At 45.3% G+C, this 1,108,844-nt stretch overlaps 1 protein-coding gene across 1 annotated transcript; it reads right to left on the reverse strand.

Annotated features, from left to right (window-relative positions):
• Positions 1 to 71,017: 71,017 nt before the first annotated feature.
• LOC144822597 (scavenger receptor cysteine-rich domain-containing protein DMBT1-like) lies at positions 71,018 to 825,846 on the reverse strand. Its single transcript, XM_078680324.1, has 16 exons — positions 825,791 to 825,846; positions 819,245 to 819,319; positions 791,275 to 791,595; positions 753,939 to 754,253; positions 684,314 to 684,634; positions 612,030 to 612,062; positions 609,417 to 609,948; positions 455,071 to 455,255; positions 423,079 to 423,399; positions 364,163 to 364,247; positions 355,132 to 355,223; positions 261,495 to 261,815; positions 159,726 to 160,040; positions 144,542 to 144,862; positions 73,872 to 73,904; positions 71,018 to 71,689 (listed from the first exon to the last, which is right to left on the reverse strand). Exons 2-16 carry the CDS (start codon positions 819,309 to 819,311, stop codon positions 71,154 to 71,156), a joined length of 3,798 nt encoding a protein of 1,265 aa, XP_078536450.1. The 5' UTR covers positions 819,312 to 819,319; positions 825,791 to 825,846; the 3' UTR covers positions 71,018 to 71,153.
• Positions 825,847 to 1,108,844: the final 282,998 nt, after the last annotated feature.

Here is a 1,108,844-nt window from a genome sequence, read left to right on the forward strand (position 1 = left end):
ACCTCACAGTAGCTCAGAACAGACTGGAATATAAAAAAGCTCTGAAAAAGCGTAAACAAAGTTTGCAAATCCAAGCCTGGGAGGATCTAAGGGACGCCGCAGAAAGGAAAGATACCTCAAGTTTCTGGAAAGTTATTAACTCCCCTTGTTTTCAGGATCCAGGTGTACCTAAAATAACAAACATCATCCTGCCAGAACAATGGCAGGCTCATTTTCAGAGTCTTTATAATCACACAAAAGACTCCACTCAGGGGGACAATCCAAGGATGATACACCCAGTCAAACTGGTTCTCTCCCTAGAAGAAGTGGAAACAGGTATAGCAGGGTTAAGCAAAAACAAAGCACCCGGCCCGGATGGAATCCCGCCAGAGCTATTCCTGAGTAGACCTGAGCTATGGGCTCCGCTGCTCACTAGGGTCCTGAACGAGGCAATGGTGGCAGGATTGCCTCGTTCCTGGTCGACGGCGACCATAGTCCCGATCTACAAGAAAGGAAATCGTAATGACCCCCAATGTTACCGCCCCATTTCACTCATTGATGTGACTGCGAAAGTATTGGGGCGGGTCATCTTACACCATCTACAAGACTGGGTGGAGGAACATCAGGTATTTTCGGACATCCAATATGGCTTCAGGGAGGGAAGATCCACCACTGACCAATGCTTGAATTTATACCTCCTGACAGCAAAATACATCATCGCTGGGAAGGGGTCCGTCTACATGGGGTTTATGGACCTCTCTGCGGCCTTTGACCGCGTAAACAGAACGAAGCTTTGGTCTCTGTTGATAGAACTAGGTGTGGAACAACCGCTTGTAGATATCCTGCAATCCTTACACTGGAATACATCTGCATGCGTAATATTTAACCAAGAGGGAAACAAGACCGACCCCTTTGCTTGCACCAGTGGAGTAAGGCAAGGTTGCATCCTTGCACCCTTCCTTTTCTCCATATATATCAACTCCCTGGAAAAAGACCTACTGAAACTAAAGGTGGATTCACCTCAAATCGGTCATCGTGCAGTGCCGGTACTACTCTATGCCGATGACGCGGTATTACTAGCTAGAACCCCTTTAGGCCTACAAAAGCTGATTGATGGCTTTGTAGAGTTTATGGGCAAGTTGGACCTAACAACAAATCTGGAAAAATCCTACATCATGTCTCTAGGGCAAAGGAGAAAAGAGAATTTTGCTTATTACATCGGGACACATAAAATCAATCAGGTTAATACATTCTCATACCTGGGGGTATTGTTCGATAGTCACCTTAATTTTAAACCCCTGGCAGAGAAACATGCTACAAAATTGGCGGCGTCAGTAGGAGCCATTATGGGGTATGGACAAAGACTGGGAAGGTGGTCTCCAGTACAAATATTAACCTTATACAGGTCAATTTGCTGTGCGAAGGTAACTTATGGCGCAGAAGTCTGGGGCTTCATAGACAACAAAGCACAGCAAATACAGACAGAAGAAAATAAATTCTTGAGAAGAATCCTGAAAGTGCCCCAGAGTGTTCCCGCCTATATTATACACGAGGAAGTAGGTGAATCTTTTATAGAAGATCAGATTAAACTTAAACCACTCCTGGCATGGGTCAAGATATGGACTAACCCGGAGGCGACCCTAACAAGACAAATCATTCTGGATTGCCTCAAACGCGATAAAGGACACAACATACCCTGGCTGAAGTACATTAAGAAATCATTTGCAGAGATTGATTGTGCAAACTTCTTCAATTCCCCAGAATCCCTAACCGGAGAGAGCAAAACCATGACAAAAACACTTTTTCCAGAACGGTTACGGATAATTAGAGCCAAGAATGAAAGGCTTAAACCCACTGTCTTATTGTACTGTAAACTTTCACCAAAGCAAGGAATGGAGCCATACCTGAGGGTCATGCATAATACCCAGGACCGCTATTACATGACCCGTTTTAGACTTAATATGCTTCACCACCTATTCGCTGTCCCTGCTGGGTTCACTCACACAGTGGAGGAGAAGGGTACCTGCGGCTGCGACAACAGGTCTCCGCAGGATACCCTTCACTTCGTTTTATTGTGCCCATTCTATACAGTGCCAAGATGTAAGTTCCTGGTAGAGATTCTGAAAGAACTAAAGTTTAGACAAGCAAAACAGGCCCTGAAGTTCCTTCAGGAAGCTGAAGACGCTTACACTCTACTCTGTACTATAAACTTTATCCGGCTAGCACTAAGATTACGGAATACCAGAGAATTATGACTCTAACATCGACTGACCCTATGAAAAATGATTTCCTATTCCCCACTGACCCATTGAATGATGAATTATGATTTTAGCTAACTTATCTTTTTTAATGGAAATTGTATTTTATAATATTTTGTGTGTATATTGTGGATGTGCTTTTATGGTGTCTTTTTAAGAACCGAATAAAGATTACAAATTGATACTCTAACTGCGCACCCATGTCTTATTATATGTGTACGTTTATGTCTGTATACTTGCTTAGCAATTAGCAAACCAAAGCTTTTCTTCATCCTATAGTGATTTTGCCAACTGTAAGTCATGTCTGTTTCATCTACCAACATACACTTCTTGCGTCTTTATTTCACTCTTGCAGGTTCCATTTCATATCTGCTTTCTCTCTTCTGTCTTTCTCTTCCTTCCTTGGGTTTTGACCTTTCTCTTTGGGCCAAAACCGAATTTAAAAATGTTTTCCTTTCACCAAAAAGAGAGTCGCTTTATGCCCCACCTCGTGCCACAGACTTACAATAAGCACCAATGAGCACAATTCAGTGTTCGTTTGACAAAGTGTCTTTGATAGGATCACTTTTAGGACATTTACATATTACACAGTAACTACATGGTGATTTGGAAGGTTTTGGACAGTGATCTTAAGGTCCCACAGACCTTGATCCAGGCACATGCTTTAGGCTTACTTTGTCTTAATGGCACAATGTGGAGTGGCTATGTCAGAATCCAGAAACCTCTGCCTCTTTGTTTCTTCTTTCCTCTCTTGCTTCTTCCTGCTCTCTTTTCCCTCTTCGTCTTGACACTGTGAGTGTGACATATTTGCACCCCGGGTTTGGGAACAGTGTCCTCATTGATTTTGGATTATCAGTAGGTGCATGGACACTAGACCATATTTAGCCCCTGGTCCCCCTTTCTTTTGTTTTGAGCGAGAATCCTCTTTCTGTCAGCAATTCTCCGGGATGAGTGACACAACCGGCATATGAAAGGTGGCCCTTTTCACTGCTTAAGCAGGTAAAAGTGGTAGTTGATGTGGTAGATTATTCCATTGTATGGCAATATATTCGAAAACAACCTCACAAAATAACTGGAGCTAAACAGGGGTGTCACATGGCATAGAGGAAGGCCTATCAATAAATTACCCTAAAACTGGAAATAGAAAAGAGACTGCAGTTTTTTTAATTTAAAGATTTATAAAACGCGCAGCTACCCAACAGGGTTTCCCGGCGCCGACAGCGGAACAAGTGAGATCGAAGCTCAGTTGGCATTAGGCCTGGCTAAAAAGAAAAGTCTTGAGCTTTTTACAGAAGGCACAGAGGGATTGACAGTTCCTGAGTTCTAGCAGAAGAGAGTTCCACAATTTTGGTCATAGGAAAGAAAACGAACGGCCACCCATACGGGCCAGGGTTATTCTAAGGGACTGAGAAAAGGAAAAGATTAGCAGATCTTAGATTGCGAGAAGGTCAATAGGGCTTGACAAGATATGGTATGTATGCGGGGGCCATGCCGTGCTGAGCTCTAAACTTGTAGCAGAGAGCCTTAAATTCTATACGCTTGCCAACCCTGAGCCAGTGAAGTTGATAGAGCAAAGGGGAGACAGAGGCTTGGCAAGGCAACCTATAAAGTAGGTGGGCAGCTGCATTCTGAATGAGCTGGAGACGGCGTACAGAGGTCTTGTCCCCACCATGATGCAATACATTACCCTAATCGAGCCTGGAGAAAGACTGCAGGACAGTCCTCAGAGCAGCAGGTGGTATTAGCCAGAGAATTTTCTTTAACCTCTTTAGGACCACAAAGCAGGCCGATGTAACTCCTGAGACCTGAGCAGTGAGAGAGAGCTTGCTATTGATGGAAAATCCCATGTTCTTAACCTTCAGAACCGGGGTGGGTAAAGGTCCCAAAGATACAGGCCAGTGGTTGTCTCCCTAAAGCTCAGGATTGTTCCCCAGGATGAGCACCTCCGTTGTAGAACCATTTAGCCTGAAAGCTTTGCTGGACATCCATAAGGAGATGTTACACAGACCATGTTTAAGTGAAGATGGTTCTTGATGTTGAGCAGATGATAAAGAAAAAATAATCTGCGTATTGTCAACGTATAAAAAGATGGTCAACCTAGATTTTTTCACAATGTCTGCCAAAGGGCAAACGTAAAGTTTAAAAAGTGGAGGGCTCAGGATCGAACCCTGCGGTACTCAAGATGTCAAGGCAACAGAGTTAGATTTCAGGGTGTGAGAAAAGACTTGAAAGGAGTGATCCTCCAAAAAAGAAATCAGTCACTCCAAGGCTACACCTACAATACCAGAGCGTACGCGGCGCTACACTAGAATTGAATGGGATACCGTTTTAAAAGCAGCGCTGAAATGTAAAAGGATGAGCACTGCTTAGCCACCACAATCAAGCTGCTGCCTAAGGTCCTCCATGACCCCCAACAGAGCCTATTCGGTACTGTGACCAGGACGAAAGCCAGACTAAGATGGATGAAATAGCTAATGTTTCGCCAAATGTGCAGAAAGTTGAGAGTTAATGTTTTCCAATATTTAGAAAAAGTGGAGAGTAGAGATATAGGCCTGAAGTTAGACCAGCAGAGGGGATCTAAACCAAGCTGTTTCAACAGCAGAAGCACGAGAGTGTGCTTCCAGCTGTGAGGCAACTGGCCCAGATTTAGGGAGGAATTGAGAAACTGAGCAATCACCTCAAGGGAAGGCTCATCCAGGCATCTGAGCTTGGAAGGAGGGAGAGGATCCAGAGAGGAGCCAGACTTGATGTTTCCAATTAGATTCATCAAAGGAATTCAATCAATTGGGAGCCAAGCCTTAACTTGACAAGATTAATCAGATGCAAAATCAGGGGAACAGTCACAACATGGTCAAAAAGTTGAGTCGTAGTGGGAAAGACGAAAGTTGAAGTTGTCATGAGAATAGGAATACAACTCAAGCTCACGATGAATAGTCACAACTTTATTATGAAAAAACTGTGCGAGTTCATTGCAATGGTTTAATGGAAGGGAGGGGTATGGCAAAAACATATTGGATGCAGAAAGTTCGGACACAACTTTAAATCGGCTTTTTGGGCAGACGTAATGTTATCTGTACAGAAGGATGAACGAGCAGATCTGTAAAGAGCATGATATTTTTTTGTGTGCCTCCAGATAAGTGGTTTTGGCCTCTGGCTCATAATGCTTTCTCCACAGCCTCTCCTAAACTTTAGGGGAAGCACTCTAGATTAGGATTTAGGAGAAAGGAGAAGAATGGAATCGATAGCCTCAGACAACCAGTGATCCACAAGTAGCTTGTCCTAGTCCAGTTGAGATGAAATGGAAGGAACAGTCTACCAAAGCAGCTCATTTAGTACCTTCAGATCAAGTAGAGAGCAGTTCCGAGTTTTCTGTGGCAAGGCGGGAGGGCGAAGCGAATAAGCCAAGGAGAAATCAATAAAGAAAGGAATAGCAAGGTGATCAGACCAGCCGAGCTGAATGGGAGGAGCTGTGGACACAGTAGGAAAATTAAACAAACTAGGGTCCAAAAGATGGCCTGCTACATGGGAAGGTGAGGAATTGATGAGTGAAAGATTCAGAGTCAACAGATTGTCCAAAAGAGTTTGAGCAGATTTATTACTAGGATAATCAAAATGAAAATTCAAGTCCCCACAGAAAATTTGTCACATGAAGAACAAGAGGGGCAAGTTTTTCGGTCAACAGGGAACCCCACTTTTGAGATGGGCCAGGGGGATGGTAAATGAGGGCACCAGAAAAAGTAAGATTTGAAGAGAAAGGGATACAGAAAAGTAGGGGTTCACGGTTGGGAATCGTGAGTGCCTCAATTTTGCAGCTATAGATTCTTTTTTAAATAATTGCAATTCCTCCACCAGTTTTCAGAGGTCTATTTATACCTAATAGAGCAAGATTCTGTGGTAGTGCCGCAATCACATCTGGTCTGGACCTGTCGTGGAGCCAGGTCTGTGTTAAAAAACCACATCCGGATCCATGTCAACTAGGAAGTGAAATGGTACAACTGGTGTTTGTGAAGGGAGCGACAATTGAGACTAAAACAGCGGAAACACCCTAGATGAATGTGAGCCAGAATTGTCAACTCTGGAAAGGTGGGAAGTCTCTCCTCCAAAAGAAGGGTGGGGGCCAGGGCGGGAATAAGTGGGGGAGATATTATCAAATAAACAATGAGACCGGAACCTGATGCTGGCATCAGGGGCAAGAACCTGACAAACATCATTAGGGTGAGTTTAAAACTCCTAAGATCTTGAGAGAAGAAAGTGAGTTGAGGCTGCAAGCAAAAACGAGCAGGGGTTCTGGCCCCTGGTCCAGGCCAGACGCGGAAGGGTGCATACGGGCTAGCCTTAGGCGCAGCCGCCATGGCATGGGTTTAAATAGGAAAAATCCGGATTTGCCTTGAGACGCAAGTCTGGCTGGTTCAGGAATGCCCTCCACCCAATCAGCACACAGCCGTGGTGAAACGGGCGGAACCATGAAGAAAGAAAAATTCCCCAGCGTGTGGAGGTGAGAGCCCATCAAGTAAAAATGCAAAAGTAAACAGTAATTAGCCACTAGTTAAAAAGTTAAAAAGACAACGTCATAAAATCAAACATTGGGATAGCATACAACAACAGCGCAACTGACCTCACTCATGTTATTAGATGCAAAATCCTTTAGGCATAATACAGGAACTGAGAAGCTGCTTGGTTGTTATCCAGGGTTCTAGACTGACCTGTAGAATGTTTCAAATAAACTTTTCTTACATAATTGAAAACATTTAGCAATCCTATTATAGAGAACATACAGAGAAAAATGAATAGATATTTTGTGGCTAACAGTCTTTAAAAGTAAAAGTGTTTTTGAGGCATGCGGTTGAGAATATACATCCCTGTTGGATCAACTGGAAGTTTTGAGTCCACGTTGGACTGTAAGGATCTTTGGTGACTTTTACCCTGTTTCCCTTTGGAATATTCTGTTCTTTTGGACTAATCTAACAAAGAAAGAGGACACAAAATGGTGACTTCAACAGTTACATGGGTAGCTCATATATGATTGGAGCATGTGGCATGGGAGGTACAGGGAAACGAGGATAATGTAGATTGCGTTTTACTTCATTGAGATTGGCTGCTGAAATTAGTAGTAAAGAAATGAGAATCATATTCCTCACCTCCGTGTCCTTAAGAGAATTCTTGATGCGTCGGCTATAATAAATTTCATCCACACTTGCTTTTCATGCTTTATAAATAAATAACCCTCCTTCTCTTTCATTCGGAGACCAGTAACATAAATATGTTTCTCACAAACTCTTTCTGTATAGCTTCTGCCACAATTTTTTATGTATTTTGCATGCCTCAAAAACACTTTTACTTTTCAAGACTGTTAGCCACAAAATATCAGACATAATAACATTGTGAGCTTGGCCCGAAAGCTGTTTGCAAACCAAGTATTTGTTTGCAGGCCATTGCTCCAAGAATTTAAGAACAACATTCACGCCCCAAATGGGTGTATACTTGGGTCTCGGAGGGTTGACCATACGGATACCTTTCATCCATTTGCAGACTAGAGGTTGGTCATCTAATAGTTTACCCTCTACTGTGAGGAGTCCTGCGGAGATTGCTGATCTGAAGTTATGAAGTGTTTGGTATACTAAACCTGAAGATCCAAGTTCTGATAGAAATGATATTACTATACAATGTTGTGCCCCCACGGGATCAACACTCCATGTGTTGCACCAAGCACACCATCTCCTCTGAGATAAAGAATATATTTTATGGGAGTTATCTGGCCAGGCCTGCCTGATGAAGGATGCAGCCTGTAGTGAAATGCATTGGGCATGCCATTTTTGCCTGAAACCATACAAGCCATCCTGCTTGAGTTGACTTGATAGATTCAATGGGTGAGGAATACCTTCCGGGTCTAGGAGGAGATCCGGCTGAACTGGGAGTAGAACTGGAGGCGCACTCGCTAGAGTTAGAGCTACTGGGAACCAAGGTTGCGCTCTGCAGTAAGGTGTCACCAAAATTAATTCTGCTCCTTGTCAACTGATCTCTGACAGAACACAGGGAATCATGAGGAATGGGGGAAAGGCATAGCCTCGGAACTGATCCTAGTCCTGGATAAATTCATCTGTCGCCTGGGCATCTGGATCTGGGCGCAAGCTCAAAAAATGTGTGCGTTGCGGATTGAGTCATGATGCAAACAGATCTATTTCACACGGGCCCCACAATCTGTTCAGAGCTTGTAAAACTGAGCGATTCAGTTTACAGTCACTGAAATATTGTAAGTGTCTGGAGTTCCAGTCGGCTATGGTGTTCCTCTTGCGTGGTAGATGCTCCACTATGAGGGAGATGCGATGATCGAGTCAGAAGGGACAGAAGTCCTTGGCAATGTCGTCATGTTGACGTGGCGGACTGCTGAGATGTTGTCCATTCTCAGTAAGAATTAATAGTCTGTCTTTGTCGGGGAGAGACTTCTGATAGCGAAAGAGCCTGTCAGGAGTTCCAGGCAATTTATGTGGAGCCTGAGCTCCGCCTCCGACCACCAATCCCCTGTTGACATCGTCCTGCACCTCACTCCCCAACTCAACCGGCTGGCATTCAATTTGATCCCTATTTCTAGCGAGGTGCTGAAAATGGCTCGACCATTCTAGGATTCCATGTGGTCCAACCACCATGTTATCTCTGTTCTGGCTTTGCCCATCAGTGGGACTTGTTCTGCGTAAGATAGACCCTTCCATAAGAGTAGGATTTTTAATATCTGAACGGGTTCTGTAATGGAAGGGGCCTGGAAATATGGCTTGCATCAATGAGGCCAGGAGTCTCATGATTCTGGCAATCTACCTCAATGATACAGTCGGTTTGCACAACACAGACCTCAATTCCCTCTTGATATTGCAAGTATTTTGGGTTGGAAGGAGCAATTGTGCTCGGGCTGATTTTATCTGGAAACCCAGAAATGCCATTTGCTGGACTGGCGACAGGACTGACTTCTGGCAGTTGATCAGGAATCCCAGCTTCTGAAGAAGTTGCATAGTCCATGATAGATGAGTGCTGAGTGTCTGAAGGACCTGGGCCATCAACAGGAGGTTGTCTAGTCAATTAGACATACTCAGGCCCTCAGTGCTTCTACGACTGGTCTCATCAATTTAGTGAAACACCACAGGCCTAGGAGAGACCGAATGGAAGGGATTTGAATATCATGCACTGTCCTCGTCATATGAACTGTAGAAACCACCTGTGAGGTGGGAGTATGGGGACGGAGAGGTAGGCATCCTCCAGGATCAGACCAACTCAACAAGAAATAAGACGCATGCTTTTACAAGGTGATTGAGGGTAGATCAGGGGTGTGGGGGGGTTTCCCCCCACAAATACGATTACAAAATTATATATATTTAGAAATATAACGTGATTAAATTCGTAATAGTTAAGTTTCAAATACAGCTAAGGTTGTTGAAGAAATTGGTTTACATTTAATTTACCGGTTTATGTCAGGACATGGCAGTGTTGCTTTGATTTTCTCAATTGTAAATGCTTTCGATTCACGAACAGAATATGATCAGGGTGCTCGTTTTTGTAAACAGATCTTAACTAGTATTTTAGAAAAATAATGGCATAAATTGAAAAAGTGTCATTAAATCAAATTTTTTCGTGGCTTAGGTAGTAGTGGTTTAAAATGTAGTGGTTAAGTAATGGTCGTGGTTTAGCCTTCGTTGTTCCAGAAGTCGTGGTTTAGGCAGTAGTTGTTAAGTCACACAATCTTAGGACTAGTGGTGACCTCTGCCCTTCTTTTCGAACAGAAAGATGGGTCTCATGAACCCTTTGGGGTGTGGAGTTGTCAGGCATATTGCCCCTTTGTCTAGGAGAGTTTGAATTTAAAAACTTGTTGTGTTTGGAAAAAATACATTTGTCTTGGGGGGCCAGACTGAGTTGGAGATTCTTAAAATTCCAGTTTGAAGCCTTGATTGGTCTCCAGCACATATGGGTCCATGGATATGCATTTACAGTTGTGGTGAATAGCGACACTCGTCCTCCCAATATCACTTCTGAGAAGGGAATAACTCATACCAATAGATCTTGTGTCCTTTATTGCATTCTATTGTCCGTGTCCGGATCTGTGGCAGAATCTGGGGTGGCCACCTCTGGGTTGAGTGGGATAGAATGTGGGATCTGGTTGGTCTCCATACAAACCACCTTTGCCATAGGCATAGTAGCTTTGTTAAGAGCTTTGGTGGGTTCCACAGCCTAGCACACTCTCCATGGCACCCTGACAAAAAGGCTTCTCCAGAATACTCTTTTTGGGAAACATCCATAACAACGCGTGCATTACCCCGCACTGCTATTACAACGCTGCTATTAAAGCTGGAGGGCGCTGTAGGATAGGGAACAGTTTAATTTTCTATCCAACACCTTCCCTACTGTCAACGTGGGCTAGAGTTGGAATAGAAAATGAAACTATTCCACTATCCAGCACCCCCCAACGCAAGTCGTTGTAACGACTTGCGTTGTAAAAACTACGTTGTAATGGCACGCGGGGTAAAAGCCCGCGTTGTAATGCCGTACAACCCTCTTTTTAGCGACATTTGGACCTTGTATATAGTTGAGTAGGTGGCACAAAATCTGGACAGTTCCTTAACAAAGGAGCCCCCTAATAATAGGCTGTCGGCCATTGGGCTGGCTTACGAATTGGATAGATCACTGAGTTTAGGATCTATTCTCATCAGGATAGATCTCCGCCGCGGCATAGACATGGTGCTGTTGGCATTTCCTAATATGCAGACTGCTCACTGAGCCCAGCCAATCAGATAGTCAGTACTTACTGGGGAGATGGACTCTTTGACTTAGTATGCTAAGTCTAAGATCTTAGTCAAGATTCCTGTCAGGTCAAGTAGTTTATCTTGGCACATCTGACATGAGCGATCCAGGCCCTTTTTTAGATCCCTTGCGTATTTTTTCATAAAAGTGACCATGATAGGATCTACCTCTGGCGTGTCTGCAACCTTACTCGCCAGTTCTGGGCAGGGGCACTCCATGCGGAGGCATGCATGTACCTCTGTATCAAAGCTTCACCATAAATGGGCATGAAGGTATTCCGCAAACCCTGGAGGGGGAACCCACCCTACCGGAGGCAGCCCACCCTCATGCGACAAACTGGCTGCTTTCTTCACTGAGAAATCAAGGCTTCTCAAAATTAAACTCGCCTCCAAGAAGGCGCTCTGCCATCCTCTGGGTCTGTTCCACCCCTTGACCTTTTAGAAAAACGCAAACCTATCAGTCTGGTCACCAAGAGCAAAGCATCATGGGGCACCTTTACCCCTTTCAGTGAAAAAGGCATCAACAAGATTCTTCAGAATATCAACCCTTCTAACCATTTCAGCGACCCGCTGCCCCCGGCCATCTTCAAAGAAATCAAGAAAGTTCTCATCCCTACCTGGACAAGGATTGTAAATGCTTGACGGTCACAAAGCATGATCCCTGATTGTCTAAAAGCAGCTCAGGTATCACCGATGCTAAAAACAATGAACGCAGATAATGCTGACCTCAATAACTTACGCCCTATCTCCAACATCCCCACCCTAGCCAAACTCCAAGAAAAATGCGTACAAACCCAACTTTGTGCTCACATTGAGAATTTCAAACTCCTGAACCAGCATCAATCTGGCTTTCAGAAGGGGCACAGCACTGAAGCAGACCAAACTACCAAGCCAATTTGTCCACCATAAGCGTGGAAGGGTATACTCAGATGTGAGTCCCTTGCTCATTGCACCATCAGGATTCAAGCAAGCCGGGCCGACGACGCCTGAAATGGCAGAAACCGGTCCCCGGAAGCTTGTTTCCTTCCCAGTATAAGAATTGGCTTGGTAGTTTGGTTTGCCCTGTTCCCATCATGCACTGGGACAGGAACAGACTAATTTGCATATAGCCAAGTTCTGAGCTGGGATGGTGCAGTGAGCTAAAAAACGGTGATGGATCAAGCCCTGATCTTTGGACTGGGTAAGAGTGGTCTGCTTAATTCAGGCACTCTGTTCATCACCACCCCCTTTTCTGAATCAATTTTTCTTGTAAAGCACTAAAATATCCTCCGGGATCCTGTCCGCTCTATATAAAACTTCATAAATAAATAAAAATAAATAAATTGACTCCCTGGGGTGAATTACTTCATTGGGCTCGAATTGGAGCACCCGAGGGGTATTGACTGGAGCCCATTTCCTCTTACTGGGCCTTGTCTTCTCACCCTCATCACTGTCCTCAGTGTTTGAAGAGCAGTCTGAGTCTAGGGCCTCTGCGTACTGTGAGCTGTGAGACTAAGAGGACTCTCCCTGTGGGTTGGCGCTATAATAGTGTTCAGTGTCTCTCTTGTGCCTTAGCTGTTCAAAAGCATCTCCATGTACCTCTGGCTGTACTTTACTCTTGACTTTGCTCTTTTTTGATGGGCCCACCTCATTGTTGGCCTGAGGAAGTTGGGGTTGCCAGCCTTGTTGGCATGCAAACTGAAACAGCTGCCTGTCAAGGGACGCAGTGCCTGTACTAGGGCCTTATTCACAGATTGCTGTACAGCGCAGTCTAGTGCAGCCACAAAATTCAGCTCTAGCTGGGCATCACCTTGTTCATCAGTAGATGTCCTCCTCCACCATATAGGGATCCCATTGTACAATTCTCTCTGCATGCATACTCAATTTACTGGGAGTTAAGAGAGTAAGGGGGAGGTAGAAAACACCCTGTCAGGCCAAGGATTGTGCCTTAATTCAAATGTGAAGGGAGCTGCCTGCACCAAAAAACCCACTCTATTCAGAGCCTATGCAAATGTATAAAGCCCTGCACACACTTGTGAGAAAGGGCTTAGAGGGAGCATTCACCCCTGCCACCACATAAAGAGACGGATCATGTTATATGTATAAAAACCCAGCAAACGCGCTGATCAATATCCCCGAGTGTCGCATTCGATTTCTGCGCATGCGTGTTGTGTTGTCCTTGTTCACAAGTAAAAGATGCTGCACACATCAGCGAGACGTGCGCTGTCCACTACCCGCTCCACTGAGGCAGCAAGCAGCGTAGGAGTCCGACCGCCGTGGGTGTTCACAAAATGAAGGCAGTGACCCAGCGCTGTAGCGCACGCAGTGGGTGATTGGTAACTTTACCACTCCTGCCCTCATAGAACTGCAACACGTAAAAAGCATGACATTCACAGCAAATAGAGGTATGAAATACCTATAATTACGGCATAACAAGCATATAGAAAAGAAACATTCTATGTGATAGAGATATGATATATCTATAATTACGGCAGTACAAGCCTAAATAATTAAACTGCACTAATCTGGCTGCGAAGCAGCAAAGAAAGAGGACACAAAATGGTGACGTCTACAGTTATATGGTTAGCTCATATATAATTGGAGCATGTGACATGGGAGGTACAGGGAAACATGGGTTATGTAGTTTGTGTTTTACTTTATTGTGAATGGCTGCTGAAATTAGTAGTAAAGAAATGAGAAGCATATTACGCAAGATTATTACTCTCTGGTGTATTTAATTTAACACCCCTATTAACATAAAAGTCTCCCCTTGAGTTGTGCTGAAGTGGTCATAATGTAATCCCTAGGTATTGTTGGGTTCTCATGAGTTAGTCTTTTAGTTTCATTGTGATGTGGTGCCTATTGTCCCTGTTCCGGGTGCTCACCTCTCTCTCTTTCCCGTTCCGGTGTCTCCAGCTGACAGGAGCCCTTCCCACTATTATCCTGTCTATCTGCCGTCAGTTCACTCACTAGGTTTTCCCACGCCCTAGCCCTATCAATTTTACCTATCCCTCGACTCGCCTCCTGGAGCAGTAGTCTATCTTCTGCTCCCACCCACTTTTCGTGTTCTTTTTCCCAGGAAGCAATCCGTCCCCCGGTGCCTTCTAATTCCTGGCTATCTCTCTTTTGACCAGAACATAGGCCAGGTCTTCAAACTTCCCATTCCCCTTGTTTTTGGCCGTATGTGGGAACCATCCCAGCAGGAAGTGGTCCGGAGCTTGTGGGAGCTCTTTGACAATGAGATCACCCACCACTTGCCTTATCTCCTCCCAAAGGGATTGTAGTGTGGGGCAGCTCCATAACATATGAATTATATGTGCATCCCTCTCTCCACATCTTGGGCATGCAGCTGTCTCTGTCCCAAAATATCTCCTAATGCGGGAAGGGTGAGGTACACTCTATGCAGCATGTAAAAATTGATTAATTTAAATTGGGCGGGGTGCGCTCTAGGATCTTGTCACACACCACCTCTGGGATCTGCTTCCCCTGGTCTTCTTCCCACTGTAATCGCAAGCACTCTAACGACCTTTGCATGTCTTGCCTGATTACCTTGTAGAGGCAGGAGACTGTCGTGATCCTCCGCGCTGATAGCGCAAAATATCTACATCAGGCTACTACTCGCGGCTCCATGCCTCCTACTCCCCAGTGTTTTCTAATTCTTCCGGTAAGGGCCCCATGCTTCAGGAACTGGCCTCCCAGTAAGACATATGCTGCTTATAATACTTAGAATGGGAGCAGTGTAGAATCTTGGTATATGTCCCCCTTCACTTTCAGGCCTGCCCCTTTCCAGTCCTCCAACCCCGTCCAGTGCTCTCCCTGTGGCTGACAGCTTAGTCCTGTGATGAGTAGGTCCAGGGAGTAGGGAATCTTGGTGCCTACCCGACCACCCCGGTTTCCATTGTGTTTTCCTATGCATTCTGTCGCACCCGTAGCAGGATCATCGCTAGGGCTGTGGCATCCGGTACAGCCGGGTACCGTTCCCTCTCCGGAGTACGTTCCACCAACAGCCATTGGATCACCCAGCCCAACTGGGCACCTATATAATATCAGTCAGGGACGGCTAGGCTTCCCTCCATCCTAGGATGCTTGATTCCGGTCCAGGGAAAACATGGCTTAGCAGTTCGGGCTGGACTGTTCCCATGAGGCACAGGGTCAAGACTGATTTGCATATGGCCATGTCTGAACTGGGGTGGTGAGCAAAATAACGATGGATTAAACACAGATATTTGACTGGGGGTGAATGTTTTGCCATTGTGCAACATTCTGTCCATCAATTGTTGTTTTTGCATTTGTTCCTCCACTGTGGAGAGCTGTAAGGAGGTCAACGGTACTTTTCTGCGTTCTGCTCCCCAGATAAATGACGTGATCAGTGAGTCAAGGTCTTTGAATATTGCTCTTCGGATCCACACCGGGAGATCCCTGAAGTAATACAATAGTCAGGATGTATGACGTTACAACGCATACTTTTACAACGCCTACCTTTACAACGCGGTTTTTACATTGTATACGATTACAACGCATAGTGCTTTTAGGCGCTGGATAGTGATTTATTTAATTTACTATTCCAACTCCGGTCCCCGTGGATAGTAGGGAAGGTGTTGGATAGTATATTAAATACATTCCCTATCCTAGAGCGCCCCCCAGCGCTATGCGTTGTAATGGTTTGCGTTGTAAAAGTTGCGTCGTAATGGTAGTGTGTTGTAAAAGTTTCGTTGTAAAGGATGTTTCCCCAATAGTCACACTAGTGCTACCATCTTTAATATTGCTACCCGTCCAGTTACAGATAACGGCAGCTTTCCCCAGAATTCCATCGCAGACTTCATTGATCTTATCACTCTACTCACGTTACCCTCTAGTAACGCTGCTGAGCTGTGATATATTTTGACTCCAAGGTACCTCAGGCAGCTGGGCTCCCATTTCAATTTCTCTAGTTCAGTGAGAAGTGGCAAAAGGGCATTGTGCATCATAGGATTTCCACCAGTTAACTTTGAGGCCAGATATGGTACCGAACCTGGCTAGCATGCCCCGCGCCCCTCTCAATTCACCTGCTGTGTCACTGAGAAACAGCAAGAGGTTGTCTGCATACAGGGCTATGAAATCTGTTACTGCTCCTGTCCCCAGGCCGTTATAGTCCTGCCCACTCCTTGCCCTGCACTCCAGGGGCATCCCTGCCTCATACCCCTCTCCACCCCCTGTCTGGGTGAGAAGGTCCTCCCTGTGCGCACCTGAGCCGTGGGGGATGTGTACAGTAGTCGCACCCATGCCAGAAAGCTTCCTCCCGTCCCATATTGGTCAGTAATTCGCAGAGGTGGGGCCACTCAAGGCTATCAAAGGCCTTCTCTATGTCTCCCGTGAGCACCGCCGCTTCCTGCCTGTCTTACTGGTTGGAGCCCAAGACAGCTAGGAGTAGTCTGATATTTATGGCCGTATTACACCCCGGGATAAACCCTGATTGGTCTGCGTGGACCAATTTGGGTATGTGGAGAAGGAGCATCGCCAAGACCTTGCTTAGGATTTTGTAATCCATGTTTAGCATGGATAAAGGTCTAGAGCAGTGGTTCCCAAACTGTGCGCCGCGGCACCCCGGTGCGGCGCCATGAGAAGCCAGGGGCGCCGCGGACACGATGTTTGGAAACTGAAGCTGACAAGATCGTGTAAACAGTATGAGTACGAGAATATGCCGGCCCCGCTTTTGACCTGCTAACCTGCCTTCAGTCAGGGTCGGATTTAGAAGGTGGGTTATTCCCTGGTGCCAGATGATAGATTCCTGAGGCCAGATGTAGGATGTTGTTTTTCAGGGATGGGCCACTTAGCACAAACTCTTGGCCGGCCATTGTCATTCTATATAGAAGGACAATGATCGGCTGAGCAGGCACAGCATGCAGGAAGTCTCCTCCAATCCTATGATAAGGGCCCAGCAGGGAGCCCTCTGCCTCTGAACAGGAGCGTTCACAACCCCCGTGACAAAGGCAAGTGCTGGGGGCAATAGAAGGATCACGACGACTAGACAGTGAACAAAATGGTACTGTATATTTAGTTTTTTGTAGACATATCTCCCTAGGTACGGGACTTTGGGCCCAACACTCCTGAAAGAACCGCTGTATTGAGTATATTGGAGTAAGGCACGGCATCCTGGAGAACACAAGCATATAGCGATCCGGGGGGCAGCCTTGGAAGCTGGCAGCGGTCCCCAGGTAGGAACTATAGGAATAAAAAAGCAAGCATTAGCAAAGTCAATAGGGCAGCCTTGCTTTTTGATAAAATCTGCATACGCAGAAGAGCAAGGCCACTGAATTTGCCCTTCAGATGCCCTGACCTGAAGAATCAGTGAGTAATTGCAACAAGGGATCAGTGTGAAAAGGAAGGAAGAGTATGAATTCTATTTTCAGAGTGAATGATTGTTTATTGCACAGCAGTAGATTGAATCACGTATATTAACACTCCCGATTGTTTTCGCACGTGTTGACAATGAGACATGTGAAGATAAAGTAATGTGCCCAGGATCACACAATTTGATGAAGTGGGAAAACACTTTCTAGAAACCAGCTCCCCATAGCCTGCAACTTAAGGCCGGACCACATTTCCAGGAGATACCAAAGGAAAAAGAGGTTGGGTGTCTTTCATTAGGAAATTGTCTGATTTAGAAAAACAGTGATGTTTCCGACCAGACGCAAACACATATGGAGAACATTTCATAGCTCTCAAGATGAATAATGCAAGTTTAGAGGTCTGTCACTCGTTTTACACTGAGAAAATGGTTATTTCAAGCTGCCACTTCATTCTAAAGCATTTCAAGGCAATGTTAACGTCACAGCATCATTTCTACATCGGGGCACCCGTTACATCTTGAGATGTGCAGAGTTACGCAATTTCCTATAAACAAAGTAGACTTTTGGCTTACATTGTTCAAGGCTAAACTGAGTGAGAAAAAGACGTGCTCCAATTGATATAAAAACCTTGAAAGGGAAGTCCTTGGGACATTTTGTACATTCACAACCCAATTAATGTCTGCCTAGTGGCTACACAATAAAGTGAAGATTTGCTGGTTGTCAAATTATTCTAACCAGCTGTCGCCAGCTTTTCTTTTTCTTTTCTAAAACACACACAGTATAAAAATGCAACAAGTGTATGTTTTCAAAACAAAGGGACGCGCAGAACAGCAACATATTTTCAACTTATCTTTGCATTTGTACCTAATGACCTGGTGCAAAGCCAATATAAGCACGGACATCTAACCCTCTGGCACAGAGACATGCCTCAGTCACACATTTTTTGCCCATTAAATACACAAATATCCATGAATTCATCAGGGACAAACCTGTTTGGTAATATCGCAGGGATCACCCTACTAGTGGCAATGTCCACCACTTATTGAACCCCCATGACGAAGGCAAGTGCTGGGGGCTATAGAAGGCGCTCTTCTTTAACCAGGTGATGCATCTTTCTTATGCCCCCCGCCACCACAATACAGTCTGGCCTTTTAATTACCTAGGTGCAGCAAGAGGCCCCCAAGAGTGCGTTTCAAATTGGTAAAGCAGATAAAATGTTTGATCATATACTCCTTTTTGAAAAAAAAAATGCTTTCAGACCAAACAAATAAACTGAAAGTGTTTATACCGTGCAGCTTAATAGTTAAGAAATCACTCAGATTTAAGGTCTTTCTGCCATGTTTTGTTGGCAGGGTTGGACTGGCCAATAGGGCAATCTGCGGTTTGTGGGCCAGTTTGTTGTTCTGATGACCTGTTCTTCTTTGTTGATTTCCCTGATATTACAAAAACATTGCTTGTCGCAAGTGCACATGTATGTGGTCTGCCGTACCCAGGGGACACTAGAATTATGTGATTTTTGAATAATTATGCATTTGCCACATAATCCGTCATCTGCTGCATAATCTGCAGATATATCGTGGAAAAAAGCTTGTAGCTCAAATGGTTCAAAAATAAAAAACGCAGCGTCACACTTGCAGCGTTGTGGAAGACCCTCTGCAAAAGTGAACTGGTCATTTTTCTGTTGCATATTGCTGCATTTGGATATTAAACTGGTACTAATGAGGTGCAACCAATGCTCATGCAGTGTTAAAAAGTGTAAGATTGACTAAATAATGGAATAATATTATTACAAAATGTGCCACATTACTCTGCATAATTTACTATTTCTTGACACATAATTTACTGAACTCTGCTACTTAATTTGGTTCTTCCCTGTCACATAATTCCAGTGGCCCTGGCCATACTTTGCAAAACACCTATGAATGTTTTTCTTTACATATGCAGTCCAGGGTTGCCCGTGGTTCCTTTGAGGGCTTTGTTAATTAGGAAAATCATAGGCACATCATGATCCCGGCTCTCTCTGAATGTCTCCACTCCCCACTATTACCTCTTGTGTAGCCTCTTTTTATCCTCCCATTGTACTCCTTTCCAGAAGAGCCGTCCCTTTCAAAGTCCGTGGACGTACCTTTGAAGACCATGCCTTTATTAAAGAGATGCATGCTATTCTAAATCACTTCTTTTATTGCTGAAATGTAATTATTTCTGTTACTGCAGTGAAAACAATAACAACCTTGCTGACATCTTTAAGATTCTAAAACACCCCAACTCACTTTACTCTTACTTGACTTTCGGAAGACGTCAGGAAGTACTCCCGAGGTCGGGCTCAGCCATTGGATGATGTTACGATTCTTGGACAGCCACCCTCCCTATGCACCATCATCTACTGTTGCAGTTCTATCAGTCAATTGCAGCGGGTGAAGGCTGCTCGTCCGCCGCTCTCCCAGTCTGTGCAGCCACCCTTCAGTTCAGTGGTCCCAGAGGAACCCCCACAGCGCTCCCCCTCCATCAACCCCAGTACCTCATTGTTGGGTCAGGTGCGTCCAGTGTTATTGCAGACCTGCTCGTAGTGGGTCTCAGCCCTCTTCATCTACATGATATCGTCCGCCGTCTGCGGAATTACGTCTGAGAGTGCCACACTCTGCGCCTCTGAGTCACTGGACCCTTTCTCAGAGCCAGAATATGCTGCAGTCTCGCTGCTCCTAGGGGGTGCTGGGCTTCTCCCTGTACCACTGATCAATGACACCATGTGGATCGCGTTTTGGCACGCGTTTCGGCATGCTGTGCCTCTTCTTGCGTGGGGGCTAGAGTCTTTCTCAAGGCTCGCCGGCCTTTGGTGCTGTTCTCTCCCGGTAGGAGCCTCTCTGTCTTTGTACCTCCCAGTAAAAATCTGGGAAGATTCGCACCATTGAATTACCCACCGCTATGTCCCCTTTGAGGCATGCCTGTGCAAGGATGTGGTCTCTGTCCCTGTAATGGAGGAGCTGCGCTATCACCACCCGTACAGGTGGTTTCGCAGGGACTCCATGGACCCTCTCCAGGGCGAAGAAGCTCGATAGGCCGTCTGGCGCTACTCCCTCTCGCAGCCATCTTTCCCGGTAGTCTATCATGTTGCGGCCTTCTATTTTCTGAGTCTTCGGCTCGGAATTCCAATGTGCAAGCGCCGCTAATCATTGCTTCTTTATGACTATGTCCAGCAGAGTCTCGGATAATTGGCCATAGTATGTCTTAACGCGGTCTGCCAAAGTTTTGTGATCTTCTCTGAGCAGGTCCAAATCTAGACCCAGCAAGTCGATTTTGGTTGCCAGGCACTTGCAAGAGGAGGTGATGGCCTGTAGAATGTCCTGCAGCGAAGGATCTCCAGAGTTCTCTGCCTGTGGTTGGCTCTTCCCCCTCCCCTCCATTGATTTTTCGGTTGGGGCCTCTTATCTGTCCTTTTTTGGGGGAATCTTCCCCATCGTGTCCTCTTGATCTGCAGCGCTTCTGGTGCAGCGTGTGCTCATAGGATGCTCCAGGTAGTCCACGTTGCACGAGGGTTCTCTTCTTCTGGTGAGCGCTCTACGTTCTGTTATGTAGTCCGACTCGCACTTAGGCTATTCGCATCTGTTTATGCCTAATGTTCCCGCCACTCTTCACCAGGCCTTTCCAGTGCACTTTATATTCTCAGTGTGGGCCTGAGTCCACTCTCCTCAATGTCTGTCAAGGATCTCCGGATTACGCTGTGTTCTGTCCTTATGCACCATTATGCAATGTTCAGGTTGTCGCTTGCACCACCTCAAGCTCTCAGGCCGCACTCTAGTTAGCTTGCCCGCTTCACTTGCTTCACCCTTCTTCCCCACCTAGGGGGCTCTGCATTCTACCGGCGTGATCCCTGAGGTCACGTGCCCTGGGGGGCTCTCCCCCCTGTTTTTCATATTTAGTCCCTGGCATAGGCGAGCCCTAGGCCGGCTCACCAACTCCGTCAACGCTGCTAGGCCCACTCCACTATAGTAGGCCTCCTTGTTGGTGTGGCTGATCGTCTGCCCTTCTCCCCATGTCTCAATGCCTGAGTTGCTGCTTGTCGCTTACTTGGGGAAGCCTGCCACTTCTCTGGACTCTCATTGCCAGTTGCCTCTGCTGGGGCTCTGGGTGCGCTTCTAGGAGCCTCGCAGGTGCTCACTCCCATAAAACCTTCGGGCCCCCCAGTCTCCAGGATTCTCAGGCCCCTCTGAAGCATGGTCCTGATACCTTGTCTCTGCCGCTATCACCTGGCTTCTCTGGGCCTCCCTCTCCTTCGAGCGCCCACCAAAGTCTCGAGGGCCGCACTCGCTCTGTCGCACTGAATGAGAGGAGCGGCCTCCTCTGCCTCTGTCTCGGTTGTTAGCCGCTGCCCCTGCTGATCGCATCCATACCGCTGCAGCCGCTCACCTCTTGGGGACCAGCTCCACGTTCCCCAGGATTTGCCCTGCTCGCTTTCCCCAGTGATTATCAAGCTCTGTGCTCAGGCCTACAACGTGGGATCCCTAGCAGTTCTGCATCCATCACCACTCCGCTCCTCTGGTGAGGCCCTGGGGAGTCTCCAGGCCCTGTTTCAGGGCTTGTAGCGGGAAAGGAGGGGACACTCTAGGTCTCTGTACACTACCGCTTGGTCAGTGCTGTCGGCTGGGTTTTCCGCTGTGCTCCACAACATCGTCATGGGCCCTGCCATCTAGGCTCACCTCCCGGCTATGGTCAGATTTTGTTATTCCCCCGTTTTAGGTTTTTGGGGCGGGTTTCTCCGTCTCCAACACACTCCTCACCCTCTGTATGATTATGAGAGCGCGCAGCTGAAGCTGTCCCGTTCAGGGGGTCAGTATGGCATTCGATGGCGGCTGGCTGACAGGAGCTTGCACTCTGTGCTGTTTACTAAATCTGCGCCAAGCCACACCCCTCTGGAAAAATAAGATTTATTTTCTTTTCCATTTTTTCTATTTTACCCAAATTAAAGATGCCCTTTTGTAAAACACCCCTAGCAGTGTCTGTGAGATTTGTGGCCTTTTTAATCAAGCCAGTGCATGTCAGAGATTTGTGACATGCTGTGGCACGTGGAAGGGGGCAAGGTTTGCTATGAAAGAAATCCCTTAATTTGTGGAATGAGAGTTTGGGGATGGTTGTGTAAGAAAACTAAATGCATGGGCCAAGTGCCAGAATGAGAGGAAGGAAGGGCTCTTTGTTTATAAATATTGAAAATCAAGTGTAGATTTGTGGCATGTAAGCAGCAAAAAGGCTTGGAAACAGAAGGACATCACCCTTTCTCTAGGACACAAAATCTTTGGGCACAGAAACTCTACGCAGAACAGATGGTACAGGGGCAGTTCATAGGGGCTATGAGTGCTTTTTGACAAGGGTTCAAACCCCAGCTCGGGAAAACCGATTTTTATATTAGTTTCTATTTTTTTTTCTATTTTACCCAAATGAAAGATGCCCTTTTGTAAATCACCCCTAGCAGTGTCTGTGAGATTTGTGGCCTTTTTAGTCAAGCCAGTGCATTTCAAACATTTGTGGCACGTGGAAGGGGGACCAGGTTTGCTATGAAAGAAATCCCTTAATTTGTGGAATGAGACTTTGGGAATGGTTGTGTAAGAAAACTAAATGCATCGGCCAAGTGCCAGAATGAGAGGAAGGAAGGGCTCTTTGTTTATAAATAACGAAAATCAAGTGTAGATGTGTGGCATGTAAGAAGAAAACAGCATGGAAACAGAAGAGCGACATCACCCTTCTATACAAAACAGATGGTACAGTGGTAGTTCACAGGGGCTATGAGTGCTTTTTGACAAGGGTTCAAACCCCACCTCGGGAAATTCTTTTTTTATATTGTTTTTTTTTTTAAACAATTTATTTATTTTAGCAGAGTGAAAGATAGTCCTTTAGAAATCATCAACTGATAATCATGAAAGACCATGTAAAAATCTGTGGCATATGTCACATCAGCTGTGGCATATGCCACATGACAGAGTGACACGTGTCACATGCCTGGAATGGGCTCCAACCCTTATTGCCCCCCGTAAAGAATAAGGATTAAAATAACCCACCAGTCGCTGTCACATTACTTTCACTTATCAATCACTTAATTGAACGCTAAAATGTTCTCTGTTTTTTTCGGCGCCATGTTGAAATGGAGCGCACCTGTTAGAATCGACTGAGTTTTTTCAATAGCATTAATTTACTTGGTGCTTGCTCACATGTTTTATATTTGGAAATGGTTAATAATAACAAAATATTAATTCTTACTGAAGAAGAAATTCTAAAGTCAGAGTCTTTTTTTCTTTCTTTTTGCGTTAATTACATACAAGCCAAATTGTTGTGTGGTCCACCCGTGCCATATCGGAATGCAGCACCGATAATCAAACCAGCTACGTTAATCGCGAATAATATTAGTATGCTATATAAGTGCTCGCATTTTTTATTCTGAATTTATTCCAACTGAAATAATGTTGATTTCTTATCTAAAAACAGTCTCTAACCAAAAGTATTGTCTCTATATATTTTCCCGCAGCGTATTATATAATACTTAAAACCATGTCCAAGATCATTTTTCATTCTAAAAAACATATTTTTATTAGTCGGTGTACTAAGCTGCTTTCTTTTAATTCTCAGGGTTTATGCATATTGTATACAAAGATATTTCCCTCTATTTCTCCTCTTAGGTAAAAGGAGAAAACGAGAAGTGCAACATGGGGCCCATCTTAGAATGATCACATAGGATATTGGGAGGTGTTTCAGATTAGACGAAATGTGATATACACCCGCCATAATGTCACAAATTGAATAGAGGAAAGAAGCGAGAGGACATAAGAGGGCCTTAAATATCACAACATCAATCTTTTTGGGAAGTGGGTACCCAAGCTAATGTCTAACTTTTCTTTGGTGTTAATGGATACCCTCCAGATTTCCCTGGCACAAGGAGTTATTCAGGCCATGGATAAGATTCCTATCATCCTATTGATGTTTGAAGGTCATTTGGGAAACCTGGAGGGTTATCACCAAAGAAAAGTTAGACTTTAGCTTGGACAACAGTATCTGATCTTAATACAAATAGTGAATTTTACCATTTCTTATAGGACATGACTATTGCGATGCTCCAAATGAACTTGAAACATTAATAAAGTGATGGTAATCTCATCCATTGCCTGAATAACTGAAGCGGATCTAATTCAACTATCAGATCATAGATTATGGATGAATTCAATCTATATTTCTCAATAATCTCTTCCTCTGTCTGCCCCAACAATGTAGTGCACCCTCTAAAAATGTGCTCCTGTATCCTCCTTCTTCTCTGGCTGCTACTTGTATCCTCATCCTCCTCGCCATGATGTACAGCGCAGTCATTGTGAAACATTCTGAGGCATTCTGGGCAAGTTTAAATAGTTTTCGGTTGGTTAACACTTGATGTGAATTGGTGCTATTTTGTATCTGCTAAATAGAGAATTCTAGTGTGATCGTAAATTGTGAATAGTGTCACTATTTCATGATCATAAAATTAGTAATTTTACATCAAATTTTGCGATTGTCAATGATGGGATTTGCACTGTTTGCAAACACAAATTAGCTTGATGCATGTGCCCCTTTATCCCTAAGTTAAGAGCAGGTTCTGCTCCGTACTCAGTCTGTATTTGTCTTAATATATCTGGTATTACTGCTAATGATGGCATGCCATGGGTTCTGGAATATATGGTAGCGAAAACTGTAGCCCAAGTGGTACAATCTTCTCTCTGGAGAGCTATCCCCATTAGCAAGAAGACTGTTAGCATTCTGTGTTTTTCTTGAGGGCTGGTGTGTGGAAATACGGCCTCTAGCTGTGTTATTTTTTGAGCTATATAGAAAGGCATTTTGCTCACTTTTAGTGGGCATTTTACCCATAACTGTGTGTAGTGTTTGTGGTGTAATTATAGTTATACAACTCTGAATTTGTCCTGTTGGTGTAGCTCTTGTTGACTGAAGTGTGAGTGTTCTCATCACAAACTGTGCCAGGTTTCTGTAAGGTTTTATTATTTCTTTATGAAGTGGACGTAGGTCTGCCACTGGCATTGAGTCAATGTCTGGATGTGGTGTGTAAGCCACAAGTGTAGTGTGTTTATATAGGGACCTATATCGATACTCCTATTTCTGACCCTTGTCCGGTTAATAAATCACTAGTATCCATACAAAGGCACAGAAACCCGCTTTCAGATTAAGTCATAGCGCATGCTATCACATTAAGCAAGCACTATTCCTCCAGCCCCCTAGAAAGCACACCGAGTTCTCAAAACAAACCAAACCACCAGCAGACCTGGGAAATCCCCCGCAGCTATTGTTTTGATTTCGTTCGAGAAGTCCTGTAAAGAATGTAAGAACGACCAGTTCTTATGACATCCTTACTGACGTTTTATGTCCATCCTTACGTCAAACTCGGCACCGTTCAGGTATAAATATACCGACGCTACCCTAAGCAAAGACACGGTGGTGATGAGCTTGGAGCAGTGCTACTTGCCGGAGAGCCCAGCTGATGCAGGAAGCCCACGGACGCTGCCCCTCCCTTTTGACGCGCTGAGAGAAACGCTGTCTTTTCTCCTGCCGAGAAATCCAGCCTCCGGCGTTTCCGGCTTGCCCTCGCGGGTAACTGGGATACCGAGTCCTGAGAAAGAGATACCAGCCCTCCTGCCTTCTAAATCCCAGGTACTGAACTGACTAACCCCTTACAGAGAATTCTTGAGTCAGACTCTTGGCAAAGCAAACTTAAATTAAACTGCTACTTACTTACTCCCTCCCACGTATTAGGCTTAGGTCAGGTACACCGGGGTAGGCGTAGTTAGAAGCACCAGTTGAGTACGATTAGTCAATGTATACATGTATGTATAACTTTTATCCATTTTAAAGTATCATATGGCTAAGAAACCATATCAATGCTTTTACAGTATTATTTTATAATCCTGCTTTTACTGTATGCACTTTACTTAACTATAAGTATTGCAATCATAGCGATTCATTTCTCTTGTATGAGAAAAGAGACTGATCAATAAATAACACCTTTTTTATTGAACACGCCCGTCTCTTCCTTTTCTCTACAATCTGGTGAAACTAAGTATGCACGTACTGACTGAGTAAAATAATTGTCTTTTGTTTTCACACGACTCTAGAGATATACTCTTGATTAGGGAGAGCAAAGTTGTCATGTTCTATGGTTGTCAGAAACTAAATCCCTTCTTGTCTATCCAGGGAGGTTAAACTCCTCCTTGCCTATTCGAGAAAGTTTCTAGTGAACTCTGAGCTAGCTGGCACACAAAACTTTAAGTCTAATATCGTCAGTAGAAGACCTAGTTAACCTCTGTCCTACGTCTATACTATTGAAGATATTATTCCAATGCGCAGAGCCTATTAGGAACTACACTACATGGCGCCCAACGGTTTGGGAAGGCGATAAATCTAACGCAAGGCATTAGAGTAACTCAGTCGTGCTTTTTCACACAGACCCTTTCTCCCATAAATACTCCAAAGACGTCTGGAGTGGGTCAAAGGTTAAATCCGCCAAACTTAGTAGGAGGAGACTCCTATGTATAGTTTTTGGTTTATTCAACGTTGAAGGATACACTGTTCCAAAATATTGTGCACCTAATCTTTGTTTCCTTGGAAACCTGATCTGCAACAAAAACCCTTCTGTCAGAAAAAAAAAAAAAAAAAATGTCAGAAACTGAAGAAGAGAGGGAGACAGCTAGAATAGCAGCTCGTCTCATAGAGGATGACAATAGTCTCCTGCAGACTGACCCGTACGCAATACTCATCCCGGTCAGCATAAGAAAAACTATAACACTTAAACTTATACAGAATGGACTAACACCAAGAGGTGGTACAGCCATATTCGTAATTGAGGCACATGAATATCGGCAGACAGAGGTATTCTATTCATGGATAAACTTTCCAGCAGCAAACGCTGTAACAAAGGAATTCCACTATTACAAGATAGAGGAACCTCCGGATGAGTACACTCCTTTCGAGGAGGTGGAAATACCACTACAATACCAAGAGCACCTGCTCTGGTTTAAAGGCGCCCTAAAACATAATGATCACATCACCAGGCTCGGTCGGATATATGACGTTACCACGCGTTCTTTTACCACGCAGACCATTACCACGCATTTTTTACAACGCAGGACCCTTTACCACGAATACCTTTACAACGCAATACACTACAACGCAGGTACTATTACAACGCATACCATTACAACGTAAGTATAGGTAAGTAAATAATATGGTAAAATAATGTAATTATTAATAATATTTTTTTTAATTAATAAAATATTATTTTAATATTCAATATTTTAATTATTTATATTAATATTTATTTATTAATTTTTAAATATATATGTTAAAAATACCCCTGTACCCCAAAACCCAAACCCAGCCCTGAAACCTAAAAATACCCCTGAACCCCAAAACCCAAACCCAGCCCTGAAACCTAAAAATACCCCTGTACCCCAAAACCCAAACCCAACCCTGAAACCTAAAAATACCCCTGTACCCCAAAACCCAAACCCAGCCCTGAACCCTAAAAATACCCCTGTACCCCAAAAACTGAAAACTGACCCTGAACCCTAAAAATACCCCTTTACCCAAAAACTGAAAACTGACCCTGAACCCTAAAAATACCCCTTTACCCAAAACTGAAAACTGACCCTGAACCCTAAAAATACCCCTTTACCCAAAAACTGAAAACAAACCCTGAACCCTAAAAATACCCCTTTACCCAAAAACTGAAAACTGACCCTGAACCCTAAAAATACCCATTTACCCAAAACCCAAACCTAAAATATTTTAAATAAAATTATATACTTACCAATACTTACGTTGTAATGGTATGCGTTGTAAAGGTATCTGCGTTGTAAATACCTGCGTTGTAATGGTATGCGTGGTAAAGGGTCCTGCGTTGTAAAAGTTGCGTGGTAAAGGTAGGTCGTGGTAAAAGTTGCGTGGTAAAGGTTGTATACCGGCTCGGTCCACTAGGTAGACCAGGAGCAACGTGGCCGGTTCTAGCGGGATACACACCACATCCAGACATTGAAAAAAATGTCAATACCAGAACTTTTAGCACAGCTAAAACAACTGATTAAAATACACAGACAATTAGTCCAATATGTAATGCGGACTTCAACAGTCCAAACAGCTATTAAAATTCCACAGCTGACCCCTCATCAGGGGAACACAAATAAAATCACACCACAGACCATAAAGTCCTGTCTAGGTAAAGTACCCATTAAAAGGGAACAAATTCCATTCTGGTTAGCACAAGAAATCACTCAAATAGAGGCGGTATTTCCGGATGCCAACCCTGTTGAGAAACACAGATTTCTGACTATCTGTCTTCCAATGGGGATCGCACCACATGTGGAAGACTGTGACACTTGGGGCACAGTTTTTGCTTCCATTTATACAAAAACACATGGTGTTCCATCCATAGCGGTAATACCAGAGGTGCTAAAACAGATTCAAAGTGAATACGGTCCAGGACCTGCTTTAACTCTGGGTATGAAATTACTGAAAGACTTCAAGCAGGTCTCGGCAATATTGCTAGCCAACATAAAGGGGGAAGCAGCAACTGTGGCGATCCGCCAAAGGTTGAAAGAAACAGATATAGCAGACCAACCATTTGAACTTGCCAGAATCATAGAAAAATCCTATGAAGAACTAGGAAGAGATAGTTTGGGTGGGAAACCAGTGAAACCCCAACTAACTGAAAATCCTGAAAGGGTATTTATTAAAAATAATCTAAACACTCCAAAAAAGAGCTGGGATGGAAATAAACAATCCACTCCCAAAGAAAAAAGATTCCAGTCCAGAGGAAGGTCTCCTCGGCGGAGAGAAAGATCTCCGAAACAAGGACACAAGTCTCCCCAGAGGGAGCCCTCTGAGAAAAAATACAACCTTAGAAATAGGGATAATTTGAAGAAACCTGATAGATATCAAGATATTGATACACGTCCCTCTCGATCTTTTCAGACTTCCTCGCAGAAATCGGAAAGAAGAGGACGGTCAGAACACAGGGAAGAGCACATCAAGTCCAAAGACAAAGAACCTGCTCATCAAAGTAAAAAGTTACAATTTCCAAAGAAGAAGGTAGCCAGTATTAAAATAATCAAACATGCCGAGGATACTGAGGACACAACTGAAAAACGGAGAGTGGGCTCAGACAATGCTAGACAGCGCAGCAGAAGTGAGCATAGCTCGCAAGATCCTGATGAATCATCTGGAGACAGTGGACACGAATGAATACATTCAAGTGGAAACTGCAGATACCAGAGTTAGCAAACCTCATAAAATATATGAAATAACATTACGTATAGAGGGAGATAAGACTAGGAAAATAAGGGGTCTATTTTGGGATAATCTCTCCAAAGGTTATGACATCCTTCTAGCTGAAAAAGACTGGCCACCAGAGTTTGTCAGGGAGTGCCCTCATGGCGAAGAAATGATTATGCCTGCCTTCTCAAATCATATTCCAATTCATAAAAAATATACACTTGCAAGAAAGTGGGCAGTAGCCCAAGCTCCTGCATTATATAAAAACCATGTGGGATGGGATGAGGACTCTCCTCCTCACAAAATCCAGTTAAAATCTCAACCAACTGCACAGAGGCAGTACCCAATTAAGCAAGAAGCTAAAAAACAGGTCAGGGAGATCTTAGATCAACTTGAATACCAAGGGGTGATTGAAACTTGCACCTCACAAATGAACAATCCTTTGTTTCCTGTCTCCAAACCAGATGATTCATATCGTCTAGTTTTGGACTACAGACACCTAAACTCATGTTGCAAGACCTTAGCAGTACAAAACTCACACAGTGCAGCACTAATGAATAGCATAGTGCGCAAAAAATACAAAACAACATTAGACATCTCTAATGGATTCTTTTGTCAAAATATAGCACCAGAAAGCAGATATTTGACCGCGTTCTCAATAAACGGCTCGCAGAAAACTTTCTGTCGTTTGCCACAGGGGTTCAAGAACAGCCCAGGATTATTCTCAGCGAGAGTAACAGAGTTACTACAAATATATGATGATGAGGCATTATCTTATGTCGATGACATCTATCTAACAGATGATGACTTGGATACTCACTTGAAAAGAGTGAACACCATAACACTTGGGTTCGCAGCAGAGGGTTACAAATTCAACTTCAAGAAGTCAAGAATTGCCCATCTAACTGTCCTGTTTTTAGGATATGAATTATCAAGTGAAGGCAAAAGCCTGGCTGACAATTTCTTAGAGAAATGTGCTGTAATCCAAGCACCAAGAACGCTGAGAAACTTACAATCAATTCTAGGTTTCCTGAATTTCGGAAGAACTTACATTATAAATTACGCAGAGAGGGTTAAACCTCTCTATGACCTAATAAAACCAGATTTTAAAAGAATCAATTGGACTCAAAAACACACAGAAATTTTGAGATCTTTACAAACGGACATGTTAGTTAAAACAAAACTACAAACAAGCGATAACACACGCAACCTTGTGATTCGAGTCATCCCAGGAAGATGCGGATTCACATACCTAACCTCTAATGAGGGAGAAACGGTACCAATAGCATACAAATCACATTTGTACACAAAAGGTGAAATGAAATTTAGCCCAACGGAAAAAATTCTAACCGCTGTACAGACTGCTGTAGCGAAAGAAAGAGCCCTAGCACAAGGTAAACGAATAATCATCGTTACACCAATACCAGCCCTAGAGGCGGTAACAAAGGCAAGCATTCCGAATGCTAAAGCACTACATCCGAGATGGATACAGTGGGCTAATTCTCTTGCTGCAACAGACGTGGTATACGAATTTGATCCTAATTTAAAAACACAAGAATTTCTCCAATATGAATTTGAATGTCCTCTGCCGACCGAAATCCTGCCTCTTGAACATTACGGATGTATAATATATACGGACGGATCAGCACAACCCGCAGTTGGGGGTAAACATGCTTACAGTGCTGCATGCGCGATTGTTAAAGGTCGCTGGCACGGAGGAAAATTTAGACCACTAGTCACTAAAACGCAATCCCAAGGAGATTGTACAGCTCAGCGAGCTGAACTACTAGCATTTAAGATGGCGCTTGAAAATACCGATCGCGAATTCCCCGCACTCATAGTGTGCGATTCATATTATTGCGTTCAGTCTTACAATGAATACTTGCAGAACTGGGTTCTGAACGGTTTTAAAAATGCAAAAGGTGGCACAATCAAGCATAAAACGCTGTGGGAACAAGTAGTTCTTTTACAAAAAGAACTACAAAAGACTCATGTGATAAATACACTGAGTCATCAACGTGATGGCGTTCACGTTGCAGGGAATTCATTGGCTGATGAGGCCGCGAAGGCAGCCGTGCAAACGGCTTCCGTAGCTGCCATCACCCGGTCAAAAACAAAAATAGACAGCGAAATATTACAAGCTGTCAGCGCTACAGTAAAAGATGCGATAGAAACACTCCCGAAAGGCTTTCCAGTAAAGTACTCATACATAACTGATGCGAATAACGTTCCATTTGCTCGAATCCCTGGAGTGGGGGATAGGGCAATTCCAAACATGGAATATAGGTTAGGACTCATTATAGCGGCACACGAAGGGCTTGCTTCTGTACATGCTGGTGTTTCGGCCACAGTATCATTATTAAAACAGAGATACTGGTGGCCACAAATGAGAAGACAAACCAGGAACTATAAATGTAAATGTGGGATACTTGTAAAGCGCACTGTTACTCTACCCGAGTGTCCTGGCGCTGTAGACCGCTGGGGAACCCGTCCTGGTTTTCCCTGTGAGATGGTCCTTTTCTGGGTATCTCCAGGGTGAAACCAGGCATCCCTGGCGTCTGTGGGGGGCCGTTGTAGAGATGAGGCAAGCTTAATGCCCAGAGTTACCGAGTGTGTTCCCTGGTTAGAGTAGGCACTGAGGCGAGAATTATCGAGTCCGTTGACCCTGGTCCAAGACCATGCCGCGTCAGGAATTGAACCCTGGTCTCGGGCTGTTCTCTGCTTACAGGTCTGCCGCCTCTAACCAGTGAGCCACACCTCTCCACTCCACTATGTTCTAGAATGTGAAATATGTCAACGAATGAAGGTATCAACCGTGAAACGACCAACACAGACGCCCCTTCTAATCTCAGATAAACCATTAGCATGTGTTTACCTGGACCACTGCGGTCCCTTACAAAGGGACTGTAACTATAAATATATCATGGTCGCAGTGGATTCATGCACGAGATTCATTTGGATGTGGCCCCAGCGCTCGGCTGACGCCAGAACTGTTATAAAAGATTTGCGAGTCTTTATCGGCACATACGCAATTGGCATGCTACATTCTGACCAGGGTCCTGCTTTTAGCTCTCCAGCTTATAGGAAGGCCATGACCAGCATGGGCATTGCATTGCGGTACTCTTGTCCCTTTCATCCTGAGGGAAACGGAATTGTGGAAAGAAAAAACCGTGACATAAAGCAATCTATAACGGCAAAGGTATTAGGTTCGGGAGCGGGTCAAACATTTAATAAGTGTCCAACGTAGTCTTAATAATCTGCCAAGAAATTCTCTGAGAGGTCTCAGTCCGTACGAATTATTGTTTGGGACTAGAATGTTAATCCAGGACCTCGATAGTCAAACTTCAGTGGTGAAAGAAAAATGCTTTGATATCAAAGATCGTTTGGCTATTTTACAGGACTTAAATGAAAAAAGAAAAGACCTGAGCAACATAAAATTGAAACAACAGCCAACAACCACTGAAGAGAAACCACCTGTCCCAGCAAGGCCTGTCTGGATTCCAAAAATCGGGGATCTGGTCAGAGAGAAGATCGCGGTAAAGAAGAAATTTGGGCCTTCTTACAGAAAAGCAGTACCTGTCTTGTCTGTCAACGGGACAAGATCAGTAGTATTACCGCCCCTTGCTGGTAAAAAGGAGAACCGAGTTGTATCCATCGACCTGGTTAAACCACAATCATGTGGCCGATAACAAGTAGTAGGCCAAGTGGACTCCCAAGAAGTAGCAGAACACCAAAGTTTGCTACAAATACAGAGGTTCAAACTGAGAGACTAATCACCTTTGATAAACCTACAGTGAATCAACAAGGACTATGCAACAAAGCCATGGAACTAAAACCTCTTGAAACCCAAATCAAATTCTTACATCAAGAAACACCAATCTACAATGATGTAACCACTGACTATGCTAATGAAACAAAGCAAATTCCAAAAGCAAAAAGGAATCCAGAAGCAATTGAAACAATTGACAGAACAGCATCAGGCTACTTCATCAACTTCGATGATTTTTCTGAGGATCCAAGTGAACCTGAGGAACAGCCAACAACAAAAACTTTTAAAGACAAAGCAAAGGAACTTTTTCATCAACTAAAAGAAACCTATCTGATATCTCCATGGATTGAAATTTGGGTGGCACTAGGTGTATTTGTCCTCATACTTTGGCTCATCATGGTACTATGCTTGGGACATTTTATTGAGGGAAAATATGTCACAATGGACACAGCAAGTCAGAAAATCAACTTGGTCCTAAAACCACACAAGTCTTCACACATCGAGAAAAGAGAACTTTCTTCAGTAAACTTCACAGCCAATCCTATACCCGGTGGGGTAGCATGGGACAAAACTGATTACGAAATCTATGGTCCGGTCGAGCTCCTGAAGTATCCTCATCAATTCAAGATTTCATTGAGTGACTTTGTAAAACCAAGCACATTTGCTGATGATTGGGACTTTGAAAGTATTAATGATATGATGTCAGATCTAGTGATGTCAGCTAAATTTACAGAACATGATTATTTACAGGGTTCATCTAATTATGACCAGATGTATTGTTACAACCACTATGGTCACCATTATCTGCATAAATCTGCTCAACCTAGAAATGTTTTTAATTATAACCAATGGGAACATTGTGCTACTCCGCCAAAAGGCAGTTCAAAAACATTTTATGAAAATTTGTCTTATTTCTCAGGGTTCAACACAAGTGATGCAGAAACATTTTATTTCAAATTGTTAAATAGGACAGGAATGAAAAACATGCTTACAAACACAAAATTAATCTATTCAGAGACATTTTTTGAAAAAATGAAAACATTTGGTTTTGATTTCTGGAACAATAATATTGAAACAAAAACAATCTGGGGTACAAAAGATTGGCAAGTGCAAGGTATATAATCATTATTTAGAGCCTGCATGATCCCAGAACAAATTATATTCTTGAATGATACAATTCAACAGAAAACCTGTCTTGGCCTAGCCAAAATTAAAGACTTAAACAAACCGTCTATTCCAAAACCAACACCTGACAGTAATAGCACTACAGATGTTGAGATAGACGTATCCCATATTTTAAACCAAAACAGAACGAATCCTGATTGGAAAAAATGGTTGATCTGGCCCACAGACACAAATAACTGTCAAGATAGATTCCTGAACAAAATACAGGGGTTCCCATTGACCAGGCCAGACCCTAGATACTCCCAGAGACAACATCCAGGGATTGTAACTACTTACAGTGTAGGGAAACTCTGCCTCGAATGGCTACATACATCCACACTATTTGAAATTAAGCAACACTTGACTTTACTTAAAGAAGGTGCTGACTTGCGTGATTTCATTATGGGACCACGCAAACAGCGTCAAAAACGTTTCATAGCGGCCTCTATATTTGCAGCTTACAACGAAGCTTGGAAAGAAACTCAAATTGAGACAGCAGAGAGAATACGGGAAATTGACCGTGTTAATTTGGAAAAATCACTTTCTGTTGTAGACAATGGGTTAATGACTCTGTCTTCCAGAATATATTCACTGGACAGTATTGTATCATCTGCAATCGATATAATAGAGCAAGACTTACTGATGTTGCAACACGGTCAGTCCCAATTACGTTCTATTGTACAGCTTGGCTGGACGTTACAAAATCTGCGTTCAGGCTACATGCCTTGGCGTTTAATCAACACAACGTCATTATTCAGTATCTTTAACCTTACTGATACACAAATCAGCTTGGCACAAAAGGGTGCTGACTATACAATTCTGAGCATTGAAAAACTTGAGAGATTGCCATTGACAATGTCAGAACGACCTGTCATTGAATGGATAATACACGGAATCATAACTATTCCAATAACGACTTTCCAGTTTCGATACTGCCAAAAATATATGCAGGCAGGCCAGTATGAAAGGTTGGGTGAAGTATACATTAAGTCAACATGGAACTTACCTTACACACACACATGTTACAGTAATAAAGGACAGAGTGTATTTCTTAGTGGTAATAATTGTGAAAAATCACTAAGTGGTATACTTCTGTGTCAGGGTATAAGTTTACATGGGGCCTGTGAGGGGACCTCAAATAAACTTTCATGTCACCAGCTCGGCACACCTGCAACGCAAATAGAACCATTCTTTAGAAGACTTTCTAACAGGAGTTACATTCTAATTGTGGATCACAGATGTTGTGGCTTGCTGCCAGGAAAACCTTATCTAGTAAGCGTGAGCTCCATGGTCACTTGTTGTGAGAGAGTATTGTTTCCGAATGACACTCCAGACAGGGAGGGAAAAATCGGGCCCAGTTTGAAAATCTCTTCTATTCGAATTGATACTTTAAGCAGAATTAAGACTGTGCTCCTACAGACGCCAACTCATTTGACGTCATCAAAAGAAACGTATGATCTCCAAGTTGCAAGGACAACGGGTGAGATACATGCATTGTTATCAACAAATTGCCCCCTACACTTCGCAGAAATGCTAAACGAAATCTTAAACATTTCTGATACAAGTGGTATCGCGAGTGTATTTAAGACCGTTTTTTCGGGACTGTTGACACCATTCAAAGCAGTCCTGGGTATTTTTCCTAATTTCGTCCATTCCATCTTTGGCGGACTTCCACTCCTGTTGGGACTAGTAGCAGGCATTTTATTTTTGCTACTCTTGCTTCGTTATGGCAAGCCATGTCACAGACAAGACTCCAGCAACAATGGAAGAAATGATCCTAGCTATAAGCTACCGGGACCGCATAACTAAAGTCCTTGGATTAGCCCGGCTACGAGATCTGAATATGACCTGGTTCTTTCGTTCAGACCCATATGGCAGAATTGTGTTATGCCTGTATTGAGGTGCATGCTATGCAGCGAAGAATGCGTGTTGGACACCTGTCTTACACTACAATCAGAAGTACCATCGGATGCAGATATTTTGTTGGGTCCAGTAAAGGCTCATGCATTGTGCTGTCCCCAGCGGCTACCTATCCTGATGACGGCATTCGTGGAGACTTCACCACTACGATTGAAGGGTAGTGAAGTACAGGATGAAAGCAGCATCAACTAGGTACGACCATCTGTAAGCAGTTCTGATCAAACCATCACTGAAAGCGAACATGCTCATGACTGCATGATAGCGACATTTTCCAACTTGGTCGAACTTTCACCAGAAGCGGTAGACTGTTTTTTCGAGAGTCTGTCTGAAATGATGTTTTCACCAGAACAGAGAGAGTGACTTTAAACGAAATTGCACACAGCGTTCCCTGAACTCTGAATTTGGCCTTCAGCTTTGTGAAAACAAAGCGACTGTGAACTATTTTTTCTCTTCTCCCCTGACAAACTGGAACTTTTTCAAATCCAAAAATATTTCCCTTTTTGCACTTATCTTCTGCTTAAAGTAAAAACTATTCTTAAAGAACAGAGCTTCTATTTTTAGGAACTCTAGAAACATTACATTACCTCAACCTCTAGCTTATTTACAAGTGATTGTATTTATATGTGATGAAGTGGTCTCGCACTTTTTCTTCTGTATCAAGAGCCATTTCATGTGTAATTTTCGGAAATCATTCATGCTGATATAAAATGTGCATCTCTTTTTTGAATGATTATACTGCTTGAATGCATACAGTACCTATACTCATTTCGTGTATTTCGCATAAGCCATTTTTCAAATGCAAAGAAAAAAAAATGTATTTTGGGGTGGTTCGGTATACACATGCACTGTTAGTTATGTTTACTACTGCTTAGGTTAGTAAATATGTACATAAATGCGTGGAGTGGGTGTAGTGTGTTTATATAGGGACCTATATCGATACTCCTATTTCTGACCCTTGTCCGGTTAATAAATCAATAGTATCCATACAAGGGCACAGAAACCCGCTTTCAGATTAAGTCATAGCGCATGCTATCACATTAAGCAAGCACTATTCCTCCAGCCCCCTAGAAAGCACACCGAGTTCTCAAAACAAACCAAACCACCAGCAGACCTGGGAAATCCCCCGCAGCTATTGTTTTGATTTCGTTCGAGAACTCCTGTAAAGAATGTAAGAACGACCAGTTCTTATGACATCCTTACTGACGTTTTATGTCCATCCTTACGTCAAACTCGGCACCTTTCAGGTATAAATATACCGACGCTGCCCTAAGCAAAGACACAGTGGTGATGAGCTTGGAGCAGCGCTACTTGCCGGAGAGCCCAGCTGATGCAGGAAGCCCACGGACGCTGCCCCTCCCTTTTGACACGCTGAGAGAGACGCTGTCTTTTCTCCTGCCGAGAAATCCAGCCTCCGGCGTTTCCGGCTTGCCCTCGCGGGTAACTGGGATACCGAGTCCTGAGAGAGAGATACCAGCCCTCCTGCCTTCTAAATCCCAGATACTGAACTGACTAACCCCTTACAGAGAATTCTTGAGTCAGACTCTTGGCAAAGCAAACTTAACTTAAACTGCTACTTACTTACTCCCTCCCACGTATTAGTCTTAGGTCAGGTACACCGGGGTAGGCGTAGTTAGAAGCACCAGTTGAGTACGATTAGTCAATGTATATATGTATGTATAACTTTTATCCATTTTAAAGTATCATATGGCTAAGAAACCATATCAATGCTTTTACAGTATTATTTTATAATCCTGCTTTTACTGTATGCACTTTACTTAACTATAAGTATTGTAATCATAGCGATTCATTTCTCTTGTATGAGAAAAGAGACTGATCAATAAATAACACCTTTTTTATTGAACACGCCGTCTCTTCTTTTCTCTACAATCTGGTGAAACTAAGTATGCACGTATTGACTGAGTAAAATAGCTGTCTTTTGTTTTCACACAACTCTAGAGATATACTCTTGATTAGGGGGAGCAAAGTTGTCATGTTCTATGGTTGTCAGAAACTAAATCCCTTCTTGTCTATCCAGGGAGGTTAAACTCCTCCTTGCCTATTCGAGAAAGTTTCTAGTGAACTCTGAGCTAGCTGGCACACTAAACTTTAAGTCTAATATCGTCAGTAGAAGACCTAGTTAACCTCTGCCCTAGGTCTATACTATTGAAGATATTATTCCAATGCGCAGAGCCTATTGGGAAAATAGGAACTACACTACACAAGGACAGGCCAAGTGGATCAATCTCTTCAAAGTAGACCCAGTCTTACTTTGTATTTTGTGTGGGGGTGGGAACCAAAAAGCCTTGGCAGCTGGAACCCATAAAGAAGGTCAAGAAAGGTTACGGTTTGGACCAGCAAGTTCCAGAAGACTCACCAAGCACAGGGAAGTCAGGGCAAGCCTGGAGAAATCAGAGAATCCCAAGAAAGGCAGTGTTGACCCTCAAGGGGACCAACAGGCTGGAGGCACAGGAGTCACGAGGGGACCTCAAGCAGTTTCACAAAGCAGCAGCCCATGGAGCACTCGATGTGAGGAGGCTGGAGTTCTTTGTAGGAAATGGTGCTAGAGATTGGGGTTAATTGGAGCCCAATGCACTTGTTTGGTAATTTCCAACAAGCATATGCACTTGTAACAGTACGCAGTGCACAGGGGTATGGGTAATGCAGTCCTCATGAGGGATTCAGACCTTAAACTAGGTGAGAGGGCAGATCAGACCTCAAAGGATTTGAAAACCCACCTTGTGTGTAGCTGGAGCCTTTGTAGCTGTAGGAGCCCAGGAGCAGCAGACCGGTCAGTTAAGATGCGGTGCCTGCGGTTGCAGGGGAGTGACTCCTTCACTCCCAAGGAGATATATTCAGCTGTCCTTTATGCTCTACAGGTCCTGCACGGAGCCTATATGGTGCCCCGGCACAGGCGATGCTTCAGACTGAGAGGGAGATGAAGTCAGCCCCAAACAGAGTCCAGTGAAGTCCAGAGTGTCCAAACGGTCGAAGTGCAGTGGTTTCATGATCAGAATCTTGTCCACGTTGGAACTAGGGTCCTACAGCCAGTTAAGCCCATTTGTGCCCGCAGGAGAGGGTTGGACAGACACAGGGGGACCTCTCAGTGGGGTGTCTGGACAGTGGGTAGGATCCTCCAATGTCCTTTGTCCAGTTTTATGCCAGAGCAGGAGCCAACGGCTCCCAGGACTGGTTTGAACTGGACTAGGCACAGGGAGACCAAATGTGCCCCTCATGCAGACTTTCGGTCCCTGGCAAGTGCACCCACCCAGCCCTAATAAGCTAAATCTTGTCTGGGAGGTGGTCACACCTCCCTGTGACAGGATGCCTATTGTTCTTCCTTCCCCTGCTCGAGCTTGGCTCAGCAGCAGGAGGGCAGAAATGTGTCTCTGGTTCGCAGCAACCATTTTGGACTGCCGGCGACTGGAAGGCTGGTACTGGAAACACCAGGGACCTCACAAAGCTTGTTTCTGAGGGGTTGAATCATACCTCCTTGATATGATTCCACAATGTTTGATACCAAACAGGTATAATTCCACTCTATATGTTGTAAAAGGCCGCAGCACTAACAACCCAGGAGAATGAACTCCGTAGGCTGTAGGGGTGTTCGCTCATGCAGTGACGCACTCTCACTTAGAACCAAGCACCCTGCCTCCAGGATTGTTAAGGTCTGCTATAGGGATGACTGATAGGTTTCAAGTGTAGTGACCTTTATATATAGGAATCCTATACCTTGAGTAAGTAGTGCATGCACCAACTTACTCAGGCTGCAATGGCAGGCCTGTACCTCCATTTTGCATTGCCTCTCATGGGTGGCATAATACATGCTTCAGCCCATATGCTAGGGATTGGCAAGAGTACCCCAGTATCCAATCTTGAGTGTATCTAAGTACATGGCATAACCATTTAGGGAGAAAGCAGTTAGACTAGGGTCCTGATTGGCAGCGTCCCAGTCAGAATAGTCAAAAACTGTATCACATGAAGCAAAAAGTGGGGGTAACCATAAGAAGGAGATCCTCCTTTCCTACACCTGTGCACTCACAATATGCCATAATGGCTCAGATATTGCAGAGTCATATCTGCTAATGCCAATACGTCCACATATGAGGATTAGTTCACCCTGCCTTAGGGCTATATGGCCGGAAGTAGCGGTGACTTACCTACATCTCATGCAGTGTCTGTGGGCATGGCAGACAGGGCTGTGTGCCATGTTGACTCTTAGGATTTCATAATAGAACATAACGTGTATTTTTGAAACCATAGGTATCTTGTCGCTGAATATCAGATGTTTACCGTTACTCAACTCAATGATACCCATTTTATCTGATCTCAGGCTAAGTGGACCCACCGGAATTTGGACCTATGACAATGAGATTGAACACAGGCCCCTGCAGTGGACATATTAGTCCACTGAGTCACCAGACCCATGTTTGTTTTTGAACATTACCGGAATCCTATATTGGAACCATGTAAGTGTGCCCTATGGGATGCAACCAACTATCAATTGGAAGCACGGTTAAAGCTTTTGGACACTCAGCGCCACCAGGAGAGGAGGCGATACCAAAGAAGCACCTAAACCAGTAGAATTTGTCACATAAATACTTAAAAACAAGGCAGTGCACTCGTGAATGAATAAATAGCCAAATAGCATTATACCTTCCCACTTCAAAGGAGTAGCACGCCCACCTAAACACTGCCCAAAGGAATAAACAAACATGAATTACGAAGACATATCAAAATCCACAGAAGCAAGTGCTGATACCTTCGAATTCGCTGATGATGAAGCATCAAGAATTTATGCTTTAATACACATAGAGATAGCACAAACTTCCAACAACCGAACAAAAGAGCAGAACATAAGACAACTACTATATCTGTCGAAACGAGAGATCAATCAAAAACTTCACCTTGTGATATTTGGTGAAATATCACAAAATGCAACGCATACCGAGAGGCCTACGGATTACCTTGAAACCTTCATTATGCAAAAATTCAAAACGATTCCAAGAGCGTTGGTACGCTATACTTAACAAATGCAGCTTAGACCTCATATTACTCATAATCGAGGAGCTATCCAGTATCCTCAATGATCTAACTAAAGAAATAGCAGAAACAACAGAAGAACTAACCAATATGATGTCAGCAGAGGAATAGTCCAAAACGTTAAAAGACATTAACGAACAACTGACTAAACATACCAATGATATAAATGAGAGAAAGATTAGAAAGTTTTGTCGGGATACACTAGACTACAAACTAGGAGAGGTGTATACCTGGGCGGAAGTATACGCCCAAAGAAGGAGGAACCGCCCTTACACCCAACACACAGATACTTCTTCAACTGATAGTGCTACATCAAACAGACCTCGGAATCTTGCCCCTCAAACAGTAGCTCGATCACAAGAGCCTACATCAAACCAAACACAGCCAACCACTTCAGCACAAAGAAGTGAAGATTCCTCTGTTCCTTTTTTAGACCAAGGCCCAGACCAAGACGACCCAGGAGGGGTAAAAGAAAAAGAACACCCACAGACCAGGAGTACGACATTACCAAACAAGCATTTGCAATGCAATAGGTCTCGCAATGGCGAGATTTTGAGCTATTGGCATTGTAAATGACGATACCTTTTGTGTTTAAAAAACCTGCAATAATAAAAGGCACCGTCATTTACAATACCAATAGGGCAAGGTTTCTAAAATGCGCGGCCTATTGGATTGCAAATGCTTGCTGTTTACAAGCGCCCTATGCTCCGCTTTCACGTTAATAGAGGCCACATCCCTTCTTTAGAAGAGCCGAATCTAAAGAAAAGTCAGTGGCTGCTATTAAGGTGAAAGTGCGGTATGGGGCGCTTTTAACCCAAAAAACTGAGTTTGTCAAGTTGAAAAACATATACTTTTTTGTAAAAGCACCCAATGAAAGGGAGCATAGCATGCTGAATGTTGCAAGAAACCATGTAGTGCCTGCAGTAGGAGAAACAATTAAAGAAATAGTGCTTAGAGTAAATAAGACTACTATATAACAACCGAAGTAAAAGGGCCAGTCCTCATGGGACGTTCCAAATGAAGACAAGGCGGTACTAAAGGGGGACTGACAAACCTATTAACGAATCAGAAGCCAGCACTTACGAAGGGCAATGATAAGCCAATGACAAATATGGGCGGAGAGTGGGTGGGCTTATAGTCCATACTCCAATACAATATGGCCTGCAGAGCAGCGCATGCGCTGTCCAGGCTTAACCTAAAAATAATTTTAAACCTTTCTGATAAGGCCTAGATCAAACAGTTCTTCTACTGGTACAACAGTCTGTCTTGCAGATAGCGCCAAGAAGCTTCTTATGAAGCAGCTGTGTGCTGTATAAATGCTACCTGATTAACTGATTTAAGGGCCGGATACTTAAACAATATGACTATGAGTAGATGAACTGTCAAGCTTAAGCAGGCTGTGGAAGGTCACCTAAGGGGTCTTTTACTTGGTGCTCCAGAACAACTAGAGGCGAGGTAATCACAAGGAAAACATCATCACATCTACAGCCCAGACATTGCTCCTCCCAGAGGCGTTGCTGAAAGCGGCAGGTTTTGAGGGTCCCTTGCAGCAGTAAGCTGGTAAAAGGATGTAAAAAGAGATACTAGTGGGACCTACAGGAACCGTAACCGTTTAGTCTCCGAAAATCTCTTGCTTAGGGGGTGCCCAACATTTGTCCATAAGGGCAAAGTCATGCCAAATATTCAGGCTAGTCAAACAAGATACATGTATGCACAGTTAATTTAAACGTGAAATATTTATGTACCGCCAGGGTGTCGTGAAAAGATGGCAGGGCTGTAGCCTTGTGCACCAACACTGGAGACCCCTAGTCTGCAGCATAGGAGTCTGTGGAACATCTAGCGCCGGGAGCATCTGGGTCAAGTACCACAGAGAAGCTCTATTGTAAGACGACGTTACACATAGCGCACGGGCTGTAAAGGAGCGTCCTGAGGGTTTACACAGACACAGAGCCCTGGCGCTGATAGTGCACAGTGACAGCACTTCTTTCTTTTTGACGCATTCACCAGGCACACAAAGAGACTGTTTTCGAGGAGCCATATTTGAGTAACAGACACAGACACACACATACAGACACACACACAGAGAATATGAGGGAATCATAAAACACCAACATCACATCCAGAAGGATTAAGAAACATTAACAACGCATAAGAGCGCACACAAGCATTTTGAGATGTCGGATGCATGAACCCACCCATGCACGCGCACACATACATACAAGACTAGAGACACTGGCAATGCACAGACAGTAAAAAAACGATGACACCCTGGCAATCGTGCACACGCACACACGAGACACCAACAACGTATGCACACCCACATACAAGAAGATTATGAAAGACAATATATGCGAACACACAACATTTTACAAACTTGTAAAGTTTCATAACCCTCCCTAAGAAAATATGGACAAGCAACAACCACCTAGAACTTAAACAATAAAAACATTGTTTCGCCCATAAACTTCACCATGCTACACTCCTGCGGGCTGGCCGACACGTCCCCGCAGGGAATACTCATAAGAGGGCGGCCCCTTAGTGCCACAAGATGGCACACAGGGGGGCCCAGTGTTCCACGAACCTAAGGGGTCCTGGACGTCACTTCCGGCCGTGGTGGGAGGCGGGGAGAGGTATATATTCCTCCCCCGCCCACCTGGCGGCCTCTTTGTCCCCTCACCCTGACGCCATTTGGGCGCCCTCTGGAGTCAGTGTGCTGTTTTTTCCGCCGGGCTAAGGCTTGGCTTCTCTTGCGGTGAGTCGGTTTGTTGAGGGTTTGTGATTTTATGCCGTTTCAGGTGAGGGGACAGTGGGGGTGCAGAGGCGAAGCCTCGGGTCGCGTGCAGTGTGCCCCCGCCCTGCACCCTGGGAGGTAATTGCAGGGCACGTGGGTTCCTTTGCGTATTGATTGGAGTGGGCACTGGTGCTGGATTCCGCGGAGAGGCCATGGATGTTGATATGCGGCTTGCCTCTAAGGAACGAGCGTGTTTGTATTTGTTTCGTTGTGAAGGTGCAGTCAGTACTATGGGAATTTTGTGGGGAAGGCGCTGTCCGGCCATTGCTGGATTGGTGAAGCCTAAGAGGGGGGTTTAGGAGTTCCCCCGATCTTATGCAGGCTCACAAAGTTTTCGTGAGCATGAGAGAAAACTACAGGAGGCCATCACTTAGGCTTACTATATAGCGGTTGCAGGGGTCTCATTTCGGCCGGTTGTTTGACCCTGTGGTCTGGCGGTGGGGGGATAGGTGTAGGCTGGTCTCAGCGGAGGCCCGACTGGGATCGCGCTAGGTTTGGAAAGCGATTAAGTATTTAAGTAATTTCTCGTCAGGGAGGTCGTAGATAAATTATGAGCGATGCGTTTACAGATGGACAGATTTTAACTTTTGCGCTCAAGGTCGTGCATCGTGAGGCTGTTGTGGGGGTTCCTTGGCCATGCACGGGCTGGGCTCATCAACACAGGCCCTCCCCCCACCTTGGCCCCCCATGTGCCTCCTAATAGTCATGTGAGAGTAAGGTCTGCAGCCAGACAATGAGAGAGGCCGGGGGTTAGATTCCCTTGCAGTGTTGAATCACGAAGGAACTATGAAACTAAGTATACCAAGATTGTTCGAGCAGTATGACGCACGCCTTCTGTTTTTTGCTAACGGTGTGGTGTTGATTAGTTTTATAAGCAGTTGGCTTTGTGGTAATTATATGATTTCAGACGACATGTTTTAGGGTTCAACGATATTTAAATAACTAACAGCTGCAGCGTCTGGCAGACTTGGAGATTTTCGGCCTGAATACCGTGCGCGGGAACTTCATGGATGGAATGATTGGATCACTGGCCTCATGGGGCTGGGAAAGCGACTTTTGTATTGCGCGTGGTTTCCAGGGTTGAGGACCACAAATGGTGTGGTTTCAAGGCAGTCATTGACGACTATTTTAGATTAGTTGTGGCTGGAGTGTGGGCCGATATGGGCACTATTCGCATGCTTTAATGCGCAAGTGTCAGTTTCACTGACATCCCCTTAACCTGCTGCTATCTGCATGAGCCTTTTCTTGTTGCTCTCAGCAGAGAGGCCAATGGCTGAATGGGCATGAGGTGGCCGCTTCTCGGCTTTCATTCACGTATAGGTGGTGCATTGCCCCTGCATTACAGGTCCCCCTTCCCACAGGGTCCCTTACAGGTTCCACGGTTTTTCGGTCACATACCTTTCACAGCGCAACCGGGAGATTATACGCTTCTATAAACAACCTCGTGTGCTCTGGGTCGGCCCACTGGTGTTCCTGCGTCTAGCACGGGCAGCGATGATTTTATTAATACAACTTTCACTGACTAATGTATACATTATGTCTCTGTGTATGGTTTCTTATAGGCGAGCCAATTGGCCAACCAAATGCACGTACATTAATCCGCCTCAAATAAATCCACAAGTGCTCGCGCTGTAAATGCTAAACCGTTCCAGGGCAGTCCTCCCGGCTCACCCCCAGCATCGCACCTCCCCCACCCGGGCTCTCACGCGCACCCAGTGCCAGGGAAGCTCTTGCAGCCTGTTGGTTCCCTCAACAACGGAGGGCGCGGCTTCAGAGCAGTGGGGCAGCTCGCATATCTACGCGGCCTGACCGGTGCTCTGCACAGGGCGGACAGCAGGCTCTAAGCCGGGGTGAGATCGGATTTCCTTTGCTGTGATGCTATAATTGGCAACATGGCGGCCCACTGATCTGCTATTGTTCATTCCCTCTCGGGCGAATGATTTAATAAGGGTTTTTTTGGTCAAATTTAACCTACTGCGATTGCACCAGAAGATTGGTTCATATCTAGTTTCGACACGCTTAGTTCGGGGTTCGTGCCAGGTCCAGGGGGCGACAGGGTCCGCACCGCGCTTATGGAGGATGCGCGCGGCCAGCGGTACCGTTTCGTTCCCTCGACTGTACGGCCTGCGAGGGTTCGCCCCGGCAGGCCGTCGCTGTGACTCTGGTGTCTAGTCCTTTGTGCCCCGCGCCCCTCTGTTCTCTGACTACTGTTTTGAGGTGAGTTCACCGATTCTGGGAGATTGGAGTATGGGCATCGCAGGGGCGAGGCTGGCTTTTGAAGCGAGGGTGGTATGAGCGGGTATACAACGTTTACCACGCAATTTTTACAACGCAGTACCATTACCACGCAACTTTTACAACGCATAAACTTTTACAACGCATACCATTACCACGCAGGATTTTACAACGCATATACTTTTACAACGCATACCATTACAACGTAAGTATTGGTAAGTATATAATTATTTTTTAAATGATAAATGTTTGGGTTTTTGGGTAAAGGGGTATTTTTAGGGTTTAGGGTCAGTTTTCAGTTTTTGGGTAAAGGGGCATTTTTAGGGTTCAGGGTCAGTTTTCAGTTTTTGGGAAAAGGGGTATTTTTAGGGTTCAGGGTCAGTTTTCAGTTTTTGGGTAAAGGGGTATTTTTAGGGTTCAGGGTCAGTTTTCAGTTTTTGGGTAAAGGGGTATTTTTAGGGTTCAGGGTCAGTTTTCAGTTTTTGGGTAAAGGGGTATTTTTAGGGTTCAGGGTCAGTTTTCGGTTTTTGGGGTACAGGGGTATTTTAGGGTACAGGGTCAGTTTTTGGGTAAAGGGTATTTTTAGGTTTCAGGGTCAGTTTTGGGTTTTTGGGGTACAGGGGTATTTTTGATAAATTAAATTAAATTACATTTAAAATAAATTAATTAAATAAAATAAAATTAAATTACATTATATTAAAATATTTTTAATTAATTTAAATAAAAAAATTATTATATACTTACCAATACTTACGTTGTAATGGTATGCGTTGTAAAGGTATATGCGTTGTAAAATCCTGCGTGGTAATGGTATGCGTTGTAAAAGTTTATGCGTTGTAAAACTTTCGTTGTAATGGTGTGCGTGGTAAAAGTATGCGTTGTAACGTCATACATCCTATGAGCGGCATGTCTAGATGCATCTCCTGTGTTTCCCCCGCCCTGCCCATTGTTGCATGTGTGGGGGAGTGCTGACCTGCTGGCGAGCAGCTCGTCGATGCTGTTTTCTCTGCAGCGAACATGCAGCGCCAGCTGGGCTATGGTTGGTAGCCACGGACACCGAGCGGGGATCGAAGGGTGGTGTCCACGTGTACCGCTGGCTCTGCGAGTCGCGGATGGTACTGATTGTCACTCGGTCCCTTTGTTTTGCAGGCTGGTGTCATGCATCTTTTGATGCAGCGATCACTCTATCCTTCTGCATTGGTCACGTCGGGGCACTGGTGGGCCGAGTAAGGTTTCCTGTGTGATGGGTAATCACGATAGTGCACAAACTTCTTTTTGGCTACAATTTAATGCATGGGGAAGTTACATAATCGTCAATGTGCGCACGTATATTCTAATTACTTTCTTTAATGGCTGTTTCCGTCACCGGGCAGGATGTATTAGTGGATTAGGCATCCACTAATGGGGGCCCATGTTTGACCTCATGTCAGGGATTCAACTCCCAGCAGGGTCACAACCTTTTGAGTCCCCGTGGTTCTAAGGGTGTAAGTGTCAAAGCTACCTCCAGGAATATGCAATAATTTTTAATCACAGCACGGGGAGTGAGCTTGGTGTGGGATTTAGTGGCCAACCAACGGTGACGATATAGAGCTTTTCCTTCTTTGATTGGTTTGCAGAGTTATTTGTTCGCCCATGGACGGGCCCCGTGGACAATTTGACACTGTTCAAACAATTCAAGAGGTAGCAAACGGTGCATTACAGGAGGAGAGGCCACATGTGTGCAAGTTACAAAAGCGTACAATGTACAAGTAGAGGTATAATACTGCAATAAATGGAGGACACTCAAACACAGGCAATGGTGGCACTTGTGCATGTACCAGAACCAAGCACAATGTAAGAGGTAGCAATAAGTGTGTTACAAGAGAAAAGAGACGTGTGCTTGTTACAAGTGAGTACCAATCACAGGGAGAAGGATAATACTTCATAAATGGCAGACTCTTAGCCACAAGAACACTCCGGGAGGACACTTCCATAGTCAAGGAGAATAGAATGTTATATATTAAAAGGTCTTCCGTCAGATAATAGAGGACATGAATTAAATTGGGAGGTGTCTCTGAAGGAGGAGAACTTGGAGATCAGTTTTGAAGGCCTGGGAGAAGGAGGTGTTTCTGAGAAGAATGGTAAAGGACAAGTTAAGAAGTGACACTATTCCACACACTCCAAACTGCAATGGTCATTATCAGACTTAGTATGTGATTAATTGACAGAGTTTCAAGACACTACACTACTGCATCAGGCGCTGGAGGTACGCAAGTATGTGCCCCACCCCCTCCTTACGAGAATGTACTGTAGGCAAACTAGTTCTCTAACTGACAAAATAGCTCAGCCGCAGGTGTGTGGGGGCATTGAGGGCCCCGTCACTGTCAGGAATTTACAAATTGCATCTACCTATGTTCCAAAAGTGGGGAATGGTGGAAAGACAATTGTAAAGCCTTGTCGGGTAAATATTTGGTACCCGTGTATTTCCAAATAGATTCCTTTCGTTATCATGTAAATAGGTTCAGGTCATAGTGGGTTTAGTTCCTTCCTAAGATGGCCGCCACAATAGCCACTGAAGCCATTCAGAGTTTAGGACGTGAGGGCTAGTTGATGTACGCCTCGCGCAGCGTTCAAACTGCGCACTTCAACTGTTCGGGTTCCTGAAGAAACAGCTAGAGTCAGACGCTCCGTGTCAAGTATTCGTGACAGGAGTTCTTAGAGTTGTTTAGTTAAATTCTCGAGTCCGCTACCCTAGTACCTTGCCAAATGTTACTTTTGAGTGGATTCCTGGAAGTTCGTGAAGTAACGTTCTTCCATCTGCTGCAGTGACTGAGACTTCGTTCGTCTCCTTCTGTCTTCGTCGTGGGAGCCAGTTCCCCCTGCTGAGACTCGACTGAGGTCCCCTTCTCTGAAGGTTCAACAGACTCCATCGACCTCTTGCGGAGCAAGCGAGAGGAACAGTAAGCCAGCGACCGCTTTCCCTTTCCCCCCCATTGTCGGCGAACTGTGTGCTGAACAGCTATTCCCTTCTTGCGCTAAACCTGTTCTTTCCTTTCCCCCTTTTCCTCCCTTGTTCCTTTTTGCGCGCTTCGTTCCATTCTGCATTGGAATCCTTGGATCCGCATGTTCACTGCAAGACATTAACAGCTATAAACAGAACCCCAGTTGGGGGCGTATACAGAGAGCTTACAGGTAAAGAAGGAGTGCGAGAGTATTAGTTCCTGGGTCGTAGATTTTCAGTAAGGAGCATCCAGTAATGTTGGTCTTTGTCCTGCAGGCATGAAGCTCTCTGAATGTACCTACACATCTTATGAAGAGTAGCAATACCTTTGGGAACTACTGGTAGGATAAGAATTAATATTTACATAGAGTGAGAATTTTGGTAGGTGAAGTTGTTGTTTATTCTTTTCCCCCCCTTGATCTGTGCATTAGGCATCTGCAGTAACCGAAGTCCAGGTCAAGAGTGATCTACCCAATCGGTGAAGGTGCCAGAAGCTCTCAAGGTGTCTCTTCTCTGTCCACTTCCCCTTTCCCTGTCACTAGTGCGTTCGCCCATGTGGCGGAGTCACTGGTGGAAGGGTGATCGGGTACAGCATCACTGCCTCTGCGAAGATTGGAGCCTTCTGACAGATTGAAGTGCCCAAGTATTCACTTCGCCCAGGCAGTATGACGGAGGGCTTAAATCTAAAGGAACTGGGAGATATGTTAGTGGGTATCCAGAGAGAGTTAGGAGCGGTAAGAGAGGAAAATAAAAGTTTAAAATTAGAATTGGAGGCTTCTAGACAAGAAAATAGAGTGTTAGCTCAGAAGATGGATGGATTAGTAATGGGAAATCCTGTTCAGGGTCCTTCTTCGTCCCACACCAGTCCTGTAAGTGCAGATCCAAAATCAGTAGCTCAAGTAATACACTCAGTCTCCCCTTTAATTCCTCTAGCAGCTCCCGAGAGATTCTCGGGGGATCCGCAAAAAGCCCAGCTTTTTCTAACTCAATGCTCCCTTCATTTCATGTGCCGCCCAACCCTTTTTCCCGATGCACAATCCAGAGTAGCATTTATTTTGTCCTATCTCAGTGGGGATGCTGCTAATTGGGCAATGCCCTTGGTGAGTGAAGATGACCCAATCCTTTGTGATTTTGTTAAGTTCAAATCTGAGTTCCTCAGAATTTTTGACAGGAGAAGGATTTCTCAGGCCACTGATAATGAGCTGCTTGAACTGCGTCAAGGCTCTAAAGATTTGCTATCATATCTGACGCAGTTTAACAAGTTAATTGTGGAAACCAACTGGCCAGAGGAGAAACGAGCTGCTTTATTTTATCGAGGACTGAAAGATGAGATTAAAGATACCTTAGCTCAAGTTCCAAATCGGCCCACTGAATTGTCTGCGTTGGTGGATTTAGTTTTGGAGTTGGATTTTCGTCATTCAGAGCGTAGAGGAGAAAGAAGAAAAGATTGGAGAGTAAATGTTCCTCGATTTGATCGGGCTCGGTTCGAGAAAGGTTCCGGAGGGAGTAATGAAGCCGAACCCATGCAAATTGGAGCCATCCGTGGGCCATTGAGCAAAGAGGAGAAGGAGGAACGGCGTTTGAAGAAATTGTGTCTTTATTGTGGGACCGCTGGCCACTTTGTAAAGGAATGTCCTAAGCGCCCCAAAATACAGTTTAAGGGAAACGAGAGGGGCCATCAGTAGGCGGAGTCGCTCTGGTGGTGCAGGAGAACAAGACGACTCCGGATTCTCATTTAATCCTAAACACTCTTCAGTCGTGCATCCCACACGTAATCCTTCACATGACCTTAAAATTTCGTGGACGACAGGTTTCTGGGGTGGCTATTATGTTGGACTCTGGGGCCACAGGAAATTTTTGTGATATCAGGTATGCTCGAAGCATGGGAATTCAAGCCATAAAGAAAGAAAGACCAGAGCCAGTGAGAGCGGTAGATGGAACAAATTTATCGTCCGGGCCGATTATCAGTCATACGGAAGAATTGGAGCTGATTCAATCGGATGGGCATCGAGAAGTGATGCAATTCAATCTAATAGACGCCCCTCAGTTCCAATTGATTTTGGGTCTACCTTGGCTGACTCTACACAATCCGACCATTGATTGGACGAATCAAACAGTCAGTATGCAGTCAAGCTTTTGTCTGAAACATTGTTATGGGCCCCAAGAACACTCCGTGGAGAATTCCCTTGCTTCTTTACTATCGTATGGAGGTCAGTCAGTCTGTGTAATTAATGCTGGAGAAATTCCCCCCGAATATCGGGATTTGAAGATGGTTTTTAGTGAACGGGAAGCAGAGGTTTTACCACCGCACCGTTCCTACGATTGTACGATTGATCTGATCCCAGGAGCAGTACTGCCTTGCAGTCGGATTTATGCTCTGACAGAAGCTGAAAATAACCATCTCAAGGAGTATCTGGATCGATATCTGGCCAATGGGTTCATCAGACCCTCGCAGTCCCCGGTATCCTCCCCGTTATTTTTCATTCCAAAGAAGCAAGAAGGCAGTCTGAGAACCTGCATTGATTATCGCGCCTTGAATTTAGTAACAATCAAGAATCGATACCCCTTGCCTTTAATTTCCGTTCTTCTGGATCAACTCAAAGAAGCACAGATTTTTACCAAGCTTGACTTACGAGGGGCGTACCACTTGGTGCGGATGAAAGAGGGGCACGAGTGGAAGACGGCCTTTCGTACCAAATTTGGCCTTTTCGAATATTGCGTGATGCCCTTTGGGCTGTGTAATGCACCTGCTGTGTTCCAGCATTTCATAAATGACATTCTGAGTGATTTGATTGACAAGGTGGCGATAGTTTATCTGGACGATATTTTGATCTACTCCCAGAATACTCGAGACCATCCTAAGCACGTCTGAATGGTGTTGGAGCGTTTAAGAACACATCATTTATATGTAAAATTGGAAAAGTGTGTTTTTCATGCCACTACGGTGGAGTTTCTAGGATTCGTCCTTTCTCCACATGGAATCACCATGGATCAAGGAAAAGTGCAAGCTGTCAAGGATTGGCCAGAACCACGGAGTATCAAGGAGATACAGCGATTTTTGGGATTCGCTAACTTCTATCGGCGCTTCATCCAGAGTTTTTCACACTTGATTGCACCCATCACTCGTTTACTAAAGAAAGGTGTGCAGTTCGAGTGGACCAGAGCAGCTGCTCAGGCTTTTAGCCATCTCAAAGAAAGATTTGTGTCTGCCCCCATTCTTTTGCATGCCAACCCGGAAGAACCCTTCTTTGTAGAAGCAGATGCATCAGATCAGGCAATCGGAGGAGTTCTCTCTCAACGACATTCCCAAACTGGTCAGTTGCATCCGGTAGCATATCGCTCTAGAAAATTAAATCCAGCAGAACTGAATTACACCATTGCAGAAAAGGAATTGCTAGCGGTTAAGGATGCCTTTGAGGACTGGAGGCATTATCTGCTGGGGGCTAAACATACTGTGACTGTGTTTACTGATCACAAGAATCTACAATTCTTGAAATCCGCAAAGACCCTAACACCTCGACAGCTACGCTGGTCCTTGTACTTTGCAGACTTTGATTTTGTCCTCACCTTTCGCCCAGGAACAAAGAATGGAAAGGCGGATGCGCTTTCCCGCTTGGATACAGACGACTGTGAACATCCTGTGGAACCTCAACCGATCATTCCAGAGACTAAAATCATTTGTGCTCTTTCCCTGAGTAACTTTCAAGAAGAGGTGCGGAAAGGATTATCTACAGAAGAAATTCAGAAGTGGGTTCAATTGGGTGAGGGGAGAGAGTTAAACCAATGTTTACCCTACTACAAAGGAGCGTTGTATCTCCCGACAACTACTCTCCAACAAAGGGCCTTGCAAAGCTGTCATGATCATCCTTTGGCCGGTCATAAGGGAGTTTCTAAGACTTTGGATTTAGTTCAGCGCTATTTTTGGTGGCCTGGGTTGTCCTCTCATGTCAAGCAATATGTGCAGTCTTGTGAACTGTGTGCCAGGGGAAAACCTAGTCGGCAGGCTCCACAAGGATTGCTGCAACCCCTTCCTACTCCGACCCATCCATGGCATACGGTCTCAATGGACTTGATTGTAGACTTGCCGGTCAGTAAGGGATTCGATACTATCCTGGTGATTGTGGATACTTTCACCAAGATGAGTCACTTTATTGCCATGTCCGGTACCCCTACTGCTCCTGAGCTAGCACAAGCTTTTAGTGAGAACATTGTAAGACTACATGGGGTTCCCAAGATAGTGGTTTCAGATCGAGGCCCCCAGTTCATCTCCCGTTTCTGGCAAGCCTATCTAAAGGGATTGGGAATTGAGAGAAGGTTGTCTACCAGCTATCACCCTGAGTCGGATGGGCAGACGGAGAGAATTAACCAAGAACTGGAACAGTACCTCCGTTTGTTTCTCCTTGAAAAGGGTGGTGACTGGTCGGATCACTTGTGGATGGCAGAATTCGCTAGTAATAATGCTAAAAGTGTCTCCACAGGTTACTCACCTTTTTATTTGAATTCTGGACGCCACCCTAATCCATTCTGCCCTCAGGAAGAATTAGAAGTCCCTGCAGTGCAGACCTTGTTGACAAATATGTCCACTTTACATAAGTCTGCAGAAGAGAACTTGATAAAAGCTAAACAGGTCTACAAGAAAGGTGCAGATAGACATAGAAAACCCGCTCCGCAATATCAAGTAGGAGATCAGGTGTGGCTCTCTACAAAGAACCTTCAGTTAAAAGGGAATAGAAAATTCCAACCAAGATTTGTGGGTCCCTATCCAATTGAGCGGGTTATGGGTCCGGTGACAGTGAGGTTAAAATTACCAGTTAAATTGGGAATCCATCCAGTCTTCCACGTCTCCTTACTAAAAAAGTCTAAGTCCAACATGAGGTTGGGTAAACCACCTGAACCCCTCATTATTTCTGGTCACCCTGAGTACGAGGTTCATGACATTCTAGACTCCAAAAGCAAGAAAGGTAGGCTATTTTATCTGGTAGATTGGAAGGGGTACGGCCCTGAGGAAAGGTCTTGGGAACCTGCTTCCCAAATTCATGCTCCACGACTCATTAAGAGATTCCATGCACGGCAACCTCTCAAACCTGGACCGATAAATCGGTCTTTGAGAGGGGGTACTGTCAGGAATTTACAAATTGCATCTACCTATGTTCCAAAAGTGGGGAATGGTGGAAAGACAATTGTAAAGCCTTGTCGGGTAAATATTTGGTACCCGTGTATTTCCAAATAGATTCCTTTCGTTATCATGTAAATAGGTTCAGGTCATAGTGGGTTTAGTTCCTTCCTAAGATGGCCGCCACAATAGCCACTGAAGCCATTCAGAGTTTAGGACGTGAGGGCTAGTTGATGTACGCCTCGCGCAGCGTTCAAACTGCGCACTTCAACTGTTCGGGTTCCTGAAGAAACAGCTAGAGTCAGACGCTCCGTGTCAAGTATTCGTGACAGGAGTTCTTAGAGTTGTTTAGTTAAATTCTCGAGTCCGCTACCCTAGTACCTTGCCAAATGTTACTTTTGAGTGGATTCCTGGAAGTTCGTGAAGTAACGTTCTTCCATCTGCTGCAGTGACTGAGACTTCGTTCGTCTCCTTCTGTCTTCGTCGTGGGAGCCAGTTCCCCCTGCTGAGACTCGACTGAGGTCCCCTTCTCTGAAGGTTCAACAGACTCCATCGACCTCTTGCGGAGCAAGCGAGAGGAACAGTAAGCCAGCGACCGCTTTCCCTTTCCCCCCCATTGTCGGCGAACTGTGTGCTGAACAGCTATTCCCTTCTTGCGCTAAACCTGTTCTTTCCTTTCCCCCTTTTCCTCCCTTGTTCCTTTTTGCGCGCTTCGTTCCATTCTGCATTGGAATCCTTGGATCCGCATGTTCACTGCAAGACATTAACAGCTATAAACAGAACCCCAGTTGGGGGCGTATACAGAGAGCTTACAGGTAAAGAAGGAGTGCGAGAGTATTAGTTCCTGGGTCGTAGATTTTCAGTAAGGAGCATCCAGTAATGTTGGTCTTTGTCCTGCAGGCATGAAGCTCTCTGAATGTACCTACACATCTTATGAAGAGTAGCAATACCTTTGGGAACTACTGGTAGGATAAGAATTAATATTTACATAGAGTGAGAATTTTGGTAGGTGAAGTTGTTGTTTATTCTTTTCCCCCCCTTGATCTGTGCATTAGGCATCTGCAGTAACCGAAGTCCAGGTCAAGAGTGATCTACCCAATCGGTGAAGGTGCCAGAAGCTCTCAAGGTGTCTCTTCTCTGTCCACTTCCCCTTTCCCTGTCACTAGTGCGTTCGCCCATGTGGCGGAGTCACTGGTGGAAGGGTGATCGGGTACAGCATCACTGCCTCTGCGAAGATTGGAGCCTTCTGACAGTCTCATTGCGAGCATCCGTATTGATATACGGAGGGGGGCAGGGCTTCTAATGGATGTTTTATGTCTCAAATGCAGGAACCGCGCTGGGGAACAGCCCTACTCACTGTCCACCTGAACTATCAACAGGTATAAGCTGGGGGCAGTGTGCTAGGGTCTGGGACTCCCAGTTCCTCCCCAGGTGTCAGGACTGTCACAGGATACACCCCAGGGAAGTATTACATTCATAGGCAACTGGGGAATCTGAACTTAACAGGTAGCTCCTGTACAATAATTGGATGATTCTCTTGTGAAAAATGGGAGGAACATGGGCCATTGGTTGTTTTACTGGACAATAATTGGCGGTTTTCTGTCGGTACACAGTGGGAGACTGTGGGGAAATCATGCATGCCCTGTGACAAAATTGATACGCGTTTTCTTTTACTCATGTGATGTGTCTGGGCATATCTTGCAGCCCATGTGCAATAAGGGAACATGTTCTTTTGTACAGCAACTGGTGCGCAAGTAAGGGGCTCGGATCCTGGCGCTTGCTAGCTTCTTATTTTGATGCAACTAAGACGCATGGACTAAGCCAGCAGTGGTGCTCCTTTTGTAGTAATTATAGTGAGGCATTGGTATAGTTGGGAACTATCAGGCAATCTTCAGCACATGGCCGGAGCACGCTGGGTAGCCCTGTTGATTAGTTGGGCCTGCATAAGCCACACGTATTCCCTCCTATAATCTGGCCCACGCTGTCACATTCTCTTCAGTCAGATCACTGAATCACAAGTTTCTTATACGCAGGCCCATTGGCACTAAGGTGAGGCGTGAGCAATTTGCACTGTTCTTGAGCCTGCTCTAGCCGCACATACCTCCTACAGTCTGACCCCACCGTGACCTTTCAAGTCTGGCCCCGCGCCGGGTCTGGCTGATACAACAAGCCTCTATCTGGCTCCACTTCTCTGGACACAGGTTGGTGTGTTTGTGGCCAAGTAGGCACCTGGTTGGCTGATTTTACTTGAAGGGTCCCGAGGTGGCAGGAAAAATTTAACTGTCAAAATTCAACAACTAGGGTTGACACGCTTGGAGGGCCCTTGGCTAAGTCCACGGGTAGGCTGTTACCTAGACTGAATTTTATTTGGTAGTTTTTCAGGTACCAAAGTAGGGTTTCCTTTTGCAGTTTCACAGGCCAGGAAGTAAAAGTGAGGAAGTAATAGTTCCCCTAGCTGCACTACATGTATACACAGTTGTATAGGCTGCTTGTTATAAGCTTCATAGGGTCCAACGAAGGACAGGCAAAGGGTGACGATTTGTACAAGTGACAAACATGAGGAGATACTCTACACAGTGTTAAAGGGATGTTGCCTAAGAAAAACTCAAAATGGCCTTATACGCATGATGGAGAAGCTTGCGGCCAGGAAGTGGGCTGTCCAACTAATGAATATGTTATGAGGGCAAGCATGCACCAAGAGATGGATGCTCAAGAGCATCCTAGACAGTCAAAAGACCCAATGGCGTTCCCACCGCTCAAGAAGGGGCAAATATTCGTCTTGTAGTTCCCCTCTTACGTAGAAAGGTACACTGGGACACCCATGCATATGTCGCATATACCTGGGCAAGATAGTCACCAAAAGGTGGGAACGGCCGTGGACATGCCTTGACAGGACAGGGCTAGCCACTCACATTATCTAGTAATTCTCAGGGGTACCCTCTTCAGCAGCACAAAGGGTGCTGAGGCCTAATAGCCCCAGGAAGTCTGTGCGATGGACCCTGGGGTGAGACGGCGCCCCGTCTATCCTACGGGCGGTTGGAAACCTGAACAACCGGGGGTCGCTTGAACGCTCCGCCCCTCGTAGGGGGGGGGGTGAGCAAGAGGGTCGACCGATGGTTCACCAGAAGTGGGAGTGGCTATCCCCTCCCACAACCCCTAAGCACTGATTGGCTAAGGCCACGATGCAAGTCGGCCCATCAGGTGGTAGGCCGCGAGGGGCGGCTTGCTCTTGGATCGTCTGTAAGATAACCCACCTTGTTGGCATTTGTATGCTAATAAACCTGCAGCAATGTATCCCAACTAAAAGTTGTCTTGTCTGCTTATTTATGATACATGAATGTTTCTGCGGGAGGACTGGTGAGTGGGCCGATATTGGCACCATGACTTTGCATACAGTGAATTAAGGATGCTCCCTGAAACACCAGCACAAGAGTAGTGAGATAGTGTCACTCCGGACTGCACGTTTCCACGAACTACTGGTCTGACCTCAGTGTGACGGTGGGTTCCTGCGACAAGACACTGAGTGACCACAATCAGTGGATGGTCTGGCTCTTACTAGCGCATCCTTGCACTACCGACTAGAGTCTCAAGCTGTGCAGCACACAAACCCCATTAACCGCTCGTGAGTGAATGCGTCTATCCTTACAGGACTGCACAAGCGTTATGCTTATGTGCCAAGAAGCTCGTTCAACACGTCTAGACGCAGATTGCATTTCATCCACCTGTTCTATACACGTTTAAGTACATGTAACGCCAGGGCTTTAAGTCGGACAAAAAAAATTGTGGGTCTCTCAAAGGAACGTGGCCGATGTAAGAAAGGCGTGGCTTAAAACACGCAAACTAAAAATCTGTGAGCATATTGTGCCGCCCGACTGGTATTTTGCTGCTTCTGTCATTACATCCAGATATATAATACAATTAACATTACACCTACAAAAAAACAGGGCTATTGGCTTTGCCTTTGGTTGTTAGTTGCATAAGATAAATAAGCAACAACTTTATAATAAAATAATATTGGAAATGCTTCAGTGATGAAATTGTGAGACTGTAAAAGAACTATAACGAGTCTCTTTGAAGTTACATTAAAGGCAGTGAAGGGTAGTACTGCAGCAGAGTTGAGATTTTACTTTCACCCCGAGGGTGAATTCAAAAATGGAGAGTTCGATAGGGACCCGTCTCAGCACCTGCTTTTTGGGACTGCTGGTGCTGAGCACTGGCAGGACCCGGCCCAGTTAAAGCCCTGTCTAACGCCCTTCAACGATGCACCCCGTCGGAGCATTCAGGTTAATTTACGGAGCTACGAGGCGCTATATTCACGAGAAATCTAGAGGAGGTTATCAACAGTGCAAACCGCGCCTTAGGCCTCTTTAAGAGTGGGAGAGCGCTAGATCTAGATCAATAACCACACAATGCGATACAAAACAGACACACACACACTTCATGCGACACCAACAATGCACACACAGACATGGAAACGAGGATTATGGAACGTTGTTAATGCACGCGCACCCAGGATTTTGACATGGGGGGGCACCGATACTTAAGGGTTCTAGCACCTGGTTTACTGCATCAGCATTTACCCATAACAAGAGAGAAACAAACAAAGCGGAGACAGGAGGAATAGAGAAATCCTGTCACAGAGGCGGAAAGCAAGACCAACAAGAAAGACAACATGGCTGGGAGGGTCTGGGGTGGTTCAGACTATGAAGTTTAGTATTCAGCGCCCTGACATTTAGACCAGAAAAACACTCAGTTTTACAAATTAGGCACTGCAAGATAAGTCAGAGTACATGAGCAGGCACACAGCCTGAGGGGTGAAGTCAGAGTACATCATGCACAGGCACACAGCCCGATTTTCCAAGCTTCGTTGTACGCAGCGTATACACCGGCCGCTATGAAATTTTTTTGACGCTGTTTGCGTGGTCCCATTATGAAATCACGCAAGTCAGCACCGTCTTTAAGTAAAGTCAAGTGTTGCTTAATTTCTGCGAGTGTGGATGTCTGTAGCCATTCGAGGCAGAGATTTCCTACACTGTATGTTGTAACTATCCCTGGATGTTGTCTCTGGGAGTATCTAGGGTCTGGCCTGGTCAATTTGAACCCCTGTATTTTATTCAGGAATCTATCTTGACAGTTATTTGTGTCTGTGGGCCAAATCAACCATTTTTTCCAATCAGGATGTGTTCTGTTTTGGTTACAAATATGGGATACCTCTATCCCAACATCTGTAGTGCTATTACTGTCAGGTGTTGGCTTTGGAATAGACGGTTTGTTTAAATCTTTTATTTTGGCTAGGCCAAGACAGGTTGTCTGTTGAATTGTGTCATTCAAGAATATAATTTGTTCTGGGATCATGCAGGCTCTAAATAATGATTCTATACCTTGGACCTGCCAATCTTTGGTACCCCAGATGGTTTTTGTTTCAATGTTGTTTTTCCAAAAATCAAAACCAAATGTAGTCATTTTTTCATAAAATGTTTCTGAATAGATTAATTTAGTGTTTGTCAGCATTGTTTTCATTCCTGTATTATTTAACATTTTAAAATAAAACGTTTTAGCATCACTTGTGTTAAACCCTGAGAAGTATGAGAATTTCTCATAAAATGTTTTCGAACTACCTTTTGGTGGAGTTGCACAATGTTCCCATTGATTATAATTAAAACATTTCTAGGCTGAGCAGATTTATGCAAATAGTGATGTGCAAAGTGGTTGTAGCAATACATTTCTTGATAATTTGATGAACCCTGTAAGTAATCATGTTCTGTAAATTTTGCTGACATTACTAAATCTGACATCATATCATTAATACTTTCAAAGTCCCAATCATCAGAGACTGTGCTCGGTTTTACAAAGTCACTTAATGAAACCTTAAACTGGTGTGGACACTTCAAGAGCTCGACCGGGCCATAGAATTCGTAATCAGTTTTGTCCCAAGCTACCCCACCGGGTATTGGATTTGCTGTGACATTCACGGATGATAGTTCTCTTTTCTCGATGTGAGATGACTTGTGTGGCTTTAGGACCAAATTAATGTTCTGACTTGCTGTGTCCATTGTACTGTATTTTCCCTCAATGAATTTTCCCAAACAAAGTACCATGATGAGCCAAAGCAGGAGGAAAAGTACACCTAACACAATCCAAAATTCAATCGATGGAGAAATCAGATAGGTTTCATTGAGTTGATGAAAGAGTTCTGTTGCTTTGTCTTTAAAAGTATTTGTTGTTGGCTGTTCTTCAGGCTCGCTTGGATCCTCAGAAAAGTCATCGAAATAGATGAAGTAGCCAGATGCAGTTCTGTCAATTGTTGGAATCGCTTCCGGGTTTTCATTTGCTTTTGGAATTTTCTTTGTTTCATTAGCATAGTCTGAGGCTACATCGTTGTAGACAGGTGTTTCTTGACGAACTGTTTTTATTCACTTCAGGTTTATCAAATGTGATTAGTCTCTCAGTTTGAACCTCTTGTATTGTAGCAAGTTTTGGTGTTCTGCTACTTCTTGGGAGTCCACTGAGCTTACTACTTATTATTGGCCACATGATTGTGGTTTTACCAGGTCGATGGATACAACTCGGTTCTTCTTTTTACCAGCAAGGGGCGGTAGTACAACTGATCTTGTTCCGCTGACAGCTAAGACAGGTACTGCTTTTCTGTAAGATGGCCCAAATTCCTTCTTCACCGCGATTTTCTCTCTGACTAGATCCCCAATCTTTGGAATCCAGACAGGCCTTGCTGGGACAGGTGGTTTATCTTCAGTGGTTGTTGGCTGCTGTTTTAGCTTCACGTTGCTCAGGTCTTTTCTTGTTTCATTTAAGTCCTGTAAAATAGCCAAACGGTCTTTGATATCAAAGCATTTTTCTTCTACCACTGAAGTCTGACTATCTAAGTCCTGAATATGCATTCTAGTACTGAACAGTAGTTCGTACGAGCTGAAACCTTTTAGAGAATTTCTTGGCAGATTATTAAGACTACGTTGGACACTTGTTAAATGTTGGACCCACCCATCACCCGAACCTAATACCCTCGCCGTTATAGATTGCTTTATGTCTCGGTTTTTTCTTTCCACAATCCCATTTCCCTCAGGATGGAAGGGGCAAGAGTACCGCAATGCAATGCCCGTGCTGGTCATGGCCTCCTTATAAGCTCGAGAGCTAAAAGCTGGACCCTGGTCAGAATGTAGCATGCCAATTGCGTATGTGCCGATAGAGACTCGCAAATCTTTTATAACAGTTCTGGCGTCAGCCGAGTGCTGGTGTCTACACTTATAAGTGAATCTAGTCTTAAAAATATTAATATTAATGGGACGCATTTTTTCTGGGTGTTTCGTATTGATAGTCCTATGCTATCTAAAAGAAGGGTCCTGGCAATACTCCGGGCAGTTCGCCACTGCGATCTCTGTTGCAGTTTGGACAGCTTATTGCAAATTTGTAGTTTTGCAGGCTCATTCCCGGCCACCAGTATTCTGATTGTAATTCTTTCAGAGATTTCAAGATCCCTCGATGCCCTAGACCTTCTCCCATGTGCTCGTCTGCTATTAATAGGATGCTCCTGTTCGTGTTTGGAATTACTCTATCCCCCACTCCAGGGATTCGAGCAAAAGGAACGGAGTTTGCATCGATTATGTATGTATAATTGAGTGGATAGTTCACGGGTAATGCTGCACAGTCGCCTTTTGAAGACGTTTTTACCGCCAGCATGGTTTCCCCGTCTATGTATTTCTCTGAACCCTTTTTTGTGGCTACGGAAACCGGTTTAGTTGCTTCCGGTGTGGCTGTGTCAGCCAATGAATTCCCTGCAACGTGAATGCCATCACGCTGATGACTCAGTGTATGTATCATGTGAGTCTTTTGTAGTTCTCTCTGCAAAAGAACTACCTGTTCCCAAAGCTTTTTATGCTTTATTGTGGTACCTGTGTCATCTTTGTAACCGTTTTGAACCCAGTTCTGCAAATCATTATTGTAGGATTTGACGCAGGAATGCGAATCGCACACTATTAGTGTCGGGAATTCGCGATCGGCATTTTCATTCATTTGAGTTGAACAGTTTCTGAGTGATTCAGTTTTGGTAATTAACGGTCTGAATTTACCCAAGCGCCAGCGACCTTTAACAATCGCGCACGCTGCGGTGTAGGATTTTTTCTCTACATCGTAGTGTTGTACAAATCTGTCCATGTAGATTACACATTTGTACTGTCTGAGAGGCAGAATTTCGATTTGCAGAGGATATTCTTCTTCATATTCTAGATTTTCTAGTTTTCTCATTTTCGGGTCAAAATAGTATTTCACTTTTTCTGTAGCAAGAGAATTTTCCCATTGTATCCATTTTGGATCTAATGCCATGGTAGTTAAATTGCGTGGGCTTGTTAACGCCTCGAAGGCTGATTCTGCTGTTAAAACAGTTATCCTTTTGCCTTGGGCTCTTTCGTTTGCTACAGCTGTTTGAACCGCATTTACAACATTTTCCGCAAGACTGAATGTTTTTTCAGCTTGTGTGTACAAGTGTGATTTGTAAGCTATTGGTACCTTTTCTCCCTCATTAGAGGTTAGGTACGTGAATCCGCATATTCCTGGGATGACTCGGATTACAAGGTTGTGTGTGTTATCGCGGGTTTGCAATTTTGTTTTAGCTAACATGTCTGCTTGCAATGACCTCAAAATTTCTGTGTGTTTTTAAGTCCAATTGATTGGTTTAAAATCAGGTTTTATTAATTCATAGAGAGGATTAACCCTCTCTGCATAATTTAGAATGTAAGTTCTTCCGAAATTCAGGAAACCTAGTATTGATTGTAAGTTCTTCAGCGTTTTAGGTGCTTGGAGTACAGCGCACTTTTCTAAGAAATTGTCTGCTAGGCTTTTGCCTTCACTTGATAATTCATATCCTAAAAACAGGACAGTTAGATGGGCAATTCGTGACTTTTTAAAGTTGAATTTGTAACCCTCTGCTGCGAAACCAAGTATTATGGTGTTCACTCTTTTCAAGTGAGTATCCAAGTCATCATCTGTCAGATAGATGTCATCGACGTAAGATAATGCTTGTAAATGTAAATGTACAGGAATTTATATAGCGCAAATCACCAAGCGGTTTCTAAGCGCTTGCTTAGGGAACCCGTCCTGGTATTCCCCTGTGAGATAACCCCGGCAGGGTATCCGCAAGGTGAAAGCCAGGCATCCCACCGCGAGGGGCCGTTGTGGAGATTAAGCAAGCTATTGCCCAGAGTCGCAGAGTGTGAACCCGTGAATCGAGTAGGCACCGGAGCGAGAATTGTCAAGTCCATGGACATTTTAGGACTCAAGACCCCGCCGAGCCAGGAATTGAACCCTGGTCCCAGGCTGACCTCTGCTTCCAGGTCTGCCTCCTCTAACCAGTGAGCCACACTTCTCCACAGTGAGCCACACTTCTCCACAGTGAGCCACACTTCATCATCATATATTTGTAGTAACTCTGTTACTCTTGCTGAGAATAATCCTGAGCTATTCTTGAATCCCTGTGGGAGTCGACAGAAATTTTTTCTGCGACCCCATTATTGAGAAAGCGGTCAAATACCTGCTTTCAGGTGCAATGTTTTGACAAAAGAATCCATTAGAGATGTCTAATGTTGTTTTGTATTTTTTGCGCACAATGTTATTCATTAGTGCTGCACTGTGTGAGTTTTGTACTGCAAATGTCTTGCAACATGAGTTAAGGTGTCTGTAGTCCAAAACTAGACGATATGAATCGTCTGGCTTGGAGACAGGAAACAAAGGATTGTTCATTTGTGAGGTGCATGTTTCACTCACCCCCTGGTATTCAAGTTGATCTAAGATCTCCCTGACTTGCTTTTTAGCTTGTTGCTTAATTGGGTACTGCCTTTGTGCAGTGGGTTGACATTTTAACTGGATTTTGTGAGGAGGAGAGTCCTCATCCCATCCTACATGATTTTTATATAATGCAGGAGCTTGGGCTACTGCCCATTTTCTTGCATATGTATATTTTTTATGAATTGGAATATGATTTGAGAAGGCAGGCATAATCATTTCTTCGCCATGAGGGCACTCCCTGACAAACTCTGGTGGCCAGTCTTTTTCAGCTAAAAGGATGTCATAGCCTTTGGAAAGGTTATCCCAAAATAGACCCCATACTTTCCTAATCTTATATCCCTCTATACGTACTGTTATCTTGTATATTTGATGAGGTTCGCTAACTCTGGTATCTGCAGTTTCCACCTGAATGTAATCATTTGTGTCCACTGTCTCCAGATGATTCATCAGGATCTTGCGAGCTATGGTCACTTCTGCTGCGCTGTCTAGCATTGTCTGGGCCCACTCTCCGTTTTTCAGTTGTGTCCTCAGTATCTTCGGCATGTTTAACTATTTTAAGGCTGGCTACCTTCTTTCTTGGAAATTGTAATTTTTTACTTTGATGAGCATGTTCCTTGTCTTTGGACTTGACGTGCTCTTCCCTTTGTTCTGACCGTCCCCTTCTTTCCGATTTCTGCGAGGAAGTCTGAAAAGATCAAGAGGGAGGTGTATCAATGTCTTGATATCTATCAGGTTTCTTCAGATTATCCCTATTTCTAAGGTTGTATTTTTTCTCACAGGGCTCCCTCTGGGGAGTCTTGTGTCCTTGGTCCGGAGATCTTTCTCTCCGCCGATGAGACCTTCCTCTGGACTGGAATCTTTTTTCTTTGGGAGTGGATTGTTTATTTCCATCCCAGCTCTTTTTTGGAGTGTTTAGATTATTTTTAATAAATATCTTTTCAGGATTTTCAGTTAGTTGGGGTTTTACTGGTTTCCCACCCAAACTATCTCTTCCTAGTTCTTCATATGATTTTTCTTTGATTCTGGCAAGTTCAATTGGTTGGTCTGCTATATCTGTCTCTTTTAATTTCTGGCGGATCGCCACAGATGCTGCTTCTCCTTTTATGTTGGCTAATAATATAGCCGAGACCTGCCTGAAGTCTTTCAATAATTTCATACCCAGAGTTAAAGCAGATTCTGCACCGTATTCATTTTGAATCTGTCTTAGCACATCTGGTATTATCGCCATAGACGGAACACCATGTGTTTTTGTGTAAATGGAAGCAAAGACTGTGCCCCAAGTGTCACAGTCCTCCACATGTGGTGAGATCCCCATTGGAAGGCAGATAGTCAGAATTCTGTGTTTCTCAGTAGGGGTAGTATCCGGAAATACTGCGTCTATTTGAGTGATTTTTTGTGCTAACCAGAATGGAATTTGTTCCCGTTTTGCGGGTACTTTACCCAGACATGATTGTATGTTCTGTTGTGTAATTTTGTTTGTGTTCCCCTGATGAGGGGTCAGCTGTGGAATGTTAATAGCTGGTTGGACTGTTGAAGTCCCCATTACATATTGGACTATTTGTCTATGTATTTTAATTAGTACTTTTAGCTGGACTAAAAGTTCTGGTACCGACATTTTTTCGATGTCTGGATGTTGTGTGTAGCTGGCTAGAACCGGCCACGTTGCTCCTGGTCTACATAGTGGACCGAGCCTGGTGATGTGATTATTATGTTTTAGGGCACCTTTAAACCAGAGCAGGTGTTCTTGGTATTTTAATGGGATTTCAACCTCCTCGAAAGGAGTGTATTCATCCGGAGGTTCCTCTATTTTGTAATAGTGGAAGTCGTGTGTTACAGCGTTTGCTGCTGAAAAGTTTATCCATGTGTAGAATACCTCTGTCTGCCGATATTCATGGGCCTCAATTACAAATACGACTATTCCACCTCTCGGTGTTAGTCCATGTTCTATAAGTTTAAGAGTTATAGTTTTTCTTATGTTGGCCGGAATGATTATAGCATCCGGGTCATTGTCTTGGAGACTTGTGTCATCCGCTAGGAGTTGAGCTGCTATTCTAGCTGCCTCCCTTTCTTCTTCACTTTCCCCCATTTTACTGGCAGAAAGGTTTTTGTTTGCAGATCAAGTTTCAAGGAAACAAAGATTAGGTGCACAATATTTTTTGGAACACTGTATCCTTTAACGTTGACTAAACCAAAAACTATACATAGAAATCACTTCCTACTAAGTTCCGGCGGATTTTAACCTTTTACCCACTCCAGATGTCTTTTGGAGTATTTACGGGAAAAGGGGTCTGTGTGAAAAAGCACGACTGAGTTACTCTAACGTCTTGCGTTAGATTTATCGCCTTACCAAACGTTGGGCGCCATGTAGCGTAGTTCCTATATTCCCAATAGGCTCTGCGCATTGGAATAATATATTCAGTAGTGTAGACGTAGGACTGAGGTTAACTAGGTCTCTACTGACTATATTAGACTTAAGGTTTGCCAGCTAGCTCAGAGGTCACTAGAAACTTTCTCGAATGTTCAAGAAGGAATTAACTTTCCTGATTAGACAAGAAGGGATTAGCTTCCGACAACCATATAACATGACAACTTTGCTCCCTCAGAATAAGAGTGTATCTCTAGAGTCGTGTGAAAACAATAGACAGCTATTTCACTCAGTCAAATGTGCGTACTTAGTTTCACCAGTGCAGAGAAAAGAGAGACGGGCGTTTTCAACAAAAGATGTTATTTATTGAGCAGTCTTCTTCCTCATACAAGAGAAATGAATTGCCACAATTGCAATACTCCTAGTCAAGTAAAGTGCGTACAGTAAAAGGAGGATTATAAAATAATACTGTAAAAGCATTGATATGGTTTCTTAGCCATATGATACTTTAAAATACATAAAATATATATACATATATACATTGACTAATGTACTCAACTGGTGATTCTAAATACGCCTACCCCTGTTTACCTGACCTAAGCCTAATACGTGGGAAGGAGTAAATAAGTAGCAGTTTAAGTTAAGTTGGTTTTGCCAAGAATCTTACTCAAGAATTCTCTTTAAGGGTTTAGTCAGCTCCGTACCTGGGTAATTAGAAAGCAGGAGGTCTTGTATCTCTCTCTCAGGACTCGATATCCCAGTAACCCGCAAAGGTATCTGGAAACACCGGAGCTGGATTTCTCGGCAGGAGAAAAGACAGCGTCTCTCTCAGTGCGTCAAAAGGGAGGGGCAGCGTCCTTGGGCTCTCGCATCAGCTGGGCTCTCGGGCAAGTAGATCGCTGCTCCAAAACCACCACCGTGCATTTGCTTAAGGCAACGTTGGTATATTTATACCTGAAAGGTGCTGGGTTTGACTTGAGGCTGGACATAAGACGTCAATAAAGATGTCACTAAGAACTGGCTGTTCTTACAGTGCTTTACAGGAGTTCTAGGATGAAATCAAAACAAAATCAAGGGGGATTTCCCAGGTTGCTGGAGGTTTGGTTTGTTTAGAGAACTCGTTGTGCTTTCTAGGAGGCCGGGGAAGTAGCCTTGCTTAATGTGACAGCATGTGCTACGACTGAATATGGATATGATTACTATGCCGTTGTAGGGATATTATTGATTATAACCGGACAAGGGCATAAAATAGAAATATCGATTTAGGTTCCTAGATAAAAACACAATAAAACGTTTTCAACGCTTTTTCTGTCGTTGTCGATCAAGGCTCTTCTTCAAGCCAGATCCTCATCTATGTCATTGCTTTGGTTCTGTACAAGACTCCGGTCAAGTTCTGGATATCTTGTCAATGGCTGGAGCTTTTAGAGAGACGAAACTGAAAACCAGGCTGGGGCTCGATTTGACGTTGGTGGATTGACTCTTGTTGATGTGTCTGTCACGTTATGGAGCTTGTCTAAAGGTTGCTCCAAACTTTGCCAAACTTCTCAAACTTTTTCCTGAAGTTCTTCTTGTGGGTTCAAAGTGTCCAAAACTCCAATCCAAGGGTCTAGAAGATTAGAGATGGTCCTCAGTGTACCTGTCCAAATCATTAAAACTTCCACTTTAGTCACTCTAGGCTGGAGACGTATTGGTGAAGATAATGCAGGTGAGTTCTGTTAACCTGTTGGTGTCAGGAATTCTACTTCTTAATCCTGTGAAGCCCGGCAAAGTCCTTAGTGCTGTAGTTCCAGATTGTTCATTAATTGCAGTTCTTTGGATCCAATTCAGAGGTCAAGTGGCAGTGTTTCTTCTCCTTGTTCATTCAGGTTGGGAATCTGAGTAGCTTTCCAGCTCTCCCATGTTCATTTAGAGTTCCTGGGTAATAAGAAGGAGTGCACCCCTGACCAATGAGATGTAGGGCACCACCCAGGTGTATGACTACTTCCTCCAAGGTGTAGCACATATCTGACGTAGAAAGCACTATTCTTCCAAAGTACAAAAAGGGAAAACATCTCTCCTGCTAAGCCATCCCACTGAAATAGCTAACATTCCCTTACGCTTCCCTACCGGCCCCTTCACTAATCTAATTCCTGGGGCTCCTGTCTGTCTGGGTTTGTAGAATGTGGGGTGAGCCTGTGCTGCACTAAACTGTCATTCTGCTTTTACAGCCCTTAATGGCTACTCCACCCCTTTGTGCCTTATGCTCTGCAGCTTGCAGTTCTCTTCTCGCAGGAAATACTTTGTCCTTAGTCAGGCCACTTCACACCTCATTAATGCAGCTTTGCTCAGCCTGGCAGAGGCTGGCCAATCAGGAGAGGGCTGCTAGAAGGCTGGATTTTGGCTTACAGAAAACAAAGATCTATAACTTTCTTTCTGTGACAGTTATAATAAATCTAACTTTAGCCCCTGTGTACCGTCGCAGGGACATCGCCGCTAACAAATTTGTTGCAAATATCGGTGAAGCATTATTGCACTGAACTAAGGTAGTGATAGACTGAGTAAGAAAATAGGCCTATTTGCATTTGTTATTTTGTTATAAGGTTTTATTGAGTGCACATATCACCCGGAGAAGTCTCAAAGCGCTGTGGTGGATTCAAATGAAGGTAAAGTTTTGTAGCGTAAGGGGAAGAGAGAACGTTCAGAAGAGCCACGTTTTAAGCTGTTTTCTAAACGGTTTGTGATCAGTGGTTATTCGGAGTTGCATTGGAAGCTCTTTCCAGAAAAGGGGAGCTGAATGGGAAAATAATCTGTAACCATTTCTGGCGGTACGGACCCCGAGAGGGGTAAATAGACGTTTAGTTCCTGAACACAAGTCCTGTGCACACGCTAGGTATACAGTATCTTAGTGATATTCATAGTAAATAAACTGAAACTGATAATGAGACAAGTTGGACAAGTCTGAGGAGTTTCTTTCAAATGAAGTGTATTTAGACCATCCTGATAGGAAGGAGTGGTAACATCAAGTCAAACAACCAGCCAACACGTGTTTCGTCAAGCAGGTGCTGTACCCGTGACTCTTCAGGGCTGGGGTGAAAGAAATGTGGAGAACATGGTATAATCTCAAATAATACACATGAGAATGATTTGTTGTAAGGTGATTATGCGCAGGAAAAACGCCTCACGTGAGTGGTAACCCTATATAGTGAAAAGAAAACTAATAAACACAGTAATAGTGACATCACACAGAATATAAGAGAAAAAATCCTTTGTGACAGTTATTACACTAATAACTTGAAAACCGAGAAAATGCCAGCAGTGGAGCTCTAGGTAGTATACTACAAACTAAATTGGTCATCTACTTTCTTAAGACAACGTACAATGCATAAATCAAAAGACAGGTCAGATTGTGCGGTGACGCGTGAGTGAAGATCAACATCATAAGAGGTAGTCAGACATATCTGAGCCTATGTATGGATGATATGTGTACATACGTAAAAAAGAGATTTTGAAAAGCGGCATTTCAAGCGAGCGGATCCTGTCAAACTCGATTAGGCGGGGTCAGATCAACCAAACCATATCAAAAACAATTGATTGCAGAATCAAACTGAAACAAGGGTGTTCCCTGAGACAGGACCAGATCTGTCCTTTTTATAGAAGGGACACATGAAGCTGCACATATGGACTTATAAGTATAGTCTATGGTTTGGGGTCTCAGGACATGCGGTATAAACATAGTCATTGTTATCAGGGACACTAAACCTGCGAAATACTTATTCTGGATAATAACAAGCTATGCTACATTCACTAATTTCATAATATATCATTTCTGTAGTCCTGTATTCTAAGGACCGCCTCGATCCATGTGGTAAAGTGGCGATACTTTTAACGCTGTTCTTGATAATATGCCCTTTGGTTTGGTAAGGCTTTTACACAGCTTCTAACTTTACTTTGGATTGTGGAGGGGGAGGAAGTGTGGTGTCCTGAATGATTTTACCCTTTACATTCCTTATGTTCTGGAGTGTGTGGTTGGTTGCCAGGCACTCATTTGGAACTACTGGTTTGACAGTTCAGCTGACTCCTTCGCTGGATGGGGTCTCTGTAGCTTCGTGTCCTGAATAAAGCTTCTTTCAACACTACTTTGCTGTCTCCTGCTGTGCTTGCTGACAAGACTTACTTACTTCCACACATTCTCCTTTCAGAAACATGAGGCGCTCATTTAATGTGCTGTTAGAAACAAGTATTTTTCCTTTTTTAATTTAAGATTTACTATTTTCTACAATTATCTTTTGACAATACAATGGTTTTATTTTGTTCAAGCTGGGGACCTCATGCGCACCAACAAATAAAAGAACAATAAAACAACGTATCAAACCCCCGCAGTCTGGTGTCGAGAGATCACTTCAGAGTCACGCGGACTCCGGGCCACAGGCAGATGTAGGGATAGACTTTCTCTTGAAAAGTGGCGGTGTGGGTGTAGATGTGCCGCCTGTTTGTAGCGTCGTAGAAGGACACCAGCCCCTCCTCGTAGTCCACGAAAACCCCCACATTGTTGTATGTGATTTTTCCAAAACCATGCATTGTCTCAGCTTCATCGGTCACGAAAAAAATTGACCCGCCTGCTCTCACAGGCCAGACGCCGTCCTTGGGTGAAGTAACACTAAGGAAATGTCTCTTCACTGATGCGCTGGCGACCCCCAGCTTCCAAGACTCTTCCAGTAAGTACACACTGTCGGGGCCCCCAGTGGGGTCCACCGAGACTTGCCAGTACCACCTCCCCGCATTCACCCCCGTGGACCCCAGCACGCAGCCGTCGGTCTCATGTCTGTCCGGACTTTGGTGGGCATCAGCAACGAGGGGGGCAGAAACTTCCTTCCGGTCACTGCTGATGAGGAGGAACATACCTGCTGTCTTCGGATCCACCGACAGGGGCGCTGCGGAGAGACAGAGAGACAGAATATCATGAGGCCACTCACTCCACTGCTCAACACTTCCCAATAGAGCAGGTATCAATGTGAAAAGAGCCTGACAATGACGTCACCGGAGAACCCCAAACTAACTGATGCCTTCACCTCTAGAGGTGTCACACGGACAGATGAGTGTAGAGCACTGTGCAGCAGGTGCAGTGCCACCAGGACTGGACAACAATGCTCCGGGACTAGTGCCCCGAGAGCAGAGAGTGCAGCTCTCAATGGTGCAGCAGGTGCAGTGAGTGATCAGCTCCTAGCAGCGTCGATTCTCTACCACTATAGTGCTGGAGCCACTACCGAGTGTGTTTGATGCACTTACTACTTCAGGACAAAACTGCAAACAGGTTTTTGCTAGAATCAGAGACAAGATGTGCGGCAGGTTAGTGTGAAGGGTGGTGATGTGTGGGCAGTTGTTCCACACACCTCAGGGTATTGTCACGTCAGGGGGCTCATGAGCTGAGCGGCCACGGGACACCTCAAGCTGATGTACGCAGAGAGACAGATTCATCACACCTTCACACAACGCAGCACAGCAAAGCACATTGTCGTGCTGCATGAAAGGGACTGTGCAGGAATGTGCCATATTTAACATTATATGTCACCCTCCTGTCCTCTGCTTGCGCTGGCGTACAGTGGGCTTCCTTGGGCCAATGCAGGCACCCTTGTGCCATGGTGCAAGTGTGGCTAGGTTGTAGGCAGGATTTCTTTGTGCAGGAAGTGACACCTTCCTGCGCAAAAACAATTCCAAGAGGCGTTTTCCTCTTTTCACGTGTGCTGCAGAAGGCAGGACATATGGAAGGAGGAAAAACGAGGGAATATAACAATAATTCTCCTTGCTATGCCAGCTCTGGGGAGGCGTAAAGTTTGAATATGTGACGTTACATCGTGGTCTTCACACCACAATCCGTTTACAGCGCAGGCATTACAGCGCAAGTCGTAACAACAACTTGCGCTGGGGGGAGCGGGACTTAGGAATTGTATGATTTACTCTTCCAGCTCTACCCTACGTTACAGTAGGTTAGGTGTTGGAATAGTAAATCATACTATTGCTTAGCTTAGAGTGCCATCCAACACAAGTCGTTGTAATGACTTGCGTTGTAATGCCTGCATTATAAATGTAGTGCAGTATGAAGACCGCGATGTAACGGATGTCTCCTGTAAAGTTTTGGGCTCTTCCAGGTTTACATGATTAAGTAATTCTGACGTAGCGATGCATTACTCAAGATTTATGAATCCATTCATGGCCCGGCGAGGCGGCCTTGAGAGACTTCATGAGGCTCATTTTTGGGGTTTTGCTGTTGCATCTCGTTATATGATGCAAGAACGACACAACAAAGCTCGTAAATATGCCCCCTAGTTCTGATGTAAGTAACACTTCTGAAGGCAGACACAGCGGGTATAGTTACTAATATTTTGTGTCACAAAAGTGATGAGAAATGTTTTTTCCCTATTTACTTTCCAGCACAAAACGTGTTTTACGCTGGAAAATCGCTTGATGGTAACGCAAAGCAGTGCACCGCGCCGCTTTTTATTACTTTGCGTCAAGGGGGTGTTCCATGGGTGGGGCATTGGTGTTCCCATGAATCCACTAAAGGTTTCTGACACTTAAACCCTATTAACTATAAAAAGTAGACATGGTGTTGTGTCAAAAAGTAGGCGCTATCATGAGTGAATGCTTTTACTTCTTCTTTCTTTTCGACTTTGCATGTGTGCTGCACTGTACAGACCATGCAAAGTGGGGACAAGTTTAAAGTTAGTCTAAGTGTAGTATTTTGTACTGGAAGGCGATCCTACCCGTGGTGCAAGGCTGCCTGATCGAGCACCAGCACAAGTGAGAGGAGAGGAGAGGGCCATAGTTCTGTAAATATGGCCCTCTCCGGCTCTCAAGACACTCAACTCAGCACAGCCTATTTGACTGCTGCGTTGCGTGAGAATTGAGTAAATATGGGCTGGCGTGTGTTGCTGTGGTGGTGAAGTGGTCACCCAGCCTTCTGGCCTTTAGACAGATCTGTCTAGACATGGAGAGAGTGTCACATATCTCTTCTAAGTATTGTCACACTGGTGACATATGTTTGTGCATACTGTACCAGGCATGGAGCAGACTGAAGATATACATTCCAGGATGCAAAACAGCTTAACAATGTACCTTTGTAGACTGTTGGGTCAAAAACACGACTCTCTGCAAAGAGAAAAGAGAAACATGGTAAAATAGTTTTATAAATTGTTCCTTGGTTATAAGCATTAGTCAGCTGAATTATTATGGTCTCCCACACCACCTCCCTTTAAGGGAGGCACTACGGTATTTATCATGCCTTCCTCTCGTAACTCCCACCTCTCCCTCCCAGTATACTTCTCATGTCCACCTCTTATAACTCTCAGGTCTACCTTTCATCTATAAATCTCATATCTCTCTCTTGTCTACATCTCATTACTCTTATGTCAGCCTTGCATAACTCTTATGTCTACCTGTCATCTGTACCTCTCATGTCTCCCTCTCATCTTTCTCTCATGTCTATCTCGAATTTATACGTCTTGAAACTCTCCTGTCTGCCCCTCCTGTCTATTTCTGAAGAACTTCTGTCAAATACCCCTGAGAGATTGCAAAGTCAGAAAGTGAGAGGCGGCTTGTAAAATTGGCCCCAGGAATACAACTAGTCCCCGTCCTTTAAGCCTCCTGGAGGAGTGCCTGATGCCCAGCACTGTCAGTCCAGGCCTGGGCTCCATGGTGTTGGCTTTCACAGTGGACCAAGGTCCAGCGGTGGATGACCGCAGCCCAATGCAGCGTACAGGGTAACACTACCAGCAACAGACCGGATCCACCAATCAGAGAGGCAGCAGGAAGAGGCCAATCCATCAGACCCTCACAGGAGCATATCCCCCTTCACACTGGCCCAACCTCCCTCCTTGCTTGCTTTTGTGTGTTAAAAGGAGCAGGAGCTCAGACTGGGGCACAGGATTGACCTATCTTTGGAGAACCTGTCACCTCCTGATGACTGATTTGTGCGCTCAGTTTGAGTCCTTGTGGAAATGTGAGGAAATTCCCAGAATCTGTTAGTGTAATTCCTGATAACTGCCACTTGGCAGTGTCATGTACTTCCTATAAACCAATATAGGATCTGCCTGTTTAGGCAACATAGACTGTGGGATCGGTGTCCAGACTGATTCGAGACACCCCCACCGGGTATATGTTAGCCTGTATACCAGCTAGCTCACAGTGCCACTGTAAACTCCTCTTACCAAGGAGAGAATAGTTCTTGGCAACTCTCAGGATTGTGGAAACCGTAAACGACCTTTCACTCAGTCACTTGCGCTCACTTTGCCTCGGAAAAGTACACAAAATAAACCCGTGGGGATGTTTTCAATAAGCATTTATTGAACCAGCGTCATTGTAGTGTAAAACAGGTGTGCTGAAACAACCACAGGAAAGAAACATATATAAACAAAATTAAGCACCAACAGAGTTAATGGATTGTAGACTTCTACCATCATGCTATAATAATTGATATATGCAAGCATATGAATACATGACAATAATAATGCGTACTCCTACGATGCAACCCAAACTAGATGTATCTAAGTGTACTTCACATGTTTGTAGGTCTAGAGCCAAGCATCCCCCTGGGCTGAAGCCAACCCCATTACCTGAAGTGAGAGATTATAGGACCCCATCTTAGTCTGGAGATGGAATCCCCGAGGGGAATGGCAGACCACTGCGAGCTGGAGTGTCTGCGTGCAGGAACTTCAGCATCACACGTAAGTGTGTCAGTATGGAAGTCTTTCTCCTCTGTAACACAACACAATTGGGGTGGGTCCAAGGGGAACTATATTTAGAGACCAAATAAACCAGCCAACACCCCCAAATTAAACTAGTCACAAGCAAATAAAGACTGGTAGCGGTCTGTGTTCAACCCTAAAGATTAGAGCAAAAAATCTGATTGTGAGAAGGCAGGTGTATGTGTGTTAGAACCTAAAAGTGTATGAATAAGAGGAAATGAATCCCATCAGCCCACCCATATGGCGGAGTATCGTCATCTAGGATTAAAGAAGGTCAAGGTCCAGATAAGGAGACACACCTGATTGAATTGTGTGTGTTTATCTCCAATTCTCCAAGACCACCCAAGATGGATCCGACCCAGAGTAGTAAGCGTGGGTATTTATGGTGTAGGAAAACAAATTGCAGTGAAAAAAGTGTGATCAAAATCAGAAATAAGTGCTAGTTAAAATTGGCTACCATGATAAAGGGAAATCTTTATTCGGGGTAAACCATGGTGTCAAGATTAAAAAGAAAGTGTATAACAGTCTGAAATAATGACTGTCCTATATAGTTGGTATCATGGTTGTTGGACAGGCCGCATGGTCGGGCTGTCCCCCCTCCCCGCAACAGGACCCGGACCCTGGCTCTCCCTGAATCCCCAACCAGAGTCCCCGGCGACCCCCCGAAGTACCCTGCAATCCCTCCACCACAAGACACCAGCTCCGGACCCAGCTGGCCCGGGTCACCATCCACACCCCGGCCTCGGCCCAGCTGCCATTTTGGGTACTACAGCACGAGTCCGCGTGGCCTCAACTCGACCCTAACCCTGGGCCCGGCCGGCCCCGACATCGAGGCACCAACCTCCGCCCAGGAGGCAGAGTGACCACTTGGCGAGTCAATGGGAGAAGGAATCGTCAACGGCTCTCCTCCGCCAGGTGTCGATCACCCCGGGCCGCCCTGGGCGCTGGCTCCACCCCCCTGCTGGGTGTCTGGACTCCCTCATCCCGGACCTCCCGGCCCCCAGGCGCGAGGGTCCGGACATCAAAGGGGACCAGACCTATAACTGGGGCAGGGCCAGTCCAGGAAGGCAGTTGTATCCTGGAGTCGAGAGACCCGAGAAGAACTCCTCCGTGACTGGCCTGCTGGCGCTGCCGCGGCCCTCTGCCTCGTGAAACCATCGTCTTGGCCTGCTGGCGCTGCCGCGGCCCTCTGCCTCGTGAAACCATCGTCTTGGCCTGCTGGCGCTGCCGCGGCCCTCTGCCTCGTGAAACCATCGTCTTGGCCTGCTGGCGCTGCCGCGGCCCTCTGCCTCGTGAAACCATCGTCTTGGCCTGCTGGCGCTGCCGCGGCCCGACTCACAGACTCTCCAGCTCAAGGATTGTGAGCTCGCCTCTTGCCACCCCCTGTACCGACCCGGTACCAAGACTGTCCCGCTACCCCCTTTTCCCCTACAGAGACTAGAAGTGAGAGGACCCTTGGGTCCGAGATATCCTGTATCGCTAATATCCTTGCCTTACGAACCTTATATAAAGTATTGAACTCGACCTGGTGTGGTGCCTATTTGTGGGGAGGGAGGTGACTTGTCTGTACGACCGCCGGAGACGGTCCTTCTCGGGGACCTCTCCCTCAGTATTCGGCCGACCCTCAGAGTCCCCGTCTAACATTGGTGGCCAGCGACGGGATCCGAACCTACGCATAAATCGTACAGAAAGTCACTCGCCCCACGACACACAACCACCATGACAACAGAGAGCGGAACAACGGAAAAATTCCAGATGGAAAAATTGGAAGACTACAACCACCGAGAACTGAAGCAGTATTGCATAGAACTTGGCCTTCCAACCACCGGTCTGAGCACAAAGGAAGACTTCAAACGGGCCCTAGAAGCTTGGGCAGAAACGGGTACGGCCGTACCCCGAACACGAACAACCGAGACGAGCCCCGCACCAACTGAAGAAAGAAGAGCGGGTCTCTCCCTGGAAGAGATCCGAGAAAGAGAAAAAAGCAGACTCCACGAATTAGAACTAGCCCGACTTCGCTTGGATGGAGAACTCAAGCTGGCAGAACAAAAAATAACGCTGGAACACTTACGGCTCCGAGAGGAGCGAGAAGAGAAGCAAAAACAGAGAGAGCTAGAGGAAAAGAAACTAGCGTACGAACATGAGCGCAATCTCAAGGAACTGGAAATCCAGAAACAGAATAAAGAACTCGGGTTCCCCGAACGACCGACCCTGCCTGCCTCTACCGAGCCCAAGGTTCACATCCCCAAAGATGTCATCCGGGAATACCACAAGAACGATGATATACAGCAGTGGTTTAAAGCCTATGAGGTGGCCATGACCTCCCACCGGATTCCACGGAGCGACTGGGGAGCCGGATTATGGGGGAGGTTTGTCAACGAAGGGCGGGACGCCCTGCTGCAACTCCCGGACCATCTGATGACATCCTACGACCACATGAAGGCCGCCCTCCTCACTCGATACGGGCTCACACCCGAGATGTACCGCCAGCGGTTCCGCGACTGCAAACGGATTCCGGGTATGACCTGGGTGGAGTATGTGAGCTTCTTTAGTCGAGCCTTCGAAGGGTGGATCAAGGGCAACAAAGTGACCACCTACGAACAACTTTTTGACCTTATCGTATGGGAGCACCTGTCGAACAACTGCTTCGTGGAACTCCGGCAACACCTCTTGGACAGTAAACTAACCGAACCTCGACAACTCGCCGCCGAAGCCGACCGGTGGGAAAGCACCCGAGTTGGCCGGAACGGACCCAGCGAATCATCCAGACCGTACCCAGGGCCCCATCGCCCCCGGGGAGGAGGAGGAGGAGGCCCGGGTCGGGGGAGAGACCCCGGCCCCTTGTCACCCACAAGCAGCCCCTCGACCCCGGTCGGCCGAGGGAGCCCAGCCATCCGGGCCGGTTTCCGAGCCAACGTTATGTGCCACAGATGCCAGCGACCCGGCCACTACGCCAGTGATCCCAACTGCCCAAAGAATCCGAACACTACCCCCCGCCAGGTCACAGCGGCCGCCCTAGGGGAAGAACTAATCCCGGAAGACCAAGAAGAGTACGAGACCGACCCCTCTGAGTGGGCACCAGCCGCCATGGCACTGGTCTGCTTGGGGGAGAGAGAGATGATTCCGCGGGCCCCCCTTCCCGCCAACACGCAGAAGTACAGTCAGTGGGTCAACATTAATGGCCGCCGGGCGGAAGCCCTCCGCGACACCGGGGCCAGTGTAACGGCGGTCCGACGCCACCTTGTCACTCCCGACCAAATCCTGCCGAACATTCTTTGCCCTGTCCGATCAGCAGACAATTCCGAAAGTCTATGCCACATGGCCTGCGTCCCCTTCGAGTGGGGAGGAGTAACAGGGATGTTAAAGGTAACGGTCCGCGATGATGCCCCCGTGGATTGCCTCCTAGGAAACGACCTCGAAAGCTCTCCCTGGGCAGCTGTCGAACGGAGGGAACACCTGGGGATGCTCGGCCTCCCCGAATGGGTCTGCGTCACGACCCGGTCCATGACCGCCCGCGCGGTCCCCAGTCTAGAAGAGCCCGAGTGGCCGGAACCTCCTCCCGCGCTCATCCCAGAGGAGGCCGCCCCAGAAGCCAGTCCCTCGACCCAAACAGAAGAAGGATCCGACCAGCTTCGGGACATCCCTGCCCTGGCACAATGGCGTCAGGAGGGAGGCCCCACTCAGGAACAATTCCGGGCCGAACAGAAAACATGTCCCTCTCTCGAAGGACTCCGGCAGCAAGCCCTGGCCCAGAGCACAGGGGATACCTCGGGGGCCCACTGGATCTATTGGGACCAAGACCTGCTCTACAGCGAGCAGAAAATTGCAGAACTAGGAGCCAGTCGGGTACTGGTGGTGCCCCTTCGCTTCTGAGACTTTCTCCTGAACTTAGCCCACGATGTCCCCCTTGCCGGACACCTGGGACAGGATAAAACCTACGACCGCCTGGTGACCCATTTTTTCTGGCCCCAAATGCGAAAGGATGTCACCAACCACTGCAGGGCCTGCCCCACCTGCCAGGCCAGCGGAAAAAGTGGCCGAAAAATCAAAGCACCTTTACAACCCTTTCCTGTCGTCACCACCCCGTTCGAACGAGTGTGAATAGACATTGTGGGGCCCCTCGACCCCCGAACAGCCCAAGGACACCGGTTCATCCTGGTCCTAGTAGACCACGCCACCCGCTATCCCGAGGCCATCCCTCTTCGGACTGTGACGGCCCCCGTGGTGGGCCGAGCCCTGATGGGGATCTTCTCCCGGGTGGGATTCCCCCGGGAGGTCGTCAGCGACAGGGGCACGAACTTTATCTCCCGATATATGAAGTCTCTCTGGCAACAATGCGGGGTCACCTACAAATTCACGACCCCCTATCACCCGCAAGGAAACGGACTGGTCGAGAGGTTCAACCGCACCCTCAAGGGAATGATTATGGGCCTAAAGGAACCCCTTCGACGCCAGTGGGACGTGCTACTTCCATGCCTCCTGTTTGCCTATCGGGAGGTCCCGCAGAAATCCCTCGGCTTCAGCCCATTTGAACTCCTGTACGGGCACCCCGTCCGGGGCCCCCTCAGCCTCGTCAAGGAAGGTTGGGAGCAGCCTCCCCAGAAAACTCACCCGGACATCTGCAGGTATCTCCTGGCTCTCCGCAACCAGACCCGGCGGTTCCGAGAAACCGCCAAAGCCAATCTCGAGGCCAGTCAGGAGGACATGAAGAGATGGTACGATCAGCACGCATCCTCCATTGAGTTCGAACCGGGACAACGGGTCTGGGTGATGTCCCCGGTTGAACCCTGTGCACTCCAAGACAAATGGTCCGGACCCTTCAAGGTGATCGAGCGCAAGGGGCCCGTCACCTATTTAATCGACATGGAGACCGCCCGGAACCCTCTACGGGTCCTCCATGCCAACAGGCTCAAACCCCACTTTGTGCGATCCGAACTCAGCCTCCTGATGGCTACCGATAACGGGACGGAAGAAGACTCCGAACCCCTTCCGGACTTACTGAGGACCCTCGAGCGGGATGGCTCAGTGGAAGGGGTCCAGCTCTCCGAGGCCCTGTCCCCGGAGCAACGCCAAGTCTGCCAAACCCTCCTGAAGCGGTTCGCCTCCCTGTTCTCCCTCACACCCGGAGTGACCCCCTGGTGCCTTCATGATGTGGACACCGGGGACAGCCCTCCTATTCGACACCGGGCGTACCGCGTACCAGACCGGGTGCGCGCCTGCATCCAGACCGAGGTGTCCAAAATGCTGACCCTAGGAGTGATCGAACCCTCAGACAGCCCCTGGGCAAGCCCAGTCGTCCTGGTTCCCAAGGCGGCCGCCCCGGCGTTGCCCCTGAGCTCCGGTTCTGCGTGGACTATCGGGGGCTGAATGCAGTTACCAGGACCGACGCTCACCCCATCCCCCGGGCAGATGAGCTAATTGACCGGATGGGGGCCGCCCGCTACCTGAGCATCTTCGACCTAACAGCGGGCTACTGGCAGATCGCCCTCACCCCTAGGGCCCAAGAACGTTCCGCCTTCTCTACCCCGGACGGGCACTACCACTTTAAAGTAATGCCCTTCGGCATGAAAAACGCTCCGGCAACGTTCCAACGGCTGGTGAACCAGGTACTGGCGGGCCTGGAAGACTTCAGCGCCGCCTACCTGGACGACATTGCTGTGTACAGCCACCAGTGGACCGACCACCTCCGCCACCTGCGGGAGGTTCTACACGCCCTCCAGCAAGCCGGGCTCACCATCAAGGCCAGCAAGTGCCAGGTTGGCCAAGGGTCCGTGACCTACCTGGGACACCAAGTGGGAAGCGGGCTGGTGGCCCCTCTCCAGCTCAAGATTGCTGCCATCCAGGCCTGGCAACCCCCTACGACCCAAACGGAGGTCCGGGCCTTCCTGGGGCTCACCGGATACTACCGGCGGTTCGTGAAGGACTATGGCAGCATCGTGGGGCCCCTCACAGAGCTCACCTCCAAGAAGAGCCCCAAAACAGTCAACTGGACCCCGGACTGCCAATCGGCCTTCGACAAATTAAAGACCGCCATGTGCACGGCCCCCGTGCTCCAGGCTCCCGACTACAGCCGGGAATTCATTGTGCAGACGGACGCCTCCGATCATGGTGTGGGGGCCGTCCTCTCCCAACTCAACCCCGAAGGGGTCGACCAACCCGTGGCCTTCATCAGCCGACGCCTACTGCCCCGAGAACAGCGCTGGAGCACCATTGAGAGGGAGGCCTTCGCCGTAGTCTGGGCACTCAAGAAGCTCCGGCCCTACCTCTTCGGCACCCACTTCCGGGTGCAAACAGACCACCGACCCCTGCAATGGCTGATGCAAATGCGGGGAGAGAACCCGAAGCTGTTGCGCTGGTCCATCTCCCTGCAGGGGATGGACTTCACGGTGGAACATCGTCCAGGCCAGGACCACGCTAACGCCGACGGCCTGTCACGCTTTTTCCGCCTCAGCGAGGAGAGTCCCCAGGAAGATGGCTGACTCTCCCCGCCTTCAGCTGGGGGGGACGCATGTTGGACAGGCCGCATGGTCGGGCTGTCCCCCCTCCCCGCAACAGGACCCGGACCCTGGCTCTCCCTGAATCCCCAACCAGAGTCCCCGGCGACCCCCCGAAGTACCCTGCAATCCCTCCACCACAAGACACCAGCTCCGGACCCAGCTGGCCCGGTTCACCATCCACACCCCGGCCTCGGCCCAGCCGCCATTTTGGGTACTACAGCACGAGTCCGCGTGGCCTCAACTCGACCCTAACCCTGGGCCCGGCCGGCCCCGACATCAAGGCACCAACCTCCGCCCAGGAGGCAGAGTGACCACTTGGCGAGTCAATGGGAGAAGGAATCGTCAACGGCTCTCCTCCGCCAGGTGTCGATCACCCCGGGCCGCCCTGGGCGCTGGCTCCACCCCCCTGCTGGGTGTCTGGACTCCCTCATCCCGGACCTCCCGGCCCCCAGGCGCGAGGGTCCGGACATCAAAGGGGACCAGACCTATAACTGGGGCAGGGCCAGTCCAGGAAGGCAGTTGTATCCTGGAGTCGAGAGACCCGAGAAGAACTCCTCCGTGACTGGCCTGCTGGCGCTGCCGCGGCCCTCTGCCTCGTGAAACCATCGTCTTGGCCTGCTGGCGCTGCCGCGGCCCTCTGCCTCGTGAAACCATCGTCTTGGCCTGCTGGCGCTGCCGCGGCCCTCTGCCTCGTGAAACCATCGTCTTGGCCTGCTGGCGCTGCCGCGGCCCTCTGCCTCGTGAAACCATCGTCTTGGCCTGCTGGCGCTGCCGCGGCCCTCTGCCTCGTGAAACCATCGTCTTGGCCTGCTGGCGCTGCCGCGGCCCGACTCACAGACTCTCCAGCTCAAGGATTGTGAGCTCGCCTCTTGCCACCCCCTGTACCGACCCGGTACCAAGACTGTCCCGCTACCCCCTTTTCCCCTACAGAGACTAGAAGTGAGAGGACCCTTGGGTCCGAGATATCCTGTATCGCTAATATCCTTGCCTTACGAACCTTATATAAAGTATTGAACTCGACCTGGTGTGGTGCCTATTTGTGGGGAGGGAGGTGACTTGTCTGTACGACCGCCGGAGACGGTCCTTCTCGGGGACCTCTCCCTCAGTATTCGGCCGACCCTCAGAGTCCCCGTCTAACAATGGTCAACATGTTTCTGCCGTGCAGGGGCATCTCCCCTACTAGGCTTTCATCAGGACCAAATGAGGATACACTACTGCAATAACGTACATATGATCGAAGAATCAAAAAGAATTGTTACCAATTGGTCCTCCCCCCGAGCCTCAGGACAAGGCCAGAGGTACCGACGGACAGAGCGGGGCCTCTAATTCCTGAGCCGTGGCTAGGAGAGGTGAGACTTACTCACAAGAATCATTTGGAAAGAATCCTTTGAAAAACTGGAAGTACCGATGCAGTGAGTAACTAGCGGGCGGCACAATACCCATTATTATTATTTGGTATATAGGACAGTCATTATTTCAGACTGTTATACACTTTCTTTTTTTCCTGCCTTCTCACAATCAGGTTTTTTGCTCTAATCTTTAGGGTTGAACACAGACCGCTACCAGTCTTTTTTTTCTTGTGACTAGTCTTTCTCCTCTGCCTGTCCTGGCACAGATTCTGCAGCTCGCTTGGTTTCCGCTGACAGTAATCATTGCGGGCAGATTTACAAGAAAGTGAGGCATCTGTAAAGTGAGGCATCTGTAAAGATGCGTCACTTTCCTTGCGCCACCCTGAGAAACCCTTACACCACCATAGATGCGCCGTATTTACAATATGATGAACCATGTAGCAAGGATAGACAGCTGCATCAGAACTTCTGACCCGTCTGTTGGGGCAAAAGTCACACATTGCTAGAGTCGTGTCACAAGCACTGCACAACTCCAGCAACGCATCTTGAGGCCTATTCCCACTACAATGCATTACTCCTTACGCCTGCTTCAAGCAGGGGTACGGTTTTGACACAGTGGCGTCCTAGAAGTGACACAGTAAAATCTTGTAGATTTCACAGATCCCTTTCATGAGGCTTTCCTTTGTGGGAAGGCCCACCCTGTATACACTATACCTGACGCAGGAATAATGTGAGGCAGACCTTTACAACATGACGCATCTCCCTAGATGCGTCATGTTGTTAATTAGCTGCATTTTTTATGCCAATGCTGCATCACAAAGGTGACGCAACAGCAGTTCAAAAGTATCTCAAGGAGGTTCGAAATCTGCCCCATGGTGTGTACATAGCAAAAAGGTACCTTCAGGAGATTCTCCCTTTATGTGTCATGTTGGCCGAGGATGACGGAAGGGATGGCGCTTATACGTAGTTATTTTGCAGAAGATAGTAATCCTGCTGTGATTCTGAGAATCTTGATGCATAATAAATGAGGTAAAAGGTCAATAATAACACCCGTGGTACAGTGTAATGGTATGGTAAATGTAGGTAAAAGGTTGGGAGAATACTCAGGCTTATATTGGTGTACTCTATGAAACATAACAGCAGGGCATCCAGAAATCATACAGACCCAGTGCCAGACTGTCCTGCGACGCTCAACTCGAGTTGGCTGATGTACCCGCCCTTCGCCCACTCCAGACACTGGACTTCTTCCACACCATCGCTTCTCGCATCACGGCATACCTGCCTTTCCCCATCTTTCACCTATTTTCCTGTTTGAAAAGTCATCACTTCTCAAAAGGCGTGTCGTACCCCCTCGGGTTTTTTACACTTTCCTCATTTCCAAAAGTCGATTTCCGACGCTCAGAGAGCTCCTTCAAGGCATTACTCGCTTCCTTGCCTCACACACAAGAGGCCCCCCACTTCCAGTATTCCCGATATTGACCGCACTTTCCACTATTATACGGAGGCCGTTTCTGATCCCCGATCGGCCTTGTGACTGCACCGTTTGATTGACACTGCCTTACAGCCCTGAAGAGTCACGGGACACCTCCTTCATGTGACGAAACACGTGTCGGCTGGTTGTTTCTTTGTTGTTGCTTGAATAAATACTTTTGAACAAATATTCTGGTGTCGACCACTAGAATTGATACAATACGAGACATTTCCAATAGTGTGATATCCTCATAAAGTGTGCCCAGGACTTTGTTACCATTCCTGGTGTGGGTTTCGCGACTCGCACATTTACGGGGTTTACAGGGTATTTCCCTTGACCTGGTAGCCCGGTGCTCACTCTTAGCATTACATACACATATCAGCCAGAGTGCCAAGCTTCCTGTTTTACTAAAAACCCTACATCCAAAAAATGGTGTGTAAACCACCCGACAACGCGGAGGCTGTGTGGAGCTCCATTATGTTCCTGGATAGATCACAGTTTATGCACACAGACCCTATGAAGACTACACATAGGAAGTCACCTGAGTGGAGCAGAGAGCAGCAGAAACGGTGAGTGCTGGAGCGCCAGGTTGTGGGTTAGCAAGAAAACCAGCAACCCGGGAAAAAGGTGGGCAGTGGCACATTGGGAGACTATGGGGTAGCGGTGTAGCGTAGGGAGTCCGCCAGCCCCCCTGAAATATCTCAGGCAAAGCAACACCCGCAACAGCGTGCACTTCGGGGACAGAGTAGAGAGCGCAGCCGCCATTAGGCGTGGCCGCAGATTGCAAGCCCGGTGAGACCCTGGAGGTGGCCCAACTAGGTTGGGTACAGATTGCACCACACCAGTGTGCCCTGTTCACACTTCCCCCACTTGCCCTTCTTGCTCCGCATGCTTCATCCGTTTGTCTTGTTGTAGGAAACTGACTCTATATGTACTACACCAAAATGAGGTATAGTGTGTATAGAGTCCAGGTGACCCAAGATGTAGGCAGAGGTTAACATTAGATCGAACCTTTCTCTCTATTTGTAGTAGAGTGGTCGAGCATTAAGGCAGTATCAGAGGACAGTGTTAAGCATTTGGTGTACACACTCAGTCAGCAAATTAATTCACACACTCACAAACTAAACTCTAGGCCAATAATTTTTTGAATAAAAAATATACTGTTGTTTTATTTTAAGAACCAAGCAAGCCTGGCACAGGTAAGCAATAAATCCTTTACAGTAATAAGTTGCTGAATGTAGAACGGTTTTAAAATGCAATAGGAATTGTACTTTGTTTGATTTACAGAGGATGCAGTAGGTTGCAATACTTAGCAAATGTAGTACATTGAAATTAATAGGCTTTTTCAGTAAATTACAGGTAAGTCACTTTTTTACCTTACTTTTCTAACTCAGTGCACGATACCTAGATTCAGCACTGGGACATTTCCTGCAAACAGGTAAGTAAATGCGTTTTGGTTGTTTGTGCAATTTGTAAAGAATATTTTTAAATTTCAAAACTCCATACTTGGAAACTTTTTGGGAGAAAAATTGCCAATGTTATCCCATGAGGAAAAACAGGGTATTGGTTCAAAGGTAGGTTATCGACTGTGGGAGTTAAGGTTCTGGGGATAGATTCAGGGGTCCCCCAGGGTCAGGGATGCACTCTCATTACACCCTCAGGGGAACTATCAATCAATCAATCATGGACATTTGTATAGCGCCCTACTCACCCGGTAGGTCTCAAGGCGCTGGGGGGGAGGGGCCCGCTACTGCTCGAAGAGCCAGGTCTTGAGGAGCTTCCTGAAGGAAAGGTGATCCTGGGTCAGCCAGAGGTGGATGGGGAAGGAGTTCCATGTCTTGGCGGTTAGGTAGGAGAAGGATCTTCCCCCGGCGGTGGCTTTGCGAATGCGTGGTACTGCGGCGAGGGCGAGGCTGGTCGATCGAAGCTGGCGAGTTGGCCCGTAGAAGGTCAGGCGGTTGTTGAGGTGCTTGGGACCTAGGTCGTGGAGGGCCTTGTGTGCGTGGGTGAGGAGCCTGAACGTGATCCTCTTGCTGACGGGGAGCCAGTGCAGGTCTCTCAGGTGGCCGGAGATGTGGCTGTGTCGGGGGATGTCCAAGACGAGTCGCGCGGAGGCATTCTGGATGCGCTGGAGTCTTTTCTGAAGTTTGGCTGTGGTTCCGGCGTAGAGGGTGTTTCCGTAGTCCAGTCGGCTGATGACGAGTGCCTGGGTGACCGTCTTCCTGGTTTCGGTGGGGATCCATCGTAAGATCTTACGGAGCATGCGCAGGGTGTTGAAGCATGATGATGAGACGGCGTTGACTTGTCTGATCATCGAGAGGGAGGAGTCCAGAATGAAGCCCAGGTTGCATGCATGGTCCGTTGACTTGGGAGTGGTGCCCAGGGCAGGGGGCCACCAGGAGTCGTCCCAGGCGGAGGGCGATGATCCTAGGATGAGGACTTCCGTCTTGTCTGAGTTCAGTTTCAGGCGGCTGTTCTTCGTCCACTTGGCGACGTCTTCCATCCCTTCGTGCAGGCTGGTTCTGGCGGTGGCGGGGTCGTTGGTGAGGGAGAGGATCAGCTGGGTGTCATCGGCGTAGGAGATGATTTTGAGGTGGTGTTTGCGTGCGATGGCTGCGAGAGGGCTCATGTAGACGTTGAAGAGGGTTGGGCTGAGTGATGATCCTTGTGGTATGCCGCAGATTACTTCGGTGGCTTCGGATCTGAATGGGGGGAGGCGGACTCTCTGGGTTCTTCCGGCGAGGAACGAGATGATCCACTCCAGTGCCTTCCCTTGGACTCCGGTGTTGCTGAGGCGCTGCACTAGGGTGCGGTGGCATACAGTGTCGAACGCTGCAGAGAGGTCCAGGAGGATGAGGGCCGCTGTTTCCCCGTTGTCGAGCTGGGATCTGATGTCGTCAGTGGCTGCGATGAGGGCGGTCTCGGTGCTGTGGTTGACTCGGAAACCGGACTGCGAGGGGTCGAGGGATCCGTTCGACTCGAGGAAGGCGGCAAGCTGTCTGTTGACGGTCTTCTCGATAACTTTGGCAGGAAAAGGGAGGAGCGAGATGGGGCGGTAGTTCTTGAGGTTGGTGGGGTCTGCTGTTGGTTTCTTCAGGAGGGCGCTGAGCTCGGCGTGATTCCAGGTCTCCGGGAAGGAGGCGGTGTTGAAGGAGGTGTTGATGATGTCCCGGAGTTGGGGTGCGATGATGGAGTCGGCCTTGTTGAAGATGTGGTGGGGGCAGGGATCAGTTGGTGATCCAGAGTGGATGGTGTTCATCGTGCGGGTGGTGTCTTCGATGCTGACCGGGGTCCATGCGCAGAGGGTGGTGGGGGGCCGCTGGTTCAGTGGTAGGGTGTGTGGTAGGTGTGCCGAAGCTGTTGTGTATATCGGTGATCTTGCGGTGGAAGAATGAGGCGAGTGAGTCGCAGAGGTCTTGCGAGGGAGTGATGTCGTTGTTTCCGTGCTGGGGTTGGAGAACTCTTTGACGATGCTGAAGAGTTCCTTGCTGTTGTGGGCGTTGTTGTTCAGTCGTTCTGTGAATGCTGTCTTCTTGGTGGTGCGGATCAGCTGGTGGTGTTTGCGGGTGGCGTGCTTGAAGGCAGTCATGTTGTCTGTGGTCGGGTCGTGTCGCCTGGCTTTCTCGAGGGTGCGGCAGTTCTTCTTGGAGTTCTTCAGTTCGTCGGTGAACCAAGAGGCTTTCTTGCTGCCGGGTCTGTTGGTAGGGTTCTTCAGTGGTGTGAGATCATTTGTGCAGTTGGTGAGCCACTGTGTAAGGTTGCTGGCTGCTTCGTTGGGGTCCGTTGTGGTGGCGGGAGGGTTCTGGCGGAGGGAGGTGGTGAGCTGCTCGGTGGTGATCTTGCTCCAGCTCCTGCGAGCAATTAGTTGCAGGTGGTGGTGGGTCATTGTTCTTCTGAAGCTGAAGTGGATGCAGCTGTGGTCAGTCCAGCGGAGTCCGGTGGAGTGGCTGAAGGAGATGTACTTACTGGAGGAGAAGACGGGGTCAAGCGTGTGGCCGGTGTAGTGGGTGGGGGTGTTCACCAGTTGCTTAGTCCGAGGTTGGCGAGGTTGTCCAGCAGGGTGGTGGTGTTGCTGTCCTTGTTGTTCTCCAGGTGGAAGTTGAGGTCCCCTAGGAGGATGTAGTCAGCGGAGGAGAGGGCGTGCGGGCTGATGAAGTCTGCGATGTCTTCGCTGAATTGTGTGCGTGGTCCCGGGGGTCTGTAGATGAGGGTGCCTCTGAGGGTGGTCTTGGGATCGGTGTGTATCTGGAAGTGGAGGTGCTCGGTGGCGGTGAAGGTGTCGTCGTAGTTGGTCGTGATGCGGATGGTGTTCCTGTGGACGATGGCGATGCCTCCTCCAGTCTGGTTGACGCGGTCCTTCCGGGTGATCTTGTATCCGTCCGGGATGGCTATGGCGATGTCAGGCGCTGAGGAGGGGTTCATCCAGGTTTCTGTAAGGAAGGCGACGTCTGGTGATGTTGTGTCGAGCAGGTTCCAGAGTTCGACGGCGTGTCTGTGGACGGAGCGGGTGTTGAGCAGGATGCACTTGAGGTGATTGCTGCTGGTGCTTGGCTTGTCGGGTGCGCTGCAGGTCCGGATGCAGGTGAACTTGCAGGCTTGGCAGGTGAACGGTCCCTGGGTGCATTTCAGGGTGGCTCGGTAGCAGGCGGGGTTCCGGTCGGGGTTGAGTGCGATGAGGGTGGCGGCGTCGTAGGTCCGTCGCGTGGACTGGCCTCCTCGGGGGCAAGGGGTCCTGGTGCTGGGCATGGGGCAGGCGCAGACGGGCTTGCCTTTGACGCGCAATCGGCGCGCCCGCTGCGCGTACGCGCGGACTCCGCCATAAATGGCGAAGTGGGAGGGAGGAGCAGCTGGGAGGCGGTAGCGGGGCGGCGAATGGGGGTACAGAAGGAAAAAGGGGCGGGGCCGCAGGGGCTCAGCGCCGAGGAGCGGGGGGAGAGAAGAGCGGGAAAAACGGGCGAGGGGGCAGGCTAGGAACGGGCTGCCAGGTGCAGAGTGTTGAGGCCCAATGTTATCCTATAGAAGATAATGGGCCTCCGGTTGGTGGCTGCTAGCAAGCAGACCACACGGCTGTGGGAGCAAAGTTCCTAGGATTTAGCTCAGGGTAATTGGGGTTGTAAGTCAGCACAAAATGTGCACCCTCAGCGGCATTGGTGCGGCCAGGTGCAGAGTGCTATTTTGGCACCGGGCTCCCTGTTGTTTGCTACGGAGAGACTCCGGTCGAAAGAAACACTGCCGGGGAAGAAGATCTTCTCGGTGCAACCACCACTTCGAGGGGTAAGTTGGGAGGTCTTGGATTGGCTAGTCACCTTTGGTTGGGGCACACAAGGCAGTGGGGCGTCGGGTGCAGGGGTGCCTTTTGGTGTCGGAAAGTCTTACCCACTGGGGTCTCAAGGCTGGTCTGGTATCTCTGGATCTTGGGTCACGATCGCCGGGGAGACCTCCTTGTTGTGTTTTTCCATTTGAGCTCAGGCCGGGTTTGGCGGGTGCAGAGTGGGCTGGGTTTGCGGTGTCCGCCTGGAGCCAGAGGTTGCAGTTGAACAAATCCGGTGTACGGGGGAGAAGCAGTCTTTGAAAGTGAAGGCAGGCAGGTCCTCTGGGGGTTTTGAGGTTGAAGCTGCAGGACACACCGGGATTTTGCAGGAGCAGGTTTGAGGGGAGATAGGCCTGAAGGGCTGGGGCCAAGTCAGTGGGTATCGTCCTGTTGTTAGCTCTGCACTGCTTTATTTATTTTATTTGCATGTTTGTATGGCGCTGGGAATCGACTCCCGAAGGAGTATCTCCGCGCCTAGGCAGCATCTGAAGACAGCAAACTAGTCCTGATTTATTGAGTAAGCACTAAGGCCAGCTAAAAATTAAATAGGAAGGTTTTAAGTTTTTTCCTAAAAGGGAAATGTTCCCTGCATATTCTAATATCCTTTGGGAGTTGGTTCCACAACTTGGGGCCAGCTACTGATAAAGCCCTTCCACCCTTTCTTGCCTTAAAGGCCCTGGGAACACATACCAATTCCTGATCTCCTGATCTTAGAGATCTAGATGGAACATAAGGGGTGAATTTTTCCGTAAGGTAACTAGGACCTTTTCCAGTGAGGCATTTGTGGATGATACAACAGATCTTAAACATCACCCTCTGCTTCACTGGAAGCCAATGGAGTTTGGTCAGCAACGGTTTTGAGGGAGTACGAGGCGGGGCATTTAAAACCAATCGCGCAGCAGTATTTTGCACCACCTGCAATCTGGCAAAAATCCCCTCATTGGCAGCTAGCATCAACCCATTGCAGTAATCCAGCCTGCTTAGCACCAGTGACTGGACCAACGTTCTCCTGGTTGTATCCGGCAACAGAGGGAATACTCTCCTGAGAAGCCCAATGACATGAAAACATGAGCTTACCACTTGATTTGTTTGTTGTGTTAGGGCAAGCTCATGATCCAATTTCACTCCAAGGTCTTTTACCACCATTTTGGGCTCAGGGACGGGGCCAAGATCTTGAGGCCACCAGTCCGGAGTCCACAGGCGTTTGGCTTCTCCGAAGAGCATAACCTCGGTCTTGGAGACGTTGCACTGAAGGAAGTTAGCTGCCATCCAGCATGCCACCTCCTTCATCCCCCGGGCAAAGGAGTCACGCACTTCAGGAGTCATAGTTTTAAAAGGGAAGAGGAGTTGGGTATCATCCGCGTATGATACTGGAATGAACCCATGGGATCTCATGATGTTAGCTAGGGGTGCCACGTAGATGTTAAATAACGTCGGGCTCAAACAAGAGCCCTGTGGCACCCCCTTCGAGATCGCCACCACCTCAGATTGGTATGGTCCCAGAATGACTCTTTGGGTGCGTTTGATGAAGAAACTCCTTAGCCAGGCCAGGGCCTTGCCTTCCAGACTGATGTCAACTAGTCTGGAGGTCATGATGTCGTGTGACACAGTGTCAAACGCCGCTGACAAATCTAAGAGTACAAGGACAACGGAATAGCCCTTGTCCTGTAGCATCTGAAGATTGTCAGCGACGGACAGCAAGGCGGTCTCAGTACTGTGCCTGGGCCTAAAGCCCGACTGAGAGGGATCAAGCCCACCTGCATGTTCAATGAACTTTGACAAATGCTGATTTACGTATCTCTCAGCGAGCTTCCCCATAAAAGGGAGAAGAGAGATCGGTCTCAGGTTTGTCAAATCGGACCAGGGGATCGAGTTGTTTTTCCGCAAGGGTCTCACAAGGGCCTGTTTCCAATCTAAAGGGACTTCCCCTGAACACAGGGACAGATTGACTACATGTCGCATTCCAGCCCCCAAATCATCCAACAGAAGTGGCATAATACGTGCCGGGATGATGTCTGTGGGGCACCCACTTTTTGTTCGAGCGACAAGAACAGTCAGCTCTTCCATAGAGATGGGGGGGAAAGCGGCAAGCTTCTTAGCCTCATTACATGCAGTTATAGTATAAGGCTGGACTTGATGGTCAATTTTTACTGGATTATTAGGGATGGAATTAGATGTTAGTATCTTAGTGTAGATAGCTTCAATTTTCCTAACAAAGAACTGTGAGATATTATCACAGAGCTCTTGAGATTCGATCCCATCAGTATCACAGGCAGTGGGCTTAGTAAATGTCTGTAAAATTTGATACAGAGTTTTTACGTTAGTACCAGCCTCTGTCAATTGAACTGCTATGTGTTGTTTCCTAGCAGCTCGGATTGCTTTGTGGTAGCATTTAAACAACCTCCTAAAGCTTTCCTTATCCTCTGCCAGATGTGCGACTCTCCATTTTTTCTCTAACTTTCTCATATTTATTTTTAATTGTCTGAGATCCCCCGTGAACCAGACTTCTTGTTTTGGGGCAGGTCGGGGTTTATAGGTTCTAGGCGGGACCACCTGGTTAATAGTAGTTAACGTGGCTTCGTTAAATGCACTTAAAACTGAAGTGACATTATCTCCGCATGTTTCCCATTTTGGTTCGGAGTATTTATCCCTGAAGCCTTCTGGGGTTAGTTTGTTCCAGGGTCTCCTGATCTCAGCCATAGTCCTATGGATGGCTTTGGCTTTGTAGTTGGAACGAGTAAAAAACATTATAACAGAGTGGTCCGTCCAATCAACTTGATTGGGAGTCAGGCAATCAATAGCTCTTGAGTTACAGAGCACTAAATCTAAAGTATGGCCTGCAGAATGGGTAGGCCCCTGATTCTTTTTATTGAGTCCAAGTGTGGACAGGTCTGTTAACACAGTCTGTGCCTCAATGCACGTGGTAATCTCACTGTGGATGTTAAAATCCCCCACCAGGATAAAATCAGAATTGGCTTGCATGTGAGGTGCCAGGATTTCCATTAATTTAATGGAAAAGGACCCACACGGGCCAGGAGGCCGGTACAGAAGTGCACCCTTCCTGGTTTCCCTAGAAGTAGGGTTAATGGAAAAAATCATGAGCTCCATTTCTGGGGTACACACAGTTTCAATGACTATAATCTCCATCTCTTGTTTAAAAACAATAGCTAGCCCTCCTCCCGTTTTAATGGGACGGTCCAGCCTTACTATTTTGTACCCTGCCGGTACTCCCAACGTTATGGCAGGAACTGTGTGAGGCTTAAGCCAGGTCTCAGTTAAGAAACATAGATGAGGTCTCTCTGTTGTTATGAGATCCCAGACCTGTGCTCTTCGGTCCTTCTTCTTATCTTCTTTCTAGTTGTTTCTGGATGTGAGGAAGCAAGGTTCAGGGTGCCCCCTAAATACTAGATTTAGGGGTGTTACAGGTAGGTAGAGGGCAGGGACCAATGGGTCTCTTACCTGGGGTGGGTACATCCCCTATTATGCCATCCTCCAGTGGGAGGGGGCATGAGCCTGCCCCTGGTTGGTTGGGTCCCCCATCCTCAAGATGGTGGGGACTCGGGGTTGTGATTCACCTCCCCAACCTGAGGGGTGGGGTTGGTAGAGGTGGGCACACCTCTCTCCCTCACTTGTTTTCCCCGCTGATTCTCCCACCCAACGTGGGGGTCAGAACCAGTGGGAACTGTGGCTGAAAGCGGAAGGTGGTTTGGGAAAGCTCACAAAGCCGATATGCATTTGTAGCCTCCCCTTCGTGACCCCTGCCCATCCTGGGGAGAAGGCTTGGCACCTCGTCCCAGGATGTGAATTGTTTCAGGCCACCGAGAGCAGTAAGCTATCGACCCAGGGGTCCAGAATCATGTCCGTTGATGGCAGTCTAAGCAGCCACTCAGTCGGGACACTAGAAGTTGGTCGAGTTTCAGGGGGCATCTCTAAGATGCCCTCTATTGTGCATTTTACATTAAATCCCACACTGGCATCAGTGTGGGTTAATGTGCAGAAATGTTTGATAACAAACTTCCCAGTTTTCAGCGTAGCCATTATGATGCTGTGGAGTTCGTAATGACAAGCTCCCAGCACCATGTACTCTTAATGGCAGCACTGAGCTTACACTGTTTAAGAATGGTCTTAGACACTATAGGAGTACAGCGCTCATGCACCAGTAGCCTCACCACTGGCATAGTGCACCCAGCTGGATGGGGGGCTGATCTAGTTCCGGGCAGTGGTTTGTAGGCATGGCATACAGGGATGTGTGCCATGTCGGCTCTTCGCTTTTGGTCTGCACCAAGACACGCAGCCTGCAAAGGCAGTGTGTGAGTGAAAAGGTGCAGGGCCTCTAAGGGTGGCACAATATGTGCTGCAGCCCTTAGGGGCCTTCCCTGTTCACAGTGCCCTGGGTACCAGTGGTATCATTTACCAGGGGCCTACCTGTGGCCAGGGATGCCAATTGGGTTTAGGCTTCAATGCAATTTTAAGGAAGGAACATAGGCCCTGGGTACCTGATTAGCAGGAGCCCAGGGCACACTCAGTCAAAGAACATCAACAATTCAGCAAAATGTGGGGGCATAACGTGCAGAAAGAGGGCACTTTCTCACACTCATTTCCTGTTTAACAGCACCAGGGTTCAGGGCAGCAGAAGGTGGAGGTGGAGGGGAGGGCTCATAGGAACACACAGGGGGGCAGCGGTAGTGCAGAGGGGGCAATCCGCCCATGCCTTGTGATCTACCTGCCCTCCACCATCTTTTTAACTCCCCTCCAATACCAACTCAGACACCACCCTCACTAGCAGACAAGGCCACCTACAAAACGCCTTCAGCTTATTACATCTTTCAACCCCTTCTTAGTCTGTACCTATTACCTGGTGTCCTAGCAGCTCGTGAAAACATCAAAAGGGCGGACATTGGAGCGCACGAGTACAGTGGCCACAAGAAACATAAGAGCATCCCACAGCAAAATCTAAATTTTTCAAACTCTGAGCCAGTTTTCAGCAAGCTTGCTATCTTCCATCTGCTTGCCATCTGGACATCAAGACCCGTGTGAGGTGCAATTTTCCAATCCAACTCTCTCACCAGCTGGAATTCTACTAAATCCATTGTTAAAAACTCACTGCAGTCTCAGCAAACACCCCGGGTGAAGTTAGCTCTTTCAAACTTGAGTCCTGTTGACAGAGCTGCCTAATCGCCTCTCAACTCCACCTCAATTCCACCCACCTCTATCTTTTTCTTGACTGCAAAGAAACCTGACTGCATCTGAGGCTCACTGGGACAAAGGGGCAACTAGGTCCCCTTGGGCATTGGGCTATCAAGGGCACCCAACATCAGAGTGCGCTACCTGAAATCAAAGCTTAGGGCAGAGAGGCACATAGAGAGAGAAGGGTACAGAGGAGTCAGAAACGCACAAGGAGGAACAAGGAGACATGAGGCGAGAGATAATCAATAGGGGAGCTTCATCCAGAGGGAAATGAGATTGGGCAGGGTGAGAGGGTGTCCTCTGCCCAAGACAAAAACAAACAAACACAAAACAGGGTCCTTATCGCCTAGGGTTTTATGGATGAGCCCCACTCTAAAACCAGAGCAGGTGATATTATACGAGGGATGGGCCCCGCCAAGGGGGACAAACAACACGATTCGAGATCTCCCCAGAGCTACCCTCCACTGTTGCAGCCTAAGATTTACACGAAATTCCAGTTTTTAAAAAATGCGGGTGACGCTCTCCTTTCAAGCACAATTGCAGTCCAGGGCCTAAGCATGCCGCTAATGCAACTCAAGCTGCTAAATTGCAGAAATGGCAGCAGCCTTGCCCCTGGCACATGTGCAACATCTGGCCTAGAAATCCAACTTGGGCCCGACGTCTCACAACTACCCTCACTACCTATTGTGACCGCTTCAACATCAGACTCTCAAAATCATGCCATATCTCCACTACAAGACTCCCAGCGTCCTGCTGAACTATACATGACAGAAGCAAGAGCAATCATTTAACAAGGACCAAAAATGGAGATGGCAAAGCCTCTCGGGGGAGTTGGAAGAGGAGACACAGAGCTGCGGAAGGAGGGCAGTCGTAACTCGGAAACGAGGAACAACTGTATTACAGTCAAGGACCGGTCCATAATAGAGTTAGGCACATCTCCCAATTCCATCAACGAAGCAAAGCCCAAACCAACTTCGACACCAGAAGAATCCTATGCTGATCTTCACCCGCCTCTAACATCAATGCCGCCTAGGATAGAATCAGAATTGGGACAAGAGAATAGAGATTCGGAGCAGTACACCAATACCTACACACAACAATCACCAGCGGAGCTCAAGATGGATACTCAAAATCTTTCTACTTTGGAACACCTGGAGGCCGATGGGAACCAGGGGAAGGGGGATCTGCCACTAGAGACTAATCTGGAAAGCCCAACCAAGTATCAGCAAAAATTGGACTCCGAAAGTGCCTGGGCCAGTTTACTCCAAACAGTGCAACTCTTGGTGAAAGCCTTGCAGTACTAGTCAGACAAAATGGATACTCAGCTGACTTACTAAACACGCTGGTTGTTTTCGTAGTGGCTATTGAAGGGAAACTAGGAGCTCAAAACACTCTCTTCCAAAACACATGGGGCAAATCTCAATACAGGGAGTCTAGCTGTGGATGTGGACCAATAGTCGACAAACTATCCTCCCCTCCCCTCAATGCTGAGCAACCTGCGTGCACAAATAAAAGACTCAGCTCAGAGCGCAACTATCCTCAATCTTAACTCAAAGACGTCTCCGTCTATTGACGATCAAGTCGGAACAATGGCATTCGGTGCAGAGAGATCAGTTCAAAGGCCCATCCTTCTTAAATGATCAACAAGAGGCAGAGCCAAAAATGACAGATGCAATAAAGCACAGGCACCGGTAATGGAGCCTGCTCGGGGGCCCGAGTTAGAGTTGGTTGACAAAGCAACAAAATTAAACTCGAATGCAAAACAACAACGTGCCCAAAGGAGGAAGGGTCTGAACCAAAAGCCCATCTCTAATTAGGGGGACTTTACCCGCCTGTTTAGACTGACACTGCTAGTTCCCACGTCTGCCCAAAAGAGGGAAGCCTCCAATTCCAATGAACAGTCATCTATTCTAGGGTCATTACGGCAACTAACGCAGGTTGGAGATAAAGCAAAACATGTCGACAATCATAGCAATCTGGGAAAGGAGGCAGAATCACATCACCAAACGTCATGCAGAACGGAGTCTGAAATATTTACATCACATTGCCACTCTCCCACTCCAATGCCAGCATTGCTAGTCTATCAAGGGGCTAAGATTCCCCAGGCTGGCCTGGCCGCTTCTACTAGCCAGCCCAAACTCCAAACGGAAATGGAACTTCAATCCTCGTCCAATTCCGTCTTATCTTCTACAGAGGACGAACTACCAACAAAATTGATTGCATTAAAACAAGGCTGGTCAAGCACTAAGGCCGTCTCTGCGGAAAAAAAGGAGCACCTGCTCTGCACTGGATCAGCTGCATATAAAACTCAGAGTGACAGGTGCAGGGCAGAAGGTTTGCTAATATCAAATAAACCAGGAATCAATAACCATAGGCATAGTACCAGCCAGCAACCATCCAACCAAGCGAATAACCCAGACGAGTTTGGAAACACCCTGAAGTTCGCACCAGAATATAGATCGAGAAGGCAACACAACATATTCAGTCGAGGCAACATTCTCCACCTATTGTTGCACATGCCAACACTACAGACTTGGATTCAGTGGAGTAGAGTACATTAACCGTTACGACCCCCAGGGGGGTGAGGATACCCTGACGACATGGAGGCAGTCAACTATTGTAGGAAAAAAACTGCTTGAAAGCTAGATCTTCAAAAACTGGGGAATAGGGATCAACCCCAATAACGTACCTGGATATCCTGCTCCACTGGTTCAGGTGCATGCAGATAAAACATCGACAGCCTGGAGAAACACTCCAAGGTTTGTATTGAAAAGGGCAAGAGGGTGCTCTCCGCCTACAAAGAGGCAGCCACAGGAAACATGGACAAAATTCCCCAAAACAGTATAGCAAGGAACTTGTCCCGAAGATCTAAAATGGCCCACGAGGACAATCATCAACCAAGCCAGAAATAATTGACAAAACTGTAGGCAACAACCACTAGCAAGTGAAATCAACAGGCTGTGGATATGCTCATGGAATATCAATGGGCTGTCCAGCAAGATGGCAGATTTGAATTTTATTAAATATCAAATTGCATTTCACATCAACGCACTGCAAAAGACTTGGCTGATTGACCCTCCGCACTTTAAAGGATACTTATGTTTCTTCGCCCCAGCAGTCAAAGGGGCAAGATATGGGCATCTGCACGGAGGGGGCGCAATTTACGGGAACAACACAAGTGCATCTTCAGCGTACCCAGTCAGTTTGATAAGACCAGAATCCATTGCAATAAAAATATCCACTCCTGGGGGCTTCCAAGGAACGGGTGTAAGGACATTGTAATAAAAAACACTTACATACATCTGAACAGGAAAATCAAGGCTGTGAAACAACTGACTAATTTCATAGAGCTATGTATAAGTGAGGTCAACACACAAGACATGATACTCACATGGGACTTTAATTTACATCTAACTGGCTCATCGACTGTGGAGAAAGTATCTATACAAAACCGGTTATGGAACATACCACAATAGGGCAAGAGCTTATCAAAACTGCTTACAAAAACAAGCCAGCGTCTAATAGAGGACCTCGAACACCTCAATTTCAGAGCAGTGAAGGGCAGAAGTACAAGTGACAATCCCCCGCCAATTACACACTATTCACCAACCAAAAGCTCAACACTAGACTGTGGTGTAGTTCCTATATCCCTGATAGGCTCTGCACATTGGAATAATATACACTATAGTTTTGACATAGGACTGAGGTCAGTATGTCTCTATCGAGTACATTAAACTTAATAACTTGTGTGTGCCAGCTAACTCAGAGGTCACTAGAAGCTTTCTCAAATGAACAAGAAGGGATTAGTTTCTGACAACCGCATAAACATGAGAACGTTTTTTCCCTTAGAGTAGGAACAATATCTTCAGAGTCGTGGAAACAATAGATTACAGTTTCACTCAGTCAATCGTACATGCTTCGTTTCTACAGAGATGCACAGAAATAGAGAGACAGGTGTTTCAATAAAAAAGGGGTTTATTGAACAGTCTTATTTCTCATGCAAGAGATATGAACTGCTACAATCGTAAGACAGAATGCAAAGTATAATACGTACTGTGTTAGCAGTAAGATAAAATAATACTGCAATAGCATGGTCTGTAGCTATGACATATATAAAAATACATACATAAATAACACAGGCTAAAATACTCCACTGGTGCTTCTAAAATAATCCTACCACAATGTACCTACCCTAAGTGTAGAATGAGGGAAGAAGCAGGTGCTGTTTTAGCTATGGTTTAGTTTAGTTGTCCCAAGAATTGCTAAACATTTCTCTAAGTTCTAATCAGCTCCATACTAAATAATGATAGAGGTTGGTATGTCTTTCCCAGGACTCGCTCTCTAACACCATGCAAGGGAAGTCAGAAACTCTGGAGCTGGATTCTCGACGAGGAGGATGACAGCCTCTGGTCAGTGTGTCAGTTGGGGACTTGACTTCCTTCGGGACTTGCTGTGGCGAGCCGCGTCGTGCAAGTAGGTAGCCGAACTGCACCATGCTTTGCCATAGCAAGTGAAGGCATATTTATACCTTGAAAGTGTTTCGGAATGCTAGTATTGACGTACAGTCGGAAGGGAAAACAAGTGAACCCTACTTAAAGCGGAACCAGGGGAAGTAAGTATAGCACAAAAACAGTGGTTCCTGTGGAATAGTAATCTGTATACAATTCATTAAAAAGCGAAATCGTGATATAAGGGTCATATTGATGTCACAGAGAGAGGACCAGAAACAACAATGGTTGTTTGACACAGATGTATGTATTGATCATACAATATACAATATAGAAAGTATGTACAGACAAAATTCAATTGTGCAAGGTGTCCCAGTTGAGTGACATAATGTGACAGTATTTTCAAGGTTTCATAATTTTGGCTAGTTGAAAGTGACCACATCTAAAATAAATTACAATATACAGCAGCTATTTGTGATAGTGAGTGCTGTGTGACTGGTTCACTTTCATCAATGTGTCGTCAGCGTTTCAATCCTCTTGAAATGTGGGGTCCCATCAGGACCTATGATAGAGGGGACATCTGGGAAGCAACAAAATAAGTGGAAGGTAAAGTATCGGACCTGTCAGCCAGCACAGCCAATATGGATCAAGATAGAAAAGTTTAAAGGGGTACCAGAATTCCAAATCGTCTAGCTCATGTGAGTGATGCCAACCGTGAAAGTAGTGAGAGAAAGAAAGATAGATACTCACAGGGAGACCCAGCTGTGTTCTGGTGAAGTACAAGGGAAAGCAGCAAAAATTAGAAAACAGTAGGAGATGTCTAAAACCTAAAAATACATGTTGCGATCAGTTTGGACACTTACCCCTATTGAGGGTGTGAGCCAGTGATCACAATGGGGTTAAGAAAGGATTGATAGGTCAGGATGACCTCTGGGGAAAAGAAGGGATACGTGAGAAAATGTGGGGGAATCACACTTTACTGCAAACTAAGTGAGTAGGCCAAGGTGTGCTGCAGCTTACCAGGCAAAGATCACTTGGTGGTGATACAAGAAAGTTGGGCAAGCCAGGATGTGGCCTATTGTCCAATTGTGAGGAAAAATGCCTGAAAGTAAATAATACAAACCATCAGCGATCGTGGGTGTATCTAATCGGTGAGCGCCCGACGTGCACATGGGCTTAAATATTGAAACGGAATCATGCGCAGGCATACCCTAGATTGCGTGTATAGAATGTAGGGAGTGGTCACAAGGAATGGGACTGCAGTTATATACATTACTGAAACTAAAAAACAAATGAGAACTTCTTGATTATATCGAGGAACATTACATCATTTTAGTATTGCATTATTCACATGACAGCGCGCTTGCTCATTTACTGCGTATATAGAATGAAAGAGGTACACGGGGGAGAAACGCTCCCCCATGTACAGATCTACAATGCGCCATATATACATCAATTGAACACCCTTGAATAAGATTTATGGCGACCTCTTGATAGTGTCGAGGTCTGTTTCACCATATCAATATCGCATAATTTACACGTGAGCATGCATGTCACAAATGCAGGTGGTACATTCTGGGAAGACTGCTCTTCCTAGTACAGTTCAACAATGTATATATACACACTATCTATTCATAGCTCAATCACAAGATAGTGGACTTATATAGTGTGGACAGTGAGCGACAAAAGGGGAGGTCAACCGGCAATAGGCTAGTGTCTGGTTGAAAGTACGGAAGATTTCGCAGATCCATTAGCAATGACTTATGGGTGTGCTAAAGGCTCAATATGGAGACAAATCTACTCCACTCCTAAGCCGAGTTGAGACCTTTGTTAATTGAGTCAATTCTGTCTATCCAATGGCACTCCCGTCTTTGTAGAATTTGTTTTATGTCTCCCCCTCTCTCAGGGAGTCTACCAATGTCAATCACCTGCCACCTGATCTCATCTGCTGTGTGATGTTTTTCGTTGAAATGTGTGACCAAGGGAGCGTTCGCAACCGATCGTCTAATATGACTGCGATGCTGACCGATGCGGGCCTTGACAGGTTGCAGTACACAACATCATTGCGTGTATTGCAATTAGAAAAAAATTCAAGGGTGTGAGTACAATTGCCATGTTTGAAGAAGTTGGTATTTTGAGTGTAAGGGCAGACTACACAATTGCCACATTTGTGATGGCCTTTCACATCTGGTGGACCCAATGTTGATTCAAGAGTGTTACTCTTCTTTTTCATTGTTTCAGTGTAAGATCTAACAAGCTGGTCTTTTATGTTTTTGCCTCGCTTGTAGGCAAACATGGGGACCACTATAGCGGGATCAATGCTTCTGATTATGTTCCAATTCTTGGTAATAAGATTGCGAACCTTGTTGGTTTGTACCCCAAAGGTGGTGACAAAAACTATTTTATTGAGTGGTGCTTTAGTTATAGTGGTGAGTAATTCTTCTCTAGGACAGTACCAGGCCTGTTTCATAGATTTTTTGAGAATTCTATTGGGGTAGCCTCTGGATACTAGTTTCGCTTTGAGGATTTCTGCCTCCCGCATATAGTCCTCCTTATGATAGTAGTTCTTACAGACTCTCAGGAACTGTCCAAATGGTAAGCCATCTCTGAGAGCCCGAGGTTGATGGCTCTTATAGACCAATAGTGTGTTCCTTTCAGTCGGTTTCCTGTGGAGTGAGTATTTTGCCTTCTATGTGCTGGATGATGAGGTCTAAACACGCTATGGTGGACTTGCGTAAGGTGGCAGTAAATGTTAAATGTGTCTGGATGTTATTGAGATAAATTATGAAGTCATAGAAATCCTTCTCATTTCTACTCCAAACTAGGAAGATGTTGTCTATATATCTATTCCAGCATTTGATGGAGGAGCGTTGGTGATTCATATTACTAAGGGCATAGGTGCATTCTATGTGATCCATTAAGTTGTTTGCTAGATTTGGTGTGAAAACTGCTCCCATACTTGTGCCAGAGCATTGTTGGTAATATTCGCCTCCTGACACAAAATAGTTGGTTTGCAATGCAACCCTTAGTAATGAGATTATGACAGTGGAGGCCATAAAGGTGACTCCCTGGCTGTCTTGGTTTGTGGAAACAGTACTTGCATACAGCAAGTGACCCTGGATGAAAGAGCCACTAGATATGGAATACCTGGCATCATGCCACAGCAGCTGTGATCATTCAACATTTGGTAACTCCATTTAGAAAGTAGTCCAAAAATTGGATCAATCACGTCAGCTGGTGAATCTTGCAGGTCACAGGATACATTTGTAGTGGAACCATCACAAGCCCCGTGCAGATTAATACCCTGTCAAAGTAGAGAACTGCTTAGTGCGTTTTCACAGTTAGAACCACTAAGAAACACTTCACTTTCCCTACTCTAACATCTGTGTGTGTATGGTAAATTCCAGGATGTATTGATGTATTCTTTACCCAACCTTTCATATTTGTCTCTTGGTATGTGTTTTAGGCAATACTGAAAATGGAAAATTGTTACAGTCAGAGTGATTTTACCATGTATGATCCACTCAGTAGCTGGCTTTTCTGCCACTGTGAATATTAATCTTTCCAGTTTTTCAATGCTCAGCACCATATAATCTGCTCCCCTTTGTGCCAGTTTGATCAGTTTATCAGTGAGGTTGAATTCTGAAAACAGTAACGTAGTATTGATCAAATGCCAAGGCACATAGCCTGCATGCAAGTTTTATAGCATCCAGCCTAATAGCATGATAGAACGTAGTTGAGACTGACCATGTTGCAACATGACCAAGTCTTGTTCCATGATGTGTATGGCAGAGGACACAAAGCTGTCTAATGAACATATGCTGGATGACAGAGTTGTTAACCCATTGTCTACTACAGAGAGGGATTTCTCTAAATTAATACAATCATTTTCTCGTATTCGTTCTGCAGTCTCTGCTTGGTTAATCTTCCATAATTCATTATATGCAGAATATATACCGACATATATGAAAACATTTTGACGCGGTTTTCTTGGTCCCTGCAAGATTTCCCTAAGGTCTGCGCCATCTTTAAGTACAGATAAGTGTTGTTTTACATCTTCAAGTGTGGATTTCTGTAGCCAATCAAGACATAGTTTCCCTACACTGTATGTTGTTACTATCCCAGGATGCTGTCTTTGAACATATCTTGGGTCTGGCCTATTGATAGTGAAACCCTGTGTTTTGTTCAGGAATTGATCTTGACAGTTGTTTGTGTCTGTGGGCCAGAGCAACCATTTTTTCCATTCTGGATCTGAGCTGTTGTGATGCAAAATGTTATGTACGTCAACATCCCCCCGTGTAGTGCTATTACTTGCAGGTGTATTCATGTCCTTGATCGTGGCTAACCCAAGGCAAGACGTTTGTTTGATAGTGTCATACAAAAACATAATTTGCTCAGGGATGATTCAGGCTCTAAAGAAAGCTTCTACCCCCTGCACTTGCCAATCTTTTGTACCCCAGACAGTTTTTGTCTCAATGTTGTCTTTCCAAAAGTCGAAACCCTGTCCAGACAATTGGGCAATAAAGGCTGCAGAATAAATCTGTTTTGTATTTGTTAACATATTTTTTGTTCCTATTTTTTTATCATTTTTAAAGTAAAATGATTCAGCATTCGATCAATTGAACCTTGAAAAATATGGAAACTTCATTGCAAAAGTTTTTGAGCTACCCTTGTGAGGTGTAGGACAATGTTCCCATTGGTTATACATACATACATTTCTAAGTATTGCAGATTTGTGCAAGAAATGATGACCATAATGATTAAAACTATACATTTGTTTATAGTCTGATGAACCATCTCAATATTCATGATTTGTGAATACTGCAGGCATTTCTAGATCTGACATCATATTATTAACAGTCTTGATTTCCCAATCATCAGAAAAGGTACTAGAGGTAATAAAGTTACTTAATGAAATCTTGAATAAGTGTGGAATCTTCAACAGCTCCGACAGGCCAAAAATGTCATATTCAGTTCCGTCCCAAACTATACCCTCTGGTATAGGAATGGCTGTGATGTTCACTGCTGACAAGTCTCTTTGTTCACAATGGGATCATTTGTGTGGCTGGAGAAGTAAGTTCACTTTTTTACTTGCTGTGTCCTTTTGAATATATCTTCCATTTATCAGCATACCCAGAGTTGTTACCAGAGCTAACCAAAGTAGAAAGAAGAATATTCCCAAAACAATCCATAGTTCAATCCGTGCTGAAACCAGATAACTCTTTTTCAGGAAATTAAAAAAGTCTGTTGCTGGTCCTTTGAAAGTTCTTTTTGCTGGCGTCGTTTCAGGTTTGCTGGGATCCTCAGAAAACAGATCAAAATTAATGAAATAGCCAGAGGCAGTTCTGTCAATGGTCGGAATTGCATCAGGATTCGTTGAAATCGCTGGAACCACTTGATCACTTCTTACTTCGTTGTAGATAGGTGAATCAGGACGAACTGTTATTTGGGTCTCAAGAGTAACGAGCTCCATAGCTTTGTTGCTTAGCCCTTCTTTACTCACTGTAGAATCTTCAACGGTGATGTGTCTTTCACTTTGAACCTCTTGGATTGTAGCTAGAGGAGTGTGTCTGCTACACTGTCGGAGTCCACTTGGCCTACTGCTTAGTATCAGCCACATAGCATGGTTTGATCAGGTCAATAGGCACAAACCTTCTCTCCTTTTTACCAGCAAGGGGCGGCAGTCATACTGTTCTTGATCTGTGGATTGCTTGGACAAGCACTGGTTGTCTGTAAGAAGGTCCAAATTCTTGTCCGCGATCTTTTCTCTGACTAGTTCACCAAGCTTTGGGATCCAGACAGGCCTTGCTTGGGCGGTTGTTTTTTTCCCAGTGGTGGTTGGCTTCAGGTACACGTTGATTTGTTTCGATCTTAGTTCATTTAAGTCCTGTAAAACAGCCAAACGATCTTTAAAAACAAATGTCGTATTTTCCACCACTGTTTCATGACAATTAAGATCCGGAACCAACATTCTTGTCCCAAATAGGACCTCATATGGAGTGACACCCCCTAGAGAATTGCTTGGCAAATTGTTAAGACTATGTTGGACCCCATAAAGATGTTTAACCTACCCATCACCGAAACCTAATACCCTAGCTGTTATAGACTGCTTTATGTCCCATTTCTTTCTTTCCACAACAGAATTTCCCTCAGGATGGAATGGAGAAGAATACCGCAACTCAACGCCCAAACTGGTCATGTCTTTGCAAGCTCAAGAGGTAAACGCAGGGCCCTCGTCAGAATGTAGTGTGCCTATTGCGTATGTGCCGATAAAGACTCGCAACTCTTTTATAACAGTTCGAGCGTCAGCTGAGCGCTGAGGCCACATCCAAAGGAACCTTGATTTAGTGTGTGTGGGACTGCATTCGTCCAGAGGGACTCCTGCACGTAGATAGTTTAATGCTGTCTAACAATGGCGCTTTTACCGGGCTGGCTATGCTGTAGTCATGTATCTGGTGGCGTTCTGTGCAGCAATCTCTATTGCAGTTTATGCAGTTAATGACAAAGATGTGAATATGTGCATTCATCCCTGGCCACCAGTATATGAGTATTTGAGTAGTAACTTGTTAGGTAACGCTGCACCGCTGTCTTTGCTTGAAGCATTGACAGCCAGTATTTTTTCACTGTCTATTTGTAGAGTTTTGTAGTCTGTTTTGCAACTGAACTACTTGTTCCCAAAGTGTTTTGTGCTTGATTGCGCCACCTTTTGCATCTTTGAAACCATTTTGAAGCCAATTCCGTAAATATTAATTGTAAGATTGAACACAATAAAAAAGTATTGCACACTATAAGTGTGGGGAATTCGCGATCCTTATTGTCAAGTGCTATTATGAATGTTTGTAGTTCAGCTGTACAATCTTCTAGAGATTGCGTTTTTGTGACAATAGGTCTGAATTTGCCATTGCGCATCGACCTTTAACATTCGTGCATGCAGCACTATAAGCTTGTTTACCCCCCCATAGCGGGTTGTGCTGATCTGTCAGTATAAATTATACATTCATACTGGTCTAGAGGTAGAATTTCAGTAGGCAGAGGACATTCGTGTTCTTATTGCAGGAATGCTTGTGCTTTCAAATAAGGATCAGAAACGTATTCAACATCAGTTGCAGCAAGAGAATTAACCCATTGCATCCATCTTGGATGTAAAGCTTTTGCATTCGGAGTTATGACCATTATGCGTTTTGTCTGTGCTAGGGCTCTTTCTTTTGCTACAGCGGTTTGAACTGCTGTCAGAATTTTTTCCATCAAAGTGAATTTAATTTCTGCTTGCGTGTACAAATTTGATTTGTATGCAATTGGTACTTTTTCACCTTTGTTAAAAGTTAAGTAGGTGAATGCGCATTGACCCGGAATTATTCGGAACACTAAGTTGCGTACGTTTACGTGTGTTTGTAAATGTTTGTTGCTAACATGTCTGTTTGAAGTGAACGCAATATTTCTGTGTGTTCTTTAGCCCAATTTATTGTTTTGAAATCTGGTTTGATTAATTCGTAGAGAGGTTTAACCCTTTCTGTGTTGTTTAGAATGTAAGTTCTACCAAAATTCAGGAAACTTAGAATCGACTAAGTTTTTCAGCGTTTTTGGAGGTTGGAGCATCACGCACTTTTCTAAAAAGTTCGCTGACAGGCTTTTGCCTTCACATGATAGTTCATCTGCTAGAAACTATCCTAGTGGAAGAGGTGTGGCGCCGCGGCTAGGGCGACTGACTCCGGATTCTGGGGATCATGGCTCGATCCCCGGCACCGGCGGCAGATTAGCCCAGCACCATGTGACTCTGGGCAATAGCTTGCTTAATCTTCCCGACGGACCCCAGCGCCTAGAGACCCTAACGGGTGATTGTGTGCTTCACAAATGTGGAATATATTAGAAAAGGGAAGTTGAGATGGGCAATTCTTGATTTTTTTTAATTGAATTTATAACCCTCAGAGGCGAAGCCCAGTATAAGGGTGTTCACCCTGTTCAAGTGCCTGGTCAGGTCATCGTCTGTCAGATAGATATCATCGACATATGACAATGTCTCGTCATCATAAGTTTGTAGTAACTCTGTTACCCTTGCTGAGAATAACCCCAGAATAATCTTGAATCCTTAAGGGAGATGACAGAATTGGCGCAGTGTCCCGAATATGGAGAAAGCGGTCAAATACCTACTTTCAGGTGCAATGTTTTGACAAAAGAAATCATTGGATATGTCCAACGTGGTTTTATATTTTTTACACACAATGTTATTCATTAATGCTGTACTATGTGCATTTTGCACAGCAAATGTTTTACAACAAGGGTTTAAGCCTTTTGGACTCCCCCTTGGTTTTATTATTGATTTCTCCAAGAACTCATATATTTTGCATGAACATAAGTCTCCCTGGCCTGGAAACAAGCATCCTAGGACCGGTTTCGGGGTCCCCCCCCCTCTTCTGCCAGGATAGCTTGATTCCAGTGGCACAGTTCGCCCAGGACCCATGTCTGGGCATATCTGGAGCAGTTATGGCGACAAAGCAAAAGACACTCAATTGATGGACGGAATGCAGAACAAATCAAAACATTCACACCCAATCAAGAGATCTGGGTTAAATCCATCACTCTTTTGCTCACCATGCCACCCCAGTTTAGACCTGGCCATATGCAAACCAGTCCTGACCCTGTGCCTCATGGGAACAGTCCAGCCCAAACTGCCAAGCCAGGTCCTCCCGGGACCGGAAACAAGCATCCTAGGACCGGTTTTGGGGTTTCCCCTCTTCGGCCAGGATAGCTAGGCTGCCTAAAGTCATTAAGCAATTGAATAATTTACTATAAATCGCATTTGAAATGACAGATTAACTGGTTTTTACCAATTTTGTTTTTTAAAGTCGAATTTAATAATGAAAGTTTTTATTGATACATATTGTAGCAATGGTTTTAAGTAACGAGGCTAATAAAAAAAAGATAAACGATGAAGATTAGGCTTTCTTTCAGAGATGGCTAGTAACATGGTATGTTAGCAATTCTGGCCAGTATTCCCACATAGGTTACCAGGTACTGGGCCATACTGGGGAATAACATGTTGGTCCTGGAATTACAGGACTCTGCTGTATAGGATTCTGCACACATTTTGTGACTATAAAGGTGCGCTGAGTCCTGCGAAACAGGCCTCGGTGCTGGTGCTCTGACCCTTAAAACATGTATGTCTGATTGTTTCACCCACAGTCAATTAATCAATCAATCAATCAGGGGTTTGTGAAGTGTACTACTCACCCGTGAGGGTCTGAAGAGGCTGAGAGGATGAGGGGGATTTGAGCAGGTCCATCCCATCGGAAGAGCCAGGTTTTGAGGCTCTTCCTGAATGCTTGCAGTGTGGGGGTTCGTCTGATGCTGATTGGGAGTTCGTTCCAGGTCTTGGCTGCCATGTAGGAGAAGGATCGCCCCAGCTCTGAGGATGTGTGGGATTTTGGCCAGGGCAAGATCAGCAGAGCGAGGGCTTCTCTTGGGTGCTGGAAAGATATTCTTTCATTGAGGTATTGTGGTCTGATGTGGAGGGATTTGTGGGTGTGGGTGTGAGTGAAAAGCTTGAAGGTCACTCTCTTTTCAACGGGGAGCCAGTGAAGTTCTCTTAGGTTCTGGGTGATGTGGTGTTGTCGTGGGATGTCAAGGACCCGTCCAATCTGCGGTGTTCTGGATTGCCTGGAGTTTGAGTGGTAGAGATTAGTTTTTTTCTGGAATATAGGGCATTCCCGTAATCCAGTCTGCTACTTATGAGTGGTGGGTGATGATCTTTCTGGACTCGGGGGGGATCCATTTGAGGGTGTTGCGGAGGATGCAGAGGATATTGAAGCATGCGGAAGATATGCGGTTGATCTGTCGGTTTATGGTGAGAAAGGAGTCGAGTATGCTGCTGATGTAACACGCGTGGTCTATGGGTGTGGAAGGGTTGCCGAGGGTGGTGTCCCAAGCGGAGGGGGTGGATCCAAGGATAGCCTTCTGGATAGGTTTAGGCAGCTATCCAGAAGGCAACGTCTTTCACATCTTCCTGGAAGCTGTGTCTGGTGCTGTAGGGTTCATTGGTGAGGGTGTCTTCTGGATAGCTTTAGGCAGCTATCCAGAAGGCAACGTCTTTCACACCTTCCTGGAAGCTGTGTCTGGTGCTGTAGGGTTCATTGGTGAGGGTGTTGTTGGCATTGGAAACTATGCTGAGGCGGTGTTTTCTGACAATAGTGGCGAGAGGGACCACGTAGATGTTGAAGAGAATGGGGCTGAGTGAAAATCCTTGGGGTAATCTGATCGCTGTGGGTTCAGGGAGGAAGGGCGGGATTCTGATTTTTTGGGTTCAGCGGGTAAGGAAGGAGCCGATCCAGATATTGCTGTGGAATCCGGATTGGGAAGAGTAGAGCATCAAGGTGGCTTCCATGAAGTTAGTGAGTTGGCTGTTGATGATCTTCTCTGTGACTTTGGCTGCAAAGGGGAGGAAAGAGATGGGTCGGTAGTTCTTGAGGTCAGTCAGGTCTGCGCTGAGCTTCTTGAGAAAGGGCTGGACTTCTGTGCTTTTCCAGCCATCTGGGAATGTGCCTGGTTTGAGGGAGCAGTTGATGGTACGTCGTAGTTCGGGTGCTATGGTGGAGGCGGCTCTGTGGAAGATGTGGGGCCTGGCCGGGGTCATCCGGGGCTCATGAGTGTATGCTTTTCATGGTCGTGGCGGTGTCTTCTGTGGTGATAGCGGTCTATGCAGTGATAGTAGACTAGGTTGTGTTGCCGGTTGAAAGAATAGGGTCTGTGCCTGGGTTCTGGTTGTTGAAGTTGCTGTAAAGAGTTCTGATCTTGAGATGAAAGTATGAGCTGAGTTTGTTGCACAGGTCCTTGGAGCGAGGGATTATTCGATGGGGGTGTGGTGAATTCATGTATGATGCTGAAGAGTTCATTAGAGTTACAGGAGTTGGTGAGGATTCTGTTCTGAATGAAGTACTTTTTTGTGGTTCTGATGCATTGGTCGTGTTCTGTCATGGCAGAGCATGCTTCAGGGGTTTTGCTGTTCCTTCAGGTGTTCACGAATCGTCAGCAAGTGCGCTTGGATTCTCTGAGGTCAGTGGTGAATGAGGTGGCCTTTGTGGTTCATTGTCTGTCGGAGTTTTTGAGGGGGCAAGTGTTTCTGCGTAGACAGTGATCTATCTGTGGAGTGTGTTGGCTGCATGGTTGGCGTTGGTTGTGGTGGGAGGAGGAGCGCAGTTGAGGGCAGAATTGAGGTGCTCTTTGGTGATCTTTCAAAAAGGAGAAGTGGTTGCAGTGGTGGTCCGTCCAGAGGGGTTGTACAGTATGGCTGAAGCAAATGTTGTGTCCTCTAGGGAAGATGGGGTTGGGTTGTGTCCTGCCTTGTTGGTGGGGGTGGTGACAAGCTGTCTCAGTCTGATGTTGGCGAGGTTGTCCAGGAGGGCGATGGAGCTGGGTTTGTTGAGGTGGAAAGTCAGGTCTCCAAGGAGTACATAGTCGGTGGATGTGAGGGTGTGGGTGGGATGAGATCTGCGGTGGTGAACATGGCGCATGGTTCGGGAGGTCTGTAGGCAATGGTGCCGCATAGGGTAAATCTGGGGTTGAATTGGATCTTGAAATGGAGATGTTCCATGGGGGACGAGGAGTCGTTTGTGCTGGATGTGTCTGAGGGAGTTTTTGTGTACGATGGCGAGTCCGCCTCAAGGTTGTGTTGGAGGTTCTTCCTCTGGATCTTGTATCTGTTGGGGAGGGTGGTTGTAATATGGGGAGCTAGGGTTGGTCCAAATCTGTGTGAGGAAGGTGATGTTGGGCGAGAGGGTGTTTAGGAGGTCCAGGATTTCTACTACGTGTCTGTGCAGGGAGCTTACATTGAATAGGATTCAGCTTAGGGTTTTGGGTGCACTGGGGTCCAGTGGGTTGGTGGGTTGGAGGTGACAGTGGGGTCCGGAAGATGGTAAAAGTGTGGCAGCTGTATCAGCAGGAGAAGTGGCCTTTGGCGGTGTTTGTGTTGACAGCTGGCAGTTGTTGTTTCTTCTTAGGTTGAATGCATGAACGGTTACTGAGTTGTAGTCGGTGGTTTGCAGATGGGCACAGATGGACACAAATGGGCTTGCTTTTGGTACACCTTCAGAACACCACGGTCACGCCTGTTGCACGCTGCACAGCTGTCAATAAGTAGGGGAAGGGACAGCTGGAAGCAGGAGGAGCGGGAGGGGCTATTGTTCCCACAGTTGGGACCCAGATTATGCAGAGTGTGTCACAACAGTATGTCAAGTCCTCCAGCCATTTTTTCACCTTTGGCTTCATCTTACTGCTCCAATGTAATGATACTCTCCTTTTTGCCATCAATAGGGCTACCACACACAGTTTACGCCTCTGCGCTTTTAGCTGCGGCACTATACCTAGCAAACACATTTTGGCCGTGCATTGCAAAGTTGCCCCAGTATGTCGTTAATGGCGTGTATCACTTGTTCCCAGTACTGCGCCACCGAGCCACAGTTCCACGCTAAATGCATAAAGTCTGCATTGTCTTGTCCACATCTTATGCAGTTGTCCCTTAATCCATACCTGTGCAACCTGTGTGGTGTGTGATACATTTGATGTAGGTATTTATAGTGGATGATTCTTAGATTGCCATTTGGTGTCAGTATACCCGTCAGTAGACAGGAGGTCTCCCATTCCTCTTCTGTGAGTGTATCATCTAATGCCGTGCTCCATTTTTCCCGTGCCCTTACAGTGTTCCCTCCAATGTTTGTTTGCGCGCTGTTGTACAATCTAGATACCAAATGAGAGGCCGAGGGTGTGGTGATTACCAGTTGCAAAAGGGCTAGTGTCTGTGGCTCATCTGGGAATGTAGGGAAATATTCTCTCATCGCCCTTTGTAATCTATAGTAGTTGAAACTAAACAGCAGTGTTGGATTACTGATATAATCTAGTTTGTCTAGCGTTAGGAATTTCCCATCCCTGTATAAATCGCCCAGTCTGTCTATGCCAGCGTGTTTCAGTAGGTCCATTCCGACTTGCTCTTGTGTAACTGACAAGGCCGGGTGGTGTGCTAGCGGGAGTGCAGGTGCGTAGAGTGGCATGCTTTGTGCTACCTTGCCCAATAGTCTCCATGCGTCGATTGTGGTATTGACCGGGTTGATGTCATGTTCATGTAATCTGGGTCTTTTATGCGGCAATATACTCGTCAGCGGGATTGGATCCGCGTCTCCCTTTTCCACCGCTACATGTGTTAGGAAAGGTATCTCGTGGTGCTAGTAATGCGCGAATTGCGCCTGGGCGCAGAGATAATAGAGGTAGATATCTGGGACCTTAAAGCCACCCCTAGCGTACGGAAGTGTCATTGTTTGTAAATCTAACCTGGCTTGTTTCCCTGCCCAGATTAGGGTCAGCATGAGTGATTTGATGTTACGGAACACCTCTGCCGGGGGCTTGATAGGAATGTTGTTGAACAAGTATAGGAACTTAGGGAGCAGTACCATTTTCACAATGGCGAGTCTATCAGCCAGGGACAGCGGCAGTCTAACCCACCTCTTGATCTTGTCTTCTAGTGAGGATATGGCTCTCCCGTAGTTAGTACGGATAACCAGTTCCGGGTCCCTGTGGAACCATATTCCCAAATACCTTGTCGGCTCGTCTTGCCATTCCAGGGGATAGTCCAGTGCAGTTGGTTGGGTACCATCCGTTAATGACAGAATAAGGGACTTGGTCCAATTGATCTGCAGCCCTGAGTACTGGCCGAATTTAATATACTCTCGCAGCAGCGGGTTAAGATGCTGTTCTGGGTTTTTAACATACAGTACCATATCGTCAGCGTATAATGATATGTGTATGGGACGTGTTGGGAGTTGTATGGCCGAGTAGTGATGGTGTTGTCTGATCTTGCAAGCCAATGGCTCAAGTATGAGGGCGAACAGCATAGGTGACAGTGGACATCCTTGCCTGGTACCACGACTAATAGCTATTGGGTCCGAGAGGTGTTTATTTATCCTAATGCGCGCCGTTAAGTTCGTGTATAGCATCGTTATCCAGCCTATAAACAGTGGTGGAAAACCCATTCGTGTAAGTACTGCATGGAGAAAGGGCCAGTCAATCGTATCAAACGCTTTGGCCGCGTCTAGTAAAACTGCCACCGCCCTTATTTCAGGTGCCAGATAGTGCGCCAGGGCAAACAAAGTGCGGGTGTTATGCGTGGTTGATCTGTCCGGATTAAAACCGGATTGGTCAGGTCTAATCATCAGCGGCATGAGAGGTTTCAGTCTGTCAGCCAATATGCTCGCTATTATTTTAGTGTATACATTTATAAGCGAGAGAGGGCGATAGGAATCACACTGTTCCTCATCCTTGCCCGGTTTTAGTAGTGCAACGATGAGCGCTTCTCTCATCGTGGACGGTAATGTTTGTGCTTCGTGAGCCGACACATATAGCCTTACTAGATGTGGAGCAAGTATGTCCGCAAACGTTTTATAAAATTCGATCACGAAACCGTCTAGTCCCGTAGCTTTTCCGTTCGGCAGTCGTCTAATGGTGTCGACGACTTCTTGGACTGTAATGGGGCGAGCGAGGTATTCCCTATGACCGTCAGCCAACCACGCTAGCTCAACATCCGCCATGTAGGCCAGCATTTCTTCTTGCGGTATTAATGGTCGCGCCTCATATAATGTCCCATATGTGCCCATGAACTCTCCTATTATGTTCTTGATATCATGTGTGAGTGTGCCCGCCTTAGTTTTAATTGCTGTGATGTGTTGTGCCGCTCTGCCTGTACATATCTTTTCAGCCAGGGCCCTGCCCGGTCTGCCCCCCTCACCATACCTCCTGGCAGTTGTCCGCTTAAAAATATATTTTAGCTCGTCCTCTGCAAATTTGTGATGTTCTGTCAGAAGTGCCCGTATGTCGCCCAACAGGGCGGTGTCCCCAGTTTGTGTGTATCGCTTTTCCAGCTCTTGTATTGCCTCCTCCCGCATCTTTAATTGCCGGCGTATGTCTTTTAAAATGCCTGAGGTCGTGCTTATGCATACTCCTCTTATTGTTGTTTTGAAAGCTTCCCACAATAGGCACGGATCTTCTGTCGTGGGGGAATTTAGCTCAAAATAATCAGTGATCGCTGATAGGATGGTGTCAACATACAATGGATCTCGTAAGGCTTGTGCGTTAAACCGCCACATGTACGGCGGCGATACATAGTGAGGGATTTGCAACTGTAATAGCACGGGGCTATGATCTGAGAGTGTCCTGGGGAGGTGCCTGATATTTACAACCCACGATAGTGTATCCTGCGTGCCTAACCAGAAGTCCAGCCTGGACCAGCTGCTATGCGTCGCATTAATGTGTGTCGCTACTTGTTCCCCCGGGTGTAATATCCTCCACATGTCCCCCAAGTGTAAGTCATTCATCGCATCAAGCAGCATCGCCCTTGCTTTTACATGTGGTTCCAGTGTGTGTAGTGTTCTGCCGAGCCCGTCCTTCAGCGTGACGTTAAAATCTCCTCCCCAGATTATATTCTCAGCCTGTATATCTGCGAGTGTGTGCCATAAAGTCTCATAGAAGGTGGGGTCATCTATGTTAGGGCCATACACGTTCACTAGTGCGACCTGCTGTTGCCTCACCTTACCCACCACCACTACGTATCTACCCTCAGTGTCTTTATGCGTGTCCGATATCTGAAAGTGCGTCCCTTTCTTTATCAGTATGCTGACGCCTCTTGAGTACGTCGAATAGTTTGAGCTAGTGGTTGACTCCGCCCACCTAGTGCCCAGCGTTGATGTGCCATTGGGTGCCAGATGTGTTTCTTGTAGGAAGGCAACATCTACTTTTGATCTGTCAAAGTACGCAAACATTTGCCATATCTTCTTTGGATTGCCTAGGCCCCTTATGTTCCATGTGATACAGTTTAGTGTATCAGGACGTGTCATTACGGTATGTCTGGCTGTTGATCCTCTGTGTTTGTGCCCTCTATTGCAGCCAGCTCGTAGGCTTTCGGCCCCAGGGTACGTGTGTGCTCAATTTCTCTGGTAATGAGTGTAATCCGAACAACACCGTTGCAGGCAATGAAAGAGGTCGCAATGCCTCTCAGACACAGTGCATTTACTTGAACATTTTCCAACATCCCTCCCCTCCCCCCTCCCACTTCAGCGCCTAAACTTTGCCAAAGCCATCCCCCTAGTAACGTCAAACCAATACCATAACTTGAATTGGGGTACACCCGCCTGGGGGTGTCGCCAGGTGCACACGTTTCCATCCACATGGTGGATGTGGACGGGTGCGCAGGTCTACCTTGTAGTTGTCAATTCTTTTCCCTCCCCTACCCATCGTGTCTCATGCATGTCAATAGAACCCTTCCCTTATCAACAACCTATCTATGTTGAGGACAAATGCATGCAGTGCGCCACGGATCTCCCATGTGGACCCACCCATGCATTCTCCATCTCAGTTCAGGAATGAAGAGGCTCAGTTCCATTAGTGTGCTGCATATGCACCCCAAATAACCCCCCCATAGGTCATCCACGTTTGCCCGGCCCCGATGAGCGCAGGTGTACTCACTGTTCAATACCAGTGTTCATACTCATCGTGTCACATTCGAATAGTCGCGCATGGGCCGCAGTGTAGTCCAGTCTTCTGTAAATTGCCTGCGATCCCACCCGCTGACATCTGCAGCCCGTTTTGCCGTCACCAACTCTGTTGTGTGTCTCTGCCGGTTAGGTCCTCAGTCGTTATCACTCATCCTGTCTTCTCTTTCCCGTTCTTTGCGGCGCTTTCCAAGTTTCTTGATGTATTCCTGTGCAGCTTGCACCGTCGGGAGAATCACAGGTTTGCCCGCAGTAATGATTTTTATTTTCGCAGGGTATAGCATCGCATATTCAACTCCCATCTCCCGGAGTTTCTTTTTGACTGTGGCAAATTCTTTCCACACCATTTGCACTGCCATGGTGTGGTCAGGATAGAACTCCAAGGTGTTGCCTTGATACGTGACTTTGCCTTTCTCCCTAGCGAGTTTGAGTATTGTGTCTCTGTCTCTATAGTTTAGCATGCGGGCAATAATCATCCGAGGTGGGGCACCCGGTTTCGGGATGGGCGCCAACGAGCGGTGCGCACGTTCAACCAGGAACACCTCCGAGAAGCTCCCTGCATCAAATATGTCCTTCAGCATTACCTCCACGTAGGTCTCCATCTTGCCCGTGTTTGTTGTTTCCGGCAGACCCGAAATACGGACGTTATTCCGGCGAGACCTCGCTTCTTGGTCCTCCACCTTCGCCCTTAGAGTTTCCAGGGTCTTTTCAATGCTCCCGCATGCTTTCGTTGTGCTCCTGGACTCATCCTCAACTGTGGAGATCCTTTGTTCGGCCTCCACCAACCATTCTTCATGGAAACGATGGAAGAAACGATCCTAGCTGTACGCTATCGGGGCCGCATAACTAAAGTCCTTGGATTAGCCCGGCTAAGAGATCTGAATATGACCTGGTTTCTTTCATTCAGACCTATCTGGCAGAATTGCATCTTACCTGTGCTTCGATGTATGCTATGCGGAGAAGAATGCATGTTGGACATCTGTCTTACACTACCATCAGCAGTACCAATTGATACAGATACTTTGCTAGGTCCTGTAACGGCTCATGCATCGTGTTGTCCCCAGCGGCTACCCATTCTGATGAAGGCATTCGTTGAGACTTCACCACTACGAGTATGTGGCAGTGAAGTACGAGATGAGAGCAGCATCACCCAGGTACAACCTTCTGTGAGCATTGCTGATCCTGACATCGATGATAGCAATCATTCTCACGACTGCACTGTAACAGCATTTTCAAACTTGGTCGAACTTTCACCTGATGCTGTAGAGCAATTTGTTTGGAGTCTGTCTGAAATGATGTTCTCCCCTGAACAGAAAGAATAACTTTTTAAGCAACAAGCACACAGCGTTCCCTGAACTCTGAATTCGGCCTTCAGCTTTGATAAACAAAAGCTACTGAAAACATTTGGAACAATTTTTTCCCCTGAAAGCAATTTTTTTTTTTTCCCTTCAACAATATTTACCTTTTTTCTGGCACATGTACTCTGCTTAAAGTAGAACTATTCTTAGAGAACAGAGCTTCTATTTTAGGAACTCTAGAGACAATATATTACCTCAGCCTCTAGCACAGTACAGAATCTGTATTATTATGTGATGGAATGGTCTCGACCTTCTTTTCTGTATTCAGAGCCATTTCATGTGTAATTTTCGCAATTCATTCAGCTGATATATATATGCATTTTTAACTGAATGAAACCACTGCTTGATAAGCGTACAGTACCAATGATTTTCGTGTATTTACCATATACCATTTCGAATGCAAATTATGTATTTTGGGGTGGGTAGGAAAACACATGCACCATTATATGTTTATTATTGCTTAAGTTTTAGTAATGAGGGACATTAGATCGTGGAGTGGGTATTGTAGTTCTATCTAGGACCCTAATTCGATATTCCTAATTTATGCCCTTATATGGTTATAATAAATAATATCCTTATAAAGGCATGAGAATCATCTCCATATTTAGTCGTAGCCTATGCAGTCCACATTAAGCAAGGCTACTTCCCCGGACTCCTAGAAAGTACAACGAGTTCTCTAAACAAAACAAACCTCCAGCAACCTGGGAATTCCCCATGGCTTTTGTTTTGATTTGTCTGAGAACTCATGTAGAGCACTGTAAGAACGGCCAGTTCTTAGTGACATCTTTATTGACGTCTTATGTCCAACCTTACGTCAAACCCGGCACCTTTCAGGTATAAATATACCAACGTTGCCTTAAGCAAACACACGGTGGTGGTTTTTTAGCAGAGCAGCTATCTACTTGCCCGAGAGCCCAGCTGATGCGAGAGCCCACGGACGCCGCCCCTCCCTTTTGGCGCACTGAGAGAGACACTGTCTTTTCTCCTGCCGAGAAATCCAGCTACGGTGTTCTCAACCGCCCTCGCGGGTTGCTGGGATATCGAGTCCTGAGAGAGAGAGATACCAGACCTCCTGCTTTCTATTACCCAGGTACGGAGCTGACTAAACCCTTAAAGAGAATTCTTGATTCAGATTCTTGGCAAAACCAACTTAACTTAAAATGCTACTTACTTACTCCTTCCCACGTATTAGGCTTAGGTCAGGTACACGGGGGTAGGCGTATTTAGAAGCACCAGTTGAGTACGTTAGTCAATGTATATATGTATGTATATATTTTATCTATTTTAAAGTATCATATGGCTAAGAAACCATATCAATGCTTTTACAGTATTATTTCATAATACTCCTTTTACTGTACACACTTTACTTTACTATGAGTATTGCAATTGTGGCAATTCCTTTCTCTTGCATGAGAAAGAAGACTGCTCAATAAATAACACCTTTTATTGAAAACGCCCGTTTCTCTATTCTCTGCACTCTGGTGAAACTAAGTACGCACTATTGACTGAGTGAAATAGCTGTCTATTTTTTCACACGACTCTAGAGATACACTCTTATTCTGAGGGAGCAAAGTTGTCATCTTTTATGGTTGTCAGAAGCTAATCCCTTCTTGTCTATCCAGGGAAGTTAAACTTCTCCTTGTTTACTCGAGAAAGTTTCTAGTGACCTCTGAGCTAGCTGGCAAAACTAATTAAGTCTAATATAGTCAGTAGAGACCTCAGTCCTACGTCTAAACTGCTGTTTATATTATTCCAATGCGCAGAGCCTATTGGGAATATAGGAACTACACTACACAGGCACAGCACATACCAGAGTGCTTAGGGGAGACCCGGAGGAGGGGCTAGTGGTGTGCGGTCCATTGCTGTTTTTTCTAAATAAGGGCTCCCTTGAGCCTCCCAAGCTGACGAGCTTCTGAACGACGCACCTGCGTGCTGGGCAATGAGGCCCGTAACGGTTACGAGGCGGCCTTCTCTTCCACCCCTATTGACTTTCTCTACTGATGAGGGAAGATATCCCGAAACCCGGGCCATGTCCCGGGTCTAGAGATCGGGGGAATAACAAGTATCTACTTGCACCAATATAGGTGAACCATTTACGAACTTTCAGTAATTCTTCGAACTTCAGGCACTGCACATACCAGAATGCTTAGGGGAGACCCGGAGGAGGGGCTAGCGGTGTGCGGTCCATTACTGTTTTTTCAACATCTGCATGGAATCCTTGTTCGAGGAAATGCCCCTCTCAAAGCACACACAGCAAACCCAAACTCTCTCTATCTTAATACTAAAAGACCCCTAGAAAGAAAGGAATCATCATAGAAAGCTGCATAAAGAATGGGTCTGAATAAATTATGATCTGTTATATTCCCACGTTAGGCCCATGTAGCAAAGCAGCTTATTTCTTACTTTGTACTAAAATAATATTTCAGCTGTGTACTTTTGCACACCTTTGCATGCACGACAATGTTGGATACATTTCTATGAAAGTACTTTGTTTACACATCTAGTTTTGCACAACATTATCGCACAATGCCTCTTTAAACACTATGTACAAATGTCCTTCTATCTTCATCCACTGGGCGATAGGGCTATCTACATTTTGAGAACATCGCTAACCTACACAAACATCGGAAGGTTGCTTTTTATTATAAATTATGACTAAATTCTGATTCATTGGTAGAAGAGGCACTGAGGGTCCCTGCATGCTAAGACTTCGCCACTCAGCAGTCTGACATCTTCCTTAGGGGGTATCCAATTCATGACCAAGATGGGCTCCTACATTGTCTGTCTACAGGTAATGGGGTTGGCTCGTCCCTTGGGGGAATTCTTGGCTTTGCACCTACATACACTTTAGGTGCACTCTGAGTAGCGTTTTGCATGGTAGAAGTATGCCTGATAACTGCCTTGTTCATATGCCTGCATATGTACACTGTTTTACCATCACGGTAGCACTATATCTAGTATTTACTCTTTTGGTGCTTGTAATCATATTCATCTGCTTCTGTCCACTGATTATTGCAGCACAAATATTCTATAAAAAACAAATGTTGAAAATGTTCCACTGTGTATTCACTGTATATTTCTCTGAGTACAAATATGCTTGAGTGACAGAGCAAAAGGTTCTGATTTGTTTCCACAAAGGGTCAGAATTGTCATGTTCAGTTTCTGCCAGAAACCATTCCCTCCCTGGTAAGGTTAGGCGACTTACAGTGACACTGTGAGGTAGCTGGTCTTTAGGCCAACATATCCTGCGGGGGTGTCCAGAATCAGTCTAGGCACCAAGCCATGCCCCTAGTTTATGTTGCCCAACAAACACACAGATCCTAGGGATTTATATGAACTGCACAACAGATCTGCGAGAAAAATTACAAAAACCACATTTTTAAAGTTAAGACTTTAAATATCAGCTTCCTCCTGGGCACTGCCAAGAATAGACCTAAGCAACTATTTCAGTCAATTAAACAGGCTAACACCCAATATCTCACCCATGCCCTAGGTGGCCTTATGCAACAACGTTGTGAAGTTCTTCAACAAGAAAGTAAAAGACTCCAACACAATAAAGTCGAGGAGACTCTACCATGAAAGGTACTGCATCTGTGGTCCTCTTTCACCTCAGTCTTAGAGGCAGATCTATTGTTGAAAATATCCAAGGTGCAACCCTCATATCATCTATCCGATGCTATTTCTGGCTCCATTAAAAAGCTTCTTGCCAAATACATACTCCTTATGTGGACTTCCCAAGGCAATGCATCCCTCATACATTGTTTGTTTCCAGACAGTCTAAAAGTTTGTCAAACCTCTCGACTTCTTAAAAAACAATCTGTGGATCCCTACAGCTTGAAGAAACTTCAGTTCCGTCTCCACCCTCCCATTCTTAGATTAGATGATTAAAAGCTGCATAGGCTCTCAATTGTCCTCTCACATCCAAGCAAACAACCTCCTTGACACTGTCCATTCTGTTCTCTGTCACAACTACAGCACAGAGACTGTAGTTCAGCATAGTGTGGACGATTCCTTTTGCATCCTGACTTTGAAAGCTCCAGCTTTCCTGTTTTCCTCAACCTCTCTTCTGTATTTGACACAGTCCACCCCTAGGCACCGATATAAACGCTAAAGCATCAAATGGGATTTGAAGGCGTGGAACTTAATGGGTCAACATCCCACCTAATGAACTGCTCCCAAACAGTTAAAAGCATGAACTCTCTTTTGAAGCCAGTTAGCCTGCAGCAAGGCTCGATCATCTTTCCAGCCCTTTTCAATATAAATCTTCAATATATGTCTGTGGATAACCCCCTGTGTTATCCTTGGGACCTCCGGCTCTTCTTCCACTTGTATGCTGATGATACTCCAAATCTACCTAAAGGTCGCATTCCCAGATGACATCACCCTCCCATTGAATACATTGACCAGAATTCAAACATGGATGTCAAATTACCACCTCAAGCGAAGCCCTACAAAGACAGAATTACATCTTATATCTCTGAGAAAATCCTATCATTTGACAAGACTGGATGGAACTCTTCCCTGCCTTGGAGAGCCTTCCTTCAGTATTGAGAAAGCCAAGTCACTGGGATTCACTTTCGACAATCATCTCACCCTCCAAAGTCAATTTGCATCCATGGCCAATAGCATCGGTTTCTAAGTAAGGCTGCCATGGGGACTCAGGCTGGACCTAAAATCAGTTGTTCAGGCATTAGTTATTTCTAAACTTGAGCACACTCCTCTCAGGCTACCCAAAAGTTCTCTTTGTCTGCTAAGAGCAGTCACATGTAATTTAGCCACATCCCTTGAGTGGCTTCTTATTGAGGCGAGACCCCAATATAAACCCTAATTTAAACCCCCCTGCACCACTCCCAAAGCATTGCACTCATACCCTCCCACGTTCTTAACAAACTTAATATTTTGGGTGCCAAAAGGGGTTCAAGAGACGCTCAATCCTTTCTTCTTGAGCCCCCTCCTTTCAATCAAGGTGATTCATGAATCAGCCATTCTCTGAAAACGCCACAAGAATTTGGAATTACCTACCATCCATTTGACCACTTCCATGCGACCTTCAAATAAGACCTCAGAGCTCTTTCTTTGAAAGACACTTGGGATACATTCCTCCTGCCTGCACAAGCTCTCCATGTACGCTTTCATTTGTCTGATGTTGCATCTCAAAGTTACCCATGAACCGTCTGACTGGGAACTTTACATATGTACAGTTTATCCCCCACTTTGTACTAATTTGCTGTTTTCCTTCCTCCTAGGTTGCATCTCGACAAATGCATTATGCTATGTCGTGTGTATCTGTAAAGTGCATATCACCCGCGTGGCTCCTCTGGGACTGGGCAGATGGTGTCCCTATCATGGGTTTAGCATGTATAGTGGTTGTAGCAGCCTCCCATGTTTTGTGAATTCATAGCATGATCAGACCTTCTTATCAGAGTCATTCGAGAGGAGGTGGCTGGTCCACTTGTGTAAACTTCTGCTTCTTTGCTATACCCAGTTCTTTGTGCTAACCTCCCTCACGAGGTCTTGATTTGCATGTTGATGTGTAGCCTGTGTGTTGTATGCATGATGTGAGCGAGTGAGCCGGAGTATTGGACACTAGTGGGATCCATATTGGGTTCCCCTAACCCGGCCTTGCGCAAGATGGAAGTGCTGATTGTGAGCCCAGACAGTGAAAGAGACACTGTATATTGAAATAAGAGTACCAGAGGCCGGGCTCTTTGAAGAGGCTTTTTTTTATTATCAAGTTGTTGTTTCGTTTTTTTTAACACTGTCATTAGTGGATGGTAGGAGTAAATGGTTGGACTGCAGACTATTGTGCAAGCGGGGTAAAGCTTATGTCTTTCCCTGATTACATCTTTATTTGTTCTATTGACAGCTGGTGAAGAGAGGTCACCCCTCTTGTGCCTGTGCAACAGGATGGAGACTGCTGTGAGATGCTTCACTTTACTCTTTGCTAGATAGAAGCCTGGAAAGGGCCCTTCACTTTAAAGAACTACCACCCTAGACTGATTATACAGTTTCAAACTGTGCTTCCACATATCCTGCCTGCCATTTGTATAAAATATCCCTACTAAAGGATTTGTTCCCTATGTCCTGGGTCACTGGAATTATATGATTCTGCGGCCGCAGCATTTTCTACAAAATTTATTTGTTGCCACCTAAACCATAATCTGCCCCATAATCTACAATTGTTAACAAAAAAAAATTTTGTTTACAGATCTAACGGACCAAAAGTTACTAAAATTGCAGATATGTGTTGCTGCACAGTGGAGGGCCCTCTGCGAAGGCTGATTGGTCACCTTTTAGTTGTTTACTATTGTATTTTAATGATCAACCGATGGTAATGAGATGAAACCATTGCCCAGATTATGTTAACACATGTAAAGCCAACAAACTTATGAAGTAATGCTGTGACAAATGTGTCCCCTTTACGTTTCATAATTTGCCATTTCTTGTACAAATCACCCTACCTTGGATTTTAGCTGGACTTGGCGTGAGTGACCGGTGCACCCTTCACTTATTCCTGGACTGGGTGGTGGCACTCTGGCCATATATAGTGCCCCTCTCGACCTGCATCACTTTGTTGCCACTTCTTGAATGGGGAGCAACCTGCCTTGGCCACAGATAATTCCAGGTGTGTGGGGCCCCCAGACACTAGCCTTGGTGGTGCCTCTCGGCCCTGCAGTGAGGGACACTCTCCATGCCCACTCCTCTCTCCTAGAGACCTAAGAGCAGGAGGGCTGCAGGGCATTGAACACACCACCCAGACCATGTCAGTGCTGTTGGAAGCTGATTGGCCCCAGTGGCATCTTGCAATTTAGGTGCTAGAGAGCCTGTTGAATGGGCCTGCTTGTAGAGATATTGCGGATAGCAGTTGCCACAGGATAGGGCCCGACACAGTGGCAGCTCCAAGTAGCAAATGGGTCCTCATTACAAATGATCCAAGAACCCTGCCAACAGCCAGTAACTTCCTGCAGTGCCTCCCGGGACTGATCAATGTTGACTTTGTGGAATATCCTGTGAACGACAAGAAGTAGTTTGGAACTTGCCTCATCTCTCTTGGCTCTTTAGCCTCCTCTGCTGCCCTGCCAATGCCCTCCTCCGTCCACACCAATATTGCAGCTCCCTGGGGGTGGAAGAGTGCTTAAGGGGAGCCTACACTCTTCCACCCTCTCTCTAAACCCTGTGGTCCCCTTTTTAGGTGCAACAGTTTCTGCGGTCTGTCCAACTCATTCACCCCTTAGTTTTTCCCTTTGGCTCAACGTCACTTCTCTGCTGACCACTATCCGGTCTGGAGAGGTCTTCATTGACCAGTCGCCTGCTGCAGATGCATGCCCACTTCCTTCCTTTAGTCCTTTGGTCCTTTGTGATGACCCCCTTGGCCTTCGGTAGCCAACGGGGCAGCTGCTTTTCACAGATGTTGTTTCCCAGACCAAATCAACAATATCTTATGCGGTCTCCTCAAGGAAATCACAGCAGTGGGTCACAGGCTGGAGGTCATGGACGAGAAGATAACTGACTGCACAGCAGAGATGAAATCTTTCTGAGTGGACATTACCGGCTTCCATGATAAGGTGGAGGGAGTGGATCACCACCTGTTCTCCCTGGACTCCAGGATCAATCTCATTCCAGACAGGCACCAGGAACTCAGGGAACTGTGAGATAAGCAAACGCAAAAGAAGGGAGTTTCCTGTGTGGCAGGAGGTGGCACCAGTGAAGTGTGAGTGAAATCTGTTAGATGCTAGTGAGGAGGTGAAATCCCCCCCACCCCCCGGTAGTTAACCCCGGCAGTTAACATGAAGGGAATCCACTGAATGTGAATGCAGTCTTTACCGAACAGTGGTAACAGCACGCACCAGCAGCATGTCATCTTATGGCGCCTCACACTTCTTGGATCAGCTCTACAGCAACAGCCATGCGTCAGATCTCCAGAGGGTGCCTCGGCTACTTGGAAGCACAGGAACAAGCGTTTGCTGGTGTCCCCGCAGTTCAGAAAGTGATAGCGAGCACAGCGCGGCGCTGGCTATAAACAAAGCACCTCGTCCTACCTCAAGTAGGATAAACTCAAAATATAGTGCTTACCATGTAACAACAAAGTAAAGGGGTCAGTAGCCATGGTAGGGTATAAATGAAGACACAGCAGGACCAAGGGGGACTAAAAAGACTATTAAAGAATCTGAATGCAGCATTTACAAAGGACAAACACACAAGCCAATGAAATATAAAGGCGGGGGACTAAGCAAAGCTTCTCTCTGTACTGAACTACCACAGGTCCTATCAGAGCAGCGCTAGAGCGCTGGCTCACACGCAACCTAAAAAACTGGAAGCCAGGATATTTCAGGTTCACTCAATCAATCAGGGAATTGTAAGCGTGCTACTCACCCGTGAGGGTCTCAAGGCACTGAGGGGGGTCCTCAGATCAGTTTAGCCGAACAGCCAAGTCTTGAGGGTCTTCCTGAAGGTGTTCAGGGAGGGGGCGTGTCTGATGTCTGCCGGTAGCTCGTTCCAGGTCTTGGCTGCAATGTGAGAGAAGGATCTTCTGCCTGCTCTAGCTCTGTGGATGCGCTGGGTTTCGTCCAGTGTGAGGTTGGAAGATCGGAGGTTTCTTTTGGGTACTTGGAAGTTGATTCTGTCATTGAGGTATTTGGGTCTGTTGTGTAGGCATTTGTAGGCGTGAGGAGGATTTTGAAAGTGATTGTTTTTCCACGGGGAGCCAGTGGAGACTTCGTATGTGTTGCCTGATATGTTCGTGTCGGGGGATGCCGAGGACGAGTCTGGCTGCGGTGTTCTGTATTGTCTGGAGTTTGCAGTGTAGGGACTTATCGATGCAAACGTAGACTGTGTTTCCATAAGCCAGTCTGCTGTTGACGAGTGCATGGGTGACTGTCTTCCTTTGCTCAGGGGGGATCCACTTGAAGGTCTTGCGGAGGATGAGGAGGGTGTTGAAGCAGCTGGAGGTGACGGCGTTGACCTGTCAGTTCATAGTGAGAGATGAGTTAAGTACTTTGCTAAGGTTCTTGGCATGGCCCGAGGGGGTAGGTGGGCTTCCTAGGGCAGTCGGCCACCAGGTGCTGTCTCATGCAGAAGGGTTGTACCAATGATGAGGACTTCTGCCTTCTCGGCATTGAGCTTCAGACAGATTTTGGTCATCCAGACTGCAACGTCTTGCATTCCTTTCTGGAAGTTGAGTTTGGCAGTGGTGGGGTCTTTGGTGAGGGAAAGGATGAGCTGGGTGTCGTCGGCATAGGATACGATGTTGAGGCCGTGTTGTTGGACGATGGCTGTGAGGGGCCCATGTTGATGTTGAAGATCCGGACATCCCAATAGCTTTACCACCACTGTACCCGATCTATAGAAATGAAAGAGAAGACACCAGAGGAGGGGGTCTGGCCATCATACTCAGAGACACACTTCACTGCGCCAACTTTGAAATAGACACACTCAAGGGAGCAGAAAGTCTAGGATTGTGCATCTCACTAAATGCCTTGGTGTCGTTTTCAGGAAGCCTGATCTATCAGCCAACTTGTATAGCACCATGTTTACTGACTCGCTAGGGGACACCCTAAGTCACCTCCTACTTAGATATGCTAACTTCACATTATTAGGTGATTTTAATCTACACTTAGAAGACAAAAAAGAGCCAGGCATAGAAAACTTCCTTCAAATAACAGAAATGCTAGGGCTAATCCAGATGGTAGATGCTCCTACACATCAAGCCGGCCACTCATTGGATGGGGTCTGCTCTAACTTTACCCTCCTCTCTGCCGCACCCATCCCTCAAATATGGTCAGACCACAATTTTGTGCCCCTCACGTTTAAGATCCCTCCGACAAATCATCGGGACAAACAACCAATTAGCCTGCAGCCCAGGTGTAATTGGACACAACTAGCACACAATCCCAAGCTGTCTACTACTGCACAGGCCCTGGCGCCTACTCTGATAGTGAACACCACAGTAGACTCATGTCTCTTCCATAATTAGATGACTACGGTCAGGGATTAACTCATCTCAAAAGCTAAAACCAGAAAAAAAATGATGAAAAAAAAACATCTCAGCAAACCCCCTGGTTTACACCCACTCTCAAACAAACACACCTCCAATGCAAACAACAAGAGCGGAAATGGGAAAGATGGTATGACGCAGCAGAAAAACAAGCGTACAAAATAGGCAGAAGACTTTACTATACACAGATCAAACTGGCCAAAAAAGAATACTATTCAAACAAAATATTGGAAGCCAATCTTGACCCAAAAATGATTTTTTTGGTCATAAAGTCTATACCAATCTTAAAGCACTTCAAAAAGAAATACCCCCAACCCAGAAGCTATGCGATCAAATATCATTCTTTTTTTAAGAAAAGATTATGAATATTCAAAAGGACTTCACTATGGGCCCAGTCCCGACCAAATACGCCGTCCCGGAGTATGAAACTGAAGCCAACAAATACTCCATATGCTCATTTAAACCAGTGTCAACGGATCAAACTCGAGAAGCAATCCTAGCATGCAAATCAGGCTCTCCCCTGGATGCCTGTCCCCCCATAATCCTCCACCGAATCTTAGACACAATTAACCCAGTCATAAACCAGATTGTCAACTCATCCTTAAGCTCAGGGACCATGCCTAATGACTGGAAACTAGCAATAGTGAAACTCCTGAAAAGGAAGCTAAGTATTGATTCAGCTGTACTCTCTAACCTTCGCCCCATATCATTACTTCCCTCATTAGGCAAAACACAGAAAAATGTGTTCATAAACAATTATCCAATTTATAGAGAGAGCCAACATCCTCTACCCCCAACAATCTGGCTTCCATCCCAAACACTCCATTGAGTCTGCACTTCTGGAAATAACCAACATTTTAAAAATTATAGCAGACAGAGGTAGGAAGGCTGTGTTGATCCTACTAGACCTATCAGCCGCATTTGATACCATATCACACAGCATCCTCCTATCAAAACTCAAATCTAGCCGTATCTCAAACATCACTTCCTTTCCAAGCGCAGACAAACCGTGTCACTGGGAACTTTCTTATCTGTCGAACGGACCATCACAACCAGAGTGTTCAAGAATCCACACTAAGCCCATTGTTGTTCAACATTTATATGACTCCACTTATCTCACTCATCACATCATACGGGATTGAAAAATACTTCATACGCAGACGATACCCAAATTATACTATCTCTGGATCAAAACTCCAATGACGCGGAACTCAACTTTAAAAGATGTTTGACCAAGGTCCTGTGGATGAAGGACAACCACCTTAGGTGCAACACCAACAAGACTGACATCCTACCAATAGAGAAAGAAGTCTCATTTCTACCAAGTGATTGGTGGCCAGAGGGTACTTCATCCCTGCCTGAGACTGTGAAGGTAGCAAGACATCTAGGAGTGCAATTTGACACCACCCTCACCATCCAACCACACACAGTGAAGGTAGCAGGGACCTGCTTCAGCATTATAAGATCCTTGAGAATTTTTGTTGACCTACTCCCACTCGCAGCAAGGAAATCAGTAGCAGTCTCCTTAATCCTTTCACGACTTGACTACTGCAACAGCCTCCTGGCAGGAGCCAGGACAAAACATTAAAAAGACACCAAGTAGTCCAACACGAAGCAGCACAGCTTGCTTTAAAACGTCCTCGTAGGTCTACGCTTCAGCAGCCCTCAACACCCTTCATTGGCTCCCATTACGTAAGAGAATTCTGTTTAAAATCCTTCTAATCACCTTCAGAGCGTCACTCGGATAGGACCAAAATATCTCTCATCTAGATTCACCCCCTACATCACAAACAGAACTCTCAGGTCCTCATCAGCCAACCTGCTCAAACCTCCCAATTTTAGACGCAAAACAAAAGGAGGTAAAACAATAGCAGTATTAGGTTCCAGAAGTTGGAACCTGCTGCCTTTGCAACTGAGAATGCTGAAAACCGACACACAATACAGAAAGGCTCTAAACATTTGGATCTTCGAAGCAACAGGCAAACTTTGCCTCTCTCTCATTTAAGATCCTCAGAGCTTCACCTTACCTCAGTATCAGCGCCAGGAGGCTCCATTTGGAATGACAGTTAGCGCTTTACATATACCGGCTTTCATTTAATTTAATTCAAGAGGGTAGGGCAAAGTGATGAACCCTGTGGGACTCTGTAGGTGATTTTCATGGGTTCAGAGAGGAAGGGTGGGATCCGAGGCTTTGACTTCTTCCAGTGAGGAATGGTCATATCCAGTCCAGGGCTGTTCCTTGTATGCGTAATTAATGTAGTCTGGCTGCTGATAGGTCAAGTAGGATGAGGGCTGTGGAGTGGGATTGGTCCAGGAGGGTGTCGATGTTGGCTGTGCCCACAGCTGACCCCACCGACCTCAAGAACAATTGGCCCATCTCACTCCTCCCCTTCGCAGCCACAGGTAGGGCGGTCTCTGTACTGTGGTTTCTTCGGAATCCGGATTGGGACGGGTCAAGGATGGCGTTCTCTTCAATGAATCATGTCAGTTACCTGTTGACTGTTTTCTCTGCTACTTTGGCTGTGAAGGGGAGGCGTGAGATGGGCCAATTGTTCTTGAGGTCGGTGGGGTCAGCTGTGGGCTTCTTGAGCATTGGGTCTGACTGCGCGCTTCCAGTCATCTGGGAAGGTGCCTGTTTTGAAGGTGGTGTTAATGGTGCTCTGTAATTTGGGTGTGGTGGTGGTCGCGGATCTGTGGTAGATGTGAAGGGGCAGGGGTTGGTGGGGGCCCGAGTGGATACTTTTCATTGTCAAGGCGGTGTCTTCGGCCATGGTCGGTTTCCAGCTGGAGATGGTGAGCTGGCTGGTGTTTCTGGGTGGCGTGGGGCCATTGGTGATGCCTGGTGGATGGTCGATGAAGTTGTTATAGAGGTTTTTGATCTTGAGGTGGAAATAGGTTCCAAGGTTGTCGCAGAGGTCTTGAGATGGGGTGATTTCTGTGGATTCGCTGCGTAGGTTGGTGAATTCTTGAATGACACTGAAAAGTTCCTTGGAGTTGGCCAGGATTTTGTTTTGGAGGAAGTTCCTCTAGGTGGCTCTGATCTGGTTGTGGTAGTATGTCATGGCGTCCTTGTAGGTGGTGTGGTTTTTGGTTATCTTGGTGTTTCTCCAGTTCTTCTGGGGTCTGCCGGTGCGTCTGGCTTCTTGGAGAGTGGTGGTGAACCAGGCGGCTTTCCTGGGGAGTTGTCTGTCGGGGTTGCGTAGCGGGGCGAGCTTGTCTGTGCAGTTGGAGATCCAGGTGTAGAGTTCTTTGGCTGCGTCATTTGCTTTGTTTGCGTTCGGTGCCCAGGTGCGGTTATCTCAGGTGAGGGTGGAGTTAAGTTGCTTGTCGGTAACCTTGCTCTAGTTCCTTCATTGTGGGCGTGGGGTTAGTTTGGGTGCCTTGGGTTTGTTGATGGTGAAGTGTACGCAGTGGTGATCAGTCCATGGAGGCTGCATTATGTGGCTGAACTGGATGCTGTTTCCTGCCGCGAAGATGGGGTAGAGGGTGTGTCCTGCTCTGTGGGTCGGTGTGTTGATAAAGGATAGTGGAGTTGGGGTCGCTGGGGGTGTCGAGGTGGAATTTCAGGTCTCCAATGAGTATGTAGTTAGTTGAGACAATGGCGTGGGGTAAGATGAAGTTGGTGATGGTGGTGGCGAAGGGTGTTTGAGAGTGTCTGTAGACAAGGGTTTCTTGCAGTGTGGCTTTGGGGGTGATCTGGATCTGGAAGTGCTGGTTTTCAATGGTGGGGAAGGTTTTGCTGTAGATGGTGTGGCGTAAGGTGCTCTTGGGATGGCAGTGCTGATGTCGGGGGCGGAGGAAGAATTGGTCCAGGTCTCTGTGAATAAGGCAATGTCGGGCGAGAGAGAGTCGAGTAGGTTCCAGATTTCCATGGCATGTTTGTGTATGGAGCGTACATTGAGGATGATGCATTTTAGGGTGTCACCGATGCTGGCGTCTGCTGTGTTGGAGGCCAGGGTGGCGGTGAGGGTCTGGCAACAGTGGAGGCAGAAGAACTGGCAGTGGGTCATAGTCAGCGAGGCCTGTTGGCATTCTCAAAATCTTCCAGTGCTGAGTTGAGTGTGAGGAGGGTAGTGGTGTTGTAGAGATGGGTAGTGGGAGGTCAAGGGTTCCTGGCGCTGGCTGCGGTCGGGTCGCCGAAGGGCACAGACGATCTTGCCTTTGGCACTCCAGCGGCATGCCGGTGGCATACCCGCTGTGCATGACCACGCAGCAGCCGCAATTAAGTAGGGGAGGTAGGAGAGGCTAGGAGGCGGGAGCAGGGGAATCCGTGGGGGGATTTCCAAGGGGAGGGGCTAGAGGGACAGCAGCGGGGAAAGGAACAGGCAGGCAAGAGAAAATAAAAACAGTGTTGGAATTAGAGCAAGACGCAGATGGTACAGTAACAGTGGCACAACAGGGAAAAATTAAGACCAAAAAAACGGCTGAGAAAGGTTATGGTGGTTGCAGGCAGTCTGGTCCCAGTTGGAGCAGGCAGGAGGCACTGGAGCAGGCTGCAGCCTGGATCCTCCCAAGGAGGAGGTCGGGTCTGGAGGCAAGAGACAACACAGCGGAGCTACAGGGAGAGAGTGGACCTAGACCGAGGACCTAGACCGAGGGTTGTGTTAATTGTTTATGTTGTTTAGGATTATATTGGTTACTTTGTTTGAAGGTGTTGGACTCGGCCCTTTTGGCAGGTTCACCCCTGAACTACTTGCCTTTAATAATGACATGATGTTAGTGATTCATGGACTCTGCGCACTTTAGCACTGTGGCCCAGTGTAAAGTGCGTGCGCTCTCTGAGTGTGTGTGGTGAGTTTGGCCTGCCCTCCCACAGGAATACATGGGGAATGTGTGTGTACATGGTAGTTCCTGATGTGTGAGGAATGCAGGGTCGAGTTTGGTATGTGCGAACTCGTGAGATTAAATGCTGCGCGATGATGTGCGCAGATTTATTGTGCCTAGTGGAGAAGTGCCACTTCTAGAAGTTGGCATGTCTGTGCATTGAATGTGAATTGACTGTCTGGCTTGTGATTGTCTGGAGCTAGCTGGTGTGCCTGGCTCCAGGAGTCAGGATGGGTCTGGCCGGTAGTGAATGGGAGTTCTGCATGTTGATGGCAGGGAGGAGGTTCACCTAGGACTTGAATAGGGCTGGGCCTTCCCTCCACAATGCTGGCTCCACACCCTGTGGTGTGTCTGATGTCTCTGGCCTGTCCTGTGAATAGGGAGAGGGGCTGAGCACAACAAAGTGCTCCAGAACCAGTTGCATCTGGTTCGCCCCTTGCCAGCACCTTTGGAGACAAAGGAATATGTGTATAAAAGAGGGGCTGTGGCCCCATGAAAATGTTCTTGTGCTCAACTCGTATCTACCAGGGGCGTGCTGCTGCTGGGGCCCAGGGGAAGGGTTGCCTCCCTGGGCCCTGCCCAGCCCCTGGATGCTGGAGTAATTTCCTTGTTGGGATCTGTGTTGCTCCATCTTTGCTGCCCAGGACTTCTGGGACCTATTGCCTCCTTTTTGGATTTTACCAAGGCTTGTTACAGCCTTCCTGTGCCTTATTTTGGGAGTGGGCGCTTTGATTTAACCTCCCTGGGAAAGGGAGAGCCTGGGGGCTGAGCAGGGCGGCGCTGCAGCCCCGGACTGAGAGAATCCCCCCTCCTAGGGATCCCCCCCTCCTTTCATACTTTGCAGGTGCCCACCGTGCATTATGGCCGCTACTCGTATATCTTAATTCGAAGGAGCCCACACTGCTTTCTAGCCCGATACTTGGAGGGAGCCTACCCCTCATTTTGCCTTTGTATTTGAATCTGCGCAGGTGCCTAACCCAGCGACTTTTCCAAGATTGCTGCCTCTGATGCGTCCGCGGCCCGCCTGACTGTGGGCGGGGCCACCGGACGGAAGAGGAAGTGCAGCCGGAAGCTGGTGGAAAGGACGGGAGCCTACCCCGCCTCCCCGAGTGGCCACGAGGAGTCCCGGGTCCCGGGAGGGGGCTCTGGTGAAGAACGAGTGCTGCACCAAAGAGCGGGGCTCTCATTACTGAGGGAGAGCCCCGCAGTTGCCAGCCAGCAGCGGTAAACAGCGGAGGGGGTGTGAGGCACATTGCCTTTGCCTGCCCCCATCTCGAGCACAGAAGATGTCCTGCTGCCTGTCCGGAGTAGCCCCGCCGGAGGAGAGCAGCCTGGTAAGTGGAAACGGGCTGGGGGCTCTGTGCATGTGTTAGCGCCAGTGCGCTACACAGTGACAGGGGGGCATTTAGGGTGTCCCCGGATGGCAGTGGGCCGCCCAACGCTTTTACCGAGCCTGAATGGCTCCACCAGTGGCCACCTTTGTTGCAAGGGCCCCGGGGGCCTGTGTTCCCCTAGAGCCCGTGCGTGGCTCCAACCGGGGGCATCTTTATTTCCAGACCAGATGGCTCCCAATGTTACCCAGTATTTTCTGAGCCCGTGGGCTCCAACGATGGCCCCAGTTCTAGGGGGCATGTGTATTTTAAGATCTCTTCCAATTGAGGTTAAATCTTTACCCTCAATTGAACTGTTTAAAAAGGCCCTTAAGACGTGGTACTTTGTCAAAGCCTACCAATGATTGATTGCTGGTTTGATTTGCGAGCTGTATTATTTGAATTAGGCGCCTTGACGCCCATTGGGCAAAGTTTGCGCAGGATAAAACTCAGTTCATTCATTCATAGAGGGCTCCAACGCTGTGCACTCTGTTTTTCTTCAGAGCCTAGGGGGCTCCAACGTTTGGGCGCAGTTTTGTTCTAAAGGGCCAGTGATGCCCATGCTGAAGTTTATTTTCCAGCTGCCCAGCAAGTAGTGGGAAGCTGCACCGTTTAGGCCTTTATTTCACGGGACATGTGCTTTTGGGCTCAGGAGTGAGACGCACTCCTTCGCCCCTAACTTTGCCTACACAGCTGCGCAGCACTTAGTGCCAGCTACAGCGTTTAGGCCCCATTTCATTGTCCTCAGCTGCCCAGCAAGTAGTCGGCAGCTGCAACGTTTAGGTTTTGGAGCAAAGCCGCAACCTTGACCTCCGCTGCTTAGGCAGCAGCCCTGACTCTCTGGACAAAGGGCGCTTGAGCCCCTCCTTCTAGATGGCCAGTTGGCCAGGGGGGATGGTTACTTCGCTAGGGCGCCAGACCCTAATGTGATTTAGGTGCTAATATGATTTATGTGCTAATGCTTTTGGGTGCTAGGAAATGTATTATGTATTGGATGTTTTGCACACCCTGTTTTGATACCTCTAGTTATGGTTTATGCATATGAGGTTATTTTACCTGTTTAGGTTTGTGTTAGGGAGATGATACCTGTGTGATTTACGCCCCTAGTGTAATTTTTACTTAGGTGGTTAGGGTCTAATGTATTTAGACTTGTGGGATATTGTGCCTGTTGTGATTTATATTTCAGGTTGACACTGAGTATAGTGTCTGCCAGTGATTCCTGGCTGTGTTCTAAGTTCATTTATATTCTGATACTATTTCTTTACCAAGTGCTAAGTCTGACATTGGCCCACGTGGTCCTGTCATGTGTAAATAATCCCGTGTAAATATTGCCCGTGCCAGAGGGCACAACGTATATTGTGTGATTACTATCTGATGTGTTTTGAGAATACAAAGGCTATTTTTGCTATAACCTTGTGTGGAGTTCCTTTTGTAGGGGGCCTGGGATGTTGTTGCTGGTGGGTGCGTGCGCAGATGCTTTACACATTGCCTCCGGTATAAGCCTTACTGCTCGTGTCACGTTGCCAATGGGGTGAGCAGGGGTTATTCTTGGCGTGTAACTCCCTTGCCCTGACTAGAGTGGTGGTTTCTGCCTGGCTTTGGCGCAATCCTCAGCCATCCAGAAATCCCATTTCTAACAGAAGGCATGCTTCTTTTTCCATGATTAATACTGTGTAATCGTTATATATCATTTCACATGATATTGAAAGACTTACGGTATTGAAAACATGTCTAGAACTTCTCGTTCTTTGTCAACTCAATTCAAAAGAGCTTTATTCGATATGTACAACAACCATAAAAGCAAAAACAAGATTTGAAACACATGTGTAAAACCATTCCAATGCATAAAAAAGTCCAATTAATTGTCAAGCATGATACCTTTCCTAGCAGCAATTGTTTTTCAATAAAAGAAGCAACATAAAAACATTTGCCAGGATCATCAAGAGTAACCAATAAGTTCATAGGAGAGTGGGTTGTTCTCAAATTGAATTTAAAAAAAAGAGGGTTTAAAAAAAAACAGGGGACTAGGGGATTCATTACTGAATTAGGCTATTTAAAATTTTAATTTCACTTGGCTACCATTCTGAATTTTCATGGTTATTTTCAGATACCCCCAGTTCCCCGTCCTGATGAAGACCCATAGCAGAGGAGCTTACAAACCCTTTTGCACCAGGGTCGATACATTGAAACGTCGATGAACCCCCAAATAGGCCTACATCCTACCTTTATCCCCCATACCGGAATCACAGATGTGGCTACACTGTGACAAAAAATGAGTATTACTGCTGTATAAATTGTACTGTATTTAAAATATAGGGGTAGGCCTGAATTTCAAAAAGGGAGACCATTATCTGTCAAGCATATCTCCGGTTCCCTTCTACACTGCATTGCATTTGAATTATCCCCCTGTGAAATCCATTCTTTTCCTTCTATTCTCTTCACTAGAGCTCAATTTTCTCACACCTTTTTCTTTTTTCTGGATGATAACCCCCAAGTATGTATACAATTGTGTATCATGCGCTTAAACCTTTGATTTGAAAAGATTTGTTAGCTTTGCATTTTACTATGACTAAATAAATGGAATATAATTTGTCATTATCTATTCTATTCTCTACCTAGGAACTCGCATGCAACCCCACTTCTCCGGAAGCTGCCCTGGCTGCCTGTTAAGTTCAGAGTGCAGTTTAAGTGTCTTTGCATGGCTCACAAGGCAATCTTTGGCAAAGCCCCAGAGTACATTAAACAGCGCCTGAGGAAGTACATTCCAGCCAGAACCTTGCGGTCGGGTAAGGCCTTCAATCTGATCCAACCCAGATTTAAGTTAAAATCTAAAGGGGGTAGGGCTCTTTCTGTACTTCTCCCGCAATTGTGGAACGAGCTACCGGCCAGCCTGAAGGAAGACTCGCAGCTACTGTCCTTCAGGAAGAACTTGAAGACTCATCTGTTTAAAAAGTCAACATCTTCGTCTTAACTGGGGCGGACGGCGGAGTGATCTAGGAGACAGCGGGTTATGTTCCTTTCTGTGTGAGCGCTTAGAGACCGGCGGTGATAGGCGCTATACAAAAACTATTTTAAAAAAAAAACTATTATGAAGTGGCCCATAGCCTACCCTTTTCATGTATGCCTTTTTGAATGTCGTTACACGCATATATTTATATAAAGTGATATGCTTAAATAAGATTTGTCTAGAACCACTGTTTTCTTTACCATCCATATCGCACCTTGCACGAAAGATTCTCATACAGCTTTGCTAGGAAGAAAATTATTTGTTTAGGGGCCCCTCGATTGAGCAAGGTAAGCCACAAAATAGAATGGCCAACAAGGTCAAACACACTGCTAAGATCTGCAAAACACAGATATAATCTTCTGTGTTTAGCATGCGTGTATTTTCCGAACAAGAGTTCTAAGTTAATGCATTGCTCGAGGGTTTCCAGTCCTTTACTGAAGCCAGATTTAACTTTTCGAAAATCCTTTTTGGTTGCCCAATATTCAAGTCTCACCAGTAATATTCTGCTCATCACTTTAACTGATGAATCCAGAAACGAATTGGGGCGATAATTTTTAGCTTCAGATTTAATGCCTTCTTTAAAAATAGGGATTGTCACAGATTGACCCCATAGGACTCCTTACATCTATTTCTGTTTTATAAACATCATTGGGGACCCTATCTGGACCTGGTGCTTTACCACCCCTACTTCAGTCAATCCATCATAAACTTTGTCAATGGTAATATCTCGGGCAACACCAGCCATTTACTTCCTACTATACTTAGCGACCTAGATAAATCAGGGTCAGATGGATAGTAATATTAGAAAAGTGTCTCACCCACGTGTCACAATTGAGATGAGAGAGTAATTCAGGGAAGGAATCACTCTTCAAAAACGGTGAGCTAACAGTTTTCCAAAAAACCTTACTGTTCGCTGTATTCGCTGCCATGGAAAACTTGTCCCATGCAAACTCTTGAAGCTTGTTTCTCCTTGCCTAAAGGGCTAATTTATAATTAAGATGGCCGTTTTTAATAATCTCAGTATTTGTAGGTTTACTACTCAAAGCTTGTTTAAGTTGGCTTACGGCCTGGGTACAAGTATGGTCAAACCATCCTCTATTTTGTCTGCTATTTTCCGTGAAGGGTGCAGTCAGTATCCCCTCGATTACAACATTGATTTACAGAAGTTGGTTAACAGCAGGGAGGGATTAACATCCTCGTTGAGGTAATAAGAAATCTCTGTATCACATTTAGTAACAATTTCATGTAAAACTTTTGCTGGCTCCACACCAACCTATTAGTTACATGTCCCATTGGGCCTAATAGGAGCTAAACTAGTAATAATGTCTTGATTTGCTACTGTTTTTAGTTCCCAAACTAAAGTTGACATAGAAATACAGTTGTGGTCACTCAATACCTGCTCAGTGATCCATGGGGCAGAACACAGATAGCTGCTGCTGGGTGAGATAACCTTTTTTATCCAAAAACATTGGAATCAACCAAATGTTTTTATTTTATTTTCTTTTTAGTTCATTTGATTTATTCAGTATTTCTTTTACCAAAACCTAAACATTAATATTTCAAAAACAAATTACTAACAAAATCATTCAAGCTTTCAAACATACTCCACTCATACTATTACAGATAAAATACAGCTGGAATTGTAATGTTCACAGCAAAGCCATATGACGTCTGTTGTCTCTAAGAAGAGATTCGAATTTATTGATTAATCCTTTGATTTGTTCAATCTATTCAATGGCTATCAACAGTCTACGCGTTTCGAACTCAAATTTATTTACAGAGTTCTCATCAGGACGATAGTCTGTAAAAGAGGAGAACACCTTGCTTTAGAAAGATATTCTTTAATAACTCCAAGCTAGGCACTTCAACACTATCCACCTCCTTGTCTTACCTCTTATAAATCAGAGCCTGGGGAGTTGGCAGTATCCCCGACGTAAAATCAATTCTAAGGCAACCAGAGAGAAAGGGAGAGAAAGACAATGCACACCGTCAAAGTCAGCTTATCTCACCACTCTCAGTTCATTCAAACCATCGTGTTCTTGTGGCACTTACTTTTGCGCGGTTAGCAGGGGTCTAGGTCTTGGTACTTTGTGCAGCTTGTAACTGTACCAAAGGAAAAGGAATTCATTGAGTATTGGTTGCTAACACCCCTATGACTCAACCTTTGCAAACACCATTCCTGCAATGTACCTGAATCTTGGCTGCTTACTTCTTGTATCCGGGGTCCAATGCTCCCGCCTGCGTGAGAATGACCAAACGAGGTATGGTTAGTAGCTGTGGAGCACAGCGTTTTTTACGGAAGATATTTTAATCACGCTCCGGTAATTACCTCAACAGGTCGGGCACTGATCGTTCACTCCGTTCTTCCCTTGGTGTAGACGCCGCGTTCAGTGTAGCGTTGACTTCTGGGTTTCCCAGGAATCATGGGAGATGTAGTCATAGGCAAGGATAGTCCCTTAAATCGGCCCGATGTTTTCTGATTTCCCTGTTGTATGGCCGCATATTTCTTTTATTTTTCGTTCTAATCAAGATGATTGAAGTGTGCCACGCTTCATGAGTATATATCTCGTTGTATGTGATCAATAAAGTTTTTTATTTTATTTCACAATAATTTTTGTACTGAAAATCATTAAGCAAGAAAAAAAATCTTGCATTATATCAGATCGTAATCGCGGTATTTATCCTGTTTTTCAATTCGGTCAATGGTGTTGCATTACGTATCGGGTGCCTCATGGTTTTTATAATTCCAGCCTCCTTCATTGTGCTTAATGGGTTCGTCTGAATGCTGTCCCCATGCGTCGACTTCTATTATCCTGCGGTGTTGGTCGAACTCAATGGGTGCATCACAGAACATAGACCTTCTGTTCCGGGGATGCCTCATGTTGCAGGTTGAGGAATAATAAGTGGCACATATCTATGACTCTTTAACCTAATTTGAATAATTTGGTTAGTTCGTTAAGACCCTCTGTTGTAGAATTAAATTTCAAAATCAGCATTGCCTCCCTTCTCGAAAGCTTTACTTCTAGGTCACCTCCTCTTTCGTCATTATCCACTTTTGAGATAACTGTCCAGGTCAACTCTGTTTCTTTATGATTCCTTTCAAGCCAGAGATTGACAAGGGGGGCTGATAATACCTTGTTTTTAATACTCGATTTGTGCTGTTGGATTCTGGTTCGCACCTCTTGGCTGGTTTTACCAATGTAAAGTTGATTGCAGGGACATAATATTCCATATATGACGAACCGGGATTTACAATTCGTGAATGTGTCATGTTTCCATTTTATATTTCTGTGTTCAAACAGATTTCCTTCCTTTGTTGTATCACAACATGAACAATCTCCACATTTGTGGGGTCCTTGAATAGGCGGTAGGCACAACATTGTTCTTAAATCTGGATTTTTACTTTTTTGTGGCAATGCCGCTCTTACCAATTGATTGGCAATGCTGGCGTTCTTTTTGAAAGCAAATAGCGGTTCTTTATTAAATGCTGCATCTAAGTTTCTCAATAAATTCCAGTTTTTTTAAACTAGTTTTTTCAAAAAACTAGTTAAAAAAAACTGGCATTGATTGAGAAACTCAGACGAACCCATTAAGCACAATGAAGGAGGCTAGAATTATAAAAACCATGAGGCACCCGATACGTAATGCAACACCATTGACCGAATTGAAAAACAGGATAAATACCGCGATTACGACCTGATATAATGCAAGATTTTATTTCTCGCTTAATGATTTTCAGTACAAAAAATTGTGAAATAAAATAAAAAACTTTATTGATCACATACAATGAGATATATACTCATGAAGCGTGGCACACTTCAATCATCTTGATTAGAACGAAAAATAAAAGAAATATGCGGCCATACAACAGGGAAATCAGAAAACATCGGGCCGATTTAAGGGACTATCCTTGCCTATGACTACATCTCCCATGATTCCTGGGAAACCCGGAAGTCAACACTACACTGAACGCGGCGTCTACACGGAGGGAAAAACAGAGTGAACGCTCAGTGCCCGGACCTGTTGAGGTAATTACCGGAGCGTGATTAAAATATCTTCCTTAAAAAACGCTGTGCTCCACAGCTACTAACCATACCTCGTTTGGTCATTCTCACGCAGGCGGGAGCATTGGACCCCGGATACTAGAAGTAAGCAGCCAAGATTCAGGTACATTGCATGAATGGTGTTTGCAAAGGTTGAGTCATAGGGGCATTAGCAACCAATACTCAATGAATTCCTTTTCCTTTGGTACAGTTACAGGCTGCACAAAGTACCAAGACCTAGACCCCTGCTAACCGCGCAAAAGTAAGTGCCACAAGAACACGATGGTTTGAATGAACTGAGAGTGGTGAGATAAGCTGACTTTGACGGTGTGCATTGTCTTTCTCTCCCTTTCTCTCTGGTTGCCTTAGAATTGATTTTACGTCGGGGATACTGCCAACTCCCCAGGCTCTGATTTATAAGAGGTAAGACAAGGAGGTGGATAGTGTTGAAGTGCCTAGCTTGGAGTTATTAAAGAATATCTTTCTAAAGCAAGGTGTTCTCCTCTTTTACAGACTTTCGTCCTGATGAGAACTCTGTAAATAAATTCGAGTTCGAAACGCGTAGACTGTTGATAGCCATTGAAAAGATTGAACAAATCAAAGGATTATACAATAAATTTGAATCTCTTCTTAGAGACAACAGACGTCATATGGCTTTGCTGTGAACATTACAATTCCAGCTGTATTTTATCTGTAATAGTATGAGTGGAGTATGTTTGAAAGCTTGAATGATTTTGTTAGTAATTCGTTTTTGAAATATTAATGTTTAGGTTTTGTACATAAGGTCCGAAAAATTGTAAAATGTGTTAAATGAAAATAATAATACGTGGTAAAAGAAATACTGAATAAATCAAATGAACTAAAAAGAAAAGAAAAGAAAAACATTTGGTTTGATTCCAATGTTTTTGGATAAAAAAGGTTGTTGTGTTTAATCGACTAGCACCAGCATCTTCTGTTGTTTATAAGTAGCTTGTGGCTAAGCTGTGCTATTGGGAGCCCAGACCCAGTGGTGGTATTTTGCTGGGTGAGATAGGCATATGATCAATAACAGAAGCAGCATTTCTGCCAAGAAATGTTGGTATAAGACTACCATTGGTAGCCCGCGCACACTGTAGCAATTCAAGGTCATATTTGGCCATCAATAATTTAAGAGCTCCTCCTTAATCGTTGCGTGTGAAATGCATACTTTCATCGTCCTCCCCATACGTGTTCCCATAGACGTTAGTCATCGACAATGGACAGGATTGAATATTAAAATCCCCCACCCAAATTATAACAATATTAGTCTTAATAGTACTTAGCAATTTATCAAGCCAATTGTCTAACTCTAGTACGATAATACTGCGGGTTGAGTAGAACACGTTATTGTAATAATTGACCATGACCACAAACCCATTCTCTATGCAATGTAACCATAAAATCCTACAGTAAATTCCTATAGTGATAGTTCTTTGGACAGTAAAAGCAGATGACTTGTTTGAAATAAGAGTCAAAAGCCCCCCTTTGGCTCTACCAGCCGGCGAGGGCACTGTCTGGATCCAATATGAAGTGAACTGTTCTACATATACCGGATCAGTGCACCAGGTCTCTTGTAGGCAGATTATATCAAGGTCACTAGTAATAAAATCCTGTCATACTGGTGAATCCTGTTTGCACCTTAGGCCTGCAACAGTCCAGGTTATGATAGTGTATCCATTCTCAAGTAATTTCCCCAAATTGACTTCCTTTGTCTAAACTCACAGGTGGAACCTCTATAAAAATAGACTCAGTATCTATGGTGTCAGTAGCTTGAATCGGAGGTTGATCATTTATAAGTAGGCCCCCTGCATCTTTGACATCTACCCACTCTCCAGTAGGATAGGGCTCCGGACTAGGATGGTTAATACCCTTATGACAATCATTTTCTAGGCGAGGACTCAAAGCCTGGTATCTATTTGAAACTGGTAAATCATGGTGGGGTTGGGTTGGCAAAACTGAATTCCTCCTCGGGGGGTTTTGATCATCTTTCCTATGTTGTGTAAACCTTAAGTGCCGATAAAAGAAACCAAGTGGTTGCAATGTCATAATCAAATCAAATTGAGATAAAGGGGGTGCTCTGACAAAGGTGTTTCTAGCCCAATTTGTGGTTTTAAAATAGATGCTAATGGAGTCTCCTTTAAGACACTTCTGTAAGGGGCAAATCCATCCCACTCTTCGTGTCAGGAGAATCTGATAAGCTCCTGTCACCAGAAAGCGTCAATTCTTGTCAAGGCAGCGTACTACTCTGTTCCTTAGGGTGTCATGGCTCTCCATTCGTCCTGGTTGCAGGCGAGGGACATTCACCAGAACAGCAACATCTGGGTAGCATTCAGGGGGCAAGTTGATAGAGGCATCTGCTTTCCTCTCTTGGGTTATATTGTGGCCTGACGTATTATATGTAGCAATTGGATGTTCCGCATCCATCCTATCCCACCTAGCCCCTAGAACTGGTTGGAGTTTATTAATTGAACCCTGCTGTCTTGGTGGAATATGGTTTGCTAATTCATTATTTCCGCTCGAGAACCCTGCGCTTGCCGTGTCATTTTGGCCACCAACAGGTTTTTCACCTGTTCCTTTATTTCTTCCATTAACAATAGGGGAAGTAATCTTAGACACGCGCTCATCTTTCCCTCCCCTGGTTGCGTCCCTCTTTGTCCCAGCACTAGTCTAAGTGTCCCTCAGTAGGCCGCAGATATTGGGGAACTTGGTAGACAGTTTATCAATTGTCTTATGGACCGGGCTAAGCAGCTCCTCAACCTTAGATAAAATTGTAGCTATGATTAGTGTTGTTTGTGAGGCAGGAGTGGTACCTCTATGCTGTCACATATAGGATCTTTAGGGGTCTACATAGGGCCTTTCTTTTCTTTTAGGATTGCCCACCACCGTTTGTCTTGCACCCTCTCTTCCTCTTCGGGGATGGTGATCTGTCAGATGTATGCGGGGGGAGAATCAGGTTGAATGAGCAAGTCATGCTCAGATTCTAATACATTTTCTGGGGGCCTCGGTGTTCCATGGGGCCCTATAGAGGCAGCTTCTGCAGATTGCATAGGATCTCCCTGTAAGAATCTGCTACGGTTGCCTATCTGCTCCCCTACCATCGTGCCAGGGCCCAAGGATAGATGGTGTTCTGTCCTTTCAATTTCATCAGTGATTGCACTAACTGCTCGCACTAAAAATATGTTGATCGTGGTAAGTGGATTGTTACTAAAACATCCTTGACACAATATCCTAAACATCTAACAAAATACGTGGAATGTAGTAGGGGTACTCCGCTCTTCTGGACACGGTTAACTTGCTCCTCAGTACTAGGGTAGATGGAGGCCCTTTTTATATATGACTTAAGCCTCTCACCATTTTACCAGGCAAATGTGTACAGAATGGCACCAAAAACGAGTGGGGCAGAGGGCAGGAGGGCACCAAAAACGAGTGGCATTTGGCGCCGCAGACACGCGGGGTTCGGTTCCTGGCGCACATAGCCATGGTTGCAGCGCACAGAGACCCTCCACTGCCGCACACAGAGGAAAAAAATTAGAGGGAACATTGGTTGTCATGACAGCAGCTTTTTTGATTAATCCAACTCTACTTTTTTAATTCCTTAGTGACTTTCGATGGAGTTGAAGGATTGCTGTGGGCTTCTCTTACCTCTGCACCGCACTCCACTATCCCTCCTGGACATGCAGCTGTTGACTCCCCAGGCAGCGCGTGGACAATCGAAGAGAGACTTTTCTGCTCCTGTGCACTTGACGTCACTCATCCATACGGGCAAAACCCCATTTAAAAATGTATAATAGCTTGTTGGTAAGCTGGATGCTGATCCACAGTTCAGTTGTCTACAGACCACCTGCGCATCCTTCATGTCCCAGTTGTTATTACAGACCGTCCCCCAGCGATTCTCGTGTTTGATCTCCACCCTCCCACTGCACGCGTCTCCGGAATTCACCAACCGGACAGTGTCTGCTCCCCCTGTGAGCAAAGGACCAGAAAAATAATGTAAGGAAATTGATTGCGAAGCAAAGTGACTTATGAGAGAAATGTTCATCAAATACAATTTTTTAACATCTATGCAACGCTACTGTCATCTCCTGTTGCCTACTGTGGCATGTGTGCTACCAGATCACACTCAGTGGCTAGTGCTAATAACCAACTCAGAACTCTTTCAGGATACCTAAATGGCATCAAGATTTGAATATCAACATTTGGGACAAGAGCATCATTTTTTACTGGCCTGGTGACTAATATTCTACACGGCTATAGAAAAGCAAAACATATGTGTGTCCTTTTGGGGGAACAGCTCTTGATGAACCCCCAGATTCACCACCTTCCTACAAACTTGTTTAAGAAAAGCACATCACTCTCTCCCCCATCAGACCTGCCATTAGTTCTAGGTGGATTATTAAACTCCATCTCAGACTGTGAAATCCAGTGTACCTGGGGCCTCAAATAAACACCTTCAGAAATGACAGATCTATGAGGGTTCACCCGCTCAGCATTTATTTAGCGCAGTTGTGCAGTTTTATATGGAGGGAACTGGACCCAATGGTATTGGAGTGCTTTACATGAGCACCAGGTATGTTACACAAGGGTACATTCAGTTTTTTGGGTGGTACAGGGAGATGAAGTGATTTGCCTAGAATCACAGGATGCTGATCCGACACCGTTAATCAAAACTGCTTTTTCCATTTCCAAAGTCGACAGCTCTGGCAGCAGAGATTATATGAGGCATTCTTTTCTGTGCCTGGGAATGATACGACTCACATGGTGGACCAGGACAGGGGAAATAAATAAAAGTTAGCCTGTCTTAAGTAGGATCTGGGGCTGTATAATGGAAAGTGCCCTGGGGGCACAGTGGCAATATGTGCCAGCTTTGGGTGACCCGGGGCACTTTAGTATTACAGAAAGGGCAGCAGACACTTATGCGGACCTCTCTGTAATATAGATAGCGCTGCTGCTAGAGGGTGGGTGTGCCCTCATTTGCATGGGGGCGTGGACCCATGCAAAGGAGGGAATCCCTTTACCTCTCTACCTGTTCAGTATTATAGACGCGGGCTCAGATGCAAAGTAGCTGTCAGGAAGCGCACTGACTAAAATGTGGCACGCTTTCAGCACCCCTCCTGAAAACAGCCACAGCTCACTGCAACCTGCAATAATGCAGCCAAGACACTCTGCAGATCTATATCAAGCCACCCTGGATACATTTACAGTGGTCGCGAAGGCCGTCTGTCTCGCTGGACAGAGACGCTCATATGAAAGCGTCAAGAAGACCTGCCCAACTACAATGAGCTAAAAAGGCATCAAACACTTACCTTACAGGGTGGTATGTTGTAATTGCAGGGTCTGTTCCTCATATATTCTGATGATTAATGGAATGGTGGATTTATAGCTCTTAAGGGAACACATGGCCACATGTGTGCCCCACATTCAAGTAGAGTGTACCCCCTCTGCTCTACCAAAGATGTTCTCTTAAAGCTGCAGTACTATAGTAAGGCCAACAGAGTAAAATGTTGTCTTGGTAAGCTAGCACTAGATTTATTTATACCACCGTGTTACAAAGTCATGTATAAAAGGAGATATTAGGACTCCTCATGTCTGCGTTGTTGACATGTTTCTCTCTATATATACGTTTTGAGAGGGTTTAGGCATTCATCAGAACAGTGGCCCTACTAATCTAAAATACCTAAAACTACCTCTGAGTTGTGTGGTTTTAAGGATATGTGTGGAAAACCATTATATTACACTTTTGTGTCTTTTTGTGAGTTATGCTGTTTAGAGTAAATATTCTTCAAGTTTCAGGAATAACTTGAAAGATTGAAAAACACAAATATTAATCATATTATAATGTAAGCCCCTACGGCCTAAACACCCACTTGACACATGACATACAATGTGGCTGCAAGATGTTGTCGCTTGTCCTTGAATTTGTGGCACTCATTATTCATTGTGATGTAGAAACCAATGGGACATATTTACAAGAAGGTGGCGAAGCGTGTCGTTCAGCCAAGAAGGCTAATGACACGCTGTGTCACTTCAGAAACGCAGGTCTGCATCATATATAACAACAATAAGTGCAGCTCTGTGTTTCCCCCTGTGCTGGCGCTAACTTTAGCTGCCTAGTGCGAACACAGGCACTCTTGCACCATTGTGCAAGGGTGTCTGGGTGCAGGGGAAGATTGTTTCTGTGCAGGAAGGTTGCCCTTCCTGCACAGAAACAATCGTCAAATGCGGTTTTGTAACTTTTATGTGTGCTGCTTAATGATAGAAGTTGCAAAATGCCTTTTTTTAAAGTGATTGTTTATGTGCAGGAAAGGACACCTTCCTGCACATAAACAATCATAGGCAATTTGCTGTTTCTATTTGTGGTGCACAAGGCAGCACACATGCAAAAAGCAAAACCGACGAGAAATAAAGCATTTCTCCTCATTTCGCCAACTTAAGACCAGGTTTTCCCTGGTCTTAATTTTGGTGCTGCCTCCTTTTTAGCCTGCCCTTGTAAATAGGGGAAGCGTCTATGGGTGTTACGGTGGAACGCCCTCAGCAACTCCCATTGCCCTCCCCTTTCACGTTAAGTACATCGTAAAATGGGGCCGTATTTGCAGGGCAGCGTTGTCACAATAAGTGGCTTAACACTGCCTTGTAAATAAGGAATGGCCCCTATCATCATCACAACGGCACTGAAAGGAATAGGGTATTGTAAATATGCCCCAAAGTATCTAATACAATATCTAATGACAAACACTTACTGGCCCTATCATAGTTGTCCAGCTTCTGAGGAGAAGAAAATGCTCCTGGTGGCTGTCCTTAGGACTCTGGAAAAAGGTTGCCCAGAAAATGTTCAGGAAAGAAAAGTAGACATTGGGTATTTGGTTTCCTTTTCGCACACCTCGCTTACAGTTCAGCAGCTCATGAACTCTGCTAGTAGATTATGTTCATAATCAGCTTGGCAAACAATTCATCAAGCAGTGTTCAGTGTGTGATGACGTCAGTGCATGAAACGTCAAATACGTCAGTGAGCGTGTGTATAAAGATGCAACAACACCTGTGATACACATACGTTATGCCACATGTGTCGCTCATTTCTTCTGAGGTGATTGTACTGCAGCTATCTGGCTGCCACTAAGATTCAAATGTTTGTTACTTGTCTCTTAATCTAGAAAAATAGGTTCTGTTGAAAAGGGTCGGCTGTTGTTAGACTCTGCCATGCAGTGTATGCACTACACCTTCATTGTGATTGATTCATTTGCAACATTATCATGCACACAATATGACAAGCTAGTCCTGATAAACTGTTCTAAAGAAGCCGGATTAATCCCCACAGCCAGGGGAGGTCACCTGGACTCTTTTAGTTGGTCAGTTTTCTATGTAAAATAATGTAGTAGATAAAATATTAAAAATAATTTGTAATAAATGTGTATTCTGCTGTCATGGTGAGAGTAGTATGGTTTTAGCTTTGAGAGACAGATAGACCGGTGGGTAGGCGGGCAGGCAGGCAGGTGGATGAATGGATGGATGGGTGGGTGAATGGATGGACGGACGTCTGGGTGGGTGGTTAGATGGATAGTTAGATAGATAGATGGGTGGGAGTTGGCTGGGTGGGTGGACAGACGGACGGACGGACAGAAAGAAAGACAGACAGACAGACAGACAGACAGGCAGACAGACAGACAGATAGATAGATCGATAGATAGATAGATAGATTGATAGATAGATAGAAAGACAGAGATAGAAAGATAGATAGATAGATAGATAGATAGATAGATAGATAGATAGATAGATAGATAGATAGATAGATAGATAGATAGTAGATAGATAGATACATAGACACAATTTGGTCCTCATTCTCTTCTCTGATAATTTTGCATTCCTCATGAAATAATTTGCACCTCCTTATCTCTCAGGATTGTTCTGTATAAATGTTCCCTTTTGTAGGTCTCATAAATATTATTTGTAAAATCATGATAAAAAATATATTTACAAGACTAGTGTGATGTAGAATATATTGTTATCAAGATTCTCGCAGGGATGATATAATATTTATGTGGTGTTTGTAACATAGTTGTTAAAAATATTGTTAAAAGTATTTTTGCTGAAAATATCATTAGAGATCTGGGCCTAAACCCATCATTGTTTTACTCACCATGCCATCCCAGTTTGGATCCAGCATGCAAATCAGTCTTGACCCTGCACCCAGTAGGAACAGTCCAGCCCCAACAGCCAGGCTAGGTCTTTCCTGGACTGCAAACAAGCATTCGATGACCGGTTTCGGACCTTCAGCCCTCATCAGCCAGGTTAGCTTGACTCCAGTGGCATGGAGAGCACAGCACCCACGTCTGGGCATACCCGTCCCACTCGGGGTCACAAATGCAAAAAGAACAATTAATGGACAGAATGCAGAACAATGTCATACATTCATCCCTGTACAGAAATCAGGGCCTAAATCTATCGTTTTTATGCTCACCTGCCATTCCAGTTAAGACCCAGCCATATGTAAATCAGTCTTGACCCTGCGACAATGAGAACAGTCCAGCCTGAACTGCCAGGCCAGGTCCTCCCTGGACTGGAAACATGCATCACAGGACTAGTTTCAGGCTTTCAGCCCTCATCAGCCAGGATAGCTTGACTCAAGTGGCATGGGGAGCACCCGACCCACGTCTGGGCACACCTGTCCCACTCGGGGTGACAAATGCTAAAAGAACAATTGATGGACAAAATGCAGAACAATATCATACATTCACCCCAGTACAGATATCTGGACCTAAATCCATCTTTTTTTGTGCCTACCATGCCAATCCAGTTTGGATCCAGCCATATGCAAATCAGTCTTGACCCTGTGCCCAATGGGAACAGTCCAGCCCGAATGCATCCTAGGACCAGTTTAGGGCTTTCAGCCTTCATCAGCTAGGATAGCTTGACTCCAGTGGCATGGAGAGCACGGAACCCACGTCTGGGCATACCCATCCCACTCGGGGTGACAAATGCAAATAGAACAATTGATGGACAGAATGTAGAACAATGTCATACATTCACCCCAGTACAGAGATCTGGGCCTTTATCCATAGTTTTTTTTTTGCTCACCATGCCATTCCAGTGTGGACCCAGCTTTATGAAAAGCAGTCTTGGCCTTGCGCCCAATGGGAACAGTCCAGCCCGGGCTAGACTGTTCCCACAAGGAATAAGGTCAAGACTGATTTGCATATGGCTGGGTCCGAACTGGGGTGGTGTGGTGAGCAAAAGAATGATGGATTAACCCCAGTTCCTTGTGACTGGGGGTGAATATTTGCATTGTCCAGCATTCATCAATTGTTTCTTTTGCATGTGTCACCCTAAGATGGAAGGTTATGCCCAGACGTGGGCCCCATGCTCACTACACCACTGGATTCAAGCTAGCCTGGATGATGAAGGGTGATGCCCTGAGACCGGTCCCAGGATGCTTGTTTCTGATCCAGGGAGGACCTGGCTTGGCAGTTAGGGCTTGACTGTTCCTACAAGGAAAAGGGTCAAGACTGATTTGCATATGGCTGGGTCAAAACTGGGGTGGCGTGGTGAGCAAAAGAATGATGGAATAAACCCAGATCCTTGTGACTGAGGGTGAATGTTTACATTGGCCAGCATTCCGGAGATCAATTGTTTTTTTTGTGCATAAGAGGGAAGGGTAAGCCCAGACATGGGTCCCGTGCTCACTGACCGTCCTGACTTCTCAGAAGCGGTCGCTCCTCACGCTGCTCCCTGCTCATTCATTCTTTGGTATCGTAGCGCTTTCTGCCAGACTGCTCATTGCCTTTAATTTCATTTGCGCACTGCTGACTGCAATTTACTGTGCCTGATTATATCGTTTTCGTAGCGCTTTACTGCCAGACTGCTTTTAAATAATTATTGAACTGTGCACTGCTCGCTTTGCCTGCCTGAATTATGTGTGCCTGATTGTACCGGTGCCACTGCCCATTTAATAGCAATTTTGCCCCAATCTCGTCCTGTTTCACTTTTGGCTTGCTGCCATTTTGTTGTTTATTGTTGTGCCTCCCAGCCCGGCTCTCCCCCCCGCTCCCGCCTCCCAGCTGCTCCTCCCTCCCACTGTAACTTAAGGCTGTACCCGATCTCTGAAGCGCTGTGATCGTCCTGACTTCTCAGAAGCGGTCGCTCCTCACGCTGCTCCCTGCTCATTCATTCTTTGGTATCGTAGCGCTTTCTGCCAGACTGCTCATTGCCTTTGATTTCATTTGCGCACTACTGACTGCAATTTACTGTGCCTGATTATATTGTTTTCGTAGCGCTTTGCTGCCAGACTGCTTTTAAATAATTATTGAACTGTGCACTGCTCGCTTTGCCTGCCTTAATTATTTGTGCCTGATTGTGCCGGTGCCACTGGCCATTTAATAGCAATTTTGCCCCAATCTCGTCCTGTTTCACTTTTGGCTTGCTGCCATTTTGTTGTTTATTGTTGTGCCTCCCAGCCCGGCTCGCCACCCCGCTCCCGCCTCCCAGCTGCTCCTCCCTCGCTCCGCCCCCCTCCACTTTCCACTTATGACTGATACACCTACGCGCAGCGTCCACGCACAGCGGTCGCGCCCCATGCGCGCCGAAAGCGTGCCAAAGATAAGCCCGTCTACGCCCGTCCGCGCCTGGACCGCGCCCAGCGCCAGACCCGCTGGCCCCCGCAAATTCCACTCCACCCGCATAACGTACGACGCCGCAACCCTCTCAGCACTTAACCCTGGCCGACTCCCAAACTGCTACCAAGCCGCCCCAGGACACACCCATGGATCCTTCACCTGTCACGCCTGCAAGTTCGACTGCATCAGGACCCACACCAAATCCACAGACTCCAAACAGAGCTCCGACACTAACCACCTGAAGTGCATCCTGCTCAACACCCGCTCGGTCCACAGACACGCCATTGAACTTTGGAACCTACTAGACACCACATCGCCGGACGTTGCCTTTCTTACAGAAACCTGGATGAACGCCTCATCAACGCCCGACATCGCCATTGCCATCCCGGACGGCTACAAGATCATCCGAAAGGACCGCATCAACCAAACAGGAGGAGGCATCGCCATCGTCCATAAAAACACCATCCGCATTACGTCCAGTTCCGACGACAACCTCACAACCGCCGAACACCTTCACTTCCAGATTCACACCGACCCTAAAACCACACTAAGAGGCACCCTCATCTATAGACCACCCGGACCCCGCACACAATTCAGCAAAGACATCACTGACTTCATCAGCCCTCACGCCCTCCCCTCCGAGGACTACATTCTACTGGGAGACCTCAACTTCTACCTGGAAAAGAACAACAACAGCAACACCACCACCCTTCTGGACAACCTCGCCAATCTCGGACTCAAACAACTTGTTGACACCCCCACTCACTATGCCGGCCACACGCTCGACCCAATCTTCACCTCCAGCAAGCACATCTCCTTTAATCACACCACAGCTCTCCATTGGACGGACCACAGCTGCGTTCACTTCAACTACAAAAAGACCACGACCCACAACTACCCACAACCAATTCCCCGGAGAAACTGGAACAAAATTACAACCGACCAGCTCTTCACATCGCTTCACCAAAACCCTCCCGCAAAATCATCGGACCCAAACCAAGCAGCCTCCAACCTCACACAATGGATCACCCATTGTGCTGACGAATTAGCACCCTTGAAAAACCATCAAATCAAACAAGGCAGCAAAAAAAACCCTGGTTTAATGATAACCTTAAGAAAGCCAAGATGATCTGTCGCACCCTCGAGAAAGCCTGGCAGAAAAACCCAACCTCTGACAACCTGGCCACCTTCAAGAACGCCACCCGCAAACACCACCAACTGATCCGATCCACCAAGAAATCAGCATTCAAGGATCGACTCGACAACAACGCCCACAACAGCAAGGAACTATTCAACATCGTCAAAGAGTTTACCAACCCCACCGCCGGCACCAACGACATCACTCCCTCCCAAGACCTCTGCGACTCTCTAGCCTCGTTCTTCCACAACAAAATCGCTGACATACATAACAGCTTTGGAGACCAGTCCACCCCACCCACCTCCGAACTAAAACCCCCCTCCAACAACATTTGCGCCTGGAACCCAATCACCACCGAAGACACCATCCGCCTGATGAACACCATCCACTCAGGATCACCAACCAACCCAGGTCCCCACCACATTTTCAACAAAGCAGACTATCTCCGAGACGTCATCAACTGCTCCCTCAACTCTGCTACCTTCCCGGAAAGCTGGAAACATGCCGAACTCAGCGCCCTCTTGAAGAAACCCACAGCAGACCCCACTGAACTTAAGAACTACCACCCCATTTCGCTACTCCCATTCCCTGCCAAAGTCATTGAGAAAGCCGTCAGCAGTCAACTCACCACCTTCCTTGAATCCAACAAATCCCTCAACCCTTCACAGTCCGGTTTCGGAGCCAAACACAGCACCGAGACTGCCCTCATCGCAGCAACAGACCACATTCGAACTCTACTGGACAACGGAGAAACAGCTGCCCTCATCCTACTTGACCTCTCCGCAGCCTTCGACACAGTCTGTCATAGCACCCTTATACAATGCCTCAGCAACATCGGAATACAAGGAAAAGCATTGAACTGGATCATCTCGTTCCTCGCCGGAAGAACCCAGAGAGTCTGCCTCCCCCCTTTTAGATCAGAAGCCACCGAAGTCATCTGCGGCGTACCACAAGGATCTTCACTCAGCCCCACCCTCTTCAACGTATACATGAGTCACCTCGCATCCATCGCGCGCCAACACAACCTCAACATTATCTCCTACGCAGATAACACCCAGCTGATCCTCTCCCTCACCAAAGACCCAAACACCGCCAAAACCAACCTACACGAAGGGATGAAAGAAGTAGCCGAGTGGATGAAGAACAGCCATTTAAAACTGAACTCGGGCAAAATGGAAGTCCTCATCTAAGGATCATCCCCCTCCGCCTGGGACGACTCATGGTGGCCACCGGCCCTGGGAACCGCACCCATACCAACGGACCACGCACGTAACCTGGGCTTCATCCTGGACTCCTCCCTCTCGATGACCAGACAAGTCAACGCCGTCTCATCATCATGCTTCAACATCCTACGTATGCTCAAAAAAATCTTCCGTTGGATCCCCAACAAGAAAGACGGTCACCCATGCACTGGTTACAAGCCATCTGGACTACGGAAATCCCCTTTACGCCGGAACCACAGCCAAACTACAGTAAAAACTCCAACGCATCCAAAACGCCTCAGCCAGACTCATCCTAGACATCCCCCGCCAAGCTCACATTTCAGGTCACCTGAAAGACCTCCACTGGCTCTCCGTCAACAAGAGAATAACGTTCCGCCACCTCACCCACACACACAAAGCCCTCTACGACCTAGGAACCGAATACCTCAACCCGAGCCTGTCCTTTTACACCCCCACCCGCCAACAACGATCGTCCAATCAAGCCCTCGCCGCATTCCCACGTATCCAAAGATCCACGATGGGGGGAAGATCCTTCTCCTACTTAGCGGCCAAGACCTGGAATTCTCTCCCCACCCACCTCCGCCTTACACAGAACCACCTCTCCTTCAGAAAACAACTTAAAACTTGGATATTCGATAAGTAAAGTTCCCCCCCTCCCTCAAGCGCCTTGAGACCCTCTGGGTGAGTAGTGCGCTATACAAATTTAAACTTGACTTGACTTGACTGTACCACTGGATTCAAGCTAGCCTGGCTGATGAAGGGTGATGCCCTGAAACCAGTTCCAGGATGCTTGTTTCCAGTCCAGGGAGGTCCTTTGCTTGGCAGGTCATGCTGGATTCTTCCCACGAGGGACAGGGTCAAGACTGATTTTCATATGGCTGGGTCCAAACTGAGGTGGGTGGTGAGCAAAGGAATGATGGATTACACCCAGATCCTTGTGACTCAGGTGAATGTTTGCATTGTCCAGCATTCGGTCCATCAATTGTTTCTTTTGCATATGTCGCCCTAAGAGGGAAGGGTATGCCCAGACATGGGTCCTGTGCTCACTACAGCACTGGATTCAAGCTAGACTGGCTGTTGAAGGGTGATGCCCTGAAACCAGTCCAAGGATGCTTGTTTACGGTCCAGTGAGGTGCTCGCTTGGCAGCTCGGGCTTGACTGTTCCCACAAGAAACAGGGTGAAGACTGATTTGCATATGGCTGGGTCCAAAATGGGTGGTGTGGTGAGCAAAAGAATTATGCGTTAAACCCAGATCCTTGTGACTGTCATATGTTCCCAGTTGGCCCAAGACCTAGTATCCGCCCTTGGAGCCTTCATATTAATGATTACAAGGCCTGGAAGAGTGTAAATGCAGCCTTGTGCCTCAGGCCAAAACAGACAGGCTTCGGGTAAGTGCCAGTCGAAACTAGACCCCTAACTTTCCAGGATGGTCGCCCACACTGGAACTATTTACTGGTTTACGTGCGGCCTGGTAATAAAGAGATTATTCATGCCCTTGGTCATTACAGTAATGCCGTTTAAGATTGTGAAAGATGGATAAGATGTAAAAAATGGAAGAGTGCAGTTATTTCATAGCCTGCAAGATAACTACATCATTGAAAATATCCAAATATTAAAACATTGTAAAATTTTAAAATATTCAACATCTAAAAAAGACAAATGATTCAAGAAATTCCACTATGAATTAGGTGGTAGCTAATATGGTATGACTATTCCTAGGTAATACTAAGTGACACAAAAAAAACCCTGTGTACATGGCTGATAATGGATATATATAAAAATAGATATAAATGCATAGAAGTGAGGGAAATGAACATAATGTTTTTATTGCGAGTCTGGAATGACCATGCTGAGCATCTCAGGTGGCAGTGTGTCCAAGTGGCCCTGTTAGCTGAATGCGCTACAAGGGATGTCTTCGTTGACGCCTTTCCTATGTGTCTGTAGTCCTTGTCCTCTATTAAACAGGATATTCTCTGAGTTGCTGTTGTTCTCAAGTTGTTCCAGTACAAACTAGTTCAACTCAATGTGTGCGTGCGCATGTCTCATTTGTTGGTTTCTCTTTTGTTATCGTATGTTACTGCAATGTTTGCAGGTTCTGGGATTCACCCTCTTACAAGTCATGTGCACATAGCCGAGTCCACATGGGCACAGAACCAAGTAGATTTCTGTTTCAGAGGTGAACATACTGTGGGTGGTCACTCTCTGAGGGGTTCTGGTCTTCCTTCCATTGGATGTTTCCAACTGTTTTGCGTCTTGTTCTCTGTGGTCCTCGGCCTCTCCTACAAAAGGGAAAACCCTTGTTGTGGAAGCATGGGGGTCTGTAGGGCAAATGATTGTCACCCAAGATGTCATAGTTTGGATCAGTCATTTGTGGTGGGTGCATGTAGTTTGGGGCTCCAACTGGTGGCCCATAGTTGAACCACAGTTGGTCTCTCCAGCCTCTTCTAAAATCTCTGGTGTTTCTTTCTTGTCCCCAAATTTGTGCTTGTATAACTTCCGATTTAGTGGCCAGCTGACCAGTCTGAGGTGCTGGCTTCATCACTGTTAATGTTACTGCCCCCTTCCAGAATGTATTCATCCCTGGTGTACTGATACACTAAAATCCAGGGTGATGTGCATTTCCTACATTGGTTGGAATCACATTGTGTTTCTGAAATACCCCTCACACACCAAAAGGGCCCTTGGTGTCATGCTTCAGCCTAAGGGTCTTCGCACCCCTCTATGGGACGCGGCGTGATGCTACCTGCTTATGGTATCGTATTTTAGATTGAGACAATAGTTTCTCCTACATGTAGCACTCACTACCTGTATAATTTGTATCTAACCATTGATGACATTGTCATACATGATATGTGAGTAGGGTAGGGAACTGAAGAAGCAGCACTCTTCGAAACATGTTGACACACACAGGAGGTCTTGTACAGTGACACAACACACCTCCGTCTCACACCTTTTAAACAATACCGGCACCAGGGAATATTATAGTTTTCTACTCCACATGAGCTAGGTATTTTTTAACATTCACTTATCACTCTCTCCTAACCCTTCCTCTCATTCACTTCCTCAGCACACATAGTGAAAAAGGTCAGTGCTCCCGCGTATTAGCAGGTAGCAGTACGCCGCATCCCGTAGAGGGGTGTGAAGACTCCTATGATGAAGCATGACACCAAGGGCCCTTTTAGTGTGTGAGGGGTATTTAAGAAACACGATGTAGGAAATGCACATCAACCTGGATTTAAGTAATCCTTCAGCGGTGGATCATGTTGTCGAATCCACCCTCGGTGTTCGTGTAGGACACCACCTCTCCACTCCCTCCTTTGTTAATTATAGTATTGATATGCTCCTCTTGCTAAAACCTTTTTCCATCTTTGTTTAGTTTTTCTATTTTTGATGCCTTCAGGTATTCGCTAAATTCATGAATTTATTCATTTCATGTAGTCTCTTATTGTACATACTAGTAGACATATTAACTTTAAGTTTGAGTTCAACCGCTTCTATTTCTATCGTTTGATCCTCTGATAGTCTTGTAGCAGATACAGAAAATGAGCAGAGCCGATGTAGCTTCATCCAGCAAAGACTGAGATTCTCTTGCTGATCTGAGAAAACCCAAATCAAAACCTCCATTCATGAGGGACAGACGAAGGGAGGGAGGGAGGGATGGAGAGAGAGGGAAAGGGTGGAGGGAGGGATGGAGAGAGGGAGGAAAGGGTGGAGGGAGGAATGGAGAGAGGGAGGAAAGGATGGAGGGAGGGATGGAGAGAGGGGGGAAAGGGTGGAGGGAGGGGGGAAAGGGTGGAGGGAGGGATGGAGAGAGGGTGGAACGGGTGGAGGGAGGGATGGAGAGAGGGATGAAAGGGTGGAGGGAGGGATGGAGAGAGGGAGGAAAGGATGGAGGGAGGGATGGAGAGAGGGATGAAAGGGTGGAGGGAGGAATGGAGAGAGGGGGGAAAGGGTGGAGGGAGGGATGGAGAGAGGGAGGAAAGGATGGAGGGAGGGATGGAGAGAGGGGGGAAAGGGTGGAGGGAGGGGGGAAAGGGTGGAGGGAGGAATGGAGAGAGGGGGGAAAGGGTGGAGGGAGGGATGGAGAGAGGGAGGAAAGGATGGAGGGAGGGATGGAGAGAGGGGGGAAAGGGTGGAGGGAGGGATGAAAGGGTGGAGGGAGGGATGGAGAGAGGGAGGAAAGGATGGAGGGAGGGATGGAGAGAGGGGGGAAAGGGTGGAGGGAGGGATGAAAGGGTGGAGGGAGGAATGGAGAGAGGGGGGAAAGGGTGGAGGGAGGAATGGAGAGAGGGGGGAAAGGGTGGAGGGAGGGATGGAGAGAGGGAGGAAAGGATGGAGGGAGGGATGGAGAGAGGGGGGAAAGGGTGGAGGGAGGGATGAAAGGGTGGAGGGAGGAATGGAGAGAGGGGGGAAAGGGTGGAGGGAGGGATGGAGAGAGGGAGGAAAGGATGGAGGGAGGGATGGAGAGAGGGGGGAAAGGGTGGAGGGAGGGATGGAGAGAGGGAGGAAAGGGTGGAGGGAGGAATGGAGAGAGGGGGGAAAGGGTGGAGGGAGGGATGGAGAGAGGGAGGACAGGGTGGAGGGAGGGATGGAAAGAGGGAGGAAAGGGTGGAGGGAGGGATGGAGAGAGGGGGAAAGGGTGGAGGGAGGGATGGAGAGAGGGGGAAAGGGTGGAGGGAGGGATAGAGAGAGGGAGGAAAGGGTGGAGGGAGGGATGGAGAGAGGGGGAAAGGGTGGAGGGAGGGATGGAGAGAGGGGGAAAGGGTGGAGGGAGGGATAGAGAGAGGGAGGAAAGGGTGGAGGGAGGAATGGAGAGAGGGGGGAAAGGGTGGAGGGAGGGATGGAGAGAGGGAGGAAAGGATGGAGGGAGGGATGGAGAGAGGGGGGAAAGGGTGGAGGGAGGGGGGAAAGGGTGGAGGGAGGGATGGAGAGAGGGGGGAAAGGGTGGAGGGAGGGATGGAGAGAGGGAGGACAGGGTGGAGGGAGGGATGGAAAGAGGGAGGAAAGGGTGGAGGGAGGGATGGAGAGAGGGGGAAAGGGTGGAGGGAGGGATGGAGAGAGGGGGAAAGGGTGGAGGGAGGGATGGAGAGAGGGAGGAAAGGATGGAGGGAGGGATGGAGAGAGGGAGGAAAGGGTGGAGGGAGGGATGGAGAGAGGGTGGAAAGGATGGAGGGAGGGATGGAGAGAGGGAGGAAAGGGTGGAGGGAGGGATGGAGAGAGGGATGAAAGGGTGGAGGGAGGGATGGAGAGAGGGATGAAAGGGTGGAGGGAGGGATGGAGAGAGGGATGAAAGGGTGGAGGGAGGGATGGAGAGAGGGATGAAAGGGTGGAGGGAGGGATGGAGAGAGGGATGAAAGGGTGGAGGGAGGGATGGAGAGAGGGAGGAAAGGGAGGAGGGAGGAATGGAGAGAGGGGGAGACAGAGGTAAGGGGACTGAGAGTAGAAGACTAGAGCTCAGGCTAGTGAAGATTATCGGTAAGTAATAGGATCATTTACAAGTGCTTAAAATAAAAAACAAACACCTAAGTAGATGATACAAACTAGACTTAGGCAGGAATAAATCCACGATGTCTGCTTCTAGATGGCTCAACACAAAGCAGGGATCGACTTGTGAAACCCTCCTTCCCCCTAAAGAGTCATAAGCGGAGCAAGAGCACAGGCAGGAAGGAGGTCCTTAAGTCCACCCTCGGCTCCAGAGTGCATAATTATCTTTAATTATTTAATGAAGAGGAATAATGTTTCATCCACCCCACCTGATGAAATGGTTGCTACCAAAGGTCATTTTTTTATTTTGACTGAAGAGATTTATGTCTTCATTATGCGAGGACATTCATTTGTACACACAGGTCACACCTCTTACCTGTACAGGTGAGTCCAGCGTTCCTCCCCGTTGGACAGGTATTGACACTCCAGCCTCGCTGGGCACACTTCCACAGGGCAGACTCATCCCCTTGGCACTGGACATCACTCATCAGAACTGGTGAAGGGCTGACCCCGAATGATGAATTATACTCATAGCTTTGCACAGCTCCACATCCAAGCTGTCTGCAGACCACCGACGCGTCCTCCTGACCCCAGGCGTCATCACAGACGACCCCCCAAACCCCGTGGTGCCTGACCGCCACTCTCCCAGAGCAGAGAGAGGGGCCGTTCACCAACTGGACCTGATCAGGACCTGGGAAGAGATAACAGGGCAATGGGAAGGAATGCAAAGTAAAGGAACCAAGAAAACAGAACATCCTCTTCATCAAAGGGAAGCTTGACAGGTTATATTCAGTAGAGCATGGCAAATGACCTGCTGTGGGAATACATCCTATCAAAATGTGAATATTTTTTTTCTAGTCTGTTCAATGGGATCTAAAGAGAGAGTCCCTGATCGATACATTGGGCGCCTCTTTGGACTCCCCTCCACTGGTCAGAAATTTATCACGGTGGCCACAGTCATACAACCCTTCTGACAGGGACATTTGTCGTTGGTCAGTGATTATTCCCTCTACATTAGAGGTCTTCTAACTTTTTGTATTTCAAATAATTTTTTATTGAAATTTCAAGAAAAGAACAATAAAGAAAAGAACAAATAAAATGGTAAAATGATAAACACAATGGTAAAATGATGATAAACACAAGAATACTGACAAATAATAACAAGCATTTTTCATGCAATAGGTCTTGCAATGACATTATTTTGAGCTATTCACATTGTAAACGGCAATGCCTTTAAAAAAATAAAAGGTATTGCTATTTACAATACCAAAAGCAACACCTATTGCATTACATAACTCGGTGTCCATGAACATGGCGCCGTGCTTATTAAAGTTTAAAAAAAAAAGAGTGTGTTTGGGTGCAGAGCCCTGTGATGACTCACTGGAGAACGAGAATGAGGGCCTTAGTGAGCCAAACAATGTGACTTTAAACATAACATATGACAGAGCATATATTTAGAAAGGCGCTATGTATGTTTACACACTCCTAGTATGGCACAATTAACAGACTCAACTGAACGTTGTGCTCCTCGCATACTACAGCAGAGAGGAACGTGAAAATATTCAAGAGAATGGCATTCTTATGAAGTACAGTGAGAAGAATGCACACTGCCGCCTGAAGGGGGGTGGGGGACCATCCAGTGACTTATGTCTCCATGGGTCTCAAATCCCAACAGTCATGGACCTCAATTCACCAAAAAGCCAGAAATAACGGAAGCGACACCAAATGCCATTTCACCTTTTATTTTATTTTTTATTTTTATTTTTTAAGTTTTCAAAAACCTTTATTCGGGTATCGTCAAACACATACAGCTATCAGCCTACAACCCGGAGGGCCAGCAGCAAACATGGGCAATAAGGTCACACTATCTGTGTCGAGCAACCACGGCCAATAAGCCGACAACCTGGGGGTCCGGCGGCGTGTAGTAGAGTACATACATTCGACTCCAGTTCTCATGATGTGTCGACGCCCCCACCCCGTCCTGACTCCCCAGAGAGAAGGCAGACTTTTGTTATGGAATATCGTTGTGACTGCAATGCCATGATGTAAGCAAGTATTAATCCTACCCACTAAATAATACATTAACTGTCCCAAACAACCCCCCCCCACCCCACCCAAACTGCCCGCTCGCATATTGTTCGCCTCGAAAATTAGGCCGTTACTCAGTCCCACAACAATCTGTAATAAAGCCGTCCACACACCCGTCCCTCCCCTACTCAACCCCACCGCAAAAACATGATTGTCCAGGCAGCCTTCTACTTCAGTGTACCTCCGAATGTAAGTGTATATAGCAAGGCTCAACGCCCCTGGGCCGCCCTACGTGTCCCTTGTGTAGTGCAGTTAGATTCCCCCCCCTCTACAGGTGACGCTAATGGAGTGAATGAGTGCCTACTCGTCAGGCCCAACTACCTCTTCCTGTGGTTCCGGACTGTTATCTGTCCCATCCTGTTCCAATTCTGCGCTGTCTTTGGCAAATTGATAAGTGTGATACAGACCCCAAAAGTTCTTAGCCCTGTTTCCAGGTGGGAGGAGCTCACTATAAGTTTGCGATTGGGTACTACAGTAAAGCATGTCCCTAGCACATCTACGTTTCGTCGTCAAGGGTCCCCGCATCCAGCATAGTGCGATAACTCGCCGGGCTATCAGCAGGCCCATATCTGACAGGCGTCGTATTGCCACTGGGAGTGTCTTGGAGTAACCCAGCAATGCTAGCGCGGGGTCAACAGGGAGTTCTGTATCCAATATCAGGCTTAATTCCAAGAAGACGTCTTCCCAAAACTTATTAATACCGGGGCAACTCCATGCCATATGCATGAAGTCCGCTACTGGGGCATTACAACGCTCACACTCGGCAGTTGGTCGGAGCCCGTATCTATGTGGACGTTCTGGTGTGTAATATACACGTTGTAGATATTTGAAATGGATTAGTCTGTGTCTAGCATTAAGTGACAGTTTCCTGGTGTTTTGACAACAGTATTTCCACATTACATCGTCAATCTGTATTTGCAGATCGCGTTGCCACTCCAGCCTGGCCTTCGAGAGTTGCTGTTCCCTGTGTTGGGACCCTATTTTAAATAAATGTGTGATCAATTTGCGCGACGAGGGTGTTTTAATCACATAAGTAAGCTCAGGGATTTCTGGGGGCTCTGCCATGTCTGGACCCAAAAGTTCCGTGAACGCAGCTCGTACTCTGTGAAAGTGGAAGCGCAGTAATAACGTGATCGCTACACCGGTGGGTGCGACCTGTTCCCAGGATTTAACCACTCCATCCCTGAACAGGTCTCCTATCGTTAAGATACCCAACTGGTTTAGGGCACGCGTGACCCCCCTTTCGCACAGCGGCGCCAGCCACCCGGTCCACTCTATCGGGGCAAGTGGGCAGTACAGCAGTGCGCAATCTTGCTCCTTCACCAGCGTGTGCCAGGCATGATTTGTAGTCTTTATCGAGTCCAATAAACCCACACGGCGATCAACCGGCTGGAATACCGTGGCTGGAGGGGGGAGCGGGTCCGCAAACAAATGTTCCAAGATCACGTGTGGAATATTGTGATCCCCGTGTATCCATGTGTACAGATGTGCTGCTTGTGCGACTCGGTAGTATCGCTCCATATCTGGTGCACCGAGTCCACCCAGGTCATACGGGAGCAGAAGAACTCTCCATTGAACTCGGGCTGTTTACCACCCCAGGCAAGCCGTATAAGAGTCTGTGTTAAAGTTTTGAAGAAGGCTTTAGACAGGACCACTGGGATGTTATTAAATAGAAACAAGAATCTGGGCAACACTATCATCTTCATTAGAGCGATACGTCCCTGTAGGGATAGTGGAAGCCTGCACCACCTATCCACATCCTCAACTAGCTTAGTTTATGCAACGCCATAATTTTCCCGCACCAATATGTCTGGATCTGGATGGAGTTGGATCCCCAGGTATCTGACCGGTTCCTTAGACCACTGCAGTGGATACTCCATGTCAAATTGCTGCGTCACCGGTGTCAACGGGAACGCCACCGACTTGTTCCAATTCACTTTTAATCCCGAAAGAGCTCCGAAACGGACCACCTCCCTCAACACTGGAGAAAGGTTTGTCTCTGGGTCCCGGATATACAACAATGTGTCGTTTGCGTATGTGGAAATGCAGATCTTATACGTGGGGAAACTAATACCCTCGTTCCGATGGTATTCCCGGAGCGCACATGCCTGTGGTTCTGCCACCAGGGCGTACAGCAAGGGGGAAAAGGGGCAGCCCTGTCTAGTACCCCTGCCTATGTCAAAGGCGTCCGTGACCCGGTCACCGATGCGCAACCTGGCCTTAGGCTTGTAGTATAGGGCACCTATCATCTGTAGGAAGGGTTCGCCCAACCCAAACTTTCGGAGTACTCTTGACATGAAGGGCCACTCCACCGAGTCGAAGGCTTTCTCCATGTCAAGGAAAAAAGCCGGGGCTTTGTTCTCAGGTCTCACATGTTGCATGGTCCCCAGAACAGTGCGTATGTTGTATGTGAGGTTCCTATTGGGGACAAATCCAGCCTGTTCTTGCGCGACCAACTCCGGCGCAAGCAAAGCCAGGCGCGTTGCCAACACCTTGGCATACAATTTGGCGTCAATGTTTATCAGGGATAGCGGCCTGTAGGAGCCGCATTCATTGGGGGGCTTCCCTGGCTTCAGAAGTGTAACAAGTAGGGCCTCCCTCATGGAGTCAGGCATACTTCCCTCCACACATAAGTCATCAAAGAGGGTGGAAAGAAACAGTATCAGCTTGTCTTTGAATGCCTTGTAGAAGCCCACTGTTAGCCCGTCTGCACCAGGGGCACTTCCGGACCGCATCCCCTCGAGTGCTTCAGCGATCTCCTCCTTCTGGATAGGCATCATAAGGAATTCTCTCTGTGAGTTGGAAAGTAGAGGCATTTTTATGTAACTTAGATAATCGTCAATTTCCTCCTCAACCCGGAAGGATTTAGACTTGTAAAGTCCAGAATAGTAATTCCTGAATTCCCCAATTATCTCCGATTCGTCTGTGAGTACCCTACCTGAGTCCGACACCAGTACGCCAACCATCAGTGGTCGTCTTTCATTACGTATGATTCTAGCCAGGAGGGAGCCTGGTCGTTCCCCCTCACCATAGGTGCCGGCTGTGGCGTATTTACCCATATATTGTACCTCCCTGTCCGCCTCTTCATTATATTCGGTGACTAGACATTTAATTTGCTCAGCAGCATCCCCCTCGGGCTCTTCCCGCTGCCTCGATTCCAGATCTGACAGTTGGGTTTCTAAGTGCTGCAGTCGCCGCCTAATGGACTTGAGGACACTAGAATGTTTGGACATTGCTATCCCACGAATGAAGACCTTGAATGCCACCCACACTGTTTGGAAGCTATCGACAGTCCCCACATTGACCTCCATGAAGTTGTTGATTTCTTCAGCCAACTCTCCCCTAAAAACCTCATCCAGCAGTGAATACGGGGGGAAGCGCCATGTAAATGGAGGAATTATTTTAATAGGCGTTTCCAATATCAGAAGCAGAGGAGAGTGATCTGATAGAGTGCGTGGCAATATCATGCATCCCTTGATACTATGGGCGAGCGACTGCGAAGCTAGCCAATAGTCGATCCTGGTATGGATATCATGATAGGCCGAATAGTGTGTGTACCCACCTCTCAAATGATGCCGGCTTCTCCAGACATCTAGGAGATCTAATTTAACTAGTTCCGCCTGCATGGCTAGGGCTGCAGCCGATGGTCTTCGGGGGTGCCCCGCTGACCTGTCCAGATCCGGGTCAAACACCAAGTTAAAATCACCCCCCCCCCCCAAGCATCTTGGAGTAATTGTGTGCCCTGCACCTCTGGGCCAGCATAGTGTAAAAGTCAGGGGAGTCATAGTTAGGGCCATAGACATTCACCATCAGGAGATCATGCCCCTTACCCACACATCTACAAATTAAATAGCGCCCCTCTGTGTCTGCCTCAAGTGACGTTAGTTTCAGTTTAGATAGTGGATTGACCCAGGTGATCACACCCCTGGAGTGTGTAGTGAACCCCGCCGCCACACTACAACCATCAATTTCCTTAGCAGTAAGCATTTTGCTAGTGAGAGGTAGGTGGGTTTCTTGTATAAGTGCCAGGTCAATATGGTGTCTGCGTAAATAGCTTACGACCTTTCTAAGCTTCCGGTAGTCGTTAAGACCCCTCACGTTCCATGTCAATGTCCTCAGAGAGTCAGTGGCGTGTTCCGCCGTCGATGTAATAGCCTCAGCCATTTCCAAAGTAAGGGTTTGTATACCTCAAGGTAATGTGCGGTAGCCTCGAGATCAAACCTAGGAGGACACGCCACGCCCAGTAGGAAGCTAGGCAAGACGGACCAATCCGAGTCAGGCATCGAATGTGTAGTGTGGAAGGCGGGTGCGCGCCAGATCTGCGCATAGTGTTAGAGAGTGTAAGACCAGTGTTGGCCATGGTAGCAGGCAAAAAGTACAACAGTGCAATAACAACGTTCCCAAGATCCCCACCCCCCTCCCACAGCAGACCCACCCCAACTTGGCCGTGCCGGTCCCCAACCCACCCATCCCACCCCAACATCATTCGTAACACCCAAAAAAGCAATGCGCTCGGGGTGCAATACAATACAATACAAGTCAGCGCTTGCTCTGCAACAACCTCCCTACGTGAAGGCATGGCCCCGCCCCCCCCCGCCACGCACCACCATTGTAATAATCAGAGTAATGTCATATACTACATTGTCATTCTCTACAGGAGTAGTATTAACAATATGAGAGAGAGGGAAAAAGGCACCCTCAGTCCCCCGGGCTAATTTTGTAAAACAACAAGAGAGTGTCGAAAAACAATATAAGTTATTAGCACATGATCAGAGATCGATATGGCCCTATTAACTCCACATTGGAAATAGTTATGGATTTTATTGGAAGCCCTCACTCACCACCCTGGGTGGTGACATGCTTCATCATCGGGCCCACCAGGAGAAGCCGAATGCGTCCATGGTGTGCTACAACGCCAGATTACTGCGGAGCTGGTTTTGTGACAGTGGTGTGAAAAATGTGGTGTTTAAAATTGTCAAGAAACTGTACCAGAAAAAAAATAAAAAATAAATAAATTTCTGTGGTCAGTCTGACAAGGTTAAAATATGTGTTGGGAAATCTGCCAATTAATGTATTGGTTATTTCCACTTTTAGAGTGGGGTCGACATGTTTCAGCCCTTATGTGTAAGATTTGCGGGGCTTTCTTCAGGACCATGTAATATGTACCTCGGCGGTGTGGCCGCGCTAAGGTCCACCCTACCAGAGGACGTGAAAGTTAAAAACGGTTGTGTAAAAATTAGTGCAGAAAAAACAAACCACCAAGTAGTGGAATAAACCTCTGATTTAGAGGGACCTGTGTGGTCTGGAAAACAGGACATACAAACAGAAAAGACAAACAGAAAATTAGAGATGTCTCATCATAGATGTTGTCTGCAAGATAACTCTCTGAATATTTGTGCTTATGGCTAATCAAGATGGCGTGACCGTTGTGCCATACACGCTATGTTTACTCAATCACAAGGATGTCTAGTGCATGCACCTTTGCTATGGAAGCTGTTAAATGGTCTTTGAAATAAGTTAACAGCTAAGTTGGTTTATATCATCCATATGGATGTTTGGAGCATGCAAAATTGCGAGAGGAATACAGACCGTGGTCGTGGCACTCGTGAGTAACGATCAATTGGCCAGACGGTAAAGCCAGTGGGAGTGTGTGAACCACAGGTATATCTATCAAGTAACAACATTTACTAGAAAAGAGAGAATGCTCACTTGTATAAAAAACGATCCACTCCCCATAGGTCTCGGGAGGTGGGTGGGGCGACAATGGCACACCCTGAAACAGAGATATAGCGAGTTTGTAAATGATACGAGAATGCAACTGGTACTTAGCTCAATAAGGGAAGGTATGAGCCGTCCTTACGCCCGCTACGCCCAGCACCCGTTTGGCACCTAGCGCTCCCTGCAACCGGACCTCGTGGATGGTCTCCGGCCGGCAGGGAAACGCTAAATGAAAGCAGTCGTTCGGTGCGTGGGCGCGGTCTGCGCGGAGGGAGCCAATCCCGGTCTAGAGCCATAGTGAGGCTTGCATTGAACTACCAATCACGCTCGCGCCCAGCAAAATGAGGCTTGGAACGCAAGCGCGCCGGTGTGCTTAGGGTGAAGTCTCGAAAATTACGAGGCTTTAATCTTGAGAACTTTATCAAGATTGACAACATGTATGGGCAAATAGACATTGTTCTAGATGCAAATTACATTATGCAGGATTTACAACTGAAAAATGAAGAGTTATTTTAAATAGTATTTTGGAGAATAAAAATTATTATATTTTGGAGAAAAAACGAACAATTCTGGGAACTGGATTAAAGTTAGCGTGCCAACCACAGTTTAGTATAAATTCATACAGACCAATAGTGGTCTAATGGCAGTCATGTGAACCACATCGAAAAATTTACATAGGTTTTAATTAGACCTTCTCAGTGATGACGTACTGGGCTGTAGTGGGAGCCACATTGCAACTGTGGCTGTGTCTCGATTGTAAATTAACTATGGTTTGACATGCTCATTAATTTTGAGGGAGGTGTAGAGACTAACGTTTCAGTACAGAGGACCATGGAATTTGGTCGTTGAGCCCCGTGAGGTGGGTCCCTAGTCTGTATACCCAACGCTGTTCTTTTTCAAAGAGGACACTAGCAGTGTTTTTAGTGGTAGTGACTTTTTCAATGACGGTCCAGCGTAGGTCATTTGGTGTGTGGTTTTGTTGTAGAAAATGCTCACTCATTTTAGTCACCGTTTTGCGACATCTAATATTGCTACGGTGCTCGCATATACGTGTTTTGACCTTGCGAGTTGTCATTCCCACGTACCTTTTGAGGCAAGGACATGTAATCAGATAGACCACATTGTTCGAATTACAGTTGCTGTGTGTCCTTTGTACCCAAATTTTACCAGGTTCCAGTGAGAGTTGTTTGGAGTGTGTAGTCAGGTGACACACACTGCAATTTGAACATGGGTGATGTCCAGTGACTGGTGGTAGGCCCCAAGCCTCTGTGATTGATCTCTCTATAGGTACAGTGGGCATTGTTGTATCTGGCCTCGTATGTACAAGTGAGTCTTTCAAACTCCTGCCTTTTTTGAAGGAGAACAGTGGTTTCTCCCACTTCCTCTTATTGCTGTTGATAATTCCCAAGTTTTTGTTTACTGATTTTTTCATGGCATCAGATAAACTGCTGTATGTGGTTACACATGTCAGGGGTATGTTAGATGGTTCCTTTATGGTTTCTTCCAGAAGTGCTGCCCTTGGTTGATTCCGTGCTCTTTTATTTCCTTTGTTGAGGATGGTAGTGGGATAACCTCTTGATTTTAGTTTCTCAGTGAGCTCGTTCGCTTGGATTTTGTAGTCATTGGTGTCACTACAGTTTCGTCGCAACCTCAGGTACTGGCCATAAGGGAGATTCTCTCTGAGGGGCCTTGGGTGGAAACTGGAGAACTCAAGCAAGTTGTTCTTTGCTGTCGGTTTGTGATGCGTTCTGGTTTTAAAATTAGTTCCATTCACCATGACGACTAAATCCAGGAACACTACTTCCTGTTTGTTAGAGCAATGGGTACATTTTAGATAGGGATCTAGAGTGTTTACCCACATGAAGAATTGTTCAAGAGACTGGACATCACCCTTCCAGATCAGGAAAATGTCGTCAATGTACCTCCTCCATAGTCCTATGGAGGAGGAAAAAGGGTTGTTGCTTGACATGATAAATTTGTACTCAAAATCATGGACATAAAGTCCGGCTACGCTAGGAGCAAATGTACTGCCCATAGACGTGCCGGTACTTTGTAGGTACAGTTGTCCTTTAAACTCGAAGTAGTTTTCTTTTAGGGCCAAGGTAGCACAGTTTAATATAAACTGTTTTGGTGTTGTATACTCCCATGTGATGGAATCTAAAGCTCTCTCCAGGACGATAAGGGTTTCGTCCTGGGGATTACTTGTATACAAGCTCTCGATGTCGAGTGTCACAAGTATGATGGAGTATTCATCAAAGGTCATAGGTTCCAGGATTTGCAACAAGTTTTTTGTGTCCTTTAGGTATGTGGGTGTGTTCTGTATTAAAGGTTTGAGATAGTAGTCACAAAACGTTGACAGTGGTTCAAGAAGTGAACCAATGCCTGAAACAATGGGTCTTCCAGGAGGAGGATTCGCAGTTTTGTGAGTTTTAGGCAGGGTATAAAAGTATGGTATTGTCGTACCTCCTGCTCTCAGGTAATCAGCCTCATGTTTAGAGATCCATTCGAGATCTTCTGCTTCTTTTACTAGATCGTGAATGCGTGACTTCAGTTCAGAAGTGGGATCAGTGGTTAGCGGGGTGTAGTTGATCCTGTTGTGCAGAAGGTTAGTGCACATTTGTTCATAGTCAGCAGTATTTTGGATGACGATCCCGCCTCCTTTGTCCGCTGGCTTGATAGTTATGTCTTTGTCATTTTTCAGTTTATCAAGAGCCTGGTATTCTAGTGCTGAGAAGTTCTTAAATTGGTTGGGTATTGGAAGAGTTTCCATGTCATTATACACCGCCTGTTCAAATGCTGTTATTTCAGCTGGGATCGAGTGTGGCGGAGGAACAAACGTAGATTTTTAGTCTGAAGTTGGTATCGAATTGGCAGAGATTCCTTATTGAATCATCCTTTGATTCAAAAAATGCTTTTAATTTTAATTTTCTAAAGAATTCAGCTAGCTCACAGTGGAGTCTGAATTTGTCTGGTCTAGCTGTAGGAACGAAACCCAGGCCCTTTTCAAGAACTTTCATTTCTGTTGGGCTAAGGAATTTATCCGAGAGATTGGTGACTAGGCTCATTGTGCACTCGTGCCCGGTGTTGAAGTTTTGCTGCGGGTATGGTTGCCCACTGGGTCCTCCTGTTTCCACGTTACCTTGTTGTTGCCTCGTCTCTTGCCTCTACCTCTCCCGCCTCTCTCTAAAAAAGGAATCTGATGATGATTCTGGGGAAAGGGGGACTGCATGTAGGGATTCCAGCCCATCATTGGGGGTGGTGGTGGTTGTTGAAAAGGAGGTGGGGGTGGGCCCATCATGGGTGGACCATATGGTGGCCACATCGGTTGTTGGTTGTAATAGGTAGATCTGCCCCTTCCTCCTCTTCGTCCTCTCTGTTTCTTCCCCTGATAGTTTGAGTTGTTGCTTCCAGTCGAGGAATTACTATCCGAGTCTTCCGTTTTGTTGGAATCTCTCCGTGGTGGGGAATACTCTGGATCAGAGTATGGATAAACTTTAATGAACTCGAATTTTTTGAGGTCTTTTTGGAATTTTGAGACTTTGGATTGCATCAACGAGTCTTTGTATTCGGTCATTTCTTTGTTTATTTCATCTAGACGTTTTTTGTAACCTGTAATTGTTGCTTTGAAGTATGTCTCTGTTGTTTGAATTTCTACCAAAAGGGCTTCTGAAAGGCGTAGTGCTGTTTTTATTATTAAGACCAGCCAGTCACGTGTACAGTGCCAGGCTATCATCGCCCAATCTTTCCGAAATGTTGCATCATTTAGGAATATGCGTGGGGCATTTGTAACAAGAAGACCCTTTGGTGCAGTGTTGGTTGACAAGTATTGTTTTAAAATGGTCCCATGTAATATTGTTCGTATTCGATCACGTTTTTGTTCCGTGAGTTTCTCCCATTCAGCAGTGTGTGAAATTGCTTGTGATATTGTTGGATCCGCAAAAAGGTTTGGATCAGCAAGTAAAGCTTCTATCTCTGCCTCAGTATAGGTGAGTCCCAGGTTCGCCATCGTTATAGTTGGAAAATAGTGGTTTGAAAAAACTAGGTTCAAAAGCCACTATGTTTGTCAACACTCACAGCTGTGCGCTGCTAAATCAGTATTAACAATATGAGAGAGAGGGAAAAAGGCACCCTCAGTCCCCCGGGCTAATTTTGTAAAACAACAAGAGAGTGTCGAAAAACAATATAAGTTATTAGCACATGATCAGAGATCGATATGGCCCTATTAACTCCACATTGGAAATAGTTATGGATTTTATTGGAAGCCCTCACTCACCACCCTGGGTGGTGACATGCTTCATCATCGGGCCCACCAGGAGAAGCCGAATGCCTCCCTGGTGTGCTACAACGCCAGATTACTGCGGAGCTGGTTTTGTGACAGTGGTGTGAAAAATGTGGTGTTTAAAATTGTCAAGAAACTGTACCAGATTTTTTTTTTTTATTCTGTGGTCAGTCTGACAAGGTTAAAATATGTGTTGGGAAATCTGCCAATTAATGTATTGGTTATTTCCACTTTTAGAGTGGGGTCGACATGTTTCAGCCCTTATGTGTAAGATTTACCGGGCTTTCTTCAGGACCATGTAATATGTACCTCGGCGGTGTGGGCGCGCTAAGGTCCACCCTACCAGAGGACGTGAAAGTTAAAAACGGTCGTGTAAAAATGAGTGCAGAAAAAACAAACCACCAAGTAGTGGAATAAACCTCTGATTTAGAGAGACCTGTGTGGTCTGGAAAACAGGACATACAAACAGAAAAGACAAACAGAAAATTAGGGATGTCTCATCATAGATGTTGTCTGCAAGATAACTCTCTGAATATTTGTGCTTATGGCTAATCAAGATGGCGTGACCGTTGTGCCATACACACTATGTTTACTCAATCACAAGGATGTCTAGTGCATATTGAAGCATGCTCCGTCCTCAGAGGAGTGATATTAGGGAGCAAAACGCCATGTCTCTAACTGTCTTTTGACTGTTAACACTTCAGATAGGCAGGCTCAACACCCCCAAAATCCAGCCGTCACTTATCTGCAAAAAGTCAGCCAGTTCCTCAGCACGGCAAGGGGTCTCAGCAGCAACCAGGATCCACTGCAGAGCCACCCCTTCAACAATTAGCCACCCCCAGTTCACTCCTGCTCATCCAGTTGGCTCTTGTCGTTATCTGTCTGCTGGTCCGCCCTGCCATTCCTCTTTTCCTTAGACCAGTTTTTCAGGGCCTTTTGGAGCTCCGTAGGGTCCGTGAAAATGTGCGAGTGGCCCTGTCTGTTGACACGCAGTTTGGCCGGGTACAGCATCGCGTAGTCTAGACCCAGTTCCCTGAGGCGCTTCTTGTGTGGGGCAAAGTGCTTACGTGCTTCGTGCACTCTGGCTATGAAATCCGGGAATATGGAGATCGCAGAGACCTCAAATTGTAGATCCCCTTTGGCTCGTGCTAGCCTGAGTGCTGTGTCTCTGTCGCTATAGTTGAGTAGTTTTGCTATAATTGAGCGAGGGGGCAGCCCCGGCTTTGGCTGTGGGCCCAGAGATCATGTGCTCGTTCAACCACGAACATCGCCGAAAATACCCCTTCCCCCAGGAGGGTGGTGAGCAGGCGCTCAACGAAGAGTTCCATCTTGTCAGTCTGAGTGGATTCCGGCAGGCCTGTGATTCGGAGATTACAGCGACGAGACCGCGCCTCCAAATCCTCCGTCTTGTCCTGTAGGGATCTCATGAGGGTCTCCACTCGCCTATGAGCAGTGTCCAGCTCCATCTAAGCCTCCTCAACCTCCGTGATTCTTCGTTCAGCCATGTCATGTTTCTCTGTATGTTTATCCAGTCGTTCCGCCATGCGGTCCATTCTGTAGGACATTGCGTCCATCTTGGATCCCAGCGCAGTTATGCTGGATTGAATGCTCTGCTCCATCGAACGAAGCATTGTTTTGAGGTCTGTGTCCTCTGCATGGGGCTCTTCCGGTTGTGTGTCCTCACGGTGCTGGGCTGGAGGGCTCTGTGTTGGCAGCCGCCGCTGTGAAAAGGGGAGTCTGCTCTGTGTTTCTTCCCCCTTCCCCATGTTGGTGCGGTAGTCGGTGTCTGCGTGTCTCAGTAGGAGAGTTATGCATTCCAGGGGGGGAGGAGAGAGGCCGCCAAGCGTTCAGGTGTGCACTCTTGAGGCCGGACAACTCTGGGTCCAGCACAGCATCCGTTACCGACCTCCCGGTCCGGCGGTTACGGCAACACGGTGGAAGCCTGCGCCAGCCTCACCCAGCAGGACCTGTCAAGATATGGGGAGCCATACCCACGTTCCGGGCCTGACTCCGTGTATGCCGCTTTCCGCCAAGGCACAGCCCCCGAACAGCCACCACCTCCACCCGTCAGCGGGGGAGGCCGCCCAGAGGATATGTGATGCAGCCCCTCAGTAAGTTGCTGGAGAAAGGCCTCGGGACTCACAATGTAGGTAGCCGCTCTTATGGTACCCACCGCCAGTACCCTGCGACACTAGTCGGCCGTTGGAGCGTCTCCACTACGCCTCTGCGCTCCCATTCACAACAAGCCTGCCTCCCCGACACGGCAGCGCCAGGGGCCCCGAAATGGCGCTGACTCAGAGCGGCGTACTCGCACTTCCTCCCAGGGGTCTTAGTCGCTCGTTATGCGTCCACCAGCCTTACTTAGGGGTCCACAGTGCAGGGTTGATCTTAAGCCAGGATATTTGCAGCTCCGGATGCGTCGCTCGGGACCCAGGGGCCGGCCCACTTCTCCCGGCCGCACGCACGGTGACGTCGCCCGGATCCAGGAGTTGCTGGGGACCGCGGTCTGCGGCCTACCGCTGCCCGTCTTTTCACCGAACCTCCGTCGCCACGCACTCCAGCGATTCTCTTCTTCCGTCGGTCCGGAAGGTTCCCGGGCGCTTCCGATGCTTGGCAATGTGGGAGGGGAGTTAAATGTACTGCTCTGAAGGAGGATAGTGAAGGATAATCGGTGGTGCCGGCGGAGCTAGGGAATTAGGTGGCCATCCTCGCTGCCTACAAGCTCCGTCCCCCTTTCACCTTTTATTTTTTATTCACATACTCGTGCTTACACATGCAACATGCACATTCACTGTCTCTCACGTAAACACACAAGCGGCATACATTTAAAATCGTTTTTAGGTCTTGGCCTGATCTATCTCATGTGCTTGTCTGGCCGAGCCATTTAGTAGCTGCTTTTAAAAGTGCTACTTTCCCAGCGACCAGCTTACTAACACGCGCACAAACGCGCGAGTGACGTGCACAGCTGCCATCGTGCACAGCTGCCATTTGGCTTCTTTTATTGCATGTGTGAAGGCCCTCCCTTATCACGCAAGCCTTGCTTCAATGCCCCCGTCACTCTGCTGGGCTTTCTCTTTCACGGCTGCCCTGGGTTACTATTACTGCCGCGCGGCCAATGCTTTTTCTTTCTGTGAGCTCTTTTTTGGACTGTGTTTATGTGGCTTGTGCTTCTAAAGGCTTGTGTTTCCGCTTGTTTTTCTGTTGGGATTCTGTGTGTTGTTATGTGCAAACTTGTGTTTCTGTTTTTTTCTATTTTCCTGGACTCCTGCGTAGGTCGACTGTGCTTCTGTGAGCTGTGTGCTCCATGTTTCTTCTGGCTTGTGTTTGCTGGTGTTTTTCTGGACCTTTGCTACTGTCTACAGTTTTTGGTGTTTGCTTGAAGTATTATGTGTTGTGAGAATTGTTTCTACAGGCTGTGTTTATGTGACCTGTACTTTGAAGGACTGTGTTGTTGTTCGGTGGGCTGCGCATTGTTTGGCGGTAGGTTATATAGAGTCTCGTGATTCTATTTGTGGTTGCTCGGGTGGCAGTTTTATTTTTCGTTACTTTTCGAGTATTCTGCTCAGCAACGACCAGCACACAGTCATCTTAGGGACTCCCTGCTGCAAAGGAACCGAAAGCATTTGCTTGAGATTGTATCTGCTATGCTCGCTTTTAGCTTGGGTCATGGCGACGAGCAGGCTCAGTGTGTTAAACGCTCGCCTCTGCCGTCTGCCACTATCGCAAGTAACTATTTGGAATGTCCACCTCAGCCTTTCATCCCTGAGGGGTTGGTAAATACTATAACAATGCATAGCGTCACCACGACCGGTTTAACAGCGCTTACACATGGGAAACTACGCAGTGAGGCGCTATACAAAAGTGGTCTCTTAGCACCCAGCACAGATTAACAGAAGAGTTTGTGATGTTGGCCAAATGAAAGGACGGAGTTATATGACGCCCAGAGCTCTTTTGCAGAGTTTCCAGGAAGCAGGCTGGTGAGTGGCTTCCACGCTTACATTCGCACGTTATCCTACGGGCTACTGTTTTGTGCATATATATTAAACTTGGTTATTTCTGTAGCTGTAGGTTGAGAAGATGCTGTAGAAATGTATATACATGGATTTCAACAGATTATTTTTTATACATTTTCTCATTGGGTTCTCTAAACAGAGTCACACTTTGGGCTGACCATAGAGAGAGCGTCAACGCCATTGCAATGTCGCGACAATGTTTGTACCGAGAAGACATTTGTCACTGTTATTCGGCCCAAATATCAATGCGCCACTTCGAAAAGTCCACCAGTAAGCACACAGCAAGCATTGGCATATCCAATACGTCTCCCTTTTGGGACCTTATAAGTATTTAGTTTTGCAGCACAATATCCTTGGTGCAACAACATCAGCTGTTGCATGGCTAAACCTTGTACTAGTTTGCGCACTGCATGCCGTGCTCTGGTTTCAAAAGCAGATCTCTCCCGAAGCAGCGGATGCTGCTCTTTCACAGAGGTGTGTCATGTATGTGCCATGCGTGTATTGCCCTGCAGAGCTTTACCACTGCCAGGATAATCGGTGGAGTCTTCAGTATGGGAACCGACGTATGAGATACAGCTCTCTCACATATGTGGCAAAAACTGCAAAAAACCTGGCTCTTTCTCTCTGCTGAGATAGAGCTCACACTTTTGGTGAACCATGCAAAGGTCGCAAATTATGCGGCAAATCCTGTAAATACATAATTATGCGGTGAGCAGCCACAGAATCGCCTTAATACACTGACCCTCACCACTGCTTTGTAAATAAAGTATTCAAGAAAGATAAATCCTAAACAATCAGATTGCAATCAGTGGACATTGTTAGCTAGATTTTGAGGAAAACAACGTTTTCAATATAACTCCCCCACTATATAAGTGTAATATTATAAATATATAACTGGTGCCTCGTATATGATGGTCCTATATGGACATCTTGAGAGTCTAGGTACATTTACAAACACCTCGGTCCCGGCCGCGTGGTGACATTGGAGCAGATTACACAGTTACCCGTGATATCTTCTCTCTGTACAATGTCGGGGTACCCTCCCATCAGCCCACTTGGCCCTTCAAAACTTGCTTCTCGAGCACGCTCTACAGTGAACATTTCCCCAGTCTGACTCTGCTCTTGTCCCATTTTCTCTCTTTAGGTCTCACCTATTATATCCCGCAGGGATAAATAGGCGAGATTATAGTAAGTGGAAAAGAAAAGTCTACCTAGCTGTTTGGATCGCATACAGTTCATGTGAGCTATGCGCGTGCACATCACATCACGCACCATTTGTTATCAGCTTGTGAACCTGGGCATCAGACTTCAAAGGGTCCGCTCCCCCACCTCCCATCAGACTTCAAAGGAATCCGCTCCGCTCCCCCCGTCAGACTTCAAAGGAATGCGCTGCACTCCCCCGCCCCCCAACGCAATGCAGAGAGCTTGTTTACTTCAGTCACCAGCCCCGCCGCCTCTCACATCTGTGTTTTTCCTGACACTTCCGCCCTGTCTCTTTTGTTTTGCTGTTCACTAACGCCCCCCAATACCCTGCCCATTTTGTTTGATGTTTATTCTCAATCAAAAAACTTCCCATTCAATTATGCTTTTTGTTTTGTCTAACTGTTATGAAATCAGTCTACCTTCTTAGCGCTTTGCAGAAAGAGTAAATGCACTAAGGGGCTGAGTTTGTTTCTTGCAGGAAGTTCGAAGCGGCTGTAGTTCACAGACTTCAGTAACTATAATGTTTATGCTGTGTCATTACCTGTTTGTGCTGCAGTCTGCATTGGCATTCAGCCTGGTTTGTGAAGTCCATTCGAAAATAAAAGTGTGCATGACTCGCAGCTTACAGGAACCTCCCCAGAAGTAGGTTTTCGAAAGGGAGGGAATCTAATGCATAATAAAGAAAAGTTCTACCTATGCGGAAGTTACAAAGTGGTATTTTACAAGCAACTTCACATCTATGAAATCAGCGTTAAACAGTAACACGTCTTTGAATGATTTTCTTATTAACTACTTTTGCGCAGGAAGTAAATACAGGCGCATAACGTGCACATCGCCTGGCATGTATAAGGTAAGAAACCATGCGCGCCGGGTTATGGGAGTGGGGGCTTCCTGTCACTAGCTCATTTGCTCTGCACACATGGTTTCACAGTCATCATCAATTCAACGTGTAAGCCAGGGCTAATCTACTTTGCTTCAGTGTGGCTTTGTGAACTATAGTCTGTAAGCATGAGAACTTTATCCATATATCGTGTGCGTATTCTCCTAAGTGAACTTCTGGAACAGGGAAACATTTGTCTGAAGGCGCAGCTCTTGTCACACTGAACTACCTGTATTTCAGAGATTAATTAGAAACGTCCACTTTCTGGCTTTCTGCCTCCATCGCCCTGCATGTACAACTACCGCCTTAAAGAGCTGTTTGTTTTCTACACCTGGATAAACTTGGGTTCTGAGAAATCTACAAATAAGATGCAATTACTGAAACAGGGTGTCAGCATTTAATCCAAGAGTCTTTCCTGATACTTGAACAACAAGGCATGTGTCGCTATTGATAGGCCCGACCATATTTTAATTATTCAGGCATAAATAGCAAAATCGAGAATGTTATGTTATGCTTGTTATGCGTAATTCCGCCAAATTCGCACCAAATTTTACATTGAGTACTTGGGTATACATTAACTCTGTGCGTAGTACTTCGCTACGCTCACGTAGTGGGCGTAGTGTTGCCTACTTGACCATTTGCGAAGTAGGCGTAGCAGGCAACACTGCGCCCACCCCGCGGGCGTAGCGAAGTTGCCCGCCACCCGCCTCCCTCCCGATGTTAGGAATCAATAGCCTTGACATGCGAGGTTGTTGGGCTGTGGTCTTTTACCCAGGTCCCTACAAACAAACAGCCTGTTCTTTTTAGACGCTCCCTAACCAGTGAAAAGAGGCACGGCAGAACGTAGCCTTTGCTTGGCTTACTGTTCCGGTACCACGCCCCCTCTTCACTTCCTGGTTCCTGGCTAGAGGTTCGGTGGCGTCTTGTGGAAACCTGCGAGTCTCCTTGGACACTTCCCCGCTTCCGTGCCTTCATTCCCCTGTCCCTGCAGCCGCTGGATGGTTGTTTGAGAGTGAGAGCGTCTTTGCCGAGCTTCGGCATTTCTTGAATTCCTACGCGAGAGTTTACTCGCGACTACCCTTGCTTTTCTCACACATTTTGCGGGCGTCATTTCGCTCGGATTCTTTTTCTCGCTTCTGTTGTATGAATGAAATACATGGCGAGTTCTATGTTTGTTTAAACCCTTCCTGTGAAAGTGAGCGTCCGCCCTTACCTCCTTTGAGGGCCGGGTTTCTCTCCTCATGTGTGTGTGTACTGCTCCGCTGTTTCAGCCCACAACAGCCGGCCGGTGCTCCTCACATACCCCATTTTTGTTTTTGTGTTGGTCTGGTGTGTATGTCCCTCGAGAGCTCTATTCCTCATAGCCCGTGGCTCATTATCCTGGCTACCATTCCTAGAACTCCTCGAGAAAGCCTGCCTAATCTACAATTGGGGTAAGCACACCTGAATAATCACGCATGTCAATGACTCCTGCTTGAAGGTTAGTGAAGGAATGATATATTATGTGTACTGTCTATTTTGTTTTCTAGCCTGGACATCCACCTACGACTACTCCTGCTATACCCTGCGTACCCCCTCGTATGAGGAGAGTGGTGGACACTCCTAGGGTAATTCCCTCATACTTTTAGGGGACAGTAGACAGGAGTGTGTATTTTATTCGCATTCTTGCTTCTGTGCCTTGGAGGTGTGGGGATTCTTCTTCGCTCCCGTGGAACATTGGTTACTAACCTGACAGAAAGCCAAGCCCACGAATATCCATTCCCCTGAGCGAAGATGAATCCTGACCCTTCGGTAATCCCTGTAGACCTCCAGGCTCATTCAATTGAGGACATTACTGCAGCCTTAGTAGCCCTTCAGACAGAAGTGGGTAGATTGGGGGTCGAAAATCAAAGACTCATGGCTGAAGTGCAGCAGTTAAGATCAGGAGAGCGAGACACAGGCACCATACCCAAAACCAGAAAAAACTATATACACCCCGCTAGGTTCACCTTACCCCCCCTGAAACAGACCAAGGGGCTAGCGGAGAATCACACAGCTCCCCTGTTCAAGTCACTGTAAATACCCCTAATCCTGTTCCCCTGGCCATGCCTGAACGATTTTCAGGGGATAGCACTAAATATAATGTATTCATGAATCAATGCCAACTCCAGTTTTTGTGTAGGACAGCTTCTTTTCCTGATGACTCAGCCAAGGTAGCCTTCATAATCTCCTATCTTGCAGGGAATGCGGCAGAATGGGCAGTTCCCTTAGTCCAGAACAATGATCCTGCGCTTTATGATTTGGATCTTTTTAAGGAAAAGATGAGAAGTCTCTTTGCCAAACATTCATATATGCAAGCCAGTGATACAGAATTGCTCAATCTAAAGCAAGGCTCCAAAGATCTCTTGCCTTACATTACCAACTTCAATCGGTTGGTGGCGGAGACACATTGGCCAGAGGACAAGAGAACTTCCTTGTTTTATCGTGGGTTAGGGGATGACATAAAAGACCTACTCTCTCAGATAGTGAACCCCCCAGAAGATTGTGCCTCTTTCATTGATCTAGTAGTCAAATTAGATCATCGTTTGCATGAAAAGAAGGGGGAACGAACTCGAAACATTGTACCTAGGGTTTTTTTACCTAAAATTGAGAAACCTGTCCCAAAAGATGTCCCTGAACCCATGCAAATCGGGGACATACAAGGTCCGTTATACTCAGAGGAAAAAGACAAGCGGCGTAAATTAAACTTATGCCTGTACTGCGGAAAGGGTGGCCACTATGCTAAAGATTGTCCAGTCCGTCCTAGGACACCCAGACTAACAGCTAGCAGTATTTCCAGTTAGGAAAACTAGCAAGCTTGAGGAATAGAGAGGTCACTTCCCCAAGCTACATCCCTCATCAGATCTCTACCAATAAAATACACGTAGTCAAACATTTCACATTACCCATTACACTCACGTACAGTGGTAAAAAGCAATTCACTATGTCCGTCCTTCTTGATTCCGGAGCAACAGGAAACTTCTTTGATATTAAACTTGCTAAACAGTTGGGCATGTCTTTTGTTGCTAAACCCGCGCCTGAATCCATATGGGCTGTAGATGGGTCAGAGTTGTCGTCAGGAATGATCAGTTATCAGACCCCGCCTGTGATCATTGTTTTTAATAATGGACATTCCGAAAGTCTTGTTTTTGATCTCATAGACGCTCCTAATTTTGGGGTTATTTTAGGAGTCCCATGGTTACAAGTACACAATCCAGTTATAGACTGGGTTCAAAGAACAGTCACCTTGAACTCCCCCTATTGTAAAACACATTGTTATGTTGAAGTCCGAGAACCCGGATGTCCCTTATACTGTGCAGTCCAAACCGGACTATACCTGAAAGTGCCTGATCAATATGCAGAATTCGCAGAGGTGTTCAATGAACAAGAAGCAACTAAATTACCTCCTCACAGGAGTTACGATTGCAGAATCGACTTAATCCCTGGCGCAGATTTGCCATGTAGTCGAATTTATGCTTTAACTCCCGCAGAAAACGACTATCTAAAGAACTATTTGGACGAAATGTTAGAGAAAGGTTTTATCAGACACTCTACTTCACCTGCGTCTTCTCCTTTGTTTTTTATTGATAAAAGAGAAGGAGGGCTCAGGGCATGCCCGGACTATAGAGCCTTAAATAAAATTACGATAAAAAACAAGTATCCTCTACCTCTGATTCCAGTTCTTCTTCAACAGATAAAAGGTGCCAAAATCTTTACGAAGATAGATCTCAGAGGGGCTTACCATTTAATACGCGTCAAACAGGGCGATGAATGGAAGACCGCATTCGCACCAACTTTGGGCTCTATGAGTATTGTGTAATGCCGTTCGGGCTGTGCAACGCACCGGCTGCGTTCCAGTACTTTATCAATGACATTTTGCGTGAATATATTGACATCTTTGTTATCGTCTATATCGACGATATTCTTATATTCTCGCAGAACGAGAATGACCACGTAGAACACGTGCGTAAGATTGTGGTAAATAAATAATTAATTACCGGTACTATTTTTGAATATATTAACAATAACAGATAGCTCAATAAATAAGAGGCAGGATCCGATGTGTCCGAGTTTGAACAGGCTTTATTCAGGCAAAAGGGAAGGGACTGGAACGGGACAGCCTGAAATAAAGCAGGAAGGAAGGCAGCTGCACCATTTCATCGACAGTGCAGCATATATATAGTACAACATTACATTACATTACATACAGTAGGCGTAACTTGTGACAAGCGTAAGATAAGAACACATGGGCGGAAAAAGAAGGCGTGCACAGGGCGTGCACGTAGACATGTGATGAGAACGTCACAGAAGTGTCATGAATGGGCGGAAACATGGAGGGGGCTACCTGAGAGCAGCTGGGACCTTTAACCTAGTGGTGCGCGCAAACGGGCAATGACGTGTTACCAGGGAGAACTGGGGGCTATGACTTCTGCACTAGAAGAGGAGACTAAAGTCTGCGGTGTCAGGACGACATGTACCTATAGCATATCTGGTATCTGGTGTTTGGAGTACATGTCGATAGAATCTAAAAGTTATCAGGGCAAAGGCTACTTGACACTAAGGCTGGTGCATGCATATATTCTACATGTATTGCATGTACCATGAATCTTCTATGAATATTAATACAGTATTTCTCTTGCATGGAGACAGAAAGACTAGACTATAGCTGAAACTGTTTATGCGGTTCAGTAGCTTAGGAATGCGAAGAAGGAAAGCTGGACTGATAACTAGAAGCATAACATATTCTTGGCAGACAGGCAGGCAGAGCCAGGCCGGGCACCGCGCTGCTTGGCAGGAAGTAAGTGAAGGGTCAGGGATGCAGGTGGGGGCTGCATCGCTCCTCGGAGAGGGTTCAGGAGACTGGAGCTTGAATCTGGTGTCCAGGCCCTTTTGAGGCCTAGGAACGGGGACAATTCAATGAAATAACGTGCACACTGTAAAACGTGGCAACATAGGCCTAATACTCGTTGCTTTCACGAGAACTGGATACTGGCATACTAGAGTTGGACACAACTATAATTGCGTCTTTAATCGATCATAGGGGGATATATGCATATCGATCATGCACATATAACATAGGATGGGGAACACGTAGGCACATATAGCAAGGCAAAATATAATTTTCCACATTCCCTCCTTGTGCCCTACGTTTCCATCAGGAAACATCAATATTCATGATACCATCTATCCGTTCATATAGCATCATTTGCTCGTCTCGAATTGTCTTGGAACGGGACTTAGGACTAGGTATACAAGAGGTAGCACACATGCCGCAAATCGCAGGGCCACATTGTAAACAGAGGCAGCAACTGAATATGATCATTACTGCTATACCTAGGAATGACAATACTTTCCATCCCCAGGCAGATATGATACTCCAGAGCCAACCGGACCATGTCCAGGTGCCTGGATTCTGGTGTAACTGATGGGCAATTTTATGAAGTCTGGTTATAGCTGAATAAACAGACGGCGCGTTATTAGGAATGAAAATGCAGCAACTAGATCCGATGACTCTACATGCTCCTCCTCTATCGGCCAGTATGACGTCAAGAACGAGACGATTTTGGAGCACGACAAATCTAATAGCAGATTGCTCTTCGGTTAAATTACCTAGAGCAGAAGTAGTCTCATTCACTACTGCTTCAAGGGTTCTGGTTAGCCTACGTATTAACTTACTATTCTGGACAGGACCTATAAAGAAAAAGAAACCTTTATTAAAGTCTTGATATTGTTCTAGAGCAGTTTCAGTTTGATCGACAATTGGGGACTCAGTCTCCCTTCTATGTCTAACGTGTACTAGATGTGTGTTTCTGTGATAATCAGATGGGGCTAGAAAAACTGGTGGCAGTAGGAAGGCAATGTAACATGTTCCATCCCAATCGAGGGGCAGACGAACATATGCGGTCTGACCACACACAAAATAAGAATGACGTGAGGCTTTGAAAATAGATTTCCCACTGTCACTATACTCGACCATAATAGTACAATCACTATGTCCTACATGTGCGGAACCATTCTTTCTGACACATAATTCGCCTTTGACTGGTAGAACTGAAATAGCAGGTAAATCTGGAGTAGTCTCGGACTGAACATTCAAAACCATGAAATTCGATGAATAATTACCTAGATCATATACTTCATTTTCTAGATCTAATCCTGTTCTATGGGAAAGACCTTGCTTGTCTGGGAAACATGTTCGATTCAGAAGGGACATATCACTTGAGGATGACGTTAACATGGACCATGCTCCACACGAACCATTATGTGAAAAAGGATAAGGTAAGAGTGGCAGAACTCCCTTCGGTGTCTGGAAAGGGGGGAGTCGACCACACACCCAACAATTAGTGGCATTGCTGGTCTGGTGTGAATAGTGCAGCATTCGGATAAAAGTATTATTACGCATAGCAAGACGATAGGATAACTCGTGAGGAGGCAGGTCACTAAAAGTGTGCTCTACTGTAACATTAGAAAACATATGTACATGTGAAACAGGGAAACATAAATGCAACGCATATCTTATGCATGTAACCATAAGGCTCAGGAACAATAGGAAGAACAGAGTAACTATACATCAATCAGAGTTTTGACTAACTCTCTCACTGTGTGGGTCTGTCTTATACATGTCAGGAACCTGTCTAACCGTTTCACCCGAGAGGGACTTAGACAATTAAACTGGCTGACTTACTAGACCTCAACTTGGATTTATACTCCTGCTGCGGAGTTTTCTCTAACAGGGGAAGTTTAGATTCATTGTCTGGGCAGTCCTTGAGAACGGGGCAGTGCTTGAGAAAAGTTTTTGCTTTGAGTCCATGAAATTTCTTGACGTGGCTCGCGTGTAGCCACCCTTTTCTGTTCTCGACCTTCACTGCTGTCCGGGTGGTGAGTAGAACGAGGCGGGGCTCCTTCCAGCGGGGCTCCAACGGACTTGAACGATCGAAATTCCTTATAAGTACAAAATCACCCGGGACGACCTCATGCGGTTTCACGTCGGTGTTGTCTGGAAATGCAGCGGCAACCTGTGAACGACAAGATTGTAGTGCAGACATCAAGGAGGCAAGGTAATCTGTCAGCATATTACTGTCAACATCGGTAATTATACGGGGTCTAGGTGTACCCCACATGTTGGGGGGACGACCAAACACTATCTCATACGGAGATAGACCTGAACGGGAGTGAGCGACCATTCTCATATAAAAAAGGGCGACTGGCAGTGCTACTATCCAATCTACACCTTTCTCTGCACAAACTTTAGCAATTCGGATTTTCAGGGTCTGGTTATGTCTCTCTACGAGACCGGCTGCTTCAGGATGGCGTACGCAATGGAACTTCCACTGGTACCCTAACAGAAGGGAAACTTGTTTCATGAGCTCGGACGAGAATGGCTGGCCGTTATCTGAATACACGACCCTAGGTAATCCATAGCGGGGAAAGAACTCACGAACCAACTGCCTGGCAGTGGTCGCAGCTGTGTAATCTGGAACTGGATATGCTTCTGTCCACCTGGACAAAGCGCATACGACTACGAGGACATACTTGAAACCTCGACATCGCTCCATCTGAATATAATCCATCTGGAGGACTTCAAAAGGGTGGTCAGGAGGATGGAATCCACCTTGTTCCACCGGGACACCTTTACCTGGATTGAACTGACAACAGATCATGCAGGTACGCACTTTCTGCTTGGCTGCTGCTCGTAAATGCTTGTTGAACCAGATGTTCTGGATACTGTCTAACATGGCTTTTTCTCCTAAGTGTGCTGGACTATGTGCGGTGTTGATAATGACTTGAACCATAGAGTCGGGGAGAATCCATGTGGCTTTTCCCTTCGTCAACCATCCTTGATCTGTCTGGACCCCTCCTTGTTCGGACCATTTCTTTATTTCATCGGGAGTAGCATGTAACTGTATATCTATGACATCTTGTGTAGGGTCCTTAACTGTCATACAAGTAGTCTGATCTGGAGTGTGTGTCGTGTTAACTGGAATGTCTGGAGTCTGAGCTGTGAGCTTGGCTGTTCGATCTGCTAGATCGTTACCCTGGGAAATGATATCAATGACTTTCGTATGTGCCTTGCACTTCATGATAGCGATAGCTGTCGGTAAATGTATTGCTGCTAACAGAGCTTGAATGAGGGGGCCATGCTGAATCTTGGTTCCATGAGAAGTCATAAAACCTCTTTCTTGCCAGAGCACTCCAAAGTCGTGTACGACTCCGAATGCATAACGTGAATCTGTGTATATGTTAACTTTCAGGTTCTTTGCACGTATGCAGGCTTGGGTCAGAGCGACTAGCTCTGCTGCTTGAGCAGACAGGGTGTCTATACGATGTGTTTCTATAACTTCGGTTTCAGTAGTCACTGCATACGCGGCTACTAGTTCTCCTGTACTTGTTCTCATACATGAACCATCCACATAAAGTGTCAGGTCGGGATCAGGTAATGCAATGTCTGTCAAGTCTTGTCTTGGCTTTGTCATGGTGTTAACAACTTCCACACAGTCATGTGTGGCAGGATTTGAAGTAACTGACGGTAACAGTGTAGCTGGATTTAAAATGTTGCAGCGTCTGATCTCTATGTGTGGCTGGAACAGTGTCAATTCATAACCTGTTAAACGTGCAATTGTCAAGTGCTGAGTCTGAGTTCGGTTTAAAAGAACTTCCAAGGAGTGTGGAACTTGTACTGTCAGGGAGTGTCCTAACACTATGGAATCACTTTGTCTGATAGCTAGAGCTGTGGCTGCAACTGACTTGAGGCACGCAGGCAGAGCCTGGGCCACTGGATCTAATGTGCTAGAAAAATAAGCACAGGGATTGTATTGTCCTGCTTGATCTTGTGTGAGAACAGATAATGCAGTACCATCACGTTCAGTAACAAAAAGTGTGAAAGGCTTACTATAGTTCGGTGTTGCTAGAACAGGTGCATTACATAAAGCTTTCTTTAACTCATTGAAAACAAGTGTATGTTCCTGGGTCCAAGGGAGGACAGTCGATACGGCTGCCTCCTGTGTCGTTAACTGTATCAGTGGCTTGGCTAGAAATGCGTACTGGGGAATCCATTGTCTACAGTAAGAAGTGAGGCCAATAAAAGCTCGTACCTCCTTCTGTGTCTTGGGCTGTGGAAGACGTGCTATTAACTGGATACGGTCTGGTGTCAACTGCCTACCCCTCTTGGACAGTAGTGTCCTAAGTAGACCACTTGCTGGACACAGAATTGCAATTTGGAAGGGGACACCTTGTGCCCCATCTCGGCCAGAAAATACAGAACTGTAAGTGACGCACGTTCGCAGTCACGTTCAGAACGGGCTGTGATCAGTAGATCATCGACATACTGGAGCAGGGCAGTGTCAGTTGGCATGTGAATATTGTCTAGTTGTCTCTTCAGTGCTTGACTGTAAATACTAGGACTTTCTGTGAAACCTTGAGGAGCTCGTGTGAATTTATAGCTTCTTCCATTTAAACAGAATCCGAAAAGGAACTGGCTGTCTGGATGAATGGGGACACTGAAAAATGCATTCTTGAGATCGATAACTGTAAAGAATGTGGCTTCAGAATCAATTGCTGTCAATAGGGAAGAAATATCTGGGACTACTGGGTACTGGGGTATGATACACTTATTAAGTTCTCGAAGGTCAATCACTAATCGATAAACTGGAGGTGCATTGGGATCAGTACGTTTCAGGACTGGAATGATAGGAGAATTACATACATTGGAGTCAGTTTCTACAACCACTCCTTGAACAATAAGTTCGTCAATAATTTTGGATAAGGCTGCTACAGCCTCAGGTGGCAATCTGTACTGTCTGATTCGTGGTAATACAACACCTTTCTTCAAAGTGACACGATGGGGTGTGATATGCATACAACCTACATCAGTTGGACCTTGCGCCCATAAATGCTGTGGTACATTCAATAATCTTGGATCAAAATCACGTAATACATAATGACCTTTGAAATCACAGAGAAATAAACGGACCCCTTCTGGGGAGCAGCATATTACTGCTCCTAATTCTTTAAGAGTTTTGATGCCTAACAGATTCTCTGGGCAAGATTTCGTGAGTAACAAGTCTGTAGTTCGGGACAATGGACCAACTTCTAGAGTAACTGGTTTCGATATTTCATTAACAATAGGCTTTCCTGAAAATCCAAGGGAAACATTTCTAGAGCCTGAGAGTAGAGCCCCTGGAACCTCGTCATGACTGATGGTAGTCCTACTTGCCCCTGTATCAATCAGAAACTTTCTGTCTTTCCCTAATACTTGACTGTGTACATAGGGACCCTCTTGATCTACAGGTATCTCGATGAGAGGCAAACCTACCTCCCTCTCTAGGCTGTTTCATGAATACGGCTGATAATCTGGATACTCTGACTGTGCGTACTGGTACATCTGCTGTGTAACGTGTTGTGTTGCAGCTATAGGCTGCGGTACTGTAACTGACTGTTGTGCATTCTGTGGTGGCTGGGAAGTCTGTGGGATTTGTTCTTGTCTAGGCGGACGTGGTCTTTCTTTCGTCTTACCAGTAGCTATGTTGTGTTTCAGAACTGCACATTCGTTTATAAAATGACCTGGCTGTTTACAGTAATTGCATGTCCCTTTAACGGGAACTGCAGGATGACTGGCTTGATTCGGACCCCTCTTCTGACTGTCTTGTGGAACAGATTGTGCAACTAATACTTTCATTTTCGTGTCTTTCATACGTCTTCTTTCGTGTTCCTGCTCTTCCCTGATTCTGTTCTGGTGATACTGGAGCATCTGGAGCATCTGTGACGGAGTATTAGCTTGCCAGGTACTTTCGACTTTCAGGACTCGATTTTTAACTTGTGGACTTGAATTCTCGACTAGTTTGGTGACAAAAAGATGAGGGTACGATTCACTACTTGTTTTCAGACCACTATTAATAATAAAACATTTCTCAAATCTAGAATAAAAATCACTAGTGTCTTCGTCTTGTTTCTGTTTACAGGCTGAGATGGCATCCCAATCTTCCTTTTTCGTGGCTAGTAATCTTTGTAAAACTTGTATTAACAATTCGGGCAAAGCTTTAGCTTTATCCCCAAGACCGGTACCTGGTACTCGTGTATTATCTTCAGTTTCTAATGCTGTCCAATCTATCTTTTTCTCTCCCACCTCCCATTCTTTTTCTTTGAGTTTTTCATATATGCCCGCAGGCAACAGGACTTTTAACATTTTAATGATATCAGGAAACGTGTATTCTCCCATGCGGAGCATGTCCTTTAATTCACAGTGAAACCCTGCTGGATCTTTATCATGACAGGGAATTAACTTTTTCATTTCTAAGAGTTCTATTTTCGTGATAGGGGTGTAAACAAATACTCGTTCTAGACCACCACCCTCTTTCTTGACTGGATGCACTTCTCGTAACGGATTCTGTCTGTCTATGTAGAATGATTTACTTTCTGGGGGTGAGACGTGAACAAAATGTGGATTCAGAAACGTTCGGTATTTGTGGCGCTGTTCTAGAATGACACTAATTAAATCGGTACCTAGACCTTTCCATCTGTACTGTAGTAATTCGTTCAATATATCATGTAGCGGACCTGGATCGGAATGTTGTTCCTCATACAGTGTAATGAGGTGCTGGATCATATACATACCCACCAGACGTTGCTCGGCTGGGGGCAGTTTCAGAAACATTTGAGCCACTATTTCGTCTGGAAAAGTGGTAGAATCACTAGTCCATCGGACTGCTGATCGGGCTAGTTCTTGCTCATGCATGGTACCAAGCTCACTATACCCTATTCGTGATTTCAGAATGTGATCGGTAGCTTGGAATACTTGCTCAAGAGAACACTGTTCTGGTACTGGAGGAGGAACAGCTTTCTTGTAATCTAGGCGTGAATGTCGATCGGAAAGTCTAGTTCTACCTACATACGCTATTCTGTCGGGATTCTCGTTGTCTACCTCTTCAGTAGAAGAGTCATATTCTTTCTCGGTTGCTCTTTTTGCTTCTCGTTTCTCGTGTATAGTTATGATTTCCCTACGAATTTTCTTGTACATACTCTCTATACAACCTTGCGTCTTGTGTTTTCCATCGGCTATATTGTCACTCCACCTAGTCAGGACTTTCAGTTCTTCTTGATCTTTATCTGGACAATCTTGCTCTCTTATTAAACAGTTAATCAAAAACTTTAAAATCATGAGCTGAGTCTCGACTTTTCTTTGAACCATGGCTTCGTGAATACTTCCTGGATTCTCTCCTGTACGGATAAAACGATATATTCTGTCTAGATGTTCTCCCATGTCGGGCAGGGTGTCCAAATAGCTGGCAACCCGTCTTAAACGTAATGAATATATGACCATGTGATCCTCGCCTGGAACTGGATCATAACGACATTCAGTAAGACCTCGCATGATATCTACGTATGTAGACACTTTTGGCGTACGCTGTAACGCTAGCTCATGTAGCGTCAGACGTCTTGGTTGAGGCGGGGTATGAGGAGAACCTCCCCCCGCGGCTTCTAAACTAGAATCGTCGGTGAATACTGTACGGGCTGGTAGAGTGACTGGCATAACGGGTGCATGTACTGTGGGCTGGTCCGGGGGTGCTGGAACATGAACTTGGCCCCCGGGAACAGTAGTTGGCGGGACGGGAATTACATTATTAACGGGAGCAGGCGGGACAGGATTTGCATAGGCTGGGACTGTGTCGTCCAAATAGGACGAAAGAAAAATATCAGCTGCGGTCGGTTTATGACGTAGCTTAATCGGGACCAATGGCGGCGGTAAATTACAGGGTGCTTCCGGGGTTGCTTTTGGCAAGCCCTCAGCAAGAAGAGGATACATACCTTTAATAAGGGCATTTCTCTGTCTATCTGACTGTTCTACTCTAACTCGTTCACCTTCTTCGATTAATTCCCTTTCTTGGGCTCTTTCTGAGGATTCCCTACTTAATTCTGTTTTTCTTAATTCTTTTTCGGTTCTTTTATGAGATTCTTTGCGCCATAACTCGATGGCATCTTTCTGGGACTGTCTGGCTTTCTTTTTCCATAATGCTTCTTCTACTCGCATGATGCACTCGGCATCCCATGTACCTGATACGGGCCATCTATATTTCTCTTCTAGTTCCTTAGTATAGTCCGCCCATAAGTCTAGATATATTATGGCATCTAAGCCATGCTTGTGATACATAAAATGTCCTGGACTGTCCCTAGGAGGGACAGGAACTGCTTCTTCGAGTAACCCTTTTCTGGTCTTTAACTGACGTAATTTCGAGAACAGAGGCATTTCGGTAATACACTTGGAACACAATACACAATAATCACAGTAATAAAATAGCATACAAATCACTCATACCACGACATAAAAATACATAAATAACAGTTCGAACAGAATACTACCTGATACACTGAAAACAGAACACATGAATTTCTCGAGAACGGACTTACTAGAATTACTGGATGCACTGCTAAAACAGTACAGAACATACAGGTCCCATAAAGAGACACGTCGGACCGTATCCACCTAGGTGAATACTTCGAACTGGATCTGTGTACCCAAACCCAACGGACCAGGAACAAACTAATGATCCTGTCTAGATACTTCCCCCGCGACGGTACTCACCGGGAAGCAGAAACTGGAAGGCCTCGGACTGGACTGGACTGCTACGACGTCGTCGGCGTCGGACTACGAAACTTCGGAAACTTCGGTTACAGGTGGGCCTCCGGATACCTCGGACCTTGACTCTCGGCTTGGGCTCTGGTCGGGACGAACCGCATTCCACACCGCTTCGTCTGGATGTCGGACCGCAGTCTCCGTTTCCTCCGTGGGCCTGAGGGAGACTTGAAGCAGAAATATCTGCCGGTGCGCAGTAGAGTTCCGTCACGGCTGCAGAGGGTCAGGGGGCCTGCGTAGCATCTCCAGCGCGTGAGGAAGGGGCTCGTCCCTATTCGGGCGCCATTATGTGGTAAATAAATAATTAATTACCGGTACTATTTTTGAATATATTAACAATAACAGATAGCTTAATAAATAAGAGGCAGGATCCGATGTGTCCGAGTTTGAACAGGCTTTATTCAGGCAAAAGGGAAGGGACTGGAACGGGACAGCCTGAAATAAAGCAGGAAGGAAGGCAGCTGCACCATTTCATCGACAGTGCAGCATATATATAGTACAACATTACATTACATTACATACAGTAGGCGTAACTTGTGACAAGCGTAAGATAAGAACACATGGGCGGAAAAAGAAGGCGTGCACAGGGCGTGCACGTAGACATGTGATGAGAACGTCACAGAAGTGTCATGAATGGGCGGAAACATGGAGGGGGCTACCTGAGAGCAGCTGGGACCTTTAACCTAGTGGTGCGCGCAAACGGGCAATGACGTGTTACCAGGGAGAACTGGGGGCTATGACTTCTGCACTAGAAGAGGAGACTAAAGTCTGCGGTGTCAGGACGACATGTACCTATAGCATATCTGGTATCTGGTGTTTGGAGTACATGTCGATAGAATCTAAAAGTTATCAGGGCAAAGGCTACTTGACACTAAGGCTGGTGCATGCATATATTCTACATGTATTGCATGTACCATGAATCTTCTATGAATATTAATACAGTATTTCTCTTGCATGGAGACAGAAAGACTAGACTATAGCAGGAGCTGTTTATGCGGTTCAGTAGCTTAGGAATGCGAAGAAGGAAAGCTGGCATGATAACTAGAAGCATAACATATTCTTGGCAGACAGGCAGGCAGAGCCAGGCCGGGCACCGCGCTGCTTGGCAGGAAGTAAGTGAAGGGTCAGGGATGCAGGTGGGGGCTGCATCGCTCCTCGGAGAGGGTTCAGGAGACTGGAGCTTGAATCTGGTGTCCGGGCCCTTTTGAGGCCTAGGAACGGGGACAATTCAATGAAATAACGTGCACACTGTAAAACGTGGCAACATAGGCCTAATACTCGTTGCTTTCACGAGAACTGGATACTGGCATACTAGAGTTGGACACAACTATAATTGCGTCTTTAATCGATCATAGGGGGATATATGCATATCGATCATGCACATATAACATAGGATAGGGAACACGTAGGCACATATAGCAAGGCAAAATATAATTTTCCACAAGATCCTTACCAAGTTAAAGGAAAATCAGTTATTCGCTAAATTGGACGAGAGCATGTTCCACACCACTGAAGTGGATTTCTTGGGTTTTACTATCAAACCTACTGGCCTGCAGATGTAAACCAAGAAAATTGAGGCCTTGGTGAACTGGAAAAGTCCTACTTCAGTGGAGGAAATACAATCATTCCTCGGGTTCGCCAATTTTTATCGGCGGTTTATTAATCATTTCTCTGACACAATAGCACCAATAACTAGACTCCTGAAAAAAGGAGTACCTTTTCAATGGTCTACTGAAGCAGAAAGAGCCTTTTGTGACCTTAAAACCCAGTTCACTTCTGCTCCTATCCTTCATCACGCCGATAACACTCAACCTTTTTTTGTAGAGGCAGATGCCTCGCTATATGCAGTGGGAGGTATACTTTCACAGAGAGACCCTGAGACTGGACACATGCATCCTATAGCGTATTTCTCCAAAACTCTATTACCAGCAGAGAGAAATTACACTATAGGAGAAAGAGAATTTTTAGCTATCAAATTATCCTTCCAAGAGTGGAGGCATCATTTACTAGGATCCCCCCATGTTGTCACCATATATTCGGACCACAAGAATCTTCAATTTTTTAAATCAGCTAGAGCTCTCACGCCCAGGCAAATGCGGTGGTTATTATTCTTCAGTGAATATGATTTTATAATCACTTATTGCCCTGGGATACAACAAGGAAAAGCTGATGCCTTGTCAAGGCTAGGTCATGATCAACATGTGGAACAAGAACAACCCCGTCCGATAATACCTGAGAACAAGATCCTGGGAGTGGGTGAAAAAGATCATACCCTTCTTGAACAAATCAAACATCTCCTCATAGATGTATCACAGGAAGATTGGTTGAATGATCCTCTACACTCCATTAGAGATGGATTATTTTATCATGATGACAAATTGTTTGTCCCTGCTTCAGAGTTGAGACAGACCATCATCAAATGGTGTCATAGCAGCAACTTGGCGGGTCATAAAGGTATTAAAAAAAAACATGACTTATGTAACAGGTGGTTTTGGTGGGAGTCTATGTTCAAAGAGGTAGCCGCATATGTACAAGCTTGTGCCACTTGCGCTCGCCAAAAGGTGTCTCATTGTGCTCCCACTGGACTCTTAAAAAACATAGCCATTCCTCCTCAGCCCTGGCACACGATTAGCATGGATTTCATGACGGACTTGCCCTCTTGTCAAGGTTTTACCTCGATCTATGTAGTTGTTGATTTACTGTCCAAAATGGGACATTTCATCCCTTTGAAAAAATTACCTTCCTCCAAAGATCTAGCATCTGTCTTTTTTAAAGACATTGTCAAATTACATGGTTTACCCTCGGTCATCATCTCAGACAGAGGTCCACAGTTTGTCTCAAAGTTCTGGAGGGGGTTGTGTTCCAAGCTGGGGATAGATCACAGATTATCCACTGCATATCACCCCCAAACTGATGGACAAACAGAAAGGACAAATCAAACACTAGAACATTTTTTGCGCTGTTTGTTGACATCCCTTCCGTCCACCTGGGTTCAAGTCTTACCTTTGGCTGAATTCGCTTACAATAATTCTACCCATTCCGCTACACATACATCCCCTTTTTTCTTTGTCCAGGCTCAACACCCTATGATGATTCCTATTAACATCCCTCCCAAAGACTCCTCAGTACCTTCCCTTGATGAACACCATGCCCAAATCAAGTCAGTATGGGAAACAGCAAAGACGGAGTTAAGTAAGGCCAAGGAAGCTATGAAAAAACAGGCGGATAAACACCGAAGACCCGAACCCATGTACACAATAGGAGAGAAAGTGTGGTTGTCCACTAGAAACCTAAAGATGGAAGGATCTAAAAAACTCCAACCCAGGTTTATAGGTCCCTTCCCCATTGAGAAAGTCATCTCCTCTGTCACCCTGAAGTTGACCCTACCCCCGTGCATGAAAATACATCCTGTGTTCCACAGCTCCTTGTTAAAGAAACATATCAATTCTGTTGTCCCTGAAATCCCTCCTCCACTGATACAAATTGATGGAGAAGCTGAATACGAAGTGAGAAAGATACTAGATTCTCGTAAAAGAAGAGGCAAACTACAGTACCTGATAGATTGGGTAGGATACCCCCCAGAGGATAGGTCATGGGAACCTGCACAAAACATTCATGCAGCAAGATTGATTCAACAATTCCACAGACTTCATCCTGCTAAGCCCGGTCCCCTGGATAGGCCTTTGAGGAGGGGTACTGTTAGTTAGGAATCAATAGCCTTGACATGGGCTGTGGTCTTTTACCCAGGTCCCTACAAACAAACAGCCTGTTCTTTTTAGACGCTCCCTAACCAGTGAAAAGAGGCACGGCAGAACGTAGCCTTTGCTTGGCTTACTGTTCCGGTACCACGCCCCCTCTTCACTTCCTGGTTCCTGGCTCGAGGTTCGGTGGCGTCTTGTGGAAACCGGCGAGTCTCCTTGGACCCTTCCCCGCTTCCGTGCCTTCATTCCCCTGTCCCTGCAGCCGCTGGATGGTTGTTTGAGAGTGAGAGCGTCTTTGCCGAGCCGGGTGTCTCTCCTCGTGTGTGTGTGTACTGCTCCGCTGTTTCAGCCCACAACAGCCGGCCGGGGATCCTCACATACCCCATTTTTGTTTTTGTGTTGGTCTGGTGTGTATGTCCCTCAAGAGCTCTATTCCTCATAGCCCGTGGCTCATTATCCTGGCTACCATTCCTAGAACTCCTCGAGAAAGCCTGCCTAATCTACAATTGGGGTAAGCACACCTGAATAATCATGCATGTCAATGACTCCTGCTTAAAGGTTAGTGAAGGAATGATATATTATGTGTACTGCCTATTTTGTTTTCTAGCCTGGACATCCACCTACGACTACTCCTGCTATACCCTGCTTACCCCCTCGTATGAGGAGAGTGGTGGACACTCCTATGGTAATTCCCTCATACTTTTAGGGGACAGTAGACAGGAGTGTGTATTTTATTCGCATTCTTGCTTCTGTGCCTTGGAGGTGTGGGGATTCTTCTTCGCTCCCGTGGAACATTGGTTACTAACCTGACACCCGCCCTCCCTAAATACTTAAATTAAATTTTAGAAAGTTATTAAAAACCACTTACCTTGTCTGCCGCGTCCCCGGGGCTCCCTCTTGTCATCGCGCGATTCGCGCCGCCGTCTTGGACACTAATGCGCATGCCCGGCCACCCGCGGATGCGCATTTCTTGCGAGAATTATTTCTAAAATGTAATTTAAGTATTTAGGGTGGGCAGGAGGGAGGCGGGTGGCGCGTAGTGGGGCTACGCGAAGTGCGTAGGTGGACGTAGTTGCTCGCCCACTTCGCGTATCTTCGCGAAGCCCCACTACGCCCACTACGCCCAGGGTTAGTATACATACGGTCAGAACAGGAGCAGCTTTTGCTCATGCCACTTTGCACTTTTTAGTTCTGCAAAGTGCACTCTCGCACCAAGACGTAATACATTTTGAGCTAAAATCTAGATAACAGATTTGCTTTTTGTGTAGTTACATATCATTTCGCATAACTTTCCCAACATCTCATCTAATTAAGCAAACGCAAATTACAGAAATTGTGCATACGTCTAGCTACCAAGGAGCTGATCGTGAGTGGTCTGAACCCCAAAAGATCGACACTGCATAGTATCACCCTTCTCATACTTCACAAGTAATGTTTAGTAATGGAGAGTATTGTAGGATTTGTCTCTGCATGCTTTCCTCACTACTCAGTACATATTACACAGCATTTGAAAAGTGACGGGATTTATTGCACCCAGTAATGCCAGGCATGCAGTAAAACACAGAAGCCTGTACACCACACACACACACCACATACACCAAACACATACACCACACACATACACCACACACACACCACACACAGCCCCCCAAACATCCCCACACACAGCCCCACACACATCCCCACACACACACAACCAAACACACACACAACCCCACACAACCATACACAACCCCACACAACCATACACAACTCCACACAACCACACACAACCCCCCACACAACCACACCCACAACCACAACAAGCATTGGCATAGCCAATAGGTCACGCCTTTGGGACCTTTTAAGTGTTAGCCACGCAACAACGACTCACACTGCTGCACACCTCACACTGTTGCACATCTCACACCCCTGCATGCCTCACACTGCTGCACGCCACACACTGCTGCATTACTCACACTGCTGCACACCTCACACTGCTGCAAGCTGCTGCATTACTCACACTGCTGCATGCTGCCTACTGCTGCACGATACACTGCTGCACGCCACACACTGCTGCACGCCTCACACTGCTGCACGCCTCACACTGCTGCACGCCTCACACAGCTGCACACTGCACACTGCTGCACTCCTCAGACTGCTGCACACTACTGCATTACTCACACTGCTGCATGCTGCACACTGCCGCACAACTCACTTCTGCATGCCTCACACTGCTGCATGCCTCACACTGCTGCACGCCTCACACTGCTGCATGCCACACACTGCTGCATGCCACACACTGCTGCACGCCTCACACTGCTGCACGCCTCACACTGCTGCACACTGCTGCATTACTCACACTGCTGCATGCCTCACACTGCTGCATGCTGCACACTGCTGCATTACTCACACTGCTGCACGCCTCACACACTGCTACATGCTGCACACTGCTGCATGACACATTGCTGCACGCCACACACTGGTGCACGCCTCACACTGCTGCATGCCTCACACTACTGCACGCCTCACACTGCTGCACGCCACACTGCTGCACGCCTCACACAGCTGCATGCCACACTGCTCCACACCTCACACTACTGCACGCTGCACACTGCTCCATTACTCACACTGCTGCATGCCTCACACTGCTGCACGCCTCACACTGCTGCACTCCACACACTGCTGCACACCACACACTGCTGCACGCCACAAACTGCTGCACGCCACACACTGCTGCACACCACACTGCTGCATGCCACACACTGCTGCACACCTCACAATGCTGCATGCCTCACACTGCTGTACACTGCTGCATTACTCACACTGCTGCATGCCTCACACTGCTGCATGCTGCACACTGCTGCATTACTCACACTGCTGCATGCTGCACATTGCTGCACGACACAATGCTGCACACCTCACACTGCTGCACGCCACTCACTGCTGCACTTCACACACTGCTTCATGCCACACACTGCTGCACGCCACACACTGCTGCACACCACACTGCTGCATGCCACACACTGCTGCAGGCCTCACACTGCTGCACGCCTCACACTGCTGCACACTGCTGCACACTGCTGCATTACTCACACTGCTGCATGCCTCACACTGCTGCATGCTGCACACTGCTGCATTACTCACACTGCTGCATGCTACACACTACTGCATGCCTCACACTGCTGTACGCCTCACACTGCTGCACACTGCTGCATTACTCAGACTGCTGACCACCTCACACACTGCTACATGCTGCACTCTGCTGCATGACACATTGCTGCACGCCACACACTGCTGCACGCCACACACTGGTGCATGCCTCACACTGCTGCATGCCTCACACTGCTGCACGCTGCACACTGCTCCATTACTCACACTGCTGCACGCCTCACACTGCTGCACGCCTCACACTGCTGCACGCCACACACTGCTGCACGCCACACACTGCTGCACGCCACACACTGCTGCACGCCACACACTGCTGCATGCTGCACATTGCTGCACGACACAATGCTGCACGCCTCACACTGCTGCACGCCCCACACTGCTGCACGCCACATAGCTGCACGCCTCACACTGCTGCACACTGCACACCGCTGCATGCTGCACACTGCTGCATTACTCACACTGCTGCATGCTGCACACTGCCGAATGACTCACACTGCTGCACGCCTCACTCAGGGGCACCACCTCATCACTCAGGGACACCACCACATCACTCAGGTACACCACCACATCACTCAGGAACACCACCACATCACTCTGGTAAACCACCACATCACTCAGAAACACCACCACATCACTCAGGGACACCACCACATCACTCGGGGCACCACCACATCACTCTGGGACACCACCACATCACTCTGGGACACCACCACATCACTCTAATACACCGCCACATCACTCTAATACACCACCACATCATCACTCAGCCCAACCACATCATCACTCAGCACCACAACAGCACTGTCCTTGCTTGCTACCAACAAGCATTGCCATAGCCAATAGGATTCGCAATAGGAAAGTGTAAGCTATTGGCTTTGTGAATAACAATGCTATTAAATTATATATTTTCAAAGCCAACACATATTAAATACAATTGTCATTTACAATACTAATAGCTCACACTTCCTAATGCGAGACCTATTACATTGCAAATGCTTGTTTTGTCTTTCTTGCTATGCTGTCGAAGCCATGGTGTCACAGTTCCGTAATATGCATTTTTGTCGATCATATCACTACATATATGTCTTTGTATGCTAGCAAATTTGCCCTTAAAACATGTTGTTTACAAGAAGAGTACGGATGATGGCGTATTCACCCATTTATTATTAGAGGTCAAAGGTCACATTCCTGTTATTTCTGTAGTGTACAATAACTGGTTTAGAAGTCTCTGCTCACTGCCTCACAGAGAAACCCTTTACAGAGAAACACGCTGGGTCCATACTCATTATTGAGAGTTTTAATCTCCTTCCTGGTTCTAGTTACACACCTTTCTTTATCAAAATGAACAATAAAGTAATTTGTAAAGCGCATAGTGACTTCCACCAAAGTGTCCCAGGGCTAAGGTCGAGCTCCCAAAAATCAGGAAAATGCAGCTAGGGAATGACCAGATACAATCAGGTCGACCTGAGCAGCCTGGATTTTGCCTTTTAATTTTGACAAAAGCGCAAGGCGGGGGGGTCAGTGTGAGGAGGCGTACGGGGCAGGGAGAGCTCTTCCTTTGGGAGGGGCTGAGCGTGGCAGGCTGCTCGGCCATCAGCTTGCGTCTCTTGCTTTCTTGGGGCCTGGAATCGCCACTATTTCTATGCTCATTGCAAAAGAGAGCCCAGGACCCCTTTTAATTTTGACAAAAGCATATATAAAAGGTGTTTTTCCATTTTAAATAAAAAATCATGTCAAAAACACAGAATAACCTACCTTGTGATAAGCATTGAAGAACCATTGAAATTTAACACAATAAGAAGCCCACACATTGCTAAAATAACTAGGAAAGTGAAAGCGTGCCATGCACGTTGTGCATGCCTGCAGTGAAAACAAGCGATTAACTAATTAGAAACAGATGGCCCCCTATGAAGATAAGGAATTGCTTCACGGCAACAGTGAAGCAGATGACCCAGTCCGTATGGGCCACCCAAAAGGGAGAAAGGGCAGTGGCCCAAAAGCATCTTTTTCAATGAGAAGCCAGCGTTTAGCATAAACGCTGATGCAACCCAATGAAAATGATGGGCGGGGCTTCAAGTCCCCTTCAGAAATATCCCCTCTCACTTTAGGTCTTGACAAGCCAATAGCGCATGCGCTGCAATGCCAGGCGAGACCTAAAAACCATGAGAAATACAAAGGAAGTAGAAAGCAGCTAGTAACTCGAGCATTACTGTGGATGTCGCAGTAAAAATGAGAAGGAAAACAGGTGGTTTATCAAACACAATTTTCACGTGTCATAAGGGAAAATACAAAACAATACAGGTGTACCACAGAGGACATCGCATTCTATAAACACTGCATGGGGGGCCATATGTTAAGGAACACCCATCAAGGGACCTCCATCATTTCCTATGTGATTTACGTCAGAGAGAGGCGTGAAGTGAGATGTTGTCAGGCCCTCTGAGGAAGGACAACCACTCTTGCCACATCCTGAAGGAGACTTCTTTGAAGTTGTTCTCCTTATTGAGAACAACTTTACAGGCCAAAGTGAGCATAAGATTTAACAAACAATGATCTTTCTCATCTGTGATCTTTGGGTCCAGAGAGCCTAGTAAGATATAGGAAATTCCCTTTGGAGGGACTCTGTGGAATGTTTTGCTTATGCATTTGTACATCTTATCCCAGTATGTTTGTAGTATATGGCATTGGAAGAGCATGTGGGCAAGGTTACCAACATGGGAATTACAGTTCCAGCATGTATGGCTCTGGCTGAGGTTAAGTTTAAAGATCTTCTCCGGGGTCCAACATGTCCTATTTATTAGCATAAGCTTGGTTTGGGATAGTATTGGAGAGATTTTATTCTTCGAGTTATCCCCCTTGAGGTTCATCCTTCAAGTTAATGCTTTTTGTGGATCATCTACATTGTGAATAGAGGTCTTCTAGCATTTTGATGCCTAGACCCCCTTGTCGAACTTTTTTAGGCGTAAGGACCCTCTTCTGACAAAATGTCTAGAACCTGGTACTCCTCATCCTCAACAACTATCGACAACCATAATAAACACCCCAAATTCCCACAGCAAATAATTTTTAGGGTGGGGAAATAATATTGAACAGTGTTAAGCAAACTAAAGGTCAGTGAGCGTGGGGGTGTAGTCGGAGGTGTAGCTAAAAACAAAGGGTCTCACTTATGAGGAATTGGCATAGGGCAGCGCTGCAAGTCTTCTTGCTGCGCTGCCCTATGCCAATGTAAAAGGCCTGGAATGCACTGTATCCATGAAATAAGGTGCATTCCTGTCCTTTTCCTTTGCATTCGCGCACAAATTGCTGCTCAGCACCAACATAGGCAGGATTGTATTTGCACAGGAAGGAGTACCTCCCTTCACAGAGGCAATCCAGAGAGGCATTTCCTTCTTTCTATGTGAGCTTCAGAATGCAACACACATGGAAAGAGGAAAGAACCAGGAGAAATGAAACCATTTTCTCCCTGTTACGCTTCTGCTGGGGAGGTGTCTGTTTTAGGAGCTGCCCCAGGTTGACCTGATTTTGGAATTATGGGGCAGCATCAAAATACATGGGTGTTGCATGAGAACCCCTCGCACACCCCATGGAGCGCCTCCTTGATGCAGAGTAAGGCAACGCAGTGACTTGTGCTGTTTGTCGTATTCCATATCAATGAAGCCATGTAAAGCCATGCAGGGTGACTTTGCAGTGCCTCAAAAGTATGGTTGAGATGCTTGCGCCGCCGGAGTGTCAAAAAAAGTAATGCTCTGGCGCTGCAAGCCTCTCATAAATGAGCCCCAACATATTCTGTAAATTTTTTGGTCTTTCACCATCAGGTATCTACAAATAAAATAAAGGGTACTAAGGCTTGTGTAAATGCAGTTAAAATTAAAAGCAAGCACTTCACAGCCCAGTTGTTAACTCTTTGCACCCTTTACACTTTCTGATTAACTCATAGGGACATTTCCATTTCATTCAGATAAGCAGGCCCCTTGGCACGAGAGCTTCTCACATCACTAGAGACTCAATTAATGAAACTTCAGCTGATAACGATCTAAATTAGCCATGCGTGACCCCCTTCCCAGGACTCCACGGCCTGTAGGTCGAGCCTTACAGAATGAAGACCTCTGCTCTACACCCTCACACTTCTAAGGCGTTATTTCAAGAGTCTAAAATATGTTCATCTGCCATAGAATAAATCCTTCTGATTGACTTTGACTGTGGGGGCAGAAAAGCTTTACCTAGTGTAAATGTTGGCTGTCCTGCCTCCATCTTGTCTCTCAATCTTTACTCAGTGCTTGGTGAATCGTGAGGGCTTCAGTACTTGATACATGTGCAGATGGGTGAGTTGTCAAAATATTGTTTTTTTATATCAAAATGACAGAATATCGATGTGTATATATCAATAGTAAAAAATATTGATGTTTTAAATATCGATTGCAATAATATCGTTTTAGGTATGTGTGTTTTAATATTGATGTGAAAAATATCGATTGTCAAAATATTGTTGTGTAAAAATGTTGATAATATGTAGTATTTTGTTAGTTTTAGTATATAATGTAATATTTTTTTAGTGTTTTATTATGTTTTTTAAATGTATTGTATATTTAATTTTTTTTATATGTGTTTTAAATTTCATATATATTTTTAAGAGCAAGATGTTGGGTTTATAGGGGATAAGGGTGGGGAGTGTTTTAAAAATATACATTTGAAATGTAATATTTTTTACAATTTTTATTAAATTTTAAACTTTAATTTGTATTTTTTTTTAAATATAAATTTTTAAGAATAATTTTAGGAGCGGGATGTTGGGTTTATAGGGGATAAGGGTGGGGATAGTTTTAAAATCTATATTTGAAATATAATATTTTTTTACAATTTTTATTAAATTTTACAAATGAATTTGTATTTTATATTAAAAAAAAGAAATTTGAAAAATATTTTTGGGAGTGTGATGTTGGTTTTATAGGTCTTTAGGGTTGTTTTTAATATATATATATATATTAATAATACAATATTTTTATCAAAATTGTATAGATTATTAAAATGACATAAAAATATTTTTACATTTTTGAAAAAAAATTGAAAATGTAATTTAGTATTTTGATTTTGAATTTATAGTTGTTAAGGGTGGTGAGTGAAATTTTTTAAATTAAAAATTACATTTAAAATGTTTAAATAAATATCAAATTTATATTAAATATTTCAATTTATTTTTAAATAGTTTGGAAAATTAGTTTAGGAGTGGGATTTTTTATTTATACGTGTTGGGTGTGGGACGTGTTTTAAAAAAAGATCATTTAAATATAATTTTTTTTACATTTTGCTAAAAATATAATTCAAAGGTAATCATATTCTTTTTTATTTATTTAATTACTTTTGTTTTAATTCCAGTAATTCCAGCTCCTACCCCAATTTAATGTAGACTGGAGTGGGAATAGTAAAATATATTTAATTAGTGTCCAGCACCTACCTCAATTTAATGTAAATTGGAATGGGAAAAGTAAAATATATTTAATTAGTGTCCAGCACATACCCCAATTTAATGTAGCCTGGAGTTGGAATAGAAAATTATATTTAATTAGTGTCCAGCACTTACCCTGATTTAATGTAGACTGGAGTGGGAATAGTAAATTATATTTAATTATTATCCAGCACCTACTTCAATTTAATGTAGACTGGAGTGGGAATAGTAAATTATATTTAATAGTGTCCAGCACCTACTTCAATTTAATGTAGATTGGAATGGGAAAAGTAAAATATATTTAATTAGTGTCCAGCACATACCCCAATTTAATGTAGCCTGGAGTTGGAATAGAAAATTATATTTAATTAGTGTCCAGCACCAACCCCAATTTAATGTAGACTGGAGTGGGAATAGTAAATTATATTTAATTAGTGTCCAGCACTTACCCTGATTTAATGTAGACTGGAGTGGGAATAGTAAATTATATTTAATTATTATCCAGCACCTACTTCAATTTAATGTAGACTGGAGTGGGAATAGTAAATTATATTTAATAGTGTCCAGCACCTACTTCAATTTAATGTAGATTGGAGTGGGAATAGTAAATTATATTTAATTAGTGTCCAGCACTTACCCCAATTTAGGGGTCGATTCCGTCGTACAATTCGTATTCGTAGCCGTCTCCGTACGAATGAAAAAAGTCCAGCCGAATTGGGTAGTACGATCCGAATTCCGAAAATACGTCCGAATATCAGCGAATCGTACGAACCACAATCGAAGAACCATACGAAATGTCGTCGGAACTCCAACCGTACGATGTGTAACCATGCCGTACGAACTAACAAGTACGATTCCAGCATGAAGCACGATTCGTACGGAAAACATCACGTATGAGCGAGCCGCACCAACAAATACGTCTCGCACACCCCACAATCAAGCCCGTACACTTACCCCAGGCCCGAAAAACGACCGTAACTGCCAGCCGCACCAACAAATACGTCTCGCACACCCCGCAATCAAGCCCGTAAACGTACCCCGGGCCTGAAAAAACAACCGTAACTGCCAGCCGCACCAACAAATACGACTCGCACACCCCACAATCAAGCATACACGTACCCCGGGCCCGAAAAACGACCGTAACTGCCAGCCGCACCAACAAATACGTCTCGCACACCCCACAATCAAGCGTACACGTACCCCGGGCCCAAAAAACGACCGTAACTGCCAGCCGCACCAAGAAATACGACTCGCACACCCCACAACCAAGCGTACATGTACCCCGGGCCAGAAAAACGACCGTAACTGCCAGCCGCACCAACAAATACGACTCGCACACCCCACAATTGTATTGTATTGTATGTTGTTCTTTATAGCGCAACTGCCACCCTGCGGGTATCCTGGCGCTTTGAAAAGACAGAAGACCTAGTCAGATGGAAGCGACAAATTGAAGACTAGGTGGGAGGGCGTCGGGAGTTCAGACTTTGGCAAATAGCCACGTCTTTAAGCTCTTTCTGAAGCCTATCAAGGAGTCAGCTTGCCTAATGTTCTGGGGTAGCTCATTCCACAGCTGAGACGCTGCTGTGCAGAAAGCTCTACCTCCCATCCTGGATCTCCTAACTCTGATGGTAGCTGCCAGGCCTAGGCTGGAAGAGCGCAGAGACCTAGTGGGCTTGTACCAGGTGAGTCTTTCCTGCAGTGGAAGAGGGCCCGTACTGCGTAGCGCTCTATAGACAATGCACAGAGATTTAATTGTGACTCTATCCCTTATTGGCAGCCAGTGTAAATCTCTCAACGCCATTTTAGTAGAGGAGCCGCGGGGTCTGTTGAGTGCCAGTTTGGCCACTAGAGACTGGACTCTCTGGAGCCCCTGCAAGATGTATAAAGGGGCACCCAGATATAAGGAGTTGCAGTAATCCAGTCTGGCCAGAACTACACTCCTTACCACCAGCGGTCTAGTCTCGTCGGGTAGGAGGGGCAGAATCTGTCTAAGCGCTTTTAGCAGGCCAAAGCAGACACTAATTGTTTTATTAGTTTGCAATACCATTTGGAGGTTTTCGTCAAACAATACACCCAAATTCCGCACGGTCCTGACTGGGATGCAGAGATCAGCTCCCGGAGAGAGCCTAATCTCGCAAGGTAATTGCTGGCTCAATTTGGCCGTTGCGCAGTAGACTACCTCTGTTTTCCCCTCATTAAATTTGAGGGAGTTTGCATTGAGCCAACCGGAAACCCTACCCATGCATTTCTGAAAAGTATCCATGGTCACTGCATGCTCCCCTTCCAGGGAAAACACCAATTGGGTGTCGTCAGCATAGTTAATCAAATCGATCCCATAAGATTTTATAATAGGGATCAGGGGCTGCAGATATATATTAAAGAGGACAGGGCTGATCGACGAGCCCTGTGGCACTCCATGGTGGACCAGGGACTTGGGGGAAGCGAATGGTGCCAAAGTCACTACCTGTTGTCTGCCCAACAGGTAGGATTGTAGCCATTTCAGGGCCTTACCCTTCAAGCCCAGTTTCTCCAGCCTACTTAGTAGGACTGCATGGCTAACCGTGTCGAATGCGGCCGACATATATAACAACACTAGTACTGATGAGTTGCCGTTGTCGGCTCGCATTCGCATGGTGTCCATCATGGTTGCCAATGCAGTTTCTGTCCCATGGCCTGGGCGGAATCCAAACTGATCCTTATCCAATAGGCAGTTATCTTCCAGATAACTTGACAGGGACCTACTAACAGCTTTCTCCAGAATTTTTATAGGGTAGGGTAGGAGAGATATAGGCCTAAAATGGGCCGGAATTGTTGGGTCCAGCGAGGGCTTCTTAAGTAAGGGAGTTACCACTGCCTGTTTCCATACCTCCCAGAAAAGGGGGTGGTGATGAACAGAGTGTCTGAATTAAGCAGACCACTCTTACCCAGTCCAAAGATCAGGGCTTGATCCATCACCGTTATTTAGCTCACTGCCCCATCCCAGCTCAGAACCTGGCTATATGCAAATTAGTCTGTCCCTGGCCCAGTGCATCATGGGAACAGGGCAGACCAAACTACCAAGCCAATTCTTCACCAGAAAGGAGACAAGCTACCCGGGACCGGTTTCTGGCATTTCAGCCTCGTCGGCCCGGCTTGCTTGAATCCTGATGGAGCAGTGAGCAAGGGACTCATGTCAGAGTATACCCTGCCACACCTATAGTGGCCAAAAACGATTCAGAAAAGGGGGTGGTGATGAACAGAGTGTCTGAATTAAGCAGACCACTCTTACCCAGTCCAAAGATCAGGGCTTGATCCATCACCGTTATTTAGCTCACTGCCCCATCCCAGCTCAGAACCTGGCTATATGCAAATTAGTCTGTCCCTGGCCCAGTGCATCATGGGAACAGGGCAGACCAAACTACCAAGCCAATTCTTCACCAGAAAGGAGACAAGCTACCGGGGACCGGTTTCTGGCATTTCAGCCTCGTCGGCCCGGCTTGCTTGAATCCTGATGGAGCAGTGAGCAAGGGACTCATGTCTGAGTATACCCTGCCACACCTATAGTGGCCAAAAACGATTCAGAAAAGGGGGTGGTGATGAACAGAGTGTCTGAATTAAGCAGACCACTCTTACCCAGTCCAAAGATCAGGGCTTGATCCATCACCGTTATTTAGCTCACTGCCCCATCCCAGCTCAGAACCTGGCTATATGCAAATTAGTCTGTCCCTGGCCCAGTGCATCATGGGAACAGGGCAGACCAAACTACCAAGCCAATTCTTCACCAGAAAGGAGACAAGCTACCGGGGACCGGTTTCTGGCATTTCAGCCTCGTCGGCCCGGCTTGCTTGAATCCTGATGGAGCAGTGAGCAAGGGACTCATGTCTGAGTATACCCTGCCACACCTATAGTGGCCAAAAACGATTCAGAAAAGGGGGTGGTGATGAACAGAGTGTCTGAATTAAGCAGACCACTCTTACCCAGTCCAAAGATCAGGGCTTGATCCATCACCGTTATTTAGCTCACTGCCCCATCCCAGCTCAGAACCTGGCTATATGCAAATTAGTCTGTCCCTGGCCCAGTGCATCATGGGAACAGGGCAGACCAAACTACCAAGCCAATTCTTCACCAGAAAGGAGACAAGCTACCGGGGACCGGTTTCTGGCATTTCAGCCTCGTCGGCCCGGCTTGCTTGAATCCTGATGGAGCAGTGAGCAAGGGGCTCATGTCTGAGTATACCCTGCCACACCTATAGTGGCCAAAAACGATTCAGAAAAGGGGGTGGTGATGAACAGAGTGTCTGAATTAAGCAGACCACTCTTACCCAGTCCAAAGATCAGGGCTTGATCCATCACCGTTATTTAGCTCACTGCCCCATCCCAGCTCAGAACCTGGCTATATGCAAATTAGTCTGTCCCTGGCCCAGTGCATCATGGGAACAGGGCAGACCAAACTACCAAGCCAATTCTTCACCAGAAAGGAGACAAGCTACCGGGGACCGGTTTCTGGCATTTCAGCCTCGTCGGCCCGGCTTGCTTGAATCCTGATGGAGCAGTGAGCAAGGGACTCATGTCTGAGTATACCCTGCCACACCTATAGTGGCAAAAAACGATTCAGAAAAGGGGGTGGTGATGAACAGAGTGTCCGAATTAAGCAGACCACTCTTACCCAGTCCAAAGATCAGGGCTTGATCCATCACCGTTATTTAGCTCACTGCCCCATCCCAGCTCAGAACCTGGCTATATGCAAATTAGTCTGTCCCTGGCCCAGTGCATCATGGGAACAGGGCAGACCAAACTACCAAGCCAATTCTTCACCAGAAAGGAGACAAGCTACCGGGGACCGGTTTCTGGCATTTCAGCCTCGTCGGCCCGGCTTGCTTGAATCCTGATGGAGCAGTGAGCAAGGGACTCATGTCTGAGTATACCCTGCCACACCTATAGTGGCCAAAAACGATTCAGAAAATGGGGTGGTGATGAACAGAGTGTCTGAATTAAGCAGACCACTCTTACCCAGTCCAAAGATCAGGGCTTGATCCATCACCACCCCCTTTTCTGAATCTGTTTCCATACCTCCGGCACTACTCCTTCTTCCAGGGATTGGCAACAGATCAAATGCATCCAGGGGAATAGCTCTGGGCCATACTCCTTCCAGATCCTATGAGGAAGGAGATCTAAAGGAGACCCGGAGGATATACTGAGCGCCAAGCAGGTGAAGAGCTCCTCTGTAAGAAGAGGAAAGCTCTCCATAGATGATACTACCAGTGGTTCTTCCTCAACCATCTGTGATGATACATCCTGGCTGCTTGCCTTACCCTGAGCAACTCCCCCCCACACTTTTAGCAATCTGTTCTTCAAAGAAGACGGCGATTTCCTCGCAAAGTTTTTGTGTTGCAACCAACTTATTGCTCATGCAGGCAGGGTTCGAAGGGTCTCTTATGATATTAAAGAGCGTTTTAGTGCTATTTGGTGACTGAAGTATGGTAGTGGCATAGAAAAGTGCCTTTGTTTTAGCTATGGCCTCTGTATACTTACCCTGCTCTATCTTAACAGTCTTTTGTCGGACTCTAAGTAGAGTCGTCTCCACTTCCTTTCTGCCTGTCTGCACTGATTACGCAGGGATTTTAACTACTCGCTAAACCAGGGGACTGAGGGTTTCCTTCTATTCTTTATCTTTTTCAGGGGGGCAAACTCATCAAGGGTATCTATGATACGGTTACAGTAAACATGGTAGTTCTGGCCCACCGAGTCCTCTGGGTCAAAGAATATCTGACTGGTAAAAATAGTATTTACCTAATCTTTTGGTAATTTGGACCAGTCCTCACCCTTTCGATAGGTTACAGGGCAGGCATTTCCATTCCCCTGGATACAGTAATCTGAAAGTGGACCAAGAAATGGTCAGTCCAGCATTGAGGTAAGATATCGATCACCTTTGTCTCAGTCTGGTTTGCAAATATCAGATCCAATACATGTCCGCCTGAATGGGTTGGTTCCAGTATCAGCTGGTCAAGGCCCCAATTCCCACATATATGCTGTAAGTCCCTCAAGTGATTCCCTGGGGTCCCATTGTCCCCCAAAAGCAACATTCGGGAGTGGGTCAGAGCGAAGGCAGCGATAGTATAAAACAATGCCTGGTACTGAGTATCCAGGCCTGGCGGCCTATAGCAAATCAGGCCGGTCAGGATTCTTCCTTTAGGTTCTTGCAAGGAAAAACCCAATAGTTCTATGCCTACCACACTATCCACCTGTAGGGGGGAGAAGTCCCACTTATCCTTGTATATCACCCCCACACCCCTACCTCTTCCCTGGGACCTGGGTTTATGAAACATCTTATACCCATCTGGGCAGGCGAGGCCCAACTCCACTGAGGAGTCCACATTAGTCCACGTCTCTGTAATGAAGAGGGTGTCCAGATCCATATCTTCTAGCAGGCTTGACACCTCCTGGTGGTGTTTGATCAGGGACCTGCTATTAATAAGGCCACACCCCAGGGTGACAGAGGACTGTGACAGGTTTTTTTGAGGCCCACCCCTTACCCTCTTTCCTATGCTCAATAAGGATTCCCTGGAATACCTTAATCCAGCAGCGTTCTTAGCGCTAGGCGCGGACGGGCGCAGACGGGCTTATCTCTGGCGCATCTCCGGAGCGTCGCTGCGCGCCTGCATTGGTCTGCTTAAATAGACAGGCAGTTACAGGCAGCCAACCACTAGAGCGCTTACTAAGATGGCGCCGGGGTAAATTGTATTCTCCGAGTCCCGCTAAAGCAGCGGAGTGCGTTTGCTAATTATTATGGTGCAAGTAAGAGGACGTGAATTCTCCAGGAGTTAGAAGGTATTTATTTAAAAACAGATGCGAGTACAAGTCCCGCTCGATTTCAACCTATACATTTTAAAAGCCTGTAACTTATGGCAGCAGTAGTATTTTTAGCAGCAATACAACACTAATAAGTAAAAAGATTAAGTAGAGCTCGAGCGAGCACCACCAACACACAGCGTTTCAATCAGGGTCTGTGTCTTTCCAAAATGAAAAGCGCGCCGGCACTGCCCTCCCTAAATGGACAGGCAGTTGCAGGCAGCCAACCACTAGAGCGCTGACAAAGATGGCGGCGGCGTAAATAGTATTCCCCGAGTCTCGCTAAAGCAGTGGAGTGCGTTTGGGCTAATTATTATGGTGCAAGTAAGAGGACGTGAATTCTCCAGGAGTTCGAAGGTATTTATTTAAAAACAGATGCGAGTACAAGTCCCACTCGATTTCAACCTATACATTTTAAAAGCCTGTAACTTATGGCAGCAGTAGTATTTTTAGCAGCAATACAACACTAATAAGTAAAAAGATTAAGTAGAGCTCGAGCGAGCACCACCAACACACAGCGTTTCAATCAGGGTCTGTGTCTTTCCAAAATGAAAAGCGTGCCGGCACTGCCCTCCCTAAATAGACAGGCAGTTGCAGGCAGCCAACCACTAGAGCGCTGACAAAGATGGAGCCGGGGTAACTAGTATTCACCGAGTCCCGCTAAAGCAGCGGAGTGTGTTTGGGCTAATTATTATGGTGCAAGTAAGAGGACGTGAATTCTCCAGGAGTTAGAAGGTATTTATTTAAAAACAGATGAAATGAAATGAAATGAAAAAGGGTTTTATTGAGCGCTACAGCTGCCCTGAGGTGTCCAGGCGCTAGACTAAATGCGAGTACAATCAAGTGTACACGTACCCCGGGCCCGAAAAATGACCGTAACTGTCAGCCGCACCAACAAATACGACTCGCACACCCCACAATCAAGTCCGTACACGTACCCCAGGCCCGAAAAACGACCGTAAATGCCAGCCGCACCACAACAAATACGTCTCGCAACCCCACAATCAAGCCCGTCCACGTACCCCGGGCCCGAAAAACGACCGTAACTGCCAGCCGCACCAACAAATACGTCTTGCACATTCCACAATCAAGCCCGTACACGTACCCAGGGCCCAAAAAACGACCGTAACTGCCAGCCGCACCAACAAATACGACTCGCACACCCCACAATCAAGCCCGTACACGTACCCCGGGCCCGAAAAACGACCGTAACTGCCAGCCGCACCAACAAATACGACTCGCACAGCCCACAATCAAGCGTACAAGTACCCCGGGCCCAAAAAACGACCGTAACTGCCAGCCGCACCAACAAATACGTCTCGCACACCTCACAATCAAGCCCGTACACGTACCCCGGGCCCGAAAAACGACCGTAACTGCCAGCCGCACCAACCAATACGACTCGCACACCCCACAATCAAGAGTACACGTACCCCGGGCCCGAAAAACGACTGTAACTGCCAGCCGCACCAACCAATACGACTCGCACACCCCACAATCAAGCGTACATGTACCCCGGGCCCAAAAAACGACCGTAACTGCCAGCCGCACAAACAAATACGACTCGCACACCCCACAATCAAGTCCGTACACGTACCCCAGGCCCGAAAAACGACCGTAAATGCCAGCCGCACCACAACAAATACGTCTCGCACACCCCACAATCAAGCCCGTCCACGTACCCCGGGCCCGAAAAACTACCGTAACTGCCAGCCGCACCAACAAATACGTCTCGCACATTCCACAATCAAGCCCGTACACGTACCCAGGGCCCAAAAAACGACCGTAACTGCCAGCCGCACCAACAAATACGACTCGCACACCCCACAATCAAGCCCGTACACGTACCCCGGGCCCGAAAAACGACCGTAACTGCCAGCCGCACCAACAAATACGACTCGCACACCCCACAATCAAGCGTACACGTACCCCGGGCCCGAAAAACGACCGTAACTGCCAGCCGCACCAACAAATACGTCTCGCACACCCCACAATCAAGAGTACACGTACCCCGGGCCCGAAAAACGACCGTAACTGCCAGCCGCACCAACCAATACGACTCGCACACCCCACAATCAAGCGTACATGTACCCCGGGCCCAAAAAACGACCGTAACTGCCAGCCGCACAAACAAATACGTCTCGCACACCCCACAATCAAGAGTACAGTGTACACACCATAGGAAAACAATGTCCTGGCCACATCCAAACAGGCAAACAGAGGGCCCAAGTCACAACCACCCCTTATGACACACCCACAAAAAATCAAAATAAGCCACACCCACAAATGGACCAATAAAAGGGCCCACACATACAACCCATCATCTTTTGCAATATACCTATTTGCGCAAAGACACTGACAGCACACCAACAACTGCAGCCATACACCTTCACACGTACACCCTATCTCATTCACACACACCACCCCCTTCACAATCAGACCCACACACCCTCATCCATACACACCATCACCCCACCAATCACATACACCCCACACCATGACCACACCAAAGAATCCAAAGTTCACTAACCCGGAGATGGAGATCCTTACAGATGAAGTCATCAGAGTTTTTCCACAGCTGTTTGGTGCATTGGTCAGACAGACCAGCATAGCTGAAAAGACACGCCTGTGGGAGAGGATCGTTGAGAAGGTCAATGCTTTTGCACCCATTAGGCGCACCAGGGCGGTTTGCCAGAACAGGTGGTACGATCTGCGGAGGATGGTCAAGCGCAAGATGAATGAGGACTACGCCAACGCTCATCACACTGGAGGTGGCCCTCCCCGCAGCCCTGCACAATACCATCCCTGGGAGGAGAAAGTCATGGCCCTGCTGCCACCGGTGGGAGTACACGGAAGCGAAGGAGCCGTTGAGCCTGGTGAGTTTACAAACAACTCATGTAACATGGGGGGCCTATCAGCAGTGCCTAACAGTATGGGGGGTGTGGCCATGACTCCCAGCAGTTCCTAACAGTATGGGGGGGGTGTGGGGGGGTGTACGCATTACTCTCAGCATTGCCTAACAGTATGGGGGAGTGTGGGGGTGTGTGCCCATGACTCCCAGCATTGCCTAACAGTATGGGGGGGTGTGGCCATGACTCCCAGCATTGCCTAACAGTATGGGGTGTGTGCAAGGGGAGTGGCAGAAGGCTGCAAGGGGGAGGGGGAGAGGGTTCAAGGTGTAGGGTAGGAGGCTGCACTCAACCCATATGGCCCAGGTACACACCCATGCACCATGCTCAATGCACAGGGAGTGGGAAAGTACTGACAAGGTAGCTGTCACTGGGCCCTGGTGTAGGCAGCACAAGGACCTCCTGTGACCAGTGCAAACACTAACACCAGAACAAGGTCAGATATCCTGCACAGGAACTCACAACCACTATCATGGCAGCATGCTTCATGGGGGGACAGACACACCACGAGGGACGCCCACTTGCCAATCACACTCAAACTACTAGCATGGCCTGTCACACACACCCCTTACAGAAACTGAGCCCCTGGGGACAGACAATGGAGTGCACCACTGTCAGAATCGTCATGTAACACAACCTCAAAAATACTGATCTGATGACGTATCCAAACAAATAAAGCACAGTGCTGAATCACAAGTCCATTGTGACTGTCACACAATGCTGTTGCCACAGCTTTGTGATGCTGTGGATGCACTCAAGTAGCACCATGGACCTGGGTATTGACAAGGTAATGCATCTTTGAGAAGTGCCACGTCCTAAAGCCATGTGCCTGAAGTGGGTGTACTGGTCCTGGGGGGTTGGCAGTGGGTGGCCGTCACAGCACAGCAACACCTCTCAAAAGTTGCTGAATGAAATCAGCAAAATTCCACTCAGTCGCCATCATAAACATGCTGCATTAAAACCCTGTGCATGCTTGAACCAGGCATAATTAATGACACTGCATTGAGCAGATTGGGCCACACAGAGCACAGCTGGATCTGTGTGGTGCTGGCGACACAAGCCACAGCAATGGCTGTGGCAGTCATCGTCAACAGTACCCAACATGTCAAGCACCCCTGAGCACATGTCAATCTCAGCCCACAACATACCCATACACAAGTGAACAATTTTAACAATCCAAAGCAGGGGGAACATTGCTAACGACAATGGATATTACATTTGGATGTTGCATGATAGTGCATTAACAGTGTTTGTCTCTCACACCCACAGGGGAACGTGTGGAAACTACCCCTAACCAGGGGGGAGATGGATCCCAGTCCCAGGCTCAGCACGGCACTGACCCCACCATCAGCGAGGCCTCTCAACACACTGTGGATGACCCCACCAAGCAGGCCCCTCGGGATTCCAAACCCCTGCAGCAGCTGGAACAGATACATCTGTGCCAACCACCACACCCATTCCCGCCACATCCCAGCAGAGCCCTGCCCATAATCCACAACAGAGCCAGTCTGACAATGAGGGACATGGTTCGCCGGGCACCCATGAGGTGGCAGACGACACCTCCACTGCCTGCACTCATGGGTCCCGTCGACATGATGTGCCCACAAACTCAGGCCCAGAGGCGAGAACCTGACCAGCCAGCTGCAGGGCCAGGTGTGGAAGAACTCAGAGACATCATGGATGTATACCGGCGGGACACCAGGGAGTTCAGCCTGGTAGTGGAGGCCCTCGACAAAATGACCAATCAGCAGGCCCAGCTACATGCCAGTCAAGAACGACACCAGGGACGGATGGAGGCAAGACTGGATGAGCTCATGACGGTGCATCGGGAAATTAACCAATCACTCTGTCTGATCGCTGTCAACATGCAGCACCCTCCCTATGTCAGAAGGCCAGAAACATTTAGCAAAGACAAACAACAGGCACAGGGAGGGCAGAGGAGGAGGAATTGTCAGACGGAGAATCCCATGCATCGTCAAGGCCTGCACATGAGGGTCCCCCAAGAAAGGTGGGTCGTCCACGGTCCAGACGTTGAGAGGCATAGGGCCATGCACTACTCCCAGGTCACCTGGTCTGGCATCTTGCCTTTGTGGGCAACGGCATTACCCTATTGACTTTCAGACTCTCCCACATGGACTTGCTGGTCGCAGTGTGCCCAATGATGCCAAGCACTGTGGCCTAGACTCTGTTGACTCATACTGTAAGGCATCACATCTCCCGCTGTGAACTTTGGATTCCCCCCTTGTTGTACAGCACCTACTCACGTTACACGCACAAGAGTCCAAAATAAATCTAACTAGCACAAAATGCATTGACGTATTTGTATGTAACCCAGATTCTAATACATTTGTGAGGTGAAATGTCTTCAAATGCCACAGTCTCCTGCAAACTCTAGCCATCCACACACTGGGATCTTAGTCGGGTGTGGACACACATAGGTCACAAGATAGCCAAAACTACATACATGGATGGCAATACTCACCCGTGATTGTTACTAACTGCAGAAGATGGTGTTTGCTTGAAATACTGCAATGACAGACAGTCATAGAAGAGTGTGTGAGGTGTCAATACCATGGGTAATATGTAGGTGTCCACGGAGGGAGCACCAGGATATATGTAATGAGGTATGAGAACTAGCAGCCACATGCTGTTGTACTGTGGATGTGAAGATTGATGGCCTGGCCAAGGGTGCCAAGACGGACTGTGGGAAATGGGGTGTTAGAAGGTAGACGTCCAAATCATTTATTTTTCATGGGTCTGTGGAGTGCCGACTGAGTGTGGCTGAGGAGTATGAAGGTGAACCTGCTTTTGACTGTGGGATCATTGTAGGTATCTCAGGCAGATGGTCATGTGACAGTAGCAGGTGATGTTGAGGATGAGGTGTGTGCATGCACCCTGGATTTCCACAAGTACTCCGGAAGTCAGGTTCTTGTTGCTGTAGTTGGGCTGGCTGGTGTTGTGGACGGCAACCAGGCTGAACACCACCTTGCCAACAGACATGACCATAGCCATACCAGAAGCCAATGACAACTCCCGCAAACACCGCATCTACAGAGTGGTAGGAGGAATTGCCATCATCCACATTAACACTCCCAGAGTCACTACCAACACCAACGATACCCTCCCCACCGCCTAGCACAGGCATTTACAGATCCACATCATCACCACCCTCAGAGGAACACTCATCTACAGACCACCTGGAGTCCTACCACTATTCATCAACTCCATCGCTCACCTCATCAGCACGCACGCCCTCGCCAACACGGATTACATCCTCCTTGGGGAAATTTACATCCACCGTCATAACAACAAAGATGCAAACTCCACCGCCCTGATGGACAACCTTGCCAACCTTGGATTACAACAACTCGTGACAACCCACACCCACACCGCTAGACACACACAGGACCCCATCTTCTCAGAAATTCCACACGTCTCATCCAACAACACCACCTAACACCACTGGACAGACCACAGAAGCGTCCACTTCACCTTCAGAAAACCCACCACACCCCCGGCACACAGACCATGCCACGCAGCTGCTGGTGCAAGCTCACTGAGGACTAACTGACAGCCACCCATGCCCTGGGCCCACAAGCCTACCCCACCTACACCCACATCACTGCCATCTGCCATCTGCCATCTGCCTCAAACAGTGGATCAACGACTGCGCAGACACCTTTGCCCCACTCAAGTCCTCCGCCACCTAACACAACAACACCATTGCCGCATGGTTCACCAAATAACCCAGGACCTCCAAGTGCCCCTGTCGGAAGCTGTAGAGGAGCACGCACTGCAAACAATCACCAGAAAGCTACAACACACACAAGAGTGCCACCCGCAGACACCACCAACTCATCAGGACCAACAACAGGACACCCTTCAAGGACCGGCTAGACAGCAACGCACACAACAGCAAATAGCACATCAACATCGCTATTCAACTCTCTAAAGCCAAATACAGCGCCAACGACATTCCACCATCACACGACCTGTGTGACTCACTGGCCAACTTCGCTCACGGTAAGTTCATCGACATCCACAACAGATTCTACTCCACTAGCCCCACATCCACAACCGAGACCACCCCCCCTGCGACCAACACCCACTAAATTCACCTGATTGCCTGCTACAACGTCAGCAATGAAGACACGATCATGAGCAAGGACTACATTCACTCTGGATCCCCATCTGACCCATGGCATATCCACATTTCCAACCAAGCCAGATAAGCCATCTCACCCCTTCTCCGTAAAAATAACCTACATCTCCTTCGAGACAACAACCTTCACTGGGAGCTTGGAGAATGTCGTGGTCACCGCCTTACTGAATAAACCTAAGGTGGACCACGAATATCTCTCGAACTTCCTGCCCATCTCCCTGCTCCTAGAACAAGTCATGTAGAAGATTATCAACAGACAGCTGACCCGCTACCTCAAAGACAACAACATCAGAACCAACACAATCTGGATCCTACATCAACCAGAGCACGGACACCGCCCTCATTGCCGCCACCAACAACATCAGCATCCTCATGGACAAAGGAGAAACAAATGCCCACACGGTCTCCCACGGCACCCTAACAGTACGCATCCATGACGCAGGAATCAAAGAGAGTGCCCTGGTCTGGAACACATCCTTTGCCACCAGCAGAACCAAGAGCATCTGCCTCCCACAGTTCTGTTCCAAGACCACTGACACCATCCACAGCGTCCCACAGGGATCATCCCATAGCCCAACAGTCTTAAATATCCACATGGCACAACTCACCCATGTGGCACAACAACAGAGCCTCAATATCATCTCCTACACCAATTACACCCACCTGAGCATATCCTTCACCAAAGCCCCACACACTGGCAAAATCTACCTACACAGAGGAATTAAGGCTGTTGCAAAATGGAGTAAGGACAGCAGGCTGATGCAGAATCCTGACAAATCAGAGGTACACATCCTCGGCCCCACCAGCTCAGCCTGTGACGAATCCTAGTGGCTAACATTGCTAGGAACAGCACCATAACCCACCAAACACGCACCCAACCTGGGGGGCATCCAGAACTCCTCACTCCCTGCTTTCTGCTTCAACACCCTCTGAATGCCCCGCAGGCTCTTATAATGGATCACCTCAAATACACAAAAAACATTCACCCTGCCCCTCTCCACCAGATGACTTGAATAAGGGAACGCCATCTACGCAGCTACAACAACCAAACCCTGAGCCTGCTGCAACGCATCTAGAACACCTCGGCACGTCTGATCCTCGTTTGCCACAACCCGGCCACATCACACGACACCCGAGAGGCCTGCACTGGCTCCCTGTCAACAACAGCATCAGCTTCAAACTCCACATCCACACACACAAAGCTCTACACCACGCAGGACCAGCATACCACAACCACAGACTCACCTTCTACACACCCACCTGCAGCCTCTGCTCTACCAACCATGCTCTCGCCACTGTCCCTCACATCCGGAAAAACACGGACAGTGACAGATCATTCTCCTACCTCGACTCAAAGACCTGGAACACCTTCCCTACAAGTCAACGACAGACCCAGGACCTGCTGCCCTTCACAATACTTCTCAAGCCCAGGGTGTTTTGATCAGTAGCAGCCCCCTCCAGCGCATTGAGACCGTCACGGGTAGGTAGTGCGTTTAACTAATGAATCGATTGATTGATAGATGGCTTAGCCAAATTTTGTGTGTAGGATATGAGAGCTGCAGATGATAGTTACAATGAGGCTGGTCAGGATGCTGGTGTGAAACTGGCTGTGCAGATGTTTGACAATGCCGAATGTGTCCATGGCGTTGGATGTGACTCTGAGGGTGTACCCGGTTAAGTCTGACCAATCATAATCCTGGATTTGGTCGGTGATCCCTGTGGGATTTTGACAATCCGTCTGTGATGGCTAGGCAGAAGTGGTGTTCTGAGGTTGCGTACTACCATGTTACAGCATTGGAGGCAATATGTGGTGGTGTTGTGTCAACGAGGTAATACACTATAATGTGGTGCTACTGGAAGTAGTGTGTGTGCAGTACGAGGCACATGACCTGGTTGTACGTACACGCACTGTTAAGTGATGCTGCGTTGTGTTGTCAGTATGAGTTGCACACACAGCCTGAGAGGCTGTCATGGGTGTGTTTGTGGTAGCGTGTTACCAGGTGGATGATTGTCTGGTGTTCACTGTGTGGAGGTTGGCTGGGGCATGAGTCTGTTGTGCCACATGTGTCATTCAATCAAAAGGAGCCCAAGGGGGAACAAAGGGAAAATGCTGCCCCCCATTCAGACACTTTACAATAACAAAAAGGCCTAACCCACCTCACACCAAATTCCTTACGACCAATGGCAGAGTTACATGGCCATTTATACTACTGCCTCAGATGTGTACCTTGACACTAATCCATAGGGTCATGGTGTGTTTCACGTTTACATAAAAATTACACCAAGGTCTGATCCCACTCTAAAAATTGAAAATAAAGTGAGCAATTGAGAGTGCCTCACGGTAGCAACACCCGAGGGGGTTCCTGACAGACAATTGCCAGTTTACCCACTTCTCATCATCAGCCACTCTCTCTTCGTGTGAGTAAAGAATGAAAAGGAAAATACAAATAGTGATTCCCTAACCAATATAAATATGGTGCACAAATAAACAACCACTATGTCCCCTCATATCAATTAAGGTGAAACAAAAGTGTGTTTGCACCTCGAACCCCTATGATAGCCAAAGACAATCGGCCACCACTATTAAAAAGGGGAGGGACTTGCTAGCTAAACGACTTCCTACTGATGCTGTCACATGTGTCATCAAATGAGCTGAGTATCTTGCAGTGTGCATGTTGCAGGTGCTGATGGACCTGCCTTTGTCATGGCGGTTGTGCAACAGTGGCATAGACAAGCTGCGGCATGCTTCAATAATGTATGGATGGATGGAGGAGTATCTCATAGGTGTGTGTGTGGCTGGATTGGGCCACGTGGTGCAGAGTTGTGGCTGGGGATGCTGCAGCTGGGAGGAGTGAACACATGACGGCAGAAGGGGCGATAGAACACGCTAAACAGGCACACAACCCAAGGATTCTTGCTAGGCAATAAGTGACATGAGTATGTGAGCCTGGAGTGGCTGGTTACCCATGGGTCACTGCCTAAAAATGTGTGAACGAAAATCAGAGGAACACAGGTGGGCTGAATAGACCAACAAAGGGAGAAGACCGAGGACTCACAGCAAGCCAACAGCACACCCTGACACACCAGACAGCCACCAAGGCGGACCGACGTCCCAGGGTATAGCCTCACAGATGAACCGAACATAAGCCGCAGCAAGCGCAGACCTCGTCTCATCCCAATGCTTCCCCAGGTGACCGTCCATCCCCGAGCGTCCCATTAAGTATAATGGGGTAACCCAGTAACCCTCAGAACCTGGGCAGGTAGTTAAACAAACAATAATGGTTCTGTCCGATGGGAATACCCAACAACACGGTATTCAACTCTGTGAATAGAATAATATGTCCCTGTCGGGGTACACATACAGTAGCTTTAGACAATAACACACTGACCCAGGTGGAGGAGAAAGTAATTCTTTAGTAATACACTCTCTCAATATTTTGACTTATTTTCAGACATTAGTTAAGCTGTCCTAACGACAAGTGAACATATACAATACAAAACAACGTGGTTTGTGAAGAACTAGTGCAGGATAAAAACATACATACATAAATACATGATAATTCAATTACTCAAGGTTGTCAACTGTGAACACAATAGTCATTTAGGCAAAATAATTTCTTTTCTTCCAAACAGACTTTGAACAGTTAGATCTCAAACATGGTGCGTCGACGTTTCAACCCTATTAGTGATGCGCTGATTACGTGCATCAGGGGTGGGTCTTCATCAGGACTGGAATAAAGGTGGACAGCCTATGGGTGAAAATAACAGGACGGCAGGGTTTTCCCAGGGTCAGTGGTAAAACAATATGTGGAAACAGGCACCTAAGATAGTGCTCACCTTCTATAAATTCTTTAAAGTTCAATTGGTGACATATTGAACCAATTGAACTTTAAAGAATGCTCAATGAGCAGGAGGAGACGTATGCTCAAATGATTAGAATAGGACATGGCACATGATTATTGCTCTCCCTCGTATATATGCCCTGAAGAAGGTGCCGCCGTAGAACAGGCCTGGCACCGAAACGCACGTCGGCGTGGTGACCATCTGTTCTGCCCACAACATCTGATGTCCCTCTAGCGTCCTGCTGAATGGATACTGCAGAACTACCTCAGCACAATTGTGTACAATGGATGTTGAGGTTGTTGCATTGTGTAGATTGAATGAATGGACGGAATGTTTGGAAGTGTGTTGAGTGGAATAAATTCTTGAATCTGGATGAATGATGAGAGGGTGAGTTAGGGGGTCTGTGTGTTTAATAATTTAGCTATTTATACTTGATTTCATCATAGATTTGTACATATATGTAAAGTGAGATGTTTTTATATGTGTTTGTTATCAACCCATATCTTGAAAAATGAAAATAAAAATGTATATTTATTCCGAAACTGGGTTGAGAAGTTAAATATGGTGACCGTGGTTCAGTGAGCTCAAGGTTGTGCCCCTCTTTGATAATTTGGGACTCTATATGAGCCCGTAGATTGAAATATGTAGGGCAGACTCTCTTCCCTCAAATCTGGTTCTGTATTTTCCCCTGCCAGTCTGCCCTGCATCCAATACAGGGGGCCCCTATTTGTATTAGTAACTATCCCCAGCCCTGTGCTGTGGGGTTTTCATTGTTTTATTATTTTTTGGAACCCCTTTCCGTATTTTCCTATCACTCTTTTTCAAATCTACCAGGTGGTCTGTAAAGCACGGGTGTAGGTATTCTTATATTGTCTGTGACTGGTTACACAATTTGTTTGATCTCTATATCTTTTTTCCTCTGTTCTGGAGAGTTGGTCAATATGGAAAGTATCAAAACCTTTGGGTTCAGTGATGATGACTTCGCACGAATGATTGGAGCCACTGACGGCTCGGCGAGCCACTTTACCCTCTCCAGAGGGATTGAAGGTGAGTGGGATAAGCTATTCAACCTCAAAAAGAAATCTCTACGGACAGAGGCACATGCCAAATTTATGTTGGATTATTTAAAAGCAGGTACAATCCCAATTGGTTTAAGAGTCAGGAATATTCCTGGACTATTTATTGAACTTCGCCACTTCCTCGAAAAATGGGCACTAATCTCGAATAGATGTTCGAGAGATTATATGATGTTGATCATAGAAACAGCCCGCGAGGTCCTTGCAAGCCTAGCAAAGGAGATTGAAGAGCTGGAGGAAAAATTAAAGAAAGAAAATCCGGTCGATGTAGGCCTTAAGAAATTAGATGAAATTCGTCTTGAGGTAGACTCCTTCGCGGAATATTTGATCAAACGCAAAATTGATAAGTTCAGGAAGGATGTGCGGCTTTTTTCGCAAGAAAAGGCATATCCGTATTTGATCCCCCAATTTTATACCACCTCTGCAGGTGGAGATCGAGATCAAGGAAACTTTTTCTGATACGACAGACTCTGATGGCGAAAATAATTCACACTATGACCCCAATTACAACAGTGGGTTCCAACAGCGCCCTGAGCAATCTGACAGATCTAACGGTCAGGATCCTTTTTTAGCCAACCGCCGAGGAAACTCCAGATCGAGAAACCGGACCCAATATCAGCGAGGCCCGGGCCGTCCTCAGAGATATATCCAGACCCGGAACACGCAATACTGGAGGAAGTAAATGATATTCCAGTATTTAATTTGTCAGAAACCCCAATATCAAATGAGTCTTTGGCTCTTCTCTCCCACGGGCTCTCCTTTGTTCCGTCCATCAAACTCGACCGTTTCGAACTAACCAGGGACATACATGCCTTCTTTAGGAAAATCCGCCTGAAGAAGTTTTTCTCCACGAGACCCTCACTAGTGGATGTTGAAAATCTGTCCGGTCTGAAACCTCCTTCTGTTTTCACACCGAGCCTCGATGTCCTTGGACCCGAGGTGGGTGTGTTTGAGAAGGTAGTCATGAACAAGCTTGAGAGGTCTCTAAAATTTGTTCCACCTCCGGGTTACAACCTCCGTATTGCAGAGAATGCGGCTCTTAGACAACTTCGCGACAATCAGGACCTGACGATCAAGCCGTGCGACAAAGGCGGCGGGATTGTGGTGTTTAAGACTACTTCGTATGTGGAAAAGATGAATACTTTGTTATCTTCCGATACCCATTATAACCACATTTTGAGATGTCCAGAAAGTGAACTTAAAAGACGTATGCTTGGTCTAGTGACGGAGTCTGTAGAGGGAGGCCTTATCTGTACAAAAGAAGCAGAATTTTTGATCCCCTCTTTCACAGGAATGCCCATTATTTACGGGCTTCCGAAAGTCCACAAAGATCAAACAGACCACCGATGCGCCTGATAGTCTCCACCATAGGCTCTGCTACGGAACCCTTATCCAAATACGTCGACCAATTCCTAAGACCGTTGGTCTGCAAATTGAGGTCCTACATCAAAGACACCGGCGACTTCATTTCCAAGATCGAACAACTCCTATTTGACCCTGACTCCGAATTTTTGGTCACGATGGATGTTGAATCGCTATACTCAAATATTCCTCAGGAAGGGGCTCTCGCTGTTATCGAAGAAATTCTGAATCAGCAATCTGATCTCCCCAATGCCCCCGTGATCCTTGAATTTCTCAAGGTAGTGTTGGGTGAAAACTACTTTGAGATTAACAGACATATTTCCACCAGGTAAAGGGGGTTAGCATGGGGGCCTCTTGTGCCCAGAGTGTGGCATGTTTGTACATGGGCCATTTTGAAGACAAAAACATCCATAATGACATTGCCCCGTTCTATGAGAATGTGCGTGCCTGGTCGCGCTTCATTGATGATATTTTTTTCATCTGGAGCGGCGACCAGGCAACACTCAACGAATTCATTAGTTGGATCAATTTGGCCGATGCTAATATTCGCTTCACGGCCAAAATCAGCAATGAAAAAGTTGAGTTCCTTGACGTGTGGGTTCAACATCTTGACCAACAACTTTACATATCGTTATATACGAAACCCACCACAAGGAACACATTATTGGAATATGGCAGTTTTCATCCCCGGAGCCAGCGCGACTCAATTCCATTCAGTCAGTTCCTCAGGCTGAGGAGAAATTGTTCCCAGATTCGAGATTTTTTGAGGTAAGCTGACCTGTTAAAAATCAAACTCGCATCACGTGGATACCCCCATCGCCTGATTCGCGACTATTTCAAGCGTGCAAGGTACTTTGATAGAGACAGCATGTTTCAGAAACAAAATCGGGAAAAGCAGGAACAGTTGGTGTGTATCACCAGGCACTCCACTATAAACAACAAACTGCGGCAAGTGTTTAACTCAAATTGGCATATTTTAAACACCAACGATCCTGAGAGTCAACTGAGTAAACCTATTTTTGCGTTTCGCCGGTACAAAAATCTCCGGAACCATCTTGTCCAAGGTCCCGTGGGAACTCCGAAGGAACCTAGACAAACCGGCATCTTCGGACTCCCCTGCATTGAGGGTAACCACTGCTGCGGGACATGCCAGGCATGCCCGCATGCTATAATTGGAAGCACTCTGACATTTGGACAACATAACATCCAATTAAGGGGCATGAGCAACTGCCGTACCACCAACATTGTGTATGTCATCATGTGTCCATGTGGATACCCATATGTAGGAGAAACGGGACGCGAATGTCGAACCCGAATTGGGGAACATAAGTCAAATATCCGTAACCAAAAGAGTGGAGCCCCACTCGTGGCCCACTGGAGCACAGCCAAACATGCTGAGAATGACCTTAAGTGGGCTGTTCTTGAAAAGATCAGGAACGTCCTGGGCAAGGATGCAACACTACTCCGTAAAAAACGGGAGGCATACTGGATATTCCTGCTTGACTCTGTAAATAAAGGCCTAAATGAATGCCATCCTGTAGGAACACATGAAGTTCCCTTTGACATTTCTGAAATGGTTTAAGAGCTCTGGTCGTACTTGACGGTCTCATTTGATGGATTTGCCCACATTATATCTCCTCACTAAGTCTGATTATTATGCCCAATCATCATGTGTCATATGACTGCATTGAGCCGGATTACTATGTTCCACCATGAGTCCCATGACTACCTTTATGCCGCCCTGGGTCTGAGACTCGGGTAGCGGCATAAGCATTGTTCTCCCAGCCCCCACTAATCACATTCACTAAATTCAGATCCCCCACCGGCTTTGATTAGAATGTTACATCATCCGCTCGAGTAGCATGTGGCGGGTCATAAACTTCATTGCTCATTGTTATCTATTTTTTCCATTTTTCTCACAAAACACGGTGGAGATCTCAGATTATCGAGCAGCAACCTCCGTTGATGGTACACATTCTATTCATTAGATTTAGTGGACCCATGGATTATTGATCAGCCGCCTTTGTCGGCTAAAGCTATGTGTTACGTTTGTCATCGGACCTCTTTGGCCGTAACCATATTATGAAGACCTTTCCCTTTAAATGTATTTGTCCTCCCTCAATTTGGCCTTGCGCGTAGCGTCCACCTATCGGGACCTACGCTGTCTCGATTGTGACGAAAAAGCTATGTAAACTAACAGGGGGGTGTGGCCCGGCACTACCTTTAAAAACCGCGGGAATGTGATCTTTGTTCCGCGAATGCCCGGACTGCCGCCGTGACCGTGAAAGGAATCTGAGAGGCTTCATCGTGAAGGTAAGCTTTGTAATCCATGGAATCCTCTCTCCATGGCTGACGATCTACCCTCGTGTCTTAGGCTTTGTTTGCCTGGTTAATGGCAAGATCCCGTGCCCCCGGCTCCGTCACTTCAGATAGCATTTTAATCTATGCTCAGCCATCCGCCGAGATTTAAAGTACGGACCTCTTTTAGTTTAACGGACAATCTGACTAAGGGGACGATATGAACAAACCTGTGACGGCTATCCCGAACAGGGAATCCGTTTATTCACCAATGTGAATTAGCTCTCAGAACCCTTTAATACGATCGTAGTAGGCAGTACGCTATAGTCCGGACTAATTACCAACTCCAATAGCTTTATCCGCACCGGGCTTTTTAACGCTTACAAATTATCTTGTATGCATATAGATGTTGGGGAAACCTAACACTGATGATCTAATGCGGTCCTCCCCGATTTTGCAGCACCTTGAAACCAGCGTCGGAGGACGATTCCAGCTGGCTATTTTACTGTACTACGAGCCCAGGAAATCAACTTCTGGTAGGCAGGTTCGGTCAATTGAAAACCTCTTCAAACAAGTAAGTACTACTCTATAAAAACGCACGACTGAGGAAAACTCTGTTTCCGGCGGTTCTTTAAAGCCCCCTCCAATCTCTCCTGATAGGTTTATTTCCCGTAGTCCCCACTGAATTGATGGAAGAAATGGAATACTCAGTGAAGCGACACTAGCGGCAGGCAGCACGTTAAATCTCAGAACCACAAGAAGTACGATGTTTAAGTAAGTGTAACTCGAGCATTAAGGATAGACAAGATGTGTCATTGAAATCCCAGCTCCGGTAACTCACAAGAAACCCCTTTTTTCTATGCTTGGGTTCACAGTTGTTTATAAAGCACCATCTGAGTCCACCTTGCTGTTCATGCAGAAAGCTTGTCCTCGCTCGGTTATGAAATGTAAGTGGTTTTCCATCCCATTTTCTCTGCCCAGTGCAAACCGAATGGTCTTTTGTATCCCTGGTGTTCTTCCGTTCCTTAGAGAGATGTATCACACTTTTAAGAAATCCTACCTGTTGCTATTTGAATATGTCACCCTATGACCACAATTCTTGTTGCTATATAAAACTGTCATGTATAGCTATTGTCTCCAACCGGTCATTGAGCACTCTCCATATTGTACACCTCTATAAAACTCTTTTCTTCTAGGGATTCCTTTGTTGTCTGACCCTGATCGGGCTTGTTTGTATTATAGTGTGTCTTTTCTTTGAAAAAGCCTGCATCATGCTGCACACTCCCTTGAGCTTGCTGTATACACTCTGTGACTTGAACCGCATCTATTAATAACAGGACTTTCCTCGAATTAATTAAAAATGTGAAATAAACATTGTTCTGAAAATTACGTATCAGATTAAGAATAAAACGTTGGTGATCCATATAAAGAACTGTATATCTAACAGTGCTACTCTATGTTTTTGAATAACAAATGAAAAAATCAAAAATGTTATCCCTGTATGAGATCCTAAATGCTGTTCCTTTCCTTGTCCATCACAGAGTGACCACGGCTGTGTAATTGTGTTGTGCCCCCGTTGTCTGCTCCCCCTTGTATATATGCCCTGTAGAAGGTGCCGCCGTAGAACAGTCCTGGCACCGAAACGCGCGTCGGCGTGGTGACCATCTGTTCTGCCCACAACATCTGATGTCCCTCTAGCGTCCTGCTGAGTGGATACTGCAGAACTACCTCAGCGCAATTGTGTACAATGGATGTTAAGGTTGTTGCATTGTGTAGATTGAATGAATGGACGGAATGTTTGGAAGTGTGTTGAGTGGAATAAATTCTTGAATCTGGATGAATGATGAGAGGGTGAGTTAGGGGGTCTGTGTGTTTAATCATTTAGCTATTTATACTTGATTTCATCATAGATTTGTACATATATGTAAAGTGAGATGTTTTTATATGTGTTTGTTATCACCCCATATCTTGAAAAATGAAAATAAAAATTTATATTTATTCCGAAACTGTGTTGAGAAGTTAAATATGGTGACCGTGGTTCAGTGAGCTCAAGTTTGTGACCGTCTTTGATAATTTGGGACTCTATATGAGCCCGTGGATTGAAATATATAGGGCAGACTCTCTTCCCTCAAATCTGGTTCTATAGCTCTATGAGCCCCTTCTAAAGGGTCGCCACAGTTGAAACTACATGACCATCACCTAACTCACCCATATAGATCCAACCGGAGTCAGTCCCTGAGCAAGGTCGTTAGTCAGATATAGGAGAGTTTCAACACATGTGTAGGTGGAATTTTAACACCAACAGGAATCTCCGCACTCACGTAGGGTCCCACCCTATAATTCACAACATCTGTTTTTTTAGATTTGAGATTAAAATACATGAGGTGCCCAATTGTAAAATAATTTATGTTCAATATCTTATATGCCTAAATGTATAAATTTCATTTCTTTTGAAAAAACAGTATAAGGCAATTCAACCATTAGAATGTAAACCAGACGTATAGGCAACAACTATATCACATCTATACAAGTGACAATGTTTTGAAACTGTATAATTTCTGTTTGAGTAGGATCAATGTGAAGTTCATAACCAATGCGCTCATGTATTGTTTGACTCCACTATCACATTGATACTTCCGATTCGACGCTACAAATAATTTATAATAACATGTACGTGTTTGGATTGGTTAACTCGTTTGTTTATATGGTAACAATAGTATCCATGTTGTTAGTACCAGATTCGTGTAACGTGACCATGATGTATTTACAGTTGTCTCCAGTACCACGATCATACATGTTAAAAGGTTATTCTCGGTATTTGTCTTGATGAACATGGGCGACCCGAGACACACACCCTTGAACAAGCATTAGATATTGGATATTATCGGTTCTCATACGCACAATTGCAACTCCACTGACAGTTTGAAGCCTGATACATCAGTATCCATTGAGAACACTCCTTGTTTCCTACGGATACCCTAAATAACAGTGACGCAAGGCTATAGACTCTTATCAGGTAAACGTGACAGTTTGCTTAGTCACGTTTGACACGCGCGCACGGAGGTTCCGGCGCATGTCAAATAGCGGTACCCGAGAAACGCCCGTCATTCACGAAGCGGTTTCTGAAAGAGATGGTCGCCCTCTGCCGTATGCTCAAGTAAGTGTAGGATAGCAGTAGGCTTCTAGAAATGTAGCATCCCCTGCAATTCATGTAGTCACTGACAGGATTCCTCATGTAATTAACAACTGTAAGAGTGGGCCATCGCATGATTGCATGTATGTCTTTCCCGCATTAGTCACCAAACCCTTTGACTTGTATCATCACGCTGACGGCGTTAAACACGATAAATTTTCCGCGGCATCCTCGAGTCTTGTGCGGCTCGCAATAACTTTGGGCCACGAATATAGGGTTATCCTTACCCAAGTAGTAACCACACTCTTTTGCCTTACATCACACTATCGGCATGAAAACCCGATTGCTTCACCGTGTTATCTTCGCGTCTTGAGTGGCCCACATTAACATTAACCATGTTATAAGCGTGAAGTTCTTTTAATTAGTCCACATCACCTCCGGCACCATTTTTAAACTGTTCAATATTCACAATAAGGCTATGCTCCCCACGCCCCTCTGGACCTAAGCTGGAGTCCACGAGCCACCCCCAGTGTTGCGGACGAGAGACACAAATTACAGCATAGGAATTAATTGCTCAAACGAGGTCAAGTCACGATCCACACGGGTTCAACAACACTACCCATTTATAAATAAGCCCCAACCATGGCCCATGAATTTATGCCTGAAATCATACGTATTGTCATTGTAGGCAATAGCAGAGACATCCCGTGATCAGGACATTCTTGCCAAATGCCTTGAAGATACTCTCAAGGTATGTGTACAACACACACCATGCCGTCACTACCAGATAATACCTACCATATAGATACTAAGGTCCCATATATTCATTTTTTAGGACCAGAGTTACAACAGCATCCAGTGTGTCTAGTCGGCTGACAGACACAATAAAAAGTATTTCTCTCAAAGGAATTTATAGAAGGTGAGCACTATATTAGGTGCCCGTTTCCACATATTGTTTTACCACTGACCTTGGGAAAGCCCTGACGTCCTGTTATTTTCACCCATAGGCTGTCCACCTTTATTCCAGTCTTGATGAAGACCCCCCCCTGATGCACCTAGTCAGCGCATCACTATTAGGGTCGAAACGTTGACGCACCATGTTTGAGATCTAACTGTACAAAGTTTGTTTGGAAGAAAAGAAGTTATTTTGCCTAAATTACTATTGTGTTCACATTTGACAACCTTGAGTAATTGAATTATCATGTATTTATGTATGTATGTTTTTATCCTGCACTAGTTCTTCACAAACCACGTTGTTTTGTATATGTTCACTTGTCGTTAGGACAGCTTAACTAATGTCTGAAAATAAGTCAAAATATTGAGAGAGTGTATTACTAAAGAATTACTTTCTCCTCCACCTGGGTCAGTGTGTTATTGTCTAAAGCTACTGTATGTGTACCCCGACAGGGACATATCATTCTAGTCACAGAGTTGAATACTGTTTTGTTAGGTATTCCCATCCGACAGAACCATCCCCAAGCGTCGGCAGTCTAAGTCAATCGGCATCCGTGCTCCTGTCCGCAGATGCCACTGGTGAAGATCAGCCCTGAGTGCCCGCCCTCACACCGCCTCAAGATGGAGTCGGCAGTTGCCTCAAAACAGGCAAGAGAGTATCCATACACTCTACGTGTCAAGCCGCCACCGAAGATCAACCTCAACAAAGCGGAGACACCTGCTGCTAAGTCCCTCCGGACATCAAAACTCCCCCAGCAAGTCACCACCACCTGTCACACGACTCACCACATGGCTGGCAACCGCCATCACGCCAGCCATCAGCAGATGCGTCAAACACCACTCCCCGAGTACCAATGGACTGGAGTCCGACACCGTTACCACACCAGCCGATTAAAAGAAATCATAAGCCACCTGTGAACCTGTCAGTCAAGGGAAAATCCCTGGGTGCACATACATGTATGGCCTTATTAAATCTCCATACCTGTCTCATCTAAACACTCGGTCATCGGGTTAGAGAACCTAACCAAAGAATTTAAATTTCCACACTAAAATAGGAACGTTCACAGTCTTTTTTAATAAAACATTAGACAGTGTATACACAAAAACAAATTAAAATTTCAAAGCGCGATCTTTGAAAGGATGTAATAAAAACAATTAGTTTTAACAGTTGATCATAGCAATTCAATACATTTCATACACATAAAGATTATTAAATCAGATATTAACCATCAGAATCATTTAAAGTAAAAAATCACATGCAAGGTTTACATAGAGTGAAAAAAATCTTTTGTAATATACAAGCAAACACAATCTTCAATACACCCCTACACAGTGTGGCTGTATGATATTATTACCACTCTTGATTATTTGATCCAAAGGTCGTTAGGTCATGGGAAAGTGACATCAATGGTACGAGTTTTGTGTGCGTATCAATTGTTCACTGGACCTGGTTTGGATTCTACAAGAAAAAAAAAATTGCGTCGACGCGTTTCGGTGCGGAGAACAAAAGATATTGTAGCACCTTCCTCAGGACTGCCATTTCTTTGGGGTCACCGGCTTCAAAGGTTATTATTAAAACACCCTTTCTGTAAATATATGGGGAAAAAGCAAGGTATCACTATTTTCGGATAATTCATGACATTATAGAATCATCTCATGGTCTCATCACCCAGTTAATTTATACACCCTTCCTTTTGTCTAATAATTTTATCAATATTTCACATTTTTTCTCTCCCTCCCTCTTGCTGTGAAATCTTAGGAGAGCTTCACATTTTCACACACCTGGCCTTTCTCATATAGGTGTTTATTCTATTACATTCTCATATAGGTGTTTATTCTATTACATTCATAGTAAATGAACAACATATGTGCGAATCATGACATTTAACTTAAGAGAGCATAACATCATCTTATATCCCTCCGTTTCCCTTTTAATGTGGAAATATTAGGCCCCGTATTCTACTGGGAGCCTAGTCTGATCTTGTCATGTCATCGCTTTCATCGGATTAAACTGATAATATTCTAATAAATTCTTACCAAATGGGTATATAGGCAGGACACCCTTGTTGTATGGGGATTAGGGATTCAGGTCCTGGCTTCTGGTATAAATATCGATTTTCCTGATGGGGGCATAAAAGATAATCTCAAATTCTTTGTTACATATGTTCTCTCCTTGTTTTACACTAGATAAATGAGGCCGTTTACCTTTGCAATCTAAAAATAATTGTTGCTGTGCTTCTTCTCCTCCTTGTTTGTATTTCCTGGCATTTATACTTTTCTTGAGCCAGCTACATAGAAATCTAGTCAAAAATAGAAAGACATGGTACTATTTCTAGCTATAATCCCCCATTTCTTCTAATACTGTGTCATTTTTTTGTTTTTCTCATCATTTTTTTTTAAAACAGTAGCGCATTATCTACGCTTATATATTTATTCAGGCCGTTTACCTTTCTTCACGGGTGTGGAGTGCGGCAGTAATGAGCCACTCATCTATCTTTGCGATATACAATGGTATTTCCACTCTTCGTAGACCGATAGGGTTTTTTATCTATTCAAACAAGGGATGTCACATTAGAGTTCCAACAGTGTTGAAAGGCTAAGCCCACCTCTATTATACGTCTTTGATTTACTCTATTATAACCGACAGTATCAATTTGAAACTATCTTACCTTAAAACATAATAAAACTTATCTTGGACGGGCATATATCCACGCGACTTCGTCCGTGAACTGGATATGTCCTGTACGGATAGATAAACGGGCATATATATGTGTGCCTCTGATATTCGTTTTCCGTTACATTTAATCTCTCACAATCGAGCTCACTAGTTTTGGTCTCTCTCTATCTAAACTAGTACTTAGTGGATTTAGCTCTCTATCTACGCTTAAGCTGTCCTATGTTTCCCAGATTCCTTAGCCTGTTAGCAGTCGGTAAACCCTCGCCAGTGTACTATTTCTGACATTCATTATTTACGTTTTATACGTTTTATACTATTGACGGGGACGGCTTACCCCTCCTCTTGCCACTAAGTCATCTGGGTGTAATAATAATACCCGTAACATCATGTATAAATAAGTTATCCCTTCCTCCCGTGAGGCTTCTTTAAAGAAATAGAAGTAGACATTATAATTTATTACCGGCGGGTTCCCCCTTCGTTGACCATCTAGACGTTCGGGACTAAGGAGGAGAGAGACTGCCCCCGTATTGCGCCTAATCGGTATACTGCTCTCACCTTTTTCTTCTGAAAATCGCGTTTCTGCCTCGTCCTCTCGCCTTGAATAACAGCGGCCGCAGAACGCTGTATTTATGCGAGTTAACATCTAGGATAATTGATTACACCTGAATCGCGCGCATGCGCTTAGTTATGACGACCTTGGCAAATGGTGGCGCCATCTTAAGATGGTATTATTATTATTTTATGCAACGGTTAAACCCTGTATCCTTACGTATCCTGTACTTTTTATTTACGATACATCTTAGTAACTCTTGAACTAATGATGTTCTTTACTGGATTTTAAGTGCTTTGGTTTATGTTCTCACTGCTCGATCCGGTTTTTACAGTTTCTTTTTTTGCCCTGTTTATAGCTTCGTTTTATGTATATAATTCAGGGGCCGGTATCACTATATTATATCGATAATGGGAGATTATTACGGGGGGAATATTATGCACATTATTTTTATATTTTATTTATTTACTACCAGCAGTCCAGATGATATTATTCCCCGGTGGTGCTCATGATGGTATAATTCCCCGGTGATGCTCGTGATAAATTCATCATCAGCTATAGGGGTCCCATTCCCCAAAGTAGTATCAGCTATTTCGACGGCCTTTTCAATGGCCTTACATGTTATGGAACTGGTAGAAGAAAGTGTCAGTTAGTCCATTTCATATCTAAAGGGTAATTATACTGATCTACATACTCTGTTCTATTTATACATTGTTTTCTAGCATCTCAGGTTGCTTCTTATTCTATAGCTTTTCCTTAGTGAGTTATATTTATATTAGGGCTTCCCACTCTTCTCTTGAATTCAATCCGCATCTGATGGTGTTGAATTTTACCATGAACCATTGTTCCTGCTGATTCCTCCTATTCTTACTGTTTCCTAATCTGGTTTGTTCCCTTATCCTCTATAAGATGACCCATCTCAGGTATTTTTCAGTGTGTCCCTTCTCTTTCCAATGTGTCACTAGTGGTGCATTCTCCTTATTATTTTTAATTGCGGATTTATGTTCTCCTATTTGTAACCGCAATTCTCTGCCAGTCTCTCCTATGTATGCCTGATTGCATGGGCACAGGATCATATATATTACGTTTTTAGTTTTGCAGTTGTTGAGGGTGGTAATTTCTTGTGTGGCTCCATTATGTTCAACTCTTTTGGTGAAAATACACAAGTCACATATGCAGCAATTGCCGCACCGGTGATTCCCTACTGCTTTCGTTCCTGTTAGGGTAGTTTGGGTTTCTATTACATCGTCCCTGTATGTATGGACTAAGTTGGACCTTAGGTCTTTATTTTTCCTGCATGCATACAGAGGGCGTTGTAGAGCAGTTTCAGCTCCATCGTTTAGGATTTTCCAATTGTGGTTTATGATGTTCTTAACCTGATTGGCTACCACTGAGAATTGGCTCACCATTACTATTTTCTCTTGTGTTTTATTTTTATCTTTTTTGCTCAACAGGCAATCCCTGTCATAGTACTGTCATTGAACTTGGGGGATGTGAACCTGAAGTTCACAGCTGACTATAGTAGGAGTAAAGTAAGTTTCCTAGATATCTGCATAAAGAACCAGGACAAGCAACTAAAGGTAGAGCGGTACAAAAAAGAATCTGACCGCTACACAGTGTTGCACTACGGAAGCTATCATCCAAAAAGCCAAAAAGATTCCATCCCTTTCGGAGAATTTCTCCGCCTCAGGAGAAATTGTACCGAACTAGAAGACTTCCATAAACATGCAGGAGAGATGAAACAAAAATTTAGGGATAGAGGCTACCCAAAAAAGTTGATTGAACATTCTCTAAAAAGAGCTAGGTACTATGACAGGGATTGCCTGTTGAGCAAAAAAGATAAAAATAAAACACAAGAGAAAATAGTAATGGTGAGCCAATTCTCATTGGTAGCCAATCAGGTTAAGAACATCATAAACCACAATTGGAAAATCCTAAACGATGGAGCTGAAACTGCTCTACAACGCCCTCTGTATGCATACAGGAAAAATAAAAACCTAAGGTCCAACTTAGTCCATACATACAGGGACGATGTAATAGAAACCCAAACTACCCTAACAGGAACGAAAGCAGTAGGGAATCACAGGTGCGGCAATTGCTGCATATGTGACTTGTGTATGGTCACCAAAAGAGTTGAACATAATGGAGCCACACAAGAAATTACCACCCTCAACAACTGCAAAACTAAAAACGTAATATATATGATCCTGTGCCCATGCAATCAGGCATACATAGGAGAGACGGGCAGAGAATTGCGGTTACGAATAGGAGAACATAAATCCGCAATTAAAAATAATAAGGAGAATGCACCACTAGTGACACATTGGAAAGAGAAGGGACACACTGAAAAAGACCTGAGATGGGTCATCTTAGAGAGGATAAGGGAACAAACCAGATTAGGAAACAGTAAGAATAGGAGGAAACAGCAGGAACAATGGTTCATGGTAAAATTCAACACCATCAGATGCGGATTGAATTCAAGAGAAGAGTGGGAAGCCCTAATATAAATATAACTCACTAAGGAAAAGCTATAGAATAAGAAGCAACCTGAGACGCTAGAAAACAATGTATAAATAGAACAGAGTAGGTAGATCAGTATAATTACCCTTTAGATATGAAATGGACTAACTGACACTTTCTTCTACCAGTTCCATAACATGTAAGGCCATTGAAAAGGCCGTCGAAATAGCTGATACTACTTTGGGGAATGGGACCCCTATAGCTGATGATGAATTTATCACGAGCATCACCGGGGAATTATACCATCATGAGCACCACCGGGGAATAATATCATCTGGACTGCTGGTAGAAAATGTTAAAACCGGATCGAGCAGTGAGAACATAAACCAAAGCACTTAAAATCCAGTAAAGAACATCATTAGTTCAAGAGTTACTAAGATGTATCGTAAATAAAAAGTACAGGATACGTAAGGATACAGGGTTTAACCGTTGCATAAAATAATAATAATACCATCTTAAGATGGCGCCACCATTTGCCAAGGTCGTCATAACTAAGCGCATGCGCGCGATTCAGGTGTAATCAATTATCCTAGATGTTAACTCGCATAAATACAGCGTTCTGCGGCCGCTGTTATTCAAGGCGAGAGGACGAGGCAGAAACGCGATTTTCAGAAGAAAAAGGTGAGAGCAGTATACCGATTAGGCGCAATACGGGGGCAGTCTCTCTCCTCCTTAGTCCCGAACGTCTAGATGGTCAACGAAGGGGGAACCCGCCGGTAATAAATTATAATGTCTACTTCTATTTCTTTAAAGAAGCCTCACGGGAGGAAGGGATAACTTATTTATACATGATGTAACGGGTATTATTATTACACCCAGATGACTTAGTGGCAAGAGGAGGGGTAAGCCGTCCCCGTCAATAGTATAAAACGTATAAAACGTAAATAATGAATGTCAGAAATAGTACACTGGCGAGGGTTTACCGACTGCTAACAGGCTAAGGAATCTGGGAAACATAGGACAGCTTAAGCGTAGATAGAGAGCTAAATCCACTAAGTACTAGTTTAGATAGAGAGAGACCAAAACTAGTGAGCTCGATTGTGAGAGATTAAATGTAACGGAAAACGAATATCAGAGGCACACATATATATACCCGTTTATCTATCCGTACAGGACATATCCAGTTCACGGACGAAGTCGCGTGGATATATGCCCGTCCAAGATAAGTTTTATTATGTTTTAAGGTAAGATAGTTTCAAATTGATACTGTTGGTTATAATAGAGTAAATCAAAGACGTATAATAGAGGTGGGCTTAGCCTTTCAACACTGTTAGAACTCTAATGTGACATCCCTTGTTTGAATAGATAAAAAACCCTATCGGTCTAAGAAGAGTGGAAATACCATTGTATATCACAAAGATAGATGAGTGGCTCATTACTGCCGCACTCCACACCCGTGAAGAAAGGTAAACAGCCTGAATAAATATATTATTATTATTATTATTATTAATGAATCTTGTATAGCGCCTGGTTACCCTTGGGCATCCCCGCGCTCAACCAGACAGAAACGTTACCACAAAGGGCCGGCACTAGACAGAGAATAAAAACGTTTTTAACAGTTTACGGAACCGTAGAAGACTCGTTTCCGCTCGCAGATGCAAAGGGAGGGAATTCCACAAGGTGGCTACATTTATAGAGAACCTTCTGCCACCGGTTCTTGCCTTCCTCACCCTCCGAACCTGCAACAGATGTAAATCATCGGAACGGAGCGAGCGGGAGGCTTTATAAGGCTGAACCATATCTCCCAAAATGGGTGGGCCTACCCCATGCAGAATTTTATGGGCGATGCAGAGTGACTTAAATTTCACCCTTTCCCTAACAGGGAGCCAGTGCAGCGCCTTCAGCGCAGGGCGAGCGGACTGATGCCTAGGAAGGCCCGTCAGGAGCCTAGCGGCCGCGTTCTGCACCTGCTGCAGTTTGTTCAGGGTGGATTCAGGCGCACCCAGGAACAATGCGTTACTGAAATCCAGCCGCGAGATGATAAGCCCCTGGATAAGTAATCTCCTGGCAGCCACTGGAAGGAGAGGCAGAATCTTCCGAGCAGATCGAAGCAGACCAAAACACACGCCTGCTGTTTTTTTGGCGTGCGTTTTAAAAGAAAGATCCTGCTCGAGCCACACCCCCAAGCTCTTGATCTCCTGCTTGGGGGAAGGTACCGGTCCCAGACAGTCGGGCCAGCTGCTAGGAAATAAAGATGGAACAGAATTCCCCAGAAGCATCAGTTCCGTTTTGGAGCCGTTAAGCTTGAGAGCTGAGCCGCACATCCAGGTGTGGATCTTATCCAAACACGAGTGGAGCCGGTCAGGTTGGTAATCCGACTGGGAAAGGCCTACCACCAGCTGGGTATCATCAGCGTAGCTGATGATCTTAATACCCAGAGGCAGTACCACACTCTCCAGAGGGGCCATATAAATGTTGAACAAAGTAGGGCTCAACGAAGAGCCCTGAGGCACACCACACTGGAGAGGAATGGAGGGTGATTTCTCCTGGCCTTCCCACACCTCGAATGTGCGGCCTTCCAAAAAGGAAGCGAACCACTTGAGAGCCAACCCAGAGACTCCCACCCCCGACAGCCGTTGGAGAAGCACCTGATGGTCTACGGTGTCAAAAGCAGCACTGAGGTCCAGGAGGATCACTGCCACCGATCCCCCTGAATCCAAAATGCTCCTCGCATTCTCCACGACTGCCAGCAGGGCAGTATCAGTCCCCTGGCCGGGCCGAAAACCCGTTTGGGAGTCGCCCAGGAGGGAGTTGGCCTCCAGAAAGCCCGAAAGGCGCCTATTTACCAACTTCTCCGCCACTTTGCCGAAGCCAGGCAGCAGGGAAATGGGCCTAAAGTTGGCAAGGTCGTCAGGGTCCAGATTTGGCTTCTTAATAAGAGCCTTGACGACCGCCCCTTTCCAACTGGGGGGTACCACTCCTTGGGTGAGAGACAAGTTTATGAGGTCCGTCACAGGGCCGCCGATGGTAGGGGCTACCTGCTTTAGATATTTCATGGGTGCAGGGTCTTTCGGCGAACCACTTTTCATGGCCATCAGAACCGAAAGAACCTCCTCCACCGTGACAGGACCAAAAGAAACCAACTCTGCTGTTCGCACCTTTGGCTGAGTACTTACAATGCCACCGGAGACGACCTCCACCGATTGCCGGGGAAGGGATGCAAGGATGTTATCAATTTTCGTTTTAAAGAAAAAGGCCAGTTCTGAGCACTTCTCACGTGGGTCCTCGTGAGTGACCTGAGGTTCGGGGGGTTTCAATAGATCTTTAATGACCCTAAATGACTCTTTCGAGGAGTTGGCCGCAGAGCCTATTCTATCCTCAAAGAAACCAGATTTTGCTACCCGAATGGCAGATTTATAAGTGCTCAGAGCCGCCCGATACTCTTTCCGGCTCGTGTCACTCCAATCTCTCCTCCAGGTCCGCTCTAACCTCTTGCAGCCCTTCCTCATTGCTCTCAGCTCAGAAGTGTACCAAGGCGCCGATCCCACTCTCTTCCCCCTAGTAAGTTGTTTTTTTTTGGGGAGGAGGGCATCCAACGAGTTAGTGATCCAGGTGTTTAAATTCACATCTGCTACTGGCGGAGTAGACCCGAGGGGAGGCCAGGTCGCCTCCAGATGATCCACCCAGCTATCCACAGGTAGCCTCGACCAAGCTCTTTCAATAATGTGAACCCTAGGGACCCGCGCAGCCGAGATGTCCAACTGCCACGATGCAGGTACCAAAAAATGGTCTGTCCAGGGCAGAGCCAGCGCTGGAAACGATTTAAGATGGTCCGAGTTAGAAAATATAGGGTCCAACAAGTGGCCTTTCTCATGGGTAGCACCCGAGTTGGCCAAGTTGATCCCAAAAGCTTTAAGGTCGCTTAGCAAATCTGCTCCCAAAGAATTAACGGGGTCATCAAGATGGACATTAAAATCCCCTAGCGCCACAAAGTTGGCAGTTGAGGAAGCGAGAAGTGCAGTTGTTTCTAACAAAGATGTAGGAAAATTTCCCAGGGCTCCGGGCGGGCGATAAATCAACAGTCCCGCCAAGGACGCAGTCGGTGATAAGCGGAAAGAGAACTGGCAGCTCTCACAGTCACTTATCCCTCCATTCTGAACCTTACAAACTAGCGTATCTCTATAGAGGATCGCAATTCCTCCTCCCCTCCCCACAGGCCTATCCAGATGTAAAATAAGAAAGCCTGAAGGGAGTGCTCTGACCATGTCAGGGCCTGAGCTGGGGGTGAGCCAGGTCTCAGTAAGAAATAACACATCCAGTTTGTGGTCCAGAATGAGCGAGTGAATTTCGATAGCGTGACTAGGTAAGGACCGACAGTTCAAGAGCGCCATGGAGAGCACAGACTTAACAGAAGCAGAAGCCTGACCCGCAGTACAAGCTCTACAAGGTAGAAACGGGGGAGTCCCCTCCCGTGCAAATTTGCATAAAATAGGATGGACCGGGCGCCAAGACATGAGTTCCTCCCTCCCATACCGCACATAGGTAGTAAATTGCTCTGATGAAACGGGCATGGGGACCGGCCCCGGGCCCGTCTGGGCCCGGACGGGCACAGACGGGCTGAAATCTGGCGTAACTCCGGCGTCATTACAGCGTCTCCGCTGCGCGTTACCGCTGCGCGTCAGCATGGCTACCTATATACTCGCAAGGCGAGTAGAAAGAGGACTATCGCGCTCGAACACACTCACCCAGTATGGCCGACCCGTGCAAGGGGGCAGAGGGACCCGCCAAGTGCGGTGAACTTCACAGTTTAAATGCGGGTAAGATGACAGCCGTGAGGGTATGCGGGCCAAACTGAGTTAAAAACAGGGGGTAAGTGCAGAAAACAAAATTAAATAAATAGACCAAAAAACGGGAAGTTTAAAATAATGCTGCCAAATACAAGCGCTACAGATAAGCGCTACCGCTGGTAATAGGAGGCACTGGTGAACTCTGCCGACCTATATACTCGCAAGGCGAGTAGAAAGAGGACTATCGCGCTCGAACACACTCACCCAGTATGGCCGACCCGTGCAAGGGGGCAGAGGGACCCGCCAAGTGCGGTGAACTTCACAGTTTAAATGCGGGTAAGATGACAGCCGTGAGGGTATGCGGGCCAAACTGAGTTAAAAACAGGGGGTAAGTGCAGAAAACAAAATTAAATAAATAGACCAAAAAACGGGAAGTTTAAAATAATGCTGCCAAATACAAGCGCTACAGATAAGCGCTACCGCTGGTAATAGGAGGCACTGGTGAACTCTGCCGACCTATATACTCGCAAGGCGAGTAGAAAGAGGACTATCGCGCTCGAACACACTCACCCAGTATGGCCGACCCGTGCAAGGGGGCAGAGGGACCCGCCAAGTGCGGTGAACTTCACAGTTTAAATGCGGGTAAGATGACAGCCGTGAGGGTATGCGGGCCAAACTGAGTTAAAAACAGGGGGTAAGTGCAGAAAACAAAATTAAATAAATAGACCAAAAAACGGGAAGTTTAAAATAATGCTGCCAAATACAAGCGCTACAGATAAGCGCTACCGCTGGTAATAGGAGGCACTGGTGAACTCTGCCGACCTATATACTCGCAAGGCGAGTAGAAAGAGGACTATCGCGCTCGAACACACTCACCCAGTATGGCCGACCCGTGCAAGGGGGCAGAGGGACCCGCCAAGTGCGGTGAACTTCACAGTTTAAATGCGGGTAAGATGACAGCCGTGAGGGTATGCGGGCCAAACTGAGTTAAAAACAGGGGGTAAGTGCAGAAAACAAAATTAAATAAATAGACCAAAAAACGGGAAGTTTAAAATAATGCTGCCAAATACAAGCGCTACAGATAAGCGCTACCGCTGGTAATAGGAGGCACTGGTGAACTCTGCCGACCTATATACTCGCAAGGCGAGTAGAAAGAGGACTATCGCGCTCGAACACACTCACCCAGTATGGCCGACCCGTGCAAGGGGGCAGAGGGACCCGCCAGGTGCGGTGAACTTCACAGTTTAAATGCGGGTAAGATGACAGCCGTGAGGGTATGCGGGCCAAACTGAGTTAAAAACAGGGGGTAAGTGCAGAAAACAAAATTAAATAAATAGACCAAAAAACGAGAAGTTTAAAATAATGCTGCCAAATACAAGCGCTACAGATAAGCGCTACCGCTGGTAATAGGAGGCACTGGTGAACTCTGCCGACCTATATACTCGCAAGGCGAGTAGAAAGAGGACTATCGCGCTCGAACACACTCACCCAGTATGGCCGACCCGTGCAAGGGGGCAGAGGGACCCGCCAGGTGCGGTGAACTTCACAGTTTAAATGCGGGTAAGATGACAGCCGTGAGGGTATGCGGGCCAAACTGAGTTAAAAACAGGGGGTAAGTGCAGAAAACAAAATTAAATAAATAGACCAAAAAACGGGAAGTTTAAAATAATGCTGCCAAATACAAGCGCTACAGATAAGCGCTACCGCTGGTAATAGGAGGCACTGGTGAACTCTGCCGACCTATATACTCGCAAGGCGAGTAGAAAGAGGACTATCGCGCTCGAACACACTCACCCAGTATGGCCGACCCGTGCAAGGGGGCAGAGGGACCCGCCAAGTGCGGTGAACTTCACAGTTTAAATGCGGGTAAGATGACAGCCGTGAGGGTATGCGGGCCAAACTGAGTTAAAAACAGGGGGTAAGTGCAGAAAACAAAATTAAATAAATAGACCAAAAAACGGGAAGTTTAAAATAATGCTGCCAAATACAAGCGCTACAGATAAGCGCTACCGCTGGTATATAAGCGTAGATAATGCGCTACTGTTTTAAAAAAAATTATGAGAAAAAGAAAAATGACACAGTATTAGAAGAAATGGGGGATTATAGCTAGAAATAGTACCATGTCTTTCTATTTTTGACTAGATTTCTATGTAGCTGGCTCAAGAAAAGTATAAATGCCAGGAAATACAAACAAGGAGGAGAAGAAGCACAGCAACAATTATTTTTAGATTGCAAAGGTAAACGGCCTCATTTATCTAGTGTAAAACAGGGAGAGAACATATGTAACAAAGAATTTGAGATTATCTTTTATGCCCCCATCAGGAAAATCGATATTTATACCAGAAGCCAGGACCTGAATCCCTAATCCCCATACAACAAGGGTGTCCTGCCTATATACCCATTTGGTAAGAATTTATTAGAATATTATCAGTTTAATCCGATGAAAGCGATGACATGACAAGATCAGACTAGGCTCCCAGTAGAATACGGGCCTAATATTTCCACATTAAAAGGGAAACGGAGGGATATAAGATGATGTTATGCTCTCTTAAGTTAAATGTCATGATTCGCACATATGTTGTTCATTTACTATGAATGTAATAGAATAAACACCTATATGAGAATGTAATAGAATAAACACCTATATGAGAAAGGCCAGGTGTGTGAAAATGTGAAGCTCTCCTAAGATTTCACAGCAAGAGGGAGGGAGAGAAAAAATGTGAAATATTGATAAAATTATTAGACAAAAGGAAGGGTGTATAAATTAACTGGGTGATGAGACCATGAGATGATTCTATAATGTCATGAATTATCCGAAAATAGTGATACCTTGCTTTTTCCCCATATATTTACAGAAAGGGTGTTTTAATAATAACCTTTGAAGCCGGTGACCCCAAAGAAACGGCAGTCCTGAGGAAGGTGCTACAATATCTTTTGTTCTCCGCACCGAAACGCGTCGACGCAATTTTTTTTTCTTGTAGAATCCAAACCAGGTCCAGTGAACAATTGATACGCACACAAAAGTAGTACCATTGATGTCACTTTCCCATGACCTAACGACCTTTGGATCAAATAATCAAGAGTGGTAATAATATCATACAGCCACACTGTGTAGGGGTGTATTGAAGATTGTGTTTGCTTGTATATTACAAAAGATTTTTTTCACTCTGTGTAAACCTTGCATGTGATTTTTTACTTTAAATGATTCTGATGGTTAATATCTGATTTAATAATCTTTATGTGTATGAAATGTATTGAATTGCTATGATCAACTGTTAAAACTAATTGTTTTTAATATATCCTTTCAAAGATCGCGCTTTGAAATTTTAATTTGTTATTGTGTATAAACTGTCTAATGTTTTATTAAAAAAGACTGCGAACGTTCCTATTTTAGTGTGGAAATTTAAATTCTTTGGTTAGGTTCTCTAACCCGATGACCGAGTGTTTAGATGAGACAGGTATGGAGATTTAATAAGGCCATACATATATGTGCACCCAGGGATTTTCCCTTGACTGACTGTCAGTGTACCCTGTTCCCTGGTGTCAGTGGGGTACTCTCTCTCTCGATATCTTCAAAGAACAGCCTTGTGCTGGAGAGTCAGGTTTTTTTTTCTGTGTATGCTGACTGTACCAGTTTTTCCTTCTAAAAAAAACACCCAGTCAGGTGTCCAATTATATAATGGACTCACTGAAGACCTTCGGCTTCAGCAAAGAACAATTGAACAAAATACTTAGCTCTAACCGAGGGGCTAGTAATATAACAGTAATCCCAAATGGGGGTGAGAAATGGAACTAATTGGTCAATCTTAAAAAGAAAATAATTAGAACTGAACTACATGCTCAGTTTATGACACAATATGTAAGGGCTGGCACAATTCCCATAGGGCTCCAAATACGTAACGAACCGGGGCTCTTTGTGGATAATCCAAAATTTCTAGAGACATGGACCTTTATCTGCAATAGGTGCAGTAGAGATCTCATGCTCTTAATTATTGAAACGGCCCAGAGCACTATTCTAATAGAAATGCAAGAGATGGAAAAATTAGAAAAAATTCTATTAGACAGTAATGTAGTTGAGGAGGCTAAAAAGAAAATCGAAGAAATCAATCAGGATATGAATGGGTATTGCGAGTACTTAACAAATCGCAAAACACAGAAACTTAGGAAGGATATAAATAAATTTACACAGGAGGTAGTGTATCCTTTCCTAAAGAAAGACTATTATACAGAAAAATCAGAAACGACCAGGAATGAAGGCCCAAAAGTTAGATTCCAACAAAGGAGACCAAGGCACTATAATTTCTCGGGTACATCTGAGAGTAGTGGGGAAGAAGAGATACATAGTAGAGAAGAGGAAGATTATGATGGACCTAACAGAGAGTACGAGAAAGCTTTTTTAGATCAGCGCCCACAAAAAACTCGGGGGGGGGTTTCGAGGCAGAGGGAGAGGACAATACACAAGGAGACCACTCCAGAGGGATCAGGAACAGGAGTACCAACAGAACCAGGCCCCTCAAGAATACAAAAGAACCAGGAACAAGGTGTACTGGCGTTAGAGAAAACACCCATTATTAACCTGTCCCATAGAACGTTAACTAGGGATGAGCAACAAGTCCTGGGGATGGGCTTAAATTTTGTACCCACTGCAGGCATAAACAAATTTCAATTAGAAAAAGATCTGAGAGCCTTTTTTCCGAAAATTCGCCTCCGTCGATTTTTTGAGAATAGACCTACTAGGGAAGCACCTCAAGACTCAGGTCTGAGGTCTAAGTCCACTTTCACCCCAAGTTTAGGGATGGTGGACAAAAATCTGGAAATTTTTGAATCAGTTGTAAAATTGGAGATTGGAATACTGTTAAATAAAAAACACTTTCAGGAACACAATATCACCAGAGCTCAGAGAGAGGCCATTGATTCCTTATCTAAAGACATGCGGATTACAATCAAATCCGCGGACAAGGGTGGAGGAGTGGTAGTTCTAAGCACTGAGGATTATGACCAAAGGGTGATGACCCTTTTATCAAATGAACTACATTATACGAGAGTGTCCCAGAACAAACTAAATACTCTAAAAAAAAGATGTGGAGATATTGCTCCAGGAAGCATTGACCAATGGAAGAATAACTGTGGAGGAATGGAAATTTCTACACAATACAAATCCAAAAACACCAGCATTTTATGGACTTCCTAAAGTCCATAAAAGCCTGGATAAGCCCCCCTGCAGGCCTATAGTTGCATCAATTGATTCGTTGCTAGAACCGCTCAGCAAATATGCGGACAGGTTTCTGAAACCTCTAGTTGAGAGACAGAAATCCTATATTAGAGACACCGCTGACATGATAGCCAAAGTAGAAGGAATGGATTTCGACGGAGAGAATGAACTCATGGTGACTCTAGACGTAGAGTCACTCTACACAAATATACCTCAACATGACACGATCGAGGTAATTAAGACATTGTTAGAAGAAACGGAAATTGTAGGAGGAAATAAGGAGTTCATAGTCCAATGTGTTTCCATGGTACTCTTTAATAATATTTTTCTATTCAAAAAGGACCTGTACATCCAGCGCAAAGGGACCAGCATGGCGGCTACCTGTGCGCCCAGCTTGGCCTGCATCTACGTAAGCATGTTTGAAAACAAACATATCTATAATGAGGTAAGCCCATACTACGAAAATATTCGAAGCTGGGCACGCTTTATAGATGATATTTTCTTTATTTGGCTCGGGACAGAAGAACTTTTAGAAGAATTCCTGTCCTGGTTGAACTTGGGGGATGTGAACCTGAAGTTCACAGCTGCCTATAGTAGGAGTAAAGTAAGTTGAGGGTGGCTCAAAATTTTCCACTCTTGCCCCCATGTTCTGGAACTCTCTCCCCTTCCATCTTAGGTCCCTTACCCAGTATTCCAGCTTCCGCAAAGCTCTGAAGACCTTTCTATTTTCTCAGGCTCTTCTTTCGTAAGCTCTGCCTGCCATTCCAGTCGACGTCCTTGCGACTGTTCTTGCTCAGCTGGCTGCCTGCTACTTTAGCGCCAAGAAACCGCCCAGGTGTACGTTGCGCTTGATAAATATATTAAACTTAAACTTAAACTTTCCTAGATATCTGCATAAAGAACCAGGACAAGCAACTAAAGGTAGAGCTGTACAAAAAAGAATCTGACCGCAACACAGTGTTGCACTACGGAGGCTATCATCCAAAAAGCCAAAAAGATTCCATCCCTTTCGGAGAATTTCTCCGCCTCAGGAGAAATTGTACCGAACTAGAAGACTTCCATAAACATGCAGGAGAGATGAAACAAAAATTTAGGGATAGAGGCTACCCAAAAAAGTTGATTGAACATTCTCTAAAAAGAGCTAGGTACTATGACAGGGATTGCCTGTTGAGCAAAAAAGATAAAAATAAAACACAAGAGAAAATAGTAATGGTGAGCCAATTCTCATTGGTAGCCAATCAGGTTAAGAACATCATAAACCACAATTGGAAAATCCTAAACGATGGAGTTGAAACTGCTCTACAACGCCCTCTGTATGCATACAGGAAAAATAAAAACCTAAGGTCCAACTTAGTCCATACATACAGGGACGATGTAATAGAAACCCAAACTACCCTAACAGGAACGAAAGCAGTAGGGAATCACAGGTGCGGCAATTGCTGCATATGTGACTTGTGTATGGTCACCAAAAGAGTTGAACATAATGGAGCCACACAAGAAATTACCACCCTCAACAACTGCAAAACTAAAAACGTAATATATATGATCCTGTGCCCATGCAATCAGGCATACATAGGAGAGACGGGCAGAGAATTGCGGTTACGAATAGGAGAACATAAATCCGCAATTAAAAATAATAAGGAGAATGCACCACTAGTGACACATTGGAAAGAGAAGGGACACACTGAAAAAGACCTGAGATGGGTCATCTTAGAGAGGATAAGGGAACAAACCAGATTAGGAAACAGTAAGAATAGGAGGAAACAGCAGGAACAATGGTTCATGGTAAAATTCAACACCATCAGATGCGGATTGAATTCAAGAGAAGAGTGGGAAGCCCTAATATAAATATAACTCACTAAGGAAAAGCTATAGAATAAGAAGCAACCTGAGACGCTAGAAAACAATGTATAAATAGAACAGAGTAGGTAGATCAGTATAATTACCCTTTAGATATGAAATGGACTAACTGACACTTTCTTCTACCAGTTCCATAACATGTAAGGCCATTGAAAAGGCCGTCGAAATAGCTGATACTACTTTGGGGAATGGGACCCCTATAGCTGATGATGAATTTATCACGAGCATCACCGGGGAATTATACCATCATGAGCACCACCGGGGAATAATATCATCTGGACTGCTGGTAGTAAATAAATAAAATATAAAAATAATGTGCATAATATTCCCCCCGTAATAATCTCCCATTATCGATATAATATAGTGATACCGGCCCCTGAATTATATACATAAAACGAAGCTATAAACAGGGCAAAAAAAGAAAATGTAAAAACCGGATCGAGCAGTGAGAACATAAACCAAAGCACTTAAAATCCAGTAAAGAACATCATTAGTTCAAGATTTACTAAGATGTATCGTAAATAAAAAGTACAGGATACGTAAGGATACAGGGTTTAACCGTTGCATAAAATAATAATAATACCATCTTAAGATGGCGCCACCATTTGCCAAGGTCGTCATAACTAAGCGCATGCGCGCGATTCAGGTGTAATCAATTATCCTAGATGTGAACTCGCATAAATACAGCGTTCTGCGGCCGCTGTTATTCAAGGCGAGAGGACGAGGCAGAAACGCGATTTTCAGAAGAAAAAGGTGAGAGCAGTATACCGATTAGGCGCAATACGGGGGCAGTCTCTCTCCTCCTTAGTCCCGAATGTCTAGATGGTCAACGAAGGGGGAACCCGCCGGTAATAAATTATAATGTCTACTTCTATTTCTTTAAAGAAGCCTCACGGGAGGAAGGGATAACTTATTTATACATGATGTAACGGGTATTATTATTACACCGTGGCAAGAGGAGGGGTAAGCCGTCCCCGTCAATAGTATAAAACGTATAAAACGTAAATAATGAATGTCAGAAATAGTACACTGGCGAGGGTTTACCGACTGCTAACAGGCTAAGGAATCTGGGAAACATAGGACAGCTTAAGCATAGATAGAGAGCTAAATCCACTAAGTACTAGTTTAGATAGAGAGAGACCAAAACTAGTGAGCTTGATTGTGAGAGATTAAATGTAACGGAAAACGAATATCAGAGGCACACATATATATGCCCGTTTATCTATCCGTACAGGACATATCCAGTTCACGGACGAAGTCGCGTGGATATATGCCCGTCCAAGATAAGTTTTATTATGTTTTAAGGTAAGATAGTTTCAAATTGATACTGTTGGTTATAATAGAGTAAATCAAAGACGTATAATAGAGGTGGGCTTAGCCTTTCAACACTGTTAGAACTCTAATGTGACATCCCTTGTTTGAATAGATACAAAACCCTATCGGTCTAAGAAGAGTGGAAATACCATTGTATATCACAAAGATAGATGAGTGGCTCATTACTGCCGCACTCCACACCCGTGAAGAAAGGTAAACAGCCTGAATAAATATATAAGCGTAGATAATGCGCTACTGTTTTAAAAAAAAATGATGAGAAAAAGAAAAAATGACACAGTATTAGAAGAAATGGGGGATTATAGCTAGAAATAGTACCATGTCTTTCTATTTTTGACTAGATTTCTATGTAGCTGGCTCAAGAAAAGTATAAATGCCGGGAAATACAAACAAGGAGGAGAAGTAGCACAGCAACAATTATTTTTAGATTGCAACGGTAAACGGCCTCATTTATCTAGTGTAAAACAGGGAGAGAACATATGTAACAAAGAATTTGAGATTATCTTTTATGCCCCCATCAGGAAAATCGATATTTATACCAGAAGCCAGGACCTGAATCCCTAATCCCCATACAACAAGGGTGTCCTGCCTATATACCCATTTGGTAAGAATTTATTAGAATATTATCAGTTTAATCCGATGAAAGCGATGACATGACAAGATCAGACTAGGCTCCCAGTAGAATACGGGGCCTAATATTTCCACATTAAAAGGGAAACGGAGGGATATAAGATGATGTTATGCTCTCTTAAGTTAAATGTCATGATTCGCACATATGTTGTTCATTTACTATGAATGTAATAGAATAAACACCTATATGAGAATGTAATAGAATAAACACCTATATGAGAAAGGCCAGGTGTGTGAAAATGTGAAGCTCTCCTAAGATTTCACAGCAAGTGGGAGGGAGAGAAAAAATGTGAAATATTGATAAAATTATTAGACAAAAGGAAGGGTGTATAAATTAACTGGGTGATGAGACCATGAGATGATTCTATAATGTCATGAATTATCCGAAAATAGTGATACCTTGCTTTTTCCCCATATATTTACAGAAAGGGTGTTTTAATAATAACCTTTGAAGCCGGTGACCCCAAAGAAACGGCAGTCCTGAGGAAGGTGCTACAATATCTTTTGTTCTCCGCACCGAAACGCGTCGACGCAATTTTTTTTTCTTGTAGAATCCAAACCAGGTCCAGTGAACAATTGATACGCAAACAAAAGTAGTACCATTGATGTCACTTTCCCATGACCTAACGACCTTTGGATCAAATAATCAAGAGTGGTAATAATATCATACAGCCACACTGTGTAGGGGTGTATTGAAGATTGTGTTTGCTTGTATATTACAAAAGATTTTTTTCACTCTATGTAAACCTTGCATGTGATTTTTTACTTTAAATGATTCTGATGGTTAATATCTGATTTAATAATCTTTATGTGTATGAAATGTATTGAATTGCTATGATCAACTGTTAAAACGAATTGTTTTTATTATATCCTTTCAAAGATCGCGCTTTGAAATTTTAATTTGTTATTGTGTATAAACTGTCTAATGTTTTATTAAAAAAGACTGTGAACGTTCCTATTTTAGTGTGGAAATTTAAATTCTTTGGTTAGGTTCTCTAACCCGATGACCGAGTGTTTAGATGAGACAGGTATGGAGATTTAATAAGGCCATACATATATGTGCACCCAGGGATTTTCCCTTGACTGACTGTCAGTGTACCCTGTTCCCTGGTGTCAGTGGGGTACTCTCTCTCTCGATATCTTCAAAGAACAGCCTTGTGCTGGAGAGTCAGGTTTTTTTTTCTGTGTATGCTGACTGTACCAGTTTTTCCTTCTAAAAAAAACACCCAGTCAGGTGTCCAATTATATAATGGACTCACTGAAGACCTTCGGCTTCAGCAAAGAACAATTGAACAAAATACTTAGCTCTAACCGAGGGGCTAGTAATATAACAGTAATCCCAAATGGGGGTGAGAAATGGAACTAATTGGTCAATCTTAAAAAGAAAATAATTAGAACTGAACTACATGCTCAGTTTATGACACAATATGTAAGGGCTGGCACAATTCCCATAGGGCTCCAAATACGTAACGAACCGGGGCTCTTTGTGGATAATCCAACATTTCTAGAGACATGGACCTTTATCTGCAATAGGTGCAGTAGAGATCTCATGCTCTTAATTATTGAAACGGCCCAGAGCACTATTCTAATAGAAATGCAAGAGATGGAAAAATTAGAAAAAATTCTATTAGACAGTAATGTAGTTGAGGAGGCTAAAAAGAAAATCGAAGAAATCAATCAGGATATGAATGGGTATTGCGAGTACTTAACAAATCGCAAAACACAGAAACTTAGGAAGGATATAAATAAATTTACACAGGAGGTAGTGTATCCTTTCCTAAAGAAAGACTATTATACAGAAAAATCAGAAACGACCAGGAATGAAGGCCCAAAAGTTAGATTCCAACAAAGGAGACCAAGGCACTATAATTTCTCGGGTACATCTGAGAGTAGTGGGGAAGAAGAGATACATAGTAGAGAAGAAGAAGATTATGATGGACCTAACAGAGAGTACGAGAAAGCTTTTTTAGATCAGCGCCCACAAAAAACTCGGGGGGGGGTTTCGAGGCAGAGGGAGAGGACAATACACAAGGAGACCACTCCAGAGGGAACAGGAACAGGAGTACCAACAGAACCAGGCCCCTCAAGAATACAAAAGAACCAGGAACAAGGTGTACTGGCGTTAGAGAAAACACCCATTATTAACCTGTCCCATAGAACGTTAACTAGGGATGAGCAACAAGTCCTGGGGATGGGCTTACATTTTGTACCCACTGCAGGCATAAACAAATTTCAATTAGAAAAAGATCTGAGAGCCTTTTTTCCGAAAATTCTCCTCCGTCGATTTTTTGAGAATAGACCTACTAGGGAAGCACCTCAAGACTCAGGTCTGAGGTCTAAGTCCACTTTCACCCCAAGTTTAGGGATGGTGGACAAAAATCTGGAAATTTTTGAATCAGTTGTAAAATTGGAGATAGGAATACTGTTAAATAAAAAACACTTTCAGGAACACAATATCACCAGAGCTCAGAGAGAGGCCATTGATTCCTTATCTAAAGACATGCGGATTACAATCAAACCCGCGGACAAGGGTGGAGGAGTAGTAGTTCTAAGCACTGAGGATTATGACCAAAGGGTGATGACCCTTTTATCAAATGAACTACATTATACGAGAGTGTCCCAGAACAAACTGAATACTCTAAAAAAAGATGTGGAGATATTGCTCCAGGAAGCATTGACCAATGGAAGAAGAACTGAGGAGGAATGGAAATTTCTACACAATACAAATCCAAAAACACCAGCATTTCATGGACTTCCTAAAGTCCATAAAAGCCTGGATAACCCCCCCCCTGAGGCCTATAGTTGCATCAATTGATTCGTTGCTAGAACCGCTCAGCAAATATGCGGACATGTTTCTGAAACCTCTAGTTGAGAGACAGAAATCCTATATTAGAGACACCGCTGACATGATAGCCAAAGTAGAAGGAATGTATTTCGACGGAGAAAATGAACTCATGGTGACTCTAGACGTAGAGTCACTCTACACAAATATACCTCAACATGACACGATCGAGGTAATTAAGACATTGTTAGAAGAAACGGAAATTGTAGGAGGCAATAAGGAGTTCATAGTCCAATGTGTTTCCATGGTACTCCTTAATAATATTTTTCTATTCAAAAAGGACCTGTACATCCAGCGCAAAGGGACCAGCATGGGGGCTACCTGTGCGCCCAGCTTGGCCTGCATCTACGTAAGCATGTTTGAAAACAAACATATCTATAATGAGGTAAGCCCATACTACGAAAATATTCGAAGCTGGGCACGCTTCATAGATGATATTTTCTTTATTTGGCTCGGGACAGAAGAACTTTTAGAAGAATTCCTGTCCTGGTTGATCTTGGGGGATGTGAACCTGAAGTTCACAGCTGCCTATAGTAGGAGTAAAGTAAGTTTCCTAGATATCTGCATAAAGAACCAGGACAAGCAACTAAAGGTAGAGCTGTACAAAAAAGAATCTGACCGCAACACAGTGTTGCACTACGGAAGCTATCATCCAAAAAGCCAAAAAGATTCCATCCCTTTCGGAGAATTTCTCCGCCTCAGGAGAAATTGTACCGAACTAGAAGACTTCCATAAACATGCAGGAGAGATGAAACAAAAATTTAGGGATAGAGGCTACCCAAAAAAGTTGATTGAACATTCTCTAAAAAGAGCTAGGTACTATGACAGGGATTGCCTGTTGAGCAAAAAAGATAAAAATAAAACACAAGAGAAAATAGTAATGGTGAGCCAATTCTCAGTGGTAGCCAATCAGGTTAAGAACATCATAAACCACAATTGGAAAATCCTAAACGATGGAGCTGAAACTGCTCTACAACGCCCTCTGTATGCATACAGGAAAAATAAAAACCTAAGGTCCAACTTAGTCCATACATACAGGGACGATGTAATAGAAACCCAAACTACCCTAACAGGAACGAAAGCAGTAGGGAATCACAGGTGCGGCAATTGCTGCATATGTGACTTGTGTATGGTCACCAAATAGTTGAACATAATGGAGCCACACAAGAAATTACCACCCTCAACAACTGCAAAACTAAAAACGTAATATATATGATCCTGTGCCCATGCAATCAGGCATACATAGGAGAGACGGGCAGAGAATTGCGGTTACGAATAGGAGAACATAAATCCGCAATTAAAAATAATAAGGAGAATGCACCACTAGTGACACATTGGAAAGAGAAGGGACACACTGAAAAAGACCTGAGATGGGTCATCTTAGAGAGGATAAGGGAACAAACCAGATTAGGAAACAGTAAGAATAGGAGGAAACAGCAGGAACAATGGTTCATGGTAAAATTCAACACCATCAGATGCGGATTGAATTCAAGAGAAGAGTGGGAAGCCCTAATATAAATATAACTCACTAAGGAAAAGCTATAGAATAAGAAGCAACCTGAGACGCTAGAAAACAATGTATAAATAGAACAGAGTAGGTAGATCAGTATAATTACCCTTTAGATATGAAATGGACTAACTGACACTTTCTTCTACCAGTTCCATAACATGTAAGGCCATTGAAAAGGCTGTCGAAATAGCTGATACTACTTTGGGGAATGGGACCCCTATAGCTGATGATGAATTTATCACGAGCATCACCGGGAAATTATACCATCATGAGCACCACCGGGGAATAATATCATCTGGACTGCTGGTAGTAAATAAATAAAATATAAAAATAATGTGCATAATATTCCCCCCGTAATAATCTCCCATTATCGATATAATATAGTGATACCGGCCCCTGAATTATATACATAAAACGAAGCTATAAACAGGGCAACAAAAGAAAATGTAAAAACCGGATCGAGCAGTGAGAACATAAACCAAAGCACTTAAAATCCAGTAAAGAACATCATTAGTTCAAGAGTTACTAAGATGTATCGTAAATAAAAAGTACAGGATACGTAAGGATACAGGGTTTAACCGTTGCATAAAATAATAATAATACCATCTTAAGATGGCGCCACCATTTGCCAAGGTCGTCATAACTAAGCGCATGCGCGCGATTCAGGTGTAATCAATTATCCTAGATGTTAACTCGCATAAATACAGCGTTCTGCGGCCGCTGTTATTCAAGGCGAGAGGACGAGGCAGAAACGCGATTTTCAGAAGAAAAAGGTGAGAGCAGTATACCGATTAGGCGCAATACGGGGGCAGTCTCTCTCCTCCTTAGTCCCGAACGTCTAGATGGTCAACGAAGGGGGAACCCGCCGGTAATAAATTATAATGTCTACTTCTATTTCTTTAAAGAAGCCTCACGGGAGGAAGGGATAACTTATTTATACTTGATGTAACGGGTATTATTATTACACCCAGATGACTTAGTGGCAAGAGGAGGGGTAAGCCGTCCCCGTCAATAGTATAAAACGTATAAAACGTAAATAATGAATGTCAGAAATAGTACACTGGCGAGGGTTTACCGACTGCTAACAGGCTAAGGAATCTGGGAAACATAGGACAGCTTAAGCGTAGATAGAGAGCTAAATCCACTAAGTACTAGTTTAGATAGAGAGAGACCAAAACTAGTGAGCTCGATTGTGAGAGATTAAATGTAACGGAAAACGAATATCAGAGGCACACATATATATGCCCGTTTATCTATCCGTACAGGACATATCCAGTTCACGGACGAAGTCGCGTGGATATATGCCCGTCCAAGATAAGTTTTATTATGTTTTAAGGTAAGATAGTTTCAAATTGATACTGTTGGTTATAATAGAGTAAATCAAAGACGTATAATAGAGGTGGGCTTAGCCTTTCAACACTGTTAGAACTCTAATGTGACATCCCTTGTTTGAATAGATAAAAAACCCTATCGGTCTAAGAAGAGTGGAAATACCATTGTATATCACAAAGATAGATGAGTGGCTCATTACTGCCTGAATAAATATATAAGCGTAGATAATGCGCTACTGTTTTCAAAAAAATGATGAGAAAAAGAAAAAATGACACAGTATTAGAAGAAATGGGGGATTATAGCTAGAAATAGTACCATGTCTTTCTATTTTTGACTAGATTTCTATGTAGCTGGCTCAAGAAAAGTATAAATGCCAGGAAATACAAACAAGGAGGAGAAGAAGCACAGCAACAATTATTTTTAGATTGCAATGGTAAATGGCCTCATTTATCTAGTGTAAAACAGGGAGAGAACATATGTAACAAAGAATTTGAGATTATCTTTTATGCCCCCATCAGGAAAATCGATATTTATACCAGAAGCCAGGACCTGAATCCCTAATCCCCATACAACAAGGGTGTCCTGCCTATATACCCATTTGGTAAGAATTTATTAGAATATTATCAGTTTAATCCGATGAAAGCGATGACATGACAAGATCAGACTAGGCTCCCAGTAGAATACGGGCCTAATATTTCCACATTAAAAGGGAAACGGAGGGATATAAGATGATGTTATGCTCTCTTAAGTTAAATGTCATGATTCGCACATATGTTGTTCATTTACTATGAATGTAATAGAATAAACACCTATATGAGAATGTAATAGAATAAACACCTATATGAGAAATGCCAGGTGTGTGAAAATGTGAAGCTCTCCTAAGATTTCACAGCAAGAGGGAGGGAGAGAGAAAATGTGAAATATTGATAAAATTATTAGACAAAAGGAAGGGTGTATAAATTAACTGGGTGATGAGACCATGAGATGATTCTATAATGTCATGAATTATCCGAAAATAGTGATACCTTGCTTTTTCCCCATATATTTACAGAAAGGGTGTTTTAATAATAACCTTTGAAGCCGGTGACCCCAATGAAACGGCAGTCCTGAGGAAGGTGCTACAATATATTTTGTTCTCCGCACCGAAACGCGTCGACGCAACTTTTTTTTTCTTGTAGAATCCAAACCAGGTCCAGTGAACAATTGATACGCACACAAAAGTAGTACCATTGATGTCACTTTCCTATGACCTAACGACCTTTGGATCAAATAATCAAGAGTGGTAATAATATCATACAGCCACACTGTGTAGGGGTGTATTGAAGATTGTGTTTGCTCGTATATTACAAAAGATTGTTTTCACTCTATGTAAACCTTGCATGTGATTTTTTACTTTAAATGATTCTGATGGTTAATATCTGATTTAATAATCTTTATGTGTATGAAATGTATTGAATTGCTATGATCAACTGTTAAAACTAATTGTTTTTATTATATCCTTTCAAAGATCGCGCTTTGAAATTTTAATTTGTTATTGTGTATAAACTGTCTAATGTTTTATTAAAAAAGACTGTGAACGTTCCTATTTCAGTGTGGAAATTTAAATTCTTTGGTTAGGTTCTCTAACCCGATGACCGAGTATTTAGATGAGACAGGTATGGAGATTTAATAAGGCCATACATATATGTGCACCCAGGGATTTTCCCTTGACTGACTGTCAGTGTACCCTGTTCCCTGGTGTCAGTGGGGTACTCTCTCTCTAGACACCTGTGAACCTGGCCAACTCCTGAACCGCAGCAGCAAGTGCAACTCTTGGCCCAGACTCATCCACTTGTGAGGGTTGTGCATGTGACGAAGTAACGGCTCGTCAGCGGTCCTTCAGCTACCCCAGATGGCACACAAGCGGCCCCCAGCACAGCCCTCCCTCAGTCCCGCAGCGACCCCGCCCGAGGACGGGCCTCCCCAAGCGGGAGAGTGAGGAGAGACGTTGCCCCACCGACAGGTTACCAGTCACTGCCAAGCAGTTCAACATGGACGGTCAGTCCAGCAACACCTCTGTGAATTTTCACTTGGAACTCCATCCATGGTCACGACGCAACCCACTAAAAGGAACTGTTAGAACCCATCACAGACCATCACCAAAGTCAGCAAATGGAAGCCATGCAAGAAATGTCATCGTCAGTTTACCAACGGTATGTAGCGGGCGTCTCCAATTCAGCGGTTGTGTCCTGAGCCCCTCAGGTTAATCTACGGGTTCCACTTCGAGACGGTTTTGCTGCAAGCAAAGTCACCAACCCATGTCTGATGTTGTCCTGCCACCTGACTGTAGAGACTGATGGACCCTATAGTATTTAGTTAACTATTTGTTTTGCCCCCACAGGTTGGACTAACACTTTGTTTGTTCCTCAATAAAGTTGGGGAGGACTGTAGTGTCCTGCGGGACACAGTCTAGTGTCCTGCAGGAAGCTGTTATCCCAGCCACTCTCTTGAGGGCTGGACACACTGCACCCCCACACCCATCCATCACGGGTGCCACAAGTGACGTGGCCCCATCAATAAAAGGGCCTGGGTGCATGTGCTCTTGGACAGTTACTGGAGTCTGTGTCAATCTTTTACGTAATGTGGGCCAGAGGCCCAACACCACATCCCCTACATGTGAACCTCAGGGGATCCCTTGTTGGTCGAAGATCCTTGGGTGCAGCCTGTGCCCCACTCCCACCGCTGGACCCCCAGGGGGTCCCCGTGTGCCCAGAGATCCTTGGGTGCAGCCTGCGCCCCTCTCACACTGCTGGACCCCCAGGGGGTCCCCCGTGTGCCCAGAGATCCTTGGGTGCAGCCTGCGCCCCTCTCACACTGCTGGACCCCCAGGGGGTCCCCCGTGTGCCCAGAGATCCTTGGGTGCAGCCTGCGCCCCTCTCACACTGCTGGACCCCCAGGGGGTCCCCCGTGTGCCCAGAGATCCTTGGGTGCAGCGTGCACCCCTCTCAAACTGCTGGACCCCAAGGGGGTCCCCGTGTGCCCAGAGATCCTTGGGTGCAGCGTGCACCCCTCTCAAACTGCTGGACCCCCAGGGGGTCCCCGTGTGCCCAGAGATCCTTGGGTGCAGCCTGCGCCCCTCTCACACTGCTGGACCCCCAGGGGGTCCCCCGTGTGCCCAGAGATCCTTGGGTGCAGCCTGCGCCCCTCTCACACTGCTGGACCCCCAGGGGGTCCCCCGTGTGCCCAGAGATCCTTGGGTGCAGCCTGCGCCCCTCTCACACTGCTGGACCCCCAGGGGGTCCCCCCGTGTGCCCAGAGATCCTTGGGTGCAGCGTGCACCCCTCTCAAACTGCTGGACCCCCAGGGGGTCCCCGTGTGCCCAGAGATCCTTGGGTGCAGCCTGCGCCCCTCTCACACTGCTGGACCCCCAGGGGGTCCCCCGTGTGCCCAGAGATCCTTGGGTGCAGCCTGCGCCCTTCTCACACTGCTGGACCCCCAGGGGGTCCCCCGTGTGCCCAGAGATCCTTGGGTGCAGCCTGCGCCCGTCTCACACTGCTGGACCCCCAGGGGGTCCCCGTGTGCCCAGAGATCCTTGGGTGCAGCCTGCGCCCCTCTCACACTGCTGGACCCCCAGGGGGTCCCCCGTGTGCCCAGAGATCCTTGGGTGCAGCCTGCACCCCTCTTCCACCGCTAGACCCCAGGGGGTCCCCCGTGTGCCCAGAGATCCTTGGGTGCAGCCTGTGCCCCTCTCAAACTGCTGGACCCCCAGGGGGTCCCCCGTGTGCCCAGAGATCCTTGGGTGCAGCCTGCGCCCCTCTCACACTGCTGGACCCCCAGGGGGTCCCCCGTGTGCCCAGAGATCCTTGGGTGCAGCCTGCGCCCCTCTCACACTGCTGGACCCCCAGGGGGTCCCCCGTGTGCCCAGAGATCCTTGGGTGCAGCGTGCACCCCTCTCAAACTGCTGGACCCCCAGGGGGTCCCCGTGTGCCCAGAGATCCTTGGGTGCAGCCTGCGCCCCTCTCACACTGCTGGACCCCCAGGGGGTCCCCCGTGTGCCCAGAGATCCTTGGGTGCAGCCTGCGCCCCTCTCACACTGCTGGACCCCCAGGGGGTCCCCCGTGTGCCCAGAGATCCTTGGGTGCAGCCTGCGCCCGTCTCACACTGCTGGACCCCCAGGGGGTCCCCGTGTGCCCAGAGATCCTTGGGTGCAGCCTGCGCCCCTCTCACACTGCTGGACCCCCAGGGGGTCCCCCGTGTGCCCAGAGATCCTTGGGTGCAGCCTGCGCCCGTCTCACACTGCTGGACCCCCAGGGGGTCCCCGTGTGCCCAGAGATCCTTGGGTGCAGCCTGCGCCCCTCTCACACTGCTGGACCCCCAGGGGGTCCCCCGTGTGCCCAGAGATCCTTGGGTGCAGCCTGCACCCCTCTTCCACCGCTAGACCCCAGGGGGTCCCCCGTGTGCCCAGAGATCCTTGGGTGCAGCCTGTGCCCCTCTCACACTGCTGGACCCCCAGGGGGTCCTCCGTGTGCCCAGAGATCCTTGGGTGCAGCCTGCGCCCCTCTTCCACCGTTGTACCTCCAGTCCAGGGAGATTCGGGGCAGCTCGGCTCCATCCCAGCAGATCCAGAGCAGGCGGGGCAGAAGAGAGGCCTGATGTCGAGCTCCCGCTCACGGGGAGGAGTGTCGTCTCGCTCACCAGGCTCTGGGGAGGCCCGCGCAGCACCCTTCATGCCCTGGAGGGGTCCAGCAGGTCCAGCCACAGCGGAGCGTAATCCTCGAAGATCGCAGTAGTGTCTGGAGGAAGCGTACAGCAGCTGACGTTGTATTTATCAGGCTGTTTCTGATGTTAGATAGGATTCTTGGTGGGCCTGCAGCGGAGCTGCTTAAGGTGCGTCTACGGTCGCCGCCATCTTAGCCACGCCCCTCCATCCGGGGTCCAGTCTTAGATATAATATCAGAGTTAAGGTCCAGAATAAGTTCGTTAAGAGAGGAGAGCTGATCAAGTATTGAGCTGATCAAGTATTAATAAAAGACCATGGGCCAGATGTAGGTAGCCAAATACCGGCCGGTAACGTCCGAATTCGTCCGTTACCGACTGGTATTTGGCTTTTGACATGTAGGTGGGTCGGAATTTAAAGAATCGGTATATTTACCAATTCGGTAAATTTACCGCTTCGATATTTTTCCGAATCGGTAAATATACCGATTCTGTAAATCCATATGTAGGTGGCACAGTTTGCAGTGCCACAGGCCCTTAGGAATTCTAATTTTACCACCCAATCCTATTGTGTGGTAAAATGCTGAATTCAGGTGTACATGCACATCTGTGCATGTACACCTATGCCATGTGACACACAGACATGCCCTTAAGGCATGTATGTGTGCCACATGGCACACACACCTGCAATTGGGGTGCAACAGGGTGTCAAAGTGACACCCCGTTCCCCCTGCAAGGATTCGGTATTTACCGATTCTGTAAATACCAAATCGGTATTTCTCATTGATTTCTATGGGCTTCAAGGCCCATAGGAATCAATGTGAAATATTGATTCGGTAAATACCGAATCTTACCGAATCGGTAATTGAAAAATTAGAATTACCTACATATGCCTCCTTCCCATTTACCTACTCTTAAATACCGAATCGTCCGTAAATAGGAATTACCTACATCTGGCCCCATATATCATAAAGATATGACTGGACATGAAGGGAGGAAGAGGGGTGGAATCTTTTCAACATTCAGATCTGATTCCCTCAGGGTTGATACAGCTCCTTCACAGCCCCATAGAGAGGGGGATGGAGATTACACACAGAGGCATGTTAAGCAATGTGGGACAAAACGGCCGCTGTCACTGACAGTTTCCATCAAATACCTCTCTCATCATTGATAATAATGGTCTATTCTGCAGAACCTGAGTCTGGGGTCTGAGTCTGCTTAGAATGCAGAAACTCTGAGTGTAAACTTCATTTTTTGTATCCACAGTGCAGGCTCACCAATAGAGAAGGTCTTTGAAACCGGTTTGAAGATCAAAAAGCCATGTTTTACGAGGGCACAAAAAATGGGAGGACAGGAGCCACAAGGGCCAGATCGGTAAGTGAGACTGACTTGGGCCCTGAGGTAGTATCCAGGAAGTGAGAAAGAGTGAAGAGTCTGTGTACTTACACAGGATGTCACAAAGTACAAGAAATAACAAGCAATCAAGAGCCAGGAAGAAGCCTGGTGAGGCACAATTTACTTCCATAGGTTCTGATTTTTTGGACTTACCTGCTAGGATCTGATGCGTTTCTTACCTGTGCACTGCACCGACGCATCCCTTTTTTTATTACAATATGGTTGTGCTCTGGTGGTGTAGGGACACTGGAACAAGCTGGGCTCGTCTCCTCTGCAGTCCACACTGAACATAACAGGAGACTTGTACCTGAAGGCTCCGAAGACAGAGCCTCCAGGCGCTGAGATTGGCGCTCCGCACCCCACCTGTCTGCAGACCACAGCGGCATCCCTCATATCCCAAGACACGTCACAGACTGTTCCTTCAAAGGTATCTATAGTCACCAGCACAACCCCAGCACAGGGATCCGCAGCATTGGAGAGGCGAATAGCATCTGTGTCAACTGCAAAGAAACAGAGAGAACTGACAAGTTTACTTAAATATCAGAACATAAATGTAATAATTAAGTACCCCGCCCAGCAGCACAGTCTCCTCATATGAATCTCATCCAATCACAGGGAGGCAAGGAGGAGGCTGAGAGACAGAGAGAGAGAGAGAGAGAGAGAGAGAGAGAGAGAGGGGGGTGAGAGTGAGAGGGAGAGGGAGAGAGAGAAGAGAGAGAGGAGAGAGAGAGAGAGAGGGGGAGTGAGAGAGAGAGGGAGAGAGAGAAGAGAGAGAGGAGAGAGAGAGAGAGAGAAAGAGGGAGAGAGAGAAAGGGAGAGAGAGAGAGAGAGAGAGAGAGAGAGAGGGAGAGAGAGAGAGGGAGAGAGAGAGAGGGAGAGAGGGAGGGTGAGAGAGAGAGAGGGAGAGAGAGGAGAGAGAGAGAGAGAGAGAGAGAGGGAGAGAGAGAGAGAGAGAGAGAGAGAGAGGGAGAGAGAGAGAGGGAGAGAGAGAGAGGGAGAGAGGGGGGTGAGAGAGAGAGAGAGAGAGAGAGAGAGAGAGTAATAAGTAATAATTTATTTGCACAGTTAATTAAAACCAATGCGGTACAGTGCAAATTATAAGATTAATACACAATATAAAATCACATATATATACAACCATCATGGTATGATCATTTAAGCTCTGCTCATCATAAATATTCAATCATATCAGCCTTTCAATTATCAGTCAATATCTAAAATTAAACATGATTTGTGTTGCAAGGCAAGTTGGAACCAAGTAAAATCAAGATTCTGGCCCTGGCATTTTTTTCTCAACAGCCTTTAAAATTTTTACAAGGAAAGCTCAATTGAGGGTCCTGAGATGAGAAGCAGGTTATTACTGCGTTCCTTCGTGTACGTAGCCCAAGCCGAATGAAGTGTTGTTTTAAAAGAAGTTTCCTCTCCTCTTGCAATTTGTCGCAAGAGCACAATAAGTGAACCATATCTTCTTGTATATGACCACATAGCCGGCAAGACTGTCCTGCTTTCTTTTTCAACCAGTGTGGGAAGTGCTGGGTGCAGGGCAGCAGCCCTAATCTGTATTTTAAAAAACACATTTTTGTCTTTTTGGCATAGCCCAAACCTAAATAGTTTTGAGGAGCTTTTGCCGAATAAGAGTTCAGAGTCATCCAAGCATGCGTTCTTTTTAGAAAAACTGTTTTATCTTGTACCCACGACTGGTGTTTGATCATTTCTTTGCCAGTTTATTGAAGGTTTTATGATCTAAAGAGGATGCCCAGAGCTGTTCCAGCCCAGTGTTTACAAGACTTTGTGCAAGATATTTGGCTGCAGGCGATGTCGAATACTGCTCTATCTCCCTCCATAGATATTCGTTCAATGTTCCCTGTGCAGATTTTCTCACTTTGTCCCAAACACAGATGTAGGCCCCCTGGCGTGCCAAGAGCTGTTGTTGGATACCAAACTCCAGCCTGATCTGGGCTGGGGAGGTCCACTTGGGAAGGCTAAAGATGATTCTGTATGCGGCTATGATTGTGCTGTCAAGTGTTGTTGCATCTCTGCCTCGTAATACTTCACTTCCATAGGTGATTGTAGGCAGTAGTTTAGCTCGGATGACTTGTACCAATGGTGTTAATGATGGACCAGATAGCTTATTGTTCAAGGTTTTTAAAGAGATTGCCAGAGCTATCCCTTTACCTTTGATGCAAGACCTTTGTGCACTGAATCGTCCGCCGTTATCAATTTTCACTCCCAAATATTTATATATTGTCATGTCTTTAATGCGAGATTTGTTCCAGAGCCATGTGAGGGTTCTTCTTTTACTTTTGGTGATGGTCATAGTTTGGGTTTTCTCGAGGTTAGCTTTTAGATCATTTGCCTCGGAATAGCTCTGAGTGATGTTCAGGAGTCTTTGAAGCCCTACTTTAGTGTGGCTTATAAGAACAATATCGTCCGCATATAAGAGACATGGTACATTAAGCCCTCCTAGTTTAGGGGCATGTGAGTTACAGGCAATCAAATTTGGCGCCAGGTCGCCCAAAAACAGATTGAACAGTGTTGGGGCCAGGACGCAGCCCTGCTTAAGACCGTTGTTTGTCGGTATGCGCCTGGATAGCAATGAGCCGTCCCCCACCTTTATCCGTATCCAGGTCTCCGTGTGCAGATTAATTAGCAGGTCCAGCAGCGGTTTTGAGATCCCCCAGTTCTTTAGTTTATACCACAGGAGATTCCGGTTGATGTTGTCGAAAGCCGCTTTGTAATCTATGTAGCAGAGATGTAGAGGCAGTTTTTTCGTCTCTGCCTTATCTATTAGTAGGCCCATGGTTAGAATATTAGTCGTCGTGCCCACTGTTTTAACAAAGCCTGTCTGATAGACCGGTATCAGCGATTTCTTTGCAGCCCATTCCTGTAGTTCCTCCAGCAGTAATCCTGCGAAGTACTTTGCCTCATTATCTATTAGGGCCACTAGTCGGTAGTTTTGAGGAAGAGCCCTGTCCCCTGCTTTGTATATTGGGGTTATAATAGAGCCCTTCCAGGAATCTGGCAAGATGTTCGCGCACCTGATTTCCAAAAAAAGGGGTTCGAGAGCTGCTGCCCAGTAACCCGCATCTTGCTTAAAGAGGATCGGGGGGATCCCATTAGGTCCCGGAGCTCCTTCCCTTCTGCCTTTTTTAATTTTACATTCTATGCTGTGTTGGAGCTTTGAGGTGTTGATAGGTTCGAATTTATCTTTAGTTTCCGTGCACAATTAGTTTTGTTGTGCGGTGTTGGCTTTGTCGACTATTCTATTATCTGATATAGGTAGGGCCTGGTTTTTGGATGATTCTTGATTGAAGTGCGTGTCCAGATAGGATGCCCATGGTTCCTCTGTAATGTTTGATGAGACCCCCAAGTTTGCCGGACGTATCAGCGAGTTGATGGTTTTCCAGAACCTCGCCCCATCATTCTGTTTGATATCTGAGTGAAGTTTTGCCCACAAATTTTCCTCTGTCGATTTAGTTTTCAATGTCCGAAGATGGATTTGCTTTGCTAATTCTTTAGGGTCCAGCTGTATTTCCCTCATTAGGTGGTATACCATGTTTTTCACTTCCTTAATTTTTTCTCTGTGTTCTCGTGATAGGATTTCAATTTTGCCAATCTTCGCAACTGCTTTGGGTTGTGTTGCGTAGTTGGACATCATAATTGTGAATTGTTCCCATTTTGTAACCTCGTTTAGTCCTGTGCGCTCCAAAAAGTGTTGTTGTGCACTTCCTATTAACATTTCGCCCATTGCTACCGAATACTTAATTGTTTTAAAGTTAACTGTATAGATGGACTCTTTTGGGGCGTTTGATCGCTCGAGTGTAGGTTTGACTATATTCAATACCATTTCCTGAGGGCAATGGTCACTGTCGATTTTTTTTCCTATCTGGAACGAGATTATATAATGAAAAAGAGGTAGTGAGATAAAAGTATAATCTAGTATGCTGTTTGACCTTGTAGAGTGGTAAGTTGGGGCTGGCGGACTATCTCCCGTGAACCTTCCATTTAGGGCTCTGATATTAAAATGTTCCAACTCTTCGAGTGTCTGTGCTCTTAGTTTTGTTTGTTTGGTTGTATGAAATTTCTCCTGTAGTGGTAGGTGCCAAAGTATGTTTTGAGCTAAGTTTGCCTCTTCTTCTGGCGTACCCATAAGGTTAAGGTTGAAATCCCCTGTGAGCACAATATTCGTTGTTGACCTTCCCATAAAACATTCTTCCATGAAGTTGTATAATTCCTTAACTGCTTTTTTTTCCCCTTTTGGATGGATGTAGGCATTGAAGAGCGTGTAGTCATCGATGGCTTCCGCCTCACCTTGGGGTGCTACGGCCAGCTTAATTGCAAGATTGGCTTCTGAAGAAGAGCCTATTTCTTCTATCCTGACAAAACTAGTGACTGATACGTAAATCGCTAGTCCGCCTTTGAGATGGCCATACTTAGCTGACCTTTTGGCCTCAGTGGAGAAACGTTGGTAACCTTGTAGATGTGGAGGTTCGACTAGCCATGTCTTCTGCAGGGCCTCTATGTCAAAAGATCTTATGTAGGCTATAAATTCTAAATCCTGCATTTTGTTTGATAGACCATTGATGTTCCATGAGCATATGCGCAGTTGGTTTAGCGTGTTCTCCCCGGGGTTTTGGCCGGATTGTCAGTTGCTGTTTTTTATAGTTCTCACAATCCGTCTTGGATCTTTCATCTCAGTTGAAACTACCCTGTCCACTCCTAACCAGCAGGTGATTTCGGTGTTCTCATTGCTACCTGTTGTACATGGCCCTGCCGCACCTCTAAGAACCGAGGTTCTGTGGCTAGAAGCGTTATCCCTGGGCTCCAGCTTTACTTCTGGGTACAGAATGTCCGGGTATCTTAACTTTGTGTGTGGTTTTATCGTAATGCCCCAGTTCTTGAATGCCTCGGATAAGATTTTCTGCGTTGTTTTTCCCGAGGCCCAAGTCGCCTTTGTTGCTTCCCTTCCTGTACCTTCTAAGTCTATAAATTCAATGGATAGCAGGTCTGTGCTTAGACGTTTGCCAATGAGGGGATGTGGGATAGTAGTCGTAGTATATTTGTTCTGTTTAGGATATCATGACGTCCTTTGGAGGTGTAGTCTGGGTTAAACCATATAGCCTCTGGAGTGTTCCTTTCTTCATTTCTGCACCGCCCTCTATTGTAGATGTCTGTGGGAGTTTCTAGATCAGCATATTGTGTTTGCCATGTAAGTGCCAGTATTAGTTGTCCCGCCAGAGGCTTCGTCAATTGCGCTTTTGTGGGGTACAAGAGTTTCGGGATCTGTATGACTCCCCCTTCCACCCAATAGATGCACGTTGCTTGTCCAGTTTGCTGATGCCGATTCTGTAGTTGTGCGGTCTCCCCGCGTGTGAGATATCGCAGTTGCTTGATTGATAGCTTGTAATTGGCTTTCCGTCAGTCCTATGCCTGACCCTTGGCTTTCTACTCTTTTTACGATTCTATCTGGCGTAAGGCCTCGTTCTGTATTTTGCAGGAGGTTGTAGCTGATCTTTGTATTGTTTTTTTGCGCATTTGCCAGGCCGATATCAACATGCGTTGGGGTGATCCTTGTTGGTTGTGCAAATGCTAATTGGCTGTGTTGAAGATGGGTGTTTTGATCATCTGATCCGTTGTTAACTGGGTTCTCCAGGATTTCAGATATTTGACGTGTTTCATTGGACTTTTGGCTTGAGGATTTCTCTTCCCCATATTGTGTTTTGTTTTGCTCTATGGTAATAGATCGACCAAAGAGTTGCCTAAATCCTTCGCGTTTTGAGCAGAGCTTATGTTTTCTACCTTTACGTTTTTTTGCTCGTCTCTGTTTCGCGTTAGATTTTGTGTCACTGACATCTTCATCTATGAAATCCGTTGGTAAAGGGCTCTTTGGACCCATGTCTTTGACCGCTATGCAGTGACTTGGATCCTTCTTTCTAGGTTGTGCCTGGGTACCTAGTTCAGACTTTCTTACGGCATCTGTGTCTTCACCAGATTTTTCTTTAGCGGCCGCTTCTGTCTGAATATGAAGAGCAATTATGGGGTCTTTTTTTGTCGGGTGACCCCGTGTCTCGTTGTGCGGTGTGTTGTTTTGCTGGGAAGGTCTTTTGAGTTGTGAGCACAGGTCTGTTAGTAATGTAGGAAGGGTGGATAGCTTGTCAATAATTGGGCCACATTCGCACCCGCTACTGGTGCTCCTCTTTGTTTCTTGTAGATGACCCAATTTACTCTGGAGAAGCGTATTTAGTGCACCCATTTTCCCATCTATGGCGACTACAAACACAGCTAGAGTGTCTAATAGCGTTAGTTGGGCGTCCATTTTCTCTGATTGGTAGTGTAATGCGTCTACCAAGAGTTGTACTGTGTTTAGGAGACTGGGCCAGGCGCTTTCCTGCCCATGGTGTTTTTGTGTTTTTTCTAGACATCCAGATGGTCCCTTAAAGTTTGCTGCTCCTTCTAGCAAGCTTAGTTCCACTTGTTTTTCCTGTACGCCTTCAGTTCTCATGGACCGTGTGTGTTTGATCGTCCCGCTGCTATTCTGTTCTTGGGGATTTGCAGCTACGAGTTCTTCCCACTCTTCCTTCCCCAAGTAAGAGGATATCTCTATTACATCTGATAATGAGATTGTTTGTCTTTCCTCTTGGCTAGAGGTCCTTCCCGTCTTATTGTCGCCAAGCTCTTGTTGTTTGTAAGCAGAATCCAGGGCTATCATGGACAAGTCCTTCTCTTCATCACGCTCGTTTCCACTTCCAGTTTCCTTCTTATTTGTAGGTTCCTCCAAGAGGCTGTTGACCTCTGACCTTTTATCGTTCATCATGTTATCATCCTTAGCGTTGTCGCTGATGTTAAGTATGCTATTGTCAGTTGTTCTTAGTGACCTATCCATTGCTTTATTAGGCCGATGTACTTGAACTAAGTTAGTATCTATGGTCAGTTTTATCCCGGTTCTGGGTCCCTCAGGTCCGATCTTACGCTTAGCCTCCGAGTTCTGAGGCTGGGGTGTTGATGTTTTTTGAGGTAAGGAAATAGACATTGTGCTGTTTTTTCCTTTGCTCTTTTCCTTGTCCTTATCCTGAAAGAACTGGGTGCCCCTAAACTGGAAAGGTGGAGGTATCTGAGTTGGCTCCAGGGGCGATTGTAATTCTAATTCCTCATTGATCTTTGAGAATAGGGTGTCCCCTGCGTTTTTTAGGAAACAGAATTTTGTGTAGATTTTGGGTTGGGATGAAGATTGGTTTGTTTTTTTGCTCCTTTCTGAGTTAACCGTAGTGTCACTTCTTAAATTATTGGAGGTGGATTTGTCCGACGTTATGTCTATTAAGGAGCTCTGTTTGGCTGGCGGGGACCCTTTGGTCTTCTCGGGTGTCTTGGACGTTTGTTTGCATTTTTTTCCTTTACTTGTTGGGCCTCCTCGTGTCCTTCCTGATCTCATTTTTTGGGCACAGTTCCTTAGTTGTAAATTAATAGATAGTTTTAGTGGTGACAGTCCGGACCCAATAGGATAGTCTCTTTATCCGCCCAGCCCTGCCTGAGCTGTTTGCGCTGGTTTATTTATTTATTTGTTTCTTTCAGGTTGCTCCAGCTTTAACACCCATCGGTGCAACAGGCACCAGCACACGTAGCGCACGTACCACACGTACCACACCTGCCAGTAATTGTTGACTAGAGTGGTTGATGTTGATGTTGGATAACCTAGGTGTTGGTAGCAGCTGAGCCTAAAACCACTGGTGGAGGTGATTCGACCACAAAATAGCGCCGGAGGCTCACCTCTGAGTCACCAATCGCTAGTCGGACAACTGAGTGCTGCAGGCAGCAGGTCCTCTCCTCTTCTCCTGGCTCGGCTCCACCACCCTCTACAGCCGCCACTGCACTGCCACTCAGTTTCACTGTGGTTCGCTGCAGCTGCAGCCTCTGTTGTGGTATGGTGAGAGAGAGAGAGAGGGAGAGAGAGAGATAGATAGAGTGGAAGAAACAGAGAAAGATAAAGAGAGAGTGAATGAGCTAAAAAGAACATTAGAGAGGGTAGAGCAAGAGTGAGAAAGGAAGAGAGAGAAGGGAAGAGAACTAGAGAGGCAGAGAGAAAGAGAGTGATAGAGACAAGTCTGGAAAATAAAACTTCATTGTAAATAACACTAAGAAATATGATGTGAATGTCGTGGATGGAGAGATATATTTATTTGATACAATTCATATTGTAAATTACAGCACAAATCTGTATTGAGAGTGTTGTGATTTTTACAAAAGCAAGCACTGAAGGGCATTACACACTGACATAGCACCTAGACTCCTCTGGAGACCCCCAGCAGTATCCAGGGTGATTTCAAGGTGCTTGATTTGTTCAGTAGTGATAGCAAAGATGCTGAATGATGCTCGTGTTGTCTGCACTGTGCCGGTGCATAAGGGGTCTGTGCATTTCTTTTCCCTGTCTCCATCACATATACTACTTGGGAATGTATTTGAGTCAGTGCCTGGGGTGCAGACAGCAGCGCCTGGAAACACAGGGCTGGCACTGACTCTTTCTGTTCAATGTCTGCGCTGAAGATGAAAAAATGAAATCTAGGCACTCACCCTGTGCCAGCACGGCATCATGTTATGGCCCCAGGTCATGCCATAGAAAGTGAGACACTGAGCAGGAGCTGAGAGTGCCATGGGCAAATGATGCGGCCCAGATTCATAATTCATTGCGAAAGTTGCTGCACTACATTATGTGAAGAGGGGAAAACAGCACGAATCCATATTTAATAAGAAGAGACTCCTGTTGTTGTCATTGTGTACAAAAGGGGGTGGTGATGGACGGAGCATCTGAACCAATCAAACACTCACACCCAGTCAAAAGATCTGGGTTTAATCCATCACCATTCTTTAGCCCACTCTGCCACCCCAGTTCAGACATATGCAAATCAGCCTTGACCCTGTGCCTCATGGGAACAGTCCAGCCCGAACTGCCAAGCCATGCCTTCCCTGGACCGGAAACAAGCTTCCGAGGACCGGTTTCTGGCATTGTGTAGGCAGGGGCACTATAAAGGTTGCCATTTTTATACACAACCTCAGAAACAGGTGCAGAGGTGAGTGTGGTCTGTCGATCACAGGAGTTGTAAAGGAAGCAAACCCTTCCATTGCATGTTTTAATGCTGTTAAAAACAATGAAATATCCCACAGATTAGATGTGTGCTTTGCACTTCCGCACACATGCAATGCAAAGGTTCCAGGAGAGTGGAGTATTATGTGGTGATGCTGGTTTGGCCTCACCATTTAATACTACCAGGATACCTCAAAGATGATCCTTGGAATGACAGTAATAAATCCTTAGCTCAGTCCTGGTAGAGTGGCAAAGAGCAGTCAGGCTTTACTAGACCAGGGGTCTGCAACCAGTACCCATGGCAGGGGGACAGCCGGCAACATGACTTCCTACCTCCACTCACAGCCTGGCAAGGTGGCATGAGACTGGTCATGTTAAAGGCTCTGCTCTGTCAATCACACTGTGTGAATGACCCCTCGGTCATGAAAGAATGACAGAAGGACTGAGTCATATCAGTATTGCTATAGGGAGGTCAGAAATGGAATTTTATTGAGGGGCGTGGCTTGTGCCCACGGAAGATGTCGGCAACCTAGTGACTCTCCTTGTGACCGTGTGGGTGCACACAGCACTACGGTGTCTTTTCTCTTTATCCGACCGAACGAACTTGCGGCACGAACACCAGGGATGTCAGAGGTAACTTACTCTTGAGTTATCCTACACTTACTGGTTCCAAACTGGGGTGGCACTGTGAGCAAAAGAACGGTAGTATGACCCACATCTCTTTACCTGGGTGAATCTTTTATTTTCTCTGCATTCAATCCATTATTTCTGTGTCTTTTGCTTTCTCGCCCTAAGTGCACCGGGTATGCCCAGACATGGGACCCCGGCTTAGTGTGTCACTGGATTCAATCTAGCCTGGCTGATGAGGGGTGATGCTCTGAAACTGGTCCAAAAATGCTTATTTCTGGTCCAGGGTGGACTTGGCTAGACTGTTCCTATGACGCACAGAATCAAGACTGATTTACATGTGGCTAGGTCCAAACTGGGGTGGCATGGTGAGAAAAAATATTGGAATTAACCCAGATATTTTGACTGGAGGTGAATGTTTGATTTGCTCTGCATTCTGTCCATCATCTGTGTGTCTTTAACTTTCTCACCCTAAGTTGGCAGGGTATGCCCAGACGTGGGTCCCAGGCTCACTGTATCACTGGATTCAAGCTAGCCCAGCTGATGGTTGTGATGGAGTGAAACTGGTCCCACATATCTTGACTGGGGGTGAAAGATTGATTTGCTCTACATTACGTTCATCGTCTGTGGGTGTTTTGCTTTCTCTTCCTAAGTGCGCCTGGTATGCCTAGATGCCTTTCCTGGGTTCACTGTATTACTAGTTACAAGCTAGCCTGGCTGATGAGGAGTAATGGCCTGATACCAGTCCCAGGATGCTTGTTTCCGATCCAAGGAGGACCTGGCTAAGCAGTTCGGGCTGGACTGTTCCCATATATTTGGTGGAAGGATTGGGTGCCAAAATTATAGCTTAACCTGACGACACCCAGCTGCTTTTCACTTGGAAGAAAGATGAGACTTCTGTGGAATCAGCTAGAAACTGCCTGTTGAAAGTCTTTAATTGGCTGTCCCAGACTCATCTTAAATGTAATCAGGAAAAATTAAAGGACCTTCTCTATGGGACCTTCCTGCTAAATTTTCGAGATGATTTGTGGCCAGCGGGCTTCCCTAAACCAAAAACCAGCCAAAAACCTGGGAGTTTGGTTCAGCGAAGATCTTGGATTTCGTACTCAGATCAATAAGCTGGCAAGAGTGTGCTTTGGCACATTGAAGCTTCTTAGGAAATGTTTGCTGCTCCTGCCAAAAGTGGCCAAAGAAATGGTGACCCGCGCTCCTATCTTGTTACGCCTTGATCACACCAATTCCCTTTACATTGGCCTTCCTTGTTACCAGATAAAAAAGCTCCAGACCATTCAGAATGTGGCCGCTGAATGCTGCTAGGCATTCCGCGCAGCCATGGTATTAAGCAGTCTTTACGCGACTTGCTGTTGACCGCACATTTTGTTTTAGGCATTATCACTCATAGTGCCCTTTACAAGTCTGGGCCCTGCTATCTTAGGAGGCGTTTTAACTTCTATACGCCCCCCAGGCTTCTCCGATCAACAGGTCAATGCCTTGTTGCCAGAACGGGAGAGAGCTCCCTTTCCGCAAGGGCGGCCAGGGCCTGGAACAGTTTGCCCTTTGAGATTAGAAATAATGATGATTTGAGGATATTTAAGAAGCAATTGAAAACCTTACTTTTTAATTAGATGGAGTAGCTTCTACTTTCCCTCCCGTTCACCCCCGCATTAGTCTATCGCGCCGGGACACTTCCGGGTAGCTGAGCGCGTAATAAATTTGCGGTAACATAACATAACATAACATGAGGCACAGGGTCAAGACTGATTTGCTTCTAGTTGGGTCCAAACTGGGGTGGCATGGTGAGCAAAAGAATGATGGATTTAATGTATATCTCTTGACTGGGGATGTATGTTTGATTTGCTCAACATTCCGTCCATCATCTGTGGGTGTTTTGCTTTCTCTCCCTAAGTGTGCCGGTTATGCCTCACGTCTGTCCTGGGCTCACTGTGTCACTGGATTCAGGCTAGCCTGGCTGATGGGGGTGATGCAGTGAAACTGGTCCCAGGATGCTTGCTTCTGGTCCAAGGAGGTCCTGGCTTGGCAGGTCGGGCTGGACTGTAGTCATGAGCCACGGGGTCAAGACTGATTTGCATATGGCTGGGTGCAAACTAGGGTGGGATGGTGAGCAAAATAAAAATGGATTCAACACAGATATCTTGACTTGGGGTGATTGTTTGATTTGTTCTACATTCCGTCCATCATCTATGGGTCTTTTGCTTTCTTGCACTAAGTGCGCCGGGTAAGCCTAGACGTCTGTCCTGGGCTCACTGTGTCACTGGATTCAAGCTAGCCTGGCAGATGTGAGTGATGCAGTGAAACTGGTCCCAGGATGCTTGTTCCATTCCAGGGAGGACATGGCTTGGCAGTTCAGGCTAGGCTGTTCCCACGTGGCACAGGTGGGATTGAATGTGTGATTTGCTCTGCATTCCATTCATCATCTGTGTTGCACAGCTCTCCTTGCAATGCTGCCTGCCATTTTGGGAAGCTGAAATTCCACCCGTGAACCAAGTGGCTTCTCTCTTCAACTATTTAACCCCTCTGTGCCTTCAGCTTCAGAAAATGCCCACTTCTAGACTCACCTTATTGCTCCAGAATCAGCTGTAATGGTGTTTCAATGACTTGCTCCTTTTTGACCTTCCTTCTACCTCCTAATCAGTTTCTCTTTTTCGTGAATGTTGTTCTATTAACCTAACTGATACGCTATCCTTCCACACCATTTGGGGTGCGTTCAAAGCTGGAGCTCGCTATTTTATTATTAGATATATTCTAATAAGCGAAAACAATCAATCCAGTAATTCCACTGCAGAACTCATCAAAAAGATAAAGAAACTGGAACATTCCTTTTACATGTCTAGATTGAAAGAATGTCTGTCAAAGCTTATTAAGATTGAAAATGAATTTAATAAGGAATCTACAGACAATGCTTCATTGTACTCAGTGAAGTGTAGTGCAAAATTGGACGGAGGTCAAAATAAATCTGGTAAACTGCTTGCTAATTACCTTAAAGTTAGGTATAATAAACTTTGCATTGAGTCCATTATTGATATACATCAGATGCCAAAATACAATGATTCTGACATTTTAGAGGCATTTGTGCAGTTTTGTAAGTCACTATAAAAGCCGGAAGATACCATCAGACTTTGACATCTCTCATGATCTCGCTGCTATTCAAAAGTCCTCTGATGTTTCAGTTTATTTTGACTTGTTGGTATCTGAAATGTCACCAACAGTACTGAACAATTCATGGAACGTCCTCAAAAAAGATAAAGCCCCGGGTCCAGATGGATATACAGTTGAGTTTTACATGCATTTCTTTCCTCCCACAATTACATGCTCTCATAACTTCTCCACTTTAGATGCCTTAATTTGTCTCATCTCTAAGAAGGGGAAGATTCTGCATTTCTGTAAAAATTACAGACCTATCTCATTAGTCAATGTTGCTTATAAAAAAATTCTAAAGCTCTAGCCATGTTACTTACTCTTACCTTCCTAAATTCCGTGGTAAAGAAAAATTTGGTTTTATTAAAGGAAGTCATATTTCTGACCATACTCATTTATTTTTTGATATCTTATCAAAACATCACATTACTCTGATGCTCTCAAAGCAATTGCTTTAGACTCTGAAAAGGCATTGGATCGAGTACATTGGCCTTTTAATTTCCACACTCCTAAAGGGTTTGGGTTTGGTCCCAAATTGATATCCCTTATTTCTCTTCTCTATACTGACCCGAAGGTGGTGCACTGACAGAATATTGACACCTAAAATATCCCCATACCACAATATCGAGTTATAAAGATCAGTGTCAAAAATATGAACATCATATATTTATAATTGTATTTCCAAAAATATTAAAAAAAATATTGGTCATAAATATAGTTGTAATTTTTTTTTGTATAGATATAAAATAATATGTTCACTAAAAAAATAGATGGAATATACATTTTAATAAATATAACTATTAAACATAATTCAAAATATGTAAACACAGATATATAATAATTAATATATATAGATAGATATTTATTTTAAAACAATTAATAAACGATTCATTTCAGTTCATTTTAAAATTAAAAAAATGTGTACAAATATAACAAATTTATATATTACCTACTGGCGGTCGCCAGTAGGTAGTTATAGTTAGGACCTAATTTCCATAGGTAATCCGCAACATTCTATTTGGAATAACTTTGGCGCCGGTCAATGAATACACGCGCAATTCTCCAAGAAAATGGCCTGCTCCGCTCCGCTCCTTTCCAGAAAGTTTGGGGTGATTCGTGAAGTAGAGGCCTAAAAAAAAGTGTTTTCCCCATGCAATTTTCCATAGGACCTTTAGCCAGGGCTACAGGCCGAACGGCTGAACGGAGTTACACCAAATTTGTCAAAAAGGTAGGGTTCGGTTTGCGGATTACGCTTTTTGTTAAATTGTGTAAATAATCAGTTCAGTAGTTCCAGTGAAAATCAAAAGAAAAATCAAAGATATGTCTATAGACAAAGTACCGTACGTGTACGGTAAGCGTACTGTAAAACTTACAATTATGAGCACAAGCTGCATGCTGATTAGCTGTCAACTGTCTGTCAACACTTGAAACCAGGAAGTGTTGGCAGCCATCTTGTGCCTCGGTAGAACCGAGGCACAAGGAAACAGAAAAAAACCGCGAAAAACGTGAAAAGGGGGCAAGGTAGAAACACCCAGACCCCCTAGGCCTGCTTAGGGGGTCCCACAAGGCCAAAAACAATTTTTTAAAGAAATTCACGGGATACGCGTATGGTACGCGTACCCTGCCGATTCCCCGAAAAAATGAAGGCACCACTCTGTAAACGAGCTCCCTGGCGCGTTTGCAGATGGGTAAATAATTACCCTTGAATACTGGGGGTCTCTGGGGGCCAAGTAGCACACCAGGAACCTCCAGTATGCGCCAGGGGGCTGCCTTGCAGAGACGTGTAAAGAGGCCACGCCCCTTTTGACACCTCTCTGCAACGCAGCCCTTGTCGCATACTGGAGGTCTCAGGTGGGCTAGTTGGCCCCCAGGGACCCCCAGAATTCAAGGGGAACTAGTTCCCCCTTTGCAAATGTGCCAGGGGGCGCGTTTGCGGAGTGGTGCAATCTGTCACCTCAAGCCCTGCCCCCCTCCCTGCACCACTCTGCAAACGCGCCCCTGGCATGTTTGCAGAGGGGTAAGTAATTCCCCTTGAATCCTGGGGGTCCCTGGGGGCCAACTAGCCCACCAGGTACCTCCAGTGAGCGCCATGGAGCTGCGTTGCAGAGTGTTGTAAAAAGGGGCGTGGCCTCGTTACACCTCTCTGCAATGCAGCCCCCTGGCGCGTACTGGAGGTTCCTGGTGGGCTAGTTGGCCCCAGGGACCCCCCGTATGCAAGGGGAATGTGTTCCCCCACTGCAAATGCGTCAGGGGGCTGCGTTGCAGAGAGGTGTAAAAAGGGGCGTGGCCTCAGAACACCTCTCTGTAAAGCAGCCCCCTGGTGCATACTGGAGGTTCCTGGTGGGCTAGTTGGCCTCCAGGGACCACCAGTATGCAAGGGAAATTAGTTTCCCCTCTGCAAACGCGCCAGGGGGCTGCATTGCAGAGAGGGGTAAAAAGGGGCGGGCCTCATTACACCTCTCTGCACTGCAGCCCCCTGGTGCATACTGGAGGTTTCTGGTTGGCTAGTTGGCCCCCAGGGACCCCTAGTATGCAAGGGGAATTTGTTCCCTCTCTGCAAAGGAGCCAAGGGGCTGCGTTGCAGAGAGGTGTAAAAAGGGGTGTGGCCTCATTACACCTCTCAGCAATGCAGCCCCCTGGTGCATACTGGAGGTTTCTGGTGCGCTAGTTGGCCCCCAGGGACCCCCAGTATTCAAGGGGAATTAGTCCCCCCCTCTGCAACCACGCCAGGGGGCTGTGTTGCAGAGAGGTGTAATAAGGTCACGCCCCTTTTTACACCTCTCTGCAACGCAGCCCCCTGGCACCTACAGGAGGTTCCTGGTGGGCTAGTTGGTCCCCAGGGACCCCCAGTATTCAAGGGGAATTAGTCCCCCCCTCTGCAACCACGCCAGGGGGCTGTGTTGCAGAGAGGTGTAATAAGGTCACGCCCCTTTTTACACCTCTCTGCAACGCAGCCCCCTGGCACCTACAGGAGGTTCCTGGTGGGCTAGTTGGTCCCCAGGGACCCCCAGTATGCAAGGGGAATTAGTTCCCCCTCTGCAAATTCGTCAGGGGGCTGCTTTGCAGAGAGGTGTAATGAGACCACGCCCCTTTTTACACCTCTCTGCAATGCAGCCCCCTGGCGCATACTGGAGGTTCCTGGTGGGCTTGTTGGCCCCCAGGAACCCCATTATGCAAGGAGACTTAATCCCCCAACTTAGAACACGCTATGGGGTGCATTTGCACAGTGGTGAATGTAGGGGGTGGGGCTTGAGGTGATAAGTGTGCAAACATGCCCTGTGGCGCGTTTTAAGTTGGAGAATTAATTCCTCTTCAATCCAGAGGTCCCCTAGGGGCCAACTACCCCACAGGTACCTCCAGTAGGGAACTCAGAGCTGTGTTGCAGAGTGTTGTAAAAAGGGGCCGTGCCCTCTGAACACCTCTCTGCAACGCAGCTCCCTGGCGCATACTGGAGGTACCTGGTGGGCTAGTTGGCTCACAGGGGACCCCAGGATTGAAGAGGAATTAATTCCCAAACTTAAAACGCGCTACAGGGCGTGCTTGCACACATGTCACCTCAGGCCCCGCCCCCTTCCTTCACTATTGAACACAATATTCCTCTAAAAATGGTCTGTTTGTTTTTCTTGTTTTGAAAACCCAATAAAAGATTTAAACCATAAAATCAGCGGAACTACGAATTCCGATTTACTCACCTGTTATCACGAGAGACGTCAGTGCTGCATCTTTGAGCCCAGGACAGACCCTGAAAAGTAAATCTAGGCGTACTTACCAGTAACTTGTATTTCCTTCCATAGGAATCTAATTTTGAAACGTACAAATATTCCTGTAAAATCAGCCGAACTAAAAATTCCGATTTACTCTCCTGTTATCAGGAGAAACCTCGGTGCTGCATCTTTCAGCCCAATACTGATCCTGAAAAGTAATTCAATTCATAGTTAAAGTAACTTGAATTTCCTTCGATAGGCTAACATTGACTGGTTTCACTTGGAAATTCTTCTAAGTGTGGAGTTTTGGAAGTTTAAAAAATTCCTAAAAAATAAGCCGAATTACGAATTCCGATTGACTCACATGTTATCAGAAGAGACCTCAGTGCTGCATCTTTCAGCCCACTACTGATCCTGAAAAGTAATTCTAATTGTAGTTACAGTAACTTGAATTTCCTTCCATAGGCTAACATTGACTGGTTTCACTTGGAAATTCTTCCTAGTGTGGAGTTTTGGAACTTTAAAAAATTCCTCCAAAATCAGCCGAACTACAAATTCCGATTTACTCACCTGTTATCAGGAGAGACCTCAGTGCTGCATCTTTCAGCCCACTACTGATCCTGAAAAGTAATTCTAATAGTAGTTACAATAACTTGAATTTCCTTCCTTAGGCTAACATTGACTGGTTTCACTTGGAAATTCTTCTAAGTGTGGAGTTTTGGAACTTTAAACAATTCCTCTAAAATCAGCCGTACTACGAATTCCAATTTACTTACCTGTTATCAGGAGAGACCTCAGTGCTGCATCTTTCATCCCACTACTGATCCTGAAAAGTAATTCTAATCGTAGTTACTGTAACTCCAATTGCCTTCCTTAGGATATCATAGCCTGCTATATAAAATATATGTAAATTAAAAATATATACAAAAAATATTAAATTTTCAATATTTTTAAAAACATTTTATTTTCAATTTATTTTAAAAATATGTAATGTAATTTAAAATATAAAATATATAAAAATACATACTTGAAAATAATGTAGTAAATCAGTATAAACAAATATTACAATTAATACATTTAAAAATTATCATTTACAAAACCTATGAAATTCACTGAAAAAAACATCGGTTTCAGCCACGTTATAGTTAGGAATTAGCATTTAAAAAACCTTAGAAATCCACTGAAAAAAACATAGGTTTCAGCTACGTTATAGTTAGGAATTAGCATTTAAAAAATCTTAGAAATTCACTGAAAAAACCATAGGTTTCACACATTTTATAGTTAGCTGGATATTTCACTAATACAAAACCATTGAAATTCCCCCGTTATAGTTAGTTCAGCTAACTATAACTTGCGCGCCCGCAATGCACTGCTGATGACGTCACATATTACATCACTCATGAAATGGTCAGTGACATCACTCATGACATCACTGATGACATCTCAAATGACATCACTGATGACATCATTGATGACATCATCCTTTTGAAAGAGTGGCAGACCTCCTCTCACCCTAATATAACCTTTGATACGCACATTCAAAATAGAAACTAAAATGTTCAAAAAATGGAGATACCTATACCAGTTACAACAACCTATTCAGTAATTCCACCATCTACATACACATCCACTCATTCACCAACAGTTCTATATAGTCACTCATACATGTGCTCACTCATAATATGTACTCATACACCTATACATCCTGTTACACACCGACAATCATCCGTAGAGTTACTCACACACATACTCACAAATGCAAATAAACTATCGAACATCCATGTATTTGCATATACAGCTATACACACACCACTACACTTACTTTTACAAAAACGTACACACACTTACTCTCATAAACAATCACTTATAGAAACACATACTTATTTATACAGGAACTCTTCTAATCTCTCACTCACATATAATTACTTGTATACATCAATACTCACATATACTAGATTAAAACATATGTAGTTACTCATAAAGATACTACTGAAACAGTCATTCACTCACTAACACACCCATACACACACTCATCCACCCATACAGTCCTGCACACGTGCTGCAACACATACAAACAGTGAGTCACTCATTCATGCATCTATGTGCTAAGTAATACCCCCCAACGAACCATACAGACACTCATACTGATACTCAAAAAACCAACTAATGACCCATATATACACTCATGCAGCTACTCACCAACCCATGCAGCCACTTATAGACAAAGTGAGACACTGATACAGATATTTACATATTTAAACATTACTCGCTAATACATGTATTCCTTATTTTCCCATTTATTCTTCCATCGACCTTTACATATACATATATAAAAAATATGTATTTTTCAGAAAGACACACATTCACCGCATGATGTCATCAGTGATGTCATCAGTGATGTCATTTGAGATGTCATCATTAATGTCATGTGTGATGTCACTGACCATGTCATGAGTGATGTAATATGTGACGTCATCAGCAGTGCATTGCGGGCGAGCGAGTTATAGTTAGCTGAACTAACTATAACGGGAGAATTTCAATGGTTTTGTATGAGTGAAATGTCCAGCTAACTACAACATGTGTGAAACCTATGGTTTTTTCAGTGAATATATATATATATATATATATATATATATATATATATATATTACCTACTGGCGGTCGCCAGTAGGTATATATAGTTAGGATTTTTTCTCTATGGGATTTTTGAAAATTCTATGTCTAATAACTTTGGCGTTTGTGGACGGAATTGGCTGAAATTTTCAGGAAAATGGCACATTTTGTTTCTGAGTAGCCCTTGAAAATTTGGGGGGGTTCGTCAAGGGGGGGCCGAGAAAAAAGGGGGGTCCCAAAACGTGTTTTTAACATTGAGTTTTCCATAGGGCGGTTGGCCTCACTTTTAGCCCGAACGGCTGAATGGATTTGCACGAAACTTGGCAAAATTGTAGGGACTGGTAGCCCGATGTGCCTTTTGTAGGTCTCAATATATGTGCTACAGTGGATTTTGAGAAATTAACGTTTAAAAAAAGATATATATCTGTAACAGCGGACCGGGCAGCGCTCCAGGACGCGTACTTTTCGCGCAACGGAGCTTTGTGAAGCGAAGCTGATTGGTTCTCCGGCGTCTGTAAACATTCCAAACAGTCCGTAGCGGCCGCCATCTTGTCTCTCGGTAGGATCGAGAGACAAGCGGAGGCCAAACCGAAGGGGCAAATGACCATAAGGGGGCATAGTAGATCCTCCCTGACCGTTTAGGTTTGATGTGGAGGTTTTAAAAGGGCCCCGCGGGGCAAAAAAAAATAAAAATAATAATAATCGAACAGCTGAATGGATTTGCACGAAACTTGGCAAAATTGTAGGGACTGGTAGCCCGATGTGCCTTTGCTAGATCTCAATATATGTGCTCCAGTGGATTTTGAGAAATTAACGTTCAAAAAAAGATATATATCTGTAACAGCGCACCGCTTCGCGTACTTTTCGCGTTACGGAGCTTTGCGAAGCGAAGCTGATTGGCTCTCCGGTGTTTGTAAACATTCCAAACAGTCCGTAGCGGCCGCCATCTTGTCTCTCGGTAGGATCGAACAGCTGAATGGATTTGTACGAAACTTGGCAAAATTGTAGGGACTGGTAGCCCGATGTGCCTTTGCTAGGTCTCAATATATGTGCTTCAGTGCATTTTGAGAAATTAACGTTCAAAAACAAGATATATATCTGTAACAGCGCTCCGCTTCGCGGAGATAAAATTATATGTGTATTACCTAGCTGTTGCGCGACGGCTAGTAGAAGATAGCGACCATCTTGGGCCCCACTTTGCATGTGAGTGATATTTATCACTAATGACATGCAAAGTGGGCATGCCAAGATGTTAGCGACTGGAAACAGTCGCTAACATCGCTATCTCCTATTATCAACTTTTGGAAATATTCGAGATAAGCGCGAATATCTCCAAAAGCTACCACCTGCCCTGAGCAGTTCTTAGCCATGTTATCCAATGGGAGGTGGATAACATGGCTAAGAGCATTAGCTCGGTAATGCATGAATATCGCTGAGTTTTCAGCGATATTAATGCATTGCGGTCGTTTTTTATCGTATTTGCGATAAACCTTGATAATAGCAAGGTTTATCTGCGATAATTTCTGACGGTAAAAAAATCGTTGCTAAGCATCGTTAGGGATAAATATCGCTTAACTTTGGTAATATGCCCCAACGTCTGTTAACGTTCGATTCGAAGGAAATCAGGAAGTGTTGAAAAACATTGTCTGCGCCATCTTGTCTTTTTTCAAATGCCACACTTTTGTCGTGCACGGCAGCCATTTTAGATGCCTTGACCAGACCCACTCTGTGCACGCTGTCGATCCTTAGCATGGCTCCCCACCCTCGCAAGCATCTCCCCCAGGCAGTGGTCACCCCCGCTCTCTGTCTTATGCATGGGTAATAAACCTCCCCCCATCTGCGCTGCTCTTCCCTGAGAATCACACCCTGTGCCCGCCCGACACCTCCCTTTCGCCCTATTCACTACCGCACCCTCTGACACTCCTTTTCCTCTGTGTCCGATTGTCCAGGCTGGTCCTAGGGTATCAGCCAGCCCTGCAGATGTAGTTTATGGCCACAGCTGTAAAGAATCACCCCTCTTCAAAGGAGTTATAGTAGATCAAGGCCCACACTCGATGAGATCCGTCACAGCAGAAGCGTTGCTATTATCTGAAAACCATCCTGTATTGTGATTGGGGAGGGGACCGAGCCTGAAGCGGAAGATTCCAGGGATGACTCTTTGTACATCAAAGTTTTTACAATTATGTGTCACATTAAAAATATATAGCACTCCGACAAAGTAGTAAGATTATAAAACTTTAATAATTTATAAATATATACAAGAAAACAAAAATAGTAATAACATATAAACATTTTTAGGGAAAAACAACGAAGTAGCGGTCGGCTGTGCGAATAGTCCCAACGCAGCACAACGTCCAGATTTCCGGCGTGGGGCGTCGCGGGGGGTGGGTCATCAGTAGCAAACTGTTGTGCGAATAGTTCCAAGGCAGCAGAACGCGCTGAAATCTAGATGACACGAAAGTGATGTCTAGTAAGTTGCCACCCAGCAAATAACGGCATGGGGCATCGCGGGGGGTGGGTCATCAGTAGCAAACTGTTGCGCGAATAGTTCCAAGGCAGCAGAACGATGGCACCAAGGTGATGTCCAGTAAGTTGCCGCACTGGTTTTGGTATCCTACAATGCTGCTCCGAATAACGGCGTGGGGCGCCCCGGGGGAGGCGGCGTGAACGGGCCTCTCCAGGTGGAGTGTCATCTGTTGTAGTGGGGCGCCCCTTTACCGTTTCAGTTGCCATTCCGTCCGTTTTTGGTCCACTGTGTCAAAAGCCGCAATTCAGCTGAGTTGCGCCCACTCTTGCGGTGCAGCGATAGGCGGCTGTCACAGGACTCTCAAAATGGCGGCAGGCTGTTTCCTTTTTGGGCCTGGTCCACTGAAATGGCCCTGGGACACCTTGGAAATCGGACGCTTGTCTGCTAGGTCTTGGACCCCATTCTCGAAAGCGTCCCCTCCGCCTTGAGAATTCATCAAAAGTTTTGGGGGCTCCGACTCCTGCAGGCTTCTGGTGGGGAGCGGCTGCCATGATTGCTCGCGGAATGACCACGACTGAGCTACGAGATGGTGGTGCTCTCATGCTGACGCCAGCTTCAGTCTGAAACATCCAGAAACAAGGTGGGGCTTTCATCGTTTGGGAAAAAAAAAAAGTTTTCATCCAATGAAAAGTGTTGTTTTTAGGTCACATGATCAAGCCTTCCATCATTAGGAAACCAAAAGTAAAATGAACCAATGAAAAGTTTTATAAACAAGTCACATGACCTGTTATGCGGCATAGGGTATAAAATGCGGAGAAAATACGTTGGCACGTGAGGCGGCGTCAGTAGCGGACCGATGTGCGAATAGGCCGAAGGCAATACAACGCGCCAAGATCCGGATGGCACCGAGGTGGTGTCATAGTTGAGAGTTCTGAGCAGCGGTTGTAACACTGTCTGAAGCTTATTTGCAGCTGCTGCAGCTTCACTACGCGCCAAGATCCGGATGGCACCGAGGTGGTGTCTAGTAAGGTGCACTGGTGTGGCCATCCTACAATGCTGAAAGTCGGCGTGGGGCGCCCCGTTGGCCTGTGAGTTTGCGTCAGTAGCGGACCGATGTGCGAATAGGCCGAAGGCAGCACAACGCGCCAAGATCCGGATGGCACCGAGGTGGTGTCTAGTAAGTTGCCGCACTGGTGTGGCCATCCAACAATGCTGAAAGTCGGCGTGGGGCGCCCCGTTGGCCTGTGAGTTTGCGTCAGTAGCGGACCGATGTGCGAATAGGCCGAAGGCAGCACAACGCACCAAGATCCGGATGGCACCGAGGTGGTGTCTAGTAAGTTGCCGCACTGGTGTGGCCATCCTACAATGCTGAAAGTCGGCGTGGGGCGCCCCGTTGGCCTGTGAGATGGCGTCAGTAGCGGACCGATGTGTGAATGGGGCCGAAGGCAGCGCAACAATATTTTCGGAATAGAAGACACCACTAGGCGCTGAGATGCCAAGATCCGGATGGCACCGAGGTGGTGTGTAGCAAGTTGCCGCACTGGTGTGGCCATCCTACAATGCTGAAAGTCGGCGTGGGGCGCCCCATTGGCCTGTGAGTTTGCGTCAGTAGCGGACCGATGTGCGAATAGGCCGAAGGCAGCACAACGCGCCAAGATCCGGATGGCACCGAGGTGGTGTCTAGTAAGTTGTCGCACTTCTGTGGCCATCCTACAATGTTGAAAGTCGGCGTGGGGCGCCCCGTTGGCCTGTGAGATGGCGTCAGTAGCGGACCGATGTGCGAATGGGGCCAAAGGCAGCGCAACAATATTTTCTGATTTGAAGACACCACAAGGCGCTGAGATGCCAAGATCCGGATGGCACCGAGGTGGTGTCTAGCAAGTTGTGGCACTGGTGTGGCCATCGTACAATGGTAAAAGTCGGCGTGGGGCGCCCTGTTGGCCTGTGAGATGGTGTCAGTAGCGGACTGATGTGTGAATGGGGCCAAAGGCAGCGCAACAATATTTTCTACAATATAGAAGACACCACAAGGCGCTGAGATGCCAAGATCCGGATGGCACCGAGGTGATGTCTAAGTTGCGGACCGATGTGCGAATGGGGCCAAAGGCAGTGCAACAATATTTTCTGAAGAGAATACACCACAAGGCGCTGAGATGCCAAGATCCGGATGGCACCGAGGTGATGTCTAAGTTGCGGACCGATGTGCGAATGGGGCCAAAGGTAGCGTAACAAGATTTTCTGTATGGAAGATACCACTAGGCGTTGAGATGCCAAGATTCGGATGGCACCGAGGTGATGTCTAGCAAGTTGTGCCACTGGTGTGGCCATCGTACAATGGTAAAAGTCGGCGTGGGGCACCCTATTGGCCTGTGAGATGGTGTCAGTAGCGGACTGATGTGCGAATGGGGCCAAAGGCAGCGCAACAATATTTTCTGACTGACACCACAAGGCGCTGAGATGCCAAGATCCGGATGGCACCGAGGTGATGTCTAAGTTGCAGACTGATGTGCGAATGGGGCCAAAGGCAGTGCAACAATATTTTCTGTATGGAAGATACCACTAGGCGTTGAGATGCCAAGATTCGGATGGCACCGAGGTGATGTCCAGCAAGTTGCTGTACTGGTGTGGTCATCCTACAATGCTGAAACTCGGCGTGGGTCGCCCCATTAGCCTGTGAGATGGCGTCAGTAGCGGACCGATGTGCGAATAGGCCGAAGGCAGCACAACGCGCCAAGATCCGGATGTCACCGTGGTGGTTTCATAGTTGAGAGGCACTTCATCTGCAGTGGGGCGCCGAGATCCGGATGGCACCGAGGTGATGTCTAGCAAGTTGCTGTACTGGTGTGGTCATCCTACAATGCTGAAATGTAGTGGTGCGCCCCTTTACCGTTTCAGTTGCCATTCAGCTGAGTTTCGGCTGCTCTTGATGCTACAGCGACAGGCGGCTGCAAGAGGACTCTCAAAATGGCGGCCTGTTCTTTGGATTTGGGCCTGGTCCACTAAAATGGCCCTGGGACACCTTACAACTCGGACGCTCGATTTTTTTTTCCTTTCCTGTACATGCAAAAAAAGGTAAATGCCCGGTACGTTACACGCTTCATCTGCCACGATGAACTCTCCAGAGGAACCGAAAAAAAATATAGTTGTGGTAACTATACCATGCATCGTCATATGGAGAGGTGGCACCAATTAATTATAGTGCTGCATAAAAGAGAGATTTGGAGGAGAACCCCTGACCTGCTAGTACATTCATCAAAGAAGTGGCACTGAGAGCTTCAGAGGCAAGGGAAACGGTCCCAAATATTTAGAAGAACTTTGGAAAGATTAAAATGACATGTTTAGATTGTGGTAAATTAATTTCATGTGGACAGATGAGTGTTACTCTAATAAATACAGCATATGAACATCATCATAGTCGATGGTTGGTAGAGACATTTTGACTATATCCTGGACCTGCCCGTCCTCGCCCAAAATGGCGCCGGAATAAATGGGACTCGTAACTCCTTGTTGTGTACTGGTTGCAGAACCTTGAAATCACGAGATACGTATGCAGTTTTGAAGCACATGGCGGGCGGGGACGAGAATTGATTGAGTATTTCGACATCCCTATTGATATTAAGTTCTGATGTGTTATTGATTACTGTACTGTTGAAAATTCGAATTAACGTCACCCATGGTACTTGCCCGCAAATGTATATCTAGATAATTTTATTGTAACTGGCCCTGTCGTATTTTAATTATAAAATGTACGTCCACCGATTCCGTAACTGTTAGACACCTTAGTTCTTGCAACCTAATGGCCCGCCCGTTACGTTCCTCTACAATGTAAATGTCTATTCATCATATACGATTACAGTTTGCTCCGTGGCAGGCCCACGTGGTTATAGGCTCGTATTTGTATAATGAAATTTTCACAATAAAGGTTTTTAAAAGAAAACATGGTAGTAGTATATACATTGGTAAAGTTTTTAATAATAGTCACTGTTTTAGAATCATTAAAAGGCAAGTGAAATAAAGCAGACCAATTACATGAAGGGTAAAAGGTATAATACGAAGGAACGCAGTAAAGATAAATGGTCAAGGGCTGTTGTGTTTTCTATTCCTGCAACATAAAGTGATCGATAAGAATCTCATATTCAGGCGTATCGGCGACTAAGACCGCAGATCGACCCTCTTTTGCTCAACGGCTCCGTCATGGGACGAAGAAACGCTCTTTTTCTCGAAAAAAGAATATATTTTACTTGCAGGACAGTTGTAAAATTTCCGGGAAAGTACATTAGCCTGGAACATTATAACATATATTTAAGAAAAAATAATGTTCGGAAGTAATTAAAAGCGTAATTTTTAGGTACGGTTTTGAAAAAAAAAAAACGTAATTTTTAGGTGATATGACCAAGCCTTTCATCATTACAATAAGAAAAGTAAAATGAACCAATGAAAAGTTTTATTAACAAGTCACATGACTTGTTATGCTTACGTTACGCGCTGCGCGCCCCGGATGACTTCCGGATGCGCTAACGCGGCGCGTCATATGACGCATTACGCGACAACGCAGGTCCAGAATATAGTCAAAATGTCTCCACCAACCAGCGGTCGAAACACAACCCCTTTCAGCAGGCTAAATAGTTCTGTTAAATGACAACAGAAGGGACAGGCAACAAGAACCATCAGTCAAAGAGGGGAGGGCTAGTTCTTCTCTACCGGGTTACATTGGGGCGCTACCGGAACTGATCGAATTGGTAGTCTACAGTGTTTCTGGATGTTTCAGACTGAAGCTGGGGTTAGCATGAGAGCAGCACCATTTCGTAGCTCCGTTGTGGCCATTCCGCAACCAATCATGGCAGCCGCTCTTTATCGTTATTTTGGGCGGGGTGGGTGGCGGAGCCGAGCTGTTTTGCAGCCATCATTGTGTGGAGTTCAGTTCATCTCACTAGTTTTGTATTTGTCATGAGGGGTTGTTCCTAATGTTTCTATTTTAGCGAGGTCAAAAAGAGATCCCATTAGTGGCCTACTGATTTTACTCGATTCCTTTTCTTTTTTTTTACACGATTTTTTGTTATCTGCAAAGACTAAACAGAGTATTGCGACTCTGTGTTTGTTTGTAAATAGAGAATGAACCAAAGAGAACTAATTCTAAAACAGTAAATACTTGGATAACAATCAATCAAATGGAGAGAGAAGCAGGCACGATGGATTACAACGGGGGCAAAGGCCTGCGTTAACTACCTTTCACTATCTGCAAAGAGAGAGTACTCCTAATAGAAATGAGGGGGGGGGGGGCACCATTCAAAGCAGATCAGTGTGCATAAACACGAAAATGTTTTCACTTACCACGTACTTGACATTCGACAGCTTATGATATTTGCTATTAAAAAACCATTGAAATTCACTGAAAAAACCATAGGTTATAGACCATATATAGTTAGGAATTAGCATTTACAAAACCTTGAAAATTCACTGAAAAAACCATAGGTTATAGACCATATATAGTTAGGAATTAGCATTTAAAAAACCTTATTTTACTCACACAAAACCATTGAAATTCCATATATAGTTAGTTGCACTAACTATATATCGCGCACCCGCAATCCACTGCTGATCATGTCACATATTACATCATTCATGACATGGTCAGTGACATCACTGATGACATCACTGATGACATCTCAAATGACATCACTGATGACATCACTGATGACATCTCAAATGACATCACTGATGACATCATTGATGACATCTCAAATGACATCACTGATGACATCACTGATGACATCTCATTTGACATTACTGATCACATCACTGATGACATCATTCATGTGATAATACGATGAACCTCTTCAGACTCTAATATAACCTTAGATACACTCAGTGTAAACAGACACTCACAGACTGTCACTCATCCATGGAGTTACTCACACACCTAGTCAGTCATGCAAAGAATCAATCACACCTCCATTTCCTCAACTATACAGTTATACACACCTTACTTATTCAAACATATACTAACACATATTTACTCTATTATACAATCCCTGATACAAGTTCACAGTGATCCATACAGCCACTCACACATTCACTGGCTCTTATGCACAGTTATTTATATATGTCAACTCTCACATGTACTGTGTTTTACATATGTACTTACTTTGACATGCAGCACTGAGATATCCATTCACTCACCAATACACTCATGCACACAGTCAACCGCCCATACAGCTGTTTCCACATGCACTTTTGAACCCATACATCTAGTGAATCAACTTTCACACATCTATGCACAGAGTCATACACCTCCCAGCCACCCACACACACACTCAGTCTCCCATACAAATACTTGGGCAACCAATCAATAACCCATATAGTTACTCATATAGCTACTGATCAACACATGCAGCAGTTTACAGAACAACAGACATAATGATGCACAAATTAAGACAGTTTAGTCACTAACCCATGCACTCAGTGAGACACATTTAATCACTCACTCATACAGTCAGGCATGCACCTACTAAATCCTTCATCCAGACACTTATACATCCACTCATTCTTCAATATGTAAGACATATTTTAACTTTACAGAAACATAGTCACTGGATGTTGTCATCAGTGATGTCATCAGTGATGTCATTTGAGATGTCATCAGTGATGTCATCAGTGATGTCACTGACCATGTCATGAATGATGTAATATGTGACATGATCAGCAGTGGATTGCGGGTGCGCGATATATAGTTAGTGCAACTAACTATATATGGAATTTCAATGGTTTTGTGTGAGTAAAATAAGGTTTTTTAAATGCTAATTCCTAACTATATATGGTCTATAACCTATGGTTTTTTCAGTGAATATATATATATATATATATATATATATATATATATATATGTATATATATATATATATAACAATCCAGCTTTCCCAAACGTGCTTGCCGCACGGAAAGGCACGCAGACAACCAAATCAGCACTTCGAGGCAGATGATGTAAAGTTGCTGTATTTTATTTCATCAAGTGGGTAAAAAATGCCATCAGACGCGTTTCGGGCACGTCCGTGCCCTTGCTCACTGATACTTGGCAAGCGAGGCACATTCAATTAAATTAGCAGTCTGGCGCCAAGGCTCACTTATAATAAACAGAGAGGAAGGACTAACAGAAATACATGGGCTCCTATGGACCATAGAATATGGGCGCCATTTTGTAACAGTAATTCTGCATGGATAAATCAACGTTATCTCATATATGCAAAGCCAGACATAATTTAAACAATATACAATATACATATTATAATAGCCTGTATATACATTTTATCTACAATCATTATTTGAAGGCACAAATGCCTGAATTGTATATATGCGTTATGTCACTGGTAGGTCAACATACAATCTGGCCTTCTTTTTTCACATCAACAAAAGCGCCTACGCCACAGGTATCCAAGAAGAAGAATGTAAGTGTGAAACAGGTCACGTTTTTATCCTCACAAGGGGCATTGCTAGCAAAAATAAACTGCCTACACACAATGGCCATGTAGCTGTACAAATACATATACATATACATATTATTGCGCTACCAATGAAACAAACAACTGAATCATGGAATTATTATTACTTGTGGATTTTACGTTTTGCACAGCAAATATATCTGTGGGTAATGGGATTTAATCATTTCTGTCTCCCCACAGTCCATTGTAAATTCATTTGACTAAATGAGTATAGACACATATACCTATGCATGAAATGCGTCCCGCCCCTTAATGGCCTAATCAAAAATATTTTATAATACACACTCCCTCCAGTCCATCCTCTTCTTTTAATCTAACCTTGCTGTAAGTAATGTGCGTCGCCTAATCGGGTGCTTTAGAGGTGAAAAATAGTGCTAATGAAGGAAAAAGAGAAAGAAAATTAATATGGTGCAGATGTGCTAAAGTGCATGTGTATGATACAACTTTCTTAATCGGTAGTGGGGAAAACTTATTGTTCGTAGGCCAACTCTTTAATCATATAATAGACTTTAAGAGATGCATACAACGTCTTACATAGTTCAAAAAACGTGACTCATAATTACCTGCTCGGTGTTCTCATTGTATTCTACCAGAACCTACCTATGACCCCTCTTTGGAATCACACTCAAAGAAAATTGTGTAGGTCTTCTCCCATATTGAGACCTCCTGGGCTCTTACTGTTGAGCAACACTATATAGCGTGACTCTAATTGCCGCCATTTTTTCTCATAGTCACCTCCTCTTTTACTAGGGACTACTGCGTCTATGACAAAGTAAGTTAAATGTGCCAAATTTTTCTTGTGTACAGCTTGAAAATGCCGAGCTACCGGGTAGCTCTGGTCGGCATGTACAATGGCGCGCAAATGCTGTAAAATGCGCTGGTGCACAGGCAACTTCGTGCTGCCAACATATTGTAAATTACAGCTACAGGTAAGTAGATAAACAGCTAATTCTGTGCGGCAAGTGTAGTGGTCTCGTAGGGATATAGGGTTATCCTCAAAGGGGGTTGTGTAAGTTCTGGTATTCACCCCGAATTTACAGGCTCTACATGAGCTGCAGCGAAAGAACCCCTTGCGGGGGCAGAGCCAGTCTTTGTTCTTACTGGTTTCAGGATTACTGCTAACCAGGTCATTTCTCATTGCATAGGCTCTCCTAAAGGTGACGTCGGAACCCTGGGCATAATGTCTCTAAGGACTTGATCTGTCAGAATGATGGGCCACTGTTGTTTGACAATTTTGGTGACTTGTTTGGCTTGGCGACTATAACTGGTGATTAGCCTGATGGTGTTATCTTTATCTAGATGTTTCTTTGTGTCCCTTTCTGGGTTCAAAAGATCATCCCTGCTCAGTGAGTTTGCTTTCCTCATTGCTGACTCTAACAGTGTAGATTTATACCCGCGACTAATCAATCTATTTTTAGCTTCCAGTTGACATTTATCTCTAAGCTCAGGACTGCTACATGATCGATAAATTCTCAAGAACTCCCCATAGGGGATGCTTCTAATTGTGTGCTGAGGATGGAAGCTTGTCACGTGCAAGATAGAGTTGCCTGATGTTTCCTTCCTAAACAGGCTCGTGGAAATGTTACTGTCCTTGATCTCTATCATTACATCTAGGAAGCTGATTTTGGATTTACTGATATTAGCTGTAAATTGAAGATTCAAATTATTAACATTGATCGTCTGTACAAACTTAATAGCAGTTTCTTCTGTCCCTTTCCAGATAATACACACGTCGTCTATATAACGCCAATACATAAGTACATTGTTATGCCAAAATTCCTTGTGCTCAACCCTGAGGACGTGTTCCTCCCACCAGCCTACATGGAGCCCCGCGTAGCTGGGGGAGAAACACGACCCCATGGCGACGCCTCTCTCTTGTCTGTACACCTCGCTAATAAACAGGAAAGTATTATTACGCAAACATTTCTCTGTCATATGCGCAACATTTTACTGTGTGCATGCAGTTCAATAGGGCGTTTATCTAGATAGAATTTCATTGCACGAAGGCCATCATTGTGAGATATGCTTGTGTACAATGTTGCTATGTCCATAGTGATAAGCAATAATTCATCCGACCATGTGCATTGGCTCAATTGGTACAAAAATTCCGTGGTATCTTTTATGTAGGCCGGTAATGTGACCACAAATTCCTGCAAAAAAAAATCGATATATTTCGATGTGTTCTCGAACATGCTGTTGATAGCGGACACAATGGGCCTGCCTGGCACTGGTGTTTGTTGTTTGTGCACTTTAGGTATTAAGTACATATTAGGCATCACAGGGGAGTCTTTTTGCAAAAATGTGAACTCATCTTTGCTCAGGAGGCCTTCACGTTTCCACTTATATAGGTCTGAGCGATAAGAGTCATTGATTTTTCTAGCGGTGGTCATATCAATTTTGGAGTAACACGTAGTGTCCCCCAGTTGTCTCAAAGCCTCTTCAATGTACTGCTGCTTCCCCCATAAAACTACATTCCCTCCCTTGTCTGATTTGTTTATCACAATACTTTTTTCATCTTTTAGTTTTTTCATGAGCAAGTTGTAGGGTCGTGTTTTTACATTGGGTTTAGTACGAGACTTCATGGTCTTACTTTGAAGATTTTTGATTTCCTCTATCACTCGATCTGAAAACACGTCAATTGCATCTCTGGGCATGCTAGGGTTGAAGGTGGATGTTGGTTTGAATGGGCTTCCTGCTGGTTGATTAATATTAATCTCCTCCTCCCTAGCTACCTCCTGGGTACTGCTGTCACTGTTGTCATCATCTCTTAGATTTTGTAGGTCTCGTAAAAGACCTATATCTCTTGATTGTACTCCAGTCCTCACTGGCAATGATGTGTTACTTGATTTTTTCTTAACCTCCAACCCTGTTTTAACTGCATAGTACTTTTGCAACTTGATTTTTCGAATGAACTTGAAAATATCAATCCGGGTGTTTACATAGTTAAAATTACTCTCCGGACAGTATGACAGGCCTAGTGCAAGTAGCTGTTTTTCCGCCTTGCTGAGCTCCACATCGGTGAGATTGCTAATCGTGTTTTCGTCTATGTCGGTTTGTTCTTTTTGCGCCAAAACCTCTTCTGTTGCTTTCCTTTTGGAGGCTGCGCGCTGGCGCCGCTGTTTCCGTCGCTGGTTCCTCCTGTGCTTTGTTTGGCATTCTGAACTCTTGGACGGAGAGTCGACTTGCGTTGCATTCTCACATATTCCATTTCTTCTCCAAGGGTTAGCTGCCCTATATATATATATATATATAATCTACTGGCGGTCGCCAGTAGGTAGTTATAGTTAGGATCTACTTTCCATAGGAAATCCGCAACATTCTATTGGGAATAACTTTGGCGTCGGTGGACGAATCTTTGCGAATTTCTCAAAGAAGATGGCTCGCTCCGCTCTGCTCCTTCCCTGAAAGTTTGGGGGATTCGTTAAGCGGGGGCCGAGATAAAAGGGGGGTCCCAAAAGGTGTTTTCCCCATGTTTATTTCCATAGGGCGGTTGGACTCACTTTTAGCCCGAACGGCTGAATGGATTTCCACCAAACTTGGCAATATTGGAGGGACTGGTAGCCCGATGTGCCTTTGCTATGTCTCAAGATATGTGCTCCAGTGGATTTTGAGTAATTTAGGTTCAAAAAAATATATATATTTATAAGCGCGCCCTGGTACGCACACCAGGGAGCGCACCAGGCGCGCTACGCTAGTTCGCGAGCGGAAAGCTGATTGGCTCTCGGGTGTGTGTCAACATTCCAAACAGTCCGGAGTGGCCACCATCTTGTGTCTCGGTAGGATCGAGACACAAGAGGTGGCAAAAACAAAGGGGGAAATGACCAAAAGGGGGCAGGCTAGACCCCCCTTACCCCCTAGGTCTGATGTGGGGGCCATAAAAGGCCCCGCGGGGGAAAAAAAAAAAGAAAATAATGTCGATTTTCGCGGGGGGGGGGGAGCACCCGGTACGCGCACCGGGGAGCGTACCATGGGGAAAACCCAGTGTAACAGTAAAACAATAATTGAAAGTGCTTAGAGGTAGGGTAGCTCTGAATAGAGTTGTTGTGTTTTGTGGGTGATTTAAGTACAAACATGTAGGTACCAATGCAGAGTTTTAAATTCAATGTAGACCGTCTCCTTTGTAGATAATTAGCATGTTGTTACAGAAGTTATTGTGGTATATGGAATCCATAGCATAGTCTGTCAGGAAAGCAGAAACAGATCCTTTAAGCACACCCTGAGAAGGTCTAGGGGATCATAGGTAGTCTATCCTGCTCCCTTTTGATGTTTTCCAGTATTACATTTAATCTCTTCTAAATCTACACAAAATTGGCGGTGATATTGTGCATTAGAGACAGACAGTGAGAGAAAGGAAGCAGGAGATGAAAAACAGATGTCAAATATACATTGGAGATAATATAGTGGGAGAAAGGAAGTAACTATGAGCAAACTTACTATGTAACTCCAAAAAATTGCACAGTATAGTATAAGTCTCACTTTATAATATAATCATTTTGGTACGACTTCAATAATTACATAAGAATTACATATAAAAATGAATAATGTCTGAAACAATTTTTAATGATTAAATATAAATTTATTGTTGAGATTTTCATAATTTATTAAAACTTCTAACATCAGATTATCTGGAATCTCCTCCATATTTTCAATACATGATTCAATTGCTTCAAGACAGTCAATTAGTTCTTGATCCGCAGACTCATCCATGAAATCGGAGTCTTCGTTAAGAATGTCGTTATCCATAATTTCAAAAGAAATTGTATTGGTCTCCTCTTTACCTTCAATTTTTTTGCTGTAAATTGCATAAAAAATAACTATATCAGTAGAGTTAGGGCACTGTTGGGTTTAAGTTCAGACAGGTACTTCTGAGTTTTTACCAGTGAAGTTATCTTTGGGCAGTGTATGGTATCAGGCAGGAAGTAGAAATATAAAAAAGTGCATGTGAAGAAGCCTAAGTAAATTCATATTTATACCAGAGAAGCCTAACTCAATCCATAACTACAACAGAGAAGCCTATCTGAATCTATAACTATAACAGAGGGACAGTAAAAAACTATCAGAAAACGTTTTTTCAATTTAACTTAAAGTGCAGAACATAGTTCCCCTTACAAATTAACAACTTACCTTTCAGAAAGTAGTTGATGTTTTCAGAGGAAATCTTTTATAAATGTACCTCAGGTAGTACTAGTCAAAATGGCCGTGTTTCCCTCTCATTTTTAATATATATTCATGTCCATAACCAATGAAATGTCAGCACATAAAAATACAAAATGAAAGTAACATTTTCATTGGTTGCAAATTCTAACACTTTCATATGTGTTTTAGTCATATAATTTACCTCTGGATATTTAGAGAGGGCTACAGCCCAAATGGCTCAATGGAATTTCACCAAATTTGGGAAAATGGTAGGGACTGCTATGTAGTAGGGCCTATTCTATATATGGTGAAAGTCTCTCCAGTGGTTCTTAAGTAAATTGACTTCCAAAAATGTTTGGGGGCGCTTACCGGTGCGCGCCCCGGTACGCGCACCGCAGCGCTACGGGAGTCCTCCATCTTGTGTTTCGGTAGAATTGAGACACAAGATGGAGGACAAACAACGTTGGGAATGGGTTAAAGGGGGCATGGTAGACACCCCCTGACCCCCTAGGTTTCCTGAGGGGGGCTTAAGGGGCCCATATAGGCCAAAAATAAATTTTTAAAAAATTAAATTTTCGCGGGGGAGCGCCCGGTACACGCACCGGGGAGCGTACCGGGGAGCGTACTTCAGTGAAAAACAGTGAAAAAAGTTAGAGTAAAGTAATCATTTTGAGTGATCAGAGGTAGGGTAGCCCTGAAAAGAGCTTTTGGGTTCTGTGGATGATTTAGGTACCTACAAGTAGGTTCCGATGCACAGTCTTAAATTCAGGAGGAATATTCTATTCCCCTCATCCGAGAAGTGCACATCATCTCCTCTGTAGATATCTTGCATGTTGTAACGCAAGTTATTGTTGTATATTGAACCCATTCCATAGTCTCTCATGTAAGCAGAAACAGATTTATTCACATGTTTCCGTGCTTTCTCAAATTGTGGACAAAATTGGTTGGACCACTTCCATTTCTGTCTTTGGCATATATTGGAATATACCAAGACAGTTTGTGGAAAAAGTGTCATCAATTGCCCAAAGGTGTCCTTTAAAACCATATCCAGACCTACCCCAGTCAAAGTGCCTAGGTCATTTCCACCACAGTGCAAAATTATACGGTCAGGGTGTGGCAGATGGTGAAAGGTTTTCACCAATGGTATCAATTGATGACATCTCAATCCTCTTTGGCCAATCCACTTGATGTGCACATTTGGTAAATCAAGGTTGTGAAAATTTCTGAGAGCTGCATACCTTTGAGCCCAGTGGGTGTAGCTATGTCCAATAATCCAGACAGAATACATGGTGAGAGGAGGTTCTGGTGCAGTCAGATGAAGTGTAGGAATAAAATGGCAGTTGGAACAATAGGAGTTTGAAAAAAAAACTGTGGAGTTTCAGTGCTCTTGAATCACAAGCAAAGATTGGTGGATTCAGAAAGTTGAAAACTGAAAGTTAGGGTGCATGGTTCTGGTGTGTGAAAGAAGTAATTGAAATGGTTAAGAAAAAGTAATTTAAAGAACCATTGCACCTGATAAGCTGGTGTATTGAGAGGTCAAACATCCTTGCTGAGTTCATTTGCAACATTGTAGAATAAACTTTTAACCCTGAGAGCTCAGTGAGGAGGGAGTTGCTATGGTAACAGGTAGAAAGGCCTGAGGGGGGGAAGGGTGTTGGTTTGAAAATAGAGAGGGAAGAGTTTTGATTGGTTAACATGAGGGATATGTGTGTAGAATTAGAGATTTTCTGTGCCATTCATGGTTGCAGTGTCTGGAGTCCATACCTTTTGCTCTGCTAAAGAACTATTGGTGTGTGTATCTGACACTGTTCTCAATCTCCCAAAGCATTTGTAAAGGTGAGTAATGATTCATTTAATATAGATAGAGACTTCAGATTAGGAAGCACATTGAGCTTCTTTGCTGTTGGTTTGTGGCATGATAATGCTTGGTATCAACATTTGCAAGATAGAGGATTTGTATTTTGTGAAATAGTGAGTGTTCAGTAGTGAAACTGAATGCTTGTACATAGGACCTGCGCTCTGTTTCTAAAATGTTATTTAAAAAACGATATTGGGGCAAATCAATGGCTTTCACATTTTTTAGACGGAATAAATAGTGTCTGCATGATTAAATAAATATATTTGAACCTTTCATAATGATGTCACCTGTGTTACTTCACATTAGGAAGCAGACTGAGCTTCTTTGCTGTTGGTTTGTGTCATGTTTTTTGATAATGCTTGGTAGGAATGTTTGCAAGAGAGAGGAAATGTATTTTATAAAATAGTGAGGTTTCAGTAGTAAAATTGAATGCTTGTACATAGGACCTGCGCTCTGTTTCAAAAATGTTATTTAAAAAACGATTTTGGGGCAAATCAATGGCTTTTACATTTTTGAGAAGGAATAAATAGTGTGTGCATGATTAAATAAATATATTTGAACCTTTCACAATCATGTCACATGTGTTACTTCAGATTAGGAAGCAGACTGAGCTTCTTTGCTGTTGGTTTGTGTCATTTGTTTGGTAATGCTTGATAGGAATGTTTGCAAGAGAGAGGAAATGTATTTTGTAAAATAGTGAGTTTTCAGTACTGAAATGGAATGCTTGTACATAGGACCTGTGCTCTGTTTCTAAAATGTTATTTAAAAACGATTTTGGGGCAAATCAATGGCTTTTACATTTTTGAGAAGGAATAAATAGTGTCTGCATGATTAAATAAATATTGAACCTTTCACAATGATGTGACCTGTGTTACCTCAGATTAGGAAGCACACTGAGCTTCTTTGCAGTTGGTTTGTGTCATGCTTTTTGATAATGCTTGGTATCAACATTTGCAAGATAGAGGTTTTGTATTTTGTGAAATGGTGAGGTTTCAGTCGTGAAATTGAATGCTTGTACATAGGACCTGCGCTCTGTTTCTAAAATGTTATTCGAAAAACGATTTGGGGGCAAATCAATGGCTTTTACATTTTTGAGAAGGAATAAATAGTGTCTGCATGATTAAATAAATATATATTTGAACCTTTCACAATGATGTGACCTGTGTTACCTCAGATTAGGAAGCACACTGAGCTTCTTTGCTGTTGGTTTGTGTCATGCGTTTTGATAATGCTTGGTATCAACATTTGCAAGATAGAGGATTTGTATTTTGCGAAATAGTGCGGTTTTAGTAGTGAAATTGAATGCTTGTACATAGGACCTGCGCTCTGTTTCTAAAATGTTATTCAAAAAACGAATTTGGGGCAAATCAATGGCTTTTACATTTTTGAGAAGGAATAAATAGTGTCTGCATGATTAAATAAATATATTTGAACCTTTCACAATAATGTCACCTATGTTACCTCAGATTAAGAAGCACACTGAGCTTCTTTGCTGTTGGCTTCTGTCATGTTTTTTGATAATGCTTGGTAGGAATGTTTGCAAGAGAGAGTAAATGTATTTTGTAAAATAGTAAGGTTTCAGCAGTGAAATGTAATGCTTGTACATAGGACCTGCGCTCAGTTTCTAAAATGTTATTTATAAAACTATTTTGGGGTAAATCAATGACTTTTACATTTTTGAGAAGGAATAAATAGTGTCAGCATGATTAAATAAATATATTTGACCTTTTCACAAAGATGTCACCTGTGTTACCTCAGATTAGAAAGCACATTGAGCTTCTTTGCTGTTGGTTTGTGTCATGTTTTTTGATAATGCTTGGTAGGAATGTTTGCAAGAGAGAGGAATTGTATTTTGTGAAATAGTGAGGTTTCAGTAGTGAAATTGAATGCTTGTACATAGGACCTGCGCTCTGTTTCTAAAATGTTATTCAAAAAACGATTTTGGGGCAAATCAATGGCTTTTACATTTTTGAGAAGGAATAAATAGTGTCTGCATGATTAAATAAATATATTTGAACCTTTCACAATGATGTCACCTGTGTTAACTCAGATTAGGAAGCACACTGAGCTTCTTTGCTGTTGGTTTGTGTCATGCGTTTTGATGATGCTTGGTATCAACATTTGCAAGATAGAGGATTTGTATTTTGTGAAATAGTGAGGGTTTAGTAGTGAAATTGAATGCTTGTACATAGGACCTGCGCTCTGTTTCTAAAATGTTATTCAAAAAACGATTTTGGGGCAAATCAATGGCTTTTACATTTTTGAGAAGGAATAAAGAGTGTCTGCATGAATAAATAAATATATTTGAACCTTTCACAATAATGTCACCTGTGTTACCTCAGATTAAGAAGCACACTGAGCTTCTTTGCTGTTGGCTTGTGTCATTTTTTGATAATGCTTGGTAGGAATGTTTGCAAGAGAGAGTAAATGTATTTTGTAAAATAGTGAGGTTTCAGCAGTGAAATGTAATGCTTGTACATAGGACCTGCGCTCAGTTTCTAAAATGTTATTTATAAAACTATTTTGGGGTAAATCAATGACTTTTACATTTTTGAGAAGGAATAAATAGTGTCTGCATGATTAAATAAATATATTTGACCTTTTCACAAATATGTCACCTGTGTTACCTCAGATTAGAAAGCACATTGAGCTTCTTTTCTGTTGGTTTGTGTCATGTTTTTTGATAATGCTTGGTAGGAATGTTTGCAAGAGAGAGGATTTGTATTTTGTGAAATAGTGAGGTTTCAGTAGTGAAATTGAATGCTTGTACATAGGACCTGCGCTCTGTTTCTAAAATGTTATTCAAATAACGATTTGGGGGCAAATCAATGGCTTTTACATTTTTGAGAAGGAATAAATAGTGTCTGCATGATTAAATAAATATATTTGAACCTTTCACAATGATGTGACCTGTGTTACCTCAGATTAGGAAGCACACTGAGCTTCTTTGCTGTTGGTTTGTGTCATGCGTTTTGATAATGCTTGGTATCAACATTTGCAAGATAGAGGATTTGTATTTTGCGAAATAGTGCGGTTTTAGTAGTGAAATTGAATGCTTGTACATAGGACCTGCGCTCTGTTTCTAAAATGTTATTCAAAAAACGAATTTGGGGCAAATCAATGGCTTTTACATTTTTGAGAAGGAATAAATAGTGTCTGCATGATTAAATAAATATATTTGAACCTTTCACAATAATGTCACCTATGTTACCTCAGATTAAGAAGCACACTGAGCTTCTTTGCTGTTGGGTTCTGTCATGTTTTTTGATAATGCTTGGTAGGAATGTTTGCAAGAGAGAGTAAATGTATTTTGTAAAATAGTAAGGTTTCAGCAGTGAAATGTAATGCTTGTACATAGGACCTGCGCTCAGTTTCTAAAATGTTATTTATAAAACTATTTTGGGGTAAATCAATGACTTTTACATTTTTGAGAAGGAATAAATAGTGTATGCCTGATTAAATAAATATATTTGACCTTTTCACAATGATGTGACCTGTGTTACCTCAGATTAGGAAGCACACTGAGCTTCTTTGCTGTTGGTTTGTGTCATGCGTTTTGATAATGCTTGGTATCAACATTTGCAAGATAGAGGATTTGTATTTTGCGAAATAGTGCGGTTTTAGTAGTGAAATTGAATGCTTGTACATAGGACCTGCGCTCTGTTTCTAAAATGTTATTCAAAAAACGAATTTGGGGCAAATCAATGGCTTTTACATTTTTGAGAAGGAATAAATAGTGTCTGCATGATTAAATAAATATATTTGAACCTTTCACAATGATGTCACCTGTGTTAACTCAGATTAGGAAGCACACTGAGCTTCTTTGCTGTTGGTTTGTGTCATGCTTTTTGATAATGCTTGGTATGAACATTTGCAAGATAGAGGATTTGTATTTTGTGAAATAGTGAGGTTTCACTAGTGAAAATGAATGCTTGTACATAGGACCTGCGCTCTTTTTCTAAAATGTTATTCAAAAAACGATTTTGGGGCAAATTAATGGCTTTTACATTTTTTAGAAGGAATAAATAGTGTCTGCATGATTACATAAATATATTTGAACCTTTCATAATGATGTCACCTGTGTTACTTCACATTAGGAAGCAGATTGAGCTTCTTTGCTGTTGGTTTTTGTCATGTTTTTGATAATGCTTGGTAGGAATGTTTGCAAGAGAGAGGAAATGTATTTTGTAAAATAGTGAGGTTTCAGTAGTAAAATGGAATGCTTGTACATAGGACCTGCGCTCTGTTTCTAAAATGTTATTTAAAAACGATTTTGGGGCAAATCAATGGCTTTTAGATTTTTGAGAAGGAATAAATAGTGTCTGCATGATTAAATAAATATATTTGAACCTTTCACAATGTTGTGACCTGTGTTACCTCAGATTAGGAAGCACACTGAGCTTCTTTGCTGTTGGTTTGTGTCATGCTTTTTGATAATGCTTGGTATCAACATTTGCAAGATAGAGGATTTGTATTTTGCGAAATAGTGCGGTTTTAGTAGTGAAATTGAATGCTTGTACATAGGACCTGCGCTCTGTTTCTAAAATGTTATTCAAAAAACGAATTTGGGGCAAATCAATGGCTTTTACATTTTTGAGAAGGAATAAATAGTGTCTGCATGATTAAATAAATATATTTGAACCTTTCACAATAATGTCACCTATGTTACCTTAGATTAAGAAGCACACTGAGCTTCTTTGCTGTTGGCTTGTGTCATGTTTTTTGATAATGCTTGGTAGGAATGTTTGCAAGAGAGAGGATTTGTATTTTGTGAAATAGTGAGGTATCAGTAGTGAAATTGAATGCTTGTACATAGGACCTGCGCTCTGTGTCTAAAATGTTATTCAAAAAACGATTTTGGGGCAAATTAATGGCTTTTACATTTTCTAGAAGGAATAAATAGTGTCTGCATGATTAAATAAATATATTTGAACCTTTCACAATGATGTCACCTGTGTTACTTCACATTAGGAAGCACATTGAGCTTCTTTGCTGTTGGTTTGTGTCATGTTTTTTGATAATGCTTGGTAGGAATGTATGCAAGAGAGAGGAAATGTATTTTGTAAAATAGTGAGGTTTCAGTAGTAAAATGGAATGCTTGTACATAGGACCTGCGCTCTGTTTCTAAAATGTTATTTAAAAACGATTTTGGGGCAAATCAATGGCTTTTAGATTTTTGAGAAGGAATAAATAGTGTCTGCATGATTAAATAAGTATATGTGAACCTTTCACAATCATGTCACCTGTGTTACCTCACATTAGGAAGCACATTGAGCTTCTTTGCTGTTGGTTTGTGTCATGTTTTTTGATAATGCTTGGTATCAACCTTTGCAAGATAGAGGAATTGTATTTTGTGAAATAGTGAGGTTTCAGTAGTGAAATTGAATGCTTGTACATAGGACATGCGATCTGCTTATAAAATGTTATTTAAAAAACGATTTGGGGGCAAATGAATGGGTTTTATAATTTTGAGAAGGAATAAATAGTGTCTACATGATTAAGAAATATATTTGAACCTTTCACAATGATGTCACCTGTGTTTCCTCAAATTAGGAAGTAGATTATGTAGATGAGGTGAGGCATGTCCAGGGAAGCAAAGGAGTTGAGGCCTGTGTCCATGAGTGCAATGGAGAGGACTCACCTCCTCTGACCCTTAGACAAGCCTTATCTAATCTGTGCCCCTTGGACAGGCCTCAATATATTGGGTATAATTGATAGTAACAGGGTGCAGATGAGATGAGGCGTGTCCAGGGGTGTAGATGAACTGAGGCCTGTCTAGGGGTGCAGATGAGTTGAGGTCTATTCAGGGTTGCAGATGGGGTGAGAATTGTCCAGGGGTGCGGAGGAGGTGATGCCTGTGTTGAAGAGTGTAGTGCAAGAGAGGTCTGTCCAGGGGTGCAAAGGAGGTGAGGGCTGTGTCTAAGAGTGCAGTGGGGGATAGGCTTCATGAAGTCCAGTCCAGTGCACTCTTAGACACAGGCCTCACCACCTATGCTCCCCAGGACAGGCCTCACCTCATGTGCACAATCTGCTTACTAATCTGAGGAAACACAGGTGATATGATTGTGAAATGTGCTAATATATTTTTTTAATCATGCAGATACTATCTAATCCTTGTCAATAATGTAAAACCAATTCATGTGCCCGAAATATTTTTTTAGAATAACATTTAAAAAACAGAGATAAGGTCATATGTATAAGCATTATAGTGTTTATATCGTTTACTTATTGTCATTGCTTTGTTGTAATAGTGGTCTATAATGTGTTTTTTTTTGTTTACCACAGATTGAAATCAAGATTTCAATAGTAAGGAAATATGCCCTCAAGGCAGAGGAGAAGGAACAGCAACAGAATTAAAGCAGTCTCCTACAACGCGAAAAAAGCTCCTGGTAAGACAACTAAGTCTTTTTTTCGGAACATATGTAGATAAAAAAAAATGAAAATGTACATGTGAATATACAGAGGAGAGAGCAAATTTGAAGAGGAAGAAGAGGCCCCCCAAAAATGTTACTACTGCAGCAGGAGACAATAATATGTATAGGAATAGAAGGCAAGCCAATTTAGGGACATTCGTAAACGAATGTTTCGCAATAGGGTAGTTTTAAATTTGTTAAAAAACGTTAAGAAAGGTAAACAGAGAGCTGCTTTTTACAAGAAAAAGAAAAATGTAGAGAAGATTGTTGATCAAGCATTTGAAGTTAAGAAAAAATTATTTATTTTAGTAATTAATAGAATTAGGACACTTAACAAGACAATTGATGTTTTCAAATCAAACAGTAGATGCAAAAGAGTAATTAATCGAACTAATTTTTGTAAAGTTTTTTCTGGAGAATGGATGCCATTTTTTAATGAGGAGAGTTACTTCCAGGAGAATGATTTGGTGCATGCAGTTGACACCAGTGGTCGAGCATATGAGGTGAAAGACGATTGTCTGATTGAAAAAGAGAAACTTGTGTCTAGAGATGCAGAAGAGGTGTTAACTGATGAAGTTTTAGAAAGACGTACTAAGGGTTCAATCGATTTGCTTCGTAATTTCTTACGTACATATAGTAAGAAAAGTCTAAAACAGAAAATGAAGATGTTGCAAGACTTAGATCCTTGCAGAGTGAGAGAAAACACAGGTTTGCATGGGCATTCACTGGCTTGTCTTTCAAGAAAAGTATGTCGGAGTGTTTTTCATCATTTTAGGATGTTAGCAGTGCATCATAACAAAATGAGGAAATTAGTGAGAAGGTTGTATTATGCAAACAGTCCAGCACTTAAGCTTAAACAGTTAAACAGTGCTCTTTTGCATGGAACTGAATTAGATTCAAGAAGAATTGTGAAGAAATTGAGATTTGTTATTTTTGTGAAAAAGAGGACAGTGTAATAATAATAATAATAATAATAATAATAATAATAATAATAATAATAAAGGGGTTTATAAAGCGCATGGTGACGCCATCTCGGCGTGTCCCCGCGCTGTGGAGAAAGAGACCGTACTGAGGCCGAAACAGAGTCTATAAGGTGTAGAGGTGGGTCTTTAGAAGTTTTCTGAACTAAGTTTCAGTTTCAGTTTCTGCCAACCTAATATTCACTGGGAGTAAGTTCCATTTGCTGGCCGCTAGCACTCTAAAAGAGCGGCCTCCCAGTCTGGCCTTTCTGACACGGGGTGTGGTAAATAAAATATTACCCTGGCAGAATTTCTAGGCATTAACTAAATATCATGCATCAAATGAGAGACAGGATCCGTGGTGTCCAAGTTAAAATGGGCTTTATTCCAATAACTCGAGTCAAAGGGAGAATATGTTCCATCACCACTGAGGTTCAGGAAGAGTAATCTAACATTCAATAACAATGAACAGCATATATACAATTTTCTCCTTGTACATAGGAAGGAGCGCTCCAGGCCAAGCAAAAAAGAAAGAGATAAGAGCATGTGGGCGTACACTTTATGAGTCATAGGTAGATGATAGGTAGATGTCATAGGTGGGTGGGTACTTAGGGGAGGTGTTTGCATGACCAGCTGGAACTCTGCCCTAATTGTGCAACTTTGAGCATGGGGTGCAATTGACGTGTAAATGGGAGGAGAGCTGACTTTTGGCTTAGCAGAGTAATCTCTTGTGTCAGGGCGACTTGAGCACGTCTGGTACAACTGATGTCTGGAGTCAGGGGATGTTTTATCTGAAACAAAGGTTCATCGCTAGAAATAAAGAAAAAGCATATATTTCTCCGTTCATTGCATGGGGGCTGAGACAGAGAGCTAGGCCTTATCTGTCGCGAACGGGTTCTGTTTACATTTCCTCACCGGGCAAGGATGCCACTCTGTACAGCAAAACAGATAACTGTTATTCATAACACTGTCTTGGCAGAAGTTCAGAAAGTGGTTCAACCACAATAAAATAAAGGGCTCAGTACGATATTTATTTAAAATGCACAATGCAAAATGCAAAATACATGGGCCTTTATTTTAGCTTAACGTTTGGGAGACTTTGATGACTTGACTTGCAGGACATGTCTGCAGAGGCCTAGTGATTCAGGCCACTACGAGAAATATGCATGGGTGACATGCACATGAATGTCACATAGGGTATATGTAGTGGACATTATTTGGTCAGGCAAAATATCATTTTCCACAGGGGGACTATGAGTAGACCTGTACCTTTAGAGTGGAGTGATCTACTTGGCTCATAGATGGAGGCTAGGTCTGTAAGATATTTTGGAGCTTTATGCCATACTATCCTATAGCACATTACGAGTGCTTTAAATAGGATCCTTTTTTTTATGGGTAGCCAGAGTAGAGCGTCCAGAGATGGTTTGGATGCTGCTCTTTTTGGTAGTCTTAGGACTAAGCGTGCTGCAGTGTTTTGAAGTACCTGCAGGCGCCTAAGGTTTTTTTCAGTGGTTCCCAAGAATAGCACATTGCCATAATCAATACGGGCGGTCACTAATGCTTGTGTCATAGTTCACCTGGCCTCTGAGGGAAGTAGGTCCAGGGTACGATTTAGAGTTTTTAATACCCCGAAACATTTTCCTACTAGCCTATGAATGTGGCCATCATAAGAGAGTTTGGGATCTAGCCAAATGCCTAAGTTCTTAGCTCCTTTACAGGGAGTGGGCAATGGGCCGAGACAGGTAGGCCACCAGTCTCGTGTCCAACTTGTATCGTTACCTCCCATCACCAAGACCTCCGTTTTGGAGCCGTTGAGCTTCAGGAAGTGAAGATTCATCCAACTAGCTAGGTCCTGCATGCAGGCCTTAAAGTTCGCAGCTGCCATAGTTGGAGCCTGTGATAGAGAGATCATCAGTTGAGTATCGTCGGCGTATGAAACTAATTCCACACCGTACGATTGCACCACGTCTGCTAAAGGCGCCATGTATAGGTTGAACAAGGTGGGGCTCAGGGCAGAGCCCTACGGCACCCCTTGTTCTAAGGCTATGCTGTCTGAGGAGAAAGTTCCCCGCTGTACCTGAAAACTGCGGTCAATGAGGAATGCTTTCCGCCAGCCCAGTGCTGACTCTGTGACCCCGGCTTTGTTTAGGCACTGTAGCAAGATGGAATGTGCTACAGTGTCAAACGCGGCACTGAGGTCCAACATAATGAGTGCCATGGTATGTCCAGCGTCTGCTCCCAGCCGCAGGGTTTCGGTGGCTCTCAGGAGAGCAGTCTCCGTTGAGTAGCCAGGCCGAAAGCCCGACTGGGATGCGTGAAGGAGATTGTTAGTTTCCAGATGGGCCATTAACTGAGTATTAGCCACCTTTTCCGCCACCTTTGCTAAATAGGGTAACAGGGAAATAGGACGTAGATTTTCTAGGAGATCGCGGCTCACATTGGGCTTCTTTTTTATCGGCAGAACAATTGCCTTCTTCTAAACTTCTGGGAGTCTGGCAGACGCAAAGGAGATCCGTAGCACATGTCTGAAGAAAGGCTCTAGTACTGTCAAGCTCTCTCCTAGTACCCTTGGAGGAGCAGGGTCACGAGGGGAGCCCGACTTGATACTTTTACAGATACTGTGAAGGATTTCTGGGGAGGGACCGTAAATCTTTGTAAGCATACCTCCGTAGAACTTACTCCTTCCCTTTCTGCAAAATCATGACCAGAGGTCACGTTTCCAGAGAAAGTGGCATAGATATCTTTAATCTTGCCAGAAAAATAGTTGGCAATTTTATTGCATGTTTCCACTGAGTCATTTTGGGTAGTGTTATCATTTGTTAACACTGAAATCTCCTTAAAAATTTTAAAAAGCTCCTTAGAGGAGTTTTCTGCTTCCCCAATACGACCTTTGTAATGCATGGCCTTAGAGGTACGTATTTTGATGTAATACTCCTTTTGGGCTTTTTTGTAATGATTTTTGATTGCAGGGCAGAAGTTTAAGCGCCATTGACGTTCTAATTTTTTACAGATGGATTTCGCCACCTGTAACTCAGGAGTGAACCAAGGGGCAGTTTTCTTTCTGCCATTAGGTCTATTACTGATACGTATGGGGGCAGTGCTATTTATAGCATTTAAGATACGTTCTTCCAACCTACTATTTGCGCTTTCGCAGTCCATGCCCCCTGGTGGCCCTCCTAGCTCGATCATTTTGTTAAAAGCTTCTTGTGACATTTTTTTCCATTTCCGAGTTTGGTAGCGGTTGTTATTATTTATCTTTGTCTCCGAATCTGATATCCTGATGTGGAAAGGAATTAAAAAATGATCTGACCAGGGTACCGGTAGGGGTGATTGAACTTTCACTCCGCTCCAATTCCCGAAGACAGGGTCCAATAGGTGACCATGTATATGGGTAGGGGAGCAATTTTTTAGATCTAATTGCAGGGCTTGTAACTCTTGCCTTATGCCATTTGCCTCTTTATCGAGTAGATTGTCAAAATGGACATTCATGTCTCCTAGCACCATTATTCTACTTTTCCTTATGGTTAAGTGGGCAGCTGCTTCAGCCAGGCTAGAGGTGAAGTCATAGAGCCTTCCTGGGGGTCTATATACGAGAATGCCCGATATGGAGTGTTGAGGATCAAGCATAATTGTAAATAGACCAGCTTCACAATGGTCAATCTGCAGGGGTGAAAGGGAACATTCCAGTGGAGCTTTGATCGCTATAGCAATCCCTCCGCCCCTCCCCTCCTTCCTATCTACTCTGGAGAGGGAATAGCCAGGTGGCATGGCTTCTATGATTTCGGGGTCAGAGTGTTCTCCGAGCCAAGTTTCTGTTAAAAATAATATATCAATTGTTTCATCGACAAGTAGATCATGAATGTGATTGCTATGTTTGTTAAGTGATCTGCAATTTAATAGTCCTACTTGTACCCTTCCTTTGTCCAGGTCTTTAGTCAATTTTTTGGAGATTTTAAAAGGACACATGGCGAAACTACGAGGAGATGCCGCCTCCATAGTGTGCCAGCAGGGTGCAGTAATAGATGGACATAGTTCTAACAGTACCTCTCTTCCATATTGTATGTGGGGGAGCCCGGGCCGACCAGGGGTCGTGGCCCCTCGCCCCGGTAGGCCGCGGATGGGCGCAGACGGGCTTGACTTTTGCTCGAATTCGGCTCGCTTCCGGCGTGCCCGATGCACGCGTCCGCTGCGCTTTCGCGGACCCACACACATTTATGGAAGGTAGGAGCAACTAGAGCGCTGACCTTGCAGCCCTGAGCCCGGAAGTGCTGGGCTCCTCCTCACCCTCCGCATCAAACGCCCACAATGGACGCGGCGGACCGGGGCGGTAGTCTAATGAGTGCGTGGTCACAGAGCTTTTCAGTCAGCCCACAGGTGAGGCCCAATCCAATTAAAGTATTCCACACAGTATTACACAGTGAACATTAAAATTAGCATAAAATCGCTAAAGTTAAAAAAACGCTCTCTATTCAGCGCTCGCCGTGCAATACTTGTCTTGCAGTGCAAAAGCAGCTAGAGTCAGCCACTGCCACCAGCTGGACTCGTCTCCACCCCGCGACTGCTGTATTCCTGGCCTTTTATACCAGATCACATACAGCACAACTAGAGCGCTGACCTTGCAGCCCTGAGCCCGGAATTGCTGGGCTCCTCCTCACCCTCCGCATCAAACGCCCACAATGAACGCGGCGGACCGGGGCGGGAGTCTAATGAGTGCGTGGTCACAGAGCTTTTCAGTCAGCCCACAGGTGAGGCGCAATCCAATTAAAGTATTCCACACAGTATTACACAGTGAACATTAAAATTAGCATAAAATCGCTAAAGTTAAAAAAACGCTCTCTATTCAGCGCTCGCCGTGCAATACTTGTCTTGCAGTGCAAAAGCTGATAGAGTCAGCCACTGCCACCGGCTGGACTCGTCTCCACCCCGTGACTGCGGTATTCCTGGCCTTTTATATCAGATCACATACAGCGCAACTAGAGCGCTGACCTTGCAGCCCTGAGCCCGGAAGTGCTGGGCTCCTCCTCACCCTCCGCATCAAACGCCCACAATGGACGCGGCAGACCGGGGCGGGAGTCTAATGAGTGCGTGGTCACAGAGCTTTTCAGTCAGCCCACAGGTGAGGCGCAATCCAATTAAAGTATTCCACACAGTATTACACAGTGAACATTAAAATTAGCATAACATCGCTAAAGTTAAAAAAACGCTCTCTATTCAGCGCTCGCCGTGCAATACTTGTCTTGCAGTGCAAAAGCAGATAGAGTCAGCCACTGCCACCGGCTGGACTCGTCTCCACCCCGCGACTGCGGTATTCCTGGCCTTTTATACCAGATCACATACCGCGCAACTAGAGCGTTGTCCTTGCAGCCCTGAGCCCGGAAAGTGCTGGGCTCCTCCTCATCCTCCGCATCAAACGCCCACAATGGACGCGGCGGACCGGGGCTGGAGTCTAATGAGTGCGTGGTCACAGAGCTTTTCAGTCAGCCCACAGGTGAGTGTAGAAATTGACACCGTAATACAAGGTAATGTGGAAGACAATGTACAGATTTCAAGTACAGAAAAGTTTGACCAGGAAATTACCAAATTTAAGGTGAAATCAAGTGAAAGGCTTTTACTTGTGTGTGTTGTCGACGGACTCATTATAAGATTCAGACTAGGTTAGTTGATTTATATGCAAAAAGTGAAATGGAAAATAATAGTGAATGGAAGAATTTTGCAACTTATTTGTTGGTGGAGAATTCTTTTGATTTGAGTTCTGATCAGCGTATTTGTAAATATTGTTATAATAAATTAAATGAAAACAGAATGCCTGCTAGAGCTGTTCATAATAATCTTGAGTTGGTAGACATTCCTGCTGAATTGATGGATTTAAATACCTATGAATCTATTTTGATGCAATGTGTCCATCCTTTTCAGGCTATTGTTCGCATGGAGCCTAAGATAGAGAAATTGCCTCCTTCAGATTTACAGAGAGGATTAAAGAGAAGAGTTGTTTATTTGCCTCTAGATTTCAAGAAAAATATTGATACAATTGGTGTAGAAAAAGTGGAAGAGGAACCTTTAGTTATTCTAGTTAATGGGGTTCTGACAAAGAGTAAGAAAATCTGGCAAGATTTAGTGGATGTTAGGAAAGTCAAAAAGGCAACGTTGTATTTGGTCAACAACAATGAGTACTACAAACATGTATGTGTTGGAGCAGAGGAAATAGCTGCAGAAGAAGACAGTGATTGTTCAGCCGGCCAAATTGAAAAAGTTGATGTGTCTAGAAGTGAAGAAATATATGAACATTATACTGTTCATCCTTTGCATTCCAAAGAGGTAATGGGGAATGCAATTGACTTGTTTCAAATGAAAGCAGCAAAAGGAAGTCCCATTAGTCTATGTGAAGAAAGTTTGGAAGCTCGTTCTTTTCCACAGCTATTTCCAACAGGTCAAGGTGGACGATATGATGATCGACCAGTTCAAATTCCTGCATCTGAATACCGGACTTTAAGATTATATGCTGAAGATCCAAGGTTTCGTCAATGCATTCCATATTTGTTTCATCTACTGTATGAAAGTGACTTGTCTGGGCTTTCTTATGCAGTAAATCATATACTGAAAAGTGGAGCACATTTGCAAAATGTTTCGGCGAGGGACTTTATGGAGAAAGTCAATCTGCAAAATAATATTTTGGAATCTCATCTAATCAATCTCATGGCATGTCAGCGTGGTACAAACGAGTATTGGTACCGTCGTAATGGGGAATTGAAATGTATGCTAAGAAACTTAGGAACTCCTACATGGTTCCTCACTCTTAGCTGTGCCGAGTATGCATGGGACGACTTACTTCAATTTATACGCGAGGCAAATGCAAATATACAAAATATAGAATTGAAAACACCAGGAGAACTGTGTTCTTTGGATCCAGTAAATGTATGCAGATATTTCAATCATAGATTTGAAGCTATGATGTCTGTTATTACCAACAAAAAAAATCCTCCCCATGGAGAGGTTTTGGATTTCTTTTGGAGAAAGGAGTATCAAGCGAGAGGTGCTCCTCACATACATATGTTGTTGTGGATTAAAGATGCACCCAAATTTGGAACAGATTCGGATGAAACAGTGATGAGTTTCATTGAAGAGTATTCAACATGTGCTGTTCCGAAAACTACCAAAGAATACAGTTTAAGGCAACAAGTTTTACGCTTTCAATCCCATCGTTGTGGGAAGTACTGTCGTCGAAAATTCAAAAACAAGGAAAAGTTCTACACAAAATGTCGTTTCGGGTTTCCACGACCAGTGATTTCTAAAGGAAGAGTAAATAATTTGATGTCTTCTCTACGACATACTGTGACGAGGAAATTAACCAAAAATACATACAATTTAAAAAGAAACGAAGAGTCCAAGTACATCAACGACTACAACCCAGTGATTTTGTCCATGTGGAATGCTAACATGGATATTCAGTTAGTTGCTGACAACTCTATTGCTGTGGCTCGATATGTGACGTCTTACATCACAAAAAATAGAAAAGACAGAACTGAAGGAAATGTGGGAGGACATTTCACATGAAAAGAGTCTAAGCAAGAAATTATACAGTTACAGTCTAAAGATGTTGTCGTATCGAGAAATTGGAGCATAGGAATGTTCTGATCGATTTTCATCAGCAAGTCTATATGCCAAATCTAGAACCATCATTTGGGTGAGTCTAGGTCTTGCTGCTACACGAAACCGAGTTTTGAAATCTGTACAAGAAATTGAGTATTTGGTGGAGAAAGAACCAGACAGTACAGATATTTTGAAGACAAACCTGTTGGATACATACTATCCAAATAGAAGTCCTCACCTTGAGAATGCTTGTCTCTATGAAGTTCTGCAAAGCTATATTTATAAGAGGAACATCAGAGAAGATATCAATAATGGAATATATGCTGTCATTGGATGTGAAGGATGTCTATTGAAGCAGAGAAAAGGCCATTTGATTAATCATCGGAAATTGAGTTGCGAATCTCCAGACAAAAGGGAATTTTATTATTTAGCTCTTTTGCAACTCTTTAAGCCATGGCGTACAGAAGAGGAACTACTTGGAGATTTTCTCTGTTACGAAGATTCTTTTAATGCAACCAAGGATACCATAGAATGTCCTGTTTTTCCAAATTATCTGCAAATGTTGAACGAAGAAATAGAGCAAGAAGCCACAATTGCTGCAGAGATTGCTAGAGACAGTTCTCAAGGTAGTCAGAGTTCTACTTCATTGAGTCAGGATCCACTAGGAGGACCAATTATTCAAAACGAAGCTGCCACTGCCATGGATGAGGTGGAAAGAGCTATGGAACAAGCTGAAGAGGATGTAATTAACTTAGAAGATTTGGTGAAACAACTAGACGTTGAGCAGAAACAGATATATGACGAAGTCACAGAACAGATTGAACATGGATTCAGTCATGAGAAAAAAGAGTGCTCATGTACATCATTTAAGCCTGTCCAACTGTATGTGAGTGGAGAAGCGGGAACTGGAAAAAGTTTTCTGATTAAAGCAATTGCAACTTATTTGCAGAAAAGGACTGAATCACCGCTGTCTTGTGTTGTAACCGCTCCAACTGGGCTGGCAGCATATAACATTAAAGGGATTACTTTACATCGTTTACTGATGCTACCAGTTGAGCATGGTAACAAATTGCAATACCACAAGCTATCTGGAGATGCATCTTCTGAAGTTTCGAGAGTCCTGAAGAAAATGAAACTTCTTATCATTGATGAAGTAAGCATGGTTTCAAATCTAATGCTTGCTTTTGTGCATTTGAGAATGCAAGAAATTCTTAGAACAGACTATGATGTCTTATCCCGAGTGGTATGAATGTGTTTTGAATGCTTGTGATATGTCTGGCACATAGTATGACTGATGAATGATAATTATATCCTTTAGTCTTTTGGTGTTCTTTCGTAAATGTTTCCCTTCTGTAAAAAATGAAAAATATACAAATTTTTCTTTTTCTAAAATGATGTTAAAATAAAAAAAACTATTAAGTAGTTATTCCCGTTCTTGATTTCTTCAGGTTCTGCTGTGGTTATTCGTTGTATTTAAATTATTAATATCAGCACTGGCACCTTCTTTTGTTCATTATTCGGAGGAAAACACATTATTGTTTTTGGAGATCTACTGCAGTTGACTCCAGTGAAAGGACAACCAGTGTTTAAAATGCTCACGCATGAAGATACCAGGAAGTGCCTAGGAAGCATTGGAAAAGTTAATATATGGTTAAACTTCAAATATGCAGAAGTGCTTCAAAATATGCGACAGGCAAAGGATGAAGATTATAAAAATATTCTACAAGATGTAAGAATCGGAAAACTAAGTGAGCATGGGAAAGAAGCTTTACATGCACGATTAATTTCAAACTTGTATCCAAATGAAAACATTCTTCCCGAGAATATTTTTAAGAAAATTACTGAGAACAAATCTGGGATATGTTTGATGCCAACTGTGAAAGAATGTTCCATCTTCAACAACAACATGTTAAAGTTAGAAAATGAAGAGATTGTGAAACTGGAAGCTATAGATAAAATAGAGCATATGGGAGCAACAATTATTTTGTCTGAAAATTTGAAATCAAAATTGGATTCATTAGAGAAGAGTATATCTAAAACTGCTGGTTTTGAAAAGACTCTGAATGTGTGTTTAAATTGTCGTATCATTTTGAGAAGGAATTTAAATATTGAAAGAGGTCTGGTAAATGGAGCAATGGGTCATGTTGTTGATTTTGTGAATTACAGAAATAGAGATGGAATTGAATTTTAAAAATTAAATTTGATGGCATTGATGAAATACAACAAATCAGTCGTTGTTCGCCTAGATTTATTGCTTGTGAAAGACTTATATGTTCGCCGAAAACAGTTTCCTATTTGTCTGGCATATGCAGTGACAATTCATAAATCTCAAGGTTTAAGTGTAGATAGTGCTCTGGTGAACATTGGAACTTCTGTGTTTAAAGAAGGTATGGCATATGTGGCATTATCACGAGTCAGAACTTTATCAGGTTTGTACTTGATTGAGTGTGATGAGACAAAGATTTGTGCAGATCTAGATTGTGTTAAAGAATTCAATAGGTTAAGAAGAGAGTATGCTCCACATTTGCCTCAATATCCTCTGTTTGAAAAGCGTGTGGTAGGCCGCAAAAGAAGAAATGAGAATAATTGCAGTGAGGTACTAGCAAAAAGACAAAAAGTAGATGAAACTGTAATTGTAAGCAGAATGAAAAAGGATTCTGTTGAAGATGTTGTTGGATTTCAATTTGAAAACAGTTCTGGTGTCAACTGCTATGCTAATGTAGTGGTTAATGTTGTTTTTTTTCTTCAAAATTTACAAGAACAAATTGTTGAAAATCGAGATCAAACATTCTGCTGTTTATTAAATTCTGTGTTTGAGAAATGTAACAGTGATAAAGCAAAAATGCAAAGTGTTTCTGAAATTCTAAATGTTTTAGACATATGTTCTGGTCAAAATCAATTTTCACAGAATATTCAGCAGGATTGTCAGGAATTGTTAATGTATATGTTTGGAGTATTAGAAGATGAAGTTGTAGATGTAGAAAATCTATTTGGCCTTTCTTATCAATGGCAGCATGACTGTGACAATTGTAGTTTATCAAGTAGTACTAGAATAGACACTGAAAGATTTATATATTTGACTTTACCAGACTGCAAATCAGTGTCTTTCAATAATCTAGTTAAAGCAGCTGATCACAATATGGTATGTACCCAATGTAAGTCTGCAATGCTGTCCACATTATTTCTACAAAGTTATGGTCAGTATGTCATTTTAATGTTCCAACGATGTAGACCTGATGGAAGTAAATTGACAACTTCTATTAAAAATTTCGTGGCTTCTCAGTTATCAATTTCAGGAAGAACCTTTGCAACTGTAACTATTATTTATCATGATGACGGTCCATCGACAACATCAGGGCATTACACATGCTATTTAAAATGTCAAAAAGGGGGGAAGCTGTGTAATGATACTCATTTGACTTTCAAACAACGTTTGCCTTTTGACTTAAAAAACTCATACCTAGTGTTTTTAGAACCAAAATTTAAGTAAAAGTAATTGGCCTATGAAGACGGGAGCAGTTAATTAAAGTTAGTTTACTATTTAAAATTATATTCTGAGTAAAAGTGATCAAGATAATATAAAAAATTGAGTTGTCATATAGGTGCTGTAAGTGGATCTCATAGTAAGTGATATCAGTATCATACGAAATGTTGAACATGAGTGAGCCAGAGATGGAATTATGAATATTTAAATATTGTGAAAATGTTGTATGAGCCTTTCTTTCAGAACGTCGGGGAAACGGTAATTTCAGAGTTTGTTTTAAGTAATTTGAAAATATACTGATACATCTGACACTATTTGGCCTTAAGGAAAGATGAAATGAGCCAAGAGTCATGACTGAAAAAAAGGAAACATATTTCAGATGTTCTTGGAGCTTTTCTTCTAGAAAGTCGATTAAATGGAATTTTTAGAGAACAGCAGAGTACTTTCCAACGAAAAGGACCTTCATGATGTACCATTTGGCATAAAGGAAAATAAAGTGAATCAAAGATTAGTGTACATTTGTGATTTTTAAGTTTATATGGTTTTTTTAAAACACAATCTTTTAGATTGTGTTTTTTTTCCCGCTGTCATATGAGTAATTTGAACTCACTGTTTTAAGTGAAATTCAATATATTCTGAGAACAGCAACAATAAACTATGTAACATGTTGTACAAGTTATTCTATAGTTTGTATTGTGTAATTTAAATTGTATTCCCATTGTCTCACACTCACTTTCCTTTTTCGACCCTGTTTCAGCTCTCTTTACTCACTCATAATGTCTTTCTCTCACTCTTTCACCCCCGTTCCCTTACTCCACTTCTTTCACAACCCCTTATTCCCATTTCAACTGTCTGCATCCCCTCTCTCCCATGCATCACTTTTCAACTTTCAGTCTCTCTGTTTTATTTCCCTTTTCTGTTTTTTCCTTCTTTCCTCTTTTAGTAATTCCTCTTTACTCACTCACCTCTTTTGTCGTAGTCTGTCACTATAACTCATCCACTCTCCCTGACTTATCTTTCTTTGCTACTTTCTTTTGACCTCTTCTCTCTGTTTTTCGTTCACTACCTCTATGTCCTCAGTCCCTGACTCTCCTTGTCTTATGCTCACTTATGTTTATCTACCTTCTATCATTTCTCTTACAACAAATTCACTGCTCCTCTCTCATCGTTCTTCATCCCCTTTTTTTTACTCCGGTTCCATTACTACTTCTCATTTCCTATTATTCAGTGTCCTTCTCTTCACTTTCATCACCGAATCACATTCTCTCTGTTCCACTGCTTTACTCCTCTTACCCTCTCTTTCCTTCTTTTGCTGTCTTACTCATTTTCCTTTCCTCACTCATTGTATTCCACTTCACTCAGTCCTTCCCTTAGTCCCTCTAACTACTAACTTCCTCACTCCTTTTCCCAGGTGACCGTCCTGAGCCTCTCAGAAGCGGTCGCTCCCCTCGCTGCTCCCTGCTCATCCTCACGTGGTATCGGAGCGCTTTGATTGCCATGCATTGCTCGCACTGCTATAATATTGTTTAGTCATAGTAGCGCTCATTACCAGACTTGCTCGCACCGCCGAATATTGAGTCATAGTAGCGCTTATTGCCAGACTTGCTCGCACTGCTGGGTATTGAATCATCGTAGTGCTTTAGTGTCAGACCGTGATTTGTGATTTACTGTGCCATTATTGTTTGCTGTGCTACTCGCTTTGCCTGCTCTAATGATTGTTGCCTGACTGTGCTGCCCCAATCTCGTCCTGATTCGCTGTTGGCGTGCTGCCATTTTGTTGTTTGTTGAGGTGCCTCCCAGCCCGGCTCTCCACCCCGCTCTCGCCTCCCAGCTGCTCCTCCCTCGCCCCACCCCCCTCCACTATCCTCTTATGACAGATGCATACGCGCGCAGCGTTCACGCACAGCGGTCGCGCCCTATGCGCGCCGAAGGTGCGCCAAAGGTAAGCCCGTCTACGCCCGTCCGCGCCTGGACCGCGCCCAGCGCCAGACCCCCTGGCCCCCGCAAATCCCATCCCACCCACATAAAATACGACGCCGCAACCCTCTTTGCCCTTAACCCCGGCCGCACACCACAATGCTACCAAGCTGCCCCAGGACACACCCATGGACCCTTCACCTGCCACTCCTGCAAGTTCGTCTGCATCAGAACACACTCCAAATCCACAAACTCCAAACAGAGCTGCGACACTAACCACCTAAAGTGCATCCTGCTCAACACCCGCTCGGTCCACAGACATTCCATTGAACTCTGGAACCTACTCGACACTACATCTCCGGACATCGCCTTCCTTACATAAACCTGAATGAACGCCTCATCAGCGCCCGACATCGCCATAGCCATCCCAGACGCCTACAAGATCATCCGAAAAGATCGCACCAACCAAACAGGAGGAGGCATCGCCATCGTCCATAAAAACACCATCCACATAACGACCAGCTCCGACGATAACCTCGCAGCCGCCAAACACCTTCACTTCCAGATCCACACCGACCCCAAAACCACACTCAGAGGTACCCTCATCTACAGACCACCAGGACCCCGCACACAATTCTGCGAAGACATCACTGACTTCATCAGCCCACATGCCCTCCCCTCCGAGAACTACATTCTACTGGGAGACCTCAACTTCCACCTTGAAAAGAACAACGACAACAACACCACCACCCTCCTGGACAACCTCGCCAATCTCGGACTCAAACAACTTGTTGACACCCCCACCCACTCTGCCGGACACACGCTCGACCCTATCTTCACCTCCAGCAAGCACATCTCCTTCGATCACACCACTGCTCTCCATTGGACGGACCACAGCTGCGTTCACTTCAACTACAAAAAGACCACGACCCACAACCCCCAACAACCCATTCCTCGAAGAAACTGGAACAAAATCACCACCGACCAGCTTTTCACATCGCTTCACCAAAACCCTCCTGCCAAATCATCAGACCCAAACCAAGCAGCCACCAACCTCACACAATGGATCACCCACAGCGCCGACGAACTAGCACCCTTGAAAAACCATCTAATCAAGCAAGGTAGCAAAAAAGCCCCCTGGTTCAACGATGACCTTAAGAAATCCAAGAAGCTCTGTCGCACGCTAGAGAAAGCCTGGAGAAAAAACCCAACCACTGACAACCTGGCCACCTTCAAGAACGCCACCCGCAAACACCACCAACTGATCCGATCCACCAAGAAATCAGCATTCAAGGATCGACTTGACAACAACACCCAAAACAGCAAGGAACTATTCAACATCATCAAAGAATTTACCAACCCCACCGCCGGCACCAACGACATCACTCCCTCCCAAGACCTCTGCGACTCTCTATCCTCATTCTTCCACAACAAAATCGCCGACATACATAACAGCTTTCAAAACCAGTCCGAAGACCAGTCCACTCCACCCACCTCCGAACCAAAACCGCACTCTAACAACCTTTGCACCTGGAACCCAATCACCACCGAAGACACCATCCGCCTGATGAACTCCATCCACTCAGGATCGCCAACCTACCCATGTCCCCAGCACATTTTCAACAAAGCAGACTCCATCATCGCACCCCATCTGCGCGATGTCATCAACTGTTCCCTCAACTCCGCTACCTTCCCGGAAAGCTGGAAACATGCCGAAGTCAGCGCCCTTCTGAAGAAACCCACAGCAGACCCCACTGAACTTAAGAACTACCGCCCCATCTTGCTCCTCCCATTCCCTGCCAAAGTCATTGAGAAAGCGGTCAATAGTCAGCTCGCCGCCTTCCTTGAATCCAACAAATCCCTCGACCCCTCACAGTCCGGCTTCCGAGCCAAACACAGCACCGAAACCGCCCTCATCGCAGCAACAGACGACAGTCGAACTCTACTGGACAACGGAGAAACAGCTGCCCTCATCCTACTTGACCTCTCCGCAGCCTTCGACACAGTCTGTCATAGCACCCTCATACAACGCCTCAGCAACGTCGGAATACAAGGAAAAGCATTGGATTGGATCATCTCGTTCCTCGCCGGAAGAACCCAAAGAGTCCGCCTCCCCCTTTCAGATCGGAGGCCACTGAAGTCATCTGCGGCGTACCACAAGGATCATCACTCAGTCCCACCCTCCTCAACGTATACATGAGTCCCCTCGCATCCATAGCGCGCCAACACAACCTCAACATCATCTCTTACGCAGACGACACCCAGCTGATCCTCTCCCTCACCAAAGACCCAAACACCGCCAAAACCAACCTACACAAAGGAATGAAAGAAGTAGCCGAGTGGATGAAGAACAACCGTTTAAAACTAAACTCTGACAAAACGGAAGTCCTCATCCTAGGGTCATCCCCCTCTGCCTGGGACAACTCATGATGGCCATCTGCCCTGGGAACCGCACCCATACCTACGAATCACGCACATAACCTGGGCTTCATCCTGGACTCCTCCCTCTCGATGACCAGACAAGCCAACGCCGTCTCATCATCATGCTTCAACATCCTACGCATGCTCAAAAAAATCTTCCGTTGGATCCCCACCAAAACAAGAAAGACGGTCACCCACGCACTGGTCACCAGCCGACTGGATTACGGAAACACCCTTTACGCCGGAACCACAGCCAAACTACAGAAAACACTCCAGCGCATCCAGAACGCCTCAGCCAGACTTATATTGGACATCCCTCGACAAGCTCACATCTCCGTTCACCTGAAAGACCTCCATTGGCTCCCCGTCAACAAGAGAATAACGTTCCGTCTCCTCACCCACGCACACAAAGCCCTCTACGACCTAGGACCCGAATGCCTCAACACGCGACTGTCCTTCTACACCCCCTCCCACCAACTACGATCGTCCAATCAAGCCCTCGCCGCAATTACGCGCATCCATAGATCCACCATGGGAGGAAGATCCTTCTCCTACTTAGCGGCCAAGACCTGGAATTCTCTCCCCACCCACCTCCGCCTTACACAGAACCACCTCTCCTTCAGAAAGCAACTAAAAACTTGGTTATTCGATGAGTAAAGCACCCCCCCTCCCTCAAGCGCCTTGAGACCCTCTGGGTGAGTAGTGCGCTACACAAATTTCTGAACTTGAACTTGAACTTGAACTATATTATCCTCTCTCCCTTCATCCCTTCACTCTGTGACTCCCATTCACTCACTCTCAGTCATCTTCCATTCCTCATTCTTGTAAATGCATCCTCAATCAGACTCCTTTCTCTCTCAGTTATTCCCTTTTTACTTACTCCTGTTTCCTGATTTAGTTTTGCTAACTCACATTCTTTTAGTAACTTTCTTACCTTCAGTTCATTTCTCTCTTCTTCTCTTCCTCTCTGTCACAGAACGTATCTGGCTTACTCTTAGTAATTTGCTCTCCTTCTATTACTTTTTTCCTCTTGTTGTCCTTCTACATTATTTTATTTCCCTTTCTGTGTCTTTCACTCTTACTTTATTTCCTAGTACACTTTTATGATTTTTAACCTCTTGACCTGTCTCTTCTATTTTAAAATATATATTTTACTAATTATAACTTATTTTTTTTCTCTCTTTCACAGATACAAAGTGTAGTTGAAACATGTAATTAAATTTACATTAATTATATGGTAAGTATGACTAAAAAAATGTAGTTTGTCATCACCCTTTGCTTTAACCTCATTACTATTCACTCACCCTACCTCAAACCTGTTTCCTTACTCTACTTTCCTCACTTATTCTTATCCTCCATGTTTACTCTTCTTTCCCTACTGTCCTACCACATTCAACTTCTTTCAGTCCCCCTGCTTTACTTCCCTTACCCTCTGTTCCCTTCCTTCGCTCCCTCACTCATTCCCTTACTCATTTACTTCACTCCTGTCACTCGTTCTCTCAGTCCATCTGTCACATTTCCTCACTTCCGTTCCCTCACTCTGTCTCTCTTACCGTCGCTGTCTCTGTCCCCTCACTCTGTCACTCCTCTTTTGTCATGCTCACTCCCTATAACTCACCCACACTCCCTTACTTACCTTTCTTTGCTGCTTCACTCAGACCCTTTCAGTCACTCTTTCCTTTACTCTGTCTGTCCTTTCTGTCTGTCACTCCCCATGTCTTACCCTAATTCAGTTTTATCCACCCTCTTTCACCCCTCTTTACTTACACTCACCTGTCTTTTGTCACCCTCACCGATGTTTATTTATTCCGGTTCCGTCACTACCCCTCATTCCCCATCCTTTACTGTCCTTCCTTTTACTTTCAACACCCACTCACATTCTCCCAGTACCTCTGCTTTAGTCTTCTTCCTCTCTCTTACCTTCTTTCGCTCTCTTATTCATTTTCCTTTTCTCACTTACACCCTATTACACGTTCTCTCTGTCTTAATATGTAATAAACAGTTCCTCTGTGTTGCTCCCTGTACCTCTCTTTCTCTTACCATTACTCTCTCTATGTCTTTCCCTCATGCACATTCCTTTCTTTTTTTTCTTTTTTTTTGGTGCGTGCCCCGGTACGTGTACCCTGAAGAAAAAAGAATGACAGAGTTTTTTAAAAATTTAGTTTTTTTTTTAAACTGGAGGTAGTTCTAAAAATAACTGTTTTTTTTATTCTTTTTGTTGTTTCATATTTTTTTATTGTTATTTTGAACATTTATAACTTTTTTTGGCTTTTCTGAACAGTTTTATATATTTTTTTTGTATTTTTTATGGGGAGAAACAAAAAACAGGGAATTGTAAACGGCTCGACTGGAACAAAAAAAAATCAGGAAAAAATTAAGGTTTCTTCGGGCATTTGTGGTTATCACCAGCAAGGTTGATGAGTGTAATGCTTTGCTCACCATAAGTAATAGTTTTGCCACAATATATGCAAACAATTTTGAATCCACCAAACTTTGTTTGTATATTTGGAATCATCTGACTTGCCTCTGGACCCGATGGATTGGGTTCTTTGTTTGTTGAGGTTCTAGACGATGATTGGGGTAGGTTTCTGCAGAGTTCTCTCACCTCTGCTGCAGAATAGGTATTGGGGTGCAATCGTTGCATGTGCCGAATCATTGTATGATTCCCAAAGGAATATTTTTTTGCAGGGTTCCCCCTGGATAGTACAGCACCACAGATGAGACAGGTCACCTTTGCAGCGTTTACTTTTTTTGCACCCCTTGGGATTTTAAGAAACTCCTTTATAAAATGCTCCCTAGGTTGGTATGGGGGATTATCTTCAGGCAGGAACTGCCTTCTCTCCTCCTCTTCCTCCTCCTCTTCTTCTTGCCCACCAATGTGATGTTGTGGTGGTCCTTGTGGTGGGGGTGGTGGTGGTGGTGGTGCAGATGCTCCAGCTGCTGCTGCTACTGTAGCCATTTCTGTAACAATACAAGCAGGTCTTCCTCACTCAAACAACAAAGTGAGAATGAGGAAAAAAGGTGGGGGCTTTCATCATCTGGAAAACAAAACTGTTCTGAACCAATGAAAAGTGTTATTTTCAAGTCACTTGACCCAGGCTTTCATCATTTGGAAACCAAAAGTGTTCTGAACCAATGAAAAGTGTTATTTTCAGGTCACATGACCCGACGCGCTTACGCTACGCGCCCCGGGTCGTGCCCGGGGGCGCGTAGTGTAAGCGCGTCGGGTCGCGCTCGGGGGCGTTTACGTAGCGCGTATCATATGCGCTCGAGCGCTTTCGGGTGCGTTTACGCCGTGCGTCATAAGACGCATCCCGCGGCTACGCGATACATCACGATGATGTTTTTGTTCGCGTCAATAGCGCTAACGGGATGCTCACCGGTACGCGCAACGGGGGCGGCTTTGCTGCGCTTACCGGTGAGCGCATCGGTACGCTCCCCGGGAGCGCTCCAAGACAAAAAAAATAAAAAAAATAAACATAAAAAAAATACTATTACATAATTACACAATATAAAATTCATTATAAAAAATATTACTTTTCATACAAATAGAGATTTGCTATTAAAAAACCTTTGAAATTCACTGAAAAAACCATAGGTTTCACACCAGTTATAGTTAGGAATTAGCATTTAAAAAACCTATTAAATTCACTGAAAAAACCATAGGTTTCACACCAGTTATAGTTAGGAATTAGCATTTAAAAAACCTATTAAATTCACTGAAAAAACCATAGGTTTCACACCAGTTATAGTTAGTTGGAAATTTTACTCGCATAAAACCATTGAAATTCCCACTTTATAGTTAGTTGGACTCACTATAACTTGCGCGTGCAATGCACTGCTGATGACATCACATATTACATCACTCATGACATGGTCAGTGACATCACTCATGACATCACTGATGACACCATCCTTGTGACAGAGTGACAGACCTCCTTTCACTGTAATGTAACCCTTGAAACACATATTCAAAAATAGAAACTAAAATTTTCAAAAAAATGGAGATACCCATACCAGTTACAACAACCAATTTAATAATTCCACCATCTATATACACATTCACTCATTCACCAACAGTTCTATATAGTCACTCATACATATACTCACTCATCATATGTAGTGATACACCTATACATCCTGTTACACACCGACAGTCATTCAAAAGTTACTCACACACATACTCACACATGCAAATAAACTATTGAACATCCATTTATTTGCATATACAGCTATACACACACTACCACCTTACTTCTAAGGAAACTCACACATACTTACTCTCTTAAACAATCACTTATAGAAACACATACTTATTTAAACAGGAACTCTTACAATCTCTCACTCTCACATATACTCACTTATATACATCAATACTCACATATACTAGATTAAAACATATGTAGTTACTGATAAAGACACTAGTGAGACAGTCATTCACTCACTAACACATACATATACACACTCATCCACCCATACAGTCCTGCACATATGCTGTCTTCAAAACACATACAAACAGTGAGTCAGTCATTGATGCATCTATGTGCTAAGTAATACCCCCACCAAACCATAAAAACACTCATACTGATACTAAAAAAACATCTAATAACCCATATACACACACATGTAGCTACTCACCAACCCATGCAGCCACTTATACACAAAGTGAAACACTGATACATATATTTAAATATTTAAACATTACTCGCTAATATATGTATTCACTAAGATACACTTAATAAGCCAGTTAACCAATCAATTTTTTTTTTTTAAAACATCCATTTAGACACTTATTAAAACATTTATTCTTCCATCGACCTTTACATATACATATATAAAACATATTTATTTTTCAGAAAGACACACATTCACTGGATGGTGTCATGAGTGATGTCATGAGTGATGTCACTGACCACGTCATGAGTAATGTAATATGTGACGTCATCAGCAGTGCATTGCACGCGCAAGTTATAGTGAGTCCAACTAACTATAACGTGGGAATTTCAATGGTTTTATGCGAGTAAAATTTCCAGCTAACTATAACTGGTGTGAAACCTATGTTTTTTTCAGTGAATATATATATGTATATGTATATACCAACCACATATAATTTATAAAAAAAACATTTTATTATAAATTAAACATTAAACTATTTAAAAAATCTTTAAACTTATATTGCCCACTCCAGTCAATGCAACAGTAGGGAATTGTTGGATAGCGGAAGGATAGAAATGCTTGTTCCCACTTCAATGAGTGCAACTATAGGGAACGTGTTGGATAGCGGTGGGGTAAACATTACTATTCTCACATCAATGAGTGCAACAGTAAGAAAAGTTTTGGATACCAGAGGGGTAAAAATCACCATTTCCACTTCAGTCATTGCAACCATAGAGAAAGTGTCAGATAACGGAGGGTTAAAATGTACTTTTCCCACTCCAGTCAGTGCAAAAGTAGGGAAAGTATTGGATAGTGGGGTGGTACAAATTACTATTCCCACTCCATTGAGTGCAAAAGTAGGGAAAGTGTTGGGCAGCAGAGGGGTAAAAATTGCAATTCCCACTCCAGTCAGTGCAACAGTAGGGAAAGTGTAGAATAGCGGAGGGGTAAAAACTGTTATTCCCACTCCAGTGAGTGTAACAGTAGGGAAAAAGTTAGATAGCAGAGGGGTAACAATTAATATTCCCACTCCAGTCAGTTCAAAATTCAAAGCAAACAAATATCAACAAAAACAAATAAAAAATGAATAAAGATGTTAAAAATGTAAATACAAATGTATTTAATATTAAACATTTAAAAAAATATGTAGAAACAAAAACATGAATTAATATATACATTTCTATAATGTACATAATTATTTATCAATTAAAAATATTGTATTAATTAAAAACAAATTAAAACACATACAAATTAATTGACTTTCCACCCTTTACCCATATAATCTCCACAACACACATATAAAAGTAAACAGTTAAAAAATAATGACATCATTAAAATGTATTTCCAATTAAGCAACTAATAGTGTTTAACAATTAATTAGAAAGGAAGTAAAATTAATTTACTCCCACCCTTTATTGCTATAAAACAAAAAACCTAAACACCAAAAAAATTAAACAATTACCCTAATTAATTATCAACTAATTATTAATCAATTAATCATACATTTCTTACCACCCTTTACCCTTATAAACCCCACAACCCGCACCTACATTTAATTACGCAATTTCCATGTTTAATTTTCAATTCATTGATATAAATTAACAATCAACTATTAATTAATTAAAAATAAATTACTTCCTACCCTTTACCCCTATAAACCATACATCCTGCACCTAAAAGAAATTAATAATACTACCATAATTAATTACCAATTAATTAATTAATATTAAATAACAAATTAATATCCAATAAAAAATATTATCTTCCCACCTTACACCTCAATAAACCATTAAGCCTACACATACAATTGGCACAAACAAAGAAAAATATTAACTGCTTCCGTGCTCATGGCGGCCCCCTGTCGTCATGAGTCACACTGGCATGTGCGCACGACGTTCCAGCCACGCCCGCGATTGTAATGTCCAGCAACGTGGCAGAATTTGCGCCGCAGCCAAGGTGTTAATACATGAAAACTAATCATTATTTTTTTTAAATTACTTCTCCCCCTATTCCCATAAAAATCCACAGTCCATTACAGAACTTAAAATGCAAAATGTAATTAAAATAAAATTGATAACTACTAAGAATGTAATGCACATATTAAAAACAGAAACAATACTTATAAAAAAACTATACATCTTGTACATTTAAAATATACACTAAAATACATAACACTAATTAAAAAATAGATATTTTAATCTATAATTTATGACTTCTATGTTTTTTAAAACAATATTTTTTTACCTTTAGGTCGATATTCTTGACCACGATATTCCTGCTGTCAATATTTCTGTGTCACAATATTTACAACTTGATATATGTGTAGGTCGACATTCAAAACTCGATATTTTGTCTAAATATCGCCGAAGGCTGCTATTTTTGCAAATGGCCTTACCTCTTCATATTTACTTTACATAGAGGTGTTTGCCAAGGCTGCCTTATATCCCTTTTTATTTTAACTTAGCACTAGAACCACTCTAAAAGTTCTATCAAGGAGGGCGGACATGGTGGCCGGCTAAGAGCTGAGTCGCGAGCTCCGCAGTCGAGATATCAAGCGAATACTATAACGGCTGGCATATGAAGCTTAGAGGAGCGCATCCGTTGGCAAACTCAACACTTCCAAACAGGGTCTGTTCGGGGGCTTTTGATGACTTTGTTTCTCCTGTCGGACTGGATGAATGAGCACAGAGGTATTTGCTGGCGTTGATAGGGCAGAGACGTCGTTTGAAGCTGCCAAGCACGGGAGGACGGAGGCGGCCCTGGAGCAGTGGTCTGGCTCGGAGCTGGACGTGGAAGTGTGTCCTGCCTGGACGCAACAGCCAGATGTCTTCACAGCGTGGGAGAGGGCAGAAGTCTACTGGGGAACCGCCACAGTAGAGTTTCAGCATCTGCGTGGGGCTACTTTGAGGGTAAGTCTCAGGGGTCCTCTCTGTAACTCCCCTTGTTTCTTCCAGCTATTTTATGCATGTCTAAAAACAGGCAGCAAAGTCAGGAAACTGTCTAGGGTAACGCCACAAAGTGGCAGAAAGGGATCATTAAAAGGAACCTGGAACCTGAATGCGGCTTTCATCCTGGCGATTGTATAGTTAGTGCAGGAATAAATGACGGTTTCTGTTAGAATTCTACTAAGAAAAAGGGCAGAGGCAGACGTAGGGGGGTCTCTACTTCAGACACAATTCCGGGGGTTTCTTTGCAAGGGATTATTTTGTTACAATCATTGCCCTGCCAAGACATGTTAGCACCATTGCCACACGCTTGCGTGCACATTAAGGATACTAAAGACATTGAGAACAGTGCTACTGAGTCTAAAGAAGTAGGGCATGCTCCAAGAAATTAGCACCTGAACCAGGACCCTGGCCTGGCTCCCTCAGATATCAAACCCACAGCCGAAACTACGCTAGTAAGAGAACAGGAGCTGGATAAGGAGTTATTTACAACACAGGACAGTGACACAGGTAAACCCGCGAACATGAAACAAAGAGCTCAGAAAGTCAAGGGGCGAACAACATAATCAACAATAAAATCCGCTTCAATATTTCTAAAGCAACGGCAGACAGGCAGTGGGCCCTGGGAAAATACATGCAAGATCTGAGGGCTGAAGGTGCAACTGTCCAAATGAAATTTCTAGCGCTCTTGCGAATAATGTGGAATATTAAAACATATAACATCAGAGAGCCGAAAGAAGTGGAGCCCCTCCTAGAGCAAATGAGAATATACAGCATAAAGCAGTAAGAATCTATTGAGCCATGACGCGTAACGCTAAAAAAAAAAAAAAAAAAAAGTTTCCGACTGCGGAACTCAAATAGAGCGACCAGGTCTGCCCAATTATGATAGGGAGGGTTCTCCAGGATAGGGGTAGTTTTAGGGGTTTTATCCATTTTTTTTAGCACTATAAATAGTTTTTTTGGGTGGGGAGCATTCGGAAAAAATAAAAAGATTTGTCCAATATACAAAGTCAATAGCAAACAGGACCAATGTGAGTGGCTGAGTGACAAACTCTTAGCTAGATGGGCGATCTAAAGTTAGTGACATGGAATGTGAATAGGCTAAGAACAAGGGGTAGGCGACAAAATTCTTTTGAGTATCTAAAGTTAAAAAATTGTAATATAATTAATGTACTCCCACCCTTTATTGCTATAAAACAAAAACCCACACAACAAAAAAATTAAACAATTACCCAAATTAGTTAAACATACATTTCTTCCCACCCTTTACCCCTATAAACCCGCACCTACATTTAATTACGCAATTTCCATATTTAATTTTCAATGTATTAATATAAATTAACAACTAATTATTAAATAATTAAAATGAATTACTTCCTACCCTTTACCCCTATAAACCACACATCCTGCACCTAAAATAAAAGTACACAACTACCATAATTATTTACCAATTAATTAATTAATATTAAATAACAACCAATGAATAATCAATCAAAAATATTGTCTTCCCACCTTACACCCCAATAAACCCCAAAGCCTACACATACAATTTGCACAAACAGCCACGCCCGCATTTGGAAATATCCAGCAACGCGGCAGTATTTGCGCCGCAGCCAAGGTGTTAATACATGAAAACTAATCATTATTTTTTCATAATTAAATTACTTCTCACCTATTCCCCTAAATATCCACAGCTCACTATGGAACTAAAAATGCAAAATGTAATTAAAAGAAAATTGATAACTTCTAAGAATGTAATTTACATATTAAAAACATAAACAATACTTAAATAAAAAATATATACTAAAATACATAACACAAATTAAAAAATCAATACTTTAAACAACTATTATTTTCGGAAGCAATATTAATGACTACTACATTTTGTAAAACAATATTTCTTACCTTTCAGTCGATATTCTTGACCATGGTATTCCTCTTGTCAAAATTTATGTGTCACAATATTTACAACTTGATATTTGTGTAGGTCGACATTTCCAACTCGATAATTTGTCTAAATACCCCCGAAGGCTGCTGTTTTGCAAATGGCCTTACCTCTTCATATTTTACTTTACATAGAGGTGTTTACCAAGGCTGCCTTCTGTCCCCTTTTTATTTTACTAAGCTCTAGAACCACTCTATCGGAAATATGACAGAATCAATATATACATGTTTTAAAGTTTAATATTCTTCAGACTAAGGGACCGATTATGATGGGGGGCGGACAAAGTCCGCCCGCCATTGTGGTGCAAGCGGGACCGACCGCCACAGGTGCGGCGGTCCCGCACGACAAATTAGGATGCGTCCACCACACTGGCGGGCACATCCTGTATGTTTACATTTGAATGTACAATGTGGCAGGAACCGTGCGGTACATGCCACCTTGTACATGCCATAGGTACCCCCCACGTGCAGGACCCAACCCCCAACCCCCTGAGGGCCCGCAACGGGCCACCAAAGGCATTTTCCGCCTGTCTTTTTGCGGCAGAAACTCTGCCGCAAAAGACAGGCCTTCTAATTTCCTTTGCAAGCGAGGCCAATGTGGTACGTAGGGAAGCCTTCCCAAAACACAGAAGCAGAGTCAATGGAGCCAGTATTAAGGTCAAAGTAGTTACCAATGGCAGTGTGGATGTCTGCGCAGAACACGGTGTCCCGTAAGGCATTAGGGGGAAGTCGCCAGGAGAAGGCACGCTGTGGGGAGCAAGGAAGGTGAAAGCAAAAATGCACCGCCGAATGGTCAGAGAAGGTACAAGCCATGTGTGTAGCATCGGTCAACCAGAGCAGGACGTCTGGGGAGGTCAACCAGTAATCAATGGGCGACCAGCAGCCCCTCACGCTGGACATACAGGTACCTTCATGAGAGTCGGGCCGGAGGTGATGCCACTCATCGTAGAGGGAGTTATCAAGTAGAATGGTAGCAAAAGCCGAGGCTGTGCGGGGGTGGAATGAAAGAGGACCAGGCCGAACTAATGTAGAGGTCAGGGTGACATTAAAGTCCCCACCCCAGACAATAGCAGCAGGACCACAGGAGGAAATGAGGTGCCATACATGACGGAAGAAGGCCGGGTCGTCAGTATTGGGACCATAAACGGCAGCGGGTGTCAAGGGCTGGGTCAAGAGCATGCCATGTAGGATGACGTACCTGCCCTCTGGGTCAGGAAGGGTCTGGATAGTGTGCCAAGGGAAAAACCTGCGTATCAGAATGGAGACCCCTCTGGCATATGAGGAGTAGGTGGAGGAATGCATTTCACCCCAATAGCACGTCTGGAGTCGCAGGAGAGAACTAGGCAGCAGATGCGTCTCCTGCAACATCCAAATGTCAACATGGTGCTCTCTGTAGGTGTGAATGAATCAACCTTGCCTTGCGGAAGTCATTTAGACCACGGACATTCCAGGTCCAACAGATGGTGTCAGACATGGGGAGAGGGCAAGAGATGGAGTGTAAAGCCAGCAAACAGGGAGCGCCGCAACAGGGGGCTAAGGGGCCCAATGCCCCTGAAGACCCGACAGAGCAGCAGGAATGCGTGAGAGAGCGCTGCAGAAGTGATGCAAATCTGGAGTAATAAGAATATGAGGCTTGCGGCAACAGAAGGAGTGAAGCACAGTGCAGTGTTGTGTACATGATGAGAGGAAGCAGTGACAAACATCAAAACAATAGCAGGGATCAAACACATCCCCTTCAACCAAGGAGATCAAAACCTCTCAGACAGCCCCCACCCGATCCTAACCCCAAAACCCCAGCAGGAGAAATCCCCCCAACCCCGCACCCACTCCAACCCCCCCAATCAGGCTGGGAAAAACAACCACCCCACCCCACCCCTGGAACCCACAACTGGGAAAGGTAAGCATGCCCACCATGTCCCGTTGGGGCATGGTGAGGCTCAGCGAACACCCCTGAGATATAGCAGGGTGGCCAAGCTTTGGGTAGTGTTGGACTTCCCACAGAGCAAGAAACTAAAGAAACAATCTGTATGCTTCAGTCATTATCGCTTAGGCGATCTGTGCTATCTGTTTGAGCTTTAGCGGGAGATGGGCGGTTCGCTTTATCAAGCTTCTTGGCAAAGGCAAGGGCCTCCCTGGGGTCCAGAAAGACCAGGGTTTATTCCCCTGTTGGACTCTCAGCTTTGCAGGGTAGGCCAGAGAGTAAGAGACCTCATGCTTCCGAAGGATGCGCTTGGCCGGAAGCAACTCATGCCGGGCCACCTGAACCTTGAGGGTGTATTCCGGGTAGAAGGAGAGCTTGTTACCCTGGTGTTCAATGAATCCCCTTGTCCCGCGATGCTCGGAGGATGGCTTCGCGATCCCGGAAGTTAAAAATGTTGGCAATAATATGGCGTTGAGGGAGCCCAGTGCCAGGGAGCAGTAATGCGGAGGTTGCTCCGGCGGGAGCGAGCCTACAAATCCTCATTTTTCTCCCTGATGACCGCCAGAATTTTGTCCATTTGAAGAAGTTTCTGACAATCCTGGGTAGCGGCATCCTCGGCATCCGATACCCAGAGCAAAAACGGTCAGCGGGCGAGTCCAGGGAGAAGACACGGCCCTGCAGCGGAGGCACAGCAAATCCCAGGACCGGCCAGGCCCAGCAGAGGATGAGCAGGGCACGCAGCACCCCAGGGGCAATGCAGGCAAGGAGGCACAGGGGGCCCCCGCCCCCGTCACCAAGCACAGGAGGATACGGCCAAGAAGGCGGTAGTTGGCAGAGTCCGCCAACAGTCACATGGCACTTACAGGGGGACATTCCAGGCAGAAGTCAAGGCACGCACAGGTCCACACCAGCAGGAGGCGTCCGGGGGCTCCACAGCCACGAGCACCTTGGCTCGGTGAAGGAGGGCCCCACTGAGGGCCCACAATGAAGGGGAGGAGAGCAAACAGAAGCCAACAGGAGACAAAGGCGGGGCTCAACTCAAGGCCGGCTCTGGAGTGACAAGGGGCCCCTCAGAAGACCCCACAGCAAATGCCCACAGGGCCACAATGCCCTCCGCAGGTGCCAGATGATTCAGCAAGGAAAAAGCAAGGAACCGGGCCTAGATGGCAGGTGAGCCACAGGCAGGTTCCAGACAGGCCGTCGGGAGGGCTCCAGAGCACAGCAGCAGGGGCGAGGAGGATCACAGGCCCGGCCGGACCGCAGCAGCAGACAGGTGCGGGGAGACCGCAGCACCCCTGGGGGCAAGGCAGGCAAGGATGCACGGGGGGACCACAACCCCCATCACCAGGTCCGGACTAGGACGACCACCATTAACGATGGCCAGAGGAGGCGGAGAAATGCAATGGCAAGGTTGGGGACAGCGGCACGGCAGCGGACCCCCAACCACACCAACACAGGCCCCCGCAATACAGCACCACTCACTGGTGACTCGCCTCTCAGGATTGTGGAGGTCAGGGCAGCAGCGAGAGCCACCAAAGGATCACGCGTCCTCCAGGGGAATCACCGCAGCACAACACAGGAGCACAGGCCCAGCCCGCCTCACAACGAAATTCCTCAGCCGCCCGCCAAGCAGCAGGACCAGAGCAGGAGAGTCAGCAGGATGATGCCGTATGTTGCAGCTTGGCTGGCAGAGCCCACTAAAGTGCTGACCTGCTATTTTGCAGCCAGCCAAGCCACGCCCGCCGCGTATGCAAATTTATGGGATCTGTCTGCTTTTCTGCTTCTATCACCTACTTTATCAGGGGGGTGTTTCATGGGTGATGACCCACTTCCTTTTGTTGAGTAGTTACTCCCTGGTCTAAGATGGATGATTGTAGAAGAGTTGATCAGGGTTGATTGATTCGATTGATTGATTGATTGATTGATTGATTGATTGATTGTACACTTATACCGCGCATACTGTCACCCTACGGGCATCCTGGCGCTACAAACAACAGACTTAGACCAAGATGGAACCGGTCGCAACAGACTAGACCAAGGTGAAACAGGTCACAACCGAACAACATGGGGAGGGCAGAGCTTACACCTTAGGGAAAAGCCAAGTCTTCAAGTTCCAATGGAACTCAAGCAAGAAGTTGGCTTGTCTAAGGCTCAGAGGAAGTTCATTCCACAGCCTTGCGCCGGCCACACTGAATGCCCTACCGCCTAGCCTTGAGCGTTTGAACCGGGGAATCGTCAGCAGGCACGCACTGGAGGAGCGGAGTTGTCTCGTCCGGCGATACCATGAGAAACTTTCCTGAAAGGGGATGGGACCTTGGTTATGCGTCGCTCTAAAGACCAAGCACAGAGTCTTGAAGTGGACCCTCTCCCTGATCGGCAGCCAATGAAGCTCTTTCAAGGCCAGGGTAGAGGAAGAACTCCGTGACCTACCAAGGGCCAGTTTGGCTGCAGCAGACTGGATTCTTTGCAGACCCTGAAGAATGTAGGCAGGGGCCCCCAGATACAGGGAGTTGCAGTAATCCAGCCTGTTTCCCACAATGCTGCTTACTACCTGAGAACGAGCCTCCTTAGGAAGTAGAGGGAGTATTTTCCATACCATACGGATTAAGGCAAAGCAAACACTAGCGGTCTTGCTAGCCTGAGAATCCATCTGGAGGTCATCGTCAATCATCACCCCCAAATTGCGGACCTTCCTGACCGGTGTTAAAGGTTCCTCCTCTGGTGTAAGTCTAAAGCCGGATGGAAATTATCTAGCCAACCTGCCTGCAGAACAAAATACTACCTCGGTCTTTCCACTGTTAAATTGCAGTGAGTTCCTCCTGAGCCATTTAGACGTCTGCCGCATGCAATGCTGAAAGGCCTCCAGAGAAAGTGCATGATACCCTTCCAAAGAGAAGGATAGTTGTATATCATCGGCATAATTGACTAAACAGACCCCGGAGGACTTTATGATGGAAAGCAAGGGTTGCAGGTAGACATTAACCCCTTGGATGCTAATGACAAGGGTAACTCGTCATGGAGTTTCCATTGATTTCAATGGAAATTACATTGAAGAGCCGCCAAGAGCTTAGCATCCAAGTGGTTAAATAGAATGGGGCTAATCGCAGAGCCCTGCGCCACCCCATGGGCGACTAGAGATTTACCAGAGGAGAAAGGTGCTAAGGTTACCATCTGCTGTCGGCCTTCTAAATAAGATTGAAGCCACAGCAGCGCCCGGCCCTTCACTCCTATCCTGTTCAATCTTTCCACTAGTATAAGATGGTTCACCGTATCGAATGCGGCCGACATATCGAGAAGTACCAAAACTGTGGCATTCCCATTGTCGGCACGCATCCGCAGGTTGTCCATCATAGTGGTTAGAGCCGTCTCAGTCCCGTGTCCAGGGCGAAAGCTAAACTGAACTTTATCTAGAAGACTATTCTCCTCCAAGAAGCGAGACAGAGACCCACCGACCACCTTCTCTAGTATCTTCACCGAATAAGGGAGAAGTGAGATCGGTCTGAAATTTGCCGGTATTGACGGGTCTAAAGAAGATTTCTTAATTAGTGGGGACACCACGGCCAATTTCCAGCACTCCAGGACTGTACCTTCTACCAAAGACTGATTGCAAATCTGCCTCAGCCATGGAAAGTTATTGCGCCCAAGAGATTTCCATACCTTGTGGGGGAGAGGATCAAGGGGGGAGCCAGAGGATACTTTGTCACACAGACAGGCAAGCTCTTCCTCTGTTAAGGTCTGAAAAGTATCTAGATATAGTGTGGAGAAGTGTGGCTCACTGGTTAGAGGAGGCAGACCTGGAAGCAGAGGTCAGCCCGGGACCAGGGTTCAATTCCCGGCTCGGCGGGGTCTTGAGTCCTAAAATGTCCATGGACTCGATAATTCTTGCTCCGGTGCCTACTCGATTCACGGGTTCACACTCTGCGACTCTGGGCAATAGCTTGCTTAATCTCCACAACGGCCCCTCGCGGCGGGATGCCTTGCTTTCACCTTGCGTATACCCTGCCGGGGTTATCTCACAGGGGAATACCAGGACGGGTTCCCTAAGCAAGCGCTTAGAAACCGCTCGGTGATTTGCGCTATATAAATTCCTGTACATTTACATATACAGGTTGTTGTGAGACTACCTCAGTCCCTAAATCAGTCAATAGCATGCAGGTTTCTCACTATTTTAGTGATCTTATCCTGGAAGTGTAGGTCTATTTCGTTGCATAGTTGTTGAGATGCAACCACTTTGTTTTCCATGCAAGTAGGAGAAGAGAGATCCTTTATGATTTTAAAAAGTGCTTTAGTGCTATTAGGTGCCTGTAAGATGGAGCTGGCATAAAAACCTGCCTTGGCCCTAAGGATTTCCTCTTTGTATCACAGCTGTATTCGTCTAAGATCTTTCTTGTCGTTCTCATCATATCCTTTCCTCCATTTTCTTTCTGCCGTCTTCCGGCAGACACGGAGCTGTTTAAGCTCCTCGTTAAACCATGGAGCAGACATTTTACTTCTATTTTTTATAACCTTGATCGGGATTACCAGGTCCAAGATATTGCCTATGTGTTTTGTAAATACATTATAGTTTCCTTCTACGGTTAGCGTGGGATCAAAATTAGAAACGTGCGGATCGGAATTAGAGTACCTGACTTAATAAGTTTAACCCATTCCCTGCCCTTTCTATAAGACCTTTGCTGGCCAATGCTATCCCAAGAGATTGCCAGCCTGGTGTTGAACTGGACAAGGTAGTTATCAGATCAGGTCTGAGGTGTTATATTTAATAACCTAGTATTTGATGGATTAGAGAATACCAAGTCTAGGGTATGCCCTCCCTGATGTGTAGATCCTTCCACAAGTTGGTAGAGCTTCAAGTTCATGCATGCTTGCCTTAAGTCACGTAGATGGCTATTAACATTCCCATCTTCCCAGAGTTTAAAGTCTCCTAAAATGATCATATTGGAGTGCGTCAGGGCTAGATTAGTGACGAAATCAAGAAACCGTTGAAAATGTAAAGGCCCACCTGGAGGTCGATAGCACAACAATCCTGTGAGGAGGTTCCCGCTGGGGTAGTGTAGAGAAAACCCCCAACGATTCTACCCCCTCCACTTTGTCTGTCTGTAAGATTCTAAAATCCAGCTCCTCCTTAAATATCACCCCCACACCTCCGCCTCTGCCCGTGGTTCTAGGCTTATCAAGGAAGTTATAGCCAATGGGGCAGGCACAGCCGATATCAACAGCTGATTCTGCATTAGCCCACGTTTCTGTCAGAAACAGAGTGTCAAGTCCCAAGTCCTCTAGCAAGCTTGATACCTCAGCAGAGTGTTTAACCAGGGACCGGCTATTGATCAAGCCCCCAAGAAGAGTCTTGCCAGCCTTTCCCCCACAGACCCGAGCTGGAATTGCTGTGCATTTTAGCTTACCAAGCGTTGTCAGTTGATCTCTATCATAGGTTATACGTCCATGGGCACTATCAAGATGGGCAGCATTGCCGGCGCAGGGGGCCTCCCTGACGCGGACGGGGCAGACGGGCTTTCATCTGGCACCCCTCCGGCGCACATGTGGCGTGCACGCTGCGCGCGCGCTACGCGCTTGCATCTCCCCGCTTAAAAATGATGTCCTGGAGGAACTGGCAGAAAGCTAGAACGCTACTCAAAATGGCACCCGCAGATGTCAGCAAGCCCGACCCTCCCTCACACAAGATGGCGCCCACAAAAGTACTAGCCACGCCAAAGCGGCGGGTGATGAAAAGAACGTTTTTTAAAGTGCAGGTATGTGGATTACTATTTAGTAGTGATGTAGCATCAATCAGGGTTAATTAGCAAAATAAAATGACAATTTTTTAAACAAATAGCGAACAGCGAACACGGTGATTAAAAAGGGTGGAGATCCCTATAAGGTGCTCTACAACGTCCTGATAGCCGTGCAGTACTGCACTCTGGATCTGCGCACCTGCAACCCTTCCTGTTTAAATAGGTATCCTGAAGAAACTGGCAGACAGCTAGAGCGCTACTCAAAATGGCGCCCGCAGATGTCAGCAAGCCCGACTCTCCCTCACACAAGATGTCGCCCACAAGAGTACAAGCCACGCCAAAGCGGCGGGTGATGAAAATAACGTTTTTTAAAGTGCAGGTATGCGGATTACTATTTAGTAGTGATGTAGCATCAGAGTTAATTAGCAAAATAAAATGAAAATTTTTTAAACAAATAGCGAACAGCGAACACGGCGATTAAAATGGATGGAGATCCCTATAATGTGCTCTAAAACGTCCTGATAGCCGTGCAGTACTGCAGTCTGGCTGAGTAGACTTCAAACTGTCACTGGGTGTGATTCTTAGTGTAGTGTCATATAGTTACTGCTTGCCTATATACCGTGTTAAGTTAGCATGAGCTTATTAAATGTTTAAACACCATTTTACCTTTGACTGCTTCTGCACATGACACATAATTGTTGTTTTAGCTTTCAGTCTAGAAGAGCGTTGTGATTTACACGAGAATAATATGTTATTGCTTTGATATCAGCTTTGCTTAGTAAACTGTGTCTGTACAGTGAGTGCTGAAGGCTTCAAGGATAATTCGACACAGTGTTGTTGTGAGGTCTGATCTTCGCACCTTCCTAGACATAACATAAATGCAGCTGCTGCCAAAATCTGGCTTTAGGCGCGTTTTATATTGCTTTGCATAGAGCACACGAAACACACTTGATGGTGCTTCGCATGCAGAGAGCTGGTGGAAGATGATGTGATCCTTTACCACTAAGATCTTGAGGTATGGGGCCGCCCTGCTAAAACCCAATGAGACCTTCTTAGATATAATATATTATGCTAGTTAGGGAGGGTGAGAATCAGGTGTTGTTAATCCCTATTCATTTCAGCATTTTTAGTATGTTGTCACCTTTTGTATTCTATGGACTAGTAACTATGCTGATAACTTTGCTTCTTATAATATGTTTGCTTGTATTATCTAAGATACTTCGTTTGAGAACCCTGCATTAGTAAATAAATATTTCAAATATGCACGCGTCTTCATTTACTCCACGTTCTGGTTTGAAATGATTGTAAAACAAAAGAGTGTTCATGTATTCCACGTGACCTGAGGTATTCTAAGTTCATGTTCTGGTTTGTCTAAACATTGGGAGTTTGTAATGACCAATGAGACACTGTAGCCAGCTCAGTAAGGGGATTTTGGGTACTGAGGTGATTTTTGGCACACCCTAATTCACTGAGGTTCCAAGTCTCTATGCACAGTTCTGTAGGAGAACGGAATCCCTGCTACATGGCGCCCAACGTTGGTGGTCTTATTTCATGACACTCGAGTAGTACATCATTCAATCCTTAACCCCTTCATTGTCGTTTCCGGAGAACGGTGGTGTAGGAAATAACCTACCTATTTGGGAAATAGGTTTTTTTCAAGCTTCAATCTTTCTAAACGGTTTCCTTGAATTACATGCCCAGTTGTGCTACAAAGTTTCCTTTGTCTTTTTTTTCTTCTGTGTTGCCATGGCCAATGCAGTGGACATTCCGCAACATAGTCGCATTGTGATGCGCAATCATTTGCTGAATTATAATGTCCCTGTGGATGGCATGGCCGTGATAATGGTGGTGAGTGCGGAAGTAGCATTACCCTTACGAGATATTTTCCTCGTGGGTGACCTTCCCAGCTGTGGACGGAAATTCTGGTGTGTTCCACACATACACTCCCACTCCTGTGCCGAATGAATGTACTCGTATAGAACACAGGAAGTACCTATAGATACTTGGCAGCATCGCGTTTGGTTTGGTGGCTCCCTCCCCCACACTTTAGCAGCTCCGAGGTTAGGTCCTTTGTCCATTCCGGGCACAAATTGGCCTGTTTTGGCTGGATTTACTCCTCATCCTCAACACGGCAATTGTGCCGTTGTTGAACTAAGAAGACTACATGTAGTCTCAATTAGCGTTATTCGATCGTTGGTACAATACATAACCCGTAATCTCCCGGGAGGGGCCCTGGGTGGTGCGGCGCTTCCTGCAGGACAGGGCGGCATGAAGCTCAGTCTCATGATGGTCAATGCAGTGATGGGCAAGCATCCCCAGGATAAGGATGAATTTCCTTTCTGGCTTGCCGATAAATTTGACCAACTGGAAGCAGTATTTCCTAACACGACTCCTGGTGAAAAACACAGGATTCTGCCGATTTGTTTACCCAAGGACTTGGCCCCTGAAATCGGTGACTGTGAAACCTGGGGTAGAACATTTGCGGCGGTCTATGCAAGGTACTACGGCACTCCGTCTATGACTGTCCTGCCAGCGGTCCTTAAGCGTGTTCAGGATGAACACGGACCTGAGGCTGCGGTTGAATTGGGCATGCGCCTGTGTGGCACCTTTGATGTAGATTGTGATCTCATTCTTGCTAATGTCAAGGGGGATGCAGTGAACTTTCAGGTAGCCAATGCTTTGAAGGCGCTCCCCGATGCCGAAAAACCCCGACAGTTAGCGAGGATTATTATGGCGGCTTATAAAACCGTGGGCTGCAATAGTAGGGGTCTCAAGCTTTTTTCTATTATAGAAAAAACACAACCCCAAGGGCTGAAGTCTGACACAGACGTTCAGCCCAAGTCCAAAAAACAAAATTGGCCTAAAAAACAAAAACAGGGAAAGCAACAGCAACAGAAACAGGAGTCTCTTCCTGCATCTCCAGTGCCTGCCCCCACAGAACGTATTTATGACTTGCGCGATCGCGTGAAGATTAAATCACCTGATCGATTTCAGGTTTCTGATCAACGCTCTCCTCGTTCTTTTCAGGAGTCATCGGCCTCGTTGACCGGTGGTGGAGGAGGCGGAAGGGGTCAGTGGGGCCAGCAAGGACGTGACCAGCCGCGCCAAAAAGACATTGCAGAAAAGCAGGACGGCTCTACACCGAAAAGACCCCAGTTTCAAAAGAAGAAAGTCGCCGCTTTAACAGCGAGATATCCCACAGATAGTGAGAACGTGGCTTCGGAATCTGACATGGGCTCTGACCTTGCTGGACAGCGCGGCGGAGATTACCATAGTGCGAGAGGCCCTGCGTCCACTACTGAAGGTGACAGCGACTGACCGTTATGTTGTAGTAGAAACAGCTGAGACTAGAGTTGCTCCCCCTGACAGACTTTATGAAATTGTCCTGTTAATCGAAGGTGACATACAGCGTACCATAAAAGTGATATTTTGGGAAAATGTTTCGTCTACGTATGACATTTTGCTTTAGGAGGCTGACTGGCCCCCACCTTTTGTACTCACAGCTCCGCGATGGGAGGAGGTGATCCTCCCCACTTTCGCGCACACAGTCTCCTGGGAGCATGCGCTGCATTTTGCAGAAGAGTGGGATAAGGCTCTAGCGCCTGCTCTGTACCGTACACACTGTGGTTGGGATACATTTTCCCCACACCACGAGATTCCTTTGCGGTCTCAGCCTCAGCCTCAACCTCAATATCCCATAAGACATGAGGCTAAGGCTTCCGTTACGGAAATCCTTGAACAATTAGAGAATCAGATGTGATTGAAACGTGTGTGTCGCCGATGAATAACCCTCTTTTTACTGTGACCGAGCCTGACGGTTCGTATCGTGTGGTATTGGATTAGCGGTATTTAAACTCGCATTGCCGTACCTGTGCAGTACAGAATACTCACGGCTCTGCCTTGGTGGATAGTCTAGTGCGTAAGCGTTTTAAGACAACGCTTGACATATCCAACGGTTTTTATGCCCACCATTTGGATGGTCTGAGTTCCCAATGGACCTCCTTTACTTGCGGCGGTGTGCAAAAACAATTTTGGCGTTTGCCTATGGGCTACAAGAATAGTCCTGGGATTTTTACTGCCCGCATAGTCTCTCTTTTGGAGAGAGTCGACCCGGATGCATGCTCGTATGTGGATGACATTTATCTCACAGACGACGAACTTTGGGAGCATCTGTGTCGCGTTGACCGCTTAATTTGTAGCTTTGCAGACATGGGTTACAAATTCAACTTTGAAAAATCGCACGATGCTATGATGTCGTTGGGGGTCCAAGTCAAGTTTTCGTCTCCATACAGGCCTGAGGGTAACAGTGTAGTGGAATGAATGAACCGTGACTTAAAGCGTGCTCGTGCTGTCAATGATTAAAGCAATCATTGACAGCACGAGTTATAGGCGCTGGCAGGAACTGGCTGGCCCATCTCAATGGCGTGCAGCGTGCTCTAAATAATCTCCCTAGAAGGTCTCTGGGTGGGCGGACCCCATACGAAATGCTCTTTGGTATCAAGATGTTTGTCCATGACCTTGACGGTCTAGTCTGCGTGGCCCAAGCCACAACCTTTGACGTAGATGAACATTACAATGTTTTACAGGATCTACAAAAGACCAGAGACAGTCTTGCAAAGGAACATTTGCCCTCCACATCGGATGATGCGTTGCAAATCCCGGTAGTTGGCTGGCTACCCCAAGTTGGAGAACTGGTTCGAGAGAAGATCGATAACAAGAAAGAATTTGGTCCTTCCTATCGAGCTCCGGTTCCTGTCCTTGGCGTGAAGGGCACAAGAACAGTCATTTTACCACCACTTCCCGGTCGTAAGGAAAACAGGTTTATCTCAATTGACAATGTAAAAATACACAGAGTGGCCGATTCTTCTTAGTATGACACCGACAGTCTCCTGTCCTTCGATTGTGAAAAATTCTGTTTTGGCCCCTGCTTCTAATCCTGAGCCAGAGGTGGCCATTGACATGCCTACAATTTCCAGTCCTTTATTAAGTACTTTGCCTGGTACTAACATTGATGAAATTGATTACACTTACCCTACTGACTTATCTATGCCTGATCTGCAAACACATCTGGCCACAGAATCCAGATTTTCTTTTGACACTGTTTCGAATGCCTCAAAGAAGCCCTCACGATTTGCAGTTTATGCCAGTTTATTTAAAAAACATTTTTTGATTCCCCCTTGGACGTATATTTGGTTGGTACTTTTTTCAATTTACCTTTTTATGTCAATTGGTTTTGTGTTTTATTTTTTTCGAATCATCAATGGACACTTTGTCGAGGAGAGAACATGCATTCGACATCTAAATGGAACTTTGGCCCCCCTTTCCTCATCGCATTCAGCACACAGACTGAAGATTTGTACTTAGAATCTGCTAAATATGGTGAATTATTTTGCTTTTAACATTTTGGCAACCATTATCTGCATAAAACTAATTCCAGAAGGAGTACTGTAAATTATACACAATGGGAGCATTGCCCAGCTCCTTTACAAGGCAGTTCGAGTACTTTTTTGAAAAAGTACACTTATTTTTCCGACTTTAATCAGTCCAACCCCGCATCTTTTTATTTTAAATTGACTGAGAAGTCCATGTCCAAGGTTAGACTTACCGATACTAGGTTGTTGTACTCAAAGTCCTTTCTAGACAAGTTGGCTGTAGAAGGCTACGAGCTATGGAAGGAAACTGTTGACCTTAAATCTGTTTGGGGTTCTAAAAGCTGGCAGGTACAAGGCACTGAGGCTTTGCACCGAGCATGTCTCATCCCAAATCATATGTTGTTTTTTAATTCTACCATCTCGCAAACAACATGTTTTGGATTGGCTACTTCTAAAAAATTAAATACACCTACCGTCCCTGATCTAGAAGAATATTCTGGTTGGAGTAATATTACACAGTTTTCCATTAGGGAATTGCAAACTCTATTGCATAATGCGTCCTTTAACATATCCAGTTTGGAGCCAAAAGGTTGGCTGATGTGGCACAGAAGTGCTGATTCATGCCAGCACTGTTTTCTGGGTTTATCTGATGGCTTTAAACAGGTCAGACCTGATCTCCGCTTTGATACTGACCATTCTGTCACCACTTATTCAGTAGGCAAATTATGTCAAAATTGGCTGAAACATTCTACCTTGGCTGCAGTTAAACTGCATCTATCCAAGCTGAATGATGAAGTGGATTTAAATGATTTCATAAAAGGCCCGGCTAGTGGTAGATCTAAAAGATGGATATATGCAATCTACAATGAAATCTGGAAGACATCACAGATTGAGGCGGCTCCAAGCCTTAGAGCTATTGATCAAGCTAATTTACAAAAAGTGCTTGCAGTTGTAGATAACAGTATTAACATGCTTTCTTCCCGCATTTACACGTTGAATAACATTGTGTCTTCTGGTGTTGATATTGTGCAAGATGAAGTGTCTGTATTATACCATGGTCAGAATCAATTGCTTTCCATTATGCAATTTGCGTGGACCCTGCAGACGCTTAAATCTGGAAAAGTGCCTTGGAATTACATGAACTTGTCCTCCCTGTTTACCCCTTTTAATTTGACTGATAAGCAGCGCTTGCTTTCAATGCGAGATGCATCTTTTTCCATGTTACACATTGAAAGGTTGGAATCTTTACCGTTCTCTGTGGCAGAAGCCACTGCTGCAACGTGGCTTATCCACGGGTTAATCACGTTACCATTTGCTTTGTTTAAATTTACAAATTGTATGCGATATATTGCGATAGGCCGATATGAACCACTGGGTAGTTCATTTCTCCATGAAGCCTGGTCGCTTCCTTTTACTTACAGATGCCTGAAAGATGGACAAGAAGTATATCTTAAAGGTGAAGAATGCACAGAGACACCAGATCACTCATTAATGTGCAGGCACATTCAATTACACGGTTCTTGTAACCAAGAACTGCCTAATTTAGCCTGTGTTTTGAAAGGTACTCCGGTTCCCGCAATCGTCCCCACTTTCACATTACTGGCAAATGGCAGTTATTTACTTTTAAATAACGAGGATTGTTGTGGGTTAATTAGAGGTATTGCTTATGTGGTTACAGTGTCTGAACGAGTGATTTGCTGCAAGAATGTTTTGTAACCACCCCCGCATGGGAACTCGGATTTTTCCATCTGGCCGCGAATCCCAACCTTGACGGCAGAGTTCAATGGTATGAGTAGAATAAGAGCCCTTTTGTCCCAAAAAGAAGTGGCCCTGAGTTCGGCTCGTGAAACATTTGTCCTTCACGTAGCTAACACCTGCACAGATTTGCAGGCTCTTTTAAATACTGACTTGCCATTGCATTTCAGCGAGCTGATTCATTCAATCTTTAACGCGTCCTCCACTTCTAGCCTCGCACACTTTTTTAAGATAGTTAGCAGTAGTCTCGTGACTTCATTTGAAAAGATATTTGGAGTCATTCCTGCTTTCTTTCATTCTATATTTTCAAGCCTATTTGGAGGATTTCCTGTCTGCTGGCTGCAGGCGTCCTGGTGATATTTTGTTTCATTAGAAATGGATGCCGATCCTGTGTTACACCTGGCACTGTTTCGCAACAGGATGCTTGAGTACTATGGCAAATTGCCACTCGCGAATTTAAGCGTGGCATATGGATTATCGTTTCGATTTTCCTATTTCACATGTGTCCAGCCTGTGTTTTATTGCCTGAGCTGCGATTTCGAGTGGGCCCTTAATTTGTGTCTCTGCAAGACGGTGTCTCCTGACGTCGATTTTAATCATCTGATGAGACCCTTAGTTGCTCATGAGTTGTTTTGTTCGGACGAAAGGATTATGGCCTTGTTAGCGATGCATGGACTAAAGGGTCGGTGGAACATACTCGCGGCAGCGCAAGATTTCTTGGCACAGAGTTTTATTGAGAACCCACCGAGTTGTCCTCTGATGATGCTAGAGGCTCTGGTGCTGGAAGAGCACGTATGCTCTTCCCCCTATTAAATTGGATGGCTGAACTGTTTTCGGATGATGACAGTGACTTCCTGTTGGAGGCTGTTGCTGCATATTTTGCATATTCAGTCCTGTCCTAAATGCTTTCAAGGCTTTTGATGACAAACCGTTCTTACTTACACAATTTTTTTACAAATTATGTGTACATTTTTCACCACCCAGACCTATTGACTTGAGTAAAAGTGAACAATGGATTGGCAAGTTGGAATTTTTAAATTGACTTATGGAAACGTTCTTTCCACCGTTTTTAAATTTGACCTGGCTCATCGTTCTTGAACTCTGCGTTCATGATGTGCCCCTTGCCTTATCTTATCTTATCTTATCTTATCCGTGCTCGGATCATGGGGGGATGTCATATAGTTACTGCTTGCCTATATACCGTGTTAAGTTAGCATGAGCTTAATAAATGTTTAAACGCCATTTTACCTTTGGCTGTTTCTGCACACAACATATAATTGTTGTTTTAGCTTTCAGCCTAGAAGAGCGTTGTGATTTACACGAGAATAATATGTTATTGCTTTGATATCAGCTTTGCTTAGTAAACTGTGTCTGTACAGTGAGTGCTGAAGCCTTCAAGGATAACTCGACACAGTGTTGTTGTGAGGTCTGATCTTCGCACCTTCTTAGACATAACATAAATGCAGCTGCTGCCAAAATCTGGCATTAGGCGCGTTTTATATTGCTTTGCATAGAGCACACGAAACACACTTGATGGTGCTCCGCATGCAGAGAGCTGGTGGAAGATGATGTGATCCTTTACCACTAAGATCTTGAGGTATGGGTCCGCCCTGCTAAAACCCAATGAGACCTTCTTAGATATAATATATTTTGCTAGTTAGGGAGGGTGAGAATCAGGTGTTGTGAACCCCTATTAATTTCAGCATTTTTAGTATGGAGTCACCTTTTGTATTCTATGGACTAGTAACTATGCTGATAACTTTGCTTCTTATAATATGTTTGCTTGTATTATCTAAGATATTGCGTTTGAGAACCCTGCATTAGTAAATAAATATTTCAAATATGCACGCGTCCTCATTTACTCCACGTTCTGGTTTGAAATGATTGTATAACGAAAGAGTGTTCATGTATTCCACGTGACCTGAGGTATTTTAAGTTCATGTTCTGGTTTGTCTAAACATTGGGAGTTTGTAATGACCAATGAGACACTGTAACTAGCTCGGTAAGGGGATTTTGGGTACTGAGGTGAGTTTTGGCACACCCTAATTCACTGAGGTTCAAAGTCTCTATGCACAGTTCTGTAGGAGAACGGAATCCCTGGGACAGTAGAGTTTATAATTTTATATTAATGAATAGGAGATGGCGAATGAGTTCGATAACTAGTAAATTTAGCTGCGGTTGCTACTTGCCTTTTAGGTCACTAAAAAATGAGTGAAATGCTAGCAGATCATTGTCCGTTGCTTAGATAAGGATATTGCCATTCTTATAAATTGAGATGTCAGCTTTTACTTTGATTGAGGGGAGGGTGATATTATGATTTTTAGACTGTAGGGGATGTTCTGTGTAGCGATGATTGCCTTGAGGGAGTATAAAACAGTCCTCTACTTTGCTGTTCTTTTCGTGGGGAATATTAGATGGGTCTTAATGGCTCCTTTTGAGAGGCAGCAATAGGAGTCAGATATAAGAGTTTTCGGGTTGCTCCTTATAGTATTGTGTTTGAATTTTTTTTCACTATTTTGGATGAGTCTGGTGGGAGTTGATTTTGAATGAGTTTGTTCCTGAGGGGGACAGAGAGGGAACATATGCATTGATGCGGTACAACATATTTCTTTGTTAGTGAAGCCTGTGTAGGGTTCCATCCATTGGGCAAGCGGACCGGACCATTGCTGTGTTTGGGTAGAGGTTTTGATTTCGTCTTAATCAGTAATTATGAGGGATGTTATCCCAATCAGAGAGATTAGGTAGCCTCAGATAGACACTTCAAGACTACAAGTCAGCCAGTCAAAAGGTTGATAAAGACGCTATGATCCACAGTCAGTACAAAATAGTAGGAGATAAAGCTAAGCCAAATAAAAGGATGCATGAAGTCATAGGTGACAGTGAAAGCAGCAAATCTGTAAACCAACAATATAGTTGTATGAGATAACCTCATCCTCTATCAGTTTTTCTTGCGGTGGCCAGCCAAACTTACCCTTCGAAGATTGCTAACTTTACGATGTGGGTTAGTGCTATTTCTATTACCAGTGTTTTTTGTGTGTTAGTCCTCTTTCTATTGCCATTATTTTCAGTATATTGCAGGGCAAAGTCTAAGGACACCATTGCAACATGTCGGCTCTCTATTGGAGAGTTCAATTCTCTTTGAGCCACCAATTTTAGAACATTTTATTTTTTGATCGTGGAAGAATTAACAATGTTTATGTGAAGGCCACAGGAAATGACTCAAAAAATGGTCCAAAGACTTTTTCACCTTCATCAAGTGGTGGGAGTCAGGTTTTCTCTCCATTTTCAGTTTTGAGCCTGGGAGTCTCCATCAACCTCGCTCCTTTAATTTAACTCCACTGACCATCCAAATTTAACTTTGCTTCTTCCACCTCATCAAAATGTCATTCTGTTCACTTTATCTCCGCTCCGCTCTTGATAGATTCGGGGGTGGTCTCCCCTATTCATCCCAAATTGCTATGTCTAAATTGTGATGTTATGATGATTCTGTTTAAAACCTCTAGGCTGCTTACAATACTTAGGGGCAGATTTATCACGCATTTCCTTCATTCTTGCGCCACACAATGGGTTGTAAGGGTGACGCAACTACTAAGTAAGATTTACCAAGCCACATAAGGACACCAGCGTGGCTTGAAAAATCTAGAGTAATGCAACAAAAATTGCTGTGTTGCATTAATCTGAACCAGATAGGCATTCCCTAGGTGGAGTGCGGTCGTTCTTACACATCCACCCATGGATTTTGGCACATTCCCAGATGTACCATCACTGGTAGACCTGGGAATGCATCAATATGCCACACCTCCCCTGATGATGAGTAATGTACTTCTCCTATTTCTTATGTGCTGCGTTCTATGGATGCACACACATAAACCACTAGCTCATTTCTGATAGTGTGGCACCGAGCAAAAACATACCTAATAATTAATTGACACGACTCAAAAGAAATCCAACACCAATTTATAAACATCAATCAGATTTATATATAAAATAAGACCCCAAAACAAAGACAATAGGATAAGTATAAACAGAGTTATGGTTTTTTGAAGGAAAATAAATCAGTGTATTTCACTCTTACAAACCTATAGTTTTGCAGTCAATGGAAAAACGTACTTGGGGCACCCGTTCATTTGCAGGTTGAGTCCAGTAGAAGCCACGGGGGAGTAAGGTGATGTGGGTCCCAGTGACAGGTTATGTCAGCCAGTTGAATATTACTTGGCTCGTAGGGCCTGGGTGCAGAGTTCCCCTCGCAGTCCCTGTTGCGGAAAGTGGGAGCCACAGGTGCTGGTTTTGCTGATTGGGCAGTGTTGGTGAGGACAAGGATTAAGAACACCGACAACAGGACCACTGAGGGGCCTGCAGGATTCCCTCGCGGTACAGCATTGAACTAAGGTAGAGATAGACTGAGTAAGAAAACATGCCCGTTTGCATTTGTTATAGTATAAAGTGTTATTGACCCCACATATAACCCGGAGGATTCAACTGGGAAGAGAGAACATTCAGAAGTGCCAGGCTTTAAGCTGTTTTCTGAACGGTTTGTGATCAGTTATCATTCGGAGTTGCATTGGAAGCTCGTTCCAGAAGAGGGGAGCTAAATGGGAGAGGAATCTGCCACCATTTCTGGAGGTAGAGATGCAAAGAGGGGTGAGTAGATGTTTAGTTCCTGACTTAAGATACCTAATTGGTGTTTACCAGTTAAGTTTCTTGGCCCGGTAACTTGGCCGATTTCCATGCATGTTCTTGTGCCCCAGGCAGATGATTTTGAAACACACAGGTTTCCTAACAGGGAGCCAGTTTACAGCTTTTAAACTGGGGCAGACAGAGACCGAGATGGAAGACTCAGCACCAGTCTAGCAGCGGTGTTCTGCAACACCTGGAGTCTGGTATAAAGCTCTTCTTTTGACAGAGGCCATCATTTGGACTACTAGATCCTGATTTTTGACTCTGACAATGTGCTGAAGTCTGCTCACCAGGTCCCATTGCCAGTGCTCTCTCCCTAAAATTGATGTGTGTGAATTGGCATCCCCAATTGGCATTGACTGTACCCCCCTATAAGCCCCTGATATATGACACCAGGAGAACCAAGGGCATTGGTGGTAAAGGGGTTCCTGGGACGGCAACACAGTCTTGTGCCCCCCTTAATGACCCGCACAAACTTCTGACAGTAGGGCTGCCATTGCAGGCAGTGTAAACAGTTGATGTAGAGCAGTGTAAACTGCTCAACATCAACTGTGTCCTCACCATGTGTGGCACAGTCACCTACCCTGCCTTTAATATATGTCAGACACCCCTAAGAAAAGCCCCAGAGCCCAGAAGGCAGGGTGCAGTATATTAAAGGTGTGGATATATAGGTGTAAGCCTGTATGTCCCTACAGTGGCTTTCCCCATTAATAACCACTTTAAATGTTAGCAGTCCCATTGTATAACATTGGCTGACACCAGGGCATACTCAGGGTTCCCTGCTCCATTATGGCCATTCAGCAAAATATATGTCATGTTTTGGTACACAAAAACATGCCTTCTCACCCCTGACTTGAATTTTGTGTCAAGGGCAATATGGCATGCTCCCAGGTGGAGACCTTAGATGCCCCCCCCCCATAGTTGCCATTGCTTTCCTATGATTTGGTATGCAAGTCAGCACCGGCATGTTTCTGACATCCTGCTAGGCAGTGTGAACACTCCCTGGACTCATAAACAAAGGCCGGGGCAGGAAGGACGTCAAACTTCCCCTTTCCCAAGCAGGCTAGTGAATGGGCACATAAAAACAGTGAGCTTCAAAGGTTGCACCGCCCCTGAAATGCATCAGGGCTGACTCCTAGCGGAGGAAAGAGCCCACCATAGGACATCTGCTCAGGGGAAGACAGGAAACTATCTATGGAAGGTAGTGTACACCCCTAAGAGGCTGACCACACCTCCAGGGTGGGCAGCCCTGTCTGCACACTAAATTTAGTTTTCTGCTATGTTTCGGAGAAGCAGAACGGAGGGGTTCTGGGTAGAAGAGGTGACCCACCCCACGTGATAAGGTCACTCCAGGGGCAGATTAGCTGTAGCAGCTAGCTGCCCATCAGCTATTATTGCCCATACCCCTAACCCCCTAAATCTAGGATCGAAAAGGCTTCCATGACACCGAATCTCAGATTGAGCTCATTTGCATATGGCAGGGTTCAAACTGGGGTGGCATTGTGAGCAAATGAACAATGAATTCAATTCAAATCTCTTGACTGGGGGTGAATGGTTAATAAGTTTCAGCACTCTGTCTATCATCGTGTTGTGTTTGCAACCTCTGAGATAGTCAACTGTGTGCATGTCACACTAAATCTGACTTTAGGAAAATGTTGGATTTTATGAGACTACTTGTTTGATACCAAATATGACACTTTTAGGAGGGGCTGTAATGGAGCTGATAACCTTGGGTGCCCTATGACCCCCTGAACACTTATAGTAGTTCTTTAATAAAAAGAGGCTGCTATAGGGATATATACGCTTGCACTTATATGTCCAAGCATTTAGGATAATGCATCCTACCTATTGGGATTAGGAGCCCTACCTTACAGGTGACTGACATACTAAAAATAGTGCTTTGACCTTGTCACTCATGGTGAAGGTAAAGTCCAATTGCTGCAGTTTGTACTGGTCCTGCAGTCTACAATGGCAGGCCTGCTGGCATCTGTTTACTTGGGTCACTCATGGTGGCACAATCAGTGCTCAGGCCCTGGGGACCCCATTACCACTCATGCCCTTGGTGTAGGGAACTCTGGGTAGGAAAATGTTGGGGATCCACATAATCCATACCATGCTGAACTCCCCAGGGTGTATGTTTTTAAAAATGTGTGGGTTTGGTAGGTTTCCCTAGATAGCCGCCGAGCCCGGGGCCAAAAACTTAGGTGCCCCCCTTGAAAAACCAGGTAGTTTTGTGATAGGTCATTTTGATGTCTCCACAATACGTTTTGAGGCCCTTGCCTGTCACGGGTACTTGGGCCTCCCACAAGAGTGAGGCACCATTTTTATCGGGAGACCTGGTGTAATATTGGGTAGTGTGAAATTTGTGTCAGCATGGTGATCTAACATCTTTCCCACACAGAAATTGTAGAAACATTAGATTTTTTTCAGCCAAATTTGAAGTTTGCAGGGGATTCTGGGTAGGAAAATGTTGGTGGAGGTCCTTGAAAGCCATACCTCACTGCACTCCTCAGGGTGTCTAGATTTTGGAAATGTCTGGGTTTGGTAGGGTACCCTCGATGGCCACCGAGTCCGCAGCCAAAAACAGTGGTGCCCTCTTGTAAAACCAGGTAGTTTTGTAATAGGAAATGTTGATGTTTCAACAATATGTTTTGGGCTCTTGCCTGTTGCAGGCACTAGCCCTACCCACAAAAGTGAGGTACCATTTTTACTGGGAGACTTTGGAGAATGCAGGATAGGTGGAAGTTTGTAGATCCGCACAGATTCCAGATCTTTCCATCACAGAAATTTGAGGAAAATATGTTCTTCTTACAAGGTTTGAGGTTTACAAGGGATTCTGGGTAAAAGAACCTGTAGAGAGCCAGTCAAGTCACCCCCTGCTGGATTCACCTGAGTGTCTCACCTTCAAAAATGTATAGGTTTAATAGGGTTCCTAGTGTGTCGGCTGAGCTAGGGTTGATAATACACTGATAGGCACTTTGCAAAAATAGGGTCTGTTTTCACTCACAAAATGTGGTGTGTTCACATTGCGTTTTGGGCAATTTCCTGTCACAGGCACTAGTCCTACCCACACAAGAGAGGCACCATTTTTATCAGAAGACTTTTGGGAATGCAAGGTGGGTGGAATTTTGTGGTTCAACACAGATTCCAACACTTTCCATTACGGAAATGTAAGGAACATTCGTTTTTTTGTTTGGGGTTAGCAAGGGATTCTGGGTAACAGAACCTGGTGAGAGCCACACAAGTCACCCTTTCCTGGATTTTTCTGGGTGTCTAGTTTTAAAAAATGTATCGGTTTGCTAGCTTTTCCTAGGTGCTGGCAAAGCTAGGGTTCAAAATCCACATCTAGGCACTTTGCAAAAAATGGGTCAGTTTTCACTGTAAAAATGTGGTGTGTCCATGTTGCATTTTGGCTGATTTCCTTTTGCAGGCACTAGGCCTATGAACACAAGTGAGGTACCATTTTTTATCAGGAGATTTAGGAGAACACAGAATTGTGTGGCAACTGGTATTACTTTCTATGCATTTCTGCCTTCCAAATGTAAGACAATGTCTAAAAAAAAATCGTTTAAAAAAAAGTCCTATAATTCACATGCTAGTATGGGTATCCACGGTTTTGGAGATGTGCAAATAGCTGCTGTTTCTAAACTCTATGGGCTATATGTATCAAAATTGGAAATCATGATGACCAAATTGCGATTTTCTGAGGATTGCAATCAGGTCATCGGAATGCCCAATGTATGAAACTCCATGAGTTTCATTTACTGATTCGTAGTGGGTCCTAATCCGACCTACCTCATTAATATTAATGAGGTAGCTCACAATTTGCGACCCCCTAGGAATTGCAAAAATCACTGGGTTGGTGGCCTGCATGTCTGTGATTGCCTTTAAATAAAGCTTTTCTTTTTTGTAAAACAGCCTGTTTTCTTAAAAGGAAAACGGTCTGCTTTACACAAAGAAAAATTTAAAGTTTTACTTTCATTTTTTAAGAGCAGGCAGGGGTCCGTGGGACAACTGCCTGCACTTAAAAATGTTATTAAAAACATTCACAAAGGGGAAGGAGTCCCTCGGGGACTCCTTCCCATTTGCGAATGGTTTACCACCTTATTAAAGTAGGTGGTAACATGCAAATGTTTTGCAATAATGTTCACAGTTACAAAAGATTCATGCATGCAATTAGGATTCGCTAATTAGAAGGGACGCCCTAAACATGCCCCTTCCAAATAGTAAATCGCAAACCTATTTTGCGATTCGTTAACAGGTTAATGAATTGCAAAATAGGGTTTGATACATGTATCAAGTATTTTTGGTGATCGCAAATGGCCCGATTCTGTGTATCGGCCCGTTTTTGCACACAAAAATGATTGATACATGTGGCCCTAAATTTTATTCTCAATTTGGAAATACATATGTGGCCTTGATACCTATTTTACACGCTTTATACTGTGCCAAATGAATTGCTATATACTAGGTCTGGACGGTAAATTCCGTTCTGCTCACGGAATTTGCGGCAGTTGAATAATTTTGCATTCTGCGGAGAACGCAGAATTGTCAAAAATTTTGCGATCTGTGGCTATGTGGAATTTTTTGCTTCTACCCACACTTTCAAAATGCATGTTCGCAAGATATTTCTCCCCGAGCACGCAAACAGCTTTCGCGAACAGGAAAAAAGCATAGCGGATGGGCGGAAAAAGCAATTCTGCGTGTTCACGAAATTTTTGCATGCTCGCGGAGATTTTTTACCATTTCGCGGGGCTTTGCGTAGCACGACTTCGCAAATTCCACGCACCCTTACTATATACCCGATACACAATGAAAAACTATTACTAGACCCAGCTCAGTTATTTGCTTTGGGTTGCTCGTGTTCTTGGTGAACCTACACGTCCTATATATCCCTACAACCAGAAGGTTCCAGTGGATATAATGGTATATTGCTTTAAAACATCTGTCATACTTTGAAGATGTTACAAGTGGAAAAGGCGCAAAAATGTCTGTTTTTAAACTCATTTCATTTTTTCTTATTATCTATAAAGAGATTTTGAAGGATCTACACAAATGACCCCTTGCTGAATTCATAATTGTGTCTACTTTTCAGAGGTGCATAGCTATCCGGGATCCATTATAGCTTCCACACCTATTTCTACCATTAACTGGAAAGAGGTTGAAAGCACAAAAAACTAAAAATAGAAAAAATAGGCTATTTTCGAGTAAAATACCAGACTGTGTACAATAATGGTTTTTCAGACAAAAGTCAGCCTTTCCCTCGAAGCTGGGAAGACAGTGATTTCAGCACAACAAACCCTTTGTTTATACCATTTACATGTGAAAAAAAAGTTTTATTGTTTCAGTTAATTAAAATCATAACAATACATTTTATAAAACCAACTACTTTTTTTTCACATTTACATGGGAAAAAGCAGATTCTTTCTTCTGCAGCACTTTTTCCCCCTTTTGTAAAATATATTTTGGATAATTTCTGGGTCTCCTCCAGGGGAATCCGCAAACCCTGTGTACCTTTAAGGTCCCCATGATGTTGGAAGAAAAGAACGCACATTTGGTGTGGATACCTCATGTGGACAGAACAGTAAAATGGCCTAACCATCAGCATTGGGGGAAAATAATTAGGGTGGCCATACAGAAATGGCACTTTCCTACATAATGTAATATTAAGCTTAACTGTGGTACATAATATGTTCTGTTACAATATTGCTATGCTATAGTTTGTCACTCCGGCAGTTGTACTTCTCTGTCCCCAACCCATCAAGCAGTCTCTCTGCTTTTTCTGGTGCTCTGGAGAGGATATAAGGTGACAAATGCTTTTGCTGCACAAAACTTACAATAAAAGCATGCACACAGTAGATCATCAGACAGTGTCATTAGCCTGTCAGACAAACAGCACTCACCACAGTCAGGGCAGAATGATGCAGACGCCCTCAGGGCAAGAAGCAGGAACACAAGGTGCCCCCACATTTGAAGATCTGAAAGAGAGGGCACACTTTGTCAATATTATTCAGAATGTCACAGTTGCACTTGTTCCTTCGCTACTCTCAATTGATTGCATCATAGATTGCATACTTATGGTTATTCTTCATCTAAAGGTCAAAATGTCTCCCTTTCTGTAGTGTAGTGCAATCCTAGTGACTTGGATGGTGAGATGTCCAGTGCTGTGGGGTGTGTGAGAGGAGACTCACTGCTTCTAGACTAGGAGGGGGTTAATGACTCGCATGTGAGCCTATGCTAGGGCCTTTATGCTGGCGAGGTAAGATGATCATCAAAATAGCATAACTGATGCAGCTGCTCAAATCCACTAATAGAAAACAGAATCAGATGATCGGAGTCCCTGCAAGAGGCTATAAAGTGGCAGGAACCCTGGTCTGCTGGACTTCAGCTAGATGGCTGCTAGATGGCTGCTTGACGGCTGCTGGACGGATGCTAGAAGGCTGCTGGACGGCTGCTGGACTGCTGCTGGACGGCTGCTGGACGGCTGCTGGATGTCTGAATTGAGCTTTCCCAACCCAAGCGAGGTGAGTGTGCCGCACCGAGTAGTTGGGCAGGTCGAGCTCATCTCCGGTTAGATTACTGGGCCTTGCTTTTGGCAGAGGAGCAGTCCTGCCAAGTACCACACATCTGAAACCGTGTCAGCCCATCAAACATTCACTCTAGTTCAGACCTAGACCCCGGCACAAGTTTAGGTGCAGACAGCAGTAACCACCAGACTAACTAGTCCACTTTCAAGGCCGCTTGCATTCAAGTTAGCCTGCCTACAACCTCCACTTCTTCAAAGTATGAAGGTATTAAAGGTAGACATGTATCCTCCCTAGAGATAGGGGTGAGTATACAGGACAAAAGCCTAACACAAGAATCAGCAGAGATAGAATATGGGGGGGAATCGCTCAAAAGCATGCTTGCTTCCATGAACAACTGTCAAAATTGGTGGAAAATATGTCCTCTATCCCGATGAGGTTGAAAGAGGCCGAGGATCATGTTTCAGAGTTGGAGGGTAAGGTGGCGGGTATGCAGCAAGAAGTCATCCAACTGGAGAAAAACGAAAATCAGATCGAGAACAAGCTAGAGGCTTTAGAGAACTATAATAGAAGCTCTAACCTCTGATTGGTGGGCATTCCGGAGGGATGTGAGGACACTCAAGTAATGAAATGGACAAGTCACCTTTGAAAAATATTATGGCAGTCCTGGAGGGGGATCTAGCAATTACGAGAGCTCACAGGGTACCGGCTCAGAGACATCCAAATGCAGAATACCCCGGCACGATACTTTGGGATTTTGCATACTATTGCACTAAGGATCATATCTTAGGCATGGCCATAGCAAGGAGAACTTCTTCAACTCCAGATGTATTCCAATTTAACATCTTTTCTCATATGTTAGCAGTAACTGCATGGCGATGAAGAGAATTTGTGAAAATTATTAATTTATTTAAGAGTGACCAGGCATCGATAGCCCAACAAGCCAAACTTAAACTCTTAGCAAGGGGCTGATTCTTTTTACTTTCCGATATTTCATCACTTCTTATGAAAATGTCTAATTAGATTTCTAAAATTGGTAGCTAGTTAGACTTTCTATATCATGCTGGATTTCTGCGGGGGAGGGACCCTCTGGAATCTGATTCCGGAAGGGAGCGAGGTTGAACGCAGAAGGGGTACAACACAATGGCATCCCGTCAAAGTTGGGGTGAGGAGGGAAGCGCGGGTCATGGGTAATTCATGGGTGTGGGAGAGAAGGAAAGGAAAAAATGGCGAGTTCACAAACATGTTCTTCAATTTTGGAAAACTGAATGGGGTTGAAGAAAGCCAGAATTGCTGGGATGAGAAACACTGTAATCATGGCAAATGGTTAGTCAAAGAAGGACAGGGAGAGAGCATCAAAGCAGAAAGACAGCTTAAGGTATACAACACATCTACCATTACATAATGCACTTTATATTGTAGGATGCACTTTGGTTCAGCGTAATTAGATAAATAGGTAGCTTTAGGGATATGACACTTTATTTTTTTGTTAAAGGAGACAATTTCTCATAGAAAAGGAAATTATGCAGGGAATTATGTAGTCATAGCTATGCACTGTCTTGCCATATTACTTCCTTGGTTGGTCTGCTGCACTCGATTGGCAAGTCCTTGTCAGCTGCCCTATATCTGGTGGAGACTATGGCACGGGCTGATTCGCAGTTATTCAAAGTGCTCCACTCATCTTCGTTATTGGCCTTTCTTACCCACGATTGTCTTCCCAGTTGTGTATTAACAGGTCTTTCTCGCTCTGTTCTAGAGTTCTTTCTAGTTTCCATGGCTTGCTGCTTCTTGGGCTTCTGTGGCAAGACCAATGATGAATCTTCACTTATCTCCTCATAAGCTTCTAGTTGCTTCCTTATTGATTTTGGTGTATTCCCCTTCAGCTTTCGCATTTTCCGCTCTTGTTTGTCTGGTGTTGACTGCAGCTCTCTTTTTCTTTCTTACTTTAATTTTATAGAGAGTCTCAGGGAGATCCATTTTTTGTACCTGTATTTGTTGGGACCCAGTAACTCCTGCGGTTGCTCCCTCAGAGAGATACATGCCTCCTGCTCCCTGTGAGGGAGTCTGCATTATCTTGGACACTTCCATCGCTCTACAGAAAGTTAAATAACACCTGCTTGATGTATGAAATCTACATTCATGCATTCACAATTTCTGAGGGAGTTTAACAACTGTGTGGCATGTTCCTGTACTCAATGGTGCTAAATGTGTGCTGTGTGCTGTGTCCTGTCCCGTATCTAATGTTGACATCTATTTGTGAGAGTTAAATACCCAATTCACACTGTCTCTAATCTCTTGTATCACATATTTACTGTTTCTAATCTCTTGTATCACATATTTACTGTTTCTAGTCTGTTGTACCCCACACTCTCTGTCTGTAATGTGCAGCGCTACCTCCAATGCTACCATCCATTCCTTATCACGTTAAATAGTCTATACTCACTGGGGTATATTATCAACAACTAGCGATAATTTTTGTCTCTAACTTGTTTAGAGACAAAAATTATCGCCGCACATCGGCGATTTTTATCGCAGATAAACCTTGCTATTCGCAAGGTTTATCGCAAATGCGATAAAAAACGCCCGCAATGCATGAATATCGCTGAAAAGTCAGCGATATTCATGCATTATCGAGCAAATGCTCTTAGCCATGTTATCCACCTCCCATTGGATAACATGGCTAAGAACTGCTCAGGGCAGGTGTTAGCTTTTGGAGATATTCGCCCTTAGCGCAAATATCTCCAAAAGTTGGTAATAGGAGATAGCGATGTTAGCGACTGTTTCCAGTCGCTAAGATCTTGGCACGCCCACTTTGCATATCATTAGTGATAAATATCACTGACATGCAAAGTGGGGCCCATGATGGTCGCTATCTCCTATTAGCTGTCGCTAACTGGTGTTAGCGACAGCTTGGTAATAGGGAGATAATTTTATCTCCGCTTTCTTGGCTTTTAAAGCCAAAAAAGCGGAGATAAAACCCCTTGATAATATACCCCACTGTCTCTAATTTCTTTTTTACTACAATTGCTGTCTCTAATCTCCTGGATCCCACACTTACTGTCTCTATTCTCCTGCACTACCTTCAATGCTACCCTCTCTTACCAAGTTTATTAACCCAAACTCACTGTCTCTTATCACTTGTACCACATTCCCACGGCCTTTAATCTCTTGTACCCCACACCCACTTTTCCTAATCTGATGCATCCCATAAACACTGTCTCTAATCTCCCTCGTTATCTCCAGAGCTGCCATCTGCCATATCTTTCTAGTGGAGTTAAATACTCCATATTCATTGTTGGGAATATCTGACATGTTCATTTCTTCCTCATACTGTGGAACATGCCACATTCTGGACATCCCAATCTCTTCCTCAGGGTGGGACTCATTCCCTGTCTGGAGTTGTCTCTCTAATCTCTCCCAGTTCCATCTTGTCCTATGGGATTGAGAAACATAACACTGACTCTCCGGTGCTCCACAGGTCCGTACGGTACTCAATTGATGTAAGGTGATGGCGGGATGCTCTAAACTTTAATTTGAGGCAGACTGCCCCTATATACCTGACCCTGCATGTGGGGAGGGATCTGCCGCCCCTCCAGTGTCCAATCATCACCCCATTTAATTCAATCATTTGCAGCTTCAAGACTGACACTAACTCCACCCAACGTCATGTTTTCAACTATTCAGATCCCATCAACGCATTACCTACCTGGGCTCAGTGTTAAGGGAAAAATCATCTTTGGCATGAACACACAAAGGCACACACACATGCACCTAAACGCACATACACACACACGCCCACACACACACACAAAGACACACACACACAGAACAAGGGCTTGCTATTGAAGCCACCAAAGCAACTAAATATTTTCCTGTGCTGTATTACTTTGGAAGAAAACAGACCCCTGTATCAGCTGTCCTTTTTTATTTGCAGTGTTGCTCACACTTAGCTCCATTCAAGACTCCATCCAGACTTACAATAATGCTATGCACACGATGGCAGTGCTACATTACTTTTATTAGAATAGCTATAAAATGTCTATAAACGCTCAAGGTTATTTGACAATGACTTTTTTTTTCAGACTGAGTCTATATCGGTATCCATAACCCTTATGTGTCATAATGCCCTTCAATCGATGGTCCAGTTAATGATGTATATCGCACCTCCTTCCCTTGGCGAGGTCATCAACTGCTCCACTTTCCATCATGTTCCTGGGTACCCTTTAGAGTGCCTGCTTGAACGGGTTGTTTGGGGTTGGAATTGTTGATGAGGTGTGTAAAGTTTGATGATGTGACAGGGCACAGTGCACTGACTGTTGCTGCGCATAAGAATGAGTGTTGCAGACATCTGTGGGGGGTGGTATATAGAGTTCACTCAGTAGCATCATAAAGGCCAAATCATTTGGGGCTCGGTTACACCACCAAGGAGGATTGTTGGAGCTCATCCGGGAGTGACAGAGAAGCATCCAGTTGTAGGCACTCTACAAAGACCAGCGAGCAGTACATGCAGTCTCACCTGGAGCTTAATAGAAACCAAACAGTCGACACACGAGTAACAGGGGAGCAACTCATAAGAAGCAGTGTTAATTAACCAAGGATTATCATATTGAGTCCACGCAGGAGAAACAGGGGAGTAACTTTTTGGAAACACTTTTAATCCACCAGGGAGTATTATATGTCCACGAAGAAGTAACAGGGAAACAACTCGTTGGAAGCACTGTAATCCACCAGGGAGTATTATATGGAGCCTACCCAGAAGTAACAGGGGAGCAACTCATTGGAGGCACTGTTAATCCAGCAAGGAGTATTATATGGATTCCACGCAGGAGTAACAGGGAAGCAACTCATTGGAGGCTCTGTAAATCCACCAAGTAGTATTATATGGATTCCACGCAGGAGTAACAGGGGAGCAACTCATTGGAGGCTCTGTAAATCCACCAAGTAGTATTATATTGAATCTACCTTGGAGTAACAGAGGAGCAACTCATTGGAGGCACTGTGAATCCAGCAAGGAGTATTATATGGATTCCACGCAGGAGTAACAGGGGAGCCACTCATTGGAGGCACTGCTAATCCAGCAAGGAGTATCATATTGAGTCTACCTAGGAGCGCCAGCATACAGACCTACAGGCACCTGTACACATAAGTATGAATTATGGCGGGTTTGTGAACCCCCCTAGGCGCGCACTATACACTTGGTGTGTCTACACCTTCACCATTTTCACAGAAAAATTTCAATGACATTAAACCAAAAACTTGTTTGTCTTTTTGTATTGCATGTAATTCATTCGCTGTACATACTTTTCACAATGCTGGTTATTTCATCATAACTACATGTACATGGTGGAACGCTCTCCCGCTTGAATTAAGGTCTCTTCCCACCCTACAATTATTTAGAACTGCCTTGAAGACCCACCTCTTTGTACGCGCGTACCTGTAGTTGTGCTCTGCATTTCTGATTTTTTTTTTTTTTGATAGGCGCCTTGACACCTTTGGGTTTAGTTTGCGCAGTATAAATTGCATAATAATAATACAATGCAAATTGAATGCCCTTTAAGTCACACATATACATATACATGATTTACAATCCTTCATGCTTTCAAACTTTACAATTTGCTTACTCTGCACTATGCATTTCGGTACTCTATGTACCTTAATCAGGGGCCAATCTGTAGAGAAATCAAAAATAGGGAAATGTAAGTGTTTCAATTTACTAGAGAGCCCATGGGTAAGATCTATTGAAAATGTCAATCCATACCTCTGTAAGAAGATTGATGTCTTTTACGAACTAGAATCAATAGGAAACAGATAAAAATTCTTGTTAGCTCAAGGAGTCTACCTAGTGCCTGCTTGTAATCGCTCACTGTCTCATGGAGAAAGTGATAGAAGGAGTCTTACCGTGTTTATAACCCTGGTGTGTTTCAAGTGAGCTGAATAAGTGGAATAATAATGATATACTCAATGTTAACTCCACATCATGCATCATGTACTGGTTTCAATAAAATGTACTTTAAGACTGTATATGCGATAAACTGAACATACCTGGGGCGTGTTCAATTCGATAATGATCCTGTGAAAATATGATGTTGATGTTAGAATAACGCGCAATCGAGTTCTTATGGTGTTGTATGTGGCATATAAACCATCTGCACATACCTCAGTATATTAAAAGATGCTCTGAAAAATAAACGGAGAGATCGAAAAACACTCGATTAATTTTTGCCAATGGTTTCAGAAAGAAACACTTGGTTATGCCAATGATATCCTTCGAGTGCGGTTATTACCTGAATATGTTTCTCTACCCGGCCTCAAAGATCTGAAACGTGCTGAATCGCGTTCTGTCGCGCCGCCATCATCAAACCGGTGAAACTAAAAGGTTCCCAACGTTACTCTGCCAAAAACATAGAGAGCGGACTAACAAATCTACTCAGCCTGATCTGATAGTTACAATGGGTGCCATACTAAGATGGATAATGATATCACTGTGAACAATGTGAAAAGCTCTTGTATGTTCTATCAACCGTCTATGATGAAAGAATAACGAGAGGGGAATTAAGGATGAAAATTCCCAAGTTTTATAACAGTATAGCGATGACTAAAGAGACGGACTAGATATTACGCGTCAATGTATCAGTCTTCTTATAACGATCTTAAGATGTTGCCAGATGTATATACAATTACTAGGAACATACTTAAGATTGATGTTCGTCTAATATAACAATCGTTTGCCCAGTGGGGGACTCTCCGTATCCACGGTTGGTTCTAGTTCAAATGTATATACCGTACCCATACTATCGGAAGTCGCTGTGTGTGTATTCTAAACCATCCTAAGTATAGTCAGATGTCATTGGTTATCATGTTCAACTTTTCTATGGCCAAATTTTAACGAGTGATCTGTGGGGTGTTATTAGAAATGAGGCTGTTCCTAATAAATGCAGAAGCAAATTTCATGGTGGATTTGAATACTTATCCTTATATAACAATTATCGTCTCGATGTTGGGTACATTTTACATCATATACAATACAGTTCCTGTTAAATAAACATTTTACATTCTATGGTCTTTCCTTGTCATAAGAACATGCTTATCAACCAGGTTTTCAGTTGTTTCAAATTAAATTTAAGATGCATAATAATATCATGTATGGTTAAACATCAAATTATCTTGGGTATCGGATGCACACCTCATAAAGTATCATGTATGGTTAGATGTTGAAGATGTTTATTGCGTCTTGTGCTTTATCACTATTGATCCCCTCTGAATGGTGTAAATAAAGAACTCCTAATAACTCTGACGTGATGTCAAACGGAAATTACAGGTAACACGATAGGTCATACCTGCATTTAGACCAATTGGGATCATGGTATTAAGTCATTTGATCCAAAACAGTTCTCGTTGTAGCAACCTTTGTTCATTGTCTATGCCAGGTCGGATGTCCACCTTTTCAATAATTAGGAACCTGATTTGTGAAATGGTGTGTTTTGCATCTCTCCAATGCGTAACTAGTGGAGAGGACAGATTTAGGTTACGTATTCTGCTCTTATGTTCTGTGAGTCTGATTTTCAATTTGCGTTTAGTCTTACCGACGTACATCTTTCCGCACGGGCATTTAATTGCATAGACCACGTTCACCGTGTTACAATCACTTGAGTGTTTGAGTTTGATCTGTGCTCCTGTTGTAGGGTGTGTAAATGCATTGCCTGTTATCACGTTATTGCAGTGCGTACAGTTCTGGCAACGTACTGTGCCTTTATACGTTGCTATCTGTTGGTTTATATGTCTCCGATGTTTATTCAATATTTGCCTAAGATTTTGTCCTCTTGTGTAAGCATGCATTGGTCGGTCTCTGAATATGTCATTGAACTCAGTTTCTGAAGACAATAATTCCCATCTTTGGTTAATTATGTTTCTAATCGCCTTAGATTGTGTTGTGTATTTGGTAACAAAAACCATTCTGTCACTGGCTGTTTTGGTTTTGGGTGTTATTAGTACTTGTCTGTCCATCTTCATTACTTTGTCCATATGTGTTTGTAGTTCTTCTTTTGGATAGCCTCTGTCTACATATTTTTGTGCTTGTTCCTGTAGCATTATTAGACATGTCTTTGGATTTATACAAATCCTCTTAATCCTGATAAACTGAGAAAGTGGAGGGTTCTGTACCAAGCTTCTGGGATGAAAACTTGTGTACATTAGTGCATTGTTTCAATCTGTGGGCTTAGAATACAATTCAGTCTCAAATCCTGTTGTTGTCTTGTTTATTCTGACGTCCAAAAAATCCATCGCTTTATTATCAATTTTGTAAGTAAATTGTATACTCAGATGCATGTGATTGAGTCGCAAGATCAATTCTTTCAATGCGTCAATTGTGTCATCCCATATTAAAAAAATGTCATCAATGAACCGACAGTACATTTTGATGTTGCTCCACGCTTCAGTGTTCATCAGATTGTCAGCCTCGAACTGAGCCATGAAGATGTTGGCGTAAGCAGGAGCCCCTGCAAAGCCCATAGAAGTACCAGATAATTGTGCGAAGTATCTGTCTTGCCACTGAAAATAACTATTATTTAAACTGAACTGTAAACGTTGCAATAAAAATACTTTATCTGTAGATAAATCATCCATCTTGAGTAGTGCCCATTCAATTGATTCTAAACCCAGTAAGTGTGGGATCGAGGTATAAAGTGCTACAACATCGATTGTGCACAAAATCCAGTGTTCCTGAAAATCCAGTGGCCTTGTGGATAATTTATTCAAAAAATCTGTTGTATCCCTGATATAGGAGCTCCAACCCTGAACAAATTTTTGTAAAAAATAATCCAGATAACGTCTGAAGTGGTCGAAAATCGACCCGCACCCCGAGACAATTGGTCTGAATGGAGGATTAGTCAAATGTTTATGAACCTTTGGGAGCATGTATAATTTAGGACATCTTGGATGTCAAGTCGTCAAAAATGCCTGTGTGTTGGTGTCAATCCAACCCTGGTCAATGGCATTTTGTAATAGGTCCTTAAGTATTTGTTGGAGTTTTGCTGTGGGGTCACCATGAAGGTACATAGAGTACCGAAATGCATAGGACAGAATAAGCAAATTGTAAAGTTTGAAAGCATGAAGTATTGTAAATCATGTATATGTATTATGTATATGTTTGACTTAAAGGGCATTCAATTTGCATTGTACATGTAGTTATGATGAAATAACCAGCATTGTGAAAAGTATGTACAGCGAATGAATTACATGCAATACAAAAAGACAAACAAGTTTTTGGTTTAATATCATTGAAATTTTTCTGTGAAAATGGTGAAGGTGTACACACGCCAAGTGTATAGTGCGCGCCTAGGGGGGTTCACAAACCCGCCATAATTCATATTTAACACAAGGATTGACTACCCTTATTAGACGCAGCACCACCACTAAAAGTGATAAATAAGTTGAAAGGAGTGCTCCTACCTGTACACATAAACCACCTAGCAAGCGATTGCCCATGCACACAGAACACATTATGTGTTATCGTGAATACATACCTACACTTAATGCTGTGTGGAGGCTGTTTAAAAGTGCTAGATGTGACAGGAGGGAGGAAAGAAAGGGAGACAAGTGAGGGAGTGAGTAAGGAGCTTTATCAACTGAATGCTTTTTCCTACTATAGAAGCAAGGAGTGGTTTATAAATAATATTATGGGCCGGATTCTGATGCGATTTGGAAAGCTTCCCAACCAAAGGGGTTTGGGAATGTTTTCCAACCGAATCAGATCAGGAGAGTCCAACCGACCGAGTATGATGCATTCGGATGCTTCCAGATACCATTTAGTTGGACTCCCATTGACTTCAAAGGGAGCCTTTGTTCCGACAGAATGCATTGGACACCAATGACGGAAGAGTTGGCTGGGGAAAATCGGGCACCCTGTGGCGGGCACACCGTGGTGCCTGCCACACTGTGCATTGGCTGGTAAGGGAATACCCGTGGGTACCCCCACAGGCCTGATTGGGAAGGTTCCAGCTGCAGGGGGGCCCACTACTGGGCCCCAAAGTCTGATTCTGACTAGCAATTTGAGTCAGATGACATGATTCACAAAGGCTGTCCAAATCCAGCATCGTACACGATCGTTTGAGATGTGCAAATCTGCTCTGTGCGGGTCGGTCATTCCAAATGCTGTTGGGTTTTTATTGCTATATTCCTATGCCTAACTTGCATCGTACTCTGTCAGTTGGAAACCTTTCTGAGTCGGTTGGAAAGACACATTCGTGATCCGATTTGGACAGAGCAAATGCCGTTAGGAGGCCTTCCTAACTGCATCAGAATCAGGCCCTTTGTGTGTGTGCTCCTTCCAGAGGAAGGACACAGAAAAAGGACACAAGGCTGCAGGTGAAGGAAAGAGGGAGCAAGAGAGGGATGTTGGTATGAATCAAAGAAGAGAGAGAACATTATGAATAACAGGGGCTCAACAGATGTTTAGGATTGGAGGCACTGCTAGAGAGATGCCAAGGCAGGTAAATACCCATATCTATGAACCAGCACCCTGAAACTAAGATACAGCCACAGACACTCAGGCACACATACACTGCTCCATACAGCATAGATAATGTCACATAGTACAGAAGTAGGGTTTCACAGAGTGTCAAGAGACTGAACAAAGGGAAAACAGATTTACAGATGTCTGGATGCCGGTTTACGTCCACTTCATCCTTAAGCCTGTTGCTGCCAAATTTATATTTTCAAGTAAAGGAAGAATGTATGTCAATGCCAACTGCATCACTGGTCTCTACTTTGGGAAATCATCCCCCTGGCTGATGAAATATGTGACTCTCCATTCCCTTTGAAATAATAACTTGTTATAAGGACGTTGCATCTAAGTCTGAGTACTTATGTACCACAAACCGCTGGGAAACAACAGAGCATTGAACAGAAGGGCAAGAGTCGAGATACTTTGTTGAAACTATTGGCAGAAGGGAGAGAGGAGGTGAGTAACAGTGAGGGGAGTGTGCTAGACAAGAAGAGCTGAAATGCAGGGGGAGTATTTATTGGAAGTTCTGAGAATCAGTACGTGGTTACAATGCTGGTGGTTACCCTGTTTTCTCAGGTGAATGAGTTAGTACTACACTGTCCCATTTCACCCTTGACCTCCTCGCTATGATCCTTGAAATGAACTATGTAATACTACAGTTCAGTTACCTTATTTTATAATAACATATGATCCACAGTGATTGCCAGATCCTCCATATGCACCAATCAGAGAGGGAAGGATTCTACTGGTCTGTTAACAGCTCTGTTTGATTGGGACTCACAAAGGTGTTTAAGAATGATGATGCAGGAAATATGTTCTGCATTTCCACCTATCAAATTGTATATGACAGTGAATGAGAAAAAGGGATTTACATTGGCCTGGTTGCACACCTTTGCTTCCACTGGTGCAATAACGATCCCCATTGAGAAATCAGTTTCCTTACATCCTCTATTTCATCCGTTCCCCCCACAAACGAACTCAAAACTGCACTTGATGAGAGTAAATCTCCATGCATTTGGAGTTGAATGGACTACTCAATGTGTGTGGGTGTACACAAACATTTCAAGTTGTTGCCATACAGATATGCATGCTTGACACCTAATGGAGGGGATTACATTAGTTTACCAGTGGGGATTCACCTTTTTTCAATAGCAAAGGTGAATTTGATTTCATAGATCAGACGGAGGGTTTTACACAATACTTATTTTTGAAAGCAAGTGGAAAAGTTACTTACGTGCATTAAGATACAAGACCTGTTTTATGCATCCAGTTATTTATAGCCATTGTGCACCAGGCATCACATATATCTCTGGAAACATTTGGGTGCTGAAGAGATCACATTTGAGGCTCATGTCAATGACACCTTTCCTAACAATGTTCCTGTTATCTTCTAACCTGCAGTGCCACTGATATTATGGACTGGTTGGTGACTGGAAGTGAAAGGTCTCTATGGACTTCTGCAGAAAAACAGTGATTACGTTTTTGCACCCAGCTAGAGGAAACTTGCACTGATGTGCACCATTTACAAATATTATGCATTTTAAGCTCAACAACATTTTCAAGGGAGTTATTGTTGAAACCCACAGATTTTTCACAGGAGAACCCAAGTTCCAAGCTAAAACCTTATCACTCCATTCAGTTTTCACTAGTGACACTGGTTTTCTCAAATATGAATTGAAGATAAATCCCCACATACATCCTTTATGAAATATTGAACTTGAATGTTCTTGGGGGAATGAGGACAATAATGCTATGATCAAAACAAAGAAAATAGCCCAGGAGAGGCAAGATGGCAGATGCACCTTGCTGAGGCTCCACTGCCAATCCTCTATTACCCTAACTTTCTCCTACAGAGAAAAGCCAGATAGGCCTGCAGTACGCCCCCCTCTGTGCCTACTGCTGAGGCGGTGTGGGCCCGACAGATGTTGTGCTGCACTGCGCTGATCTGCAGATGAGTGAGTCCGGCATGGAGCACGCAGCCCTGTCCTTGGGAGGTAATGAGCCAACGCTGTGGAGCCAGGCCAGACTGTGCTTCAGCAGGCCTTAACTTGACCCCGCTTGTGTGACCTCGGCAATGCAACCCTACAAAGCAGCAAAGAGCCTGGACTGAGCAACGCAGGTGACCACAGAGTGGCTGCTGTGCTCTTGGACCTGAGGAATTGGAGATGCCAGGCCCCTGTGCGGCCTCTCCTGCTAGTGGCAGTCAGGCCAGCTGTGGAGGTGAGCTGTGTTGGGGGGTGCACTGCTGTGCTCCGCCTCTCCGTCAGGCCCGCTGCGGAGGTGAGCTGCATTGGGGTGCGCTGCTATGCTCCCCCACTCTGTCAGGCCTGTAGTGTCCTGCTGGACACGATCTAGTTGTTCTACTTTGTAACCCTACACTGTACACCCACCCACCACTGGTGTCACGAGTCAGGTGACCCAGTCAATAAAGGGGGCGGAGCGCATGTGCTCTTGGCCTTTCACTAGCCAACTATCCCTGTGTTTGCGTCTCCTTCATTATCATAATGCGGGCCGAGTGCAGCAACTCCACACAGGATACTCTAGAGGACACGCAGCAAATGCACAGAAGAAAAGCGAACAAAGAGCGCAGCCATCAGTGTGCGAAAAGGAAGACCAGAAGAACGTCAACGGAGTGGTGACGCAACCCTCCAAAAGTAACACTCAAGAAGCACTGCAGCCACACCGACGGAAAGCACGGTGACGCCTAGTGGCCACAGGCTGTCACTGCTGCTGGAAGAAAGTGACAGGAGCACCACCACACGAAGATACAGTGGTCCCGAGACTCTCCACCAGGCAAGTGCGAGGCAGCGCACGGAAAGCGGACGCCTCAGAAAGAAAAGAACGTGCGGCAAGCATACCCCATGAAGTAACGGGGAGCGACCTGAACACGAAGCAAGAAGAAGTGGTGACGTAACCCTCCGCACCCAACGAAGCACAGGAAGAGCGCAGACAAGAGCGCGCCAATGCTAAAGCACCACAACAGCAGTGAAGACAACCGCATCACGCTACACAGCAAGGAAGCTTCATGATCGCCAACCGCAAGCAGCAAAGTGCAAGAACCACACACAATCAGGACAGTGCAGCACTGCGCAATGAAAGTGTGATGCAAGATCACTACGCAACCAGAGAAGGCGAAGCAACCAGGCACGGTTAATGCCCCAAGAATACGAAGAATGCAGGCAAAAGCGTGCCAATGCAAAAGCACTGCAACGGAAACAAGTGGCGTTCCCAAGGGTCACGGACAGCATGAAGACTCACGAAGAGGAAGAAAAGCCGACCACCCAGCCTGGTGGCAAGAAGAAAGCTGGGCACCCAGCCGGGTTGCAAGGAGAAGAAAGCCGGCCACCAAGCCTGCTCGCAAAGAGAAGAAAGCCGGCCACTCAGCCTGGTCGCAAGGAGAAGAAAGCCGACCACCCAGCCTGGTCGCCAGGGAGAAGAATCTGACCACCCAGTCTGGTCGCAAAGGAAAGGAAGCTGACCACCCAGTCTGGTCGCAAGGAAGGTAAAACAGACCATCCAGTCTGGTCGTCAACGAAGATGAAGTCGCAAGGAAAAAGGGTGACCACCCAGCCTGGTCAAAAGGAAGACGAAGCCAGAGAATCAACTAGAAAGGAAAGTGGAACGCCTTGTCAGATGGTCGCCAGCGCAGAGAGACCTGGCAGGAGGTCTGCTCCGAAGACAGGAGACGTCCGTGAACCAAATGCGCCAGAGAGTATCCGGAAGAGGACCCGAAGAGACGGACGCAACACCTAAAAGATCCAGAAGTAACAGGAAGCAAGAAAGATCGCAACGACCGGTCCAGTCACAGAAGAGAAGAAGACAGTGTCTGAAAGCCAGGACAAGACCAGAGGGAAACAGGTGGAGTGCACGTTGCCTGGAGAAGCCTCGTCAGGAAGACAAGGACAGCGAGATGACCAGACCGTTTCGCGAAAAGGAAAACGGAGAAGAAGGGCACGACGCCATGAAGGAAGGAGAAGAAGAAAGGAGTCATGTGGCACGACACCATCAGGAATAACAACATCCAGAAAGGTGAGGAGAGGTGTGACAAGTCTACACACCCTCCAGAAGAAGAGGTGACATGCACCACAACACTGCGTACAGTGACCCACATGTCCAGGAGAACATTGCTGGCACTAGAAACAGAACAGGCATCTACTTACAAGTTCCTCGACGATCGGTCGACTACAGGAGACACCTACCTTTGGGATTGAGCGGAAGATTTGATGCGGAGAGCGCTCAGATGTCTGGCAGAAGGAGAACTGACCACTCCACACCAGCCCGTAGATATCCAAGGGGCAAAGGCCTGAGGGACACCGGTGGCAGAGGGTCCCGACAAGAGAGATGGATCCACTGCAGTCTATCCTGCACGTCCTGGGAAGAAAAGGAACTTGTGCGCAAAGGCAAGAGTCAACAGCCACCCTCCAGGTGGAGCCACGGACTGCGAGATCGTAATCTCATTGCCTCCTCCATTCATACCCAGACTGTGGAGTTGGAGCAACGCTGCAGAGAACACCCAGCCCAGCGGAAACCTGAAGAAGAGGGCCTCCGGGACATCTCGTGGCAGGAGAACACCCGCGAGAGGGGCGTCTCAGTGAGAGGGATGTCCTTCATCCACTCCCTCCTTTGCAATGTGAAGCCAAGCTGCCTACAGTGAAGAAACCCGACGGACTATTGGAAGACAACCTCCATCAAGTCTACCATCTGGTCATCCTGTTCGGCGTCACCCCAAAAGCAAGATCTCAATGGACTGAAGAACACACTGCCATGGCGCAAGTCCAGAGAGCACGCCCACCGAGAACCAGGACGTCGAGCCCAAGAGAACGAACTTTTCAGCTGCAAGTTCCACCGTCGTCATCTAGCAGGCAGCTGAAGAGACTCCTTCTAAAGTTAGGAGCTTGCATATTTTGTGTTTTTCCTCCCACAGGTTCGGACTGTGTTTTATCTCAACTTTTATTAAAGTTTGGGAGGAATGTAGTGTCCTGCTGGACACGTTCTAGTTGTTCTACTTTGAAACCCTACACTGTACACCCACCCACCACTGGTGTCACGAGTCAGGTGACCCAGTCAATAAAGGGGGCGGAGCGCACGTGCTCTTGGCCTTTCACTAGCCAACTATCCCTGTGTCTGCGTCTCCTTCATTATCATAATGCGGGCCTAGCGCCCGACTTTACAGGGCCCACTGCGGTGAGGGACCGCCGAGTAGAAACTGTGGCCCCTGTCCCTGCAGACATAGGCGCCATCAGACAATGGTGCAGCCCCTCCTGTCAGCGGTGACTGTGGCACGTGGGCCTGCTGCAGGAGTGAGGTGGTCTGGGTCGGGGGTGAAGTGCTGTGCTGCCCCCCGCTGGGCATACCGCCACTGGAGCTGAACCTGGGCCTGCCTGTGACTACTTGAGTGCTGAGATCATGTGGACCCGCCCTGTGGGGATTGGGCACCTCGGATTGCTTGCGTTGGTGGCATCAGAGACATTGCCACAGTGGATGAGTGATGAAGTGACGGTTTAGAGGAGAAGTGCACCACTGCATGCCACACAGCTTGCTATTAAAACCAGTGACACCCCCACTGTGAGTAGCAGATAACGTGCTCGTCCTCAGTCTTCAGGAGGGCTTTTGCATCATAAAGTTGCACTTGCAGTAGGACTCTACTGGAAAGTGTGGATGTCAGTGGGTGGACCCGGAGGCCTTCTAATCGTGTCTTCTACAGGAGCTAAATTGGGTAGTCAGCCAAGGTCTCTGCAACAGCGTTGAGAATTGCACAGTAGCTGTGGGTGGCAGAGCATTTGAAAGGCACACTCCTGCTCTACTGGGACTGAGACGTCATCTAGCTAAATGTCTGGCACTGTGGGCAGGCTGCAATTCGGGACTAGCAGTGCGTCATCTCAGATGCATGCTTCACGGAATTCACTGGACACATCAGACAGTATGGAGCCCACTGGATTAATGCGCAGTAAGCTGGATGCAGTGTTTGTGGCAGCAGAAAAGCTGGGGACCTCGCTCAAGCAGACTAGGTCTACATTGGAGAGCAAACCTGATGGCGTAGTGACTGATCTTACACTGTTGCATGCAGATCATCGCAAGTTACCAGATAAAACTAGCTCCATTGAAGATACCCTGAAGAAAGTTATCCCTAAGAACCATAAGGTGCAGTCTTCCCTACGTAAGCTGTCTGCCCAGGTGCATGCCCTGGAATGTAGGGCAGATAACTTGGGGGAGCGGTCTAGGTGAAATAATATTTGTGTGGTGGGGCTACCAGAGGGGACATAATGAAAAGATGTTACCTTCTATGTTGAATGCTGGATTCGCGGTACTGGCCTCAGTAGAGGCACTGTCACCATTCTTCTCCATTGAGAGGGCTCACAGGGTTCTGACCAGGCTCAAACACAAGGCCCCTACTGTTCCACCTGCTGCACTAAAAAGACAGGGACTCAATATTGTGGGAAGCTCGCAATCTCTCGCCAATACAAGTAGATCATGCTCATGTAATGCTATTCCCAGACTACACCATTATGAACTCATTTTTGGCTGTGAAGCACCTTCTGCACACTCTTACCCTCACATACTCTCTATTGTTCCCTGCATGCTTATGAGGGATGGCACAAGGGAAGATGTCCGTGATGTGGCCTGGGAATTGCTGGACCCTACGAGCCCGGATCACAAGGCCACCTTCACATGCCGGCCATGGGGGGAAATGATGCAGGAACCGCGATTGGAGACTGGAACACGCACCACTATAGAACAAATGAGGGCACTGCAGACGACAGACTGTGACAGCAAGGAAGACTGCTCGCACTGACTACTCTTTCCCTGACTCTTGGGTATTTCCTGAGGTAACCCCTGCAGACAGCAGACGGCATAATATGACTAGAAAGACACTACGTGGATTGCTGTCTGTCCCAAGGACACGCAAGTAAATCAATGTGTTTCTCAGAGTGTACGCTATAGAGTAATGTTTAACATAACATACACTTAATGGATGTACAATATGTATTCCAGTGCTCTCTTGCCTCTCATTCTTCTGCAGGTTAAACTCTGTGCCTGCCCTGGAATTGATATGCGTTCTGAATTGTGATGTATGTGTTGTATTAAGCAAACACAAGGAGATGATGGACGGAGCACTGAAAAAGTTTCAGACACACACCGCAGTCACAGATCTGGGTTGAATCCATCATCGTTCTTTAGCTCACTCCACCACCCCAGTTCATAGATGGCCATATGTAAATCATTCTTTGACCCTGTGCCTCATAGGAACAGTCCATCCCGAACTGCCAAGCCATGTCTTCCCTGGACTAAAAACAATCATCCTTAGACCGGTTTTGGGGAAACACCCTCATCAGCCAGGCTAGCTTGAATACAGTGGCGAAGTGAACAAGGGGCTCACGTCTGGGCATACCCTGCCAACTTAGGGCGAACAAGGCAAACGCAAGGGGATGATGGACGGAGCAATGAAACTTTTCAGACACTCACCCCTAATCACAGATCTGGGTTGAATCCATCATTGTTATTTAGCTCACTTCGCCACCCCAGTTTAGACCCACCCATATGCAAATTAGTCTTGACCCTCTGCATCATCGGAAAAGTCCACCTCGAAATGCCAAGCCTGATCTTCCCCGGACCGTAAACAAGCATCCTGAGACCAGTTTGAGGGTAACACCCCTCATCAGCCAGGATTGCTTGAATCCAGTGGTAAAGTGCGCATGAATGTGTTATATTGCATTGCTCACTAAATTGCCTTACAGGGGATTCCTCACGTTGTGTTGCATGCTTCGTGCCATAGTGTGCTCCTTTTCATCCCTTTTGCTGATCAAGATGCAATGGATTGTTTAACGGCTTGGGCGATTGAGCTTGTACACCTACTCCCACGGACTTATTGAAGTCTGTTGAATTTTGTTTGTTTTATGACTAATTATGATTCCATGTTTTGCTGTGCACAAGTCTATTGTTGCAGCAATTCCAGGTGTTTGCCGATATTCCAACTCTCTATTTATTCGCAGGTGCCACACACTCTGGAACCACCCTAAACTATGCTAATGGCTCCCAATAACACATTTACTTTAAATGTTAGGGGCATTCACACACCTGTACCAGATACTATTTCTATTTGTATCTCAGGCCCATATTACCCTCTTGCAGGAATCACACATGATGCTCCCTTAGATCACTAGACTTCAGAAGCGCTATCGGGGGCAGATCTTCGTCCTTAGCTTTTCTGCTTTTGCACGGTGAGCGTTAGTGTGGGTTAGGATGGGGACCTCTTACATGGCAGACAAGACTGACATTGATTGGGAGGGGCGTATGTGTTTGTGAAATGCCACCTAGATGGGTGACACATACTCCTGGGTTCGATCTATGCTCCAAACTCTGACTAAGCCACTTTCTTTGATACCTATCTAATATGCTATGCCGCTGATATGAATTACCGTGGCTAGTGGGCGGTGACTTTAACTGAGTCCTTGATCCAGCCCTAGATTGCTCATTGCACACGCTCTCAGGAGCACTTACGATTCTAACTCTGTGGGCACTGTGGAATTGGATGGAACATTGGCTGTTGCTGGATGTCTGGCAACACCGCAAGTCCACAGACAGAGTCTACTCTTACTTTTCATCAGCTACATGTTTGACTGGACAAAATTGTTTGTACGTCTACCTTTGCCTCATTCGTGATATGGACTGACTACATGAGTATGACTCACTCCAACCACAACCCGCAATTTCTGCAGATGTTGCAGGACACTGACACACCTGCCATCTCCACATGGCAATTACAACCGTAAGTTATGTAAACCCTGAGTTCTGCCATAGCTGAAAACTTCCGTAGCAATGACTGCACAGCATCCTCACACCTAATAGAATGGGGTGCTTTTAAAGTAGTGATCTGGGGACAATTCTTGGGTACACAATGTAGTCAGCACAGATCCATCACACCGGCTGATATATGCCGGCTGGAGAAGCAACAAGCAGAACATAAATCTTTGCTGTAAAGACTGTAGTGCTTAAATTACACTGCACACTTAGCTCATGCACATGCTCAGGTTGAATAAGCAAGACGATTTGTGGCCTGGATAATACGCCAAGGTGGGTCCAGTGTACACCCATCATGGCGCTAAACTCCTCTTTTAGCACGTTACTTAATATGCACAGGGATAGACGTCGACTTTACACAACACTACACAGACCTATATCAGTCATCCATCGCAACTAACCAGGCTGAGATCTGCTTGTTTCTTTCTACGCTAGAACTACCGCGCATTACCCCAGAACAATGGGCGGAGCTGGATGAGTCGCTCACTCCAGAGGAAATACTGCTCAGTATCCAGGCGCTTGCCAGATGAGTTTTATAAAATCTATTCCACATTACTTGCCCTGCGGTCTAAGCTGTTATTTGCGGAAGCCCTTTTAGCTGCTACTCCACACTTAGACATGCCATCCTTACATCTGGAGCTGAGTTTGCCACCTGGCATGTGGCTGGACTATATACACTAGGAGGTCTGTTCAGTGAGGGTGTCTTGCTTTCCTATGAGGACCTAGCGGGAGGCACAAATTTGCCACCAGGGCAAATCTTATTATACAACTTTGTACTGGCAATGCTGGCTCATGCATGGGGCGATATAACCACTGAGCCGCAGTCACATTTAGGAATACAATACTTACCGGTTGTGGGGGCGGGAAGTCACATCATACAGTGGTTAACTGCCTCGTTGCTGACTCACACATGCCCCCACTGGCACACCTGCGAGCTCGCAGGGAGGAGGATCTCGCTTTCCCTGTACAGATAAGGAGTGGACATCGGTATTGGCTGGGTCTACCTACATCCCACTGAATGTGAAATTCTGGCTAGTACAATTTTACATCGTGCATAGAGCATACCTTACCATAGTCAAAACAAATCTACATTTTTATTGAATGAACGCTGCCTTCCCCAGATGAGCTATAATTGGGGCTGATCTGCTCCACATGTTATGGCACTGTCCAGCCTTACACACCTATTGGGAAGATATCACGACCCGACCATCCTCCTGTACAGAGCGTCCAGCATTACACACTTGGGAGGCGTGTGTGCTGGGTCTATTGAGTGGCTCATAACCCACCCTTGGAAGTCCCCAGACCCTCCCCCAGTCAAGGCCTGGATACAATCATTCCTTGTGTGAGCGCAAGTGGAACATAAGGCGTTCCACAGGGAGGACGCCCGTGGGCAGCGCAAATACCCGAAAGCTCAAAACTGGGATGCAATACTGGTAGAATTCAGATTATGGATACAGGTCCCGATTGATGGGAGGGTTAGAGTTGACTGGATGTAGGAGCCTCCCCATGGTTGCTGGTTCATTAGGGGACTGACTTACCTCTTCATTGGTGTCAGACGCGCAGGAGGGCAAAACCAACAGGTGATGGACAGAATGCAGAACAATGTCATACATTCACCCCAGTACAGAGATCTGGGCCTAAATCCATCGTTTTTTTGCACTCCACACCACCCCAGATCAGACATGGCCATATGCAAATCAGCCTTGACCCTGTGCCTCATGGGAACAGTCCAGCCCGAACGCGCAGGAGGGCAGCACTGCTCCAAATCCCTCATCTTAGACTCACACCAACCCTGCTGGTTATGGATTGGGGAAATGACAGTTGTGTATTCCTGTACTTGAAGACTCTAGATGGTCACTTCGGTTGAGTTTTCTTCTCAGCATGAATCAGAATCTTGCAATGTATGCTGTTTCACAACGTTGTTTTGATGATTGCACGATATATATGTACACTGACCTGCTTACAGGGGCGGGAAGGGGCAATTGCTTTTGATAAACTGAATTCGACATATCAGTTGTGCGCTTGTTGTAACCGGAAGCGTGAGCTATGTCTCTTGTTGTATTGTCCTGTGAACAGTTATTGTACAATTTTACCCCCAAAAATGCAATGCATCGATTGAACCCAAAAAATCAAGGCAAAGAAAATACAGAGTGCTGGAATCTCTCACTTATATTGCAGAAATGTGTTATAAAATTGTAAGAAGATAGATCTCACTGCAGTTGCATGTCCGAATAATATTATCAAAAATATTCTCAGATATAATTGTAGTGGCCTAAATATCTTTTTTTAAAATAATGCTCTATTGATTGTAAATTTCCTATCATTTGGTCTTGAGTTGCCAAGAGCTTTTTGAATGTGTTAAATGTTATACTTATTACACTCAAAGGTACCTCTAGTAAGCCCTCTTCATCCATTGGTCTGCTGATGTGTCATTCACAGTTCTCTTCCACCCACAACAGCATAGAGTGTGGGTCAAGGAGACAGACCGGTTCTGCCATTGGCTGCCTTCACTGTGAGTGACAGAATTCTGCTCTTCACAAGGAGCGCATATGCACACAAAGTAGTATTTTTCATAGCAAGTTAAGAATATTTAATACAATAAAATGCATTTGTAGCAAGTTATTTTCAGTGCATGATATTCTGGTATCAAACCCTCGCTACATTGTGCCTTTCCCTTCTTGTCACTGCACTTACTGGCTAAGGCTCTGGATAAGTTCATAATTACTGCATCACACAGAAGAAGCCCAAACACATGAGTAAAAGGATCAGAGGAAATATCCTCTCCATTATAGGTCTGCTCTTTTACAGAATGGTCACCACAAAATGGGTCCATCTATTCTACACCTGTTTCAATAAAAACTCTTTGAGTGTTCGCAATTCTAGAAAATTAACAAAGAGGCCTTTCCAAAATCTTGAGCCCAGATTTAAAAACACTTCGCATCAGGTTTGCAATACTTTGTGTACACATATCAGATGCAAAGCATTGTGGTGGGATCTACAATCCAATGTAAATCATGGTTTATGATGGATTGTAACACACAGGGGCATAGTTGCAAGGGAATTGCCCCACCGGAGCATCACTTTTTACGACACTCCGGTGGCACAGTGCCCTTCTCCATATTTACAAGGCAGCACTAAGGCACTTTGTGTGGCTAAACACCACGTGTAATTATCATACCCTTTGCTGCAGTTTTTTGTGTCCAAGGAGACTGCAATGGATGTTGCTGTGGTTGAGAAGAAAAAGGGGGAAAAACATAGGCAGGGTAGACGAAATAGAGGGAGGGGAGAAAGAACAAGGAATGTTGGAAAAGACGGTGGATTGTAATAAAAAAGTATGTGTAAAATTCGAGTTTGTTCTGTGAATGTGGGAGGATTAATCAATAGGAAGAAAAGAGAAAGGGTATTTGAGATTTTACTGTTTTGGAACCCAGAAATGATGTGTTTACAAGAGACTCATATTTCATGGGCCAATAAAAAATGTCTACAGATAAGGGGCTGTGAAATGATAATATGCTCATCACAGACGACAATGATAAGAGGAATCACAATATTCAAACGGCATAACGTAGGATCCGTGAAACGTACATTGTCGAATAAATGGGGTAGATGGGCCATTGCTACATTAGAAACAGGGATCACATTAGTTACGGTGTATGGTTCTAATAACGATGATCCCAAAATCTGAAGAGATCTAGAGGTGGAGCTTGCAACCAGGTCGACTCCACTTATAATGTGTGGAGATTTCAATATACACAATGGGTTTTCGCGACAGGACTCTTCTCAGTATCAAGGTAGACAACCACAGGATTACCGGGCAATAATTATTATTATTAATGAGTTTTGTATCGCGCGTGGTTACCCTTGGGCATCCCAGCGCTTATCCAGAGAGGGCAGACCTAGCAGAGATGACTCATTAGACAGGAAACAGGTGAGTCTTTAAAAGTTTACGAAAACGTACGGTGCCAGTTTCAGAACGCAGAGTGGGCGGAAGGGAATTCCACAGAACTGCCACATTGACGGAGAATCTTCTACCGCCAGTCCTGGCCTTTCTTACTCTCGCGACTTGCAAGAGATGTTGATGGTCTGAGCGAAGAGCGCGGGGGGCCTTGTAGGATTGAACCATACCCCGAAGGATGGGTGGCCCTTTCCCCTGCAGGATTTTGTGGGCCATGCAGAGTGACTTAAACTTCACCCTCTCTCTGACTGGGAGCCAGTGAAGCGCCTTAAGCGCCGGACGGGCTGACTGCCACCTGGGAAGGTCTGTCAGAAGCCTGGCAGCGGCGTTTTGTACTTGCTGCAGCTTGTTCAAGGTTGATTCTGGCGCCCCCAGAAACAGCGCATTGCTGTAATCCAGCCGGGAGATGATGAGCCCCTGGATTAATAGCCTCCTGGTGGCCGTCGGGAGGAGGGGTAAGATCTTCCGGGCTGACCGGAGCAGGCCAAAGCACACGCCTGCGGTCTTTTTGGCGTGTGACTTGAAAGAAAGGTCCTGCTCCAGCCACACCCCCAAGCTCTTGATCTCCTTTTTAGGGGTGGGTGGCGCTCCCAGACAGCTAGGCCAGCTGCTTAGGGGCAGGGAAGGAGAAGAATTCCCCAACATCATCAGTTCGGTTTTAGAACCATTGAGTTTAAGGGCTGAGTTGCCCATCCGGGTAAAGATCTTAGCCAGGCATGCATGCAGCTGATCGGGTTGGTTCGCCGACTGGGGAAGCCCTACCACCAACTGGGTATCGTCAGCGTAGCTGATGATCTTAATTCCCAGGCGAAGTACCACACTCTCCAGCGGGGCCATATAGATGTTGAACAATGTAGGGCTCAACGATGAGCCCTGTGGCACACCACACTGGAGAGGGAGCGATGTTGACTTCTCGTGTCCTTCCCAAACCTCGAACGTGCGCTCTTCTAAAAAGGACGCGAGCCATTTCAGAGCCATCCCGGTGACCCCCACCCCCGACAGTCGCTGGAGTAGCACCTGATGGTTTAAGGTGTCAAATGCCGCACTGAGGTCCAGGAGGATCACTGCCACCGATCCCCCTGAATCCAAAATGCTCCTGGCATTCTCCACGACTGCCAGCAGGGCGGTGTCCGTCCCCTGGCCGGGGCGGAAGCCAGTCTGCGACTCACCCAGAAGGGAGTTGGATTCCAGAAAGCCCGATAAACGCCTATTCACGAGTTTTCCCGCCACCTTACTAAGGCCAGGAAGTAAAGAAATAGGCCTAAAATTCGCAAGGTCGGCGGGGTCTAGGCTGGGCTTCTTTAGGAGGGCCTTGACCACCGCTCCTTTCCAACTGGGGGGTACCACACCTTGAGTGAGGAATAGGTTGATGAGATCCGTCACTGGGCCGCCGATGGTAGGGGCTACCTGCTTCAGATATTTCATCGGGGCCGGGTCTCTCGGGGACCCACTCTTCACAGAAGCCAGAGCCCCGAGAACTTCGTCCACAGTAACTGGTCCAAAAGAGACCAGCTCTGCAGTTCTCACCTCGGGCCAAGACCCTAGATTACCCACCGGGGATGGCTCCTGGGCTAACCGAGGAAGGGATGACAAGATGTTTTCTATCTTAAGTTTGAAAAAAGAGGCCAGTTCTAAACATTTCTCACGTGGGTTGTCATAAGAGACCGGAGGTTCGGGGGTTTTCAAGAGATCTCTGATGACCTTAAATGACTCTTTCGATGAGTTGGAAGAGAGACCTATCCTCTCCTCAAAGAACCCAGATTTCGCTGCCCGGATGGCGGATTTGTAAGCCTTAAGAGCCACCCGATATTCTCTCCGGCTCACTTCGCCCCAATCCTTCCTCCAGATCCGCTCCCGCCTCTTGCAGCCCTTCCTCAGTGTTCTGAGCTCTGGCGTGTACCAGGGGGCTGATCCCACTCTCATACCCCTAGTAAGTTGTCTTTTCTTAGGGAGGATGATGTCCAGTGAGTTGGTCAGCCAGGCATTTACATTCTCATCCACTACTAACGGGTCGGTCCCGAGAACGGGATGGGACGCCTCCAAATGTGCCGCCCAGGTATCCACTGGGAGCCTGGACCAGGCTCTTTCCACCGTGAATACCCTAGGTGTAAATACCGCTGGGGCGTCGTACTGCCACCGAGCCGGAATCACAAAATGGTCTGTCCAGGGCAGAGGCAGCGCAGGCAGAGCTTGAAGACGATCTGAGTTTGAAAAAATGGGGTCGAGCAGATGTCCCTTACCGTGCGTTGCACCCGAATTGACCAAATTGAGCTCGAATGCTTTGAGATCACGCTGCAGATCGACTCCCAGGGAATTATGAGGGTCGTCAAAATGGATGTTAAAGTCACCCAATGCCACGAAATTGGCAGTGGAAGAGGCAAGGAGCGCGACCGTTTCCAGAAAGGAATTAGGGAAGTTGCCCATAATCCCCGGTGGACGGTAAACGAGAAGGCCTGCCAGGGACGCGGTGGGCGACAAGCGTAGAGAGAACTGGCAGCTCTCGCAGTCGCTCATCCTACCATCCTGGGCCTTACAAGTTAGTGTGTCCCTGTAAATGATGGCGATTCCGCCTCCCCGCCCCGATGGTCTATCTAGATGGAATATAAGGTAGCCCGGTGGAAGTGCCCTGACCATGTCCGGGCCGGAGCAGGAGGAGATCCAAGTCTCTGTGAGAAACAGCGCGTCCAGCTTATGGTCAAGGATAAGGGAATTAATTTCTGTCGCATGACTAGGGAGGGACCGGCAATTCAGCAAGGTCAATGATAACGCACAGTTATCTCTGGCCATTTCCTGACCTAAGTTACAGGCCCTGCAAGGCAGAAACGGTTGTCCACTCTCATGAACAAATCTACATAAGGCAGGATATGACAGTGACAGCTGCAAATGAGAGCGCTGCTGTAGGTAACGCGCTGAGGCTGGAAAGAGCGATCCAAACGATTTGCCTGCCTTTATGCTCGCCTGTAGGAATAGAGAGCGGACTACAGCGCGCAATCTATGCCCCTCACCTTAGATGGCCGCCGACAAGACAAGGGCCGAGGACCCGCCAAATGCGGTGGACTTAGCAATTTAGAATGCAGGTAAGGTGGCAGCAGTGGGGGTATGCGTGGCCAGGCTTTGTTAAAACAAGGGGAAAGTGCCCAAGACAAAATATCAAATTAAAGGACAAAAACGGGAGGATTAAAATCACAGGCTGGAAGTCGCCAGTGACAGCTGCAAATGAGAGCGCTGCTGTAGGTAACGCGCTGAGGCTGGAAGAGCATCTCAAGAAACTTATGGGTTAACAGATGCCTGGGTATACCAATATACCAATGACCCCGGTTACACATACTATTCGCATCCTCATAAAAATATGTACGTCTAAATATTTCATGGTCCCTACCTCCCTGTTGGAAAATATGGAAATTAGGAAAATGTCCCAAATTTTCTCAGACCACAATCCATTGATATTGGACATAGATTGGCAAGTATTAAGAAAGTTGAGAAATCGACAATGGTCATTTGATTGTAAATTACTATCGTATTAGGGATTTAAGTGCCATATTAAAAGTTGGATCAATATGAATAGATATAGTGCTTCAAGGATCACAGTATGGGATGCTTTTAAAGTAGGATTACGTGGGGAAGTGATAAAATATGTTGGATATCAGAGGAAACAATGACAGAATATGGTTAATTTATTAATGGCAGATCTCGCTTAATTAGAGTTAACCCACACTGAACAAATCACACAAGCAGGACAGGAGACATTAAATAAATTATGGATAAAAATCGCAGTTATTAAAGCAGAAATAAATAAACACTTTCAGACGCATGCTGCTCAGACAAAGAAGGAAATGTATGAATATGGGGAGAAAGCAGGTAAACTGCTGGCCCTCCGTACTAGGCAAAGAACGATTCGAAAAAATATAACAAAAATACAGAATGCTGAGGGCCAGCTGGAGACTAATGTGAAGAGAATTATAGGAGTCTTTGAGCAATTTTATCAAAAATGATATCAAGGGGAAAAGGTAGATATAGTCCAACCGAGAAGTGGGGTAAGGGACATAGGAATAGGTAAGGTCGAGGAAAAAGTTAAATTAGAATTAGAGGAGGAATTCACATTGAAAGAAATATTAATTACAATAGCTTCCCTATCCTCTGGGAAAGCCTCGGGTCCTGATAAAATTCCAATTAAAATATATAAGCTGCTCCAACCAGAATTAGCTCCATTAATACATGATTTGTTCTTGGATGTACAATATTGGGGTATCCCACCGACTTCTTGGCAGGAGACTTATATAGTAATTTTCCCAACAAAGGATAAACTAGCAGAGTTACCGAGCTAGTATCGACCTATCGCATTAATAAACTTGGATGCAAAGATCTATTCAAAAGTCTTAGCGAATAGGTTACAGAAAATAATAGCCCAATTAGTATCGCCATGGCAGCATGGCTTTATCCCTGGCCGTGGAACACATCAGACGAGTGATATCGTTACTGGATATTGCAGAGGCCAAAGAGGAAAAAATGGCTATAATATTTCTAGATGCCAAAAAGGCTTTTGACCGCGTGGCCTGGCAATATCTATGGCATGCTCTACTGGAACGAGGGTTTGGACCACGAATTATAACAGCTATTCGAGCGATGTATTTTAAACCTATAGCCAAACTACAAATTATGGGTAATACATCAGCAGCTATAAAAGTAGCCAGAGGGACAAGACAAGGATGTCCATGCTCTCTGATTCTTTTTGCCATCTATTTAGACCGTTTGATTATTTATTTACTTGTAAATCTCAATATTAGACCTATAATAACTAGTCGGTATGAAAATAAAGTACTGGCATACGCGGACAATATCACCATAACTAACGTCCGAGCATAAGGTAGCAATTAGAGAAATTGAAAAGATGGCGGGAGAGTTCAGAATTAGAGCTGGATATCTAATAAATAAAGGTAAGACACAGACAATGTGCTCAAAGAAATGTCATATTCAACATCATCGGCAAGTTGAATCAGAAACATATCTGGGGATCAAGGTACGAGCAGACTTATTTATTTATTTATTATTTATTTAGCGATTTATAAAGCGCCTGGTGACCCGGAGGCATCCCCGCGCTAATGATACATGTGAAGGCCAGAGGGGGAATGGGAGCTTATTTGGGGAAAAGCAAAGTTTTTAATTTTTTACGGAAGAGGAGGTGGCAGGGTTCCAGTCGCAGGCAGCGGGGGAGTGAGTTCCATCCTGCGGAAGCTTTTACTGCGAACCGTCTACCGCCGGTGCGCGCCTTCCTAAATCTCGGAACGATGGCCAAACGTTCGTTGTCCGAGCGTAGAAGTCTAGGGGCCTTGTGAGGGGTGACCATGTCTCTCAGGATAGAGGGGCCAAGCCCATTGAGGAGTTTGTGGGCAGTACACATCGCTTTGAATTCTACCCTCTGACTTGGAAAAGATATGGCCAAACAACCTAGATCAAACATTGGATGAAATTGGTAAGGATCTAAGGTGGATAGATACAATTCAGCTAACTATAGTCGGGAGGATTAATGTTTTGAAAATGAAAGCATTTCCAAAAATATTATATCTATTCTGTACAATTCCTTTAGAATTACCAGTGCTTGTTAATTGAAAAATGGAGGCAATGTAATCAAATTTTGTGTGGCAATATGAAAAGATTAGACGATCACTAAAGTTTTTACCACTTCCACAAGATAGAGGTGGGTGGGCAGCTCCAAATTTGTCATTGTATTATTGGGCAGTGTTTTTACAACAAATAGTACTTCTGTTAAAAGATAGCACTTAGAGTGGAAATGATTTGCCATCAATATACCATTTAGCTATCGGTAATGAGGCCTCAGGTTTGCTTCTGAGGAAAATAGAACCTAGCTACTATTAAAAAAAAGTGTTAAATGTTTAAAAGCAGCCTGGGATTATGGAAGAAAGTTGCAAGTGTATTAAAAATTCCAAAATACAATAGGTAAACCCCATTGTGGGGGTCATCATTGTTTCCAACTGGGATGGATGATGGTATGGCAAGAGGATGGGCAATGGTCAGGGTTGATAGAATTAGCCATCTGTGTAATGGAAAATCAGAGATCATAACATTTTTGGATCTGGTTACACAAAAAGGGGATAGACGAACCATCCCAATTCAAATATATCCAAATCTGGAGCTGGTTGAAGACACTACGCAAGGGAGTTGTAATCATGATTCCATACCAGTTTTAGAATTGGCTTTTCGGGGGAAGGTGCGGGTAGGGGACTATTATAATATTTTGCTGGAAAACCTCCCAGATGATATAGGGAAAAGCGAGACCAAATGGGCAGAAAATTTGAAGATGAAGAAATAGATGTAGAAAGATCATTGGAATTAGCACAAAAACAAATTCTCTCAGCCAATCTTAAATCCCAACATAATAAAACAATATTCAACGTGTACTATATGTCAGCGAAGCTATTTAATTGGGGGAAACGTGAGAACGATAATTGTCCTTGGTGCCAGGAAAGTCCTACAGATATAATACACATGTTTTACAGATGTAGCAAACTAACACCCCTAAAAATTGGCATAGAAGAATTTTGGACAAAATCAATGAATAAAAAAATGAATTTAACCTCACCGTTGATGCTACTCAAATATGACAATAGACTCAGCCTATCCCCATCTCAGGCAGATTTCCTATTTCTAACAGTAGCAGTAGTTAGATTACTGATCGCAACTGCTTGGAAGGATGTAGAAGCCCCCGGTTATCTAGGATGGTTCTATCGACTTCTGAATATATACACTCAGGAAATGGCGTCATATGAGATTATGGGCCGCCGAGCCAGGGAGATAGGTCAGCAGATATGGGCTCCTATGATTAGATGGTTGGAAGATAGGCGATAGAAGTGGTTTAGAAGATTTGAGAAATGGTATTAAACAGTAAAATATAAATACAGTAAATAATGTAAAGAGTATTGGGGCATGGAACTTGAAATAACGGAGGGTTGTACAATATAGTGAAATAATATTGTAAATAGTGTAAATAGCATTTCGGCTGTGTGTATAATTTATGGGATTTGCCATTCGCTATACGATGGATTTGATTAGTTCTCTCCCTGGACTGGTATTAATAAGGTACCGATAGGATATGTATGAAATTGTATGAAATTGATATGAAATGGTTATATTTTGATTTTATCAATGCGTTTTGGCTGGGTTCAAACTGGAATGGCATGGTGAGCAAAAAAACGATGGATTTAGGCCCAGATCTCTGTACTGGGGTGAATGTATGACATTGTTCTGCATTCTGTCCATCAACTGTTGTTTTTGCAATTGTCACCCCGAGTGTGACGGGTATGCTCAGACGTGAGTCCCGTGCTCTCCATGCCACTGGAATCAAGCTATCCAGGCTGATGAGGGCTGCAAGCCCGAAACCGGTCCTTGGATGCTTGTTTTCAGTCCAGGGAGGACCTGCCTTGGCAGTTCGGGCTGGACTGTTCCCATAGGGCACAGGGTCAAGACTGATTTGCATATGCTGGGTCCAAACTGGAATGGCATGGTGAGCAAAAAAACGATGGATTTAGGCCCAGATCTCTGTACTGGGGTGAATGTATGACATTGTTCTGCATTCTGTCCATCACCTGTTACTTTTGCAATTGTCACCCCGAGTGTGACGGGTATGCTCAGACGTGAGTCCCGTGCCCTCCATGCCACTGGAATCAAGCTATCCAGGCTGATGAGGGCTGAGAACCCGAAATCGGTCCTTGGTTGTTTGTTTCCAGTCCAGGGAGGACCAGGCTTGGCGGTTCGGGCTGGACTTTTCCCATGGGGCACAGGGTCAAGACTGATTTGCATATGGCTGGGTTCAAACTGGAATGGCATGGTGAGCAAAATAACGATGGATTCTGGCCCAGATCTCTGTACTGGGGTGAATGTGTGACATTGTTCTGCATTCTGTCCATCACCTGTTGTTTTTGTAATTGTCACCCCGAGTGTGACGGGTATGCTCAGACGTGAGTCCCGTGCTCTCAATGCCACTGGAATCAAGCTATCCAGGCTGATGAGGGCTGAAAGGCCAAAACCGGTCCTTGGATGCTTGATTCCAGTCCAGGGAGGACCAGGCTTGGCAGTTCGGGCTGGACTGTTCCCATGGGGCACAGGGTCAAGACTGATTTGTATATGGCTGGGTTCAAACTGGAATGGCATGGTGAGCAAACAAACGATGGATTTAGGCCCAGATCTCTGTACTTGGGTGAATGTATGACATTGTTCTGCATTCTGTCCATCACCTGTTGTTTTTGCAATTGTACCCAGGCAACACCAATTGCTTTTTGACACAGTACCAGATTTACATGAAATAGTCGATCAGAGGCAGCGCCAAAAACGAGCGCCATTGAAAGGGTGGAGTTACAATGGCGCAACTAGGAACAATATTTTTTATTTCTCCTTGTTTCTCTCTATTGGTGCTACATTCTGCAACACACATAGAACGAGCAAATTGCCATTCAAAATTGTGTATGTGCAGGAAGGTGACACTTCCTGCACATAAATATTCATCCCTGTAACAGAGGCACCCATGCCCCATGGTGCAAGGGGGCCTGTGCGAGGCAGCTTTTTCAGCACAAGGGAAACAGCAGGGGTGCGTCCTATTTTTGTAAATACGGTGCAAGCCTGCCTTCTTCTAAATGACGCAGTGCAGTGCAGCTACATTACTTGAAGCTCTGCACCATTTCTTTGTACATATTCCCCCTAGTAACTCAAAGCTGTGCATTCATGCAACGCAGCGCAGCGCAGTGCAACGCAGCAACTTTACTTGCTTCGCTGAGTTGTGTCAATTTTATGAAGATCTGGGCATGGGTGTTTTCTTTGGAAATTACCACTTTAGATAAACATAACAGATTGAAAGATGGATGCTAAATGTATTGTTTAATACCAACATTTCTGATTTCACCTGAAGCCACTCCTAGGTAACATAATTAGTTATAGAGTTAATGACAGCTATGGGCATTGGAGCTCAGATAATAAGTAGCGGCGAGCATAACTGGTGTAATTCTCTCTAGTTTAATTCCTCGCAAATACAGAAAAATGGCGTGTAATCATGGGCAATTACATGAGAAGCATATTCCGGCAATTGGCATCATTTTCTTGGTATAAAATGCACCCTCGCTTCCAATATGAGTCAGAGGATGCATTTTTCCCTAAGAAAATGGGACTTGATGCTCCAGGACATGAACAGCAGTCGCCACAGTCACTCTTTGTCTCAGATCACTCTTCCTCTGCTCCTGCAGTAGGATTTTTGCCCCAAATGACTATTAATTACCCTTGCTTGTTTCTAGTGTAATTTTACTATTTTTGCTTCACAAGAGATTAATGAGATTGCCCTAATGAATCCCAACTTTATTCAAGTCTAAACACTCAACTCCCTCAATACAGGTGGTTTGTGTGGCCAGACGGTTCACCAGCTGCACAGCGCTGATCTCAGAGCAACAAACAATGCCCGTCGGTGCAGAACTATCCTGGGCACCTGACCCCATTGTTCTAGCAATGTCCTTTTCGCATTGTTCTTATACACAGTACACGTCAACCAGGTGAGTCGACTCTGCTTTGTTTGCTTTCATCTGTCATTAGATACAGTAGAGACATTTCTGTCATAGACGTTATTGCTAAAAGGTTATCAGGACCTTTAGTGCCACCAGCAGGAACAGAGAATTGTTAGTGCCAATGGCAGGGGCATGTCATCCTTAGTGCCACTAGTTCAACGTGAAGAGTAGGTCCAGTTTACTCTTCTCAAGTCTCAGACAGCAGGTCCAGTCCTCTTTCTATTTTCCATATGAATGTTCTGGAGTGGAGCCTCGAGGTGCCACATTTGTTCCTTCTTTTAGTCATGTGTCCCCAGCACAGCATGTTATCTCTGTTTTAGGCTTACGTAAGGTATTGTGCATCTCGGGCATCCAGATCGGTTTCTCGTTGACAGTGTTCACCTTTTTTTCAAAATGGCCCCAAGTAGCGGGGCAATAAGCGTGATGAGGTCAAAGACCCACTGTCAATATTAAAAACTCCTTTTTGTTTGTGGTGCCCTAATGAAGATTTAATGTTCTGGGGTGACCTGTCTACCGCGGCCGAGATCAATTTGCCCAGATCATTAACCTCCTGCTGCACATACTGCATCTTCCCTCCTCTACTCTGAAGTCCCTCTCAGCTCGCGCAATGAGGAGAGCTGTTGTGTCCTGCTGACATATTAATTCAGAGGTGCTGTAGATCAAAATGTCATCTATGTTTTGTATCAAGGGGCTACTCAACAGCAAGTTAGCAAGATCCTTCCTCAGTATTTGATAGAAGATAGTTGGGGACTCAAAAAACCCTTGTGGTAATCTCTGGGATTACAGTTGAAACCCTCCACACATAAATGCAGTCATGCAGCGGGGCCCTGACCTTAATCAAGTCTGGAAAAAAATGTCTGAGGCCCCTGGACACTCGCTGAACAGCTGGTCATCTGTTAGCTTCCGTACACTGAGGCTGGGTGCAACAAAGATGATATATGCCCACATCATGTTCACTGGGTCTGTGGCCAGAAAGACCCAATATTCAGAATGTATTTCAACAGACTCCAAGCAAAACAATACTTCCTCTGGGGGCTTCAAGTCATGGTGTCCCTCCAGGCAGAATACAAATTTGTTTGGCAGCTGAAACTTTTGTTTCAATAATTCCAGTGTGTTAACGACAATTGTGAGGACAACATGTGTGAAGGCAGTCAGGCGCCTCTGGGAGGTGCAGGCGATTTTATGGCCTTGAGTCTCAGTGGTAAAACCCCAGATGTCAAGCAGGTCATCATCCCATTGTCAGAGAAATTAATAGTCATGTTTAGAATGACCATTAAGTCTCTTCCCAGAAGATTAGTCGGAGATGACGGATGATATAGCAATTGTCTTACTCCCCAATTCAACGTTAGGGGTTTTGTGACAGGGACTCTCGCTATCGTACCCCAAAAGCCATGCATGTCCATGGATTCCTTGGATATGGTGACGAACCCTTCCTTTTGACATGACTTGGTTGCTCCTGTGTCAATCAGGCAGCTGTAGTGCGTGTTGTTTACTAGCACTGTTATGGTGGGTTTCTCCTCAGATTGAGGTATTACTGAAAGCACAGGAATGTGAGGGAGTATGTGTGTGTCCCATCCACTGGACGCAGAACTGACCCTTGTTGACCCCATGTCCTATCTACTTCTAGGAGCTGAGAAGGAAATGTGATCATGTCCCCCCACCTTGAGAGTTCTTCCTTTTTCCTCAGCTCCTTCTAGTACATATTTCATCTTTTCTGAACCTCTGCAGCAGTTCCCCATCTGCGCTGCTGCTTTCTGTGCCATTGTGGCTACAGCCATACTACTCAGGACCACCCGCTCCTTGTTCAGGGATTTTGCGTGGTGCCTTGTTTCTGTCTCAACATCTTTTGGTATTCTCTCGCTTTCTTTTCTTTGCATGCCTTTTTTCTCACCCTGCATGGCATTGTTGCATGTAGGGGAAGTTCCAGTTAGGATTTCTCTCTGTATAGCCGATATAATCCTCCACTATAGCCATGTCCTCTGGCTCAATAAATCCTCACGTAGGCCAGTACCGGTCATATTGGTTCCTCTCCTCAGTCCACTCTGTTAACAGGTCACAAAATAGGTGTGCAGAGATCTCACATTCCTCTTTGGCTACTATCTCCTTCAGGGTTAACCTGTCTTTGTCATGCACTCAGTCAAGCAGCATATGTTCTCATTGCTGCTCCCCTAGTGTGTACGCAAAGGCATCATCTTATTTTACTGGGTGGGTTAGTGTAGGAGGGTGGATACCTGACTATGGCTACTCCAGATTTTTTGCCTAGTGTTTAGCTGGTTTTCGACTTAGTTGGCCTGGGATCCTGCTAATCAGGGTCCCAGGCTATCTGCTCTCTCTGTAAAATGGACTCCATGTACCTTAGGTACATCTCCAATTGGTATTTGGGTCACCTTATCAGCCCCTGTATAGTGTAGTATAGGTACCCAGGGCATAGGTGCATCCAAGGCCTACCAGGGGCTGCAGCATGTATTATGCCACCCCTGGCTGGCCATCCAAACTGACACCACTGGCTGATCACTCAGCAGGGGCAAGGTGGTGTAATCACCCCTTGCTTAGGTATAGTATTCCTATACCTACCCATATATATAGACACATATGCACCTATAAGTCACTCCTATGGCAGGCCTTAACAATCCTGGAGGCAGAGTGCTTGGTTTTATGTAAGAGGGTGCCCTAGCATGAGCTGAGCCCCTCTGCAGCTTTCGGAACCATGTCCTTATAGCTGTTCTATGATATTGCCATACCATATACTCTTAAGTGCATTATAATCCTCGCGGTTATTGCTAACTTTGGTTTGGCTTTATTAAAACATGTCGTGTAAGGTGTCATACGCTTTGGAATACAACCCCCCGCGCCAGTTCTGGCGACGGGGGTAGCATTCCACCCTTCTAGAGCGAGAAGACATGTTGTTCCTACTAATCCCGGTTAAAGTTAACCAGAGCCTCAGCATCACAAATCGGATGCTGCTGCCACAGACACAAGTCTGACCTCCTGCTGCTGGGAGCCCTTCCAGCGAGGGAGGCTTGGACAATAGATTTCCTGTCACAGGGAGTTGCTAGCGCCACCCCAGACAGGCCATAATGTATTGGGGCAGGGAGGGCTGAATGAAATGAGACACTGCCTGGCTCACACAAGGTGCTCCATGCATAGGCCAGTTCAAACCGGTGCTGGGGCACTCCAGCCCCAGCTCTGGCATGAAACTGGACAAAGGGAAAGGGGTATAACCACCCCCTTTCTGGGTCCCACCCATAGGAGAGTCCTAGCATGTAGTCCAGCCCCTTGATTTGGAATAAAGGTAGGAGCTGAGTCCCAAGACTTTAGATTATCCTGACTGAAACTTTGAAACAGAACTCTAGACCTTCTACCATCTACTTTACAAGAAGATACTGAAGAATCTCCCTTGTGGCCAAGGAGTGGCCACCCTGTGCAAACAGGCACCATCAAGCGCTCAATGGTTTGCTTTGTTCGATGCTCCCGCCGGAGCCCGAGTCCAGAGTCTGACAAGGCCCGGACTTCCAGATTTCCTTCAGCCCGATCCACAGCCACAGCAAAGCTGAGTCCAGTGGAGGGGACGCGAGACGTGTGACTGGCCATCTTGGAAAGCCAGCAAAACGCTTTCCGTGCAGCTTCTGAGGCACCCTTGAAGTTGTGCATTGGAGTTTGAGAAACCCCAGCCCCGAGCATCAATTGCCCCGAAGATCACCTCTCCACACTCCCCATGTGCTGCGTGGGGCCCTTTTGCATTTTCCTGCTTGACGCGTCTGTCCGGTCATTTGCCCATTGGCTCTGTGACGACGAAACCTTCAACTTACACCACTGGTCTGGTTGCTCCAGACTGGCCCTCGCTCCCCTGAAAAGGAGCGGCCCATCAGACCTTGCTGGTCTGATTAAGAAGCCATCTTCGATTCCTGCGTGGGTGGCATTTGCCAAGGCCTGTTGACTCCGATTCGAGAACCAACATCGCCGACAGCGAGAGCCTTTGTGGGATAGTCCACAACCAGCTCCTGGTCATCGTCGATGCCCCCTGGTCCATGTGGCAGCAGAGACAAGCTTCATGACATCGCCTCATTGCTTCCCGACATCGCCTGGTTCCTTCCTGGTCCATCCTGGTCACTGGCTAGTGACCCAGACTCTGTCCCCTCTGCTTTCAGGTACTCTTCATCCTCGATCCCCCCTTGGATCCAACTGGACTCTTCTCTCCTGGTCGCCTGCAGCATCTTTTCTCCAAGGCTCCATAGAACTCCACGACGAAACGCGACACACTTTGGGACCTATGCACCTGCGTCCTGTGGGTGAGGTAACGTGGGTACTCCGGTACTCCTGTGTAGATTGACTATCCTAGTGTCCTAGTTTCAAGTGGTTTAGTTCTAGTCCAGTCGGAAGACTCCTAACTCTTTAAATTTCTAACTTTACGCACCCATTGACTTCTATGTGTGCACGCATGTGTGTTTAGACACTGCACCCGCATCCTGTGGGCCTCCTGTCTCCTAACTACTGTTAGTCCAGTGTAGCCCCAGCGATTCCCAAGGCCCTAGGCCTTACCATTGTTCGTGACGTGGTACTTATACCACTATTTTAGTATATGCTTTAACGGGCCACCAGGGCCTATCCATATTGTGCAACTTATTGTATGTTATATTAAGTTATTTGTTATACGCTTGTGCTTCTGTCCTCATAAAGAGTACAGAGGGTTGTTTTAAAAATAAACACATACATATTTTGAATATATAACCTGTGTGGTGTCCTTTCATTTGTTATTAAAGGGATTGCATATGGTAAAACAGCTGGCTTCACAATACTCTTGAGTTTAGCCTAAGACTGCTTTTGTCCATGCTACCACTAGGATAGCTGGTCTATAAGGTTGACTTTACAACCATCACCGTAAGGGTTGTTTGGACTGGTGCAAGGTGCTCACTAGAATAGTGAACATCATATACCAGGCCAACTTCTCACAGTTAGTACCAGGATGACTTGCTTTTTATTTCCTGGTCAGCCCCTCTCCTTTGTCGACTGATTGGTAGACTCTGATCCCTGCTAAAAGCCTCTGATGTAATTCTCTCTGATTCTTCCCACATTGATGCCCTGTTCCTTCCCCCACTTCCTCTCATATAAAGAGCGCTCTGCCCTGTGTTGCTGCTGTACTCCCTGGGTACGTGCTCTTACTATCTCCAACCGTAGCTCATGACTTTCTTCCTCTCCTCATCTGGTATTACCTCCTTCGCTTTGAGCTATGGGATGTTCTATATGCCCAGGCTTCATCTTCAAACTCGCTCTATTTGGTCTCCTCCTCTACCTGGGAAAGTCCAATCCTTGTCATCAGTTCCCTGGGAATTGGAAATCCTTTTCTGAACCCTCTCTCTGAATCGCTATCTAGAACCACCAGAAACATCCTTGCCACTTATGTATGTTCACCTGAACGAATTGAGTGTGTGGTTGGTTTGCTGTTGAGGTCCTAGGTGTTAGGCATGGTAGACATGGATTGAAGCTTTTGGGGACCTTTCTGAGGGACATGGGATACGTAGGAAGCTTCTGGGCTCGCTGGCCTTTTGGTTCCTTGTGCCTAACAGTCCATCTTTCAGTGGAGGGCCCGTCGGCTCCTACTGCTGGGGGCTTGATATATCCTAATGAGGTGGAAGATGGCATGAGCACCTCCATTCCCACATATGGTGGGGGAGATGCTGATGGCTTGTTTGATGTCAGCATTGTAGGGCTATCGCTCTGGGCCTCTTTGACGATGTCCCATAATTCTAGGTGTGGGTCTCTCTTTTGACCTGTATTTTTAGTTTTTTTAATGTGTTTTAGTATGTTCTCTTTCGTTAGTGTCAAATGTGCTCTCCTTAGGCCATGGAAATGTGTCTGCCTTTCTGCTAGCTCGTCATTCTTGGCAAAAATGTATTATGTTTTTATATTATTTATTTTGATAGTTTATTATAGCTTGAACATTCTCCTTCCGGGTGCCTGAATAGTTTACAAATGTATCACAGCGCTTTAAAAATGTACAGAGAGCAGCGAAATAATAACAATAATGTCATATTCCATAGGGTAGTACCCTGAAAAGGGAGGGTATGGTTTACAATGTTCAGAGAGCAAAGGAGATAAACCAATAAAAAACTGTGATAGTCCAGAATAATTGAGGCTCTGGCAGTGTCATGAAAAGAGAGGGTAATGCCAGGACTGGTAAGTGAAAAACACAAAGGTAACCAGTGAGAAGTCATTGTGAGTGTGATTGAGGAAACCGTATCTTAGGATTTCGGGAAGAAATCTGTGCATATGGAGTACTTTGAGTTTGTTCTTGAAGGACACAGTTCAGGGATTCATGCTAACTCCAGGAGGCAATGTGTTCCAAATTCTTGGGACAATCCCAATAAAAGATTGGTTGTAAGTTTTCTTCTTGTGAAATTTCTGAGGTTTCAGATGAAAGGTGTTGGAGCTTCTGGATGATCTAGAGTCACCAGAAATGTCAAGCTTGTGAGCGAGATACCTAGGGGTTCTGTAGTAGAGGCTTTATGTGCCATGCAGGCAATTTTTAGCAGGATTCTTGTTTCATAAAGGAGTCAGTTGAGGGATTTCAGATTGGGGGTGGTGTGGTTGCTTTTTTTGAACCGGTGATAAGCCTTGCGGCAGAGTTGAGCGAGGCCCTTACTGAAGCCCGTTTAGATCCGGGCAGTCCATAGAGGGTTGTACTTCCATTGTCTAATCTGGGAATCACTAGAGTGAGCACTGCAAGCTTGAAATCATTGGGGGGAGGGTTCTAATTTTCTTAAAATGGTCATATGATGATTTTTTCCTTTGGTATTGGCAATGGTGCGCTTCTTCATGTTGAGAGTATTGTCAAGAGATATCCCATTGATGTCGCTGAGTAGACTTGTGGAGTGCAGTTGAGGGATGTTAGATGTTCAACCATTCTTCAATGACAGACGACTGGTCGCAATTAGAAGGAATAGGTTTTTTTTGTATTTTGTTTAAGGTGATTAGTTGCTAGCCAATTTTGAGTTGTCTGTAGATTTGTGTTGAGGGAAGTGATGTCTTCTGGGGCGGAGACTTTTAGGTGTAGTTAGGTATCATCCACATACATGTGATAGTGGATGTTGGATGGACTCAGAATTTTCATTAGAGGCTACACGAACAGGATGAAGAGAGTGGACACAAGTGAGGAGTGCTGTGGGACCCCTGATGTAACCGGAGTAGTCTGTGGTAAAGTGTGATCAACCTTAACTCTTTGAGTCCTGTTTTGGAGATAGGAGGTGCACCATTTAAGGCTTGATCCTATTAGTCCCATACAGCGTCCATGAAGGATATCATACTCATAAATCCCACAACATTAGTTATGCAATGGGTACTGTGTTGAGGCACATGTACAAGTTAAAATTAAGTAAAAATAGGTAAAAACACTCGGACAACTCATGGCTGGATAGCCGGATGAGTGTAGAACGCTTTGGTGGTCATGTGAGGGAAGAATTGTGGGTGTGGTTACGCTACCAAAATTGTCATGCTGTGGGCCTATGGACTTGCGTATCATCCATTATTGAGAAATGCCTCCTGCAGGGTGATTTCCTCATATTCATTAAGGCCTCTCGCCACCCTGCCAAAAAGATGTATCCACCTGCACTCACGGATAATCAGGATGTTTGAAAAGTCTCCTTCCCTTGCATTGTCCTTCACTTTCTCTATTACCCACCATCTGAAACTTTCTGGTGTGTGTCCAAAGGCTCTAAAGTGTTCTACGAGGGGTGCACCCTGTACTTGGTGGCGTATGCGACTGCAGTGTTGCAGGATGCGTGTCTTAACTTTTTGTATGTTCTGAACAATATATATAAAGTCACAAGGGCATGTTATGGTGTAGACCACTGCAGTGGAGTTACAACAGTTGCGGTCTTGTAACGTATGAGTATGGTTATTGTGAATAAATCGGTTCACCTCCGTAACCATGGAGCACGCCTTACGCTGTCCACACTTATGATGTCCTTTCGCTGGAAGGATGTCTCATAATGTTGATTGTTGGGCCCTACGTTCAATCTGTAACAGTGACTTAACTACATAATCCCTCACGTTCTTTCCTTTCTTGAAAGCGTGCATGGGGGAGATACACCCCAAGCTCATCTGACACCAAATGCCAATGGCGGTTTATGGTCTTCTAGATCATATTGTAAAAAAGGTGGTGACCCACACTAAGCGCTCCTGGTCATTGGATTCAAGGAGAAACTCCATGCGGTTTAACCACGCACATTGACGTGCTTTCTTCAATCGTCTTATGGGGTAGTCCTTGTCTGTCAGGCGAGATATCAGGTCCACAGATTACTCATATTATTCCTCTTTCTTAGAGCAATTCATCCACAACCTCAAAAATTGGCCAACTGGTAAAATGTCCCTGTGGTTGAGAGGATAGTGACTGGAATAATGTAAAATAGTATTACATTCACATGTTTTCCTACATCGACATGTGTATAGTCTATCTTGATCAGCTTCAATAGTGAAGTCTAAGAAGTTAATCAACAGTTTGCTAAATTCTAATAAAAATTGGATGTCATCAGAACAGGTATTAAGCCAGGTATTGCAATCTTTCACTTGTTCCTCACTACCTCTCCATTTGATCAAGACGTCTTCTATGTAACTGCACTACAACTCAAAACATTCACTGTAAGGGTTATGATTGCTAAGGATGTAGGTATGTTCAAATCATCCATAGAGATGCTAGCGAGATCAGGTGCAACACTAGCCCCAACCGCGACTCCTTTTGTTTGTAAGTTGACTTTGCCCTGAAAACTAAAGAATTTCTTTGTCATAGTGATGTCTACAAGTTCAGCAATAAAACCGGTGATGACCTTGAAACCTACCCCTATTTACAGTAAGGATATTGCATGACTTTTGAGGCTCCAAGAGGGGGCCAGGAGTTGTGTAACCTCCTACACTTTAATTTAGCACTGACCCCAGGGAATGGGGTTCCCAGGGCTTGGAGGGGTCACTCACCACACTCCATATAAATTGTAATGTCCCAGCCCTGGGGTGTTTATATTTTGAGGGGCATTTTAAAGATATTTTTAGTGGATTCATTGCAAATTTGGGGCAAATAATTTTTTCATGAAACAGTGATTATGGCCCAGGATCTCTAGATCCTCCTAACAATCCTAGAGGGCACGGAATCCCTAACCTGCCCCCTTATACATTTTTTATGTTTTTTTTCCAGTACTGCAGAGTCATTCCATAAGTACTAAAATATCTATTGCCACATCTGAGTTGATGTGGTGGCAGTCAGTCAGATCTTATCTTATGATCTGGTGGCTCCGCCAATCCTCCCCGCCTTAAATTAAAAAAAAACTACTGAAAGGTATACTCCATTTTTTTTATTGACACCCTACGGAGTCTAGGCCAACATTATAATGGTGCATGGAACGTACAGGCACCAAAGTTGGTGCCGAGACCGCACCTGCCATTTTACCCCGACCTTGAAATGCCTAATAGATATCAGGTACTGAGTACCTTAGATGATAATGAATGACTCAGTCCCGACCTATTCCGAGATGGGGACCCCAGGATTTACCAGCGAGGAGGTTTTATTACTTTTCAGGCAAGTCAGCTGCACCCCAAAAATCATAACGTATTCCTGTGATACCATCAGCCTGTAGGTTGGCTGTTGCCAAAGCCATTAAGGCAACTTGTAATGAACAACCTAGCACCTGTAATATTTGCGCTCAAAATATGGATCCTGCATGTCAGCCCTGCGAGGGAGGGTTTAAGCTTGCAAAAAGGAATGTGAATGAGCTACTGAATAAGATAGGGAATGCTGACAGGATCAACACCATATCCAGCTTTGACATTATATGTATAAAAGAAACCTGGTGCACAAGTTCACTTTGAAGCTCTAGGGTCACAAGCTGGTTGGGCTAAAGGGAGACTACAGATACTTATCTCTAATAACATTTCTATAAATGTCCAAAAGTTTGCATCAGTGGGCCCCAAATCACAATCAGTGTGGCTGAACAAAAAAGGAGGGAGACACCTTGTGAATGTAAATTTCTGAAACAATATCTTCGATTCAACATGTAGCACTGTGACCACTGCCCTTGGCCTTGGCCTCGAAGTCTTCCTAACTCCCATCAATACTGATTTTGTACTAGTATGGGCAGGTGGGGAGGGTAATGATCATTTCTGTCATATGAGGAAGCACTAAACTCAATCGTCTCTAAATAGGACCATCACCTACTTCGAGGTGGCCGTGGTTTTAATGGAAAACTAGTACCAACATTCTATGGTGAAACTCATCTTCTAATATAGATTTTCTATTGGTGTCAGCTATTTATGTGTGAGGTAACTTCAGTACTGTAACTTCAATTTTTAGTGATCACAGTTTACTTACATTACTTTGCCATTTTTGGGAACAAAGCATGCCTCATTTCGTATATGGCTCTTGGGGACATTTTCAACATTGCTAAATTAGCATGAGCTGGCCTGCCATGCTGCTGCTTTTACGCATGTTACTACATGACTTTGTTTTTGCAAGACTCTCCTTGTGCCTTTCACATGAGAACGCGCTACCTTTCACGTTCTCTGCTGCGCTCCTGGAGTTTAGTCTTAACACGATGTGCACGGTCGATAAACAATGCCCCTTGTTATTGTCCTCTGGTCTGTTCTGGTCAGTCCCTAACACCTAGACATAACCTGCTACACATAGCTGCAGTACTGAGGACCCGTGCTTTGATATTACATTGTTGCATGTTGTTTTAACACTTGGAGAAAGCTGTTCCATGGAGAATAGCTCCGCTGTTTACTATGATGTAAACCTTACATTCAGGCTTTAAGGTATGGGGTCTGCTGTCAAACCCCAGATATCTTCCTTTATGTGAAATAAACTTCTTCTAGCCAAGGGGAGGGTATTTAGGACTGATTGCCGTCTTTCCACAGTCTTTATAAAGAACTTCTCCTTCTGTATTCTATGGAATTATAACAATGCTAACAGAGCAGAGTCTATGCATTTTGCTGCTTGTAGTCGCTTGTATACTGTATTGTAGAGCACAATAGTTGAAATAAGCATTTTGAACTATTTTCAGTGACTACAAACACAATACAAATACACTGCCTCGGCCGTTCCTCATGCCTATTATCCTTATAGGACTCTTGATGTTCAGCTTACAGCTTGGCAACACCACATTTGGTTTAGTGGTACCCTTCCTCACCCAGTATCATATGTCTGTTTAGGCCAACACTTGGCCCGTGTTGGCTGGGTATACCCCAGACCAGTGGTTCCCAAACTGTGCGCTGCGGCGCCCTGGTGCGCCGTTATCAGTAGCCAGGGGCGCCACGGCACATGTGGGAAAGATAGCATCTGGCCTCGATAGGCCCCGTGTGCAGCGATGTCAGAAGTGCCGAGCGCCTGATCACCAACAGAGTAATAGTGCGCTATAAAACCAAACAAACAAATGATAACACGCACACTCATGAGGTCTGTCGGAGTCGAACATGCCCATGCTTGATACAGCTGTTGGATTATCAGCTTCTCGCGAGGAAGCTTATAGACGGGATGGATTACAACATTTAAAAATCGTGGGTCTGTGGCACAGACCCACGATTTTTAAATGTTGTAATTGCACACCTTCACGTATTGCATACATCTTTGATATGCATGCATAGGGCTGTTTTTCAGTTCATCATGCGCAACTTCCAGGTGGGATAACCTGGTGTTGCTGCTCAACCTGCTGGACCTGGTGGTGTAACTATCAGTCCCATTGTGGTTAATTCAGTGATGGATAAGTGTACGCAGTATAAGGATGAATTGCCTTATTGGCTTGCTGAAAAAAATTGACAATTAGAGGCTGCTTTTCAAATACATCTCCTGTGGAGAAGGACAGGATATTGACTATTAGTTTACCTAAAGACATACTACCTGAGTTAACTGGTTGTAACAACTAGGGTAAGGTGTTTGCAGTAGTATACTCGAAGTGTTCCAGCACTCCCTCCATGACCGTGCTCCCCTCTGTGATTAAGCGTGTTCAAGAAGAACAAGGGCCCGAAGTTTCTGTGGATTTAGAAATGAGACTAGTAGGGGTGTTCAACATGGTTGCTGATATGATCCTTGCTAATGTCCAGGGTAAAGCTGTGAATTTTTCATGTGGCAAACCGCTTGGAGGACCGCTTGGAGCCTGTACCAGATGCATAAAAGCCATGTGAATTACCAATGATTATTGCAAAGGCTAATAAAACCATTGACCGCAATAGTCTGGCAGTTAAGCCTTTTACTCAAACACAAACTCAAACACAACAAAAGGCCCAGACTGATAAAGATAGGTGTACGTTCTTCTCTAAAAAGAACTGGAAAAATAAAAATCAGGGGCATTAACAACAGAAGCAAGGTTTGCGTGCTGGTTCACCTACACCTGAGTCTTCTGAGCATACTTATGACTTGCAAGACTGCATGCAAATTAAGTCTCCTGGTAAATTTCAAGTCCCTGATTAGCGTTCTTCTTATTCTTCTCAGGACATATCAGGCTCTCAAATCGGTTGAGGGAAATGCCAAGATCATGGCAAAAGTCAACCTGTGCCACAAGGATTAGGTCAGCCTAGACAGTTTGTAGTTAAAGGAAAACAAGAGGAATTACCTTGTTTTTGACCCCTGTTTTAGAAAAGAAAGGTTGCCACTTTAACAGCAAGATATGCCTCAGACGGTGAGAATGTGACTCCGGGATTGGACGTGGACAGTGACTCTGCTCGACAGCCCAGCGGAGGTTACAATGGTGCGGGTGGCTCTGCGTCCCTGTCTAGGGGTGATAGCAACTGACACATTCATTACGGTAGAGACAGATGATACCTCGGTTGCCCCACCGGGTAGACTTTATACCGGTATTTTTTCAAATTGAAGGTGATATACCGCACACAATCAAGGCAGTTTTCCTGGAGCATCTAGCCTCCTCATATGACATTTTGTTAGCGGAGGCAGATTGGCCTCCAGCATTTGGGTGGGAATATGTGATACTTCTGAGTTTTTTGCATTACCTCCCTGAGGAGCATGCCAACACTTTCGCAGCAGGGTGGGCAACGGACCTTGCCCCGGGGGGTGTACCATAATCGGGTGGGCTGGGATGTTGATTCACAGGCTCATGAAATACCTTTAGGATCTATGCCACAAGCACAACCATAATACCCAATCAGGCGTGAAGCAAAGGCTCACGTTATTGACATTCTAACACAGTTAGAGTAAGGAGTGATTGAACCATGTACATCACTAATGAATATTCCTCTCTTTATGGTATCAAAACCTGATGGTTCATATTGATCGTATTGGATTACCGAAATATGAATTGTCATTGTCGCACATTTGTAGTGCAAAACACTCACAGATCTGCTCTGGTAAACAGTTGTGTTCCTAAGAAATACAGTACTACCCTATACATTTCCAATGGTTTATACAGTCATAATCTTGCTCCTGAGAGCCGTGACTTGACAGCATTTACTGCCGTTCGGGAATCAGAAAAAATAAGCACATTTGCCTATGGGGTACAAAAATAGCCTCGGGGCATTTGAGGCACGTGTTGTGTCATTGTTGCACGACATATCCAGATGCGTTCTCATACGTTTATGATGTTTATCTGATGCACGATGATCTAATGCCGCAATTAGCCCAAGTCAACAATATTATTTTGTCCTTTGCCGACTATGGATACAAATTCAATTTTGCAGAATCGCACATCGCCCATTTGGTGGTGCTTTTTTTGGGCTACAAGCTCAATAATGAAGGAAAGGGGTTAGCCCCTTGGTGAAATGTGCACAATTTCAACCCCACTCTACAATGAAGAAACTTCAGTCCTTGCTGGGATTTTTGAACTTCAGAAGGACATACATTCCCGATTATGCCATGCTTATCAAACCGCTTTATGCTTTGATACAACCTATATTTTCATCTGCGAGCTGGCTTCCAAAGCATACCTCCATTCTGAATTCATTGCAATCTGACTTGCTTGCAACTAACTACTTGTTGACATGTGATAACACCACAAACCTAGAAATACATTTAGTTTTAGGAACAGGGGGTTAAACTTACTTGACAATCAATGAGGGAGAAACAATACCTATTGCATACAAATCCCAATTATACACTGCAGCAGAAATGCGTTTCTCCACAGTTGAAAAAATGTTGACAGCAGTGTAGATGGCGATTCTGAAGGAATGCTCAGTGGTACAAGGTAAACGCATTCTTATGGTCATGCCCTTCCGTGCTTTGGAAGCCATGACTAAGGCGAGTGTACCTAACTCGAAAGCACTACATCCCCGTAGGAGGCCATTGGCTACCTCTTTGACATCGGCTGATGTCATGTTTATCTTTGATCCTGCACTTCAGACACTGGAGTTTTACAGTATGAACACATTCCTCCTCCTCCCTTGTCTCTAATTCCTCTACATGAGTACGATTGCATCATTTATACTGATGGCTTGGCTCAGCTGACCAATGGTTTTAACCCCTTCGCTGCTAGACCTTTTCTCCCCGTGCTAAGATTTTTTTAAAACTATTTGGGGTAGTGCGCGCTTAGGCCCCTGTAACTTTTTGACCACATAAGGTATCCATGCCATATTTGTGTCCTTTTCCTCCAACGTCATGGGTATTCTAAAGGTATCCTGGGTTTGTGGATTCCTATGGAGGGGTCCCAGACATTAGCCAAATTACAGCTATACTTTGATTTTTGGGGGGGAAATGGGAAAAAAGTGCTGCAAATGAAAGCGTCTGGGTTTTTCCCTGCAAGTGGTATCATAAAAGGGTTTGTAGGGCTGAAATCACCGTTTCCCCAGCTTTTAGGGAATGCCAGACTTTTGTCAGAAAATCTATTTTTTTCCCACAGTTTTGGCATTTTTCTGGGACATGGCCTTTTTTTGCTATTATTTGTGCTTTTAACCTCCTTCCAGTTAATGGTAGAAATAGTTATGAAGGCAATAATGGATTCTGGAATGCTATACATTTTAGAAAAGTAGATACATTTCTGAATTTAGCAAGGGGTAATTTGTATAGATCCATCAAGATTTCTTTATAGAAACTAACAGTTAAATGTAGGATATATTGACAATTATTTGGAAAAAAAAGCCTTTTGTGTCAGCGTTTTTCACCTGTAACTTCTTCTAATTATGACAGGTGTTTGAAAGCAATATACTGTTACATCCCCTGGACTTTACTGGTTGTGGGGATATATAGGACTTGTAGGTTCACCAAGAACCCGACGAACCAAGAGCCAAAAACTGAGCAGCTGTACCGGGTATATAGCCATTATTGTGCATGGAAAAATCTGTATGAAAGACACCCATGTATTTCTGAAATGGGAAAAAAATATAGAGTTTAGAATCAGTAGATATTTGTAGAGATGTTGTCACAGAAGAAAGAGGAGAATTCATCTCTTGAAATTAGGGGTTTAGGTGATTCTTTGGCGGTTTTAGCTAGTTTGTTGGATTCGTGTTTGACCAAGTCAAAGTTTGCGAGGTCGATTTTTGGCATTATCCAGCTCAGTTCTGGTAAATTCTTTTTTTAGTGCTGATGATTTTCCTATTGTAGACATTTTTGGCCTGTCGAAGAAGTTTTAGATGTGCAGCAGATGGGTGTTGTTGGGAGAGGTTAAAGGCTCGGTTACAGACATGCCGCTTGGTTGAGGTTTAATCGTCTCGTAAGGCAGCAGTTGCTTCTGGAGATTGGCGCACCACATGAATGTTGATTTTCAGCGAGTCCAGTGAACACCGCAGTGTGCTGGGGTACTAGTCAGTGAAGGAGATATCTCATTACTGGGTGCCACACTAGATACCGTGAGTGCGGGGGTCAAAGAAAGTCTAATCTGAGGAAGTGGAGGTTCTGTTGGGGATATTCTGTTTTGAGGTTATGCAGGCCTTTGGGGAAATCTCAGGATTGTGATAAATCCAGGCAGATCCAAGTTGTTCCCACTGGGGAGACTGGTTGGGCAGCCGCCCAATGAGCTGCCTTGGGTTGGGATATCCCTGATGATACCTGATGTCCTTTTATCTTGGGGTTCATCTAGCTCACATGGCCGGACATACCTGCAACTTAATGTTGGTAGATTCATGGAGGTAGTGCAGACCTCGGTCAGGTTCTGTCAGGAACTGCCCTTGTCCCTCATAGGCAGGATTTCTATAGTGAAAATGATAATTTTACTGCACTGACTTTAAGCACCACAGAGTACCTTCTACGTGATCTCCAGCGCGTCCCGTGCTGCGGGAGCCCTGAAGCGATTTAAAGCGCCTCCTGGCGCTTTCTAGTGACGTGATGCAAGCGCCACAGAGGGACGCTGGGGGATGTAGTCCCCAGTACCGCGTTACTGGAGGTGGAATTCAGCAGCAGGATGAGGAGTTGATATAGACCCAATTGTTGAATCTAATCTCGCTCTGGTAATTAATAAAGCCAAAAGGATCTATGGAGGATTGATACTCTACCTATGTTGATTGGCAGTCAGTGCAATGTAGTCGAGATGCTATTCTTACCCACGGTCCTATACACTTTTAGGGCAATCCCACTTGAATTGAAAAACTGATGCTTTAAAAAGATGGAAGACATGGCTAGCAGTTTTATCTGGACATATGCCAAAGCCAGAAAGGCTCTCAAATATTGTATACTAACTAGAGATAGAGATGGATAGATTACCAGAGTTGCAGTCCCCACAGACTGGTAATTGCAGCGAACAGAAGTCAGTGGCAGCGTCAAGGAAGAATAAGGACGCTTTAAGCTCCTACAGTTTTGTGCACCAGACGTACTTCACTCTGCGGACATTACATGCTATTTATGATTTTTGCCTGGATGGCTGTACTAATTGCAGGCCCCAGGGACCAATTGGAAGATTTCTCAACTCTGTTTATTGTAGAGGCCTAACACAAATGCAGATGGGGGTTAATCGATAAGTGTTGGATTTGTGAATTACATAGAATGCAGAATATGCTTTTACTCCTGTATTGTTGTATTTTTGTGGAGGTTGTCGAGGTCGATTTTTATGGTCTCTTGGGTCTCCAACAGCAGCCACATACCTTACTCTTGAGCAACTCCTATTGTGTTTTGTTATCCTTTACTGGGTTCATCTATAATCATGACATTTGCATTGATATCTCTGATGCCTATATGGGTGCCGGCACGGACAGTGAGATGTTAGAAAACTTGAGATGGACTCCTTGCATCATGCATACTCTATGTGATATCCCTTAATTCCAATGAAGTTTATTGGAAAAAAAGACTCAGGTGGTAGTCAACAATGACGTAAAAACCACTGAAGCTCATACTGTGGAAAAGCAGTTTACCTGTTAGCCTCGCATCAGATATAGTCCCAATAGTTGAATCTAATCTCTCTCTGGTAATTGATAAAGCAAAAAGGATCTATGGAGGATAGATACTCTACCTATGTTGATTGGCAGTCAGTGCAATGTAGTTGAGATGCTATTCTTACCCACGGTCCTATACATTTTTAGGGCAATACCACTTGAATTGAAAAACTGATGCTTTAAAAAGATGGAACAAAAGGGGATGGTGATAGACGGAGCATCTGAATCAATAAAACACTCACACCCAGTCAAAAGATCTGGGTTTAATCCATCACCGTTCTTTAGCCCACTCTGCCACCCCAGTTCAGACATGGACATATGCAAATCAGTCTGACCCTGTGCCTCATGGGAACAGTCCAGCCCGAACTGCCAAGCCATGTCTTCCCTGGACCGGAAACAAGCTTCCGAGGACCGGTTTCTGGCATTCCGGCCGTCTTCAGCCCGGCTTGCTTGAATCCAGTGGCAAAGTGAGCAAGGGACTCAGGTCTGAGCATACCCTGCCACACTTATGGCGGCCAAAAGCGGTACAAAAGGGGGTGGTGATGGACGGAGCATCTCAATCAATAAAACACTCACACCCAGTCAAAAGATCTGGGTTTAATCCATCACCGTTCTTTAGCCCACTCTGCCACCCCAGTTCAGACATGGCTATATGCAAATCAGTCTGACCCTGTGCCTCATGGGAACAGTCCAGCCCGAACTGCCAAGCCATGTCTTCCCTGGACCGGAAACAAGCTTCCGTGGACCGGTTTCTGGCATTCCGGCCGTCTTCAGCCCGGCTTGCTTGAATCCAGTGGCAAAGTGAGCAAGGGACTCAGGTCTGAGCATACCCTGCCACACTTATGGCGGCCAAAAGCGGTACAAAAGGGGGTGGTGATGGACGGAGCATCTCAATCAATCAAACACTCACACCCAGTCAAAAGATCGGGGTTTAATTCATCACCGTTCTTTAGCCCACTCTGCCACCCCAGTTCAGACATGGCTATATGCAAATCAGTCTGATCTGTGCCTCATGGGAACAGTCCAGCCCGAACTTCCAAGCCATGTCTTCCCTGGACCGGAAACAAGCTTCCGAGGACCGGTTTCTGGCATTCCAGCCATCTTCAGCCCGGCTTGCTTGAATCCAGTGGCAAAGTGAGCAAGGGACTCACTTCTGAGCATACCCTGCCACACTTATGGTGGCCAAAAGCGGTACAAAAGGGGGTGGTGATGGACGGAGCATCTGAATCAATCAAACACTCACACCCAGTCAAAAGATCTGGGTTTAATGCATCACCGTTCTTTAGCCCACTCTGCCACCCCAGTTCAGACATGGCTATATGCAAATCAGTCTGACCCTGTGCCTCATGGGAACAGTCCAGCCCGAAATGCCAAGCCATGTCTTCCCTGGACTGGAAACAAGCTTCCGAGGACCGGTTTCTGGCATTCCAGCCATCTTCAGTCCGGCTTTAAAAAGATGGAAGACATGGCTAGCAGTTTTATCTGGACATATGCCAAAGCCAGAAGGCTCTCAAATATTGTATGCTAACTAGAGATAGAGATGGATAGATTACCAGAGGGCCGCTGCTCCACAACACATTAGATCCCTCATTGGTGGTCATGAGAAAGACTGTTGTGTCAGAAAGAGCATTCCTCCTATATACACATTATTTGTTGGGGACGATGCAAAAAGCAGCCTCCTAAAGATGGTCAAATCAAGTTATTAGAAGAAGGCCAAGTACACAACTCTCCATGATAAGATATGGGCAATTATGAGGAAAATAATATGGGATTTAGCTACTATACCCCAGTACGGGATGCTCAGAGGGTTATGTACCAGAACTGCCACTAACTAGGGTTAGCGTCAATTTTCTTAAAGCTGCATATCACCGAAAACTATTGCCATGGTACTGACGTATTAACAATATTTCGCTAAATGGTAGTAAATTCAGGTAGCCGCGGTAAAAACTGCCGCTAGCGTAAAGGTGAAACAAATTCTTACGTAAGGGGGTGAAAACAGATGAAAAGCCCATTATCTGCTAAAAACACTGTTAGTCAGCCCAACTTGATTTTTTTGCCTCTACAGGCAAAAATAGCCTATAAGTCCACAGTCAATAAGAAATAGGAAATAAAACCAATGGAATGCAGAATGGAGCAGCCAGGGCCAAGTGCAGCACAGATCAACAACCATCCCAGGTTCTCCAACAGCCAGTATGACCAGTCAGAGTCCCAGGGGAAGAGGAAATTCAGGGCATTATCTATGAAAATTGGCGCATTGCTGGGAAAAACCAGTGAAGCATCACTTTTCATTGAGCTCACCTTGCAAGACCATGCATCCAAAACTGTAAGAGCCGGACAAACCCCGGGGCCTGGAGGCCTCGCTGGGCCTGAGTCTGGGACCCAGAGTGGGATACAGAGGTGTAGTAGAGTTGCTAGGCCATGGCAGTAGACATTGAGGTACTGTGATCACCCATACCTGGTAGTGAAGGCTGGCCTGTAGCATGGAGACATGTTGCTGACCTGTGTGGGAAGGCTGCCTTGCAGTCAACTGCACACACCAACTCACTCTGTGAAGTAAACTAAGGGCTGCGGCCGCCATGATCTCAACATCATTTATTATCTTGGATGGCACGGCAGGCAGCCTCAGGGCAGGGCAGCTAATTAAGAGAAGTCGTCTCACACACACAGCTGCAACCAGTCACTGTTAACCACTGTGACTGACTCCCATTTAACACACTGAGGCTGCACGCACTGAGTACAGACTTACTGTCAATTTTAAAATACATCAATGTGTGACGCACATGCGAGATGCATAGTCTCAGCCCTGTCAATTAAGTGCCGGTGCTAAGCACCGGAAAGCACCGGCACCAATTAGGCACTGATGGAGAACGCCTTTAATTCTCACACATGGCAGACATTGCCCCAGGGCACGCATCTCCCGGTGTTTTCTTCTCGCTCCTATCTGGTGATTGCTTATTGCGCTTCTTTTTATGTCCTCTAGAGCACGGCCCAGGACGAGGCCTATGCCCCGATGCAGCCGCACTCTGCCAGCTTCTGTCTTTGCCTCACTCCTCGTTGAGGGGTCATCACTCGTGACTGCTGCATGTTGGAGAGCGTTGGGTGGGTGCAGGGTCAGAGCCCTGGTGGAGAGCGTTGGGTGGGTGGGTGCAGGGTCAGGGGCCTGGTGGAGAGCGTTGGGTGGGTGGGTGGGTGGAGGGTCAGAGGCCTGGTGGAGAGCGTTGTGTGGGTGCGTGCAGGGTCAGAGACCTGGTGGAGAGCATTGGGGGGGAGCAGGATCAGGGGGAGAGAAGAAGGGTGCAAGGCAGAGAGGAGAAGGGTGCAAAGGCGGAAGGGAGAAGGGGAGAAGGGTGCAAGGCAGAGGGGAGAATGGTGCAAGGTAGAAAAGGGTGCAAAACGGAGGTGGAGTAGGGTACAAGGGGGAGGGGGAGAAGGGTGCAAGGGGGAGGGGGATAAGGGTGCAAGGGGGAGGGTGATGAAGTTAAAAATGTGCCCCCCCGGAAACATTTCTGCGGACGCCCATGATCAGAGCCCACCCCACGTAAACTTCTTGTAACTGTCAGGTTTTGCGAGGGATCGTGCTGTGATCCGGCTGACGTGCATTCTCAAAACTACAAGCCCCATGTGGCAATGCGGCACGTCACGCTGATGACGCACGTTGCGCGCGCAACCCAGGAAATAAAGGCAAATTCCCCGGAGTCGGCGGTGCCGATTATTTGTTCCCGTATTCCAGCAGTCGGTTTGTACTTGAGAATGCGGTAAGAGGTTTGACCTTGTTTCAAACACGGAGTTCTGATTTCTGTGGGATATCGCTGTGTTACTTGTGGATTACAGGCCACGATCCTGGGTGGTATACTGATTCTTTCCTCTCGGCTGAGAGAACCTTGTCTACTTACTTTGGCGGCGAACTTAGTGAGACATACCTGCTAATGCTACCCCGATCACCAGGGTGCATTTAACTTTGGTGATTATCGGGGGATTGGCCGCATTTGCATGACTTTGGTTACTACAGCAGGGGTAGCTCTTGAGCAGCGGTGAACGGTGCTCTGGATACAGGTGTGCCCTGAACACCAATACGATAACGCACAGCCGCTTATTCAAACAGTGTTGTGATGGTTTCTGAGATAATTAATTTTGGATTTAACTGCACACGTTGTTTATATTGTATATCCTGAACAGGAGACACATGAGGGGTACCGCTTCAGAGGGATTGTAACTACCCCGTTGAAGAGTGTTTATGTTTGAGTTTTGGTATGTGTGAGAAACCTCATAGATCATAACCCGATTCCCTTAGAGTGCAAGGTTGTCATTGAGTTTCTTTTCGGCTACTTTCTTACAGTTGGGTAGATTCTCTGGTGCCTCCTCACTTCTTGTCTCCTGTGAATCGACCATTAGTATTTTCCTTTTCAGGTATGAAGAAGGGTCTTTTGAGGTTGTTACTTTAAGGGACACTGAAGGGGGGGTTCCATTGAGAGTTAAGGGAGGGGTGTTTCTAAACGCCTGTTATTTGTCGTTGCAGATCTCCCTCCCCGCTGTCCCCTTCCTTTCCCTCCCCGGTTGGACTTACTTGGTTGTCTGTGATTACATTTCGGACTCTGAGGTAGTTCATAGGGGAGGTTATAGGCATATCAGCACAGCCCCGTGAGGCCAGAAAGCAGAGCCTGACAGTAACCCCACAGATCTCCTTGAGCCTTTCTCTAGCCTGGTTACTTTTAGTGGGAGTGCTTTATACTACTCTATGTATGCATTGAAATGCACTTTATAAGATCTTTGTGATTGCAAATAAAGTTTTATGACGGTGATGGCTACTCTCTGAATCCTTCATCACATCTAGGCTTGATTCTTCATGTCGACCAGTGGTTCCCAAAGGGTGCGCCGCGGCACCCCGGTGCGCGAGTAAAACAATGGTGGGGAGCCACGGCCAACTGCCAATTAGGTCAAGGGAGCCACGGGTCAAAAAAGTTTGGGAACCACTGTCCTAACCCATTTGACATACAGCCTAAGTTAAAATAACTTTTCAAATTAAAACGGCTTCATTAACTTGATCCATTCTCTGAACAAGTTCAGATTTGTGTTATTAACTTTAGCAATAGCACAAAAATTCATCTGGGCACTCTTTTAATGGCCAATATTAACAGACAGCCTGAGGACAACATTCAGAAATTACTACACATCTTTCTGATACTAGCTATTGGTGCTAATATTTTAAAAGAGGTGTCACAATTTGAGTCTATCTACTGCTCCTGAGGCAAATTTCCAACTATACTTATTCTATGGGTCTTTTGAAAGTGTGCGCAACAATGCACAGTAGGCTACAGAATCCATCACAACACAAACTACTGTTCAGCAGGCACAACAATAAAACTAAAGTTTAAAAACATTATGGATCATTTAAAACTTCCACATACCTTTAAGATTTGGTCACTTATCACACCACTTGCCGCTGTGCCAAGAGAAACAAATACTGGTAGAGCCAATAGGTCTGGCTTTTCGGTAGCAGAGATGTTAACAAATGTTTTATGCACATGAGTACTACAGTTAAGCTACCCTACTAGTTTGGCCACTGCATGGAAAAACTAGCAAAAATGATTCCTTTTTGCACAGTGTGCACACAGCAGATAAATAACTGAATGTGACAAACAGTGTAATACTTCAGTACTTTTAGAATTTAAAATAGTCCATTGTGTATTATAATGGAAGCATTTGCTGGAAGGTGGAACACTATAACAAGTAGCCAATAGTATGAGGTGGGAGACTAACACTCCTCGGGGTAGAGCCAAAGCCGACAATATGTATAGTTGAAATAGCTGGTAACAAATGGGGCTTACAGAGAGATGCATGGTCAAGCTAGATCTAAAAAAGCCAAATGCAAAGGCCACCTTTGCATAACACACAGAAGGACGTTTTAGAGGGTAGTGGGAATTCTTCCATGGGCCACAGTCGGTCCTTGAATGATGGCACTAGGAAGGAGCTCCAAGGAGAAATAAAAGACCACGTCATAACCTCCTTGAAGGACTTGTGCAGCGTGAATGACAGTCACTGTACATATTGGAGAAGCCTGTGTCACTGCCAGCACAAATAGGTAAGGTTTGTGCCACACATTCACAGTCTGCGAACAGGTAAAGAATGGCTCAGCTGTTACAACTGTCCTTTCCTATGCTGGAAGTTAATTGTCAAAATACAGGTCTCTTCAATAGGGGCATTTCTCTTTGCATCGGAGCTTGCCGGGACACCATTTACCTGCCACTTGACCCAGGAGGCCATTGTTACCTGCCATTAGTCTCCCCCGCCGCCGCTAGAACCAACACGCGGCCCCCAGGTCTCTTTGCTGCGTGACACCGCCCTCTCCCGCCCACTTCCGTGCCCGGAGGCGCTCAAAGGCGAGGCTCTACTTCGGTGGAGCGGGGGCATTTCTCTTTGCATCAGAGCTTGCCGGGACACCATTTACCTGCCGCTTGACCTAGGGGGCCATTGTTACCTGCCATTAGTCTCCCCCGCCGCCGCTAGAACCAACACGCGGCCGCTGAGGGGGGAGACTACAGCCCCCAGGTCTCTTTGCTGCGTGACACTGCCCTCTCCCGCCCACTTCCACGCCCGGAGGCGCTCAAAGGCAAGGGTCTACTACCGCGTCGCGGGACGCGCGCGGGCACAGCTGGGCTAAGCCCGGGCAAAGGGCGGGCCGTCTGTGGCCGTCCGGGGCAGTACGAGGCAGGGCAGGGCCACTAATCTGACAACCTGATATTGGAGACACTCTGTTTCGGCGCACGGACACTTGAAAACTTCGCAACGGTTAGTGACTCTTGAACTCCTGACAGTGTGTTGGTGATTAGTATTATTAATCTGTAATCACTGCTATATTTTAGAGTATGAGTATCCGTAAAGATAAAGTGGGACAGGGGGTAGTGGGCACTTAAGATGCCTTCCTTATTTGAGCAGAGTCGGTTCTTATAAAGGAAATCCATTGACGCAAAGAAAACTCTCCTTAGAACCACAAAGAACATCATTAGAACTACGTAGGAAGTCCATTGAACCTAATACAGTGGGAGGCGCCCCTATTAACATCAATACTAACCCCAATTCCATCTCAGTGGGAGATAACAGACTACATTCTACCAGCTCTTTCCCATATTTAGGGATGGTCTTTGCTGCGAACGGCTCGTGGACTGGGCATTTGGCCCACTCCATGAGCAAGTTCTCAAAGGCCATCAATTCAATCCTCAGCTTACCACGCCCGAGGAAAATAGGTGCCACTAAGGCTATTTAAATTTTTTTAATTACAGTGCGCCCCAGTAGCTACCTATGGGGCAGATATATGGGGCCTGGCAAAAAGTCACTGCATCCAATCAGAAGAAAAACGATTCTACAAGAGAATCTTGGGTGCACCGATCTCTACCTCAGAATATATATGTCACAGGGAACTCAATCTACATTTTATTTGTGATTTTTTTGGGGACAAGACCGGCGTTACTTTGGCTCTCCATTTGGAGGAATAACTCAGCCACCCTGACGCAAGAAATTATAAGTGACTGTCTCAGTTGTGACAAAGGTATGGAGATCCCTTGGCTCTCAGGAGTCTACAAAAGTTTATGTAGCGTGGGCAAGGGCAATCTTTTCTTGGATACCTCTAGAATTGTGCCCAGCGATAAAATGGAGACACAATACTGAGAGGTTAAATAAGGTATTAAGTAAATCAACTGAGGTAACATACATGAATAATGAATTGTTTAGGCATCCCCTACCTCTTTACCTCATTTTACCAATGACTAACTGGGAAAGATCGCTTCTGTTTCGTCTAAGGGCTGGAAACGTTAGAGTTTTGTTATGTTTTCCCTTGGGTTATTGTCCAAAAGCACTCTATAAACCATGTCCCTGTGATGGAGTGAGCATACAAAACGACCTGCACTTTTTCTTTTTCTGTAAATTTTATCTAAAATATGTTAAATTGTTGTTAACTCCTTATTTTAAGAAACACAGACCCCTCTCCCTGGGAGAATCATATTCGTTGCTGCTCTCTTTGGACACTGCAGAATTAGTCTTCTGCACTAGCACTTTTTTTAGACTTATCACACGTATTCGTAAAATGATGGAAAACACATGAACTGCCATTTTATCTTAAATTGCTATAATAACCTGTTGTCAATTTTGGAAATTTGTTCACAAATATTTTTTAATGTGCTTTTATGATACCCTGTTATGATATGACTTTTATGAATTTTTCAAATTCGAATAAAGAATATTGGAAAAAAAATAGGATAATCCCAGGACCAACAGTAAGTACCAAAAACTCACAAGTCGCGCAGTCAGACTACTTTTATAAACCCATCATTCAACACAAAATATTACATGTCTTTTGATAGAACTACGGTTGAGTGGTCACTATTAAAGAAGAAACTCAACAAAGCACATTCACATGAAGACTGTAAGGCAGATTAGCATTTCTGGTGGTAGTCCAGAATGTGAGTCTCACATGCCATTAAAGGAATTTTCATGAATCTTGCGCTACTATTAGAAGATGTCACCACTACCATGAATTAATCGTTAGTAAGACACAGGCTACAGCAGGGGCGAACAACCAAATTAACAATACAAAGAAGTTAAGTGAGGGTAAATGTGGAGGTACACACTATAGTTTAAATCCAAACACAATGTTGATGTTTTAATATGTCAAGAGTAGGCCTACTGTCCCTATCCAATCCTCCTGTTTCCCCATCATTTGAACAATAGCAGATCTAATGGCCACACTTGCTTCAAGACCCCGCCTTCTGTGCTGCTAAGCTCTTAATAACACACTGTAATAGGGAAAAAAACTATTCGCTAACACATACAACAACTTCACACACTAAGCGGCCAGCTGAACAAATTGAAAACCCTCACCAGAGAAGATACTGCAGTGATCATGCGGGCCATCCACTCCGGGGTCCCAACAAATCCATGTCCCCCCTGCATCTACAAACTTAGAGCACTGCCAACAGCACTGCCCTCACTCAGATCATCACCTCCATCACATTCACCACATGACTGGAAGAAGTCAAAACCCTTCTCAAGAAGCCATCAACCGACCCGAACTAACCGAGCAACTTTCACCCACTCTCCTAGCTAGAAAGGACATGGAAAGCCAGCCACAAAATCACCAATAAAGCCACCTGTAAGGCCACACTCTGACACTACTCCCAGCAATGAGAGAGACAAATAAACAAGCACTAGCAGAATGCATCGAAGGGAGCTCTAACAGCTGCAAAGAGATCTTCTCGATCATCAAGGAATTCAACACACCCTCTGCCTCTGCCAACAGCATCACCACTCTCAAAATCTCTGCGACAAACTGTCAAACATATTCCATTGTAAAATTGGAAACACCTACAACAACGTCACACACAAACCATACCCCAGGTATCTCATTCCCAGCCTGCCCATCACTTTCCAAAATGGCCACCTGAACAAATGGAAAACTCTCACGAGAGAAGATACAGCAACAATCATGCTGACCATCCACTCAGGGCCCCAACAAATCCATGCCCCCACCGCGTCTACAACCTTGGAGCACTGCCAATCAGCACTGACCTCACTCATTGACACCTCCATCACAACCACCACATGACTTAAAGCATCCAGAAGTCAATGCCCTTCTCAAGAAGCCATCAACGGACCCAAACCAACTAAGCACATTCCACCCAATCTCTCTGCTGCCCTACCTAGCCAAAGTGATACAGAAGGCCATCAAAATGCAACTCACAAGCCACCTCAAACTATAAAACCTACTGAGCAACACTCAATCAGGTTTCAGAAAAAAACACAGCATCAAAACAGCCCTCATCGCAGCCACCAATGGCATCTGGATCATCATGGACCGAGGAGAAACAGCAGCCCTCACACTCCTTGACCTCTCTGCGGCATTTCGGCATATGGCACGGTCTCCCACAAAACAATCATCAGACGACAACAAGAGATCAGAATCCAAGGACCTACACTCAGCTGTCCCTGCTCCTTCCTCATGGAAATAACCTAATAAGTTCCCTTCACTTCAGAGACCACAAACCTGATCTGCTGAGTACCCAAGGATTCATCTCTCAGTCCAACCCTTTCAATATCCACATGACATCACTTACCAACATCTGAGACCAGAGCCTCACCATCCTCTCCTATGCCAATGACACCCAACCCATCCTTTCCCTGAAGGACACAACAACCTCCACCAGAACCAACGTCACAACTTTGGTAGATGAATGGATGAGAACCAAGTGTCTACAGATCAGCGCCGAGAAGACAGAAGTACTGGTGTTTGGGAAGAAGACCTCCCCATGGGACCACACCTGGTGGCTGACAGGGTCAACACTAACACCCAACCACCATGCCAGAAATGTGGGGATCGTCCTGGGTGACAAACTCAAGACCATGGCACAAGCAAACTCATTGGGTACTGCCTGCATTCACATCCAAAATATGCTACAAAAAAATCTTCACATGCACCAAAGTACTCGTCATGTAAGCACTCCTCACTAGAAGTCTAGCCTATAGCAATGCACTCTAGGCCTGAATCGACAAGCAACTCCTACACAGACTTCAGACCATACAGAACTCTGCCGCTAAGCGCATAGTCAACCTCCCTCACCGCACTCACATCTCACCTCACAGCACTCACATCTCACCTCACAGCACTCGCATCTTACCTTACAGCACTCACATCTCACCTCACAGCACTCACATCTTACCTTACAGCACTCACATCTCACCTCACAGCACTCACATCTCACCTCAGAGCACTCACATCTCACCTCACAGCACTCACATCTCACCTCACAGCACTCACATCTCACCTCACAGCACTCACATCTCACCTCACAGCACTCACATCTCACCTCACAGCACTCACATCTCACCTCACAGCACTCACATCTCACCTCACAGAACTCACATCTCACCTCACAGCACTCACATCTCACCTCACAGCACTCACATCTCACCTCACAGCACTCACATCTTACCTCACAGAGCTCCAATAGCTACCCGTCCACACACAGCCAATTCAAACTCCTTACACACACTCACAAAGTTCTGCACAACACAGGACCAACATACCTCAACACCTGCATACACTTTCACCACCCTACCAGACACCTATGCTCAGACTCACTCTCACTTATACACAACCCCTATATTCACAAAAGCAGATCAGAAGGTTGCTTGTTCCCCTACATTGCACCCAAAGCATGGAACAACTTTCTACAACACATCAGAGCCTCCTCCTCACTTCATGAGTTTAAGAAGCTGAAGCCCTCGCTCTTCAAATAACTCTGCGGGGACCAAATGTATGCTCAAGGCCTGGATGCCTCGCAGGTGAATATTGCGCTGTACAAATCAACGCAACATAAGATTATAGCTGTCAGTTCTCCAAAATTATTCACAATCTACCTAATGTGGGCAAAAAACAGGACTGGATCAGGATAGAAATCAGTGGTCCTAGGAGACGTGAGGCTAACCCAATCTAAAAGCGGTGAGGTGTGTGAATATAAACTAGCACCTCTCACTAAGACACCGTTAGGGCTCTTTTAAACAGCCAGAGTAGAAGAGATGTTTCCCTCTGAGGTATATCATATGTACCTCAAGAGAGTTTGAAACCCTCACCCAACATTCAAGATGCAACCTAGGGTGCAGTGGCTAGGGAAAAGTGCATATTGGGACCTTTCCTGAAGATTGTTCATGAGTCATGATCTGTGAGGGCACGAAGAAGAGCAGAAACATGTTGATGACACTCCGGAGAGTTATGAAACAATCCTTTTAGCCCTTTCAGTCATGGGAGAGTGAGGGAAACAAAAATAATAGAATATTTGCTAGCCCCTACATGTTTTCAATTTACGATTCCTTAGATCTTCTTTCACTACCAGGAGAAAAAAAGGAAGAAATACTTGCGTTGCGAGAAAAGAAGCAGGCGTTCTCTATTATAAGTGGAAATTGGCTTCTAGGATTAAAAACACTCACCGGAGAGCTCCAAATTGATCCCTCGTGAATCAAGAGATCTGATCAAGCAGAGGCAGAATCCACCAACGCGTAATACCAGAGCTTAGCAAGGGAGGGTTTCTATGATTCCCTTTTTGTTGCCTTCGTTTACTCTCCTCCTTCCTATTTGTTTTGTATGTCACAGGTTTTTCTCCCTCCACCCTTTTGTGGGCACATTTTCCCAAATTGAAGGGACGTCTGCAGTAATGCAATTGTTTCCCCAGAGTTCTATTCTGCATTAAGCTGGGAAATTACCTTTTAAATCATAAAAAAGAAAGTAAACACCATCCACCACTCAGTCTGTCAAAGTGTTTCATATCTACTATTCACCGTTTGCAAATTCTGAAACACCTGTGTCCTAGACAGATTTTATTATTTCCAATAAGATATTTAACAGCAACGTGAGTTACATATACACATGGAATTGTGAAGGGGACTCTCAAATTATATATTTAAATGTTCTTTTTTTCATCATGACATTGCACTGATCTCGAGGCTGTGATCACCTGAGTGTCTGTTTGGTGCCTCAGGTGCAGCTGCTAACAGGATATAAAGTCAGCCACATCCTGTGCTGCTGCTCTGTAGGCTACACTTCAAGGTGTGTGCTTGTGCAGCCCCTCTCCCTCTGCATTCTGGGAGTTGTTATGCTCCACGTCTCGTTTGATGCTTTATGACTTTTTGTGATGCATGATCGGGCATCTGCGAGTGGCCATACCCAGATCCTGCTCTGGACTCTGCTCGGGTTTCCTTTCTGTCACTAGTGCTAAAGGATAGGTTGGGTTTTCAAGTAAAAGTTGATTTCCTTAAATATCAAATATGGAATTGTATTTCCTTTCAAATGGGCAGAAGATAATGTATTATATGACGGAGTGCAACTCTGGAGTTTAATATGTCTGCTTTGCCCTGGCATGCTTTAACTTCTTTGGCTTTTCTTTTTTTTTTAAATCGTGTGCTTCTATGCAATTTGCAGAATCCATTTTTTTCTCTGTCAATATTGTTGATGTTACTAAAGTTTGTAGAAAAATGGGTGGCGTTGCTCATTTATATTCTGCACCATAAATGAATTCACATGCAGGCAAACTGAATTACTTTCAACCTGTTGCAAATCATTAAAAGAGCTAAACAAGGTGCTCGGTGGCCAAACTGAATGTTAGCACATGATCCATGATGTAAAATGACCTTTGCATGGACTATTGCTAAAAGTAAAAAAGGATTGACAAAGCCAATATTATTGGCATACGTGCAGCTAGAAGGATTTCTTTGAGAACATAGATACACAGATGTATTTGGCAAAGAAGACTATTTGGAGGAGAAAACCAACAGAGAGAGGGTTTCAGAAGAAGCTGTAAAATGACACCACAGCAAATAAGTTACTTAAAAGGTGTGCTGGCTATTTCTATATGCAGCCAAATTGATTGGTAAGAACTTAGGCAAGAGAAAAAACCATATCTGCTGAATATGTGGGAATATAACGTTTGTCAACGTGTCATAACTTGGCAGTGATTAGGTTAGCATTTAGCTCAGCTACACGAACTTTCATCGTTAACTTGACCATGTTTGTGGAAGCCATTTTGTATTCCCTGGCTTCCATTTTCAATGAACATGCTGCCTCGTGGTCAGCATGCCCTTTTGTCCTTTCTCTGTACCAATGACCATCTAACTTGCCCAGCAACTGGTTATTTTTAGCACTGGTCAAGCTCACGCATGCGCACTCGAACATTTAGATTAGTGAATGGTCACCTCTCAGGAATGTTCTCCAGAACTGACCAGTGATACTAGACTCCTCCCACATGTTGGCTGTGTTCCAAAAATGCCCTTATATGTACCTAAACTGTTCAAAAGTATACCGCCTACCCTTTTTATTGCTGTAAAACTGTATAAAAGAGGTCACGCACCGATGTCCGTTGTGATTACCGAAGGGTGCTGTAGGAATGTACCACCACCCCATGGGGTCCTAATAAACTTGTCTTTTGCATTTCCAGTTTCCGTGCCAACTTCTATTCTATGGTGTTTGAGAGTTTTTGCAGAGTATGTAGACCTGACGGAACCCAATACCACAAACGACTGAGCACAACATTCAGTAATATTTCTCTGACTTATACAGATGATGGCTGGTAGAGCAACTGTACATTAACATTTACAATGTTTCATAGAAAACACAAAACGCAGAACACCGACCTGATGACCCTAAGGTGGCACCTTCATCTAAAAGAACAGATCCAATACTGCATATTATTATGTGAACAAAGGCAAAGCAACACAAAAACTACGAAATCATGGTACAAGCATTAAAATGTAACAATTTGCATTGATGACTTTTAGATATTTCAAAAAACGATCAGATCAGCTTATATTTGATCACCGTGCAGTGCACCATCATTCTTTAATTCTTTATAATTGTCGTTTACCACTATCAAACAGCAATAGTGACATTTTCTTGGATTCTAAACTATCTTTTTAGCAATTTTTACAAAACAACTAACTATTTTCAGACCAAAAAAGTCTAAATTTAATAGCAACATGCACATGCAGTTTTATTTGAATGAATAGAGAAAACGTTAATTTGCATGAAAAATATTTGGATAAATACTGGATTATGCGGCTTTCCCTTTGAAATGATACTCCTTTCTACTGCTAGCATGTGTTTCTGATAAGCAAAGTGTGTTTAAATGCAAAGTGTGTTTAAGGCTGCAGTACCACCGCCTGTCTCCGGGGGCAGAGCTGAGCAAAGATATAAACACACTTGATGAAACACAGGTCCCCACAAGGCATTTTTTTAAAAAGTTGTAAAAATTGACACAGATATTCCTGAAGTCATTTTATATCATTTAGAATACATTGCCTTGTGGGGACCAGTGTTCCAGCAACTTATTGAGATAAAGTTTGCATAGCCAAGGAAGAAAGACTAAACTCTGAGCGCCTTGCTCCCTATACTCAAGCAGGCAAAGCCATTGCTCCTAACTAAATGTGACGGTTATTAGAATAATTTCGTAATCGCTTTAAACAACCTCCAGGGCGGTTCTGCCGGCAAAGCCACCCTCCCCGTGAATCCAGTGATAGGTGAAGGGGCCCGCCCTGCCCTCTACAGCTCGAACTCTGGTCAGGTGAAGCAGAGGATAGGCCTAATGTTGAGCTCCCGCTCACGGGAGAAGTGCAATCTCCATAACCAGGCTCTATGTAGGCCCGCTTATCCACTGGAGGCATCCAGCACGTTCAGTAGCATCCGAGCTTAATCCTCGAAGATCGCGGGAGTGTCTGGAGGAAACGCACCGCAGCTGGCGTTATATTTATCAGGCTGTTTCTGATGATAGACAGGATTCTTGGTGGGCCTGCAGCAAAGCTGCTTAATGTGCATTCGCACTTGCCGCCATCTTAGCCACGCCCCTCCATCCAGGTTCCAGTCTTAGATATAATATCAGAGTTAAGATCCAGAATAAGGGTCAGATTTACAAACCCCTTGCGCCTCTTTTACGCTGCCGTTGCGTCACTTTTGTGATGCAGAGGCAGCACAAAGCCTGCACCATGCTGCGGGGTATTTACAACGTGACGCATCTGGGAGATGCGTCACGTTGTAAAGCCCTGCGCCACATGTAGGCGTTCCGGCACAGGGGGGGGGCGTACCAGCGCAGGAACGCCTCCTAAAATTGGCTGAGTGAAATCTACAAGATTTCACTCAGCCACTTTTACGGCCATGCTGCGTCATAACCCTGCGCCTGCTTGAAGGAGGCGTAAGGATTGACGCAGCATTTTAAGGATAGGGCACCCCCGAGTCTTGCTGGAGCTGCATGACGCTTGCGATGCAACTCCAGCAATGCGCCGCCTTTACGGCAGCAGATGCCTCACGCATCTGTCCATTTTTGCCCCATGGTGCGCCTCTTTGTAAATGTGGCGCTCCATGGTGGTGGAGCCGTGACGGATAATAACTGGCGCATCCCTGCTGATATGCAGAGATGCGCCAGTTATTGTAAATTTGCCCCTAAGTTCTTTAAGAGAGGCAGCATTCAGAACAGCTGAACAAGTATTAATAAAAGACCATATATCATAAAGATATGACTGGACATGAAGGGAGGAAGAGGGAAGAGAGGTGGAATCTTTTCAACATTCAGACCTGGATCCCTCAGGGTTGATACAGCTCCTTCACAGCCCCATGGAGAGAGGAGTGGAGATTACACACAGAGGCATGGATGAGTGAAGACTTACACAAGCTGAGATGAACCGGTCGCTGTCGCTGACAGTTTCCATCAAATACCTCCCTCAACATTGGTAATAATGGTCTATTCTGCAGAACCTGCGTCTGGGGTTAAAAATGCAGAAACTTTGAGTATGAACTTCATGTTTTGAATCCACAGTGCAGGCTCACCATTAGAGAAGGTATTGCAACCAGTTTGAAGAACAAAGGGGCATATTACTAAGCAGGGCTATAGGCAAATATCGCCGCTTTAGCGGCCGTTTTCGGCCGCTAAGCGGCAATAATTCTATAGTTCTATCGCTCTATTAGCAAGCTGTCGCTAACAGCAGTTAGCGACAGCTTTTAGGCGATAGCGAGCGGGTTGGGGCCCGCTTTGCATGTCAGCGATATTTATCGCTAATGACATGCAAAGTGGGCGTACCCAACCTGTTAGCGACTGAAAGCAATCGCTAACGTCGCTATCGCCTATTAGCAAGGCAGGCATAGCAATGGAAATATTCACGCTATCGCCAAAAACGAATGCCTGCTCTGACCAGTTCTTTGCCATGTTATCCAATGGGAGGTGGATAACATGGCTAAGAGCATTTTGTCACTTATGCGTGAATATCGCTGTATTCTCAGCGATATTTACGCTATCGCCGGAAAATTTATCGCTTTGGAGATAAGCCTTGCTAATAGCAAGTTAGCTCAGCGATAATTTCCGGCGATGCTTAGAGATAAAAAAATTGTTGCTAAGCCTAGTTAGCGATAAATATCGCTAATCGTTGGTAATATGCCCCAAAGAGCCATGTTTCATGAGGGCACAAAAAATGGGCCAGATATGTAAGTGAGAGACTGGCTTGGGTTCTAAGTTAGTCCAGGAGTGAGAAAGAGTGAAGAGTTTGTGTAATTACACAGGATGTCACAAAGTGGCACTGTCCAACAAATAAAGAGCAATCAAGAGCAGGACGAAGCCTGGTGAGTCACAATTTACTCTCATAGGTTTTGCCTACATATGGACTAAACAACTGATTTTTTTTGTATTACTTTGTAGATCTGCTGCGTTTCCTACCTGTGCACTGTACCGACGCATCCCTTTTATGGCCACAAGATGGTTGTGTTCTGGTGCTGTAGGCACACTGGAACACGCTGGGCTCGTCTCCTCTGCAGTCCACATTGGTTATTTTAGGAGACTTGTACCCGAAGGCTCCAAAGACAGACCCTCCTGGGGCTGAGATTGGCGCTCCGCACCCCAGCTGTCTACAGACCACAGCGGCATCGTTCATATCCCAAGACACGTCACAGACTGTTCCTTCAAAGCCATCTACAGTAACCAGCACAACCTCAGCACAAGGATCCGCAGCATTAGAGAGACGAACAAAATCAGAATCAACTGCAAAGAAGCAGAGAAATTAAAGTTTACTTATTTAGCAGAACAGAAATTTCATAATTAGGAACCCCTCCCAGCACAGTCTCATCATATGAATCTCACCCAATCACAGAGAGGCAAGGAGGAGGCAGAGAGAGAGAGACATAGAATGTAAGAGACAGAGAAAGATAAAGAGAGAGTGACAGATAGGGAGAGAGTGAGAACAAGAGTGAGCAGGAGAGAGGTGAGAAAGAGAGGGTGAGAAAGAAGAATACGAGAAAGGAGAAGAGAGAACAGGGGGATAGAGAGCTAAAGATGGGTGAAGGGAGAGTAAGGAGAGGGGCAGAGAACAAGAGTGAACATGAGAGATAGATAAGAAAGGGAGGGTGAGAACAAATGAGGAAGAGAAAGAATGAGAGAAGGGGAGAGAACAAGAACCAACAATCAATCAATCAGTACATTTGTAGAGCGCGCTACTCACCCGTGAGGGTCTCAAGGCGCTAAAAGGAGGGGTGCTGTCATTGCTCGAATAGCCAGGTCTTGAGGTGCTTCCTGAAGGTGAGATGGTCCTGGGTCAGTTGAAAGTGTGCGGGGAGTGAGTTCAATGTCTTGGCGGCCAGGTAGGAAAAAGACCTTCCTCCGGCAGTGGTTCTGCGGATCCATGGGACTGTGGCGAGGGCGACGCTGGCTGAATGGAGCTGGCGGTTTGGGGTGTAGAACGAGAGGCGGTTGTTGAGGTATTCGGGTCCTTTGTCATGGAGAGCTTTGTGTGCGTGGGTGAGGAGCTTGAACGTGATCCTCTTGTTGTCGGGGAGCCAGTGCAGGTTTCTTAGGTGGGCGGATGTGTGGCTGTGGTGGGGCATGTCGAGGATGAGTCGGGCGGAGGCGTTTTGTATGTGCTGAAGTCATTTCTGGAGTTTGGCTGTGGTTCCTGCGTAGAGGGCGTTTCCTTAGTCCAGTCGGCTGGTTACAAGGGCCTGGGTGACGGTCTTTCTTGTCTCAGTGGGGATCCATCTGAAGATTTTTCGGAGCTTGCGCAGGGTGTTGAAGCAGGATGATGAGACGGCGTTGACTTGCCTGGTCATCAAGAGGGAGGAGTCCAGGATGAATCCCAGGTTACGTGCGTGGTCCGTGGGAGTAGGCGCGGAGCCCAGCGCAGTGGGCCACCAGGAGTCGTCCCAGGCGGAGGGGGATTGTCCGAGGATGAGGACCTCCGTCTTGTCTGAGTTCAGTTTCAGGCGGCTGACCTTCATCCATTCTGCGACGTCTCTCATTTCTTCCTGGAGGTTGGTTTTGGCTGAGGCTGGGTCCTTTGTGAGGGAGAGTAGTAGTTGGGTGTCGTCGGCGTAGGAGATGATGTTGATGTTGTGTTTGCGTGCGATGGCGGCGAGGGGGCTCATGTAGATATTGAAGAGTGTTGGGCTGAACGAGGAGCTTGGGGTACGCCGCAGATGATCCTGGTGGCCGTTGAGCGGAAGGGAGGGAGGCGGACTTTCTGGGTTCTGTCGGAGAGAAAGGAGGTGATCCATTCCAGGGCCTTTCCTTGGATCCCTGGTGTGGAAGAGCAGCGCCTGGAAGCACAGGGCTGGCACTGACTCTTTCTGTTCAATGTCTGCGCTGAAGATGGAAAAATGAAATCTAAGCACCCGCCCTGTGCCAGCATGGCATCATGATATGGCCCCAGGTCATGCCATAGAAAGTGAGACACTGAGCTGGAGCTGAGGGTGCTATGGGCAAATGATGCGGCCCAGATCCATAATTCTTTGCGAAAGTTGCTGCACTGCATAATGTGAAGAGGAGAACAGCATGAGGCCATATTCACTATCAATGGACTGCTGCTGCTGCTGCTGTTGTCATTGTGCAGGCAGGGGCACTAGAAAGGTTGCCGTCTATGATGCACAACCTCACAAAAAGGTACAGAGGTGTGTGTGGTCTGTCGAGCACAGGAGGTGTAATGGAAGCAAACCCTTCCATTGCATGTTTCAATGCAGTTAAAAACAATGAAATGTCCCACAGATTAGATGTGTGCTTTGCACTCCCGCACACATGCAATGCAAAGGTTCCAGGAGAGTGGAGTATTATGTGGTGATGCTGGTTTGGCCTCACCATTTAATACTACCAGGATACCTCAAAGAAGATCCTTGGATTGACACTAATAAATCCTTACCTCAGTCCTGGTAGAGTGGCAAAGAGCAGTCAGGCCTTACTAGACCAGGGGTCTGCAACCAGCACCCATGGCAGTGGACAGCCGGCAACATGACTTCCTACCTCCACTCACAGCCTGGCAGGGTGGCATGAGACTGGTCATGTTAAAGGCTCTGCTCTGTCAATCACACTGTGTGAATGACCCCTCGGTCATGAAAGAATGACAGAAGGAGTGAGTCATATCAGTAATGCTAGAAGGGAGGTCAGAAATGGAATTTTATTGAGGGGCGTGGCTTGTGCCCACGGAAGATGTCAGCAACCTAGTGACTCTCCTTATGACTGTGTGGGTGCACACAGCACTACAGTGTCTTTTCTCTTCAGCCAACCAAACAAACTGGCGGCACAAACACCAGGGATTTCAGAGGTAACTTACTCTTGAGTTATCCTCCCCTCGCTGGTACCAAACTGGGGTGGCATTGTGAGCAAAAGAATGATGGTATGACCCACATCTCTTGACCTGGGTGAATCTTTGATGTGCTCTGCATTCCATCCATTACCCCTATGCCTTTTGCTTTCTCGCCCTAAGTGCACCGGGTATGCCCAGTGGCGGGCACCGGGTATGCCCAGACGTGGGCCCCAGGCTTAGTGTGTCACTGGATTTGAACTAGCCTAGCTGATGAGGGGTGATGTCCTGAAACTGGTCGAAGAATGCTTATTTCTGGTCCAGGGTGGACTTGGCTTGGCCCTTCGGGCTAGACTGTTCCCTTGAGGCACAGAATCAAGACTCATTTGCATGTGGCTAGGCCCAAACTGGGGTGGCATGGTGAGAAAAAAATATTGGAATTAACCCAGATATCTTGACTGTAGGTGAATGTTTGATTTGGTCTGCATTTTGTCCATCATCTGTGTGTATTTTGCTTTCTTGCCCTAAGTGCGCTGAATATCCCCAGACATGAGTCCCGGGCTCACTGTGTCACTGGATTCAAACTGGCACTGGCTGATGAGGAGAAATGCCTCGAAACAAGTCCCAGGATGCTTGTTTCCCATCCAGGGAGGACCTGGCTTTGGAGGTCAGTCAGGACTATTCCCACGAGGCACAGGGTCAAGACTGATTTGTAAATGGCTGGGTCTAAACTGGGGTGAAATAGTGAGCAAAAGAACAATGGATGTAACCCATATCCTTTGGGGTTAATGTTTGATTTGCTTTGCATTCCGTCCATCATCTGTGTGTGTTTTGCTTCCTCTCCCTAATTGTGCCGGGTATGCCCGCACGTGGCTCCCGTGCTCACTGTGTGCTGGATTCAAGATAGCCTGGCTGATGAGGGGTTTATACCCCAAAACTGGTCCCAGGATGCTTGTTCCAATCCAGGGAGGACATGGCTTGGCAGTTTGGGCTGGCCTGTTCCCATGTGGCACAGGGTCAAGACTGATTTCCATATGGCTGGGTCCAAACTGCGGTGAAATGGTGAGCAAAAGAATGATGGATGTAACCCAGATCTCTTGAATGGGAGTGAATGTTTGATTTGCTCTGCATTCCATTCATCATCTGTGTTGCACAGCTCTCCTTGCAATGCCGCCTGCCATTTTGGGAAGCTGAAATTCCACCTGTGCATCAAGCGGCTTCTCTCTTCAACTATTTAACCCCTCTGTGCCTTCAGCTTCAGAAAATGCCAACTTCTAGACTCACCTTATTGCTCCAGAATCAGCAGTAATGGTGTTTTAATGACTTGCTCCTTTTTGACCCTCCTTCTACCTCCTAATCAGTTTTTTTTTCATGAATATTGTTCAATTAACCTAACTGATGCTCTATCCTTCCACACCATTTGGGGTGCGTTCAAAGCTGCAGCTCGCTATTTTATTATTAGATATATTCTAATAAGCAAAAACAATCAATCTAGTATTTCCATTGCAGAACTCCTCACAAAGATAAAGAAACTGGAACATTCCTTTTACACCTCTAGACTGAAAGAATGCCTGTCAAAGCTTATTAAGATTAAAAATAAATTTAATAATGAATCTACAGACAATGCTTCATTGTACTTAGTGAAGTGTAGTGCAAAATTGGACGGAGGTCAAAATAAATCTGGTAGACTGCTTGCTAATTACCTTAAAGTTAGGGATAATAAGCTTCGCATTGAGTCCAATATTGATATACATCAGATGCCAAAATACAATGATTCTGACATTTTAGATGCATTTGTGCAGTTTTGTAAGTCACTATAAAAGCCGGAAGATACCATCAGACTTTGACATCTCTCATGATCTCGCTGCTATTCAAAAGTCCTCTGATGTTTCAGTTTATTTTGACTTGTTGGAATCTGATATGTCACCAACCGTACTGAACAATTCATGGAATGTCCTTAAAAAACATAAAGCCCCGGGTCCAGATGGATTTACAGTTGAGTTTTACATGCATTTTGCTCCTCCCACAATTACATGCTCTCATAACTTCCTTTTCACATTCACTCTGGCTCCTCTTTAGATGCCTTAATTTGTCTCATCTCTAAGAAGGGGAAGATTCTGCATTCCTGCAAAAATTACAGACCTATCTTGTTAGTCAATGTTGATTATAAAAAAATTCTAAAGCTCTAGACTTGTTACTTACTCTTACCTTCCTAAATTACTTGGTAAAGAACAATTTGGTTTTATTAAAGGTAGTCATCTTTCTGACCATACTAATTTATTTTTTGATATCTTATCAAAACATCACATTACTCTGATGCTCTCAAAGCAATTGCTTTAGACTCTGAAAAGGCATTGGATCGAGTACATTTACCTTTTATTTTCCATACTCCTAAAGGGGTTGGGTTTGGTTCCAAATTGATATTCCTTATTTCTCTTCTCTATACTGACCCGAAGGTGGTACACCGACAGAATATTGACACCTAAAATATCCCCATACCACAATATCGAGTTATAAATATCAGTGTCAAAAATATCAACATCATATATTTATAATTATATTTCCAAAAATATTTAAAAAATATTGGTCTTAAATATAGTTGTACAATTTTTTTGTATAAATATAAAATTAAAATAAATATATTAAATATGTTCACTAAAGAAATAGATGTAATATACATTTTAATAAATATAACAATTAAATATAATTAAAAAGAGTTAAACACACATATATAATAATTAATATATATATATAGAGAGATAGAAATATATACATATACCAACCACATATAACATATAAAAAAAATTCTATTATAAATTAAACATTAAACTATTTAAAAATCTTTAAACTTAAATTTCCCACTCCAGTCAGTGCAACAGTAGGTAATTGCTGGATAGCGGAGGGATACAAATGACTATTCCCACTTCAATGAGTGCAAATATAGGGAACGTGTTGGATAGCAAATGGGTCAAAATTACTATTCTCACATCAATGAGTGCAATGGTAGGGAAAGTGTTGGATAGCAGAGGGGTAAAAATCACCATTTCCACTTCAGTCAGTGCAACCATAGGGAAAGTGTTGGGCAGCAGAGGGGTAAAAATTGCATTTCCCACTCCAGTCAGTGCAACAGTAGGGAAAGTGTAGGATTTCGGAAGGGTAAACATTGTTATTCCCACTCCAGTGACTGCAACAGTAGGGAAAGTGTTGGATAGCAGAGGGATAACAATTAATATTCCCACTCCAGTCAGGTCAAAATTCAAAGCAAACAAATATCAACAAAAACAAAAAAAAATGTAGAAATATGTTAAAAATGTAAATACAAATGTATTTATTATTAAACACTTAAAAACACATATAATGCTGAACATATATCACAAAGACCTACAAATATTACATTAAATAACATTTAAACATTAATTTTCAAACAAATAAATATTTGTAGTTAGAAAATATCTAGAAACAAAAACATGAATTAATATATATACAATTCCATAATTAGTTATCAATTGAAATTATTTTATTAATTAAAAAAAAATTAAAATACATACAAATTAATTGACTTTCCACCCTTTACCCATATAATCTTCACAACACACATCTAAAATAAATGGTTAAAAAAATAATGACATAATTAAAATGTATTTCCAATTAAACAACTATGGGCCGATTCCGATTTGGGAAAAACCACTCCAAATAGCCGTACGGAGCGTTTTTCCCATACGAATCACACCCTGCAGCCTCCCCCGTATGTACGATGAAGTACGATTCGTACAGGAGCAGGACTCGTACGTATCGTACAAAGACCATACGACTCTAATCCCGTATGATTCTCCCTCGGAACCCGCTGTACACGACATCCGTACGGTTCAAAGCAGGTTTTCCCAACCCAGCAAGTACGATTCGTGTCGGGTACGCACCGTACGACGCTTTTTTTACGGGAGCCTAAAACATTTGGAGAAGTAGAGTATACCTCAAAACAGGTACGGAACGCCCCCCCGGGTACGGTGCATACACCCCATGTCTGCAGGGGTACGGTTTGTACCACTGCGATCATGGGGTGTACGCACTGTACCCCACGATCATGGGGTGTACGCACCGTAACCCATGATTGCAGGGTATACGGTGCGTACACCCTGCAATCAAGGGGTACAGTGCGTACACCCCATGATTGCAGGGGTACGCACCGTACCCCTGCAGACATGGGGTGTATGCACCGTACGGTGTGTATGTAATTGGGTGTTTGTCCGTACGTATCGCAGTTACCTGACGTGGACCGTACGAATCGCGTCCTCATACCCCTTTCCGGATAATACTCGTCGGGTCACAGAGCATGTTTATGAATCATACGGTTTACTGTGAGGGTCCGTGTCGTACGGTTTCAGCCTTGCAATTCGTACGGTTCGTGACGATTCGGACGGATTGACGAGATACAGATCGTACTACGCGATTCGGACGGACGTGTACGATTCGTACGGAGGGGGCTCCGGATATGATTCGGACGGATGCTTTTTTTCCCGAATCTGAATCGGCCCCCTAATAGTGTTTAACAACTAATTAGAAAGTAAGTAAAATTAATTTACTCCCACCCTTTATTGCTATAATACAAAAACCTACACACCCAAAAAATTAAACAATTACCCTAATTAATTATCAACTAATTAATAATTAATTAAACATACATTTCTTCCCACCCTTTACCCCTATCAACCCCACAACCTTCACCTACATTTAATTACACAATTTCCATATATAATTTTCAATGTATTAATATAAATGAACAACTAATTATGAATTAATTAAAAATAAATTACATCCTACCCTTTACCCCTATAAACCACACATCCTGCACCTAAAAGAAATGTACAGAACTACCATAAATAATTTCCAATTAATTAATTAATATTAAATAACAACCAATTTATAATCAATCAAAAATATTGTCTTCCCACCTTACATCCCAATAAACAACAAAGCCTACACATACAATTTGCACAAACAAAGAAAAATATTAACCGCTTCCGTGCTCATGACGGCCCACGGCCGTCATGAGTCACGGTTGCATGTGTGCACGACGGCCAGGTTTCATCCCAGCCACGTCCGCGATTGGAATGTCCAGCAATGCGGCAGAATTCGCTCCGCAGCCAAGGTGTTAATACATGAAAACTAATCATTATTTTTTTATAATTAAATTACTTCTCACCCTATTCCTCTAAAAATCCACAGCCCACTACGGAACTTAAAATGAAAAATGTAATTAAAATACAATTGATAACTACTAAGAATGTAATTCATATAATAAAAACATAAACAATACTTATATGTACAGGAGGACGGAGGCGGCGTTGGAGCAGTAGTCAGGCTCGGAGCTGGACGTAGAGGCGTGTCCTGCCTGGAGGCAATGGTCGGAAGACTTCACAGCGTGGGAGAGAGCAGGAGACTTCTGGGGAACTGCTGCAGTAGAGTTTCAGCATCTGCGTGCGGCTACTATGAGGGTAAGTCCCAGGGGTCCTATTTGTAACTCCCCTTGTTTCTTCCAGTTATTTTCTGCATCTCTAAAAACAGGCAGCAAAGTCAGAAAACTGTCTAGGGTAACGCCACAAACTGGCAGAAAGGGATCGTTAAAAGGAACCTGGAACCTGAAGGCGGCTTTCATCCTGGCAATTGTATAGTTAGTGCAGAATAAATGACAGCTTCTGTACAAATTCTACTAAGAAAAAAAAGGGCAGAGGCAGACATAGGGGGGTCTCTACTTCAGACACAATTCCGGGGGTTTCTTTGCAAGGGATTATTTTGTTACAATCATTGCCCTGCCAAGACAAGTTAGCCCCATTGCCACACGCCTGCGTGGACATTAAGGATACTAAAGACATCGAGAACAGTGCTACTGAGTCTAAAGAAGTAGGGCATGCTCCAAGAAATTAGCGCCTGAACCAGGACCCTGGCCTGGCCCCCTCAGATATCAAACCCCCAGCAGAAACTACGCTAATAAGAGAACAGGAGCTGGATAAGGAGTTATTTACAACACAGGACAGTGACACAGGTAGACCCACGAAGAGGAAACAAAGAGCTCAGAAAGTCAAGGGGCGAACAACAGCGGTAGTCTCAACAAGAGCTGCAAAGACGGCTAAAAAAGAGCAGCTAAGGAAAGGATCTAATTTGAAAGTGACTCCCTCACTATGCTCTTTTTTTAAGGTGCAGGACAAGACAGCTTTAAGACACGGGTCACTCGAATCAGAGAGAGTCACAAAGAGTGTCACTGAGAGTAGTCAATCGGTAGGGTCCCCATCAATACTAGCAATAATGGAATCTCCTAACAGATACCAGGCACTTATGACTATAGATACGGGACTCAATGAGGAGAATCATACTGAAGTTACTGAAGTCACTGAATTTGAGGAGCCACAAGTGTGAGAAGATAACCAGCTAAATTGCACAAAAAACAAGGATCAAGATTTAGAAATACCTATGCAGGCCGAGATCGGTAACTAGCTTGGCTCACTCTTTAAGGAGATGAAACTCAGTTTTGCAAAATCGGAGAAGAACCAAGAAAAAATTCAGGCCACCTGCGAAGCTTTGGATTCCAAGGTTAATGCTTTAGTCGACAGAGTCGTGGTGATTGAGACCACCTTGGAACAGACTAGGGAGGAAGTGAAACTCTGTTAGATAGATATTGATAAGCTGTCACACACTGAAAAGGAACTTAGGGACAAAGTCGAGACCCTGGAAAATAATTCAAGGGGAAACAACCTACGACTGCTGAATGTCCCAGAAGTACAAGAAGGACAGAATGTAAGGGGTTTCATAGTTAACCTGTTAAAAGAGTTCACTCCTGACTTGGACGAAAAAACCCTGGACGAAGATATACAAAGGGTACACAGGGACCCCTTTAGACTCAATAAGGATAGAAAAACCCCTGGAGAGTGCTTGTCAATTTTAAATCCTATTCCTTAAAGGAATACATTTTGAATAAGGTCTTGAAGTCTGGCACTCTCACAAAAGATGGTTTCAACTATGAAATCTGCTCCAATATTTCTAAAGCAACGGCAGACAGGCAGTGGGTCCTGGGAAAATACATGCAAGATCTGAGGGCTGAAGGTGCAACCGACCAAATTAAATTCCCAGCTCTCTTGTGAATAATGTGGAATAATAAAACATATAACACCAGAGAGTCGCAAGAAGTGGAGCCGCTCCTAGAGCAAATGAGAATACGCAGCAAAAAGCAGTAAGAATCTATTGAGCCATGACGGGTAACGCTAAAAAAAATAATATTAAAAAAGTTTCCGACTGCGGAACTCAAATAGAGCAACCAGGTCTGCCCAAAGATGGTAGGGAGGGTTCTCCAGTGTAGGGGTAGTTTTAGGGGTTTTCTGCTTTTTTTGAGCACTATAAACAGAAGAAAACAACTTAAGACAACAAGTCTTACGATTCCAAAGTCATCGATAAGGAAAATACTGTCGACAAGAGTACAAGTCTAAGGAGAAGTTTTATACCAAATGTCGTTTTGGATTTCCACATCCTGTAATATCCAAAGGAAGAGTAAACAGTTTTATGTCAGCTGTGAGACATATCATCACTAGAAAGTCTCCAAAAAATACGTACATTTTGAGAAGAAGTGAATAATCAAAATACATAAAGGATTATAATCCGGTTATTCTCTCAATGTGGAATGCTAATATGGATATTCAGTACGTTGCAGATAATTCAATTGCTGTTGCTCGGTATGTGACATCCTACATTACAAAATCAGAAAAGATGGAATTGAAAGAAATGTGGGAAGAAACTTCTCACTAGAAGAGTCTTATTAAGAAATTATACAGTTTCAGTTTGAAGATGTTATCCCATCGAGAAATTGAGGCGAATGAATGCTAAGATTGGTTATCATCTGCAAGTTTATACTAAAAATCTAGAAGAATCATTTGGGTGAGTCTAGGTCTTGCTGCAACATGAAATCGAGTAATTAAATCTGTACAAGAAATCGAATATTTAGCAGAAAAAGATCCGGAAAGTACAGAAGTAATAATCTTGAGAACATATGTCTCTATGAAGTGCTGCAAAACTACACTTTTAAACACAATACTACAGAAAACATAAATGATGGAAAATATGGAGTGATTGGTTCCGAAGGATGTTTGGTGAAACAAAGGAAAGGACATTTTATTAATCACAGAAAACTGAGTTGTGACACTCCTGACAAAAGGGAATTTTACTATTCAGCACTTTTGCAACTGTTCAAACCATGGCGTACAGAATTGGAATTACTTAGAGATTTTCAGAGCTAGGAAGATTCCTTCAATGCTTGTAAAGATACTATAGAATGTACTGTTTTTGCAAATTATCTCAAAATGTTGAACGATGAAATTGATCAAGAATCTACTTTTGCAGCTGAGATTGCTAGAGACAGTTCTCAAGACAGTCAAAGTTCTGCTCCAATGAGTCAAGATCCACTAGGACAACCAATTCTTGAAAATGAAGCAGCAATCGCCATGAATGAAGTGGAAACAGCAATGCATCAAGCTCAAGAAGATATTATGGACTTATGAAATTAAACTAAATGTTGAACAGAAAGAAATATATCAGCAAGTGAGACAACAGATTGACCATGGATTTCTTCATGAAAAGAAAGAATGCACATCATTTCAACCTATCCGAATGTATGTTAGTGGTCAAGCTGGAACAGTGTTGTATAGCATTTTAGGACCCTAGTGTACTTTTCCCGATTCATGCCCTTATATAGGCACAAATCACCTTGCCCTAATATAGGCATAGAAATCATAACCGTATTTAGACATAGTCCATGCAGTCCAAATACAGGCATGAACACTTCCACTAGTTCCGAAAAGCCACAACGATTTCTTGGAAAACTCGGCTTCAGCAGTCAGGGACTTCCCCTTGCTTGAATATTGATTGGTCCAAGAACTCATGGAGTTTTCAAAGAACTGCCATTCTTTGATGACTTTATTATGTCCAACTTTCCGTCAAACCAGGAACCTTCAAGGTATAAATATGCCCACACCTGCCCTAGCAAACACACGGTGGTTTGGAGCAGCTCGACTATCTACTTGCCCGACACAGCTCGCTACACCAAGTGCTGAAGGAAGCCGACCCTCCAGCTGACACACTGAGAGAGATGCTGTCTTTTCTCTTGCCGAGAAATCCAGCTCCACTGTTTTCAAGCTCCCCTTGCGGGGTGTTGGGAAATCGAGTCCCGAGACAGAGATACTAGACCTCCTTCATTCTAAACCAAGGTACGGAGCTGATTAGACCCTAACAGAAAACTTGGATAGATTCTTGGCAAAGAATACTAAACCTATGCTACACCATACTTACTTCTTCCCTCACACTAGTCTTAGGTTAGGTACATTGGGGTAGGCATATTTTAGAAGCACCAGTTGAGTACTTTTAGTCATTGTTATTTATGTATGTATCTCATGGCTTAGAAACCATACCATGTTTTTACAGTATTATTTTATAATACTCTTCTTGCTGTACGTATTATACTTGGCAGCCAGTATTACGATTGTAGCAGTTCATTTCTTCTGCATGAGAAAGTAGACTGTTCAATAAAAACGTTTTATTGAAAATGCCTGTCTCTCTATTTCTCTGCACCTCTAGTGAAACGAAGCATGCACGATTGACTAAGTGAAATATCTATCTATTGTTTCCACGACTCTGAAGATACGTTTTATCTTGGGGAAACAAAGTTGTCATGTTTATGCGGTTGTCAGAAACTAATCCCTTCTTGTTCATTCAAGAAAGTTTCTAGTGGCCTCTGAGCTAGCTGGCACTCACAATTAAGTCTAATATATTCAATAGAGACCTAGTCGACTTAAGTCCTACGTCAATTCTATAGGATGCGCAGAGCCTATTGGAAATATAGGAACTACACTACAACAGGAAAAAGTTTCTTAGTTAAAGTATTGACCAGTTAGCTACAGAAAACAACTGACTCACATTTGTCTTGTGTTGTAACAGCTCCAACTGGGTTGGTAGCATACAACATTAAAGGAATTACTTTGCATTGTTTACTTAAGCTACCTGCGGAGCATGAAAACAAATTGGAATATCAGAAGCTATCTGGAGAAGCTTGTTATGAAGTTTCAAGAGTGCTAAAGAAATTGAAACTTCTGATTATTGATGAGGTAAGCATAGTCTCAAACTTAATGCTTGCTTTTGTGCATTTAAGAATGCAGCAAATTCTTAAAACAGAGTACAATGTCTTATTTGGAGGAAAACATGTGATAGTTTTTGGAGACCTACTGCCACTTACTCCCGTAAAAGGACAACTAGTATTTAAAAGATGAAGAAACCAGAAAGTCTTTGGGAAGTGTTGGAAACGTTAATATTTGGTCATATTTTGAATATAAAGAACTCATTACAAATATGCGACAGGCAAATTATGTGGAATATGGAACTATTCTTCAAGATATAAGAATTGAAGTACTGACAGAACATGGCAAACAAGCTTTGCAAAGTCGACTACTTTCAAATTTGTTTCCAAATGAAAATATAGTTCCTGAGAAAATATATATGAAAATTGTAGAAAATAAATCTATAATCTGCTTAATGCCAACACTGTGCGAGTGTTCTATATTCAATGAACAACTTTTGAACCTAGAAAATGAAGAAATAATAAAAATGGAAGCCATTGATAAAATAGAGCATGAAGGAATCACTTTTATTTTAATGGAAAAATTTAAAACAAAATTGGATTCTTTAGAAAAATCGATATCTAAAACTGCTGGTTTAGAAAAGAATCTATATGTATGTGTAAACTTTCGGGTACTTTTAAGGCGTAATTTGGATGTAGAACAAGTTTAGTAAATGGAGCAATGGGTAAAGTTGTGGATTTAGTTAATTATCAAAATAGAGATGGAATTGAATTTTTAAAAATCAAATTTGATCAAATTGAAGAAGTAAAACAAATTGGTCGTTGTTCATAAATCTCAAGAATTAAGTGTAGACAGTGCTTTGGTGAACATTGGAAGTACTGTGTCTAAAGAGGGTATGGCATATGTTGCTTTGTCCAGAGTCAGAACTTTTTCTGGTTTGTTTTTGATTGATTTTTGTGAGACAAAGATTACTGCAGATGCAAACTGTGTAAAACAGTATAATAGGTTAAGAAGATCGTATGCTCCCAATTTAGGTCAATATCCTGTATTTGAAAAGCGTGCGGTAGGTCGAAAAAGAAGATAAGAGAATATCTGTAGCGAAGTTATAGAGAAGGAAAAAAATTAGGATAATGTTGAGATTGCAATCAAAAAGAAAAAGGACACTGTTGAAGAGATTGTTCGTTATCAGTTTGAAAATAGTTCAGGTATCAACTGCTATGCTAATGTAGTGATCAATGTTGTTTTTTTCTAGAAAGTTTGCAACAGCAAATTATGGAGAATCGGGAAAAAATATTTTGTTCCTTGTTGCATTGTATTTATGAAAAATTAAGAACTGATAAAAGTAAAATGCAAAGCGTTTCTGATATTTGTAATCTTTTGGATATATGTTCTGTTTCTACACGATTTACGCAGAATAACCAACAAGATGCTCAGGAATTTCTAATATATATGCTTGCAGTATTGGAAAATGAAGGAATAGAAATTGAAAATCTTTTTGGCCTTTGTTATAATTGGGAACATCAATGTGAAAATTTTATGTTTACATCTAGCACTAACATAGACACTGAAAGATTTATATATTTGACATTACCAGACGGTAAATCAGTGTCTTTCAACAAAGTAGTTAAAGCAGCAAATCAAAACATGGAGTGTAGCCAATGCAAATCAGAAATGTTATCAACACTATTTATACAAAGATATGGACAATATAAATTTTTGATGATACAATGTTGTACAGCTGATGGAAGAAAATTGGAAACTGTAATAAAACATTTTGTAGCAAGTCAACTATCAATATCAGGAAGAACTTTTGTAGCAGTAGCAATAATTTTCCATGATGGTCCTTCTACAACATCTGGACATTACACTGCCTATTTAAAATTCGATAAAGGATGGACATATTGTATTGATGCTCAATTGGTTTTTAAACAACGTTTGCCTAACAAATTACCAAATTCCTACTTAATATTTTCAAAGCCATAGTTTTAGGAACATAAAATTTTGCCTATTAGGAATATGTTAACATTTATTAATACGATTACTATTGGATTAAAGGATTTCAGGAATACCATTTGGCCTAGAGGAAAGATATACATTTCAATTATGGACTTTTTCTTGCACATTCTCACAGCATGTATTTTTAAAGAACATCATTTACAGTGTGTTGAAATTAAAAAATAATTCTTTATTGAATTATTATTTGAGTTCTTTCATATTCAAGTAAGAAAATTCTCTTGGAAGGAAGCATTTTATGTATGTGTGATATGCATTAAATGGTATGTAATTGAGGATGTAGTTTTTATGGAATGTTCATAAATAGTTGAGTATATTAAAAATATTTTAGACGTACTTATTGATTGGTTTTTTTTGTCCGCTGTTATGTGATGAGTAACATTGAATTCACTGTTTGTAGTGAAATTCAATATATATTCTGAGAACAGCACAAAAGGCAAAGAAAATAATGTATATAATGTTAAAATTATGCTGTGTTGTAAAAAATATATTATATATAATTACTGTATTTTGTCTTCTCTTTCACAGATCCTAATTCTAAAACATGACATTTTCAGAAATTTAAATGATAAAAAACAACTCAAAAAAAGTTTAGTTTTTTTATATCTATTACTGTGAAGGTAAGATTAACTAAGTATTAAAATTCACAATGGGCTGTTTGCACACTGGTGAAGAAAGGGGGATGGACGGAGTAGATATGTGTGGAAACATGCTCTGTGGGTGTTTTAAGTTACGGGATAAAATCTCCTTGAACCCTGAGTGTCCCTGGGGGCCAACTAACCCATCAGATATGTGCAGAAAGTGCCAGAGAGTTGCATGGTAGAGAGGTGTAAAATGGGCCATGGCTTCCGACCACCTCTATGCAACGCAGCTGTATGGTGTTCAATAGAGAGACATTGTGGGCTAGTAGTACCCAGGGACTTTCAGGATTAAAAGAGACTAAATTCCTCAACTTAAAACACGTCACAGAGTGTGTTTGCATATGTCACATCCCTTCCCTTCACCACTCTATAAACATGTCCTATCACTTTGCCAAAGCCTAAGTACTTATAAATGTATCTTGTTCTCTCTTTGCACTACTGAAATTACTCTATTTATTAGTCATATACTTAAGGGTTGGCCTAGCCACTAACCTATGCATGCAGACCAGCAAGAAGCTACAAAGTATTAATACACTCTTCAAAATACTCAGTTTATACCTATGTAGTTTTGGAATCTCTCTGTCATAGGATCCCATGTGACTTGAATAAAGAAGATTTTATTGGTTCATAACATTTCCCATTGTACCTATTGAAAGACCGCAATCATTTCAATCATTCTTCTTTGAACATCTTTGGAGAGATGACTCTGTGCTTATCTCCTGTCACTCTCATGCAATTTTTCAATCAACTAGCAATATGTTCCTATTGTTACAGTCTGCCAATACGTAAGCACTTATGGGGCAAATTTAGAAGCATCCTGTGCCAACAATATGTCACTTTTTGTAACATAGTGATGGCACAAGACACTCTTTCATATTTACAAGGAGAGGAAAAGACACTCTGTGTAGCGTTTCTTCTCCATGTAAATACAACCTCATCACACCACTTTGCGTTGAAAGGGCGTTCTATAGGTGTTGCTGTGGGTGTTTGCACGCAACACTCATAGAACAAGACACATCTCCAGATTTATCAGAAATCATAAATCTGGACATGTGTGTGAATGCTGCACCGTCCTCCTGTTGGTGTAGAAAGGCACAACAAGGAGAATTGTTTCATTTCTTCTTATTTTTTCTCTTTCAATGGATGCTGCATTGCACAGCATACATTGAAGGAGAAAAAACCTTCACTGATTGTTTTTGTGCTGGAAGGTGTGTCTTCCTGCACAAAAACAAACTCCCCACTACACAGATATCCTTGCACCATGGTGCAAGGGTGCCTGTGTCAACCCATGGCTGCAGTTTAAGCAGCAGCGCAGAGGGAAGCATAGGCTTGCAACATATTTATGTACATATGTTGCATGCCTGTGCTTCGGAAGTACCACAGCACGTTGCAGATAAAGAGCTTACAGTATCATGCTGCAGCACTTCCTTATAGTTCTGCACTTATACATTCACCATACACTACTAATGCACTCTTTCAGTCAATTATGCACTACGCATACATTCAACCAAACTTTCACACACTATCATACAAATATAGCTCTTTTTTTAACTAGAGAAGTTAGTTCTGAAAATAACTTTTTGTTGTTTTTTGTTTTATTTTTTTGGTAGTTTTTTGAATGATTTTGTTATTTTTTGGGGGGTTTTTTCAAAAGAAAATAAGAGAACAGGACAAAAAAAAAGTCAACTTCAGAGAAAAAAAAAAGTCTAACAGCGATGATTTATTTGCGATGTGCAGACTAGATCCACAGTCTTCTCTCCGTAGCAGAGAAGTTGGTTGCACTTGATGCAGTGGATCTTTAGTTGATCAAATTCTGGACATATGTCTGGACGTGCTGGTGATGAAGAAGTACCAGAAGTACTAGCCACTGCAGGTGGAGGGTTATCTTGAAATATTCTGCACTCCTCCGACCGCAGGAATATTTCTTGTTGGGATCGCCTCCCGACAAGAACCCTTTCGCAAATTTTGCAGGTGACTTTTGTGGCATTCACCTTTTTTAGGCCTTCTGGGATGGTAAGAAATGTCCACACCACTGATGTAGGTCTCTGAGTGCGTGCAGGTTCAGGAACAAATTCTTTCTCCGAAGAATGCTCAGAATCCTGTGCTGGCTGCTGCCCTGAAGCCATTGTGTGCATCATTTAGTAAATAGCACAAAGGAAATGAGCCAAAAAAAGTTCTTCTCAGGTGAGAGATGTGCCTCCAAAGACCGTCTAAGAAGAATGCTTGAAATGAGTGGGATCCTTCAATAGTTACAATAGGAAATGTTATGAACCAATCAAATCATTTTTTTTCAGGTCACATGGGGTCCGCGCATCGTGCGCACAGGCAGCACGCACCCAACACCACTTTGCGAAATTGCATTTAAAAGTAATATAAGTTTATTGCAAGTAAAAATCTATCATTTTTATGAATAGCTTAAATAATGTCTTGCCCTAATATGTATATTAAAGACATATATATATATTCACTGAAAAAACCATAGGTTATAGACCATATATAGTTAGGAATTAGCATTTACAAAACCTTGAAAATTCACTGAAAAAACCATAGGTTATAGACCATATATAGTTAGGAATTAGCATTTAAAAAACCTTATTTTACTCACACAAAACCATTGAAATTCCATATATAGTTAGTTGCACTAACTATATATCGCGCACCTGCAATCCACTGCTGATGATGTCACATATTACATCATTCATGACATGGTCAGTGACATCACTGATGACATCACTGATGACATCTCAAATGACATCACTGATGACATCACTGATGACATCTCATTTGACATCAATGACCACATCACTGATGATATCATTCATGTGACAATACAATGCATCTCCTCACATTTTAATATAACCTCTGTTTCACCCAGTGTTAAATACAGAATATAATTTTTGAAACCATTGACACACCAATACTAGTTACTACATACGCACTCACTGATTCCTACGTCTACACACACCTTCACTCATTCACCCATACTATCATTCATACATACAATCACTCATCTTTACAACACTATCATATGCACTCATACACCTATACAGACACTCACAGTCTGCCACTCATCCATGGAGTTACTCACACACCTAGTCAGTCCTGTAAAGAATCAATGACACTTCCATTTTCTTGTCTATACAGTTAAACATAGAGCACCTTACATTTTCAAACATATACTAACACATACTTACCTTGTTATACAATCATTGATACAAGTACACATTGATCTGCACAGAGTCACACACCTCCCAGCCAGCCACACACACACTCAGTCTCCCATACAAATACTTGGACAATCAATCAGTAACCCATATAGTTAATCATATAGCTACTGATCAAAACATGCAGCAGTTTACAGAACAACAGACATAATGATGCACAAATTAAGACACTTTAGTCACTAACCCATGCACTCAGTGAGACACATTTAATCACTCACTCATGCATTCAGTCATGCACCTACTAAATCCTTTGTCCAGACACTTATACTTCCACTCATTCTTCAATATGTAAGACACATTTTAACTTTACAGAAACATACAGTCACTGGATGTTGTCATCAGTGATGTCATCAGTGATGTCATTTGAGATGTCATCAGTGATGTCATCAGTGATGTCACTGACCATGTCATGAATGATGTAATATGTGACATCATCAGCAGTGGATTGCAGGTGCGCGATATATAGTTAGTGCAACTAACTATATATGGAATTTCAATGGTTTTGTGTGAGTAAAATAAGGTTTTTTAAATGCTAATTCCTAACTATATATGGTCTATAACCTATGGTTTTTTCAGTGAATTTTCAAGGTTTTGTAAATGCTAATTCCTAACTATATATGGTCTATAACCTATGGTTTTTTCAGTGAATTTCAATGGTTTTTTAATAGCAAATATCATAAGCTGTCGAATGTCAAGTACGTGGTAAGTGAAAACATTTTCGTGTTTATGCACACTGATCTGCTTTGAATGGTGCCCCCCCCCTCATTTCTATTAGGAGTACTCTCTCTTTGCAGATAGTGAAAGGTAGTTAACGCAGGTCTTTGCCCCCATTGTAATCCGTCGTGCCTGCTTCTCTCTCCATTTGATTCATTGTTATCCAAGTATTTACTGTTTTAGAATTAGTTCTCTTTGGTTCATTCTCTATTTACAAACAAACACAGAGTCGCAATACTCTGTTTAGTCTTTGCAGATAACGAAAAATCGTGTAAAAAAAAAGAAAAAGAATCGAGCAAAATCAGTAGGCCACTAATGGGATCTCTTTTTGACCTCGCAAAAATAGAAACATTAGGAACAACCCCTCATGACAAATACAAAACTAGTGAGATGAACTGAACTCCACACAATGATGGCTGCAAAACAGCTCGGCTCCGCCACCCACCCCGCCCAAAATAACGATAAAGAACGGCTGCCATGATTGGTTGCGGAATGACCACGACGGAGCTACGAAATGGTGCTGCTCTCATGCTAACCCCAGCTTCAGTCTGAAACATCCAGAAACACTGTAGACTACCAATTCGATCAGTTCCGGTAGCGCCCCAATGTAACCCGGTAGAGAAGAACTAGCCCTCCCCTCTTTGACTGATGGTTCTTGTTGCCTGTCCCTTCTGTTGTCATTTAACAGAACTATTTAGCCTGCTGAAAGGGGTTGTGTTCCGACCGCTGGTTGGTGGAGACATTTTGACTATATTCTGTACCTGCGTTGTCGCGTAATGCGTCATATGACGCGCCGCGTTAGCGCATCCGGAAGTCATCCGGGGCGCGCAGCGCGTAACGTAAGCATAACAAGTCATGTGACTTGTTAATAAAACTTTTCATTGGTTCATTTTACTTTTCTTATTGTAATGATGAAAGGCTTGATCATATGACCTAAAAATTACGCTTTTCATTACTTCCGAACATTATTTTTTCTTAAATATATGTTATAATGTTCCAGGCTAATGTACTTTCCCGGAAATTTTACAACTGTCCTGCAAGTAAAATATATTCTTTTTTCGAGAAAAAGAGCGTTTCTTCGTCCCATGACGGAGCCGTTGAGCAAAAGAGGGTCGACCTGCTGTCTTAGTCGCCGATACGCCTGAATATGAGATTCTTATCGATCACTTTATGTTGCAGGAATAGAAAACACAACAGCCCTTGACCATTTATCTTTACTGCGTTCCTTCGTATTATACCTTTTACCCTTCATGTAATTGGTCTGCTTTATTTCACTTGCCTTTTAATGATTCTAAAACAGTGACTATTATTAAAAACTTTACCAATGTATATACTACTACCATGTTTTCTTTTAAAAACCTTTATTGTGAAAATTTCATTATACAAATACGAGCCTATAACCACGTGGGCCGGCCACGGAGCAAACTGTAATCGTATATGATGAATAGACATTTACACTGTAGAGGAACGTAACGGGCGGGCCATTAGGTTGCAAGAACTAAGGTGTCTAACAGTTACGGAATCGGTGGACGTACATTTTATAATTAAAATACGACAGGGCCAGTTACAATAAAATTATCTAGATATACATTTGCGGGCAAGTACCATGGGTGACGTTAATTCGAACTTTCAACAGTACAGTAATCAATAACACATCAGAACTTAATATCAATAGGGATGTCGAAATATTCAATCAATTCTCGTCCCCGCCCGCCATGTGCTTCAAAACTGCATACGTATCTCGTGATTTCAAGGTTCTGCAACCAGTACACAACAAGGAGTTACGAGTCCCATTTATTCTGGCGCCATTTTGGGCGAGGACGGGCAGGTCCAGGATATAGTCAAAATGTCTCTACCAACCATCGACTATGATGATGTTCATATGCTGTATTTATTAGAGTAACACTCAGATGTCCACATGAAATAAATTTGCCACAATCTAAACATGTCATTTTAATCTTTCCAAAGTTCTTCTAAATATTTGGGACCGTTTCCCTTGCCTCTGAAGCTCTCAGTGCCACTTCTTTGATGAATGTACTAGCAGGTCAGGGGTTCTCCTCCAAATCTCTCTTTTATGCAGCACTATAATTAATTGTTGCCACCTCTCCATATGACGATGCATGGTATAGTTACCACAACTATATTTTTTTTCGGTTCCTCTAGAGAGTTCATCGTGGCAGATGAAGCGTGTAACGTACCGGGCATTTACCTTTTTTTGCATGTACAGGAAAGGAAAAAAAAATCGAGCGTCCGAGTTCTAAGGTGTCCCAGGGCCATTTTAGTGGACCAGGCCCAAATCCAAAGAACAGGCCGCCATTTTGAGAGTCCTGTTGCAGCCGCCTGTCGCTGTAGCATCAAGAGCAGCCGAAACTCAGCTGAATGGCAACTGAAACGGTAAAGGGGCGCCCCACTACAGCAGACGAGCCAGGCCCAAATCCAAAGAACTGCTATCTCACAGGCTAATGGGGCGACCCACGCCGAGTTTCAGCATTGTAGGATGACCACACAAGTACAGCAACTTGCTAGACATCACCTCGGTGCCATCCGGATCTCGGCGCCCCACTGCAGATGAAGTGCCTCTCAACTATGAAACCACCACGGTGACATCCGGATCTTGGCGCGTTGTGCTGCCTTCGGCCTATTCGCACATCGGTCCGCTACTGACGCCATCTCACAGGCTAATGGGGTGACCCACGCCGAGTTTCAGCATTGTAGGATGACCACAGCAACTTGCTAGACATCACCTCAGTGCCATCCGAATCTTGGCATCTCAACGCCTAGTGGTATCTTCCATACAAAAAATATTGTTACGCTGCCTTTGGCCCCATTCGCACACCAGTCCGCAACTTAGACATCACCTCGGTGCCATCCGGATCTTGGCATCTCAGCGCCTTGTGGTGTCAGTCAGAAAATATTGTTGTGCTGCCTTCGGCCTATTCGCAAATCCAAAGAACTGCTATCTCACAGGCTAATGGGGCGACCCACGCCGAGTTTCAGCATTGTAGGATGACCACACAAGTACAGCAACTTGCTAGACATCACCTCGGTGCCATCCGGATCTCGGCGCCCCACTGCAGATGAAGTGCCTCTCAACTATGAAACCACCACGGTGACATCCGGATCTTGGCGCGTTGTGCTGCCTTCGGCCTATTCGCACATCGGTCCGCTACTGACGCCATCTCACAGGCTAATGGGGTGACCCACGCCGAGTTTCAGCATTGTAGGATGACCACACCAACTTGCTAGACATCACCTCAGTGCCATCCGAATCTTGGCATCTCAACGCCTAGTGGTATCTTCCATACAAAAAATATTGTTACGCTGCCTTTGGCCCCATTCGCACACCAGTCCGCAACTTAGACATCACCTCGGTGCCATCCGGATCTTGGCATCTCAGCGCCTTGTGGTGTCAGTCAGAAAATATTGTTGTGCTGCCTTCGGCCTATTCGCACATCGGTCCGCTACTGACGCCATCTCACAGGCCAACGGGGCGCCCCACGCCGACTTTCAGCATTGTAGGATGGCCACACCAGTACCACAACTTGCAAGACACCACCTCGGTGCCATCCGGATCTTGGCATCTCAGCGCCTTGTGGTCTCTTCTACACCGGAAATATAGTAGAAAATATTGTTGCGCTGCCTTTAGCCCCATTCACACATCAGTCCGCTACTGACACCATCTCACAGGCCAACGGGGCGCCCCACGCCGACTTTCAACATTGTACGATGGCCACAGAAGTGCGACAACTTACTAGACACCACCTCGGTGCCATCCGGATCTTGGCGCGTTGTGCTGCCTTCGGCCTATTCGCACATCGGTCCGCTACTGACGCAAACTCACAGGCCAACGGGGCGCCCCACGCCGACTTTCAGCATTGTAGGATGGCCACACCAGTGCGGCAACTTCCTACACACCACCTCGGTGCCATCCGGATCTTCGCGCGTAGTGAAGCTGCAGCAGCTGCAAATAAGCTTCAGACAGTGTTACAACCGCTGCTCAGAACTCTCAACTATGACACCACCTCGATGCCATCCGGATCTTGGCGCGTTGTGTTGCCTTCGGCCTATTCGCACATCGGTCCGCTACTGACACCGCCTCACGTGCCAACGTATTTTCTCCACATTTTATACCCTATGCCGCATAACAGGTCATGTGACTTCTTTATAAAACTTTTCATTGGTTCATTTTACTTTTGGTTTCCTAATGATGGAAGGCTTGATCATATGACCTAAAAACAACACTTTTCATTGGATGAAAACTTTTTTTTCCCCCCAAACGATGAAAGCCCCACCTTGTTTCTGGATGTTTCAGACTGAAGCTGGCGTCACCATGAGAGCACCACCATCTCGTAGCTCCGTCGTGGTCATTCCGCGAGCAATCATGGCAGCCGCTCCCCACCAGAAGCCTGCAGGAGTCGGGGCCCCCAAAACTTTTGATGAATTCTCAAGGCGGAGGGGACGCTTTCGAGAATGGGGTCCAAGACCTAGCAGACAAGCGTCCGATTTCCAAGGTGTCCCAGGGCCATTTCAGTGGACCAGGCCCAAAAAGGAAACAGCCTGCCGCCATTTTGAGAGTCCTGTGGCAGCCGCCTATCGCTGCACCGCAAGAGTGGGCGCAACTCAGCTGAATGGCGGATTTTGACACAGTGGACCAAAAGCGGACGGAATGGCAACTGAAACGGTAAAGGGGCGCCCCACTACAACAGATGACACTCCACCTGGAGAGGCCCGTTCACGCCGCCTCCCCCGGGGCGCCCCACGCCGTTATTCGGAGCAGCATTGTAGGATACCAAAACCAGTGCGGCAACTTACTGGACATCACCTTGGTGCCATCGTTCTGCTGCCTTGGAACTATTCGCACAACAGTTTGCTACTGATGACCCACCCCCCGCGACGCCCCACGCCGTTATTTGCTGGGTGGCAACTTACTAGACATCACTTTTGTGTCATCTAGATTTCGGCGCGTTCTGCTGCCTTGGAACTATTCGCACAACAGTTTGCTACTGATCACCCACCCCCCGCGACGCCCCACGCCGGAAATCTGGACGTTGTGCTGCGTTGGGACTATTCGCACAGCCGACCGCTACTTCGTTGTTTTTCTCTAAAAATGTTTATATGTTATTACTATTTTTGTTTTCTTGTATATATTTATAAATTATTAAAGTTTTATAATCTTACTACTTTGTCGGAGTGCTATATATTTTTAATGTGACACATAATTGTAAAAACTTTGATGTACAAAGAGTCATCCCTGGAATCTTCCGCTTCACGCTCGGTCCCCTCCCCAATCACAATACAGGATGGTTTTCAGATAATAGCAACGCTTCTGCTGTGACGGATCTCATCGAGTGTGGGCCTTGATCTACTATAACTCCTTTGAAGACGGGTGATTCTTTACAGCTGTGGCCATAAACTACATCTGCAGGGCTAGCTGATAGCCTAGGACCGGCCTGGACAATCGGACACAGAGGAAAAGGAGTGTCAGAGGGTGCGGTAGTGAATAGGGCGAAAGGGAGGTGTCGGGCGGGCACAGGGTGTGATTCTCAGGGAAGAACAGCGCAGATGGGGGGAGGTTTATTACCCATGCATAAAACAGAGAGCGGGGGTGACCACTGCCTGGGGGAGATGCTTGCGAGGGTGGGGAGCCATGGTAAGGATCGACAGCGTTCACAGAGTGGATCTGGTCAAGGCATCTAAAATGGCTGCCGTGCACGACAAAAGTGTGGCATTTGAAAAAAGACAAGATGGCGCACACAATGTTTTTCAACAATTCCTGATTTCCTTCGAATCGAACGTTAACAGACGTTGGGGCATATTACCAAAGTTAAGCGATATTTATCCCTAACGATGCATTGCAAAGATTTTTTTACCGTCAGAAATTATCGCAGATAAACCTTGCTATTATCAAGGTTTATCGCAAATACGATAAAAAACGAGCGCAATGCATTAATGTCGCTGAAAACTCCGCGATATTCATGCATTACCGAGCTAATGCTCTTAGCCATGTTATCCACCTCCCATTGGATAACATGGCTAAGAACTGCTCAGGGCAGCTGTTACTTTTTGGAGATATTCGCGCTTATCTCGAATATTTCCAAAAGTTGATAATAGGAGATAGCGATGTTAGCGACTGTTTCCAGTCGCTAACATCTTGGCATGCCCACTTTGCATGTCATTAGTGATAAATATCACTCACATGCAAAGTGGGACCCAAGATGGTCGCTATCTCCTACTAGCCGTCGCTAACTGGTGTTAGCAACAGCTAGGTAATACACATATAATTTTATCTCCGCGAAGCGGAGCGCTGTTACAGATATATATCTTGTTTTTGAACGTTAATTTCTCAAAATGCACTGAAGCACATATATTGAGACATAGCAAAGGCACATCGGGCTACCAGTCCCTAATATTTTACCAAGTTTCGTGCAAATCCATTCAGCCGTTCGATTATTATTATTATTATTTTTTTTTGCCCCGCGGGGCCCTTTTAAAACCTCCACATCAAACCTAGGGGGTCAGCGAGGATCTACTATGCCCCCTTATGGTCATCAGCCGTTCGATTATTATTATTATTTTTTTTTTTGCCCCGCGGGGCCCTTTTAAAACCTCCACATCAAACCTAGGGGGTCAGCGAGGATCTACTATGCCCCCTTATGGTCATTTGCCCCTTCGCTTTGGCCTCCTCTTGTCTCTCGATCCTACCGAGAGACAAGATGGCGGCCGCTACGTACTGTTTGGAATGTTTACAGACACCGGAGAGCCAATCAGCTTCGCTTCGCAAAGCTCCGTAACGCGAAAAGTACGCGAAGCGGTGCGCTGTTACAGATATATATCTTTTTTTGAACGTTAATTTCTCAAAATCCACTGAAGCACATATATTGAGACCTAGCAAAGGCACATCGGGCTACCAGTCCCTACAATTTTGCCAAGTTTCGTGCAAATCCATTCAGCCGTTCGATTATTATTATTATAATTTTTTTTTGCCCCGCGGGGCCCTTTTAAAACCTCCACATCAAACCTAGGGGGTCAGCGAGGATCTACTATGCCCCCTTATAGTTATTTCCCCCTTTGTTTTGACCTCCTCTTGTCTCTCGATCCTACCGAGAGACAAGATGGCGGCCGCTACGGACTGTTTGGAATGTTGACAGACGCCGGAGAACCAATCAGCTTCGCTTCACAAAGCTCCGTTGCGCGAAAAGTACGCGTCCTGGGCCGCTGCCCAGTCCGCTGTTACAGATATATATCTTTTTTTAAACGTTAATTTCTCAAAATCCACTGGAGCACATATATTGAGACCTACAAAAGGCACATCGGGCTACCAGTCCCTACAATTTTGCCAAGTTTCGTGCAAATCCATTCAGCCGTTCGGGCTAAAAGTGAGGCCAACCGCCCTATGGAAAACTCAATGTTAAAAACACGTTTTGGGACCCCCCTTTTTTCTCGACCCCCCCTGGACGAAACCCCCCCCAATTTTCAGGGGCTGCTCAGAAACAAAATGTGCCATTTTCCTGAAAATTTCAGCCAATTCCGTCCACAAACGCCAAAGTTATTAGACATAGAATTTTCAAAAAACCCATAGAGAAAAAATCCTAACTATATATACCTACTGGCGACCGCCAGTAGGTAATATCATTTTAGACAATAAAATTTTTTGCAGTAGTCGCGCACCCACTGCGCCCAACACGTATATGACGTCACGCGGAACTCGTCACCGCTCAAGCATCGCGTACACTAATGTGCATGTGTCACGAATGCGCGGCAGCAGGAGTCGCGTACCAGTCGCATAGCAATCACGCACGAAAATACACACCCGACGCACACCCTACGCGCAACCTTCACAACATTTCTAAAATGGCGGATAGGTTCCGCGCAGTGATCATGAAAGGTACGTTCTGGGTGCGCAACTCCAAAAACAATTTGAAAAAAAAGAAAGAAAATATATAAATATATTAAAATAAAAACATTAAAAAAAAACAATATTACAGTTTCAATATTTAAAAAAAAAAAATTTCCATTCATATTACAAATAAATAATGTAAGTTAAAAAATAAAATATGTAAACATAAATAGTTTAAAAAATTAGAAAATCAGTATCAAAAAATAAATATAACTATTATTACATTTAAAAATTGTCATTTAAAAAACCATTGCAATTCACTGAAAAAACATAGGTTTCAGACATGTTATAGTTAGGAATCAGCATTTAAAAAACCTTAGAAATTCACTGAAAAAACGCATATGGTTTCAGGGGTGTTATAGTTAGCTGGACATTTCACTCGTACAAAACCATTGAAATTCCTCCGTTATAGTTAACTCGCGCACCCGCAATCCACTGCTGATGATGTCACATATTACATCATTCATGACATGGTCAGTGACATCACTGATGACATCACTGATGACATCTCAATCAGAGAATGGGATTGCCTAAATGTGTGGTAGATATCATTGACTAGATGTTCTTTCTGGATTTCACCTTCAGACAGAGATCTGAAACTGTTTCAGAGGGCTATGCCTATGGTTGGGTACTAGCTTGACTGGGGATAAAGGTGCTTATGGTTTTGATTCTTTGAAGAAAGTGGAGAAGGCATTGCATATGTTAGTTGAGTTGTTGGCAATTGTGGGTTCTGCAAGTTTTCCAGATTGTTGCTTTATTATATCAGAGAGTTTTCAGGGCCTGTTTTTCACTGTGTCTGGTTGATATCTGAACGCTGTTGTTTTTGTATTCCAGATAGCCTTTTGTATTGAGATTCTGTGCCTTCTCAATTGTTCAATATGGGTGATGTTTGGGTCCTTCCTCCACAGTTATTCCAGATGTCTTAATTGTATTCTTTCTTTGTTTATGTTTTGATTGAACCAAGGTACTGAAGGTTTGTTTTTTGCTGTTCTGGATGTAGTGGAGGCGGCGTTTGAGCTATGTTAGTCATACTGCTGTTGTTGAGATATGTCATTTCATGTTCCGATGTTTGATCAGTCCGTAGTTCCGAGAAGTTTTGGAATAGGCTCACCAGTTCTGTTCTGTTTTTGTGGCTGTAAACCCTTATCCACATTGTTTTCCTTTTTGTTTGACTGTTGATTTTAATTTCTTGTGTGGATATTTGGAAAAGAACCTGGTAGTGCTCAGACCAGTCTGGTTGAGTGATGTTTAGCACATTAACGGATCCTGGTTTAGCAATGATGAGGTCAAGCATGGAATCTTTATTGTGGGTTGTTCCATTACAAGCTTGACTCATGTGGAGGTCCTGGAGCAGGTTACTGAGTGCAGCCCCTGTGGTGGGGCGTTTGTCATTGTTCCAAATGCAGGTTGAAATCACCTAATAATATATTATTCGAGAGTGACGTAGAGTTGATTGTAATTGTTTCCATAAGTTGCTTCAGGAAGATTGTGTTGTTCGCCAGCGGATGGTAACGATGAGGATTTCCTTTCAAGCAAGATTTCTGCTCCCAAGAGTTCAAAAGATGTTATATCTTCAAAGGGAGTGAATTTACAGTGAGGAAGTATCTGCAAAATATAGTGAGACCTCCCCCTGCTTCAATGTGTGGTCTAGACGTAATATTGGAGCTGCCGTTGGGTTGAGCCAGGTTTCTAGAATATGCTATAGGGTGACATCTGCTACATCAGTTTCATGTTTAGAAGCTGATCTGCAATTGTGAAGCATGCATTTCAGGTTAGTTACTGTTTTGAGAGTTACTGTGGTGGACGTGATGTTTATTGCGATTGCGATCAGGTTGTTGTGGTTGACTTGTAATCAATCAATCAATCAATCGTATTAGAGGGTTGAATCTTCAGTTGTTGCAGTTGGATGTATTAACAATTGAGATGTTAGATGATGTATCACGGGGACATTTCTGTTCAGTCTAATATAATTAAAGCAGAGATTTTATCTCTTCTTCTGATAGGTGATTGTTCAATCTTCAAGGTCTTTGAAGCTTGTTGTCTTGGAGAGACTGCTGTTACAGCATGGTTTTCTGCTAGCAGGGCAGTCAGTGTAATTGGTGGTAGGCATGTGCATCTTTTCTAGGGTTAGTAGAAAAATGATGACTTTTTTCTTGAACCATTCTACGTCTTCACTGAGTAGTTGCTAATTGTAGTTGATTTGGTTTATGGGGATTTTGTGTTTTGGATGCTGACATATTCCAATCTCGTTCTCTGTGAGCGTATGCAAATGTATGGGTTCTGTCTGCTTTTCTGCTTCTATCACCTGTGCTTTATTAGGGGGGTGTTTCATGGGTGATGACCCACTTCCTTTTGTTGAGTAGTTACTTCTCGGTCTGAGATGGATGATTGTAGAAGGGTCGATCAGGGGTGATTACAGGCTGAGGAGACTTCAGAGCTCCGACTGTCACTGGGTGCGATTCTTAGCGTGGAGTTTGACATTTTAGGTTCATGGATAGGAGATGGGGAATGAGGTGTGTAACTAGTAGGTTTAACTGAGGCTGCTACTTGCCTTTTAGGTCACTAAAAAGTGAGTCAAATGCTAGCAGGTCATTGTCCGTTGGCTAGATAAGATATTGGCATTCTTATAAATTGAGATGTCAGCTTTTACTTTGATTGAGGGGAGGGTGATATTATGATTTATGGACCGTAGGGGACGTTCTGTGTAGCGATGATTGCCTTGAGGGAGTAAAAAGCATTCCTCTATTTTTTTGTGCTTTTCGTGGGAATATTAGATGGGTCTTAATGGCTCCTTTTGAGAGGAAGAAATAGGAGTCAGATATAAGAGTTTTCGGGTTGCTCCTTAGAGTATTATTTTTGTTTTCTTTTCTCCATTTTGGATAAGTCAGGTGGGTAGTTGATTTTGAATGAGTTTGTTCCTGACGGGGACAGAGAGGGAACAGAGGCATTGATGTGGTTCAGCATATTTCTATGTTAGTGAAGCCTGTGTAGGGTTCCCTCCATTGGGCAAGCGGACCAGACCATCGCCGGGTTTGGGTAAATGTTTTGATTTCCTCTTAATCAGTAATTATGAGGGATTTTAACCCAATCAGAGAGATTAGGTAGCCTCAGATAGACACTACAAGTCAACCAGTCAAAAGGGTGATAAAGACGCTATGCTCCACAGTCAGTACAAAATAGTAGGAGATAAAGCTAAGCCAAGCAAAAGGATGCATGCAGATATAGGTGACAGTAAAAGCAGCACATGTGTAAGGCAGCAATTAAGTTGTATGAGATAACCTCATCCTCTATCAGTTTTTCTTGCGGTGGCCAGCCAAACTTAACCTTCAAAGATTGCTACCTCTACGATGTGTGTTAGTGTTATTTCTATTACCATTATTTGCAGTATATTGCGGGGCCAAGTCAAAGGACACCATTGAAAGATGTCCGCTCTCTATTGGAGAGTTCAATTCTCCTTGAGCCACCAAGTTTAGACGTCGGTTATTTTATTTTTTGATGGTGGAAGAGGTAACAACGTTTATGTGAAGGCCATAGGAAATGACTCAAAAAATGGTCCAAAGACTTTCTCACCTTCATCAAGTCGTCCTCTCTCCATTTTCGCTCCTTTAATTTAACTCCACTGACCATCCAAATTAACTTTGCTTCTTCCACATCATAAAAATGCCATTCTGTTCACTTTGTCTCCGCTCCGCTCTTGAAAGCATCAGGGGGTGGTCTCCCCTATTCAGCCCAAATTGCTATGTCTAAATTGTCATGTTATGATGATTCTGTTTAAAACCTCTAGGCTGCTTACAACACTTAGGGGCAGATTTATCACGCATTTCCTTCATTCTTGCCCCACACAGTGGGTTGTAAGGGTGACCCAACTACTAAGTAAGATTTACCGAGCCCCACAAGGACACCAGCGTGGCTTGAAAAATCTAGAGTAATGCAACAAAAATTGCTGTGTCGCGTTAATCTGAACCAGAGAGGCCTTCCATAGGTGGAGTGTGGGTGTTCTTACACATCCACCCATGGATTTTGGCACATTCCCAGATGTACCATTACTGGTAGACCTGGGAATGCATCAAAATGCCTCACCTCCCCTGATGAGGAGTAATGAGAAGAAAGATCTGTATTTCTCCTATTTCGTATGTGCTGCATTCTATGGATTCACACAGATAAACCTCTAGCTCATTTCTGGTAGTGTGGCACCGAGCAGTCAGGCGTAACTAGAGGAACCCGTGGTCAGCATTTCAGAGCAAAAACATACCTGATAATTAATTGACACGACTCAAAGGAAATCCAACACCAATTTATAAACATCAATCAGATTTATATATAAAATAAGACACCAAAGCAAAGACAATAGGATAAGTATAACCAGAGTTATGGTTTTGTGAAGGAAAATAAATCGGTGTATTTCACTCTTACAAAACTATAGTTTTGCGGTCAATGGGAAACGCACTCGGGGCACCCGTTCACTTGCAGGTTGAGTCCAGAAGAAGCCACAGGGGAGTAAGGTGATGTGGGTCCCAGGGACAGGTTATGTCAGTCAGTTGAATATTACCTGGCTCGTACAGCCTGGGTGTAGAGTTCTCTTGGCTGTCATTGTTGCGGAAAGTGGGAGCCACAGGTGCTGGTTTTGCTGATTGGGCAGTGTTGGTGAGGACAGGGATGTAGAACCCCGACAACAGGAACACTGAGGGGCCAGTTTGAAGAAGCTGCAGGATTCCCTCGAGGTACAGCATTGAACTAAGGTAGTGATAGACTGAGTAAGAAAACATGCCCTTTTACATTTGTATTTGCTACGTTATAAAGTGTTATTGAGCCCACATAAATCCCTGAGGGGTTTCAAAGCACTGTGGTGGATTCAAATGGCGGTAAAGGTTCATAGCAAAAGGGAAAGAGAAAACATTCAGAAGAACCAGGCTTTAAGCTTTTTTCTGAACGGTTCGTGATCAGTGATCATTCGGAGTTGCATTGGAAGCTCGTTCCAGAAGAGGGGAGCTAAATGGGCAAATAATCTGCCACCATTTTTGGCGGTACGGACCCTGAGAGGGGTGAGTAGATGTTTAGTCCCTGACCTAAGATCCCTAATTGCTGTGTACCAGTTAAGTTTCTTGGCCCGGTAACTTGGCCCATTTCCATGCATGGTCTTGTGTACCAGGCAGATGATTTTGCAACACACGTGTTTCCTAACAGGGAGCCAGTTAAGAGCTTTTAAACTGAGGGCAGACAGAGACCATGATGGAAGATTCAGCACCACTCTAGCAGCCGTGTTCTGCAACACCTGGAGTCTAGTATAAAGCTCTTCTTTGACAGAGGCCATCATTTTGGCTACTACATGCTGATTTTTGACTCTGACAATGTGCTGAAGCCTGCTTACCAGGTCCCAGTGCCAGTGCTCTCTTCCTACAACTGATGTGTGTGAATTGGCATCCCCAATTGGCATTGACTGTACCTCACTATAAGCCCCTGATATATGATACCAGGAGAACCAAGGGAATTGGTGGCAAAGTGGTCCCTGGGGTGGCAACACAGTATTGTGCCCCCCTTAATGACCCACACAAACTACTGGCAGCAGGCCTGCCATTGCAGACTGCTAGAGCAGTGCAAACTGCTTAACATAAACTGTGCCCTCACCATGTGTGGCACAGTCACCTACCCTGCCTTTAATATATGTCGGACACCCCTAAGAAAAACCCCTAAGCCCAGAAGGAAGGGTGCAGTATATTTAAGGTGTGGGCGTATAGGTGTAAGCCTTTATGTCCCTACAGTGGCTTTCCACATTAAAAACAACTATCAGTGTTAGCAGTCCCATTGTTGAACATGGGCTGACACCAGGGCATTCTTGGGCTTCATTAACTCCATTATGGTACTGACGAAATATGTCATGCTCGGTATCAAACAACATGCCTTCTCACCCCTGACTTGATTCTTGTGTCGAGGGCAATGTGGCATGCACCCAAGTAGAGACCTTGGATGGTCTCCACATAGTTGCCATTGCTTTCCTATATTTTGAGTGGCAAGCCCACACTTTCCAGCACCTGCTGCCACCAAGGCAGGCTTCTGACCTCCTGCTAGGTAGTGTGAACACTCCCTGGACTGAGAAACTAAGGCCTGGGCAGGAAGGAGCTCAAACCTCCCTCCTCCCAAGCAGGCTAGAGAATGAGCACATAAAACAGTGAGCTTTAAAGGCTGCACTGCCTCTGAAATGCATCAGGGCGTCACCCAGTGGAGGAAAGAGCCCACCATAGGACATCTGCTCAGGGGGAGACAGGAAACTATCTATGGAAGGAAGTGTACACCTCTAGAAGGCTGACTGTACCCCCAGGAATGGCAGCCCGGTCTGTACACTAAATCCAGTTTCCTGCTATGTTTCAGAGAGGCAGAATAGAGGGGTTCTGGGTAGAAAAGGTGACCCACCCCACGTGATATGGTCAAGGCAAGGGACGATTAGCTGTAGGAGCTAGCTGCCCATGGGCCACTATTCTCCTCACCCCTAACTCCCTAAATCTCGGATTGAAAAGGCTTCCAGGACACCCGAATCTCCGGTCAAACTCATTTGCATATGGCAGGGTTCAAACTGGGGTGGCATGGTGAGCAAACTAACATATACATAGGTGCAAATACAAATACATATGTGTCGTTTATACCTACTTTTCACGCTGTATACTTTACCAAATGAATTGCTATATACACAGTACACAATGAAAAACTATTACTAGAAGCAGCTCAATTATTGGCTCCGGGTTGCTCAGGTTCTTGTTGAACATAAAAGTCCTATATATCCCCACAACCAGAAGGGCCCAGTGGATATACCGGTATATTGCTTAAAAGATCTATGACGTTACAGGTGAAAACGTGGCAAAATTGTCTGTTTTTCAAGCATGCAAGCCCTCTTGTATATACTTTAGTAGATACTTATATATGTGTATGTACTTTGTGGGTTCTGGAGATCAACCCTAGGACTTGTCTGCTTCTTCTTAGGGGATTTTATTTCTGTCCAACTGCCTCTATTTGACTGTTTAATAGAAAACGGACAGCAGAGGTCAGTAAAATACCAGAATTGCTTTCTGCTTAGGGACTCTATTTAACGTTCGTCATAGAAAAGAACCAGCAGAGGTCAGTAAAATACCAGCATTCTCTAGATTCCAGTCCATAGAAATTGTTTTCCATGAGCACCAGTAGACAATAATATTTTTTCAAATCTTGTATTTTTAGTGATATGACCACAGGTGGCCCTGATTTTAAACAGATCTTTGGACTATACCATTTCCAGCTGAAAGGCAAAATTTCTCTCCATGTATTCCCATATGTGGCGTGTCATGCAGTTTAGTGCTTATTTTCCCTCCATGTTAAAGAACAGTACATGTTTCAGCATCCAGGCTAATGTGCTGCATAGCTAAATACATATAAGGTCCCAAAGGCGAGACCGATTGCATTGCAAATGCTTTTTCTAATTTTCAACTGTTAGTTTCTATAAAACAATCTCGAAAGATCTACACAAATGAATTCATAATTCTGTCTACTTTTCAGAAGTGTATAGCTTTCCTGGATCCATTATAGCTTTCAGACCTATTTCTACCATTAACTGGAAGAGGTTGAGAGCACAAACAGTAGCAAAAATAGGCTATTTCCCTGTAAAATACCAAACTCTGTAAAATAATATTTTTCTGACAAAATTCTGCCTGTCCCTCAAAGCTGGGAAGTTGTTGATTTCAGCACAACAAACCCCTTTTTTTATACGATTTGCAGGGGAAAACCAGATGCTTTCTTTTGCAGCAATTTTTCCCCCTTTAAACATATTTTTTGGCTACTTTCTGGGTCCCCCCCAGGGCAATCCACAAACCCTGAGTACCTTTAAAATCCCCATGATGTCGGGAGAAAAGAACACAAATTTGGTGTGGACACCTTATGTGGACAAAACGTTACAGGGGCCTAAGCGCGAACTACCCCAGATAGCCAAATAAAGGCTTAGAACAGGGTTGGAGGGATAGCAATGAAAGGGTTAAAGTTCTTTGCAAGCACAGCCACGGGGGTCTGGTTAGCAGCTCCAGTGCACTTTCAGAGTCATAACCATCAGCATTGGGGAAAGATGTTGAGGGTGGCCATACAAAAATGGCCCTTTCCTACATTTTTTTAAAACATAATTTTATTGGGTTTCGATACCAATATTATACATGGTACAATGGAAAATTCGACAGTAATACATTGTGAACAAATAGGTGTTCCTTTCTAAGTAATGTCTCAGATAGCACCAATATTCAAATAAAGGTTCATATATATATAGAGTGTAAGTAAGGAGTTGTGTTGTGTCCTTAGTGGAAAGACAACAGGAGCCAGGTTGTATGTTCAAGACTTGTTTATTCAGTCTTCAGATCAAGTTACAACAGCTAGGACTCCAGCCAGCCTAGTGTGGTACCAGCCCCACCGGGAGCAGCCTCCCTAGCTGCTCAGCCCATCTCCAACTGCCACTTTCACCCACTCAGTCACCCAGGCATTCCACGCATCACAGGCACACCAACATTCCACGCATCACAGGCACACCAACATTCCACGCATCACAGGCACACCAACATTCCACGCATCACAGGCACACCAACATTCCACGCATCACAGGCACACCAACATTCCACGCATCACAGGCACACCAACATTCCACGCATCACAGGCACACCAATGTTCTAAGACCAAGACACACTCTGGCGGAGCAGCTAGAGGCAGCAGGCTAGAGTACATATTAAACTAAAATGTAAAATACAACATTATCCCTTTTTACTGAAACAAAACAAAAGGAAACTAGAGGACAATGTCCAATTGTCCAATTAGATTAACATTTCAAATCACAAAGATGTAGCAAATGAACAAAGCATCAAAGAGGATGAAATCATAAAGCAGGAAACAATCAATAACAATACAAATCTCAAATCTCTGGGATGCAGTAATGACAACAAAATGTCACTAGAGAAAAACATTCTGTAAAGGAAGGATGGTTAAGATAAATACAAGTTAAAAGTAAAATCCCTCATCCCCCTTAAAAAGAGAATTTTATAATAAATACCAATACATAGAATTATGTTCCAAATACTCTGTAACGTAAAGCACTATGACCCAAAACCAAAACAAAGAATAGTGCTAAAGGTAGAATAACCTACGTCTCAATCCCATGTGTAGGGAAAACAAAAACAAATGGATCGTCACCCATATAACCAACCAAAAAGGTACGTACTATTGTGTTGCGCGCAACTGTAACAGGGATAAACCCACATCCAACCCAGATAAGGGTTAACCTAGGTACAAACAAATGGGAACTAACCCATCTCCCAACCAATGGGAACTAACCCTTGTCCCAACCCCCTCGTGGAGGTTACATACCCCCGAGTAGGAGTAACACTCTGTCCCATTGAAATTATAAACCTGGATCTAAAATGGGAACTACATCCAACATGGGAACAAACCCATGTACCAAACCCCATGAAGAGGTTACACACTCATATGTATGAGTATATGATAAAGTTAAATAATGAGGTAAATAAACCTACAACCATCCCTATTGTGTGAGAACTGAGATAACCACCCACAAACAATAAGGAAAACACATCCTCAAATAAGTGTAAATCTGTAGCATCACGACAACTAAAGTACTATAAAAGACAAAATTACAGTAACTTACCAAAATGATGAGCAGCACAATGTTCAGAAATAAATAAGCATAACAGGCAATTAGAATCAATTACCACAGGACTGTGAGCATGAGAAAATGACACTAGATGGCAGTGTAAAACAGAGCAATGTAGGAAGAAATGCATGAAAACAAGATTTCACATTTTTTAACAAATCTACATTGCTTCGAGAAATGCTTTGTACCACCACGAATAAAATGAAACATGGTACAATAGAGCAAAACTACAACATACTGTAGTATGCGCTCTAGTCTATTAGCGTGAACGCGATGACGCGTCACGCTATAGACAGGAGCGCGAGAGGCGCGCATGCGCAGTAGACGCGGGGTGAAGGCGCGAACGGGGAAACGGCAGTTGGCGACCGGAGCTGGTGTGGTGTAGACGCTCGGCGCCCTTTATGCTCAGATTTACTTTGTCACAGAAATAAATAAATATCTTCATACACTCACAGAGTCTCAGTGTTCAGTGTGGGGCAAGCAACATTACATTGGCGACGAGGCTGGGACCACGAACACCAGGAAGACAGTGGTCAGGAGTAGGCACTCCACAACAGCCCCACACCAACCAGCAGAAGAAAAAAAACAGCGACAAGGACGAGCAGAGGGTGTGGCAGCAGCGGATCTGCACGAAAATAATTGCTATACAGCTCCAATAACCAGGTCAGTGCTGGGCTAGGGAAGGAGAGCTCAGCCAGCACCCTGGCAGCCAAAGGCATCACCCCCAAGACAGAGGAAGGGGCACAAACCGACAACCCCACGCAGGCTATAAGGGACAGCACCCCAGGTAGCCCCAGAGGGCAAGGTAGCACGGCAGGGAGTGCAGGAGCATCCGGTATACCTAGTCAACACAGTGCCCAGGTGGTAGACCCCAGAGGCGAAGCCAGGATGGCGAATCAAGCGTCGGCTCTGATGGCCCCCGTCCCATTCCTGCCTAGACCGGGAGAACCACAGCTAAAATGGGAAGATTGGAAGGAATACTTTCAAAATTATATCGAAGCACTTGAAGATGAAAATGAAGGGGCATTCACCCCGGAAAGGAAGAAGAGACTGTTACTTCACAACCTGGGCCCGGAGGGGGTGAGAGTGTTCAAGAACTTGGTGCCCAAGGAGAGGGGAGCGACTGAGACAGATGTCTTTAAAAATGCTCTGGATGACTTGGACAGCCATTACCGTCCAGCAGTGTGTGTCTCCATAGACAGGTATAATTTCCAACAGAGGAAGCAGGAGGCTGGCGAATCGATTGATGATTATGTGGCGGCGCTCCGACGCCTGGCCATCACGTGCCAGTATGGGGGTCTTCAGGAGGAGTATATCAAAGACCAGATTGTCATGCACACCACATGCAGGGCTGTCCAGGACAAACTTTGGGCGCAGAGTGAGACGTCGCTTAAGGAAGTCGTTGCGATGGTCAAAAAGGCTGAGATGTCAAAACGCGGTGCTGAAGCAGCCAAACGAGAGAGCGCACCGAGACAGATGATTAACAAAATTGACGAGGCGCCCCCGCCCAGCAAACCCAGAGGGGTGTACGAAGACCAGAGGAAGGATTCGAGATGGACAGGGAAACAGACGGTCCGCCCTGGCTCGGACAACAAGTTTGCGTGTTACAGATGCGGCAGCACGGCACATTCGGCGCAGGATAAACGCTGTCCCGCGTTCCGCGCCAGATGCTCGTTTTGTGGCCTGGTCGGCCATTTTGAAAAGGTATGCCGCAAGAAGGGGAAGAAGTCCACGGTCAAGTGCGTCGATGCGGCCACAGCGGACGTCAGCGAGGAGGACGACCTGGAAGACGACGATTTGGTGTTATGCATCGAGGACCAAGTACTTGAAGTGTCGGGGAAGCGAAGAGATAAGCCTCGCACAGACATGCTGATAGGGGGAGTGAAGGTACATGTGGCTGTCGATTCAGGATCTCCTTGGACCATTGTGCAAAGATCCATATGGGAAGAAGACTTCGTGCCGGTGGTGGGGCCAGACCTATGGCCGCCGGACATCAGACCCATCTCGTATACTGAAAACGCCATTCCACTGGTGGGGTGCCGAGACTTCGCATTCGAGTTCAGAGGGAGGTCAGCCACGTGCACCCTGTATGTAGCAGAGAGAGGTCCTTCAGTGCTGGGGTGGAGAGACGCAGGAGATCTGGGAATCATACTCAACCCGGGTGGTAAGGAGCAGATTCTCTTGACGGACGAGTGGCCCCTCACGAGAGATGAAGACTGGAAGTCCGCTTACCCCAAAGTCTTTGATGGCTCAGTCGGGAAACTGGACAAGTTCGTCCACAGAATGGTTCTCAAGGAGGGTGCAGTACCAGTGGTGCACAAAGTCAGGAACATACCCATATCCACCAGCGGAGCCGTACAACAAGAACTCCTGAGGCTGGAGGAGCAAGGCATCATAGAGCCGGTGGACAGTGCGGAATGGCTATCCCCCTTGGTGGTGGTCAAGAAGCCCAATGGACAGGTGCGCCTCTGTGTTGACCTCCGCGAGCTCAACAAAAATCTCATAGTGGAGAGATTTCCCCTGCAAAGAATCGAGGAGATGCTCGCCAAGACGAAAGGCGTGACTCACTTCTCCACCATAGATCTCACGTCTGCATACTATCAGATTGAGCTGCATCCCTCGAGTAGGAAGTACACCGCCTTCATTACACTATTTGGGTGCTACCAGTTCCGGAGGATGCCCTTTGGCTTGGCATCCGCAGCGGCTGTTTTCCAGAAGCTGATGTATCGGCTGTTCAAGGACATTTCAGGGGTACAGTACTTTCAGGATGACATCCTGGTGATGGGCTCTTCCAAAGAAGACCACGACAGAAAGTTGCACAGAGTTCTGGAAGTACTGCAAAGCAAGGGGTTGACTGCAGAATGGAGCAAGTGCAAGATCGGGACCCACTCGGTGACATACTTGGGTCATGAGATCGGCACACGGGGAATTTCACCCAAGGAACAAAATGTGAAGGCCATAAAGGATGCCAAGGCTCCCAGCTCCAAGGAGGAAGTGCGGTCGTTCCTCAGAATGGCCGAGTATTATAGCAAGTTTGTGAGACACTTCGCCACCAGGACATACAGAATGAGGCAACTCATCAGAGACAAGACTAAGTTTGAGTGGGACTCAGAAGCGCAATTGGAGTTTGACACGATCAAAGACTGCATCAGCCATGCCGTTCCATTGCAAGGGTATGTCCCCTCGGGCAAGACTGTAGTGACAACAGATGCCAGTGATAAAGGCTTAGGAGCTGTGTTGGCACAAGTCAGGGATGATGGAGCTACTGAGACGATCAGCTTTGCTTCACGGGCGTTGTCCCCGACGGAGCAAAGGTACAGCGTCATTGAGAAAGAAATGTTGGCAGTCACCTGGGCGTTGGGCAGGTTCCGGCAGTTGGTATGGGGCACAAGATTCAAGCTCCAAACTGACCATAAACCCTTGATCAAAGTCCTGACTTCCTCGGGTCATGAGACGGCGACCCCGAGAATAGCAAAAATGACTCTGAAGCTGCTCGATTACACCTATGATGTCGAATACCTGCCCGGAACGCAGAACAGGGTCGCGGACTATCTCAGCAGGGCTGCGGCGATGGAAGTGGCGCCGGAGGAAGCCCTGGATAAGGAAGAGATGGTGGCAAGCATGGAGGACCATGAGAAGTCGATAAGTATCCAGGAATGGGCGGCCGCCTATGATCAGGACGTGGAAAAGGTAGAGATAAAGAGACATTTGACGTCGGGCTGGCCTGACAAAAGGAGGCTCACTGATGGAGTACGGAGGTTCTATGAAATAAGAGAAGAACTGTCCCTGAGTGACTCGGGAGTGTTCATCTACAGGGGTGAGAGGGTCGTACCACCAGATTCACTAATACCTAGATTACTAACTCAACTTCACGAGGGCCACCTAGGTATTGTAAAGACCAAAGCACGTGTCAAGCAAATGTATTGGTGGCCAGGCATGGACATACACATTGAGAGGCAAGTAAGGGAGTGCGGCCAATGCCAAGGCGCTGACAAAGTGCTGAGACCACTCCGACCAGCTTTGGGGAAGTTTGACACGCCACAGGGCCCCTGGGAGAATGTGGCCATCGACATACTAGGGCCTGTCCTGGACAGCCAAGGAGTGAACAAGTATTTATGTGTGGTGATAGATAAGTACTCTAAATGGCCTGAGGTGGACATTCAAGAATCCATGGATACGGACACGATTCTGAGATTCCTGACAACGTTGTTCTTAAGAGAAGGCATTCCCAAAAATATCCTCAGTGACAATGGCCCGCAGTTTGTATCGGACAAATGGATCAAGTTTATGAGGAGGAATGGGATTGAGTCGAAGCACACGGCAGTATATCATCCTGCATGCAATGGCCAAGTGGAGCGGTTCAACCGCGTGCTAATGGGCTCCATACAGGCGGCCATCACGCAGGGAAAGGACTGGGAGGCCGAGGTGATGAGTATGCTGTGGGCCTACAGGATCACCCCCACGGCTGTGGGGTACAGTCCATTCCAAGTGCTGAGAGGACGGCATCCGTTCACCCGGGACAATGTAGTCTGGAGGGAGAAGACCATCACTAGCAAATGGTCCCCCGCGGTGGTTCAGCACAACTTGGAAAAGGCCCAGAAGATCTATGCCGCAAACTATGACAAATGTCGAAACGTGAAAGGAACTAAGCTGGAGGAAGGAGAGTGGGTCAGGGTTAAACTCCCTACCCTACAAAAGAAAGGTGACAGCAAATACAGTCGGCCGCTACAGGTCAAGGAGGTGCGAGGCAGAGCAGCCCTCCTCAGCGATGGCAGGGTGTGGTCCCAAGACCGTATGGCCAGAGTAAACAAGATAGTTGAATGGCCCAAGCAGGAGGAGATAGAGACACAAGTGGACTCCCATGAAACCAGGCCTCAACCTGAGCAAGGTGATGAAGTTCTTCCTGACGGAATAGGAGAGGACTGTGGTGTGGAGAGTCCCCGCGCTGGATTTACAGCCAGAGATGGTGCACCGACTGGCGTGACACAGTGTGGAGACCAGAGAGATGGAGCGAGATCAGGCGGAGAGAGTGATATGGAAGAGAACATGCCGGTAAGACACACCCGCAGTGGCAGGGCAGTCACGATGCCCTCTCGATATAGAGACTTTGAAATGAGTGGACATTAACCATAGGTGTGTCAGACACTTGGCTAGCCTAAGAACATTGGGGGACCATGGACATATTGCAGAGTTGGGAAAGAAGTTAATTTGGTTATTGTTGAAAAGGGGAGATATGTAGTATGCGCTCTAGTCTATTAGCGTGAACGCGATGACGCGTCACGCTATAGACAGGAGCGCGAGAGGCGCGCATGCGCAGTAGACGCGGGGTGAAGGCGCGAACGGGGAAACGGCAGTTGGCGACCGGAGCTGGTGTGGTGTAGACGCTCGGCGCCCTTTATGCTCAGATTTACTTTGTCACAGAAAGAAATAAATATCTTCATACACTCACAGAGTCTCAGTGTTCAGTGTGGGGCAAGCAACATTACACATACCTCTCAGCATAAGTTCTGGCAGTCCCTAAGCTTAAATAGGCTTTAATGAAAGATCTGTATTTATTGTAACCACTAATGGCAGAACGAACAAGGTTGGGAAAATGAGCTGCAGGGGTACTTTACCCCGTCCCCCTTCTTGAAACCATCAGCACAGTGTAGAAGTTCCTGATGCTTGACTTTTGAATGTCAAAAGACAGGTACCCCCACGAGTGCGTGTCCAAATGTTCCCTGGCCATGGATGCAGAAAGATAAACACACAAAGTGGGCCACCTAAGCAGAAAACGCGCTCCGACATCGTTGTGAGGTGCTGGAAACAATGCAAGATGGCGGGACGCTGTCGACGTCGATGCCGTGTGGCTCACGGCACGGCAAAGCTGCAAAGCGTCCTACAAGCTCCACAGGAACCTGACGCAACACACAGAACGTCACAGGAGATCCAAGGAGGCGTCGCTGGACACCTAGAAGGAGGTAAGACTGCACGCGCTGCGCACGCTGCCAACAGTGCAAGATTCCAATTTAAAATTGCTACGGTTAAACTGTCACGACTAGGGACTGTCAAGAACCAACATAAATAAAATGGCTCGAATTCCTCAGGAAGTCTCGGAACATGTAATGTAATAGTCCATGCAGCGAGTGAAACACTCGATCCAAAAAAAATGACAAAAAAAATAAACTCAAATCTCAGGGGAACTTCGTTTCACTGAACAGCTTCTAAACAGACTTGTAGGTAAAAAGAGCTTCTTCCTTAAAACTGTACCTGGCTGACCTTGAACCTGTGAAAAACTGTGAAAGATCCAATGTGAACGAATAACAGCTCCCATGTGGACATGACACATGGCATGTTCACTGTAGCGCTCAGAAGTGGAAGTTGACCCACGATAAAAACAAGCATTTGCAATGCAATAGGTCTCGCATTAGGAAAGTTTGAACTATTGGTATTGTAAATGGCAAAGTTTTTATTTATGTGTTGTTTTTGAAAATAGCGAAATTAATAGCTTTGTCATTTACAATGCCAATAGTTATAACTTTCGCAAATGTGATACCTATAGCATTTGTAATGCAACATGTTTTATATTTACATGACTTGGATGTATTGCTATTACAAATGCTATGACTGCGGAATGTAACAAAACATTATTTTACTGACAATTCCATGCGCAAGGCAAAGCTGCAAGACTGCAACAGTGTCCTCCTGTCTGTAAATTTGTGGTGTGAGAGGCTTCACAACAGTGCAGTTGAAGGAACCCCCCATCGGAACGTTTGCCTACGTGGGGGCGCGCGCACTGCGAGTGAGCACGTCGGTGTAACAGGTCAGCACAGTAATGGGGAAAAAACACACAAGCCGAAGTGCTGATTTCCACAAACAGAACAGCAATGAAATCCCATACAGTGCACGCGCGTTGTATTTCGACGGGGAATCACTTGTGTATTCCAGGCGCTTAGTGACGTAAAATTGATCACAGCCTGCACCTCCAGATGGAAGTGTCCGCCCGGGAGCCCGGCAGGGTCCAGGCCGCCAGTACCAGCAGGAGAATCGTCCACATCCCCGCCGGGTGCATCCTACCCAGCGGCCTCTCGCAGCTCAAACCAAGAGAGCGGGCAGGGTCACACTCCCGAGTATAGCCCGAAAAGACACTTTATCCTTCGGCTCGAGCTCTTCACACTCTGCGCGCTCCCTCTGCTTCAGGCTCGGGCTGCGCCGCCTGAACTAAGTGTGGTGCGGCCGCGCGCCCGCTTTCACCGGCAGTCACCTGGCGCTCCCCGCCTCCTTCCTTGCACGTGCTGAAGAAACACCTTTCTTGCACCTTTGAGGAGGCGGAGCCATTCTCACTGCCTTCCTCTGCTCTAGTGCAATCTTTCACCCGTGCGGTGTGGAAAATGGGGTGAGGGTGTGCGCATGCACTCCCACCCCTTTTAACAGCTTCGTGACATTGATATTTACAGGAAACGTGTTTTACAGGATTGGTCACTTCTAGGGAAACCACAGAAAGTGGCTCATTTTCAGATCACTTGTTTTACAGAAGGCCAAGACTTTTTACAGGAAGTATAAATACCTGCTGCATGGGCTTTGCATCTAGACTAAAAAACATATATTTCCTACAGTGCACCCCCTCTTTAGAAGATACGCAATGGTACACGTACGTATTTTATTTTTACAGCTCAACACGTAAATTACTGTGAAAGTTGCGATTTTTCATTATAAAAGAAGGGTTGCTATGTGTTTGTCTCCCGTTTTTTCCCGTCTTCTTTTCTGTAAAAGTTGAAGGTTTGTAAACGAAGCACCAGAAAAACAAAACCCACCAACCACAGGGGCATACCAAATATTACCGAGCATACTACTAGAATAAGTGATGCCACATAAAAAAAAACCACTAAAACACAACTCGGGAATGTAAAAAGTGTTGGATTATATTTCTATATGCCCGAGCCACAAAACACAAGCTCTTTTGATTTCCGGGCATGCATTACAAGTTTGGAAGTCAATGCGCCAAAGCACATTTAGAACCAGCCCTGCGCTACCATCAGCTTTTCGCCGGCCGTGGAGGAGTGGGAGGGCGGGGGCTGCCTGCGCATGCGCGCCACGGCTCAGTTTCGTTTTCACGTCGGAGCGCGATCCCGGAGAAGAGAAGTGCCACATGAAGTCCCGGGTCCCAGGAGGGGGCCCGGGTGAAGACCAGCGTGGAGACTGCGGGGCCCCCATGCCTATGGGGAGAGCTCCGCTTTTTTGGAGAGTGCCAGAGGACCTCGAGTGCTCTGCGGGGCTCCCTGAACAGATGGTGCGACGAGTCCGTCTCCGGTGAGTTAAAGGGAGGGGAGGGAGGGAGGGGCTGTGTGCCGTGTGCCTGTATGTGTGCTGTGTGCCGTGTGCCTGTATGTGTGTGCCTGCGTGTGCATGCGCTCGCCTGTGTGTGTGTGTGTGCGTGCATGCAAAGGGGTGGGGGCTGCCTGTGTCTGTGTGTGAGCAAGGGCTGTGAGTTACTCTGCGCATGCGCGGCTCAGACGCGCGCTCACACGGTGAAAACTGGAAAGGGAAAGCGCGTGTCAGATTGGTGTCCACAAAACTAAATACGGGCAGCATTAGGTCTGAAGCAGACACCTCAATGCTCACGCATTGAGAGTACGTCTGCTCGACCTAAAAAAACAGCATCAGGTCTGCCAAGTGTCACGCATCAGGCGTGACACTAGAGCATTTCAGTGTGGTAATCCGCATTATCGCACTGAAATGCATTGTCACGCATAATCGTAGTGTCTCAGCAAGTGTCTAACTGTGAAGTGCTACCACGGTAGTAGAAGCTGTGCTCCATTAGGTGAAGCAGCATGAGGCTGCTGCGCTGCTGGCAGCAGGCAGTGGACAAACTGTGAGCTATCTGACCTGCGCCTGCTGCACACAACTGAAGCATTGCAAACTTATTTATGGTTTGTAGCAGGTGAAAATGGGAGTGGCGGCCGCGCCGTCTTCAGGGCTCAGCTGCAGCTTTCATTCTCACAGCTCTGCTCAGGAGGGTCAGCCCGGACCAGCAGCGGCGGCATGTAGCGCACATGGGTTCAAGGAAGTCAGGATGTTTTAGGTTATGTATGAGGGATATAGCCCAGAGGTTTTTTTGAGGATTTGGTTGCAGAGAGGAAAGATGACTGTCCTGACATCACGTCGTTGCCCAGCACTTTGATTTCACTTTAGTGCCTTGCACAAGGAGACTCCTGGGCCCTGGAGGCAGCACGTGATCAGCTGCAGCCAGTGCCGGCCATGAAGGTCTGCCCTGGGCATGGCTCGAGGCCCCGGGGTGCGTGCTGGTGTCTGCCGCCGTTAGTTGTAATTCAGCATCGGCCAGCCAGCAGCCCTCCTTCACTCGGGCTAAGGCCGCTCATCTCTGTGCAGCTCTTCCCTGCGCAGCTCATCTATAGCTAACTGCAATAACAGATCACAGCGAGGGGAGAAAAAACACTGGCAGCACTCTACATAAAGTAGAGATTGAAGTACTGGGTTTTTAAGAACCCAGTGGTGCCAGGGAACACACCCTAAGACTTCGAGTCCTTCCTGTCCCAGACTACAGAAACACAGAGTCTTCTTGGTGAAGTCAAAGATCGAATTTATTGGCTGCAGCCAGTAACAGGTATCCTAGAAGTACAACACGGTGTATATTCTCAGGAGACTGCTCAACTTACAAAGCCAGCCATCCCTTTTTATACAAAATATTATGCTTTAGGCAAACATTCTTTATTTTACAGTTGACCATTCACATATTTCTACGCCAAAGAAAGAGCAGATTCATGATGACAAGCCCATTTTCAGTTTGTTCAGCCCACAATCAATTTCCCGGCAAGGCCCAACATTTTCATCAGATATTGGTCGGACCCCTAATAAAATCGGGCACCTCCTCCTCGTAAAGCAGGTAATAAAGAAAGACACGGAGACAGGTGTGTGTAAGATTAGGCATAGTTGTGCGCGATGAAGGGTTTATGGCATGCTGTGCCTTGATCTTAATCTCGATCGATCACTGGGAAAGGAACTGGCTGAACAGGTTTGGCTTCGGGCAGTGGAGTCAGCTTGCCCAGGTCACACAGAAGTCAGCTAAAGGTGTACGTGTCCCAAAAGACTCATTCGGCCTTAGTCATTGGCCTATGTGAGGGCAATCACAAAATGGCTGCCATGCACAAAATGGAACCCGAGGGTTCAGGACGGAATCCCTGATTTAATGGTGATCTCGCCACTCAAACGTGACGAAAATACACGCACACCTTACTCTCGTCATTTTGGGTCTGATGTTACCAAAATTGTCATGATTCTACGACTTTTATAACACGGGTTCAGAATTTTCAGTACCACAGACGCTCCTTTTGCCCTTACATAGGCAATAACCTATACTCACGCTAATCTGAGTCCAGGTCTATATTCATAAATTCATTGAGATGTTGCTGTAGCATCATCCTATTACTTAGCTCGTCTCTCGATACAGGTTTCCTTACACACGATGTGGCACAGAGGCCACATATAGCAGGAGCACACTGTACGCATAGACAGAACAGGAAAAGAATGGCTAAGATCATCCCAATGACCATCAGAATCTTCCATCCCCAGGCGGATAACAGTTCCCAGAACCACCCCATCAACGACCAATCTCCTTTATCCACATGAATAGATTCAGAGATCTTATGTAGTTTGGAAATGGCCTGGTACACTGTTGGAGCGTTATCTGGAATGAAAACACAGCAACTTGATTGGATCACTTTACATACCCCACCTCGGTCTGCAAGTATGACATCTAACGCAACTCTGTTCTGAAGAGTCATAAGGCGATCCGACTGGAACTCAGCAGTCAAGTTACTAAGGGCACCAGCAGTTTCAACTACGGTGGATTCAACCACTCTCGTCAATTGCCTTATGTTCCTGCTGTTAACCATGGGCCCCCAAAACGGCAGAAAACCCTTAAAGAAGTCTCCCAATTCTTGTCCTGCAGTGTCTTCTTTACTGAAAACACCTCTAACTATCCTTGTCTTGTGGTAATCTGTCGCAGCTGTGTAGGTGGGAGGCAACAGGAATGAAACAAAACATGTGCCCGAGAAGTCAGGGGGCAACCATGTGTAGGCTCTGTCATGACAGATGAAATAGGTACCCTTAGCTGCTAGGAACGATGGGGAAGTCTGAGACGCAAAAACATATGTCTCCGTGCAGATACTCTTCCCTAACTGAGCTCTGGGATTCTTGCCATTACCTTGCAGACAAAGGTGACCCTGATGGGGTACAATCCAAATCGGGGAGGATCTCTTTGCTTTCTGGTTTTCACTCAGAGTAACTCCATATCCGGTCACGTACCATCCAATATATGCTAGTGTCTCATCTCAACTCTGATCTTCTAACGGACTCATGTTCAGGAAAAGGGTGAAAAGAGTGAGGAAACAGTAGAAGGAGGCATGGGCTGTGTAGTGGGTGCAAATGTTACTCGAAAAGAGAATAAAACATATCCGATTAAAAACATCATTACACTGAACAACATAAAAATACATAATATCAGAAAGCGTTTTCTGGACATCATTATACATAATTTAGCTCTAAAGTTCATCTCGTTGGCAGGTCTCTCCATCTCGAAAAACTTCATCCTCTAACCTTGCTGCTCGCGGAGGTAGGGTATTCCGTGCTAAGGAATGCGCCTGTCAGTCCAGGGAACTCCCAAGGACCAACCAGAACCGTCGACCTTGTGTCTTCGGCTTGCACTCCAAAGACTTGTCGCCCGCGACCCTACAGCTGAACCCGGATGGTGGTTCGAAAAACAAAAATAAAAAAGTTTCTCAGATGAGAGAGCTGCACTTTAAAAAATAGCAAAGGAAATATTTTTTTTATCTGTCCATAGTTCTCGGCCTCAGGTTATAACGGCTTTTTCCAGGTAATGTCTGGTCCTGAAATAAAGGTTCAGGCTCTGTAGTGTCCAATCGAAATGACGGTGGCACAGCTTCTTGCAAAAGATTGTCACTTTCCTGTTCAGAAATTGTTCCTCTTACACGTGCATCGCTGAAAGGCAGAAAACGAGGCACAGTCTCAGTCCCAGAGTCAGCAATACCCTCCTGGACCCACCGGTCGTACGGCAGAGGCAAAGGGACCCTCTTGCAGTGTACGCCGTGGATCCAGTTTTTCTTTCCTTCCACTCGAACGGCTGATCTCGTCAACAAGAGGACTAGGTGGGGGCCTGTCCAACGGGGCTGGTCATTCTTTGTCCGCTGGAAATTTTTAACCAGGACCCACGAACCAGGATCGATAGTATGTCCTGGAGCTTCAGAGACCTGAGGCAGAGTATCGTGAACCTGTTGGTGTAAAACACGCAATTTAGCCGTCAAATCATACAAATAATCAAGCAATACAGGGTGTTCAATCTCACAGAATTTTGACGGCCTTGGCACTCCCCATATGTTGGCCGGGCGGCCGAACACGATTTCGTATGGACTAAGTCCCACTCGCGAATGCACAGTCATTCTTGTCGATAGAAGTGCTAATGGTAAGGCATCGGGCCATTTAAGGCCAGAGCTTGCTTGTATCTTGGCCAGTTTAAGTTTTAGAGTGCCATTGTAGCACTCTACTAGTCCAGCTGATTGGGGGTGATTTGCAGCATGAAATTTTTGCTGGATTCCTAGCCCTTCACATACTTTCTTCATCACTCGACCCACAAATTCACTCCCATTATCACTCCAGACCACTCTCGGCAAACCGAATCTAGGGAAAAATTCTTTGACAAGGGCTTTAGCTGTGGATAAGGCAGTGTTATCTTTCAGGGGATATGCTTTTACCCATCTTGAAAAGGCACAAACAACAACGTGTACGTATTTCAAATTGTTGCACCTTTCCATGTGGATGAAATCTAGCTGCAAAACCTCGAACGGATACGTTGGAGGCGCAAAATGACCAGCTGGAGTTGGGGTTCCCCTACCAGGATTGTATTTCAGACACACCATGCAATTTTTGACCACATTCTCTGCACGCTTAGGAATTCCAGCATTTTGCCATACTGGAGCCAACAAATTACAAATACCTCTCACACTGATGTGAGCCATTCCATGGGCCATTGTAACCACTGCAAGCACATACGCATCGGGTAACAACCATCGCTGATGCTCTGACAATTCAATCCAACAACCATTTGCATCCAATTTACCCATACTTTATCTCAACACACTCAACTCTTTCTCTGTAGCTTCAGCTTGAATAGACTTCACACTCTCTATCGTATCTTCACACATTCCAACGTCACCAACCCATCTTGCAGGGCCCGCAACATACATTCGACTCATCACATCCCTTGCTGTTTCTTTTGCAACTTCATCAGTAAATGCATTGCCACGACCAACATCATCAGTAACCTTTTTGTGTGCACTGCATTTCACAATCGCAACTTGCAAGGGCAAAGTAAGTGACTCAAGGAGCTCATTCACCAACTGACCGTGCTGTATCTTAGCTCCATGTGAAGTCAGAAACCCACGTTCTTTCCACAATCGTCCAAAATTATGGGCCACACCAAACGCATACTGGCTGTCAGTATATATTGTAACTTTCATTCCTTTTGATAACACACACGCTCTCGTAAGTGCAATCAACTCTGCTGCTTGAGCTGAATTGTGTGGGATACGTGCAGCTTCAACAATCGTATGCAAAGTCGTAACGGCATATGCTGCAGTTGTATCACCATTCTGAAGCTTGAAGCATGAACCATCCACCCATAAGGTACCATCACACTTCAAAAGAGGAGTGTCCTTCAGATCTACTCTCCCTTTTGTTTCTTCTTCTGTCCCGAGAAAACAATCATGCTGTTCAGAAGCATCTGTCTCCGCTACAATCGGCAACAACGTAGCTGGATTCAACGTGTTGCATCTTTTTATGTGCACATGACTTGCTAAAAGTGTCAACTCATAACCTGACAATCGAGCACTAGTTAAGTGCTGTGTCTTGGTCCTGTTTAACAAAGTGTCCACTGCATGTGGAACCATCACAATCAACATATTATTCATCACTAAACCAGCAGACTGCAGAATAGAAACAGCTGCTGCCGCTGTGGCTCTTAAACAACTCGGCAACGCTTTAGCTACCGGGTCTAAAGTCGACGAAAAATATGCGCATGGACGCTGCTTGTCTCCAAAAGACTGTGTCAGCACTGACAATGCACAACCTTCTTTCTCATGGACATACAGTGTAAAGGGCTTACTGTAGTCGGGGGTACCCAACACAGGATCCAAACATAGTGCATCACACAATTCAGAAAAACTTTTCTGACAATCTTCAGACCATGGAAGGGGATTTGGTGTATCTTTACAAGTCAATGCTACCAAAGGTTTAGCCAGCAAGGAAAAATTTGGTATCCATTGTCTGCAATAGGATGTAATACCCAAGAAAGCACGCACTTCTCTCTGTGTCATTGGCACACTCAATTTTGCAATTGCCTGAATTCTTTCTGGGGTCAGTTTCCTTCCCTCCTTCGATAAGAGATGACCTAAGTAGGTCACTTCTTGTCGACAATATTGCAATTTCGAAAGGGACACTTTGTGATGCAAATCAGACAGATGACGCAACAACGACAACGTGGCTTCTTTACAGATTTCCTCAGTATCTGCAGCGACGAGCAAATCGTCAATGTACTGAATAAGGGTAGCGTCATCAGGTAAAACAATCGTATCAAGCTGTGTTTTTAAAGCCTGACTATATATCGATGGATTTTCACAGTAGCCCTGAGGAGCGCGTTTGAACCGGAAGCTTCGGCCTCCTAAACTGAAGCCGAAAATATCCCTACTCTCCTCGGCAATCAGGATGCTGAAGAAAGCATTCTTCAAGTCAATCACCGAGAACCAAGTGACGCAGAAGCTGGAATCATAGTCAATAGGGCAGTGATATCAGGAACAACTGGAAATTGTGGCACAACGATTTTATTCACCTCTCTAAGATCAATCACAAACCTGTAAACAGGTGGCTGAGAAGGGTCAGTACACTTCAAAACAGGCAGAACAGGACTATTGCAAATGTTGCCTATTGTCTCTTCAATTACATCTTTTTCAATCAAGTCGTAAATGATCGCTAGCAACGCTTTTTCACCTTCACTAGAGATCTTATATTGGGGAATGCGTGGCATTTTAACATTGGCTTTCAATGTCACAACATATGGCGGTATTTCCAAAAGACCCACATCATTAGGACCAGTAGCCCAAAGAATATCAGGAAGAAACGACAATTCTGTCAGAAGTTTATCCTTCGACAAATACATTGGGGAGACCGCTTTCCTACCCAGTGTAAGTTGTACTCCCGAAGGAGAACAATACAATGTCGCACACAATCTTTTCAACAAATCCAATCCTAACAAGTTCTCACCACATCCTGTCGTCAGAATAAGGGGTGCTTCAAATTCACAAGGTCCAACAGAAAGGGACATAGGACTAGAAATCGGGTTCCTAACCGGGGCGCCAGAAAAACCTACTGAAACATTCGTCTCGCCAGACAAAGGTGTGTCAGGGAGTTTAGAGTGCATAATAGAACTCTTTGTAGCACCAGTATCCAACAGAAAAGGCTCTGACACACCTGATGTAATCACTTCAACATAAGGTCCACTCTGATCTACTGGAACTGAAACAACTCCCTCTCTTTGTCTATGGCTGTCCTAGCAATCATTACCTTCCATATTCTCATCTTCTGCATAGTAGTCATCAGCATAGTACTGAGTCGTCCTACCAGATGCGTTATTCTGCTGATCAAAACTATTCATTGAATTCTGAGGCGGAAAGGAACGCGCGTTCTGGGGGAAATTTCCACGTCCTCTACCTCTAGGTGCTTGTTGAACACCTCGACCTCATGCACCAGATGCACCATTCATACGCTGTAGCAAAATAGGACAACTGTATTTGAAATGACCTTCTTCCTTACAATATGAACACTGATTGGGGCCTACCAGAGCACGTTGTTGAGGATACTCGAACCTTTGCGAGTTCCTCTGAAACTGCTGAGGTTGCTGATAATCACGCTGACCACCACAAGGCGGATATGCCTGTTGTAAAAGAACCTTCGTCTTTAACTCTTTAGTTTTCTTGTCTGCTCTGTCCTTCTCATCTTTATCCCTATTTTCATAGTACTGTGCAGTAGCCAGTATCTGTGCTGAAGAGGAAACGGCCCAAGAACTTTCTGAATCTTTCAATTTCTTACACAGCTCGGGAAGCAAATTGTGCACAAACTTGTCAACGAACAACCGTTGACCACCTTCCGTACTCATATCTTGACCACTGTGGTCAATAAACGTCTCTTCAAACCTAGTGAAGAAATTGGACACTGTCTCATCTTTCTTCTGCTTACATGCAGACAATTTGTCCCAATTTACTCGCATAGCTGGCATTAAAGTTTTCATATAAGTAACGATACTACCAGGAAGTTCTGCAACTAAAGGCTCAGGTTTAGCACCACCAATTTGTCGACCATCTGCAGCAGCGATATTAACCCATGAATCACCTAGCTCTTGCGCATGATCCGTATGACGGATCATTCCCCATAAAGGCTGCAGAACAACATTCCCAAACAACATGTCTATGTCAGCTAGATTCATGATACATGAGTCTGCTGTCTGAGATAACTCCTTATAATACCCTGCAGGGTTTTTACGAGGGTCAGGCAAAGTCTGTTTAAGGGCCAAAACTTCAGCTCTTTTCCATGGAACATGTACCCAAACACGCTGGAAATGAGGCAGAATGGGCGGATTAACATTTGGGTCCCCGTCTCTCCAAACTGGGGGAACTTCTCTCATTGGATAGTGTTTTACTTTCCTCTTAACAGAAAGATCAGGCTCAAACAACTGTTGGGAAATAGTTTCACTCCTAAACGATAACAATGTCGCAACTGCTTTCTTAACATCGGAACCCACAATCGTGCCTTTTGCAAACTCGAACCGTACACGGCACAAATCAGGCGGATTAGGTTCCAAATCATTTTCCTCTAAATCCTCACAAAGAAAAGTACACATTTTCTCAAAAACATATCTCTGCTTCGGTGCTTCCCACTGATGGAAGACATCCATAACAGACTCTAGCTCATATCTTGTGGGGTCGGTAACCCATTTATGTGCCAAATAATCCAATGTTTCCTGCTCTCTAGAGTCAGGAATTTGACTACGCAACTGTTTGCGCGTTGAAACAGGGGTCATACTTGTTGCCCCAAAAAGAGGATATAGAAGACTAGCAACAGTATGAGTCATTCTCTGTCGAACAGAAGGAGAAGTCGACGAGAGAACAGGAGGAAAAACAGAGTGAGGCAAGGCAGACGTAGACGCAGACGCAGATGCAGTAGCAGGATGAATATTAGAAGAGGTAGTCAATGCAGTAGGTAAAGTCGTAGGAAGCACAGGTGGAGCAGGTATGGTCGGCGGCCCTTGAGGAGGCTGCACCAGAGGAATAGGAGCCAACTGAAAGGGAGCTGGCGGTTGTGGAAGAACCTGAGGTACAACAACTGGGGGTTGCACGACTAAAGATTGCGGAGGTGCTGTAGCACTTTGCGCATAAGGGGGTGGCGAACTTAATAAATGTGACATTAGAGGATCTTTTCCAAGTTCCTTCGTTGCATCTTGCTGGAGAGGTGATAAAACTGGATAACATTTATCAATCGCCATTTTACGTTGCCTGTGCAACTGCTCACTTGCCTGTTCTTCTTCATTATCTTTAAACTGCATAGCAGCTTGCATTATCGAGATACCTCTTTCTCTCTTATTTCTCTTTGCTAATTTAATTTCCTTCTGTTTGGCTTCCTTACGCCATAGGCGGAAAGAATCAAACATCGCCAGCCGGGCTTTCTTCTTAAAAAGTTTAACCTCTAGATTATCTAAAATCTCTGTGTCAAAACTACCATATTGGGGCCACTTTAGAACACCATCATTTCTGGTGTATCGGATCCATACTTCATTATATGTGATGGGGCCTACGCCATGTTTCACATATAGTTCATAGGTTGGAGTTCCAATCGGAGGAACGGAACACGAGTCCTCCAATCGGGAATCCTTATTACAACCAAGACAAACCAAATGTTCAAGTCTGCTAAGACCAGGCATCTTCGCTCTCTAGTCTAGCTTCAAACTTCAAAGGATTATCTAGTACGATAGTCTCGTGAATACACGAGTCCCTCGGCTTTGGTACTTGCAAGTTCCAAATCAAAGATCCCAAGGGGATACCCAAACTAAGAACCAAACTAAGGACTGGGAGACGCTCCACTTATACTTAACTGAGGTATCGATGACGTCACCAGAAGACTCGTCTATCGTTTCGCTCTACAAATCATCAAGGGTCCAAGACAGGGCGATAGTCAGGGCAGCAGTCCTTCGTAGCCGTCGGGAAGCGGGGAACCTCGCAGCAAAGACTTTCGGACCACGAACGACATGCAGGGGTCGATGAAGTGGTTGGCCTTCCTCCAGAATTTCACACGAAGCTCCTCACGGACCTCTGGCTTGGACCGGTACCGCTGAAATCGCCCCACATGGGCGCCAACTGAAGTACTGGGTTTTTAAGAACCCAGTGGTGCCAGGGAACACACCCTAAGACTTCGAGTCCTTCCTGTCCCAGACTACAGAAACACAGAGTCTTCTTGGTGAAGTCAAAGATCGAATTTATTGGCTGCAGCCAGTAACAGGTATACTAGAAGTACAACACGGTGTATATTCTCAGGAGACTGCTCAACTTACAAAGCCAGCCATCCCTTTTTATACAAAATATTATGCTTTAGGCAAACATTCCTTATTTTACAGTTGACCATTCACATATTTCTACGACAAAGAAAAAGCAGATTCATGATGACAAGCCCATTTTCAGTTTGTTCCGCCCACAATCAATTTCCCGGCAAGGCCCAACATTTTCATCAGATATCGGTTCGACCCCTAATAAAATCGGGTACCTCCTCCTCGTAAAGCAGGTCATAAAGAAAGAAACAGAGACAGGTGTGTGTAAGATTAGGCTTAGTTGTGCGCGATGAAGGGTTTATGGCATGCTGTGCCTTGATCTTAATCTCGATCGATCACTGGGAAAGGAACTGGCCGAACAGGTTTGGCTTCGGGCAGTGGAGTCAGCTAGCCCAGGTCACACAGAAGTCAGCTAAAGGTGTACGTGTCCCAAAAGACTCATTCGGCCTTAGTCATCGGCCTATTTGAGGGCAATCACAAAATGGCTGCCATGCACAAAATGGAACCCGAGGGTTCAGGACGGTATCCCTGATTTAATGGTGATCTCGCCACTCAAACGTGACGAAAATGCACGCACACCTTACTCTCGTCATTTTCGGTCTGATGTTACCAAAATCGTCATGATTCTACGACTTTTATAACACGGGTTCAGAATTTTCAGTACCACAAGATTCTTAGTTTATACACAGGGCACGTCTCTTTACTGGGCTCAGGTGTGAGTGGTGTACGAGAGAGAGAGACTGCTCGTGGGTGAGGGGGAGCCGGAGGGCTTTGTCGGGGCCCGAGGAGTATTGCAAAGGGTTTCCTTGCCTGAAGGAGGGGTAGCATCGGTTAGGAGAACTGTAAGGTGAGTACACAAGAGCGCATCACGGCTGAAAGTGTTTGAGTTAGTGGAAATGAGAGAGGGGGCTTCAGTGCAGAAGGAAAGGGATGTGTGTAGGTGTGTGAAGGTGGGAAGGTGGAGGAGGCCTTCCTCCTCTTCTGACTCATCTTTGTCCCGTATACAGTGCATAATTTATGCAGATGCCTGGTAGTGGAAGGAATTACTTTTTGGGGTCTGAGAGTTATTTTTCTTCCACAATATTTTGGTCCAGAGCTACTACTAGAGAGAATTACAGAAAGGGAGCAAGAAGAAAGCAGAGGAAGATAATGGAACAGTGACAGATGAAAATAGCAGGAATGAAAAATAACCTACAAGAGTGAGATAAGAACACAGGAAGTGCAGGTTGATTGAAAAAAGAAGCATGACATGGAATCAAAATGTATAAGCCTTGGTATTCATGAAACCCTACATTCGGCAGCATGAGTGACAACCTCTTTAGAAAAAGTATGAGCTCCTGTATTTTTATTTGTTTGCAAATTAGGCGTGGCATATGCATAAAATACCAATGAACTTGGCCTAAATGCCATCAAGGCGAGCTTAATGGCACACCAAAAAATTATACATGTATCAAACAGGGTAATGTAAAGACTAGCATTTGAACATAGCTCAGCAAACCTAAACTATGTAGGATACTTGAAAAAAAACAGAACTCAAGCCCAGATGCTCGAATGGATGTAATGTATGATATTGATATGTTTCCCTGGTTTTCATTGCTTGAGTTAGTACATGAGAAAGTGTCACTCATGGTCATTAAAATGTCACTCATAATTGCACTGAAATTATGAACATGTCACACATTGCAATCTGAAACCTTGGCAGCTATGCAACATCCCAAAATAGCACGTAGATCAAGTTGCTGTCATACTTTCTCATAATAAACAAAAAAAGATGCATGTGCCGCTACTGTGTTTACCTGGAATCTTATCTCAATACATCCGAATAAAACGCAATGTTTTGTATTTTTTGTTTTCTTTTATTTTAATAACTTCACCATTTTTTATTTTGAACTTTTCTATTTAGTATTTTGATTTTCTCAATTTTATATTTGTTAAGACCTTATGTACACAACAAAAAAAACCTACTCAAAACAGTTCATATTTACAACAATACATTTCGAAAAATCATCATTCAAACTTTCAAACATACATCTCTCACACCATTACAAACAGCAAAAAATAAGAAATTTAAAAGAGTGCTGGAATACACAATATTCACAACAAAGCCATTAAACAGTTAGTATTTTCAACAAAAAAGCCTATTTTGTTCCAAGTGGCTTTCTGTATTTTAGGTTTATAAACAGTCTATGTGTTTTGAACTCGTATTATTTGGGAGTTCTCATCAGGACCATATTCTCTCTCACATCAGAAAAAAGGAGGAAGATGAATTGCCCCCGACGTGTACACAAATTTCGTTGTATGCACCAGTGTCCTGCTGTATTTTATTCTGTGTTTTGTTTAGGCTGGCAGGAATACCACTTTGGCAGGGAAGATCAAGCGTCCATATCGGTGCCCCATGTGTGTCCGCCTTGTCAGGTAAGAGCACGGTGCATAGAAAGGTCTCCTCGTTGCATAAACAAGCCGCGTCTGAGTCGCGTTAGCTTCCGGGTCCGAAAAGGATCATTCTTTCTCAGGCTTAAACACATTATGACTCCTGTAAGACAGTGTGCCTTTTGTAGACCGATGAGAGAGAAACACCAACTACAGGTAAAGACTATCCCTCCAATTCAGGAAATCCTTTCAGCACACATTAAGTTCATATATCCATAGGGAATAAACTCCATTTGTGTAGTCACTGCACATTAATAAAGACTCTTATTGACAACGCATCCCAAATTGTGCCATGACATCTTTTCTGTCACTATACTTAAAAGGCACTCTTCACACATTAGCATGTTGTGGCTGGTACACCAACACCTGGTTGTAGAGAAGCTACCCATCCAACTCACAGTCATTTCAGTACGTTACCAAGTGGCTGGAACTCCAGATGAGGTTGTAGTTGAACTACTCCACCAACTCACTGTTGACCGCTGTGGCTGGAACACCCAAAATCGGTTGTAGTTGTACTACACCTCCAACTCACAGTTGCTGTTGTATTCCCAGGCTAAAGTGTCAGTTGGTTGTGACACTGCTCGTTGGGGCTGTCCAAAGGAAGGACACTGGTGGGGCTGGCGCTGGCTTGCCTGGAAATACCTTCTTTTTTTTCTTGAAGTTGTTTGTAGGATCTCTTGGTTACTATCTTAGAGCTTTAGTTACTTAGATGCTTTGCTGTACCAAGGGACACTGGGGTTCAATCCCATCCTCGTCGCCAAAATTATGTTGTGTCCTTAGTGGAAAGACACCAGGAGCCAGGTTGTATGTTCAAGACTTGTTTATTCAGTCTTCAGATCAAGTTACAACAGCTATGACTCCAGCCGGCCTAGTGTGGTACCAGCCCCACCAGGAGCAGCCTCCCCAGCTGCTCAGCCCATCTCCACCTGCCACATTCACCCCACTCAGTCACCCAGGCATTCCACGCATCACAGGCACACCAACATTCTGACACCAAGACACACTCTGGCTGAGTAGCTAGAGGCAGCAGGGCTAGAGTACATATTAAACTAAAATGTAGAATACAACAAGTTGCCTATGAAATAAAAAGAGGGGGGTAAGAAAACATTTAGTGAATCTCATAGGCAAACTGTCATATGAGGCAAAATGAGGTAAAATAGAAGAAACTCGTACTTACCTATTTAACTTGAATCTACTTATTCTAGCATTAAACTAAGGAGACCCCCCTCCCCCCAAGGCACTGGTCTATGTAATAACATAATCATTGATTTTGGAGATTGTAGTCCCACAAACTAATGCAAGTAGCAACGGATTTATACGCTCACATATACATTTAAATTGGCATATATTCATGTGTTTATTTCCCTTGGACAATGGCTCTTTCCTACATAATTTAATATTAGGCTTAACTGTGGTACATAAGATGTTGTCGAACAAAGTCGCTATGCAATAATTTGTCACACCCGCAGTTGTACTTCTCTGTCCTCAAGCCATCGAGCACTCTTTCTGCTTTTTCTGGTGCTCTGGAGAGGATACCTGGTTCCAAATGCTTTTGCTGCACAAAACTCAAAATCATCAGACAGTGTCATTAACCTGTCAGACAAACAGCACTCACCACAGTCAGGACAGAATGACGCAGACGCCCTCAAGGCAAGAAACAGGAACACAAGGTGCTCCACATTTGAAGATCTGAAAGAGAGGACACACTTTGTCAATATTACTCAGAATGTCACAGTTGCACTTGTTCCTTAGCTACTCTCAATTGATTACATCATAGATTGCATAAATTTGGGTATTCTTCATCTAAAGGTGAAAATGTCTCCTTTTCTGACCTAGTGCAATCCTAGTGACCTGGACACATAGGGTGATGGTGAGAGTGTCTAGTGCTATGGGGTATATGAGAGGAGACCCTCTGCTTCTAGTCTAGGAGGGTTAATGACTAGCGTGTGAGCCCATGTCCCAGGAGCATCACAGAAAAGAGTGTGGAGTGCTGTGGGGTGTGTGAGAGGAGAACCCTCTGCTTCTAGTCCATGAGGGGGTTAATGACTCCCACGTGAGCCCGTGCCCCGGGGGCATCAGAGTCAGGAGTGCCCAGTGCTGTGGGGTGTGCACTATGTGAGATCACTCTCAGCACTTCATGTCTATGTGTGGGTTGGAGACAAGGGTCTGGCTCAGATCTTAGAGCCCATGGTGTCAATCCATCATGGGACAATGACAGCAGACTTTTCCCATGCACTCTGCCGTTAGTGCTCCTTAGCTCCCACACCGCCCCCTAGAAGCCAGAAGCCGGCAGCCAAAGGCTACAGCTGCCATCACAGAGACATACCAACAGGAGGGTTTTTTGGAGTTCCTTGGTGCTTAAAGGGGGGGAGAAAGCTGAGTAGAGGCCGTAGAGGAAGACCAATGTGGAAGATAAGATACAAAGGACATAAAGCCGGCGAGGCAAGCTGATCATCAAAAGAGCATAACCGATGTAGCGGCCTTAAATCCACTAATGGAAAACAGAAAGAGGCTATAAAGTGGCAGGAACCCTGGGCTGCTGGACTGCTGCTGGACTGCTGCTAGACGGCTGCTGGACGGCTGCTGGACTGCTGCTAGATGGCTGATGGACGGCTGCTTAATGGCTGAATTGCGCTTCCCCAACCCAAACGAGGTGAGTGTGCCAGAAACCGGTCCTAGGAAGCTTGTTTCCGGTCCAGGGAAGGCATGGCTTGGCAGTTCGGGCTGGACTGTTCCAATGAGGCACAGGGTCAGTCTGATTTGCATATGGCCATGTCTGAACTGGGGTGGCAGAGTGGGCTAAAGAACGGTGATGGATTAAACCCAGATCTGTTGACTGGGGGTGAGTGTTTGATTGGCTCAGATGTTCCGTTCATCACCACCCCCTTTTGTACCGCTTTTGGCCGCCATAAGTTGGCAGGGTATGCTCAGACGTGAGTCCCTTGCTCACTTTGCCACTGGATTCAAGCAAGCCTGGCTGAAGATAGCTGGAATGCCAGAAACCGGTCCGAGGAAGCTTGTTTCCAGTCCGGGGAAGGGATGGCTTGGTAGTTCGGGCTGGACTGTTCCCATGAGGCACAGGGTCAGACTGATTTGCATATGGCCATGTCTGACCTGGGGTGGCAGAGTGGGCTAAAGAACTGTGATGGATTAAACCCAGATCTGTTGACTGGGTGTGAGTGTTTGATTGGCTCAGATGCTCCGTCCATCACCACCCGCTTTTGTACCGATTTGTCCACCATAAGTTGACAGGGTATGCTCAGACGTGATTCCCTTGCTCACTTTGCCACTGGATTCAAGCAAGCCTGGCTGAAGACGGCTGGAATGCCAGAAACCGGTCCTAGGAAGCTTGTTTCCGGTCCAGGGAAGGCATGGCTTGGCAGTTCGGGCTGGACTGTTCCAATGAGGCACAGGGTCAGACTGATTTGCATATGGCCATGTCTGAACTGGGGAGTCAGAGTGGGCTAAAGAACGGTGATGGATCAAACCCAGGTCTATTGACTGGGTGTGAGTGTTTGATTGGCTCAGATGCTCCGTCCATCACCACCCCCTTTTGTACCGCACCGAGTAGTTGGGCAGGTCGAGCTCATCTCCGGTTAGATTACCGGCCCTTGCTTTTGGCAGAGGAGCAGTCCTGCCAAGTACCACACATCTGAAACCGTGTCAGCCCATCAAATATTTACTCTAGTTCAGACCTAGACCCCGGCACAAGTTTAGGTGCAGACAGCAGTAACCACCAGACTAACTAATCCACTTTCAAGTCCGCTTGCATTCAAGTTAGCCTGCCTACAACCTCCACTTCTTCAAAGTATAAAGGTATTAAAGGTACACATGTATCTTCCGTAGAGATAGGGGTGAGTATACAGGACAAAAGTCTAACACAAGAATCAGCAGAGATAGAATATGGTGGGGAATCGGTCAAAAGCATGCTAGCTTCCATACTTAGAGAAAACACGGACTTGAACGCATCACAAGCACAAGAAATAGCAACGCTCCATGAACGACTGTAAAAATTGGTGGAAAATATGTCCTCTACCCCGATGAGGTTGAAAGAGGCCGAGGATCATGTTTCAGATTTGGAGGATAAGGTGGCGGGTATGCAGCAAGAAGTCATCCAACTGGAGAAAAGCGAAAATCAGATCGAGAACAAGCTACAAGCTTTAGAGAACTATATTAGAAGCTCTAACCGTTGATTGATGGGCATTCAAGAGGGTTGTGAGGACACTCAAGTAATGAAATGGACAAACTCCGCTCCGTTCATGGAGTTTGCAGAGTTTTCTGCACTTCGCGCTGCACGGAGCTCGCGGAGTGCAGAAAATTCCACTTTACGTAGAGCAGTAGAGTTTTTTCCCTTTGGTGCTCACGAACTGTAAGCTCGCGAGCGTGAGCTGCTGTTCGGGTAGAATTTTTACCCGAGCAGCAGTTTGCACTACACTTCGCCACTTCCGGAACCTCGCAGAGTTTTTTATCATCTTGCGGAGTTCCACGTGCCAAAACTCTGCGAACTACGCCCAGGCTTAACAATTACGAGAGCTCATAGGGTACTGGCTCAGAGACATGAAAATACAAAATACCCCTGCACAATACTTTGGGATTTTGCATACTATCGCATTAAGGATCGTATCTTAATCATGGCCCTAGCAAAGAGAACTTTTTCAACTCCAGAAGTATTCCAATTTAACATCTTTTCTAATATGTCAGCAGTAACTGCATGGTGATGAAGAGAATTTGTGAAATTGATTGATTTATTTAAGGGTGCCTAGGCATCTATATCCCAACAAGACAAACTTGGAGAAGTGTGGCTCACTGGTTAGAGGAGGCAGACCTGAAAGCAGAGGTCAGCCGGGACCAGGGTTCAATTCCCGGCTCGGCGGGGTCTTGAGTCCTAAAATGTCCATGGACTCGACAATTCTCGCTCCGGTGCCTACTCGATTCACGGGTTCACACTCTGTGACTCTGGGCAATAGCTTGCTTAATCTCCGCAATGGCCCCTCGCGGCGGGATGCCTGGCTTTCACCTTGCGGATACCCTGCTGGGGTTATCTCACAGGGGAATACCAGGACGGGTTCCCTAAGCAAGCGCTTAGAAACCGCTTGGTGATTTGCGCTATATAAATTCCTGTACATTTACATTACATTTAAAGTCTTAGCAAAGGGCCAATTATTTTTATTTTCCAATATTAGATCGCTTCTTATGAAAATGTCTAATTAAAATTCTAAAATAGGTAGCTCTTTAGACTTTATATACCATGATGGATTTCTGGGAAAGGGAGGGACACTCTGGAATCTGATTCCAGGAAGGTGCTAGGTTAAACGCAGAGGGGGTCCAACACATGGCTTTCAGACAAAGTTGGGGTGGGGAGGGAAGTGCGGGCAATCCTTCACCAAGGGGGTCATGGGTAATTAAAGGGTGTGGGGGTGAAGCAAAAGAAGAACTGGAGGGGGGGCGTGGCTAGCAGCCGACGATGGCGGCCGCGGCTTAGAGAGGCTCCCGTGACGAGGCGGCTTCCCACACATATCCGTTAAATTAATCCGACAGCTTCACTGCCATTCGGGGCGGAACGGGTTCGGCGTCCGTGCGGCGCCCATCGGAGCAACTTCAAGGCAGCGGCGGCCCGACAAGCGGTGAACGGACGAGGAAGGAAGAGGGGCCTACTGTCCGCCCTGCAGCAGCGACGTTGCAGACAGAACGAGTCCGACCGGAAGCGGTGTCTGGGTGGGGGCTGCGGACCGGAAGTGCCGGTCCTCCGGCCGGGCCGAGAGTTACCACCTAGACAGCATCCTTAAGCAACAAGAGGCCGGGTGGAGACCCGCACAAGTGAGCGCTGCCCTTTAAAGAGCGCAGAACGCAACCCTGCAGACGCCGCGGCCCGGAGGGGCCGAACAATCATCCTGGGCGGCAGACGCACATCGTGGGCTGAGGTCCAGGGAAATATTAACAGGAGCGTTCTTGCAGGTCCGCCTGGCACAATGAGCACTGGGGACATTCCGGGTGAGTGGTGAGGTGATCCGGCATTATTTCCGAATGGACAATTGGAGGTGTAGCTTCTGGGGGTTATGGAACAGGCAATGCTGTGACCCTGCAAGGAACTGAGCCCCCGCCACCCTACCCATCCTCCCTTATTGTCGGGCATACGTGACGCTAGGCGGCTTGGAGGCCGAATGCCTGCATTTCGGCGACAAGGCTCCGGATCAGCGACTTGCACGCAGGCGCTTGACAGCGCGAAGGACAGGCACCATACCCCCCGACTCACCTGACCACTGTATGTTTGCTCCTCTGGGCTCAATCGGCGGATTGAGCCGCGACGCTGCTCGGGGGTGCTAGAGAGGTGTATGAAACCCTTCTCCACCTAGAAGGAGATGGGGGGGTGTCACAGGAGTCCATAACTGACACAGAGAACTGCCCAGTCCTGCATTTTTGACAGCGGAGTAACCAGCAGACTGGGGTCCATCAAGTGAGGCCTGTACTGCGCACTGCGGAATTACTAGCGCGATTGCATGCAGGCAACAACCAGAAGGTACGTGGGGCACCCTCCTACTGCCCAGATACCACGCCTCTGTGGGTGGATAACACGCTCTTCGGTGCAGTAACATGTCTAACAGAGGCCCCAGACACACCTCTACGCAGGCCAAGCTTGTCAAATTCGCATATGAGAAGCAGACTCCCCCCCATGAACAACGCAAGCCCACGGGAAAAATGGCAGAAACTGAAGGGACAAAGAAGGCTACACTGGAGGATGTTATGGTGGCATTGGCCCAGGTACAGGCAACAGTGGGGTCCACGGCAACTGAGGTTACCTTGATACGGGCGGACCTCCAGAAGATGAATGAGCGAGTTAAACAAGTCGAGGTGGTGACCAAGTCCTTAGTCGAGGATGTGTCGGAACTGCAGATCGAAATGGGCAAACTACAAGCGGACAACAAAATACTCAGAGAAAAACTTGATGATCAGGAAGGGCGCTCCCAACGAAACAACGTCCGAATTTTAGGCGTACCGGAATCTGAGGATACGGGAGCGCTGGACCTCTATGTGGAGGATATGGTCAAAACCTGGCTCCAACCTAAAGGTCTTTCACATTTCTTTTCTGTGGAAAGGGCCCACAGGGTGGCAGGGGGCAAGCCTAAGACAGGAGGACCGCCAAGACCAATTTTGGCGAGACTGTTTAACTTCAGGGACCGGGACGCCATTTTACAAGCGGCAAGAGTGGCGCCAGACATTCAGATCCAGAACTCGAGAGTGTCCTTTTTCCCAGATTACACGGCAGAGATCTCAAGGAGAAGGAGAACTTTTCTAGAAGTAAAGAAGACGTTAAGAGAAAAAGAACTGCCCTACTCAATGCTCTTCCCGGCCCGGCTCCGAGTAGTAGCAGATAAAAAGGTCTGGTTCTTCGACTCCCCAGATGCGGCCAGGGATTGGCTCGAGGGTTGGCGCACTACGGACCAGCCACGGAGAACCCATAGATCAACCCACGGACACAGAGATGGTAGCCGGACGGGGTCGCAGACATCTGGCGGAGGAGGAGCGGGAGGACCCCCGACTCATGGACTTGCAGGGACCGACGGAGAAGAATGACCTAGAACACGAGAGGCCGACCACGGTCGCTGTCTTTGTATATAGACATATTGGTTTGCGGTTGCAGATGGACGCTGGCCTGGTTAGCCCCGGATGAGAGCAGGGATGCCGCCTGCTCGGGGAGACACTCTCCCCCCTACACGCAAGTACTCTGGTTGTGGGATGGGTCAAGCACTCTGCTCAGTTGGGGTGGCGGGCAGTTGGAGGTCCGTTAAGCAGGGATGCAGGGAGGAGGAGTGAGGGGGGGGTTGTTTTGACAAAGTTCGGAATACACATGTAAGGTCAAAGAATACTGTTATGGATATAGGTGGTTTGTCAAAGGTTTGGTGCATGCAACACTGGTCTAGCTCTTCCATGATGACCCTAAGCAGTTTATTGAACAGGTACAAAGTCGGCACTCATGATACGACCTATGTCAGAAATACCGAGGACCTCATAGTTACAAATGGCTGATGACCAAGCACACAACTCGGAAAGAATAGACACAGATTCACAGGGCAGATCCCTACGATTACTGACTTGGAATGTGAGAGGGCTGGGTGATGAGGTAAAACGAGGACTAGTACTGACCGCGCTGAAGAGGCAGAAGCCCACTATAGCACTGCTACAGGAGACACATCTGATGGGGGGGGCAACCAAGGCCATGGATAGGAGAGGCTACAAGATGATAGTTCACTCGGACTTTACGTCAGGATCCAGAGGGACTGGTATCCTGATCCAGAAATCCTCGCAGTTCATTCCCTTGCAGACTAAGACTGACGATCACGAGTGCTTCGCGGCACTGCAAGGACAGTGGGAGGGTAGGCTCCTTAACCTGGTTTCGGTATATCTCCCACCGGCGCTTCACTCGGTGCAACTTCCGAAACTGGCTGACTTTATACTGACCCTCCCGGAGGGAGACGTTATTCTTGGGGGGGACTTCAACGCCATTTTCGATGTGCAGCTTGATAGGTTCCCAGCGCCAGTTTCCGCGGGGTCTCCCCCTCGCTTCCAACGGTTTCTAACAGCCATGGGTCTCATTGACGTCTGGAGGTACACCCACCCCACGGCCCAACAATACACCTTCCACTCCGCAGTGCACGGTAGTATGTCCAGAATAGATCACTTCTTGACCCTGGGTAATGGTATCCAACATATAAAAACCGTAGAAATTCACCCCCGGGGCATTTCGGACCACTCCCCACTTACTCTTACGATCTCCACTCAGGAGACATCGCGCAAACGCATATACCCCATACACGCTATCTCAAGATTCCCCAGGTTCGCAAGGCTCTGAAAAAAGTGACGACACAGTATTTTAATGAGAATGTAAACTCAGTACGCTCCTCAGAGGTAGTGTGGGAGGCGTATAAGGCGGTTCTCAGGGGGCAAGCCATTACTTCAATTACGGGCTATAAAAAGGAACAGGCTCAGGAACTAGCTCAATTGGAATTAACATTGCAGGACTTGACAACGGCACATGAGCAGCGCCCCGCTCCGGCCACATTGCACGCATTCACCCTTCAACAGCAGCTTTACACTGACCACTTACGTTTTCAGGTTAAGGGGCAAATGGCAGATACACAGAATAGGATTTATGAGGTGGGAGATAAGGCAGGCAGGATGCTGGCATGGCTCGACAAGAGGGGAGGAAGCTCTAGAGGAATACAACAAGTGAGAGATGCCCTGGGGGAGTTACGCACTAACCCAGAGCAAATAGTTGAGAGACTCGCAGCCCACTTCGAGGGGGTCTACACTCCTGAAAGCATAGTAACATCTGAAATGGCCAGAGAGGCGCTGGAACACATAGAGGTCCGGACGCTCTCTTCGGAGGTGGCAACCGAGTTAGATGCGGACATTACTGCTGAAGAGATCCAGATGGCTATTACTGCGTTGAATCCAGGTAAGGCGCTGGGACCTAACGGCATACCTATAGAATGGTATCAAGCGGCGCCCGAGAACCTTAGCACACATCTTCTAGCAATGTTTAAGGAATGTTTAGAGAAGGGCTTACTTCCGCCAGATCAGAGGCTGGCAACAATAGTAGCCGTCCCCAAGCCAGGGAAGCCGCCTGAGGACTGCTCCTCATATCGCCCCATTTCGCTGCTTAATGCAGAAGCTAAAATCCTCGCTAAACTCTTAGCGACCAGGATTCTGCCTCATCTGCCGTCCCTCATACACCCGGACCAGTCCGGATTTATGCCTCATAGAAACACGGCATTGAATTTGCGTAGACTGCATGGAGTGCTGGCCAGGGCGGAAGCGATCGCAACATCGGCAGTGATATTGACCCTTGATGCCAAGATGGCCTTCGACCTTGTAGAGTGGAACTACTTGTTTGAGGTTTTGTCACGTTTAGGATTCGGCCCCCGGTTTATTGCATAGATTAGACTGTTATACACTGACCCGGTTAATCAGGTAGTAGCGAATGGCCACATCTCACGAACGTTCCCTCTGGGAAGGGGCACACGTCAAGGGTGCCCCCTTTCACCTTTATTATTTGCAATCTCATTGGAACTCCTAGCCACTCTCATAAGGTCTTCGCCGCTCCTTACGGGCATACGCTGGGCGGAGGGCTGGGAGGACCGGCTTTCACTCTACGCAGACGATATGCTGGTATATCTGACGGACCCAGAAAGCGGAGTGCCGGCTCTATTGCATCTCTGTGATAGGCATGGACGGGTTTCGGGCTACACGTTGAACTGGAGCAAATCGGAACTATTTGTACTGAAGGGACCGGTCCCGACATTGACTGCCGAATGCCCCCTGAAGGTAGCAGGCTCATCATTTAAATATTTGGGTATCCAGGTCACTAGGGACCCATCGGAGTTCATGGACAAAAATCTAGGGCCCCACTTGGAAAGACTCAAACAAGACGTTAAGTTTTGGTCGGGGCTGCCCTTAACGCTACTGGGAAGGGCCGCACTGTATAAAATGATGGCTCTGCCCCGATTTTTGTACGTGCTTGAAAACACGCCATATCCGGTGGCTCCGAGATTCTTTAGGCAAGTGGCGGCACTGGTGTCCAATCTTCTATGGGGAAACCTCCCGGCGCGCATAGCACAATCCAAATTGCATAGGGGATGGTACGATGGCGGGATCGCGTTGCCCAACCTGAAACTGTATTACTGGGCGGCACACCTGAAACCCATCAACCAATGGATAAACACAGCACAAAGCGAACCAGCATTTCAGGCAGATAGGGCACAATTGGGCATGGACACTCTGTTGGCTCCGTTGTATGACCAACGTAAAATGCGACAACTGGGGGGACCCACCAGACTGACTGTGGCTAAATGGCACACAGCGACGGCGACCCTGGGATGGAAGGGAAGAATAACCAAGCTTACCCCATTGTGGGACTCTCGAGCCTTAGGTAACATGAGAAACAGCAAAGGGTTCTCCAACTGGGATATTATAGGTATATCTACTGTTGGAGATCTCTGGGAAAGGGGAGGGGTGGTGCCTTTTAATAGATTGAAAGAGCTTTACGACCTGGGAGAGCGGGAATTATATAGATATATACAGATACAGCATGCGTTATTGGCTGCTATCCCCCCGGACACGGATCTGCCAGAATCATCCCCACTGGAAGACCGTCTTCTTACTGACTTCATGATTGAACGCGCGACAACACTCACGTACCGTAAGCTGCTCAACAACTTACCGGACCCGCTGACCCCTTTAAAGGAGAAATGGGAGGGAGACACTAGTGAAATGGATGAACAAGAATGGAATAAGGCGATGGTATCGCCTAAGGAAGTAGGTATCTCCGCACGACTGAGACTTGTGCAACTGAAAGTGTTACACAGGGTATACTACACGAGGGCTATGCTACACCACATTCATAGAGCGCAACACCCTTTCTGCCTTCGTGGGTGTAGGGAAGAGAGCACATTTTTCCACACCATATGGGACTGTCCCGGGGTCCAGGAGTTCTGGAGACAAGTACTACGAACGACATCACAAGCATTGGAGATCTCACTATTACCGGACCCATAGAGATGCCTCTTGAATATATGGGAACCTACTGATCTGTCCAGATACGGTCAACTTTGGGTCACAGTGGGCATGATAGTGGCGAAACGCGATATTGCACAGCGATGGGGTTCGGCAGAATTACCAACAAAGACGCAATGGTGCCTGAATATGGATAGGGTTATGGTCACAGAACGGGCAGTGTACTCTAATCGAGCCTGTCCGGGGAAGTGGAACAAAATTTGGACCAAGTGGAACATTTACAGAGGGCAGATATGTGATCCACTGCCGGAAGATGACCAGGATGTGTCAGATGGGGAGGATGAGGAGGGTTGAGGATTTCCACAGAGTATGATGGGGAGGGGAGCCATAGACCTTGGGTTTCATCAGCTTCGATAGCTTTGTGAAGTGGGATGATTGGGGGGGTTAATGGAGAGTAGTGGTTGGCGAAGCCTGAATATTCACAAGAATATGCATTCCAGGCAGTGCTGGAGGGACGGGGTGGAGTTTAATGGGGGAGCGTTTCAGGACTCAGTTGAACACGACCGATCTCAAACCAAACATGACCACAATGTAATTCCTTGGGTTTCTTTTGTTTTGTTGTTGTTTATGTAAAAACAGAAAATCAAGAACCAGTATTGATGGACATTATAATGACTACAATGTGCCTCTTCATCGGTGCAGTTAAAATGGTGTTTAACATGATTGACATTCTGTCATTACCTTGATGATACTGTATGATGAGTGCAAGATTGTTATAGCGGCCAGCCCGCTGGGTTGTGGGCCTTCGGCTGTGTAACTTTGAAGGTGCAATAAAGGTTTTTGAGACAAAAAAAAAAAAAAAAGAAGAACTGGAGAGTTCACTCTCATGTTCTTCAATTTTGGAAAACTGGATGGGGTCAAACAAAGCCAGTATTGCTGGGATGAGAAACACTGTAATTATGGCAAAAGGGAAGTCAAAGAAGGACAGGGAGAGAGCATCAAAGCGGAAAGGCAGCTTAAGGTATACAACACATCTACCATTACGTAATGCACTTTATATTGTAGGATGCACTTTGGTCTTGTGTAATTAGATAAATAGGTAGCTTTAGGGATATGACACTTTATTTTTTTGTTAAAGGAGACAATCTCTCCTATAAAAGGGAATTAGGCAGGGAATTATGTAGTCATAGATATGCACCATCTTGACATAATTCTTTCTTATTTTTTATTTTTTTTGTACAGTTTTATATAGCGCGAACTAGACCCGAACCAAATCAGGTATCAGAGCGCTTTACATAGCACCAGTTACGTTACATGAGGACACACATTCATTTTTAGGCACAGGGAGATTACGTGATTTACCCAGAATCACAGGAGGTTTTTGGCGATGTCCAGCGCTACCTCCAATGACAACATCCATTCCTTATCACATTAAATAGTCTTTACTCACTGTCTATAATTTCTGTATCCCACACTCACTGTCTCTAATCTCCTGGATCCCATACTCACTGTCTCTAATCTCTTGGATCCCATACTCACTGTCTCTAATCTCCTGTATCCCATACTCACTGTCTCTAATCTCTTGGATCCCATACTCACTGTCTCTCATCTCGTGGATCCCATACTCACTGCCTCTAATCTCCTGGATCCCATACTCACTGTCTCTAATCTCTTGGATCCCATACTCACTGTCTCTCATCTCTTGGATCCCATACTCACTGTCTCTAATCTCCTGGATCCCATACTCACTGTCTCTAATCTCCTGTACCCCATACTCACTGTCTCTCATCTCTTGGATCCCATACTCACTGTCTCTAATCTCCTGGATCCCATACTCACTGTCTCTAATCTCTTGGATCCCATACTCACTGTCTCTAATCTCTTGGATCCCATACTCACTGTCTCTAATCTCTTGGATCCCATACTCACTGTCTCTAATCTCCCAGATCCCATACTTACTGTCTCTAATCTCCTGGATCCCATACTCACTGTCTCTAATCTCTTGGATCCCATACTCACTGTCTCTAATCTCCCAGATCCCATACTCACTGTCTCTAATCTCCTGGATCCCATACTCACTGTCTCTAATCTCCTGGATCCCATACTCACTGTCTCTAATCTCCTGGATCCCATACTCACTGTCTCTCATTTCCTGGATCCCATACTCACTGTCTCTCATCTCCTGGATCCCATACTCACTGTCTCTAAACTCCTGGATCCCATACTCACTGTCTCTCATCTCCTGGATCCCATACTCACTGTCTCTCATCTCTTGGATCCCATACTCACTGTCTCTCATCTCCTGGAACCCATACTCACTGTCTCTCATCTCTTGGATCCCATACTCACTGTCTCTCATCTCCTGGATCCCATACTCACTGTCTCTCATCTCTTGGATCCCATACTCACTGTCTCTAATCTCCTGGATCCCATACTCACTGTCTCTAATCTCCTGGAACCCATACTCACTGTCTCTAATCCCCTGGATCCCATACTCACTGTCTCTCATCTCCTGGATCCCATACTCACTGTCTCTAATCTCCTGGATCCCATACTCACTGTCTCTCATCTCCTGGATCCCATATTTACTGTCTCTCATCTCCTGGATCCCATACTCACTGTCTCTCATCTCCTGGATCCCATACTCACTGTCTCTAATCTCCTGGATCTCATACTTACTGTCTCTCATCTCCTGGATCCCATACTCACTGTCTCTTATCTCCTGGATCCCATACTCACTCTCTCTCATATCCTGGATCCCATACTCACTGTCTCTAATCTCCTGGATCCCATACTCACTGTCTCTAATCTCCTGTACCTGATACTCATTGCCTCTAATCTCCTGGATCCCATACTCACTGTCTGTAATCCTGTTTCCCAAACGCACGGTCTCTATCCTCCCGTCTACTCACTGTCTATCCTTCTGCACTGCCTTCAATGCTACCCTCTCATTCTTATTGAGTTAAATACCCCATACTCACTGTCGCTAATCACTTCATCATCGTGGAGTGGTGTGGCTCACTGGTTAGAGGCGGCAGACCCGGAAGCAGAGAACGGCCCGGTACCAGGGTTCAATTCCCGACGCGGCAGGGTCATGGACCAGGGTCAGCGGACTCGACAATTCTCGCCTCGGCGCCTACTCTAACCAGGGATCACACTCGGCAACTCTGGGCATTAAGCTTGCCTCATCTCTACAACGGCCCCCCACAGACGCCGGGGATGCCTGGTTTCACCTTGGAGATACCCAGAAGGGACCATCTCACAGGGAAAGCCAGGACGGGTTCCCCAGCAGTCTCCAGCGCCGGGACGCTTACGGGGAGCCGTGCGCTTTACGAATCCAACACATTTACATTTACATTTACACACTTCTACCCCATTCTCACTGCCTCTAATCTCTTGTACCCCATACCTATTTTTCCTAATCTGATGCATCCCATAAACACTGTCTCTAATCTCCCTCGTTATCTCCGGAGCTGCCATCTGCCATATCTTTCTTGTGGAGTTAAATACTCCATATTCATTGTTGGGAATATCTGACATGTTCATTTCTTCCTCATACTGTGGAACATGCCACATTCTGGACACCCCAATCTCTTCCTCGGGGTGAGACTCATTCCCTGTCTGGAGTTGTCTCTCTAATCTCTCCCAGTTCCATCGTGTCCTATGGGATTGAGAACCATAATACTCACTCTCCGGAGATCTACAGGTCTGAACGGTACTCAAATGATGTGAGGAGATGGCGGGATGCTCTAAACTTTAATTTGAGGCAGACTGCCCCTATATACCTGACCCTGCATGAGGGGAGGGATCTGCCGCCCCTCCAATGTCCAATCATCACCCAATTTAATTCAATCATTTGCAGCTTCAAGACTGACACTAACTCCACCCTCCTGGGCTTGGTGTTTAGGGAAAAATCACCTTTGGCATGAACACATAAAGACACACACACACACACACACACACACAGAACAGGGGACTGCCATTGAAGCCACCAACGCAACTAAATATGTTGAAGGCTGAGCTAAGGCTTTATAACTTTGGATAAAAACAGACCCGGTATCAGCTGGCCTTTTCCATTTGCAGTGTTGCTCACGCTTAGCTCCATTCAAGACTCCATCCAGACTTACAATAATGCTATATTAAAGATGGCAGTGCAACATTACCTTCATTGGAATAGCTATAGGATGACTATACATGCTCAAGGTTAGTTGACAATGAGATTTCTTCAAACTGATTAAAGATTGTGTTACGAAGAAGAGGCGTACAGGTAGATTATCAGGAGTCTTCTTGATTCAGTCTCAACACCATCACAGGTTCCAGTCAGCTGGAGTCAGCTGTGGAATGTTCACACATTCTTGCCTGGGCTGTACCAAGGGAAAGGAGGGCAGAGGGTTGGCAGGGCGTACCAAGAAGGATTACAACACATCTCCTTACCGAGGGAAGGGGAAGGAAGGAAGGAAAAGGAGAAGGAGAGAAGGGGTGCAGAGCAGTAACACCCTGCATGGAGGACAAAGCAATATAACTGGTTTTAGGAACTCTTCCTTTTAATTAGCTAAAAGGAGATATCCCAGTGACTAAATTGGGAGTAGTACAATAGGCCCAGAGTGTTTCTTGCAGTGTCTCTTCTGCCGAGATGCCTAAGATCTCTGCACGCTGTGTGCACTCTTTTACCAGGTGGTTCATGCGTTCCACCAACCCGTTGGCAAGGGGACAATAGAGGGTGGTTTTATGGTGGACGATGCCCATGTCAAAAAAGGAATTCCCTCTGTTTTCTGAGGTAAACTGTACCCCATTATCAGTGACCAGGATATCTGAGATGCTTTCCTCAAAGAACACGTCTTTTAGGAAGCCTATGAGTACCTTTGTATCAATTTGGTGGACACATTTGTAAACCATCCACCTTGTGTGGTAATCCACCATGACCAGTATTCCTTCAAACTAAACTCTTGAGGTTGAATGGGGGCCAATTATGTCAAGAGCTAGTTTGGACCAGGGGCTGTCTGGCACCAAAACTGGGGATAGTGGGGGTTTCCTTGTCTTTCGGATTTTATCAGATATGCTGCATTCAAGGCAGTCCCTCACTGTGTGTTCCGCCATGGTATCCATCCCTGGCCACCAGTCATCCAGTCTTATCTCGTTCTTCATAAGGCTACACCCCAAGTGACCAATGTGGGCCAGGTCTTCAATTTTCTGTTTGATGGATATGGGTGGGACAATTTTCTCTCCTCTATAAACCATGCTGTCTTGAATGTTAAGTTCCAGTTTCACTTCCCAGAACCCACTCAATGGTGTTGCTACCTTACTCTTTTAGTTAGGCCACCCTCTGACAATAAAGTTTTTAAGGGTTTGCATATCCATATCATTGCGTAAGCACTCCTCCCATTTGTCAGAATTGCAAAGGATACTTCTTGGTAGCTGCACAGGAACAGAGATGTTGCCTAAATCTCTGTACTAATTCTGCCGTTTCTTTTCTTGAATTCACTATCTCTAACTTAAGACTTTGGTTTTCCTCTCTAACTGCGCTTAGCTCTTTCTGGATAGTGTCTAAGATTACTCCTAACCCTTGCAAGTCTATTCCTTCCGCCATCTCTGTTCGGGTGCAAGGTGCAACTTGGGCACTTCACTCTGTCAGAATTGCAAAGGATACTTCTTGGTAGCTGCACAGGAACAGAAATGCTAGCTCCCGAATCCTCCCAAGGCAACAAGCCAGAGCTCGTATTCACAAGTCTCTGAATTGTTAACCCAAGGGGAAGGGGGAGATTGGATAAAATAATAAACAACAAGAAGAGACTTTCTTGGCTGGTTCCTCCCGTCAGTCCGACCTGCAGACCGCTAGCAACTTAGGACCCTGAAGAAAAGAAACACAATTAATCTTTGTTCTAGCCCTACTCTTCCTTAGGCTAACCTTCCCTTCTGAACTCTCACCTACCATTTATCTCCAAGAGTCTTGCCCTCTCTTCTAAGCTTCTTTTCTTGGCATCAATAGACTGAATTCTTATTGATTCTCCTGTAATACAGAAATATGTTTTCCCTTATTAATTTGTGTGATACTCTTCTACTAAACCCTTCTACCTAATCCTCTTCTTTTACTCACTACTTTTCTGTCCTTCTGCTCCGTTATCCTAGATGCCTCCTATTTTTCCTGCTGCCCTGGTTTATCTGTAAAATGTGACAATAAATTCAACAGTGGTTATTTATTCCTAATTCTCCTGCCTGGCACTTATCTATTTATTTGTATATCTCTGACTTACTGTATTGTTATACTCTGTGTTCCTTTCTGTGCTTCTTATTTATCTGTACACTATTTCTCTTCTGTTCTTTTACTTTTTAGGTGTCCACCGACTGACTCCTGTCCTGCATTTGCTATGTGCCTTGGATTAAACAATAACTATATACAAGGTAATTATAGCTTTAACATTCCATCTTTTGAGCTTTTGATATATATATATATTGTTAACATAGACTGAGTCTTTTTCCACTTATCGTCTCTGTTTATCCGTAGGTGCGTCAAGACTTCTCCTGCAGTCCCGTTCACCGTTTTCCATCTCCTTCTGGCGAGGTGAGCAGCGTCGTCTTTCTTGCGGTAATTATCTGGTTTTGGGGGTTTATACACTTACTCCTCTGATGCGGAACTATACTAGGGATGTGCTCATGTGCCTTTTGACACTCACAAATATTTACGAATTGACACGCCACCTTAACACTTCATGCGGGCGTCCTGAAACTATACAACTGCTTTTCGCTACTTCACTCAGCTTTTATACTTCGAGTGAAAGACTTTAACTACGAAACTACGGTCTCTAAGATTTTCCTCACGGACGTTCACCAATGCATTCCTCGCCGGGTTAGCTCTCAGGTGAGGTGTGCAGATCTCCACCAGCGCGCGCTTCACCTGAACTCGACTGATGATGTCAGCCCAAACACTAGACCGCGAGCCTTGACTCCAGCCTTGCGTCCATGTTGGAGTTCCGTGCTCGCACTCTTCCTGACCATGAGTTCCCAATTATGTTCAAAGTTGAACAACGGTACCTCCGATGCGAGATTACCGTAACCTGGGGGTTAATGATCCTGACACCATTCCTCCTTGCTTAAACATGTCAGTTTTAGGATTCTTTCCACGTCTTCGACTAGAATAGCACAATCATTTGTTTCAGTGGGTGAGCGAGACAAGAAATCTGCTACCACATTTTTTGAGCCTGGCATATATTTTTCAGAGAAATAGTACCCCTCCAATCCCAAAATCCATCTTTCTATCCGTGGTGTGGTTTTTCAGACCCTTTGGTTGTAAATGTATACATGAGGGGTTTGTGGTCGGTCCTCACAAAGAAGGGAATGCCCCACAGGAAAAACGGAAATGTTTGGCCCATGCACATGCACATTCCTTTTCCACCAAGGAGTAGTTTGCTTCTGCCCCTTTAAGGGCGCGTGAAGCAAAGGCAATGACCTGTTCCTTGCCATTGACGATCTGGGTGAGGCTAGCCCCTAACCCTTTATTGCTTGCGTCGGTGCATAGGACAGTGGATTTCGTGGGATCGAACATGCCCAACGATGGGGCGGAGGCAATGCTTTCCTTCCCTGTGATGAACGCCGCTTGACAGTTCTCATTCCATACAAAAGCGGCTGGAGCTCCTGCTGGGCCTCTGATTGAACACCCCTCCCCGGGACTGCCCACACAAAGCCTCCAATTATGTCAAATATGCCCCCTGCGATTTGCACTTCGACACTCATAATTGTTGTGGTGAATAGTAAATTTAGCTCTCCCCTCGCGGACTCCTCAATACGCGGTCGCAGGCTGGGGCTGCCACTCACTTCACCAGTCACAAGGGCCACAAAGTTAATTTGGTTCCCCGCGAACCCTTAAGCCATGCGGGCACTTGCTGGGGCTTCCGCTCACCTCACAGCATCGTTTCCTCACTGGCACTTGATGCAGGGACTGCAGTAGTCGCTCAACTCAGACACACTTCTCACAGGGGCAAAAAGCTTAGGCTGCCACTACCTGCACTCGACTAGAGGATGCTCGCTCTCTTCTCCGATGCACTTGAGATAGGACCGTTCATGACACCGGGGGTGCCACCTCGCCACTTGTCTGTAACTGGAAAGCAGGGTGATCCAATGCGCTAGGTGGCAAAAGGGTGCAGGAAGAAATCGACTAGGCAAACATCATTAGTCTCATGGGACTCTCACAAGAAGCGCCAGGACATTCAAGGATCAAGATACCTTGAGGCCAGAGTTCAATCATCAGTATCATGTAAGGTAGAAACCTTATTAAAATTACTGGCTGTCACTGGAGTACATATTGGGAGTGATGTTGTACCGTCCCCACACGGTTGTGCGTCGCCAGTGTTACAAAGAATCGGCGTACAAGTAGATTATCAGGAGTCTTCTTTATTCAGTCCCAACACCATCACAGGTTCCAGTCAGCTGGAGTCAGCTGTGGAATGTTCACACATACTTGCCTGGGTTGTACAAAGGGGAATGAGGGCAGAGGGGTGGCGGGGAGTACCAAGAGGGATTACAACAGATTGCTCTCCATAACCCTTATGTGCCCTACTGCCCTTTGTTTGATGGTCCAGTTAATGATGTATATTGTGGCTCCTTCCCTTGGCGAGGTCATCAACTGTCCCTGGGCACCCTTTAGAGTGCCAGCTTGAAAGGATTGTTTGGGGTTTGACTTACGTGGTACAAGTTGATGAGGTGTGTAAAGTTTGATGATGTGATGGTGCACAGTGCACTGACTGTTGCTGCGCATAAGCATGAGTGTTGCAGACATCTGTGGGGGGTATTATATAGAGTTCACTCAGTAGCATAAAAGACAAATCATTTGGAGCTCGGTTACACCACCAAGGAGGATTGTTGGAGCTCATCCGGGAGTGACAGAGAAGCAACCAGTTGTAGGCACTCTACAAACACCAGCACGCAGTACATGCAGTCTCTGCTGTAGCTTAATAGAAACCAAACAGTCGACACAAGAGTAGCAGGGGAGAAACTTGTTGCAGGCACTGCTAATTCACCATAGAGTATCATATTGAGACCTCACAGGAGTAATAGGGGAGCAACTCAATGGAAGAACTGTTGATTCACCAAGGAGTATTATATGTAGTCCAAGCAGAAGTAACAGGAGAGCAACCCGTTGGAAGCACTGTTAACCCACCTGGGAGTATTATATGGAGTCCACGCAGGTGTAACAGGGGAGCAACTCATTGGAGGCACTTTTAATCCACCAATGAGTATTATATGGAGTTCACGCAGGAGTGCAATGAAAAAGATTGAACACGCACAGCTTAGCTGTTTGGAGTATTGAGAAAGCTGTAGCGTGCCACGGAGGTCTCACTCTCTGGAATAACTGGGTTAAACCGTTCTCTAAATTTAGAAAATGTCCCTCTAGGCGCAGTTGAGGTTGTTCGCTTGTTGCGATTTTCACATAATTATCCGAAAGTATACAAAATCTTCTAGCCGCTGTAGGTAGTTCGCACTTGAATGTCTATTCATATAATAAAGACATGTTCACTTCAGTATCCATAGAAGTTTCATCCTTATTATTTATCAAACAATTTTTTTATCATCCCAATGCATTTCGGATTCTGAGTGAGTCCTTCATCAGGGAAAATCTAGATGTGAATAAAACAAAAATAAATTCAAATACAATGAGGATCCGCATCTTGTGGATTATTATTTGTTAGCATCGTGTTGTGTGGCAGTTTCTTTTTAAGCTCTTTAGCATCATCAATATGTCAATGTTTTACAATAGACTATACTGAGTAATAGGTGGCTATGTTTAATCGTAACTGTGCTCTTTTTCGATAGGCTTGAGGCCAATGACAGTGAACCTGTAAAAACGTGCTTTGAAGAGTTCAGTCGGATCCGTGATTAATATCAGAATCTGTGCTTAACGGGCATTAAAAAGCAGTGTTGCAGGCAGTGAAGGTGCTTTAAGAAAAAAGACGTGGATCCAACAGTTAACGTGTTCGGGCGGGTTGGCGCGTTTAGAAAACTGGGAACTATGGTTTCAAAAATCAGTGTGTTGTGAAAGCTATAATGCTGCATGCGTGGTGATCTTAAAAATCCTGGTTACATGCAAGGTGAAACTTAATCTTATTGATGATAGAAATGACAATCGCTTGCGTTCTCAGCGTGCACTTCTTACTTTTTTCATCAAGCTGGACCACCGCTTGAATTCAAAGTTATGCACGGAAACTGAATATGCACATCACTGCATACGCTTTTACAAACATTCACAAAGGGTAAGGGGACCCTCTGGATCCTTCCTATTTGTGAATGGGTTACCACCTACTTGAAGTAGGTGGTAACATGCAAATATACATATATTAGGATTCGCTAATTGGAAGGATCGCCCTAAACATGCCACTTCCAAAGAGTGAATCGCAAACCCATTTTGCAATTCGTTAACAGGTTACTGAATTTCAAAAGAGGGTTTGAAGCATGTATCTAGCATTTTTTGCGATTGCAAATGGACTGATTCTCAGAATCGGCCCGTTTGTGCACACAAAAATGTTTGATACGTGTGGCCCTAAATTTTGTTCCCATTTTGGAAATGCATATGTGTCCTTGATACCTATTTTCACGCTTTATACCTTCACAAATTAATTGCTATAAACCCGGTACATAATGAAAAATGATTACAAGACGCAGCTCTGTTATTGGCTCTGGGTTCGTCTGCGTCTTGGTAAACCTACAAGTCCTATATATCTCCACAACCAGAAGGGTCCAGCAAATGTAACGGAATCTTGCTTCAAAAGATCCGTTGTACTTTGAAGAAGCTACAGGTGAAAACATTGGCACAAATGGCTGTTTTCTCAACTAATTTGAGAGTTTTCATATTTGTCAACTGTTAGTTTCTATTAAAAAAAAACCTTGCAGGATCTACACAAATGACCCCTTGCTGAATTCAAAAGTGTGTCTACTTTTCTGAAATGAATAACTTCCTGGGATCCATTATTGCTTTCATACCCATTTCTAACACTAACTAGAAGGAGGTGGAAAGCACAAAAAGTAGCAAAAATAGGCTATGTCCCAGTAAAATGCCAAACTATGTAAAATAATGGTTTCCTGACAAAAGTGTGCCTGTCCCTAAAAGCTGGGAATATGGTGACTTCAGAACCGCAAACCTTTTGTTTATACCATTTCCACCTTTTAAAAAAAAATATAGCTGTATTTTGTAGGGGAATGCACAAACCTCGGGTTCCTTTAAAATCCCAATGATGTCAGAAGAAAAAAAACGCAGATTTGGTGTAGATACCTTATGAAGACAAAACGTTACAGGGGCCTCAGCACAAACTACCCCAAATAGCGAAAAAAAGGCTTAGCACAGGAGAAGTCCTAGCAGCGAAAGGGTTAGAGTGCTTGGCAAGCACTGACACTGGGACCTGGTTAGCAGCTCCAGTGCACTTTCAGAGTCATAGCCATCAGTATTGGAGAAAAATGTTGAGGGCGGCCATACAAAATTGGCACTTTCCTACATAATGTAATATTAAGCTTAACTGTGGTACGTAATATGTTATCTTACAATGTCGCTATGCTATAATTTGTCACACCAAAAGGTGTACTTCAGTACCCAAGCCATCAAGCACTCTTTCTGCTTTTTCTGGTGCTCTGGAGAGGATGCAAGGTGACACATGCCAATCCAATCCAAAAAGTTTTATTTGACATATTAAGTCATAAAAGCACACAGAAAAAATGCATTTACTGCACAAAACTCACAATAAAAGCATACACACAGTAGTTCATCACTTTACTCTTGCACTAAAAGCTGTACATGTACAAATCATCAGACAGTGTCATTAACCTGTCAGACAAACAGCACTCACCACATTCAGGACAGAATGACATGGACGCCCTCACGGCAAGAAGCAGGAACACAATGTTCCCCCACATTTGAAGATCTGAAAGAGAAGGCGCACTTTGTCAATATTATTCAGAATGTCACAGTTTGCACTTGTTCCTTAGCCCCTCTTAATCGATTACATCATAGCTTGCATACTTTTGGAAATTATTCATCTAAAGGTGAAAATGTTTCCTTCTCTGCCCTACCGCAATCCTAGTGACTTGGACACCTTGAAGGATGGTGAGGGCATCCAGTGGTGTGGGGTGAGTGAGAGGAGACCCTCTGCTTCTAGTCCAGGAGGGGTTAATGACTCCCACGTGAGCCCATGCCCCAGGAGCATCAGAGTCAAGAGTGCCCAGTGCTGTGGGGTGTGTGAGAGGAGACCCTCTGCTTCTAGTCTAGTGGGGGTTAAGGACTCCCACGTGAGCCCATGCCCCAGGGGCATCACAGACAAGAGTGCCCAGTGCTGTGGGGTGTGTGAGATGAGACCCATTGCTTCCAATCTAGGAGGGGGTTAATGACTCCCATGTGAGCCCATGTGTAGTAATCAAAAATCCACTTCTCAGGGGTTCCACTGATACTTAGTCCATTTAAACCAACAAAGAAGAAATTGGCACAGAAGCTGAAATATAAAAGATCATCTTTATTAAACTCAAATGAGTTGAGACTACGTCACACAGAATCCTTAGCAACTGAATGAGGCAGTCTGAGGAGTACAGAAAACTGGGGCTTTATATATGCTTAGAGTTACATAGTAAGCATAAATGCAAGGGGCAGTCCTGGCTCATGTAAGCATGCAAAATGACTAAGATGGGCATACAAGATCTACTTGCTCAACAAAGTGGGAGGAGAGTTACTTCTCCATACAGCAGCAAAAATAGCCTGACAGTTATACTAGAGAGGCAGCTGCATTCTACTAGCTAGGCCATTCTGGGCATGTGCGAAGTGGAGGATGCTCAATATAGTTTGTCTCTAGGCAGATTACAAGAGCAGTTAACGGAAAGGTAGGACAGAGCACATGGCAGACAAAATGGCTGCCAGAAATACAAAATGGCTTTCAGCTCATGCTAACAAATCTGTCCAATATTTAACAGATGGTCCTTTCAGCATGAGCTAAAGACATTCCTATGATCCAGTAGGAACATATAAAATAATCGTACATTAATTTTCATAATTTTATCAATTTCCTAATTCATTGCTAGGTGGGCATTTTCTATTCTAAACATCTCATTAAGCTGGCATGAGCAGGAATACAAGGGGAACAGAGCATTTAGTCATCATTAACATTCAGATAGCAGTAGAAAGTAATGACCTCTATAGAATTATCATTTTTCTAGTCATAAGCAAAAGCAAATCCTAAAATCATCTAGTAATCACCTTCAGGGCTCCTATGCATTTCAGTGACTATTACTCAGGTGAGACAGTAGCAATCCTTATCAATGGTCTCAGGTGAAATGGGAAAAACTTTATCAGAGTACAGACAGAAAATTAGTTTAAAATGATACCAGCAGAACAGTAAGAACAGTCACACAAATTTACTTATGGTGGACCATTTTGGAAGCTAGGGGCAGAGCCACTAGAGGCTATTCCTCTTCCATTCTGAAAAGGGGGTGGTGATGGACAGAGCATCTGAATTAAACAGAACACTCATACCCAGTCAAAAGATCAGGGCTTGATCCATTACCGTTTTTTAGCTCACTACACCATCCCAGTGCAGAACCTGGCTATATGTAAATTAGTCTGTCCCTGGCCCAGTGCATCATGGGAACAGGGCAGACCAAACTACCAAGCCAATTCTTTACTGGAAAGGAAACAAGCTTCCGGGGACTGGTTTCTGGCATTGCAGCCGTGTTCGGCCCGGCTTGCTTGAATCCTGATGGTGCAGTTAGCAAGGGACTCATGTCTGAGCATACCCTGCCACTCCTATAGTGGCCAAAACGATTCAGAAAAGGGGGTGGTGATGGAAAGAGCATCTGAATTAAACAGAACACTCATACCCTGTCAAAATATCAGGGCTTGATCCATCACCGTTTTTAGCTCACTACACCATCCCAGTTCAGAACCTGGCTATATGCAAATTAGTCTGTCCCTGGCCCAGTGCAGACCAAACTACCAAGGCAATTCTTTACTGGAAAGGAAACAAGCTTCCGGGGACCGGTTTCTGCCATTGCAACCATCTTCGGCCCGGATTGCTTGAATCCTGATGGTGCAGTGAGCAAGGGACTCATGTCTGAGCATACCCTGCCACTCCTATAGTGGTCCCTTGCTCACTGCACCATCAGGATTCAAGCAAGCCGGGCCGAAGGCGGCTGCATTGCCAGAAACCGGTCCCCGGAAGCTTGTTTCCTTTCCAGTAAAGAATTGGCTTGGTAGTTTGGTCTGCCCTGTTCCCATGATGCACTGGGCCAGGGACAGACTAATTTGCATGTAGCCAGGTTCTGAGCTGGGATGGTGCAGTGAGCTAAAAAACGGTGATGGATCAAGCCCTGATCTTTTGACTGGGTATGAGTGTTCTGTTTAATTCAGATGTTCTGTCCATCACCACCCCCTTTTCAGAATCGTTTTGGCCACTATAGGAGTGGCAGGGTATGCTCAGATGTGAGTCACTTGCTCACTGCACCATCAAGATTCAAGCAAGCCGGGCCGAAGACGGCTGCAATGCCAGAAACCGGTCCCCGGAAGCTTGTTTCCTTTCCAGTAAAGAATTGGCTTGGTAGTTTGGTCTGCCCTGTTCCCATGACGCACTCGGCCAGGGACAGACTAATTTGCATGTAGCCAGGTTCTGAGCTGGGATGGTGCAGTGAGCTAAAAAAAAGGTGATGGATCAAGCCCTGATCTTTTGACTGGGTATGAGTGTTCTGTTTAATTCAGATGCCCTGTCCATCACCACCCCCTTTTCAGAATCGTTTTGGCCACTATAGGAGTGGCAGGGTATGCTCAGATGTGAGTCCCTTGCTCACTGCACCATCAGGATTCAAGCAAGCCGGGCCAAAGACGGCTGCACTGCCAGAAACCGGTCCCCGGAAGCTTGTTTCCTTTCCAGTAAAGAATTGGCTTGGTAGTTTGGTCTGCCCTGTTCCCATGATGCACTGGGCCAGGGACAGACTAATTTGCATGTAGCCAGGTTCTGAGCTGGGGTGGTGCAGTGAGCTAAAAAACGGTGATGGATCAAGCCCTGATCTTTTGACTGGGTATGAGTGTTCTGTTTAATTCAGATGCTCTGTCCATCACCACCCCCTTTTCAGAATCGTTTTGGCCACTATAGGAGTGGCAGGGTATGCTCAGATGTGAGTCCCTTGCTCACTGCACCATCAGGATTCAAGCAAGCCGGGCCGAAGACGGCTGCAATGCCAGAAACCGGTCCCCGGAAGCTTGTTTCCTTTCCAGTAAAGAATTGGCTTGGTAGTTTGGTCTGCCCTGTTCCCATGATGCTCTGGGCCAGGGACAGATAAATGTGCATGTAGCCAGGTTCTGAGCTGGGATGGTGCAGTGAGCTAAAAAGCGGCGATGAATCAAGCCCTGATCTTTTGACTGGGTATGAGTGTTCTGTTTAATTCAGATGCTCTGTCCATCACCACCCCCTTTTCAGAATCGTTTTGGCCACTATAGGAGTGGCAGGGTATGCTCAGATGTGAGTCCCTTGCTCACTGCACCATCAGGATTCAAGCAAGCCGGGCCAAAGACGGCTGCACTGCCAGAAACCGGTCCCCGGAAGCTTGTTTCCTTTCCAGTAAAGAATTGGCTTGGTAGTTTGGTCTGCCCTGTTCCCATGATGCACTGGGCCAGGGACAGACTAATTTGCATGTAGCCAGGTTCTGAGCTGGGATGGTGCAGTGAGCTAAAACATGGTGATGGATCAAGCCCTGATCTTTTGACTGGGTATGAGTGTTCTGTTTAATTCAGATGCTCTGTCCATCACCACCCCCTTTTCAGAATCGTTTTGGCCACTATAGGAGTGGCAGGGTATGCTCAGATGTGAGTCCCTTGCTCACTGCACCATCAGGATTCAAGCAAGCCGGGCCGAAGACGGCTGCAATGCCAGAAACCGGTCCCCGGAAGCTTGTTTCCTTTCCAGTAAAGAATTGGCTTGGTAGTTTGGTCTGCCCTGTTCCCATGATGCACTGGGCCAGGGACAGACTAATTTGCATGTAGCCAGGTTCTGAGCTGGGATGGTGCAGTGAGCTAAAAAAGGTGATGGATCAAGCCCTGATCTTTTGACTGGGTATGAGTGTTCTGTTTAATTCAGATGCTCTGTCCATCACCACCCCCTTTTCAGAATCGTTTTGGCCACTATAGGAGTGGCAGGGTATGCTCAGATGTGAGTCCCTTGCTCACTGCACCATCAGGATTCAAGCAAGCCAGGCCAAAGACGGCTGCACTGCCAGAAACCGGTCCCCGGAAGCTTGTTTCCTTTCCAGTAAAGAATTGGCTTGGTAGTTTGGTCTGCCCTGTTCCCATGATGCACTGGGCCAGGGACAGACTAATTTGCATGTAGCCAGGTTCTGAACTGGGGTGGTGCAGTGAGCTAAAAAACGGTGATGGATCAAGCCCTGATCTTTTGACTGGGTATGAGTGTTCTGTTTAATTCAGATGCTCTGTCCATCACCACCCCCTTTTCAGAATCGTTTTGGCCACTATAGGAGTGGCAGGGTATGCTCAGATGTGAGTCCCTTGCTCACTGCACCATCAGGATTCAAGCAAGCCGGGACGAAGACGGCTGCAATGCCAGAAACCGGTCCCCGGAAGCTTGTTTCCTTTCCAGTAAAGAATTGGCTTGGTAGTTTGGTCTTCCCTGTTCCCATGATGCACTTGGCCAGGGACAGACTAATTTGCATGTAGCCAGGTTCTGAGCTGGGATGGTGCAGTGAACTAAAAAATGGTGATGGATCAAGCCCTGATCTTTTGACTGGGTATGAGTGTTCTGTTTAATTCAGATGCTCTGTCCATCACCACCCCCTTATCAGAATCGTTTTGGCCACTATAGGAGTGGCAGGGTATGCTCAGATGTGATTCCCTTGCTCACTGCACCATCAGGATTCAAGCAAGCCGGGCCGAAGACGGCTGCAATGCCAGAAACCGGTCCCCGGAAGCTTGTTTCCTTTCCAGTAAAGAATTGGCTTGGTAGTTTGGTCTGCCCTGTTCCCATGATGCACTGGGCCAGGGACAGACTAATTTGCATGTAGCCAGGTTCTGAGCTGGGATGGTGCAGTGAGCTAAAAAACGGTGATGGATCAAGCCCTGATCTTTTGACTGGGTATGAGTGTTCTGTTTAATTCAGATGCTCTGTCCATCACCACCCCCTTTTCAGAATCGTTTTGGCCACTATAGGAGTGGCAGGGTATGCTCAGATGTGAGTCCCTTGCTCACTGCACCATCAGGATTCAAGCAAGCCGGGCCGAAGACGGCTGCAATGCCAGAAACCGGTCGCCGGAAGCTTGTTTCCTTTCCAGTAAAGAATTGGCTTGGTAGTTTGGTCTGCCCTGTTCCCATGACGCACTGGGCCAGGGACAGACTAATTTGCATGTAGCCAGGTTCTGAGCTGGGATGGTGCAGTGAGCTAAAAAATGGTGATGGATCAAGCCCTGATCTTTTGACTGGGTATGAGTGTTCTGTTTAATTCAGATGCTCTGTCCATCACCACCCCCTTTTCAGAATCGTTTTGGCCACTATAGGAGTGGCAGGGTATGCTCAGATGTGAGTCCCTTGCTCACTGCACCATCAGGATTCAAGCAAGCCGGGCCGAAGACGGCTGCAATGCCAGAAACCGGTCCCCGGAAGCTTGTTTCCTTTCCAGTAAAGAATTGGCTTGGTAGTTTGGTCTGCCCTGTTCCCATGATGCACTGGGCCAGGGACAGACTAATTTGCATGTAGCCAGGTTCTGAGCTGGGATGGTGCAGTGAGCTAAAAAACGGTGATGGATCAAGCCCTGATCTTTTGACTGGGTATGAGTGTTCTGTTTAATTCAGATGCTCTGTCCATCACCACCCCCTTTTCAGAATCGTTTTGGCCACTATAGGAGTGGCAGGGTATGCTCAGATGTGAGTCCCTTGCTCACTGCACCATCAGGATTCAAGCAAGCCGGGCCGAAGACGGCTGCAATGCCAGAAACCGGTCGCCGGAAGCTTGTTTCCTTTCCAGTAAAGAATTGGCTTGGTAGTTTGGTCTGCCCTGTTCCCATGACGCACTGGGCCAGGGACAGACTAATTTGCATGTAGCCAGGTTCTGAGCTGGGATGGTGCAGTGAGCTAAAAAATGGTGATGGATCAAGCCCTGATCTTTTGACTGGGTATGAGTGTTCTGTTTAATTCAGATGCTCTGTCCATCACCACCCCCTTTTCAGAATCGTTTTGGCCACTGTAGGAGTGGCAGGGTATGCTCAGATGTGAGTCCCTTGCTCACTGCACCATCAGGATTCAAGCAAGCCGGGCCGAAGACGGCTGCAATGCCAGAAACCGGTCCCCGGAAGCTTGTTTCCTTTCCAGTAAAGAATTGGCTTGGTAGTTTGGTCTGCCCTGTTCCCATGATGCACTGGGCCAGGGACAGACTAATTTGCATGTAGCCAGGTTCTGAGCTGGGATGGTGCAGTGAGCTAAAAAACGGTGATGGATCAAGCCCTGATCTTTTGACTGGGTATGAGTGTTCTGTTTAATTCAGATGCTCTGTCCATCACCACCCCCTTTTCAGAATCATTCCTCTTCCATGGCAGTTCAGTCAAATGCGAACATATCCAACACCCACTTTATACAGTGGCAGTGGAAACACTTGTGCAACTATGCCAAAGTCTGTTCTAAGCCTCTTTGGTAGGCTTCTATCATCCATCAAATCTGCTTCCGTTGTCTTCATCTGCATTGGGCCTCTTGATTCAGGCCTTCCATGAAAATAATGCTTCTCAGTATCTGTTGGAGTGCCCTCCTGGCAAACACTCACAGCTCACTTGAAAGTCTCAATGTCTCAATGCAGCACACCAGTGTCTCTCCTCTGCGGCAGGCCCTACAGATATTGTGCTCTTTGTTGGTAGTGGGCACAGATCATCTCGTGCAGACCCGGGTCTACATTCTCAGGCTCCAACACTCATTATTCAGTGTCAGAGGACGCTCGGGCTGCTCTTTCATTTTTTTTTTCCTTTCATCATGGGTACCACAATGTAGTGCCTTTTGCCAATCTTGGATCCTCCAGTGCACTGCCCTTCTGTTGAAGCAAAGAAAAGGGGGGTGGCCAAAACTCAGGCCAAGGGGCTCAAGGGACCGCGTGCTGTCAGAGGTTACCAGCACATGTCAGGTAGAAAACTAAAGACTCAAACCAGCCTTGCCATCAACAACAGGGATCCTTCTTTTTCGCTCTTTTGCACTGAAACTCTGGTTCTGTGGCAAACAGGGAACCAGCTCCTCCTTCTTGTCTGATGTCCATTGCCGTCTGATGGAGCAAGCACGATGCTTTGGAGATGCCATTGATGAAGCGCTGATTATCGCTGTCCAGCCTTGCTACTTTCTGGGTGCTGGGACTGTAGGTCCAAGACATCTGCCCTTCATCTGTAGCTGTCACTGATGGGATTTAGGACTCAGCTTAAATCATTGTTCTGCAGGTTATTATGACTCTTCCTTTTACTCTGGAAGATCCCGCACAACCTAGTGATGTAGGAAATGTGACACAGTTGTTAGTTTCCTTCAAATTAGCGCAAAAACAGTTATTTGTATTTCACAATGGGACTGCGGGCAGATGGCCTGCAATCTTCAAAGGAGTGGCCAGAAGCCATGGGACAACTCTGGTCTAGAATGCACTGTCACTCTCAAAGGCAAAAGCAGTACTTCTAGTCTCTTTAATTGGGTACCCTTCATTATACTCACTAACTTCAATGTGAGAGCATATCCTCTGCCATCTAAGGGTAGGTAGCTACATGGGAAGTCCATCTAAATGTGTGTCCTCACACATAGTGGCATTGTCTAATGGTGTAAACATTTTTTTTTAATGATTACGTCTAGGTGTTCCTAAATTCCTTATATAGAACACCTTAAAAGGAAAATCACATGATACAGATTATCAGGGACATGTAGATACCTCCCTTTAATAATTGTGCATCAGGTGCACCATGCAATACAAAGGCCAATGATCAAAATGTGGAAAAAAAGACAAGAACTAGAGAGTCCTGGTATTTCCATGATTAGAGCACATCTGATCCCACTGAAAATTAAAGCAGCAGGAACAAAAGGGTAAAAAAACAAATTATAATAGGCATTGAAAATTTGTCATGTTGAAAAAATAAACGTAAGGTATCTCCTATTGAGGTGGATAACTTGTCTTACTATAGTATTGAGTCAGTTAACCAGTCCATCACTACCCTGACAGTTAGACTGGAAAACATCGAAGTGGGCCTAAAGGAAATACTTGAAAACCAGTCTGGTCATACAAAAGGGAATTATACATAATATGAGGGTCCCTGGTACATCACTGCAGTCTGGAAGTGTGAAATTGAACAATACACCAACAATAATAAAAGGGCTGACTGGTGAAAGGAATACGGAAATGGGAAATGGGACTAGGACACAGCTAAAATCCCCAGTAACTAGGCACAATGCGACATCGATCAGGGGAGAAGCGGCAAAAGAAAAATCTATAGGAAGAACAAGAAATTACTTGGGTGATAGTCAGGCATGTGACACAACACCAAGAGTACGGGTGATACACAAAGACCAAAGTAGTACACAAATTTTAACTCTACCACCGGCCCCTACACCATATACTGTAATCTCGGCAACTGTTTCAGTTCCATCCCCGGGGAAAATGAAACTTGGTTTCCTTTAAGGAACAAAGCCATACACTACCTAGGAAGCAGAACAGGATTAACTAGTGCAATATCATGAGAAAAGTTTAGGTCACCTTTAGCAAGAGCCGCAGATTTATAGTTCCTCCTTAGGGTCGAATCAGGGAACATTTAATCAAGGGCTGCCCGTCCCTTAAGGGAAGGGGCAGTAACAAGGCTAACTGCAGGTGACACACTTTTAATGTATATCTCTTTTTCTTTTCTTCAATGCCATTATAGTCAAATAGACATACACTGATGAAGTGCTGTCTGTCATGTTCGCAGCATGAAGTATCATATCTGAGAAATTTAGTAACCAGAACAATTCCAACCGACTGTTGCGTAGCGATGGGCATCGTTATGACCATCCCCTCACAACACAGAGGAGCTTGTAATAGTATTAAACAACAAAAACATAGAAACAAAAACATGCATAACAGAAAAACACACATGCCAAGCCATCAGGTATACTTGCTGTATACCAAGCACAGAAAGCATAGACAAATTATAATAGCATATGTAAATGAGCGGTGGCACACAACACCTTGTCATGCACTTTATGCACTGTGAACCTACAGCCCAAAACCCAATATTCTGGCCTGCTTAATTTGTCAGGCTTAAAATTTATATTCAATTTCCTTACTTTCCTCAACCCCCTTTGACAGCAGGTCACCTAAGTGGTGATTGGCTGTCAAATACAACTTGCTGTGTCGCTTCTGACACACAGGACCAGCAGGAACAATTCATAAAAGGACAAAATGCACAAATATGAATAACACACAAACATTTCTTTTCAAAGGATTTATACAAAAAACACATCTTGTTTCAACATACTGCTGACAGCATCCTTCTTTTTGTAATTTGCATGTTGATTAGGTCCCACAGGTACATATGGAACACTTGTTCCACCACCTCGTGGAATGAACCATCACTGATGCATTTGCTATTGACCTCTGCTTTTCCACTACTTCCCTACACCTACTGTAGCATTCTTGGTCCGTTCAAATCTTCTCTTACCCTAATTTCCTACCTATAATCATTCAGGGCGCATATTTCACCTTTTTTCCTCTCACAACTATGACGTTTTTGTCAAACCAACTCACGTATCTTGTCAGCCTTAAAAACACCCCAAAAAATCCATGAATGATCTGTGGGCAGAAGCAAAAAATACACAACACAAAAGAGAGACACTTCACATAACACACAAAATATCAACTGTAACCATCTTGTCAACTTTGCAATGACTAAAACATGTAAGCATTTTAAGCCACCTTAATTTTGACTGTCTAAAAGTAAAACTGTTTTACAGACACTCTGTGTGTCCCTTGCGCCACAATTTTTCCTGTGAAAAATAAATCTGAATTTGCTAATCGTTTTTACCTAGGCATGTAGGCCACACAATTCTAAGAAAGAGCTTCATCTTATTTTCTGTCTAAAACTAATGCAACATTTTATTTTCTATTAAATGAAGGCAACTACGTGGACATTATTTTTCAAGAGCAGAAGCAGTGCGCAATATACTTGTCTTATAATCCAGAAGTCAGCTATTTGTATTATACCTAAATGTATGCATTTACTGAAGCCTAAGGCACTTTAAAGCTACTGTAAATGGCAAGAATGCTGTTTAAATAGTCTATTTTACCCAATTTCGACTTTGATATTTGGGGTACCTTAAAATTTATATCTCATAATTTTCTTACATATTAATCATCCTCAGAATGTTCTCTACAAATTGCAGAGATCGGACATTAGACATATCTCATGTAAACGCCGAGTGAAATTCCATATGCAAATGTCCTCATTATGCGGTACAACACAACTTAAATTAAATTTTAATGCTAGGAGGTCATAGTATGAGTATTAAGCTTCATGAATATTAAAAAACAAATTTAAAAGCACTTATTTTTTAAAAATAATTTTTCATAATTAATAATCTTTCTTTTAATAATACCAATAATTTTTGATAATTCCACATATAAAAGCAAGCTGCATCCCTTGCCTATCATATTTAGATGCATCCATTCATAAGCCTAAGCACAGAAGCCTAACTTGAAACATAAGAAATGTTGGCGCCGCTTTTTTTAAAAGGACAATTATTATTTAGCAACAGACCCAAGAATATGCTTATAAAAAAGCTTTTAAGAATGGAAATCCCTACCTTAAACCTTTTCCTCCTATCTAAAATAATGAACCTGATTGTTGTAACTTTTTTAAAACAGCATTCTGAAATGCAAAATTTTGCCCCGTGTTTAACTGAGAAAGTCCAGGCCCGAGTGAACATTCCTGTCTATTCGTGGCCTACAAAAATGACAGCTGTTTGCTTAGCGGCAGTAAAAGCGCTTTCTCAGTGTTGAAACGTGAGCACGGTGGCAGTCTATTTAAAACTGAGACATTTCTAGTTTTAAAATGCGTGTGCAGTACAGCAAAATCCAATTTATTCAGATGATGTGTTTGCCTGTTAATATCTAATAGAATGTAAATGAAAATTCTTTATAATTGATTATTTATTACAAAACACACAATTTCGTTTTTGACGCCTTTTATTCCTATTGAATGTGAATTTAAATTTTATTTTTATCTTTTAAGCATTTAACAGTTTGTACATGTGCGTGATTGCTTACTCTATAAATTAAATAATAACATATAGCTATTTTAGCATATCATATGGTTCATTTCTGGATGTTTATTTAATTTTTATTTAATAATAATTAAATTACATTTTGCATAACAGAAGTTGCACTAATGGGAAAACCACAAACCACATAGACATTTAAACACACTTTTAACCCACAGATCAACACTTAGGACAGAAACAAAGGACAGCCCACAGACTGTACTTAAACCAAACCATTTGTAAATACTAGTTGTAAGTCATATTTACAAGAAACTCTTCTCAATAGTATTCCAAAAGACTGCAAAAACAGCCCAACAGACTGTTTTATTTCCAAGAAGCCAAAATACACTCAATTCACTAGCGTTGGATGGCAGAACACCCAAAAAATAAATCGCTCTGCATTTCTTCATTCATAAAATTGCGCAGAAAAGGGATCCTTGTTTGTATTATTTCATATTTTAATTCCCTGTGGATACAGAATCACCAAGGAAGGAATATGTTTTCATACCTAAACCTATTTAGCTAATTTAATTCACATCTCAATATGGTACCTTAAAAAAGCAACACATACTGGTGGAAGGGGAGGAAGGGATGGGAGGGTAGTGGTGGTAGTGGTGAGCCTTGGGTGCGGGTCTTGTGGTGGATGGAAGGTGCTGGATGTGCTGTGCTGGGCGGCCTGGAGGGGGGGGTGCGGGATGGAGTTCGGTCTTTGCGTGTTGAGGAGCGGACATGGGCCTGAGTTACTATGTTCCACTTACGCTTGCGGTGGAGGGAATGTTGAGAGGCACTTTTCCTGGCTGGGGAGGGGGGGTCTGCCAGAATGATTCTGACTGTTGAGCAGGGGGGTCTAATTCTGTGATGCCTCTCACCTTTGGTACTTGGAATGTGAAAGGTTTGAACTCCCCCCAGAAACACCAGAAGGTATGGAAATATATCCTTGACCATCAATTAGACGTGGTGGGCCTCCAAGAAACCCACCTGGCACGGAAGGATGAAACCCGCCTTAAGCATAAGCAATTTCCCCTTATTTATAGGTCCTCAGCCCCCACAAAACACAGGGGAGTGGCCCTCCTTTTCCGCTCGGCTCTTGACTTGCAACCCATGGCTGTGCGTAACGACAGAGAGGGCCGCTGGCTTATGGTTAAGGGTGTGCTCCTTGGCAAGCTGAGCACTTTCTTGGTCCTATATGCCCCCAATGTGGGTCAAGATGGGTTTGTTCGAGACCTGCTGCGGATTGTTGAGGACTTCGTTGAGGAGGCCTTGATTGTGATGGGGGACTTTAACCTGGTATGGCATAGGGAACTGGGCATCTCTCATCACCAGAGATCCGACACCGGCCTTTTCTCTGCCGAGACACAACAGAAGATATGGGACATGGGTCTTATAGATAGTTGGCGCTCTCTCCACTCCCAGACTAGGGACTTTACTTTCTTCTCCCCCGTACATCACTCTTATTCTCGCTTAGACCACATTTTTTGAGTCAATCCCTTCGGGGGAGCCTGCGCGATGCCAGGATATTTCCAATGTCTGTTTCTGATCACAGTTTGCTTACGCTTTGCTTACACTTGGCGTCGGGAGGCACTATCCAACGCAAGTGGTACTTTCCAGCCTCTCTGGTCCGGGATGACCAGTCCTGTAAGGCGCTACGGACGGCTATCCGCGACTTTTTTTAATTTAACCGCGAGCATGACACCTCTATCTTTATTAGGTGGGACGCCTTCAAGGCGTCGATACGGGGCAGTTTTTTGGCGCTTAATGCCACCCTTAACAAGCTGAGAAAGACGGAACGAGAGGAGCTGGAGAGGGAACTCTCCGCACTTGAACTGGCGCATAAAGATAATCCCTCCAGACAGACACTGAGACCGCTGACGGCTGTCAGGGGCAAGCTCAGAGCTCACTACAATAACAGAGCGGAATTTACCATGTTGAAATTGCGAGGTCTTTCCTATTCGCAGGGGAACAAGGTAGGGAAACACCTGGCCCGCCAACTCCGGGACAAGCGAGAGAGGGAATATATTGGAGGGCTCCGAGATGCGGCAGGGACCTTAGTACACAGTGATGAAGCCAAGGCTGGCCTCTTTGGTGATTTCTACGCAGCACTGTACTCGGGGGATACCCTTGACCCCGAGAGACAAAGAGATTACCAAGACGCGCTCCCGCTCCCTCGTGTATCCGCGGAATGGAACGAGCTGCTCACTACTCCCTTCACCAGGGAGGAGGTCATGACTGCCATTAAAGCTCCGAAGCCCCATAAGGCTCCGGGAGCGGATGGATTTACGGCTCTCTTCTATCAGACCTTTGCCTCTGAAGTGGCTGACTTATTGGTGCAACTTTTTTATACATGGCGGAGACAGGCTTGACTTCGGGCTCCATGGCGGAGGCTATCATATCGGTCCTCCCCAAGCCCGGGAAGGACCCATCCAAGTGCTCTGCGTATAGACCAATAGCCCTGCTTAACGTGGATGCCAAGTTATACTCCTCCCTTATCGCTAACAGGCTACAGGACCTGATGCCGGCACTCATCCACCTGGACCAATCGGGGTTCATTAAAGGGCGTCAAACTCATGATAACATCAGGAGAGTAATCCATCTAATCGAGAAAGCCAACAGGTTCAAGATCCTGGCGGTCCTAGTGGGCCTCGACGCTGAGAAGGCCTTTGACCGGGTGGACTGGGGCTTCTTGTTCCAAACTTTGACGGCGTTTGGCTTCTCAGCCAAATTCTTAGCGATGCTCAAAGCGAACTACAGCAGCCCCCAATCTAGGATGACGGTTAATGGACATCTGTCGGCAGTTTTTCCACACTCGCGAGGTACTAGGCAGGGCTGCTCCCTTCCCCCCTGCTTTTTGCTTTAAGCATCGAGCCTCTGGCGCTCACTGTGAGGGAGAACCCGGATATTCGGAGACTACCCTTCTCTGGAGAACAACACAAGATCACCCTGTTCGCCGATGACGTCCTACTTTCACTTTCGGACCCCGCTCACTCCCTTCCCCACATTCAGGATGCCCTATCGCGCTTTGAGGAAGTGGCGGGCTTTAAAATCAATCTTGATAAATCATATATTCTCAACCTCACGCTCTCTTCGGCGGAGGTGGACCGCCTCCCGTCGCTCATGCCTCTGCCGTGGACCCTCTCCTCCTTACTGTACCTAGGGATCCATCTGACTCCCACGATTGGGAAGCTATACTCTGCCAATTTCCCTCCCCTCGTGGAGAAAATGCAGGGTGACCTGGCCCGTTGGCGGCCACTGTACATATCTTGGTTGGGGCGGATCCATGCGCTCAAAATGACCCTTCTCCCTAAGTTCTTATACCTCTTCCAGGCGCTTCCTATTGTACTTGACAGGGACTTCTTCCGCTGTATCAAAACACTGATGCTTCGCTTTATCTGGCAGGGGGGTCGCGTGCATTTTTCGTTTAATATTCTCCGACGCCCGAGGAAGGAGGGAGGGGTAGGCCTTCCCGACATGCACTTATACTACAAGGCGGCACAACTGTGGGTATTGGTGGAGTGGTCCCAGCCTACTTCGGAGAAACATTGGTTGCACATGGACAGGAGTGTCACGGGGAGAACGATATGGGACTTGGTATGGAAGCCCAAAGGTGATAGGCCCCTGAATGCTTACATTAGTTCCCCCACCGACACTACTTTGAAGGTGTGGGACTCGGTCTCTGGTGATGAATGTTGGACGTCCTTCCCGTCCCCCTTTACGCCTATACACTTTAATCCTGTCTTTCCCCCTGCTGCAAGTGAAGGTCCCTTTGATGCCTGGAGGAAGAGGGGTTGCTTAGCTCTCACGCATTTATTCCATGGCTATGCCCCGCTCACCTTTGACAACTGTATGCGGGATTACGGGGTCCAGCGTTTGGAGCGGTTCCGCCATGCCCAACTGCTTCATTGGGTGCTGGCCACCTCGGTCAGACATGCGGCCACCAGACCGCTTACCCCCTTTGAACCTTTCCTTACTAAGACTTCCACCATGCGGGGTGTCATTTCCTTCCTCTATAGCCTCCTGTTGTCTACGACCATTTCCCCGCGTTACATGTCCCTCTGGGAGGATCTCCTTGGCGGTAGTATCTTGGACGGGGAATGGTCCCACCGGTGGCATGATATAGCTAAACACAATCATCCGGTAGAGCTTAGGGTGGCCCATCTTAAAACGATGATGGACTGGTACTTATACCCGGCTAAATTGAGCAGGATTTTTCCGGGCTCCTCGGATAGATGTTGGAGGGGTTGTGGCCTATTGGGAGACTTCAGGCACATATGGTGGGACTGCCCTGTCATACGTCCCTTTTGGGAGGAGATTCTATCCCACATTAAGGAGATTCTGGGCTACCCATTCGCGGATTCTATGGCCCATATTTTGCTGGGCCTTCGGGATCCGGATCTTGAACACCAAACCAGAGCAGACAAAAAGATACTTTGGCTTTGTGTGGGAGCGGCCAAACTGACCCTAGCCGCGGCCTGGAAGAAGTAGGAAGCCCCAGCGCTTTCCCTGTGGCATGCGAGATTGTGGAAGTTGTTGAGCATGGAACAGATGGCTGATATCTTCCTTAGCGACTTTCGGAACTTCACGTTTCGCTGGGGTCCCCTTGTTTGCTTTCTCTCTAAAGGCTTGCCAGCTGCGGTTTGCCCGCCTACGGTGCGGGCCCTCCATCTATTTCAAGTGTAAGAGCCCTTCGTCCAATTGACTATGTGTGCATGTATGACTATGGCTACCACCACTAAGGGGGGGAGGGAATGAGGGTGGGTAGGGGTGGTTTTCGTTCCAGTTCTAGCGACGGCCCGGCACATGGAGGAAGCGGGGAGATGGACTTTGCTTGAGAGACTGCAGGCCTCTTTCATAGCCCTGCTATGCAGTTGCACCTACTCCAGCCAATAGCCTTGACTCTGTTCTGCCTTATATCTCATTGGGGCTATTTTGCATGTATTTCCGTTGATTGCGTGGCCTCCTAAGACCTAGGTGCCCGTGCTGCCTTTGATTCATGCCATCTCTTCCGCCTGACTTAATAGTTGCCCCCTGCGTGGGAAGTCGCTTGTCTTTCTTTTTTTTTCTTCTGAGTTACAAACTATTAATAAACATACCTTTGACAAAAATTTTTTTTTTTTTAAAAGCCACACATTCTTTGATATGTGCTTGAAACAGGCATGCCAAAAATAGTGCAAAATATGAAGTATTATAAAAAAGTAGCGCTTAAAGTACTCTTCGTACGTTGCGCCGTTCAAATTTCATAGGAGTAGAGAAAAATCTCCTCATTACCTGCCTATATGTGTTGCATCACATACATTTACACATTCATATGACTAACTCAATATTTGGCCAATACATATAAAAAATGCCACAGTAAGTGTTTTTAAAACTACCTTACCAATCCAAGGCTTCAAATTTACAACAAGTGCCGTTAAACAGCTCTCACCAAACAGATGGTTGTCCTAATTCTAACTGCCAAGTTCTAAATGACCTAACGGTCTTTTTTTAAAATACTCACGCCAAAAAGGTTCTCAATCAGGGGTGACATCATGTGGAGGATCAAAAAGATGAGAAATATACTGGGCTGCAGAGACAGAGAATCCCCAGAATCTCTGTGCACAGAGTACCTCCTTAGGAGAATCCTGTCCTGTCCTCCTCAGTAGATTTCTGTCTCCTGACAAGATCACTCCCTCAGATAGCTACATCTGTTGAGGTCCACGTTGGAGTGCCAACTGAAGAAGTCAAAAATCCGGCTTAGGGTTCCCACTGCTACTTGGTCCTTTTAAACCAACAAAGAAGAAATTGGCACAGAAGCTGAAATATAAAAGATAATTTTTATTAAACTCAAACGAATGAGACTACGTCACACAGAAGCCTTAGCAACTGAATGAGGCAGTCTAAGGAGTACAGAAAACTGGGGATTTATATATATGCTTAGAGTTACATAGTAAGCATAAATGCAAGGGGCAGTCCTGGCTCATGTAAGCATGCAAAATGACTAAGATGGGCATACAAGATCTACTTGCTCAACAAATTGGGTGGAGAGTTACTTCTCCAAACAGCAGCAAAAATAGCCTGACAGTTATACTAGAGAAGCAGGTGCATTCTACTAGCTAGGCCATTCTGGGCATGTGCGAAGTGGAGGATGCTAAATATAGTTTGTCTCTAGGCAGATTTCAAGAGCAGTTAACACTGAGGGAGGACAGAGCACATGGCGAGCACATGACAAACAAAATGGCTACCAGAAATACAAAATGGCTTTCAGCTCATGTTAACAAATCTGTCCAATATTTAACACGGATGTAACCGGTGAACAACAAAGTGGGTATCAGCAATGGCACTAGAATGTGCCCAGTGATTAATAAAGTGGGTATCAGCAATGGCACTGGGATGTAACCGGTGATTAATAAAGTGGGTATCAGCAATGGCACTGGGATGTAACTGGTGATCAATAAAGTGGCATTAGCAATGGCACTGGGATCGAACCGGTGATCAATAAAGTGGGTAGCAGCAAAGGCACTAGAATGTAACCGGTGATAAATAAAGTGGCATTAGCAATGGCACTAGAATATAACCGGTGATCAATGAAGTGGCATTAGCAATGACACTGGGATCGAACCGGTGATCAATAAAGTGGGTATCAGCAAAGGCACTTGAATGTAACCGGTGATCAATAAAGTGGGTATTAGCAATGGAACTAGAATGTAACCGGGGATCAATAAAGTGGCATTGGCAATGTCACTGGGATGTAACCTGTGATCAATAAAGTGGTATCAGCAATGGCTCTAAAATGTAACCGGTGACCAATAAAGTGGGTATTAGCAATGGCACTGGGATGTAACCGGTGATCAATAAAGTGGGTATTAGCAATGGCACTGGGATCGAACCGGTGATCAATAAAGTGGGTATCAGCAACGGCACTAGAATGTAACCGGTGATCAATAGAGTGGGTATTAGCAATGGCACTAGAATGTAACCGGTGATCAATAAAGTGGCATTAGCAATGGCACTGGGATCGAACCGGTGATCAATAAAAGTGGATAACAGCAAAGGCACTTGAATGTAACCGGTGATCAATAAAGTGGCATTAGCAATGGCACTGGGATCGAACCGTTGATCAATAAAGTGGGTATCAGCAAAGACACTTGAATGTAACCAGTGATCAATAAAGTGGGTATTAGCAATGGCATTGGGATGTAACCGGGGATCAATAAAGTGGCATTGGCAATGTCACTGGGATGTAACCTGTGATCAATGAAGTGGTATCAGCAATGGCACTAAAATGTAACCGGTGATCAATAAAGTGGGTATTAGCAATGGCACTGGGATGTAACCGGTGATCAATAAAGTGGGTATCAGCAATGGCACTGGGATGTAATCAGGGATCAATAAAGTGGGTATCAGCAATGGCACTGGGATGTAATCAGTGATCAATAAAGTGGGTATCAGCAATGGCACTGGGATGTAATCAGTGATCAATAAAGTGGGTATTGGCAATGGCAATGGAATCTAACCTATGATCAATAAAGGGGGTATTAGCAATGGCACTAGAATGTAACCGGTGATCAATAAAGTGGCATTAGCAATGGCTCTGGGATGTACCCGGTGAGCAATAAAGTGGGTATTAGCAATGGCACTAGAATATAACCAGTGATCAATAAAGTGGCATTAGCAATGGTACTGGGATATACCCGGTGATCAATAAAGTGGGTATCAGCAATGGCACTGGTATGTAATCAGTGATCAATAAAGTGGGTATTGGCAATGGCACTGGGATGTAATCAGTGATCAATAAAGTGAGTATCAGCAATGGCACTGGGATGTAATCAATGATCAATAAAGTGGGTATCAGCAATGGCACTTGGATGTAATCAGTGATCAATAAAGTGGGTATTGGCAATGGCAATGGGATGTAACCTATGATCAATAAAGTGGGTATTAGCAAAGGCACTGGGATGTAACTGGTGATCAATAAAGTGGCATTAGCAATGGCACTGGGATGTAACCGGTGATCAATAAAGTGGGTATTAGCAATGGCTCTGGGATGTACCCGGTGATCAATAAAGTGGGTATTAGCAATGGCACTAGAATGTAACCGGTGATCAATAAAGTGGTATTAGCAATGGCACTGGGATGTACCCGGTGATCAATAAAGTGGGTATTAGCAATGGCAATGGGATGTAACCTATGATCAATAAAGTGGGTATTAGCAATGGCACTGGGATGTAACCGGTGATCAATAAAGTGGGTATCAGCAATGGCACTGGGATGTAATCAGTGATCAATAAAGTGGGTATCAGCAATGGCACTGGGATGTAATCAGTGATCAATAAAGTGGGTATTGGCAATAGCAATGGGATCTAACCTATGATCAATAAAGTGGGTATTAGCAATGGCACTGGGATGTAACCGGCGATTAATAAAGTGGGCATTCGCAATGGCACGGGGATGTAACCGGTGATCAATAAAGTGGCATTAGCTATGGCACTGGATCGAACCGGTGATCAATAAAGTGGGTATTTATTTTATTTATTTATTATTTGTTGGTCTTATAAAGCGCACTATCACCTAACAGGCATCCTGGCACTGATAACTCAAGAGAGGGAGGAAGAGTGTCGGAGAAGGTCAGTCAGACTACGTTACTTGGGAAACAACCAGGTTTTAACTAGGTATCAGCAAACGCACTAGAATGTAACCGGTGATCAATAAAGGGGGTATTAGCAATGGCTCTGGGATGTAACCGTGATCAATAGAGTGGGTATTAGCAATGGCACTAGAATGTAACCGGTGATCAGTAAAGGGGGTATTAGCAATGGCACTAGAATGTAACCGGTGATCAATAAAGTGGCATTAGCAATGGCACTGGGATGTACCCGGTGATCAATAAAGTGGGTATTAGCAATGGCACTAGAATGTAACCAGTGATCAATAAAGTGGCATTAGCAATGGTACTGGGATATACCCGGTGATCAATAAAGTGGGTATCCGCAATGTCACTGGTATGTAATCAGTGATCAATTAAGTGGGTATTGGCAATGGCACTGGGATGTAATCAGTGATCAATAAAGTGAGTATCAGCAATGGCACTGGGATGTAATCAGTGATCAATAAAGTGGGTATCAGCAATGGCACTTGGATGTAATCAGTGATCAATAAAGTGGGTATTGGCAATGGCAATGGGATGTAACCTATGATCAATAAAGTGGGTATTAGCAATGGCACTAGTATGTAACCGGTGATCAATAAAGTGGCATTAGCAATGGCACTGGGATGTTCCGGTGATCAATAAAGTGGGGATTAGCAATGGAACTGGGATGTAACCAGTGATCAATAAAGTGGCATTAGCAATGGCACTGGGATGTAATCAGTGATCAATAAAGTGGGTATTAGCAATGGCACTAGAATGTAACCAGTGATCAATAAAGTGGCATTAGCAATGGTACTGGGATATACCCGGTGATCAATAAAGTGGGTATCAGCAATGGCACTGGTATGTAATCAGTGATCAATAAAGTGGGTATTGGCAATGGCACTGGGATGTAATCAGTGATCAATAAAGTGAGTATCAGCAATGGCACTGGGATGTAATCAGTGATCAATAAAGTGGGTATCAGCAATGGCACTTGGATGTAATCAGTGATCAATAAAGTGGGTATTGGCAATGGCAATGGGATGTAACCTATGATCAATAACGTGGGTATTAGCAATGGCACTAGAGTGTAACCGGTGATCAATAAAGTGGCATTAGCAATGGCACTGGGATGTACCCGGTGATCAATAAAGTGGGGATTAGCAATGGCACTAGAATGTAACCGGTGATCAATAAAGTGGCATTAGCAATGGCACTGGGATGTAATCAGTGATCAATAAAGTGGGTATTGGCAATGGCAATGGGATGTAACCTATGATCAATAAAGTGGGTATTAGCAATGGCACTGGGATGTAACCGGTGATCAATAAAGTGGGTATTAGCAATGCAACTGGGCTCCTATTAATTTTAACTTTTGCAAATGCTATGCTTAAGATATGAAATACATGTGAGATATGTTGTGGTTCACATCTAAATTGTGAAGTATGTCCTTGAGTACAAAAGTCAAACAAGACACCTGGTAAATGTACTTTCCACACATGGTCTAAAAGAATGTGGAGACCACGGTCAGAATGGCGATAGAAACCCTGGCCTGCATTTACTAACATTAGACACAATGCAACACAGCAAGGCAACTTCCAGGGCTATGTTGCCTGATCGAGAGAGAGAGAGTATAAATGTGATATGTCCACTAAGATATACTGTTCTTTAGTTCTCTCATTGTGCCTACGTTACAGGCAGGGATAACAACCAGCACAAAAAAATCCTTAGGGACATATTCCTCTTTCTATGTGTGCTGCAGAATACAAGATGAACTAATGAAGACATTTCTCCTCCTTATGCTGAATTTTGCTTTGCGGACCAAACCCAGGTTTGCTACTTAAGTAAATACATAAAATAAATACACCACTACTCTGTGATGCACAGTAATGTCATGCGGCGCAAGGAACTATTTTGCACACATTTGTTTTGACAACGACACACAAGGCAATGCAAATCAAACTGTGCATAGTGTAGAGCAACACACATGACAACCACTAATTAGCAGTGTATGAACAGATTGTAGAGTTACAACATGCTCATAACACGAATGCATAGTTAGCAGTAACAAATGAGATCTAAAAATACAAATGAGTCAGTCAAGCAAAAGGATGCAGTGAGTATGTGTTGAGCTTGTGTGGGTGGCACTCCCACTTTGTCTGCCTTCCTCAGCACATTACACTGGGCGGGGGGGCGGCAGGGCTGCTTATTGAGACCTGAGATGGGGAAGGGGCCGTCAGAGCCCTAGCAGGGCCGGTGAGATACTGGGACCCTGCAGTGTTTTGCCACTCTTGGCCATGGGTCGGAACTCCTTATGGCCCCTCACCCCGGGTGCTGAACATCTGCCCCACCTACCTCCCTAGACCACATTCCTCAGACCATCAATACCTCAGCAATCCACCACAGAATATACCGTGGGCCTCAAATCGGTGCCACATCAACAAGATGGATTTACAGAAATAGAAAAGTATTCGCTGCCCACACTGAAGCATCTCAGGTGCCGACCACAGCTGCCCCCACCCCCTCCGTATATGGAGGACTGATTTGAGAACAGTGACGTGCAACCTCCCAAATACGAAGTGAGTTGATGGCCTCACTGGGCAGTTTATGCAACCATTGGCAAGTCGAGGGGCCCAACATTGTTGGCACATGAGGACACTGACCCGGAGTATGCAGAGGTGCATAATTCCACCACAACTACAGATGCAGTTGACTCAGCACTTAAGGGAAACATGGCAAATCTGAGGCAATCCTCAGAGCCACATTGGATGTTAGGACTATGTTGGAGCCAAAAATAGATGCAGTAACCTTTGAACTATGATTGCTCAGAGCGGATCACAGAGCATTGTTGGAACATGTAGCAACCAATGAACCTGCAATAGCAACCAGGAGACCTTCTTGTAGGAACAGTTTTGGACTAAGGTAAAGTGAGGGCCCCAGCTTAGATTAACACCAGACACACAGTATACAGCATATGCAATGTCATTGCTTTTCAGAGGAAAATACCGCTTCTGTGCAATTTTACTGTATTGTATGTGATAATGGAGTCACCAATAAAGTCTGTTAAAAAGAAATGGGGAACTGTCCTATGGCGCTTCACCTACTTCTTTCTGACACTCCACCCCAGTCTTTTTCCCTACTTCTCTCAATCTTCTCTACTTCTCTTTGTCGTAATTTGACAGCGATCGGGTTAGCATTTGCTTCAGCTACACAAACTTTCCTTTGTTACCTTGACTATATTCCGGAGGCCATTTTGTATTCCTGGCTTCCATTTTGAGTGAATGCGCTGCCTCATGGTCAGCATGCCCTTTTGTCCTTTCTCTCTCCCGATGACCATTTAGTCTGCCCAGCAACTGGCTATTTTTAGTAATGGTCAAGCTTGCGCATGCTTATTCGAGCCTTCAAGGTTAATGATCGGTCACTGCTTAGGAATGTTCTCCAAACTGACAAGTGGTACTAAACTCCTCCCACAAGTTGGCTGTGTTCCAAAAATGCCCTTACATGTACCTAAATTGTGTAAAGTGTGTACCACCTACTTTTCAAATTCCTGTAAACTGTATAAAAGAAGCCATGCATTCGATGTTCGTTGTGATACTTCTTGCATTGCCGAAGGGTGCTGTAGGATTGTACCACCACCCCATGGAGTCTTAATAAACTAGTCTTTTGCATTTTCAGTTTCCGTGCCAACTTCTATTCTGAAGGTATTGAGAGTTTTGCAGAGTATGTAGGTCTGTTGAAACCCAATACCACAAATTGGTGCCCGAATAGGAACTCATCGGAGACTCGGATGCCCGAAGGAGTGGTCGCGACGAAGGATTGGAAACTCACCCTGGACGCGTACGCTGCCACTGAGTGGCCCGAGTCTTGGCACCCACGGTGTTTTTTCCTTTCCTTCCGACCTGACCTTCCAGGTGGCGCCGGTCCTCGACTGAGATCCTGATCGTTGGGTTGCCGTGCAGTGACCGTTTGGCCGATTCGATTTGAGAACTTGGCAGTTGGAACCTGGACATTTGGAATATTTGGTAAGCTTTTGATTGGTAAGGTAGTCTATCGACACTTACTATGGCTTTTTGGATTTGTTTGAGTTAGCTAACATTTGGATCTATGATTTGTACTATATGTGGAGTGAACCTCACATAGGCAGGTCATGTAGAGATATTTCTCTGATTTTGTATTTGTTTGATCGGTGCATTAAGTGTAAAACATTGTAAGTGCCACTTAATGTAATATCACGTTTTCGTGATATTTTTGACATGCCTGTTTTCGGCACGCTCGTGAAATGTACATAAAATTTGGCCTCCCCCCTATTATGTATAGTATATTATGGAACAAATATACAAATACTGATCTTGAATTGCAATGGCCACTACATGGGTCGTTTGATTTACGAAAGGTTCAGTATGTGGAGCAGTGTTTGTTTCAGCGCAGGTCTAGACAGGACATGTTTGATTGTGTGTGTATGTGGGAGAAAGCGGTGCATGAACGAATGAAGCGTGAACAAGCCTTGGCGGACAAGGAGCAGCGAAAGGCTGCCCACGTTAAAGCTTTACAGCTGCAGGAAAAAGAATTGCAGGAACAGAAAGATAGGGAGATACGAGAGCGTAATTTACAAATTAATGGTCAGTTTCCTATTCGCCGCCCTCTTTATCCTGTCCTTACGAATGAATCTGATGATTTTTCATTGTTAGATTGTTGCCCGCCTCCGTATATTATGCCTACGGCCCCGGATGTGGATTCTGATGAACCTGAGGACAAGGATAAACAGAGGGATACTCGTTCTAAGCTTAGCACTGCTCAATCTGTGGAATTACGCGGGATGGCTCGTAAACTTAATGTTGATGTTATTTCTATTTCAAAGGTTGACGAGGCCATGCGTACGTGGTCTGACAAAGAGAAATTACATTTTCTGGAACATTTTGGGCAAGAAGTTGTTGAACGGTTTAGAAAGTATTAATCTGAGTTAGAATCTAAAGATATAGCAGTTGGTTGTGAAAATTTACGTAAAGGTGTTTTTGTTCTTGCAGATGCAGATGAATTTTTTCCGGCATTTGGTTCAGCTACGGGACGAGACGTTATGACTACAGGTGTTGAACAAGACACCGGGTTCGTCTGCGTCTGGATCGACGGTTGAGTCCAAGGAGTACCCTATCTTTGGAGCAGATAAGAGTGATACAGTTCATGTTATGCCCATGCGAGAAGCTGCGCCTTTGTATGTCCCTCCTAAAGGTCAAGGTACAGATGATGATAAGTCGTCTGTGGATGCGAAGGGTTATTTCGTATATAATTTGGTTTATACTGCTTGGAATAGAGCGGATGTTATGGCGCTTAAAACAGCTTTACCTGACCCACGCAAAAATCCGGCAGCTTTCTATGAGGGAGTGAAGGAGCTATTTCTTCATGTGTCATGACATTAGTTGACATTGAGCTTTTCTTTGGGTTAATATTGCCTCCTGATATGTGGAGGGCGATTCGTAAGTTTGATGATCGACCGCTTTTAGGTGCAGATTGGAAGGAATTAGCATGAGCTGATTTGGATAGAGAACCCGCATGTAAGCCATGCCAATTAATTTTAGATCTCCCGGTGGCTATTCTGAATAAATTAAAAATGCTTGTCCCCCCTAAAAAGATTGACTGGACGATGTTGGCCTCTTGTAAACAGAAGCTAGATGAATCAGTCTCTGACTTCTTTTCACGTTTCGAGGAAGCGTTTCATGATTACAGTGGTCAATCATTAACAGAGGACACGGCAGGAATTTGTTTGTTGATAAGTATGTAGCTAATCTCCTTCCGGAGATTGGAAAGCGTTTAAAGACTAGTGAAAGTTCATGGACCACTGCAACTCCTGCTTCTTTATTAACTATGGCTCAGTATTACGAACAACAGGATCTGGAGGCTAAGGAAAGTAGTGATAAAAAGGCGAAGGATTTGAAGACGAAGGTTATGTTGGCTCAGGTTTACGCTACGAAGTCGAGGGGAAATGATAGGGGTAGACATGGGTCTTATGGCCCGCCTTCTGCCCGCTCTGATATTTCTGAAGATCAGTGTGCATACTATAAACAGTTTGGACATTGGCTTTCAGATTGTCCGGTGCTTCGAGAACAGCGTAATCAGCGTGGTCGAGGAAATGGAAGGTTTCAGAATAGTTATTCAGGTTCGAGGGGTGGAGCGAATGATCGTGGTAGGTTTGAAGCTAGGGGTCGTGGTCAGGTTGACTATAATACTTTTGATCGACGGAATCAGTATCAGATAGCTGAGGTTGAGTCTTCTGAGTTTCAGGATAATGCGTATGCCTAGGATTGCGTAGGATGGCGTATGGAATCGGTTGAAGTACCAGTAGATCAAAGGGGTCCATATATTTCAGCGCATGTTTTGGGTTCTACTGATCAGTTTCTGGTCGATACAGGAGCTACTCGTAGCGCACTGTCCAAACACTTGGTTCCAAGGGCTCCCCTTTCTGGCAAAATGATTACATCAATAGGGTTCGATGGAACACCTTCCCTTAGCCCATTGTCTCAGCCCCTTCCATTTCACATTGATAAGTTTACTGCCCCATGTCCAATTTTGTTGTCTCCAAATACACCAGATAATATTGTGGGACTTGATATGCTCAAACATTTTCGAGCAACCATACGCTGCGCCCCTGAAGGGGTGCGGGTTATTTTGAATGAGAATTATCCAGAGACTGAGAGATCGTGCCTCCTTCAGGAAGCCGATGCGTTATCCTCCCTTCCAAGTACTTTATGGGCCACTTCTGATACCGATGTAGAGCAGATGATTATCCCACCCGTACACATCACTGTAAAGGAGGGAGTGCTTTTACCTCGTGTACCGCAGTATAAAATACCTAGAGAAGGTGAAGTTGCTTTGACCCATATCATAAATGACTTGATTACTGTAGGAGTGGTGGAGGAAGTTCCCTATAATGTTTGCAACAGCCCTATTCTTCCGATTCTAAAGAAAGATACAGACACTAAGATTTACCGTTTCATTATTGATTTGAGGGAAGTCAATAAGATAGTGGTGCCCCAATATCCCGTGGTGTCCGATATTACTACTTTACTTACTTTGGTCCCACCCTCAGCCACCATTTTTTCTGTTATCGACTTAAAAAATGCTTTCTTTTCGATTCCCATTCATCACGATAGCCGGTATCTCTTCAGCTTCACTTTAAACAATAGATTATACAGATTTTGTCGAGTTCCTCAATGCTACACAGAAAGTCCTAGCATTTACAGTCAGGCTTTGAAAAGACAGCTTGATTCTTTCGAGCTACAGTCTGGAGTGGCTCTTATTCAATATGTTGACGATATTTTGTTAGCAGCAGACATGCAGGAACAATGTGAGGAGAGTACTCTCTCCCTGCTTTCTTTCCTTGCCAAGAATAATCACAAGGTTTCAAGAAAGAAGTTGCAATATTGTAGACCGAAGGTGACCTACCTCGGTCATCTTCTGTCTAAGGAGGGGCGTGCATTGACATCAGATCGAATTCAAGCAATTTTAAACACACCAGTCCCTTGTACTCCGAAAGACGTTCGTGCTTTCATAGGTCTGACGTCCTTTTGTAGGCAGTGGATATTAGGATTTTCACACATTATAAAACCTTTATTAGCGTTGTTGTCCAAAACTACATCGACCCCTCTTGAATGGACAGACGAATGTCAGAATGCTTTTGAACAATTGAGACAGGCCCTTTTCCCTTCACCAGTGTTAGGTACACCAGATTATACAAAGATTTTTACATTATATGGACACGAGAAGGATGGGTGCGCATTGTCAGTTTTAGTGCAGACACACGGAAATAAACAGCGACCTTGTGCGTACTTTTCAGCAGTACTTGATCCTGTAGCACGAGGATTACCTGGTTGCTTTCGAGCAGTTGCAGCGACAGCAGTATCTATACGACAGAGTGAGGGAATAGTTTTGGCACACAAATTGTTGGTGTTAGTGCCCCATGCGGTAGACGTATTATTGAACCAAACGAAAACACAGCATCTAACTATCGCTCGTTTAACAGGATACGAGTTAACGCTGTTGGCGCCACATATTACACTGAAGAGGTACGCCACTCTGAACCCTGCTACTTTATTGCCATATCCTGTTTCTGAGCTCCAAAAGGAAGAACAACATGATTGTGTTTTTCTGACTGAAGAACAAACAAAGGATTACAGGATACGCCACTTCCAGATGTAGATGGGAAACTGTGGGTTGATGGATCATGTCTAAAGTTGCCAGATGGTACGACTTCCGCAGCCTATGCAATCATGACACTTAAGACAGTGGTAGAGACAGCACGAATACCGCAGAAATCGGCTCAAGCAGCTGAACTGATAGCTCTAACAAAAGCATGTGAACTAAGTGCTGGATTATGTGTGAATATTTACACTGATAGTCGTTACGCTTTTGGAGTAGTGCATGATTTTGACCTGCTCTGGAAGGAATGAGGGTTTTTGACTTCGCATGGAGCGCAAATCATGCATGGAGAGTTAGCTCACGATCTCCTGAATGCACTATTATGTCCATAGAAAGAAGCGATAGTCAAATGCAGTGCACATACAAAGGTGACTGCAATGTTAAAGAATGTCTCTCCCATGTGTGTGGTGAAATCACAGGCTGAGCGATGGCACGACGCCAGAGAGGAAATATTAGACATACAGAAATCAGCTTCTGAAGCAGAACTTTCAAGCTGGGCAACAGAGGGAGTGTTAGATGATGAGGGCTGTTGGCGCAGTAAAGATATGGAGAGATGGAAATTGCCTGCCGCTTATTTGAAAGCAATGGTTCAAATGACACATGGGCTGGCACATGTTGGAGCTCGTGCAATTACCAAATTGCTTACACGAGTTTGGGAGCATCCTGAGATTGGCAGACCTGTTTGATATGCTTACAGTACAATCCTGCCAAAGGGACATATACTCCTAAAGGAGGATCTGTTCCACCGACTGCACCGTTTGAAGTACTACAGACGGATTACATCCAGCTTGAACGCTGTAATAATCTTAAGTATGTCTTAGTGGTGGTGTGTGCCTTCAGTAAATGGATAGAGGCCTACCCCACGAAGGACAATACAGCATTGACAACAGCTAAGGTGTTACTCAAAGAGTACTTCCCGAGATATGGTGTTTGTAAATTTTTGTGGAATGACAACGGTCCCCATTTTGTTGGGAAGATCGTGGAGTACGTCCTGAAATGATTGGGGATCAAACAAAATTTCCATGCTGTGTTTCACCCGCAATCAGCAGGTTTGGTGGAAAGATATAATGCTACTTTGAAGCTGAAGCTAGCAAAGATCGTGGCATCCACGTCTTTGAAATGGCCGGATGCCTTGCCCTTAGCATTATTGTCTATTAGATCAGTACCACACTCCCGATCTGGCCTCACACCTTATGAAGTGGTGTTTGGAAGGCCTATGAATATTTGGGGAGTTCCTAAGCCTCGCTTAATACATGATGTGCCTTGTGTAATGATGAACGATTATTTGGCACGATTAACAAATAATTTACTTTCTATTCATCAACAGGTTCGAGAAGCGCTCCCAGATAACTTTATCGGCGAGGCTCACGATCTCCGACCTGGGGACCATGTAACGGTCCGATCGTGTGAGAGGTCCAGCAGTCTAGAGCCGAGGTGGCGTGGCCCTGAACAAGAGTTGCTGGCAACCCGAACGGCTGTGCGGGTTACGAACAAGAAGCGGTGGGTGCATTCCACTCATTGTCGCCGTGTTTCTCCAGATCTGGTGAATCCTGCTGTGCTGTCTGATTATCGGGATATCTTGGATGCAGAGAAGAGCCCAGCCACTACGCCCAGCGAATCAGAGGGAGCCTTCCCGGACCACACTGTTTCTGGTGCAACGAAGTATAATCTGCGATCGAGAAAAGCAGTTGTTTTCTGCGAGACCGGTTGAGTTACCGTTCTGAGGTTTGTGAAAATAGAAGCCGAGAATATCAAGGGGGGGATCAGTTCTGCCCAGTGAAGCGACACCCGTCTTGAATCTCGGAGAAGAAACCAGCTGCTACCTCGGAGCTCAGCACTCATTTTTTCTTAGCTTCATTTTGATTATTTTGTTTTGAGACTATGGCACCTAATACAGTGAGAAATAAGAGAATTCTTGGTGCTGTGATTTTTGTTTCTACAATAGTGGTAATAGCAGTAATAGCTTGGATCATAGAACGACTGATACCGGCGAGAGAATATTTGCTGCCTACCACTCCAGTTCCATCTGAGCATTTTCATTTTACTTTGCCTTATCATGAAGAGAGACATAGACAAACTTATTTGAATAACAGTTTCATTCAAATTCTACACCACACCCACAACATGACGAACACTACAAACTGTTGGGTATGTGGAATGTTGCCTGGACATCAAAAGAAAGGAGGAACTCCACTTATTCCTCTTCCGTTCTCTCATAACGGTTCCTGTAATGCCTGGGACACTCTCCTCTTCACCTTGAGATGGCCAACAAAAGGTGGACTTCTTTTCCGACTTAATAAAGTTTGCTACAACGATAAAGATGGTTACCCACAAACAGAAGGAACTAAATTCGAGTGGGAAGAATATCGACCGGACAATGTATCTTCCCCTCGTATTTTTACTAATCAAAGAACTGTAAATATGTCTAGTTTATTTGTGATTACGGTTATTGAAGCAAAAGCAGATCTATGTGTAAGAAATAAAGGCACTATTCCGGTAGGGAAAAGTGAGTGTACTTCTACTCTAGCATTTGACACACCAAATAGTATTGCCTTTGTAGCATCATGAAATACTTACTTTATTTGTGGAAATAAGGGCTACCACCGCCTTCCCATTGGGTGGTTAGGAACCTGTTACATATCTTTTGTATTGCCCCCTGTGTTTATTGCCCCGCCCATGTATCATAATGATTTTGTGCTATACTATGATTTTATATTGAATAGAGTTAAAAGGACATTAGATATTGATGACATCGACCAAACCGATACCTCTTTGCAGCAATATGTTGACTTCAATTTAGGCCTGTTTTCATTTGTTGGTGCAGCCTTAAAAGGTAGAAAAATAAGACGGCTAACACGTGTTATGGAAGCTGTTGCTAATCAAACTGCCTCCGCCTTAGGGAACTTAACTGAGGAGCTCCAAATTACCAGAATTGGGACGCTCCAGAACCAAATGGTTCTAGGTGTAGTATTAGCTGATCGTGGGGGGGCATGTCGCAATATCGGTAGTAGTTGCTGTGTATACGTCCCTGATAACTCGCCTTCTGTATATGATGCTATCTCTAAGTTACACAAAATTGCTGCTGAAATCCACCCCGAAAATGGTACATGGACATTTTGAAATTGGTTCTGGACTTTGCTTAGTACTTGGGGTTGGAAACTATTGACTATTTTTTGTATTTTTATTGGAATACTCTTCTTCCTTTGTCTATGCATCCAATGTGGCCCTACACTATGCTCTGTATGTATCACTGCTTGCATTCCGTCCAAACGAGCTATTGCCAAAAATGAGCAAATGATCAGCAAAGAAATAACGAACATAATGCTTATTTATATTGATGATGAGTACTCTGATTACTCCAGATATGAGGTAGCCTCGGCTAAATGCTAAAAGGGTCGTCTGTCGTAATTTTACAGCAATCGGGTTAGCATTTGCTTCAGCTACACGAACTTTCCTTTGGTAGCTTGACTATGTTCCGGAGGCCATTTTGTATTCCTGGCTTCCATTTTGAGTGAATGCGCTGCCTCGTGGTCAGCATGCCCTTTTGTCCTTTCTCTCTCCCGATGACCATTTAGTCTGCCCAGCAACTGGCTATTTTTAGAAATGGTCAAGCTTGCTCATGCGTATTCGAGCCTTCAAGGTTAATGATCGGTCACTGCTTAGGAATGTTCTCCAAACTGACCAGTGGTACTAAACTCCTCCCACAAGTTGGCTGTGTTCCAAAAATGCCCTTATATATACACCTAATTTGTGTAAAGGGTGTACCACCTACTTTTCAAATTACTGTAAACTGTATAAAAGAAGCCATGCATTCGATGTTCGTTGTGATATTTATTACATTGCCGAAGGGTGCTGTAGGATTGTACCACCACGCCATGGGGTCTTAATAAACTAGTCTTTTGCATTTTCAGTTTCCGTGCCAACTTCTATTCTGAAGGTATCGAGAGTTTTGCAGAGTATGTAGGTCTGTTGAAACCCAATACCATCTTGCTTATGTTCCAGGCATAAACCCCTTACCTCAGTGTCGCTCTACGGCTCCCTCCCTACTCCCTTGGTATGCAAAAAAGCATTAACATTTGTAGTACCAAGAACTATCACTCAAAAAAATGTGAGACCTATTGCATTTCCAAAGCTTGTTTTAGTGTACTTTTGTAATTTTTGGATGTCGACCGTTCATTGGGCTACTTTCGCTAAGATATGTGTTTGGTTTCAACTTCCTTTTAAGGGATATTGTTTTTTTGGGCTGGTGGCAATCATTGAAAGTGTTACTAGAAGGTTATGAATTCCAGCACTACGCCTACATGTTTAGTAACCAGTTATTAGACTTGTTAACCCTGCAGCGCATTTCCAAAATCTCGTCAACTGCGGCCTGTGGTGAGTCCAGCCCTGCTGCGAAGTCGCATCAATGTCTGTAGAGGTGAGCAAGCCATATTGTGCAAAATCATGTGTGATACCTACTAGAATTTATAAGAAGAGTACACCTGGAGCACCCGTCTAAACCAAGGTCCCTTCATAGCCTTAAACCGCCCACTCCCATCCCAGGCACCGCCGGAGCATTGCTGTCAGTCACGGGATAAATGCTGTTTTAAAAGGTAAAAGAGTGATATTGATCAGAGCAAAAAAGGGGTCGGCAAGTAAAGCAGACCCCCGACTGTGCTCTTTCTGTCTTTCACCCATACGCGCCGCCTGTACCCGATGACGCTTTCACTATATTTATTTATTCATGCATTTTTATATAGTGCAAACTTTACCCCAATGTATTAGAGCACTTCACAATAGAGGGAAGTAAATGACATAAGAAATTAGTGTAGCGTGGAAGTAGGTAAAACTCCTTACAGGTACTCGTGGTGAAAGTTACAATTGGACAAGTTATAGATACATTCAAAAACTACAAAAGGTCGAGCGATTAGGGTTATACAAGAATAGAAAACATATTTACAAAATTGAGCTCTCGTGAGTGTCTTGTGGCAATAAAGGTCATGACCTGGGCTGAGGCGAATTATTGATAGTAGTGTCTTTGGAAGAGAAGAGTTTTAAGATCTGTTTTGAAAATCCGGAAAGAGGCGGAGATGGGAAGGATTGGGGGTAGCGAGTTCCAGATCATCCCGTTTGAAGGTAGCAGGTTCAGGCAGTGCAGTGTCAGCTTTGTGTAAAGGTGTGGAGCAGTGTCAGGATAGGGCGGCACCGCGCGTCTAGGGCCCGCCCCAGGCACCATTGCAGCCAGCAAGCCGCTATGCGCCACACTCTCTTGTGCAGCTCGGTGGGTTCTGTCTTCTTGCTTGCTTTTCTTTGCCAGGGATCTCTCGGGTCATGTCTCATCAGAGTCCGCTGATCATTTGAGCTTGCTGCTCCCGCAGTGAAACCTCTTGTTTTACCTGCATTAAAAGCAGAGTAAGGTAAGAGCATGATCTTTTACCACCTTCGTATTTTGGGAACTCCTTTGGAGCCTTTCAGCTAATTTGCATATTATGAATATATAAATCGAGTGTTTTGCTCATAGTGTTAACGTAGTGACCTCATTTGCATATTTACCGAACGAATCGTGTGAAGATCTTTTGGTCAATTCTTGTTTATTTTGAGGTTCCTAGTTAATTGGCAAACGAACTACTTTGCCTAATATGTCTTTTGTATATTAAGAACATTAGAATTGTGGCCAATCTAAGTCTCCAGTTGAACAAGGAAGTAGCCAGAGATAATTATGTTATAGAGTTTAATCTGACTGCACGTATAGAAAGACAACATTACAAGATTGGACAATTATATGTTAAAGATAAAAACACTTTTAGTCAACTGGTGAAAGAAGCTTAGTTCTATTTTTGGGCATTTACAAGTCAGAAGTTTTATGGCAAAGAACGCTGCTCAATGAGCTATTTCAAATACAACGAGGATAAGTTGTATGCCTTATTTTGTGCTTTAAACAATTATTTGTTGTGTAATAACTTTTCCTTTACAGATCTCCTTCCCTGCTGTTCCCTTCCCAAAATCCCTTCCCCGCTTGATCACTTCAATCCTCTGTAAATATTGAACCAGAGTTGAAGGTGTCGAGAGGTGGGCCATTGTGTCGTCGCGACACACCCTGAGGCAGTCAACCACTGACAAGCAGTCTGATATTTTGAGCAACATGATTGCCAACTTTAAGGTGCAGAGATCAACAGGGGAGCACCATAGGAGCCCCCACGGCCTGCAACCGGAGGCCGCGCACCAAAGGGGGTCCTACGGGGGGCCCCCAAAGCCGCTTTCCGGAACGGGTTCCATGTCAAACAGACCGGAATGGAAACCATGTTGGATGAGTGTAATCTCAAAGGTGGAAAGGCCGGCCCTTGAGATTACTTGTTGCAATCGACGGGCGAACAGGCTCTCAGAGCCCATCAGACGACAGCCTGAATGACCGGTCAGATTCCTCTCCGACCGCCTCAATCAAAATGAGGCCGTTGGAAAGGAAACCGACCAGCACATTACGATGCAGCTCAGCCTTCCAAGCAGAATTGTAATCGCCCTAAATGTCTAGAGCCCCAGGTGGAAAGCAAACTCTTAGACCTGCAACATCTGTTCAAAGAGGCTTAGTTGATTTGCCAAGTTTCACATATCATAGATTACACATACCTTTATGTTTACACTAGGTAAATATGCCATTGCAATGTGTATAGATATAAAGTGACCGCTGACAAAAGATGCCCATGTAGATGAATATGTCTTTATTTGAATACAGCTGAAGTAAATACATTATTGGAAAAGTAGAACTTGTGACCTCAAAAATTAAATTAAGAAAACCATTATGAGAGGGCAGAATTCGGCCAGGTGTTACCCTGTATATCACAAGATTTGGTGCCAAATGTTGTTTCGCAGGCACAGGCATTCCAGTGCTTCTATCCATGGAATTTGGCACAATCCCAAATTTACTGAAATAAGTAAAACTAGGGTTGAGCCAAAAGGAACTCCACCCTGACCAGGGTGTAACAAGGAGAAAGATGTTGATTTTTCCTTGTTTCTTCCTCATTCTGCAGCACACATAGGAAGAGGTAATTGCCTTTTAGGATTGTATTGTGCCGGAAGGCCTTCCTGCAGACAAATATTCTTGCCTGTGATGCAGGGGTCCTTGCACCATGGGGCAGGAGTGGCTTTATTTGTGCTAGGCAGCCTCCGCGGCAGCGGGGTTCGAGAGCTGAGCGGCGCAACCTTGCTGCGGCCCTGTGTGGTGTAAACGTTTAGTAAATAGGCCCATCGTTGTGCCGTCAAGTTCTCTGTGGTTCTGCTAATTTTTACAGTACTAAGGAGCTCTCACTACTAGGACTGACCTCATTATAGTGGCATGCAACTGACCAGGAGTAAGGGTGGTTATCTGTGTAATAAAATATAGAGATATGATGGCATTGGACACATCCATGATGGAAAGCTTCAGTAGGACATGTTAAAGCAGTGCATGAAGTGGCCTTCGGCCTCCGAGGCTCTCCTAATGCACTGCTGGGATCCGTCCACCTCAGCCTCTTCAACTCGCAGGGGCTTTTGATCTGCTTACATGCTGTACAACCAGCAGCAGTAGAAACAGGCCACGCCCAGCGAGCTTCAAGGAAACAGGATGTTACGTACTCTCTGGATCCACCCACTGTGGCTATTGATATACATACATGCTCTACAAACAGGCCACGCCCAGCACGCTTCACATGAGGAAACAGGATGTGACGTACTCTCTGGATTCATTCACTGTGGCTTTTCATCTGCATACATGCCGTACAACCAACAGTAGCAGAATAAGAACAAGCTCAGCACGCTTCACATACGGAAACAGGATGTGACGTACTCTCTGGATCCATCCACTGTGGCTATTGATATACATACATGCTCTACAACCAGCAGCAGCAGAACAGGCCACGCCCAGCAAGCTTCACATAAGGAAACAGGATGTGACGTCCTCGACTGATTTAAAAACCAGGAAATGCTGAAGGTTTATTTCCTGGCAATGCTTCTTTTAGAGTTACATTTCACTGAAGGGGAGTTGGCTAGCCCTCAGGAAATAGGACTAGAGGGGCCCAGAGGTTGCTCCTCCCCTTGTTCTTTGAAATACATTTCTTTGAGATCATTAATTGTTGAGACAGATATGACTCACACCCCTGAGAATGCCAAATGAATGTTAGGAAATGCCTGAAACCTCATTCAATAGAATACTGCCTGTTGTACTTGGCCCTCTTTGCAGGGTCATCCCTGAACTTTTTGCCTTCCTCCAATATTATCTCAGACCTGTTTTTGTTGTTTTAATGACTCTGGGCACTTTACCAATGCTGACCATTGCTAAAGTGCATATGCTCTCCCTACTGTAAGGTAATGTATACATTGATTGGATTCCATGATTGGCTCTTTTGATTTACTGTCAGTCCCCAGTAAAGTGCACCAGGAGTGCCAGGGCTTGTAAATACAAATGCTGCTAGTGGGCCTGCAGCGCTGGTTGTGCCACCCACAGAAGCAGCCCTTTAAAATGTGTCTAAGGTCTACCATTGCAGAACCTGCGTGAAGTCTGGTACTGTCATGCTAACTGCGCAAGTACACCTACTTGCCAGTCCCTAAACCTTCCCTTAACTTCATATTAGTCACCCCTGTGGTAGGCCCAAGGGCAGGGTGCATTGTAAGCATAAGGGAGGACAAGCCCTGATGTGTGTGGCATGCCCTATTAGTGAATTACAGCCATTTTCGTTTTTCACTATTGTAAGGCTACCTACTCTCCAGAGGCCAGAATGGGCTGCTGGAATTATTACACTCTATAATCCCAACAGACTCAGAGAGCATGGTAGAAAGTGAAGTTTAGTATGCCTGAACTCAGAATAATAAAATACTTCTTTTAGTAAAGTTTATTTTAATATCCTGTGTTTGCAAATATTGCTTTTAGAAAGTTAGTATTTGCTTGCCTAACCATTTCAGCCCGCCTCTGCTAGGATGTGTATCTGCTGTCTGTTTTCTGTGTGTGACAGGGCTGGGGAATTCCAGGAGACAGGCTGGGGCTGCCAGGTGGTGAATAGAGAGATTACACCAGGATGGGTGGGGGAGTGCCCCTTGACTCTGAATAGGGCTGTGCTCTGCCACCACAATGCTGACTCCGCCCCCTAGGGAGCGACTGATGACTCTGCCCTGCACCTGGTCCAGGGAGAGGGAAGACTGTCAACAGAGAGCTCCTGACTGTACTTGTCATCACAATGCTGGCTCCACCTCCTGCGGAGCGTCTGATGTCCCTGCCCTGCACACTGAAAGGAGAAACCAGAGCCTGCAAAACAAAGTGCTCAGAGACTGACTGGATTAGGCAAAGGCCCCCCTGGCCTGTAAGAATAAAAGAAATGGTGTATAAAAGTAGGAGCCCTGCTCCTAAGAAATCAGATCCTGTTTTACCACGAAGAACCGCTGCCCGACTAGAAGGACCGAGAAGAAACTGAAGGAGGAAAGACTGTCCCTGACCTGAAGGACTGGCCTGCAGTGGTGCCTTGCTGAGAAAGGAGAGGAAAAGACCAGAAAGGACTTTGCTTCATTTGTGCTTGAAACTATCTCCAAGGGCTTGATCTGAGCTTGCCCCCTGACCTGAGCCCCAGGACTATTGGGTTCATTGTGCCTGCGCTTGTCTTTGACGGAGCTGAGTAAATGTAAATGTAAATGTAATTTGCACTTGTATAGCACCTATCACCCAGGGGGCTCTAAGCACTGTACGAATACCGCTGTGGAACCCTTCCTGGCCTGTTCCTGTGAGGTGTCCACTCCTGGGCACCCCCAAGGTGAAGCCAGGCATCCTAGCATTTTTAGGGCCAGTGTGGAGATTAAACAAGCTATTGCCCAGGGGAACCCATGATTAGAGTAGGCACCGAGGTGAGAATTATCGGGTCCGAAGACATTGAGCCCAAGACCCTGCCGCGATGGGGATTGAACCCTGGTCCCGGGCCAGACCTCTGCCTCAGGGTCTGCCGCTCTAATCTGTGAGCCACACTTCTCCATGAGTCCTGTGCACCTTCGCCCCCTACTAGGGCCATGACACTCAGGAGCCCGGCCGCCCTTCCCCGCTGAGAGCCCCGCTCTTACAGAGTCGCTCTCTACCCTTCGGGCCGGGCCTCCTGCTCCCCTGTCACCTTGCCTGCTACTGGAGACTCGTGGTGTGCTCCCTCGCCCCTCCCGCCGGAATTCTGAGTGGAGCACAATTCTACGCCTCGGACGGCCGTTGCAACGAACCCGGCCACCCCGCTGTGCCCTCTAAACATCTGAAAGAGGCCGCACCGCACCCTGAAGCAACCACCAATACGGTCCGTACTGGAGGCCCTATGCCGCGCCTGCCTACCGGAAGCCGCCAGCCGTCGAAGACCCAAAGGTACGCTTGTCCGCCGGTGCATACTAGCTGAATACGACTCGTCCCCCTGACGTATGCCGAGTGGACCCAGACGCCGCGCCTAGGACGTCTGCAAAACAAGGTACTGTACTGTACAGACTCGACATCGAGTCTACCACGGACTCGGGGTCCGCACCGTTCTGTTTTCCCCGTAGTGCTGTGCGTCTCAACCTTCATAGCCCTGTACGCCTCGTACATGAGGCGCGTAAGATTCAGAAGCCCTTCGTGTACACTAGCGAGGTACGCCTCGCACCAAGCGCCGCACCTCGGGCTGACGTGTCCGCGAGGCGCTTGAGGGTTGGCAAGGCTGTGTTTTAAGCATTGCGTACAGCGTACAGGAGCACTACGAAGCGCCCAGTAGTGAGAAACACTGCCAAAACAGAACAGAGCTTGTACTTTACAGTTAGTGGAAGCAGCTTAAGCCAAATTTGAGAACTTTGAAAGAATACTTGCCTCTTTACAATCTTGTGGCCTCATTTTTAAATGTTATATTGGTCTTGTGATAGTAACTGCATCATACCTATATTTTTACATAAAGTCTACGTATTTTTTATACAAATTTTACACCTGGTGTCCATTTGTGGTGGGTCATTGTGTTTACTGTATGTAGTCATAAATGCTTAACTAACTTAGCGCCCTGAGGATTAGCCTTGACTGCTCGCGCCACACAACCTAAAGGGTGAGCAGGGGTTATTCTTAAGGGGTAGTTCCCTTGCCCTGACTAGAGGAGATGGTCCCTGTTTGTCACAAGGGCATACCTGTGCCAACCAGAGACCCCCAATTCCAACACTGCTAATTCGGCATCAGTTTATTTTATTTTAGCCATTCAAGCAAGAGTAGTTAATTTCGATAATTTATATAAAATTCAGACAGAACCACAAAAGTGTGCTTGATGGTAGTGAGGGATACCATTACAGTTTGGGTTGCAAATATCCTATCACCTGCCCCAATTGCACCAAAGCTTATCGGAAGACTCCACAAGTCTGTGCTCAGTGCCTGCTATATAAACAAGCATTGCAAAGCCAATAGATTTGGCCTTTAATAATTTTCCTTTAGGAGTAAAAGTTAAAAAGGTAAATATACTGCAGTCCAAAAAAGGAAGAAAAACGAACCATTGCTAGGGTATAAACACAAACAATAATAAAAATGAAAGCCAAACTTTGAACAAGGTATGTGGTCTCTGCCAGCCAAATTTACTCACGCACCAGTCGCGTGTCAGAGTCAGTCATTCGGGGCGAAATGAAGCTGCAAAAAGCGGTCAAATTAAAACAAATGCAAGTAATTGTACACCGTTTTAGTCTTAAAGTGTGCCCCTTAATTCCTTATCCCTCACTTATCGATTGAGTCCATGGTGAGCAGCTCTTACTGTCAATCTATGTTTCCTGTTCCATAGGTTGACTGCAGTCAAAGTACTCTGATGTGGACAAATCCTTTTAACAGTGCAGAGTCCCCGATAGTCCTGGCACATTGCTTAAGCCTGGTTTACTGCAATGGCATGGGTTGGTCACTCTAGTGGTATAGATTCATTAACATCCTTAAAGCCAAATGTGCTCCAAACAGTTTTATTTCACACTTTCACGTTGGTTTCAGATTGTCTGAGGAATGCATCTGACATCACTTGAGCCCTCCCAGTGATTATAATAATGCCGACCGCAAAGAAGAAGCGCATGAGGGAAAGTCGCTGGTGAGGGTATGTCCAGGCTAAAGGGCAAGTGTAACAGACTCTCAGATTCACTAATTGACTCTCTCACCTACTCTAACGTTCTACATGACTCATACATCCACTACACACAACACGTTATAACATCTCATAATTACATGACACACAATTCGACTACATACTCTTCAGCTTCAATTCATTTCACTACATGCCACATAAATACAAACCAATACAATAAAATCCACATAATTCAACTTCCATCCATGCCATAAGATTCCACTTCACATAATGAAAATCTGCTACATAATTTCACCCCACTCCAAACCATATAATACACTCCACACAACACAATTCAACAGCATATAATTCCACTACACATAAGAATGTTCCAAGCTACATTCCACACCACATATTTAGACTCCACAGAGTTCCACTTAAATCCTAAAAACATAATTACACTCCACAAAATTAATTCAGCTTCCCAAAATGCCACATAATTACCGACCATATAATACTACTCCAAACCATTCCACATAATACCACTCCAAATAATGTCACATCACTCCGCACAACACAGCACAATTCTAAATCACAGAACTAGCAGATATCACACAACCCCAAGTAGGTGCAGGGAATCATAACCAGTGATGAAGGACAGCAACAAGTAAGAAACAGAGACTGCCTGGGGTGGGCGGCCTTGATGAGCATGAGCTCCTTGGAGTCGCGTTTGTGTATATTCATGTCGTGGTTCAGCTTGAGGGGCAATATTGGGGGGGTCTTCCACCACACCCTACGCTCTTGCCTCCACGACGCAGGAATCCGAGGCAATGCACTGGAATAGACCACCTCCTTCCTCTCTGGCAGAACATAGAGAGTCCGCCTTCTCCCCTTCGGATCCGAAGCCTATAAGATCATCTACGGCGTACCCCAAGGATCCTCCCTCAGCCCGACATTGTTCAACATCTACATGGCCCCGCTCGTCCATGACGCCAGATGGCACGACCTCAACATCATCTCCTACGCCGACGAGACACAACTGATGCTCTCCCTCATCAAGGACCCTCTCACCGCCAAAACGTCACCATCTCCATGAAGGAATGAAAGCTGTAGCCGAATGGATGAAGAACAGCCGTCTGAAAGCTGAACTCGGACAAGACGGAGGTACTTATGCTCGGTTCCACCCCTTCTGCCTGGGACAACTCCTGGTGGCCGACAGCCCTGGGAGCAGCATCGACACTCACCGACCATGCACACAACCTGGGATTCATCCTCGACTCAACACTCTCCATGACCAAGCAAGTCAACGCCATCTCATCCTCCTGTTTCAACACCCTCCGCATGCTCTGAAAGATCTAGAGATGGATCCCCACCAACACCAGAAGTACTGTCACCCAGGTCCTCGTCAGCAGCAGACTGGACTACCGAAACGCCCTCTACGCAGGAGTCCCAGCCAAACTACTGAAACAACTGCAATGCATACAGAACACATATTAGTAAAGTATAATACTATTCCATACCATTCCACAAAATACCACTCCAAACCATGCCACATAACTCCACACAACATGGCACAATTCTAAATCACACAATTCTGCACCAAACAACATAAATACTTCCCACATAATACCACTCATTGCCACATAATTACACTGCACTCAATACAACATAAATGTATCCCACATATATGCACTATATGCCAAGTATCAGAAATCCACATACATTCACTCCACAACATAACACATATTTACAATAAGCATAATTTCATGCAACTCCACACAGTTCTGTGGCACTCAGTTCATCTCCACACATTTCCAATGCACACCACATATTCCACACCAAACCACATATATCAACTACACAACACAATTCCACTACTCAGCACTTATCTCCCAACCACAACACAAATTTCCACATCATGCTACAAAATTTAACAGCACACCACATAATTCAACTCCACAATTTAGCAATACACAACATACAACAGAAATGTTGTCCAAAAGCCATCATTAAAAGAAACCTTGTACAAGCAATCAAGTTAATTAAATACCTATAAAGTAATCAGAATGAATGCGACTGGTTTTCAATTAACATTCCAAAGGGGATAGCAAATTTCACACAACCCCGGGTAGGTGCAGGGAATTATAACCAGGGATGAAGGACAGCAACAAGTAAGAAACAGAGACTGCCTGGGGTGGGTGGCCTTGATGAGCATGAGCTCCTTGGAGTCACGTTTGTGTATACTGATGTTGTGGTTTGGTATGAGAATGAGGGGGGATGGTAAACAGCTGGAGGGCAATATTGGTGGGGTCATTTGTCAGGACATTAGATAACAGAGAGACGTGTCCCTGTGAGATCCGCTTACTTCAAATAAAGCGGTCTTTTCCACAAATCACAGTGTGTCCAGATTCAGTCGTCTCTCTCCTGGCAGGGGGCAGAGCTTCCATTGGTGCAGCAGGTGCAGTGGCACTGGGTCCAGGAGGTGCTCATTGTAGCTCTATTTCACAGTTCAAACAGCAGTTAGGGGCCCTTTTCCTGCCTTGCACCTGGGCCCATGTGTGAGAAGTAGGCCTGGTATATGATGCTCACTAGTTCTAGTGATCACCTTGTACCATGCCAAGCAACCCTTATGATGATTGGTTGTAAGTCAACCTTATAGACCAGCTATCCTAGTAGCGTGGACAAAGCAGTCTTAGGCTAAACTCTGTAAAGGCATGTGAAGCAAGCTGTTTTACCATACACAATCCCCTTGAATACCAAATGAAAGGACACCACACAGATATATATTGAAAATATATATATATTTATTTACTACAAATATCCCCTATACTCTTTATGAGCACAGAAGCAAATGCGTTAAAACAAAACACAGTTTAAATACACAAAAGTTGCACAATATGGATGAGCCCTAGGGGCCACTTAAACCATATACTAAAATAGTGGTATAAGAACCACCAATGGGAAAGGAAATAGGCCTAGGGCCTGGGGAATCGCTGGAGCTGTTCGGGACTAACAGTGAAGAAGTCGGGAAAGGCCCGCGGGACTCGGGTGCAGTGCTTAAAGTGCACGCATGCACCAATGCAAAGTCAATGGTGCGTAAAAGTTACAAAGTTACTGCAAAAGGAGTCTTCCGACTGGACTAGGACTACCAAACTTTAGAGTTAGGCACTAGAGGTGTGTACCAGTGTAAGAACACCGGCGCTAGTAAGTTACCTCACCCACAGGAAGCCGGTGCATAGGTGCCAAAGTGTGTTGGGTTTCGTCACGCAGTCTGATGGTGCCTGAGGATGAAGATGCTGCAGGCGTCCAGGTGAGAAGTGTCCGGTGTGATCTAAGGGTGGATCAAAGATGTGAAGACCTGAAAGCAGAGGGGACAATGTTCAGAAGTCACTAGCCAGTGACTGGCCAGGAACCAGGATGGAACCAGGCAATGTTGGGTGCAAACAGGCGATGAGGTGCAGCTTGTCTCCGCAGCCACGTGGACACGAAGAGGTCTAGGACATCGAGGAGTCGATCACGAACTGTCCCGCGTAGGCTCTGGCTAATGGTGATGTCGGCAACTTGATTGGAGCAAACAGGCCTCGCTGGAAGTGAAGAAAGCTTAACTCTCGGACCAGCAAGGTCAGAGGTGCTGCTCCTTTTTACAGGAGCGAGGGCCAATCTGGAGCAACCAGGCCAGCGGTTTAGATTGTAGATTTCGTCGCCAAGATGGCCACTAGCCGCGTGGCAAGTGACCGGGATGACGCGTCGAGTGGCAAAGTGCAAAAGGGCCCCACGCAGATCGTGGAGATCCTGGGGGGCTGATCTTCGGTGCAGATGCTGCTCGGTGGTGGGGCTTCTCAAACCCCAGAGCACAGCATCGAGGGTGCCTCGGGTGCTGCGCAGTCAGCTTCTCGGGGGTCTTTCAAGATGGCCGGTCCCACGTCTCTTGATGCCTCCACGGGTCTCTTCTTTTCAGGGACTGTGGATCGGGCTGTGAGATGTCTGGGAATCCAGGTCTTGTCGGGCTCTGGGCTCGGGCTCCGGCAGGAGGCGGCGGCAAAGCAGATGTCGAGTTGCTGGTTGGTGCCTGTGTTCACAGGGTGGTCACTCCTTGGCCACAAGGGAGATTCTCTTCAGTCTTCAGTGCAGCAGAATGTCGAAGTCCAGTTCTCTTCTTAGTTTCAAGTCGAGTTCAGGATGATCTGAAGTCTTGGGACACAGCTCCTACTCTTATTCCAAATCTAGGGGCCGGATTACCTGCTAGGTCCCTCCTCTGGGTGGGACCAGGAAGGGGGGTGGTTACACCCCCTTTCCTTTGTCCAGCTTCGCGCCAAGACTGGGGCTGGAGAGCCCCAGCACCGGTTTGAACTGGCATATGCACAGGGACACCTTGTGTGCCCCAGGCATGTTTCATTCTATTCAGCCCTGTCCTACCCAATACACAAAATCCTGTCTGGGGTGGTGCTAGCACCTCCCAAGGCAGGAAACCCTTTGTCCAAGCCTCCCTCGCTGGAAGGACTCCCAGCAGCAGGAGGTCAGACTTGTGTCTGTGGTGGCAGCATCCATTTTGTGATGCTGAGGCTCTAGTTTAACTTTAACCGGGGTTCAGGTTATGTACATGTCGTGTCCCTCTAGAAGGGTGGAATTCTACCCCCGTCACCAGAACTGGCGAGGGGGTAGTATTCCAATTCATTTGACACCTTACTCGACATGTTTTGATAAAGCCAAACCAAAGTTAGCAAATAACCGCGAGGATTATAATGCACTTAAGAGTATATGGTATGGCAGTATCATGGAACAGCTACAGGAAGTGGTTCCGAAAGCTGCAGACAGGCTCAGCTCATGCTAGAGCACTACCTCACATATTTCCAAGCACTCTGCCTCCAGGATTGATGAGGCCTTCCATAGGAGTGGCTGATTGGAACATATGTGTCCATTTTAGGTTAGGTATAGGCATACTACACCTAAGTAAGGGGTGATTACATCGACTTACCCCAGCTGAGTGATCAGCCAGTTGTGTCAAATATGGAGGCCAGGCCAGGGGTGGCACAATACGTGCTGCAGCCCCTGGTAGGACTTGGAAACACCTATGCCCTGGGTACCCTGGGTACACTGTTACAGGGGCCTATAAGGTGAACCAGTTCCAATTCGTAATGCACCTAGAGTGCATTGGCATTAATTTAGAGAGAGAACAGCAGGCTGTGGGTCTGATTAGCAGGCCCACAGCCACATTAAGTCATAAACCAGTGAAGCAAAAAGCAAAAATTTGGGGTGACCATAGGATAGCAGACCCTACTCTCTTACACAACCCCCCCCCAAATGCAGGGACATTAGACTAACCTTGACCAGTTGTGTCTTCATGTTCTAAGTGGAAGTACCTGGAGAGACCATCTGCATTACCATGGTCAGTCCCTGGGCGGTGCTCCACTGTAAAGTCCATCCCCTGTAGAGAAATGGACCACCTGAGCAGTTTGGGGTTTTCACCCTTCATCTGATTAAGCCATAAGAGGGGCTTATGGTCGGTCTGAATCTTGAAGTGAGTGCCAAACAAGTATGGTCTCAACTTCTTCAGGGCCCACACCACAGCAAAGGCCTCCCTCTCAATGGCTGACCAACGTTTCTCTCTGGGGGTCAGCCTTCTGCTAATAAAAGCAATGGGCTGGTCTTGACCATCTACATTAAGTTGTGAAAGCACAGCTCCCACTCCCAACTCAGAAGCATCTGTTTGGACAATGAACTCTCTTGAGTAGTCAGGACTCTTCAGGATAGGTGCAGAGCACATGGCCTTCTTCAGGTCATCAAATGCCTTTTGACAGTTTACTGTCCACTGAACCTTTTTGGGCATCTTCTTGGATGTCAGATCATTAAGAGGAGTCACAATGGACCCATAGTTCTTAACAAACTTCCTGTAGTACCCAGTCAGGCCCAAGATAGCTCTGACCTGAGTCTGGGTGGTTGGAGGGGACCAGTCCTTTATGGTCTGGATCTTACTCTCCAGGGGTTGAACTTGGCCTCCACCTACAAGGTGGCCCAAGTATACAAATTTACTCTGCCCTTTCTGGCACTTGGTGGCCTTGATAGTGAGGCCTGCCTTTTGGAAAGCCTCTAGCACTTCCTTCAGGTGGACCAGGTGATCCTCCCAGGTGGAGCTGAAGACAGCAATATCATCCAGATATGCTGTGCAAAAGTCATCCAACCCAGTAAGGACTTGATTCACCTACCTTTGGAAGGTGGCAGGTGCATTTTTCAAACCAAAGGGCATCACCACAAATTGGTAATGCCCACCTGGGGTAGAAAATGCAGTTTTGGCTTTAGACTCCTCAGCTAACCTGATTTGCCCATAGCCAGCTGTCAAGTCAAATGTGCTCGAATACTTGGCAGAAGCCAATTTGTCTATGAGCTCATCTGCCCTTGGAATAGGGTGTGCATCTGTCCTGGTGACATCATTGAGTCCTCTGTAATCCACACAGAACCTCATCTCTCTCTCGCCATCTTTGGTGTGAGGTTTGGGGACCAGAACCACTGGGCTAGCCCAGGGGCTCTCTGAAGGCTCAATAACACCTAATTCCAGCATCTTTTGCACCTCAGTCTTTATATAGTCCCTGACATGGTCAGGTTGCCTCTAAATCTTGTTTTTCACAGGAAGACTGTCACCAGTGTCCACCACATGGGTACACCAGTTAGTCTGACTGGGTGTCAGGGAGAACATATGTCTATATGACTGCAAAACTTGTCTACAGTCATTTTGATGATGTTCAGTGAGGCTGCCATCTAAGGCCACACCATCAACTGAGCCATCCTCGGGGTTCTGAGTCAGCAGGTCTGGGAGAGGGTCACTCTCTTCCTCCTGCCCCTCATCTGTAGCCATGAGCAAGCCCATGTCTGCCCTGTCAACATATGCCTTCAATCTGTTAACATGGAGCACCCTGTGGGGGCTCCTGGGAGTTCCTAGGTCTACCAAGTAGGTAACCTCTCCCTTCTTTTCAATGATAGTATGGGGTCCAGACCATTTGTCTTGGAGTGCTGCTGGGGCCACTGGCTCCAACACCCATACTTTCTGTCCAGGCTGGTACTCAGTCAAGACAGCCTTTTGGTCATGCCAAGCTTTCTGTAATTCTTGGCTGGCCTCAAGGTTTTTGGATGCCTTCTCCATATACTCAGCCATCCTGGAGCGGAGACCAAGTACACAGTCCACTATGTCTTGCTTGGGTTTTCTGAGAGGTAACTCCCATCCTTCCCTCACTAAACACAGGGGTCCTCTTACAGGGTGCCCAAACAACAATTCAAAGGGGCTGAAGCCAACCCCCTTTTGTGGGACCTCTCTGTAAGCGAACAGAAGGCAGGGTAGAAGGATGTCCCATCTGCGCCTGAGCTTTTCTGGTAATCCTTTGATCATACCCTTTAGGGTCTTGTTGAACCTTTCAACAAGCCCGTTGAATTGTGGATGATAGGGAGTGGTGAACTTGTAGTTGACACTACATTCCTTCCACATAGCTGTTAAGTATCCTGGCATGAAGTTGGCACCTCTATCAGATACTACCTCCTTAGGAAACCCCACTCTGGAGAAAACTCCAAGTAAGGCCCTGGCCACAACAGGAGCTGTTGTGGTCCTAAGGGGAATTGCCTCTGGGTACCTGGTGGCATGGTCCACCACCACCAGTATGAATCTGTGCGCAGATGCTGTAGGGGGATCCATTGGACCTACAATATCAATCCCCACTCTTTCAAAGGGGACCCCCACCACAGGTAGTGGTATCAGGGGGGCCTTTGTGGTTCCACCTGCTTTGCCACTGGCTTGGCAGGTTACACAGGAGCGACAAAACTCCTTTGTATCTTCAGACATGTGAGGCCAGTGAAAGTGAGGGACAAGCCTGTCCCAAGTCTTGTTCTGGCCTAGGTGTCGTGCTAAGTGAATATCATGGGCCAAGGTTAGAAGGAAGCCCCTAAATTGCAGAGGTATGACCAACCTCCTGGTTGTACCAGGTTTGGGGTCTCTACCCTCTGAATAAAGGAGCCCATCATCCCAATATACTTTATGGGTACCTTGAGCATTCCCAGCAGCCTCAGCAGCAGCCTGCTGTCTGAGGGGTTCAAGAGAAGGACAGGTTAACTGAGCCTGCCCCAAGTCTGCCCTAGAAGGTCCCCCTGTCCCCAGAAACTCAACCTGATCAGGTTCAAGTTCTTTAGGGACAGTTCCTTCAGGGGCCTCAAGATCATCTTCCTGTGAAGGCTGATCCTCACTTGTAGGCAGTTGGGAAGGCACAGCCTTTACCCTACTGTTCTTCTTCTTGGAAGATACTGGGTCCATTGTTCTAGGATCCAAGACCTGAGGTTCAGAGAGGCACTTTTTGGCCTGTGACCTGGTCACAGCAAGGACATGTGATGATATCCCTAACATCTCTGCATGAGTCCTGTACTCCACTTCTGACCATAGAGAGTTCTCCAGGTCATTGCCCAACACACATTCTACTGGGAGATCAGCACTAACCACAACTCTTTTTAGGCCAGTTACCCCTCCCCAGGAAAAGTTAACAAGTGCCACACTATGTGTAGTAGTGACATTGCTGGCATTGGTCACCAGGTAATTATCACCTGGTATGTATTGTCCAGGGTCCACAAAGCTAGGTGTCACCATGGTGACACTGGCACATGTGTCCCTGTATGCGTGAGCCACTTTTTCATTAATCAAAGGCGTCTGCCTGTACTTGCCCAGATTACTGGGGCTGACAGTAGTGGACAAATCTATGTTCACATCACAAATCAGAACAGCCTGTGTAGGGGTTCTGACTAGGGCAGAATCTCCCTCAGTTCCCAAGGTGATACCTACTATCCCCTTAGTTTGTGGACCAACACTGCTGACTGTACTATTGGGTGCAGGTGCCTTAGGGGCTGCAGTGTTGGGGGCTCCACCCTTTTTACACTCACTTGTCCAGTGAGAGGTGTTTTTACATGTACTACACCAGGGTTTTCTTTGACCTTCTTTCTTCTTCTTCTTCTTGGAAGTTTGGGACCCACCCTCAGTATTAGTTTGGGGCCCTGTTGAAGACTTGTGGTCTTTAGCTTTCTGCTCCCCACCCTTCTGGTCTGTTTTCTTTTGGTCACCACCCTGGTTCTGGTTCTTTTGCTTAACTCTGGTTTTAACCCATTTGTCTGCCCTCTTTCCCAATTCTTGGGGAGAGGTCAGATCTGAGTCAACCAAATGTTGATGCAACTGCTGGTTCTGACAATTATTTAAAATGTGTTCTCTCATAAGCAAATTGTACAAACCTTCATAGTCTGTAACCTTACTTCCCAGCAACCATCCCTCCAGAGCCTTAGTGGCACATTCAACAAATTCAGACCAGTCCTGAGTCTGTGTCTTCTGGGTGTCTCTGAACATTAACCTGTACTGTTCAGTGGTTAAGCCCAACCCATCAATCAGAGCACTCTTCAGGACCAGGTAGTTTCTGGAATCCCCATCACTAACTGTGAGGAGTCTGTCTCTGCCTCTACCTTCAAAGGAGAGCCACAAGATTGCTACCCACTGCTCCTGAGGGATCTGCTGTACTCTGCAGGCCCTCTCAAGTGCAGTCATCCATTTGTGGATATCATCCCCAGCTTTGTAGGGGGGCACAATCTTACTCAGGTTTCTATTGTCATAGGACCTGTCTTTATCCTTTTGGATAATGCTGCCACCAGTGGATCCTAATCCACTCTCTCTAGGCTGTCTTGCTCTAGCACGTTTCTCTTTGGCCAGGGCAATTCTAATTCTTGCTTCTGGATCCTAAGCTCAGCCTCTCTCATTTTGGCCTCATGTTCCCTTCTCTGAGGGCTAGTCAACCCCCTTCTGGAGTGACCATGAAAACCTCTAGAAGCTTGGGAAGTATTGGATTCACCTGAGTGATTCCTCCTCCTCCTTGGCTCCTGGTTAAGTCCACTTGGGGGTCTGAGTGGGTTTGACCCTGACTCAGTCCCAAATAGGCTTAAGTTAGCCTGGCCAAGCCCTCTGGCTGGCACCTGACTAAGTCTCTCATCATCAGAATCACTTTCCTCCTCCTCCTCTTCCTCTTCCTCATCCTCAGGCTGAGTATCCCCAGGGTTCTGGTCTTCCTCATCTATCTGGACAACAAGGACAGGGGTGTCAGTATTATCATCTTCAGTGGGAGAGCCTTCTTCAACATTCCCTATGGGGTCTGTTTTAGAGGTCTTTAGAGCTTCAGACTGGTCTGAAAGCTCTCTGAGGTGTGCCGTGGTAGGGGCTGGACCCGTCTTGAGATCTCTTAAGGTACCCAGCTGCCTCATTTCTTTAAAATTAAGCATAGCAAATTTGGATGGTGGCCTTGGAGGGTCACTCTCAACAGGGACAGGTCCAGTGGACCCCTCTGCTCCAGCCATTGCTATAGTGTGGGTGGATATGTTGCAATCTACCTACACTGGTGTTTACCTACTAAACCTATCTAGTAGTTGTAGTCAGGGTGTGCTACTCCCTATCCTCTACAACAACTAAGTTCAGTAGAACTTAAGTATACTAGTCTTGTTTTATATGTACCTAACAGGTACCTGTATGATCTTTCAAATTATGATTTTGGAAAAAGGGAGTGGTGATGGACAGAGTTTCTGAATGATGCAGAATACTCTTACCAAGTCAAGAGATCATGGTTTTAATCCATCACCGTTTTTTAGCTCACTGCACCATCCCAGCTCAGAAATTGGCTATATGCAAATTAGTCTGTTCCTGTCCCAGTGCATGATGGGAACAGGGCAAACCAAACTACCAAGCCAATTCTTATACTGGGAAGGAAACAAGCTTCCGGGGACCGGTTTCTGGCATCACAGCCTTCTTCGGCCCGGCTTGCTTGAATCCTGATGGTGCAATGAGCAAGGGACTCACGTCTGAGTATACCCTCCCACACATAGTGTGGATAAAAACGATTTTGGAAAAAGGGAGTGGTGATGGACAGAGTTTCTGAATGATGCAGAATACTCTTACCAAGTCAAGAGATCATGGTTTTAATCCATCACCGTTTTTTAGCTCACTGCACCATCCCAGCTCAGAAATTGGCTATATGCAAATTAGTCTGTTCCTGTCCCAGTGCATGATGGGAACAGGGCAAACCAAACTACCAAGCCAATTCTTATACTGGGAAGGAAACAAGCTTCCGGGGACCGGTTTCTGGCATCACAGCCTTCTTCGGCCCGGCTTGCTTGAATCCTGATGGTGCAATGAGCAAGGGACTCAAGTCTGAGTATACCCTCCCACACATAGTGTGGATAAAAACGATTTTGGAAAAAGGGAGTGGTGATGGACAGAGTTTCTGAATGATGCAGAATACTCTTACCAAGTCAGGAGATCATGGTTTTAATCCATCACCGTTTTTTAGCTCACTGCACCATCCCAGCTCAGAAATTGGCTATATGCAAATTAGTCTGTTCCTGTCCCAGTGCATGATGGGAACAGGGCAAACCAAACTACCAAGCCAATTCTTATACTGGGAAGGAAACAAGCTTCCGGGGACCGGTTTCTGGCATCACAGCCTTCTTCGGCCCGGCTTGCTTGAATCCTGATGGTGCAATGAGCAAGGGACTCACGTCTGAGTATACCCTCCCACACATAGTGTGGATAAAAACGATTTTGGAAAAAGGGAGTGGTGATGGACAGAGTTTCTGAATGATGCAGAATACTCTTACCAAGTCAAGAGATCATGGTTTTAATCCATCACCGTTTTTTAGCTCACTGCACCATCCCAGCTCAGAAATTGGCTATATCTTTCAAATTATACTCTCCAAAGATTGTAATGGTAAAACAACAGCAAGCTCAAATCCCCACCGCTGCTCACCAACGTGAGAAGTTGGCCTGGTATATGATGCTCACTAGTTCCAGTGATCACCTTGTACCATGCCAAGCAACCCTTATGATGATTGGTTGTAAGTCAACCTTATAGACCAGCTATCCTAGTAGCGTGGACAAAGTAGTCTTAGGCTAAACTCTGTAAAGGCATGTGAAGCAAGCTGTTTTACCCTACACAATCCCCTTGAATACCAAATGAAAGGACACCACACAGATATATATTGAAAATATATATTTATTTATTTACTACAAATATTCCCTATACTCTTTATGAGCACAGAAGCAAATGCGTTAAAACAAAACACAGTTTAAATACACAAAAGTTGCACAATATGGATGAGCCCTAGGGGCCACTTAAACCATATACTAAAATAGTGGTATAAGAACCACCAATGGGAAAGGAAATAGGCCTAGGGCCTGGGGAATCGCTGGAGCTGTTCGGGACTAACAGTGAAGAAGTCGGGAAAGGCCCGCGGGACTCGGGTGCAGTGCTTAAAGTGCACGCATGCACCAATGCAAAGTCAATGGTGCGTAAAAGTTACAAAGTTACTCCAAAAGGAGTCTTCCGACTGGACTAGGACTACCAAACTTTAGAGTTAGGCACTAGAGGTGTGTACCAGTGTAAGAACACCGGCGCTAGTAAGTTACCTCACCCACAGGAAGCGGGTGCATAGGTGCCAAAGTGTGTCGGGTTTCGTCACGCAGTCTGATGGTGCCTGAGGATGAAGATGCTGCAGGCGTCCAGGTGAGAAGTGTCCGGTGTGATCCAAGGGTGGATCAAAGATGTGAAGACCTGAAAGCAGAGGGGACAATGTTCAGAAGTCACTAGCCAGTGACTGGCGAGGAACCAGGATGGAACCAGGAAATGTCGGGTGCAAACAGGCGATGAGGTGCAGCTTTTCTCCGCAGCCACGTGGACACGAAGAGGTCTAGGACGTCGAGGAGTCAATCACAAGCTGTCCCACGAAGGCACTAGCTGATGGCGGTGTCGGCAACTTGATTGGAGCAAACAGGCTTTGGCTAATGCAAGCCACGCAGGAAGTGAAGAAAGCTTAACTCTCGGACCAGCAATGTCAGAGGTGCTGCTCCTTTTTACAGGAGTGAGGGCCAGTCTGGAGCAACCAGGCCAGCAGTTTAGATTGTAGATTTCGTCACCAAGACGGCCACTAGCCGCGTGGCAAGGGACCGGGATGACGCGTCGAGTGGCAAAGTGCAAAAGGGCCCCACGCAGATCGTGGAGATGCTTGGGGGCTGATCTTCGGTGCAGATGCTGCTCGGTGGTGGGGCTTCTCAAACCTCAAAGCACAGCATCGAGGGTGCCTCGGGTGCTGCACAGTCAGCTTCTCGGGGGTCTTTCAAGATGGCCGGTCCCACGTCTCTCGATGCCTCCATGGGTCTCTTCTTTTCAGAGACTGTGGATCGGGCTGTGAGATGTCTGAGAATTCAGGTCTTGTCAAAAACAGACGTCGAGTTGCAGGTTGGTGCCGGTGTTCACAGGGTGGTCACTCCTTGGCCACAAGGGAGATTCTCTTCAGTCTTCTGTACAGCAGAATGTCGAAGTTCAGTTTTCTTCTTAGTTTCAAGTCGAGTTCAGGATGATCTGAAGTCTTGGGACACAGCTCCTACTCTTATTCCAAATCTAGGGGCCGGATTACCTGCTAGGTCCCTCCTCTGGGTGGGACCAGGAAGGGGGGTGGGGGTGGGAAGGGGGGTGGAGAACAATCCCTCTGCACTAAAATCTGGCCTCATTCTTGTGGCGGACTGGATGCAGAGAAACTGTCTCAAACTGAATGGGGAGAAGACAGAGGTGGTCATTCTGGGGAAAAACAAAAACCTCTGGGGCCCTCAACACTGGCCAAATGAGATTGGCTCACTTCCTGTACCCACACATGCTGTACGTAATTTGGGTGTCCAAATAGACGACAAGCTAACAATGAAGCAGCAGGCTACTAAGGTCGCGGCAACCTGTTTTTCTACCCTCAGGTGGCTACAAAAGATCCTATGGATGCTTCCCATTTCTTCCCGTAGAATGGTTGTCCAGGCATTGATAACATCCCGCCTGGACTATGGGAACATACTATATTTGGGGGCTGGTGTAGCCACTGTTAAAATATTACAAGTGGTACAAAATGCTGCTGCGCGACTTTTGAAGAATGTTCCTAGAAGAACTTCGGCAGTACCTGCCTTGCATGATCTCCATTGGCTTAAGGTCGCTAGTCGCATAAAGTTCAAGACACTGTGCTATATGTTCAGAATAAAGGAAGGCACTGCACCTACATACTTACAAAAGCTGGTGCAACCTTACAGGCCCAAACGTACTTTGCGATCCTCAGAAACTGGAAATTTCATCGTACCAAGATTTAAGCTGGTAAGGATGGGGGGACGTTCCTTTTCCTATCTTGGTCCTAAATATTGGAATGCCCTTCCTACAGTCCTTAAATTAGAGACCAGTCTTCTTCGTTTTTGTAGAACACTGAAAACGCTGTTGTTCACATAAGTAGTTGGTTCCTGTATGATGGCTTATCTGACATCTTCTTCTTCAGTCTATCCCTAGCGCCGGGAAACCCACTGTGGGTAGTGTGCGCGGTAAAAAGTTCAAATAAATAAATAAATAAATAAATTACACCCCCTTTCCTTTGTCCAGTTTCGCGCCAAGACTGGGGCTGGAGAGCCCCAGCACCGGTTTGAACTGGCATATGCACAGGGACACCTTGTGTGCCCCAGGCATGTCTCATTCTATTCAGCCCTGTCCTACCCAATACACAAAATCCTGTCTGGGGTGGTGCTAGCACCTCCCAAGGCAGGAAACCCTTTGTCCAAGCCTCCCTCGCTGGAAGGACTCCCAGCAGCAGGAGGTCAGACTTGTGTCTGTGGTGGCAGCATCCATTTTGTGATGCTGAGGCTCTAGTTTAACTTTAACCGGGGTTCAGGTTATGTACATGTCGTGTCCCTCTAGAAGAGTTGAATGCTACCCCCCGTCACCAGAACTGGTGAGGGGGTAGTATTCCAATTCGTATGACACCTTACTCGACATGTTTTGATAAAGCCAAACCAAAGTTAGCAAATAACCGCGAGGATTATAATGCACTTAAGAGTATATGGTATGGCAGTATCATGGAACAGCTACAGGAAGTGGTTCCGAAAGCTGCAGACAGGCTCAGCTCATGCTAGAGCACCACCTCACATATTTCCAAGCACTCTGCCTCCAGAATTGATGAGGCCTTCCATAGGAGTGGCTGATAGGAACATATGTGTCCATTTTAGGTTAGGTTACTACACCTAAGTAAGGGGTGATTACACCGACTTACCCCAGCTGAGTGATCAGCCAGTTGTGTCAAATATGGAGGCCAGGCCAGGGGTGCTGCAGCCCCTGGTAGGCCTTGGAAACACCTATTCCCTGGGTACCCTGGGTACACTGTTACAGGGGCCTATAAGGTGAACCAGTTCCAATTTGTAATGCACCTAGAGTGCATTGGCATTAATTTAGAGAGAGAACAGCAGGCTGTGGGTCTGATTAGCAGGCCCACATCCACATTAGGTCATAAACCAGTGAAGCAAAAAGCAAACATTTGGGGTGACCATAGGATAGCAGACCCTGGACTACTGGTTTTGTGTGCTAGCTTCCATTGGTGTAGTGGCACTGTTGCCCAGAGGCCCTGATTGTTGTTGATCTCCACTACCTCGAGGAGAACAACATCTGTCCCAGGCCGGGTTCAGCAGCAACCACAGCACCGAAACGGCCCTCATCGCAGCTACCGATGACATCAGGGCCCTGCTGGACAACAGCGAGACGGCGGCCCTCATCCTCCTGGACCAATCAGCTGCATTCCATATGGTCTGCCACCACACCCTACGCACTCGCCTCCACAACAGAGGAATCCAAGGCAAAGCACTGGAATGGACCTCCTCCTTCCTCTCCGGCAGAACAAAGAGCGTCCGCCTCCCCCCTTCCCATCTGAAGCCTCCAAGATCATCTGCAGCGTACCCCAAGGATCTTCCCTCAGCCCGACATTGTTCAACATCTACATGGCCCCGGTCGCCCATGTCGCCAGACGGCACGACCTCAACATCATTTCCTACGCCGACGAGACACAACTGATCCTCTTCCTCACCAAGGACCCTCTCACTGACAAAACGTCACCGTCTCCATGAAGGAATGAAAGCCGTTGCTGAATGGATGAAGAACAGCCGTCTGAAGCTGAACTCGGACAAGACGGAGGTCCTTATCCTCGGCTGCACCCTTTCTGCCTGGGACAACTCCGGGTGGCCGACAGCCCTGGGAGCAGCACCGACACCCACGCACGCAACCTGGGATTCATCCTCATCTTAACACTCTCCATGACCAAGCCAGTCAACGCCATCTCATCCTCCTGTTTCAACACCCTCCGCATGCTCCGAAAGATCTACTGATGGATCCCCACCGACACCAGAAAAACCGTTACCCAGGGCCTCGTCAGGAGCAGACTGGACTACGGAAACGTCCTCTACGCAGGAGCCCCGGACAAACTACTGAAGCGACTGCAATGCATACAGAACGCCTCTGCACGCCTGATCCTCGACATCCCTCAGCACAGCCACATTACACCCCACCTCAGAGACCTACACTGGCTCCCCGTCAACAAGAGGATCACCTTCAAGCTCCTCACCGAAGCACACAAGGCACTCGACAACACCGGGCCAGCATACCTCAACAACTCACCTACTTCACCACGAACCGCCAGCTCCTATCTGCCGACCTCGCCCTTGCCACCATCCCCCCGCATCCAAAGAGCGACCACCGGTGGCAGATCAATCTCCTACCTCGCAGCGAAGTCCTGGAACACCCTCCCCATATGCCTATGGCAGACCGGAGATCTATTTAACTTCAGGAGGCTACTCAAGACCTGGCTGTTTGAACAATAGCAGCACCCCCCCAGCACCTTGAGACCCTTATGGGTGAGTAGCACGCTTTACAAATGTATTAATTGATTGATTGATTGATTGATTACCCTTCACATTCCTTAATGTTTTGGAATGTGGGGTTGGTTGCCAGGCACTAATTTGGAACTACTGGTTTGACAGTTAAGCTGACTCCTTCGCTGGATGGGGTCTCTGTAGCTTCCTGTCCTGAATAAAGCTTCTTTCAACACTACTTTGCTGTCTCCTGCGGTGCTTGCTGAAGAGACTCACTTCCACATGTTGGCAACGATCTACTCATGCGGCTCTGCTGACTTATGCTTTGCCATCTGATTACAATTACGAAGCTGTTACTACTTCAGAGACCCCAACAGTAATACATTTCATAACCTGCAAAAAAAGTCTACTTCGAGTTCTTCAAGAACCTGAAAACAAAGAAGCGACATGCTGTGAGGGTGACTTCAACATCGTTGTTGCCCTTTTTGGCAGGTTCACCCCTAAACTTTTTTTGCCTTCTCTCTGACATGATATTGGTGGTTTTAAGCCTCTGGGCACTTTAGCACTGTGGTCCAGTGTAAAGTGTGTGTGCTCTCTGTCTTACATTTGTAAGTTTGGCCTACCATCCCATAGATATGCATGGGGATAAGTGTGTCCATGGTAATTCCTGGTATGAAAGGAGTGCAGGGTCGAGTTTAGTATGTATGAACTCGTGCGGATAAATGATGCACGATGGTGTGCACAGATTTATGGTGACTGGTGGAGAAATGCCACTTTTAGAAGTTGGTATTTCTGTGTGTTGTGTGTCTGCCTGCTTGATGTGAATTGCATGTCTGGCTTGTGAGTTTCCGGAGCTTAGAGGTGTGGGTGGCTCCAGGAGGGGCAGGGTGAGCCAGCAAGGCTGAAAGGGACACGTGGGCTAAGAGTAGTGGGAGGGGTAATCCCCTGACCCTGAATAGGTCTATGCCCAGGCTGTACAATGCTGGCTCCACCCCCTGTGGTGTGTTTGATCACTGAGCCCCCACCTGACAAAGGGGAAGAGGAGCTTCGAAAACAAAGTGCTCCAAAGCTCCCATAAACCAGTTATGACTGGTATCCCCAGGCCCTGTCCTGTGACACAAAGGGATTGTGTAATAAAAATATAGGGGCTGTGACCCGAGGAAAATGTTCACTTCTTGTTCCTATACTCATGGGGGGCTTGCTGCTGCGGTGGCCCAGGAGAAACTGCCATGGGGGTTTGCCCCCCTGTTGGAGGGCCCTGTGTGCGGGCCTCCCTGGGCCCCACCAGGCCCCTGACACCTTAAGGACCTGGAAGACCTCTTATTCCCTTAGGAGCGCGTGGGCTATTACAGTGCTGCACTGCATATGGAGATAGAGGGAATCCCGGTGTGTGGGATTCCCCCAGTGATGCCTTAGATGCGGGTGCCCACCCTGCATTAGATTCTAAATCAAGAGGGAGCCTACCCCTCATTGCTGCATCATGGCACCTATTTGCCGGTTCCGACTGCGCTTGTAATTTATTTTATCTAACTTGTAGGTTCGTGATTTCAACTACGGGTACCCACCCTGCATCTAGGAGAAGCGGAATCACCCCCATGGCCCGGACCCGGAAGTTAGGCAATGCTACCTGCCGTGGGGCGGAGCAGGGAGAGGAAGTTCTGCCCACCGCCAGAGATCCTTTCGGAGCCTCGCAAGCTCCATGGTGAAGTCCCGGGTCCTATGAGGTGGCAAGGCGAGGTGCTGCAGCGATCATCGGGGCTCCTGTGTGCCAAGGGAAGCCCTGGGTATGCTGAGTCAAGAGCCCAAGATGAGTCCCGAGGGAGAGGAGACAAAGGCGCCAGGACCAGAGGAGTCCCTCAACAGAGATCAGGTGAGTGGGGCTCCTCCAGTGTTCGTGCTGATCGAGGCACAAGCGCCAGTACGCTCCATCGGGGGCATATGTTGTTTTAAGCACCAGTGCGCTACAACGATGGGCTATTTGTTTTAAGTGCCCCAGTGGGGTCCCGAGGGCCAGTGGCGCCCGTGGATCCTGTGTTCCGGCCTATTTCCTGAGCAGCCCCCTCCTGATAGTGGGTCGCTCCTACAAATGGGGCATATATGTCTTGAAAGGGCCCAAAGGGGCCCGTGCTGTTCCCCATGCCCCTACCAGTTTGACGATTTTCCCAGCTGCCCCACCTGACAGTGGGCAGCTACACCGATGGAGGCAATTTTGTTTAAGAGTGCCCCAGTGGGACCCCGAGTGGGACCACGAGGGCACAGTCATGCCGGGGCCCCCTTCTCATGATTATCAGCTGCATCGCACCAGCGCGGGTAGCTACAACATTTTGGCGCAGATTTGTTTATAGAGTCCCAGTTGGGACCCCAAGGACCCAGTGACAGCCCGGGCATTCATTTGCTATGCACAGCTGCCCAGCAAGTAGTGGGCAGCTGCAAAGTTTTAGCTATTCATTCTTTTGGGGCATTTTTGAGTGAAATAGGAGTGAGATACACTCCTCTTCCCCAGTACTTAGTGCCAGCTGCAACGTTTAGGTCAGCGTAATTGCGCACTCTTGACTTCTGATGCATTGGCAGCGCGTCCTGACTTTTGGACATAGGGCATTTGAGCTCCTTTGAAACGGCCAGTTGGCCAGGGGGACTATTAGGTTTATGGGGTTATGGGGTTCCACGCCCTTATGGAATTTATGTGGTGCTAGGAAATGTGATTTATTTACTATGATTGACACACTCTGTTTTATGCCTCTAAATGTGTGTTTTTATGATTATGAGGTTATTTGCATACTGTGGTTTATGCTAGTGAGATTATTTCCTAACGTGAGTTATATTTAGGAGGTTATGGTACAAGGTGTTTAGGCTTATGAGGTTGGCACAGAATATATTTCGCGCCCTATGTGATACTGTGCATAATATGATTTATTTTACAAGAGGATGCTGAGTCTAGTGGTTGCCAGTAATTACTGGTTGTGTTCTAAATTTATTATCTGTCTAAATGTATTATCTTTACTAAGTGATTATTTTGACAGTGGCCCAAGTGGCCCTGTCATGGGTATATAATCCCCTGTAAATATTGCCCAGTGCCAGTTGGCACAGTGTTTATTGTGTGATTACTATTCTAATGTGTTACAAAGGCTATTTTTGATATAACCTTGTGTGGAGTTCCTTTTGTGGTGTGCCTAGTATGTTGTTGCTGTGTGTGTTGCGCAAATGCTTTACACATTGCCTCCTGGATAAGCCTGACTGCTCGTGCCAAGCTACCAACGGGGTGAGCAGGGGTTATCTTTGGCGTGTAACTCCCTTGTCCAGACTAGAGTGGTGGTCTCTGCCTGGCTTTGGCGCAAGCCTTAGCCGACCAGAGATCCCATTTCTAACAATCGTACTCACCCATTGAAAACATCCTGAGCCTGTCGTCTTCCCATGACTTGAAACACTACTACAAGTAAGGAGGAACAGTGTTTGTGACTTTTCCCTTCTTTCTCTGTGCCCCTGAGTTCTTGGGCTGCATTTTTTAATTGATTTTCGGGGACATCCATGCACAGAAGGGTCCCTGTCCAAGAGGGGCGTCACGCGCACAAAACACTCAAGTGACACCTCCAAGGTCCTCCTTAATCCGTGGGCAGCCACTAGTTCTTCTCTTCTTACAGACGAGAAGAAACAAACACTCGAGCACTACCTGCCTGGCCTGTCTGGCCTTCCTGATGCCGCTTCTACCCTACGTACACACGCAGCGTGCGGCCATTTTGAAATGTGTTTATAGCCGTTACCAAGCAACCATTGATGGCTCCTCATGCGTAAGCGGATTAATAATTGCTGATGCGCACAGCTTAAATAAACACTTCAGTTCATTTAAACCTGCGCACAGAAAATGTCCTTCTCGCTGTTGAGCACAGCTTTTAAAGAGTTTCATTTTATCACAACCGATTTAATATCATCATAACCGGCATCATCTTACTGAACATCGGCATTACTAATATCTTTTCTTGTGCATAGCTGGGTTACTGGTGGCTGACGCGCACACCTCTATATAAACATTTCAGCCTATTTGAATTTGTGCCCAGCTAATTTAGTTATCGCTGATGCACACAGCTTTCCAAAGGTTTACCTTTATACATATGCGCACAGCAATATAACTTCAACTGGATGTCATTATAACTTGCAATTGTTTTGTTCTTTGTTACAGGTACACATCTAAAGTTTTATTCCCTGATGCTACTTATTAATGCTGCTCGTGTGAAATTCTTTATATCTACATTTAGTTGTTCATATACATTAACATGAAAAACGTCACAGCTTCTCCATTCTTTTTAACTACTCCTGGTGATCCTCCTCTTTCATGGCTTAAATGGAAAAAGGTATTTACTCACTGTGCTGGAGTTTGTGGAACTTCACTAAGTGCAGAGAGGCGTAACTCTTTATTATTAAATTGCCTGGGATCTGAAGGTCAAGAAGTCTTTGAACATCTCCCAGATTTATCTGCTGAGGAGGCTGCCTCACTAAATGAATTTGAAATTTGCATAAAGAAGCTAAATTTACACTACCTTCCCAAGGTAAGCACTGTCCTTGAATGCTATCATTTTGGGAAAAGGATGCAGAGATTCAATGAATCTGTTAAACAATATATAACCAGTTTACGCATAATTAGCTTCCACCTGCAATTTTTGTTTAACTTTGGAGGAGCGCTTAAGGGACCAATTCATGTTAGGCTGCACACTAGACAAAGCAAGGGATGCCTTGTGGCAAAAATATTCTCCTTCTCTTCAAGATGTTCTCACCATAGCAAAAACACATGAACATTCAAACGCTTATATTGATGTCATACGTAAGGACTCGTCTAGTGATAAGAAGGAACATTCTGATGTTAAAGTAGTTGCAGACAGTGCCACCAAACCTAAAACATTTCCCACCCAAAAGGTCCTCATCCCAAGAAACTTTCAAGGAAAGGGCTTCAGGTATGGTAACCCTGGTCACTTGGTGAATTTTAAAGGATGTCCAGGATGGAAGGCAGTTTGTAAAGGATGTTGAAAAAGGTGTCTCCAAATGCTGTAGAACAAACAAAGTGCAAAAAAAGATCAGTGAAGTTGACCTTTATGAGGATGATCTAGAAGAAATAGAGATACTCCATGTGGGATGTGATGCAAAGGATGGTCCACAGAAACTTGTGTTGGTCAACGATTCATCAGTCAGGATGCTCTTTGACTCTGGGGCCAAGATCATACTGGTTCCCAAGAACTTTTTTGAATCTAATCTTTTGGGCAAAGTTACTCTTCTAAAATCAGACATTAGACCAAAAGGATATGGTGGAGTTACTGTACAGTTACTTGGTTATTGTATGGGGTACAATTGACTTTAAAGGAAGGATTATTCCTGTGAAAGTTTATGTTTCAATGAAAGGGGATTTGCTAATAAGTTGGTTCCATCAGAGTGTTTCTTGACCCCACTAAATGTCTTTCGGTTTGTTTGAAAGAATTTCCTCCGGTCAAAGTAGTGAATGGCACTAAGTATTTATTTTTTTATTTATTAAAGTTTTGTATAGCGCTAGCTGGACCCGAGGGTATCAGAGCGCTTCACAACAAGTACAAAGGCATCAGACAGACATTGAGGACGGAAAGCACGGCAAGGGGCACATGAGTGAGTAAAGTCTGTACAATAGCAGCAAGAGTCAAAAGCAAGTCAACCGGCTCTGGGGTCACAGAGATAATGGTCCTTCAAAGTGAAAAGCGGAGTTCTAATACGATCCAGAACGCTCAAGGAAGAGGACTTTGAGTAACATCTTGAATTTCGGGAAGGATGCGGTTATTCTGATGGGTGGGGGGATGGAGTCCCAAATCTTGGGAGCATTACCCGCAAAGGATTTGCTAGATATTTTGTGTTTCTGGGATTTCAGAGGAATGAGTAGGAGCGTGTTGGAGCTTCTGAGGTTTCTAGACTGACCGGCCCTTTTGAGCTTGTTGGCCAGGTATTCTGGTTTGCCTGTATGCAGGGCTTTGTGTGTGAGGCAGGCTGTACGGAAGCTGGCTCGTTGGTCAATAGAGAGCCACTTCAGATCCTTAAGAGCAGGAGAGATGTGCTCATATTTCTTAGTTCCCGTGACCATTCTTGCTGCGGTGTTTAGGGTAGAGGTCAGAGGTCCCAAGTGCGATTTGGCTGTTCCAGTCAGAGTAGCAATGCCGTAGTCAATTCTGGAGAGTACCAGAGCCTGCGTGGTCTGTTTCAGGTCTTTCGTGGGGAGGAAGGGTTTCAATTTGTAGATAAGTTTCAGGTTCAGCAAAGCACTTTTGGCAGTTTTTGAGATGTGTTCTTTCATGTCCAGTTTGGGGTCAAGGGTTATTCCTAGGGATGTTATGGAGTTCGATAGAACAAGAGGAACATTCAGGGCGTTTAAGGCTTTGAGCCATTCTAGAATTTGGGGGTTTTCATCTTTGTTCGAGATGAGGAGCACTTCAGTTTTTTCTTCATTGAGTTTGAGGTGGTTGGAAGAGAGCCAGAGTTGAACTTCAGTAAGTGTGCAGTTCAATCTGTGGATGTCTGTGATCGAAGTGGTTTCCAGATAGAGTTGTGTGTCGTCCGCATAGAGGTGGAAGGGGATGTTGGCTTTCCTTAGAATTGAGGTGAGGGGCTCCATGTAGATGTTGAAGAGTTGTGGAGAGAGTACTGACCCTTGTGGGACTCCTCTACTGATGGGGAGGGTGTCCGATTCGCAGCTTTTAATTTTGATTCTTTGTGTGCGGTTGTTGAGAAAGGAGGAGAACCATTTTAGGACAGTCTTTTCCAGACCCGCTCTCTCTTGGAGGACATTGAGTAGCAGGGCATGATCAACTGTGTCAAATGCAGCCGATAGGTCTAAGAGGATGAGAAGGCTACATTGGTTGGAGTCGAGCGACATGTGTAGATCGTCCAGGACATTAAGGATTGCGGTTTCTGTACTGCAGCCTTTTCTGAACCCTGATTGGTATGTGTCGAGAAGATTCGTGTTCTCTAGGTGATGGGTTAGCTGAGACAGCACACATCTTTCCAGAATTTTAGATAAGAGGGGAAGGTTCGAAACTGGTCTGAAGTTGTTCATATCCTGGGGGCCAACGCCCGTTTTTTTTAGTAGTGGCGTGACTTGACCTACTTTAAGGCATTCAGGGATGGAGCCCTCGCTCAGAGAGCTGTTGATGATCTTGGCCCAGATAGGAGCTAGAGTGAGCTTCAGGTCTTTGGTCAATCTCGGGGGAAGCTGATCAAGGGAGTGGGATGAGGGTTTGGCGGTGGCTATGAGATTGCTTATCAGTTCAACCTGGATAGGCCGGAAGGAGGACCAGCAAGTGGTTGTGGTTGCTGGCCTGAAGTGGGAAGTCGCAGAGGGGTGGGAGGGGGGCGTAGCGCAGAATGATCGATCAATTTTGGCAATTTCTCCGTTGAAGAACCTGGCAAAGTCGTCACATTGGGATTTGGACGCCACCATGTTGTCTGTCACAGGAATGGAGGTTTGGTTCCTGATGATGTTAAAGAGTTCTTTGGGGCGGTCTTTAGCATTGTCTAGAGCCGAACAGAAGAAGGACGACTTTTTGTTCTTGATATGGTTATAGTAGATTTTGCGGGCTGCCTTGAGTTGGTCCCGGTTGGGGGAGGTGTGGTTGGACCTCCAGGTTCTTTCCAGGGATCTTAAGTGTCTTCTTTCTTCGTTAATGTCAGAGGAGAACCAAGATCTGGAGGGGATGCTTCTTGTTTTTTTTAGTTTCCGCGTTGCCAGCTGATCTAGGACGAGCTCCAGGTTGGAGTCGTAAAGCGAGGTGAGTTCCGTGGTTGAGAGGAGTACAGTCGAGTTCGGAAGGAGTGAGCTAAGTCCCTTTTCTAGCTTGTCAGGGGGGACTCTCGATAAGTTTCTGACCCACTTGGGGGAGGTTTGAGTGGGTGGGAGGGAAAGAACCGAACGATTGATATGAAAGGGAATGGCGTGATGGTCTGACCAGTCAACTGGGATGATGTGGTCAATTGAAATTGTATTTATATCCGCGATGATTGCATAAAGGATTGCTCCTCTGTGGTGGGTTTCCTCTGTGCAGTGCTGGGTCATGTCATGGTCTTGTAGAAGGATGGTGAGAGATTGGATGAGCGGGTTTTTTGTTACATTCCATCTTAGGTTGAGGTCGCCCAGAATTATTCTGAAGTCGCTGTTGAGAGCGGTTTGAGTGATCAGATCCGTCAGCTGAGCGCCAAATTCGGAGGAGTTGCCCGGAGGGTGGTAGAGGAGAAGGCATTGAAGTGGAGGGTGGTGAGGCGAATTGAGGTTGACCGATAGGCATTCAAAGGAGTTGTATATGATGGAGGGAGATTCAGTGATGGAGAGGTCACTTTTGTGGATAATAGCTATTTCGCCACCTTTGTGTACGGGCCTCTCTTTTTGTATAATTGAGAAACCGGGCGGCACCAGCGTGTCCATGATGGGGATGGATAGAGTGTTTAGCCATGTTTCAGTGATGAAGGCTACATCCAGGTCCTGGGAGAGAATTGTTTTGGCTATTTCTGTTGCATGTTTGACGGCGGATCGGCAATTGATGAGCATACAGTTAATTGGGGGGTCCGCATTCGAGATAGGGTTGACAGAAGTAGCTCTGGGTAAGGAGGAGAGATAGGATGGTGGTCTGGCAGCTTTTCGGAGGGGCGGGTCCCTCCCCACTCCAGTGATTACTTGAATTGAGGAGAAGGGTGAGTGGTAAAGGGGATGTGCTTGGGCTGGCTGATTAGGAGGGGTTTCATGGGAGGCGATGAGGGATCTCACTTCCTGGGGCGAAAGGGAGGGAACAATTCTTCTATGACTGTTAACTCGTGACTCAGTCCTGGGTTTGGTGAGAAGAGGCCGGGAACCTGGGGGTGGCATGTACCCAATGTGAGGAAGAGAGTCAATCCTAGTGGGAGGCGGCTGGAGGTGGGGAGGGGGAACGTGAGGGGAGGGAAGCTGGAGTTTCTCTAGGGAGGATAGGGTTTCCTTCAGGCCAAAAATCAGAGTAGCGATCCGGGCTTCTAGGAGGTCCAGGCGTTGCGTCAGTTTGAGTGCTGGGGAGGAGGGGGGCGGGTAGGTGAAGCTGTGCTTGGCATGGGAGGGGTAATGGGGCAGGACGTTGGTTGGGGGAGGGTAGGGGACGGGGGCCCGGATCCAAGTTAGAGTTCGATTGTGGGAGGACTAGAGAGGGAGAGGGGGTTTGGGGCGAGTTACTGTTGAGTGGAATAACAGGGGAGGGAGGCACGGAATTGGCTTTCAGGAACCCCTGAGCGAGGGCTAGGTGGGGGGAGGGGCTTCAGGGCGAGTTACTATTAGGGGGGGTAGTCGGGTGGGAGGATCTGATTCGTGTTTCGAGTTTGGATGGGCGAGGGATAGGGAGGGAAGGGGGTTGTGGTCCCTTTGGAGGTGGTGGTTGTCTTCACTAAGGGGGACAGTGTGAGATGGGGGAGTGAGGGTTCGTGCAGGGGGCTGTGACTCGGGGTCGATGGGTGTTCTGGGATCTCTATGGGAAGGAGACTGAGAACCTGTAGTGTTGTGGGAGACGTGGGGAGGAGGGAAGGAAGTTGGATGGGTAGGGGGGGTGGCGGAATTCTGGAAGTTTGGGAGAAGGGGGAGGAGGCCTGAGGATGTAGGAGAGAGGGGGGTGGGGCTGGGTGAGACGGATGACTGGAGACGTGATTAAGCGCGAGGGGAAGGGATTGTTGAGGTGAAGGAAGCATGCTCTGTGGGTTAGAAGTTTGGCAAGAGCCATTGGGGGTAGCGGGGCACGGCTGTTGAGGGTAGTGAGCCGTAGCCGTCTTAAGAATGGGGAAGAGGGCATCAAAGAACTCTAGGTTATCGTCTTTCGCCTGGATTAGAATGGTGCCATTCACGAAGATGGTGATGAAGATGTCTCCGGTCAGGGACTGTTGGTTCAGGGGGGAGATAGTTAGTTTCCGGTTGTGTTCTGAGAAGGTGGTTTTGGAGACAGGGAGGAGTGAGTTAAAGGTGGTGACCCAAACGTCTGGTCGGGTGGTGTGGAAAATGTCCATTTTTCTCAGCCCTCTCGTTGAGCAGTGGTAGGTGTCCACGATTAGAGTTTCGGAGTGTTGCCTAATTAAATTCTGTCTAAAGCGTTTTTTGGCTTTGAAGGAGAGGCTGTGTGTGAAGGTAATGGTGTAGGTTTTCCGTCCAAGAGGAGATAAGTGATTAAGTGACGGGCCGGGGTGCATGTCTAAACACAAGGACGGAGGCATTGTAGTAGAACTAGGGGGAGTGAGGCCGCTAGGTGACTGAGGAGAGCGGCGTTAACCAGTGGTGGGAGGACTTTGTTGTAGAATCGGAAGAGAGGGAGTTCAGCCTGAGGCCATCATTACACCTTCCTTGGGGAGACTCGTTGAGATTGGTCAGAGAAGTTTGTTTAAACAAGATTGTGAGATGTCCGAGGTGGCGGCCGTGTTGGGGCCAGGCAGCCCTAGGCAGGGGCGGAGAGAACTGGAGCTTGCGTGAGGGGCAGAGTCAGGTGCTCCTGTGGATCGGCGTATGTCTCCTCTGGTCGCGGCATCGGGCTAGCGCAGTGGGGATCCAGGTGGGGTAATTAGGTTGGGAAACTCCTTATTTGCCCAATACAAGAATACAAGAATATGAGATGTCTGAGGTGGAGGCCGTGATGGGGCCAGGCAGCCCTAGGCAGGGGTGGGAGAGCTAGAGCTAGCGTGGGGGGCAGGGGATGGTGCCCCTGAAGATCTGCGTTTGTCTCCTCAGGTCGTGGCGTCGTGCTAGCGCAACGGGGTCCCAAATGGAGTAGTTGGAGAAAGGAAACTCCTTATTCGCCTTTGCAGGTTTAAGAGAAGTCCAAGGTGGCGACCATATTGGGGTCAGGCAGCCCTAGGTAGGGGTGGAAAGAACTGGAGCTTACGTGGGGGGCAGAGTAAGGTGTCCCTGTAGATCGGCAATAGTCTCTTCTGGTCAGGCCGACAGGCTAGCACAGCGGGATCCCAGCGGGATCCCAGCTGGAGTCGTTAGGTGGGGAATCTCCTTGTTCGTCTTCTATAGATTTGTGGGATGTCCGAGGAGGCGGCCATATTGGGGCCAGGCAGCCCTGGGCAGAGGAGGAAAGAGCTTGAGCAGGCGTGGGGGGGGGCAGAGTATGGTGCCCTTGAAGATTGGCGCCTGTATTGATTGTAGCGCGGCGCTGCGGGGGCCCAAATGGAGCAGTAGAAGTCAGGAATCACCTTTTTGTCTTTAGTTTTGAAGGCGGGCCGCCATCTTGGAAGCAGACAGCCCGGGTTGGATGTCGCGTCTCCTTGGACCGGAGCGGGGGCCACGGCCTCACCGATAAGGGCCTTTCTCACGTCTCTGATGCGCGGAGCAGCGTCACTGCTGCAGTTCCTGGCACCTTACTCCTCTCAACATAGTACCTCGCTGCTTCTTCGGGGCCGTGAACCTGGCCGCGCCGCAACCGGTAAGTGCGGACAGATTTATCAGAGGGGGTAGCTGCGGGTGAGGGGAGGGGTCGAGAGCGATGGCACTGGCCCAGGAAGGGCGGGGATCGCGGTCGCGTACCTCCTCTTGTGGCGGACTCGCTCCGTGTTGATCCCGTGGACGCTTTCAGGGGCACAGGGCGGCAGCCGGTTCCGAGGTGGATCGCCGGGAGCGTTGTTAGACAGTCCTTCCAGTGAGGGGGATTCGGTGGGGTCGCTCTGGTCGGGATTAGCACCAAAAGTGATCCCTTGACCGGAGCTCATCCCAGTTACTCCCTCCTTGCGGCCATCTTGTCGCTTCTTAAGTCTGGTCAAGATTGGAGCAAGGATATTCCTTCTGTTTTTTCAAGTGATCTTGGCTGTTTAAAAAACTATATGCATCGCATAAGAATCAAGACTGATGTCAGTCCTAAGGTTGCGAAGGTCAGGAATTTTAAACTATTAGTTAGGGGGAAATTGAAAACTGAGTTGGACAAGCTTTTGGCCAAAGGGATTATTCAAGAAGTCGAGGAAACATAGCGGGTCTTTCCGGTTGTGATGGCCCGCAAAGCCAATAGTGAGGCCCGGCTCTGTGTGTATTTGTGGGAACTCAATAGGGCTGTCATTGTTGACCACTACCCTTTACCCAACATAACTGAAATGTTGTGTTCACTTGAAGGGGCAAAACACTTCTCCTCCATATACCTTACCTCTGCTTACCACTAGGACAAGCTTCACCCTGCCTCTCAAGATTTGACAGCCTTTGTCACACCTTTTGGCACGTTTAGGTTTCTGAAAATGCCCTTTGGTCTTATTTCTGCTGCGTCAGTGTTTCAGAGAGCAATGGAGGGTATTCTTAGAGGCCTCCACGGTGTCAAAGTGTACTAAGATGATGTGCTCATCTTTGGCGGGGATCTGAAGCAACATGACGCAAGGCTAAAGTCTGTTTTGAAATTGTAAAATTATGCTGGTCTCACTCTTAGAGAGGACAAGGGCAAATTTGATGTAAAAGAAATAGATTACCTTGGTCACTCTCTGTCTGCTGTGGGTATCAAGCCTAAATCTTTGTTGGTGAGTTCTATTAACAGTCTACGAGCTCCGTCAAATAAGGATGAGCTAGTCAAGTTTCTTGGTATGGCAGAGTTTTATCATAAGTTTGTTCCAAATTTTGCTCGGAAAACCTTATGTCTCAGATCGCTGTTAAAGAAGGGAAATTAATTTGTTTGGTCTAAGACTTGTGAGGAGGAATTCCTTAACATCAAGAACCACCTTAATGATGCACCTTGTCTAGGTAGTTTTGACCCAACGAAAGTTTCGTATCTTATTACTGATGCGAGTGCAAATGGTTTGGGTGCTGTTCTGTTGCAGAAAGTTGATGGAGAAGAGAGAACTATTTTCTTTCTTTCCAGGCCATTGAGGGGTGTAGAATGTAGTTATTCTGTAGTGGCTCTTGGTGTGTTCTGGGCAGTGCGCTAACTAAGAAAGTTTTTGTGGGGGAAAAAATGTAAGATTTTTACTGACCACAAACCACTTAAGGATGTGTTTTCAAAAAAGGAATAGATTGTGTTTTTTATCGCATAAGGAAATGGGTGGTGGTCTTACAAGAATTTGATTTTGATATTTCACATTTGCCCGTTCCATGAAAGTCTTGGCAGACTATCTTTCAAGGCTCAGTGGTAAAATAATGAGTTGCAGGATGATGTTGAGTGGTTTGGAGCTGAGGAGCTTGAAGAAGAAGTAAATGTATGCCTGATCATTGAAGGTCTCATTTCTGAGAGTGTATGGAGAGAAAGTTTGGAGAGTGATGCTGCTTTCCAGAAAGTTATCTCCTTTGCCTCTGGTACCTGGTGTGAGAAGAAGGACTGTGAGGAGGATCTCAAGGGATTTTGGAATGTTATAGAAGATCTTGCTGTGGTAGACTGTATCCTCATGCGTGGTAGCAAACTCATTCCACCATTTGTGTTGAGAGACAAGTTGATTGGAAGTGCTCATGCGTCACACATGGGAATTGCTAAAACAAAGGAGAGGATCAGGGAGGCTTATTGGTGGCCAGCAATGGATGGGCATGTGGAAAGACTGGTGTGTGCATGTGTTGAGTGCATGTTCACACAGGGTCCTGAAGTGCAAAACACAGCCCATGGTCATAAGGGAACAAGCCTCGGGTCCATGGACAGACATTTCCATTGACATACTGGGTCCTGTGCAGCTTAGAACTCAGGACCACTATGTGATTGTGTGCATTGACATGTTTTCTAGGTGGCCAGATATCAAGATTGTAAACTCAGTTGAGTCCTCTGTAGTAATTGAATTTCTAGAAGAACTTGACACTTTTATCAGACAATGGGGTTCAATTCACATCAAGTGTCATGGAAGAATTTTTACATTTCAAGGATATTAGGCACAAGAGGGCTGCTCTTTATCACCCAGATATTAAGGGTGTAGTGGAGAAATGTATTAAAATTCTCAAAGAGACCATGCAGCAAGCTGTTGCCTGTGGTAAAAGTTTGAAATTGGCTATAAAAAAAAAATACGAGAGTATCGGTTCGCTTCACATTCTTTCACTGGGGTATCTCTCTTTCGCTTGTTTAAAGGAAGGGTACCTAGCATAGAAGTTGCCCCGTTGTGGGTTACTTCAAAGAGGTAGATGGTGGACAAGGAAGTAAGAGGAATTGAACGCTGGAAGGAGAAAGAAAAAGAGGTGATGAATTAAAGGACAAAAGTAAGACAAAAAAAGTCTTACTTGCGGAGTTCCACAGGGCTCCTCTCTTTCCCCTCTAATATTCAATCTGTATATTCTCCCTCTGATTTCCGATCTTCAGAAGAGACCAGTAATCATCCTCAATTACGCAGATGACCTACAGCTCATCTTCAACATCGACTCCTTCCCTTCTTCCATTGAAAACGTTCAAACCACGATGACTTTTATTAGCAGCTGGAAGAACGCAAACCAGCTCAAGCTCAATCCCGATAAGACCGAGCTGGTTCTGACAGGACCCCCAGGAAACCCAAGGAATACCAACTTTTTGCCAGGCTCCCTGGGCTGTCCTCCATCTCCTGTCAACTCTGTAAAAAGTCTTGGAGTAACCCTTAGCAGCGACCTTTCCATGAGGGCCCAAATTAAATCAGTGGTATCAGTCTGCATATTCCACCTACGTCGCATCAGGAAAATTCGCAGATTTCTTTCCCAAGACGCTCTTATTCAAGTCATTCTGGGGATGGTCATATCTCGGATTGACTACGCGAATGAATTGTATGTTGGAATGCCTGCCTACCAAATGCATCAACTCCAACTCATCCAGAATCAAGCTGCTAGACTCGCCTTTGGCCAGCCCAGTTCTAGTCATACCGCACCTCTCCTTAGGAGCCTTCACTGGCTCCCTGTGGCCCAGCGCAGCTCTTTCAAACTAGGCTGCCTGATTCATAAGGCCCTCTCCTTGCAGGGTCCTGCCTTCATCGCCTCTCGGATTCACCGCTATTCTCCCGCTCGTGCTCTTCGATCCTCTGGCTCTAACCTATTGTCTACATGCATCTTTAGACGTAAGAAACACGGTGGGTTGCAATTTTCCTCACATGCTCCACTCTTCTGGAATTCACTCCCCCAAATCTTCGTCTAACCCCATCCTACCCCCATTTTAGGAGGGCTTTGAAGACCTTGCTCTTCTCTCAAGCCTACAGTTAATTGCTCAGATCCCGTTGCATGTTTCCAGTCTGTCCTCTAAAGCGCCAAGAAACCGTTGGTGTACGTGCGCTGTATAAATATTTGTTATTATATCATATCAGATATGACGAAAGAAAGGGTGTGAAAAACATCTTTGTCAGCGTGGGTGACTGGGTAAGTATTAAATCTCCAAGGAAAACTGGTGGTTCTTCCAAATTCAGTAGTCCTTTTGAGTTGATTAAAGTCTTCAAAAATGCAATAAAGACCAGTAACCATAGAATATGGAATTTGGGAAGAATGGCAAAATATCCAGTTAGATCCACCTCTGCTGCTAGCTCTAAGGGTTGTGCTGCAGCTCAAAATCCTGTTCCGGAAAATGTTATTGTGAGTGAAAGAGGTGGTAGGCCTTGTCATTTGAAGCATATTCCTCGCCACTTACAAGATTACGGGGGATATTCTCAAGAAGGTGTGATAATCATTGCAAAATTGGCTTAACGCAACTTTGCACATCACAGTCTATCGCTGGAGAACAACACTGTGATAACATGGCATTCTCGAGCCAGCTGTACCATGTGATAGGCTCACGATAATGAGTCAAATGTCAGTGATAAAGGCAATGTGACACCGCAAAAATACGAAACACGAACGCAAAAAAAGCTGCAATGAGGCCAACAGGGATACAGACACCAGCAAAAACCAGTGATTGGCCTGCAATTTCCACACTTCATGCGGGGAAATGCACTATAAAAGCAGAGTACGAAAACGGGGAGATTACAATTTTGAGCACAACCCCACATCCGTGATGTAGAATAAATGACCAATGTCACGCATTACATAGCCATCTCCTCACAGACACAATGTACATTGACATGTAGTTTGCATGTAAACTGAGCCAATGCAGACACTTGCATGGAACACACAGTGAAACCGCAACTCCCCTTCACATTGCAGAGGAACAAGAAACCCCTCCTGCACACAGAAGTGTCATGCCCATGATCAATCAATTATGACAGCGTGGACAAATGTAGGGGAAGTGACTCTCGCTTACGTACATGTTGCCCATGTTGTTGGACTTGAGTCACAAGGGCATGCCTGCATCATGATGGTACATATCTGACCCCAAAAGGAGCCCTGTTGTCACCTGTAGGTCACACATGGCATCCAAAATGGAATGATCTTGGACGCATGTGAATCGCAGAAGAGTGAGATACCCTACTAACTGTGACACACAGAATTGGCAGTCCAAATATGTGACACCCCAAAAAGCCTCACTGCACAGAGGTGACACACTCACCATCCATTAACACATCATAAAGTCGTAATCAACACATGTCGCACTCACACTTATCTGAGTGATGTGCCTGTACAGATGAGTGACATGCACTTAGGGAATGTCATTTTGGATTCCATTTATTTGCATATGATGTGCCTGTGGTTACACTGAACTGTCCCATGATTGCCAAGGACTGTCACAATGTGACATGCTCATTTGAAGAAATTTTCAATGAAGGTGTCCCTGTGGGCTATTCCTGCTGCGGCTGCAGTGGGGTGTGGTCCACCTGCCTCATCATCATCATCATCGTCCGATGCCTCTGGAACTGGTATCCATTGTGCCTTGATGCGTACACATTTGATGTGCAACACACAACATGCAACGACCATCTTGCACACAATGTCTTGGCTGTACAGGAGCCTTCCACCTGTGACGTCCAGGCACCTGAAATGTGAATCAACCGCAATGGATTGCACACCGCTAGCCCCTCCTCCGGATCGCCCCTAAGGATTCTGGTACGTATAGTTCATGAGTGGTTCACCTCAGTAGGTGCAAGTGAGTACTTGTTGTTGTGAAGATCTCTAGACCCGAGACATGGCCCGGGTTTCGGGATATCTTCCCTCATCAGTAGAGAACGTATTTGGGGTAGAAAAGAAGGCCGCCAAGCAACCGTCACAGGCCTTGATGCCTAACCGGCACGCAGGGGCGTCATCCAGAAGCTCGTCAGCTTAAAGGCTCAAGGGAGCCCATTTGTAGAATCAACCGCAATGGATCGCACACCGCTAGCCCCTCCTCCGGATCGCCCCTAAGGATTCTGGTACGTATAGTTCATGAGTGGTTCACCTCAGTAGGTGCAAGTGAGTACTTGTTGTTGTGAAGATCTCTAGACCCGAGACATGGCCCGGGTTTTGGGATATCTTCCCTCATCAGTAGAGAACGTATTTGGGGTAGAAAAGAAGGCCGCCAAGCAAAAGTCACAGGCCTTGATGCCTAACCGGCACGCAGGTGCGTCATCCAGAAGCTCGTCAGCTTAAAGGCTCAAGGGAGCCCATTTGTAGAATCAACCGCAATGGATCGCACACCGCTAGCCCCTCCTCCGGATCGCCCCTAAGGATTCTGGTACGTATAGTTCATGAGTGGTTCACCTCAGTAGGTGCAAGTGAGTACTTGTTGTTGTGAAGATCTCTAGACCCGAGACAAGGCCCGGGTTTCGGGATATCTTCCCTCATCAGTAGAGAACGTATTTGGGGTAGAAAAGAAGGCCGCCAAGCAACCGTCACAGGCCTTGATGCCTAACCGGCACGCAGGTGCGTCATCCAGAAGCTCGTCAGCTTAAAGGCTCAAGGGAGCCCATTTGTAGAATCAACCGCAATGGATCGCACACCGCTAGCCCCTCCTCCGGATCGCCCCTAAGGATTCTGGTACGTATAGTTCATGAGTGGTTCACCTCAGTAGGTGCAAGTGAGTACTTGTTGTTGTGAAGATCTCTAGACCCGAGACATGGCCCGGCTTTCGGGATATCTTCCCTCATCAGTAGAGAACATATTTGGGGTAGAAAAGAAGGCCGCCAAGCAACCGTCACAGGCCTTGATGCCTAACCGGCACGCAGGTGCGTCATCCAGAAGTTCGTCAGCTTAAAGGCTCAAGAGAGCCCATTTGTAGAATCAACCGCAATGGATCGCACACCGCTAGCCCCTCCTCCGGATCGCCCCTAAGGATTCTGGTACGTATAGGTCATGAGTGGTTCACCTCAGTAGGTGCAAGTGAATACTTGTTGTTGTGAAGATCTCTAGACCCGAGACATGGCCCGGGTTTCGGGATATCTTCCCTCATCAGTAGAGAACGTATTTGGGGTAGAAAAGAAGGCCGCCAAGCAACCGTCACAGGCCTTGATGCCTAATCGGCACGCAGGTGCGTCATCCAGAAGCTCGTCAGCTTAAAGGCTCAAGGGAGCCCATTTGTAGAATCAACCGCAATGGATCGCACACCGCTAGCCCCTCTTCCGGATCGCCCCTAAGGATTCTGGTACCTATAGGTCATGAGTGGTTCACCTCAGTAGGTGCAAGTGAATACTTGTTGTTGTGAAGATCTCTAGACCCGAGACATGGCCCGGGTTTCGGGATATCTTCCCTCATCAGTAGAGAACGTATTTGGGGTAGAAAAGAAGGCCGCCAAGCAACCGTCACAGGCCTTGATGCCTAACCGGCACGCAGGTGCGTCATCCAGAAGCTCGTCAGCTTAAAGGCTCAAGGGAGCCCATTTGTAGAATCAACCGCAATGGATCGCACACCGCTAGCCCCTCCTCCGGATCGCCCCTAAGGATTCTGGTACGTATAGTTCATGAGTGGTTCACCTCAGTAGGTGCAAGTGAGAACTTGTTGTTGTGAAGATCTCTAGACCCGAGACATGGCCCGGGTTTCGGGATATCTTCCCTCATCAGTAGAGAATGTATTTGGGGTAGAAAAGAAGGCCGCCAAGCAACCGTCACAGGCCTTGATGCCTAACCGGCATGCAGGTACGTCATCCAGAAGCTCGTCAGCTTAAAGGCTCAAGGGAGCCCATTTGTAGAATCAACCGCAATGGATCGCACACCGCTAGCCCCTCCTCCGGATCGCCCCTAAGGATTCTGGTACGTATAGTTCATGAGTGGTTCACCTCAGTAGGTGCAAGTGAGTACTTGTTGTTGTGAAGATCTCTAGACCCGAGACATGGCCCGGCTTTCGGGATATCTTCCCTCATCAGTAGAGAACGTATTTGGGGTAGAAAAGAAGGCCGCCAAGCAACCGTCACAGGCCTTGATGCCTAACCGGCACGCAGGTGCGTCATCCAGAAGCTCGTCAGCTTAAAGGCTCAAGGGAGCCCATTTGTAGAATCAACCGCAATGGATCGCACACCGCTAGCCCCTCCTCCGGATCGCCCCTAAGGATTCTGGTACCTATAGTTCATGAGTGGTTCACCTCAGTAGGTGCAAGTGAGTACTTGTTGTTGTGAAGATCTCTAGACCCGAGACAAGGCCCGGGTTTCGGGATATCTTCCCTCATCAGTAGAGAACGTATTTGGGGTAGAGAAGAAGGCCGCCAAGCAACCGTCACAGGCCTTGATGCCTAATCGGCACGCAGGTGCGTCATCCAGAAGCTCGTCAGCTTAAAGGCTCAAGGGAGCCCATTTGTAGAATCAACCGCAATGGATCGCACACCGCTAGCCCCTCCTCCGGATCGCCCCTAAGGATTCTGGTACGTATAGGTCATGAGTGGTTCACCTCAGTAGGTGCAAGTGAATACTTGTTGTTGTGAAGATCTCTAGACCCGAGACATGGCCCGGGTTTCGGGATATCTTCCCTCATCAGTAGAGAACGTATTTGGGGTAGAAAAGAAGGCCGCCAAGCAACCGTCACAGGCCTTGATGCCTAACCGGCACGCAAGTGCGTCATCCGGAAGCTCGTTAGCTTAAAGGCTCAAGGGAGCCCATTTGTAGAATCAACCGCAATGGATCGCACACCGCTAGCCCCTCCTCCGGATCGCCCCTAAGGATTCTGGTACGTATAGTTCATGAGTGGTTCACCTCAGTAGGAGCAAGTGAGTACTTGTTGTTGTGAAGATCTCTAGACCCTAGACATGGCCCGGGTTTCGGGATATCTTCCCTCATCAGTAGAGAACGTATTTGGGGTAGAAAAGAAAGCCGCCAAGCAACCGTCACAGGCCTTGATGCCTAACCGGCACGCAGGTGCGTCATCCAGAAGCTCGTCAGCTTAAAGGCTCAAGGGAGCCCATTTGTAGAATTAACCGCAATGGAGCGCACACCGCTAGCCCCTCCTCCGGATCGCCCCTAAGGATTCTGGTACTTATAGTTCATGAGTGGTTCACCTCAGTAGGTGCAAGTGAGTACTTGTTGTTGTGAAGATCTCTAGACCCGACACATGGCCCGGGTTTCGGGATATCTTCCCTCATCAGTAGAGAACGTATTTGAGGTAGAAAAGAAGGCCGCCAAGCAACCGTCACAGGCCTTGATGCCTAACCGGCACGCAGGTACGTCATCCAGAAGCTCGTCAGCTTAAAGGCTCAAGGGAGCCCATTTGTAGAATCAACCGCAATGGATCGCATACCGCTAGCCCCTCCTCCGGATCGCTCCTAAGGATTCTGGTACGTATAGTTCATGAGTGGTTCACCTCAGTAGGTGCAAGTGAGTACTTGTTCTTGTGAAGATCTCTAGACCCGAGACATGGCCCGGGTTTCGGGATATCTTCCCTCATCAGTAGAGAACGTATTTGGGGTAGAAAAGAAGGCCGCCAAGCAACCGTCACAGGCCTTGATGCCTAACCGGCACGCAGGTGCGTCATCCAGAAGCTCGTCAGCTTAAAGGCTTAAGGGAGCCCATTTGTAGAATCAACCGCAATGGATCTCACACCGCTAGCCCCTCCTCCGGATCGCCCCTAAGGATTCTGGTACGTATAGTTCATGAGTGGTTCACCTCAGTAGGTGCAAGTGAGTACTTGTTGTTGTGAAGATCTCTAGACCCGAGACATGGCCCGGGTTTCGGGATATCTTCCCTCATCAGTAGAGAAACTGTCCCGAAACCCGGGCCATGTCTCGGGTCCAGAGAACTTGGGGATAACGAGTAACCACTCGCACCAACTGTGATGAACTACTTTTTACTTGTTCATCTACATGCACTACATGTACCAGAGTGCTAAGGAGCGACCCGGAGGATAGGCTAGCGGTGTGCGATCCATCTTGGTTGTACTTAAATGGCTCCCGTGAGCCTTGAGCTGACGAGCTCTTGGAGACGCACCTGCGCGCCGGAGAGGCATCAGGGCCTGTGACGGTTACTTGGCGGCCTTCTCATCCACCCCAAACACTGCTCTGCTGACGAGGGAAACTGTCCCGAAACCCGGGCCATGTCTCGAGTCCAGAGATCTTGGGGATAACGAGTAACCACTCGCTCCAACTGTGGTGAACTACTTTTTACTCGTCCATCTACATGCACTACATGTACCAGATTGCTAAGGGGCGACCCGGAGGAGAGGCTAGCGGTGTGCGATCCATCTTGGTTGTACTTAAATGGCTCCCGTGAGCCTTGAGCTGACGAGCTCTTGGACACGCACCTGCGCGCCGGAGAGGCATCAGGGCCTGTGACGGTTACTTGGCGGCCTTCTCATCCACCCCAAACACTGCTCTGCTGACGATGGAAACTGTCCCGAAACCCGGGCCATGTCTCGGGTCCACAGATCTTGGGGATAACGAGTAACCACTCGCACCAACTGTGGTGAACTACTTTTTACTCGTCCATCTACATGCACTACAGTGCTAAGGGGCGACCCGGAGGAGAGGCTAGCGGTGTACGATCCATCTTGGTTGTACCTGAAACGTGACTTCAACATGCCAAATGTGCATTTCACGATGCCCCTGGTGTGTTTGTGGGCCGCTTTGTACTTCCTCTGGGACTGTGTGTTCGAGGCTCGGAGGGGTGTCATCATCCAAGCACAGAGTGCATATCCTTGGTCACCTGTGACAGTGCAGAGAGACATGAGTCAATAGTTGGTTTTGCATGATGTGTTGGCAGGCTCACTGGTTCATTGGTGTGTGTGATATGTGTGACTTTGTGATTCCTGTATGACAAGTACTGCTTGTTACAAATGTGCAGCATCAATGTGTATTACATAGCCTCATTGCTGCTCCCTCCCCCGAGCCTATTCATTAATGTGCGCAGCGCAGTTGCGTCACTTGCGCACCTAAAGCACACCATTGAGATGCCCTTCAGTGCATGTCCACAAGCCTGACAATGACTCAGTGATGTTGTGCGCTGAAGGTGTGCAGCCACGTGTTTGTAGACTTATAGGGAAGGACAGGCCAGACACATATGTAGAGTTCATACCTGGCTGAACTCGCCCTACGGTTGAGGGTAGACCTTTGGTTTATGCTACAGAGATATCGACACACAGAACAGTTGGCATGTCTGATCCCGGACCCTGGGTGGACTTGCTCACCCTCATGTACCCCTCGGCCTTGGCCGCACTCCGTGGGCATGCTACATAGCAACATTGCACATTACGTGATGGGTGGGGCAGACACTACACCAGAGACACACGCATCAGTTACCTATTTGTCAAGGCCTAAACTCAGACACGCCCAGAGCCACGTGTCGAATGACCACACCCCTACTCCGTACTGCCGTACTCCGGTCAACTGACACTTACAGTGGGGTCTGACACAGGCACATGTCCCAGGTCTAGCCTACTGCCTGAGGTGACAAGGTTGTGCATGTTGTACACAGCACAATGAGATGTGGAATGGCCCGTAGCCCTCATGCATACAAAATGACTACAGGGACACACTGAGATAATTTGTGGAACTGGCTACGGGCACGTGCGCCCAGCACCTTTTATTGCCAGGGTCACACGTTCAGTGGCGCCTGTGCTGGATGGGTGTTGGGTAGTGTAAGCAACCCCTCAGGGGTTGATTGGTGCTGGCTATTGAACTTGGCCTTTTTTTGCAGGGCCGTCCCTGAAATGTTTGCCTTCCTCCTATATTTTTTCTGACCTGTTGTTGGCTGTTACCACTGCTGATCAGTGCTAAAGTGCATATGCTCTCTATTGTAAATTGGTGTATTGATTGGTGACTCCATGATTGGGTTATTTGATTTAATTGTCAGACCCTAGTACAGTGCACCATGTGTGCCCAGGGCTTGTAAATAAAATGCTGCTGGTGGGCTTGCAGCACTGGTTGTGCCACCCACAGAAGCAGCTTGTAAAGTATGTCTCAGGCCTGCCATTGCAGAGCCTGTGAGCAGTCTAGTACTGCCATGTCGACTTGGTAAGTGCACCCACTTGCCAGTCCCTAAACCTTCCCTTTTCTTCATATCAGACACCGCGAAGGTGGGCCCAAGGGTAGGGTGCATTGTAAGTATAAGGTAGGACATGCCCTGGTATGTGTAGCTTGTCCTGATAGTGAATTATAGCCATTTTAGCTTGTCACTATTGCAAGGCTACCTGTTCCCATAGGCCAGAATGGGCAGTTTGATTATAATATATTATAATCCTAACTGACCCAGGGAACATGGTAGAAATTAGGATTTAGTATGCCTGAACTCAGACTGATAAAATACATATTTTAGTAAAGTTGGTTTTAACATTCTGTGTTTGAAAATACCACTTTTAGAAAGTAGGTATTTTCCTACCTAACCATCCAGCTTTCCTTTGCTAGCTCGTGTATTCCCTGTCTGGTTTGTGAGTGACAGGGGCTGAGGTGGCTCCAGGAGAAAGGGTGAGTCCGCACAAGGCTGGATAGTCCTATCTGCATGAGGAGTGGTAGGAGGAGTAGCACCTGGGCCTGAGTAGGACTGTGCCTGCCTTCCTCAATGATTCTGCAATCTTTTGTTAAACCCACAGCTTGCGAGTCTGTAGAAATAGCATCCCAGCAGTTGTGTGATGAGATATCCAATTTCTTCACCACAAAAATTGATAAGATCTATGAAAAAATAATTAATGCTGGTAATGATAAGGTTTCCTCAATAACAGCACTCTCTCAGGCTGATACAGAGTGGAAACAGGATATACATTCTCTGGAATTTTTCCCCCCCATTTCTGGGGAGGAAACTCTGACATTGATGACCAGTATAAAAAGTGGGAGCCCGGAGGACATTATCCCACCCAGGATTATACCTGCTCTAGCAGGGCAGCTCTGCCCTGCTTTTGAGCAACTTGTGAATCTTTCTCTCACCTCCGGCCATGTCCCTAAAGATTGGAAACGACCCCTTGTCCGGCCCATTAGGAAGAACACCGCCATTCCTTGGACGGAATTGTCCAATTTAAGGCCAATCTCACTGCTACCTTTTCTTGGGAAAATATCTGAAAAGCATGTTAATTTCCATCTATCCAGGTATATCGAACTGGCAGACGTTCTTGACTATTCCCAGTCTGGGTTTAGGCCAAGACATAGCACGGAATCCACCTTGGTATCCGTGACTGACGACCTGCACATGTACCAAGACAGGGGCTTTTCAGTGATCCTGGTTTTGCTAGATCTATCAGCGGCGTTCGACACCGTGTCACATTCCATCTTGACAGAACGGTTGTCGAACGCCGGGATCAAAAATAAAGCCCTTGCTTGGCTAAAAAGCTTCCTATCCGACCGCACCCAGAGTGTCACCATGGGTGCATATCGGTCAGCGGAGGTAGAGATCTCCAAAGGGGTGCCACAGGGCTCTTGTTTGAGCCCTACTCTTTTTAACATCTATGTGGCACCCCTGGCTAGAGTGATGCGTAAGTACGGTTTCATCCCCGTGTCATATGCTGATGACACGCAGCTCCTCTTCCCATTCAAAACCATCTCCGCTGAAGTGAAGAGCTCCTTTTCAGCTGGTATGAAGGCAGTGGCACAATGGATGTCGGCCAACTGCCTTCAGTGCAACGTCAGTAAAACTGAGGTTATGTTGTTTGGGGAAGCTAAACTGCTTTGGTCTCCAGACTGGTGGCCCAGCGACTTGGGTGTTGTTCCCGAACTGTGGAAAAGTAAATTTTGCCATGTTCTGTGTCCCTACGTGTCCTCCTTCTTATGTTATGTGTGCATGATTAATATGCATATGTATTCCCCATGTTCGATTAAAGATGCAATTACAGTTGTGTCCATCCCTAGTATGCCAGTTTCCAGTTCTCGTGAATACTATGAATATCAGGCCTATGTAAAGTTACGTTGCCACGTTTCCCAGTGTGCACGTTATTTCATTGAAAAGTCCCCGTTTCTAGGCCTCAAAAGGGCCCGGACACCAGATTCAGCTCCTGTCTCCTGTACCCTCGCTGAGGAGCGATACAGCCCCTACCTGTATCCTCGACCCTTCACTTACTTCCTGCCTCACAGTGCCCGGCTCAGCCTGGCTCTGCCTCTGAGTCTGCCAAGAGTATGTTATGATTCTAGTTATCAGTCCAGCCCTCCTTCTCTGCATTCCTAAGCTACTGAATCGCATCAATAGTTTCCGTCATTGTCTAGCCTTTACGTCTCCATGTAAGAGAAATACTGTATTTAATGGTCATTTAATATTCCTCAACACGCACTACATGTAGAATAATGCATGCTCCAGTCTTAGAGTCCGTTAGCCTCTCCCCTCCTGACTCTTAGTTTATATCAACATGTCCTCTAAACATCAGATACTAGATAGGGTTAGGTACATGTCGCCCTGACTCTCCAGACTTCAGTCTCTACTCCTAGCACAGAGTTCATAGCCCCCAGCTTCTCCTAGTAACACGTCATTGTCAGCTTGCGCGCACCATTAGGTTAGAGGTCCCGGCTCCTTAGGTAGCCCCCTCCATGTTTCCGCCCCATTTATGACATATTCTGTTACGTTTACATCACATGTCTATGTACACGCCTCTTGTTACACCTACTTTCACCCTTATCTTTCGCGACTGCTATTGACCACACCCACTGCTCCGCCTATCGTATGTATTGTAATGCAACTATTTTAGTATATATATACTTGTGTACTGCTATTAAATGTTACCCATTCCCTTACGCCGATCCTGATCCAGCCCCCGGCAGCGCTGCCATCCCATTCCTGTGCAGGTTGTCCTGTTCCTGTCCTTTATGCTGTATTAAACCTGCAAACTCCTACTACCTCGAATCTTGACTCTTATTTATTGAGCTATCTGTTATTTACTATGTCCAGTAAAACCTAGATCCGGTATTATTTATTTATATACCACATAATGGCGCCCGAATAGGGACTTGCCCTTTCCCCACGCGCCGGTGAAGCCACGCCGGCCCCCTGACCCTCTGCAGCCGTGACGGAACCATACCGTGCACGTGCAGATATTTCTGCTTCAAGTATCCCTCAGGCCCACGGAGGAGACGGAGGTGGCGGTCCAGCATCCAGACGAGGCGGTGGAGGAACGCGGCGAGTCCCGACCAGAGCCCAAGCCGAGAGTCCAAGGTCCGAGGTATCCGGAGGCCCACCCGTAACTGAAGTCCGAAGTTCGTCTGTCCGGCGTCGAAGCAGTCCAGTCTAGTCCGAGGCCTTCCGTTCTTGCTGCCCGGTGAGTACCATTGCTGGGGTAGTATCTAGACAGGGTCAATCTAAATTGACTCTGGTCCGTGGGTTGGTGGTACACAGACCCAAAAACGAAGTGTCCACTTCGGTGGATGCGGGTCCTGACGTGTCTCTTTATGAGACCGGTAAGTTTTGTACTGTTTTAGCAGTACATCTAGTTTCTGTTCTAGTCAGTTCTGTTCTCGAGAAATTCATGTATTCTGTTTTCAGTATTCCAGGTAGTATTCTGTTCGAACTGATATTTTAAATGTTCTTCATGTATTTTAATGTCGTGGTATGAATGTGGAGTAATTATCGTGTTCATTGTGTATTGTATTGTGTCTAGATTAACAGTTCAGTCATGCCGTTATTTTCCAGACTACGTCAGTTAAGAACTAGAAAAGGTCTGTTAGAAGAAGCAGTTCCTGTCCCGCCTAGGGACAGTCCAGGTCATTTTATGTATCAGAAGCATGGCATAAGTGCCATATTATATCTAGATTTATGGGTAGAGTATACCAAACAGTTAGAAGAAAAGTATAGATGGCCCGTATCGGGTACATGGGATGCCGAGTGCATCATGCGAGTAGAAGAAGCATTATGGAAAAAGAAAGCCAGACAGTCACAGAAAGATGCCATCGAGTTATGGCGCAAAGAATCTCATAAAAGAACCGAAAAAGAAATCAGAAGGTCAGAATTAAGTAGAGAATCCTTAGAACGAGCCCAAGAAAGGGAACTAATCGAGATAGGTGAACGAGTCAAAACTGAACAGTCAGATAGACAGAGGCATGCCCTCATTAAGGGTATGTATCCTCTTCTTGCCGAGGGCTTGCCAAAAGCGACCCCGGAGGCATCCAGTAATTTTCCGCCACCATTAGTTCCGACCAAGCTACGTCACAAACCGACCGCAGCTGATATTTTTATTTCGTCCTACTTGGACGACACGGTTCCGGAATATGCAAATCCTGTTCCGCCAGTCCCTGTAAATAATGTAAATCCTGCTCCTCCAGACACCGGAGTACCTGCTACGGTACCCCCGGTTCAGCCCACATTACAATTTCCCACTCTGCCAGCACGAAGAGTATCAGTCGACGATTCCAGCATAGGGGCTGCAGGAGGAGGTCCTCCTGGTACCCCGCCACCACACCAACGTAGAACGTTGGCCGAGTTACATGAATGTGCGTTACAACGTACGCCCAAATTTAAGTCCGTTGCAGATATCCGACGAGCTCTTACTGAATGCCGCTATGATCCGGTTGCAGGTGATGATAGTACAGTAATATATTCCATCCGTGTAAGACGGGTGACCGGGTATTTAGACACCCTACCAGATATGAAAGGAGATCTAGACAGAATATATCGTTTCATCCGTACAGGGGATGATCCAGAAAGTATTGGTGAAGCCATGTCCCAAAGGAAAGCTGAGATCCAGCTCATGATATTAAAGTTTCTGATTAATTGTCTAATAAGAGAACAAGACTACCCGACTAAAGATCCGGCCGAAATGAGAATCCTGACAAGGTGGAGTGATAATATAGCCGAGGGTAAGCACAAGACTATCAGTAGTATAGAGAGTATGTACAAGAGAATTCGTAAAGAAATAATAAAGTTACATGAACAACGTAAAGCAGCACAAGTAAGCGAGAAAGAGAATGACTCTTCTACTGAAGAGGTAGAGGACGAGAATCCCACTAGAATAGCGTATGTAGGAAAATCTAGATTTCCAGACCGACATTCACGTCTAGACTACAAGAAAACTGTTCCTCATCCAGCACCAGAACAAGGTTCTCTAGAACAAGTATTTCAAGCTACCGATCACATTCTGAAATCACGAATCGGTTACAGTGAGTTAAGTACTATGCATGAACAAGAACTAGTCCGATCAGTAGTCCGATGGATTACTGATTCTACCACTTTTCCAGACGAAATAGTGGCACAAATGTTTCTGAAACTGCCCCCAGCCGAGCAACGACTGGTGGGTATGTATATGATCCAACACCTCATTACTCTGTATGAGGGTCAACATTCTGATCCAGGTCCGTTACGCGATGTCCTGAACGAGTTACTCCAGTATAGATGGAAAGGTTTAGGTACCGATTTAATTAGTGTCATTCTAGAACAGCGTCACAAATATAGAACGTTTTTGAACCCGCATTTTGTTCATGTCTCACCCCCAGAAAGTAAACCCTTTTACATAGATAGACAGAATCCGTTACGAGAAGTACACCCAGTCAGGACAACAGATGGTGAAATGCAACGAGTGTTTGTTTACACTCCGATTACCAAGATGGAACTCTTAGAGATGAAGAAATTAATTCCCTGTCATGACAAAGATCCAGCAGGGTTCCACCGAGAATTAAAGGACATGCTCCGTATGGGAGAATACACGTATCCAGATATAATTAAAATGCTAAAAGTCCTGTTGCCCGCAGGGGTATACGAGAAACTCAAGGAAAAAGATTGGGAGGTGGGAGAGAAAAAGATCGATTGGGCAGTTCTAGAAGCTGAAGATAAGATACGAGTACCAGGTACCGGTCTTGGAGAGAAATGTAAAGAATTACCAGAACTGTTAATACAAGTTTTGCCAAGATTATTAACAACTAAAAAGGAAGACTGGGATGCAATCTCAGCCTGTAAACAGAAACAAGATGAAGACACTAGTGATTTTTATTCTAGATTTGAAAAATGTTTTATTATAAACAGTGGCCTCAAGACGAGTAGCGAGTCATACCCTCATCTTTTTGTTACTAAATTAGTCGAGAATTCAAGTCCACAAGTTAAGAATCGAGTTTTGAAAGTCGAAAGTACCTGGCAAGCTAATACCCCGTCCCAGATGTTACAGATGCTTCAGTATCACCAGAATAGAATCAGAGAAGAGCAAGATCATGAAAGAAAACGTATGAAAGACACGAAAATGAAAGTACTAGTTGCACAATCTGTTCCTCAAGACAGTCAGAAGAGGGGTACGAATCAAGCCAGTCATCCTGCAGCTCCCGTTAAAGGGACATGCAATTACTGTAAACAGCCAGGTCATTTTATAAACGAGTGTGCAGTTCTAAAACACAATATAGCTACTGGTAAGACTAAAGAAAGACCACGTCCGCCTAGACAAGAACAAGTTTCACAGACTTCTCAGTCACAGAATGCACAACAGACAGTTCCAGCACCGCAGCCTATTGCTGCAACACAGCATGTTACACAGCAGATGTACCAGTATGCACAGTCTGAGTATCCAGAGTATCAGCCATATTCATGAAACAGCCTAGAGAGGGAGGTAGGCTTGCCTCTCATCGAGATTCCTGTAGATCAAGAAGGTCCCTATGTTCATAGTCAAGTACTAGGGAAAGACAGAAAGTTTCTGATTGATACAGGGGCAAGTAGGACGACCATCAGTCACGCCGAAGTTCCAGGGGCTCCGCTCTCAGGCTCTAGAAATATTTCCCTTGGATTTTCAGGAAAGCCTATTGTAAACGAGATATCTAAGCCAGTTACTCTAGAAGTAGGTCCATTGTCCCGAACTACTGATCTGTTACTTACAAAGTCGTGTCCAGAAAATCTGTTAGGCATTAAAACACTGAAAGAATTAGGTGCAGTTATTTGCTGCTCCCCAGAAGGAATACGCCTGTTTCTACGTGACTTCAAGGGTCACTATGTATTACGAGATTTTGATCCGAGATTGTCTAATGTTCCGCAGCATCTATGGGCGCAAGGTCCAACTGATGTAGGTTATATGCAAATCACACCCCATCGTGTGACTCTCAAGCCAGGTGTAGTGTTACCACGAATCAGACAGTACAGATTGCCACCTGAGGCTGTAGCAGCCTTATCCAAAATTATTGACGAGCTCATCGCTCAAGGAGTAGTTGTAGAAACTGACTCCAATGTATGTAATTCTCCGATCATTCCAGTCATGAAACGTACTGATCCAAATGCACCCCCAGTATATCGATTAGTGATTTACCTACGAGAACTTAATAAATGTATTATTCCCCAGTACCCAGTTGTCCCAGATATCTCTTCCCTATTGACAGCCATTGATTCCGAAGCCTCATTTTTTACAGTCATAGACCTCAAGAACGCGTTTTTCAGTGTCCCCATTCATGCAGACAGCCAGTTTCTTTTCGGATTTTGTTTAAATGGAAGGAGCTATATGTTCACACGAGCTCCTCAAGGTTTCACAGAAAGTCCTAGTATTTACAGTCAAGCACTTAAGAGACAACTAGACAACATTCACATGCCAACTGACACTGCCCTGCTCCAGTATGTCGATGATCTACTGATCACAGCCCGTTCTGAACGTACTTGCGAGCGAGCATCACTTACAGTCTTGTATTTTCTCGCCGAGATGGGGCACAAGGTGTCCCCTTCGAAGCTTCAATTCTGTGCCCAGCAAGTGATCTATTTAGGCCACTTACTGTCCAAGAGGGGTAGGCAGTTGACACCAGACCGTATCCAGTTAATAGCGAGTCTTCCTCAGCCCAAGACCCAGAAGGAGGTACGTGCTTTTATCGGCCTTACTTCTTATTGTAGACAATGGATTCCTCAGTATGCATTTCTAGCTAAGCCACTGATACAGTTAACGACACAGGAGGCAGCCGTATCGACTGTCCTCCCTTGGACATCTGAACATACACTTAGTTTCAATGAGTTAAAGAAAGCTTTATGCCAAGCTCCTGTTCTAGCTACACCGAACTACAGTAAGCCTTTTACACTTTTCGTCACTGAACGTGAAGGTACAGCATTATCTGTTCTCACACAAGATCAAGCAGGACAATACAAGCCCTGTGCTTATTTTTCGAGCACATTAGATCCTGTAGCCCAGGCTCTGCCTGCGTGCCTCAAGTCAGTTGCAGCCACAGCACTAGCTATCAGACAAAGTGATTCCATAGTATTAGGACATTCCTTGACAGTACAAGTTCCACATTCCGTGGAAGTTCTTTTAAACCGAACACAAACTCAGCACTTGACAATTGCACGTTTAACAGGTTATGAATTGACACTGTTCCAGCCACACATAGAAATCAGACGCTGCAACGTTCTAAATCCTGCTACACTGTTACCATCAGTTAATTCGAATCCTGCCACACACGACTGTGTGGAAGTAGTTAATATTATGACTAAGCCAAGACAAGATCTGACAGATATTCCATTACCAGATCCAGACCTGACACTTTATGTGGATGGTTCATGTATGAGAACAAGTACAGGAGAACTAGTAGCCGCGTATGCAGTGACTACTGACACTGAAGTTATAGAAACACACCGTATTGACACCCTGTCTGCTCAAGCAGCAGAGCTAGTTGCTCTGACACAAGCCTGCATACACGCTAAGAACCTGAAAGTTAATGTTTACACAGATTCACGCTACGCATTTGGAGTTGTACACGACTTCGGAGTGCTCTGGCAGGAGAGAGGTTTCATGACTTCTCATGGAACCAAGATTCAGCATGGTCTCCTTATTCAGGCTCTGTTAGATGCCATACATTTACCGACATCTATTGCTATCATGAAGTGCAAAGCACATACGAAAGTTACAGACATTATTTCTCAAGGTAATGATCTAGCAGATCGCACAGCCAAGCTTACAGCACAGACTCCAGACATTCCAGTTAATCCAACACAGACACCTACTCCAGATCCGACTACATGCATGACAGTTAAGGACCCTACTCAAGATGTCATAGATATCCAGTTACATGCTACTCCCGATGAAATCAAGAAATGGTCCGAACAAGGAGGGGTCCAGACAGATCAGGGATGGGTAACGAAGGGTAAAGCCACATGGTTTCTCCCCGACTCCATGGTTCAAGTCATTATCAATACCGAACATAGTCCAGCACATTTAGGAGAAAAAGCTATGTTAGACAGTATCCAGAACATTTGGTTCAACAAGCATTTACGAGCTGCAGCCAAGCAGAAAGTCCGTACCTGTATGATATGTTGCCAGTTTAATCCAGGTAAAAGTGTCCCGGTGGAACAAGGTGGATTCCAGCCCCCTGACCACCCTTTTGAAGTCCTCCAGATGGATTATATTCAGATGGAGCGATGTCGAGGTTTCAAGTATGTCCTTGTAGTTGTATGCGCTTTGTCCAGGTGGACAGAGGCATATCCAGTCCCAGATTACACAGCCGCGACCACTGCCAAACAGTTGGTTCGTGAGTTCTTCCCCCGTTATGGACTCCCTAGAGTCGTATATTCTGATAACGGCCAGCCATTCTCATCCGAGTTGATGAAACATGTTTCCCTTTTGTTAGGGTACCAGTGGAAGTTCCATTGTGTACGCCATCCAGAAGCAGCCGGTCTCGTAGAGAGACATAATCAAACCTTGAAAATCCGTATTGCCAAGATTTGTAAAGAGAAAGGTGTGGACTGGCTAGTAGCTCTGCCAGTCGCTTTATTTTATATGCGCATGGTCGCACACTCCAGATCAGGTCTGTCCCCGTATGAAGTCGTATTCGGTCGCCCCCCTAATATGTGGGGTACACCTAGACCTCGAAGTATTACCGATGTTTCAAGTAATATGCTGACAGATTACCTAGCTTCCTTGATGTCTGCCCTCAACTCTTGTCGTTCACAGGTTGCTGCCGCATTTCCAGACAATACCGAGGTGGCACCGCATGACATCGTTCCCGGATGCATGGTTCTTGTCCGGAATTTTGATCGTTCAAGTCCGCTGGAGCCTCGCTGGAAGGAACCCCGACAGGTCCTCCTGGCCACCCGTACTGCCGTCAAGCTGGAAGGCAGGAAGGGCTGGGTCCACCTGTCACATGTGAAAAGATTTTTGGGATTGAAGCCTGTTTCAAAGAACATTTCTGAGGATCTTAAGGACTGCCAAAGTACTATTCTTAAGGACTGTCCCGCAAAAGACAATGATATTGAACCCTCCCTGTTAGAGAAAACTCCGCAACAGGAGTATAAGCTCAAATTAAGGTCTAGTAAAATAAGTCAGCCAGTTTGATTGTCTAAGTCCTCCCCTAGGTGAAACGGTTAGACCGGTTTCTGACATGTATATAATAGACCCCCATAGTGAGAGAGTTAGTCAAAACTCAATCCGATGTATCGTTTTTCTAAGTTTCATATTGTTTTTCAGCCTTATGATTACCTGCACATGTTATGCTTTTTATTTGTATTTTCCAGTTTCTCATGTAAATAAGTCTTCTATTGCTACAGTAGAGCACACGTTTAGTGATCTGCCTCCTCATGAACTCTCATATCGTCTCGCTATGCGAAATAATTCTTTTATCCGCATGTTACATTATTCACACCAGACCAGCAATGCCACTAATTGTTGGGTGTGTGGTCGACTCCCCCCTTTCCAGACACCGAAGGGAGTTCTGCCACTCTTTCCTTATCCATTTTCACATAATGGTTCGTGTGGAGCATGGTCCACGTTAACGTCATCCTCAACAGATATGTCTTTTCTTAACAGTACATGTTTTCCAGACAAGCAAGGTCTTCCCCACAGAACAGGGTTAGATCTAGAAAATGAAGTTTATAATTTAGGTAATTATTCTTCGAATTTCATGGTCCTGAATGTTCAGTCTGATACTACTCCAGACTTACCTGCTATGTCAGTACTACCAGTTAAAGGCGAATTATGTGTCCGAAAGAATGGTTCCGTACATGTAGGCCATAGTGATTGTACTACTATCGTCAAGTATAGTGACAGTGGGAAATCTATTTTCAAAGCTTCACGTCATTCTTATTTTGTTTGTGGTCAGACCGCATATGTTCGTCTGCCCCTCGATTGGGAGGGAACCTGTTACATTGCCTTCCTACTGCCACCAGTTTTTCTAGCCCCACCTGACTACCATAGGAATTCCCACCTAGTACATACTAGACACAAAAGAGACCTCCCGATTGTCGATTATACTGAAACTGCTCTAGAACAATACATAGATATCAATAAAGGTGTCTTCCCCTACTTAGGCACTGTCGGGAATAGTAAACTGATACGTAGATTAACGAGAACCCTTGAAGCAGTAGTGATTGAGACTACTTCTGCTCTAAGTAACTTAACCGAAGAGCAATCCTTTATGAGAATTGTCGTGCTCCAGAATCGTCTCGTCCTTGACGTCATACTGGCCGATAGGGGCGGGGCCTGTAGAGTCATCTGATCTAGTTGCTGCATTTTCATTCCTAATAACGCGCCGTCTGTTTATTCAGCTATAACCAGACTCCATAAAATTGCCCATATGTTACACCAAGATCCAGGCACCTGGACATGGTCCGGTTGGTTCTGGAATATAATTTCCGCCTGGGGATGGAAAGTATTGTCATTTCTGGGTATTGCAGTAGCGATCATATTCAGTTGCTGCCTCTGTATACAATGTGGCCCTGCGATTTGTGGCATTTGTGCTACCTCTTGTATTCCTAGTCCTAAGTCCCGTTCTAAATCCCGTTCCAAGAAAATTCGAGACGAGCAAATGATACTGTATGAAATGATAGATGGTATCATGAATATTGATGTTTCCTGATGGAAACGTAGTGACAAGGAGGGAATGTGGAAAAGTAAATTTTGCCATGTTCTGTGTCCCTACGTGTCCTCCTTCTTATGTTATGTGTGCATGATTAATATGCATATGTATTCCCCATGTTCGATTAAAGATGCAATTACAGTTGTGTCCATCCCTAGTATGCCAGTTTCCAGTTCTCGTGAATACTATGAATATCAGGCCTATGTAAAGTTACGTTGCCACGTTTCCCAGTGTGCACGTTATTTCATTGAAAAGTCCCCGTTTCTAGGCCTCAAAAGGGCCCGGACACCAGATTCAGCTCCTGTCTCCTGTACCCTCGCTGAGGAGCGATACAGCCCCCACCTGTATCCTCGACCCTTCACTTACTTCCTGCCTCACAGTGCCCGGCTCAGCCTGGCTCTGCCTCTGAGTCTGCCAAGAGTATGTTATGATTCTAGTTATCAGTCCAGCCCTCCTTCTCTGCATTCCTAAGCTACTGAATCGCATCAATAGTTTCCGTCATTGTCTAGCCTTTACGTCTCCATGTAAGAGAAATACTGTATTTAATGGTCATTTAATATTCCTCAACACGCACTACATGTAGAATAATGCATGCTCCAGTCTTAGAGTCCGTTAGCCTCTCCCCTCCTGACTCTTAGTTTATATCAACATGTCCTCTAAACATCAGATACTAGATAGGGTTAGGTACATGTCGCCCTGACTCTCCAGACTTCAGTCTCTACTCCTAGCACAGAGTTCATAGCCCCCAGCTTCTCCTAGTAACACGTCATTGTCAGCTTGCGCGCACCATTAGGTTAGAGGTCCCGGCTCCTTAGGTAGCCCCCTCCATGTTTCCGCCCCATTTATGACATATTCTGTTACGTTTACATCACATGTCTATGTACACGCCTCTTGTTACACCTACTTTCACCCTTATCTTTCGCGACTGCTATTGACCACACCCACTGCTCCGCCTATCGTATGTATTGTAATGCAACTATTTTAGTATATATATACTTGTGTACTGCTATTAAATGTTACCCATTCCCTTACGCCGATCCTGATCCAGCCCCCGGCAGCGCTGCCATCCCATTCCTGTGCAGGTTGTCCTGTTCCTGTCCTTTATGCTGTATTAAACCTGCAAACTCCTACTACCTCGAATCTTGACTCTTATTTATTGAGCTATCTGTTATTTACTATGTCCAGTAAAACCTAGATCCGGTATTATTTATTTATTTATTTACCACAAGTCGATTGTAAAGAACCTAGGGGTCCGTCTGGATCAAGATCTGACTCTCAAGCAACATGTGAATTATATCTCAGGTGTATGCTTTCATACCATCAGCCTACTGCGCAAGGTCTTTCCTCTTCTGCCTGATTCGGTGAGGAGAACTTTAGTCCAGGCACTTGTTCTAAGCAGGATTGACTATTGTAATGGTCTACTGCTTGCTGCCAATGAAGGGGTATTGGATAGACTACAAGTCATCCAGAATACGGCGGCCCGCTTAGTTGTTAATGCCCCTCCTAGAACTGCCTCCAAACCCCTTCTTGACCAATTACACTGGCTTTCTGTCCGGCAGAGAACAAAATTCAAAACATGCTGTTTGATTCACAAGTGCCTAAATGGTAAAGGACCTGCCTATTTGAAAAAGAAATTTGTCCCTTACGCCCCCACTCGATCTCTTAGGTCCAGTAATGATCTTCTTCTGCAGGTACCACGGGCTAAGAAAGCCAGACACGGGAGTAAGGCACTTTCCATAGCAGGACCTACTCTCTGGAACAAACTTCCTCTATCACTCAAACAATGCACAGATTTTCTAAAATTCCGGAAACAATTGAAAACAATACTGTTTAAAAATGAAATTTAGCTTCTTCCCACATTTATTTCTTGGTGTTCTACAGGTGTCAAAGCGCAGAGATACTCCACTGAGAGTTGATTCCAGCGCTATACAAACCAATAAATAAATAAATAAATAAATGCTGGCTCCACCTCCTGGGGTGTGTCTGATGACCCTGGCCCACCCTGCCAAAGGAATGAAGGAGTCATGTAAACAAAGTGCTTCAAGACTGCACAGAACTGGTTTGGACTAGGTACAGGACCCTCTGCCTTCAGAGGACAAAGGATTTGCTAGTATAAATATTGGGGCCCGGACCTCGGGACTTTAGATCACTTCTGGAACAAAAAGAGAAACCTCTGCCAAGGAGTGGAACAAAGGAAGCTGTAGGAGTTCGACTGCCCTCTTGCCAGTGTGCTGTGTGGCTGGGTTGGCCTGCAGTGTTATCTTCATTGCCAAGGAGAGGAGAAGGAACTTTTAAAGAACTTTCATCATCTTGCAGAATATTACTCCAAAGGCTTGATTTGAGCTTGCCTCTAGACCGAAGTCTCAGGGATACCAGACTTCACTTGTTCTGTTTGCCTGAATCTGGAACTTGCTGTTCTAGTGATGGAGAAGGAATCTGCAACCCCGACGCCGGCAAGCGACTCCGTAATCTGCAATGAAGCCTCGAGCGCTACTCCAATTTGCAACATAGACCCGACACCGGCCGCTGTGCCACATCGACTCCAGCAAACGACATTGTAAGCCTGCCATAACCGTGAGCGGTGCCCCGACTTGCAATGTAGGCCTGACGCCTGCTGCTGTGCCACATCGACTCCGAAACTGTGCAAGCATACAGGATACCGACGCATTACCTTCCCCGAAGCAAGGAACTAACGCCGCACAGCGCCAACAATGCCGCATCTCCCCGACACCGTGAGCTGTCTTTGTTTTTGCTTTTCCAAGGTACTGTTCTCTGTGGGTCTGTTTTGACTCAGGGCCCGATGACGTGCACCTCGTGGTCATCGCCGTACTTTGGGATTTCTTTGACCTTGACGTCGTGATAACTCCAGTTGGGGTTATCTGTTGGTAAAGACTGCTTTGAAGTGAAAGACCTATTTTGAACCACTTCTACCATCTTGAAGACTTATTATTGATTACAGTATTGTGGATTTTTGTCATGTATGGTCTTGTGATAAGTCTACATAAAGAATACTTATTTTTATAAAACCTGTGTGGTTCCATCTGTAGCGTTTCCACTATATTAATGTATGTGTTCACAAATGCTTAACACACTGCCTCTGAGATAAGCCTGTCTGCTCGTGCCATGCTACTAAGGGGGTGAGCAGGGGTTATCCAGCAGTGTAATCCCCGTTCCCTTACTTAGAAGCAAGGGAACCTATTTGGTCAAAGGTACCTACCTCTGCCAACTAGAGACCCCAATTTCTAACACTGGCAACAACTACAACAGAGATCAGACAATCAGAAGTTCAATGTACAAACAGCAAGGGTCCATGAAGTGAGCTGCACAGAGTTAGTGGCCCCGGATTCACTACAGCTGGCACAGGCATACCTGCAAGGGACGGTGACTTGTGGTGCACTGAGGTTGGGCCATGTGAGGTGAGCAGGTCCTCGTTGATGTCCAAGGAGAATGACGTGGAGTGTTACGGGGACAGTGGAAGGTGTCCATTCAGGGCATGATGCAGAGGGCAGAAGCAAGCAGATACAGGCATTATGGAGGAGGTGAATTCTACTGTCTCATTTTTTCCACCATGTCAGTATCAGCTACATGATGAAGAAGCCAACCCCCAGGCCACAGACTCAGACGCTTTCAAAGTTGAATGGGAGAGTGCCATGACTCCCGTGGCACAGAGTCAGTGGCACCAGAGCTGGAAGGGGATGCAGTCTGTGATGAGGCCTGTACAATGATATAAACTCTGCAATGAACAAATCAAGACTCAGTTCCAATTGTGTGTCCAACTCAACGTAGTGTGTGCCGGAGGCAGCAGTCAGTTTGGGACACCCGCTGTGCAGCAATCTCTTCCTGGATCTCTAACACACAGCATTGAAATGTCATGAGGAGGAGATTCCTGGTTGACGGAGGAGAAGGCACCAGAGCTGAGCGGATGTGCACCCTGCAAAGATGCCGTGTCCTGCCTGGTATACAGTTGGGGGGGTTTTACCCAAATCTAGTCACTGGGACCTGGGCTAGCTAAGTACTCAGAGGAAGGGGTCCCAATGTGAATAAGAACACAGGATAGAAATTAATAGAAAAAATCACATAGACAGTAAATCCAACCACATTGTTTTAATCACAATGGGGATGCGTATTCAATATCATGGATATTCAAACATTCAGCAAGTGGTGGAGCAATGCCCCTGGGAGGGGAGGGGTGTGCGTGATATTGTGAGTATAATGTGATAAGGAGGGAATTCAGGTGACAGAATAATCAATACTTCAAAACCGACTGGTTACAATAGTTACATACTATGTACAGGACAAAGACAGAGAGTTCAAATTATACATCAAAATATATCATACTCCACATAGTACAATAGATGAAGAGTTGGGACGTGGAGTTGATGTTAAAAACAGGTAGTTGTCGACGTTTCGACCCTCTGGAGTGCGCAGGTATTATTACTATCCTTGCAACGGGGTCTTCTTCAGGACAGGAGAGTGGGGCAGACCACCTATTTAGTATATACAAATGGGAGTGTTATTTTTAGATCTATGAGTGAGGGAAATTATTTCCATTATTCTAATAAGAAAACAAGAAAACAGCACACTGGCCGGTATATGGTTCGGGTATAAAGGGAATACAATCATGATTAAAATTGGCATTCAATCTGTTAGCCATTTAATGACACCATTGAATTGGGGATAAACTTGATCAAAATCCAAGTCATCGTAAGTAATTACATGTGTGTAATTTGGGAGGAGAGCGAGTAAAGCCACTGACCCGCCTCGTGATGGTACAAATGGCAGGCAGTTACCGACAAGGTTTACAAAAGGTTATCTGTCATTACCTTGATGGCGTCTGTTCAGGAATTGTTACGATCAGGGGAAACCTTTCGATGTGTCTGAAAGAGAATACAGACACACAGTCCGACATAGGGCCAATTTGTATGATTGAGAGAGCAATATGGCAGTGCGCCATTGTTTCATAGTCTAAGCGTAATCACATTCGGGCGGAGTAACGAGAGGAACTTACCCCGTCAATACATTCACTCCGCAGAAATCGGTCCAAGATCAAGGAACTGGAATAATTCGCTGGACAGGCAATGGTGTCGAGTTTGTCTGAGCGGGATTAAAAGGAACCATAAGTGGCGCTGCCGGCTTAACTAGCAGCTACAAAAAGAAGACGCCATGGTTGGCCGCACATAGAACTTACCAATAGCCGAATGAATCTGGCGCTGAATGCCGCTCGAGTTCGCAATGGCGAGCCTCGGTTCCGGATTCATTATGTTGCCATGGGAACGAAGTCACGTGGTGACCGGCACCCGTGTAAAAATGGAAAAAACACTAAGTTGTATGTGGTCGGTTGCCTAGATACCAACATAATAACAAATATTGTGAACAGAACAACTATAATTTATCGAACATCGGTTATGTTTGCCTGTGCGAGACACTTGCGTTAAGGGAGACAAAAGACTGATTTATTTATAATCAATTGCCTCGATTCCCAACTTTGTCATTAGTATTGCGGAGACTTTTAGTCGACCGTCATGAGTGTTATTGGCAATATTGCCATAATCAGATACCTCGTGTGAGTGAAGCACCCGTGTGAAGATAGACGAAAGACTAAGTCTATTGTGAACAGTTGCCTCGGTTACAAACGTTGCTCAAAAAGAAAATTATGAACGTCAGTCAATGATATTTATGGTATGTTTACCATATCAGATACCTCATATGGTGGTAGGGGGCACCATGTATTACGATGGCGTACCTCTCGCATGAGGGTAAAGGCCAAAAGTAAAACATAGTCTGCCCGAAAGACCAAGTCCATTATGAACAGTTGCCTCGGCTACCAACGTTGTTAAAAAAGAAAATTATGAACGTCAGTCAATGATATTTATGGTATGTTTGCCATATCAGATACCTCATATAGTGGTAGGGGGCACCATGTATTACGATGGCGTACCTCTCGCATGAGGGTAAAGGCCAAAAGTAAAACGTAGTCTGCCCGATAGTAACACAGAGGTCAGCTCATATAAACTTTAGCATGATTACATAGTCAGAATGGCGTACCTCTTACACAAGGGTAAAGGCCATAACGGTGCATTGTAGATTGAATATACACTCAGGGTAGAGTAGCCAACTGAGAAAAAGAGCTGTCATGCTCATTGAGGCCTGTCTCGATAGAGTTAAAGAAAAACATCCATTTTAGTTCCCGTGTATTTAGGATACTGGAGATATTCCCACCCCGGGGTCACAGGAGAGCTTTTTCAATTACTACCCATCTGAGACTATCAGGGGGGTGTGAAGCCGTTGTAAAGTGTTCAACCAGGGGTGCTCCCTGTACCTCGCATCTAATTCTGCTCATGTGTTGAAGGATTCGCACTTTGATTTTTTGTTGCGTTTGGCCTATGTATATCAGTTGACATGGGCATAGTATCGCATAGATGACGTTTGAGGAGTTGTAATTGGTGTGTGTCTTTAAATGAATTTTCAGGTGGCGATGTTGGAATTCCTTTCCTTTGATGGTGGTATCACAGGCTTTGCAATTCCCACATTTAGAGTGGCCGGTCACCGGGAGCAAGTTCCATAAAGTTGTGATGGTTGGGTCTTCTGGGGTCGCTAGGAGAGATCGTACCACGAAGTCTTTAACACTTTTGGCTTTTTTGAAAGCGTGTAAGGGTGTGGCAGGTTGGTTAATATCATCCGATATCAATTTCCAATGTCAATTGACTATACGTTTGATTTGGTTACTTTTGGTGTTGAATGTGGTGACGCACACAATCCTTGTTTCCTGTTGGTTCTGGTTGGCCTTTGGGGACAGTAGTTCCTCCACACGATAAACTTTCTCGACCTTACCATCTATGAGAATGCAGGAATTTTATTAACGACACTCTATCGGAAACCTGCAGAGAGGAACTCACTGTTACATTACGATAGTCATCACCCAAGAGCCCTCCGAGACAATTTGCCCTTTGGGCAATTCTTACGAATCCGCCGGAATTGCTCCAATAAAGACCATTATTTCACGGAATCAGAGGAACTTACAAACCGACTACTACAGAGAGGGTACCCCAGACGGTTAGTAAAGAAATCCAGAAAAAGAGCATGGTTTTACCCACGCGAGGAACTACTGTCCCCAAAGGCCAACCAGAACCAACAGGAAACAAGGATTGTGTGCGTCACCACATTCAACACCAAAAGTAACCAAATCAAACGTATAGTCAATCGCCATTGGAAATTGATATCGGATGATATTAACCAACCTGCCACACCCTTACACGCTTTCAAAAAAGCCAAAAGTGTTAAAGACTTCGTGGTACGATCTCTCCTAGCGACCCCAGAAGACCCAACCATCACCACTTTATGGAACTTGCCCCCGGTGACCGGCCACTCTAAATGTGGGAATTGCAAAGCCTGTGATACCACCATCCAAGGAAAGGAATTCCAACATCGCCACCTGAAAATTCATTTAAAGACACACACCAATTGCAACTCCTCAAACGTCATCTATGCGATACTATGCCCATGTCAACTGATATACATAGGCCAAACGCAACAACGAATCAAAGTGCGAATCCTTCAAAACATGAGCAGAATTAGATGCGAGGTACAGGGAGCACCCCTGGTTGAACACTTTACAACGGCTTCACACCCCCCTGATAGTCTCAGATGGGTAGTAATTGAAAAAGCTCTCCTGGGACCCCGGGGTGGGAATATCTCCAGTATCCTAAATACATGGGAACTAAAATGGATGTTTTTCTTTAACTCTATCGAGACAGGCCTCAATGAGCATGACAGCTCTTTTTCTCAGTTGGCTACTCTACCCTGAGTGTATATGCAATCTACAATGCACCGTTATGGCCTTTACCCTTGTGTAAGAGGTACGCCATTCTGACTCTGTAATCATGCTAAAGTTTATATGAGCTGACCTCTGTGTTACTATCGGGCAGACTACATTTTACTTTTGGCCTTTACCCTCATGCGAGAGGTACGCCATCGTAATACATGGTGCCCCCTACCACTATATGAGGTATCTGATATGGCAAACATACCATAAATATCATTGACTGACGTTCATAATTTTCTTTTTTAACAACGTTGGTAGCCGAGGCAACTGTTCATAATGGACTTGGTCTTTCGGGCAGACTATGTTTTACTTTTGGCCTTTACCCTCATGCGAGAGGTACGCCATCGTAATACATGGTGCCCCCTACCACCATTTGAGGTATCTGATATGGTAAACATACCCTAAATATCATTGACTGACGTTCATAATTTTCTTTTTGAGAAACGTTTGTAACCGAGGCAACTGTTCACAATGGACTTAGTCTTTCGTCTATCTTCACACGGGTGCTTCACTCACACGAGGTATCTGATTATGGCAATATTGCCAATAACACTCATGACGGTCGACTAAAAGTCTCCGCAATACTAATGACAAAGTTGGGAATCGAGGCAATTGATTATAAATAACTCAGTCTTTTGTCTCGTTTAACGCAGGTGTCTCGCACAGGCAAACATAACCAATGTTCGATAAATTATAGTTGTTCTGTTCACAATATTTGTTATTATTTTTTTTTTTTTTTGTAAAACAATTTTTATTGCAGATTCCAATGTAAGCATTACAGTATATTTGCAAGTATGTTTGCGCGGGACCCCAGATTCTCACATTCCTTTTCACAATATTTGTTATTATGTTGGTATCTAGGCAACCGACCACATACAACTTAGTGTTTTTTCCATTTTTATACGGGTGCCGGTCACCACGTGACTTCGTTCCCATGGCAACATAATGAATCCGGAACCGAGGCTCGCCATTGCGAACTCGAGCGGCATTCAGCGCCAGATTCATTCGGCTATTGGTAAGTTCTATGTGCGGCCAACCATGGCGTCTTCTTTTTGTAGCTGCTAGTTAAGCCGGCAGCGCCACTTATGGTTCCTTTTAATCCCGCTCAGACAAACTCGACACCATTGCCTGTCCAGCGAATTATTCCAGTTCCTTGATCTTTGACCGATTTCTGTGGAGTGAATGTATTGACGGGGTAAGTTCCTCTCGTTACTCCGCCCGAATGTGATTACGCTTAGACTATGAAACAATGGCGCACTGCCATATTGCTCTCTCAATCATACAAATTGGCCCTATGTCGGACTGTGTGTCTGTATTCTCTTTCAGACACATCGAAAGGTTTCCCCTGATCGTAACAATTCCTGAACAGACGCCATCAAGGTAATGACAGATAACCTTTTGTAAACCTTGTCGGTACCTGCCTGCCATTTGTACCATCACGAGGCGGGTCAGTGGCTTTACTCGCTCTCCTCCCAAATTACACACATGTAATTACTTACGATGACTTGGATTTTGATCAAGTTTATCCCCAATTCAATGGTGTCATTAAATGTCTAACAGATTGAATGCCAATTTTAATCATGATTGTATTCCCTTTATACCCGAACCATATACCGGTCAGTGTGCTGTTTTCTTGTTTTCTTATTAGAATAATGGAAATAATTTCCCTCACTCATAGATCTAAAAATAACACTCCCATTTGTATATACTAAATAGGTGGTCTGCCCCACTCTCCTGTCCTGAAGAAGACCCCGTTGCAAGGATAGTAATAATACCTGCGCACTCCAGAGGGTCGAAACGTCGACAACTACCTGTTTTTAACATCAACTCCCCGTCCCAACTCTTCATCTATTGTACTATGTGGAGTATGATATATTTTGATGTATAATTTGAACTCTCTGTCTTTGTCCTGTACATAGTATGTAACTATTGTAACCAGTCGGTTTTGAAGTATTGATTATTCTGTCACCTGAATTCCCTCCTTATCACATTATCCTCACAATATCACGCACACCCCTCCCCTCCCAGGGGCATTGCTCCACCACTTGCTGAATGTTTGAATATCCATGATATTGAATACGCATCCCCATTGTGATTAAAACAATGTGGTTGGATTTACTGTCTATGTGATTTTTTCTATTAATTTCTATCCTGTGTTCTTATTCACATTGGGACCGTGTCCTGCCTGGGACAGACTGGACTGGCTTTGTCTGAGGCGTGCTGGACCGGTGTGTAGGCCCAAGGCAGAAGTCCACAAGGGCCTACAGACACGTGTGGTCGGAATGTTATGCACAGAGTGGGTGTCACCTTGTCGAAGGGAGTATAGGAATTTAAACAATGCCATGAATATGTACTCTGTCATCATGTAATCAAGACTCAGTTCCAAATGTGTAACCTACTTGTCCGCTGTGTATGCCGGTGGAGTGCGGCAGTGGGAAAGGAGTACTGCGGGCCTTCCTCACTGAGGCTGCGATGGTCTGAGAAGGCTGCCAAGGTCAAGGGCCTCTGACATGGAGCTATCACAGGCACGTGGTGGGCACTCTTGGAGACACACCGGTGTCAGCAGATGACCAGTGAAGCCTGGATGCGCAGGGGTGGACAAGACTGGCTCGGGGAGCAATGGTCCGGGCTGCGGCAGGCGCACAAGATCGCAGGCACTGCCGCACTTGGCGTCGGGCTTGTGGCAGGGTGAGAGGTGCTGCCCCGGCAGACATGTTGGCCAGGGCTACGTGCTTTTTATTCGCACCCCTACAATAGCCTGGTGTACGCCGGGTAAGCCCAATCCGCACACGCCTACAGGGGGGCCATAACAAGCTACATTTCCATGATCTCCCCCACTGGCTAGGGTGACATGGTTGTGTCCGCTGTCCACAATGCTACCAACACCAGCATTATATGTCGACATGGATATGTCTGTGGTCTGCATACTGCAGTCTGTCCAGCACATCCACGCCACACTTGGCAATGTGTGGATTTTCATTCATGGGTCACTTGCCTCCTTTGCACATGCCTCATTGCCACCTACCTCCACATTCCACTGGTGTGTTGCTGATGTGCCATGACATTGGTGGCTCATGGACATGGCTAGTCTACGTTGCCGCAGTAAGTTGTGCTGTCGTGTCCGGTGGGTGGGCATGTTGTTTGGCATGTTGTATGTGGGTTTGTGACATGTGCATTGCCAGACTTGTGAGTTGCATGATTGTGGTTAGGAGGTGTGTGGTGTGTTCATTTGGTACTTACCAACGAGCACTGCATTTCCATAGGCTCCATCCTGGAAGTGCTGGTTGATGATGGACTGCGGGAAGATGTACGAGTCGTGCACACTGCCTGGGTATTTAGCGACGACATTGGTGAAAAGTCCCCGGTGGTCCACTATTGCCTGCACATTGATGGAATGCGTGTGCTTTCTGTTGCGGTAATTGTGTGCAGGGGCACAAGTAGGATATGTGTGCAGTCAATTGCCCCCAACATGTGCAGGAATCCAGCTATGGCGTAGAAGCCTTGCTTGGTCTCCAGCTGTTCCTGCGCAGTATGGGAGAAGTATAGGTACTAGGGTACCAGGCTGATGATGGCATCCAGGACAGGTTTGAGGAACTTAGATAGGGCTGGCTGTGAGACTCCTCTGACTCTGGTGGTTGTTGGTTGGAATGTCCCCGAGGCCAGCAGGTGCAGCACAGCCAGCAGCTTTGTCTGAGGTGGGATGTTGCTTGTCTGCTGTGTTGCTACCGTCAGGCTGTGGGCAATGAGGGTCAGGATGTGGAGGATGGTTGTCCTTTTGAGTCTAGTGAGCAATGACCTACTCTGGTGTTAATTCTTTGAGGCTGGTGCGTTTTCTGAAGGTCCACTCTCTTTGTCTGCACTGCCTCTGAGGTGATCCGGGGGTGGTGGTCCGGGTGGGAGTGGCAATCCTGGAGGTGGTGGGGTGGATGTTGTGGCCCTGCTGGGGCTCTGAGCTGCATGATGAGTAGCTCCATGGCTTCTGTTTGTCTTCAGGTGTTGCTCTGGCCTGGGCTCCCTTTATGCTGCTGGCTGTCGTCTGGCATTGCACCAGGTCAGAGAAGGTGTTAATTTCCTGCTGCTAACACACCTTATCACCTGTTTTGTGGGCTTATTGCCGATCTAGCTGGTTGTTGTGAATGTTGAGGTGTGGTGTTGTTGCAGCTTTTTGCTCTGGAATGCCTACTCTGCATCTCATCAGCGATAGTTGCTGTGGTCATCCGTGACAATGTCTTTTGAGTCTGCTATCGCAGGTAAAGTGGTGATATGGGCTGTTAACACCAGCATGTGAATGGGGAAAAAGATTTATCACGACTTTGAATGTGCTAAGGTGCCGATAACTCGGCGATAGTTCCTTGAGAATATGCCCCTACGCTTCTTGAGTCTTTTGTATCAGTTGGGTATCATTGGTACTGTTTTGCTAATTTCTTTGTTTTGTTTTCTTGTGTTATAAGTGTTACTTACTTTTAACTTCATTTATATGTATTTTGGGGGCATATGATCAATAACGGCGTTAAAAATATCGTTGCTTTAGCAGCAGTAAACTGCAGCTAAAGCGGCGATAATGGGCTTGATATTATTCCCTTGTGAATTCCCATAGAAATGCAATGTTTGATGCCTTTCACACTAGAACTTGGGCTTCTATGAGAATTCACAAGGGCGTATTATCAAGCCCATTATCGCCGCTTTAGCTGCAGTTTACTACCAATAAAAGCGGCGATACTTTTAACGCTGTTCTTGATAATATGCCCTTTGGTTTGGTAAGGCTTGTACAAAGTTTCTAACTTTACTTGTGGAGGGGGAGGAAGTGTGGTGTCCTGAATGATTCTACCCTTCACATTCCTTATGTTCTGGAGTGTGTGGTTGGTTGCCAGGCACTAATTTGGAACTACTGCTTTGACAGTTAGGCTGACTCCTTCGCTGGATGGGGTCTCTGTAGCTTCGTGTCCTGAATAAAGCTTCTTTCAACACTACTTTGCTGTCTCCTGCTGTGCTTGCTGACAAGACTCACTTCCACACATTCTCATTTCAGAAACATGAGGCACTCGTTTAAAGTGCTTTTCGATACAACAATTTTTCTTTTTTATTGAAGATTTACTATTTTCTACAGTTAATTATCTTTTGACAATACAATGGTTTTATTTTGTTCAAGCTGGGGACCAACAGATACAATGACAATTAAATAACAATTTATCCGCCGTCAAGAGATTACTGCAGATTAACTCGGATTCCCGGCCCAAGGCAGATGAACGGATATATCTTCTCTGTGAAGGTGGCGGTAAAGGTGTAGAGGTGCCGGTGTTCGTCGTCGTCGTAGAAAGACACCAGCCCCTCCTCGTAGTCCACGAACACCCCCACATTGTTTGACATTTTTTGTAAAACGTTCATTTTCCCAGTTTCATCGGTCACGAAAAAATGTGACCCATCTGCTCTCACAGGCCAGACGCCATCCTCGGGTGATCCAAGACTAAGGAAACGTCTCTTCACTGATGCGCTGGTGACCCCCAGCTCCCAAGAGTCTGGCGGTGAGTACTCACTACGGGGGCCCCCAGAGGGACCCGCCGAGAGCTGCCAGTACCACCTCCCTGCAGTCACCCCCGTGGACCCCAGCACGCAGCCGTCTGTCTCATCTCTGTCCGGACTTTGGGGGGCATCAGCAACGAGGGGGGGAGCAGTCACTTCCTTCCCATCACTGCTGATGAGGAGGGTCCCATCTGCAGTCTTCGGATCCACCGCCAGGGGCGCTGCGGAGAGACAGAGGAGATCATGAGGCCACTCACACAACTGCTCAACACAGAGAAAAACATTGAAAAGAGACTGACAATGACGTCACTGGAGAATCCCAAACTAACGGATGCCTTCCCCTTCTGAGGGGTGAGAGACAGAGGAGTGTAGAGCACTGTGCAGCATGTGCAGTGACACCAGGCCCACCCATTGGTGCTTGTGGACTAGTGCACTACGAGCTGAGGCGTAGCTCTCAATGGTGCAGCAGGTGCAGTGATCAGCTCCCAGCAGTGTCGATTCTCTACCACTATAGGGCTGGAGCCACTATCGAGTGTGTTTGATGCACTTACTACTTCAGGACAAAACTGCAAACTGGTTTTTGCTAGAACCAGAGACAAGATGTGCGGCAGGTTAGTGTGAAGGGTGGTGATGTGCGGGCACTTGTTCCAAACGCCTCAGGGTATTGTCACGTCAGGGGGCTCATGAGCTGAGCGGCCACGGGACCCCTCAAGCTGATGTACGCAGAGAGCCAGATCTATCATACCTTCACACAACGCAACACAGCAAAGCACATTGTCGTGCTGCATGAAAGGGACTGTGCAGGAATGTGCCATATTTAACATTGTATGTCGCCCTCCTGCCCTCTGCTTGCTCTGGCGTACAATGTGCTGCCTTGGGCCAAAGCAGCACCCTTGTGCCATGGTGCAAGCGTGGCTGGGTTGTAGGCAGGATTGTTTGTGCAGGAAGCGACACCTTCCTGTGCAAAAACAATCCCAAGAGGTGTTTTACTCTTTTCACTGGTGCTGCAGAATGCAGGACATATGGAAGAAGGAAAAACGCGGGAATAAAACAATATTTTTCCTTGTTATGCCTGCTCTGGGGAGGCGTAAACTTTGAATATATGACGCTACATCGTGGTCTTCACACCACAATACCTTTACAGTGCAGGCATTACAGCGTAAGTTGTAACAATGACTTGCACTGGGGGGAGCTGGACTTAGGAATAGTATGATTTACTATTCCAGCTCTACCCTACGTTACAGTAGGGTAGGTGTTGGAATAGTAAATCATACTATTGCTTAGCTTAGAGTGCCATCCAGCACAAGTCGTTGTAATGACTTGCGTTGTAATGCTTGCGTTCTAAAAGTAGTGCAGTATGAAGACCGCGATGTAACAGATGTCGCCTGTAAAGTTTTGGTGCTGTTCCAGGTTTACGTGATTAAGTAATTCTGAAGCAGCGTCAAAATCCGTGGGTGCTCTGTAGGGAAACCCACCGCAGCGCTCAAGGAAAGCCTCCCTGACGCAGATTAAGCAAAGCCAAAAATTATGCAACAAAACTCGTAAATATGCCCCCTAGTTCTGATGTAAGTAACACTTCTTAAGGCAGACAGCGGGTATAGTTACTAATATTTTGCGCTGAATTTGCATCACAAAAGTGATGAAAAATGTTTTTTTACCCATTTACTTTCCAGCTCAAAACTTGTATAGGGCTGGAAGACCACTTGATAGTAACGCAAAGCAGTGCAAAGGGCCAAGGGGGTGTTCCATGGGTGGTGCACGGGCGTTCCCATGCATCCACCAAAGGTTTCTGATGCTTAAACCCTATTTACTATATAAGGTAGACAGGGTGTTGTGTCAAAAAGTAGGCGCTATCACAAATTAATGCTTTTATTTCTCCTTTCATTTCCGACTTTGCATGTGTTTAAAGTTAGTCTAAGTGTAGTATGTTTTACTGAAAGGCGATCCTACCCGTGGTGCAAGGCTGCCTGATCGAGCACAGGCCCTAGTGAGAGGGGAGGAGAGGGCCATACTTCGGTAAATATGGCCCTCTCCTGCTCTCAAGACACTCAACTCAGCACAGCCTATTTGACTGCTGCGTTGCGTGAGAATTGAGTAAATCTGGGCTGGCGTGTGTTGCTGTGGTGGGAAAGTGGTCACCCACCCTTCTGGACTTTAGACAGATCTGTCTAGACATGGAGAGCGTGTCACATATCTCTTCTAAGTATTGTCACACTGGTGACATATGTTTGTGCATACTGTACCAGGCATGGAGCAGACTGAAGATATACATTCAAGGATGCAAATCAGCTTAAAAATGTACCTTTGAAGACTGTTGGGTCAAAAACACGACTCTCTGCAAAGAAAAAAGAGAAACATGGTAAAATATTTTTATAAATTGTTCCTTGGTTATATGCTGGCAATATAAGCATTAGTCAGCTGACTTTTTATGGTCTCCCGCACCACCTCCCTTTCAGGGAGGCACTACGGTATTTATCATGTCTTCCTCTCGTAACTCCCACATCTACCTCCCAGGATACCTCTCATGTCACCTCTCATAACTCTCAGGTCTACCTTTCATCTATGAATCTCATATCCCTCTCTTGTCTACATCTCATTACTCTTATGTCAGCCTTGCATAACTCTTATGTATACCTGTCATCTGTACCTCTCATTTCTCCCTCTCATGTTTCTCTCATGTCTATCTCGAATGTATACGTCTTGAAACTCTCATATCTGCCCCTCCTGTCTATTTCTGAAGAACTGCTGTGTTGTACATGGCCCTTCTGGCAGGTTCACCCCTAAACTTTTTGCTTTTAATGGTGACCTGGTGATGATGAATTTTGGTTTCTGCGCACTTTCACTGTGTCCCAGTGGAAAGTGCGTGTGCACTCTGAGTGCATGTGATGAGATAGGCCTGCCCTCCCATAGGAATGCATGGGGAATGTATGTGTCCCTGGTAGTTCCAGATGCGTGGGGTGTACATGCTCGAGTCTGGTATGTGCGGACTCGTGTGATTGAATGCTGCGCAATGATGTATGCGGCGTGTATGTGTCTAGTATGGAAGCGCCACTTCTAGACATGGGTGTGCGTGTGCAGTGAGTGTGCTGGCGTGTAATTGGCTGGAGCTGGGTGGTGAGCCTGGCTCCAGGAGTCTGGATGGGTCTGCCCCGGTGGTGAGTGTTGAGATTAGCATGTGTGATGTGAGGGAGTGGTGCACCTGGGACCTGAATAGGGCTGGGCTTTCCCCACACAATGCTGGCTCCGCCCCCTGTGGTGCGACTGATGACCCTAGCCTGCCTGGTGAATGGAAAGGGTGGCTGGGGAAAACAAAGTACTCCAAAACCAGCTGCGAATGGTTTCTCCCCCACCCTGCACCCTGAAACGAAGGGATTTGATGTATAAAAAGGGGCTGTGTCCCCTTGCAATTTGTTCTCTTCTTGGATCCTGTTGCTGAGGGGGGCTGCTGCCGCTGCTGGGCACCAGGAGGACCGCCACTGGGGATTGCCTCCCTGCCTAGGAGAACGCTGTGAGCTGGCTCTGGACCGAGCCTTGCCCCCCCACCTCCTGAAGGACTTTGGGCTGTGCTGGTCCCTGGACTTTTGGGAAACTAGCGCCTGGAAGCGCTGTATTTTGCCCCCAGCGCTTGAGAGTGCTTGATTTTGCCCAGCGCTTAAGAGCGCTTTTTGTTCTCAGCCGGTGCCCACCCGGCATTTGTCTCGTTCATTGGCCGATATTTTTAAAGTCCCCTGGCAGGTGCCCATCCCGCCAGGGGCCTTGCCGCTATTTCTTCTTGGGCCTCCAAGCGAGTGCCCACCTCGCTTCATATTTAAATTACCGAGGGAGCCTACCTCTCTAAATCACCGCCACCAGCCCGGGGATCTGCTGAGAGGCGCTGTCCCGCTTCCACACCCTAGGGCCGCACTGCTATTGGCTGCAGCACGACCCGGAAGTACTTGTGGCCGAAACCAGAAGTCGACGGGAGCCCACCCCATGCTCCGGTGCAGGAAGGTGAGGAGAGGCGTCCGGAGTGCCCGGGAGGACGGGAGCTCACCCTGCCTCCACCCGATGCGGGCAGGAGAAGCGAGGGCAGCCACAGCATTGGAGAGCCCTGAGGAGCGGGAGCTCTCCTGCCACAGCCGCCGCAGGACCGGGTGAGTGACGGCACGCAGTGTTTGTTCAGAAGAAGGGGGAGGCATTTGGGCAAATTGCCGGTGCCCGCCCCCCCCCCAATGCTCTCTCTCCAAGTGAGGGAAATTGTCTGTTAAGAGCCTCCCGGGGGCAGTATTGTAGTTCGAGTCCCCCGAGAGGGACTCCACCAAATCGGGGGCAATTTATTGTTTGAGCCCACGAGGGGCTCCGGGGGCCAGTATTGTTAGAAGAGGCATCGGGGCACATTGCCGGTGCCCGCCCCCTCCTGCTAAGTGCTCCTCCTGATTTGGGGCCATTGTGCTGAGTCGCCAGAGCGGGACTCCACCGTTATTAAGGGCATTTTGTTTACTTAGAGCCCGGGAGGCTCTACCTACGTTCCGGGGGTATTTTGGGAGGTAGAGTGGCCCCTGTTGGCAGCAGGCCGCTCCCCCCATTGTTGCCACATTTGCGAGCCCAAAGAGGCTCAGGGGGACATTGTAATTGTTTAGTGCCACGAGGCTCCCGCGTTGGCCCCATTGTCTCCAAGCTGCCCAGCACTCATGTGTTATGCTTTTATTCCTATACCCCTACATGTATTGTGATACTTAGGTGATTGTTCTTTTTAGTACAGGTGTTACTAGTGAGGTCCTGGTTCCCTGCGTAACATTCTCCTAAGGTGGTTAGGGTTGCATAGGTGGTACTTACCTGTTACCAGTGATTACTGGTGGTGTGCTCTATGTTCTACTTTGCGCTACAGTGATTATTATTACATGTTCTATGTTGTTGTTGTTGTCGTACTACTTTATTCGATATTTACATATCATAAAAGTACAAACAATACAAACATAAATACACATATTTAAAACTCTACTTATTCACACATTTCATACCATAAAAAGATAAAAATCAGAGTATTTACATTTAAAACAAGGGGATTCAGTAGTACATTAGCAGGAGTCGGTATATACATTAGTTTTACAGCTCATCCTTTCTCATGTCTTAAGCCAATAACCTGGCACGGATGAACCACGCGCTGGCTAAATATTTAGCGACCCCGCATACAACTAACATAGATGTAACATCTGACAAGAGCATACGCAAGGCTGTTCTGGCCTCTCTCACACCCAGCTCTCTGCATACCGGTTTTAACCATTTTGTTCTGAGTCTTTTGTAAGCCCTACAAGCGAATAGAAAGTGTGGAAGTGATTCGCTTGTACATGGGCATCCGTGGCAGCTTGGAGAGTAGGCGTTTCCCCCCCTTCCTTTCCAACCCTCAGTGAAGTTTTTCAGGGGTAGGATCCCGTATCTCATTTTCAAGCAAAGAGACTTGTCCCTAGGGTTTTGGATAAAATCTAGGAAGGGCTCGAGTTTTGTACTGGGTTTGAATTCCATGAAGGCAGTTGTTAATGCCCCCCACTTAGCATGTTTTATTTCCTCCTCCTGGACCCATTCCCAATATATTTTTTTAATGATATGCAGGCTCGAGTCTGGTATGTGCAGACTCGTGTGATTTAATGCTGCGCAATGATGTATGCGGCGTGTATGTGTCTAGTATGGAAGCGCCACTTCTAGACATGGGTGTGCGTGTGCAGTGAGTGTGCTGGCGTGTGATTGGCTGGAGCTGGGTGGTGAGCCTGGCTCCAGGAGTCTGGATGGGTCCGCCCCAGTGGTAAGTGTTGATATTAGCATGTGTGATGTGAGGGAGTGGTGCACCTGGGACCTGAATAGGGCTTTCCCCACACAATGCTGGCTCCGCCCCCTGTGGTGCGACTGATGACCCTAGCCTGCCTGGTGAATGGAAAGGGTGGCTGGGGAAAACAAAGTACTCCAAAAACAGCTGTGACTGGTTTCTCCCCCACCCTGCACCCTGAGACAAAGGCATTTGATGTATAAAAAGGGGCTGTGTCCCCTTGCAATTTGTTCTCTTCTTGGATCCTGTTGCTGAGGGGGGGCTGCTGCCGCTGCTGGGCACCAGGAGGACCGCCACTGGGGATTGCCTCCCTGCCCAGGAGGACCCTGTGAGCTGGCTCTGGGCCCAGCCTTGCCCCCCCCACCTCCTGAAGAACTTTGGGCTGTGCTGGTCCTTGGACTTTTGGGAAACTAGCACCTGGAAGCGCTGTATTTTGCCCCCAGCGCTTGAGAGAGCTTGGTTTTGTCCAGCGCTTGAGAGCGCTTTTTGTTCTCAGCCGGTGCCCACTCGGCATTTGTCCCGTTCATTGGCCGATATTTTTAAAGTGCCCTGGCAGGTGCCCATCCCGCCAGGGACCTTGCCGCTATTTCTTCTTGGGACCCCAAGCGAGTGCCCACCTTGCTTCATATTTAAATTACCGAGGGAGCCTACCCCTCTAAATCACCGCCGCCGGCCCGGGGATCTGCTGAGAGGCGCTGTCCCGCCTCCACACCCCAGGGCCGTGCTGCTATTGGCTGCTACACGACCCGGAAGTAATTGTGGCCAAAACCGGAAGTCGACGGGAGCCCACCCCACGCTCCCGTGCAGGAAGTTGAGGAGAGGCGTCCGGAGTGCCCGGTAGGACGGGAGCTCACGCCGCCTCCACCCGACGTGGGCAGGAGAAGCGAGGGCAGCCGCAGCATCGGAGAGCCCCGAGGAGCGGGCACTCTCCTGCAACAGCCGCCGCAGGACCGGGTGAGTGACGGCACGCAGTGTTTGTTCAAAAGAAGGGGGAGGCGTCGGGGCACATTGCAGGTGCCCGCCCCCCCAATGCTCTCTCTCCGAGTGAGGGAAATTGTCTTTTAAGATCCTACCAAGGCTCCCAGTGGCAGTATTGTAGTTCGAGTCCCCCGAGAGGGACTCCACCAAATCGGGGGCAATTTGTTGTTCGAGCCCACGAGGGGCTCCGGGGGCCAGTATTGTTAGAGGGGGCGTCGGGGCACATTGCCGGTGCCCGCCTCCTCCTGCTAAGTGCTCCTCCTGATTTGGGGCCATTGTTCTGAGTCCTCCGAGTGGGACTCCACCGTTATTAAGGGCATTTTGTTTACTTAGAGCCCGAGAGGCTCTACCTACATTCCGGGGGCATTTTGGGAGGTAGAGCGACACCAGTTGGCAGCAGGCCGCTCCCCCCATTGTTGCCACATTTGCAAGCCCAGAGAGGCTCAGGGGGACATTGTAATTGTTTAGGGCCACGAGGCTCCAGCGTTGGCCCCATTGTCTCCACAGCTGCCCAGCATTTAGTGGGCGGCTGCTCCGTTTAGGCCCCTGACATTGGGACACAGGGCATCCTCGCCCAGAGAGGCCAGTTGGCCTGGGGACAAGCCACAGGTGGTGGCTTATGTGAATTCTGCACTATTGTGTTTTTCCTGCACCTCTGAATGTGTTTCTATGCATCATGTGTTATGCTTTTATTCCATACCCCTACATGTATTGTGATACTTAGGTGTTACTAGTGAGGTCTTCGTTACCTGCGTAACATTCTCCAAAGGTGGTTAGGGTTGCGTAGGTGGTACTTACCTGTTACCAGTGATTACTGGTGGTGTGCTCTATGTTCTACTTTGCGCTACAGTGATTATTATTACATTTTCTATGTGCTAATTACTATTCCTACAAGGGCTAATTCTACTAAGTACTAAGTCTAAAAGTGCATATTCTTGACAGTGGTCCAGGTGGCCCTGTCTTGTACATATCCCCTGTAAATTCTGCCCGTGCCTGTTGGCACATTGTAAAGTGTGTGTTTCTATCTAATGTGTTTTGGTGTAATACAAAGGCTATTTTTATACATAACCTTGTGTGGAGTTTCCTTTGTGGTGGGCCTTGGGTGTTGCTGGTGGGTGCGTGCGCAAATGCTTTACACATCGCCTCTGAGATAAGCCTGACTGCTCGTGCTAAGCTACCAAGAGGGTGAGCAGGGGTTGTCTTGGTGGGTGACTTCCTTACCCTGACTTAGGAATGGTGGTTTCTGCCTGGCTTTGGCGCAAGCCTTAGCCAACCAGAAATCTCATTTCTAACACTGAGAGATTGGAAAGTCAGAAAATGAGAGGTGGCTTGTAAACTGGCCCCAGGAATAAACTAGTCCCCGTCCTTCCAGCCTCCTGGAGGAGTGCCTGATGCCCAGCACTGCCAGTCCAGGTCTGGGCTCCATGGTGTTGGCTTTCACAGAGGTCCAAGGCTCAGCGGTGGATGACCGCAGCCTGATGCAGCGTACAGGGTAACACTACCAGCACCAGACCGGATCCACCAATCTTAGCAGCAGTAGGAAGAGGCCAATCCATCTGACCCTCACAGGAGCATATCGCCCTTCACACTGGCCCAACCTCCCTCCTTGATTGCTTTTGTGTGTTATAAGGAGCAGGAGCTAAGACTGGGGCACAGGATTGACCTAGCTTTGGAGAACCTGTCACCTCCTGATGACTGATTTGTACGCTCAGTTTGCGACCTTGCGGTAATGTGAGGAAATTCCCAGAATGTGTTAGTGTAACTCCTGATAACTGCCACTTGGCAGTGTCATGTAGTTCGTATAAACCTATAAAGGATCTGCATGTTTAGGTAACATTGACTGTGGAATTGGTGTCCAGACTGATTCGAGACACCCCCACCGGGTATATGTTCACCTGTATACCAGCGAGCTCACAGTGCCACTGTAAACTTCTCTTACCAAGGAGAGAATAGTTCTTGGCAACTATCAAACATGACAACCCTCATTCCTTAGGATCATGGAAACAGTACAGTACCTTTCCCTCAGTCACTTGTGCTCACTTTATCTCAGAGAAATACACAGAATAAACGGTGGGGATGTTTTCAATAAGCATTTATTGAACCAGCGTCAGTCTAGTGTAAAATAGGTGTGCTGAAACAATCATAGGAAAAACATATACAAACGATATTAAGCACCAACAGAGCAAATGGATTGTAGACATCTACCATCATGCTAAAATAATTGATATATGCAAGCATATGAATACATGACAATAATAATGCATACTCCTACGATGCAACCCAAACTAGATGTATCTAAGTGTACTTCACATGTTTGTAGGTCTAGAGCCAAGCATCCCCCTGGGCTGAAGCCAACCCCATTACCTGAAGTGAGTGATTGTAGGACCCCATCTTAGTCTGCAGATGGAATCCCCGTGGGGAATGTCAGACCACTGCGAGCTGGAGTGTCAGCGTGCAGGAACTTCAGCATCACACGTCAGTGTGTCAGTATGGAAGTCTTTCTCCTCTGCCTGTCCTGGCACAGATTCTGAAGCTCGCTTGGTTTCCGCTGACAGTAAACATAGCGGGGAAGATTTACAAGAAAGTGACTCATCTGTAAAGATCTGTCACTATCCTTTCGCCACCCTGAGAAACCCTTGCACCACCATAGATGCACCGTATTTACAATATGGTGCACCATGTTGCAAGGATTGACAGCTGCATCAGAACTTCTGACCCATCTGTTGGGGCAAAAGTCACACATTGCTAGAGTTGTGTCACAAGCACAGCACAACTCCAGCAAAACATTTTGAGGCCTATTCACTGGATAACTCCTCACGCCTGCTTCAAGCAGGCGTAAAGTTTTGACACAGTGGTGTCCTAGAAGTGACACAGTAAAATCTTGTAGATTTAACAGATCCCTTTTATGAGGCTTTCCTTTGTGGGAACACCCACCCTGTATACACTATACCTGACGCAGGTATAATGTGAGGCAGGCCTTTACAACATGACACATCTCCCTGGATGCGTCATGTTGTTAATTAGCTGCATCTTTTATGCAAATGCTGCATCACAAAAGTGACGCAACAGCATTTCAAAAGTGTCTCAAGGAGCTTGTAAATCTGCCCCATGGTGTGTTCATAGCAAAAAGGTACCTTCAGGGGATTCTCCCTTTATGTGTCATGTTGGCCAAGGATCACGGAAGGGATGGCCCTTGTACATAGTTATTATGTAGAAGATGGTAATCCTGCTGTGATTCTGAGAATCTTGATGCATAATTAATGAGACTATTTTTCAGGAAAAACCACATGACATCTTATGCAACTCTTAACTAGGTAAAAGGTCAATACCAACACCGGTTGTATAGTGTAATGGTATGGTAAATGTAGGTGAAAGGTTGGGAGAATACTCAGGCCTATATTGGTGTACTCTATGAAACTGAACAGCAGGACATCCAGAAATCATACGGATCCAGTATCAGACTGTCCTGCTACGCTCAACTCGAGTTGGCTGATGTCACGCCCTTCGCCCACTCCAGACACTGGACTTCTTCCACACCATCCCTTCTTGATCTCGCATCATGGCATACCCACCTTTCCCCATCTTTCACCTGTTTGCCTATTTGAGAAGTCATCACTTCTTGCAAGGCGTGTCGTACCACCTAGGGTTTTCTACACTTTCCTCATTTCCAAAAGTCGTTTTCCGACGCTCAGAGATCTCCGTCAAGGCACTACTTACTTCCTTGACTTGCACACAAGAGACCCCCCCTCCTCCAGTATTCCTGATATGGACCGCACTTTCCACTAGGATACAGAGGCCGTTTCTGATCCCCGATCGGCCTTGTGACTGCACCGTTCGATTGACACTGTCTTACAGCCCTGAAGTCATGGGATACCTCCCTCATGTGACGAAATTTGTGTCGGTTTTGTGTTTGTTTCTTTGTTGTTGCTTGAATAATTACTTTTGAACAAATATTCTGGTGTCGACCACTAGAATTGATACAATACGAGACATTTCCAACAGTGTGATATCCTCATAACATGTGCCCAGGACTTTGCTCCCATTTCTGGTGTGGGTTTCGTGAGTCACACATTTACGGGGGTTACAGGGTATTTCCCCAGGCCTGGTAGCACCGTGCTCACTCTTAGCATTACATACACAACACATATCAGCCAGAGCACCGAGCTTCCTGTTTTACCAAAAACAATACATCCAAAAAATGGTGTGTAGACCACCCTACACTGTGGAGGCTGTGTGGTCCTCCATTATGTCACTGGATATATCACAGTTTATGCACACAGACCCTATGAAGACCACACATAGGATGTCACGTGAGTGGAGCAGGGAGGCAGAGAGGCAGCAGAGAAGCGGAGTGCTGGAGTGCCAGGTTGTGGGTTAGCAAGAAAACCAGCAACCCGGGTAAAAGGTGGGCAGCGGCACATTGGTAGGCTATGGGGTAGCGGTGTAGCATAGGCAGTCCACCCGCCCCCCCGAAAGAGCTCAGGCAAAGCAACACCAGCAACAGCGTGCACTTCGGGCAAAGAGTAGAGAGCACCGCCGCCATTAGGCGTGGCCGCAGATTGCGAGCCCGGTGAGACCGTGGAGGTGGCCCAACTAGGTTGGGTACAGATTGCGCTCGCACTTGCCCTTTTTGCTCCACATGCTTCATCCGCTTGTCTCGTTGTAGAAAACTGACTTTATATGTACTACACCAAAATGAGGTATAGTGTGTATAGAGTCCAGGTGACCCAAGAGGTAGGCAGAGGTTAATGTTAGATAGAACCTTATTCTCTATTTGTGGTAGAGTGGTCGAGCAATAAGGCAGTATCAGAGGACAGTGTTAAGCATTTAATGTACACACTCAGTCAGCAAATTAATTCACACACCCAAAAACTAAACTCTAGGCCAATTGTTTTTGTATAAAAAATATACTGTTTTATTTTTAGAACCAAGCAAGCCTTGCACAGGTAAGCATTAAATACGTTACAGTAATATGTTGCTGAATGTAGAACAGTTTTAAAATGCAACAGGAATTGTACTTTGTTTGATTTACAGAGGATACAGTAGGTTGCAATACTTAGCAAATACAGTACATTGAAATGAATGGGCTTTTTCAGTAGATTACAGGTAAGTTACTTTTTTACATTACTTTTCTAACTCAGTGCACGATACCTAGATTCAGCACTGGGACATTTCCTGCAAACAGGTAAGTAAATGCGTTTTGGTTATTTGTGCAATATGTAAAGAGTATTTTTAGATTTCAAAACTCCATACTTAGAAACTCTTTGGGAGAAAAATTGTCAATGTTATCCTATGGAGGAAAAACAGGTTTATCGGTTCATAGGTAAGTTATCGACTGTGAGAGTTATGGTTCTGGGGTTAGACTCAGGGGTCCCCCAGGGTCAGTGATGCACTCTCGTTACACCCTGAGAGGCACTAGGGAGGCTGGTGCAGGGTGTTGAGGCCCAATGTTATCCTATAGAAGAGAGGGGGGCTCTGGTTGGTGGCTGCTAGCAAGCAGGCCACACAGCTGTGGGATCAAAGTTCCTAGGGTTTAGATCAGGGCAATTGGGGTTGCAGGTCAGCACAAAATGTGCACCCTCAGCGGCACTGGGGCGGCCAGGTGCAAAGTGATATTTTAGCGCCGGGCGCCCCGTTTTGTGTTATGGAGAGACTCCGCTCGAAATAAACACTGCCAGCTAGGGGAGGAAGATCTTCTGGGTGCGACCACCACATTGAGGGGTAAGTTGGAATGTCTTGGGTTGGCTAGGAACTGTTGGTTGGGGCACACATGGCTGTGGGGCGGCAGGTGCTGGGGTGCCTTTTGGCTTTGGAATTTCTTACCGACTCTGGATTGAGGCTGCAGGCGTCGGCTGGGGTCTCGAGGCTGGTCTGGGATCTCTGGATCTTGGGTCACAATCGCTGGGGAGACTTCCTTCTCATGTTTTTCCACTTGAGCTCGGGCCGGGTTCAGCGAGTGCTGAGTGGGCTGGGTTCACGGTGTCCGGCCGGAGAAAGTGAAAGTGAAGGCAGGCAGGTCCTCAGGGGTTTTTGAGTTTGCTGGCTGCAGGACACACCGGGATTTCGCAGGAGCAGGTTCGAGGGGAGATATGATTCAGAAAAGGGGGTGGTGATGAACAGAGTGCCTGAATTAAGCAGACCACTCTTACCCAGTCCAAAGATCAGGGCTTGATCCATCACCGTTTTTTAGCTCACTGCACCATCCCAGCTCAGAACTTGGCTATATGCAAATTAGTCTGTTCCTGTCCCAGTGCATGATGGGAACAGGGCAAACCAAACTACCAAGCCAATTCTTATACTGGGAAGGAAACAAGCTTCCGGGGACCGGTTTCTGCCATTTCAGGCGTCGTCGGCCCGGCTTGCTTGAATCCTGATGGTGCAATGAGCAAGGGACTCACATCTGAGTATACCCTTCCACGCTTATGGTGGACAAAATGATTCAGAAAAGGGGGTGGTGATGAACAGAGTGCCTGAATTAAGCAGACCACTATTACCCAGTCCAAAGATCAGGGCCTGATCCATCACCGTTTTTTAGCTCACTGCACCATCCCAGCTCAAAACTTGGCTATATGCAAATTAGTCTGTTCCTGTCCCAGTGCATGATGGGAACAGGGCAAACCAAACTACCAAGCCAATTCTTATACTGGGAAGGAAACAAGCTTCCGGGGACCGGTTTCTGCCATTTCAGGCGTCGTCGGCCCGGCTTGCTTGAATCCTGATGGTGCAATGAGCAAGGGACTCACATCTGAGTATACCCTTCCACGCTTATGGTGGACAAAATTATTCAGAAAAGGGAGTGGTGATGAACAGAGTGCCTGAATTAAGCAGACCACTCTTACCCAGTCCAAAGATCAGGGCTTGATCCATCACCGTTTTTTAGCTCACTGCACCATCCCAGCTCAGAACTTGGCTATATGCAAATTAGTCTGTTCCTGTCCCAGTGCATGATGGGAACAGGGCAAACCAAACTACCAAGCCAATTCTTATACTGGGAAGGAAACAAGCTTCCGGGGACCGGTTTCTGCCATTTCAGGCGTCGTCGGCCCGGCTTGCTTGAATCCTGATGGTGCAATGAGCAAGGGACTCACATCTGAGTATACCCTTCCACGCTTATGGTGGACAAAATGATTCAGAAAAGGGGGTGGTGATGAACAGAGTGTCTGAATTAAGCAGACCACTCTTACCCAGTCCAAAGATCAGGGCTTGATCCATCACCGTTTTTTAGCTCACTGCACCATCCCAGCTCAGAACTTGGCTATATGCAAATTAGTCTGTTCCTGTCCCAGTGCATGATGGGAACAGGGCAAACCAAACTACCAAGCCAATTCTTATACTGGGAAGGAAACAAGCTTCCGGGGACCGGTTTCTGCCATTTCAGGCGTCGTCGGCCCGGCTTGCTTGAATCCTGATGGTGCAATGAGCAAGGGACTCACATCTGAGTATACCCTTCCACGCTTATGGTGGACAAAATGATTCAGAAAAGGGGGTGGTGATGAACAGAGTGCCTGAATTAAGCAGACCACTCTTACCCAGTCCAAAGATCAGGGCTTGATCCATCGCCGTTTTTTAGCTCACTGCACCATCCCAGCTCAGAACTTGGCTATATGCAAATTAGTCTGTTCCTGTCCCAGTGCATGATGGGAACAGGACAAACCAAACTACCAAGCCAATTCTTATACTGGGAAGGAAACAAGCTTCCGGGGACCGGTTTCTGCCATTTCAGGCGTCGTCGGCCCGGCTTGCTTGAATCCTGATGGTGCAATGAGCAAGGGACTCACATCTGAGTGTACCCTTCCACGCTTATGGTGGACAAAATGCTCACTGCTCCATCAGGATTCAAGCAAGCCGGGCCGACGACGCCTGAAATGGCAGAAACCGGTCCCCGGAAGCTTGTCTCCTTTCTGGTGAAGAATTGGCTTGGTAGATTGGTCTGCCCTGTTCCCATGATGCACTGGGCCAGGGACAGACTAATTTGCATATAGCCAGGTTCTGAGCTGGGATGGGGCAGTGAGCTAAATAACGGTGATGGATCAAGCCCTGATCTTTGGACTGGGTAAGAGTGGTCTGCTTAATTCAGACACTCTGTTCATCACCACCCCCTTTTCTGAATCATTTTGTCCACCATAAGCGTGGAAGGGTATACTCAGACATGAGTCCCTTGCTCACTGCTCCATCAGGATTCAAGCAAGCCGGGCCGACGACGCCTGAAATGGCAGAAACCGGTCCCCGGAAGCTTGTCTCCTTTCTGGTGAAGAATTGGCTTGGTAGTTTGGTCTGCCCTGTTCCCATGATGCACTGGGCCAGGGACAGACTAATTTGCATATAGCCAGGTTCTGAGCGGGGATGGGGCAGTGAGCTAAATAACGGTGATGGATCAAGCCCTGATCTTTGGACTGGGTAAGAGTGGTCTGCTTAATTCAGACACTCTGTTCATCACCACCCCCTTTTCTGAATCATTTTGTCCACCATAAGCGTGGAAGGGTATACTCAGACATGAGTCCCTTGCTCACTGCTCCATCAGGATTCAAGCAAGCCGGGCCGACGACGCCTGAAATGGCAGAAACCGGTCCCCGGAAGCTTGTCTCCTTTCTGGTGAAGAATTGGCTTGGTAGTTTGGTCTGCCCTGTTCCCATGATGCACTGGGCCAGGGACAGACTAATTTGCATATAGCCAGGTTCTGAGCTGGGATGGGGCAGTGAGCTAAATAACGGTGATGGATCAAGCCCTGATCTTTGGACTGGGTAAGAGTGGTCTGCTTAATTCAGACACTCTGTTCATCACCACCCCCTTTTCTGAATCATTTTGTCCACCATAAGCGTGGAAGGGTATACTCAGACATGAGTCCCTTGCTCACTGCTCCATCAGGATTCAAGCAAGCCGGGCCGACGACGCCTGAAATGGCAGAAACCGGTCCCCGGAAGCTTGTCTCCTTTCTGCTGAAGAATTGGCTTGGTAGTTTGGTCTGCCCTGTTCCCATGATGCACTGGGCCAGGGACAGACTAATTTGCATATAGCCAGGTTCTGAGCGGGGAGGGGGCAGTGAGCTAAATAACGGTGATGGATCAAGCCCTGATCTTTGGACTGGGTAAGAGTGGTCTGCTTAATTCAGACACTCTGTTCATCACCACCCCCTTTTCTGAATCATTTTGTCCACCATAAGCGTGGAAGGGTATACTCAGACATGAGTCCCTTGCTCACTGCTCCATCAGGATTCAAGCAAGCCGGGCCGACGACGCCTGAAATGGCAGAAACCGGTCCCCGGAAGCTTGTCTCCTTTCTGGTGAAGAATTGGCTTGGTAGTATGGTCTGCCCTGTTCCCATGATGCACTGGGCCAGGGACAGACTAATTTGCATATAGCCAGGTTCTGAGCTGGGATGGGGCAGTGAGCTAAATAACGGTGATGGATCAAGCCCTGATCTTTGGACTGGGTAAGAGTGGTCTGCTTAATTCAGACACTCTGTTCATCACCACCCCCTTTTCTGAATCGAGGGAAGATATGTCTGAAGGGCTGGGGCCAAGTCGGTGGGCGTCGTCCTCTTGTTAGCTCTGCACTGCTGTTCGCTCCTTCTTCTTATCTACTTTCATGTTGTTTCTGGATGTGAGGAAGCAAGGTTCAGGGTGCCTCCTAAATACTAGATTTAGGGGTGTTACAGGTAGGTGGAGGGCAGGGACCACTGGGTCCCTTCCCTGGGGTGGGTACACCCCTAATTATGCCACCCTCCAGTGGTAGGGGGCCATGAGCCTGTCTCTGGTTGGTTGGGTCCCCCATCCTCAACATGGTGGGGACTCGGAGTTCTGCTTCACCTCGCGTCCCCCACCTGAGGGGTGGAGTTGGCAGAGGTGGGGACAACTCTCTCCATCACTTGTTTTTCCCACTGGTTCTCCTGCCCAATGTGGGGGGAAGAACCTGTGGGACCAGTTGCTGAAAGCAGAAAGTGGTTTGGGTAAGCTCACAAAGGCGGAATGCCTTTGAAGCCTCCCCTTCATGGACCCTGCCCATCCTGGGGGAGAAGGCTTGGCACCTCGTCCCAGCATGTGAATTGTTTCAGGCCGCCGAGAGCAGCAAGCTCTCGACCCAGAGGTCCAGAAACATGTCTGTTGATAGCACCCTAAGCAGCCACTTAGTCTGAACACTAGAAGTTGGGCGAGTTTCAGGGGGCATCTCTAAGATGCCGTCTGTTGTGCATTTTACATTAAATTCCACACTGGCATCAGTGTGGGTTTAATGTGCTGAGGTGTTTGATAACAAACTTCCCAGTTTTCAGTAAAGCCATCATGGTGCTGTGGAGTTCGTAATGACAAAGTCCCAGCACCATGTACTCTTAACGGCAGCACTGCACTTACACTGTCTTACTACAGGGCTCATGCACCTGTACCCTCACCACTGGCATAGTGCACCCAGCTAGAAGGGGGGCTGATATAGGCCAGGGCAATGGGTTGTAGGTCTGGCACACAGGGTTGTGTGCCATGTCGACTCTTTGCTTTTGGTCTGCACCAAGACACGCAGCCTGCAAAGCAGGGTGTGAGTGAAAAGGTGCAGGGACCATAAGGGTGGCACAATATGTGCTGCAGCCCTTAGGGGCCTTCCCTGGTCACAGTGCCCTGGGTACCTGTGATACCATTTACCAGGGGCTGACCTGTGGACAGAGATGCCAATTGGGTTTAGGTTTCAATGCAATTTTAGGGAAGGAACATAGGCCCTGGGTACCTGATTAGCAGGAACCCAGGGCACACTCAGTCAAAGAACATCAACAATTTAGCAAAAAGTGGGGGCATACCGTGCAGAAAGAGGGCACTTTCTCACACTCATTTCCTGTTTCACAGCACCAGGGCTCAGGGCAGCAGAAGGTGGAGGTGGAGGGGAGGGCCATAGGAACACACAGGCGGGCAGCTGTAGTGCAGAGGGGGCAGTCTACCCCATGCCTTGTGATCTACCTACCCTCCACCATCTTTTTAACTCCCGTCCAATACCACCTCAGACACCACCCTCACTAGCAGACAAGGCTACCTACAAAACGCCATTAGCTTATTACATCTTTCAACCCCTACTTAGTCTGCACCTATTATGAACTGTTGTCCTAGCAGCTTGTGAAAGCATCAAAAGGGTGGACATTGGAGCGCACGAGTACAGTGGCCACAAGAAACATAAGCGCATCCCACGGCAAAATCTACATTTTTCAAACTCTCAGCCAGTTTTCAGCCAGCTTGCTATCTGCCATCTGCTTGCCGTCTGGACATCAAGACCTGTGTGAGGTGCAATTCTCCAAACGATCTCTCTCACCAGCTGGAATTCTACTAAATCCATTGTTAAAAACTCGCTGCAGTCTCAGCAAACGCCCCCGGTGAAGTGAGCTCTTTCAGTCTTTTAAACTTTCAAACTTAAGTCCTGTTGACAGAGCTCCTAAATCGCCTCTCAACTCCACCTCTATTCCATCCACCTCTATCTTTTTCTGGACTGCCTGAAACCTGACTGCATCTGAGGCTCACTGGGACAAAGGGGCAACTAGGTCCCCTTGGGCATTGAGCTATCAAGGGCACCCAACATCAGAGTGCGTTACCTGAAATCAAAGCTTAGGGCAGAGAGGCACATAGAGAGAGAAGGGTTCAGAGGAGTCAGAAACGCACAAGGAGGAACAAGGAGACAAGAGGCAAAAGATAATCAATAGGGGAGCTTCATCCAGAGGGAAATGAGATTGGGCAGGGTGAGAAGGTGCCCAAGACAAAAACAAACAAAAACAAAACAGGGTCCTTATCGCCTAGGGTTTTATGGATGAGCCTCACTCTAAAACCAGACCAGGCGATATTATATGAGGGATGGGCCCCGCCAAGGGGGACGAACAACACGATTCGAGATCTCCCCAGAGCTACCCTCCACTGTTGCAGCCTAAGATTTACACAAAATTCCAGTTTTAAAAAAATGCGGGTGACGCTCTCCTTTCAAGCACAATTGCAGGCCAGGGCCTAAGCATGCCGCTATTGCAACTCAAGCTGCTAAATTGCAGAAACGGCAGCAGTCTTGCCCCCGTGCAACATCTGGCCTAGAAATCCAACTTAGGCCCACAGTACCTATTGCCACCGCTTCAACATCATACTCTCAAAATCATGCCATATCTTCACCACAAGACTCCCAGCGTCCTGCTGAACTATACATGACAGAAGCAAGAGCAACCATTTAACAAATACCAAAAATGGAGATGGCAAAGCCTCCCAGGGGAGTTGGAAGAGGAGACACAGAGCTTCGGAAGGAGGACAGTCGTAACAGGGAAACGAGGAACAACCGCAGCACCTCCATCGGCCCTTCCAAGTCATTTGGTGATTCTTACTCTGGCTGCCCGGCCGGCAGCCAATCCGTGCGCGGCCTTTAGAGGGGTGCGGCCGTGAGGGCCAATGGCTGCGTGGCAAGGGCGGGGGCGCGGCCAATGACGCGGCAGGGCGCCCCCGTCACGTGGGCAGGTCAGGGCTGGCTTCTCGGGCCTGGCGCAGCCCACTCTTCGCTTCAGCGGCCCTCCCTTGGCTCCAGGGGCCGCCGCAATGAGGCTCCTCACAGCTGGGACCTCCCCAGGCGAGCAATGGGCCACGGCAGAGTCCGCGCGGTCCCGACAGCGCTCGCACACCCAGAGGGTAGCACCAGCAATCTCTGGGCCGCAGCAGTGATTCTTCCAGTAGCGCTGCGAAGACGGAGCAGCGCTTTGAGGCACCAACTGTTTTTCGGGGCCCAGCACGTAATCGGTACACCGAGGGGACCAGGGCTGCAGCGGTGATTACAGGCAAGTCCTCCTCAGGAGGCTGGACCCATGGTCACAGGTAAAGACAGCGCTTGGGAGTAATAGCGCTTGGGGGCCAGACAATCAGTTCCTTTGACACAACGCATTACAGGAAATCATAAAATCTATCAAATCGGTCTCCCCCCTTGACCCCTTTCCCCCACAAATCCTCCTTTCACTCGACACCCCTTCCCTCACGCTCATCCTAGAGCTCCTGAACTCTTCTCTAAGAGATGCCAAAGTCCCCAAGACATGGAAACATGCCATGGTTTCACCACTACTGAAGAAAGCCACCGCAGATCCAGATGACCCCGCCAATTTCCGCCCAATCTCGCTGTTACCCTTATTCTCCAAAGTCCTGGAGAAACACATTGTCACCCAACTTACGTATTTCACAGAAATCAATAACCTCCTTCACACATCCCAGTCGGGATTTAGGGCTGGCTTTTCAACCGAATCTACCCTCCTAGGGGTTTTTGAAACTATAGGCCGGCAAGTTGATGAGGGGAGACCGTGGCACTTATCTTACTCGATCTTAGTGCCGCATTTGACACGGTCTCCCATACCATCCTCATTAACACCTTGCAAACCTGTGGCATAACTGGACCTGCCCTGGCATGGCTAAAAAGTTTCCTTTCCGATAGAACCTTCCAAGTCTTCTCCTCTACTTCCTCCTCTAAACCTCATAAATCTCTATTTGGTGTTCCCCAGGGCTCGACTCTCAGCCCCATCTTATTTAATTTATATATCAGTCCCCTTGCTACCTTAGCAGAAAAATCTGGGTTGACGATCTACTCATACGCTGACGACACCCAGATTATTTATTCACTTTCTGCTAACGCTCTGTCCAACCTGTCTTCCCTCCGCTCTGGTCTTAAGAACATTGCCAAATAGATGTTTGATAACAAACTAAAACTCAACGGAGGAAAGACCGAACTGCTTCTGTTTGGGAAACACACTACCCTATGGGGCCCCCAACATTGGCCTCCTCAGATGGGACCTACACCCACCCCCTCCAAAACCGCTCGCAACTTGGGTATCATCTTTGATGAACACCTATCCATGAAACAACAAGCGGTCAGAGTGGCGGCCACTTGTTTTACCATTCTCAAGTGGCTCAAGAAAATCAGGTGGATGCTCCCCCAGAACACACTAAAAACCGTAGTCCAAGCTCTAATTACATCTAGACTGGACTACGGCAACATCTTATATCTGGGGGCAGGTAAAGAAGTCACTAAGAAACTTCAAACAGTGCAAAACGAAGCAGTTAGGTTGATATGCATGCTGCCTAAAAAATCCTCAACTTCATCTTGTCTTCGGAGTCTGCATTGGCTCCGTATCGAACAACGAGCAAAATTTAAAGCTCTGTGTTTTATGCACAGAATCAAGGCAGGCAAGGCCCCTGCCTATTTGAGCACCCTAGTCCACCAATACTTTCCCGCAAGAACCTTACGCTCCTCCAGCCAACACAAGTTTCAGATACCCAGGATTATTCGAGTTAGACAGGGAGGTCGTTCTTTTGCCTACCTGGCCCCCTCTCTATGGAACTCTCTCCCACTTCAGCTTCGCACTAACGACTGTTACCTCCAATTTCGTAAGAACTTAAAAACATGGTTGTTTAACCAATACCTTTGTTTTCAATAGCCCACTGTCCCCTTCTGTATTTTCGCTCTTTATGTCTTTAGCGCCGGGAAACCTCAGGGTAGCTGTGCGCTCTATAAAAATAAATATAATAATAATAATAATAACGCTCGGTGGGCACAGAAGCAGCCTCTTCCAGCTGCGCAGCGCTCCCCAATAGCAGTTCTTCGAGCCCCACAGCGCTTGGAGTACACGGCAGCAGCTCACAGCGTTTGGGCCAGCAGCCGGTCCATGGGCAATGCAGCGCCTAACACGCCCAGCAGTTCAGGAGGCCACAGTTCCCATAACAGCACAGCGCTTCCTCTAGGCACTTCTTTGCACAGCGCTTGCATGGCGTAGCGTCCCGGCAGTTCCAGGGACCTAGGGGGGCCCTCCTTCTTCAGGGGCCCTGGGGACAGAGCATTAGGCACTACTGGGCCAGGTCAGCAGGTAGTGGGGGCATCATCCAAACAGGGTGGTAGGCTTTCACCATCCCCACTGCAGCGTGGCCCTCCTCCTACACAGCAGCCTGAACTCCTGAAGTGGGGCTCACAAGCCCTGGGGACAGTAGGGGGGTCCTAGATGGGTGCAGGGCCCAGCACACAGGCCCAAGTGGCGGTATCCCCTTGCAGCAGGCCCCCTCACATTCCTGTCCCAGCTCTGTCTCTGCACATGGTGGCACATCCCCCTTACTTACACCCTCCTCACCCCACCTCCCAGACAATGCCAGAACCTTCTAGAATTCTGTGGCAAACTGGTTTAGACTGGCTCAGGGGGAGGAGTAGAGCACCCTGGGTGCCAGGCTTTCCCCCCAAATGCTAGGGGTGGCTGGGTACCTAACAACTAGACTGCTAACCTCCTGCAGTCAGGTGGCACAACGCATAGCCTTGCTGCCATTTTAAATGCAAAACACAAATGCAGCATTTCACCAGGGTACATGTTTACAATGGGGGAAAATAAATGTACACACCATTGCATTACATTTAACATTACACAGGGCTTCTCATACCTCACATGGCCTATACACTTTATTCACCATGGTGGAGACATCCTACAATTAGGGGGCGAAAAGCGAAAATGTTTTGGAGAAAAGGGCCATGTCCAACAGGGGGACAGAGTAATTCCAAACAGGAACCGGAGAGGTGCATTGGTTCACGAAGCACATATGGGAGAGGGTCTGACAGATCAAGGTATCTTAAAATCTCCAATAGAATTAGAAGAGATGTACTGGTGGCCGGGAATGAGCGTCCAAGTTTACGAATTCGGAATTAATTGCGATGTCTGTTACAGAGATCATAGCTTTGAAAACCACCATATACCTGACTACAGTGTACAACCTCAAATACCCGCTCCACTGTAATCAGGTGTTGCAGCACAGCCAGGTAGCATTCGGCTACCTGCTGGGACCCGATGATGAAGCATGACACCAACCAGGTTGGTGTGTGAGGGTTTTATTAACAAACCTTTGAGGTGCCAACACATGACACACATCAGACAGTAAATACTCCTGGCCGTCTTCCTTTGGTTAACCGTTAATAGTTAGGAACACAGACGGTCGTCTCATAGTCCTAACTCTCTACCTTTGGTTTTGAATTCTTGGCAGCGCACAGCTGTGAGAGACTTTTTTCTCTTTTTTGGCCCTTACACACACATCTTGGCAGAAAACTTGGGTTTGACCTACCCAGATGAGGTAATTAGCCACATTCTGTCTGCCCCACCACTTATGGCAGACCTCAACATAGCAAGAAATATATCACAAAGTGCTGACTGGGAATCATTGTCTGAAAAGAAACGAAATCACATCAGGACAATTCTACATGGGGTAATACTAACAGAGTATCTACGAGCCAATACCGCACCAAGAGGTCTCATCGTGACCAACGCACGAGAATATTTCTTGGTGATGCAGATTTCCGGCGAGACTGGGCTAAAATTGCATGGAAATGCACAAGAGACTGGATTGTGCTCATCATCCAAACAGCAAAACGACTGGGCGATACTTTTCTCATAGAAATTCAAGCAACTGAAAATCATTTTAAAACCACGCTAACTGCGTACAAAAAGAAACTATATGAGGTTAATAAAAAAGGAATACAAAGAAAACCTAACACAATCAAAGATTCAGAACTTTCAAAAAGATCTTAAAAAGTTCTCATATGCCAAAGTTTACCCCTACTCAGAACCCGACTATGAACCCCAGAAGAACCGCGACAAATCAAATAGCACAGACGACACTGCTTCCAACAGCAGTGGCTCCAGCACTGGAAGCAACCAGAACGGACCAAGAGGAAGAGGGAGAGCCAATAAATGGCAACAAGCATGGAATCAAGGACAACCAAGTGGCCCCATGCCATGCCATCAGTATCACCAGATGACTCCACCAATGTTATACGGTTGGAACCCACATTTTCAACCACCACAGATGCCTTTCGCGAACTCCAATCAAAGGTTCCCTTTCTTAGGGCACGGCCGGAGGGGAAGAGGAAAACGAAGAAGACAAACACAAGTACACTGGGATGACGACATATATGTGGGAGCACAAACGAGGAGCAAAGCCACGGAACAACGAGCGGGTCCGAGCAGCAACAAAACTTAGTGACCAACTACTCCAACTATAACATGGATAAAACAGAAATGGACCTTCTCAACAAAGGACTAGGCTTTGTCCCCACACCTCATCTTGACAAATTTTGCCTTCACTGCGAGATGGCTGATTTCTTCAGAAAAGTCAAACTGGGAGCTTTCTTTTCCAAACAAGAGTCTAGTATTGAAACTCAAGACAGGGGGGACACCGATTTTAAACTCAAATCAACTTTCAAGCCCCCTCCACCGACAATACCTGCTGAAATTATAGCTTTCGAGCAAGCAGTGTTCAATGATATTGAGTCACTCCCAGACAAAAGAGTCTTCAAAAACATGACCAACAAAGAAAAGGATGGTCTCATGGCCCTAAAAGGAAACAGAACAGTGGTGATAAAACCAGCAGACAAGGGCGGAGGCATAGTCCTACAAGACAAAGAGGCATACAGAAGTGAATGTCTCCGCCTTCTAGCAGACCGACACAACTACAAACCTATCAGCGAAGATCCCACCGCCAAACTCAAGGAAACCATCCAGGAATTGGTAACTGAAGCAGAGTGTCAGGGGCACATCAGCAAACAGGAAGCACAATATCTGATAACATCTAAAGAAAAAGTACCCTACTTCTATACAATTCCCAAAGTGCATAAAAATAAGATCCCACCGCCAGGTCGCCCTACAGTTTCGGGCATTGGCTCCATCCTAGAGCCATTATCCAACTTCTGTGATTTCTTTTTAAAAACCACTTGTACAAAACACCACAACATACTTGAGAGATACTAAGAATCTCCTAGGACAACTTCAAAATTTAAATTTCTATCCCCACACAAGCTTCCTAGTCAGTCTAGACATAGAGAGCCTGTATACGAGTCTCCCCCAAGATGACACACTAGGGGTTTTGAGAATGGCTCTGGACAGCAGTGAATGGAACTATCAAACACCGAAAACTCTGGTTTTCAAATTCGCTGAATTAGCACTGAAACACAATTATTTTAAGTTCGAAGGACAACAATACCAGCAAACATTTGGTACTTCAATGGGGAGCACCTTTGCCCCCAGTGTGGCCGGACTTTACGTTTACAGTTTCGAGAAACGATTCCTACTTACCAATCCACAAATCATGGGGAATATCCATTTCTACAAACGATACATCGACAATGTCTTCGTCATCTGGGAAGGCACTAACGAATCCCTACAAACATTCCTGGATTGGATCAATAGGTGTGATCCTAACCTCAAATTTGCCAACAGTGTCAGCAAAAGTACCATGACTTTCGTGGATCTTGACATTTTCCACGACAATGGTAGGCTAATGACAAAGACACATTTCAAGCCTACAGCGAAAAACTCCCTACTACATTTTTCCAGTTTTCACTAGCGCCCATTAAGGGAAAACCTCCCTTATGGGCACTACTTAAGGCTACGCAGAAATTGCAGCAATTTACGAGATTACAAAAACCAGGCCATTTTACTAACCACAAAACTCAATAATCGAGGCTACCCAGAGACAATTACCAAAAAAGCTGAAAAAAGAGCTAGCAATCAAAACCGAGAAGGATTACTGGAACCAAGATGCCTGGAGACAACACGGTCCCATTAACCTGTGTAACAACATACAATCTGGTATCTAATGAAGTAAACAAGATTGTCCGTAGGCATTGGTAAATACTCAATTCAGGATCCCTCAACTGGGAAAAACCACTGTTTTCATACCGCAGAGGAAGAAGTTTGAAAGACACTCTAGTACACACCAGACCCATACAACCACTGCATAAAGAAAATACAATAACTAGATCATGGGGCCTGCCAAAAGTCACGGGACATCATCAATGCGGAGACTGCAGCGTATGCCACTTGACATTAACCACAAAAACACTGAACCTTGAAACTGACAAAATCTGGACCATACAAAAACACACAAACTGTAACTCCCAGAATGCCATCTATCTAATAATCTGCGATTTACGATATGTTGGCATGACTACTCGCAAGTAAAGACCCGAATTGTTGAACATAGGATCAACATCCGCTGTAAGCGCAACATATCGCGAATGACAAACCACTACCTGGAAAAGCACCATACCCTAAATGATATGCAGTGGGTTGTCATTGAACAGCTAGATCGGAATACCAACAACGTCCAACTGGATTTATTTGATAAGGAACAAAGATGGATCTATCGCTTGTTCACACACACCCAAGGACTAAACGATAACATCCCGTGGAATTCTTTGAATCAAAGATAAATATATATACTGTACCTACCTCACAACCCTATAGGTTCAATTATCATAACTATAGGTATTGATAGATATAAGGATTTGTATGAGAACAAACATTTGGTTCCTATTGCTTATATGATTATATGCATTTCCCAGCATTCTACCCTTGGAAACAAGTCAGATCTGCCCTGCTGATGTGACCCACCTAATGTTATTACCGATCAAACCAACAATAATGGGCAACAATGTTCCCAATCATACCAAGGGACATTCAGGGCCCACTCCAAAGGCCATATTGCAATTACTGACCAAACCCATACCAACCATCAGTAATTGCCAACAATGTTCTCAACCAGACTAATGGACAGTCAGCACAGTATAATATTTATAATAATGATTACATGCCCTTGCTCGACTTTTACACCGAGGGCTATTGCACCAATATCAAGGTTAACGGACTAGCGCATCAAATACACCTAGTGTATTCTTACTTTAATTAAGGTTAGCGGTCTAGCACCAAAAACCAACTCCCGCATCACACATCCTTGCGCGTTGACGGTGTGGCTACCCGGAAGTATTCCCGATCGCCCGCGTCTGTTTTATAAACAACTCGGCAGGCCCACAGCGAGCGCCAGCCTTTGCCCCGGAGAGTCCACACTAGGTTACGCTGCAAGATCCTTTTGGAATACAAGTAAGATTGTGAGTGCGGCGGTCCTTTACCGCTGTCCTCTCAATACAGTTAACAGCGAAAAACACATAGCTTCAACACATACTACCTCACATGAACTATGTGGTGCTAGTTAATTCGTTCCTCATGGCATGAAATTATTCACAACGATAGTACATTAATAGTATAGACGGACTCTGTCATATGCACCAGTCACGAATACAATGAAAAGGACACAATCACTAATTAATTTTTTTGTTCTTTGTTTTTGTTTGTTTTTGTGCATGGTATGTCACAGAGTGATAACCACCATAGTCTGACAACTTGGCAAGTACTTAGCACTTGGTTATTATCATCGGTACTGCCGATATCCACGTTATGAATGCGAAACACTGGATATCACAACTGCATTACGGGTGATAAATAATAAGGCATCTATATAATAAAAACGCCTGCTTTTATGTGCATTTTCCTTTGCAGGTACTCTAGATTTTGAAGCGGACAAAAAACGGTCAGTCCTCTATGCATGCAAAACACTCCTTAGTGCTAATGTTAAATATGCTATTCACATGGTAGAGTTTGTAGCACACACTATTTTTCACTTATACTCACTGTTTTGGAAAGGTCCTGAAGAAAGCCCACCCTATTTTTTCCTCCAGGCTGAAACATGTCGACCATCTGATAATACATAGAGTTACACATAGTATCTGGAATATATTATCCACTCTCTGAAGATTTTTAATCATACCCCAGAACCCCATGAATAAAGTACCAAGGTAGTATTCTGGAGGTATTTTTAATAGTAATCTCACTCACATAATCACACATCACACAACCTCAAATACCCGCTCCACTGTAATCAGGTGTTGCAGCACAGCCAGGTAGCATTCGGATACCTGGCTGGGACCCGATGATAAAGCATGACACCAACCAGGTTGGTGTGTGAGGGTTTTATTAACAAACCTTTGAGGTGCCAACACATCACACACGTCAGACAGTAAATACTCCTGGCCGTCTTCCCTTGGTTAACCGTTAATAGTTAGGGACACGGACGGTCGTCTCATAGTTCTAACTCTCTACCTTTGGTTTTGAATACAGTGTAGCCAGCCCAGTACAGACACCATTGTTAGACAGCATTAGACTATCTACACGCAAACGTCACCATGGAAGATTGCGGTCCCAAAACTATTAGGACAAGATTAATTTGAATATGGCCTCAGCGCTCGGCTGACGCCCAAACTGTTTTAAGAGATTTGCGAGTCTTTATCGGCACATACACAATCGGCACACTACATTCTGACCAGGGTCCTGCGTTTAGCTCTCGAGCGTACAAGGAGGCCATGGCCATCCTGGGCGTTGCATTGCGGTACTCAAGTCCATTCCATCCTGAGGGAAATGCAGTAGTGGAAAGAAAAAACTGTGACATAAAGCAATCTATAACAGCTAGGGTATTAGGTTCGGGTGACGGGTGGGTCCAACATCTAATAAGTGTCCAACGTAGTCTTAATAATCTGCCAAGAAATTCTCTGGGTGGAATCACTCCATATGAAATACTTTTTGGTACAAGAATGATTGTCCAAGACCTCGATTGTCAAACTTCAGTGGTAGAACAAAAACCCTTTGATATCAAAGATCGTTTGGCTGTTTTATAGGACTTAAATGAAACAAGAAGAAGTCTGAGTAACACAATACAGAAGCAAACGACCACTGAAGAAAAAACACCTGTCCCAGCAAGACCTGTCTGGATTCCAAAGATTGGGGATCTAGTCAGGGAAAAGATCGCGGTAAAGAAGGAATTTGGGCCTTCTTACAGAAAAGCAGTACCTGTCTAAGCAATCCACGGAACAAGATCAGTGTTACTACCGCCCCTTGCTGGAAAAAGGGAGAACAGTGTCGTGTCCATCGACCTGGTCAAACCACATCATGTGGCCGATAATAAGTAGTAGGCCCAGTGGACTCACAAGATGTAGCAGAAGACCAAATCTTGCTTCAATCCAAGAGGTTCAAACTGAAAGATTTATTACCTTTGATAAACCTGCAGTGAGAAAAGAAGGACTATGCAACAAAGCCATGGAACTTGTACCTCTTGAGACCCAAATAACAGTTCGTCAAGAAACACCTGTCTACAATGATATAGCCTCTGACTATACTAAAATGACAAAGGAAGAAACAACTGCAGCGATTCCAAACAATCCTGATGCAATTCCAACAATTGACAACTGCCTCTGGCTATTTCATCAACTTTGATACATTTTCTGAGTATCCCAGTGAACCTGAAAATACGGCAGCAAACAAAAATTTCAAAGAAAAGATAACAGAACTCCTTCATCAACTTGAAAATACATATCTGGTTTCCCCATGGGTTTAATTTTGGATTGTGTTAGGTGTGCTTTTTCTCCTACTTTGCCTTATTCTTCTTTTAAGTTTGGGAAAGATGATAGATGGAAAATACAGTACAATGGACACAGCAAGTAAACACATCAACTTGCTCCTGAAACCTCACAAATCATCTCATCGTGAGCGAAGAGACCTGTCATCGGTAAATATCACAGCCATTCCTATACTTGGTGGTATAGCATGGGACACAACTGATTATGACATTCATGGCCCGGTGGACCTGTTGAAAATTCCACACCAGTTTAAGGTTACTTTAAGTGATTATGTCTCACCCAGCACATTTTCTGATGATTGGGACTTTGAAACTGTTAATAATATGATGACAGATTTAGAAATGTCTGCTAAATTCACAAAAGATGAATACTTATAAGGTTCATCAGATTATGAACAAATGTATTGTTTTAATCATTATGGTCACCATTATTTGCATAAATCTGCAAACCCTAGACATGTTTTTACTTATAATCAATGGGAACATTGTCCAACACCGCCAAAAGGCAGCTTGAAAACATTTTATGAAAAGTTTCCATACTTCTCAGGGTTTAATGTCACAAATCCAGAAATGTCTTATTTCGAAAATGTGAATAAGACAGGAATGAAAAACATGTTGACTAATACTAAGCAAATTTATTCTGCGAAACTTTATGCTCAGCTGTTTACATTAGGTTTTTACTTTTGGAAAGACAACATTGAGACAAAAACTGTCTGGGGCACAAAAGACTGGCAGGTGCAAGGTTTAGAAGCCTTATTCAGAGCCTGCATTATCCCAGAGCAAATAATGTTTTTAAATGACACTGTTCAACAAACATCTTGTCTTGGCTTGGCTAAGATAAAAGATTTAAACAAACCGTCCATACCTAAGCCCATGCCTGACAGTAATAGCACTGCAGATGAGGAGGTAGACGTAAAACAGATTTTACAACAGAACAGAACTAATCCTGATTGGAAAACATTGTTAATCTGGCCCACAGACACTAATAACTGTCAAGATAGATTCCTGAACAAAACACAAGGGTTCACAGTAACTAGGCCAGGTCCAAGATATTCCCAGAGACAACATCCAGGGATAATTACAACATACAGTGTAGGAAAACTATGCCTTGAATGGCTATAGAAATCCACACTCCCAGAAATTAAACAACACTTAACTTTACTTAAAGAAGGCGTTGATTTACAAGACTTCTTACTTGGACCTCGTAAAGCACGTCAAAAACTTTTCATATACTCCGGTATATACGCTGCTTATAATGAACCATGGAAAGTCACGCAAATGGAAACTACAGAAAGAATACTAGAAATTGATCATATTAATTTAGAGAAAACTTTCTCTGTAGTGGACAATGGGTTAACAACTCTGTCCTCCAGAATGTATTCTTTGGACAACATTGTATCATCTGCCATTGACATAATAGAAGAGGACTTGCTAATGTTACAACATGGCCAGTCTCAATTGCATTCTATAATGCTGCTAGGCTGGGCGTTACAAAATCTCCGTTCAGGCTACGTGCCATGGCGTCTAATCATCACCACGTCATTGTTTACTGTATTTAACCTTACAGATAAACAAATCTCTTTGGCACAAAGAGGAGCAGACTATACGGTGCTGAGCATACCTTTAACTGTTTCTGAGAAGCCAGTTGTGAAATGGATAATACATAGCACCATAACGATACCAGTGATGATTTCCAAGTTTCAGTATTGCTTAAAACACATACCAGTGGGCCTGTATGAAAGGTTGGTTAAAGAGTACATTAAGTCAACCTGGAATTTACCATACACACACAAATGATGGAGTGGGAGAAAGGAGGTATTTCTTAGTGGGACAAATTGTAAGAACTCACTAAGGGGTACACTTTTGTGTCAAGGTATTAATTTACACGGAGCCTGCGAGGGTTCTTCAAATAACAATTCTTGCCACCAGTAGCAGTGATAGATCTAGTTTTTAGGCAGCTATCCAATGGTAGCTACATAATGTTGAATGATCACAGCTGACGTGGCATGTTGCCAGGAAAAGCCTATCTAGTTAGTGTGTCAGCCAGGGTCACTTGTTGTATGCAAGTATTGTTTCCAAAAAGCAAGACAGACAGGGAGTCGTGTTATGGCCTTCACTGAATATCTCTTCTATAGGAATTGATACTTTAAGCAGAATGAAAACCATTCTTTTGCAAAAAACTGTGCCAATGACCTCGTCCAGAGTGATGTATGATCTGTAAGTAGCAAGGACTTCTGCAGCGATGCATACCTTATTATCAACAAACTGCCCAATACATTTCACAGAAATTTTAGGTCGTATCTTAAACATGTCTGATACGAGTGGTATTGCACATGTATTTAAGACAATTTTTTCGGGACTGTTAGCACTCTTTGAAGCAGTCCTAGGCATTTTTCCAAATTTCGTACACTCTGTGTTCGGCGGCCTGCCTCTCATTTTCGGACTCATAGCAGGAATTCTATTTTTGTTTCTTCTGCTCCGATATGGCAAGTCCAGTCACCAACGATACCAAGACTACCATGGAAGACGTTCTCCTAGCCATGCAGTACCATGACAGGATTACACAGATTCTTGGCTTGGCTCGTTTAAGAGATCTGAATACCACATGCTTTCTTTTGTTCAGACCAATCTTGCAAGATTGCATCTTACCTGTCCTGCGATGCCTGCTTTGCGGAGAATATTGCGTGTTAGATGTTTGTCTTACACTTCCATCAGCACCGCCAACGTATGTTGATGCTTTGCTAGGTCCGGTAACAGCTCATGCATCGTGTTGCCCCCAACGGCTGCCAATCCTGATGACGGCATTCATAGAGATCTCACCAGCAACTACAGCTAATGGTGAGGTACGTGGAACAACAGGCATACAGGTACCATCTACTGAGAACATTGCTAATGCGAATGACGCTGACGGTGATGCTTCTCATCTGTGCACAATTGAACTACTTAATGAAGTAGTTCCACTTTCACCTACTGTGGTAGACGATTTCTTTGCCAGCTTAGACGATTTGATGTTTTCTCCTTACACCGAGAATAACTTTTGAAATCTGCACACAGCGTTCCATGGACTCTGAATTTGGCCTTCACTTTTCATAAACAATCCTTCCAAAGCTTTGGAACTATATTTTTCTACTACTAATTTTGACTTTTTCCCCAAAAACTTAAATTCTTTTTTTTTTTTGGGCACAAAGTAATCTGCTTAAGCCGTTGCATGCTCATGACGAGCTCAGCTCGTCATGAGGCACGGGTGAGCTGCACTCTTGACGAGCTGAGCTCGTCATGACCGTTGGAACGTTCACACGCAGGGATAATTTCCCCGCTGTGCTGAACGTTCCAAAATGGGTGTGGTCGTGACGAGCGGAGGTGCAGCTCCACTGTGTCTCATGATGAGCCGAGCTCGTCACAAGCACAGCGGTGCTGCCCGTGCCTCCCTTCCCCCCGCACAGCAGGTGAAAACGCCCCGCAGCGAAGGGGTTAAAGTAGAACTATTCTTAGAGAACAAAAAATTCTTTTTGAAACACTTCCTAGAGACAATAATTAACCGTGTCCTTAAAACCAAAACAGTTTATATATTCTGCTATGACATGGTCTCGACCTTTTCTTCTGTAACTCAGAGCCATTTCATAAATGTCATTACATGATTCATTCAGTTAGCTTTGCCAGCATCATAATTCATGTTTTGAAAGCACTACTCTTAAGCGCCTACTGTACAAATGCTCATTTTTTTGTGTGCAACCATTTTGAAATGCATTTTGTGTATTTTTGGTGGGATTGTAAACACATGGTTTAGATATGTTTTAGTGCTTATAATTTAGTAGTGTTAAACATAAAAAAGTGGAGTGGGTTTTGTATATGAATTTAGAACCCTAGTGTAATTTTCCAGATTCATGCCAATATATAGGTATAAATCACCCTATCCTTATATAGGCATAGAAATCATAACCATATTTAGACTTAGCCTATGCAGTCCAAATACGGCATGGCTACTTCCACTAGTTCCAAAAATCCATAACGATTTCTTGGAAAAACCCGCCTTCAGCAGTCAGGGACTTCCCCTTGCTTGAATATTGATTCATCCAAGAACTCATGGAGTTTTCAAAGAACTGAGCCTTTGATGACGTTACTATGTCCAACCTTACGTCAAACTCGGCACCTTCAAGGTATAAATATGCCCACACTTGCCCAGGCAAACACACGGTGGTTTGGAGCAGTTCGACTATCTACTTACTCGACGCATCTCACTGCAGCAAGTGCCGAAGGAAGCCGACCCTCCAGCAGACGCACTGAGATAGACGCTGTCTTTTCTCTTGCCGAGAAATCCAGCACCAGTGTTTCCAAGCTACCATTGCGGGTTGTTGAGAAATCGAGGCCTGAGAGAAAGATACCAGACGTCCTTCATTCTAAACCAAGGATCGGAGCTGATTAGACCCCTAGAGAATTCTTGGATATATTCTTGGCAAAGAATACTGAAACTAAGCTACACTTCACTTACTTCTATCCTCGTACTAGACCTAGATTAGGTACACCGGGGTAGGCGTATTTTAGAAGCACCAGTCGAGTACTTTTAGTCTTTATTTATTTCTGTATGTATTCAATGTTATTTTATATGACTTAGAAACCATACCATGCTTTTACAGTATTATTTCATAATACTCTTCGTACTGTACGCATTGTACTTTGCAACCAGTATTACGATTGTAGCAGTCCATTTCTTATGCATGAGAAAGAAGACTGTTCAATAAATACTTTTTTTTAAAAACGCCCGTCTGTCTATTTCTCTGCACCTCTGGTGAAACGAAGCATGCACAATTGACTGAGTGAAATAACTATCTATTGTTTCCACGACAGATATATTTCTTACTTTTGGGAAACAAAGTTGTCATGTTAATGCGGTTGTCAGAAACTAATCCCTTCTTGTGAATTTGAGAAAGTTTCTAGTGACCTCTGAGCTAGCTGGCACTCACAATTAAGTCTAATATATTCGATAGAGACCTAGTCGACTTCAGTCCTACGTCTAATCTATAGTATATTTTATTCCAATGCACAGAGCCTATTGGGAATATAGGACCTACACTACACAACATTTATATGACTCAACGTATATTACTGATCACATCATGCGGGATCAAAGTTACTTCCTATGCAGACGATACCCAAATGATACTATCTCTGGATCAAAACTCCAAGGACCCGGAACTCAACTTTAAAAGATGTTTGACCAAGGTTCTTCAGTGGATGAAGGACAACCACCTTAGGTGCAACACCAACAAGACTGAGATCCTACCCATAGGGAAAGAAGTCTCATTTCTACCAAGCGATTGGTGGCCAGAGGGTACTTCACCCTCGCCTGAGACAGTGAAGGTAGGAAGAAATCTCCACCCTCACCTTCCAACCACATGCAGTGTAGGTAGCAGGGGCCTGCTTCAGCATTATAAGATCCTTGAGAAACTTTTTTCGTCCTACTCCCACCCGCAGCAAGGAAATCAGTAGCAGTCGCCTTAATCCTTTTGTGACTTGACTACTGCAACAGCCTCCTGGCATGAGCCAGCAAAAAACACTAAAAAGACTCCAAGTAGTCCAACACGCAGCAGCACGGCTTGTTTTAAAACTTCCTTGTAGGTCTTCCACTTCAGCAGCCCTAAAAACCCTTCATTCGCTACAATTACATAAGAGAATTCTGTTTAAAATCCTTCTAATCACCTTCAGAGCATCCCTCCAGATAGGACCAAAGTATCTCTCATCTAGATTCACCCCCTACATCACAAACATAACTCTCAGGTCCTCATCGGCCAACCTGCTCAAACCTCCCAATTTTAGATGCAAAACAAAAGGATGCAAAACAATAGCAGTATTAGGTTCCAGAGGTGGGAACCTACTGGCTTTGCAACTGAGAATGCTAAAAACCGAAACACAATACAAGAAGGCTCTAAAAACTTAGATATTTGGAGCAAACTTTGCCTCTCTCTCATTTAAGAACCTCAAAGCTTCACCTTACATCAGTATCAGCGCCAGGATGCTCCCTTCGGAGTGACAGTTAGTGCTTTACAAATACTACCTTTCATTTTATTTCATTTCAAGAGGGTGGGGCTCAGTGATGAACCCTGTGGGACACCGCAGGTGATTTTCATGGGGTCGGAGAGGAAGGGTGGGAGTCTGAGCCGTTGGCTTCTTCCAGTGAGAAATAATCGGATCCAGTCCAGTGCTGTTATTTGTATGCCTTAGTCATGTAGTCTGCTTTCTAGTGTGCAGTGGGAGACGGTGTTGAAGACTGCTGATAGGTCAAGTAGGATGAGGGCGGCAGAGTAGCCTTGGTCCAGGAGGGTGTGGATGTCGTCTGTGGCGGCGAGTAGGGCGGTCTCTGTACTGTGGTTTCTTCTGAATCCAGATTGAGATGGGTCAAGGATGGCGTTCTCTTCAATGAATCATGTCAGTTTCTTGTTGACTGTTTTCTCTGCAACTTTGGCTGCAAAGCAGAGGAGTGAGATGGGCCGATAGTTCTTGAGGTTGATGGGGTCAGCTGTCGGCTTCTTGAGCATGGGTCTGACTTGTGCATACTTCCAGTCATCTGGGAAGATGCCTGTTTTGAAGGTGATGTTGATGGTGCGTTGTAATTAGGGTGCGGTGATGGATGCGGCTCTGTGGTAGATGTGAGAGGGGCAGGGGTCAGTGGGAGCCCGAGGGGATGCTTTTTATTTTCAAGGCGGTGTCTTCGGCCATGGTTATTGTCCTGTTGGAGATGGTGAGCTGGCTGGTGTTTCTGTGTGGCGGGGGGCCGTCTGTGGTGCCTGGTGGATGGTCGATGAAGTTGTCATAGAGGTTTTTGATCTTGAGGTGGAAATAGGTTCCAAGCTTGTAGCAGAGGTCTCGGGATGGGGTGATGTATGTGGCTTCACTGGTGGGTTGGTGAATTCTTGAATGACACTGAAAAGTTCCTTGGAGTTGGTGGAGTTGGCCAGGATTTTTTGGTGGAGGAAGTTCCTCTAGGTCGCTCTGATCTGGTTGTGATAGTCCGTCATGGCATCCTTGTAGATGGAGTGGTTTTTGGTTGTCTTGATGTTTCTCCAATTCTTCTCCAGGCATCTGCAGGTGCGTCTGGCTTCTTGGAGAGTGGTGGTGAACTAGGTGGCTTTCCTGGAGAGTTGTCTGTCGGCGTTGCGTAGAGGGCGAGCTCTTCTGTGCACTTGGAGACCCAGGTGTGGAGTTCTCTGGCTGCATCATTTGCATTGTTTGCGTCGGTCTGCCCAGGTGCGGTTGTCTCGGGGGCGGGTGGAGTTAAGTTGCTTTTTGGTAACCTTGCTCCAGTTCCTTCGTGGTGGGCGTGGGGCTGCTTTGGGTGCCTGGGGTTTGTTGATGGCGAAGTGTACGCCATGTTGGTCGGTCCATGGGGTCTGCATTGTGTGGCTGAATTGGATGCTGTTTCCTGCCTTGAAGATGGGGTAGAGGGTGTGTCCTGCTATGTGGTTTGGTGTGTTGATGAAGGATAGTGGAGTTGGGGTCGCTGGGGTTGTCCAGGTGGAATTTCAGGGCTTCAATGAGTATGTAGTTTGTTGAGGCGATGATGTGGGGCACAATGAAGTCGATGATTGTGGTGGCGAATGGTGGTTGGGGTCTGTAGACAAGGATTCCTTGCAGTGTGGCTTCAGGGGTGGTCTGGATCTGGAAGTGCAGGTTTTCGGTGGAGGGGAAGGTTTCGCTGGAGGTGGTGTGGCGGAAGGTGCTGTTGGGGGCGATGGCGAGTGCCCCTCCTGGGTGGTTGGGGCGGTCTTTCCTCTGGATCTTGTATCCGTCTGGGATGGCGGTGCTGATGTCGGGGATGGAGGATGCATTGGTCCAGGTCTCTGTGAAGAAGGCGATGTCGGGCGAGAGAGAGTCGAGCAGGTTCCAGATTTGCATGGCATGTTTGTGTGCGGAGTGTACATTGAGGAGGATGCATTTTAGGGTGTCGCTGATGCTGGTATCTGCTGTGTTGGAGGCAAGGGTGGAGGTGAGGTTCTGGCGGCAGTGGATGCAAGAGAACTGGCCGTGGGTCGTGTTCGGCGAGGCCTGTTGGCATTCTCTAAGTCTTCCAGGGTTAAGTGCGAGGAGGGTGGTGGTGGTGTCATTGTGATGGGCACTGGGAGGTCAAGGGTTCCTGGCGCTGGCCGCAGTTGGGTCACAGACGGGCACAGACGGGCTTGCCTTTGGCACTCCAGCGGCACACTGGCGGCACACTCGCAGTGCATGACTGCGCACCAGCCGCCATTAAGTAGGGGAGGTGGGAGGGAGGAGAAGCTGGGAGGCGGGAGCAGGGGAAATCCAGGGGGGGAATTCCAAGGGGAGGGGTCGCAGGGGCAGCAGCAGGGAACGGAACAGGCAGGCACGATAAAATAAAAACAGTGGTGGAATTAGAGCAAGACGCAGATGGGCACAATAACAGTGGCACAACAGGGAAAAATTAAGAAAAAATCGGCTGAGAAAGGTTAAGTTGCAGGCAGTCTGGTCCCAGTTGGAGCGGGCAGCAGCCAGGAACCTCCCAAGGAGGAGGTCAGGGTCTGGGGGAAAGAGATAGCACAGCAAAGCTGCAGGGAGAGAGAGGACCTAGACCTAGGACCTAGACGGAGGGTTGTTTTAATTGTTTCTATTGTTTAGGATTATATCGGTTACTTAGTTTGAAGGCATGCTTCTTTCTTCCAAGATTTATACTGTGTAATCGTTATATATCATTTCACATGATATTGAAAGACTCACGGTATTGAAAACATGTCTAGAACTTGTTGTTCTTTGTCAACTCAATTCAAAAGAGCTTTATTCAGTATATACAACAACCATAAAAGCAAAAACAAGATTTGAAACACATGTGTAAAAACATTCCAATGCTTAAAACAGTCCAATTATTTGTCAAGCATGATACCTTCTCTAGCAGCAATTGTTTTTGAATAAAAGAAGCAACATGAAAACATATTCCAGGATCATCAAGAGTAAACAATAAGTTCATAGCAGCATGGGTTGTTCTCATATTGAATTTAAAAAAAGAGGGTTTCAAATAAAAACGTCTTAAAAATGAATACAGAAGAGCATAAAATGTATTGTGCTTTGTTTTGCTAGCCCATCACAGGGGCATGGGGTTGACTGACACAATTTCATAGTAGGGAAGGCAACTAGGGGATGTACTATACCTAATCTCAAACAGGTCAGAACAAAGCAGTGTGAGGGCCTGGTCACTACTGACAGGTAATGTTGAAATCCCGCTCTGAACTCAAACTGTTGATAAAATGCAAGAGTGGGTTGCTTCCCTACTACTCTCTTTTGAGTCTCTGTGTCAGGATCCACGGTACTCAGGTAGCTTCCCCCCTCCTTGGAGGACGCTATGGTAGCAGATTTAGATCAGCAGGAGGTTCCTGGTCCGAGCTAAGGCGGAACCGGCATTCAAAGATGGCTGCCGGTTGCGAACTCGGGTCAGCGGTCTAGTTGCCAAGAAAATCGTCATCGGAGTTCAGGTGAGACGCGCGCTGGATTCGAACTGCGCACTTCACCGCGGTTCTTGCCTGAGGAGGAAGTGAGTGTAGAACTCCGGACCAATTTTCAGTCAGAAAATACTTTCTTGGACGCGTTAGGCCAGAGTATCCGTCTCGCTAACGCAGCAGTTTCAGCGGGTGATTCCCAAGTTGTTCGTCGTCTTGAAGAACGTTTCCAGAGGAGTTGGCAGTCGGTATCTGTGAAGAGATGACGACATCACCTGAGCTAAGTCACGCATCAATAAGAACGGTATAGTATAACATTACAATAGAAAAAGAGTCACTTACCTTATATGCAACGAAATAACCTTATAGAAAGTTATCCTTGAAGAGATTAACTAGAAGTTAGGGAATTATTCATTCTAGAGAGAAAAAGAGAAGTTAAGGTATCAGCAATTGTAAAACGAACTAGACAGAAGAAATAAAAGAATAAGAAGGAGCAACATACTCAGAGGAAAGAGAAAAGATACAGTTCAGCCTGATAAATAACTGAGTGAGTAAAATAACTAATAAGAGAATATAAAAAGGGGCAGGAGAAGTTAACAGCATATTAACTACTGTTAATTATGTGTGCAGATTAGCAGGAGAATAAGAAGAAAGCAAGTTACTAGAAAAAAGGCCAAAACGCACATCAAGAAAAGTATATAAGTGAGTACAGAAAGGGTTAGAGAATAAATAGGTCAGGAAGTAGAAAAAGGGAGTATTAATAAATGTCATTTGAATACACAGAGTTGAAAATATAGAGAAGAGAGAAGAACATTAGACAGACAAGAGTAGCATCACATTTCCACTGTGAAGACGTAACAGAGGGTACAAGTGATGAAAACAAGTCTAATGAAAAAGAGAGAAGAGAGGCTAAATCTTGGAAGCTTTAGGTAGGTGTTGATAAAGAGTTTATAAAGTAATAGTAGTAGTAGAGTAGGAATTCAGAGATTGTAATTACAGTTTCGTTACAGGTACCCAATTCAACAGTCTGCAGGACGGACTGACGAAGGGGACAACCAGGACAGTCTCTTCTCTTCTCTTCTCTGTTTGTTATTTTATCCAATATCCCCCTTCCCTCCAAGGTAATAGTTTGGAGCCTCGTCTAATCCGAGCTCCATATTATTGCCTGGGTGGATTTGTGACTGGGCATCTCTGTTCCTGTGCTACTAAAACAGAAAGAGTATTTCAGATCTGACAGAGTGAAGTGCACACGTTGCACTTAGCACCCGAGCAGAGATGGCAGAAGGAATAGATGTTCAGAGTTTAGGAGTGATTTTAGATACCATTCAAAAAGAGTTGAGTGCAGTTAGGGAAGAAAATCAAAGTCTTAAGGCAGAGATAATTAGCTCTAGGAAAGAAACTGCAGAACTGGCACAAAGATTTAGACAACTCTTTAGTTTAGGTCAAGACGCTTCTGGCTCTTTATCTGAGAGTTCGAGTAGAGCGACCACTCAAGTAATCCATTCTTTATCTCCAGTCATCCCTCTAGCAGCCCCAGAACGATTTAGTGATGACCCTCAAAAGGCGCAAATATTTATTACACAGTGTTCACTACATTTCCTATGTCGCCCTTCAATTTTTCCTGATGCACAGTCTAGAGTCGCTTTCGTGTTGTCGTACCTCAGTGGTGATGCACCGTCTTGGTCGCTACCCTTGATAACAAAAAATGATCCTATCTTACGGAATTACGAAGAATTCAAACAGGAATTTCTTCGAATCTTCGACCGAAGAAGAATTTCACAGGCGGTAGACAACGAGTTACTTGACTTAAGACAAGGAAATCGAGATGTAGTTTCCAATCTGGCACAGTTCAACAAATTGGTGGTGGAGACTAACTGGCCTGAGAGCAAGAGAGCGGCAGTTTTCTATCGAGGGTTGAAGGATGAGCTGAAAGATGTGCTAGCTGGAATACCAAACAGACCAACGGAGATTTCAGCATTGGTGGACCTGGTGTTGGAAATAGACTTTCGACAAGGAGAGAGAAAGGGAGAAAAAAGAAAAGACTTTAGACCAACAGTTCCAAGGTTCGACAGAGTCAGATCTGAGGACAATCGGAGAAACAATGGAGAATCTGGTCCTGAGCCAATGCAAATTGGAACTATACGTGGTCCTTTGACAAAAGAGGAAAAAGAAAAAAGAAGGTTAAGTAACCTGTGCATGTACTGTGGATCTGGGGGCCATTTCGTTAGGAATTGTCCAAAGAAACCCAAAACAACATTCAAGCCGAAGGAAAACTGATTGCACCACCTGTTGGAGGAGTTGGACAGGTGGGTGCGATTCAAGAACAAACTCCCACGGAACATCGAGTTGCTAATACTCTGCAATCCGCAGCACCACATTTAATTTTGTCGATGGAAATTAGATTCAGAAACAAGACTTTGACAGACGTTTCGGTAATGATTGATTCAGGAGCCACAGGAAACTTTTGCGATTTGAAGTTTGCTGGTAAAGCAGGAATACAACAAATCAAGAAATTCAAGAGTGAACCCATCAGAGCGGTAAATGGAACTAATTTATCTTCGGGTCCAATTGTGAGCCACAGAGAGATGATTCATCTGATTTCCAGTGATGGGCATGCTAAAGAAATCCAATTTAACTTGATTGATGCTCCTCAATTCGAATTGATACTTGGTCTTCCTTGGCCAACTGAGCATAATCCCAAGATAGATTGGTGTGCAAGAACCATACAAATGAATTCCAGTTATTGCTTGGAAAATTGCTATGAAAATCACAAAGGAATTCGAGAATCAAGTCCAGCCTATTCATTGTGTCAGAATGGTGAGACGATATGCGTCATCGATGCTCAAGAAATACCAGAGGAATATAAGGAGTTTGAAGAAGTGTTCAATGAGGTGGAGGCAGAACAACTCCCACCTCACCGAGTATATGATTGTAAGATCAAAATAGAACCGGGTTCAAATCTGCCTTGCAGTAGAGTGTACGCCCTAACAGAAAAAGAACACTTGCATTTGAAGGAATATCTGGACAAATACCTAGCTAACGGTTTTATTCGGCCGTCGCAATCTCCTGTGTCATCGCCCTTATTTTTCATGCCAAAGAAGGAAGGGGATTTGCGAACGTGCATTGATTATAGAGCTATAAATAAAATAACCAAGAAGAATCGGTATCCATTACCCCTTATTTCAGTGTTACTATACCAGGTCAAAGGAGCTCAGATCTTTACCAAGCTCGACCTGAGGGGAGGGCCTACCACCTGGTAAGGATGCGTGAAGGCGATGAGTGGAAGACCGCCTTTCAGACAAAATTTGGACTGTTCGAATAACACGTTATGCCTTATGGGCTTTGTAACGCCCCAGCTGCCTTCCAGCATTTCATAAATGACGTCTTAAAGGAGTAGATCGATCAATGTGCTATTGTATACATTGACGATATTTTAATTTATTCCACAGATACGGAGAAACATTGAGATCAGGTGAGAGGGGTCCTGAGCAAGCTAAAAGAACATCGTTTATTTGTGAAGCTGAAAAAGTGGGCCTTCCATGTCTCAGAGGTAGAATTTTTGGGGTTCATAATTTCTCCTAATGGAATTATAATGGACAGAAAGAAAATCGAAGCAGTCATCAGTTGGAAATCACCAGCGAGTGTCAAAGAAGTTCAGAGCTTTATAGGCTTCGCAAATTTCTACTAAAGATTCATTAGCGAATTTTCACGAAAGATTCTACCCCTTACTAAATTGCTGAAGAAAGGAATTCAGTTTGAGTGGTCAAAGGAGGCGGAGGAAGCGTTTGAAGCCTTAAAACAGGATTTCACGTCAGCGCCAATTCTTTTGCATCCGGATCCATCTGAACCTTTCTACGTGGAAACGGATGCTTCTGACCAGGGAGTGGGAGGAGTCCTATCTCAACGGAATAAAGGGACTGGGCAACTGCACCCAGTTGCCTATTGGTCCAGAAAATTGAAACCAGCAGAAATCAACTATACCATCACTGAAAAAGAATTGTTGGCAATAAAAGACGAATTCAAGGAGTGGCGACATTATCTCATGGGAGCACAGCATCAAGTAACGGTGTTTACGGATCATCGTAATCTGAAATTTTTGAAAACTGCAAGAACGCTTACTCCAAGACAATTAAGGTGGTCTTCGTATTTCACGGACTATGACTTCGTGATCACCTACAGGCCGGGAGCGCAAAATGGAAAAGCTGACGCTCTATCCCGGATAGGCACTGAAAATTCTAAGACTCCTGTAGAAAACCAATCGATCACCCCGAGTGACAAGATTATTGGAACCATAACCTCAATCAATCTGGAAAAGAGCATCTCTGAAGTGATGGATTCTGAAGCTATGCTTCATTGGGCGAAAGAGAAAGAAGGAAGGAGCATCATTCGTCAATTGCCTTATTTTCAGGAAACCTTTTTCATACCTACTAAGGAGTTGCAGTAACAAGTTATGCAAGAATGTCATGATGACAAGTTGGCAGGACATAAGGGAGAGACGAAGACAAAAGAACTAATAAAAAGACACTATTGGTGGCCTGAGATGTCTAAAGACATAGAGGACTATGTAAAGACTTGCGAGATTTGTGCTCAGGGAAAATCTGAACGGCAATCCCCGAAGGGTCTACTTCAGCCTTTGCCTACACCACCCTACCCCTGGCACACAGTAACTTTAGACCTTATCACAGACCTACCACTTAGTCAGGGGCATAACACAATCTTGGTGGTAGTCGATTCTCTCACCTAGATGACACACTTCATTGCCTTAAAGAGTATCCCAAATGCAAAACAATTAGCTAATCATTTCAGTACTGAAATAGTGAGAATACATGGCATCCCAAAAATTATAATCTCAGACAGGGGAACCCAATTCCTTTCTCATTTTTGGAAATCATTCATGGAAGGTTTAGGAACAGAAGTGAGGTACTCCACCAGTTATCATCCCGAGACAGATGGTCAGACACAAGAAACAAGAAGGGAACTGGTCAGATTACTTGTGGGCAGCTGAGTTTGCCCACAACAATGCTAAGAACGTCTCGACTGGGTTTTCACCATTCTATATGAATTACGGTAGACACCCAAACTCAACGATCAGACAAACCGATATATCAGTTACAGCTGTTGAAGAAATAGTGACTCATCTAGAACAGGTCCATCAGAGTGCTAAAGAAAATCTAGAATTAGCAAAGGAAAAGTATAAAATCTATGCTGACAGGAAAAGGAGAGAAGGACCTCCGATAGAAAAAGGAGACAAAGTCTGGTTGAGTACAAAGAACTTGCGATTAAAAGGAAATCGGAAATTTCAGCCCAGATTCATAGGTCCTTTCCCTGTAGAAGAAAAAATAAACCAAGTGACTTTTCGAATTACCCTGCCACCTAAGCTAAAAATCAATCCGGTCTTCCATGTATCCTTGTTGAAAAAGGCCTCAGTAAATTTACGAAAGATCTTACCTCCGAAAGCTGTTCAGGTCGAAGTCGGAACAGAATTTGAGGTAAAAGAAATTTTAGACTCTAAGTGGTCTAAAGGCCAGTTATACTATCTGGTAGACTGGAAGGGGTATGGCCCAGAGGAGCGATCTTGGGAGAAGGACGATGATGTTCACGCTCCTAGGTTACTAAAACAATTTCACCAACGGTTCCCTACCAAGCCGAGACGGAGGAAATCTACCTTTTTGAGGGGTACTGTCAGGATCCACGGTACTCAGGTAGCTTCCACCCTCCTTGGAGGACGCTATGGTAGGAGATTTAGATCAGCAGGAGGTTCCTGGTCCGAGCTAACGCGGAACCGGCATTCAAAGATGGCCGCCGGTTGCGAACTCGGGTCAGCGGTCTAGTTGCCAAGAAAATCTTCATCAGAGTTCAGGTGAGACGCGCGCTGGATTCGAACTGCGCACTTCACCACGGTTCTTGCCTGAGGAGGAAGCGAGTGTAGAACTCCGGACCAATTTTTAGTCAGAAAATACTTTCTTGGACGCGTTAGGCGAGAGTATCCGTCTCGCTAACGCAGCAGTTTCAGCGGGTCATTCCCAAGTTGTTCGTCGTCTTGAAGAACGTTTCCAGAGGAGTTGGCAGTCGGTATCTGTGAAGAGATAACGACATCACCTGAGCTAAGTCACGCATCAATAAGAACGCTATAGTATAACATTACAATAGAAAAAGAGTCACTTACCTTATATGCAACGAAATAACCTTATAGAAAGTTATCCTTGAAGAGATTAACTAGAAGTTACGGAATTATTCATTCTAGAGAGAAAAAGAGAAGTAAAGGTATCAGCAATTGTAAAACGAACTAGACAGAAGAAATAAAAGAATAAGAAGGAGCAACATACTCAGAGGAAAGAGAAAAGATACAGTTCAGCCTGATAAATAACTGAGTGAGTAAAATAACTAATAAGAGAATATAAAAATGGGCAGGAGAAGATAACAGCATATTAACTACTGTTAATTAGGTGTGCAGATTAGCAGGAGAATAAGAAGAAAGCAAGTTACTAGAAAAAAGGCCAAAACGCACATCAAGAAAAGTATATAAGTGAGTACAGAAAGGGTTAGAGAATAAATAGGTCAGGAAGTAGAAAAAGGGAGTATTAATAAATGTCATTTGAATACACAGAGTTGAAAATATAGAGAAGAGAGAAGAACATTAGACAGACAAGAGAAACATCACATTTCCACTGTGAAGACGTAACAGAGGGTACAAGTGATGAAAACAAGTCTAATGAAAAAGAGAGAAGAGAGGCTAAATCTTGGAAGCTTTAGGTAGGTGTTGATAAAGAGTTTATAAAGTAATAGTAGTAGTAGAGTAGGAATTCAGAGATTGTAATTACAGTTTCGTTACAGGTACCCAATTCAACGGTCTGCAGGACGGACTGACGAAGGGGACAACCAGGACAGTCTCTTCTCTTCTCTGTTTGTTATTTTATCCAATATCCCCCTTCCCTCCAAGGTAATAGTTTGGAGCCTCGTCTAATCCGAGCTCCTTATTATTGCCTGGGTGGATTTGGGACTGGGCATCTCTGTTCCTGTGCTACTAAAACAGAAAGAGTATTTCAGATCTGACACTCTGTTTGAAGTGCTAAAAAGGTATCCTTGATCTCCTGTTTGGATATGATTGTCACGCAGCCTGGGTCTCCCTGGATCTGAAGATTAAATAAATCACTAAACAAGTCGCGAATATATTTGAGCCAGGGGATACTGGAACTTTAATGATGGTTTGAGTAAATGTAGTCTCTTTTTTAGCCCAAATGGATCTCCATAGCATTAATGGCAGCATAGCAATCTGGTCCGATAGGTAGTTAATGCCTACTTCATGATGTATAATTTCAGTAGATGCTGATACAGGTAGGCACAGAAGGTGTTTTATAAAAAATAATTGTCTTTGTGCTGTAGTATCTGGTTATGATTGTGGCCCCAGACCCCTGCGCCATAGAGGGCTATGGTAACACATCTTGCCTAATATGTCTACCACAACTTCAATACAACAAAAGCCTAGCTTGGATGCAAATGTAAAAATCCCATAGGCACTCCATCTTAGAGCGAACATTAACAAGATCATGCATCCAATTCCCATTTCCTGAATACGTTACTCCCAAGTAACTAAAAGTATTAGCAGATTCCACTGGGGAATTCTCCATGTAAAAGGTTTTGCTTTTCTTGTTTTTCTGGCCACAGCCCATGGCAAAGGTTTTGGCTTTGTTAATTAATAATTTACAATTATTGATAAAAAGGCTAAAATTATCCATTAGTCATTGTAAACCAACTGGGGTTCTAGAGAGCAGCACACATCGTCTGCATAAAGTAAGACGGGTATGGGGTTGCCAGCATTTGTGGTGCATCTGCCTGTACCGACCTAACGGATTTGTCAACTTCATTTATAAATAGAGAAAAAAGTAATGGTGCCAAGACGCAGCCCTGTTGGATACCTCTTTTAACCTCATAGTGTGGTGTACACTCCCCACCCTGTCCATGTCACATCTTGTACGAAAGTTTCTCATACAGCTTTGCTAGGAAAAAAATTATCTGGTTAGGAGCCCCTAGATTGAGCAAGGTTAGTGACGGAGCATGCATAGTTTGTCTTCGCACTTTGCAAATTGCACGTAGTACAGTACCAAAACTGTGCTTAATCAGCTTAATCACGTAGCGTAGCATCTAAATCAACAATATTCTCAGATGCTTTGAAAAAGCAATTTTACATGCTTAACAGCATATAACCAATTTACAAAAATTAACTTTTACAATGAAAACATTAGGTAATGAGAGAGCTGATGATTTTGGGGTCCCCCCTAGGGACATCTAGTAACCACCAGTTGAACTGCAGCTATTTGTAGAATTCTTTTGATTTTGCATACTATTTAATATTCACTGCCCACTGCTAATCTCATCCCATAATGCTTTGCAGGGCCTTTGGTTGGGAATGTTTTTTTGCCAGTAACTGTGTTTGGGTTTGTCCTAAGAGGATGGGACCACAACTAAATTGTTCAATAAGATGTGCTTTTTTGTTTTCAAGGCATCTGTTTGGTACTCTCCCTAGGTTAGGGAGGATCCCAAAATCATCACATCTCCCACTGCTTGCTAATTTTTCAGTTTCACCATTGTGAAAGTACTATATGCACTTTAGCATATAAAGATAGAAATACTTATTTTATCATATCTGGTCATGTACAGGAAGCTTTCTGCAATTATTTTGCAATTTTTGCACAGTACAGACAAGTACACAGTGTCATCAGCTATGCTATGCAGACTACATGTACTACGCGAAGTTTAAAGTATACTATGTGAAGCTACGTGTAGTGCTGCTACGCAAACTACGCCCAGGCTTACTAAATAGAATGATCAACAGGGTCAAACACACTGCTAAGATCTGCAAAACACAGGTATAATCTTCCGTGTTTAGCGTGCGTGTATATACAGATCAAGAGTTCTAAATTAATGCATTGCTCGAGGGTTCCCAGTCCTTTTCTGAAGCCATATTAAAGTTTTTGCAAATCCTTTTCGGTTGCCCAATATTCAAGTCTCACCAATAGTATTCTGCTCATTATTTTAACTGATGAATCCAGAAATGAAATGGGACGATAATTTTTCGCTTCAGATTTAATGCCTGTTTTAAAAATAGGGATTATCACGGATTGAGCCCATGACAGCGGTATATACTCCGCCACTACTAAGTTAAAAACTCTAGGTAAAATAGGACTCCATGAATCTATTTCGGTTTTGTAATTGTCAATGGGAACTCCATCTGGACTTGGTGCTTTACCACCCCTACTTCAGTCAATCCATCACAAACTTTGTCAATGGTAATATCTAGGGGCAACACCGACCACTTACTTCCTACTATACTTTGCGACGAGGATACATCGGGGTAGGGTGGATTAAAAATATTAGAAAAGTGTCTCACCCACACATCACAATTGACATGAGAGAGTATTTCGGGGAAGGAATCACTTTTCAAAAACTGTGAGTTAAGAGTTTTCCAAAATAACTTACTATTCACTGCATTTGCTGCCACGGATAACTTGTCCCACGCAAACAAGGGCCAATTTATAATTAAGACGAACGTTTTTAATAATCTGAGTATTTCTAGGTTTACTACACAAAGCTTGTTTAAGTTGGATTACGGCCTGGGTACAAGTATGGTCAAACCATCCTCTATTTTGTCTGCCATTTTCCCTGAGGGGTGCAGTCAGTATCCCCTCGATTACAACATTGATTTTCTGAAGTTGGCTAACAGCAGGAAGGGATTAACATCCTCGTTGAGGCAATAAGAAATCTCTGTATCACATTTAGTAACAATTTCATGTAAAACCTTTGCTGGTTCAACGCCAACCCATTAAATACATGTCCCAGTGGGCCTAATAGAAGCTAAACTAGTAATAACATCTTGATTTGCTACTGTTTTAGTCCCCAAACTAAAGTTGACATAGAAATACAGTTGTGGTCACTCAATACCTGCTCAGTGATCTATGAGGTAGAACACAGATAGCTGCTGCTGGGTGAGATAGGCATATGGTCAATAATAGAAGCAGCATTTGTGCCCGTAAATGTTGGTATAAGACCACCATTGGTATCCCGTGCACAATGTAGCAATTCAAGGTCATATTTGGCCATCAATAAATTAAGAGCGCCTCCATAATCGTTGGGTGTGAAATGCATACCTTCATCGTCCTCCCCATACGTGTTCCCACAGACCTTAGTCATCGACAATGGACAAGAATGAAAATTAAAATCCCCCACCCAAATTATTAAAATATTAGTCTTAATAGTACTTAGCAATCTTTCAAGCCAATTGTCTAACTCTAGTACAATATTACTGTGGGTTGAGTAGAACAGGTTATTGTAATAATTGACCATGACCACATCCCCATTGTCTTTGCAAAGTAACCATAACATCTGGGAGTGTGTGCCTATAGTGATATTTCTTTTGACAGTAATAGCAGATGACTTATTTGAAATAAGAGTCAAAAGCCCCCCTTTGGCTCTACCAGCTGGCGAGGGCACTGCCTGGAGCCAATATGAAGTGAACTGTTCTACATATACCGGTTCAGTACACCAGGCCTCTTGGAGGCAGATTATATCAGGGTCACTAGTAAAAAAATTCTGTCATACTGGTGAATCCTGTTTGCACCATAGGCCTGGAACATTCCAGGTTGTGATAGTGTATCCATTCTCAAGTAATTTCCCTGAATTGACTCGGTGTGCTTACCAGTGCTTCCTTTGTCTAAACTTACAGATGGAACCTTCATAAAAATAGACTCAGTAACGATGGTGTCAGTAGCTTTAATCGGCGGTAGATCAGTTATAGGTAGGCCCCCTGCATCTTTGACATCTACCCACTCTCCAGTAGGACAGGGCTCCGGACTAGGATGCTTAATACCCTTATGACAATCATTTTCTAGGAGAGGAACTCAAAGCCTGGTATCTATTTGAAACTGGTAAATCATGGTGGGGTTGGGTTAGCAAAACAGAATTCCTGCTCGGGGGGGTTTGATCATCTTCCCTATGTTGTGTAAACCTTAAGTGCCTATAGAAAAAACCAAGTGGTTGCAATGTCAAAATCGAATCAAATTGAAATAAAGGGGGTGCTCTAACAAAGGTATTTCTAGCCCAATTTGGGGTTCTAACATTGATTATAATGCAGTCTACTTTAAGACACTTCCGTAAGGGGCAAATCCATCCCACTCTTCGTGTCAGGAGAATCTGATTAGCTCCTGTCTCCGGAAAGCCACAATTCTTGTCAAGGCAGCGTACTACTCTGTTCCTTAGGGTGTCATGGCTCTCCATTTGTCCTGGTTGCAGGCGAGGGACATTCACCAGAACAGCAACATCTGGGTAGCATTCAGGGGGCAAGTTGATAGAGGCATCTGCTTTCCTCTCTTGGGTTATATTGTGGCCTGACGTATTATATGTAGCAATTGGATGTTCCGCATCCATCCTATCCAACCTAGCCCCTAGAACTGGTTGGAGTTTAATAATTGAACCCTGCTGTCTAGTTGGAATATGGTTTGCTAATTCATTATTTCCGCTAGTGAATCCTGCGCTTGCCATGTCATTTCGGCCCCAACAGGTTTTCTACCTGTTCCTTTGTTTCTTCCATTAACAATAGGGGTAGTAATCTTAGACACACGCTCATCTTTCCCTCCCCTGGTTGCGTCCCTGTTTGTCCCAGCACTAGGCCGCAGATCTTGGTCAACGCGCTAGATAGTTTATCAATTTTCTCATGGACCGGGCTAAGCAGCTCCTCAACCTTAGATAAAATTGTAGCTATGATTAGTGTTGTTTGTGAGGCAGGAGTGGTACCTCTATGCTGTCACATATAGGATCTTTAGGGGTCTGCATAGGGCCTTTCTTTTCCTTTAGGATTTCCTACCACCATTTGTCTCTTCTTGCACCCTCTCTTCCTCTTCGAGGATGGTGATCTTGTGAAAACTAGCTGCAATGGCTGTTAGCATCAGCTGAAGCCATTTTGTTTTTGACAGCCATTTTAGTTAGCCACGTGCTCACCATGTGCTTCTCCCTCTTCACTGTTGCCTGCCCTTGAATTCTGCTTGAGTCATCAGTTACAGTTAACTCCTTCAGCATTGAGCCAGAGCACTGCACATGCTCAGAAAAGCTTGTAGCTGCCAGAATGCACCTGCTCTTAGAATAACTGTCAGGCTATTTTAACTAATGTCAGTAATACTGTAATTCCTCGCACTCTGTTGACTAAGCGATTCTTAGGTATCCTTATATGTATTTGTGTGCACACTTGTACTGCCTCTTTTTGATTCTACATGCTAGCTCAGCTATAAACTTAGAATAAAAGGCCCATGGTTTCTGTACTATTTGGACTGTCCCCTACATTGGCCTGAGCGTACCTTATTGATGTAGTCTTCCTCATGTGAGGTTAATAAACGTATTCTTTTGATATTACAGCTTCCGTGCCAATCTCTTCTTTGTTGGTTTAAGGACCGGTGCATCACTAAACCCCTAAAAAGGTTTTTTTTCTACAATCTGTCAAATGTATGCGGGGGGAGAATCAGGTTGAATGAGCAAGTCATGTTCAGATTCTAATACATTTTCTGGGGGCCCAGGTTTTCCATGGGGCACTATATGGGCAGCTTCTGCAGATTGCATAGGATCTCCCTGTAAGAATCTGCTACTGTTGCCTATCTGCTCCCCTACCATCGTGCAAGGGCCCAAGGATAGACGGTGTTCTGTCCTTTCAATTTCATCAGTGATTGCACTAACTGCTCGCACTTAAAATAAGTTCATTGTGGTAAGTGGATTATCGATGATAGCTTTTTGAATCTTGTGTTTGACCATGGTGGCTTCCTAGGCAATATTTTAATTTAGAATATAAACTAGTATGAGACGCCCGATCGCGCACCGCAAGATGGCCGCCGCCGAGTGAGCTCCGGCGCGACGGGCCCGTTTTGAACCATATAATGCCGATTTTTTGTCAGGAAATGGGCAAAAACAGGGGCGCATGGCAGCAGATGGTCTTACCTCCATGGTGTGAGGTTTTCAGCGTTTTTGGTGCGGTGGGCTGTTTTTTTCGTCGTTGTGCTTCCTGCTCCCTGCTTGCTCTCTGCAGTACCCAGGTCAGTCTGTCAGAGGGACGGAGCTACCCCTCAGGAAAGGGCCTGGTCTGGGCCTAGCCACTCCCACAGCATATTATAGCTGCTGCACCAGCTTTCTACAGGATTCCTTTTTGCAGCCTTCTAGTTTTGTTTATTCCTTTTGACTTTAATAATTTATTCAACATGGAAAATAAGGCTCCACTTCATTCCAAAAGAAGGCAACAAGTTTCACCTCCTCCAGTTAAATCCAAAGCAGTTGAGACAGCAGAACTTTCATTGTCTCTGATTTTGGAGGAAATCCAAGCACTTCGTATTAATACTGATACAATTGCTTTAGAAATTAAAAATGTCCGTAAAGAAATGGCGGGTTTATCAATGAAGATCTCTGATAATGCCATTAAAATTCAGGATAATAAATCTAAGCTTGACTCTTTTACTCCACTTGTTGGAAAAATAGTTCCTATGTCTTCTCACTTTTTGGGCATGGAAAATTGTAACAGGCAATACAATCTGCGCATTTTTAATTTGCCAGAAGAAGTGGAGGGTGACAACGCCATATTGTATTTAGAGAATTTGATTTCCGGCCAGTTGCAAATGAAATTTTCAGAAAAATTTGAGATTGACAAGGCCCACAGGATTCCTTCTCGTCGCAATCCTAAGCAGTCTAAACCTCGTCAAATGATTTTCAAAGTTCTTCGACATCATCATTTAGTTTTGATTCGGAAGTCTGCGAGAGAGATTCCTTCTTTGATGGTTAATGGAAATAAAATATTCATTCACCAGGATTTCGCAAAAGAAACTGTTGCAATGTGCAAAGAATTTTCTGCCCTACGTCCTCAATTGCGAAGTCTTGGCTTCAAATATGGACTTTTTGACCCTTCTACTATGCGTATTTGGAAAGACAATTTTTCAAAATCTTTTCAGAGTCCTGATGATCTACACCATTTTTTGGATAAACAATTGCATCATTCCATGGATACCCATGACTCTAACACTATATCCTACCCACATTCGTTTGTCCTGACATGATATCTACTGATATTATCTTTGGGTTCCTACGGTGTCGGTCATTTTTGTGGAACACATGTGCATTTCTTTCTTCATATTAATGTGTTTTGTTTGTCCCTTTCTCCTTGCTTTCTTTTTCCCCTGTCCTGTTTCTTCATCTAGAGTTACTGTTTTCTTTATATTCTCTATTTCTATTCTGTTCGCCTCTTCTTATTTTCTTACTTTTATTCCTTCTTTCATCTTTTACTTATGGCTCATTCTCATAATATTAAGGTTGCTTCTTTAAATGTTAAAGGCTTGCGCCACCCAGTTAAGCGTACCAAAATTTTAGATTATTTAGGCAGTTGTAAAGCTGATATTTGTTTTGTTCAGGAGACTCATATTGATGATAAAATATTGAATTACATGAAAAAAGTGGGTTGATACTATTGTTTCTTCTCCAGTTAATGGTAAAAAAAATGGTGTTGCTGTTTTCTTTGCTAAAAAATTGCATTGTCAAGTTTTAAGTAAAACCTCAGACACGGATGGGAGATTTATTATAGTTAAAATTAAAATTCATGATTCAGTATTGTTCTTACTTAATATTTATGTCCCTACTGCTGATGACCCTTTGTTCTGGGCTACTATTACCACAGAAGTTTTAAAGTTAGGTAAAGTTCCGTTGCTTGTTGGTGGTGATTTTAATGTTATTGCAGATCCTCTTTTAGATAGATTATCTAGTATTAAATGTTGTCCCCCTAAGGTTTTTTATGCGTTTAAGTCCTTTCTGCATACCACCAAGCTGGCTGACATTTGGCGGTTACATTTTCCTACTGACAAATGTTTTACTTTTTTTTCTAATCCCCATAATTCACATTCTAGAATTGATTATTTTTTAATTTCCAATCAACTCCTTCAATCTGCAACTAATCCTATGATTGGTAATATTGATATATCTGACTTCTTTTTTTTTTCATCTACCCTCCACTTTTGCAAAACAAACTAGATGGCGCATGAATACTGACATTGTTCTTAATGACCATAACAAACCGAAACTTTTACAGGCCATTCGAGATTATTTTTTATTTAACCCAGAAAACTCAACTTCTATGGTCACTAGATGGTATGCCTTTAAGGCTTATATTAGGGGTGATACTATTTCTATCATTGCCTATGAGAATAAAACTTTTAATGCTCATATCAATCAGCTAGCTAAACACATTTGCACACTTTGAAAGACTCTTCATTACATCCAATGATCCCCGATACAGAATTAAGTTGCAAAAGCTTCGATATGAATTTAATTTGATTCTCAGTAAAAGAGCTGGTATGAAATCTCCAAATCCAATACTAAATTTCGTTTTAATGCCAATCGATCTGGAAAGCTTTTAGCGAATTATTTGCGTATAAAAAAAGATAAGACGCAGATCACTTCCATTCATGGTCCTAATGGCAAAATTGTTCTATCTGATAATGATATTGTTACTGAGTTTTTGGACTTTTACTCTAATTCATATAATAAACCAGATTTAATTGACTCTTTCATAAATACTTATATTTTGCCCAAAATTTCACTATCTGATAGGTCTACATTAGATCTTCCTATTACTATGGATGAAATTTTGACAGCCATTAAGTCTCTTCCAAAAAATAAATCTCCGGGCCCTGATGGCATTCCGGCAGAATTTTATAAAGATTTTCAAACCCAACTCTTACCTTATTTATTTCAACTTTTTACTTTTTTTGGTTCTTCGGGAACTACTGCAGGTTCTTTTACTGATGCTTTAATTGTTCTGCTTCCCAAACCTGATACAGATCCCACCCTTGTTTCAAATTATCGCCCTATATCTTTAATTAATCAGGATTTTAAATTGTATGCTAAAATTCTTCCCTCTACATTATCCCATATACTCGATTCTATTATTCATCCTGATCAATCAGGTTTTAGGAAGAATAGATATTCTGCAAATAACACCAGAACCCTATTGCATGTAATTAAACAAAGTTCTACTCTAACTGCACCCTCAGGAATTATGGCTTTAGATGCAGAAAAAGACTTTGATAAAATCCACTGGCAATATTTATTTAGGACCCTATTATCATTTAATTTTGGCCCTTTGTTTATCCGGATGATTTCTGCTTTATATTCTGCTCCCACGGCTAGGTTATTTATCAATGGGCAAATATCACCTACATTTTCACTTTTTAGAGGTATAAGGCAAGGTTGTCCCCTTTCCCCACTTTTATCTTTGCTTGGAATTGAACCTTTCCTTCATCATATTAGACATTGTGATGATATTAAAGGCATTACAATAGCCAATGTTACTATCAAAACTTTAGCTTATGCTTATGATGTGTTATTATTTATTAGTGATCCTCTCTCTTCACTCCCTTCCCTCTTAGAAATCATTTCACAATATTCTTTAATTTCTGGTTATAAACTTAATATTAATAAAACTGAGTTTTTTCCCCTAAATGTTTTCTGTACTCCTGATATGTTGCCTATGATTGACATTATTTGTCAAAGAGATAAATTGAAATATCTGGGTATATTATTTTCCTCCTCTGTTAAAGCTGCTTTGGCAATGAATAGTGACTTTATTCTTGCTAATATTAGGGATAAAACGTCTAAAAGGTCATTACTCCATCTATCATGGTGGGGTAGAATGGACTCCATTAAAATGACTATAGCTCCTAAAAAATGTTATACCATTGCTATGCTTCCTACAAAGTTTCCGATCAAATTTTACAAAGATGTTGACAGACTTTTATCCAAATTTTTATGGAATAATAAATCATCTCGTATTAGTTAGAAAAAATTAAATGTAATGCTGGTTTTGGTTTACCTGACGTTCACCTTTATCATAAGGCATTTATACTGAAACAAAGTTCTGCATGGCTTCTTCCTACCCCCGTAATTCATCCTCCTATTTGGTATTGTATAGAGAAATCTATTATTAACCCATTTCCATTTCTTACCCTACTTACTATGTCTAATAAATCTACAGTTTTGCGTCATTCAGTTATTATAAAATCTTCGAAACTAATTCTTAATGATTTAGATGCAAATTTTGCATCTCCTATTGGTAATACTGTGGATTCATCATTATGGCATAATAATGTTGTTAAATTGAATAGAAATACACATTTTTGGAATTCATGGATTAGAGCTGGTATTTATTATCTTAGACACGTATATTGTAATATTGCCTTCGTTCCTTTTGATGTTTTGCAATCCAAATTTCAGCTCTCTGATTCTGATTTTGTTAAGTATGAATCTTTGTGTAATTCAATTTTAGACTCCTTTCCTCATGGTATTCCTTCTATTGTCTCTAAGGATTTAATTATTTATATTCAAGCTGTGTCTTCATCCTCACAAACAGTTTCTATTTTGTATAAGAAAATGGCTGACTCAATAGGCAATAATTTACATGTAATTTCGACATTTTGGAATAGTGAACTTTCTCTTTCTTTATCTAATGACACTTGGAAAATTATTTGGCTTAATAGTATTTCGGGATGGCTTCCGGTATTGCTTTACCAGACCAACTCTTACATCTTATTTAATTGTTTATGGACTCCTCTACGTTTATTCCGTGCTAAGTTGCTACATCTGATGTGTGTTGGCACTGTAAATTGCATAATGGTTCATTACAACATATGTTATTTGATTGCCCTTTCATTTCTAAATTTTGGTATGATGTTTGGGGTATTATAATACAGATTCTACCTATTCAGGATGTCCTTTCTTACAAATTACTAATCTGTAAATCAGTTGGTTTTATGCATAATCTCACTGATTTAGAAGGATAATTGTTTACTTTTTTAATCTCAGCTGCTTTAAAATCCATTACTTTTTGTTGGAAAGATGCTTCCACTCTTTCATGCTTGGGGGTCATGGGTTATTTTTACAAGAAGAGGTGCACAATTATCTCTTTCCGGGATTAATCATAATTCCCATTTTTATAATTTGTTTTGGTCACCTAAAGATACCTATTTGTTATTATAAATGTATTTCTTAATCTACTCTGCATTATTTTGTTACAATTTTGCATTATGTCTATGTTAACAGTAACTATTATATATTTAAGATTATATAATCTGTGCTCCCTCTCCCGCTTCCCCTTCCTCTCTCTCCTTTTTCTTTTCTCCTTTCATCCTATTGTTGAATATAGAAATTCTTGCTACCTTTGTATAATATGCTGATACTATTTTTTATTTGTATTGCTCTTCTTTTCATAAGGTATTTTCGATTATGTTCACTATGTTTTTGTACTGTCTATTTTTGTCATTTATTCTGAAACTCAATGAAATCATTTTGAACACAGAATATAAACTAGTATGAACTATCATACAAGACACAGTTAGTTTCAATATAAAGTGCCAAGTACAAAAGTGCAATGTGCTAGGATCAAAATGCAAGGTGTTAAGATGTTATAAGAAATACTGTAGTGTAGTTCCTATCATCCCAATAGGCTCTGCGCATTGGAATAATACCTACAGCAGTAAAGGCCTAGGCCAGACGTTAACTAGGTCTACTACTGTCGATACTAGACTTAAAGTTTTGGGTTTGCCAGCTTAGCTCAGAGTTCACTAGAAACTTTCTCGAATGTTCAAGGAGGACTTAACTTCCCTGATTAGACAAGAAGGGATTTAGTTTCTGACAACCATAGAACATGACAACTTTGCTCTCCCCTAATCAAGAGTAAATCTCGAGAGTCGTGTGAACAAAAGGCAATTTATTTTACTCAGTCAGTACGTGCATTCTTAGTCTCATCAGAATGTAGAGAAAAGGAAGAGACGGGCGTGTTCAATAAAAAGGTGTTATTTATTGATCAGTCTCTTTTCTCATACAAGAGAAATGGATCGATATTATTGCAATACTTATAGCTAAGTAAAGTGCATACATTAAAAGCAATAGTATAAAATAATACTGTAAAAACATTGATATGGTTTCTAAGCCATAAGATGTTTTAAAATTAATAAAATATATTACATACACATATACATTTGACTAAACGTGCTCAACTGGTGTTTCTAGATACGCCTACCCCGTGTACCTGACCTAAGCCTAATACGTGGGTGGGAATAGAAAGTTACAGTTTAAGTTAAGTTTGTTTTTGCCAAGTGAATAACTAAAGAATTCTCTGCGAGGGGTTATTCAGTTCTGTACCTGGAAGTTAGGATGAATGAGGGATGGTATCTCTCTCTCTGGTCTCGATATTCCAGGCTGCCTGCGAGGGCTGCCCAGAAACGCCGGTGCTGGATTCTCGGCAGGAGAAAGCAGCGCGTCTCTCAGCGCGTCAGGAAGGCGGGACTGCTGCCAGCGGGGTCTGCTCTGCTCTTGGCTTCGGCAAGTATGGCTGCTCCGTCTCGTCACCACGCGTGTGTTTGCATAGGGCAAGATCGGTAATATTTATACCTTTAAGGTGCCGAGATTGACGTAAGGATGGACATAGATACGTCAATAAGGATGTCATACGACTTGCTCGTTAGCACATTCTTTTACTGAAGTTCTCGGTGAAATCAAAACAATGGCCGCAGGGTTTTGCCCAGGTTGTCATAGGTTTGATTTGTTATGAGAACTCCGTATGCCTTATCAGGGGCTGGAGGAATATCGCTTGTCTAATTAGATCGCAAGCGTTATGACCTAATCAGATAACACGTTCCTGTGCCGTAGTGTGACTGCGTCAGATAACGGTATCTGCATCATGGGGGTTTTCTGCCTCATGGGCTGACTGCTAGTTAACTTGTTGGTTTGTTTAACTAGAATAGGGTCAGGAATAGGGGGATCGATTCAGAACCTATAGGAATACATGACACCCACTCCACGCTAACTATGGACATAGTTACTAATCTAGGCATAGTATAACATAGTACAACATACTATAGAGTAGTGTGTATACCTTACCACCCCAAAATACATAAATGCATTTTGAAATTCTTCAAATATACGGAAAATTTGCAGACATATATATTGTATGCACTCAAGCCATGGAATAATGCTAAAGTAATCACGCATTTGTATACATTATTGCTTATTTGGTATATGAGAATTACACATGAAATGGCTTCTTAATACAGAAAAAAGTTTCGAGACCATTCCATCACAGAATAAAATATTTGTGAACATACCAGCGGGCAGCTAAAGTCTATAAAGTATCTAAAAATAGAAATCTTAGTTCTTTAGGAATAGTTTCTTACTTTAAGCAGAAGATAAGTGTCCCGAAAAACCGAAAAAATGAATTGGGGCTTCTGAAAGAGTTGCTGTCCGTGAACTGGAGTGAAAAATAGTTCATGTGACTTTATTATTTAAATTTGAAGGCCGAATTCAGGGAACGCCGTGTGCGAGCTTGCTCAAAAGTCTCTATTTCTGTTCGGGTGAGAACATCATATCATTTAGGCTTTCGAAAAAACTGTCAACAGCTTCCTGGGAAAGTTCCACTAACTCGGAAATAGGTGTAATCATGCATTCTTGTGCATGATTGTCTCCATTGACATTCTGATTCGCATTGCTGACAGAAGGTCGTACCTGTTCGATACTGCTTTCATCTTGAACTTCACTACCCATCAATCGCAGTGGTGAAGCTTCCACGAATGCCGTCATCAGGATTGGTAGCCTTTGAGGCCAGCACAAAGCATGAACCTTGATCGGGCTCAACAATGTTTCTGCATCCATCGGCGCATCCGATTGTAGCGTCAGACATGTGTCTAACACGCATTCTTCTCCGCATAGCAGACACCTCAATACAGGTAAAACACATCTTTGCCACATTGGTCGAAATGATAGAAACCAAGTCATGTTCAGGTCTCTAAGCCGGGAGAGTCCCAGGATTTTTGATATCCGGTCCCGGTATCCAATGGCTAGGATTGTTTCTTCTCTTGTCGCCAGAGTTTTGTCTGTGACATGGGTTACCATAACGAAAAATAAGGACTAAGAATAGGATTCCTGCAATTAGTCCCAGGATCAGGGGAAGTCCGCCAAAAATCGAATGGACGAAATCTGGAAAAATACCCAGTATGGCTTTGAATGGTGTTAATGCCATCGAAAATACTGTCTTAAATACCTTTGAGACCCCATTGGTATCAGAAATATTTAAGATTTCATTCAGGATTTCCGCGAAATGTACGGGGGAATTAGTTGATAATAATGTATGTATCTCTGCAGTCGTCCTTGCGACTTGTAGATCATACGTTTCTTTTGATGACGAGAGCCTGGTAGGCGTCTGAAGAAGCACTGTTTTCATTCTGCTTAAAGTATCTATTCGAATAGAAGTAATTTTCAAATCGGGCCATGCCCTTGCCTCCCTGTCTGGGAAGGAGCTGGGGAACAACGAGCGTCCACAGCACTTGACCTTCGCAGTGGTAGTTACTAGATAAGGAGTCCCGGGCATAAGACTACAACATCTGCGGTCTACAATTAGAATGTAACTCCCATTATAGAGTCTTTGAAAGAATGGTTCTATTTCTGTTGCAGGTGCGCCTTGATGGTGACATGAAAGGTTGTATGAATTCCCTTCACAGGCTCCATGCAAACTAATTCCGTTACACAGAAGTGTGCCACTTAGTGACATCGCACAATTGTTGCCACTAAGAAACACTTTCTGTCCTTTATTACTGACACATGCATGTGAATAGGGCAGGTTCCATGTTGTTTTAAGGTACCCCTTCCCCAATTTCTCGTACATGCCAGCCTGTATATATTTTTGGCAGTATTGAAACCTGAAGACAATTGATAAAACCCTTCCAGGACAAAAAGATGCAGGTTTACCTGATTAATCCGGCACAACTTAAAATAATTAATGCTGGTAAAACTTTGTACTTTTCCTCCGAAATTAAGGCCAGGGAATATCTGGATTCACAGAGTGCTTGATTCTGACGACTAAGTTATCTCTACTATCTCAAAAGGGTGGGGGGAAAAAAAAAAAAAAAAAAAAAACTGTTTAAATGGGATATCGGCTAGTTTAAGAAATCATATGTAAATCAGATCTTAGGCACCTTTATCTATTACTTTATTCATTACTTGAACCTGCAGTGGGGTGGTAGGATGTTGTGTGTGGTTTTTAGGTATTTCAATTATATTCTTCTTCCTTTTTTCTTTTTCTCCGACTCACAGGGTGTGGTTTTATGCACGGCTTTCTCTCGTTAAGTTCCATCTCCACTGCTTCAGACGCTTTTTCCATTGTATGCACAGACCTAGTCTGAGCGCCTCACATGAGGGGGTATTTGGGTGGGGGGGTGGGGGGGGGCAAGATAAGGAAGCAAGGGGGAGGGGTGGGAAAGGGGGGGGAAAAATTAAAAAAAAACAAGATGCTTTGGAGTAAAGAGGTTTCTGTTGCCAATCAGAGGACTACATTGAAAATATTGGCCAAATCAGGGCAGTCGGATTTCTCCTGTCAGGAAAAATTACCTCAAAAATATGGCTCACATTAAAATTTGTTCCGTCAATATTGGTGGGTTAAATGACTGGAGAAAGCGGCAAGGATTATGTCACTTTGTCAAATTTAATAATCTGGATGTTCTGTGTTTGCAGGAGACCCACCTCCCATGGGCCAGTAGAAATTTGCTGCATATAAGGGGGTATGAGATGTTAGCCTGCTCCTCTCAGACTTCAATGACAAGGGGGGTGGCTATTCTTGCTAAACCGATGCTAGGTGGGGTGAAAAGGACTAAAGTAGATAGTTCTGGGAGATGGGCAATAGTGGAACTGAATCTTGGGTGTACGATATGTACGGTATACGGATCGAATCAGGACGATCCGGCAGTGTTTGATACACTAGAAGGGGAACTTGCAGATTGGCCTACCCCTATTATAATTTGTGGGGATCTCAATATTTCGGCAGACTGGAATAGACCTGGTAGCTATTCAGGTGGTAAACCAAAAGTGTTTCATGCTCTGTCCTCTCTAATGAGATCGCATGGTTTGAAAGATGTCTGGAGCGCAAAAGAATCTGGCAATCCAGGTTTTACATATTACTCCTTTCCACATAAAAAATACACTAAGCTGGATTATTTTTTGTTATCTTCAGAGAAACTTGGTAAAGTCAAGATCATAAAGTTGCCCAAAATCCTATCTGATCATAACCCCTTGATTCTATTATTTGATTTAGATAATATTGAAAGAAGGCAATCAAAGTGGTCATTTGAGAGAAAGCTCCTTGCGGATGATAGATTTGTGAGACACATAAGAAAATGGGCCAGGGAATTCTATGACATCAATCGGTACAGTGCCTCTCGCAATGTAGTCTGGGAAACCTTCAAGGCAACTTTGAGGGGCGAGACAATAAGCTGCTCTGCCAGACTGAGGAAGGAGGATAGGATGGAGGTTGAGACCCTGATCAGGGAATTAGGAATAGTAGAAGCACAGCATATTAGAGAGATAGTACAGGGAGTAGATGGTCAGGCATGTTTGAACAAAATGGCTACGATCAAAGCCGACCTCCAGGGAATAGTGACGCAGAAAGAGTCTAGGGAGTATCAATCTTCTAGGGCAAAGAGATATGAGACAGGGGAACAGGCTGGAAAGATATTAGCACTTCGGATTAGGCAGGAGAGATCCAAAAACTTGATCACTAGTATACAGGAAAATGGAAACGAATATACTGAGTCTAAAGAAATATTGAGGGTTTTCCATACGTTCTACCAAAAATTGTATGATGAGGAGGGTGGGAGTGAGGTACAAAATTCTGTTCTCCAAGATGATGGCCCAGAACTAGATCAAAGTAGTAGGGAGATGCTGGATTGTGATCTTACTTTGACCGAGATCAAGATAGCTCTTCAAGAACTAGCAGTTGGTAAGGCGGCGGGTCCGGATGGGCTCCCCTTAGAAATATATAAATGCTTAGAGGAGGAAATTGCCCCAATATTGTTGGATCTGTTTACTGGCATAGTGTGCTCGGGCTCTATCCCTGACTCCTGGAAAGAGACAAATATTGTCATATTCCACAAGAAAGGCAAACCCAAGAATAGTCCAGGTTCGTATCGACCGATCTCTCTTATTAATGCGGACACAAAGTTATACTCCAAGGTGTGGGCAAAAAGATTGGGGGGGATCATTGGCCGCTTAGTCTCCCCGTGGCAGCATGGGTTTGTGCCAGGTCGAGGCACCACGGATCATATAAGGCGAGCAATAGCATTGTTCGATGCCCATGCTGCCACGGGAGGAGACATGGCCATGATCCTCCTCGACGCGGAGAAAGCTTTCGACCGTGTGACGTGGGATTGTTTGTGGGGAATCTTGGCCGGAAGAGGTTTTGGGAATAAGAGTATAAGGGCAATTAAGGCAATGTATAGTGATCCGGTGGCTAGGGTAATGGTTATGGGCCAAAGCTCAGAAAAAATAATAATTAAAAGAGGGACGCGTCAAGGATGCCCCTGCTCCCCGATTCTTTTTTCGTTGTATATTGACCCCATTATCCAAAAAATGGTATTGTCTGAACAGATTACTCCAGTGACACTGAATGGCCACACGACTAAACTTCTGGCCTACGCTGATGACCTGGCAATCATAACAACGGCCCCTCAACAAGCTATGGTTGAGATATGCCAGCTGGCTAAAGATTTCGGTATACGGTCAGGGTATCGTCTGAATGAGGAAAAGACACAAATTATATGTACAAGTAATATTAATAAGCTAGATCAAAGATATGTGGAATCAGCGGTGTATCTGGGGGTAAGGGTGAATGCCAATGTAAATATGATAATTGCGGATAATTACATGCCACTGATAGATTCAATCACAAAGGAGCTTAAGAGGATAGATATTTTGCACCTCTCACTGATCGGTAGGGTAAATGTATTAAAAATGACCATGTTCCCTAAACTCCTGTATTTATTCCGGGCCATTCCTTTGCTGTTGGAAGAATGGATGATCAGGAAAATAGAAGCAATGTTTATCCGTTTTATCTGGCGATATGGGAAAATTAGGAGATCAACTGCTCACATGTCCCTACCACTTGAGAGGGGTGGTTTGGAGATGCCTAATATCAGGTTGTATCATTGGACATGTCTTTTGGTTCAAATGAATGTATTGTTTCAATATGATCTGGAAACAGTAGAATCCCAGCCAGGTCACCAGGTGCTTCCCTCCATCTTCGAGCTCTTAGTGGGTAGCAAAGCAACAGGGTTATTGTTCTGTGAAATTGATCGGAAGTATTATAAGAGGGCCAAATACAAGATACTAATGGGGGCATGGGGAACCTGGAAATCGGTAAGAAAATTTTTGAAAATCCCCAAAATCCATGTTAACATCGATCTCTGGAAATCAAGTATCTTTGCCCATCTAGGCCAAAACAGAAATAGCCGGCTCTGGTGGGAGTTGGGAGTCAGGTCCCTAGGGGATGTTATGCTAGGCAATGAGATTCTTAGCTTTAATGTTCTTCAGCAAACATTTGGACTCCCAGCTAGCCAGTGGTTTCTATATGGGCAGATTATACAAACTATCCGCTCATTTAGGCCGAGGGTATCACTTATGCCGAGCAACCCAATAGTAGAGTATTTGAAAAGGGGAGGGAGAAAAATTGGGATCGGGTATAAAAATCTCCAACAAGAGCTGGAGGATGATATGGAAAAAACAGAAACTACCCTAGCTCAGAAACTTGGTGATCCAGATGTGGACTTAGACCTAGCCCTAGTCTTGAATAAGAAGATCTTTAGGTCCTCAAATTTGAGGGCCCAGCATTATAAGACCCTTTTTAATTTATATTATACACCAGCAAAATTATTGGCCTGGGGGGTTAGAGATAATGATATGTGCCCCAGATGTAATATGGGTCCAGCTGATCTCCTTCATATGTTTTATAAATGTCCGAATCTAACACCGATTATTAGTGAGATACAGCTATTTCTGGAGGGGCTGCTAGAACAAAACATCGTTCTATCCCCTGCCGTTGTTTTAATAGGTATGGATGGCAAACTGAGAGCAGAAGCTGGAGTCGAAGCCTTGGTTTTTATTTCAGTGGCTATATTGCGTCTATTAATTTCCGCTGGATGGAAAGATCCTACAGCACCTACATTTCAGCAGTGGCTAACTAGGCTATTAGGAATGCACAATATTGAGGAATGCCTGTATGATTTTAAGGGTAAGAAAACAAGAGAACTGGGCAGAAATATATGGGCTCCCGTTAAGAAATGGAGGGTGTCCAGACATTGAAAATATAAAGACGCAATAGAAATTGCCTATGGTTTATGATTAGTATATCTATGCCTACTGTAGTATTTTCTCTGTAATCCTGTTTATCTAATTTATGGTATTTATCATCTATTGCTGTATCTGTATTTATTGTATGTATCTATATTGTCCATTGTTTTTATTCTGATTGTGTAATGAAATGATATCTGTAATGCCTCTTTTTTCACCTCTTTTATCCGAAACATCTCAATAAAAAATAAAAATAGAAACCTGAAGGTTGAGATTGGAATATTTATTATCCCATGTATTATCCATTCACTGACAGGTCGTTCTGACATTGTCACTGGTAATCTTTCGAGTTTTTCAATGCTCAAGATTGTATAATCAGCACCCTTTTCTGCCATACTGATTTGTCTATCAGTAAGGTTAAAGATTTGGAATAATGACGTTGTGTTGATTAGACGCCAAGGCACATAGCCTGAACGCAGATTTTGTAACGTCCAGCCAAGCTGTACAATAGAACGCAATTGTGACTGACCGTGTTGTAATAACAGTAAGTCTTGCGATAATATATCGATTGCTGAAGACACAATGCTGTCCAAAGAAAAAATTCTGGAGGACAGAGTCATTAACCCATTGTCCACTACAGAAAGTGATTTTTCCAAATTAATACGGTCAATTTCCCGTATTCTCTCTGCTGTTTCAATTTGAGTAACCTTCCAGGCCTCATTGTATGCTGCATATACAGAGGCTGCTATGAAACGCTTTTGACGCTGTTTGCGTGGTCCCATAGTGAAATCACGCAAGTCAGCACCATCAGTAAGTAAAGTTAGGTGTTGCTTAATTTCTGCCAGTGTGGAAGTTTGTAGCCATTGAAGGCATAATTTGCCCACACTGTAGGTGGTTATTATCCCTGGGTGATGTCTTTGAGGATATCTAGGGTCTGGCCTGGTCATTTTGAACCCCTGCGTTTTGTTCAGGAATCTGTCTTGACAGTTATTAGTATCTGTGGGCCAGATCAACCACTGTTTCCAATCAGGATGTGTTCTGTTTTGGTTAATATATGGTTTACGTCTATCTCTTCATCTGTATCAGAGTTATTGCTAAACATTGTTGGCTTTGGAATAGACGGTTTATTTAAATCTTTGATTTTGGCTAAGCCAAGACAGGTGGTCTGTTGAACAGTGTCATTTAAAAATATCATTTGTTCTGGGATCATGCAGGCTCTAAACAAAGCTTCTATACCCTGTACTTGCCAATCTTTTTTACCCCAAACACTTTTCAATTCAACATTTTTGTCCCAATAATCAAATCCAAAGGTATTCATTTTTTCAAAGAATGAGTCTGAATATAACAATTTTGTGTTGGTTATCATGGTCTTGGTCCCTGTCTTATTTGATAATTTAAAATAAAATGCTTCAGCATTACTTGTGTTAAAACCTGAAAAATATGAATATTTGTCGTAAACGGTTCTTGAGCTCCCTTTTGGAGGTGTTGCACAATGTTCCCATTGATTATAGTTTAAAACATTTCTAGGTTGTGCAGATCTATGTAAAAAATGGTAACCATAGTGGTTATAACAGTACATACTATCATAATTGGTAGAACCCTGCAAATAATCATGTTTGGTAAATTTAGCAGACATTACTAAATCAGACATCATATTATTAATGCTTTCGAAGTCCCAATCATCAGCAAATGAGTTTGGTTTTACAAAGTCACTCAAGGAGATCTTAATTTGGTGTGGATATTTCAGGATCTCGACCGGACTATAAATTTCATAGTCAGTGTTGTCCGAGGCTACCCCACCAGGTATCGGATTGGCTGTGAAGTTGGCTGAAGAAAGTTCTCTTTTCTCGACGTGTGAAGATGTGTGTGGTTTGAGGATCAAGTTGATTTTCTGACTTGCTGTGTCCATTTTTGCATATTTTCCCTCAATGAAGCGTCCCAATGTTAGTATCATGATGAGCCAAAGTATGAGGATAAATGCACCAAAACCCACCCAAAATTCAATCCATGGAGAAATCAGATATGTTTCTTTCAGTTGTTTCAAAAGTTCTTTAGCTTTATCTTTAAAGGTTTTTGATGATGGCTGTGTCTTTGATTCACTGAAGCCTTCAGAGGAATCATCGAAGTTTATGAAGTAGCCAGATGCTGTTCTGTCAATTGTTCCAATTGCTTCAGGATTACTGTTTCTTGCATTTTCACTTGGTACTTCATTATAGATTGGTGTGTCTCTGCTAAATGTTTTTATTTGGGTTTTCAGAGGTCTGAGTTCTATTGCATTGTTGCATAGTCCTTGTTGTTCTTCTGTAGGCGTTTCGAATGTGATGAGCCTCTTCGTTAGGACCTCTGTACTGGTAGCAAACCTTGGTGTTCTGCTACTTATTGGGAGTCCACTTGGCCTACTGTTTGTTATCGGCCACATGTTGTGGTTTTACCAGGTCGATGGATACAACTCGGTTCTCCTTTTTACCAGCAAGTGGCGGTAGTACAACTGATCTTGTCCCGTTGATAGACAAGACAGGAACTGCTTTTCTGTAAGAAGGCCCAAATTCCTTCTTTACCGCGATCTTCTCCCTGACTAGATCCCCGACTTTAGGAATCCAGACAGGTCTTGCTGGGACAGGTGGTGGTTCTTCAGGGGTTGTTGGCTGTTGTTTCAACTTTATGTTGCTCAGGTCTTTTCTTGTTTTGTTTAAGTCCTGCAAAATAGCGAAACGGTCTTTGATATCAAAGCTTTTTTCTTTCACCACTGAAGTCTGACTGTCAAGGTCAGAGATAATCATCCTAGTTCCGAATAATAATTCGTACGGACTGAATCCCATCAGAGAATTTCTTGGCAAGTTATTGAGACTATGTTGGACACTTATTAGATGTTTGACCCACCCAGCTCCCATACCTAATATCCTTTCCGTTATAGATTGCTTTATGCCTTGGTTTTTTCTTTACACCATCCCGTACCCTCAGGAAGGAAGTGAGAAGATTCCCGCTGGGCTATGCTCATTTGGCCATGTTTCCCCTCAGGCTGGAGGGCTAGAGTGAAAACAATGGTCAAACGTAGCGTGCTCTTAGCGTATATGCCATTTAGACTCGCAAATCTTTGTATAACAGTCCGGACGTCAGCCGAGTGCTGGTGATCTACATTATAAGTGGAACTAGCCTGTATAAGTTAATCGCAACCCTTCCTTTTTACTCCTGATTTTTCCTGGAGTAAACCGACGAGGTATTAAACTGTTTCTCTCCCCACTGCGATCTCTGTTGCAGTTTGGGCAGTTTTTTACAAACATGGTGTGACGCAGGCTCATGCCTGGCCACCAGTACCGCGATTGTAATTCTTCCAGAGAATCTTTTAGTTTGAGGTGTCTGAGACCCTCGCCCATATGTGCGTCTGCGATTAACAAGTTTCTCCTGTCCATGTTTGGAATCACTCTATCCCCCACTCCAGGGATTCGAGCAAAAGGGACGGAGTTTGCATCGATTATGTATGTATAATTGAGTGGATAGTTGATCGGTAACGCTGAGCAGTCGCCTTTTGATGACGTTTTCACTGCCAGCACTGTTTCACCGTCAATGTATTTTAATGTACGCTTTTTTCGATCTACAGGAGCCGTTTTAGTTGCTGCCGCTGTGGCTGTTTCAGCCAATGAATTCCCTGCAACGTGAACGCCATCACGCTGATGACTCAGTGAGTGTGTCACGTGAGTCTTTGGTAGTTCTTTTTGTAAAAGAGCTATTTGTTCCCAGAGCAGTTTCTGCTTTATTGGTGCATCTGTGTCATCTTTGTAACCGTTTTGAATCCATGTCTGCAAATCCTTGTTATATGATTTGACGCAGTAATATGAATCTGACACTATAAGTGTCGGGAATTCGCGATCCGCATTATCTAGCGCCATTTTCAATGCTATTATTTCTGTTTGTTGTTCAGAATTAGTTTCTACTGAGTGTGTTTTTGTTAATAGAGGTTTTAGCTTACCTCCGCGCCACACTTCTTTTGTAATCCCACATGTGGGGTTGTATGCTTGTTCTCCCCAAACGGGAGGTTGAGCATGTCCGTCTGTATAAATTACACAGGCGTAATGTCGTAAAGGCAGAATGTCGATTGGCAGAGGATATGTTTCTTCATATTCTAGATTTTTTAATTCTTCTAGTTCTGGATCAAGGTAATAGTATACTTTGTCCGTTGTGATTGAATTCACCCATTGTATCCACTTTGGATTTAATGTTGTTGTTGGTAAATTACACGGTGTTGTTAGTGCCTCAAAGGCTGATTCTGCTGTTCTGACTGTGACATGTCTACCGTCAGCTTGATCTTTTTCTCTAGCTATTGCGGTTTGAACTGCATGAACAATTTTTTCTTTGTTGCTGAATTTCTGTTCAGCTTCTGTGTACAAGTGTGATTTGAATGCAATTGGTACCTTTTCTCCCTCATTAGAGGTCAGGTATGTGAATCCGCATCTTCCTGGGATGACTCGAATCACAAGATTGCGTGTGTTATCACGTGTTTCTAATTTTGTTTTAATTAGCATGTCTGTTTGTAGGGATCTCAAAATTTCTGTGTGTATTTGAGTCCAATTGGATCTTTTAAAATCTGGTTTTATCAGATCATAAAGGGGTTTGACCCTTTCTGCGTAATTTGCAATGTATGTTCTTCCGAAATTTAGGAAGCCTAGAATCGACTGTAGGTTTTTTAGTGTTCTAGGTGCTTGGATTACGGCACATTTCTCTAGGAAATTGTCAGCCAGGCTTTTGCCTTCACTTGATAACTCATATCCTAAGAATAGGACTGTCAGATGGGCAATTCTGGATTTTTTAAAGTTGAATTTGTAACCCTCTGCTGCGAACCCAAGTATTATGGTGTTCACTCTCTTCAAGTGAGTCTCCAAGTCATCATCTGTTAAGTAAATGTCATCGACATAAGATAATGCTTCATCATCATATAGTTGTAGTAATTCTGTTACTCTCGCTGAGAATACCCCCGGGCTGTTCTTGTACCCCTGGGCTAACCGACAGAATTGTTTTTGAGTGCCATTTATTGAGAATGCAGTTAAATATCTGCTCTCTGGTGCTATGTTTTGACAAAAGAATCCATTAGAGATGTCTAATGTTGTTTTGTATTTTTTGCGCACTATGTTATTCATTAGTGCAGCACTGTGTGAGTTTTGCACTGCAAAAGTTTTGCAACATGTGTTAAGGTGTCGGTAATCCAAAACTAGACGATATGAATTGTCTGGTTTGGAGACCGGAAACAAAGGGTTGTTCATTTGTGAGGTGCAAGTTTCAATCACCCCCTGGTATTCTAGCTGATCTAGTATTTCATTTACCTGTTTTTTAGCTTCTTGCTTAATTGGGTACTGCCTTTGTGCAGTTGGTTGTGATTTTAACTGGATTTTGTGAGGAGGAGAGTCCTCATCCCATCCTACATGATTTTTATATAAGGCAGGAGCTAGAGCCACTGCCCATTTTCTGGCAAGTGTGTATTTTTTATGAATCGGGATATGATTCGAGAAGGCAGGCATAATTACTTCTTTGCCATGAGGGCACTCCCTTACAAACTCTGGTGGCCAGTCTTTTTCAGCTAGAAGGATATCATAGCCCTTGGAGAGATTATCCCAAAATAGTCCCCTTATTTTCCTAGTCTTATCTCCCTCTATACGCAATGTTATTTCGTATATTTTGTGAGGTTTGCTAACTCTGGTGTCCGCAGTTTCCACTTGAAGATATTCATTCGTGTCCACTGTCTCCAGATGATTCATAAGGACTTTGCGAGCTATGCTCACTTCTGCTGCGCTGTCTAGCATTGTCTGAGCCCACTCTCCGTTTTTCAGTTGTGTCCTCAGTATTCTCGGCATTGTTAACTACCTTGATACTGGCTACCTTCTTTTTTGGAAATTGTAATTTCTTTTTTAGCTGAGCAGGTTCCTTGTCTTTGGACTTGGTGTGCTCTTCTCTTTGTTCTGATCGTCCTCTTCTTTCCGATTTCTGCGAGGAAGTCTGAAAAGATTGAGAGGGACGTGTATCAATGTCTTGATATCTATCAGGCTTTTTTATATTATCCCTATTTCTAAGGTTATATCTTTTCCCAGAGGGGTCACTCTGGGGTGACCTGTGTCTTTGGTTCGGAGATTTCTCTCTTCGCCTAGGAGACCTTCCTCTGGACTGGAATTTCTTTTCTTTAGGATTGGATTGTTTGTTTCCATCCCAGTTCTTTTTTGGTGAATTGTTATTAAAAAATATTTTTTCTGGACTTTCAGTCAGTTGTGGTTTTACTCGTATTCCACCTAAACTATCTCTACCTAGTTCCTCATAGGATTTTTCTATGATTCTGGCAATTTCAGCTGGTTGGTCTGCTATATCTGTCTCTTTTAACCTCTGGCGGATCGCCACGTTTGCTGCTTCTCCCTTTATGTTGGCTAATAATATAGCCGAGACCTGCTTGAAGTCTTTTAGTAATTTCATACCAAGAGTTAAAGCGGGTTCAGGTCCATATTCATCTTGAATTTGTTTTAGCACATCTGGTATTACCGAAATGGATGGAACACCGTGCGTTTTTGTGTAGATGGAAGCAAAGACTGTACCCCAAGTGTCACAGTCCTCAATGTGTGGTGCGATTCCCATTGGAAGGCAGATAGTCAGAATCCTGTGCTTTTCTAGCGGGATGGTGTCAGGAAACACCGCCTCTATTTGGGTGATTTTTTGCGCTAGCCAGAATGGTATTTGTTCCCGTTTAGCCGGTACTTTACCTAGGCAGGATTGGATGTTCTGTGGTGTAATTTTATTTGTGTTCCCCTGGTGAGGGGTCAGCTGTGGAAGTTTAATCGCTGGCTGAATTGTTGATGTCCGCATCACATACTGAACTAATTGTCTATGAATTTGTATTAATTGTTTTAGCTGTGTTAACAGCTCTGCTGCAGACATCCCATTGATGTCTGGATGTGGTGTGTATCCGGCTAGGACCGGCCACGTTGCTCCTGGTCTACCTAAAGGACCGAGCCTGGTGATGTGATTGTTATGTTTTAGGGCGCCATCAAATAAGAGCAAATGCTCTTGAAATTTGAGTGGTACTTCCACCTCCTCGAAAGGAGTGTACTCATTAGGAGGTTCCTCTATTTTGTAATAGTGGAAGTACTTTGTTACAGCATTTGCTGCTGGAAAATGTATCCATGAATAGTATACCTCTGTCTGCCGATATTCGTGTGCCTCAATTACAAATATGACTGTGCCACCTCTAGGTGTCAGTCCATTTTCTATAAGTTTCAGGGTTATAGATCTCCTTTTGATGACCGGGATGAGTATTATATCCCCGTCCGCATCTAGTGCTGCAGCATCAGCCGCTGCGAGTTCAGCTGCTAATCTAACTGCCTCTCTTTCTTCTTCATTGTCTGACATTTTACTGTCCTGAAGGTTATTTCTTTTGTTTGCAGATCAGGTTTCTTATGGAAACAAAGATTAGATGCACAATATTTTGGAACAGTGTATCCTTCAACGTTGACTATACCAAGAACCATACATAGGAGTTCCCTCCTGCGAGGTCTGGCGGATATTACCTTTCACCCACTCCAGACGTCTTTGGAGTATTATGGGAAAAGGGGTCTGAGTGAGAAAGCACGACTGAGTTACTCTAAATGTCTTACGTTAGTTTTATCGCCCTTTCCAAACGCGTTGGGCGCCATGTAGTGTAGTTCCTATCATCCCAATAGGCTCTGCGCATTGGAATAATACCTACAGCAGTAAAGGCCTAGGCCAGACGTTAACTAGGTCTACTACTGTCGATACTAGACTTAAAGTTTTGGGTTTGCCAGCTTAGCTCAGAGTTCACTAGAAACTTTCTCGAATGTTCAAGGAGGACTTAACTTCCCTGATTAGACAAGAAGGGATTTAGTTTCTGACAACCATAGAACATGACAACTTTGCTCTCCCCTAATCAAGAGTAAATCTCGAGAGTCGTGTGAACAAAAGGCAATTTATTTTACTCAGTCAGTACGTGCATTCTTAGTCTCATCAGAATGTAGAGAAAAGGAAGAGACGGGCGTGTTCAATAAAAAGGTGTTATTTATTGATCAGTCTCTTTTCTCATACAAGAGAAATGGATCGATATTATTGCAATACTTATAGCTAAGTAAAGTGCATACATTAAAAGCAATAGTATAAAATAATACTGTAAAAACATTGATATGGTTTCTAAGCCATAAGATGTTTTAAAATGAATAAAATATATTACATACACATATACATTTGACTAAACGTGCTCAACTGGTGTTTCTAGATACGCCTACCCCGTGTACCTGACCTAAGCCTAATACGTGGGCGGGAATAGAAAGTTACAGTTTAAGTTAAGTTTGTTTTTGCCAAGTGAATAACTAAAGAATTCTCTGCGAGGGGTTATTCAGTTCTGTACCTGGAAGTTAGGATGAATGAGGGATGGTATCTCTCTCTCTGGTCTCGATATTCCAGGCTGCCTGCGAGGGCTGCCCAGAAACGCCGGTGCTGGATTCTCGGCAGGAGAAAGCAGCGCGTCTCTCAGCGCGTCAGGAAGGCGGGGCTGCTGCCAGCGGGGTCTGCTCTGCTCTTGGCTTCGGCAAGTATGGCTGCTCCGTCTCGTCACCACGCGTGTGTTTGCATAGGGCAAGATCGGTAATATTTATACCTTTAAGGTGCCGAGATTGACGTAAGGATGGACATAGATACGTCAATAAGGATGTCATACGACTTGCTCGTTAGCACATTCTTTTACTGAAGTTCTCGGTGAAATCAAAACAATGGCCGCAGGGTTTTGCCCAGGTTGTCATAGGTTTGATTTGTTATGAGAACTCCGTATGCCTTATCAGGGGCTGGAGGAATATCGCTTGTCTAATTAGATCGCAAGCGTTATGACCTAATCAGATAACACGTTCCTGTGCCGTAGTGTGACTGCGTCAGATAACGGTATCTGCATCATGGGGGTTTTCTGCCTCATGGGCTGACTGCTAGTTAACTTGTTGGTTTGTTTAACTAGAATAGGGTCAGGAATAGGGGGATCGATTCAGAACCTATAGGAATACATGACAATACAGTACACAATACAATACAAAGGAGTAAAGAGCTATTGTCAAGGGCAAAATGCAAGATAAGAAGTTATTGTACTAACATGCAAATATAAAACAAAACCGAGCCCTTTAGAATTGTTCTCTTTTGTTAGAAGTATTCCATAAAAAGAAAAGATAAAAGATTAAATGTAAAAGCCAGGACTGAGCAAGGATTTTCCCTAAAACCTCCTTAACACAATATCCTAAACTTCAAACAAAATACGTATAGTATAATAGGGGTACTCTGCTCTTCTAGACACCGTTAACTTGCTCCTCAGTACTACAGTAGATGGAGGCACTTTGTTATATATGACTTAAGCCTCTCACCATTTTACCAGGCAAATGTGTACATTTCAAGACCTGTTTGTCAAGAATAGTATCTGCGATTCCGTCATATCCATGTACACACAAGTAGAAGCTTGGGTGGGAGGGTGAGCTATTAGTGACCCCAGCAGGAGGAGGGCCAAGGGGGGTGCCGCAGCCCGGGATCAAACATCCGCAGACAGGCGCATTTCTTCCAACTCTTGGCTGTGCTTTGAGATGGACACGTCTATGCCTTCTAACCTGCACATGGCTGGATTGTGGGATTTCTTCTAGTACAGAAGGGATGGACATGTTAGGGTCTGAGGCCTCCTACTGCATTAAATGCCTTCAAAGACTTTGCTATCCCTGAAGGCCAACACTACAATCTGAAGCTCCTAATAAATCCAATTCAGTTTTTCAACTTACTGAGATTAATACTACGTTCATTCGTACAATGTATTTGCGTCTGGTTATATTCAACAGTAATATGATGTTGTCATGACAGCAGCGTTTTTGATTAATCCAACTGTACTTTTTTAATTAGTTTGTGACTTTTTTCGATGGAGTTGAAGGATTGCTGTTGGCTTCTCTTACCTCTGCACTGCACTCCACCATCGCTCCTCCACGGGCAGCTGTTGACTCCCCAGGGAGCGCGTGGACAATCGAAGAGAGACTTTTCTGCTCCAGTGCACTTGACGTCACTCATCCACACGGGGAAGACGGCACTTCCAAATATGTAATTTCCTCTTTCTGCTCTGGATGCTGATCCACAGTTCAGTTGTCTACAGACCACCTCAGCATCCATCATGTCCCAGTCGTTATCACAGACCGTTCCCCAGCGATTCTCGTGCTTGATCTCCACCCTCCCACTGCACGCGTCTCCGGAATTCACCAACCGGACAGTGTCTGCTCCCCCTGTGAGCAAAGGACCAGAAAAATAATGTAAGGAAATTGATTGCAAAGGAAAGTGACTTATGAGAGAAATTTTCATCAAATATTTTTTGAAACATCTATGCAACGCTACTGTCATCTCCTGTTGCCTACTGTGGCATGTGTGCCACCAAATAATACTCAGTGGCTAGTGCTAATAACCAACTCAGAACTCTTTCAGGATACCTAAATGGCATCAAGATTTGTATATTAACATTTGGGACAAGAGCATAATTTATCACTGGCCTGGTGACTAATATTCTACACGGCTATAGAAAAGCTTGCAAAAAATGTGTGTCCTTTTGGGGGAACAGCTCTTGATAAACCCCCAGATTCAACACCTTCCTACAAACATGTTTAAGAAAAGCACATCACTCTCTCCCTCATTATTATTATTATTAATAATGCAGCTTATAGAGCATGCGGCTACCTCCAACGGAGGTGTCGCTGACAGCGGAGGCAACAGCCTAACCATGTGAATTAGATGGAATTATAAGGCAGTTCAAAAAAACGTGTTTTCAGTGCTTTCCTGAACAGACGTTCAGACCTCGCCTTGCGGAGGTGTTCTGGCATGGAGTACCAGAGCAGGGCTGTTCTGACAGTAAAGGCCCGTCCACCAATCCTAGCTTTCCTGAAGCGTGGAGTCACCAGAAGCTCCTGATGGTCAAGTTCGGGCATTTATATAGCGCACTACTCACCCAGAGGGTCTCAAGGCGCTGGAGGGAGGGGTTCACTGTTTGTCGAATAGCCAGGTTTTCAGTTCTTTTCTGAAGGAGATGTGGTTCTGAGTAAGGCGGAGGTGGGTGGGGAGTGAGTTCCAGGTCTTGGCAGCCAGGAAGGAGAAGGATCTGCCACCCATGGTGGTTTTTCGGATGCGCGGGACTGCGGCGAGGGCTTGATTGGATGATCTTAGTTGGCGGGTGGGATTGTAGAAGGACAGTCGGGTGTTGAGGCATTCGGGTCCTAGATTATAAAGGGCCTTGTGTGCGTGGGTAAGAAGGCGGAAAGTAATTCTTTTGTTGACGGGAAGCCAGTGGAGGTTTTTTAGGTGTCCGGTGATGTGATCTTGTCGAGGGATGTCTAATATGAGTCTCGCTGATGCGTTTTGGATGCGCTGGAGCTTTTTCTGCAATTTTGTTGTAGTTCCGGCGTAAAGTGTGTTGCCATAGTCCAGTCGACTTGTGACCAGTGCATGGGTGACAGTCTTTCTTGTCTCGAGGGGGATCCAGCGGAAGATCTTTTTGAGGATGCGAAGGACGTTGAAGCAGGAGGACGATACGGCGTTGACTTGTCTGGACATTGAGAGAGAGGAGTCTAGAATGAAGCCAAGGTTACGTGCATGGTCTGTGGGTGTGGGTGCTGATCCCAAAGCGGAAGGCCACCAGGAGTCGTCCCAAGCTGAGGGGGAGGATCCTAGGATGAGCACCTCTGTTTTGTCTGAGTTGAGTTTTAGGCGGCTCTGTTTCATCCATTCGGCTACTTCTTTCATACCTTCGTGAAGATTGGTTTTGGCGGTGTTGGGGTCTTTGGTGAGGGAAAGGATTAGCTGGGTGTCGTCGGCGTAGGAGATGATGTTGAGGTTGTGTTGACGTGCGATGGAGGCGAGAGGACTCATGTAGACGTTGAAGAGGGTGGGACTGAGTGAGGAACCTTGAGGTACGCCGCAGATGACTTCGGTGGGCTCTGAGTAGAATGGGGGGAGTCGGACTCTCTGGGTTCTCCCAGCTAGGAACGAGATGATCCAGTCCAAGGCTTTTCCTTGTATGCCGATGTTGTTGAGGCGTTGTATGAGGGTGCTGTGACAGACAGTGTCGAAGGCGGCGGAGAGGTCGAGTAGAATGAGGGCCACTGTTTCTCCGTTGTCCAGGAGTGGTCGGATGTCGTCGGTCGCCGCAATGAGGGCGGTTTCGGTGCTGTGTTTGGCTCGAAAGCCGTTCTGTGAGGGATCCAGGGAGTTGTTGGATTCAAGGAAGGCGGCGAGTTGGCTGTTGACGGCTTTCTCGATGACTTTGGCCGGGAAAGGGAGGAGGGATATGGGTCGGTAGTTTTTCAGTTCTGAGGGGTCTGCTGTGGGTTTTTTCAGAAGGGCGCTGAGTTCGGCGTGTTTCCAGATTTCTGGAAAGGTGGCAGAGTTGAAAGAGCAGTTGATGACATCGCGGAGTTGGGGAGCGATGATGGAGTCAGCTTTGTTGAAGATGTAGTGGGGACAGGGGTCAGAAGGCGAGCCAGAGTGGATTGAGTTCATGAGGCGAATGGTGTCTTCAATGGTGATTGGGTTCCAGGAGCTGAGGTTGTTAGTTGGAGGGGTGGGATCTGAAGGGGGTGGGGCGGATTGGTCACTGGGAGTATTCTTGAAGCTGTTGTGGATGTCGGCAATTTTGTTGTGGAAGAAGGAGGATAGCGCATCGCAGAGGTCTTGGGAGTTAGTGATGTCGTTGGATGCTGCGGAAGGGTTGGTGAATTCTTTGACGATATTGAAGAGTTCCTTGCTGTTATGAGAATTTTTGTCGAGACGGTCCTTGAATGCTGATTTCTTGGCGGATCGAATCAGTTGGTGGTGTTTGCGGGTGGCTGTCTTGAGGGAGGCCATGTTGTCTGAGGTTGGTTCTTTTCTCCAATTCTTCTCCAGGGTGCGGCATGTCTTCTTGGATTTTTTAAGGTCATCATTGAACCAGGGAGCCTTTTTGCTGGATGATTTCAACTGGTGTTTTTTCAGGGGTGCTAGTTCGTCCGCACTGTGGGTAATCCATTGCCTGAGGTTGGTGGCCGCTTGGTCTGGGTCCATTGCTAGGGTGGGAGGGTTTTGGTTGAGTGATGTGAGGAGTTGATCGGTTAGATCACAAGACCCTCGTTTGATGGTGTTTCCGAAGTCTTTGCTTGAGGTATTGTGAACCAAAGACTCTGATTGCTCTGTATGCCACAGTCAGCGCCTTAAACTCAATTCGCCTTTTAACTGGCAGCCAATGTATGCTTCTGAGATGTGGTGATATATGGTGACGGAGTGGCACATTCCTAAGTAGTCTTGCAGCCGCGTTTTGTATGGTCTGCAGTTTCCTGATTAAATAGTCTGGCAAGCCCAAGTACAGAATATTTCCATAGTCTAGCTGTGAAATGACTAATGCATGGACTACTGATTTTCTACATTCCATCGGAAGATGATGTACGAATTTTCTAAAGGCTTTTAACTTCCAGAAACATGTGGAAGAAACCTGGCTTATTTGAGATTTGCCAGTTAGGTCAGAGTCAAACCTAAACCTGAGATTCCTAGCCGATGCAACCGGAGAAGGTGGTGGATTTAACTCTGAGGGCCACCAAAGGTCAAGCTTGGGGGGAGAAGATTGATTAAAAAAGAGGACCTCTGTTTTATCTGCATTTAACTTCATGCAGCTGTCTGTCATCCAAGTCACCACTGCCAGCAAACACCTCTTAAAATTTGTGAAGGCCACCTCTTAGTGTTCTCTAAAAGAGAACACCAGCTGGGTGTCATCAGCATATGAGATGACCTTCACCCCTGGTAGCTCAATGATTGGGGCTAGCAGAGCCAAATAAACATTAAAAAGAGTCGGTCTCAACGCTGAGCCCTGTGGAACTCCACAAACTAAGGGGTTGGACGAGGACACATGAGGTCGTAGGAATACTTTTTAGGATCGTCCCTCCAAAAAGGACCGGAACCAACTCAAGGTTGTCCCCCTCCACCCACTCCCAGGTGCACCAGTCTTTCTAGGAACAAGTCCAGCAGCACCAACATTGCACAGCTACCCTGATCTACTGTTTCTCTTATAGTTTCTGCCACTTCCAGCAAGGCCGTCTCAGTGCTGTAGCCTGACCTAAAACCCGACTGAGAGTCATGCAGAAGATTGTAAGACTCTAAGAATTCTGCCAATTGTTATTGAACTTCTTTCTCGAGTATCTTAGCCGGTGCCGAAAGGAGTGAGATAGGTCTAAAATTCTTTACAACTGCCAGGTCTGCATCTTCTTTCTTCAGGATTGGTTGCACAAAAGCTGTTTTCCACCTTGTAGGATGAATTCCTTTTTCCAAAGAGGAATTCCAGATAAAATTAAGGAGGGGGTTCAACCAGGTAGCAAGGAGTTTAAAAAAACTAAGTGGACAGGGATCGGCCGGTGAGCCCAACTTAAGTTTATGAAGTTCCAACATTGAAGCTTCAAGGCTAAAAGGCAGAAATTCCGACCATCTCTCCACTTGATGACTTGTGGAGCGTGGTTTGACTGGGAAATTTGCAGGACCTATCTGAGGAAAGATGAGGAAACCTTCTGAATTTTATCCTCCAAAAAAGTAGCTTGCTCTTCACATAGACTAGCTGAAGAAGCAATCGTGCTCTTTAATACTTGTGGCTTCAGAAATCCCTGCACGATCTTAAAAACTTTTAAAGTGTGCAATCTTTTTAATGCACTTCTATATGTGTTCTTGGCCTCTAGCTCATATTCTTTCCGCCATAAACGCTCAAATCGCTTACATAAGCTTTTTTCCTGGTGAAGTTCTAACGAAAACCATGGAGCTGATGTTTTTTTTCTAACCGATTTCGAGGTTTTAATGGGGGCTACTTTATCGAGGGCTGAGGTAATCCAGTCATCAAAGACATACACATCCTGATTGGGATCTCCTGACAGAGATAGGGGCATTTCCTGTAATTCTGGGCCCATGCGTTCGGGTGTAACCTTTCTCCAGTTTCTTCTCTTTTCAGACTCACAGCTAGACTGATTGGGGCTGACCAAATTTGTAAGAATGAAGGGAACTAGATGAAGATCCATCCAAGTCATTGGTAACGGAGCAAGCACTTTCATGGTGGAGTCGTTGGAAAAAATTAAATCCTGTGTGCGGCCTGCTACATAAGTAAGTGCGGTCACCCTTTGTGTGAGATTAAGTCCGTTGAGAGTCTAGGCCAGTTGAAGGGCCAGGAGGCAAGTATCCTTAGGGAAAGGTCTGCAATTGTATCAAACAGCTCTGACCAGTGAGAGGGTAGAGAATCAGGGGGACTATAAACCAGGAGGCCCGCATAAGAGGAGGTGGGAGAGAATCTAATACAGAAGGACATTGCCTCTATGAACCCTGTCAACTCAATTTATTTTGACGAAATATCCCAGTCCTTTCTGAGAATCTCTGCTAGCCCTGCCCCCCGCCTATTTCCGGCACGATTAGCCGTTACTATCCTATAACCATCAGGGATAGCCAGACCTATGTCAGGATTAGAACTTTCTTTTAACCAGGTTTCGGTTAGTAACAAAGCATCCCAAGCATTAGATTCAATATCCCTGCCAAATCTCCTCTGCGTGTTTTGGCAGGGATATGCAATTAATTAAGCAGGCATGCATGTGAATCCTTAGACTCTGCAAATGAGCTATATCTGGTTACGGCAAGGCAATAGCCCTACTCCTACTGTCCTCTCCCCTTGGCCATCTTTCCAGAGAGAAAGTACAGTGTTCACAGCATAGTCTCAGGTCATTCTTCCTGCCCTGTATAATAGACAAGTCTATACAGGCTGGGCTCAAGCAGCCCACCCTGGAGTAGGCGAGTAGTTCTTCTCTGGACATAGAGATTCTTGCTGAAGGCTGGTTTTGGGCAGCATGACCAACGCTAGTCGCGTTCCAGGCGCGGACGGGTGCAGACGGGCTTGCCTTTGACGTGCCTTCGGCGCGCCATTGGCACGCCAGTTGCACACGTCCGTTGCGCGTACGTTTCAGCATGGCCCTTTGAATCAATTCCACCCCCTGGAAATGACAATTAGAGGGGAGGAGCCACGTCTCTCCGCAACGATTGGCACAACAGCCGTGGCGGACCGGGGACTGGCGAAACAAAGCTAATTGTGTTCCCTGTCCGGTAAGTGCTCAAAACATGTGCAAATAGCCGTTAAAATAATTCAAATTCAGCATAGTTTTCAAACAACAACATATATCAAATTAAAACACAGCCTGGAACTGAAACAGCGTGTGCTGCTGCTCACCGGTCATCAGACCTGCCAGTAGTTCTAGGTGGATTCTCCATCTCAGAAATGACAGATCTATGAGGGTTCAGAGTGTGGGTGGATTGAGGCTTGTGCAGAAGAGTATAAGGGCCCTCTTTAAAGCAGAGAGGGCTGTCTGTGAGCCCTGCTGAGATGGTGACCCACCCGCCTTATCTAGAGCTCTATGCCTGCCTGGAAGAGAGAACTGGGCAGCCAGTGATTCAACCAGAGCAGGAGATGCCCCTAATGCTGACCTGGCCACAAAGATTATTTTAAATGTAAATGTAAATGTGGGATACTTGTAAAGCGCACTGTTACTCTAACCGAGTGTCCTGGCGCGGTAGACCTCTGGGGAACCCGTCCTGGTTTTCCCTGTGAGATGGTCCCTACTGGGTATCTCCAGGGTGAAACCAGGCATCCCCGGCGTCTGTGGGGGCCGTTGTAGAGATGAGGCAAGCTTAATGCTCAGAGTTGCTGAGTGTGTTCCCTGGTTAGAGTAGGCACCGAGGCGAGAATTATCGAGTCCGTTGACCCTGGTCCAAGATCCTGCCGCGTCGGGAATTGACCCCTGGTCCCTGGCCGTTCTCTGCTTACAGGTCTGCCGCCTCTAACCAGTGAGCCACACCACTCCACTGCACAGCCACACCCTCTCAGCATTTATTTAGCGTAGGTATTGTGCAGTTTTATATGGAGGGAACTAGACCCAATGGTATTGGAGCGCTTTACATGAGCATCAGTTATGTTACACAAGGGTACATTCAGTTTTTTAGGTGGCACAGGGAGATTAAGTGATTTGCCTAGAATCACAGGATGCTGATCCGACACCATGAATCAAAACTGCTTCCCCATTTCCATAGTCGGTAACTCTGGCCGCATTCTTTTCTGTGCCTGGGAATGCTATGCCTCACATGGTGGACCAGGACAGGGGAAATAAATAAAATGTAGCCTTTCTTAAGTAGGATCTGGGGCTGTATAATGGAAAGTGCCATGGGGGCACAGTGGCAATATGTGCCAGCTTTGGGTGCCCAGGGGCACTTTAGTATTACAGAATGGGCAGCAGACACTTATGCTGGCCTCTCTGTAATATAGATAGCGCTGCTGCTAGAGGGTGGGTGTGCCCTCATTTGCACGGGGGCGTGGCCCCATGCAAAGGAGGGAATCCCTTTACCGCTCCACCTGCGCTGTATTATAGACGCGGGCTCAGATGCAAAGTAGCTGTCAGGAAGCGCAGTGACAGTGTGCCACCTAAAATGTGGCACACTTTCAGCACCCCTCCTGAGACCACACCTCCTGAAAACAGCCACAGCTCACTGCAGCCTGCAATAATGCAGCCAAGACACTCTGCAGATCTATATCAAGCCACCCTGAAGACATTTACAGTGGTTTTGAAGGCTGTCTGTCTCGCTGGACACAGACGCTCATATGAAAGCGTCAAGAAGACCTGCCCAACTACAATGAGCTAAAAAGGCATCAAACACTTACCTTACAGAGTGGTATGTTGTAATGTTATGTTATGTTATGTTATATAGGCTCTTCTATAGCGCACGGCTACTCCAAGGAGTGTCCCGGCGCTTTGGCGAAGAGAAAGAAGGACGAGTACACAACATAGCAATGCACTGAGGCCAGCACAGAATTTACAGAGAGAAGAGCCAAGTCTTCAGCTCCTTTCTGAAGGCTAACAAATTGGCAGCTGTTCTCAAAGAGAAAGGGAGATCGTTCCAGCCACGCGGTGCTAGATACCGGAAAGAACGACCTCCGATGCGTGAGCGCCTGATAGAAGGAACCACGGCCTTGGCCTCGTAAGCAGACCTAAGAGTTCTTCTAGGAACATAGAAGGCAATCCGCTTTCCAAGATAGCTTGGGCCAATCCGGTGGAGCGCCTTGAAAGCCAGAGTCAGAATCTTAAAAGTGACTCTCTTGGCGATCGGAAGCCAGTGAAGATGCTTTAAGAGCTCCGAAGCTCGCGCCCTTCTTGGAAGTCCAAAGATGGCTCTGGCCGCCGAGTTCTGCACGACCTGCAAGCGAGCCATCAGATATTTAGGAAGACCCAAATAGAGAGCGTTCACGTAGTCAAGTCGTGAACCTATCAGGGCCTGCACAGTGATTTTTTTGTGCTGGAAGGACAATAAAGGAAGGAACTTCCGCAGCATTTTGAGAATGCCGAAACACTTCCCCGTAAGCCCGATGATCTGGGGTCTAAAGGAGAGATCGACATCACACAGGAAGCCCAGATTTTTCGCCTTTAATGATGCAGTATCAGGTGGAGACATATCACAAGGCCACCAAGACTTCCAGCCAGGATCCGGCTGGCAGCCAAAGAAGAGTAACTCAGACTTGTCAGAGTTACACTTCAGACTATGCCTTTGAAACCAGTTGAAAACGGCTTCCAGGCATTCCCGAATCCGACCGCTGTCGAAATCTTCCCCCTTGCTACACGAGAACAGAAGCTGGGTGTCATCAGCATAGGATATGATCTGGGCACCAAAAGATTCCGCCACCGCCGCGAGAGGGGCCATATAGATATTGAAAAGGGTGGGGCTCAGGATAGACCCCTGAGGGACCCCCACCTCAAGCGGCGGCATTTCGGCTGAAAACGGAGGTGCCCAGACCACTTGCCGACGGTTGGTTAAAAAGGACTTAAACCATTTCCACACCGTCCCACGGAAGCCAATCTCCCAGAGTCTTAAAAGGAGAGCGGCATGGGGTACGGTGTCGAACGCCGCCGACAAGTCCAGCATGACCAAGATGGCTTTACCCCCTCCATCCAGTGTCTCTCGAATGGCCTCAGTAATTTCGAGGAGAGCTGATTCCGTGCTAAAATTAGTGCAGGGTCTGTTCCTCATATATTCAGATGCTTAATGGAATTGTGGATTTATAGCTCTTAAGGGAACACATGGCCACATGTGTGCCCCACATTCAAGTAGAGTGTAAGCTCTACTGCTCGACCAAAGATGTACCTGACTATGTAGTTCTCTTAAAGCTGAAGTACTATAGTAACAGAGTAAAATGTTGTCATGGTAAGTTAGCACTAGATTTATTTATACCACAGTGTTACAAAGTTATGTATAAAAGGAGATATTAGGACTCCTCATGTCTGCGTTGTTGGCATGTTTCTCTCTATATATACGTTTTGAGACGGTTTAGGCATTCATCAGAACAGTGGCCCTACTAATCTAAACTACCTAAAACTACCTCTGAGTTAGGGGGTTTTAAGGATATGTGTGGAAAATCATTTTATAACACTTTTGTGTCCTTTTGTGGATGATGCTGTTTAGAGTAAATATTATTCAAGTTTCAGGAATGACTTGAAAGATTGAAAAAAATCAAATAATAATCATATTATAATGTAAGCCCCTACTGCCTAAACACACACTTGACACATGACACGCAATGAGGGTGCAAGATGTTGTCGCCTGTCCTTGAATTTGTGGCACTCATTATTCATTGTGATGTAGAAACAAATAGGGTATATTTACAAGAAGGTGGCGAAGCGTGTCGTTCAGCCAAGAAGGCTAACAACATGCGTTGTCACTTCAGAAACGCAGGGCTGCACCATATATAACAACAATATGGTGCAGATCTGTGTTTCCCCCTGCGCTGGCGCTAACTTTAGCTGCCTAGTGCCAACACAGGCACTCTTGCACCATAGTGCAAGGGTGTCTGGGTGCAGGGGAAGATTGTTTATGTGCAGGAAGGTTGCCCTTCCGGCATATAAGCCAATCGTCAAATGCCGTTTTGTAACTTTTATGAGTGCTGCTTAATGAATCACACACACACATAGAAGGTGCAAAATGGCATTTTTTAAAAGTGATTGTTTATGTTAAGGAAGGGACACCTTCCTGCACATAAATAATCATAGGCAATTTGCTGTTTCTATTTGTGGTGCACAAGGCAGCACACATGCAAAAAGCAAAACCGAGGAGAATTAAAGCATTTCTCCTCATTTCGCCAACTTAAGACCAGGTTTTCCCTGGTCTTAATGTTGGTGCTGCCTCCTTTTTAGCCTGCCCGTGTAAATAGGGGAAGCGTCAATGGGTGTTGCGGTGTAACGCCCACAGCAACTCCTATTGCCCTCCCCTTTCACGCTAAGTACATCGTAAAATGGGGCCTTATTTGCAGGGCAGCATTGTCACAATAAGTGGCTTAACACTGCCTTGTAAATAAGGCGAGGCGCCTATCACCATCACAATGCCACTGAAAGCAATAGGGGCTTGTAAATATGCCCCAAAGTATCTAATACAATATCTAATGACAAACATTTACTGGCCCACCCAGTGACACCTAATGTGCTAATGTGCAGGTTAAAAAGGAGTGTAATCCAGGCTATGTGTTACACTCACTAAGGTGTTTCTCTAAGTGTGAGAGGGGGGATTCCCTTCTCATATATGCACTTAGATTTTGCAGCCAATGGTTCCAGGAGTGAAGCGGTAAGGGGTGGACCAGCTTTTCTGGTCAGAGCCTGCCTTGTACCTGTTGCACCTTCCTCGTACTCCGATTACACTCCTTTTTAACCTGCACCACACTCTATTTTAAAAAGGTCCTGAGGAAAGCCAGATTTAGTTTAAGGCACTGGCTGAAACATGCCGACCAACTGATGGATGTAGGAGGTAGTAACTCGCCTCCCTTAAACATCCCCAAGCCTTATTTTAACCGCTGACGGGGCCCAGTTATTAAAATGTAATTTACCCTCGGGTACTGGGACCCTCGCCAAGCCGTTTTAACTCACACTTCATTTTACACCTCACACTGCACTCTCAGTAAAATACCAGCTCCGCTGTAATCAGGCGTCGCAGCACACCCGGGACACATTAGGTGTCACTGGGTGGGACCGATGATGAAGCATGCCACCAACCAGGTTGGTGGGTGAGGGCTTCATGAACTCACCAACGAGGTGCCCATGACAAATCTAATCAGAGTCCTAACAATATTGGTCATATTTAAGCTAGTCTCTTTTGATAACACATATAAACCACGGGGACTCGGACTAGCTTTTTAGTCCTCTCTCTCTCTCTCTTGATACGCGCAAACATTTACTGGCCCTATCATAGCTGTCCAGCTACTGAGGAGAACAAAATGCTCCTTACTACTGTGGAAAAAGGTTGCCCAGAAAATGCTAAGGAAAGAAATGTAGACATTGGGTATTTGGTTTCCTTTTCGCATACCTAGCTTACAGTTCAGCAGCTCATGAACTCTGCTAGTAGAATATGTTAATCACCACCTTGGCAAACAATTCATCAAGCAGTGTTCAGTGTGTTATGATGCCAGTGCATGAAACTTCAAATACGTCAGTGAGCGTGTGTATAAAGATGCAACAACACCTGTGAAAAAACATACGTTATCGCTCATTTCTTCTGAGGTGATGGTGCTGCAGCTATCTGGCTGCCACTAAGATTCAATTGTTTGTTACTTGTCTCTTAATCTAGTAAACATGTTCTGTAGAGAGTGGGGCTGTTGTTAGGCTCTGCCATGCAGTATATGCACTACACCTTCATTTTGATTGATTCATCTGCAACATTATCATGCACACAATATGATAAGCTATTCCTGACAAACTGTTCTAAAGAAGCCAGGTTAATCCCCACAGCCAGGGGAGGTCACCTGGACTCCTTTAGTTGGTCAGTTTTGTATGTAAAATAATGTAGTAGATAAAATATTCAAAATCATGTGTAATGAATATGTATTCTGCTGTCATGGTGTGGAGAAGCGTGGAGAAGCGTGGCTCAGTGGTTAGAGGCGGCAGACCCGGAAGCTGAGATCAGCCGTGGACCAGGGTTCGATTCCTGCCTCGGCAGGTCTCGGGTTCAAAAATTCCACGGACTCGACAATTCTCGCTCCGGTGCCTACTCGACTCACGGGATCACACTCTGCGACTCTGGGCAATAGCTTGCTTAATGTCCACTACGGCCCCTCGCGGCGGGATGCCTGGCTTTCACCTTGTGAATACCCTGCCGGGGTATCTCACAGGGGAATACCAGGACGGGTTCCCTAAGCAAGCGCCTTGAGACCCCTGGGCGATTAGTGCGCTATATAATTGAAATACATTTACATTTACATTTACATGGTGAGGGAAGTTTGATTTTAGTTTTGAAAGACAGCCAGACTTCAGGCAGGCAGGTGGATGAATGGATGGATGGGTTGGTGGATTGATGGACGGACGTCTGGGTGGGTGGGTAGATAGATAGATAGATAGATAGATAGATAGATAGATAGATAGATAGATAGATAGATAGATAGATAGATAGATAGATAGATAGATAGATAGATAGATAGATAGACAGATAGATAGACGCAATTCGGTCTTTATTCTCTTCTCTGATAATTTTGCATTCCTCATGAAATACTTTGCACCTCCCTATCTCCCAGGATTGTTCTGTATAAACGTTCCCTTTTGCAGGTCACATAAATATTATTTTTAAATCATCATATGCATTTAGCATAGTGAAAGAGTCCACCCAAGGGTCTTTCAGGTTATTAGGGCTTAGACCCATAACGTTGCCCCACAATCTTTGAAGTTCGGGTTCTGTCACTCCCTCTGCCTCAATCAAGGCCCAGTACTAGAAGGATAGCTCTTTTTTCCATCCGCCCTTTCTGCTTACTAGATCAAACTTTGGATTGGATGCATTAAAATCCCATGACATAGTTGCCCACCAACCTGACAGCTGATAGTACTTGAACCTAGTAAGAGTCCCGCCTGTCAGTCCAGATAGAGATTCCCAATCCAAAAGCAATGAATCCTTTTGCAAGTCACGCCAGAGTGTTATTCCTGCTAATTTAAGAGGGCGTGATAGCTGATCATTGAGACAATCTGGCGTCCCTGGAGCATCCCATATCGGGGCCTGAGGCACATAGTAGGGAATTCCTAGTCTTTTCGTAATAAAAATCCAATTTTTCAGGGCCCTAGCCGTTAGGCCAACTCCTCTCTCCCTTTAACCTCACCTTCTTATAGAAGCTTGGATCGCCATACTTAAACAAAAAGTATTCATGCCCTTGTGGGATACCATGGAGCAGTGCCTGGAACAGTAGACCTAAAGAGGATGCATCAGCCTTATCTGCCAAAAGTCTAAAGTTCTTGAAGTGAAAAGAGTGACAGTAGATAAGTAGGTCCGGCAAAGCTAACCCTCCAGCTTTTAGATTTCTCCTCAATTTTTTCCAAGAAATTCTTGGTATCTTCGTGTTCCAGATGAAAGAACCAATTTTTCCCTGTACTTTGGCTATGTCAAAGGGACTAAACATTAGTGGTATTGAATTGAAAATAAAGGTGATTTTGGGTAGAATGATCATTTTAATTAGATTCACTCTTCCAAAGATGTTCAGCCGGTGGCCTGACCAGCGTTGCAGAAGGCCGCAGACATCCTTATATACTCTATTTAGATTTATTTTCGATATCTCTGAGATATCCTGAGCCAGATGTATTCCAAGATATCTCATACTCGACTTTACACCCAGTGCCACCACCTCCTGGTTCCATTGCATAATCTCAGTTTTTTCTTTATTTATTTTGTAGCCCGAAATTTCCCCAAAGAACTCCGCCTGATCAAATAACCTGGAGATGGCCACTTCCGGGTTGGAGGTAAACATTAAGAGATCATCTGCGTATAGGGCAAATTTTAAAGCCAGATCTGCGATGTTAAAAGATTTAATTAAAGGGTCTGACCTTAGCTGACAGACAAAGGGTTCAATGTACAAGTTGAACAAAAGCAGGTAAAGGGGGCACCCCGGCCTAGTTCCACGCGATATACGGACCCAGTCTGTAAGGAGTCCGTTTATAAGAATTTTTGCCCTGGGGCTGGAATAGAGTGATCTAATTGATGTTATAAAATTCTCCGGAATTCCAAAGCCAGATAATGCCGACCATGACTATGGCCAATTTACTTGATCGAAGGCCTTAGCGGCATCGATAGCTACAATAGTCAAGGGGAGTTTTTTATCAGTAGCGGAATCTATGGCAGCAATAACTTGGTATGTTAGTTCGTTCAGCTGTCTGCCCGGAATAAAGCCTCTCTGATCTTTATGAACTATAGATTTAATAACTTTAGCCAATCTTGCTGCCAAAACTCATGCAAAGATCTTGTAGTCGGTGTTTAGCAACGAGATTTGTGTTGTAAATTAAATCTACCTGCTGCTCAGCTAGAATGTGTGTGATGTGGAATGTTGGATGGATTGAATGTGAGATGTCTGTGAGTGTCAGTTGGGTAAGGGCTGAGTAGCAGGGCAGTTGCTCCTGATGGGGGTTCCCTTATTACTTCTAATACCAACTTAAATAAAAGAATGTATCTAATCTACGCTTGTAGTCCGGACTTCTATTTGTTTACAACATTTTGGCGATGGTTTTGAAGAAGAATCCACGTGTGCAACTTCAAGGAAACTGAATACCTAACAGAAACTTGGCTGAAACAGAAAAGAGAAGTCCAAGGTTGTTGGAAACTGAAACCTGACAGGTACAGAAAATAGAAGCAAAGTAAATCTCGAGGTAAAAGACTTTTTACAGAAATTTAAAGTATGTGTGTAACGCTGTCTGGCACCCAAACCCCACCAGTGACCCTGCCATCAGTCGCCCTAAAACCCTGATTTAGGTGTGCCATATTCAGCAGTGTTGATGTCTGTGAGTGTCAGTTGGGTAAGGGCTGAGCAGCAGGGCAGCTGCTCCTGGTGGGGTTTCCCTTATTACTTCTTATACCAACTTAAATAAAAGAACTTATCTAATCTTTGCTTGGAGTCGGACTTCTATTTGTTTACAACATTTGGCCTATAAGACTCAATAGTTAGGGGGTCCTTATTAGGTTTTAAGATGAGAGTAACTGTAGCTTCTGACCAGGTTTGTGGAATAGTCTCACCTGACATATGTTTCTTATTGAACAAGGTCGTAAGTGCAGGGACGACTTTATCAGAGCCTATTTTATAGATCTGTACCGGGAGCCCATTGGGCCGGCTGCCTTTCCCTTGGCCATTTTTTTATCTGCTTATGGACTTCACCCTCTTTGATGTTTGAAGTCAGAAATGCTCTATCTGCCTCTGTTAACTGTGGTAGTTCGAGCTGATTTAGCCAGTCTTCTGCTCTTTGAGCTGGAGGGCCATTCTCTTCTGTATAGAGATTTTACATGAACAGTTTAGCCTCCTCAGAGATCACAACATTGTCATGGGAGATGACCCCAGTGCTACGCACGATCAGACACTTGATCTGGTTTCTGACCCTGTCAGACCTTGCCTTCCAGGCAAGAAATCGTCCACATTTTTCCCCATAGGAGAAATTTTGCAATTTACATCCCACCTATCTTTAATTATTTTATCGAGATTGGCCTGATATTCGGCCCGTAGGGAATCTAGCTCACTCTGTATAACAGATAGATTAGTCTGCTGGTATAACGAGGTCCTCTGTAGCTGCTGTTCTTTTTGTTTTATTTTAAAGAGAGAATCTTCTTCCGCTTTTTTTCTGGATCTATTTCTCCTAATCATACGAGTAGTTAGGAATCCTCTCATACAGGCCTTAAAGGCCTCCCATACAGTTGGATCAGCTGCGGTACCGCAATTTATCATAAGGTACTCGGCTACCTGTATCTCTAGATCGACTTTCACCTCCTCTTTCAAAAGTATTGATCTATCAAAAGTCCATCTTCTTAGTTGATCTTCCTGCTTAAGCTTGATCGTTAATTCCACCATAGAATGGTCCGATACCAGGGCTGTAATGTATGATACGGTGTCGACAGCAGGCAGTAATGCTTGATCTAGGAGAAAAAAGTCAATTCTCGAGTGATGGTCTGTATCTGCGACTATAAAAGGAATAATCTCTTCCATTGCCATTTTTAACCCTCCAAATATCCAGTAAATTGAAGTCTTTCATGATATTTTTAAGCTCAATTTGTGACTTGCGTGGAGGGGTAAACTTGGCCCTAGAAGTGCGATCCAAAGTTGCATCAAAGATCAGGTTGAAATCTCCTCCCATAATAATGGGTATTTCCATGCAAATCATTCTTGACCCTGCACCCAATGGGAACAATCCAGCCCAGTACAAAAGGAAAGGGAGGTAGAGGGACAAGAGGGCTAGGCTCACCCTCCAAAAACTGTAATCAACAGAAGATTTCTCAAAGAGAAATCAAAAAAGCCTAACCGATCACTATAATTCCATTCACAACACTCATTTGGGTTGGACTGGTAGGTATAGTGGATAGAAAAAGATAGAATTGCTCTTTTTCTTGGTGTCCCCTCACTCACCAGGGTTGCCCCATGGTGACATGCTTCATCATAGGGGCCATCCCAGCCCTCTACGGACTGGGGCGTGCTGCGACTGGCGAATTACGTAGGAGCACTTATAGTTTGACTATGTGTGGTGCGGGTGTGATAGTGGAGTGGGCTAAGTGATTAGTTTAAAAATACCTGCCTAGTAAGCTTTCAATAAACTTTATTCCTGCTTCCAGGTGGTAACCTTAAAATACGGGGTGGAAGAGCTAGGATAGCCTAAACGCAATGTGTCAAGGTGTACCTATCAACTCCTGTCGACATGTTTCGTGCATACCCCAAGCACTTCTTCAGGACTACACAGGGACCAGCCCTGTGTTCGCCACTCCTTAAACGCTAAAAATGAGCCTTTTTAATGCAATCAATACATGCATATAATACCTACGTATTCTATTGAATCACGTGGTTTCTGTAAAAACAAAGAACAACTTGAAAAGTCAAGGGGTGTTACCCCCAACAAAAGCACACATAGATATGTACAATAGATTGCACAAGGGAAAAGTTGATTTCTATTCCGTGGTTTTCAACGTGGCGTTTTTTGTGTAAAAAAACGTGAATGTTTTTCATGCCTCAAACGTGATAGTTCTCATGCATAAAAAACGTGATCGGCACCTTTCTGTGAGGAAACCACGCATTCATCCAACATTCATACTCTTACATATTTCTACATACATGTAATGGGACCTAACTGTGCCCCATGGACTCGAAGGGGATCAGTATCCCAGCGATCTAAAAGGAAAAGGAAAACGGGCTGATAATTCATCTGTTTGTCTTGCTTCTTATTACCTACAAGGTTGTCTACTGGTCGATCAGTCCGTAAACAGGCACATCGTTTTGCCTAACACACTCGTTTCATATCACTTACTTGCTAACAGGATACCTCCCTCTTTTAAGCACCTATTCGCGCCGCTTCGGTCCGAATGTTGTTGGACCTTGGCGACCGGGTTTGTTTTAAGAGATCGGCTGGCCGGTTACTTCCGCATAGCCTGTAGCGCTACTCATCAACTAGGGCGCGTTAGGCAACGATCTTTGTTGGCGGCCATCTTAGGTGTATTCGATACACTTTTGTGTTGTAAAGGAGTGAATATTTCTTCCTCAGGGTGACTTTTATTATACTTAATGAATTTTGGGCATACTGCTATGGATCCTTATAATTGTCAAGCGGATTCCCATAGTTTTTCTCAAAAATATTTGAAACGGTTTTCTATATACGTAAAACACGCTGGGTCAGGATTCATGAGGTTAAATAGTGAGAGCCAAACCAGATCCATTTGTAAAGTCTAGAAATGTTTCACTGTGTATTGGGGTTTCTTTAGGGAAATCAATGTGAATCACTAGTTATTTCCACTAGCTTCAGTACTCTCACTATGCAAATTGTCCCCAAGGAATATCATCATTCAAACCCACAATATGTGAACGGAGTCTGAACACCCAACGTTGTTCTTTCTCTAGTAGTTTTTTCTCCATGTCTGTGTGTGGTTGTTGTATTTCCAGAACCACCCACCGCATGTCATTGGGGGTATGTCCTTTCTCCAAAAAATGTGTGGTCATTTTAGTATTGGAATGTTTGCATCTGAAATTACTACGGTGTTCCACCATCCGTGTGTTGACCTTCCTGGTGGTCATACCAATATAGTGTAGATCACAGGTACATGTAATCATATAGACCACCCCAGTAGTGTTACAGTTAGAATAGGATTTCAAATCCCAGGTTATGCCATTATTACATCTGACCTGTTTGGTCGCACTCGTTAGATGACATACACTGCAGTTAGAACATGGGTAGTGTCCCACTGGTAGTGGATGCAAACGGCGAACTGGACCTTCTGCAATCTTGGGGCGTGTATGGACTATTAAGTCCTTCAGGTTCTTGCCTTTGCGGTGACTAAACATGGGTTGGGTGAGATTCAGACCCCCACTATTCAGTGTCCTCCAATGTTTTTTGACAATCTTAGTTACTTTTTGCGAGGCCACGGTGTAGGTGGAACACATATGGGCCTCTTATCAGTCTCATTCTTGGGGTCTGGTCTCTCCTTTATTTCTAGAAGAGCATCTCTATCATTGTTTGACGCCCTCTTTTTTGCTTTTGACACAATCTTGCGTGGATATTGTCTCTGAATTAGTTTCGTGGTCAGTTCTTTTGCCTGTGTCTCATAGTCTCTTTTTTCTGAGCAGTTTCTTCTTAGGCGTAAGAACTGCCCGAAGGGCAAATATTCCCGTAGTTGTCGTGGGTGGAAACTCTCAAAATTTAAGAGGCAATTTCTGGATGTAGGTTTGAAATGTGTGGTGGTGGTTAATTGACCACCTTCTGCTTTTATGTTTAGGTCTAAGAAAACCAGTAGCTCTCTACTTATTGTGGCAGTAAACTTCAGAAAAGGATCTTGTGAATTCAACCAGATGAGGAATTGGTCAAATTCCACCTCATTTCCATTCCAGATGAGGAGGACGTCATCAATATAACGCCTCCACATCTGGATATGCGTTGAGTATGGATTGTTCGGAGTCAAAATTCTTTTGTTCTCTAGTTGGTGGACGTACAATCCGGCCACGCTCGGCGCGAATGTGCTTCCCATGCTAGTTCCATGGGTCTGCCTATACATGGTTTGTTGGAATTTGAAAAAATTCTCGGTCAGGGCTAGGCGGCAGCATTCCAGAACAACGTGTCTAGGTGTTTTGTATTGCCATTCATTTTCAAACAGAATCTCTTCTAAGATCTGTAAGGTCTCTCTATGGGGCAAACTAGTATAGAGACTCTCCACATCAAGTCCTACCAGTATTTGTGTGGCAGGGTCAAATTCAAAGTCCTTTATTAGGCATAGTACTGCTTTGGTATCTTGTAGATAAGTCTCTGTTTTTTGCACCAGGGGTCGCAGGAACGCGTCTGCAAATTTTGACAGAGGCTCTAAAACCGACCCGATCCCAGAGACCATCGGTCTCCCGGGTGGATTTTCTAACCTTTTGTGGATTTTCGGGATCGTATAAAAGTATGGTGTCCTAGGATGTTTGTTGTCCAGAAAATTGGCTTCTTTTCTAGATAGCCAGTCATTTATTAGGCATTCCTCTACCATTGTTGCAATTTCAACCCTCAGACGTGCTGTTGGATCCACAGTTAAGATTTCATAATTCCGTTGATCCGCCAAAAGTCTGAGACATTCGGTCTCATAGTCTTGTGAATTCTGCACCACCGTTGCACCGCCTTTATCAGCCGGTTTTATTGTTATGCTAGTGTAATTTGCCAATTCTTGTATTGCATCTTTTTCGGATCTGCTGGTATTATAAAAGGCTCTTGATGAACCTGTTTCCAAATCCATCACATCCTTCAGGATTGCTTTTTCAAAAGCCAGCAGTTCCACTGGTAGACTTGCTGCTGGTGGAGTAAAGGTAGATTTTTTCTTTAGTCCTGTGTCATTCCAGATACCCACTGGTTCTGGTTTGTCTTTGAAAAATACTTGTAACTTTATACTGCGGATGAACTCCTTCAATTCACAATATAGTTTGAATTTGTCTAAGTTGGTTGTCGGAACAAAACCCAGACCCCTTTCTAGTATTTTCGTTTGGTCTTGGGTAAGGACTTTGCTTGATAGATTTACCACTAGACTCAGATGTTGCTGGTCGAAGGTACGCTCACCGGACCCTGGCTCCTTGTGTGTGTTCTGCCTGTTTCCAAGGGCTGTGCCCATTGTACTTGTTGGCCTCTGGTCTTTCCTCTTCCCGGCCTTTTGCCTCTCCCTAAAAAAGGCTGCTGCTGAATGCCTGGTGTTTGGGTATTATCCCAAAACGGGAAGGGTTGTTGGGGATATGGTTGGTGGAAAGGTGGAGGACCATAGAAATACTGTGGTGGTGGTTGTCCTTGAAAAATTGGCCAGAAATTTCCCCTATTTCTCATCCATCCCGTTCTGTTTTGTCTGTTTCTTGGTTGGTTACGATTGTAACTCGAGCCTGAGGAGTCGGATCCTGAATCTGAGCTCCCAGTGTCTGTATTATAACCGGGATTTTTTCCTGAGAGGACGTGGTCCACCTTAATATATGGATACACTTTCTCAGTTGAAAAAGATTTTTTGTCTTTATGAAACTTCACATATTTCGTATCCTTCAATGAGATCTCAAATTCAGTCATTGATTTGTTCAATTCATCTAGTCTTTTCTTAAGGTCCGCTGGTGATTGGTAGCTCTTCAATTTAACTTCTAAGTCATGAATTTCAATTTTCATTGCTTCAGCTCGACGTGCCGCAGTTTTTACAATAAGGACTAGCCAGTCTCTGGTGCAGTGCCAGCTAATCAGAGACCAATCTTTCTTAAAGACAAGATCGTCCTTGCAGATGAAAGGTTCATTATTTACTATTAGGCCACGTGGTGCTGCATTGGCCCTATGATATTCACTTATCATGATTCCATGTATAATTGTTTTAATTAGGTTGCGTTTCAATTCTGTTACCTCATCCCAACATTGCTGGGCTTCACTAGTATCTTTGTGAGATATGCTGGTGTGGGGAAGCATTGAAGCTATTATCCTGTCTGCCTCATCTTCAGTAAAAGAGAGTCCCGTAATCTCCGCCATGGTGGTATCTACTATATACTGATGTATTGACTATGTATTTTGTGAGTTGAATAATACAATGTTTTTTTGTCACAGGACTAGGTGCATTAGAAAACTCCCGCAGCTGCACGCTGCGTATAGACTAGTACAAAAGGAAAGGGAGGTAGAGGGACAAGAGGGCTAGGCTCACCCTCCAAAAACTGTAATCAACAGAAGATTTCTCAAAGAGAAATCAAAAAAGCCTAACCGATCACTATAATTCCATTCACAACACTCATTTGGGTTGGACTGGTAGGTATAGTGGATAGAAAAAGAGAGAATTGCTATTTTTCTTGGTGTCCCCTCACTCACCAGGGTTGCCCCATGGTGACATGCTTCATCATAGGGGCCATCCCAGCCCTCTACGGACTGGGGCGTGCTGCAACTGGCGAATTACGTAGGAGCACTTATAGTTTGACTATGTGTGGTGCGGGTGTGATAGTGGAGTGGGCTAAGTGATTAGTTTAAAAATACCTGCCTAGTAAGCTTTCAATAAACTTTATTCCTGCTTCCAGGTGGTAACCTTAAAATACGGGGTGGAAGAGCTAGGATAGCCTAAACGCAATGTGTCAAGGTGTACCTATCAACTCCTGTCGACATGTTTCGTGCATACCCCAAGCACTTCTTCGGGACTACACAGGGACCAGCCCTGTGTTCGCCACACCTTAAACGCTAAAAATGAGCCTTTTTAATGCAATCAATACATGCATATAATACCTACGTATTCTATTGAATCACGTGGTTCCTGTAAAAACAAAGAACAACTTGAAAAGTCAAGGGGTGTTACCCCCAACAAAAGCACACATAGATATATACAATAGATTGCACAAGGGAAAAGTTGATTTCTATTCCGTGGTTTTCAACGTGGCGTTTTTTGTGTAAAAAAACGTGAATGTTTTCCATGCCTCAAACGTGATAGTTCTCATGCATAAAAAACGTGATCGGCACCTTTCTGTGAGGAAACCACGCATTCATCCAACATTCATACTCTTACATATTTCTACATTCATGTAATGGGACCTAACTGTGCCCCATGGACTCGAAGGGGATCAGTATCCCAGCGATCTAAAAGGAAAAGGAAAACGGGCTGATAATTCATCTGTTTGTCTTGCTTCTTATTACCTACAAGGTTGTCTACTGGTCGATCGGTCCGTAAACAGGCACATCGTTTTGCCTAACACACTCGTTTCATATCACTTACTTGCTAACAGGATACCTCCCTCTTTTAAGCACCTATTCGCGCCGCTTCGGTCCGAATGTTGTTGAACACTTTTGTGTTGTAAAGGAGTGAATATTTCTTCCTCAGGGTGACTTTTATTATACTTAATGAATTTTGGGCATACTGCTATGGATCCTTATAATTGTCAAGCGGATTCCCATAGTTGTTCTCAAAAATATTTGAAACGGTTTTCTATATACGTAAAACACGCTGGGTCAGGATTCATGAGGTTAAATAGTCAGAGCCAAACCAGATCCATTTGTAAAGTCTAGAAATGTTTCACTGTGTATTGGGGTTTCTTTAGGGAAATCAATGTGAATCACTAGTTATTTCCACTAGCTTCAGTACTCTTACTATGCAAATTGTCCCCAAGGAATATCATCATTCAAACCCACAATATGTGAACGGAGTCTGAACACCCAACGTTGTTCTTTCTCTAGTAGTTTTTTCTCCATGTCTGTGTGTGGTTGTTGTATTTCCAGAACCACCCACCGCATGTCATTGGGGGTATGTCCTTTCTCCAAAAAATGTGTGGTCATTTTAGTATTGGAATGTTTGCATCTGAAATTACTACGGTGTTCCACCATCCGTGTGTTGACCTTCCTGGTGGTCATACCAATATAGTGTAGATCACAGGTACATGTAATCATATAGACCACCCCAGTAGTGTTACAGTTAGAATAGGATTTCAAATCCCAGGTTATGCCATTATTACATCTGACCTGTTTGGTCGCACTCGTTAGATGACATACACTGCAGTTGGAACATGGGTAGTGTCCCACTGGTAGTGGATGCAAACGGCGAACTGGACCTTCTGCAATCTTGGGGCGTGTATGGACTATTAAGTCCTTCAGGTTCTTGCCTTTGCGGTGACTAAACATGGGTTGGGTGAGATTCAGACCCCCACTATTCAGTGTCCTCCAATGTTTTTTGACAATCTTAGTTACTTTTTGCGAGGCAACGGTGTAGGTAGTAACACATATGGGCCTCTTATCAGTCTCATTCTTGGGGTCTGGTCTCTCCTTTATTTCTAGAAGAGCATCTCTATCATTGTTTGACGCCCTCTTTTTTGCTTTTGACAAAATCTTGCGTGGATATTGTCTCTGAATTAGTTTCGTGGTCAGTTCTTTTGCCTGTGTCTCATAGTCTCTTTTTTCTGAGCAGTTTCTTCTTAGGCGTAAGAACTGCCCGAAGGGCAAATTTTCCCGTAGTTGTCGTGGGTGAAAACTCTCAAAATTTAAGAGGCAATTTCTGGATGTAGGTTTGAAATGTGTGGTGGTGGTTAATTGACCACCTTCTGCTTTTATGTTTAGGTCTAAGAAAACCAGTAGCTCTCTACTTATTGTGGCAGTAAACTTCAGAAAAGGATCTTGTGAATTCAACCAGATGAGGAATTGGTCAAATTCCACCTCATTTCCATTCCAGATGAGGAGGACGTCATCAATATAACGCCTCCACATCTGGATATGCGTTGAGTATGGATTGTTCGGAGTCAAAATTCTTTTGTTCTCTAGTTGGTGGACGTACAATCCGGCCACGCTCGGCGCGAATGTGCTTCCCATGCTAGTTCCATGGGTCTGCCTATACATGGTTTGTTGGAATTTGAAAAAATTCTCGGTCAGGGCTAGGCGGCAGCATTCCAGAACAACGTGTCTAGGTGTTTTGTATTGCCATTCATTTTCAAACAGAATCTCTTCTAAGATCTGTAAGGTCTCTCTATGGGGCAAACTAGTATAGAGACTCTCCACATCAAGTCCTACCAGTATTTGTGTGGCAGGGTCAAATTCAAAGTCCTTTATTAGGCATAGTACTGCTTTGGTATCTTGTAGTTAAGTCTCTGTTTTTTGCACCAGGGGTCGCAGGAACGCGTCTGCAAATTTTGACAGAGGCTCTAAAACCGACCCGATCCCAGAGACGATCGGTGTCCCAGGTGGATTTTCTAACCTTTTGTGGATTTTCGGGATCGTATAAAAGTATGGTGTCCTAGAATGTTTGTTGTCCAGAAAATCGGCTTCTTTTCTAGATAGCCAGTCATTTATTAGGCATTCCTCTACCATTGTTGCAATTTGAACCCTCAAACGTGCTGTTGGATCCACAGATAAGATTTCATAATTACGTTGATCCGCCAAAAGTCTGAGACATTCGGTCTCATAGTCTTGTGAATTCTGCACCACCGTTGCACCGCCTTTATCAGCCGGTTTTATTGTTATGCTAGTGTCATTTGCCAATTCTTGTATTGCATCTTTTTCGGATCTGCTGGTATTATAAAAGGCTCTTGATGAACCTGTTTCCAAATCCATCACATCCTTCAGGATTGCTTTTTCAAAAGCCAGCAGTTCCACTGGTAGACTTGCTGCTGGTGGAGTAAAGGTAGATGTTTTCTTTAGTCCTGTGTCATTCCAGATACCCACTGGTTCTGGTTTGTCTTTGAAAAATACTTGTAACTTTATACTGCGGATGAACTCCTTCAATTCACAATATAGTTTGAATTTGTCTAAGTTGGTTGTCGGAACAAAACCCAGACCCCTTTCTAGTATTTTCGTTTGGTCTTGGGTAAGGACTTTGCTTGATAGATTTACCACTAGACTCAGATGTTGCTGGTCGAAGGTACGCTCACCGGGCCCTGGCTCCTTGTGTGTGTTCTGCCTGTTTCCAAGGGCTGTGCCCATTGTACTTGTTGGCCTCTGGTCTTTCCTCTTCCCGGCCTTTTGCCTCTCCCTAAAAAAGGCTGCTGCTGATCGTCTCTGGGATCGGGTCGGTTTTAGAGCCTCTGTCAAAATTTGCAGACGCGTTCCTGCGACCCCTGGTGCAAAAAACAGAGACTTATCTACAAGATACCAAAGCAGTACTATGCCTAATAAAGGACTTTGAATTTGACCCTGCCACACAAATACTGATAGGACTTGATGTGGAGAGTCTCTATACTAGTTTACCCCATACAGAGACCTTACAGATCTTAGAAGAGATTCTGTTTGAAAATGAATGGCAATACAAAACACCTAGACACGTTGTTCTGGAATGCTGCCGCCTAGCCCTGACCGAGAATTTTTTCAAATTCCAACAAACCATGTATAGGCAGACCCATGGAACTAGCATGGGAAGCACATTCGCGCCGAGCGTGGCCGGATTGTACGTCCACCAACTAGAGAACAAAAGAATTTTGACTCCGAACAATCCATACTCAACGCATATCCAGATGTGGAGGCGTTATATTGATGACGTCCTCCTCATCTGGAATGGAAATGAGGTGGAATTTGACCAATTCCTCATCTGGTTGAATTCACAAGATCCTTTTCTGAAGTTTATTGCCACAATAAGTAGAGAGCTACTGGTTTTCTTAGACCTAAACATAAAAGCAGAAGGTGGTCAATTAACCACCACCACACATTTCAAACCACATCCAGAAATTGCCTCTTAAATTTTGAGAGTTTCCACCCACGACAACTACGGGAAAATTTGCCCTTCGGGCAGTTCTTACGCCTAAGAAGAAACTGCTCAGAAAAAAGAGACTATGAGACACAGGCAAAAGAACTGACCACGAAACTAATTCAGAGACAATATCCACGCAAGATTGTGTCAAAAGCAAAAAAGAGGGCGGCAAACAATGATAGAGATGCTCTTCTAGAAATAAAGGAGAGACCAGACCCCAAGAATGAGACTGATAAGAGGCCCATATGTGTTACTACCTACACCGTGGCCTCGCAAAAAGTAACTAAGATTGTCAAAAAACATTGGAGGACACTGAATAGTGGGGGTCTGAATCTCACCCAACCCATGTTTAGTCACCGCAAAGGCAAGAACCTGAAGGACTTAATAGTCCATACACGCCCCAAGATTGCAGAAGGTCCAGTTCGCCGTTTGCATCCACTACCAGTGGGACACTACCCATGTTCCAACTGCAGTGGATGTCATCTAACGAGTGCGTCAGATGTAATAATGGCATAACCTGGGATTTGAAATCCTATTCTAACTGTAACACTACTGGGGTGGTCTATATGATTACATGTACCTGTGATCTACACTATATTGGTATGACCACCAGGAAGGTCAACACACGGATGGTGAAACACCGTAGTAATTTCAGATGCAAACATTCCAATACTAAAATGACCACACATTTTTTGGAGAAAGGACATACCCCCAATGACATGCGGTGGGTGGTTCTGGAAATACAACAACCACACACAGACATGGAGAACAAACTACTAGAGAAAGAACAACGTTGGGTGTTCAGACTCCGTTCACATATTGTGGGTTTGAATGATGATATTCCTTGGGGACAATTTGCATAGTGAGAGTACTGAAGCTAGTGGAAATAACTAGTGATTCACATTGATTTCCCTAAAGAAACCCCAATACACAGTGAAACATTTCTAGACTTTACAAATGGATCTGGTTTGGCTCTGACTATTTAACCTCATGAATCCTGACCCAGCGTGTTTTACGTATATAGAAAACCGTTTCAAATATTTTTGAGAACAACTATGGGAATCCGCTTGACAATTATAAGGATCCATAGCAGTATGCCCAAAATTCATTAAGTATAATAAAAGTCACCCTGAGGAAGAAATATTCACTCCTTTACAACACAAAAGTGTATCGAATACACCTAAGATGGCCACCAACAAAGATCGTTGCCTAACGCGCCCTAGTTGATGAGTAGCGCTACAGGCTATGCGGAAGTAACCGGCCAGCCGATCTCTTAAAACAAACCCGGTCGCCAAGGTCCAACAACATTCGGACCGAAGCGGCGCGAATAGGTGCTTAAAAGAGGGAGGTATCCTGTTAGCAAGTAAGTGATATGAAACGAGTGTGTTAGGCAAAACGATGTGCCTGTTTACGGACTGATCGACCAGTAGACAACCTTGTAGGTAATAAGAAGCAAGACAAACAGATGAATTATCAGCCCGTTTTCCTTTTCCTTTTAGATCGCTGGGATACTGATCCCCTTCGAGTCCATGGGGCACTGTTAGGTCCCATTACATGTATGTAGAAATATGTAAGAATATGAATGTTGGATGAATGCGTGGTTTCCATACAGAAAGGTGCCGATCACGTTTTTTATGCATGAGAACTATCACGTTTGAGGCATGAAAAACATTCACGTTTTTTTACACAAAAAACGCCACGTTGAAAACCACGGAATAGAAATCAACTTTTTCCTTGTGCAATCTATTGTATATATCTATGTGTGCTTTTGTTGGGGGTAACACCCCTTGACTTTTCAAGTTGTTCTTTGTTTTTACAGGAACCACGTGATTCAATAGAATACGTAGGTATTATATGCATGTATTGATTGCATTAAAAAGGCTCATTTTTAGCGTTTAAGGAGTGGCGAACACAGGGCTGGTCCCTGTGTAGTCCCGAAGAAGTGCTTGGGGTATGCATGAAACATGTCGACAGGAGTTGATAGGTACACCTTGACACATTGCGTTTAGGCTATCCTAGCTCTTCCACCCCGTATTTTAAGGTTACCACCTGGAAGCAGGAATAAAGTTTATTGAAAGCTTACTAGGCAGGTATTTTTAAACTAATCACTTAGCCCACTCCACTATCACACCCGCACCACACATAGTCAAACTATAAGTGCTCCTACGTAATTCGCCAGTCGCAGCACGCCCCAGTCCGTAGAGGGCTGGGATGGCCCCTATGATGAAGCATGTCACCATGGGGCAACCCTGGTGAGTGAGGGGACACCAAGAAAAAGAGAAATTCTCTCTTTTTCTATCCACTATACCTACCAGTCCAACCCAAATGAGTGTTGTGAATGGAATTATAGTGATCGGTTAGGCTTTTTTGATTTCTCTTTGAGAAATCTTCTGTTGATTACAGTTTTTGGAGGGTGAGCCTAGCCCTCTTGTCCCTCTACCTCCCTTTCCTTTTGTACTAGTCTATATGCAGCGTGCAGCTGCGGGAGTTTTCTAATGCACCTAGTCCTGTGACAAAAAACCATTGTATCATTCAACTCACAAAATACATAGTCAATACATCAGTATATAGTAGATACCACCATGGCGGAGATTACGGGACTCTCTTTTACTGAAGACGAGGCAGACAGGATAATAGCTTCAATGCTTCCCCACACCAGCATATCTCACAAAGATACTAGTGAAGCCCAGCAATGTTGGGATGAGGTAACAGAATTGAAACTCAACCTAATTAAAACAATTATACATGGAATCATGATGAGTGAATATCATAGGCCAATGCAGCACCACGTGGCCTAATAGTAAATAATGAACCTTTCATCTTCCAGGACGATCTTGTCTTTAAGAAAGATTGGTCTCTGATTATCTGGCCCTGCACCAGGGACTGGCTAGTCCTTATTGTAAAAACTGCGGCACGTCGAGCTAAAGCAATGAAAATTGAAATTCATGACTTAGAAGTTAAATTGAAGAGCTACCAATCACCAGCGGACCTTAAGAAAAGACTAGATGAATTGAACAAATCAATGACTGAATTTGAGATCTCATTGAAGGATACGAAATATGTGAAGTTTCATAAAGACAAAAAATCTTTTTCACATGAGAAAGTGTATCCATATATTAAGGTGGACCACGTCCTCTCAGGAAAAAATCCCGGTTATAATACAGACACTGGGAGCTCAGATTCAGGATCCGACTCCTCAGGCTCGAGTTACAATCGTAACCAACCAAGAAACAGACAAAACAGAACAGGAAGGATGAGAAATAGGGGAAATTTCTGGCCAATTTTTCAAGGACAACCACCACCACAGTATTTCTATAGTCCTCCACCTTTCCACCAACCATATCCCCAACAACCCTTCCCGTTTTGGGATAATACCCAAACACCAGGCATTCAGCAGCAGCCTTTTTTAGGGAGAGGCAAAAGGCCGGGAAGAGGAAAGACCAGAGGCCAACAGGTACAATGGGCACAGCCCTTGGAAACAGGCAGAACACACACAAGGAGCCAGGGTCCGGTGAGCGTACCTTCGACCAGCAACATCTGAGTCTAGTGGTAAATCTATCAAGCAAAGTCCTTACCCAAGACCAAACGAAAATACTAGAAAGGGGTCTGGGTTTTGTTCCGACAACCAACTTAGACAAATTCAAACTATATTGTGAATTGAAGGAGTTCATCCGCAGTATAAAGTTACAAGTATTTTTCAAAGACAAACCAGAACCAGTGGGTATCTGGAATGACACAGGACTAAAGAAAAAATCTACCTTTACTCCACCAGCAGCAAGTCTACCAGTGGAACTGCTGGCTTTTGAAAAAGCAATCCTGAAGGATGTGATGGATTTGGAAACAGGTTCATCAAGAGCCTTTTATAATACAAGCAGATCCGAAAAAGATGCAATACAAGAATTGGCAAATGACACTAGCATAACAATAAAACCGGCTGATAAAGGCGGTGCAACGGTGGTGCAGAATTCACAAGACTATGAGACCGAATGTCTCAGACTTTTGGCGGATCAACGGAATTATGAAATCTTAACTGTGGATCCAACAGCACGTCTGAGGGTTGAAATTGCAACAATGGTAGAGGAATGCCTAATAAATGACTGGCTATCTAGAAAAGAAGCCAATTTTCTGGACAACAAACATCCTATGACACCATACTTTTATACGATCCCGAAAATCCACAAAAGGTTAGAAAATCCACCCGGGAGACCGATGGTCTCTGGGATCGGGTCGGTTTTAGAGCCTCTGTCAAAATTTGCAGACGCGTTCCTGCGACCCCTGGTGCAAAAAACAGAGACTTATCTACAAAATACCAAAGCAGTACTATGCCTAATAAAGGACTTTGAATTTGACCCTGCCACACAAATACTGGTAGGACTTGATGTGGAGAGTCTCTATACTAGTTTGCCCCATAGAGAGACCTTACAGATCTTAGAAGAGATTCTGTTTGAAAATGAATGGCAATACAAAACACCTAGACACGTTGTTCTGGAATGCTGCCGCCTAGCCCTGACCGAGAATTTTTTCAAATTCTAACAAACCATGTATAGGCAGACCCATGGAACTAGCATGGGAAGCACATTCGCGCCGAGCGTGGCCGGATTGTACGTCCACCAACTAGAGAACAAAAGAATTTTGACTCCGAACAATCCATACTCAACGCATATCCAGATGTGGAGGCGTTATATTGATGACGTCCTCCTCATCTGGAATGGAAATGAGGTGGAATTTGACCAATTCCTCATCTGGTTGAATTCACAAGATCCTTTTCTGAAGTTTACTGCCACAATAAGTAGAGAGCTACTGGTTTTCTTAGACCTAAACATAAAAGCAGAAGGTGGTCAATTAACCACCACCACACATTTCAAACCTACATCCAGAAATTGCCTCTTAAATTTTGAGAGTTTTCACCCACGACAACTACGGGAAAATTTGCCCTTCGGGCAGTTCTTACGCCTAAGAAGAAACTGCTCAGAAAAAAGAGACTATGAGACACAGGCAAAAGAACTGACCACGAAACTAATTCAGAGACAATATCCACGCAAGATTGTGTCAAAAGCAAAAAAGAGGGCGTCAAACAATGATAGAGATGCTCTTCTAGAAATAAAGGAGAGACCAGACCCCAAGAATGAGACTGATAAGAGGCCCATATGTGTTACTACCTACACCGTGGCCTCGCAAAAAGTAACTAAGATTGTCAAAAAACATTGGAGGACACTGAATAGTGGGGGTCTGAATCTCACCCAACCCATGTTTAGTCACCGCAAAGGCAAGAACCTGAAGGACTTAATAGTCCATACACGCCCCAAGATTGCAGAAGGTCCAGTTCGCCGTTTGCATCCACTACCAGTGGGACACTACCCATGTTCCAACTGCAGTGTATGTCATCTAACGAGTGCGACCAAACAGGTCAGATGTAATAATGGCATAACCTGGGATTTGAAATCCTATTCTAACTGTAACACTACTGGGGTGGTCTATATGATTACATGTACCTGTGATCTACACTATATTGGTATGACCACCAGGAAGGTCAACACACGGATGGTGGAACACCGTAGTAATTTCAGATGCAAACATTCCAATACTAAAATGACCACACATTTTTTGGAGAAAGGACATACCCCCAATGACATGCGGTGGGTGGTTCTGGAAATACAACAACCACACACAGACATGGAGAAAAAACTACTAGAGAAAGAACAACGTTGGGTGTTCAGACTCCGTTCACATATTGTGGGTTTGAATGATGATATTCCTTGGGGACAATTTGCATAGTAAGAGTACTGAAGCTAGTGGAAATAACTAGTGATTCACATTGATTTCCCTAAAGAAACCCCAATACACAGTGAAACATTTCTAGACTTTACAAATGGATCTGGTTTGGCTCTGACTATTTAACCTCATGAATCCTGACCCAGCGTGTTTTACGTATATAGAAAACCGTTTCAAATATTTTTGAGAACAACTATGGGAATCCGCTTGACAATTATAAGGATCCATAGCAGTATGCCCAAAATTCATTAAGTATAATAAAAGTCACCCTGAGGAAGAAATATTCACTCCTTTACAACACAAAAGTGTATCGAATACACCTAAGATGGCCGCCAACAAAGATCATTGCCTAACGCGCCCTAGTTGATGAGTAGCGCTACAGGCTATGCGGAAGTAACCGGCCAGCCGATCTCTTAAAACAAACCCGGTCGCCAAGGTCCAACAACATTCGGACCGAAGCGGCGCGAATAGGTGCTTAAAAGAGGGAGGTATCCTGTTAGCAAGTAAGTGATATGAAACGAGTGTGTTAGGCAAAACGATGTGCCTGTTTACGGACTGATCGACCAGTAGACAACCTTGTAGGTAATAAGAAGCAAGACAAACAGATGAATTATCAGCCCGTTTTCCTTTTCGTTTTAGATCGCTGGGATACTGATCCCCTTCGAGTCCATGGGGCACTTTTAGGTCCCATTACATGTATGTAGAAATATGTAAGAGTATGAATGTTGGATGAATGCGTGGTTTCCTCACAGAAAGGTGTCGATCACGTTTTTTATGCATGAGAACTATCACGTTTGAGGCATGAAAAACATTCACGTTTTTTTACACAAAAAACGCCACGTTGAAAACCACGGAATAGAAATCAACTTTTTCCTTGTGCAATCTATTGTATATATCTATGTGTGCTTTTGTTGGGGGTAACACCCCTTGACTTTTCAAGTTGTTCTTTGTTTTTACAGGAACCACGTGATTCAATAGAATACGTAGGTATTATATGCATGTATTGATTGCATTAAAAAGGCTCATTTTTAGCGTTTAAGGAGTGGCGAACACAGGGCTGGTCCCTGTGTAGTCCCGAAGAAGTGCTTGGGGTATGCATGAAACATGTCGACAGGAGTTGATAGGTACACCTTGACACATTGCGTTTAGGCTATCCTAGCTCTTCCACCCCGTATTTTAAGGTTACCACCTGGAAGCAGGAATAAAGTTTATTGAAAGCTTACTAGGCAGGTATTTTTAAACTAATCACTTAGCCCACTCCACTATCACACCCGCACCACACATAGTCAAACTATAAGTGCTCCTAAGTAATTCGCCAGTCGCAGCACGCCCCAGTCCGTAGAGGGCTGGGATGGCCCCTCTGATGAAGCATGTCACCATGGGGCAACCCTGGTGAGTGAGGGGACACCAAGAAAAAGAGAAATTCTCTCTTTTTCTATCCACTATACCTACCAGTCCAACCCAAATGAGTGTTGTGAATGGAATTATAGTGATCGGTTAGGCTTTTTTGATTTCTCTTTGAGAAATCTTCTGTTGATTACAGTTTTTGGAGGGTGAGCCTAGCCCTCTTGTCCCTCTACCTCCCTTTCCTTTTGTACTAGTCTATATGCAGCGTGCAGCTGCGGGAGTTTTCTAATGCACCTAGTCCTGTGACAAAAAACCATTGTATCATTCAACTCACAAAATACATAGTCAATACATCAGTATATAGTAGATACCACCATGGCGGAGATTACGGGACTCTCTTTTACTGAAGACGAGGCAGACAGGATAATAGCTTCAATGCTTCCCCACACCAGCATATCTCACAAAGATACTAGTAAAGCCCAGCAATGTTGGGATGAGGTAACAGAATTGAAACGCAACCTAATTAAAACAATTATACATGGAATCATGATGAGTGAATATCATAGGGCCAATGCAGCACCACGTGGCCTAATAGTAAATAATGAACCTTTCATCTTCCAGGACGATCTTGTCTTTAAGAAAGATTGGTCTCTGATTATCTGGCCCTGCACCAGGGACTGGCTAGTCCTTATTGTAAAAACTGCGGCACGTCGAGCTGAAGCAATGAAAATTGAAATTCATGACTTAGAAGTTAAATTGAAGAGCTACCAATCACCAGCGGACCTTAAGAAAAGACTAGATGAATTGAACAAATCAATGACTGAATTTGAGATCTCATTGAAGGATACGAAATATGTGAAGTTTCATAAAGACAAAAAATCTTTTTCACATGAGAAAGTGTATCCATATATTAAGGTGGACCACGTCCTCTCAGGAAAAAATCCCGGTTATAATACAGACACTGGGAGCTCAGATTCAGGATCCGACTCCTCAGGCTCGAGTTACAATCGTAACCAACCAAGAAACAGACAAAACAGAACAGGAAGGATGAGAAATAGGGGAAATTTCTGGCCAATTTTTCAAGGACAACCACCACCACAGTATTTCTATAGTCCTCCACCTTTCCACCAACCATATCCCCAACAACCCTTCCCGTTTTGGGATAATACCCAAACACCAGGCATTCAGCAGCAGCCTTTTTTAGGGAGAGGCAAAAGGCCGGGAAGAGGAAAGACCAGAGGCCAACAAGTACAATGGGCACAGCCCTTGGAAACAGGCAGAACACACACAAGGAGCCAGGGTCCGGTGAGCGTACCTTCGACCAGCAACATCTGAGTCTAGTGGTAAATCTATCAAGCAAAGTCCTTACCCAAGACCAAACGAAAATACTAGAAAGGGGTCTGGGTTTTGTTCCGACAACCAACTTAGACAAATTCAAACTATATTGTGAATTGAAGGAGTTCATCCGCAGTATAAAGTTACAAGTATTTTTCAAAGACAAACCAGAACCAGTGGGTATCTGGAATGACACAGGACTAAAGAAAAAATCTACCTTTACTCCACCAGCAGCAAGTCTACCAGTGGAACTGCTGGCTTTTGAAAAAGCAATCCTGAAGGATGTGATGGATTTGGAAACAGGTTCATCAAGAGCCTTTTATAATACCAGCAGATCCGAAAAAGATGCAATACAAGAATTGGCAAATGACACTAGCATAACAATAAAACCGGCTGATAAAGGCGGTGCAACGGTGGTGCAGAATTCACAAGACTATGAGACCGAATGTCTCAGACTTTTGGCGGATCAACGGAATTATGAAATCTTAACTGTGGATCCAACAGCACGTCTGAGGGTTGAAATTGCAACAATGGTAGAGGAATGCCTAATAAATGACTGGCTATCTAGAAAAGAAGCCGATTTTCTGGACAACAAACATCCTAGGACACCATACTTTTATAGGATCCCGAAAATCCACAAAAGGTTAGAAAATCCACCCGGGAGACCGATTGTCTCTGGGATCGGGTCGGTTTTAGAGCCTCTGTCAAAATTTGCAGACGCGTTCCTGCGACCCCTGGTGCAAAAACCAGAGACTTATCTACAAAATACCAAAGCAGTACTATGCCTAATAAAGGACTTTGAATTTGACCCTGCCACACAAATACTGGTAGGACTTGATGTGGAGAGTCTCTATACTAGTTTGCCCCATAGAGAGACCTTACAGATCTTAGAAGAGATTCTGTTTGAAAATGAATGGCAATACAAAACACCTAGACACGTTGTTCTGGAATGCTGCCGCCTAGCCCTGACCGAGAATTTTTTCAAATTCCAACAAACCATGTATAGGCAGACCCATGGAACTAGCATGGGAAGCACATTCGCGCCGAGCGTGGCCGGATTGTACGTCCACCAACTAGAGAACAAAAGAATTTTGACTCCGAACAATCCATACTCAACGCATATCCAGATGTGGAGGCATTATATTGATGACGTCCTCCTCATCTGGAATGGAAATGAGGTGGAATTTGACCAATTCCTCATCTGGTTGAATTCACAAGATCCTTTTCTGAAGTTTACTGCCACAATAAGTAGAGAGCTACTGGTTTTCTTAGACCTAAACATAAAAGCAGAAGGTGGTCAATTAACCACCACCACACATTTCAAACCTACATCCAGAAATTGCCTCTTAAATTTTGAGAGTTTTCACCCACGACAACTACGGGAAAATTTGCCCTTCGGGCAGTTCTTACGCCTAAGAAGAAACTGCTCAGAAAAAAGAGACTATGAGACACAGGCAAAAGAACTGACCACGAAACTAATTCAGAGACAATATCCACGCAAGATTTTGTCAAAAGCAAAAAAGAGGGCGTCAAACAATGATAGAGATGCTCTTCTAGAAATAAAGGAGAGACCAGACCCCAAGAATGAGACTGATAAGAGGCCCATATGTGTTACTGCCAACACCGTGGCCTCGCAAAAAGTAACTAAGATTGTCAAAAAACATTGGAGGACACTGAATAGTGGGGGTCTGAATCTCACCCAACCCATGTTTAGTCACCGCAAAGGCAAGAACCTGAAGGACTTAATAGTCCATACACGCCCCAAGATTGCAGAAGGTCCAGTTCGCCGTTTGCATCCACTACCAGTGGGACACTACCCATGTTCCAACTGCAGTGTATGTCATCTAACGAGTGCGACCAAACAGGGCAGATGTAATAATGGCATAACCTGGGATTTGAAATCCTATTCTAACTGTAACACTACTGGGGTGTTCTATATGATTACATGTACCTGTGATCTACACTATATTGGTATGACCACCAGGAAGGTCAACACACGGATGGTGAAACACCGTAGTAATTTCAGATGCAAACATTCCAATACTAAAATGACCACACATTTTTTGGAGAAAGGACATACCCCCAATGACATGCGGTGGGTGGTTCTGGAAATACAACAACCACACACAGACATGGAGAACAAACTACTAGAGAAAGAACAACGTTGGGTGTTCAGACTCCGTTCACATATTGTGGGTTTGAATGATGATATTCCTTGGGGACAATTTGCATAGTGAGAGTACTGAAGCTAGTGGAAATAACTAGTGATTCACATTGATTTCCCTAAAGAAACCCCAATACACAGTGAAACATTTCTAGACTTTACAAATGGATCTGGTTTGGCTCTGAGTATTTAACCTCATGAATCCTGACCCAGCGTGTTTTACGTATATAGAAAACCGTTTCAAATATTTTTGAGAAAAACTATGGGAATCCGCTTGACAATTATAAGGATCCATAGCAGTATGCCCACAATTCATTAAGTATAATAAAAGTCACCCTGAGGAAGAAATATTCACTCCTTTACAACACAAAAGTGTATCGAATACACCTAAGATGGCCGCCAACAAAGATCGTTGCCTAACGCGCCCTAGTTGATGAGTAGCGCTACAGGCTATGCGGAAGTAACCAGCCAGCCGATCTCTTAAAACAAACCCGGTCGCCAAGGTCCAACAACATTCGGACCGAAGCGGCGCGAATAGGTGCTTAAAAGAGGGAGGTATCCTGTTAGCAAGTAAGTGATATGAAACGAGTGTGTTAGGCAAAACGATGTGCCTGTTTACGGACTGATCGACCAGTAGACAACCTTGTAGGTAATAAGAAGCAAGACAAACAGATGAATTATCAGCCCGTTTTCCTTTTCCTTTTAGATCGCTGGGATACTGATCCCCTTCGAGTCCATGGGGCACTGTTAGGTCCCATTACATGTATGTAGAAATATGTAAGAGTATGAATGTTGGATGAATGTGTGGTTTCCTCACAGAAAGGTGCCGATCACGTTTTTTATGCATGAGAACTATCACGTTTGAGGCATGAAAAACATTCACGTTTTTTTACACAAAAAACGCCACGTTGAAAACCACGGAATAGAAATCAACTTTTTCCTTGTGCAATCTTTTGTATATATCTATGTGTGCTTTTGTTGGGGGTAACACCCCTTGACTTTTCAAGTTGTTCTTTGTTTTTACAGGAACCACGTGATTCAATAGAATACGTAGGTATTATATGCATGTATTGATTGCATTAAAAAGGCTCATTTTTAGTGTTTAAGGAGTGGCGAACACTGGGCTGGTCCCTGTGTAGTCCCGAAGAAGTGCTTGGGGTATGCACGAAACATGTCGACAGGAGTTGATAGGTACACCTTGACACATTGCGTTTAGGCTATCCTAGCTCTTCCACCCCGTATTTTAAGGTTACCACCTGGAAGCAGGAATAAAGTATATTGAAAGCTTACTAGGCAGGTATTTTTAAACTAATCACTTAGCCCACTCCACTATCACACCCGCACCACACATAGTCAAACTATAAGTGCTCCTTCAGAGCTGACCTGCAGTGAGTGCTGCTCTCTTCACCCTCTTATCCTGCTGTTTGTAAACCGACGCCTCGCGGCCCCCGCTCCGCGGGAGCCGCTCGTAGGCCAAGTGCTTTGCCAGTCTTTTGTTCCTGGACTCCCTTAAGTGCATAGGAGCACCAACGCGACCTCAACGGCACTGTAACTGCACCCCAAGGCTTGAGGCGGGACTGCGAGGACCAGCGTGCAGCGCGGCGCTGATCGGCCGCAGCTGGTCCTCTTCCCGCCCCTCCACCCATTATTACCATCGCGGTGTGTGAGCAACCTGGGATTCTCTTCAGAGCTGACCTGCAGTGAGTGCTGCTCTCTTCACCCTCTTATCCTGCTGTTTGTAAACCGACGCCTCGCGGCCCCCCCTCCGCGGGTGCCGCTCGTAGGCCAAGTGCTTTGCCAGTCTTTTGTTCCTGGACTCCCTTAAGTGCATAGGAGCACCAACGCGACCTCAACGGCACTGTAACTGCACCCCAAGGCTTGAGGCGGGACTGCGAGGACCAGCGTGCAGCGCGGCGCTGATCGGCCGCAGCTGGTCCTCTTCCCGCCCCTCCACCCATTATTACCATCGCGGTGTGTGAGCAACCTGGGATTCTCTTCAGAGCTGACCTGCAGTGAGTGCTGCTCTCTTCACCCTCTTATCCTGCTGTTTGTAAACCGACGCCTCGCGGCCCCCGCTCCGCGGGAGCCGCTCGTAGGCCAAGTGCTTTGCCAGTCTTTTGTTCCTGGACTCCCTTAAGTGCATAGGAGCACCAACGCGACCTCAACGGCACTGTAACTGCACCCCAAGGCTTGAGGCGGGACTGCGAGGACCAGCGTGCAGCGCGGCGCTGATCGGCCGCAGCTGGTCCTCTTCCCGCCCCTCCACCTGATCCTCCCATATAATCTGTGGCAGCAACGCGCACGCGGGACGCGCGCGGGGCTAAGGCCGGGGCTAAGACCGGGCAAAGAGCGGGCCGTTTAAGGCCGTTCAAGGACGGCAGAGGACGGCCCTGGCCCTGAACCTCTGTCTTATTGCTCACAATCAATTGCTAAGGTAGGCGGAACTGTGTCTTCTACTTTGTACCGTAACACCGGCGGCCGCCTTTCAGCTATATTACCATCTTCTACTGTCCTTGCGTCACAGATGTCAGCTATGCGTAACAGAACTAGAAGTTGCACCAAAAAAGCTACGGCGGTAGCACAGGTGACTGGACCCATAGACCTTTTCATTTCACGGGTGAATGAGACTATTGACAAAAGCATTGTTTTATTAGAAAAAAGAGTCTCCTTGGATCTTGCGAACGCAAAGCGTTCGTCTTTGGGTTCTCTTGCAAATGCTAAATCACCCTCCCAACAGTTATCGAATAATTGTTCTTTACCCTTACCTTTGCCTACTACTGGTGCACTGACTGTACCGAATGCTGTTGATTTATCGGTCGCCCTATCAGACTCGGATCCGTCTTTTGTCGATTTGGAGGCTACCCCAGACCTAGAAGCCTGTCAGTTATCCGGCAGAGCGGAGCCGAGTCTGGATGGGCTAACTGATGTGGAAACAGCTCCTGTACTTATAGATTCTGGGGGAAGGGTTATCATTCCTCCAAAAGTTACGTCCAAGAGTAAGAACAAGGAAAAATTAAAAGTTGCAGCCAGGAACCATAACCTGATATCACCTTCCCCGCAAATAGCACCAGGTATACCCTGCTGGGTTCAAAATATGGTAACAGATCTTAAATTGGACCTTGAAGCCTCACTAGCAGCACAAATTAATCCCTTAATTTCAAAACTTGACAGGCTCACGTCTTTAATGCACTCGAAATGGCCCAATAAGACGAACGGGCCAGGGCCTGTTCAGCCACAAGTGACCACAGAAGCAGCCCCTAAATGCCCATCTTGTGACCAGCTTCCTAAAGATGTATCAAATAAAGCACAAGTAACCGTGGTTTCTGGGAATTCAGCTTTATTACATCGGTCCCAAATAGGGAACAATTCTGTCAAGTCCCCAGTTTTACCCATTCCGAAGGTGGGGGGTTCTATTTCAACTTGTCAACACTCTGTCGATGGAAATAAAACCGCCACTTCACAAGCAAAAGATGTTGTAGGAAAGTCTAGTAACCCTTCAGTACCTATTCTTACAAATAAGACTGAAGGTTTTAAGCCAAAGCAAGCTCGTTTTAAGTCAATCAGCCTGCCACCAGAAGTCTCCCCTTTTGTGGTCGTGTTGACGGCAGTTCCCCCCCTGAAGGAGGGAGCAAAAGAAACTTTTGTTGAGTTAAGAAATAAATGCGCTCAGTGGCTCCACTTACATAAACCTTTACCTAATAATATGAATGGTGAAATTCTTACTGTGCGTAGAGGGGATTGGGTGGGCAGAAGTAAGAAAACAATAGCAGGGGACGTGATTACAGTTAATTTTAGGGATATAGGGGCAGCTAGTTACATTTGTAATGCACCTAACAGTGGTCCTGCCACTCAAATCAATCCACTCCCTCTGTCCTATTTTTTCCCCATGCCATCAAGACCAAATCCTCCCCGTTCTACTTTTCCTAGCAATAGAGGATCTGTGTATCCCCCGCAACAGTTCACTAAACCTTGGCAGCAACCACCACACCTTTTTCCTTTTTTCCCACAACATGCTAGTTATCAGCAGCAGCCGCCACATCCCTTATCTTTTCCCCCACACCATGTTAGTCCCCAGTGGCAACAACCCCCCCACCATCCTCCACCTTCATATCAGTTTGCTCATCAGTGGCAGCAACCTTTTCAGCCCCTACAACCCGTTAAACCCCAGTGGCAACAAACATGGCAGGATATGCCCCCTTCCCTTGATCCCTCGTACTCACAATTTGCCCATCCTAACAGATATGGTGTGTTAGACGAGGTAGATTGACTCAGCTTCACAAATGCTTCAGACTCAATTATCTGTATGTCCAAAAAAGATATGGAGAGTGTTTTTCCAGCCATACCTCTCCCTACACCTTCCGAATCCCCAATAGTGGCATCGCTAATACCCCTCCCGCATATATTAAGTAGGGATAGCCTTGATGCATGTACATCTACCGCTTCCCCCAGATTAGGCCTAGATACCAACTTCCAGGAAGATAGTCCTATCCTACCACGTGTAATCCAGCCAGAGTCGACTACTCATGGCGACACTGGCAAGCCAGCGGGACTCTCCCTTATTTCCTGGAACATTGCTGGCCTTGCTAGTAAAATAGGTTCACCTTTTTGGACCAGTTTTATTGGGGAGGGATTAGACTTAATTCTTCTGCAGGAAACGTGGTGTTTGGACCTTATTAATATTGAAGGGTACACATCTCACTGCCTTAAAGCTACTAAATCTAGCTCGGGCAGGGCCAAGGGGGGCCTTTTGATGCTTTTGTCTAATAAGCTGTGTGATTGTACAGTTAAAAGTAGCACGACAGTTGGGACCCACAGTCAAGTTATAAGGGTAGAGTGCAGGAAGAGTATCGACCTCGTTGTAGTAAATTTCTACAACAACATTTTTGATGCCACCAGAGGAGATATTCTACCGCCTCTAGAAAAGGAAATTACCAAGGCCTTGGGCATTTCAAAAAGAAAGGCTGAGGTTGTTTGGGCAGGGGATTTTAATTTGCAGCCCTGCCATTTGTCCAATGGGAATATCTGTGGCTTTGGAGCGGCTATGAGCAGTCATTGGGGGGGTCCGGGTGTGAGGGAGGATGTTCTTCACTTCCAACACTGCAGTTACGGTTCTACATTAAATAACATGCTAGTCACATTTGATTTGACCCTGTTAAACTGTAATTTAAACAACCGGGCAATAACATGCCCTACATTTACAGGTAGAGACGCAGGATCATTTATAGATCATATTCTTTTGTCTAGCAGTGGAGACTTTACTGACTTGTATGTAAATGAAGAAAGTCTCAGTGACCATAACAGCATTCGTGTTACCCTCCTAGGGCATGGTACCCCGACAGTTTCAGGTGAAAAATGCTCTACTGATCTAGTACCCTTTAGACCGAAGGGTCTTAGGATTAAATGGACTGGAATTAATTCTAAGGCCAAGCAGAAGGAGGTTCTTACTAGTTGTAAGAACCAAATCAGTTCCTGTCTAGATAATGATTGTGACCCAGGTTGCTTATTAGTCCACTTTGTCTCTATGAATAGTATTATTGATGGCATTTTTACTAAGGCCCCGTCATCTAATAGTGGTCCGAAGCAGGGGTGGTTTGACAAGAACTGTATAGTCGCCCTTCGAGAACTTAAGAACGCTTTAGGTACTAAACCACGAGATAAGGAGGTTATAAAACACCTTAGGTCTAGATATAAAATAGCAATTAATAATAGGAAACGGGTACTACAGACTGAGGCGTGGGATAAGTTGAAAGAAGCAGCTGAGACCAAAAACTGCAAACTTTATTGGGAAACAATTAATAGTCCTTTTCTCAATAAAGAAGATGCCCCAGAATTAACATCATATGTGGCATGCAGCGATTGGGTCAGTCACTTTTCTAAAATTTTTAATCCGGAAGGGTTATTCCCTGAGTCACTGTCCCCTGAGTCTACCCCTTGGCTACTCCTCCCGTTGGGAATAACATTAGAGGAATGCCATGAAGGAATTTCTATTAGCAAAGGAGGCAAGGCCCCTGGCCCTGATGGGGTCCCGCTGGATTTATACAAAGATGAATCAGATCTGTGGGCTCCCATCCTGGTGCGGATATTCAATTGTGCGGCAGAAACTAATTTCCCTTCTACCTGGGGTCAATCGGTTATTATCCCCTTACATAAGAAAGGTAACAAATCAGAGGCTTCCAATTATCGGCCAATTTCCTTGTTGGACGCCTCTGTAAAGGTAATGAGTAGGATTTTGCTCAAAAGGCTAGAAAATTGGGCAACTGATTTGAATATTTTAACTAGAGTCCAATACGGCTTCCGGAAAGGTTTGGGCACATTGGATCAATGTGTAAATTTGGACCTTTTAATTAATAAATATACTGTGGCTAAAAATGGCAATCTCTTTTTATGTTTTGCTGATTTGAGTAGCGCTTTTGATTTGGTTAACCACGCTATTCTTTGGGAGGTTTTACTTGATGCAGGGGCACCGAGGGAAATTGTCCATTTCTTAGCTAGACTTTATGAAAAACTCTCCTGTAAGGTCCGCTATGGCACCCTAGGCGAATGCACCCCTTTTTTTAAAGTTTCACGGGGCATACGCCAGGGATGTGTTTTGGCCCCTCTTTTATTTTCCCTCTTTATCAATAATGTTGACCGATCTCTGGTTGACATCCCAGCTGACGCTCCCCTGATTGGAGGAAAACCTGTTCCGCTGTTACTTTATGCGGATGACGCTGTTCTTTTATCTCGAACACAGATTGGCCTCCAGCGCCTAATTGATAATTTTTTGCAGTTTATCCAAGTTAGGAGGCTTCGAGTGAACAAAACTAAGACGTATGTCATGTCTTGCGGTCAGGTAGCAAAGCAGTCAAAGCATACCTTTTTCTTGGATAAAGAAAAATTGACTCATGTTAAATCCTTTTGTTATTTGGGAATAATACAACATAATATAATAGATACATACATACATACAATAATAGTGGGACTTGGACCTCTGAATTTGATTCTATTAGACTAAAAATGCTGCGGTCCACCAGCAGTATTTTTCGATTTGCCTCTAAACTTGGCTCACGCAGCATTCCAGATATGATGAATATATATAATGTTTGTTGTGTCTCTTCTGCACTGTATGGGGCAGGTGTATGGGGCCATAGTGAGGGCACATCCCTACAGAAGGAGGAAAATAAGTTTTTAAGGAGGTTGTTATGTGTTCCTCCTTCTGCCTCTGTTCAATTGATCCACGAAGAGGTCGGGGTCGAGTTTATTTCTGACTTAGCAGCAGTTCGGCCACTTTTATTGTGGCGTTCTATTTGGGCTAAGCCAGAGACTCGATTCACTCAAGACATTATCCTTGATTGTATAGGTTTGGACCATTCTTCACGCATACAGTGGTTGAGATACATTCATCGCTGGTATCTCCTTCTCTTTAATATTGATGTGTTTCTTGAGCCAGAAGAGGTTGTTTCTATTTCAAAAAAAGAAATTAAGACAACGTTTCTAAATTTTCAAAAGGTAGAGCGGGATAAAATTTCTGGTAACCTTACCACCGTGAAATTTTACAAGGACCTGAATTTAATTTCGGGGCTCCAACCCTACCTTGTGTACGTGACCCGTCCCTCTCATCAGTATGTATTAACACGTGTCAGATTGGGTATTGTTCATCATTTGGTTGCATTCCCAAACACGAGAGCTAGATCAGAGACACCCTGCCCGTGTGACAGTACTTCCCGCCAGAGTAGTTGCCATTTTTTACTTTTCTGTAAATTTTTTCATTTTCTTAGGATAAAATACCTTAAACCGATTTTTATAAAGTATAATATTCGTACCACAGAAACTGCATTGATACTTTTATCCTCACTGGAGAACGAGGATATCTGTTTCTTTCTGGCTACTTTTATTTTGAAGTGTACAGCTGCCAGGAAAAGTATTGTACTATAATATCTTTTATACTTACCTGTCTGTACCTAAGTTATACAGCTGCCAGGAATTGTATTATGCTGCTATTACTTTTTACACTCCTGTCTGTATATATATGTCTAAGTTTTATACTATTTTTTTGTAATTAAGGTATTATTTTTATCTGTTGATGCCCACAGTATGCTATGATTATCTAAATTGAAATGTACAGCTGCCAGGAAATGTTTATCAAGTAAACCCTATTGATTTCCTGTCTGTTCATTATGAATGCCTTTTCACTGTTGCACACTAGCCTTTGCACATCTTCCTACTCCTTTTCTTATTCGTGTTCATATGGTGATTTTAATATTTTAACTATGTATTTTATTATGCTTGTATGATTTGTATGTACAAATCGAATAAAAGCTTTTTGAATTGAATTGAATTTGAATTGAAGTGCTCCTACGTAATTCGCCAGTCGCAGCACGCCCCAGTCCGTAGAGGGCTGGGATGGCCCCTATGATGAAGCATGTCACCATGGGGAAACCCTGGTGAGTGATGGGACACCAAGAAAAAGAGCAATTCTCTCTTTTTCTATCCACTATACCTACCAGTCCAACCCAAATGAGTGTTGTGAATGGAATTATAGTGATCGGTTAGGCTTTTTTGATTTCTCTTTGAGAAATCTTCTGTTGATTACAGTTTTTGGAGGGTGAGCCTAGCCCTCTTGTCCCTCTACCTCCCTTACCTTTTGTACTAGTCTATATGCAGCGTGCAGCTGCAGGAGTTTTCTAATGCACCTAGTCCTGTGACAAAAAACCATTGTATCATTCAACTCACAAAATACATAGTCAATACATCAGTATATAGTAGATACCACCATGGCGGAGATTACGGGACTCTCTTTTACTGAAGACGAGGCAGACAGGATAATAGCTTCAATGCTTCCCCACACCAGCATATCTCACAAAGATACTAGTGAAGCCCAGCAATGTTGGGATGAGGTAACAGAATTGAAACGCAACCTAATTAAAACAATTATACATGGAATCATGATGAGTGAATATCATAGGGCCAATGCAGCACCACGTGGCCTAATAGTAAATAATGAACCTTTCATCTTCCAGGACGATCTTGTCTTTAAGAAAGATTGGTCTCTGATTATCTGGCCCTGCACCAGGGACTGGCTAGTCCTTATTGTAAAAACTGCGGCACGTCGAGCTGAAGCAATGAAAATTGAAATTCATGACTTAGAAGTTAAATTGAAGAGCTACCAATCACCAGCGGACCTTAAGAAAAGACTAGATGAATTGAACAAATCAATGACTGAATTTGAGATCTCATTGAAGGATACGAAATATGTGAAGTTTCATAAAGACAAAAAAACTTTTTCACATGAGAAAGTGTATCCATATATTAAGGTGGACCACGTCCTCTCAGGAAAAAATCCCGGTTATAATACAGACACTGGGAGCTCAGATTCAGGGTCCGACTCCTCAGGCTCGAGTTACAATCGTAACCAACCAAGAAACAGACAAAACAGAACAGGAAGGATGAGAAATAGGGGAAATTTCTGGCCAATTTTTCAAGGACAACCACCACCACAGTATTTCTATAGTCCTCCACCTTTCCACCAACCATATCCCCAACAACCCTTCCCGTTTTGGGATAATACCCAAACACCAGGCATTCAGCAGCAGCCTTTTTTAGGGAGAGGGAAAAGGCCGGGAAGAGGAAAGACCAGAGGCCAACAAGTACAATGGGCACAGCCCTTGGAAACAGGCAGAACACACACAAGGAGCCAGGGTCCGGTGAGCGTACCTTCGACCAGCAACATCTGAGTCTAGTGGTAAATCTATCAAACAAAGTCCTTACCCAAGACCAAACGAAAATACTAGAAAGGGGTCTGGGTTTTGTTCCGACAACCAACTTAGACAAATTCAAACTATATTGTGAATTGAAGGAGTTCATCCGCAGTATAAAGTTACAAGTATTTTTCAAAGACAAACCAGAACCAGTGGGTATCTGGAATGACACAGGACTAAAGAAAAAATCTACCTTTACTCCACCAGCAGCAAGTCTACCAGTGGAACTGCTGGCTTTTGAAAAAGCAATCCTGAAGGATGTGATGGATTTGGAAACAGGTTCATCAAGAGCCTTTTATAATACCAGCAGATCCGAAAAAGATGCAATACAAGAATTGGCAAATGACACTAGCATAACAATAAAACCGGCTGATAAAGGCGGTGCAACGGTGGTGCAGAATTCACAAGACTATGAGACCGAATGTCTCAGACTTTTGGCGGATCAACGGAATTATGAAATCTTAACTGTGGATCCAACAGCACGTCTGAGGGTTGAAATTGCAACAATGGTAGAGGAATGCCTAATAAATGACTGGCTATCTAGAAAAGAAGCCGATTTTCTGGACAACAAACATCCTAGGACACCATACTTTTATACGATCCCGAAAATCCACAAAAGGTTAGAAAATCCACCCGGGAGACCGATTGTCTCTGGGATCGAGTCGGTTTTAGAGCCTCTGTCAAAATTTGCAGACGCGTTCCTGCGACCCCTGGTGCAAAAAACAGAGACTTATCTACAAAATACCAAAGCAGTACTATGCCTAATAAAGGACTTTGAATTTGACCCTGCCACACAAATACTGGTAGGACTTGATGTGGAGAGTCTCTATACTAGTTTGCCCCATAGAGAGACCTTACAGATCTTAGAAGAGATTCTGTTTGAAAATGAATGGCAATACAAAACACCTAGACACGTTGTTCTGGAATGCTGCCGCCTAGCCTGACCGAGAATTTTTTCAAATTCCAACAAACCATGTATAGGCAGACCCATGGAACTAGCATGGGAAGCACATTCGCGCCGAGCGTGGCCGGATTGTACGTCCACCAACTAGAGAACAAAAGAATTTTGACTCCGAACAATCCATACTCAACGCATATCCAGATGTGGAGGCGTTATATTGATGACGTCCTCCTCATCTGGAATGGAAATGAGGTGGAATTTGACCAATTCCTCATCTGGTTGAATTCACAAGATCCTTTTCTGAAGTTTACTGCCACAATAAGTAGAGAGCTACTGGTTTTCTTAGACCTAAACATAAAAGCAGAAGGTGGTCAATTAACCACCACCACACATTTCAAACCTACATCCAGAAATTGCCTCTTAAATTTTGAGAGTTTTCACCCACGACAACTACGGGAAAATTTGCCCTTCGGGCAGTTCTTACGCCTAAGAAGAAACTGCTCAGAAAAAAGAGACTATGAGACACAGGCAAAAGAACTGACCACGATACTAATTCAGAGACAATATCCACGCAAGATTTTGTCAAAAGCAAAAAAGAGGGCATCAAACAATGATAGAGATGCTCTTCTAGAAATAAAGGAGAGACCAGACCCCAAGAATGAGACTGTTAAGAGGCCCATATGTGTTACTACCTACACCGTGGCCTCGCAAAAAGTAACTAAGATTGTCAAAAAACATTGGAGGACACTGAATAGTGGGGGTCTGAATCTCACCCAACCCATGTTTAGTCACCGCAAAGGCAAGAACCTGAAGGACTTAATAGTCCATACACGCCCCAAGATTGCAGAAGGTCCAGTTCGCCGTTTGCATCCACTACCAGTGGGACACTACCCATGTTCCAACTGCAGTGTATGTCATCTAACGAGTGCGACCAAACAGTTCAGATGTAATAATGGCATAACCTGGGATTTGAAATCCTATTCTAACTGTAACACCACTGGGGTGGTCTATATGATTACATGTACCTGTGATCTACACTATATTGGTATGACCACCAGGAAGGTCAACACACGGATGGTGGAACACCGTAGTAATTTCAGATGCAAACATTCCAATACTAAAATGACCACACATTTTTTGGAGAAAGGACATACCCCCAATGACATGCGGTGGGTGGTTCTGGAAATACAACAACCACACACAGACATGGAGAAAAAACTACTAGAGAAAGAACAACGTTGGGTGTTCAGACTCCGTTCACATATTGTGGGTTTGAATGATGATATTCCTTGGGGACAATTTGCATAGTAAGAGTACTGAAGCTAGTGGAAATAACTAGTGATTCACATTGATTTCCCTAAAGAAACCCCAATACACAGTGAAACATTTCTAGACTTTACAAATGGATCTGGTTTGGCTCTGACTATTTAACCTCATGAATCCTGACCCAGCGTGTTTTACGTATATAGAAAACCGTTTCAAATATTTTTGAGAACAACTATGGGAATCCGCTTGACAATTATAAGGATCCATAGCAGTATGCCCAAAATTCATTAAGTATAATAAAAGTCACCCTGAGGAAGAAATATTCACTCCTTTACAACACAAAAGTGTATCGAATACACCTAAGATGGCCGCCAACAAAGATCGTTGCCTAACGCGCCCTAGTTGATGAGTAGCGCTACAGGCTATGCGGAAGTAACCGGCCAGCCGATCTCTTAAAACAAACCCGGTCGCCAAGGTCCAACAACATTCGGACCGAAGCGGCGCGAATAGGTGCTTAAAAGAGGGAGGTATCCTGTTAGCAAGTAAGTGATATGAAACGAGTGTGTTAGGCAAAACGATGTGCCTGTTTACGGACTGATCGACCAGTAGACAACCTTGTAGGTAATAAGAAGCAAGACAAACAGATGAATTATCAGCCCGTTTTCCTTTTCCTTTTAGATCGCTGGGATACTGATCCCCTTCGAGTCCATGGGGAACTGTTAGGTCCCATTACATGTATGTAGAAATATGTAAGAGTATGAATGTTGGATGAATGCGTGGTTTCCTCACAGAAAGGTGCCGATCACGTTTTTTATGCATGAGAACTATCACGTTTGAGGCATGAAAAACATTCACGTTTTTTTACACAAAAAACGCCACGTTGAAAACCACGGAATAGAAATCAACTTTTCCCTTGTGCAATCTATTGTATATATCTATGTGTGCTTTTGTTGGGGGTAACACCCCTTGACTTTTCAAGTTGTTCTTTGTTTTTACAGGAACCACGTGATTCAATAGAATACGTAGGTATTATATGCATGTATTGATTGCATTAAAAAGGCTAATTTTTAGCGTTTAAGGAGTGGCGAACACAGGGCTGGTCCCTGTGTAGTCCCGAAGAAGTGCTTGGGGTATGCACGAAACATGTCGACAGGAGTTGATAGGTACACCTTGACACATTGCGTTTAGGCTATCCTAGCTCTTCCACCCCGTATTTTAAGGTTACCACCTGGAAGCAGGAATAAAGTTTATTGAAAGCTTACTAGGCAGGTATTTTTAAACTAATCACTTAGCCCACTCCACTATCACACCCGCACCACACATAGTCAAACTATAAGTGCTCCTACGTAATTCGCCAGTCGCAGCACGGCCCAGTCCGTAGAGGGCTGGGATGGCCCCTATGATGAAGCATGTCACCATGGGGCAACCCTGGTGAGTGAGGGGACACGAAGAAAAAGAGCAATTCTCTCTTTTTCTATCCACTATACCTACCAGTCCAACCCAAATGAGTGTTGTGAATGGAATTATAGTGATCGGTTAGGCTTTTTTGATTTCTCTTTGAGAAATCTTCTGTTGATTACAGTTTTTGGAGGGTGAGCCTAGCCCTCTTGTCCCTCTACCTCCCTTACCTTTTGTACTAGTCTATATGCAGCGTGCAGCTGCAGGAGTTTTCTAATGCACCTAGTCCTGTGACAAAAAACCATTGTATCATTCAACTCACAAAATACATAGTCAATACATCAGTATATAGTAGATACCACCATGGCGGAGATTACGGGACTCTCTTTTACTGAAGACGAGGCAGACAGGATAATAGCTTCAATGCTTCCCCACACCAGCATATCTCACAAAGATACTAGTGAAGCCCAGCAATGTTGGGATGAGGTAACAGAATTGAAACGCAACCTAATTAAAACAATTATACATAGAATCATGATGAGTGAATATCATAGGGCCAATGCAGCACCACGTGGCCTAATAGTAAATAATGAACCTTTCATCTTCCAGGACGATCTTGTCTTTAAGAAAGATTGGTCTCTGATTAGCTGGCACTGCACCAGGGACTGGCTAGTCCTTATTGTAAAAACTGCGGCACGTCGAGCTGAAGCAATGAAAATTGAAATTCATGACTTAGAAGTTAAATTGAAGAGCTACCAATCACCAGCGGACCTTAAGAAAAGACTAGATGAATTGAACAAATCAATGACTGAATTTGAGATCTCATTGAAGGATACGAAATATGTGAAGTTTCATAAAGACAAAAAATCTTTTTCACATGAGAAAGTGTATCCATATATTAAGGTGGACCACGTCCTCTCAGGAAAAAATCCCGGTTATAATACAGACACTGGGAGCTCAGATTCAGGATCCGACTCCTCAGGCTCGAGTTACAATCGTAACCAACCAAGAAACAGACAAAACAGAACAGGAAGGATGAGAAATAGGGGAAATTTCTGGCCAATTTTTCGAGGGCAACCACCACCACAGTATTTCTATAGTCCTCCACCTTTCCACCAACCATATCCCCAACAACCCTTCCCGTTTTGGGATAATACCCAAACACCAGGCATTCAGCAGCAGCCTTTTTTAGGGAGAGGCAAAAGGCCGGGAAGAGGAAAGACCAGAGGCCAACAAGTACAATGGGCACAACCCTTGGAAACAGGCAGAACACACACAAGGAGCCAGGGTCCGGTGAGCGTACGTTCGACCAGCAACAACTGAGTCTAGTGGTAAATCTATCAAACAAAGTCCTTACCCAAGACCAAACGAAAATACTAGAAAGGGGTCTGGGTTTTGTTCCGACAACCAACTTAGACAAATTCAAACTATATTGTGAATTGAAGGAGTTCATCTGCAGTATAAAGTTACAAGTATTTTTCAAAGACAAACCAGAACCAGTGGGTATCTGGAATGACACAGGACTAAAGAAAAAATCTACCTTTACTCCACCAGCAGCAAGTCTACCAGTGGAACTGCTGGCTTTTGAAAAAGCAATCCTGAAGGATGTGATGGATTTGGAAACAGGTTCATCAAGAGCCTTTTATAATACCAGCAGATCCGAAAAAGATGCAATACAAGAATTGGCAAATGACACTAGCATAACAATAAAACCGGCTGATAAAGGCGGTGCAACGGTGGTGCAGAATTCACAAGACTATGAGACCAAATGTCTCAGACTTTTGGCGGATCAACGGAATTATGAAATCTTAACTGTGGATCCAACAGCACGTCTGAGGGTTGAAATTGCAACAATGGTAGAGGAATGCCTAATAAATGACTGGCTATCTAGAAAAGAAGCCGATTTCTGGACAACAAACATCCTAGGACACCATACTTTTATACGATCCCGAAAATCCACAAAAGGTTTGAAAATCCACCCGGGAGACCGATTGTCTCTGGGATCGGGTCGGTTTTAGAGCCTCTGTCAAAATTTGCAGACGCGTTCCTGCGACCCCTGGTGCAAAAAACAGAGACTTATCTACAAAATACCAAAGCAGTACTATGCCTAATAAAGGACTTTGAATTTGACCCTGCCACACAAATACTGGTAGGACTTGATGTGGAGAGTCTCTATACTAGTTTGCCCCATAGAGAGACCTTACAGATCTTAGAAGAGATTCTGTTTGAAAATGAATGGCAATACAAAACACCTAGACACGTTGTTCTGGAATGCTGCCGCCTAGCCCTGACCGAGAATTTTTTCAAATTCCAACAAACCATGTATAGGCAGACCCATGGAACTAGCATGGGAAGCACATTCGCGCCGAGCGTGGCCGGATTGTACGTCCACCAACTAGAGAACAAAAGAATTTTGACTCCGAACAATCCATACTCAATGCATATCCAGATGTGGAGGCGTTATATTGATGACGTCCTCCTCATCTGGAATGGAAATGAGGTGGAATTTGACCAATTCCTCATCTGGTTGAATTCACAAGATCCTTTTCTGAAGTTCACTGCCACAATAAGTAGAGAGCTACTGGTTTTCTTAGACCTAAACATAAAAGGAGAAGGTGGTCAATTAACCACCACCACACATTTCAAACCTACATCCAGAAATTGCCTCTTAAATTTTGAGAGTTTTCACCCACGACAACTACGGGAAAATTTGCCCTTCGGGCAGTTCTTACGCCTAAGAAGAAACTGCTCAGAAAAAAGAGACTATGAGACACAGGCAAAAGAACTGACCACGAAACTAATTCAGAGACAATATCCACGCAAGATTTTGTCAAAAGCAAAAAAGAGGGCGTCAAACAATGATAGAGATGCTCTTCTAGAAATAAAGGAGAGACCAGACCCCAAGAATGAGACTGTTAAGAGGCCCATATGTGTTACTACCTACACCGTGGCCTCGCAAAAAGTAACTAAGATTGTCAAAAAACATTGGAGGACACTGAATAGTGGGGGTCTGAATCTCACCCAACCCATGTTTAGTCACCGCAAAGGCAAGAACCTGAAGGACTTAATAGTCCATACACGCCCCAAGATTGCAGAAGGTCCAGTTCGCCGTTTGCATCCACTACCAGTGGGACACTACCCATGTTCCAACTGCAGTGTATGTCATCTAACGAGTGCCACCAAACAGGTCAGATGTAATAATGGCATAACCTGGGATTTGAAATCCTATTCTAACTGTAACACTACTGGGGTGGTCTATATGATTACATGTACCTGTGATCTACACTATATTGGTATGACCACCAGGAAGGTCAACACACGGATGGTGGAACACCGTAGTAATTTCAGATGCAAACATTCCAATACTAAAATGACCACACATTTTTTGGAGAAAGGACATACCCCTAATGACATGCGGTGGGTGGTTCTGGAAATACAACAACCACACACAGACATGGAGAAAAAACTACTAGAGAAAGAACAACGTTGGGTGTTCAGACTCCGTTCACATATTGTGGGTTTGAATGATGATATTCCTTGGGGACAATTTGCATAGTAAGAGTACTGAAGCTAGTGGAAATAACTAGTGATTCACATTGATTTCCCTAAAGAAACCCCAATACACAGTGAAACATTTCTAGACTTTACAAATGGATCTGGTTTGGCTCTGACTATTTAACCTCATGAATCCTGACCCAGCGTGTTTTAGGTATATAGAAAACCGTTTCAAATATTTTTGAGAACAACTATGGGAATCCGCTTGACAATTATAAGGATCCATAGCAGTATGCCCAAAATTCATTAAGTATAATAAAAGTCACCCTGAGGAAGAAATATTCACTCCTTTACAACACAAAAGTGTATCGAATACACCTAAGATGGCCGCCAACAAAGATCGTTGCCTAACGCGCCCTAGTTGATGAGTAGCGCTACAGGCTATGCGGAAGTAACCGGCCAGCCGATCTCTTAAAACAAACCCGGTCGCCAAGGTCCAACAACATTCGGACCGAAGCGGCGCGAATAGGTGCTTAAAAGAGGGAGGTATCCTGTTAGCAAGTAAGTGATATGAAACGAGTGTGTTAGGCAAAACGATGTGCCTGTTTACGGACTGATCGACCAGTAGACAACCTTGTAGGTAATAAGAAGCAAGACAAACAGATGAATTATCAGCCCATTTTCCTTTTCCTTTTAGATCGCTGGGATACTGATCCCCTTCGAGTCCATGGGGCACTGTTAGGTCCCATTACATGTATGTAGAAATATGTAAGAGTATGAATGTTGGATGAATGCGTGGTTTCCTCACAGAAAGGTGCCGATCACGTTTTTTATGCATGAGAACTATCACGTTTGAGGCATGAAAAACATTCACGTTTTTTTACACAAAAAACGCCACGTTGAAAACCACGGAATAGAAATCAACTTTTTCCTTGTGCAATCTATTGTATATATCTATGTGTGCTTTTGTTGGGGGTAACATCCCTTGACTTTTCAAGTTGTTCTTTGTTTTTACAGGAACCACGTGATTCAATAGAATACGTAGGTATTATATGCATGTATTGATTGCATTAAAAAGGCTCATTTTTAGCGTTTAAGGAGTGGCGAACACAGGGCTGGTCCCTGTGTAGTCCCGAAGAAGTGCTTGGGGTATGCACGAAACATGTCGACAGGAGTTGATAGGTACACCTTGACACATTGCGTTTAGGCTATCCTAGCTCTTCCACCCCGTATTTTAAGGTTACCACCTGGAAGCAGGAATAAAGTATATTGAAAGCTTACTAGGCAGGTATTTTTAAACTAATCACTTAGCCCACTCCACTATCACACCCGCACCACACATAGTCAAACTATAAGTGCTCCTACGTAATTCGCCAGTCGCAGCACGCCCCAGTCCGTAGAGGGCTGGGATGGCCCCTATGATGAAGCATGTCACCATGGGGCAACCCTGGTGAGTGAGGGGACACCAAGAAAAAGAGCAATTCTCTCTTTTTCTATCCACTATACCTACCAGTCCAACCCAAATGAGTGTTGTGAATGGAATTATAGTGATCGGTTAGGCTTTTTTGATTTCTCTTTGAGAAATCTTCTGTTGATTACAGTTTTTGGAGGGTGAGCCTAGCCCTCTTGTCCCTCTACCTCCCTTACCTTTTGTACTAGTCTATATGCAGCGTGCAGCTGCGGGAGTTTTCTAATGCACCTAGTCCTGTGACAAAAAACCATTGTATCATTCAACTCACAAAATACATAGTCAATACATCAGTATATAGTAGATACCACCATGGCAGAGATTACGGGACTCTCTTTTACTGAAGACGAGGCAGACAGGATAATAGCTTCAATGCTTCCCCACACCAGCATATCTCACAAAGATACTAGTGAAGCCCAGCAATGTTGGGATGAGGTAACAGAATTGAAACGCAACCTAATTAAAACAATTATACATGGAATCATGATGAGTGAATATCATAGGGCCAATGCAGCACCACGTGGCATAATAGTAAATAATGAACCTTTCATCTTCCAGGACGATCTTGTCTTTAAGAAAGATTGGTCTCTGATTATCTGGCCCTGCACCAGGGACTGGCTAGTCCTTATTGTAAAAACTGCGGCACGTCGAGCTGAAGCAATGAAAATTGAAATTCATGACTTAGAAGTTAAATTGAAGAGCTACCAATCACCAGCGGACCTTAAGAAAAGACTAGATGAATTGAATAAATCAATGACTGAATTTAAGATCTCATTGAAGGATACGAAATATGTGAAGTTTCATAAAGACAAAAAATCTTTTTCACATGAGAAAGTGTATCCATATATTAAGGTGGACCACGTCCTCTCAGGAAAAAATCCCGGTTATAATACAGACACTGGGAGCTCAAATTCAGGATCCGACTCCTCAGGCTCGAGTTACAATCGTAACCAACCAAGAAACAGACAAAACAGAACAGGAAGGATGAGAAATAGGGGAAATTTCTGGCCAATTTTTCAAGGACAACCACCACCACAGTATTTCTATAGTCCTCCACCTTTCCACAAACCATATCCCCAACAACCCTTCCCGTTTTGGGATAATACCCAAACAACAGGCATTCAGCAGCAGCCTTTTTTAGGGAGAGGCAAAAGGCCGGGAAGAGGAAAGACCAGAGGCCAACAAGTACAATGGGCACAACCCTTGGAAACAGGCAGAACACACACAAGGAGCCAGGGTCCGGTGAGCGTACCTTCGACCAGCAACATCTGAGTCCAGTGGTAAGTCTATCAAACAAAGTCCTTACCCAAGACCAAACGAAAATACTAGAAAGGGGTCTGGGTTTTGTTCCGACAACCAACTTAGACAAATGCAAACTATATTGTGAATTGAAGGAGTTCATCCGCAGTATAAAGTTACAAGTATTTTTCAAAGACAAACCAGAACCAGTGGGTATCTGGAATGACACAGGACTAAAGAAAAAATCTACCTTTACTCCACCAGCAGCAAGTCTACCAGTGGAACTGCTGGCTTTTGAAAAAGCAATCCTGAAGGATGTGATGGATTTGGAAACAGGTTCATTAAGAGCCTTTTATAATACCAGCAGATCCGAAAAAGATGCAATACAAGAATTGGCAAATGACACTAGCATAACAATAAAACCGGCTGATAAAGGCGGTGCAACGGTGGTGCAGAATTCACAAGACTATGAGACCGAATGTCTCAGACTTTTGGCGGATCAACGGAATTATGAAATCTTAACTGTGGATCCATCAGCACGTCTGAGGGTTGAAATTGCAACAATGGTAGAGGAATGCCTAATAAATGACTGGCTATCTAGAAAAGAAGCCGATTTTCTGGACAACAAACATCCTAGGACACCATACTTTTATACGATCCCGAAAATCCACAAAAGGTTAGAAAATCCACCCGGGAGACCGATTGTCTCTGGGATCGGGTCGGTTTTAGAGCCTCTGTCAAAATTTGCAGACGCGTTCCTGCGACCCCTGGTGCAAAAAACAGAGACTTATCTACAAAATACCAAAGCAGTACTATGCCTAATAAAGGACTTTGAATTTGACCCTGCCACACAAATACTGGTAGGACTTGATGTGGAGAGTCTCTATATTAGTTTGCCCCATAGAGAGACCTTACAGATCTTAGAAGAGATTCTGTTTGAAAATGAATGGCAATACAAAACACCTAGACACGCTGTTCTGGAATGCTGCCGCCTAGCCCTGACCGAGAATTTTTTCAAATTCCAACAAACCATGTATAGGCAGACCCATGGAACTAGCATGGGAAGCACATTCGCGCCGAGCGTGGCCGGATTGTACGTCCACCAACTAGAGAACAAAAGAATTTTGACTCCGAACAATCCATACTCAACGCATATGCAGATGTGGAGGCGTTATATTGATGACGTCCTCCTCATCTGGAATGGAAATGAGGTTGAATTTGACCAATTCCTCATCTGGTTGAATTCACAAGATCCTTTTCTGAAGTTTACTGCCACAATAAGTAGAGAGCTACTGGTTTTCCTAGACCTAAACATAAAAGCAGAAGGTGGTCAATTAACCACCACCACACATTTCAAACCTACATCCAGAAATTGCCTCTTAAATTTTTAGAGTTTTCACCCACGACAACTACGGGAAAATTTGACCTTCGGGCAGTTCTTACGCCTAAGAAGAAACTGCTCAGAAAAAAGAGACTATGAGACACAGGCAAAAGAACTGACCACTAAACTAATTCAGAGACAATATCCACGCAAGATTTTGTCAAAAGCAAAAAAGAGGGCGTCAAACAATGAAAGAGATGCTCTTCTAGAAATAAAGGAGAGACCAGACCCCAAGAATGAGACTGATAAGAGGCCCATATGTGTTACTACCTACACCGTGGCCTCGCAAAAAGTAACTAAGATTGTCAAAAAACATTGGAGGACACTGAATAGTGGGGGTCTGAATCTCACCCAACCCATGTTTAGTCACCGCAAAGGCAAGAACCTGAAGGACTTAATAGTCCATACACGCCCCAAGATTGCAGAAGGTCCAGTTCGCCGTTTGCATCCACTACCAGTGGGACACTACCCATGTTCCAACTGCAGTGTATGTCATCTAACGGTGGCGACCAAACAGGTCAGATGTAATAATGGCATAACCTGGGATTTGAAATCCTATTCTAACTGTAACACTACTGGGGTGGTCTATATGATTACATGTACCTGTGATCTACACTATATTGGTATGACCACCAGGAAGGTCAACACACGGATGGTGGAACACCGTAGTAATTTCAGATGCAAACATTCCAATACTAAAATGACCACACATTTTTGGGAGAAAGGACATACCCCCAATGACATGCGGTGGGTGGTTCTGGAAATACAACAGCCACACACAGACATGGAGAAAAAACTACTAGAGAAAGAACAACGTTGGGTGTTCAGACTCCGTTCACATATTGTGGGTTTGAATGATGATATTCCTTGGGGACAATTTGCATAGTAAGAGTACTGAAGCTAGTGGAAATGACTAGTGATTCACATTGATTTCCCTAAAGAAACCCCAATACACAGTGAAACATTTCTAGAGTTTACAAATGGATCTGGTTTGGCTCTGACTATTTAACCTCATGAATCCTGACCCAGCGTGTTTTACGTATATAGAAAACCGTTTCAAATATTTTTGAGAACAACTATGGGAATCCGCTTGACAATTATAAGGATCCATAGCAGTATGCCCAAAATTCATTAAGTATAATAAAAGTCACCCTGAGGAAGAAATATTCACTCCTTTACAACACAAAAGTGTATCGAATACACCTAAGATGGCCGCCAACAAAGATCGTTGCCTAACGCGCCCTAGTTGATGAGTAGCGCTACAGGCTATGCGGAAGTAACCAGCCAGCCGATCTCTTAAAACAAACCCGGTCGCCAAGGTCCAACAACATTCGGATCGAAGCGGCGCGAATAGGTGCTTAAAAGAGGGAGGTATCCTGTTAGCAAGTAAGTGATATGAAACGAGTGTGTTAGGCAAAACGATGTGCCTGTTTACGGACTGATCGACCAGTAGACAACCTTGTAGGTAATAAGAAGCAAGACAAACAGATGAATTATCAGCCCGTTTTCCTTTTCCTTTTAGATCGCTGGGATACTGATCCCCTTCGAGTCCATGGGGCACAGTTAGGTCCCATTACATGTATGTAGACATATGTAAGAGTATGAATGTTGGATGAATGTGTGGTTTCCTCACAGAAAGGTGCCGATCACGTTTTTTATGCATGAGAACTATCACGTTTGAGGCATGAAAAACATTCACGTTTTTTTACACAAAAAACGCCACGTTGAAAACCACAGAATAGAAATCAACTTTTCCCTTGTGCAATCTATTGTATATATCTATGTGTGCTTTTGTTGGGGGTAACACCCCTTGACTTTTCAAGTTGTTCTTTGTTTTTACAGGAACCACGTGATTCAATAGAATACGTAGGTATTATATGCATGTATTGATTGCATTAAAAAGGCTCATATTTAGCGTTTAAGGAGTGGCGAACACAGGGCTGGTCCCTGTGTAGTCCCGAAGAAGTGCTTGGGGTATGCACGAAACATGTCGACAGGAGTTGATAGGTACACCTTGACACATTGCGTTTAGGCTATCCTAGCTCTTCCACCCCGTATTTTAAGGTTACCACCTGGAAGCAGGAATAAAGTTTATTGAAAGCTTACTAGGCAGGTATTTTTAAACTAATCACTTAGCCCACTCCACTATCACACCCGCACCACACATAGTCAAACTATAAGTGCTCCTACGTAATTCGCCAGTCGCAGCACGCCCCAGTCCATAGAGGGCTGGGATGGCCCCTATGATGAAGCATGTCACCATGGGGCAACCCTGGTGAGTGAGGGGACACCAAGAAAAAGAGCAATTCTCTCTTTTTCTATCCACTACACCTACCAGTCCAACCCAAATGAGTGTTGTGAATGGAATTATAGTGATCGGTTAGGCTTTTTTGATTTCTCTTTGAGAAATCTTCTGTTGATTACAGTTTTTGGAGGGTGAGCCTAGCCCTCTTGTCCCTCTACCTCCCTTTCCTTTTGTACTAGTCTATATGCAGCGTGCAGCTGCGGGAGTTTTCTAATGCACCTAGTCCTGTGACAAAAAACCATTGTATCATTCAACTCACAAAATACATAGTCAATACATCAGTATATAGTAGATACCACCATGGCGGAGATTACGGGACTCTCTTTTACTGAAGACGAGGCAGACAGGATAATAGCTTCAATGCTTCCCCACACCAGCACATCTCACAAAGATACTAGTGAAGCCCAGCAATGTTGGGATGAGGTAACAGAATTGAAACGCAACCTAATTAAAACAATTATACATGGAATCATGATGAGTGAATATCATAGGGCCAATGCAGCACCACGTGGCCTAATAGTAAATAATGAACCTTTCATCTTCCAGGACGATCTTGTCTTTAAGAAAGATTGGTCTCTGATTAGCTGGCACTGCACCAGGGACTGGCTAGTCCTTATTGTAAAAACTGCGGCACGTCGAGCTGAAGCAATGAAAATTGAAATTCATGACTTAGAAGTTAATTTGAAGAGCTACCAATCACCAGCGGACCTTAAGAAAAGACTAGATGAATTGAACAAATCAATGACTGAATTTGAGATCTCATTGAAGGATACGAAATATGTGAAGTTTCATAAAGACAAAAAATCTTTTTCACATGAGAAAGTGTATCCATATATTAAGGTGGACCACGTCCTCTCAGGAAAAAATCCCGGTTATAATACAGACACTGGGAGCTCAGATTCAGGATCCGACTCCTCAGGCTCGAGTTACAATCGTAACCAACCAAGAAACAGACAAAACAGAACGGGAAGGATGAGAAATAGGGGAAATTTCTGGCCAATTTTTCAAGGACAACCACCACCACAGTATTTCTATAGTCCTCCACCTTTCCACCAACCATATCCCCAACAACTCTTCCCGTTTTGGGATAATACCCAAACACCAGGCATTCAGCAGCAGCCTTTTTTAGGGAGAGGCAAAAGGCCGGGAAGAGGAAAGACCAGAGGCCAACAAGTACAATGGGCACAACCCTTGGAAACAGGCAGAACACACACAAGGAGCCAGGGTCCGGTGAGCGTACCTTCGACCAGCAACATCTGAGTCTAGTGGTAAATCTATCAAACAAAGTCCTTACCCAAGACCAAACGAAAATACTAGAAAGGGGTCTGGGTTTTGTTCCGACAAACAACTTAGACAAATTCAAACTATATTGTGAATTGAAGGAGTTCATCCGCAGTATAAAGTTACAAGTATTTTTCAAAGACAAACCAGAACCAGTGGGTATCTGGAATGACACAGGACTAAAGAAAAAATCTACCTTTACTCCACCAGCAGCAAGTCTACCAGTGGAACTGCTGGCTTTTGAAAAAGCAATCCTGAAGGATGTGATGGATTTGGAAACAGGTTCATCAAGAGCCTTTTATAATACCAGCAGATCCGAAAAAGATGCAATACAAGAATTGGCAAATGACACTAGCATAACAATAAAACCGGCTGATAAAGGCGGTGCAACGGTGGTGCAGAATTCACAAGACTATGAGACCGAATGTCTCAGACTTTTGGCGGATCAACGGAATTATGAAATCTTAACTGTGGATCCAACAGCACGTCTGAGGGTTGAAATTGCAACAATGGTAGAGGAATGCCTAATAAATGACTGGCTATCTAGAAAAGAAGCCGATTTTCTGGACAACAAACATCCTAGGACACCATACTTTTATACGATCCTGAAAATCCACAAAAGGTTAGAAAATCCACCCGGGAGACCGATTGTCTCTGGGATCGGGTCGGTTTTAGAGCCTCTGTCAAAATTTGCACACGCGTTCCTGCGACCCCTGGTGCAAAAAACAGAGACTTATCTACAAAATACCAAAGCAGTACTATGCCTAATAAAGGACTTTGAATTTGACCCAGCCACACAAATACTGGTAGGACTTGATGTGGAAAGTCTCTATACTAGTTTGCCCCATAGAGAGACCTTACAGATCTTAGAAGAGATTCTGTTTGAAAATGAATGGCAATACAAAACACCTAGACACGTTGTTCTGGAATGCTGTCGCCTAGCCCTGACCAAGAATTTTTTCAAATTCCAACAAACCATGTATAGGCAGACCCATGGAACTAGCATGGGAAGCACATTCGCGCCGAGCGTGGCCGGATTGTACGTCCACCAACTAGAGAACAAAAGAATTTTGACTCCGAACAATCCATACTCAACGCATATGCAGATGTGGAGGCGTTATATTGATGACGTCCTCCTCATCTGGAATGGAAATGAGGTTGAATTTGACCAATTCCTCATCTGGTTGAATTCACAAGATCCTTTTCTGAAGTTTACTGCCACAATAAGTAGAGAGCTACTGGTTTTCCTAGACCTAAACATAAAAGCAGAAGGTGGTCAATTAACCACCACCACACATTTCAAACCTACATCCAGAAATTGCCTCTTACATTTTTAGAGTTTTCACCCACGACAACTACGGGAAAATTTGCCCTTCGGGCAGTTCTTACGCCTAAGAAGAAACTGCTCAGAAAAAAGAGACTATGAGACACAGGCAAAAGAACTGACCACTAAACTAATTCAGAGACAATATCCACGCAAGATTTTGTCAAAAGCAAAAAAGAGGGCGTCAAACAATGAAAGAGATGCTCTTCTAGAAATAAAGGAGAGACCAGACCCCAAGAATGAGACTGATAAGAGGCCCATAAGTGTTACTACCTACACCGTGGCCTCGCAAAAAGTAACTAAGATTGTCAAAAAACATTGGAGGACACTGAATAGTGGGGGTCTGAATCTCACCCAACCCATGTTTAGTCACCGCAAAGGCAAGAACCTGAAGGACTTAATAGTCCATACACGCCCCAAGATTGCAGAAGGTCCAGTTCACCGTTTGCATCCACTACCAGTGGGACACTACCCATGTTCCAACTGCAGTGTATGTCATCTAACGAGTGCGACCAAACAGGTCAGATGTAATAATGGCATAACCTGGGATTTGAAATCCTATTCTAACTGCAACACTACTGGGGTGGTCTATATGATTACATGTACCTGTGATCTACACTATATTGGTATGACTACCAGGAAGGTCAACACACGGATGGTGGAACACCGTAGTAATTTCAGATGCAAACATTCCAATACTAAAATGACCACACATTTTTTGGAGAAAGGACATACCCCCAATGACATGCGGTGGGTGGTTCTGGAAATACAACAACCACACACAGACATGGAGAAAAAACTACTAGAGAAAGAACAACGTTGGGTGTTCAGACTCCGTTCACATATTGTGGGTTTGAATGATGATATTCCTTGGGGACAATTTGCATAGTGAGAGTACTGAAGCTAGTGGAAATAACTAGTGATTCACATTGATTTCCCTAAAGAAACCCCAATACACAGTGAAACATTTCTAGACTTTACAAATGGATCTGGTTTGGCTCTGACTATTTAACCTCATGAATCCTGACCCAGCGTGTTTTACGTATATACAAAACCGTTTCAAATATTTTTGAGAAAAACTATGGGAATCCGCTTGACAATTATAAGGATCCATAGCAGTATGCCCAAAATTCATTAAGTATAATAAAAGTCACCCTGAGGAAGAAATATTCACTCCTTTACAACACAAAAGTGTATCGAATACACCTAAGATGGCCGCCAACAAAGATCGTTGCCTAACGCGCCCTAGTTGATGAGTAGCGCTACAGGCTATGCGGAAGTAACCGGCCAGCCGATCTCTTAAAACAAACCTGGTCGCCAAGGTCCAACAACATTCGGACCGAAGCGGCGCGAATAGGTGCTTAAAAGAGGGAGGTATCCTGTTAGCAAGTAAGTGATATGAAACGAGTGTGTTAGGCAAAACGATGTGCCTGTTTACGGACTGATCGACCAGTAGACAACCTTGTAGGTAATAAGAAGCAAGACAAACAGATGAATTATCAGCCCGTTTTCCTTTTCCTTTTAGATCGCTGGGATACTGATCCCCTTCGAGTCCATGGGGCACAGTTAGGTCCCATTACATGTATGTAGAAATATGTAAGAGTATGAATGTTGGATGAATGCGTGGTTTCCTCACAGAAAGGTGCCGATCACGTTTTTTATGCATGAGAACTATCACGTTTGAGGCATGAAAAACATTCACTTTTTTTACACAAAAAACGCCACGTTGAAAACCACGGAATAGAAATCAACTTTTCCCTTGTGCAATCTATTGTATATATCTATGTGTGCTTTTGTTGGGGGTAACAGCCCTTGACTTTTCAAGTTGTTCTTTGTTTTTACAGGAACCACGTGATTCAATAGAATACGTAGGTATTATATGCATGTATTGATTGCATTAAAAAGGCTAATTTTTAGTGTTTAAGGAGTGGCGAACACAGGGCTGGTCCCTGTGTAGTCCCGAAGAAGTGCTTGGGGTATGCACGAAACATGTCGACAGGAGTTGATAGGTACACCTTGACACATTGCGTTTAGGCTATCCTAGCTCTTCCAACCCATATTTTAAGGTTACCACCTGGAAGCAGGAATAAAGTTTATTGAAAGCTTACTAGGCAGGTATTTTTAAACTAATCACTTAGCCCACTCCACTATCACACCCGCACCACACATAGTCAAACTATAAGTGCTCCTACGTAATTCGCCAGTTGCAGCACGCCCCAGTCCGTAGAGGGCTGGGATGGCCCCTATGATGAAGCATGTCACCATGGGGCAACCCTGGTGAGTGAGGGGACACCAAGAAAAAGAGCAATTCTCTCTTTTTCTATCCACTATACCTACCAGTCCAACCCAAATGAGTGTTGTGAATGGAATTATAACAATCCAGCCCAAACTGCCAGGCCAGGTCTTACCTGGACTGGAAACAAGCATCCGAGGACCGGTTTCGGGCCTTCAGCCCTCATCAGCCAGGTTAGCTTGACTCCAGTGGCATGGAGAGCAAGGCACCCACGTCTGGGCATACCCGTCCCACTCGGGTGACAAATTCAAAAAGAACAATTAATGGACAGAATGCAGAACAATGTCATACATTCATCCCAGTACAGAGATCTGGGCCTAAATCCATATTTTTTTTGCTCACCTGCCATTCCAGTTAGGACCCAACCATATGCAAATCAGTCTTTACCCTGCGACAATGGGAACAGTCTAGCCTGAACTGCCAGATCAGGTCCTCCCTAGACTGGAAACAAGCATCCTAGGACCGGTTTCAGGCTTTCAGCCCTCATCAGCCAGGATAGCTTGACTCAAGTTGCATGGGGAGCACGCGACCCATGACTGCGCATACCGAGATCTGGACCTAAATCCATCTTTTTTTTGCTCACCATGCCATTGTAGTTTGGACCCAGCAATAAGAAAATCAGTCTTGGCCCTGTGCCCAATGGGAACAGTCCAGCCCGGGCTAGACTGTTCTGACAAGGAACAGGGTCAAGACTTATTTGCATATGGCTGGGTCAAAACTGGGGTGGTGTGGTGAGCAAAAGAATGATGGATTAAACCCAGATCCTTGTGACTGGGGTGAATGTTTGCATTGTCCAGCATTCCGGCCATCAATTGTTTCTTTTGCATATGTCACCCTAAGAGGGAAGGGTATGCCCAGACGTGGGTCCTGTGCTCACTACAGCACTGGATTCAAGCTAGCCTGGCTGATGAAGGGTGATGCCCTGAAACCGGTCCATGGATGCTTGTTTACGGTCCAGTGAGGTGCTTGCTTGGCAGCTCGGGCTTGACTGTTCCCACAAGGAACAGGGTGAAGACTGATTTGCATATGGCTAGGTTCAAAATGGGTGGTGTGGTGAGCAAAAGAATTATGCATTAAACCCAGATCCTTGTGACTGTCATATGTCCCCAGTTTGCCCAAGACCTAGTATCCGCCCTCGGAGCCTTCATATTAATGATTGCAAGGCCTGGAAGAGTTTAAATGCAGCCTCGTGTCCTCAGGCCAAAACAGACAGGCTTCGGGTAAGTGCCAGTCGAAATTAGACCACGTACTTTCCAGGATGGTTACCCACAGTGGAACTATTTACTGGTTTACGTGCGGCCCGGTAATACAGAGATTATTCATGCCCTTGGTCATTGCAGTAATGCTGTTTAAGATTGTGAAAGATGGATAAGATGTAAAAAATGGAAGAGTGCAGTTATTTCATAGCCTGCAAGATAACTAAAATATTGAAAATATCCAAATATTAAAACATTGTAAAATGTTAAAATATTCAACACCTAAAACAGACAAATGATTCAAGAAATTCCACTGTGAATTAGATGGTATCTAATATGGTATAACTATTCCGAGGTAAAACTAAGTGACACAACAAACCCCTGTGTACATGGCTGATAATGGATATATATAAAAATAGATATAAATGAATTGACGTGAGTGAAATGAGCATATTGTTTTTATTGCTAGGCTGGAATGAGCATGCTGAGCATCTCAGGCGGCAGTGTGTCCAAGTGGCCCTGTTAGCTGAATGCGCTACAAGGGATCTCTTCGTTGACGCCTTTCCTATGTGTCTGAAGTCCTTGTCCTCTATTAAACAGGATATTCTCTGAGTTGCTGTTGTTCTCAAGTTGTTCCAGTACAAACTAGTTCAAATCAGTGTGTGCGTGCAGATCTCTCATTTGTTGGTTTCTCTTTTTCATCGTATGTTACTACAATGATTGCAGGTTCTGGGATTCACCTTCCTACAAGTTGCTATCATCCAATGCCTCGGGGGGCTATCAATCCAACTGTCCTGCAGAGCAATAACATTTCTCAAAATGGCAGCAATAGAACTGGAAAAAAGGAAATAACTCACTAATTTAATAAGTTCCAGCATACCCAATAAGGGCATTGTCTTAATGTTTCAAATTCTTTTGTTTTTAAACTTAAAATGTATTTTTACTTATGGTGGTTCCCCACCCTTTTGGATGTTTTTTTAAATGAAATCAAATAAAAGTATTTAGGACTGACTGACTGACTTCCTACAAGTCATGCCCACATAGCCGAGTCCACAGGGGCACAGGACCAAGATTTTTCTGAGGTGAACATACTGTGGGTGGTCACTCTCAGAGGGGTTCTGGTCTTCCTTTCATTGGATGTTTCCAACAGTTTTGCGTCTTGTTCTCTGTGGTCCTCGGCCTCTCCTATAAAAGGGAAAGCCCTTGTTGTGGAAGCATGGGGGTCGGTAGGGCAAATGATTGTCACCCAAGATGTCATAGTTTGGATCAGTCGTTTGTGGTGGGTGCATGTAGTATGGGGCTCCAACTGGTGGCCCATAGTTGAACCACAGTTGGTCTCTTCTGCCTCTTCTGAAATCTCTGGTGTTTCTTTTTTGTCCCCAAATTTGTGCTTGTATAACTTCTTATTTAGGGGGCAGCTGACCAGTCTGAGGCGCTGCCTTCATCACTATTTGTGTTACTGCCCCCTTCCAGAATGTATTCTTCCCTGGTGTACTGATACACTCAAATCCAGGGTGATGTGCATTTCCTACATTGGTTGGAAGCACATTGTGTTTCTTAAATACCCCTCACACACCAAAAGGGCCCTTGGTGTCATGCTTCAGCATAAGGGTCTTCGCACCCCTCTATGGGACGCGGCGTGATGCTACCTGCTTATGGTATCGTATTTTAGATTGAGACAATAGTTTCCCCTACATGTAGCACTCACTACCTGTATAATTTGTATCTAACCATTGATGACATTGTCATACATGATATGTGAGTAGGGTAGGGATCTGAAGAAGCAGCACGCTTTGAAACATGTTGACACACGCAGGAGGTCTTGTGCATTGACACAACACACCTACGTCTCACACCTTTTTAACAATACTGGCACCGTGGAATACTACAGTTTTCTACTCCACTGGAGGTAGGTATTTTTTAACATTTACTGATCACTCACTCCTGACCCTTCCTCTCACTCACTTCCTCAGCACACATAGTGAATAAGAGCAGAGCTCCCGCGTATTGGCAGGTAGCAGTACACCGCGTCCCGTAGAGGGACGCGAAGACCCGTATGATGAAGCATAACACCAAGGGCCCTTTCGGTGTGTGAGGGGTATTTAAGAAACACAATGTGATTCCAACCAATGTAGGAAATGCTCATCACCCTAATAATAATAATAATAATAATAATAATCCACATTTGTAAAGCGCACAATCACCCGTAAGGGTCTCTAGGCGCTGGGGGCCGTCGGGAAGATTAAGCAAGCTATTGCCCAGAGTCACATGGTGCTGGGCTAACCTGCCGCCGGAGCCGGGGATCGGACCGTGATCCCCAGATTCCAGCGTCAGTCGCCCTGGCCGCGGCGCCACACCTCTCCCTGGATTTAAGTAATCCTTCAAGGGTGGATCCTATTGTTTACAAATAATTGCAAGGGGAGGTCGAATCCACCCCCGGTGTTCGTGTAGGACACCACCTCTCCACTCCCTCCTTTGTTAATTATAGTATTGATATGCTACTGATATACTCCTCTTGCGAAAACCTTTTTACATCTTTGTTTAGTTTTTCTATTTTTGATGCTTTCAGGTATTCGCCAAATGCATGCATTTCTTTATTCAGTTCATGCAGTCTCTTTTTGTACTTACTAGTGGACACATTAACTGGAAGTTTGATTTCAACAGCGTCAATTTCTACCGTGTGTTCCTCTGATAGTCTTGTAGCAGGTACAGAAAAGGAGCAGAGCAGCGGTAGCTTCATCCAGCAAAGACTGGGATTCTCTATCAGATTCGAGAAACCCCAAATCAAAACCTCTATTCATGAGGGACGGACGAAGGGAGGAAGGGAGGGATGGAGGGAGGGAGGGAGGGAAGGAGAGAGGGAGGGAGGGAGGGAGGGACAGAGGGGCGGAGGAAAGGAGGGACAAGAGGTGGAGGGAAGGAGGGACGAGGGGCGGAGGAAAGGAGGGACGAGGGGTGGAGGAAAGGAGGGACGAGAGGCGGAGGGAAGGAGGGACAAGGGGTGGAGGGAAGGAGGGACGAGGGGCGCAGGGAAGGAGCTATGAGGGGCAGAGAGAAGGAGGGACGAGGGGCGGAGGGAAGGAGGGATGAGGGGTGGAGGGAAGGAGGAACGAGGGGTGGAGGGAAGGAGGTATGAGGGGCAGAGGGAAGGAGGGGCGGAGGGAAGGAGGGATGAGGAAAGGAGGGACAAGGGGCAGAGAGAAGGAGGGATGAGGGGCGGAGGGAAGGAGGGACGAGGGAAGGAGGGGCGGAGGGAAGGAGGGACGAGGGGCGGAGGGAAGGAGGGATGAGGGGCGGAGAGAAGGAGGGACGAGGGGCAGAGGGAAGGAGGGATGATGGGCGTAGGGAAGGAGGGACAAGGGGCGGAGAGAAGGAGGGACGAGGGAAGGAGGGAGGGAGGGACGAGAGAAAGAGGGATGGAGGGGTAGAGCGAAGGAGGGACGAGGGAAGGAGGGGCGGAGGGAAGGTGGGACGAGGGAAGGAGGGAGAGGGATGAGGGGCGGAGGGAAGGAGAGAAGGATGGAGGGAGGGACAGAGGTAAAGGGACTATGATAAGAAGAGTAGAGCTCAGGCTAGTGAAAATTATCAGTAAGTAATAGGATCATTTCCAAGTGCTTAAAATAAAAAATAAAACCCCTCAGTGGACGATACAAACTAGACTCAGGCAAGAAAAATCACAATATCTGCTTTCAGGTGGCTCAACACAAAGCAGGGATCGACTTGTGAAACCCTCCTTCCCCCTATAGGAGTCATAAGGAGCACACACAGGCAGGAAGGGGGTCCGTAAGTCCACCCTTGGCTCCAGAGTGCATAATTATCTTTATTTATTTAATGAAGAGCATTAATGTTTCATCCACCCCTACTTCATGACATGGTTGCTACTCAAGGTCATTTTTTTATTTTGACTGAAGAGACTTATGTCTTCATTATGCGAGGACATTCGTTTTTACACACAGGTCACACCTCTTACCTGTACAGGTGACTCCAGCGTTCCTCCCCGTTGGACAGGTATTAACACTCCAGCCTCGCTGGGCACACTTCCACAGGGCAGACTCATCTCCTTGGCATTGGACATCACTCATAAGAACTGGTGAAGGGCTGACCCCGAATGATGAATTATACTGATAGCTTTGCACAGCTCCACATCCAAGCTGTCTGCAGACCACCGACGCGTCCTCCTGACCCCAGGCGTCATCACACACGGCCCCCCACACTCCATGGTGCCTGACCTCCACTCTTCCAGCACAGAGAGAGGGGCCGTTCACCAACCGGACCTCATCAGGACCTGGAAGAGATGAACAGAGCGATGGGAAGGAATGCAAAGTAAAGGAAGCAAGACAACATAATATCCTCTTCATCGAAGGGAAGCTTGAATGGTTATATTCAGTAGTGCATGGCAAATGACGTGCTATGGGAATACATCCTATCAAAATGTGAATGTTCTTTTTCTAGTCTCGCAGCAGACGTGTTGGCCTCATCCTCCACTTGGCACCCACGCGATCCCATAAGAACGCAAGAGTGCAATAGGATCGAATGCACGGGATCAGAGTCCCTTATCGATACATTGGCGCCTCTTTGGACTCAGCTCCACTGGTCAGCTATTTACCATGGTGGCCAGAGTCATACAACCCCTCTGACACGGACATTCGTCATTGGTCAGCGACTATTCCCTCTAGACCAGAGGTCTTCTAACTTTTATTTCAAATCGTTTTTTTTATTGAAATTTCAGGAAAAGAACAATAAAGAAAAGAAGAAAAAAAATGATAAAATGATAAACACAAGAATACTGACAAATAATAAAAGTATTTACAAAGCAATAGGTCTCACAGTGACATTATTTTGAGCTATTCACATTGTAAATGGCAATGCCTTAAAAAAATAAAAGGCATTGTTATTTACAATAACAAAAGCAACACCTATTGCATTACCAGACGCGGGGTCCGTGAACATGGCGCCGTGCTTATTAAAGTTACAAAAAAAAGAGTGTGTTGGGGTGCAGAGCCCTGTGGTGACACTCTGGACAACGAGGGCCTTAGTTTATTGTCAGACCCTAGTCTAGTGCACTGAGTGTGCCAGGGCGTGTAATCCAAATGCTGCTGGTGGGCCTGCAGCACTGGTTGTACCACCCACAGAAGCAGCCTTGTAAAATGTGTCTAAGGTCTGCCATTGCAGAGCCCGCGTGTAGTCTGGTACTGTCATGCTGACTGGGCAAGTGCACCCACTTCCCAGTCCCTAAACCTTCTCTTTTCTTCATATTAGTCACCCCTATGGTAGGCCCAAGGGTAGGGTGCATTGAAGTATAAGGTAGGACAAGCCCTGATGTGTGTGACATGTCCTAATAGTGAATTACAGCCATTTTTTTTCACTATTGCAAGGCTACCTGTTCTCCATAGGCCAGAATGGGCTGTTAGAGTTATTACATTTTATAATCCTAACTGTCTCAGAGAACATGGTAGAAATTCGAATTTAGATGCCTGAACTCAGAATAATAAAATACATCTTTTAGTGAAGTTTATTTTAATATTCTGTGTTTGCAAATACCACTTTTAGAAAGTAGGTATTTTGCTTGTCTAACCATTGAAACCTGCCTCTCCTAGTTTGTGTATTCCTATGTCTGGTTTTGTGAGTGACAGGGCTGGGGAATTCCAGGAGACAGGCTGAGTCACCCAGTGGTGAATAGAGAGATCTGTATCTAGATGGGGTGGAGGAGTTACACCTGAACCTTGAATAGAGCTCTGCCTGCCTTCCACAATGCTGGCTCCACCCCCTGGGGAGCGGCTGATGTCTCTGCCCTGCACACTGAAAGAAAAGAAGGAGTCCTGTAAACAAAGTGATCCAGGACTGTACTTGCCTTCCACAATGCTGGCTCCACCTCCTGTGGGGATTCTGATGTGCCTGCCCTGCACTGTGAAAGGAAAGGAGAAGTCTGGTAAACAGAGTGCTTCATAACTGGTTTGGACTGGGCAAAGGCCCCTCTCCCCTCAGAGAACAAAGGATTTCTGGGTATAAATATTGGGACCCTGATCCCATGAAATTAGATCACTTTTGGACTACAAGAAGAAACCTTTACTGAGGAGAGGAACCTGAAGAAACTGAGGAGAGACTATTCCCAAGCTGAAGTGCTGCTTGGGGGATTAACCTGCAGTGGTTGCCTTACTGCCAAAGGAAGGAGAAAGGAACTTTGTGTACTTTGCTTTCAACTCGTGAAGGATCTCCAAGGGCTTGGAAAAGAGCTTGCCTCCTGCTGAAGTCTCAGGGACAACTTACTTCACCCCCCAGCTCCCCAGAGTTCTTTTGGAAGTGCCTGCTGCTATTTTGGGCCTTCTGAGGAACTGCGTGTCGCAAGGAGCTTGAAGCGCGACTCAATGAGAAGAAGCGTGTCGCCGTCGCTGTGCCTGCCATCGCAACTCCGAAGAAGGGGGGTCGACACTGGAACTGTCGCACTGCACCGCATCGGAGAGAAGCGTGCCGCAATGAAGAGGAAGCGTGTCGCCATCACTGCTGCTGCCGTTGCAACTCCGAAGAAGGAAGGTGTCGCCACTGGAGCTGTCGCACTGCACCGCATCAGGAGAAGAATCTCGCAACGAGGTCAGAGCGTGTCGCCGTCGCTTTTCCTGCCGTCGCAACTCGTAAGCAGGAGGGTGTCACCACTGGAACTGTCGCATTGCACCGCATCAGCCAAGAGCACCTCGCATTCCCGAGAAGAGCACCGCCATCGGAGCTGCTGCCATTGCATCATGGATGTCGCCGTTGTAGTTGTCACATCGAGCAGAAGCTTCACGCATCGTGGAGAAGAGCGTCGCTGCTGGAACTGTTGCCCTCGCATCATAAGGGTGTCGCCGCTGCAGTCCACGCATCGAACGGAGAGTTTCTCGCATCAACGAGAAGCGTGCCTCATCTGGAAGATCTTCACGTCTTTATTTCTTTGCACCTGAACTTTTCAGCATTTATCATCGCTGCGACATTGCTTGTCGTGGAAGCGCAACGCAACCTAAGGTACATTGACGCAGAGTGTCGCATCTAAGAACTAAACTGACCTAAGCTTAAATCTACCATCTTAAAGTAATCATAGTGTGTATTTTTGTCGTTTATGGTCTTGTGGTAACTCTATATAAAGTCTACTTATTTTTTATATAAAACCTGTGTGGTGTCCATTTGTAGTGTTGTCACTGAGTTACAGTATATGGTCACAACTGCTTAACTTACAAAGCCTCTGAAATAAGCCTTGCCTGCTCGCGCCACGCAACCTGGAGGGTGAGCAGGGGTTATTTTAGGAGTGTAATCCACTTGCACTGACTAGAGGAGAGGGTCCCTATTTGTCACAAGTACCTACATGTGCCAACTAGAGACCCTCAAATCTAACAAGAATCTACACCGACCCAATCTAAAGGGAACTAATGCTACTTTGCCACGTATAGACCTGCCTCCAGCCTCCACTCTGTATGTGGTTATATTAGCTGGAGTACCGGAGTTGGAAACAGGTAGTGTGGAACTTTACCCAGAACTAAAGAATAAAACTATTCACTGGTTAAATAAAAATAGACCATTACCACCTCAGATTCTCAGCGAAATTCTATTCGCATGTAGGGTGGGTTGGCTGGGACTGAGGCAGAAAGAAATTATGGGAGATTGTGTCTTGATTAATTTCAGGGACAGTCGGGCATTTCAACATATTCTTGAGCGGAGACACCATAGGGTAACTAGTGGCATTCAGACACTTCCCTTAGGCTTCTTTTATCCCCCTAACCCCCTACCTGCGAGAATGGGAAGTGTGTTTAAAAAGTAGCAAATGAGAGCTCAGCCAGGCAATCCATCAAACATGGGCTGGGGTTCTGAAATTAATTCACTGTTCAACATTCCTGTCAGCAACCAATATAGTGCTCTAGATCAGGTGGACTGACTAAATAATTGAACCTTCCGACCAACATACCATGGGAAACCAAGATGCTCTACCGGTGGCTAATATTTTAGGAAACGCAGAGTGCCCATGGGTCTAGAATAAGTAAACCTTGGTACGACATGAACCAACAAAATAAACACAATTGGAGTGTGGAAAGAGTACCCTAAAGTTACAACTAATGAGATAGGGATACCTCTTAGTGAATAAGGATGCCCATCAGTCACTGTCCGATACCGCCCTAGTCATCCTCTGGGCTTCCTCGCACCTCTCATACCGTGGAACATAAGAGCTGTATAGGAGGACTAGATGTATATGTCCAACAACTCAATTATGAATTCCGGGATATGTGAGGAGGTGTGGAGTCAAGGCTTGCAGTGCGTAAAGGTATGTGGAATAATCAGTGCATTAAAATTGGGTAAATGAGACAAACATGAATTTATTATTATCCCTCAGTTACCCAAGGCTAACAACAGTGCAAAGAATGGCAGTTTTAACAAATATCTGCCAATGGAATTTTTGTGGTCAACATGTTTCAGCTGAAAAAACGGACACAATTGTCCTCTGCCTTCGTCAGGACCTTAATGCATGATTGCTACTGCAATGAGTGAAATGAAATAGAAATAATAAAAATAATAAACCATTTCACCTGGAATCCTATATATTCTGGTGACACCTCCTGTCAGTGGATTTCGCAACCATTGTTGTTAGATGATGTTGGTTTCCTGTCATAGAAAAGGAATACAAAGAACAAAAGATATGGGTGTCTTAAGTATTGACATCCAAATATAGCACAGTCGCCATTCAACCAGTGTCATCATATAATTAACAACCGACAATCCAGTATACTAAAATATGTATCTGTTCCTGCTTACCTACTTAACAGGAGGGTACGGCCTCACCTCACCTGGCTGTAGCTCAGGGGAATGAAGCACCGCTCTATTAAAAATAAAAAGAAGGCATGGACATAACCAATGTCACAAGACCTACTTTCTGTGGTAAGTATGTGCATATTGGGACAAATCACGCCATATTCTATTTTAGTATACTGGATTGTCGGTTGTTAATTATGTGATGACACTGGCTGAATGGCGACTGTGCTATATTTGGATGTCAATACTTAAGACACCAATATCTTATGTTCTTTGTATTCCTTTTCTATGACATGAAACCAACATCATCTAACAACAGTGGTTGCGAAATCCACTGACAGGAGGTGTAACCAGAAAACCTAGGATTCCTGGTGAAATGGTTTATTATTATTTCTATTTCATTTCACTCATTGCAGTAGCAATCATTTATTAAGGTCCTGAGGAAGGCAGAGGACAATGGTGTCCATTTTTTCTGCTGAAACATATTGACCACATAGATTCCATTGGCAGATATTTGTTAAAACTGCCATTCTTTGCACTGTTTTTAGCCTTGGGCAACTGAGGGATAATAATAAATTCATGTTTCTCTCATTTACCCAATTTTAATGCACTGAATATTCCACACACCTTTACGCACTGCATTTTATTTTTCACTCGTCATTTTATACCTTGACTCCACACCTCCTCACATAGCCCGGATTTCATAATTGAGTTGTTGGACATATACATCTAGTCCTCTTATACGGCTCTTATGGTCCACGGTATGAGGGGTGTAAGGAAGCCCAGATGATGACTAGGGCGGTATCAGACAGCGACTGATGGGTATCCTTATTCACTAAGAGGTATCCCTATCTCATTAGTTGTACCTTTAGGGTACTCTTTCCACACTCCAATTGTTTTTATTTTGTTGTTTCATGTCGTACCAAGGTTTACTTATTCCAGACCCATGGGCACTCTGCGTTTTCTATGTTGAATGTTGGGGGCTGTGTCCATGCTAGGTCTGAAAACATGCCCTAGGACCCTTCTTCATCGGTTTGTGTTTATAGTATTTTAGGAGCCATTGATGGAACATCTGAGGTTCTTCCTTGTTCTACACAGGGACGGGTGGGGACCCCATATTTAGTACTATGTCAACAGGAGGAATATTTGCGCTCGCAACTCTTGCCCTCGCAACTCGCAAAGATAGTAAATATGCAGTGCACTAAGCTCTTATCCTGGAACATAGCAGGTTTAATATCAAAAATGGATCTCTGGGACTGGGGAGATTTCATAGGTTCCCATGAGCTATGTATTTTCCATGAAACTTGGGCAACTACACCATTGTACAGAGTAGGATATGTCGCCTACTGCATAGCTGCCGCACAGGGGAAGACCCTCAGGGGGCCTATGTATTTGGATTGGTATTCATCTGGGCTCCACCATCAAGATGGTAGACACCTCCTTCCCTGATATCCTGTGTATTCTTCTCTCTTCAGATACCCTCCCTAAGCTAGCCATTATTAATGTTTATTCGCGCCCAGTGAGTTATGGCCTAAGCTCGCAGACCTTAGATTGTCTGGCCTCTTTTCTTTCTACATTACCTGAGTCAATATATGTAATCATTGGAGGAGATTTCAATTGTCATTTCGAACCTCTGAATGGAATATCCTCCTCCATAACAAGTGAGGAAGATTCGGTTTTGGGAATACCAGAATGTAACATCTACTCGACCAGGGGGTGGACCCCTCTTGTCCTCCAAATGAACACGCTTACACTTACCCACTTGCTTAGGGCGTGCAACGGTCGCTTCCCTTCTGATAGTCCGGGTAATGCCACTTTTGAAAAAATGGGACAGACATCTACAATGGATTACATTCTGGTAGACGTTGAGCTGTGGCATAGGTCTAAGAACCTTTTGGTACTGCCACGCTGTGAAAGTGACCACAATCCACTGGTCCTAGCATTAGAGTGGTTTCAGCTTAAAGAAGATCAGAGAACACCAGAACCATGTCCCCCCAATTTAATCGCAATTGAAGGTGGCAGAAGAGTACGCGTGGGAACATTTGTACAATCAGGTGAAAAAATGTCCTCCATGTATGAACAAATCATTCCCTTTTTAGAATCTGCATTTGTGGTGCTCAAAGTAGTGGTGGCCATGAAACTCATTTAACGATAGCTAAGAACCACCAAGATATGGTTTTGAAATTGTCAGAGTTCTTTTACAACAGTAAAATTCCTAAAAAATCTATCCCCAAAGTAAAAATCCCTGGTTTACCAAAGCGTGCAGGGAAGCTAAATTCGCTTTGATTTTAGAGACTAGGGTAGGGGATAGTATATGTATCAGAGTTGCCAGGAAGCACTACAAAGAAACTCTTGCTGAAGCCAAAACAGCATGGGACCTCAACAGATGGGAAGCAATTAAAAAAGCTTTAGATGACAGAGATATGAGAGGCTTTTGGAACCTAGTTAAAACAGGAAAATCCGAAGGCAACTCAGTTATCGAACCTAACCTAGGAGAAGAAGCTTGGAGATCCCATTTTAAAGTTGTATATACAAAACCTTGTGATGGAGAAATTGATGATATGGCTATAGGTTTTAATCAGCCCCCTTTTAATAACACCACTACACCAATCTGCACATTGGCAGAGATAACCTTGGCGTTGGACAAATTACTGCCAAATAGGGCACCTGGGCTAGACAGGATCCCTGGAAACTTGTTTAGAAACGCCCAAGTTGTATGGGTACCCTATTTATGAACCCTATTTAATGCCGTTCTCCAAGGTATGGAGCTCCCCCCTCACTTGGGCTGGTGCAGAAATTATTCCAATTTATAAAAAAAGGCTCCCGACACAACCCGGCAAATTATCGCCCAATTAGTCTTATTGATGTAACGCAAAAGATTTTTGCTAGTGTACTCCTTACGATTACAATCATGGATGGATGAGACGAATGTATTGACCCCTTTACAAGCTGGCTATAGGTCTAAAGTCTCAACCATCGATCAGTTATTTAGATTGCAACAGATCTATTGGAAAACTGTAGTCGTGGAGGGTGGTACTCTTTATTTGACCCTTTTGGACCTTATAATCGCCTTTGACATGGTGCATCGCGATCAGCTCTGGGGCCTACTCCATGACATGGGAGTCCCATCATACTTATGCCACCAGCTGAAGCTCCTGCATGAAGGCACTTACACAAGGATAAGACACGGCAAGAATGGAGAACTAACAGCTCCACTAACAGCTCCGTTCCCTGTTGAGAAGGGCGTGAGGCAGGGATGTGTGATAGCCCCGACTCTATTCTCCCGCTTTCTCAACGGTTTAATTAACACTCTCCTTGCTGTTAAGGACATAGATTACCCTAGGTTGGCAAATCGTAAAATGCCAGCTCTAATGTTTGCTGACGATACCCTCCTTTTATCTAAGACACCCATGGGTATGCAGCGGGTATTGGATACATTTAATTTATTTTGTAAGAAAAGGGACATGGAGATAAATATCCAGAAAACTAAATACATGGTTTTCCACGCCAATACCAGTAACTGTCCACACCCTCGATTGGAAGGAAGGCCCTTGGAGCTGGTGTACACTTTCGACTACCTGGGTCGTACTTTAACTGATAAGATGGATTGGGGGTCTCAAGTTAAGAAAGCCAACCTTAGATTAATACAGTCCACAGGGGGAATCCTAAAAGTGTACAAGAGCTGTACCCAAAAAATGGTAGGCCCACCAGCAGAAATTTTTAAGATTCAAGTGAGGGGAGCTTCGCTATATGGCGCTGAACTTTGGGGCCACTCCCCGTCCAATGCCCTTACAGCGACAGAGAATAGTTTTGTCAGGCAGCCGTTGGGACTTCCAAAAAGTACTCCCTTAACCCCACTTAGGATGGACTTGGAAATTTGCCCTATTTCTGATCTAATTGCCGTTCGTCCTTTCCTCTATTGGTCTTGGATACTATCCAAACTCTAATGGCCAAGAAGTTATTCTTACAATTTAGGCACGGGACGCTTCTGTTGCGTGCAACTACGAATAAATGGAAAGGAGCCATTAAACAAGATTGCCCTGGGTGCTCCCTAACAGAAGAAACCGAACTCCATGTCATACTCTTTTGACCTGCCTGTGAGAAGTTGGCCTGATATATGATGTTCACTAGTTCTAGTGATCACCTTGTATAAGTCCAAACAACCCTTATGGTGATTGGTTGTAAAGTCAACCGTATAGACCAGCTATCCTAGTAGCGTGGACAAAAGCAGTCTTTTAGGCTAATCTCTTTTGGCATGTGAAGCCAGCTGTTTTACCATAGTATAACCCCTTGAATACCAAATGAAAGGACAACACACAGGTTGTTATGAAAATAAACAGTCTATTTATTAATAACAACACCTATGAACTCTTTATGAGATCAGAGGGCTAAGCACATGACAATACTAAAAAGGAATTAAGAGTTCGCACAATATTTACACAAGTGCCTTAGGGGCACGACAAACCATATACTTAAAACAATGGAATGCGAGGAAAGAAAGTACTGTAAGGAGATCCAGAGGCTGGAGGATCGGTGGGACTATGCTACAAACTAGGTAAGTAAGGAGCAGGAGGCCCACGGGACTCACGTGCAGAGTGGGAACTCTCACGCGGGATGCGTACCAACATCTATGGATGCAACAGTTTACAAAGTTACGGATTCCGGACGAACCCGACTGGATGGAGGGAAAACAACAGTGGACCTGGACACTAGGATAGTGGACACAGACTTCAGGACCTAGAAGTATTAGTGACCTAACCCACAGGCTGCGGGTGCATAGGGCTGGAGTAGTGTCGGGTTTGCTGCGTTGATCCCGGTGATGCCTGAAACAAGAAGTTGCTGGCAGGCAGCCAGATGGAGGAGTCCGGTGGTTCCAAGGATGGAACTAGGAAGAAGGAAGTCCTGAAAAGGAAGGGGACAGAGTCTTGGTCACTAGCCAGTGACGGTGCTGGAACCAGGAGGGAACCAGATGCTGTTGCCGCGTTCAGGTGAAGTAAGGGTCGCTTCTCTCTGTAGCTGCGTAGACCAGGAGCTGTTCTTCACGACCAGGCTGGAGGCACGAGCTGTCCCACGTAGTCTGCTTCTGTTGGCGGTGTCGGATCGTCGATCTGGGCAACAGGCCTTGGCTAATGCAAGCCATGCGGTGAAACAAAGATGGCGTCTTGAGTGGACCAGGAGGGTGCGGGGTGCTCCTCTTTTACAAGGAAGCAAGGGCCAGTCTGGGGGACCAGACTAGCAGTGTCGAAATCTTCGGGTCGTCGTCTCAGATGGCACAAGCCAGCCGGCAAGTGACCAGACAACAGGAAGGGCAGCAACCAGGCAAAAGGGGCCCCACGCAGATCACGGGGATGCTGGGGGGCTGGTCTTTGGTGCAGGAGCTGCGTCGGTGTGGGGCTTCTCAGTCCCCAATGCACTCACTTGAGGAACCCTCAGGGGTCGTGCAGGAAGCGCTGTGCAGGTTTCTTCAAGATGACCGTCTCCACGTTGCTCGTCGCACCCACGGGTCCCAGCTGTGCTGTGGATGTGGGTAGAGGTCAGAGAGGTCTGGAGGTCCAGATCTTGTTGAGCTGGGTCGTCGGATTCCGGGATGGAAGGACTTTACAGCAAACTGCACAGGAGCTTGATGGTGCCTGCGAAGCAGGATGGTCACTCCCTGACCATAGGGGAGATTCTTCAGTCTTCTGGTGTCCAGGAGGTCGAAGGTCAAGAGTTCTTCGTGGAAGTTGTCAAGATTAATCTAACTTGGAATGGGACCAGCTCCTACCTTTATCCGGCTAAAGGGGGCTGCACTACGACTAGGTCCCTCCTCTGGGTGGGACCAGGAAGGGGGTGGCTACACCCCCTTTCCTTTGTCCAGTTTCCCGCCAGAGCTGGGGCTGGAGTGCCCCAGCAACTGGTTGGAACTGGTGTATGCACAGGGCACCTTGTGTGCCCCAGGCATGTCTCATTCCTTTCAGCCTGGCCCTACCTAATACACAAAATCCTGTCTGGGGTGGTGCTAGCACCTCCCAAGGCAGGAAACCCTTTGTCTGAGCCTCCCTCGCTGGAAGGACTCCCAGCAGCAGGAGGTCAGACTTGTGTCTGTGGTGGCAGCATCCATTTTGTGATGCTGAGGCTTGAGTTAACTTTAACCGGGGTTTACAGTTACCTACATGTCGTGTCCCTCTAGAAGGGTGGAATGCTAACCCCGTTGCCAGAATTGGCGAGGGGTTAGTATTCCAATTCGTATGACACCTTACTCGACATGTTAGCATTTAACCGCGAGGATTATAATGCACTTAAGAGTATATGGTATAGCGTTATCATGGAACAGCTATTAGGACTTGGTTCCGCAAGCTGCAAACGGGCTCAGCTCATGCCAGAGCACCATTTTACATAATTCCAAGCACTCTGCCTTCAGGATTGATAAGGCCTGCCATAGGAGTGACTGACATGAATATATGTGTCCATTTTAGGGTTAGATATAGGAATACTATATCTAAAGCAAAGGGTGTTTACACCACCTTGCCCCAGCTGTCGTGCAGCCAGTTGTGTCAGATTTGGGTGAGTAGCCAGGGGTGGCATAATACATGCTGCAGCCCCTGGTAGGCCCTGGGTACACCTATGCCCTGGATACCTAAGGTATACTGTACAGGGACTGATAAGGTGGCCCAGTACCAATTGGTAAATGCACCTAAGGTACATGCTTGTCAATTTAGAGAGAGAACAGCTAGGCTGTGGGTCTGATTGGCAGGCCCACAGCCAGGGAAAGTCGTAAACCAGTGAAGCAAAAAGCAAAGATCTGGGGTGGCCATGGGATTGCAGACCCCACTCTCCTACATAACCCCCCCCCCCAAACTTAGGGACATTAAACTAACCTTGACCAGGTGAGTCTTCTTGCTCTAAGTGGAAGTACCTGGAGAGACCATCTGCATTACCATGGTCAGTCCCTGGGTGGTGCTCCACTGTAAAGTCCATCCCCTGTAGGGAAATGGACCACCTAAGAAGTTTGGGGTTTTCACCCTTCATTTGATTTAGCCATAAGAGGGGCTTATGGTCGGTCTGAACTTTGAAGTGAGTACCAAACAAGTATGGCCTCAACTTCTTCAGGGCCCAAACCACAGCGAAGGCCTCCCTCTCAATAGCTGACCAACGTTTCTCTCTAGGGGTCAGCCTTCTACTTATAAAAGCAATGGGCTGGTCATGACCATCAATATTCAGCTGAGATAGAACAGCTCCCACACCCAACTCAGAAGCATCTGTTTGGACAATGAAAGGTTTGGAGTAGTCTGGACTCTTGAAAATAGGTGCAGTGCACATGGCCTGCTTTAGGTCATCGAATGCCTTCTGACAGCTAACTGTCCACTGAACTTTCTTTGGCATTTTCTTACTTGTCAGGTCATTAAGTGGAGTCACAATGGTTCCATAATTTCTGACAAATGTCCTGGAATAACCAGACAGGCCCAAGAAAGCTCTGACCTGTGTCTGGGTGGTTGGAGGAGCCCAGTCCTTTATGGCCTGTATCTTGCTCTCCAGAGGTTGAACTTGACCTCCACCTACAAGGTGACCCAAGTATACAACTTGACTCTGCCCTATCTGGCACTTAGTAGCCTTGATAGTGAGGCCTGCCTTTTGCAGGGCCTCTAAAACTTTCCTCAGGTGGATCAGGTGATCCTCCCAGGTGGAGCTAAAGACAGCAATATCATCTAGATATGCTGCACAAAAGTCATCCAACCCAGTGAGAACTTGGTTCACCAACCTTTGAAAAGTGGCAGGGGCATTTTTCAAACCAAAGGGCATCACCACAAATTGGTAATGACCTCCTGGGGTAGAAAATGCTGTCTTGGCCTTGGCATCCTCAGCTAACCTGATTTGCCAATAGCCAGCTGTCAGGTCAAATGTACTCAAGAACTTGGCAGAAGCCAATCTGTCAATGAGTTCATCTGCTCTTGGTATTGGATGGGCATCTGTCTTAGTGACAGCATTGAGACCCCTGTAGTCTACACAAAACCTCATCTCTCTCTTACCATCCTGGGTGTGAGGTTTAGGCACTAGAACTACAGGACTAGCCCAAGGGCTCTCTGAGGGTTCAATGACTCCCAATTCCAACATCTTTTGTACTTCAGTTTTTATGCAGTCCCTGATGTGGTCAGGTTGCCTGTAGATTTTACTCTTTATAGGCAGACTGTCTCCAGTGTCCACCTCATGTGTGCACCAGTTTGTCTGACTGGGGGTCAGAGAAAACATTTGTCTGAAGGATTGAAGGACTTGCTTACAATCCTTTTGCTGATGCTCAGAGAGGCTGTCAGAAAAGACTACACCATCTACTGACCCATCATCAGGGTTCTGAGTGAGCAGGTCTGGGAGAGGGTCACTCTCTTCCTCCTGTCCCTCATCTGTGGCCATGAGCAAGCCCATGTCCTCCCCGTCAACAAATGCTTTGAGCCTATTCACATGAAGTACTCTGTGAGGGCTCCTGGGAGTTCCCATGTCCACCAAATAGGTGACTTCTCCCTTTTGTTCAATGATGATGTGGGGTCCAGACCATTTGTCTTGGAGAGCTGCTGGGGCCACTGGCTCCAATATCCACACCTTCTGTCCTGCATGGTAAACAGTTAGGACAGCCTTTTGGTCATGCCAAGCTTTTTGAAGTTCTTGGCTGGCCTCTAGGTTTTTAGATGCCTTCTCCATGTACTCTGCCATCCTGGAGCGGAGACCAAGTACATAGTCCACTATGTCAAGTTTAGGCTTTCTGAGAGGTAACTCCCATCCTTCCTTTACAAGACATAGGGGTCCTCTTACAGAATGTCCAAACAAAAGCTCAAAAGGGCTGTAACCAACCCCCTTCTGTGGGACCTCTCTGTAAGCAAACAGAAGGCAGGGTAAAAGGATGTCCCATCTTCGCCTAAGCTTTTCAGGTAACCCTTTTATCATCCCTTTGAGGGTCTTGTTGAACCTTTCAACAAGCCCATTGCATTGTGGGTGATAGGGGGTGGTGAATTTGTAATTGACACCCCATTCCTTCCACATAGCAGTCAAGTATCCTGACATGAAGTTTGCACCCCTGTCAGAGATCACCTCCTTAGGGAACCCCACTCTGGAGAAAACTCCAACCAGGGCCCTTGCCACAACAGGAGCTGTAGTGGTTCTAAGGGGAATAGCTTCTGGATACCTGGTGGCATGATCCACTACCACCAGTATAAATCTGTGCCCAGATGCTGTTGGGGGGTCCATTGGTCCAACAATGTCAATCCCCACTCTCTCAAAGGGAACCCCCACCACAGGTAGTGGTATAAGGGGGGCCTTTGTTGTGCCACCTGATTTGCCACTGGCTTGGCAGGTGATACATGAACGACAAAAGTCCTTATTGTCCTCAGACATGTGAGGCCAGTGAAAGTGTGGGGCAAGCATGTCCCAAGTCTTGTTCTGGCCTAAGTGACCTGCAAGAGGAATTTCATGGGCTAAGGTGAGAAGGAAACCTCTAAGAGACAAGGGGATGACCATCCTCCTGGTAGCACCAGGCGTGGGGTCTCTTGCCTCAGAGTATAGGAGTCCATCGTCCCAATATACCTTATGGGCACCTGTAGCATTCCCTGCAGCCTCAGCAGCAGCCTGCTGTCTGAGGGGTTCAAGAGATGGGCAGTCTAACTGTGCCTGTCTCAAGTCTGCCCTGGAAGGTCCCCCTGTCCCAAGAAACTCAACCTGTTCAGGCTCAAGCTCTTCTAGGACAGTTCCTTCTGGGGTCTTGGGATAAGTCTCCTGAGAGAGCTGACCCTCCACCTGAGGCAGGGGGGAAGAGTCAACCTTACCCCTACTGCTCTTTCTCTTGGTTAGTGTCTGGTCCATTCTTCCAGGATCCAGCACTAGTTCAGCTGGGCATTTCTTGGCATGTGACCTAGTCACAGCAAGGACATGTGCTGACAAACCTAACATTTCCACATGAGTCCTATACTCCACATCTGACCATAAGGAGGATTCCAAATCATTGCCCAAAAGACAGTCCACTGGGAGGTCTGAACTAACAACAACCCTCTTGAGGCCATTTACCCCTCCCCAGGAGAAATTAACAAGTGCCATACTATGGGAGGTAGTGGCATTGCTAGCATTGGTCACCAGGTAGTCTGAACCCAGTATTACCTGGTCAGGGTCCACATAGTTTGGTGTCACCATAGTGACACTGGCACAAGTGTCCCTGTAGGCCTGAGCCATTTTTCCATTAATCAAAGGCGTTTGCCTGTACTTGCTCAGAGTACTGGGACTTTTTGTAGGGGTCATATCCATGTCCCCAGTACAAACAAGAACAGCCTGAGTAGGTGTTCTGACTAAGTCAGAGCCCGCCTCAGTTCCCAGGGTTAATCCCACTATAGCCTTAGGAGGATTACTACCTCTACTAACTGTACTAGGGGGTACAGATGCCGTAGGGGCAGTAGTGGTAGGAGTTGGGCCTTTCTTGGTGCACTCACTAAACCAGTGAGTATTACTTTTACAGTGTTGGCACCATGGTTTCTTCTGACCATTATTCTTCTTCTTTTGGGAATTCTGGGAATTCTGGATCCCACCCTCTTTAGATTGTTGGGGCCCTGTTGAAGACTTCTGGTCATTTTGTTTATTCTCATTACCCTTGGGATCTGCTTTCTTCTGGCCAGCACCCTGGTTCTGGTTCTGCTGCTTGACCCTTGTCCTGACCCATCTGTCTGCCTTCTTTCCCAATTCTTGGGGAGAGGTCGGATCTGAGTCACTAAGGTGCTGATGCAACAACTGATTTTGACAATTACTTAAGATTTGTTCTCTCATAATTAGATTATACAATCCTGTGTAATCAGTAACTTTACTTCCCAGTAACCAGCCTTCAAAAGCCTTAGTGGCACAATCAACAAAGTCAGCCCAATCTTGAGACTGAATTTTCTGGGTGTCTCTGAACAGCAACCTGTACTGCTCAGTGGTTAAGCCAAACCCATCAATCAGTGTATTCTTCAAGACTTGGTAATTTTTAGCATCCTCAGCTCTAGTAGTGAGGAGCTTATCTCTACCTTTACCTTCAAAGGAGAGCCACAATATAGCTGCCCACTGACTCTGGGGGATGCACTGGACAGTGCAGGCCCTCTCCAAAGCAGTCATCCATTTGTGGATGTCATCCCCTTGTTTAAAGGGGGGCACTATTTTACTCAGGTGTCTAGTATCAAAACTCCTGTCTTTATCCTTAGGGATATTGCTGCCACCAGTGGGGACTACCCCACTTAACTGTTGCTCTCTAGCAAAGGCAAGTTTCTCCTTGGCAAGGGCAAGTTCTTCCCTCTGAATCCTCAGATTAGCCTGTTTCATCCTTGCTTCATGTTCTCTTCTGTGAGGGGAAGTCATTCTCCTCTGGGGAGAAGTCATTCTCCTCTGAGCAGAGGCATGAGAGTGCACAGATCTATTGGAGTCCCTAGAATGGGACCTATCTCTTCTAACTCCAAAGTTAGGCCTGCTTAGGGTCAGTACTGGGGGTCCCCCAGATCCTTCCCTATGTAGGTCTAAGTTGGCCCTAGTAAGTCTGCTGACTAGCTCAGGACCATTGTCTGCCTCATCCTCAGAAAGAACCTCTTCATCCTCCTCCTCCTCTACTTCTTCATGATCAGGGAGGTCAGGATCACCACGGGTCCCTTCTAAGGCTGGCATGCTCCCATCTGTATGAGTAGCCTTTCTAGCATCATATGTCTCTAAGAGACCTAACAGAAAAGGAGTGGTAGGGTTAGAACCCTGTTTCAATTTCCTGGAGGTACACAATTGTCTCATCTCCTGGAAACTGAGAGCTGCATATCTGGAAAGGACCTGTGGAGGGTCACTAACCACTAGGGGAGTCTCTGTGGACTCTCCATGGGTAGACATGCTTCTAGTGTGGTGTAAGTGATGCACCTACCTACACTATGGGTTTTCCTACTGATCCCTTGCTAAGAGTTGTAGTCAGGGTGTGCTAAGCCCTGTTACACTACAACAGCTGGTTCAGTAGAACTCAGAGTATGTCTAAGCTTGTTATATGTACCTAGGTACCTTATGTGATCTTTCAAATGATATCTCAAGATTATACGTGGTAAAACAACAGCAAGCTCAAATCCCAACCACTGCACACCAATGTGAGAAGTTGGCCTGATATATGATGCTCACTAGTTCTTAGTGATCACCTTGTATCAGTCCAAACAACCCTTATGGTGATTGGTTGTAAAGTCAACCGTATAGACCAGCTATCCTAGTAGCGTGGACAAAAGCAGTCTTTTAGGCTAATCTCTTTTGGCATGTGAAGCCAGCTGTTTTACCATAGTATAACCCCTTGAATACCAAATGAAAGGACACCACACAGGTTGTTATGAAAATAAACAGTCTATTTATTAATAACAACACCTCTGAACTCTTTATGAGATCAGAGGGCTAAGCACATGACAATACTAAAAAGGAAATACGAGTTCGCACAATATTTACACAAGTGTCTTAGGGGCACGACAAACCATATACTTAAAACAATGGAATGCGAGGAAAGAAAGTACTGTAAGGAGATCCAGAGGCTGGAGGATCGGTGGGACTATGCTACAAACTAGGTAAGTAAGGAGCAGGAGGCCCACGGGACTCACGTGCAGAGTGGGAACTCTCACGCGGGATGCATACCAACGTCTATGGATGCAACAGTTTACAAAGTTACGGATTCCGGACGAACCCGACTGGATGGAGGGAAAACAACAGTGGACCTGGACACTAGGATAGTGGACACAGACTTCAGGACCTAGAAGTATTAGTTACCTAACCCACAGGCTGCGGGTGCAAAGGGCTGGAGTAGTGTCGGGTTTGCTGCGTTGATCCCGGTGATGCCTGAAACAAGAAGTTGCTGGCAGGCAGCCAGATGGAGGAGTCCGGTGGTTCCAAGGATGGAACTAGGAAGAAGGAAGTCCTGAAAAGGAAGGGGACAGAGTCTTGGTCACTAGCCAGTGACGGTGCTGGAACCAGGAGGGAACCAGATGCTGTCGCCGCGTTCAGGTGAAGTAAGGGTCGCTTCTCTCTGTAGCTGCGTGGACCAGGAGCTGTTCTTCATGACCAGGCTGGAGGCACGAGCTGTCCCACGTAGTCTGCTGCTGTTGGCGGTGTCGGATCGTCGATCTGGGCAACAGGCCTTGGCTAATGCAAGCCACGCGGTGAAACAAAGATGGCGTCTTGAGTGGATCAGGAGGGTCCGGGGTGCTCCTCTTTTACAAGGAAGCAAGGGCCAGTCTGGGGGACCAGACTAGCAGTGTCGAAATCTTCAGGTCGTCGTCTCAGAGGGCACAAGCCAGCTGGCAAGTGACCAGACAACAGGAAGGGCAGCAACCAGGCAAAAGGGGCCCCACGCAGATCACGGGGATGCTGGGGGGCTGGTCTTTGGTGCAGGAGCTGCGTCGGTGTGGGGCTTCTCAGTCCCCAATGCACTCACTTGAGGAATCCTCAGGGGTCGTGCAGGAAGCGCTGTTCAGGTTTCTTCAAGATGACCGTCTCCACGTTGCTTGTCGCACCCACGGGTCCCAGCTGTGCTGTGGATGTGGGTAGAGGTCAGAGAGGTCTGGAGGTCTGGGTCTTGTCGAGCTGGGTCATCGGATTCCGGGATGGAAGGACTTTACAGCAAACCGCACAGGAGCTTGATGGTGCCTGCGAAGCAGGATGGTCACTCCCTGACCATAGGGGAGATTCTTCAGTCTTCTGGTGTCCAGGAGGTCGAAGGTCAAGAGTTCTTCGTGGAAGTTGTCAAGATTAATCTAACTTGGAATGGGACCAGCTCCTACCTTTATCCGGCTAAAGGGGGCTGCACTACGACTAGGTCCCTCCTCTGGGTGGGACCAGGAAGGGGGGTGGCTACACCCCCTTTCCTTTGTCCAGTTTCCCGCCAGAGCTGGGGCTGGAGTGCCCCAGCAACTGTTTGGAACCGGTGTATGCACAGGGCACCTTGTGTGCCCCAGGCATGTCTCATTCCTTTCAGCCTGGCCCTACCTAATACACATAATCCTGTCTGGGGTGGTGCTAGCACCTCCCAAGGCAGGAAACCCTTTGTCTGAGCCTCCCTCGCTGGAAGGACTCCCAGCAGCAGGAGGTCAGACTTGTGTCTGTGGTGGCAGCATCCATTTTGTGAAGCTGAGGCTTGAGTTAACTTTAACCGGGGTTTACAGTTACCTACATGTCGTGTCCCTCTAGAAGGGTGGAATGCTAACCCGTCACCAGAATTGGCAAGGGGTTAGTATTCCAATTCATATGACACCTTACTCAACATGTTTTGATAATGCTATGCCAAAGTTAGCATTTAACCGCGAGGATTATAATGCACTTAAGAGTATATGGTATAGCGTTATCATGGAACAGCTATTAGGACTTGGTTCCGCAAGCTGCAAACGGGCTCAGCTCATGCCAGAGCACCATTTCACATAATTCCAAGCGCTCTGCCTTCAGGATTGATAAGGCCTGCCATAGGAGTGACTGACAGGAATATATGTGTCTATTTTAGGGTTAGATATAGGAATACTATATCTAAAGCAAAGGGTGTTTACACCACCTTGCCCCAGCTGTCGTGCAGCCAGTTGTGTCAGATTTGGGTGGCCAGCCAGGGGTGGCATAATACATGCTGCAGCCCCTGGTAGGCCCTGAGTTCACCTATGCCCTGGATACCTAAGGTATACTGTACAGGGACTGATAAGGTGGCCCAGTACCAATTGGTAAATGCACCTAAGGTACATGCTTGTCAATTTAGAGAGAGAACAGCTAGGCTGTGGGTCTGATTGGCAGGCCCACAGCCAGGGAAAGTCGTAAACCAGTGAAGCAAAAAGCAAAAATCTGGGGTGGCCATGGGATTGCAGAACCCACTCTCCTACACTGCTTATAAGAAGACAAGGTTTAAGTGGGTTCTCTAGTTCTGTAGGAATATGGGGATACGTAACTACATCGAGGTTTTCAGACTACTTAAGTATAACAAGCACCCATAAATTGTAGCCATCACCTCTAGATTTTTATTTGCGATGTGGTGTATTTGTAGAGGCATCATAAAGGCAAATCAGCCGGCTAGTAATGCAACTCTGGCCTCCGGCTAGGTACACTATGGCCCAAAGCACCATATCTCTCCCACTTGGGGAAATTATTCGAAATCTTTGTATAGTTATTTGTTCTTAAATAATCTTACTCTTAAATAATGTTTTTATCTGTACAGATTTTAATTTTCTCATTGTTTTAAACTATCGTTTTGGCTCTAGGTAACCCTTATAGAATTGTAGTATAACATCTTACTTGGCATCAGTTACATTTTGTACAAACTGATATAAGTTTATAACTGTTGTCTATTGTAACTCTTGTAACATTGTGTAATGTTTAACAATCTGTGCTTTTATGGCTGTGAAGCCGAAATAAAGTTTTTTGACTGACTGACTGAGAAGTCACTGCTTACTGCCTCACAAAGAAACCCTTTACAGAGAAACCCACAGGTCCATACTCATTGTTAAGAGAGTTCATCTCCGTCCTGGTTCTGATGACACACCTTTCTTTATAAAAAAAGAACCATAAAGTAATTTGTAAAGTGCATAGTTACTTCCATCAAATGTCTAGCTCCCAGAAATCAGGAAAATGCAGCTAGCGAATGACCAGACACAATCAGGCCGACCTGAACAGCCAGGATTTTGACCATGAAAAGCACCAGGGTCTAAACCTCCCATGCGGAATGTGCAGTTTATTAGCAGTACTGAGGAAGGGGAGGGGTGTCATGACCCCTCCTCACGCCCAACAGGGGTCCGAAATAGCACATTATACTCTACATACCTGTCTGTTCCTTAATACCGTGTTGGTCAGGCAGATTCCCCCCTGGCTGGCAGCCCGCCCCCATCTCTCCCGCCTCGGGATTGTGCTATCGATACTGACGTGTGTTGGTGGAAATTGCAGTTTGCACCGGTGACACTGGGCAGTGAGTGATGGCGGTGAGGCTGACAGGCCGCTGTCCGGGCTGCGTGCAGACGGTAACGGGGGGCTGGGGGTCTTTATTACCGGATCATCCGCAATCTGGGGACGTGCTAGGGCTGCAGGGGTGTGGATGCACGGGCTTGTGATGGCGCCTCTGACGCGATGTACATTACATATATGCACAAGTGACGTGGGTCAAGTTTTAAAACATTTGAGCTCAATGGTATTTTCAGTAACTTCACATCATTATTGATATGTAGAGTTTTTTTTATTTGTTTATAACGACAAACATATATATTTTTTAGAGACACTGCTGCATTTTCAGCCTTTGAGAGTTAAATATAAGCCCTCCGCTGTGTGGCTGTAGATCTCACGACGTAGCTAATTGTTCAGACCAGCTGTCACTCTTGCTTTCGGTTTCTAGTTATTATTTTTTTCCTGCATTGAGAAAAGATTTTCTTTCATGCATATTTAATGCCCATTACAAAAGAGAGCCCAGGACGCCTTTTAGTTTTGACAAAAGCACAAGACAGGTGGGTCAGTGCCAGGGGGCGTACGGGGCAGGGAGAGCTCGACACTTCGGGAGGGGCAGAGCGCGGCGGGCTGCTCGGCCAGCAGCTTGTGGCTCTTGCTTATCGGGCCTGGAATCGCCACTATGTCTATGCCCGTTGCATTTATTTTAAATAAACAATCATGTCACAAACACAGATCATCCTACCTTGAGATAAGCATTGAAGAACTCAGACAAGACGGAAGTCCTCATCCTCGAACCATCCCCTTCCGCCTGGACAACTCCTGGTGGCCCCCTGCACTGGGCACCGCACCCAAGCCAATGGACCACGCACGTAACCTGGGCATCATCCTGGACTCCCCCCCTCACGATGACCAAGCAAGTCAACACTGTCTCGTCTTCCTGCTTCAACACCCCGCGCATGCTCTGAAAGATCTTCCGGTGGATCCCCACCGAAACCAGGAAGACGGTTACCCAGGCCCTCGTCACCAGCCGCCTGGACTACGGGAACACCCTCTACGCCGGAACCACCGCCAAACTCCAGAAAAGACTCCAGCGCATACAGAACGCTTCTGCACCACTCATCCTGGACATCCCTCGCCACAGCCACATCTCTGCCCATCTGAAAGACCTGCACTGGCTCCCCGTCAGCAAGAGGATCACGTTCAGACTCCATTCACCCACGCACACAAGGCTCTCCACGACATGAACCCGAAATACCTCATCAGCCGCCTCACATTCTAAACACCCAATCGCCAGCTCCGATCCGCCAGCCTCGCCCTTGCCTCCGTCCCACGAATCCGCAAATGCACCGCCGGAGGAAGATCCTTCTCCATGTCTTGGCCTGGCGGCCAAGACATGGAACTCCCTCCCCACCCACCTTCGGATGACCCAGGACCATTTCTCCTTCAGAAAGCAACTCAAGACCTGGCTGTTCGAGCAGTAGCGATTGCCCCCCCTCAAAGCGCCTTGAGACCCTAGCGGGTGAGTAGCGTGCTCTACAAATTTGCTGATTGATTGATTGATTGAAGAACCATGAATATTTAACACAATAAGCAGCCCACATATTGCTAAAATAACTAGGAAAGTGAAAGCGTGCCATGCGCGTTGTGCGTGCCTGCAGTGAAAACAAGTGATGAACTAATTAGGAACAGATGGCCCCTAAAGCTCACTCTGGAGAATGAAACAAGCAATGAACTAATTAGAAACAGATGGCCCCCTATATAGATAAGGAATTGCTTCACAACAGCCGTGAAGCAGACAACCCAATCCTGATGGGCCATCCAAGAGGGAGAAAGGGCAGTGGCCCAAAAGCATCCTTATCAATGAACGCTGATGCAACCCAATGAAAATGATGGGCGGGGCTTCAAGTCCCCTTCTGAAATCTCCTCTCTCACTTTAGGTCTCGCCGAGCGAGCAGCGCATGTGCTGCATTGACAGGCGGGACGTAAAATCCACGAGAAATACCAAGGAAGAAGAAAGCAGCAAGTTACTCAAGAGCATTACCGTGGATGTTGCAGTGAAACTGGGAAGAAAAACTGGTGGTTTGTCAAACTCAATTTTCACGTGTCATAAGGGAAAATACCAAGCAGTACAGGTGTACAACAGAGGACATCGCATTCAATAAACACTGCATTATAGGAGATTGAAATAATTTTCCCAGTGGGTCGTATGTGAAGGAAAAGGCATCAAGGGACTTCCATAATTTCCTATGTGATTTACATCAGAGCGAGGCGTGAAGTGAGATGTTGTCAGGCCCTCTGAGGAAGGACAACAACTCTTGCCACATCCTGAAGGAGATTTCTTTGGAGTCGTTCTACTTATTGAGAACAACTTTACAGGCCACAGTGAGCATAAGATCTAACAAATAATGATCTTTCTCATCTTTGATCTTTGGGTCCCGAGAGCCTAGTAAGATATAGGAAAATTCCCTTTGGGGGACTATGTTGAATGTTTTGCTTATGTATTTGTACATCTTATCCCAGTATGTTTGTAGTATATGGCATTGGAATAATATGTGAGCAAGGTTACCAACATGGGATTTACAATTCCAGCATGTAGGGCTCTGGCTGAGGTTAAGTTTAAAGATCTTCTCCGGGGTCCAACATGTCCTGTTTATTAGCATAAGCTAGGTTTGGGATAGTATTGGAGAGATTTTATTCTTCAAGTTATCCCCCTTGAGGTTCATTCTTCAAGTTAATGCTTTTTGTGGATCACCTACATTGTGAATAGAGGTCTTCTAACATTTTGATGCCTAGACCCCCTTGTCGAACTTTTTTAGGCATAGGGCCCCCTTCTGACAAAATATCCAAAACCTGGTACTCATCATCATCAACAACTATCGACAACCAGAAACGCCCCAAATTCCCACAGCACATATTTTTGGGGGTGGGGAAATAATATCGAACAGTGTTTAGCAAACTAAAGGTCAGTGAGCGTGGGGTGTAGTCGGAGGTGTAGCTAAAAACAAAGAGTCTCACGTATGAGGAATTGGTGTAAAGCAGTGCCGCAAGTCTTCTTTCTACGCTGCCCTATGCCAATGTAAAAGGCCTGGAATGCACTGTACCCATGAAATACGGTGCATTCCTGTCCTTTTCCTTTGCATTCGCGCACAATTTGCTGCTTAGCACCAAGGGCACCTCCCTTCACAGAGGCAATCCAGAGAGGCGTTTCGTTCGTTCTACGTGAGCTGCAGAATGCAACACACATGGAAAGAGGAAAGAACGAGGAGAAATGAAACCATTTTCTCCTTGGTACGCCTCTGCTGGGGAGGCGTCTGTTTTTGGAGCTGCCCCAGGTTTACTTGATTTTGTAATTATGGGTGTTCCATGGGAACCCCTTGCAAAGCCCATGGAGCGCCTCCTTGACGCAGAGTAAGGCAACGCAGTGACTTGCGCTGTTTGTCACATTCCATATCAATGAGGCCATGTAAAGCCACGCAGGGTGACTTTGCAGCGCCTCAAAAGTATGGTTGAGAAGCTTGCGCCGCCGGAGCGTCAAAAAAAGTGATGCTCTGGCAATGCAAGCCTCTCATATATAAGCCCCAACATATTCACCATCAGGTATCTACAAATACAATAAAGAGCAGTGTAATCAAAAATAGTTTTAAAAGTTGTTACTCAGTGGGAAATGAACTGCAGTACATGATGAAACCTCTATTAGTTAATGCACTGCAGAGGTCTATGTGTAATCAGAGAGTCACATAATTAAATCTTGATTGGTGCAGTGGAGAATAGTGGCGTGTATTTGTAGTTCTATGAGGTCACAGCCTATGTCAGAAATCACTGTGAATGTGTAAATCCATATTTTATACTTGCATTACACATGTGCAAATAGTTTACAGTAAAATAGTGGTTCTAAAGTGTAGAGTTTAGTGATACCAGAGTGTATGAATGAAATTTGTTTTACATAACTTTCCCTTCAACACCTCTTTAGAGGTACTAAGGGCTGTGTAAATGCAGTTAAAATTAAAAGCAAGCACTTCACAGCCCAGTTGTTAACTCTTTGCACCCTTTACACTTTCAGATTGACTCATAGGGACATTTCCATTTAATTCAGGCAAGCAGGCCCCATGGCACGAGAGCTTTTCACATCACTAGAGACTCAATGAATGAAACTTCAGCTGATAACGATGTAAATTAGCCATGCGTGACCCCCTTCCCGGGACTCCACGGCCCCCCTGTCGGTCGAGCTCCACAGAATGAAGACCTCTGCTCTACACCCTCACACTTCTAAGACATTACCTCAATAGTCTAAAATATGTCCAATGTGCCCATCAGAATATGTCCTTCTGATTGACTTTGAATGTGGAGGCAGAAAAGCTTTACCCAGTGTAAATGTTGGCTGTCCTGCCTCCATCTTGGCTCTCAATCTTTACTCAAGGCTGGGTGAATGGTGAGAGTTTCAGTCCTTGATACATGTGCAGATGATATTAACTATCAAAAGAACACTTTCACTCTAGGTATTCATTTCCCATTGGCAATAAACTACACAAGTAGCATAGGGCAGACATCTCACCTGTGATGCCCACTGCATGCCCATTGCTGAGTCAATGCACCTCAACCCTCTAAGACGCGTCTCTGATTGATTTATTTATAAGATCTGAAGCACACATAGATGTGGGGACTTTTTATCACTGGGATCACTGTAGGTGCACAGGAAGGTAGATTAAGAAAACATATATTTTTCATGTTGTCCAAAAGTCTTGGAGAGGTGATGGTGACTAACAGCTGGGGACCCCAGAGCCCTAAAGTATTCACCGCCACATCTGACTATGCCTGGGAATAATTTTCGTTATGTGGCTTAATTTAGCATAATCTGGGGACTTTTTTGTTGTGAAAATTCAATGTCGTGCATGAGATTATGCCATTGCACCACCTCACATAGACGAGATGTCCAGTAACAATGCGCGCGACTTGAACACAAGCAGAATTTCTTAAAGGCAGTCACCAATAAAATTACTCCAAAAGTCATGTTGTGTAAACCTTTTTGCTCAAGCTGACCATTCAGGTACATTTTGAGTGAAAAATACATTTTTTTTAATTCTTTTTTTTTGTTACACGGAGAAAGTCCCACAGAGAGTGAGGCTATTGTACAGACAGTCTCAACTTCCTCGTTCTGTCCTGAAACCTCCTCCTTATACTTTCTCCCACCCGTGTTCATTTTGGATTTGTGTTTAGGAGGGGAAGTATCACTCTTTTTAGGTCGAGAATTACTTCAGCGTTGGGTGGTCCAGAGGAACAAGGCAACTACAATTCGTCCAATGCACTAGACCATCTGGACTTAGACGATCCCACTGAGGACCCGGTGGCGTTTTTGGATCCATAACGTTGTTTTACATGCAGGGGACTAGTGCCAGCATTCCTGCGGAGTCTGCGGGTTCTTCATGCTCTTTCAGGGGTTCCTCTGTCTGGGGGTAGCAAGTGTTAGCCTAGGACGAGTCTCAATCACAAAGCTCTAGGAGCAGTGCCACAAAGAAAAGGTATCCCTCTTTAGGTCTGGTTTAAGCAAAGTCCAGTTGTGACAGGCGTGTTTCTCTTCTTTGTCCTCTTCGATGCAAGTTGATTCAGAACTAAGGTACTGGTGTCAGGGGTGTCCCTTATTTGGATTAAGGAGTGTTAGGTGTGTGGAAGCAAGTAGCCAATGGGGCTGCTTGTCCCTATAGCTAATTTGCCCCTGGGGTGACCATATCTGGGTGTGTAGGTCACCTTTTCTACCCAGACCCCACTATTTCTACCACTTTTAAAAATGCCAGAAGTCTTCCTTAGATGATTAGACCAGGCAGACCACCCTGGAGGTGTGACTAGCCTTCTGAGAGTGTACACCTCCTGCATAATTCATTTTTTTCCTGCCTGTCTAGGTGCAAATATGTCCGGGCAGGGGAGGGTTGTTTCCTCTGCTCTGAGTCAACCCTGATGCACAGCGAAGGCAGTGTATTCTTTTAAGCTTACCAACTTGATGTTCCACTTTACTAGCTACCTTTGGAGGGAGGATATGTGACCTCCTTCCTGCCAGGCCTTTGTTCCTGACTCTGGGGAGTGATCAAACTGTCTAGCAGGAGGCCAGAATCCTGACTTGGCAGCAGCAAGCGTGGACTTGCCAGCCAGATCACAGAGAAGCTGGGGCAACCAGGTGGGCAACCTCTAAGTCAGCCACCTGGGTGCATGTCACATAGACCTTTGACGCAAGATTTGTGTAAGGGGTGAGAAGGCACATTGTTTTCTATAGAGATATTAGGTTTTATCATAATGGAGCTAGCGACCACAGGTGTGCCCGGGTGCAAGCCCCTGTTATCCTACGGACCTCCTATCATTTAAAGTGTACTTTAATGTTAAAGGCCACTATTGGGACATATGATCTTTCACTTACATGCTAATACCTTTTTATACAAGGCACTCTACCTTCCGGGCTCAGGAGCCTTCCCTAGGGGGGGCTGACATGCTGAGGGCACAGTCAAGTTGGAGCTGTTTGCACTGCTCCTGTGGTCTGCAATGTCAGGCCAGGTGGCAGTAGCTTACTTGGGTCACCGAAGGGGGGCACAGACAGTGCTGTAAGCCCTGAGGACCCCTGGGTACCACGGAATCATATAAGGGGGACTTATAGTGAGGGCGTAAAGTCCTTATCTATTGGGGTTACCAATTAAAACATAATGATTTTAGGGAGAGAGAACGGGCGCTGGGGCCTGAGTAGCAGAGAAATTCATCAGCATTGGAGAAAAAAAGGAGGGGGGGTTGGCCATACAAAAAGGGCACTTTCTTAAACACAGATTTCTCTACTTTTTTAATTGGTGTTGGATTTTTATTGTGTGTTGTCTTGTACTTATTTACTGCATTGCTGTTTTTACATACTTTACACATCTGTCTCCTAAGTTAAGCCTGTCTGCTAACAGCCAAGCTACCATGGGTTGAGCAAGGATTAATTTATTGAGACTTGACTGGGCCTTATTTGTGATTGTGGTGTTATTACTAGCTGTAGGTACCCACCTCTACCGACTAATAAACCACCTCCAGCATAATAGATTTAGATATTTATTGGGGTTTAGTAGAAATAGTGTAGGGGGTGCTATAAAACAAACATGTGAATTAGCTGTATTTCAGCTTATATGTGCACAAAGAACATTATGTAAATAATGAGATTTTTTTCAGGTTTAGCGTAATGGGGATGATTAACATTAGTAAGCAAAGAATGAATGCCGACAGTCTGCGGCAGCAGAAGTCTTGCTATTCTGAGGGGGGAAGCACCCTCCCTTAGCTTGACTCTATGTATCAATGGCTCTAAAAGGCTTGTTTGAATAGTTCAGCTTCTCAGGGAGGTGGTCCTTAGCCAGGGCTTTCTAGAAGTATTGGCGAGCATGGGCCTACCCAGAGCCTGGTGAGGGAGATTGCACTCCTCCCCGCGAGCGGGAGCTCGACATGAGGCGTATCCCAACTCTCCATGGACTGGCGGTATAGTGTCATGAGACGGGCGCAGGCTGCACCAAAGGATCTTTGACCCACAGCGGCCCCCTTGGGGGTCGCGTGTGGGGGTCGCGTGGCCTGACCAGAGTTCGAGCTGCAGAGGAAAGGGTGGGCCACCTGGGTCCCTCACAGTTGCGCAACCAGCGTATTAACCCATCGAGGCCCGCAGAGCCACCCTCCCCGTGAATCCAGTGATAGGTGAAGGGGCCCACCCTGCCCCCTACAGCTCGAACTCTGGTCAGGTGAAGCAGAGGATAGGTCTCATGTCGAGCTCTCGCTCGCGGGGAAAAGTACAATCTTCATAACCAGGCTCTGTGTAGGCCCGCTTATCCACTGGAGGCATCCAGCACGTTCAGTAGCATTCAAGCTTAATCCTCGAAGATCACGGGAGTGTCCGGAGGAAACGCACCGCAGCTGGCGTTGTATTTAGCAGGCTGTTTCTGATGATAGACAGGATTCTTGGTGGGCCTGCAGCGGAGCTGCTTAATGTGCATCCGCACTTGCCGCCATCTTAGCCACGCTCCTCCATCCAGGTTCCAGTCTTAGATATAATATCAGAGTCAAGATCCAAAATAAGGGTCAGATTTACAAGCCCCTTGCGTCTCTTTTACGCTGCCGTTGCGTCACTTTTGTGACCAGAAGCAGCGCAAAGCCTGCACCATGCTGCGGGGTATTTACAACGTGAAGCATCTGGGAGATGCGTCACGTTGTAAAGCCCTGCACCACATGTAGGCGTTCCGGCGCAGGGGGGGCGTTCCAGCGCAGGAACGCCTCCTAAAAGTGGCTGAGTGAAATCTACAAGATTTCACTCAGCCACTTTTACGGCCATGCTGCGTCATAACCCTGCGCCTGCTTGAAGGAGGCGTAAGGATTGACGCAGCATTTTAAGGATAGGGCACCCCCGAGTCTTGCTGGAGCTGCGTGACGCTTGCGATGCAACTCCAGCAATGCGCCGCCTTTACGGCAGCAGATGCGTCACACATCTGTCCATTTTTGCCCCATGGTGCGCCTCTTTGTAAATGTGGCACATCCATGGTGGTGGAGCTGTGACGCATAATAACTGGCACATCCCTGCTGATATGCAGGGATGCGCCAGTTATTGTAAATCTGCCCCTAAGTTCTTTAAGACAGGCAGCATTCGGAACAGCTGATCAAGTATTAATAAAAGACCATATATCATAAAGATATGACTGGACATGAAGGGAGGAAGAGGGAAGAGAGGTGGAATCTTTTCAACATTCAGACCTGGATCCCTCAGGGTTGATACAGGTCCTTCACAGCCCCATGGAGAGAGGAGTGGAGATTACACACAGAGGCATGGATGAGTGGAAGAGAGAGACAGACTGATACAAGCTGGGATGAAACCGGCTGCTGTCACTGACAGTGTCCATCAAATACCTCCCTCAACATTGGTAATAATGGTCTATTCTGCAGAACATGCGTCTGGGGTTAAAAATGCAGAAACTTTGTGTATGAACTTCATGTTTTGAATCCACAGTGCAGGCTCACCATTAGAGAAGGTATTGCAACCAGTTTGAAGAACAAAGGGGCATATTATCAAGCAGGGCGATAGGCAATTATCGCCAATTTAGCGTCCGTTTTCAGCCGCTAAGCGGCGATAATTCTATCGCTCTATTATCAAGCTGTCGCTAACAGCAGTTAGCGACAGCTTTTAGGCGATAGCGAGCGGTTTGGGGCCCGCTTTGCATGTCAGCGATATTTATCGCTAATGACATGCAAAGTGGGCGTACCCAACCTGTTAGCGACTGAAAGCAGTCGCTAACGTCGCTATCGCCTATTAGCAAGGCAGGCATAGCGATGGAAATATTCACGCTATCGCCAAAAACTAATGCCTGCTCTGACCAGTTCTTTGCCATGTTATCCAATGGGAGGTGGATAACATGGCTAAGAGCATTTTGTCGCTAATGCCTGAATATCGCTGTATTCTCAGCGATATTCACGCTATCGCCGGAAAGGTTATCGCTTTGGAGATAAACCTTGCTAATAGCAAGTTATCTCAGCAATAATTTCCGGCGATGCTTAGAGATAAAACATTTGTTGCTAAGCCTAGTTAGCGATAAATATCGCTAATCGTTGGTAATATGTCCCAAAGAGCCATGTTTCATGAGGGCACAAAAAATGGGCCAGATATGTAAGTGAGAGACTGACATGGGCTCTAAGTTAGTCCAGGAGTGAGAAAGAGTGAAGAGTTTGTGTAATTACACAGGATGTCACAAAGCGGCACTGTCCAACAAATAAAAAGCAATCAAGAGCAGGACGAAGCCTGGTGAGTCACAATTTACTCTCATAGGTTTTGCCTACATATGGAAACCAGCAGAGTGCAGCAGAGAGCAGACGCCAGACCGCGACACTCTGGGCAACGCTGCAGAGAGCTGATCCCCGATTCCCTGATTCTCTGATTTGCAGCGAGAGCCGCCGCCACTGAAGCCCCCGCCAGCCCCCCTCATCTGGTGCTGTGCTTGTGTCTAACGAGTCCTAACTGCCGAGTTTTCAGCGGAGTTGTGGCGGAGTTTAGCAGAGCTCGGCTGAGGCCAGCGGAGCTGTGCACGAGGCGGACTACAGGACGCGATGAGCTGCAGGGAGGGGCCGGCAGGTGGCCGGCGGTCGGTGAGCTGGTGCAGCATCTTCGATATCGACGGAGCTGAGAGACGTGCGAGTAAGGGGAAGAGAGGTTGCAGAGGCTACAGAGGCTGTCGAGGCTACAGTGGCTGGAGGGCGCTGCTTAATCGCTGTTTCGTCGCCCAGCTGACGGTGCTTGCATCTAGGGCCGGTAAGCAGTGGCATCCATTGTGTAGCGGGTCTTTATTTGCCTCAACCTCCCCCCTGCTTAATAAAAGCTTCAGGCTGGCTCCCGGCTCCCGTACCCTGAAAAGATCTTGAAAAAGGCGCACCTGCTGGCGGTCTATAAAATTAAGTGCGCTGAGTGTTAGCGTGCTTGCTATCCACTATTTACTACTTGGAAAGAGGAGCAGAAGCTGTTAAGAGACCTTTCTTTGTTGAGACGTTCCGCTGGTAGAAAAAGGACTACAGCAGGGGGCACCGCTCAATTTCAATCACAGTCTACTAAGCTTTTCTTCATCGCCTACCTGTGCTTGCTGAGAATTGGTGTTACGGACAGCGCTTTCTTCTGCCTGGTTCTGCGTGGTGTATACCGCCACAGTTCGCCGGACCCGCTCCGCGGGTTCCGCGTCATTGACTGTCTCTGTGGGGGCGTGTGTGTAATCCAGGGCTGCGAGCGTGCAGGCAGGGACTCGATCTCCCAGGAGTCCCTGCGAGGCCGATAATTTACACCTGGCCCGCTATCCCTGTTGACACGCCCACAACTAATCACATACATAAACAGCGTATTTTTCCCGCGTATGCGGGACGAAGCGCGGTCCCTCTTAGGCCCTCTGAGGCTGAAGTAGGCCGGGCTGGGCCCTATTACTTTCAATTTTAATTTGATAGCACTGTTCTTTTGTTGGTGTTGTACTTAATTTTTGTCTGCCCGCTGGCTTGCTCTCACTTTGCACATTTGTTCTGTTGAATAATACAAAACTATACATACCAGATTTCTTACTCTGTTTCATAGTTTATAGTTGTTATTTCTTTGTAAATATGACTGCTAAAAAGCTTCTTTCAGGGAGGCTTTTTTTTAGGAAGGTCTTGCGCAAAAACAAGGTCTAACCCACTAAGAAATAAAGAGGTCCTAAATTTGCAACTTAAGGGCCAAAGTCAGCTATTTCAATTATGGGACAAACCTAAAGATAAGAACAACCACTTGGAAATGGATGTAGATAGCTCTTCTGGGGGGTTTCCTAAGCCGGTCCTTGAGGGTCCTCCTATTGAAGTCAAAATCAATATGATTTCACAGTCCTGTGTAGAAATAAATCTGACAAATCCTACTACGTTACCCATTTCTAAATCTCCCTCTCCTAAAGCTGTATATGTGCAGCAGCAAAATACTCTTGTAATTCCTGGGGTCACTCAGACTCAAGAATTTACAGGAGATTCCCCCAAAAGGGAAGTAGGAAATGAAGATTCCCATATGCTGGATATTGACTTGGAACTTTGTGGGCGCTATCTTATGGAAGGATCTTCGAAGCTTTTCGAGGCCTCAAAAACCCCGCTTGGTTCCGTTCCCTCGGGTCTTCGACTTTATACTAGTTCACCTTCAATTGCATCTCAAGATATCTCCTCCCAGTCTAATGTCACAAATAGCCCCGAGCTGAATTTATCTGGTATTTATCCTACTTCTCTCCCCTGTCCAGAGAACCCCGATAAACCCATTTCAGAGTCCCTGTTTGCTTTAGAACATCTGCTGTCCTCTATTTTATTGCTACTGGGTAAATTTGTGGGCAGCAATGATTGTGTTTTTGACACAGTTACCCAGATACTAAAGGTCCTCTTGCATAATTCTTTGGAAAAGTCATCGGGTACAGTTATCCATGAAGATCAGCTAGGGTCTAAAGTTGTTGGAGATACTCCATCAGGATTGGGACAACTAAAATCAAACCTCCCCCCATTTCTGACTTGAAATCCTCGCCTGTTCCCTCCAGAAATGAGGTTAAAACCAGGGAGCTTCCATCTGTCCCTAAATCTTCCGCACATAATTGTATTGCGGACTTATATCTTGAAGTTGTTGAAGATACTGACGTAGCAGTTGTCTCAAATTCTGCTAAAGAGTTCTTTCCTATCTTCGCCCAAGAAGCTAAGGAGAAGGGGATTAAGGAAAATCTGGAAAGGCAAAAAAAGTGTAGAGGAAAAAAGAGGAAACCTTTACGCCGAATCAAAAAAAAGAGACAGAGACAAATAATTTTTGATGAAGTGTTAGATCAATATGCTAAGAGGGATGATACGATCCTTTTGCCAGCTACTATTGGGATTGAAGAAGATAATAGTAATCAGGGCCCTAATATGTTAGGTGATGATGCTCTTCTCCCTGCTGTTGAATATAATGACATCATTTCCAGCTGTAAGAATCCTATTCCTGAAAACCCTAATACCGGAGTGGGGAAGTCTACAATCCCTTTTCCGGTAGTGAAGATAATAAAAACCGCCTCAGAGCCTGCCTCAACTCTTAATGCAACTGCTCCTTCTTTCTTGTCCCTGGTAAATGAGGCAGTATACTCTAACAAATCCTCGGTATCTGCAATGGATGATTGCACTGATACGCTAACGTTGGATTTTCTCCCTCTCTTTGATACCGAATTAATAATGAATAGATCTTGGTTACTCAAGTGTTTCAAGGAGACGGAGAGCCTAAAATTAATCCAAACAAGCGATATTGATTTAGTATCAATTTTGGGAGTTGAGGCAAATTCTTGTACTAGGGTAAGGTTCTACTCAAAACTCATTGTGAACCTTATTCTGAAGCAAGCTGAGAGCTTTCAGAGTCGAGGGATCGGTGTGATGCCCTTTTCCCCCCTCTGTAGAGCTGACGCCTCTGATCGGAGGTCTTCAGGCTCGAGACAAGCTGGTCCTTTGTTTACCTTTGAGGATTTAAAGATCTCCCTCTCTAAATCTAAACGCCTAGTGACGCATATAATTCCTACCTCTTTATCTCTCATTGAAAATAAAGTAGAAGACACTCAGCAATGGAATTGTTTACCTGGCGCATTATCTAATAAAACTTCCAATAATCCTAAATTATTTTCTCATCTTTAGCAACAGTTTAAAAATAATCTCATGGAATGCTGCTGGAATTAATAATTGCCCTGAAAAAATGCAATACCTTTACTCCCTGGGGGCCAATGTTATTTGTATCCAAGAGACGTGGTGTGTAGACAATATGATTGTGGGGAGGGACTATACTGTCCTAGAAGGAGGGGCTGTGGCTTCCAAGAGAGGACATGCCAAAGGGGGAATTGCATGCCTGTTGTCAAATCGTATAAAGTGGGATTTTTCTCACTACCGTGATCCGAGTAAGCTCTTTCAGGCTGTAACTCTATTTAGTTTTGATAACGTGGAAAAGAAACATCCCCTGGTAATAATAAATGCTTATATCCCCCCTGATGACTGCTTTAATGAAGTGTTAAAACTTGTTTTTTACTTCATTAAACAAATTAAGGATACTACTCCCTCCCCTCACGTAGTTTTATTGGGCGATTTCAACTGCAAAATTTCCAATTTAAGTTTGGATTTATTCAGAAATAAGCTCAAAGAGGAAAACTTTCAGATCCCACAAGCTCTTTTTCCTGCAAAAATCAGGACAAATAAGAGAGGGAAATTGCTTTTGCAAGAATTGTCTGAAACTGAGGGCATCATAGTTAATGGACGACTCCCCTCTGACACTCCTGCGTCTTTTACGCATACATCCTCTCATAGTGAATCGATTCTGGACTACATAATCGTTGAATATTGTATTTTTTATCTTTTACGGGATCTGGTGGTTTCACAGTCCGTTTTCAGCGATCATAAGATAATTTTCCTAACCCTTTCTATACTTCCGCCCCCCACCGACCCCTGGACTTTAAATGGTGATCAGGTCAATTTTGGTACTAAAACCGGAAGGTGTTTCTGGAACTATAATGCTATGAGGAATCTGGAACACATTCTCGATATGACATTAAAAGATCTCCATAACTGGTCAGGGGTTGAATAAATTTCTTTGGAGGGTTTTATGATGGTGGTCACCTCAGTCGCTAGAAAAACCAATTTAACTATAAAAAAGTCCCTCCAACCTAGATCGATTATCTCCCTAAATAAGAAAATAAATAAATTAGTGAGGGAGCAATACCTATCTAGACCTCAAGAAAGATACCGAGAAATAGCCCTCTTAAAAAGAAGGAGACGAAGGGCGAAGATTCAAACAAAAAAAGAAAAAGAAGATTCTATCTGGATCAGTTTGCGAGAGGCCATAGTAAATGGTCACGTTTGACTTTTTTGGTCCATAATCGGAGAAGGCTGTGGAACTAGAGTTAGTTCCCGTCCCATTCCCATCCCGGAGCAAATCTGGATCACTTACATTACTAATTTATATGCCAGTAATGGGCCTGCGGATGAGAATACGGTATCGTATACTGATAACGATCTTTTAACTGTTTTCCCTACAGAGAGAACTATTGAATTAGCTATAAAAGATCTCCGCCTCTCAGGCGCAATGGGGCCTGACGAGCTCCCTATATCTGTCTTAAAGCAGGACCCCATTTCCTGGAGTAAAATTTTATTTACTGTGTTTAGGTTTTGTTTTTTGAATAAATCTGTCCCCTTGTCTTGGAAAGGGAGCATATTGGTACCATTGTTCAAGAAGGGTGATAGGAATGAACCTAAGAATTATCGGCAAATTGCCTTTCTCGACGCAATTGGTAAAGTGTTCTCCAAATGTCTCCTTTATTCCATTAACGACTGGGTTGAGAAGAATCATATTTTACCTCTGGAACAAACAGGTTTTCGTAAAGAACATGGCACTTTGGATAATCTCACTGCCCTTCAGATTATTTCAGATAAATATGTAAAGTTACGAGGAGGAAGAATATATGCAGCATTTATAGACTTCTCCACGGCATTCAATAAAGTGGATCGGCCGTTGCTGTGGAGAGCATTCGCCGCTCTAGGTATGCCTCGTCTCCTACTAGATTTGGTTAAGGCCCTTTATTCAGATACATGGTGCCAAGTTCTACTAGGGGGAGACAGGGGGCTATCTCGAACAATTCCCTCCATTAATGGACTAAAGCAGGGTTGTCTTCTAGCGCCTTTGCTTTTCTCCTTATATATCTCTGATCTCCCTATATCTTTATCTGACTGTGTTGGTATTGCACCTTCTTTGGGGGGTTCTCCAATTTCCTGCTTATTATATGCAGACGATATTCTCATATTGGATTTAACACCTAGTGGATTAAACAATCGTCTACATGCTTTACATTTATATGCTGAACGCCATTACCTAAAGATAAATATAGATAAAAGTAAAATCATGAGTATTTCAGGGAGGAAAAAAATAAAATATGAGAATTTTGGTTGGTCCGTAGTAGGTCATAGGCTGGAGGTAGTTAAGTCGTATGTCTTTCTGGGGAAAATTATATCTGATAACCTCAGTGACAAGACCCACACTGAAAATAACTCCCGAAAGGCCCTATCACAAGGTAAAAGTTTGGGCGCTTTGTACCCTGCCACTGGAAGAAGGCATTTTTCTCACTTATTAGAGGTTTTTAGGGCAAAAATCCCATCATCCCTTTTGTACGGGGTTGAAATAGTGGATATAGGGCAATGGTTTTTTTTGCATGGTATAGAAGGAAAAATTTTACGATCTTTAGCCTCTATTAACACTTCCTTCACAGTGGCTTCCCTAAGACTTGAATATGGAATCCGAAGTAGCTGGGTGCAAGGCTTGGCAGGGCTAGTGCGTTGGGTAGCCAGATTGGCAAGAGGGGAAGTGGGGACTTTAAGACACCTAATGAAGGTAGAATTGTTGGGCAGCCTAAAGGATTTTTCCTTAATTGTGAAGAATTTCAGGAGGGCTGTTGTGCTCTTACAGCTGGAGGAGAGCACTCTCTTTACTTTGTCTCCCTTACAGCTAAAATTACTTTTGAAACAGGCCTCTTGGGATCTTAGTTTCAGGTTGGATAGGGAGTCAATGCTAGCAAAGAAGGGAACATCTCCTCTTATTGAATCTTATGTAATAAAATGCAAGCAGCCTTATGTATCTTGGAATCTTTCCCACGCTATACGGCGCTTTTGGCTTCTTCTGAGGCATGATTTACTCCCTCTTAACAAGCTTATGGCTAGGTGGTATCGATGTTCTGCAATTTGCAATTTTTGTAATTTGTCTACTCAGGACTTTAAACATGTTCTTTTTATTTGTCCTGCACTACGCCCTTTTCGTAGTAAGTGGTTAAGACATATTTGTTTAAAATTGAACATCCTTACTGCTGATTCTTTTCTATTCGCTTTGTATAATTCACCAAATGAAATGTTTTGTTCTTGTATTTTTAATTTTTTTAAATGTTTCTTAGATATTTACTAGATGTTTTTATTAATTGGATTATTTTCGTTCTTTGTTAATAATCTGTTATTAATCCCTGAAATGGTATGAATGCCTTGTAGTATGTATCATTTTATGTGGACCTCTTTTGAGTTCCAAAACATAATAAATAAACTTGAAACTTGACTAAACAACTGATTTTTTTTGTATTACTTTGTAGATCTGCCGCGTTTCTTACCTGTGCACTGTACAGACGCATCCCTTTTATGGTCACAAGATGGTTGTGTTCTGGTGCTGTAGGAACACTGTAACACGCTGGGCTCGTCTCCTCTGCAGTCCACATTATTTATTTTAGGAGACTTGTACCCAAAGGCTCCGTAGGCAGACCCTCCAGGCGCTGAGATTGGCGCCCCGCACCCCAGCTGTCTACAGACCACAGCGGCATCGTTCATATCCCAAGACAAGTCACAAATTGTTCCTTCTAAGCCATCTACAGTAACCAGCACAACCCCAGCACAAGGATCCGCAGCATTAGAGAGGCGAACAAAATCTGTATCAACTGCAAAGAAACAGAGAAATGAAAGTTTACTTAGTTATCAGAACAGAAATGTAATAATTAGGAACCCCTCCCAGCACAGTCTCATCATATGAATCTCACCCAATCACAGAGAGGCAAGGAGGAGGCAGAGAGAGAGAGACAGAGAATGTAAGAGACAGAGAAAGATAAAGAGAGAGTGACAGATAGGGAGAGAGTGAGAACAAGAGTGAGCAGGAGAGAGGTGAGAAAGAAGAATAAGAGAAAGAAGAATAAGAGAAAGGAGAAGAGAGAACAGGGGGATAGAGAGCTAAAGATGGGTTAAGGGAGAGTAAGGAGAGGGGCAGAGAACAAGAGTGAACATGAGAGATAGATGAGTAAGGAAGGGTGAGAACAAATGAGGAAGAGAAAGAAGGAGAAAAGGGGAGAGAACAAGAACCATCAATCAATCAATCAGTACATTTGTAGAGCGCGCTACTCACCCGTGAGGGTCTCAAGGCGCTAAAAGGAGGGGTGATGTCATTGCTCGAATAGCCAGGTCTTGAGGTGCTTCCTGAAGGTGAGATGGTCCTGGGTCAGTCGAAGGTGTGCGGGGAGTGAGTTCCATGTCTTGGCGGCCAGGTAGGAAAAAGACCTTCCTCCGGCAGTCGTTCTGTGGCGAGGGCGATGCTGGATGAATGGAGCTGGTGGTTGGGGGTGTAGAACGAGAGGCGATTGTTGAGGTATTCGAGTCCTTTGTCGTGGAGCGCTTTGTGTGTGTGGGTGAGGAGCCTGAACGTGATCCTCTTGTTGTCGGGGAGCCAGTGCAGGTTTTTTAGGTGGGCGGATGTGTGGCTGTGGCGAGGGATGTCGAGGATGAGTCGGGCAGAGGCGTTTTGTATGTGCTGAAGTCGTTTCTGGAGTTTGGCTGTGGTTCCTGCGTAGAGGGCGTTTCCGTAGTCCAGTCGGCTGGTTACAAGGGCCTGGGTGACGGTCTTTCTTGTCTCGGTGGGGATCCATCTGAAGATTTTTCGGAGCTTGCTCAGGGTGATGAAGCAGGATGATAAGACAGCGTTGACTTGCCTGGTCATCGAGAGGGAGGAGTCCAGGATGAATCCCAGGTTTACGTGCGTGGTCCGTGGGAGTAGGCGCGGAGCCCAGCACAGTGGGCCACCAGGAGTCATCCCAGGCGGAAGGGGATTGTCCGAGGATTATTTATTTATTTATTTTATTTTCAAAGTTTTATATAGCGCGAACAAGATCTTTGCAGATATCAGAGCGCTTTACAGAAGGAAGGGGTAAGGGAAACAAGAGGGTGATTGAGCAGACTTTTTGTTACAATAATAGTAATAGGTAGTACGTGAGTAACAAAATAAGATCGCAGTCAGATAAAAGCATAATACATGTAGATCATAAAATAAACAGATAATAAAGAGTCGGTGTAAAGTCTTAGATCAGACCAAAATAGAGTTCAAGTGAATTTAGCCATTAGGATGGCTTTGACTTCTTTCTTAAAAAATGCAGTGGAGGAGATCAGCCTCGTTTCGGGAGGGAGTGCATTCCAGATCCTGGGTGTCATTCCTGAGAAGGAGCGTTTGTATGTTTTCTCCTTCCGGAATCTTCGTGGTTTCAGGAGGAGATTTTTTGAGCTTCTGTTGGTTCTCGAGCCTCCTGATACAGTCAGCCTTTGGGTGAGGTAGTTGGGTGACTTGTGGTGTACAGCCATGTGTGTCATGCAGGCAATTTTCAACTGTATTCTGGCTTCAAAAGGCAGCCAGTTTAGGGATCTGAAGTCAGGGGAGATATGCGAATGTTTTCTTGATCCAGTGATCAGTCTCGCTGCAGCGTTCAGGGAGGCTCTTAGTGGTGCGGTTGTAGATAGGGGGAGTCCGCTGAGAGCCACAATTCCGTAGTCTATGCGTGGGATGACTAGGGCTTGTACTGCGGTTTGGAAGTCCTTAGCTGGGAAGAAGGGTTTAAGTTTCCTCAAAGTGTTGATTTGGAAATTAGCTCCCTTAGTTGCTTTGCTGATATGCTGCTGCATGTTGAGATTGGCGTCAAGTGTGATGCCTAAGGATTTCACTGAGTCCACGATGGTGGGTTGGATATTGAGTGCGGTTAGGTGCTTGAACCAAGATTGTGTGGTGGAGGTTTTCGCAGGAGGTGAGATCAGAAGGAACTCAGTTTTCTGCGCATTAAGTTTGAGGTGATTATCGGCCAACCAAGATTGGGTGTTTCTGAGTGTGGAGTTCAGAAGTTTGATGTCTTCCGGGGATTCTAGTTTGAGGTAGAGTTGAGTGTCATCAGCGTACATGTGAAAGTGCACATTCGATGCTTGAAGCAAGGTGGTGAGTGGCTCCATGACTAGATTGAACAAAGTGGGGGATAGGGAAGATCCTTGTGGGACGCCTAATGTTACAGGTACAGATGAGGACAACACGTTGTTGATCTTGAACTTCTGAGACCGGTTATGTAAGAAGGAAGTGAACCATTTGAGAACAGTCCCAGATAGACCCATTCTGGTGTTTAACAGTTCAAGTAGATTCTCATGTTTGACGGTGTCAAATGCCGAGGAGAGATCAAGTAGGATGAGAAGGCAGGAGTCATTGTGATCAAGGATTTGGGGGGCGTCGTCAAATATGTGCGTCATAGCCGTTTCCGTACTATGTCTTGCTCGGAAGCCTGATTGATGAGGATTGAGGAGGTCAAACTGATCAATGTGTTTTGTCAGTTGGAGTTGTACGCATTTTTACAGCAGTTTGGCCAAGGTGGGGATATTGGTGATAGGGCGGTAATTGTTTAGGTCGACCGGATCAGCGCTAGGTTTCTTGAGTATAGGCGAGACTTGTCCTACCTTGAGGGAGTCGGGGATGAGTCCTTGTTGTAGGGAACTGTTAATGATTTTAGTCCAGAGTGGAAGGAGCAGGGGGGTGAAGTCTTTTACAGCATTAGCAGGTAAGGGGTCTGTGAGGTGATTAGAGGGTTTCAAGGTGCCGAGCAGTTTGTTAATTGATTCTTCTGAGTAGGTGTCGAAGGACGACCATGCCGCGTTATTTTTAGGTTGAATGGTAGTTCTGCTGATGGGGCTGGAGTATCGGTTTACATCATTGAGGAGTTCGCTTTTTATATTATCAGTTTTTTGCTTAAAGAAAGCAGAAAAGTCTTCACAGGATGGTATATTACTTGTTGTGCTATTAGATTGTAGAGGTTGTTCCTTGGTTTGTGTTTTGACTAGTTCAAACAGTTTTCTTGGTCGATTTTTTTGCTTGGTCGAGCTGGAGGCTGAAGAAGTCTGTTTTAGAGCGCTTGATTTTCCTGAAGTAGGCGTTCCTCTTTTTCTTGAGCGTTTTAAGGTGCAATGCCGAGGGATCTGATCTCCAGGTGCGCTCTGCCATTTGCATGGCACGCCTATCTTCATTGAGTCGGCCGTCATACCATGGGTTCGAGATCTTGGTGGAGGCTCTCTTCAGTTGCAGTGGGGCGGCTTCATTGATTATTGAGGTCATAGAGTTGAGGTATAGGTCGGTCAGAGATTGTACGTCAGAGGCGCCGGTGGGGGGAAGGAGGAGGCTGGTGCTGTGGGAATGCAGGGAGTTGGGGTTAAGCTTCTTCATGTCCCTTTTCCAGATCTTGGGTTTGTAGGGTTGAACCGGGTTGAGTTTAACCTTTTCCTTTATGTAGAATGTGATAATGTGGTGATCTGACCAGTCACAGGGTTGGATTGCCCCCAGATGGGTGGAGTCCTCTTTGGCGATGATAAGGTCGAGGATAGAGCCTTTGTCATGTGTCGGGCTGTTGCAGATTTGGGTGAGATCAAGCGCATTAAGGAAAGATTTAAGACTATTCACCACTGCATCTTTCTGATCGTTCCAGTGGAGGTTGAAGTCACCCAGGTAGATTTGAGTGTTCTGCCGTCTGGAGTTGGTTGAAATCGTGTCCATGAGTTGTTGGGAGAAGGTGAGGTTGTCCCCGGGTGGGTGGTAGATGACATGTAAGGAGCATACAGGTTTGCCCCCGCTGGTGATCTCGAGGCAGATGAGTTCACAGGAGGTGAGTGAGGGGACAGTGACTTTAGTCACAGAGAGGTTGTTCCTAGAAATGCATGCGATTCCCCCGCCCGTCTTGCTGTTCCTGTCGAGTCTAATGATGTGGTAGTTGGGGGGAACTAGAATGTCCAATATAGGTGTAGAAGATTCAGATAGCCAGGTTTCGGTCAGAATAGCTAGGTCGAGGTCCATTGATATGATGAGATCCGCGATGGCGGAGGAGTGTCTAGGGGCCGATCTGCAGTTGAGTAGGATGCATTTGAGTCTGGGGGTGAATAGGGAGGTGGAGGGTTCTAGTGAGAGAGGGACTTTGCTGAGGTTCTTGGGGACGGAGCTTCTGTTGTTTTGTGTGGGGGACCTAAGGGGATTTGAGAGAATCGTGGGTATGGAAAGGTGTGTGGTGGTTGTGTTGTTTAGGGGAGCTGGGACATATGAACGGAGGAGGGTGTGTATGTCGTGGTCCGAGAAGGGATTGAGGGCGCGTTGGGGGCGGTTGGTGTTATTGCGAGCAGGGATAGATAGCCAACGTGGGGCATGTTGAGTGAGAGGGTCAGTGGGGCGGGTGGGGCGGGTGGGGTGCTTGTTGAGCGCGGGGCGGGTGGGATGCTTGTTGAGCGCGGTAGTAGAGGTGAGTCGGGGCTGTCTGAGGTGTATGAAGAGGAGTTCTTTGATGGTGTGAAGATCTTCTTTGACTTGTAAGAGGGTGGAGATAATCATGTCCAGTGTGGGATTAGGGATGGTGTTGGGGAAGAGAGCCGAGGGTAAATGATTGAATAGGGAACTGGCGAGGGGGGGGAGGGTTGCGCTAGTGTTAGTGCAGGGTTCTGCGGAATCAGTAAGTGGTATGAAATTCGGTAGGTGAGGGAGTTTGGGGGTGAAAGGTGTGGGTGAGATAGGGGGAAGGTTGGTGGTATAGGTGAGGGCATTGGCGGGAGGCAGTGAAGGCAAGTTGGGGGATGAGTATAGGCTTGAGATGGTGGAGGTGCGTGGAGGGAAGTGGGGGCTGAGAATGGGGGGGAGAGAGGAGGAGGGGATAGGGTAGAGGAGGTGGTGTGTTCTGAGAGACTGGTTGGGAGGGTGGGGAAGTGGGGACTGAGCGTGGATAGTGAGAGAGGGTGGGAGATTATACTGCTGCGGGGAAGGGGAGATGAGTTAAGGGAGGTGAGGGGATCTGCGGGACTAGTAGGAGGTGTGAGGTGGGGGGTGGGAGGGGTGTGGGTGTGGAGAATGTAAGAGGAGGAAGAGGAGTGCTCGATGCCTGTGGTTGAGGGGTGTGTAGTAGTTACGGTGGGTTTGTGAGTGACAAGAGCGTTGGGAGGGGGGGAGAGGTGCGTGTCATTCTGATGCTGTGCTGGGTTAGGAGAGTCAGATAGGCGATTAGAGGTGGGGGGTGTTGCGTAGTCTGAGGGGCTAGGATAGGAGATCCGAAGGTTGGAGATATGATCTTTGAGGGTGGGGAACACATTGTCGAGTAGTTCAAGGTTCTTGTCTGTGGATTGACAGAGGATGATCCCCTTGTTGTAGATAGTGATGGTAGCTTTGCCTGGGAAGAGCTGGGATGGTGTGATAGAAAGTGTTAGACCATGGGCGGATTTTCTAGTGGTGGAGACAGTGAGAGAGGCGAGGAGCGTTTTCCTCCATTGTGCTCTACGTTTGGTGTAGAAGATGATGTTGGTGCTCGTGGCTCCATTGATCAGTGAGTAGTAGGTGTCCACGAAGGGGATTTCCAGGTGGGCCTTCAGAAGTTGTGTTTGAAGCGTTTGGCGTTTTTTTTGGTGAGCTCGGGTGGGTAGGTAATTTTATAGGTGTGTTTGCCCGTGGGTTCCATGTTGGGAGAGGTGGTGTAGTTATTTATGCAATTTTATGTGGTGCGGACTTTACACGAAGGTGTCAGCGCGCTTACCACAAGGAACAAATTAGAAGACAAACATTAAGTTACAAGGATAAAGGATAGAGGATGAGGACCTCCATCTTGTCTGAGTTCAATTTCAGGCGGCTGAGCTTCATCCATTCTGCGACGTCTCTCATTCCTTCCTGCAGGTTGGTTTTGGCAGAGGCTGGGTCCTTGGTGAGGGAGAGTAGTAGTTGGGTGTCGTCGGCGTAGGAGATGATGTTGATGTGTGTTTGCGTGCGATGGCGGCGAGGGGGCGCATGTAGATATTGAAGAGTGTTGGGCTGAGCCAGGAGCCTTGGGGTACGCCGCAGATGATCCTGATGGCCGTTGAGCGGAAGGGAGGAGGCGGACTTTCTGGGTTCTGTCGGAGAGAAAGGAGGTGATCCATTCCAGGGCCTTTCCTTGGATCCTGGTGTGGAAGAGGCGGGTTATTAGGGTGCGATGGCATACGGTGTCGAAAGCTGCCGAGAGGTCTAGGAGGATTAGAGCGAATGTTTCTCCATTGTCCATCATGGTCCGGATGTCGTCGGTGGCTGCGATGAGAGCGGTCTCAGTGCTGTGGTTGGCTCGAAATCCGGACTGGGACGGGTCGAGTGAGTTGTTAGTCTCGAGGAAGGCAGTCAGCTATTTATTTACTATTGACGGTCTTCTCGATGACTTTGGCCGGGAAGGGGAGAAGAGAGATGGGACGGAAGTTCTTGAGATCTTTGGGGTCTGCCGTGGGTTTCTTCAGGAGGGCGTTGATCTCTGCGTGCCTCCAGCTCTCCGGGAAGATGGGTGATGTGAAGGAGCTGTTTATGACATTCCAGAGGTGGGGTGCGATGAGGCTGTCAGCTTTGTTGAAGATGTGGTGGGGGCATGGGTCAGAGGGGGAGCCGGAGTGGTTGGTGTTCATGATGAGGGTGGTGTCTTCTGTGCTGATGGGGGTCCATGTGCTGAGGGTGGTTGTAGTGGTTGTTGGTTCTATGACTGGAGGCAGAATCTGGGGTCCGAAGCTGTCGTGTATGTCTGCGATCTTCTGGTGGAAGAATGTGGCGAGGGAGTTGCAGAGGTCTTGTGACGGTGTGATGTCGTTGTTGTTGGCGCTGGGGTTGGAGAGCTCTTTGATGATGCTGAAGAGTTCCTTGCTGCTGTGGGTGTTTTTGTCTAATCGTTCTTTGAATGATGTCCTTTTGGCGGTGCGGATCAGCTGGTGGTTTTCACGGGTGGCGTTTTGAGGGCTGTCATGTTTTCTGAGGTCCGATCGTGGCGCCAGGTTTTTTCGAGGGTCCGGTAGGATTTCCTTGATTCTTTGAGGGCGTCTGTGAACCATGATGTTTTCCTGTTGCTGGTCTTGCCTGGGGGGTTCTTCAGAGGGGCGACTTCGTCGGCGCAGTTGGTGATCCATTGTGCAAGGTTGTGGGCTGCGTCATTGGGTTCAGCGATGTCGTCTGGCGGGTTCTGGCTCAGTGATGAGAGCAGTTGGTCTGTGGTGATTTTGCTCCAGCATCTGCGGAGGATTTGTTGAGTCCGAGGTTGGCCAGGTTGTCAAGCAGGGTGGTGGTGTTGTTGTCGTTGTTTTCCTCCAGGTGAAAATTCAGGTCCCCTAGGAGGATGTATTCTGGTGAGGCTAGGGCGTGCGGGCTGCTGAAGTCGGTGATGGTTTTGCTGAATTGTGTGCGTGGGCCCGGGGTCTGTAGATGAGCGTTCCTCTCAGGGTGGTTTTGGGGTTGGTGTGAATTTGGAAGTGTAGATGTTCGGCGGCGGGGAGTGTGTCCTCAGCGTTGGTCTTGACGTTGATGGTGTTCTTGTAGATGATGGCGATTCCTCCTCCGGTTTGGTTGATGCAGTCCTTCCGGGTGATCTTGTAGCCATCCGGGATGGCTTTGGCGATGTCTGGGGCCGAGGATGCATTCATCCAGGTCTCTGTGAGGAAGGCAACGTCTGGGGCTGTTGAGTCGAGGAGGTCCCAGAGTTCGATGTCGTGCTTGTGGACGGAGCGTGTGTTGAGGAGGATGCACTTGAGGTGGTTGTTGTTGACGTTGGGTCCGGGGGGTGGTCTGCAGGTTCGGAGGCAGGTGAATTTGCAGGCTTGACTGGTGAAGGAGCCGTGGGTTTGCTTCGGGGTGGCTCGGTAGCAGGCGGGTGTTCGTCCGGAGTTGAGTGCTTTGAGGGTGGCGGAGTCGTATCTCAGTCGGGTTCTCTGGTTCTGGCTGGGGCCAGGTGTTCTGGCGCTGGGCGCAGTCCAGGTGCAAACGGGCGCAGACGGGCTTGCCGGAGCGCCAGCGGCGCGCCCGCTGCACACGTCCACTGCGAGGTTGCTTTGCGGCCTCCATATGATGGGTGGAGGGAGGGAGGAGCAGCTGGGAGGTGGGAGCGGGGTGGCCTATAGGAGTGTAGGGGGGCCGGGCCGCAGGGGCACAGCGGTGGGAAAACGGAGAGGGTCACGGAGGGGGGGAACAGAAGAGAAGGGGGTCCAATGGAAAGGAAATGGGTAGTGTCACAAAAGGAGATGAGGGCACAACCAGGAGGAATACAATACAATAGAAAATACAATACAATCACGCAGCGGCAAGCAGGGAGAAAACAATCAGGCAGAGGCAAGCAGCCAAGTTACCACGGCAACACAGCACTAGCCGGGAAGCAGGCGGCTGTCACGAGCGCAGAGACAGCAGATACGGACACACAGGGGGCTGCGTGGCGGTGAGGGGAGCGACCTGCCTGGAGACAGGGTCAAAGAACGAGATGGAGAGAGAAAGAGAGAGAATAACACAAAGAGGGGACAAGAACAAAAAATAGAGATGGAGAGAGAAAGAGGGAGAGAGGGGAAGGAAACAAGAGAGATAGAGATGGAGCAAGAGAGAGAAAGAGAGGAAGAGAGAACAATAGAGGAATGAAGAGTGGGAATGACAGAGAACAAAAAAAGAGAATTAGAACAAGAGATACGGAGGGTGAGAGGAAAAGCAAGAGACAAAAAGAGGCAGGAGAGAGAAAAATAGAAGGAGACAGAGCCCAGAAGAGAGAAATGGGAAGGAAGAGATAACAAGTCAGAGGAAGATAGAAAACGAGACAGGGGTAGGAATAAAGAAAACTAGTGACAGATCAAGAGAGAGAAAACAAGAGTGTGATAGAGGGAGAGAGCAGAAAGATAGGCAGAGAGCACGAGAGACAGAAGGAGAGAAAAATAGGAAAAGTGAGGCTGATAGAAGAGAGATAGTGAGAGAGAGAAAGTAAGACAGAGTGAAAGAGAGCGAGAAACAAGCAGAGCAAAGAAGAGAGTAAAAGAGGGAAAACAAAAGAGAGAGAGACCGATCTAAAAAGAACATTAGAGAGGGCAGAGAAAAGGAGAGAAAGGAAGAGAGAGAATGAGAGAGAAGGGGAGAGAACAAGAGAGGCAGAGAGAAAGAGAGTGATAGAGACGGGTCTGGAAAATAAAACTTCACTGTAAATAACACTAAGAAATATGATGTGAATGTCGTGGATGGAGAGATCAGAATATTTGATGTAATTCATATTGCAAATTACATTACACCTCTGTATTGAGAGCGTTGTGATATTTACAAAAGCAAGCACTGAGGGGAATAACACACTGACATAGCGCCTAGACTCCTCTGGAGACCCCCAGCAGTATCCAGGGGGGTTTCAAGGTGCTTGATTTGTTCAGTAGTGATAGCAAAGATGCTGAATGATGCTCCTGTTGTGTGCACTGTGCCAGTGCATAAGGAGTCTGGTCATTTCTTTTCCCTGTCTCCATCACAGATACTACTTGGGAATCTCTTGGAGTCAGTGCCTGGGGTGCAGACAGCAGCGCCTGGAAGCACAGGGCTGGCACTGACTCTTTCTGTTCAATGTCTGCACCCACCCTGTGCCAGCACGGCATCATGAAATGGCACCAGGTCATGCCATAGAAAGTGAGACCCTGAGCAGGAGCTGAGGGTGCAATGGGTAAATGATGCCGCCCAGATCCATAATTCTTTGCGAAAGTTGCTGCCCTGCAATATGTGAAGAGGAGAACAGCATGAGGCCATATTCACTATCAATGGACTGCTGCTGTTGGTGTCATTGTGGAGGCAGGGGCACTATAAAGGTGCCGTCTATGATGCACAACCTCAGAAACAGCTGCAGAGGTGAGTGTGGTCTGTCCAGCACAGGAGTTGTAATGGAAGCAAACCCTTCCATTGCATGTTTCAATGCTGTTAAAAACAATGAAATATCCCACAGATTAGATGTGTGCTTTGCACTTCCGCACACATGCAATGCAAAGGTTCCAGGAGAGTGGAGTATTATGTGGTGATGCTGGTTTGGCCTCACCAAGTAATACTAACACGATACCCCAAGGAAGATCCTTGGATTGACACTAATAAATCCTTAGCTCAGTCCTGGTAGAGTGGCAAAGAGCAGTCAGGCTTTACTAGAGCCGGGGTCTGCAACCAGTACCCATGACAGTGGACAGCCGGCAACATGACTTCCTACCTCCACTCACAGCCTGGCAAGGTGGCATGAGACTGGTCATGTTAAAGGCTCTGCTCTATCAATCACACTGTGTGAATGACCCCTCGGTCATGAAAGAATGACAGAAGGAGTGAGTCATATCAGTAATGCTATAGGGAGGTCAGAAATGGAATTTTATTGAGGGGCGTGGCTTGTGCCCACGGAAGATGTCGGCAACCTAGTGACTCTCCTTGTGACCGTGTGGGTGCACACAGCACTACGGTGTCTTTTCTCTTCAGCCGACCAAACAAACTTGCGGCACAAACACCAGGGATGTCAGAGGTAACTTACGTTTGAGTCATCCTCCCCTCGCTGGTTGCAAACTGGGGTGGCATTGTGAGCAAAAGAACGATGGTATGACCCACGTCTCTTTACCTGGGTCAATCTTTGATTTGCTCTGCATTCCATCCATTATCTCTGTGTCTTTTGCTTTCTCGCCCTAAGTGCACCAGGTATGCCCAGATGCGGGCACCGGGCTTAGTGTGTCACTGGATTCAAACTAGCCTGGCTGATGAGGGGTGATGCCCTGAAACCGATCCCAGAATGCTTATTTCTGGTCCAGGGTGGACTTGGCTTGGTCCTTTGGGCTAGACCGTTCCCATGAGGCACAGATTAAAGACTGATTTGCCTGTGGCTAGGCCCAAACTGGGGTGGCATGGTGAGAAAAAAATATTGGAATTAACCTAGATATCTTGACTGGAGGTGAATGTTTGATTTGCTCTGCATTCTGCCCATCATCTGTGTGTCTTTTGCTTTCTTGCCCTAAGTTCGGTAGGTATGCCCAGACGTGGGTCCCAGGCTCACTGTGTCACTGGATTCAAGTTAGCCCTGCTGATACGGGTGATGGAGTAAAACTGGTCCCAGGATGCTTGCTTCCAGACCAGGGAGGACCTGGCTTTGCAGGTCAGGCTGGACTGTATTCATGAGCCAGAGGGTCAAGACTGATTTGCGTATGGCTGGGTGCAAACTGGGGTGGCATGGTGAGCAAAAGAATTATGGATTTGATGCAGATCTCTTGATTGTGGGTGTATGTTTGATTTGCTCAACATTCCGTCCATCATCTGTGGGTGTTTTGCTTTCTCGCCCTAAGTGCGCCGGTTATGCCTAGACGTCTGTCCTGGGCTCACTGTGTCACTGGATTCAAGCTAGCCCGGCTGATAAAGGTGATGCAGTGAAACTGGTCCCAGGATGCTTGCTTCTGGTCCAGGGAGGACCTGGCTTTGCAGGTCAGGCTGGACTGTATTCATGAGCCAGAGGGTCAAGACTGATTTGCATATGGCTGGGTTCAAATTAGGGTGAGATGGTGAGCAAAATAACAATGGATTTAACCCCGATATCTTGACAGGGGTGAATGTTGGATTTGCTCTGCATTCCATCCATCATCTGTGTGTATTTTGCTTTCTTGCCCTAAGTGCACTGGATATCCCCAGACATGGGTCCCGGGCTCACTGTGTCACTGGATTCAAACTGGCCCTGGCTGATGAGGAGAAATGCCCTGAAACTAGTCCCAGGATGCTTGTTTCCCATCCAGGGAGGACCTGGCTTCGGAGGTCGGTCTGGACTATTCCCATGAGGCACAGGGTCAAGACTGATTTGTAAATGGCTGGGTCTAAACTGGGGTGAAATAGTGAGCAAAAGAACAATGGATGTAACCCATATCCTTTGGGGTTAATGTCTGATTTGCTTTGCATTCCGTCCATCATCTGTGTGTATTTTGCTTTCTCTCCATAATTGTGCCGGGTATGGTCGCACGTGGCTCCCATGCTCACTATGTGCTGGAGTAAAGCTAGCCTGGCTGATGAGGGGTTTATACCCCAAAACTGGTCCCAGGATGTTTGTTCCAGTCCAGGGAGGACATGGTTTGGCAGTTCGGGCTGGCCTGTTCCCATGTGGCACAGGGTCAAGACTGATTTGCATATGCCTGGGTACAAACTGCGGTGAAATGGTGAGCAAAAGAATGATGCATTTAACCCAGATCTCTTGACTGGGGGTGAATGTTTGATTTGCTCTGCATTCCATCCATCATCTGTGTTGCACAGCTCTCCTTGCAATGCCGCCTGCCATTTTGGGAGGCTGAAATTCAACCCGTGCACCAAGCAGCTTCTCTCTTCAACTATTTAACCCCTCTGTGCCTTCAGCTTCAGAAAATGCCCACTTCGAGACTCACCTTATTGCTCCAGAATCAGCAGTGATGGTGTTTTAATGACTTGCTCCTTTTTGACCCTCCTTGTACCTCCTAATCAGTTTCTTTTTTTCATGAATTTTGTTCTATTAACCTAACTGATGCTCTATCCTTCCACACCATTTGGGGTGCGTTCAAAGCTGCAGCTCGCTATTTTAGTATTAGATATATTCTAATAAGCAAAAACAATCAATCTAGTATTTCCACTGCAGAACTCCTCACAAAGATAAAGAAATGGGAACATTCCTTTTACACCTCTAGACTGAAAGAATGTCTGTCAAAGCTTATTAAGATTAAAAATATATTTAATAAGGAATCTACAGACAATGCTTCATTGTACTTAGTGTAGTGTAGTGCAAAATTGTACGGTGGTCAAAATAAATCTGTTAAACTGCTTGCTAATCACCTTAAAGTTAGGCATAATAAGCTTTGCATTGAGTCCATTATTGATATACATCAGATGCCAAAATACAATGATTCTGAAATTTTAGAGGCATTTGTGCAGTTTTGTAAGCCACTATACAAGCCGGAAGATATACCATCGGACTTTGACATCTCTCATGATCTCGCTGCTATTCAAAAGTCCTCTGATGTTTCAGTTTATTTTGACTTGTTGGAATCTGATATGTCACCAACAGTCCTGAACAATTCATGGAACGTCCTCAAAAAAGATCAAGCCCCGGGTCCATATGGATTTCTTCCTTCTATAGATAGTTTCCTGTCTTCCCCTGAGCAGATGTCCTATGGTGGGCTCTTTCCTCCACTGGGAGGCAGCCCTGATGCATTTCAGAGGTGGTGCAGCCGTTGAAGCTCACTGTTTTTATGTGCTTATTCACTAGCCTGCTTGGGAGGAGGGATGTTTGACCGCCTTCCTGCCCAGGCCTTTGTTGCTGAGTCCAGGGAGTGTTCACACTACCTAGGAGGAGGTCAGAAGCCTACCTTGGTGACAGAAGGTGCTGGAAAGTGCGGGCTTGCCAGTCAAAACATAGGAAAGTAATGGCAACTATGTGGAGACCATCTAAGATCTCCACCTGGGTGCATGCCACCTTGCCCTTGATACAAGAATCAAGTCAGGGATGAGAAGGCATGTTGTTTGATACCACACATGACATATTTCGTCAGTACCATAATGGAGTTGAGAACCCCAAGAATGCCCTGGTGTCAGCCTATGTTCAACAATGGGACTGCTAACACTGATAGTTGTTTTTAATGCGGAAAGCCACTATGGAGACATAAAGGCTTACACCTATATGCCCACACCTTAAATATACTACACCCTTCCTTCTGGGCTCAGGGGGATTTTCTTAGGGGTGTCTGACATATATTAAAGGCAGGGTAGGTGACTGTGCCACACATGGTGAGGGCACAGTCTATGTTGAGCAGTTTGCACTGCTCTAGCAGTCTGCAATGGCACGCCTGCTGCCAGTAGTTTGTGTGGGTCATTAAGGGGGGCACAATACTGTGTTGCCTCCCCAGGGACCCCTTTGCCACCAATGCCGTTGGTTCTCCTGGTATCATATATCAGTGGCTTATAGTGGGTTACAGTCAATGCCAATTGGGGATGCCAATTCACACACATCAGTTGTAGGGAGAGAGCACTGGCACTGGGACCTGGTGAGCAGACTTCAGCACATTGTCAGAGTCAGAAATCAGCATCTAGTAGTCCAAATGATGGCCTCTGTCAATGAAGAGCTTTATACCAGACTCCAGGTGTTGCAGAACAGGGCTGCTAGATTGGTGCTGAATCTTCCATCTCGGTCTCTGTCTGCCCCCAGTTTAAAAGCTCTTAACTGGCTCCCTGTTAGGAAACACGTGTGTTTCAAAATCATCTGCCTGGGGCACAAGAACATGCATGGAAATGGGCCAAGTTACCTGGCCAAGAAACTTAACTGGTACACAGCAATTAGGGATCTTAGGTCAGGGACTAAACATCTACTCACCCCTCTCGGGGTCCGTACCGCCAGAAATGGTGGCAGATTCTTTTCCCATTTAGCTCCCCTCTTCTGGAACGAGCTTCCAATACAACTCCGAATGATCACTGGTCACAAACCGTTCAGAAAAAAGCTTAAAGCCTGGCTCTTCTGAATGTTCTCTCTTCCCCTTTTGCTATGAACCTTTACCGTCATTTGAATCCACCACAGTGCTTTGAAACCCCTCAGGGTTATATGTGGGCTCAATAACACTTTATAACATAGCAAATGCAAATGCAAAAGGGCATGTTTTCTTACTCAGTCTATCACTACCTTAGTTCAATGCTGTACCTTGAGGGAATTCTGCAGCTTCTTCAAACTGGCCCCTCAGTGGTCCTGTTGTCGGGGTTCTACATCCCTGTCCTCACCAACACTGCCCAATCATCAAAACCAGCACCTGTGGCTCCCACTTTCTGCAACAGAGACAGCCAAGAGAACTCTGCGCCCAGGCTCTACGAGCCAGGTAATATTCAACTGACTGACATAACCTGTCCCTGGAACCCACATCACCTTACTCCCCAGTGGCTTCTACTGGACTCAACCTGCAAGTGAACGGGTGCCCCGAGTGCGTTTTCCCATTGATGGCAAAACTATAGTTATGTAAGAGTGAAATACACTGATTTATTTTCCTTCAAAAGCCATAACTCTGGTTAGACTTATCCTATTGTCTTTGCTTTGGTGTCTTATTTTATATATAAATCTGATTGATGTTTATAAATTGGTGTTGGATTTCTTTTGAGTCGTGTCAATTAATTATCAGGCATGTTTTTGCTCTGAAATGCTTACCACAGGATCGTCTAGTTACGCCTGACTGCTCGGTGCCACACGACCAGCAATGAGCTAGAGGTTTATGTGTGTGAATCCATAGAATGCAGCACATACGAAATAGGAGAAACACAGATATTTCTTCTCATTACTCCTCATCAGGGGAGGTGATGCATTCCCAGGTCTACCAGTAATGGTACATCTGGGAATGTGCCAAAATCCATGGGTGGATGTGTAAGAACACCCACACTCCACCTAGGGAATGCTTCTCTGGTTCAGATTAACGCAACACAGACATTTTTGCTGCATTACTCTAGATTTTTCAAGCCACGCTGGTGTCCTTGTGGGGCTTGATAAATCTTACTTAGTAGTTGCGTCACCCTTACAACCCACTGTGTGGGGCAAGAATGAAGGAAATGCGTGATAAATCTGCCCCTATGTATTGTAAGCAGCCCAGAGGTTTTAAACAGAATCATTATAACATGACAATTTAGACACAGGAACTTGGGCTGAATAGGGGAGACCACCCCCTGATGCTTTCAAGAGCAGAGCGGAGACAAAGTGAAAAGAATGGCATTTTGATGATGTGGAAGAAGCAAAGTTAATTTGGACGGTCAGTGGAGTTACATTAAAGGAGAAAAAATGGAGAGAGGGCGACTTGATGAAGGTGAGAAAGTCTTTGGAACATTTTTTGAGTCATTTCCTATGGCCTTCACATAAACGTTGTTACCTCTTCCACCATCAAAAAATAAAATGACCGATGTCTAAACTTGGTGGCTCAAGGAGAATTGAACTCTCCAATAGAGAGCGGACATCTTTCAATGGTGTCCTTTGACTTGGCCCTGCAATATACTGCAGATAATGGTAATAGAAAGAGGACTAACACACACAAAATAATGTGGTAATAGAAATAACACTAACACACATCGTAGAGGTAGCAATCTTTGAAGGTTAAGTTTGGCTGGCCACCGCACGAAAAACTGATAGAGGATGAGGTTACTCATACAACTTAATTGCTGCCTTACACATTTGCTGCTTTTACTGTCACCTATATCTGCATGCATCCTTGTTTGGCTTAGCTTTATCTCCTACTATTTTGTACTGACTGTGGAGCATAGCGTCTTTATCACCCTTTTGACTGGCTGACTTGTAGTCTTGAAGTGTCTATCTGAGGCTACCTAATCTCTCTGCTTGGGTTAAAATCCCTCATAATTACTGATTAAGAGGAAATCAAAACCTCTACCCAAACACAGCAATGGTCTGGTCCGCTTGCCCAATGAAGGGAACCCTAAACAGGCTTCACTAACAAAGAAATATGTTGAACCACATCAAGGCATATGTTCCCTCTCTGTCCCCCTCAGGAACAAACTCATTCAAAATCAACTACCCACCAGACTCATCCAAAATAGTGAAAATAAATTCAAACACAATACTATAAGGAGCAACCCGAAAACTCTTATATCTGACTCCTATTTCTTCCTCTCAAAAGGAGCCATTAAAACCCATCTAATATTCCCCACGAAAAGCATACAAAAATAGAGGAATGCTTTTTACTCCCTCTAGCCAATCATCGCTACACAGAACGTCCCCTATGGTCTAAAAATCATAATATCACCCTCCCTTCAATCAAAGTAAAAGCTGACATCTCAATTTATAATAATGCCAATATCTTATCTAAGCAACGGACAATGACCTGCTAGCATTTGACTCACTTTTTAGTTACCTAAAAGGCAAGTAGCAGCCTCAGTTAAACCTACTAGTTACACACCTCATTCCCCATCTCCTATCCATGAACCTAAAATGTCAAACTCCACGCTAAGAATCGCACCCAGTGACAGTCAGAGCTCTGAAGTCTACTCAGCCTGTAATCACCCCTGATCGACCCTTCTACAATCATCCATCTCAGACCGAGGAGTAACTACTCAACAAAAGGAAGTGGGTCATCACCCATGAAACAACCCCCCTAATAAAGCACAGGTGATAGAAGCAGAAAAGCAGACAGAACCCATACATTTGCATACGCTCACAGAGAACGAGATTGGAATATGTCAGCATCCAAAACACAAAATCCCCATAAACCAAATCAACTACAATTAGCAACTACTCAGTGAAGACGTAGAATGGTTCAAGAAGAAAGTCATAATTTTTCTACTCACCCTAGAAAAGATGTAGATGCCTACCACCAAGTGCACTGACTGCCCTTCTAGCAGAAAACCATGCTGTAACAGCAGTCTCTCCAAGACAACAAGCTTCAAAGACCTTGAAGATTGAACAATCACCTATCAGAAGAAGAGATAAAATCTATGCTTTCATTCTATTAGACTGAACAGAAATGTCCCTGTGATACATCATCTAACATCCCAATTGTTAATACATCCAACTGCAACAACTGAAGATTCAACCCTCTACAAGGCAACCACAACAACCTGATCGCAATCGCAATAAACATAATATCCACCACAGTAACTCTCAAAACAGTAACTAACCTGAAATGCATGCTTCACAATTGCAGATCAGCGTCTAAACATGCAACTGATATAGCAGAGGTCACCCTAGAGCATATTCTAGAAACCTGGCTCAACCCAACGGCAGCTCCCATACTACGTCTAGAGCACACATTGAAGCAGGGGGAGGTCTCACTATAATTTGCAGATACTTCCTCACTGTAAATTCACTCTCTTTGAAGATATAACATCTTTTGAACTCTTGGGAGCAGAAATCATGCTTGAAAGGAAATCCTCATCTTTACCATCCACCGGCGAACAACACAATCTTCCTGAAGCAACTTATGGAAACAATTACAATCAACTCTACGTCACTCTCTATTAATATATTATTAGGTGATTTCAACCTGCATTGGAACAATGACATACGCCCCACCACAGGGGCAGGATAAACAGGAGAAAACCCATAGACCAAGTTGGGATGGGTGTACAATGTAAATAAGAACAATTCCCAACAGGTATCAATTGGAAGACAATTTCAACAGGTGTATGCAATATGCATTACAAAAGAAAGAAATTAAGGAGTCACTGCAATTTTTGAAAAAAGCGGGTATTATTCACCACTTTAAGAGCAAGGCGGGTCTGTTGCAAAGTTATACAGTTAAACAGCACTGTATACATCAAATGGGGTGACAACCCGGTGGCACTTGGTGAAGGTGATATATACATGAATATATACAGTGAATAGTGGAGGTAGTGCAAGTGCTGGGGTGAAACAGCGTGGTCGGCGCGTAGTGACAGTAAGTGAAATATACAGAGTAATGGCTCCAGGGATCAAGTTGTAATCACTTAAAACAAGAATAAGTCCATTTCCAGGAGTACAAAACAAGTAGGGCGCCATAAAGTTAAGCTGTGTGGTTGACAGCGTTTCGATCCCCGTCAGTCGGGATCGTCATCAGGACTGGGTTGTCGAGGGAACAGTGCTGTGGGGTAAGAGAAGGGCTAATCAGTGGAGGTGGAAGTGGCCGTATTTAATAAGGGGCGCGCTAGTAGCTCGCAGGTGGGAAGCTGCTGGGAGAGTAGGGGTAGCCCTGTGCGTAAGGTAAGCGCAGGCGGCATGCAGGTAGCTGGCATGTAACTACGGAGTTAGCTAGGGTGTCTGAGGTAAGCGCAGGCGGCGTGCAGGTAACTGGCAAGAAACTACGGAGTTAGCTAGGGTGTCTGAAAGACGGCTAGAAATGCAGGTGGCAAGCAGGTAACTGGCAATTAAGGGCGAAGCTAACTAGGGTCTCAGAAGGTAACAGACGGCTTGAATTAAAGGCCGGGTCTGGTGGTGATGGACAGGCACAGGGACTGTATATAGGTATACAAAAGCGTGTAGCAGTTTACTAGCGCCAGGGTGAACAACATGCTGGCAAGGATAGCTCACTTACATGTCCGCCAATGGTAAATTCATGCGGAGGAAGGGGCTGGTGTGTAAGGTCCAATGCTGCACGGAGAGGGAAGCTTAAATTAGATAACAGTGGGGCAAAACAGTGAGAAAGCATGTCCCCAGAAGGTAACCAATAATTACCTGAATAGCGATTTGGAAGGCTTGAGGCAGCGGAGGAAATCGGCGTCTGGGAAAAGGTAAAGGGGCAGTAATGGTTAAATGTCCGGGTGTAACAGGGCTGGACGAGTCAAGGGGGGTCGCACAAAGTGTGCGAGTGGCTTACCTGAATGAATCAGGACGTCGGGTCGGCTATCACGAAGGGCAGCTTCTGGCAATGAAGGCGGGAGCTGAGCGCGGTCCGGTGGTAGCGCTTGGGAGAAAAAGCCAGGGGAAGGGGGCGGGGTGAGGGAGGAGACATTGCACACGCAGTGTGGAAAGGGGTGGGGCTAGGGGTGTGACTAGAGGTTGCGATAGCAACCTGTACAAACAGGAAAAGCAAGCCGCGCGCACTCTCTAGACAGAGGCGGAGCGGGGGGAGTGACTGTAGGTTGTTGAGGCAACCACAGATACAGGAAGCAGACCAGGGTGTGCGTCAATGCCAGGTTTAAAAGCTAATAGACACTGGTCGGGGCAGTTAATACTCAAAGGCGAGGCGTCCTGGTCATGGAGTAAAGTTAGATGTAATTCAAGTCCTCGAATAATCGTGCACGAATATTATATTAACACATCCTCAAATTGGGAAAAACAGACATTTATAATTGTTTACATCAGACAAGGTGCATTAATGATTACACTAAAGAACGGTATTCAGCAATGTAAGTGAAGGTACAATTGTTCATACTATCAAGGGTAGGCATTAAGTCTAGGATGTACGGCCATATCAACATCGATATTGGAACCAGGTTGGCATCATCACACTGTGTAAGTCCGGGGTAAGCTTGTGAATTACAAATGGTGTGGGATGCCTTAGTCTGCGTACTCAAAAGGCGAGATAGGCTAAAACACAGCAATTAGCAGTGGACATAGGAGTTTACAGGGGACCAAGGGCTGGGAGTACACTTCAGACAGTAATAGTATTGTTCCACTCATCAAAAGTGTTCAGCCCATGGTTGACTGAATCCACTCGTGAAATCCATTTGCATTCCGCTCTATTGAGGAGGGCGGTCATGTTTCCACCTCTGGTGGGTAGTGTGGGTTTTTCAATGACCGTCCATCTTAGATCTGTGTCCGCATGTGATTTCTCCAAAAAGTGTGCAACTAGGGGAGCTGTTAGTACCTTGCAATTTATCCTGCTTTTGTGTTGGATAATCCGTTGCTTGACCATTTGGGTGGTTTGGCCAATGTAGAGGAGATCACACGGACACCGGATGGCATAGATGACATTCTGGGATTTGCAGTTAGAGTGGTGTGTGAGTTGATAGGTTTTGTGCATTAAAAAGGAATTCTTTAGTGTTTGCAGTCAACTCGCACACACTGCAGGATTGACATTTGAAGTGTCCAAGTACTGGATCCATACCCCAAGCAGCGGTGATGGTGTGTCTTTGGGTTGAAGTGGTGGGCCACGTGATCGCTCGTACCAGATGGTTGGCGATGTTGTTGCCCCTCTGGTATGAAAAGAGGGGTGGCTCCCGAAATTGTTCTTCAGAGCGTAAAATGGGCCAATTTTTCTTAATTATTTTGGACACTTTGTTGCTGTCTGGGCTGTATACTGACACGAAGGGAATTCGGCTCATGGTCTTCTTGTTGATGTTGGGAACCAGTAGATCCTCGCGATGATTGTACCAGGCTCGTTTCTTGGCTTTGGTGACAAGGCGTCTGGGGTAACCTCTACTGGTTAATTTGGTAACCAGTATGTCTGCCTCCCTAAAATAGTCTTTACGCCATTTGCAGTTGCGGTGAATCCTTAGGAACTGGCCGTAGGGTAGGCCGTCTCGAAAGCCTCTAGGGTGGTAGCTTGAGTAATGCAAAAGGGTGTTGCGTTCCGTGGGTTTTCGGAAGAGCAGTGTACCCAGGACGCCATCTTCAGCATGAATGGTAACATCAAGGAATGGTAGGTCATTTTTGGTCCATTCACTGGTGAATTTTAAATGTTCCTGTGCTGTATTCAACCAGTCAACAAAAAGTAGGAGAGTGTCTGATGTTCCGTTCCAAATTAATAGAATATCATCTATGTACCGGCGCCACAGGTGGATTTGGGGCCGGTACAGATTGATGGAATTGAGGATCAAAGATTTTTCCATTTTGATTGATATTCATTATTTCTCTTCTCTATACTGACCCGAAGGTGGTACACTGACAGAATATTGACACCTAAAATATCCCCATACCACAATGTCAAGTTATAAATATCAGTGTCAAAAATATCAACATCATATATTTATAATTGTATTTCCAAAAATATTAAACAAATATTGGTCATAAATATAGTTGTACAATTTTTTTGTATAAAAATAAATATATTAAATATGTTCACTAAAAAAATAGATGTAATATACATTTTAATAAATATAACAATTAAATATAATTACAAAGTTAAACACACATATATACTAATTAATATATATATATCGAGATAGATATTTACCTTAAAACAATTAATAAACTATTCATTTCAATTCATTTTAAAATTAAAGAAATTATGTACCAATAAAACAAATTTAGATATATATATATATATATATACATATACCAACCACATATAACATATAAAAAATCATTCTATTATAAATTAAACATTAAACTATTTAAAAATACACAGTACACAATGAAAAACTATTACTAGATGCAGCTCAATTATTGGCTCTGGGTTGCTCAGGTTCTTGTTGAACCTAAAAGTCCTATATATCCCCACAACCAGAAGGGCCCAGTGGATATACCAGTATATTGCTTTAAAAGATCTATGAAGTTACAGGTGAAAACGTGGCAAAATTGTCTGTTTTTCAAACATGCAAGCCCTCTTGTATATACTTTAGTATATACTTATATATGTGTATGTACTTTGTGGGTTCTGGAGATCAGCTCTAGGACTGGTCTGCTTCTTCTTAGGGGATTTTATTTCTGTCCAACTGCCTCTATTTAACTGTTTAATAGAAAACGGACAGCAGAGGTCAGTAAAATACCAGAATTGCTTTCTGCTTAGGGACTTTCTTTTTTTTCTGTTTCTTTTTTCCGCAACAGCCTCTATTTAAATTTCGTCATAGAAAATAACCAGCAGAGGTCAGTAAAATACCAGAATCACTTTAGCATTCTCTAGATTCCTATCCATAGAAATTGTTTTCCATGAGCACCAGTAGACAATAATATTTGTTCAGATCTTGTATTTTTAGTGATACGACCACATTTGGCCCTGATTTTAAACAGATCTTTGGACAATACCATTTCCTGAAAGGCAAAATTTCTCTTCATGTGTTCCCATATGTGGCGTGTCATGCAGTTTAGTGCTTATTTTCCCTCCATGTTAAAGAACAGTACATGTGACCTGACCTGGTCAGAGCCGGTCGCTTCACCCGCCTCGTGGCCCATCCCTGTTGTGCCCGATCTCCGCTTGCTGCCGCCGCCGCCGCTGCCCGCTGTGCCTCTGTTGTGCCCCTGAGCTCGCCTGACCGTACAGTATCTAGTTTTGTTGCCGTTTACTTGTTGAGCATATTATTTTGTTTGTGACCGTCTTTGTTTCTGCCCCTATTGTGCCACTGTATTTTTGGTTGTTGTGTTCTCGAGCCCTGTGCCCCTCCACCCCGCTCCCCGCTCCCTGCCGCTGCTCCCCCCACCCCCGTTCCCTCCTGCATCACCACTTCTCCCCTCCCCACTCGCCACCCCGCCTCCCAGCTGCCCCTCCCTCGCTCCGCCCCCCCACTCTCCATTTATGGCAGAGTCCACGCGTGCGAGCAGCGGGCGCGCCAATGGTGTGCCGAAGGCGCGCCAAAGGCAAGCCCGTCTGCGCCTGTCCGTGCCTGGACCGCGCCCAGCGCCATACCCCCTGGCCCCCGCAGAAGCCACTACACCCGCCGGACATATGATGCCGCCACCCTCAGCGCACTCAACGCCGGCCGACCCCCTGGCTGCCACCAAGCCGCCCCAGGACACACCCACGGACCCTTCACCTGCCAACCCTGCAAATTCTCCTGCAACCGGACCTGCAACTCACCTGCACCCGCCAAGCCGAGCACTAGCAGCAACCACCTGAAGTGCATCCTGCTCAACACCCGATCCGTTCACAGACACGCCGTGGAACTATGGAACCTGCTCGACACCACCTCTCCGGACGTCGCCTTCCTAACAGAGACCTGGATGAATGCCTCCTCAGCACCCGACATCGCCATAGCCATCCCGGACGGATACAAGATCACCCGGAGGGACCGCGTCAACCAGACTGGAGGAGGCATCGCCATCGTCCACCATCCGCATCACGACCAACTCCGACGACACCCTCAGGGCCGCCGAACATCTTCACTTCCAAATACACACCGACCCCAAAACCACTCTCAGAGGCACCCTCATCTACAGACCCCCAGGACCCCGCACACAATTCAGTAAAGACATTGCAGACTTCATCAGCCCTCCGCTGATTACATCCTCCTAGGAGACCTCAACTTCCACCTGGAGAACAGCAACGACAACAACACCACCACCCTGCTGGACAACCACGCCAACCTCGGACTCAAGCAACTGGTGAACACCCCCACCCACTACACCGGACACACGCTGGACCCAATCTTTTCCTCCAGCAAGCACATCTCCTTCAGCCACTCCACCAGACTCCACTGGACCGACCACAGCTGTGTCCACTTCAGCTTCAGAAAGACCACGACTCACCACCTCCCGCAACAAGTCCCCCGCAGGAGCTGGAACAAGATCACCACCGACCAGCTCATCACATCACTTAGCCAGAACCCTCCCGCCGGATCAACGGACCCCAACCAGGCAGCCCTCAACCTCGCACAGTGGATCACCATCTGAGCCGACGACCTCGCGCCCCTGAAAACCCATCCCAACAGGCCCGGAAGCAAGAAAGCCCCATGGTTCAACGACGACATCAAGAACTCCAAGAAGAACTGCCGCACCTTTGAGAAAGCCTGGCGAAAGAACCCGACCACAGACAACATGACAGCCCTCAAGCTCGCCACCCGCAAACACCACCAGCTGATCCACACCACCAAGAAGTCAGCATTCAAGGAACGAATAGACAACAACGCACACAACAGCAAGGAGCTCTTCAGCATCGTCAAAAAGCTCTCCAACCCCAGCGCCGGAAACAATGACATCACCCCCTCACAAGACCTCTGCGACTCACTCGCAACGTTCTTCCACAACAAGATCGCAGACATACACAACAGCTTCGACGAACAAGCCACGCACCCAACCGCAGAACCAACGCCCCCCACCACCACCCTCCGCACCTGGACCCCAGTCAACACCAAGGACACCATCCACACGATGAACACCATCCTCTCCGGATCGCCAACCGACCCATGCCCCCACCACGTCTTCAACAAGGCCGACTCCGTCATCGCACCCCAACTCTGGGACATCATCAACTGCTCCTTCAACACCGCCACCTTCCCGGAGAGCTGGAAGCACGCCGAACTCAGCCCCCTCCTGAAGAAACCATCAGCAGACCCCACCGACCTCAAGAACTACCGCCCCATCTCGCTCCTCTCGTTTTCTGCCAAAGTCATCGAGAAGACCGTCAACAGACAGCTTGCCGCCTACCTCGAGACGAACGGATCCCTCGACTACTCAGAGTCCGGCTTCCGAGCCAACCACAGCACCGAGACCGCCCTCATCGCAGCCACTGACGACATCCGAACCCTGCTCAACAATGGGGAAACAGCGGCCCTCATCCTCTTGGACCTCTCCGCAGCATTCGATACTGTCTGCCACCGCACCCTAGTACAACGCCTAAACAACGTCGGAATCCAAGAGAAGGCGCTGGATTGGATCATCTCGTTCCTCGTCGGAAGAACCCAGAGAGTCCGCCTCCCCCGTTCATATCCGAGGCCACCGAAGTCATCTGCGGCGTACCACAAGGATCATCACTCAGCCCCACCCTCTTCAATGTGTACATGAGCCCCCTCGCAGCCATCGCACGCCAACACAGCCTCAACATCATCTCCTACGCCGAAGACACCCAGCTGATCCTCTCCCTCACTTACGACCCTGCCACCGCCAGAACCAACCTACATGAAGGGATGAAAGAACTAGCTGAATGGATGAAGAACAGCCGCTTGAAACTGAACTCAGACAAGACGGAAGTCCTCATCCTGGGATCATCACCATCTGCCTGGGACGACTCCTGGTGGCCCCCGGCCCTAGGCAGCGCACCCAAACCGACGGACCACGCACGCAACCTGGGCTTCATCCTGGACTCCTCCCTATCGATGACCAGACAAGTCAACGCTGTCTCGTCATCATGTTTCAACATCCTCCGCATGCTCCGTAAGATCTTCCAATGGATCCCCACCGAAACCAGAAAGACGGTCACCCAGGCACTCGTCACCAGCCGACTGGATTACGGAAACACCCTCTACACCGGAACCACAGCCAAACTGCAGAAGAGACTCCAACGCATCCAGAACGCCTCCGCACGTCTTATCCTGGACATCCCCGTCACAGCCGCATCTCCGGACACCTGAAAGACCTGCACTGGCTCCCCGTCAGCAAAAGAATCACGTTCCACCTCCTCACCCACGCACACAAAGCCCTCCACGACCTAGGCCCAAGGTACCTCAACAACCGCCTGACCTTCTACACTCCGACCCGCCAACTACGATCAACCAGCCACGCCCTTGCCGCCGTTCCACGCATTTGAAGAGCCACGATGGGAGGAAGATCCTTCTCCTATCTGGCAGCAAAGACCTGGAATTCCCTCCCCATCCACCTCCGTCTTACCCAAGACCACCTCGCCTTCAGGAAGCAACTCAAGACCTGGCTGTTCGAGCAGTAGCGGACCCCCCTCCCCAAGCGCCTGGAAACCCTCCGGGTGAGTAGCGCGCTATACAAATTCTTGATTTGATTTGATTTGATTTGTTTCAGCATCCAGGCTAATGTGCTGCATAGCTAAATACATATAAGGTCCCAAAGGCGAGACCGATTGCATTGCAAATGCTTGTTCTTATTTTCAACTGTTAGTTTCTATAAAACAATCTTGAAGGATCTACACAAATGAATTCATAATTCAGTCTACTTTTCAGAAGTGTATAGCTTTCCTGGATCCATTATAGCTTTCAGACCTATTTCTACCATTAACTGGAAAGAGGTTGAAAGCACAAACTGTAGCAAAAATAGGCTATTTCTCAGTAAAATACCAAACTCTGTAAAATAATGGTTTTCTGACAAAATTCTGCCTGTCCCTCAAAGCTGGCAAGGTGTTGAGATCAGCACAACAAACCCCTTGTTTATACGATTTGCAGGGGAAAACCAGATGCTTCCTTTTTCAGCAATTTTTCCCCCTTTAAACATATTTTTTGGCTACTTTCTGGGTCCCCCGAGGGGAATCCACAAACCCTGAGTACCTTTAAAATCCCCATGATGTCGGGAGAAAAGTACACAAATTTAGTGTGGATACCTTATGTGGACAAAACGTTACAGGGGCCTAAGCGCGAACTACCCCAAATAGCCAAATAAAGGCTTAGAACGGGGTTGGAGGGATAACAATGAAAGGGTTAAAGTTCTTGGCAAGCACAGCCACGGGGGTCTGGTTAGCAGCTCCAGTGCACTTTCAGAGTCATAACCATCAGCATTGGGGAAAGATGTTGAGGGTGGCCATACAAAAATGGCCCTTTCCTACATTTTTTTAAAACATAATTTTATTGAGTTTCGATACCAATATTATACATGGTACAATGGAAAATTCAACAGTAATACATTGGGAACAAATAGGTGTTCCTTTCTAAGTAATGTCTCAGATAGCACCAATATTCAAATAAAGGTTCATATATATAGAGTGTAAGTAAGGCGTTGCCTATGAAATAAAAAGAGGGGGGTAAGAAAACATTTGGTGAATCTCATAGGCAAACTATCAGATGAGGAAAAATGTAGTAAAATAGAAGAAACTCAGACTTATCTATTTAACTTGAATCTACTCATTCTAGAACTAAACCAAGGACCCCCCTCCCCCCAAGGCACTGGTCTATGTAATAACATAATCATTGATTTTGGAGATTGTAGTCCCACAAACTAATGCAAGTAGCAACAGATTCATACGCTCACATATACATCTAAATTGGCATATATTCATGTGTTTATTTCCCTTGGACAATGGCACTTTCCTACATAATTTAATATTAGGCTTAATTGTGGTACATAATATGTTGTCAAACAAAGTCGCTATGCAATAATTTGTCACACCCGCAGTTGTACTTCTCTGTCCCCAAGCCATCGAGCACTCTTTCTGCTTTTTCTGGTGGAGGATACATGGTTCCAAATTTATTTGCTGCACAAAACTCAAAATCATCAGACAGTGTCATTATCCTGTCAGACAAACAGCACTCACCACAATCAGGGCAGAATGATGCAGACGCCCTCAGGGCAAGAAGCAGGAACACAAGATGCCCCCACATTTGAAGATCTGAAAGAGAGGGTACACATTGTCAATATTATTCAGAATGTCACAGTTTCACTTGTGCCTTAGCCACTCTCAATTGATTACATCATAGATTGCATAATTTTGGATATTCTTCATCTAAAGGTGAAAATGTCTCCTTTTCTGACCTAGTGCAATCCTAGTGACCTGGACACATAGGGTGATGGTGAGAGTGTCTAGTGTTGTGGGGTGTATGAGAGGAGACCCATTGCTTCTAGTCTAGGAGGGTTAATGACTCCCATGTGAGCCCATGTCCCAGGAGCATCACAGACAAGAGTGTGCAGTGTTGTGGGGTGTGTGAGATGAGACCCACTGCTTCTAGTCTGGAAGGGGGGGTTAATGACTCGAATGTGAGCAGATGCCCCAGGAGCATCAGAGTCAAGAGTGCCCACTGCTGTGGGGTGTGTGGGAGGAGAACCCTGCTTCTAGTCTAGGAGGGTTAATGACTAGCGTGTGAGCCCATGCCCCAGGAGCATCACAGACAAGAGTGTGCAGTGCTGTAGGGTGTATGAGATGAGACCCACTGCTTCTAGTCTGGAAGGGGGGGTTAATGACTCGAATGTGAGCAGATGCCCCAGGAGCATCAGAGTCAAGAGTGCCCAGTGCTGTGGGGTGTGCACTATGTGAGATCAGCCTCAGCACTTCATGTCTATGTGTGGGTTGGAGACAAGGGTCTGGCTCAGATCTTAGAGCCCATGGAGTCAATCCATCATGGGGCAATGACAGCAGACTTTTCCCATGCACTCTGCCGTTAGTGCTCCTTAGCTCCCACACTGCCCCCTAGAAGCCAGAAGCCGGCAGCTAAACGCTAAAGCTGCCATCACAGAGACATACCAACAGGAGGATTTTTTGGAGTTCCTTGGTGCTTAAAGTGGAGGAGAAAGCAGAGTAGAGGCCGATGAGGAAGACCAATGTGGAAGATACAAAGGACTTAAGCCGGCGAGGCAAGCTGATCATCAAAAGAGCATAACCGATGTAGCGGCCTTAAATGCACTAATAGAAAACAGAAAGAGGCTATAAAGTGGCAGGAACCCTGGGCAGCTGGACTGCTGCTGGACTGCTGCTAGACGGCTGCTGGACGGCTGCTGGACTGCTGCTAGACGGCTGCTGGACGGCTGCTGGACAGCTGCTGGATGGCTGCTGGACAGCTGCTGGATGGCTGCTGGACGGTGAACAACCGTTACAACTAAACTATTACAACGCACTACCATTACAACACGGTCATTACATCGCAAACCATTACAACGCATTGCGCTGGGGGGCGCTCTAGGATAGGGAATACGTTTAATTTTCTATCCAACACCTTCCCTAGTGTCCACGGGGACTGGAGTTGGAATAGAAAATTATACTTACCACTATCCAGCACCTCTAAGCGCTATGCGTTTTAAAGGTTTGCGATGTAAAAACCGCGTTGTAAAGGCAGGCGTTGTAATAGCCTGCATTGTAACGTCATACGTCCCTGCTGGACGGCTGCTGGACGGCTGCTGGATGGCTGAATTGCGCTTCCCCAACCCAAACGAGGTGAGTGTGCCGCACCGAGTAGTTGGGCAGGTCGAGCTCATTTCCGGTTAGATTACTGGGCCTTGCTTTTGGCAGAGGAGCAGTCCTGCCAAGTACCACACATCTGAAACCGTGTCAGCCCATCAAACATTTACTCTAGTTCAGACCTAGACCCCGGCACAAGTTTAGGTGCAGACAGCAGTAACCACCAGACCAACTAATCCACTTTCAAGTCCGCTTACATTCAAGCCTACCTACAACCTCCACTTCTTCAAAATATAAAGAATCAGCAGAGATAGAATATGGTGGGGAATCGTTCAAAAGCACGCTTGCTTCCATACTTAGAGAAAACACGGCCTTGAACGCATCACAAGCACAAGAAATAGCAACGCTCCATGAACGACTGTCAAAATTGGTGGAAAATATGTCCTCTACCCCGATGAGGTTGAAAGAGGCCGAGGATCATGTTTCAGATTTGGAGGATAAGGTGGCGGGTATGCAGCAAGAAGTCATCCAACTGGAGAAAAGCAAAAATCAGATCAAGAACAAGCTACCGGCTTCAGAGAACTATATTAGAAGCTCTAACCTTTGATTGGTGGGCATTCAGGAGGGTTGTGAGGACACTCAAGTTATGAAATGGACGAGTCACCATTGAAAAAAACAATGGCAGACCTGGAGGGGGATCTAACAATTACTAGGTCTGGACGGTGAAATCTGCTCCGTTCATGGAGTTTGCAGAGTTTTCTGCAATTCGCGCTCCGTGGAGCACACGGAGTGCAGAAAATTCCACTTTGCGTAGAGCAGCAGAGTTTTTTCCCTTTGGTGCTCACGAACTGTAAGCTCGCGAGCGCGAGCTGCTGTTCGGGTAGAATTTTTACCGGATCAGCAGTTTGCACTACACTTCGCCACTTGCGGAACCTCGCAGAGTTTTTTATCAACTTGCGGAGTTCCGCGTGGCAAAACTCTGCGAACTACGCCCAGGCGTAACAATTACAAGAGCTCACAGGGTACCGGCTCAGACACATGCAAATGCAAAATACCCCCGCACTATACTTTGGGATTTTGCATACTATCGCATTAAGGATCGTATCTTAAGCATGGCCATAGCAAAGAGAACTTTTTCAACTGCAGAAGTATTCCAATTTAACATCTTTTCTAATATGTCAGCAGTAGCTGCATGGTGATGAATAGAATTTGTGAAATTGATTGATTTATTTAAGGGTGCCTATGCATCTATAGCCCAACAAGACAAACTTAAAGGCTTAGCAAAGGGCCAATTATTTTTATTTTCCAATATTAGATTACTTCTTATGAAAATGTCTAATTAAAATTCAAAAATTGATAGCTCTTTAGACTTTATATACCATGATGGATTTCTGCGGACGGGAGGGACACTCTGGAATCTGATTCCAAGAAGGTGCTAAGTTAAACGCAGAGGGGGTGCAACACATGGCATCCAGACAAAGTTGGGATGGGGAGGGAAGTGCGGGCAATCCTTTGGCAGGGGGGTCATGGGTAATTAAAGGCTGTGGGGGTGAAGCAAAGGAAGAACTGGAGAGTTCACTCTCATGTTCTTCAATTTTGGAAAACGGGATGGGGTCAAACAAAGCCAGAATTGCAAAAGAGAAGTCAAAGAAGGACAGGGAGAGAGCATCAAAGAAGAAAAACAGCTTTAGGTGCACAACACATCTACCATTACATAATGCACTTTATATTGTAGGATGCACTTTGGTCGTGTGTAATTAGATAAATAGGTAGCTTTAGGGATATGACACTTTATTTTTTTGTTAAAGGAGACAATCTCTCCTATAAAAGGAAATTAGGAAGGGAATTATGTAGTCAAAAATATGCACCATCTTGACATAATTCTTCCTTATTTTTTTCTTTTTTTTGTAGAGTTTTATATAGTACGAACTAGACCCGAACCAAATCAGGTATCAGAGGGCTTTACATAGCACCAGTTACGTTACATGAGGACACACATTCATTTTAGTCACAGGGAGATTACGTGATTTGCCCAGAATCACAGGAGGTTTTGCATCGAACCCAGATCCCCAGGTCTGAGGTTGAGCGCCCTAGCCGTCAGGCCAACTCCTCTCCCCGAGAGCAGCAGCAGTCGATTGCCAAGTCCTTGTCAGCTGGCCCTATATCTGGTGGAGACTATGGCACAGGCTGGTTCGCAGTTCTTCGAAGTGCTCCACCCATCTTCACTGTTGGCCTTCGTTACACATGATTGTATTCCCAGCTTTGTATTAACAGTTCTTTCTGGCTTGCTCTGTTGTAGAGTTCTTTCTAGTTTCCATGGCTTGCTGCTTCATGGGCTTCTGTGGCAAGACCAATGATGAATCTTCGCTTATCTGCTCATAAGATTCTATTCGCTTCCTTGTTGATTTTGGTGTATTTGCCTTCAGCTTGCACTTTTTCTGCTCTTGTTCGGCTGGTGTTGACTGCAGCTTTCTTTTCCTTTCTCACTTGGATTTTGCAGAGAGTCTCGGGGGAGATCCATTCTGTTTGCCGGTGTTTATTGAGACCCAGTACCTGATGACAGTTTGATGTTGCTATTTCTTTTATCTTCTCCCACTGACCTGCTACTGGGTCTGTGTCATCCTCTAGCTCTTGCAGGACTTGAAATTTGTTACTGGGGGTGACTGAATTTTCACTCCGTTTCTTTGCCTTTTTGAGGATAGTCGTGTTATATTGCTGGAGTTGGTTTGTCAGTTCCATTAAGGGCTGCTTCGTTAAGTTAAAAGGTCAGGTTTGGTAATACCAATGTAAAATCCAAGCAGAAACTTGGAGGACAACCATCACTACCACCAACAAAGTCCGCGGCTTCAACACCTGTCTGAGGAAAATCCTTCACATCCACTGACCTAACGCCACCAGCAACAACATCGTATGACAGCAGACTTTTAATTTCCCTGCTCATGAAGAAATCAGGAAAAGACACTGGGGCTGGATAGGTCACACCCTCTGCAAGCTCGTACCAAACAACACCAAGCAAGCCCTCACCTGCACCCCTCAATGGTAACGGAAAAGTGGGAAGGCCAAGAAACACCTGCTGTCAGGGCCTCAAGACTGACTGCAAGGAGATGGGTTACAACGGGAGTCAGATGGAAAAACAAAAGACAGGACTGAGATGACTGGAGCACCTGGTTGATGACCCATACCCAAGGAGGGGTAGGTGGCATAAATAGGTAAGTAGAAACGCATTCTGCAAACACTACCTCAGAAAGGTAAATACCTCATCCTCACTCCTGCGGTTGCTCCCTCAGAGAGATACATACCTCCTGCTCACTGCGTGGGAGTCTGAATTATTTTTGACACTTACATTGCTTCGCAGAAAGTTAAATTTCACCTGCTTGATGTCTGAAATCTACATTCACGCATTCACTCTTTTAACAATTTCTCAGGGAGTTTAAGAAAGAAACTGTGTGGCATGTTCTTGTACTCAATGGTGCTAAATGTGTGTTGTGTCCTGCCCTATATATAATGTTGTCATCTATTTTCGAGAGAGTGAAATACCCCATTCACACTCTCTCTAATCTGTTGTATCACACACTCTTTGGCTGTAATGTCCAGCACTACCTCCAATGCTACCATCCATTCCTTATCACGTTAAATAGTCTTTACTCACTGTCTATAATTTCTGTATCCCACACTCACTGTCTCTAATCTCCCGGATCCCATACTCACTGTCTCTAATCTCCCGGATCCCACACTCACTGCCTCTAATCTCCTTCATCCCATACTCACTGTCTCTAATCTCCTGGATCCCATACTCACTGTCTATAATCTCCCGGATCCCATACTCACTGCCTCTAATCTCCTTCATCCCATACTCACTGTCTCTAATCTCCTGGATCCCATACTCACTGTCTATAATCTCCCGGATCCCATACTCACTGTCTCTAATCTCCTGGATCCCATACTCACTGTCTCTCATCTCCTGGATCCCATACTCACTGTCTCCAATCTCCTGGATCCCATACTCACTGTCTCTAATCTCCTGGATCCCATACTCACTGCCTCTAATCTCCTGGATCCCATACTCACTGTCTCTAATCTCCTGGATCTCATACTCACTGTCTCTAATCTCCCGGATCCCATACTCACTGTCTCTAATCTCCTGGATCCCATACTCACTGTCTATAATCTCCCGGATCCCATACTCACTGTCTCTAATCTCCTGGATCCCATACTCACTGTCTCTCATCTCCTGGATCCCATACTCACTGTCTCCAATCTCCTGGATCCCATACTCACTGTCTCTAATCTCCTGGATCCCATACTCACTGCCTCTAATCTCCTGGATCCCATACTCACTGTCTCCAATCTCCTGGATCCCATACTCACTGTCTCTAATCTCCTGGATCCCATACTCACTGTCTCTAATCTCCTGGATCCCATACTCAGTGTCTCTATTCTCCTACATTGCCTTCAATGTTACCCTCTCTTATCGAGTTAAATAACCCATACTCACCGTCTCGGATCACTTGTAGTCCATTCTCACTGTCTGTAATCCTGTATCCCATAACCTCCCGTCTACTCACTGTCTCTATTCTTCTGCACTACCTTCAATGCTACCCTCTCATTCTTATTGAGTTAAATACCCCATACTCGCTGACTGTAATCACTTGTACCCCATACTCACTGCCTTTAATCTCTTTCCCCTATACTAATTTTTCCTGATCTGATGCACCCAATAAACACTGTCTCAAATCTCCCTTGTTATCTCCAGAGCTGCCATCTGCCATATCTTTCTTGTGGAGTTAAATACTCCATATTCATTGTTGGGAATATCTGACATGTTCATTTCTTCCTCATACTGTGAAACATGCCGCATTCTGGACATCCCAATCTCTTCCTCGGGGTGAGACTCATTCCCTGTCTGGAGTTGTCTCTCTAATCTCTCCCAGTTCCATCTTGTCCTATGGGATTGAGAAACATAATACTCACTCTCCGGAGCTCCACAGGTCTGTACGGTACTCAAGTGATGTGAGGTGATGGCGGGATACTCTAAACTTTAAATTGAGGCAGACTGCCCCTATATATCTGACCCTGCATGAGGGGAGGGATCCGTCTCCTGTCCAGTGTCCAATCAATTCAATCATTTGCATCTTCAAGACTGACACTAACTCCACCCTCCTGGGCTTGGCGTTTAGGGTAAAATCACCTTTGGCATGAACACATGAAGACACACACACACACACATAGAACAGGGGACTGCCATTGAAGCCACCAGCGCAACTAAATATGTTGAAGGCTGAGCTAAGGCTTTATAACTTTGGATAAAAACAGACCCTGTATCAGCTGGCCTTTTCCATTTGCAGTGTTGCTCATGCTTAGCTCCTTTCAAGACTCCATCCAGACTTACAATAATGCCATATTAAAGATGGCAGTGCAACATTACCTTCATTAGAATAGCTATAGGATGTCTATAATTGCTCACGGTTCGTTGACATTTCTTCAAACTGATTAAAGATTGTGTTACAAAGAAGAGGCGTACAGGTAGATTATCAGGAGTCTTCTTTATTCAGTCTCAACACCATCACAGGTTCCAGTCAGCTGTGGAATGTTCACACATTCTTGGCTGGGTTGTACCAAGGGGAATGATGGCAGAGGGGTGGCGGGGCGTACCAAGAGGGATTACAACACATCTCCTTACCGAGGGAAAGGGAAGGAAGGAAGGAAAAGGAGAGGGAGAGACGGGGTGCAGGGCAGTAACACACTGCCTAGAGGACAAAACAATATAACGTTGAACAAGGTCGGAAGACCACCTAAAAGAAGGTCAAAACATACAGTAACAATAGTAAAATAGGTCTCATGTGACACAGTAGTCGTTTGTCCACCTGGGTGCAACTGTGGGACTTAATGACCTCCTTGGGGTCACACTGGTCGTACTGCATGTTTGTGCCTCTAACTGGGGGACATACACTTCCATGTGAGGGACAATCCTGTCCATACTCCGTCTATGTCTGTTGGCCAGCTGGACAACATTTCTTCCCACTTTAGTTACCCTCATGGGTTCAGAGAATCTTGTGGCCTCCCTTCTCCGTGGTATAGGAAGGTCTACTCGGACCCAATCACCTTCCTTGATCAAGTGAGCAGTTATGTGTTTGTTTGCATCATACCTTGCTTTGTACTTGGCTTGGTGATCTGTGATTCTCTTACCAATCTTTTCACAGTTAACATGACACCTGTCCTGCCTTTTTACAGGGGGCGAGAGTCTGGTTTTAGGAGCTCTCCCTTTTAATGAGCTAAAAGGAGATATCCCAGTGACTAAATTGGGAGTAGTACGATAGGCCCAGAGTGTTTCTTGCAGTGTCTCTTCTGCCGAGATGCCTAGGATCTCTTCACACTGTGTGCACTCTTTTACCAGGCGGTTCATGCGTTCCACCAACCCGTTGGCAAGGGGACAATAGAGGGTGGTTTTATGGTGGACGATGCCCATGTCAGAAAGGAATTACCTCATGTTTTCTTAGGTAATCTGTATCCTATTATCAGTGACCAGGATATCTGGGATGCTTTCCTCAAAGAAAACGTCTTTTAGGAAGCCTATAAGTACCTTTGTATCAATTTGGTGGACACATTTGAAACCATCAACCTTGGGTGGTAATCCACCATGACCAGTATTCCTTCAAACTCTTGAGGTTGAATGGGGGCCAATTATGTCAAGAGCTAGTTTGGACAAGGGGCTGTCTGGCACCAAAACTGGGGATAGTGGGGGTTTCCTTGTCTGTCGGATTTTATCAGATTTGCTGCATTCAAGGCAGTCCCTCACTGTGTGTTCCGCCATGGTATCCATCCCTGGCCACCAGTAATCCAGTCTTATCTTGTTCCTCGTAAGGCTACGCCCCAAGTGACCAATGTGGGCCAGGTCTACAATTTTCTGTTTGAGGGATATGGGTGGGACAATTTTCTCTCCTGTATAAACCATGCCGTCCTGAATGTTAAGTTCCAGTTTCACCTCCCACAACCCACTCAATGGTGTTGCTACCTTACTCTTTTCGTTAGGCCACCCTCTGACAATAAAGTTTTTAAGGGTTTGCATATTCATATAATTGCGTAAGCACTCCTCCCATTCCTCCTTGCTTAAACATGTCAGTTTTAGGATTCTTTCCTCATCTTCGCTTAGAATAGCACAATCTTTTTTTTCAGTCGGTGAGCGAGACAAGAAATCTGCTACCACATTTTTTGAGCCTGGCATATAATTTACAGAGAAATAGTACCCCTCCAATCCCAAAATCCATCTTGCTACCAGTGGTGTGGTTTTTTCAGACCCTTTGGTTGTAAATGCATACATGAGGGGTTTGTGTTTGGTTCTCACAAAGAAGAAAATAACCACAGGAAAAACGGAAATGTTTGATGGCCCATGAACATGCCAGGGCTTCTTTTTCCACCACACAGTAGTTTGCTACTGCCCCTTTAAGGGCGCGTGAAGTAAAGGCAACGACCTGTTCCTTGCCATTGACGATCTGGGTGAGGCTAGCCCCTAACCCTTTATTGCTTGCGTCGGTGCATAGGACAGTGGATTTCGTGGGATCGAACATGCCCAACGATGGGGCGGAGGCAATGCTTTCCTTCTCTGTGATTAACACCGCTTGACAGTTCTCATTCCATACAAAAGCGACTGGAGCTACCGCTGGGCCTCTGATTGGATACCCCTTCCCGGGACTGCCCACACAAAGCCTCCAATTATGTCCAATATGCCCCCGCGACTTGCACTTCGACACTCAAAATTGTTGCGGTGAATAGTAAATTTAGCTCTCCCCTCGTGGACTCCTCAATGCGCGGTCGCAGGCTGGGGCTGCCGCTCACTTCACCGGTCACAAGGTCCACAAAGTTAATTGGGTTCCCCGCGAACCCTTAAACCATGCGGGCACTTGCTGGGGCTTCCGCTAACCACACGGCATCGTTTCCTCACTGGCACTTGATTCAGGGACTGTAGTAGTCGCTCAACTCAGACACAGTTCTCACAGGGGTAAACATCTTAGGCTGCTGCTACCTGCAATCGACTAGAGGATGCTCTCTCTCTTCTCCGATGCACTTGAGATAGGACCGTTCATGACACCGGGGGTGCCACCTCGCCACTTGTCTGTAACTGGAAAGCAGGGTGATCCAATGCGCTAGGTGGCAAAAGGGTGCAGGAAGAAATCGACTACGCAGACATCATTAGTCTCATGGGACTCTCACAAGAAGCGCCAGGACATTCAAGGATCAAGATATCTTGAGGCCAGAGTTCAATCATCAGTATCATGTAAGGTAGAAACCTTATTAAAATTACTGGCTGTCACTGGAGTACATATTGGGGGTGATACTGTACCGTCCCCACACCGTTGTGCGTCGCCAGTGTTACAAAGAAGAGGCGTACAGGTAGATTATCAGGAGTCTTCTTTATTCTGTCTCAACACCATCACAGGATCTAGTCAGCTGGAGTCAGCTGTGGAATGTTCACACATTCTTGCCTGGGTTGTACCAAGGGGAATGAGGGCAGAGGGGTGGCGGGGCGTACCAAGAGGGATTACAACAGATTGCTCTCCATAACCCGATTGTGCCCTACTGCCCTTCCTTTGATGGTCCAGTTAATGATGTATATTATGGCTCCTTCCCTTGGCGAAGTCATCAACTGTTCCTGGGCACCCTTTAGAATGCCAGCTTGAAAGGGTTGTGTGGGGTTTGACTTACGTGGTACATGTTGATGAGGTGTGTAAAGTTTGATGATGTGACGGTGCACAGTGCACTGACTGTTGCTGCGCATAAGCATGAGTGTTGCAGACATCTGTGGGGGGTATTATATAGAGTTCACTCAGTAGCCTAAAAGACAAATCATTTGGGGCTCGGTTACACCACCAAGGACGATTGTTGGAGCTCATCCGGGAGTGACAGAGAAGCAACCAGTTGTAGGCACTCTACAAACACCAGCGAGCATTACATGCAGTCTCCCCTGTAGCTTAATAGAAACCAAACAGTCGACACAAGAGTAGCAGGGGAGCAACTTGTTGCAGGCACTGCTAATTCACCATGGAGTATCATATTGAGACCTCACAGGAGTAACAGGGGAGCAACTAATTGGAAGAACTGTTGATTCGCCAAGGAGTATTATATGGAGTCCAAGCAGAAGTAACAGGGGAGCAACCCGTTGGAAGAACTGTTAACCCACCTGGGAGTATTGCATGGAGTCCACGCAGGACTAACAGGGGAGCAACTCATTGGAGGCACTTTTAATCCACCAATGAGTATTATATGGAGTTCACGCAGGAGTGCAATGAAAAAGATTGAACACGCACAGCTTAGCTGTTTGGAGTATTGAGAAAGTTGTAGCGTGCCACGGAGGTCTCACTCTCTGACCATGGAGTGTTAGGAATAACTGGGTTTAAGCGTTCTCTAAATTTAGAAAATGTCCCTCTAGGCGCAGCTGAGTTTGTTTGCTTGTTGCGATTTTCACATTATTATCCGAAAGTATACAAAATCTTCTAGCCGTTGTAGGTAGTTCGCACTTGAATGTCTATTTATATAATAAAGACATGTTCACTTCAGTATCCATAGAAGTTTCATCCTTATTATTTATCAAACATCCCAATGCATTTCGGATTCTGAGTGAGTCCTTCATCAGGGGAAATCTAGATGTGAAAAAAAACAAAAATAAATTCAAATACAACAAGGATCCGCATCCTGTGGATTATTAATCGTTAGCCTCGTGTTGTGTGGCAGTTTCTTTTTAAGCTCTTTAGCATCATCAATATGTCAATGTTTTACAATAGACTATACTGAGTAATAGGTGGCTATGTTTAATCGTAACTGTGCTCTTTTTCGATAGGCTTGAGCCCAGGGACAGTGAACCTGTAAAAACATGCTTTGAAGAATTCAGTCGGATCCGTGATTAATATCAGAATCTGTGCTTAACGGGCATTAAAAAGCAGTGTTGCAGGCAGTGAAGGTGCTTTAAGAAAATAGACGTGGAGCCAACAGTAAACGTGTTCGGGCGGGTTGGCGCGTTTAACATGAACTAGGGTTTCAAAAAGAAGTGTGTTGTGAAAGCTATAGTGCTGCATTCGTGGTGATCTTAAAAATCCTGATTACATGCAAGGTGAAACTTAATGTTATTGATGATAGAAATGACAATCGCTTGCGTTCTCAGCATGCACTTCTTACTTTTTTCGTCAAGCTGAACCACCGCTTGAATTCAAAGTTATGCACGGAAACTGAATACGCACATCACTGCATACGCTTTTACAAACATTCACAAAGGGTTAGGGGTCCCTCTGGACCCTTCCTATTTGTGAATGGGTTACCACCTACTTGAAGTAGGTGGTAACATGCAAATATACATATATTAGGATTCGCTAATTGGAAGGGTCGCCCTAAACATGCCACTTCCAAATAGCGAATCGCAAACCCATTTTGCAATTCGTTAACAGGTTTCTGAATTGCAAAAGAGGGTTTGAAACATGTATCTAGCATTTTTTGCGATCGCAAATGGACTGATTCTCAGAATCGGCCCGTTTGTGCACACAAAAATGTTTGATACGTGTGGCACTAAATTTTGTTCCCATTTTGGAAATACATATGTATACTTGATACCTATTTTCACGCTTTATACTTTCACAAATTAATTGCTATAAACCCGGTACATAATGAAAAATGATTACAAGACGCAGCTCTGTTATTGGCTCTGGGTTCGTCTGCTTCTTGGTGAACCTACAAGTCCTATATATCCTCACAACCAGAAGGGTCCAGCGGATGTAACGGAATATTGCTTTAAAAGATCTGTTGTACTTTAAAGAAGTTACAGGTGAAAACGTTGGCACAAATGGCTGTTTTCTCAACTAATTTGAGATTTTTCTTATTTGTCAACTGTTAGTTTCTATTAAAAAAAACGTGCAGGATCTACACAAATGACCCCTTGCTGAATTGAAAAGTGTTTTAACTTTTCAAAAATGAATAGCTTCCTGGGATCCCATACCCATTTCTAACACTAACTGGAAGGAGGTTGAAAACACAAAAAGTAGCAACAATAGGCTATGTCCCAGTAAAATGCCAAACTGTGTAAAATAATGGTTTCTTGACAAAAGGCTGCCAGTCCCTAAAAGCTGGGAAGATGGTGATTTCAGAACCGCAAACCTTTTGTTTATACCATTTGCAGGGGAAAAACCACACGCTTTCATCTGCAGCATTTTTCCACCTTTTAGAAAAAATATAGCTGTATTTTGTAGGGGAATGCACAAACCTTGAGTTCCTTTAAAATCCCAATGATGTCAGAAGAAAAAAAACGCAAATTTGGTGTAGACACCTTATGAAGACAAAACATTACAGGGGCCTAAGCACAAACTACCCCAAATAGCCAGAAAAAGGCTTAGCACAAGAGAAGTCCTAGCAGCAAAAGGGTTAGAGTGCTTGGCAAGCACTGACACTGGGACCTGGTTAGCAGCTCTAGTGCACTTTCAGCGTCAAAACCATCAGTATTGGAGAAAAACGTTGAGGGTGGCCATACAAAAATGGCACTTTCCTACATAATGTAATATTAGACTTAACTGTGGTACGTAATATGTTATCTTACAATGTCGCTATGCTATAATTTGTCACACCAACAGGTGTACTTCTGTCCCCAAGCCATCAAGCACTCTTTCTGCTTTTTCTGGTGCTCTGGAGAGGATGCAAGGTGACACGTGCCAATCCAATCCAAAAAGCTTTATTTGACATATTAAGTCATAAAAGCACACAGAAAAAATGCATTTACTGCACAAAACTCACAATAAAAGCATACACACAGTAGTTCATCCTTTTACCCTTGCACTAAAAGCTGTACATGTACAAATCATAAGACAGTGTCATTAACCTGTCAGACAAACAGCACTCACCACATTAAGGACAGAATGAAGTGGACGCCCTCAGGGCAAGAAGCAGGAACATAATGTTCCCCCATATTTGAAGATCTGAAGGAGTAGGCAAACGTTGTCAATATTATTCAGAATGACACAGTTTACACTTGTTCCTTAGCCACTCTTAATTGATTACATCATCGCTTGCATACTTTTGGAAATTATTCATCTAACTGTGAAAATGTTTCCTTCTCTGCCGTAGCGCAATCCTAGTGACTTGGACACCTTGAAGGATGGTGAGGGCGTCCAGTGCTGTGGGGTGTGTGAGAAGAGACCCCCTGCTTCTATTCTAGGAGGGGGGTTAATGCCTCCCATGTGAGCCCGTGCCCCAGGGGCATCAGAGTCAAGAGTGTCCAATGCTCTAATCTCCTGGATCCCACACTCACTGTCTCTCATCTCCTGGGTCCTATAATCAATGTCTCTAATTTCCCAGATCCCATACTCACTGTCTCTCACATCCCAGATCCCATACGCCCTGTGTCTCATCTCCTGGATCCCATACTCACTGCCTCTAATCTCCTGGATCCCATACTCCCTGTCTCTCATATCCTGGATCCCATACTCCCTGACTCTAATCTCCTGGATCCCATACTCACTGCCTCTAATCTCCTGGATCCCATACTCCCTGTCTCTCATGTCCTGGATCCCATACTCCCTGTCTCTCATATCCTGGATCCCATATTCACTGTCTCTCATATCCTGGATCTCATACTCCCTGTCTCTCATATCCTGGATCCCATACTCACTGCCTCTAATCTCCTGGATCCCATACTTACTGCCTCTAATCTCCTGGATCCCATACTCCCTGTCTCTCATGTCCTGGATCCCATACTCCCTGTCTCTCATATCCTGGATCCCATACTCACTGTCTCTCATATCCTGGATCTCATACTCCCTGTCTCTCATATCCTGGATCCCATACTCACTGCCTCTAATCTCCTGGATCCCATACTCACTGCCTCTAATCTCCTGGATCCCATACTCACTGCCTCTAATCTCCTGGATCCCATACTCACTGCCTCTAATCTCCTGGATTTCATACTCCCTGTCTCTCATATTCTGGATCCCATACTCACTGCCTCTAATCTCCTGGATCCCATACTCCCTGTCTCTCATATCCTGGATCCCATACTCACTGCCTCTAATCTCCTGGATCCCATACTCCCTGCCTCTAATCTCCTGGATTCCATACTCACTGTCTCTAATCTCCTGGATCCCATACTCACTGTCTCTAATCTCCTGGATTCCATACTCACTGTCTGTACTCTCCTGGATCCCATACTCACTGCCTCTAATCTCCTGGATTCCATACTCACTGTCTGTACTCTCCTGGATCCCATACTCACTGCCTCTAATCTCTCAGATTCCATACTCACTGTCTCTCATCTCCCGGATTCCATACTCTCTGTCTGTAATCTCCTGGATCTCATACTCACTGTCTCTAATCTCCTGGATCCCATACTCACTGTCTCTAATCTCCTGGATCCCATACTCACTGTCTCTCATATCCTGGATCCCATACTCACTGCCTCTAATCTCCTGGATCCCATACTCACTGTCTCTCATATCCCGGATCCCATACTCACTGTCCCTCATATCCTGGATCCCATACTCACTGCCTCTAATCAGCTGGATCCCATACTCACTGTCTCTAATCTCCTGGATCCCATACTCACTGTCTCTAATCTCCTGGATCCCATACTCACTGTCTCTCATATCCCGGATCCCATACTCACTGTCTCTCATATCCTGGATCCCATACTCACTGTCTCTAATCTCCTGGATCCCATACTCACTGTCTCTCATATCCCGGATCCCATACTCACTGTCCCTCATATCCTGGATCCCATACTCACTGTCTCTAATCTCCTGGATCCCATACTCACTGTCTCTAATCTCCTGGATCCCATACTCACTGTCTCTAATCTCCTGGATCCCATACTCACTGCCTCTAATCTCCTAGATCCCATACTCACTGTCTCTAATCTCCTGGATCCCATACTCACTGTCTCTCATATCCTGGATCCCATACTCACTGCCTCTCATATCCTGTATCCCATTTTCACTGCCTCTATTCTCCTGGATCCCATACTCAATGTCTCTAATCTCCTGGATCCCATACTCAGTGTTGTGATGTATTCCTATAGGTTCTGTATCGATCCCCCTATTCCTGACCCTGTTCTGGTTAATAATTAACTAGCAGCCATCCCACGGTACAAAAAACCGTTATCTGATTAAGCCACACCACGGCACAGGAACGCGTTATCTGATTAGGTCATAACGCTTGCCATCTAATTAGGCAAGCACTATTCCTCCAGTCCCTGATAAGGCATACGGAGTTCTCAAAACAATTTAAACCTATGACAACCTGGGAAAATCCCTGCGGCCATTGTTTTGATTTCACCGAGAACTTCAGCAAAAGAATGTGCGAACAAGCCCGTTCATATGACATCCTTATTGACGTATCCATGTCCATCCTTACGTCAATCTCGGCACCTTACAGGTATAAATATTACCGACATTGCCTTAAGCAAACATACGCGGTGGTCACGAGATCGGAGCAGCGAGACTTGCCGAAGAGGCCAGCACAGAGCGGACCCCACTGGCGCTGCCCCGCCTTCCTGACGCGCTGAGAACGAGACGCTGCTTTTCTCCTGCCGAGAAATCCAGCTCCGGCGCTTCCAAGCAGCCCTCGCAGGCAGCTGGAATATCAAGACCAGAGATGAGAGATACCAGCCCTCAACCATTCTAGATCTCAGGTACAGAACTGAATAACCCCTTGCAGAGAATTCTTGATTCAGTCACTTGGCAAAACAAACTTAACTTAAACTGCTACTTATCTACTCCCGCCCACGTATTAGGCTTAGGTCAGGTACACTGGGGTAGGCGTGGTTAGAAGCACCAGTTGAGTACGATTAGTCAAATGTATATATGTATGTATATATTTTATCAGTTTTAAATATCATATGGCTTAGAAACCATATCAATGCTTCTGCAGTATTATTTTATACTTCTGCTTTTATTGTATGCACTTTACTTAACCATAAGTATCGAAATAATATCGATTCATTTCTCTTGTACGAGAAAAGAGACTAATCAATAAATAACATCTTTTATTGAACACGCCCGTCTCTTCCTTTTCTCTACAATCTGGTGAAACTAAGAATGCACTGAACTGACTGAGTAAAATAAGTTGTCTTTTGTTTTCACACGACTCTAGAGATACACTCTTGATTAGGGGAGAGCAAAGTTGCCATGTTCTATGGTTGTCAGAAACTAAATCCCTTCTTGTCTATCCAGGGAGGTTAAACTCCTCCTCGCCTATTCAAGAAAGTTTCTAGTGAACTCTGAGCTAGCTGGCAAAACCAAAAACTTTAAGTCTAATATCGTCAGTAGAAGACCTAGTTAACCTCTGTCCTAGGTCTATACTATTGAAGGTATTATTCCAATGCGCAGAGCCTATTGGGATAATAGGAACTACACTACATGGCGCCCAACCGTTTGGATAGGCGATAAAACTAACGCAAGACATTAGAGTAACTCAGTCGTGCTTTTTCACACAGAACCCCTTTTTTCCCATAATACTCCAAAGACGTCTGGAGTGGGTGAAAGGTCATATCCGCCAAACCTCGCAGGAGGAGACTCCTATGTATGGTTCTTGGTTTAGTCAACGTTGAAGGATACACTGTTCCAAAATATTGTGCATCTAATCTTTGTTTCCATAGAAACCTGATCTGCAAACAAACAGAATAACCTTCCTGTCGGTAAAATGATAGATAGTGATGAAGAAAGGGAGACAGCTAGAATAGCAGCTGAACTCCTAGTAGCAGACAATACTCTGCTGGAAAATGACCCAAATGCAATACTCATCCCGGTCAACATAAGGAAATCTATAACCTTAAAACTTATAGAAAATGGACTGACACCAAGAGGTGGTACAGTCATATTCGTAATTGAGGCACACGAATATCGGCAGACAGAGGTATTCTATTCATGGATAAACTTTCCAGCAGCAAACGCTGTAACAAAAGAGTTCCACTATTATAAAATAGAGGAACCACCGGAAATCTACACTCCCTTCGAGGAGGTGGAAATACCACTCAAATTCCAAGAGCACCTGCTCTTGTTTCATGGCGCCCTAAAACATAATAATCACATCACCAGGCTCGGTCCACTAGGTAGACCAGGAGCAACGTGGCCGGTCCTAGCCGGATATACACCACATCCAGACATTGAAGAAATGCCTGCAGCAGAGCTTTTAATACAGCTAAAACAACTAATCAAAATACATAGACAATTAGTCCAATATGTAATGCGGACTTCAACAGTCCAACCAGCAGTTAAAATTCCACAGCTGAACCCTCATCAGGGTAACACAAATAAAATTACACCACAGAACATACAGTCCTGTCTGGGTAAAGTACCCGCAAAACGGGAACAAATACCCTTCTGGCTAGCACAAAAAATCACTCAAATAGAGGCGGTGTTTCCAGACACCAACCCGGTAGAAAAACACAGGATTCTGACTTTCTGTCTTCCAATGGGAATCGCACCACACGTGGAAGACTGTGACACTTGGGGTACAGTCTTTGCTTCCATATACACAAAAACACATGGTGTACCATCCATGTCAGTAATACCAGATGTGCTAAAACAAATTCAAGATGAATACGGTCCAGAACCCGCTTTAACTCTCGGTATGAAATTACTGAAGGACTTCAAGCAGGTCTCGGCTATATTATTAGCCAACATAAAGGGAGAAGCAGCAAACGTGGCGATCCGCCAGAGGTTAAAAGAGACAGATATAGCAGACCAACCAACTGAAATTGCCAGAATCATAGAAAAATCCTATGAAGAACTAGGAAGAGATAGTTTGGGTGGAATACCAGTGAAACCCCAACTAGTTGAAAGTCCTGAAAAGGTATTTATAAAAAATTATTTAAACACTCAAAAAAAGAGCTGGGATGGAAACAAACAATCCAATCCTAAAGAAAAAAGATTCCAGTCCAGAGGAAGGTCTCCTCGGCGGAGAGAAAGATCTCCGAACCAAGGACGCAGGTCTCCCCAAAGTGAGCCCTCTGGGAAAAAATACAACCTTAGAAATAGGGATAATATAAAGAAACCTGATAGATATCAAGATATTGATACACGTCCCTCTCAATCTTTTCAGACTTCCTCGCAGAAATCGGAAAGAAGAGGACGATCAGAACACAGGGAAGAGCACGTCAAGTCCAAAGACAAGGAACCTGCTCATCCAAATAAAAAGTTACAATTTCCAAAAAAGAAGGTAGCCAGTATTAAAGTAATCAAAGATGCCGAGAATACTGAGAACACAGCTGAAAAACGGAGAATGGGCTCAGACAATGCTAGACAGCGCAGCAGAAGTGAGCATAGCTCGCAAAGTCCTTATGAATCATCTGGAGACAGTGGACACGAATGAATATATTCAAGTGGAAACTGCAGACACCAGAGTTAGCAAACCTCACAAAATATATGAAATAACATTACGTATAGAGGGGGATAAGACTAGAAAAATAAGGGGACTATTTTGGGATAATCTGTCCAAGGGCTATGACATCCTTCTAGCTGAACGAGACTGGCTACCAGAGTTTGTCAGGGAGTGTCCTCATGGCGAAGAAATAATTATGCCTGCCTTCTCAAATCACATTCCAATTCATAAAAAATATACACTTGCTAGAAAGTGGGCAGTAGCTCAAGCTCCTGCTTTATATAAAAATCATGTAGGATGGGATGAGGACTCTCCTCCCCACAAAATCCAGTTAAAATCACAACCTACTGCACAGAGGCAGTACTCAATTAAGCAAGAAGCTAAAAAACAGGTAAAAGAGATCCTAGATCAACTTGAATACCAGGGGGTGATTGAAACTTGCACCTCACAAATGAACAATCCTTTGTTTCCTGTCTCCAAACCAGACAACTCATATCGTCTAGTTTTGGATTACAGACACCTTAACTCATGTTGCAAAACCTTTGCAGTTCAAAACTCGCATAGTGCTGCACTAATGAATAACATAGTGCGCAAAAAATACAAAACAACATTAGACATCTCTAATGGATTCTTTTGTCAAAATATAGCACCAGAGAGCAGATATTTGACTGCGTTCTCGGTAAATGGCTCGCAAAAAAGCTTCTGCCGTTTACCCCAGGGGCACAAGAACAGCCCAGGATTATTCTCAAAGAGAGTGACAGAATTACTACAAACATACGATGACGAGGCATTATCATATGTCGACGACATTTACCTAACAGATGATGACTTGGATACTCACTTGAAGAGAGTGAACACCATAATACTTGGGTTCGCAGCAGAGGGTTACAAATTCAACTTTAAAAAATCAAGAATTGCCCATCTAACAGTCCTGTTTTTAGGATATGAATTATCAAGTGAAGGCAAAAGCCTGGCTGACAATTTCCTAGAGAAATGTGCTGTACTCCAAGCTCCTAGAACACTAAAAAACTTACAATCAATTCTAGGCTTCCTAAATTTCGGAAGAACATACATTGCAAATTACGCAGAAAGGATCAAACCCCTTTATGATCTAATAAAACCAGATTTTAAAAGAATCAATTGGACTCAAAAACACTCAGAAATTTTGAGATCTTTACAAACAGACATGTTAATTAAAACAAAATTAGAAACACGTGACAACACACGCAATCTTGTGATTCGAGTCATCCCAGGAAGATGCGGATTCACATACCTGACCTCTAATGAGGGAGAAAAGGTACCAATTGCATGCAAATCACACTTGTACACAAAGGCTGAAATGAAATTTAGTCCAACGGAAAAAAGTCTGACCGCGGTACAGACTGCTTTAGCAAAGGAGCGGGCCCTAGCACAAGGTAAACGAATAATCACCGTGACACCGATACCAGCCCTGGAGGCGGTAACAAAGGCAAGCATTCCAAATGCTAAAGCACTCCTTCCAAGGTTGATACAGTGGGCTAATTCTCTTGCTGCAACAGACGTGGTATACGAATTTGATCCCAACTTAAAAACACAAGAATTTCTCCAATACGAATTTGAATGTCCTCCGCCAATCGAAATTCTGCCTCTGGAACATTACGGCTGTATAATATATACAGACGGATCAGCACAACCCGCAGTGGGGGGTAAACAAGCTTACAATGCTGTGTGCGCGATTGTTAAAGGTCGCTGGCACGAAGGGAAATTTAAACCAGCGGTCACTAAAACACAATCTCTAGGAGATTGTACAGCTCAGCGAGCTGAACTACTGGCATTCAAGATGGCGCTTGAAAATACCGATCGAGAATTCCCCACACTCATAATGTGCGATTCGTATAATTGCGTTCAGTCTTACAATGAATACTTGCAGATCTGGCTTCAGAATGGTTTTAAGGATGCAAAAGGAGGCACAATCAAGCATAAAATGCTTTGGGAACAAGTAGTTCATTTGCAAAAAGAACTACCAAAGACTCACGTGATACATACACTGAGTCATCAACGTGATGGCGTTCACGTTGCAGGGAATTCATTGGCCGATGAGGCCGCGAAGGCAGCTGTGCAAACGGCTTCCGTAGCTGCCATCACCCGGTCAAAAACAAAAATAGACAGCGACATATTGCAAGCTGTCAGCGCTACAGAAAAAGATTCAATAGAAACACTCCCGAAAGGCTTTCCAGTGAAGTATTCATATATAACTGATACAAACAATGTTCCGTTTGCTCTAATCCCTGGAGTGGGGGATAGGGCAATTCCAAACATGGAACATAGGTTAGGACTAATCATAGCGGCACACGAAGGACTTGCTTCTGTACATGCTGGCGTCTCAGCCACAGTATCGTTATTAAAACAAAGATACTGGTGGCCACAAATGAGAAGACAAACACAGAACTATGTTCTAGAATGTGAAATATGTCAAAAAATGAAAGTATCAACAGTGAGACGACCAGCGCAGACGCCCCTTCTAATCTCGGATAAACCATTAGCCTGTGTTTACCTGGACCACTGTGGTCCCTTACAAAGGGATGGTAACTATAAATATATCTTGGTTGCAGTGGATTCATGCACGAGATTCATATGGATGTGGCCCCAGCGATCGGCTGATGCCAGAACTGTTATAAAAGATTTGCGAGTCTTTATCGGCACATACGCAATTGGCATGCTGCATTCTGACCAGGGTCCTGCTTTTAGCTCTAGAGCTTATAAGGAGGCTATGACCAGCATGGGCATTGCATTGCGGTACTCTTGTCCATTTCATCCCGAGGGAAACGGAATCGTAGAAAGAAAAAACCGTGACATAAAGCAATCTATAACAGCGAAGGTATTAGGTTCGGGAGCTGGGTGGGTCAAACATCTAATAAGTGTCCAACGTAGTCTAAATAACCTGCCAAGAAATTCTCTGAGGGGATTCAGTCCGTACGAATTATTGTTTGGAACTAGAATGATGGTCTTAGATCTTGACAGTCAGACTTCAGTGGTTAAAGAAAAAAGCTTTGATATCAAAGATCGTTTGGCTATTTTGCAGGACTTAAACGAAACAAGGAAAGACCTGAGCAACATAAAGTTGAAAGAACAGCCAACGACCACTGAAGAAAAACCACCTGTCCCAGCAAGAACTGTCTGGATTCCAAAAGTCGGGGATCTAGTCAGAGAAAAGATCGCGGTAAAGAAGGAATTTGGGCCTTCTTACAGAAAAGCAGTTCCTGTCTTGTCTATCAACGGGACAAGATCAGTAGTACTACCGCCCCTTGCTGGTAAAAAGGAGAACATAGTTGTATCAATCGACCTGATAAAACCACAATCATGTGGCTGATAACGAACAGTAGGCCGAGTGGACTCCCGATAAGTAGTAGAACACCAACGTTTGCTACAAACACAGAGGTTCAATCTAAGAGGCTACTCACATTTGAAATGCCAACAGAACAACAACAAGGACTATGCAACAATGCTATGGAACTTAAACCTCTAAAAACCCAAATAAAAACATTTAGCAGAGACACACCAATCTACAATGAAGTAACACATGACTATGCTGCTGCAACAAAACACAATAATAAAGCAAACAGCAATCCTGAAACAATAGGAACAATAGACAGAACGGCATCGGGTTACTTCATCAACTTCAATGATTCATCTGAAAACCTGAGTGAATCAAAGGAACAAACATCAACAAAAACCTTTAAAGACAAAGCTAAGGAACTTTTTCAACATCTGAAAGAAACCTATCTGATTTCTCCGTGGATTGAATTCTGGGTGGCCTTAGGTGCACTTATCCTCATACTTTGGCTCATCATGGTACTATGTTTGGGACACTTCATTGAGGGAAAATATGCTAAAATGGACACAGCAAGCCAGAAAATCAACTTGGTCCTCAAACCACACACGTCTTCACACGTCGAGAAAAGAGAACTTTCTTCAGTCAACTTCACAGCCAATCCTATACCCGGTGGGGTAGCATGGGACAATACTGATTATGAAATCTATGGTCCGGTTGAAATCCTGAAGTATCCACATCAAATCAAGATCTCATTGAGTGACTTTGTAAAACCAAGCTCAGTTGCTGATGATTGGGACGTTGAAAGCATTAATAATATGATGTCTGACCTAGTGATGTCTGCTAAATTTACAAAACATGATTATTTGCAGCACTCAACCGACGCACGCCACGACCGAACCACCGCCCCCCACCACCACCCTCCGCGCCTGGACTCCGATCAGCACCGAAGACACCGTCCGCACGATGAACTCCATCCACTCCGGATCTCAGACCGACCCCTGCCCTCACCACGTCTTCAACAAGGCCGACGCTGTCATCGCACCCCACCTGCGGGACATCATCAACACCTCCTTCGACACCGCCACCTTCCCGGAGAGCTGGAAGCACGCCGAACTCAGCGCTCTACTAAAGAAACCAACAGCGGACCCCACCGAACTCAAGAATTACCGCCCCATCTCGCTCCTCCCGTTTCCAGCCAAAGTCATCGAGAAGACCGTCAACAAACAGCTGGCCGCCTTCCTCGAGACGAATGGATCCCTCGACCCCTCACAGTCTGGCTTCCGAGCCAACCACAGCACCGAGACCGCCCTCATCGCTGCCACCGATGACATCCGAGCCCTGATGGACAACGGAGAAACAGCGGCCCTCATCCTCCTAGACCTCTCCGCGGCATTCGACACTGTCTGCCACCGCACCCTTGTGCAGCGCCTCAGCAACGTCGGAATCCAGGAGAAGGCACTGGAATGGATCATCTCCTTCCTCGACGGAAGAACACAGAGAGTCCGCCTACCACCGTACAAGTCAGAGGCCACCGAAGTCATCTGCGGCGTCCCTCAAGGATCCTCGCTGAGCCCCACCCTCTTCAATGTCACGTGAGCCCCCTCGCGGCCATCGCACACCAACACAACCTCAACATCATCTCCTACGCTGACGACACCCAGCTGATCCTCTCCCTGACCAACGACCCCGCCGCCGCCAGAGCCAACCTTCACGAAGGGATGAAAGACGTAGCTGAGTGGATGACGACCAGCCGCCTGAAACTGAACTTGGACAAGACGGAAGTCCTCATCCTGGGCTCCTCGCCCTCCGCCTAGGACGACTCCTGGTGGCCCCCCGCCCTGGGCACCGCTCCCAAACCAACGGACCACGCACGCAACCTGGGCTTCATCCTGGACTCCTCCCTCTCCATGACCAGACAAGTCAACTCCGTCTCCTCGTCGTGCTTCAACATCCTGCGCATGCTACGGAAGATCTTCCGGTGGATCCCCACCGAGACCAGGAAGACGGTCACCCAGGCCCTCGTCACCAGCCGACTGGACTACGGCAACGCCCTCTACGCCGGAACCACCGCCAAGCTCCAGAAGAGACTCCAGCGGATCCAGAACACCTCAGCCAGACTCATCCTCGACATCCCACGACACAGCCACATCTCCGGACATCTGAGAGACCTGCATTGGCTCCCCATCAACAAGAGAATCACCTTCCGTCTCCTCACCCACGCACACAAAGCCCTACACGATCAAGGCCCGAGCTACCTCAACAACCGCATCAACTTCTACGCTCCCAAACGCCATCTCCGATCAACCAGTCACGCCCTCGCCGCCGTCCCCCGCATCCGAAGAACGACAACAGGAGGAAGGTCCTTCTCCTACTTGGCCGCCAAGACCTGGAACTCCCTCCCTCCCGACCTGCGCCTGACCCAAGACCACCTCTCCTTCAGGAAGAAGCTCAAGACCTGGCTGTTCGAGCAGTAGCAGCACCCCTCCCCGCCCCCCCAAGCGCCTTGAGACCCTCCGGGTGAGTAGTGCGCTCTATAAATGTCTATGATTGATGATTGAGGGTTCGTCTAATTAATGTTAATGTTAGGCACACTTTTAGAGCGCACGGCTACCCCAAAGGGTGTCCCGGCGCTTTAGCAAAGATGCCCCTAAAAACAGAAAAACCAAAAGGTAAACAAACTGCAGAAACGCGGGTTACTAGGTGATTTGATAAAATGTTCTGCTATAATCACTATAGTAATCATTATCTGCATAAATCTGCACAACCTAGAAATGTTTTAAATTATAATCAATGGGAACACTGTGCAACCCCTCCAAAAGGTAGCTCAAGAACTTTTTATGACAAATATTCATATTTTTCAGGGTTCAACACAAGTAATGCAGAAACATTTTATTTCAAATTATCAAATAAGACAGGTACAAAGACCATGCTTACAAACACTAAATTGATATATTCAGACTCATTTTTTGAGCAAATGAGTACATTTGGTTTTGATTACTGGGACAAAAATGTTGAAGTAAAAAGTGTTTGGGGTACAAAGGAATGGCAAGTACAAGGTATAGAATCATTGTTTAGAGCCTGCATGATCCCAGAACAAATTATATTTTTGAATAACACTGTTCAACAAACCACCTGTCTTGGCCTAGCCAAAATCAAAGACTTAAACAAACCGTCTATTCCAAAGCCATCAATGAACGGTAATATATCTCTAGATGAGGAGATAGACGTAAACCATATATTAAGCCAAAACAGAACACATCCTGATTGGAAACAGTGGTTGATCTGGCCCACAGATACTAATAACTGTCAAGACAGATTCCTGAACAAAATCCAGGGGTTCAAATTGACAAGGCCAGACCCTAGATATTCCCAAAGACAACACCCAGGGATAATTACCACGTACAGTGTGGGCAAGCTCTGCCTTCAATGGCTACAAACATCCACACTGGCAGAAATTAAGCAACACCTGACTTTACTTACTGATGGTGCTGACTTGCGTGATTTCATTATGGGACCGCGCAAACAGCGTCAAAAACGCTTCATAGCAGCCTCTGTATATGCAGCTTATAACGAAGCCTGGAAAATAACTCAAATTGAAACGTCAGAGAGAATACGGGAAATTGACCGTATTAATTTGGAAAAATCACTTTCTGTAGTGGACAATGGGTTAATGACTCTGTCCTCCAGAATATACTCTTTGGACAGCATTGTGTCTTCAGCAATCGACATAATATCGCAAGACTTACTGTTGTTACAACACGGTCAGTCCCAATTGCGTTCTATTGTGCAACTTGGCTGGACGTTACAAAATCTGCGTTCAGGCTATGTGCCTTGGCGTTTAATCAACACAACATCACTATTCAATATCTTTAACCTTACTGATAAACAAATCAGTATGGCACAGAAGGGTGCTGATTATACAATCCTGAGCATTGAGAAACTCGAGAGATTACCATTGACAATGTCAGAACGACCTGTCAGTGAATGGATAATACATGGAATAATTAATATTCCAATATCTACTTTCAGGTTTCAATACTGCCAAAAATATATACAGGCTGGCATGTACGAAAAATTGGGTAAAGGGTACATTAAGTCAACATGGAACTTGCCCTATTCACATGCTTGTGTCAGTAATAAAGGCCGGAAAGTGTTTCTTAGTGGCAATAATTGTGCCGTGTCACTAAGCGGTACACTTCTGTGTAATGGTATTAGTTTACACGGAGCCTGTGAAGGGTCCTCGAATAACCTTTCATGTCACCAGCTAGGCACACCTGCGACACAAATAGAACCATTCTTTAGGAGACTATCGAACGGGAGTTACATTATAATTGTAGACCGCAGATGTTGTAGCTTGGTGCCCGGAATACCTTATCTCATAAATACGACTGCGAAGGTCATGTGCTGTGAACGAGTATTGTTCCCCAGCGCAATGCCAGACAGGGAGGCAAGGTTATGGCCGAATTTGAAAATTGCTTCCATTCGAGTTGATACTTTAAGCAGAATGAAAACAGTGCTCCTTCAGACGCCGACCAGGCTCACGTCATCAAAAGAAACGTATGATCTCCAAGTTGCAAGGACAACGGCAGAGATTCATTCATTGTTATCAACTAATTCCCCCATACATTTCGCAGAAATCCTGAACAAAATCTTAAATATTTCTGATACCAGTGGAGTCTCAAATGTATTTAAGACAGTGTTTTCGGGGGCTTTAACACCATTTAAAGCCATTCTGGGTATTTTTCCGGACTTTGTCCATTCCATCTTTGGTGGACTTCCTCTCCTTTTGGGACTAGTGGCAGGAATCCTATTTTTGATTCTGTTATTTCGCTATGGCAAACCGTGTCACAGACAAAACACCTGCGACAAGGGAAGAAACAATCCTAGCCATTGGATACCGGGACCGGATATCTAAAATCCTTGGACTATCCCGGCTTAGAGACCTGAACATGACTTGGTTTCTTTCATTTAGACCAATGTGGCAAAGCTGTGTTTTACCTGTATTAAGGTGCTTGCTATGCGGAGAAGAATGCGTGTTGGACACCTGTCTGACGCTACAATTGGATGCGCCAATGGATGCAGAAACTTTGTTGGGTCCGGTCACGGCTCATGCATTGTGCTGTCCCCAGCGGCTACCAATCCTGATGACGGCATTCGTGGAGACTTCACCACTACGATTGAGGGGTAGTGAGGTTCAAGATGAAAGCAGCAGCGATCAGGTACGACCTTCTGTCAGCTATGCTGATCGAAACATCAATGAAGGCAATCATGCTCATGAATGCATGGTAACATCTTTTTCCGAGTTAATGGAACTTTCACAGGAAGCTGTTGAAAGCTTTTTCGAGAGTCTAAATGATATGATGTTCTCACCAGAGCAGAAATAATGGCTTTTGAGCAAGCTAGCACACGGCGTTCCCAACACCCTGAATTTGGCCTTCAACTTTGATAATAAAGTATTGTGAACAATTTTTCTCCAGTTTACGGACAGCGGAACATAATTTTTTCAGCGGCCCCAAAATATGTTGCAATTTTTCGGGACACTTATCTTCTGCTTAAAGTAGAAACTATTCTTAGAGAACTAAAATTCTATTTTAGGAACTTTAGAGACATTAGCTGCCCTCTGACATGTTCAAATATATTTTATTTTGTGATGAAATGGTCTCGCATTTTTTTCTTCTGTCTTAAGAGCCATTTCATGTGTAATTTTCATATTTTATTAATAATGATGTATGAATATGCGTAATTTATTTAGCATTGTTATACTGCTTGAGTGCATATAATGCATATATATATCTTTTCGTATATTTCATGTTTTCAAAATGCATATGGATGTATTTTGGGGTGGTACGGTATACACGTGCTCTACTAGTATATTTACTATGCCTAGATCTTGTAAATATGGACATAGTCTGCGTGAAGTGGGTGTGATGTATTCCTATAGGTTCTGTATCGATCCCCCTATTCCTGACCCTGTTCTGGTTAATAATTAACTAGCAGCCATCCCACGGTACAAAAAAACGTTATCTGATTAAGCCACACCACGGCACAGGAACGCGTTATCTGATTAGGTCATAACGCTTGCCATCTAATTAGGCAAGCACTATTCGTCCAGCCCCTGATAAGGCATACGGAGTTCTCAAAACAAATCAAACCTATGACAACCTGGGAAAATCCCTGCGGCCATTGTTTTGATTTCACCGAGAACTTCAGCAAAAGAATGTGCGAACGAGCCCGTTCATATGACATCCTTATTGACGTATCCATGTCCATCCTTACGTCAATCTCGGCACCTTACAGGTATAAATATTACCGACATTGCCTTAAGCAAACACACGCGGTGGTGACGAGATCGGAGCAGCGAGACTTGCCGAAGAGGCCAGCACAGAGCGGACCCCACTGGCGCTGCCCCGCCTTCCTGACGCGCTGAGAACGAGACGCTGCTTTTCTCCTGCCAAGAAATCCAGCTCCGGCGCTTCCAAGCAGCCCTCGCAGGCAGCTGGAATATCAAGACCAGAGACGAGAGATACCAGCCCTCAACCATTCTAGATCTCAGGTACAGAACTGAATAACCCCTTGCAGAGAATTCTTGATTCAGTCACTTGGCAAAACAAACTTAACTTAAACTGCTACTTATCTACTCCCGCCCACGTATTAGGCTTAGGTCAGGTACACTGGGGTAGGCGTGGTTAGAAGCACCAGTTGAGTACGATTAGTCAAATGTATATATGTATGTATCTATTTTATCAGTTTTAAATATCATATGGCTTAGAAACCATATCAATGCTTCTGCAGTATTATTTTATACTTCTGCTTTTATTGTATGCACTTTACTTAACCATAAGTATCGAAATAATATCGATTCATTTCTCTTGTACGAGAAAAGAGACTGATCAATAAATAACATCTTTTATTGAACACGCCCGTCTCTTCCTTTTCTCTACAATCTGGTGAGACTAAGAATGCACTGAACTGACTGAGTAAAATAAGTTGTCTTTTGTTTTCACACGACTCTAGAGATACACTCTTGATTAGGGGAGAGCAAAGTTGTCATGTTCTATGGTTGTCAGAAACTACATCCCTTCTTGTCTATCCAGGGATGTTAAAATCCTCCTCGCCTATTCGAGAAAGTTTCTAGTGAACTCTGAGCTAGCTGGCAAAACCAAAAACTTTAAGTCTAATATCGTCAGTAGAAGACCTAGTTAACCTCTGCCCTAGGTCTATACTATTGAAGGTATTATTCCAATGCGCAGAGCCTATTGGGATAATAGGAACTACACTACAGTGTCTCTAATCTCCTGATTCCCATACTCACTGTCTCTAATCTCCCGGATTCCATACTCACTGTCTCTAATCTCCAGGATCCCATACTCCCTGTCTCTCATATCCTCGCTCCCATATTCCCTGCCTCTAATCTCCTGGATCCCATACTCACTGCCTCCAATCTCCTGGATCCCATACTCACTGTCTCTAATCTCCTGGATTCCATACTTACTGCCTCTATTCTCCTGGATTCCATACTCAGTGTCTCTAATCTCCTGGATCCCATACTCACTGTCTCTAATCTCCCGGATCCCATACTCACTGTCTCTAATCTCCCGGATCCCATACTCACTGTCTCTAATCTCCAGGATACCATACTCACTGTCTCTAATCTCCCGGATCCCATACTCACTGTCTCTCATATCCCGGATCCCATACTCCCTGTCTCTCATATCCTGTATCCCATACTCACTGCCTCTAATCTCCTGGATCCCATACTCACTGTCTCTAATCTCCTGGATCCCCATACTCACTGTCTCTCATATCCTGTATCCCATTGTCACTGCCTCTAATCTCATGGATTCCATACTCACTGTCTCTAATCTCCTGGATCCCATATTCACTGTCTCTAATCTCCTGGAATCCATACTCACTGCCTCTAATCTCCTGGATCCCATACTCACTGTCTCTCATATCCTGGATCCCATATTCCCTGTCTCTCATATCCTGGATCCCATACTCCCTGCCTCTAATCTCCTGGATCCCATACTCACTGTCTCTAATCTCCTGGATTCCATACTCACTGTTTCCCATCTCCTGGAACCCATACACACTGTCTCTAATCTCCTGGATCCCATAATCACTGTCTCTCATATCCTTGATCCCATACTCACTGTCTCTAATCTCCTAGATCCCATACTCACTGTCTCTGATCTCCTGGATCCCATTCTCACTGTCTCTAATCTCCTGGATCCCATACTCACTGTCTCTCATATCCTTGATCCCATACTCACTGCCTCTAATCTCCTAAATCCCATACTCACTGTCTCTATTCTCCTGGATCCCCTACTCACTGTCTCTCATATCCTGGGTCCCATACTCACTGCCTAGAATCTCCAGGATCCCATACTTACTGTCTCTAATCTCCTGGATCCCATACTCACTCTCTGTAGTGTCCTGGATCCCATACTCACTGTCTCTAATCTCAGGACTCCATACTCACTGTCTCTAATCTCCCGGATCCCATATTCACTGTCTGTAATCTCCTGGATCTCATACTCACTGTCTCTAATCTCCTGGATCCCATACTCCCTGCCTCTAATCTCCTGGATCCCATACTCCCTGCCTCTAATCTCCTCGATCCCTTACTCACTGCCTCTAATATCCTGGATCCCATACTCACTGTCTCTCATATCCTGGATCCCATATTCCCTGTCTCTCATATCCTGGATCCCATACTCCCTGCCTCTAATCTCCTGGATCCCATACTCACTGTCTCTAATCTCCTGGATCCCCTACTCACTGTTTCCCATATCCCGGATCCCATACTCACTCTCTCTCATTTCCTGGATCCCATACTCACTGTCTCTCATATCCTGGATCCCATACTCCCTGCCTCTAATCTCCTGGATCCCATACTCACTGTCTCTAATCTCCTGGATTCCATACTCACTGTTTCCCATCTCCTGAATCCCATACTCACTCTCTCTCATTTCCTGGATCCCATAATCACTGTCTCTCATATCCTGGATCCCATACTCACTGCCTCCAATCTCCTAAATCCCATACTCACTGTCTCTATTCTCCTAGATCCCCTACTCACTGTCTCTCATATCCTGGGTCCCATACTCACTGCCTCCAATCTCCAGGATCCTATACTTACTGTCTCTAATCTCCTGGATCCCATACTCACTCTCTGTAGTGTCCTTGATCCCATACTCACCGTCTCTAATCTCAGGACTCCATACTCACTGTCTCTAATCTCCCGGATCCCATATTCACTGTCTCTATTCTCCTGGATCCCCTACTCACTGTCTCTCATATCCCGGATCCCATACTCACTGTCTCTAATCTCCTGGATCGATACTCACTGTCGTTAATCGTTTGGATCCCATACTCACTGTCTCTAATCTCCTGGATCCCATACTCACTGTCTCTCATATTCTGGATCCCATACTCACTGCCTCTAATCTCCTGGATCCCATACTCACTGTCTCTCATATCCTGGATCCCATACTCAGTGTCTCTAATCTCCTGATTCCCATACTCACTGCCTCTAATCTCCTGTATCCCATACTCACTGTCTCTCATATCCCGGATCCCATACTCACTGTCCCTCATATCCTGGATCCCATACTCACTGCCTCTAATCAGCTGGATCCCATACTCACTGTCTCTAATCTCATGGATCCCATACTCACTGTCTCTAATCTCCTGGATCCCATACTCACTGCCTCTAATCTCCTAGATCCCATACTCACTGTCTCTAATCTCATGGATCCCATACTCACTGTCTCTAATCTCCTGGATCCCATACTCACTGTCTCTAATCTCCTAGATCCCATACTCACTGCCTCTAATCTCCTAGATCCCATTCTCACTGCCTCTAATCTCCTGGATCCCATACTCACTGTCTCTCATATCCTGGATCCCATACTCACTGCCTCTCATATCCTGTATCCCATTTTCGCTGCCTCTATTCTCCTGGATCCCATACTCAGTGTCTCTAATCCCCTGGATCCCATACTCACTGTCTCTAAACTCCCGGATTCCATACTCACTGTCTCTAATCTCCAGGATCCCATACTCCCTGCCTCTAATCTCCTGGATCCCATACTCACTGTCTCTAATCTCCCGGATCCCATACTCACTGTCTCTAATCTCCCGGATCCCATACTCACTGTCTCTAATCTCCTGGATCCCATACTCACTGTCTATAATCTCCTGTATCCCACACTCACTGTCTCTAATCTCCTGTATCCCATACTCACTGCCTCTAATCTCCTGTATCCCATACTCACTGTCTCTAACCTCCTGTATCCCACACTCACTGTCTCTAATCTCCTGGATCCCATTTTCACTGCCTCTAATCTCCTGGATTCCATGCTTACTGCCTCTATTCTCCTGGACCCCATACTCACTGCCTCTAATCTCCTGGATCCCATACTCACTGTCTCTAATCTCCCGGATCCCATACTCACTGTCTCTAATCTCCTGGAACCCATACTCAATGTCTCTAATCTCCTGGATCCCATACTCGCTGTCTCTAATCTCCCGGATCCCATACTCACTGTCTCTAATCTCCCGGATCCCATACTCACTGTCTCTAATCTCCTGGATCCCATACTCACTGTCTCTAATCTCCCGGATCCCATACTCACTGTCTCTAATCTCCAGGATACCATACTCACTGTCTCTCATATCCCGGATCCCATACTCCCTGTCTCTCATATCCTGGATCCCATACTCACTGCCTCTAATCTCCTGGATCCCATACTCACTGTCTCTAATCTCCCGGATCCCATACTCACTGTCTCTAATCTCCAGGATACCATACTCACTGTCTCTCATATCCCGGATCCCATACTCCCTGTCTCTCATATCCTGGATCCCATACTCCCTGCCTCTAATCTCCTGGATCCCTTACTCACTGCCTCTAATCTCCTGGATCCCATACTCACTGTCTCTCATATCCTGGATCCCATATTCCCTTTCTCATATCCTGGATCCCATACTCCCTGCCTCTAATCTCCTGGATCCCATACTCACTGTCTCTAATCTCCTAGATCCCCTACTCACTGTCTCCCATATCCCGGATCCCATACTCACTGTCTCTAATCTCCTGGATTCCATACTCACTGTTTCCCATCTCCTGGATCCCATACTCACTCTCTCTCATTTCCTGGATCCCATATTCACTGTCTCTCATATCCTGGATCCCATACTCACTGTCTCTAATCTCCTGGATCCCATAATCACTGTCTCTCATATCCTGGATCCCATACTCACTGTCTCTAATCTCCTGGATCCCATACTCACTGTCTCTCATATCCTTGATCCCATACTCACTGCCTCTAATCTTCTAAATCCCATACTCACTGTCTCTATTCTCCTGGATCCCCTACTCACTGTCTCTCATATCCTGGGTCCCATACTCACTGCTTCCAATCTCCTGGATCCCATACTCACTGTCTCTAATCTCAGGACTCCATACTCACTGTCTCTAATCTCCCGGATCCCATATTCACTGTCTCTATTCTCCTGGATCCCCTACTCACTGTCTCTCATATCCTGGATCCCATACTCCCTGCCTCTAATCTCCTGGATCCCATACTCCCTGCCTCTAATCTCCTCGATCCCTTACTCACTGCCTCTAATCTCCTAGATCCCATATTCCCTGTCCCTCATATCCTGGATCCCATACTCCCTGCCTCTAATCTCCTGGATCCCATACTCACTGTCTCTAATCTCCTGGATCCCCTACTCACTGTCTCCCATATCCCGGATCCCATACTCACTGCCTCTATTCTCCTGGATCCCCTAGTCACTGTCTCTCATATCCTGGATCCCATACTCCCTGCCTCTAATCTCCTGGATCCCATACTCCCTGCCTCTAATCTCCTCGATCCCTTACTCACTGCCTCTAATCTCCTAGATCCCATATTCCCTGTCTCTCATATCCTGGATCCCATACTCCCTGCCTCTAATCTCCTGGATCCCATACTCACTGTCTCTAATCTCCTGGATCCCCTACTCACTGTCTCCCATATCCCGGATCCCATACTCACTGTCTCTATTCTCCTGGATCCCATACTCACTGTCTCTAATCTCCTGGATCCCCTACTCACTGTCTCCCATATCCCGGATCCCATACTCACTGTCTCTAATCTCCTGGATTCCATACTCACTGTTTCCCATCTCCTGAATCCCATACTCACTCTCTCTCATTTCCTGGATCCCATACTCACTGTCTCTCATATCCTGGATCCCATACTCACTGCCTCCAATCTCCTAAATCCCATACTCACTGTCTCTATTCTCCTGGATCCCCTACTCACTGTCTCTCATATCCTGGGTCCCATACTCACTGCCTCCAATCTCCAGGATCCTATACTTACTGTCTCTAATCTCCTGGATCCCATACTCACCGTCTCTAATCTCAGGACTCCATACTCACTGTCTCTAATCTCCCGGATCCCATATTCACTGTCTCTATTCTCCTGGATTCCCTACTCACTGTCTCTCATATCCTGGATCCCATACGCACTGCCTCTAATCTCCTGGAACCCATACTCACTGTCGTTAATCGTTTGGATCCCATACTCACTGTCTCTAATCTCCTGGATCCCATACTCACTGTCTCTCATATTCTGGATCCCATACTCACTGCCTCTAATCTCCTGGAGCCCATACTCACTGTCTCTAATCTCCTGGATCCCATAATCACTGTCTCGCATATCCTGGATCCCATACTCACTGTCTCTAATCTCCTGGATCCCATACTCACTGCCTCTAATCTCCTGGATCCCATACTCACTGTCTCTAATCTCCTGGATCCCATACTCACTGCCTCTAATCTCCTGGATCCCATACTCACTGTCTCTAATCTCCCGGATCCCATACTCACTGTCTCTAATCTCTCAGATTCCATACTCACTGCCTCTAATCTCCTGGATTCCATACTCACTGTCTCTCATATCCTGGATCCCATACTTACTGTCTGTAATCTCCTGGATCCCATACTCACTGTCTCTCATATCCTTGATCCCATACTCACTGTCTCTAATCTCCTGGATCCCATACTCACTGTCTCTCATATCCTGGATCCCATACTCACTGTCACTAATCTCCTGGATCCCATACTCACTGCCTCTAATCTCCTGGATCCCATACTCACTGTCTCTAATCTCCCGGATCCCACACTCACTGTCTCTAATCTCCAGGATTCCATACTCACTGTCTCTCATATCCCGGATCCCATACTCCCTGTTGTGATGTATTCCTATAGGTACTGTATCGATTCCCCTATTCCTGACCCTGGTTTGGTTAATAATTAACTAGCAGCCATCCAACGGTGCAAAAACCGTTATCTGATTAAGCCACACCACGGCACAGAAGCGCGTTATCTGATTAGGTCATAACGCATGCCATCTAACTAGACAAGCAATATTCCTCCAGCCCCTGATAAGGCATACGGAGTTCTCAAAACAAATCAAACCTACAGCGACCTGGGAAATTCCCATAGCCATTGTTTTGATTTCACCGAGAACTTCAGCAAAAGAATGTGCGAACGAGCCCGTTCATATGACATCCTTATTGACGTATATATGTCCATCCTTACGTCAATCTCGGCACCTTTCAGGTATAAATATTACCGACATTGCCTTAAGCAAACACATGCGGTGGTGACGAGATCGGAGCAGCGAGACGTGCTGAGGAGCCCAGCAGAGAGCGAAGCCCACAGACGCTGCCCCGCCTTCCTGACGCGCTGAGAACGAGACGCTGCCTTTCTCCTGCCGAGAAATCCAGCTCCGGCGCTTCCAAGCAGCCCTCGCAGGCAGCTGGAATATCAAGACCTGGGATAAGAGATACCAGCCCTCCATCATTCTAGATCTCAGGTACAGAACTGAATAACCCCTTGCAGAGAATTCTCGAATCAGTCCCTTGGCAAAACAAACTTAACTTAAACTGCTACTTATCTACTCCCGCCCACGTATTAGGCTTAGGTCAGGTACACTGGGGTAGGCGTGGTTAGAAGCACCAGTTGAGTATGATTAGTCAAATGTATATATGTATGTATCTATTTTATCCATTTTAAAGTATCATATGGCTCAGAAACCATATCAATGCTTTTACAGTATTATTTTATAATTCTGTCTCTACTGTATGCACTTTACTTAACTACAAGTATTGCAATAATAGCGATTCATTTCTCTTGTATGAGAAAAGAGACTGATCAATAAATAACATCTTTTATTGAACCACGCCCATCTCTTATTTCTCTACAAACTGGTGAAACTAAGAATGCACGTACTGACTGAGTAAAATAAGTTGTCTATTGTTTTCACACGACTCTAGAGATACACTCTTGATTAGGGGAGAGCAAAGTTGTCATGTTCTATGGTTGTCAGAAACTAAATCCCTTCTTGTCTATCCAGGGAGGTTAAAATCCTCCTTGCCTATTCGAGAAAGTTTCTAGTGAACTCTGAGCTAGCTGGCAAACACAAAACTTTAAGTCTTATATCGTCGGTAGAAGACCTAGTTAACCTCTGCCCTAGGTCTATACTATTGAAGATATTATTCCAATGCGCAGAGCCTATTGGGATAATAGGAACTACACTACATGGCGCCCAACGTTTGGATAGGCGATAAAACTAACACAAGACATTAGAGTAACTCAGTCGTGCTTTTTCACACAGAACCCCTTTTTTCCCATAATACTCCAAAGACGTCTGGAGTGGGTGAAAGGTCATATCCGCCAAACCTCGCAGAAGGAGACTCCTATGTATGGTTCTTGGTTTATTCAACGTTGAAGGATACACTGTTCCAAAATATTGTGCATCTAATCTTTATATTCCGTGGAAACTTGATCTGCAAACAAACAGAATAACCTTCATGTCAGTAAAATGTCAGACACTGAAGAAGAAAGAGAGACAGCTAGACTAGCAGCTGAACTAATAGCAGCTGATAATACTCTGCTACAAAATGACCCAGATGCAATACTCATCCCGGTCAACATAAGAAAATCTATAACTTTAAAACTTATAGAAAATGGACTGACACCAAGAGGTGGTACAGTCATATTCGTAATTGAGGCGCACGAATATCGGCAGACAGAGGTATTCTATTCATGGATAAACTTTCCAGCAGCAAACGCTGTAACAAAGGACTTGCACTATTACAAAATAGAGGAACCTCCTAGTGAGTACACTCCTTTCGAGGAGGTGGAAATACCACTCAAATTCCAAGAGCATCTGCTCTTGTTTAATGGCGCCCTAAAACATAATAATCACATCACCAGGCTCGGTCCACTAGGTAGACCAGGAGCAACGTGGCCGGTCCTAGCCGGATACACACCACATCCAGACATTGAAGAAATGCCTGCACCAGAACTTTTAGCACAGCTAAAACAATTAATAAAAATACATAGACAATTAGTCCAATATGTAATGCGGACTTCAACAATCCAACCAGCAATTAAAATTCCACAGCTGACTAGTCATCAGGGGAACACAAATAAAATTACACCACAGAACATACAGTCCTGTCTAGGTAAGGTACCCGCAAAACGGGAACAAATTCCTTTCTGGCTAGCACAAAAAATAACTCAAATAGAGGCGGTGTTTCCAGATACCACCCCTGTTGAGAAACATAGGATTCTGACTATCTGTCTTCCAATGGGAATCGCACCACATGTGGAGGATTGTGACACTTGGGGAACAGTCTTTGCTTCCATTTACACAAAAACACATGGTGTACCATCCATGTCAGTAATACCAGATGTGCTAAAACAGATTCAAGATGAATACGGTCCAGAACCCGCTTTAACTCTCGGTATGAAACTACTGAAAGACTTCAAGCAGGTCTCTGCAATATTATTAGCCAACATAAAGGGAGAAGCAGCAAATGTGGCGATTCGCCAGAGGTTAAAAGAGACAAATATAGCAGACCAACCATCGGAAATTGCCAGAATCATAGAAAAATCCTATGAAGAACTAGGAAGAGATAGTTTGGGTGGAATACCAGTGAAACCCCAACTAGTTGAAAGTCCTGAAAAGGTATTTATAAAAAATAATTTAAACACTCAAAAAAAGAGCTGGGATGGAAATAAGCAATCCAATCCTAAAGAAAAAAGATTCCAGTCCAGAGGAAGGTCTCCTTGGCGGAGAGAAAGATCTCCCGACCAAGGACGCAAGTCTCCCCAACGGGAGCCCTCTGTGAAAAAATACAACCTTAGAAATAGGGATAATATAAAGAAACCTGATAGATATCAAGATATTGATACACGTCCCTCTCAATCTTTTCAGACTTCCTCGCAGAAATCGGAAGGAAGAGGACGATCAGAACAAAAGGAAGAGCACGTCAAGTCCAAAGACAAAGAACCTGCTCATCTGAATAAAAAATTACAATTTCCAAAAAAGAAGGTAGCCAGTATTAAAGTAATCAACAATGCCGAGAATACTGAGGACACAGCTGAAAAACGGAGAATGGGCTCAGACAATGCTAGACAGCGCAGCAGAAGTGAGCATAGCTCGCAAAGTCCTTATGAATCATCTGGAGACAGTGGACACGAATGAATACATTCAGGTGGAAACTGCAGATACCAGAGTTAGCAAACCTCATAAAATATATGAAATAACATTGCGTATAGAGGGGGATAAGACTAGAAAGATAAGGGGACTATTTTGGGATAATCTGTCCAAGGGCTATGACATCCTTCTAGCTGAAAAAGACTGGCCTCCAGAGTTTGTCAGGGAGTGCCCACATGGCGAAGAAATAATTATGCCTGCCTTCTCAAACCATATTCCAATTCATAAAAAATATACACTTGCAAGAAAGTGGGCAGTAGCTCAAGCCCCTGCCTTATATAAAAATCATGTGGGATGGGATGAGGAATCTCCTCCTCACAAAATCCAGTTAAAATCACAACCTACTGCACAGAGGCAGTACCCGATTAAGCAAGAAGCTAAAAAACAGGTAAAAGAAATCCTAGATCAACTTGAATACCAGGGGGTGATTGAAACCTGCACCTCACAAATGAACAACCCTTTGTTTCCTGTCTCCAAGCCAGACAATTCATATCGTCTTGTTTTGGACTACAGACACCTTAACTCATGTTGCAAAACATTTGCAGTACAAAACTCGCACAGTGCTGCACTAATGAATAACATAGTGCGCAAAAAATACAAAACAACCTTAGACATTTCTAATGGTTTCTTTTGTCAAAATATATCACCAGTGAGCAGATATTTGACGGCGTTCTCAATAAATGGCACGCAAAAGAATTTCTGTTGTTTGCCCCAGGGGTTCAAGAACAGCCCAGGGTTATTCTCAGCGAGGGTAACAGAGTTACTACAAACCTATGATGACGAGGCATTATCTTATGTCGACGACATCTATCTAACAGACGATGACTTGGATACTCACTTGAAGAGAGTGAACACCATAATACTTGGGTTTGCAGCAGAGGTTTACAAATTTAACTTTAAAAAGTCAAGAATTGCCCATCTAACAGTCCTGTTTTTAGGATATGAACTATCAAGTGAAGGCAAAAGCCTGGCTGACAATTTCCTAGAGAAATGTGCTGTAATCCAAGCACCCAGAACACTAAAAAACCTACAATCAATTCTAGGCTTCCTGAATTTCGGAAGAACTTATATTATAAATTATGCAGAAAGGGTCAAACCCCTTTATGATCTAATAAAACCAGATTTTAAAAGAATCAATTGGACTCAAAAACACACAGAAATTTTGAGATCTTTACAAACAGACATGTTAATTAAAACAAAATTACAAACACGTGACAACACACGCAACCTTGTGATTCGAGTCATCCCAGGAAGATGCGGATTCACATACCTGACCTCTAATGAGGGAGAGAAGGTACCAATAGCATACAAATCACACTTGTACACAAAAGCTGAAATGAAATTTAGCCCAACGGAAAAAATTCTAACCGCGGTACAGACTGCTGTAGCAAAAGAACGAGCCCTAGCACAAGGTAAACGAATAATCATCGTAACACCGATACCAGCCCTGGAGGCGGTAACTAAGGCTAGCATTCCGAATGCTAAAGCACTCCATCCAAGATGGATACAGTGGGCTAATTCTCTTGCAGCAACAGACGTGGTTTACGAATTTGATCCCAACTTAAAAACACAAGAATTTCTCCAATATGAATTCGAATGTCCTCTGCCAACCAAAATTCTGCCTCTAGAACATTACGGCTGTATAATATATACAGACGGATCAGCACAACCCGCAGTGGGGGGTAAACAAGCTTACAGTGCTGCGTGCGCGATCGTTAAAGGTCGCTGGCACGAAGGAAAATTTAAACCATTGGTCACTAAAACCCAATCTCTAGGAGATTGTACAGCTCAGCGAGCTGAACTACTAGCATTCAAGATGGCGCTTGAAAATACAGATCGAGAATTCCCCACACTCATAGTGTGCGATTCGTATTATTGCGTTCAGTCTTATAATGAATACTTGCAGATCTGGGTTCAAAACGGCTATAAAGATGCAAAAGGAGGCACAATCAAGCATAAAATGCTTTGGGAACAAGTAGTTCTTTTGCAAAAGGAACTACAAAAGACTCACGTGATACATACACTGAGTCATCAGCGTGATGGCGTTCACGTTGCAGGGAATTCATTGGCTGATGAGGCCGCGAAGGCAGCTGTGCAAACGGCTTCCGTAGCAGCCATCACCCGGTCAAACACAAAAATAGACAGCGAAATATTACAGGCTGTCAGCGCTACAGTAAAAGATACGATAGAAACACTCCCGAAAGGCTTTCCAGTAAAGTACTCATACATAACTGATACAAATAATGTTCCGTTTGCTCGAATCCCTGGAGTGGGGGATAGGACAATTCCAAACATGGAACATAGGTTAGGACTCATCATAGCGGCACACGAAGGGCTTGCTTCTGTACATGTTCTGTGATGTATTCCTATAGGTACTGTATCGATTCCCCTATTCCTGACCCTGGTTTGGTTAATAATTAACTAGCAGCCATCCAACGGTGCAAAAACCGTTATCTGATTAAGCCACACCACGGCACAGAAGCGCGTTATCTGATTAGGTCATAACGCATGCCATCTAATTAGACAAGCGATATTCCTCCAGCCCCTGATAAGGCATACGGAGTTCTCAAAACAAATCAAACCTACAGCGACCTGGGAAATTCCCATAGCCATTGTTTTGATTTCACCGAGAACTTCAGCAAAAGAATGTGCGAACGAGCCCGTTCATATGACATCCTTATTGACGTATATATGTCCATCCTTACGTCAATCTCGGCACCTTTCAGGTATAAATATTACCGACATTGCCTTAAGCAAACACATGCGGTGGTGACGAGATCGGAGCAGCGAGACGTGCTGAGGAGGCCAGCAGAGAGCGAAGACCACAGACGCTGCCCCGCCTTCCTGACGCGCTGAGAACGAGACGCTGCCTTTCTCCTGCCGAGAAATCCAGCTCCGGCGCTTCCAAGCAGCCCTCGCAGGCAGCTGGAATATCAAGACCTGGGATAAGAGATACCAGCCCTCCATCATTCTAGATCTCAGGTACGGTACTGAATAACCCCTTGCAGAGAATTCTCGAATCAGTCCCTTGGCAAAACAAACTTAACTTAAACTGCTACTTATCTACTCCCGCCCACGTATTAGGCTTACGTCAGGTACACCGGGGTAGGCGTGGTTAGAAGCACCAGTTGAGTATGATTAGTCAAATGTATATATGTATGTATCTATTTTATCCATTTTAAAGTATCATATGGCTCAGAAACCATATCAATGCTTTTACAGTATTATTTTATATTCTGTCTCTACTGTATGCACTTTACTTAACTACAAGTATTGCAAAAATAGTGATTCATTTCTCTTGTATGAGAAAAGAGACTGATCAATAAATAACATCTTTTATTGAACCACGCCCATCTCTTATTTCTCTACAATCTGGTGAGACTAAGAATGCACGTACTGACTGAGTAAAATAAGTTGTCTATTGTTTTCACACGACTCTAGAGATACACTCTTGATTAGGGGAGAGCAAAGTTGTCATGTTCTATGGTTGTCAGAAACTAAATCCCTTCTTGTCTATCCAGGGAGGTTAAAATCCTCCTTGCCTATTCGAGAAAGTTTCTAGTGAACTCTGAGCTAGCTGGCAAACACAAAACTTTAAGTCTAATATCGTCGGTAGAAGACCTAGTTAACCTCTGCCCTAGGTCTATACTATTGAAGATATTATTCCAATGCGCAGAGCCTATTGGGATAATAGGAACTACACTACAGTGTCTCTAATCTCCTAATTCCCATACTCACTGTCTCTAATCTCCTGGATCCCCTACTCACTGTCTCTCATATCCTGTATCCCATTTTCACTGCCTCTAATCTCCTGGATCCCATACTCACTGTCTCTAATCTCCCGGATCCCATACTCACTGTCTCTCATATCCTGGATCCCATACTCACTGTATCTCATATCCTGGATCCCATACTCACTGTCTCTCATATCCTGTATCCCATTTTCACTGCCTCTAATCTCCTGGATCCCATACTCACTGTCTCTAATCTCCCGGATCCCATACTCACTGTCTCTCATATCCCGGATTCCATACTCCCTGACTCTAATCTCCTGGTTCCCATACTCACTGTCTCTAATCTCCTGGATCCCATACTCACTGTCTCTCATATACTGGGTCCCATACTCACTGCCTCTAATCTCCTGGATCCCATACTCACTGTCTCTAATCTCCCGGATCCCATACTCACTGTCTCTAATCTCCAGGATTCCATACTCACTGTCTCTCATATCCTGGATCCCATACTCACTGCCTCTAATCTCCAGGATCCCCTACTCACTGTCTCTCATATCCTGGATCCCATACTCTCTGCCTCTAATCTCTTGGATCCCATACTCACTGTGTCTAATCTCCTGGATCCCATTCTCACTGTCTCTCATCTCCCGGATCCCATACTCACTGTCTCTCATCTCCTGGATCCCATACTCACTGTCTCTAATATCCTGGATCCCATACTCACTGGCTCTAATATCCTGGGTCCAATACTCAGTGTCTCTAATCTCCTGGATCCCATACTCACTGTCTCTCATATCCTGTATCCCAGACTCACTGTCTCTAATCTCCTAGATCCAATACTCACTGTCTATAATCTTCTGGATCCCATACTCACTGTCTCTCATATCCTGGATCCCACATTCACTGCCTCTAATCTCCTGGATCCCATACTCACTGTCTCTAATCTCCTGGATCCCATACTCATTGTCTCTAAACTCCCGGATTCCATACTCACTGTCTCTCATATCCTGGATCCCATACTCACTATCTCTAATTTCCTCGATCCAATACTCACTGTCTCTCATATCCCGGATCCCATACTTCCTGTCTCTCATATCCTGGATCCCATACTCACTGTCTCTAATCTCCTGGATCCCATACTCACTGTCTCTCATCTCCTGGATCCGATACTCACTGTCTTTAATCTCCTGGAACCCATACTCACTGTCTCTCATAACCTGGATCCCATACTCACTGCCTCTAATCTCCTTCATCCCATACTCACTGTCTTTAATCTCCTGGATCCCATACTCACTGTCTCTCTCATCTCCCGGATCCCATACCCACTGTCTCTAATCTCCCGGATTCCATACTCACTGTCTCTTATATCCTGGATCCCATACTCACTGTCTCTCATATCCCGGATCCCATACTCCCTGCTCTCATATCATGGATCCCATACTCACTGTCTCTAATCTCCTGGATCCCATACTCACTGTCTCTAGTCTCCTGGATCCCATACTCACTGTCTCCAATCTCCTGGATCCCATACTCACTGTCTCTAATCTGCTGGATCCCATACTCACTGCCTCCAATCTCCTGGATCCCATACTCACTGTCTCTAATCTGCTGGATCCCATACTCACTGCCTCCAATTTCCTGGATCCCATACTCACTGCCCCTCCAATCTCCTGGATCCCATACTCACTGTCTTTAATCTCCTGGATCCCAGAGTCACTGTCTCTCATCTCCCGGATCCCATACCCACTGTCTCTAATCTCCCGGATTCCATACTCACTGTCTCTAATCTCCTGGATCCCATACTCACTGCCTCTAATGTCCTGGATCCCATACTCACTGTCTCTCATATCCTGGATTCCATACTCACTGCCTCTAATCTCCTGGATCCCTTACTCACTGGCTCTAATCTCCTGGATCCCATACTCACTGGCTCTAATCTCCTGGATCCCTTACTCACTGGCTCTAATCTCCTGGATCCCATACTCACTGGCTCTTATCTCCTGGATCCCACACTCACTGTCTCTAATCTCCTGGATCCCATACTCACTGTCTCTCAACTCCTGGATCCCATACTCACTGTCTCTCATCTCCTGGATCCCATACTCACTGTCTTTAATCTCCTGGATCCCATACTCACTGTCTCTCATAACCTGGATCCCATACTCACTGCCTCTAATCTCCGTCATCCCATACACACTGCCTCTAATCTCCTGGATCCCAAACTCACTGTCTCTCATATCCTGGATCCCATACTCCCTGTCTCTCATATCCTGGATCCCATACTCCCTGCCTCTAATCTCCTGGATCCCCTACTCACTGTCTCTCATATCCTGGATCCCATACTCACTGCCTCTAATCTCCTGGATCCCTTACTCACTGGCTCTAATCTCCTGGATCCCATACTCACTGTCTCTAATCTCCTGGATCAAATTCTCACTGTCTCTAATCTCCTGGATCCCATACTCACTGTCTCTCATATCCTGGATCCCATACTCACTACCTCTAATCTCCTGGATCCCATACTCACTGTCTCTAATCTACCGGACCCCATACTCACTGTCTCTAATCTCTAGGATTCCATACTCACTGTCTCTCATATCCCGAATCCCATACTCACTGTCTCTAATCTCCTGGATCCAATACTCCCTGTCTCTAATCTCCTGGATCCCGTGCTCACTGTCTGTAATCTTCCGGATTCCATACTCACTGTTTCTCATATCCTGGATCCCATACTCCCTGTCTCTAATCTGGATCCCATGCTCACTGTCTGTAATCTTCCGGATTCCATACTCACTGTCTCTCATTTCTCGGACCCATACTCACTACCTCTAATCTCCAGGATCCCCTACTCACTGTCTCTCATCTCCTGGATCCCATACTCACTGCCTCTAATCTCCAGGATCCCCTACTCACTGTCTCTCATATCCTGGATCCCATACTCTCTGCCTCTAATCTCCTGGATCCCATACTCACTGTGTCTAATCTCCTGGATCCCATTCTCACTTTCTCTCATCTCCCGGATCCCATACTCACTGTCTCTCATCTCCTGGATCCCATACTCACTGTCTTTAATTTCCTGGATTCCATACTCACTGTCTCTCATATCCTGGATCCCATACACACTGCCTCTAATCTCCTGGATCCCGTACTCACTGTTTCCCATATCCTGGATCCCATACTCCCTGTCTCTAATCTCCTGGATCCCTTACTCACTGGCTCTAATCTCCTGGATCCCATACTCACTGGCTCTAATCTCCTGGATCCCACACTCACTGTCTCTAATCTCCTGGATCCCATGCTCACTGCCTCTAATCTCCTGGATCCCATACTCACTGTCTCTAATCTCCTGGATCCCTTACTCACTGGCTCTAATCTCCTGGATCCCATACTCACTGGCTCTAATCTCCTGGATCCCTTACTCACTGGCTCTAATCTCCTGGATCCCATACTCACTGGCTCTAATCTCCTGGATCCCACACTCACTGTCTCTAATCTCCTGGATCCCATACTCACTGCCTCTAATCTCCTGGATCCCACACTCACTGTCTCTAATCTCCTGGATCCCATACTCACTGCCTCTAATCTCCTGGATCCCATACTCACTGTCTCTCAACTCCTGGATCCCATACTCACTGTCTCTCATCTCCTGGATCCCATACTCACTGTCTTTAATCTCCTGGATCCCATACTCACTGTCTCTCATAACCTGGATCCCATACTCATTGTCTCTAATCTCCTGTATCCCATACTCACTGCCTCTAATCTCCGTCATCCCATACACACTGTCTCTAATTTCCTGGATTTCATACTCACTGTCCCTTATATCCTGGATCCCATACACACTGCCTCTAATCTCCTGGATCCCAAACTCACTGTCTCTCATATCCTGGATCCCATACTCCCTGTCTCTCATATCCTGGATCCCATACTCCCCGCCTCTAATCTCCTGAATCCCCTACTCACTGTCTGTCATATCCTGGATCCCATACTCACTGCCTCTTATCTCCTGGATCCCTTACTCACTGGCTCTAATCTCCTGGATCCCATACTCACTGTCTCTAATCTCCTGGATCCAATTCTCACTGTCTCTAATCTCCTGGATCCCATACTCACTGTCTCTAATCTCCTGGATCCCATACTCACTGTCTCTAATCTCCCGGATCCCATACTCACTGTCTCTAATCTCTAGGATTCCATACTCACTGTCTCTCATATCCCGAATCCCATACTCCCTGTCTCTCATATCCTGGATCCAATTCTCACTGTCTCTAATCTCCTGTATCCCATACTCACTGTCTCTAATCTCCTGGATCCCATACTCACTGTCTCTCATATCCTGGATCCCATACTCACTACCTATAATCTCCTGGATCCCATACTCACTGTCTCTAATCTCCCGGATCCCATACTGACTGTCTCTAATCTCTAGGATTCCATACTCACTGTCTCTCATATCCCGAATCCCATACTCCCTGTCTCTAATCTCCTGGATCCCGTGCTCACTGTCTGTAATCTTCCGGATTCCATACTCACTGTCTCTCATATCCTGGATCCCATACTCCCTGTCTCTAATCTGGATCTCATGCTCACTGTCTGTAATCTTCCGGATTCCATACTCACTGTCTCTCATTTCTCGGATCCCATACTCACTACTTTTAATCTCCAGGATCCCATTCTCACTGTCTCTCATATCCTGGATCCCATACTCACTGCCTCTAATCTCCAGGATCCCCTACTCACTGTCTCTCATATCCTGGATCCCCTACTCACTGTCTCTCATATCCTGGATCCCATACTCTCTGCCTCTAATCTCCTGGATCCCATACTCTCTGCCTCTAATCTCCTGGATCCCATACTCACTGTGTCTAATCTCCTGGATCCCATTCTCACTGTCTCTCATATCCTGGATCCCATACTCACTGCCTCTAATCTCCAGGATCCCCTACTCACTGTCTCTCATATCCTGGATCCCCTACTCACTGTCTCTCATATCCTGGATCCCATACTCTCTGCCTCTAATCTCCTGGATCCTATACTCACTGTCTCTAATCTCCTGGATCCCATACTCACTGTCTCTCATCTCCTGGATCCCATACTCACTGTCTCTCATCTCCTGGATCCCATTCTCACTTTCTCTCATCTCCCGGATCCCCTACTCACTGTCTCTCATATCCTGGATCCCATACTCCCTATCTCTAATCTCCTGGATCCCATACTCACTGTCTCTCATCTCCTGGATCCCATACTCACTGTCTCTCATCTCCTGGATCCCATTCTCACTTTCTCTCACCTCCCGGATCCCATACTCACTGGCTCTCATATCCTGTATCCCATACTCACTGCCTCTAATCTCCTTCATCCCATACTCACTGTCTCTCATATCCTGGATCCCATACACACTGCCTCTAATCTCCTGGATCCCATACTCACTGTTTCTCATATCCTGGATCCCATACTCCCTGTCTCTCATATCCTGGATCCCATACTCACTGTCTCTCATATCCCGGATCCCTTACTCACTGGCTCTAATCTCCTGGATCCCATACTCACTGTCTCTAATCTCCTGGATCCAATTCTCACAGTCTCTCATATCCTGGATCCCATACTCACTGTCTCTCATATCCTGGATCCCATACTCCCTGTCTCTCATATCCTGGATCCCATACTCACTGTCTCTCATATCCCGGATCCCTTACTCACTGGCTCTAATCTCCTGGATCCCATACTCACTGTCTCTAATCTCCTGTGTCCCATACTCCCTGCCTCTAATCTCCTGGATCCCATACTCACTGTCTCTAATATCCTGGATCCCATACTCACTGTCTCTAATCTCCTGGATCCCACACTCATTGTCTCTAAACTCCCGTATTCCATACTCACTATCTCTCATATCCTGGATCCCATACTCACTATCTCTAATTTCCTCGATCCAATACTCACTGTCTCTCATATCCCGGATCCCATACTCCCTGTGTCTCATATCCTGGATCCCATACTCACTGTCTCTAATCTCCTGAATTCCATACTCACTGTCTCTCATCTCCTGGATCCCATACTCACTGTCTCTAATCTCCTTCATCCCATACTCACTGTCTTTAATCTCCTGGATCCCATACTCACTGTCTCTCATCTCCCGGATCCCATACCCACTGTCTCCAATCTCCCGGATCCCATACTCCCTGCTCTCATATCCTGGATCCCATACTCACTGTCTCTATTTTCCTGGATCCCATACTCACTGTCTCTAATCTCCTGGATCCCATACTCACTGTCTCTAATCTGCTGGATCCCATACTCACTGCCTCCAATCTCCTGGATCCCATACTCACTGCCTCCAATCTCCTGGATCCCATACTCACTGTGTGGTAAATAAATAAATAATACCCTATTTTTGACTAGGCATATATCATAACAGATAGCTCAATAAATAAGAGTCAAGATTCGAGGTAGTAGGAGTTTGCAGGTTTATTACAGCATAAGGACAGGAACAGGGCCCAGCAGGATGACAGGGCGGGCCCAGCAGCTGCCGGGGCTGGGTCTGGGATGAGCGCGCTAGCTTTTTAATAACAATACACAGGCATATATACATAGCGCGAACACATAGCATTACATTGCAGTAGGCGTAGCAGTGGGTGGAGCAGAAGGCATGACGCGTAGCAGTCGCGAAAGATAACAGTAAAAGTAGGTGTAACTGGGCGTATACATAGACATGTGGTACATACGTAACAGAATATGTCATGAATGGGGCGGAAACATTGGAGGGGGCTACCTAAGGAGCCGGGACCTCTAACCTGGTGGTGCGCGCAAACTGGCAATGACGTGTTACTAGGAGAAGCTGGGGGCTATGAACTCTGTGCTAGGAGCAGAGACTAAAGTCTGGAGGGTCGGAGCGACATGTACCTAAACCCTATCTAGTATCTGATGTTTAGGGAACATGTTGATATAAACTAGAAGTCATGAGGGGAAAGGCTAACTTGATTCTAAGACTGGACCATGCATTATTCTACATGTAGTGCGTGATGAAGAATATTAAATGACCATTGAATACAGTATTTCTCTAACGTGGAGACGAGAAGGCTAGACAATGACGGAAACTATTGATGCAGTTCAGTAGCTTAGGAATGCAGAGAAGGAGGACTGAACTGATAACTGGAACTATAACATACTTTTGGCAGACTCAGAGGCAGAGCCAAGCTACACCGGGCACTGCGAGGCAGGAAGTAAGTGAAGGGTCGAGGATACAGGTGGGGGCTGTATCGCTCCTCAACGAGGCTTCAGGAGACAGGAGCTGGATCTGATGTCCAGGCCCTTTTGAGGCCTAGAAACGGGGACTTTATAATGGAATAACGTGCACACTGGGAAACGTGGCAACGTAACTTACATAGGCCTGATATTCGTAGTATTCACGAGGACTGGAAACCGGCATACTAGAGGTGGACACAACTGTAATTGCGTCATGAATTTGGACATGGGGAGTACATATGCATATTTAATCATGCACACATAACATATGATGGATGAGGCGTAGGGACACAGAACATGGCAAAATTTACTTTTCCACATTCCCTCCTTGTCACTACGTTTCCATCAGGAAACATCAATTTTCATGATACCATCTATCATTTCATACAGTATCATTTGCTCGTCTCGAATTATCTTGGAACGGGACTTAGAACGGGGCTTGGGACTAGGAATACAAGAGGTAGCACAAATGCCGCAAATCGCAGGGCCACATTGTATACAGAGGCAGCAGCTAAATATGATCGCTACTGCAACACCTAGAAAGGACAGAACTTTCCATCCCCATGCGGAAATTATATTCCAGAACCAACCGGACCATGTCCAGGTGCCTGGATCTTGGTGTAACAGATGGGCAATTTTATGGAGTCTGGTTATAGCTGAATAAACAGACGGCGCGTTATTTGGAATGAAAATGCAGCAACTAGATCCGATGACTCTACAGGCCCCGCCCCTATCGGCCAGTATGACGTCAAGGACGAGACGATTCTGTAAAACGACAATTCTCATAAAGGATTGCTCTTCAGTTAAGTTACCTAGAGCAGAGGCAGTCTCATCTACTACAGCTTCAAGGGTTCTTGTTAACCTACGGATTAGCTTACTATTTACAACTGTACCTAAATAAGGGAACACACCTTTATCTATATCAATAAATTGCTCTGCAGCGGTTTCAGTATAATCGACAATCGGGAGATTTCTCTTGTGTCTAGTATGTACTAGGAAGGAATTCCTATGGTAGTCGGGTGGGGCTAGAAAAACTGGTGGCAGTAGGAAAGCAATGTAACAGGTTCCCTCCCAATCGAGGGGCAGACGAACATATGCAGTTTGACCACAAACAAAATAAGAATGACGTGAAGCTTTGAAAATAGATTTCCCACTGTCACTATACTTGACAATAGTAGTACATTCACTATGTCCTACATGTACGGAACCATAATTTCGGACACATAATTCGCCGTTGACTGGTAGTACTGAAATAGCAGGTGAGTCTGGAGTAGTATCAGACTGAACATTCAGGACCATGAAATTCGACGAATAATTATCTAAATTATACACTTCATTTTCTAGATCTAAACCTGTTCTGTGGGGAAGACCTTGCTTGTCTGGGAAACATGTGCTGTTAAGAAAAGACATATCTGTTGAGGATGACGTTAACGTGGACCATGCTCCACATGAACCATTATGTGAAAATGGATAAGGAAAGAGTGGCAGAACTCCCTTCGGTGTCTGGAAAGGGGGGAGTCGACCACACACCCAACAATTAGTGGCATTGCTGGTCTGGTGTGAGTAATGTAACATGCGGATAAATGAATTGTTACGCATAGCGAGGCGGTAGGAATATTCGTGAGGAGGCAGATCACTAAACGTGTGCTCTACTGTAGCATTAGCAGACTTATTTACATGAGGAACTGGGAAACACAGGAAAATTGCGTAACTAGTGCAGGAAATCAAAATGCTGATGAATAATATGAAACTTAGAAAAACAATACATTGAAGTGAGTTGTGACTGACTCTCTCACTATGGGGGTCTATTTTATACATGTCAGAAACAGTCTAACCGTTTCACCTAGGGGAGGACTTAGACAATCAAACTGACTGACTTATTTTACTAGACCGGAGCTTTAACTTATACTCCTGCTGCGGAGTTTTCTCTACCAAGGGAGGGGTTGTATCAATGTCATTTGCGGGACAGTCCTTGAGAGCAATATTCTGGCAGTCCTTAGAATCCTGGGAAATGTTTTTAGAAACGGGTTTCAGTCCATTAAAAAGTTTAACGTGAGAAAGGTGTAACCATCCTTTTCGGCCTTCCAACTTCACGGCTATACGGGTGGTGAGGAGGACCTGACGGGGCTCCTTCCATCGGGGCTCCAGCGGACTTGATCTGTCAAAATTTCGGACCATCACCAGGGAACCTGGAACGATTTCATGCGGTGCCACCTCGGTATTGTCTGGAAATGCGGCGGCAACCTGTGAACGACATGAGTTGAGGGCAGACATCAAGGAAGCTAGGTAATCTGTCAGCATATTACATGAAACATCGGTAATACTTCGGGGTCTAGGAGTACCCCACATGTTAGGGGGGCGGCCGAATACGACCTCATACGGGGACAGACCTGATCTGGAATGTGCAACCATGCGCATATAAAACGAAGCGACTGGCAGAGCTACTAGCCAGTCCACACCCTTATCTTTACAAACTTTTGCAATACGGATTTTCAGAGTCTGGTTATGTCTCTCGACTAGACCGGCTGCTTCAGGATGGCGTACACAATGGAACTTCCACTGGTACCCTAACAACAGGGAAACGTGCTTCATGAGTTCAGATGAGAATGGCTGACCGTTATCAGAATATACGACTCTAGGGAGTCCATATCGAGGGAAGAATTCACGAACCAACTGCTTGGCAGTGGTCGTGGCTGTGTAATCTGGAACTGGATATGCTTCTGTCCATCTGGACAAAGCGCATACAACTACAAGGACATACTTGAAACCTCGACATCGCTCCATCTGAATATAATCCATCTGGAGGACCTCAAAAGGGTGGTCAGGGGGCTGGAAACCACCTTGTTCCACCGGGACACTTTTACCTGGATTAAACTGACAACATATCATACAGGTACGGACTTTCTGCTTGGCTGCAGCTCGTAAATGCTTGTTGAACCAAATGTTCTGGATACTGTCTAACATAGCTTTTTCTCCTAAATGTGCGGGACTATGTGCGGTATTGATAATGACTTGAACCATAGAGTCGGGGAGAAACCATGTGGCTCTACCCTTCGTTAACCATCCTTGATCTGTCTGGACCCCTCCTTGTTCAGACCATTTCTTGATTTCCTCGGGAGTAGCATGTAACTGGATATCTATGACATCTTGTGTAGGGTCCTTAACTGTCATGCATGTAGTCGGATCTGGAGTATGTGTCAGGTTAACTGGACTGTCTGGAGTCTGTGCTGTAAGCTTGGCTGTGCGATCTGCTAGATCGTTACCTTGGGAAATAATGTCAGTGACTTTCGTATGTGCTTTGCATTTCATAATAGCAATGGATGTCGGTAAATGTATGGCATCTAACAGAGCTTGGATAAGGAGACCATGCTGAATCTTGGTTCCATGAGAAGTCATGAAACCTCTCTCCTGCCAGAGCACTCCGAAGTCGTGTACAACTCCGAATGCGTAACGTGAATCTGTGTAAACATTAACTTTCAGGTTCTTGGCGTGTGTACAGGCTTGTGTCAGAGCAACTAGCTCTGCTGCTTGAGCGGACAGGGTATCAATACGATGTGTTTCAATAACTTCGGTGTCAGTAGTCACTGCATACGCGGCGACTAGTACTGGCGAAACGTACTAGTTCTCAAACATGAACCATCCACATAAAGTGTCAGGTCAGGATCTGGTAACGGAATGTCTGTCAGGTCTTGTCTTGGTTTTGTCGTAATGTTAACTACTTCCACACAGTCGTGTGTGGCAGAATTTGAACTAACTGACGGTAATAGTGTAGCAGGATTCAGGACGTTGCAGCGTCTGATTTCTATGTGTGGCTGGAACAGTGTCAATTCATAACCTGTTAAACGTGCAATTGTCAAGTGCTGAGTTTGTGTTCGGTTTAAAAGAACTTCCACGGAGTGTGGGACTTGTACTGTCAGGGAGTGTCCTAAAACTATGGAATCACTTTGTCTGATAGCTAGTGCTGTGGCTGCAACTGACTTGAGGCACACAGGCAACGCCTGGGCGACTGGATCTAGTGTGCTCGAAAAATAAGCACAGGGCTTGTATTGTCCTGCTTGATCTTGTGTGAGAACAGATAATGCTGTACCTTCTCGTTCGGTAACGAAAAGTGTAAAAGGCTTACTGTAGTTCGGTGTAGCTAGAACTGGAGCTTGGCATAGAGCTTTCTTTAACTCGTTGAAACTAAGTGTATGTTCAGATGTCCAAGGGAGAACAGTCGATACGGCTGCCTCCTGTGTCGTTAACTGTATCAGTGGCTTGGCTAGAAATGCATACTGAGGAATCCATTGTCTGCAATAAGAAGTAAGGCCGATAAAGGCACGCACCTCCTTCTGGGTTCTGGGCTGGGGAAGACTCGCTATTAACTGGATACGGTCTGGTGTCAACTGCCTACCCCTCTTGGACAGCAAGTGTCCTAAGTATACCACTTGCTGGACACAGAATTGAAGCTTCGAAGGGGACACCTTGTGCCCCATCTCGGCTAGGAAATACAGAACTGTAAGGGATGCTTGCTCGCAAGCACGTTCAGAACGGGCTGTGATCAGGAGATCATCGACATACTGGAGCAGGGAAGTGTCAGTTGGCATGTGAATATTATCTAGTTGTCTCTTGAGTGCTTGACTGTAAATACTAGGACTTTCTGTGAAACCTTGAGGAGCGCGTGTAAACATATAGCTCCTTCCATTTAAACAAAATCCGAAAAGAAACTGGCTGTCTGGATGAATTGGAACACTAAAGAATGCATTCTTGAGGTCTATGACAGTGAAGAACGTGGCTTCGGAATCAATGGCTGTCAATAGGGAAGAGATGTCTGGGACAACTGGGTACTGCGGAATAATACATTTATTAAGCTCTCGTAAATCAATCACTAATCGATATACTGGGGGTGCATTTGGATCAGTACGTTTCATGACTGGAATGATCGGAGAATTGCATACATTGGAGTCAGTTTCTACAACTACTCCTTGAGCGATGAGCTCGTCAATAATTTTGGATAAGGCTGCTACAGCCTCGGGTGGCAATCTGTACTGCCTGATTCGTGGTAACACTACACCTGGCTTGAGAGTCACACGATAGGGTGTGATTTGCATGTAACCTACATCAGTTGGACCTTGCGCCCATAAATGCTGCGGAACATTAGACAATCTTGAATCAAAATCTCGTAATACATAGTGACCTTTAAAGTCACGTAGGAACAGACGTATTCCCTCTGGGGAACAGCATATAACTGCACCTAATTCTTTCAGTGTCTTAGTGCCTAATAGATTTTCTGGACATGACTTAGTAAGTAACAGATCAGTAGTACGGGACAATGGACCTACTTCTAGAGTAACTGGCTTGGAAATCTCGTTAACTATTGGCTTTCCTGAAAATCCAAGGGAAACATTTCTTGAGCCTGAGAGCGGAGCCCCTGGAACTTCGGCATGACTAATTGTGGTCCTACTTGCCCCTGTATCAATCAAAAACTTTCTGTCTTTCCCTAGTACTTGACTGTGAACATAGGGACCTTCCTGATCTACAGGTATCTCGATGAGAGGCAAGCCTACCTCCCTCTCTAGGCTGTTTCATGAATATGGCTGGTACTCTGGATACTCAGACTGTGCATACTGGTACATCTGCGATGTGACATGCTGTGTTGCAGCAATAGGCTGCGGTACTGTAACTGTCTGTTGTGCATTCTGTGGCTGAGAAGTCTGTGAAACTTGTTCTTGTCTAGGCGGACGTGGTCTTTCTTTAGTCTTACCAGTAGCTATATTGTGTTTCAGAACTGCACACTCGTTTATAAAATGACCTGGCTGTTTACAGTAATTGCAGTTCCCTTTAACGGGAGCTGCAGGATGACTTGCTTGATTCGGACCCCTCTTCTGACTGTCTTGAGGAACAGATTGTGCAACTAGCACTTTCATTTTCGTGTCTTTCATACGTTTTCTTTCGTGTTCTTGCTCTTCCCTGATTCTATTCTGGTGGTACTGAAGCATCTGGAGCATCTGGGACGGAGTATTAGCTTGCCAGGTGCTTTCGACTTTCAAAACTCGATTTTTAATTTGTGGACTTGAATTCTCGACTAATTTAGTAACAAAGAGGTGAGGGTATGACTCACTACTTGTCTTGAGACCACTGTTGATACTGAAACATTTTTCAAATCTAGAATAAAAATCACTAATATCTTCGTCTTGCTTCTGTTTACAGGCTGAGATTGCATCCCAGTCTTCCTTTCTAGTTGTCAATAGTCTGGGTAAAACTTGAATCAATAATTCTGGTAATTCTTTACATTTATCTCCAAGACCGGTACCTGGTACTCGTGCCTTGTCTTCAGCTTCTAGAGCTGTCCAATCGATCTTTTTCTCTCCCACCTCCCATTCTTTTTCCTTTAACTTTTCATACACCCCTGCGGGTAACAGGACCTTTAACATTTTAATGATATCTGGGTAAGTGTATTCTCCCATACGGAGCATGTCTTTTAATTCTCTATGGAACCCTGCTGGATCTTTGTCATGACAGGGAATTAATTTCTTCATTTCAAGGAGTTCCATCTTTGTGATTGGAGTGTATACAAACACTCGCTGCATTTCGCCACCCGTTCCTTTAACTGGGTGGACTTCTCGTAACGGATTCTGTCTGTCTATGTAGAATGATTTACTTTCTGGAGGTGAGACATGAACAAAATGCGGGTTCAAGAATGTTCTATATTTGTGACGCTGTTCTAGAATGACACTAATTAAATCGGTACCTAGACCTCTCCATCTATACTGGAGTAACTCGTTCAGAATATCGTGTAACGGACCTGGATCAGAGTGTTGACCCTCATACAAAGTAATGAGGTGCTGGATCATATACATACCCACCAGTCGCTGCTCGGCTGGGGGCATTTTCAGAAACATTTGTGCCACTATTTCGTCTGGAAAAGTGGTAGAATCAGTAATCCATCGGACTGCTGATCGGGCTATTTCTTGTTCATGCATGGTACTTAATTCACTATAACCGATTCGCGATTTCAGAATGTAATCGGTAGCTTGAAATACTTGTTCTAGAGAACCTTGTTCTGGTGCTGGATGATGGAAAATAGACTTGTGTTCTAGACGTAAATGGTGATCTGGAAATCTAGATTTTCCTACATACGCTATTCTGGCGGTATTCTCGTCGTCTTCCTCTTCAGGATCAGAGATACTTTCTTTCTCGCTTACTTGTGCTGCTTTACGCTGTTCGTGTATCTTTATTATCTCTCTACGGATTTTCTTGTACATACTTTCCATGGCACCAATAGTATTGTGCTTTCCTTCGGCTATATTATCACTCCACTTTGTCAGAGTTTTCATTTCGGCTGGATCTTTAGACGGGTTATCTTGTTCTCTTATTAGACAGTTAATTAAAAACTTTAATATCATACGCTGAATCTCAGCTTTCCTTTGAGACATGGCATCACTAATACTTTCTGGATCATCCCCTGTACGGATGAAACGATATATTCTGTCTAGATCTTCTTTCATATTGGGTAGGGTGACTAGATACTCGGTCACCCTCCTTACGCGTACGGAGTATAAAACCATATTAAACTCGCCTGGAACTGGGTCATAGGCACATTCGCCAAGGGTTTGCCTGATTTCTGTAACAGACTTATTACTTTTAGGAGTACGCTGTGATGCTTGAGCATGTAATTCGAGTGCTGATAAACGCTTGTGTGGCGGCGGGGTTTGAGGAAGACCTCCCCCTGCGGCCCCTAAACTAGAATCATCAACTGATGCTTTCCGTCCTGGCAGGGTCGGTAATTGTAACGTGGGCTGGACTTGTATGGCGGACTGACCCGGGGGAGCTGTTAAGGGCACCCCGGTGTCTGGAGGAGCAGGAATTACCTGATTTACAGGGACTGGCGGAGCGCGAACAGGATTTGCATATTCGGGGACTGTGTCGTCCAGATAGGACGAAATAAAAATATCAGCTGCGGTCTGTTTGTGACGTAGCTTGGTCGGAACTAATGGTGGCGGGAAATTACTGGATGCCTCCGGGGTCGCTTTTGGCAAGCCCTCGGCAAGAAGAGGATACATACCCTTAATGAGGGCATGCCTCTGTCTGTCTGACTGTTCGGCTTTGACTTGTTCACCTATCTCGATTAATTCTTTTTCTTGGGCTCGTTCTTGGGATTCTCTACTTAACTCTGACTTTCTGACTTCCTTTTCCGTTCTTTTATGAGCTTCTTTACGCCATAACTCGATGGCATCTTTCTGTGACTGTCTGGCTTTCTTTTTCCATAATGCTTCTTCTACTCGCATGATACATTCGGGATCCCATGTACCCGATACGGGCCATCTATACTTTTCTTCTAACTGTTTGGTATAATCTACCCATAAATCTAGATACAATATGGCGCTTATGCCATGTTTCTGATACATGAAGTGACCTGGACTGTCCCTAGGCGGAACAGGAACTGCTTCTTCTAATAAACCCTTTCTAGTTTTTAACTGACGTAATCTCGAAAAGAGAGACATTGTAAACTTGAATCGGAACACAATACAATACACGAAAAACAATAACAATTGGGAAAACAATTCAGGCATACCACGACATTGGAAATACATTGAACAACATCAGAACATAACGGTTCGGACAGAATATTACCTGGAATACTAAGAACAGAAACAGAACAGAATTTCTCGAGAACGGAACAGACTAGAGTTACTGGATGCACTGCTGAAACAGTACGGAACATACCGGTCCCATAAAGGGACGCATCAAGACCCGTATCCACCTAGGTGAACACTTCGTTAGTGAGTCTGGGTACCACCAACCCACGGACCAGGAGTCAATTTAGACTGACCCTGTCTAGATACTACCCCAGTAATGGTACTCACCGGGCAGCAAGAACGGGAGGCCTCGGACTGGACTGGACGGGCGACGAACTTCGGACTTCAGTTACGGGTGGGCCTCCGGATACCTCGGACCTTGGACTCTTGGCTTGGGCTCTGGTCGGGACTCGCCGCGTTCCTCCACTGTCTCGTTTGGATGCTGGACCACCTCCTCCGTCTCCTCCGTGGGCCTGAGGGATACTTGAAGCAGAAATATCTGCCGGTGCACGGTATGGTTCCGTCACGGCTGCAGAGGGTCAGGGGGTCGGCGTGGCTTCACCGACGCGTGGGGAAAGGGCAAGTCCCTATTCGGGCGCCATTATGTGGTAAATAAATAAATAATACCCTATTTTTGACTAGGCATATATCATAACAGATAGCTCAATAAATAAGAGTCAAGATTCGAGGTAGTAGGAGTTTGCAGGTTTATTACAGCATAAGGACAGGAACAGGGCCCAGCAGGATGACAGGGCGGGCCCAGCAGCTGCCGGGGCTGGGTCTGGGATGAGCGCGCTAGCTTTTTAATAACAATACACAGGCATATATACATAGCGCGAACACATAGCATTACATTGCAGTAGGCGTAGCAGTGGGTGGAGCAGAAGGCATGACGTGTAGCAGTCGCGAAAGATAACAGTAAAAGTAGGTGTAACTGGGCGTATACATAGACATGTGGTACATATGTAACAGAATATGTCATGAATGGGGCGGAAACATTGGAGGGGGCTACCTAAGGAGCCGGGACCTCTAACCTGGTGGTGCGCGCAAACTGGCAATGACGTGTTACTAGGAGAAGCTGGGGGCTATGAACTCTGTGCTAGGAGCAGAGACTAAAGTCTGGAGGGTCGGAGCGACATGTACCTAAACCCTATCTAGTATCTGATGTTTAGGGAACATGTTGATATAAACTAGAACTCATGAGGGGAAAGGCTAACTTGATTATAAGACTGGACCATGCATTATTCTACATGTAGTGCGTGATGAAGAATATTAAATGACCATTGAATACAGTATTTCTCTAACGTGGAGACGAGAAGGCTAGACAATGACGGAAACTATTGATGCAGTTCAGTAGCTTAGGAATGCAGAGAAGGAGGACTGAACTGATAACTGGAACTATAACATACTTTTGGCAGACTCAGAGGCAGAGCCAAGCTACACCGGGCACTGCGAGGCAGGAAGTAAGTGAAGGGTCGAGGATACAGGTGGGGGCTGTATCGCTCCTCAACGAGGCTTCAGGAGACAGGAGCTGGATCTGATGTCCAGGCCCTTTTGAGGCCTAGAAACGGGGACTTTATAATGGAATAACGTGCACACTGGGAAACGTGGCAACGTAACTTACATAGGCCTGATATTCGTAGTATTCACGAGGACTGGAAACCGGCATACTAGAGGTGGACACAACTGTAATTGCGTCATGAATTTGGACATGGGGAGTACATATGCATATTTAATCATGCACACATAACATATGATGGATGAGGCGTAGGGACACAGAACATGGCAAAATTTACTTTTCCACAACTGTCTTTAATCTCCTGGATCACATACTCACTGTCTCTCATCTCCCGGATCCCATACCCACTGTCTCTAATCTCCCGGATTCCATACTCACTGTCTCTCATATCCTGGATCCCATACTCCCTTTCTCTCATATCCTGGATCCCATACTCCCTGCCTCTAATCTCCTGGATCCCCTACTCACTGTCTCTCATATCCTGGATCCCATACTCACTGCCTCTAATCTCCCGGATTCCATACTCACTGGCTCTAATCTCCTGGATCCCATACTCATTGTCTCTAATCTCCTGGATCCCATACTCACTGTCTCTCAACTCCTGGATCCCATACTCACTGTCTCTCATCTCCTGGATCCCATACTCACTGTCTTTAATCTCCTGGATCCCATACTCACTGTATCTCATAACCTGGATCCCATACTCACTGCCTCTAATCTCCTTCATCCCATACTCACTGTCTCTAATTTCCTGGATTCCATACTCACTGTCTCTCATATCCTGGATCCCATACACATTGCCTCTAATCTCCTGGATCCCATACTCACTGTCTCTCATATCCTGGATCCCATACTCCCTGTCTCTCATATCCTGGATCCCATACTCCCTGCCTCTAATCTCCTGGATCCCCTACTCACTGTCTCTCATATCCTGGATCCCATACTCACTGCCTCTAATCTCCTGGATCCCTTACTCACTGGCTCTAATCTCCTGGATCCCATACTCACTGTATCTAATCTCCTGGATTCCATACTCACTGTCTCTAATCTCCTGGATCCCATACTCACTGTCTCTAGTCTCCTGGATCCCATACTCACTGTCTCCAATCTCCTGGATCCCATACTCACTGTCTCTAATCTGCTGGATCCCATACTCACTGCCTCCAATCTCCTGGATCCCATACTCACTGTCTCTAATCTGCTGGATCCCATACTCACTGCCTCCAATTTCCTGGATCCCATACTCACTGCCCCTCCAATCTCCTGGATCCCATACTCACTGTCTTTAATCTCCTGGATCCCAGAGTCACTGTCTCTCATCTCCCGGATCCCATACCCACTGTCTCTAATCTCCCGGATTCCATACTCACTGTCTCTAATCTCCTGGATCCCATACTCACTGCCTCTAATGTCCTGGATCCCATACTCACTGTCTCTCATATCCTGGATTCCATACTCACTGCCTCTAATCTCCTGGATCCCTTACTCACTGGCTCTAATCTCCTGGATCCCATACTCACTGGCTCTAATCTCCTGGATCCCTTACTCACTGGCTCTAATCTCCTGGATCCCATACTCACTGGCTCTTATCTCCCGGATCCCACACTCACTGTCTCTAATCTCCTGGATCCCATACTCACTGTCTCTCAACTCCTGGATCCCATACTCACTGTCTCTCATCTCCTGGATCCCATACTCACTGTCTTTAATCTCCTGGATCCCATACTCACTGTCTCTCATAACCTGGATCCCATACTCACTGCCTCTAATCTCCGTCATCCCATACACACTGCCTCTAATCTCCTGGATCCCAAACTCACTGTCTCTCATATCCTGGATCCCATACTCCCTGTCTCTCATATCCTGGATCCCATACTCCCTGCCTCTAATCTCCTGGATCCCCTACTCACTGTCTCTCATATCCTGGATCCCATACTCACTGCCTCTAATCTCCTGGATCCCTTACTCACTGGCTCTAATCTCCTGGATCCCATACTCACTGTCTCTAATCTCCTGGATCAAATTCTCACTGTCTCTAATCTCCTGGATCCCATACTCACTGTCTCTCATATCCTGGATCCCATACTCATTACCTCTAATCTCCTGGATCCCATACTCACTGTCTCTAATCTACCGGACCCCATACTCACTGTCTCTAATCTCTAGGATTCCATACTCACTGTCTCTCATATCCCGAATCCCATACTCACTGTCTCTAATCTCCTGGATCCAATACTCCCTGTCTCTAATCTCCTGGATCCCGTGCTCACTGTCTGTAATCTTCCGGATTCCATACTCACTGTTTCTCATATCCTGGATCCCATACTCCCTGTCTCTAATCTGGATCCCATGCTCACTGTCTGTAATCTTCCGGATTCCATACTCACTGTCTCTCATTTCTCGGATCCCATACTCACTACCTCTAATCTCCAGGATCCCCTACTCACTGTCTCTCATCTCCTGGATCCCATACTCACTGCCTCTAATCTCCAGGATCCCCTACTCACTGTCTCTCATATCCTGGATCCCATACTCTCTGCCTCTAATCTCCTGGATCCCATACTCACTGTGTCTAATCTCCTGGATCCCATTCTCACTTTCTCTCATCTCCCGGATCCCATACTCACTGTCTCTCATCTCCTGGATCCCATACTCACTGTCTTTAATTTCCTGGATTCCATACTCACTGTCTCTCATATCCTGGATCCCATACACACTGCCTCTAATCTCCTGGATCCCATACTCACTGTTTCCCATATCCTGGATCCCATACTCCCTGTCTCTAATCTCCTGGATCCCTTACTCACTGGCTCTAATCTCCTGGATCCCATACTCACTGGCTCTAATCTCCTGGATCCCAGACTCACTGTCTCTAATCTCCTGGATCCCATACTCACTGCCTCTAATCTCCTGGATCCCATACTCACTGTCTCTAATCTCCTGGATCCCTTACTCACTGGCTCTAATCTCCTGGATCCCATACTCACTGGCTCTAATCTCCTGGATCCCTTACTCACTGGCTCTAATCTCCTGGATCCCATACTCACTGGCTCTAATCTCCTGGATCCCACACTCACTGTCTCTAATCTCCTGGATCCCATACTCACTGCCTCTAATCTCCTGGATCCCACACTCACTGTCTCTAATCTCCTGGATCCCATACTCACTGCCTCTAATCTCCTGGATCCCATACTCACTGTCTCTCAACTCCTGGATCCCATACTCACTGTCTCTCATCTCCTGGATCCCATACTCACTGTCTTTAATCTCCTGGATCCCATACTCACTGTCTCTCATAACCTGGATCCCATACTCATTGTCTCTAATCTCCTGTATCCCATACTCACTGCCTCTAATCTCCGTCATCCCATACACACTGTCTCTAATTTCCTGGATTTCATACTCACTGTCCCTTATATCCTGGATCCCATACACACTGCCTCTAATCTCCTGGATCCCAAACTCACTGTCTCTCATATCCTGGATCCCATACTCCCTGTCTCTCATATCCTGGATCCCATACTCCCCGCCTCTAATCTCCTGAATCCCCTACTCACTGTCTGTCATATCCTGGATCCCATACTCACTGCCTCTTATCTCCTGGATCCCTTACTCACTGGCTCTAATCTCCTGGATCCCATACTCACTGTCTCTAATCTCCTGGATCCAATTCTCACTGTCTCTAATCTCCTGGATCCCATACTCACTGTCTCTAATCTCCTGGATCCCATACTCACTGTCTCTAATCTCCCGGATCCCATACTCACTGTCTCTAATCTCTAGGATTCCATACTCACTGTCTCTCATATCCCGAATCCCATACTCCCTGTCTCTCATATCCTGGATCCAATTCTCACTGTCTCTAATCTCCTGTATCCCATACTCACTGTCTCTAATCTCCTGGATCCCATACTCACTGTCTCTCATATCCTGGATCCCATACTCACTACCTATAATCTCCTGGATCCCATACTCACTGTCTCTAATCTCCCGGATCCCATACTGACTGTCTCTAATCTCTAGGATTCCATACTCACTGTCTCTCATATCCCGAATCCCATACTCCCTGTCTCTAATCTCCTGGATCCCGTGCTCACTGTCTGTAATCTTCCGGATTCCATACTCACTGTCTCTCATATCCTGGATCCCATACTCCCTGTCTCTAATCTGGATCTCATGCTCACTGTCTGTAATCTTCCGGATTCCATACTCACTGTCTCTCATTTCTCGGATCCCATACTCACTACTTTTAATCTCCAGGATCCCATTCTCACTGTCTCTCATATCCTGGATCCCATACTCACTGCCTCTAATCTCCAGGATCCCCTACTCACTGTCTCTCATATCCTGGATCCCCTACTCACTGTCTCTCATATCCTGGATCCCATACTCTCTGCCTCTAATCTCCTGGATCCCATACTCTCTGCCTCTAATCTCCTGGATCCCATACTCACTGTGTCTAATCTCCTGGATCCCATTCTCACTGTCTCTCATATCCTGGATCCCATACTCACTGCCTCTAATCTCCAGGATCCCCTACTCACTGTCTCTCATATCCTGGATCCCCTACTCACTGTCTCTCATATCCTGGATCCCATACTCTCTGCCTCTAATCTCCTGGATCCTATACTCACTGTCTCTAATCTCCTGGATCCCATACTCACTGTCTCTCATCTCCTGGATCCCATACTCACTGTCTCTCATCTCCTGGATCCCATTCTCACTTTCTCTCATCTCCCGGATCCCCTACTCACTGTCTCTCATATCCTGGATCCCATACTCCCTATCTCTAATCTCCTGGATCCCATACTCACTGTCTCTCATCTCCTGGATCCCATACTCACTGTCTCTCATCTCCTGGATCCCATTCTCACTTTCTCTCATCTCCCGGATCCCATACTCACTGGCTCTCATATCCTGTATCCCATACTCACTGCCTCTAATCTCCTTCATCCCATACTCACTGTCTCTCATATCCTGGATCCTATATACACTGCCTCTAATCTCCTGGATCCCATACTCACTGTTTCTCATATCCTGGATCCCATACTCCCTGTCTCTCATATCCTGGATCCCATACTCACTGTCTCTCATATCCCGGATCCCTTACTCACTGGCTCTAATCTCCTGGATCCCATACTCACTGTCTCTAATCTCCTGGATCCAATTCTCACAGTCTCTCATATCCTGGATCCCATACTCACTGTCTCTCATATCCTGGATCCCATACTCCCTGTCTCTCATATCCTGGATCCCATACTCACTGTCTCTCATATCCCGGATCCCTTACTCACTGGCTCTAATCTCCTGGATCCCATACTCACTGTCTCTAATCTCCTGTGTCCCATACTCCCTGCCTCTAATCTCCTGGATCCCATACTCACTGTCTCTAATATCCTGGATCCCATACTCACTGTCTCTAATCTCCTGGATCCCACACTCATTGTCTCCAAACTCCCGGATTCCATACTCACTATCTCTCATATCCTGGATCCCATACTCACTATCTCTAATTTCCTCGATCCAATACTCACTGTCTCTCATATCCCGGATCCCATACTCCCTGTGTCTCATATCCTGGATCCCATACTCACTGTCTCTAATCTCCTGAATTCCATACTCACTGTCTCTCATCTCCTGGATCCCATACTCACTGTCTCTAATCTCCTTCATCCCATACTCACTGTCTTTAATCTCCTGGATCCCATACTCACTGTCTCTCATCTCCCGGATCCCATACCCACTGTCTCCAATCTCCCTGATCCCATACTCCCTGCTCTCATATCCTGGATCCCATACTCACTGTCTCTATTTTCCTGGATCCCATACTCACTGTCTCTAATCTCCTGGATCCCATACTCACTGTCTCTAATCTGCTGGATCCCATACTCACTGCCTCCAATCTCCTGGATCCCATACTCACTGCCTCCAATCTCCTGGATCCCATACTCACTGTCTTTAATCTCCTGGATCACATACTCACTGTCTCTCATCTCCCGGATCCCATACCCACTGTCTCTAATCTCCCGGATTCCATACTCACTGTCTCTCATATCCTGGATCCCATACTCCCTTTCTCTCATATCCTGGATCCCATACTCCCTGCCTCTAATCTCCTGGATCCCCTACTCACTGTCTCTCATATCCTGGATCCCATACTCACTGCCTCTAATCTCTCGGATTCCATACTCACTGGCTCTAATCTCCTGGATCCCATACTCATTGTCTCTAATCTCCTGGATCCCATACTCACTGTCTCTCAACTCCTGGATCCCATACTCACTGTCTTTAATCTCCTGGATCCCATACTCACTGTATCTCATAACCTGGATCCCATACTCACTGCCTCTAATCTCCTTCATCCCATACTCACTGTCTCTAATTTCCTGGATTCCATACTCACTGTCTCTCATATCCTGGATCCCATACACATTGCCTCTAATCTCCTGGATCCCATACTCACTGTCTCTCATATCCTGGATCCCATACTCCCTGTCTCTCATATCCTGGATCCCATACTCCCTGCCTCTAATCTCCTGGATCCCCTACTCACTGTCTCTCATATCCTGGATCCCATACTCACTGCCTCTAATCTCCTGGATCCCTTACTCACTGGCTCTAATCTCCTGGATCCCATACTCACTGTCTCTAATCTCCTGGATTCCATACTCACTGTCTCTAATCTCCTGGATCCAATTCTCACAGTCTCTAATCTCCTGAATTCCATACTCAATGTCTCTCATATCCTGGATCCCATACTCACTGTCTCTAATCTCCTGGATCCCATACTCACTGTTTCTCATCTCCTGGATCCTATACTCATTTTCTCTCATTTCCTGGATCCCATACTCACTGTCTCTCGTATCCCGGATCCCATACTCACTGTCTCTAATCTCCTAAATCCCATACTCAATGTCTATACTCTCCTGGATCCCGTAATCACTGTCTCTCATATCCTGGATCGCATACTCACTGCCTCTAATCTCCTGGATACCATACTCACTGTCTCTAATCTCCCAGATCCCATACTCACTGTCTCTCATATCCTGGATCCCATACATACTACCTCTAATCTCCTGGATTCCATACTCACTGCCTCTAATCTCCTGGATCCCCTACTCACTGTCTGTAATCTCCTGTATTCCATACTCACTGTCTCTCATATCCTGGATCCCATACTGACTGTCTGCAATCTCGCGGATTCCATACTCACTGTCCCTCATATCCTGGATCCCATACACACTCCCTCTAATCTCCTGGATTCCATACTCACTGTCTCAATCAATCAATCAATCAATCATAACATTTGTATAGCGCGCTACTCACCCGGAAGGTTCTCAAGGCGCTTGGGGAAGGGGTCCGCTACTGCTCGAACAGCCAGGTCTTGAGTTGTTTCCTGAAGGCGAGATGGTCCTGTGTAAGCCGGAGGTGGATGGGGAGGGAGTTCCATGTCTTGGCTGCCAGGTAGGAGAAGGATCTTCCTCCGGCGGTGGCTCTTCGGATGCGTGGTACGGCGGCGAGGGCGAGGCTCGTAGAACGTAGCTGGCGGGTGGGCGTGTAGAAGGTTAGGCGGTCGTTGAGGTACTTGGGGCCCAGGTCGTGGAGAGACTTGTGTGCGTGGGTAAGGAGCCTGAACGTGATCCTTTTGCTGACGGGGAGCCAGTGCAGGTCCCTCAGATGGCCGGAGATGTGGCTGCGTCGGGGGATGTCCAAGATGAGTCGGGCGGAGGCGTTCTGTATGCGCTGGAGTCTTTTCTGTAGTTTGGCTGTGGTTCCCGCGTAGAGGGTGTTCCCGTAGTCCAGTCGGCTGGTGACGAGTGCCGGGGTGACCGTCTTCCTGGTTTCGGTCAGGATCCATTGGAAGATCTTTCGGAGCATGCGCAGGGTGTTGAAGCACGATGAGGAGACGGCGTTGACTTGTCTGGTAATCGAGAGGGAAGAGTCCAGGATGAAGCCCAGGTTGCGTGCGTGGTCTGTTGGCTTGGGAGCGGTGCCCAGGGCGGGAGGCCACCAGGAGTCGTCCCAGGCGGAGGGCGATGGTCCCAGGATGAGGACTTCCGTCTTGTCTGAGTTCAGTTTCAGGCGGCTGTTCTTCATCCACTCGGCGACGTCTTTCATCCCTTCGTGTAGGCTTGTTGTGGCGGTGGCGGGGTCTCTGGTGAGGGAGAGGATCAGTTGGGTGTCGTCGGCGTAGGAGATGATGTTGAGGTTGTGTTGGCGTGCGATGGCTGCAAGAGGTCTCATGTAGACGTTGAAGAGGGTGGGGCTGAGTGAAGATCCTTGTGGTACGCCGCAGATGACTTCGGTGGCCTCGGATCAGAACGGGGGGAGGCGGACTCTTTGTGTTCTTCCGGCGAGGAACGAGATGATCCACTCCAGTGCCTTTTCTTGGATACCGATGTTGCTGAGGCGTTGAACTAGGGTGCGGTGGCAGACGGTGTCAAACCCTGCAGAGAGGTCCAGGAGGATGAGGGACGCTGTTTCCCCGTTGTCGAGCAGGGCTCGGATGTCGTCGGTGGCTGCGATGAGGGCGGTCTTGGTGCTGTGGTTGTCTCGGAAGCCCGACTGCGAGGAGTCGAGGGATCCGTTCGTCTCGAGGAAGGCTGCAAGCTGTCTGTTGATGGTCTTCTCGATGACTTTGGCAGGAAAAGGGAGGAGCGAGATGGGGCGGAAGTTCTTGAGGTCGGTGGGGTCCGCTGTTGGTTTCTTCAGTAGGGCGTTGAGCTCGGCATGCTTCCAGCTCTCCGGGAAGGTGGCGGTGTTGAAGGAGGAGTTGATGACGTCCCGGAGTTGGGGTGCGATGATGGAGTCGGCCTTGTTGAAGATGTGGTGGGGGCAGGGGTCGGTTGGGGATCTGGAGTGGATGGTGTTCATCGTGCGGGCTGTGTCTTCGGTGGTCACCGGGTCCAGGTGCGGAGGGTGGCGGTGGGGGGCGTTGGTTCGACAGTTGGGTGCGTGGATGGTGCGCCGAAGCTGTTGTGGATGTCGGCGATCTTGCGGTGGAAGTACGAGGCAATAGAGTCGCAGAGATCTTGTGAAGGAGTGATGTCATTGTTGCCGGTGCTGGGGTTGGAGAACTCCTTAACAATGCTGAAGAGTTCCTTGCTGTCGTGGGCGTTGTTGTCCAGTCGTTCCTTCAGTGATTTCTTCTTGGTGGTGCGGATGAGCTGGTGGTGCTTGCGGGTGGCGTCTTTGAGGGCGGTCATGTTGTCTGTGGTCTGGTCGAGGAGCCAGGCTTTCTCCAGGGTGCGGCAGTTCTTCTTGGAGTCCTTGAGTTCGTCGGTGAACCAGGAGGCTTTCTTGCTTCTGAGTCTGCTGGGAGGGTTCTTTAGTGGCGCGAGGTCGTCGGCGCAGGCAGTCAGCCACTGCGTGAGGTTGCGTGCTGCTTCGTTGGGGTTTGTTGTGCTGGCGGGTGGGTTCTGGCTGAGAGAGGTGGTGAGCTGCTTGGCGGTGATCTTGCTCCAGCTCCTGCGAGGAACCTGTTGCGGGTTGCGGTGGGTCGTGGTTCTTCTGAAGCTGAAGTGGACGCAGCTGTAGTCGGCCCAGTGAAGTCCGGTGGAGTGGCTGAAGGTGATGGGCTTGCTGGATGAGAAGACGGGATCAAGTGTGTGGCCGGCGTAGTGGGTGGGGGTGTTGACCAGTTGCTTGAGTCCGAGGTTGGCGAGGTTGTCCAGCAGGGCGGCGGTGTTGCGGTTTTTGTTGTTCTCCAGGTGGAAGTTGAGGTCCCCTAGGAGGATGTAGTCAGCGGAGCGGAGGGCATGCGGGCCGATGAAGTCCGTGATGTCTTCGCTGAATTGTGTACGTGGTCCCGGGGGTCTGTAGATCAGGGTGCCTCTGAGGGTCGTCTTTGGGTCGGTGTGTATCTGGAAGTGGAGATACTCGGCGGCGGCGAAGGTGTCGTTGGAGTGATGCGGATGGTGTTCTTGTGTACGATGGCGACGCCTCCTTCAGTCTGGTTGATGCGGTCTCTCCGGATGATCTTGTATCCGTCTGGGATGGCGATGGCGATGTCGGGTGCTGAGGAGGCATTCATCCAGGTTTCTGTGAGGAAGGCGACGTCTGGTGAGGTTGTGTCGAGAAGGTTCCAGAGTTCGATAGCGTGTCTGTGGATGGATCGGGTGTTGAGCAGGATGCACTTGAGGTGGCTGTTGTTGGTGCTCGGCTTGGCAGATGTGGTGCAGGTCCGGAGGCAGGTGAACTTGCAGGCTTGACAGGTGATGGGTCCATGGGTGCGTCTCGGGGTGGCTCGGTGGCAGGCTCTTGGTCGGTCGGGTTTGAGTGCGATGAGGGTGGCGGCATCGTAGGTCCGACGGGGGCCAGGGGTCCTGGCGCTGGGCGCGGGCCAGGTGTGGACGGGCGCAGACGGGCTTGCCTTTGGGGCGCCTTCGGCGCACAATGGCGCGCCCGCTGCGTGTACGCGTGCACTCTTCCATAAATGGAGAGTGGGGAGGGGAGGGGCGAGGGAGGAGCAGCTGGGATGCGGGAGCGGGGTGGCGGGAGGGGGGGCAGTGGTGCGGTGCTGCTGGAGGGAGGGTGGGTGGGGCCGGGTACAAGCGGAGACACGGGGCACAAAGCGACACAACAAGTACAATCCAAGGGGAATTCACAGAGAGTACAATATCACACAACACAAGGACGGCGGAAATTCACAAAGAGTACAGTATCACAAATCAAATCATAGGGACGGCGGAACGAGTACAATACCAAGATCACAAGGACGGTGGTACGAGGCACACAAGGGCGGCGGTACAGGTACTGAGGGCAGGCTGGGTCCACAGTCAGGGGCAGAGCTCCGAGGCAGCAGGAGGAGGCCGGGCACACTCGGGGCGGGCCACGCGGCGGGAGGAGGGAGTGACCGGGTCTGACCAGGTCTCTCATTTCCCGGATCCCATTCTCCCTGTCTCTCATATCCTTGATCCCATTCTCCCTGCATCTAATCTCTTGGACCCCATACTCACTGTCTCTATTCTCCTGGATCCCATACTCACTGTCTCTCATATCCTGGATCCCATACTCGCTGCCTCTAATCTCCTGGATCCCATACTCACTGTCACTAATCTCCTGGATCCCATACTCACTGTCTGTAATCTCCTGGATCCCATACGCACTGTCCCTAAACTCTCGGATTCCATACTCACTGTCTCTCATAATCTGGGTCCCATACTCACTGCCTCTAATCTCCTGGATCCCATACTCACTGTCTCTAATCTCCTGGATCCGATACTCACTGTCTCTAATCTCCTGGATCCCATACTCACTGTCTCTCATATCCTGGATCCCATACTCCCTGTCTCTCATATCCTGGATCCCATACTCCTTGCCTCTAATCTCCTGGATCCCATACTCACTGCCTCTAATCTCCTGGATCCCATACTCACTGTCTCTAGCCTCCTGGATCCCATACTCACTGTCTCAAATCTCCTGGATCCCATACTCACTGTCTCTAATCTCCCTGATCCCATACTCACTGTCTCTAATCTCCTGGATCCCATACCCACTGTCTCTCATATCCTGGATCCCATACTCACTGTCTCTCATTTCCCGGATCCCATACTCACTGTCTCTAATCTCCTGGATCCCATACTCACTGTCTCTATTCTCCTGGATCCCCTACTCACTGTCTCTCATATCCTGGATCCCATACTCACTGTCTCTCATCTCCTGGATCCCATACTCACTGTCTCTAATCTCCTGGATCCCATACTCACTGTCTCTAATCTCCTGGATCCCACACTCACTGTCTCTAATCTCCTGGATCCCATACTCACTGTCTCTCATCTCCCAGATCCCATACTTACTGTCTCTAATCTCCTGGATCCCATACTCACTGTCTCTAATCTCCTGTATCCCATACTCACTGTCTCTAATCTCCTGGATCCCATACTCACTGTCTCTAATCTCCCGGATCCCATACTCACTGTCTCTAATCTCCTGGATCCCATACTCAATGTCTCTAATCTCCTGGATCCCATACTCACTCTCTCTCATCTCCTGGATCCCATACTCACTGTCTCTCATATCCTGGATCCCATACTCACTGTCTCTCATATCCTGGATCCCATACTCACTGCCTCTAATCTCTTGGATCCCATACTCGCTGTCTCTAATCTCCTGGATCCCACACTCACTGTCTCTAATCTCCTGGATCCCATACTCACTGTCTCTCATCTCCCAGATCCCATACTTACTGTCTCTAATCTCCTGGATCCCATACTCACTGTCTCTAATCTCCCGGATCCCATACTCACTGTCTCTCATATCCCGGATCCCATACTCACTGCCTCTAATCTCCTGGATCCCATACTCACTGTCTCTAATCTCCTGGATCCCATACTCACTGTCTCTAATCTCCCGGATCCCATACTCACTGTCTCTCATACCCAGGATCCCATACTCAGTGCCTCTAATCTCCTGTATCACATACTCACTGTCTCTAATCTCCTGTATCCCATACTCACTGTCTCTAATCTCCTGGATCCCATACTCCCTATCTCTAATCTCCTGGATCCCATACTCACTGTCTCTCATCTCCTGGATCCCATACTCCCTATCTCTAATCTCCTGGATCCCATACTCACTGTCTCTCATCTCCTGGATCCCATACTCACTGTCTCTCATCTCCTGGATCCCATTCTCACTTTCTCTCATCTCCCGGATCCCATACTCACTGGCTCTCATATCCTGTATCCCATACTCACTGCCTCTAATCTCCTTCATCCCATACTCACTGTCTCTCATATCCTGGATCCCATACACACTGCCTCTAATCTCCTGGATCCCATACTCACTGTTTCTCATATCCTGGATCCCATACTCCCTGTCTCTCATATCCTGGATCCCATACTCACTGTCTCTCATATCCCGGATCCCTTACTCACTGGCTCTAATCTCCTGGATCCCATACTCACTGTCTCTAATCTCCTGGATCCAATTCTCACAGTCTCTCATATCCTGGATCCCATACTCACTGTCTCTCATATCCTGGATCCCATACTCCCTGTCTCTCATATCCTGGATCCCATACTCACTGTCTCTCATATCCCGGATCCCTTACTCACTGGCTCTAATCTCCTGGATCCCATACTCACTGTCTCTAATCTCCTGTGTCCCATACTCCCTGCCTCTAATCTCCTGGATCCCATACTCACTGTCTCTAATATCCTGGATCCCATACTCACTGTCTCTAATCTCCTGGATCCCACACTCATTGTCTCTAAACTCCCGGATTCCATACTCACTATCTCTCATATCCTGGATCCCATACTCACTATCTCTAATTTCCTCGATCCAATACTCACTGTCTCTCATATCCCGGATCCCATACTCCCTGTGTCTCATATCCTGGATCCCATACTCACTGTCTCTAATCTCCTGAATTCCATACTCACTGTCTCTCATCTCCTGGATCCCATACTCACTGTCTCTAATCTCCTTCATCCCATACTCACTGTCTTTAATCTCCTGGATCCCATACTCACTGTCTCTCATCTCCCGGATCCCATACCCACTGTCTCCAATCTCCCGGATCCCATACTCCCTGCTCTCATATCCTGGATCCCATACTCACTGTCTCTATTTTCCTGGATCCCATACTCACTGTCTCTAATCTCCTGGATCCCATACTCACTGTCTCTAATCTGCTGGATCCCATACTCACTGCCTCCAATCTCCTGGATCCCATACTCACTGCCTCCAATCTCCTGGATCCCATACTCACTGTCTTTAATCTCCTGGATCACATACTCACTGTCTCTCATCTCCCGGATCCCATACCCACTGTCTCTAATCTCCCGGATTCCATACTCACTGTCTCTCATATCCTGGATCCCATACTCCCTTTCTCTCATATCCTGGATCCCATACTCCCTGCCTCTAATCTCCTGGATCCCCTACTCACTGTCTCTCATATCCTGGATCCCATACTCACTGCCTCTAATCTCCCGGATTCCATACTCACTGGCTCTAATCTCCTGGATCCCATACTCATTGTCTCTAATCTCCTGGATCCCATACTCACTGTCTCTCAACTCCTGGATCCCATACTCACTGTCTCTCATCTCCTGGATCCCATACTCACTGTCTTTAATCTCCTGGATCCCATACTCACTGTATCTCATAACCTGGATCCCATACTCACTGCCTCTAATCTCCTTCATCCCATACTCACTGTCTCTAATTTCCTGGATTCCATACTCACTGTCTCTCATATCCTGGATCCCATACACATTGCCTCTAATCTCCTGGATCCCATACTCACTGTCTCTCATATCCTGGATCCCATACTCCCTGTCTCTCATATCCTGGATCCCATACTCCCTGCCTCTAATCTCCTGGATCCCCTACTCACTGTCTCTCATATCCTGGATCCCATACTCACTGCCTCTAATCTCCTGGATCCCTTACTCACTGGCTCTAATCTCCTGGATCCCATACTCACTGTCTCTAATCTCCTGGATTCCATACTCACTGTCTCTAATCTCCTGGATCCCATACTCACTGTCTCTAGTCTCCTGGATCCCATACTCACTGTCTCCAATCTCCTGGATCCCATACTCACTGTCTCTAATCTGCTGGATCCCATACTCACTGCCTCCAATCTCCTGGATCCCATACTCACTGTCTCTAATCTGCTGGATCCCATACTCACTGCCTCCAATTTCCTGGATCCCATACTCACTGCCCCTCCAATCTCCTGGATCCCATACTCACTGTCTTTAATCTCCTGGATCCCAGAGTCACTGTCTCTCATCTCCCGGATCCCATACCCACTGTCTCTAATCTCCCGGATTCCATACTCACTGTCTCTAATCTCCTGGATCCCATACTCACTGCCTCTAATGTCCTGGATCCCATACTCACTGTCTCTCATATCCTGGATTCCATACTCACTGCCTCTAATCTCCTGGATCCCTTACTCACTGGCTCTAATCTCCTGGATCCCATACTCACTGGCTCTAATCTCCTGGATCCCTTACTCACTGGCTCTAATCTCCTGGATCCCATACTCACTGGCTCTTATCTCCTGGATCCCACACTCACTGTCTCTAATCTCCTGGATCCCATACTCACTGTCTCTCAACTCCTGGATCCCATACTCACTGTCTCTCATCTCCTGGATCCCATACTCACTGTCTTTAATCTCCTGGATCCCATACTCACTGTCTCTCATAACCTGGATCCCATACTCACTGCCTCTAATCTCCGTCATCCCATACACACTGCCTCTAATCTCCTGGATCCCAAACTCACTGTCTCTCATATCCTGGATCCCATACTCCCTGTCTCTCATATCCTGGATCCCATACTCCCTGCCTCTAATCTCCTGGATCCCCTACTCACTGTCTCTCATATCCTGGATCCCATACTCACTGCCTCTAATCTCCTGGATCCCTTACTCACTGGCTCTAATCTCCTGGATCCCATACTCACTGTCTCTAATCTCCTGGATCAAATTCTCACTGTCTCTAATCTCCTGGATCCCATACTCACTGTCTCTCATATCCTGGATCCCATACTCACTACCTCTAATCTCCTGGATCCCATACTCACTGTCTCTAATCTACCGGACCCCATACTCACTGTCTCTAATCTCTAGGATTCCATACTCACTGTCTCTCATATCCCGAATCCCATACTCACTGTCTCTAATGTGGAAAAGTAAATTTTACCATGTTCTGTGTCCCTACGCTTCATCCATCATATGTTATGTGTGCATGACCAATATGCATATGTTATTCCCCATGTCCGATTAAATGACGCAATTCCAGTTGTGTCCACCTCTAGTATGTTAGTTTCCAGTCTTCGTGAATACTACGAATATCAGGCCTATGTAAAGTTATGTTGCCACGTTTCCCAGTGTGCACGTTATTCCATTATAAAGTCCCCGTTTCCAGGCCTCAACAGGGCCCGGACCACAGATTCAGCTCCTGTCTCCTGAAAGCCTCGCTGAGGAGCGATACAGCCCCCACCTGTATCCTCGACCCTTCACTTACTTCCTGCCTCGCAGTGCCCGGTGCAGCTTGGCTCTGCCTCTGAGTCTGCCAAGAGTATGTTATGATTCCAGCTATCAGTTCAGTCCTCCTCTTCTGCATTCCTAAGCTACTGAACTGCATCAATAGTTTCCGTCATTGTCTAGCTTTCTCGTCTCCACGTTAGAGAAATACTGTATTAATGGTCATTTAATATTCTTCATCACGCACTACATGTAGAATAATGCATGGTCCAGTCTTAGAATCAAGTTAGCTTTTCCCCTCATGACTCCTAGTTTATATCAACATGTTCCCTAAACATTAGATACCAGATAAGGTTTAGGTGCATGTCGCTCCGACCCTCCAGACTCTAGTCTCTGCTCCTAGCACAGAGTTCGTAGCCCCCAGCTTCTCCTAGTAACACGTCATTGCCCGTTTTCGCGCACCATTAGGTTAGAGGTCCCGGCTCCTTAGGTAGCCCCCTCCTATGTTTCCGCCCATTCATGACATATTCTGTTACGTTTGCATCACATGTCTATGTATACTCCCAGTTACACCTCTTTTTACTGTTATCTTTTGCGACTGCTACGCGTCACGCCTTCTGCTCCACCCACTGTTACGCCTACTGCAATGTAATGCTATGTGTTGCGCTATGTATATAAGTCAATGTATTGTTATTAAAAGTTAGCGCGCTCATCCCAGACCAAGCCCCGGCAGCTGCTGGGCCCCAGTTGTCCTGCTGGGCCCTGTTACCTCTGTTCCTATGCAGGTTGTCCTGATCCTGTCCTTATGCTGTAATAAACCTGCAGAAACTCCTACTACCTCGAATCTTGACTCTTATTTTATTGAGCTATCTGTTATTCATTCATTCATCCAAAAATAGATCCGGTATTATTTATTTATATACCACATAATGGCGCCCGAATAGGGACTTGCCCTTTCCCCACGCGTCGGTGAAGCCACGCCGACCCCCTGACCCTCTGCAGCCGTGACGGAACCATACCGGCCACGTGCAGATATTTCTGCTTCAAGTATCCCTCAGGCCCACGGAGGAGACGGAGGAGGCGGTCCAGCATCCGAACGAGACGGTGGAGGAACGCGGCGAGTCCCGACCAGAGCCCAAGCCGAGAGTCCAAGGTCCGAGGTATCCGGAGGCCCACCCGTAACTGAAGTCCGAAGTCCGAAGTTCGTCGTCGTAGCAGTCCAGTCCCGTCCGAGGCTTTCCGTTCCGTGCTGCCCGGTGAGTACCATTGCTGGGGTAGTATCTAGACAGGACCAATCTAAATTGACTCCTGGTCCGTGGGTTGGTGGTGCCCAGACTCACAAACGAAGTGTTCACCTAGGTGGATACGGGTCTTGATGCGTCCCTTTGTGGGACCGGTATGTTCCGTACTGTTACAGCAGTGCATCCAGTAACTCTAGTCTGTTCCGTTCTCGAGAAAATCTGTTCTGTTTCTGTTTTCAGTATTTTCAGGTAGTATTCTGTCCGAACTGTTATGTTATGATGTTGTTCAATGTATTTCTAATATCGTGGTATGCCTGAATTGTTTTCCCAATTGTTATTGTTCTTCGTGTATTGTATTGTGTTCCGATTCAAGTTTACAATGCCGCTCTTTTCAAGATTACGTCAGTTAAAAACTAGAAAGGGTCTGTTAGAGGAAGCAGTTCCTGTCCCGCCTAGGGACAGTCCAGGTCATTTTATGTATCAGAAACATGGCATAAGCGCCATAATGTATCTAGATTTATGGGTAGGGTATACCAAACAGTTAGAAGAAAAGTATAGATGGCCCGTATCGGGTACATGGGATGCCGAATGTATCATGCGAGTAGAAGAAGCATTATGGAAAAAGAAAGCCAGACAGTCACAGAAAGATGCCATCGAGTTATGGCGGAAAGAAGCGCACAGAAGAACGGAAAAGGAAGTCAGAAAGTCAGAGTTAAGTAGAGAATCCCAGGAACGAGCCCAAGAAAGAGAATTAATCGAGATAGGTGAACAAGTCAAAACCGAACAGTCAGACAGACAGAGGCATGCCCTCATTAAGGGTATGTATCCTCTCCTTGCCGAAGGTGTGCCAAAAGCGACCCCAGAGGCATCCAGTAATTTCCCGCCGCCATTAGTTCCGACCAAGCTACGTCACAAACAGACCGCAGCTGATATTTTTATTTCGTCCTATTTGGACGACACAGTCCCCGAATATGCAAATCCTGTTCGCGCTCCGCCAGTCCCTGCAAATCAGGTACTTCCCGCTCCTCCAGACACCGGGGTGCCCTTAACAGCTCCCCCGGTCCAGTCTGCCATACAAGTCCAGCCCACGTTACAATTACCGACTCTGCCAGGACGAAGAATGTCAGTCGACGATTCCAGTTTAGGGGCCGCGGGAGGAGGTCTCCCTCAAACCCCGCCGCCACACAAGCGTTTATCAGCACTCGAATTACATGCTCAAGCATCACAGCGTACTCCTAAAAGTAATAAGTCTGTCACAGAAATCAGACAAGCCCTTGGCGAATGTGTCTATGATCCAGTCCCAGGCGAGTATAATATGGTTTTATATTCCGTACGTGTAAGGAGAGTGACCGAGTATCTAGTCACCTTACCGAATATGAAAGAAGATCTAGACAGAATATATCGTTTCATCCGTACAGGGGATGATCCAGAAAGTATTGGCGAGATTATGTCTCAAAGGAAAGCCGAGATTCAGCTCATGATATTAAAGTTCCTGATCAATTGTCTAATAAGAGAACAAGATTATCCGTCTAAAGATCCCGCCGAAATGAGAATCCTGACAAGGTGGAGTGATAATATAGCCGAGGGTAAGCACAAGACCGTCGGTGCCATGGAGAGTATGTACAAGAAAATTCGTAAAGAAATAATAAGGTTACACGAACAGCGTAAAGCAGCACAAGTAAGCGAGAAAGAAAGTATCTCTGATCCTGAAGAGGAAGAGAACGAGAATCCCGCCAGAATAGCGTATGTAGGAAAATCCAGATTTCCAGATCGCCATTTACGCCTAGAACACAAGTCTATTTTTCATCATCCAGCACCAGAACAAGGTTCCCTAGAACAAGTATTTCAAGCTACCGATCACATTCTGAAATCACGAGTCGGGTACAGTGAATTAAGTACTATGCATGAACAAGAACTAGCCCGATCAGCAGTCCGATGGATTACTGATTCTACCACTTTTCCAGACGAAATAGTGGCACAAATGTTTCTGAAACTGCCCCCAGCCGAGCAACGACTGGTGGGTATGTATATGATCCAACACCTTATTACTCTGTATGAGGGTCAACATTCTGACCCAGGCCCGTTACACGATGTCCTGAACGAGTTACTCCAGTATAGATGGAGAGGTCTAGGTACCGATTTAATTAGTGTCATTCTAGAACAGCGCCACAAATATAGAACGTTCCTGAACCCGCATTTTGTTCATGTCTCACCCCCAGAAAGTAAACCATTCTACATAGACAGACAGAATCCGTTACGAGAAGTCCACCCAGTCCAAGGGGCGGGTGGCGTAATGCAACGAGTGTTTGTATACACTCCAATATCAAAGATGGAACTTCTTGAAATGAAGAAATTAATTCCCTGTCATGACAAAGATCCAGCAGGGTTCCATAGAGAATTAAAAGACATGCTCCGTATGGGAGAATACACTTACCCAGATATCATTAAAATGTTAAAGGTCCTGTTACCCGCAGGGGTATATGAAAAGTTAAAAGAAAAAGAATGGGAGGTGGGAGAGAAAAAGATCGATTGGACAGCTCTAGAAGCTGAAGACAAGGCACGAGTACCAGGTACCGGTCTTGGAGATAAATGTAAAGAATTACCAGAATTACTGATTCAAGTTTTACCCAGATTATTGACAACGAGAAAAGAAGACTGGGATGCAATCTCAGCCTGTAAACAGAAACAAGATGAAGATATTAGTGATTTTTATTCTAGATTTGAGAAATGTTTCAGTATTAATAGTGGTCTCAAGACAAGTAGTGAGTCATACCCTCATCTTTTCGTTACCAAATTAGTCGAGAATTCAAGTCCACAAATTAAAAATCGAGTTTTGAAAGTCGAAAGTACCTGGCAAGCAAATACCCCGTCCCAGATGCTCCAGATGCTCCAGTACCACCAGAATAGAATCAGAGAAGAGCAAGAACACGAAAGAAAACGTATGAAAGACACGAAAATGAAAGTGCTAGTTGCACAATCTGTTCCTCAAGACAGTCAGAAGAGGGGTCCGAATCAAGCCAGTCATCCTGCAGCTCCCGTTAAAGGGAACTGCAATTATTGTAAACAGCCAGGTCATTTTATAAACGAGTGTGCAGTTCTGAAACATAACATAGCTACTGGTAAGACTAAAGAAAGACCACGTCCGCCTAGACAAGAACAAGTTTCACAGATTCCTCAGTCACAGAATGCACAACAGACAGTTACAGTACCGCAGCCTATCGCTGCAACACAGCACGTTACATCGCAGATGTACCAGTATGCGCAGTCTGAGTATCCAGAGTACCAGTCATATTCATGAAACAGCCTAGAGAGGGAGGTAGGCTTGCCTCTCATCGAGATACCTGTAGATCAAGAAGGTCCCTATGTTCACAGTCAAGTATTAGGGAAAGATAGAAAGTTTTTGATCGATACAGGGGCAAGTAGGACCACAATTAGTCATGCCGAAGTTCCAGGGGCTCCGCTCTCAGGCTCAAGAAATGTTTCCCTTGGATTTTCAGGAAAGCCAATAGTTAATGAGATATCAAAGCCAGTCACTCTAGAAGTAGGTCCATTGTCCCGTACTACTGATCTGTTACTTACTAAGTCATGTCCAGAAAATCTATTAGGCATTAAGACACTGAAAGAATTAGGTGCAGTTATTTGCTGTTCCCCAGAGGGAATACGTCTGTTCCTACGTGACTTCAAGGGTCACTATGTATTACGAGATTTTGATTCAAGATTGTCTAATGTTCCGCAGCACTTATGGGCGCAAGGTCCAACTGATGTAGGTTACATGCAAATCACACCCCATCGTGTGACTCTCAAACCAGGTGTAGTGTTACCCCGAATCAGACAGTACAGATTGCCACCTGAGGCTGTAGCAGCCTTATCCAAAATTATTGACGAGCTCATGGCTCAAGGAGTAGTTGTAGAAACTGACTCCAATGTATGTAATTCTCCGATCATTCCAGTCATGAAACGTACTGATCCGAATGCACCCCCAGTATATCGATTAGTGATTGATTTACGAGAGCTTAATAAATGTATTATTCCGCAGTACCCAGTTGTCCCAGACATCTCTTCCCTGTTAACAGCCATTGATTCCGAAGCCATGTTTTTCACTGTCATAGACCTCAAGAATGCATTTTTTAGTGTTCCGATTCATCCAGACAGCCAGTTTCTTTTCGGATTTTGTTTAAATGGAAGGAGCTATATGTTTACACGCGCTCCTCAAGGTTTCACAGAAAGTCCTAGTATTTACAGTCAAGCACTCAAGAGACAACTAGACAACATTCACATGCCAACTGACACTGCCCTGCTCCAGTATGTCGATGATCTACTGATCACAGCCCGTTCTGAACGTGCTTGCGAGCGAGCATCCCTTACAGTCCTGTATTTTCTAGCCGAGATGGGGCACAAGGTGTCACCTTCGAAGCTTCAATTCTGTGTCCAGCAAGTGGTATACTTAGGACACTTGCTGTCCAAGAGGGGTAGGCAGTTGACACCAGACCGTATCCAGTTAATAGCGAGTCTTCCCCAGCCCAGAACCCAGAAGGAGGTACGTGCCTTTATCGGCCTTACTTCTTATTGTAGACAATGGATTCCCCAGTATGCATTTCTAGCCAAGCCACTGATACAGTTAACGACACAGGAGGCAGCCGTATCGACTGTCCTCCCTTGGACATCTGAACATACACTTAGTTTCAACGAGTTAAAGAAAGCCCTATGTCAAGCTCCAGTTCTAGCTACACCGAACTACAGTAAGCCTTTTACACTTTTCGTTACTGAACGCGAAGGTACAGCATTATCTGTTCTCACACAAGATCAAGCAGGACAATACAAGCCCTGTGCTTATTTTTCGAGCACATTAGATCCAGTCGCCCAGGCGTTGCCTGCGTGCCTCAAGTCAGTTGCAGCCACAGCACTAGCTATCAGACAAAGTGATTCCATAGTTATTGAAACACACCGTATTGATACCCTGTCCGCTCAAGCAGCAGAGCTAGTCGCTCTGACACAAGCCTGTATACATGCCAAGAACCTGAAAGTTAATGTTTACACAGATTCACGTTATGCATTCGGAGTTGTACACGACTTCGGAGTGCTCTGGCAGGAGAGAGGTTTCATGACTTCTCATGGAACCAAGATTCAGCATGGTCTCCTTATTCAAGCCCTGTTAGATGCCATACATTTACCGACATCTATTGCTATCATGAAATGCAAAGCACATACGAAAGTCACTGACATTATTTCCCAAGGTAATGATCTAGCAGATCGCACAGCCAAGCTTACAGCACAGACTCCAGACATTCCAGTTAATCAGACACATACTCCAGATCTGACTACCTGCATGACAGTTAAGGACCCTACACAAGATGTCATAGATATCCAGTTACATGCTACTCCCTCTGAAATCAAGAAATGGTCTGAACAAGGAGGGGTCCAGACAGATCAAGGATGGTTAACGAAGGGTAGAGCCACATGGTTTCTCCCCGACTCTATGGTTCAAGTCATTATCAATACCGCACATAGTCCAGCACATTTAGGAGAAAAAGCTATGTTAGACAGTATCCAGAACATTTGGTTCAACAAGCATTTACGAGCTGCAGCCAAGCAGAAAGTCCGTACCTGTATGATATGTTGTCAGTTTAATCCAGGTAAAAGTGTCCCGGTGGAACAAGGTGGTTTCCAGCCCCCTGACCACCCTTTTGAGGTCCTCCAGATGGATTATATTCAGATGGAGCGATGTCGAGGTTTCAAGTATGTCCTTGTAGTTGTATGCGCTTTGTCCAGGTGGACAGAAGCATATCCAGTCCCAGATTACACAGCCGCGACCACTGCCAAGCAGTTGGTTCGTGAATTCTTCCCTAGATATGGACTCCCTAGAGTCGTATATTCTGATAACGGTCAGCCATTCTCCTCAGAGTTAATGAAGCACGTTTCCCTGTTGTTAGGGTACCAGTGGAAGTTCCATTGTGTACGCCATCCTGAAGCAGCCGGTCTCGTAGAGAGACATAATCAGACCCTGAAAATCCGCATTGCTAAAGTCTGTAAAGAAAAAGGTGTGGACTGGCTAGTAGCTCTGCCAGTCGCCCTGTTTTATATGCGCATGGTCGCACATTCCAGATCAGGTCTGTCCCCGTATGAGGTCGTATTCGGCCGCCCCCCTAACATGTGGGGTACTCCTAGACCCCGAAGTATTACCGATGTTTCATGTAATATGCTGACAGATTACCTAGCTTCCTTGATGTCTGCCCTCAACTCATGTCGTTCACAGGTTGCTGCCGCATTTCCAGACAATACCGAGGTGGCACCGCACGAGATCGTTCCAGGCTCCTTGGTGATGATCAGAAATTTCGACAGATCAAGTCCGCTGGAACCACGTTGGAAAGAGCCACGTCAGGTCCTCTTGACCACCCGTACTGCCGTCAAGTTGGAAGGCAGGAAGGGGTGGGTCCACCTTTCTCATGTAAAACTTTTCAAAGGATTGAAACCAGCTTCTAAAAACATTTCTAAGGATTCCCAAGATTCGAAGGATTGCCAGAACATTGTTTTAAAGGACTGTCCCGCACAAGACATTATTACAACCCCTCCCTTGTTAGAGAAAACTCCGCAACAGGAGTATAAGCTCAAATTAAGGTCTAGTAAAATAAGTCAGTCAGTTTGATTGTATAAGTCCTCCCCTAGGTGAAACGGTTAGATTGTTTCTGACATGTATAAAATAGACCCCCATAGTGAGAGAGTCAGTCGAAGTTCACTTCAATGTATCGTTTTTCTGAGTTTCATATTATTCATCAGCATAATGATTTCCTGCACCAGCTATGCGTTCTATCTGTATTTTCCAGTTCCTCATGTAAATATGTCTGCTAATGCTACAGTAGAGCACACGTTTAGTGATCTGCCTCCTCATGAACTCTCTTACCGCCTCGCTATGCGTAACAACACATTTATCCGTATGTTACATTACTCACACCAGACCAGCAATGCCACTAATTGTTGGGTGTGTGGTCGACTCCCCCCTTTTCAGACACCGAAGGGAGTTCTGCCACTGTTTCCTTATCCATTCTCACACAATGGTTCGTGTGGAGCATGGTCCACGTTAACGTCATCCTCAACAGATATGTCTTTTCTTAACAGTACATGTTTTCCAGACAAGAAAGGTTTCCCCCACAGAACAGGTTTAGATCTAGAAAATGAAGTATATAATTTAGGTAATTATTCGTCGAATTTCATGGTCCTGAATGTTCAGTCTGATACTACTCCAGACTTACCTGCTATCTCAGTACTACCAGTCAAAGGCGAATTATGTGTCCGTAGTTATGGTTCTGTACATATAGGTCATAGTGAATGTACTACTGTTGTCAAGTATAGTGACAGTGGGAAATCTGTTTTCAAAGCTTCACGTCACTCTTATTTTATTTGTGGTCAGACCGCATATGTCCGTCTGCCCCTCGATTGGGAGGGAACCTGTTACATTGCTTTCCTACTGCCACCTGTTTTCCTAGCCCCATCTGATTATCACAGAAACACACATCTAGTACACATTAGACATAGAAGGGAGTCCCCAATTGTCGATTATACTGAAACTACTCTAGAACAGTATACAGATTTCAATAAAGGTTTCTTCTTCTTTGTAGGACCTGTCCAGAATAGTAAACTGATCCGTAGGTTAACAAGAACCCTTGAAGCTGTAGTAAATGAGACTGCCTCTGCTCTAGGCAACCTAACCGAAGAACAATCTGCTATGAGATTTGTTGTTTTGCAAAATCGTCTCGTCCTTGACGTCATACTGGCCGATAGGGGCGGGGCCTGTAGAGTCATCGGATCTAGTTGCTGCATTTTCATTCCAAATAACGCGCCGTCTGTTTATTCAGCTATAACCAGACTCCATAAAATTGCCCATCTGTTACACCAAGATCCAGGCACCTGGACATGGTCCGGTTGGTTCTGGAATATAATTTCCGCATGGGGATGGAAAGTCCTGTCCTTTCTAGGTATTGCAGTAGCAATCATATTTAGCTGCTGCCTCTGTATACAATGTGGCCCTGCGATTTGCAGCATGTGTGCTACCTCTTGTATTCCTAGTCCCAAGCCCCGTTCTAAATCCCGTTCCAAGACAATTCGAGACGAGCAAATGATACTGTATGAAATGATAGATGGTATCATGAAAATTGATGTTTCCTGATGGAAACGTAGTGACAAGGAGGGAATGTGGAAAAGTAAATTTTGCCATGTTCTGTGTCCCTACGCTTCATCCATCATATGTTATGTGTGCATGACCAATATGCATATGTTATTCCCCATGTCCGATTAAATGACGCAATTCCAGTTGTGTCCACCTCTAGTATGTTAGTTTCCAGTCTTCGTGAATACTACGAATATCAGGCCTATGTAAAGTTATGTTGCCACGTTTCCCAGTGTGCACGTTATTCCATTATAAAGTCCCCGTTTCCAGGCCTCAACAGGGCCCGGACCACAGATTCAGCTCCTGTCTCCTGAAAGCCTCGCTGAGGAGCGATACAGCCCCCACCTGTATCCTCGACCCTTCACTTACTTCCTGCCTCGCAGTGCCCGGTGCAGCTTGGCTCTGCCTCTGAGTCTGCCAAGAGTATGTTATGATTCCAGCTATCAGTTCAGTCCTCCTCTTCTGCATTCCTAAGCTACTGAACTGCATCAATAGTTTCCGTCATTGTCTAGCTTTCTCGTCTCCACGTTAGAGAAATACTGTATTAATGGTCATTTAATATTCTTCATCACGCACTACATGTAGAATAATGCATGGTCCAGTCTTAGAATCAAGTTAGCTTTTCCCCTCATGACTCCTAGTTTATATCAACATGTTCCCTAAACATTAGATACCAGATAAGGTTTAGGTGCATGTCGCTCCGACCCTCCAGACTCTAGTCTCTGCTCCTAGCACAGAGTTCGTAGCCCCCAGCTTCTCCTAGTAACACGTCATTGCCCGTTTTCGCGCACCATTAGGTTAGAGGTCCCGGCTCCTTAGGTAGCCCCCTCCTATGTTTCCGCCCATTCATGACATATTCTGTTACGTTTGCATCACATGTCTATGTATACTCCCAGTTACACCTCTTTTTACTGTTATCTTTTGCGACTGCTACGCGTCACGCCTTCTGCTCCACCCACTGTTACGCCTACTGCAATGTAATGCTATGTGTTGCGCTATGTATATAAGTCAATGTATTGTTATTAAAAGTTAGCGCGCTCATCCCAGACCAAGCCCCGGCAGCTGCTGGGCCCCAGTTGTCCTGCTGGGCCCTGTTACCTCTGTTCCTATGCAGGTTGTCCTGATCCTGTCCTTATGCTGTAATAAACCTGCAGAAACTCCTACTACCTCGAATCTTGACTCTTATTTTATTGAGCTATCTGTTATTCATTCATTCATCCAAAAATAGATCCGGTATTATTTATTTATATACCACACTAATCTCCTGGATCCAATACTCCCTGTCTCTAATCTCCTGGATCCCGTGCTCACTGTCTGTAATCTTCCGGATTCCATACTCACTGTTTCTCATATCCTGGATCCCATACTCCCTGTCTCTAATCTGGATCCCATGCTCACTGTCTGTAATCTTCCGGATTCCATACTCACTGTCTCTCATTTCTCGGATCCCATACTCACTACCTCTAATCTCCAGGATCCCCTACTCACTGTCTCTCATCTCCTGGATCCCATACTCACTGCCTCTAATCTCCAGGATCCCCTACTCACTGTCTCTCATATCCTGGATCCCATACTCTCTGCCTCTAATCTCCTGGATCCCATACTCACTGTGTCTAATCTCCTGGATCCCATTCTCACTTTCTCTCATCTCCCGGATCCCATACTCACTGTCTCTCATCTCCTGGATCCCATACTCACTGTCTTTAATTTCCTGGATTCCATACTCACTGTCTCTCATATCCTGGATCCCATACACACTGCCTCTAATCTCCTGGATCCCATACTCACTGTTTCCCATATCCTGGATCCCATACTCCCTGTCTCTAATCTCCTGGATCCCTTACTCACTGGCTCTAATCTCCTGGATCCCATACTCACTGGCTCTAATCTCCTGGATCCCACACTCACTGTCTCTAATCTCCTGGATCCCATACTCACTGCCTCTAATCTCCTGGATCCCATACTCACTGTCTCTAATCTCCTGGATCCCTTACTCACTGGCTCTAATCTCCTGGATCCCATACTCACTGGCTCTAATCTCCTGGATCCCTTACTCACTGGCTCTAATCTCCTGGATCCCATACTCACTGGCTCTAATCTCCTGGATCCCACACTCACTGTCTCTAATCTCCTGGATCCCATACTCACTGCCTCTAATCTCCTGGATCCCACACTCACTGTCTCTAATCTCCTGGATCCCATACTCACTGCCTCTAATCTCCTGGATCCCATACTCACTGTCTCTCAACTCCTGGATCCCATACTCACTGTCTCTCATCTCCTGGATCCCATACTCACTGTCTTTAATCTCCTGGATCCCATACTCACTGTCTCTCATAACCTGGATCCCATACTCATTGTCTCTAATCTCCTGTATCCCATACTCACTGCCTCTAATCTCCGTCATCCCATACACACTGTCTCTAATTTCCTGGATTTCATACTCACTGTCCCTTATATCCTGGATCCCATACACACTGCCTCTAATCTCCTGGATCCCAAACTCACTGTCTCTCATATCCTGGATCCCATACTCCCTGTCTCTCATATCCTGGATCCCATACTCCCCGCCTCTAATCTCCTGAATCCCCTACTCACTGTCTGTCATATCCTGGATCCCATACTCACTGCCTCTTATCTCCTGGATCCCTTACTCACTGGCTCTAATCTCCTGGATCCCATACTCACTGTCTCTAATCTCCTGGATCCAATTCTCACTGTCTCTAATCTCCTGGATCCCATACTCACTGTCTCTAATCTCCTGGATCCCATACTCACTGTCTCTAATCTCCCGGATCCCATACTCACTGTCTCTAATCTCTAGGATTCCATACTCACTGTCTCTCATATCCCGAATCCCATACTCCCTGTCTCTCATATCCTGGATCCAATTCTCACTGTCTCTAATCTCCTGTATCCCATACTCACTGTCTCTAATCTCCTGGATCCCATACTCACTGTCTCTCATATCCTGGATCCCATACTCACTACCTATAATCTCCTGGATCCCATACTCACTGTCTCTAATCTCCCGGATCCCATACTGACTGTCTCTAATCTCTAGGATTCCATACTCACTGTCTCTCATATCCCGAATCCCATACTCCCTGTCTCTAATCTCCTGGATCCCGTGCTCACTGTCTGTAATCTTCCGGATTCCATACTCACTGTCTCTCATATCCTGGATCCCATACTCCCTGTCTCTAATCTGGATCTCATGCTCACTGTCTGTAATCTTCCGGATTCCATACTCACTGTCTCTCATTTCTCGGATCCCATACTCACTACTTTTAATCTCCAGGATCCCATTCTCACTGTCTCTCATATCCTGGATCCCATACTCACTGCCTCTAATCTCCAGGATCCCCTACTCACTGTCTCTCATATCCTGGATCCCCTACTCACTGTCTCTCATATCCTGGATCCCATACTCTCTGCCTCTAATCTCCTGGATCCCATACTCTCTGCCTCTAATCTCCTGGATCCCATACTCACTGTGTCTAATCTCCTGGATCCCATTCTCACTGTCTCTCATATCCTGGATCCCATACTCACTGCCTCTAATCTCCAGGATCCCCTACTCACTGTCTCTCATATCCTGGATCCCCTACTCACTGTCTCTCATATCCTGGATCCCATACTCTCTGCCTCTAATCTCCTGGATCCTATACTCACTGTCTCTAATCTCCTGGATCCCATACTCACTGTCTCTCATCTCCTGGATCCCATACTCACTGTCTCTCATCTCCTGGATCCCATTCTCACTTTCTCTCATCTCCCGGATCCCCTACTCACTGTCTCTCATATCCTGGATCCCATACTCCCTATCTCTAATCTCCTGGATCCCATACTCACTGTCTCTCATCTCCTGGATCCCATACTCACTGTCTCTCATCTCCTGGATCCCATTCTCACTTTCTCTCATCTCCCGGATCCCATACTCACTGGCTCTCATATCCTGTATCCCATACTCACTGCCTCTAATCTCCTTCATCCCATACTCACTGTCTCTCATATCCTGGATCCCATACACACTGCCTCTAATCTCCTGGATCCCATACTCACTGTTTCTCATATCCTGGATCCCATACTCCCTGTCTCTCATATCCTGGATCCCATACTCACTGTCTCTCATATCCCGGATCCCTTACTCACTGGCTCTAATCTCCTGGATCCCATACTCACTGTCTCTAATCTCCTGGATCCAATTCTCACAGTCTCTCATATCCTGGATCCCATACTCACTGTCTCTCATATCCTGGATCCCATACTCCCTGTCTCTCATATCCTGGATCCCATACTCACTGTCTCTCATATCCCGGATCCCTTACTCACTGGCTCTAATCTCCTGGATCCCATACTCACTGTCTCTAATCTCCTGTGTCCCATACTCCCTGCCTCTAATCTCCTGGATCCCATACTCACTGTCTCTAATATCCTGGATCCCATACTCACTGTCTCTAATCTCCTGGATCCCACACTCATTGTCTCCAAACTCCCGGATTCCATACTCACTATCTCTCATATCCTGGATCCCATACTCACTATCTCTAATTTCCTCGATCCAATACTCACTGTCTCTCATATCCCGGATCCCATACTCCCTGTGTCTCATATCCTGGATCCCATACTCACTGTCTCTAATCTCCTGAATTCCATACTCACTGTCTCTCATCTCCTGGATCCCATACTCACTGTCTCTAATCTCCTTCATCCCATACTCACTGTCTTTAATCTCCTGGATCCCATACTCACTGTCTCTCATCTCCCGGATCCCATACCCACTGTCTCCAATCTCCCGGATCCCATACTCCCTGCTCTCATATCCTGGATCCCATACTCACTGTCTCTATTTTCCTGGATCCCATACTCACTGTCTCTAATCTCCTGGATCCCATACTCACTGTCTCTAATCTGCTGGATCCCATACTCACTGCCTCCAATCTCCTGGATCCCATACTCACTGCCTCCAATCTCCTGGATCCCATACTCACTGTCTTTAATCTCCTGGATCACATACTCACTGTCTCTCATCTCCCGGATCCCATACCCACTGTCTCTAATCTCCCGGATTCCATACTCACTGTCTCTCATATCCTGGATCCCATATTCCCTTTCTCTCATATCCTGGATCCCATACTCCCTGCCTCTAATCTCCTGGATCCCCTACTCACTGTCTCTCATATCCTGGATCCCATACTCACTGCCTCTAATCTCTCGGATTCCATACTCACTGGCTCTAATCTCCTGGATCCCATACTCATTGTCTCTAATCTCCTGGATCCCATACTCACTGTCTCTCAACTCCTGGATCCCATACTCACTGTCTCTCATCTCCTGGATCCCATACTCACTGTCTTTAATCTCCTGGATCCCATACTCACTGTATCTCATAACCTGGATCCCATACTCACTGCCTCTAATCTCCTTCATCCCATACTCACTGTCTCTAATTTCCTGGATTCCATACTCACTGTCTCTCATATCCTGGATCCCATACACATTGCCTCTAATCTCCTGGATCCCATACTCACTGTCTCTCATATCCTGGATCCCATACTCCCTGTCTCTCATATCCTGGATCCCATACTCCCTGCCTCTAATCTCCTGGATCCCCTACTCACTGTCTCTCATATCCTGGATCCCATACTCACTGCCTCTAATCTCCTGGATCCCTTACTCACTGGCTCTAATCTCCTGGATCCCATACTCACTGTCTCTAATCTCCTGGATTCCATACTCACTGTCTCTAATCTCCTGGATCCAATTCTCACAGTCTCTAATCTCCTGAATTCCATACTCAATGTCTCTCATATCCTGGATCCCATACTCACTGTCTCTAATCTCCTGGATCCCATACTCACTGTTTCTCATCTCCTGGATCCTATACTCATTTTCTCTCATTTCCTGGATCCCATACTCACTGTCTCTCATATCCCGGATCCCATACTCACTGTCTCTAATCTCCTAAATCCCATACTCAATGTCTATACTCTCCTGGATCCCGTAATCACTGTCTCTCATATCCTGGATCGCATACTCACTGCCTCTAATCTCCTGGATACCATACTCACTGTCTCTAATCTCCCAGATCCCATACTCACTGTCTCTCATATCCTGGATCCCATACATACTACCTCTAATCTCCTGGATTCCATACTCACTGCCTCTAATCTCCTGGATCCCCTACTCACTGTCTGTAATCTCCTGTATTCCATACTCACTGTCTCTCATATCCTGGATCCCATACTGACTGTCTGCAATCTCGCGGATTCCATACTCACTGTCCCTCATATCCTGGATCCCATACACACTCCCTCTAATCTCCTGGATTCCATACTCACTGTCTCAATCAATCAATCAATCAATCATAACATTTGTATAGCGCGCTACTCACCCGGAAGGTTCTCAAGGCGCTTGGGGAAGGGGTCCGCTACTGCTCGAACAGCCAGGTCTTGAGTTGTTTCCTGAAGGCGAGATGGTCCTGTGTAAGCCGGAGGTGGATGGGGAGGGAGTTCCATGTCTTGGCTGCCAGGTAGGAGAAGGATCTTCCTCCGGCGGTGGCTCTTCGGATGCGTGGTACGGCGGCGAGGGCGAGGCTCGTAGAACGTAGCTGGCGGGTGGGCGTGTAGAAGGTTAGGCGGTCGTTGAGGTACTTGGGGCCCAGGTCGTGGAGAGACTTGTGTGCGTGGGTAAGGAGCCTGAACGTGATCCTTTTGCTGACGGGGAGCCAGTGCAGGTCCCTCAGATGGCCGGAGATGTGGCTGCGTCGGGGGATGTCCAAGATGAGTCGGGCGGAGGCGTTCTGTATGCGCTGGAGTCTTTTCTGTAGTTTGGCTGTGGTTCCCGCGTAGAGGGTGTTCCCGTAGTCCAGTCGGCTGGTGACGAGTGCCGGGGTGACCGTCTTCCTGGTTTCGGTCAGGATCCATTGGAAGATCTTTCGGAGCATGCGCAGGGTGTTGAAGCACGATGAGGAGACGGCGTTGACTTGTCTGGTAATCGAGAGGGAAGAGTCCAGGATGAAGCCCAGGTTGCGTGCGTGGTCTGTTGGCTTGGGAGCGGTGCCCAGGGCGGGAGGAAACCAGGAGTCGTCCCAGGCGGAGGGCGATGGTCCCAGGATGAGGACTTCCGTCTTGTCTGAGTTCAGTTTCAGGCGGCTGTTCTTCATCCACTCGGCGACATCTTTCATCCCTTCGTGTAGGCTTGTTGTGGCGGTGGTGGGGTCTCTGGTGAGGGAGAGGATCAGTTGGGTGTCGTCGGCGTAGGAGATGATGTTGAGGTTGTGTTGGCGTGCGATGGCTGCAAGAGGTCTCATGTAGACGTTGAAGAGGGTGGGGCTGAGTGAAGATCCTTGTGGTACGCCGCAGATGACTTCGGTGGCCTCGGATCAGAACGGGGGGAGGCGGACTCTTTGTGTTCTTCCGGCGAGGAACGAGATGATCCACTCCAGTGCCTTTTCTTGGATACCGATGTTGCTGAGGCGTTGAACTAGGGTGCGGTGGCAGACGGTGTCAAACCCTGCAGAGAGGTCCAGGAGGATGAGGGACGCTGTTTCCCCGTTGTCGAGCAGGGCTCGGATGTCGTCGGTGGCTGCGATGAGGGCGGTCTTGGTGCTGTGGTTGTCTCGGAAGCCCGACTGCGAGGAGTCGAGGGATCCGTTCGTCTCGAGGAAGGCTGCAAGCTGTCTGTTGATGGTCTTCTCGATGACTTTGGCAGGAAAAGGGAGGAGCGAGATGGGGCGGAAGTTCTTGAGGTCGGTGGGGTCCGCTGTTGGTTTCTTCAGTAGGGCGTTGAGCTCGGCATGCTTCCAGCTCTCCGGGAAGGTGGCGGTGTTGAAGGAGGAGTTGATGACGTCCCGGAGTTGGGGTGCGATGATGGAGTCGGCCTTGTTGAAGATGTGGTGGGGGCAGGGGTCGGTTGGGGATCTGGAGTGGATGGTGTTCATCGTGCGGGCTGTGTCTTCGGTGGTCACCGGGTCCAGGTGCGGAGGGTGGCGGTGGGGGGCGTTGGTTCGACAGTTGGGTGCGTGGATGGTGCGCCGAAGCTGTTGTGGATGTCGGCGATCTTGCGGTGGAAGTACGAGGCAATAGAGTCGCAGAGATCTTGTGAAGGAGTGATGTCGTTGTTGCCGGTGCTGGGGTTGGAGAACTCCTTAACAATGCTGAAGAGTTCCTTGCTGTCGTGGGCGTTGTTGTCCAGTCGTTCCTTCAGTGATTTCTTCTTGGTGGTGCGGATGAGCTGGTGGTGCTTGCGGGTGGCGTCTTTGAGGGCGGTCATGTTGTCTGTGGTCTGGTCGAGGAGCCAGGCTTTCTCCAGGGTGCGGCAGTTCTTCTTGGAGTCCTTGAGTTCGTCGGTGAACCAGGAGGCTTTCTTGCTTCTGAGTCTGCTGGGAGGGTTCTTTAGTGGCGCGAGGTCGTCGGCGCAGGCAGTCAGCCACTGCGTGAGGTTGCGTGCTGCTTCGTTGGGGTTTGTTGTGCTGGCGGGTGGGTTCTGGCTGAGAGAGGTGGTGAGCTGCTTGGCGGTGATCTTGCTCCAGCTCCTGCGAGGAACCTGTTGCGGGTTGCGGTGGGTCGTGGTTCTTCTGAAGCTGAAGTGGACGCAGCTGTAGTCGGCCCAGTGAAGTCCGGTGGAGTGGCTGAAGGTGATGGGCTTGCTGGATGAGAAGACGGGATCAAGTGTGTGGCCGGCGTAGTGGGTGGGGGTGTTGACCAGTTGCTTGAGTCCGAGGTTGGCGAGGTTGTCCAGCAGGGCGGCGGTGTTGCGGTTTTTGTTGTTCTCCAGGTGGAAGTTGAGGTCCCCTAGGAGGATGTAGTCAGCGGAGCGGAGGGCATGCGGGCCGATGAAGTCCGTGATGTCTTCGCTGAATTGTGTACGTGGTCCCGGGGGTCTGTAGATCAGGGTGCCTCTGAGGGTCGTCTTTGGGTCGGTGTGTATCTGGAAGTGGAGATACTCGGCGGCGGCGAAGGTGTCGTTGGAGTGATGCGGATGGTGTTCTTGTGTACGATGGCGACGCCTCCTTCAGTCTGGTTGATGCGGTCTCTCCGGATGATCTTGTATCCGTCTGGGATGGCGATGGCGATGTCGGGTGCTGAGGAGGCATTCATCCAGGTTTCTGTGAGGAAGGCGACGTCTGGTGAGGTTGTGTCGAGAAGGTTCCAGAGTTCGATAGCGTGTCTGTGGATGGATCGGGTGTTGAGCAGGATGCACTTGAGGTGGCTGTTGTTGGTGCTCGGCTTGGCAGATGTGGTGCAGGTCCGGAGGCAGGTGAACTTGCAGGCTTGACAGGTGATGGGTCCATGGGTGCGTCTCGGGGTGGCTCGGTGGCAGGCTCTTGGTCGGTCGGGTTTGAGTGCGATGAGGGTGGCGGCATCGTAGGTCCGACGGGGGCCAGGGGTCCTGGCGCTGGGCGCGGGCCAGGTGTGGACGGGCGCAGACGGGCTTGCCTTTGGGGCGCCTTCGGCGCACAATGGCGCGCCCGCTGCGTGTACGCGTGCACTCTTCCATAAATGGAGAGTGGGGAGGGGAGGGGCGAGGGAGGAGCAGCTGGGATGCGGGAGCGCGGTGGCGGGAGGGGGGGCAGTGGTGCGGTGCTGCTGGAGGGAGGGTGGGTGGGGCCGGGTACAAGCGGAGACACGGGGCACAAAGCGACACAACAAGTACAATCCAAGGGGAATTCACAGAGAGTACAATATCACACAACACAAGGACGGCGGAAATTCACAAAGAGTACAGTATCACAAATCAAATCATAGGGACGGCGGAACGAGTACAATACCAAGATCACAAGGACGGTGGTACGAGGCACACAAGGGCGGCGGTACAGGTACTGAGGGCAGGCTGGGTCCACAGTCAGGTGCAGAGCTCCGAGGCAGCAGGAGGAGGCCGGGCACACTCGGGGCGGGCCACGCGGCGGGAGGAGGGAGTGACCGGGTCTGACCAGGTCTCTCATTTCCCGGATCCCATTCTCCCTGTCTCTCATATCCTTGATCCCATTCTCCCTGCATCTAATCTCTTGGACCCCATACTCACTGTCTCTATTCTCCTGGATCCCATACTCACTGTCTCTCATATCCTGGATCCCATACTCGCTGCCTCTAATCTCCTGGATCCCATACTCACTGTCACTAATCTCCTGGATCCCATACTCACTGTCTGTAATCTCCTGGATCCCATACGCACTGTCCCTAAACTCTCGGATTCCATACTCACTGTCTCTCATAATCTGGGTCCCATACTCACTGCCTCTAATCTCCTGGATCCCATACTCACTGTCTCTAATCTCCTGGATCCGATACTCACTGTCTCTAATCTCCTGGATCCCATACTCACTGTCTCTCATATCCTGGATCCCATACTCCCTGTCTCTCATATCCTGGATCCCATACTCCTTGCCTCTAATCTCCTGGATCCCATACTCACTGCCTCTAATCTCCTGGATCCCATACTCACTGTCTCTAGCCTCCTGGATCCCATACTCACTGTCTCAAATCTCCTGGATCCCATACTCACTGTCTCTAATCTCCCTGATCCCATACTCACTGTCTCTAATCTCCTGGATCCCATACCCACTGTCTCTCATATCCTGGATCCCATACTCACTGTCTCTCATTTCCCGGATCCCATACTCACTGTCTCTAATCTCCTGGATCCCATACTCACTGTCTCTATTCTCCTGGATCCCCTACTCACTGTCTCTCATATCCTGGATCCCATACTCACTGTCTCTCATCTCCTGGATCCCATACTCACTGTCTCTAATCTCCTGGATCCCATACTCACTGTCTCTAATCTCCTGGATCCCACACTCACTGTCTCTAATCTCCTGGATCCCATACTCACTGTCTCTCATCTCCCAGATCCCATACTTACTGTCTCTAATCTCCTGGATCCCATACTCACTGTCTCTAATCTCCTGTATCCCATACTCACTGTCTCTAATCTCCTGGATCCCATACTCACTGTCTCTAATCTCCCGGATCCCATACTCACTGTCTCTAATCTCCTGGATCCCATACTCAATGTCTCTAATCTCCTGGATCCCATACTCACTCTCTCTCATCTCCTGGATCCCATACTCACTGTCTCTCATATCCTGGATCCCATACTCACTGTCTCTCATATCCTGGATCCCATACTCACTGCCTCTAATCTCTTGGATCCCATACTCGCTGTCTCTAATCTCCTGGATCCCACACTCACTGTCTCTAATCTCCTGGATCCCATACTCACTGTCTCTCATCTCCCAGATCCCATACTTACTGTCTCTAATCTCCTGGATCCCATACTCACTGTCTCTAATCTCCCGGATCCCATACTCACTGTCTTTCATATCCCGGATCCCATACTCACTGCCTCTAATCTCCTGGATCCCATACTCACTGTCTCTAATCTCCTGGATCCCATACTCACTGTCTCTAATCTCCCCGATCCCATACTCACTGTCTCTCATACCCAGGATCCCATACTCACTGCCTCTAATCTCCTGTATCCCATACTCACTGTCTCTAATCTCCTGGATCCCATACTCACTGTCTCTAATCTCCTGGATCCCATACTCACTGTCTCTAATCTCCTGTATCCCATACTCACTGTCTCTAATCTCCTGGATCCCATACTTACTGTCTCTAATCTCCCGGATCCCATACTCACTGTCTCTAATCTCCTGGATCCCATACTCACTGTCTCTAATCTCCTGGATCCCATACTCACTCTCTCTCATCTCCTGGATCCCATACTCACTGTCTCTCATATCCTGGATCCCATACTCACTGTCTCTCATATCCTGGATCCCATACTCACTGCCTCTAATCTCTTGGATCCCATACTCGCTGTCTCTAATCTCCTGGATCCCACACTCACTGTCTCTAATCTCCTGGATCCCATACTCACTGTCTCTCATCTCCCAGATCCCATACTTACTGTCTCTCATCTCCTGGATCCCATACTCACTGTCTCTAATCTCCTGGATCCCATACTCACTGTCTCTAATCTCCTGGATCCCATACTCAATGTCTCTAATCTCCTGGATCCCAAACTCACTGTCTCTAATCTCCTGGATCTCATACTCAATGTCTCTAATCTCCTGGATCCCATACTCAGTGTCTCTATTCTCCTACATTGCCTTCAATGCTACCCTCTCTTATCGAGTTAAATACCCCATACTCACTGTCTCGGATCACTAGACACAAGCAGCAAGTCACCTCAACAAGCCACATAGCAGGATACACGGTTGAGCACGTCACCTCCACCAGCAGGAACTTGAACTACAACCACAACACCAGACTATCCTGGACCGACCATCATTGGTAACTTCACGTCTTCACCTTGACCACTGGACGCCACCGCCATCATCGCACCCCCTCACAGCTGGATCAAAGCCACCGAAGACATCTGATCAACTCCCTCCGTATCAACACTCCACCAATGCTTCCAAACGATGACACTGCAGCGCGCAACCACCACCTATGAATCTCCAACAGCGCCAATATTTGGGCACCCCTCATGAACGGCACTTCGTCAGTGCCTTCTGCCTGCCTGATGGCAGGCATGAGGGTGACGCAGTGCCACAGGGATAGGCTGGCCCCATGCATTGATGGAGTTGCGTCGTAGTTGTGACACGACTGCAGCAATGCGTGACTTTAGCACAGATAGATACGTCAGGATTGCTGGTGTATCTGTCATTACTTGCGTCATGGAGCGCTGTCCAGTGAATACAGCGCATCAATGCTTTCGCAAGAAGGGCATAGTGAGAAGTGTTGAAACGCTGTCTTGACGCAGGTCAGCAACACTTTTCATGTGTGGGGCCCAGGAATGTGCACTAGGCACGGGCAGTGCTGCAACATTGCATGCCGCGCTGTCCAGCACCAAACAAAACCATCTGAGATGAGGCCCCAAGTGGTATCCCCATTTTTAAGACCAGCTATTTTCTGGTTTTAAGTAACTGGCTCTAACTGCAGTTAGACACAGTTTGTTTTTTTGGTCTTCAGGACCGCAAGAATCCTCTTGTGAATATGGAGAAGTGGGATTTGCGGCCGTTTTTGCACAGGTACGCCTCTCCTGCATATAATTATCGCTAACAGAAGTGGCGATCTTTACAACGGACGTTTTTGCCTAAAAACTGTTGCTAATGGCTGTTAGCGACAGCTTAGTAATAAGGTGATAAAATGATTGCTGCATTAGCGACAGGAAAGTGCCGCTAACGCAGCGATAACTCCTTGTGAATATCCCCCAAAATGTCCCATGTATTCTTAGACTACAGTGTTTCCATCCCACTGTACTACTTAAATGCCTGCAGCAATCTCTCATAATATGCATGAATCGACTCTTTGGGTCAAGGGTCGTCCTGTCAATTTTGACCCAGTCAATATCTTGAGGCAATACCTTAGATTTCAACTGTGTCATCACCTGATTATACTTTCTTATACCTGTGGGTGATGGACCGTTAGTCAATGGATCTCTTACCAGCTCTCTCTCAGGTCAGTTTGTGGCTATTTTACATTCTGTCCACAAATCACTTGGAACTACAATATCGGATAAGGTATTCAGATCAGTCAATAAAATCTTTGAGACTTCCACAAACCACTTAACTTGTTTGTACCATTGTATATGTCTCTCTCTTAATTTTGGGAATTAATTTGTGAATGACACAAGATCACACCTACTTCAAGGCACATTGACATAACCTCCGCTGGCCACTTCTCGTAAGGGGAAACTTGTAACACCCGTTCCGCACTCTACTGGAGAAGGCAGTTCCCCCATATACATCTTTTGATTTTTCCATTTTTTCCATTTACATTCCATTTATCTAGTGCATTCCAAATCGGAATGTTTTGAATCAGTTCCAGAATTGGCATTTCATTCCTGGTATTCTCATACACTCTCAGTCCTTATCACTAAAACAGAGTTGAAGGCTTTTGTGGAAGGTTTTAGTCCGATCCAGATGTACCTCATATTTCTGAGCTGCATCAAATAATTTATCATAAACATCCTTGCCTGCCTGGTTACATCCTTACTCATAAACAAGAGTTAATTTTCTTGGTAGAAACCTAATTGGTCAATTCAATGCTTCCATTTATCATTTAATCTAATTCTAGAATCAATTTAGCTACATCCACTAAATGTACCCTCACTGATGACTGAATCGTTCCTTGGCTCAATGCTGAGCTTCCACTCTTATTTGAAGTGGCATTAAAAACTTTCACATGTGGCTTCATATTGAACACCAGATAACCCACTGTTTTAGTCCCATGCATCCACAATGGCACTATATACGAGACGGGTTTGTACCCTAACTGGCTCCGGGCATAAATTACTGAACAGGTGTTATGCTCTGATTTAAGTGTCTCACAATCACAAACCACTACAAAATGGCCGCCCGGTTTTTCTAACCTAGTCATGTGACTTGCACATCACTCACCAAACGTCGGAACTCCCGCTAGTGGCATGACTACGCCCGAAAATAGATGATTCTGATTAGGGAGAGAAGTGGCAGGCTGCACTAGCCTACCCTGGCTGAATAAAACGAACAGAATGAGCCAAACCAACTCGATCCCAATGATATTTTACCACTACAAAATGGCCGCCTTGTCAACCGACCAAGTCACATGACGCGCACTTCCCAGACCCAGTCCAGGGATGCAGCCACGCCCCAAACAAACAGTTCTTATCCGGGAGACACGGGGCAGGAGACACCAGCCCGATCTCGGCGGACGAAGGGTAGGACAAAAGCCTGCTACGCGGAGAGCCCAAGGTGAGTGATGCTAGCAAACAGAAGCACCGGTAGGAAAGATAAAACTTGGGCCATTTAATAGATAGCAATTCTACACTTCGCTTGCACAGACGTGGCTTCATGCCACAGGAGTAATCTTCAGGACAGCACAGGGATTTTTTGCCTTAGAATCACTTGTACCGCTATAACTCATGGCCAACACGGGGAGAGTGCTCACCCTTCTAGTAACATGTCAAACTTGAGCCCTCTTAGGTGTTGGAACACCACAATAAGCAAGTGCCGGGTTTCTTTTCATTTCTTTCCTTTCTTTTGAATCAAGAGTCCCTGACCACCAGTACATACTGAACTGATTGTGGCCACTCCTTTTGGTCAGCGCCCACTTCCACGTGACAACTAGGGAGTTTTACCCTTAGCTTACTGAACAGTCAGACAATAAACAATCCACACTTTACAGCATACACAGCACGGGTTGTGTCCAGTCCTGCTAGTCAGCGCCCATGTCCAAGTGTTACACTAGGGAGCTTTGCTTGCAGTTTTCTGATTACTAGATAAAACACGTGCAAACCTTGTTTTTAACTCCCTTTTAACTCCATATTACCTAGCCTCAAATCTAGGGGCACCTTTCACGCTGTACAACCCGCCGAGTATTGATGGGGCGGATAACTCTTGACTTTTAGGTAAGTTGGGGGCATCCTCTCTCATTACAACAAACTGAATGCTGCTACACGGTTTTAATCACTTGATCCACCAGCATGCAGCCACACACTTATATGCTGCACCCTTACAAACCACGCTGCTCCACACCAACGCATGAAATGTGGTCCAGCTTTTCAACGGTTACATGCCTAGCGCGCTATTACACCACTGAGCATGTCACCATATATGCACCTGGTCACTGTTATCATGTCACTAGTGCTCATAAATCTGCCTCTTTTTTGTTCCCCACTTTAGGCAAGGAACAACACAATTGAGGTAAAAGCTCTTCCCATAATTTAATGTATGAGCCTTCTTAGTTGACTTAAATATTATTCTTTTTGTAGACAACACCACATAGGTCCTGACGAATCGCAAGTCAATTCACATAGCGAGAAACATGTCGACTGTCTCTTTTTATATCCTAGTCTAGTCTAGAACAAGGAAACATTATTTTCCAGATAGTCTAGTCTAGTTGCACCTTTTAATTGTAACGAGGGACCACCCGAATAAAGTAGTCTCAGGTACCCTACGCTGCATTTTAACTCACAATCAAGTCTACAATCCCTCTGGCCCCATACCCACACTTCACCAATAGGCAGTTGGATTCAAAAGATCTCCACCAAAGAGCCCCTCTTTGAGGTGAGCCCGTTGGGAATTGCACCGCCTACCCGACGAGGAGCAACGCCTATGATGAAGCATGACACCTGCAAGGGTGTGTGAGGCAAACATATCCAACACAATGGATACCCAGTGGGAGGTTAACACCCTTTAACCACCATTTTCTCCCTTGACCAGTGCACTCCACTGCCCTCCCTCCTTTCCACCTGAGGAACAGCCTTGTCCAACTTTCTTGAATAAAATTAATCTAATTCCGGAGCGCAAAGGGTAGGCTCCACTTTAGGGGCTTTAGGCATTGCCCTCTCTTTGGGAGTGCTACTATGTGCATTGAGGGATGGCTCTCAGGTAAGCGTATCCAAGTCTGGCTATACCAAGAATGACCTTAAAGGTCCAAATCCTGTCTGGTTCATCATTGTGTTTGCACTCGCACCACAATGGGAACTCGCATTCATTGGCATTAAAGGAACATATCCTCCCACATTCAAACTTGTAAGAGCGTTCTCTGGGGCCTTCAGCATGGCTGGCACAGCCAAATTGTGTGTTACATTTCCTGCAGATCTAGGGTTGTATATCGGAACCACAGGATCAAGGCTAACCTGGATAGTGAGAGCATTTGGAGCATTAAGAGCTGTGGAGGTACCAGGGGCACAAATCCCTGGATCCCCTCCCATTGGCCCCAAAGGGGTTGCTCCCAACACATTAGGGCTCACATTTACTTGAGCTGTAGCTACTTCCGAATTTCCAGTCGCATTAACTCTTCCTCCGCCTGTTAATTGGCTCTCATTATATGTGTGTGGGAGTTCTGACAACAACACATTTAGAAGACTATCACTAGAGTCACTATCACTGGTTTCACTTCTCTCATCTGATTCCTTTAACTTGGCCCTTGTCCTTCCCTTTTCTTCTCCTTCCCTTTCTCAAATGCTTTATTTGTTAATCCGGGGTATAATGTGGCTCCCTCTACCAAGCCAGTTCTCCACTTCCTCTGTTCTGCATCCCACCTCCATCAACGTTTGTATGCGCTGCCTTTCTATCTCATCCCTGATACCTTTACTTCTCTCTGACATGAGCCACACACTGCCATGCATTAGGCACTTCAAACTGTCTAGGTCTAGGCTGTGGTTCCTCCTCAGATTTTTAATGATTCTCACATTAAAAGTACCATAGCGTGGGAACAGCAGTGCACCTTCTGTCACTGTGATATTGTGCCATTGTTTTAGCTAAATACATGTGTGAAGCCCTATTTTTATCATTATATAATGGCTTGGAGTATCTTTGGGTGGTGCCTCTTCTCCCTCTCTAACAGGTGTTGTCACATCTCCCCTTGACAAATGTGGTATAACTTTAAAACATTTCATTTTCCAGCAAAACGTCAATAATCACAATTAGAATTTTGTTTCAGAGCAGGAAATAATGGATTACCCACAATTCTTGTTCGGAGTCGATGACCAATATCAGCGCAGAGCTCGATGACGTAGAAAGCAAATAACAGTGCAGCTTCACACCATCCAAGCAATCTCAGCGTGGCACACCGTGACATCAATCTCACCACTGCAGCAGTTCACCCTACTTTACAATGTTCACAAATGCACTCTCCTTAGCAATGCGCATGCAAACACAGCAATTGCAACAAATAACTTTGGGGCAGATGTATCAAGCATTTTTGCTTTCGCAAATGAGCAGATTCGCAGAATCTGCCCGTTTTTCGAAAGTAAAAGTAGCTTTTCCGATACAGCAAAACTAATTTTGCGATTTGGTAACCTGCTACCAAATCGCAAAATGGGTTTGCGATTCGGTATTAGGAAGCGGTGTGATTAGGGCGTCCCTTCCTAATATCGAATTGCATTGGTATGCATGAATGTTTTGTGACCGCAATTGCGGTGGCAAAACATTTGCATTTTACCACCTACTTCAAGTAGGAGATAACCCATTCGCAGATGTGATGGGGTCCCTGAAGGACCCCTTCCACTTTGTAAATGTTTGTAAAACCATTTTTAAGAGCAGGCATGCCTTCTCTTAAAAAAGGATAATAAAACTTGTCATTTTTCATTTTGTGAAGCATCTTGTTTTCCTTTAAGGAAAACTGGCTCCTTTACAAAAAAAAGATTGCTTTATTGAAAAGCAATTGCGGACATGGTGGTCTGCTGATCTCAGTAGGCCACCATCCCCGTGATTTCTGCGATTCATAGTGGGTCGCAAATTAAGACCTACCTCATTAATATTCATGAGATAGGTAATTTACAACACCCTAGGAATTGCAAAATGTCTGCTATACACCTTCATACATTGCATTTTGTAATGTCTTATTTGTGAATCCTTGTGATTCGCACTTATGGAATTGTAAAATGCTATCTACATACAACTGACCCTTAGTCTGGTCCGCTAAAGAAATCAACAGTATTCAATTATACAAGAAATGTTTCGGAATAACACTTTCTGACCTACTCAAATACTTGAATGAGACCTCGACCTGCGGGGACTCATCCTGATTAGTACAGCTTCCCCTTCACAAAGAGTCCACCATACAAATCATACCTCACTTTCACACACAAAGATAAATGTCCCTAGCTCAATTATGCTGTTGATGACATCTCACAACTGGCACCACTAAATGTTAGCAATTACATCATAGTGCCTGGTACACTTTTTAATATTATCCTGGGTCTTAGGTCACGTCGGACATAATAACTTCAACTTCTCCATGTTAAGAACCAAATTCACACATTTACATTCCTGACAAACATCAGGCAATCGCCATGAACACAGCAAGCTAAGCATGAGCCATTCAAGCGCGCAAACCCATTTAATACTCACACCCCTGCTGTTACAATTCTTTCTTGAATTGCGGGAACTCTGCCTATCCTCCAAACCACAAAACATGGGCTCTATGGCTGGGATTGGGTCTGAACTACTCTGACAAAGGGGCCCATTAGGATGGCAGGACAATCGCCCCAGCCAGGCCGGCGGTAGCCACTACCGGCCCGGCAGGGGGATCCGCCCACCATCCACGCATGAATGACCCCCCGCCATATTATGATGACTGGGGGGTCCGCGGCGGACGGGAAGACCGTCCGCCGCTTTTCCACCCATCGACGAGTCGACCGGGCAGAAAAGGGGTTTAACATGGTAGTGGTGTCTGCAAGACACCGCCATCCATACTAGCATGGAGGCGGAGATGTGCCTTTCCATAGCGGCGTTGCTGCCATGGAAAGGCATGCGGTGCCTGTCACCTTGCGCATGCCAATGCACGACGTGCATTCCCAGTATTGTGGCAGGCGGTGCTGTGAGCACTGCCCGCCACAATGCTGGGAATAGGGGATGCCACCGCCACAGTGGCGGTGGCATCCTAATTGCAGGTGCGGGACCGCCGTACCCCTTGCTGATGGTCCCGCATTCCGTCACGGTGGCGGGCAGACTTTGTCCGCCCGCCATCGTAATGGACCCCAAAGTATTCTAACTCCCCATTTCCAGTAACTAACCATCCTCGTTTTGCTACCATCCTGCCAGTGCACTTAGACAAATATCCAAATTTCCCTTTGGTAGAACTTTTTAGATGCCTGGGAATTAAAGAGGAGTTAGCATCATACAAACATTCAATTTACAGTACAGTCCATTTAGCTACACAGCGAGGACTCAAAAGTCGATAGCTGGGATTAAATGTAGGTTTATTGCAAATTCAAAGCCAGGCTGATGTATACAAGCCTCAAGAATATATTGAACAAATACAGAATCACTACTGGAAGTCTGGAAGTCTGAATCGTCTGACAAAGTTTAACCTCAATAACATAAAGCATACAAGGAATTCAGTAATAGCAAAACAGAAAATAAGGAACAAAATCCGGTGACCAGTATATGATTTCCGTTCTTGCCTATACATGAGTATATGTACATTCCCTAACTAAGCCTAAACTAAGTAGTGTTAGTTGGGGAACCCTAGTTAGAACCAGTAAAGCAGGAAGGTGTCAGCATTGTAGAGGCTTCAGTAGAAGTTCTGCAAAATCAGGAGTATTATGTAGCACAAAGCCACACACCAGAAATATAGCAAAGAGGTCTGTACCCCTCTGAGTCTAAAGGGAATATACCTAAAGCTGATGTGTGACCAATAAATAAAACTTTACAGAACATTTGAGACTTTCACATCACTTCTCAGTACTTTTCCACCTTCTCACAGTACAACTTAGCTGCCTCATTCGATACTCCCTCCTCTTCGACTGAACATCAGGAGTCCTTCAATATCTCCCATCCCCAGATATTAACATGAATCAGGGCCCTCCTTTGTATGTTAGCGCCTCTCATCCTTGTCAAAAGTTCTTCTCCTGAACCTTGCAATCTCTCATACACAATGTGCCTTTCACTAACTATGAAATCATATGAACGCCCCTACAAAGAAAACATTGCTACTGAGCAAACTTTCACGTTGAAGGTTAAACATTACAGTCCAAATGCTTAAGGTCTTTAGTCAAGTCATCGTAGCAAAACGCTTCAATACACATTTAAAATGTTGGTTTTGGATGCACAACCAGTTATAAAATAAATGCAGGAAATTATTCAAATGAATATGTGAGTATATATAGGGTTAACTAAATTACTCAAATACAGATATTATGAAAACTGCAGATTGGTATTACTGTAAGAAAACATACTTATGTAAATGACTGTATTATACAGTGCATGCACCTTCAATGGTTTGGTCAAGCGCACCACTTTACGTTAATGATATTAAAGTACAAAACAAATAATACTACATGCAGGTATATATATATGTATATGGCATAATCCAGTCATGAATGGGTGGAGCCAAAAGTACGCTGCTCCACTTTCGGTATTTTTCTCTGTGATGCCCTAAGTGTGGCAAGCATGCTCAGACATGAGTACCAAGCTCTCTGTGCCACTGGAACCAAATTGCACCAGACTGAAGACTCTGCGAACCTCAACATTTGCTAAAATTAAACATTTTCCCAACATTTCAGCAGGGAAAGATGCATAAACTCTCTGGATCCACAAAATAGCTTCCACTTTGAATTTCAACACTTCCCCCGAAAAACGCTCTCTTAGTCGTGTGGCTGTGGCTAGTGCATGACTGGAACAGATCAAACCAGGAACCACGCTTAGTGAATATAAGCTTCACATATTCCCTGCTTTGATCTGTTCCTTTCCTGGGTACTAGGCCCTGCCACACAAGTGGGGGTACTGTTTTTATCGGGAAAAGTATGAGAACTGTGGTTGACTGGAAATATGTGGATTCCCACAGGTTCTAGAAATGTTCTGACAAAATTGGGAGGACTGCACTTTTTTGGTCAAATTTTGAGATTTGAAGGGCATTGTGAGTAAGAAAAAGTCATGGGATCCATGCGAAGCACGTCATCCTGTTGCTACCATACCCTAGCTTTCAGAAATGTCTGGGCTTGGTACGTTTCCCAGGGTGGCAGCTGAGCCACGGCTCAAAATCCACAGCTAACCATGCTGCCAAAAAGAGGAGGTTTTCAGTTGAAAAACTCATCTGTGTATGCCGTGTTTTGGGACATTTCCTGTCGCGGGTGCTAATTCCACCCAACTTGTGGTAAATAAATAAATAATACCTCTCTTTTTGAATGCATAAATGAATAACAGATAGCTCAATAAATAAGAGTCAAGATTCGAGGTAGTAGGAGTTTTGCAGGTTTAATACAGCATAAAGGACAGGAACAGGACGACCTGCACAGGAATGGTATGACAGAGCCCGGCAGCTGCCGGGACAGGATCTGGGATGAGCGCGCTGACTTTTAATAACAATACACGAACATATATACTAAAACAGTTGCATTACAGTACATACGATAGGCGGAGCAGTGGGTGTGGTCAATAGCAGTCGCGAAAGATAAGGGTGAAAGTAGGTGTAACAGAGGCGTATACATAGACATGTGATGCAAACGTAACAGAATATGTCATGAATGGGGCGGAAACATGGAGGGGGCTACCTAAGGAGCCGGGACCTCTGACCTAATGGTGCGCGCAAACTGGCAATGACGTGTTACTAGAAGAAGCTGGGGGCTATGAACTCTGTGCTAGGAGCAGAGACTGAAGTCTGGAGAGTCAGAGCGACATGTACCTAAGCAGTATCTAGTATCTGATGTTTAGAGAACATGTTGATAGAATCCAAAAGTTATCGGAGTAAAGGCTAACAGACTCTAAGACTGGAGCATGCATTATTCTACATGTAGTGCGTGATGAAGAATATTAAATGACCATTAAATGCAGTATTTCTCCAACATGGAGACGTAAGGGCTAGACAATGACGGAAACTATTGATGCGATTCAGTAGCTTTAGGAATGCAGAGAAGGAGGACTGAACTGATAACTGGAATCATAACATACTCTTGGCAGACTCAGAGGCAGAGCCAGGCTGAGCCGGGCACTGCGAGGCAGGAAGTAAGTGAAGGGTCGAGGATACAGGTGGGGGCTGTATCGCTCCTCAGCGAGGCTTCAGGAGACAGGAGCTGAATCTGGTGTCCAGGCCCTTTTGAGGCCTAGAAACGGGGACTTTACAATGGAATAACGTGCACACTAAGAAACGTGGCAACGTAACTTTACATAGGCCTGATATTCGTAGTATTCACGAGAACTGGAAATTGGCATACTAGAGGTGGACACAACTGTAATTGCGTCTTTAATCGAACATGGGGAATACATATGCATATTTAATCATGCACAGATAACATATGATGGAGGACGCGTAGGGACACAGAACATGGCAAAATTTACTTTTCCACATTCCCTCCTTGTCACTACGTTTCCATCAGGAAACATCAATATTCATGATACCATCTATCATTTCATACAGTATCATTTGCTCGTCTCGAATTATCCTGGAACGGGATTTAGAACGGGGCTTGGGACTAGGAATACAAGAGGTAGCACAAATGTCGCAAATCGCAGGGCCACATTGTATACAGAGGCAGCAGCTGATTATGATCGCTACTGCAATACCTAGAAAGGACAAGACTTTCCATCCCCAAGCGGAAATTATATTCCAGAACCAACCGGACCATGTCCAGGTGCCTGGGTCTTGGTGTAACAGATGGGCAATTTTATGGAGTCTGGTTATAGCTGAATAAACAGACAGCGCGTTATTAGGAATGAAAATGCAGCAACTAGATCCGATGACTCTACAGGCCCCGCCCCTATCGGCCAGTATGACGTCAAGGACGAGACGATTCTGTAAAACGACAAATCTCATAGCAGATTGCTCTTCGGTTAAGTTACCTAGAGCAGAGGCAGTCTCATTGACTACTACTTCAAGGGTTCTGGTTAATCTATGAATTAGCTTACTATTCTGGATAGGTCCTATAAAGAAAAAGAAACCTCTATTGAAATCTGTATACTGTTCTAGAGCAGTTTCAGTATAATCGACAATTGGGGACTCGATCTCCCTTCTATGTCTAATGTGTACTAGATGTGTGTTTCTGTGATAATCAGATGGGGCTAGGAAAACAGGTGGCAGTAGGAAGGCAATGTAACAGGTTCCCTCCCAATCGAGGGGCAGACGAACATATGCAGTCTGACCACAAATAAAATAAGAATGACGTGAAGCTTTGAAAATAGATTTCCCACTGTCACTATATTTGACAATAGTAGTACAATCGCTATGTCCTACATGTACGGAACCATTATTTCTAACACATAATTCGCCTTTGACTGGTAGTACTGAAATAGCAGGTAAGTCTGGAGTGGAATCAGACTGAACATTCAGGACCATGAAATTCGAAGAATAATTACCTAGATTGTAAACTTCATTTTCTAGATCTAACCCTGTTCTGTGGGGAAGACCTTGCTTGTCTGGGAAACATGTACTGTTAAGAAAAGACATATCTGTTGAAGATGACGTTAACGTGGACCATGCTCCACACGAACCATTATGTGAAAATGGATAAGGAAAAAGTGGCAGAACTCCCTTCGGTGTCTGGAAAGGGGGGAGTCGACCACACACCCAACAATTAGTGGCATTGCTGGTCTGGTGTGAATAATGTAACATGCGGATGAAAGAGTTATTACGCATAGCGAGGCGGTAAGAGAGTTCATGAGGAGGCAGATCACTAAACGTGTGCTCTACTGTAGCATTGGAAGACTTATTTACATGAGAAACTGGAAAATACAGGTAAAATGCATAACTGGTGCAGGAAATCATAATACTGAGAAATAATATGAAACATAGAAAAACGATACATCGGATTGAGTTTTGACTAACTCTCTCACTATGGGGGTTTATTTTATACATGTCAGAAACCGGTCTAACCGTTTCACCTAGGGGAGGACTTAGACAATCAAACTGGCTGACTTATTTTACTAGACCTTAACTTGAGTTTATACTCCTGTTGCGGAGTTTTCTCTAGCAGGGAGGGTACAGTATCATTGTCTTTTGCGGGACAGTCCTTAAGAATAGTACTTTGGCAGTCCTTTGAATCCTGGGAAATGTTCTTTGAGACAGGTGCCAGTCCATTAAATTTTTTAATATGCGAAAGATGCACCCAGCCTTTGCGTCCCTCCAACTTCACGGCTGTACGGGTGGCGAGGAGGACCTGTCGGGGCTCCTTCCAGCGAGGCTCCAGTGGACTTGAGCGATCGAAATTTCTCACTAGGACCATGGATCCTGGAACGATTTCATGCGGTGCCACCTCGGTATTGTCTGGAAATGCGGCGGCAACCTGTGAACGACAAGAGTTGAGGGCAGACATCAAGGAAGCTAGGTAATCTGTCAGCATATTACTTGAAACATCGGTAATACTTCGGGGTCTAGGAGTACCCCACATGTTAGGGGGGCGGCCGAAAACGACCTCATACGGGGACAGACCTGATCTGGAATGTGCGACCATGCGCATATAGAACAGAGCGACTGGCAGAGCTATTAGCCAGTCTACACCTTTCTCTTGACAAACTTTTGCAATTCGGATTTTCAGGGTCTGATTATGTCTCTCTACTAGACCAGCTGCTTCAGGATGGCGTACACAATGGAACTTCCACTGGTACCCTAACAAAAGGGAAACATGCTTCATGAGTTCAGATGAGAATGGCTGGCCGTTGTCAGAATATACGACCCTAGGGAGTCCATAACGGGGGAAGAACTCACGAACCAACTGCTTGGCAGTGGTCGCGGCTGTGTAATCTGGAACTGGATATGCCTCCGTCCACCTGGACAAAGCACATACAACTACAAGGACATACTTGAAACCTCGACATCGCTCCATCTGAATGTAATCCATCTGGAGGACTTCAAAAGGGTGGTCAGGGGGCTGGAATCCACCTTGTTCCACCGGGACACTTTTACCTGGATTAAACTGGCAACATATCATACAGGTACGGACTTTCTGCTTGGCTGCAGCTCGTAAATGCTTGTTGAACCAAATGTTCTGGATACTGTCTAACATAGCTTTTTCTCCTAAATGTGCTGGACTATGTGCGGTATTAATAATGACTTGAACCATAGAGTCGGGGAGAAACCATGTGGCTCTACCCTTTGTTAACCATCCCTGATCTGTCTGGACCCCTCCTTGTTCGGACCATTTCTTGATTTCATCGGGAGTAGCATGTAACTGGATATCTATGACATCTTGAGTAGGGTCCTTAACTGCCATACAGGTAGTCGGATCTGGAATGTGTGTCTGTGTCGGGTTAACTGAAATGTCTGGAGTCTGAGCTGTAAGCTTGGCTGTGCGATCTGCTAGATCATTACCTTGGGAAATAGTGTCAGTAACTTTCGTATGTGCTTTGCACTTCATGATAGCAATGGATGTCGGTAAATGTATTGCATCTAACAGAGCTTGAATAAGGAGACCATGCTGAATCTTGGTTCCATGAGAAGTCATGAAACCTCTCTCCTGCCAGAGCACTCCAAAGTCGTGTACGACTCCAAATGCGTAGCGTGAATCTGTGTAAACATTAACTTTCAGGTTCTTGGCGTGTATGCAGGCTTGTGTCAGAGCAACTAGCTCTGCTGCTTGAGCAGACAGGGTGTCAATGTGGTGTGTTTCAATAACGTCGGTGTCGGTAGTCACTGCATACGCGGCGACTAGTTCTCCTGTACTTGTTCTCATACATGAACCATCCACATAAAGTGTCAGGTCGGGATCTGGTAATGGAATATCTGTCAGATCTTGTCTTGGCTTTGTCATGATGTTAACTACTTCCACACAGTCGTGTGTGGCAGAATTCGAAGTAACTGATGGTAACAGTGTAGCAGGATTTAAAACGTTGCAGCGTCTGATTTCTATGTGTGGCTGGAACAGTGTCAATTCATAACCTGTTAAACGTGCAATTGTCAAGTGCTGAGTTTGTGTTCGGTTCAAAAGAACTTCCACGGAGTGTGGAACTTGTACTGTCAAGGAATGTCCTAATACTATGGAATCACTTTGTCTGATAGCTAGTGCTGTGGCTGCAACTGACTTGAGGCACGCAGGCAGAGCCTGGGCTACAGGATCTAATGTGCTCGAAAAATAAGCACAGGGCTTGTACTGTCCTGCTTGATCTTGTGTGAGAACAGATAATGCTGTACCTTCACGTTCAGTGACGAAAAGTGCAAAAGACTTACTGTAGTTCGGTGTTGCTAGAACTGGAGCTTGGCATAGGGCTTTCTTTAACTCATTGAAACTAAGTGTATGTTCAGATGTCCAAGGGAGGACAGTCGGTACGGCTGCCTCCTGTGTCGTTAACTGTATCATTGGCTTGGCTAGAAATGCATACTGAGGAATCCATTGTCTGCAATAAGAAGTAAGGCCAATAAAAGCACGTACCTCCTTCTGGGTCTTGGGCTGAGGAAGACTCGCTATTAACTGGATTCGGTCTGGTGTCAACTGCCTACCCCTCTTGGACAGTAAGTGTCCTAAGTAGACCACTTGCTGGACACAGAATTGAAGCTTCGAAGGGGACACCTTGTGTCCCATCTCGGCTAGGAAATACAAGACTGTAAGGGATGCTCGCTCGCAAGCACGTTCAGAACGGGCTGTGATCAGGAGATCATCGACATACTGGAGCAGGGCAGTGTCAGTTGGCATGTGAATGTTATCTAGTTGTCTCTTGGGTGCTTGACTGTAAATACTAGGACTTTCTGTGAAACCTTGAGGAGCGCGTGTGAACATATAGCTCCTTCCATTTAAACAAAATCCGAAAAGGAACTGGCTGTCTGGATGAATGGGGACACTGAAAAATGCGTTCTTGAGGTCTATGACAGAAAAAAATGAGGCTTCGGAATCAATGGCTGTCAATAGGGAAGAGATATCTGGGACAACTGGATACTGGGGAATAATACATTTATTAAGTTCTCGTAGGTCAATCACTAATCGATATACTGGAGGTGCATTTGGATCAGTACGTTTCATGACAGGAATGATCGGAGAATTGCATACATTGGAGTCAGTTTCTACAACTACTCCTTGAGCCATGAGCTCGTCAATAATTTTGGATAAGGCTGCTACAGCCTCAGGTGGCAATCTGTACTGTCTGATTCGTGGTAACACTACACCTGGCTTGAGAGTCACACGATGGGGTGTGATTTGCATAAAGCCGACATCAGTTGGACCTTGCGCCCATAGATGCTGCGGAACATTAGACAATCTAGGATCAAAATCTCGTAATACATAGTGACCCTTGAAGTCACGTAGGAACAATCGTATTCCCTCTGGGGAACAGCATATAACTGCACCTAACTCTTTCAGTGTTTTAATGCCTAATAGATTTTCTGGACATGACTTAGTAAGTAACAGATCAGTAGTGCGGGACAATGGACCTACTTCTAGAGTAACTGGCTTTGATATTTCATTTACAATAGGTTTTCCTGAAAATCCAAGGGAAACATTTCTTGAGCCTGAGAGTGGAGCCCCTGGAACTTCGGCGTGACTGATGGTGGTCCTACTTGCCCCTGTATCAATCAAAAACTTTCTGTCTTTCCCTAATACTTGACTATGAACATAGGGACCTTCTTGATCTACAGGTATCTCGATGAGAGGCAAGCCTACCTCCCTCTCTAGGCTGTTTCATGAATATGGCTGATACTCTGGATACTCAGACTGTGCATACTGGTACATCTGTTGTGTAACATGCTGTGTTGCAGCGATAGGCTGCGGTGCTGTAACTGTCTGTGGTGCATTCTGTGGCTGAGAAGTCTGTGTAACCTGTTCTTGTCTAGGCGGACGTGGTCTTTCTTTAGTCTTACCGGTAGCTATATTGTGTTTCAGAACTGCACACTCGTTTATAAAATGACCTGGCTGTTTACAATAATTGCAGTTTCCTTTAACGGGAGCTGCAGGATGACTGGCTTGATTTGGACCCCTCTTCTGACTGTCTTGAGGAACAGATTGTGCAACTAGTACTTTCATTTTCGTGTCTTTCATACGTTTTCTCTCGTGATCTTGCTCTTCTCTGATTCTATTCTGGTGATATTGAAGCATCTGTAACATCTGGGACGGGGTATTAGCTTGCCAGGTACTTTCGACTTTCAAAACTCGGTTTTTAATTTGTGGACTTGAATTCTCGACTAATTTAGTAACAAAAAGATGAGGGTATGACTCGCTACTTGTCTTGAGGCCACTGTTTATGGTAAAACATTTTTCAAATCTGGAATAATAATCACTAATATCTTCGTCTTGTTTCTGTTTACAGGCTGAGATTGCATCCCAGTCTTCTTTTCTAGTTGTCAATAACCTAGGCAAAACTTGTATTAACAGTTCAGGTAATTCTTTACATTTATCTCCAAGACCGGTACCTGGTACTCGTGCCTTGTCTTCAGCTTCTAGGACTGCCCAATCGATCTTTTTCTCTCCCACCTCCCATTCTTTTTCCTTGAGTTTCTCATATACCCCTGCGGGCAATAGGACTTTTAACATTTTAATAATATCTGGATACGTGTACTCTCCCATACGGAGCATGTCTTTTAATTCTCGGTGGAACCCTGCTGGATCTTTATCATGACAGGGAATTAACTTTTTCATCTCTAAGAGTTCCATCTTTGTGATCGGGGTGTAAACAAACACTCGTTGCATTTCACCACCGTCTGTCTTAACTGGATGTACTTCTCGTAACGGATTCTGTCTGTCTATGTAAAAGGGTTTACTTTCTGGGGGTGAGACATGAACAAAATGCGGGTTCAGAAACATACTATATTTGTGGCGCTGTTCTAGAATGACACTAATTAAATCGGTACCTAAACCTTTCCATCTATACTGGAGTAACTCGTTCAGGACATCGTGTAACGGACCTGGATCAGAATGTTGACCCTCATACAATGTAATGAGGTGCTGGATCATATACATACCCACCAGTCGTTGCTCGGCTGGGGGCAATTTCAGAAACATTTGTGCCACTATTTCGTCTGGAAAAGTGGTAGAATCAGTAATCCATCGGACTGCTGATCGGACTAGTTCTTGTTCATGCATAGTACTTAACTCGCTATAACCGATTCGTGATTTCAGAATGTGATCGGTAGCTTGAAATACTTGTTCCAGAGAACCTTGTTCTCGTGCTGGATGGTGAAAAATTGACTTGTGTTCTAGACATAAATGGCGATCTGGAAATCTAGATTTTCCTACATACGCTATTTTGTCGGGATTCTCGTCCTCTACCTCTTCTGTAGAAGAGTCATTTTCTTTCTCGCTTACTTGTGCTGCTTTGCGTTGTTCGTGTATCCTTATTATTTCTTTACGGATTTTCTTGTACATACTCTCTATACTACTGATGGTTCTGTGCTTACCCTCGGCTATATTATCACTCCACCTTGTCAGGGTTCTCATTTCGACTTGATCTTTGGTCGGATAATCTTGTTCCCTTATTAGACAATTAATCAGAAACTTTAATAGCATGAGCTGGACTTCAGCTTTTCTTTGGCACACGACATCACTAATACTTTCTGGATCATTCCCTGTACAGATGAAACGATATATTCTGTCTAGATCTTCTTTCATATCTGGTAGGGTGACTAGATACTCGGTCACCTTTCTTACGCGTAATGAATATAAAACCATATTATCCTCGCCTGGGACTGGATCATAGCCACATTCGGTAAGGGCTTTTCTTATTTCTGCAACAGACTGATATCTGGGCGTACGCTGTGACGCTTGTGCATGTAATTCGGCTAACGTTAAACGCTTGTGTGGCGGCGGGGTTTGAGGAGGACCTCCCCCTGCGGCCCCTAAACTAGAGTCGTCTACTGATGCTCTTCGTCCTGGCAGAGTGGGAAATGGAAATGTAGGCTGGACTTGTATGGCGGGCTGGACCGGGGGTACCGTAACAGGTACTCCGGTGTCTGGAGGAACGGGAAGTGCCTGATTTACAGGGACTGGCGGTGCAGGAACAGGATTTGCATATTCTGGGACTGTGTCGTCCAAATAGGACGAAATGAAAATATCAGCTGCGGTCGGTTTGTGACGTAGCTTGGTCGGAACTAACGGTGGAGGGAAATTACTGGATGCCTCCGGGGTCGCTTTTGGCAAGCCCTCGGCAAGAAGAGGATACATACCCTTAATAAGAGCATGCCTCTGTCTGTCTGACTGTTCGGTTTTAACTCGTTCACCTATCTCGATTAATTCCCTTTCTTGGGCTCGTTCTAAGGATTCTCTACTCAATTCTGACTTTCTGATTTCTTTTTCGGTTCTTTTATGAGATTCTTTGCGCCATAACTCGATGGCATCTTTCTGTGACTGTCTGGCTTTCTTTTTCCATAATGCTTCTTCTACTCGCATGATGCACTCGGCATCCCATGTACCCGATACGGGCCATCTATACTTTTCTTCTAACTGTTTGGTATACTCTACCCATAAATCTAGATACAATATGGCGCTTATGCCATGCTTCTGATACATAAAATGACCTGGACTGTCCCTAGGCGGGACAGGAACTGCTGTTTCTAGCAGACCTTTTCTGGTTTTTAACTGACGCAGTTTTGAAAAGAGCGGCATGACTGAACTATAATCTGGACACAATACAATACACAATAAACACGATAATTACTTCGCACTCATACCACGACATTAAAATACATAAATAACATTCAGAATAACAGTTCGAACAGAATACTACCTGAAATACGGGAAACAGAATACATGAATTTTCTCGAGAACAGAACTGACTAGAACAGAAACTAGATGCACTGCTGAAACAGTACGAAACTTACCGGTCTCATACAGAGACACGTCAGGACCCGCATCCACCGAAGTGGACACTTCGTTTGTGGGTCTGTGTACCACCAACCCACGGACCAGAGACAATTAGATTGACCCTGTCTAGATACTACCCCAGCAACGGTACTCACCGGGCAACAAGAACGGAAGGCCTCGGACGGGACTGGACTGCTTCGACGCCGGACGGACGAACTTCGGGCTTCTGTTACGGGTGGGCCTCCGGATACCTCGGACCTTGGACTCTCGGCTTGGGCTCTGGTCGGGACTCGCCGCTTTCCTCCACCGCCTCGTCTGGATGCTGGACCGCCACCTCCGTCTCCTCCGTGGGCCTGAGGGATACTTGAAGCAGAAATATCTGCACGTGCACGGTATGGTTCCGTCACGGCTGCAGAGGGTCAGGGGGCCGGCGTGGCTTCACCGGCGCGTGGGGAAAGGGCAAGTCCCTATTCGGGCGCCATTATGTGGTAAATAAATAAATAATACCTCTCTTTTTGAATGCATAAATGAATAACAGATAGCTCAATAAATAAGAGTCAAGATTCGAGGTAGTAGGAGTTTTGCAGGTTTAATACAGCATAAAGGACAGGAACAGGACGACCTGCATAGGAATGGGATGACAGAGCCCGGCAGCTGCCGGGACAGGATCTGGGATGAGCGCGCTGACTTTTAATAACAATACACGAACATATATACTAAAACAGTTGCATTACAGTACATACGATAGGCGGAGCAGTGGGTGTGGTCAATAGCAGTCGCAAAGATAAGGGGGAAAGTAGGTGTAACAGAGGCGTATACATAGACATGTGATGCAAACGTAACAGAATATGTCATGAATGGGGCGGAAACATGGAGGGGGCTACCTAAGGAGCCGGGACCTCTGACCTAATGGTGCGCGCAAACTGGCAATGACGTGTTACTAGAAGAAGCTGGGGGCTATGAACTCTGTGCTAGGAGCAGAGACTGAAGTCTGGAGAGTCAGAGCGACATGTACCTAAGCAGTATCTAGTATCTGATGTTTAGAGAACATGTTGATAGAATCCAAAAGTTATCGGAGTAAAGGCTAACAGACTCTAAGACTGGAGCATGCATTATTCTACATGTAGTGCGTGATGAAGAATATTAAATGACCATTAAATGCAGTATTTCTCCAACATGGAGACGTAAGGGCTAGACAATGACGGAAACTATTGATGCGATTCAGTAGCTTTAGGAATGCAGAGAAAGAGGACTGAACTGATAACTGGAATCATAACATACTCTTGGCAGACTCAGAGGCAGAGCCAGGCTGAGCCGGGCACTGCGAGGCAGGAAGTAAGTGAATGGTCGAGGATACAGGTGGGGGCTGTATCGCTCCTCAGCGAGGCTTCAGGAGACAGGAGCTGAATCTGGTGTCCAGGCCCTTTTGAGGCCTAGAAACGGGGACTTTACAATGGAATAACGTGCACACTAAGAAACGTGGCAACGTAACTTTACATAGGCCTGATATTCGTAGTATTCACGAGAACTGGAAATTGGCATACTAGAGGTGGACACAACTGTAATTGCGTCTTTAATCGAACATGGGGAATACATATGCATATTTAATCATGCACAGATAACATATGATGGAGGACGCGTAGGGACACAGAACATGGCAAAATTTACTTTTCCACAAACTGAGCGCCATTTTTATCAGGACTTGTATAAAAACTTTGGGTAGTAGGACATTTATGGATCCCTGCAGATCCAGGATCGTTCTCTAACAGAAATGTGAGGAAAATGGGTGTTTTTAGCTAAACCTTGAGGTTTGCAAGGGCTTCTGGGTAAAAAAAAACATTGTGAGATCCATGTAAGCCAGACCACCCTGGTGATTTTTAATGAGTACCTTTTAGAAAGTTATCTTCTTCCTGCCTGAGGCTAATTTGCACTGGCTCCCCAGTTTCTCCCAGTCAGTTATTAGCCTAATATAGCGTGAGATGCTTGAGAAATACCTCCCCAGAGCAAAAAATAGGCAGACTGGAATGGGAAGAGATGACTCCTCTGAACTCTACAGAATATGTATAGTGGGGTCTGTGGTAATCCTTTTGGTAGGACAGTGGCAAGTCCTGATTAAAAGGTCTGTTAACTCACATGTAACAATAGGGGCACACTTGATAGGGAGAGAACAGGACGGAAAGACAATTCTTGTTGATCCCGTCTGGTTGCTGAAGGACCGTGTTTTTTTTCTACCAGACTTCTGTCTCTGGTTTAGATATAACACTTGGGGTGCGCTTGAAAGGGTGAGAACAGAATTCCAAGATAATTCTGTGCTACACTCTGTCTGGTTGCAGAGGGATCCTACTTTTATCCTACCAGACTCTAGACTCTGGGTGTGTTGTGGGTGCAGTACCAAACTGGATTTGATATAGGAGGACACTAGAATTACCATAGTACACTCACCACACACACTCCCAGCCCTCAGAGTCACAGTGTGTGTGGCAGAAGATTTTCACTGTTGTGTCCTGTGTTTATGTGCATGAAGACTCTAGTGCCCCTTGGCAGACTTTTTACAAGTATTGCGCAATCTGATGGATGTGGCTGATGGATATGGCTGGGTGTGGTTAATAACGTTTGTGATGCAGTGCACTCAGTTAACGGTTGCATGCAGATGAGTAAATACGTGCAAACCAGAGCTCTGTGTGTGGTGTGGTGTGGTGTGGTCTGTTATGAGCTCCGGGGATGGGGAGGATGCTACAACTGGTGCAAGATAGGGGATACATGCCCCCAACAATACAAGACTGTTCACCCAGAGAGTTTGCCATGGTCCACCAAACTGCTCATGTGTGCCACGTAGCATCAAGAATCTGTCTACAGTTGGTTTATTTGGAGTCAAAGTGCAACTCCAGATTTTGAGAGACCCTTAAAGAAGACAAAAGCCCTACAGAGGAGCATAGTCAATGACCCTGCAAAAATTCTACTGGCAAGGCTAAAGAAAAGATACTGAACCACAGCATAACACAGAGCCAGCACCTATACGAAGCAGAAAAGGTAAAGACAAGGACAACCAGGTATGAAAAAAGAACTAAAGGCAGCAATTGCCAGGTGCAAGAAACAATAAAGGCAGAGATGACCAGGTGCAAAGACCACTAAAGGCAGCGATTACAAGGTACGAGAAAGAGCTATAGGCAGTGACAACTGGGTATAGAAAGTACAAACATACTTACCGACACAAGCGAGAAAAATGCCACACGACCTTGAAATAAGTGTGAAGACCCAGCTCGTTTGAGCTGCCAATGTACGCAAAGTGGTCTGTGGCATCCGACACACTAAAAGGCCTTTGGAATAGTGAAATGTTTCATTGACTGCCAAGAAGAGGGCCAACTATGAAGCAGCCACGTTCCTGAATCCACCTCTTCCATTGGATGCCACCAAAAAGCAGAATATTGGCAGGAGATGAACTGCCTGGATTGAAAAGTTTGATGACTTCATAGATGCTATAGAAAAAGCAGATGACAGAAATATCCTCAAATACTTAAAGAACTTTGCAGGTGACGGAGCAAAAGAGGTGGCAAAGAAAATAACACAAGCTGCCTCACATCAATTCTTCACTGGTTTGTAATTTGTGATGCTTTTATGTGCCTCAGTGGGATATATATATAGTACTTTAGCTTCTCTCTCCTGAGAGTTCCATTACTCATTTATTTCAATCGACATGCATGTGTGCAGTATTCCTTGGTAGGGAATGTGCATCTCTATTCATTTATCAATTATCAATTTGCATGCATACCAGTAGTATTCCCTTGTTGGGATTACATTGTACTTGTCACTGTATTCACAGTTTCAAATGGCCACTTTCAATAGTTCAAGTTCTTCAAGCCTTTCCATGCGTGACCGTCATGAGGTTGTAAAGGTTTGTTACTGTCTTTCATCTATTTCTATGTTTTCAATATTTGACCTTTTAGGTTTTCGATATGGGGGTGTATTCCTCTCCCTCTCAATTCATTTATAATTTTCTCAATTGTTTCAATGTACAAGGATGTGTGCTGTATTCCGTGTAGAGTATTCCTCGGTAGGGATTACATTGTGAGGTACTTGCTACAGTACTCACGTTTTCAAAGGGTCACTCTCAATAGTTCAATTTCTCAATTTTCAATGTATTTCTATGTGTGACCTTCATGAGGTTGTGAAATTTTGTTACTGCCTTTCATCAATTTCAATGTTTTCAATGTTTGACCTTTTAGGTTTTCGATATGGGGGTTTATCCCTCTCAATTTCTGTATTTCTGTATAACCTTCACTATTTTGTGAGGTTACACTCATCAAGTTTTCAATGTGTGACCTTTTCGAGGTCGTGTTTATATGAGTTTTACACTCTCAATTACTCTGTACATTCCTGCTGAATTGTATTGCTCGATATTCAAAGTTGTCTACATTATATTGTTTATTGCTATCCTGCATCCCATACTCACTGTCTCTAATCTCCTGGATCCCATTCTCACTGTCTCTAATCTCCTTGATCCCATACTCACTGTATCTAATCTCCTGGATCCCATTCTCACTGTCTCTAATCTCCTTGATCCCGTACTCACTGTCTCTCATATCCTGGATCCCATACTTACTGTCTCTAATCTCCTGGATCCCATACTCACTGTCTCTAATCTCCTGGATTCCATACTCACTGTCTCTAATCTCCTGGATCCCATACTCAATGTCTCCAATCTCCTGGATCCCATACTCACTGTCTCTAATCTCCTGGATTCCATACTCGCTGTCTCTAATCTCCTGGATTCCATACTCACTGTCTCTAATCTCCTGGATTCCATACTCGCTGTCTCTAATCTCCTGGATTCCATACTCACTGTCTCTAATCTCCTGTATCCCATACTCACTGTCTCTAATCTCCTGGATCCCATACTCACTGTCTGTAATCTCCTGGATCCCATACTCACTGTCTCTAATCTCCTGGATTCCATACTCGCTGTCTCTAATCTCCTGGATTCCATACTCACTGTCTCTAATCTCCTGTATCCCATACTCACTGTCTCTAATCTCTTGGATCCCATACTCACTGTCTCTAATCTCCTGGATTCCATACTCACTGTCTCTAATCTCCTGGATCCCATACTCACTGTCTTTAATCTCCTGGATCCCATACTCACTGTCTCTAATCTCCTGGATCCCATACTCACTGTCTCTAATCTCCTGGATCCCATACTCACTGTCTTTAATCTCCTGGATTCCATACTCGCTGTCTCTAATCTCCTGGATTCCATACTCACTGTCTCTAATCTCCTGTATCCCATACTCAATGTCTCTAATCTCCTGTATCCCATACTCACTGTCTCTAATCTCCCGGATCCCTTACTCACTGTCTCTAATCTCCCGGATCCCATACTCACTGTCTCTAATCTCCTTGATCCCATACTCCCTGCCTCTCATCTCCTGTATCCCATACTCACTGTCTCTAATCTCTTGGATCCCATACTCAATGTCTCTAATCTCCTGTATCCCATACTCCCTGCCTCTAATCTCCTGGATCCCATACTCACTGTCTCTAATCTCCTGGATCCCATACTCACTGTCTCTCATATCCTGGATCCCATACTCACTGTCTCTAATCTCCTGGATCCCATACTCACTGTCTCTCATATCCTGGATCCCCTACTCACTATCTCTCATATCCTAGATCCCATACTCACTGTCTCTCATATCCTGGATCCCATACTCACTGTCTCTAATCTCCTGGATCCCATACTCACTGTCTCTAATCTCCTGGATCCCATACTCACTCTCTCTCATCTCCTGGATCCCATACTCAGTGTCTCTATTCTCCTACATTGCCTTCAATGCTACCCTCTCTTATCGAGGTAAATACCCCATACTCACTGTCTCGGATCACTAGACACAAGCAGCAAGTCACCTCAACAAGCCACATAGCAGGATACACGGTTGAGCACGTCACCTCCACCAGCAGGAACTTGAACTACAACCACAACACCAGACTATCCTGGACCGACCATCATTGGTAACATCACGTCTTCACCTTGACCACTGGACGCCACCGCCATCATCGCACCCCCTCACAGCTGGATCAAAGCCACCGAAGACATCTGATCAACTCCCTCCGTATCAACACTCCACCAATGCTTCCAAACGATGACACTGCAGCGCGCAACCACCACCTATGGATCTCCAACAGCGCCAATATTTGGGCACCCCTCATGAACGGCACTTCGTCAGTGCCTTCCGCCTGCCTGATGGCAGGCATGAGGGTGACGCAGTGCCACAGGGATAGGCTGGCCCCATGCATTGATGGAGTTGCGTCATGGTTGTGACACGACTGCCGCAATGCGTGACTTTAGCACAGATAGATACGTCAGGATTGCTGGTGTATCTGTCATTACTTGCGTCATGGAGCGCTGTCCAGTGAATACAGCGCATCAATGCTTTCGCAAGAAGGGCGTAGTGAGAAGTGTTGAAACGCTGTCTTGTCGCAGGTCTGCAACACTTTTCATGTGTGGGGCCCAGGAATGTGCACTAGGCACAGGGCAGTGCTGCAACATTGCATGCCGCGCTGTCCAGCACCAAACAAAACCATCTGAGATGAGGCCCCAAGTGGTATCCCCATTTTTAAGACCAGCTATTTTCTGGTTTTAAGTAACTGGCTCTAACTGCAGTTAGACACAGTCTTTTTGGTCTTCAGGACCGCAAGAATCCTCTTGTGAATATGGAGAAGTGGGATTTGCGGCCGTTTTTGCACAGATACGCCTCTCCTGCATATAATTATCGCTAACAGAAGTGGCGATCTTTACAACGGACGTTTTTGCCTAAAAACTGTTGCTAATGGCTGTTAGCGACAGCTTAGTAAAAAGGTGATAAAATGATTGCTGCATTAGCGACAGGAAAGTGCCACTAACGCAGCGATAACTCCTTGTGAATATCCCCCAAAATGTCCCATGTATTCTTAGACTACAGTGTTTCCATCCCACTGTACTACTTAAATGCCTGCAGCAATCTCTCATAATATGCATGAATCGACTCTTTGGGTCAAGGGTCGTCCTGTCAATTTTGACCCAGTCAATATCTTGAGGCAATACCTTAGATTTCAACTGTGTCATCACCTGATTATACTTTCTTATACCTGTGGGTGATGGACCGTTAGTCAATGGATCTCTTACCAGCTCTCTCTCAGGTCAGTTTGTGGCTATTTTACATTCTGTCCACAAATCACTTGGAACTACAATATCGGATAAGGAATTCAGATCAGTCAATAAAATCTTTGAGACTTCCACAAACCACTTAACTTGTTTGTACCATTGTATATGTCTCTCTCTTAATTTTGGGAAGTAATTTGTGAATGACACAAGATCACACCTACTTCAAGGCACATTGACATAACCTCCGCTGGCCACTTCTCGTAAGGGGAAACTTGTAACACCCGTTCCGCACTCTACTGGAGAAGGCAGTTCCCCCATATACATCTTTTGATTTTTCCATTTTTTCCATTTACATTCCATTTATCTAGTGCATTCCAAATCGGAATGTTTTGAATCAGTTCCAGAATTGGCATTTCATTCCTGGTATTCTCATACACTCTCAGTCCTTATCACTAAAACAGAGTTGAAGGCTTTTGTGGAAGGTTTTAGTCCGATCCAGATGTACCTCATATTTCTGAGCTGCATCAAATAATTTATCATAAACATCCTTGCCTGCCTGGTTACATCCTTACTCATAAACAAGAGTTAATTTTCTTGGTAGAAACCTAATTGGTCAATTCAATGCTTCCATTTATCATTTAATCTAATTCTAGAATCAATTTAGCTACATCCACTAAATGTACCCTCACTGATGACTGAATCGTTCCTTGGCTCAATGCTGAGCTTCCACTCTTATTTGAAGTGGCATTAAAAACTTTCACATGTGGCTTCATATTGAACACCAGATAACCCACTGTTTTAGTCCCATGCATCCACAATGGCACTATATACGAGACGGGTTTGTACCCTAACTGGCTCCGGGCATAAATTACTGAACAGGTGTTATGCTCTGATTTAAGTGTCTCACAATCACAAACCACTACAAAATGGCCGCCCGGTTTTTCTAACCTTGTCATGTGACTTGCACATCACTCACCAAACGTCGGAACTCCCGCTAGTGGCATGACTACACCCGAAAATAGATAATTCTGATTAGGGAGAGAAGTGGCAGGCTGCACTAGCCTACCCTGGCTGAATAAAACGAACAGAATGAGCCAAACCAACTCGATCCCAATTATATTTTACCACTACAAAATGGCCGCCTTGTCAACCGACCAAGCCACATGACGCGCACTTCCCAGACCCAGTCCAGGGATGCAGCCACGCCCCAAACAAACAGTTCTTATCCGGGAGACACGGGGCAGGAGACACCAGCCCGATCTCGGCGGACGAAGGGTAGGACAAAAGCCTGCTACGCGGAGAGCCCAAGGTGAGTGATGCTAGCAAACAGAAGCACCGGTAGGAAAGATAAAACTTGGGCCATTTAATAGATAGCAATTCTACACTTCGCTTGCACAGACGTGGCTTCATGCCACAGGAGTAATCTTCAGGACAGCACAGGGATTTTTTGCCTTAGAATCACTTGTACCGCTATAACTCATGGCCAACACGGGGAGAGTGCTCACCCTTCTAGTAACATGTCAAACTTGAGCCCTCTTAGGTGTTGGAACACCACAATAAGCAAGTACCGGGTTTCTTTTCATTTCTTTCCTTTCTTTTGAATCAAGAGTCCCTGACCACCAGTACATACTGAACTGATTGTGGCCACTCCTTTTGGTCAGCGCCCACTTCCACGTGACAACTAGGGAGTTTTAGCCTTAGCTTACTGAACAGTCAGACAATAAACAATCCACACTTTACAGCATACCCAGCACGGGTTGTGTCCAGTCCTGCTAGTCAGCGCCCATGTCCAAGTGTTACACTAGGGAGCTTTGCTTGCAGTTTTCTGATTACTAGATAAAACACGTGCAAACCTTGTTTTTAACTCCCTTTTAACTCCATATTACCTAGCCTCAAATCTAGGGGCACCTTTCACGCTGTACAACCCGCCGAGTATTGATGGGGCGGATAACTCTTGACTTTTAGGTAAGTTGGGGGCATCCTCTCTCATTACAACAAACTGAATGCTGCTACACGGTTTTAATCACTTGATCCACCAGCATGCAGCCACACACTTATATGCTGCACCCTTACAAACCACGCTGCTCCACACCAACGCATGAAATGTGGTCCAGCTTTTCAACGGTTACATGCCTAGCGCGCTATTACACCACTGAGCATGTCACCATATATGCACCTGGTCACTGTTATCATGTCACTAGTGCTCATAAATCTGCCTCTTTTTTGTTCCCCACTTTAGGCAAGGAACAACACAATTGAGGTAAAAGCTCTTCCCATAATTTAATGTATGAGCCTTCTTAGTTGACTTAAATCATATTCTTTTTGTAGACAACACCACATAGGTCCTGACGAATCGCAAGTCAATTCACATAGCGAGAAACATGTCGACCGTCTCTTTTTATATCCTAGTCTAGTCTAGAACAAGGAAACATTATTTTCCAGATAGTCTAGTTTAGTTGCACCTTTTAATTGTAACGAGGGACCACCGGAATAAAGTAGTCTCAGGTACCCTACGCTGCATTTTAACTCACAATCAAGTCTACAATCCCTCTGGCCCCATACCCACACTTCACCAATAGGCAGTTGGATTCAAAAGATCTCCGCCAAAGAGCCCCTCTTTGAGGTGAGCCCGTTGGGAATTGCACCGCCTACCCGACGAGGAGCAACGCCTATGACGAAGCATGACACCTGCAAGGGTGTGTGAGGCAAACATATCCAACACAATGGATACCCAGTGGGAGGTTAACACCCTTTAACCACCACTTTCTCCCTTGACCAGTGCACCCCACTCCCCTCCCTCCTTTCCACCTGAGGAACAGCCTTGTCCAACTTTCTTGAATAAAATTAAAAACTTTCAACCATTCATCTAATTCCGGAGCGCTAAGGGTAGGCTCCACTTTAGGGGCTTTAGGCATTGCCCTCTCTTTGGGAGTGCTACTATGTGCATTGAGGGATGGCTCTCAGGTAAGCGTATCCAAGTCTGGCTATACCAAGAATGACCTTAAAGGTCCAAATCCTGTCTGGTTCATCATTGTGTTTGCACTCGCACCACAATGGGAACTCGCATTCATTGGCATTAAAGGAACATATCCTCCCACATTCAAACTTGTAAGAGCGTTCTCTGGGGCCTTCAGCGTGGCTGGCACAGCCAAATTGTCTATTACATTTCCTGCAGATATAGGGTTGTATATCGGAACCACAGGATCAAGGCTAACCTGGATAGTGAGAGCATTTGGAGCATTAAGAGCTGTGGAGGTACCAGGGGCACAAATCCCTGGATCCCCGCCCATTGGCCCCAAAGGGGTTGCTCCCAACGCATTAGGGCTCACATTTACCTGTGCGGTATCAACTTCCGAATTTCCAGTCGCATTAACTCTTCCTCCGCCTGTTAATTGGCTCTCATTATATGTGTGTGGGAGTTCTGACAACAACACATTTAGAAGACTATCACTAGAGTCACTATCACTGGTTTCACTTCTCTCATCTGATTCCTTTAACTTGGCCCTTGACCTTCCCTTTTCTGCTCCTTCCATTTCTCAAATGCTTTATTTGTTAATCCGGGGTATAATGTGGCTCCCTCTACCAAGCCAGTTCTCCACTTCCTCTGTTCTGCATCCCACCTCCATCAACGTTTGTATGCGCTGCCTTTCTGTCTCATCCCTGATACCTTTACTTCTCTCTGACATGAGCCGCACACTGCCATGCATTAGGCACTTCAAACTGTCTAGGTCTAGGCTGTGGTTCCTCCTCAGATTTTTAATGATTCTCACATTAAAAGTACCATAGCGTGGGAACAGCAGTGCACCTTCTGTCACTGTGATATTGTGCCATTGTTTTAGCTAAATACATGTGTGAAGCCCTATTTTTATCATTATATAATGGCTTGGAGTATCTTTGGGTGGTGCCTCTTCTCCCTCTCTAACAGGTGTTGTCACATCTCCCCTTGACAAATGTGGTATAACTTTAAAACAATTCATTTTCCAGCAAAACGTCAATAATCACAAATAGAATGTTGTTTCAGACCAATAAATAATGGATTACCCCCAATTCTTGTTTGGAGTTGATGACCAATATCTGCACAGCATTCGATGACGTAGACAGCAAATAACAGTGCAGCTTGACACCAACCAAGCAATCTCAGCGTGGCACACCGTGACATCAATCTCACCACTGCAGCAGTTCACCCTACTTTACAATGTTCCCAAATGCACTCTCCTTAGCAATGCGCATGCAAACACAGCAATTGCAACAAATAACTGTGGGGCAGATGTATCAAGCATTTTTGCTTTCACCCGTTTTTGAACGTAAAAGTAGCTTTTCCGATACAGCAAACATAATTTTGTGATTTGGTAACCTGCTACCGAATCGCAAAATGGGTTTGCGATTCGGTATTAGGAAGCGGTGTGATTAGGGCGTCCCTTCCTAATATCGAATTGCATTGGTATGCATGAATGTTTTGTGACCGCAATTGCGGTCGCAAAACATTTGCATTTTTCCACCTACTTCAAGTAGGAGATAACCCATTCGCAGATGTGAAGGGGTCCCTGAAGGACCCCTTCCACTTTGTAAATGTTTGTAAAACCATTTTTAAGAGCAGGAATGCCTTCTCTTAAAAAAGGATAATAAAACTTGTCATTTTTCATTTTGTAAAGCATCTTCTTTTCCTTTAAGGAAAACGGGCTCCTTTACAAAAAAAAAGATTGCTTTATCGAAAAGCAATTGCGGACATGGTGGTCTGCTGATCTCAGTAGGCCACCATCCCCGTGATTTCTGCGATTCATAGTGGGTCGCAAATTAAGACCTACCTCATTAATATTCATGAGGTAGGGAATTTACAACACCCTAGGAATTGCAAAATGTCTGCTATACACCTTCATACATTGCATTTTGTAATGTCTTATTTGTGAATCCTTGTGATTCGCACTTATGGAATTGTAAAATGCTATCTACATACAACTGACCCTTAGTCTGCTCCACTAAAGAAATCAACTTTATTCAAATATACAAGAAATGTTTCGGAATAACACTTTATTACCTACTCAAACACACTTGAATGAGACCTCGACCTGCGGGGACTCATCCTGATTAGTACAGCTTCCCCTGCACAAAGAGTCCAGCACACAAATCATACCTCACTTTCACACACAAAGATAAATGTAACTATCTCAATTATGCTGTTGATGACATCTCACAACTGGCACCACTAAATGTTAGCAATTACATTATAGTGTCTTCTACACTTTTTAAAATTATCCTGGGGTCTTAGGTCACGTCGGACATAATAACTTCAACTTCTCCATGTTAAGACCCAAATTCACACAACATTTACTTTCCTGCCAAACATCAGGCAATCGCCATGAACGCAGCAAGCTAAGCATGAGCCATTCGAGCGGGCAAACCCATTTAATACCCACACCCCTGTTGTTACAATTCTTTCTTGAACTGCGGGAACTCTGCCTATCCTCCAAACCACAAAACATGGGCTCTATGACTGGGATTGGGTCTGAACTACTCTAACAAAGGGGCCCATTAGGCTGGCGGGACGATCGCTCCAGCCAGGCTGGCGGTAGCCACTACCGGCCCGGCAGGGGGATCCGCCCACCATCCACGCATGAATGACCCCCGCCATATTATGATGACTGGGGGGTCCGCGGCGGACGGGAAGACCGTCCGCCGCTTTTCCACCCATCGACGAGTCGACCGGGCAGAAAAGGGGTTTAACATGGTAGTGGTGTCTGCAAGACACCGCCATCCATACTAGCATGGAGGCGGAGATGTGCCTTTCCATAGCGGCGTTGCTGCAATGGAAAGGCATGCGGTGCCTGTCACCTTGTGCATGCCAATGCACGACGTGCATTCCCAGTATTGTGGCAGGCGGTGCTGTGAGCACTGCCCACCACAATGCTGGGAATAGGGGATGCCACCGCCACAGTGGCGGTGGCATCCTAATTGCAGGTGTGGGACCGCCGTACCCCTTGCTGACGGTCCCGCATTCCGTCACAGTGTTGGGCGGACTTTGTCTGCCCGCCATCGTAATGGACCCCCAAAGTATTCTAACTCCCCATTTCCAGTAACTAACCATCCTCGTTTTGCTACCATCCTGCCAGTGCACTAAGACAAATATCCAAATTTCCCTTTGGTAGAACTTTTTAGATGCCTGGGAATTAAAGAGGAGTTAGCATCATCCAAACATTCAATTTACAGTACAGTCCATTTAGCTACACTGCGAGGAATCAAAAGTCGATAGCTGGTATTAAATGTAGGTTTATTGCAAATTCAAAGCCAGGCTAATGTATACAAGTCTCAAGAATATATTGAACAAATACAGAATCACGACTGGAAGTCTGAATCGTCTGACAAAGTTTAACCTCAATAACATAAAGCATACAAGGAATTCAGTAATAGCAAAACAGAAAATAAGGAACAAAATCTGGTGACCAGTATATGATTTCCGTTCTTGCCTATACATGAGTATATCTAAATTTCCTAACTAAGCCTAAACTAAGTAGTGTTAGTTGGGGAACCCTAGTTAGAACCAGTAAAGCAGGAAGGTGTCAGCATTGTAGAGGCTTCAGTAGAAGTTCTGCAAAATCAGGAGTATTATGTAGCACAAAGCCATACACCAGAAATATAGCAAAGAGGTCTGTACCCCTCTGAGTCTAAAGGGAATATACCTAAAGCTGATGTGTGACCACTAATTAAAACTTTACAGAACATTTGAGACTTTCACATCACGTCTCAGTACTTTTCCACCTTCTCGCAGTAAAACTTAGCTGCCTCATTCGATACTCCCACCTCTTCGTCTGAACATCAGGACGTGCTTCAATAACTCCCATCCCCAGATATTAACATGAATCGGGGCCCTCCTTTGTATGTTAGCGCCTCTCATCCTTGTCAAAAGTTCTTCTCCAGAAACCTTGCAATCTCTCATACACACTGTGCCTTTCACTAACTATGAAATCATATGAACGCCCCTACAAAGAAAACATTGCTACTGAGCAAACTTTCACGTTGAAGGTTAAACATTACAGTCCAAATGTCTAAGGCCTTTAGTCAAGTCATCGTAGCAAAACGATTCAATACACATTTAAAATGTCGGTTTTGGATGCACAACCAGTTATAAAATAAATGCAGGAAATTATTCAAATGAATATGTGAGTATATATAGGGTTAACTAAATTACTCAAATACAGATATTACGAAAACTGCAGTTTGGTATTACTGTAAGAAAACATACTTATGTAAATGACTGTATTATACAGTGCATGCACCTTCAATGGTTTGGTCAAGCGCCCCAATTTACTTTAATGATATTAAAGTTCAAAACAAATAATACTACATGCAGGTATATATATATATATGTGTGGCATAATCATGTCATGAATGGGTGGAGCCAAAAGTACGTTGCTTCACTCTCTGTATTTTTCTTTGTGATGCCCAAGTGTGGCAAGCATGCTCAGACATGAGTACCAAGCTCTCTATGCCACTGGAACCAAATTGCACCAGATTGAAGACTCTGCGAACCTCAAACTTTGCTAAAATTAAACATTTTCCCAACATTTCAGCAGGGAAAGATGCATAATCTCTCTGGATCCACAAAATAGCTTCCACTTTGAATTTCAACACTTCCCCTGAAAAACGCTCTCTTAGTCGTGTGGCTGTGGCTAGTGCATGACTGGAACAGATCAAACCAGGAACCACGCTTAGTGAATATAAGCTTCACATATTCCCTGCTTTGATCTGTTCCTTTCCTGGGTACTAGGCCCAGCCACACAAGTGGGGGTACTGTTTTTATCGGGAAAAGTATGAGAACTGTGGTTGACTGGAAATATGTGGATTCCCACAGGTTCTAGAAATGTTCTCACAAAATTGGGAGGACTGCACTTTTTTGGTCAAATTTTGAGATTTGAAGGGCATTGTGAGTAAGAAAAAGTCATGGGATCCATGCAAAGCACGTCATCCTGTTCCACCCTAGCTTTCAGAAATGTCTGGGCTTGGTAGGTTTCCCAGGGTGGCAGCTGAGCCACGGCTCAAAATCCACAGCTAACCATGCTGCCAAAAAGAGGAGGTTTTCAGTTGAAAAACTCATCTGTGTATGCCGTGTTTTGAGACATTTCCTGTCGCGGGTGCTAATTCCACCCAACTGGAGCGCCATTTTTATCAGGACTTGTATAAAAACTTTGGGTAGTAGGACATTTATGGATCCCTGCAGATCCAGGATCGTTCTCTAACAGAAATGTGAGGAAAATGGGTGTTTTTAGCTAAACCTTGAGGTTTGCAAGGGCTTCTGGGTAAAAAAAAGCATTGTGAGATCCATGTAATCCAGTAGGTAACAAGGACCCCCTGATTTGGATTGTGCTCCTGGGTCAGGGAAAACAGTTTTTTGTGCAAAGGTAACAACCCAGGCAGACAAATAGGAACAAAAACTGGCTAATGAAAGAGACACATATTTATAAACAACTCATTAAAGTAGTTTGGGTAGATAAGGCACCTCTCCCTTTATGGATAGCAAAGGAAATACATACTACTGCTCTCTACTCCCAGCATTTGATATATCATCGACCGAAAAGTTCAGCATTACACCAACAATTTTGAAAACAACGATGGATTCCGGGTTTTTAATTAACTTTTTAACAAACAAATTGTGAAGAGTACATGTGGGTATCGATAGGAAGATAGCAGTGATTGCAGTTTCAACAGCCATCACATACCGTCTCTATCCATAAAGGGAGAGGTGCCTTATCTACCCAAACTACCACGTTTCGAATACTCTATATTTTCTCTATTTAGAATATTTGGCTGATATCAAATCGTCCTGAGGAAGACAAATGTTTTGTCGAAACGCGTAGACTCACAGCCTTAGAAACATCTTGTACTTGAGAAATTATGTTTAAGAACAAAGTGTCTTATTTTTAGTATTATGTATATTGATATGTTTGTTTGCCATACATTATTTAAATGATTCATGTCTATTCAAATCATATCATTGTATTTTATTGAATCAAATTTATCCACATATATATATATATATTTTTTATACTTACATTAAAATCAATCCTTTTGATATCAATACAGTTTATTGCATTTTTAATGAGTTGTTTATAAATATGTGTCTCTTTCATTAGCCAGTTTTTGTTCCTATTTGTCTGCCTGGGTTGTTACCTTTGCACAAAAAAAAAAAAAAAAAAAAATAATCCATGTAATCCAGACCACCCTGGTGATTTTTAATGAGTACCTTTTAGAAAGTTATCTTCTTCCTGCCTGAGGCTAATTTGCACTGGCTCCCCAGTTTCTCCCAGTCAGTTATTAGCCTAATATAGCGTGAGATGCTTGAGAAATACCTCCCCAGAGCAAAAAATAGGCAGACTGGAATGGGAAGAGATGACTCCTCTGAACTCCACAGAATATGTATAGTGGGGTCTGTGGGAATCCTTTTGGTAGGACAGTGGCAAGTCCTGATTAAAAGGTCTGTTAACTCACATGTAACAATAGGGGCACACTTGAAAGGGAGAGAACAGGACGGAAAGACAATTCTTGTTGATCCCGTCTGGTTGCTGAAGGACCGTGTTTTTTTTCTACCAGACTTCTGTCTCTGGTTTAGATATAACACTTGGGGTGCGCTTGAAAGGGTGAGAACAGAATTCCAAGATAATTCTGTGCTACACTCTGTCTGCTTGCTGAGGGATCCTACTTTTGTCCTACCAGACTCTAGACTCTGGGTATGTTGTGGGTGCAGTACCAAACTGGAGTTGATGTAGGAGGACACTAGAATTACCAAAGTACACTCACCACACACACTCCCAGCCCTCAGACCCACAGTGTGTGTGGCAGAAGATTTTCACTGTTGCGTCCCGTGTTTATGTGCATGAAGACTCTAGTGCCCCTTGGCAGACTCTTTACAAGTATTGCGCAATCTGATGGACGTGGCTGGGTGTGGTTAATAAAGTTTGTGATGCAGTGCACTCAGTTAGCGGTTGCATGCAGATGAGTAAATACGTGCAAACCAGAGCTCTGTGTGTGGTGTGGTGTGGTGTGGTCTGTTATAAGCTCCGGGGATGGGGAGGATGCTACAACTGGTGCAAGATAGGGGATACATGCCCCCAACAATACAAGACTGTTCACCCAGAGAGTTTGCCATGGTCCACCAAACTGCTCATGTGTGCCACGTACGCATCAAGAATCTGTCTACAGTTGGTTTATTTGGAGTCAACGTGCAACTCCAGATTTTGAGAGACCCTTGAAGAAGACAAAAGCCCTACAGAGGAGCATAGTCAATGACCCTGCAAAAATTCTACTGGCAAGGCTAAAGAAAAGATACTGAACCACAGCATAACACAGAGCCAGCACCTATACGAAGCAGAAAAGGTAAAGACAAGGACAACCAGGTATGAAAAAAGAACTAAAGGCAGCAATTGGCAGGTGCAAGAAACAATAAAGGCAGAGATGACCAGGTGCAAAGACCACTAAAGGCAGCGACTACAAGGTACGAGAAAGAGCTATAGGCAGTGACAACTGGGTATAGAAAGTACAAACATACTTACCAACACAAGCGAGAAAAATGCCACACGACCTTGAAATAGGTGTGATGACCCAGCTCGTTTGAGCTGCCAATGTACGCAAAGTGGTCTGTGGCATCCGACACACTAAAAGGCCTTTGGAATAGTGAAATGTTTCATTGACTGCCAAGAAGAGGGCCAACTATGAAGCAGCCACGTTCCTGAATCCACCTCTTCCATTGGATACCACCAAAAGCAGAATATTGTTAGGAGATGAACTGCCTGGATTGAAAAGTTTGATGACTTCATAGATGCTATAGAAGAAGAAGATGACAGAAATATCCTCAAATACTTAAAGAACTTTGCAGGTGATGGAGCAAAAGAGGTGGCAAAGAAAATAACACAAGCTGCCTCACATCAATTCTTCACTGGTTTGTACTTTGTGATGCTTTTATGTGCCTCAGTGGGATATATATATAGTACTTTAGCTTCTCTCTCCTGAGAGTTCTATTACTCATTAATTTCAATTGACATGCATGTGTGCAGTATTCCTTGGTAGGGAATGTGCATCTCTATTCATTTATCAATTATCAATTTGCATGCATACCAGTAGTATTCCCTTGTTGGGATTACATTGTGCTGTACTTATCACTGTACTCACAGTTTCAAATGGCCACTTTCAATAGTTCAAGTTCTTCAAGCCTTTCAATGTGTGACCTTCATGATGTTGTAAAATTTTGTTACTGCCTTTCATCAATTTCTATGTTTTCAATGTTTGACCTTTTAGGTTTTCGATATGGGGGTGTATTCCGCTCCCTCTCAATTCATTTATCATTTTCTCAATTGTTTCAATGTACAAGGATGTGTGCTGTATTCCGTGTAGAGTATTCCTCGGTAGGGATTACATTGTGAGGTACTTGCTACAGTACTCACGTTTTCAAAGGGTCACTCTCAATAGTTCAATTTCTCAATTTTCCAATGTATTTCTATGTGTGACCTTCATGAGGTTGTACAATTTTGTTACTGCTTTTCATCAATTTCAATGTATTCAATGTTTGACCTTTTAGGTTTTCTATATGGGGTTTATCCCTCTCAATTTCTGTATTTCTGTATAACCTTCACTATTTTGTGAGGTTACACTCATCAGGTTTTCAATGTGTGACCTTTTCGAGGTTGTGTTTATATGAGTTTTACACTCTCAATTACTCAGTACATTCCTGCTGAATTGTATTGCTTGATATTCAAAGTTGTCTACATTATATTGTTTATTACTGTCTTTACAGGGTATTATGAAGGCTCTTTTATTGACCTTTCCTCTACTGCTCTGTTTAGTATTTCTATTTATTCAATACCTGTCTTCTTTCATACTTTTCCTGCTAAGGGGTGTTTCTGGAGTAGTTCTTGGGTTATTCTTTCTATTCTCTTTTTCGTTGTGTATAGAGAAGGGAAGAAGGGTACCTATTTATGTGTTTGTACCTTTCGGTATTACTCTTCTAGTCTTATTGTACCTTTTGGTATTACTCTTCTAGTCTTATTGTTTTATCTTATGCATTCTTTATTTTAGGTATTTATAGAAAAGGAATGTGTCTGATCCTTATTCGTTCTTTCTTTTTCTGTATTTTCTACGCGGCATGCTGTGCGGTACCTTCTGACACATCTGTCTGGCCAGTGGATGTGTCAGCGGGTATTGATCGGTACGCATTCTCCTTCTTTTTCTTTCTGTGCTCCTTTGTTCATTGTGTTTTTATGGAAGAAAAGGAGGTATGTTGTATTCTACTTATTGCATATTCCTATGTATGTCTTTACACACTTAATGCCTCTCTAGTGGAATGCCTTTGCACTGTGATGCACCATGGAATGCTGGGTGCTGGTTTACGATAAGCCACAGTTATGACGGGGCTGAGCTGCCTGCCGGCTGCTCCTGGTGGGGCTTGTTCCAGGCTACTTAACAACTTACAATGAATCTTCATGAAATACCTCAACCAGTCTGGAGTCGATTACTACACACAGTAAGTGACATTGCTGCGCTGCCCTAAGCCGAAGTGAAAGGCCAGGAATGCAGCTTGTTTAGCAATATGGTGCATTATTGCCCGTTCCCCCTGCGCTGGCACTGTTTCGGCTGCCTCGCACCAACGTAGGCCCCCTTACACCAGGGGCACCTTCCTGCACAAAAACAATCCTGGGAGGCAGAATGAAGCACACATGGAAATAGGAAATAAACTAGGAGAAATAAAGATATTTCTCTTCGTTACACCTCATCTCTGGAAGTGTAAGAATGTGGCACTTCCACAGCTTTACATGATCTTGTAAATCTAGGGCAGTGTCAAAATTCATGGGTGTTGCCTTGGAAAACCCACCGCAACACCAATGGATCACCTCTCGAGCACAGAGTAAGGCAATGCAAAGATTTGCACTGCCTTGCCTTACTCCATATCTATGAGGCTGTTAGACCTGACAGCCTTAGGGTTGTCTTCCCCCAACTTCTTGCCTAACTTCCTCCATTTTTCTGTACTAATTTTTGCTGGCTGTAGGACTTGTGCCCTTTACCACAGTGATGTCATTTGAGCTGTCATCAGTGATGTCATGAGTGATGTCACTAACCATGTCATGATTGATGTCATATGTGATGTCATCAGCAGTACATTGCGGGCGCACAAGTTATAGTTAGCTGATTTAACCATAATGGGGGAATTTCAATGGTTTTGTATGAGTGAAATGTCCAGCTAACTATAACATGTGTGAAACCTATGGTTTTTACAGTGAATTTCTAAGGTTTTTTAAATGCTAATTCCTAACTATAACGTATGTTAAACCTATGGTTTTTTCAGTGAATTTGTAATGTTTTTAAATGCTCATTTTTAACTATAACGTGGCTGAAACCTATGGCTTTTTCAGTGAATTTCAAAGGTTTTGTAAATGATAATTTTTAAATGTATTAATTGTTATATTTTTTATACTGATTTACTATATTATTTTAAACTATTTATTTTTAGATATTTTATTTTTTAAATTACATTACACATTTTAATATAAATTGGAAAAAAATGTGTTTAAAAATATTGAAATTGTAATATTTTTTTTTTATTTAATATTTTTTTAATTTATATATATTTTATATAGCAGGCAATGATATCCTATGGAAGGAAATTCAAGTTACTGGTAAGTACAGTTAAATTTACTTTTCAGGAATAGTAGTGAGCTAGATCGGGGAATTAATTCCTCTTCAATCCTGAGGTCCCCTGTGAGCCAACTAGCCCACCAGGTACCTCCAGTATGCGTCAGGCAGCTGTGTTGCAGAGAGTCGTTCAAAGGGCACGCCCCCTTTTTACAACACTCTGCAACACAGCTTAGAGTGCTTACTGGAGATACCTGTTACACTAGTTGCCCCCTAGGGGGCCTCTGGATTGAACAGGAATTAATTCCCCAACTTCAAACGTGCCTCAGGGCATGTTTGCACTCACATCACCTCAAGCCCCGCCCCCTACCATCACCACTGTGCTAACGCGCCCTGTAGAGTGTTATAAGTTGGGGGATTAAGTCCCCTTGCATACTGGGGTCCCTGGGGGCCAACTAGCCCACCGGGAACCTCCAGTATGCGCCAGGAGGCTGCGTTGCAGAGACGTGTAATGAGGACACGCCCCTTTTTACACCTCTCTGCACCGCAGCCCCCGGGCGCGTTTCAGAGGGGGAACTAATTCCCCTTGCATACTGGGGGTCCATGGGGGCTACCTAGCCAACCAGGAACCTCCAGTAAGCACCAGGGGGTTGCATTGCAGAGAGGTGTAATAATGGCACCCTCCTTTTTACACCTCTCTGCAACGCAGCCCCCTGGCGTGTTTGCAGAGGGGGAACCAATTCCCCTTGCATACTGTGGGTCCATGGGGACCAACTAGCCCCCCTGGAACCTACAGTATGCGCCAGGGGGCTGCATTGCTTTGTCCTGGGGGTGGTGGTCCCCGGGGCAGTGTGGGGTGAATGGGGCCCCCCCACACACTTCTTTTTCACTATGCTCCCGGGATTTGGTCCCCGTGGGGGGTAATTTGAAAAACAGCAGACCGGGTTTTAAAAAAAAAAATTGGGGGCCTTGGTGGTCCTTGTGGGACCACCTGAGCAGGCCTAGGGGGTCAAGCTGTTTCTACCCTGCCCTCTTTTTGCATTCTACACATTTGTTTTTCTGCTTTCTTGTGCCTCGGTCTACCGAGCACAAGATGGCTGCCAACACTTCCTGGTTTGGAGTGTTCTCAGCCAATGAGCATGCAGCTCGTACTCGGAAAGATACGCGTACGGTACTCGTTCGGTACTCGTATGGTACTCGTACCCCACGATTTTTATCGACAAAAAAAATTGGGGGGTCCTTGGGTGTCCTTGTGGGACCCCCTGAGCAGGCCCAGGGTGTCAGGGTGTTTCTATCCTGTCCCCTTTTTGCGTTCTACACGTTTGTTTTTCTGCTTTCTTGTGCCTCAGTCTACCGAGGCACAAGATGGCTGCCAACACTTTCTGGTTTGGAGTGTTGACAGACAATTGACAGCCAATTAGCATTCAGCTCGTGCTCGGGAAGGTACAGAGTACAGTAATCTTACAGTAACCTTACCGTATGCACCTCTAGATATACTTATGATTTTACTTTTGATTTTCTCAGGAACTACTGAACGGATTTACATCATTTAACAAAAAGGCCCCTCTGCGAACAGAACTCTACCTTTTTGCCAAATTTGGTGTAATTCCTTTCAGCCGTTCGGGCTGTGGCACCGGCTAAAGGTCGTATGGGAAATTGCATGGGGAAAACACGTTTTGGGACCCCCCTTTTTTCTCGGCCCCGCTTCACGAATCGCCCCCAAAGTTTTAGGGAAGGAGCGGAGCGGAGCAGGCCATCTTCTTGGAGAAATTCGCGAAGATTCGTCCACTGGCGCCAAAGTTATTCCAAATAAAATGTTGCAGATTTCCTATGGAAACTAGGTTTTAACTATAACTACCTACTGGCGACCGCCAGTAGGTAATATATATATATATATATATATATATATATATATATATATATTCACCCAAAATGCCTCTGGTTCAAGGAAGCAACTCCATCGGAAGGTAAGATTATCAAAACCTTTATTATTTCAAAGCTGCAATTCACGGCTGTTTATTTAAGATTCCCCGACGCGTTTCGGAGTCACAAACTCCTTCCTCATGGGGCAGCATATGGCAAAAACCGGAAACAACCACACCTTTATTTGTCCCACACTGCATGTCTTCTCCAATGAAGCATGCTGGGAGATGTGGTTCCAATTCTCCCCGAAAGTCGGGTCCGTGTTATTTTGCCAAAATAATATCCTTTATGTTTCTGCATATTTTTCAACAGCCCTCCAGTGGGCCCCAGACGTGATGTGCAGCTTTGCCAGTGTCAAAAACCCTCCTGCGCCGCTTTTTGATTGTCCGATCACAACCAAGCAGTCCTACCACCACATTTCAAGTAGGCGGTGCATCCTCCGCGGCTGAGGCCGCCGCGCACATATTCACCCAAAATGCCTCTGGTTCAAGGAAGCAACTCCATCGGAAGGTAAGATTATCAAAACCTTTATTATTTCAAAGCTGCAATTCACGGCTGTTTATTTAAGATTCCCCGACGCGTTTCGGAGTCACAAACTCCTTCCTCATGGGGCAGCATATGGCAAAAACCGGAAACAACCACACCTTTATTTGTCCCACACTGCATGTCTTCTCCAATGAAGCATGCTGGGAGATGTGGTTCCAATTCTCCCCGAAAGTCGGGTCCGTGTTATTTTGCCAAAATAATATCCTTTATGTTTCTGCATATTTTTCAACAGCCCTTGTTTGTGACTCCGAAACGCGTCGGGGAATCTTAAATAAACAGCCGTGAATTGCAGCTTTGAAATAATAAAGGTTTTGATAATCTTACCTTCCGATGGAGTTGCTTCCTTGAACCAGAGGCATTTTGGGTGAATATGTGCGCGGCGGCCTCAGCCGCGGAGGATGCACCGCCTACTTGAAATGTGGTGGTAGGACTGCTTGGTTGTGATCGGACAATCAAAAAGCGGCGCAGGAGGGTTTTTGACACTGGCAAAGCTGCACATCATGTCTGGGGCCCACTGGAGGGCTGTTGAAAAATATGCAGAAACATAAAGGATATTATTTTGGCAAAATAACACGGACCCGACTTTCGGGGAGAATTGGAACCACATCTCCCAGCATGCTTCATTGGAGAAGACATGCAGTGTGGGACAAATAAAGGTGTGGTTGTTTCCGGTTTTTGCCATATGCTGCCCCATGAGGAAGGAGTTTGTGACTCCGAAACGCGTCGGGGAATCTTAAATAAACAGCCGTGAATTGCAGCTTTGAAATAATAAAGGTTTTGATAATCTTACCTTCCGATGGAGTTGCTTCCTTGAACCAGAGGCATTTTGGGTGAATATGTGCGCGGCGGCCTCAGCCGCGGAGGATGCACCGCCTACTTGAAATGTGGTGGTAGGACTGCTTGGTTGTGATCGGACAATCAAAAAGCGGCGCAGGAGGGTTTTTGACACTGGCAAAGCTGCACATCACGTCTGGGGCCCACTGGAGGGCTGTTGAAAAATATGCAGAAACATAAAGGATATTATTTTGGCAAAATAACACGGACCCGACTTTCGGGGAGAATTGGAACCACATCTCCCAGCATGCTTCATTGGAGAAGACATGCAGTGTGGGACAAATAAAGGTGTGGTTGTTTCCGGTTTTTGCCATATGCTGCCCCATGAGGAAGGAGTTTGTGACTCCGAAACGCGTCGGGGAATCTTAAATAAACAGCCGTGAATTGCAGCTTTGAAATAATAAAGGTTTTGATAATCTTACCTTCCGATGGAGTTGCTTCCTTGAACCAGAGGCATTTTGGGTGAATATGTGCGCGGCGGCCTCAGCCGCGGAGGATGCACCGCCTACTTGAAATGTGGTGGTAGGACTGCTTGGTTGTGATCGGACAATCAAAAAGCGGCGCAGGAGGGTTTTTGACACTGGCAAAGCTGCACATCACGTCTGGGGCCCACTGGAGGGCTGTTGAAAAATATGCAGAAACATAAAGGATATTATTTTGGCAAAATAACACGGACCCGACTTTCGGGGAGAATTGGAACCACATCTCCCAGCATGCTTCATTGGAGAAGACATGCAGTGTGGGACAAATAAAGGTGTGGTTGTTTCCGGTTTTTGCCATATGCTGCCCCATGAGGAAGGAGTTTGTGACTCCGAAACGCGTCGGGGAATCTTAAATAAACAGCCGTGAATTGCAGCTTTGAAATAATAAAGGTTTTGATAATCTTACCTTCCGATGGAGTTGCTTCCTTGAACCAGAGGCATTTTGGGTGAATATGTGCGCGGCGGCCTCAGCCGCGGAGGATGCACCGCCTACTTGAAATGTGGTGGTAGGACTGCTTGGTTGTGATCGGACAATCAAAAAGCGGCGCAGGAGGGTTTTTGACACTGGCAAAGCTGCACATCACGTCTGGGGCCCACTGGAGGGCTGTTGAAAAATATGCAGAAACATAAAGGATATTATTTTGGCAAAATAACACGGACCCGACTTTCGGGGAGAATTGGAACCACATCTCCCAGCATGCTTCATTGGAGAAGACATGCAGTGTGGGACAAATAAAGGTGTGGTTGTTTCCGGTTTTTGCCATATGCTGCCCCATGAGGAAGGAGTTTGTGACTCCGAAACGCGTCGGGGAATCTTAAATAAACAGCCGTGAATTGCAGCTTTGAAATAATAAAGGTTTTGATAATCTTACCTTCCGATGGAGTTGCTTCCTTGAACCAGAGGCATTTTGGGTGAATATATATATATATATATATATATATATATATAGGTAGTTATAGTTAGGACCTAGCTACCATAGGAAATCCGCAACATTCTATTGGGAATAACTTTAGCACCGATTGAGGAATTTGCGTGTAATTTGCCAAAATTTAGTCCAGCTTCGCTCTGCTCCTTCCCTGAAAGTTTCGGGGGGATTCCTGAAGTGGGGGCTGAGAAAAAAGGGGGTCCCAAAACGTGTTTTCCCCATGTTAATTTCCATAGGACGAATTGACAAGGCTACAGCCCGAACCGATGAACGGAATTACACCAAACTTTGCAAAATTGTAGCGACTGGTACTCAGATGTGCCTTTGCTATATTTGGTGAAAATTGCTCCAGTGGTTTTTTTGAAAATGAACTTCAAAAACACATATATATATATATAGGCGCGCTCCGAGCGCTAACCGGTACGCGTACCGGGGAGCGCACCCGGCGCGCTACGGGAGTGTGCGAGCAGAAAGCTGATAGGCTCTCGGATGTCTCAACATTCTAAACAGTCCGGAGAGTCCGCCATCTTGTGTCTCGGTAGAATCGAGACACAAGAGGTGAAAATAAAAAGGGGGAAATGATTAAAAGGGGGCAGGGTAGACACCCCCTTACCCCCTAGGTTTTCTGAGGACGGGGCCTAGAAGGACCCTGAAGGGCAAAAAAACTATTATTTTTTTTAATTTTCGCAGGGTAAGCGCTGGGTGCGTTCCCATGTACGCTCCCCGGTACGCGCACCCTGAGCGCACCACGGGGAAATGCAGTGTAAAAAATTATAGTAAAAAAATATTTTAGAGTGCTTAGAGGTAGGGTAGCTCTGAAAAGAGCTGTTGTGCTATGTGGGTGTTTTTTGTACCTACAAGTAGGTACCAATGCAGAGTCTCAAATTCAAGAGGAAGACTCTATTCCCCTCATGTGTAAAATGTACACCATCTCTCCTATAGATGCCTTGCATGTTGTAACGCAAGTTGTTGTGGTATATGGAACCCATACCATAGTCTCTGAGGAAAGCAGAAACAGATTTATTCAGATGTTTCCTTGCTTTCTCAATCTGTGGACAAAATTGGTTAGACCAGTTCGATTTTTGCCTTTGGCATATATTAGAAAATACCAAGGCAGTTTTTGGAAAAAGTGACATCAATTGCCCAAAGATGTCCTTTAAATGCATTTCCAGACCTACCCCAGTCAAAGTGCCCAGGTCATTGCCACCACAGTGCACAATTATGAGGTCAGGGTGTGGTAGATGCATAAAGGATTTTACTAATGGTATCAAATGTTGACTTCTCAATCCTCTCTGTCCAATCCACATAATGTCCACATTTGGTAAATCAAGGTTGTAAATACCTCTGTGACTTGCAAATTTTTCACTCCAGTAGACAAAGCTATGACCCACAAACCAGACTTTTGGCATCTTGAAGGTAGATGTGCTTGTATTCAGATGAGTTGTGGAAATGAAATGGCAGTTTGAAAGTAGGAGTTATGAAAAAAGTGGTTGAGATTCAGTGCACTTGAAAAACAAGAAATGATTGGTGGTTTCTTAAAATTCACCACTGAAAATTAGGGTGCATGCTTTTTTTTTTTTAAAGAAGTCATTTTCTTGGTTGAGAAAAGTCATTGAGAGAAACATTGCACATGATTAGCTAGTACATTGAGAGGTCAAACACCCTTGCTGGATTCTTTTGCAACATAGTATGATGAACTGTTCAACTGTGTGCTGATTTAGCTGGGAGTTACCATGGTAACAGGGTGAATGAGGACTGGAGGGATGGGTGAATATTATGTGCGTTTCAAAGTGTTGAAATGTACAACCAATTAAAATGTGGTGTTTGTTTTTGAATTTGTGTGGGAAGAATTTTGATTGGTTATGTACAAGAATATGGGTCTGAAATGAGAGGGAATCTGTGCCATTATTCTGAGGCTGCAGTGACAGAAGCATTATTCAGAGATTCTGCTTAAGAAAATCTGGTGTGTGTGACTGACACTGTTCTAAATCTTCCAAAGCATTTTTAAAGGTGAGTAATTATTCTTTTAATAAAGATAGACTGCTGTATGCACTATGGGGAAGATTGAGAAGCATATTGTGCTTCTTTATTCTTGCATTGTGTGTCATGTTTTTTTGTAATGCTGTTTAAAGATTTGAATGGTGCATATTGGAAATGTATTTTGGAAATGAGTTGGGTTTCTGCCTTGTTTTGCAGTGGTCATTTAAATGGGCTGTGCTCTGTGTTAAAAATGTTTACTATGGAAAATGTTTTCTGGTAAAATGTCTGGCTTTTAAAATTTGGTCAAGGATTACACTGAGTGTCTGTGTGAAACAAGGAACTATGTTTTCACATTTTTCAATAATGTCACCTGTGTCTGCTGACATTTTGCCTCTCTTAGCTTAAAAGGTACTCTGTGCCTGTGTCTCATGTCACTTTGCACGTGCATAATCTCTCTTTTTCTGTGTGTCATTTCTCTCTTTGTGTGTGTGTCATGACATGTGTCTCATATGCCTAAGATCACACTGTGAGTCAAGCTCAATTTTAAATGGATCTGGGTGAATAATTTGCTTAGTTGATGTGTTTAAAAATATGGAAATACATGTTTTCTTAAAGTCAGTTAGGCTTTAGCATATGTACTAGTAGGGAATCTTAGGCAGCATGCCTGTTAGGCCTCTTACTTCACAAATAGGCTCTAAGCTGTGCAATAAAGATCCAGGGTGTGCCGTTTAAATGAAAAAGGAATGTTATGTCTTGCTTATATATATGTGGTCTGTTTTTTGCCAGTAGAGACAGTGAAATAGTATGAGCAGAGACACACACACTGCATGCAGAGACAGACATGGTAGATTACATGTAACATCCTGGTCATGTGCCTAAGATCACACTGTGGGTCAAGCATGATTTTAAATGGATCTGGGTGAATAGTTTATGAGAGTTAGAGAGATGGAAACTGTGTGCAGACATAGGTGACAATATTGAAAAATTTGAAAATATAATTCCTTATTTCATACAGACACTCAGTGTGATCCTTGTCAAAAATGTTAAAGCCATACTTTTTACCATGAAACATTTACCAGAGTGAGATGAGACACACGCAAACAGACAAATGACACACAGAAAGAGAGAGAGATGGGGCAGGCACAGAGTGAGATGAGACACAGGCACAGAGTGAGATGAGACACAGGTACAGAGTGACATAAGACACAGGCACAGAGTGAGATGGTGCAGGCAGAGAGTAAGATTAATAATGAAACTGTACTGCACTGTTACTGTGACACAGTTGCTGTGGTATAAAGTAACTTATGTTGTAAACTAGTGTTTATATCATTTACTTATTGTAATTGCTATGTAGTATGTTTGTAGTGGTCTATAATATGTTATTTTTTCTTTACCACAGATTGTAATCATCTATAGAAAGATAAAAGAATATGCCGTCAAAGGAAAGACGTCAAAAGAAATATGAACAGGATTTAAGGTACAAGAAAACAGAAATACAAGACTCATCCAAAACACAATCTTCAGTGAAAAAAAATAATGCTCCTGGTAAGCAAACTAAGGACTTTTTAAGGAAGTTATTGAAATGTCAAAAAAAAAGATGTTGTTTCAAAGAAGAATAAGCCATCTCTAAGTAGAAAGAAAAAACTGTGCCCCTCAAAAAATGTTAGACTTGTAGAAGGAGATGATATTGTCTATAGCAATAGAAGGAGAAATCAATTTATTGAAATTCGTAGACGAATGTTTTCTAACAGAATAGTCTCAAATTTATTAAAAAATGTAAAGATGTATCAAAAAAAGACAGCTGTTTACAAGAAAAAAAAGCATAGTGAAGATTGTGGATGAAGCATTTAAAGTGAAAAATAAATTATATTCTTTAGTAATCAATAGAATTCGTACACTAGATAAGGTAATCAATGTGTTCAAATCAAAATGTAAGTGGAAAAGAGTAATTAATCGGACTAATTTTTGTGATGTTTTTTCTGGAGAATGGAAGCATGGTTCAAGTTGTGAGCCATTTTTTAATGAAGAAAGTTACTTTCAGGATAATGATTTGGTGCATGCAGTTGACACCGGTGGTGGGGCATATGAGGTGAAGGACGGTTGTCCGGTTGAATAAGAAAAGATACAGAAGAGGTGTTAGCTGATGAAGTTTTAGGGAGATGTCCTAAGGCTCCAGTGCATACTTGGAATTGTAGTAGTATTTGTAGTGTACAACAGGATTCAATTGATTTGTTTCTCAGTTTCTTACGGACATATACTAAGAAAAGTCTAAAACAAAAAATTAAAATTTTGCAAGAGTTAGATCCTTGTAGAGTGAGAGAAAAAACAGGTTTGCAAGGGCATTCACTGGCTTGTCTTTCAAGAAAAGTATGTCAGAGTGTTTTTCACCATTTTAGGATGTTAGCAGTGCATCATAATAAAGTGAGGAAATTAGTGAGAAGGTTGTATTATGCAAAAAGTCCAGCACTTAAGCTAAAACATTTAAACAGTGCTCTTTTGCATGGAACTGAATTAGATGTGAAGAACATTTGTGAAGAAATTGGGTTTTGTTACTTTGGTGAAAAAGAGGACAGTGCAGAATCTGATACAGTAATAGAAGGTAATGTGGAAGAGAATGTAGAGATTTCAAGTACAGAAAAATGTTACCATGAAATTACAAAGTTTAAGGTCAATTCAAGTGAAAGGCCTAATTTTACTTGTGTGTGTTGTCGACGAACTCATTATAAGAATCAGACTTAGGGCCCGATGTAGGTCGGTCGGTAACGGCCGAAAATCGGTATTTTCGGCCGTTTCCGACCGGTATTCAGTAATCGGTATGTAGGGACACATTATTTTACAGATTCGGTAAATTTACCGATCGGTAAATTTACCGAATCTGTAAAATACCGATTCGGTATTTATACCTATTCGGTATTATTGATATGTAGGTGGGACTCTTCTGAGTCCCACAAGCCTTACAGAATCGGTATTTTACCATGAAATCCAACTTCATGGTAAAAAACCGATTCCGGTGTGCATGCACATGTGTGCATGCACACCTGTGCCATATGACAGGCAGACCTGCCCTTAGGGCAGGTATGCCTGCCACATGGCCCCCGAATCTTTTTTGGGGGTGCTAGAGGGTGTCAAAGTGACACCCCCTGCACCCTTGTGTCAATCGGTATTTACCGATTCGGTAAATACCGACCGGTAATGGCCCATTCATTCCTATGGGCTTCAAAGCCCATAGGAATGAATGGGCCATTACCGGTCGGTATTTACCGAATCGGTAAATACCGATTTTTACCGATTCGGTAGCAGGAACATCTGGATGTTCCTACATCTCAACCCCTTAGATTTACCGATTTTTAATTACCGAATCGGTATGATTCGGTAATTTAAAATTGGTAAATCTATTTTACCTACATCTGGGCCTAGATTAGTTGATTTATATGTAAAAAGTGAAATGGAAAACAATAATGAGTGGAAGGATTTTGCAACTTATTTGTTGGTAGAAAATTGTTTTGATTTGGGTTCTGATCAACGTATTTGTAAATATTGTTATAATAAATTAAATGAAAACAGAATGCCTGCTAGAGCTGTTCATAATAATCTGGAGTTGGTAGACATTCCTTCTGAAATTGATGGATTTAAATACCTATGAGCCTATTCTGATTCAATCTGTGCATCCTTTTCAGGCTATTGTTCGCATGGAGCCTAAAACAGGGAAATTGCCTCCTTCAGATTTACAGAGAGGATTAAAGGGAAGAGTTGTTTATTTGCCTCTAGATTTTAAGAAAAATATTGATACAATTGGTGTAGAAAAAGTAGAAGAGGAACCTCTGGTTATTCTAGTTAATGGTGTTCTGACAAAGAGTAAGAAAATCTGGCAAGAATTAGTGGATGTTAGGAAAGTCAAAAAGGCAACGTTGTATTTAGTAAAAAATAATCCCTACTACAAAAATGTATATGTAGGAGAAGAGGAAATAATTGTAAAAGAGGACAGTGATTTCTCAGCTGGGCAAATTGAAAAAGTTGATGTCTCTAGAAGTGAAAAGATTTATGAACATTATAGTGTACATCCATTGCATTCCAAAGAAGTAATGGGGAATGCTATTGACTTGTTTCAAATGAAAGAAGCAAAAGGAAGTCCCATTAGTGTATGGGAAGAAAGTTTGGAAGCCCGTTGTTTTCCACAGTTATTTCCAACAGGTCAAGGTGGACGATATGACGACCGACCTGTTCAAATTCCTGCATCTGAATACCGGACTTTAAGATTATATGCAGAAGATCCAAGGTTTCGTCAATGCATTCCATATTTGTTCCATCTACTGTTTGAGAGTGACTTGTCTGGACTTTCTTATGCAGTGAACCATATACTGAAAAGTGGAGTACATCTACAAAATGTTTCGGCAAGGGACTTTATGGATAAAGTGAAACTGCAAGATAGTGTTTTGGAATCTCAGCTAATTAATCTCATGGCATGTCAGCGTGGTACTAACGAGTATTGGTACCGTCGTCATGGGGAATTGAAATGTATGCTAAGAAACTTAGGAACTCCTACATGGTTCTTCACTCTTAGCTGTGCTGAGTATGCTTGGGAAGACTTACTTCAATTTCTACGAGAGGCAAATAAAAACATTGAAAATATTGAATACAAGACACGTGGAGAACTGTGCTCTGTGGATCCAGTTAATGTATGCAGGTATTTCAATCATAGGTTTGAAGCTATGATGTCTTTTATTACAAGCAAAAAAAATCCTCGGCTTGGAGAGGTGTTGGATTTCTTTTGGAGAAAGGAGTAACAAGCAAGAGGTGCTCCTCACATACATATGCTGCTATGTATTAAAGATGCACCAAAATTTGGAACAGATTCAGATGAGAAAGTGATGAGTTTCATTGAACAGTATTCTACATGTGCTGTTCCAAAAAGTACAGAAGAAAACAATTTAAGACATCAAGTTTTACGCTTTCGAAGCCATCGTTGTGGAAAATACTGTCGTCGAAACTACAAATCCAAGGACAAGTTCTACACAAAATGTCGTTTTGCATTTCCACGTCCAGTAACATCGAAAGGAAGAGTGAACAATTTTATGTCTTCTCTGCGACATACTGTGACAAGAAAATCACCTAAAAATACATACAACCTAAGAAGAAATGAGGAGTCCAAACACATAAATGACTACAACCCAGTAATTTTGTCCATGTGGAATGCTAACATGGATATTCAATATGTTGCTGACAACTCTATTGCTGTGGCTCGATATGTGACGTCTTACATCACAAAATCAGAAGAGACGGAACTGAAGGAAATGTGGGAGGAAATTTCACATGAAAATAGTCTAAGCAAGAAATTATACAGTTACAGTCTGAAGATGTTGTCGCATCGAGAAATTGGAGCATATGAATGTTCTGATTGGTTATCATCAGCAAGTCTATATGCCAATCTAGAACCATCATTTTGGTGAGTCTAGGTCTTGCTGCAACACGAAACCGAGTTTTGAAATCTGTACAAGAAATAGAGTATTTGGCAGAGAAAGAACCAAACAGTACAGATATTTTGAAGACAAACATGTTGGATACATACTATCCAAATAGAAGTAGTCATCTTGAGAACATTTGTCTGTATGAAGTTCTGCAAACCTATACTTTTAAGAGGAACGTCACAGAAAATATCAATAAAGGTGTATATGCTGTAATTGGATGTGAAGGCTGTCTGGTGAAATAAAGAAAAGGCCATTTGATTAATCATCGAAAATTGAGTTGTGAATCTCCAGACAAAAGGGAATTTTATTACTTAGCTCTTTTGCAACTCTTTAAGCCTTGGCGTACAGAAGAGGAACTACTTGGAGACTTTCTTACTTATAAAGATTTGTTCAATGCAACCAAGGATACCATAGAATGTCCTGTTTTTTCAAATTTCCTGCGAATGTTGAACGAGGAAATACAGCAAGAAGCTACAATTGCAGCAGAGATTGCTAGAGACAGTCAGAGTTCTGCTTCATTGAGTCAGGATCCACTAAGAGGACCAATTATACAAAATGAAGCTGCCACTGCCATGGATGAAGTTGAAAGAGCCATGGAACAAGCTCAGGAGGATGTAGTTAACTTAGAAGATTTGGAAAAAGAACTAAACGTTGAGCAGAGACAAATATATGACGAAGTCACAGAACAGATTGAGCATGGTTTATGTCATGAAAAAAAATAGTGCTCATGTACATCATTTATACCTGTCCGACTGTACGTGAGTGGAGAAGCAGGAACTGGAAAACATTTTCTGATTAAAGCAATTGCAACTTATCTGCAGAAAAGAACGGAGTCATCGCTGTCTTGTGTTGTTACCGCTCCAACTGGGTTGGCAGCAAATAACATTAAAGGGATTACTTTACATCGCTTATTGATGCTGCCAGTAGAGCATGATAATAAATTACAATACCACAAGCTATCTGGAGAAGCTTGTTGTGAAGTTTCCCTAGTCAGTCTTGAAGAAAATGAAACTTCTTATCATTGATGAGGTAAGCATGGTATCAAATGTAATGCTTGCTTTTGTGCATTTAAGAATGCAAGAAATTCTTAAAACAGAGTATGATGTGTTATTTGGAGGCAAACACATCATTTTTTTGGGAGATCTACTGCAGCTAACTCCAGTGAAAGGACAACCAGTGTTTAAAATGTTTACACATGAAGATATAAGGAAGTGCCTAGGAAGCATTGGAAATGTTAACATATGGTTAAATTTCAAATATGCAGAACTGCTACAAAATATGCGACAGGCAAAGGATGAAGATTATAAAAATATTCTACAAGATGTAAGAATTGGAAAAGTAAGTGAGCATGGGAAAGCAGCTTTACATGCACGATTAATTTCAAATTTGTTTCCAAACGAAAACATTCTCCCAGAGAATATTTTTAAGAAAATTCCTGAAAACAAATCTGTCAGATGCTTGATGCCAACTCTGCAAGAATGTTCAATCTTAAACAACAAAATGTTAAAGTTAGAAAATCAAGAGATTGTGAAACTGGAAGCTATTGATTAAATAGAACATGATGGAGCAACTATTATTTTGTCAGAAAAGTTGAAATCAAAATTGGATTCTTTAGAGAAGACAATATCTAAAACTGCTGGTTTGGAAAAGACTCTGTATGCATCTTTAAATTGTCATATAATTTTACGACGTAATTTACATGTGGAAAGAGGTTTAGTAAATGGAGTAATGGGTCATGTTGTTGATTTTGTGAATTACCAAAATAGAGATGGAATTGAATTTATGAAAATTAAATTTGATGGTATTGAAGAAGTACAACAAATCAGTCATTGTTCTGCCCGATTTTTGCTTGTGAAAGATTTATATATCCGCAGAAAACAGTTTCCTGTTTCTTTGGCATATGCAGTGACTATTCATAAATCTCATGGTTTAAGTGTAGATAGTGCTTTGGTGAATATTGAAAGTTCTGTGTTCATGGAGGATATGGCATATGTTGCTTTATCTCGAGTCAGAACTTTATCTGGATTGTACTTGATTGATTTTGATGAGACAAAGATTAATGCAGATCTAAATTGTGTAAAAGAATATAATAGGTTAAGAAGAGAGTATGCTCCAAATTTACCTCAATATCCTCTATTTGAAAAGCGTGTGGTAGGCCGAAAAAGAAGAAATGAGAGAAAAATAGTAGTGAAGTTGTAGCAAAAAGAAAAAAAGTAGATGAATCAGTAATTTTAAGCAGAAAGGAAAAGGATTCAGTTAAAGATGTTGTTGGATTTCAGTTTGAAAACAGTTCTGGTGTCAACTGCTATGCTAATGTAGTGGTTAATGTTTTTTTTTTCCAAACTGTACAAGAACAGATTGCTGAAAATCGTGATCAAAGATTTTGTTGTTTGTTAAATTCTATGTTTGAGAAATGTATCAGTGACAGAACAAAAATACAAAGTGTTTCTGAAATTCGAAATGTTTTAGACATATGTTCTGGTCTAAATCAATTTTCACAGAATATTCAGCAAGATTGTCAGGAATTTCTAATGTATATGCTTGTTGTATTGCAAGATGAAGGTGTAGATGTAGAAAATCTTTTTGGCCTTTCTTATGAATGGCAACATGACTGCGACAATTGTTCCTTTTCAAGTAGTACTACAATAGACACTGAAAGGTTTATATATTTGACTTTACCAGACTGCAAATCAGTATCTTTTAATAATCTAGTTAGAGAAGCAAATCAAAACATGGTCTGTACTCAATGTAAATCTGCAATGCTATCAACATTATTTATACAAAGATATGGACAGTATGTAATTTTAATGTTCCAACGATGTAGACCTGATGGAACTAAATTGACAACTTTAATAAAAAATGTTGTGGCTTCTCAATTATCAATGTCTGGAAGAACCTTTGCAACTGCAGCAATTATTTACCATGATGGTTCTTCAACAACATCAGGACACTACACAACTTATTTAAAATGTCAAAAAGGCTGGACTAATTGTAATGATACTCAATTGACTTTCAAACAACGTTTGCCTTCTGACTTACAAAATTCTTACCTAGTGTTCTTACAACCGAAACTTTAGGGAAGGTAATTGGCCTATGAAGATTGGAGCAGTTAATAAAACTTAGTTTGCTGTTCAAAATTACTTTGCGAGTGAGAGTGATCAAGATAATAAAAAACATGTAGTTGTCATAGAGATAGTATAAGTGTATCACGTAGTGTGTGATGTGAGTATTATAGGAAATATTCATCAAAAGTAAGCCGGAAGTGGAAATAAAACTATTGTTTCATAATGTAAAAGATGTTGGAGCTTTTCTTTCAGAAACTCGGGTAAATGGGAGATTAAGAATACTCTTGAGTAATTTCCAAAGAAAAGGACTTTCCATATACTATTTGGCCTCGTGGAAAAGTACGTGGATCAAAAGTGAGTTAAGATATGTTTTTTCTAAATTTTACATTATTTATTGAAACGTTGTATGGGTTTTTTAAACACAATCATTTAGATTGTGTTTTTTTTGCCCGCTGTCATATGATGAGTAGTATTGAAGTCACTGTTTTAAGTGAAATTCAATATATTCTGAGAACAGCAAAAATAAACCATATAACATGTTGTACAAATTATTTTGTATTTTGTATTATCAAATATATATTATTCTCTCCTTGTCTTATGCTCACTCACCTTTTTCCACCCTCTCTCACTCCTCTTAACTCATCCTCACTGGCCTTCTTTCACTCTCCTTCACCTCCCTTCCCTTATTCCACTTCCCTTACTTATCCTCAATCCCCATTCCTTCACTGCCCTTTCCCTCTCTCCCATCTACCACTTTCCAGCTGTCAGTCACTCTACTTCACTCCCCTTCCCCTTCTTTCCTTTCTTGCTCCCTCAATAATTCCCCTTCTCTCACTTACCTTACTCCACTTCACTCACTCCTTCTCTCACTCCCTCTGTCCTCTCACATCCTCACTCCCCTTCCCTCACTCCCTCTCTCTTAGCCTCACTCTCTCGGTCCTCTCACTCTCTCACTCCTCTTCTATCACGCTCACTCCCTATAACTCACCCACACTCCCTCACTTACCTTTCTTTGCTCCCTTACTCAGTCCTTTTCTCTCACTCTTTCCTTCACTACCTCTATGTCCTCACTCCCTCAGTCCCCTTGTCTTACAATCACTCGCCTTTATCCACCCTCTATCACTCCTCTTTCCTCAACCTCACTGCCCTTCTCTCAGTCTACTTCACCCCGTTCCCTTACTCCACTTCCCTCAGTTATTTTCATTCCCCATGATTACTGCCCTTTCCCTAACTCCCCTCCCACATTCAACTTCTTTCAGTCTCCCTTCTTCACTTCCCTTCCCCTCTCTTCCTTCCTTCGCTCCCTCACTCATTCTTCTTCCTTTACTCACCTTACACAAATTCTCTCACTCCTTAAGTCACTCCCTCTGTCCTCTCACTTCCTCAGTCCCCTTCCCGCAGTCCCTCTCTCTTTTCCTTACTTTCTCCGTCCCTTCAGTCTCTCACTTCTCTTCTGTCTCGCTCACTCCCTATAACTCACCCACACTCCCTCACTTATCTTTCTTTGCTCTCTCACTCAGTCCCTTTCTGTCACTCTTCCTTCACTATCTCTATGTCCTCACTCCTTCACTCCCCTTGTCTCATGCTCACTTGCCTTTATCCTCCCTCTATCTTCCCTCTTTCCTCAACCTCTCTGCCCTTCACTCACCCTCCCTCACCCTTGTTCCCTTACTCCGGTTCCCTCAGTTATCCTCATTCATCATCCTTAACTCCCCTTCCTCTTTCTCTCCTCACACAATCACCTTTTCCCAGTCCCTTTGCTTCACTTCTCTTCCCCTTCTTTCCTTCCTTTGCTCCCTCAGTCATTCCCCTTCCCTCACTCACCTTACTCACCTTACTCCCCTTTACTCACTCTTTTTCTCACTCCCTCTGTTCTCTCATATTCTCACTTGTCTTCCCTCACTCCCTCTCTGTTACCCTCACTCCCATTGTCCCCTCACTGTCGCACAACCCTACATTCACCCTCACTCACCTTCCATCCCTCATTGTCATGAATCCACCGTCACTCACTCCTGCCTCCCTGTCACTCACTCCCCTTTCTTTACTCCCCTTTCTTTCTTTAGTTTTCCTAATGCACATTCCTTTAGTATCTTACTCACCTTCACTTCATTTCTATCTCCTTCTCTTCTTCTATGTCACTGAATGTATCCATGTCATTATCCTCTTAGTAATTTGCTCTCCCTCTATTTCTTTTTCACTCTCTCTGACCTTCACCATTCCTTTGTTTTCCTTTCTGAGTCCTTCACTCCTACTTTATCTCTTACTACCCGTTTATGACTTTTAATCTCCTGCTTTGTCTCTTGTATTGTGAAATATATATTATAAATATTATAACTTACTTTTTTTTTCTCTTTCACAGATATTAAATTTACTGAAAATATGTAATTAAGTTTACATTACTTATAAGGTAAGTTTGACGTACAAAATTTACTTTCTCAACACTCTTTTCCTTAACCTCACTTCTCTCAGCCACCCACACCCCCGTTCCCTTACTGCGCTTCCCTCACTTATTCTCAATCCCTATGTTTACTCCCCTTTTTCCCCACTCCCCTCCCATACTCACCTTATTTCAGACCTTCTCCTTTACTTTCCTTCCTCTCTCTTGCCTTGCTTCGCTCCTTCACTCTTTTCCCTTCCCTTACTTTCCTTACTCCACTTCACTAACTATTTCTCTTACTCCCTCTATCCTCTTACTTCTACACTCCCCTTCCCTCATTCTCTCTCTGTTAGCCTCATTCTCTCCGTCCTCTTAGTCTCTCACTCCTCTTCTGTCACGCTCACTCCCTATAACTCAGGCACACTCCCACACTCATTTTCTTTCAGATCTCCTGTTTTACTACCCTTCCTTTCTCTTCCCTTCCTTCGCTCCTTCACTATTTTCCCTTCTGTTACTCTCCTTACTCCACTTCAGTAACTCCTTCTCTCACTCCCTCTGTCCTCTTACTTCCTCACTCCCCTTCTCTCACTCTCTCTCTCTTACCCCCATTCTCTCCGTCCTCTTAGTCTCTCACTCCTGTTCTGTCACGCTCACTCCCTATAACTCAGCCATACTCCCTCACTTATCTTTCTTTGCTCCCTCACTCAGTCCCTTTCTGTCACTCTTTCCTTCAGTACCTCTATCCCCTCACTTCCTCACTCCCTTTGTCTTACCCTCACTCACTTTTATCCACCCTCTTTCATCCCTCTTTACTCATGCTCTCTGCCGTTCTTTCACTCCCGTTCTCTTAGTCTGGTTCCGTCACTACCCCTCATTCCCTTTCTCTCCTTTTCCCTTTACTTTCATCTCCCACTCACCTTCTCTCAGTACCTATGCTTCAGTCCTCTTCCCCTCTATTCCCTTCCTTCGCTCACTCACTCATTCCCCTTACCTTACTCACCTTCCTCTCTCTTAGCTTCACTACCTCCGTCCCCTCACTCTCTCACTCCTCTTCCGTCACGCTTACTCCCTATAACTCACCTACACTCCCTCAATATCTTTCTATGCTCCCTCACTCAGTCCTCTTCCCTCACTCTTTCCTTCACTCCGTCTATCTCCTCACTCCCTCACTACCCTTCCTCACCCCCGTTCCCTTACTCCACTTTCTTCACTTATCCTCATTCCCCATGTTCACTCCCCTTCCCCTCACTCATCTCACACACTCATCTTCATTCAGTCCCCCTACTACACTTCCCTTCCCCTCTCGTCCCTTCCTTTGCTCCCTCACTCATTTTCCTTTCCTCTCTCACTGTACTCCACTTCACTCACTCCTTTAGAATATGTAGAGGATATAGCTCTTTTTGGAGAATTGGAGGTAGTTCTAAAAAGGACTGTTTTTTTTCTTCTTTTTTAGTTTTTTTTTTTTTTTTTTACTTTTTCCGAACGTTTTTACATTTTATTTTGGTATTTTTTTCAGAACAAAAACAAAACTAGGGAATGCCAAACTGCTCAACAGGAGCAAAAAAAAGGGGAAAAATTAGGGCTGAGGGGTGCAGCGGTGTTCTTCCCTTTTTTGAACAATTAGTAGAATGCTCTGCTCCCCATAACAAAGCAGTTCGTCACACTGCTTACACCTAATAGTAATGTCAGTAAAAACAGGCTGAATATTTGGTATCAACTCGACTGCTCTTCCTCTCACCGATGATGTTGGTCCTCCGGTGGAAGTCGAGGCGCCATCTCTCGGTGGATTCCCTGCCAGGTCCCTGACACTCTCCCGGGCATAGTTCTGGGGGTGCCTTCTTTGCACATGTCTGATCATGGTGGAATTCCCAAAACTGTATTTTTTTCTGGGGTCTCCACGTGAAAGAATTGTGTGGCATATCTTGCATTCCACCTTAGGAGCATTTACTTTCTTCTCTCCTTCTGGAATGCTGAAAAACTTCCAGATGAAGTGCTCCTTAACTTTTGGTTGAGGAGGGTCCTCAGGGAGAAACTCATCAGAGTCACTGCTGCTTGATGGTCTTGCAGCCATTCTTTCCAAACAATTGAAGAGGAGAAAAAGGGAACAGGTCTTGCTCTCTCCAAAGTGAAAGAGGTAGTGAAGGAAATGGGTGGGGTTTTCATTAGTTGTAAAAATAACTGTTAACAACCAATGAAAAGTGTTATTTTAAGGTCACATGACTTGACGCGCTTACGCTACGCGCACCGGAGCGCTTCCGGGGGCGCTTACGCGGCACGTACGTAGGCGCTTCCGGGGTCGCTTACCGAGGGTGCCTGCAGAACATTTTGTTAGATTTTAGGAAATGCGTTTAAAGTTAAAATACGGTTATTTAAAATCGAAAATACTACTTTTATAAGTATGCCACTGAATGTCTTACATTATTATTTACTTTAAATACATGTTTATATATTTTTTCAAACGCCGGTATAGCGCTCTCGCTACGTGTACGGGTGCGTTTACGGGTGCGCGTACACTGAGCGCTCCGAGGTAAAATTATAAAAAATAAAAAAAAGGAAAAATACATTGAAAAATTAATTTAAAAAAAAAACTTTTATATAAAATATTATAATTAATAGTTATAAAAAACAGCTTTTAAAAATACTTAATAATTCACTTTAAAAATCGTAGGTTACAAACTTGTTATAGTAAGGAACTAGCTTTTAAAAAACCTTTGAAATTCACTGAAAAATCCATAGGTTTCACACCAGTTATAGTTAGCTGAACATTTTACTCATACAAAACCATTGAAATTCCCACGTTATAGTTAGTTGGACTCACTATAACTCGCGCGCCCGCAATCCACTGCTGATGATGTCACATATTACATTATTCATGACATGGTCAGTGACATCATTGATGACATCACTGATGACATCTCAAATGACATCACGGATGACATCACTGATGACATCATTCATGTGATAATACGATGCACCTCCTCACACTCTAATCTAACCTTTGATACATCCAGTGTTAAATACAGACTACCATTCCAGAAACCATTGACACACCAATACCAGTTACTACATACGCACTCACTGATTCCTAAGTCTACACACACATCCACTCATACACCCATGCAATCACTCCTACATACAGTCACTCATCAATACAACACTATCATATGCACTCATACACCTATACAGACACTCACACACTGCCACTCATCCATGGAGCTACTCACACACCTAGTCAATCATGCAAAGAATCAATCACACTCCCATTTCCTCATCTATACAGTTATATACACATAACCTTACTTATTCAAACATATACTAACACATACTTACTCTCTTTTACAATCACTGATACAAGTACACATTGATTCATACAGTCACTTACGTAATCACAGGCTCTCATGTATAGACATTGATATATGCCAACTCTCACATGCACTGTGTTTTACATACGTACTTACTTGGAAATGTAGCACTGAGATATCCATTCACTCACCAACACACCCATGCACACAGTCAACCGCCCATATAGCTGTTTCCACATGCACTCTTGATCCCATACACCTAGTGAATCAACTGCTCACACATCTATGCACAGAGCCACACACCTCCCAGCCACCCACACACACACTCACCCTCACATACAAATACTTGGGCAACCAATCAATAACCCATATAGCCACTCATATAGCTACTAATCAACACATGCAGCAGCTTACACAACAACAGACATAATGATGCACACATTCAGACAGTTTAGTCACTAACCTATGCATTCAGTAAGACACATTTAATCACTCACTCATACAGTATGAGTATATATATATGTAAAATATATTTTAACTTTACAGAAACACACAGTCACTGGATGATGTCATCAGTGATGTCATCAGTGATGTCATTTGAGATGTCATCAGTGATGTCATCAGTGATGTCACTGACCATTTCATGAATGATGTAATATGTGACATCATCAGCAGTGGATTGCAGGCGCGCGAGTTATAGTGAGTCCAACTAACTATAACGTGGGAATTTCAATGGTTTTCTATGAGTAAAATGTTCAGCTAACTGTAACTGGTGTGAAACCTATGTTTTTTTCAGTGAATTTCAAAGGTTTTTTAAATGCTAATTCCTAACTATAACGAGTGTGAAACCTATGGTTTTTTCAGTGAATATATATATATATCACCCCTTAGGAACACCCTTGGTAACCCAAGGAGCAGGGCGCTGGTGCAACTGATGGGCTATCTTGTGAAGTCTGGTTATAGCTGAATAAACAGACGGTGCGTTATTAGGAATGAAAATGCAACAACTAGATCCGATGACTCTACAAGCTCCGCCCCTATCGGCCAGTATGATGTCAAGAACGAGGCGGTTCTGAAGAACAACAAATCTCATAGCAGATTGCTCTTCTGTTAAGTTACCTAGAGCGGAAGTAGTCTCATTCACTACTGCTTCAAGGGTTCTGGTTAACCTACGTATTAGCTTACTATTCTGGATAGGTCCTATGAAGAAAAAGAAACCTTTATTGAAGTCTGTATACTGTTCTAAGGCAGTTTCAGTCTGATCGACAATTGGGGACTCGATCTCCCTTCTATGTCTGACGTGTACTAGATGTGTATTTCTGTGATAATCGGATGGGGCTAGAAAAACTGGTGGCAGTAGGAAGGCAATGTAACATGTTCCATCCCAATCTAGGGGCAGACGTACATATGCGGTTTGACCACATACAAAATATGAATGACGTGAGGCTTTGAAAGTAGATTTCCCACTGTCACTGTACTCGACCACAGTAGTACAATCACTATGTCCTAGATGTACTGAACCATTCTTTCTGACACATAATTCGCCTTTCACTGGTAGAACTGTAATAGCAGGCAAGTCTGGAGTAGTCTCGGACTGAACATTCAAAACCATGAAATTCGAGGAATAATTACCTAGATCATATACTTCATTTTCTAGATCTAACCCTGTCCTATGGGATAGTCCTTCCTTGTCTGGGAAACATGTTCTATTCAGAAGGGACTTATCGTCTGAGGATGACGTTATCGTAAACCATGCTCCACACGAACCATTGTGTGAAAACGGATAGGGAAAGAGTGGCAGAACTCCCTTCGGTGTCTGGAAAGGGGGGGAGTCGACCACACACCCAACAATTAGTGGCATTGCTGGTCTGGGGTGAATAGTGTAACATTCGGATAAAAGTATTGTTGCGCATGGCAAGTCGATAGGATAACTCGTGAGGAGGTAGTTCACTAAAGGTGTGCTCTACTGTATCATTAGAGGACAAATGTACATGTAAATCAATAGGAGGAAAATATACATGTAAAACATAACTTATGCATGTAACCGTAAGACTCAGAAATAACATAAACAATAAAGTGATTACGCATCTGCTGCGCAAATTTTTACAATAACGTATTTTCTTAGAGTTTCGTCTAACTCTCTCACTATGGGGGTATATCTCATACATGTCAGGAACCTGTCTAACCGCTTCACCCGAGAGGGACTTAAACAATTAAACTGTCTGACTTGCTAGACCTCAATTTCATTTTATACTCCTGCTGCGGAGTTTTCTCTAACAGGGGGAGTTTAGAGTCAGTATCGGGGCAGTCCTTGAAAAAAGTCTTTGGACGGAGTCCATGAAAACGCTTAACGTGACTGGAGTGGAGCCATCCCTTGCGGCCCTCCACTTTGACGGCGGTCCTTGTGGTCATCAGAACAAGCTTCGGCTCTTTCCAGCGGGGCTCCAGCGGACTTGAACGATCAAAGTTTCGGATCAAAACCAGATCACCTGGAACGACCTCGTGCGGTTTCACCTGGGTGTTGTCTGGAAAGGCAGCCGCGACCTGTGAACGACAAGAGAGTAGTGCAGACATCAAGGAAGCTAGGTAATCTGTCAGCATATTACTGTCAACATCAGTTATTTTACGTGGCATAGGTGTACCCCACATGTTCGGGGGACGACCGAATACAACCTCGAAAGGGGACAGACCTGAGCGGGAGTGAGCGACCATTCTCATGTAAAAAAGGGCGACTGGCAGGGCTACCATCCAATCGACACCTTTCTCTGCGCAAACTTTTGCAATGCGGATTTTCACAGTCTGATTATGTCTCTCGACGAGGCCAGCTGCCTCGGGATGTCGTACACAGTGGAACTTCCACTGGTACCCTAACAGAAGGGATACTTGTTTCATGAGTTCGGATGAGAATGGCTGGCCGTTGTCTGAATATACGACCCTGGGCAAACCATAGCGCGGGAAAAACTCACGAACCAACTGCCTGGCAGTGGTCGCGGCAGTGTAATCTGGGACTGGATAAGCTTCGGTCCATCTGGACAAAGCGCATACAACTACGAGGACATACTTGAAACCTCGACATCGATCCATCTGAATATAATCCATCTGGAGGACTTCAAAAGGGTGGTCAGGAGGATGGAATCCACCTTGTTCCACCGGAACACCTTTACCTGGATTGAACTGACAACAGATCATGCAGGTACGCACTTTCTGCTTGGCTGCTGCTCGTAAATGCTTGTTAAACCAAAGGTTCTGGATGCTGTCTAACATGGCTTTCTCTCCTAAATGTGCTGGACTATGTGCGGTGTTAATAATGACTTGAACCATAGAGTCGGGGAGAAACCATGTGGCTTTTCCCTTCGTCAACCATCCCTGATCTGTCTGGACCCCTCCTTGTTTAGACCATCTCTTGATTTCGTCTGAGGTAGCATGTGACTGTATGTCTAGTACATCTCGTGTAGGGTCCTTAACTTTCATACAAGTAGTCTGATCTGGAATATCTGTCTTTGACTTGTCAGCTGGAATGACTGGAGTCTGAGCTGTAAGCTTGGCTGTTCGATCTGCTAGATCGTTACCTTGGGAAATGGTGTCAGTGGCTTTCGTATGTGCTTTGCACTTCATAATGGCAATAGCTTTCGGTAAATGTATTGCTTCTAACAGAGCTTGAATTAGGGGACCATCCTGAATCTTGGCTCCATGAGAGGTCATGAAACCTCTTTCTTGCCAGAGTACTCCAAAGTCGTGAACGACTCCGAATGCATAACGTGAATCTGTATATATGTTTACTTTCAGGTTCTTAGCTCGTATGCAGGCTTGGGTCAGAGCAATGAGCTCTGCTGCTTGAGCAGACAGGGTGTCAATACGATGTGTTTCTATAACCTTAGTTTCAGTAGTCACTGCATATGCGGCGACTAGTTCTCCTGTACTTGTTCTCATACATGAACCATCCACATAAAGTGTCAGGTCAGGATCAGGTAATGCAATGTCCGTTAAGTCTTGTCTTGGCTTTGTCATGGTGTTAATAACTTCCACACAGTCATGTGTGGCAGGATTCAATGTAATCTAGGGTAACAGTGTAGCAGGATTTAAAACGTTGCAGCGTCTGATTTCTATGTGTGGCTGAAACAATGTCAGTTCATAACCTGTTAAACGTGCAATTGTCAAGTGCTGAGTCTGTGTTCGGTTTAAAAGAACTTCCACGGAGTGTGGAACTTGTACTGTCAGGGAGTGTCCTAACACTATGGCATCACTTTGTCTGATAGCTAGAGCTGTGGCTGCAACTGACTTGAGGCACGCAGGCAGAGCCTGGGCTACTGGATCTAATGTGCTAGAGAAATAAGCACAAGGCTTGTGTTGTCCTGCTTGATCTTGCGTGAGAACAGATAATGCTGTACCATCACGTTCAGTGACAAAAAGTGTAAAAGGCTTACTGTAGTTTGGTGTCGCTAACACAGGTGCGTTACATAAAGCTTTCTTTAACTTATTAAAAACAAGTGTATGTTCCTGGGTCCAAGGGAGGACAGTCGGTGTCGCTGCCTCCTGTGTCGTTAACTGTATCAGTGGTTTAGCTAGATATGCATACTGAGGAATCCATTGTCTGCAGTAAGAAGTGAGGCCGATAAAAGCTCGTACCTCCTTCTGTGTCTTGGGCTGTGGAAGATGTGCTATTAACTGGATACGGTCTGGTGTCAACTGTCTACCCCTCTTGGACAGTAAGTGTCCAAGGTATACCACTTGCTGGACACAGAATTGCAGTTTCGAAGGGGACACCTTGTGCCCCATCTCGGCCAGAAAATACAGGACTGTCAGTGACGCACGTTCGCAGTCACGTTCTGTACGGGCTGTGATTAATAGATCATCGACATACTGGAGCAGTGCAGTGTCAGTTGGCATGTGAATACTGTCTAGTTGTCTTTTAAGTGCTTGACTGTAAATACTAGGACTTTTGATGAAACCTTGAGGAGCTCGTGTGAATTTATAGCTTCTTCCGTTTAAACAGAATCCGAAAAGAAACTGTCTGTCTGGATGAATGGGGACACTAAAGAATGCGTTCTTGAGATCAATAACAGTAAAGAACGTAGCTTCAGAATCAATGGCAGTCAATAGGGAAGAAATATCTGGAACCACAGGGTACTGGGGTATGATACACTTATTAAGTTCTCGGAGGTCAATCACTAATCGATAAACTGGAGGTGCATTTGGGTCAGTACGTTTAAGAATCGGAATGATAGGAGAATTACATACATTGGAGTCAGTTTCTACAACTACTCCTTGAGCAATGAGCTCGTCAATAATTTTCGATAAGGCTGCTACAGCCTCAGGTGGTAACTTGTACTGTCGGATTCGTGGTAATACAACACCTGGTTTCAGAGTAACACGATATGGTGTAATGTGCATACAACCTACATCAGTTGGACCTTGCGCCCATAAATGCTGTGGTACATTCAGTAATCTTGGATCAAAATCACGTAACACAAAATGACCTTTAAAATCTCGTAAAAACAATCTCACTCCTTCCGGAGAGCAGCATATTACGGCACCTAATTCTTTCAATGTTTTAATGCCAAGTACATTTTCAGGACAGGATTTCGTAAGCAACAAGTCTGTAGTTCGGGACAATGGACCAACTTCTAGGGAAACTGGTTTCGATATTTCATTAACAATCGGCTTTCCTGAAAATCCCAGGGAAACATTTCTTGAGCCTGAGAGTGGAGCCCCTGGAACCTCGTCATGACTGATGGTAGTCCTACTTGCCCCTGTATCAATCAGAAACTTTCTGTCTTTCCCTAATACTTGACTGTGTACATAGGGACCCTCTTGATCTACAGGAACCTCGATGAGAGGCAAGCCAACCTCCCTCTCTAGGCTGTTTCATGAATACTGATGATATTCTGGATAATCTGACTGTGCGTACTGGTACATTTGCTGTGTAACGTGTTGTGTGGCAGCTATAGGCTGCGGTACTGTGACTGTCTGTTGTGCGTTCTGCGGTGGTTGTGTATTTTGCGGAACATGTTCTTGTCTAGGAGGACGCGGTCTCTCTTTCGTCTTACCTGTAGCTATGTTATGTTTCAGAACTGCACATTCGTTTATATAATGACCTGGCTGTTTACAGTAATTGCATGTCCCTTTAATGGGAGCTGCAGAATGACTAGTCTGATTCGGATCCCTCTTCTGACTATCTGGTTGAACAGACTGTGCAACTAGTACTTTCATTTTCGTATCTTTCATACGTCTCCTTTCGTGTTCTTGCTCTTCCCTGATTCGGTTCTGGTGATACTGTAGCATCTGTAGCATTTGGGACGGGGTATTAGCTTGCCATGTACTCTCGACTTTCAATACTCGATTTTTAACTTGCGGTAAAGAATTCTCAACTAGTTTGGTAACAAAAAGATGGGGATACGACTCACTACTTGTTTTCAGACCGCTATTAATAATGAAACATTTCTCGAATCTGGAATAAAAATCACTAGTGTCTTCGTCTTGTTTCTGTTTACAGGCTGAGATGGCGTCCCAGTCTTCCTTTTTCGTGGCTAGTAATCTTGGCAAGACTTGTATTAACAGTTCGGGCAATTCTTTGGCTTTATCCCCAAGACCAGTACCTGGGACTCGTGTGTTATCTTCGGTTTCTAACGCGGTCCAATCTATCTTTTTCTCTCCCACCTCCCATTCTTTTTCTTTCAGTTTTTCATATATGCCCGCAGGCAACAGGACCTTTAACATTTTGATGATATCAGGATACGTGTATTCTCCCATACGGAGCATGTCTTTTAATTCACGGTGGAACCCTGCTGGATCTTTATCGTGACAGGGTACTAACTTTTTCATTTCTAGTAGTTCTATTTTCGTTATAGGGGTATAAACAAATACTCGTTCGAGCTCACCCCCCGTTCCCTTAACAGGATGTACTTCTCGCAACGGATTCTGTCTATCTATGTAGAAAGGGGGTGAAACAGAAACAAAATGCGGAGTCAGGAACGTTCTGTATTTGTGGCGCTGTTCTAGAATGACGTTAATTAAATCGGTACCTAGACCTTTCCATCTGTTTAGGAGTAACTCGTTCAGTACATTATATAATGGACCTGGATCAGAGTGCTGACTCTCGTACAGTGTAATAAGGTGCTGGATCATGTACATACCCACCAGTCGCTGCTCGGCTGGCGGCAGTTTCAGAAACATTTGAGCCTCTACTTCGTCTGAAAACGTGGTAGAATCACTAGTCCATCGAACTGCTGATCGGGCTAGTTCTTGTTCATGCATGGTACTAAGTTCACTGTAACCTATTCTTAATTTCAGAACTTTATCGGTAGCCTGGAATACTTGTTCAAGAGAACACTGTTCTGGTACGGGAGGAGGAAAAGCTTTCTTGTAGTCTAGGCGTGTGTGTCTATCAGAAGGTCTCGTCCTACCTACATACGCTATTCTAGTGGGATTCTCGTTGTCTACCTCTTCGTCTGAATAGTCATTCTCTTTCTCGGCTACTCTCATTGCTTCCTCCTTTTGGTGTATACTTATAATTTCTTTACGGATCTTTCTGTACATAGTTTCTATACTATTTTGTGTCTTGTGTTTTCCTTCTGCTATATTGTCACTCCATCTGGTCAGGACTCTCATCTCTTCTGGATTTTTATCAGGATGATCCTATTCTCTTATTAAACAATTTATTAAAAATTGCAAAATCATGCCTTGAATCTCGACTTTTCTGTGTACCATAGCTTTGTGAATACTTTCTGGTTTCTCCCCTGTTCGGATGAAATGATATATTCTGTCTAGATGTTCTTTCATATTTGATATGGTAACCAAGAAGCTTGCAACTCGTCGTAAGCGTATGGAATATATTATCATACTATCTTCACCTGGTACTGGATCATATCTACAATCAGATCCGCACTCATGGAAATACTTTCTGAGAGCTTCGTACGTAGTCACTTTCGGGGTACGTTGTAACGCTGCATCTCTCAGCGTCAGGCGTTTTGTTTGAGGCGGGGTGATAGGAATACCTCCCCCTGCCCCTCCTGAACTGGAATCGTCGAATAATACTGAATGTGCGGCTACTGGTAACGTGACTGGTAAAGTAGGGGTACGTAAAGTGGGTTGGTCCTGGGGTACTGGCACATGGACAGGATTTCCGGGACCAACGGCTGGAGGCACAGTAATTACATTATTAGCAGGGGGCTGGACTTGAACTTGGACTGGCGGGGTAGGATCTGTATTAGCATATTCGGGAACAGTGTCATCTAAATAGGATGAAAGAAAAATTTCAGCCGCGGTCGGTTTATGACGTAGCTTAGTCGGGACCAGAGGTGGCGGTAAATTACAGAGTGTTTCTGGGGTCGCCTTCGGCAAACCCTCGGCGAGAAGAGGATACATACCTTTAATTAGGGCATTTCTCTGTCTGTCCGACTGTTCTGCTCTAACTCGTTCACCTTCTTCGATTTATTCCCTTTCTTGGGCTTTTTCTGAGGATTCCCTACTTAATTCTGCCTTTCTGAATTCTTTCTCGGTTCTTTTATGAGATTCTTTACGCCATAATTCTATGGCATCTTTCTGGGACTGTCTGGCTTTCTTTTTCCATAATGCTTCTTCTACTCTCATGATGCACTCGGCATCCCATGTTCTTGAAACAGGCCATCTATATTTCTCTTCAAGATGTTTGGTGTAGTCCACCCATAAATCTAGATACAGTATGGCATCTAAGCCATGTTTATGATACATGAAATGTCCAGGACTGTCCCTGGGAGGGACAGGAACTGATTCTTCGAGTAACCCTTTTCTGGTTTTTATCTGACGTAACTTCGAAAACAGCGGCATATTTGAACCGTACTTGGACTTGAACACAATACACAATGAACACAATAATGAATAGCAAAACAATCACTCATACCACGACATCAAGAACACATTAATAACAGTTCGAACAGAATACTACCTAATACATTGAAAACATAATACTTGGATTTCTCGAGAACAGACTTACTAGAATTACTGGATGCACTGCTAAAACAGTACAGAACATACCGGTCTCCTAAAGAGACACGTCATACCGTATCCACCTAGGTGAACACGTCGGACCGGATCTGTGTACCCAAACCCGTCGGACTGGGCACAAATTAATGAACACCCGTCTAGATACCCCCAGCAACGGTACTCACCGGGAAGCAAACTGAAGGCCTTGGACTGGACTGGACTGCTACGACGTCTGGTAACTGCTACGCACTACGCATGCGCTTCGGGCTTCGGGCTTCGGTTACAGGTGGGCCTCCGGATACCTCGGACCTTGCTCTCTCGGCTTGGGCTCTGGTCGGAACGACCCGCCTTCCTCACCGCCTCGTCTGGATGCCGGACCGCAGTCTCCGTCTCCTCCGTGGGCCTGAGGGAGACTTGAGCAGAAATATCTGCAGGTGCGCAGTAGAGGTCCGTCACGGCTGTAGAAGGGTCAGGGGGCCTGCGTTACATCGCCGGCGCGTGGGGAAGGGGCTCGTCCCTATTCGGGCGCCATTTTATGTGGTAAATAAATAATTAATTACCGGTACTATTTTTCTATGCATTAACTAAAACAGATAGCTCAATAAATAAGAGGCAGGATCCGTTGTATCTGAGTCAGAATGGCTTTAATCGGATGGCTCGAGCCTAAAGACCATGGAGTGGCATGCACTGGAATGGAATGGCAGCTGCAACGTCTCATCAACATTACATAGTATATATAGTAAAACAGTACAATTTCATTGCATACAGTAGGCGTAACAAGTGACAAACGTAAGATAAGAACACATGGGCGTAAAAAGAAGGCGTGCACAGGGCGTGCACGGAGACATGTGATGTAAACGTCACAGACGTGTCATAAATGGGTGGATACATGGAGGGGGCTACCTGGGCAGCTGGAACCTTTAACCTACTGGTGTGTGCAAACGGGCCATGACGTGTAACTGGGGAAAGCTGGGGGTCTGACTTCTGGCACTAGAAGAGGAGACTAAAGTCTGGGATGTCAGGACGACATATACCCATAGCATATCTGATATCTGATGTTTGGAGAACATGTTGCTTGAATCTAAATGTCATCAGGGCAAAGGCTACTTGTCACTGAGGCTAGTGCATGCATATATTTCTTAGTGTATTGCGTGTGCTATGAATCTTCTATGGATATTAATTCAGTAATTCTCTTGCATGGAGACAGGAAGACTAGACTTATAGATGAAAATGTTTATGCGGTTCGTTAGCTTAGGAATGTGAAGCCGGGGAGCTGAACTGATAACTAGAGGCATAACATATTCTTGGCAGACAGGCAGGCAGGCCAGGCCGGGCACCGCGCTGCTTGGCAGAAAGTAAGCGAGGGGTCAGGGATGCGGGAGGGGCCGCATCGCTCCTCGGATTGGTTTCAGGAGACTTGAGACTCGAATCTGGTGTCCAGGCCCTGTGAGGCCTGAAAACAGGGACAACTTGATGACTTTAACGTGTACAATGTAAGGACGTTGGCAACATAGGCCTAAAACTCGTTGCTTTCGCGAGGATTGGATAACTGGCATACTAACGTTGGACACAACTATAATTGCGTCTTTAATTTGGAGAGGGGGAACATATGCATATTGATCATGCACATATAACATATGATGGGGAACACGTAGGGACACATGACAGGGCAAAATTCAATTTTCCTCAACTCCCTATAACTCACCTACACTCCCTCAATATCTTTCTATGCTCCCTCACTCAGTCCTCTTCCCTCACTCTTTCCTTCACTCCGTCTATCTCCTCACTCCCTCACTACCCTTCCTCACCCCCGTTCCCTTACTCCACTTTCTTCACTTATCCTCATTCCCCATGTTCACTCCCCTTCCCCTCACTCATCTCACACACTCACCTTCTTTCAGTCCCCCTACTACACTTCCCTTCCCCTCTCGTCCCTTCCTTTGCTCCCTCACTCATTTTCCTTTCCTCTCTCACTGTACTCCACTTCACTCACTCCTTTAGAATATGTAGAGGATATAGCTCTTTTTGGAGAATTGGAGGTAGTTCTAAAAAGAACTGTTTTTTTTCTTCTTTTTTAGTTTTTATTTTTTTTTTTTTACTTTTTCCGAACGTTTTTACATTTTTTTTGGTATTTTTTTCAGAACAAAAACAAAACTAGGGAATGCCAAACTGCTCAACAGGAGCAAAAAAAAGGGGAAAAATTAGGGCTGAGGGGTGCAGCGGTGTTCTTCCCTTTTTTGAACAATTAGTAGAATGCTCTGCTCCCCATAACAAAGCAGTTCGTCACACTGCTTACACCTAATTGTAATGTCAGTAAAAACAGGCTGAATATTTGGTATCAACTCGACTGCTCTTCCTCTCACCGATGATGTTGGTCCTCCGGTGGAAGTCGAGGCGCCATCTCTCGGTGGATTCCCTGCCAGGTCCCTGACACTCTCCCGGGCATAGTTCTGGGGGTGCCTTCTTTGCACATGTCTGATCATGGTGGAATTCCCAAAACTGTATTTTTTTCTGGGGTCTCCACGTGAAAGAATTGTGTGGCATATCTTGCATTCCACCTTAGGAGCATTTACTTTCTTCTCTCCTTCTGGAATGCTGAAAAACTTCCAGATGAAGTGCTCCTTAACTTTTGGTTGAGGAGGGTCCTCAGGGAGAAACTCATCAGAGTCACTGCTGCTTGATGGTCTTGCAGCCATTCTTTCCAAACAATTGAAGAGGAGAAAAAGGGAACAGGTCTTGCTCTCTCCAAAGTGAAAGAGGTAGTGAAGGAAATGGGTGGGGTTTTCATTAGTTGTAAAAATAACTGTTAACAACCAATGAAAAGTGTTATTTTAAGGTCACATGACTTGACGCGCTTACGCTACGCGCACCGCAGCGCTTCCGGGGGCGCTTACGCGGCACGTACGTAGGCGCTTCCGGGGTCGCTTACCCAGGGTGCCTGCAGAACATTTTGTTAGATTTTAGGAAATGCGTTTAAAGTTAAAATACGGTTATTTAAAATCGAAAATACTACTTTTATAAGTATGCCACTGAATGTCTTACATTATTATTTACTTTAAATACATGTTTATATTTTTTTTCAAACTCCGGTATAGCGCTCTCGCTACGTGTACGGGTGCGTTTACGGGTGCGCGTACACTGAGCGCTCCGAGGTAAAATTATAAAAAAATAAAAAAAAGGAAAAATACATTGAAAAATGAATTTAAAAAAAAAACTTTTATATAAAATATTATAATTAATAGTTATAAAAAACAGCTTTTAAAAATACTTAATAATTCACTTTAAAAATCGTAGGTTACAAACTTGTTATAGTAAGGAACTAGCTTTTAAAAAACCTTTGAAATTCACTGAAAAATCCATAGGTTTCACACCAGTTATAGTTAGCTGAACATTTTACTCATACAAAACCATTGAAATTCCCACGTTATAGTTAGTTGGACTCACTATAACTCGCGCGCCCGCAATCCACTGCTGATGATGTCACATATTACATTATTCATGACATGGTCAGTGACATCATTGATGACATCACTGATGACATCTCAAATGACATCACGGATGACATCACTGATGACATCATTCATGTCATAATACGATGCACCTCCTCACACTCTAATCTAACCTTTGATACATCCAGTGTTAAATACAGACTACCATTCCAGAAACCATTGACACACCAATACCAGTTACTACATACGCACTCACTGATTCCTAAGTCTACACACACATCCACTCATACACCCATGCAATCACTCCTACATACAGTCACTCATCAATACAACACTATCATATGCACTCATACACCTATACAGACACTCACACACTGCCACTCATCCATGGAGCTACTCACACACCTAGTCAATCATGCAAAGAATCAATCACACTCCCATTTCCTCATCTATACAGTTATATACACATAACCTTACTTATTCAAACATATACTAACACATACTTACTCTCTTTTACAATCACTGATACAAGTACACATTGATTCATACAGTCACTTACGTAATCACAGGCTCTCATGTATAGACATTGATATATGCCAACTCTCACATGCACTGTGTTTTACATACGTACTTACTTGGAAATGTAGCACTGAGATATCCATTCACTCACCAACACACCCATGCACACAGTCAACCGCCCATATAGCTGTTTCCACATGCACTCTTGATCCCATACACCTAGTGAATCAACTGCTCACACATCTATGCACAGAGCCACACACCTCCCAGCCACCCACACACACACTCACCCTCACATACAAATACTTGGGCAACCAATCAATAACCCATATAGCCACTCATATAGCTACTAATCAACACATGCAGCAGCTTACACAACAACAGACATAATGATGCACACATTCAGACAGTTTAGTCACTAACCTATGCATTCAGTAAGACACATTTAATCACTCACTCATACAGTATGAGTATATATATATGTAAAATATATTTTAACTTTACAGAAACACACAGTCACTGGATGATGTCATCAGTGATGTCATCAGTGATGTCATTTGAGATGTCATCAGTGATGTCATCAGTGATGTCACTGACCATTTCATGAATGATGTAATATGTGACATCATCAGCAGTGGATTGCAGGCGCGCGAGTTATAGTGAGTCCAACTAACTATAACGTGGGAATTTCAATGGTTTTCTATGAGTAAAATGTTCAGCTAACTGTAACTGGTGTGAAACCTATGTTTTTTTCAGTGAATTTCAAAGGTTTTTTAAATGCTAATTCCTAACTATAACGAGTGTGAAACCTATGGTTTTTTCAGTGAATATATATATATATCACCCCTTAGGAACACCCTTGGTAACCCAAGGAGCAGGGCGCTGGTGCAACTGATGGGCTATCTTGTGAAGTCTGGTTATAGCTGAATAAACAGACGGTGCGTTATTAGGAATGAAAATGCAACAACTAGATCCGATGACTCTACAAGCTCCGCCCCTATCGGCCAGTATGACGTCAAGAACGAGGCGGTTCTGAAGAACAACAAATCTCATAGCAGATTGCTCTTCTGTTAAGTTACCTAGAGCGGAAGTAGTCTCATTCACTACTGCTTCAAGGGTTCTGGTTAACCTACGTATTAGCTTACTATTCTGGATAGGTCCTATGAAGAAAAAGAAACCTTTATTGAAGTCTGTATACTGTTCTAAGGCAGTTTCAGTCTGATCGACAATTGGGGACTCGATCTCCCTTCTATGTCTGACGTGTACTAGATGTGTATTTCTGTGATAATCGGATGGGGCTAGAAAAACTGGTGGCAGTAGGAAGGCAATGTAACATGTTCCATCCCAATCTAGGGGCAGACGTACATATGCGGTTTGACCACATACAAAATATGAATGACGTGAGGCTTTGAAAGTAGATTTCCCACTGTCACTGTACTCGACCACAGTAGTACAATCACTATGTCCTAGATGTACTGAACCATTCTTTCTGACACATAATTCGCCTTTCACTGGTAGAACTGTAATAGCAGGCAAGTCTGGAGTAGTCTCGGACTGAACATTCAAAACCATGAAATTCGAGGAATAATTACCTAGATCATATACTTCATTTTCTAGATCTAACCCTGTCCTATGGGATAGTCCTTCCTTGTCTGGGAAACATGTTCTATTCAGAAGGGACTTATCGTCTGAGGATGACGTTATCGTAAACCATGCTCCACACGAACCATTGTGTGAAAACGGATAGGGAAAGAGTGGCAGAACTCCCTTCGGTGTCTGGAAAGGGGGGAGTCGACCACACACCCAACAATTAGTGGCATTGCTGGTCTGGGGTGAATAGTGTAACATTCGGATAAAAGTATTGTTGCGCATGGCAAGTCGATAGGATAACTCGTGAGGAGGTAGTTCACTAAAGGTGTGCTCTACTGTATCATTAGAGGACAAATGTACATGTAAATCAATAGGAGGAAAATATACATGTAAAACATAACTTATGCATGTAACCGTAAGACTCAGAAATAACATAAACAATAAAGTGATTACGCATCTGCTGCGCAAATTTTTACAATAACGTATTTTCTTAGAGTTTCGTCTAACTCTCTCACTATGGGGGTCTATCTCATACATGTCAGGAACCTGTCTAACCGCTTCACCCGAGAGGGACTTAAACAATTAAACTGTCTGACTTGCTAGACCTCAATTTCATTTTATACTCCTGCTGCGGAGTTTTCTCTAACAGGGGGAGTTTAGAGTCAGTATCGGGGCAGTCCTTGAAAAAAGTCTTTGGACGGAGTCCATGAAAACGCTTAACGTGACTGGAGTGGAGCCATCCCTTGCGGCCCTCCACTTTGACGGCGGTCCTTGTGGTCATCAGAACAAGCTTCGGCTCTTTCCAGCGGGGCTCCAGCGGACTTGAACGATCAAAGTTTCGGATCAAAACCAGATCACCTGGAACGACCTCGTGCGGTTTCACCTGGGTGTTGTCTGGAAAGGCAGCCGCGACCTGTGAACGACAAGAGAGTAGTGCAGACATCAAGGAAGCTAGGTAATCTGTCAGCATATTACTGTCAACATCAGTTATTTTACGTGGCATAGGTGTACCCCACATGTTCGGGGGACGACCGAATACAACCTCGAAAGGGGACAGACCTGAGCGGGAGTGAGCGACCATTCTCATGTAAAAAAGGGCGACTGGCAGGGCTACCATCCAATCGACACCTTTCTCTGCGCAAACTTTTGCAATGCGGATTTTCAGAGTCTGATTATGTCTCTCGACGAGGCCAGCTGCCTCGGGATGTCGTACACAGTGGAACTTCCACTGGTACCCTAACAGAAGGGATACTTGTTTCATGAGTTCGGATGAGAATGGCTGGCCGTTGTCTGAATATACGACCCTGGGCAAACCATAGCGCGGGAAAAACTCACGAACCAACTGCCTGGCAGTGGTCGCGGCAGTGTAATCTGGGACTGGATAAGCTTCGGTCCATCTGGACAAAGCGCATACAACTACGAGGACATACTTGAAACCTCGACATCGATCCATCTGAATATAATCCATCTGGAGGACTTCAAAAGGTTGGTCAGGAGGATGGAATCCACCTTGTTCCACCGGAACACCTTTACCTGGATTGAACTGACAACAGATCATGCAGGTACGCACTTTCTGCTTGGCTGCTGCTCGTAAATGCTTGTTAAACCAAAGGTTCTGGATGCTGTCTAACATGGCTTTCTCTCCTAAATGTGCTGGACTATGTGCGGTGTTAATAATGACTTGAACCATAGAGTCGGGGAGAAACCATGCGGCTTTTCCCTTCGTCAACCATCCCTGATCTGTCTGGACCCCTCCTTGTTCAGACCATCTCTTGATTTCGTCTGAGGTAGCATGTGACTGTATGTCTAGTACATCTCGTGTAGGGTCCTTAACTGTCATACAAGTAGTCTGATCTGGAATATCTGTCTTTGACTTGTCAGCTGGAATGACTGGAGTCTGAGCTGTAAGCTTGGCTGTTCGATCTGCTAGATCGTTACCTTGGGAAATGGTGTCAGTGGCTTTCGTATGTGCTTTGCACTTCATAATGGCAATAGCTTTCGGTAAATGTATTGCTTCTAACAGAGCTTGAATTAGGGGACCATGCTGAATCTTGGCTCCATGAGAGGTCATGAAACCTCTTTCTTGCCAGAGTACTCCAAAGTCGTGAACGACTCCGAATGCATAACGTGAATCTGTAGATATGTTTACTTTCAGGTTCTTAGCTCGTATGCAGGCTTGGGTCAGAGCAATGAGCTCTGCTGCTTGAGCAGACAGGGTGTCAATACGATGTGTTTCTATAACCTTAGTTTCAGTAGTCACTGCATATGCGGCGACTAGTTCTCCTGTACTTGTTCTCATACATGAACCATCCACATAAAGTGTCAGGTCAGGATCAGGTAATGCAATGTCCGTTAAGTCTTGTCTTGGCTTTGTCATGGTGTTAATAACTTCCACACAGTCAAGTGTGGCAGGATTCAATGTAATCGAGGGTAACAGTGTAGCAGGATTTAAAACGTTGCAGCGTCTGATTTCTATGTGTGGCTGAAACAATGTCAGTTCATAACCTGTTAAACGTGCAATTGTCAAGTGCTGAGTCTGTGTTCGGTTTAAAAGAACTTCCACGGAGTGTGGAACTTGTACTGTCAGGGAGTGTCCTAACACTATGGCATCACTTTGTCTGATAGCTAGAGCTGTGGCTGCAACTGACTTGAGGCACGCAGGCAGAGCCTGGGCTACTGGATCTAATGTGCTAGAGAAATAAGCACAAGGCTTGTGTTGTCCTGCTTGATCTTGCGTGAGAACAGATAATGCTGTACCATCACGTTCAGTAACAAAAAGTGTAAAAGGCTTACTGTAGTTTGGTGTCGCTAACACAGGTGCGTTACATAAAGCTTTCTTTAACTTATTAAAAACAAGTGTATGTTCCTGGGTCCAAGGGAGGACAGTCGGTGTCGCTGCCTCCTGTGTCGTTAACTGTATCAGTGGTTTAGCTAGATATGCATACTGAGGAATCCATTGTCTGCAGTAAGAAGTGAGGCCGATAAAAGCTCGTACCTCCTTCTGTGTCTTGGGCTGTGGAAGATGTGCTATTAACTGGATACGGTCTGGTGTCAACTGTCTACCCCTCTTGGACAGTAAGTGTCCAAGGTATACCACTTGCTGGACACAGAATTGCAGTTTCGAAGGGGACACCTTGTGCCCCATCTCGGCCAGAAAATACAGGACTGTCAGTGACGCACGTTCGCAGTCACGTTCTGTACGGGCTGTGATTAATAGATCATCGACATACTGGAGCAGTGCAGTGTCAGTTGGCATGTGAATACTGTCTAGTTGTCTTTTAAGTGCTTGACTGTAAATACTAGGACTTTTGGTGAAACCTTGAGGAGCTCGTGTGAATTTATAGCTTCTTCCGTTTAAACAGAATCCGAAAAGAAACTGACTGTCTGGATGAATGGGGACACTAAAGAATGCGTTCTTGAAATCAATAACAGTAAAGAACGTAGCTTCAGAATCAATGGCAGTCAATAGGGAAGAAATATCTGGAACCACAGGGTACTGGGGTATGATACACTTATTAAGTTCTCGGAGGTCAATCACTAATCGATAAACTGGAGGTTCATTTGGGTCAGTACGTTTAAGAATCGGAATGATAGGAGAATTACATACATTGGAGTCAGTTTCTACAACTACTCCTTGAGCAATGAGCTCGTCAATAATTTTCAATAAGGCTGCTACAGCCTCAGGTGGTAACTTGTACTGTCGGATTCGTGGTAATACAACACCTGGTTTCAGATTAACACGATATGGTGTAATGTGCATACAACCTACATCAGTTGGACCTTGCGCCCATAAATGCTGTGGTACATTCAGTAATCTTGGATCAAAATCACGTAACACAAAATGACCTTTAAAATCTCGTAAAAACAATCTCACTCCTTCCGGAGAGCAGCATATTACGGCACCTAATTCTTTCAATGTTTTAATGCCAAGTACATTTTCAGGACAGGATTTAGTAAGCAACAAGTCTGTAGTTCGGGACAATGGACCAACTTCTAGGGAAACTGGTTTCGATATTTCATTAACAATCGGCTTTCCTGAAAATCCCAGGGAAACATTTCTTGAGCCTGAGAGTGGAGCCCCTGGAACCTCGTCATGACTGATGGTAGTCCTACTTGCCCCTGTATCAATCAGAAACTTTCTGTCTTTCCCTAATACTTGACTGTGTACATAGGGACCCTCTTGATCTACAGGAACCTCGATGAGAGGCAAGCCAACCTCCCTCTCTAGGCTGTTTCATGAATACTGCTGATATTCTGGATAATCTGACTGTGCGTACTGGTACATTTGCTGTGTAACGTGTTGTGTGGCAGCTATAGGCTGCGGTACTGTGACTGTCTGTTGTGCGTTCTGCGGTGGTTGTGTATTTTGCGGAACATGTTCTTGTCTAGGAGGACGCGGTCTCTCTTTCGTCTTACCTGTAGCTATGTTATGTTTCAGAACTGCACATTCGTTTATATAATGACCTGGCTGTTTACAGTAATTGCATGTCCCTTTAATGGGAGCTGCAGAATGACTAGTCTGATTCGGACCCCTCTTCTGACTATCTGGTTGAACAGACTGTGCAACTAGTACTTTCATTTTCGTATCTTTCATACGTCTCCTTTCGTGTTCTTGCTCTTCCCTGATTCGGTTCTGGTGATACTGTAGCATCTGTAGCATTTGGGACGGGGTATTAGCTTGCCATGTACTCTCGACTTTCAATACTCGATTTTTAACTTGCGGTAAAGAATTCTCAACTAGTTTGGTAACAAAAAGATGGGGATACGACTCACTACTTGTTTTCAGACCGCTATTAATAATGAAACATTTCTCGAATCTGGAATAAAAATCACTAGTGTCTTCGTCTTGTTTCTGTTTACAGGCTGAGATGGCGTCCCAGTCTTCCTTTTTCGTGGCTAGTAATCTTGGCAAGACTTGTATTAACAGTTCAGGCAATTCTTTGGCTTTATCCCCAAGACCAGTACCTGGGACTCGTGTGTTATCTTCGGTTTCTAACGCGGTACAATCTATCTTTTTCTCTCCCACCTCCCATTCTTTTTCTTTCAGTTTTTCATATATGGCCGCAGGCAACAGGACCTTTAACATTTTGATGATATCAGGATACGTGTATTCTCCCATACGGAGCATGTCTTTTAATTCACGGTGGAACCCTGCTGGATCTTTATCGTGACAGGGTACTAACTTTTTCATTTCTAGTAGTTCTATTTTCGTTATAGGGGTATAAACAAATACTCGTTCGAGCTCACCCCCGTTCCCTTAACAGGATGTACTTCTCGCAACGGATTCTGTCTATCTATGTAGAAAGGGGGTGAAACAGAAACAAAATGCGGAGTCAGGAACGTTCTGTATTTGTGGCGCTGTTCTAGAATGACGTTAATTAAATCGGTACCTAGACCTTTCCATCTGTTTAGGAGTAACTCGTTCAGTACATTATATAATGGACCTGGATCAGAGTGCTGACTCTCGTACAGTGTAATAAGGTGCTGGATCATGTACATACCCACCAGTCGCTGCTCGGCTGGCGGCAGTTTCAGAAACATTTGAGCCACTACTTCGTCTGAAAACGTGGTAGAATCACTAGTCCATCCAACTGCTGATCGGGCTAGTTCTTGTTCATGCATGGTACTAAGTTCACTGTAACCTATTCTTAATTTCAGAACTTTATCGGTAGCCTGGAATACTTGTTCAAGAGAACACTGTTCTGGTACGGGAGGAGGAAAAGCTTTCTTGTAGTCTAGGCGTGTGTGTATATCAGAAGGTCTCGTCCTACCTACATACGCTATTCTAGTGGGATTCTCGTTGTCTACCTCTTCGTCTGAAGAGTCATTCTCTTTCTCAGCTACTCTCATTGCTTCCTCCTTTTGGTGTATACTTATAATTTCTTTACGGATCTTTCTGTACATAGTTTCTATACTATTTTGTGTCTTGTGTTTTCCTTCTGCTATATTGTCACTCCATCTGGTCAGGACTCTCATCTCTTCTGGATTTTTATCAGGATGATCCTGTTCTCTTATTAAACAATTTATTAAAAATTGCAAAATCATGCCTTGAATCTCGACTTTTCTGTGTACCATAGCTTTGTGAATACTTTCTGGTTTCTCCCCTGTTCGGATGAAATGATATATTCTGTCTAGATGTTCTTTCATATTTGATATGGTAACCAAGAAGCTTGCAACTCGTCGTAAGCGTATGGAATATATTATCATACTATCTTCACCTGGTACTGGATCATATCTACAATCAGATCCGCACTCATGGAAATACTTTCTGAGAGCTTCGTACGTAGTCACTTTCGGGGTACGTTGTAACGCTGCATCTCTCAGCGTCAGGCGTTTTGTTTGAGGCGGGGTGATAGGAATACCTCCCCCTGCCCCTCCTGAACTGGAATCGTCGAATAATACTGAATGTGCGGCTACTGGTAACGTGACTGGTAAAGTAGGGGTACGTAAAGTGGGTTGGTCCTGGGGTACTGGCACATGGACAGGATTTCCGGGACCAACGGCTGGAGGCACAGTAATTACATTATTAGCAGGGGGCTGGACTTGAACTTGGACTGGCGGGGTAGGATCTGTATTAGCATATTCGGGAACAGTGTCGTCTAAATAGGATGAAAGAAAAATTTCAGCCGCGGTCGGTTTATGACGTAGCTTAGTCGGGACCAGAGGTGGCGGTAAATTACAGAGTGTTTCCGGGGTCGCCTTTGGCAAACCCTCGGCAAGAAGAGGATACATACCTTTAATTAGGGCATTTCTCTGTCTGTCCGACTGTTCTGCTCTAACTCGTTCACCTTCTTCGATTTATTCCCTTTCTTGGGCTTTTTCTGAGGATTCCCTACTTAATTCTCCCTTTCTGAATTCTTTCTCGGTTCTTTTATGAGATTCTTTACGCCATAATTCTATGGCATCTTTCTGGGACTGTCTGGCTTTCTTTTTCCATAATGCTTCTTCTACTCTCATGATGCACTCGGCATCCCATGTTCCTGAAACAGGCCATCTATATTTCTCTTCAAGATGTTTGGTGTAGTCCACCCATAAATCTAGATACAGTATGGCATCTAAGCCATGTTTATGATACATGAAATGTCCAGGACTGTCCCTGGGAGGGACAGGAACTGATTCTTCGAGTAACCCTTTTCTGGTTTTTATCTGACGTAACTTCGAAAACAGCGGCATATTTGAACCGTACTTGGACATGAACACAATACACAATGAACACAATAATGAATAGCAAAACAATCACTCATACCACGACATCAAGAACACATTAATAACAGTTCGAACAGAATACTACCTAATACATTGAAAACATAATACTTGGATTTCTCGAGAACAGACTTACTAGAATTACTGGATGCACTGCTAAAACAGTACAGAACATACCGGTCTCCTAAAGAGACACGTCATACCGTATCCACCTAGGTGAACACGTCGGACCGGATCTGTGTACCCAAACCCGTCGGACCGGGCACAAATTAATGAACACCCGTCTAGATACCCCCAGCAACGGTACTCACCGGGAAGCAAACTGAAGGCCTTGGACTGGACTGGACTGCTACGACGTCTGGTAACTGCTACGCACTACGCATGCGCTTCGGGCTTCGGGCTTCGGGCTTCGGTTACAGGTGGGCCTCCGGATACCTCGGACCTTGCTCTCTCGGCTTGGGCTCTGGTCGGAACGACCCGCCTTCCTCACCGCCTCGTCTGGATGCCGGACCGCAGTCTCCGTCTCCTCCGTGGGCCTGAGGGAGACTTGAGCAGAAATATCTGCAGGTGCGCAGTAGAGGTCCGTCACGGCTGTAGAAGGGTCAGGGGGCCTGCGTTACATCGCCGGCGCGTGGGGAAGGGGCTCGTCCCTATTCGGGCGCCATTTTATGTGGTAAATAAATAATTAATTACCGGTACTATTTTTCTATGCATTAACTAAAACAGATAGCTCAATAAATAAGAGGCAGGATCCGTTGTATCTGAGTCAGAATGGCTTTAATCGGATGGCTCGAGCCTAAAGACCATGGAGTGGCATGCACTGGAATGGAATGGCAGCTGCAACGTCTCATCAACATTACATAGTATATATAGTAAAACAGTACAATTTCATTGCATACAGTAGGCGTAACAAGTGACAAACGTAAGATAAGAACACATGGGCGTAAAAAGAAGGCGTGCACAGGGCGTGCACGGAGACATGTGATGTAAATGTCACAGACGTGTCATAAATGGGTGGATACATGGAGGGGGCTACCTGGGCAGCTGGAACCTTTAACCTACTGGTGTGTGCAAACGGGCCATGACGTGTAACTGGGGAAAGCTGGGGGTCTGACTTCTGGCACTAGAAGAGGAGACTAAAGTCTGGGATGTCAGGACGACATGTACCTATAGCATATCTGATATCTGATGTTTGGAGAACATGTTGCTTGAATCTAAATGTCATCAGGGCAAAGGCTACTTGTCACTGAGGCTAGTGCATGCATATATTTCTTAGTGTATTGCGTGTGCTATGAATCTTCTATGGATATTAATTCAGTAATTCTCTTGCATGGAGACAGGAAGACTAGACTTATAGATGAAAATGTTTATGCGGTTCGTTAGCTTAGGAATGTGAAGCCGGGGAGCTGAACTGATAACTAGAGGCATAACATATTCTTGGCAGACAGGCAGGCAGGCCAGGCCGGGCACCGCGCTGCTTGGCAGAAAGTAAGCGAGGGGTCAGGGATGCGGGAGGGGCCGCATCGCTCCTCGGATTGGTTTCAGGAGACTTGAGACTCGAATCTGGTGTCCAGGCCCTGTGAGGCCTGAAAACAGGGACAACTTGATGACTTTAACGTGTACAATGTAAGGACGTTGGCAACATAGGCCTAAAACTCGTTGCTTTCGCGAGGATTGGATAACTGGCATACTAACGTTGGACATAACTATAATTGCGTCTTTAATTTGGAGAGGGGGAACATATGCATATTGATCATGCACATATAACATATGATGGGGAACACGTAGGGACACATGACAGGGCAAAATTCAATTTTCCTCAACTCCCTATAACTCACCTACACTCCCTCAATATCTTTCTATGCTCCCTCACTCAGTCCTCTTCCCTCACTCTTTCCTTCACTCCGTCTATCTCCTCACTCCCTCACTACCCTTCCTCACCCCCGTTCCCTTACTCCACTTTCTTCACTTATCCTCATTCCCCATGTTCACTCCCCTTCCCCTCACTCATCTCACACACTCACCTTCTTTCAGTCCCCCTACTACACTTCCCTTCCCCTCTCGTCCCTTCCTTTGCTCCCTCACTCATTTTCCTTTCCTCTCTCACTGTACTCCACTTCACTCACTCCTTTAGAATATGTAGAGGATATAGCTCTTTTTGGAGAATTGGAGGTAGTTCTAAAAAGAACTGGTTTTTTTCTTCTTTTTTAGTTTTTATTTTTTTTTTTTACTTTTTCCGAACGTTTTTACATTTTTTTTGGTATTTTTTTCAGAACAAAAACAAAACTAGGGAATGCCAAACTGCTCAACAGGAGCAAAAAAAGGGGGAAAAATTAGGGCTGAGGGGTGCAGCGGTGTTCTTCCCTTTTTTGAACAATTAGTAGAATGCTCTGCTCCCCATAACAAAGCAGTTCGTCACACTGCTTACACCTAATTGTAATGTCAGTAAAAACAGGCTGAATATTTGGTATCAACTCGACTGCTCTTCCTCTCACCGATGATGTTGGTCCTCCGGTGGAAGTCGAGGCGCCATCTCTCGGTGGATTTCCTGCCAGGTCCCTGACACTCTCCCGGGCATAGTTCTGGGGGGGCCTTCTTTGCACATGTCTGATCATGGTGGAATTCCCAAAACTGTATTTTTTTCTGGGGTCTCCACGTGAAAGAATTGTGTGGCATATCTTGCATTCCACCTTAGGAGCATTTACTTTCTTCTCTCCTTCTGGAATGCTGAAAAACTTCCAGATGAAGTGCTCCTTAACTTTTGGTTGAGGAGGGTCCTCAGGGAGAAACTCATCAGAGTCACTGCTGCTTGATGGTCTTGCAGCCATTCTTTCCAAACAATTGAAGAGGAGAAAAAGGGAACAGGTCTTGCTCTCTCCAAAGTGAAAGAGGTAGTGAAGGAAATGGGTGGGGTTTTCATTAGTTGTAAAAATAACTGTTAACAACCAATGAAAAGTGTTATTTTAAGGTCACATGACTTGACGCGCTTACGCTACGCGCACCGGAGCGCTTCCGGGGGCGCTTACGCGGCACGTACGTAGGCGCTTCCGGGGGCGCTTACCCAGGGTGCCTGCAGAACATTTTGTTAGATTTTAGGAAATGCGTTTAAAGTTAAAATACGGTTATTTAAAATCGAAAATACTACTTTTATAAGTATGCCACTGAATGTCTTACATTATTATTTACTTTAAATACATGTTTATATTTTTTTTCAAACGCCGGTATAGCGCTCTCGCTACGTGTACGGGTGCGTTTACGGGTGCGCGTACACTGAGCGCTCCGAGGTAAAATTATAAAAAATAAAAAAAAGGAAAAATACATTGAAAAATTAATTAAAAAAAAAAAACTTTTATATCAAATATTATAATTAATAGTTATAAAAAACAGCTTTTAAAAATACTTAATAATTCACTTTAAAAATCGTAGGTTACAAACTTGTTATAGTAAGGAACTAGCTTTTAAAAAACCTTTGAAATTCACTGAAAAATCCATAGGTTTCACACCAGTTATAGTTAGCTGAACATTTTACTCATACAAAACCATTGAAATTCCCACGTTATAGTTAGTTGGACTCACTATAACTCGCGCGCCCGCAATCCACTGCTGATGATGTCACATATTACATTATTCATGACATGGTCAGTGACATCATTGATGACATCACTGATGACATCTCAAATGACATCACGGATGACATCACTGATGACATCATTCATGTGATAATACGATGCACCTCCTCACACTCTAATCTAACCTTTGATACATCCAGTGTTAAATACAGACTACCATTCCAGAAACCATTGACACACCAATACCAGTTACTACATACGCACTCACTGATTCCTAAGTCTACACACACATCCACTCATACACCCATGCAATCACTCCTACATACAGTCACTCATCAATACAACACTATCATATGCACTCATACACCTATACAGACACTCACACACTGCCACTCATCCATGGAGCTACTCACACACCTAGTCAATCATGCAAAGAATCAATCACACTCCCATTTCCTCATCTATACAGTTATATACACATAACCTTACTTATTCAAACATATACTAACACATACTTACTCTCTTTTACAATCACTGATACAAGTACACATTGATTCATACAGTCACTTACGTAATCACAGGCTCTCATGTATAGACATTGATATATGCCAACTCTCACATGCACTGTGTTTTACATACGTACTTACTTGGAAATGTAGCACTGAGATATCCATTCACTCACCAACACACCCATGCACACAGTCAACCGCCCATATAGCTGTTTCCACATGCACTCTTGATCCCATACACCTAGTGAATCAACTGCTCACACATCTATGCACAGAGCCACACACCTCCCAGCCACCCACACACACACTCACCCTCACATACAAATACTTGGGCAACCAATCAATAACCCATATAGCCACTCATATAGCTACTAATCAACACATGCAGCAGCTTACACAACAACAGACATAATGATGCACACATTCAGACAGTTTAGTCACTAACCTATGCATTCAGTAAGACACATTTAATCACTCACTCATACAGTATGAGTATATATATATGTAAAATATATTTTAACTTTACAGAAACACACAGTCACTGGATGATGTCATCAGTGATGTCATCAGTGATGTCATTTGAGATGTCATCAGTGATGTCATCAGTGATGTCACTGACCATTTCATGAATGATGTAATATGTGACATCATCAGCGGTGGATTGCAGGTGCGCAAGTTATAGTGAGTCCAACTAACTATAACGTGGGAATTTCAATGGTTTTCTATGAGTAAAATGTTCAGCTAACTGTAACTGGTGTGAAACCTATGTTTTTTTCAGTGAATTTCAAAGGTTTTTTAAATGCTAATTCCTAACTATAACGAGTGTGAAACCTATGGTTTTTTCAGTGAATATATATATATATCACCCCTTAGGAACACCCTTGGTAACCCAAGGAGCAGGGCGCTGTATAACTAAAAGGCAGGATTTGTACTTCTATGTTTTACATGTCCTGGTAGTGTCAACCGCTAAATTAATTTCTCGCTGCTGGAAGGCCTACTCCTCTCATCGGCTAGAATTGGAAATTCCTTAAAATACCTTTAAGCTGTAATTCCTGATCAGAGAGGAGCAGCTTGTTTGCTATCTTCAGAATGGTAATGATAAACCCTCTTTACTGGTAAAGTCAGAGTTAACATTGCTATTTGAGAAATGACCCTTTTAGAAAGTGGATAGTGCTCTGCTCACACTGCTCTGTGTGCCTTACAACATTCCTCTAATACACGTCTGGGCTGGGTGGCAGCTCCCTTCGTGCATTCCTTCTAGACAGCCACAGACCCTGGAAGGGCTGGGTGTCATTTGGCACCCATCGGCATTCCGATGGGTCTTCCTGGACAGATGGAACGAAGGGGTTTGTTGTTGGAAGCTGGCTCTTTATGTTATACACCAATAATTGGTTATATTGTGTAAAGAGCCCACAGATTACCCCAGAAGTGTACTGGGCTCAATGTAAACCCAAACTCCTCTATACGTGGTAGTTTGGTTGCGCATCCTTAGGCCTAACACAGTGGACTGTAAGACAATTGTTTTACATATAATGACCAATAAATGGCACACAACTCAAAAAGGAGATCCACACCAATTTTATAAAAATACGCTTCTTTCAAGATGTATTTTAAGATCAAGATATACGCTGTACGGTAACAAGAAATTCTTTTGCTTTTAAAAAATGTCAGTTCAGCAATGTTACCCCATGGAAGGAAAACAAGAACGCAGTTTGAACGTAAGTACTCAACTTACAAATCCAGTCTTCGGGGTGTCAGGTCAACACCAATCAAGGTTCAAATCAGTACCAAGAATGCACCACCAGCGGCATAGGGGCAGCCCAGGTGCAGAGGTCAAATTCGGGGTTGGGCACCAAATGGTAACTAACGGGGACTGGGGGCGATCAAAGATGCTCAGCTCACAGGTGAGTAAAGTGGTGTCAGGGGTTGATCTCCTAGAGTTAAGGTAAGTACAGGGGAGAGCCTCACAGCAGCAGCAAACGTAAAACCGCAGCGGTACAGGAGTGATCGGGTACAGAGTGCCAACAGAGCGTTGGGAAACTAATACAAATCAATGGGGGATATCGGTTTTGAAGAAAGGCTGCAGGTCCAGGCCAGGAGGCCGGAAGACGAAAGCCCACAGTGGCCCAGGTAAGTAGTGGTGCTAGGAGACATAGGAATACTGTTGGTCAAGCTCCCTGAGGCCCAGGGGCTTTGGGTGCAGGGGTGTCCTTTGGCACCAGGAACAGTTTACCGGGCAGTTCAAGGTCAGGGGGGTGTCTTTGGATTGAGGCAGCAGGCATCAAGGAGTCCGGCAGGGGTCAGCCCAAGATGACTCTGACTCAGAATCACTGGGGAACCTTCGCAGGACCGGTGGGAGACTTGGACTCAGGATGTGGGCGTCAGGTGCAGAGGTGAGTCCAGAGGCTGCTTTGCCATTCCGCTGGCAGAGTTATTTTTGTCTTTTAAAGTTGGTTTCTTCTTGAACATGTCCGCTCAGTAGATCTTGATCTTTATCGAAGGCAGGCAATACTCCTAAGGCTTTGGAGGTCACTGGGCTGCAGTACGAGTCGTCATATGTTGCAGGATCATCAAGGGCTGCAGACAGGCCAGGAGGGCTGGGGCCAAATCAGTTGGTTTCTGCAGTCTTCTCTGCTGGTGCAACTCTGTAGTGTCTGGCTCTTTTTAGGTCATCAGGAATCTGCTTTCAGAGTCTGGGGGCACTGCCTAAATACTAGCTTCAGATGCATTACAGGGGAGTTACAAGTAGGGACCAATTGGTCCGGTGTGTTTACACCTTATGTCACCCTTGTGTGGGAGGGGGGCATTGTTCTAGACCTGATTGTATAAGTCCCATCATCTTCAAGATGGTGAGCACTGAAAAGAGTGCTTTACTTCGCCTCCAGCACCTGAGGGATTCAGTTGGCAGACTTGCTATTCTGACTTAGCTTTCCAGATGGTTCTCCTTCCAAAAGTGGGGGGTTTGAACCAGGGACTGCCATCTGCAGCTAGCAGCAGAGGCCGGGGTCGCATTACAAAGGCAGCAAGGCTTTTGAAGCTTCCCTCTCAAGCACTATGCCTGTCTTAGGGAGGAGGTGTGACACCCCCGCCAGAAATGGGCTTTGTTTTGTCCCTCAGAGAGCAAGGGCTCTCACCCCAGGAGTCCAGAAACATGTCTGGTGGTGGCAAGCTGACTAAAGCCAGTCAGAGGCCACACCAGGGTTGGTATGTCTTCCGGGTCCACCTCTGAGGTGCCCTCTGGGCACATATTTTAATAACTTCAACACCGGCATCAGTGTGGGTTTGTTAAAAGGAGTTGTTTGGTACCAAATACTCCTGGGTTCAGTGAAGCCATCATGGTGCTGGGGAACTTTAGTTGTTGAGTTTCTAGTCCATGGACTTTTTTATGGATGCCTGGCACTCACAATAATAAGAATAGACTTAAATATTGTTTGGGTGTGGGGCGGAGCTTGCAGCGCTTGGAAATGGCCGCACTTTAGGCAAGCTCTCCGGATCAAGCCCATATCCTCTCAAGATCATGGGTGTATACCTGATTTATAAGCCACCAACTTGACTGACCTGAGCGGGGGAGACTTGCGCCAATCGCCGATGCCAGTTTCGGCGCTCTGAAGCGACCCTGCCGAGATCGCTCCGACCTGCTCTGTGACCTGCGACGGGGCCTCGCGGCCTGACGTGCCGCGCTGCCCGGGGCTACGGAGGTACGAGGTGGGCCGCAGGGGACGCGGTGCGAGCCCTGAGGTCCCGTCCCCCTCTGTGATCACCGCCGGATAGCTGCGGTTTCCCCCTCCGATGGTCTCCTGGGTCGCACGGCGAATGGACCTGGACTGCCTCGGGATTGCTGCTGATGGATGCCGCTGGGCCTGATCTCGGGCTGCGTGGCCTGTGAGGAGAGGGCGGCGCGGGTTGCTACGTGGCGGGAGGACCCCCCCATCCCCCATCCTGCTGCGGCTGGCCGTGCTGGGAATGGCGTGAAGCGCTGAGGAAGCTGATGCTGGACCCGCATTGGCTTCCCTGCTGGAATTGGCCCGTGAAGGCATTGCCTGGAACGTGTGAGCACGCTGCTGGGATCTCTGAGATTGCCGAGAATACCCCTGTTTGGAGCACCCTGGGGTGTGCCCGCTAGGTGGTGGTGAACTGTAACCTGGAGAGCTGGCTGTCTGCTGAGCCCTGCTGTGTGCCTGCCCCTGGGGTGAGATCTCCCTCCAGCAATCCATCTTTGGCACTGAGGAGGCCAGAACCACACACAGAGCATCAACTGAGGTGGGTGGGTGCGTCACTGACCTCCCCCTACTTGAAAGCGACCATGGGCAAACCTGAAAAAACCCAAACCAAAATACAATTCGACAGTCAGCGGAAAACCCCCACCCCGCCTGCCGAACGGCCTGCTCATGGCGGGAATGCTGCATCTCCCCAGTCTGCGCAGGGCGCTGTAGATGTCCAGGCAATGTTTGCGACAATTCAATCCACCCTCACTAATATAGACGGGAAGATAGACTCGTTGGCATACCGGGTGGATCGCATGTCGGAGCGATTATACAGGCACACAGAGCGTATAGACATGGCGGAACGTCGCACATTTGAGGCTGAAGATACCACGCAGCAACTTGAAATGAAACATAAAACTGCAGACAAGCTTTTGCAGACTTTGGCGGCTAAAACTGAAGATTTAGAGGCGAGATCTCGGCGATGCAACCTACGCATTTTGGGAGTAGCAGAAACAACTCGCACTGGCAATATGGAAACATATGTAGAGACGCTCTTGGCGGCTATCCTTGGAAGGGACATCTTCTCCCCAGTCTTTATCGTAGAGCGGGCGCATCGTACCTTGGCACCGCCTCCTGCGGTCGGAGCGCGGCCTCGCCCTATAATTGCTAAACTCTTAAATTACAGAGACAGAGATGCGGCGATCAGGAAGGCCCGGGAGCTGGGAACGCTCACGCATGAGGGCTAGACCATATCTATATATCCGGACTTTACCTCTCAGGTCCAAGAAGCAAGATAGCGATTTCTGGAGGTGAAAAGGAAACTTAAACAACTTGGAATTCCATATGCTATGCTCTACCCGGCTCGCTTGCGGATGACCCTGGAGGGGAAGAGTGTGATCTGTAATACCCCTCAAGAAGTACTCAAATATCTACAAATGAACCATCCTCACATTTTACGGCATAGATCGCCACGTGGCCATCAGGCTGAACAGGATCCTCCCTCGGATGCCGAATAAAGAACTAGACCTATGTGGGTATGACCCTCCTGTGTGACAGGACTCATGCGATAGACGCGGATATCCTGCTCCTCATTTGTCCTGTATCCTTTACTCCTTGTCATTACTTCCCGGTACCTACAGGCGATACTAAGTGCCTGATTGTTATGTTTCATACTTGACTGTTTATTCCCTCTATACTATACCCTATAGCTGATGCCACAGTTTGTAGATTATAGCACCCTAAGCTTATACACTCACACCTTAGTGAGTATGGCTTGATCCCCCCGGCACCCAACTGCAGGGGTTTACGGCGGGCGGCTGCCGCCCCTCTTGTGTATTCCACACTGTTTGACCCTTCTTGGGACACCCCCAGACAAAGTTTTCTGTATATTGCTGGGTTGTTCCCTTGTTCTGTTCTTAGTTCTAGAGGAAGGGTATTGGGACTAGGCTTTGTCATGTTTGGGATGGCGAAGTGGGTGGGGGGGGATGGGAGATTGCTATAATTGGAACAGTCACTGCTAGTTTTCATTTCCTTGCTGCCCAATGTACCAAGAGACTCTACAAATATTGGCACTGCACATGGCTTTTGAATGTACTGTTGATATGATGTGAAGGCGATGGGTAAACCCTTGAGATTCATAACATGGAATGTTAGAGGCCTTAATAGTCCCAAGAAAATAAGACAGGTCTTCGCATACTTAGACAGGTACTTCATAGATATAGCGCTGCTGCAGGAAACACACCTGCTTCCCAACAAAGCTAGGACACTTGGACACCGGTGGGCTGAACATTCAATCTCAGCCATGTACTCCTCATATGCCCGCGGGGTGTCAACTCTTATACGAAAAGCAGCTCATTTTACCCTGGACCATACTGATGTAGACCCACACGGCAGGTAGGTTATTCTCACGGGCATGCTCCGTGGCACCAGGGTGGGCGTTCTCAACCATAGACGACCCAGAATTTTTCACGTCCCTCTTTGCTAAAGTACGAGACCTGCCACCCCTTGAATGGATATGGGGCGGGGACCTCAATGTCACACTAAATTCCACACTTGACCGATCCCATGACACTGTCACGCACCACAAGCTTGCTGAGTCGGTAATCCATCATGGCATGGAGGAGCTCGGATTACATGATGTATGGAGAGAGCGACACCCCGCCTTACAGGAAAGCACGCACTCATCCACAGTACATAACAGTTGGTCAAGGCTGGACTATTGGCTATTAACGGATCGTGCATCCACCTGGGCTACAGATATTCAACACCTCCCCTAGACACTGTCGGACCACAAGCCGGTTCTCATGTCCCTGAATGTCCCCACATATATGCCCCCCCCTTTTGTGTGGCGTTTCAATGCCATGGTGTTGCTAGACCCCTTATACAAGGAGGCAATACACACTGCCATAGAGGACTTTTTCGCTCAGAACGCCCACTCTGTAGATAGTGCGGGTACATTATGGGAGGCATTCAAGGCAACGATACGAGGGATCTGCATTAGCACTTCTGCAATGATACGGAAAGACATACAAACGCAGTTGCAAACCTGCGAGAACAAAATTCGCACACTGGAAGCGGAGTATGACTCTACACATAATGCAGTCATGCTGGGGACGCTGCGGGAGGAGGTCACACAATACAACACACTGGCTGATGATGAAATAAGATACATATCGAGGCGCAATAGGGCGCGTAGACTAGGGGAGGGGGGACGCCCCGGACGCATCTTAGCGCAGAAAATACACAGAGAACACAAGCACCATACGATTACACTGATAGAGGATGATGAGGGACAAACACACTATGATACCCCGGGAATACTAGCTACCTTCGCAGAAGCATACAGTAAATTCTACACCACCCAACATACAGCCACAGAGTCTGAAACACTACAGTATATCGAAGATATAGCGCTGGTGTGGCTGTCGGATGCCCATTGTGAATACCTTGCTCAGCCAATCACAGAGGAGGAAACACTGGCAGCCATTAAGGCATTACCAAATGGGAAAGCACCGGGACCGAATGGGTTCACTGGGGAATTTTACAAGGCCTACTCAGAGGAGATAATCCCACATCTCCTCGAAATGTACGATGAGGCATATGACAATGGCACTCTTCTGCAGACATTGAGGGAAGCGCTCACAGTGTCAATTCTGAAACTAGACAAAAGCCCAGCACAGCTGGAATCATATTGCCCCTTATCATTGATAAATACAGATGTTAAGATACTGGCTAAGATTATTGCCTCAAGACTACAACCCCTGATGCCCACGATTGTACTTCCCGACCAGTCAGGTTTTATTCCTGATAGATCCACCACACACAACTTACGTACGATCTTTGCTCTTCTACACCTACTGAACCCAGACCTCCGAGCCGTGGCAGTGTTACTGGACGCTGCCAAGGCCTTTGACTCTGTAGAGTGGCCATACATGTTTACAATTCTGCGGCGGATTGGTCTTCCCACGCAACTGTTAACGTGGATCACTCTCCTATACACAAACCCAACAGCACGCATAAAAATTAATGGGCACATTTCAGACTCTGTACCTATCCAATGTGGCACCAGGCAGGGATGCCCGCTCTCCCCTCTCCTTTTTTCGATTGTATTGGAACCTCTGGCCTGCAAAATCCGCCAACACTATGCCCATACAGCACTTAGATTCCAGTTGCGTCCTATTAGTATATCGCTTTATGCTGACGATATGGTCTTATATCTCCGTGACCCTGAGAATAACCTCTCCCCATGGCTTCGAGAGTATGTGAAGTTCGGCCGACACTCTGGCCTACATATAAACTGGAATAAATCCGCTGTAATCCCCTTAACTGACAGCACAGAAGCTCCACAACTAGACTTCCCCCTCGTCTGGCAAGATGACCCAATTAAATATTTGGGAATTTGGGTGTATAGAGATGCACAATTAGTAATAAGACAAAACTATGGGATGGCCATTGAACGCATGGAAACGCAGATACAAAGATGGATATCGCTCCCTCTCTCACTGGCCGATAGAATCTCCCTACTGAAAATGGTGATTCTGCCCAAACTGCTCTATTTATTCATAAATATACCCATACCTCCCCCCCTCATCGGTGTTCGCTAGACTCCGCACAGGCTTCATAAAGTTAATAAATATGGGCAGGGAAACAAGCTAGAATAAGTCTGCACACGCTATCCCTCCCATACAGTGAAGGAGGCTTTACAGTCCCTGATGTATACCTCTACTACCTATGTGCTCAGGCGCACTTCGCATATTACTGGTACCACCCGGTGCGGTACTTGCCCCACTTGGCAGTTGAGGATGGTGACGCTCATCCGATACCACTGACCAGCATACTGTCCCACAACCGGCCACACCTTTCATTGAAGCAAATTAACACCGTGCGCACTACGTCTCAATCATGGAAGCGGATTAGCCAGCTAGCTCACAAAACTCCCACATATGCCCCTAGCCTTCCATTACAATACCATCCGGGATTATCGGTCACGCTGGAGAAGAACAATATGGCTCTGCTGGAACAGGTGGGCATAACTACGCTGGGCGACCTGTACCCAAATAACACATTTCTTGCTCCAGAAGACCTATCGTACATAAACAACCAAACACTTTTGTTTCGATTCATTTATCATAGAATGAAAGCTGCATTATACCCTTCCTTCCCAGAAGAACCCCCTACTCTGCATTCACTACAAATGTTGCTGACATCAACCACTCATGCGCATATCATACCCCAACTGTACAAACAGATCCAATCAGATATTGGAGCAGACACGACAAAAGCGCGTAATAAATGGTCCACCCTGCTAGATGCACCCCTCATGGAGGAGGACTGGATGGCCAGCTGCGCACTGATCACCCTACTCACCCCCAATAGAAACCTTTGTATTATTCACTACAAGTATATCCATCAAATGTACCACACTCCGCTTAAACTGTGTAAATATAATCTAAGGGATGACGCTAAGTGCAGACGCTGCGCGACAGACCAAGCAGACTTTGCACATTTGGCATGGTGCTGTGAGAAGGTGCAGCAATTCTGGACAACAGTCATAGATCATTTAGGGAAAATGGTGTCCTGCACACTGCCATGCACTCCCAGACTATGTTTGCTTGGCCTTGATGTGCCGCTGAGAGCTGTAAAAAAGAAACTTGTGGCCATAATGTTGTTGCTAGCGAAGCGCAGAGTATCTATGAACTGGGACTGCAGACGAACCCCGACGCTTCAGGATTGGTTACTGGATGCCATTTACTGCAGGGATAACTTTATGCTAAATGCGGAGGAACTGTCGGATGCTTCTAAACACTCAGACATTTGGGAACTGCTGTCTGAGTATCTGCGTGCACATCCCGATCTGCTTAAGACACCCTCTAACCCACTGCCCTAAATGCTGTAATAATTGTATATCCCATTATACTGCCAACGTCTATTCATATCTATATTGTACTTGATGTGCATGCTTGAAGGTGTACCCGTTTTATGCTTTGTACTTTGGATCACTTCATGCTATTTTACATTCTGAATATGTAATGACTGTGAGTGAGTTTCAATTTGCAGCTCTTATCTTCTTTGTCAAAACTGATAAATAAAATATTTATATATTGTACGGGCATATCTGCTCATGCCCACACCCGAGATATAGTGCACCCTGCCTTAGGTCTGGTAAGGCCTGCTAGAAGGGTGACTTACCTATATCATAGGCAGTGCTGCTGGGCATGGCACACAGGTAGTGTGCCATGTCAACTTCATCACTGCACCGAGGCATGCAGGCTGCAGTGGCAGTTTGCATGGCCTTAGTGAGGGGTGCCTGGGGGAACCTCTTCAGACCCAATGCCCGAGGTACCAGGGCACTTACCGGGGGGTCTGAATTTGTGCCAATCAGTTTAAGGAAAGAACACAGGGAGAAGTGTGGCCCGGCAGCCAGAGCAGCTATCTCTGGAGCGTGGGGAACATGGTTCCATTTCCGGTGCCAGCGGCAGCCCAGCATCGTGTGACTCCAGACAATAGCTCACTTTATCTCCCCGAAGGCCCCCACCGCCTTGAAACCCTTTAGGGGGTAATATGTTCCCTCTTTACAAATAAGAATTAATATTATTATTATAACACTGGTATTGGGAACCTGGTTAGCATGGACCAAGTACTCTACAGTTAAAGTTGCATCAAAGCCAGGCACCAAGTGGGGGGTACAGCAACAGAAACCCACTTTCCTACACTCACCCTTACCCTTCAAAGGGTAGTGGCCTGACCCCATACAAAGGACTGAAAACCCCCACTGGTAGTCTGGCATGAGGGCTAAGATTGAAAGGGATACTGCTGCACTTCAAAACCACTCTTTTTAAATAAGCAACTAAGTGCCTCTCCTGACGTCCTATGGAGTTCAAAGTGTACTCTTGTGGTGCAGACCCATTACGTAACACAAGCCACTTTCTTTGCATCAAAACAAGTAAAGACACCAACATCTGTAAAATTCCAGCATCGAAAGCTCTCCCGGCGGTCATCTTTAACTTTAACGATAGTTCAAACGTGAACCAGGACATGAAGTGTCAACATTGACCAGAAACTTGAAATAGGATCACTCCCCTTTTTGTACTGCACCTGAAATAAAAAGGAACTAGTACTATCCGTGGAAAAAACACCCAGTATATAAGGCCGGGAAACAAATCATAACAGTTATTACAATGACAGAATGGGCGGGATAATCCCCACCTCCATGCCCTTTTTAAAAAATTACGTTTATTGAGAAGAAACACAGAAAGTACAAAACAAATGAAAACGATTTGGGAAAATAGGCATCCTTGTGTACATATAAAATTTCAACTCCAACAGATATAAAGTACTACGTGGCATATTTAAGCACTATATGTCGCTCCAATAGAATTGACGTTGGCAGATCTTTTCCAATAACAGCAGATCAAAAATTGTTTACCGACCTGTAAGTTAAACCTTCTGAGGCCTTGTGCGAAAGAAAATGTATCACCTGAGATCACTCTGCATCCACGGAACCTCGTGCCTTTCCAAGCACCAACCCATCCAGCCTCACCATGCTGGCAAGTACCGCTTCCGGGCGGAGGGAGCCCAGGCCTATTGAATGAAGACTGAAGCTGTTTCTGAAATTCCTGGTAATGTCCACTGTTGCCTGAAAGCCTCCAAGTCATCAGGGACAGTTGTCCCGACAGTCTTAATAGATGCAATTCCCCCTGAGGGTCCTGTAGCATTGTCGGAGACCAAGGAAGAAGGAGAGGACAATCGAACGCCAATTCCAACAGAACCAAGGCTGTGCTTTGCACAGGGGGGGGTGACCGTGAGAATCTCTGACGCTTGGTGAGAGATCTGAGTCGCCACACTCTGGATAAGGACAAAGAGAGGGAACACATAGTTCAAAGTTGTGGACCAATCTTGTGAAAAAGCATCCGTGGCCCTCGCTAGGAGGTCCAGCCTCCAGCTGAAGAATATCTCTAGCTGGAGATTGAGTCTGGAAGGAAACAGCGAAACAACGATGGATGGAGCTAATAATCGCTGTAATCCTTTAGGTGACAGGATTTCCAGTCCGCTTCTGTGTTGGATTGGCCCAGGATGTATTCCGTTTTCACTGAAATCTGGTGATAGAAACAATAGTGCCAGAAGTCCTTGGCAATCTCCACCAACACTGGAGAGCTCGTGCCACCCACCTTGCAGATGTATCATACTGCCAATATGTTGTCCATCCGAAGAAGGATGCTACAAGATATTGACTTGGGGGAGAGGGTCCGAATCGCGAATGATCCTGCCAGAAGGTCCAGCAGTCGATGTGAAGTGACAACTCCTGAAGAGACCATATGCTCATTGTGGAAACTTCTCCTCAACAAGCCCCCCAGCCCCAACGACTGGCATTGGACTTTATTACTATTTCTGGAAAAACACTGAAAATAGCTCTGCTGTTCCAGGCATCCACGTGGCCCAGCCATCAAAGGAGCTCTTCCTTGACGTCCTCTGTCAGGGGAACCTGATCCATGTAGGAAAAACTCTTCTGAAGATGTTGTATCTTGAGACGTTGTAAGCACTGATAATGGAGGGGACCTGGAAAAACGGCCTGCACTGAGAAAGCCAGGAGACCAACCAGGTGAGTTATAGCTCACAAGGATATCACTTGTTAGGATAAGGTCAATTTCAGCTCCTTCTTCAACTCACGTAACTTGGATTTCGGAAGCTTCAATTGTGCTGTTTGACAGTCGATCACGAACCCCAGGAATTTTATCGACTGGGTTGGACAAAGAACTGACTTGGACATTTTGATGACGAACCCCAGCTACTGCAGCAGGGAGAGCATAATCTGTACGCTTCTTTGAGGCCCAAGTCCGCCAACATATGGATGCCTTCCACCTTCAAGTACTAGTAGATGATAAAGTGTTTGAATTCTCACAGATTCAGAACTAATCTGTGTCCACCTCCTCTCTTCTGTACTAGGAAAACATTGCTGCAGAAGCCCACGGAGCTGCTGTTGCAGTATGCCACTGCATTCTTCTGCAGCAAGTCTCCTATTTCCATGTCTATAAAATCGCTGTCTTGTGGGGTAAAATGCAATTGATGGGGAGTCTGGTAAAATTGTATGTGGAAACCTTGAACTGTCTGCAGGACCCACGCATATTGTGTGTAGAAAATGACGGGCACAACCCCCAAGAGGAATAAAAGAAGTATTGAGAATCCTTACTGAGGTAGTTTGGGGCTGGAAGCCTGCTCTGTGACCGCCTCAATTGAAGCGATGTCTGGAATTCCTCTGCCTGGTGGGGTAGGAGACACCATCTCTGGTGGTGTTGTGCCATTCTCCTCTGTCACGACGGTAGCCACCTATAGGGGACCCTGGTAGTAGCGGTAGACTGGATAGTGGCCCCTGCCTTGCCCGGCCCTGCCAAAAAAGCCAGCTTCAAACACTCTCTTTCTGTTGGTTTGGAGGTCACTACGATCGAACAACCGCTTTCAGTGGTGAAGGTTACAAATTGGCAACTGTTCGATGATACCTCGTTCCTCTCCTGCTTGAGCAGTGTAAGATCTGGCTCACCTCGCGATCCTGTACCCGCGAAAATTCTAAAGCTATTGGATCTTGAATCCCGGCGGGTTCTCATGAGACTTCTGAACGCTTCTTTAACTCAGTCTCATGTGTTACAGGAGTGGAAGCATGCAATGGTTGTCCCTCTTTTAAAAAAGGCAGGAGCCGACGTGTCTAATCTTGCCAACTTTAGACCCATATCCTTGCTGCCTGTTCTCTCAAAAGTGCTGGAAAGGCATGTTGACATTCAGTTAAACCATCTTGTGGAAAGCTCGGGATTCTTACATTCTTCCCAGTCTGGGTTCCGTGCGCATCATTCCACCGAGACCGCGCTACTCGGGGTGACGGAGAGGTTGCGGCATGGTATCGATCGCGCGGAAACATCTGCACTCACCTTGTTGGATTTGAGCGCGGCGTTCGATACCGTGTCCCATTCCATTCTTCTGAACTCTCTCCGGTCCCTGGGAGTAGATGGTCCTGCGCTAGCCTGGATTGCCTCCTTTTTAAGTGAGCGCACTTTCCAGGTTTTCTCTAGAAAGCCGCATCTGCCACCTGTCTGTCAGCGCACGGTGTTCCCCAGGGGTCCATACTCAGCCCCTTATTTTTTAACATCTAAATCAGACCCTGGCTACCATCGTGGAGGACGCCGGGCTGACTATATTTTCATACGCCGACGACACCCAAATTGTTTTCTCCCTTTCCAGCAGCGAGTGTAACAGTGTATCGACCCTGAAGACCGGATTGTCACGGGTAGCCGAGTGGATGCAGAGGCATCTCCTCAAGCTAAACGGTGACAAGACCGAGATTGTCATTTTGGGGAAGCATAAAGATCTTTGGGGCCCGCAACACTGGCCCAATGACATGGGACCCCTCCCCCAGCCAGCCACAGTGGTCCGCAACCTCGGATTTCTCATAGATGACAAACTCTCCATGAGGCAGCAGGCCACCAAGGTGGCCGCCATCTGTTTCACCACCTTGAGATGGCTCCAGAAAATTTTATGGATGCTGCCCCATGCCACCAGGAGAACCGTTGTCCAGGCGTTAGTAACTTCTCGCCTGGACTACGGAAATGTCCTCTATCTCGGTACCGACGCTGCTACCATCAACAAACTCCAGGTTGTACAAAACTCGTCGGCACGACTCCTATGTAACATCCCGAGAAGATCATCGGCCTCACAGGCTCTTCGCGACCTACACTGGCTTAGAGTCCCTAGTCGCATTAAATTTAAAGCCCTGTGTTTTCTTTTCAAAATTAAACAGGGCTTGGCCCCGAAATACTTACAGAGTCTTGTTCAATTTTACAAGCCTTCTCGCACACTAAGATCCTCCACTAACTGTGATTTCGTTGTTCCAAGATTCAAACTTGTGAAGATGGGGGGCCGGTCCTTCTCCCATTTAGGCCCCAAATTCTGGAACGCACTGCCCATCGCTCTGAAATCAGAGACCGATTTAGTTTGTTTCCGGAAAAAACTGAAAACCCTACTTTTTCAATAATTACATCTCCCGCTCTAGCTGGTCTATGATACTATAGTTGTGTCCTTATTTTCTACTTCAGTCTATCCCTTGCGCCGGGAAACCCACTGCGGGTAGCTGTTGCGCATTATAAATTTAAATAAATAAATAAATAAATAAATAAATGTAAGGGTGAATACGTATTGGGACACGCGCTTAACAAACCTGTCCCTGAAGAGGAGACCTTCAGCCAAGGGGCCCGCTTCTGCGGACGCAAGTTCTGTGAGATTAGCATCCATTCACATCAGTAAGGATTTGCACCTTTCGGTTGAAACTGCGCACTTGGCATTAACTAGAAAACAGATAGCATGCTGTCTCGATGACCCTGTTAACAGACTATTTGATCAAAGCATCTAAGGCATCAACCAACTACTGCTTAAAGATTACTCAGGACCATTTTCGACATCCATCCAATATGAGAGCAACTGCTCAACCTGGAACTGGAACATGATGAAATACTTCTGACCAGAAGAAGACACAATCAATCAACTTTCTGTTCCAACCCTAGAATAAAAGAAAAAAGGAAACACCTGTAACGTCTATATAACAACTGCATGATACATACGGGTGGGTTCGAATTATAACAATTGCAAACACAATTGTAATACAATTAGACAGGATAAGATAATGTTTTAAATGGTTTCTGCAAGGCAATTAACAATTGTGTCGATCTCACCAGTCGTATAGACCGTGTACATTGCTTATAGGCTTTCAAACATTGAACTACACACAGTTTAGCATTATTGGGAAAAGCATTATACTCTAAGCAATGAGAAAAAGTTTTGGTTCGGCCAGTTATGGTAAAAGAAACTCCTTCCGGAGTGAAGACTCTACCTTTTAAATCCCGAACTCTCACATCCGAAGTATGTCTGCAGGCAGATAAGCACAAAAGCATGGGTAATTTAGCTGACAATTGTTTCCTGGATAACAAAGCATTATCTGGCCATCTGTCAAAGAGATCCAGGACCAAAGATACATCCCATAAATATGAATACTTCGCTCAAGGAGGGTTAGCCACCCTGATACCTTTAAGTAATTTACACACCACTGGATACATACCTCACCATTTCCCATCCATTTGGCTATGACCTGATGATATTGCCAATAGGCAATTATTTACTGATCGATAATATAAGCCAGCTGATGCCTTTTCTTACAAAAAATTCACAGCTTGGGATAATTCCACCTCCATAGGATCCACGTGCCATTCCAAACAACGGCATACCTACCATCGCCAAGTAGATGACTATCTCTTACCAGTAGAAGGGGCCCAGGCCTGTTGAATGAACTTGGAAACCATGTCCGAAGTGCCTGGCATTTCCTACTGTTGCCTGAAAGCCTCCATGCCATGAGGGACAACTGCACCAATAATATCATCGGATGAAGTTCCACGTGAGGGCTCAGGAGCATCGTCTGAGACCATGAAGGATTTGGGTGCAGTCGCAGGCCAATGTCCACCAGAATTGGAAACCAAGGTTGGGATTTCCAAAGGGGTGTCACCAACCACTTGCCGGGCTATCTGGGTTGCCGGTCTGGCCATGAGAATGAATTGGGGAAACGCATAGTTCAGAGTCACTGATCAGTCTTGGGAAAAACTGTCAGTCGCTCTCGCTAATGGTTCTGGCATCCATCTGAAGAATGCCTTTAACTGGTGATTCAAGCAGGAGGCAAACAGATCTGTCTTGCAAGGACCTCACATTACCTGTATCCATCGGAGCAGGAATGGGTGGAGTTGCCAGTCACTGTAACCTGTCAGGTATCTGGAGTTCCAGTCCATGACCATGTTGGATTGCCCCAGATTGTATTCCGCTATAATCGATATCTGGTGACTCAGGCAATAATGCTGCAAAACTTTGGCTATCTCCATTAGTAGCGATGACCTCATATCTCCCAACTTGTTGATGTATCTCACTGCCGAAATGTTGCCTATCCTGAGAAGGATGCAACAAGAGACTTGTTTGGGAGAAAGAATCTGTATAGCAAAAGACCCTGCCAGCACCTCCAGGCAGTTGATGTAAGAGATAACTCCTGGAGAGACCACCTGCCTCCAGTGGAGATATCTCCGCAATGCGTGCCCCAGCCCAATCGGCTGGTATCTGATTCTATTATCACTTCCGGTTGGGACCTGAAGAAGACTCTACCTTTCAACTCATCCACGTGTCCCAACAACCAGTGGATTTCTTCTCTCACTTCTTCTGTTAAAGAAACCTGGGGCCTCATTTATGATAAGTGACGCATCGCTGCGTGAAAACCGCGAAGCGTCACTTTTCATTGCGCCCTCCTTACGACACCAATGATGCATCATATTTACAGTATGATGCATCATGTCGCAAGGAGTTACAGATACGTCAGTATTTCTGACGTATCTGTAGGTGCAAAAGTGACGCATTGCTGGAGTGTGTCACAAAAGTGTCGCAACTCAAGCAATGTGTCCTTTCACATGGGGCAAGCCCCATGTGAAATGGCTTGCGTCAGTCTTACGCCTGCTGTGAGGCAGGCGTAAGATTTTGACGCATTTGAGTCCAAGAAGTGGCGCAGTGAAATCTCATAGATTTCACTGCGTCACCTCCATGACCCTTTCTTGCGTCAATATGCCCCCCTTGCATACATTATACCTGGCGCAGGTATAATGTGGCGCAGGGGTTTACAAAGTGACGCATCTACCTAGATGCGTCACTTTTTAAATATGGTGCAACAAGGCGCATTTTTTACGCCACTTGTGCGTCACAAAAAGTGACGCTCCGGCGGCGTAAAAGTGACGCACGGGCTCAGAAATGAGGCCCCAGATCTGTGTAAGACAGGCCCTTCTGTAGGTGTTGAATTTTTAATCTTTGGAGAGCCCGATAATGAAGTGGGCCCAGAAATATGGCTTGGATTGAGGAGGCCAACAATCCTGCCAAGCAGTCAATTGTCTGTAGAGACACTACCTGTCAGGATAGGATAGATGTCAATTATTTCTTGAGATCTCGAAATTTGGTCTTGGAAAGTTTTAGCTGAGCTGCCTGGGAGTCTATGACAAATCCAAGGAATTCTATCGTTTGAGATGGATAGAGGACTGACTTGGGTTAGTTGATGACAAAACTCAAATTTTGCAAGAATTTTTTTTTTTTATTATTATTTATTATCTTCACAGCAGCAAAAGAAAACACATACAACAAAAGAAGAAAGAAATTTGGGAGAAGACAATCAAAATCCCAAATCACGTTACATATGGTATATTTAGAATTCAAAATAATCCCGAAATGACCCCCAAATATTAATACCAATCTGTTGTTTTTTTGACCCTTTAACAGCAAATAAACTCCATTCTAACTTATATAAATTATACATTCTAGCCCGCCAGTACACAAATACAGGAGGATCTTTCTGCAGCCACTCAGCACCAATGCAAAGGTGGGCAACAGTCATAGAAAAAAATATCAATTGTCGATGCCTATGTAATGCAATCAGTTGATTATTAGATGGAAGCATCCCCAATAACGTAGTAACGGGAGTAATTGTCAGCCGAGAGTTCATAACATAAGACAAGAATTTCTCTATCCCTGAAATAAATCTAAATAATTTAGAACAACTTAAAAAGATATGCAAACTTTCTGCATTGTCCTCCCCACAGCGGAAACACTTTCCATCAAACCCAGCACCCCATTTAGACATTCGTGCTGGAGTGTAATATAGATCAAATATTGTTTTGAAGCATTGTACCTTCAAATTGGCAGACATTAATATCTCCCTAGAACTCGCTATAATCTTCTCTATAGAAATATTTTGTTCTCCCAATATCATGGACCATTTAGCATTGTATTTTTCAAGATCATCTGGTTTAAATGACAATAGTAACTGATATAACGCACCAATTCTCTCCTGTCGTCTAACCAACTCTGTAATAGAATGGGGTGCAATATTAACTCTTGTACAAGATAAAAAATCCTGGTTCTGTAAGAATTTAAAGAACTGCAGTTTAGGTAAATCATTGTTTAGCTAATTCATCAAAAGTTTAACACCCCCCCAGATGAATAAAAATCCCCTAACTTAATAATGCCTTTCATTCTCCAACCATAAACTATATTATCACCAAATATAGAAGGCAACATCTTAACAGCATTCAGGGGGGTATAGTGTGATATTATACCCAAAAGTTCCAGTTTTTTATTCTTCTCCATACTTTTCTTTTTTTTTTTTACTTTATTTTTAATATTTTCCTTGACGAAAAACAATCATACAGGGAAATTTCAGTGAGTATTCCATACATATATACGAAAATACATAGTTTGAGGTAATACAGCAATTAGAAGACGAGCAAGCCACCCACACCAGGAAGCAGGTAAAGAATCATTATTACAACACAGTACAGGCAGGGCTGTAAGCATCAGATGTCGGGGTACAACTCATATTACGATATCATCCGGAAGGGTATATTATCAGATTAACACATGAGGCCAATCTACATTATAGGAACCATGGTTGTACATAGAGGGGAATTCAGGTTGCAGAAGTACAACAATTAAAAGTTATCACATCTTATCATTACAATGAAGTAACCATTTCAGCCTCAAACAGCGCTAGGAGCCTCATCGACAGTTGAATCACCGTCCCCCTCACTGCGCGATAGGAGACAGGTGGTCAAAGGCCCCCATACATCTTTAGGCCTACTGGATATTGGCTGCATGTCAGCAAAAATAGCAGTCTGCTCTTGGCAGTAAAGAACATCAGTAAGCCAGTCCTTGAACTTCGGGGCTCTTCCTCGTCCCCATGAACATGCCACCCTTCTTTTGGCCAACAGGAGAGCAATATCAAGGAATTTTCTGTACGTTTTAGATATAGGTAGGGTGTACCCAGCCAACATGATCAGGGGATTGGTATCTAAGGTCTCCCCTACCATTGTTTCCAGGGCCTCGTGTACCTGTCGCCAGTACTCCCTAACAGCAGGACATTCCCAAGATAGGTGGAAAAAACTCACCCCTTCAGCATGACATCGCTCACATCTATCATCATCAGCCAAACGGAATCTGAATTTCTTCACCGGTGTATAGTACATTTGCTGCAGAAATCTATAATGAATAATCTTGAGCCTGCAACTAGCAGAGATTCTGGCCGTACTGCTACAGCAATAGGCCCACTGCTCATCGGTAATCTCAATTGCTAAATCAGTTCCCCATTGTGAACGGGCAGACCCTTCGAACCCCTGTCGCTGTGCCCTAATATGACCATATATTCCAGTAACTAGGCGTGCTCCATCCTGCGAGCCCAACATATAGTGTAGTGGGGCCAGGTTGTCCGGCTCCTGGGGGAAGTCCGGCAAAATCTCTTTCAACCCTTGGCGCAACCGTATGTAATAAAAAACATCAAGCGGGGTGGGTCGGTGGTCTTTAAAAAACAAGTCAGTGGTATGGAATTGGCCACCTGTAAAGAGGTCACCCCATGTTCTCACCCCCAGTCGTTGGCATAGTTCTTGGAAACCCTTTTCCTGTAGCAGTGTCTACTTAGGATGATAAGACAAGGGCATCCGTGCCTAATAGATTACGGTACAACGTAATACTTTAGCTATGCGTCGCCACGCATCTATCGTGCAAGTGACAGTCGTAAACGGCGTCTCTATGGCCGTAACAGGGCCTTGTATGAGTCCGCTCAGGGGGAGAGGATTCGCCACCCAGTCTTCCGCTGCCAATTGTGGCATAAAAGGAGTGGGAAGCATCCAGTGGTAGGCATATTGTGCTTGGGCTCTCATATAGTAAACTTCAAAATCCAGCAGGTCGAAACCTCCCTTGTCATATGGTTGCACCAAAACCGACCATCGAAGCCTCGGTTGTTTACCTCCCCAGAACAGTCGACTCAATTCAGTTGGTAAGATTTTGAAAAAGAAAGCTCCCGGGTAATAGGAAATGTTCAAAAAGAGATACAAAAAACGTGGCAGCACCACCATTTTAATGAGCGAAGCTCTGCCCGCCATAGACAAAGGGAGGGATAACCAACAATCTATAGTGTTGGTCAACTTAGTAATAGCGACCCCATAGTTAAGCCGAATCGTCTCCTCTTTATCTCTGGATATCTGTACACCCAGATATCGGATATCGGAATGGCACCATTCCAAAGGGAAGTCTAAAGGGAACTTCGCCACTGCGTCTGTAAGGGGGAAGAGTTGTGATTTATTCCAATTTATCTGTACCCCAGACAATCTGCCAAAGACTACGTATTCCCGCAACAAGGGATTTAAGTTGTGGATAGGATCAGTAACAAATAGCGTCATGTCATCAGCGTATAGCGATACGCCTATCTGCCGCTGAAGACAACGAAACGCAAATACTGGGTGCAGTTGATGGAGTCGGCAAGCAAGCGGCTCTATGGCTATTCAAATAGGAGGGGGGAGAGTGGACATCCCTGCCTAGTGCCACGTGTAATAATAATCGAAGGGGATAAATGGCCATTTATAAGTATTTTAGCAGATGGCTGCGTATATAGCAGTTGAATCCATGAGATGAAGAGCTTTGGAAATCCCATGGGTGCAGTACAGCAAATAAATAGTTCCATTCAACTGAATCAACCGCTTTAGTAGCGTCCAGGAAAATTGCTGCCACAGGAAAGTCCGGAGCCACTGTCCGAATTAAAGAGAACAGGGTCCGCAGATTGTGGGTAGTGGAGCTCCCAGGGATAAAGCTAGAGTGGTCTGGCAGTATAATTTTGGTCTACAAGAAGGACAAACGGTTTGCAAGCACCTTGGCCAGTATCTTCGCATCACAATTAATAAGGGAAAGTGGGCGATATGCATCACATGATACTGTATTTTTACCTGGTTTTAAGAGGGACGTAATCATGACTTCCCGCATTGAGCAGGGCAGAATCCCCTCACCTAAGGATTCCTCGAATACTTCGCGGAGGACGGGAGCCATTATGTCAATATACGCCTTGTAGAATTCCGCAGGAATTCCATCTAGGCCTGGGGCCTTACCATTCTTCAAAGACATAATCGCTTCCCTGATTTCATCTAGCTCAAAAGGTGCACTCAGGAAGGACCTATGAACATCGCTAACCCAACATAGGGCAACATCATCAAGGAACTCTTCGAACCGTGTATCCCCCGAGGCCTTGGTGGTATACAATGAGCTATAATGCTAAACAAAAACATTTAAGATTCCCTCAGTATCTCGGTATATCTGTCCCTCTGGGCTAGCAATTTCAAGTACAGTATTAGTAAAATGTGGATTGCGGGTAATGGTGGCCAGCGCCTTGCCAGGTCTGTCGCCCTCACAGTATTTCCGTGCCGTCCAGTGTTTACCTCGGAATTTGGCCTCTCTAGCAGCTTCATCCTCATATTGCGTCAGTTTAGTCCTAAATTCAGCGTGTGCTTGTGTCATGGCACCCCCCCCCATCCGTTTTTCTAACGCCTTCATTTCTCGGTCTAGGGTATGTATCGTCCTTTGGATATCACGTAGGACGCCAAAGCTTTTGGACACACAGTAGGCTCTGATCGTTACTTTGAAGGCTTCTCAGATGACGTCTACACTGTCTACTGAGCCCTTGTTCCGAGGGAAAAAGTCAGCTATTTCCTCCCACAGCTCCTTTCGAAATAGCTCATCTAACAAGGCAGTGGGCTGCATCCGCCATTGTGGTCTGGGGCTATCCCATCCCGGCATACGTACAGAAATTATGACTGGACTATGATCAGAGTTTGTTCTGGGCAGATGTGCTGCCCTTTCCAAGCCTGCAGCAAGGCCCCTGGTCAACCAGAAGTAATCTAATCTCGCCCAGGTGCCCGTCGAAGAGGTAAAGTGTGTACCCTTCTGACGCAATTGATATGGATATCGCCAGCCATTCTTCAGATCACCTTCTTCCATTATCCCCAGCAAAGCCTCCCTGGATGTAGCCTTGTATAGTGCAGTGCCATCAGCCCTATCCTGTGCAGGTATCAAAGCAACATTAAAATCCTTGCCCCATATGACATGCATTAAGCCAATATCCACAATCTTACCCAAGAGTGTAGTAAAAAACATTGGTGTGTCAACATTGGGGGCATAACAATTCACCAAGGTAACTGTATCCTTCCCAATGCATCCCCATACAATGACATAACGTCCAGAAGTATCTAGTGTCTCACCCAGGACCACAAACGGCGCTGATCGCTTTATCAGAATAGCAGTGCCCCTTGCGTAGGTGGAATAGGAGGAGAAAAGACGTATATTCGCCCATTTAGCAGCGAATTGCGGGTATGAATGCGGGCCAGATGCGTCTCTTGTAGCAGGGCAATATGAACTTGATGCCTCTCCAGATAAGCAATTACATTGCGGCCCTTCAAAGCATCATTAAGTCCCCGAATGTTCCAGGATATAAACTTCAGCTGAGTTTCTTTACCTGTCCCTGCCATCTCTCTAAATGTGGTATGCATCTGTGGTGTGATCACCTCGCAAATGAACCAGCACATCCGCACATGGAATACGCAACTTTCCCACCCCGTCTGTAGAAGAAAAATCCCTGTTACTACTGCGCCTCCCCCCTCCCACTGCAGCATCCTAATCATGCCAGCAAGAGCCCCCCACCCCTCTACTCCCCCCGGAACCATAGTGAACCAAATATCAACAGGGGTACTCCCGTTGGGATAACCATCTAGATGGCACACGGCAACCCTGCTGGTGTTAGGGAAACACTCAGTTCTAAGCAATTCCCAGAATTAGCAGTGGTGTCCGGCATCCCAGGGAAAAAAAAAAAAAACATAGGCTTAAACCCCTCACTTCACCATTATCTGTCTTTGTACATATACCCCTGGCATAAACCATCAGTCAACATAGCAATGATAAGTTACAGTCTTGGAGCTTCCACCAGTTTCTCAGCCATGAGCGCAGCAGAGGGTTTTGTTGTCAAAGGTGATACGGGGTTGCCTGGGATCCGGCCTACCCATTGCGTCCTGTGCAGTAAGTGCTCACCAATGCCAACTATATGTGCTTGCACTGTCCTCAGTAGTGGTGGCACTCCGTATGAACGCGGAGTACAGAAAGTATGTGGTCAGCGACAGTGGCACCTCCTATGGGTAGAGGGTACAGAGCTGTGCAGGCACGGTTTCAGGTGTCGCACCCAGTGGCACAAGGGTATCTAGAGTAATTATTGCAGCACAGGCCTCAATTCCCAGTGTAGATGGAAAAAGAGGGCCGCTCCAAGCCTCTGCAGCCTAGCTGTGAGCGGCACCTTGATGAAAATATTCGTGCCTCTTGCTGATATGGCACTAAGCACCAACAACAAAGTTAAACTTAATAAGAAGAACACCGACCAGTTCACTTTGCCGCAGCGCGGATAACAATGGCCCCCAACAGTGCAGGGTAGGAGAGTAGACGTGGTGCGATGAGTAGCCCTGTTGCAACCCGACAGGTTTGAAATGTCAATCCCCACTCAATATTCAAGCTTCCGCAGCAGCTGCCGCCATTTTGTGCAATCCCAGGGTCAACAGCTATACGTATAGTGGGGCCCAGTTGTATCTTGTAAGCCAGCAATGCTCCTTACAGATCACCGCTCAATTCTATTCCCCAGAAGCTTCAAGCACTATGCATACAAGACTCACGGCAACTCCGCAATAATCCCCAGTGCTCAGCAGGTCACCGTTCAAACAGGACAGGCCTGAATTTCGGGAGGTTGTGATTTAAAGCGGCGCCAGCAATCAGTAACCTAGGCAGCAATAAATGATATCCCTAAGCTGGATGTATAGCGCGGGCAGGGACGGCGCAAATTGTACCGCCGGAACACTGCGCAGTTCAATTCAGGCCAGCCGCCACCGCTGCCGCCATGTTGTCACCGCAGCCCGTCTCCAGTCCTGATCAGTAGTTTCTGCCGTAATTAATAAAAGGACCGAGCCTGCAATCCACTTCCAGGGCCGTTGGAGGGTGGATGCTCTGTTCTTAATCGCCATAGCTATGTCGCGGGCAGGCCCAGGCAGTCTTTCCAGCCGTCTCCAGTACGCGGCCCACTCAGCACATGGGAGCCGCGGTATTTGCGTAGCTCCGACCCCCGTCTTCAGGCCCTGGCGTGTGCGTGTCAGTTCCGCTCCGCCGAACAGCCAGGCAGTATATGTTCCAATTCTCACCAAGCACACCAAAAACCCAGTGAGTTGTCCTCAGCGGGTCTTCAGCCAGGTGTACATGTTGTCTCCACGCAGTTTTAGGGTCATTTAGCCCAGGATAATTATAGGATTTTCTGCCAGACGGCGGGAGCCTCAGAGAGCTGCGGCTATTCTGCTTGTGCGCCACCTAGCGCCCCCCATTCTTTTCCATACTATATAAGCACTGTGTAGAACCTTAAACCGAGTACACTTAAAATAACTCTCATCTATTTCTCTAAATAGACATTGTCTTGCTATTGGGCTCAAAAGTATTTCAAAGATTGTAGGGGCGGACGTTATTCATGGCACCCTCCCCTGTTAACATAACTCGCATTTTCAACAGAAAACATGTATAGAAATATAATGCAAAATCCGGTATGGCTAATCCCCCTCTATGAACTGGAAGCGTCATAAAACGCATAGCACGCCTAGGCCTGCCCGGAGTCCATATAAACTTGCCACAGATCGATTGAAGATGTTGTAGCCTGACATTTGTTACTTCAGGTGGAACAGACCGAAACAAATATAAAACCTTGGGTAAAATATTCAGTTTTTATAATGTTACTACGCCCAATTAACGTAAAGTGCAGACGCCCCCATTTATCTAATGACTCTCTAACATTCTGTAATAGTGATTTCCAATTTACATCCATCACCTCAGTCATGGAGGCACGAATTAAGATACCCAAATAGGTGACCTCCTTCACCACTCTAACATCTGTCCATGCAATGTTATCTGAGCACAAAATTTGAGTTTTAGCTACATTCAGTTTGTATCCAGAAATGTCACCAAACGCTGCCGCTAGACGTTCTATCTCTACTATTGCCAAGATGGATCGGTTGTAGGCAAATACAGAACATTGATAATCATGTACCAAAAAAGGAGGCATACACGAATTATGGGCCAACTGTTCTATAAAGGCATCAGAACATAAACCCATAGCCGAGATTTTTGCAGTCGGTGTAAATATAAAGTGCCTGTAAAGCTGTAATAAATCGATTACCAAATCCACACTGATACATTAATTGCCAAAGATAGTCCAATTCAACACGATCAAACGCTTTCTCAGCGTCTAGTAAAATCAAACCTAAGTCCCTCTGTTCAGAACATGCAACATAATATAATGTTATTACTTTGTTAACATGCGTAGCCGTTCCTCACTGAGGTATAAACCCATGTTGATTTAAAGAGGCTAACTGCGTGATTACTTTAGATAACCGGTTTGCTAAAATTTTAGCGTGAATCTTACTGGCGCAATTTAAAAGCCAAATCGGACGATAAGATCCAACTAACTCCAGGACCTTACCTTTTTTTACAGAAAATCACAATAGTGGCTTCTGCCCATGATTTAGGAGGCTGGCCTAATTGTGCTGCCAAAAACACCTTCAGCATCTCATCCTTTATTTGATGGAGAAAAAGTCTATAATCTTCCCCAGGAATCCTATCAGGGCCCGCGGCTTTCCCTAAGGCTAGACTATTGACAGCTTCTTCCACTTCCGCTATGGTAATCAGGATGTCCAATTGCTCCAAAATCACCGGGTCTAAACGAGTGATTAGCTCCTGTAAAAATACTCTTTTTCCCCACCCAATCCTCCCTGCCGTGTGTATAGATCCGTATGGAACTGATGGAAGATAGAAAGTATCTTTGTGGATCAAGATGAAGACACCCATTCTGATCCTTCAATGCTTGGATATTTCGTGCTGAATCTTTCATGCGCAGCCGTTCCGCCAAGCTTCTGCCAATAGTTTCCCCAAACTCATGATTCTGCTGTTTAAATACTAAATATTTCCTAGCATTCTCTAGGTTCCACAACCCTATAATATTCACCCGGTTTTGAGCAACAATATCTTCTAATCCTAAAATATCATCCTCCTGCTGCATAATCCCGACCATCAGGGCCACTAAAGCCTGTCTCAACGCCTCATAATGCTGGCGTAGTTCCAGCTTAAGTTTCTTTTGTTGATACAAGTTATAACTAAAAAACTTCCCCCCGAAAACAAGCCTTAAATGTAGCTCAAACAATATTAGTATGGGCGAAAGACTGTTATTTATAAAAAAAACTCCTGGATCCAATGATGTATGTATTCTTTAAACTCAGCGTTTAAGCATAGTTTCCGATCAAACGTGAAGGGCCTGGGCAAACTATTTCTCTTAGATATGCAAAGTTCTAGCACCATGGGCGCATGATCCGAGGAGATCCGAGGAAAACATCGAATATAGGAGTCTGATAACATAGATGGAGGGGCAAAAAAGTATTCCAGCCTGACTAACTTTTCATGGGGGTAAGAGTAAAACGTGAAGCCCATATCCAATTTATTTAGCTTTCCCCAGACATCCACTAAACCATGGTCACAAACTAAATTATAAAGGGCTTTAAAAACTCTAGATTTCCGGCCCATTAATTTTTGGGGTCCCTCTTGCAACGCCTGATTCATCAGATTAATGTTAATATCTCCACAAATTACTAAAGGTTGCTACCAAGAAGCCAGTTCCATATTTAATTCTACTAATATTTCCGGATCATCCATATTAGACCCATAGATATTGCATACCGTAATCTTACGTCCCCCAACGCCTCATTCAGCTATAACCCAACGACAATATTTATCAGCTAAGGTGCGACCAATAGTAAATAACTTAGGTTTACCTAAAATAGCAAACCCCCGGATCATACCTGTTTGCTGTAAAGCTGATATTGAAGAAAACCCCAGATCCTTCAGAATATTACGTTTGAGCCACGGTATATGGGTCTCTTGAATACATACTAAATCTGGCTGAATATGCCGTAATTCCGCAGCTACCTTCTGCCGCTTTGCCCAATTATTAAGACCACAAACGTTTAATGAACAGATTTTCAACCTTTTATGTGACATCATGTATAAATACACATCCTTCCAAAGCACCCAATCCCGACAAGAGCACTGATCCCCTATAGACACGTTTGCACCAACTACTTTGTTTAGCTACAGTTTGCGACCAAAAGATTTTATCTGTTTTTCCATTAACGATTAACCATTTACTTGCTGCTGTGAATTTTTTACCCCTTTTACCCACCTCAATGTAACCCTCCCCCCTACCCCAGACCCCCCCACCCTAGTGTTCCCCCCCCGACACCCTACCCCCACCCCCCCTTTAACCGGGCTTTAGGACGAATAGTCCTGTAGATGCAAGCTCGCCACATCCCCATGCCTTCCCCTGTAAGTCCTGCATCTTGGGAAGAAAACGACTTCCTCCTCCTCAAGAATAGCAGGAATAGACCAATGTATTGCACAAAATTTAAAGAGAGCCTAGGGAGGGAAAGAAAAACAGAACTTACTACTTTAGTCTAGAACCAAAACAAGACTATATGAATAGGCCTATCCAAGCTAAATGAAGCTTAGAAATTCCTCAGCAGGGGCTAAACCAGTAAAAAGACTTGTACGTTCATGAAGAATTACTTTTAGCTTAGCAGGAAACAATAAGTACACTTGAGCCCCTTTGGACTGAAATTCTGGAATCAGCTGACGCAGTTGCCAACGGAGCTCCACAGAGCGTTGACCACAAATCTGGGCGCACAAAAAACTCCACATCTCCTCACTTTCTTTTCTTATCAGGTCTAGCTAAAGTGAACATTTCTTCACGTGCCAGAAAACTATTAAAAGATTCCAAAAAAGCCCTAGGTTTAAAGACCTGACCAGGTCTCCAATGAATATTAAAGGGAAACCTATGGGCCCTTTCTATTTCTCGGTCCCAAACCCATCGGGTAAAGTCGAGGAAGGCTTTTTTAAACAAGTCAACAATAAACCCACTACGATCTTGCCCCTCCTTCCCCTCTGGAATCTGAAGAACCCTTAATTTATTTCGCCGTGACCGGTTTTCAATCTCAGTTAATTTCCATATAGTATCTTCCTTAGTAGCCTGAATTGAATCAGTAGCAGTTTTAAAGTGAGCAAATTCCTCCTCCAACGTCGAGATATGAGATTCTGCTTCATTAAACCTAGACACAAAGTTCATCTGTGATTTGGCCAGCTGTCTAACTGAGTTCTGAAGTTTACGGCACAAATTCTGGACTCTTGGACTCTCTTTACGAGTCTCATCCCGATGCGACATGATAGATCGGTATATCATAGACAAAGATATTTCCTCCTGTGGTAGCAAGCCTCAGCCAGGCCTACTAGTGCAAGGGATTCGCCCTTCTCTGCATAAAGTCCTTTAGACCAATAGTAAGAAGTTGGCACAGAAACTGGAATAGAAAAGACAGAGTTTAATAAACCTCATGAGGTGGAACTACATTCACACAGCACTCTTCGGTATAGCATGAGGTAGCACGCTGACTGGAAGGAGCTTGCTCCTTTTATACCCACACAGGGGCTCAAATGAAGGCGGTACAAGGCACAGAGTGTTCGTTACAATACATATAAGGTCATTCAGAGAGTGTGCTAGCAACAAGTGGGAAGGGCTATCTGTTAGCTAAATCTGGTGTTCACATCTTGACAGTTACAAATTAGCAACAGTTGCCGACTGTATTGAGCATGTGCAAAGCAGAAGAGGATCAAGATATCTTGTCTCCAGGCAGATTTTAAGAGCAGTTGACAGGAAGGTAGGACCAAGCACATAGCAGCCAAAATGGCCGACAGAAATACAAAATGGATTCCATGAACGGACAAGAAAGTCTCTGAACACGAGATGTCTTCTGTTAATGCTTAATCTAGTTATTGCTAAATTACCACACTCCTCCGCCAATGCTCCTTGACCCCCATGAGGGGCCACTTTTACCGGTGAATCTTTAGTGACATACAGGTCAAGTTTTCTCATGGTCATAGAGAGTCCAGACTCCTGTTCTTCAGATTCCTCCGGGATCAGGCTGCTATGATCACTACCGTCTGCCATAGAAAGCTGAGCAGAGTATTGCATCACCAAGTCCTCACAAGAGGACATAGATTGTTCAGAAAGAGAGAAAAAATCACCCGAGTCTGCCTCCAGACCTTGCGACACTGAGGCGCCTTGCACTTGATTCTCACCATTAAGGTTACTATGAGTAGCTATTTCTCCAGTCCCCAACAAATCACCAGCACTGCGTGCAGCAGATCCTACAGAGCATCTTACAATATCCCCCAGTCGCTGGCGGCTTTAGTGGTTACTTGCGCATTCAAAAGGGTCGAATTCACTACATTTCCCACTGCCTCCGGCAAGATTTCAACGTTACCAGTAATGAGATTGATAGTATTAGCAAAGTCAGCCACAGTCACTGCAACAGATTCAAGCGGTGCCCCACCATCTCCGTTTAAAATCTCCACCGCCTCCATTACCGGCACAGATTTGGGTATCTTGCCTTTGCGTTTATCTTTGGCAGCAGAAAACAAAGCCGGTATTTGTTTTCCCTCTGATGTATTTCCCTTTGACCTCGTAGCTGCAGCGACAGAGTTCACAGTTTTATTAGCATTCAGCTCCCCACTTTGGACGGTTTTTCCTTTCACCTGTGGGTCAACGGCAATGTTCTCTGCCATTTCAGTGCTTCCCTCCTCTTGGCTCCGCGGCTTGCCACGAGAATTTTTCGGCGGCATTGCAAATGAAAGCCACAGCCTCTCCGCGAAATCAGGCAGCGGCTCCCAGGTGCGGCATATTCCCTCATGAAGCAATGCCCAGTGGCTGCGCCGGTTTCAGACGCGCCTCAGAGCCGAAGACAACAACGGGAGAAGCTTGATCATCAGCGTCCAACAGATGATAGCAGCCTTCACACAGGGTATGCAGGCAATCCGAAAATGACTCAAAACGGCCCCGCAGACACTGCACAAAGCAATTAGCGGGAGCCCTCGGCTTGTCATTAACTTTACGGGAAATAATTCCTACAGGGTTCGACATGAGAGGTCCGCTCACGCATCCGCCTTGGACGCCATCTTGCCCTCACTCTAAATTTTACAAGAATGTTATTGTCATCTGTAGATGGAGATTGGCTAATGTCTGGGAATGAATATCTCGTCCAGGTATACTGTCGTGCGTATTCCCTGTTCTCTGAGATGGGCTATCACCGGCTTCATCATCTTGGTGAAACACCATGGTGTTGAAGTTAGCCCAAAAGGAAGGGCCAAATATTCCAACCACCTATTCCTCCACTGGAATCGAAGGAAACGGCGGTGTGGAGGAAAGATGCATATCTTCAGATATGCATCTTTGAGGTCCAGTCGGACCATCCAATCCAGTTTCCTCAGCAGATCTGCTAACATATGGATGCCCTCCCACTTGAAGTGTTTGTACACTATGAAATGGTTGAAATCTCTTCAATTCAGAACCAATCTGTGACCACCTCCCTTCTTTCGAACCAAGAAGCCGTTGCTGCAGAAGCCGCGAGTGTCGCTGTCGCAGTACACCACTGTGCGTTTCTGCAGCAGCTCCTCTATTTCTGAATCTATAAAAACACAATCTGGTTGGTAAAAACTGATTTGCTGAGGGTACGACTTTTGGTAAGGAGTCTGATAAAACTCCAGGTGAAACCCTTGCATCGTCTGTAAGATCTTACGACAGAGCCCTCCAATTATGCAGGAAGAATTGAGTACGACCACCCCAAGGTAAATCGGAGGTATCAATAAGACTTACCTATGGAACCTTGGTATTGTATTGGCACGAGGCGAGGATTATGCTTCTCTTCCTTTACTGAAACAAAAACAGCAGCCAATTAAACTTTAAAATGTATAACCCATGAGGCATAGCTTGCCATCTCCCCACCAATCAATGTGCACCTTGCTGTGTATATAACCTTTACCAAACAGTCCATAAACCATGAACATAAACTTCATAACTTCCGGGTTTTCTAACCGATCTCCTTCACAGGGTCCTCCAACCAACCCATCTTCATCAAAACCAGGTTTCTTGTTCCTCAAGACCTTTAAAAGTCGTCTTGCTCTCTGTACCTGAAATTTAATGAAAGCCATAATATCTCATGTCTAACCAGACATCATCAACGTTTCGCTGGAATCTATAAACTTTCATAATAACATGAATTAACAAACTGTTGAAATTCAATACATCTCTCAATCATCCCATAGTCCAACATATGAATTCTCCAGGCGGGATAATCCTCGCCTCTGTGTCCATAATAGAATTGAAAATGTTTTACACGTTAGTTAGCACATTTTTTATTCTATGTCACGAAACGGAGGCTTCTGATTATGCTAGTTTAAAGTTTTGATGCTACATCCACGACTGGTTTGTGATAGAACGTTTTAAATGTCGAATCACAAGACCAATCAGTGGGAGCGTAATGCCCTCCAACTGAGCACCAGTTATAAAGGCCTTAGAAGACATAGCTCCTCTCACTGAATGAGCTCTAAATATGGAGACGTCAATACCAGCTTCCCTTAACAACCATTTAACCCATCTGGCCAAAGTCGCTGGAGAGACTGGGCGGAAAGGTTTCTGTAAGGAAATCAACAATTGACCTGACACATCGTTTCTAAATTCATGAGTACAATCCTCGTAGCATTTCAAACATTGATCTAGACATAACTTACTGTGATGTGGAAAATCAGGGCAACTCACACATCTGGAATTTATCTTAGTTATTTTAGAAATTGTGAATGAAACCCCTGAGGGAGTGAATACTCTACCTGCCAATTCCAAGGCAGTACATCCAAGATCCGTCTGCAGGAAATGAGACACAACAACAGAGTAAGCTTCGCTGACAACTGCTTACGTGAAAGACCTTCGTTCGCCGGACAGTTTCTGATACAACAAAGTACCACATCTACATCCCTCACTGTGGGATATCTGGGTTTTGGTTGTTTCACCAATCTAATGCCTGCAATAAATTACGGGCCAAAGGATGTTCCCCCACCAGCTTCCCTTCCACTTGGTGGTGTCCTGCCAAAATTGCGGAATAAAAATTGTTGACCATCCAATATGCCATTGCCTGATTGGCTACTTCTGAAAGAAAATTGACAATCATATGTATGGATCCCTTGGGATCCACCTGTCGCTCACCACACCAACATTCCCATCTACGCCAAGCCGGTTCATAATGCTTGTGCGTAGTGGGAGCCCAAGATTACAACAGAAAAAAACATTGCGTCCTGCGAAACTCCCGGCACTTGCCAGCGTCTCCAGAATGTCTCCATGCCATGAGAGACAATTGACCCTGCATCACAAGAGGATGTGGACAACCCATCGGGTCTTGTAATATTCCTGGGAATGAGAGCAGACGTACTGGGGGAGCACAAGTCAAGGTTAACGTCACTGGAAACCATGACTGTGCCTTCTAATAGGGAGTGATCAAGATTAACTCCGCTCCCTGTTGGCAGACTTGCTCTAGCACTCTCTGAGTCATGACGAATTGGGAAAAGGCATAAAGCGTGCCCGTCGTCCAAGATTGTAGGAATGCATCCGGGTTGAGCACCTGAGGGTCCGGTCGCCAACTGTAGAACTGGGGTAACTGAGTGTTCAATCGGGAGGCAAAGAGATCTATCGTGCATGGACCCCTTTTGAGATTCAATTGTTGAAACACCCTGGGGTGCAGCCTCCAGTGGCTGGGATCCTGAATATATCAGGAATTCCAATCTGCCATCACATTGGCACTGCCCGGAATGTATTCCGCCATCACTGAGATATGATGTTGGAGGTAATAATGCCAGAAATCTTTTGCTATCTCCGCCGATACAGACAAGACCTCGTGCCCCCAAACGATTGATGTATCGTACTTCTGAGACATTGTCCATCCGCAGAAGGATACAACAACTCATTTTCTGCGGAGAAAGAGTTGAATCACGAACAAGCCTGCTAGGAGTTCCAGACAATTTATATGCAACCTTAGTTCCTCTGGGGACCACCTTCCCCCTGTCTCTACTGACCCGCATCGGGCTCCCCAGCCCCACCGATTGGGGTCTGACTATATCACTACCTCTGTAATTGATTCAAAATGGCATTGCTATTCCAAGCATCTATGTATTCCAACCACCAGGATATTTCCGTCTTGGCTCCCATGGATAGGAGAATCTGCTCTGAAGAACTCAAACACCGTCTGCCCCTGTTTTTGCCCGTTTGTCCTGTGCCTCTCTGCCGCCTGTTCCCGCCGTCCTCCCTACTCCACACTCTCTGCCGCTGCTCCCCCGCGGCCCAGCCCCCCATCTTTTTTTCGGTACCCCCGTCCCTCGTCCTCCTATTCGCCACCCCGCTCCCACCTCCCAGCTGCTCCTCCCTCCCACTAGATACTTAGGCTGAGGCCACGCGACGGTGAGCTGTGACCTGACCTGACCTCATCAGAGCCGGTCGCTCCACCCGCCGCGTGGCTCCGCCAGAGTGCACCGGTGTCCCCCTGCTGCTGACGCCTGCTCGCCGCTGCCCCCTGGGCTCAAGTGCCCCTTGGTTGTGTTTCTCTGATTTTTGTCTGTTTGGACCGTCTGCCCCTGTTTTAGCCTGTTTGTTCTGTGCCGCTCTGCTGCCTGTTCCCGCCGTCCTCCCTGCTCCCCGCCGCTGCTCCCCCGCGGCCCAGCCCCCCTTCTTTTTTCTGTATCCCTGTCCCTTGTCCTCCTATTCGACACCCCGCACCCGCCTCCCAGCTGCTCCTCCCTCCTTCCTCCCTCCCACTCGCCATTTATGGCAGAGTCCACGCGTACGCGCAGCGTTCACGCAAAGCATTCACGTGCAGCGTTCACACGCAGCGTTCACGCGCAGCGAGTGCGCCGATTGTGCGCCAAAGGCAAGCCCGTCTGCGCCCGTCCGTGCCTGGACCGCGCCCAGCGCCAAGACCCCAGGCCCCCGTCATCGCCAGCCCACACGATGGACCTACGACGCCACCACCCTCAACGCTCTCAAACCCGACCGTAACCCCGCCTGCTACCGAACCACCCCGAAACGCACACACGGACCCTTCACCTGCCAAGCCTGCAAATTCACCTGCCTCCGGACCAGCACCACACCCGCAAAGCCGAGCACCAACAACAACCACCTCAAGTGCATCCTGCTCAACACCCTCTCCGTCCCCAGACACGCCGTCGAACTCTGGAACCTCCTCGACACAACATCACCGGACGTCGCCTTCCTCGCGGAAACCTGGATGAACGCCTCCTCAGGCCCCGACATCGCCATCTCCATCCCGGACGGATACAACATCACCCGGAGGGACCGCGTCAACCAGTCTGGAGGAGGCATCGCCATCGTACACAAAAACACCCCCGCATCACGACCAACAACGACGACACCCTAACCACCGCCGAGTACCTTCATTTCCAGATTCACACCGACCCCGAGACCACCCTCAGAGGCACCCTCATCTACAGACCCCCGGGACCACACACACAATTCAGCGAAGACATCGCAGACTTCATCAGCCCGCACGCCCTCCCCTCCGCGGACAACATCTTCCTAGGGGACCTCAACTTCCAACTGGAGAACAACAACGACAGCAACACCACCACCCTGCTGGACAACCTCGCCAACCTCGGACTCAAGCAACTGGTGAACACCCCCAGCCACTACGCCGGCCACACGCTTGACCCAGTCTTCTCCTCCAGCAAGTACATCTCCTTCAGCCACTCCACCGGACTTCACTGGACTGACCACAGCTGCGTCCGCTTCAGCTTCAGAAGAAATACAACCCACCACCACCCGCAACACGTTCCTCGCAGTGTAGTGTAGTTCCTATATTCCCAATAGGCTCTGCGCATTGGAATAATATCTTCAATAGTATAGACGTAGGACAGAGGTTAACTAGGTCTTCTACTGACGATATTAGACTTAAAGTTTTGTGTGTGCCAGCTAGCTCAGAGTTCACTAGAAACTTTTTCGAATAGGCGAGGAGGAGTTTAACCTCCCAGGATAGACAAGAAGGGATTTAGTTTCTGACAACCATAGAACATGACAACTTTGCTCCCCCTAATCAAGAGTATATCTCTAGAGTCGTGTGAAAACAAAAGACAGCTATTTTACTCAGTCAGTACGTGCATTCTTAGTTCCACCAGTTTGTAGAGAAATAAGAGATGGGCGTGTTTCAATAAAAAGATGTTATTTATTGATCAGTCTCTTTTTCTCATACAAGAGAAATGAATCGCTATTATTGCAATACTCATAGTTAAGTAAAGTGCATACAGTAAAAGCAGGATTATAAAATAATACTGTAAAAGCATTGATATGGCTTCTTAGCCATATGATACTTAAAATGGATAAAAGTTATACATACATATATACATTGACTAATCGTACTCAACTGGTGCTTCTAACTACGCCTACCCCGGTGTACCTGACCTAAGCCTAATACGTGGGAGGGAGTAAGTAAGTAGCAGTTTAAGTTAAGTTTGTTTTGCCAAGAATCTGATTCAAGAATTCTCTGTAAGGGGTTAGTCAGTTCAGTACCTGGGATTTAGAAGGCAGGAGGTCTGGTATCTCTCTCTCAGGACTCGATATCCCAGTTACCCGCGAAGGTAAGCCGGAAACGCCGGAGGCTGGATTTCTCGGCAAGAGAAAAGGCAGCGTCTCTCTCAGTGAGTCAAAAAGGGAGGGGCAGCGTCCGTGGGCTTCCTGCATCAGCTGGGCTCTCCGGCAAGTAGCGCTGCTCCAAGCTCATCACCACCGTGTGTTTGCTTAGGGCAGCGTCGGTATATTTATACCTGAAAGGTGCCGAGTTTGACGTAAGGATGGACATAAGACGTCAGTAAGAATGTCATATGTACTGGTCGTTCTTACATTCTTTTCAGGAGTTCTCGAGCGAAATCAAAACAATAGCTGCGGGGGATTTCCCAGGTCTGCTGGAGGTTTGGTTTGTTTTGAGAACTCGGTGTGCTTTCTAGGGGGCCGGAGGAATAGTGCTTGCTTAATGTGACAGCATGCGCTATGACCTAATCTGAAAACGGGTTTCTGTGTCGTCGTGTGGGCATTAGTGAATTAATAACCGGACAAGGGTCAGAAATAGGAGTATCAATATAGGTACCTAGATAAACACACTACACCCACTCCACGATTTTATGTACATATTTACTAACCTAAGCAATAGTAAACATAACTAACAGTGCATGTGTATACCGAACCACCCCAAAAACGCATTTTTTTTTGTATTTGTAAAATGGCGTATGCGAAATACACGAAATGAGTATAGGTACTGTATGCATTCAAGCAGTATAATCATTCAAAAAACGAGATGCACATTTTATATCAGCATGAATGATTTGCGAAATTACACATGAAATGGCTCTTGATACAGAAAAAATTGCGAGACCATCTCATCACATATAAACACAATTAATTGCATATAAGCTAGAGGTTGAGGTAATGTAATGTCTCTAGAATTCCTAGGAATAGAAGCTCTGTTCTCTAAGAATAATTTTACTTTAGGCAGAAGATAAGTGCCAAAAAGGTAAATATTTTGGAATTGGAAAAAAAGTTTTCCGCTATTCAGCGGAGAAGAGAAAAAATAGTTCACAGTCACTTTGTTTTCAGAGACTGAAGGCCAAATTCAGAGTTCAGGGAACGCCGTGTGCAAGTTTGTCTAAAGTCATTCTCTCTGTTCCGGTGAAAACATCATTTCAGACAGACTCTCGAAAAAACAGTCTACAGCTTCTGGTGAAAGTTCGACTAGGTTGGAAAATGTCGCTATCATGCAGTCATGCGCATGTTCGCTTTCAATGATGGTTCGATCAGAACTGCTTACAGAAGGTCGTACCTGGTTGATGCTGCTTTCATCTTGTACTTCACTACCCTTCAATCGTAGTGGTAAAGTCTCCACGAATGCCGTCATCAGGATAGGTAGCCGCTGGGGACAGCACAATGCATGAGCCTTTACTGGACCCAACAAAGTATCTGCATCCAATGGTAGTTCTGATTGTAGTGTAAGACAGGTGTCCAACACGCATTCTTCGCCGCATAGCATGCACCTTAATACAGGCATAACACAATTCTGCCAGATGGGTCTGAATGAAAGAAACCAGGTCATATTCAGATCTCGTAGCCGGGCTAAGCCAAGGACTTTAGTTATGCGGTCCCGGTAGCGTATAGCTAGGATCGTTTCTTCCATTGTTACTGGAGTCTTGTCTGCGACATGGCTTGCCATAACGAAGCAAGAGTAGCAAAAATAGGATGCCTGCTACGAGTCCCAACAGGAGTGGAAGTCCGCCAAAGATGGAATGGACGAAATTTGGAAAAATACCCAGGACTGCTTTGAATGGGGTTAACAGTCCCGAAAAAACTGTCTTAAATACACTTGCGATACCACTTGTATCAGAAATATTCAAGATTTCGTTTAGCATTTCTGCGAAGTGTAGGGGGCAATTTGTTGATAATAATGCATGTATCTCTCACCGTTGTCCTTGCAACTTGGAGATCATACGTTTCTTTTGATGACGTCAAATGAGTTGGCGTCTGTAGGAGCACAGTCTTCATTCTGCTTAAGGTATCAATTCGAATAGAAGAGATTTTCAAACTGGGCCATAACCTTCCCTCCCTGTCTGGGGTGTCATTCTGGAACAATACTCGCTCACAGCAAATGACCCTGGTAGTCACGCTTACCAGATAAGGTTTTCCTGGCAGCAAGCCACAACATCTGTGATCTACAATTAGAATGTAACTCCCGTTAGAAAGTCTTTTAAAGAATGGGTCTATTCGTGTTGCAGGTGTGCCGAGCTGGTGACATGAAAGGTTATTTGAAGTTCCTTCACAGGCCCTATGTAAACTTATACCTTGACACAGAAGTATACCACTTAGTGATGTTTCACAATTATTACCACTAAGAAATACACTCTGTCCTTTATTACTGTAACATGTGTGTGTATAAGGTAAGTTCCATGTTGACTTAATGTATCCTTTACCCAACCTTTCATACTGGCCTACCTGTATATATTTTTGGCAGTATCGAAACTGGAAAGTTGTTATCGGAATAGTTATTATCCCATTTATTATCCATTCAATGACAGGTCGTTCTGACATTGTCAATGGTAATCTCTCAAGTTTTTCAATGCTCAGAATTGTATACTCTGCACCCTTTTGTGCCAAGCTGATTTGTGTATCAGTAAGGTTAAAGATACCGAATAATGACGTTGTGTTGATTAAACGCCAAGGCACGTAGCCTGAACGCAGATTTTGTAACGTCCAGCCAAGCTGTACAATAGAACGCAATTGGGACTGACCGTGTTGTAACATCAGTAAGTCTTGTTCTATTATATCGATTGCAGATGATACAATACTGTCCAGTGAATATATTCTGGAAGACAGAGTCATTAACCCATTGTCCACAACAGAAAGTGATTTTTCCAAATTTGCACGGTCAATTTCCCGTATTCTCTCTGCTGTTTCAATTTGAGTTACTTTCCAAGCTTCATTGTAAGCTGCATATATAGAGGCCGCTATGAAACGTTTTTGACGCTGTTTGCGTGGTCCCATAATGAAATCACGCAAGTCAGCACCTTCTTTAAGTAAAGTCAAGTGTTGCTTAATTTCTGCCAGTGTGGACGTTCGTAGCCATTCGAGGCAGAGTTTCCCTACACTGTATGTAGTTATAATCCCTGGATGTTGTCTCTGGGAGTATCTAGGGTCTGGCCTGGTCAATGTGAACCCTTGTATTTTGTTCAGGAATCTATCTTGACAGTTATTTGTGTCTGTGGGCCAGATCAACCATTTCTTCCAATCAGGACGTGTTCTGTTTTGGTTTAAAATATGTGATACGTCTATCTCAACATCTGTAGTGCTATTACTGTCGGGTGTTGGTTTTGGAATAGACGGTTTGTTTAAGTCTTTAATTTTGGCTAGGCCAAGACAGGTTGTCTGTTGAATTGTATCATTCAAAAATATAATTTGTTCTGGGATCATGCAGGTTTCTAAATAATGATTCTATACCTTGCACTTGCCAATCTCTTGTACCCCAGATCGTCTTCGTTTCAATATTTTTGTTCCAGAAATCAAAACCAAATGTTTTCATTTTCTCAACAAATGTCTCTGAATAGACTCATTTTGTGTTTGTAAGCATAGTTTTCATTCCTGTCTTATTAAACAATTTGAAATAAAACGTTTCTGCATTACTCGTGTTAAAACCTGAGAAATTAGAAAAATTTTCATGAAATGTTTTTGAACTGCCTTTTGGTGGAGTTGCACAATGTTCCCATTGATTATAATTAAAAACATTTCTAGGTTGAGCAGATTTATGCAGATAATGGTGACCATAGTGGTTGTAACAATACATCTGGTCATAATTAGATGAACCCTGTAAATAATCATGTTCTGTAAATTTAGCTGACATCACTAGATCTGACATCATATCATTAATACTTTCAAAGTCCCAATCATCAGCGAATGTGCTTGGTTTTACAAAGTCACTCAATGAAATCTTGAATTGATGAGGATACTTCAGGAGCTCAACCGGACCATAGATTTCGTAATCAGTTTTGTCCCAGGCTACCCCACCGGGTATAGGATTGGCTGTGAAGTTCACTGAAGAAAGATCTCTTTTCTCGATGTGTGAAGATTTGTGTGGTTTCAGGACCAAGTTGATGTTCTGACTTGCTGTGTCCATTGTAACATATTTTCCCTCAATGAAATGTCCCAAGCATATTACCATGATGAGCCAAAGTATGAGGATGAATACTCCTAGTGCCACCCAAAGTTCAATCCATGGAGAAATCAGATAAGTTTCCTTTAGTTGATGAATGAGTTCCTTTGCTTTGTCTTTAAAAGCTTTTGTTGTAGGCTGTTCCTCAGGTTCACTTGGATCCTCAGAAAAATCATCGAAGTTGATGAAGTAGCCTGATGTTGTTCTGTCAATTGTTTCAATTGCTTCTGGATTCCTTTTTGTTATTTGAATTTTCTTTGTTTCATTAGCATAGTCTGTGGTTACATCATTGTAGACTTGTGTTTCTTGATGTACAATTTGGATTTGGGTTTCAAGAGGTCTGAGTTCCATGGCTTTGTTGCATAGTCCTTGTTGTTTCACTGTCAGTTTATCAAATGCAATTAGTCTCTCAGTTTGAACCTCTGTGGTTGTAGCAAACTTTGGTGTTCTACTACTTCTTGGGAGTCCACTTGGCCTACTACTTGTTATCGGCCACATGATTGTGGTTTAACCAGGTCGATGGATACAACTCGGTTCTCCTTTTTACCAGCAAGGGGCGGTAATACCACTGATCTTGTCCCGTTGACAGACAAGACAGGCACTGCTTTTCTGTAAGAAGGCCCAAATTCCTTCTTTACCGCGATCTTCTCTCTGACCAGATCCCTGATTTTTGGAATGCAGACAGGCCTTGCTGGGACAGGTGGTTTCTCTTCAGTGGCTGTTGGCTGTTGCTTCAACTTTATGTTGCTCAGGTCTTTTCTTTTTTCATTTAAGTCCTGTAAAATAGCCAAACGATCTTTGATATCAAAGCATTTTTCTTTAACCACTGAAGTTTGACTATCGAGGTCCTGGATTAGCATTCTAGTCCCAAACAATAGTTTGTACGGACTGAGACCTCTTAGAGAATTTCTTGGCATATTATTAAGACTACGTTGTACACTTATTAAATGTTTGACCCATCCAGCTCCCGAACCTAATACCTTCGCCGTTATAGATTGCTTTATGTCACGGTTTTTTCTTTCCACAATTCCGTTTCCCTCAGGATGAAAGGGACAAGAGTACCGCAATGCAATGCCCATGCTGGTCATGGCCTCCTTATAGGCTCGAGAGCTAAAGGCAGGACCCTGGTCAGAATGTAGCATGCCAATTGCGTATGTGCCGATAAAGACTCGCAAATCTTTGTATAACAGTTCTGACGTCAGCCGAGAGCTGTGGTCTACATTATAAGTGAAAATAGTCTCTACTTGTTAATATGACGCATTATTCATACTGGGTATTTTATGTCTATAGCCTAATCCTTTATTGAGCGAAACGCCATGGCAATATACCGTCTCGGTCACCACTGCGATCTCTGTTGCAGTTTGGACAGTTTCTTACGAATAGGCTCATTCCTGGCCACCAGTATGTTGATTGTAATTCTTCCAGAGATTCCTTAAGTTTAAGGTGTCTAAGACCCTCACCCATATGTGCGTCTGCTATTAACAAGCCTCTCCTGTTCGTGTTTGGAATTACTCTATCCCCCACTCCAGGGATTCGAGCAAAAGGAACGGAGTTTGCATCGATTATGTATGTATAATTGAGTGGATAGTTGATGGGTAGCGCTGAGCAGTCACCTTTTAATGACGTTTTCACCGCCAGCATTGTTTCCCCGTCAATGTATTTTCCTGAATGCTTTTTTGTAGCTACGGAAGCCGATTTAGTTGCTTCTGTTGTGGCTGTCTTAGCCAATAAATTCCCTGCAGCGTGAACGCCATCACGCTGATGACTCGGTGAGTGTATCACGTGAGTCTTTGGTAGTTCTTTCTGTAAAAGAACTACTTGTTCCCAAAGCGATTTTTGCTTTATTGTGGCACCTGTGTCATCTTTGTACCCGTTTTCAACCCATTTCTGCAAGTCGTTATTGTATGATTTGACGCAGTAATATGAATCGCACACTATTAGTGTCGGGAATTTGCGATCCGCATTGTCTAGCGCCATTTTTAACGCTATTATTTCAGTTTGTTGTTCAGAATTATTTTCCACTGAGTGTGTTTTTGTAAACAGAGGTTTTAATTTACCTTCGCGCCACACGTCTTTTGTAATCTCGCATGTGGCGTTATAAGCTTGCACTCCCCAAACTGAGGGCTGAGCATGTCCGTCTGTATATATTACACAAGCGTACTGTCATATGGGCAGAATGTCGCTAGGCAGAGGATATTCTCTTTCATATTCTAGATCTTTTACTTTTTTCATTTCTGGGTCAAAATAGTATTTCACTCTGTCTGTAGCAAGAGAATCTTCCCATTGTATCCATTTTGGATTTAGTGCCATTGTAGGTAAATTACATGGGCTTTTAATGCCTCAAATGCTGATTCTGCTGTTCTGACTGTAATCCGTCTACCGTCAGCTTGGTATCTTTCTCTTGCTACAGCTGTTTGAACCGCATGAACAATGTTTTCCTTAATGCTGAATGTTTTTTCAGCTTCTGTGTACAAATGTGATTTGTATGCTATTGGTACCGTTTCTCCCTCATTAGAGGTTAGGTATCTGAATCCGCATCTTCCTGGGATGACCCGGATCACAAGGTTGCGTGTATTATCGCGTGTTTGCAATTTTGTTTTAACTAACATGTCTGTTTATAATGATCTAAAAATTTCTGTGTGTTTTTGAGTCCAATTGATTCTTTTAAAATCTGGTTTTATTAAGTCATAGAGAGGTTTAACCCTCTCCGCGTAATTTATAATGTAAGTTCTTCCGAAATTCAGGAAACCTAGAATTGATTGTAAGTTTTTTAGCGTTCTTGGTGCTTGGATTACAGCACATTTCTCTAGGAAATTGTCAGCCAGGCTTTTGCCTTCACTTGATAATTCATATCCTAAGAACAGGACCGTTAGATGGGCAATTCTTGACTTTTTGAAGTTGAATTTGTAACCCTCTGCTGCGAACCCAAGTATTATGGTGTTCACTCTTTTCAAGTGAGTATCCAAGTCATCATCTGTTAGATAGATGTCATCGACATAAGATAATGCCTCGTCATCATATGTTTGTAGTAACTCTGTTACTCTCGCTGAGAATAATCCTGGGCTGTTCTTGAACCCTTGGGGCAAACGACAGAAATTTTTCTGCGAGCCATTTATTGAGAAAGCGGTCAAATATCTGCTTTCAGGTGCTATATTTTGACAAAAGAATCCATTAGAGATGTCTAATGTTGTTTTTGCGCACTATGCTATTCATTAGTGCGGCACTGTGTGAGTTTTGTACTGCAAACGTTTTGCAGCATGAGTTAAGGTGTCTGTAGTCCAGAACTAGACGATATGAATCATCTGGTTTGGAGACAGGAAACAAAGGATTGTTCATTTGTGAGGTGCATGTTTCAATCACCCCCTGGTATTCAAGTTGATCTAAGATCTCCCTGACCTGTTTTTTAGCTTCTTGCTTAATCGGGTCCTGTCTTTGTGCAGTTGGTTGAGATTTTAACTGGATCTTGTGAGGAGGAGAATCCTCATCCCATCCCACATGATTTTTATATAGTGCAGGAGCTTGGGCTACTGCCCATTTTCTTGCAAGTGTATATTTTTTATGAATTGGAACATGATTTGAGAAGGCAGGCATAATAATTTCTTCGCCATGAGGGCACTCCCTGACAAACTCTGGTGGACAGTCTTTTTCAGCTAGAAGGATGTCATAACCCTTGGAGAGATTATCCCAAAATAGACCCCTTATTTTCCTAGTCTTATCTCCCTCTATACGTAAAGTTATTTCATATATTTTATGAGGTTTGCTAACTCTGGTATCTGCAGTTTCCACTTGAATGTATTCATTCGTGTCCACTGTCTCCAGATGATTCATCAGGATCTTGCGAGCTATGCTCACTTCTTCTGCGCTGTCTAGCATTGTCTGAGCCCACTCTCCGTGTTTCAGCTGAGTCCTCAGGATCCTCGGCATGTTTGATTATTTTAATGCTGGCTACCTTCTTCTTTGGAAATTGTAACTTTTTACTTTGATGAGCAGGTTCTTTGTCTTTGGACTTGACGTGCTCTTCCCTGTGTTCTGACCGTCCTCTTCTTTCCGATTTCAGCGAGGAAGTCTGAAAAGATCGAGAGGGACGTGTATCAATATCTTGATATCTATCAGGTTTCTTCAAATTATCCCTATTTCTAAGGTTGTATTTTTTCTCAGAGGGCTCCCTCTGGGGAGACTTGTGTCCTTGGTCCGGAGATCTTTCTCTCCGCCGAGGTGACCTTCCTCTGGACTGGAATCTTTTTTCTTTGGGAGTGGATTGTTTATTTCCATCCCAGCTCTTTTTTGAAGTGTTTAGATTATTTTTAATAAATACCTTTTCAGGATTTTCAATTAGTTGGGGTTTCACTGGTTTCCCACCCAAACTATCTCTTCCTAGTTCTTCATAGGATTTTTCTATGATTCTGGCAAGTTCAAATGGTTGGTCTGCTATATCTGTTTCCTTCAACCTTTGGCGGATTGCCACATTTGCTGCTTCCCCCTTTATGTTTGCTAGTAATATTGCCGAGACCTGCTTGAAGTCTTTCAGTAATTTCATACCCAGAGTTAAAGCAGGTTCTGGTCCGTATTCATTTTGAATCTGTTTTAGTACCTCTGGTATTACCGCCATGGACGGAACACCATGTGTTTCTGTGTAAATGGAAGCAAAGACTGTACCCCAAGTGTCACAGTCCTCCACATGTGGTGCGATCCCCATTGGAAGACAGATAGTCAGAATTCTGTGTTTCTCAGTAGGGGTAGTATCCGGGAATACTGCCTCTATTTGAGTGATTTTTTGTGCTAACCAGAATAGAATTTGTTCCCTTTTAATGGGTACTTTACCTAGACAGGATTGTATGTTCTGTGGTGTGATTTTATTTGTGTTCCCCTGATGAGGGGTCAGCTGTGGAATTTTAATAGCTGGTTGGACTGTTGAAGTCCGCATTACATATTGGACTAATTGTCTGTGTATTTTAATCAGTTGTTTTAACTGTGCTAAAAGTTCTGGTTTCGACATTTTTTCAATGTCTGGATGTGGTGTGTAGCCGGCTAGAACCGGCCACGTTGCTCCTGGTCTACCTAGTGGACCGAGCCTGGTGATGTGATCATTATGTTTTAGGGCGCCTTTAAACCAGAGCAGGTGCTCTTGGTATTTGAGTGGGATTTCCACCTCCTCGAAAGGGGTGTACTCATCCGGTGGTTCCTCTATTTTGTAATAGTGGAATTCCTTTGTTACAGCGTTTGCTGCTGGAAAGTTTATCCATGAATAGAATACCTCTGTCTGCCGATATTCGTGTGCCTCAATTACGAATATGACTGTACCACCTCTTGATGTCAGTCCATTTTCTATAAGTTTTAAAGTTATAGTTTTTCTTATGCTGACCGGGATGAGTATTGCATCCGGGTCTTGCTGTAGGAGACTTGTGTCATCCGCTAGTAGTTGAGCTGCTAATCTAGCTGTCTCCCTCTCTCCTTCACCGTCTGACATTTTACTGACAGGAAGGTTTTTTTGTTGCAGATCAGGTTTTCACGGAAACAAAGATTAGGTGCACAATATTTTGGAACAGTGTATCCTTCAACGTTGAATAAACCATAAACTATACATAAGAGTCTCCTCCTACTAAGTTTGGCGGATTTAACCTTTGACCCACTCCAGACGTCTTTGGAGTTTTATGGGAGAAAGGGTCTGTGTGGAAAAGCACGACTGAGTTACTCTAATGCCTTGCGTTAGTTTTATCACCGTACCAAAAAATGGGCGCCATGTAGTGTAGTTCCTATATTCCCAATAGGCTCTGCGCATTGGAATAATATCTTCAATAGTATAGACGTAGGACAGAGGTTAACTAGGTCTTCTACTGACGATATTAGACTTAAAGTTTTGTGTGTGCCAGCTAGCTCAGAGTTCACTAGAAACTTTCTCGAATACGCGAGGAGGAGTTTAACCTCCCAGGATAGACAAGAAGGGATTTAGTTTCTGACAACCATAGAACATGACAACTTTGCTCCCCCTAATCAAGAGTATATCTCTAGAGTCGTGTGAAAACAAAAGACAGCTATTTTACTCAGTCAGTACGTGCATTCTTAGTTCCACCAGTTTGTAGAGAAATAAGAGATGGGCGTGTTTCAATAAAAAGATGTTATTTATTGATCAGTCTCTTTTTCTCATACAAGAGAAATGAATCGCTATTATTGCAATACTCATAGTTAAGTAAAGTGCATACAGTAAAAGCAGGATTATAAAATAATACTGTAAAAGCATTGATATGGTTTCTTAGCCATATGATACTTAAAATGGATAAAAGTTATACATACATATATACATTGACTAATCGTACTCAACTGGTGCTTCTAACTACGCCTACCCCGGTGTACCTGACCTAAGCCTAATACGTGGGAGGGAGTAAGTAAGTAGCAGTTTAAGTTAAGTTTGTTTTGCCAAGAATCTGACTCAAGAATTCTCTGTAAGGGGTTAGTCAGTTCAGTACCTGGGATTTAGAAGGCAGGAGGTCTGGTATCTCTCTCTCAGGACTCGATATCCCAGTTACCCGCGAAGGTAAGCCGGAAACGCCGGAGGCTGGATTTCTCGGCAAGAGAAAAGGCAGTGTCTCTCTCAGCGCGTCAAAAAGGGAGGGGCAGCGTCCGTGGGCTTCCTGCATCAGCTGGGCTCTCCGGCAAGTAGCGCTGCTCCAAGCTCATCACCACCGTGTGTTTGCTTAGGGCAGCGTCAGTATATTTATACCTGAAAGGTGCCGAGTTTGACGTAAGGATGGACATAAGACGTCAGTTGAATGTCATAAGGACTGGTCGTTTTTACATTCTTTCCAGGAGTTCTCGAGCGAAATCAAAACAATAGCTGCGGGGGATTTCCCAGGTCTGCTGGAGGTTTGGTTTGTTTTGAGAACTCGGTGTGCTTTCTAGGGGGCCGGAGGAATAGTGCTTGCTTAATGTGACAGCATGCGCTATGACCTAATCTGAAAACGGGTTTCTGTGTCGTTGTGTGGACATTAGTGAATTAATAACCGGACAAAGGTCAGAAATAGGAGTATCAATATAGGTACCTAGATAAACACACTACAGCAGGAGCTGGAACAAGATCACCACCGACCAGCTCACCACCTCCCTCAGCCAGAACCCTCCCGCCAGCACCACGGACCCCAACAAAGCAGCCCGCAACCTCACACAGTGGATCACCAATTGCGCAGAAGACCTTGCACCACTGAAGACCCCTCCCAGCAGACCCGGCAGCAAGATAGCCTCCTGGTTCACCAACGAACTTAGGAACTCCAAGAAGAACTGCCGCACCCTCAAGAAAGCCTGGCGCAACGACCAGACCACAGACAACATGACTGCCCTCAAGAACGCCACTCGAAAACACCACCAACTGATCCGCGCTACCAAGAAGACATCATTCAAAGAACGACTGGACAAAAACGCCCACAACAGCAAGGAACTCTTCAGCATCGTCAAAGAGCTCTCCACCCCTAGCGCCGGAAACAACGACATCACTCCCTTGCAAGACCTCTGCACCTCACTCGCCTCATTCTTCCACCGCAATATCGTCGACATACACAACAGCTTCAACAGATCACGCACCCAACCACTGAACCAACGCCCCCCACCACCACTGTCTGTGCCTAGACCCTGGTCAGCACCGAAGACACCACCTGCATGATGAACACCATCCACTCTGGATCCCCTACCGACCCTTGCCCCCACCACGTCTTCAACAAGGCCGACTCCATCATCGCACCCCAACTCCGCGACATCATCAACACCTTTTAAACACCGCCACCTTCCCGGAAAGCTGGAAGCACGCCGAGCTCAGCGCCCTCCTGAAGAAACCAACAGCGGACCCCACGAACCTCAAGAACTTCCGCCCCATCTCGCTCCTCCCTTTCCCTGCCAAAGTCATCGAGAAGACCGTCAACAGACAGCTTTCCGCCTTCCTCGAGGCAAACGGATCCCTCGACCACTCACAGTCCGGTTTCCGAGCCAACCACAGCACCGAGACCGCCCTCATCGCAGCCACTGACGACATCAGATCCCTGCTCGACAACGGGGAAACAGCGGCCCTCATCCTCCTGGACCTCTCCGCGGCGTTCGACACTGTCTGCCACCGCACCCTAGTACAGCGCCTCAACAACATCGGAATCCAAGAGAAGGCACTGGAGTGGATCATCTCATTCCTCACTGGAAGAACCCAGAGAGTCCGCCTCCCCCCTTCAGATCCGAGGCCACCGAAGTCATCTGCGGCGTACCACAAGGATCGTCACTCAGACCCACCCTCTTCAACGTCTAAATGAGCCCCCTCGCAGCCACCGCACGCCAACACAACCTCAACATCATCTCCTACACCGACGATACCCAGCTGAACCTCTCCCTCACCAACGACCCCGCCACCGCCAGAACCAACCTACACGAAGGGATGAAAGACGTCGCCGAGTGGATGAAGAACAGCCGCCTGAAACGGAACTCAGACAAAATGGAGGTCCTCATCCTGGGATCATCGCCCTCCGCCTGGGACGACTCCTGGTGGCCCCCTGCCCTGGGCACTGTAGTACACAAACAATGATGCGTAGTCCAAGTGTAGTGGAAGATCCCTCTTTATTGACAGGTAGTTAGGTGGCAGGTTACAGGATAGTAAGTTACAGGAAGAAACCCCACCAGGAGAGAGCTACCAGCTCCTCAGCCTCAGATGACCAACTGACAATCTTTACTCAGGGAGGCACACTAACATTCCATGATGTCACAGGACATTCACATAAAGTGGTAGAGAGGGAAAATACATAGAAGCATTTACCACACATCCTCTTCCGTTAACAAACAACAGCAAGTAAGAAGTCAAGACGGAGTAGAAGGAATCAGAAGAGACTGTAGACACAAGAGCTAGTCAAGAGACAATTTGAAAAGCAGGAAACTCAAGCGTGAAAGCAGAAACAAAGGACAATAAAAGGAATCAGAAGAGACTGTAGACACAAGAGCTAGTCAAGAGACAATTTGAAAAGCAGGAAACTCAAGCGTGAAAGCAGAAACAAAGGACAATAAAAAGAGGCATGTAAAAAGATAAACATAAGATGCACAGATGAATTAAATGCAAATTACATAACATGCCCATCCACCCTCCTTAATAAAACAAAGGTAGCGAACTTGGCAAATCAAGCAGGGTGTAACAACTTAATGACAAATTCAGTGCAGATGGAAATAAGCACAATAAGATGAATATAGCAACCTACACAGAAAAAGAAAAACCTTGCGATAAAGACTAGTGCATGACGTGCACTAATAACCTCCCATTCAAGGGTACACCAAGGAAGGCAATCTTTAAACTGTGGAACAAAACAACTCCCCAGAAAAGGGTACACAAGAGGAAACAAACACCCCTTGAACATAGTAGACAGTAGCCACACACTGACAATAGTGGCACAACTACACCAAGAGGTAGCGCTGACAACGCACCCCGACAACCCACGTAGAGTGATGTGACTTAGACCAACCGAACAACCTCCCCTAACAAAAGGGTACACCATTGAACAATGTAGAAATTGTTCAAGATAACATCACTAAATGGCGGCGCTGACAACGCACACCACCTTCCCCAGAAAAAGGGTACACAAAGAACACTAATCTTTGAAACTTTGGAGCAAAATAAGCAGACAACCTCCCCTAATGAAAGGGTACACCACGTGAAAGTGCGCAACGTAACTTCTCCAAAGATTAACCACAAGACCCTAGGAAACAAAAAGTAGGCACTGACTAGCACCACAACCCCACAACCTCCCTTAAATAAGGGTACACCATAAGTACTAACCCTACGTACATGGATGGAGTAAAATAAGACACAAAGACCCTAGCTGCCCAAGCAGGGTGAAGCACAAGATAGACACCCTGTGAGACCAAAAAAAAACTACAACATCCCCTATAAATATACAGGGTACACCAAAAGGTACAACATGACCCTAGGGAGAAATATGGCATTGACTGGCCACAGAGCCTCCTCTAGGTGTTAAAACATTGCCTAAGGAACCCACCGCAAACTCACAATGGTAGGGTACAGCATAAAACAACATTGACACACAACAACCCCAAAAAGGTAGATCTAACAATCCAATATGCTCAACACATACACCAACCCACAACATACACTGGAAAACAAATGTGTTGAAGCATAGAAAATGATAAAACAACAGACATTAGCTCCGGTGAGCGATATCTCACCCGAGATCTTCTTAGGCAGAATAGTGCAAAAGTTCCGATGAGTGACTGCACAAGAGGAAACGTGGAGTGATATGCAGGCATGTCCAAGATACTAATGACGTTTCTAATAACATACACATGAGCAGCGTGTAAATCTCACTGAAGTAAAAATTGTGTGTTGTTGTTCCTCCACTGTCTAAACAATTAAAAAAAACGGATGCGCCGTGAAAACTTGAGACCACAACAGAGGATCACCCGGGATCAAGTTGCACAGATCCTCACGGACGGCACGGAATCTCACTGTGAAGTGTAGGAGTCTCAGTACACAGCTACATGCAGTTGCCACAGAATTTCGCCAGAAAAGTAAGGTGTCATCCAGACAAGGAAAGTCCCTTTCATACTGTTGCTCCGCACTCTCTCCAGTAAATACATCCTGTATTTAACGTGTCGCCCAGCTCATGCACGTAGGAAGGAAACGTGACACCAACAAACATGTAGGCCGGGAGACAGCAGCAGATTTGTAGAACATAGTTGCCGTGATTGCCGTGATGAAGGTGAAGGAACAAGTCTGATAATCCGATGTGTTGACAAAGAAATAGCGTGAACCAGAGCCGAGTACGAAATGGCAGCACGCATACCTGACGTTGTGCAGGAAGGCTCGGAGCAGAGGCGTGCGCCAAAACGTCAAACACAGCAAAGGACTCGCAGAGAAGGCAGACGTCACAGAAGGAAAACTGCAGGCATCATGAAACAGGTAAGGTTGCGCGTGTCGAGTGCATGCACGCGATGTGGTGTGATGAGCAATTTGAAAGTCGGATGTCAAACTGCCACAGAGGTAGGACTCTTGTTGAACCACAAAATTGGCAAAATTCAAAAAGACACACAGTGGTTCAAACACAACACTAGTGCGATTTTTTCCACACATGCGTGACGGGCTATCACTCGTAGTACACAGACACTGAAAATCACTTGCGCAAATTAGCTCACCTTCAGAGCGAAATCCAGAAATACGTGGCAAACACAAGGGATGAGGCTTGATAGTGGTGGCTGTTGTGAAAGAAGTACCGCTTGTGCCCAGAGCATCCATGAAGGCAAAGGCAGGAAAGGCTCACCCAAGAAACGTGGGAGAATACACAGTTGTCTAGCCAGTCCCACATCAAATGTAGCGAGGGCGAACTGTCAAGGAGCAAAAGCAGCAGGGACACAACAGGTTGATCAGGCCAGCTGGGTCACACTCGCTTTTGAAGCTGTAGGCAGACAATCTCCAGATGACAGTAGAACAGCAGTTAGCTCCTTCATAAAACAGACGCCCAGGGTGGAGGCTGTCCAAGATGAAAAGGACACTGGTGGGGTTAGCTGGGCGTTACCTTTGAATTCAGGTTCAGGTTCCTTCTTTTAAATTGCTTAGTCCTTAAGTAGAGACTTGTTCTTGGTTGATACGTAGATTCATCAGCTTCAAAACGTCGCCAAATTGTAGTACACAAACAATGATGCGTAGTCCAAGTGTAGTGGAAGATCCCTCTTTATTGACAGGTAGTTAGGTGGCAGGTTACAGGATAGTAAGTTACAGGAAGAAACCCCACCAGGAGAGAGCTACCAGCTCCTCAGCCTCAGATGACCAACTGACAATCTTTACTCAGGGAGGCACACTAACATTCCATGATGTCACAGGACATTCACATAAAGTGGTAGAGAGGGAAAATACATAGAAGCATTTACCACAGGCACCACTCCCAAGCCAACGGACCACGCACGCAACCTGGGCTTCATCCTGTACTCCTCCCTCTCGATGACCGGACAAGTCAACGCCGTCTCATCTTCGTGCTTCAACACCGTGCGCATGCTCCGAAAGATCTTCCGATGTATCCCCACCGAAACCAGGAAGACGGTCACCCAGGCACTCATCACCAGTCGTCTGGACTATGGAAACACCCTCTACGCCGGAACCACAGCCAAACTCCAGAAAAAACTCCAACGCATCCAGAACGCCTCCGCACGACTCGTCCTGGACATCCCCTGACACAGGCACATCTCCGGCCACCTGAGGAACCTGCACTGGCTCCCCGTCGACAAGAGGATCACGTTCAGACTCCTCACCCACGCACACAAGGCTCTCCACGACCTGGGCCCCAAGTACATCAACAACCGCCTGACCTTCTACACGCCCACCCACCAGCTACGATCGACCAGCCATGCCCTCGCCGCCGTTCCACGCATCCGCAGAACCACCGCCGGAGGAAGATCCTTCTCCTACCTGGCTGCCAAGACATGGATCTCCCTCCACATCCAACTTCGGCTAACCCAGGACCAACTCTCCTTCAGGAAGCAACTCAAGACCTGGCTTTTCGAGCAGTAACGCACCCCTCTCCCCCAGCGCCTTGAGACCCTTCCGGGTGAGTAGCGTGCTATACAAATGCATTGATTGATTGATTGATTGATTGTGCAAATGCTTGATCTTCAGTCGTTGCACTGCCCGGTAATGCAGAGGCCCGGTAACGTCGCCCAAATAGAAGCCATAAGGACTACCAGGTGAGCCAGAATCCTCAGGACCAACAGTTGTGTCAACACAGAATCTACCTGAAACCCCAGGAACTCCATCAACTGAGAGGGGATCAATATCGACTTGTCTGAGTTGATGACGAAGTCCAGATCCTGAAGGAGCAGAATCGTCCAAGATAAGTGGAGTAACACTGTCTCCACGTTCTGTGCCATGATCAGAATGTCGTCCATATAAATGACCAACCTCACTCCTCTCTCTCGTGGATATTGTACTACTGGTTTGAGCAGCTTGGTGAAACCCTAAGAGGTGGAGGAGAGGCCGAAGTGCATGGCGATAAATTCAAACCATCGATGTTGCCATTGTAACTGTAGAAACCTCCAATGAGGTTGGAAAATAGGTACTACCAAATACGCGTCATTTAGGTGGAGACGCAGCAGCCAGTTCTTTTCCAACAACAGATCCCTCAATAGGTGTATGCCTTCCATTTTGAAATGGTGATACACAATTCAGGAGTGGATTTCCTTGCGATTTAAAATGAGGCGGAATCCCTGATCATTCTTTGGCATCAGAAAAATTGGGCTGGCAAAACAGTGTAGGTGAGGTATTGACTCTATAATCGCCCATTTTTTCAACAATGACGCTTCCTCATTATCTATGAAAGAGCTCTCTGTTACGGACAAATTTAGAAGTTGAGGCCTCCGATTTTGGTTTGGGGGGGAGTAGAACTATAGGTGGAAACCTTGCACTGTTTGAAGTACCCATGGGTCTTGCGTTAATGCCTCCACATTTTAAAGGAACAAACCAATTCTTAATCCCTCCAACACCTCCCCAGCCTGAAAATGTCTTACCTCCATAGGAAGCATTGCTGTTGTTGCCTCCTCTGTAACCACCTCAATTCTGCCTGCCTCTCCCACCTCTGTTACGGGTGGGATGGAATTTTTTCAAATCCTCTGGAGGCCTGGTAATATTATCAGCCGGTCGCTCGACACCTGAAGCATATGGCCATGGCAAAAAGGCCACTATACTTTTTGGATTGACATCTGGGCCTTGTCTAGGGCCGAAAAGGTGGCAACATATTTCCCTAGATCCTTGACAAACTTGTCACCAAACAATAGGCCACTGGCCAAAGAGCCTGCCTCCGTAGAAGCCAAATCCACCAATTGAAGGTCAATCCTCATCAGGAAAGGCTTTCTGCGCTCGGTGTACAGTGCACAATTCGCATTTCCTAGAAAGCATGAATCTTTCTGAGCCCATTCTAGTATCTCCATTGGGTCAAGATTGGAGTTCGAGTCTTTAGCCCTGACTGCTAAGTCTAAGATCTTGGTGAGGGGTCCCGGCACATCTAGTGATTTATCCTGGCATCCCTTCCATGCCCTGTCCAACCCCTTCTTTGGATCCTTACCAAACTTTTTCAGGAAAGTTGCCACATTAGGTTCTAACTCCGGAGTGTCCGTTACTTTGCCTAGTACAGAAGGTCTTGGACACTCTGATCTTAATGTACTGCACACCACGCGCTCAAACCCCTGTCTCATACTCTCTTGAACATAGTGTGCTACCTCTGCGCATGGCACCATTCCGTGGACCTTGTGTAAATGATGTTTTTAGGGTCAAATAATGGATTTTTATTGGAGTAGTTTCCACATAATGTGTTTTGTGTTCGCATTTTGCCTCCCTACGCGGTTTCTCTGTGTCTTTGTCTGAGTCTGAAGTATTCTGGGTTAGAAAGGGAGCAATTACCTAGGTAACCAGAAGGAAAAGAACTGTCATACCATAGTCTTTAAGGGCCGCCAATTCCACTTATGACAACACCTCTGCCGAGGAACTGAAGGCAGGTCTCTCATGGGCCAGGTCCTGTTCACTCAACAGCACAGACTGAGCTGAGGATTCTCCCATAGAGACTCCCAATACTCTCTTGCTATAATCTTTTAAGGGTTTGGTGAAGGGTTGTAATGCCCTGTTGACTGAATCCTACACATGTGAGTCCAGGGCCTCTACTAGCTGCTCCTCCATCTGGTTCTCATAAGGAACCTCTTCAAATTCAGCGTAATCATTATATTCATCCACCTCCTCTGCGAAGTAAGCCATCTGGCTAATGGAGGTGTGGAGGAGCTTCAGGGGGAGAGTAGCCCAGGGGTGAACACAGACTATCACAGGCCGAGAGCCTCCAGCCAGCAGGTCTTTTAAACTAAAGCCCAAAGCCTAAAACTTTCCTGCACACCCCCACAACTCTCCTAGGGCAGTGCCTTACAACATGTTTGTGCCCTGTCGGGCGTTCCAGGGACTAAGGAACTGCCTGCACCAGTGCAAGGAGCCGACCAGAGAGTAATTACTTCAATCGGCTGTTTGGGCACTCATGCAACAGTCGGTAGTAAAATTAGACTGTCTCCTTGACGGTCCCGCTCCCGTCCCACCACAGTACAGCTGATCAAAAGCGCTTGTCTCGCGAAACTAAGCGCAGCGCTGCTCACTAATTAAAAACACTCACAATGTGCCAATATACAATAAAGACAAAACATGTACGTATTACTTAACTCGCTGCTGCAGCAGCAAACAAAGGGGATGGACTCTAGTGTTCTATGGTTATATACCTAGGGTAAGGTGCACATTGATTGGTGTGGAGATGGCAAGCTACACCTCATGGGTTAAGGAGTGTACAGTTTTATTGCCTGCTGTTTTGGCTTCAGTAAAGAAAGAGGAGTATAATGAAAAATGTCCTAGTTAACCTGAAGGAAAGTTTCAATTCTATTAAGGACACGGAGGCAAAGATAATGCATTTCTTTCTTCACTCTTTATTAACAGCACATGCAAAGATAAAGTAAGAAACACATCACTGAACTACAACGCCCATGAACACTAGGAGAAACCAGGGCCACCAACAGTCCAATCACAAAACAGTCCGATAGTCCATATAATATAGGCAATGTCGTAGTCCTTCCTCTTCTTCACTGAAGGAAGTTAAGCCCGCTGGGCATTATTCCATTTTAGACTCCGAACCTGAGAAGATAGGGATAACATTTTAAAGACTCTCCCTTAAACGGTTCTTACCAATGTATCCAACATTCAGGGACAAAGAATCGCACACCAAGAGAATATCATTGTACATGGAAACAATTTCAACTGAATCCAAGGAGTATCCTAATCTCACATTAGATATTGATGTACAATAGAGGAACTGGTTGCCGTTACAAACAATGTCAATACATCGTTCATAAGCATATCAATAAACCATAGTAGATACATATAAATTCAGTACTTTCCTGACAATCACATGATCCCTACCTCTTATCTGTAGAATTCATGAATGTCATTGTATAAGTCCTCCTAGGAGGGAGGCATAGGTAGAGTATGCCGGGGGGATAATCCTCACCTCCCTGTCCTTAATAGAATTGAAACTTTCCTTCATTTAAACTAGGAACTTTTTCAATCTATGTCAGGACCGGAGGCGAGGATTATGCATTTTTAAAGTTTACTTACCCCCAGAGCAGCTGCGTCATGGATTGGTTTAAAATAAAAGTTTTTGAAAGTGGAATCTGATGACCAATCCGCTGCATGTATAATATCCTCCAATCTGCCCCCTGCCTGGAAAGCCTTGGAAGCCATAGACCATCTAGTGGAGTGTGCTCCAAACTCAGTAGTATCGATGCCTGTCTCTGCCATGATCCCTCTCACCCAACTTCAATGGTCAGGGGTGACACAGCCTTAAAGAGTTGTTTAATGGCAATCAGAAGTTGCCGTTCCCTGCCGCACCTCCATTGTCATGTCTTCGTAAGTCTTTAGTCATCTGACAACACACAGCTTAGGAGAGTCGGGAAAAGCTGGATAGGATACCAACCTGGTACTCGTCTTTGTCCTTCTTGAGATGTTGAATTTGACCACCTCAGGGGTAAAAATTCTAGCATGGGAGGAACATGGCGGCGGCAGGCTGACGGCTGCTGCGGGACTCCGTAGCCTGAAGCACCACAATAGCGTACGGGATGGTTCTTTCCCCCATTGAAGAGCGGAATTTCCAAATTAATGCGGTGAGGACGGGTGGGCATGCTTTTTGCTAACAGTCTTGGGCATTATTAAGTATTTTCCTTGTTCTTTTGTTTCTGGAGGTCGGGCGACTTTTGACGAGCACTCCAGGGCACTAGGACCCCGCGGGATGCCTGAGCGGTGTTACGTCAGGAGACCTGAGACGGGAGAGCTGATCCGCGTTGGAAACAGCGGGTCACGGAAGTTTGCTCCTGTCGGCATTTGGATTGCTGAGGATAAGTGCAACCAACGAGAGACTCGAGTCACCTGCAGGAGTCTCTGGCTTCGCTCCAGGGGGGCGCTCGTTTTCCAGATAAGAGGTCCGGTTTGATGGGGCATTTCTGCAACTTTCACTAGCGGTAAGGTGGTCTCAAGAGGGGAGGACTGCATGGAGGCTGTCATATCGGGTGTATGTTCAACTACAATTTGTCAAACAAATTCCAGCAAAACAAAACAAGCCTGTGTCTTCAGGGGTAGCAGTGTAGAAGGGAGGGCGTCACCAAATCCGGAGAGTCCCATTGCTGATTCCTGTCAAGCAGAGGGCTCTGCAGTTAAAGGAAGAAGGGGGGAGATAAGGAACAGATACCAGCTCCGGTCTAAGCAGGACCTGAGGAGGCAGGGGGTTTGGGTCCTTGCTGAGATTACCGAAAAAGGGGGACCAACACCCTTGTCTCCTTATAAACTGAAGAAAGGGGGACTAAGGAAGGGCAGGATAGCCAAGGTAGTTAAGCAACCCCATGCGCAGAAAAGTACTCCCTCGCTTAAAAGTTATTTCAATATAATGGAGCGAGCTGTAAACTCCAAGGGGGGTCCGAGAGATAATCCAGGACCAAAGCAGGGTGTTAAAGAAGGCAATATCGAAACTGTGGAGAAAGAGACCGTAGAGAAAGGGAGTAAAAGGGCAGAAGAAGAAGGGGCCACCTCCCAACCTTATACAGCGTCTACTCTATTCCTGGAGAGTAGGTACGCAGCACTGGAGTTGGCCCCTAATGAGGGGTACCCAGAGATTCCTGTATACTCTAATCTGGAGAGTGGCCCTATCCTCGGGGTGCCATCACTAGAGACGCCACCCGTGCCACAGGTGTCCCCTGTTTCAATTACTCCAGCAGCATCGTTACCTATGTTGACTGATGTCCAGGTCTCGGCTTCATAGAGCTCTGTGGCTCAATCCTCCCCCTCTATGTCCCACATAATTCCCATTGTACCCCTATCTCAACCCCCATCGCGGTCTTCCCCCCCCCTCTACTAGTGCTGTACACAGTTTCGTCCCTCATCCTGGGGGTAGTGGTAGGCCGTGTGAGGTTGAGACGGAGAGGGACAGACTGGGTCTATTGATTCAAACATTGAGGGAGGATTTGCTGGACAAGTTCGAGATCTCAGAGAGAAACCAAAGGGGGCTACATGATAGATTCGATATTTTAGAGACTAAGCTAGAGGGAATAGCGGCCCAAAGCAGTGTCCTGGAAAGCAAAGTCACCACGCTCTCAGAAATCTCAACGAGGAACTCCAAGGATATAGACACTATCAAAGCCCAAAACCGAACCCTTATGATGGATCTAGAGAGGTTGGAAACGCAGAGTCGGCGGAACAACCTCAGAATCCTCAAAATACCAGAAGGGGCCGAAGTAGAGGACATAAAGGGATTTGTCTGTAGGCTACTTCGGGAGGACATACTAAAGGATCGCTCAGACATCGACCTAGAAGCCAAGATCCAGCGGGTGCACAGAGACCCTTTTAGGCTTCATCCTGATCGTAAAGCAGCCAGGAAGATTCTGGTTTACTTCCAAACATACAGGGTCAAGGAACTAATTCCAAGTAGATGTCTTGCACGTTCTTCTCTCCATTTTCGTGCCAATCCCTATCAAATCAGATCCGACATAGGAGGAAAAACGGCTCAAAGGCAGTGGGAGTTGGGTTCTAGGATGCCAGAACTTCGCTCACTGGGAGCCCAAGTCCAGATGAAGTTTCCTGCTGTACTTAAAAATATGTGGAATAATAAGATGTTCACCTGCAACTACCCAGAGGAAGTTGATGATCTACTATCCAAAATGAGGAAATAGTTCACGCTGCTAGAATTAGTTGTAAGGTTTAAAAAAAAAAAATGTTTAACTCAAGAAGGTGTACGTACCATACGCCCTTAACTACTAGATGGTTAGTAGAAGAGACAGAACACTCACACATATGACAAGTTTGTTTTCTGAAAAAATGGGGGGAAAAGAAAAAAAAAATATATAATAACAATAAAAAACAAAAAGTGCAATTGTTAAAATAATCAAAAAAAGTAATAATTAAAAAACACATGAAAAATGTAAAAGTGGGAGTCTTTAAGATTAAATAGGGGGGGAACCTTCATTCTTCTCACCTAGGGTGGTGGTGTTCTAAGGGCGTGGGGCCCCCTAAGGCATGTTAACGCCAGACAGGACGGGAGGGTTCCTCGGGGGGCGGGCGGGGTGGGGTCACAGGGGGGAAGGGAAAAAAAATTTAAAATGTCCTCATATGCCATAAGTTTTAATGTCTTTAGGTTTAGTTGTTGTTTTAGGCCACTACTGGTACTATTTGATAAATGTCCCTAAGTACGATACCTAGTAGTAAAATCCTTTCCTGGAATTTGAATGGTTTAGGAAGCCGAAAGAAGCAACAAAGAGTTTGTGAATTCTTAAAAAATACTGAGGCTCGTGTATACCTCCTACAAGAGACCCACCTGGAAGCAGAAGTATGTAGTCAAGTATTCGCTAAACTCAGCTGGGTTCAGGAAATTCTGTGTTCCAAGCAAAAGGGCTCTACTAGAGGGGTAGCCATAATAGTACGCGCAAATAAGGGAATCAGGGTGCACAATTGGGGAACTGATCAGTCTGGGCGGTGGCTGGCGGCAGTCCTCTCTATTGGTAGCTCGTGTTTTCTATGTGCTGTTTATTACGGCCCTAACGAAGATAATTCCGGCTTTCTTCAAAAGTTGGAGCAGTATATGATACAACACACAGCTCCAGCAATACTAGGAGGAGATTTTAACCTTATTTTGGATCCCCAATTAGATCGTACCTCTAAAGTAAAATATAAATCTCCAAATAAATCGCTTCTAGCCCTTAAGAACATAATGAAGGATTTTACATTACAGGATGCTTGGAGAGTTAAGCATGGTAACCTTAGGGAACACTCCTTTTACAGTAAAAAGTACAGTCAGTTTTCCAGAATAGATTTTTTTCTTTTAGACCAAGCATTTCTGTCTGATATTGTTTCAATCTCGCATATCCCAGTAGGACTGTCGGATCACTCTATAGTCGAACTGAAAATTATTTTTAAGGTTAGCCCTTCAGATTACAGGTGGACCCTTGATAGAACTATCCTCCTAAACTACGAGATTAAAACCAAAATTAGGGGGAGTTTGTTGGAGTTTTTTCAATTTAATGACGGAACAGCTTCAGAACAAACAGTATGGGACACACTTAAGGCCTATTTAAGGGGAATCTGTGGCTCACACATGGAAACTTAGGAAAGAAAAAGATATTCACAAGCTTGACTTAATTAAAAAGAAGGAGCAACAACTGCAGCTAGCAGCTCTTGAAGATAGAAATAGAATTCTGGCCCTTAAAAAAGGACGTTTAAAGCTACTGTCAGACCTTAAAGCTAGAGCTGACAAGTGGAGTAAGGATAGGTGGGAAGTGAGCAAGCTCCGTAATTTTGAATATGGAGAAAAGTGTGGCTCTTTGTTAGCCTGGAAGGCAAGAACGGAGAGAAGTAGGAATAATATCAGCTCATTGATACAGCGAGGTTCAGGGTGGCTTCTTACAGAAGATGCAGAGATCAGGAGAGAGGCTAGAAGTTTCATGGAGGAACTGTATCAAGAGGAGAATAGTCTGAGGCTGGAAGAGCTGGAAAAATGGTGGGCTTCGAGAGAGTTACCTCAGTTGAGTGAATCCGACAAGGCCTTTTTAGTCACTGAGATTATGGAGGGGGAGGTACAGGCCCAGCTGAGAAAAATGTCCAGGAATAAAGCCTCCGGTCCGGACGGATTGCCGAATGAGGTATATAAAGACAATCTAGAAGAAGTCCTAGCCCCATTACTGAGACTCTTTAATAAAATATTCTTGCAGGGGGAACATACACCAGCCTCTTGGTCAGACGCCACAATTTCTTTAATAGCAAAGCCTAATAAAGATCTGAAAAAAATAGAGTCACATCGGCCCATTTCGCTCCTTAATTCTGACTTAAAAATGTACTCCGGCATACTCACATCTAGGCTGGCGAAAATAATTAAGTCTATAATTCACCCAGATCAGAGGGGGTTTATACCGGGTCGCCAATTGAACGAACGTACGCTCCAAGTCATAGGAGCTATAGACATAGCAACAGAGAGGGGGCTGCCGCTAGCCATTGTCGCGATCGACGCAGCAAAAGCATTCGATCAAGTGAACTGGTCATTCTTATGGAAGACTATGGCACAGTTCGGGTTCCCGGATATATTTATCGAGGGGATTGAGACATTGTACAGGGGTCCCGGGCCAAAGTATTGGTTAACGGTGGCCTGACTGAATGGTTGAACATCTCAAGGGGAACGAGGCAGGGTTGCCCCCTGTCTCCTCTTCTCTTCGATATTTATATCGAACCCTTTGTTTGCTCCCTGAGACAAGATCCTGCAATTACACCATTTAAAATTGGAAACCTGGAGCTTAAGACGGCTCTTTATGCCGACGACCTTCTTCTCTATACATCTAACCCGGTCGAGGCTATTCCCAGGCTATTCAAACTGGCCGAAGAGTTTGGCACAGTGTCGGGGCATAGAATCAATAAAGATAAAACCGACATAATGAGCTGGAACAACCCAACCCCGATACCAGAAGCTAAATCAAAAATTAGGTACCTGGGGATTTATCTCACTCACAACATAGAAGAAGTCTCCAAAACCAGTTGGCTAACGGTTGTAAAGGTAGTTAGGAAGCTTTTGACTAGATGGAACACTCTACCTCTTAACATCTATGGTAGAGTGAACCTAGTAAAGATGATAATCTTGCAGAAGGTAACCTTCCTATTTAATTCAATCCCTTTAAACTTTAATAAAAACGATATTTTAAATCTTCAAGGGAGGATTGGCTCTTTCATATGGGCTACCAAGTCCCCCAGGATTGCCTGGAGGAAATTGAGAAGGGGATTGAAATTGGGCGGGCTGGCTCTCCCTGATTTACTCTTTTACTGTTACGCCTTTCAGTTCAAAAACTTCAGACTCCTGGCAAATAAGTTGGACTTTTCTTCACATGGTAGACTTTTTCGGGCTATGCTATCAGACCTGCCATATGGCCCTGATTTTTTCCTTTATAAATTTGGAGATCAGAAGTTTTTTAAGAAAGTACGTCTGAAGCTCCTACGGACAGCCTTAATTATTTAGCAATCAATACGTAGAATTTTGGACATTCCTTACTATCATTATCAGGCCCCAATATGGGATTCCCCAGGTACACCAGACTGCTTATTAGATCGGCTGGCCCTCCACTAAGATCAGCTGGCCTTACGAAGTGGGGGGACTTGTGTAACGACTCGGTACTACTAAGTTGGGAATCCCTGTCAAACCTACCAGAAGGCTCCATTACAAGATTTAAATTTTAATAATAATGTGATTTATAGAGCGCGAACAGCTACCTCACAAGGAGGTGTCCCGGCGCTGTAGGAATGTAGCACAGAGGTCCAGGGGCAGGAGGGGGAGACCTATCGAGGCTGGGAAAAGAGCCACGTTTTTAGCAGCTTCTTAAAGCAGGATTCAGCAGGGGCCTGCTGGATTGCTTGCGGTAGGGAGTTCCATAGCGCAGAAACATTTGCTGAAAAGGTGCGACCACCAAGGCGTGCCTTTTTTGCTCGTGGTACAGCCAGCAGGATACGGTCATTCGACCGTAGTGCACGATGTTGTGTATACCTAGGGAGGCGTTTTCTTAGGTAAGGAGGGCAGGAACCATGCAAAGATCTGAACGCGAGTGTCAGGGCTTTGAATTTTATCCGGTTGGCGACAGGGAGCCAATGCAGGGTTCGAAGATGCGGAGAGACCGACTGTTTGAATGGAATTTGCAGTAACAGCCTCGCAGCCGCATTTTGAACCACCTGCAGTTTATGGATTAAGAATTTAGGGAGGCCCAGGTAGAGACCATTGGCGTAGTCCAGCCGTGAAGTGACAGTTGCATGGACTACCATCTTTCTGCAACTCTCGGGAAGGAGTTTGAGAAACTTGCGAAGGTTTCTCAATTTACTTAGGCAGCAGCCGGCCACTTGCTGGATATGGGCAGAGAAAGACATCTTATCATCCCATCTCACTCCAAGATTTTTGGCCGAGTGACTGGGCAAGGGTGAGGGGCCCATTTCCACCGGCCACCATAGCTCTGGGGTGGGGACAGGACCTTTACCAAAGAAGATGACCTCGGTTTTGTTGGCGTTTAATTTTAATTTGTTGGTATTCATCCAGTGTGCAATGTCCTGGAGACAGCCTTTAAAATTTGCAAAAGATTCCTGAGTCATTACCGTGTAGGGGAATACCAACTGGGTGTCGTCGGCATATGAAATTGCCTTAACACCCCAGTTGGCAATGAGCGTGAAGAGGGGGGCCAGGTAGATATTAAATAAGAGAGGGCTGAGGGCCGAGCCCTGCGGGACTCCACAATTGAGGATTTTTGGTGTGGAAGAAATTGTCCCGAGTGCCACCTTCTGCGTTCTCTGGGATAGATAGGAATTAATCCAGCTCAGCGCGTGGTCTTGAATGCCTGTCTCTGCCAGTCGACTGAGTAATCTGGCATGGTCCACCGTGTCGAAGGCGGCCGATAGATCCAGGAGTACCAGCATAGCTGAGCTTCCTGCATCCAACGACCACCTCACTGACTCGGCTACCTCTAAGAGCGCGGTTTCAGTGCTGAAACCGGGCCGGAACCCAGACTGAGTTTCATGGAGGATGTTGCTGGTTTCCACAAATTTACTCAGTTGGCGTTGTATTATTTTCTCCAGCATTTTTCCCGGTGCGGCCAGGAGGGATATAGGGCGGAGGTTCGTCAGATCATCTGGATCCCCATTAGGTTTTTTTTTTAGGGGGAGGAGCGTGGCATGCTTCCAAGCGTCCGGGAAGGTTCCTGATGTAATGGAAGAGTTCCAGATCTTTTGGAGTATAGGCGCTACAGAGTCCGCTATGGTGCTCCACAGTTTAGCCGGACAGGGGTCATCGGGTGAGCCGGATTTACAGCGGTTGAGCTCTTGCCTCACCTCGTCCAGAGGGACATGCGTGAACTGTGTGAGGATTTCTTTTGGCTCGCCATTGTACGCTGTGTCTTGTTTCTCAGTGTCTATCGCTGGGCCAAAAGACTCATATACTTTCTTGATTTTGTGGTCGAAGTAATCTGAGATTTGCTCACAAAGTAATGGTGTAGGGATAACCTCTCTTTCAATACATTGAGGTTTGAGGAAGGACTGTACAACTTTGAACACTTGTTTGCTGGATTGTTCTGCCTGCCTAATCGAGTCCGCATAGAAGTGTTTTTTATTATTCCTAATGGCTTTCTGGAATTTTTTCAGAGCTTCCCTATATGTAGCTTTTTCTTCTGGACCATAATTTTCTCTCCAGAGTCTTTCCAGTTTCTTACAGGCCGCTTTCTCCTCTCTAAGTTCCTGCGAAAACCAGGGTGCTGAGGGAGATTCTCTTTTAGAAAGAGCACGAGAGGCCGGGGCAATAGAGGATACCATTCTTCCTATCCATTCGTTAAGCAGCACTGCGTCCTTATTAGGATTATCTGTCAGGAGGGGAGAGGTGCATGACAGAGCCGATAGCATAGCCTCGGGGGTCAGTTTATTCCATTGCCTTTTCATAAAATAGCGCTTACTAGACACCTTGAGCTCGCTTTGGATGTTCAGAGTAAATGTAATGAGTGAATGATCTGACCATATCAGAGGGAGAGGTTTTTCAGGTCGCACATCATTAATGTTAGTAAAGATGAGATCGATCGTATGGCCCCCAGTATGTGTGGGGCCCTCATTGATCAGTCTGAGACCGGCCGCATCTAGCGTTGTTCGGAGTGTCTCTGCTAAGACACAATCTACTTTATCCATATGGATATTAAAATCACCCACCACTAAAAAAAGGGGATGGAGAAGTGAACTCTGGACTATTGTATCTAATAGGGAAGCGAGGATGGAATCTGCGCTGGCCGGGGGGCGATAAATCACTAGCCCTGCTAGTGAGAGCTGAGGACTAATTTGAAAGCAGAAGTGAAGACCTTCCATACCTTGAATCGTCATGGCAGTCGAGGATGTTAGTGCTAGGTGCTCTTTAAAAATGATCGCTACACCACCGCCTCTTTTTGTCCCGGGACGGTTGGCGAGGCATATTTTGAATCCCTGAGGGATAGCCAGAGCGGTCGAGGACAAACTGTCCTCTTTAATCCATGTTTCAGTTAGAAACAGGATATCCCAGTTCTGCTCTTCTAATAAGATCCAGATCTCATCAGTGTGCTTGACAAGGGATCTACAGTTAAGTAGGCCCGCTTTGATGTAGGTGTGCGGGGGGGTTTTAGGGCATGGCTGTAATGCGGGGGCGGCGCTGACTATTGTTAACCCACAGTTGCTGCAAGTTTGGGCGGGGTCAGGAGTTGCTGGGTCTATAGAATGGGGGCAACAGTTGGATGGTAAGTTGAGTCCCTTTAAATCCTCCCTGGACCAAACTATCTGTCCTCCAGATGTAGCGTTTTTAGCAGCATGTCTGGCCCCGGCCGCAGTCTGGTCGCGGACGGGCGCAGACGGGCTTGCCTTAGGCGCGCCTTCGGCGCGCAAACGGCGCTCCCGCTGCGCTCGTCCGCTGCGCTTCCGTTGGCAGCACATGATATGGGCAGGGGAGGGCGTGGCCTCCAAAGTGGGCGTGGCCTGTGCGTCGCCGAAGGCGAGCTGGGGGGGTCGTTGCAGCTGTCTCGTGGGACGCTGTTCGTGCTGGGTTTTAGGTGGTGAAGCAACAGGCTTCAATTACAGTGTATACAAATAAAATCAGTCAATTTCCACAAGTTTTAAAAATTAGCGTGTCTCCCGGCGTCTGCCTGCGGAGCTCTGATGCTTCAGGGAGCAGCGCTCGGCGCGCGCGCTTTTGAATGATGTCCCAGAGGGGGCGTGGCCTCCAAAGTGGGCGTGGCCTGTGCGTCGCCGAAGGCGAGCTGGGGGGGTCGTTGCAGCTGTCTCGTGGGACGCTGTTCGTGCTGGGTTTTAGGTGGTGAAGCAACAGGCTTCAATTACAGTGTATACAAATAAAATCAGTCAATTTCCACAAGTTTTAAAAATTAGCGTGTCTCCCGGCGTCTGCCTGCGGAGCTCTGATGCTTCAGGGAGCAGCGCTCGGCGCGCGCGCTTTTGAATGATGTCCCAGAGGGGGCGTGGCCTCCAAAGTGGGCGTGGCCTGTGCGTCGCCGAAGGCGAGCTGGGGGGGTCGTTGCAGCTGTCTCGTGGGACGCTGTTCGTGCTGGGTTTTAGGTGGTGAAGCAACAGGCTTCAATTACAGTGTATACAAATAAAATCAGTCAATTTCCACAAGTTTTAAAAATTAGCGTGTCTCCCGGCGTCTGCCTGCGGAGCTCTGATGCTTCATCAACTATCTTCCTGGTGGGGGAGGCAGCGTTGGGTCAAGGATGATGTGAGCCATATTTTGGAATATATCAGTAGAGGGATGGGACTGAAGGGGGAGGTTGCACTTTGGTATAACATACTGGTGGGAGCAAAAGACAATCTGGGAGCTGAAATCATTAAGCTTTGGGATAATTCTTTAGTTCGGTATCCTGGTGAGATGCTAAAGGTCTGGACGGATTCTTTCACACTTTCCCAAAAAATTATAAAACCAACTAACCTTAGAAGTGTGGTAAATAAAATAATTACCCTGGCATAATTTCTAGGCATTAACAATTAGCATGTATCAAATGAGAGGCAGAGAGTCCGTGGTGTCCAAGTTAAAAGGGCTTTATTCCAATAACTCGAGTTAAGGGAGAATCTGTTCCATCACCACTGAGGTTCAGGAAGGGTCTTCTAACATTTAATAACAATGAACAACATATATACATTTTGTCTTGTACATAGGGCGTAGGAAGGAACGCAGAGCAGAGAAAGAAACAGATAAGAGCATGTGGGCGTACATGTGGGTGTACACTTTATGAGTCATAGGTAGGTGATAGGTAGGTGTCATAGGTGGGTGGTACACAGAGGAGGAATTTGCATGACCAGCTGGAACTTTGCCCTACTTGTGTGCAACTTGTCATGACGTGCAATTGACGTGTAACTGGGAGGAGAGCTGAATTTCAGTCTAGTAGAGAAATCTTTAGTGTCAAGGCGACCAGCACATCTGGTACTAACTGATATCTTAAGCCTGGGATGTATTATCTGAAGCAAAAGTTGCTCGTCACTAGGAATCAGAAAAAGCATATATTTCTTCGTTCATTGCGTGGGGGCTGTGAGCAAGCACTGTGATTTCATCTAAACGGAGACAGGAAAGCTAGGCCCTATCTTTACAGACGGGTTCTGTTTACCCTCCTCACTGGGCAGGAATGTGACTCTGTACAGCAGGCAGATAACTGTTATTCATAATAATATCTTGGCAACCCTTGCTGGGTTTCTTTCGGCTGAGCTAGAAGCATGCGAGGTCAGAGATACGTAATTGCAGCTTTCAGTGTGTCAGGAGTCATGAAAAACCCTTATTTCAGAAAGTGGCTCAGCTGAACCACAAAAAAGGTTTCATCGTGATTTATTTAAAAGTGCACAATGTAAATACATGGGCCTTCATGTTAGCTTAATATTTCTTACATGGGAGACTTGATTTCTGGCATCCTAAAGCAGGACGTGATTGCAGAGGCCTCTTTGTTCAGGCCACTGAAAGAAATATGCATGGGTGACATGCACATATATGTAACACACATGTAACATAGGGTACACGTAGGGGGCATCTTGGTCAGGCAAAATTTCATTTTCCTCATTCCCTCCTTGTACCCTACGTAACCCTTCAGGATACATCTATATTCATGAGACCGTATAGTTGATCATACAGCATCATTTGTTCGTCCTTAACCCTTTGTATACTTGGATGTGGAATACATGCAGTTGCACACAGGCCGCAAATGGCCGGGCCACACTGCAGACAGAGACAGCAACCAAATATCAGGAGTAGGATCATTCCTAGGAAGGACAACACTTTCCATCCCCAAGCAGATATCACACCCCAGAGCCAACTGGACCAAGTCCATGTGCCTGGGTCTTGATGTATATCTTGAGCAATCTTGTGGAGCCTTGTTATCGCTGCATACACAGATGGCGCGTTATTCGGGATGAAAACGCAACAACTAGATCGGATCACGCTACAAGCTCCGCCCCTATCCGCCAAGATGACGTCTAGAACGAGGCGATTTTGAAGAACGACAAGTCTAATGGCAGACTGCTCCTGGGTCAAGTTCGCCAGGGCAGATGCAGTCACATTCACTACTGCTTCAAGAGTTCTTGTTAACTTGCGTATCAGTTTACTGTTTTGGACGGGACCTATGAAGAAGAAGAATCCTTTGTTGAAATCTGTATATTGCTCCCAAGCTGTTTCAGTCTGATCGACCTCTGAGGAGTTAGTCTCTCTCCTTTGTCTAACATGCTCTAGTCGTGAATCTCTATGATAATGGGATGGGGCCAAGAATACAGGTGGCAATAAGAATGCTATATAACGAGTCCCACCCCAGTCTAAGGGCAGATGTACATAGGCTGTCTGACCGCAAATGAAATAGGTATGGCGTGATGTTTTGAAAGAAGAAAGTCCTTCATCATTAAACTCTACTACAATTTTACACTCGCTGTGTCCCATATGTACTGAACCTTTCTTTCTAACACATAAATCACCTTTTGCTGGTAGAACTGAAATAAACGGTGGACCTGTATTTTGCTTGGGCTGAACATTTAACATTATAAAATTAACGGATGCATTTCCCTGTTCGTACTCTTCATTCTCTAGATCGGTTCCCTTCCTTTGAGGAAAACCGTCTTTGTCTGGAAAACATGCTTCATTCATTACTTTATTCAGGTTTCCATATATCCAGCCACCTGGATAAGCTATGTACTTTCTATCTATTGAGGTCATTAAGGCAAACCATGCTCCACATGAACCATTGTGTGAGAACGGCAGAGGATAGAAGGGCAGAACTCCCTTCGCCTTTTGATAAGGTGGCAGTTGGCCACATACCCAGCAATTAGTCGCATTGCTGGTCTGATGAGAATGGTGTAACATTTGAATAAAAGTATTGTTACGCAATGCAAGTCGATATGACAGTTCATGAGGTGGCAGGTCACTGAATGTATGCTCTACAGTATTGTTAAGGGAAGAGTGTATATGTGGGGAAATAGGAAAGAAAACATGTAGTAATAAACTGACACAGATTATAACAATGCACAGAATAAAAAGAATGATCAAAGTAACTATACATCTACTGCGTAATAACTTGCAGTACTTTTCTCTCATTTTTCTCTTCTTACTATTCTCGTATGTGATCTTATACATGTCAGAAATCTTAGTCTAACCGATTCACCACCGAGTGGACTTAGACAATTAAACTACGTCTGACTTACTAGATCTTAACTTAGATTTATACTCCTGCTGTGGAGTCTTTTTTAGTAAAGGCGGCGCAAGCGGCGCAAAGTCTGTATTGTTTGTAATGTTTTTTGTATCTGTATTAGATTGTCCAAAGTGTCTTTTATAGTGTTGAGCGTGAAGTTTCCCTTGCGTCCTTCGACTTTCAGCGCGGTCCTCGTGGTCAGTAGCAGTAGCACCAACTTCGGCGTCTTCCAACGTGGCTCAAGAGGGCTTGATCGATCAAAGTTCCGGACACAAAAAAACGAGGTCCCCAGGGACTATGGCCTGTTCCTTGACCTGGGTGTTGTCAGGGAAGGCGGCAGCAACCTGTGAATGACAAGAGAGTAGTGCAGACATCAAGGAAGCCAGGTAATCTGTCAGCATGTTACTGTCAACATCAGTTATTTCTTTTGGCATAGGCGTACCCCACAAATCTTTGCTAGTTTCGTCTTAATTATCTGATTATGTCTTTCTACAAGGCCTGTTGCTTCAGGGTGTCTTACACAATGGAATTTCCAAGTATATCCTAACAGAAGAGACACTTGTTTCATTAATTCAGAGGAGAATGGCTGACCGTTATCAGAATAGACGACCCGAGGCAATCCATACCTGGGGAAGTACTCGCCCACTAATTGCCTGGCTGTTGTCACAGCAGTATAATCTGGAACTCGATATGCTTCTGTCCATCTAGATAGTGCACACACAACTACCAAGACATACTTGTAACCTCTACATCTGTTCATTTGGATATAATCCATCTGGAGGACCTCAAAAAGGGTGGTCGGGAGGATGAAATCCGCCTTGTTCCACCGGAATGCCTTTACCTGGATTGAACTGGCAACAGATCATACATGTTCGTACTTTCTGTAAGCTGTCTATCATTGCCTTTTTCTCCCAAGTGTGCTGGACTATGTGCTGTGTTTATGATTACTTGTACCATAGAATCTGGAAGAAACCATGTACCTTTTCCCTTAGTCAGCCAACCTTGGTCAGTCTGGACCCCTCCTTGTTCAGTCCATTTCTTTATCTCATCTGCAGTGGCATGTGTCTGTATGTCGAGTACATCTTGAGTGGGATCCCTGACTGTCATACATGTTGTCAGTAATGGTACCTCTGTCCTTGTCGTGTCTGTTGGTGTCTGGGCTGTAAGTTTAGCTGTTCGGTCTGCCAGGTCATTACCCTGGGAAATGGTGTCTGTAACTTTGGTGTGAGCTTTGCACTTCAGGATAGAAATAGCTGTAGGTAAATGTATTGCGTCTAACAAGGCTTGAATAAGCGGGCCGTGCTGAATCTTGTTCCCATGGGAGGTCAATAAACCTCTTTCCCTCCAAAGTACCCCGAAATCATGAACTACGCCAAAGGCATATTGTGAATCAGTATAAATGTTTACTTTCAAGTGCTTAGCTCTTATGCAGGCTTGTGTCAGAGCGATGAGCTCTGCTGCTTGTGCTGATAGTGTGTCTATTTTCTGTGTCTCTTATGATTTTAGTAGCAGTGGTCACAGCATAAGCTGCTGCTACTAACTCTCCTGCACTCGTACTCATGCATGATCCATCTACATAGAGCGTTAAGTCTGGGTCTGGAAGTGCAATATCTGTCAGGTCTTGTCTTGGTTTCGTCACTATATTCATTAGTTCCACACAGTCATGTGGTGGTGCATTTACTGTACTTGAGGGCAAAAGTGTTGCAGGATTCAGAATATTACAACGTCTGATCTCTATGTGTGGTTGAAATAATGTCAGTTCATATCCTGTCAGTCTTGCTACAGTCAAATGTTGTGTCTGTGTCCTGTTTAAGAGAACCTCCACTGCATGTGGCACACTAAAACATGTGGTCGCTAAAACTGGCGCTTGACATAATGCTCTTATTAATTCCTCAAATGCCAAGGTATGTTCTTGTGTCCTGTGTTGTCAATTGTATGAGTGGTTTGGCTAGATAGGCATACTGGGGAATCCATTGCCTATAGTATGAAGTGAGGCCAATGAAGGCCCGTACTTCTTTCTGTGTCTTGGGCTGTGAAAGGCTAGAAATTAACTGAATGAAAGGCTTGTGTTAGCTGTCTACCCTCCTTGGAAAGTAAGTGTCCAAGGTACTCCACTTGCTTTTCACAGAATTGCAACTTGGAAGGGGACACCCTGTGCCCCTTGTCAGCCAGAAAGTGTATAACTGTCAGTGATGCAATTGCGCATTCTGGTTCTGAACGTGCTGTAATTAGGATGTCATCTACGTACAAGTAGGGCAGTGTTGGGAGGCATATAAATACTGTCCGCGTAATGAGACTGAGCGTGTGTGAGACCGCACTACAGGACGCATGGCTCTAACTGAGTGAGCTGCAGAGCGGGGGGGCGAGACTGATGCACCTCACACAGGGCTCTAACTGAGACTGAGCTCCAGGGCTGAAGGGTGTGTGAGACTGGGCTGCAGGGCCCTGGCTGTCTTTTCAATGCCTGACTGTAAATACTAGGGCTCATTGCAAGAGCGAAAACTCCTGCCAATTATTCTGTTTACACTACGAGGGAAAAACTATTCATTGCAAGCATGCTTTATCTGAAGCCAATGAAGCTTTCAGTGCTGGTTGTAAGGAAGAGCAACTTGACCCCCACCTTTTATAAACAATTTCTCTGCGGCTCATCAAGTTTTATCTTTTTATATTGTTTTTTTTTTCTACACTGGCTTCCCCTTCATCGTGATGTCACCAACAGGGCGGTCCCTCCACCCTTTCAAAACTCGGAGAGCTAAGAACAGCTGCCAAGTGTCCGCGAAAAAGAATTGGAGTATGGCCAATGAAAACAAGACAGGCACTGCTCGGAGCTCCAAGAGGGAAAAGCCCTCCCTTCACAAAATATCTTTCCCCGGGAGTCAGGCCACTGAACCAGTCTGAGCCACTTCAAGGCCGAAAAACACATTCTCTGTAATTCAAAACATATCTGTACCCTCGGCTAGGGAGCTAACCAACATTCTCTAACTTAACTGAAGCAATTTTAAAACGTGATAAAAAGCATCCTAAAATCAGTAATTAATAAGGACATATTTAACTTATTTCGTAACCTAGACACATGCTAGCATTTGAAAATAATTATATCATAAAATATTGTTACTAGCTGCAAAGGAAAAAAAGAAACAGAACATGACATGGAAACACATCACATTTTACTTTTTGAAAATAACATGTGAAAACTCCATAATTTTGCATTGCAGAACCAAGATTTTCATAATGAAGTGTGCAAGCTCTTCTATTCTACCTATTAAAAAGGGCCAGATTTATCATTTTTCAAAGAACCATGTTTTCTAATTGAGGTTAAAAAAAACATGTTGTCTAATTGAGTGGATTAACTGTCACACGCTATTCTAAAGGGCAGCTTGCATTGGGAAAAAATAATAATGTATATTTTGTAGAACAAATTTTAATTTAAAAAAAACAACACACGGTTGCATTACACTAATTAAAAGCACATTCTATGATGGGTCTGTTTTATATTTCCTTCTCAACCGTGAAAACATTAAAGCACCCTCCGTGCAAACCCTTATCTCAATCCGACTGGTTTATTTACATTATAAAACACATTAATCAAGTGTTCCAAGGCAAACCTACACAAATACACGAACGCATTTGAAATAGAATGTTAAATGAACACTACTTTACCCTCCATGCAAGATGTTACCATTTAGTCAGCAAACTGACAAAGCACATAGGCAGACCCAGCAACTAATGAAAAAGTAAAAAATCAGACCATCAATCAACTAAATACTCACTGACTTTTAGTGTCAGCTCACATAACCATGCATGTGAGCTACACAGCCATGAAATCGTGCCAAAACGCACTTCCAAACTACGCCAAAAAGACACCTTCCCCTCCACCAATTTCCTTCAAACTACTTTGCCGCAAAACTAGACACTCCCAAGTTTCAGCCGATCCCGCAGACTCAGTTAAGAACTACTTAGCACACCACGAAATCTCGGCCTAAAAGCACGCACAAATCAAAACAGCTCAATTTTCCAAAAAATACACATTAGCCAAACACACCCTTCCGCCCAAGCCAAAAATCCCCAAAATTCAGCACATCTGGCCATCCACCTCCTCTACCGCTGATCCAACCCCCGGGCCCCTAGCGCACCTGGAACACCCCCAAAATAATTTCTCAATTTTCAGAAAAACGCCCATTGGATAACATGGCAAATCGCACCTCCGCACAAAACATGCTTTTTCCACCACTTCCACAGCTCAGATCCTTTTCAAATTGGGCATCACAGTAGTCCAAGCTATTCCCTAAATCCTCACCAAAAAGCAACCAAATCCATCCACTGGAACGGGTACGAATTTCCGCTCAAAAACACGCCCCCCGCAAACACCAAAAAACGCCAAAATCCCTCAACACCTTGTTAAACAGCATGTTAAAACAAATACTGCCCTCTCAATACAAGACACCAACTCTTTGGCAGCTGAAGCACAATCTTTCCCCAATGACTGCAGTACATGGGAAAGTCATGAACTCATCTCTCCACGTTATCACATAACAAGTACGCACATCTTCAAAACGTTTTCTCCAAGCACTTGAAAGAGATCCAGCTCTCTCCTGCCTAACGTAATGATAACAAGCTCTGCACAAACCATAACCACATGGCGCTATTCACAAGCCATATTCACAAGAAACTCAACAAGTTATAATAATGACATGCTCTCCATAAACCATATTTACAAGGAGCTATTTACAAGGAACTCTGATGCTGTCAGCTTCTTTCTACATACTCTAAAGGGTACAGGTGGTGGCGTTCGCGACCTACTGGGTGTTTCTGAGGAGGTCACTCTAGCTAGTTCTTTTTCTTTCGCTTTTTCCGCTGCTTGTTTAGTTCTCTCTACTTTATTAAATTCTTTCTCTATTCTCCTATGTGACTCTTTGCGCCACAATTCGATGGCATCTTTCTGAGAGGGTCTTGATTTCTTTTTCCATAGCGATTCCTCTACTCTCATAATGCATTCAGAATCCCATGTTCCTGAGATAGGCCATCTATACTTTTCCTCCAGTCTACCCATAAGTCTAAAAACAAAATGGCGTCTAGCCCATGCTTATTATACATATAATGACCAGGTGTGTCTCTAGGCGGGATGTTAACTGACTCTTCTAGTATACCTTTTCTGGTCCCTATCTGACGTAATTTCGAAAACAGTGGCATGTTGAAACCAATATTCACAAAATAGACTGAAACAATCAACAATCATTCACACACAAACAAATATTAAACACTAAAACAGTTACAACCTAAACTGATACAGAGAGCTAAACATGTACTTGAAAAACTTTATGCACTGGAATACAGTACAACCATACCGGTCTCAAAAATGAGACACGTCTTGACCGTTTTCACGAATAACGTGAACCCGTCTTTACCGTTTCCACGTTTAACCGTGGATCCGTCTTGACCGTTTCCACGAATAACGTGGACCCGTCTTGACCGTTTTCATATAAAATGAACCCGTCTTGAAACTTTATGCATTCCCCATAGTGGTACTCACCGGGAAGCAGGACTTGAAACTTGAAGGCCTCGGACTTCTACGCGTCTACGTCCACGTCTACTTCTACGCATGCGCCTTGGAACAGGTGGACCTCTGGAAACCTCGGACCTTGCTCTCTCACGGATTGGGCTCTGGTTGGGATGATCCGCGATCCTCACCGCCTCGTGTGGACGCCTGGTCGCAGTCCGTCTCCTCCGTGGGCCTGAGGGAGTAAGCAGGAAATCCCGCTGCGTGCACTTCGGAGTCCGTCACGGCTGTAGAAGGGGGCAAAAGCTGGACCTACGTCGCCGGCGCGTGGGGAAAGGGATAGTACCTGTTTGGGCGCCAAATTAATGTGGTAAATAAAATAATTACCCTGGCATAATTTCTAGGCATTAACAATTAGCATGTATCAAATGAGAGGCAGAGAGTCCGTGGTGTCCAAGTTAAAAGGGCTTTATTCCAATAACTCGAGTTAAGGGAGAATCTGTTCCATCACCACTGAGGTTCAGGAAGGGTCTTCTAACATTTAATAACAATGAACAACATATATACATTTTGTCTTGTACATAGGGCGTAGGAAGGAACGCAGAGCAGAGAAAGAAACAGATAAGAGCATGTGGGCGTACATGTGGGTGTACACTTTATGAGTCATAGGTAGGTGATAGGTAGGTGTCATAGGTGGGTGGTACACAGAGGAGGAGTTTGCATGACCAGCTGGAACTTTGCCCTACTTGTGTGCAACTTGTCATGACGTGCAATTGACGTGTAACTGGGAGGAGAGCTGACTTTCAGTCTAGTAGAGAAATCTTTAGTGTCAAGGCGACCAGCACATCTGGTACTAACTGATATCTTAAGTCAGGGGATGTATTATCTGAAGCAAAAGTTGCTCGTCACTAGGAATCAGAAAAAGCATATATTTCTTCGTTCATTGCGTGGGGGCTGTGAGCAAGCACTGTGATTTCATCTAAACGGAGACAGGAAAGCTAGGCCCTATCTTTACAGACGGGTTCTGTTTACCCTCCTCACTGGGCAGGAATGTGACTCTGTACAGCAGGCAGATAACTGTTATTCATAATAATATCTTGGCAACCCTTGCTGGGTTTCTTTCGGCTGAGCTAGAAGCATGCGAGGTCAGAGATACGTAATTGCAGCTTTCAGTGTGTCAGGAGTCATGAAAAACCCTTATTTCAGAAAGTGGCTCAGATAAACCACAAAAAAGGTTTCATCGTGATTTATTTAAAAGTGCACAATGTAAATACATGGGCCTTCATGTTAGCTTAATATTTCTTACATGGGAGACTTGATTTCTGGCATCCTAAAGCAGGACGTGATTGCAGAGGCCTCTTTGTTCAGGCCACTGAAAGAAATATGCATGGGTGACATGCACATATATGTAACACACATGTAACATAGGGTACACGTAGGGGGCATCTTGGTCAGGCAAAATTTCATTTTCCTCAGAAGAAACCACCTGTTCACGGCATACAGGGCCTATTGGACTCCAGCGAAACTCTCCAAGATCTCAGCAGAAAATTATTCCTGTCCCAGATGTGGGTTTCCAGCAGCAGACGACGGACATATGTTTGTTGACTGCCCTGAAATTGCTAGTTACTGAGACAGGTGTGCGGATTCTTAGAAGAGGTTGTGTTATCACCAATAACCTGTAGTCCCAGATTGGTTCTTTGCAGTCTTCCCCAGGACTATGACATCAGACATAGTACCTCTCAGTTTATTTTTTATGTTATTGTTATTGCTAGGAGGGAGATATGTAGGGAGTGGAAGTCGGTAAACCCACCTAACTTTGCTGACTGCTTAAGGAACATCATGGCAGTGAGTTGTCCAGACACAATGTGCGGAGGGGAAAATACTATCAAGGTCTGGTCCGCATTGAAGGCATGGTGTGAAAAATAATCCCAAATGAGTCCAATGATTATGCCAGAGGTTGAGTGGTCCTGTCCTCCCTAAGGGGTAAGCTACATCGTAATTGGGAGTTGGATTTGGAAACAACCTACCTCTGGGTGATCTCTGTCGGCTATCCACAAACTTCAGGGCGGGAACAGCTAGTTTGTGTCAGTGGCCCAGAGTAAGCCTATCTAGAATTGACATTTTCTGGTGGCATTTATGAGGACAACTAAAAAAACAAAACAAAAAAAAAGATAGGTCTAAGGCCCTCACATCTGAAGATCTCTTACATGAGATGAGGCAGAGCAACATCATCAACTTTGCCAAAATTTCCTTCCGGGACAGGTATTGATTGTCCTGCCAAGATGACAACAGGTGTAGGAACAGATTGATGTCCCAAAAACCCGAATAGCTCGGTTAAGGGGGACAAGAAATCCTGATGCCCTTGAGGAGTTTACTCACACAGGGGTGCTCCCCCACCGGAACATTATTCACCAGTGTATGACCCGCTGAAATAGCCAATCTGAAGGAGTTGTTGGTACAATAAGCCAATCCTTCCTGAAAAACTTCTGCCAAGAAGTTCACTATATCTGTAACTCTGATGCCCACGGGATCCAGGTGTCTCTCCACACACCAACGTACCCATCTCCTCCAAGCTGATCTATACCTCTTGATGGTCCCTGGGGCCCAGGCCTGTTGGATAAGGAATTCAGTCACTTGCGAAAGTCTGAAGTCCTGCCAGCGTCGCCTGAAATTCCACCATGCCATGAGATGGAGACGGCCCGGGAGAACCAAAGGATGAGGATGGCCCAGAGGGTCCACCAGGATCTCTTTGTACGATGGAAGTTGTACCGGGGCGGACCAAGCCAGCTCCAGGAGAGAGGGGAACCATGCCTGCGATCGCCAGATTGAAGTGATCATGATGAGTGAGGCCTTCTGCTGCTGGGTTTGCGCTGTCACCCGCTGGATGAAGAGGAAGGGAGGGAAGGCGTAGGCTAAATCCATCTACCAAACCTGAAGGAAGGCATCTACCTACTGAACATGTGCACTGGCTACTGCCTGCAGGGGAGGGGAAGTATAACAAATTTGCTAGCATTTGCAGCAAGAATTTTCTATTCTATTAAGGACACGGAGGCGAGGATTATGCTTTCTCTTTCTTCACTGTTCATTTTACAGCAGCCAATGAAAAACTATTAAAGACTTTAAGTAACTACATTTCCAATCTTGCACTGGGGCAGTCAAATAACCATAGAGACTATGCCCAATATATGTAACATCATCCATTAGCACTTCCTCTTTCTTTGCCTTGAACGAGGATTGTCCAATTAAACCAAACTTATGTCCATGAGAAGAACATGTAGAAAAGCAGAACAGCAGTCTTCATGCCAGAACCGCCGGCATCCATGTAGGTGAAGGGCGCCCAGCGCGCCAACCAAACTTGCACAAACATTGCGATGTTCATTGATCGCCTTTCTGCTCTGCCCCATAAACAAAAATTTGCAATCATAATACCGTGATAAGCAGAAAAAATCAGGGCGGGTAATAAAACAATCATGAATATGAAAAAAATTACATTTGGTGGGCTAATCCTCACCTCTATGTCCTTAATAGAATTTAACAAACTTGGCGCGAATGCTAGCAATTTTTTTATTCTATTACAGGATCGGAGGCTTCAGTTTATGCTAGTTCAACGCTTTACCAATACAACAGAAGCAATATGGCCCACAGGTTCGTGATAAAACTGTTTAAAGGTAGAGTCAGATGACCAATCATCTGCTTTCACTATATCCTGTAAACTTTTGCCTAACATATAAGACTTAGAGGCCTGCGTGCCTCAAGTCAGTTGCAGCCACAGCACTAGCTATCAGACAAAGTGATTCCATAGTTTTAGGACACTCCCTGACAGTACAAGTCCCACATTCAGTAGAAGTTCTTTTAAACCGAACACAAACTCAGCACTTGACAATTGCACGTTTAACAGGTTATGAATTGACACTGTTCCAGCCACACATAGAAATTAGACGCTGCAACGTCCTGAATCCTGCTACACTGTTACCATCAGTTAATTTAAATCCTGACCCACATGACTGTGTGGAAGTAGTCAACATTACGACAAAGCCAAGACAAGACCTGATAGACATTCCGTTACCAGATCCCGACTTGACACTTTATGTGGATGGTTCATGTATGAGAACTAGTACAGGAGAACTAGTCGCCGCGTATGCAGTAACTACTGACACCGAAGTTATTGAAACACACCGTATTGACACCCTGTCCGCTCAAGCAGCTGAGCTAGTCGCTCTGACACAAGCCTGTATACATGCCAAGAACCTGAAGGTTAATGTTTACACAGATTCACGTTACGCATTCGGAGTTGTACACGACTTCGGAGTGCTCTGGCAGGAGAGAGGTTTCATGACTTCTCATGGAACCAAGATTCAGAAGCGTGGAAAAGTAAATTTTGCCATGTTCTGTGTCCCTACGCTTCATCCATCATATGTTATGTGTGCATGACCAATATGCATATGTTATTCCCCATGTCCGATTAAAGACGCAATTCCAGTTGTGTCCACCTCTGGTATGTCATTTTCCAGTCCTCGTGAATACTACGAATATCAGGCCTATGTAAAGTAATGTTGCCACGTTTCCCAGTGTGCACGTTATTCCATAATAAAGTCCCCGTTTCCAGGCCTCAACAGGGCCCGGACCACAGATTCAGCTCCTGTCTCCTGAAAGCCTCGCTGAGGAGCGATACAGCCCCCACCTGTATCCTCGACCCTTCACTTACTTCCTGCCTCGCAGTGCCCGGTGCAGCTTGGCTCTGCCTCTGAGTCTGCCAAAAGTATGTTATAGTTCCAGTTATCAGTTCAGTCCTCCTCTTCTGCATTCCTAAGCTACTGAACTGCATCAATAGTTTCCGTCATTGTCTAGCCTTCTCGTCTCCACGTTAGAGAAATACTGTATTAATGGTCATTTAATATTCTTCATCACGCACTACATGTAGAATAATGCATGGTCCAGTCTTAGAATCAAGTTAGCTTTTCCCCTCATGACTTCTAGTTTATATCAACATGTTCCCTAAACATTAGATACCAGATAGGGTTTAGGTACATGTCGCTCCGACCCTCCCGACTCTAGTCTCTGCTCCTAGCACAGAGTTCGTAGCCCCCAGCTTCTCCTAGTAACACGTCATTGCCAGTTTTCGCGCACCATTAGGTTAGAGGTCCCGGCTCCTTAGGTAGCCCCCTCCTATGTTTCCGCCCCATTCATGACATATTCTGTTACGTTTGCATCACATGTCTAAGTATACTCCCAGTTACACCCACTTTTACTGTTATCTCTCGCGACTGCTACGCGTCACGCTTTCTGCTCCACCCACTGCTACGCCTACTGCAATGTAATGCTATGTGTTTGCGCTATGTATATATGCCTGTGTTTTGTTATTGAATGTTAGCGCGCTCATCCCAGACCAAGCCCCAGCAGCTGCTGGGCCTCTTTTCCCCTGTTGGGCCCCAGTTGTCCTGCTGGGCCCTGTCATTCTGTTCCTATGCAGGTTGTCCTGATCCTGTCCTTATGCTGTAATAAACCTGCAGAAACTCCTACTACCTCGAATCTTGACTCTTATTTTATTGAGCTATCTGTTATGCTATAAGTCTAGTCAAAAATAGGGTATTATTTATTTATTTACCACATAATGGCGCCCGAATAGGGACTTGCCCTTTCCCCACGCGTCGGTGAAGCCACGCCGACCCCCTGACCCTCTGCAGTCGTGACGGAACTCTTCTGCGCAGTGGCAGATATTTCTGCTCAAGTATCCCTCAGGCCCACGGAGGAGACGGAGGAGGCGGTCCAGCATCCAAACGAGACGGTGGAGGAACGCGGCGAGTCCCGACCAGAGCCCAAGCCGAGAGTCCAAGGTCCGAGGTATCCGGAGGCCCACCCGTAACTGAAGTCCGAAGTTCGTCGTCCGTCGTCCAGTCCCGTTCGAGGCCTTCCGTTCCGTGCTGCCCGGTGAGTACCATTGCTGGGGTAGTATCTAGACAGGACCAATTTAAATTGACTCCTGGTCCGTGGGTTGGTGGTGCCCAGACTCACAAACGAAGTGTTCACCTAGGTGGATACGGGTCCTGATGTGTCCCTTTATGGGACCGGTATGTTCCGTACTGTTACAGCAGTGCATCCAGTAATTCTAGTCTGTTCCGTTCTCGAGAAAATTCTGTTCTGTTTCTGTTTTCAGTATTCCAGGTAATATTCTGTTCGAACTGTTATTTATAATGTTCTTCATGTAATTTACTGTTGTGGTATGAGTGCGATGTGATTTCGTGTTTTTATTGTGTATTGTATTTTGTCCAGATTACAGTTCAGTCATGCCTATATTTTCCAAGTTACGTCAGTTAAAAACTAGAAAAGGTTTATTAGAGGAAGCAGTTCCTGTCCCGCCTAGGGACAGTCCAGGTCACTTTATGTATCAGAAACATGGCATAAGCGCCATATTGTATCTAGAATTATGGGTAGAGTATACCAAACAGTTAGAAGAAAAGTATAGATGGCCCGTATCGGGTACATGGGATGCCGAATGTATCATGCGAGTAGAAGAAGCATTATGGAAAAAGAAAGCCAGACAGTCACAGAAAGATGCCATCGAGTTATGGCGTAAAGAGGCGCATAGAAGAACGGAAAAGGAAGTCAGAAAGTCAGAGTTAAGTAGAGAATCCCAGGAACGAGCTCAAGAAAGAGAATTAATCGAGATAGGTGAACAAGTCAAAGCCGAACAGTCAGACAGACAGAGGCATGCCCTCATTAAGGGTATGTATCCTCTTCTTGCCGAAGGTGTGCCAAAAGCGACCCCAGAGGCATCTAGTAATTTCCCGCCACCATTAGTCCCGACCAAGCTACGTCACAAACCGACCGCAGCTGATATTTTTATTTCGTCCTATCTGGACGACACAGTCCCAGAATATGCAAATCCTGTTCGCGCTCCGCTAGTCCCTGTAAATCAGGCACTTCCCGCTCCTCCAGACACCGGAGTACCTGTTACGGTACCCCCGGTCCAGCCTACAGTTCCATTTCCCACTCTGCCAGGACGTAGAGCCTCAGTAGACGACTCCAGTTTAGGGGCCGCGGGAGGAGGTCTCCCTCAAACCCCGCCGCCACACAAGCGTTTATCAGCACTCGAATTACATGCTCAAGCATCACAGCGTACTCCTAAAAGTAATAAGTCTGTCACAGAAATCAGGCAAGCCCTTAACGAATGTGTTTATGATCCAGTTCCAGGCGAGTATAATATGGTTTTATATTCCGTACGTGTAAGGAGAGTGACCGAGTATCTAGTCACCTTACCGAATATGAAAGAAGATCTAGACAGAATATATCGTTTCATCCGTACAGGGGATGATCCAGAAAGTATTGGCGAGATTATGTCTCAAAGGAAAGCCGAGATTCAGCTCATGATATTAAAGTTCCTGATCAATTGTCTAATAAGAGAACAAGATTATCCGTCTAAAGATCCCGCCGAAATGAGAATCCTGACAAGGTGGAGTGATAATATAGCCGAGGGTAAGCACAAGACCGTCGGTGCCATGGAGAGTATGTACAAGAAAATTCGTAAAGAAATAATAAGGTTACACGAACAGCGTAAAGCAGCACAAGTAAGCGAGAAAGAAAGTATCTCTGATCCTGAAGAGGAAGAGAACGAGAATCCCGCCAGAATAGCGTATGTAGGAAAATCCAGATTTCCAGATCGCCATTTACGCCTAGAACCCAAGTCTATTTTTCATCATCAAGCACCAGAACAAGGATCTCTAGAACAAGTATTTCAAGCTACCGATCACATTCTGAAATCACGAATCGGTTACAGTGAATTAAGTACCATGCATGAACAAGAACTAGCCCGATCAGCAGTCCGATGGATTACTGATTCTACCACTTTTCCAGACGAAATAGTGGCACAAATGTTTCTGAAACTGCCCCCAGCCGAGCAACGACTGGTGGGTATGTATATGATCCAGCACCTCATTACTCTGTATGAGGGTCAACATTCTGATCCAGGCCCGTTGCACGATGTCCTGAACGAGTTACTCCAGTATAGATGGAGAGGTCTAGGTACCGATTTAATAAGTGTCATTCTAGAACAGCGCCACAAGTATAGAACGTTCCTGAACCCGCATTTTGTTCATGTCTCACCCCCAGAAAGTAAACCATTCTACATAGACAGACAGAATCCGTTACGAGAAGTCCACCCAGTCCAAGGGGCGGGTGGCGTAATGCAACGAGTGTTTGTATACACTCCGATTTCAAAGATGGAACTTCTTGAAATGAAGAAATTAATTCCCTGTCATGACAAAGATCCAGCAGGGTTCCATAGAGAATTAAAAGACATGCTCCGTATGGGAGAATACACTTACCCAGACATCATTAAAATGTTAAAGGTCCTGTTACCCGCAGGGGTATATGAAAAGTTAAAAGAAAAAGAATGGGAGGTGGGAGAGAAAAAGATCGATTGGACAGCTCTAGAAGCTGAAGACAAGGCACGAGTACCAGGTACCGGTCTTGGAGATAAATGTAAAGAATTACCAGAATTACTGATTCAAGTTTTACCCAGATTATTGACAACGAGAAAAGAAGACTGGGATGCAATCTCAGCCTGTAAACAGAAACAAGATGAAGATATTAGTGATTTTTATTCTAGATTTGAGAAATGTTTCAGTATTAATAGTGGTCTCAAGACAAGTAGTGAGTCATACCCTCATCTTTTCGTTACCAAATTAGTCGAGAATTCAAGTCCGCAAATTAAAAACCGAGTTTTAAAAGTCGAAAGCACCTGGCAAGCAAATACTCCGTCCCAGATGCTCCAGATGCTCCAGTACCACCAGAATAGAATCAGAGAAGAGCAAGAACACGAGAGAAAACGTATGAAAGACACGAAAATGAAAGTGCTAGTTGCACAATCTGTTCCTCAAGACAGTCAGAAGAGGGGTCCGAATCAAGCCAGTCATCCTGCAGCTCCCGTTAAAGGGAACTGCAATTATTGTAAACAGCCAGGTCATTTCATAAACGAGTGTACAGTTCTGAAACATAACATAGCTACTGGTAAGACTAAAGAAAGACCACGTCCGCCTAGACAAGAACAAGTTTCACAGATTCCTCAGTCACAGAATGCACCACAGACAGTTACAGCACCGCAGCCTATCGCTGCAACACAGCATGTTACATCGCAGATGTACCAGTATGCACAGTCTGAGTATCCAGAGTACCAGCCATATTCATGAAACAGCCTAGAGAGGGAGGTAGGCTTGCCTCTCATCGAGATACCTGTAGATCAAGAAGGTCCCTATGTTCATAGTCAAGTATTAGGGAAAGACAGAAAGTTTTTGATTGATACAGGGGCAAGTAGGACCACAATTAGTCATGCCGAAGTTCCAGGGGCTCCGCTCTCAGGCTCAAGAAATGTTTCCCTTGGATTTTCAGGAAAACCCATTATAAATGAGATCTCTAAGCCAGTTACTCTAGAAGTAGGTCCATTGTCCCGCACTACTGATCTGTTACTTACTAAGTCATGTCCAGAAAATCTATTAGGTATTAAGACACTGAAAGAATTAGGTGCAGTTATTTGCTGTTCCCCAGAGGGAATACGTCTGTTCCTACGTGACTTTAAGGGTCACTATGTATTACGAGATTTTGATTCAAGATTGTCTAATGTTCCACAGCATTTATGGGCGCAAGGTCCAACTGATGTAGGTTACATGCAAATCACACCCCATCGTGTGACTCTCAAACCAGGTGTAGTGTTACCACGAATCAGACAGTACAGATTGCCACCTGAGGCTGTAGCAGCCTTATCCAAAATTATTGACGAGCTCATGGCTCAAGGAGTAGTTGTAGAAACTGACTCCAATATATGTAATTCTCCGATCATTCCAGTCATGAAACGTACTGATCCGAATGCACCCCCAGTATATCGATTAGTGATTGATTTACGAGAGCTTAATAAATGTATTATTCCTCAGTACCCAGTTGTCCCAGATATTTCTTCCCTGTTAACTGCTATTGATTCCGAAGCCATGTTTTTCACTGTCATAGACCTCAAGAATGCATTTTTTAGTGTTCCAATTCATCCAGACAGCCAGTTTCTTTTCGGATTTTGTTTAAATGGAAGGAGCTATATGTTTACACGCGCTCCTCAAGGTTTCACAGAAAGTCCTAGTATTTATAGTCAAGCACTTAAGAGACAACTTGACAATATTCACATGCCAACTGACACTGCCCTGCTCCAGTATGTCGATGATCTACTGATCACAGCCCGTTCTGAACGTGCTTGCGAGCGAGCATCACTTACAGTTCTGTATTTCCTTGCCGAGATGGGGCACAAGGTGTCACCTTCGAAGCTTCAATTCTGTGTCCAGCAAGTGGTATACTTAGGACACTTGCTGTCCAAGAGGGGTAGGCAGTTGACACCAGACCGTATCCAGTTAATAGCGAGTCTTCCCCAGCCCAGAACCCAGAAGGAGGTACGTGCCTTTATCGGCCTTACTTCTTATTGTAGACAATGGATTCCCCAGTATGCATTTCTAGCCAAGCCACTGATACAGTTAACGACACAGGAGGCAGCCGTATCGACTGTCCTCCCTTGGACATCTGAACATACACTTAGTTTCAACGAGTTAAAGAAAGCCCTATGTCAAGCTCCAGTTCTAGCTACACCGAACTACAGTAAGCCTTTTACACTTTTCGTTACTGAACGCGAAGGTACAGCATTATCTGTTCTCACACAAGATCAAGCAGGACAATACAAGCCCTGTGCTTATTTTTCGAGCACATTAGATCCAGTCGCCCAGGCGTTGCCTGCGTGCCTCAAGTCAGTTGCAGCCACAGCACTAGCTATCAGACAAAGTGATTCCATAGTTTTAGGACACTCCCTGACAGTACAAGTCCCACATTCAGTAGAAGTTCTTTTAAACCGAACACAAACTCAGCACTTGACAATTGCACGTTTAACAGGTTATGAATTGACACTGTTCCAGCCACACATAGAAATTAGACGCTGCAACGTCCTGAATCCTGCTACACTGTTACCATCAGTTAATTTAAATCCTGACCCACATGACTGTGTGGAAGTAGTCAACATTACGACAAAGCCAAGACAAGACCTGATAGACATTCCGTTACCAGATCCCGACTTGACACTTTATGTGGATGGTTCATGTATGAGAACTAGTACAGGAGAACTAGTCGCCGCGTATGCAGTAACTACTGACACCGAAGTTATTGAAACACACCGTATTGACACCCTGTCCGCTCAAGCAGCTGAGCTAGTCGCTCTGACACAAGCCTGTATACATGCCAAGAACCTGAAGGTTAATGTTTACACAGATTCACGTTACGCATTCGGAGTTGTACACGACTTCGGAGTGCTCTGGCAGGAGAGAGGTTTCATGACTTCTCATGGAACCAAGATTCAGCATGGTCTCCTTATTCAAGCCCTGTTAGATGCCATACATTTACCGACATCTATTGCTATCATGAAGTGTAAAGCACATACGAAAGTTACTGACATTATTTCCCAAGGTAATGATCTAGCAGACCGCACAGCCAAGCTTACAGCACAGACTCCAGACATTCCAGTTAACATGACACATACTCCAGATCCGATTACATGTATGACAGTTAAGGACCCTACTCAAGATGTCATAGATATCCAGTTACATGCTACTCCCGATGAAATCAAGAAATGGTCTGAACAAGGAGGGGTCCAGACAGATCAAGGATGGTTAACGAAGGGTAGAACCGCATGGTTTCTCCCCGACTCTATGGTTCAAGTCATCATTAATACCGCACATAGTCCAGCACATTTAGGAGAAAAAGCAATGTTAGACAGTATCCAGAACATTTGGTTCAACAAGCATTTACGAGCTGCAGCCAAGCAGAAAGTCTGTACCTGTATGATATGTTGTCAGTTTAATCCAGGTAAAAGTGTCCCGGTGGAACAAGGTGGTTTCCAGCCCCCTGACCACCCTTTTGAGGTCCTCCAGATGGATTATATTCAGATGGAGCGATGTCGAGGTTTCAAGTATGTCCTTGTAGTTGTATGCGCTTTGTCCAGGTGGACAGAAGCATATCCAGTCCCAGATTACACAGCCGCGACCACTGCCAAGCAGTTGGTTCGTGAATTCTTCCCTAGATATGGACTCCCTAGAGTCGTATATTCTGATAACGGTCAGCCATTCTCCTCAGAGTTAATGAAGCACGTTTCCCTGTTGTTAGGGTACCAGTGGAAGTTCCATTGTGTACGCCATCCTGAAGCAGCCGGTCTCGTAGAGAGACATAATCAGACCCTGAAAATCCGTATTGCAAAAGTCTGTAAAGACAAAGGTGTGGACTGGTTAATAGCTCTGCCAGTCGCTTTGTTTTATATGCGCATGGTCGCACATTCCAGATCAGGTCTGTCCCCGTATGAGGTCGTATTCGGCCGCCCCCCTAACATGTGGGGTACTCCTAGACCCCGAAGTATTACCGATGTTTCATGTAATATGCTGACAGATTACCTAGCTTCCTTGATGTCTGCCCTCAACTCATGTCGTTCACAGGTTGCTGCCGCCTTTCCAGACAATACCGAGGTGGCACCGCACGAGATCGTTCCAGGCTCCCTAGTGATGATCAGAAATTTTGACAGATCAAGTCCGCTGGAACCACGTTGGAAGGAGCCACGCCAGGTCCTCTTGACCACCCGTACAGCCGTCAAGTTAGAAGGCAGAAAAGGATGGATCCACCTGTCTCATGTTAAACTTTTCAAAGGACTGAAATCCGTTTCTAAAAACATTTCCCAGGATTTGAAGGACTGCCAGAATATTGCTCTTAAGGACTGTCCCGCACAAGACATTATTACAACCCCTCCCTTGTTAGAGAAAACTCCGCAACAGGAGTATAAGCTCAAATTAAGGTCTAGTAAAATAAGTCAGTCAGTTTGATTGTATAAGTCCTCCCCTAGGTGAAACGGTTAGATTGTTTCTGACATATATAAAATAGACCCCCATAGTGAGAGAGTCAGTCGAAGTTCACTTCAATGTATCGTTTTTCTGAGTTTCATATTATTTATCAGCATAATGATTTCCTGCACCAGCTATGCGTTCTATCTGTATTGTCCAGTTCCTCATGCTAATGTGTCTGCTAATGCTACAGTAGAGCACACGTTTAGTGATCTGCCTCCTCACGAATATTCATACCGCCTCGCTATGCGCAACAACACATTTATCCGTATGTTACATTACTCACACCAGACCAGCAATGCCACTAATTGTTGGGTATGTGGTCGACTCCCCCCTTTTCAGACACCGAAGGGAGTTCTGCCACTCTTTCCTTATCCATTCTCACACAATGGTTCGTGTGGAGCATGGTCCACGTTAACGTCATCCTCAACAGATATGTCTTTTCTTAACAGTACATGTTTTCCAGACAAGCAAGGTCTCCCCCACAGAACAGGTTTAGATCTAGAAAATGAAGTTTATAATTTAGGTAATTATTCGTCGAATTTCATGGTCCTGAATGTTCAGTCTGATACTACTCCAGACTTACCTGCTATCTCAGTACTACCAGTCAAAGGCGAATTATGTGTCCGTAATTATGGTTCTGTACATGTAGGTCATAGTGAATGTACTACTGTTATCAAGTATAGTGACAGTGGGAAATCTGTTTTCAAAGCTTCACGTCATTCTTATTTTATTTGTGGTCAAACTGCATATGTCCGTCTGCCCCTCGATTGGGAGGGAACCTGTTACATTGCTTTCCTACTGCCACCTGTTTTTCTAGCCCCATCTGATTATCACAGAAACACACATCTAGTACACATTAGACATAGAAGGGAGTCCCCAATTGTCGATTATACTGAAACTACTCTAGAACAGTATACAGATTTCAATAAAGGTTTCTTCTTCTTTGTAGGACCTGTCCAGAATAGTAAACTGATCCGTAGGTTAACAAGAACCCTTGAAGCTGTAGTAAATGAGACTGCCTCTGCTCTAGGTAACCTAACCGAAGAACAATCTGCTATGAGATTTGTCGTTTTGCAAAATCGTCTCGTCCTTGACGTCATACTGGCCGATAGGGGCGGGGCCTGTAGAGTCATCGGATCTAGTTGCTGCATTTTCATTCCAAATAACGCGCCGTCTGTTTATTCAGCTATAACCAGACTCCATAAAATTGCCCATCTGTTACACCAAGATCCAGGCACCTGGACATGGTCCGGTTGGTTCTGGAATATAATTTCCGCCTGGGGATGGAAAGTCCTGTCCTTTCTAGGTATTGCAGTAGCGATCATATTTAGCTGCTGCCTCTGTATACAATGTGGCCCTGCGATTTGCAGCATGTGTGCTACCTCTTGTATTCCTAGTCCCAAGCCCCGTTCCAAATCCCGTTCCAAGACAATTCGAGACGAGCAAATGGTACTGTATGAAATGATAGATGGTATCATGAAAATTGATGTTTCCTGATGGAAACGTAGTGACAAGGAGGGAATGTGGAAAAGTAAATTTTGCCATGTTCTGTGTCCCTACGCTTCATCCATCATATGTTATGTGTGCATGACCAATATGCATATGTTATTCCCCATGTCCGATTAAAGACGCAATTCCAGTTGTGTCCACCTCTGGTATGTCATTTTCCAGTCCTCGTGAATACTACGAATATCAGGCCTATGTAAAGTAATGTTGCCACGTTTCCCAGTGTGCACGTTATTCCATAATAAAGTCCCCGTTTCCAGGCCTCAACAGGGCCCGGACCACAGATTCAGCTCCTGTCTCCTGAAAGCCTCGCTGAGGAGCGATACAGCCCCCACCTGTATCCTCGACCCTTCACTTACTTCCTGCCTCGCAGTGCCCGGTGCAGCTTGGCTCTGCCTCTGAGTCTGCCAAAAGTATGTTATAGTTCCAGTTATCAGTTCAGTCCTCCTCTTCTGCATTCCTAAGCTACTGAACTGCATCAATAGTTTCCGTCATTGTCTAGCCTTCTCGTCTCCACGTTAGAGAAATACTGTATTAATGGTCATTTAATATTCTTCATCACGCACTACATGTAGAATAATGCATGGTCCAGTCTTAGAATCAAGTTAGCTTTTCCCCTCATGACTTCTAGTTTATATCAACATGTTCCCTAAACATTAGATACCAGATAGGGTTTAGGTACATGTCGCTCCGACCCTCCCGACTCTAGTCTCTGCTCCTAGCACAGAGTTCGTAGCCCCCAGCTTCTCCTAGTAACACGTCATTGCCAGTTTTCGCGCACCATTAGGTTAGAGGTCCCGGCTCCTTAGGTAGCCCCCTCCTATGTTTCCGCCCCATTCATGACATATTCTGTTACGTTTGCATCACATGTCTAAGTATACTCCCAGTTACACCCACTTTTACTGTTATCTCTCGCGACTGCTACGCGTCACGCTTTCTGCTCCACCCACTGCTACGCCTACTGCAATGTAATGCTATGTGTTTGCGCTATGTATATATGCCTGTGTTTTGTTATTGAATGTTAGCGCGCTCATCCCAGACCAAGCCCCAGCAGCTGCTGGGCCTCTTTTCCCCTGTTGGGCCCCAGTTGTCCTGCTGGGCCCTGTCATTCTGTTCCTATGCAGGTTGTCCTGATCCTGTCCTTATGCTGTAATAAACCTGCAGAAACTCCTACTACCTCGAATCTTGACTCTTATTTTATTGAGCTATCTGTTATGCTATAAGTCTAGTCAAAAATAGGGTATTATTTATTTATTTACCACAAGAACCAAAGGATGAGGATGGCCCAGAGGGTCCACCAGGATCTCTTTGTACGATGGAAGTTGTACCGGGGCGGACCAAGCCAGCTCCAGGAGAGAGGGGAACCATGCCTGCGATCGCCAGATTGAAGTGATCATGATGAGTGAGGCCTTCTGCTGCTGGGTTTGCGCTGTCACCCGCTGGATGAAGAGGAAGGGAGGGAAGGCGTAGGCTAAATCCATCTACCAAACCTGAAGGAAGGCATCTACCTACTGAACATGTGCACTGGCTACTGCCTGCAGGGGAGGGGAAGTATAACAAATTTGCTAGCATTTGCAGCAAGAATTTTCTATTCTATTAAGGACACGGAGGCGAGGATTATGCTTTCTCTTTCTTCACTGTTCATTTTACAGCAGCCAATGAAAAACTATTAAAGACTTTAAGTAACTACATTTCCAATCTTGCACTGGGGCAGTCAAATAACCATAGAGACTATGCCCAATATATGTAACATCATCCATTAGCACTTCCTCTTTCTTTGCCTTGAACGAGGATTGTCCAATTAAACCAAACTTATGTCCATGAGAAGAACATGTAGAAAAGCAGAACAGCAGTCTTCATGCCAGAACCGCCGGCATCCATGTAGGTGAAGGGCGCCCAGCGCGCCAACCAAACTTGCACAAACATTGCGATGTTCATTGATCGCCTTTCTGCTCTGCCCCATAAACAAAAATTTGCAATCATAATACCGTGATAAGCAGAAAAAATCAGGGCGGGTAATAAAACAATCATGAATATGAAAAAAATTACATTTGGTGGGCTAATCCTCACCTCTATGTCCTTAATAGAATTTAACAAACTTGGCGCGAATGCTAGCAATTTTTTTATTCTATTACAGGATCGGAGGCTTCAGTTTATGCTAGTTCAACGCTTTACCAATACAACAGAAGCAATATGGCCCACAGGTTCGTGATAAAACTGTTTAAAGGTAGAGTCAGATGACCAATCATCTGCTTTCATTATATCCTGTAAACTTTTGCCTAACATATAAGACTTAGAGGCCATAGCGCCCTTACTGAATGAGCTCCAAAGATCTCAGTGTCAATACCAGCCTCCTGCATTATATACCTTAGCCATCTGGCAATAGTCGCAGACGTAACAGGCTTAAACGGTTTCTGCAATGCAATTAGCAACCTTGAACAACCAACCGGTCTAAGCGTTTGTGTACAGTGTTCATAAGCTTTCAAGCATTTTATAACACATAATTTAATGTTAAAAGGAAATGCATGATATTCAATGGAACGTGAAAACGTCATTGTCTGAGCAGAAATTGTAGAAGAGACCCCTTCCAGGGAAAACACTCTGTCTGTTAGGTCTACTACTCTGATATCAGTGACTCGCCGACAAGTTAAAGTAAGTAAATTCCACATTTGTAAAGCGCACAATCACCCGTAAGGGTCTCTAGGCGCTGGGGGCCGTCGGGAAGATTAAGCGAGCTATTGCCCAGAGTCACATGGTGCTGGGCTAACCTGCCGCCGGAGCCGGGGATCGAACCGTGGTCCCCAGATTCCAGCGTCAGTCGCCCTGGCCGCGGCGCCACACCTCTCCCACAGTTGACAAAGTAGGATGGCTAGTTTTGCAGACAACTGCTTTCTTGAAAGTTCCTCATTATGAGGCCAGCTATCAAAGCGAGCTAATACTTTAGAAGCATACCACAAAGCTGAATGCTTAGCCTTAGTAGGATTTGCCACTCGTATGCCTTTGAGAAGTTTGCAGATCACCGGGTGCACACCTACTAGTTTAACGTTGATTTGCGTATGTCCCGCCGAGATAGTGAACCTAAAGTTGTTAACCGATTTGTAAGAGAGGCCTTCGGAGGCTTTCTTGGATAAAAATTCACAATCTGTGAGAGACCTGCCTCCACAGGATCCAGTTACCCCAGGCACCATCCCAGCCATGCTTGCCATGCTGAAGAGTATTGTTTCCTGGTAGAGGGAGCCCAGGCTTGCTGGATGAAACCTGAAGCCTCTGTTGAAAGGCCTGGCAATTACCACTGTTGCCGGAAAACCTCTAGGCTATCAGGGACAGCTGCCCGACCAGAACTAGGGGATGCAATTCTACCTGAGGGCCCTGGAGCATCGTCCGATACCATAGCAGGAGAAGCAGCACATTGCAGGTTAACTCCAGAAGTACTGGGAACCATGGTTGTGACTTCCAAACCGGTGTGACTAGAACCAGCTCCGCCTGCTGCAGGGCAATCTGGTTCGCTACTCTGGGAATCATTAGGAATGGGGGAAAAGCGTACTGAAGTGCACCCGACTAATCCTGGAGGAATGCATCGGTCGCCAGTGCCTTTGGGTCCGGCCTCCAGCTGAAGAACTGAGGAATTTTTCACATGAGCCTGGAGGCGAAAAGATCTCTCTGAAATGGGCCCCAAATGCTCTGTATCCACGGAAAGACCTTGGGGAGCAACTTCCAGTCGCTGTAATCCCTGAGATGCCTGGAGTTCCAGTCCGGCACTTGATTGGACTGGCCCGGAATGTACTCTGCAACCACGGAAATCTGGTGGTTGAGGAAATAGTTCCAAAAATCCTTGGCTATCTTGACAAGAAGAGACAACCTTGTGCCTCCTAATTTGTTGATATACCTCACCGCCGACACATTGTCCATGCGGAGGAGGATGCAGCATGAGGTCTGCTACGGGGATAGTGTCCGAATTGCGAAGGAACCCGCAAGGAGTTCCAGACAATTGATGTGTAAGGACAACTCCTGCGGGGACCATCTAGGTGAGTCTCTGCGTGCCTTGCCTGTCTGCCGTCTTGCTTTGTTGCCAGGTATTGTACTGTAATGTGCCCTTAATCACTGCTGTTTTGTTTTTCTACATTTTGTACTGGTTTTCTGTTTTCTGTAACTTGCTCCTGTCTGCCCCCTTGTACTGTATTGTGCCCTCTCTGCTGCCCGCTTCCCGCTCTCTCCCGCTGCTGTGTCCCTGCGGCCCTGCCCCCTTACCTGCCCACTCATCGCACCTGCCTCCCGCCACCCAGCTGCTCCCACCTCCCCATATATCGTGGCGGGCGCAGCATATAAGGCAAGCCCGCCATCCGTGGCTGGACCGCACCCAGCACCAGAACCCCTGGTCCCGGTGCCCACTACGACGACCGACGCCAGTACGACACCAGCACCCTCCTCGCACTCAACACCAGACCAGCACACACCTACTTCCTGGCCGCCCCGAAGCACACCAAAGGACCCTTCACCTACCGGAACTGCAACTTCACCAGCTTCGAAGCCGCCCAACCACCCGCCGGAAAAGAACTCAACCACCTCAGATGCATCCTACTGAATACCCGCTCCGCACGTAAACACGCCGTTGAACTCTGGGACCTGCTCAACACCTCCTCCCCAGATGTCGCCTTCCTGGCTGAGACCTAGATGACTGCCTCCTCGGCCCCGGACATCGCCATAGCCATCCCAGACAGCTACAAGATCACCCGCAGGGACCCCACCAACGGAGTAGGAGGGGGACTCGCCATCGTCCACAAGAGCACCCTCAGGATCACGACCAGCATCGATGACACCCTCAGCACCGCCAAGCACTTCCAGATCCACACTGACCCCCAACACCACCCTCAGAGGAACACTCATCTACAGACCCCCCGGACCACGGCTCCAGTTCAGCTACACCATCGCCGACTTAGTCAGCCTGCACGCCCTGGCCTGGACAGTCTACATCCTCCTCAGAGACCTGAACTTTCATCTCGAGAACAACAACGACTCCAACTCCACCTCCCTGATCGACAACCTTGCCAACCTCAGACTCAGACAGCTGGTCACAACGCCCACTCACTCTGCCGGTCACACGCTTGACCCCATCTTCTCCGCAAGCCCCCACATCACCTTCAGCCGCACCACCGAACCCCACTGGACCGACCATCGCTGCATCCACTTCACCTTCCTGAAACCCACCATGCACCACTGCACCCAACAGATCCCCCACCGCAGCTGGAGCAAAATCACCGCAGACCAGCTGAACACCAGCCTCGCCCGAAGCCCACCTGCCGACCCCACTGACACCGACTCTGCCGCCCACAACCTCAGGCACTGGATCGACGACTGCGCCAATACTCTCTTGCCCCACCTAAGAAACCCTCTAACAGATGCACTGACAAGAGAGCCAGCTGGTTCACCTCATACCTCCAGGCCTCCAAACAAACCTGCCGGAAACTTCAGAAGAAATGGCACCACGAACAGACACTGGACAGCCATGCAGCCTACAAGAACGCCATCCACAGACACCATCACCTCATCAGATCCGCCAAGAAGACATCCTTCAAAGACCACCTCGACAGCAATTCACACAACAGCAAGGAGCTCTTCCACATCGTGAAGGAACTCTCCAACCCCAGCTCCAACTCCAACGACAGCCCACTGTCGCAAGACCTGTGTGACTCCCTCACCACCTTCTTCCCACCGCAAGATCCACGACAGCTTCAACAACCAGACCGCCCTGACAGCAACCAAGACCTCAGATCCCACACCTACCATCGACTATGACCCCCTACTCGCCTGGGCCAACGTGAACAATAACGACACCATCAAAACCATGAACACAATCCACTCTGGCTCACCGTCAGACCCATGCCCGCACCACATCTTTAACAAAGCCAGCGTCATCATCGCACCCCATCTTTGCAAAGTCATCAACAACTCCCTCAAGACTGCGACCTTCCAGGAGAGCTGGAAGCACGCCGAGATCAACGCCCTGCTCAAGAAACCCAAGGCGGACCTGAGAGACCTCAAGAACTTCCGGCCCACGTCCCTGCTCCTGGGTAAAGTCATTGGGAAGATAGTCAACATACAACTGACCCGCTACGTCCGAACAACATCCTGGACCTTTCCAAGTCAGGGTTCTGCAGCAATCACAGCACCGAAACTGCCCTCATCGCCGTCACCGATGACATCAGGACCCTGCTGGACATCATCCTCTTGGACCTCTCAGCCGCCTTCGATACAATCTGTCACCGCACCTCTACAACACAGGAATCCAAGACAAGGCTCTGGAATGGACCACCTCCGTCCTCTCCGGCAGAACCCAGAGCATCTGCCTCCCCCATTCCGATCTAAAGCCTCTGAGATCATCTGTGGCGTACCCCAAGGATCGTCCCTTAGCCCGACACTGTTAAACATCTACATGGCCCCGCTTGCCTCACCGCCAAATCAAACCTCCACAAAGGAATGAAGGCCATCGCCGAACGGATGAAGAACAGCCATCTGAAGCTGAACTCAGAAAAGACTGAGGTCCTCATCATCTGCACCAACCCCTCACCACCTTACACAGGCTGCTGTAGCAGACCCTGTTGTGTCATTTTGAGTGGTCTCTCAGGGGTGGCATAATACATGCTGCAGCCCCTGAGAGGCCTGTGGGGTACGGTATATAGGATACCATATACTAGCGACTTATAAGGGTACCCCAGAATCCAATCTGTGGTGTACCTAAAGTACATGCAATCATTTTAGAGAGGAAGTTGCTAGGCTGGGGTCCTCAGCCAAACTAAAGTCGAAAAACAGTGAAACATCAGCAAAAAATGGGGATAATTATAAGAAGCTGCTCCTACTCTCCTCCAACACTCTCTAGAGAAAATGCCAAGTCAATTCCAGTGGAATTAATCAGGGGGAGCAATCATTAGTGCACAACAGTATAATGGGGATAAAGCCCCAGAACCAGGGCGTCAGGAGAGACAAATAGATGTAAAGCCTGCACTCAGAATGGGGCCAAACTCGAGTTATGCAGCCAGAGCAGATGTCAGGACCACACCACAGTACTTATCATTAGTGTGGGGTCAAGCGTTAAAGAACACTGGACGATGAGGAAAACCGGAAGAAGGACGTCGCGTAGCCCAAAAGTAGCCCAACTCGGCTACAGTCATCCGGCTCTGAAAAACAAATATTGCTACTAGAAGGCCCAATGAGGAAAGGCTATGCAGCAGTGATAGAGGTATGGCAGGAATACCAGAGAAAAATTACACTAACAGTCAAAAGCGGTCGCTGGCTTGCATTGCGTGCGGCGCAGCCAGCAATCACTACACACATAGCATGCAACTTTCACAATGAAATAATAATCAGCAAATAAAGCGTATCAACAGCAAAACCCCATAACACGTTGATATGACAGTAAGCTAATTATAAATGTATAAAAAATTGTATATAGAGCACTTAACTGGACTGTGAGCAGCAAAGAAAGAGGCACGTAATACATAATGGGGCTTAACTATTTGGACAGAGAGACTGGGATTGGTGGATGGATACCTTGGATTATGGGAAATGTAATTTAATAATATGTTGATCGTTTTTCATTGGCTGCTGAAAATTGTCAGTAAAGAAAGAGAATGCATAATATATAATTTGCTAGGATTTGCGCCAATAGTTTTCAATTCTATTAAGGACACAGAGGCGAGGATTATTGTTTCTCTTTCTTTACTGCCTAAAATACAGCAGACAATGAAAAAATGTTTAACATTATCACACAAACTACATTTCCCATGATGCTTTTCAGCCAGTCATATCTCAGCAGATCCTATAAGAGTCACGATCTCCTTTCCAATAGCCTCTTTCTTTGTTCCGACACTTTTTAATCCAAACTGCATAAACGATAAAGATCACTCAGGACCATTTTCGATGTCCATCCAATATGAGAGCAACCCCTCAACCAGGAACTGGAACACAATGAAATACTTCTGACCAGAAGAAGACAGAATCAATCAAAATTCTGTTCCAACCCTAGAATAGAAGAAAAAAGGAAAAATCTGTAACTTCTATATAAGAACTGCATGATACATTCGGGCGAGTTAGAATTATAACAATTGAAAATACAATTGTAATACAATTGGACAGGATATTCTTCGCCTCTGTGTCCTTAATAGAATTGAAAATTCTTGGTGCGAATGCTTGCAAATTTTATATTCTAGTTCAGGACTGGAGGCTCCGATTATTGTTAGTTTAACACTTCAAATACCACAGAAGTTATATTGCCCTCTGGTTTGTAATACAATTGCTTAAATCTAGATTCAGAAGACCAATCAGCGGATTTCATAATATCTTGGATGGTTAAATCCAGCATAAAAAACTTGGAGGCCATTGCCCCCCGAACAAAATGAGCACCAAAAACTTGAGTATCAATACCCGCTGCTTTCATGACCAATTTAAACCACCAGGCTATTGGAGCAGAAGATACTAGTTTAAACGGTTTCTGCAAGACAATTAACAATTGTGTCGATCTCACCAGTCATATAGACCGTGTACATTCCTTGAAGGCTTTCAAACATTGAACTACACACAGTTTTGCATTATTTGGAAAAGCATTATACTCTATGCAACGAGAAAAAGTTTTTGTTCTGACAGTTATGATAAAAGAAACTCCTTTCGGAGTGAAGACTCTACCAGTTAAATCCAGAACTCTCACATCCCAAGTATGTCTGTTGGCAGATAAGTACAAAAGCATGGGCAATTTAGCGGACAATTGGTTCCTGGATAACAAAGAATTATCTGGCCATCTGTCAAAGAGAGCCAGCACCAAAGATACATCCGATAAATATGTATGCTTCGCTCAAGGAGGGTTAGCCCCCTCGATAACTAAGTAATTTACATGCCACTGGATGCATACCTACAAGTTTCCCATCCATTTGGCTATGACCTGATGATATTGCCAATCGGAAATTATTTACTGATCAATAAGATAAGCCAGCCGAAGCCTTTTCTTACAAAAAATTCGCAGCATGGGATAAATCCGCCTCCACCGGATCCACGTGCCATTCCATGCACCGGCATACCAACCATAGCCAAGCTGATGAGTACCTCTTTCCAGTAGAAGGGGCCCCAGCCTGTTGAATGAACTTGGAAGCCGTGTCCGAAGCTTGGCATTTCCTACTGTTGCCTGAAAGCCTCCATGCCATGAGGGACAACTGCACCAATAATATCATCGGATGAAGTTCTACGTGAGGGCCCTGGAGCATCACCTGAGACCATGAAGGATTCAGGGGAGTCGCAGGCCAATGTCCACCAGAATTGGAAACCAAGGTTGGGATTTCCAAAGGGGTGTCACCAACCACTTGCCGGGCTATCTGGATTGCCACTCTGGAACAGGAATGGGTGGCAGTCGCTGTAAACTGTCAGGTATCTGGAGTTCCAGTCCATGACCATGTTGGATTGCCCCAGATTGTATTCCGCTATCACCGATATCTGGTCACTCAGGCAATATTGCTACAAAACTTTGGCTATCTCCATCGATAGGGATGACCTTGTAACTCCCAACTTGTTGATGTATCTCACCGCCAAAATGTTGCCTATCCTGAGGATGCAACAAGAGACTTGTTTGGGAGAAAGAGCCTGTATAGCAAAAGACCCTGCCAGCAACTCCAGGCAGTTGATGTGTAGAGATAACTCCTGGAGAGACCACCTGCCTCCAGTGGAGATATCTCCGCAATGCATGCCCCAGTCCAATCGGCTGGTATCTGATTCTATTATCACTTCCAGTTGGGACCTGAAGAAGACTCTGCCGTTCAACTCATCCGAGTGTCCCAACAACCAGTGGATTTCTTCTCTCACTTCTTGTGTTAAAGGAACCAGATCTGTGTAAGACAGGCCCTTATGTAGGTGTTACATTTTTAATCTTTGGAGAGCCCGATAATGGAGTGGGCCCAGAAATATGGCTTGGATTGAGGAGGCCAATAATCTTGCCAAGCAGTCAATAGTCTGTAGAGACACTACCTGTCAGGATAGGATGGATGTCAATTGTTTCTTGAGATCTTGAAATTTGGTCTTGGAAAGTTTTAGCTGAGCTGCCTAGGAGTCTATGACAAATCGAAGGAATTCTATCTTTTGAGATGGGCAGAGGACTGACTTGGGTGCGTTAATGACAAATCTCAAATTTTGCAAGAATGTTATTGTCATCTGTAGATGGAGATTGTCTAATGTCTGGGAATGAAGATCTCGGCCAGGTATACAATCATGCGTATTACCTGTTCCCTGAGATGGGCTATCACCGGCTTCATCATCTTGGTAAAACACCATGGTGCCGAAAATAGCCCGAAAGGAAGGGCCAAATATTCCAACCACCTATTCCACCACTGGAATTGAAGGAAACGCCGGTGTGGAGGAAAGATGCATATCATCAGATATGCATCTTTGAGGTCCAGTCGGACCATCCAATCCGGTTTCCTCAGTAGATCTGCTAGCATATGGATGCCCTCCATCTTGAAGTGTATTTACACTATGCAATGGTTGAAATCTCTTAAATTCAGAACCAATCTGTGACCAGCTCCCTACTTTCAAACCAAGAAACTGTTGCTGCAGAAGCCGCAAGAGTCCGTGTCACAATACACCACTGTGCATTTCTGCAGCAGCTCCTCTATTTCTGAATCTATAAAAGCACACTCTTGTTGGGAAAAACTGTGTTGCTGAGGGTACGACTCTTGGTGAGGAGCCTGACAAAACTCCAGGTGAAGCCCTTGAACCGTCTGTAAGATCCATGCATCTTACGACAGAGCCCTCCAATTGTGGAGGAAGAATTGAGTATGACCCCCCCCAAAGGTAAATCTGAGGTATCAATAAGACTTACCTGGAACCCTGGTATTGGAATCCCGCTCAATGTCTGCCTCTGTTGAAACGGCATCTGGAGAATCTTTGACGGGTGGGGTAGTAGGTGCCACCTCTGGTGGACTCCCAAACTCCTCTGTCATTCCGTATCCACCTCTGGAGGGACCTTGAAAATAGGAGCGGCCGGCAAGCATCCCCTGCCTCGCCCTAGTTAAAAAGGCCCTCTTGGAAGACCCTCTTGATGTTGGATAGGGCTTTGTCTTATAACGTAAAAGTACCTACATATTTAGAGACATCTTTCACAAATGTATCTCTGAAGAGATTGCCGTCTGCTAGGGGGCCTGCTTCTGCCAAAGCCAATTCAGAGAGATTGGAGTCCATTCTCATGAAAAGTGATTTACGCTGTTCCGTCGATATAGCGCAATTTGCATTCCCCAGTAAGCATGTTGCTTGTTGCGTCCAGCAATCCAATATGTCTGGATCCACCGGAATAGCGGATTCCTTTGCCGCGAGTGGCATTTCCAAGATCTTAGCTAGGGGTCCAGCCAAATCCAATAACTTGTCCTGACAGCCACACCAGGCGCGGTCAATGCCCTTCTGAGGATCTTTTGCGAACTTTTTTAGGAAGGTTAGCATGCTGGGGTCTAGGTCTGGGGTTGCGATCACCTTCGAGGGTATGTATGGTCTGGAACATTCCGCCCAAAGACGGTTGTGTACTTCTTTATCAATCCCTTTCCTGAGATTCTCATGAAGTTATTCTGATACTTCTGTTACTGGGGCCAAATCTGAAGAATGTGGGTGGACAATATTCGCAGGATTAAAGGTAAAGGGATTGGATGGGCTTAGTGATGGAACGCAGGGAATAACTACAGAAGATTTTTTCACCTATTTCTTCTTCGTGGTTCACCATGATCTGACTTGGTAGAATCAGTGTCAGTAGTGTCTGTGACAATGTAAACTTTCTGTTTATGCTTAGACTTCCCACCTCCAGAGGGTATTGGAGATGAATAGCCATGATCAGCCATAGGACCTTCAGGTAGATTAGCTAGGACGCCTACATGAGGCCACTCTGATGACTTGGCTTTGTCTTTCCTTGGGGCTTCAGAAGAACCAACTTGGGGCTCTGCGTTTGAAGGATTCTGAAGACCATAACGCTTTGAAAAACTTTCCAATTGTGCAGTAATAGGTTTAAGGGCAGCTGCTAAAGCTGGTTGTACTGTATTGGGTACAGTGTGTTTAATAGCCCTGTTAATAGACTGCTGGGCGGATGCATCCAGAGCGTTAACTAAATTGTCTTCCAGAACAGCTCCCTGTTGTTCTTCATAATAGGATTCATATTCCTCCTCTTCAAATGGAACCCAATCTTCCATTATTAGATAGTTGACTGTCAATAAAGGGAGAATGCCAAGCCTATTGAGTAGATCAATAAGGGGGGAGCCAGCAGACGGTGCACTCATTTGATTGAAACTATATATGCACTTAACTCCTCAGTTTAGGCTGTAAGCACTAATTATGGCAGCCGGTCCCTTGTAATGTGATCCCCACTCTGCTAACATGCAGCTCTCAGCCGGGCATGTCTGTGAGCTCCAGCGGCCAGGGATTTTAAACGCGGACATGTGTAGTCCAAATCCACCCAAAAACAGCCCAATTGGGCTATGCACTTCTGACGAGTATTAAGACTTAATTATAGAACAGGCCCAATCAGGGCAGGTTCCGATCAAGTCACGCAGGAGACTGCAGCGTCCAGCGGAGGAAAAACTCTAATAAATGTTCACTAATCACAGTGGGCTGTCCCAAAGCAACAGGAGGTCCGCAACACTCGAGCTGAAGAGTCACCCAGGCTGCACGTGGAAACACAGGTGCAGTTGACCAGTCAACTAGTTCCCTTGGGCGCAAGCGGGCGGGGGACACAGCGGATTACATGAACCTCGCACAATAAAAACCACATAGAATATTAATCAAAAAGCACTTATCTCAGTCTTGAGCAGCCGTTTCTGGATGTATTCCGCTCCTACACCATGGAATTCCTTATGCGCCAGCGTAAGTGCTTTGAAAGCAATCCGCTTCCGAATAGGCAGCCAATGTAAGTGTTATAATGTTAAACATGTTTTCATTGGCTGCTCTATTGTTGGCAGTATAGACAGAGAAGCAGTAAGAAAAAAAATACTAGCTAACGCGTAAACAATTTTCAATTCTATTAAGGACACGGAGGCGAGGATTATGCTTCTCTTTCTTTACTGAAGCCAAAACAGCAGCCAATAAAACTTTAAACCACATAACCCATGCGGCATGGCTTGCCATCTCCTCACCAATCAATGTGCCCCTTGCTCTATATATAAACTTAGAACACTAGAGTCCGTCCTCTTTCTTTACCAAGCAGTCCATAAACCATGAACATAAACTTCATAACTTCCGGTCTTCTAACCGATCTCCTACACAGGGTCCTCCAACCGAAGGAACCTTCCCGTCTTCACCAAAACCCGGTTTCTTGTTCCTCAAGACCTTTAAAAGTCATCTTCCTCTCTGTACCTGAAATTAAATGAAAGCCATAATACCTCATGTCTAACCAGACATCATCAACGTTGGGCTGGAATCTATAAACTTTCATAATAACATGAATGAAAAAACTGTTGAAATTCAATACATCTCTCAATCATCCCATAGTCCAACATATGAATTCTCCAGGCGGGATAATCCTCGCCTCTGTGTCCTTAATAAAATTGAACATTTTTTACACGTTAGTTAGCACATTTTTAATACTATGTCAGGAAACGGAGGCTTCTGATTATGCTAGTTTAAAGTTTTGCAATTGCATTAGATGCTACATCCACGATTGGTTTGTGATAGAACGTTTTAAATGTCGAATCACAAGATCAATCCGCCGCAGTCATAATGCCCTCCAACTGAGAACCAGTTATAAAGTTCTTAGAAGACATAGCTCCTCTCACTAAATGAGCTCTAAATATGGAGACATCAATACCAGCTTCCCTTAACAGCCATTTAACCCATCTGGCCAAAGTCGTGGAAGAGACTGGGCGGAAGGTTTCTGTAAGGAAATCAACAATTGACCTGACACATCGTATCTAAATTCATGAGTACAATCCTCGTAGCATTTTAAACATTGAACTAGACATAACTTACTGTGATGTGGAAAAGCAGGGCAACTCACACATCTGGAATTCATCTTAGTTATTTTAGAAATTGTGAAAGAAACCACCGAGGGAGTAAAAAGTCTACCTGCTAATTCCAAGGCCAGTACATCCAAGATCCGTCTGCAGAAAATGAGACACAGCAACAGAGTAAGCTTCGCTGACAACTGCTTACGTGAAAGACCTTCATTCACCGGCCAGTTTCTGATACAACAAAGTACCACATCTACATCCCACACCATGGGATATCTGGGTTTTGGTGGTTTCACCAATCTAATACCCGCAATATATTACTGACCAAAGGATGTTCCCCTACCAGTTTCCCTTCAACATGGTAGTGTCCCACCGAAATTGCGGAGCGAAAATTGTTGATCGTCCTATATGCCATTGCCTGATTGGCTGCTTCTGAAAGAAAATTGACAATCATATGTATGTGTTGGACTTGGCCCTTCTGGCAGGTTCACCCCTGAACTTTTTGCTTTTAATGGTGAGCTGGTGTTAGTGATTTTTGGCTTCTGCACACTTTACCACTGTTTCCCAGGGTAAAGTGCGTGCGTGTAGTAAGGTTGGCCCGCCCTCCCATAGGAATGCATGGCAATTGACATCGAGGCGGAATACTACGCTGGCCTCCTTCTGGATGATCTAACTGCCTGGGCCGAAGATCACTCGATTATACCAATCAACCAAACACGCTTTTTTCTAAGGGCATGGGAACAACTACTAATATCCTTGCATTGTCCCTACTGGTAGACAGGGCTAAGACAGCAAAAACACCTCTATTCATGTGCTTCATCGATTATTCATCAGCTTGTGACAAAATCGATAGAGGAAAACTCTGGCACAAACTGAAGGAACTGAAAATACCACCTGCTCTCCTAAACCAGCTAATACTCCTTCATACAAATACTTGGGCCCAAGTAAGTGGAAGTAGCTGTGCGCTTTACAAATTCCGACATTTACATTTACTGGAACTGCCGCTCTGCCTGGAGGGTCCTGTGAGCTGGCCCCTGGGCCCAGCCTTTGCCCCCCCTACCTCCATTTCCTTTCTAGACCTTGGCCCTGGGCTTTTGGGACTCCTTTGACCTGCAGCGGCTGGGAGTGTTGCCCTCCCCCTCCAAAAGAGCATGTTGTGCCGCTGGTGCGGCGATCCCGACCTCGAGGGATTCCCCGGCGTGGGGATCCCCCCTTTGTTGTTGTCTTTCCGAAGCAGGTGCCCACCCTGCAGAATTGCCGCAATTTGTAGTGATTTGTACCCTACATGGGTGCCACCCCGCTTATCTCATTCTAAAACGAGAGCCTACCCCGTACTCTTCCCAAGAGATCACCGCGCTGCCCTCAGCAGCGCGCCCTCGAGCCTAGAGGCTTGCCCAAGGGGCAGTGCTGCCATTGGCTGCCCAAACCGGAAGTCAGGCAAGCTGCGGCGTGACATGGCCAGGCCCGCAACAAACAGGAAGCGGACGGGAGCCCACCCCGCGGTCCTGGACTGAGGGAGACTCCCGCGTCGTCACCGGAGGCTTAGGCCGCCCCCGGAATCCCGGACCCCGGAAGGAAGGACAGGGCGAAGCGAGAGCCACCGTCCGAGAAGCAGGTTGCAAGAGCCCACGAGAGAGCGGAGGCCCCGGAGGAAGAGAGCCGACCGGCAAGGCTTCCCAACCGGTGAGTGGGGCCAGGTGTTGTTTGTTGCAGAGGGGGGCGTCGGGGCACATTGCCCATGCCCTCCCCCACCCAGTGTGCTCTCTCCGTGTGAGGGCATTTGCTATTTAGAGCCTATCGAGGCTCTTCCGATGTTGGGGGCACATTATTTGTAAAAGTCCCAGAGCGGGACACCAACGGGGGCATTTCTGGATTTCGAGTCCCCCAGGAGGGACTCCAACGATAAAGGGGCATTTAGGGTGGTAGAGTGGACCCGGCTGGCAGCGGGCCGCTCCCCCAGTGTAGGCAGCATCTCTTTTTGAGCCCACGAGGCTCCAAGGCTACAGTTTTGTATTCAGAGCTCACAAGGCTCCTAAGGGCCCAGTTGTTTGGTCACAGAGCCAACGAGGCTCCCAGGTTCCCACATTGTTTGGGGCCCTACCGTTCATTTGGAGCCGTACAGAGAGCCAGGAGGCACGCTGGTGCCAGGCTCAGTTCTCCAGGTGCCCAGCACTTAGTGGGCAGCTGCTTTATTTAGGAACCTTTGCGCAATCTCCTTTGGCTGTCTGCGCAGCCGGCCCTGACATTTTGGACACAGGGCATTCCAGCCCCTGAGAGGCCAATTGGCCTGGGGACAGTTATGGTGTTGTGCCCTTGCGTGGGGTACATTTCTTTGACCCTATGTGATCTTTGCGCAATTTGT

This window comes from Lissotriton helveticus, chromosome 3_1, assembly GCF_964261635.1.
Source record: "Lissotriton helveticus chromosome 3_1, aLisHel1.1, whole genome shotgun sequence".
NCBI lineage: Eukaryota > Metazoa > Chordata > Amphibia > Caudata > Salamandridae > Lissotriton > Lissotriton helveticus.

Coding starts and splice junctions, on each gene's coding strand:
- LOC144822597 (XM_078680324.1), bottom strand. CDS start 819,311: ATGTGGGGGCATCTTGTGTTCCTGCTTCTTGCCCTGAGGGCGTCTGCA. Junction 355,224..364,162: donor GCGTGGAGCAACATCAAAAT/GTACTGTCGGTT, acceptor ATATTGACAAAG/TGTGCCCTCTCTTTCAGATC. Junction 71,690..73,871: donor TGACCCAACAGTCTACAAAG/GTACATTGTTAA, acceptor GTCTCTCCGCAG/CGCCCCTGTCGGTGGATCCG.